At 44.9% G+C, this 1,153,433-nt stretch overlaps 4 protein-coding genes across 7 annotated transcripts; 2 read left to right on the top strand and 2 right to left on the bottom strand.

The window, feature by feature from the left end:
* The first annotated feature begins 119,034 nt into the window (after positions 1 to 119,034).
* LOC144752793 (olfactory receptor 10A7-like) lies at positions 119,035 to 123,679 on the top strand. The gene is made up of 3 exons (XM_078640646.1): positions 119,035 to 119,231; positions 121,728 to 121,851; positions 122,702 to 123,679. Exons 1-3 carry the CDS (start codon positions 119,035 to 119,037, stop codon positions 123,677 to 123,679), a joined length of 1,299 nt encoding a protein of 432 aa, XP_078496772.1.
* An 83,796-nt stretch (positions 123,680 to 207,475) lies between these two features.
* On the top strand, positions 207,476 to 807,228 carry LOC144755773 (long-chain fatty acid transport protein 2-like). Of its 3 annotated transcripts, none has more exons than XM_078644997.1 (10): positions 207,476 to 208,067; positions 380,096 to 380,302; positions 433,018 to 433,176; positions 454,169 to 454,293; positions 486,215 to 486,409; positions 508,195 to 508,285; positions 520,951 to 521,149; positions 632,781 to 632,878; positions 639,860 to 639,990; positions 645,854 to 646,312. In XM_078644997.1, the coding sequence occupies exons 1-10, from the start codon at positions 207,593 to 207,595 to the stop codon at positions 646,028 to 646,030; spliced, it is 1,857 nt and encodes a 618-aa protein (XP_078501123.1). In that variant the 5' UTR covers positions 207,476 to 207,592; the 3' UTR covers positions 646,031 to 646,312. The 3 variants fall into 3 exon arrangements, with proteins under 3 accessions (XP_078501123.1, XP_078501121.1, XP_078501124.1); XM_078644995.1 differs by lacking the exon at positions 207,476 to 208,067 and adding an exon at positions 277,374 to 277,968; XM_078644998.1 differs by lacking the exons at positions 207,476 to 208,067; positions 645,854 to 646,312 and adding exons at positions 277,389 to 277,968; positions 806,373 to 807,228.
* On the bottom strand, positions 682,246 to 683,184 carry LOC144756511 (olfactory receptor 5M5-like). The gene has a single exon (XM_078646308.1). It carries the CDS (start codon positions 683,182 to 683,184, stop codon positions 682,246 to 682,248), a length of 939 nt encoding a protein of 312 aa, XP_078502434.1.
* Positions 807,229 to 1,040,002: 232,774 nt separating the features above from the next.
* Positions 1,040,003 to 1,080,934, bottom strand: LOC144755772 (uncharacterized). 2 transcript variants are annotated; one of them, XM_078644993.1, is made up of 3 exons: positions 1,080,770 to 1,080,934; positions 1,060,419 to 1,060,545; positions 1,040,003 to 1,043,829 (listed from the first exon to the last, which is right to left on the bottom strand). In XM_078644993.1, exons 1-3 carry the CDS (start codon positions 1,080,785 to 1,080,787, stop codon positions 1,042,838 to 1,042,840), a joined length of 1,137 nt encoding a protein of 378 aa, XP_078501119.1. In that variant the 5' UTR covers positions 1,080,788 to 1,080,934; the 3' UTR covers positions 1,040,003 to 1,042,837. The 2 variants fall into 2 exon arrangements, with proteins under 2 accessions (XP_078501119.1, XP_078501120.1); XM_078644994.1 differs by lacking the exons at positions 1,060,419 to 1,060,545; positions 1,080,770 to 1,080,934 and adding an exon at positions 1,045,232 to 1,045,367.
* Between the last annotated feature and the right edge of the window lie 72,499 nt (positions 1,080,935 to 1,153,433).

Here is a 1,153,433-nt window from a genome sequence, read left to right as displayed (position 1 = left end):
GGTAACTATGCCGCGCTCGCAATTTTGTACCTGTTTGTTCCTTCTTGCGGGATCTGTACACTGGGCTTGTCAAAGGTGTCTTGAGTGGCACATTGGGAGAGGAAAAGTACTAACTGTGGTGAACTTTCGCTGTCCTCTCTCGATGGTTACATCTGTCAGCCAATAAGATGCCTCCCCATGGACATTTAAACATCACCCCGCTAAAACCCTCATGATTGATCTATCCAGCTAGAAACCGGCACTGATGAAGGCATCCACCGAAACGTGTCTGCCAGGAGCTGTAAATAAGAGGATAACGCTTTGTTTTAAAGTGCTAATTGAGGCAATAAACTTACTGCAAAGCATCTCCAGCATGTGTCTGACCCGTTTTTGAAGGTGAAAGCGGGATTGGTTTGATATATATATACCCCCGTTGTGGCTTCTACTCTTTTGTGAAGGAAGGAGTTTTTTCTGCATATTTCACCGTGTTTGCCTGTGACACGGTACCAGAAGCCCCCGCATTACAAGTGGCTCCGGATTCATCGGCATGGGCGGCCTCGGCTGCTTGTTCTTTGGTTCTGTTGCATCTGAAACACTGGAGCCCACCCTGCTATCCCGGGAGGAGGAGACGCGATGTTGAGGCAATCCTGCCTCACGCCGGGCCTGATGCACTGTCACTCGGGCCCTCGCTGAAAAGAAACCCGGAGATAAAAAGGTTGATGCGGTGTGGGGACTCAAGGGAGTGTTTTAATTTTATGGACTCAGCGGGACATTGGCTTATTCCTTTTCCGAACTTACCTGCCAACAATATTCAACTTTGGTCCTTTCCTACCCCATGGATCCCTGTTACCGGAACGTGGCATTCCGGGACTTGAAGTCCGCTGAACTTTCTCGGACGGCTTGTCGGGCAGTCCACTCCAACGGGAGTGGGAGGAGGTGGGTTTCGACCAATCAGAGCTGAGCAGGACTAGTATAAATGATCAGGGATGGGGCACGCCTCCTGCATATCTACTGGGCACCGAGGAAGGCCTTGCGGGCGAAATGCATTTTTCAGATACACACAACTGTGAAATAAAGCGGCTCCCTGAAAATTCCCCGGTTGTGGCTTCTACTATTTTGTGAAGGAAGGAGTTTGTTATGCATATATATATACAGAACATGAATGCATATATATATATATATATATATATATATATATATTACCTACTGGCGGTCGCCAGTAGGTATATATAGTTAGGATTTTTTCTCTATGGGTTTTTTGAAAATTCTATGTCTAATAACTTTGGCGTTTGTGGACGGAATCGGCTGAAATTTTCAGGAAAATGGCACATTTTGTTTCTGAGCAGCCCTTGAAAATTTGGGGGGGGTTCGTCCAGTGGGGGCCGAGAAAAAAGGGGGGTCCCAAAACGTGTTTTTAACATTGAGTTTTCCATAGGGCGGTTGGCCTCACTTTTAGCCCGAACGGCTGAATGGATTTGCACGAAACTTGGCAAAATTGTAGGGACTGGTAGCCCGATGTGCCTTTTGTAGGTCTCAATATATGTGCTCCAGTGGATTTTGAGAAATTAACGTTTAAAAAAAGATATATATCTGTAACAGCGGACCGGTTAGCGCTCTGGTTCGCGGACTTTTCGCGCAACGGAGCTTTGTGAAGCGAAGCTGATTGGTTCTCCGGCGTCTGTCAACATTCCAAACAGTCCGTAGCGGCCGCCATCTTGTCTCTCGGTAGGATCGAGAGACAAGAGGAGGTCAAAACAAAGGGGGAAATAACTATAAGGGGGCATAGTAGATCCTCGCTGACCCCCTAGGTTTGATGTGGAGGTTTTAAAAGGGCCCCGCGGGGCAAAAAAAAAAAATAATAATAATAATCGAACGGCTGAATGGATTTGCACGAAACTTGGCAAAATTGTAGGGACTGGTAGCCCGATGTGCCTTTGCTAGGTCTCAATATATGTGCTTCAGTGGATTTTGAGAAATTAACGTTCAAAAAAAGATATATATCTGTAACAGCGCACCGCTTCGCGTACTTTTCGCGTTACGGAGCTTTGCGAAGCGAAGCTGATTGGCTCTCCGGTGTCTGTAAACATTCCAAACAGTACGTAGCGGCCGCCATCTTGTCTCTCGGTAGGATCGAGAGACAAGAGGAGGCCAAAGCGAAGGGGCAAATGACCATAAGGGGGCATAGTAGATCCTCGCTGACCCCCTAGGTTTGATGTGGAGGTTTTAAAAGGGCCCCGCGGGGCAAAAAAAAAAAATAATAATAATAATCGAACGGCTGATGACCATAAGGGGGCATAGTAGATCCTCGCTGACCCCCTAGGTTTGATGTGGAGGTTTTAAAAGGGCCCCGCGGGGCAAAAAAAAAAATAATAATAATAATCGAACGGCTGAATGGATTTGCACGAAACTTGGTAAAATATTAGGGACTGGTAGCCCGATGTGCCTTTGCTATGTCTCAATATATGTGCTTCAGTGCATTTTGAGAAATTAACGTTCAAAAACAAGATATATATCTGTAACAGCGCTCCGCTTCGCGGAGATAAAATTATATGTGTATTACCTAGCTGTTGCTAACACCAGTTAGCGACGGCTAGTAGGAGATAGCGACCATCTTGGGTCCCACTTTGCATGTGAGTGATATTTATCACTAATGACATGCAAAGTGGGCATGCCAAGATGTTAGCGACTGGAAACAGTCGCTAACATCGCTATCTCCTATTATCAACTTTTGGAAATATTCGAGATAAGCGCGAATATCTCCAAAAAGTAACAGCTGCCCTGAGCAGTTCTTAGCCATGTTATCCAATGGGAGGTGGATAACATGGCTAAGAGCATTAGCTCGGTAATGCATGAATATCGCGGAGTTTTCAGCGATATTAATGCATTGCGCTCGTTTTTTATCGTATTTGCGATAAACCTTGATAATAGCAAGGTTTATCTGCGATAATTTCTGACGGTAAAAAAATCTTTGCAATGCATCGTTAGGGATAAATATCGCTTAACTTTGGTAATATGCCCCAACGTCTGTTAACGTTCGATTCGAAGGAAATCAGGAATTGTTGAAAAACATTGTGTGCGCCATCTTGTCTTTTTTCAAATGCCACACTTTTGTCGTGCACGGCAGCCATTTTAGATGCCTTGACCAGATCCACTCTGTGCACGCTGTCGATCCTTAGCATGGCTCCCCACCCTCGCAAGCATCTCCCCCAGGCAGTGGTCACCCCCGCTCTCTGTTTTATGCATGGGTAATAAACCTCCCCCCATCTGCGCTGTTCTTCCCTGAGAATCACACCCTGTGCCCGCCCGACACCTCCCTTTCGCCCTATTCACTACCGCACCCTCTGACACTCCTTTTCCTCTGTGTCCGATTGTCCAGGCCGGTCCTAGGCTATCAGCCAGCCCTGCAGATGTAGTTTATGGCCACAGCTGTAAAGAATCACCCGTCTTCAAAGGAGTTATAGTAGATCAAGGCCCACACTCGATGAGATCCGTCACAGCAGAAGCGTTGCTATTATCTGAAAACCATCCTGTATTGTGATTGGGGAGGGGACCGAGCGTGAAGCGGAAGATTCCAGGGATGACTCTTTGTACATCAAAGTTTTTACAATTATGTGTCACATTAAAAATATATAGCACTCCGACAAAGTAGTAAGATTATAAAACTTTAATAATTTATAAATATATACAAGAAAACAAAAATAGTAATAACATATAAACATTTTTAGAGAAAAACAACGAAGTAGCGGTCGGCTGTGCGAATAGTCCCAACGCAGCACAACGTCCAGATTTCCGGCGTGGGGCGTCGCGGGGGGTGGGTGATCAGTAGCAAACTGTTGTGCGAATAGTTCCAAGGCAGCAGAACGCGCCGAAATCTAGATGACACGAAAGTGATGTCTAGTAAGTTGCCACCCAGCAAATAACGGCGTGGGGCGTCGCGGGGGGTGGGTCATCAGTAGCAAACTGTTGTGCGAATAGTTCCAAGGCAGCAGAACGATGGCACCAAGGTGATGTCCAGTAAGTTGCCGCACTGGTTTTGGTATCCTACAATGCTGCTCCGAATAACGGCGTGGAGCGCCCCGGGGGAGGCGGCGTGAACGGGCCTCTCCAGGTGGAGTCTCATCTGTTTTAGTGGGGCGCCCCTTTACCGTTTCAGTTGCCAGTCCGTCCGCTTTTGGTCCACTGTGTCAAAATCCGCCATTCAGCTGAGTTGCGCCCACTCTTGCGGTGCAGCGATAGGCGGCTGTCACAGGACTCTCAAAATGGCGGCAGGCTGTTTCCTTTTTGGGCCTGGTCCACTGAAATGGCCCTGGGACACCTTGGAAATCGGACGCTTGTCTGCTAGGTCTTGGACCCATTCTCGAAAGCGTCCCCTCCGCCTTGAGAATTCATCAAAAGTTTTGGGGGCTCCGACTCCTGCAGGCTTCTGGTGGGGAGCGGCTGCCATGATTGCTCGCGGAATGACCACGACTGAGCTACGAGATGGTGGTGCTTTCATGCTGACGCCAGCTTCAGTCTGAAACATCCAGAAACAAGGTGGGGCTTTCATCGTTTGGGGGAAAAAAAAAGTTTTCATCCAATGAAAAGTGTTGTTTTTAGGTCATATGATCAAGCCTTCCATCATTAGGAAACCAAAAGTAAAATGAACCAATGAAAAGTTTTATAAACAAGTCACATGACCTGTTATGCGGCATAGGGTATAAAATGCGGAGAAAATACGTTGGCACGTGAGGCGGCGTCAGTAGCGGACCGATGTGCGAATAGGCCAAAGGCAATACAACGCGCCAAGATCCGGATGGCACCGAGGTGGTGTCATAGTTGAGAGTTCTGAGCAGCGGTTGTAACACTGTCTGAAGCTTATTTGCAGCTGCTGCAGCTTCACTACGCGCCAAGATCCGGATGGCACCGAGGTGGTGTGTAGGAAGTTGCCGCATTGGTGAGGCCATCCTACAATGCTGAAAGTCGGCGTGGGGCGCCCCGTTGGCCTGTGAGTTTGCGTCAGTAGCGGACCGATGTGCGAATAGGCCGAAGGCAGCACAACGCGCCAAGATCCGGATGGCACCGAGGTGGTGTCTAGTAAGTTGTCGCACTTCTGTGGCCATCCTACAATGTTGAAAGTCGGCGTGGGGCGCCCCGTTGGCCTGTGAGATGGTGTCAGTAGCGGACTGATGTGTGAAAGGGGCCAAAGGCAGCGCAACAATATTTTCTACTATATTTCCGGTGTAGAAGACACCACAAGGCGCTGAGATGCCAAGATCCGGATGGCACCGAGGTGGTGTGTAGCAAGTTGCCGCACTGGTGTGGCCATCCTACAATGCTGAAAGTCGGCGTGGGGCGCCCCGTTGGCCTGTGAGATGGCGTCAGTAGCGGACCGATGTGCGAATAGGCCGAAGGCAGCACAACAATATTTTCTGACTGACACCACAAGGCGCTGAGATGCCAAGATCCGGATGGCACCGAGGTGATGTCTAAGTTGCGGACTGATGTGCGAATGGGGCCAAAGGCAGCGTAACAATATTTTTTGTATGGAAGATACCACTAGGCGTTGAGATGCCAAGATTCGGATGGCACTGAGGTGATGTCTAGCAAGTTGGTGTGGTCATCCTACAATGCTGAAACTCGGCGTGGGTCACCCCATTAGCCTGTGAGATGGCGTCAGTAGCGGACCGATGTGCGAATAGGCCGAAGGCAGCACAACGCGCCAAGATCCGGATGTCACCGTGGTGGTTTCATAGTTGAGAGGCACTTCATCTGCAGTGGGGCGCCGAGATCCGGATGGCACCGAGGTGATGTCTAGCAAGTTGCTGTACTGGTGTGGTCATCCTACAATGCTGAAACTCGGCGTGGGTCGCCCCATTAGCCTGTGAGATGGCGTCAGTAGCGGACCGATGTGCGAATAGGCCGAAGGCAGCACAACGCGCCAAGATCCGGATGTCACCGTGGTGGTTTCATAGTTGAGAGGCACTTCATCTGCAGTGGGGCGCCGAGATCCGGATGGCACCGAGGTGATGTCTAGCAAGTTGCTGTACTGGTGTGGTCATCCTACAATGCTGAAACTCGGCGTGGGTCGCCCCATTAGCCTGTGAGATGGCGTCAGTAGCGGACCGATGTGCGAATAGGCCGAAGGCAGCACAACGCGCCAAGATCCGGATGTCACCGTGGTGGTTTCATAGTTGAGAGGCACTTCATCTGCAGTGGGGCGCCGAGATCCGGATGGCACCGAGGTGATGTCTAGCAAGTTGCTGTACTTGTGTGGTCATCCTACAATGCTGAAACTCGGCGTGGGTCGCCCCATTAGCCTGTGAGATAGCTGTTCTTTGGATTTGGGCCTGGCTCGTCTGCTGTAGTGGGGCGCCCCTTTACCGTTTCAGTTGCCATTCAGCTGAGTTTCGGCTGCTCTTGATGCTACAGCGACAGGCGGCTGCAACAGGACTCTCAAAATGGCGGCCTGTTCTTTGGATTTGGGCCTGGTCCACTAAAATGGCCCTGGGACACCTTAGAACTCGGACGCTCGATTTTTTTTTCCTTTCCTGTACATGCAAAAAAAGGTAAATGCCCGGTACGTTACACGCTTCATCTGCCACGATGAACTCTCCAGAGGAACCGAAAAAAAATATAGTTGTGGTAACTATACCATGCATCGTCATATGGAGAGGTGGCACCAATTAATTATAGTGCTGCATAAAAGAGAGATTTGGAGGAGAACCCGTGACCTGCTAGTACATTCATCAAAGAAGTGGCACTGAGAGCTTCAGAGGCAAGGGAAACGGTCCCAAATATTTAGAAGAACTTTGGAAAGATTAAAATGACATGTTTAGATTGTGGCAAATTAATTTCATGTGGACAGATGAGTGTTACTCTAATAAATACAGCATATGAACATCATCATAGTCGATGGTTGGTAGAGACATTTTGACTATATCCTGGACCTGCCCGTCCTCGCCCAAAATGGCGCCAGAATAAATGGGACTCGTAACTCCTTGTTGTGTACTGGTTGCAGAACCTTGAAATCACGAGATACGTATGCAGTTTTGAAGCACATGGCGGGCGGGGACGAGAATTGATTGAATATTTCGACATCCCTATTGATATTAAGTTCTGATGTGTTATTGATTACTGTACTGTTGAAAGTTCGAATTAACGTCACCCATGGTACTTGCCCGCAAATGTATATCTAGATAATTTTATTGTAACTGGCCCTGTCGTATTTTAATTATAAAATGTACGTCCACCGATTCCGTAACTGTTAGACACCTTAGTTCTTGCAACCTAATGGCCCGCCCGTTACGTTCCTCTACAGTGTAAATGTCTATTCATCATATACAATTACAGTTTGCTCCGTGGCCGGCCCACGTGGTTATAGGCTCGTATTTGTATAATGAAATTTTCACAATAAAGGTTTTTAAAAGAAAACATGGTAGTAGTATATACATTGGTAAAGTTTTTAATAATAGTCACTGTTTTAGAATCATTAAAAGGCAAGTGAAATAAAGCAGACCAATTACATGAAGGGTAAAAGGTATAATACGAAGGAACGCAGTAAAGATAAATGGTCAAGGGCTGTTGTGTTTTCTATTCCTGCAACATAAAGTGATCGATAAGAATCTCATATTCAGGCGTATCGGCGACTAAGACAGCAGGTCGACCCTCTTTTGCTCAACGGCTCCGTCATGGGACGAAGAAACGCTCTTTTTCTCGAAAAAAGAATATATTTTACTTGCAGGACAGTTGTAAAATTTCCGGGAAAGTACATTAGCCTGGAACATTATAACATATATTTAAGAAAAAATAATGTTCGGAAGTAATGAAAAGCGTAATTTTTAGGTCATATGACCAAGCCTTTCATCATTACAATAAGAAAAGTAAAATGAACCAATGAAAAGTTTTATTAACAAGTCACATGACTTGTTATGCTTACGTTACGCGCTGCGCGCCCCGGATGACTTCCGGATGCGCTAACGCGGCGCGTCATATGACGCATTACGCGACAACGCAGGTACAGAATATAGTCAAAATGTCTCCACCAACCAGCGGTCGGAACACAACCCCTTTCAGCAGGCTAAATAGTTCTGTTAAATGACAACAGAAGGGACAGGCAACAAGAACCATCAGTCAAAGAGGGGAGGGCTAGTTCTTCTCTACCGGGTTACATTGGGGCGCTACCGGAACTGATCGAATTGGTAGTCTACAGTGTTTCTGGATGTTTCAGACTGAAGCTGGGGTTAGCATGAGAGCAGCACCATTTCGTAGCTCCGTCGTGGTCATTCCGCAACCAATCATGGCAGCCGTTCTTTATCGTTATTTTGGGCGGGGTGGGTGGCGGAGCCGAGCTGTTTTGCAGCCATCATTGTGTGGAGTTCAGTTCATCTCACTAGTTTTGTATTTGTCATGAGGGGTTGTTCCTAATGTTTCTATTTTAGCGAGGTCAAAAAGAGATCCTATTAGTGGCCTACTGATTTTGCTCGATTCCTTTTCTTTTTTTTTACACGATTTTTCGTTATCTGCAAAGACTAAACAGAGTATTGCGACTCTGTGTTTGTTTGTAAATAGAGAATGAACCAAAGAGAACTAATTCTAAAACAGTAAATACTTGGATAACAATGAATCAAATGGAGAGAGAAGCAGGCACGACGGATTACAATGGGGGCAAAGACCTGCGTTAACTACCTTTCACTATCTGCAAAGAGAGAGTACTCCTAATAGAAATGAGGGGGGGGGGGGCACCATTCAAAGCAGATCAGTGTGCATAAACACGAAAATGTTTTCACTTACCACGTACTTGACATTCGACAGCTTATGATATTTGCTATTAAAAAACCATTGAAATTCACTGAAAAAACCATAGGTTATAGACCATATATAGTTAGGAATTAGCATTTACAAAACCTTGAAAATTCACTGAAAAAACCATAGGTTATAGACCATATATAGTTAGGAATTAGCATTTAAAAAACCTTATTTTACTCACACAAAACCATTGAAATTCCATATATAGTTAGTTGCACTAACTATATATCGCGCACCTGCAATCCACTGCTGATGATGTCACATATTACATCATTCATGACATGGTCAGTGACATCACTGATGACATCACTGATGACATCTCAAATGACATCACTGATGACATCACTGATGACAACATCCAGTGACTGTATGTTTCTGTAAAGTTAAAATGTGTCTTACATATTGAAGAATGAGTGGAAGTATAAGTGTCTGGACAAAGGATTTAGTAGGTGCATGACTGAATGCATGAGTGAGTGATTAAATGTGTCTCACTGAGTGCATGGGTTAGTGACTAAAGTGTCTTAATTTGTGCATCATTATGTCTGTTGTTCTGTAAACTGCTGCATGTTTTGATCAGTAGCTATATAATTAACTATATGGGTTACTGATTGATTGTCCAAGTATTTGTATGGGAGACTGAGTGTGTGTGTGGCTGGCTGGGAGGTGTGTGACTCTGTGCAGATCAATGTGTACTTGTATCAATGATTGTATAACAAGGTAAGTATGTGTTAGTATATGTTTGAAAATGTAAGGTGCTCTATGTTTAACTGTATAGACAAGAAAATGGAAGTGTCATTGATTCTTTACAGGACTGACTAGGTGTGTGAGTAACTCCATGGATGAGTGGCAGACTGTGAGTGTCTGTATAGGTGTATGAGTGCATATGATAGTGTTGTAAAGATGAGTGATTGTATGTATGAATGATAGTATGGGTGAATGAGTGAAGGTGTGTGTAGACGTAGGAATCAGTGAGTGCGTATGTAGTAACTAGTATTGGTGTGTCAATGGTTTCAAAAATTATATTCTGTATTTAACACTGGGTGAAACAGAGGTTATATTAAAATGTGAGGAGATGCATTGTATTGTCACATGAATGATATCATCAGTGATGTGGTCATTGATGTCAAATGAGATGTCATCAGTGATGTCATCAGTGATGTCATTTGAGATGTCATCAGTGATGTCATCAGTGATGTCACTGACCATGTCATGAATGATGTAATATGTGACATCATCAGCAGTGGATTGCAGGTGCGCGATATATAGTTAGTGCAACTAACTATATATGGAATTTCAATGGTTTTGTGTGAGTAAAATAAGGTTTTTTAAATGCTAATTCCTAACTATATATGGTCTATAACCTATGGTTTTTTCAGTGAATTTTCAAGGTTTTGTAAATGCTAATTCCTAACTATATATGGTCTATAACCTATGGTTTTTTCAGTGAATATATATATATATATATATATATATATATATATATATATATATATATTTATATGCATTCATGTTCTGTGTCAGAGCTCTGTAGGCCACACAGAGCGCCTTGAATTTAATTTATTTGCACCACTGGAAGCCAATGCAACTTCCGAATTTCCTCTGAGACGGACCTATGCTGAGGCAGACTCAACAAGAGGCGAGCCGCCGAATTCTGCACGACCTGAAGTCTCTTCAGACACTGCTTCTGGGCATTCAAATAAAGCCCATTGCAGTAGTCCAGCTTGGCCTGCATGAGTGAGGTAATCACCACTTTCTTGGTCTCTGCTGGAATATAAGGTAGTAGATTCCTAATTTTCTTTATAAGAAAGAGGGAAGCAGACACGATGGAATTACTTTGTTGAGTAAGCGTCAGTCTGTTGTCAATCAACACACCTAAGTTTTTAGTCTTTACCGTTGGAGTGGGCGGAACGCCCATTTCTGCTGGCCACCAATGATTACTCCAGGAGGGTTGTAAATTGCCGAAAATCAAAACTTCCGTCTTGTCGGAATTTAATTTAAGGCAATGGCTGCTCATCCAGATGTTAATTGCGGCCATGCAGTTATGAAACTGCGAAGCAGGTGAAATCTGTTTTTTGTAAGCTGCAACCACAATCTGCGAGTCGTCCACATAAGATGTTAACAAAAAACAAAAATCCCTGACCAGCAGAGCAAGTTTGGAAACGTAGACATTGAATAACAGTGGACTCAGCGAGCTTCCCTGCAGAACTCCGCAAGGCAGCACATAAGGCTTCGAATTGAAACCATCAAGAGACACTGTCGATCTCCTCTCCTGCAAAAAGGAGGCTAGCAGTGCCAATGCCATGCCATCCACACCCAAGGTTTTTAATCGGTGAATCAGGAGAGTATGATCAAGAGTGTCAAATGCGGCAGAGAGGTCGAGGAGTATTAATGCAGCACTGCCTCCCCCATCCATAACCGCTCTGATCTCTTCAGTCGCCTTAATGAGCGCTGTCTCGGTGCTATGTTCCTTACGCAATCCAAACTGAGAATGATCCAACAGCCCGTTATCATCAATAAACTGAGTCAATTGAACATTCCTAATTTTGTCAACAATTTTTGTCGGTAAGGGGAGCCGAGCGATGGGGCGGTAGTTCAACTTAATTGTAGCATCCAAGGTAGGCTTCTTTAATAACGGGAGAGTGGATGACTCCTTCCAACTCAGCGGGAATCTGCCTGAGGTGAACATCTTGTTGAAAATGTCTGAAAGCACAGGACTCACCAGGTCTACCAGCTCTTTCAAGAAGGCTGATGAACATGGGTCCAATGGTGAGCCTGTTTCAGAATCCAGTATGTAGCGCCTCACCATAGCTACAGACACAGGAGAAAACTCCAAAAAACCACTCATACCATTGTCCAGAACATGCCCCTTAAGTGCCGTTTGGGGTCCTAGCCCGTCCTTAAAAATGCTAAAGATGTCCAACACTTTAGATTTAAAAGTGGAAGCCATGTCATTAACAAATTGTTGACTCACTAACTTACCCAATGCTTTGGGAACAGTAAGTTTATTGATGACAGCGAATAATTATTTCAAAGAATATTTTGCAGCATCGATCTGGGCTTTAAAGTACTTGCTTTTCTCTGCAATCAAAAGATCTTTGCAGGACCTAAGAGGTATCCTGTAAACCTGCTTTTCCGAGTCAAGATAGTTCAAACGCCAGCGGCATTCCATGCGGCAACAGTTCTGTTTCTCCTTGCGAAGGAGATCAGAAAAACCAGGGTGCCGATGGCGCAGCCCGGTTGCAGGAAATATTCTTTATGGGGACCGCTAAACTAATGGTGTCAGACAACCAATTGTTGTAGTTGTTAACTGCATTGTCCACATTATCACAACATAGCGGAATGGAGCACTCCAATGTAGTTCGAAGAACTGTTTTGTCCACTTTGCTCCAAGCTTTACAGGAGGCTGCCCGTGGCACAAACTTGCTAACCTGACCGGAGTAGCTCCTGGGAAAGTTAAAACTAATGAAAGAGTGATCCGACCATAGAAGTGGAATCCCATCTTTAAATTTGAGCCCCTTAAAAGATGAGAAAATCCCATCCAGCGTGTGCCCAGCCACATGAGTGGGAACACCAACTAGTTGGGGCAGTCCAGCTGTGCCTAGTGTATCTAATAACATAGCTGTCTCTTTGTTGTCAAGGTCCTCTAGATAAAAATTAAAATCACCCAAAATAGTAAATTCCTTTTTGGATAATACGGTTTCTAGCATCTCGTCGAGATTAGCTAAAAACTTAGTTTTGGTCCCAGGAGGACGATAAACAAGAATACCCTTAAAAGAGAGGTTAGCGCTGAGTCTAGCAGTGAATTGAAGTGCTTCGCAGCTGGGAAAGGAGTAGGGATGAACAGTGACTGCAAAGCAATCTCTAAAAATAATCGCTACTCCTCCACCTCTTTTATTCAAAGGCCCATCCATCTTAACAAATCTGTACCCTTCTGGAGTGGCAGTAATAAAATCTGGGTCCGAAGCAGCATTGGCCCACGTTTCTGTTATAAAAAGCATGTCAAGCCTCATATTTTCTACCATTTGGGTTATTTCGTTTCTATGTTTCCCTAAAGATGTAGCGTTGACGAGCCCTCTAGTGGCACCCTTGTGATGGTATTTGCAATGCATGATGGATTTTGTGGTCTCACATTTCAGTCAAAATAGAAACCCTCCAGTGGGCTGTGCCATTACATTTTACTGACTCAACGGAGTGATTGTAGTCTCCAGGTCAATGTTGCTCCGTCTGCAGTCCTATTTTCGAGGCTGCTGAGGAACCATGCCAAATTCTGGTATCTGGCAGCGTCTGTTACCCACAGTTCGTTTTCACGAGTTACACAAATTAGTGCAAGGCTGGGTAATGATGGCGCACTTGCTGGCGGTGCGTAGCTCCGCGGCGGGACCAGGCCGCTACATATTATACCACTCTCTCCCTCTTGCTGGAAAGACATGAGCCACACACGCAACACTGATGCTTCAAAGCATTTATTTGAGCAGTTTTGGGCAATCTTGATGCATTTCGTTCAGTCTTTGAACTTTTTCTGCGGTAAGCCCAGGCAACAGGAAACCGATTGTGAGCCACAACAATTGCAGATTTTAAAACATTTTCGGCCCTCTAGTGGACACCCCTGTGATGGTATTTGAAATGCATGATGGATTTTGTGGTCTCACATTTCAGTTAAAATAGAAACCCTCCAGTGGGCTGTGCCATTACATTTTACTGTCTCAACGGAGTGATTGTAGTCTCCAGGTCAATGTTGCTCCCTCTGCAGTCCTATTTTCGAGGCTGCTGAGGAACCATGCCAAATTCTGGTATCTGGCAGCGTCCGTTACCCACAGTTCATTTTCACGAGTTACACAAATGAGTCCAAGGCTGGGTAATGATGACGCACTTGCTGGCAGTGCGTAGCTCTGCGGCGGGACCAAACCGCTACATATTATACCACTCTCTCCCTCTTGCTGGAAAGACATGAGCCGCACACGCAACACTGATGCTTCAAAGCATTTATTCGAGCAGTTTTGGGCAATCCTGACGCGTTTCGTTCAGTCTTTGAACTTCTTCTAAGGTAAGCCCAGGCAACAGGAAACCGATTGTGAGCCAGAACAATTTGCCCTCCAGTGGACACCCTTGTGATGGTATTTGCAATGCATGATGGCTTTTGTGGTCTCACATTTCAGTCAAAATAGAAACCCTCCAGTGGGCTGTGCCATTACATTTTACTGTCTCAACTGAGTGATTGTAGGCGACTGCCAGTAGGTAATATATATATATAATATATATATATATGTATATATTATATATATATATATATATATATATATATATATATATATATATATATATATATATATATATATATATATATATATATATATATTACCTACTGGCGGTCGCCAGTAGGTATATATAGTTAGGATTTTTTCTCTATGGGATTTTTGAAAATTCTATGTCTAATAACTTTGGCGTTTGTGGACGGAATTGGCTGAAATGTTCAGGAAAATGGCACATTTTGTTTCTGAGCAGCCCATGAAAATTTGGGGGGGTTCGTAAAGGGGGGGCCGAGAAAAAAGGGGGGTCCCAAAACGTGTTTTTAACATTGAGTTTTCCATAGGGCGGTTGGCCTCACTTTTAGCCCGAACGGCTGAATGGATTTGCACGAAACTTGGCAAAATTGTAGGGACTGGTAGCCCGATGTGCCTTTTGTAGGTCTCAATATATGTGCTTCAGTGGATTTTGAGAAATTAACGTTTAAAAAAAGATATATATCTGTAACAGCGGACCGGGCAGCGTCCCAGGACGCGTACTTTTCGCGCAACGGAGCTTTGTGAAGCGAAGCTGATTGGTTCTCTGGCGTCTGTCAACATTCCAAAAAGTCCGTAGCGGCCGCCATCTTGTCTCTCGGTAGGATCGAGAGACAAGAGGAGGCCAAAACAAAGGGGGAAATAACCATTAGGGGGCATAGTAGATCCTCGCTGACCCCCTAGGTTTGATGTGGAGGTTTTAAAAGGGCCCCGCGGGGCAAAAAAAAAAAATAATAATAATAATCGAACGGCTGAATGGATTTGCACGAAACTTGGCAAAATATTAGGGACTGGTAGCCCGATGTGCCTTTGCTAGGTCTCAATATATGTGCTCCAGTGGATTTTGAGAAATTAACGTTCAAAAAAAGATATATATCTGTAACAGCGCTCCGCTTCGCGTAACGGAGGTTTGCGAAGCTGATTGGTCATTCTGTCACTGGGCTATAGTTGGGCTACATATGGCTGATATTTGGGCTACATTTGTTTTTTTTGTCTCTGGCGGCCATCTTTGGGCTACATTGGGCTACATTGGGCTTCATTGGGCTACATTGGGCTACATTTGGGCTCCAACATATATATAGGCCAATGTAGCCCAATATATATTTTTCAAAGTTAATTTTCGTAAAAACCACTGGAGCATATATCTTGAGACATAGCAAAGGCACATCGGGCTACCAGTCCCTACAATTTTGCCAAGTTTCGTGGAAATCCATTCAGCCGTTCGAGCTAAAAGTGAGTCCAACCGCCCTATGGAAATGAAGGAAATGAATGGGTAATTTGTAATTAGCAAATAGCTAATCGCAAACTAGGAATGGTAAAGAATCGCTATTTATTCCTTAAAGTTCGCTATTTAGGAAATGCAAAAAACTTTGATGATACATATGGCGGTTCATCTCTAACAAGATAAGAAGCATAGGGATAGATTTATGATGACTGGCGCATCACCAGGGATGTGTTAGTCATTCTGTGCCGCTGTTCCGTCACCTATGGTGTGCTGCATTTACAATGCGGCGCCTCATGGGGCAAAAACAGCACAGATGCGGGATGTATCTGTGCCGTAAAGGTGGCGCATTGATGGAGTTGTATCGCAAGTGTGATGAAGCTCCAGCAAGGGTCGGGGGTGCCCCTGTCGCAGGGTTTCTGTTCTCACACAGAACTGTGGACAGAGGATTGGAACCTCGGCGAATTAGGGTGTCCCAAAACTGACGTTAGCAATCAAAAACCCCTTAGCAAGCTAGGTACAGTGTCACATTGGATATAACAAACTCTCAATGTTTAGACAATCCAGAATATGAACTTATAGTACCTCAGGATACGTGGAACTCATGAACAGTCGGTCGTTATATATTTCTTAGAAACCAGAACATGGAGTTAAGAAGAACACATGTGTATTTGAAATGTTTATTTACTAATGCCGTCTTCTCAGGCGTAGTATCTTAGATAATACAAGTACACATATTATCAGTAGCAAAATTACCAGCATAGTTACTAGTACATAAAAAGCGAATGGTGATAGTATGTTAACATGCTGTAAATGAATAAGAGTTAGCAACACTTATAAGCAGCCGCGGGCCGTGGAGGGAGTTACGGTGAGGCAGGGAGGCGGGGAGGGGGAGAAGCAGGGTGGAGAATACAAGTACACATATTATCAGTAGCAAAATTACCACCATAGTTACTAGTACATAAAAAGCGAATGGTGATAGTATGTTAACATGCTGTAAATGAATAAGAGTTAGCAACACTTATAAGCAGCCGCGGGCCGTGGAGGGAGTTACGGTGGGGCAGGGAGGCGGGGAGGGGGAGGGGCAGGGTGGAGAGGGCTCCACCCTGCTTCCCCCCCTCCCCGCCTCCCTGCCTCACCGTAACTCCCTCCATGGCCCGCGGCTGCTTATATCTCACCCTCCCTAATACACATATTATATTATTTGCTAAGAAGGTCTCTTTGTGTTGGTTTAGGGCGTGCCCATACTTTAGTGTCTTAGATTTGAAGGAATCACATCAGCATACACCAGCTCTCTCTTCATGTGAACCGCATCAAGTGTTGTGTATGTGTGTTCGGCAAAGCAATATAAAACCCGCCTCATGCCCAGAATTGGCAGAAGTTGCACTTATGTTATGAGTATGAAGTCGTGGAGATCAGACCTCATAACAATTCTGTATCGTGTTGTTCTTGAAACTTTAGCACTCGCTGTACAGATATAGTTTAACAAGCAAAGCAGATAGTAGAGCAATAACATATTATTCTCATGTAAACCACGATGAACTACTAGGTTGAAAGCTAAAGCAACAACTAAGTGTCGTGTGCAGAAGTTGCAAAAAAGGAAAAATGGCGTTTAAACCGGTAATGAGCCCATGCTAACTTAACACGGTGTAAAGATATCCAGGACCTAGATGACACCTCCCCATGATCCGGAAACGAACTGAATAAGATAATAGAAGTGCCATCTCATGAGAGCAGATTGCAAGTTTATATGTGGACGGTCCGCAAGGTAAAGCATTAAAAACTAGGAAAATTTAATGCTAAAGAAAAATAAAACAGCCAAGTACTTTATCGAGTCTTAAGCCAATAGGCAAGGTAAATAATAAAAACTTGACAAATAAGTCAATGAATTGTCAATGAAATGCTAGTACTCAGCATATCAAACATGAAAAAGGTCTATGACATAACTGTGTATGCAAAATAAGCTGCAACAGCCTCCAATAGGAAGTCACCGTCTTCATCCGAAAACAGTTCAGCCATCCAATTTAAAAGCGGAAAAGAACATACGTGCTCTCCCAGCACCGGATCCTCTATCACCATCAGAGGACAGCTCGGTGGGTTTTCAAGAAAGCTCTGTTCCAAGAAAGACTGTGCTGCCGCCAGTAAATTCCAGGGACCAATTAGTCCATGCATCAATGCCACAGCCATAATCCTTTCGCCAGGACAAACCAACTCATGAGTAATGATAGGAGTCATCAGCTGATTAAAGTCGACGTCAGGAGAAACCGGTCCGCAGAGACACAAATCAATGGCCCAATCGAAATCACAGGTCAGGCAGTGAAATACAGGCTGGACACAGGTGAAGTAGGAGAATCGAAAAGATAATCCATATGCCGTGCTTAATATCGCCAACGGCATTGTGCCATAATATTCTAGCATGCGATTGCGGAACAGTGTCAGCAGCTGCAGGGCGGGAGGTTGCATAGGAGGGACATCCATATTTAAAAATGTAAAAAAGCACTAGAGCGTCCGCTGGTAATGCAAGTAAAAATGGCAATCCACGAAGCAGAGTGGAGAAAATAGAATGAAAGAAAGCAGGGATGACTCCAAAGATTTTCTCAAATGAAGTCACGAGACCACTGGTAACAACTTTAAAAAAGTGCGCCAGGGCCTTTGTGGAGGATGCGTTAAAGATAGTCCGAACCATCTTGCTGAAATTGAAAGGCAAATCTGAATTGAAAAGGGTCTGCACCTCTGTACGGGTGTTCGCTATGTGAAGCACGAAAGTTTCACGGGCCGAACTCAATGCCACCTCTCTCTGAGACAAAAGAGCTCTTATTCTTGCCATGCCGTTGAAATCTGCTCCCAAGGTTGGTATTTGTGGCCAGATTGAAAACTCCCTATGTTCATGTGTGGGAGGAAATAGAACATTTCTGCAGCAAATAACCCGTTCACTTACTGTTACGATAAAAGGAATACTTTTAATTAACCCAGAACAATCTTCATTATTGAGCATCAAATAACTACCATTTTCCAACAACTTGAACGTGGGGATGATAGCAGGAACTGGCGTGCCTTGCAACACGCAAGCCATATTTGGTCGGTGTTTGTTGCATGAACCGTGTAACTGTATGTGCCTACACATTAGTGAATGATCTGGCGTCTCAGTGCATTCCTCTCCATTCAGATAAACTTCTTGATCATCTTTGAAACATCTGTATGTGTATGGAAGCGACCAGACCTCATGAAGAAAAGCACTACCTAAAGGTTCATAACAACCTATTGGTATATATTTCATACAATTTGAAAACTTATATAAAGCAAAAGGCAGCGTTATTAAACCGTGGATAAGGCACGTTGCCAAAAAACCCGCAATCCTCTGCTGATGATGTCACTGAGCATGTCATGAATGATGTAATATGTGACATCATCAGCAGTGGATTACGGGTAATAGTATCTCTAGTTTACTCCCCTATAGCTGTCTTTCTTTTAACATAAGTGTCTGTTTCCTTCCCTTATACTTACTGTTTTTGGTTCGCTTCCGGTTCGCGTACCGGTTCGCGAACTGGGAAGCGAACTAAGAGAAATAGAGGTTGGCACAGTTCCAAATATTGTACCAATTTTTTAATAACGGGTAGGTAGTTCTGAAAAGAACTTTTTTTTTATTTTTCTGAAAATTTTTGTACTTTTTTTGAATTTTTCTGAACAGTTTTATATTTTTTGGGGTTTTTCTTGGAGGGGGCAATGAAAACGATTCATTGTAAAGGGCTCAACAGGAGCAACAAAACAAAAAAAAAGTATTTATTATTTTGGGCGTTTCGTACAAACTTGCATATGATAGTCAATAGCTCTGTTGATCAGAGTGATGCTTCTTTCTCCGTAGCAAATGAATCCATCGCAAAATACGCAGATGTGTTTTACTTCACCAAATCTCATTTGTATATTTGGCACCATCTCCCTGCCCTCTGGTCCCGTTACTTCCGGTACAACAGATCTTCTGGCCATAATAGGGAGATTATCTAGGTCGTTCCGAAACTGTGCAGCACTGTAGTTGTTAGGATGCCACCTAGTCATATGGCGATGCATTGTGTAGTTTCCGAAACTGTATTTTTTCTCGGTTCCTCTGGACAGTCTATCTTGACATATAAGGCAAGTTACGTATCTTGCATTTACTTTTTTCTGACCTTTGGGAATTTTAAAAAATTGCCAAATGAAGTTTTCTTTCCGGTGAGACGTCCTGGGCTCCTCAGGCAAAAACTGCCTCTCTTCCTGCTCTTCCTCGTCTTCCTCTTCTTCCTCTTCTTGCTGAATTATAACTTGAGCAGGTGGTCCACTCTTCCTTGGATGTGGTGGAGGTGGTGGGGAAGCACCAGCTGAAGCTACTAAAGAAGCCATTGCTCAGTGATCACAAAGGGTCTTTCTCTCACAATGATGAAAGTCAGAGTGAGGAAAGGAGGGATTTTCATCATTTGGGAAAAACAAGAGTTCTCAACCAATGAAAAGTGTTCATTTTAGATTATATGACCTAGTCTTACATCATTAGGAAACCAAAAGTGAAATGAACCAATGAAAAGTGTTATTACCAAGTCACATGACCTGCTGTGTTTACGTTAAGCGCTTTGCAGGGCCTCCCGGTTTGCTTCCAGAAACCTGCGCTTTGCGACTCGCTTCGCGTACCAGTTCGCTAACGTAGCACGTCATATGACGTATCACGCGACAACGTGAAACGTCATGCGGACGGGAGGCGTCGCGATGTTGTTTTCTAACGCGGCACTTGCGGTAAAGAAACGTTTACCGGCTCGCGGTCTATTTCGCGGCATCAAGGTCAGCGAACGGGAAGCTTCCCGATTCGCGAAGCGGGAACGTAGAAAAAAAAATATTTAAAAAAAAAATTATTCATAAACATATAAAATATATTTTTGGATTTAAAGAAGAATACATTTTACAGCTACAGATATTAGCTGTTAAAAAACCAATGAAATTCACTGAAAAAACCATAGGTTATAGACCATATATAGTTAGGAATTAGCATTTACAAAACCTTGAAAATTCACTGAAAAAACCATAGGTTATAGACCATATATAGTTAGGAATTAGCATTTACAAAACCTTATTTTACTCACACAAAACCATTGAAATTCCATATATAGTTAGTTGCACTAACTATATATCGCGCATCCGCAATCCACTGCTGATGATGTCACATATTACATCATTCATGACATGGTCAGTGACATCACTGATGACATCACTGATGACATCTCAAATTACATCACTGATGACATCTCATTTGACATCAATGACCACATCACTGATGATATCATTCATGTGACAATACAATGCATCTCCTCACATTTTAATATAACCTCTGTTACAACCAGTGTTAAATACAGAGTATAATTTTTGAAACCATTGACACACCAATACTAGTTACTACATACGCACTCACTGATTCCTACGTCTACACACACATTCACTCATTCATCCATACAATCATTCATACATACAATCACTCATCTTTACAACACTATCATATGCACTCATACACCTATACAGACATTTACACTCTGTTGCTCATCCATGGAGTTACTCACACACCTAGTCAGTCATGCAAAGAATCAATCACACCTCCATTTTCTAATCTATACAGTTAAACATAGAGCACCTTACATTTTCAAACATATACTAACACATACTTACTCTCTTATACAATCACTGATACAAGTACACATTGATCTGCACAGAGTCACACACCTCCCAACCAGCCACACACACACTCAGTCTCCCATACAAATACTTGGCCAACCAATCAATAACCCATATAGCCACTCATATAGCTACTGATCAACACATGCAGCAGCTTGCACAACAACAGACATACTGATGCAAACTTTCACACAGTTTAGTCACTAACCTATGCATTCAGTAGGACGCATTTAATCACTCACTCATACAGTCAACCACGCACCTACTAAAACCTTCATTCAGACACTTATACATCTACTCATTCTTCAATATGTAAAACATATTTTAACTTTACAGAAACATACAGTCACTGGATGTTGTCATCAGTGATGTCATTTGAGATGTCATCAGTGATGTCATCAGTGATGTCACTGACCATGTCATGAATGATGTAATATGTGACATCATCAGCAGTGGATTGCGGATGCGCGATATATAGTTAGTGCAACTAACTATATATGGAATTTCAATGGTTTTGTGTGAGTAAAATAAGGTTTTGTAAATGCTAATTCCTAACTATATATGGTCTATAACCTATGGTTTTTTCAGTGAATATATATATATTACCTACTGGCGGTCGCCAGTAGGTATATATAGTTAGGATTTTTTCTCTATGGGTTTTTTGAAAATTCTATGTCTAATAACTTTGGCGTTTGTGGACGGAATCGGCTGAAATTTTCAGGAAAATGGCACATTTTGTTTCTGAGCAGCCCTTGAAAATTTGGGGGGGGTTCGTCCAGTGGGGGCCGAGAAAAAAGGGGGGTCCCAAAACGTGTTTTTAACATTGAGTTTTCCATAGGGCGGTTGGCCTCACTTTTAGCCCGAACGGCTGAATGGATTTGCACGAAACTTGGCAAAATTGTAGGGACTGGTAGCCCGATGTGCCTTTTGTAGGTCTCAATATATGTGCTCCAGTGGATTTTGAGAAATTAACGTTTAAAAAAAGATATATATCTGTAACAGCGGACCGGTTAGCGCTCTGGTTCGCGGACTTTTCGCGCAACGGAGCTTTGTGAAGCGAAGCTGATTGGTTCTCCGGCGTCTGTCAACATTCCAAACAGTCCGTAGCGGCCGCCATCTTGTCTCTCGGTAGGATCGAGAGACAAGAGGAGGTCAAAACAAAGGGGGAAATAACTATAAGGGGGCATAGTAGATCCTCGCTGACCCCCTAGGTTTGATGTGGAGGTTTTAAAAGGGCCCCGCGGGGCAAAAAAAAATAATAAAAATAATAATTGAACGGCTGAATGGATTTGCACGAAACTTGGCAAAATATTAGGGACTGGTAGCCCGATGTGCCTTTGCTAGGTCTCAATATATGTGCTCCAGTGGATTTTGAGAAATTAACGTTCAAAAAAAGATATATATCTGTAACAGCGCTCCGCTTCGCGTAACGGAGGTTTGCGAAGCTGATTGGTCATTCTGTCACTGGGCTATAGTTGGGCTACATCTGGCTGATATTTGGGCTACATTTGTTTTTTTGTGTGTCTGGCGGCCATCTTTGGGCTACATTGGGCTACATTGGGCTTCATTGGGCTACATTCGGCTAATTAGCAAATAGCTCATCGCAAACTAGGAATGGTAAAGAATCGCTATTTATTCCTTAAAGTTCGCTATTTAGGAAATGCAAATAACTTTGATGATACATATGGCGGTTCATCTCTAACAAGATAAGAAGCATAGGGATAGATTTATGATGACTGGCGCATCACCAGGGATGTGTTAGTCATTCTGTGCCGCTGTTCCGTCACCTATGGTGTGCTGCATTTACAATGCGGCGCATCATGGGGCAAAAACAGCACAGATGCGTGATGTATCTGTGCCGTAAAGGTGGCGCATTGCTGGAGTTGTATCGCAAGTGTGATGAAGCTCCAGCAAGGGTCGGGGGTGCCCCTGTCGCAGGGTTTCTGTTCTCACACAGAACTGTGGACAGAGGATTGGAACCTCGGCGAATTAGGGTGTCCCAAAACTCACGTTAGTAATCAAAAACTATTTAGCAAGCTAGGTACAGTGTCACATTGGATATAACAAACTCTCAATGTTTAGACAATCCAGAATATGAACTTATAGTACCTCAGGATACGTGGAACTCATGAACAGTCGGTCGTTATATATTTCTTAGAAACCAGAACATGGAGTTAAGAAGAACACATGTGTATTTGAAATGTTTATTTACTAATGCCGTCTTCTCAGGCGTAGTACCTTAGATAATAAAAGTACACATATTATCAGTAGCAAAATTACCAGCATAGTTACTAGTACATAAAAAGTGAATGGTGATAGTATGTTAACATGCTGTAAATGAATAAGAGTTAGCAACACTTATAAGCAGCCGCGGGCCGTGGAGGGAGTTACGGTGAGGCAGGGAGGCGGGGAGGGGGAGAAGCAGGGTGGAGAATACAAGTACACATATTATCAGTAGCAAAATTACCAGCATAGTTACTAGTACATAAAAAGCGAATGGTGACAGTATGTTAACATGCTGTAAATGAATAAGAGTTAGCAACACTTATAAGCAGCCGCGGGCCGTGGAGGGAGTTACGGTGGGGCAGGGAGGCGGGGAGGGGGAGGGGCAAGGTAGAGAGGGCTCCACCCTGCTTCTCCCCCTCCCCGCCTCCCTGCCCCATCGTAACTCCCTCCACGGCCCGCGGCTGCTTATATCTCACCCTCCCTAATACACATATTATATTATTTGCTAAGAAGGTCTCTTTGTGTTGGTTTAGGGCGTGTCCATACTTTAGTGTCTTAGATTTGAAGGAATCACATCAGCATACACCAGCTCTCTCTTCATGTGAACCGCATCAACTGTTGTGTATGTGTGTTCGGCAAAGCAATATAAAACCCGCCTCATGCCCAGAATTGGCAGAAGTTGCACTTATGTTATGAGTATGAAGTTGTGGAGATCAGACCTCATAACAATTCTGTATCGTGTTGTTCTTGAAACTTTAGCACTCGCTGTACAGATATAGTTTAACAAGTAAAGCAGATAGTAGACCAATAACATATTATTCTCATGTAAACCACGATGAACTACTAGGTGGAAAGCTAAAGCAACAACTAAGTGTCGTGTGCAGAAGTTGCAAAAAAGGAAAAATGGCGTTTAAACCGGTAATGAGCCCATGCTAACTTAACACGGTGTAAAGATATCCAGGACCTAGATGACACCTCCTCATGATCCGGAAACGAACTGAATAAGATAATAGAAGTGCCATCTCATGAGAGCAGATTGCAAGTTTATATGTGGACGGTCCGCAAGGTAAAGCATTAAAAACTAGGAAAATTCAATGCTAAAGAAAAATAAAACAGCCAAGTACTTTATCGAGTCTTAAGCCAATAGGCAAGGTAAATAATAAAAACTTGACAAATAAGTCAATGAATTGTCAATGAAATGCTAGTACTCAGCATATCAAACATGAAAAAGGTCTATGACATAACTGTGTATGCAAAATAAGCTGCAACAGCCTCCAATAGGAAGTCACCGTCTTCATCCGAAAACAGTTCAGCCATCCAATTTAAAAGCGGAAAAGAACATACGTGCTCTCCCAGCACCGGATCCTCTATCACCATCAGAGGACAGCTCGGTGGGTTTTCAAGAAAGCTGTGTTCCAAGAAAGACTGTGCTGCCGCCAGTAAATTCCAGGGACCAAGTAGTCCATGCATCAATGCCACAGCCATAATCCTTTCGCCAGGGCAAATCAACTCGTGAGTAATGATAGGAGTCATCAGCTGATTAAAGTCGACGTCAGGAGAAACCGGTCCGCAGAGACACAAATCAATGGCCCAATCGAAATCACAGGTCAGGCAGTGAAATACAGGCTGGACACAGGTGAAGTAGGAGAACCGAAAAGATAATCCATATGCCGTGCTTAATATCGCCAACGGCATTGTGCCATAATATTCTAGCATGCGATTGCGGAACAGTGTCAGCAGCTGCAGGGTCGGAGGTTGCATAGGAGGGACATCCATATTTAAAAATGTAAAAAAGCACAAGAGCGTCCGCTGGTAATGCAAGTAAAAATGCAATCCACGAACCAGAGTGGAGAAAATGGAATGAAAGGGAGCAGGGATGACTCCAAAGATTTTCTCAAATGAAGTCACGAGACCACTGGTAACAACTTTAAAAAAGTGTGCCAGGGATTTTGTGGAGGATGCGTTAAAGATAGTCGGAAACATGTTGCTGAAATTGAAAGGCAAACCTGTGTACGGGTGTTCGCTATGTGAAGTACGAAAGTTTCACGGGCCGAACTCAAGGCCACCTCTCTCTGAGACAAAAGAGCTCTTATTCTTGTCATGCCGTTGAAACGTGTCCCAAGGTTGGTATTTGTGGCCAGATTGAAAACTCCCTATGTTCATGTGTGGGAGGAAATAGAACATTTCTGCAGCAAATAACCCGTTCACTTACTGTTACGATAAAAGGAATACTTTTTAATTAACTCAGAACAATCTTCATTATTGAGCATCAAATAACTACCATTTTCCAACAACTTGAACGTGGGGATGATAGCAGGAACTGGCGTGCCTTGCAACACGCAAGCCATATTTGGTCGGTGTTTGTTGCATGAATCGTGTAACTGTATGTGCCTACACATTAGTGAATGATCTGGCGTCTCAGTGCATTCCTCTCCATTCAGATAAACTTCTTGATCATTTTTGAAACATCTGTATGTGTATGGAAGCGACCAGACCTCATGAACAAAAGCACTACCTAAAGGTTCATAAAGACCTATTGGTATATATTTCATACAATTTGAAAACTTATATAAAGCAAAAGGCAGCGTTATTAAACCGTGGATAAGGCATGTTGCCAAAAAACCCGCAATCCTCTGCTGATGATGTCACTGAGCATGTCATGAATGATGTAATATGTGACATCATCAGTAGTGGATTATGGGTAATAGTATCTCTAGTTTACTCCCCTATAGCTGTCTTTCTTTTAACATAAGTGTGTGTTTCCTTCCCTTATACTTACTGTTTTTGGTTCGCTTCCAGTTCGCGTACCAGCGAGCGAACTAGGAAGCGAACTAAGAGAAATAGAGGTTGGCACAGTTCCAAATATTGTACCAATTTTTTAATAACGGGGAGGTAGTTCTGAAAAGAACTTTTTTTTTTATTTTTCTGAACATTTTTTTACTGTTTTTGAATTTTTCGGAACAGTTTTATATTTTTTTGGGTTTTTCTTGGAGGGGGCAATGAAAACGATTCATTGTAAAGGGCTCAACAGGAGCAACAAAACAAAAAAAAGAAGTATTTATTATTTTGGGCGTTTCGGACAAACTTGCATATGATAGTCAATAGCTCTGTTGATCAGAGTGATGCTTCTTTCTCCGTAGGAAATGAATCCATCGCAAAATACGCAGGTGTGTTTTACTTCACCAAATCTCATTTGTATATTTGGCACCATCTCCCTGCCCTCTGGTCCCGTTACTTCCGGTACAACAGATCTTCTGGCCATAATAGGGAGATTATCTAGGTCGTTCCGAAACTGTGCAGCACTGTAGTTGTTAGGATGCCACCTAGTCATATGGCGATGCATTGTGTAGTTTCCGAAACTGTATTTTTTGTCGGTCCCTCTGGACAGTCTATCTTGACATATAAGGCAAGTTACGTATCTTGCATTTACTTTTTTCTGACCTTTGGGAATTTAAAAAAATTGCCAAATGAAGTTTTCTTTCCGGTGAGACGTCTTGGGCTGCTCAGGCAAAAACTGCCTCTCTTCGTGCTCGTCCTCCTGTTCCTCTTCTTCTTCTTCTTGTTGAATTACAACTTGAGCAGGTGGTCCACTCTTCCTTGGATGTGGTGGAGGTGGTGGGGAAGCACCAGCTGAAGCTACTAAAGAAGCCATTGCTCAGTGATCACAAAGGGTCTTTCTCTCACAATGATGAAAGTCAGAGTGAGGAAAGAAGGAGGGATTTTCATCATTTGGGAAAAACAAGAGTTCTCAACCAATCAAAAGTGTTCATTTTAGATTATATGACCTAGTCTTACATCATTAGGAAACCAAAAGTGAAATGAACCAATGAAAAGTGTTATTACCAAGTCACATGACTTGCTGTGTTTACGTTAAGCGCTTTGCAGGGCCTCCCGGTTTGCTTCCAGAAACCTGCGCTTTGGCACTCGCTTCGCGTACCAGTTTGCTAACGTAGCACGTCATATGACGTATCAAGCGACAACGTGGAACGTCATGCGGACGGGAGGCGTCACGATGTTGTTTTCTAACGCGGCACTTGCGGTAAAGAAACGTTTACCGGCTCGCGGTCTATTTCGCGGCATCATGGTCAGCTAACGGGAAGCTTCCCGATTCGCGAAGCGGGAACGAAGAAAAAAAAATATTTTAAAAAAAAATTATTCATAAACATATAAAATATATTTTTGGATTTAAAGAAGAATACATTTTACAGCTACAGATATTAGCTGTTAAAAAACCAATGAAATTCACAGAAAAAACCATAGGTTATAGACCATATATAGTTAGGAATTAGCATTTACAAAACCTTGAAAATTCACTGAAAAAACCATAGGTTATAGACCATATATAGTTAGGAAATAGCATTTAGAAAACCTTATTTTACTCACACAAAACCATTGAAATTCCATATATAGTTAGTTGCACTAACTATATATCGCGCACCTGCAATCCACTGCTGATGATGTCACATATTACATCATTCATGACATGGTCAGTGACATCACTGATGACATCACTGATGACATCTCAAATGACATCACTGATGACATCACTGATGACAACATCCAGTGACTGTATGCTTCTGTAAAGTTAAAATATGTCTTACATATTGAAGAATGAGTGGATGTATAAGTGTCTGGATGAAGGATTTAGTAGGTGCATGACTGACTGTATAAGTGAGTGATTAAATGTGTCTCACTGAGTGCATGGGTTAGTGACTAAACTGTTTTAAATTGTGCATCATTGTGTCTGTTGTTTTGTAATCTGATGCATGTGTTGATCATTAGCTATATGACTAACTATATGGGTTATTGATTAGTTGCCCAAGTATTTGTATGGGAGACTGAGTGTGTGTGTGGGTGTCTGGGAGGTGTATGACTCTGTGCATAGATGTGTGAGCAGTTGATTCACTAGATGTATGGGTTCAAAAGTGCATGTGGAAACATCTGTATGGGCGGTTGACTGTGTGCATGAGTGTATTGGTGAGTGAATGGATATCTCAGTGCTACATGTCAAAGTAAGTACATATGTAAAACACAGTACATGTGATAGTTGACATATATAAATAACTGTGCATAAGAGCCAGTGAATGTGTGAGTGGCTGTATGGATTATTGTGAACTTGTATCAGGGATTGTATAACAGAGTAAATATGTGTTATTATATGTTCCAATAAGTAAGGTGTGTATAACTATATAGTTGAGGAAATCGAGGTGTGATTGATTCTTTGCAAGACTGACTAGGTGTGTGAGTAACTCCATGGATGAGTGACAGTCTGTGAGTGTCTGTTTACACTGAGTGTATCTAAGGTTATATTAGAGTCTGAAGAGGTTCATTGTATCATCACATGAATGATGTCATCAGTGATGTGATCAGTAATGTCAAATGAGATGTCATCAGTGATGTCATCAGTGATGTCATTTGAGATGTCATCAGTGATGTCATCAGTGATGTCACTGACCATGTCATGAATGATGTAATATGTGACATCATCAGCAGTGGATTGCAGGTGCGCGATATATAGTTAGTGCAACTAACTATATATGGAATTTCAATGGTTTTGTGTGAGTAAAATAAGGTTTTCTAAATGCTATTTCCTAACTATATATGGTCTATAACCTATGGTTTTTTCAGTGAATTTTCAAGGTTTTGTAAATGCTAATTCCTAACTATATATGGTCTATAACCTATGGTTTTTTCTGTGAATATATATATATATATGCACAGCAAATCCTCAAACCTCCACGCCAGCAGCGCAGCGAAAGAAGAGAGCAGACCCCAGGTTTTCAGGCAGGATGTTAAAATTTATTTACGACCTTTTCAGATGACGCGTTTCGAGTACTATGTACTCTTGTTCACACCATATATATATATATATATATATATATATATATAAAAGCTCCAAGGTTGCCCAGCTGGCAGGAAGCACTCAGGGAATCCGCAATGCCACCTTGACTCTGTGACCCACGGAATGCAGCCTGACGTGTTTCGCAATAATTCTCTTCAGAGGCCGTTTCGTTGTGTGTCATAGCGTGAGGCGCCACACCTTTATTATGAAATGCTGCCTCCTGATAGGCTTTCACTATTCAAGCAATTTAAAGCAGTCCCCCACAGCATTGAACAAGCACAGGTTGTAACGAGGGAGGAAGTGCCGGAATGATGGACTCTGAGATTCACGGAGCCCATACAGGGCATGAATCAGTGGACTTGTGATAATAGCACCTATACAGGTATCTATAGCGCCGCACTACGTATACCACAATGCTGTGGGGGACTGCTTTAAATTGCTTGAATAGTGAAAGCCTATCAGGAGGCAGCATTTCATAATAAAGGTGTGGCGCCTCACGCTATGACACACAACGAAACGGCCTCTGAAGAGAATTATTGCGAAACGCGTCAGGCTGCATTCCGTGGGTCACAGAGTCAAGGTGGCATTGCGGATTCCCTGAGTGCTTCCTGCCAGCTGGGCAACCTTGGAGCTTTTATATATACGCGGCAGGCCCTGTCGCGAGGGAAGCACCACCGCGAGAATTGAAGCGGGTCGGCGAGCTGTGAACAAGCACAGGTTGTAACGAGGGAGGAAGTGCCGGAATGATGGACTCTGAGATTCACGGAGCCCATACAGGGCATGAATCAGTGGACTTGTGATAATAGCACCTATACAGGTATCTATAGCGCCGCACTACGTATACCACAATGCTGTGGGGGACTGCTTTAAATTGCTTGAATAGTGAAAGCCTATCAGGAGGCAGCATTTCATAATAAAGGTGTGGCGCCTCACGCTATGACACACAACGAAACGGCCTCTGAAGAGAATTATTGCGAAACGCGTCAGGCTGCATTCCGTGGGTCACAGAGTCAAGGTGGCATTGCGGATTCCCTGAGTGCTTCCTGCCAGCTGGGCAACCTTGGAGCTTTTATATATACGCGGCAGGCCCTGTCGCGAGGGAAGCACCACCGCGAGAATTGAAGCGGGTCGGCGAGCTGTGAACAAGCACAGGTTGTAACGAGGGAGGAAGTGCCGGAATGATGGACTCTGAGATTCACGGAGCCCATACAGGGCATGAATCAGTGGACTTGTGATAATAGCACCTATACAGGTATCTATAGCGCCGCACTACGTATACCACAATGCTGTGGGGGACTGCTTTAAATTGCTTGAATAGTGAAAGCCTATCAGGAGGCAGCATTTCATAATAAAGGTGTGGCGCCTCACGCTATGACACACAACGAAACGGCCTCTGAAGAGAATTATTGCGAAACGCGTCAGGCTGCATTCCGTGGGTCACAGAGTCAAGGTGGCATTGCGGATTCCCTGAGTGCTTCCTGCCAGCTGGGCAACCTTGGAGCTTTTATATATACGCGGCAGGCCCTGTCGCGAGGGAAGCACCACCGCGAGAATTGAAGCGGGTCGGCGAGCTGTGAACAAGCACAGGTTGTAACGAGGGAGGAAGTGCCGGAATGATGGACTCTGAGATTCACGGAGCCCATACAGGGCATGAATCAGTGGACTTGTGATAATAGCACCTATACAGGTATCTATAGCGCCGCACTACGTATACCACAATGCTGTGGGGGACTGCTTTAAATTGCTTGAATAGTGAAAGCCTATCAGGAGGCAGCATTTCATAATAAAGGTGTGGCGCCTCACGCTATGACACACAACGAAACGGCCTCTGAAGAGAATTATTGCGAAACGCGTCAGGCTGCATTCCGTGGGTCACAGAGTCAAGGTGGCATTGCGGATTCCCTGAGTGCTTCCTGCCAGCTGGGCAACCTTGGAGCTTTTATATATACGCGGCAGGCCCTGTCGCGAGGGAAGCACCACCGCGAGAATTGAAGCGGGTCGGCGAGCTGTGAACAAGCACAGGTTGTAACGAGGGAGGAAGTGCCGGAATGATGGACTCTGAGATTCACGGAGCCCATACAGGGCATGAATCAGTGGACTTGTGATAATAGCACCTATAGAGGTATCTATAGCGCCGCACTACGTATACCACAATGCTGTGGGGGACTGCTTTAAATTGCTTGAATAGTGAAAGCCTATCAGGAGGCAGCATTTCATAATAAAGGTGTGGCGCCTCACGCTATGACACACAACGAAACGGCCTCTGAAGAGAATTATTGCGAAACGCGTCAGGCTGCATTCCGTGGGTCACAGAGTCAAGGTGGCATTGCGGATTCCCTGAGTGCTTCCTGCCAGCTGGGCAACCTTGGAGCTTTTATATATACGCGGCAGGCCCTGTCGCGAGGGAAGCACCACCGCGAGAATTGAAGCGGGTCGGCGAGCTGTGAACAAGCACAGGTTGTAACGAGGGAGGAAGTGCCGGAATGATGGACTCTGAGATTCACGGAGCCCATACAGGGCATGAATCAGTGGACTTGTGATAATAGCACCTATACAGGTATCTATAGCGCCGCACTACGTATACCACAATGCTGTGGGGGACTGCTTTAAATTGCTTGAATAGTGAAAGCCTATCAGGAGGCAGCATTTCATAATAAAGGTGTGGCGCCTCACGCTATGACACACAACGAAACGGCCTCTGAAGAGAATTATTGCGAAACGCGTCAGGCTGCATTCCGTGGGTCACAGAGTCAAGGTGGCATTGCGGATTCCCTGAGTGCTTCCTGCCAGCTGGGCAACCTTGGAGCTTTTATATATACGCGGCAGGCCCTGTCGCGAGGGAAGCACCACCGCGAGAATTGAAGCGGGTCGGCGAGCTGTGAACAAGCACAGGTTGTAACGAGGGAGGAAGTGCCGGAATGATGGACTCTGAGATTCACGGAGCCCATACAGGGCATGAATCAGTGGACTTGTGATAATAGCACCTATACAGGTATCTATAGCGCCGCACTACGTATACCACAATGCTGTGGGGGACTGCTTTAAATTGCTTGAATAGTGAAAGCCTATCAGGAGGCAGCATTTCATAATAAAGGTGTGGCGCCTCACGCTATGACACACAACGAAACGGCCTCTGAAGAGAATTATTGCGAAACGCGTCAGGCTGCATTCCGTGGGTCACAGAGTCAAGGTGGCATTGCGGATTCCCTGAGTGCTTCCTGCCAGCTGGGCAACCTTGGAGCTTTTATATATACGCGGCAGGCCCTGTCGCGAGGGAAGCACCACCGCGAGAATTGAAGCGGGTCGGCGAGCTGTGAACAAGCACAGGTTGTAACGAGGGAGGAAGTGCCGGAATGATGGACTCTGAGATTCACGGAGCCCATACAGGGCATGAATCAGTGGACTTGTGATAATAGCACCTATACAGGTATCTATAGCGCCGCACTACGTATACCACAATGCTGTGGGGGACTGCTTTAAATTGCTTGAATAGTGAAAGCCTATCAGGAGGCAGCATTTCATAATAAAGGTGTGGCGCCTCACGCTATGACACACAACGAAACGGCCTCTGAAGAGAATTATTGCGAAACGCGTCAGGCTGCATTCCGTGGGTCACAGAGTCAAGGTGGCATTGCGGATTCCCTGAGTGCTTCCTGCCAGCTGGGCAACCTTGGAGCTTTTATATATACGCGGCAGGCCCTGTCGCGAGGGAAGCACCACCGCGAGAATTGAAGCGGGTCGGCGAGCTGTGAACAAGCACAGGTTGTAACGAGGGAGGAAGTGCCGGAATGATGGACTCTGAGATTCACGGAGCCCATACAGGGCATGAATCAGTGGACTTGTGATAATAGCACCTATACAGGTATCTATAGCGCCGCACTACGTATACCACAATGCTGTGGGGGACTGCTTTAAATTGCTTGAATAGTGAAAGCCTATCAGGAGGCAGCATTTCATAATAAAGGTGTGGCGCCTCACGCTATGACACACAACGAAACGGCCTCTGAAGAGAATTATTGCGAAACGCGTCAGGCTGCATTCCGTGGGTCACAGAGTCAAGGTGGCATTGCGGATTCCCTGAGTGCTTCCTGCCAGCTGGGCAACCTTGGAGCTTTTATATATACGCGGCAGGCCCTGTCGCGAGGGAAGCACCACCGCGAGAATTGAAGCGGGTCGGCGAGCTGTGAACAAGCACAGGTTGTAACGAGGGAGGAAGTGCCGGAATGATGGACTCTGAGATTCACGGAGCCCATACAGGGCATGAATCAGTGGACTTGTGATAATAGCACCTATACAGGTATCTATAGCGCCGCACTACGTATACCACAATGCTGTGGGGGACTGCTTTAAATTGCTTGAATAGTGAAAGCCTATCAGGAGGCAGCATTTCATAATAAAGGTGTGGCGCCTCACGCTATGACACACAACGAAACGGCCTCTGAAGAGAATTATTGCGAAACGCGTCAGGCTGCATTCCGTGGGTCACAGAGTCAAGGTGGCATTGCGGATTCCCTGAGTGCTTCCTGCCAGCTGGGCAACCTTGGAGCTTTTATATATACGCGGCAGGCCCTGTCGCTAGGGAAGCACCACCGCGAGAATTGAAGCGGGTCGGCGAGCTGTGAACAAGCACAGGTTGTAACGAGGGAGGAAGTGCCGGAATGATGGACTCTGAGATTCACGGAGCCCATACAGGGCATGAATCAGTGGACTTGTGATAATAGCACCTATACAGGTATCTATAGCGCCGCACTACGTATACCACAATGCTGTGGGGGACTGCTTTAAATTGCTTGAATAGTGAAAGCCTATCAGGAGGCAGCATTTCATAATAAAGGTGTGGCGCCTCACGCTATGACACACAACGAAACGGCCTCTGAAGAGAATTATTGCGAAACGCGTCAGGCTGCATTCCGTGGGTCACAGAGTCAAGGTGGCATTGCGGATTCCCTGAGTGCTTCCTGCCAGCTGGGCAACCTTGGAGCTTTTATATATACGCGGCAGGCCCTGTCGCGAGGGAAGCACCACCGCGAGAATTGAAGCGGGTCGGCGAGCTGTGAACAAGCACAGGTTGTAACGAGGGAGGAAGTGCCGGAATGATGGACTCTGAGATTCACGGAGCCCATACAGGGCATGAATCAGTGGACTTGTGATAATAGCACCTATACAGGTATCTATAGCGCCGCACTACGTATACCACAATGCTGTGGGGGACTGCTTTAAATTGCTTGAATAGTGAAAGCCTATCAGGAGGCAGCATTTCATAATAAAGGTGTGGCGCCTCACGCTATGACACACAACGAAACGGCCTCTGAAGAGAATTATTGCGAAACGCGTCAGGCTGCATTCCGTGGGTCACAGAGTCAAGGTGGCATTGCGGATTCCCTGAGTGCTTCCTGCCAGCTGGGCAACCTTGGAGCTTTTATATATACGCGGCAGGCCCTGTCGCGAGGGAAGCACCACCGCGAGAATTGAAGCGGGTCGGCGAGCTGTGAACAAGCACAGGTTGTAACGAGGGAGGAAGTGCCGGAATGATGGACTCTGAGATTCACGGAGCCCATACAGGGCATGAATCAGTGGACTTGTGATAATAGCACCTATACAGGTATCTATAGCGCCGCACTACGTATACCACAATGCTGTGGGGGACTGCTTTAAATTGCTTGAATAGTGAAAGCCTATCAGGAGGCAGCATTTCATAATAAAGGTGTGGCGCCTCACGCTATGACACACAACGAAACGGCCTCTGAAGAGAATTATTGGGAAACGCGTCAGGCTGCATTCCGTGGGTCACAGAGTCAAGGTGGCATTGCGGATTCCCTGAGTGCTTCCTGCCAGCTGGGCAACCTTGGAGCTTTTATATATATATATATATATATATTAACGAAATATATATCACCGATATATATATATATATATATACATACATATATATATATATATAGCAGAACGACTTATTTGACAATAAAATATACCATCAAAACCTCGGTACATCTATGGGGCCCTGCTTTGCGCCATCTTTTGCAGGTCTCTATATGGGGTACTGGGAGGAAGAAGTAGTTAGCAAGTTGGACACTTTCAAAAAAATACCGATGTATGTCAGATACATTGATGACATCTTCTGTATCTGGGACGGAAATGAGAAACAAGCTTCTGAAGTTGTTGCTATGCTGAACACCAATGATTTCAATCTCCACCTTACTTCACAATGGTCACAAAATTCACTCGAATTCCTGGACCTTAAACTAACTGTTGAGAACAATAAAATTGAAAGCAGTCTTTTCAGAAAAAGTACGGCGGGCAATAGCCTCCTTCACGCTGAAAGCTGTCATCCCAATGCACTCATTCAGAGTATTCCACTAGGCGAACTATTAAGAGCTAAGCGTAACTGCAGTACGGCAGAGAAATTTACAGTGGAATCAGAGGTAATGTGTGAAAGGTTCTTACAAAGAGGGTATACTGAGAAAACTATCAACAAAGCTATTATAGCAGTATCCAAACGATCAAGAGACTCTTTGTTAGCTAACAGATTGCAGGGAACAGAAAGTACAAACAATAATGAAAGCAGTCAGAATCTTAGGTTTATAACAACGTACAGCAGACAAACTCAAGCAGTACGAAAAAGTTTGAACAAATATTGGCCAGTACTGTGTACAGACAAGGATCTTGCTAGTTGTATTTAATCTAATCCACAAATTACCTTCAAAAGGGCAAGATCATTACGAGATACATTATGTAGAGCTGTAGAAACAACGAAACCCACGATTCCTGGCATACAAGGTTTCTTTACATGCCGTAGCTGTAAAGCCTGCAAAAACAGCAGAAACAAGAAGGAGTGCACCTTGTCATCTATTTGTAGACCTTATGTCATCAAGAAGCACACATCATGTAACACTGATTTTGCCGTGTATGCACTCTTTTGCCCATGCGGATTGGCCTATATAGGAAGTACTATTCATGAGGCCAAGGTTCGCGTTTTGGAACATTTACGTGCTATCAAAAACATGGATAAAGCATATCCAATAGCACGTCATTTTCAAAGCCACCACGGACAAAACACGAATTTACTTAGTTTCGTGGTACTTGACTTTGTTAAAAATGATGTAGGAGGTGGTGACAGACTGAAAGAACTTCGGAGACTTGAGTCCAAGCTCATCATTCAATATAAAACAATGACCCCTTTAGGCCACAACCTTGATGAGGAATTAGCCGTTCATCTGGGGTGATTTTGCAAAGACTCTTGTTTAAACTGAATTTAATTCTGGAATTTTGCAGTCCTTAGTTTGTAGAACAATGATCAGTATTTTATGAGTTTATATGTTTTCTGTATTAATGTTTGTGTTACTGTTCATCGTGGTTGTTTTTCTTTTAAAAGACACAATATATTATTTTATAGTTAATTTATTTCATTTAAATTTTTTTTAGATTTATATGACTGACGGAAGACCGAAACTTTTCTTGAATTGAAGATTATTTAAAGCCAATCATCAAGCTCTTGTCCACTTAGGCTTTATTTTGAAATGTATCTCAATTTATTATACATGACTCAATATAAAATGGTTATATGGTCCAAAAATATTTCACCAACATGGGATTTAGACTGTTAAAAATATTTTCATCCACATGGGTTTGATACTGTCATGAAATGCCTGGTAGAAATGGAAGTATAACTAGCATAAAAGCGCTATTGAGGTCGAGTTGTTTATAGATTGTATTAAAGCCTCACTTAAGTCATTTAAAAGAGCAAAGGCATAAAAGGTTTCCATAAAGTGAGAATGAACTTTTTTTGGAGATGTCAAGAAACGTTTAGTGTGTCATATCAAAGTTAAATGTCAGTCTTATTTCACTGTTACTTTGTAATCACGTGGTTATATAAAAAAGAAAACAGCGCGATGACAGGCACTCGTGAACAAGGGAGTGATCCTGAAACGCGTTGAGTGCTGATTTGCCATTTTTGACCTGAATAAACGGAGGATAATTGCAGCAGACCCTGTGTCCGTGATTGCTGTCCTGCTTTATTTGTGCGACGGTTTGGGTGCATATGTTAGAGGCTGCCTGCCTCATCACGGACCGCTGCCATGAAGTGGCTGGGAAAGGCGCTGTGAGCAAACTGCTCGCAAATCTTGGTTTTATATATAATATATATATATATATATATATATATATATATATATATATATATATATAAATATATATATATATATATATATATATATACATATATATATATATATGTATATATATATATTACCTACTGGCGGACGCCGGTAGGTAGTTATAGTTAGGACCTAGTTTAGATAGGAAATCCACAACATTCTATTTGGAACAACTTTTAGCGCTGGTGGATGAATCTTCGATCAATCAATCAATCAATCAATACATTTGTAGAGCGCGCTACTCACCCGTGAGGGTCTCAAGGCGCTAATGGGAGGGGTGCTGTCATTGCTCGAATAATTCAGAAAAGGGGATGGTGATGAACAGAGTGTCTGAATTAAGCAGACCACTCTTACCCAGTCCAAAGATCAGGGCTTGATCCATCACCGTTATTTAGCTCACTGCCCCATCCCAGCTCAGAACCTGGCTATATGCAAATTAGTCTGTCCCTGGCCCAGTGCACCATGGGAACAGGGCAGACCAAACTACCAAGCCAATTCTTCACCAGAAAGGAAACAAGCTACTGGGGACCGGTTTCTGGCATTTCAGCCTCGTCGGCCCGGCTTGCTTGAATCCTGATGGAGCAGTGAGCAAGGGACTCATGTCTGAGTATACCCTGCCACACCTATAGTGGCCAAAAACGATTCAGAAAAGGGGGTGGTGATGAACAGAGTGTCTGAATTAAGCAGACCACTCTTACCCAGTCCAAAGATCAGGGCTTGATCCATCACGGTTATTTAGCTCACGCCCCATCCCAGCTCAGAACCTGGCTATATGCAAATTAGTCTGTCCCTGGCCCAGTGCATCATGGGAACAGGGCAGACCAAACTACCAAGCCAATTCTTCACCAGAAAGGAAACAAGCTACCGGGGACCGGTTTCTGGCATTTCAGCCTCGTCGGCCCGGCTTGCTTGAATCCTGATGGAGCAGTGAGCAAGGGACTCATGTCTGAGTATACCCTGCCACACCTATAGTGGCCAAAAACGATTCAGAAAAGGGGGTGGTGATGAACAGAGTGTCTGAATTAAGCAGACCACTCTTACCCAGTCCAAAGATCAGGGCTTGATCCATCACCGTTATTTAGCTCACTGCCCCATCCCAGCTCAGAACCTGGCTATATGCAAATCAGTCTGTCCCTGGCCCAGTGCATCATGGGAACAGGGCAGACCACACTACCAAGCCAATTCTTCACCAGAAAGGAAACAAGCTACCGGGGACCGGTTTCTGGCATTTCAGCCTCGTCGGCCCGGCTTGCTTGAATCCTGATGGAGCAGTGAGCAAGGGACTCATGTCTGAGTATACCCTGCCACACCTATAGTGGCCAAAAACGATTCAGAAAAGGGGGTGGTGATGAACAGAGTGTCTGAATTAAGCAGACCACTCTTACCCAGTCCAAAGATCAGGGCTTGATCCATCACCGTTATTTAGCTCACTGCCCCATCCCAGCTCAGAACCTGGCTATATGCAAATTAGTCTGTCCCTGGCCCAGTGCATCATGGGAACAGGGCATACCAAACTACCAAGCCAATACTTCACCAGAAAGGAAACAAGCTACCGGGGACCGGTTTCTGGCATTTCAGCCTCGTCGGCCCGGCTTGCTTGAATCCTGATGGAGCAGTGAGCAAGGGACTCATGTCTGAGTATACCCTGCCACACCTATAGTGGCCAAAAACGATTCAGAAAAGGGGTGGTGATGAACAGAGTGTCTGAATTAAGCAGACCACTCTTACCCAGTCCAAAGATCAGGGCTTGATCCATCACGGTTATTTAGCTCACTGCCCCATCCCAGCTCAGAACCTGGCTATATGCAAATTAGTCTGTCCCTGGCCCAGTGCATCATGGGAACAGGGCAGACCAAACTACCAAGCCAATTCTTCACCAGAAAGGAAACAAGCTACCGGGGACCGGTTTCTGGCATTTCAGCCTCGTCGGCCCGGCTTGCTTGAGTCCTGATGGAGCAGTGAGCAAGGAACTCATGTCTGAGTATACCCTGCCACACCTATAGTGGCCAAAAACGATTCAGAAAAGGGGGTGGTGATGAACAGAGTGTCTGAATTAAGCAGACCACTCTTACCCAGTCCAAAGATCAGGGCTTGATCCATCACCGTTATTTAGCTCACTGCCCCATCCCAGCTCAGAACCTGGCTATATGCAAATAAGTCTGTCCCTGGCCCAGTGCATCATGGGAACAGGGCAGACCAAACTACCAAGCCAATTCTTCACCAGAAAGGAAACAAGCTACCGGGGACCGGTTTCTGGCATTTCAGCCTCGTCGGCCCGGCTTGCTTGAATCCTGATGGAGCAGTGAGCAAGGGACTCATGTCTGAGTATACCCTGCCACACCTATAGTGGCCAAAAACGATTCAGAAAAGGGGGTGGTGATGAACAGAGTGTCTGAATTAAGCAGACCACTCTTACCCAGTCCAAAGATCAGGGCTTGATCCATCACCGTTATTTAGCTCACTGCCCCATCCCAGCTCAGAACCTGGCTATATGCAAATCAGTCTGTCCCTGGCCCAGTGCATCATGGGAACAGGGCAGACCACACTACCAAGCCAATTCTTCACCAGAAAGGAAACAAGCTACCGGGGACCGGTTTCTGGCATTTCAGCCTCGTCGGCCCGGCTTGCTTGAATCCTGATGGAGCAGTGAGCAAGGGACTCATGTCTGAGTATACCCTGCCACACCTATAGTGGCCAAAAACGATTCAGAAAAGGGGGTGGTGATGAACAAAGTGTCTGAATTAAGCAGACCACTCTTACCCAGTCCAAAGATCAGGGCTTGATCCATCACCGTTATTTAGCTCACTGCCCCATCCCAGCTCAGAACCTGGCTATATGCAAATTAGTCTGTCCCTGGCCCAGTGCATCATGGGAACAGGGCAGACCAAACTACCAAGCCAATTCTTCACCAGAAAGGAAACAAGCTACCGGGGACCGGTTTCTGGCATTTCAGCCTCGTCGGCCCGGCTTGCTTGAATCCTGATGAGCAGTGAGCAAGGGACTCATGTCTGAGTATACCCTGCCACACCTATAGTGGCCAAAAACGATTCAGAAAAGGGGGTGGTGATGAACAGAGTGTCTGAATTAAGCAGACCACTCTTACCCAATCCAAGGATCAGGGCTTGATCCATCACCGTTATTTAGCTCACTGCCCCATCCCAGCTCAGAACCTGGCTATAAGCAAATTAGTCTGTCCCTGGCCCAGTGCATCATGGAAACAGGGCAGACCAAACTACCTGAAATGGCAGAAACCGGTCCCCGGAAGCTTGTTTCCTTCCCAGTATAAGAATTGGCTTGGTAGTTTGGTTTGCCCTGTTCCCATCATGCACTGGGACAGGAACAGACTAATTTGCATATAGCCAAGTTCTGAGCTGGGATGGTGCAGTGAGCTAAAAAACGGTGATGGATCAAGCCCTGATCTTTGGACTGGGTAAGAGTGGTCTGCTTAATTCAGGCACTCTGTTCATCACCACCCCCTTTTCTGAATCATTTTGTCCACCATAAGCGTGGAAGGGTATACTCAGATGTGAGTCCCTTGCTCATTGCACCATCAGGATTCAAGCAAGCCGGGCCGACGACGCCTGAAATGGCAGAAACCGGTCCCCGGAAGCTTGTTTCCTTCCCAGTATAAGAATTGGCTTGGTAGTTTGGTTTGCCCTGTTCCCATCATGCACTGGGACAGGAACAGACTAATTTGCATATAGCCAAGTTCTGAGCTGGGATGGTGCAGTGAGCTAAAAAACGGTGATGGATCAAGCCCTGATCTTTGGACTGGGTAAGAGTGGTCTGCTTAATTCAGGCACTCTGTTCATCACCACCCCCTTTTCTGAATCATTTTGTCCACCATAAGCGTGGAAGGGTATACTCAGATGTGAGTCCCTTGCTCATTGCACCATCAGGATTCAAGCAAGCCGGGCCGATGACGCCTGAAATGGCAGAAACCGGTCCCCGGAAGCTTGTTTCCTTCCCAGTATAAGAATTGGCTTGGTAGTTTGGTTTGCCCTGTTCCCATCATGCACTGGGACAGGAACAGACTAATTTGTATATAGCCAAGTTCTGAGCTGGGATGGTGCAGTGAGCTAAAAAACGGTGATGGATCAAGCCCTGATCTTTGGACTGGGTAAGAGTGGTCTGCTTAATTCAGGCACTCTGTTCATCACCACCCCCTTTTCTGAATCATTTTGTCCACCATAAGCGTGGAAGGGTATACTCAGATGTGAGTCCCTTGCTCATTGCACCATCAGGATTCAAGCAAGCCGGGCCGACGACGCCTGAAATGGCAGAAACCGGTCCCCGGAAGCTTGTTTCCTTCCCAGTATAAGAATTGGCTTGGTAGTTTGGTTTGCCCTGTTCCCATCATGCACTGGGACAGGAACAGACTAATTTGCATATATCCAAGTTCTGAGCTGGGATGGTGCAGTGAGCTAAAAAATGGTGATGGATCAAGCCCTGATCTTTGGACTGGGTAAGAGTGGTCTGCTTAATTCAGGCACTCTGTTCATCATCACCCCCTTTTCTGAATCATTTTGTCCACCATAAGCGTGGAAGGGTATACTCAGAGGTGAGTCCCTTGCTCATTGCACAATCAGGATTCAAGCAAGCCGGGCCGACGACGCCTGAAATGACAGAAACCGGTCCCCGCAAGCTTGTTTCCTTCCCAGTATAAGAATTGGCTTGGTAGTTTGGTTTGCCCTGTTCCCATCATGCACTGGGACAGGAACAGACTAATTTGCATATAGCCAAGTTCTGAGCTGGGATGGTGCAGTGAGCTAAAAAACGGTGATGGATCAAGCCCTGATCTTTGGACTGGGTAAGAGTGGTCTGCTTAATTCAGGCACTCTGTTCATCACCACCCCCTTTTCTGAATCATTTTGTCCACCATAAGCGTGGAAGGGTATACTCAGATGTGAGTCCCTTGCTCATTGCACCATCAGGATTCAAGCAAGCCGGGCCGACGACGCCTGAAATGGCAGAAACCGGTCCCCGGAAGCTTGTTTCCTTCCCAGTATAAGAATTGGCTTGGTAGTTTGGTTTGCCCTGTTCCCATCATGCACTGGGACAGGAACAGACTAATTTGCATATAGCCAAGTTCTCAGCTGGGATGGTGCAGTGAGCTAAAAAACGGTGATGGATCAAGCCCTGATCTTTGGACTGGGTAAGAGTGGTCTGCTTAATTCAGGCACTCTGTTCATCACCACCCCCTTTTCTGAATCATTTTGTCCACCATAAGCGTGGAAGGGTATACTCAGATGTGAGTCCCTTGCTCATTGCACCATCAGGATTCAAGCAAGCCGGGCCGACGACGCCTGAAATGGCAGAAACCGGTCCCCGGAAGCTTGTTTCCTTCCCAGTATAAGAATTGGCTTGGTAGTTTGGTTTGCCCTGTTCCCATCATGCACTGGGACAGGAACAGACTAATTTGCATATAGCCAAGTTCTGAGCTGGGATGGTGCAGTGAGCTAAAAAACGGTGATGGATCAAGCCCTGATCTTTGGACTGGGTAAGAGTGGTCTGCTTAATTCAGGCACTCTGTTCATCACCACCCCCTTTTCTGAATCATTTTGTCCACCATAAGCGTGGAAGGGTATACTCAGATGTGAGTCCCTTGCTCATTGCATCATCAGGATTCAAGCAAGCCGGGCCGACGACGCCTGAAATGGCAGAAACCGGTCCCCGGAAGCTTGTTTCCTTCCCAGTATAAGAATTGGCTTGGTAGTTTGGTTTGCCCTGTTCCCATCATGCACTGGGACAGGAACAGACTAATTTGCATATAGCCAAGTTCTGAGCTGGGATGGTGCAGTGAGCTAAAAAACGGTGATGGATCAAGCCCTGATCTTTGGACTGGGTAAGAGTGGTCTGCTTAATTCAGGCACTCTGTTCATCACCACCCCCTTTTCTGAATCATTTTGTCCACCATAAGCGTGGAAGGGTATACTCAGATGTAAGTCCCTTGCTCATTGCACCATCAGGATTCAAGCAAGCCGGGCCGACGACGCCTGAAATGGCAGAAACCGTTCCCCGGAAGCTTGTTTCCTTCCCAGTATAAGAATTGGCTTGGTAGTTTGGTTTGCCCTGTTCCCATCATGCACTGGGACAGGAACAGACTAATTTGCATATAGCCAAGTTCTGAGCTGGGATGGTGCAGTGAACTAAAAAACAGTGATGGATCAAGCCCTGATCTTTGGACTGGGTAAGAGTGGTCTGCTTAATTCAGGCACTCTGTTCATCACCACCCCCTTTTCTGAATCATTTTGTCCACCATAAGCGTGGAAGGGTATACTCAGATGTGAGTCCCTTGCTCATTGCACCATCAGGATTCAAGCAAGCCGGGCCGACGACGCCTGAAATGGCAGAAACCGGTCCCCAGAAGCTTGTTTCCTTCCCAGTATAAGAATTGGCTTGGTAGTTTGGTTTGCCCTGTTCCAATCATGCACTGGGACAGGAACAGACTAATTTGCATATAGCCAAGTTCTGAGCTGGGATGGTGCAGTGAGCTAAAAAACGGTGATGGATCAAGCCCTGATCTTTGGACTGGGTAAGAGTGGTCTGCTTCATTCAGGCACTCTGTTCATCATCACCCCCTTTCTGAATCATTTTGTCCACCATAAGCGTGGAAGGGTATACTCAGATGTGAGTCCCTTGCTCATTGCACCATCAGGATTCAAGCAAGCCGGGCCGACGACGCCTGAAATGGCAGAAACCGGTCCCCAGAAGCTTGTTTCCTTCCCAGTATAAGAATTGGCTTGGTAGTTTGGTTTGCCCTGTTCCAATCATGCACTGGGACAGGAACAGACTAATTTGCATATAGCCAAGTTCTGAGCTGGGATGGTGCAGTGAGCTAAAAAACGGTGATGGATCAAGCCCTGATCTTTGGACTGGGTAAGAGTGGTCTGCTTCATTCAGGCACTCTGTTCATCATCACCCCCTTTTCAGAGTCATTGCTCGAATAGCCAGGTCTTGGGGGGCTTCCAGAAGGTGAGATGGTCCTGGGTCAGTCGAAGGTGTGCAGGAAGTGAGTTCCATGACTTTGTGGCCAGGTAGGAGAACGACCTTCCTCCAGCTTTGGTTCTGTGGGTCCGTGGAATGGTGGCGAGGGCAAGGCTGGCTGAGCGGAGCTGGCGGGTGGGGAGTAGAACAAGAGGCAGTCGTTGAGGTATTCGGGTCCTTTGTCGTGGAGCGCTTTGTGAGCATGGGTGAGGAGCCTGAACGTGATCCTCTTGTTGACGGGGAGCCAGTGCAGGTTTCTTAGCTGGGCGGATATGCGGCTGTGGCGGGGGATGTCGAGGATGAGTCGGGCGGAGGCGTTTTGTAAGCGCTGAAGTCATTTTTGGAGTTTGGCTGTGGTTCCTGCGTAAAGGGCGTTTCCGTAGTCCAGTCGGCTGGTGACGAGGGCCTGGTTGACGGTCTTTCTTCGTGAATGTCTCCAAGAAAACAGCCAGCTCGGTTCCGCTGCTTCCCTGAAAGTTTGGGGGTGATTCGTCAAGTGGGGGCTGAGAAAAAAGGGGGGTCCCAAAACGTGTTTTCCCCATGCAATTTTCCATAGGGACATTTAGCCAAGGCTACAGCCCGAACGGCTGAACGGAATTACACCAAATTTGGCAGAGAGGTAGAGTTCGGTTCGCAGATTGAGCTTTTTGTTAAAATGTGTAACAGTTCAGTAGTTTCTGAGAAAATTACAAGTAAAATTGTCTGTCAACACTCGAAACCAGGAAGTGTTGGCAGGCATCTTGTTCGTCGCTAGAACCGAGTCACAAGAAAACAGTAAACACCCAGTTAGGGTACCCTCTTTCACTGAACCTTTTGAGGATCTCCTCACTCTCCATACTATATGCCTGATCGGTATTACAGTTGCGTTTTCCCCTCAGCAGTTCCCCATACAGTATTGACAATTTGAGATTGTCTGGGTGACTGCTGAGGGCATGAAGAATTCTGTTGCCAGCAGAGGTTTTACGGTGAAGAAAGGAGTGTACTTTGTTGTTCTTAATTTCCACCTTGACGTCCAGATATTCTAGTTCTATCTTGCTCATGGTGCCACTGAGAACTATATTACGATCATTGTCATTCAACTTGGCTATGAATCTGTTTGCATCATCGGTAGACCCTTTAAAAACAATGAAAAGATCGTCGATATAGCGAAGCCATATCGACACATTCTTGAAATCATCTTGGAAGCTCGGATCAGACCGTATGTTTTCCTCCCAGCTCCCCATGAAAAGATTGGCGAAACTGGGAGAAAAACATGATCCCATGGCTGAACCGTTGATCTGACGGTACGGATCACCATTGAACAGAAAAATATTGTTCTCCAAACAATATTCCATCATTTTGAGTAACATGGAAGTGTGTTTACAAAACCTAATGTGTCTATTAGTCAAGTACTGTCTACATGCCTCCAGACCCTGTTGGTGGTCAATGATGGTGTAAAGACTTTGTACGTCGAGCGTTATAAGCATCGAGTCATTATCCCAGGTTAAAGTGTCAATTTTGTTTAAGAAGTCCTTCTTATCCCTAATGTAGCTGTCTAAAGTGATGACATACTCTCTGAGGAAGTGATCTATGTATTTGGACACCCGTTCCGAAACACTCCCCCTAGACGACAGAATGGGTCTACCTCATGGTCTGGTGGCATGTTTATGCACCTTGGGCGAGAGATAAAGTACTGGAAGTACTGGATAATCACATTTCAAATAACAAAACTCTTCCCAAGTTAGGATCCCCTAGTCCTTCCATTCAAGTAGGAGATCCCATATAATGGCGATGCTGAGATTGTATCTCTCTGAATTCACAGGCTTGTAGAATGCCTTATCCCTCAATTGTCTATTGGCCTCATCTAAATATTGTTCACGATCAAGGATAACAATATTGCCCCCTTTATCAGCGGGACGGACAACAATATTGTTGTCCTCCATAAGGGATTTCAGATCTTTTCTTTGAGTGTAAGTGAGATTGCATTCATCCTTATGTTTAAATTTATATTTTCTGTCTTTGTGCTCATTGAGATTCTTATTGACACACTCATGAAAGGTGTCAATGTTGTCGTGGGGTAGTATCGGGGTAAAGATGGATTTAGGTCTAAATGTCGTATTGGCAGCTGCATCCGTCACAATGTCAAGATCAGATAACAGTTGGGTAGGCGTGATGGACAAACTCTCCTCTGTATCATTGGTCCCCAAACCTACCACAGTGTTAAGTATATCAGCATCACTAATGTTAAACATATATTCATTCATTTCAACATTCGTGCTGTCCTGCATATTGTTGGCACTCCCTTTCAATTTGGGCCATTTTTTCAATTTAAGCTTACGGATAAATTTAAACATGTCAATACGATTGTCAGTATACTTGGAGGGCTAGGAAGGGCAAAAAGATAGGCCAAGGCAAAGGGTTCTTTTTTCGCTGATACTTATACTGCGTTCAGACAGATTGATTATTGTTTTATTCACCGTATTATCATCCATTAGTATCCTCATCTGGCGCATCTGTTGCTTCCCATTGCGCCACGCCCCCTGCCTCTTTTGCCACTGTTGTCTGATTCGGATTCTTCTGTTCTTTCGTTACCTCTTCCGCTGCCCTTTCCCCGACCTCTCTGACCCCTCGTTTTTGGTGTTGGTGTTTCCCTTGTTGTTTGACGACCCCTCCTCAGGGTCCTGCACTCGTGTAAAAAAGTTACCTGATTTCTATTGGATTTGGTTAGAGTCTCATTGAGTACTGAAACATCAGATTCACTTTCACTGGTAGTGATTGGTTCATTCTCAGTGCTGACTCGTGACTCTTCACCGTAAAACCTCTGCTGGCAACATCATTCTTCATGCCCTCAGCAGTCACCCAGACAGTCTCAAATGGTCAATACCGTATGGGGAACTGCTGAGGGGAAAATGCAACTGTAATACCGATCAGGCATATAGTATGGAGAGTGAGGAGATCCTCAAAAGGTTCAGTGAAAGAGGGTACCCTAACTGGGTGTTGAAAAAAGCCCTTGAAAGAGCTAATAAGGTACATAGACCATACACCTTGGCAGAGAAGTCCCCGACATTGACAAAGAAAATGACACAACCAGACTAGTTCTCACTTTCAGTTCTGATGCCCAGGTTGTTAAGAAAATCATTGCTAAACACTGGGAGGTATTGAGGTCTGATAATGTGATTGGGAACAGTCTCCCAGAGAGACCTAGTATCACTTACTGGCGTAGTAGCAACATCAGAGATATGCTAGTTCACAGTGATATTACATCTTACACCCCATCCAACATACAGGGCCTCGAAGGGTTTTTTTCCCTGTCGGCACTGTAAGGCCTGCTCCCACAGCAAGATTTGCAAACAGGTCTGTTATAATGAGGTCACCAAGACCATTACCAAATTTCTGACATGTAGTTCGACTTTTGTGGTCAATGCCATTATGTGCACCTGTAACAAGTGGTACATTGGCAGTACCACTTGTATGGCCAAAAAACGTATTCTGGAACATTCACGAGCGATAACCAACTTTGACCCCAAATACCCCGTGGCGCACCATTTCAGGGAGCACAATTTCTCTTACACCAAAGAGTTCAGCTACATCATTCTGGAACAAATCATCAACAAACCTAGGGGAGTCAACAGGGTCCTGGCACTTGGAAAGAGGAAGTCGAGAATGATCATTGATTTCCAGACTAAGGCACCGGGGGGCTCAATCAGGAGGAAGAATTACCGGTTCATCTCAAAGAATGTTAGCTTAGTCTCACTGAGATATCTGCACACACTCTTGACATGCTTATTGTTTCTCACACCACATGACTTGAGCAGTGTGTGTTGTGGTCCATTTGACATTCAGTTTGTCTCATTGATTGATATCTGTTTTTGCAATGGCTGCATTATTCCTCTTAGCTAGTCTTGTTTTGTTTTATCACTTTTCTATTTATTGTGTAATTATTTATTATATGCTTTCTTTGCAGGAGGGAAGATTGGGTCCCAGGTCACCAGCACTCACCTCTCACGGGCAGTCTTCGCCCGTCTTTCTCTTCTATCAATCAAGAGCACCAGGACGTTTGTTATTTGCACTCATTTCTCAACCACTCCAGGAGAAAGGGTAACGTAAGTTGGCCTGGACTTCCTTGCCTTGTCCCTGCCTATATACTGTCAGCGGCTCTAATAATGGGTTTGTTTACTTGAAGATGGGTGCTTGTACTTTACATGAATTGTTTCCATGTTGGTCTGGCACTTGCCAGTATTTATAGGAGGTTGCTAATCTTGCAAATACTTTTATGTTGGTAGACCACAGCTACTTACTGGTGCCATGTCTGGTTTATATGTTAGTAGCGCAGTTTGGCACTTGCCAATCATAACACCAGAGTGGTGTTTATTTATTTAAGGTCTTTCTATGTGCAGACACATCACGTGGTTCACCATTGTATCCCATACACCCCCATGTTTCTACCCGTCACGCTGCCCACCTCTGACTGCCTGTTGATAATTGCATTTCAACTTTATTGTTCACATCGCCATCGACACTCACGCATTATGCGGTTGTCCAATGAGGGGACGGTGTCCTGGGCGGGCTCTGGATGATGTGTCTCAAGGGGCACGATCGGGTGGGGATTACGTGTATGCCTGAATCGTCTTTGTTATCCGCTGCAGCACCTCATATGTTCAGCAATGTGTATTATTCATTATGCTCAAAGTATACTAATATTGTTCTGATTAAGGGACTTGAAGAATGTATAATTTGAATTCCTATGACTAATTTCGATACATTTAGTATTTGACGATGACAATAACGTAGGCAACGTGCGACCACTGTATTATTTGTTTTCATGTTTCCACCAATCTTCATGTGAGATGTATCATAAGTGCGGTTACTGGTAGTCTTTTACAGGGAAATGACGTTACAGTCCCATTTCTATTTCTATGTTACTCTTCTATACATATGTGGAGTTTTGAGTGCTTAATCTTCACGTGATCAAGCTGCTACGTGTGGTGAAACGTGTTGTGCGGATTAAAACATCCTTGACACTGTTTGCTGTTCACCTTGTCTCCTTGCCTGGGAGCGCGATGACCTGCTTTGCTGTGCCTGAAAAAATTATATATATATATATATATATATATATTCACTGAAAAAACCATAGGTTTCACATCATTTATAGTTAGGAATTAGTATTTAAAAAACCTATTAAATTCACTAAAAAACCATAGGTTTCACACCAGTTATAGTTAGCTGGAAATTTTACTCGCATAAAACCAATGAAATTCCCACGTTATAGTTAGTTGGACTCACTATAACTTGCACGTGCAATGCACTGCTGATGACGTCACATATTACATCACTCATGACATGGTCAGTGACATCACTCATGACATCACTGATGACACAATCCTGTGAATGTGTGTCTTTTTAAAAAATAAATATGTGTTATATATGTATATGTAAAAGTTGATGGAAGAATAAATGTTTAAATAAGTGTTTACTTGGATGTTTTTTTTTAATTGATTGGTTAACTGGTTTATTGAGTGTATCTTAGTGAATACATATATTAGAGAGAATGTTTAAATATTTAAATACATGTATTAGTGTTTCACTTTGTGTATAAGTGGTTGCATGAGTTGGTGAGTAGCTACATGTGTATGTATATGGGTTATTAGATGTTTTTCTTAGTATCAGTATGAGTGTATGTATGGTTTGGTGGGGGTATTACTTAACACATAGATGCATGAATGACTGACTCTCTCTTTGTATGTGTTTTGAAGACAGCATATGTGCAGGACTGTATGGGTGGATGAGTGTGTATATGTGTGTGTTAGTGAGTGAATGACTGTCTCACTAGTGTCTTTATCAGTAACTACATATGTTTTAATCTAGTATATGTGAGTATTGATGTATATAACTGAGTATATGTGAGAGTGAGGGATTGTAAGAGTTCCTGTTTAAATTAGTATGTGTTTCTATAAGTGATTGTTTAAGAGAGTAAGTATGTGTAAGTTTCCTTAGAAGTAAAGTGGTAGTGTGTGTATAGCTGTATATGCAAATAAATGGATGTTCAATAGTTTATTTGCATGTATGAGTATGTGTGAGAGTATCTTTTGGATGACTGTCGGTGTGTAAGAGGATGTATAGGTGTATCACTACATATGATGAGTGAGTATATGTATGAGTGACTATATAGAACTGTTGGTGAATGAGTGGATGTGTATATAGATGGTGGAATTATTCAATTGGTTGTTGTAACTGGTATGGATATCTCCATTTTTTTTAAATGTTAGTTTCTATTTTTGAATATGTGTTTCAAGGGTTACATTACAGTGAAAAGAGGTCTGTCACTCTGTCACAAGGATGGTGTCATCAGTGATGTCATGAGTGATGTCACTGACCATGTCATGAGTGATGTAATATGTGACGTCATCAGCAGTGCATTGCACGCGCAAGTTATAGTGAGTCCAACTAACTATAACGTGGTAATTTCATTGGTTTTATGCGAGTAAAATGTCCAGCTAACTATAACTGGTGTGAAACCTATGGTTTTTTCAGTGAATTTAATAGGTTTTTTAAATACTAATTCCTAACTATAACTGATGTGAAACCTATGGTTTTTTCAGTGAATTTCAATGGTTTTTTAATAGCAAATCTCTATAGGTATGAAAAGTAATATTTTTATAACGAATTTTATATTGTATAATTATGTAATAGTATTTTTTATTTTTTATTTTTATTTTTTTTGCCCCTGAGCGCTCCCGGGGCGCGTACCGATGCGCTCACTGGTAAGGGCAGTGCTTCGGCGCGCCCCAGGGCGCGTACCGGTGAGCGTCCCGCTAGCGCTATTTTTGCGAACGAAAACAACATCGTGACGTATCGCGTAGCCGCGTGATGCGTCATATGACGCACTGCGTAAGCGCACCCGGAAGCACCCGTGCGCATACGATCGCGCAACGTAAGCACTGCCGGGCGCGCCCCGGGATGCGCACCCAGGCACGCACCGGGGCGCGTAGCGTAAGCGCGTCGGGTCATGTGATCTGAAAATAACACTTTTCATTGGTTCAGATCAGTTTTGGTTTCCAAATGATGAGAAAGCCCAGGTCATGAGACCTGAAAATAACACTTTTGATTGGTTCACAACAGTTTTGTTTTCCAAATGATGAAAGACCCCACCTTTTTTCCTCATTCTCACTTTGTTGTTTGAGTGAAGAAGACCTGCATTCATTCTGTGAGAAATGGCTTCACTAGTAGCAGCTGCAGGTGCATCTGCACCACCACCACCTCCACCACCACCAAAAGGACCACCACAAGACTATATTGGTGGTCAAGAAGAAGAGGAGGATGAAGAGCAGGAGGTGCAGAGGGACTTTCTGCCTGAGGACAATCCCCCATACAGACCCAAGGAACATTTTATTTGGAACTTTTTCAAGATCCCAAGGGGTGCAAAAAAAAGTGAATGCAGCTAAGGTGACTTGCCTCATCTGTGGCGTAGAACTGTCAAGAGGGAACCCAAAGAAGAAGTACTCTTTTGGGAACCACACTATGATTCGACATATGCAGAGGAAGCACCCGAACAATTATTCGTCAGCAGAGGTCAGGGAACTGAGCAAGACCCCTCACCATCCTTCTTCTTCAAGCGCCTCCAATCAACCCACTCCATCGGGTGCAGAGGCTAGGGAGATGGTCCCTAATGTACAAACCAAGTTTGCAAAATTTAAATTTGTTTGCATATATTGCAACAAAACAATTTCATATGGTGAGCAAAGCATCACTTTACTCAATTGAGCTGCAGACAACCATCAGTGCAGCAAGCAACTTTAATTTTTTTCCAATTTTTTTTTTTTGCTCCAGTTGAGCTGTTTGCAATTCCCTGTGTTTTGTTTGACCCCAGAAAAACTACAAAAAAATATAAAACTGTTCTGAAAAGCCAAAAAAAGTAAAAAAATGTTCCAAAAAACAATAAAAGAATATAAAACAACAAAAAGAATAAAAAAACTGTTCTTTTTAGAACTACCTCCAATTTTTAAAAAATGCTAAATTTTTTGGAAACTGTCATTCTTTTTTCTCCATGGTACGCTCCCCGGTACGCTCCCCGGTGCGCGTACCGGGCGCTCCCCCCGCGAATATCGAAAACAATTTATTTTGTTTTGCCCCGCAGGGCCCTTTTATGGCACCCACATCAAACCTAGAGGGTCAGGGGGGCTATACCCTGCCCTCTTTTGGTCATTTCCCCCTTTGTTTTTGCCACATCTTGTGTCTCGATCCTACCGAGACACAAGATGGCGGCCGCTCCGGACTGTTTGGAATGTTGACAAACACCCGAAAGCCAATCAGCTTTCCACGCGCGAACTCGCGGTGCGCGCCGGGTGCGCTCCCCGGTGCGCGTACCGGGGCGCGCTTATAGATATATATATTTTTTTTAACCTAAATTACTCAAAATCCACTGGAGCATATATCTTGAGACATAGCAAAGGCACATCGGGCTACCAGTCCCTACAATTTTGCCAAGTTTGGTGGAAATCCATTCAGCTGTTCGGGCTAAAAGTGAGTCCAACCGCCCTATGGAAATTAACATGGGGAAAACACGTTTTGGGACCCCTCTTTTATCTCTGCCCCCGCTTGACGAATCCCCCCCCCAAACTTTCAGGAAAGGAGCAGAGCGCAGCGAGGAAAATTTGAGGAAAATTACAGGCAGATCCCTCAATCTGCGCCAAAGTTATTCCCAATAGAATGTTGCGGATTTCCTATGGAAAACAGTCCTAACTATAACTACCTACTGGCAACCGCCAGTAGGTAATATATATATATATATATATATATATATATATATGTATATATATATTCACTGAAAAAACCATAGGTTTAACACTCGTTATAGTTAGGAATTAGCATTTAAAAAAACCTTTGAAATTCACTGGAAAAACCATAGGTTTCACACCAGTTATAGTTAGCTGGACATTTTACTCATACAAAACCATTTAAATTCCCACGTTATAGTTAGTTGGACTCACTATAACTTGTGCCCCCGCAATCCACTGCTGATGATGTCACATATTACATCATTCATGACATGGTCAGTGACATCACTGATGACATCACTGATGACATCTCAAATGACGTCACTGATGACATCACTGATGACATCTCAAATGGCATCACTGATGACATCATCCAGTGACTGTGTGTTTCTGTAAAGTTTAAATATGTTTTACATATTTAAGAATGAGTGGGTGTATACGTGTCTGGATGAAGGATTTAGTTGGTGCGTGACTGACTGTATGAGTGAGTGATTAAATGTGTCTTACTGAATGCATGGGTTAGTGACTAAACTGTCTGAATGTGTGCATCAGTATGTCTGTTGTTGTGTAAGCTGCTGCATGTGTTGATCAGTAGCTATATGAGTGGCCATATGGGTTATTGATTGGTTGCCCAAGTATTTGTATGGGAGACTGAGTGTATGTGTGGGTGGCTGGGAGGTGTGTGACTCTGTGCATTGATGTGTGAGCAGTTGATTAGCTAGGTGTATGGGTTCAAGAGTGCATGAGAAAACAGCTGTATGGGCGGTTGACTGTGTGCATGGCTGTGTTGGTGAGTGAATGGATATCTCAGTGCTACATGTCCAAGAAAGTACATATGTAAAACACAGTGCATGTGAGAGTTGGCATATATAAATGACTATACATGAGAGCGAGTGATTGTGCGAGTGGCTGTATGGATCAATGTGTACATGTATCAGTGATTGTATAAGAGAGTAAGTATGTGTTAGTATATGTTTGTATATTTGAGGTGTTGTCTGTATAACTGTATAGATGAGGAAATGGGAGTGTGAATAATTCTTTGCATGACTGACTAGGTGTGTGAGTAGCTCCATGGATGAGTGGCAGTGTGTGAGTGTCTGTATAGGTGTATGAGTGCATATGATAGTGTTGTATTGATGAGTGACTGTATGTATGAAAGATTGTATGGGTGAATGACTGGATGTGTGTGTACTGTAGACCTAGAAATCAGTGAGTGCGTATGTGGTAAGTGGTTTTACTGTGTCAATGGTTTCAGGAATGGTAGTTTGTATTTAACACTAGGTGTATCATAGGTTAGATTAGAGTGTGAGGAGGTGCATTGTATTATCACATGGATGATGTAATCAGTGATTTCATCAGTGATGTCATTTGAGATGTCATCAGTGATGTCATCAGTGATGTCATTTGAGATGTCATCAGTGATGCCATCACTGATGTCACTGACCATGTCATGAATGATGTAATATGTGACATCATCAGCAGTGGATTGCGGGTGCGCGAGTTATAGTTAGTCCAACTAACTATAACGTGGGAATTTCAATGGTTTTGTATGAGTAAAATGTCCAGCTAACTATAACTGGTGTAAAACCTATGGTTTTTTCAGTGAATTTCAAAGGTTTTTTAAATGCTAATTCGTAACTATAACGAGTGTTAAACTTATGGTTTTTTCAGTGAATTTCAAAGGTTTTTTAAAAGCTAATTCCTAACTATAACGATTGTGAAACCTATGGCTTTTTCAGTGAATTTCAAAGGTTTTTTAAAAACTAATTCCTTTATATATCGAGTTTGTAACCTACGATTTTTAAACAGTTTTTTTTATTAGCTGTTTTTTATAACTATTAATTATTATTATTATTATTTTTTCCAATGTTTTTTTCATGTTTTTTTTAATCATTTTCTCCTTGGGTGCTCAGGGTGCGCGCACCGGTAAGCTTACCTGTATCATTTTGACTTGGAGCGCTCAGGATGCGCGCACCGGTAAGCTCTCCCGAGAGCGCAGCGAGAGCGCTATTTCTGCGTTCGTAAAAAAAAATATGTATGAAAACTAAATAATAATGCAAGACATTCAGTACCATACTTATGAAAGTAGTATTTTAGATTTTCCGAATGAAAATGATTTTGTATTTCCGTAAAGCATCCAAAACGTCATTCAGGCACGCTGCGTAAGCGCCCCCTGAAAGCGCCTACGTTCGCGCCGCGTAAGCACCCCTGGAAGCGCTCCGGTGCGCGCAGCGTAAGCGCGTCAGGTCATGTGACCTTAAAATAACTCTTTTCATTGGTCGTTAACAGTTTTTTTTACAACTAATGAAAACCCCACCCTTTTCCTTCACTTCTTCTTTTACTTTGGTGACAGCAAGACCTGTTTTTTCTGTCCTACCATTTTGTGGAAAGAATGGCTGCCAGAGCACCCAGCAGCAGTGAGGAGTCAGATGGTTTCATTGATGAAGAGCCTCCTCAGCCCAAGGTCAAGGAACATTTTATTTGGAAGTTTTTTTCAATACCTGAAGGATTAAAAAAGGTGAATGCTCCCAAAGTTGAATGTAAAATATGCCAAACTGTGCTTTCCCGAGGAGACCCCAGAAGGAAGTACAGTTTTGGAAATTCAACCATGATTCGCCACGTTCAACGCAGGCATCCTCAGAACTATGCCCGGGAGAGTGTACGAGACCTGGCACGTAATCCCCCAAGGGATGGTGCCTCTACATCAACAGGAGGAGCCACAACATCAGGGAGAGGACGTGTAGCGGAATTAGAGATGATTTCGAACATTCAACCTGTTTTTAATGATATTACTATAAAATGCAAGCAATGCGATTAATTGCTTTGCTATGGTGAGCAGAGCATAAAGCTCATTACACGCAAGAGGCAAGAACACTGCTGCCCTCCCCAGCCCTAATTTTTCCCCTTTTTTTTTGCTCCTGTTGGGCAGTTTTGCATTCCCTGTTTTTGTTTTTGTTAGGGAAAAAAAAGAAAAAAGAAGAAAAAAAACAGTTCTTTTTAGAACTACCTCCAATTCTCAAAAAAGAGCTGTATTCTTAACAAATTCAAAAGGAGTAACTGAAGTGGAGTGCAGTGAGAGAGGAAATGAATATGAGTGAGAAAGCAAAGAAAGGGACGAGAGGGGAAGGGAAGTGAAGTAGGGGGACTGAAAGAAGGTGAGTGTGGGAGGTGAGTGAGGAGATGGAGAGTGAACAAGGGGAATGAGGATAAGTGAAGAAAATGGAGTAAAGGAACGGGGCTGTGGAAGGGTAAGAAAAGAGCAGTGATGTTGAGGAAAGAGTGGAGATACAGACTGGATAAAGGCAAGTGAGTGTGAGACAAGGGGAGTAAGGGAGTGAAGAGACAGAGAACGTGAAAGAAAAAGTGAGAGTAGAGGACTGAGTGAGGGAGGAAAGAAACATAACTGAGGGAGTGTGGCTGTGTTATAGGGAGTGAGCATGATAGAAGAGGAGTGACAGACTAAGGGGTCGGAGAGAATGAGGCTAACAGAGAGAGAATGAGGGAAGGGGAGTGTAGAAGTAAGAGGACAGCGGGAGTAAGAGAAGGAGTTAGTGAAGTGGAATAAGGAGAGTAAGGGAAGAGAAAAGAGTGAAGGAGCAAAAGAAGGAAAGAGACAGGAAGGAAAGTAAAGGTTAAGGTCTGAAAGAAGGTGAGTGAGGGAGTATGGCTGAGTTATAGGGAGTGAGCGTGACAGAAGAGGTGTGAGAGACTAAGGGGATGGAGAGAATGAGGCTAACAGAGAGAGAATGAGGGAAGGGGAGTGTAGAAGTAAGAGGAGAGAGGGAAAGAGTTAGTGAAGTGGAGTAAGGAGAGTAAGTGAAGGGAAAAGAGTAAAGGAATTAAGTAAGTGAAGAGAGAGGAAGGAAACTAAAGGAGAAAGTCTGAAAGAAGGTGAGTGTGGGAGTGTGGCTGAGTTGTAGGGACTGATCGTGACAGAAGAGGAGTGACAGACTAAGGAGAAGGAGACAATAAGGTTAACAGAGAGAGAATGAGGGAAGGAGAGTGTAGAACTAAGAGGACAGACGGAGTAAGAGAAGGAGTTAATGAAGTGAAGTAAGCAGAGTAGGGGAAGAGAAAAGAGTTAAGGAGTGAAAGAAGGGAAGAGAGTACTAGAAAAGTAAAGGAGAAGGTTTGAAAGAAGGTGAGTGTGGGAGTATGGCTGAGTTATAAGGAGTGAGCGTGATAGAAGAGGAGTGAGAGACTAAGGGAATGTAGAGAATGAGGCTAACAGAATGAGAATGAGGGAAGGGGAGTGTAGAAGTAAGAGGACAGAGGGAGTAAGAGAAGGAGTTAGTGAAGTGGAGTAAAGAGAGTAAGGGAAGGGAAAAGTGTGAAGGAGTGAAAGAAGGGAAGAGACAGGAAGGAAAGTAAAGGAGAAAGTTTGAAAGAAGGTGAGTGTTGGATTGTACCTGAATTATAGGGAGTAAGTGTGAGAGAAGAGGTGTGAGAGACTAAGGGGACGGAGAGAATGAGGCTAACAGAGAGCATGAGGGAAGGGGAGTGTAGAAGTAAGAGAAAAGAGGGAAGGAGTTATTGAAGTGGAGTAGGGGAGTAAGTGAAGGGAAAAGAGTAAAGGAATGAAGTAAGTGAAGAGAGAGGAAGGAAACTAAAGGAAAAAGTCTGAAAGAAGGTGAGTGTGGGAGTGTGGCTGAGTTGTAGGGAGTGAGCGTGACAGAAGAAGAGTGACAGACTAAGGAAACGGAAACAATAAGGTTAATAGAGAGAGAATTAGGGAAGGGGAGTGTAGAACTAAGAGGACAGAGGGAGTAAGAGAAGGAGTTAGTGAAGTGGAGTAAGCAGAGTAGGGGAAGAGAAAAGAGTTAAGGAGTGAAAGAAGGGAAGAGAGTACTAGAAAAGTAAAGCATAAGGTTTGAAAGAAGGTGAGTGTGGGATTATGGCTGAGTTATAAGGAGTGAGCGTGATAGAAGAGGAGTGAGAGACTAAGGGATTGGAGAGAATGAGGCTAACAGAGAGAGAATGAGGGAAGAGGAGTGTAGAAGTAAGAGGACGGAGGTAGTTAAAGAAGTAGTTAGTGAAGTGGACTAAGGAGAGTAGTGTAAATGAAAAGAGTAAAGGAATGAAGTAAGGGAAGAGAGAGGAAGGAAAGTAAAGAAGAAGGTTAGAAAGAAGGTCAGTGTGGGAGTATGGCTGAGTTAAACGGAGTGAGCGTGATAGAAGAGGAGTGAGAGATTAAGGGGATGGAGAGAATGAGGCTAACAGAGAGAGAATGAGGGAAGGGGAGTGTAGAAGTAAGACGACAGAGGGAGTAAGAGAAGGCATTAGTGAAGTGGAGTAAGGAGAGTAAGGGAAGGGAAAAGAGTGAAGGAGTAAAGGAAGGGAAGTGAGAGGAAGGAAAGTAAAGGAGAAGGTCTGAAAGAAGGTGAGTGTGGGAGTATGGCTCAGTTATAGGGAGTGAGCGTGATAGAAAAGGAGTGAGAGAGTAAGAGGATGGAGAGAATGTGGGTAACAGAGAGAGTGAGAAAAGGGGAGTGTAGAAGTAAGAGGACAGAGGGAGTAAGAGAAGGAATTAGTGAAGTGGAGTAAGGAGAGTAAGGGAAGGGAAACAGTGTAGGAGTAAAGGAAGGGAAGTGAGAGGAAGGAAAGTAAAGGAGAAGGTCTGAAAGAAGGTGAGTGTGGGAGTATGGCTCAGTTATAGGGACTGAGCGTGATGAAAAGGAGTGAGAGACTAAGAAGATGGAGAGAATGTGGGTAACAGAGAGAGAGTGAGAAAAGGGGAGTGAGTAAGTTAGAGGACAGAGGGATTGAGAGAAGGAGTTACTGTAGTGGAGTAAGGGGAGTAAGGGAAGGGAAAAGAGTGAAGGAGCAAAGGATGGGAAGAGAGAGGAAGGGAAGAAAAGGAGAAGGTTTCAAAGAAGGTGAGTGTGGGAGTATGGCTGAGTTACAGGGAGTGAGCGTGACAGAAGAGGAGTGAGAGACTAAGGGGACAGAGAGAATAAGGCTAACAGAGAGAGAATGAGGGAAGGGGAGTGTAGAACTAAGAGGACAGAGGGAGTAAGAGAAGGAGTTAGTGAATTGGAGTAAGGAGAGTAAGGGAAGGGAAAGGAGCAAAGGAGCGAAAGAAGGGAAGAGACAGGAAGGAAAGTAAAGGAGAAGGTCTGAAAGAAAGTGAGTGTGGGAGTATGGCTGAGTTATAGGGAGTGAGCGTGACACAAGAGGAGTGAGAGACTAAAGGGACGGGGAGAATAAGGCTAACAGAGAGAGAATGAGGGAAGGGGAGTGTAGAAGTAAGACGACAGAGGGAGTAAGAGAAGGAATTAGTGAAGTGGAGTAAGGAGAGTAAGGGAAGGGAAAAGAGTGAAGGAGTAAAGGAAGGGAAGTGAGAGGAAGGAAAGTAAAGGAGAAGGTCTGAAAGAAGGTCAGTGTGGGAGTATGGCTCAGTTATAGGGAGTGAGCGTGATAGAAAAGGAGTGAGAGAGTAAGAGGACGGAGAGAATGTGGGTAACAGAGAGAGAGTGAGAAAAGGGGAGTGTAGAAGTAAGAGGACAGAGGGAGTAAGAGAAGGAATTAGTGAAGTGGAGTAAGGAGAGTAAGGGAAGGGAAACAGTGTAGGAGTAAAGGAAGGGAAGTGAGAGGAAGGAAAGTAAAGGAGAAGGTCTGAAAGAAGGTGAGTGTGGGAGTATGGCTCAGTTATAGGGACTGAGCGTGATAAAAAGGAGTGAGAGACTAAGAAGATGGAGAGAATGTGGGTAACAGAGAGAGAGTGAGAAAAGGGGAGTGAGTAAGTTAGAGGACAGAGGGATTGAGAGAAGGAGTTACTGTAGTGGAGTAAGGGGAGTAAGGGAAGGGAAAAGAGTGAAGGAGCAAAGGATGGGAAGAGAGAGGAAGGGAAGAAAAGGAGAAGGTTTCAAAGAAGGTGAGTGTGGGAGTATGGCTGAGTTACAGGGAGTGAGCGTGACAGAAGAGGAGTGAGAGACTAAGGGGACAGAGAGAATAAGGCTAACAGAGAGAGAATGAGGGAAGGGGAGTGTAGAACTAAGAGGACAGAGGGAGTAAGAGAAGGAGTTAGTGAATTGGAGTAAGGAGAGTAAGGGAAGGGAAAAGAGCGAAGGAGCGAAAGAAGGGAAGAGACAGGAAGGAAAGTAAAGGAGAAGGTCTGAAAGAAAGTGAGTGTGGGAGTATGGCTGAGTTATAGGGAGTGAGCGTGACACAAGAGGAGTGAGAGACTAAATGGACGGGGAGAATAAGGCTAACAGAGAGAGAATGAGGGAAGGGGAGTGTAGAACTAAGAGGACAGAGGGAGTAAGAGAAGGAGTTAGTGAAGTGGAGTAAGGAGAGTAAGGGAAGGGAAAACAGTGAAGGAGTGAAGGAAACGAAGAGAGTGGAAAGAAAGTAAAGGAGAAGGTCTTAAAGAAGGTGAGTGTGGGAGTATGGCTCAGTTATAGGGAGTGAGTGTGATAGAAGAGGAGTGAGAGACTAAGAGGATGGAGAGAATGGGGGTAACAGAGAGAGAGTGAGAGAAGGGGGGTGAGTAAGTTAGAGGACAGAGGGATTGAGAGAAGGGGTTACTGAAGTGGAGTAAGGGGAGTAAGGGAAGGGAAAAGAGTGAAGGAGCGAAGGATGGGAAGAGAGAGGAAGGAAAGTAAAGGAAAAGGTCTGAAAGAAGGGGGGTGTAGGAGTATGGCTGAGTTATAGGCAGTGAGCGTGACAGAAGAGGAGTGAGAGACTAAGGGGACGGAGAGAATGAGACTAACAGAGAGAGATTGAGGGAAGGGGTGTGTAGAACAAAGAGGACTGAGGAAGAAAGAGAAGGAGTCAATGAAGTGGAGTAAGAAACTGCACATTTTAATTGGTTGTACTTTTGAACACTTTGAAAGTCACATAACATTCACCCATCCCCCCAGTGCTCATTCCCCTGTTACCTGTACCATGGTAACTCCCTCCTCACCCAGCACACAGTTCAGAAGTTCATCATACTATGTTGCAAAAAAATGCTGCAGAGGTGTTCGACCTCTCAATGTACCAGCTAATCATGTGCAATGTTTCTTGAAATTACTTTTCCTCAACCATTGAAATCACTTCTTTCAAAAAACAAAAGCATGCACCCTAATTTTCAGTGCAGAATTTTTAGAAAGCACCAATCATTTTTTTGTTTTTCAAGTAAACTTTTTTACATAACTCCTACTTTCAAACTGCCATTTCATTTCCACAACTCATCTGAATACAAGCACATCTACCTTCAAGATGCCAAAAGTCTGGTTTGTGGGTCATAGCTGTGTCCACTGGAGTCAAAAATACGCAGCTAACAGAGGTATTTACAACCTTGATTTACCAAATGTGGACATTGTATGTATTGGACAGAGAGGATTGAGAAGTCACCAATTGATACTATTGGTAAAATCCTTTATGCATCTATTACACCCTGACCTCATAATTGTGCACTGTGGTGGCAATGACCTGGGCACTTTGACTGGGGTAGGTCAGGAAATGCTTTTAAAGGACATCTTTGGGCAATTGATGTCACTTTTTGGCAAAACTGCCTTGGTATTTTCTAATATATGCCAAAGGCAAAAATGGAACTGGCCCAAACAATTTTGTCCACAGATTGAGAAAAGCAAGGAAAGATGTGAATAAATCTGTTTCTGCTTTCCTCAGAGACTATGGTATGGGTTCCATTTACCACAAAAACTTGCGTTATAACATGCAAGGCATCTATAGGAGAGATGGTGTTCATTTTACAGATGAGGGGAATAGAGTCTTCCTCTTGAATTTGAGACTCTGCATTGATCCCTACTTGTAGGTACAAAAAACACCCACATAACACAACAGCTCTTTTCAGAGCAAACTTACCTCTAAACACTCTACATTATTTTTTTACTCTATTTTTTTACACTGTTTTTCCCTGTGGTGCGCTCAGGGTGCGCGTACACGAGAGCATACCCGGGAACGCACCCAGCGCTTACCCCGCGAAATAAAAAAAAAATAGTTTTTGGGCCCTTCAGGGTCCTTCTAAGCCTCCTCAAAAAACCTAGGGGGTCAGGGGTTGTCTACCCTGCCCCCTTTTAATCATTTCCCCCTTTTTTCTTTCCCTCAGGTGTCTCAATTTTCCCGAGACACAAGATTACGGACTGTCCGGACTGTTAAGAATGTTGACAGACATCATACAGCCAATCAGCTTTCCGCTCGCGCACTCCCGTAGCGCACCGTGTGCGCTCCCCGGTACGCGTACCGGTGAGCGCTCGGAGTGCGCCTATTGATATATATGTATTTTTGAAGTTGCCTTTCATAAAAACCACAGGAGCAATTTCAAAGAAATATAGAAAAGGCCCTACTACATACCAGTACCTATCATTTTGCCAACTTTGGTGTAATTCCATTCATCCGTTCAGGCTGTAGCCGTGTCTAAATGACCTATGGAAAATTGAATGGGGAAAACACATTTGAAAGTATTGAAATTTAGAACCAATCAAAATATTACTTTAGTTTGGAATTTGTGTGTGATGAAGTTGGATTGGTTATGTATATAGCTTAAATGAGAGGAAAACACGGCCATTTTGTGATACCCCAGTCTGAGGTACTTTGGAGAGAAAATTTGGGTGCTCAATTGCTGGACTTAGAATAACACAGTACTAACTCTTCTACTTTCAAAAAGGTGAGTTGATAATTTGGAAAATGTTTTCTATTAGTTATTTACAGTCCTTCTGTTATAATTATTGTTTAAGATTGGCTTCATCACATGCAGTGCTTTATATTTCTAGTTATTGTCTGATACTATAGACTGCCCAATTAATTTTAAAGAACTAAATACTTGATTAAGCTACTTTTATGTTATGTATTACTAAAAACGATAATTGAAAGTGATTACTTTTTTCTGCAATTTACAGCAAGAAATTTGAAATTAAAATGAATCCAAATGAGGAGACCAAGAAAATTTCATTTGAAATTTCAACGATATTTATTGAAATTCAAAATGACACGGATAATTTTTGGGATGAATCTCTTGACGAAGAATTAATCGAATGTTTGGATAAAATAGAATCATCATGGCACACTTATAATGAGGACATTCCTGATCATATGATTGAAGAGGAAATTCCAGATGAAGACATGCTACAAGTTCTATTAAATTATGAAAATTATGAACAATAAATTAATATTTACAAATTCAAAATTAGTTGATATATTATTCATTTTTATTTCTAATTTATGAAGTAGTAGCGAAGTGATTGTATTGAAGTGAATTTTAGACTCTGCATCGGTACCTACTTGTAGGTACTAAAATCACTCACATAACACAACAGCTCTTTTTAGAGCTACCCTACCTCTAACCACTCCAAATTCTTATTTTACACTATTTTCTTTCAATGTTTTTCCCTGTGGTATGCTCTGGGTGCGCGTACCGGTGAGCGTACATGGGAACGCACACAGCGCTTACCCCGCGAAAATTAAAAAATATATATATTTTGTTTGCCCTTCAGGGTCCTTCTAGGCCCCCCTCAGAAAACCTAGGGGGTCAGGGAGTGTCTACCCTGCCCCTTTTAATCATTTCCCCTTTTTTTTACACCTCTTGTGTCTCGATTCTACCGAGACACAAGATGGCGGACTCTCCGGACTGTTTAGAATGTTGACAGACAAATCGACAGCCAATCAGCTTTACGCTCACGCACTCCCGTAGCGCGCCGGGTGCGCTCCCCGGTACGCGTACCGGTGAGCGCTCGGAGCGCGCCTATAGATATATAAGTAATTTTGAAGTTAATTTTCAAAAAAACCACTGGAGCAATTTTCACCAAATATAGCAAAGGCACATCTGCGTACCAGTTCCTACAATTTGGAAAAGTTTTGCGTAATTCCATTCAGCGGTTCGGGCTGTAGACTTGTCAGAACGTCCTATGGAAATTAACATGGGGAAAACACGTTTTGGGACCCCCCTTTTTTCTCAGCCCCCACTTCACGAATCCCCCCGAAACTTTCAGGGAAGGAGCGGAGCGGAGCTGGCCAAAATTCTTGAAAATTACACGCAAATTCCTCAACCGGCACCAGAGTTATTCCCAATAGAAAGTTGCGGATTTCCTATGGTAGCTAGGTCCTAACTATAACTACCTACTGGCGACCGCCAGTAGGTAATATATATATATATATATCTTCACTGAAAAAACCATAGGTTTCAGCCATGTTATAGGTTAGGAATTATCATTTAAAAAACCTTAAAATTCATTGAAAAAAACCATAGGTTTCAAGGGTGTTATAGTTAGCTGGACATTTAACCCATACAAAACCATTGAAATTCCTCCGTTATAGTTAGTTGTACTAACTGTAACTCTTGCGCCTGCAATCCACTGGTGATGATGTCACATATTACATCATTCATGACATGGTCAGTGACATCACTGATGACAGCATCCAGTGAATGTGGTTTGGTTACATATTTAAATATGTATTATATATATATAGCAATCTGCATTGAAGAATAAGTGGATATATAAAAATCTGGATTGTTTACTTGAGTTATTTTTAGTGTCACTAAATATATTGGATAGTGACTGAGCTGTGTGAATATCTGTATTACTTGGTCAGTTGTTGTGTAAACTGCTGCACCAGTTGTTTACTAGCTACGTGAAACTCTATATTAGTTATTGATTAGTTAACTGATTATTTGCAATAAAGAGTGAATGTGAGTGTGATTCGGTGGGGGGTCTGTGACTGCCCAAAGTTATAGGAATAGTTAATTCAGTACGTATATGAGGTTAAGACTACGTATCATAATACTTGCTTGGGTGAGTGAATATTTTTATGGGTGTGGTGATGAGCAAAAACATTTCTCAATGGTACATGTCCAACAAAGTAGAAAAAATAAAAGACAGTGTTTGTGACAGTGGTTGTATATAAATAAGTATACATAAAAATCATCGATTTCATGAGTGACTGTATGGATAATTGTATACTTGTAATAGTGCTTTCATAACACACTAAGTATGAGTTACTATTTATATGAATAAATGAAGTGATATTTGCATAAGTGTGTACCTGAGTAAATGTAAATAAGGTACATTTTTGGGAAAAGTGAGTAGGATGACTGCATAACTGAATAGGATGTGTGCTGGCGTGTAATGTTAATATAAGTGTATAAGTATATTTGATTTTTTTCTATTGATCATTGACAACATGTATGAGTGATTCTATAGGTAAGTGATTAGATGTGTGTGTAGATCTAGGAATTACTCAGTGGGTTTTTAGATACTTGTATTGCTGTGTCAATCGATTCAAATATGGTACTCTGTATTTTTCAGTGAGTGATGAAAGGTTATAGTAGTGTATGATGAGGTGTATCTGATTGTCACGTGGATGATGTCAACAGTGATGTCATCAGTGATGTCATTTGAGATGTCATCAGTGATGTCACTGACCATGTCATGAATGATGTAATATGTGACATAATCTCCAGTGTATTGCGGGCGCGAGAGTTACAGTTAGTACAACTAACTATAACGGAGGAATTTCAATAGTTTTGTATGAGTGAAATATCGAGCTAACTATAACACCCCTGAAACCTATGGTTTTTTCAATGAATTTCTAAGGTTTTTTAAATGATAATTCCTAACTATAACATGTCTGAAACCTATGTTTTTTTCAGTGAATTTCAAAGGATTTTGAGATGATAATTCTCAACTATAAACCTGCCTGAAACCAATGGTTTTTTTCAGTGAATTTCAAAGGTTTTTAAATGATAATTCCAAATTATAAACCTGCCTAAAACCATTGTTTTTTTCAGTAAATTTCAAAGGTTTTTGAAATTACAATTCCTACTTATAATTTTGACCACTTCCCCATATTTTGAACAAGAGACCAAATCTGCAATGCTACCTAAAAAATCAGGCAATAGTTCCACTTACCACTAACAAATTAACATCAACATTTAACTAATGTAAGAACATCAACTATGTACTGCATGAATTACATCCAACTCACACCCACATTTAAATATCAATATGTGATAGAGGTTCTAATTATACACTTCTGACACCAAAGAAAATCACAATACCCAATGCCACCACCACCATAATCACCCCCCGATTCAGGCCCATTGCGAACTCAGCACCACAGCACCCGCATACTTATGTCTGTATCGACTACTGTCTTCGATCTACACTGCGGACAGCAGAGTTTACAACTTGAATTCAACGTTGGATCCAAATTTGTGGTCGGTATCTGTGCTGAGTACTGCCTTCAATCTACTCTGCAGTCAGTAGAATTGACAACTTGATACCAGTTGGACATCAGCACTACAGAAAACATTGAATTCAGTCTCGATTTATTTAAAGCAGAGACAATTGTACTAAGTCCTCAGATTTTGTTAAAGTTTGAACAGTAAGAAATTCAGCCTTCATTCATTTAATGCAGAGACAATTACGGACAGCATTCAACTTAGCCTTGATTTATGTAAGGCAGAGACAATTTTGTTAATGGATGCCACAAAAAACATTCCTCAATGTCTGTACTAAGTACTGCCTTCAAATGTAAACTGCGATCAACAGAGTTGACTACTTGAAACCAGAAGCACATCAGCACTACAGACAACATTGAATTAATTCTCGATTTATTTAAGGCAGAGACAATTCTACTGTGTCGTCAGATTTTGTTAACGTATGTGACAAAAAAGCATTCATTGATGTTTCTGTGGACTACTGCCATAAATGAACTCTGCAGACAGCAGGGTTCACAACTTGAATTCAGCTTTCCACCTACACTACGGACAGTAGGGAATTCAGCCTTGATTTATTTAATGCGGAGATAATTCTACTATATTTCTTTTTACATAAGTCACAAAAATTATTCTTCGATATCTGTGCTGACAACTGTCTTCGATCTACATTGTGAGGGCACACGATTCAGGTGGAATGGCGATTGCACATGACGCATTCTAATAGCCAAGAGACATTGTACCAGTGCGACCCGCCCGAACCACGAATCATCGCAGGGTGCGCACGTGCTGAGTTCTTCATGTACCACTAACTCACTGCACCACAAGTCATCTCCACGTGGCCTTGTTAAAGCAGAATTCTCTAGGCAAAAAACATTGCTCCCAGTGCGGCCTACCTGGACCATGCTTCATCGAGGGTTACGTACACGCTCAGTGCCAAAGGTACCAGTAACTCACTGCACCGTAATTCATCACCACGTGGCCGTATTCAGGCAGAATTCAATAGAGAAAAGATATTGGTCCGAATACGGCCCCCCCTTTACCACTCTTTATCGCAGGGTACGTACAAGCTCAGCGCCAAAGATACTACTCAGTGCACCACAAATGATCGCAAAGAAGAGTGAACAGTTTTATGTCAGCAATGAGGCATAGTATCACTTTTAAATGGAATTCATGCAGAATTCAATCGACAAAAGACATTACTTCAATTTCTGTGCCTCCCGCCCCTGACCACGCATCATCACAGGGTACGTACACACTAAGTGCCAAAGGTACTACTAACACAGTGCACCAAAAATTATCGCCACGTGACCGTATTGAGTCAGATGTCTTATTTGGAAGAAAATATATCATAGTTTTTGAAGATCTACTGCAACTTACTCACATGAAAGGACAACCAATATTTATAAGAAAACTTGATTTTAAAGACTTTGCTACCATTGCGTCCTCCTCGGAACACGCATAATTGGACGCTCCACAGAACTTTGATGCTTCAGTTGCTACTAACTCTGTGCACCACTTATCATCACTGGCTGCACACACACTAAATTACCAATACAGTGCAGCCCTAATCAATGCCACGTGGTCATGGGCTCTTGCTAACCGCTGCCTCCTACCTACACTGAGGTCATCAAAGCTCACAATTAATTACACTGTTGATTTATTATTTGCAGAGTACAATACCAAACTAAGTATAAGCATTTATCAAACCCTATACAATATCCCTTTATTATGGTTCCTTTAACAACTTCTTTTATATCACTTATAGATTTACTTGAATAATAAATTTCACGCTGCAAGTGCAAAGGTACACTTAATGATAGTCTACCCTGTGGATAGGATAGGTCACAATTTGAATCTTACTTTTTCTTCATTGGAAGTCTGAATTTCTTTTTTGGAGACAAAAAAGGCTACACCACTGGAAGAATCATCTGATTCTGATCATTTTGTTGCTGAAGAATTCATAACCATCAATGGTACTTTTTTTTTACCTCAAAGTACATACGGTCCAGTATGAAACAGTCAATACTTTGAGTGCAGCCCGTTCACACCACGCATCATCGCAGGGTGAGTACAAGCTAAACACCAGACATACCACTAACTCAGTACACCATAAATATTTACCACGGGTCTTTATTAAGGCAAAATTCTGTAGTCAAAAATCATTATCCCCAATGTGGCCTATCCGGACCACGCATCATTGCAGGTTACGTACACGCTCAGTCCCAAAGGTACTACTAACTCAGTGCACCATAATTTATCGCCACTTGGCCGTATTCAGGCAGTATTTAACTATTATTATTTATAAAGTGCAGTACCAAACAAAGTAACGTCCCTCAAACCTACACAAAATCACCACATGGTCTTACTAAGCCAGAATTCATAAGACAAAAAACATTACTATCAGTAGGGCCTGCCCAAACCACACATCATTACAGGGTCCACAGAACCTTGTTGTTTCAGGTACCACTAACTCAGTGGAAACCAAACTAAGTATAACACCTATCAAACCCTACACAATATCCCTTTAGTATGCTTCCTTCAAAAAATGTTTTATATCACTTATAGATTTAGTTGAATAGTAAAATGCACTCTGCATACATGTTCTATCTTCCACTTCGATCATAATTGAAGATGATGCACTCCACCCTAAGATCTACACTGCGGACAGCAGGGTTTACAACTTAAATTTACCTTTGCATCTACACTATAGACAGTAGGAAATTCGACTTTGATTTATTTAATGCAGAGACAATTATACTGTATGTATTCAGATTTTGTTAAAATAAGTCAAAAAAGCATTGTTCTATAACTGTACTGATACTAGCTTCGATGTACACTGTGCACAGTAGGTTTCACAACTTGAATTTACATTTTCATCTACACTACAGGCAGCATTAAATTCAGCCTCGATTTATTTAAAGCAGAGAAAAAAATAGTTTTGTTGCACTGCTAGTATGTGCAAGCACCTTCAATAGCTGCATCGTGTAAAATATGAAAACAAAGAATGTAGAAGATTGCGCCAAAATGTACCTCCACCACTGGCAATACCAAGTACCTCTGGAGTATTACCTTCAACATCGCCACCAGCCATACGTCCCCAATTTGTGAAAGTTACAATGCACTGGGTGAAGTGGAATCATTTAATTTGTTACGGGGAGCAATCAGTACACCTAGTTTGCACAGCAATTGATAACCATCGATGCTAGTTTTTTTTTCCCCCTCAAAGTTAATATAGGCCAGTATGCAACAGTGAATGATTTCAGTGCAGCCCGCTCAGACCACGCATCATCGCAGGGTGAGCACACGATAATTACCAGACATACCACTAACTCAGTACACCGTAAATAATCGCCACGTGCCCTTGTTAAGGCAAAATTCAATAGTCAATTTTTTTTTTTACCAGTGCGGTCTGCCTGGACCACGCATCATCACAGGCTCCACACAAACCGCCCCTACCTCAGTGCACCACAACTCATGAACTCTTTACGATAGAATCTTCAGTGTATTATTTCACATACAATGCTCCTACCTTTGTACAGCAGAAGTCATAAACCATTTATGATTAAATATCTGTATATGATATCATGATTACTATTCTACTTGTTGGCAACAACGACGTAAAAAAATGGAGTCAGCACAAGTGCCTGTACCCACTTCAACTATCTGTCTGGGTTTGTGTATTTATTGTGTTTGTAAAGTGCTGCTCCTCCACCCTACTGTTGAGGAGTCCTGTGAGACTCTTCTGACGTTTCCTCTCGAGCTGCAAACTCCCAACTCCCTCAAGGATCTACCAACCCAATCAGGACTTAGACACTGACTGGATTGACTTCTCCCTCAGGGAAAGGGGAAGTGGACAGAGAGACTCACAACAAATTATACAAGATTAAATCTTCGGTTGAGTCTCTCTCAAGAAAGTGCTCCAGGCCGAGAATCTTCTCTCAAAGATGTTCTGCGCTGCCTTCACGCTACGCTGTGGTGCAACATTAACAGCAATTACTCAGCTGACAACTTCTTAACTAATTTCAATATTCAACTAAACATTGTGCTTACTGACCATTAATCCGTCTGACCCTTGTTCGCACTTTTACTGAAGTTTTAGCACTGACTCAGAATCTTGACACCTTCAAATAAACATAACATGTCAGAATCAATTAACACTTTAACTAAGAAGACAGGCTAATTAGATTAGTTGGGTTAGTTTTAACTGAACTCAGAACCTTCATGCAGGATCATACCTGAGTCTTTAGTTATTTCTTCCATTAGGAGATTCTGCAGTAGGAAGACAGAAAATAACAGCCTATCTAATTCTCTCTACAATCTTAGATTATTATTCCTGACCTAACTTGTAAATATGCGAACCTTTTATATATACCTCTGTAATAAGGTCTACATATCACAACTGTACACATTAGTTCTGTTTGGCTATTTTATACATTTGTCTTTACCAAGGCTTGTTATTCCTGGCCCAACTTGTGAATATGCGAACCTTTTAAATATACCTCAGTAATTAAATCAACATATCACAAATTGTACACATTTGTCCTGTTTGCCTATTTGTTTGCCTATTTTACACATTTGCCTTTACCAAGGCTTGTTTAACTCTGCAGTCCGCCTTTTGCGCGACTAAATCAATTCACTGTTTGTCTCAGTTCAAAGGCAGACGTTAATCTCTTTCAGAACTTGTTGGAAACACTTCGTGTAACTAGCGTTTCACATTGAATATTTAATTCCTGCTCACTGCACAGAGTCTTTTGCCTTTGTCAAGGCTTGTTCTTAGCTCAGCTCTACTCGACGTGCTAAACCTTTAAAACGTCTTGAGCGGAGTCTTGTCTCTTAATTAAACCTTTGCCACTTTACTTTTAGGTAAAATTGTTCGTGGCCTCTTAAAAGTTAAATTATATTTCTTACTGTCCTTCTTTCAAGATTCCTGCCAAATACGCGCTGTCAGACTGACAGGAGACTCGAACAGCTGACCGGCAGAGGGAAGCGGGTAAACAAACCTCCCGGCTGCCACAAGAAATACCGGAGCTCAGCCACGCCGTCGCGCATGCATCAAAATCAGCGTCACTAGCAGGCGGGGGTTTCAGGACCTCGCCGACAGGTTTTCTCGAAAAGGAATTAAAGGATTTTGATGGAATTAAGGGGAAAGAGGAGATTTCTAGGCCAGAGGAGTTACAACGCCGGGACAGAAGCTCTCGCAAGGAACAACGAGAGACGAAGCGTTTGGCAGTTGGCTGAAGCTAGAATTTATAGCTTCAGCCACGAGACCAGCGCGAGGCTCTCACTTCATGACACCAAGCGCGAGGGCAGACACGAGCCTGTCTCACATGAGCGCACATTTTAAGAAACTGCACATAACTAAATAAAATAACAAACAAGCATTGCTAAAGGCAATTGCTACTGATTACATTTCTAAAAAGAATTTTAATTAAACTTAACATTAAAATAATACTCTAAATGAAATCACTAAACTAAATCAACCCTTTTGATTCACAATATATACACTGAATCAATTCTGGGTCAGAATCTATTTAAGACGACCTGTAACACCCCTAACAGTTCCTCCCCCCAAAGGTCGTCTTACAGGTCTAGGTTTATCAGGATGCAGAGCATGAAAAGATCTAACAAGTCTAGGAGCATGAACATTTTTCTCAGGTTCCCAAGATCGCTCAGAAGGATCATAACCCTTCCAGTCAACCAAATAAAACAAGGCACCCCGAATCCTTTTGGAATCTAAAATGGATTTAACCTCGTACTCAACATGGTCACCGACAATTACTGGCGGTGGTGGATTATCAGCACGAGTAGAAGGTTCAAAAGGTTTCAACAGAGAAACATGAAAAACAGGGTGAATAGCATATTCCTCAGGTAAAACTAATTTCACAGATACAGGGTTCAAAACTTTCTTAACTTCAAAAGGCCCAATATATCTAGGCTTCAACTTCCCGGGACCCTCCAACTGAATGTTTCTAGTGGATAACCATACCAACTGACCTTCCTTATACAAAGGAGCAGCTTTACGATGAGAATCAGCAGTCTTTTTCATAGATAACTTACTTTTGACCCATTGTTTTCTAGCCTTATCTTGGATATCCAACAGATGAGTCAACCTATCAGTAACTGCTGGCATAGACAATTGTTCATCAGGTAAGAGTATAGGAATAGATCTTGGATGTTGACCAGTGAGAAAATAAAAAGGAGAACAACCCAAAGCTGAATGAGTGGTGTTATTATAGGAAAATTCAGCCCACGGTAACACTTCATCCCAAGGGTGAGAGGAGGTAGTTAACAAACATCTTAAACCCTGTTCAACATGCTGATTCAATCTCTCCGTCTGACCATCCGTCTGTGGGTGAAAAGAAGAAGACAGAGCCAACTCGATTCCCAAAAGTTTACTGAGTTGTGACCAGAATTTAGAAATGAACTGAGGGCCCCTATCCGAAATAATCTTTGAGGGCAGACCATGAAGTTTCACAATATTAGATAAAAATACAGTACTGAATTCAGTTGCCGAGGGAATCTTGTGTAACGGAATAAAATGTCCCATTTTAGATAACAGATCCACCACCACAAGAGCTGTAGTAAAACCATTAGACTTAGGGAGATCAGTAATAAAATCTAAACTGATTGTATGCCAAGGATGAGGAGGAATAGTCATAGGACAAAGTAAACCCATTGGAACCTCATGTAAAGCCTTTTGACGTGAACAAACTGGACAGGCTTTCACGAATTGTTGAATAATAGAAATCATTTTTTCCCACCAAAAATGACGTTGACACAAATCCAGGGTTTTGTTAATACCTGGATGTGCAGCAATTGCCAAATCATGATTCCATTGCATGACCTTATCCTGTAAATCTCTTGTGGGAATAAACATTTTATCATTGTGATAGAAAAACCCATCTCTAATGGAATTACCTTTTTTTAATAACCATTCGTGAACATGAAAGTTCTTTAATTCCTTCTTAACGGAATCCAAGAAACTTTCTGAATGGATTTCAGCAGCAATTTTTTCTAAAGGCAAAATGCTGGGAGGATCCTTCATAGAATTTAAATCTTTTTCACAAACTAAACGTGAAAGTGTATCAGATAACAGCTGCTTCTTCCCTGGTCGATACATAATCAAAAAATCTAATTCGCTAAAGAATTGTAACCACCTCATTTGTCTAGGAGTAAAAGCCTTAACAGTGGAATAAAATTGTAAATTTTTATGGTCAGAATAAACAGTAATAGTGTGTTTAGCCCCCAAAAGATGATGCCTCCATTCTTGAAACACATCTTTAATGGCTAACAATTCTCGTTCTGCAATCGTATAATTCTGCTCAGCCAAAAGTAATTTCCTGGAGAAAAAGGCGATTGGATGAAGGTGACCAGTATTTGAATCCTTTTGAAGCAACACACCACCAATAGCAGTCTGTGAAGCATCTGCTTCCACAAAGAAAGGCCTATCAGGATCAGGATGAACCAAAATGGGAGCCGAGGTAAAAGCCTTTTTCAACAATGAAAATGCCTGGTCAGCCTCCTCAGTCCAAGAGAAGACTTTCCCTTTTTTCAATAACTGGGTAATAGGAGTAACAATTTCTGAAAACTTAGAAATGAATCGCCTATAAAAATGAGCAAATCCTAGAATTCTCTGCGTGTCTTTTATTGAAGCAGGAATTGGCCAAGTTAAAATTGCCTCAACTTTCTTTGGATCCATATGAATTCCCTCAGGTGATAAACAATAGCCAAGAAATTCAACTTGAGAAGCATGGAAAACACATTTTTCCAATTTAGCATACAGAGAATGATCTCTCAACTTCTGTAATACCAACTGAACATGTTGTACATGCTCTTCCATATTTTTGGAATAAATTAAGATGTCATCAATATAAACAATACAACAGACATCCAATAAATCATGCAGGACCTCATTAATAAAATATTGAAAAGCCGCTGGAGCATTGCAAAGACCAAAAGGCATAACCGTATACTCAAAAAGACCAAATTTCGTACGAAAAGCGGTCTTCCACTCGTCGCCTTCTTTGACTCTAATCAAATGATATGCTCTTAGAGGTCCAGTTTGGTGTAGACACTAGAACCTTTAATTTGATTAAGAAGCACAGGAATCAAAGGCAATGGGTACCTATTCTTAATGGTTGCTTTATTTACCGCTCTGTAATCAATACAAGCCCTCAAATCACCAGACTTCTTCGCAACGAAGAAAAGAGGAGACGAAACAGGAGAAGTAGAATGTCGAATAAAACCTAATTCTAAAAGCTCATCCAAATAGCTTCTTAAATAAACATTTTCAGGTTCAGTTAAGGCGTAAATTCTACTACATGGCAGAATAGCACCCGGAACTAAATCAATTCTGCAATCAAAAATTCTGTGCGGTGGTAATTTGGTTGCTTCAACAGGATCAAAAACCTTAGAAAAATTCCTATACTCTACTGGAAGTTTATTATCTTCAGCAGTTAAAGCAGCACAAAAAAGGGGCATCACTGGATCTTTGGTCTCTTGATAACAATGTAACTTACAAAAGGAAGACTCTAAGGTAACAGTCCTTTTAATCCAATCAATATTGGGATTATGTAATTCCAACCAAGGAATGCCTAGGATGACACCAAAACTTGGTGCATCAATAAGATCAAAAACCACTTTCTCAGTATGCCCATTATCTGCTACCAAAGTTAATGGTTCCGTGTTAAATTGAATCATACCAGAAGACAAAACTGAACCATCAACTGCTCTCACAGACTCAGGTTCCTCCTTAGTAACAAATTTCAGATTCAATTTATGGGCAAACCCAATATCGGAAAAATTCCCAGTAGCCCCAGAATCCAAAAGTACAGGAATGCTATGTCTTTGAAGAGTAGTTAAGATAAAGACCATTCGAATAGTAAAATGTTTGGGAATATGTGTAGTTACATTGGTGACAAATTTAGAGATCTTAGAAGAAATTTTGCTCGAGGAAACGATCTCTGCTTTCCTCGAGTATTTCAGTTTTCCGACGGCTTAATAGGAAGAGTTTCAACAACTAGAACTTTCTTTTTAGCTGGTTTTACAGAACAATCCTTGGCAAAATGCCCAGGTTTGCCACAGTATAAACATAAATTGCCCTTCCGCCTCCGTTCTTTTTCTTCAGGAGTTAAAGGCCCTTTGAACCCACCCGGTAAAACAGGTTCAACAAAAACATTCTTAACTTCTGACTCTTTTTTCTCAACTTTAACTAGAGGACTTCTAAAATCACTCCTAGTTTTTTCATTTCTACGTTCACCCAATCTGTGATCAAGTCTAACCACTAGATCCTGAAATTCCTTAAACCCATCAGGTAAATTCACTATGTGTGCAAGGGAATCTTTTAAATCATCTTTTAGACCTCTATAAAATAAAGAAATCCTCTTCTCCTCTGGCCAATGAGTTTCAGACAGAAGTCTATTAAAGGTAGTTATATAAGATACAAGGTCCTTGGTCCCTTGACGAAGACTCAATAACTCATTATCAGAAGACTGAATTAAGGTATGTTTGGCGAATAGACTGGACATGGCCAATTTAAAATTCTGCAAATTGTGAAGCAAAGGGTCATTATTATCTACTAAAGGCATGGCCCAATTAGCAGCCACACCTCCCAGATAAGAAATTATAAATGCTACCTTAGCAGAATCAGAAGAAAAAATTTGAGGTTTACACATGAAGTGCAATTGACATTGACTAAAAAATGTTGCAAATCTGCTATTATCTCCAGTAAACCTTTCAGGGTTAGCCAAAGGGACAGGTGTAGGTGTAACACAAGTAACTTGAACTGGTTGTTTTTCAGACCGATCTTCTGAGGTATGAGGTTGAACAACGTCAGCTCCAAATCTAGCTGGCGCTAAAACCGGTTTCCTCTCCTTAGAGGAATCCCTCCAAGTCGAGAATCCTGCCCTAGTCTCATCTAGCTCCTGACGAAGCGATTGATTCTCTAAACGTAAATTTTCCATCTCCATTGTCATCTTCTGGACTAACTGTGACAACTGTGAAGCATCCATGAGGGTGAATTTGCAGACTCGAAAGGAAACGATTTTAAAATTTGGGAAGAGAGGCTTCGTCTACTGTTGAGGAGTCCTGTGAGACTCTTCTGACGTTTCCTCTCGAGCTGCAAACTCCCAACTCCCTCAAGGATCTACCAACCCAATCAGGACTTAGACACTGACTGGATTGACTTCTCCCTCAGGAAAAGGGGAAGTGGACAGAGAGACTCACAACAAATTATACAAGATTAAATCTTCGGTTGAGTCTCTCTCAAGAAAGTGCTCCAGGCCGAGAATCTTCTCTCAAAGATGTTCTGCGCTGCCTTCACGCTACGCTGTGGTGCAACATTAACAGCAATTACTCAGCTGACAACTTCTTAACTAATTTCAATATTCAACTAAACATTGTGCTTACTGACCATTAATCCGTCTGACCCTTGTTCGCACTTTTACTGAAGTTTTAGCACTGACTCAGAATCTTGACACCTTCAAATAAACATAACATGTCAGAATCAATTAACACTTTAACTAAGAAGACAGGCTAATTAGATTAGTTGGGTTAGTTTTAACTGAACTCAGAACCTTCATGCAGGATCATACCTGAGTCTTTAGTTATTTCTTCCATTAGGAGATTCTGCAGTAGGAAGACAGAAAATAACAGCCTATCTAATTCTCTCTACAATCTTAGATTATTATTCCTGACCCAACTTGTAAATATGCGAACCTTTTATATATACCTCTGTAATAAGGTCTACATATCACAACTGTACACATTAGTTCTGTTTGGCTATTTTATACATTTGTCTTTACCAAGGCTTGTTATTCCTGGCCCAACTTGTGAATATGCGAACCTTTTAAATATACCTCAGTAATTAAATCAACATATCACAAATTGTACACATTTGTCCTGTTTGCCTATTTGTTTGCCTATTTTACACATTTGCCTTTACCAAGGCTTGTTTAACTCTGCAGTCCGCCTTTTGCGCGACTAAATCAATTCACTGTCTCAGTTCAAAGGCAGACGTTAATCTCTTTCAGAACTTGTTGGAAACACTTCGTGTAACTAGCGTTTCACATTGAATATTTAATTCCTGCTCACTGCACAGAGTCTTTTGCCTTTGTCAAGGCTTGTTCTTAGCTCAGCTCTACTCGACGTGCTAAACCTTTAAAACGTCTTGAGCGGAGTCTTGTCTCTTAATTAAACCTTTGCCACTTTACTTTTAGGTAAAATTGTTCGTGGCCTCTTAAAAGTTAAATTATATTTCTTACTGTCCTTCTTTCAAGATTCCTGCCAAATACGCGCTGTCAGACTGACAGGAGACTCGAACAGCCGACCGGCAGAGGGAAGCGGGTAAACAAACCTCCCGGCTGCCACAAGAAATACCGGAGCTCAGCCACGCCGTCGCGCATGCATCAAAATCAGCGTCACTAGCAGGCGGGGGTTTCAGGACCTCGCCGACAGGTTTTCTCGAAAAGGAATTAAAGGATTTTGATGGAATTAAGGGGAAAGAGGAGATTTCTAGGCCAGAGGAGTTACAACGAGGGGACAGAAGCTCTCACAAGGAACAACGAGAGACGAAGCGTTTGGCAGTTGGCTGAAGCTAGTATTTATAGCTTCAGCCACGAGACCAGCGCGAGGCTCTCACTTCATGACACCAAGCGCGAGGGCAGACACGAGCCTGTCTCACATGAGCGCACAATCTAAGAAACTGCACATAACTAAATAAAATAACAAACAAGCATTGCTAAAGGCAATTGCTACTGATTACATTTCTAAAAAGAATTTTAATTAAACTTAACATTAAAATAATACTCTAAATGAAATCACTAAACTAAATCACCCTTTTGATTCACAATATATACACTGAATCAATTCTGGGTCAGAATCTATTTAAGACGACCTGTAACACCCCTAACACCTACCACATTATATTGTGCTATAAATAGCGTACGCAACCATCTTACCTGTTACAGTAAGTGAGGCCTATTCCTCCTTTTTTTTGTGTCTTTTTTTTTTGCATATTTATATAGCGCAAAATCAACCCAAAACTATATCAGCAATTTAAATGAGAATTTATTTACAATACATTTTCAGGCACGCGTACATTACATCATTATTCTACAATAACAGGATGTGGACGCAACTCCGAGCCTCGAACACTGATTTCCAGCACCAAGTTCTAGTGTAACTGAATAACCACATACGTATATATATTAGCTGCCCTTCATGTGCCAAAATCTGCAACTGAAACCTTTCACAGCCCTGTATTACTACAGCTACAACACTCCACTGAATTTACAAAAAACATTCATAATCGCAGAAATGCGTCATGTCCACCATCTTTTATGTGTGCAAATATGAACGAATATAGAGTCAGTGATACCCCGCACCTTCCATGTTGGCCAAGTTGTGGAACTTTACAGATATAATAACACGTTTGCTTTTAAGACCTGGGTGACATCAGCACTACAAAACGGACACCCAAATCACTTGATTTTTCATATAGCTCACAACGGGACGACGCCCATAGCTCCGGAATCATGGTTTAGAGCCTCGCGCAGCACTGGCATACGTCAGGCCTGGCCCACTCCACTTACGCTACCAGGAAAAAAAAAAAAAAAAACATTGCCCAGATTTCCATTGTAGTGATTTCTTAGTTCCAGGTCTAGTTGTCAGAACGGCACACACACCCATACCACACCTATCCAGCGCATGCGTCACTACACACATGACCCTGCCAATAAAAAAGACAGGGCGCACGTTCTGTACGCCATTTTAGAGTTTCTCCCATCGCAAGCGTTGTGATGGCCCGTCCTAGCCGTTCGGACGCAATATGTAGGCCTGAACCACCGAGTACAAGGGCCCACCACTACATGCATGGCCTCTTTAGTCACTGAGTTAGTGGAACCAGAAGGGCTGAGCGGGTGAGGAACCTGTGATGATGATGGGAGCACAAGTATGTTGTTAGCCATAACGATATCAAGACTCGGCACCATATGTCAGACTACTTGGTGGCAGAGCGGGACTACATGATGTAGAAGGTGTCCAGTCCACAAAAAGGTGAGCAGTGAGGCTTGGGTGCGCATCGGAGGGAGTCAATGGGCTGCAGCAGACTGGATACAAAAAACCAATGCAGCGATTTAGACAAACGCAGTCCTATATACCGAATCTTATTCCATTAATATTTTTTTTTCCAATAACGTTTTTATAATCGGTCAAATGTCCGGAATATAAACTGTACAAATAGTTGTTTTTAAGTGTGGGAGGGAAGGTGTGTGAAAGGGCGATTTTATTGTACTTAAGATAGTAACAAATATCAATCATAACATCTTTCTTTTTCTATCTTCTAGATGTAGAGCTTCAGGGTGCATTATGTCCCGGCACGTGGTGAAAAACACACCGGTTGACAGAAAGGTGAGCTGCGAATATTCTTTTCAGTCACTCTCTTACTTCCTCTCTCCTTTCATAAAGAAATGACACACAATGTTAACTTCCTTTTTATCTTACAGGTTGTGTTTCACAAATTGGCGTCACCCCCCAAACCTACAAAGCTCTACGTTTGTGTATTCTGCGATGATGCGTGGCCATCGTAACAACGTCTGTGAAGGCTGCTTCGACATGTGGTGCACCCTTTTTGAATCACGCGAATGGCACGAGGTGAGCAAAGAAACTTGTTTCCGAAACAACAACAAGTTATCTGTGAAAGGAGAGAGTGGGTACTGTGCAGCAGCTTCACTGCGTAGGAATGTACATTTACATCTGAGCAGTGAGGATAGGTTACAACAGTCTGAGGGGGAGATCTACAAGCCATTTGCGCCACTTTTGTGTCACTCTTAACATGAGAAACGTGGTGCAAGTAGCTTCTAAATCTGCCTCTGACTTCCCAAGAAAAACACTCACCTCTGGACTCTGCGAGTCAATGGGGTGCAACAGTCTAGGTACGCAATATTGAGAACTCACCCCTTTGCAGGGGGAGTGCATGGGATATACCACTTTGGAAGAAAAAGAGCGCACAGACACCTCCTTACAGTGGAACTTGATGAAATACATTATGCTGAGTGTACAAATAAATAAAGCAAAAATATATGTGTGCAGTTGTATGTACTATGCTATTACTAACTCAATATACTGTCTTTCAGATCACTAAACTGGAGAGTGCAGTATGAACCAGCACGTGCTTGGACATGCAACTGAGGTAAAAGGTGAGCTACGAGTATTTTCTCCAGTATTAACTGCTCCATTTATAACTTTCTCTCTATCACAGTTTTAATGTCATTTTTTCTCTCTTTCTCTCTCTCTCTCTCACATCGTTTCTCCTTCTCTTTTTAAGTTATGTACACTGCTGTGCACTCTGCTGTATACAACCAAAGCTGAGTTCAAGTTGTGAACTCTGTTGGTCACAGTGTTTACACAAGGTAAGCAGAGTGACCTAGATATACAATGCCTCCGATTAAATGCATTATAAATAAAAGAGCTTTTTTACAAGCCCCTTGTGCCACTTTTGCGTCACTTTCAACATGGGAAAAGTAACACAAAAGTTGCGCAAGAGTCTTGTAAATAAGCCCTAAAGACAAATATCCTGCATGATGACTTGATTTCTCACCTAATTCTGTCTCATCTCTGAATCATTTTAAAGACCTGATGCAGTAGGCACTCCCATACAGACACCTCTTGAACGTGGGCCGATAAGACAGGCGAAATGTATCAGGCTCACTGCAGACGTGCAAATTTCGCCAAGTGTTACCTTAACTTGTAATGTTTGACCTCATTTAGGCGCATCGATCTAATTTTGAACACTTATTTTCATTTTTGTTTTGCAGATTACCTACCCTACTTCTATTGGAGTCCATATCACATTTTGTTGAATTGTTTTTTTTAAAGTTTTGTTTCTAGGTATTTATTACATTGTTATCTTTAAGTAACGTTTCCAGTTATTTATTATTGGTTTAATAAAAGTTAAGTATAGACGTCTTCTTTTTCTGACAACATTTCACTATTATTTAGTGTGATAATGATATAGTTAGAAAACACTTAAAAATAGAAATGATATTTATAACTTGAAGTATAATACTGAAGCTAACTCTCTAACAAATCTTTACCAGAGTCTATATCTACGACTAACGGTTCCGATGGAAAAGTTTTAAAACTCCAGCACAGTTACTGTTTCGATTAGCAGCATAGTGTGGTGAACTTCTAACCTCTGTGCTCATTTAAGTGTTCCATGAACTGTTACTATGTTAACAGGCAGAAAACCGTTTGGGGGTGGAGTTGAAAGGTACTGGCTGAACAGAAACCGTTATATTTACCCAGGATCCTCTACATTACAGAAAGTAAAGCAAAGTAAAACAGAACACAGTGCACCAAATTTACAACCCCCTTGCGCCACTTTTGCGTCACTTTTCCCATCTTAAAAGTGATGCAATAGTAACGCAATGAACTTGTAAATCTGCCCCTATGCACATTACATGCAAAACATATACAGAACTCATTCAATTCTTTATCGACCACAATTAGACAGTGTTGCTTCACGATTCACAATGAACTTCAATAAATACTTAGTGCCTATTTGAATGGAAGACAAGATTGTCGACATTACAAAACTTAGTGGCATATTTACAAAGACGAAGTTAAAATTGTCATTGCTTTAAAGCCTGCAAACTACAACAAAGACGCTGAAAATGGACTTCAACATCCTTTGTTATCTTACCAGAAGATTTTCTCAACATTGTTGTTTCCTATACAGGACTGAGAGCCACCCCCCTGTGCCATAAAATAAATGGTTGTGAGGGGCTCCAAGGCCCACCCTGCAAAATTAGAAGTGTGGGGACCTCAACGACCCCCCTCAAGCCCAGGGAATCACCACCCCGTGTATTTGTGTATTGTGGGAGGCAGACTGCATGGCCCTCAGCCTGGAGCCCTCGAGGGCCCTGGGGACCGCCACGCCCCAGGGCCGGCTACTGCAGTGTTCCAGGGTGCCTACCTCCAGGACATTGCTGTTTGCTAAGAGAAGGAGGGATTCTCGCGGCTCCCACCCTTCCATGGCAAACTTAGTTTGCATTTAGAAAGACACAGCAGTGAAATCTGTTCTGACTTTCAAAATAAAAGCCAGATTGCTTTTCCACATGCAAGTTAGCATCTCCCCATTTGGAAAAGCAATGCTGGCTCCCGAAGGACGCAGGGAGCCAGTGGAACCATGGGGGCATTGTGGCTCCCCCCACAATCCCCAACATTTTTTATAAAACCCGGGGGATAGTTTCCCCGGGATATTAGAAATTACTGATAGGGGCAATTTTTTACAGTAAAATTAAAAGTCATGAACCCAGCGCAACGCTCAGTGTGGCCCCCTGGTGTGCACACGCTGGATGCACAACTCATAATCTGTAGGGTGCGCGACTCCAGCACCTTTGGTGCACAATTTCTACGCATTTGGGAGCCGGCATTGCTTTTCCACATGGGGAGCTACTAACATGCAGCTTCCCATGTGGAAAAGCAATCTGATTTAGATTTTGAAAGAGAGAACAGATTTCCTTGCTATGGGAGGACGGGATGGACACCCCGGGACACTGCAGGAGCCGACCCTCCCACAATACATAAAGCCCCGGGGGGTGGTGGTACCCCCGACTTTAGGGACCTTGGACCCTTCCCCCCACCATTTTTTTTTTTAGCCCCGGGGGTGCTGACGGTAAAAATTTTCCCCCGGTATTTAGTTCCCCCGGGGGTTAATTACAAAAAAAGCTCTGTTTTATTTTATTTATTTTACTGCAGAGTCCGCGCACCCTACACGCACCTGTTGGGTCTTTAAACAAAAAAAGAAATTGTGGGTCCTGGGGGTCCTTCTGGGGCTCCCTAAGCAGGTCTAGAGGGTAAAAATATTTCTACCCTGTCCCCTTTCTACGTTTTGCACGTATTCCACTGACTTCCTCAGCCTCGCTTATACCGAGGCACAAAATGGCTGCCAACTGTCCCTGGTTTCGAATGTTGACAACCACTTGACAGCCAATTAGCATTCAGCGCGTGATCGGAAGGGTGCGCTTATGGTACGACGACAATGCGCGCAGACTCTCTGGATCCACCGCGCCCAAAGATATATAAACGATTTTAATTGTATTTTTCCCAGGAACTACTGAACAGATTGACACCATTTAAGCAAAAGGCACACGTCTGAACTGAGGACTACCTCTTTGCGAAATTTGATGTAATTCCGTTCAGCAGTTCAAGCTGTAGCTGTGGCTAAAGGTCCTATGAGAAATTGCATGGGGAAAACACATTTTAGGACCCCCCTTTTTTCTCGGCCCCCACTTGACGAATCACCGTGAAACTTTCAGGATAGGAGAGGACCAGAGTTGGCCAAAAGTTTGGACAATTTCGCAGAGATTCATCAATCAGCCTCAAAGTTATTAGAAATAGAATGTTGCGTATTTCCTACGGATAATAGGTCCTAACTATATCTACCTACTGGCAACCGCCAGTAGGTAATATATATCTGTATACGAGCATTGAACATCAGAAAGGTTTGAAGGCCATGGAGTTCTTTTTAGGGACAAGGCCGGTTGATTGCTACAACCATAGTAAACTGCTCATTTCATTGACAGCGTGGAGTCTCAACCATAATTTCTTCATGTTTGGCAAGGATATATACCTGCAGCAGAGAGGGGTGGCGATGGGGGCCTGCTTCTCCCCGAGCTACGCGTGTCTTCACGTGGGGTTTTGGGAGAGGCAGGTCCTCATGGGAACGCATCAAGAGATTTTTAAAGAACATGTCCAGATGTGGGTTAGATTCATAGATGACGTGTTTTTAATTTGGAGGGGAGATGTTTCCAGTGCACTTGCGTTTATTGATCAACTAAATGACAATGATTACAATCTGAAATTCACTCACCATATCAGTGAACAATCAGTTGATTTTCTAGATGTAAGGGTATATCACAAATCTGGCAAAATTGCAACTACCCTTCATAGAAAGACCACTGCTGGCAATGCAACTCTGCACGCCAGCAGTTCTCATCCGCAGCACACAATAGAAAACATCCCCTATGGAGAACTGCTCCGTCTTAAAAGAATTTGTAGCAGTGAGGATGAATTGGAGAGATGCACTACTGAAGCATTAAGCAGATTCAGAAGGAGAGGGTATCATGCTGACATTTTAAAGAGGGCAGTTCAAAAGGTCAACAAAAAATCTAGGGAATGTCTTCTACAGCAGAATAGTGGCAATTCAACCACTGAAACAAGTTCTGAACAGTCTGAATTAAGATTCATTACACCGTATAGTTGCCAGAACAGGAAAATTAGATCAATCCTTACCAAAAGCTGGCCAATCTTACAAACAGACAATGTTATAGCATCTGACCTCCCTGATAACCCTAGAATTACTTTCAGGAGAGGGCCGACCCTCCGCAATCATGTCACCAATGCGTTTCCCGAAATCCTCAAACAGAAAACTTGGTTCCCGCAACATCAGGGCTTTTTTAAATGCTCTAGTTGTCGGGCATGTAGGTTTGGTGTAAACACCAGTACTTACATGACTCCTTTCAGCCCTACGCCTGTCAAAATCAAAGGCAAATACGATTGCAGAACGGAGTTTGCTGTGTATGTCCTGACGTGTACTTGCGGCCTGAGGTACGTTGGGAGTACTCGGCTTGCGGTGCACGTCAGGATTTTGCAGCATCTCCGAGCAATTGTAAACAACGACAATGCCTATCCGGTGGCGAGACATTTTAAAAGTGTCCACAATAACAATTTGGAATGTCTTAGCTACTATGTCCTCACCTCTGTGCCTCGTCCTCGTAGAGGAGGAGACAGAGACAAGTTACTTCGCCAACTGGAATCCAGAATGATATTAGAGCTAGATACTAAGGTCCCGAATGGGCTTAACACCACTGAGGACCTATATCATTTCCTATAAAGTCACTATACTCTGTACACATTAGCCTTAACGTGACATCTGGTGTTAGTAGGCATTATATAAAAAAAAATGTTGCCTAAAAGTTTATCAGTGTAGTCCGCCTCCCCTCTTAGGTCACCATACTGACTCACCAAATAAAACTAATCATTGCATACACCCCCTTTTGTGTTTTTTAGTAAGTTGACTTACTTTTCCTTCACTTCGCCCCATGTATATATTTCACGTTTGAACTTTGAATTAAATCTACCATTACTGTATGTTGGTGTATGATGTATGCACAACTACCATATTCAAAGTGAAACAATATTCAATGACTTTGTTCATTTATGTTTATTTTTGTATTATGTTACTCACTAGATGTTGGGCACACAATCCCATTATTGTTGTTGGGGTTTATATACTATTAGACGTAGGAGACCTGTTTGGGAAATCAGGGGCTGCCATCATTAGTTTGATGTCCCCTTATTAAGCACATTTAGGTGGGGTTGCCATCACTATATAACGATGTCCCCACCCACTCACAAACAGGGCATGAATTGTTTGATTTTTATGTATATTTGTATATATTTGTACAGTATTTATTGAGTATTAAGATAATATCCACTGAACATAGTATTTCCAACACAGATGTACATATGAGATTTGGTCGTTTGTATATAGAGTAAATAGACGACAATAATATGTACATATATGAGTGACATTTATTTTTATAGTTATATGTATATTCTTGTATAGATAATGATTATTAATTGTGTCAACATACTCAGTTAAAGTTTGGTTAGCATGTGATGAAATAATGGTATTTACTTTATCTAATTTACTCCTTTACTGACGGTATACATAAATGATAGAATCTTTACCATTCTTGCCCCTGTAAACTTTTATAAATATGTGACACTAAGCATTTATGCGGTTAGAATTTGTGTCACCATATTATTTTGAATTCAGTCAGATATCAACTTTTTTGTGTCAGGGAAGCTTAAGCCACGTTAACATTATGTGTCTTTTCCCCTTTTCCCGAACATTTGCCAAAATATACGTAATGATAGTATGTCTTCCGTGTCTATAGGTGTCACATGGTATGCACATGCAGCTTAAAAGTTCAGGTGTGAGGGGTTTTTAATTGACTGTGATCAAGGGCACCCCGCCCGAAACGCGTCATTTTTCTCTCTCTGTTAAGCGTTGCTTAATAAAAAACCTTGCCTGGATATTGGATTCGTGGAGTTGTCTGTTTTCCTGGGGACCCGGGACGGCAGTTTTGCTTCTTCTTGTTTTCGAGATATATATATATATATATATATATATATATATATATATATATATATATATATATATAATTTTTTACATTTAAAAAGCAGCATTATGTATGTAGCCGCAAGTATAAACAAGCGTTTGCAATGCAATCGGTTTCGCCTTTGGGAGTTTATAAGTATTTAGCCGTGCAGCGCATTATACTGGGCACTGTAACATCTACTGTTTTTTAACATGGAATTGTTCCTAAAGTTGGGGGTTGCTTAAAGCAACATATTTAAGGGGAGAATGAAGAATGAAAAAGGTATTATTTTCTTTCATCTGTTTAAAATGACAAGGATCACCGGTGATAGAATGTATGAGATAGGGCAAGCTGAGAGTGTGCATGAGAGAGGTTTAGCGAGAGTCTGTCTGTGAGGGTGAAACTGTCCGTGAGAGAAGGGAGGGGTGTCTGAAAGCATGTACTAGAGAAATGTGTGTGTAAGTATAAATTGGATTTGTGAATTTGAGAGAATATGCGTTCATGAGAATGTGTTTCACCTTAAGATGGCGCTGCACTTTTTATAGGAACCAGCCTGATTCCTGCTCTCCTACAGTCAGCATAGGCCCAATAGCTAACTGTGGGGGGTATGCAGGGAATTTTGTGTGCTGGATTAGCTACACGAACTGCTTCACATTGACAGGCGCCTTGGTGAGCTTGTCCTCTGTGTTACATATTTACTGCAACCGTATTATTTCGCATGAGCATCAAACAATTGTGTGAAGATTTCTGTTTGAACACAGCAGCCTATTGTACCAGAAGTGGAACGAAAGGGAGTGGTTTTTATGGGTATCAGGAAGTTTGGCACTCTGCATGTACCCAGAGTGCACTATCACTACCCGGATGCAGACCGCTGGTTCCCGCACAACTAGTGCCAACATACAGTCCAGCTCCACGTACAGGACGCACCCGTCCCAGACCAACACCGTTGATTTGTTTTACCCTCACCCCCACCCGCAGCGAGGATCCCCTCCTGCGGAGTTTTTCCTTATACCACTACATTCGCCTACGCTGGCGCGCTCCTACACGAGACAGACATAGTACAGCCCTGATCAGTCACCACCCGTACACGGTGTGACGAAACACGTGTTGGCTTTTGTGCTCTTGTGTGTACTGATTTTCTATGCAGAACAATTAAAAACTTTTTCTTCTAAAAACCACTCTATTGAAGTACATTACTCCTCTTAAAAAACCCACTCATTCTGGTTCTCACCTGAGAACTACGTACCTCTTTTCGTGTGCACAGGACACTTGCTATATTGTGCCAGAAGTGACACATCTTCACAAAAGCCATCAGACCCGTATTGACAGTAGCAGCCCAGAAACCTGCTGGGCCGCGGTATGTCATGTCCAGACTCAGAACGTCCCGTGCTCGGACATTGCCTTGCTTAGACAGATATGTGGCCCCCTTGATTCTGCTGAATACAATGAGGTGTGGGGTGTGTGTCCTAATTACAGTAGTGACTGGCCTCTGAACACAACCACTGTCACTCCCGCACCCCAAACTCACTTGAAACATCCATTAGCACTGTTATGCTAATTTCAAATTGTTTGCGGGGGGTGTAGGCTGTCAGGGTGTTGCGGCAGAAGGTGAGAGGGAAATGGGAGGGCAATGAGGAAGGCTGACAGGGTGTAAAGCACTCACTAGGTAATATGATTAAAAGTGGTTCCTACTGAATCATGGGAGCCATGTTAGGGGCGCTGCTGTTAGAATGAGGACCCCAATGCATGCAGTTCTGTGCGCCCCTCTGCAGATTGGCGCCCTGGGCCCAGCTCACCTATGCCAAGAGCCGGCCATGTCCAGACCATACTGTGACTTCAGACGGATGTCCCCGGTCTTAGGAGCCACTGAGGTGTCTGCTCCTGTGGCGCTCACACAGCAGCGTGCTGTAACATTCCTGTTAGGCACCTGATCTGTACCATGCAGGCCTCTTATGCTTTCACAGGAGGATTTGAGATGCACAGACCCTGTATGGATTTTCCCCCGTTTACACTTTCCATGATATACAAAGAATAAGGAGCGTGGTCCTGCAAACTAAGCACGTTACCTCTGGAGGATACATTAACTTAATGTAGTAGGTTTGCTAAAATTCACAAATGTCAGCATTAAAGCCTAGTGTAAAAGGTAGAGTGAGCGGCCCATATATAAGCAATATGGCGGGTAAGTGATCCCACTGCAATATGAGGGTTCAATGGCACCAGTATGGGGAGGTGTACACCCGCTGCACAGGACGAGGTCACACAATAGATTATCCTGTAGCCCAGTACATCTTAGACAGGTCCTCACCTATTCTCTGCCTCTCTTCTTCCGCTGCTTCTTTTTCCGGGCCCTAGCAGCCTCCTATCCTAGGTCACCGCTGCAGCCACCTCTCGGAGATGCTATCGCAGAGTAAACAGTTGTACTAACAGCGCAGGCCTGGACCAGGAACACCCGAAAGTACGAGAGGCAGAGCAGAGTCAATGCCACCACCATCATGGAAAAGAGTTGTGTTCATGCAAGACTAGAAGCGGGCGGAAAGCAGACCACTTGAGCGGTTAAATCCGCCATGGGAGACTGTTACTCAAAGTTATTTGTATGTTTTCCTACTCTTGAGTCTTTCTGGGACACGCTGGCGCTTCCCAAAATTGGGAGACTTTGCCAGTGGCAGCTGTAACTGTCTATTCTGTGGAGCAGTAGTTGGTTGGGACAGATTAAAGCAGAAGGATTTTTAGCAGACCTTTAGTGCGCATGCGTATGATGTAAGGCATCACGTGCATGCTAGACAAAAAGCAAGTGCGAATTCACCCACCAATCACACGACAAACAAGCATTTAAAATGCATCAGGACTCGTATTTACATGAGACCTATTGCATTTTAAATGGAAGTGCAGGCGTCCGGAAAGGCATGAACGGGAGGGGGGGTGGTGGTGGTGAGCCGAGAAGTCACAGACTGAGGGAGGCAGGGGAACAAAATAGTTTTTAAAGTAAAGGGGCAGATAGCCATGGAAGGACAAAAATGACGACATGGCCGTCAGGAGGTGGGACTAACAAGCCAAAAACCAATAAGAATGCAGCATTTAGGATTTAAGCCAATCAAAAAGATGAGCGGAAAGTGGGCGGGGCTTCCCCACTATACCGTATACTGCATGCCTCGCAAAGCGTGCAGCGCATGCGCTGCAACGCTAGGTGAGACCTAAAACACATATTGCAATAAGTCTTCATTCACATTAAACACTTCTGCTACGTCAAAGGTGCGGAGCATGAAGTGAGCAACCATGACTCCACCATACCCATACATTAGTGAAACTTGTTACAATATCAGCCAGTCACATACAGAATATCCACGTAAAAAAGCAATACGCAAAACAAAAAAACATTTTTTACCAAGGTGATGAATTACTTTGTTGCCTTGCCTCTCATTTTGAGAAACAATTATTTAAGGCCGAGAGGGGGGATTAACAGGCGTATTATCGATATCTTTGGGATGCCCATTGAAGCAGTCATTGCTAAATATCGCTTCCCACCTAATGTAGCTTTACTCACACGACTTCAACTGGGACCATGAGCTGACTTTGCCCTTCCCTGGCTGCCCCTCATTTACTGGCCACCAGATCTTTACAGAGGTTCAGAGAGGATGACATGCAAGCCAGTCTTGGTGCTTGTGACAGGTACTGTGACCAGCAGAGTGCGCCAGAGTGCCACACAAAGGAAGAAATGCAACAGATGGCAAGGGAATTTTAAGCAGTTGTCCACTTTCCTCCGGTATTAGGTGCCATCGATTGGACCGGCAGCCACAGAGAACACCATTTCTGTTTAAGACACAGCTTGCATCCCTTCTGCCTCCAATGGCAGGGGTGGCTTCACTGATTTGTTCGCTGGAAGCACACATTGACAGCTATTTTTCTGACAGTCACTAATTGCATGTCAGCTGGGTGCTGCGGATTTAGCGGGCATTTGACTACAGTGAAAGTTTACCTATCTATATTAGGACTGCATTTGGGCATGGATTCATATAAATACTCTCTCAAAACATAACCACATCACAATAGAGACATAGCACTAAAACTAAAAGCATGCATGTATAGATTATGTTTCACATTCTGAATGTTACCATATCATAAGAAATAGCACATATTTGATGCAGGTGATATCAGTTAGGCCCCCTCTCCACTTCTCCTCACCCCCTTCTGACATTTAAACACTCTGTCTGTTGAGGTACAAAAGGGCATACTCACTTATAGAATGAATCACTAAGAGCACTTTTGGTATCCTTCAATTAGCACTTCACATATCTTGATCATATAGGTGGGGTTTCTCAGTACACCCCATAAGTTGTGTACAACATTTTGTAGTCTGTTACTGTCATTCACGCACTAGGACAACCTTTGGGGCTTGGTGTGTTTAAAGGTAAATCATATGCTAGGAATATCCTCCTAGCCCCACATGCTTAATCCAGGCTCGCCCTACTCCACTGGATCCGAAGTACAGCACAGCCAATCTTCCATGCTCAGCAGGAGGGTACAATCAGCGGCAAATTAGTAAGATTTAAAGGATTAAGGGCCAGATCTATCAAGCATTTTACTGTTCGCAAACGGGCCAATTTGCCCATTTGCAAACAGTAAAAAGCCTTTTGGGATGTATCATCTCGAATGGCATTTGCCAAATAGGGAATCACAATTTTTGCGATTACCTATTTTACGAATGCATTTAGGGAATCACAATTTGGGATTCCTTAAATGCAATGCAGGAAGCAAAAACAAATTGCGACCTTGCTTTATGGAATCGCAAATTACCATCAACTTCATGTTGAAAAATGCACTTTTGAGCATTTTTCTAGGTGCCATGGGGTGTACGTACATACCCTTAGGGCATGTATTTACGCCACATGTGCACACATGCATATTTCAGGGGTGCAACAGGGTGTCCTTTTGACACCCTTGCACCCTTGAAATTGCATGCACAATTTGCGAGTACCTATTGCATAGGTGCCATATGCATGGAATTCCCATTAATTCCTAGGGGCCTACATACATTGCATTTTGCGAGTCTATAATAGCGAATCAGTAAAATTTGCTATTAAGGACTCGCAAAAGACAATGTTGATACATCTTGCCCTATAACTTAGATTTTATTCTGTGGTTTGAAACTTTTGTTGTGTCATGTTTTATTTTATTTGTTTCTTTAGGTCAGTGTAGGTTTTGATGCTGTCACCGAAAATGTGACCTTGAATGTTTGCTCCTAACACAAATACTTTTATGTACAATTGTTTTTTGTGTTTTAATTTATACTTTATAGTACATTATGTTGACACAGCAGAAGTGCCTTTTTTAAATTAAAGAATACCTCACAATTGAAATATGCCATTGTTTTTTTAGCAAAGATTGTTTTTGTCATGTAAAATACAGATACAATCTAGGTAATGTTTTTCAAGTCAGACACTCATCTTATATTTCTACTTAAAAATGGGTATTGTCATTGACTATTACAGGTAACAGCGATCATATGTCCAAGTTATAAGAATGCATGCTACTATTAATCACATTTTAATTTCACACCATGCTACTGTTCCTTTTTATCTCATGTCATATATGTTGTTAGGTAACATTGGCTTCTTAGGTGTAGGTACCCATATGCTAGGATGAATTTTCTGTTGCTATAATTCACATACTTTTTCTATTTAGGGTGTAAAGAAATGTACTGTTTTATATCTTTGATAATCATAGTCACCCACTATTAAAATTGTAATTCCTTTTTTAGATGTAATACTAATATATTGGAAATAATTGTTTTAATTTATATGCCCCTGTTGATACTTATCCTTCACTTTCCTTTTCTGGGACGAGGTAATGACAAAGTTAGAAACAGTGGGACCAGGGGCGAAGAAGACCCTTGGCCACTAGTTGAGCACATGAGGACCTGCATCACCAGGGAAGGAGAGGGAGCATCCATTAGCAGGGAGGGTGCACCCGCATGGAGAGGCATTCAATCGAAAGGGATGAGGCTTCGGGAGTTGGCAGCAGTTACTCCAGTATTGGAACTTTCATTGATTCACATGCTTGAATCATCATGATCGGAGTCCCACTTAATTAAAGTAGTAGTAGTAGTAGTAGTAGTAGAAGACATTCTTTGTAGAAGACATTGTGGGTTTCTAAAGCGCTAGAATCGACTCCCGAAGGAGTATCTCTGCGCTGTAGACAGCTGGGGAACCCGTCCTGGCTTTCCCTGTGAGATGGTCCCTATTGGGTATCTCCAAGGCAGGCCTCCCCGGCGTATGTGGGGGGGCCGTTGTGGAGATGAGGCAAGATAATGCCCAGAGTTGCCGAGTGTGATCCCTAGTTAGAGTAGGCACCAAGGCGAGAATTATCGAGTCCGTTGACCCTGGTCCAAGACCCATCTGCATCGGGAATTGAACCCTGGTCCCGGGCCGTCCTCTGTTCCCGGGCCTGCTGCCTCTAACCAGTGAGCCACACCACTCCACAATATTAATTGTAATAATAGTACACTGATGGGTATAGACTAGAAAAGGCCTAGGCCTTTCAGTTTATTAACCTATCATAGTCCTTCTTTCAAAAGGAACCAATGTTTCGCCTTAACCAATCAGCACAATTCATCCTATAGAACCCTCCAGAGAGAAGCTCAATACCTAAGATTTTCAACTGCACATTGTGCTAGGGAGTCTCCTCTGAGCTCTTCTCAGCTTTCTCATCTGAAGGACATCTCTGGACTTCTTTCCTTTGCCCTAAGTTGGCAAGGTATACCCAGATGTGGGTCCCTTGCTCACTTTGCCACTGGATTCAAGCTAGCCTAGCTGATGAAGGATGTTACCAAGGAACCGTTCCCAGGATGCTTGTTTCCGGTTCAGTGAAGACCTGGTTTGGCAGTTCGGGCTGGACTGCTCCCATGAGGCACAGGGTCAAGACTGATTTGCATACAGCTGGGTCTGAACTGAGGTGGCGAAGTGAGCTAAAGAATGATGAAGGATTCAACCCATATCTATGACTGGGGGTAAGTGTCTGAAAAGTTTCAGTGCTCCGTCCATCATCTCATTATATATTCCTAAACAGATATTTTGTAATCAGATATTCCTACTGCTATTACCAAATCTGACTGGATTATGGCTGACAAGGCTAAGAAAGCTCTCTTCACGGAGTGTGCTACTTCCTTGAAGAAGAGATTGTATGTGGAGGACCCTCATAAAGACTGCATGTGTTGTCTTTATCCATCTCATAAGGCATCAGACTGCAAGATATCTCTCACTTTTTCTAACAATCCCCTTAGAGACCGGGAAGGACATCTTCTTGTCTGGCTCCAGGTATTGAAAACCACGTCTGACCCTGTATCAGACTCTAAGATTGAGCAGTCTTCTTCTTCAAAATTGAAAAAAATGTCTTTAAAGAGGGTGAGAGAATCTTCACAAACTGATGAAGAGTCCCACAAAAACTGCTCCAAGAAGTCCTCTTAGGAATCTTTCTCTGAGTGCAAAAAAGGTTCTAGAAAAAATAGAACAGCCGTCCAAGACTGTTTCTGAGCCAAAAACACCACCTACAGAGCTCAAGTTAAGATTCAGAAAGCCTGCTTCTGACAAGCTGTCGACGAACTCTCTGTCAATGAAGAGAAGTTTTCCAGCACTGTCAACGACCAGAGGCTGCACTTCAGGCGCATCAACATCAACAACCTGTTCAATGGCTCTCTCTTCATCAATGACATCTTTATTATCGTTGATGGAAATTCCAATCTCCTCAATCATTCCTCTCACACCATCATCAAAGGAGACTGAGCTCTTATTGTTGAAACACTCATAGTTGCCTTTGAAATTGAAGTTGATGACAGCATCTTTGTTGTCGAGGAAAGTGCAGTCAACGAAGTTGTTGTTGTTGTCAGCATCGTCGACAGAGAAGTTGATGAGAATACAGCGGTCAACGAGGGGGTCTCCGTTGTAGAACATGCCAGCGTCGACAAAGACGCCACCATCGACGAAACCATCACAGTCGACAAAGACGCCACTATCGTTGGTACAGTCACCGGCGTCAACAAAATCTTTGTCGCCAACTAAGTCATTGTTGTCGACAAAGCCTCAGCCAACGACGTAGTCCTCGCCGTCAATGACATCGCCACCGACGACAAAGTTAAAAGTAGTGAGAGAGAAGACATAATTGTCGACCCAAACGTCAACAAAAATTGTGTCATTGAAGGTACTTCCAACTGCAAAGACACTGGCAACAGAGATTACACCAGAACATACGTCGCCCAGTAACATTACTCCTCTTTTGTTCACTCATCTGCTGGAGGAGGGAGAGTTTGAAGAATAGGGAGGCCTTTTTGGGGACGCCTATAGCCCATCTGAATTGCATGTAAAATGTCAGTCAGTTGATGACAAGGCTAATGAGCAACAGTACTATGGTCAGGCATATTTTGTTCAAACTGAACAAGTACACCAGGAGTACCGGGGATATATGGTCACAATGCCCTCTGCATTACTATCGGATCTGGAGTTAATGCTACAAGATTACCATCACATCCCGCCTACAAAGCCGGAGACTAGAACTCTACCTCCTCAACTGGCATTGCCAGTACGAGTGAACCTCCCTGCAGTACTTTCAGTACCAAATACTCCGCAACCTGTTTCTCTCCAGGAACCGGTCTGTTTGGATGAAGAGGGAGAACTTCATGATATGGCCTGTCCTTGCCTGCCCCACCTACATTTCCTCCGCTTGATTCTCCACCAGAGGATATTGGGTAATTTCGCAATTTAGTGGAGAGTACAGCGAAAAGATTTGCTCTACCAATGCCTTTCAAGCAAGCAGACTGTTTGTTATCCGATTTTAAAGAGCCATTTCTTAAATCTGTCAGAGCTATTTCCATAATTGATTACATCTGGGATGAAGGTATTAGGATCGTGAAAAACCCAGTCTCTGTACCGACGGTGCTTAAACGTCTTGAAAAAATATATAAGACCGCAGATTATGCCTCACAGGCTATCCAAAACTGGACTCAGTTGTTATGCAGGCCACTCAACAGCGCTCAAAAAATTCTGTGGCACCTCTTTCCTTACCTCCGGATAAAGAGGGCAGACATCTCGATTCCATCTGCAAAAGATTCTCAGCAATGTCAGCTCTGACAGTAAAGGCAGTAAACTCCTTGGCGATTTTAGGGCGCTATAAATGTCAAATGTGGTCAGACATTGCTTCTTATATTGACTAACTGCCGAAAGAGGGAAAGGAAGAAGCAAAAAAGATCTTGCATGAAGGCGAGAGAGCATCCAATGATATTATAGATTCAGCCATGGATGTGGCAGTTAAAGGTTTTAGGCAGGTAACTGGAGCAGCAGTTTTGAGAAGGCAGGGCTATCTCAAAGTCACCTAATTCTGTCCAGAGGTTCAAAATCAAATCTTGGACCTTCCGTATGATGGGGAATTTCTTTTTGGCAGGCATGTGGGGAAGGCCCTCAAGACCATCAAGCTGGACACAGATTCTAGCCGCCGACAATGATACAGGTGTGGCTCCGTCTCCAAATTTCTTTGCCCGCTTTCAACTCATTTGCAAATCCATCCCTCCACCTGGGAGGCAGCATTTCCCATTACCTCTACTAATGGCAAACCATTACTACAGACCAGTGGGTTCTATGCCTAGTACATTTTAGGCACACTCTAGAATTTATTCAAAAACCACCTTCAACACCTCCTCTAGCTTTTCCCTACAGGCATCTCAAAGCCCTTCAGCAAGAGGTCAAAAACATGCATCACAAAGGAGCGATAGAGAAAATCTCATTGCCCAGCAGGGGCACATGTTTCTAATCCTGTTCCTTTTTGATCAGGAAAATGTTAAGGCAGTGGCGACCAATCTTGGACCTCTGAAACCTCAATCTGTATAATTTCAGATGATAACATTGCAGGAGGTACTGAAGCTCCGAAACCTACGTGACTTCATGACAACACTAGACCTCCAGGATGCCTATTTCAATATTCCTATCCACCCAAAACACAGAAAGTATCTGAGATTTGTGGTAGCTGTACGCCAATACCAATTCAGAGAGCTCCCCTTTGGCGCCATGTTGGCACCAAGGATTTTTACAAAGTACCCGGCTCCAGTCGTAGCATTTCTCAGGCAACAGGAACACCAAGTCTTCCCATATCTGGACGACTGGCTGATCAAGGGACCTTCCAAGAGAGCAGTGATAATGCCAACAAGGTCCTGTACAACTCTCTTTAAGAGGTTGGGTCTTACTATCAATCAATAAAAATCCAATCAGAATCCATCACAAAAGATTGTCTTGCCAGGAGCCCAGTTAGACATGGTTTGCTTCAAAGCCTATCCTGCACCGGAACATCAGCTGCAACTCCTCACTCTGGCAAATTCCATCAAAAGAAAAAAGTCTCTTTCTGTCCGACTTTATAAATCCCTCTTGGGAATGATGTCTTCATGCATACTGCTGATCCCTTTCTGTTGTCTCAAGATGTGTCCAATTAAGGAAGAGCTAGACAAACAGTGGGTTCAATCTGTCTGCTCCTTCGACGACCTCATCAAGGTGACTCTATGAATGGTGAAAGCCCTGGAGTGGTGGATAGACAATAGCAATTTGTCAGTAGGTATGTCCCTGCAGCAAGAAGCAGCACCACTAGCAATTATGATGGGTGCGTCCTTATAAGGATGGAGAGCTTATCCCCAAGAGTTCCAAGTAAGCAGCAAGTGTTATCAGGCTCAAACTCAATCCCACATAAATTTACTACAACTGAAGGCAGTGCATCTAGCCCTCCAGACTTTTCATCCCAGGATACAGGATTCATCAGTGCTAGTCTGGACGGACAATACGACGAAGATGCACTATATAAACTAGAAAGGTGGCACAAAATCTCGCGATCTCTCCAGGGAATCTCACAAGTTGTGGGAATGGGCCATAGATCACAGAATCTGCCTCGGACCAGAACATGTTCCAGGACGTCAAAACATGATTACAGACACACTAAGCAGGCTTACAACATTGTGTCATGAATGGGAACTGAACCACCAAACCCTGAGGAACATATTTCTGCGCTGGGGCATGCCAGAATTGGACTTGTTTGCAACTTCCCAGAACCGCAAATGCCGGTACTATGCAAGTTGGCATCCCCAATGGGGGAATGTAGAAATGCTTTTTCAATTGCATGGTCCAGCAACTTTGCTTATGCTAACTCCCCCATTCTTCCAAGAGATGAAGATCGAACCATGCAAACTAATCCGTATTGCTCCAGTGTGGCCACTTCAACACTGGTACACAGAATTGCTGCTTCTGTTGCAGGTTCGTACTTCCGACTTTCAGTGTTTCCCAATCTTCTGACTATGAACCAGTGGCATATCCTACACCCGGATTTGAGGAACCTACACCTATCAGCATTGCATGAGTTCCAGCAGTTGAATATATCAGCTGAGTGTCGAAATATCTTGGCCAGAGCCAGGGCGGCCAGTACCAACAAGCCGTAGCGCCTCCAATGGAAACGTTTATGCATCTGGTGCCATCAAGCGGATATACATCCATTATCCACTTCCCCTGAGCAGGTTTAACCTTATCTTTTGCAGCTGGCAAAATAAAGCTTGCCACATAACTCAAAAAAGGTTAATTTAGTGGCCATTTCCTGTTATAGAAGATCACTTTCCACTCCACCGTTGTGGTCTTCTAGAATAATCAAAGAGTTCCTCGAAGGGCTTTTTCATGTGTTTTCCCCTGTAAGACCTCCACATTCAGCATGGCAATTGAACACTGTTCTCTCACAATTGATGAAACCCCCTCTCACTGCGGAAATCAAGTTCCTGTCATGGAAGTTGGCATTACTTTTTGCCCTGACCTCAGCCAGACTGGTCAGTGAAATTCAGGCCTTTGTTATAGAGTAACTTTTCTTACAAAATGGACAAAATGCTACTCTGCACAAATCTAAAATTCATACACAAGGTCCCAGCTGATTTTCACCTTAAGCCCTCCCATGCTCATGATGAGCTCAGCTCGTCATGAGCCACGGTTCCCGTGTGCTCATGACGAGCTGAGCTCTTCAAGACCGTTAGAACGCTCACACGCGGGGCTAATTCCCCTCCTGTGCGAGCGTTCTACACAAACTGGTGTGGCCGTGACGAGCTCAGCTCATCATGAGCACACGAGCACCATGGCTCCTGATGAGCTGAGCTAGTCATGAGCACCGGGGTGCAGTGCGCGCTCCCCCCTCACCCACCAGCACAGGGGGGAATCAGCCCCGCAGTGAAGGGGTTAATGAGCCTGTGGTTTTAAACATTTTCTTCCCTAATCTGCTTCACTCATTGGCTGTCAAGCATTGCCTAAAGTTTTATCTATATAGGACACAACCTTTACGCAAGACTTCCCAATTATTTGTCATGTACAGTGCGCGAAGGAAAGGTTTCCCGCACTTCAAGCACAGTTTTTCTAGATGGATTGTAAGTGCCATAAAATGTTGCCATCTCAAAGAAGGCAGAGCTCTGTCTTCCCATGTCAGAGCCCATTACACAAGAGTTGTTTCAGCATCTACAGCTTGTTTTGCGGGAGTGTCACTTCCTGAGATTTGCCGTGCAGCAACGTGGAAGAATAGACACACATTTGCCCGTCACTACTGCCTGGACTCTGCAGTCCAAAATAAGTAAGCGGTGCGTCAAGCAGTACTTTGGCTCCTGTTCCATTAAGGTGAGTTCCCTTGTCTACCCCTCTACCTTTTTAGCTGTATCACATTTCCTTAAGTATACCAATTTCTATGTTCAACACTTACAGTAATTTCTCTTAAATATTTTGGTTATTGTTATATATGTCATAATGTTTACAGACTGGTTGCAGGTTTTACTGGTACATATACCTATTAAGATTTTCAACTGCTTGCTATTCTGATTCAAGCATGTAAATCTTTGAAAGCTGCAATGCTCAAGTAAGAAATAAGTTACTTACCTGTAACTGTAGTTCTCCAGTATTGGAAGATTTCATAGATTCACATTCGACCGACCCTCCGCCCCGGGGGAAGTTCACCTTATTTATCTCAGCATATTAACATTAGCACTAGTGCACAAAAATCTGAGGCACTGAGCTACTCTCTGGAGGGCTATAAAGGGTGATTCATGCTGACTGGTTAAGGCAAAACTTGGGTTGCTTTTTTTAATAAGGACTATGATAGGTTAATAAACGTAAAGGCCTTCACATTTTCTAGTCTACATCTATCAATGTATGATTATTTTTATTACTACTACTACTGCTACCTAGGAAGTGGTCGATCTGGATACTACATGCCAAAAGGAGGCAGAAGATGGGATTTCTCCTGGCCTACAAGAACTAACATCTGTTATATCCCAGCACCAGGCCACTTCATGATCAGGCCTGTAAGCCTCTACCAGGGAAAAGGCCCTATGATAGTGGGGCCTCCAGCTATACCTACTGTACTCATCCTACTGCAAGTGCCCACCTGGATGATCAGCAGTCGAGGTTGAGATTCACCCCTCACGTCCTTGAGCCCTCAGATGGTGTTCCACCCAGCCCTCTTAACATGTAAACCCTGGCTGTTTCAAGGAGGTCATGGAGTAGGTGATCGCTGGAAAGTAGGCCCTATCTGAGAGTCTTTATGGCAGTGAAGGTTAAAGCACACAGAGAACGAAATGCTATCCCGTACAGAGAGCGCTGTTGTCTCCTGTTCTCATGGACTGCAGCAATGTTCAATTATTTGTGTCCTATCCTTCCCCTATAGTTTTTTGTCTCCCACAGTAAGTCCTCCTACTCTTTCCCTAAACCTATCCTAGTGAGTCCAGATTATCAGGTGTGTCAGGCACTGCCCAGATGCCTGCACCTGTGGAGAATCTCCAGGTGTTACTGGTCTATTTTGTCCCTCAACCCAGGAAAATATTTCAATCACTCCATCTAAATGGGGGATTGACTATAAATTTATGTTGGACTTTTACTTTTCATTAGACATTCATTTAGGAATTTTGATCTTTCTTTGGGAATCTATTTTGTAATAATTAGAATATTTTTTCAACAATGTCAAAATTTGACAACTGTTTCAATATTGTATCCTTAAATATTTTTTTCTGAATCTAAACTGGTTGTGTTCTTATTTGTATTCAGTGAGCTGCTTGAAGAAAGATGTAAGTTATAGTGCTGTTGTGAAAATATTGTTAAATGTTCTACTGTCTTTAACACTTTATATTATTTTACTCTCCTCTACCCATATCCATGGCCAGGCACACAAGAGATTACACACAGGTGAAAGGAAATACTAATGATATTTATTGAACAAGTTTAATATAAACGTGCTTCTATAAACATCACAATTGTTAGGTGGGCAATATTAAAACATGGAGTGTCTTGTCTGAGGATGTGTCAGTGAGTGGTAAATAAATTGATCACAGCGACTGTCAGTGTTGACCAAGCCCTCTATCAAATGTTGAAAGGTATGTGGGCTTTGTAAGAAGGGAGGATTTTACTAATTTTCCCCAGTTGACTGAGGTGCATGCCAGCAGCTTTGTAATTTGACAGCAGCACCTGTGCAATCTGCCCTATATCGTTTGCATGGTTCTTGAAGAAATGTTTCAATGTGATCTAAAACATTGGTCTGTCTTTCCTTAACTTTGGTACCTGGTGAGTTAGGATGGTGCATGGGGTCTGCTTCATATGATGAATTTCCCCCTGCATAGAGGATTGTTGTTACAAAAGGTGATGCTTCCAGAGAACAGGTCTGACTATGCTTACCCCCCACTTCATGTGTGACTACCTGCCAATATGAGCAGGCTGTCCATCAGATTGAGGGTTGCCATCTGGGAAACTGTGGGAGGAAGATTGTAAAATGGGAATTAAGTTCTACTCTTCTTCCTCCGAAGATGCAGAGTTACATCTGTGTTGCATGGTGAGCCAGGGGAGTTTTCTCGAGTATCTGTAGGCTGAGAAGTGGGTTCAAGAGAGTCGTACTTAGTTTGTATGATCATCCATGGACTAGTGTCTGCTAGCTGGAGACTTGCAAGCCATATGAGTTTCCTAGGAGACTTCTGTCTGGCTTAGAGGTCATTCTGAAGATGTTATCCTGGGTGAAAACAACAATCTCCTCCTTCTTCTTGAAATGTGAAAGTCGCACAGTCTCCTACCCATCGGTTGCTTATCAAAGGTAAGGCATGATTATCAGTCACTTCATCCACACAAGATAAAAGAAAAGGGTAATTCAGTGAGTACATTTGAAATTACTGAATGTATATAAGCATAAAATAGAGATACTGTATATTTTTGGAAAACTATAGGTGACACTTTATCATGGAGCTATTATGCATTATAACAATATGTCATTTTGATTATTGTTTTTTTACATGGCCACAGAAATTATATAAATAATATTTTCCCTGAACATGCCACAGGTGGTTTCTGAATTGATGAAATTCATTTGACAAGTGATTGATTGATACAGAAACCGCCAAGAGTAGGGCATGTTGTTACACATAAAAAAGGAAGGCCTCTGTATGGAAAGACTAGACATAATATCCAATGAATTTAATGAGATGAATGAATTGCCTGGAATGATTTTCAGGTGAATGTTTTGTTTCATTGTCCTATAAGCCTGTCCATACACTATTCCTATGTATTAATTATCATCCCGTGTTTATCAACAACACAATAAGGGTTAGCAAATCTTCATAGCCAATCATAATAATTAAAAAGGTTATTTTGATGTGATTTTTTAAAAAGGTTTTCTACAATTTGTTGTTTTTTAATTATCTATATTTCCAACAAACCCTTTTTATTAACTAATGGCCTACACATTTGGCAGTTGGGATACTCTGTTACAAATGTGATGGATATACCATCCACCGTATTACAAGTTCAATGGGGCATAATGAATGTGGGAAGGTGGCTCTATATGTAATCTAATATAATATATCAAAATGAAGTGTAGTGTGAATAGAGTCCAGTGGATCTCCAGAAGCTTCACAGATGCTAAAGTAGATAATGCTAATGCTCTCTTTTGTGGTAGTTTGGGTAAGCAGTTAGACTTTTAAGAGGGCAGTGTTAAGCATTTGTTGTACATACAGTGGCAAAAAATGAAACAAGCACTCAATAACTAAATCCCAGAACAATGTATTAAAATAATTCTCGGTTATCTTTATTTTGTAGAACCACAGAACTTTGTCATAGATAACAACTTTTTCAATAGAAAGACTTTTCTCTTTCAAAATTAGACACAGTGCAATTTTCAGACTTTGCAATGTTAATCAATGGTAGGAAGAAAACACTCAGCATGCATAGGGATAACATCGACTTACAAGACCAGTCTTCACATGTTAGGTCAGAATTGGGCAAGGTTCAGTTCAGCACCAACAGTGCACAACCAGCAGCAAAGGGGCGGGCGGGTGCAGGGTGCAAATTCGAAGTTGGGCACCCAATGCAAACCAATGGGGATTGGAGGCAATAGATCAGAGGATGCTTACAGGTGAGTAGCAGCGGCTTGGGGGGCCAGTCTCCAAAGGTTGCAGCAAGCACTAAACGGGGCCCAAAGCAGCACCAAACTACACCAACAGCTGCACCGGGGCGATCGTGTGCAGGGTGCCAACACAGCGCCGGGTGCCCATTGCTAGGCAATGGAGAATGGCCAAATTAAACAAGGGCTGCAGGCTCTGTCCAGGAGGCCGGTCGAAGGATACTAACAGCTGCAAAGCTGATTTACAATGCTCGTGGATGTAGGGACACCTTTTTTCCTCTTCACCAAGGCGCAGGACACAGTGCAATTTTCAAACTTTACTATGTTAACCTATGGGACGAAGAAAACATTCAGCATGGGGATAATATTGACTTACAAGACCAGTCTTTGGAAGTTAATGTCAGGATTGGGCAAGGTTCAATTCAGCACCAACAGTGCACCAGCAGCGGCACAGAGGTGGCGTGGTGCAGGGTGCAAAATCTGAACTCGGGAGCCCAATGCAAATCAGTGGGGATTGGGGACAATCGATCTGAAGCTGCGTACAGGTGAGTAGCAGCGCTTTGGAGGGGCAGTCTCCAGGGCAGCAAGCACTCTCCAGTCTCCAGCAAGCACTGGATGGGGCCCAAAGCTGCACCAACACTACACCACCAGCAGCACCGTGTGCAGGGTGCCAACACAGCATCGGGTGCCCAATGGAAGGCAATGGAGAACAGCCAAATTGAACAAAGGCTGTAGGCTCAGGCCAGGAGACTGGTTGGATGAAACCAACAGCTGCATAGGTAATTTATGATGCTCAGGGATATAGGAACACCTTTTGTCCTCTTCACCAAGGCCCAGGACAGACAAATGCAAGGGAGCCTTTTGGTGTTGGAAACAACTTACCAGAGCAGGTTGCTGTTGAGGGGGTTTCCGTGCAGAGGCTGCAGGCAATGTTGAGGAGTCAAGGAGAGGTCAGCTCATGGTGGACCCAGGCTCTGGAGTGCTGGGGAACCTTTTTGGAACCAGTGAGCCACTTGGACTCGGGCCAGAGGCGTCCGATGGAGAGGTGTAACTTGGGGCAGGCTTTGAGGTTCTTTAGGTCACTGAGTCTTTACTTTGAAGATGGTTGCTTGGTGAACAGGTCTGCTTGTTCTCTAGAGTCTTGATTTTTGTAAAAAGCAGGCAGTCCTCCCAAGGCTTTGGAGATCACTAGTGTGCAGTAAGGGTCATGTTTTGACTTAGGATTCTTGAGGGCTGCAGACAGACAGGTAGGGCTGGGGCAAAGTCAGTTGGTGACTGCAGTCTTCTCTGTTGGTTTGACTCTGTAGTGTCCAGTTATTCAGGGCTCAGGTGGGCCACCGAAATACTACACTTAGGGGCATTTAAGGGGAGTGCCAGGTAGGAGCCAATGGGCTACTTAGCTTAAGTGTGACTACACCTCTAAAGGCTCCAGCCTGTCCTCCCATCCAAAAGGGTGTGAGGACAAAAAGGGGGCCTGTTCCCTTTAACAGGAGAGGCTGGAGTCACATTACAAAGGTGGCAAGGCCTTTGAAGGTCCCACCACGGAAGGCTCTACCTGACCCGCGGGAGGTGTGAATACCCCCACCCAGGAAAGGCACTCTTCTCGGCCTCAGAGCATGCAGGCATTCTCCCCATGAGGTCACAACACTGTCAGGAGGTAGCAGGCTGTCTCAGGCCATTCGTTGACCACACTAAGGATTGGTTTCAGGGGACCCCTCTAAGGGGTCCTCTGTGTGCACTTTGTAATAAACCTGACACTGGAATCATTGCAGGTGTATAATGCTGAGATATTTCAGTGAAGCCATCATGGAGCTGGGGAACTCGTAAAGATGAGTGTCCAGCCCATGTACTTACTCTGGCTTCCCTGGTCACTTACAATATCCAGCAATCAGCAAGGATTTTGCAGGAGCATATCTGCTCATGCAAAATTGCCCTCAGAGAGGATATAGTTCACCTTGCCTTAGGGCTATGGCCTGTTAGAGGGATGCCTTACCTATAGCTCAATCAGTGTCTATGGGCATGGCACACCAGGATGTGTGCCATGTTGACTCTTCAGTTTTTTCTACATCAAGACACACAGGCTGCAGTGGCAGTGTGCATGTGTTTGATGTTAATATTTGAAATATTGTTGCCCTGTCCTAGGAACTGTTACTAGTTTCAGGGGGTCCCATCTATCATATTTGTCCTTTAGGGTGGCACAATTTGTGCTGCAGCCCATAGGGGCCCTCTATAACCACATGGCCCTTGGTACTTTTGGTAACTTTTACAAGGGACTTCTATGTGAGCTAAAGTGATGTCAATTCTGGGAACAAAAGGCACAGAATAGGGACGGAGATCTAACTCATGGGACCTGGTTGGCAGGGATCAAAATAAAGAAACACTTATCTGCCTTTTGCCACTAGCTCCTCACGTTCCTTTATGCACACTTCCAGGGCAGGAAGCAGGAAGCACCTGGCTCCCAGCCTCTTGATAGACAATCACAACACTGCAGTATAGCGTTGTGATTGGTCTGAGCACCGTGGATTGGCGCTCAGCCAGAGAATGGGAGGCTGGGCATGTTCACCATGTAATGCAACCTGCATGGAGAACATGCAAAGTGTGCATGGCGGGTTGACTGGCCCAAGACAGCTAGCCAAAGCATCCAGCCAACTTGGAGTGGGTATCCCGCTCCTCCCCTGCTCTGTGAGCATGGCCGGGCAGCGCCCAGTTGAGCAAAGGGAAAAATAAAATGATAATAACAGTGAGTTATTATCATTTTATTTTTTCCGTTTTCGACCTGCTCAGTGGGGCGACGCTCCTCCACCTCAGCGTAAGAGCTGCCACTGCCAACACATCCTTCCTGTTTGGAGATGGGCATGCAGCCATTGTGTGTGGCAAAAGTGTTTTATAAAAGGATAACCGGGAGCCATCCTTCGACACCGCTCCCCATTCACAAGCAGAAACTGTCATAAATCTGCATCATAGACCCAAGCATGGGTAATGGGTACCAGTTAATGGATCCTGAGCTGGATGTCTTCACTGAGGATGTGTTAAGATACAAAAACTGTCTGATGGGCTATCAAATGTTTAAAACACTAGCAATAATGAGAACATGTATGTGGAGAAAGATAACCGACAGCAGCTATACTGTATTTATGTAATGCTGTGGATGTTAAAAAGAGGTTCCAAGAATTAAACTTTTTAAAACTTTTTGCCTTGATCCTCTCCATTTTTTGACTTGTTGCTGGTGGTTGCTGGCTCCGAGAGTGCCCTAGGCTATGCTAACCCGGCCGAGGGCCAGTGCTCTGTCCTCTAAAAGCCATATGGTAATTGATATAATTCTAATTGGCCAAGACATATGGTAGGGCATGTAGGTTTAGAGACCTTAGTGGACTTAGTGGACTTAATGCACTTAAGTGTGTATTGCTGTGGTGTATGGTTTCATTTTAAAGGCAGGCCTCCCTTGCAGACTGGTGTTAAAATAAAATGATATACAAATTCTACTTTGGACTTAAAAGTACTTCCAAAGTCAAAACTACCTTTTTATTATATACGTTGATCCTAAGGTCTGTCCTAGGTGCCCCAAGGGGAGGGAGCATTTCTATAAAAAGCAGCAACACTATACAATATGTTTTATATGCCCTGGTAGGGAAAACAGTCAAAGTTGTGTTTCCCTATTGTTGTGCTACTAGCCCATAGGGTATCATGGGATGGCTTCATTAAACTTAATAAAGTCTATCTTTGCATTGAAGCTAGCTTGAAATATCATTCAAAGTATCACAATCGTGGTTACAATAAATCCCAAAACTTACCAAGCTTGAATTTATTATAACTATTACAGAAATTGGTTTTAGCACTTACTATCCTGAAGTTACCTAAAGCAGCCCTGTAGCAGCTTCTTCTGATTTGTCAGCCTTTGACTGCCTGAGGTAAGCTGCTTCCTGAGTAGGTTTGAAGTGGCCTGCGGCTGAAATCATACAGCCATTTGGTGGGAGGAGATTTGCTTCCCGTAGAAGCCAGAGAGAGGTAGGGGGCTGTGAGATGAGATGGCCTTCAAAGGCAGTTGAACAGTTGTCAAGGACCCAAACCAGTCCCCACTTCCTTGACCATCAGCTAAATGGTAGTCCCCATAGTTAGATTAGGAAAGGGGCTGATATGGGAATGTACTGAGTTGTTAGCCACACCCCGGGGTTGGGTTATATAGACACACACCAAAGAGCTATTTTCCCCATTTTGATTTTTGAAGAGCAGTGCATTCTGGGTCACAAATATGCCAAACTTCGCAGGAAGTGGTCAAAGAAGAGGGGCATAACTTTACTTAGTTAGTTACTGCACCCGTCTGCAAGTGGATGTGTGGGGGTCCATAGGACCCCCCCCCCTCTAGACAGCTGCTTTCACTGACAGACCATTTAGGTGCTGCACTATCCCTGCACCCCCTGACATCTTCTTTGCCTATGTACCCACATGTATAATACGGAGCAGGTGCAAGTGGCAAAGGGATTCCCTCATTTGCATGGGGCCATGCCCCCATGCAAATGAAAGAACACCCTCTTGAGAAAGAGCTGGCGCTGCATGTGCGCCAACACTTTCAGAATTACAGAAGGGGCTGCACAAGTGTTTGCAGCCCTTCTGTAATACCAACGTGCCTGGGGGCTGTGCAAAGAAGGTGCAAATATCTGTTGTGTCTCCGGGCACTTTGTGTAAAAAGGCCCCTGATCCCAACAGGTACAACTGGACGAAGTCACGTGCAATCCCAAACAGCTAATCACCCAAGCTGACCAGTTGCAAATGGATTTGTCCTGGACAGTGCAGGTGCATTGTGGAAAATTGAGTCCTAGCCCCTAATAGGCAATCCAGAGTCCCTGAGCCCCTGGGCTGAGCTAGTGGATACTTATTTCCCCCCCCAAAGGAACCAAGAACCTACAAGATCTGAAAAGAAAGATAGTTTCTGCAAGGTTTTGCAGAAAAGCTCCTGGAAGAGACTGGCTCGGCCTTGTGAGTCCAGCCACAAATCAACCTGACCGCGTTGTTTTGTCCAGTTGAAAACTCTGGAGCTCCTTGTTATCGACATTGAGGCCAAAGACTTCCAGAGGTTCACTGAGGCATCGTTTTGCAGCAAGCTACCATTGTCAAATCAAACTTTGGGTCTGAGAAACCCAAGGACCTGCCGACAAGCCCTTCGAAGAGAGGAAAGCTCCAAGAAAAAGACTGAGTCTGAAGGTAAACTTTTGACCTAGCACTCAGCCTAACTCGCCTGCGCCCCATCATGACTGGCCCAAAACGTTGACTTTGTAACAGTCCAGCATGACCAGATGGCCATGAGTGATATTTTAAGCTTTTTGGCGCTGGAATGCCCAATTTTTGATTTAATCTTTATACATTAATACTTTTAGTGTGTCATTTTAAAAATAAACATATTCTCTGTTTTTATAAATTGATGTTGGATTTTCATGGTGTTGTTTGTTTTACTTATCCACTGTTTTGGTGATATTAAATGCTTTACACATAACCTGTCTCCTAAGTTAAGTCTGACTGCTCATTGAGCAAGGATTAGTTTATTGAGAAGACTGGACCTATTAGTGATTGTTGTATTATTACTAGCTGAAGGAGAATACCCAAAGCTACTAATAATTCACTTTCCTACAGTGGGATCATGAACAAGTCACCAAGCACAAGCACAAAAGGATGGCTACTGGTGGTGGTTCTCTATTGCTCTTCCTCAAGCTGTGGAAAGAAAAAAATCATGAGCATCTGTGGCATATCTAGAGTATAAGACAAGTGGAGCATGCAAGGTTGGAGGACTCAGTGTAAGAATCATGAGTAGAGTGGGTGGAGTCATGAATGTGTATATGCGCCTTATTAATCCTGACAGCTTGGGTGGGGTCTTCCCCAAAACGTTTTGCCTTCTCCACTCATGTTTGCTGGAATTCATTTTGTTGGGTTTAGGACTCTGTGCATTTTACCACTGCTAACCAGAGCTAAAGTGGTTGTGCTCAATCCTTAAAACATGGTAAATTTGGCTTACGCCTAATCAGCAAATTTGACTTACTTAGTGTTACTAGATGTACACAGGGCCTGTAAATAAATACATGATACTAGTGGGCCTGCAGTGCTTACTGTGCCACCCACTTAAGTAGCCCTTTAAAACATTGCTCAGGCATTGCCATAGCAGCTTGTGTGCAGTTTTGAACTGCCATTTTGACCTGGCAAAATAAACAATTTTCCAGGCCTATACCTCCTTTCTTAAAACCTATAAGTCGTGAAAGTCATCCTTAATTTGTTTTTTTACTACTGTGAGGCCTTCATCTCCCATTGGATTACATGGTGTTAGCTTATTACATTTCATAAGTACTAACTTTTAATAGAGAACAGGAAAAAAATTCATGTTTGGTCTCAAATGAATTGTAACCTAACATTCTCTTTAATGATAAAGTTGGATTTGAAGTCACAATTCTGAAAATACCACTTTTAGAAAGTTGATAATTTCTTGTCCTAACCATTTTGTGCCTACAGCCTGTGAACTGGGTCGGGTCACATGACTGTGAACAGTTGGCAGCTTGCCTTTCTAAATTTCTCCGAGTCATTGAGACAAAGGGGGACCAGAGGTTGTCAGGATGGGGAAACCTGCTAGAATGGGTGGGGCGGAGTAGTTCCCTGTCCTACTTACATTTCAAGACTGCCTCCAGCACATTCACAAAGGAATCTGACACCAGCCCTTTGGTACCCTACACCACTTGGAGCCTGAACAGTGAAAGGAAATACATTTTTACAACCATATGTTGGGGGTAGTCTAAAAGTTTCTCCTCTTCAAAGGTTCACATCAGGTATAAACATTGGACTTTCTGAGCTACTTTTCAGTACACTCCTTTACTTGTGGAGAGCTCCCAGAAGAAATGCCTTGTACTTCAGAGGACTGCTCTGCTGCTTGAGGTGTGCTTTGTACCTCAGAAGACTGCCCTTCTGCTACCAGAGGGATGCCCTGTTGCTCGAAAAGCCAGTACTGTACCCTCGGTGGTCTGCCCTGCTGCTTGAGGCTTGCCTTGCTGCTTGATCCCAGGACTACCAGAGTGACTCCAAGTGCCAGTTGACTGGCCTCCTGTGTGAGCTACAGGGACATAACATGATCAAGAGACCTTAAACCATGCACCTGATCTCTGTCTGGAGTGAGTCCTGACCATCCCCGAAGTGGTGCACAACCAGCCCCGAACCCTTAGATGTGATGCTAAAGATTCTTCTCCAGCCAAAAACTCCTACATCCACCCGGACATCTCCATTGCAACACCAATCAGCTACAAGATAAAATACTGTGATCACGCCAACCGACAAGCTGGATGCATCGCCATCATACACAAAGAATCAATCACCTGCACCAACACCAATGAAGAAACCACGCTGATCTTGGAACACATGAACTTTCAGCTCAGCAACAACAACAAAACCTTCATGAAAGGCTTCCTCGTCTACAGACCCCAAAGGACCACTAACCAGCCTCAGTGACGCCATCATGTAAATCATCACCCTACACCCAGGAGACCTCAACTTCCACCTGGACGACCTCACTGACACCAACTCCACCAACCTCCTGGATCAACTGGACAACATTAGCCTCAAGCAACTGGTCACAGACTCCATGCCCATAGCAGCACACACACTGAACACCCTCTTCACAACCAGCAACACAATCAGGTAAAGCCAGACCACTGTCACATAGGTATTACTCATCCATAGGATCTGCACATTTGTTGGACAACATAAACTAGGGGCTTCGTGTCTCGACTGATTCCTGCAGGATATGTTGGCCTAAAGACCAGCTACAGTACTACTGTAAGCCCCCCTAACCTTAGCAGAGAACAAATGGTTCCTGGCAACCACTGAATAGGACAACCCTGACCCCTCAGGAATTGTGGAAACAGTACAGAACCTTTCACTCAGTCACTCGTGCTCGCTTTCCCCAGAGAATTATACAGAGAATACACAGTTTGACATTTTCAATAAGTTTATTGAACCAACGTTATTCTTGTATAAAATGTGTGCTGCAGTGATTACTAGACAGAAGCAGATAAAAGTGATTACAAGCACCAAAAGCGTAAATAGTAGATATAGTTCTACTATGGTGCTAAACCAGGCATATAAAACAAGACAATAATCTGTCATACTCCTACTATGCAAACCTTACTCTAAGTGTAGCTAGAGTGTGTGTAGGTGTGGAGCCAAGAATCCCCCAAAGGATGATCCAACCCCATTACCTGATGGCATAGAATGAAGGTTTGGCCTGCAAAAAGGTTCAAATCTGCACACACGGTGTCCAATGGCATATCTGGGACATGTTCTACAGGGCTAGTTAAGTTGGTGGCAAAATCAGTGCTGCAGGCTCACTAGTAGCATTTATTTTAAAGGCCCTGGGGCACATGGTATTCCACTTTACAAGGGACTTATAAGTAAATGAAATGTGCCAATTGGATACAAGCCACTTTTACTATGTTCCGGGGACTTAGCAAAAGTACTTTAGCAGTATGATAAAGTACACATATTCCCAAGGCCAACATAAAGGAATTTAGCAAAGAAATGGGAAGGTTGAAGGCAAAAGGTTTGGGAGTGACCCTGTAGAGAGGGCCTGGTCCAACAATACTGAAAGAAAATTAGTAGTCTTCACCTAAATAGAAGAGAAAGGGAACCAAACATGCACATCAGGTGGGAACCAAAAGTGCATCTTGCATGATCAGCAATGAGGACAGCATTAGGAAGATATATTCTCAAAAAGCTGAATTTTTAGATGCCTGTAAAGGACAGTGAGGTTGGGGCTTTGGTCTGAAATTGCTCAGTAATGAGTTCTAGAAAATGGAAGCCACACATGAGAATGATTGGTGTTGAAAATCTGATATTCTGAAACGTGGGTATTCCAAGTGCAGTGTGTTCCTACTGCACAGGTGTCTTTTACCACTAGGCATGTTTTGATCAAGTTGCTGAGGTAGGATGGAGCTTTAAGTTATAGTACTATGTCTAATTTCTTGCTGTCACCTCAATTGGGAGCCAAAGAGGAGGAGGTAATATGACCATACTTTCTCAAGCAGGATCAGAGTCTGGTCATAGCATGAAATGAGGCCTTTATGGGGATAAGCGATGATTCAGTAGAACCTCTACGACTGCCAGTATATAATTAAAGCATGTGCAGCAACCTTTAGCTGGTCTGATCATAACTTAGGCCTTATGTGTTTTAGGGCCTGAAGGACAAAGTTTGCTGTTTTTGCAATTTTATTAATGTGTTGTACAGCTGAGAAGGCAATTTTGTGTGTGAAATCATGAAAGACCATGCTAGGAGAGAAGGACGGACAAATATCATAAGTTGAGTAGTTAGGGATCCAAATTATTTTTGAGTTTTGGGGAGAATAAAACAAAGTCTGTCTTTTTTTAATTTTTATTTTTAATGAAAGGTGTTGGTCATTCACCCTTTTGGCCTAATGGGAACTGTACACCGCATGATGATGTCTTGTATTGAGGACTTTTTATGTAAACTTCCATATGATCAGCATATGAATGAAGTGAGAATCCTGACCATCGCGGATTGAACTCCCTACCCCAAGGTAAAATTTGAAAAACAAGGGAGCTAGTGTAGAAGCCTGGGACATCCGGCAAAAAACTGTGGTTGAAGCAGTTGATCGTTACTATTTGAGATTGATTAAAAAGATAAGAGGCAAACCAGTTCAACACTGAGCCTCTAAAGCCGATGTGGTGCTCAAGAACTGATCAAATTCACCCATGATCGACAGTATCAAAGGCTGCTGTAGGATCCAAGAAAATGAGAAGACATGAATCCCATCCATACAATATTCAATGAATTTTTGAAGTGGCTCTCTCAACACAGCAAAATCGGTAAGGAAACAAGACTGGCAGTTGGAAATAGGTTTTGAGGGTCAATGCATTTTTTTCAAATTCAAATATACAAATCTTTCGATCACCTTGCTTAATTGTGGCAGGTTAGACACAGGTATGAAGTTAGAAAATAGTTTTGGGTCTAGGTTAGGCTTGGGTGTGAATTGACCCCGTTTAAGCAGTTCTGGGAAATACTCCTGTGAGACTGAAGTGTAGATTAGTCTTAGCCATCTTTTTGCAAATATCGGGAATCTGCCGTTGATTATATGTGCCAATATCCAATCCTGGTGGAAAAAGTGGACTCGAAGTTCTCTATAATCCTGATGAGTTTGTCCAAGCATACCAGTTTAAAATTGCTCAAGCAGTTGGTTGTTATGGGAAAGAGTGGTTTCTCTGTCAGTTGAAATCTAATTAGAGAGTCTCTGATCGAGTAACTCTTATCAAGGAAGTATGGAGGAACACTTGTTCGATTTGTCGATAGGTGGAGATGATATGGATTTTGAGGTGGGTGTGATAATATAGTGTATAGCACTGAGCAGCTTGCATGCATGATTTCTCCCCCAACTCTTGAAGACATTTAGATTTTGCTGTTTATATGTCACCCTGTACTTATTTCTTAATGATTTTTGCTTTCTATAGATGGCTTAAAGGCTCAACAAGCCTTCTCAATGTTCTGAATTGCTCTTCTTCTAGCACTTAGTTCATCTGAGAACTAAGGCTGACTGAGTTTCAGTCTAGGCTGTTTAATTTGAGCGAAGCTAAAACATTTATTGTTGCTTTAATGATCTAGTTGCAGGTCTAGAACGTTAATGTTCCATCGATCGGGAGAGGGCAGTGTGGAAGTTTACTTAATCTATGCTTTTGAAGTGATGACCTAGATATATATCTTTAGGCAAGTGTTTTTAGGCTTTGTTTTGGGAACCTTTAGTTTAGAGAGGTGGATAGGGATGGAGAGTTTGAATGAAATTGGTAGGTGGGTGGACCAATCAATATCTAAAGGGGTGAATATTTAATTTGTACTGGATTCACAACGGTGAGATTGAGAATCCCACCCTTTGTGTGTGTTGGGAGTAAGATGGTGCAAGTGCAGTACAGCTTGATAGGAGTTAGAGGGTATGCGATTTTTGTTTGCCCAGGTAATATTAAAAATTAAGTTGCTATTTTGGAAAAATATGATGTTCGCATGAGGTTCATAGAGAGATATTCAGTACACTGTCATTCAAAATGGCCTTGAGCTTGGTCGGGTGGGGGAAGGTGTGTAAGTGTTGTGTGTTAGAAGGAGTAATTAGGTTTTACAACCATTTCACACTCTGATGATACTCAGCTTTTATTCTCGTTTAATAGTTCCACTCTTAAGGCCCAGTCCAACTTCACGGAAGGTAAGATAGCCATATCAAACTGGATGAGGAGCAATTTCATTCAGTTTAACGCAGGCTAGTGGCGGGTGGACCTAGGTGACTTCCCTGTACCTAAAACTGTTGTCATAAGGTAGCATGTCCACAGCACAGAGATACCCCTTCGGGGTGATTCAGGCACTCTACAAATAAATAAATAATGGATGTTAAAGTTGTAAGCGATTTATTGGATGAGTAAGCAGGGCCAATAGAATGTGAGACAGTTAATAATACCCCCATGAATGATAGCTACGCCTCCAGCTTGTAGAAACATGGCATAACTAGATAGAATGGGGAGGTCTAGTATAGGTTGTGAGTGAGCATTGGGCCCTGTTTCTGTAATGGAGATAATTTTCAGGTTGAATTTAATAATGAGAATGTCAATGTTTTTACGATGTGCATTTGGCAGTCTGCAGTTGTGTAGCATGCAGTCTAAAGGTGACAGTGCGGGTGGTTCCTTGCTTTGGAAGGAAGGAACATGTTTAATTCAAATATGTTTGTTGTGGTTTGCCTTTCCTGAGTGAAAGAGAACTGGTCATAGCGAGTACTCCGGTCCTGGAATACGAATTTGGACAGGTGTGATAACACGTTTGAGGAGAGAGAGAGCAAATGAGCTAAGACCAAATTCATCCAAAGTCACTCTATCTAGGTGAGGTGTCGAGATCCGATGTGTGCTTCCTAAGGAGCTTAGAAAGTTTCTCTTGTACTTTCAAAACTTTTTTGTAGAGGGTGAATGGCTTGCACTGTTTGTTTGTTATGGTTTCTCAAGATACGAAGATAAAGCAGAATTACCAGTACTAAGACAAATTCATTGGTTTTGTTCCTAAGGAGTACGTTTAGTGGGAACCATTTATAATTTGCTGATATTTCATTATAGTATCTTGAATTGTGGGGAAATTCAGGTTTTCCAATTGTGAAAACATGCAGTTTCAAGAGCATCTCCCTACCTGTGGTTGAAGAATCTCTTTATTGGAATTTAGACTTTGAATGCTTTGTTTACTCCAAAAACAAAATGTCTGCTTCTGTTCTGTGAGGAAAACTAAACATGAGTGTAAATCAATTGCACTTTCTGGGTCGATGACCACCGGTGGACATCTTCTGAAGTCTGGTTTGGATATCATCTAGATGGTATACAGCCTTTACAACAAAACTTTTACAACGAACTACCATTACAACGCAACTTTTACAACGCAAACCATTACAACGCATAGCGCTGGGGGGCGCTCTAGGATAGGGAATAGGTTTAATGTACTATCCAACACCTTCCCTACTATCCACGGGGACTGGAGTTGGAATAGTAAATTAAACTATTAACTATCCAGCGCCCAAAAGCATTATGCGTTGTAATGGTATGCGTTGTAAAACTTACGATGTAAAGGTAGGCGTTGTAAAAGTATGCGTTGTAACGTCATACATCCCATCTAGATTAAGCTTGTCGATTTTAGTTGACCTACAGCCTTTTGCATCAAAAACAAAGGGAGCTTGATCATGATTAGAGTCTAGCATGGATAGGGCTTGTTGGTGTAATGCTGTAAATGTTCAACATGAGGGCAGCAAAACCTACATGGTGCCAAAACGAATGTAGGCAGAATTATTAGAGCAGTGCTGCCCACATTTTTAGGTTGAGCATTGTCAGCACGCAGGCGCCAACTACAAGACCAGCTGTAATCAATAAAACCACTCTATTCCCACTTCCTGCTTAATGCCTGCCATTGGGAAAAACCGTGAAAGAAAATAGTGCTCACAGACTGTAGATAAAACAGACCATGTAAAAATACAAGTAAAAAGTCCAGTCCCTATGGGCGGTTACAAATACAGACAATGCGGTACTAAGGAGTGACTACTAAGCCTATTCATGAATCAAAAGCAACCATTTAGAAACACAAGTAACAGGAACCAATTGAAAAGATGGGTGGACCATGGGCGGAGCCTCAAGTCCATACCTGAATACAGCATGTCTTGAAGAGCAGCGCATGCACTGCCCAGGCTCAACCTTAAAAAAGCAGCATTTGTCAGAAGACATAGGGCCTGATTCTGATGAGGTTAGGAAGGCCTCCTAATGGCATTTGCTCCGTCCAAATCACATTGGGAAAGTGTCTTTCCGACCGACTCTGAAAGGTTTCTGACCGACCTAGTATGATGCGTGTTAGGCGTTAGGAATATCCCAATCTGAAACCGACGGCATTTGGAATTACCGGGCCGTATGGAGCAGAATCTTATGTTTCTACAGGCCATGTTTCAAAACGACTGAGTACGATGTTAGATTTGGACATCCTTTCCGAATCGTGCCATCCGATTCAAATCAGCAGTTGGAATCAGACTTTGGGGGACCGTATTGGGCCTCCTGCACCTGGAGCTTTCCCAATAGGGTCCATGGGGGCCCCAGAGGTCCTCCCCTTATCAGCCATACACAGTGTGCCTGCCACAGGGTGCTCGTTTTCCTCAACTACCCCTTTCTTCAATGGGAGCCTATGTATTTGTCGTAACAAAGGCTCCCATTGAAGTCAATGGGAGTCCAACCAAATCGTATCTATAAGCATTTGGATGCATCATACTCAGTCAGTTGGACTCTTCTGATCCGATTCGGTTGGAAACTATACCCAAACCCATTTGGTCGGGAAACTTTCCAAACCGCATCAGAATTGGGCCCAAAGTCTGACATTTAGACTCCTGTCTTTGATTCGCAGCAAATAAATGCAGAAAAAAATCAATGCAGAATTTAATGACATTGTTATTTATTGCTTGGGCTTTCCCAACACATCCAAAAATCGGATCAAGACCCACTGTTGCAGCACAGTTTTTAAAAACACTGATTTAGAGTTCTCCTTAGGTCTGCCCAAGACCTCTGCACCTTCATAGGTTCTCCTCTGAAGACACTAAAATTTGCTGTGTGACCGCCAGCAAACTTTTATCTTTTTCAAAAACAAACTTCTAAAGTGGAAGATTGTTTTGTGAAAAAATAAATGATAATGACACTAGCACTCTGGGAGTTTCCTCCCCTGGGTGGTGGGCGTACATTTTTTTTCTCTGCTTGGGACCGCTTGTTTCCTGAAAAGAAAAAAAGTAGATCATAATATCTGCTCTAAATAGTTTGGACGATCTGATGGATTTACACCAAAGTCTCCAAGTACCTTAGGCCGTCAGTGCAAGTTTTCCATGGGGGAGCTGGTGGGGGCACAGCTGGCAGAAAGGTTACGGGACTCTAAATAGAGTACGTGAAACATCAGTTTTGCAGACTGGGTAATCTTCCACATTTGTAACAGGATATCCTGTCCGGGAATCTCTAAATGAGTCCCTATGTTGGTGTAGTACTAAGTTTGAGTAATGCTGTAAAAATCTCCACAAGGCATCAACACTCCTATGTGGTGCCACAACATAACCTGGCCAGGAATATAAATAAATGTTCCAGAACTTTATTCCTGTAGTTTGTGGACAGGTAGTAATAAAGTCAGTACTGAGAAAAATAGAGAATGTAACGAGCAACGTTTTTGTTTTCTGTACTTAATTCCTTCCAGTAAATTGTCAATAATTTGGTAGAGCAATATGGTTCATCAGGACTTGCTGCACACATAGCTATATATCTGCATGATGGCCGTATAACATGAATGTAGCTTGTGCCACCTACCTGTATACCTCTTTTATTTCAAAAGTTGAATGAGCTCTCTTGTGTTATAGAGAGTGGAGGTTACAGATACATGTGCAGTCCATGGTAGAGCTGTTACCCAGGAATGGGCAGAGATGGAAGACAGGCGTCTTATTAATGATCCACGATGTAGAGTCTCAAAAGTATCATGGGCAGGGCTGGATTCTTCCTGTTTTCGAAGTCGGATTCATCTCAGATTGTGTTCCAGGGCAGTGGGTGTTTATCTGTGTTGGTTGCAAACAGACAACCTTCCAACTCACAAAGCACTATTATGTGTCACATGTTAAAAGCTCTCTTCACATGGCTTTCCAGTGAAGAGTCAATGTCACATGATGCACACCGGTGCATCCCTTTTTTCGCATTGGGCTTGCCCATATTTATAAGGCCACTTAAAGTCACCCTGCCTGACTTTTCATGCCCTTATACATATGGACTCCTTTCACGCATCACTCTGCGTAAAAGTGGTGTTCCATGGGTGTTGCTGTGGGTGTTCTCACGCAACATCCATGAAAACTGACATGGATTCAGCAATTTAATCTTTTGTAAAGCCGGGAATGCATTTGAATCCTACGCCTCCCAGTGGAGGCATAGGAGTGGTGCAACGAGGAGAAATACTTTTATTTCTCCTACTTTTTGGGTTTCGCCTGCCGAAGGCTGCGCTCTGCGCAGCTTTTCGGCGCAGGTGAAATCCTATGTTGACCATAAGGACTTCGGGAACGTCCCCCGGCTCTCATTGGCTAGCTCCATAAATGGAGGCTAGCCATTGGGTGCCGGATCTGTCCGTCAAGGCTGGACCAGATTCGGGGGCGTTCCCGAGATTTTTTCCCTGGGCGGAGTTTCTCGTGTCCTCTCCCGCCCCCCTCCCGCCGTCCGTGTCCTCTCCCGCCCCCCTCCCGCCGTCCGTGTCCTCTCCCGCCCCCTCCCGCCGTTCGTGTCCTCTCCCGCCCCCCTCCCGCCGTTCGTGTCCTCTCCCGCCCCCCTCCCGCCGTTCGTGTCCTCTCCCGCCCCCCTCCCGCCCCCTGTGTCCTCGTAGGTGCTTGTTGTTCTCCTTCGCCTCAGCGGGAGGGGGAGGCGGCGGAGGAGGGCGCAGGGCCCTCCCAGGCCTCGCCTCCTCCAGGATCAGCATGGAGCGGAGGGGGAAGCCATTAGTTTCCAAGCCCTTCCCCCACCATACGCCCTCTTCCCGCACACAGCACACCACTACCTCCTCGTCCCCCATCTTACCTCAGCCAGCGCCTGCCCGAGGGCCGCCCGCGGGGGAGCAGGCTCGGAATTAGAGCCGAGGGGGAGCGGCGCCAGGCCCGAGACTAGACCCCGGTGCTGCGGAGGGGGAGAAGGCCCAGGGCCCGCGCCGTGGGAGGTAGGGGACCGAGCGAGGCCCGTGGATTCACTCGGAAGGTTTTCAGCCCCTTTCAGCTTCCGCCACCGGAGAAGCGAAGGAGAGTCTTTATTTGTGCCGGGCGGGGGGGAAGGGCGCCCCCCACCGCCGGGAAGCAGCATGGACGAGCAGGGCCAGCTGATGCAGGGCCGGGGGGTGGGCCTGCCAGGGCACCCCCCGCACCAGGGGCCCCCGGGCCTGCAAGGAATGAACCCCCACCAGGATAACGGGGAGCCTCCACGGAAGCAAGACATCGGGGACATTCTGCAGCAAATCATGACTATCACGGACCAGAGCCTGGACGAGGCGCAAGCCAAGTGAGTGATTACCCCGGGGTGACTCCCTGGTGCCCTCTTCAACCCCGATCCCCCTCCCACCCTCAAGTCCCTTACTGCACCTTCCTGTCCTCAGCAGACTCTCCTTACTGTACTCTCTAGTCCTCATTTGGTTCCCTCAACTGTACCCTCCAACCGTCACCACCAACTTCACCCTCTAATACTCATTCCCAACTATCACCCTGGTCCTTACTCCATTGTGCAACCCTCTCGCAGGGGCACGCTCCAATTCCACCCCCATACTGAGTCATCCAACCTCGCCCTTCTTCCTCTGACGCCCCACTTGCACTTTGCCTACAGAACCCCCCTGCCGAACACCCCCTAAATCTTGGGTGACCGGCATGTCAAATAAGTGCTTATTCCTCTGTGCAAGTCCTCTACCGTACTACTGTCCTCAACAGTTTAAAGCGTAGCGAGATCGCAGGCCTGCGGAGTGCTGGCTCCCCCACTCATACTACATCCCAACATCAACCTGAACATGGGTAAGCAGCATGTCCATTGGCATGCTTATTACCCCCATGACCCGCCCCAACCACACCATGGAGCCCTACTAAACCTCCCCTGCTAAGTTCAGAGCCTAAATGTGGCTCCGGCTAAGACAAGACCGCCCCCACACTGCGATCACAGAGCGGAAGAGGCTCAGGCATTGGGAATTCTACAGCCTCCTCCGCGGACCCCCACAACAATAACCAGAGACTGGACCTTGCTTACGCCAAGCCGTACTGAGCCTACATGGGCCACAGTTGGAAGGAACCACCCTCTTTCCCAATGCCCTTCTTCCGCGTTATAAGACCCCAACATCGAACATAGACTGGTTGAGGCGAAGGCCCCTTCAGAAGTACCCGCACCTAGATCCAGACCACAAGGGACATAAGAGGCGAGTGCCTGCCTCTTCGCCAATTACCCCAACTCCTACTAAACCACCCTGCATCCCATGGATTGCGTAACTTCCACCGATCCACCCAACCGTAAATCGGACTATCCCCGTACCACTGCAGTGCCAGGGACAACAGGCCATTTCATGGGTCATCTTGCCCCGTTCGAGTTATAGTTCTTACTCTCTATCACACTCATTTAATTTACATTTCGCTGCTCCAGGTACCATTCTTCAGTTTCCAACTTGTTCACTTTGTGCCTCAAGTTTCTTTTACCCTCTTACATTGTTTTCTTTTTCCCTCTTGTATTGTTTTCTTTTTCCTTCTTGCATTGTTTTCTTTTTCCTAACTCCGTCTTAGTTCCCTTTCATACTTTTCTCTCCAACTTATCTACTCTCCTTAACTAGTATCCTCTTCAAATTCTCGGTCCTCCTTTATTGGTTCCTCCCGTGGGCACCTGCAACTCTATCTCCCTGATACGCCACTTGCTTCTTTCTCTTCATGATCCTCATTATCTCACTCCAGATTATTTGATTTCCCATAATTTATCTCTCTGGTCCCTCTTCTCTCTCCAGCTCTCCTTACCCATTTATTCTATTTTTTTTGTTGTCTTCTTTTGTTGGCTCCATTCTATTGCTAACTCGCTCTACAAATGCAATAGGTCTCACATTTGCGAGAGATGTAGCTAATGGCAATGTAAATGACATTTATTTATCTGTTTTCTAAACTAACTCATAAATACAAATTTTGTCATTTACAATGCCAATAGCTGTAACTTTTCCAAAGGCGAAACCATTGCATTGTAAATGCTTGTTTACTCTTCTATGCGTGCTGCATTCTGCAGCATGCATAGAAAGAGGAAAATGCCATTAATTATTGTTTTTGTGCCGGAAGGTGTCCCTCCCTGCACAAAAACAATTATCCATGCAATGCAGTCAACCTTGAAACATGATGCAAGGGTGCCTGCGCAGGCAATTTCAAAGATGACAGGTGCTGATTTAATTCTTAACTTACGATCAGCTTGGTTCCTTCTCCATATAGTTTATTATTTTTTCAGTGCTTTTTATCAAATAAGATTGGTTCCGGTGGTCACAACTGTGGCGGATTAGCTTTGGATATCTGAGGAGCTACCATGCTGTAGAAGTCATTAAGCTCTGATTGGTCGAACACTTTTTCTTTGGCCTCCTCAATCAAGGACAATAATGTAATGTACCTCCTTTTTTTCTGAGAAAATGTATAATACTACAATGTGTAGGACAAGTGCATTCTTGTGATTATGACGCTAATCTTTAAGAGTTTAATTAGCCAAGGGGTGATGGTGGTGTTCCCGGCTGAGATCCTCATGAGAAGGCGGCTGTAGATGCTCTCCTTAGTCAGCCATCTTGGAACTTCTTGACTGTTTAATGAATATATTGAAATATTAGTTAAATAAATACATACATAGATAGAATCTTTATATATTTATATCTATAGACACATTCTTTATAATGGACAACTGAAAAGTAGTGTTAGTGTATATTCACTTAGAAAAAATACATGATGACATTGTTCCAGATTGTAGTCCCTTTCATATTCTGTTATTTGTGTTCTTCTTTCTGCTAAGACTCATCATCATCATCTGTGCTCTTTGGCCCATCCTCAATGTCCTCAGGTATTGGTACACGTCACATGATGTCAAAGTTATAGAGCATAGCACATACAACTATGCTGCAGAAAACCTTATCTTGGTAGTTATGTAGGGCATAGTCAGTACAACACAGACATATAAAGCTCTACTTTAGGAGGCCAAAGGTATGCTCTGTTGTGTTCCCTGTCTGGTGGTGTGCTTGGTTAGATGCTTCCTGGTGAACATTACTGGACTGCAGTACTGGTGTCACAGCCAAATCATGAGGATGTATCATGCGTTACCTGCAGAACAGAAGCACGTGGGTGTAAGTAGTGCAAGTGTGAATGCACATGTAGGTGTACATCTACTCCAACAAACATGTTGTAATAGAGGTAAAAGTTATTGCGAAATTGACTTTGCTGAGAATCGTCATCGGTGTAAAGTTACACATGATTACATTGCAACATGTATGTGTAACCTTAGGAGATGACAACTCTTTAATCGTACTGCTGGTGTGTGTGGAGATTGGATTATATTGCATTGCAATGTTGATGGGTCAATTAATCTTCTGCTCACCAAGGAACCATATACATTTAGAGAGATACGTCTCAATAGTATGACCACTGTTGCTCCTCTGTAGAATCGTGGGTCAGCCAGCTACATTTCGGTATAGACTTTCTAGTTTATGTTTTTTTCTCTTTTGCAATTCAGATGCAGCTCCGTGTGTCTCAGTGGTCTTTCATACAGCCTTTAATAATACATCCTATGAAAAAATGTGTCATTGTTATAAAAATGTATATTTCTCCAAACTTCTCTAATGAAATATGTAGGAAGACGTAAAGAATCTCTAGGCAAGCTTCCTGCATAGCAGCAATCTATAAATTGTGATGACTATTTTCACCCTTGTGTTGCGGACAGTGTGTGCATCGTAATCTACTGCTTTCATTGAATCTTTTTTCTCTTTTCTCCAGATGACATCCTCCAGCAATGGGACATGGGAAAACCAGACCACTGTCAAGGACTTCATTCTCTTTGGCTTCTCCAATCTACCCTTCCGCCTGCAGATTTGCCTTTTTGTTCTCTTTCTGTTTATTTATCTCTTCACACTTGCTGGAAATGTCATGATTATTATAATTGTCACACTGGACTCTGTTCTTCACACGCCCATGTACTTTTTCCTCAAAAACCTGTCTTTTCTGGAACTCTGCTATATTTCCGTGACTGTGCCGAAGATGTTGGTCAACTTTATAGCTGAAGATAAGAGCATCTCTTTCGCAGGCTGCACTGCCCAGATGTACTGCTTCTTTACACTGGGTGTGACTGAGTGCTTCCTCCTTGCTATGATGGCTTATGACAGGTATGTAGCCATCTGCAACCCTCTCAACTATGCCATAATCATGAATTCAAACAAATGCCTGCAGCTGGCAGCCACATCTTGGGTTGGGGGCAACCTGATCTCTCTAGGCCAGACAGCCTCTATCTTCAGCTTGCACTATTGTGGCCCCAATGTCATCGAACACTTTTTCTGTGACATTCCACCAGTTCTGAAGTTAGCATGCACTGACACAACCCTCAACAAGATCTCAGTATCTGTCACTGGATTTCTCGTGCTCCCTATGCCTTTTCTCCTTGTGCTGTACTCTTATGGCCGGATAATGTCTGCTATTTTAAGGATCCGCTCAGCAGAAGGCCGGAAGAAGGTGTTTTCCACCTGTGCCTCCCATTTTATCTCAGTAACTCTCTTTTTTGGGACTGGGGGCTTCACCTATGTTAGGGTAAAGACCACTGGTTCCTCCAAGGATAATGACATGATGTTATCCCTTTTGTATAGTGTGGTGACACCTCTCTTGAACCCCATGATCTATAGTTTAAGGAACAAAGAGGTGAAGGGAGCCCTGTGGAGGTTGATAGATAGAAAGATACTGTCAAAGAGGATGCACTTGTTCTGATTGACCACAACTGACTGGATCGCATATTACTAAACACATTTGTATTGACGCATCATTCAATCAAATAAAGTTGTGTAGCAGATATAAGTGGAACAGGACAAGGGTACAATATGGAGAAACAGAGGGAAAGATTTAGCTTAGTATTGAGCTTTTTTAGATTGGAGGTGGAGCAGGTGGGTGACATTTTCAAGTGACCTCCAGGATGACCTCCTATCTGGGGTTTACAGTTAATAGAGGTGATAGTTCGTGTTCAGCATCTGTATTTTTTTGTGGGACCTGTTGAGTGCCAGTATTTCAAAGGGAGAGTTAAATAGGGTTTTTAGTTGGCCATATGCATCAGTGAAAGGTAAAATGGTCAGTTACATCACACAGAAAATCTGAAGTATGAAAAAATGGCCAATTAGTGAATCATTTTGTGACTATAAGCTAAAAATAAAAATCCCAGATTATTCTTTAATATCACCACAAAGTACAATGTTTTCCATCCAAATCCCCGTCTCATCATACTCTCACTTGCTTCTTAATGTAAACCTTAAAAAAGGCTTCCATGCAATGGTGCAAAATGCACAAACAATGGCCATTGTATTTAATCTTTTTAAACTTTGAAACTGAAAGAACACAACAGTTTTTTCAGGGACAGCTCATGAAACAACTAACTGTATGATTTAATACCTACTGTGTTACGACTCATTTTTGCTTTATGTATTTGTAAACATGACATGCACTCCAAGTGCACACTCACCCGTACTTAGTTTATTGTACAAAGAGTTTGGATCTTGCCTGGCCTTTTAACCAACAGTAGCCTTGCATACCTGAATTGTCCTACTGGAAGATTAGAAGCGCTTCGTGTACTTTCCTTAAATTCTGCTGACCTCGGCTGATAATTTGGAAATATGTTGTTATCTCCCGTCTCTTCTGCCACGTTTAGTGATGGGGAAAACCGACAGAGCGGAAGAGGCCTGCCTGACTCAGAAATCATCTCAGCTTAGACAAGTTAACTCCATTAACGAACTGGAAGAGATCTTATCATCCCACCCCCACTGTTCAAACATTGATTTTAATTGGTGATGGGGGCTTTTGAGACGCCCACTCTTTGACATTGCTATGTAGCGCACGTTGTGCGCTGTTGTAGGCATGCACTGTGCATTCTGCCTAAGATCATGGATTGTGCCTGTGTGAAGGGTTGTTCCTAAATTACGCCCTCACATGCACAATCCAGTGAACCATCTACAGAGTGACGTCTGTTTACTCTGTAATGCGATAGCATTTAAAGAGAAAGCTCTCCCTACCGCTTAACATCGGAAGGACCTCAGCACTTACTTGCGTACAGGTAAAACACGCTCTAAAAAGAGCATGTTATCATGCCCACTGTTGCAGATAGGCTTCTAATAGTATTGAGCTCCAGTGAACCAATGCAGGGCCACTGTGGCAGCTCACAAAATGTGGGGGACGCAGCTCTAAAACCCCTGTGGACCCATCTGCCACTGCTGCAGTTGTAAAATTACTATTAGTAAACTTAAACTTGCAGTTTGTGTATGCAATTTTGTTTTTTACACAAAAGCGTAAGTTTACCTTTGTGAAACAGGCCCGCCATATTTATGGTGTGGATATTTACCAGGGGAGGCAAATCCCTCAGCTTCCTCCAGGGCACTCGTAATCAAAGAGAAGGTAAATAACAAACAGTTTTTACTCTGCTTGCAGAAACAAATGCACATATGTTCACAATAGCATCCTAGTGGCACACTTCTAAACAGGAAGTGACATCAGAACATTTCCTAGGATTCAGATAACCCAGAAGTGGCATTACTACATTTTCAAGAATCTACCTCTATGGGAAGGAAAACCATTTATAAAAAGAAGAACCAGGCAAGCTGACTCCATTTCCCAGCTTCCATCTCTACAGCAAGTGGCATCAGCACACTGCCCAGTAAATACCTCAACAGTAAAAGAGATCAATACACTTTCCACCTGAAGCATCTGACTTCCTCCCCTACTTCAATCAACTCTTCAGTGCGTCCCTCAGCCCTTGAATCCCAAACTCAGGGCAAACACAGACATGAGTGTCTTCAGGATTGGCCTCATATCACCAGACAATACCCCTCCTGCACTACAGCTGCTGAAAACACCTATAAGTTCAAATGTAATCAAATGACTAGCTCAATACACTGAAAACATGCTCATCAATGCACACTCACCAGTACTTCAACCTCCAGAAATCGCATACCTCATGAATTATCACAGCCTTGAAATACTTTTCATCACAGAAAATGACTCACCCCAACATCCTCATACATCATTTGTGTTCTTGTTTCCACAGGCTACAGCATACAGCAAGTGGATCAGGCTCCTAAGTGAAAAGATCATATCATCATCCATAGGTGCTCCTGGTCTGACACCCGAGACACATAAGCAACAGATAGATTCATGGAGTTTCTCACATGCCACCTTCCACACTCTGAATCCAGGTCCATCATATTTCAACACATCTAAAGGGCAACTGGTGAGAATAATAACTCCATAGATTAATTTTGGAACTTCCTCATCCCCAGCTCATCCATCTGACATAACCACAATACTGTCCTTAGTATCTGCTAAAGCCAATTACCAATTTTATGAGTGAAGCAGCCTACAGCAGCAGAATGCTCATGAAAACCATCAGAGGATGTAGCCTTACGGCTAGGGCAGTTGACCTCAAAGCTGGGGAAACGGGGTTGAGTCTCGGCAGGGTTGCTCAACATCCTGAGATTCTGCTAAATCACTTAATCTTCCTGCGCCTAACAAAAATGAATGTGTTAATCTATAGCAGTATGCACTCCTTTCGTGGGATGTGTCCCCCTGGGGCACTACAAATGTCCTTTATCATAGGCTCTTTCAGTTTATAATGAAGGTAAACACTTCACGTCTGTTGAACGTCAATTCATGTATTTTATTCTTCATACATTATGTCTCCATTTTCGACTAGTTTTGCAACTCATAGTAGGCAGACTATTTTTGCATCCAATGCATTTGGGCTTTTTTCACCCTTCATCAGGGATTAGTCCTAGGACAAACGTAGAAATCATGAGGGACTACATTCTTGCACTGCATTATTTATATCCAGGTATGTCATAATTATGGTGTACCATGCTAGGTGAACAGCCCGTTGGTGATGAAAATGGCTTAATATCAATTTGAATGGTCGAGATTACCGTGGTGTTTGTGGGTGTCATGCGTATAAAACAAACGGTCGATGTGTTATTCAGTTTAGCTTGCTCATGTCGCTCTAAATAAAGTTTTGTGCATTGAAGAAAGTGCACAGTGTCATTGAAAACAAAAGGTGTTAGTTGGTGTACACAGACTAATTCAGGCTGTTGTTGGTGAAACAAGAAGCTTGTTTCTAAGAATATTGTGAACATCAGTGGTTTTAAGTTAAACCGAACACCAGCAAGTGTATGGGCCAAAAAACAAACTGGCGTTTAAGCAAGTTTGCGCACATGATTCAAGGTGCACATTCATAAAAGTGTTGGTCTAAAAACAGTGACTGGTGCATGGGCAGAAAACAAACTCGTGTTTATGCTAGCAAGAGATTGCACCCGTGATTAAAGGTTTTAACAGAGTGCATGCTCAACTCAAAGGAAACCGGAGCTTGCGGTTAGTTCTCCATTTTCTTTTAAAACAAAATTATAGGTCAAAGCTTCCTGGTTATGCAGGTTTTCGTACCTCACTATGGGGCCGATTACGATGGTGGGAAGTCCGCCACCACTGGGCCAGCGGTGAGGACCGCCGGCCCAGCGGTAGTGGACTTCCCACCATCACCCTTAAAATTCCCACCGTCAAATTAGGATAGCGGTGGGAAGGGGAAAGGTACCTCGGCGGACGGAAAGACCGTCCACCGTGGTCCCGCAAGCCGGGCCTTTTCCGCCCGCCTTGCTGGACCAGGTACAATGGGGCTATGGTGGCAGTGCCGTGCAAGCACCGCCGTGGGCATTATGATGCCTGTCTTTTGCGGCGGAGTTCCCACCACAAAAAGTCAGGCGGAAAATGCCTTGGGGCCCGTTGTGGGCCCCTAGGAAGGTGGGGGGGTGGGGTGCTGCATGTGGGGGGGTACCATAGGTACCCCCCTACATTTGCATGTACAAGGTGGCAGGCACCGCACGGTGCCTGCCACGTTGTACATGCAAATGTAAAACATGTGTTTTTACATTGTGGCGGGTGCTGCCACTCAACACTATGTAAACATACAGGATGCGCCCGCCAGTGTGGAGGGCGCATCCTAATTCGTTTTGCGGGACCGCCACACCTATGGCAGGCGGTCCCTTTTCCAGCAGCGATTTTGTCCGCCCGCCATCGTAATCGGCCCATATGTGTTGGTAACAACTCGGACTCTTTCGCCGATGTGCGTTAGTTGTGACTTGGTCTCAATGTAATTTGAATCTACTATGGGTGATGGTTGTAAAAAAAGGACTAAGCGTTTCGGCCATCTTAAAGTGTGTTCTCAACCGGGAGGCTATAATGGAAAAAGGACTAGCTATAAAACAAATCGCTAAGGTGGCCATCCTAAAAGGTGTATAAAGAAAGAAAATAATCCTAGTACAAATGTATGTGCATTGACATCACAATAGTGAGCGCCAAAAAATAGGTCATCGATATTTCATAGTAAAACATTATGTATAACATTATAAATAACATGCCAGTTCAATCTGTTCGTTCATTCCAAATGGATGTATGCTGTCAAGTCATTTTATCCAATAGTTTTCACGTTGGAGAAGGTATTTTCTGTTGTCTCGACCTTCTTGTTTGGATATCGCTTTTAGGATTAAAAATTTTAGTTGACTAATAATGTGATTGTTTTGAAGAAAAGAGTTCACCACAACCGACTTTAAGTTCTTTGTGCGTATGTTGGATTTGTGCTTGTTGTTTCTGGTTTTAATTTTTCTCTCAGTTTTTCCATCGTAAACAATGCCGCATGGGCATTTGAATAGGTAAACTACGTTCATAGTGTCAAACGTGGCCGTGACTTTAAGTTTGATGTTTTGACCTCTTCTGGGGTGTGTCACCATTGCGCCTGTGATGATATTATTACAGTTATTACAATTGTTGCAAGCGATGGTTCCTTTAAATATATGTGTGTCTTTTGTCATGGTATGTAATAGCATTTCCCCCAAATTGTTGTTCCTAGTGTAGGTCGAGACAACCGAAAATACCTTCTCCAACTTGAAAGCTATTGGATAAATAGACTTGACAGCATACATCCATTTGCAATGAACGAACAAATTGAATTGGCATGTTATTTATAATGTTATACATAACGTTTTACTATGAAATATCGCTAACCTACCTTTTGTTGCTCACTATTGTGATGCAATGCGCATATATGAGGAGGAGTGTGGCTCACTGATTAGAGCGGCAGACCCTGATGCAGAGGTCAGCCCGGGACCAGGGTTCAATTCCCGACGCGGCAGGGTCCTGAGCCCAAAATGTCCACTGACTCGATAATTCTCGCCTCGGTGCCTATTCTAATCATGGGGTCCCACGCTGCAACTCTGGGCAATAGTTGCTTAATCTCCACTACGGCGGCCCACCCGCTGCGGGATGCCTGGCTTTCACCTTGGGGATACCCAGTAGGGGTTATCTCACAGGGAAAAGCCAGGACGGGTTCCCAAGGCAAGCGCCTTGATGCCTTCGGGTGATACGTGCGCTATATAAGTCGCAATACATTTACATTTACATTTACATATATTTGTACTAGGATTATGTACTTTCTTTATACACCTTTTAAGATGGTAGCCTTAGCGATTTGTTTTATAGCTAGTCCTTATTTCATTATAGCCTCCCGGTTGCGAACACACTTTAAGATGGCCGAAACACTTAATCATTTCTTTACTACCATCACCCATAGTAGATTCAAATTACATTGAGATCAAGTCACAACTAACGCACATCGGCGAAGCAGTCCGAGTTGTTACCAGCACATAGTGAGGTATGTAAACCTGCATGACCAGGAAGCTTTGACATATAATTTTGTTTAAAAAGAAAACAGAAATAACCGCAAGCTCCGGTTTCCTTTGAGTTGAGCATGCACTGTGTTGAAACTTTTAATCACGGGCGCAATCACTTACTCGCTTAAACACAAGTTTGTTTTTTGCCCATGGACCAGTCACTGTTTTTAGACCAATCGTGTTTACGACACTTTTATGAATGTGCACCTTGAATCATGGGCGCAAACTCACTTAAATGCAAGTTTGTTTTTTGGGCCATACACTTGCCGTTGTTCAGTTTAACTTAAAACCACTGATGTTCACGATATTTTTTGAAGCGAGCTTCTTGTTTTACCAACAACAGCCGGAATTAGTCCGTGTACACCAACTAACACCTTTTCTTTTCACTGACACTGTGCACTTTCTTGAAAGCACAAAACTTTATTTAGAGCGACATGAGCAAGCTAAAATGAATAGGCATCAACTGTTTGTTGCATACGCATGGCACCCATGAACACCACGGTAATCTCCACCATTCAAATTGATATTAAGTCATTTTTATCACCAAAGGTCTGTTCACCTAGCATGGCACACCATAATTATGACATACCTAGATATAAACAATGCAGCGCAAGAATGTAGTCCCTCATGATTTCTACGTTTGTCCTAGGACTAATCCCTGATGAAGGGTGAAAAAAAACCAAAATGCATTAGATGCAAAAATAGTCTGCATACTATGAGTTGTAAAACCAGTCTAAAATGGAGACATAATGTATGAAGAATAAAATACATGAATTGACGTTCAACAGACGTGAAGTGATTACCTTAATTATAAACTAAAAGAGCCTATGATAAAGGACATTTGTAGTGCCCCAGGGGGACACATCCCATGAAGGGCGTGCATACTGCTACTTGCTGTAAGACGTCAAGAGTGAAGACGCCGCCCCGGGAGCACACACAACCAGTGACAACTAAACAGGAACTTCAACAAACAAGCGTAGTAGCGTGCATTCCAACCCAACAACTAATCTGTAGCGCAACTGGCGCTCCTGTAAAGCGCTCTGTTACCTGATATCTGTGGGTCGAGTTCACACTATATACATTTTCTTAGAAAACAAAAAACTTTGCATCAACCCCATATAGTAGCCTAAAATCCGATACTCCAAAGACAAGTATAATGCCCTTAAGATCTCATTCTACATTTGATAGCATATCAACAACACCAAGCATGCTTCTTTCTCTTCCTTAGTCCCAGAGTGGAGATGTCAGTTCTTCCTACGCACAGGAGTAGTAGTGCATCAAATACTTACTGCGAGAGGAAACAATTCACCACATTTCAGACACACTGTCTTGCTTCTTGGCTGCGTGGCTCCGCAAAGGAAGACTTGGAGCACAGGAGGTGCGATGCGTGAGAAAATCCAGGTGCTGTGAGTTAATGTGTTGGCAAAGCATGCACTGCGCCGATTTCCATAGCCGCAGATCGGTTTGTGTCGATTCCTTCAGCCGCACAGCATAGTCTGCGTTAAACAACAAAGCGAGAAAAGATGGCTGGGTTACAGTTGCGCTGGGCCACAGTGATATCAGTATTATTGCAAACAATATGGAAAGCTCCAAGGATAAGGTTTAGGCCATCTGTCTACAACCAACAGGCATGATCATCTCATTACCTTATTAGCAAAATACAACATATATCCTGAGCTAACAAAAAGGAAATAGTAAGATGAACAAATAACAAGTCGCTGTTTTCTTCTTTTCTTCTTTTATTTCACGGGGTAAACGTTCTTAAAATTCTCTAGCCGACATGTGTTTCGTCTGTAATGGTGTTTAGCCACAGACTTCTTCAGTGCTAGAACAATGTAATTTTATAATTAAAATCATCAGACATATAATTATAAATATTCTAATATAACTAAAGAAAACTCTAGTTATTCAAAATCTCATTTCATATGTTCGACTAATTGTACCACTCACAAAGTGATTCGTCAACACCCAAGTGTATAGTGCTTCAAAAACCTTTACGCCTAAGAAAAACAAGGTGTAAGAATTTAAGACCATCACCAGATTTTGGCGTGTCATCAAACCATGCAAACATTATGTGGATCCACCCAAGCTGACAAAGTCAAGTCAACGAATGAAAATAAAGTGTGTCCAAAATAAAAGTGAAATAACGGAGAAGACTCCAAATCAGAAACCCAGTAAAGTGAAAATGAAAGTTATATATTAATTGTTTGTACCTGTTTTCTCTAAATTCAATCTGTAAATCTTTTAAATAGAACTTATGAGATGTTTAAATTTGTGAATTTAGTGTACCAATATTAGATTCTAAAGAGATGTTTTCTTTGGCAGTTTTATCCAAATGCCAACCCCCAGTACACCATAGTTGGGGCGATAGGGAAGAAAGAATTACAGATTGAATTTAGAGGAAACAGGTAAAGGTTTTTGAAGCACTATACACTTTGGTGTTGACGAATCACTTTGTGAGTGGTACAATTAGTCGAACATATGAAATGAGATTTTGAATAACTAGAGTTTTCTTTAGTCATATTAGAATATTTATAATTATATGTCTGATGATTTTAATTATAAAATTACATTGTTCTAGCCCTGAAGAAGTCTGTGGCTAAACACCATTACAGACGAAACACGTGTCGGCTAGAGAATTTTAAGAACGTTTACCACGTGAAATAAAAGAAGAAAAGAAGAAAACAGCGACTTGTTATTTGTTCATCTTACTATTTCCTTTTTGTTAGCTCAGGATATATGTTGTATAGTCTGCGTTAAAGCCTGAGCGCGGATCTCTGATGTCAGAGACTTGGTGATCCGGACTTGGGGTGTGGTGGCTCTTCGGGCCGTAAACAGGCTCTGCGTAGATTTTTCATTTGTTTTTCAACCTGTGGAAAAGTAAATTTTGCCATGTTATATGTGCCTACGTGTTCCCCACTTTATGTTATATGTGCATGATCGATATGCATGTATTCCCTCATGATCGATTATTTATTTATTTATTTAAGAGGTTTTATATAGCGCTGGCTGGACCCAGGAGTATCAGAGCGCTTTACAAGGTGTTTCCATACAGGTACAGTGTGTATAAGCACAGACAACGGAATAATAAAAGAACAAGTCCACATAGGATACATGACATCTAGATAAAAAAGTAAAAACAATTGCTAGACACTATGAGTCATACAAAATAGCGGTCACAGTTTGGCGGGAAGCCTCACTTAGGTATACAAAAACATGCAAGAGAACTGACTGTCATGAGGAGGGGAGGTAAGGTGGTCAGATAAAAGGAAAGGGAGTTGGCCAGGCGGGATGGTCACAAGTCATATGCAGAGCAGATAGGTGGGGTGATGCAGAGGGGCGAGGCTACCAGGGAGGGATTAGAAACCCCAGTATTTATTAAGGAGAAGAAGTTTGAGTTCTTTTTTGAAGCTGGGGTAGGACTGGTTACAGCGGAGGTCTTTAGGGAGGGCATTCCAAATAAGTGGGGCATTGCCTGAAAATGAGCGTGACTGAGTGGAATTCTTTTTCTGAATGGGGGGAATAAGTAGGAGGGTGTTGGAGCTTCTCAGTGATCGCGTGCAGCCTGCTTTGGTCAGTTTATTGGAGAGGTATGCCGGTGTGTTTTGGTGGAGGATTTTGTGCGTAATGCAGGCGGTTTTATATGTGGATCTACCTTCAATGGGGAGCCATTTAAGGGATTTAAGGGCGGGAGAGATGTGGTCAAATCGTTTGCAGTCCGTGATAAGCCTAGCTGCGAGGTTGAGCACAGATTTAAGAGGTGCCAGGTGGGTTTTGGGAATTCCGGTGAGGATGGCATTGCCGTAATCAATGCGCGATAGAGCAAGCGATTGGACTGCCAGTTTAAAGTCATCAATTGGGATGAAGGGCTTAATTTTCTTAAGGTTACGGAGGGTAAGGAGGGCTCCTTTGGCAGAGTTGTTGATGTGAACGTTGAGAGTTAGTCGGTTGTCAAGAGAGATGCCCAAGGATTTGACTGAGGTGGCTAGGGACAGGGAGCAGTTGAGGGCGTTAAGGTCTGTGATCCACTTTTGAATGGGGAGCTGGTTGTTTTTTGGGGAGAAAAGAATAATTTCAGTTTTTTTGGGGTTAAGTTTGAGATGGTTCGAGTGGAACCAGGCTTGAATTTTGATGAGGGTGTTGTTGAGGTGGAGGATGTCAGCATGGGTTTTTATCTTATGGTAGAGTTGTGTATCGTCAGCGTAGAGGTGATAGTTAATCCCTGCTTGTTTGAGAATGAGGGTGAGAGGTTCCATGAAGAGGTTAAAGAGAGAGGGAGATAGTATGGATCCTTGTGGAACTCCTAGAGAGATGGGGGAGGGGTTCGAAAGGCAATTGTGGATTTTAATTTGCTGAGCGCGGTGCTGCAGGTATGAGACAAACCAATTATGAGTCATGCCATTAAGGCCGAATCGTTCTTTAAGGACTTTGAGAAGAACAGAGTGGTTAACAGTATCGAACGCTGCGGAGAGATCAAGGAGGATCAGTAGGCTAGATTCGCCATTGTCAAGGGAGTGGTGAATGTCATCTATAATGTTAAGCATGGCGGTTTCGGTGCTGCAGCCTTTCCTGAAGCCAGATTGAAGAGGGTCAAGTAAGTTAAAAAGTTCAATGTGTCTGTCAAGCTGAAGAAGGACACATTTTTCAAGGGCTTTCGAGAGGAGGGGCAAGTTGGAGATAGGACGGAGGTTGTTGAGGTCATTAGGGTCAGCCGTAGGGTTTTTAAGAATGGGGGTGATTTGTCCCAGTTGAAGGGAGGTGGGGACACAGCCGGTGGCTAGGGAGGTGTTAATGATCGAGGTCCAGGCAGGTGTGATGATATGTTTGAGGTTTTGGACAAGTTTAGAAGGGAGGGGGTCTTTAGTGTGGGAGGAGGGTTTAAGTTTTGCAATGATGTCAAAGACATCTCTTTCAGTGACTGGCTGGAAATTATGCCAAGCGGCGTTATTTTTAGGGTGAGTGTTGGGGGGATTAGAATCTTGGAGGGTGGAGGGAAAGGGGGGGGGAATGAGATCAGAATTATGGAGGGTCGTGGAGGGGGCGGGGGGGAGTGGGCAGGAAGCAGGTGCGGTAGGGGGGATGTGTAGTATGGAGGTAGGGGTCAGAGTCGGCAGGAAGGATTGCTCTATTTTTGTAATTTTTTCAGAGAAAAAGAGGGCTATTTCTTCGCATCTGGACGTCGAGGCCATAAGTACAGGCGGAGCGGCTGAGGTTTGATTGCGAACAATGTTGAACAGTTCTCTGGGTCTGTTTTTGGCTTGGTCAAGTTGTGTTCTGAAAAAGGATGCTTTTTGTTTAAGGATGTGTTTTTTGTAAGAGGATCTTGCAAGTCTGAGGCGAGCTAGGTGCAAGGGGGATGGGTGCAGTCTCCATGTTCTTTCCGTCTGTCTCAGTGAGCGTCTTTCATTGTTAAGCTCCGTATTAAACCATGATTTGGAAGGGACGGTTCTTTGGTTTTTGAGCTTAAGCGGGGCCAGGAGGTCTAGAGTTTCAATAACTGCTTTGTTGTAGTGTTCAGTAAGTTCATTTGCGTTAAGTGAGGGCGGAATGGCGAGAAGTTGGGCATGGAGTTTGGATTCCAGTACATCCGGGGGGATATTATTCAAATTTCTGGTCAGTTTCGAGGGCTTAGTGGTTTTCGTGGGCGGGGGAGTGGCAGAGACCGCTATAGAAAACAGTATGAGATGGTGGTCGGACCAGTCGATGGGAACAATGTTGGATAGGAGGGCTAGATCTTTGCTAGTAATTATTGCATCTAGGATAGCTCCTTTGGAATGGGTCGGGGAGTGACAGAGTTGCTCTAGGTCATTGATCTCGAGAAGGTTGGAAAGGAGGGTGATAGAGGGATCGCTGCGCTCATTCCAGTGGAGGTTAAAGTCTCCCAGGAAAATGTTGAGGGAATTCGAAAGTGAGGATTGTGTAAGAATGTTGGATAGTTCATCAACGAAGGGATGAGTATTGCCGGGAGGGTTATATATGTTGTGAAGGCGAATGGGTTGGGAGCCGTGAATTTTGAGTTCAGCTTCAAGGTATTCAAGGGTGGAGTAATTAGTATTATTGACAAGGGAAATTTGTAGTTCCTCTTTGAAGATGATGGCAACACCACCGCCAATTCGGATGGGCCGGTCTTTCCTGAGAATAGAATAGCCCGGAGGAGCTAGGAGGTCCAGGATGCTTGTCGAGTGGTCTTTGAGCCAGGTTTCCGTTAGGAACGCAATGTCGATGGATTCACTAAGGATAGTTTCTGATATTTCAGTGGCATGTCGCACAGCGGACCGACAATTAACAAGCATGCAGTGAAGAGGTTTTGGGGGAGTTTTAGGGAGTGGAAGGGAGTAGATGGCTGTGAGTTGGGGAGGAGGCCTAGGTGAGCAAGGTGAGCGGGGAGTTCGGCTAGTCCCCAGTATGACAGGGATGCTGGAGGCTGGGGGAGGCTGGAAATTAGTGGGTGAGCAGTGAGGGTAGGATTTGCAGAGGTCGAGCATCTCCATGGGGGAGAGGGGGCAGGAGGTGCGGAGAGGTCTGTGTGTGCGGCAGTGTAGAGGAGTCGTGCGAAACTGTTTGGGGGTAGCGGGATTCATATGTCTAGTACGAGCGCAGTTTAACCGAAGTGGGAGGGCTCTGTTTTTGAGGGAATAGAAATCAGATCTAAGATGAGCGAGATCTCTGGTGAGAGTGGCAAGAGTGAGTTCAATGTTGCAAAGAGAGTTAGATATAAGACTAAGGTGGGATATTGGAGAAGGGGGAGGGAGCGGAACGGGATGAGCGATGTTCTTCATTGGGGGTGGTTTGTTGTTGGGAGGGAGGGTGGGGTTCCTAGAAAGGGAGATGGGAGGACTGTGGTAGTAGGGCAAGAGGAGGGGCATGGAGGGGGAAGATGGGTATGTGGTCATCGAGAGTGAAGAAGGAGGAAATGGAGGGGCAGGAGTGTTCGGAGGAACCGTGAGGGACTGGTCGGGAGGGTGGGAGCCATGATAATCAAAGGGAGAGAGGATGGGACTGGGGGGGGGGTGAAGGGGCGGTTCTGGATTAGAGTGAGAGACGGTTCGGGTTGATGGGTGCATTGAGTTTCGGGGGGACAGAGTATGGGTTTAGGTGAGGAGGAATAGGGTGGAGTAAGAGTGGGAGGGGAAAGGGAAGGGCAGGGAAAGTCAGAAAGGGGGTGGGGGATAGCACTTGTGGTGTGGGAAATGAGGGGAGAGTGAGGGCAGGTCGTATGAGTGGGCGATTGGGAGCTTTGGGGAGTAGGGAGGATCAGGGGAAGAGGAGGGTCCATCGAAGAAGGCCGGGCCAGGGGGGTATGCGGGGGGGGGTCAACAATTGTGTGGCATTGTTGGACGTGTACATGGTCAGCAGTTGTAGGGCATTGTTGATCGTGGACAAATCTGCAGAGGGGAGTAAAGGATAAGGGAGAGGGGTTAAAGTGGAGGGCAAGGGGAGAGAGGGGGGAATGTTGTTGGGGGAATTATGAAGTTGGATGGTCAGCAATTGTAAGGCATTGTTGACTGTGGGCACGTCAGCAGAGGGGAGTATAGGATGAGAGAGAGGGGTAATCGAGGAGGGCAAAGGATGTGTGGGGGGAAGGTCATTAGCGGCATTGTGAAGCTGGATGGTCGGCAATTGTAAGGTATTGCTGGACATGGGCGTATCAGCGGCGGGGAGTATAGGATGAGGGAGAGGGGTTAAGGGGGAGGGCAAAGGATGAGAGGGGGGTAGGTTATTAGCAGAGTTTTGAAGTTGGATGGTCAGTGATCTGAAATGTAATTCAAAGGAGTTAAGGTGGGGAACGGCCGCTTGGATGAGGATGTTACCGGTTTTAAAAATGGAGATATTGATTTCCCCAGGAAAGGTAGAAGAGGGAGAAGTGGATAGTTTATGGCCATGGGGGATTTTGAGGGACTTCGTGACTGGGAGATATTGTAGGAAAACGCTTTTCCATTTAGAGGGGCGTTTGGAATAGAAGATGTAGTTGGTAGTAATAGGGGCGGTCAGGCTGTAATAGTTGTCCACAATGAGAGTTTCAGGGTTAAGGACGAGAAGGTTGTGTTTGAATTTTTTCTTGCGTATTTCGAGAGGTTGTGGGGGTAGAGAATGGACCAGGAGTTTGGGCCATGTTGGGATAGCTGAAGAGGAGGCATAGTAGGGGATAGTGGTAGGTTATGAACATAGGTGCATGTAATAGGACATCGGGTGAAAGAGGCCTATCGGGGTCATGAAAAGGAAATAACAAAGCTGGTCATATAAATAAACAAATTGAGGGGCGAAATTCAGGATAAGGCCACTAGGTGGCGATCAAGGCAAGCATCGATTAAAGACGGAATTATAGTTGTGTCCAACTCTAGTATGCCAGTTTCCAGTTCTCGTGAAAACAACGAGTATTAGGCCACGTTTACAGTGTGCACGTTAATTCATCGCATTGTCCCCGTTCCTAGGCCTCAAAAGGGCCCGGCACCAGATTCAAGCTCCAGTCTCCTGAACTCTCTCCGAGGAGCGATGCAGCCCCCACCTGCATCCCTGACCCTTCACTTATTTCCTGCCTCGCGGTGCCCGGCCCGGCCTGGCTCTGCCTGCCTGCCTGTCTGCCAAGAGTATGTTATGCTTCTAGTTATCAGTCCAGCCCTCCTTCTCGGCATTCCTAAGCTACTGAACTGCATCAACAGTTCCAGCTATGGTCTAGTCTTTCTGTCTCCATGTAAGAGAAATACTGTATTAATATTCATAGAATATTCCTAGCACACGCAATACATGTAGAATAATGCATGCACCAGTCTTAGTGTCAAGTAGCCTTTGCCCTGATAACTTTTGGATTCTATCAACATGTACTCCAAACACCAGATACCAGATATGCCATAGGTACATGTCGTCCTGACACCGCAGACTTTAGTCTCCTCTTCTAGTGCAGAAGTCATAGCCCCCAGTTCTCCCTGGTAACACGTCATTGCCCGTTTGCGCGCACCACTAGGTTAAAGGTCCCAGCTGCTCGAGTAGCCCCCTCCATGTTTCCGCCCCATTCATGACACTTCTGTGACGTTTCATACCACATGTTTCATTACACGCCCTGTACACGCCTTTCTTTCTCCACGCATGTACTCTTATCTTACGTTTGTCATAAGTTACGCCTACTGTATGTAATGTATTTGAAATGTATTACTATATATATGCTGCACTGTCGATGAAGCATTGCAGCTGCCTTCCTTTTCATTTTATTTCAGGCTGTCCCGTTCCAGTCCCTTCCCTTTTGCCTGAATAAATCCTTTTGACTCGGACACATCGGATCCTGCCTCTTATTTATTGAGCTATCTGTTATTGTTAATATAGTCAAAAATAGTCCCGGTATTATTTATTTATATACCACATAATGGTGCCCGAATAGGGACGAGCCCCTTCCTCACGCGCTGGCGATGCCACGCAGGTCCCCTGACCCTCTACAGCCGTGACGGAACTCTACTGCGCACCGGCAGATATTTCTGCTTCAAGTCTCCCTCAGGCCCACGGAGGAAACGGAGTCTGCGGTCCGACATCCAGACGAAGCGGTGTGGAATGCGGTTCGTCCCGACCAGAGCCCAAGCCGAGAGAGCAAGGTCCGAAGTATCCGGAGGCCCACCTGTAACCGAAGTTTCCGAAGTTCGTAGTCCGACGTCGTAGCAGTCCAGTCAAGTCCAGTCCGAGGCCTTCCAGTTTCTGCTTACCCGGTGAGTACCGTCGCAGGGGAAGTATCTAGACAGGAGCATTAGTTTGTTCCTGGTCCGATGGGTTTGGGTACGCAGATCCAGTACGAAGTATTCACCTAGGTGGATACGGGTCCTGACGTGTCTCTTTATGGGACCGGTATGTTCTGTACTGTTTTAGCAGTGCATCCAGTAATTCTAGTAAGTTTCGTTCTCGAGAAATTCATGTGTTCTGTTTTCAGTGTATCAGGTAATATTCTGTTCGAACTGTTATTCATGTATTTTTATGTCGTGGTATGAGTGCTTTGTTCGCTGTTTTATTACTGTGATTATTGTGTATTGTGTTCCAAGTATATTAGTGAAATGCCTTTATTCTCGAAATTACGTCAGTTAAAGACCAGAAAAGGGTTGCTCGAAGAAGCAGTTCCTGTCCCTCCTAGGGACAGTCCAGGACATTTTATGTATCACAAGCATGGCTTAGATGCCATAATATATCTAGACTTATGGGCGGACTATACCAAGGAATTAGAAGAGAAATATAGATGGCCCGTATCAGGTACATGGGATGCCGAGTGCATCATGCGAGTAGAAGAAGCATTATGGAAAAAGAAAGCCAGACAGTCCCAGAAAGATGCCATCGAGTTATGGCATAAAGAATCTCATAAAAGAACCGAAAAAGAATTCAGAAAAACAGAATTAAGTAGGGAATGCTCAGGAAAAGCCCAAGAAAGGGAATTAATCGAAGAAGGTGAACGAGTTAGAGCAGAACAGTTGGACAGACAGAGAAATGCCCTTATTAAGGGCATGTATCCTCTTCTTGCCGAGGGCTTGCCAAAAGCAACCCCGGAAGCACCCTGTAATTTCCCGCCACCATTGGTCCCGATTAGGCTACATCACAAACCGACCGCAGCTGATATTTTTCTCTCGTCCTATTTGGACGATACAGTCCCAGAATATACAAATCCTATTCCGCCTGTTCCCGTTAATAATGTAATTCCTGTTCCTCCAGTCGCTGGTTCCGTGGGTTCAGTTCATGTTACAGCACCTGTTGCAGTACCCCCGGCCCAGCCCACAGTACATACACCCGCTTCGTCAGTCACTCTCCCAGCACGTACAGTATACACCGACGATTCTAGTTTAGGAGCCGCGGGGGGAGGTTCTCTTCGTACCCCGCCTCAAACCAGACGGCTGACGCTACATGAACTAGCGTTACAGCGTACGCCAAAAATGACTACATACGCAGATATCAAGCGAGCACTTACTGAATGCCGTTATGATCCAGTTCCAGGCGAAGGTCATATGGTCATATATTCATTACGTTTAAGACGGGTTGTCGACTATTTGGACACCCTGCCCGATATGGGAGAACATCTAGACAGAATATATCGTTTTATCCGTACAGGAGTGAATCCAGAAAGTATTCACGAAGCCATGGTTCAAAGAAAAGTCGAGACTCAGCTCATGCTTCTAAAGTTTTTGATTAACTGTTTAATAAGAGAGCACGATACTCCAGAAAAAGATCCGGAAGAAATGAAAGCCCTTACTAGGTGGAGTGACAATATAGCTGAGGGAAAACACAAGACACAAAATTGTATAGAGAGTATGTACAAGAAAATCCGTAGGGAAATCATAAAGTTGCACGAGAAACAAGAAGCAAGACAAGCAACCGAGAAAGAGAGTCACTCTTCTAGTGAAGAGGTAGACGACGAGAATCCCTCCAGAATAGCGTATGTAGGTAGAACTAGACTTTCCGACCGACATTCACGCCCAGATTACAAGAAAGCTTTTCCTCCTCCAGCACCAGAACAGTGTTCTCTTGAGCAAGTATTCCAAGCTACCGATCACATTCTGAAATCACGAATAGGGTATAGCGAGCTCAGTACCATGCATGAACAAGAACTAGCCCGATCAGCAGTCCGGTGGACTACTGATTCTACCACTTTTCCAGACGAAATAGTGGCACAAATGTTTCTGAAACTGCCCCCGGCCGAACAGCGACTGGTGAGTAGGTATATGATCCAGCACCTCATTACGCTGTATGAGGATCAACATTCTGATCCAGGTCCTCTACACGATGTATTGAACGAGTTACTCCAGTACAGATGGAAAGGTCTAGGTACCGATTTAATTAGCGTCATTCTAGAACAGCGCCACAAATACCGAACGTTTTTGAATCCGCATTTTGTTCACGTCTCACCCCCAGAAAGTAAATCATTCTACATAGACAGACAGAATCCATTACGAGAAGTACATCCAGTCAAGAAAGATGGTGGTGGTCTAGAACGAGTATTTGTTTACACCCCTATCACAAAGATGGAACTCTTAGAGATGAAAAAGTTAATTCCCTGTCATGACAAAGATCCAGCAGGGTTCCACCGTGAATTAAAGGACATGCTCCGTATGGGAGAATACACGTATCCTGATATCATTAAAATGCTAAAGGTCCTGTTGCCTGAGGGCATATATGAAAAACTCAAAGAAAAAGAATGGGAGGTGGGAGAGAAAAAGATAGATTGGACAGCTCTAGAAACTGAAGATAATATACGAGTACCAGGTACCGGTCTTGGGGATAAAGCTAAAGAATTGCCCGAATTATTGATACAAGTTTTGCCAAGATTACTAGCCACGAAAAAGGAAGATTGGGATGCAATCTCAGCCTGTAAACAGAAACAAGACGAAGATACTAGTGATTTCTATTCTAGATTTGAAAAATGTTTTATTATTAATAGTGGTCTGAAAACAAGTAGTGAGTCATACCCTCATCTTTTTGTTACCAAACTAGTCGAGAATTCAACTCCACAAGTTAAAAATCGAGTCCTGAAAGTCGAAAGTACCTGGCAAGCTAATTCTCCGTCACAGATGCTCCAAATGCTCCAGTACCACCAGAACAGAATCAGGGAAGAGCAGGAACACGAAAGGAGACGTATGAAAGACACGAAAATGAAAGTACTAGTTGCACAATCTGTCCCGCAAGACAGTCAGAAGAGGAATCCGAATCAAGCCAGTCATCCCGCAACTCCCGTTAAAGGGACATGCAATTACTGTAAACAGCCAGGTCATTTTATAAACGAATGTGCAGTTCTGAAACACAAGATAGCTACTGGTAAAACTAAAGAAAGACCACGTCCGCCTAGACAAGAACAAGTTTCACAGACTTCCCAGCCACCACAGAATGCACAACAGTCAGTTACCGTACCGCAGCCTATCGCTGCAACACAGTACGTTACACAGCAGATGTACCAGTACGCACAGTCAGAGTATCCAGATTATCAGCCATATTCATGAAACAGCCTAGAGAGGGAGGTAGGCTTGCCTCTCATCGAGATACCTGTAGATCAAGAGGGTCCCTATGTACACAGTCAAGTATTGGGGAAAGACAGAAAGTTTCTGATTGATACAGGGGCAAGTAGGACTACCATCAGTCATGACGAGGTTCCAGGGGCTCCGCTCTCAGGCTCTAGAAATGTTTCCCTTGGATTTTCAGGAAAGCCTATTGTTAATGAAATATCGAAACCAGTTACTCTAGAAGTTGGTCCATTGCCCCGAACTACAGATCTATTACTCACGAAGTCTTGTCCAGAAAATTTGTTAGGCATTAAAACACTAAAAGAATTAGGAGCAGTCATTTGCTGCTCCCCAGAAGGGGTCCGCCTGTTCTTGCGTGATTTTAAAGGTCATTATGTATTACGTGATTTTGATCCAAGATTATTGAATGTACCACAGCATTTATGGGCGCAAGGTCCAACTGATGTAGGTTGTATGCATATCACACCCCATCATGTGACTCTGAAGCAAGGTGTTGTTCTACCACGAATCAGACAGTACAAATTGCCACCTGAGGCTGTAGCAGCCTTATCCAAAATTATTGACGAACTTATTGTTCAAGGAGTGGTTGTAGAAACTGACTCCAATGTATGTAATTCTCCTATCATTCCAGTCCTGAAACGTACTGATCCAAATGCACCTCCAGTTTATCGATTAGTGATCGACCTTCGAGAACTTAATAAATGTATTATACCCCAGTACCCAGTGGTCCCTGATATTTCTTCCCTCTTGATAGCCATTGATTCTGAAGCTACGTTCTTTACAGTTATCGATCTCAAGAACGCATTTTTCAGTGTCCCCATTCATCCAGACAGCCAGTTCCTTTTCGGATTCTGTTTAAATGGAAGAAGCTATAAATTCACACGAGCACCTCAAGGTTTTACAGAAAGTCCTAGCATTTACAGTCAGGCACTGAAAAGACAACTAGACAACATTCACATGCCAACTGACACTGCCCTGCTCCAGTATGTCGATGATCTACTGATCACAGCCCGTTCTGAACGTGACTGCGAACGTGCGTCACTTACAGTTCTGAATTTTCTGGCCGAGATGGGGCACAAGGTGTCCCCTTCCAAATTGCAATTCTGTGTCCAGCAAGTGGTCTACTTAGGACACTTACTGTCCAAGAGGGGTAGGCAGTTGACACCTGACCGTATCCAGTTAATAGCACGTCTTCCACAGCCCAAGACACAGAAGGAGGTACGAGCTTTTATCGGCCTCACTTCTTACTGCAGACAATGGATTCCTCAGTATGCATTTCTAGCCAAGCCACTGATACAGTTAACGACACAGGAGGCAGCCGCATCGACTGTCCTCCCTTGGACCCAGGAACATACACTTGTTTTTAATGAGTTAAAGAAAGCTTTATGTAATGCACCCGTTCTAGCAACACCGAACTACAGTAAGCCTTTTACACTTTTTGTTACAGAACGTGACGGTACTGCATTATCTGTTCTCACACAAGATCAAGCAGGACAATACAAGCCCTGTGCTTATTTTTCTAGCACATTAGATCCAGTGGCCCAGGCTCTGCCTGCGTGCCTCAAGTCAGTTGCAGCCACAGCTCTAGCTATCAGACAAAGTGATTCCATAGTGTTAGGACACTCCCTGACAGTACAAGTTCCACACTCTGTGGAAGTTCTTTTAAACCGAACACAGACTCAGCACTTGACAATTGCACGTTTAACAGGTTATGAACTGACACTATTTCAACCACACATAGAAATCAAACGCTGCAACATTTTAAACCCAGCTACACTGTTACCATCTGTTACTTCAGATCCTGCCACACATGATTGTGTGGAAGTTGTTAACACTATGACAAAGCCAAGACAAGATCTGACGGATATTGCATTACTTGATCCAGACCTGACACTTTATGTGGATGGTTCATGTATGAGAACAAGTACAGGAGAACTAGTAGCCGCGTATGCAGTGACTACTGACACCAAAGTTATAGAAACACATCGTATTGACACCCTGTCTGCTCAAGCAGCAGAGCTTATCGCTCTGACCCAAGCCTGCATACGTGCCAAGAACCTAAAAGTAAATATATACACAGATTCACGTTACGCATTCGGAGTCGTACACGACTTTGGAGTGCTCTGGCAGGAGAGAGGTTTCATGACTTCTCATGGAACCAAGATTCAGCATGGTCTCCTCATTCAAGCTCTGTTAGATGCAATACATTTACCGACAGCTATCGCTATCATGAAGTGCAAGGCACATACGAAAGTCACTGATATCATTTCCCAAGGTAACGATCTAGCAGATCGAACAGCCAAGCTTACAGCTCAGACTCCAGACATTCCAGTTAACACGACACAGACACTCACTCCAGAACAGACTACTTGTATGACAGTTAAGGACCCTACACAAGATGTACTAGATATACAGTTACATGCTACTCCCGATGAAATCAAGAAATGGTCCGAACAAGGAGGGGTCCAGACAGATCAAGGATGGTTGACGAAGGGAAAAGCCACATGGTTTCTCCCCGACTCTATGGTTCAAATCATTATTAACACTGCACATAGTCCAGCACATTTAGGAGAAAAAGCCATGTTAGACAGTATCCAGAACCTCTGGTTCAACAAGCATTTACGAGCAGCAGCCAAGCAGAAAGTACGTACCTGTATGATATGTTGTCAGTTCAATCCAGGTAAAAGTGTCCCGGTGGAACAAGGTGGATTCCATCCTCCTGACCACCCTTTTGAAGTCCTCCAGATGGATTATATTCAGATGGAGCGATGTCGAGGTTTCAAGTATGTCCTCGTAGTTGTATGCGCTTTGTCCAGGTGGACAGAAGCATATCCAGTTCCAGATTACACAGCTGCGACCACTGCCAGGCAGTTGGTTCGTGAGTATTTTCCCCGCTATGGACTACCTAGGGTCGTGTATTCAGATAACGGCCAGCCATTCTCATCCGAGCTCATGAAACAAGTTTCCCTTCTGTTAGGGTACCAGTGGAAGTTCCATTGTGTACGCCATCCTGAAGCAGCCGGTCTCGTAGAGAGACATAACCAGACTTTGAAAATCCGCATATCCAAAGTGTGTGCAGAGAAAGGTGTAGATTGGATAGTAGCACTGCCAGTTGCCCTTTTCTATATGAGAATGGTTGCTCACTCCCGTTCAGGTCTATCTCCCTACGAGATAGTATTTGGCCGCCCCCCCAACATGTGGGGTACTCCTAGACCCCGTAGCATTACCGATATTGACAGTAATATGTTGACAGATTACCTTGCCTCCTTGATGTCTGCACTACAATCTTGTCGTTCACAGGTTGCCGCTACATTTCCAGACAACACCGAAGTGAAACCGCATGAAGTCGTTCCGGGGGATTTTGTTTTGGTTCGCAATTTTGATCGTTCAAGTCCGCTGGAGCCCCGTTGGAAGCAGCCCCGTCTTGTCCTCCTTACCACCCGGACTGCAGTGAAGCTCGAAAACCGCAAGGGGTGGCTACATATGAGCCACATCAAGAAATTTCATGGACTCAGAAATAAGACATTTCTCAAGGACTGCCCCGTTCTCAAGAACTGTCCAGACTATGAATCTAAAATTCCCCTGTTAGAGAAAACTCAGCAGCAGGAGTATAAAGCAAAGCTCCGGTCTAGTAAAGTAAGTCGGCCAGTTTAATTGTCTAAGTCCCTCTCGGGTGAAATGGTTAGACAGGTTCCTGACATGTATGAGATAGACCCACACAGTGAGAGAGTTAGTCAAAACTCTAAAAGATGTATTATCGTTCTATTCTTTTTATTGTTCTTAAGTCTTATGGTTACATGCATAAGTTATGCGTTACATTTATGTTTTCCTATTTCACATGTACATATGTTTTCTAATGTTACAGTAGAGCACACATTTAGTGATCTGCCTCCTCACGAGTTATCCTATCGTCTTGCTATGCGTAATAACACTTTTATCCGAATGTTGCACTATTCACACCAGACCAGCAATGCCACTAATTGTTGGGTGTGTGGTCGACTCCCTCCTTTCCAGACACCGAAGGGAGTTCTGCCACTTTTTCCTTATCCGTTTTCACATAATGGTTCGTGTGGAGCATGGTCCACGTTAACGTCTTCCTCAACTGATATGTCCCTTCTGAATCGAACATGTTTTCCAGACAAGCAAGGTCTTTCCCATAGAACAGGGTTAGATCTAGAAAATGAAGTATATGATTTAGGTAATTATTCCTCGAATTTTATGGTTCTGAATGTTCAGTCCGATACTACCCCAGATTTGCCTGCTATTTCAGTACTACCAGTCAAAGGCGAATTATGTGTCAGAAAGAATGGTTCCGCACATGTAGGACATAGTGATTGTACTACTGTGGTCGAGTATAGTGACAGTGGGAAATCTATTTTCAAAGCCTCACGTCATTCTTATTTTGTTTGTGGTCAGACCGCATATGTTCGTCTGCCCCTCGATTGGGATGGAACATGTTACATTGCCTTCCTACTGCCACCAGTTTTCCTAGCCCCATCTGATTATCACAGAAATACACATCTAGTACACGTTAAACATAAAAGGGAGACTGAGTCCCCAATTGTCGATCAAACTGAAACTGCTCTAGAACAATATCAGGACTTCAATAAAGGTTTCTTTTTCTTTATAGGCCCTGTCCAGAATAGTAAGTTAATACGTAGGTTAACCAGAACCCTTGAAGCAGTAGTGAATGAAACTACTTCCGCTCTAGGTAACTTAACTGAAGAACAATCTGCTATGCGTTTTGTTGTGCTCCAAAATCGTCTCGTTCTTGACGTCATACTGGCCGATAGAGGAGGAGCTTGTAGAGTCATCGGATCTAGTTGCTGCATTTTCATTCCTAATAACGCGCCGTCTGTTTATTCAGCTATAACCAGACTTCATAAAATTGCCCATCAGTTACACCAGAATCCAGGCACCTGGACATGGTCCGGTTGGCTCTGGAGTATCATATCTGCCTGGGGATGGAAAGTATTGTCATTCCTAGGTATAGCAGTAAGGATCATATTCAGTTGCTGCCTCTGTTTACAATGTGGCCCTGCGATTTGCGGCATGTGTGCTACCTCTTGTATTCCTAGTCCTAAGTCCCGTTCCAAGACAATTCGAGACGAGCAAATGATGCTATATGAACAGATAGATGGTATCATGAATATTGATGTTTCCTGATGGAAACGTAGGGCACAAGGAGGGAATGTGGAAAAGTAAATTTTGCCATGTTATATGTGCCTACGTGTTCCCCACTTTATGTTATATGTGCATGATCGATATGCATGTATTCCATCATGATCGATTAAAGACGGAATTATAGTTGTGTCCAACTCTAGTATGCCAGTTTCCAGTTCTCGTGAAAACAACGAGTATTAGGCCACGTTTACAGTGTGCACGTTAATTCATCGCATTGTCCCCGTTCCTAGGCCTCAAAAGGGCCCGGGCACCAGATTCAAGCTCCAGTCTCCTGAACTCTCTCCGAGGAGCGATGCAGCCCCCACCTGCATCCCTGACCCTTCACTTATTTCCTGCCTCGCGGTGCCCGGCCCGGCCTGGCTCTGCCTGCCTGCCTGTCTGCCAAGAGTATGTTATGCTTCTAGTTATCAGTCCAGCCCTCCTTCTCTGCATTCCTAAGCTACTGAACTGCATCAACAGTTCCAGCTATGGTCTAGTCTTTCTGTCTCCATGTAAGAGAAATACTGTATTAATATTCATAGAATATTCCTAGCACACGCAATACATGTAGAATAATGCATGCACCAGTCTTAGTGTCAAGTAGCCTTTGCCCTGATAACTTTTGGATTCTATCAACATGTACTCCAAACACCAGATACCAGAGATGCCATAGGTACATGTCGTCCTGACACCGCAGACTTTAGTCTCCTCTTCTAGTGCAGAAGTCATAGCCCCCAGTTCTCCCTGGTAACACGTCATTGCCCGTTTGCGCGCACCACTAGGTTAAAGGTCCCAGCTGCTCGAGTAGCCCCCTCCATGTTTCCGCCCCATTCATGACACTTCTGTGACGTTTCATACCACATGTTTCATTACACGCCCTGTACACGCCTTTCTTTCTCCACGCATGTACTCTTATCTTACGTTTGTCATAAGTTACGCCTACTGTATGTAATGTATTTGAAATGTATTACTATATATATGCTGCACTGTCGATGAAGCATTGCAGCTGCCTTCCTTTTCATTTTATTTCAGGCTGTCCCGTTCCAGTCCCTTCCCTTTTGCCTGAATAAATCCTTTTGACTCGGACACATCGGATCCTGCCTCTTATTTATTGAGCTATCTGTTATTGTTAATATAGTCAAAAATAGTCCCGGTATTATTTATTTATATACCACAAACCTCATGGCAAGCTTGTGGTGGGAAAAATGGTGCTGGGAGAGTGACATATGTATTTTTGGTTCTTAAAGCAGCAAAGCAACCTCCAAGGGGCCAGAGCTGGAGTTGACACCACTTGGCAGGTCAGAACTCCCAGCACTGGAGTTCAAGGGAGCTGCAGATGAAGTATTTGATGGCCCTGAGACTTACAACAGGAAGCAAGCACACACAAGCCCTGTGATGAACCTAGGAAAAACTTGATTCTAAAAACAAAGTCCAGTTCATTTACTGCCTACAGACAGAAGAATCAACTGCAGGCCAACCCAGCAAAGCAACACACAGCATAGGGGCAGTACTGCTCCTGACAGCTCTTCAGCTCTTCTTGGCAGAGTCTTCAGCCCAGAAGTGTCCTAAAAATGTGGGGTCAATACATATACCCCTTTTGCCCTTTGATGTAGGTATACTTCAAAGAAAAGTCTATGTTGTCCACAATGTCCTGCCTTGTCCTGCCTTGGCTTCAGACACACTGCAGGGGGGTACAAACAGCTATGTGAGGGGACAGGCATAGCCTTATTTAGGTGTCAGTGTCAACCTTTCCACCACTCAAGCTTAGGAAGACCATCAGCCTGGTGGAGGGCAATCAGGATGTGCAGGGCACACCTCAGCCCCCTTTGTGTGACTGTCTACAGTGAGTGCACAAACAGACCCTGTCAGTCTAAACCACATGTTAATTCCACAGGCAGGCAGAGACACAGAATGGAAAGGTTCACTGATAGAATATCGTTGGTAAAAACATTGATGGTAAAAATAGCGAAAAAATATATAGATAGTAAAAATATTGACTCCCTATACTTAAACAGGTAAGTACAAAAATATTGAATCAAAAATATCGAAGTTAAAAATATAGATGTAATACATTTAAAATACATTTTAACTAAATATAAAAATTAAACTTAATTTAAAAAATATAAATACGCAAACATAATAATTTATACATATAAATACATTTACTTTAAAATATTTTATTAACTATTATCTTTATTTAATATTTAAACTTTTAAAACATAGAAAAATAAAATATATCCATATATCAATAATTTAAAATTACAAAAATTCTATAATTAATTAAAACATTAAAATATTAAAACAAAATTAAACCGAACATTTCACAATACAATAAATACAACAGTAGGGAAAATGTTGGATAGCGAAATAATTAAATTTACTATTCCAACTGCAGTGAGTGCAACAGTAGGGAAAGTGTTAAATAGCGGAGTGGTAAAAATTACTATTCCCGCTCCAAAGAGTGCAACATTAGGGAAAGTGTTGGATAGCAGAGAGGTAAAATGTACTATTCCCACTCCAGTGAGTGCAACAATACCATGACATCTTAAGGAATTTGGGGGCCCTGCGTCAAACGTATTTGAGGGCCCCTGTTTGGATCAGCTTTGAATTTCGGATCCAGTTTCAGCTCTTTCATGACCTCTTTGGCCAGGTCACCCATTTGGACCAGTGTGCACAGGCACACTGGTCCAAATTCTAAATGTGTTTACAACTAATATTCCAGTATAGTGATATGTTTTTTAAAATACTGCAACCATCCCATTTCTCATATGTGAGATCCTGTTTGAATCTAAAAAAAACTTTTTTAAGGATGCTGCATGAAACAAACACAAACTCTGAAAAATGTATGTAATAGACTCTCACTTATTAACCAAATGAAAAATAAATTGAAGGAAAATGCTATTTGTAAGAATCTGTTAAAAAATTATTCAAGGTCATCAGGGCAAGAGAGTCTGCAGAACAGAGTTGGCTCTATCGGGAGCCCCTTGAAAGGCTGGGGCTTTGGGCCAGAGCCCACTTTTCCTATGCCTTAAAACGTCTTTGTAACAGTAGGGAAAGTATTGGATAGCGGAGGGGTAAAAATTACTATTCCCACTCCAGTGAGTGCAATGGTAGGGAAAGTGCTGGATTGCAAAGGGATAAACATGACTATTCCCACTCCAGTGAGTGCAGCAGTAGGGAAAGTGCTGGATAGCGAAAGGGTAAAAATTACTATTCCCGCTCCAGTCAGTGAAACAGTAGAGAAAGTGCTGGATAGCGGAAGGGTAAAATTTACTATTCCTCCTACACTGACTGCAAAAGTAGGGAAAGAATCGGATAGCGGAGGGGTAAAAATTACTATTCCCACTCCAATGAGTTCAACAGTAGGGAACAACAAACAATTCTTATACGAAAAACAAACATTACACACATAAAATGTATACTAAAATACATAACATTAATAAAAAAAGCTATATTTTTTCCATCAATATTACTTACCTGAAATCGATATTCTTGACAACAATATTTTGTCTGACGATATTTCTGACCCATGATATTGTTACCTCGATATTTGTGCATTTGAGCCTTCGCGACCTCTTCCGGGGTCCGAGTCACATGACCAAATTCGTCCTATCAAACAACAGGAAGCGCATTAACTCAGACGCTTCCTTTCCGACGTTGTTTACACACCTCGTCCAGCTCGATTAACCGAACGGAGAATTTATCGACATATCACTCTGGTAAGCCTCCTTGCTTAGAGCCTTAAAATGTTCCTCCCGGTTGTTTTTCACCAGTAACAGCGAACTATTCACTAATAGATACGTTTTTCACAGGTAACCCAACTTCGTGAAAATCTTCGAAGTACGATGGTTGTACATTAAAAACGCAGGTTAGAAGTCTCATATTCCTTTCACCACGTGCACGCGTAATGCCTCACGAGCACTTAAACGCTCACACAACGTGTACCCTCACGGTTATTCTCTAATTCATTATTTTCTAATTCAATTTTTCACTTAATTTTTAACTTCTTTCACCAGGACCACAACTGTCCTTCACGGCTTTATTCACAGACCTGCATGAACCCATTCTTTCTGCCCAAAAAATCTCGCCTTTTTTAACATTTTCTTCACTCATTCCAAAACACCATGAATGAATTCAAAGTTGAATGCTAACATTATGTGTATAAAAAAGTTTCTAAAAAGTGCTACACTTGGTTGCTTTCAGAATCAAGCCCCCTGAAGAAGGGCAGTCGCCCGAAATGCATTGGGCAGACATTCAACAAAAAGAAGGATGTTATGAAAACAATAACATGAAACAATTCAAATAAAAAGAACATCAGAATTGCAAAAAAACATTGTCGACTCTCATTTGAAGAAAACTAAAAAGTATTTTTTCGAGTGAGTTGAGACGTTATTCCCAAGGGAGTCAACACAATTGAACATACAGGGAATAAGTAATGTGCTCCCACCCGGGGGGGGAGTTGAGGGGCAGAAAGTTGCTCCCGCCAAGTGGGAGTACAGAACCTTTTCCCTGCCTGCATTCTCGCATTCTCAGATGGGCAAACACAGAATTGCTCCCGATGGGCGGGAGTAAAAGAAAGCTACTTCTACGGTTTGGAAGCAATGCCGGTTCCCACTGCACACAGGTAGGGTGCAAGCAGGGATGGTGGAGGGGCTGTCGGGGCCATTGACTCCCCCTAAAGCCCCCAAAAAATGGGCATGTTGAGGGTGCCTTAAGTGGGAACTGGTGCACCCCATTTTTAAAGTAAAAATAGCAGGATGCCAGCTTCTGCTGCAGCAGGGAGACGGTAAGGCTGCGGGGTCCTGGGGCTTTCCCCACAGCCTCTAACATGAATAATGGTGTGGGGTGCCCAAGATGAGCACCAGGGTACTCTAGATTGTTAAAACAAAAAAAACTTGCTGCTGGCTCTTGTGCAACTTAATAGGTCACTTGCAGGGATCCAGTGCCTCTCCCTACAGAAAATACAGATCTAGAGGTGTTGAATGGGCACTGGGCAAGTAAATGAATAATAATTGAGTGATAGGAGCTGCTCACTTATTATTCGCTGCTCCTTGCAAGAAGCACTCTATAATGTCCTGTGAGGGAATTTTTAAACATATTTCTTCGAGCCTGGTGATGTCCCTAGAAGGGGCAGTGGCACCACCAAGAATATAATGTTGTGGAGGCTATAGGGAGTGCAGCAGCCAACCAGAAACATTGAAACAAAACAGTAAGAGCATATTTACATACCCCTATTGCCACAAGGCATCACTTTTAGTGATGCTCCTGTGGTGATAGGGGCTTCTTCTTATTTGCAAGGCAACATTAAACCATTTAATGTGGCTTAACTCTGCCTTGTGAATAAGGCACCCCGTAACGCTATATTTAGGGTGAAAGAGGTGGAGAACAGGTGTTGTGGTGAGCTTACCGCCGCAACACCTGTTGTCCACCTCTTTCACCATTGATTTTGACACTGCCCCATATTTACAAGGGTGAAGTAAATATGGGGAAGTGCCAAAATTAAGACCATGTAAAACTTGGTTTTAAACAACCGAAACGAGGAGAAATGTTTTTTCCCTTGTTTTTGCTGTTTATATGTGTGCAGCACACATAGAACCAGCAAAATGCCATGTATGATTGTTTATTTGAAGGAAAGTGTCCCTTCCCGAACATCAACTATCATTGAAAAATGACGAATTGCAACTTCTATGTGTGCTGCACAAGCAGCACACATAGAAGATACTAATCGCCATTTACAATTGTTTATGTGCAGGAAGAGACACCTTCCTGCACATAAACAATCCATACCCACAATGTAGACATCCTTGCACTATGGTGCAAAAGTGCCTGCGTTGGTGCTAGGCGATACATTTTGCGCCAGTGCAGGAGAAAACGCAGGCCTACACCATATTGTTGTAAATACAGTGCAATTTCAAAAAGGGGGTGGTGATGGACAGAGTATCTGAGTTAATCAGAACACTCCTACCCAGTCAACAGATCAGGGCTTGATCCATCACCGTTTTTTAGCTCACTGCACCATCCCAGTTCAGAACCTGGCTATATGCAAATTAGTCTGTCCCTGGCCCAGTGCATCATGGGAACAGGGCAGACCAAACTACCAAGCCAATTCTTCACTGGAAAGGAAACAAGCTTCCGGGGACCGGTTTCTGGCATTACAGCCGTCTTCGGCCCGGCTTGCTTGAATCCTGATGGTGCAATGAGCAAGGGACTCATGTCTGAGCATACCCTTCCACACTCATGGTGGCCAAAATAATTTCAAAAAGGGGGTGGTGATGGACAGAGTATCTGAGTTAATCAGAACACTCCTACCCAGTCAACAGATCAGGGCTTGATCCATCACCGTTTTTTAGCTCACTGCACCATCCCAGTTCAGAACCTGGCTATATGCAAATTCGTCTGTCCCTGGCCCAGTGCATCATGGGAACAGGGCAGACCAAACTACCAAGCCAATTCTTCACTGGAAAGGAAACAAGCTTCCGGGGACCGGTTTCTGGCATTACAGCCGTCTTCAGCCCGGCTTGCTTGAATCCTGATGGTGCAATGAGCAAGGGACTCATGTCTGAGCATACCCTTCCACACTCATGGTGGCCAAAATAATTTCAAAAAGGGGGTGGTGATGGACAGAGTATCTGAGTTAATCAGAACACTCGTACCCAGTCTACAGATCAGGGCTTGATCCATCACCGTTTTTTAGCTCACTGCACCATCCCAGTTCAGAACCTGACTATATGCAAATTAGTCTGTCCCTGGCCCAGTGCATCATGGGAACAGGGCAGACCAAACTACCAAGCCAATTCTTCACTGGAAAGGAAACAAGCTTCCGGGGACCGGTTTCTGGCATTACAGCCGTCTTCGGCCCGGCTTGCTTGAATCCTGATGGTGCAATGAGCAAGGGACTCATGTCTGAGCATGGAAGGGTATACTCAGATGTGAGTCCCTTGCTCATTGCACCATCAGGATTCAAGCAAGCCGGGCCGAAGACGGCTGTAATGCCAGAAACCGGTCCCCGGAAGCTTGTTTCCTTCCCAGTGTAAGAATTGGCTTTTGTAGTCTGGTCTGCCCTGTTCCCATGATGCACTGGGCCAGGGACAGACTAATTTGCATACAGCCAGGTTCTGAAACTGGGATGGTGCAATGAGCTAAAAAACGGTGTTGGATCTAGCCCTGATCTTTTGACTGGGTGAGAGTACTCTGCTTAATTCAGAGACTCTGTCCATCACCACCCCTTGTTGTAAATATTTTTGTCCACCCTAAGCGTGGAAGGGTATACTCAGATGTGAGTCCCTTGCTCATTGCACCATCAGGATTCAAGCAAGCCGGGCCGAAGACGGCTGTAATGCCAGAAACCGGTCCCCGGAAGCTTGTTTCCTTCCCAGTGTAAGAATTGGCTTTTGTAGTCTGGTCTGCCCTGTTCCCATGATGCACTGGGCCAGGGACAGACTAATTTGCATACAGCCAGGTTCTGAAACTGGGATGGTGCAATGAGCTAAAAAACGGTGGATCTAGCCCTGATCTTTTGACTGGGTGAGAGTACTCTGCTTAATTCAGAGACTCTGTCCATCACCACCCCTTGTTGTAAATATTTTTGTCCACCCTAAGCGTGGATGGGTATACTCAGATGTGAGTCCCTTGCTCATTGCACCATCAGGATTCAAGCAAGCCGGGCCGAAGACGGCTGTAATGCCAGAAACCGGTCCCCGGAAGCTTGTTTCCTTCCCAGTGTAAGAATTGGCTTTTGTAGTCTGGTCTGCCCTGTTCCCATGATGCACTGGGCCAGGGACAGACTAATTTGCATACAGCCAGGTTCTGAAACTGGGATGGTGCAATGAGGTAAAAAACGGTGTTGGATCTAGCCCTGATCTTTTGACTGGGTGAGAGTACTCTGCTTAATTCAGAGACTCTGTCCATCACCACCCCTTGTTCTAATATTTTTGTCCACCCTAAGCGTGGAAGGGTATACTCAGATGTGAGTCCCTTGCTCATTGCACCATCAGGATTCAAGCAAGCCGGGCCGAAGACGGCTGTAATGCCAGAAACCGGTCCCCGGAAGCTTGTTTCCTTCCCAGTGTAAGAATTGGCTTTTGTAGTCTGGTCTGCCCTGTTCCCATGATGCACTGGGCCAGGGACAGACTAATTTGCATACAGCCAGGTTCTGAAACTGGGATGGTGCAATGAGCTAAAAAACGGTGTTGGATCTAGCCCTGATCTTTTGACTGGGTGAGAGTACTCTGCTTAATTCAGAGACTCTGTCCATCACCACCCCTTGTTGTAAATATTTTTGTCCACCCTAAGCGTGGAAGGGTATACTCAGATGTGAGTCCCTTGCTCATTGCACCATCAGGATTCAAGCAAGCCGGGCCGAAGACGGCTGTAATGCCAGAAACCGGTCCCCGGAAGCTTGTTTCCTTCCCAGTGTAAGAATTGGCTTTTGTAGTCTGGTCTGCCCTGTTCCCATGATGCACTGGGCCAGGGACAGACTAATTTGCATACAGCCAGGTTCTGAAACTGGGATGGTGCAATGAGCTAAAAAACGGTGTTGGATCTAGCCCTGATCTTTTGACTGGGTGAGAGTACTCTGCTTAATTCAGAGACTCTGTCCATCACCACCCCTTGTTGTAAATATTTTTGTCCACCCTAAGCGTGGAAGGGTATACTCAGATGTGAGTCCCTTGCTCATTGCACCATCAGGATTCAGCCAAGCCGGGCCGAAGACGGCTGTAATGCCAGAAACCGGTCCCCGGAAGCTTTTTTCCTTCCCAGTGTAAGAATTAGCTTTTGTAGTCTGGTCTGCCCTGTTCCCATGATGCACTGGGCCAGGGACAGACTAATTTGCATACAGCCAGGTTCTGAAACTGGGATGGTGCAATGAGCTAAAAAACGGTGTTGGATCTAGCCCTGATCTTTTGACTGGGTGAGAGTACTCTGCTTAATTCAGAGACTCTGTCCATCACCACCCCTTGTTGTAAATATTTCTGTCCACCCTAAGCGTGGAAGGGTATACTCAGATGTGAGTCCCTTGCTCATTGCACCATCAGGATTCAAGCAAGCCGGGCCGAAGACGGCTGTAATGCCAGAAACCGGTCCCCGGAAGCTTGTTTCCTTCCCAGTGTAAGAATTGGCTTTTGTAGTCTGGTCTGCCCTGTTCCCATGATGCACTGGGCCAGGGACAGACTAATTTGCATACAGCCAGGTTCTGAAACTGGGATGGTGCAATGAGCTAAAAAACGGTGTTGGATCTAGCCCTGATCTTTTGACTGGGTGAGAGTACTCTGCTTAATTCAGAGACTCTGTCCATCACCTGTCAGAGATGCCGCCTCGAGTCCTGATATTCCCGTCTTGAAGATGACTAGTCCCAATACCTTCAAGAACCAATGAGTGAGCCAAGGAAGTCTTCACTTGACGCAACCCGTTGGCCCCAAAAGGGAAGGGGAAGTGGACGAGAAAGAGAAAACAAACAAACACTGGATCTCTTCGTGAGAAGCCTGTCTGTGTTTCTCCTGAAGTATTCTGGGCTTTCTCCAATAGACTGCGATTCTTTGAAATGCTGAAATAGTATTAATAACCCAACTCAGAACAGCGTAATTCTATACAGTTCTACTACTTTACATGAGTTCCAGAAACTGTGATGTACATACCAATATTAAGAAAAGCCCATTCCAATACTTCAATCAGTGCAAGGTTTTGGTGCTTCTTACAATATTACGACACCTTAAAACATAAACACACCTTAAGTCAGAATTGTGATTCGTGAGGATGGCGCAGAATTAACTAATCAACTTGTTAGTCAAAACCAAAATCTTAAGCATGCCAAGGTTTTCTCTTACCTTACATAAAATGCACTGCTCTTTAAAAAGGGGTTCTGTGAAAATAAAATAAACAAGAAAAAATACAAGCCCCAAAAGATACACTTTACAGTAATTGCGAAATAATTCAAAAGAGTTCAAGTTCAGCAGTTAAAAGTCACTGCTTCCTAATTATGCACTTGAATACAATACTGAAACATTCCTATGTTCTTGAATCAAAGTCCTTCTGTTTAACAAGTCTCTGCAATATTCTTTTGCATCAAGAAATATTGTTTTGCATCAAGAAAAAATTGTTTTTGCCAAGGTTTGTTCGGTTGTTTTAGGAGAAGTCACCGAAAGCTCTAATCAAAACAGTCTTACTTCTTTGCAGCTCGCCGGAAGCTCGATGACCTGGAACCAGGAAGTAAGGGACGGGTCCGACCTGAATTGCGCTCCGACGCTGCAACCGGAAGTCTGAACACACGAAGAAGACAGCGTTCTGGGTCCTCCACGATGGCCCAAGCGAAGGGAATCCTGCAGCTGCTGGCCTCGAAGGGAGGTAAGGAGATAAGGAGTGAAGGGAACCAAACGGGGGCTGGTTGCTGGAAGCCGGGTTCAGACGCGAAGGTCCTGGAGCTCGATGCGACGTCTTGCTGAGAAGCAAAGCGTCTTTCCGGGCTCCGGCAGCCTTTTTATAGGCTTCTGGGTTTTGCATGGCACGTGCAATGACAGTCAGTTGGAGCGCACACGCTCCACGTGAAGTTCAGGAATATTCTATGTAATGCTCATCAAGCCTTGGTAAAACCAAAATGTGATCAAACAACAATGCAATGAACAGACTCAACAAGCATTGCTAACAACAAGCGTAACTTAACTGATGCTATGTTCATGTTTTCATGACAGTTCCCCCCCCCAAAGGTCTTCTCAAGGGTCGCGGCTTGTCAGGATACAGAGCATGGAAAGCGCGAATCAAACGGGGAGCATGCACATTATTTTCTGGTTCCCAGGATCTTTCAGATTTATCATAACCTTTCCAATCAATTAAGTAAAACAAACGCCCTCTAACACGTTTTGAGTCCAGAATTTTCTTGACTTCATACTCAATGTGATTCCCTACTATGATTGGGGGAGGTGGTGTATCAGGACGAGTGCCTGGGTGAACTGGTTTTAGCAGGGACACATGGAATACTGGATGGATCTTGTAATCCTGGGGAAGATCTAATTTTACTGAGACTGGATTTACTATTTTCTTAATGGAAAAAGGACCAATGAATCGGGGTTTGAGCTTCCTAGGTCCTTCAATCTGTATATTCTTGGTTGATAACCAAACCTGATCTCCAGGTTGGTAAACAGGTGCTGGTGCTCTATGTTGATCAGCAAAAAACTTCATCTTAAGTTTCTGCTTTATCAGTGTTTGTTTTACAGTTTCTTGAAATGTTCGTAAACTGGCTAGTCTATCTGTAACTGCTGGTAGAGTGGTTCCTTTGTCTGGAAGTATTATTGGCAAGGTTCTGGGATGTTGGCCGGTGAGGAAGTAAAATGGGGAGCAACCTAGAGCTGAGTGTACAGTGTTGTTATAAGAGAATTCAGCTAAAGGTAGAGCTTCTACCACTCTGAAGATAAAGTAGTGGTCAAACAACGCAAACTCTGTTCTAAGTATTGGTTGACTTTTCCGGTTTGACCATCAGTTTGAGGGTGAAAGGCTGATGATAACGCCAAGTCAATTCCTAACTGATCACTTAATTCTTTCCAAAATTTAGACAGGAATTGTGGCCCCCTATCACTAATAATTTTTTGCGGCAAACCATGTAGTTTAACAACATTAGCTAAAAACACGTTACTGAATTCGACTGCTGAAGGGAGTTTTGGTAAAGGGATGAAATGCCCCATCTTGGATAGTAGGTCTACTACTACCAAAATCGTAGTCATTCCAGATGATTTCGGTAAATCGGTTATGAAGTCTAAACTGATGGTATGCCAGGGTGTTGGAGGAATTTCCATTGGTTGCAATAAACCCATAGGGAGAGAGTGAGAAGACTTTTGTCGAGCACATACAGGGCAGGTTTGAATATACCGCTGTATGTCAGATTTCATGTCTTTCCACCAAAAATGTCTTTGACATAATTCGACAGTTTTGTTTATTCCTGGATGAGCAACCATAGCTAAATCATGGTTCCATTTTATGACTTGTTCCCTCAAACTTTCTTTAGGGATGTACAGTTTACCTTTAAGATAAAACAAACCATCAGATATAGAAGTCCCTTTTTGTGCTAACCAGTCCTGTTGGTTTAGAGACTGAACCTGATTCTTGAGCATGGATATAAAATCCACTTGTGAAATTTCTGCACAGATCTTTTCCACAGGAATTATACTCTGTTGTTCATTTTTGGACTCTTGGTTTTTGTCGCAAACCAATCGTGAAAGAGTATCAGACAATAATTGTTTGACTCCTGGTCGATAAGTAATAATGAAGTCAAACTCGCTAAAAAATTGCAGCCACCGCATTTGTCGTGGTGTGAATGCCTTTACTGTAGAATAAAACTGTAAATTCTTGTGGTCAGAAAATATAGTTATCGTATGCTTGGCTCCCAGGAGGTGATGCCTCCATTCAACAAAGACTGCCTTAATGGCCAGAAGTTCACGCTCAGCAATAGTGTAGTTCTGTTCTGCTGGCAGTAATTTCCTGGAGTAAAAGGCGAAAGGATGAAAATTTCCTGAGTTTAAGTCTTTTTGTAACAGAACTCCTCCTATTGCTGTTTGAGAAGCGTCTGCTTCAACAAAAAATGGTCTGTCAGGGTCTGGATGTTTTAAAATAGGAGATGAAGTGAATGCTTTTTTCAGGGTGTCAAAAGCTAATTCTGCTTCCACGTTCCACTGAAATTTCTTTCCTTTCTGCAACAAGCTAGTAATTGGTACTACAATGTCTGAGAATTTAGAGATGAATCTTCTATAAAAATTTGCAAACCCTAAAATTCTTTGTACCTCTTTGACGGAGGTTGGAGCAGGCCAATCTAGGATTGCTTTAACCTTTTTAGGGTCCATTACGATGCCTTCGGGAGACAGCCAGTAACCAAGAAACTCAACTTTGGGAGTGTTAAAAACACATTTTTCAAGCTTGGCAAATAAGGAGTTGTCTCGCAGCTTTTGTAGAACTGATCTCACATGTTCCACATGTTCCTCAGGAGTTTTAGAAAAAATCAGGATATCATCGATATATACAATGACACAGATGTCCAAGAGGTCATGTAATACCTCGTTAATAAAGTATTGAAATGCTGCTGGAGCATTACAAAGGCCAAATGGCATCACTGTATACTCAAAAAGCCCGAATTTGGTGCGAAAGGCAGTTTTCCACTCGTCACCTTCTTTTACACGGATCAAGTGGTATGCCCCGCGGAGATCTAGTTTAGTGTAAATAGTTGACCCTTTTACCTGATTTAACAGTACTGGTATCAACGGTAGTGGATATCGTTTTTTAATAGTGGCTTTATTGACTGCACGATAGTCGATGCAGGCCCTCAAGTCTCCTGTCTTTTTTGCTACAAAAAATAATGGAGACGAGACTGGGGAGGTGGAATGTCGAATAAAGCCTAGATCCAAGAGTTCATCAAGATATGTTCGTAAATACTTATTTTCAGGTTCTGTAAGTGCGTATATTCGACTGCAGGGTAGGACCGCTCCCGGAATTAAATCTATTCTGCAGTCATAAATCCTGTGAGGAGGTAACTTAGTTGCCTTTACTGGATCGAAAACATCAGAAAAATCCTGAAATTCTGATGGAAGTTCTACCGGGCCAGGATGAGTGACGGCACAGGTAAGTGGGTGATCTGGATCCCTAAGTTCTTGATAACAATGTGTCTTACAGTGTGGAGAATCTAACGTTACAGTACGTTTTACCCAGTCAATCTTTGGATTGTGGAGTTCTAGCCATGGAATGCCTAAAATTACCCCAAAAGCTGGTGTGTCGATAAGATCAAAAACAGTTAGTTCTGTATGCCCGTTATCAGACACTAGAAGCAAAGGTGGTGTATGGAACCTGATCAGACCTGAAGAAAGTGCCGAACCGTCAACAGCCCGCACGGGCTCAGGTTCTTTCTTAGGGATTTGAGTCAGGTTTAGTGTTCTTGCAAATTCTAAGTCAAAGAAGTTCCCAGTGGCCCCTGAGTCGATTAATACTGGAATACTGTGTCTTTGTTGGTTAGCTAGAATTAAGATTACCCTTATGGTGAAATGTCGAGGTACATGGTTAGAAATACTAGTTAAATATTGTGAGATCTCCAAACCCTTCTTTCTCGAGGAATCGACCTCTTCTTCCCTCGAGACACTTAGTTTTCCGATTCCTGAGGGGGATTTTGTAGAGTGGCCAGGAGTTTCTTCTGCACTGGTCTAACTGGACACTCTTTGGCAAAATGACCAGCCTTTCCACAATATAGGCATAGGTTGGCTTTTCTTCTTCTATCTTTTTCATCTTGTGTTAAAGGCCCTTTAATACCTCCTATCTGCATTGGTTCTACTTGAGCATTCCTATCCTCACTATTTTTCTTTTCACTTTTAAAATGTAAAGTTCTGAAATCCGATTTGGGTCTTTCAGTTCTTCTTTCACCTAGTCTATGGTCCAACTTGACCACAAGGTCTTGGAATTCAGTGAAGTCGGTAGGTAAGTTTACAATATGAGCTAAAGAATCTTTCAGCTCCTCCCTAAGCCCACGATAAAACAATGAAATTCTTTTGTCTTCAGGCCATTGTGTTTCTGCTAATAAACGATTGAAGTTAGTCACGTAAGAAATCAAGTTTCGTGAGCCTTGGCGTAAGTTTAAAAGCTCGTTATCAGATGCTTGCAGAAAAACATGTTTTGCAAACAGACTGGACATTGCTGTCTTAAACTGAGTTAAATTGTGCAACAATGGATCATTCCTATCGACTAAGGGCATGGCCCAATTTGCCGCCACTCCTCCTAAATAAGAAATGATAAAGGCTACCTTAGAGGTGTCAGAAGTGAAAATGAGGGGTTTGCATAAAAAATGTAACTGACACTGACTCATGAAAGTGTTAAAATGTGCACTGTCTCCGGTAAAACGTTCTGGATTAGCTAAAGGCACAGGTTGTGGTGATACTACTGTAATGTGGGCTGGCTGGTTTTGACCGAAACTTGGGACTTGAGCTTGAGCTTGAAATGAGTGCCCAAATTTAGGTGGCGACAAGACTGGTTTCTTAGGTTCCCCTCTATCTCTCCAGGATGTAAACCCATCTCTAGTATTATCTAGTTCCTCTCTGGTGTGATCTAATTCCTGTCTAAGGGATTGATTTTCTAACCGTAGCTCTTGAACCTCATCATTCATTTTACGCACTAACTCTGCCAACTGAGTTACATTCATGTTTTCCATGGGATTAGTCAGCTTCAAGAGGAAATGAGGTTTTTAGGCTTCGCTTTCTGTCAGAGATGCCGCCTCGAGTCCTGATATTCCCGTCTTGAAGATGACTAGTCCCAATACCTTCAAGAACCAATGAGTGAGCCAAGGAAGTCTACACTTGACGCAACCCGTTGGCCCCAAAAGGGAAGGGGAAGTGGACGAGAAAGAGAAAACAAACAAACACTGGATCTCTTCGTGAGAAGCCTGTCTGTGTTTCTCCTGAAGTATTCTGGGCTTTCTCCAATAGACTGCGATTCTTTGAAATGCTGAAATTGTATTAATAACCCAACTCAGAACAGCGTAATTCTATACAGTTCTACTACTTTACATGAGTTCCAGAAACTGTGATGTACATACCAATATTAAGAAAAGCCCATTCCAATACTTCAATCAGTGCAAGGTTTTGGTGCTTCTTACAATATTACGACACCTTAAAACATAAACACACCTTAAGTCAGAATTGTGATTCGTGAGGATGGCGCAGAATTAACTAATCAACTTGTTAGTCAAAACCTAAATCTTAAGCATGCCAAGGTTTTCTCTTACCTTACATAAAATGCACTGCTCTTTAAAAAGGGGTTCTGTGAAAATAAAATAAACAAGAAAAAATACAAGCCCCAAAAGATACACTTTACAGTAATTGCGAAATAATTCAAAAGAGTTCAAGTTCAGCAGTTAAAAGTCACTGCTTCCTAATTATGCACTTGAATACAATACTGAAACATTCCTATGTTCTTGAATCAAAGTCCTTCTGTTTAACAAGTCTCTGCAATATTCTTTTGCATCAAGAAATATTGTTTTGCATCAAGAAAAAATTGTTTTTGCCAAGGTTTGTTCGGTTGTTTTAGGAGAAGTCACCGAAAGCTCTAATCAAAACAGTCTTACTTCTTTGCAGCTCGCCGGAAGCTCGATGACCTGGAACCAGGAAGTAAGGGACGGGTCCGACCTGAATTGCGCTCCGACGCTGCAACCGGAAGTCTGAACACACGAAGAAGACAGCGTTCTGGGTCCTCCACGATGGCCCAAGCGAAGGGAATCCTGCAGCTGCTGGCCTCGAAGGGAGGTAAGGAGATAAGGAGTGAAGGGAACCAAACGGGGGCTGGTTGCTGGAAGCCGGGTTCAGACGCGAAGGTCCTGGAGCTCGATGCGACGTCTTGCTGAGAAGCGAAGCGTCTTTCCGGGCTCCGGCAGCCTTTTTATAGGCTTCTGGGTTTTGCATGGCACGTGCAATGACAGTCAGTTGGAGCGCACACGCTCCACGTGAAGTTCAGGAATATTCTATGTAATGCTCATCAAGCCTTGGTAAAACCAAAATGCGATCAAACAACAATGCAATGAACAGACTCAACAAGCATTGCTAACAACAAGCGTAACTTAACTGATGCTATGTTCATGTTTTCATGACATCACCACCCCTTGTTGTAAATATTTTTGTCCACCCTAAGCGTGGAAGGGTATACTCAGATGTGAGTCCCTTGCTCATTGCACCATCAGGATTCAAGCAAGCCGGGCCGAAGACGGCTGTAATGCCAGAAACCGGTCCCCGGAAGCTTGTTTCCTTCCCAGTGTAAGAATTGGCTTTTGTAGTCTGGTCTGCCCTGTTCCCATGATGCACTGGGCCAGGGACAGACTAATTTGCATACAGCCAGGTTCTGAAACTGGGATGGTGCAATGAGCTAAAAAACAGTGTTGGATCTAGCCCTGATCTTTTGACTGGGTGAGAGTACTCTGCTTAATTCAGAGACTCTGTCCATCACCACCCCTTGTTGTAAATATTTTTTTCCACCCTAAGCGTGGAAGGGTATACTCAGATGTGAGTCCCTTGCTCATTGCACCATCAGGATTCAAGCAAGCCGGGCCGAAGACGGCTGTAATGCCAGAAACCGGTCCCCGGAAGCTTGTTTCCTTCCCAGTGTAAGAATTGGCTTTTGTAGTCTGGTCTGCCCTGTTCCCATGATGCACTGGGCCAGGGACAGACTAATTTGCATACAGCCAGGTTCTGAAACTGGGATGGTGCAATGAGCTAAAAAACGGTGTTGGATCTAGCCCTGATCTTTTGACTAGGTGAGAGTACTCTGCTTAATTCAGAGACTCTGTCCATCACCACCCCTTGTTGTAAATATTTTTGTCCACCCTAAGCGTGGAAGGGTATACTCAGATGTGAGTCCCTTGCTCATGGCACCATCAGGATTCAAGCAAGCCGGGCCGAAGACGGCTGTAATGCCAGAAACCGGTCCCTGGAAGCTTGTTTCCTTCCCAGTGTAAGAATTGGCTTTTGTAGTCTGGTCTGCCCTGTTCCCATGATGCACTGGGCAAGGGACAGACTAATTTGCATACAGCCAGGTTCTGAAACTGGGATGGTGCAATGAGCTAAAAAACGGTGTTGGATCTAGCCCTGATCTTTTGACTGGGTGAGAGTACTCTGCTTAATTCAGAGACTCTGTCCATCACCACCCCTTGTTGTAAATATTTTTGTCCACCCTAAGCGTGGAAGGGTATACTCAGATGTGAGTCCCTTGCTCATTGCACCATCAGGATTCAAGCAAGCCGGGCCGAAGACGGCTGTAATGCCAGAAACCGGTCCCCGGAAGCTTGTTTCCTTCCCAGTGTAAGAATTGGCTTTTGTAGTCTGGTCTGCCCTGTTCCCATGATGCACTGGGCCAGGGATAGACTAATTTGCATACAGCCAGGTTCTGAAACTGGGATGGTGCAATGAGCTAAAAAACGGTGTTGGATCTAGCCCTGATCTTTTGACTGGGTGAGAGTACTCTGCTTAATTCAGAGACTCTGTCCATCACCACCCCTTGTTGTAAATATTTTTGTCCACCCTAAGCGTGGAAGGGTATACTCAGATGTGAGTCCCTTGCTCATTGCACCATCAGGATTCAAGCAAGCCGGGCCGAAGACGGCTGTAATGCCAGAAACCGGTCCCCGGAAGCTTGTTTCCTTCCCAGTGTAAGAATTGGCTTTTGTAGTCTGGTCTGCCCTGTTCCCATGATGCACTGGGCCAGGGACAGACTAATTTGCATACAGCCAGGTTCTGAAACTGGGATGGTGCAATGAGCTAAAAAACGGTGTTGGATCTAGCCCTGATCTTTTGACTGGGTGAGAGTACTCTGCTTAATTCAGAGACTCTGTCCATCACCACCCCTTGTTGTAAATATTTTTCTCCACCCTAAGCGTGGAAGGGTATACTCAGATGTGAGTCCCTTGCTCATTGCACCATCAGGATTCAAGCAAGCCGGGCCGAAGACGGCTGTAATGCCAGAAACCGGTCCTCGGAAGCTTGTTTCCTTCCCAGTGTAAGAATTGGCTTTTGTAGTCTGGTCTGCCCTGTTCCCATGATGCACTGGGCCAGGGACAGACTAATTTGCATACAGCCAGGTTCTGAAACTGGGATGGTGCAATGAGCTAAAAAACGGTGTTGGATCTAGCCCTGATCTTTTGACTGGGTGAGAGTACTCTGCTTAATTCAGAGACTCTGTCCATCACCACCCCTTGTTGTAAATATTTTTGTCTACCCTAAGCGTGGAAGGGTATACTCAGATGTGAGTCCCTTGCTCATTGCACCATCAGGATTCAAGCAAGCCGGGCCGAAGACGGCTGTAATGCCAGAAACCGGTCCCCGGAAGCTTGTTTCCTTCCCAGTGTAAGAATTGGCTTTTGTAGTCTGGTCTGCCCTGTTCCCATGATGCACTGGGCCAGGGACAGACTAATTTGCATACAGCCAGGTTCTGAAACTGGGATGGTGCAATGAGCTAAAAAACGGTGTTGGATCTAGCCCTGATCTTTTGACTGGGTGAGAGTACTCTGCTTAATTCAGAGACTCTGTCCATCACCACCCCTTGTTGTAAATATTTTTGTCCACCCTAAGCGTGGAAGGGTATACTCAGATGTGAGTCCCTTGCTCATTGCACCATCAGGATTCAAGCAAGCCGGGCCGAAGACGGCTGTAATGCCAGAAACCGGTCCCCGGAAGCTTGTTTCCTTCCCAGTGTAAGAATTGGCTTTTGTAGTCTGGTCTGCCCTGTTCCCATGATGCACTGGGCCAGGGACAGACTAATTTGCATACAGCCAGGTTCTGAAACTGGGATGGTGCAATGAGCTAAAAATCGGTGTTGGATCTAGCCCTGATCTTTTGACTGGGTGAGAGTACTCTGCTTAATTCAGAGACTCTGTCCATCACCACCCCTTGTTGTAAATATTTTTGTCCACCCTAAGCGTGGAAGGGTATACTCAGATGTGAGTCCCTTGCTCATTGCACCATCAGGATTCAAGGAAGCCGGGCCGAAGACGGCTGTAATGCCAGAAACCGGTCCCCGGAAGCTTGTTTCGTTCCCAGTGTAAGAATTGGCTTTTGTAGTCTGGTCTGCCCTGTTCCCATGATGCACTGGGCCAGGGACAGACTAATTTGCATACAGCCAGGTTCTGAAACTGGGATGGTGCAATGAGGTAAAAAACGGTGTTGGATCTAGCCCTGATCTTTTGACTGGGTGAGAGTACTCTGCTTAATTCAGAGACTCTGTCCATCACCACCCCTTGTTGTAAATATTTTTGTCCATCCTAAGCGTGGAAGGGTATACTCAGATGTGAGTCCCTTGCTCATTGCACCATCAGGATTCAAGCAAGCCGGGCCGAAGACGGCTGTAATGCCAGAAACCGGTCCCCGGAAGCTTGTTTCCTTCCCAGTGTAAGAATTGGCTTTTGTAGTCTGGTCTGCCCTGTTCCCATGATGCACTGGGCCAGGGACAGACTAATTTGCATACAGCCAGGTTCTGAAACTGGGATGGTGCAATGAGCTAAAAAATGGTGTTGGATCTAGCCCTGATCTTTTGACTGTGTGAGAGTACTCTGCTTAATTCAGAGACTCTGTCCATCACCACCCCTTGTTGTAAATATTTTTGTCCACCCTAAGCGTGGAAGGGTATACTCAGATGTGAGTCCCTTGCTCATTGCACCATCAGGATTCAAGCAAGCCGGGCCGAAGACGGCTGTAATGCCAGAAACCGGTCCCCGGAAGCTTGTTTCCTTCCCAGTGTAAGAATTGGCTTTTGTAGTCTGGTCTGCCCTGTTCCCATGATGCACTGGGCCAGGGACAGACTAATTTGCATACAGCCAGGTTCTGAAACTGGGATGGTGCAATGAGCTAAAAAACGGTGTTGGATCTAGCCCTGATCTTTTGACTGGGTGAGAGTACTCTGCTTAATTCAGAGACTCTGTCCATCACCACCCCTTGTTGTAAATATTTTTGTCCACCCTAAGCGTGGAAGGGTATACTCAGATGTGAGTCCCTTGCTCATTGCACCATCAGGATTCAAGCAAGCCGGGCCGAAGACGGCTGTAATGCCATAAACCGGTCCCCGGAAGCTTGTTTCCTTCCCAGTGTAAGAATTGGCTTTTGTAGTCTGGTCTGCCCTGTTCCCATGATGCACTGGGCCAGGGACAGACTAATTTGCATACAGCCAGGTTCTGAAACTGGGATGGTGCAATGAGCTAAAAAACGGTGTTGGATCTAGCCCTGATCTTTTGACTGGGTGAGAGTACTCTGCTTAATTCAGAGACTCTGTCCATCACCACCCCTTGTTGTAAATATTTTTGTCCACCCTAAGCGTGGAAGGGTATACTCAGATGTGAGTCCCTTGCTCATTGCACCATCAGGATTCAAGCAAGCCGGGCCGAAGACGGCTGTAATGCCAGAAACCGGTCCCCGGAAGCTTGTTTCCTTCCCAGTGTAAGAATTGGCTTTTGTAGTCTGGTCTGTCCTGTTCCCATGATGCACTGGGCCAGGGACAGACTAATTTACATACAGCCAGGTTCTGAAACTGGGATGGTGCAATGAGCTAAAAAACGGTGTTGGATCTAGCCCTGATCTTTTGACTGGGTGAGAGTACTCTGCTTAATTCAGAGACTCTGTCCATCACCACCCCTTGTTGTAAATATTTTTGTCCACCCTAAGCGTGGAAGGGTATACTCAGATGTGAGTCCCTTGCTCATTGCACCATCAGGATTCAAGCAAGCCGGGCCGAAGACGGCTGTAATGCCAGAAACCGGTCCCCGGAAGCTTGTTTTCTTCCCAGTGTAAGAATTGGCTTTTGTAGTCTGGTCTGCCCTGTTCCCATGATGCACTGGGCCAGGGACAGACTAATTTGCATACAGCCAGGTTCTGAAACTGGGATGGTGCAATGAGCTAAAAAACGGTGTTGGATCTAGCCCTGATCTTTTGACTGGGTGAGAGTACTCTGCTTAATTCAGAGACTCTGTCCATCACCACCCCTTGTTGTAAATGTAAATACAGTGCAGCCCTGCGTTTTTAAAGTGATGGATTGTAGTGTTAGCTTTCTTAGACTAATTTCGCACTCCGCCACTTTAGTTATAAATATGCCCCTAAGTCTCCTGGGTCATTAGATCCATGACCCCAGGAGAGCTTACCATATTTTAAAGCACTCCTGGTTGGAGCTCTATGCTCTTCAGCTGAAGGTCAGAAACCTCTTGTGGTTGGTTCTATGGCTGCCCTTTGTAGCTTGATAAATGTTAAAAAATGACTTGATGCTGATGTTTTTTTTAATGAAGCTGCAATCTTTTTTTGCGTATCAATTATTTTTTTGCTATCAATTAAGTACCAAAAAGAAATATCAACAAATTCAATGATGTCCAAGACTAACATAAATCCATAGTAAGATACAAATGCTGGTTGAAATACATGTACCATTACCAAACATTACCAATATAAGAAAAGAAGAAGAAAAAATTAATAGGAGTGAAAAAATAGGCTATCAATGGGGAGAAGAAAAGAAAAGAAAGGAAAAAGGACTTGAGGCAATAAGAAAGGGAGGGAAGACGAAACTACAAAGCAGAGGAGAGAGGGCAGGGAGATGAATCATTTAGGCTGAGCTCAAGTATAATAAGGCTGGGTGGAGAGGCGTGCAGTGACAATGACAAGATAGAATCAAGAGTCATGGTGGGTTGGGGGAGAGACAACTTGCAAAAAGGGAGACCACATGAGAAGAAAAATATCTGATTTGTCAATTAATTTGTAAATAAACATTTCTTAAGATGCAGTCTTGTACATTTCTGTGAGCCATTCCTCATGCAATGGCAGTTGTGGAGAATGTCAATGTCATAGAATAAAGATCATGGCAGCTGCAAGGGCGGTGACAAGCAGATGATGGGCATTGCATGTCAAACTCAGAAATATCCAAAACGTCCTGCAGGAGAATTAGGGGGTCCAGAAGTGATGAAGGCAAATCCATGGATTTCCAGAACATAGACTCCACTGCTGTCCAGAAGGGATGAATGGCAGGACAATCCATGAATATGTGAGCTATATTATAGGCTGTGTATCCCACCACCAGCAGGCAGAGTGAGAGAGAAACACTGCAACCTGAAATCGTGCCGGGGCCCAGTGCCAGAACTGACGAATCTTAAATATACTGAACTTCATCCGCGCTTCTTGGACTCCCTGTTTCAAGGCTTCCAAAAGTTCTACCCAGTCCTCCTCATCATATTCCAACTGTAGGCGAGCCTGTCAGGTCATCCTGAGACAGGTCAATTGCTGCCAAAGTGTCAATGATCTGTAACACCATGGGAATGGAGGAAGGTAAGCCCAATTGGGTGAGTAAAATGTCACTAGCGTATAAATTGAGTGTTGAAGTGCCTAAGGGTGTGGGGATACTTATGATCTGATCAGATTGGTATGGGGATTCCGCTAAAGGCTCCATCACAAGGAGAAATAGCAGGGGGGAGACTGGGCAACCCTGACAGGTACCCCTCCAGACTGGGAAGGGATTGGAAAGAAAGTCCCCACAATTAACCTGCGCCGAGGGGGGAGTCATAGAGCCATTTTACTCTGGAAATGAAGTTGTCACCGAGGTCAAATTTCCAGCGTTAGGCAGATAGTCCCATTCTATCTTGTAAAAGGTCTTCTCAGCATCCAACAACAGTGCCAAGGCCTCTTCCAGAAGATCCGTTGCTAGCCAGATAGAATGAGCTAACGTGCAAAGAGGATCATGAGAGGAGCACCATGTGACAAACCCAACTTGCACATGGTGAATAAGAGGGGAGTACCCGCTTGAGGTGGAAAGCTAGAATACTGGTCAGCCTCTTGTACATCTCCATTGAACAAGGATACAGAATGATAACTCCCATGAAGAAGAGGGTCTTATCCTGGTTTGGGAAGAACTGAAATCAGAACCCTTATGGACATTAAACTCAAGAAGCCCGTGCAATCATCCTCATGGGAAAAAAAACACCACATTGGAATTTGTCCATTTATAAAACTCTGCCAGGAAGCCATCTTCCTCCAGGGCTTTATGTTAGGGTAGCTCCAAGATGGCTTGCTCAATCTCCTCTTTAGTGATCTCGCCCGGAGGCAGTTGCCTACCTTCCTCCGAGATGCACAGTAAGTAAATATCATCCAGGAAGGCGTTCATCTGTGCTAATCCCTAGACAATATCCAAGGAACAGAGGGCCCTATGGTAGGATGTAAACGCATCTGCAATTTCCTGTGGCTTTGTGACTAATGCCCTTGAGTCAGTGTTGGTAGTGAGAATGGCCAGGCCTGCCTCCCTCTGCTAGAGATGCCTTCCTTTCCTGTTCATAGTGCTGGTATTTCAACCACTGTAGTGCATACTAAGCTTTGAAGGTAAAAAGAGTATTGTGGTCCATGTGTGCCTTTTCAAGGTTGCACCTGGTAATAAAGGTAATAAAGGAAGGGTGGGCCATGTAAGCCTACTTGAGGCAGACTATATCTGCTTCCAGCGCATTCAGATGCTCCTCCTTCTGCCTGTTGGACAGTGCTGTGTTCTTCATCAGCTTCCCCCTGATGGGCGCCTTCGCCGCCGCCCATAATGTAAAAAAACAGAGTCAACCAAACCATCATTGTTCTCCCGGTCTGAGAAAGTGCCTCTTTTGACATGGTTAGCCCCACACCTTTTGCTTGGAAAATTAAGCGGTTTCAATTGTAGTGCAGAGGGTCCCTGCCAACCAGGTCCCCTATGTTAGTGCTTCTTCCCTAAAACATTTCCAAAATTGACAGCTTCAGCGCCCTATAAGTCCCTAATAAATGGTACCCTTTGTACCTAAGGCATGGGAACTGAAGGGGGTCCTCTAGGGACCCCTCACCAGGGTCATGCCACTGCCCTTGCAACTTGCATGCCCTGGTGCAGTGAAAAATGATTAAGTCGACATGGCACACTGCTTATGTGGCATGCCTAAGTTTAGGTAAGTCATCCCTCTATTAGGCACTGTGTCACAGGTGCGGGCATATCTGCATGAGCAGGTATGAACCTACAATATTTAAGTCTATTCTGAAATATAGTAAGTGTCACAGCAGTCATAGAGAGTGAGTACATGGGCTGGAACTCGAAAACGCGAGTTCCTCAGCACCATAATGGCTTCTCTAAACCTAGTAGTGCTTGGTACAAAACAACTCCCATTAATAAACCCACACTGATACCAACATTAGATTTATTAAACTGTGTACTCTGAGTGAATCTCAGAGGAGCCCCGTAAAACCCTACCAACCCTGGTGTGCTCTCTGACTGGCTTTAGGAAGCCTGCACAACCAGACATGCTTCTGGACCCTTGGGTCGAGAGCCTCTGCTCTCTGTGCCCAGAAACAAAGCACATCCTGTGTGGAAGTGCCACACCTCCTACCCCAGGATAGGCACAGTGCTCGAGAGGCAAGCTTCAAAGGCCTGCTGCATTTGTAATGCAACCACAGTCTCTCCTGCTAGCAGCAAATAGCCGCCCCTGGTTCAAACCCCCACTTTTCGCGGGAGAACCGGAATGAAAACTTAAGAAGAATAGGAGGTATGCCCCCATTCATCAACTCCGCCCTTCAGGTGCAGGAGGCAAAGTAAAATACATTTGTCAGTGCCCACCATCTTGAAGATGGTGGGATTATGCAATCAGGGCTAGAGCTATTCCCCCCTTCCACAAGAGGGCGGCATAATAGTGGGTGTAGCCACCCCAGGTAAGGATCTCATTGGTCCCACCCTGCTACTCCCCTTGGACTTCCTTAAATCTAGTATTTAGGTGGCTCCCTCAGACTCTGAAACCAGTTCCTGCTGACTAGGAAGACAGAGGATGAAGAAGACACAGCGCAGTGAAGCCAAAAGATACCCATTTACTTGGCCACAGCCCTACCAGCCTTTCTGCAGCTTCAAAGATTCTGCAAAGAAAATGACGCCTGTCCTGCCACCAGTGACCTCCTGAACCCCTGCCTAGAAAAAGACCTGAACTCCTTTGGACAGCAAACCAGTAGCCGAGAAACCAAGGCAAAGGACTCTTGTGTTCTCCGGAACTACTATCCTGACCACTCTGCACCTGACTCCTTTGCTGAGGCTAGGTGGCCCTTGGGTCCAGAAAAGGTTCCCTTTGATCCTGAGGCCAAGTCCATCATTGGCTGACCCCTCCTTCACTCCACAACAACACCTGCAGTGTACATCCGGAGGGTCCCCCCATCCGAGACCGGCTCCGGTAAGAGAAACCTGACATCAAAGGACACCCCTGCAATCGAATCCCCTGGGCCTTTGGGAAGCTCGGCCAAAGGTGTCCCTGTGACCCACACATCCCAACTTACCTCTGCTGTCACTGGTGTTCTTTGTGCAGCTTCCGATTCGACGCCTGCAGCCTGTTTCCAAAACCGTGTTCCTACATTTCTTGCATTGGGTGCCTGATACCGAGTTAGCACCCTGATCCCAGCCGCTCCTGCTCTGCTGTTGGTGTATGTTTGATGCTGCCTTGCAGCCCCCCTCTGCTTGGCTAAACCTCCAAACCTCCAAAGCTTTAGTTACCGGCAAGCAGTGTGTCTTCAAGCACCCCCGGTCTCCTATGGCTAACATTGGGCCCTAACTCCAGATTTGACCTCTGTACCTGGCCACCTTTCTGCCGCTGGTGGGGCACTGTTTGTGCTTACCTGAATCTTGTTCTCTGCTAACCTCCAGGCCCGAAGACTGGAACTGTAAGTTGTGTACTTACCTGCAAAACCGCATTAATATTTTCCTCACATATGTTACCATTGCAAAGACAGCAAATTGCACCATCTACTTTTAAAACTGAAAAGTTTTTTTCTATTTAAAAATGAACTGCCTTCTATGAAAGTTTCATGGTCATAGTAAATTAATATACCAAAGTACTATTTTTATAAATTGGTCCCCAATTTATTCATTGAGTGTGTTTCATTTATTGCCACTATTTGTACAGAAAATGCATTAACACAACCCTCTGATAAGGAATGAAACCCCCTTGGCTCCAGAGAGTCCTTGGGGGCCAACAAGACCTCTTGTTACCTCCAGCAAGTCCCACACAGCAGGATTGCTGGGAGATTTTCAAAGGCCATGCCCTCTTTTACCATCACTCTGCAAACACACCTCCTGGCGCACTACTGGTTAGGTGATGAAGTCCCCTTGCCTTGTGAGGGTCCTTCGGGGCAGAAAACCAATCCTGTTACCTTAAGTAAGTCCCACACAACAGGATTGCTGAGAGGTGGTTGAAGGCCACGCCCCCTTTTTCCACCACTCTGAAAATGCGTCTACTGGTGCACTACTACTTGGGGAATGAAATTCCCTTGAATGTTGAAGGTCCTTGGGGGCCAACAAGCCCTCCTGTTACCTCTAGTAAATCCCAAACAGCTGGATTGCTGAGAAATTGCATGGCCACATCCCCTTTCTCCAGCAGTCTGCAAATGCGCCTTCTGGTGCACTAATGGTTGGGGGAAGAAGTCTCCTTGGCTGCTGAGGGTCTGTGGAGACCTACACTACCTCCTGTTACCTCCAGTAAATCCCACACAGTGGTATTGCTGAAAGGTCTTAACGAAAGCACTTGCTGACAGAGTTAGAGGCACATTGCTGAGATGCAAAAAACAAGCATGCAGTGCACTTTGCGCCAGGTGGAAAAAAAGCACCAGGAGCTCAGAAAGGAGCAGAGTTCCTCTTAGCCCTGCTTGGTTAGCCGGTGTTTATTTTCTTGGATGGAGAAGCTGGCTGAGCTTGGAGCAGTATGCTTGTGCACTGTCCTCTACAAATCTGGTCAGACTGCACAGCGTCCTCCAAAGTAATGAGAGAAAAACAAGTCACCTTTTAGCGCCTCGAGCCACAAAGAGTATCTTGGCACTTACGTAGGTGGTATTGTGAAACTAAACTCCTCATTTTATAGACCCCAGAGGGTCAAACAGAGCTGGCACTGCAGTTCTTCAGATGTACAAATGACAGCTGAAATGTGGGAGCTGAACCAAAAATCTAATGACGTGAAGAGACCGAAGGCACATTACAATGATGAAGTTCCACAGGGAACTTTATTAAGCGCATGTGAACTACAGCTGGGGAGAAGTTCTGCCAGCCTTACAGCAAGCCTGCCACCCAAGGGACTCTGCCACCCTCTCAGCTGGGGGTGTATACATTCTGCTCCCACTGAGCCCAGGTGAAGCTCACACATGCACTGATTCGAAGGCTCCTGGGGAAAGCACGAAAGCACGAATGCGCCGGTTATCATTTCCAATGCACTTCAGTTATTACCGTCATGTCATCAGTGATGTAATATGTGAGGTCATAAGCAGAGCATTGTGGAGGCGTAAGTTATAATTAGCTCAGCTAACTATAACTGCTCAATGTTGGTTTTGTACGAATCAAATGTCAGCCTAACTATAATGTCCCTGTAACCTTTGTTTTTTCAGTGTATATATATAGGATCTCATTGGATTTAATGATATAACCAATGTACGTCATCAGGAGGCTCCCACAAACTCTCTTTTGTGTGTGTGTATGTATATATTCGTGTCATTTCCACTTTGAAGTTGTTGTGAGCAAGGCGGTTGTTCCGCCGAAACGCGTAGAGCCATCATCGTTGGGTGAATAAAAACTCCTCTCTGATGAAATTCCCACGGAGTCAGCGCCTTTTTTCTCATTCGTGAAACGAAGGTTTGGATGACATATTCAGGGACGTGCCGGAGTCCCTCACGCTGACCCTCCTCGTTCTGGTGCTCTCCGCTGCCTGGCAAATCGAATGGACTGTCTTCGAGACTGAGGAAAACGGAGAGCCCCCCGAGCCGAGAGACACGGACGACCGACGCTGACTGACTGCCGCGAGGTGTGCTGCTTCAATTCTGGAGTGTACCGGAGGGTATCCGAGTTTCGAGGTAAGCCCACGTGTGCAGCAAACAGTGTTGTGAGTCCAAGCAAGGTGGCTTTTGGGAGAGGTAGTCCGCAGAGCTTTTTGCTATAAAGCGGCAGTGGGATTCATAGAGGACATAACTATTCCGAATAAAAAATGATGGCTGAGGAGTGGGTGCGTGAACGCATGGAGGCGGCTTTGGACATTTTCAGCACTGAGGGTCCCACAACATCGGGACAAGTGGGGGATCAACCAATGGAAGGAACAACTGTCAAATCACTACTAAAGGAATTTGAACGATTCAGAAAACAAGAGATCTCCAAGTGGTGGGAGTGTACATCGTTGTGCAGGTATTTAGAAGTGGGTCGGGTACCACGGGGATTGAGAGTGTTGGTGGTACCGACTTACGAAAATCCAGATCCAGCGATGCTGCAGGAGTGGGCAGATAACAACGCCCAATATTCTAGAAATCCGCTACAAATACTTGTAAAATACGCCACCACTGACCGAGAAAAAATCTTAGCGCAATTGGAAGTAGTCAGCAAAGAACTGGAAAGTCATGAAAATCAAGTTGAAATTAATAAAGCTATGATCGACATAAAAACGAGAGTGGCAAAATATGAACAAACTATCAAAGAACGTAAAGCACTTAAATTCCAAAGGGATCGCAATGATTATTTGAAGGGAAGGATCTATACTTTCGCTCGAAAATTTGATAGTATTAGGAGACAAAAATTGTCCACATTTGCGAGTAACACACAAGAAGGCTCTGTTCCCAGTGAATCTGAAGTTAGCTCGGGAGCGGAATCAGACCCAGGCACCGAAGGCATCCGTGGGCCGTTACAGAACGTTCCAACTCCCGTGGATGAATTTGGTTTTTTACGAGAAGATCGCCTGAGAAGTCTCAGGTCATGGCAACCACGTCAGGAGTACAACAAGAAAAAGAGAAACCAAGGTGCAGAAGGCGCAAGAACAGAAGATGGGGCAAACAAAAAACAAGAAACAACAGGAAAGACACAGACCTACAGAGCGAACAGGAAATAATGACTGACAACACTGAATATAACAACACAGTAATTAACATTTCAAACATGGCACTCACAAATAAAGAGGAAGAAATATTGACAAAAGGCTTATCGTTCTGCAAAAGAACTAATTTTGACTACATGCAAACTCGTATAGACTTGCACCAGTTCATAAGGAAACTAAAATTGCGCAAACATTTCATCAATACCAAAGACAAAAATATGAATCGTGACAAAGACCAAATCTCTGTCAATGTGCATGGCAGTTGGACAGTGGCTGATATGGATTTCATCCAGGAGATGGCAGAACTGGACAAAGATGGGGTAAATGATGAACATGTTTGGAATACGGACATGGCAGCACAACATGCCGGTATCAATATCCATGAGTCCACCAAAACACCTTTTAGACCCAAATCTACCTTTTGTCCGTTAATGCCAAAAGACAATCTAGACATCTTTTCGGACAAAGTGATTAAAGATTTGAAAGAGTTGTCCTTGGAGAGTAGTAATATTTTTTGAAAACAAGGAGCAACGAAAGAGTCGAATATGAAAACGTAATGAATAAGATCAAGATGAGAAAGGATATCATGGTACGAATGGCAGACAAAGGTGGGAATGTGGTACTGTGGCCCCAGGAAATGTACAACAGAGAAGCCTCATTGCAACTATATGACAGGGAGTGTTATGTCAGAATTAGTGCAACTAATGTAACAAATATACAGGAGAGATACCATCAGAGTTTGTACACCTGGAAATCGGCAGGGTTGATCTCAAAGTATGAATTTGAGTTCCTAAGGAACAATTACCCAGTGACACCAAATCTTTACCTCATTCCCAAAATCCACAAAAATGATCTTTGCCCCCCAGGAAGACCCATAATATCGGCAATCGGGGGGCTTTTTGAGAACACCAGCAAGTTCATTGATTACTTTTTGCAACCCTACGTACAGAAATTGCCTTCATACATCAAGGACAGTGGGGATTTTTAGCAAAAATGTACAATGTTGAGTGGCAGTCTGACTTTATCTTGGTCACTTTGGATGTACAAAGTTTGTACACCAGTATTCGCCATAGAGACGGGCTACATGCAATCAAACATTATCTCAATACCAGGGACATAACATTACATCAGCACACTGCCATGTTATTACAGATGACAGAATGGTGTCTCGAAAATAACACATTCATGTACAATAAACTTCTCTACCGGCAAATTCAGGGGACTGCCATGGGCACTTGCTTTGCCCCCAGCTATGCTAATTTGCATATGGGCTGGTGGGAGGAGCAAGTGCTCATGGCAGAACACAGCACACAAATATCAACCAATGTGATGCAATACAGTCGTTACATAGCCGACATTTTTCTGTTATGGAAGGGAAGTGAGGAGAGTGCCAGGGAGTTTGCTGAAGAACTGAATGAGAACTCTTTGAATTTGAAATTTACATGTAATACCAGCAAAACCTCGATTGTTTTCTTAGACTTGGAATTATTTGTTTCCGAAAACAAGATTCAAACGAGGACCCACAGAAAATCAACTTCCGGCAATACTATCTTGCATGCCGGAAGTTTTCATCCTCACAGCCTGATCACCAGCATCCCCTATGCGGAGTGCCTCAGGATGAAGCGCAACTGTAGTACGCAAGACAGTTTTGAAACATCAAAAGGGCAGTTGTTCAAAAGGTTGCGCTCCCGAGGCTATTCTGAGAAAATTCTAAAAACCGCAGAGAATAAATGCATGATTAAGAGTAGAGAGAATCTTGTACTCAGAGATGCTGCACCAGTAACACCGAGCAAAAAGTCTGAGACACCACGAATCATCACAGGGTACAATGCCTATCACACCCATGTACGCAGAATACTGTAAAGGCACTGGCCCATGGTACGTAGTGACCCCACATTAGGAACATTATGTGTCAAGTTGCTGCAGATTACATACAGAAGGGCTAAGTCAATGAAGCAGGAACTGGTATCTAACATTCCGAGGCAAACGAGTAACACTGATTGGCTTAAGAGTAAGAAGGGATTCTTCAAGTGCACAAAGTGCAAAGCACGTCAGTATGGTATCAACCGTAGCAAAGTACACCTCCCACTCAGAAAAACACCATTGGAGTTTAAAGGGAATTTTAATTGTAAAACAGATTATGCCATCTCTTTTACAATGTACTTGCAAGAAGCAATACGTTGGGAGTACATTACATCCAGTACATGTAAGGATCTTACAACATTTGAGAGCTGTGGCTAACAACGACCAAAGTTACCCGGTGGCGCGCCATATCAACGCTTTTCACGGAGGGAGAGTAGAAGATCTGCAATACTTCGTCATTGACAGTGTCAACAAGAGTACTAGAGGAGGAAACAGACTCCTGGCACTTAGGAGATTGGAATCGAGGTATATTATCCTACTCGATACCACGGCTCCTAACGGCTTAAACTCTGACAAAGCGTTAAGTGTGCACCTGTAACCCAATACGTACCAGTCTAGCCCTGCTTCTATATAAATCTTTTCTGTAATTCTATTAACAATTGACTTCATGTATAGCCACGTATCCCACTCCTCTGAAACTTCGTGATAGGGATATGGGAAAAAACCCATAGTATTTACACTTTTTGATTTTAATTAAATTTCAGCGCGAAATAGTTTGTTATTTGGAGCACACAGGGTAATTCAAAAAATGTTTTCAATAAATTCACATAAATGAATTCATAAATCACAGGACTGTGTCATCCAATATGAGTCCAATGATAGGTATTGGAGGTCAATATCATCATTCTGTATATATGAAAGTACAACTAATATTTCTTAATTGCCAAAAAAGCCCACTGGGGCATAATACTTCATATAAAGGTAGTGCAGAATTGATGTCAAATGGTCTATTTAAACTACCATATGGTTGTACAATGCAGGCTACAATATAATCCAGTACTGTGATAAATCACGTTGGGTTTTTAATTCTTAAATACCACTGTATAGTTTGTTTGGGTTGTTTCACTGTTAAGATCACAGAAAATCTTTTTTGCACAATTTTTGGGTGCGGTTGCGTATAGAGGTATTGTTGATGCATTGGTGTATTATGTTTATTTTATTTTTTTTAAGGTTTTGTAGAGCGCGTAGTAACCCTAGAGCATCCCAGCGCTTGAACCTGAGTTCGGGAGGGAATGGCGACGGAGGGGAGGAAGAGTTAGGGGAAGAGAAAAGTTTTCAGTGCCTTCCTGATCTGAAGGAGGTTAGGTTCGGTTCTTAGTCTCCGGGGGAGACTGTTCCAATGTTTGGCAGTATGTACCGAAAAGCGACGTCCTCCAGACCGAGCTTTTTTTACTCTGGGAAGGGTGATAAAGTTCTCTTCGCTTGATCGAAGGGCTCTTGTCGCTTTGTAGGGAATGATGAGATTCTTGAGGATGGGTGGGCCTTTGTTATGGAGAAGTTTGTGGGCCAGACAGAGGGCTTTGAAAGCAACCCTCTCTCTGACTGGAAGCCAGTGAAGGAGCTTCAGAGCTGGCTTAGCCGAGGATCTGGCTGGGGTGTGAGTGAGTAAGCGGGCCGCGGCGTTTTGGATTCTCTGCAGGGTATTGAATGTGGCTTCCGGGGCGCCCAGGTAGACTGCATTGCTGTAATCTAACCTCGCCAAGATGAGGCCCTGGATCAGTAGTTTCCGAGAAGTGGCAGGGAGCAGGGGGAAGACCTTCCTACATGCCCTGAGGAGTCCAAAGCAAATTCCTGCCATCTTTTTTGCCTGAGTTCTGAAGCTCAGGTCCTTTTCGAGCCATACGCCCAGGCTCTTGACCTCCTCCTTGGGGGCTGGGGGGTCACCTAAGCAGTCGGGCCAGATGTTAGGCGGCAAGGAGGGCCCTTTGTGTCCGAGCAGCAGGATCTCTGTCTTGGACCCATTTAGTTTCAGCGCTGAGGTGTTCATCCAGTAGTGGATTTCGGTGAGACAGCTGTGGAGATTGGGAGGATCTTGGTGAGGGTGTGAGAGGGTCACCACCAGCTGGGTATCGTCGGCGTAATTGATGATCGTCACGCCGAACGGGGTGACCAGTTCCTCCAACGGAGACATGTAAACGTTGAATAACGTAGGGCTAAGAGATGAGCCCTGCGGTACACCACAGCGAAGGGGGATTGCGGAGGAGTGGCTGTCGTTCTCCCAGATTTGGAAGGAGCGACCGTCTAGGAAAGACATAAGCCACTCCAAGGCCGTGCCCCTTACTCCAATGTCTCTCAGTCGCTGGATTAAAATCTGGTGATTTACAGTGTCGAAGGCCGCACTGAGGTCCAGGAGGATCACTGCCACTGATCCTCCTGTATCCAGAATGCTTCTGGCCTTCTCCACTGCCGCCAGGAGGGCGGTGTCGGTGCCCTGACCTGGGCGGAAACCTGTCTGGGAGTTCCTGAGTATGTTGTTACTTTCTAGGAATAGTGATAGTTTTTTATTCACTAGCTTCTCCGTGATTTTACTGTTTCCTGGAAGGAGGGAAATTGGCCTATAGTTGGCTAGGTCCTGGGGGTCCAGTGAAGGTTTCTTCAGAAGACCTTTGACCACCGCCGCTTTCCAGCTGGGAGGGACTACTCCCTGTGTAAGGGAGGCATTGATGAGGGATGTGAGAGGGGAGATGATGGTGCTGGACACTTTTTTCAGGAAGCGGAGCGGAGCAGGGTCGCTGGGGGAACCACTTTTAATTGTGGCCAGCGTCGCGGCTACTTCTTCCGTGGATACTGGGCCAAAGGTGTCGAGAAGGGGTGTGGGGGCATCGGTGGGATGGGTGTGGCAGTAAGGGGAGGTGGGAGGGTCCCCGTCCTTATGGCCGGCGTCGGAGGGGGGTAGGGAGGCGAGAATTTTTTGAATTTTCTCGTCGAAAAAAGTGGCTAGTTTAATACATTTACTTTCTGCAGCTTTGGGGTCCAAGGGTTTCACAGGGGGATCAGGGGCATGAAGAAGCTCTTTAAGGATGACGAAGGTTTCTTGGGCAGAACAGGACGCGTTTTTAATTCTATCTTCGTAGAATGAGCTCTTGGTTTTATGGAGCTCCCGTTTATAAGTTTTTATGGAAGTACGAAATAAGTCTTTCCTGTCTGCTGTCTTGTCTTCCCTCCATGTGCGTTCATTTCTCTTGCATTCCTTCCGTAAGAGATTCAATTCGGGGGTGTACCAGGGGGAGGGGTTAACTCTCTTGGTATATTTAAGGGTGCTGGACCTTGGTAAGAGGCAATCCAGAGATTGGGAAAGCCATGTATTAAATTCATTGTCGGCCGTAATGGTGTTTTGAGAGGGGGGGGATATCTTCCCTAAGTTTAGCTGCCCATTCATCTGGGATCAGTTTATGCCAGCGTCTGATAAGGGTTCTGATTTTGGGCGTATGGGTGGGGGGAGTCTTGATGTGCCATTCGAAAGGGACCAGGAAGTGGTCGGTCCAGGGGAGAGGGAGGTGAGCGCGGGTTTTGAATGTTTGTGAAAATGGGGTCAAGTAGTTGCCCTTTGTCATGAGTGGCCTGTGGGTTCTTTAAGCGGAGACCAGTGGAGGAGATATCCAGTAAGAGTTCGGCTGCCTGGATGTCGACTGGGTCGAGAAAGTGAAGATTAAGATCTCCTAATAAGAGGTAGTTAGAGGAAGTTGTCGATTCAAGAGTGGCATGGTCGATGAGTTTGCTGGGGAATTCGGCGAGTTGGCTGGGGGGGCGATAAACAAGCAACCCCGACAAAGATGTTACAGGTGAGATTTGGATGGTGAAGTGGCAGCTTTCACAGTCTTTGATATTACCGTCTAGGATTCTGCAGGTAAGGGAATCCTTGAATATTATGGCTAGGCCGCCTCCTCTGCCACGCGGTCTATTCAGAGAACAGATTTGGTAGCCCGGGGGAAGAGCGTTGACAATGTCAGGGCCATTGTTGGGAGTGAGCCATGTTTCAGTAAGAAACAAAATGTCCATGGCGTGGTTTGAAATCAAAAGGTTTATTTCGTGGGCATGTTTAACAAGGGACCTACAGTTCAGTAGGCCAAGTTGAAGGCCACCGCGTTCAGTGTCTACGTCGTCGGGCTTGCAGAGACTACAGCCGGTAAATGGGTTCTCGCCCATATGGGTATAATTGCAGGCAGGATGTTTTTGTGTGTTCAAAGCCAGAAGTCTATCTCGGGTATAGGCAAGGCATTTCTTAGAGGAAATGGGCATAGTGGCTGGGCCTGGGACCGTCCGGGCCCGGACGGGCCCAGACGGGCTTGCCTTTGGCGCGCCTTCGGCGCGCTGACGGCACGCCCGCTGCGCCCGTCCGCTGCGCCCGTCCGAGTGCTGCACATGATTTTATGCCGGGAGAGGGGCGTGGCCTAAAGAAGTGGGTGTGGCCTGTGAGCAGGCTCGCTCGCTGATGGCGGTGATGGCGATTTCCTTCCCCGTGGCAGCGTTCAGGTCGGCTGCACGGGTGATAAGTGCCCCAACCAGACTAGTAGGAGAGGGAGAGGTGCACAATTAGTAAAAATCAATTTGACACACAAGTTTTAAAAAATACAATTTCGAGCAGAGCTCCCGGCTGTGCCTCAGGAGTACAGGTTCTGGAGACAGCTGAGCGTCAGCGTTTTAAATAGTCAGGGGGGGGGGCGTGGCCTAAAGAAGTGGGCGTGGCCTGTAAGCAGGCTCGCTCGCTGATGGCGGTGATGGCGATTTCCTTCCCCGTGGCAGCGTTCAGGTCGGCTGCACGGGTGTTAAGGATTCAAGATAAGTGCCCCAACCAGACTAGTAGGAGAGGGAGAGGTGCACAATTAGTAAAATCAATTTGACACACAAGTTTAAAAAAATACAATTTCGAGCAGAGCTCCCGGCTGTGCCTCAGGAGTACAGGTTCTGGAGACAGCTGAGCGTCAGCGTTTTAAATAGTCAGGGGGGGGGGCGTGGCCTAAAGAAGTCGGCGTGGCCTGTGAGCAGGCTCGCTCGCTGATGGCGGTGATGGCGATTTCCTTCCCCGTGGCAGCGTTCAGGTCGGCTGCACGGGTGTTAAGGATTCAAGATAAGTGCCCCAACCAGACTAGTAGGAGAGGGAGAGGTGCACAATTAGTAAAATCAATTTGACACACAAGTTTTAAAAAATACAATTTCGAGCAGAGCTCCCGGCTGTGCCTCAGGAGTACAGGTTCTGGAGACAGCTGAGCGTCAGCGTTTTAAATAGTCAGGGGGGCATGGCCTAAAGAAGTGGGCGTGGCCTGTGAGCAGGCTCGCTTGCTGATGGCGGTGATGGCGATTTCCTTCCCCGTGGCAGCGTTCAGGTCGGCTGCACGGGTGTTGAGGATTCAAGATAAGTGCCCCAACCAGACTAGTAGGAGAGGGAGAGGTGCACAATTAGTAAAATCAATTTGACACACAAGTTTTAAAAAATACAATTTCGAGCAGAGCTCCCGGCTGTGCCTCAGGAGTACAGGTTCTGGAGACAGCTGAGCGTCAGCGTTTTAAATAGTCAGGGGGGGCGTGGCCTAAAGAAGTGGGTGTGGCCTGTGAGCAGGCTCGCTCGCTGATGGCGGTGATGGCGATTTCCTTCCCCGTGGCAGCGTTCAGGTCGGCTGCACGGGTGTTAAGGATTCAAGATAAGTGCCCCAACCAGACTAGTAGGAGAGGGAGAGGTGCACAATTAGTAAAATCAATTTGACACACAAGTTTTAAAAAATACTATTTCGAGCAGAGCTCCCGGCTGTGCCTCAGGAGTACAGGAGTATTAGTACAGAGGCATTAGAGTGCACTAATAGTAAAGATGGCAATTGCAAATATGAACGTACGAACTGCCAGTGTCTTTTAAATAGAATGAACTATGCTAACTTCATGCACACTGAAAAAACGCATTTTGCAAAACATTGAATTTTAGAACAAAAATTGCTTGTAATATAAATGTCTCTGTTTGGGGAAAAAGCAACTCACCTCCTCTATGTCCATGATAATGGGGAGGGTAACCGTAGCAACCAATGTACGTCTTCAGGAGGCTCCGACAAACTCTCTTTTGTGTGTGTGTTTGTATATATTCGTGTCATTTCCACTTTGAAGTTGTTGTGAGCAAGGCGGTTGTTCCGCCGAAACGCATAGAGCCATCATCGTTGGGTGAATAAAAACTCCTCTCTGATGAAATTCCCACGGAGTCAGCGCCTTTTTTCTCATTCGTGAAACGAAGGTTTGGATGACATATATATATATATTCACTGAAAAAACCATAGGTTATAGACCATATATAGTTAGGAATTAGCATTTAAAAAACCTTATTTTACTCACACAAAACCATTGAAATTCCATATATAGTTAGTTGCACTAACTATATATCGCGCACCCGCAATCCACTGCTGATGATGTCACATATTACATCATTCATGACATGGTCAGTGACATCACTGATGACATCACTGATGACATCTCAAATGACATCACTGATGACATCACTGATGACATCATCCAGTGACTGTGTGTTTCTGTAAAGTTTAAATATGTTTTAGATATTGAAGAATGAGTAGATGTATAACTGTCTGGACGAAGGATTTAGTAGGTGCATGACTGAATGTATGAGTGAGTGATTAAATGTGTCTCACTGAGTGCATGGGTTAGTGACTAAACTGTCTTAATTTGATTTGTGCATCATTATGTCTGTTGTTCTGTAAACTACTGCATGTGTTGATCAGTAGCTATATGATTAACTATATGGGTTATTGATTGATTGTCCAAGTATTTGTATGGGAGACTGAGTGTGTGTGTGGCTGGCTGGGAGGTGTGTGACTCTGTGCAGATCAATGTGTACTTGTATCAATGATTGTATAAGAAAGTAAGTATGTGTTACTATATGTTTGAAAATGTAAGGTGCTCTATGTTTAACTGTATAGACAAGAAAATGGAAGTGTGATTGATTCTTTACAGGACTGACTAGGTGTGTGAGTAACTCCATGGATGAGTGGCAGAGTGTGAGTGTCTGTATAGGTGTATGAGTGCATATGATAGTGTTGTAAAGATGAGTGATTGTATGTATGAATGATTGTATGGGTGAATGAGTGAATGTGTGTGTAGACGTAGGAATCAGTGAGTACGTATGTAGTAACTAGTATTGGTGTGTCAATGGTTTCAAAAATTATACTCTGTATTTAACACTGGGTGAAACAGAGGTTATATTAAAATGTGAGGAGATGCATTGTATTGTCACATGAATGATATCATCAGTGATGTAGTCATTGATGTCAAATGAGATGCCATCAGTGATGTCATCAGTGATGTCATTTGAGATGTCATCAGTGATGTCATCAGTGATGTCACTGACCATGTCATGAATGATGTAATATGTGACATCATCAGCAGTGGATTGCGGGTGCGCGATATATAGTTAGTGCAACTAACTATATATGGAATTTCAATGGTTTTGTGTGAGTAAAATAAGGTTTTTTAAATGCTAATTCCTAACTATATATGGTCTATAACCTATGGTTTTTTCAGTGAATTTTCAAGGTTTTGTAAATGCTAATTCCTAACTATATATGGTCTATAACCTATGGTTTTTTCAGTGAATTTCAATGGTTTTTTAATAGCAAATATCATAAGCTGTCGAATGTCAAGTACGTGGTAAGTGAAAACATTTTCGTGTTTATGCACACTGATCTGCTTTGAATGGTGCCCCCCCCCTCATTTCTATTAGGAGTACTCTCTCTTTGCAGATAGTGAAAGGTAGTTAACGCAGGCCTTTGCCCCCGTTGTAATCCGTCGTGCCTGCTTCTCTCTCCATTTGATTGATTGTTATCCAAGTATTTACTGTTTTAGAATTAGTTCTCTTTGGTTCATTCTCTATTTACAAACAAACACAGAGTCGCAATACTCTGTTTAGTCTTTGCAGATAACGAAAAATCGTGTAAAAAAAAAGAAAAGGAATCGAGCAAAATCAGTAGGCCACTAATGGGATCTCTTTTTGACCTCGCTAAAATAGAAACATTAGGAACAACCCCTCATGACAAATACAAAACTAGTGAGATGAACTGAACTCCACACAATGATGGCTGCAAAACAGCTCGGCTCCGCCACCCACCCCGCCCAAAATAACGATAAAGAGCGGCTGCCATGATTGGTTGCGGAATGGCCACAACGGAGCTACGAAAGGGTGCTGCTCTCATGCTAACCCCAGCTTCGGTCTGAAACATCCAGAAACACTGTAGACTACCAATTCGATCAGTTCCGGTAGCGCCCCAATGTAACCCGGTAGAGAAGAACTAGCCCTCCCCTCTTTGACTGATGGTTCTTGTTGCCTGTCCCTTCTGTTGTCATTTAACAGAACTATTTAGCCTGCTGAAAGGGGTTGTGTTTCGACCGCTGGTTGGTGGAGACATTTTGACTATATTCTGGACCTGCGTTGTCGCGTAATGCGTCATATGACGCGCCGCGTTAGCGCATCCGGAAGTCACCCGGGGCGCGCAGCGCGTAACGTAAGCATAACAAGTCATGTGACTTGTTAATAAAACTTTTCATTGGTTCATTTTACTTTTCTTATTCTAATGATGAAAGCCTTGGTCATATCACCTAAAAATTACGCTTTTAATTACTTCCGAACATTATTTTCTCTTAAATATATGTTATAATGTTCCAGGCTAATGTACTTTCCCGGAAATTTTACAACTGTCCTGCAAGTAAAATATATTCTTTTTTCGAGAAAAAGAGCGTTTCTTCGTCCCATGACGGAGCCGTTGAGCAAAAGAGGGTCGACCTGCTGTCTTAGTCGCCGATACGCCTGAATATGAGATTCTTATCGATCACTTTATGTTGCAGGAATAGAAAACACAACAGCCCTTGACCATTTATCTTTACTGCGTTCCTTCGTATTATACCTTTTACCCTTCATGTAATTGGTCTGCTTTATTTCACTTGCCTTTTAATGATTCTAAAACAGTGACTATTATTAAAAACTTTACCAATGTATACACTACTACCATGTTTTCTTTTAAAAACCTTTATTGTGAAAATTTCATTATACAAATACGAGCCTATAACCACGTGGGCCTGCCACGGAGCAAACTGTAATCGTATATGATGAATAGACATTTACACTGTAGAGGAACGTAACGGGCGGGCCATTAGGTTGCAAAAACTAAGGTGTCTAACAGTTACGGAATCGGTGGACGTACATTTTATAATTAAAATACGACAGGGCCAGTTACAATAAAATTATCTAGATATACATTTGCGGGCAAGTACCATGGGTGACGTTAATTCGAATTTTCAACAGTACAGTAATCAATAACACATCAGAACTTAATATCAATAGGGATGTCGAAATATTCAATCAATTCTCGTCCCCGCCCGCCATGTGCTTCAAAACTGCATACGTATCTCGTGATTTCAAGGTTCTGCAACCAGTACACAACAAGGAGTTACGAGTCCCATTTATTCCGGCGCCATTTTGGGCGAGGACGGGCAGGTCCAGGATATAGTCAAAATGTCTCTACCAACCATCGACTATGATGATGTTCATATGCTGTATTTATTAGAGTAACACTCATCTGCCCACATGAAATTAATTTACCACAATCTAAACATGTCATTTTAATCTTTCCAAAGTTCTTCTAAATATTTGGGACCGTTTCCCTTGCCTCTGAAGCTCTCAGTGCCACTTCTTTGATGAATGTACTAGCAGGTCAGGGGTTCTCCTCCAAATCTCTCTTTTATGCAGCACTATAATTAATTGGTGCCACCTCTCCATATGACGATGCATGGTATAGTTACCACAACTATATTTTTTTTCGGTTCCTCTGGAGAGTTCATCGTGGCAGATGAAGCGTGTAACATACCGGGCATTTACCTTTTTTTGCATGTACAGGAAAGGAAAAAAAAATCGAGCGTCCGAGTTCTAAGGTGTCCCAGGGCCATTTTAGTGGACCAGGCCCAAATCCAAAGAACAGGCCGCCATTTTGAGAGTCCTCTTGCAGCCGCCTGTCGCTGTAGCATCAAGAGCGGCCGAAACTCAGCTGAATGGCAACTGAAACGGTAAAGGGGCGCCCCACTACATTTCAGCATTGTAGGATGACCACACCAGTACAGCAACTTGCTAGACATCACCTCGGTGCCATCCGGATCTCGGCGCCCCACTGCAGATGAAGTGCCTCTCAACTATGAAACCACCACGGTGACATCCGGATCTTGGCGCGTTGTGCTGCCTTCGGCCTATTCGCACATCGGTCCGCTACTGACGCCATCTCACAGGCTAATGGGGTGACCCACGCCGAGTTTCAGCATTGTAGGATGACCACACCAACTTGCTAGACATCACCTCGGTGCCATCCGAATCTTGGCATCTCAACGCCTAGTGGTATCTTCCATACAGAAAATCTTGTTACGCTATCTTTGGCCCCATTCGCACATCGGTCCGCAACTTAGACATCACCTCGGTGCCATCCGGATCTTGGCATCTCAGCACCTTGTGGTGTATTCTCTTCAGAAAATATTGTTGAGCTGCCTTTGGCCCCATTCGCACATCGGTCCGCAACTTACACATCACCTCGGTGCCATCCGGATCTTGGCATCTCAGCGCCTTGTGGTGTCTTCTACTCCGAAAATATAGTAGAAAATATTGTTGCGCTGCCTTTGGCCCCATTCACACATCAGTCCGCTACTGACACCATCTCACAGGCCAACAGGGCGCCCCACGCCGACTTTTACCATTGTACGATGGCCACACCAGTGCCACAACTTGCTAGACACCACCTCGGTGCCATCCGGATCTTGGCATCTCAGCGCCTTGTGGTGTCTTCAAATCAGAAAATATTGTTGCGCTGCCTTTGGCCCCATTCGCACATCGGTCCGCTACTGACGCCATCTCACAGGCCAACGGGGCGCCCCACGCCGACTTTCAGCATTGTAGGATGGCCACACCAGTGCGGCAACTTACTAGACACCACCTCGGTGCCATCCGGATCTTGGCGCGTTGTGCTGCCTTCGGCCTATTCGCACATCGGTCCGCTACTGACGCAAACTCACAGGCCAACGGGGCGCCCCACGCCGACTTTCAGCATTGTAGGATGGCCACACCAGTGCGGCAACTTACTAGACACCACCTCGGTGCCATCCAGATCTTGGCGCGTTGTGCTGCCTTCGGCCTATTCGCACATCGGTCCGTTACTGACGCAAACTCACAGGCCAACGGGGCGCCCCACGCCGACTTTCAGCATTGTTGGATGGCCACACCAGTGCGGCAACTTACTAGACACCACCTCGGTGCCATCCGGATCTTGGCGCGTTGTGCTGCCTTCGGCCTATTCGCACATCGGTCCGCTACTGACGCAAACTCACAGGCCAACGGGGCGCCCCACGCCGACTTTCAGCATTGTTGGATAGCCACACCAGTGCGGCAACTTACTAGACACCACCTCGGTGCCATCCGGATCTTGGCGCGTTGTGCTGCCTTCGGCCTATTCGCACATCGGTCCGCTACTGACGCAAACTCACAAGCCAACGGGGCGCCCCACGCCGACTTTCAGCATTGTAGGATGGCCACACCAGTGCTGCAACTTGCTGGACACCACCTCGGTGCCATCCGGATCTTGGCGCGTTGTGTTGCCTTCGGCCTATTCGCACATCGGTCCGCTACTGACGCCGCCTCACGTGCCAACGTATTTTCTCCTAATTTTACACCCTATGCCGCATAACAGGTCATGTGACTTGTTTATAAAACTTTTCATTGGTTCATTTTACTTTTGGTTTCCTAATGATGGAAGGCTTGATCATGTGACCTAAAAACAACACTTTTCATAGGATGAAAACTTTTTTTTTCCCCAAACGATGAAAGCCCCACCTTGTTTCTGGATGTTTCAGACTGAAGCTGGCGTCAGCATGAAAGCACCACCATCTCGTAGCTCAGTCGTGGTCATTCCGCGAGCAATCATGGCAGCCGCTCCCCACCAGAAGCCTGCAGGAGTCGGAGCCCCCAAAACTTTTGATGAATTCTCAAGGCGGAGGGGACGCTTTCGAGAATGAGGTCCAAGACCTAGCAGACAAGCGTCCAATTTCCAAGGTGTCCCAGGGCCATTTCAGTGGACTAGGCCCAAAAAGGAAACAGCCTGCCGCCATTTTGAGAGTCCTGTGACAGCCGCCTATCGCTGCACCGCAAGAGTGGGCGCAACTCAGCTGAATTGCGGCTTTTGACACAGTGGACCAAAAACGGACGGAATGGCAACTAAAACGGTAAAGGGGCGCCCCACTACAACAGACGAGACTCCACCTGGAGAGGCCCGTTCACGCCGCCTCCCCCGGGGCGCTCCACGCCGTTATTCGGAGCAGCATTGTAGGATACCAAAACCAGTGCGGCAACTTACTGGACATCACCTTGGTGCCATCGTTCTGCTGCCTTGGAACTATTCGCGCAACAGTTTGCTACTGATGACCCACCCCCCGCGACGCCCCATGCCGTTATTTGCTGGGTGGCAACTTACTAGACATCACTTTCGTGTCATCTAGATTTCGGCGCGTTCTGCTGCCTTGGAACTATTCGCACAACAGTTTGCTACTGATGACCCACCCCCCGCGACGCCCCACGCCGGAAATCTGGACGTTGTGCTGCGTTGGGACTATTCGCACAGCCGACCGCTACTTCGTTGTTTTTCCCTAAAAATGTTTATATGTTATTACTATTTTTGTTTTCTTGTATATATTTATAAATTATTAAAGTTTTATAATCTTACTACTTTGTCGGAGTGCTATATATTTTTAATGTGACACATAATTGTAAAAACTTTGATGTACAAAGAGTCATCCCTGGAATCTTCCGCTTCAGGCTCGGTCCCCTCCCCAATCACAATACAGGATGGTTTTCAGATAATAGCAACGCTTCTGCTGTGACGGATCTCATCGAGTGTGGGCCTTGATCTACTATAACTCCTTTGAAGAGGGGTGATTCTTTACAGCTGTGGCCATAAACTACATCTGCAGGGCTAGCTGATACCCTAGGACCAGCCTGGACAATCGGACACAGAGGAAAAGGAGTGTCAGAGGGTGCGGTAGTGAATAGGGCGAAAGGGAGGTGTCGGGCGGGCACAGGGTGTGATTCTCAGGGAACAGCAGCGCAGATGGGGGAGGTTTATTACCCATGCATAAGACAGAGAGCGGGGGTGACCACTGCCTGGGGGAGATGCTTGCGAGGGTGGGGAGCCATGCTAAGGATCGACAGCGTGCACAGAGTGGGTCTGGTCAAGGCATCTAAAATGGCTGCCGTGCACGACAAAAGTGTGGCATTTGAAAAAAGACAAGATGGCGCAGACAATGTTTTTCAACACTTCCTGATTTCCTTCGAATCGAACGTTAACAGACGTTGGGGCATATTACCAAAGTTAAGCGATATTTATCCCTAACGATGCTTAGCAACGATTTTTTTACCGTCAGAAATTATCGCAGATAAACCTTGCTATTATCAAGGTTTATCGGAAATACGATAAAAAACGACCGCAATGCATTAATATCGCTGAAAACTCAGCGATATTCATGCATTACCGAGCTAATGCTCTTAGCCATGTTATCCACCTCCCATTGGATAACATGGCTAAGAACTGCTCAGGGCAGGTGGTAGCTTTTAGAGATATTCGCCCTTATCTCGAATATTTCCAAAAGTTGATAATAGGAGATAGCGATGTTAGCGACTGTTTCCAGTCGCTAACATCTTGGCATGCCCACTTTGCATGTCATTAGTGATAAATATCACTCACATGCAAAGTGGGGCCCAAGATGGTCGCTATCTTCTACTAGCCGTCGCTAACTGGTGTTAGCAACAGCTAGGTAATACACATATAATTTTATCTCCGCGAAGCGGAGCGCTGTTACAGATATATATCTTGTTTCTGAACGTTAATTTCTCAAAATGCACTGAAGCACATATATTGAGACCTAGCAAAGGCACATCGGGCTACCAGTCCCTACAATTTTGCCAAGTTTCGTGCAAATCCATTCAGCTGTTCGATCCTACCGAGAGACAAGATGGCGGCCGCTACGGACTGTTTGGAATGTTTACAGACACCGGAGAGCCAATCAGCTTCGCTTCGCAAAGCTCGGTAACGCGAAAAGTACGCGAAGCGGTGCGCTGTTACAGATATATACCTTTTTTTGAACGTTAATTTCTCAAAATCCACTGGAGCACATATATTGAGATCTAGCAAAGGCACATCGGGCTACCAGTCCCTACAATTTTGCCAAGTTTCGTGCAAATCCATTCAGCTGTTCGATTATTATTATTTTTATCTTTTTTTTGCCCCGCGGGGCCCTTTTAAAACCTCCACATCAAACCTAGGGGGTGAGCGACAATGTACTATGCCCCCTTATGGTCATTTGCCCCTTCGCTTTGGCCTCCTCTTGTCTCTCGATCCTACCGAGAGACAAGATGGCGGCCGCTACGGACTGTTTGGAATGTTGACAGACGCCGGAGAACCAATCAGCTTCGCTTCACAAAGCTCCGTTGCGCGAAAAGTCCGCGAACCAGAGCGCTGCCCGGTCCGCTGTTACAGATATATATCTTTTTTTAAACGTTAATTTCTCAAAATCCACTGGAGCACATATATTGAGACCTACAAAAGGCACATCGGGCTACCAGTCCCTACAATTTTGCCAAGTTTCGTGCAAATCCATTCAGCCGTTCGGGCTAAAAGTGAGGCCAACCGCCCTATGGAAATTAACATGGGAAAACGCGTTTTGGGACCCCCCTTTTTTCTCGGCCCCCCCTTGACGACCCCCCCCAAATTTTTAAGGGCTGCTCAGAAACAAAATGTGCCATTTTCCTGAAAATTTCAGCCAATTCCGTCCACAAACGCCAAAGTTATTAGACATAGAATTTTCAAAAAACCCATAGAGAAAAAATCCTAACTATATATACCTACTGGCGACCGCCAGTAGGTAATATATATATATATATATATATATATATATATATATATATATATATATATATATTTGAATTTAAAAGAATTTGTAGAGCGCACGTACACTATGCAGTTTCTTGGCGCTGGGGGTTATTTTACTGGGCAAGAAAGGCACAGCAGGCTAGGAGCTGAACGCCTGCTGAAACAAAAAAGTTTTAAGGGCCTTGCGAAACTCCATGTAGGAGGATGAAAGTCTAACAGGGGACGGGAGTACGTTCCAGAAAGTAGGAGCAAGGACCGAAAATTTCTGACCTCCCGATCTTAGTTTCTTAAAACGAGGGATTACCAAAAGAGATTTGGTGGACGAGCGCAGGTCTCTAGGAGGGCAGTAGTTAGTAATGGCCGAATTTATAAAGGCGGGAGCCGTGCCCGCACGGGCCTGAAAAGTAAGGCATCCCAGTTTAAACAGGGCCCGTTGTTTGATAGGGAGCCAGTGTAGAGCAATAAGCAAGGGAGAGGAATGGTGAGATTTGGATAGGCCATATACCAGGCGTGCTGCTTGGTTTTTCACCAGTTGGAGGCGTTGGAGTACGTAAGCGGGGACACCGTTATAAATGATATTTCCATAATCGATCTTAGATAGGACCATTGCCATTAGGATCAGTTTAAGTGCAGGGGGAGAAAAAACCTGAGATATTTTCCTAATGGTACGCAGGGTAAAGAAACAGGAGGAGACAACAGAACTAATGTGGGAGTGAAGTGTCAAATGATGATTGAGTATAATGTCAAGGGTTTTGACTGAGTGTGATGGGGTGGGGGGTAAACCTAGAGAAGGGGGCCAAAACGAGGGGGACCAAGGGTTACCACTGCCACCAGTCAAAACCAACTCTGTTTTATCCGGGTTGAGTTTAAGGTGGTTCGCATTCATCCAATCCCGGATAAACAGCATAATGGACTGGAAGCTAGTGATACCTGATGTAAGGGGGGACAGATTAAAAATGAGTTGGAGGTCATCAGCGTAGTTATACACTGTGACCTCCATTTGTTGCAGCGCAAAAATAAGGGGAAAAATATAAAGGTTGAACAAAAGAGGGGAGAGGGAGGAACCCTGAGGGACACCGCATTGCACCCTGCGAGGCGGGGCAGAGAACTCGGCCAGATGGACAGCTTGCGTACGGTCAGACAGGAAGGAGCCAAGCCAGGCCAATATCGGTCCCCCTATGCCCGCTGCCTCGACACAGGATAAGAGAATGGATTGGTCAACCGCGTCAAAGGCGGCGGACAAGTCCAGGAGGACAAGGGCCTGGGGGGTGTTGGTATCGAGCCCCTCCCTGAGTTGATCCATGACCGAAATGACCACCTTTTCGGTGGAATGCCGAGGACGGAAACCCGCCTGGCAGGGTGCAAGGTAGTTACTATCCTCTATAAAAGAGCTGAGCACCTGGGTGACATGGGACTCAGCAACCTTTCCCAGAAACGGGAGAAGAGATATAGGGCGATAGTTTGCCGGGGAGGCTGGGTCCGCCCCGGGTTTTTTTAATATGGGAATGATTGTAGCGGTTTTGAAAGGGACAGGGACAATGCCATACGTGAGGGAATCATTCAGGAGAGCGAGGACAGGAGATGAGCAGTCTGAAAACATCTGACAGAGAATGCGGGCTGGGCAAATGTCAGCTGGAGAACCTGACTTGACACGCTTAAGTAGGGGGAGAAGGGATTCTCTAGTCAGTGCAGGAATGTGTGTAAGAAACAGGTTATTGCCTGGCGGTTGGGGATCAGTCTAGGTGGGCGAGGGGGGAGGGATATTAGCCTTAATGTGAACTACTTTCTCAATAAAAAACTCATTGAGTGAGTCACATAGGGCCTGAGAAGGGGGGATCTTAGGCAGAGTTCTATCCGATGAGGCCAGCTCATGGACGGTGGCAAAAATCTCACGCGGCTGGCTTTCCGCAGCTAGAATACGCCCCGAGAAGTACTCTGTCTTGGCTACTAAGATGTCTTTTTTGTATTCACTAAGGATGGTAATATAGTGTTGTCTGTGGGTCGGGCAGTATGTTAGCCTCCAGGCTCGTTCCGCCTGTCGCACCTCCAGTTTCTTGGCTTTGAGGCCAGGGCTGAACCACTTGTTGGCATTATGGGTGCGGTTGATGGTAACCCGCTTCAGAGGGGCCACCAGGTCGCAGGTTTTGGTAAGCCAGCGCTCTAAGGTGGTTACTTGAGAGTGTAGAGCCGAACCCGACAGATCAGGGCAGGTGGTAGTTAATGAGCCACACAGAGACGGAATATCGACTCGATTTCAGTTCCTTGCCCAGGTGTTTTTGGGGAAAAGAGGTGTTTTTGTGATACTAAGATCCAAGGAGAAGGCAAGCAAGGAGTGGTCAGACCATGTGCAGGGCGCAATGATAGGGGCGGAAATCGGAATATTTAATGTCCATATCTGATCAAGAGTGTGGCCCCGGTTGTGAGTGGGCATATGGACGTGCTGAGTAAAATTAAGACTGAGCAGCAATTGGGTAAAGTCTTTGGACATTGTATCTTCGGCAGGATCATTAGGCCTAAAATTAAAATCTCCCAAGACTAGGACTGAGGCACCGTTAACTGCCAGGGTGGCCAGCAAGTCCTGAATGGCAGGAAGAAAACCAGGGGATAGCTGAGGTGGCCGGTACATTAACACACATGTAATTGGAATCTTAAAGGAGACGTATATATATATATATATATATATATATATATATATATATATATACACTATTAAATCCAATGAGATCCTCAACCTCCTTTCGGCGATGAAGACACACACAAACACCACTTCCAGTGATTCCAGGTTATTTTGTATTATTCATTTTTGTATGCAGTGCTCCCGCAATCTGTCATATCGCGTTTCGGCCAGCCAAGCTGGCCTTGATCACATATATATAATGGTACAGTTGAAGGCACATGTCAAAACGCGTTGACCATCCGTATCTGCTCGCACTCATGGTGTACTGAAAATAAAGCACTTTTAAATTGAAAAATACTTGCGGACTCTCTCTGTGCTGTGGAGACTCTGGCTGAATGGTGAAAACCGTGAGGAGGTCTGTTTGAAGTTATATATATATATATATGTGAACAAGCTCCTTTTAGGAGTGAAACGCGTCATGGACGACACCATGTCTTTTTATTTCATCTGTGTGAAATAAATATTCACTTTCAATGGATAACATCGTTGCTGGTTTTTTCTGCTGAACTATAAAGAAAGTCGCGTTAAGAGGTCCTTACCTGGTTTATTTCATCTTGGATTGGTGAAACAGGAACATTGTTTTATATATATATATATATATGTATATATATATATATACATATATATATATATATATATATAATCTCCACTCCTGAATTCTCCCATATGAAACAGGCACTGACACCGTGGGCTCAGGAACAAGTTTTATTTGGCCAAATGAAAAAGTTGACGCGTTTCGACGGCTATACCGTCTTGATCACAACAAAGAAATGGAGTAAGTGGTAAGGCTTTTAAACATTGCTCAGTGCTCATTGGTCTGTGTGACTGCATCGGTATCGTCATAGCGACCATTTCTTCATGGCCACTGAAAAGTTACAATGTTACTTTCAACAAACATTTCACGCTGCACAATGTATTCACTTTGGCATTTTTCAAAGAAAATTATTAAGTTAAATTAAATTTGATTACAATTCTAAATTCATTGTATCGCTGCAGAGTTACATATCGTTTGTATGTTGGCACTTGTGAATAGATACAAAATGCTAATTATTTAATTAGCTTTGTTTTGTTATGGCATTATATATAATACTAATGTGTTTACATTTTTAAACCTTCGTAAACAATTTTCTAATGCATTTTGTTTATATTTAATTTCAGTAAGAAGCGATCATGAATATAGGGTCTAGTGCCCTTATTTACAATTCTAACATTCTAGTGGTGCTAATCCCTTTTTAACCTGCAGCAAATTACAGATTGCTTTCAAGTATAGCCCTTGTGGGCAAGTATTCATAGCAATCTGGACTAAGGTGCGTCAATCTATTGAAACTGTCTCACCTTTAGCAAAATGTTAATTACATTTAATGTCATGACAATAGTAATTACATGTTTTCAATTTAAACTGCCTCTTATCTTGTGCCTACTTGTATACACTCTACTCCGATACATTCAGCGTTTGCTGAAAAGTAATAATGAAGCTACTTTACTCTTTTCTAGCTGAAGAGTGGGTTCCAAGTGCGCACGGGCTGCTACTTATACCAGTCCAATTGAAAAAGTGAAATTGTGCACTCAGATGAAGGTTTAAGCAATCACCATTTATTCCATGATACCGCTACGCGTTTCGCCACCCGACGGTGGCTTGATCACACGATACCTTCGCGTTCTCACGGACGTGCATAACTAGACAGTGGTAACTAAACATAGAAGAGGCACTGCACATCAGTCTGTTCGGACTGAAAACATGGTCGCCATTTATAAATGGTTAACTTATAGCCTTCTATTACGATAAGTCTATGTTGTGGATGCGTACATCCGTGAACCACATATTTATGACTTGTACACTTTACAAAAATAATAATTCACTCATATTATAATTGAACCAAAATGTTTTCCTTAACATTGTAAATGCACATTATTTGTGTGTTTGCAGGAATAAGGTTTTTTTTTTTTTTTTTTGGGCAAAGTTATATTGAACACCAAGGAAACTTTCCATATGCATTAGGTCTAGTGCCTGACACCTTACTTTCCTGTAGGCTTCTTTGTTATATATATATATATATATATATTACCTACTGGCGGTCGGCGGGCAGCGCTCCGGTTCGCGGACTTTTCGCGGTACGGAGCTTTGTGAAGCGAAGCTGATTGGTTCTCCGGCGTCTGTGAACATTCCAAACAGTCCGTAGCGGCCGCCATCTTGTCTCTCGGTAGGATCGAGAGACAAGAGGAGGCCAAAGCGAAGGGGCAAATGACCATAAGAGGGCATAGTAGATCCTCGCTGACCCCCTAGGTTTGATGTGGAGGTTTTAAAAGGGCCCCGCGGGGCAAAAAAAAAAATAATAATAATAATCGAACGGCTGAATGGATTTGCACGAAACTTGGCAAAATATTAGGGACTGGTAGCCCGATGTGCCTTTGCTAGGTCTCAATATATGTGCTCCAGTGGATTTTGAGAAATTAATGTTCAGAAAAAGATATATATCTGTAACAGCGCTCCGCTTCGCGTACTTTTCGCGTTACGGAGCTTTGGGAAGCTGATTGGTTCTCCGGCGTCTGTAAACATTCCAAACAGTCCGTAGCGGCCGCCATCTTGTCTCTCGGTAGGATCGAGAGACAAGAGGAGGCCAAAGCGAAGGGTCAAATGACCATAAGGGGGCATAGTAGATCTTTCCTGACCTCTTAGGTTTGATGTACCATTTTGCCAAGTTTGGTGTAATTCCGTTCAGCCATTCAGGCTGTAGACGTGTGTAAATGTCCTATGGAAAATTGCATGGGGAAAACACATTTGAAAGTGTTGAAATTTAGAACCAATTAAAATGTTACTTTGGTTTTGTATTTGTGTGTGATGAAAGTTAATTGGTTATGTATATATCTCAAATGAGAGGAAACCACAGCCATTTTGTGATACTACTGTCTGAGGTACATTTGTGAGGAAGTTTTGGTGGTGAATTTCTGGTGTTTGATTTACACAGTACTAACACTTCTCCTACTTTTAAAAAGGTGAGTTGTTAATTTGTAAGGGGAACTATGTTGTACACTTGAAGATAATTTAAAAAATGTTTTCTGTTATTTATTTGCAGTCCTTCTGTTATACTAAATACTTGATAAAGTTAGTTTTATATTATGTATTACTAAAAACGATAAATGAAAGTGATTATTTTTTTCTGCAATTTACAGCAAGCAATTTCAAAATAAAATGGCTCACAATGAAGAGACCGTGGCAATTTCTTTTGAATTGTCCACTACATTGATTGAAATTGACAGCACCAATAATGAAATATTGTCACAAGGAGGAGATGACTTGAATGATTCCACTACATTGATTGAAATTGACAGCACCAATAATGAAATATTGTCACAAGGAGGAGATGACTTGAATGATTTTTTTGATCAATCTGTTGATGGCGAATTTATCGAATGTTTGGAGACCATAGAGTTACAAGAATCATCATTGCAGACTTTTAATGAGGAGATTCCAGATGAGATGATTGAAGAGGAAATTTCTGATGAGGACATGTTAGTAGTTCTTTCAAATTTAGAAAATTCAGAAGAATAAATTTATATTTAGAAATCAAAAATTGTTTGAGACATTATTCATTTTTATTTTTAATTTATGAGGTTGTAGCGAAGTGATTGTAGTATAAAATGAGACTTATAGTATAGAGTGCAACATTTTTATGTTACATGGTAAGTTTACTCATATTTACTTCCCTTCTCCCACTATATTATCTCCAATGTGTATTTGACATCTCTTCTTCATCTCCGGCCTCCTTTCTCTCACTGTGTGTCTCTGATGCATCTTATCGCTGCTATTTTGTGTAATTACAGAAGAGAGTAAAATAAAATAGTTCGGAACGTGAAAAGGGGGCAAAGTAAAGTACCCCTCACCCCCTAGGCCTTCTCAGGCGGTCCCAAAAGGATCAGTTTCTGCTTTCCTGAGAGATTATGGTATGAGTTCCATATACCACAATAATTTGCATTACAACATGCAAGATATATATCTCCTATTACCAACTTTTGGAGATATTCGCGCTAAGCGCGAATATCTCCAAAAACTAACACCTGCCCTGAGCAGTTCTTAGCCATGTTATCCAATGGGAGGTGGATAACATGGCTAAGAGCATTAGCTCGGTAATGCATGAATATCGCTGAGTTTTCAGCGATATTAATGCATCTCCGTCGTTTTTTATCGCATTTGCGATAAACCTTGATAATAGCAAGGTTTATCTTCGATAATTTCTGACGATGCTTAGCGGTAAAAAATTCGTTGCTAAGCATCGTTAGCGATAAATATCGCTTAACTTTGGTAATATGCACCAACGTCTGTTAACGTTCGATTCGAAGGAAATGAGGAAGTGTTGAAAAACATTGTTTGCGCCATCTTGCCTTTTTTGAAATGCCACACTTTTGTCGTGCACGGCAGCCATTTTAGATGCCTTGACCAGACCCACTCTCTGCACGCTGTCGATTCGTAGCATGGCTCCCCACCCTCGCAAGCATCTTCCCCAGGCACTGGTCACCCCCGCTCTCTGTGTTATGCATGGGCAATAAACCTCTCCCCATCTGCGCTGCTCTTCCCTGAGAATCACACTCTGTGCCCGCCCGACACCTCCCTTTCGCCCTATTCACTACCGCACCCTCTGACACTCCTCTTCCTCTGTGTCCGATTGTCCAGGCTATCAGCTAGCCCTGCAGATGTAGTTTATGGCCCCAGCTGTAAAGAATCACCCCTCTTCAAAGGAGTTATAGTAGATCAAGGCCCACACCCGATGAGATCCGTCACACCACACGTGTTCCTACTATCTGAAAACCATCCTGTATTGTGATTGGGGAGGGGACCGAGCCTGAAGCGGAAGATTCCAGGGATGACTCTTTGTACATCAAAGTTTTTACATTTATGTGTCACATAAAAAATATATAGCACTCCAACAAAGTAGTAAGATTATAAAACTTTAATAACTTATAAATATATACAACAAAACAAAAACAGCAAAAACATTTAAACAACGAAGAGACCGTGGCAATTTCTTTTGAATTATCCAATACATTTTTTGAAATTGACAGCACCAATCATGAAATATTCTCACAAGGAGGAGATGACTTGAATGATTTTTTTGATCAATCTCTTGATGGCGAATTTATCGAATGTTTGGAGACCATAGAGTTACAAGAATCATCATTGCAGACTTTTCATGAGGAAATTCCTGATGAGGACATGTTACTAGTTCTTTCAAATTATGAAAATTCAGAAGATGTTGCCTGGGGGTGGGTCGTCAGTAGCAGTCTGTTGTGCGAATAGTTCCAAGGCAGCAGAACGCGCTGAAATCTAGATGGCATGAAGGTGATGTCTAGTAAGTTGCCGCCCAGCAAATAACGGCGTGGGGCGCCGCGGGGGTGAGTGAGTCCAGTAGGCACCACAGCTATTCTTACCGGCATTGCAGAATTACTGCTGGGGACAATGCCTGTGCTGTAGCAGGGTCACAGCAGAAACAAAAAGGATTCTGTTGAAGATGTTGTTGGTTTTCAATTTGAAAACAGTTCTGGTGTCAACTGCTATGCTAATGTAGTGGTTAATGTTTTGTTTTCTCTAGAAAATGTAAAAGAGGGGGAGGCAGTCCAAAGTTCTGGTAAAAGGGCAAAGGAAAGGATCGGTGGTTTGAACTATCAGTCAAAAAGGGGAGGGGGTGTAACAATTTTTCCTACCGGGTCACAGTGTGCTTTCACCGGAACTGAGGTTTGCAGGATTCTAGTAATTCAAAGTGAGGCTGGCGCCAGCATGGGAGCGCCGACGTCCCGCGGATACAGTTTCGTCACTCCACGGGCGATCATGGCAGTCATTCCCCATCGGGGGTGTCTGCGGGGGTCGGAGACACCCGCGGCTCCTCTAGAATCTTCAAGGTCGTGGAGGACTACGGTGGTGGAGTCAACCAGTGACCGGGCCATTTCTTTATGCTGGGCCCGCTCTTGCCAGGTCGATCGCCATTTTGAGAGTTCGGTAGCTACTGGCGATCGCGGGGTCAAATGAGCGGACGGGCTCCACCCTGCCGGGCGAGACGTTGCAGCATCGCCACAGTGGAAGAACCCTTTTCCGGGCGCCTGGAGCGCTGAGGGTGCAGGCGGGAAGCCTCCACTGGGGAGGCGGGAGAGGCCTGTTCGCATCGTCTCTCCCTCCCAGTGCACCCCACGGCGTCTCGCTTGAGATTTGTTATGGCCGGACCAGACGATGAGGACGAGGGGGGGGGTCGGAGGCATGTGCAAGACATCCCCCCCCAGTGTTGTCAAAGCCATTATTCAAGAAAGAAGAAGTGTCCCGTCCGTCTTCGGGCCGGGCTTCCGGTGGATGTCGGCCGGACGCCCCTTGCTCTGGCCCCATGAACGGGTTCCTTGGTTTATCGGCTGCAGCCGGATCCCATCGGCCCCGGCCGTTGGTGGCCGGACCGGTAGAGAATGTGGCGGGACTACCTGAAACTGTCAAGGGCCACCGCGGCCGGACTGGGAGAGAGAGGGGAGGGTCGAGGACACGGACATTCCCCCCCCGCAACTCTCCAGCGTTGTCAATCCCCCTGGCCGGGTCCCGCTGGCCTCGGCCTCAGCCTCTCCTCCGGCTACACCCTACGTGATGATCTCCTGGCCGAGGCGTGGCAGCAGGACCCGCCTTATATGTGTTGCTTCCGGCTGGGCGTAGCCGAAAACCTGTTGCCCTTTGGAAGTTTCTAGAATGGGGCGGATGTCTGCTGACTTCTATCTTTCCCAGTTTGCCGTTATTTGGCCGTGGCAGGCGGTGGGACAGACACGTTTTGGGGCAGTGAGGGGCGATGTTTTCAGGTTTCTTATTACGGGCTTACTTTTAACATTTCTTGTTTCTAGGACAATAATAGGTTGTATCATTACGTATTGTTATCGTTTCTTTGTTTGTTATTTAATAAAAAGTTCATCAGTGGCCTACTGATTTTCGTTTTCCTATTCTTTTCTTTCCAGGTTGTTTCATGCTAAAGTTTCTGTTAACAGGATACAGTGATCACTTCGTTATTATTGCATATGTCCTTTTCACTAGGGGTGCTCTCTTGTTGGGCCAGATGACCTATCTCTAGTAAATGGTCCGGGTGAAACAGGTGCATCAATGAGTGGGGAGTAGATAGGCATGACAGATTACAACGGGGGAGAAAGGTCCGCATTACCTACCCTTTCACTACTTGCAAAGATTTTCCTACGTTTATTTGCAAACAGGGAATACCTCCAAAAAGAACTAATTCCCAAACAGTCAATGTTCGGACAATCAATCAATGAGGAATGAAATAGGTACGACGTGTTAAAGGCTTGCGTTACCTACCCTTCACTATCTGCAAAGGGAGAGAGAATATTCCTATTCTTCCTCGTTTGCAGGCAGAGAAGATCCTTAAGAGAACCAACTTCGAACAATTCAATGCTCGATTCAAACAATCAACAAGGGGTACTGTGAACACAAATGAACGCCGCTTATGTACATACACATTGCTATTTTCAACAGGTTGTTCCTAATGTTTCTATTTTAGCGAGGTCAAAAAGAGATCCCATTAGTGGCCTACTGATTTTGCTCGATTCCTTTTGTTTTTTTACACGATTTTTCGCTATCTGCAAAGACTAAACAGAGTATTGCGACTCTGTGCTTGTTTGTAAATAGAGAATGAACCAAAGAGAACAATCAATCAAATGGAGAGAGAAGCAGGCACGACGGATTACAACGGGGGCAAAGGCCTGTGTTAACTACCCTTCACCATCTGCAAAGAGAGAGTACTCCTAATAGAAATGAGGGGTGGGGGGCAGCATTCAAAGCAGATCAGTGTGCATAAACACGAAAATGTTTTTACTTACCACGTACTTGACATTCGACAGCTTATGATATTTGCTATTAAAAAACCATTGAAATTCACTGAAAAAACCATAGGTTATAGACCATATATAGTTAGGAATTAGCATTTACAAAACCTTGAAAATTCACTGAAAAAACCATAGGTTAGAGACCATATAAAGTTAGCTGGACATTTTATTGACATAAAACCAATGAAATTCCATATATAGTTAGTTGAACTAACTATATATCGCGCACCCGCAATCCACTGCTGATGATGTCACATATTACATCATTCATGACATGGTCAGTGACATCACTGATGACATCACTGATGACATCTCAAATGACATCACTGATGACATCACTGATGACATCTCATTTGACATCAATGACCACATCACTGATGATATCATTCATCTGACAATACAATGCATCTCCTCACATTTAAATATAACCTCTGTTTCACCCAGTGTTAAATACAGAGTATAATTTTTGAAAACATTGACACACCAATACTAGTTACTACATACGCACTCACTGATTGCTACGTCTACACACACCTTCACTCATTCACCCATACAATCATTCATACATACAATCACTCATCTTTACAACACTATCATATGCACTCATACACCTATACAGACACTCACAGTCTGCCACTCATCCATGGAGTTACTCACACACCTAGTCAGTCCTGTAAAGAATCAATGACACTTCCATTTTCTTGTCTATACAGTTAAACATAGAGCACCTTACATTTTCAAACATATACTAACACATACTTACCTTCTTATACAATCATTGATACAAGTACACATTGATCTGCACAGAGTCACACACCTCCCAGCTAGCCACACACACACTCAGTCTCCCATACAAATACTTGGGCAATCAATCAATAACCCATATAGTTACTCATATAGCTACTGATAAACACATGCAGCAGTTTACAGAACAACAGACATAATGATGCACAAATTAAGAGAGTTTAGTCACTAACCCATGCACTCAGTGAGACACATTTAATCACTCACTCATACAGTCAGTCATGCACCTACTAAATCCTTCGTCCAGACACTTACACATCCACTCATTCTTCAATATGTAAGACATATTTAAACTTTACAGAAACAAAAAATCACTGGATGTTGTTATCAGTGATGTCATCAGTGATGTCATTTGAGATGTCATCAGTGATGTCATCAGTGATGTCACTGACCATGTCATGAATGATGTAATATGTGACATCATCAGCAGTGGATTGCGGGTGCGCGATATATAGTTAGTTCAACTAACTATATATGGAATTTCATTGGTTTTATGTCAATAAAATGTCCAGCTAACTATATATGGTCTCTAACCTATGGTTTTTTCAGTGAATATATATATATATATATATATATATATTTATATTCTCATCAAACAATATTACAATTTATGAACCGAAATATTGAAAGTAATGTGAATAATCAATTACAGAATGTAAAATGTTTTGGCTATTTCTAAAAGATAAATTCAAAATTTCTAAAAAGAGTTTGAACCAGATGTTCAAAGCATTTTTACAGTCTTAAACACTTAGATTTGGAGTTTGTGGCTACAAACATACTTTTTAAAATTGACGAATCAAATTTTCGAATTAGAAAACTTTTATTGACTTCTAAAGAGGGATTGTAACCCCATACGGATTTGGGATTTGGTAGGTTTGTGGGATAGGTTGTATACTGAACCAGTATGCAAAGTGTCAACATTTTGTGACTGAAATCTGGTCTCAAAACACTTAAAAATTACAGGTTTCCAAGTTGGGGCAGTAGGCAGAGCCTACACTCAAACAATCTTTTTATTAAAAGAGAACTTTTCTTTTTATAAACAGCCCAGTTTCCTTTTCAGGAAAATGGAATGCATTTTTTAAAAAGTGTTTTGTTATCTAAAGGCAATCACAGACCAAATTGACCACCATCCTTGTGATGACTTCCACTAGGAGTGAGTCACAATTTGTGTGCTACCTTATTTTTATAGATGAGGTAGGTTGAATTACGACCTACTTCGAATCTGAATTTTACAAACCAACCCTTAGGTACATTGGTTGAGCCATACAATTATTTACTGATCGCAAAAATATTAGTCAACAATTGGTGTTTACTGTTCTTTCTCTTGCAGCAATGTTAGAGGATTTTGTAAAGTGAACTAGCTGACAATCTTGCTGGGATACATGGAGTGTGAAAGGAAAGGCTGACAGTAGTTTTTCTAACATGCAACAAAACGTAAAAACCTGTAAATGAACTGGACAAATAATTCTAAATATATCAGTTAGGAAGGCACAAATGAAGCACTTTTTTAAAAATTGTGACGTGATGAAGACAACTATTTTCATAAGATCAAAGCAAATCATGACACTTTACTTGGTGATATGCAAATGATAAATATTTGCTGAAACAAGATTTCACCCATCAAAGTTTGTGTGTTGTATAGTGTCATTAGAAAACCTGTATGTCAGTCTAAATTTTGTGTCGTCATTTAACCAGAAAATGTACTGCCTCTAAATGACAGTGTCTTGCAAGACCATACTTTACTAATAGATTTTCGACAGTGTACTTCAAAAATGCACCGCTGGTTACTACTTGCTACTCCGCTGCTGAATTGAGGTAACTGATTTCCTGTACTTGTCCTTTGTAAAAATGCTTGGATATTTCACACCCCCTATGAACTCAGTGATGTCACATTAATTGTAGCAACCCCACTTCCAAAAATCTTCTAGCATCACTATCTTAAAACTATCTCTGTCCATCACTTGAAGACAGGGCAAACTTCTAGCATATAGAGGGCAATTACCAGGAGGCCAGAGGCCTTTGCATATCTACGTGAGTTAGTCTTGCACAATGCATGACAGGACGTATGACCTCTCGTGAATGACGCAATGGAGGTTATACCACCGAGCTTAAACTTTTACATTGTAAAAGGAGGGAAGGGCTTGCTGCTCCTCCCTTCAGTGTGAGGCCAGGCCCACCTTGTGTAGAACAGGCCTTGCCTCTTCCCTGCAGCACCCTGGTCTGTACTGAGTCCAGGCTGGGATCTAGCACTAGTCTTGAGACTCTTGACAGAAGGATGCTGGCACTTTACACCGCTGCGGCCGGGTTGCTCCTCCTGCCTCTGCTCTTCAGTCACTTATTTCCTTACTGGTGGCAAGATGTCTCCTTCATCCTGAGCTCCGCTGGTTCCTATATAAAGTTCCAGAGCAAGGTCAAACGCAACCCAAACTACACATTTCTGGACGCCTTCAAGGAGCACGTGCAGCGGATCCCGGACAAGCCCTTTCTGGTATTTGGCGATGAGGTGTACACGTACGCTCAGATGGACAGACTCAGCAACCGGGCAGCCCGGGCTCTGCTGGAGCACAGCAGCCTGCGCCCTGGAGGCTGCGCAGCCATCTTCATGGAGAATTGTCCCGCTTACGTTTGGACTTGGCTGGCGCTGTCTAAGATCGGTTGCTGCATGGCTTGTCTCAATTACAACATTCGGTTGAAATCCCTTCTGCACTGCTTTACCTGCAGCGGGGCCAGCGTGCTCATTGCATCTACAGGTGAGTGGACTTTCACTTTCATTATAGACTTTACACTTTCGCCAGTCAATTTCAGTAGGGTTTAGTGATATCTGGCGTTCAGAAGGGTGCTGCTCGATTTTACGCTTCGTCATACAGTCGAGGATTGGCGCTGTGTCACGAGGAGGAACTGAATGTTCGTTGTGCTGTATGAATGAATATCACCCGGAAGGGACACCGTGTTCCAGTTTTCGGACAAACCAATCCATTTTTGCACTGAAGTCCTTTTTGTACAATGCAAAGTATACAAAACTGCAATTTTACGGTTGTGAGACGCGAGCTCTAGACTGGAAAATGCTGTTGAGACTATCTGGTATCCCTTTTCGATGAGACTTAAGTGTTCATTACTCAAATAAAATCTCCAAATGCACGGGGGGATAATGAAGGGTGAATTTAAGGGAAGCAATGACTGAACATTCCTAAAGGGCTAATGGGCATGTACTAAGCACACATCATAAGTTAAAAAAACAAAAAGCCCTTTGTCAGCTGCAACCACTATTCTTGTATTTCACATCTATTGGGGTTTGAAGTAATGTACTTTGATCACTAATTACTAATCTCTGTAACTAGGCACACCGTAGTTTAAAAACGGCATGATAAGCCGACCTTGGCACGCGCCAGTTTATAAAACCCGCTGCTAAATGGCTGTACTCAGGGCTTTATGTGGGATGAAAAAACAGGGGGTGGGGGGTTCTCAAAGGGCCATAGCTGATGTGATTAAGAGCATGACTTAGACACGAAAGCTGTCCTTGAGACGCTGAAAACACCTCTCTGAGGTTCTAACTTTAATCTTTACAACTCAATGTCGTAAACAGTGCCTCGCCAAACACCACAAGAGCTCTGTGAGAAACACAATGGCCCACATGCATCAATCTAGGATTTTGCATTTCTTAAATAGCGAAAAATAAGGAATCGCTATTTAGGAAATGCAAAATGCTATGCATCAAGAAATCCTAAAAGTTTTTAGGATTTCTTAATTTTCGGAAATTGCGATTCCTTAATTGCGAAGTGCAATTAAGGAATGGCATTACATTGATTCCTATGGGTCTAGAGGCCCATAGGAATCAATGTAGTCAATTGGAAGGCAGTCTCAAATTGCGAGTGGCACTTTGAACATTTCATGGGTGCAGGGGGGGGTCCAAAGGACCCCCCCCTGCACCCCTGAAATGTACATTTCAGTACAAGTTACATACACACATGTCCTAAGGACATGTGTGTCTGTAACTGGACAGTTTAAAAAATTCATTTTCAAGCATTTTTAAACAATTTCGCAAATTACCACGAGGTTGAACCTCGTGGTAATTTGCACTTCCAATTTGAATTTTCGCAATTTTTTATTAAATGATGCATTGCTTTTAAGGAATTGCAAATTTGCAATTCCTTAAAAGCAATCGCATTTTTGGAATTCGGTAAAAATAACGAATTACTCAAAAAAGCTTGATGCATCCCAAACACATATTTAGGAAGTGTAAACGGCCGAATTTACCGATTCGCACCGTTTGCACTTCCTAAATACGTTGATGCATGTGGCCCAATGTCCCCCTCCTTCCCACGCTAACAGCTGCATAGTGCCAATATCGGCAACACTCCTCCGTTCTCATACAGCAACATACATAAATAAACCACACAACACCTTCTTAGTGGAGAAATTTGCTGCAGGTTTATTTGCATAACCAATATGCCAACATGGTGGGTTATCTTACGGGCGATCCCAGGGCAGGCCAGCCCCTATGCCGCCTGCCTGCCTGATGAGCCAAATTGCACCATGGCCGTCGCCAATCAGTGATTACTAATCATTGGGAGGGGCCACCGCTCTCATCCGTGGACCGCCAGTCCACTCCTTTCCTCATGCCCCCAAAAGGTAGGCGGAGCGTTCCAGGGAGCCACCGGTTGCTCAGACCCACAACCGCCTGTAGGACTAACAGGGCGCGTAGTTCTTCCAGGGGACATGCTGAGACATCCCTGGGTATCCTTGGCTTAGCACCCTTGTTGTGCTGCTGCAGTATAGTACCCTTCTGTACCTTGCAGACTCTGGATCACCCTGTAACTCCTCCACAGCTCTGGGGGTGGCCACCGTCACAACCAGGGCCCCCCACCAATGCCGATATTCCTATTTACCTCTTGTTGCTTCCAAGGCCTCCCCAAGGTCCAGCAAAAATAAGTCCATGCCTACCCTTGAGAGGTGAACCCCATCCGCCTCCCAGCATCCAGTAGACTTGGCATGAAGTAAGAATTTGAATAGGAGAAGCACACCTGTTTTTACCGGGCCCCGGAGGAAGAGCCTCATAGGGCTCGAAATGCATCGGGCATCTTAAATGTTAATTGTTTCATGTGAAAGTGATGTGTAACGTTATGAACGCTGTTTTGTTCTGAGCTTAAAAAGAACTGTTATGTCCTAAAAACAAACAATGTTATGTTCTATGTGTATAACTGAGATGTTATGTTAACACAAATTGAAATTTGATAATGTTTAAAAATTTGAAAAATTTGGAAATAAACTCAATAGAGTTTGCAACTGTGCACATTGGTCGGGTGTTATTCACTCGAGTTAGGTTGGCATGAAGTAAACCATGTCTGATAATGTCAAACCCTCTTTGCTCCGTGAATTTACACATGGCGCTGTTCACTCTCCTACGTGAGATCTCAATGGCGTTTACAGATCGGGCTCCTTGCCAAACTGGGCGAGGTAAAATTTCCGACCACCACAGTTCACATGCCCCCAGCTGAATACTCAACTGGCACATGGTGTCCCTCATGTCTTGGAGCAGTACTCTGCTCCCCAGTGCAGTCAGGTCATTCCCTCCCAGGTGTATGATCAGAATATGAGGTGGAGCGATCCCCCCAAGTCTCTGCTGCAGCTACCTCATCAACTCATTCAGCGCATACCCGGGTAACCTAGCCACGTTATCTTGGTGGCGAAAGAGCCATGCCGCTGCTCTCTGATCTCAGCCCACTGTGCCACTCTAAAGATGCTTGAATGGCCCATTACCCAGACCTTGGTTCCTGATAAATAAAGAGATGTGTTTGAAAACCATATTTATTGTAACGTTTCCACACTAAAAAGTCTACAATTGCACAACAAACCACATCACTGCAACATCACTTGGCAAACCCGGCCAAAACTGTACACCTTTATACACATAAATGCTGGTTGGAACATGGAACCTAAGAGTCCTCTCGCCACAGCCTTCTGTTCAAGGCCTTATATATCATTTATAGCATTGAGACTCCCAGAGCCCCACATCTCTACTTCGCACTGGCGGCATCCCTGATAGGAAGGCTGTGGTTGCCGCCCCAATCCTGAAGGAGTGGCTACTGAATCTCTTGCCCACCCCTGTCTGTCCTGACAATTTTAAGCACGCCTGCATAATGTGTTCTACTTGAAACTTTGTAACCTGAGACCTGTCCTCGTGCACAAGGAAATACCCCGCACTCCCAGGGCAGAGGGCCAAATAAGCCTGTACCAAGAGCTTAGGACAATACCTAGCATCCCCCAGCCTTTGTAACAGGACCACTCTCCCTGCCCCTGCCTGATCAGTTTTAGACTACCTCACCGCTATCCTGAGGCATGACGTGCTAATGGTCATGTCCTTGATATTCAAAGTCACCCCCGAGGTGTCCTGCTAAGATCGCGCCACTAGATCCCCAATCCTAAAGGCCCCGAAAAAGACCAGCGCAAAACTAGCCGAGAATAGGGTTGCCTCATACCCCAAGCTGGTGGCCCTGGGCATGCTCTCCAGCATCCCTTGCAGGATCGTGTAACTGATGGGGGACCTATTGTCCGGGGATCGAGGTTCACTCCTTGCCCAGCCCTTAAGTGCAGCCCTGATTACAAAGGATGTGGTAGGGTCATCCTGTCCTCTCAACCTGGCGTGAAGACTGATGGCCGACAATGGCCCAAGATCCAAGGGTGGGATTTCCCACCATCCTTGGCCCACAGGATTTACTTTTGCACTCTGAGATAGAGAGAAGACCCCTCCTCCTCCCACGCTCCCTTAGCCGCACACATTTATTCTACACAAGTCCTGTATCGCTTCACCGTCCTTGGTGCCAGAGACAGCTCACCCAAACCCCTCATCCGCTGTTCCACTTCAGAAAATCCCACAAGTGTGGTGGGAAAGGGGTCATCTCCTCTCTCGCTCTCGGCTTCTCCTCCCGGAAACTGCACCACTGAAAACGAGAGAGAGTGTCAGCAGCCACATTCTGCACCCCTTGAATGTGGCGAGCCCTGCATTCCACATTATTTAACAGGCATGCCCTCACCAGCTCTCTCAACAGGCAAAACACCAGGGGGCAGCTCGCTGAATGTGAGTTGATCGCTTGTACAACCGCTAGGTTGTCTGACCAGAACAGGACTCTCTTCGCTGCCAGCACCCCCGGCCAAAGGTGGAGAGCTTTTACTATGGAGAAGAGTTCCAACACAGTGATCTTGGAAGTGATCTTTTTCTTATGCCAAGAGTTAGGCCACCTCTCAGCACACCACTCACTGTCCGGGATAACCCCGTACCCTTCCCTTCCAGACGCATCGGTGAACAACGTCAACTCTGCGCTCCCGTCACGTTAGGAGTGGAGGTTGTTACAGGCCGCGCCCCACTAACGAAAGCACAGGCGTGTCAGCATCAGGTAGGCGTGGCGAGGCAGGACAGCGGTGGGCGCGCGGGCATGAGCTGCTTGAGAGCCGGAGAGGCGGAGGTGTGCACGGAGAGCCGGGGGACCCGCGGAGGTTGCGATACCCAAGGCCGCTGAGGGTCGGAGGCAGGAAACAGAGGGAACGGAGGTAGAGCAGGCGTTGATCGGTGAGTCAGCCGACGACAACACGCAGTGCGCTCGAGCTCGAGCCAAGCTAAGCCTGTGCTGAGGGTGTGGGGTGCGGGGTGGGGGCTGTGGGTCGCGGGTTGAGAGGCGGGTTGAGAGGCCTGCTGCCTCCCTCCCTGCCTCCCTTCTGTCGTGCCGCCCCAGTTAACCCCCTCCCCTCCACAGCAGTACACTACCGCAAGTTGCCTGCTCCCTCTTATTGCCTCTAGCGCTGCTTAAGCTGGAAGTGCTGCAAGTGCCGCTAATGCTCCTGCTTGGGTGCTGCTTGGGTGCTGCTCTCTCGCGGTCCTCTTGTTGTTCTCTGGTCCTCTTGTTGTTCTCTGGTCCTCCTGCTTTGGTTGCTACCTCGCTCTGTCCGGCTCTCACTGGCTCGCGTGCCGAGCTCTCCCTGTGGGCCTTGCTCGCCAGCCAGCCCTGCTGTCGGGCTGCCGCCCCCAGCCCGGGGGCTGCTCCCCCTGCCCTTCTTACCTTGCATACCACCCAGGCCCGGACCAGCGGTGGCCAGCACCGCTGCCCCCTCTGCCCATCCTGTGAGTCAGCCTGGTCGTGCCACTTAATTGTGCGATTGTTGATTGACTCCGGATAGGGCGTGAGGGGAGCGGTGTGTGGGGGCTACTGCGGTCAGTGCTTTGGGTGGGGGAGGTGTTGCTGAGCGGGGGGGTGCCTTCATACCTAGCACTAGCATTGGTACCCACAGCGGCGCGGGTGGCGGATAAGATACTTCACACTGCTGAACCCTCCAGCTTGCCAAGCGACTTCGCCTACTACCCTGTTAATCAGCCTGCTGGGGACTGGACGACCTAAAAACCAAAAGCTCTATCCCCTGGCAGTGCCCTGTGCCCCGCATTCGGAACCCAGAATTCGAAACTTGGAACTAGGCGCTCCTTTCAACCAGGAACCATGAGATCAGGGAAAGTAAGGAAGGCCGCAGCAGTCCCTAAACGGAGAAGACCCAAACAGCCTGTTTTGGCAGAGGAGCCCCACCCGGACAGTCAAAAAACGCCTAGAACCCCGCAAGTAACAACAAAAGCGGCAAAACCACCATCGACCGATGGTACAGACCGACACAAGGACAGCACCACGGATATGCCAAAAGTCTTAAAATCCTCGACCTTGTTGAATTATTTAAAAAAAGACCAAACAACCAGCACCTCATCCCTTCAGAGGCAGTCCCAACCCTCGGAGGGAAGGCGGCCTGGAGCCCGGTCCGAGCCAGCTGACTTAAGCACACCCTCCCAGCATTCGTCTCCCTCCCAACCTTGGCCTTTTGAAAGCAAAAAGTTGGTCCAACCCCCTGGAGTCTATATCTTTGGATCCTCACCCAGCGCTCAGTCCAGGGATTATGGGGGAGATGTAACTCTTAACCATAACCATAACCTTAACATAAATTGTCAAGCCCAGTCGTTACTGGGTCAGCTGTCTATGCCCTCCGTGGTGGACATAGAAGTATTAGGCCACTAGGTACCCCAGCTGGCGGGCCCACAACCTGCTTTAAGCCCGTGCCTCGACCCTACACAGCCATCGGAACCCCAACAATCACACACCAACCAAAATTTGGTGCTGCCAATGTCTCCCTTAAAGACCTTTTCTAGTCAACTAACCTATGTGCAAATCCACGGCCAAAGCACAAATGAATGCATGAATAATATTCAATCGCCGGTCAACTCGCAAAATATAACAAGCCCAATGGAGCTGACAGCCGTACAACCCTCCAAGCATATTTCACTACTCTCACCTGGAGCTATTATGTTATCACCACAAAAACAGTTAAAAATGTCTGACCCAAGTGAGCAATTTCTAGCAGATTTGTCAATCTTTTTCAAGGATAACAAAAATTCTCCCAATTCAACCCCAAACTCAGCGCTTAATAAAAACCCTCACTACGAAGAGTATGTAGCAAGCAGTGTCTGGCCACAACTTCTTCAGACTTTCGAACATACAGTCACCGCTTTAAATTACCATTCGGAAAAACTGGAGGTCCAAGTTGACCTTTTAAACACCTTAGCACTTTTCACGTCTGGGATCGACAACAAACTCGAAAAATTAAATAACTTAATATTAGGGGCGCAAGCATCCTCGAAGCTTGTTCAATCAGTTTGTTGTTGCTCCCCAATCATTGATTCTCTCTCTTCACTTCCAGAACTTCTATCTAGCATCAGCAAGGAAGTCAAATGCACGAAGGGAGGCAATTCATCCACAATCCTTAGCCAGCACCACCAAAATCAGCCTGCACCACTCCAACACCCTGCAAACTCTAGGTCCACCATAAACGAAGAAACAGAGTTACCGGATGGAAAGGTCCCATGCATAACCCAACACAAAGGGCAGGGGAGTAACGGGCAATCAGAATCCTTACCAACAAGTGTCAAACCGAAGATCGAAAAAGGCGGGGCTTCGTGCGGGAACCCAATCAACCCGGCCCACTTAGCCACAGGGCCGAAGAATAGTCCAGGTTCTTTGAATGGGTCCACACGGGAAGAAGTATCAGTCCCCCCACCACCGCGCAGCAAGAGAGAGCGCAAACGCCTTAGAAAAAATAGAAATAAAACCAGGGCCCCCACCCACACTGCACATCGGCAGTTTTTCCCCATCTTTGAGAAAATGTCAAACAACAGGACCCCAAGTGAGTCGGGTGCCTCGTCACCCCCGACGAATCGTCAAAAAGAAATGACTGGGCCCGCCACCGAACAGGGCATGACGAGTGCCCCTGCTCCAAGCAAACCAGCTATGGAGATAGTAATAGATGAGCCTAGTACAGCCACAGAAACCTTAAGGTTGAAAATCAACGAAACCAACGAGGCTAAGCCAATGAGGCCGATGACAAAACAAGAAAAAAACAATCAACCGCTGGCCCCAACCCCTGCCGGAGTGGATAACGCCACATCACGAATGACCTACAAAAAAACAATTCCCAACGATCATGTGAAGAAGCCTAGTTCTGTACAACAACCATGGAGGACCCCCTATCGGCAGACTGACCAGAAGCACGAAATAGATGCAGGGCAGCAGCCCAATGAAATAATCACGTCTGAGCACGCGACAAAAAACGACACGCCACACTACCAGCTCCTGCTGGCCCCGGAATACAAATCAAAGGGCCGCCAAGATATTCTCAATAGATCAAATATATTAAAACTAGTGGTAGGCATCCCGGGGCTCGAAGGGCTGACCTCGGAGGACATTGATTCCATAGAGTTCCTCCCCCCCAGAGGCACTCAACCTTCCGAGGTAACCTTGGTGTCATTTAAGATGGCCAGATGGGTGGGAGTCTTTCTGGAACACAAGTGCACACTGCGAAATTGGGGTATCAGAGTCTACCCATACTCCACCCCTGGCTATCCCACCTCCTTGCTTCCTCAATCGCCGCCGCTGCAGCAAGGCGCCAGCACTAGACAGGCTGCAAAAGTTAGACCATATTCGATTTTAAAAAACGCATCTGGGCCACCAGTTCATTGTAAGACTTTGCAAACAGAGGTCCACGAGGTTGATCCTAGTCAGGGTTGGTGGTGGCTTCCAGGCATCTTGTCATCCAAAGGCACAGAATGAATCCCAGTGGCAGGGCACCCGCCCACGACAAACAAACCTCTGAGCGCACCAACAAGGCCCTTAGCATTTCCCATCATAGATGAATGTCATGGATATGCTACATTCTCAATGTGCTCCTGGAACATCAGTGGGCGTCACCAAAAAATCGAGAACCAGGAAACTTCATCTTTCCTATGCGAGCACACAGCAATAGCCCTGCAGGAAACCTGGGCAACTGATGGCCACCCTATTATTGGATTTATCGAATTCTGGAACCCAGCCCTTAGGGATAGCCCCTATGGTCACGCAAAAGGTGGACTATCAATCTATATCTCCACCAACCTAAAAGGTACAATTAAACAACTACCCATTAAAGAAGATTGGGTACTAGGGGTCAAAATCGATCGGTGGCGACATCTGCGTTCCCTAATCCTTTTAAATGTGTACATCAATCCAAACCCTCGCACCAAAAAAGTCCATCTGGCCCGCCTAATAGAAATTATGAGCAACTTTGCGGTTGAGCATCCAAACTCTGACTGCATCGCCACGGGGGACTTGAACACCTACCTATTTCAGGGAAAAACAGCAGAAACCGATGAGCACCTTCTTTTCAACATCATAGAGGCCGTAACCCAAACCAGACCACCTAACCAAGCGTACAGTCAACTGGGAGAACTCTGTGTGTCGAGACTCTATAGTGCAGGCTTCCTGGTAATGAATGGCAGGTCCGCAGGCGATACTCCGCCAAATTGGTCTTGGTCAAATGGCAGCAAACATTCCCATCTAGACTATACTATCTGCAACGCTGACCTGCTTTATTACCTAGACACTTTTTGCATCCTCCCTCGCACCGAAAGTGACCACAGGCCCCAGGTCATCTCCCTCAATACAAAGCCAGAGTTTCATAAACCAGCGCCCCTAACTTGCAAGGGAACATACACCGAAATCTAAAGCGACTGAAGTGGAGCGACGACATCAGCCCCGAAATTCTACAAGTGAGTATGGATTTTATAAAAGGCGGCAACAATTTTGACGCCTCACCGACCGTTACATGGACGAGGCTCTGCTCCCATCTGACCAGCAGTTTTTCATCTAAAACGCAGGGGCACAGCCAAACTCAGTCTTGTAAGTTTGAAGTATCCATAAAAACAAAATCGCTTAAAAAGGCAAGAAACAACGCGCTACGGCTACTCGTTAAATCCCCTGGGAATAGCGAGATCCTGAAAACTTATCACAAAACCCAAAAGGCCTTTAGGATGGCGATCACTGAAGATAAGGGGACCCACGAAAATCAATTCTGGTGTAAACTGGTGTGGGAGAGTAAGAGAAAAAACTCAAGGAGATTCTGGACCTTAATCAACAACTCAAATTTGAGTTCCTCGAGCCTGGGATCTGCAAACATTGTAGAAGCAGAATGGGTTAATTACCTCACGGATCACTTCAAGTCTCAAGTCCAACCAGACCCCGCAGGACATGGTCTGTAAGGAGAAACGGGCACGAGTCTCGGCCCCTCAGGGTGCACTCCTACCGCGCCAAAACATCTGTCTGACGAGACTTATCAGGTGACCGAAGACAGGGTCATCATTGCAGTGACAAAGGCCAGAAAAGACGGAGCTCCAGGGCCTAATGGCATCCCACAAAAACTCTTCAAATCGGACACAACCTTTTGGTCCGGACTGTTAACAAACCTTTTTAACTACTCACTGAGAACTGCAACAATCCCAGACTCATGGCGGGGTGCAATAATACACCCCATTTACAAATCCGTTTCGCATGCTGTCCCCAATAATTACAGACTTATAGCCCTCCTGGACATTGAGGCAAAACACTACGCAGGGCTCATCTTGGAGGACCTGAGGCATTGGGTAAAAGATCATAACCGGGTGCCAATGAACCAAACCGGGTTCACTGCCAACTCGGGGACCATGACCAATTTATTAGCGGTGTCTTCCATTGTCGACAAAGCCCTATCTACATCTAGTTTTGTGTTTTGTTGCTTTGTCGACTTCAAAGCCGCCTTTGATAGGGTCCCCAGGGAGGTCCTTTGGGAAAAGCTGAGGAAGTGGGGAATCCCAGACAAATTGTTGAATGCAATCATCGAACTGCACACACGCACCTGGGTTCGAGTAAAGTTAGGGAACGGCACGCATCTCTCGCGAAAAATTTCAACAACCAGAGGCGTTAAGCAGGGATGCGTGCTGGCCCCTCTCCTTTTCAACTTATTCCTGGCCGATCTATCCAGCACCCTGGATGGCGTTAACAGTCACCCGCCAAAGCTAGGGGGTACGGCATTAAGTAATCTCTTATATGCCGATGACCTGGTGCTGTTCAGCCTCACACGGGTGGGGTTGCAAAGGCTCCTTCACACACTGCTGCAATACACGATTAAGAACAAACTAGAAGTAAACATGAAGAAAACCCAGGTAGTTCCGTTTGGGAAGAAGCGATATGTCGGAGGCGGATAGTCATTTAATAACAATGGCCTCGTCACTGGCAAGTCGTATAAGTATCTGGGGGTTCATCTAGACTCTAGGGGCAACCTTAAAAAACAGAGCTACGAGATCGCAGTCAAGGCAACGACGCTCGCGGTGTCATTGTCTAAGCTCTCGAAAAATCTGTCAGGTCCCATTCTGTCACCCCTTCTGGAAGTCTTGAAAGCAAAAACGCCCCCACTCTGTCGTATGGCATAGGGATATTTAAGGGCAAATTGAACACCGTTTTAAATCAGCACACAACCAAAATTTATAAAAAGGTCCTTCGGTTGCCATACTCTGCTTCCCCCCCACAGATTAGACTAGAGATGGGGTTACTGAACTATGATGCCTCCAGTATTGGGGTATTTCTTAACCTTTGCCACAAACTAAGACAATCTAACCCAGGCACACTAGAGTCCCTAGTCTGGCTAGAAATAAGTACGAAAAATCCAGGAGGCTCATTTGGCCGTCTTTTTAAGGACTACATTCAACAAATATCAGCAGACGGTCTCTGGGCCCTTAACCCTAGTAAGTCAGCGTTCAAGCTTGCAATTAAAAAATGTGTAAGAACGCTATCACTTACTAGTGATAAAGCACTGTTTGCAAAACGAAGCCACGCATGGGCAGTTATTAATTCTTATAACCGCCTAACCCCTGCCTCCTACCTCTCCAGCCCTTACTCATTGTATCTAAAACGTAGTTTCACAGCAATTAGAATGGGCAATTGGCGATTTTTGCAAAACCTACCCGCCTGGCGTCGTACGGAGGAAGATACAACATGTAGAGGGTGCGGCGAAGCAGCATAAACGCTACTGCACGTGGTCTGCATCTGTCCAGCATTTGATTTTCAACGTAGGTTTAAGTTGAGGGGGGAATGGAATCGGCTGGGTGTTCGGTCCTGCAGGCAAGCTATCATTGCGGCTTTGAGCCCAGACAACACAGACCTAAACATTAGGCTGGCAAACTTGATCCAGAAGGCATATCGCAATTTTAAACAAAAGTGACCAGCTATAGCTTTCCCCTAACCTTTTTTAAATTAATCAACGTTCTTAAAACAAATAATCTCAAACCATTAGGTAATTAGAGACAAGAACAGCTACATAACTTTTTAGGACCATGGTTTGTTTTATGTAATCACAGATCAGGGGATCAGTTTTAATAATATTTGTAATCAAAAGACCAAGGAAGATGATTATGCATGCTTCTGCTGTGTATTTGACTGTCTGTATTGTTTTTAATACTTGTAAACAACATGAATCGGGTATTTCTCTTTTAAAGATATTTGTTAATATCTAAATAAAGATTATTTTATGTTTACGTTACGACAACTCTGCGCTGTTAGCCCAAGGTGCGCGCCATATGACAAACCCATTAAAGTTGTCCGAAAAGTCTGCCCACATTAGCAGATCCTCTCTCATGCCTCTGCTCAGTTTTACCATGTGGGGCTTCTTTCTGACTGAAGCTGTGGTGCAAAAACCCTCCCTTCGGGAATGACCCTGGCCGCAAAGTTGAGTTTCCTCAGGAGGCTCTGGATGAAAGCCAGCGGGGCCTTGTCCTTCCCCACGGCTAGCCGAATCTGCCATCCCAGGCCCCGAACTTTATCTGCAGGCAGCCTGGATTCCCCTAACATAGCGTCCAGTTTAATCCCTAGGAACGTAAGCACTTGCGCAGGCCCCTCTGTATTCCCCGGTGCTAGGGGGACCCCCACTTGCATTCCTACGTGCCATCCCGTCCAATGAAAAGGAAATCATCCACGTAGGGAAACCCCTTCCACCCCAAAGGTGTCCTGTAATGCCCATTGCAAGAAGGAACTGAATGCCTCAAAGAAAGCACAGGAGACTGCGCACCCCATGAGCATGCATTCGTCAAAAAAGTACCAGCTATCTAGCCTGAAACCCAGCAGGTGTTGGCTGCTCGGGTGCACTGGTAGCAAGCGGAACGCCAATTCATTTTCTGCCTTCGCTAACCAGGCCCCCTTGCCCGCCTTCCTGACTAAGTCCAGAGCCACATCTAGAGTACAGTATGACACTAAGCAACTTCCCTCCTGAAGCCCATCATTGACTGAGTCCCCTTCTGGGTATGATAGGTGATGAATCAGTCTGTAGGCCCCAGGCTCCTTCTTTGGTACCAACCCCAGCGGCAAAACTACAAAGTTGTCTAGTGGGGGCTCCCTGAAGGGCCCTGCTACCCTCCCTAGCTCCAGTTCCTTCTCGACTTTTGCATGCACTACTGATGGAAAGTCCCTGGCTGACTTGAGGTTGTCTGCCTCCCTGCAAGACAGGGGACCCACATAAGGGATCACAAAACCTCCCAGGAACCCTCCTAGCAATAAAGCCCTATCTACATTTTTAGGGTACCGTTTGAGGAGGCGGAGGATATTGTTCAAGTTGATAGGTGACGGCCCTTTGAGTGTGAGTGGAGCCCTTGTGCCGGGGAATGCCAGGGGTTCGCTAAGCTGGGGTGGAATGGTAAGTACAGTTGAGACGCTGCATGTAGTGTCATGTGCTGGAGGGATTGATCTATCTGCTTTTGTCAGTGCTGCCTCAATTGTCCTGTTTACAGTTGGCTGACGGTTTCTTATCCTGTTTGGACTGACATGAGGTCGCGGGATGTCGGCCATTGCATTTGCTGCAAGCATGCTGAAATCTACACTTGATCCCCCATGAGCATGCCCCTGCGTTATAGAGGTTGCATGTTCCAGGAGACACCCTCCTAAACCCCTCTCTGTGGCCCCCCTTCAAGCCCCTCGAAAGGACTGCTTGAAACCCCTCGTGCTTGTCTTGGAGTACTCTGAACCTGGTTGAGCCCCCCTGCACCTTAGGCTGCTTCACTGGGCTCTGCACCTCGCGGGACCCCATATGGTCCATCCACAACTGGACCTTCTTTTTGTCCCACCCCATCTCCAGGCATACTGTCATCTTTTTCTTAAATTTGCGGTCTTAGTTCAACCACCCTTACCCACCCCACTTTTGTGCTTCCATGTGGATCAGTCTTTGATATAGCACCAGCGCCTGCCCTTGCTCCAATAATTTTTCCAAGATGACAGACTGAAAAATGGAGAAGGCTGGGAGCCAGCTGTTTATAGACTTCTCCGGCCATGCCTGGAACCTGACTTTCTTATCCTCATCTTTCCCCCCAACCCTCCGGGCGTCCTGGCCATGTTGGCCAAGCAGGAGCAGTTAAAAATGTCTAGAAATTCACGCCTCCATATGAATTCCTTAACAGCAAGTGGCACCTCCCAGGACATGGAGCTGTGGCCTGACAAGATCGGCGCGTGAGTGACCGGCTTGTGCCCTGATTGCGCTACCAGGGGCTGCACTGCAATGGCATTTGCTGCTGCAACAGGTTGGAGTGATGTGGAAGGAGCAACTAGAGGAGCGATGGGTGCGCCTGAGTGGTGATAGCCACTGCCCCTGCCATCGAAGCTCCCCCCACCTCGAAATGTTGCACTCCACTTGTCCCCGCAGAAGGTGCCGCACCCAGGGGAGTCGAAGTCTGGTCACCCCCTCCCACAGCCGGACTGACGCGGCCAGCAGACCCCCTGGGCCCTAGCCCAAGGAGCCTGGTCAGCAGACTTCTGTGCCTTCCTGTGGCACTAAGGAGGCCGCCCTGTTGGATGGTCCCCTACGTGGCCCCTCCCGGCCGCCTTGGTAATCTCACAAATTTTATAAGGAGTTTGGGTCTTGAGGTCAACCCACCTGCCACGTTGCTTTAAAATTTAAAGGAGACACTCGACCTAATTCCCAACACTCATTTAATGTCAAACTGGTGTTTTGACATGTTCCTATGTATGGTGCACATGGTAACATTGTTTCCACAGTAAAATGTAGTGCCAATGTTCCAGAAAGATAGGTCGATATAAGTAAGTCAGAAAGATAACTCCTCAAACGAAGCCAATCCTGATGCTTTGGAAAATATGTGGAGAAGCACAGAAGCAAACCTTGATGCTTTGGAGAATATGGGGAGCAGCACAGAACACAGACACTGTGATAGTGTGAAAATTAAAAACCCTTGGCCTAATGCCTCACAAAACTACAACCTCACTGTAAAAAATATGCTACCTATTTTAAACTAACCCCACCCCTAAAGGGCCGCAACACCTCCCCGAACCCTCACACCCCCACAAAACATAAACCTGCAATTCTCTACCTCCTTCTGGGCTGCCCTTCAGCAATTAAGACTTTTAACCTTACCTACATTTTTACAAGAACTATTAACCTGTAACTAACTTAACTTCCTAATGAACAATAAAGTTCCTACCTTATCCAGGTGTTAGCTTGTCTACTCGATCCCTTAAGCCTGGATTGCCGGTGTGAAGTGCAAATAAACTTGGCTAAACCATGCCAGCTTGACTGCCTCCCGCTGCACAGAAAAAGTCCAAGACTGACTTTTTCAGCCCCCCTTGACTCTACATTCAAACCTTTAGCTAGGGCATAATGAATCTGTGACAAATAAAGTTCCATTCCATAATAGGACAGGTGAACTCCATAACCCTGAAAAAATTAAACCTTGTCATACTGCAGGTCAGTATACTCAATTCTGCTCACCCCCTTGTGCCTACAGAAAGCCTTCATCTCTCTTTTCACCTTCCTCCTTGCCTTCTCTATTGCTACCAGCTTCAATGTCCCATGCCACTCCCTGTAAGGTAGAAAATGGGCCCACATAATACGGCATCCTGACCACTGTCTCAAAATCTCTACGAGATTGTCAATTATCGCCCTCATCAGAGACACCCCTTTCTCAACAACCAAGTCGTTCCCTCCAAAATGCAGCAATAAAATGTCCAGGCATCGCTCTCTCTACTAACAACCTATTCAAACAGTGAAGCTGTTACTTCCACTGTATTCCCCCTCTACCATGCCAACTGTATTGAACACGGTGGAGGGGAAACACCGAATTAGCCCTGAGTCTGCTCTGCTTCACCTGGTTTTTGGCTCATTTCACAAACAAGTGGCCCACTGTCAAAATAGACAGACAAGGAACCTCTGGGCCAGAGACAGAACCTGACCAACAACAAACCATGAATAAGAAAATAAAGTCGGTTAGCAAATCTCCTCTCCATCCTGCACATAGTGCTGGAAGCAGTTTGATGCCCATCTCCCCACGCCCATGATTTCCGCTCTGCTCCAGTCCCGCTTGACTACCTCCATTGCCATGCCTATTCGAAATGAATATGTCCCAAAATCTTTTGCATCAACTCCCACCCAGGTCAGCTCCTTCTGCAAAACAGACAATAGTTGATAGGTGTCCCCCACTTGCCATCAATGTGCAGAAAAACCAGACCTACTGCACCTGAAAACCTTGCTCGCTGGGAGTCGGCCCAGTTTACAGGGTAAAAATTGGCAACTGGGAACTTACACAGCAAGCTGAACCGTCCTGACCCCTCTGATCTGTTTTGGACTTTTGCAGCCACACCTGCAAGTGCACTGCATACGGGCGAGCCTCCTCCCAGATGACATCAAGAGTTTCACTACCCTCCAGCAATTCAGAGCCCCGAAAAACATCCATGTTAGCAGGGCCACAAACAACATTTGTTCAGGTTCAGTAGTTCATACCTCAGGTAAGGCCCTTATAACGTCCTTGAATAAACCCCACATTAAAGGACTTCTCATAGACCCCAGTTGCCCCATTTCTCTAGTCCAACCCTTCAATATCTTGGTTCCCAATTCTCCACTGATGGGGAGTTTCCCCTAAAAAAGCTTACCAATGAATGCAATGCCAGGCAATTTTCCTGTAATGGTTACTCTGGACTGTCCCTTCTCAATTAAATGCAATATAAACTGTACCACATCTTCAGTCCTTGACCAAACATCCGGTCTCCTTTGTGCACCACTATGTACAAACTCTCTACAAGCCTGACAGTATCACTTCCAGGTTGACAAGGCCAGCGATCCTACAACCAGCTTAAGCATCCTTTGTCACCTATTGGCCATAGCTCCCATGGTATCCTGGTTTTGACTATATCCGCCTCCGTGCCAGCCCAGGGAATCTCTTCCACTGTGAACGAGACAAAGCATCTGCAATGCCATTGTCCACCCTGGCACATGTCATGCTCTAAACATAATGTCAAACAGTTCAAAACAAAAAACAGCATCATCTTCAGCACCTGAGTGTCCTGAGCTGACTGTCGATTAAATACTTGAACTACTGCCATGTTATCAATGCAGAATATAACCTTTTTGTGTGCCAACTGGTGACCCAATAGCAGCACAATGACTACAAGGGCAAAGAATTCCAGAAATGCTATCCTTCTCCCTCCATGAATCAATTCAATGAACCATTCTTCTGTGCACCATTTCCTTTGCCAATACAATCCAAAACCTTCCCCTCTTTCAGCATCCAGGTAAATTTGTGAATCCCAATCAAAAGTCTGTCATTGCCACCATTAAATGATTTAAAAAAAAGAAGCACCACTTCCTCAAATCCTCCTTTGGCCTTACAGATAATCTGACATAGTGATGCGGCAACAGCAGGCCCAACAATGATAACCCCAGCCACCTGTAGAATGACTTTCAGGCTCTCACCACCCTGCATGCAAAATCTCTGTGTCCAAGCAGCACTTATAGGGCCATATGTATCAAGCCTTTTGTGACTCGCTGCGAATTTCGGCCTTTGCGAATCGCAAACGGCCTTTTTGCATGTTTTGGGATGTATGAAACATTCCCAAAATAAGGAATTGCAAAGTTGTGCGATTCCTTATTTTGCCATAGCATTTAGGGAATTGCAATTTTGCGATTCCTTAAATGCTATGTATGTAGCATTTTTGGCTAGCGAATTTTGGTTAGGAATTCGCAAATTACCACCAACTTGTAGTTGATGGTAACTTGCGAATTCTTCAAAAAATGCACAAATTGACATTTTTGAAAGTGGCATGTGATGCACACACATGCCCATAGGGCATGTATGTGCGCCATATGCACACACATGTGCATTTCAGGGGTGCAGCAGGGTGTCTTTGAGACACCCCTGCACCCTTGAAATAATTCTCAAATTGCGATTAGCAAATTGCGAATTCGCAATTTGAGAATTATTCTGCAATCATTCCTATGGGCCTCCTGGCCCATAGGAATGCATTGGAAATTATTCCTTAATTGCGAATTCGCAAATTGGAATTCGCAAATAAGGAAGAGTAAGGAATCGCTTAAAAAAAGCGATTTTTTTCATACATACCATTTTACAATTCCTAAATAGCGATTCCTTAAAATTCGCTATTTAGGAATCGCAAAATAGTTTCTTGATACATATGGCCCATAGTTCCTTGACTGTAATCTTTTGCTTAGCCACCATTGCATCCAAAAGCAATTGCATCATTTCCTTTTACTCCATTAGTAAGTGGTCCTTCAATTCCACTGAGTCAATCTCAATGCCCAGAAATAACAGTACCTTACTGGATTACACTGTCTTCTCTGGTGCCAAAGGCACTACAAGGTTACCCATGAGCTCCCTAAAACTGTCCAGCATCTGCTGGCAGTTAGTGGAACCAGGTTTCCTTCACAAATAAAACAATCATCAAGGTAATGTGTCACCAGTGTGTGACCCATGATCCAGGTAAAACCCCATTGGAGAACTGTGCTAAAACACTTAAAGAAGGCACACATTATAGAGCACTTACCAGCAATGTCCCACAGCTTCAGTCGCACCATGGTTTCCGGGATCCAGTTCAGCACCTTCAAGGTGACGTCGACCCCAATGGGGGCCCGGTAGTGCGGGGAGAAGTTCTGGTGAACATAGCGCTTAATGATGCTGTTTTCCCCACCCGAGGTCCCCGATCACCAGGATGTTGTAGAGGTGCTCTTTATCGTGGCCGAAGACGGAGAGGAGAGGAGGGCAGAGAAGGGTAAGGAGAGAGCATGGTTAAGGAGAGAGCAGACCTGTTGATATTAATAGGGGAAGCGAACAGAAGTGGGAGAGAGAGCATCGGGGATTCTTCCGCCTGAGACAGAGTAAGGGAGGTGAGAAAAGCAGGAAATCGGTCTCTAGGCGAAATTTGGTTAGGCCGCGACACTGCTCCAATCCCAACTTTATTACATTTACAGCAATTACAGGACAGGCTGCCGGCTAAGATTCTCGAGCAGCCCTTCCTCACGAGCAGCCATGCCTGCACTGGGCACAGGGAGGGGTGGTGCCCCTTACATTTACAGCGATTACAGGACAGGCTGCCGGCAAAGATTCTCGAGCAGCCCTTCCTCACGAACAGCCATGCCTGCACTGGGCAGGGGGAGGGGCGGTGGCCCTGCGCCAGAGACAGCAGTGAGACCCCCACTCACCACTGTCCAGCGAATTACCAGCAAACACCCCAACAGTAGAAAGTAATTACTCCCACCTCTCCGCATCATCCGTGGGATGAAGCCCTCTCCATTTCCAAGCATACACTGCATTTAATGAGACTTCTGTCGCTACATCTGTCCCAAAGCCTCACGCTCTGGCGGGAGAGGAGTTCATCCTACCATACGAGACACCAGACAATCTGGAGCATGAAAGGGGCGCACGCACTGGCAGTCTGCTGTAGGGATTTCACAGCTGGCATGAGAGGCTAAAGGCTGGGGCAGGGTCAGTCTAAATCTCCCAGCGACAATCGGGATACTGGATGCTCTCTGCCTCCCCACACCACCCTTTGCAGGAAAGCGAAATCACCCCTTGAAGAGAACAAGCACACAAGTGCCGCCATTCTTCCAGTAAAGAAAATAGTGCTCACACACTAATTAAAGCAATCCGTATATCGCTACCAGTAAAAGATCCAATCCCAATGGGAGGGACCGAAAGGAGACAAGGCGGCAACAAGGAGGGACTAAGAAGCCTCTTTTACAATCAAAAGCCAGCGTTTTGCATGGAAGCTGACAATATGAGCATTAGTGCCGTCTGTCAGGTGATGATTTAAACATCAATTAAGGCCCCATTAAAAATGAAACGGTAATTGGCAGCTAGGCAGATGGCTGCGGGTGAGTTCCACGCCTCTCCGTAGTTCCTAGGCTTCCTGCTTCCTTCGCCCCTCCCTCCACACATGCGGCTGATGGCGGCAGCTCCGGATTTTGACTTGGCGTTTGGATGACCGCCTCGCTCTCCGTGGTTTCTGGAGCTGCTTGCGGGGAAAAATAAGCGCCGGCTGGTACAGGGACATCACTTTCTTTCTTTTGGCTTACAGTCCGTAGCCTTCGGTTTTTCGGGTGAGAGCCTGCACGGCATGATGATGGATACCGTGTGGTGCTCGGGAGCTGTCCCGGACTTGTGACCTCGGGAGTAAATTGCCGCTTGCCGTATCATTTGGCACACTTGATTAACAGGATTTGCCCTTCTCATTATCTCTGCTGTGAGGTCACCTGGAGGCTTTGAATACACGGACATTTGGACTTTTGGATATTAAATACTTGGTTGCAGCTGCCGCCCAGGTAGGACTACGAGTCCCATCATCCCTCTGTGATTGTTGCTCTATTGGCTGTTTTATTGTTGGAAGTGTGAGCGGTAACTGCTTGCGACTGTCTATAATGGGGAAGCAGTTAACAGCCAGAGCAAAGGCTAGAATTCGTCGCCAGCAAGCAAAAGAGGGGATCGAGGCGGCTAAAAGGGCAGATATGACTTTAGATAAGGAAGGTTCTTCCGCCGAGGCTACGGCAAGCTCTGGTGAATAGGAGCACCCCGTCGTACAGTCTATTCCCCAGATGAATATCGGAAAGCCAGGAAATGTCGAGCTGCAGGAGGACCCTGAGGCACCTCTGATTGACGCGGATCAATTAGCCGCTACTGAAGATAAGACTCTGGTGTGTTCTGATCAAGGCGAATATCAGACTCCCCCAAATGCGAAATTAGCTGGATCGGTTAAAGTCTCGAAACAATATCCACTATTTGAGAAGAGATCTACAGTTACTGTGTACAATAATACACCTAGCCTTGATGCTGCTAACTCCAGTGTAAAAAATGCAGCTCCTTTAAAAAAACTGAATCATTTGGGGTCTTCACTAAGCTCTATCGAACCAGCTGAGACTGAGAACATAACCGCAATTGACCTCTCACATCCTATCATAGAAATCCCTTTTGCTCGTAATGAAGAGAGTAGTAAAGAGAGCTCTGGGCAAATCTCCTCTGATACTTTACAACATCATTTAAGTCCAGTGGTGGCCTCTAATGTATGGAGCTTGAGCTTGGGGAGCGACACGGAGGCAACTGGGGAATTTCAAATATCAGTAAAAGATATGCTGAACCTGATTTTAAATGAGTTGAGGGAACTAAAACAATCTCAGACAAAGGATCTGGCAGTAATCAATCTGCGTTTAGACAAAATTGAAGATTCCATGGCCTCTTTTCCTGCCCGGCTCCAAGAGGCCGAGAACAGGATTTCGGGTTTGGAGGACAATGTAACAGAGATCAAAAAAGACCTCTCAAATGTGTCAAAATCTGCGAGAGATTTGGAATATCAGCTTGATGAATTAGAAAACTACAATAGGAGGTCAAATCTCAGAATAGTAGGTGTTCCAGAAAATATTGAAGGTTCAGATATGAGGCAATGGATTACAACTTTTTTTTTCTTCCGGAGGTTATCCCTGAGTTCAAGGGAGATTTGACAATTACTCGTGCCCATAGGGTCCTTGCCCGTCAGTTTACTAACTCTACATTCCCTCGTACTATTTTGGTAAATTTTTCGGATGTGCGAGTTAAAGAAAATATCCATTCGGTAGCTTTCAAACAGAGACGATTTGCGGCTAATCCTACGACCAAATGTCGGATTTTCTCCAATATGTCTGCTGTGGCTGCTAAGCGCAGAAAGGAATTCGTCAAGATTCTACAGTTATTTAAAGACAAAGGCGCACAAGCTACGATTGCACAGCAATCAAAACTTAAAGTTTTGGTCCGGGGCAAATTCTTCATGTTCACTAATGTTGAAGAAGCTCGGGAGTTGCTTGAGCGGATTCCACAGGGATAAACATGCTTTTGTTGGTTTGATTTGTTGTTCTGCTGCCTAGTCTCTGGGTTAAGGGTATATTCTTTGCTTTTTTTTCTCTCTTTTTTTCTCTATTTAGTTCCTGTGTATAAGATGCTGTTAAATGTGGAGGGGCATCTAGGGAAAAGGAAGTTACGGGGTTAAGGGGTGCAATAACAAGGCACCTCCTTGTTAGGGGTTAGCACCTGGTGGCCAGTGTGGGAAGGTGGAAGAGTAGAGCAGGGCCACAGGGCTGGACTTAGGGGGTGGCAGAGGGGGCCACTGGTTTTGCAGTGGGAAAAAATGGAAAAAACTGAAGTTCTTTTGGGTGTAAACGGAAAAATCGAACAGAGTGGACAGAATGGATATATAACGATGTTTGGAAAGCTTTCTTTTGTAAAATTGGTTGTTCGAAATGTCTAATAGGGGGCTTAAAATAATCTCATTTAATGTTAACGGGCTGAATAACAGAAAAAAATGCGTGCCATAGAACTTTGGATCAAAACAGAGAATCCTGGTGTAGTGATGATACAAGAAACTCATATCGTAGCTGCAAAGATTGATGCCTTTTCTATGTTTAAATCGTGGGCCTCATATGTGGGATTTTCATGCTCTATAGAATCGTGCTGGGTTTAATACCTTATCAGATTTTTTAAAAGAGGGCAACTGGATTAACCTTGAAGAAATGCAATATTTAATTAGGGGGAACTTTATGTTATTGGGCTCGTATAATATGATTTATAAATTGCTGAGACAATTAGACCCCCTAGAGATGTGTTCTTCTAATCAATTATGGGAGTATCTGTTTTGGGTAGTACGGACTAGGAAGCCAGGGGAATGGAAGCGTTGTTTAACTTATCAAATTGAGCAGGATTGGAGTTTGAAGGCCATTAAAAAATGGCAGGACCAAGGAAATCATGCTCTTTCGGTAATTACTTGGAAGAAACTGAATAGACTTAATTTTGAAGTATTGCGTGGTTCAAACTGGAGAAGAATGATATTCTTTTCCAAATGGCTTCTATATTATACTCCGGCAGCTACTGCTAAAATGTATAGCAATACTTCTGCTAACTGTTTTAGATGACAAAAATGTACTTTAGCCAACTGGTCTCACATTATCGTTCACTGCCTTAAAATTGTTCCATTTTGGAAGGAGATCTTTCTATTTCTACAAACTTATTGCAACATTCAGGTTACTTATAATAATAGATTAATGCTGTATGGCTATGATCCTGATCTTGAACTGACAGACTCAATGATTAGACTGTTGTTTATTATAATGGCAGTAGCAAGGTCTTTGATCTTACAGAACTGGAAATCACCACTAATCCCTGCCTTCCATGCTTGGTTACAAAAAATGAAGAGTGTGAGAGAAAGTGAATCCGTATATGCGTATAGAATTGGGAAAATGAGGAAATTTGACAAAGTTTGGAGACATTATTTTGAGTAACTATAGGTAATTTTGAGTAACTGTGAGTAACTTTCTTCTAATGTACTAATGCCAATGATTATATGGATAGCCTGTTTGTAGACAATTTGAATCTCTGTATATATATCAAATCTCTGTTCGATTTACTATATTTACTATATTTGCTTTTTTCATGCTGTACATCATCACGACCCAAAGAACTTCAATAAAAATTTTTTAAAGTTAAACTACCCAGCTAGGCAGGGGCCTGTATAAGGCATGGTATGGTAACCAAAAAGGTAGTGAGCGATGGGAAGGTATGTTGAGGCGTGACTCAGATAAAATCACAGACATCTAAATTAGTGCCAATGGAGTTTGACAGTGGCACATGTTGCGTGTCGGAGGGCAGACAAATCTAACGTGTCCTATACTAAGTACAGTAAAGACAGGATATCCGACTGATTCTTACCTTAATGGAAGCATGTTCCACAGACAGAGAGTACGCTGTGGATTCACAGGACCTGTGTCAAGGGCAGATGAATCTAACATGTCCTATACTAAGTGCAGTGAAGACGGGGTATCCGAGCGATTCTTACCTTAAAGTAAGCGTGTTCCACAGACAGCGAGTACACTGCCGATTCACAGGACCTGCGGTGCTAACCGGAAGTAAGGTTATCTTGTTGGTCCATGTATTTATGGACAGTCTGGAAAGGCTGCACCGCCGACAAGCTTTCCAGATGGAAACCCGAAAATTAGTAAAAAAAGAACGCGAGCGTAGCGTGCAAAGTGAGTGTGTCCGGCACGTTCTTGGAAACAGGTATATGTATAAGATAAACACCAGCATGGTGTAGGAAAGAAAGAAGTAAAGAGCAAGAAGAACTGTTTTAATACAAAGAGGTTGCCAATTATCAGATAAACAAGGTTAAATGGCTCGCTGGTTTATTCCCTGATTAATTACAGAGCAACAATAGTTAATAAGCCTGAGGCAAAAACTATTGATGCATGAGAAAAGAAGATACACGGGAGCAGTGTGCAGCCACAAAAACTGCTCCTTGGGAACACAATGAATGCACACCTTATCACCAGGTCACACACAGAGCAGCACTATTTGTTTGAATACGAAGAAGCATGTAGAAACAACAGTAGAATGGTCATCATAAGTGAATGGGAGCAGTGGGCAGACACATGCACTGCTCCAAAGTTAAACAATAGAGTCACAAAAATGCCAAGGTGCAAGATTATACAATAACTGGTGAAGAGCACAAGGTGGATTAACAATAGGTATATAATTCATAGTGTCCTTATCCGGTTGTGCAAATGTTAATGTGTGCCGGTTCGTGCTGTATATGGTATTAGTCGCCTAGAAAAAATGGTAGCTCATGGTCTGTGTTGAGTCCGAGTTCAACCGCTTTCAGGCGCATGAGCCAGGTTGCTTCTGCACGGCGTCATGTCAGTTCCCTGTCCCCGCCCCTGTGGTGAGGTGTAATTTGTTTAATTCCAAAGAATGTAAATTGTTTATATGGACCTTGCTCCTTGCAACTTATGGCATGGGTAGCCATGGGGTATCTGACATCACCTTGCTTTAGTGCCCTTACACGTTTGCTAATGCGATCCTTAAGCATCCGAATGGTGCTCCCCACATATTGTTTCCCGCATTTGCAAACAATTATGCATACCACAAAGCGTGTCAAACAGTTGATGTTATGCCTAATCTGGTATTGCCTCCCATCCGGGCGACAGAATTCTTTGGTGTTGTGTAAAGCCCATCGACAGACACCACAGCTCCCACATTTATGGAATCCCAGTGTGTGTTTGGTGAGCCAGTCATTTTCCCTGGTGGTTTTGGGACAGTGGGACTCAGGATAGTTCTCAATGTGGTGGCCCTCCTGTATGTGACGAGTGGCCTGCATTACATGAATGTTTATAGGGACTTATCTGCTCTTAAAATGTTCCCATGTTTGTGCAAACTCTTAGTCAAACCGATTGCTTTCTCATTGTGATTAGTGATGAGTCTCACAGGTTGTGTAGATGTGTTCCTGGTCTCCTTCTCTTTTAAAGTCTCTGTACGAGGAAGTCTCGTGATACGTCTTTCCGCCCTGTCCAGGGTGGTTTGCTGATAGCCTCTGGCTTTGAACTGCTTTTTCATTGTATGTAGGCAGGTGTTAAACTCTGTATCCTGATTGCAGCTAGTCCTTGCTCTGGTGAATTCCTCAAAGGGGATGGCCTTGATTTGATGTGTAGGGTGTGCGCTTGTTGCATAAATGTACATTTATACAGAACAGCATTGCATGCAGTGGGCTTACGGTACAGTCTGCTATGTATTGACCCCTCCTGGATGTAGAGTTCCACGTCCAAGAACACTTGGTGTGTCCTGCTGTGTTGATTGGTGAATTGTACTCCTAATGTGTTGGTGTCTAAGTATTGGTAGAACTTTTGTAGTTCTAACTTTGTTCCTGACAATCGTCTATATATCTGCCTCAATAGACAATGTATTCATTAAATGGGCTGTCCTTATCACTCCAGATCCATTTTGCCTCGAAATACCCCATGAAGAGGTTAGCAAAAGAGGGTGAAAATTTGAAGCCCATGGCTACTCCTCATATTTGCTTATACCATTGACCCTCAAACATAAAACAATTGTTATTCAGTATGAGTTCTGTCATGGATCAAAGCATTCTGGTGTGCTGCCAGTGTATTGCTGGTTTCTTGCTAAAATGCCACTCCATGGGTTGCAAGCCTATGCATGGATTGATGATGGTGTAGAGTAAACTACGTCCAGTGTGGCCACGATGATATCATGTTGCCAGGTAAGATCAGTGAGTAATCTAAGGATGTGTTTAGTATCCCTAATGTAGGCAGGAAGATTTTGTACGATGAGTTGCAAAAGAATGTCTACATATTCTGCTGTTCTCTCTGAAGGGCCTCCAATGCAGGACCTCCCTGAGGGAAAGGGAGATTCTTGTGGACCTTGGGCAAAGTGTATAGTGCCGGAAATCTAGGTCTTTCCACTTTTAGATAAAGGTATTCTTCTTAAATAAGGAGTCCCTCTGTGTGCCAGGTCTTAAGGGGTTTATTGATGAGAAAGGTGAGTGTCCATCAGGGGTTAGTAGTAAGGGCTTCATAGCAGGTGTTATCGCTGAGTTGACCCAGGACTTCCCCGTTGTAGTCCTGTTTGTTCATGACCACAACATTGCCTCCCTTGACTGCCTCCCTGATGATGATGGAAGTGTCTGTGGATAAGAGTGTAAGAGCCTGTCGTTCCCCTTGTGTGAGGTTGTTCTGGTTGAGTCTCCAGCCTAATGTGCTTTTGGTTTCATGTTTATCAATATCTTGTAAGACTAATCTGTAGAAAGTGTCCATTGTATTACCCCCTGGTAAGTTAGGTGTCCACCTAGATTTGGATTTCAATCAACTGGCTACAGAATAGTCTGTGTCAACATTGATGTCCAAAAGGTGTTGAGACATGTTAACTGGTTTTTCTTCCTGATTCGTGATGGACAATAGTAACTGAGTATCATACAAGTCTTGTATACTGAGTATTTCCGACACACCACACATGGGGATGTTCTTAGTGTTTTTATTGACAAGAAGATTATTCACAAACCATTTTTTCAATTTTGAAGTTCTGGTAAATTTAAAGAGATACATTTTTGCTTTACAGACATCACCTCTGTTGACAGGACAAAAGCCTAAACCTTTATTGAGAAGGGATTCCATGTCCTCAGTAAGGGTGAGGGAGGATACATTGATAATGTCCACCCCCATGTCATGTGTGTCTATCAGTTCTTCTTGTCCCCTGACCTCAGGTTTCTCCTGTACTCATTTTCGCCCTCCTCTCTTGCCTCTTCTGGTTTTCATTGCTGTTGTCCACTGTTGGATTGTACTCTGTTGCCCTTTTTTATATGTTGGACTTCTCTTAAAAAAATGTTTTCAGATCTGTCTGCGTTAGGGTTACCCGGTACGTTATCAAGTTCCCCGTCACTGGACATCGGTACACTCAGGGAGCTGGAACTTAAGGAGATTGCTTGCTGTCTACCTGTTTTTAGCTTATCTTGATCATTCATTAGGATTTGATCGTACTTTTTAGCGAAGGTGAAAACCCTCCCCTCCCTGTAGTCAATTTCATCTTGCTTGAGTTTTCTTGCTTTACGTTGTTTTATAACTTCCTGGTGTTTGGCTAAAATTTCTTTGAGGATGACATTTTTTCTTCAGTGGCCTCTGGTAGGCCGAGAGCCTTGATTTCCCCCTCTAGCTTGTTAATCTGCCACCTTGCGATCTGCATTTTCAATGAGTATGCCTATCAGCGTTTTGGAGTTGGAGGTCAGTGATTCTTCCCAGAGTTTCAGGAATATTCGAACCCTGGCAAGAAAATCAGATATTCAATCGACAAATTAATGGATTGTAATACAAGTTTTGTAGTGTATTGCCTGATATGCCCCTGTGGACTCCAGTACATTGGAAGTACAATCCATCAGCAAAATAGAGGCTACTGGAGCACAAACAGGTGATAACTAACCAGGACGGGGCTTATCCCATGACCAGGCATTTTGCAGAATTCCGCGAGTCACGCAGTGATAAGCTGAGGTATTTTTGGTTAGACCACGTCCCGCGACAGATTGAGGAGGAGACAGGGTAAAGTTGCTACGTCAGCTAGAAGCTAGATATATTATAGATCTGCTAATCTGTGTCCCCAGGGACTTAATAGTGAAGAGGAGCTTTGGTCATGTATTGGATAATTTGCTGTGATGTCTTATGGGTCTGTGTGGCTAACATTTTCAAAGAATATTGGAAGTTGGTCTAATTCTCTCACTCTGTATATTTGTGTTTTCTCTTTTCTCACACCCCTTTATGTTTGAAATCTTGAATTTGAAAAAATGAAAAGAAACAAAACATATAGAACTGTCGGTCGCTAGAAGAATAATGACCCTATTAGCATTTAGCATTTTTTGCCTGCATTAAACATAGGTTTATTTATGATGGTTGGAGAGGGTCTGTATGTCCATTAAGGGCTCAAATCTGAGAAAGTTGCATTACATGCTGGATGAATTATGAATAATGTATTGCAAAATGCCCATTAAGGGCTCAATTTTGTGAAAAAATGTGCTGTGTATATATTTCTCATATATTGTGAGTTAACAGTGGCATCTGAAGCTACAAACGCGATTAATGTAATTATAATGCTAAGATCCTTCTGTAACATTACTATATTCCTGCGTGATGTGTAAATGTTTTGGCAAAATCAGATTATCTGTGTAACAGTTGGCTGGTAAAACATCCAGCTTAAAATGGCCGCTACGGAAATACTTCACAGCGATCGTTTTTGAAGTCCTTTGAAATTGTGTGTTATTTAAAAGTGATTGTTTTAATGTTTAAACTAACACTGACCAAGGCCATGTGGCTGACACGCATGTGTTAGCTTCCTGATTTCCAAAGCAAACTGGAATAAATGAATTTCAAGCATACTGAGCCCGAGTGCTCAGCCTTCTGTTTTCACGAGTGGATATATATGACTATATATAGAAGACCATGCCCTCTACGTTCATGAGGAATTCAGGACTTAGATCACATACTTTTCATATGCCCAGCATTATGCTTACAGCAAGTAAAGTTTCTAAAGTCATTAAATGTAATGAGATGTCCACTGTATATAAAGAAAGTCATTTTTTATACAAACCACCCAATGAAATTGTGCTCTATAACATTTTAAACGTTTTAAAATAATTTTAAAACACTTTTATTGATTTTGTATGGTATGTATTTTAGGACACTACCACAATCTATTCGAAAGAGATATTTATTATGTGACCTTAGAATTTAATATGTTGTGTTGTCTGAGTCCAAAAGCAATATAATTTTTTGAATTTTGACTTTGATTTGAGTTTAAATTTTAAAAGCCCACTCAACATCCTCAGGCATCTTGATATTGAAATGACTAACAATCTACTAAAAGATGTGCATATAAGAAGAAGCAACAAAAATATGGAACTTTGTGACAAGCCATGCTGCCATATTCTGAATGCCTTGAATCTTGTAAATAGCTGACTCAGTATGGCCAACATAGCAAGCATTCACATTATTCAATCGAGAAATTTGGTAACCTTAACAAAACAAGCTAAACTCATCCGGCTACCATCCAGTTACTGGTAGCCTTTAAGATCTTTAGAAAGCTATGGAAGCTTAAATTCTATTTTAATAATTGCTTCTAGCAAAAAAAAGATTAGCCTAAAGCTAGCTTCTGCCTGGGGCCAAAGTTTGACTTCTTTGAAAGGGGTTTGACGACCACTTTCTTCCATCCACTAGGGACAGTGATAGAGGAAAACAGGTTTTAAGAATCAAGGAAAATGTATCTGCAGATACAGATTCTAGAGTCCTGACTGGACATGCAGCATCTGGAGAGTCCTACCTTTGGAATATAAGCAAGGAGGAAACCTTATTCTCCTCCCTAATCCTTGAGAGAGCGTTTATAGGAGTGACAAAAAGGTGTGAAGGTTTGCAATTATGTTGCATTTTACATGATGAAGACAGAAGTTGGGCAATACAATCATGACTTGCCTTGATCTCTTGATTATCTCATAAAAAATAGGGCAAATTGTCACACTCAATTCGAGAGGTGTAATAGACATCTCAACACGGCGAAGACTGGTGAGATTTAAGACTGTCAGTAAGATAGGAGACTGTATATGTATGTGCACATATGTGCCTCTCCCTTTTACATTCTGATTAAATTGGGTGTTCTTTGTCTTTTGTTGAATTAAATGCGTTAATTGCAAATTCGAGTTAAGCCACATGGAATAAGGAATTACTGTACAGACCCAAATTTACCATGCAGCATCCCCTTTTCCATGGGATTTAACACACACCTTTACCACCTTCTATGAGCTGGTGGTAAAAGTGTGCAGAGGACTGTGGTGAAAGTGTGCTGGGGGTTGCTGTAAGGAGGCGTAGGTGTGATGGAGGGTGTAGGAAGGAGGAGAGAACGTTTGCTAGCAGGAGTATGAATGGTCCCTGATGTCTTGCCCCAGGTTTGGACAGGGGTTATGGAATGGGTCTAGGCTACAATGCTCACAGTGATTTTACCTCCAACACATTAACATGGTATCTGATGGAGATTAATTACAAAATTACTTTTTTCACCGGTAAAATCACAAATTTAACAAAATATCATGTCTTCCTTGTATTTTTACAAAATGTAGTTGCATTGATCACTTCATACGCTATCCATGTGGAAGGTAGTTCTTAGATAATATGACATTAATGGGCAATCATGCCCTGCCGATTGTTTCTATGTCCCTATAATTATGTAGCCTTTAGAGTTTATACAGATGGCACTTCCCAAAAATCATGTCTGTTGACACGTTTCGGCTGCACTCTAAAGTTGTGATTTTGTGTTTGGATGTAATGGTTGTGTTTATCCTTTTTCTTTTCCTTTTACCAAGTGCTCCAGGAACTTAGTATGTGAATTGGGAAATACTACACAGAAACTTAGTGAATAAAATGCTTAATATGATTTATGCGGATGTCCCAGTGGTAAATTAATGTTTGTCTGTGTAAAAAAATTATTTTGTATTTAATTCCCATCAGAAACCATGTCAATATTTTGGATGTTCATGTCCAGGTATTGTGTAGTTATTCAGGCGTACCTCTATATGTTGGACCTCAGCGATTTTACCTGATGGAATTTCTGGCCTGGAAACTTTTGTTTGTTTTCCCCCACACCTAGTAAATCCCAGTGCAGGGCTACTGGTCTTCTTTTATTGTGTGAAAGCTATTGACTTTGTCAGTGTTTTAGCCATGTTGTACTGCAGTGCGGGTGCTGTCCAACATAGCTAAAAGTAAAAAAGAAAAGCAGTATTTTCTCTTAACTTTCAGCAAAGCTGCACAGCTGCCTGGGCTGCTGTACAACATGGCTTTAAACACTGTCAAAGTTAATTAAAAGTGCTATGAAGTGTGGACAACAACTTAGAAGGAACACATTTGGGAGCAGCAGGGATGAATGATGTAGGGGGAAACAAGTACTATGACGTGCTTTTTTGTTTATTGCAGGATAATGGTTGGAGGCAACACAGATGGTGTGGGGTTGGAGGGGGGGCAGCAACAAGGATCATGGGAGGGCCGCGAGAGGAGTTGGTTGAGAACGAGTAACAACACATGCAGTAGGTGGGGCAAGCAACACGGACAACAGAGGGTGCGAGTAACAGCAGGGACAGCAAGAGGGGACAAGCAACAACAGGTTCTAAAGAGGGGAAAGAAACACAGCGGGTGAAGCACCATGTAAGGCAGGAGGCTGCATCATGAAGCAGCACAGAGGATGAGTACCCAAAGGAGACTACTGTAAAAGACATGCACTCTAGTAGAGTGCTTATACAAAAAAAATAAGTGCCCTAATAATGGATCAGTGACAGGATCCACTTGGGCCCGGGCCTAGGAGAGGGAAGCAGAAATGAATACTGCATACTCCAACTTTGAAAATTAAGCAATGAGAGTGACAGTGAAGCCAACCAAAGGTAAGCAGTGTGCGGCGTCTAAGCTCCCTGTAAGCACAATTGACAGTGCATGTGATTTCTCATGTCTGACCTGCCAAACAAGCTTCCTCCAGCCGTAAATGCCTTTTGGATGATCTCAGTGATAGAAGTGGGCTGGAGCTACTGGGGCCGACGTTCACACTCATTTTGGATTTTACAGTAACAGTTCTCCTTTTGGTTAAAAAAAACAACAACCAGACCAGATAAGGCCAACATTCAGGTGTGTCTGTCTGAAAGGGAAGTGGAGGGGTTCTTCTGTTCTCTGGAACCAAGGTAGAGGCAGGCAGAGAAAGAAGAAACAAGACTTCCTGACAGTGAGAATGGAGTTCTAGAGTTCTCTTTTCTTTTTTTTTCCAAACGCTTTGTTTATACATTTTGGTATTGCATGTGTATAAATAACAAGATGATGTTCGCAGGTTCAGTTCAGTTTATTCAAGCAACTATCCTAATATACGAACGGCAGTGCCCATCTAAGTATTATTCAAAATTCGATACATGCCAATAAACATTAGTCAGTTATGGCATTATTACCAATTCCATATTGGATACAAGGGAAGGAGATGTGGAAAGCACCTCCAAGCCAATAGTGGGTATGAGTTCCAGTGCTGTGGTTAGGCACATGGCCCTGGGGCAATCCCTTTTCCTATAAGTTTTAAATTCAAGCCATGTTGAAGCAGACTTGTGCAATTTATCATGAATGGTTGCTGAAGTTTTTTCCACAGCATAGATACTCCAAACTTCATTCCACCATATATGTATGGGGGAGGGTTTTGTTTGCTGCGTCCAAACCTGTGCTAGAGGCAAACTCACAGCAACCAGGAGGTATGGCATCAGTTTACCCACTTGAGTGGTCAGTGGCAAAACACTGTTCTCCCAGAGGTTGCCTAAGTGGACTACCACTGGTTTTAATAATAGCGTCATGTCCGTTATTTGTTGCATATGTGATAAGATTTCCTTGCAGTAGGACTGAACATGTGTACATGGCCACCACACGTGATATAAGGTACCCCTCTCTCAGCAGTTTTCGTAGCTCAATGCGTAGCCTCTATTTAGTGTGTGTTATCTGGTGGGAAATAGGTGCCATACTGTGAGGAGTTTTTATGCATTTGCACACATATTTTGAAACCTTTTCTTCTCTCTGCCAAATTTTCACCCAACTCTCATCGGGGATCTCTTCTCCCAGGTCCCTCTCCCAATTCAGGACCTATTTGTCTTTGAGTTTTAAAAAGTCCAATATTGGCTAAAGCCATGTTATGCCTTTGTGTACCTGTTTGTTTAGAAACAGATTTTCTAGTGGGGCCCTGTCCCTACCAGAGAGTGCTGTCATTTTTGGATAGCCCACCCAATGTAGGAGTAGTGCAATGCTGAAATAGTCATCTTTATGGAGGTCCCAGTCAGCCAAAACTCTTCTCAGGTAGTAAGCATTACCTCAGAGAATAAGTCGCCAAATACTGGGAGGTTGTTGGCATTGCAGGCTCCGAATCTGTGGTATTGAAGCCCGGTTGGAAGTCTGGGTTTTTGTGTGTTAATGGGGTCAAGGGGAATTGAAATATGATGTGCCTTCCCTATAGGTTATCACTGCCGGCATTCTAATAGTATGAGGGAGAGTGTTAAGAGGGTAGTGATGCCACAGCGTGCATCCTTTGAGGGAGCCCTATCAGTAGGTACAGGGGAGTAGGTGAGAAGCTTTAGACTAACTTAACCCACCCTTTAGACTTGATATTGTGATTCCATTCCAGAGCTGGACATATCTGGGCAGCTGGGCTGCTCGAGTATATGTTTTAGTGTTAGGGCGACCCAACCCACCGTCCATGATAGGTTTGAATAGTGTGGCTCATGGGGCCAGCGGGACGTGATTCTGCCACAGGAAGGAGAGCAGTTTCTTTAGCATATGACCTGCCATAGAACTGTGAAATCTAATTGGGAGGGTTTGTAGTATATAAAGAAAGCTGGGTAGGAGATTAATCTTGGTGCACTCCATCCAGCCTAACCAGGAAATGTCCAGTTTCCCCCATCGGTAGAGGTCCTTAAATAAGTTTGCAGTAGGGCTGACTGTTGGTCTGGCAGAATGAATATGATTTTAGTGGTAACGTGATGCCTAAGTATATGATAGGACCTTTCATCCACCCAAAGCCATTATGTTAAATGGCAGGTTTGTTGATTTCCCACTACTTCCAGTCGACTACATTTTGTGAAGCTCATTTTGAATCCTGCCTTTGTGGAAAAGGCAGAGAGCTCTGCCTTAAGAGCAGGGATGTGGTCAGCAGGGTTGGACAGAAACAAAGGATGTGGTATTGATGGAGAGCGGTAATTTCTTCTGGTAGTTTCTCAATGCAAAACCCTCATGCTACCTCTAATTTACCGCTCAAAAGGTGTTGGGCCCTTCACACCATGTATTGCCTTCAGGAGACTTTAAATAAAGATGAACAGTCAAAATACAATTATTATTGTAAGCCAATAAAGAGAGTTGTTGAGTATTTTAAAGGGTTTTATTTTCTAGTCAAAAGTTAAGTTTTTCTCTGACCCTTTATTCATTAGTAAAATATCAATTAGGTTACAGAATTTGGAAAACAGGAAAAATATCAATAATACAGAACACATTACAGTCTGCATATAAGCATTACATGTAGTTATGAAAAATGTGGCGCAAAAGTCTTAAAGAGTTTCTAAGAAAAATAGTCTTGCAAAGCTAATCAGTACTTAAATAGTTTGCAAAAATATGCTATTAAGAGAAATAAATGCATAAATCAAATAAATCTTTTCAGACCTAATTAATTAGTCAAAACTTAAAGTTTAGCATCTAATCCTATCCTGATCCACTGCACTCTCTGTCTGTCTGTGTCTAAAGAGGAAAGCAGCCCGCCCTTCACAGGCCTCAAAGGAATGTGGCATGAAGTGCCAAGATATGACGTGGAAGCAAGAAACCTCCCCCTGACACTCCTCGGACGCAAGCCCGCCCTTCAGCAATCTCCCGGGACGTTTCTCGTACCTAACCCATAGAAGCCAGCTGAGCTGAGAAAAAGAAGAAGTGCCAGCCCCCATCCAGAGAGGACAGTATTTATACCATAATTATTGGCAGAGTACACAAAGATGTAACATTTTTCAGTAAAACCTTTACGTGATTGGTCAGTCATGATGCATGAGGTCACACTTCCCTGACTCATTCTAAAAACCTGACTTCACTAGTCTTAACAAAAGAAGCATACATGAATAACTACATTTATAAACATTTGCAACATTTACTAGGAAAAATGTTTCAATCTAATTCATCCTTCCTTCCTTCTCAGCGTAGTCAGATGGACACTTTTAACTAACACTGGTACATTGGCAGAATCACAAGAATGTATAAAGTTCAAAGTGTCCTTGACTCCTTTAGGAAAGCTGGTACAGTCTGCGCATGCTCTCTTCTCTTTAATGCAAGCCATAGCCTTGCTGGATTCACAGGCAGCCATTTAATTGTAGGCCCCAAAAATAAAACAAACACAAAGATAATATTAATTTTATGTAAATCAGCCCATTATGTTTCCCTCCCTCATACTAATACCCCTTATATATGTTTACCTAGCCAAGCTATTAGTGAAAAGCAGCTTTTCTATTATTTATGACAACATGCAAAATAAATGTGAAAATAGCATTTTCATGCTTTTAGTGTAACATTTAAAAGCACACACAGTTAATATAGCGCACACTGTTAATACAGCACACACAACAACATGCTTTAATGTTTTAGATAGCTTTTCATGCAAACAAGCATTTAGTCCCTTGTGTCGTGTTTGGTGCATTATTAATTCACACACATTATAAAAAGAGCTGTTATTAACTGAAAATGTTTATCAAAATATGCAACAAGTCAAAGTCTATTAAGACAGAAATAGTGAATGTAGATTATATGGGATGGGCTGGGAAGAGAAAAACACATTCTATTAATCTTCAAAGCTAAAAAGGCCACTTTTCTCTACACTGTAAAAAAACATGTTAATTCAGCACAAGCATTGCAGACTAAATTGGCCTCACTTTCATGTTTTTCATGTGCCATGTTTTTAACTTGCACCAAAATGTGCGTGGCAATTTAAATGCAGCCTGTCTGAAGCACAAAAATAAAACAATGCATGACTGCAGATGAAATCTGCTCCATCAGTATGCCCAGAGTGCTAATTTAAAATCTGGATTAGATACCATCAACCCTTGTATTATGCTGTTAATTTGAATTTTCTGATTGAGGGACTCCATCAGTGGTGAAGGTGGGCAGCCCTGCTGGACATTCCCCATTCACCTTATTCTTCATTTATGGTCTTTTTGACTAGCTAAAAGCAAACTTTTCATTTTGGGGCCTAGGGGTAATTTATCTTGGATTTTGAATGGCAGGGCCTAGTTGACTCTGTCAAAGACCTTCTCCACATCTAGACAGAGATGGATCTTCAGATGTGTTGTGTGTTCTGCAGCCCCCATCAAGGTACTCACTGGTCTTATGTTATCCCTTGTTTGACGATTTTTTAGGAAGCTGCACTGCTGCAAGGAAATCATTTGGGGCTAGATTGTATGCAATCAGAAGACCAGAACAGATGTGAAAAATCTACATATCTATGTTGAGGATGGCAATAGGCCTAAAGAAGTAGAATGCCAATGGGTCCCATAGCAGGACCGTCCATCCTTGGGTGGGTGGACCGGGTAGGCTGGGCATACTACTAAATCCCAATTGCACCAATCCGGTCCTCATAGTTCACGTAGATGAAGAGCTTAGCAACTCCACTCTTCAGAAATTTCCCAAAGTGCTTTTGGATTCCATTGGCCTGTTGAAATGTTTTGAGCATAAGATTTGCATTAAGGAGGGAGCCATACCCAAAGTTCATAAAGTCAGAAACATTCCTTTTGCTGTCAAAGAAGCAGTCAAGGAACAATTGGACAAGCTGTTGAATGGGTTGCTCTCTTGGTGGCGGTCAAACAACCCAACAGTAAATTGAAGTTATGTGTAGGTTTGTGCAATCTCAATGAGAATATCATCATTGACCAATTTCCCCTTCCACGCATTAACGAGATGTTAGCACTTACCAAATGTCTAAAATGTTCTTCTACCATAGACCTAAGGGCGTCTTACCACCAGGTCCCCTAACATACAGACAGCAGAGGTTTGACTACATTAATTACGTCCTTTGGTTGCTATCGCTTCTAAAGGGATCCCTTCAGTTTGGCATCTTCTGTAGCCATGTTCCAGAGACTCATGAGTGAAATGTTCAGAGATGTAGACAACATACTCCTGTTCCAAGACAATATTTTAGTCATGGGAAAAGACAAGAGGGAACATGATGAGAGATTGAGGCAAGTACTAGGGATTCTGGATGCCAAAGGACTTACTCCCGATGACAATAAATGTAAATTTGCTTGTTCAGAGGTCATGTACCTAGCACATATAAGTACAGCAGAGGGGTGTACAACCTTTACAACGCAACTTTTACCACACAGTGCCTTTACGACACAACTTTTACAACGCAAACCATTACAACGCATTGCGCTGGGGGGTGCTCTAGGATAGGGAATATATTTAATTTACTATCCAACACCGTCCCTACTATCCACGGGGACTGGAGTTGGAATAGTAAATTAAATAAATCACTATCCAATACCCAAAAGCACTATGCGTTGTAATGGTATTCGTTGTAAATACCGCTTTGTAAAGGCATGCAATGTAAAAGTATGCGTTGTAACGTCATACATCCCAGCAGAGGGCATCAAACCCAAGAAGGAGCTTTTAGAAGCAATTTTCAGTGCCCCTGAACCTAAAAGCAAAGAGGATATGTGTTCCTTCTTGGGTCTGGTAGAGTTTTACTCGAAATGTGTTGAAGATTTCTCTACTAAAACATATGATATGAGACAACTGCACAAGTTTGTATGGTCTAATGTGTGTAGAAAAGCAGTTTGTGAACTTAAAAAGGATATGTGTTCCGACCCGCCCCTACAAGAATTTAATCCTTCCTTATGCAGCATTATCACCACGGCGCAAGTGATAAAGGGCTAGAGGCAGTGCTTACTCAGAAAGATGCCAAAGGTTGTGAATGCACCATAGCTTTTGCCTCTCGTTCCCTTACACCCACAGAAGAGAGGTACTCTGTCATCGAACGAGAGGCTTAAGCTTGTGTGTGGGTCTTGGAGCATTTTAGCCAATTCATAGGGGGTAACAAAGTAATTTTGTGGAGTGAGCACAAGCCTCTTATCAAAGTTCTGACCACGAAGGAACTTAACAATGCATCCCTCAGACTGGCCACGATGTCCGCCAGATTATTTGACTTCAATTATGAGGTACGGTACATGCCAGGGACAAAGAATGTAGAGGCGGATTTCTTAAGCCACATTCTCATTCTGGCACAAGAGTCTGGGTACGATGCTGAGGACAACGCCTGGGTGCCCAGCATACATGAGGAAATGCATGGCATATCCTTGGAGGAGTGGTCCACAGAACAAACCAATGATACCACTTTAGATAAGATCCTCAGACTGCTTACAGAGGGTTGGCCTGAGACAAGGGGCCTCATTTATGAGGCTGTGCATCACTTTTACTCCGCCGGTGCGTCACTTTTTGTGACGCACCAGTGGCGTAAAAAATGCGCCATGTTGCGCCATGTTTACAAAGTGACGCATCTAGGTAGATGCGTCACTTTATAAACCCCTGCGCTACATTATACTTACGCCAGGTATAATGTATGCAGGGGGGGGCGTTCTAACGCAAGACAGGGTCAAAGAAGTGACACAGTAAAATCTATAAGATCACTGCACCACTTCTAGGATACAAATGCGTCAATTTCTTACCCCTGCCTCACAGCAGGCGTAAGACTGACGCAGGCCCTTTCACATGGGGCTTGCCCCATGTGAAAGGACACATTGCTGGAGTTGCGTCACTTTTGTGACACACTCCAGCAATGCGTCACTTTTGCGCTATACAGATACGTTAGATATACTGACGTATCTGTAACTCCTTGCGCCATGATGTGTCATACTGTAAATATGACGCATCATTGGTCTTGCAAGGAGAGAGCACTGAAAAGTGACGCATCGCTGTTTTCACGCAGCGATGCTTCACTTTTCATAAATGAGGCCCATGGTATATTACCAAATACATATGTCCCTTCTGGGAAGTCAGACATGAGCTTTCGCACGAAAGTGGATTACTCATGAGGAATGGCAAGATTGCACCGCCCTCTAGACTCAGACACAAAATCCTAAACATATGTCATGAAGGGGCACTTAGGGATTAGTAAAACCAAGTACAGGGTTAGAAACTTGTATTGGTGGCCCGGAGTAAATTTAGCCATTGAAAGAATTGTCAGGGATTGTCTCCAATGCTGCAACCCGGACAAGTCCCAGGTCACATTTAGGCCTCCCCTGCACCCCGTCACGTGTCCCAACATGCCATGGGAAAGAGTAGGTATAGGCATTATGGGGCCTGGCCTGGCCTGGATAAAGGAGAACAGACATACAGCATTGTCCTCATGGACCATTTCGCGAAGTGGCCAGAAGTTGAATTGGTCAACAAAGCAGATGCCCCCAGTGTGATCAAGTTCATGGACGAAATTTGCATTTGAGAAGGGCTACCCCAATGTATAGTCAGTGACAATGTCCTCTACCTCACTTCTGAAGTGTTCAAGAACTATTTACACAGAAACAAAAACACCCACAACACCACATCTGTTTACCACCCCTCTGGCAACCGGGCTGTAGAACGATTCAACAGAGTTATCAAAGGTATAGTGAAACTTGCCAACAATAACGAACTAGTATAGAAGAATTAGGTTTTCAAGACTCTATAGGCATACCACATCACACCATGCAACAGCATGGGACACAGTCCTTCTGAGTTAATAAGGGGTAGAACTGTAATGTCAAAGGACAACGTGGGTTGGTCATCAGCCTCTAAAAGAGTGGAATGGTCATCCGATCAGGTCATGAACAGGGTAAAAAAAAGCTCAAGCTGAAACCAAGAGCCACTATGACAAAAGCATGAATGCAAACCTGTACAGCTACACGAAAGTGATGTTGTGCGGGTAAAGAGAACTGGTATCACTCCCAAGGGGCACAGTAGGTTTTCACAGCCCCTCACTGTAAAGAAACTAGTCTGCAATTCCTCCCTTTTAAGTGATGGGAGGGTGTGGCACGTCACCCACACCCACCACTCAAGTCAATGATCCCATCCCCTCTCGAACCAATAGAACAACTCAACTTATGCCAGCAGGTTAGAGGTGGTGGGACTATGGGGAAGAGGAAGACAGTGCGAGTTACTTCCGTGCTAATCACCAAAGCACCTCCAGTCATTCTGAAGGGCGAGTGGCAACCACAGATACTGTTGACGCCCCCACACAGAGAACTAGAGTAGGTAGGCAAGTTATTCACCAAAGAAATGGGCTTATTATATATGTTAACAACATGCTGTGTTGTTCCCTATAAAGGGGAAGATGTGTTGAATATTGTTTTGCTTTCTGTCAGTTACCCTGTTCTACCCTTGCCCTCTCCCTTACCCCCCTCCCAGCTGTCATCAGCTGTACATCCTGGAATGTTGACAGACGACAGCTGATGACTCCCCTGACCAAACACTTCTCCTGGTTCCTCCTCCAGGCCTCCTTGATGCGTTGGAATTTTACTAGCAGTTCACACAATCTGTGGGTGCATCTTTACAATGGACCGTCAGATATGTTGGGTGTTCTGCAGCCTCCATCAAGGTACCAACCGGTCTTATGTTATCCCTTGTTTGACTGATTCTGTAGGAAGCCGCACTGCTGCAAATAAATCATTCAGGGCTAAATTGTATGCAATCCGAAGACCAAAACAGATGTGCAAATCTACATATCTGTGTTGAGGATGGCAATAGGCCTAAAGGAATAGAATGCCAATGGGCCCCATTCGGGCTTTATAAAGAGACTGAGCTGAGACTTCAGCATGGAATTAGTTACTATTCCATCACTTAAGATGTGATTGAACACTTTCTCAAGAGCTCTGCAGGACATTAGCATACTTCTTAGAGAAAGAGACTAGGAAACCGTCCGCGCCCGGTGCTTTTCATCCGGGTAGTTTCTTTCTGGCTGCCTGCACTTCAATAGTTATGTCCTCTTCTAGGAGAGTACATAAAAGTAGCACCAACACAGATGTGTGGGAGTCTCCTAGGGCACTGATAATTGTGGGCTGTTATACAACAGCAAGATTTCCAAAATATTCAAAACCAAAAATTCCAAAGGTATTGGTTAATTTTAATATGCATTACTTTCATCCCATAAGAGTTACAATGTTTCTTAACTCTCAGGTGAAATAACTTCAATGTTTAATGTTTATCCAACGTAAATAACATCAATTATGCGTTCCCAATGCATTTCGGCATTTGCCTTCATCAGGGGTAATCTGTTAGAAAGAATCAAAGAATTGGTTGTACTAATCCGTTTCCATTACTGAATCATATCCAACATTAGGTAAATATGTCAGCAAACATCAGTGTGAATAACCAAAAGTAAAACAAAAGTGAACGAAAAAATAAATAGATCCATGCACTCGGTACTGTTGTGTTGAAAATACGGTATAAAGCTCAAGCTGAAACCAAGAGCCACTACGACAAAAGCATGGATGCAAACCTGTACAGCTATACAAAAGTGATGTTGTGCGGGTAAAGAGAACTGGTATCACTCCCAAGGGGCACAGTAGGTTTTCACAGCCCCTCACTGTAAAGAAACTAGTCTGCAATTCCTCCCTTTTAAGTGATGGGAGGGTGTGGCACGTCACCCACACCCACCACTCAAGTCAATGATCCCATCCCCTCTCGAACCAATAGAACATCTCAACTTATGCCAGCAGGTTAGAGGTGGTGGGACTATGGGGAAGAGGAAGACAGTGTGAGTTACTTCCATGCTAATCACCAGAGCACCTCCAGTCATTCTGAAGGGCGAGTGGCAACCACAGATACTGTTGACGCCCCCACACAGAGAACTAGAGTAGGTAGGCAAGTTATTCACCAAAGAAATGGGCTTATTATATATGTTAACAACATGCTGTGTTGGTCCCTATAAAGGGGAAGATATGTTGAATATTGTTTTGCTTTCTGTCAGTTACCCTGTTCTACCCTTGCCCTCTCCCTTACCCCCCTCCCAGCTGTCATCAGCTGTACATCCTGGAATGTTGACAGACGACAGCTGATGACTCCCCTGACCAAATACTTCTCCTGGTTCCTCCTCCAGGCCTCCTTGATGCGTTGGAATTTTACTAGCAGTTCACACAATCTGTGGGTGCATCTTTACAATGGACCTTCAGATATGTTGGGTGTTCTGCAGCCTCCATCAAGGTACCAACCGGTCTTATGTTATCCCTTGTTTGACTGATTCTGTAGGAAGCCGCACTGCTGTAAAGAAATCATTCAGGGCTAAATTGTATGCAATCCGAAGACCAAAACAGATGTGCAAATCTACATATCTGTGTTGAGGATGGCAATAGGCCTAAAGGAATAGAATGCCAATGGGCCCCATTCGGGCTTTATAAAGAGACTGAGCTGAGACTTCAGCATGGAATTACTTACTATTCCATCACTTAAGATGTGATTGAACACTTTCTCAAGAGCTCTACCAGGACATTAGCATATTTCTTAGAGAAAGAGACTAGGAAACCGTCCGCGCCCGGTGCTTTTCATCCGGGTAGTTTCTTTCTGGCTGCCTGCACTTCAATAGTTATGTCCTCTTCTAGGAGAGTACATAAAAGTAGCACCAACACAGATGTGTGGGAGTCTCCTAGGGCACTGATGATTGTGGGCTGTTATACAACAGCAAGATTTCCAAAATATTCAAAACCAAAAATTCCAAAGGTATTGGTTAATTTTAATATGCATTACTTTCATCCCATAAGAGTTACAATGTTTCTTAACTCTCAGGTGAAATAACTTCAATGTTTAATGTTTATCCAACGTAAATAACATCAATTATGCGTTCCCAATGCATTTCGGCATTTGCCTTCATCAGGGGTAATCTGTTAGAAAGAATCAAAGAATTGGTTGTACTAATCCGTTTCCATTACTGAATCATATCCAACATTAGGTTAATATGTCAGCAAACATCAGTGTGAATAACTAAAAGTAAAACAAAAGTGAACGAAAAAATAAATAGATCCATGCACTCGGTACTGTTGTGTTGAAAATACGGTATATAAGATATACAATACGATCCTACAATGCGGTCGCTTTTTATTCAATAAGGTACAGGGCGACTTGTGAGTGACGGGTGCATGCTAGTGAAGTAGTGAAGTACGCGGTTCATGACTTTTAAAATCGGTAAAACATATATGAAAGACGCTTGAACATGAAAAATGTTAGTTTTGTTCTTAACAATAAACAGTGCAGCTAGTGGCTCCCAAGTTCATGCTCCGTTAGTGCGCAGTCTGGTATGAGCCAAACAGCGCGGATTCATACAAATCCGCGCATGATGTATACCTCAGTTAACAATTTCCACTGTGACTGTGACAGGAAAAAGCTTACCGCGTATGTGCTCAGTTAGATCTCTTCAATAGTTCGCGGGCGGGTCGCCATTACACTCTCCGTGAACTCCAAAATGGCAGCGTGTGGCGTATGCCACGGGGTGTGGTTAAATGTGCTTCTATCAAGCGCGCGTATCGCATTTAAAGGTGAACATGTACCAATGTTAAAGCAAATCATGTTAGTCTAAATAAAGCTGTAAGACTTTGAAAATGCTGGCTATATAACACTTGCAGGTCTATTTCCATGTATGTTCCATAGTGAAAATTACACAAAAATTTAAAGCATTAAAACTTCTGCTCACAAGCACAGCAGCGCAGCCTTTTTTAGGGGTAAGCCCCAACGAAAGGCAAGACCCAGGAGATCAAAGAGAAGAGGCAAGCAAAGAGAAGGAAAAGGATCTGCCACAAACTCGCAATGTGACGGCCAAGAAGGACAAAAAGAAAACCCAACATTGAATAATCTAGTTATCAGCATTTCAGATGTAAAACTTACCCAGACCCAAATAGTAACTCTACAAAAGGGGACATCTTTCGTTCCGACTGCACATATTAACCACCTAGAGCTCAATATAGGTTTTTATAAACTTATGAGGAAACTCAGACTGAGACATTTCTTTGAAAACATAGTAGAGGAATCCAAAACTACGGAGAGTGATCCTTTAAAGGTTTGTCTACCACAAGCACATTTATGACTCCAGTAAGTCACAAAACCCTTGATCTATTCAAGCAACTAGTAAAGCAAGATTTGTCGAAAATCAACTACCGTAAACAGCTTAAATCAAGGAATCTCTCCAACAAGGAATATGGCATTTTGAAATCCATAGCCAATAACAAACGGATAACCTGCCAAAAAGCCGACAAGGGAGGAGCTCTGGTAATTCTTAACACCTCCTATTACTGAGAACAAATACTGACACACTTACAGGATGAAAACACATACATGTTATTGGATTTTAATCCTACTAGAGAAATCCAGGATACTCTGAACAAGATAGTACAGAACGCTATGGATAAAGGTATTGTAAATGAAAAAATGAAGAAATACATCATCACTAACTTCCCCAAAGGCCCACGATTCTACATGACACCAAAGATACACAAAAGTCCATTGAGACCACCTTTTCATCCAATAGTATCTACATGTGGAAGTCTCCATGAGCCAGTTGGCAAATTGCTGGACAGGTATCTCCAACCCTTTGTTCAAACCATGGGTTCATATGTAAAGGATACAACCGATTTTCTCAATAAACTCGCCAAAACACAAGTGGAAGAAAGAGAGAAAATACTAATGTGTAGCATTGATGTACAAGCGTTGTATACCTCTATACCACATCATCTAGGTATAGAGGCAGTAGAAAAGGCGTTATTGAAGATGGAATACGAAGAACCTATGAAGATATTCCTGTTAGAACTTCTCAATTTCACCTTAATGCACAGCTACTTTAAATGGGAAGACCAGTGGTACCTCCAAAACAGTGGTACATCAATGGGTAATTGTGCAGCACCCACATATGCAAATATCTTCATACATGAATATGAGAATCAACATATATTGCAGTGCCAAAAGTGGAAGAACAACTTGCGTCTATATCTCCGTTATATAGACGACATATTTATCTTATGGAAAGGTACAGAGGATGATTTGAGAAATAATATACTGGATTTAAACAAAGTGGATGAGCGTATTCAATTTACCTTTGAAATTTAACAAAACACGATTAACTACCTGGATGTCACTATCAAAAAGCTAGATAAAGGTTTCGAAACCACATTATTCATTTAAAAAAATGATCGTAACAACATGTTAGCATACCAGAGTTTTCACCCACAGGCGTTGAAACACCATTTACCTTTCTCGCAACTTTTGCGAGTTAAAAGAATAGTCTCGGACCCCGAGGAATATAAAAATCAATCACAGAACATGATGCAACGGTTTAAAGACAGAGGCTATCCCGAAGGTATTTTAAACCAATCTCTGGAGCGAGCCAACTCTAAAGACAGAATGCAGCTTCTGCAGACTCTGAAACCAAAAGGAATGAACGAAGGGACAGAATTTGGATGTTACCTGTGATTGATATTGACTTTTTTCAAACATCCACATTGACTAATATATACTTGATTTATGATAACGTTGGGGTTGGCATTTCATTTGATTTATACTTCATTAGCAAACATTCATATCTCTGGTTCTCCGTTTGTATTTACATATGAGCAGAAGTTTTAATGCTTTAAATTTTTGTGTAATTTTCATTACGGAACATACATGGAAATAGACCTGCAAGTGTTATATAGCCAGCGTTTATAAAGTCTTACAGCTTTATTCAGACTAACATGATTTGCTTGAACATTGGTACATGTACACCTTTAAATGCGAAACGCACGCTTGATAGAAGCACATTTAACCACACCCCGTGGCATACGTCACACGCTGCCGTTTTGGAGTTCACGGAGAGTGTAATGGCGACCCGCCCGCGAACTATTGAAGAGATTTAACTGAGCACATATGCTGTAAGCTTTTTCCTGTCACAGTCACAGTGGAAATTGTTAACTGAGGTATACATCATGCGTATCACTTGCATGAATCCGCGCTGTTTGGCTCATACTAGACCGCACACTAACGGAGCACGAATCTGGGAGCCACTAGCTGCACTGTTTATTGTTAAGAACAAAACTAACATTATTCATGTTCAAGCGTCTTTCATATATGTTTTACCGATTTTAAAAGTCACGAACCGCGTACTTCACTACTTCACTAGCATGCACCCGTCCCTCACAAGTCTGTACCTTATTGAATAAAAAGCGACCGCATTGTAGGATCGTAATGTATATCTTATATACAGTGTTTTCAACACAACAGTACCGAGTGCATGGATCTATTTATTTTTTCGTTCACTTTTGTTTTACTTTTGGTTATTCACACTGATGTTTGCTGACATATTAACCTGATGTTGGATATGACTCAGTAATGGAAAAGGGATTAGTACAACCAATTCTTTGATTCTTTCTAACAGATTAACCCTGATGAAGGCAAATGCCGAAATGCATTGGGAACGCGTAATTGATGTTATTTACGTTGGATAAACAGTAAACATTGAAGTTATTTCACCTGAGAGTTAGGAAACATTGTAACTCTTATGGGATGAAAGTAATGCATATAAAAATTAACCAATACATTTGGAATTTTTGGTTTTGAGTATTTTGGAAATCTTGCTGTTGTATAACAGCCCACAATCATCAGTGCCCTAGGAGACACCCACACATCCGTGTCGGTGCTACTTTTATGTACATTTGTTTACTCCCGAGCGGGGAGCAATCCAGTGGAGCACGATCTAACAGATTACAAGTGATTAAATTTGGCTGCGCACAGTCACATTCTTTATTGTATTAAGCTTCATCCTCTTCTAGGAGAGAACATTGTGCAGTGAGCAAGCAAAGGCCTCTGGTTGGAGGCCAGGTTCAGTGCTCAGTGAGCTATAGAAATCGGTCAATGTGTTCAGGATAGCTTGTGCGTTGGTGTCAAATGTGCATATGTCTCTGATGTCGGGGATAAAATTCCTTGTCCACATCTGTTTAAGTTTCTAGGCCAAGAGCCTATTGACTTTATTACCTGGCGGTGCTTGAAGGTGTGGTGGCAGCACTTCGGAAGGTCCGCTGAGCGCTGGGAGCAGACTGCGAGCTTGGGAAACAGCGTGGAGCTCTTCTGCCACCCGTTCCTTATTCCTCCCTGTTACATTTTAATTAGCGTTTTTCGCTTGATATTTTTATTAAATTCATTCCCCTCACTCCCCTCATTGCTCTTACTTGATTTTATTCGGGCCAGTCAGCGGGTGATCTAATACTCGCTCCCTCAGTAGGGTGAGCCTCCCTGCTGCGGTCCATCTCGGCTGACGTGTCGCTTGTTGTGGAGGGCAGGCGCCATCTTAGGTGATGACCTGGTCCCCGGCGGTGCCGCGCGCTGCGGACTAGTTGGGGGTGGGGTTTAGGTTCAAATTGGCCAGAGGCGAGGGGCGCTTCGCAGTGCTTGATGGTGTGGTGGCAGCACTTCGGAAGGTCCGCTGAGCGCTGGGAGCAGACTGCGAGCTTGGGAAACAGCGTGGAGCTCTTCTGCCACCCGTTCCCTATTCCACCCTGCTACATTTTAATTAGCGTTTTTCGCTCGATATTTTTATTAAATTAATTCCCCTCATTGCTCTTACTTGATTTTATTCGGGCCAGTCAGCGGGTGATCTAATACTCGCTCCCTCAGTAGGGTGAGCCTCCCTGCCCCGGTCCATCTCGGCTGACGTGCCGCTTGTTGTGGAGGGCAGGCGCCATCTTAGGTGAGGACCTGGTACCCGGCGGTGCCGCGCACTGCGGTCTAGTTGGGGGTGGGGTTTAGGTTCAAATTGCAACGGCTCCCCGGAAGCGCAGCGGACGTGCGCAGCGGGCGCGGTTAGCGCGCCGAAGGCATGCCAAAGGTAAGCCCGTCTGCGCCCGTCCGCGACCGGTCGGGACCAGGGGCCATGCACCCTGCTCCTGCTTTTGTCTATACCTCAGCTCAATTGCTTTCTCTTAATGCGATCCAGTCCATCGCTCCCTCCTTGCTTCAGCGCATTGCCGCTCTGGGCATCTCTGTCCCCTTGCCCCCTTTGTCTGGCTCTACTTTGCTCACTCCTCCATCATACGTTCCTTCCATCCCTGTCCCTTCTCCCCTTTGTCCACTTACTACGCCGCCCACCACGGCTACTGCCTGCCTCCTAAACACTCGTTCGGCAGGCAGACACCAGTTTGAGCTCTTCAATTTACTGGACACTGAAGCCCCTGATTTTTTGTTTCTCACAGAGACATGGTTCTCGGCTGACTCCCTCCCCGATCTATTGTCCACCCTCCCCGACTCTTACTACGCCCTTCGGGCGGACCGCCCTGATGGCAAAGCCGGTGGGGGTGTGGCGATGATTACTCGCTCCAATTTTCAGTTTCAGCTTCTCCCTCACTCTCCCATACTTGGTGTTGATTTTTTAGTAGCCCGCTTACTTAATCTTTTGGCTCCCCTTACAATAGTCCTTATGTATCGTCCCCCTCAGAATATGCCCTCCTTTGTGCCTGCTTTGCAAGAACTCTTGGCTACGCTTGTGGTCAATAATTCATCTGGGCTCCTTTTGGGAGGCTTTAACTATTGGCCGGGTGACCCCAGGGAAGACCAGTTCTCTAAGGATTTCTCGGCCACTCTCCAGTGTCTCAACTTCCTCCCCCACCCATGTTCATGATCACATTTTAGATCAAATATGGTCGGCCAGTCGCACTATCCTCTCCCCTACCATTCTCCCATGCACCTGGTCCGATCATTTTTTGATCTTATTTTCCATCGAGCTTGGTGCACTAGAGAAACTTCTCTTACCCAAGAACATTTCCGCTTGCAATTGGAATCGGGTCGATTTCAATTCTCTCTATGCTTCCCTCACTTCCTCTCCCCCTGATCTTTCCAACCTCCCCCTTGATCTTCAAGTAGACACCGTGAATCATTGGCTGTCCTCTTCCTGTGACCTGGTTGCCCCCCTCAGGAAAGTCAAGATCTGCCGCCCCCATGATGCCCAAAAGTGGTTTACGGACGAGTTGAAAATTCTTAAATTGGACCTCAGGCGTTCTGAACGCCATTGGAGGCGCAACTACTGTCCTCTTCTGCGAGCTAAATATAAGTCTCTCCTAGCTAACTACAAGAGGGCAATCCTCTCAGCTAAAACCACTTATTTTTCGGAGAAAATCGCATTATCAGCCAATAAGTCCAAAGAGATTTTCTCCATAGTTCGCAACTTAGTTGCTTCTGATAGGGCCAACCCTAATCTTATCCCCTCCCAAGCTCTCTGTTTGTCCCTGAACGACTTTTTTATAGAGAAGATTGCGAAGATCAAATCCAACATCCCTTCAGTATCTTCGCCACCTCTTTCCCCTGCTTTTCCTTTGCCCTCTTCCTCTCTTGATCAGTTTCCCCCTATCTCTATGGAATCCTTCTTTGCTCTCCTTCAGAAAGTGAAGTCAGGTTCCCCGGCTGACTGTGCTCCAGCTCGCATTCTGAGAGAGCTCTTCAGTCACTGTCCTGACCCTCCCCTTTCCCTTCTTAATGCCTCAGGCCTAGTCCCGTAACTCTTCAAATCGGCCATAGTTTTTCCTATTTTAAAAAAGCCTGGTTTAGACCCCTCCCTGCCGTCTAATTTTAGACCCATCTCCCTTCTTCCATACCTAGGGAAGATCTTGGAGAGTTACATTACAACTGGTCTCTCTACTTTTATTGAGGACAACCTTCTTTTGGCCACCCACCAAGCGGGATTCTGCCCGGCCCACTCTACTGAGTCAGTGGTCCTGTCCGTTCTAGACGAGCTAAAGAGCAAGGTCGACTCCAACTTACCCCAAGTCTTGGTGCTCCTTGATCTGTCCGCTGCGTTTGACGCGGTCGATCACTCCATCCTTCTGGGCCGTGTCAGCGCAGCGGGCGTTCGGGGCACTGCTCTCTCTTGGCTCGCCTCTTTTCTTAAAGAACGGACTCAGGCGGTCCATCTTTCTGGCTTTTCTGCCCCCTCCCGCTTGGTTCCATGCGGGGTCCCCCAAGGTTCCTCCCTGTCCCCTCTTCTTTTTAATCTCTATATTTACCCCCTTATTCTTTCACTTCTAGACATGGGGGTCTCCGTGTATAATTATGCGGACGACCTCCAGTTAGTATTTGATCTTTCCTCTCCCTTGGACTCCCTGCCTAAATTCCACTCTACCCTAGTTTTCATCTCTGAGTGGATGAACCATAACCAACTTAAACTCAATCTGGACAAGATGGAGCTGGTCCTGACTGGCCCTTCCACCTCCCCTTGGTCTGCCGCCTTTTGGCCCTCCATCTTCGGCCCCTCGCCAGTACCGGCGGCCTTAGCAAAGACCTTGGGCATCAAAGTCAGTCGGGACCTCTCCATGCATGCCCAGATTAGTTCAGTTGTCTCCTCCTGCTTCCTTTCCCTCCGGATCATCCGGAAAGTGTCCCGTTTCTTTTCTCCCGATGCTCTCAAACTTATTATTTTGGCAATGATTTTCTCCCGTATTGATTACGGGAATAGCCTTTACGTGGGCATTCCGGCCTATGAATTACGCCGTCTTCAGGCTATTCAGAATCAGGCCGCCCGTCTTATCCACCACCTCCCTAAGTTTCATCACATCACTCCTGCTTTGAAATCCCTTCACTGGCTTCCCATCTGCCAGAGATCCCTTTTCAAGATAGGATGTCTGGCCTTTATGGCCCGTGCCCGCACTGCCCCGGCATTTATTAATTCCCTCATAAGTCCCTACACTCCTAGTCGTGCCCTCCGCTCCTCCAATCAGGCCCTTCTCAATGTCCCTCGCTACCGCAGATCCAAAACTGGAGGTACTAGATTCTCTGTATTAGCCCTGCGCTTCTGGAACAGCCTTCCACTGTCCATTAGATCTACTCCAGTTTACTCACATTTCCGTAAGGCCCTTAACACCTTCCTGTTTTCCCAAGCGTACTCCTGCTGATTTCCATCTCGGCAGATTTCTATGCTCCTCAGTCCTCAACTTTAGCGCCAGGAAGCCGCTTGGTCACAGCGCGCACTATCAAGAACTTTTTAACTAACTAACTAACTAACTTTTTCATAGTATATTCGCTTCATGTGGAAATGTTTTTTTGCCTCGTTATTGTTACATCCTCTTTTTCCCCTCCCTTGTTCTTTCCTCTAGCCATATCATTTCTGGGATGTGGAATTTTGTATTTACAATGTACGACTTGAGTTCTGTGTTCCAGCATCCTGTGTCACATTTCCATTAAACTTGGAATTACTTACAATTTTGGAGCCGTTTATCTTTTACAACTGGTGACGATTGGAAGAATCACAAATCACTATGCCTGTCCTTACAAGTTCAATGGGTAATCACCCGCACCACTTCGGTATATCTATTCTCATCAGTAGTGGGTATATCTATCGCCTACTACCTACTAGTGTTGTCTCTAATCACTCTTTGTGTAGATACTGGTACTCACTTGACTCCCCACTATCTCATCATCAGCAGTTGCCAACCCTGAAGAGAACCCCTTTTATCCATGTATTGGTTCTTGCACCCGCCCTTCGGTCGGTATCGTTCGTGCAGTAAGTTGTGGCCTCCGCTCACCCTGCTGTCAGCAGGGTGTTCTCTCAATAATATTTTCTTCCACGGGAGCCTGGTACGCGTTGCTACATAAGGCGACCTGGTACAATAAAGGGAGAAAATCAAAAGGGAAAAGTGCAAGAATCACACTGACCCAGAATAACCCTGACGAATTCGCCGGTAAAGTAAATTGCGGCGATGAAACATGTTGGTTGTTTTTAACTAGGACAGGCACACGGCAAAGAATAAAGTGGGAAATGCTAGTGGAGCTGAGTTCTTTTTAAATTAGGTGGGGCCTATAACTCATACTCTAGAGGATAGGTCCTATTGCTACAGGGTCACTCACGTAACTACACAGAGTTTTCTTTTTGTGCACATTTTATCCCCTTTATTTTTCAGGGTTGGCAACTGCTGATGATGAGATAGTGGGGAGTCAAGCGAGTACCAGTTTGACATTTCCTCCTGGTGGTTACTCCCGTGAGGCATTGCCAACCCCCCCTCCCCTTTTTTAACTAGAGAAGGGTAGAGAGGGTCATTAGACCAGCACAGGGAATAAGGTTACACACACACATTGGTTTTTTAAGTATGAGTATCTACACAAAGAGTGATTAGAGACAACACTAGTAGGTAGTAGGCGATAGATATACCCACAACTGATGAGAATAGATATACCGAAGTGGTGCGGGTGATTACCCATTGAACTTGTAAGGACAGGCATAGTGATTTGTGGTTCTTGGTGAGTGGGGGGCTGCCTGCATCCTTGTCCAAATCCCCCTTGGGCCCCTTGATGTTCGGAGACGATTGGAAGAATTCCTCGCCTGCTACATCTTCTTTGTGACACAGGTGCAGTGATGTCTTCTGAAACCCACTTTGTTTTTTAGGTTGAGGACCGTAGGCTGCGCTTGCGCAGTCTCGGTCAGAGATTTAATGATTCTTAGTACGGAGCTTGAACCCGCCCCTCTTCTCCATTGGCTGGCCTCGTAAATGCTGGCCAGCCATTGGAGGAGAGGGGCGTCACTCTGATCAAGCCCCATCTTTTTGCGATTCGGGGGCGTGTTTTTTGCGTTCTTTCTACCCGTGACATCATCCGTCACTCAACAAAAACACGCCCCCGAATCGCAAAAATGTCGGAGCTTTGCAGCAGCCATTTCTGCCCGACTGCGTCCGGCATTTGTCACTTAATCTTGTAACTTATAATTGATTCATCTTGCATCACCAAGCAGTCCCGTTAGAACTTCTGTTTACCACACTGCAGCCCAGACCGACAGAGTTTAGGAAACTCAGTCACAGGCACAGCAAGTGATACGGTAAAAGTCTGAGGGTCAAGAGAAGCTTGAAAGTGAGCCTTGAGGCAGCACCTTTGTAAAGGAATCTGGGATTGTGATGCACCCGTCAATCCTTACGGTCATCCCGTGCAGATATATATTTAAACTTTACAGTTACTGTCAAGACGTGAGAGCGGCTGAATCCTTGCAAAACCAAAGTACCCTTACTGTATCACGATTTAGAGTGGGAGCAGCGAGTGCTCTTTCCTTGGCATGGAATCAGTCAAACTGCACCCACAACTATACATTTATAAAGTTTTGAAACAGTGGAATAGAGTGTTTTAATTTAGACGGTGCAGCAGTCTGTATGCTGTTTTCTGGGTAAAAAGACGGTCAGGGGATCGGAGGATGCTCCGTTTCGTTGGACTGTGAAACATTCTACTAAGCCATCAACACCTCCTGGCCTGGCTGTAACCCTTCTCGGATTCAGCCACAATGTTTACCATCTCGTACAATCCATTTATGTCTGCGTATTTGCATAAACGAGTGGAACATCATTACTGTTCCTAAGCAGCGGGGCTTATTTGGAATACTGGTTTCCTGTGAATGTCCTTTTAAGGCTTCTAGGCTGCTATTTTTAACCAGGAATGTTTAAATCCTGCTGCCAGCCTGCACTGTGACATGTTGTGGCCTCGCCTTTGCGCTGCTCTTCCACGGAGCCGCCTAGTTAAAATTCAAAATAGCAGCAGCTCTGCAGTCTCGAAAGGAGGCTCTTTTTCTCATCTCTCGCAAACAGTGGTTGTTTTGTTTTACGTGTTGTAGTAATGTATTTGGTCTTTAAACTGTTAACTGTGAATTCCTGTTTGTGCCAATGCGCATCTATGCTGATGATTTGATTTTGTACATCAAGGTTTTTCCTTCACACACGAGCAGTAACTCCGGCTACTGCACATATCAGAGGGACAGGTTTCATGGCAAGCACCTCAGCAGTTATCTGAAGGGCAATGTCGGCAGGTCAAACTTCCAACATTTAACATAGGAAAATGCAGACTAAATACAGGGACGTGCTGGTTATGATGCAGAAAGCACCAACGCGGAAGCCCTCTCCCCGCGGCAAGGGAGGAGCTGACCCGGTCTCCAGCCCACGTCTCCACACCAGTGCGAGAGTGTAAAAACAACACCCCACGCCCACCGCCGCTTCCACCTTTTGATGCTGAGAAGCTGGTGGGTCAAACGGGTGTGCGGAAAGGGCAGCTGTTTCTCCCCTCTGCCCTGCCTAGAATGCTCTCCTCTTGAGGAAGAAGGAGCATGGCGGCTGGTCGGCAGGGCTCCCGTGAGCTGAGGGAGCCCTGCAGCATCTGGAGGAAAAGCCGGCCGAAGAGAAACGTCCCGGAGCCATGAGTGCTCCACACTCTGAGTCCCGGTCCCGAGATGGGGGACCAGGAGAAGGAGCGCCTTGTAAGGGCGGGGCTCTCGTGAGGAAAGAGCCCTGGGAGTGCCGCCGCATAGCTACCCCCGCCGCGAGTGAAGGAGGAGTGGAGACCGGCAGCGTTCAGAGCCGGTGAGTAGGGCTCCATGGGGGCAATGGCTCGTGGGTATTGTAGTGCCCATGAGGCCCAGAGTCTGGGCGGCCCTGGTCGCACAGTGGGCCGCAGGGGTGCTGACCTCGCCGGCTCACTCGCCCTGCTGACACCCACTAGGTATCACAAGAATTACCGGGGTGCCAACAGCTGCCAGAAGGGTGACTAAACTCATTAACCCTGTCTGTTTCAGTAATCTGCACGTTTCCGTAACACAAAATACCTGCATACCTGCTGTGCTTGCCTCCCTGCCCCCTCGCTGTGCTTGCTTCCCCGCCCCCTCGCTGTGCTTGCTTCCTTGCCCCCTGGCTGTGCTTGCTTCCCTGGCTGTGTTTGCTCCCCTGGCTGTGCTTGCTCCCCTGCCCCCTCGCTGTGCTTGCTTCCCTGCCGCCTGACTGTGCTTGCTTCCCTGGCTGTGCTTGCTCCCCTGGCTGTGCTTGCTCCTCTGCACCCTGGCTGTGCTTGCTTCCCTGCCCCCTGGCTGTGCTTGCTCCCCTGGCTGTGCTTGCTTCCCTGCCCCCTCGCTGTGCTTGCTTTCCTGCCCCCTGGCTGTGCTTGCTTCCATGGCTGTGCTTGCTTTCCTGGCTGTACTTGCTCCCCTGGCTGTGCGTGCTCCCCTGCCCCCTCGCTGTGCTTGCTTCCCTGCCCCCGCGCTGTGCTTGCTTCCCTGCCCCCTCGCTGTGCTTGCTCCCCTGCCCCCTGGCTGTGCTTGCTCCCCTGCCCCCTGGTTTCCCTGCCCCATCGCTGTGCTTGCTTCCCTGCCCCCTCGCTGTGTTTGCTTCCCTGCACCCTCGCTGTGCTTGCTTCCCTGCACCCTCGCTGTGCTTGCTTCCCTGCCTCCTTGCTGTGCTTGCTCTCCTGTGTGTTTATGTGTCTCTGGGTGTATTTGTGGCTCTCGGTGTGTGTGTGGCTCTGTGTGTGTGTGTGTGTGGCTGTGAGTGTGTGTGTGGCTCTGTGTGTGGGGGGGCTCTGTGTGTGTGGGGGCTCTTGTGTGTGTGGGAGCTCTGCGTGTGTGTGGGGGGGCTTTGTGTGTTTGTGGGGGGAGGCTCTGTGTGTGTGGGGGGGCTCTGTGTGTGTGTGGGGCTGTGTGTGTGTGGGGCTGTGTGTGTGTGGGGCTCTGTGTGTGGGGCTCTGTGTGTATGGGGCTCTGTGTGTGTGGGGCTCTGTGTGTGTGGGACTCTGTGTGTGTGGGGGACTCTGTGGGGGGGGCAATGTGTGTGTGTGTCTGTGTGTGTGTGGGGCTCTGTGTGTGTGGGGGGCTCTCTGTGTGTGTCAGGCTCTGTGTGTGTGTGGCTCTGTGTGTGGCTCTGTGTGTGTGTGTCTGTGTGTGGCTCTGTGTGTGTGTGTGTGGCGCTGTGTGGGGGGCTCTGTATGTGTGTGTGGGTGGCTTTGTGTGTGTGGCTCTGTGTGGGTGCAAATGCAATAGGTCATGCATTTGCGAGCGATTAAGCTATTGGCATTGTAAATGACAATGCCATTTATTTAACGATTAAGCTATTGGCAATGTAAATGACAATGCCATTTATTTATGATTTTAAAAAAAAATGTCATGGGCAATGCCAATAGCTCTACCTTTAATAATGCCGAGACCATTGTATTGTAAATGCTTGTTAGACAAGTCGTGTTTGTCTAAGCACTTCCTTGTTCTTCTTTGGATATCTCCACACCGCTTCCTGGAAATCCGAGTCTTCTGACTTTTGGACCGAGTTATTGGTGTTTTTGTGCTATTTTCCCATGTTTGAGGCTGCCCTGCCCTCCGCTTGGTGTTACCGGCATCACTGCTGTACGTCACAAAGAACTCCTTTGAGTTATGGTGATTGTTGCCTGGATACTGTGTTGACGTCATCTCAACAAGTGTTGCCTGGAGGCATTTTCTACGCTCTCAACAGGTATTTTGTTGACATCATCGCTACTAGGGTTGCCTGGAGAACTTTCGACGCTATTGATGCTTTACGGCATTTCTTCACGCTGACACGTCATAAGTCCCTACCCCGGCAGCCATTTTCAGTTTATAAATACTACGATATTGTTCATCATCAAAGCACTACATTATCCAGCGTTTATGGTGACTTCAACATTTAATTTCTGCAGGGACTTGTGCTCTGACTGTAAGTGATAATTCATTTGTTTATTGTATTCCACAAAAGAACCACGGGAAAGATCTGACAGCGACTATTTCTCTCTGTTGCTATTCAGTGTTTTCACACTGTGATTAGAACACCAGGTCTCTCTACAGTGACAGGCACTGTGTACTATTTTACATTCAAGCTTGTCAGTTTGCGGTGACTGGTATTCCTGCACTTCTTGGATTGTATTTTAATATTATTATTCATTTTTGGCCTGTTTGATTGCAGTGACACTTCTTCGTTTCTATTATTCAATTTATCTTTATTAATCACGTGGTTTAGGTACTTTTAGCCTTATTACATCTCTATTATTCAGTTCCATATTGGTTAAAGTGTTTTACGTACTTTTACTTCACTAGGGAACATACCATAAGTTTTAGTGCTTGTATTTCTTGCATATTTTGTGTTCTCTATGTTATCAATATGCAGTTATATCCACCAAATAAGTTTCTGCAAAGCAAAGGAGAACCACCTATTCCATGAAGAAGAAGGAAGGAGGAGTCTACACCTATCTAAAGGCTATTGATGGTGAACGCATGTCGGGCAGAAAGAAAGAAAAATATTTTTCTTCATTGTTTAGGGTCTGAAGGACAAGGGCTTTATAGGACTCTACCTCCTGTCAAATCTGGTGGTTATCATAATGTATATGATAAAGCTATTTTGCGTATTGAAAACAGGTTTAAACCTACTACCAGTGTTGCCCTAAATAGGTGTAAGTTCTACACTAGAGCCCAAGAAGAAGGAGAAAGTTTTGATGAATTTCTAACTGCCCTCTGTGCTTTATTCTTGCATTGTAACTTTGGGTTTATCACTGATGAGATGATCAGGGATCAAATCATTGTTCATGTAAGGAGTAAAAAAGTACAAGAGAAACTTTGGCTAATGAGGGACCCTAATTTGGAAGCGGCTATCATTACCGCCAAAGCATTCGAACAGTCTGATAAGTGGATGAAAGCTCTCAACAAAGACGTTAAGTCTCCCAATTCTGGTGAAGTTAGTAGTGTCAATCTCTGCACCTCTAAAGGGACTTACAGTTCCAACAAAAAAAATAATGCTAATTCCAGAAGTTTTTAATGTTACAGGTGTGGTAATCCGGGTCACATAGCATCTTTTCCCCATTGTCCGGCCATTAGGAAGGAATGTAGTAGATGTGGGCGCAGGGGCCATTTCTCTAAAATGTGTAAGGATATCTAGAAAAGTGATCCTTCCTCTTCTAATTGCTCCACAGGGAAAATTTCTTGTGTTTCTCACAATTCGTCTTTTGATAATGAGGCCCAAACTGATGTAGAGACTGATATTGTAGTTTCCATTCGTGATTCTTTTGATGATTCTAAAGCTGACAAGATTGGTCCTCCAAAGTGTACTGTTTATATTCTTGGAAGGACGCTTGAACTTGTGGCAGACTCTGGATCGCCTTGGACCATTATCACAAGGGAGTATTGTTCAGAGGTGTTTGGTGAATTGATTGATATGAACTCTTTGTCTAAACCTGATATTGTAGCATATAATTTTGATGGTTCCTATATTGATTTTATAGGGTTTAAAGAAGCGTACATTGAATTTAAAGAAAGCACTGCTTTTATTAAGCTTTACGTTGCCCTCAAAGGTGTAAACGTGTTGGTATGGCGTGACCAAGCCAAACTTGGTACTGTTTTAAATCTCAGGGAAGAAGAACCTGTGTCTGTTCTTACTATATCGTGTTCTTCTGTGGATTTTAAAAAGTTATTCCCAGATTTGTTTTCTGAGAAACTTGGCAAGCTTAAAAGTTTCAGCCATAAAATTAAAGTTAAGGAGGGATCCGTACCTGTCAAACAAAAGCTAAGGGGGGTTCCCATCAGTGTTAGGAATGAGTTAAAAAAAATGTTGGATGACATTTGGTGGTATAATTGAGGAGATTGAATAATCTGAATGGATTTCTCCCATTGTTTTGGCCCAAAAACCTGACAAAAGTATTAGGTTGTGTGTTGATTTTAGAGCGTTAAATGTCGATTTGGTTGCTGACTTTCACCCTCCTCCTAATATCAATGAAATGGTGTGTATGTTGGATGGTGCTTGCATTTTTTCTACCCTCGACCTTCGTTCTGCCTACCACCAAATTGAACTCAATGGGACAACATCAGACAACAAACCTCCAAGCCCGTGTCCTCCTCTATACAGGCGTCCAAAGAACTCTGCGACAACTTCGCCAACTTCTTCAATGTAAAGATCACTAAAATTGAACTCTCACTGGACATCAACAACGACGCACCCCACGAAGAGCATCACGTCTGGGACGCTTGATCTTTCTCCTGGTACCTCTTCCAATTCCTGGCTAAGTTTCCGCCCCATTCAAGAAACTGAGATAGTCCCGCTGATCTCCACTTCCAAACCCTCAGCTCATGTCCTGGACCCCATTCCTCCCCTACTGACCAACAAACTGAAGTGTGCCTTAGCTCCGCTCTGGTGCACCATCATAAATAGCTCCCTGAAAAATGGAGTCATTCCAGACTGCCTTAAAATGGGAAAAGTCAAAACCAGGCCTAGAGCTGAACAACTTTAGAACTTTGTTGAACCTCCCCCTTCTATCAAAAACCCTAGAAAGATGCGTATTACAACAACTAACCCAACACCTGGACAATATCAACCTCCTGGACTCCCACCAGTATGGCTTCCGAAAAGGCTGTAGCACAGAAACCGCGATCCACACATCATCAACAATATCCACGGATCACTCGACTCTGACCAATGCTGCCTCCTCATTCTCCTTGACCTCTCGGCACTATTTGATACTGTGGATCACAAACTCCTCATAAGGGCTCTCCAAGAAAGAACTGGTCTTGGCGAGGTAGTCCTCCAACGGTTCTCCTCCTTTCTACACAATCGCACACAAAAAATAAAAATAAAAAACTTCACTTCCGACCGCCAACAAGTCAACAAGGGCGTCCCTCAAGGCTCTGTGCTATCACTGCAACTCTTTAACATCTACATGGAACCTCTCTCCAAACTACTCAGAAAAGCCAACATCCGCTTCCATCTCTACGCTGATGATACTCAGATTTATTTGGAAACTACCTCTCTCAAAGACTTTCAATCAATCAATCAATCACAGCATTTATAAAGCGCGCTACTCACCCGGGAGGGTCTCAAGGCGCTGGGGGAGAGGGGTATGTTACTGCTCGAACAGCCAGGTCTTTCATAGACTCAATGATGTACTGAGGGATGTCCAAGACTGGTTGACATGCAACCACCTTAAACTAACCCCTGACAAGACTGAGATACTCCTCATCTCAAATAAGGAAGATAACACCCAAATTGCCGAATGGTTAAAGGCCGTCGATGCGCTCAGCGGGAATCTCACTCTGGCAGACTCTGCCAAATCACTAGGCATCCCTCTAAACCCAAAACTGAACATGACGAGACACATTAAGAATTCGGCCAAAAGTGCTTTCCTTAACCTCAGACTACTGAACAAAATAAAACCCTTCATTTAACCCAGTGATCTCAAACAGGCCACCCAATTTCTGGTACAGTCAAGACTGGACTATGGGAATGCAGTCCTCTCAGGAATTCCAAAATCGCATCTGGCTCCCATCAAAACAACGTTGCATGCGGCTGACAGAATGATCACCGGTATCAAGAAATTCGATTACATCTCCCCCTGCACTCAGGGAACTTAAGTGGCTTCCAGTCGAAATGCGGATTAGCTTCAGAACAGCCTTCCTCACACATAAAGCCCTTAACACTGGCAAACCCGAACATCTGGCGAAAAAACTCAAAAAAGCCGCCCAGACCAAGAACCTGAGAAGCTCAAACTCCCTCCTACTCATCCCACCAAAAACTAGAAGATAAAAAACTGTGGACCGATCCTTCGCCGGAATCGCTCCTAAAATCTGGAACTCTATTCCCCCTCACATCAGAATCATTCCCGCCTTTGTAGAATTCAAAAGCCAACTCAAAACCCTGTTCCTCAACCGCTCCCTAGGGAGTGGATACGATCAATCAGGGCAGCTAGCGGACATCGCGCTCTGCTCCAGCTCCAAGACTTCGAAGAATCCTGAAGACTAGACTGTCCTGCACTATAATGTGTTGCCTTTTTATTTTGCGTTCTTCTGTTAATATGTCGCTCTTCTATTTTTTATCTGGTGATTATCTGCTATGTATCTGCTGTAAAGCCTTCTGATACCCTGGGGTCAGGCCACCACTATAGAAAACTTCTTAAATAAAAAAAATAAAATAATAAACTCTAAGCATTTCACCTCTATTATTACACCCCATGGGTTGTTTCAATTTAAGAGGATGTTTTCCGGCCTAGCGTCGGCTGCATCCATTTTTCAAAGAGCCATGTATCACATCTTTAAGGATGTCAGTTACTTCGTGAAGTGTTTCTAGGCCGATATTTAAATTTTTTCTAAGAATGAGGGAGATCATTTTCACGATGTCAAGGAGGTTTGCCTAAGGTGGAGAAACAGTGGTTTAACACTGAAGGCTGGGAAATGCAAGTTTTTCTGCAAATCAGTGCAGTATCTTGGTCACACTCTTTCGGGTGATGGTGTAGTACCCAAGAAGTCTTTGGTAGATTCCATCATAAATGCTCCTTCTCGTGACAATAGAGAGGAATCTTCTCTCTTTTGCGGGGCTATGTGAGTATTACAACAAGTTTATACAGAATTTTGCCACGAAAATGGAGCCCCTCAGAGAACTGACTAGAAAATCCAGAGTTTATTTGGTTGGATAGACAGGAAACAGCTATCAAACAAATTAAAAGCGAGATTGTGAATGCCCCCACACTCAATTCTTTCTATTTGAATAAGAAATACATCATTCCTGTGGATACCAGCCTTTACGGTTTGGGGGTGTACTTAGTCAGTGCTCTGGAAAAGAAGAGTGGCGTGTAGCTTTCGCATCCAGGACTCTCAGCTACTGAAAGAAGATATGCTGTGATTGAGAGGGAGTTATTGGCATACATTTGGGCCATTGAACATTTCCGCAACTACGTGTGAGGAAACAGATTTCTACTTAGGGTGGATCATAAGCCTCTCATCGGAATTTTATCTCCGGGAGGTGGGTGGAACTCTACTGCTCACACTGCTTGGCTCACATCTAGGCTACACGAGTACGATTTTGAGGTTGTGTATGTTCCAGGTAAAAGCAATGTCACTGCTGATTACCTCTCCAGACTGCCTTGTTCTGATAATTATGTACCCCGTGATGAACAAGATGTGGACACAGTTGCCACTGTTAAAGATTTTGTTTCTGATGGATTTTTGGGTTTATCTGAGTCTGAATGGGTAACTGAAATGAGTAATGATGTGGTGTGCCAACTTGTAATTGAATGTTTGAAAAATGGCTGGCCTACAGAAAAGTCAGTTTCTGCTGATCTTGCTCCTTTTTGTCAGGTCTCTGATGAACTTGAAGAAAATTGTGGTCCACTCTTTAAAAGGGGAGAAATCAACCCCCCCCCCCCCTGCTTCCATGCAAAACAAAATTGTATTGATTGCTCATCGGGGACATCTTGGTATGTTGTCAATGAAATGCCTCATTTGAGCTCATTTTTGGTGGCCTGGCCTTGATAAAATGGTTGATAGAGCTGTTAGAGAGTGCCCAGATTGCATCAGCAGTGACAACATGCTCAGAGTTTCTTCTGTACCTCTTAAGCCTGTCTCTTGGCCTGAATGTATATGGCAAAAACTGGCTTTTGATATTTCGGGCCCATTCAATCACTTGCCTTCTAATGCACGTTTCACACTTGTGATGATAGACTATCGTTCTAATGGCCAGAAGTAAAGTTTGTAGCCAATGCCACCACTCAAGTCATCAATACCTTCTTTAAGGAGGTCTTTGCGTGTGAGGGGTTTCCCGAGGTCTTAGTGACGGATAATGGGGTACAACTCACATCACAGGAGATGGAGAGTTTTCTCCGCATGTGTGGTATCAGACATATGACTACTTCACTATATGAACCAAGGGAAAATGGCCAGGTGGAGCGATTCAATCGAGTTCTAAAGTATGGTATTGAATATGCCTGTAAATCCAGTGAGTCCTGGAGGGATGTGGTTAGGAAGGGGTTGTGGATGTATCGCATTACTTCTCATTCTGTTACTGAAGTAAGTCCTTTTAGACATTTGAAGGGCAGGCATCCTAGTTCTGATATCTGCCCTTGGTTGATCAAGAGAATCAACAAGGATGCCAACTGTGTTGATTTGGATATGGTTGCTAAGCGTGTAGAGGTTAAGCAAGACAAAATGAAAACGTTGTTTGACTTGAAAATGAATGTGACTATTCCTGATTTTACTGTTGTGGATTGGGTTAGGATTAAAAAACCCTGGTTCCTTGCTTAAATGGGCTTCCAAGTTCAGTCATCCCATCAAAAGTGTTAAAGTTTGCAAGAACAGTGTTATCACTCAAGATGGAAGAGTGTGGAATGTGAGGAGAGTTGCCAAGTGCAAACATCATGGTTCCGGCATGGAGAGTGAGGTTACTTTTCCACTGCATGATGGCCCTGTTTCCAAGTCCACTATTCCTGTTCCTGCTCAGTCAGTTGCATCTAGAGTTAAGTGGAATAATAGACCAACTTTGTTACCTGCTAGAAATGTGTCGTCTTAAATGTGTTCATGCTTTTGCATTTTCCTATTCTTTCTTTCTTTTGTTTTGTTTGTTATATTTTGTTTTTTTTCTTTCTTATTCTTTTAGGGGTGAGATGCGTTACATTCTCTTTTTCCCCTCCCTTATTCTTTCCTCTAGCTATGTCATTTCTGGAATGTGGAATTTTGTATTTACACTGTACGACTTGAGTTCTGTGTTCCAGCATCCAGTGAGTCAGTTACTGCCTTTATTTTACTGGATGTACATGTACTGTGTCGCATTTCCATTAAACTTGGAATTACTTACAATTTTGGAGCCGTTCATCTTTTACAGTTATGCATTATTAACTGTTCTACTTCATCCCTCACCTTGTACAGCACCCTATGTGTCCTCTGCGAGTGGTGTAGTTTGTGATGTCCTCACAATATATTAGTTCCATCTCTAGCTCCTGGTTTCTTTTATTTCCATTGTAGTTCTAATAATGATGGGTGAGAAATGAGCTCACCCCTATTTACCGCCTTTCCAGTGTTTCAAACAGTGCTCCAGCTAATCTCTCCCATGTCGTTCTTCTAAAATTAATGTGTTAAAGCTTCTCTAATTCTCCCTGTTTCATCCAGGTCCCACAAATCTGTCTCATTCATCACCCACTGCTTAGGAGATGGTGGTTGTTGTACTGATTGGTCAAGAACCATCCATGCATTTGCGTGGTTTGACAGAATCTGCAGGTCAATGTCTGTTTAGAGAATCACAGGGGGATTGTTTTGTGAGATTAGTAAATAGTCAATGGGACCTAACCAGTTGAGAGTAAAAGGTAAAAATGTGTCCCCTTGGTGTTGATGTCACCAGATATCCACCAAGTCCAAATGTGCTGCACTTTGCATTAAGGAGGTTGAGGTCGGGGACATCTGTTGCTGATTGAGGATCTTTCTTCTATAGTGTTATGGGTAACATTAAAGGTGGGAAACATCCTTTACAACGAAACTTTTACCACGCAGTGCCTTTACGACGCAACTATTACAACGCATGTCATTACAATGCATTGCGCTGGGGGGCGCTCTAGGATAGGGAATGGATTTAATTTACTATCCAACACCTTCCCTACTATTCACGGGGACTGGAGTTGGAATAGTAAATTAAACTATTCACTATCCAGCACCCGTTAACGCTATGCGCTGGAACAGCATGCGTTGTAAAAACTGCGATGTAAAGGCATGCGTGGTAAAAGCATGCGATGTAATGTCATAAAACCTTAAAGGTCCCCGAACCTACTATTAAATGCTCTGTGTAATGTGTGCACCTTTTTGCATGAAGTCCGCATGAAATGCTTCTTTCCCCTTGTTGGGCACATAAAGGCAAACAAGCCCACATAAAGGGTGCTGAGCATTCCTGGGGAAGCGGCTGCTTTGAAGCAGCTCTGTGTTTCTCTGTGCAGGCGGCAACCCGCCTCCACTCTGAAGGGACATTAGAGACCCCCTTGCATGTGGGTGCAGTCAGTGACTGCACCTGCCTGCCAGGGGATGTCTGTGCTCCATTGGATGCTCTTTTCCCCCTCCAGAGGGCGGCAATCAAAGGGCACACTGACAGTGTACCACTGTTTAGCTTTCAGTAGGTCTCAGGAGGCGCACTAATAGTGCGCCTCCTGAGAGTTTCTTTGCCTCTGCGCCCGTGTCTATAATAAAGTACGGGCGCAGAGGCAAAGGGATTTCCTCATTTCCATGAACATGTTTCCTCATTTGCACGCCCCATGCAAATGAGGGAACGCCCCCTGAAGATAGAGCAAGTGCTTTATGTGTGCCAGCACTATCGTTATTACAGATGGGGCTGTACAAGCGTCTGCCTAATTGACAATAAGTGCCCATCGCCCCCTCTGGGCACTTATGTAATACAGCCCTTGAAGTCTACATCAAACTTCAGTCCCCACCACAGTAACATTGCCACCCATTTTGATTTGTTTTGGTTCATAGAGTGAACTTGGACTGGAAACAAGTAGGACCAGAGACGCTGTACATCCGTGCTCAACAGGAGTATCTCCGGAGGCATGGTTATGTCAACATCCTTCAGCCTCAGCCACTACAACAGGACTCTTCTTTTGATTGGGGAATTGAGAGTAATTAATATTGACATAAAAATAGCTTAAGCAAAACAACAATAACAGCAATATCAAGTAATATTCCATAATCAAACCAGTGTTGCAGTAGTTTTTCTGTTGATGGAAATAAAGCCAACGGCTGTCTGCTGGTTTTTGCTAGGATAATGGGATAGCTCAGCAGGGGGTCATGAAGCGCCCACAAGATATCCATCTTGTGGGTTTGTGAGATCCACATATTTTAGGTTGTAGAATGAAGGGAATAGCTTGAGAATGTGAGGCACTGATTCACTGCTGTTAAGAACAAGCATTTGCAATACAATAGGTCTCGCATTTATGAGAGTTTAAGCTATTGGCAATGCAATAGCTTAAACTCTCGCAAATGCGAGACCTATTGTATTGCACCCAGCATGGTTCAAGCAACCACATCCTGATGCAGGTGGGGCCGCTCTTTGATGTGCTTGTGCCATTAACTACATGGGCAAGAATGGGTCCAGAGCCAGTGCAAGGAGCAGCTGACCAAACATATGTTAGTAATGAGGCAGAACTTACCCCACCAGCTTGCTGGTAAGGGATACAGGACGCGAACTGGACAACACTAAAAGACGTGCCGCCCAAGTAACACAAGTGGCTCTGTGCCACATTTGCCCCAGCCCCTCCTCCTTTCCACCTTCTACCCTCTTACCCCCTTCCCAGCCCAACCACCACTTCGATGTCCTGCTCTCCCTTCCTATCCTCCCTACACCTCAGGTTGCTCAAATAGTTAAAACGTCCTGCTACAAACAACTGATCTGGTTTAAGGTGAATTATTTGGTATATGAAGCACTGGGGGTGCCGCAAGGACAGCGTGTATATATAACTCCACCCAGATTTAGCAAGTATGTCCCCATCCACTTGCTAATCACCACTGTGGAGGGAATGCCCACCCTCTTAATTACACCAACCACAGAAACACAGGCCAGGGGTTGTTGGTCAAACACTGGCCCCTGGAACCATCTACCCGGGATGCAGACTTTCTGAAAGTGTAAGACCCGATGGACATTAAATTATTTATAACTGTCACGTACTCTATACATATCTCGAACCACGTGATTATCTACGTCAAACATAGATAAATAAAAAAACAGCTAAATTACGAAGAGAATCGATAAAAACCTGAGTAATGCTTCTATTACTTACCAGTAATTGCATTACTCCGAGTCCTACTCACGCGTATTTCCATTACACAGGGACCTCACTGCTCAATGGAAACAAGCGAGAGGGACAAGGAGGTAATTGTAGCATTAAAAGAATTTTCTTTAGTGCATAAAATCACCCTTCATATTATAAGAGAAAGTATCCAGGGATCATATTGTCTGCAGAGGGTGCTGTCCGTGATGCCTAAAGGGGAACGATTGAAGATTCTTTTATGAAGAAATCAGTTTAACAATTCCTCCAGTTACATTTTTTTTTCATTTGACAAATGTTTCACTGAATTAAATCGGTCATAGGAAACACAGAAACAGGTAATATAGTTGAACCGTATTCACGGGCCATCTCAAGCTGACGTTACATGTAATGGTTAATGGACAAAACGAGTCACACTGAGGGGTGGGAGTTATATGTTGAGGCGGGATGAAGGGAGTAGGGTAGAAATGTGCCTTGGGGTGGGCTCAATGGGGATGGGGGAGTGTAGGTGTCTGAGAGAGTGTGAGTGTGTGTAAGTGTGTGAGAGTTATATTATGTTATGTTATAATTTTTGTAAACCGCATTGCTGCCCCAGCAAAGGGGCATCGCAGCGCTGATCTCAGTCAGATAGAGGGGTAGGGCAGAAGCAGTCGGGGAAGAAAATTACTTACGAAAGAGATACATTTTTATAACCTTACTAAGTGGCGCATGGTTTTGAATGCTTGTGATGCTCACCGGGAGGGAGTTCCAGAGTTTTGGAGCAAGAGTTCACAAGGAGCGCCCTCCTGCCCTAGCTCTCTTGACCCGTGTGGGTGTGTGAGAGAGTGTGAGTTGGGGGTTGACTCTGGTAGTAGCTGCTTGAAAAGTGCTTTCACATAATTCTCAAGATCCTTGTTGGAGATGGAAGATGGGATGCCTCTGATACAGATATGTTTCCTCTGAGAGTGATTTTCAATGTCATTGAGTTTGTTGGCCAGCTCTTTGTGGCATGTTTCGAGAGTGGATGGTGTCTGTGATATTGCATCCTGTTTATAGGAGATAGTAGCCAGGTCATTTTCAACTTGACTAGGCGCATTCAGTTCTCTGGATATAACATAACGTGTATTTGTAAAGCACACGTTAACCCGTAGGTATCATGGCGCTGAATAACAGATGTTTATTGTTACCCAACTCAATGCTCCTCATTGTATTGACATCAGATGGATGACAGGCTGAGAGGACCCGCCAGGAATTGAACCTGTGACCATGAGGTCTAGCACAGGCCCCTGCAGTGGAAGCATTAGTCCACTAAGCCACCAGATCCGGCATATGGTTATCTAATTCAGAAATTGCCGTGTTGATGTCTTGTCTCAAGAAAGTTATAACAGTGTTTGGAGACTGCCCATCATGGCAGGTGCCTGATGAGCAAGGTCGTCTATGTTCTTAGAGTCACTAGGTTTTGAAGGGCCAGGCACTTCTTAAACAGTGCTTTTGTTTACGCTTTGTTTGTGTAGTATTCCTTGTATGGAGTTTCTTTAGTCACCTTTGTCGTGCATGCCGCCATAATGGCAGCAACAGAACAATTACTAGGAAGGTTGTTGCACTCCACCTACTATATATCTAAGGCAGTTGCTGAGTGTATATACAATTTTTTCCCCATAGTTTTATATAGCTCAAACTTGACCCAAAGGTATAAAAGCGCTTTACATGAGCACCAGTTGCGTTACACAAGGAAACGTAGGCACGGGAAGATTAAGAATGACAAGATGTTGAGCGTCATTGCCGCGACTCAAACCTACTTCCCCAAATTAGAGATCGACCACCCTAGCCATTAGGCTACATCCTCTCCCCAAGGACGTTCACCAAGGAGGTGGATGAAAGATTGTCTCTCAAATGGGTGGTGTTGAAGAGTGCTTAATCGAAGTGCTTACAGTGTGCCATTGGTTCTTCTAATGGTGGCCACAGCTGGAGCCGATGGGGGGAGGGGGAGGCAGGAAAGCCATAGGGAGCATTGACATGGAATGAAGTGAGCAATCCACGCAACAAGAACAGCCTCCAGGCGATGTCATTTAGGACTGCACGATTTCCACAGCCTGAGACGAGCCTTGTTGTAGCTCCATCATAGGCCAGGATCTTCATGGGCAAAACCATACACCGTTAGAGGCGCGAGGGCAGCCTGCCTGAGGTGGTAGAATCACAAACTTGCCGCATCATGCAGGAGCATGCCATGCGGGCCGTGCCCCTGCCAGTAATTGCTCATTTGGGATCCCCTCTAGCTCATCGCATACAGGACAGGGGCCATCCCATGGTCAGTTGCGCCGATTATTCTGTTGCTTCCCCTACTCTCACTCCCACACATGGCCATGACGTAGCTCTCATCATGATGCAGTCTATAAGAGTGGAGCCAAAGTAGACGCAACCCATCTACGGAGGTGAAATCTCCCACGTTCTTCATGCCTGGTAGCAGATAAGGATCAGGGGTTTCCCACTGCAGTGGTTCAGTGTGCGCCGGATCACCCACCTGGCTCACTCGTTATTTTGGTCATCTTGAGGGGGGTCGTGCTTATTGTTCCATTACTTCTTTGTCCTTCAATTATAATAGAATTAGACGTTTTTTATCTAGATGTGTTTGTTAAATATTCAAATGTGTATTGATTACATTTTAAACCAGCATTTTTTAGCATTGTGTTAATTCTGTGGTTTATTTGTGAATATTTTATATATGTGTTTATCTAAATGTACTTTTATGGTCATATATCTGTAATCGAAATAAGTCTACTACTACTAGTAACACACATCACTAGGGTTCATTGTAGCGCGGGATAACATACAAACCTCAGAAAGGAGAAAAAGATAGCAATGCCACATTTGATCTAGTGACCTAATTTAAGGGCTTGCAGTCTATTGTAAACAGAGCACCGCAGTGTTTGCTCAACCCACCGAACCACACAAGCTGCTTTGAAATGAATACAATTGGGCTTAACTGCTGGCCCTTCCATTTTACCGCTAATAATAATACTACACGCTATTTGTAGTCAAGGCGATACACGGCATGCTTCAGACTCTTTGTGCAGAGGAATCTCTACATTGCTTGAAGACAACTAAAGCTTCTGCTGCGTAGACCACAGGTGTCAGCCGGTCCAGGGCCTTTCTGTATCTGTGTGAGATGCCTTGCTCAATGCGTGGGCACGGTCTGGGACCTGTCCCAAATGTTGCAATGGAGGTTTCATCACTGAGCTTTGCACTGTAAAAAGAGGGAAGGGCTTGCCTCTTTGCCCTTTAGTGTGAGGCCAGGCCTGCCTTGTGCAGAATAGATCCTGTGTCTTCCCTGCACTCTGCTCAGTGGTGAGGCCAAACTGGGCTCTCGCGCTACTTTTGACAGAAGGATGCTGGCTCTTTACACCGCTGCGGCCGGGTTGCTCCTCCTGCCTCTGCTCCTCAATTACTTCTTCCCTTACTGGAGGCAAGATGTCTTCTTCATCCTGAGATTTGTCGGCTTCTACATGAAGGTCCAACGCAAGGTCAAACGCAACCCAAACTACACATTTCTGGACGCCTTCAAGGAGCACGTGCAGCGGATCCCGGACAAGCCCTTTCTGGTATTTGGCGATGAGGTGTACACGTACGCTCAGATGGACAGACTCAGCAACCGGGCAGCCCGGGCTCTGCTGGAGCACAGCAGCCTGCGCCCTGGAGGCTGCGCCGCCATCTTCATGGAGAATTGTCCCGCCTACATATGGACTTGGCTGGCGCTGTCTAAGATCGGTTGCTGCATGGCTTGTCTCAATTACAACATCCGGTCGAAATCCCTTCTGCACTGCTTTACCTGCAGCGGGGCCAGCGTGCTCATTGCATCTACAGGTGAGTGGTTCCTCATGTCAGTCACTGCTTAACTTCACTGCTAAACGTCACCAGGATTTGGAGACGTCGACCTCAGAAGTGTGGCAAATGTCATACTTCGTCATACAGTCGAGAAGCGGTTCTTCACCATTTGACTTCTGTGTCCCACAATGAATCATTACTAAAAGCTTGAGTCCCCACTGAAGCAATTACTAAGATAATACAGAAACAATTATGCATCTGCAAATAACGCAATTTAAGAAATATTTATGTCCATCCACAAACAAGCACAAATCAAAAGGTAGGAGCTGCTCACTTTTAAAGATGATGTGATAGGCTAGAATTCAGCATACCCCTTTGTCCCTTTTGGGCTTAAATACCAGTGCTTCAATTGAGGCAACTAATCGTCTATACTAGATTCTGTTAGTTATATTTGTGCTGCTCAATTTTCAACTTTGCTTGTTTATGTATTAATACTTTTTTCTGCTAATATTACTCATTTTCTAAACAGTCGCAGACTCCCCAAAGGTCAGCGCGCCAGACTTTAAGAACCACTACAGTAAAGGATGGTCCCTATGTCATGAGTAGTTATAACATCCATTCGAGATCTCTTCTGCACTGCTTTAGGTGCAGCGGGGGCAGTGTATTCATTGCATCTGCAGGTGAGGTGGAACCGAGTACAAGCCTATTCCTTCATACTCCCAGAATGCAATGATTGTAAGATGAGACCCGTAGACTGGAACATGATGTTGAGACAAAGAGCTTTTCTGGAAACACTTTTTGAGGGGACTTAGGTGTTTAGAAATTAAATAAAATCTCCAGATTGCACATGGGTAAATAAACGAAGGGTGTGTTTAGGGGAAACGACTGCACATTCCTAAAGGGCTAATGTACATGTCCAAAGGACCCAGCACAAGCTACAAATAAAGCAACTCTATAATCACCTGCAACCACAAGTTTTGTATTGCACCTTTCACAGAGTGTGAAGTTATCATTGTTTTCCAAATAAATAACCCCCGCCCCCACTCGAGGGGCTGTATTCTACATAGCACAACTCAAAAACAATTTGAGAAGTGAACTTTGTGCGGCATGTGGTACTTTATAAAACCCACTTCTAAACGGCTGTCCATAAGATGCTGAGAAAACCTTTCAGTGGACCTAAAATCTTCTTTCTAACTCAATAGTGTTCTTAGTTTCTCTCTTTGAAAACTACAAGAGCTCTGCAGTGGCGCTGGAACAATTTTCAGAGTGGGGTGTGATCCAGCGGCCTATAGGAAATATGCCATAAGCAATGCTACCCAACTCTATAATCTACCACATAAAATACTACTCTAACTCATGGACCCATTAACCAAATATGACATATTTGACCTACTGAATCAGGTGATCAAATTAAACCTAAATACACCTTATTTACAAATTATATACAAATTATATACAACCGCGGTAAATGTTGACGTCATTTGAACAAAACCTAACTATTTAAATGACCACCATGGCGATGGCATCTAGCTAATAGTAACCTACGCTTCTGAATAACCAAGACCAGCTTGTTTCAAAAGTAAGATTTTTATTAACTAATTTTTAGATAATTCAAAATATAGTTTTATAAATGCAATTTTATTAGAATTATAGCAATCATGTTTAAAAAGTGTCATAAGAAAATACAGTCTTTAGCAAGAAATTATAAGTTTAGCATTTCTAAAATCCTAAGTCCCTAGCTAAGCTAAATAGATGAAAAGGTAAAGTTCTTTGAGGATTCTTACGTGCTCCACGCAAAGTCCAGCAGCACGACACCCTCATCGGAAAGTCAGAAAGCAGCAGCCAGCCCATCCCCAGGGCATGGACTTTTTATACCTTTCTATGCTAGCTAATCTAAGTAAAGGAAAATTTTCTGCAAAAGTCGATGTCTCATTGGTCCAAGAGTGACAAGTGACATGTCACCTACATTTCAAAACTTCCATTCGGTCATATTCTTTGGGACCATTGTCTTTCTTGTACGTGTTCCAAAGCTTCCTTGATTTGCAACATTTTTGAGCAAAAGTTTCTCACTGACTCCATTACACTTCCTCGGACGCTAAGTTATCAAATGTTCTTTCTACCGGTTTCTGACCTTGGCCACGTCCGACAGAATAATGACAACACACCATCTTTGTTGAGTGAATGCAATTTTGACGGAAACTTTCTTTCACAGAGACATCTCGTGCTCCTTGCAGAATTAAATTCATCGTTTAGCAAACTCGAGCAAACTAGGCCCAAAAGCAGGCAACTTATTTTTCTAGTATAAAACAAACACAAGAAAAGTATTAATGTAAGAAATATTATTTATTCTGTTTCCACCCTTCGTTTACTAATTGATTAACCCTCCCAATTAGTCTAATGTTACCTAGCACCAAGCAACAAATAAGCAGCATTTTATATCTACCAGTCTTCATGAATCCATAAAACCTTATGTGCACCTAGAATAGTAGAAATGACATCACATAGACAAGGAAAGCAAAATAAGCACATGCTTCTTTTAAATCTGCTGCAGTTAGTAATGACAGAAACGAAAACGACAAATTAATTTATTATTTTTGCACGAACAAAAGATGCAACACTTATGCACGTTTATGAGCACACATGTTAATGTCCCCATGTGTAAAGTTTAATCTAGGTTGTGTTAGCATAACACATCACAAATTATTAATATTATTATTTATGTTATGGAAATGTGACTTCACGAGTTTAAACAGATTTCTGTTTTCTATCTCGCTCCATCAACTCCCTCATCTGGTGATTAACAAATCACCACACCACCACCCAAACTTTGGAAATTTAGACTTTCTGGAAAATGATTCAAATTAATCTGTGTCAGTATTTCTAAAAATCTGTTTCTGCAAAATCCTTGCAATTGTCATAACGTGCTCTGTGTAATTCCTCTAACTCAATCTTCCTCTCTTCTTCTTTTTTGAGTTTAAAAATTCTTCTCTTTTCCTTCATTTGTTTCTTTCTCTTATACAACAAACAACCAATTTTTGTCAAAATGAAAATGAATATTATCACAATCAAAGGTGCCAAAATCTTGCCAAGAACTGAACTTCCAATGCCATGAAACCAATTTTTGATTGATTGGAATCTTTTTGAAAGTCTTTCTGTAAAATCTTCTTCTTCTAACGGAATTATCTCTGAATGCATCTCTGTGATGTTCTTAATGTACATCTCAAGGTTCTTACTTTCATCAGGGATATATGTGCAACAATGTTGCACATGTAAAATGCCACAGACTCCTCCCTCTTTTGCCAGGAGTATGTCTAAAGCAAGGCGATCTTGAATCACCATGGATCTGATTGCAATGACCTCGACGTTCACTAATTGGAAACCATCATCTGTATCTGTTGACAACCTGTCAACAATTGTGGACAATTTTCTGATTCTCCCTGCGTTCAGGGTTATACCTACAATAGGTATCACTGCTTGAAAAATATCTCCCAAAACTTCTGTAAAAGTTTCTCTTTTAGCCCTATTTACATAATTGTGAATTTTGAACAATCCTTCCGAATCTCTGTCAACATGGAACATTTTAGGAAAAACAATCCCAACATAACAAGTTCCATACCAATGATCAGGAAGGTTGTAGTAAGCCTTGTCACCACAAACAAAATAAATCCCAGGAAAAATTGGATCTTTTCCACCTTTGAATCCCCAACCCCCCATGATCTGATATGTATCTTCACAATTACTTGCACCCACAAAGTACTTATTAAAAAGTGTATTGTCTCTCCTAATGCAAAGCTTACCACTAATTGGTTTGTCTATGTGAATTGCAACATTATCAAGCATTTTGCCATTAAGCTTCTCATCCTCTTTCTGCCAGAACCTGGATTTAGTCTGCTTGACTATCTCATTTCTCTTGTAAATTGCTCTCCTTTCTTCAACCAGGTTCAAAAACTTCTTTCCTTCAGCACTTAGTTTACAGGTTAAATTGTTCTTGTAAGCATACTCATAAGTGAGTTCATTAGTAACAAGGAAAAATTCCCTCATCTGTTTGGCTCTCTTATGCTTATTCAAAGCACCCTCAATTTTTAAATTGGCAAAAATCTCGTCAAAATCTGAATAATAGTATTCTAAGCGTCCAGTCTGATAGAACAAGCTAGCTAACACACTGCATGTCACACCATATGTAAGAGGAAGCATATTGTATGTCACTCCCTCAGAAACAGAAGCAGGTAATTTAACGCAGACATAACAATCTTTTGCATCCATTACCTTAACATATTCACTCAAAAGCCTTGTGAATGTATTGCTTGAAAAATCACTGATAGATTTGTCCTGATGAATGTTAGGTTGATGATCAATAACTTTGCCAGTTGCACTATGTTTGTTTTGACTAACTGAAGCTTTGCTTGGCTTTGTGAAAATCTTTGTTAATCTCAAATGGAATGATAACAGCTAAAACTAACCAGAGCAGAATTAAAATGAGCAGACACACCAGAGTCATCTTACATCATCTCTTAAAAATAGAACATCTTGAAGTACTCTGTTCCATCTTTGGTTAGTTTTGCCTTAAAAAGAAAAAATTAAAACTATTTTAAAAATTTAATAAAAGATTAATTATTTACACCCCCCTTTTGAAATATATATATATATTTTTTTAAACCCTAACAGTATTTCTTCGACCTTATGTCACAAGTAAGTTTTCTTCAACTAAACAACTTTTCTTCGACCTTGTGTCACCTAACAAGATTTCTTCAGCCTTTTGCCAAAAACTAAAAACCCAAAAATCCAATTAAAAATTCTGTACTTCAATCATTGTCACTAATTTCTTCAATTTCTTCTTCTTCTTGACTACTATCGTAAATGTCAATGACAGGTGGAATTACTAGATAAGTCCACTCAGGTGATTTTTATTTCTGATTTGGCCTTATAATCCTTTTTCCTTTTCTTGTTACTACTTCGATTTTTCTTCCAACTCCAACTTCCTTTTCAGAATCCTTTTGACTACTAATTTCTTCCACCTGCTCCTTCGCTTTTTGATCAACCTGACTCTCAATCTTCCACCAGGCCAGAAATCTGTCTTCCTCACAAATTTTCTCTTTGATTCTGAAGCTCTTGTCTCAGACTTCCAAGATCTTTTCTTTGGACTTCTACTTTCACCATCCACGTCACTTTCTTCAGTATCACAGTCTGAAACTTCAATTATCGACTCAGGAACTTCTCTATTCGGCAGTTTCACTCCTTCAGGAACTATACTTTGTCTTCCATCACTGGTACTCGGTAATTCGTCTTCCTCCTCCTCTTCAATTACCTCCAACTTCCCAGATTCTGGATTTCTGTTCCTTACTTCAAAGCTTACCTTCTGCTTTTTGATACTCTCCTGGTCAGAAATTTCTTTTGGTTCATCCTCTCTGTCTTCAATGGAATTCACTCCATCAATTTTCTTGACTGAATCCTCAGTCGTTTTTCCTTCAGATAGATTCTCTTCTTCCAAAACAATAAGGGAAGTGCAGAGGAGTTGATAGAATCACCCTCCAAAACGATGTACATAAACAAAGAGATTCTATCAATGTGTGGACATGTATTTTATTTGTTGGTTTTACAGTGATGAAAATATAGTGAAAGTACTCTCTCTTAGGGTGATAAAGATGAGAGCGCTATGTGCTTTTTAAAATACCCCTCACACACTAAAAAAATCCAATAGTGTCATGCTTCATCATTGGGGTCTTCCCGTCCCTCTACGGGGCGGGGCGTGCTACGACCTGACCGACTACGCGGGAGCACTGAAGTGGTGACAGGACTATGTGATGGTGCAAGGTGTCAGTGAAAGTGTAGGGACCTAACAAAGTGTGTGAGTACAAAAATTAAAAATCCTCTGGCTAGTAGAAAAAAACAATTTATTAGCTTCTCTAGCTGGGGACGTTAAGAAGGGGGTTTTGGGGTTGAGCCGATCGCTACAACCTGGTCTACATGTTTCGTAGGCAGTCCCCTACTGCCTACTCATCAGGACCTTCTACTGGTCCCTACGAAAATAAGCTCAGTTGCTAAGTATTGTCAGCCTGTCTTCCTAAAAACTAACAGTAAAATTCCACTGTTAGTTTATGCTTCAGGGCATGAGCTGGCCCCCTGGGAAGCAAAAATTATCAAAAATAGTGACCCAAATGTGGTCTTGTTGTGGCAAGTGCGTGGTGCCCCATGAGCTGACAATCGGTAGGAATTCACCGCGGCGCTTTTGTCCGCATAGTCCCTAAGTCTTACTTCTACCAGTGTTGCCGCTCTGCTGAATTCAGGGCACATTTGGGTCACTATTTTTGATAATTTTTGCTTATTAGCTTATTATTTATTATTTTAGCTTATTTTCGTAGGGACCAGTAGAAGGTCCTGATGAGTAGGCAGTAGGGGACTGCCTACGAAACATGTAGACCAGGTTGTAGCGATCGGCTCAACCCCAAAACCCCCTTCTTAACGTCCCCAGCTAGAGAAGCTAATAAATTGTTTTTTTCTACTAGCCAGAGGATTTTTTATTTTTGTACTCACACACTTTGTTAGGTCCCTACACTTTCACTGACACCTTGCACCATCACATAGTCCTGTCACCACTTCAGTGCTCCCGCGTAGTCGGTCAGGTCGTAGCACGCCCCGCCCCGTAGAGGGACGGGAAGACCCCAATGATGAAGCATGACACTATTGGATTTTTTTAGTGTGTGAGGGGTATTTTAAAAAGCATATAGCGCTCTCATCCTTATCACCCTAAGAGAGAGTACTTTCACTATATTTTCATCACTGTAAAACCAACAAATAAAATACATGTCCACACATTGATAGAATCTCTTTGTTTATGTAGATTCTCTTCTTCTCCAGAATCTATTTCAATTATCTCAGAGCTTTTTCTTGTCAATTCTTCATTCACAGGCACAGGTTCCAGATGTCGACCTCCTTGTCGATCTTCAGTCTCTGGATTTCTGGATTTGATTCACCTTCTACTTCTGAATCAGAATCTTCTGTAGTATCACTTTCTACATCAGAACTCTCAGGAGTAGGCACTGGAATGGTATGACTAGGATGAATCCACCTTTTCAATCCTCTGCATTTTACTGCATTTGTAGTAACCAGAATTATTTGTCTAGGCTTCTGCCACCTAGGAGCCAAACAATTTCTTCTTCGATGTACTTTTGTTCTGACCCAATCACCAGGTCTCAAATCATGTGTCAGAACTTTCTCATTTGATTGTGCTTCAGTTCCCACCTGATTAGACACAGAAGTCACTATATCAGATAACCTTTTACAGTAATCCAAAATAGCACTGTCATTTATGCTCAACAGTTTGCCTACAGGTACAAAAGCCTGCCTCTTGACTCTTCCCATCAATATTTCATGAGGACTCAAACCTGTCTTTTTATCAGGTGTACTTCTCAATGACATTAAAACAAGTGGAAGAGCATCGGTCCACTTTACACCTGTTTCCAGACACATTTTTCCAATCCTGTTTTTAATTGTCCCATGAATTTGCTCAACCACCCCAGATGCCTCTGGTCTGTATGCACAGTGTATTTTCTGCTCAATGCTTAATGCCTCACATATCAGCTTCATCAATTTGTTATCAAAATGGCTTCCTCCATCACTCTCAATAGTGACTGGAAAACAGTACCTTGGGATGATTTCTCTGAGTAGCAATTTTGCCACTGTAATTGAATCACAATGTCGTGTAGGAAATGCTTCCACCCATCTTGAAAACAAACAAACAATCACAAGAACATATTTCAAACAATTGTGTAGGGGCATTTCAATGAAATCCATCTGTAACCTGGTAAAGGGACCACCCTCTCGACCAATTACTCCTGTACCTACAACTGATTTTCTGTTTGGGTTCATTTGTTGGCATGACAAACACCTTTGACGAAAAGACTCTGCAATCGTTCTAAATTTTGTATTGAACCAAGTTTCTCGAAAAAGTCTGATCATGGAATCTCTTCCAAGGTGAGCTGGGCCATGATACAATCTGGCCATATCAGCAATCAAACAATTTGGTAAGACTACTCTGCCATCTTTATAGACCCACACTCCATCCTCATCACGTGGTCTACAATCTGCTCGTAACCATAGATCTTTTTCCTCATCATCTGCTTCATTTTGTAAATCTCTGATCTCCTGCCATGTTTCTACAACTGTTGTTAGCATCAATGAATTTGAATCAGTTTCTTTACTCTTTTCCCGATTGTATGCACAACATTTTCTTGCGCAGTACTTTGCTGTCTCATCTGCATAGGCATTGCCTTTTGAGATATAATCCACTCCTTTTGTGTGTCCAGCACATTTTACAATTGCGATCTCTTTCGGCAACTGTATGGCTTCAATTAATCTTTTGATGAAAACTGCATTTTTAATTGGTGACCCTGCTGAGGTCAAATAGCCTCTCTGAAACCAGAGCTGTCCATAATCATGCACAACCCCGTACCCATACTGACTATCAGTAATGATGGTAACTCTTATGTCTTTTGATATTTCACAAGCACGAATCAAAGCAATCAATTCAGCCACCTGTGCTGAACGAATTCCTTCAAGACATGATGCTTCTTTGACATCTGCAACTGTACAAACTGAGTATGATGCTTTCAAAACACCTCCTTCTGTCCTCAGACAGGAGCCATCCACAAAGTAGACAACATCTGATTCAGGCAAAGGTACATCTTTAATGTCCTGCCTTGGTTTGGTGCAAAACTCCATGACATCCAAACACTCATGTTCCACTTCATTTTCATCAACAATTTCAGAATCAGGCAGTAATGTAGAAGGATTCAAATTCAAACATCTTGAAATGGAAACATTATCTGCTCCTAGTATGATTTTCTCATACTTAGTCAATCTGCTGCTTGTTAAATGTTGAGTTTTACCTCTTGTCAGTAGTATTTCAACTGAATGAGGCACAAAAACTTTCACAGGAAATCCCATTATAATTCCTTCGCTCTGCTCAAGACTGACACTTGCAGCTGCAACTGCTTTCAAACAACCTGGTAATGCTTTTGCAATGGGATCAAGAACTGCAGAGAAGTATGCAATGGGTTTCTTTAGATTCCCATGTCTCTGAATTAACACAGACAATGCACATCCTTCTCTCTCACTGCAATACAGTTCAAAATCTTTCTCATAATTCGGCATGCCCAAAGCAGGAGCTTGACATAAGCTCTTTTTCAGGTTCTCAAAAGATTCCATCTCAGCCTCATTGAGAATAATTGGATCTTTCACATCAGACCTTGTCAGTCTCTGTAGTGGTTTCGCAATTACCGAAAATCCACTTATCCATTGTCGACAGTAGCCAACCATTCCCAAAAACATTCTAACCTGTCTCTGTGTTCTTGGTGGTTGCATTGCTTGAATCATTTTTATTCTCTCAACTGTCACTTGTCTTTTTCCCTTTGCAATTCTGTGACCAAGATATTTCACTTCTTGTTTGCAAAACTGTAATTTTGCTGGAGACACTTTATGTCCCTCATCTGCAAGATGATTCAAAAGTATTATTGTGTCTGTCACACAATTTTCTCTCGTTTTAGCAGCTATCAACAAGTCGTCGATATACTGCACCAACGTAGATCTGCCAGGTAAATCTAAATTCTCCAAAGATCTCTTTAACAACTCATTAAAGATTGAAGGACTTTCTGTATACCCTTGAGGGATTCTGCACCATGCGAGGGTCCTACTCTGGAATCTGAAAGCGAAAATTTCCTGACTCTCTGGATGTAGAGGAACAGTAAAGAATGCATTGCAAAGATCAATGACAGTGTACCATTCAGCATCATGTGGAATCTGATACAAGATCACTGCTGGATTTGGAACCACAGGGCAACATGGAACAACAATCTGATTAACCTTTCTCAAATCTTGTACAATCCTGTACGTTCCATTCGACTTTTTAATTCCCATGATCGGTGAATTACAAGGGCTACTCTCAATTTCTTTTAAAACACCTTGTTTAATGAATTTTTCAATTACAGGTATGACTCCCTCAATTGTCTCTGCTTTCATTTTGTATTGAGGAATATTAGGAAATTCTATTCCCTGCTTCAGTGTGATTTTGACTGGATCGACATGTTTCATCAGACCCATCTCATTCCCAGTTAAATCCCAAATTTCAGATTTCACTGTTTCCTTGAGCTCTTCTGGCAGATTTTCTTTTTCAAACGTAGGAAACAACAATTTTGTTTCCTCTGTTTCCATTAACATCATGGTCATCCTGTACAAGCCATCTTCCTCCATTGTTTGTAATTCAACTCCTTCAGGAGAACAATATATTCTGCAATTCATCTTGCACAATATATCTCTGCCCAATAGATTCACCGGACTACTGTTACAAACCACGAATCTGTGTTTGTCTTTGAAATTTCCAATTTCAACTGGTACTGGATCAGTCAAATCAGTTCTAATTTGTTGATTGCTTACTCCAACAACTTGGATGGTATCCCCAGAGAGAGGTAGGTTTTCAATTTCCACTGATCTAACAGTAGAACGGGTAGCACCAGTGTCCACTAGAAAAGTGATGTCTACATCATTAACTTTCCCATTTACAAATGGACCAGACTGGTCAACCTCAAGAGTGGCTCCAACAACACACTCTTCCTCCTCTCTCGGGCACCGTCAGTAATAATCATCAGAATCACTCTCTTGCCCTTCTGTTAACAAAAACTGTTGTGCTGCATTTTGCACCCTCTGCCTTTGCGGTTTTATTACCTGATCATCTCCTTGAAATCCCACACCTGAATTATATCTCTGAGTTCTTCCACAATTTGGAAACGGTGGCTGTGGCACTTGATTCTGACGGTTATTCACCTGATTCACCTGTTGCTGATTTACCTGTTGTTGCAACTGTCGCTGAAGGTTTAATTCGTTTAAATTCTGTTGCAACTGTAGCTGTTGCTGCAGGTCAACATCATTCTGCATCTGTGGATTTAACAATGGACTTTTTAAATTTCTAGGTGGTTTCTTACATTCGTCTCTCCAGTGTCCAAGCTCGCCACAATTAAAACAAGGTAATTTTTGTTTCATCTCTTCAATCCTTGGGTTAATTTTTCTCACAAGATTATTACCTTTAAACTTTCCTTGCCCTTGATTCGAATTTGTAGTTTGAACAAAATTTGTGTTTTTATTACCCAGACTAGCAATCTGATGCTCAGCCACTTTTACCTGAGCCCACATGGCTTTCTCCTTTAGTTTCTTTTGTTTCACTTCTAACTCATCACTGCAGTACTTCGCCTTTCTCAAAATGTCATCAACAGAAAGTACTTGCCATCCGACAATACTGTTTCTGATCATGTCTGCAATTTCTGGTTTTAGACCATAAACAAATCTGTAGACGAAATGACTCATATCTTTCTCGTCTAGTTTTTCATAGCCACTGTATTGTTTAAAAATCAACAGTAACCTTACGTAAAATGAATGAACTGATTCTTTTGTTTCCTGGTTTGTTCTTTCTATTTTAACCCAATCAACCTCTTTTGGTAGAATTTTGTTTTTCAACCAGTAAATCACTTTTTCATAAAACTCCATAACAAGAGGATTTGGGGCTCCTGTTTCCTTATTCCGATCAGGTTCTATTTTCGGCCAACTTATGGCTATTTTGCATTCTGTCCAAAGATCTGATGGGACAACAATGTCAAAAAATCCATCCAGATCAATCCACAGAACCTTTGAGACTTTGATGAACCTGTCCACCTGCCTATACCACTCGACTGGCTTCTCCCTCAGTCTTGGAAAATCATTTGTGAACAGCAGTATGTCCTGTCTTGACCATGGGACATGAACATATCCTCCACCTGCAATCTCTCTCATTGGAAATTGTTTTGACAATTTTTCCAATTTCTCATCTTCCTTCTTTTTCGTCCATTTCACTCTCCACTTGCTCAGTTCTCCCAGTTTTTTAATGTAAACAATCAAATCTTTTATGTGAATTATTCTTCCCATTGAGTTCAAACTCTCAATGTCACTTTCTGAAAAGTCTAATCTGTAATGTTTTGCAAAATTATTTTGCCTGCTCAAATCAATTTCAAGTTCAGCTGCCAGTTCATCCAACTGATCATATTTGTTTTTTGTTTTCCACTGAATACTCTTGCAAATGAACAGTAGTTCATCATCTCGATAATAATTTAAACTGTCAGGACCAATCGTACCAATTATTAATTCCTCAATATTTGCTTTTAATTTTGCAACATCAAGTTTAGGTTTTGTTACCCTGACTTCAGGACTCTCAGCATCAGATTCTGCACCCATCGGTGTTTTTGGAGATAAATCCTCATTAAAAGTCAAATCTGGCATTCTCGATCTTGAAGAGTTTATTTCAGATATATCTGAGTAAAATTTTTCAGCAACCTTCTGAATTTCTGCATTTAAAGGAACAGTCAACCCTGTCTTATTAACTTCTCTTTGCTCAAAGACAGGCTGAACAGGACCAATAGTTACTGGAACTGTCACAGCTTCCATGCTTTTTGTTATTTGTCGAATTAATTCTTCCTTTGATCGTAAATACTCAGAAGAATCTCCAGCCTCTACATTTCTGACTTCTCTCACATAATTTTTTGGAGCTTCCCTTGCTCTTGGAATTAATGAAAAATGTCTATCTTCATTACGGACATTTGCATTTGTCTCAGTTTCTGGTCTTCTTGGAGTTTCAACAATTTCACAATTATTTGGGTATAATTTAGGAGCTTCATTAACTGGAGGTGCACTCGGTGTAGTTTCTGTAGAAACCATCGGAGTAGACCAAGATCTAGGAGGTCTCAAAGGCTGATTCCTTTTATCTGAAGTGTAGATTTCTTCTAAAACTGCATCTTCGGATTCGCTTTCGACAGGGGCATTATTTTTCTTTTCAGTTCTTTTTCCCTCAGGAGAACCTAAAACCATTTCCCTAATTAGATAAAGTCCCTCACTCATGCTTCCCTGTCTCCACATTCGCATTCTGTCTTCATGTGTTTCTCTTCTATAACTCGGAGGTTTAGGAGGTCTTTTAATTCCACTTGCTTCTCTTTGTAATTGGTACATCTCATCCTCCCATTCAACTAAAGCCTCAAATTGAGTTGGTCTCGGCTTTGGATTAAGAGCATTCATTTTCTCTCGCAAATTTCTTAAAACCTTTACATTAAATGAACCATCATCAGGCCAGGTCAAAACACCATCATCCTTTGTATAGTGTTTCCAAATATCAAACCACAAAACAGTATGATAACCATATTCACCTTCCATATACGCTGCAGGTGTTTTGTACTTATGAAGTAATTTACCACCTCGCGTTTCAATTTTCTTGTCAGGCGACATAAAATTTTTACGTTTTTGAAACAACGTTGGCCTTTTCTCAACGTGTTTAAAATGATAACTCATTTTTAAGAGTTAAATTCAATTAACAAATTTGTTCGTAAAATATTTCCGGGATGTTCCGCAAAACAACCAATCCGTGCGCGAAACACACCAACAAGCCAATGAGAGTTGAGCTACGTCACTTTTTTACTCAACCAATAAAAATGACGATTTTCTGAAGAACCAATCTGCTTACAGTTCGTCAGAGACTCAAGAACCAATCAGAGCACAGCTTGTGACGTATGTCACCCAATCCCAGCGCGGCTCTGTGACGTACACAGCAGCTGCGGTTTCTCGCTTCTCACTCTTAGCGCTTACCCCTCCTTCACAAAATCTTTTCACAGCGCCATTTTGAAAACCCTTTTCCGGTGAAAATTAATCTTTAACAATGACAATAAAGACTCATCTGTCTGTTTCTCTAAATAGGATAGTTTGCATACATTCAAGTATTCACAACTCGGAATAGTCGGCCCTATTCTCATAGAATAATTTTCATTTGCCAGTAGAGTAATCTTTTTACTCTGCCCTTCAAACAAGTAATTATGAACTCATTTCCCTCCGAACGCACAACCAAGTGACTGTCCGAAAGTTCCACTCGAACATAGATTACAGAACAAACTCGCACTTTCACACGGAAAAATCCCTAACTTCAAACACACATGAAATCCGTACAGGACTCTCACCTGTTTATAGAAATCATGCACCGTTAGCAAAATAACGACGTTATCCGTACAGGACTCTCACCTGTTTATAGATATAAAACATGTACCCCTACAGGACTCTCACCTGTTTATAGATAATCATGTACCGACGTTACCCTACCCTTCACTCAAGCTCGAATATAACTAATACTCTTATCACAGTGAGTTTTACAACAGGCGCTTTGTCCCTATTCTCATGCTGCTCTAATTTCTTAGATAATCCTCACTATACAAGATTCACACCTAGCCCTAAAACTGTGTTGCACGACCACAACACTGTGTTGCACGACCACAACACGTGATACACGGCGATATCACTTGTGATACACGGCGATATCACAAACAGATCAGATGTCTTGCGTGACTACCTTCTCATCACACAATCTGTACCGGTACAACTCACATATAGCACGAAAAACGAACTCAACATGTGTTAAACATCGATCCTATTTCTATACCATAACATACCAATAACACCTTGGTTACCCCTAGCAACACCTTGGTTACCCTTAGCAACCATCAATTTCTGCTACCAGAAGAATTGATCCAGCGGCCTATAGGAAATATGCCATAAGCAATGCTACCCAACTCTATAATCTACCACATAAAATACTACTCTAACTCATGGACCCATTAACCAAATATGACATATTTGACCTACTGAATCAGGTGATCAAATTAAACCTAAATACACCTTATTTACAAATTATATACAAATTATATACAACCGCGGTAAATGTTGACGTCATTTGAACAAAACCTAACTATTTAAATGACCACCATGGCGATGGCATCTAGCTAATAGTAACCTACGCTTCTGAATAACCAAGACCAGCTTGTTTCAAAAGTAAGATTTTTATTAACTAATTTTTAGATAATTCAAAATATAGTTTTATAAATGCAATTTTATTAGAATTATAGCAATCATGTTTAAAAAGTGTCATAAGAAAATACAGTCTTTAGCAAGAAATTATAAGTTTAGCATTTCTAAAATCCTAAGTCCCTAGCTAAGCTAAATAGATGAAAAGGTAAAGTTCTTTGAGGATTCTTACGTGCTCCACGCAAAGTCCAGCAGCACGACACCCTCATCGGAAAGTCAGAAAGCAGCAGCCAGCCCATCCCCAGGGCATGGACTTTTTATACCTTTCTATGCTAGCTAATCTAAGTAAAGGAAAATTTTCTGCAAAAGTCGATGTCTCATTGGTCCAAGAGTGACAAGTGACATGTCACCTACATTTCAAAACTTCCATTCGGTCATATTCTTTGGGACCATTGTCTTTCTTGTACGTGTTCCAAAGCTTCCTTGATTTGCAACATTTTTGAGCAAAAGTTTCTCACTGACTCCATTACACTTCCTCGGACGCTAAGTTATCAAATGTTCTTTCTACCGGTTTCTGACCTTGGCCACGTCCGACAGAATAATGACAACACACCATCTTTGTTGAGTGAATGCAATTTTGACTGAAACTTTCTTTCACAGAGACATCTCGTGCTCCTTGCAGAATTAAATTCATCGTTTAGCAAACTCGAGCAAACTAGGCCCAAAAGCAGGCAACTTATTTTTCTAGTATAAAACAAACACAAGAAAAGTATTAATGTAAGAAATATTATTTATTCTGTTTCCACCCTTCGTTTACTAATTGATTAACCCTCCCAATTAGTCTAATGTTACCTAGCACCAAGCAACAAATAAGCAGCATTTTATATCTACCAGTCTTCATGAATCCATAAAACCTTATGTGCACCTAGAATAGTAGAAATGACATCACATAGACAAGGAAAGCAAAATAAGCACATGCTTCTTTTAAATCTGCTGCAGTTAGTAATGACAGAAACGAAAACGACAAATTAATTTATTATTTTTGCACGAACAAAAGATGCAACACTTATGCACGTTTATGAGCACACATGTTAATGTCCCCATGTGTAAAGTTTAATCTAGGTTGTGTTAGCATAACACATCACAAATCATTAATATTATTATTTATGTTATGGAAATGTGACTTCACGAGTTTAAACAGATTTCTGTTTTCTATCTCGCTCCATCATGTGCTGCCATCGATGGCACATCAGTGAAGTCATAGGCATTAGGAAAAATCAAGCTTCACACAAAGAATAAGTATAGCAAACAGGCCACACCCATTCTGCAGGAGATTGGCCTGAGTGTGGTATGTAGCTGGTGGTGCATTTTGGAGAACATGTCGCAAAAATATTAGTGGTATGCTAATGCACTGTCATTTACAGACAGCACATTTGCTATAGAAAGGACCTGTACTGGCATGGAGTGTTACTGATAAAACCACAATTCCTCCAATTACCTGTTCCTGCTTTCGGTGCTCTGTGGTGGGGACACCATAACATCCACGTTCCTTCGCGGCTGGAGCCGCCAGTTGGCCAATCACTTGCAGCTAATTGGCGTGCCCGGAGCCGCTTTAAAACCCAAGGCGGGCTCCCACAGCGCGGGGCGTGCACAGGCTTGCCCGGGCAAAGCCTGGGCCAAGGGTGGGCCCATCCTTGCCAGTCATCACCCGGCTGGGCTGGGCTGGCCCACCCCCCTAACATCATATGTACGGAGCCCCGGGTCTTCTTCCATTAAGGTACTGTTGTCATACTACCCTTGTAACCTCTATTGACACTGGAACTTAATATTGGACTATTAATCTGTTCTTGAACGGTCTTTGGCCACTGCTGTTTCAGGTGGTCGGCATTGTCTGTAACACTCCTGCTGAGGTTGACTGCTTAAATAGTGAAATGAGGAAAAGAAAAGAGACTGGGACGGGAGGTACCATTAGGAAAAAACGTCTCCAATCGCTGGCAAAGGGAACTGGGTGCGATTGAGGGACAGAGGAAGATGTTCTTGGTCGCATAGAGAATATTGTCGCAGACTGTGAAGACTTGCTACTCACACCTGTACCTATTGCCTCCCTCCCACCAAGGAAACCACACGCACCAAAACCCCATGTCCCGTTAGCTCTACCGGATCCACTTTTGCTGGATATGGGAAGATCCCTGACCTATTTAAGAAAGCAGTATGGAAAAAGACAACAACCCCAGTTGCGGATATGTGTAATAGTAATGCGCCAAGCCCCTCACCTGCTCAAGGGGAAGCAAGCCCTACTGATAGCGCTATATCCAATGGGTTCCCACTTAGCTATCGATTTGCCCCCATTGCTGACGATCCACTCCCAGTCAAAGAGCATAGCAATACGAACTCCTGCACAAACTTCACTAACAATAACGACTCGAGTTCAAATAAACTGCAGAGGGAAAGGGAAAAAGAAGTAAATCTTGCTCTTACACCTTCGAACCTTGATCTTCACAGGGAAATTGCAGCCTTAAGAAATAGTGTTGAGGTACTATCTACCCTAGTATTAAAACTCTATGAGCAGCTAGATTGCTACACTAGATCACATCCACACCAACCATCTCAGTCACTACAATCATCTTCTGTATCCACCAATGCTGACCCTAGTAAGGAACCTTTAGCATCTACTGGAAAGCATTTGGATTGCAATGCTTTTTTACTGCCTGCTGATCATCGACAAACTTCTAGTACAAGAGCTTTCAAAGCTCCATCTTTGGATTCATGTAGGCCAAATGTCGAGCATTGTATGACAAGTATGGGTCTGCCACAGGATCGAGCTGGTCACGGACCAATGTCAGGGTTATCCACACCGAATATGGCCACAAGATGTAATGGGGTGTCCTTATCTCGTCAGCCTTCCTTATCTCTACATAATAAGCATAGCAACCCCTTAGCATTGCCAATTTACATGACTAATGTTTCCAAAGTAGATCCACAACAAATGAAGTATGAGAACGTTGATGTATTAAAAAATAAGACCATACACTGGTTGAGGCACACTAGGGGGTGTAGGTCTGTTATCAGAGATGAAATTGTATATGCTAAAAGGCTCTCTTCACACTTGAATTCAGATGACGTGATTGAGCTAAGACTAGCGTCCGAACATCTGGTGCATGATCTGATTGCTTTGGAGATTAGATTCCATCCAAACCCTGCCACGAAAATTAGGCTGAGACTAAGCCTCCCTCTAACACCTGCCCAAGCAGGAAACACGTGTTTGCTTGATGGGGACCCTTCCATTTCATCGTTATCCCAGGTTGATTGACTAACTCTGGCCTCAAATAAGGTTCCCCAATGCAAACTTATTAGTAGCTCTATGACCACCATCGACTGTGTACTCCCTGAACTCATCGTGACATATAGAGAGCAAGAACGTATGCCATGTCTCACACCGTCGGCTTTAACGATTGACTCACCTCCAGTGATGAATGATCATACCCGGTCTAGTAACTCAGATCCAGTTACTGATTGCCAAGGGCTGTCCACATTGAATGCCTTTACACTTCCCTTTGTTTCCACTCCACAAGGTAGTGGGCAAATGCTAAGAATCACATCATGGAATACAGGAGGTGTAAGAAGGATGTTCGACCATCCGTACTAGCTAGAACTCATTGAACAGACTGAGATCTGCTTAATCCAAAAAACCTGGAGCCTGTCCTCCGTGTTTATACCAGGCTTTATGACCATTCATAGACCAGCTGTCCCATCTAAACACGGCCGGCCCTCAGGAGGGCTGCTCAGATTTGTAAACTTGGCAGTAAATTATGACGTCAAAGAGATGGCTATGAACAGCCCAGATATCCTTGGGATCAGGATAACCAATGGTAAGGGCAAGACGGTTGACATATATAATGTATATGCTAGTGGTACTAGAGGCGGCAGATCCCCAACACTTCAGTTCTTGGATAATTTATTGGAAGTTAGGGTTGATAGCTACCCACTTATAGTTGGCGGGATTTCAATGTAACTTTTGAACTCCTTGGCTGGGCAGACGATAATGATGTGAATGAGGAGGATAAACTCTGGAGAATACCCCCACTGGAACTTATGCCAATAAAAAAATGGTCACAAGCTGCACTTCAGCTCAATGCGCTAACCTTAGAATATAGGTTAAGGGCTGCTAATGGAAGAACAATTTTATATAGATGAGGAGCAATTACTTTTGTGTTGCCAAATGGGTCAAGTAGGATTGACTATTAGTGGACCTCACACTTTGGCCTTTGATACAGGATATGGCCATAATTCCATCGTGTGACAGCGATCATAACCTCCTCATCCTGTCTACTCCACAAGGTAGTGGGCAAATGCTAAGAATCACATCGTGAAATACAGCAGGTGTAAGAAGGATGCTCGACCACCCGTACTAGCTAGAACTCATTGCACAGACTGAGATCTTCTTACTCCAAGAAACCTGGAGCCTGTCCCCCGTGTTTATACCAGGCTTTATGACCTTTCATAGACCAGCTATCCCATCTAAACACAGCCGGCCCGCAGGAGGGCTGCTCATATTTGTAAACTTGGCAGTAAATTATGACGTCAAAGAGCTGGCTACGAACAGCCCAGATATCCTTGGGATCAGGATAACCAATGGTAAGGGCAATACGGTTGACATATATAATGTATATGCTAGGAGTACTAGAGGTGGCAGCTCCCCAACACTTCATTCTTGGATAATTTATTGGAAGTTAGGGTTGATAGCTGCCCACTTATAGTTGGCGGGGATTTCAATGTAACTTTTGAACTCATTGACTGGGCAGGGCATAATGATGTGAATGAGGAGGATACACTCTGGAGGGTACCCCCACTGGAACTTATGCCAATACAAAATGGTCACAAGCTGCACTTCAGCTCAATGCGCTAACCTTAGAATATGGGTTAAGGGCTGCTAATGGAAGAACAATTTCAGATAGATGAGAAGGAATGACTTTTGTGTGGCCAAATGGGTCAAGTAGGATTGACTATTAGTGGACCTCACACTTTGGCCGTTGATACAGGATATGGCCATAATTCCATCGTGTGACAGCAATCATAACCCCCCTCATCCTGTCTATCCAAAATCCCTGGGCTGGTATTGGGAGAGACCCGCCGATACCATTAAGCACAAAATCCTTAATACCTAAAGCGATAAGCATCGTCTCAAATGGCCTGCGATATTGGCAGATGAATTAAAGATCAAACTGATTAAGGATGCCCTTACAAAGCACCTAGCAATCCTAGCACCAGGGACAACAGACCCATCTAACAAGAGTAGTTGTAGCTCCCTCCACAAGGAATTCTTCGACCAACTGGCTTGTTTTTTCCATGCTCCAAACAAAAAAATTAGGTTATCCCTGGGAAGACCCTTGGGAAGAGATTCATGGTTCAACAAAGAGTGCAGGACTCTGAGGGGGAGTTTGACTGTTGCCATTAAAGATCGAGAGCCCACTAGTATTCGGAAGGCTAGGAAAGACTACAAACATGGCATGGTGTAAAGCAAAAAAGAATGGGATGAGAGGAGATGGGGGAGTTAGGAGAGGCCATTGGGCATCCTGATAGCCAGACGTTTTGGTATTTGGTATCCAAACAAAACTTTGAACGTTCACCTCCCTTGGCAAATAACATTATGGCCGCTGAATGGCAGAAGCAATTTACTCTAACGGTCCACACATTGACAGTTCCCAGATGCTCCATGATATGGGTCTCCTTGCCTGTACACTTACATTCACTAAGGAGGAGATATTGTGTTCACTTGATGCCATTATTCCAGCAAAAGCCCCTAGCCCTGATGGCAACCCTGGAGACGTTTTCCGCGCTGATAGGGAACACTGGGCTACCTATTTTATGAGACTGGCCAATGGCATCTCAAGGGGGGGGGAGCATTCCGGACACCTGGAAGGGGGCAGAGGTAGTACACATTTTCAAGAAAGGGGACAGGTCGAAACCCGCAAACTACCATCCTATTAGCCTGATAGATTGTGCTCAGAGGGTATTCTGCCACTCGCTCCTTTATAAAATCCAGACCTGGATGGAGGAGAAAGACATCCTTTTTCCACTCCAGGCGGGCTTTCAGCGGAAGACCGGCATGATCGACCAGGCGTTTTACCTGGTCTTGCTGTATTTTGAAGGTAGTTGTTTTGGGCAAAGGCAGTTTATATCTTGCCTTTATTGATCTGAAAACAGCTTTCGACCTAGTTATCGGGGACCTGCTTTGGAAGGTCCTTCGGTACATGGGTATGCCTCTGGAACTTTTAGAGCCACTCATTAGGTTGCACAAGGATAACTTTGCCTGTGTAAGGTGGGGAAACAAAGGCCAAAACACTGAGCCATTTAAAATCAGGCTGGGGTGCGTCCGGGCCCCCACCCTCTTCTCCCTATATGTAAATCAGTTGGCTGATCTCTTGTGCTCTACCCCGGCCGATGCCCCATCGTTGGCTAATCATAAAATAGCTACTTTGTTGTTTGCAGACAACACTCTTTTAGTGTCCGAAACCCCCATGAGCTTACAGAAACTTTTAAATTGCTTTAAGAACTTTTGTGCCGAGAGAGGTTTGGTCATCAACACAACTAAAACTAAGTTGATGTTGCTAAATCCTCACAAATCCTTTAAGGGTAACTTGGTTCTTGATAATGTCCCACTCGAACGAGTGAGCTCCTTTGATTATCTGGGAATTAAGTTATCTGAGGGAATGGTATGGAAGAAACATCTAGAGAGGACATTCCTGAAATTCTCCCATTTAACTGGGGCCCTGCTTCGGGAGCATTGTCTCTCATACACTAGGTCTGTAGCCCCTGCACTGAAGCTGAATAGCTGTAAGGTAGTAAGCAGCATACTCTATGGAGCCGAACTGTGGGGCTCTATAAATGTTAACATCCTCTCGATAATAGAAAATATGTTTCTTAGAAGCCTGTTATTACTCCCACAGAGCACTCTCCTTCTTCCCTTGAAACTCGATATGGGTGTCGATGTCTATCAATGATCTGGTGAGCCTACACCCCTTGCTTTTTTGGCACAGATTAGTTACAACTCCAGAACTGATGTCCTATGGTGCTGCTTTTAATGAAGTTTCTGCCCTGGACACAAACCATAAAATTGGGTCGATCAACTACATAAATACCATCCGGGCGGACATAGGTGTGCCTAAGGAGTTAGAAGGTCGCCCTCCCACATACTCTAGGGCAGTGGTTCCCAAACTTTTGACTCCTGAGGACCCCCATTGAGTCACCACTGGAAGCCGGGGACCCCAAGCAATTTGTGTGAGTTAAATTTCAAACATTAACCCCTTGCGCGCTCGTGACGGAACCATTCCATCACGAGCCACGGTGGGGCTGTGCTGGTGACGGAATGGTTCCGTTACGGCCCGGCCGCCGCGGTGCTGATTTCGCGCCTGCACGGCGCGTTCTATAGAGCGGGCGGGGCCGTGACGGAACCATTCCGTCACAAGCACAGCGCCACCATGGCTCGTGACGGAGTGGTTCCGTCACGAGCATGGCAGCGCCGTGCGCCCCCCTAGCGTCGCGGCGGAATTACCGCCACGGCCAAGGGTTTAAAACAGTATTTCGAAAGAAATACACACGTGTGCACACAAAACAAATACTCAAAGTACTAAGGATTTTGGGGCCAGATGTACGACCATTTCATTTAGCGCCTCGCAATTGGCGACACATTGCGAGTGGCAAATTGCAAGTCGCTAAATGAAATGTACAACACACTGTTTGGGATTCCCAATGGGGTCGCAAATTGCGAGGTTCATTAATATTAATGAACCTCTCGCAATATGCGAGCCCATTGGGAATGCCAGCCCTCCCAGCAATGGTGGCCTGCTGGGCTCTGCAGGCCACCCTGTCTCGGACTGCTTTTAAATAAAGCAGTTTAAAAAAAAAATGCAGCCTGTTTACCATGCATTTAAAAAAAAAAAAAGAAAATGAAACATTTTCGTTTCATTTTCTAAGGGCAGGCACAGTTCCCTGGGACCACTGCCTGACCGTAAAAAATAATTGTGCATGCATTTGGGAAGGGGTCCCCAGGACCCCTTCCCATTTGCGAATGCATTACCATCTACTTGAAGTAGGTGGTAATTGCGAACGCAAAACATTTGTACATGGTTTTGAGACTCGCTATTTGGAAGGGAATGCCCCTTCCAAATAGCAAGTTGCAAAACCTATTTAGAGAGTCGCAAACAAATTGCGACTCGCGAAATAGGCTATGTACATGGCCCAATAGGTTTTTGCATGCGCAAAAGGGTTCGCGAACCCGTTCGCGCATATAAAAATAGATCGTACATCTGGCCCTTAGTTTTTATATTGAAGTAATAGCCCCTCTGTCACATGTATTTCATTTGTTTTGTAGCATCTTTCATACCATTGTAGGATGTCAGAGCACTTTACATCACACACATATAGAGACATTGAATCATACATGTAAATCAGTGTGCATATAAAATGTTTAAAGAGTGCTTGGTCTGGAAAAGCACAAACTCAGGATTCAGAGCATAACACAGTGGCTAGCATTGACTTTAACATTAAAAATGTATTTCCACCCAAATATATATTTTTAGCAGCATCGGGATAATGAATAACTGGGGCAAAATATAAGTTACTAACTGGTACCATGCAGTTTGCAAGCAGCTCTTTGATGACAGTTTACTCTGCTAGATTACAATTGTCACTTATGAAGTGCACAGTAATAAAGGAATCTCTGAGACAAAAGCAGTGACCACGAACCTAGGCACATAAAATTCTGCTTTTTAAGATGCATGTTACACGTTCTTTGCAGTAGGAACATTAACCCTCTGTGCTACATTAGTTAAATCAAAGCTGCCACTGAACAAAACTCTCCTCGCTCTCCAGCATGTACATTAATCACTGGCATTCTCTTGACACTTTTATTGTTGCTGGAAAGTTGCTAATTTTACAAGAAATGTTTCTGTGCTTTTAAAACTGTTGCCTACGGACCCCCTGGGAATGTGTCACGGACCCCTGGGGGTCCGCGGACCACAGTTTGGGAAACACTGCTCTAGGGACATACTAAAACTACAGTTTTGGGCTTGAGTACAACAGAAGAACTTTATAAATAAACGACATGGCTGCTTAACTGACCTGTTCTTTGATATTAAATCTAGCAGCCGGTTAGAAAGCTTCCTTGATTTAATAAAAGTGCCAGAAGATAGGAAATGATATACTCAATTTAGACACGATTGTCTTCCCATCAATGCTTTCAATAATATCTGGAGGACAAATATATCACAGCCCAAGGGCTGTCCTTCTTGCACTTGCCTTAAAGAAACAATAGGCCATGTATTTTTTGCGTGCCCCGCCGACGCCAGACCCAGAAAGAACTGGCTTATCCCAGTATGTAGACACTTAGGGACACATAGTCATAAAGAAGCTGTTAACGCGGGATTTCTGGTCTATAGTTATAGATCTAGATCCCAACTCAGGTCGACTAAACCATTGGTACCTGTCATTGAGTAAAAGGCAATCCACTACTAGGTCAAACAGTTAAGGACTTACACCACTCTAAAGAACCATTTACTAAGAATAAGTTTTAAAAGTTTATTTCAAAGCCAAAGTTAACTGGAGATACAAACATCTCAAAATAAGGTTCAAAAGATATACAGGTATCAATACAAACAGGAATTTTCTAAATGTTCTTAATCGGCAGAAGAATATCACCAAAACCAATTCCAGAATCACTAGAGTTGCAAGAATAGACACAAGCTGTAGCTTGGAAGTCATTTACAGAAAGGAAAAATTCAGGTTAGACTGTCCCTACACTAGACAAAGTGACATCCCTACTTAACAAGATCTTTACCTAAAAAGGTGTCAGCCGTGGTGACTTCCAAAGAAGATCACACACTTCTCTTAGTCTTCGTTGTAAATCGAGGTTTCGCAGTTGACCTATCTGCCTACCCATCCGCTCTCTTAGGCTCCTCAGACCATCTGCTCTAACTTCACCCAGGGGTACTGTCCCTAATACAAAATCACATTTCCAATAGAAACGCCCTTAGAGACGCCCCTCACGTGGTGTTGGTTCTGGCGGCAATTTCCATGCTGGTACTCCTCTGGGCCCATCGTTAGCGTTGACCTTGCTTCCCAGGCTCCTCTCCGGCAGGCCGGTGCCCCCCAGGAAATTCCTGAAGACTCCTCCAGGCCTGTGCCTGGTTCCCAAGACAAAGCCTATTCATCACTTTCCTGATTAAAACCCCCTCGCACCTGCAAACAGACACTTGTACTGTGGGCCCCAAATTCCGACCTCCACCGTATCTTCTAAGTCATAAACCATAGAGCAGGCTCCACAGTTTGTGCCTAACACGACCTTTCTCTAACGAGCACATGCAGATCAAAGAAACGACTTTTGTCTATTCAGGCCTATCAGATCTACATGAAACGGGCCTATGCACTCTGCAAATCTTAACTTCTTAGTCTAAACAGTATTCTAACTTATTACACACAATGAATATATAAACTTATATAAAACATATACTTCAGTTCTATAGTCAATAATACTTTGAACTATAATAACATTAAAATCCATATTATGTGGAAATGCATCAGCTTCTTGTATTCTCTGAGAACTGCCATGTGGCCTACACATCTCTACGTTTAGCAGAATTACATTTTCCCCTCCAACAGCCACATAACATAGGATTCCAACATCATTCTAACATTTCTACACAATTCTACATTAGGTTTTCACACAGATATATGCTTCCTAATTTAATTAAACACTCTTATACATTTGCATTCTGTAACTTCTACACTCCTACATAATTTTTACTAGACTAATACAATGTGCTTGTAAATAGGGTGCACTTCTACAATTTTCCCCAAATTGCGCTCTCTCAGTCCCCCCTTTGATGACTTTTAGTAGTCATCACCATCTCAACACCATCCCTGAGGTATGAATTTGAGTCAAACTGAAGTCGTTGCAGTACCCCCTCGTTTCATCATTTCCAGAGCCCTCAGACTCCTGTACTGATTATCCTGCATCGTGGCTAATCTCCTCTCCTGCTCTCTCATGGATCTCTGCAACCTGTTTGATCTATACCATTGGTACAGCCGCACCAATCCCCACAAAGTGATTATACAAATCACTACTATGATGATGTGTTTCAGTATGTACCAAATGAAACTCTTTCCTAGGTTGGCAAACCAACCTCCAACTTTACCCATTCCTTTACCTACTTTTTCCCACACATTTACCTGCGACAAATCCTCAATCTCATGATGAATTTCAGTAATGTTCCGTATGTATTTCTCTAGAGGTTTTGAATTGTCTGGAATGTAAGTGCAACATTCCTGGACCTTCAAAGCCTTACAGACTCCTCCCTCTTTGGCTAACAGAACGTCTAAAGCAAGTCGGTTCTGAAGAACCATTGCCCTTATCGATTGCATCTCTCCCTCCACCAGCATTAATGATCTAGCAGTGCTGGCGGACAACCTATCTACAACTGTTGCCAATCTTCTAATCTTGATGTCATTCAGTACTATCCCCAAAAGAGGAAATGCAGCACCAAATACATCTCCAACTACCTCCTCAGTGTTGACATCTCTTCTTTTTCTAGCTTGTGTTCCTCTCTCTATGATTTCTAAATCCTCCGCATGGTATATTTTGGGGAAGACAATTGCCAAATAACATGATCCATACCAATTATCCGGTAGTTTCACGTATGCATTTCTTCCACATACAAAATATACATTTGGGATTACCTGCATTTCCTTCCGGAAATCCTTTGAATAATATTCTAATTGAAAAGCATGTTCACAACTTACTTCTCCCACAAACACATTCTCGTAATAGGTTTTACCCCTATGTATGCACAGTTTCCCCCTTTTCTCTCGGTCTAGAGCTATTGGACCATTGCTACCCTTCCGTTGATGTGACCTTTCTTCCTCGGTCCAATCTGTTTTCCATTGACCTGAAGATTTTAAAATCTTCTGTCTCCTATACCGAGCATCCACCTGTCCTACAAACTTTTTCTCTATTTCTGACACTGTACAAGTTAAATTATTTCTTCGGGCATGTGAAGTATCTAATGTTTCCCAAGGAAGGAAACATTTCTGTAATCTGTCTTCACTCTTATGATAATCCCACTTATTTAAATGCTTGTAGTTTGGCACTTCTGGTAACACAGAATCAAAGTTTGAGAAATAATATTCGAAACCATCACGTTCATAAAATATGCTCAGCAACAAACTACATGTGATTCCATAAGTCAATGGAAGATGATGATATCTAATACCTTCGTCTACAGAGGCTGGCAATTTCATGCACACATAACAATTTTTAGCCTCCATAGCATCAACATATTCATAAAGCAATTTAGCATATGCATTTGATTTAAAGTTCCCCTGTGATGCATCTACATGTAACCTACGAGTCTCTGCTGCTAGTAAAGCTTTATCTTTCTCTGTATTGTCCCCCCTTTGACCAGCAGTAGTAGGTTTCTGTGTTGATACACCTTTTGCTTCCTTTGTTGCTTTCACTTCATTTTCATGTCCCACTACATATGATATAGTAACTACTAAAGCTATAAGAAAAATCACCCCCACTAAAAGTGTGCCTACTATGCATTTTGCCCTGCGGTTCGGGTTGCCAACCTCCATGATCTCAAGACAGTGTAGCTCTGCTTTTCTTTCACAGCACAAAGTCTCTTTCCTTTGCTTCTTCAGCCCTTTCGAACCACACCTGGAAGCTGATAATCCCCTCCGCAAATCAGTCTCTGAGTCCAGTAGCAATAGACAACCCTAGCCCTTCTCCATCCGCTAAAATGGAAGTCCCTAGTTTCTTCTTCTTCTTCCACTTGGTGCTAGGTTATCTCTCAATCTGTTTATTTACAAAGTCTTCACAAAGTTTTTAGCAATCTGGAATTATCCAACAACTCGCATCACGCATTCTAATATTTCCAAACGAAGAAGGAGCTCCTCAAGTATTGGACTCCTTGGACAACAAACCGGAAATTCTACTTTGTTTAAAACTAAATCCCTTATTCCGCTCAGGTAGGGAGGATAGACGATATTGAGTGTCAGCAACCCTTCGACCTCCACTCCTGGTATCAGCAACTTTATTTCCACTGTTATGATGGGGTCAGTACTGGTCAGGGTCACTTCCCTCACCCTCCCAGATCTGTGTGCTCGGGACATCTGCAGCGAGGTAGGTCCACTCAGGAGTAGCGTATCTTCTGCAAGGCACTCGCACCCTCCTTGATCGTCTCGGACCTTCCTGTTCTTGTCCTTGTACACTTTTGTCCAGATCCGAGTCTTCAGATATAGGAGCAAGAGTTCTTTCTGGAGTTGACTTCAAGCTCGGACTCTTTCTTCTTTCAGGCCAACTTGCTTCTCCACGCTTTGTTCTCCTGTATCTTGTCTTCTCACTCAGTTCTTGATCACTCTGGACTTGTTCTGAGTCAGAGCCGTATTCACAGCAACTTTCTCCTTCTGTGGCAACTTCAGTTTCACTGTCGTCCTGTCTTTCTTCTTCTGGATCTGTAGCGCTCCCAACTTCTTCCGACACCCCCACAGCTTGACTGATCCCCTCTAGTGGTTCGCCGTCCACAGCTGGATTCTCATCTGCGAGAGGAGCTGTTTCTTCTAGGAGTGCTGGAACTCTTCGAGTATGGGAAGCGTGTACCCAATTTGGCAGCCCTCCACACTTCACTGCAGTGTTCGTCGTCAAGATAATCTGATAGGGCCCCTTCCAACGCACGTCTAGGCAGTTCTTCCGGACGTGCTTCTTCAATAGGATCCAGTCACCTGGACGCAAGTCGTGACATAGATCTCTGGAAGATGGGACTTCAGCAGCCTGCACCTGAAGAGACACAGAATGGATGGCATCAGACAAACCTTTGCAGTAATCCAGGATCAGATCATCTGTAATGTTCAACGAAGCTGTGGTCGGTACAGACGGAAGTCTCATTGCCCTCCCCATTAACACCTCATGAGGAGAGAGTCCTGTTCTACTGTCTGGTGTGCTACGCATACTCATAAGCACCAAGGGCAAAGCATCAGGCCAACTTAAGGACGTCGATGAACACACTTTGGCAATTCGGGACTTAAGTGTGGCATTTATCTGCTCCACGATACCTGAAGCCTCTGGTCGATAGCTACAGTGCAATTTCTGATCAATGTTCAATGCAGAGCAAAGCATCTTCACAACTTCACTGTTGAAATGAGTTCCTCGATCTGATTCCAGAGAGGTCGGCACCCCGAAGCGCAGGATCAACTCCCTAAGCAACAACTTTGCTACTGTGAGTGTATCGCACCTGCGTGTAGGGTATGCTTCGACCCATCTGGAAAATATGCATACAACCACCAGAACATACCTAAGGCGGTTGCTTTTCGGCATCTCAATAAAATCTAATTGCATTCTGTTGAAAGGCCCCCCAGACCTCCCAATGTGACTCATTGTAACTGGTGTTCTTTTCCCTACGTTCAATTGTTGGCATGTGACGCATCTCCTACACACTGCTTCTGCTGCAATCCTAAACTTAGGACAATACCAAGTCTGCCTAAACACCCTCAGCATGGCATCTCTTCCCAGGTGTACTGGACCATGTATCTGTCGTGCCATTGGACTCATTAACTCCTCAGGTAATACTGCCCTTCCATCTGATGAAACCCAGAAGTCCATTTCACTTTTCACACAACCTGCTGTTTCCCATGCCTTTTTCTCTGATTCCGGTGCATTGTCTTGCATTACCTTCAAATCTTCCCAGGTGTCAACGGTTTCTAACATCATGTTTAACTCTGTCTTTTCCTGTGCCCCACCTATCTCTACCTCCGTGAAAGAGTATCCATGCTCCGCACAATAGCGGGCAACTTCGTCTGCAGATGTATTTCCTTGTGACACAAAATCTGTATTTTTGGTGTGGGCTACACATTTGACAATGGCGATTGCATCTGGACCTTGTAATGCTTCTAACAACAGCCGCACAAATTCTCCATTTCGAATAGGCGAACCAGAGGAGGTCATGTAACCTCTCTGAGACCACAATTGCCCAAAATCATGAACTACACCGAAACCATATTGGCTATCGGTATAAATGGTGACTCTAATTTTGCTACCTGCTATACAGGCACGTGTTAATGCAATGATTTCTGCTACCTGAGCGGAGTGTACTCCTTCCAGGCAAGCGGCTTCCACAACTCCAGTAATGGTGCAAACAGCATATGCTGCTCTCAACCGACCAGTATCGTCTCTTAAACATGAGCCATCAACAAAGAAAATTTCATCGGGATCAGTCAACGGCTCATCCACAATGTCTGGTCTGGGCTTCGTGCATAGTTCAGTCACATCAAGGCAATCATGATCTTCACATTCTTTGCCTTCTATATCATTAGGAAGTGGCATCAATGTAGCAGGATTCAAAACAGAGCACCTCTTGAGGGTCACGTTTTCCGCAACAAGAATAACTTGCTCGTAGCGCGTGAGCCTACTATTGGTCAAGTGCTGTGTCTTGGTCCTGGTCATCAACAGTTCTACAGAATGCGGTACATACACCACTAATTGGTGCCCCATAACGATGTTCTCACACCTTTCAATGCTGACACCTGTTGCAGCAACGGATTTGAGACATCCGGGCAACGCTGCGGCTACCGCATCTAAAGTAGCCGAAAAGTATGCAACTGGTCTACGGGCATTTCCATGAGTTTGTACCAAAACTGACAAAGCACAACCTTCTCTTTCGCAGCAGTAAAGTGAAAATGGTTTCTCATAATCTGGCATCCCCAAAGCTGGAGCACGACACAGGTCCTCTCTCAGCTGTAGGAACGACATCAAACACTCCTTGTCCCATGGTACCGGATCACTCACCTCCTTGTGCGTCAGTTTCTGTAAGGGTTTTGCTTTCAGTGAAAAGTTAGCTATCCACTGTCGGCAATACCCAACCATTCCTAGAAACATCCTGACTTCTCTCTGTGTCGTAGGCGAGTTCATCTTCATTATCGCCTCTATTCTATCTGGTGACACCTTGCGTTTTCCTTTTTCTATCCGGTGAACCAAATACTGTACTTCTGTCAGACAGTACTGTAATTTGCTCGGAGATACCTTGTGTCCATTTTCAGCTAAATGGTTCAGCAAGGCGATGGTGTCTACCTTACAAGCTTCTTCTGTTCCTGATGCAACAAGTAGGTCGTCTATATACTGGACCAGAACCGAGTTCTGTGGTAGTACTAGACTTTCAAGATTTTTCTTCAGTAACTGATTAAAAATTGATGGGCTATCTGTAAACCCTTGTGGGATACGACACCATGTTAAAACGCGATTTTCCAGTTTAAAAGCAAAAAGGTACTGGCTCTCCTCATCTAATGGAATTGAAAAGAAAGCCTGACAAATATCTATCACTGTGAACCACTCAGCTTGGAATGGTATCTGAAACAATATCACTGATGGATTCGGTACCACTGGACAACATGAAATAACTATGCTGTTAATCTTTCGAAGGTCCTGTACTATTCTGAACTTCCCACTAGGTTTCTGCAAACCCATAATCGGGGAGTTACATGGACTACCCACGATTTCCTTCAGTATTCCCTGCTGAATCATAGAGTTGATTACAGGTTTTATTCCTGCCATCGTTTCCTGGGACAATTTGTATTGAGGCGTTCTTGGATAATCGACATTTGGTTTTACCATGATCTTCACTGGTTTCACTCTTTTGATCAATCCTATCTCTTCTCCAGTAAAATCCCATACCTCTGATGCCACTGCATCTCGTAAGTCCCAAGGAAGGTCCTCCACAGTCAGGGTAGGATATAGTTCTATGCATGTTCTTGAATTTGTAACCTTAAAGGTAGCATCATCGACTGTAGTCTGTACCTCCACCCCCTGAGGTGTGCAGTATATTGTGCAGTTCAGTTTGCACAATAAGTCCCTTCCTAACAGACACACAGGACTTGAATCACATACTACAAACTGGTGTTCATTCATGTAGTTTCCTATTTTCACGGACACTGGTTCTGTCAGAGGGCTAGTCATTCTCCTGTTTGCGACTCCTACCACCTGAATTGTTTCCCCCGACATTGGTAAATCGGGAACCACTGCCGATCTCAAAGTTGATCGAGTAGCTCCAGTATCCACCAAGAATGTTGTAGGACACCCTGCCACTTCAGCCTCAACAAACGGTCCTCTTTGATCCACCTCTAGAACTGCCCCGAGGGTACAGTCCTCTTCTCTGCTCACACGTTGTCCTGTCAATGGATCAATGTAATAACATTTTTCTTCATCTAAAAAAAGAGGCATTTGTCGATGAATCTTTCCCCCTGTCGTAATCCTTGGTGACTGCAGGAACTGAGCTCGTGGAGCCGAAGTCCCCCCTTTGGCCAAATTACTTCTTGACATGGTCACCCCTTGAACTGGGACCTCTTGAACTTCCTCCTCTACTTCTAGTTCTCCGTTTTCAGGGTTATAGGGACACTCGCGTCTCCAATGTCCCACCTGGTGACACTGGTGGCACTTTGTCGTTCTCTTCAATGTAGCAAAGTCTATTCTAGGTCTCAGGCTTTCCTCGTTGTTTTTATTCTGACTATTTGACTTTCGTCCCATTGTCCCCGTTCCCTGTTGCTGCTGTCCGCCCTTTCCAGCTGACTGCATCTGCACCACTATAAGCTTCTCCTTCAATTTCTTGGCCTTAGAATCTATTTCATCACTGCAATACCTTGCATATCTCAAAATTTCATCCAATGGTTTGTTTTGCCAGCAAATTAAATGTTGCTGAATCATCAAACAAATATCAGGTCTCAACCCCAAAATGAACTTTGATACAAATTGTCCTATATCCTTGGGGTCCATTACATCGAGTCCACTGTATTGTTTGAACGTTTTCAGCAATCTCTCATAAAACTCATGAACTGTCTCTTTGGGTTCCTGCCTTGTTCGGTCTATTTTTACCCAATCTATGTCTTGTGGTGGCACCTTATCTTTCAACCAAGTTATTACCCTTTCATATTTTAACATGACACTTTCTGACGGTCCATTAGTAATAGCATTCCTTTCTGGTTCTGCAGTTGGCCAGTCTACACTAATCTTGCATGCTATCCACAAGTCTCCTGGGACCACAATGTCGAATAGGGTGTTTAAATCAATCCACAATACTTTTGAAATTTTGACAAACCTCTCTACCTGCTTGTACCACTCTACAGGATTCTCCCTTAACTTCAGAAATGAGTTGGTAAATGCGGCCAAATCTCCTCTACTCCAGGGCACGTGTACATAATTCCCATTCGCTATTTCTCACAAAGGGAATGCTTCCATCTGCATTAGCCTTCCCTCCGGAGACATCACATTCGTACTCCGCCTAACAGTTCCCTTTTTGGACCACCTCTCTTCCCATTTGTCCAGATCTCTCCATGCTCTTATTCCTGTGATCAGTTCCCTTATGTGTGTTTTTAATCCTGTAGTTCTCTTCTCATCTAGGTCCTGGTCTGAATACTGCAACCTATGGTTACCCTGCAATGTCTTTGTTCTGGACAAATCTACCGTATACCTGTCTGCCGGTTCAGACAGTTTTTCATGAGTTGCTCTTGCCTTTCGGGTGATGTCCTTTGCTATAAATAGTAGCTCATCTTGTTCGTACATGTCGATCCTTTCTAAAGGCAACGTACCATCTATTATCTCGTCCAAGTCAGATTTCAAACTGGTCACATCGAGTCTTTTGGCTTTATCACGGCTTTCAGTACGCTATCCCTAGAGGGTCCATTTACATCTCTCTCATCACAGCTCTGAGTCCTACGTCTGGGCTCAGGCGAGTTATGGGGAGTCCTCCCATGCTCCCATCTCTCCAGGTCCCATGCAGTTCCATCCTCTCTGGGTGGATAGTGAAACACTTTCCTATTTCCCATAGTCCCACAATTCCCATCCTGCCTGGTTTCTCTAGGTGCATGGTAAGACATTCCGTTATTCCCCATTTCTTCACCATTTGCCGGTGGTCTCTGATCACTCGACACATGGCAAGATCCTTCGCTGTTCCCTATGCTACCACGATTCCAGTGCTGTACGTTATCATTAGGTGCGTGGTGAGTGCACCTAAACCTATCTCTGTATTCTTGGGTTCTTTGGTTTCCCCCACTTTGAATAAAACGAGATGTCTCTCCACACTCCGTACTTCTGCCTCTTTGCTCCTGCCCATTCTCTCCGTCCATATGACGTGTAACTCCTCTACTCTCCTGACTTTTATCATCCCACTCCCGACTGCTTTCGCTAGCCCCGCAGTGAGATAATGTCCCTTTTCCTCGACTTCCCCATTCAGCTTCTGCTCCTGGCCTGTTGTTCGGAGCTTCTGTGGACCTGTCCCATTCCCTCAAGTCAGCCCTCAGCTCTTTGAAGGATTTTGGCCGTGGTCCCCTCAGGTCCATCGGTCCTCTCTGACCCCCCCTTTTCTATTACGGGACCCACTGCTGAATCCAATGGGGTGCTCCACGTTATCGGTCCTGGCAATTGCCTCCAGGCATTGGTCGTGTTATTCCTTCTTTCCATCTCTACTCGTTCTCTGTCTAGCTGTACCTGTTCTCCCTCTTTCCCTCTCTCTGGATGATAAATCGACCGTATGGGACCTATGGTAACGGGTACTTGAAGAGCATCTGGCAATTCATAAGACTCAACCCTCTCGGTTGCTGGCATCTTCTGCACTGCAACCCTTCCGACTACCTTCTGTACAGTACCATGTTGAGGTGACCCTTCATCTTTGGTAGGTACCCAATCCGCTATAGGGAGTGGCCTATACCCTTCTATGCCAACCCTGTCTTCCCTTGGGAGCTCCGTCCCTTCCGTCTCCCTATTGTCCGGAGGTGGTCTATCCATCAACAACCTATTTATTACGTTGTCCTCCGACTCGCTCTCTTCATCCTCTTCCATGAGTCTCTTTTCTCCTGCAACCTCTCTCACTGTGTACAACTTATCCACCTCAATCGCCTGTATCCTCCACATCTTGGCTTCTGCATCCCATTTGGCATCTTGCACTGCCCTTACTGATCGCCGTACCCTTTCTTGGCGTCTATTCTGATTCCTGTCGTGCGCCGCCCTAATCCACGCGTTAAGGGCCTCAAACTGTGTTGGTCTGGGCAAAGGTCTCAGTGAGGACATAACTGCTTTCAGCTGATGTAACACTTCTAGTCTAAACGTTCCGTATTTCGGAAACGTCAGTTCCTCATTCCCCTCTGTAATCTTACTCCAAGTATCAAGCCACAGTATAGTATGCAACCCAACATTCGTTGCCATGTAGTAAGCTGGTGTACCCTCTGGCGGTGCCTCTTCCCCGTAATAAGATCCTCTTCTTTTTCTCTTAAAGATCGCTCTCAAACATTTAAAACACTTCATGTTTAAAACCTACAATTTTTCTACTTTCTCCGCGTTCGTTTACTTCCTGATGACAATCCACCAATCTCAGCGCGGTTCTCGCTAACTGGCCTATCACAGCGCGGCTTCTCACTGACGTCACACCAACCGCCCTATCCCAGCGCGGCTCTAGCTGACGTCTCACCAACCGCCCTATCACAGCGCGGCTCTAGCTGACGTCACTCTCCCCCTTCGCAGCAGTTCCCCTCCTTTCTCAGCTCGTCTCCGCAGTCATGCATGCGTCCCATTCATACTTTGAAAAATTATTACTTCTGACCAAGCGATCACTTTCCTTGACTGTACGTCCACAGTCTAACTGTAATTGTCACCTTAACTGACGAGATGTCTTTCCTTGTACGTCTAGACAATCGCCTTCTCTGATAGGTTACTTGCACACTGTAACTTTCGACCTGCGTCCGTTACCCACACACTCACTCTTGCATTCCCCCTATCTCGGTCCTGCGGGCGATTAATGGTACCTCATGACCCCCTTACTCTGGTCGACAACTACTCTGGATGTTCGATACACCCGAACCACTTAAGCTCTACCCCGAACTTAAGATTTTCACCAGTTCACCCGTTTACCAGGTTGCCAGTTTACCAGTCTACCAGGTTGCGCGCGCTCACAACCCTCTCTCAATCACTCTACATGTATTCAACTCCGCATGACATTACAATACAAATACAACACTAAACACCGCAATCTATCAATGCATGACCCTTGTTATACTCACTCTCGTCCGATTCTGCTGCTTTTCTTCTCGCACCGTCAGCGTCAGCACCTTCTTCGGCAGGCCACCTCTCGATCTCTAGGGACCTTGGGGTAAACTTAACCTAGTCTAGATCACCTTCCTCAAGAAGGTAACCATCCTCACTCTGCTACCAACTGTTAACGCAGGATTTCTGGTCTATAGTTATAGATCTAGATCCCAACTCAGGTCGACTAAACCGTTGGTACCTGTCATTGAGTAAAAGGCAATCCACTACTAGGTCAAACAGTTAAGGACTTACACCACTCTAAAGAACCACTTACTAAGAATAAGTTTTAAAAGTTTATTTCAAAGCCAAAGTTAACTGGAGATACAAACATCTCAAAATAAGGTTCAAAAGATATACAGGTATCAATACAAACAGGAATTTTCTAAATGTTCTTAATCGGCAGAAGAATATCACCAAAACCAATTCCAGAATCACTAGAGTTGCAACAATAGACACAAGCTGTAGCTTGGAAGTCATTTACAGAAAGGAAAAATTCAGGTTAGACTGTCCCTACACTAGACCAAGTGACATCCCTACTTAACAAGATCTTTACCTAAAAAGGTGTCAGCCGTGGTGACTTCCAAAGAAGATCACACACTTCTCTTAGTCTTCGTTGTAAATCGAGGTTTCGCAGTTGACCTATCTGCCTACCCATCCGCTCTCTTAGGCTCCTCAGACCATCTGCTCTAACTTCACCCAGGGGTACTGTCCCTAATACAAAATCACATTTCCAATAGAAACGCCCTTAGAGACGCCCCTCACGTGGTGTTGGTTCTGGCGGCAATTTCCATGCTGGTACTCCTCTGGGCCCATCGTTAGCGTTGACCTTGCTTCCCAGGCACCTCTCCGGCAGGCCCGTGCCCCCCAGGAAATTCCTGAAGACTCCTCCAGGCCTGTGTCTGGTTCCCGAGACAAAGCCTATTCATCACTTTCCTGATTAAAACCCCCTCGCACCTGCAAACAGACACTTGTACTGTGGGCCCCAAATTCCGACCTCCACCGTATCTTCTAAGTCGTAAACCATAGAGCAGGCTCCACAGTTTGTGCCTAACACGACCTTTCTCTAACGAGCACATGCAGATCAAAGAAACGACTTTTGTCTATTCAGGCCTATCAGATCTACATGAAGCGGGCCTATGCACTCTGCAAATCTTAACTTCTTAGTCTAAACAGTATTCTAACTTATTACACACAATGAATATATAAACTTATATAAAACATATACTTCAGTTCTATAGTCAATAATACTTTGAACTATAATAACATTAAAATCCATATTATGTGGAAATGCATCAGCTTCTTGTATTCTCTGAGAACTGCCATGTGGCCTACACATCTCTACGTTTAGCAGAATTACATTTTCCCCTCCAACAGCCACATTACATAGGATTCCAACATCATTCTAACATTTCTACACAATTCTACATTAGGTTTTCACACAGATATATGCATCCTAATTTAATTAAACACTCTTATACATTTGCATTCTGTAACTTCTACACTCCTACATAATTTTTACTAGACTAATACAACGTGCTTGTAAATAGGGTGCACTTCTACAATTTCCCCCAAATTGCGCTCTCTCAAAGCCCTACGTATTCTGAAGTCAGATGCAAGACCATTTGTTGTTTGTGCATCAGCAACATTTCTGGGTAAATTATGGTCCATTAGCAGGAGGGCCCTATCGACTTTATCGACTTGAAGGAAGTAAATTAATTGAAACCCAAATGATCCGAACAGATGGGCGTGTATTTCGCACTAGCACTTTGGATTGTAAAATTTGGATTGCTTGCCATTTCAATTTTGATGTTAGGACGCATCTTTTAAATATTGAAATATTCTTATATTTGCACAATGTACATATTGTATCTTTGTGATAAGCTTTTCACTATATTTTTTATCTCTTGTTAAACCCTCAAGAGCCTGTATAGGAAGTATTTTAATCTACAGTACCTTTTATTCTGAATATTGCCATGCAAGATCTATGTGCTTTTTTCTTTTATGGTACTGTTAAACCGAAATAAAGACTTTTGATGATGATGATAAAACCACAAACAATAATGTGTGAAAATTGGGTTTCAGCAAATACACTCTGGATGTCACCCAAGTAAAGTGCCTAGATTTGTATTCTTCCAAGTAAAATCTTTGCTTCCATCACACATCAGCATTACAAAAAATTGCTTTATGTGTGCTTTCCTAACTGCTGATATATTTTGAAATATTTGTACAGCCCATTCAAATTCCTTTCTTTTGACTCTCCCTGTACCCCAAAAAGATAGGTTGTTCCCTTTACAAATGCTCTAATTTTTCAGTTAGTGAACAAAAACAAAAAACAATCTCCATGTTAAAAGAATGAGTAGCAATTTGTAAGAAGGCGGAGCCTGACAGTTGACCTCTGTCTTTCAACGCCACGATAAAAACTAAATTCAAATGCAAGGTCTTTATTGCCCATTAACCTTCAGAGCTCCAGAATGGCTCTTTTGGGGTGCTACAGCTCCCATGCTCTCCTGCTTTCAGTACCAGAGACTATGGCTGTGAAAAACACAGTGACCAGGGACTGCGAATTAGGCGGTCATCGCCCCTTCATGGCATGGAGGATTGCTTTGGACGGCATCCCCATTTTTAACACAGACTGGGTTTGAAATGCATTTGGAGCTGTTCCGCCACAGCTGCCCTTTTAAACTTTGTTCAACACAATCCCTTGTCCAGGGTGTACCAACCTTCGCCCTCCTCTCAAGCTCATAAATGCAATCTTATAAATCATTAATAGGGTGTGGGGCCTTAAGCTCAACCCGCCTGTCACATCGCTTCCAAATTCTAAGAGGACACTCCCACTAAATTCCCAATACTCATTTCACGTCAAAGTGGTGTTTTATTCAAGACAAAAAGATAAAAAGCTCCGATAAAACTACAATTTCATGGTCGAACTGACTTTTTCTGGACCAAAGCATCAACCTTCATGGGCTTGTAACATGGATATTTTCAACCGGTTTATGGGAATTTATTGGCATGTTGACTCTGAGATTTTCTAAATTAAATCAACATTGAGGCCTCTGCAGTGCACACGTGGTAAGGCAGGGTGCAGAGTAGATGGTAGTCATAATGTTTCACTAAAACAGATCGATACAACAAGAACTAACAAGATAACTCATCGAATCAAGCCCTGCTGCTGACATCTGCTGTGAAGTACTGGTCACAAATTCCATTCCTGCTGAGGTCAAATCAGATATTCTTCCTGATCGATATGTGACTAGCATCACACTGGGTAATAGTAACATCTGGAGTCCAGATAGCATACGACCTGCACAAACTGTGGCATTATTGTTCTGTATAAAGAAAGTTAATATTGGTCATTTCAGAGGAGTAGAAACGTCCGCTTGGGATTATGGATGAGGTCAGGTCTGAGATTGGACCCCCCCAACTGTCCCGGATGACATTTGATGCTTACGCAAAGACCACTCAAGTGCAAGGGCCCGATTACGATTGCGGTGAATCCGCATCCTCCGGGCCGGTAATTACCGATTCCGTAAATACTGATTCCTGCCAGGGTGCAGGGGGTGTCACTTTGACACCCTCTAGCACCCCAAATACAGGCATGTGTGCCATGTGGCACACAGACATACCCTAAGGGCATGTCTGTCTGTCACATGGCATAGGTGTGCATGCACACATGTGCATGCACACCTGGATTCAGTATTTTACCACCCAATTGAATTGGGTGGTAAAATACCGAATCTGAAAGGCCTTTGGGACTCAGAACCTACATTTGGATTTACCGAATCGGTAAAATTACCGATTCGGTATTTTACAGAATCGGTAAATTTACCGAATCGGTAAATTTACCGATTCTGTAAAATAAAGGCCCCTACATGCCAATTTCTAAATACCGGTCGGTAACGGCCGAAATCGGCCGTTACCGACTGGTATTTTGGCTCCTACATCTGGCCCTTATTGTCTTATTCTCGCCACATTGTAGACATGGTGGCAGTAGTGGAAGCTGCTATTAAGCTCCTTCCTTAATGTTTGTTTTCCTGCCTTTTAGTGTTCTGTTTCATATGCAATATTCCCGTACTGTTAACCTTAATTAAATGTTTTTCTTTCTATTGAATGTCTTCTTTTGGTTAGAAACCCATTCCCATTACATGAATAGATACTGGCTTTAGTGAAATTCGTGATCTCACAATGGAAATAAGTGTTATTCTCCCCCTGCACTGAACAGTGGCTCGCCTGGGACAAAAGAACCTGTTCCTGAAATGTTTTGGAACAATTTCCATGGGTGCGTCACTCTGGAAATAAGAGTTGCTATGCACCTAGTATCATGGACTTTAATCTATTACAATAAACTGAAATAATTCTGGGTTTATATGGCATGCATATTCTAAGTGCAATACTTTAATTTAAGCCCCCTAAAAAAACTTAAGACAGCAAACAAAGTCCTCAAAAGATGATTAAATATGATTATGGTATTCCTATAGTTCAAAACTAGCCAAAAGTCTACAGAGTGCTGTACATGGTCAAAGACAAACAGGTACATAAAAAATAAAGCAAATTAATGTTGAGTATTTATTAGCAGTGACCGGAATAGGTAGTAAAAGAACTAGATTTTCGACACAAATACCAGTAAATGGACAGCGTTTCAATATTTCACTTGTATCTGTCAAAGTTTCAACCTTTGTTGAACAAGCAATGAGTCATTATCAGGACTACAAAATGTCGATGAAGACCATCTGGAAATTATATCATTGAAAACAATGAAATAAATATAGTATTTGAAAATATCAAACGTCTCTACATTTGACAGAGCAACACAATTAATCAAATGAAGGTCCTGCAGGAAGCTAAAGGTAGAATCAATCTTGAAGACTGAGTATGCACAGAACATACTGCATGATGACCTCAAGTGGTGTAACCCTAGGTATAATGAATTTGCTATCACCACACTGAGTATCAACATTCTCCTATACAAGCACAGTGCCTGCTGTGAACAATCAATAATTGTTCCTGACTCTAAGAGTTGTACTGACCCACTATATAAATAAGCCTGAATCGCGGCATTGCAGTTGTAAACATCACTGGCCCCAGGCAATGCCCACAGAGAGCAATGAGTATTAATGCTAAAAGACAGTAAAGAACCAGAAGCAGTGAGGCAAGCAGTAGAGTGGGTAATGGTTTCAATATTTTAAAGTCGAGATCCGATGACCAATATCACACCAGAAATCAACCTCAGCAAACATTCTGAATTCTATATAATAATAGAAATGATCTTTACCTAATCTATTGTATAACCCTACATTTCTTACTTTGTAATACTCAAAAGAAATGGAAATGATAATTAATAAAGAGGGGAGAAAAAAAAAACTAAGACAACATTAATTACACTTGGAGTCCAAATGCAGAACAACATTTCCACTTATCATTTTACATTCCAATACCTGGCAATAAACAGTCAAAAAAGTGAATAGGAACATCATTGCAAACACCATGGGGCTTAATACGATGGGGATCAGAAAGCCCCTGCCATCGTCGGTTTCAATTGAAATCGACTGGTCATTCCAGCTGGCTTCCGAAGGGCTCAAGGAACCCATCAGCCAGTCAGAGGCCGGACTGTAATCCTAAAGGGCAGTCGCTCCGCCCTTGGGATTATGATGCACATTTTCCATGCCGGCCTTCATGACATGGAAACCCTGTCAGAAGGCGTGTTTGTGGGCCACTAGCAGGGCCCCCTTGTGTGTGCAGCCTCTATAGGTGCCCCCTGTTAATTCCTGCACCCCGTGGCAGGCACCTGCCTGCCACGTGGTGAAGGGATTAACACCATCTCCCATTTCCCTATGGGAGCATGCACGGCAGCCGGTATACAGCAGTAACACATGCTCCCACAGGGAAATGTTGGATTGTGTGAAACAGTGTTCGGTCCCATCCAAATCAGGCGGTTGTGACCGCCGACTGGAAGTCGGTCTGTCCCAACATCATAATCGGCCCCATAGTCTCTTAGAAGACCCAGTGTGCAGCGCATTCTGAAACACTTTCTGGGATACAGATCAATATTATGCCTTTCTTTAACACCGATTCATCTGCATATACTTCAGTTTGCTATCGAACACCAACTGTACCCTCTTCTCATTTCAATCTCGTCCATCACTGGTTGACATCTCACATGATAGCTCCTCAAATACCTCAACTGCAGGGGACATTTTCAACCCTTTTGCTGCAATTTGACCAAGCTTTTTCACACTAATCCATCTCCCTACTCCCACTTCATCAACAAACAAATTCTGGCATCCTTCATATTTTTTCTGCACTTATCTCCTCATATCAGCAACCCCCTCAAATGGGATGGATCAATTGTTGATCTACTCATCCATTTTCTATTTATCTAAGATATCAAAAACAAATGGTGACTCTCCCGTAGATATGTTAGGAGTGATCCTTATTGTCCATAACATGACCTCTATCACACTCTTCCAATCAAGCCAATTCACTACGGCAACTGTAACTGGCCCTTCAACGTTTGTTTGAAGCATTCTTTCAGTCCATTTTTTAGGGGTTTTAAAGGGTGGTTTAACACATGTTTAATACCATGAGCCTCTAAAAGCATGTTCATGTCAATGGACACCAACTGTTTGCCATTAAGTGTGACTAACTCCGTGGGCCAGCCCTCCATTCTAGGAACTAAATGACTGTTGAGTATTTACCACACTCACAAATCTAACCCTTGTCTACTTTGTCAGGTAAAGAAAAAAAGGGAGGTCCCCTACTAATCCGATCCGGGACAGGTGGAACGTACAAGAAACAAATAAATCCCTAACAACAGTGACATGGTGTCACAATATTCTATTAGACTATGCTGGTAGTCAGGGGAGTACACATTTGAAAGGAACTAATACTTCTACAATGTCTTAAGGTCAACAATACAATAAAAAATTAACAATAGAAAAAATCATATGTTTGTATTAAGAATTTATTAAATACAATTATGTACATGCAGTGCTCTATATGCAAAAGGCACTACTTCTTCCCTTCCATCACATCTCTTTGCATGAGAACTGCTCTCAGTTCAGCATTACTGGCATCTGTAATTATTATACGCTCATCAATGATGTAAAACAGCATCTACAATATCAGCCCAGCATTTTGTCACTCATCATTCCATTCATAAGACTCACCTTTCTACTACAACTTCCTCAAAGGATACATGTTCTCTGCAAAATGTGCAACAAACTTTGAAACAAATTCTACTAAACCTAGAAATTATCTGAGCTGTTCCTAAACTGCAGGAGCATCCTCAATGGCTTCTAAATTTTTTATCTTGGGTTCCACTCCTTTATGTTAAATGTAATGTCCCAAATAATCCACTCCACCTTCATTAAATCTACATTTGGGGGACCAAAACCCTAGACCATGTTCTTTCACATCTGTACCACTACCAACAACTTAGAAACATGTTGCAATGTATATTTCCCGTATACCAGGATGTCCTCGTGGAAATACAGTACTCCCTTTATATCCTTAAACATTAACCTCGTGGCTCTCAGGAAGACAAGGTGTTTGGATTCTTCATACATTTGTATCTGGTGATATGCTGCAGACATGTAAAGCATGGCAAATGTGGCATCCTATTTGATTGCACACAACATTTACGATATATTGAGTAGTGTCTCTCAATCCACCTCAATATTTTGGTTGAAATTGCGTAAATCAACTCATAATCTGAGTGATTTGTCCAACTTAAGAGCCATTACAACAGGAAACAGCCAGTCTGAAATCCTGATAGGTTGGATGATGTCTAATTTACACAATTTAATTTGTTTGTGCAACTCTTCTCTAAGACATAACTTTATGTACTTTGAGCACAATCAATGTAGAATTTTGAAAGATAATTTTGTGTTTAAAACCTAGTTTCCCTGGCGACTCAGAAATTAGCTCAGACAATTTACCAATCCAGTCACCAACATCATTCACAGTTACATTAGTCGTACAGTATCATGTACACAATTTGTTTGACACCACTTGCTCAGGGTGGTTTGGATTTAACACAGTATCCAAAATCACCCTGGTCATACCAGCCTAATAGATTCAAGCCTAGTTAAATATTTTCTTTTTTTCAAACCCCACAATGCTTTCAGCTTCCCTCTGTATCTCAATGTGTTAGCCACCGTAAGTGAATGTTTTTAATTGAGATTCCTTCAATGTCAAATGCTAGATACATTTTACATCAGGCCCATTTGTCGTGGGGAGCCTCAGCTAGGCCTGCCACTGCTAGGGGTTCTCTGCACAAAGTCCTTAGACCAATAGGAAGAAGTTGGCACGGAAACTTCAATACAAAACAATGCGCTTTATTAACCTCAAGAGGTGGAACTACATTCACACAACACCCTTCGGTAGTGTATGAAGTAGCACCCCGAAAAGTAGGAACATGGACCTTTTATACCCACACAGGGCTCAAAAGTAGGCGATATAAGAACAGAAAGAAGGTTTTAGGTACATATAAGGTCCTACAGAAAATGCACACTCAACAAACGGGAGGAGCTAGCAGTTGCTAATTCTAGTAAACACATCCTGACAGTTACAGACTAATGACAGCTGCATAGACAGCTGCAAGCTCAACTGAGCATGTGCGAAGTAGAAGAGGCTAAATATAACTTGTCACTAGGCAGAGTACAAGAGTAGACGACAGAAAGGTAGGACAGAGCACATGGTGAGCACATGGTAGCATATGGCATACAAAATGGCTGCCAAGTCCATGATGGCTTCAGATAGATGCTAACCCTGAACGCTGCCAAATTACAACACTTTTAAAGTAAGGGGTGACCTAGATTCAGCCATCACTTGCACTTCTACTACATTTATAAGTACATTTTAGTTTGGGGGCCTTCATTTGGTTTCTCTTATGCCCAACACTTACTAAGAGTTTACACATTCCCATGCCGCTTCCCTAACAAGACAGAAGACAAATGCATCACTTTTACCACTAACACAATAATCAACTCGTCTGGATAATATAGTTTTCTGAAGACCTGAAGACCAACATATTCTCTCAAAATGTTCTTTTGCAATTCAATTGAAAACACGTTTGGAACACTTAAGGACATATTTGTGCTATACTGGTGTGGTTAAGACTTCAACACCTAAAACAATATACATTGCCCCTATTCTTTTTGTATCCAGACAGTGTTTCAATGTGCCTGTATTTAAACCTTTATTTATAATGCCTGTGTGTGGCTCTTTGATTTCTTTGCACAATAATGTGTCAGCTGAACATGTCAATTCTTTAAAATAGGCTTCGGATTCTTCCAGATTTTTTGCAATGTTAAAGGCAGTTTAAAGATCTGGATTTTCCATACACATTATTCTCTCCTGAATTCTTGTATCTTAGGCCTTCTCTGTTAATTGGTCATGCATTATCTCATCTTTTAGCTCACAGTAATTTCACATGGTTACTAAAGTTCTTAAAGAAGCAGCAAAGTCATCCATGGATTCTACTGGCTGTTGGGTTTTTTTGTAAAAATGTGTACCTGTCCAATACTACACTTCTGACAGAGAACATTTCTTATCAAGAGTCTTTAATATTGTGGCATACTCATCTAGTATTTCCACTAATACCAGTTCACTCAGCATTTTCCTGATTTCTATGTACTTTTACCTCTTGAATTGCCAATATTTTTAAAATTGACCTGCCCTCAGGACCTAGATTATTTGTAAAGCTGCCCCCATGTATAGCTTCCAGATATTCTTCAAATGCTTCTTTCCATCAATGCCAATCTTATGGTGAAGTGCCAGTAATGAAGGTAGAGTAGTTACTCCATCCATAGTTGGTAATGAACAATGTAGATTGAGTATATAAAATATTTCTTTGCCTAGAAACCTGTCTGTTTAGAGTAGCATCTACTTGTTATTTCAAGACGCAGCATGCTGAAGATTGTTTTGTACAGTTTTTATTTCCACTGATAGCAAAGATCAGGCAAAGAAATAGGACCTTGTGTGACGTGTGACATCAGACATCATTTGCCGCACTTAGGGGCCGATTATGATGGCGGACGGACCTGAGTCCGTCCGCCACCATAGAGTAGGAGGGAACCTCCGCATGGCCTGCGGAGTTCCCTCCTGTGCAATTAGGATGTGACCGCCACCCTGGCGGTCACATCCTCTATTTTTACCATTGCGGCGGGTGCGGCTTCAAGCTGCACCCGCCGCAATGGTAAAAATGCATACATTGCATTTGTATGCAGAAAGCGTCAGGCACCGTGCGGTGCCTGCCGATTTCTGCATACAAATGCAGGGGGGTACCATAGGTACCCCCATGTGCACCCCCCACCCCCCCTTCACCCAGGGGGCCCACAACGGGCCCCCGCAGTGAAGTTACACATGCTTTTCCACGGCGGAAAAACCGCCGCGGAAAAGCATTTTTCACAGCCCATCCTAATATGGCTGACGGTGTCTGAGAGACACCGTCACCATATTAGAGCTTTTCCGCCGCGGTTGTAAGCCAACCGCGGCGGAAAAGCTGCGGACGGAAACCAGGACCCACCAGCCATCCTAATGTGGCGGTGGGTCTTTGGTGGGTCCGCAGAGGATTTTCCGCATCCTCCGGGCCGGCGGTTGCTTCCGCCGGCCAGGAGGATACGGAAAATCCTCCATCGTAATAGGCCCCTTAATATTGCAGTTGTTGGAGGCGCCCAACACAGGATCTTGCTGGCGTTTTTCACTTTGGGAAAATTTCAGAAAATATCCCTACAACCACTAACAGGGTGTGCAAATGTGGATTAAATGATGTGGTTTGTTTTGTGTGTTTGTTTCATGTCGACATTAGCAACTGGTCAATCCAGAAGAGAAGACGCACAGCTTTAAAGGCTATTTGCGTTAAACAGTTTTAAAGGTACTAGGAAATAATGAGCACCCTTGGCCCTGTGCAGTAATAAACAGGAAAGGTGCCAGGTGAAAGTGGCCCTCAACGAAGCTAGCACTATTGAGCTTGAGTGGCCCTGGTGTTAGTAATCCTATATGGTCCCAAGCGATAATTAGCATCAATGGACCCAAACAGTTTTCAAATAGTAATCAGACCTAATGGCGGTAGCATTAACGACTCCGGCTGCATATACAATCAGTGGAGCCATATCTGTATAAGCATCAGTACCTCATGAGGTATCCATATTTTTGCCCCCTTTGTCCACCTTGCCCACAGTCAAGGAGTTGCTTGTCCAACTTGTAATTCTTCCAGATTTGTCGAAGGACTGGGTGAGTTATTTATGTCTGTGCCATGCCCATGGATGGGGTATGAAAATGTATCTTTCTTTCCTCTCCAAATCTTGTTCTCCTAATCCTCTGCCTTGTCCAAAGGTTAGGGGTGTAACTTGGTACTTTTTGATCCCATCCACCCTGTCTTGTATAAGTGCGAAGGGGGAATCTCCACTTTTTCCCCATAATGGGAAAGTTGTCAGTTACTAAGCTGCCCTCTTACAATTGTGAATAATATATTTGAAATACATGGGGTGGGCCTATATAAAGCAGAGGAGAGGATGTACTTCCTATAATACATACACGAAAAAGAGCAACCTCTGCTATAAACACACTCCTTACTGTGCATGCGCTCAAAGTTTGAATGCACAATATGCTTTAGTCCCTGCACCGATTTAATTTTATTCAAAGAAATGTATCAAGGGCGGCATTAGGCATGTACAAGCTGTGCACCTGCACAGGGCCACCAAACCCCAGGGGCCGCCACGCCAATATATATCCTTAATATATTAATCTTTTGAGGATGGATACATATTTGCGTGGCGGCCCCTGGCAGGGATTTGGTGGCCTCCGGCTCTGTTCCACTTCCAAACACCCTGACCCCCCTCTTCACTGGCCTCCGCACCTGCGTTCCTCTGGGGGCCCCCTCCCTACACTCCCTGCCCAGGGCCGTCATGAGCCTAGAGCCGCCCCCTGAATGTATAAACTTATTATCACACCCTTCAAGAAGATGTGCGCGTTCGGATTATACAGTCTATTTTATTGAGTTAAGGTGTTGTATGTGGGGACGCAGACTGTTGATTTTTGCTTCTTTTACGTTCCTTTCTCCAATAGAACAGCCAGCAACAATATAACTGCTTCCATCCAAAACGTCTGCGAGACAACTTTCCACATGGACAGTTCCTCAGAATATGCCAAAGCCACTCAACCAAAACAGAACACTTAAAAAATACAAGGAAACTAAATGGGCAACAACTAGTAAGAGGATATTCCACAAAACCTCTGAAGTTTGCATGTAAATGAGCTTATGTATGCACAAACATACATAGGCACATAAAACTAATACATGCATGTGCATTGTCACACATACAGAAACGTGCAGACGCAACCAGAAACAATAAACACAGACATACATGATCGCACCCACAGGTACAAAGAACAAACACACCTACAACCCCCTGACACACATACAGTGGCGATATAGAGAGACACATTGATATACGCTTATGCAAATATATACACGTTGTTGAAAATTAATACGGTTTGGTGAACATTATCTACGCCATCTTGCCTCTTCCCCTGATGCCACACTTTTGTCGTGCGCACCCGCCATTTTAAGATGCTCTGATCAGAACGAGCCCTTTTTCATGCCGCTGGCCCCTGACATAGCCCTTCGCCTTCACTAAGCCTGCACGCTGACCAAACCCCCTGCTTGCACCTGCCTCGAGTCATAAACTCCTCTTCGGCGCTGCTCTGCCCCAGGCCCTCATCCTGTTCCCAGCGCGACACCTCCCTTCTTCCCTTTCATGATCCCCGGCCCTTAGATGCGAACCCCTTTTCCCCGTGTGCCCGTTTGTCTTCCCCGTTCCCAGGCCGACACCCAGCTCTGTCGATACTATTCCTTGCCCCTCCCCGCGCAGTAGAAAGCTTCCCCCATCAAAGGATCCCCGGGTTGATCAAAGCCCCCTCCCCATGAGATCCGATCAAACCCCCCACATTCCGTGAATCGGCAGAATATCCAGCTGCGCGATACTCATCACCTGTTGTGACTAGGGTGGGGACTTCAACTGTAAATGTGTGTGGGAACGGGCCCGAAGGGGAGGGTTCCGGGAATGTCTTTCCGTACATCAAAGCTTTATCATATGTATGTAAACTGTAATAAAAACCGCCAACACTGTATATAAGGGGCCAGGCCTCAAACATAAGTTAGAGCACCTCAGAACGATACCTTCTGCCCGTTTTGTTGTGTTCTCCTCCGGAGAGAATAAAAACCTTGTTTCCTTCCTTCCAGTCTCCAGCGCCTGCCTCTTCATTGATTAAATAACTAGAGGGTCACAGAGGCAATACCGCCGGGCAAATACCGATTGTCCCCGACCCGACTCAGGTTTAACAATTGGCGTCCCAAGCGTGGGGCCCATCAGCGACTCGTGGATCCAGTGGGAGAGGTCCCGACGACAGAGTGAACGACTGCAACGATCGGGAGAGCTCTTGCCCAATAGACCCTCGTCTGGCAGCCGATCATCCGAACTTCACTAGTTCCGAACAGACCTCTCTCGAGTGATCTACGGTCCTGACTGGGAACCATTAGGAGTGCCGTGAGAAATACGAGAAAAAGAGGACGAACGGGCGCTGGATTCGGAAGACAAGAAACTGTCCACACGGTCCGGGTAAGGTCGTGTAATCACGACAAGTTGCGAAATGATTGCTTGATTGCTTGATTGCTTGATTATTTATAAAATACTAGTATTACTCTTTGTTTGACCTATTTGGAGATTCACTGTCTGCACACGGAGAAACAGTAGGCTCCTTCTCTTTTGCAAACGGTGAAGGATAGGTAACGTAACCGTCGCGCCTATCTTTCTCCCCCACTGACTCTATTATTTCTTAACGGTTTTTGGGAGACTTCCCTCTCCCTCACTGATTAACTGGGTTCTTTAACCCCGAACTACTGTTCACAGATTGTCTTCTGGAGATTCTCTGTCTGCAAACCGGAAACAACAGCTTCCTCTTTGCGGTTAGTGAAAGGGTAGAGGACGCAGACTTTTGCGCCCTACTTACTCTCCCCATTGTCCTTTTTCTATCTTATTTATTTATTTATTAATTGCTTGATTGTTCCGCGTTCTTGGTTACTCTTTTTTATTTTTGTTCATGAGGTATTCACTGCCTGCAAACAACGTAGAATAGGAATATTCTGTCTAGTCTTTGCACCTAGTGATAAGATAGGCACTGCTGACTTATTAGTCCCTCGTTACGAGCCGTCATGTCTGTCTTCTCCCCATTGATTGATAATTGGTTCAACCCGGACCGTGTATTAGAGGTGGACCATATAGCTCCACTAGAAGGCACCCCTAATAAGGACATGTTCATAAACTATAGATTAGTTACCATAGCCTATAATAAATTGTGGCACAGGTATACCAAAGAAAGTCAAGACAAACAGTGGCCACTGGCAGGATCCTTTGACCTTGATAAAATAGAAACGTTAGAAATAGCCCTTCGAAATAATAAGACAACGCCTATTATGCTCGACAGTCTCGGTATGTGGCGCAGAGAGGCTATGCAACGACAGAGAAAAGACGAGGACAAACCAAGTAGAGAAATATACCGACAGGACAACCCCAGGACACCGCTACCCAAAAGTTATCCCCCGACACTACGCAAAAGACGACCAGACTTAGGGCCAGACCAATGCACTTTTTGTAGATATGTCGGACACTGGAAAGCCCAATGCCCGACTCTACTGAGCGTGAGTAAAGGCAAAGGGCCGACAGGAACGACAGACCGGCAGTATGAGAAAAAGCGCGAGACAAAGAAGAACCCGACTTACATAGACAGACCAGATAGAACCACCACGTTTGATTATGCCCGATGGCACAGATTTCGCCAGGACAATTTCAGCGGCATGCTCAAGTTCTCCTAGGTCGGGCAACGTCAAGACGGGAACCCAGCCTCGTTTTAAATTCACAGACGGAAAGAGATAATTATGACCAATAACTGTTTTATATTCGTCTTGGGTCTTTGTATGTCGTACTTGTACTGTCCCCCGTCTGAGTTTGTGTGTATGTAATGTACGAATCTGCGTCATCCCTCTACACGTGTTTCCGTGTTACTCAACCTCTGTTAGCAGAAACTTAGCATAAAAGCAACCTGGAAAGAAAGAAATGGTACAACAAAATCCGTAGACCATTGATGAACTTGAACTTTTAATTTAACACAACAAACAAGAAATAATAACGGTAAACTGTAGAAAATGAAAGTCAAACAGAACATTCGCCCCCCCCCCCCCATTCTGGAACCTTCCAAAGTAGGGCAGGGTTACGGCTACGCCCAACCAGCGGCAACCCATATAAGGCGGGCCCCGCTGCCAACTCTTGGTCAGGAAATCTTAACATATGGGGAAGCCGGAGGAGAGGCAGGGGCCAGCGGAGTCCAGCCGCAACGGCCCTGGGTAGTTGCCGGTAGTCCCGCCACATGCCTCCTCGGCCCAGCCGCAACGGGCCTGGATAGACTTAAGTAGTCCCGCCACATGTCCAGAGAAGAACGAGGCACCTCTTCCTTTTCTCCTCCGCGACAGCCGCAGCAGCTCTGGGCGGCGGATGCCCTGTCCATACCTCTGCAGGAATGCGTCCAGGTCGGGCTGGGAGGGAGAGGCGACGCGGACGAGCCTCTCCCACCTCCACCGATAGGAGGTCTCCCAGCCCCCGGCCCAACGCCGAACACCCCCAGTCAGGCGTTGGTGCCAATACTTGCACAGCACCGAACACACCATGGTGGCACCCCAGTACTTGCGCAGCACCGAACGTGCAACGGTGCCCATATTTGCGGAGCACCGAATATGCAATGGCTGCACCGATACTCGTGCAGCACCGAATGTGCACCGCAGGTGGCTGTATCTCCGTAGCCCTGGGCAGGGACCTCGTGGAGCACAGGGTGCGGAGGGACCGTCGTGCAGGGCCATGAAAGAGGGCGGCATGGAATGCACTAGGAGAGGGAGACGGCGCGAACGAGTCTCCCTCGCCCCCCCCGGTGGGGACATCACAGCTGCACCCCAGCAGAACGTCCCGCTCTCACAAAACAGAGCCCTTTTTCCTTTCACTCCGAAGGGTCTCTTCCACTCTTACAGACCCGGCGAAGGGTGACTGCTGCAGTACCTCGAAATGGCGTCTGGGCCTGCTGGGAGGCGGGTCTCGGCCGCTAGAGTAACTTTGAACAGCAATGTAACTCGTTCGCTCGCCAACCGGAGCACGAGCCCCCACCTTCGCCAACATCTCCGCAGCCTTGAAGATTGTACAAAGATCCCCGGCAGGAGCCTTCGGCCCCTGCAGGTTTCCGGTAAGGGACGGCTGCCTTGATCACTAACAAAACAAGCATGACATTGCCACCCCTTCTGTTAGCATGAATTCTTGAACTGCCGAAAGGGACTCTGGTCCAACTGCCAGTTATGGGAAACATTTCCCCCTGATGCTGCTTCCGGACTGAGCCGGCCCCGCCCAAAATGGCGCTGGTATCAATCGGAACTTACGAACACCTCGTGGTGTTCCGTCGCACTAATACAAACTTGGTGTTCTGAGACTTATATGATCCTTCGTACACTTGGCTAGAAGGGACAAGGAGAGCTCGCTCGACGAACATTGTAAAAGGATCCCGTTAAAAATGTTGATTACAAATGTACAATGTATTATATTTTTATAGCTGATGTATAACCTCATCTACGACGCACACATACGGTATACATATAGGAAATCTGATTGCAACTATTATGATTATGCTTCTAAATTATGAAAATAAATGCCCCCGAACCCCCAGCCAATTAATAGACGTTTTTAGTTTCTTACAAATGAATGTATAAAACTTTCCAATGTATTTATTGCCGCAAGACGACACTCCCACTGTACGCGCTTTAGCCATTGCCGTGTCCGACCAAATACGACTGCACCCTCATCATGCACGGACTGAAATGATTCTGAAAAATAAAGGTTTTCGAAACTATGGACGGGTATTACATGCTTTATTTTAAAAATGTGGGATCGGTGGGAAAGTTCTTTTCTGTGCACCCTACTCTGCTCTCTCTTTAAGGTTGAAAGAAGATGGTTGCCCAGCCCTGGAGGTCGGATCGGATCGACAACACGACACTCTGCCTTCAAAGTACGCGACTGAGTCATGAACTCTCGCATGGAGGGAGACCTCGACTTCCAAGGATGGGTAAAACGAACGGTGTAAATGAGGGAATGTAAAGGAAGGGTGAAATGAAATGATGTAAATATTATGAAGTACAACGCTCGAAGGTACTAGGGAACAGAGTTGACCAAAGAACTAATGAACCGCAGAATGTCACAGCGTTGAAGGAGATTTAAAGACCCCGATAGCTAGATGCACCTACCAACTGGATACCTCACACTAGGTATCTGTGGGTTTCTTCTTAACGTTTTCCTATACCTGACCTACAAGGGCACACTGCCCCTCTCCCCTCCCGACCCCAGAAACCAAACCCCCGGGACTTTGCCCCGAGGAGGAAAGACGAGTAAGAGGTAAGTAAAGGATTTAAGAATCCATGTATTTGAATATGCGCGAATGCTGTCTCCCCCCACCCCCCCCCTTTTTTTCCTCCCTCTGCAGGTTACATCAGAGATTACAGCCGAGGTGTGGCGAAGACCTGAAGCCTTGCCGTGTCTAATGTACGAAGCAGACTAGCGCTGCAAGGTGGTGCCTAAGCACGCCTACTAACTACTCACGTATCGAACAAACCCGTAAAATTAGTACCTGATAACAAGTGACCACCCTTAAACCAGACCACACGAATGAACCCATGTCACGTATGATGCGAAGCTATGAGAGAATGTGTGTGTGTGACTGAGGCGCTGACCCAACTGGTCGAAGGACCGAGAATGTGAGAAAGTGCGACAAAATGGTACCTCCTTTCTTCTTTCCTTTTTCTCAAGGCACGTCCCCTCTACCCTGTCTAATGCTCAAACTGCATGATTACGAGATTCTAACGCAGACCCGTGAATGTCCTTTACTGTGTAATGCACTAAATAGCCTTTCGTGAATACACTGCCACCCTCTCTGTTGCACGTGTACTATTTAGCCTGCCGTTGCACTCTCTCTCTCTCTCTCTCTCTCTCTCTCTCTCTCTCTCTCTCTCTCTCTCTCTCTCTCTCACTCTCTCTCTCTCTCTCTCTCTCTCTCTCTCTCTCTCTCTCTCTCTCTCCCTCTATTTTTGCACTCCCTCTCTTCCGAGCGACTAGCCCCGAAATTGGCAGACTGCCACCCCTAGCACACCACCTAATTGGCTTCAAATACCGTCAGTATTTGCACAAAAACTTGTCTTTAATACAATCACCCTGAGACCGTGTCATTACCTCTCCTTTTCCGCTAGAAGTCAATGAACCAAGGTTGGGCCGTAAGGGAAAGGACAGGTAAGACGACCGAGGTTCCCTAATCTGACCCATAATAAGGGAACTGCATGTCACCGGCTCCTGTGTTATAATAAAGCCCTCAGAATACTCGACCTTCCCCGCCCCGAATTGTCGCAATGTCCATATAGTAAAAACGATCGAAACATCCTCATGCTCCACGAACGCCCCTGTCCCCGTACCAGCCGCTCCAAACGGGAGTTATGAAACTGCCCCTCATCCCCGGTGGTAAGAAATGGGTCGATTTATGCCCTTACCACAAGTTTCCTATGTCCCTGGTTGTTTCCCATAAAACCCCTGTCCTTCCTAATTAAGTAATCAGGCCGTAAGAGGCTACGTAGGATCCAGAATGATGTTTTACAAGGTTAACAGACTAGTCCAAGGTGAAGAAATCATCGAAATGAACCCCGTAGTAGTTGAAAAGCAGGATGCATCGATAGAAAAGAAATGTTTAGCCATGTTCGTCTCTCAGCAAAATGCCTGTTTAGTACCATGTTGACAACTCACAGTACCCTTTGTAAATGTAAAACTCTAGAGAACGGCATATCTTTGCCAGGCTCGTCTTACGAAGGTGGGTCACCATCAGATGAACTGTCGTAACTGTAATAAATAATTGTGAAGGAAAGTCATAGTAAATCCAACAGGCCCGTCACCGGTCATTCATATGCCAGTTGTGAACACTAATATAACGGACATTTTCATTCTTTGCCTGGAGCTGGGAGAGAAATAGACTTTTGTGATTATCTTCATCTGCAAATTCTCTAAAGACTGTCTTTTCAAACTTGTTTAAGGGTACTGCTGTCGGAGGAAGGAAGGACCGGATGTGGGAGCACGTGGCCTGACTACAGACTATGGAACATCTGCGACACTGGCCAAGGCGAAACCGCGACAGAAAAGAGCTGCAGGACGAGGCACTGTTTTCGACAACATGAGAAGAAAGGGCCGACCTGATGCCCCTGCTCGATGTCCAGTGTTTGCCGACAAGTCCCCGCTCTCTGAATTCGGTCACACGCCCGCCTATCTGAAGTCTCTCGTTCCCCTAGTTTGTTCCTAATTTGGCCTTGCTCCATCCCCCTTTTTCTCCGACCTACCCTATGGACTGTTTTGTACGCTCTTCTTCCATCTGAACTTTCTGACAATCACCTCAAAGGACACAGGGCGAAAAGGACCTTTCCGACCAGGAATACGAGGGAAAGGTCGTGCCCTGCAACGCAGAACTTAGAATAGAGCTGGACTTGTAGCTCCACCGCCGGTGCTCCACAGCGCCAACGAAAGACAACAAAGAATAATGAGAACTCGTTAACTTCGAACATTTGACATCCTCAATCACCGTTTCTGCAATGCCTCATTTCTCTCCCAGCCGCCATTGTATTGATTATGCTCCAATCCGAATCCGATATATGTAATAACCTACCAGTTCACATTATGAAATGTACTCGCTGCTCACGCTACAGAATCGTTTTTGCATCGCACTACTATGACTTTCCTGCTACGCAAGTTTATCAAAGTTTATCAATAGGTCCGCCTCCTAATACTAGGAATGGTAAAATGCATTGTTTACAACTCCTTCATCTAGGGTTCCTACCGTTTTCTTTCTCATGCCCGCCACAATAGAACAGAGTAGAAAATGAACCAGCAAGATGTCTTGAATATGTTAAAGGGAGGACTGTTGAAAATTAATACGGTTTGGTGAACATTATCTACGCCATCTTGCCTCTTCCCCTGATGCCACACTTTTGTCGTGCGCACCCGCCATTTTAAGATGCCCTGATCAGAACGAGCCCTTTTTCATGCCGCTGGCCCCTGACATAGCCCTTCGCCTTCACTAAGCCTGCACGCTGACCAAACCCCCTGCTTGCACCTGCCTCGAGTCATAAACTCCTCTTCGGCGCTGCTCTGCCCCAGGCCCTCATCCTGTTCCCAGCGCGACACCTCCCTTCTTCCCTTTCATGATCCCCGGCCCTTAGATGCGAACCCCTTTTCCCCGTGTGCCCGTTTGTCTTCCCCGTTCCCAGGCCGACACCCAGCTCTGTCGATACTATTCCTTGCCCCTCCCCGCGCAGTAGAAAGCTTCCCCCATCAAAGGATCCCCGGGTTGATCAAAGCCCCCTCCCCATGAGATCCGATCAAACCCCCCACATTCCGTGAATCGGCGGAATATCCAGCTGCGCGATACTCATCACCTGTTGTGACTAGGGTGGGGACTTCAACTGTAAATGTGTGTGGGAACGGGCCCGAAGGGGAGGGTTCCGGGAATGTCTTTCCGTACATCAAAGCTTTATCATATGTATGTAAACTGTAATAAAAACCGCCAACACTGTATATAAGGGGCCAGGCCTCAAACATAAGTTAGAGCACCTCAGAACGATACCTTCTGCCCGTTTTGTTGTGTTCTCCTCCGGAGAGAATAAAAACCTTGTTTCCTGCCTTCCAGTCTCCAGCGCCTGCCTCTTCATTGATTAAATAACTAGAGGGTCACAGAGGCAATACCGCCGGGCAAATACCGATTGTCCCCGACCCGACTCAGGTTTAACAACGTAGGCACACACACATACACACAAATACACAGGAACCACAAGCACACAAAAGTGCACATGTGCATAGGGCAACAGAAACAAACATGCACTTATACACACATACCGTAACAGGCAAAGACAAACATGTATTGAAATACTGTGAGTCACAGTTACACACACTTGCATAAAGACAGCTACAGATATATTCATGTTCGTACAGTAAAATATAGACCTAAATGCACAAACAGATACTCAAAGGCACACAGGTAGCCTTACACAACATGCTCACTCTTCTTTATATACTTTATTCGGCATCAGTACAATACCATAAAAGTGCAGATGATAAAAAGACATTGGTATCACAGTGAGACAGACCCAATCTAAGATACATATACAAAACATTTACTGATAAAGCCCGTTCTCTAATAACAGTCTTGTACTGATGATTAATAAATGTTGTATTTTAAAAAAGGAATTACCATCAATAAATAAAATATTTGCACGTTCAAAAATTCACTTTCCTAACTGGTGGCCCAATAAGTATTAATTTCTTTGAAAGGTGCCCTCACCCACACAATTCATTAACAAGACCTTTGGCCTAGCGGTACTAAAATCAGTATAGTTACTCCTCTCTGGTATTTCTAAGTCGCATTGCCGACCTCAAAAAGTTAACAGTAGAAAAAAAGAGGTAAAACCTCTGTAAACAGTTTAAAAAACAATAAAGCTACCTTTGCCTGCTCAAAACCCCTCTTTTTTTAAATATTCTTTTTAAAAACGCTTCCTAGGGTGCTCATAGTAGGGACACAATAGAACAAAGTGAAGGGTATCCTGCGGAGACCGTTGGTTGCAGCCGCACCAGCCCTTCTGCTCTATATTTTTAGTGTAACTTGCCGGCACCGCTAGACTATGATGTATTAAGTCTAGCCTGAAACGCGTCATAAAAAATCTGTCTTCTGCATTATGGATAAAAGACAAATAAGGTTCAAGCAAGATTTGGTCAAGATGTGCGCTCTCACAGATTGTTTGTTCATTTCACTGCCTTCCCTCCAGTCGGCCACATGTTTTGTAAATACCATTTTGACATCTGCACAGCCCAGGTCTGACAGGGTTTCCCTCACATACTTCAACCATGGGATGTTCCTCCCTTGATCACGTGCCAAACAGTCCATTATAATCTCCTTGGTTAGTGAGGCTTCGGGGCTGGTCCAAATCTTAATCCAACAAATATTGGGTTTTAGTTCTATCCTATCTCTCACATAAGTGACACCCAATTCCTTGTGAGTGATGAATGATGAAGTACTTTGTGGGACTCTCAGCAATTGCCACAGGTATTTATTCTCTTCGATTTGGACAATTTGCGAATTAGTAAAACCCAAACCTCACTACCATAGAGTATTTTGGCACAGCACTTCGAGTTATAGAGTTTTAAAATTTGTTCCGGTGACCAGCGACTCACCCTAAGTGCAAAGTTCATAATGGCACCGGTACAACTAGCTAAAGAACGATATTTCTCGTCTAACAAGGGTTTAAAATTAAGACAGGTATCAAATAAAATCCCAGAGTAAAAGAATGTCTGTACTTTTCCCGGGCAAGGAGCGACAATTATATATTTGTATTTCCTTTTTGGCGTCTTTCCCACCTCCATGATATATGATTTGGAAAGATTGGTAGACAGGTCTATACTCTCCATGAATCGGACAAAAAGTCTATTAGGCATTGTAGGCCTCGGGGGGGCCGCGCAAGAAGAACCGCGTCGCCTGCATAGAGCAGAACGGGGCCCCCCCTGGTTCCAATCCTTGGAACCAGGCGTTCATCCCCAGAAAATCGAATGCCTGCTCCAGACCATTTATATATAGTGTGAATATAAATGAGGCCAATATGCAACCCTCCCTTACCCCCCTTGAGCATGGAAATTGGTCAGTCAAACTCCCCTCCTCGTGATATCTGACCTGTGCAAAAGTATTCCTGTGTAGAGCTCTTAAAATGTGCACTAAACCCGGGTCCACGCCAAGAGACCCCATAATTGCCCACAGTTTCTTGCGGTTTACGCGGTCGAAAGCCGATGTAAAATCCAGGAAAGCGAAGTACACCATCTTCTGACTAGCAACGGTATACTTAGCTGTCAATAGGTATAAATTGAGGCATTGATCAGCTGTTGAGCGTCCTGATCTAAACCCATACTGAGTGTCAGTAAGTATGTGGTTTTCTCCGCCCAGTCCAGTAGTCGATTAAGGATTGCCCTACCTAAGACTTTCACTGTCACATCAATAAGAGAGATGGGACGGTAACACAGTGAGACTTTTGCAAGCGGGGCATATCGATTGAATAAGTGAACTGGGGTGCCCCCTCGGGCACGTCCTGCCTGAGCAGTCCTCTGGTTATCAATAGTATTTACTCCCCTCCTGTCCCTATAAAAAAACCAGAGTGGTAATATCTTAAAGGTCGAACCATCCTCTGCCTGGAAGAGCCCCTTGCCCTGGATAAGGAGGTCTTGTACCAGTCCTGGAAGCCTGACATTTAAAATCACAGTGTCTCCTGGGAAGCACTTCCTGGTACAACCAATCCAGGACACCTGTCTCGCCATTAATATGTGCCTGTGATTTGTGATATTAAATTGCAAGTTCCTGTTCAGCCAGTGGGCCGCTTTGTTAATTAGCATTTACGGAGTTTCCTCTCTAATTCCACTAAGCCCAGGGACCCCTGTCAGGATTATTGTATAAGGAAAAGCTGCCGGAAGAAGGTCTATGATCGGCAGAGCCATGGAGCCCCTGACGCAGTCATCTTGCGCAGACCGAATATCCTGTGTTGCTGATGCTTTACCTGCTATACCCCCTGTATTTTCCAGGCCTCCACACGGCCTCGGGTTCTGATTGCAGATCACTCCCTCATATGACTAGTATCTCGCACATCAGAACTTACACCTGGGGCATTTTCCTCCCTAGACCCTGCCAAGAGCTCTTTATCTGCAGACTCCATTTTTCCCTTCTGATGTTCACCAACGTGTATCCTGTCACTGTGTCTCTCTGGGGGCAAAACAACCCCTTGAGGGGCAGTAACCTCAAATGCCCCCAAGCTATTTGGTGTGTGTGCCATTACTGCATTTATGTGGTTACTAGTCTGGGCAAGCAACAAGTACACTTTCTCTTCCATTAGTGTGATTTTCTCATGTATGGGCCCTAGGTGGGTACTTAACATTATTCCCAACCTGGAACACATTTCTACATCCTCCCCCCCTCCCCGCATTTCCTGCCTTCCCACAGTTTATACACTGTGAGTTCTCTAGAGGGCCTTCTGTGACTGTAGCCTTGGCTAGAATTAGCACTCCTTTCCTCTTGGGTTTACTATTCACAGTGTGACTCCCCACCCCTCGAGTTCTCTTGGCTTTGACCATGGGCCAGCTAAAGGGGTGACAGCCCTAATTGTCTCGCTTTTGTCTAGTAGTGCCCTTTTTGACAGGGTGACCACCTCCCCGCCTTCCCTTGTGGTTTTCTCACACCTGATTGGTGTCGTGACCAAAGCGGGGCATCCCTCTGCCTGATCTGACCCTCGAGATAGTACTATATGTGGGTCACAACCCTCCTCACTCTCATCTGCAACTGGTATTGACATACACAGCACCTCCTGTAATGACTCAGTTGTTTGCAATGATGATCCTGTCACATGTGATACTGCAACAGTGACACCCGGACTAATTACAATGTGGTCACCATTTACTATGTCTTGGGCTACTGGGTTGCCAACTTTAGGTGACCTGGCCATTGCTAGGCCACCCATTGATGACCTCTTCTGCAACACAATTAAATCCAATGAGAGTCTCTTCCCAGACAGTTGGATCTCATGCTCTAATAGTGATTCTGCTCTCACTAGAAATGCGTCTAGTGTCCCATTTATGCTCCCCCCCACCACGGAATCCCTCGCCTTCCTCCTGCTCATCCTACTAAATGAACAAATAACAAATGACCCCAAAAAACCTGATGACCAGCCAGTCAGTCCATAAAATCGAAAGCCTAACAAGGAACTAGAAGGGTTCAGCTAAAGTCCTCTATGAATCTCCACGGGTTCAGTGTCCATGTTATAAGGCGGTCTCCACCCCACTGTAAGTAAGACTTAAAACTATAGTTAGGCACAATAAGGATGTCCTCACCCTCACCTCCTCAAGTAGGCAGCAAATTGTCTGGACAGTGGGGGGAATGTTCCAGGGTTCCAGGGGGGTTCCCGGTTCCGAGTTGCAGTGAGGTTAGGGGGGTGGCCCAGCCCAGCCTCTTCCGGCTTCTGACGGGCGCGGGACGGGCGCGCCCTTGGCCCGGGCTTCGCCGGGGCACGGCCACGCGCGTCCCGCGCTGCGGGATGCTCCGTTCGAATTTAAGCGCCTCCTGGCACTTTGTGCTGACATGGATAATGCTCGCCGCTGGGGGCTGCTGGGATATGCAGTCCCTCTCCCTGTCCTCCCGCGTTCAGATCAGCGTGACGGGCGTTGAGGCGGGAACTTAGCTGGGAGCATCCCGAACCCCAGAGCAAGGTGGCAGGTGAGTCAGTAGTCCAGCAAAAAAGTGGCAAAGGATTAGAAGTGAAACCCATGCTCACTCAACACACACGCACAAATACACACACATAAATGAACCTGCTCGTAGGCACACAAGCATGCATACTAGGGTGACCAACTGGCATGAATGCAAATTCAGGGCAGTCAGTGTAAGAATTTAGGAAAAAGGGTCAAAATTCAGGACAAAAAAATTCAGGACAAAAATTTGAGACAAAACATACATTTTACAGACATATCAGAGGAGGTGGCACAATAGTATATAAGAAAGTAAACAGGCAACCAAAATAAGTACAAGTCAAAATAAGTTTATATAAGGTTGAGAAAGTCGTGCACTTCTCAGTTTTTTCAGTATGTGCACACTTTGCAAAGCGACATCAGGCCCTTTCTGCAATCACAATTTGTGCTAATTTAACAATAAACATTAAATAGTGTTTGTTTTATTTGTATGTTTAAATCTTACTTTTAAATGTACAGTGAAAACGCTGTTCCAGTCCCATGACATTAAGAAGCACTTAGCTGAATAGCCTATTGTATTTATTTTTACTGAGAATTCTTTTACCTTGCACCTTATATTTATTAAGGGATAATATTTTAAGGGACTTCAGAAACTGTACTGAATACTATTTTAAAAGTGGTTATCACTTCTACCTTTCACAAATATCCACCTAGACAATGTGGTAAATTACCTATAGATGGAGGTTTTGCACAAATGAATGCTCTGCTCCGACAGTTATTTTATTTTTATTTTCTCTAACATGGCGCCTAGACAAAAGCAGAATGCCTTGCCCTAGTCTGATGCAGGAGAAGGCCAACACATTCTGTCACTACAATAGGGCCCATTGTCATTCTATTTGTGATAATCAGCTGCGGTCTCAGAATGACAATGGGCCAGTCCACAGTCTATGTGAGGTTCGGAAGGGGCTTCTACAGGCAGCCTCAGTCTACAGTTTAAAAGATAAGTGCGAGAGGCCCGAGTGAAAACTTTTAAACTCATTGGGCCTCTCGCAGGGGAACAGCATATCTTCCTGAAATTCCCCAATTTGATTTTAGTATGATGTCTGTAAGGCGTCCGTAAAACGCCTTACGGACATGATACTAAAATAACAGACGGTCCATGAAATTTACGGACGGTTGGTCACCCTAATGCATACCTCCCCAGTGCTTAATTGCCAGGAGGCAAAGTAGTTCTCAGGAGTTTACTGAACTCCAACTGCCAGTGACAGCAGTGCCTATGTATTTATTTTAAAAGTTGATCAAATAGCATATATAACTATATATACCCAGCACCACCATGTGGTAGATAAATACATGCCAGTTTTTGGTGCCAGAGTTTAGAAATGAGTGCCAGTGCCGAGCACTAGCAAACACTGGCAGAAATTGAGCACTGATACTTACCAACAGTACATAATTCTCTGGTAAGCTGCTGAGGATAGAGTACACTTTTGTGTTGTGTATGTACAGACAGCACAAAACATTTGGAAGGGCATGTACATGCAAACAGAACATGAACATAGACTAATATACATATAGTCATCAATGCAATCAGTCCATCTGTCAAATATTGTGTTTGCGATACACAGGTGTTGGAACTCACAAATCATATCTGTAATCTAGTTGTTCAGCACTTAGAGTTGACATGGTGGCTGATGGATAGACAATATTCTGGCTTACGATATGATTGACTGCAAGTCAAATAGTAGGCAGCAGTGCCCGGCTAGGGGCTTGGAACAGTATTCACTCCTGCTCTTGGTACCCCAGGCATATTAAGGGCTCATACTATTTTTCCACACAGGTTATAAAGTGCGTCCTGACACACAACTAGTCAGGTAGATGCCGAATAAGTCTCTTGTACACAGGCTTTCAGGTCCATAGGCATGCATGCTGTAGTCACTACATTCTATATGCACGGTGTAATGAGGGTTATGTTACTGATTGTGCTGATGTAAACCTAGTTGTCAAGTTCACATCCGAGCAACACTGACCCAAGGTAGAACACTAAATGTTGGCTTCAGGAGTCAGCTTTCAACCCTCACAACTGCTGAGCAGACGATAAACTTAAGTTAGTGACCCCATGTGGGAATATATGTGTTTAAACAGGTGCATTAATCTTGCGTATCATGCACAAATCAAAGAATCTCTGTGAACTAACGATTAGAAATGGGGTTCTCTAATTTGCAGAGGTATGCACCTTTGTCCAAGTAGGGATCCTTGCTTCTAGTCAGGCTAAGGGGTTACACACTTTAGTTAACCCATGCTCACCCCCTAGGTAGCTTGGCACGAGCAGACAGGCGTACCCCAAAGGCAATGTGTAAAGTATTTGTACCCAAACCCACAGCTACACAGTGAAAACACCACAAACAGAAACCACACCAGTTTAGAAAAATCAAGTATTTTTTTCCTAAACCAAATAAGACCAAAACTAAAAAATCCAACATGCATGTACTAATATATGACTTTAAAACAATTACTTCAAAAATAGCTCTTGTAGAAACAAATAGCTCCACCTGGGGCTAATTCGATGTTGTGACAGGTAAAAATCAAAAGTACAGCTCTGACCGCGAAGTGCCCCGCGTTGGTCATGGAGTCACACGGACACCCACACAAAAGTACTTGGAAACGAGGTCAACAGATGCACAGGTTTGTGGAGGTGAGGCGTCAGTGCCGAAGTGAGGCCGGTTCCTTTCTGCCATGGGGAGGCACGGCGTCGAGTACACGAGGAGGTGAGGAGTTGAATCCAGGACATGGGGAATTTAGGCGGCGGCAGTGAGACGTTGTTTCCGGTGAGGCGATACGACGTCGAAGATTTTGTGAAATCACCCTCATCAGTTATCAGCTTTGTGATAACGTGATGCTGGCACTGGCGGTGATGGCATTGGTGGGAGCACTGGCGTTAGGAAGGTTGATAACTGCAGGAGCCAGCAGACATCGAAAGGCGTCAGATCTACGGTGTAGGCAGGGTGGTGAGTCATGCACTTCACGAGCAGTGCCTCTGTCCTCAGTGCAGGTTGCAGCATCACTGGTGTTATCGCTGACGGCGTCAGAGTCACTTTTCTTGCTTTGCTGCACGAACCTCAGGTCTCAGGGTCCAGAAACTGGAATTGGCACCCTTCTGAATGTAGGAGTCCACAGAGGAGTCCAGGCAGTGGCGGCTCGCCGAGGGAGTGCTGCGGGCCATGGGGCGGGGGAGGGGCAGGGTGGGAGGGGTAATGGAGTCCAAATTGACAGGCAGGAGTAAGGTAAGTAATTCAATAAATTAAACAATTTACCTTGCGCACGCTGCATCTCCAACTTGGTGATGAGGACGAGCAAGGTAAATTGTTTTATTTATTTAATTACATATCTTACTCCTGTCCATCATATGTTGGGCACCACTACCTGCCCCCGCCTTGCCCCTCCCCAGCCCCTCCCCAAAGCCCTGCATCACTCCCTTGGCAATCCACCACTGAGTCCAGGTGCTCGTCAGTGGGTTGCAGGTGAAGTCTTTGTGTCCCTGAGGCATCAGAACAGGAGGCCAGCACACACAAGCGCTTGGAGATTCTTCTTCAAGCAGGTTCACAGCAAAGTTCCAGACTTTGGCCTCTCCTTGGCAGAAGTAGCAACTGCAGGCCAACCAAGAAAAGCACACACAGCAGTATTCCACCTTCCAGCTCTCCAGCTCTTCTACTTGGCAGAGGTTCCTCTTGGGTCCAGAAGTGATTTAATTCTCTGAGGTTTAAGGTCCAAGACTTATACCCCATTTTGTCTTTGTTCTCTTTGTGCCAAGGGTCTTTCAGCCCAGTCCAAATCTGTTCTGTCCTCTTTGGCGCAGCATGACCACAGGAGATGGACACAACAATGGGCAAGGGAGACACAGCCTGTGCAGGTGCAAGTGAAACTCCTCTCACCACTCTAAATGCAGCCAAGGTCTATTCAGCCCAGCTATGAGACTCCCAGGAAAGCAGGACACATCTCAACCCCTCTTTTGGCTGTCTACAGAGAATGCACATCCCTAGCTCCTGTCACTCCAAAATCAGACAGTAAATACACAAACAGTGGAGGAACACGGAATATCTAAATAAGAAAATGCCTGCTTTGTAAAAGTGGCATTTTCAAACACACAATTTAAAAACCATTTCCATAAAAAGATGTGTTATAAAATGTTGAGTTTAGTGAGTCTACACACCATTTCCCTATCATGCCCGAATGGAAAGTCATACTTGTAAGATGTTATAAAGCAACTTCCATGATAGCCTTTCAATAGTGAAAACCCAAATTGGCAGTAACTCATTATCAGGACATGTAAAACACACCAGCACATGTCTTATCTTTCACATACACAGCACCTTGCCCATGGGGGTACCTTGGGACTACCTGAGGGGCAACATCCATGTTAAAAAAGGGAAGGTTGAGGCCTCGCAAGAGGGTGCCCTTGCAAGGTCAGTGTGGCAGTTTAAAACTGCAGTGGCAGATCATAGATACATTTACTGGGCTACTCACGTGGGTGGCACAATCAGTGATGCAGCCCCACTAGCATTTGATTTACAGCCATGGGCACACATAGTGCATTGTACTATAGACTTACCAGTAAATCATATGCCAATCTGGGACTCCCAATCCTAGTAACAATTTACACAGGGAGCACTTGTACTTTGCCACTAATCAGCAGTGGCAAAGTGCCCAAATATCTAAGCCAGTAAAAACAAAATCCAGCACACCGTCAAAAATACAGGAGGTAGAGGCAAAAAGTCAGGGGAAACCATGCCAAGTCTAACACTAACCAACAGCCATTTTTGTAACAAAGTTGCCTGACCCAAAACTCTATGGCAGGTGTTTTTAGGCAGCTAACATCTAGCATGTGGTGTACTTGGTTTTCAAAATGGCAGTGGACTCTGATTACAGAAATACCTTCCCACTCATTTTTCTTTCCCCTTACATTTTTCTTTCCCCTTACATTTCAAAGGGAGCCACTTCAGCAAGGAAGGTGTTGGGCTTGGAAAGAACATTGCTTGCTTGTACCCTACAAAGAATGAACATTTCCTACCAAAGCAGGTTAAAGTTATTGTTTGTTCTTGGTATCAGCCGAAGTCAGTTAATCTACTGGGGGTTATCTATGGGTGGTTACCTCTATTCATTACATTCATGAAAGCCTGAGTAGTCTCAAATACCTGCTCTGCATAAACCCATGTGACTGACTCCATTTTATCAAAATGAAACGTATGGAAAAGATAATGAAGCTATACCTTGTCACCACATACAACATACATTACATATACACGTCAGCTTTGGCTGACTCTATTTAAATCTTAGTAGAGGCAGGCTTAACCCTTCCTCTGAGGAAAACACAAAGGTGATTAGCAGTGCTTAATTTATGAAAGAGTTAGTGCCGGGGGTCAAAGTTTTGCTCAGATTAAATACTGAGGTTGCTGAATACTGATGCTGCGTAGTTTTGATTATTCCTCATGCCTCTTTTTATCCACCACCCGAAACTCCCTGCCTCTGTATCTAACTCTTATAGTATCTTTTTCATACCTACGTTCTTTCTTTTTCACAGTTTATCTGTCTTTCTCTTCCTACTACTTTCCCAATTTTGTGTTTATCTTTCTATTGGCCTGGGTCACAGTCTTATGAGGAGAAGTAAGTGCCAGTTCCCAAAAATGGCTCCAAGTTCGCCCCATCTGATGATTGGTTTAATACTTGTGAATAGTCCCAGCCTCTGGCAGTCGTTCAGGGTTGCATTCCAGCCTATTGTTTTTTCCACACTATTCCAATACACAGAGAGACCAGCAAAATGCAAATCAGAATTTTACCTTCACCTATAGGAAAAGTCCAGCTGGAGCTACCGAGCCAGGTTCCTTCTGAAAGCAAACACAAACAACCATAACCTTAGGCCTCTTCGGGGAGATATATCTTGAGTCCTGTGGCAGGCAGATCACTGCATCCACATTTGGAAATACCAATCACGCTTAGGATATTAAACTGAGGGGGATAATGATGAGGGTTGGAATGCTTGGAAGACGTCTCAACCATTGTCAATCACTTGGACCGCATTCTAGTCCATTGTTTTTCCTTATGCACAAAAGGACTGAGACCAGGTATATTTGCCACATCCTTGATTATATTTAAGTCACAGTTCTGGGGGGTCAATGGAATTCTCTGGGACTGGGGGCACAAACTAGGGGCACCACTACGCAGCTCTGTGGATGCCAACAGACACAACAGAGACATCAGCATAGTGGCAGTTGCAAGACCATGCTGGTCCACCACCTCCTTAAAATCCTTCCCTGGCGTCCCAGCTGTCTCTATAATTAGGGGGAATTACCTCAGCAAGGGTTACCAGGAACCAGACCTTGGGGGAGGTAGAAGCTCTATCCAGATTGTAGGAAGGTGGAATTTGACTATATGGTTGCCCCCACTTCTTTCCTGTTGTTTTGATGGTTTTTGACTTAGTTTGGCTGGTGTTCTGCTATTGAGGGCCCCAGCCTATCTGCTTTCCTCTCTAAATTGGTTGCAAGTACTTTAGGTACATTCCAGTTTGGCTACTGGGGTACCCTTGTGCGTCCCTAGTACATGGTACACCAGGTACTAAGGGCAAAGGTACCCCAGAGGCCTACCAGGGGTTGAAGCATGTATGCCACCCCTGGGAAGCCTTCCAAAATGGCACCAATGGACTGCTACTGCAGCCTGGGTAAGGTGGTGCATGCACCCCTTACTTAGATATAGGTTACCTATATCTACCTTTAATCACTGCACATAGAAACCTATCAGTCACCTCTACTGCAGGCCTTATCAATCCTGAAGCCAGGGTGCTTGGTTTTGTGTGAGAGGGTGCCCATGCATGAGCAGGGCCCCTCTGCAGCCTTCGAAACGTATTCTCTGGGGCTGTTCAGTGATGCAGCCAGACCATATACTCTTAAGTGCATTATAACCTAGCGGTAAATGCTAACTTTGGAATGGCTGCACAGAAACATGTCGTGTTCGGTGTCAAACACTTTGGAATCCTACACTCCAGTCCTGGTGGTGGGGGTATAATTTCACCCTTCTAGAGGGAGAGACATGTACCCGGTACCAGTTTTAAAGAGCCCTGGCATCACAAAATGGATGCTGCAGCCACAGACACGAGTCTGGCCTCCTGTTGCTGACCGAAACTCCAGCAGGGATGCCTGGACAATAGGTTTGCTGTCACAGGGAGGTGTAACCACCTCTCGGACAGGAATTAGTGTATTGGGGCTGGGCGGGTGCACTCTGAGAGTGCTTTGAAGTCTGCACTGGGGGCACATTTGGTGTCCCTGTGCATAGTCCAGTTCAAACCAGTTGCAGGGGCTACCAGCCCCTGCTCCGGCGTGAAGCTGGACAACAGAAATGGGTGTGGCCACCCCTCTTTCCAGACCCTCCCGTAGGTGGGTCCCCGGGGTATGTCCGTCACCTTTCTTAGGTATAAGTAAGGAACCCCTGGCAACAGGACTTTAGATTACACTTGGACAAAACTCTGAAAGTGAATCCAGGAACTTCGACGCTCTACTCAAGATTAGAGGACTGAAGAATCTCCCTTGGGGTTAAGGAGTGACTCCCCTGCTTGGCAGGCACCAACAGATCAATTGCTGGTCTGCATCTACGAAGCTCCCACCAGACTCCAAAGTATCTGCAGCCCAGGAAGAGGATTTCCAAACTTCTTAGAGGCCGACCGAGTCCCCAGCAAAGCTGAGACCCACAGCCCTCGTGAGTGACGTGGAACATGAACTCCTGGACACAGTGTACATTTGCAAGTGCATTGACTTCTCAACTTATCTTGAAGTTGTGCTTTGGGTTACTTGTAGCCCAATCCCGAGAACCTTTTGCACCGAAGATTGTGGGCCTGCACTCCCAGAGTATTCCATGAGCCTGCTTCTTGCATTTCAGCTTGAGGCACCTTTGCGATCCTTGGTCCGTCGACTGGTGGGTCCCTACGAAGGCAACTCTGATTTTCCTTGTGTTTCCCTGGTTGCTCCAGACGTGCCCTGACTCCCCACCTCGTACTGAGTCCATCGGACCTTGCTGGTCCCCACCTAAGCATTTCTTTGCTTTCTGCATGGGTTGCTGTTGCCAAGGTTTATTGGGTCCACTCCGGGCACCGACACCGCAGCACTTGACATCCTTCATGGGACTGCTCGATTCCAGCTCCTGGTCATCGTGGCTGAAGAGTCAAGCATTATCTCTTTCTCCTGAAATCACCAGACATCAGTGGGCATTCGACTATTGTTCCGCTGGTCACTGGCTAGTGACCCAGACTCTGTCCCCTCTGCTTTCAGGTTCTTTTCATCTTCGATCCAGGTTTGGATCACCCCGGACACTTTACACTTTGACGGCTGCAGCACTTTGCAGCAGATCGCCATAGAAAATTACGACGATTCCCCACACCAAAAGACACCTATGCACCCAGTTTCCTTGGTTGAGGTTACTTGAGTACTCCGGTGCTCCCGTGGCTGTTGGTCCTACAACCCCTTAAGTCTAAAGGAATTTGCTCAAAGTCCTCTCCTAAGTGTCCTTAACCTTTAAATTTCCAATCGCGACTTTCCCCATAGAAGCTAATGGTGAATCGCGGCTGTGTTCTCACACACCCGTGGGTCCCGTGTGTCACTACCTTGGTTGGTTCCTTGTGGGAACCAGCGATTTTACAGGCTCTAGGCCTTGTGTCTAGTCAAGTCGTGGTTCTTATACCACTTTCTTAATATATGGTACGGTACGCCCCTAGGACTCAACGTATATTGTGCTAATTTACTGTGTGCTATTAAGTGTAACGTATGTGCTTTTACCTCTAGCCTCATAAAGAGACTAGTAGGGTGTGTTTGGAATACATACATATATTTTATATATATACCTAGTGTGATTCTCCTTTCATTTGGTCATTCAAGAGATTATAGACTGGTAAAACACTCCGGTCCCTAGCTTCTGAATTCCTTTCAAGAGGAGGTTAACCAGAGTTATTGCTGAAATTTTTGTCTCGTAATTGATGGGATTGGTCTGTATGAAGCACATTCAGAGGCCGGGCGGCTGGGTTTAAAGAGCACAGTGGTGTTGTCCTTGGGAATGAAGCACTTTCCCTTAGGTGATGTGAAGATCTCACATAATGGCTCAACCAGAAGATATGCACTGGCTTTGAAAAAGTCTCCTGGTAACCCGTTGAGACCAGGAGTTTTTTTATGCTTTAATTGGTTGATTGTCTATGTAATCTCCTCAGTCAGGATAGCCTTATCGAGTGTGGTGCTGTTTTCACTGGCCAGGCATGCCTTTGGTAAGGCATCCAAAGCATTGCATGACCACCTCTGGTCCTACTGGGTAATAGGGACCAATCAGCTGTTGTCATTTTTTAACCGCTCAATTTACCTATCATGCTCATCTCTGCTACTAGGCCAGTGCAACATTTTACTTGTTTTGCTGCATTGTTCATATCATTGACTCTATGAGGCTTGCTGTGCCAATTTTACAAAGCTGAGAATTGACTGAGAAGTGACTGTCTGTACAGTATTTCATAAGTTTTAGTTGGTGTAGGGCATCTTCTGGTCCCTCCTGTTGATTTTGTTGGACTTTTGGTATTTAAGAGGATACATTATGCCAGTAGCCATACCCCATACTACAGGATTGAGGGCCTCCCACAACATTAACAGGGATGCCACGGGTCATTTGCTGAGGGCAAAGTAGTAAGTGGTTTCTTTTCTGACGGAGCCTCTAACCTCTTTTCGGCCAAGCCACCTTGCATCTAGATGCCACATGTTCTGCCATATGGAACTCTCCCCTCCCATTGTTATTTATATTTAAGCATGATCAGATACTCTGAAAAGCCAGATGGTTTAATTATACTTGTAAGACTTTCAAACAGTGACTCTCATTGGTTTAGTTTTTATAAATTCTAATACTCAGTGAAATCACTGCATGCATTCAATGCTTATTGTATTACAATCTAAGACCAACAGCCTCTTAAATTAGGTAAAGACACATATTGTATCTACTTTCCAAAGCACACTAACAAGCAAGCATTTGCAATGCAATCGGTCTCGCATATATGCAAGTTTCAGCTATTGGCATTGTAAATGATAATGCCTTTTATTTATGTTTTAAGAATCAAAACATGAATACAAGGCTTTAAGGGCATTGTTATTTACAATGCCAATAGATCAAACTTGCGTAAATGTGAGACCTATTACATTGCAAATGCTTGTTTAGTAAGCTTTTCCTTTCCCCTTAGATGTCTTGTGTTACTGTGAGACTCAGAGAACAGATTTTTGGCACTGTGAAAATTGCAGGCTGAAGTAAGCTCTTATTTAACACACGTTTGTTGATAAGGCGTTATTGCTCATGCACAAACAGTCAAAATGAGAGAGTGCCCAATGTTGTGTTATCATTCACTTATACAACAATACAACAGCAAATTTCATGACAGTGCAGTATGGCAGTAAAGTACGAGATCCCATTGCATTTGACAACCAAGGCCATGTGGCCGTCATTGACCATTCTACTCCTTCATTGCGCTTCAATAACTCAGTGTCATCATAGCTCTGCCCCTCCATTACAAAACGGTTTTGGTAGGCTTGACTACCTAGATTTTCTAACATGTAAACCAACAAACTTCCCAAAGGAATAGTTTTGATAGAAGATACTGGTAACTGAACTGTATTGAGGTATTGCTATTGTACTTTGTTAAATAATAACATTAAGGACTTAGTAGTTGAATCTGGTATCTAACGTGTACTTTTTTTCTAGTCACACAGACCACAAGTGCCAGAGCCGGGAGCACCAGTGAAGCAAAGGTGCTTGCATTGTGGTCAGGTTGTTTTTTGTGCAGGAAGGCTTGCCTTCCTGCACAAATATTGCCCTTGAGGGTATTTCCTCACATGCAAAGAGAAAATAATGAAGGGAAATAAAGATATTTTCCTTATTACACCAGCATCAGGTAGACACACCATGTTAATGCAAACCCATGTGTTACAAGTCTTTGTAAATATAGGTTTGCTTCACAATACTTGGGGGTATGCACTGGAACACCCATGTAATGCTTAGCTGATGGAATATAACGCTTGGGTTACTTTCTTTTTTACTAAGCCACAAAAATCGGGATTTGCGTGGCTTTGAATATCCCAAAATAGATTTTGCACTGGAGCTGCCCCAAATAAGTGATGGAACCCTGATGTAAAGTGTTAGTAAATCTGGGCCTAAGTTTATGATGTTAACATTAATACATACATCATCTCCCAGCTACATGCAGATTTACCACTGGTTGAGTTTCCCAAGGACTAGAGGCGGGACGCTCCTGATACCTAAGGTCCAAAGCAGTCAAGCCTTTCCTGATAAGGCATGCACTTTGTGGAACTCTGCTGTGACAAATAAGCAATTCTGGGTCGCTGCTTTCTTTTATTAAAGCTTTAAGCCCTACCTGTGGAGAAGTGTGGCTCAATGGTTAGAGCAGGCAGACCTTGATGCAGAGCTCTGGCCAGGGACCAGGGTTCGATTCCCGCCTCGGCGGGTCTCCGGCTCATTAATTCCCCTGACTGGATATTCTCGCCTCAGTGCCTGTTCTGACCATGGGTCCCACGCTGCAACTCTGGGCAATAGCTTGCTTAGTCTCCACAACAGCCCCAAAAGCGCTGGGATGCCTGGCTGCACCTGGGGGGTGCCCAGGAGTGGACATTTCCCAGGAAAGCCAGGAAGGGTTCCTAAGCGGTATGCGGACAGTGCCGGGACACCTCCGGTGGAGGTAGCTGTGCGCTTTACAAATTCCGACATTTTACATTTTTTATTCACCTTCACTGAACGAAGGCAATTTACAGCCTCACAGAGTTCGGATGCCTATTGTAGGTTTGTTTAGCACTTGGAAATGATGATGATAACTATATCACTGCCATTCTACTGCTGTCTGATTCTGGTGTTAAACAGCTTCACAATCTCCCAGATTACACAGATCTGACTGTCTGTGTGGTGTCCTGGAGGGTCCCCCCACAGATGACAGGACACTCTGTGTCTATATTCAGGTACCTTTATTTCTCTTCGTGTACAAGCTCGTGTGGATGCGTCCTTCCCCTGTCCCCGCTCCCAGTGCTCTGCCCCTTGCCCCCTTGACCGGATGTGGTGTCCGGTGTCTGTCCCCAGAGTCTGTGTCCCCGTGGGTCCTAGTGCCCAGCTGTCTGGTCACGAGATCTCCCCCTTTGTTGCAAACAAATATTTTCGATGCTGTAATCCGAGGTCACTGCTAGTGAGTGCTGATAGAGAGAGAGAGAGAGAGAGAGAGAGAGAGAGAGATGGTCATATTACATCTCTTCAATCAGTCTCTGTGGTCTCTTGCATGCTCTTCTCGGTCTTCTGTCATTTTCGTAGTCTGGTTCATTATCTTCTTCCTTTATTGCTGTAGTGGATGTTGTCAGTGGTTCTTCTTCTTCCGTCTTCAAACCTCTGAAATGTGAACTGTTCCTTGTGATGTGGTATCGACCTGCCGCTGCAGTTATCATCGGTTCTTTTACTTCTGTAACCGTCAGTGGGTCTTTCGAGAATGTGCTATCTGATGTCCTCTGTTGCCGTTGCCGCACTACCACTGTGTCACCTTCCTTTATTTTTGGTTTTGCAGCATGCCTCCTTTGATCCGCGTAGACCTTAATTTTTGCCTTGGCTTCTCCATCTTTGATGGCTATGTCGCTTCTGTCTGCATCTGTCACTGCTTCCATTTGTGGCAGCCTGGTCTTGCTCGAGCGCCCTAGAAACAGTTCGGCCGGGCATCGTCCTGTGGAACTGTGAGGGCTGTTCCTGTAGTCCCTCAATATCTGGCATAGTGCCTGTCCTATTGATATTTGAGTCAATTTTGCTCTTTGAACTGCCTTCTTGATCGTCCCCATGAATCGCTCCGCCATTCCATTTGCTTGTGGCCACAGAGGTGTTATCTTCCTGTGTCTGATTCCAAGGTATTCCATACATTTTTGGAACTCCTCTCCTGAAAATGGTGGGCCATTGTCAGTCTTCAATGTTTGCGGAGAGCCCCATGCGGCGAACACGTCATCCATCACCGGTAAGGTTGCAGTTGCTGACATTGATGCTATTTGTCTTACTATTGGGAACTGGGAGAATTTATCGATGATGACTAGTAGATAGTTTCCTGTCTCTAGCGGTCCATGGAAATCTGCCGCTAATTCGGTCCACACCGCCTTTGGTAGTTCTGACATTTGAAGAGGCTCCGGTTTTGGTGGTGGTCCCATCACCTGGCAGATGTGGCAGTGTGTGACGATTGCTTCAACCATGCTGTCTAGCCCCGGTAACCACACTTTTTCTCTCAGCATTTTCTTGGTTGCCACTATTCCTCTATGTGATTTGTGCGCTAGTTCAATTGTTTGTTTTCTCAGTGCGCGGGGCATTACTATCCTTGTGCCTCTCATCAGGATGCCATTTTCGGTCTCTGACAGTTCTTCATTTATTTTCTTGAATGCTAACAGTTCATCCTTTGCCACCCCTTCCTCCAGAATACTGTTGTTGTTTATGTGCCTCCACCGTTGTTGTCTGGTCACCTTCTTGATGGTTGCATGGTGTGGTCTCGTTTTGTCTCTTGTTCCAACTCCAACATTGTTATTGAGGCTGGTGTGTTGTGCTTCAAGATGAAATTTAGGTATTCTTCTGCCATTGTTGTTGTTTCTGCTTTGTGTGGCAATGGATGTCTGGACATATAGTCAGCTGGGTTGTGTTCTTTGCCAGGCTTGGGTATTATCTTGAAGTTGTAGTCCATTAGCCGTATTCCCCACCTCTCTATTCTTGGTGGTATTTTAGCGTTTGGGTTTCCATACATTGTTACTAAAGCTTGGTGATCCGTGACGATCGTGAAAGGTTTCCCATAAATGAACATGTGATAATGTTCGCATGCCCACACAACTGCCAGACTTTCTTTCTCGGGTTGAGAGTACGCTCTCTCGATGTCTGACAGGCTCTTGCTCCCATAGGCCACAACGCATCTTGGCGAGTCCTTTCCTAGTCTGTGTTGTGACAATATTGCCCCCAATCCTACTGTGCGTCTACTGTTAGTTTTGTACACAACAGTGGGTCAAAATATGCTAGATGGTCTACAGCAGTTACTGCTTCTCTTATTTCTTCAAAGGCTTTGCTGCACTCTTTTGTCCATGCAAAGACTTGTCCCTGTTTCGTTAGTTCCCGCAGTGGTGCACTTACAGTTGCGAAGTCTTTGATATATCTTGCATAGTAACTGGCAAGCCCAAGGAATGACCGCACTTCTGCTACATCGTTTCTTGGCTTCACTTTTTCCAATGTGTCTACCTTGCTGCGATCTGGCCTCATTCCTTTTTTGAAAAGATATGCCCAAAAAATACAAGCTCATCTCGCCCTAGTTCACACTTGTCTTCATTTAGTGTGAGGCCAGTCTGTTCTAGTTGGGCGCATACTTCCCGCGGCGCCTTGTCGTGTTCTTCATCTGTCTTGCCAAACACTAGGATGTCATCGCTGTAGTTGAGACTGTTTTTCACTGGCCTTATCACTTGTCTGATCATTTCCTGAAATATTTCTGCTGCTGATGATATCCCAAAGCTCAGACGTTTGTATCGGAATAGACCGAGGTGTGTCGAGAATGTTGTTATGTATCTCGACTGCGGATCCAGCTCTAGCTGGTGGTATCCCTTGTATAAATCCAACTTCGAGAATCATCTTGTTCCTGTCAGGCAGCTAATCATGTTGTCGAGGTGCGGTCCAGGTTGTCTTTCTCTTTCGATTGCCATGTTTGGTATCCTCATGTCAACACAGAGCCTAATTTTTGATGTGTTTTTCTTTGGTACGGCCACTATTGGCGACACCCAAGGCGTTGGCCCTTCTGCCGGCTCTATGATGTCTTGTTTCAGTAGTTCTTCTATTTCTTCCTCTACCTGAGGTTGCAGGTGTATTGGGACCCGCCGGTGGTGCTGAGCTACTGGTTTCTTTGTTTCGTTAATGTGTAGCGTAATTTGTCGCCCTTTTAGCTTCCCTAGTCCTTTCAGTAGCTTTGGATATTCTTTCAGGATGCTTTCCTTTTCTGACATGTTATATGTAATTGCCATCAGGCCCATTATTTGTGCTGTGACATTACTCAGTAGGCATGGTGCTGGAATGTCTTCTCTCAGCACGTGAATTTCTTCTCTTAGCGTCTGGTTCTTGTATGTTATGTTTTCTGTGAATTTCCCTAGATTCGTTACTGGTTTTCTTGAACCCCAAGTGAACACTTCAACTCTTGATGGTTGTAGTGTCGGTTTTATTTCTATCTTTTCATATTCTGACACACACATGATGTTGCATGTGGCGCTGCTGTCAAGCACGAACCATGCCTTGTGTGGTCCGACGTGTATTGTCACAGATTCCGTCTTTTTGATTGCTTTCTTATCCACCAGATGAATGCTTTCCTCCGTTGTGCCTTCCTCTGTGGACATGAGGAAGAGTCGCTCTACTTTCTCTTCTTCTTCCTTGTCTCCTGACTCTATTGATGAGTTCCTGTTTTCTGTTTCGATGTGCCTGACGTGCCTGCTTGTCGTCATCCGCGGCCTTCCTGGTCTTCCTCTGTCATTCCTGAACTGTATTCCTTGGCACACACTGGCAAAGTGGTTGCTCCTGTTACATTTTCTGCAAGTTTGACCAAACGCAGGGCATGCGCCTTTGTGCGGAAATTCTAACCCGCATCAGTAGCACTGTGACTCTTGTTGTTTCTTCATTGTATGTTCTTGTTGCCCTTTCTTCCAGTCATGTGGTGCGCTTGTTCAATTCGCCTTTCCATCTGCTTTGATTGTAGTTTTGCTCTTGCTTCAGCTCTTGCTAATGACAGGATGTTTTGTAGCGATGTTGGTGCCTTCAATATTCGTGTGCGGAACTCGGTGTCACGACACCCTTTGATTATCCGCAGGCAAATTGCTTGCTCGTTGTTATACTTGTCGAACTCGCAGTGCGTCACCAACTTCCTTAGTCGCGTTGCAAAATCATCCAATGATTCATCCGCATGTTGGAAAGCTGTGGTGAAAGTGTATCTTTCAAAATCGATGTTTCTTTGAGGGTCAAACTTGTTTGTCAGGCACTTGATGAGCTTTTTGTAGTTTGATGTCTCACTTGCTGGTAATGTCACTAGTAGTTCATCCACGTCATCACCCACTATGTTTAGAAACAGGCCTAGTTTCTTGGCTTCTACTACGTCAGTAGCCTCCATGTACCTCTCAAACCTTGCGATCCATCGCTCCCATCTTATTCCTACTTGTGGTTCTGATCAATTGAATGGTAGTGGTCTGCGATATTGGGCGCTTGGTTGTGGTTCTGCCATGTCTGTGTTTATCTCTTTCCTTTTGTGACTTTCTTGTGATGCTCTGTGGGGCACTTGTTTCTTTTGAGGCTCTTTCTGGCTCTTTCTGGCCCTTTTTTCTTTGTTTTTGTTAATTGGAGCCTTTCTTTACTCTTTATTTTGTGATTGGCTGTCTTAGCCACCTTTTTCTTTACTTTTGGGGCTCTTTCTGGCCCTTTTTTGAGCTTCGTCGCTTTTGCCTGACCTCAAAATGGCTGCCGGAGTTTCCTGTATTCCTATTGGCTCCATCGCCTGACTTCAAGATGGCCGCTGAGATTCTCGCGAGACTTCGCGACCAATCGGGCTTTGCCTGACCTCAAAATGGCCGCTCCTCTGTCCTGCACGCTGATTCGTCGCTTCTGCCTGACTTGAAAATGGCCGCCGAGACTCTCGCGAGAGCTCACACCAATTTCTTTGATTTTGCGTTTCTTTCTGTGGTGCTTACCGGGTAGAGGCGATTTCGTTTATGCAGCGGTCGGGGTGGGCTCCCGCGTCGCTGCTCTTCTTTACAGCGGCAGATCAGCTTTATTTTCGGCACAATGGGGACAATCCAGGGTGGGCTCCTGGCTTGATCACGATGTGGTCGATCGAACACGCGTGGCTTCCTCGAACCTTCGTCGCCAGTTGTGGTGTCCTGGAGGGTCCCCCCACAGATGACAGGACACTCAGTGTCTATATTCAGGTACCTTTATTTCTCTTCGTGTACAAGCTCGTGTGGATGCGTCCTTACCCTGTCCCCGCTCCCAGTGCTCTGCCCCTTCCCCCTTGACCGGATGTGGTGTCCGGTGTCTGTCCCCAGAGTTTGTGTCCCCGTGGGTCCTAGTGCCCAGCTGTCTGGTCACGACAGTCTGGTGCATTAGAGCTAGCCGTGAGATTACACTGCCTCTTTTACATAATGGATTGACAACAACATAAAGCAACAGATTCAGCTGCTCAGGATCGCACTGTGTGAGCAAGGATCTGGGACCATGGCATCTGAAGCCTGCCTCCATCTTCTCTCCACCCTGCCCCTCACAGTCTATCAAGGATGCTACATCGTGTACTTTGAGGATCCAGAGCAGACTTCACCTTGTTCATTTTGATATCTTATATTCATTCAGTAACACAGCTAATCTGGCTTTTACATAGTGTTTTAGCACCAAACATTAAACACACAATCCCGATTCTCCCTGCCTCTCTTTTTGCTCATTTCTCTGCTCTGTCACTATTGCTGTCTCTCTCAGACTGTCAATCTACCCTGTCTTCAGACGAGATTTGTTGATATGTGTTACGCAAATGCCAGAGAGGTGTATCGGGGTAATTTTTGTATATTTTTCTTTTTCATTTTGGTGAATTTATATGTCATTCTTGACACAAAATATATGTCTAACTGCTATAGAATTTATACATTTCTCTGCAGGTGTAAACATATTTGCCTGCAAAAATACATCTGATTTTAAAATGCAGGAACCTTTTCATCTCGTAGGCGAAGAATACCAAGGGCGCCAGGTGAGAACCAAGGATGGGTATGAAAGTATAAATATGCGCGTGTTGAATCTTAAGAACTTGAACTCTGAGAACTTTACGAAGGGTGTAGGTGAGGTAGCGAGGCACTGGCACCCAGGCGGGAGTGGCAGGGCGTCCCCAGCAGCAGCCCCCAGCCCCCTCCCCTTCTCTGCCCTCTCTCTCCTAGGCAGCCGGTTCAGGCTTACCACCTCTTCCCCTCTGGCTAAGAGGTGCCTCCCTGCCAGAGGCAGCTACCCTGGGCAGGTCTGATGGAAGGGTGGCACAGAGTACAGCGCGCACTGTAAGGAGGGATGGGAGGGAGAGACCAGTCGGAGCCCAGCTGCCTTCTCCAAGCGCACCGTCGCGGTGCCGGAGTGGGACAGAGCGAGCAGTGCTTGCTGCCTCTGTGTTCAGCGAGGAAGAGCAGGTCTGTAGCGACAGGAAGGCTGCCTGCTTGATTCAGCACCACAGAGTCTAAACAAGCATTTGAAATGCAATAGGACTCGCATTTACACGAGACCCATTTAATTGGAAACGGGAATGGGGGCGGGCAAGAAGGCATGAACGGGAGTGGGGGGGTGGAGGTGGTGAGAAGTCACGGACTGCGGGAGGTGGCAGAGGGGGGAGGCAGGGAAGAAAATAGTGTTTGGAGTAAAGGGGCCAGTAGCCATGGAAGGATACAAATGAGGACATGTCCGTCATGAAGAAAGACTAACAAGCCTATAACCAATCGGAAGGCAGCATTTATGACCTACGCCAATGAAAAAGATGGGCAGAGAGTGGGAGGAGCTTCCACAAAGCTTCCTCACTATACTGAATACTGCCTGCCTCGCAAAGCGGGCCACGCATGCGCTGCAGCGCTAAGCTCGACCTAAAAACGAAAAGTCTTAACAGCACATGAACAAAAATACAGAGGTCTTCTACAGTACAATGTGTCCCCAGAGCAAGAAACCAAAACCAATATGCGAACCACTGCTTGCGGTTTATTCAGGTTCTCATAGGCTTAAGAGTCGCTCTTGTTATAAAATATTTAATTCTCATTGTAACATTTTACATGGTGTAACTGGGAGATTGCTCAACAAGGTGGTAGCTTGGTTAAAAAAAATTCTTTCCCTTAGCAAAGCCACAGACTACTGCTCTAATTTGGTTACATCATTTCATTAACATGGCCCTAGCCTCATCACCACTTGGCGTTTCTTTCTTTCCTTTCATATCATTTCGTTTGCTTTTCGATGCTCATCAAGCAAATAAAATGCAATAAAAGCAGCCAACGTAACATAACCCATGTCTATAGGTCTGTCTGGATGGGTGACTGTATATGTATTAGTGTCTGTAGGTCTGTATGTGCAACTTTCTGTTTGTCTGATAGTTTTTATATGTACATGGGTGGTTGCAGGCGTGGGTATTCGTGTGTATAGTTGCCTGCAGGAAGTTGCTCTGCCCCATATTTGCTTGTATCTATTATCTATGTTAAAGTGTGTATAAATATCATATTTATGTGTCCATGCACTTTACAGAGGCCACACCTATGAGCGTCACCAATTAATGCTAAATTTAAATTGTCTTTATTTTCATGCAAATCATTAGAGCCTATGTTAAAAACAAATGAGTGGAAGCAAAACTAGATGTCCATATTGAATGTTCGCAAGTGGACAGCTCTCCACCTTACTTGAAAATGGCCACCTTTGATTTAGGAGCTGCAGGGTAGATGTGTGGTGTACATGGAGTACACATTAATTCCTGTTATACTAAGGCCTCCTTTATGAGTGCCTTTCTAAACTGCTGCCCTTGTGTAAATGCATCTTTGAACAAGGGTCACAATTACAAGTGATGAGAGAAACTTAATGTCGTCCACCTTGGTGGGTGCTTAAATCTGCAGATTTCTTTAACTTTTCTCTTTATTTAATTACAACCAAACAACACATAAATATGCTCCTGCCATAGTGTAACCACAGTTTTATCCACAGTGATCCACGTTTGCAGAATACCGCTAAGAATATGGCACTTCTTGATGTCATTACATAATTGGACAGTGACACATTGAAAGATAAACTACAAGATCTACTACCCTTGTCCGGCCCAGTCTCCGCATATCTCAAACCCCCATTCCCAGCCCCTCTGGATGCAAGCATGGATGTGGCTATCGGGGGCGGGGATAGGCTGGGACAATATCAGCAGATCTGGGTGCATCCGCCCGTCCATGGCAGGGCTGGTGCCCGTTAGCAGCCTGTGCAGAACAATCAATCAATCAGCCAATTTCTAGAGTGCTGCTTGTCATTCTTGAGGGTACCAGGCACTAGAGGGGTCTAGTGGTTCAATCAAAGAGCCAGGTCTTCAATCATTTTTGGAACTCTGGTAATGAGGGGAGGTCCAGAGGGGGTAGATGGAGATCGTTTCACACCTTTGATGCAATGTAGGAGAAATAGCGTCCACCGCTTCTGCAATGGCAGATGCAGGAGGTGAAGGTAAGTGCGAGGGAGACAGAGCAAAGGTGTCTGGTAGGCTGGTGAAGTTCAAACAGTGGATATGAAAAGCTTTGTGTGCACGGGTTATTAACTTGAAATTACATCCCTTTTGCACTGGGAGCCAGTGGAGTTCCTTGAAGTGAGCGGTGAGAGGGAGTTCAAGGAAATGTCTGGCAGCGTTGGCTGTCCAATGCACAGCTTAAGTGCAATGAAGAGAAATCTGAGGTGCTCTTGTTTGGCCGGTACCCTGCGGACTTCAGAGTCACCCTCTGGCCATCTGACTTTCCGCCCCCCCAGTCTGACATGGGTCTAGCAAAAAATCTAGGGGTCTGGTTTGAGGAGAGCCTTAATTTTGCAACTCACGTTAAGAAACTTACAGGGACTTGCTTTGGCATCTTAAAAACGGTGCGAAAATTTCTCCCTCTCCTGCCAGCTGGTGCCAAAGAAACGGTTGTCCGGGCACTTATCCTCTCCCGGCTCGACTATTTTAATGCTCTCCTGGTGGGATGTCCAGGGTATCTTACCAGGAAGTGGCAGGTAGTCCAAAATGCGTCAGCAAGACTTCTGCTGGGACTCTCTCCCAGGCAGAGTGTGCAGGCCCATCTCCGCCTCCTACACTGGCTCCCAGTTGAGTCTCGTTTTAAATTTAAAATGTTGTCCATTGTCCAACGGGCTCTGTATGGGCTGGGCCCACTCTACCTTCAGAAGCGCTTTGCCTTCTACACGCCCTCCAGACAATTGCGGTTGTCGGACCAATTCCTTATACAGACTCCCCGGTTCAAACGCCACCGGCTGGGCGGCTGTTCCTTCACTCGCAAAGCTGGCTTAGCCTGGAATGAGCTCCCTCTTGCCCTCAGGATGGTCTCAGACCCGGCAGTTTTTAAGAAGAAACTGAAAACGCTGCTGTTCTGATGCCTTTTTCCCCTCCTGACGCTTTGATTCTTCAACTGGTTCTGTGGTAGCCATTTTTTGGTAGCAGCCCCGGGATACTTTGAGTAGCTGTGCGGTCTATAAAACTAGTATAACATAACATAACATAACATAGCGAGTGGGTTTGGTTTGTTGTAAGATAAGGTCGTGAAGGGATCGGATGTCCGATTTGATTAGTTGAAGGGCGAATAATATCTGGTCAAGTCTGGGGTCAGGCGTAGGAGGACAGAGGGCATAGGCGGAGTAAAAGTCTCTTTAGTGTCATTTGAGGGGGATTCGAAGTTGGTGACAATGCAAAGAGCTTTTGCTGAGTGTATGTCAATGGGGTGGGGGAGTGAGGATGCCGGAAGAGGAGGGGACTGAGAGTCGGCTATGCCGGAGTCGGTGGGGGTGTAGGCGGGGGTAACGGACAGATGGGAGGTGCTGGGAGCAAAGGAGAGGGGGAGGGTCAGTGAGGAAGAGGAGGTTGAGGGGTTTGTGAGACGTCTATGTCGGAAACTGTAGGGTATAGGTGGAGCTGACGTACAGATGGGAGGAAACAGGAGTAATGGTGAGGGGGAGGTACATCGGGGTGAGGTGGGATAGAGAGAGTATTGGAGCAGTTTTGGAGTGAGGTGGTTATAGAGTGGAGTGCGTTGTTAGGTGTGGTGTCTGTGAGGTCTAGAGTTAATGATAGATCAGATGAGGACGGTTGGGAATTCTGACTAACTTCGGGATCCAGATGGGAGTTGAAAAAATCGGAATGATTGGATGGAGAGGAGGGGTGTGTAAGGTCAATGAGGTCTAGAGTTGATGATGGAGCAGATGAGTCCGGACTAACTTTGGGATCTGGAAGGGAGTTAAAGAAAACAGAGCGATTGGGAGGAGAGGTGGGGAACGATTGGGAGGAGATATGCAGCCAGTTTGAGCATAGCAGTATTGCCATTTTGAATCAGATAGAGGTATGGCTAAATCACCATTCCATGCCTGTCGGTCTGGCATGGCCCCAATCACTCAACGTTGCAGCACATTGGCATACTGGTGAGATACTGATCTCATCATATCTGTGAAGGTTATCAATTGTTCCCTTGAGGGAAGGCCATTGGCTAATTCAGATTACCCGGGATCTTTTCCCTCACCATTCTACGGAGTCCCGCAAACGTAAAATTGTCTATCGCCTCAAGCTTGAAATTGTTTAAGCATAATGATCTGTCCCTCCACGTATAGGTGGACTAGCTCATACACTGCCATCTTGCATAGGATAGTCTGCATAGTGTTTTCTAAGGTGAGCGGCAGGAAACAGTTGTTTAAGAGGTGAAACGCCAGAGAGTATAAGAAGGGGGTCCCTATTCTGTGGTCCAGTATGTGCCACACCCAGCTTGCTGTAGCAACTGTTTTCCCCTCTCTCTGAGCCTTTGGCCATCGCTCGGGAAGAATAGTTAGCAGGGCACACCCTCAGCCTGCTCCCGTTTAAATTTCAAGTAGGGTAGGTGTGCGTTGGCCTGTACCAATAAGTTGCATAGTAGCACTGAGCCACGTAATAATGCAGTTTGAATTCAGGAACCTCAAAACCCACACGTTTGTAAATGAGGTTCAATGTATCCCAGCTTATCCAATCGGTCCTACCAGCCCAGTGAAAAGTAATCAGTAGGGACTTGAGAGTATGGAAAGACCGCTTGTTAGAGAGGACTGGGATATTTTGGAAAAGATATAGAAATTTGGGCAAATCCACCATTTTTAACAGTGCCGGTCTACCCACTAGAGACAATGGAAGCCTCTCCCAGGTATTGAGTTGCCATTGTAGTGTATTTATAGCTTGGCTGTAGTTTAAACAAATAATGGAGTCCACCTCCCTATGTAGGATGATTCCCAAGAATTTAACTGAATTTGTGAACCACCGGACTGGGTATTCCAGCAGGCATGGCCTCACATGGTCAGTAAGTGGAAATAGGTCCATTTTATCGCAGTAACATCAGAAATCCCACCTGAATCAGTGGAGAGACATAGAGTCAGAACATCTAATGAGATGCAGAATATCATCTGCATACATGGACAATAAGAGTTTCCCAGAGTGGTAAGGCAGCCCTCTATGCAAGTGTCACTCCTGGAGCTGACTGGCTAGGGGGTCATTAGTTTATAAAAAGAGCAGGAGGAATAGGAGACATCCCTGGCGAGTGACCTTCTGTTTTTGGAATGTCGCAGACAGAAGGCCATTCACTTTATCCCTGGCAGTAGGGTGAAAATACAACAGTTGGATGAGGGCCAGGTAGCCCTTCAGAATCCCAAATTGCATAAGTGCTTCCATGATAAATGGACACTCCAGGGAGTCAAATTCCTTCTCGGCATCCAATAACATCACTGCCACCTGAAGCTCTGAGTTGGTGCAAACAGTGAACACTGTACGAAGATTAATGGAAGTGGACCGATGTTGCAGACAGCCGGTACTGTGGAAACTATTTTGTCCAGTAAGAGGGGCAGCCTAGTCACAATACCTTTAGCTAGGTTTTATTATTGCAGTTTAATAAAAAAAAACGGTCTATGGGGGATTCTGTATGCAGTATTTCTCCCAGGCTTAAAAAGCACTGAGATTACCGTCTCGCGTGGGGAAACGGCTTTTACAACGAAGCCGTTTCCCAGAAATCTTTAACCACGCATGCAGTACAACGCATGCGTGGTTACCACTAATGCCTTTACCACGCATACCTTTACTACGATGTTTGTAGTAAAGGCATATGTGGTAAAGGTAAAAAGAAAAAAGGGGGGCTTGGGGGGGTCTCCCCCCCAAATAAAACAACTCACCATATGTCACGTCGGCGTCAGCGTCGTTTAAGAGAAATCGGAAAAAAATGCCGTTTTCTCTTAACGACGTATGACGTCACCACGCAATTATTAGAGGAAAAGTTTATCCGTGGTAAACGAATTCCGTTGTAACGCATGCGTGGTAAAGGCATGCGTTGCAACGGAATTCGTTGTATCATCATACATTCTCTCGCGTGAGGTCGGAGGAAGTTAACCATCAGCAAGCACTTCTACATAAACCTCCAAAGGGTGAAGCACCATAATAGCTTTGAATGCTTTGTAAAAATGTATGGACAATCCATAAAACCCTGGAGCTTTGCCCCGAGTGGGGCACCTATGGCAACAACTATTTCCTCCTCTGAAATAGAATGACTCAGGATCTGTTGATGACCCTGGTCTAGCCAAACAAAGACCACCTCATCGAGGCAGTCAGATACATGGGCAGCAGAGTACGTAATTTGCGCTGATAATAAGTCACAAACTACGCAAGGATATCATCACAGTCCACTATAGGTGAATCAGTCTGGGTTGTAAAAGTATAAAATGAGATTAAATGAAATTTAGATTTATAACGCATGCTAATACCCGGAGGTTTCTAGGCGCAGTGGCTCATCATGATCTATAAGTCCGCGAGGGAGTTTGAAAATGTGAGGACGAGCTAGTTGTTAAAAAACTGAGTTGTTAGGGCATTACGAAAGCCAGGAGATTGTTTATTGTCTTCAGTGCTATTGGAAGTGAGTTCCACAGTCTAGCTGTGCCTGCACTGAAACTTCTCAACCCCCGAGAGGCCATTCTGGCCCTGGGAATTACAAGGTTTGTGGATGTTGCGGAGCGGAGCTGCCTCTATGGAATATTCCACTTGAACTTGTTTGTCAAAATGTCAGGGCCGAGTCCATGAAGTGCCTTAAAGGCAAAGCTGAGGCCCTTAAATTCGATCCTACTTTTAATAGGTAGCCAATGCAAGGTTGGTAATGCATGAGCCACTGATTGGTGTTTCGGGATATCAGTCAGTATTTAAGCTGCTGTATTTTGGAGAACCTGCATTTTGTAGAGGAAGTGTACTATTCTATTAAGGAACAGCCCACTGCAATAATCTATTCTGGACAATATAAGCGCTGTTACCACCGCTTTCTGGAGCTCAAGAGGGATAAAGGGAAGGATCTTTCAGATAGTTTTGATCATGAAGAAACAGGTGATGGTGATTGCATTGATTTGCCCCTCGAAGGATAGCTTGGAATCAAAATAAACTGTTCCCCTGTCGCTTGACACAATGTATGAGTCAAGACAAAGTCTTAGTTGGCTAATAAATCTGCAGAAATTTAACTGAGAAAATATAAGCAAAATCGTCATGTAACACCCCATGTTTAGGGCTACTTTTGGTGCTATTTATCGCCCCTGGTGATGACTACAAACACCAGTTTATTGAATTTCATCTGGTGCGATAAACAGCAACCCATCCTCAAGGGCACTCACAGTGGATACCTTATTCTTCACTACTTGCACTGCAGTATGATGTATCACACACCACCCACTTCCTAACATGATTGCAGTGGAAAGAGCAACAGTGACATTACGCAGTGATCTTCAGGAAGCTGGTCCTGTGATAGCTAAAGAGATTTCAGGCAAGGCGACAAAAGGAATGAACTCTGGCCTATTGGGTTCTTCTTGCCCAGCCTGATGGTTGAGAACATGCGGTTCTAGAGAAGACTGTTCATAAATGGGATATACTCGCACTGCAGAACAAATGCACAAACACTTTGCCCACAAACATTAATAAAAGTATTGTATAACCCCCCTCCCTAGAATGTGTGCTTTTACATTTGCATTTGATATCATCGCAGTGCACCAAATATAGACCACCAGTCACAGATAGAGCCAAAATAATGGAAATTCTAAGTTGCCAACTATTGACTTAGTAGTCAAAAACGTGTGGTGTGCTGGGTAGCATGCTTAGCTTTAGACAATAGTGAAATGCCTAAGGACCATTTAAATATATGTCTCTTTGGTTAGAGTCTTCTTGCAATACGCTCCTTTCCAAAGCCCACAGTTCATTGTTCGAGAGATTACAAGTTACGCTCCCAAAAAGTAGCAGACAGTATTGAACATGAGCAAGGTGGTAGGTCACACACCCATGCAGAAGCACATATACACATGCAGGATTCAAAAGCACATACACACACATACCTATTCACAGCACGCATGCACAAATATAGATACATTTGCACATACACACATGCTCCCAACATTAAACAAAAATGTACTGAGTTGTTGCGGTCGCATTGGGTGGCAGGATGAAAGCCTTGGTTGTTCCTGGAGGCATTGGGGAAGTACCTTGCCAGAAGATCCCACTGCCTCCTTCCATTGACTGACCTTGTCATGGGTCAGCCAATGAGAAGAGGACCATATCTTACTCGTCACAGAGTGGATGGAGTCAGTGAGACTTGCTGACCACTCCCACTCTGTGATGAGGCATCACGGGTGGATAGTCGGCCTTTGGCACTTCAAGACTTAAAACTGAAGCACCAGCTCTAAGTCTATTGGGAGCGCACACACTTGTCATAATTGGTAGGACCTTGCACCGCTTTGCCCAGTTGAGGAGGTCATGCCTACAGGGCTGTTATATGTTCAGCCTGGCAAAGTTTGGCTCAGGTAGCCATGCACCTGTGCATTTAGAGCAGGCACAGCACCTGGTGGCATGACTCAAACATGAAGTGTGTCTGTCAGGCTAGACACAAGTCAGGGTAGGGCATTTCACCATAAGCAGAACTAATTTATTCTCAAATAGGATCGGATATTTATATTGCTCCAAATAGGTGCAGTGAAGGGATGCCACATTGGGGGAAGAATCAGGACTAAATCCTGAAATCAGAATCTATCTCTTCATTCACCACAGATACCTTGAGAAAGAGAGTCTGAGAAAGAGTGTCTGTCAAGCTGCCAAAGGTCAGCCTGACTAGCCCTCTTCCTGCTGTGAAAAAGGTGGGGCCCCTCCACTCTTAACAACCAGCTCGCCAGGTCTCAAAGTTCTCATACTCTTATCTGTAAGTTAACTAGTAGATGTTATCTTATGTTAAATGGACTTGATATAGTGCAGCAAATCACTCTGACAGGGGTTTCTCAGCACTGTAGCACAATCCAGGTATGATGAAAACAGGGAAACAGGAGGTTAAAATAGCCAAGTTTTTCAAAGCGTTTTTAAATGGGTGAATTCAGAACAGTCGCAAATGTGCTGGTAGAGTTTGTTCCAGTGATGAGGGCCAAGGTAGGAGAAAGAGCCCCTGCTGTGTTTGACTGTATGAAGACGGTGGGGCAGAGCTGGTGCTTGTCTTTGGAACTCAAATTTCTTATCGAATGATATGGGGGAAGTTTGTTTTGGAGGTAGGCAGGGCATTTCCACGGGAGGGATTTATGTACCAAACATAATAGCTTGAAGATGTTGTACTTCCTGTTTGGGGCTCAGGGTGGGCTCTGCGGGAGTGCGGGGAGCAGTCTACAAACAAGTCATGCTTCTGTATCCTGGACTACCTTATGCTTTGATAAGAGGGTTTCGTTTGCTACAACCAAGAGGGCGTTTCATAAACCAAGCTGCTGACTACCAACTACTCTGTGAGAGTCTTCCTAATGTGGGGAGGTAGCCATTGAAAAGCCTTCCTGAGCATTTGCATGGTTCTGAAGTAGGCCCCTGATGTGGACTCAACCTGCTCTTTCAACGAGAGGTTATCATCTATCAGGATGCCTAGGTTTTTTACAATCTTTTTCAGCTGTGGTGGAGCACCCAATTTAGGCAGCCACTAATTGTCTGTCCAGTAGGAATAGGCAGTAACATCTCTGTTTTTCTGCTGTTTTGCTGCAGGCAGTTTTGAGACATCTAGGAGGCAATTTTCCTCATGCAGTCTCCGAATTTAGTTTTTGTGAGTTTGGGATAAGGCCCCGATGATATGTACAGCTGCGTGTCATCTGCGCATGAGATGATCTCCAAACCGCATAGGACTCTAGCTTGTATGTGTTAAAAAGCATAGGGCTCAAGGATGAGACCTGTTGTACCCCCTTGTCTGCTGACATGGCACATGATTTGAATGGTCCTAGGTTTACCGTCTGTGTGTGATTGTTAAGAATGCTATGTAGCTACCCCAATTCTTTGCCAGTGACACCAATCTCAGATAGTCTTTTGGACCACGGTCGAGTGTGAGATGGTGTCAAAGGCGGCAGACTGATCAGGTAGTACTAGCATGGCTGGATAGCTATCATCGAGGGCGAATCAAATGTCATCTATGACTGCTATTAGACCGGTTTCTGTACTATGAGATGATCTGAAGCAAGACTGGGAAATATCTAGGATGAAATTGGAGTCTAAATAGCTCGATAGTTGTTGATTCACTAGACATTCTAGATTTTTGCTCAGATATGGAAGAATGGAAATGGGTCTTTAATTAGTGGTTTTTAGAGGATCTGCTTTCGATTTTTTGAGGATTAGCATCGCCCGTCCAGATTTCCAGGCCAGAGGTACATCCGCTGTGTTCAGAGAAAGACTGAACAATGCTGTGATGTCTGGGAGCAAGGTGTTAGCGAGGAACATGATGATATTAGGAGGAGCAGGGTCTAAAGAAGATCCAGATTGATTCTGAACGTAGTTTTCAGCACAAGTTTCGAGGTGATGGATTCAAAGTATTCCAGGGCACATAAGAGGTGAGGTGTGGGGTTAATGACAGCGGGGTAATTGGGAGGGAAGAATGTGAGATGTGAGATTCATGTATATGCTATCGATTTTTTCTTCAAAGTGGACCGCTAGCATAACAGAACATAACTAGTAGATTTAAAGGATCTTAACTGTCATAGTCTCACACTTTAATTTTCAACCTAATTAACTATTCCTTCCTCTTCCATACCACGCCGGTGGTCTGAAGGAATGGTCCCAAAGCACTGCTGTTGGCATGCAGACAACAAAAGGGCATGGTCCATGGTACATTTTGAAGGTAACAGCCAAATATGTCAAAGTCCATGAAACTTCCCATAGCCCCACAAGATTAGAGTTGAATTCTGGTGAAATTTCCTTCAGAATGGACAGGTCCCCAAATTTTATACTGAAGTGACACTGAAATTACAATTTACTGCAAAGCATATTTGAATGACCTCGAACACCCTTAGTTTTCCTCTATTCTACTGTACCCTATAATCTCAATGTATCTGTGGTGAATGAAGGGTTAGATCTTGTTCATGATATATTCTTCCTCACATATGGCATCTGTTCAATACATCTACTAGTAGCTATTTAAATATATGATCCAGTCTGAGAATGACCTAGATCTTTTTATGGGGAAGGGCCCTACTAGTTAAAGTACCCTACTGCAGATGCCACCAAATCAGCATCACTACAGAATAATAATTCTCTGTTTATGGAAACTTCATCTGTTTGTTTGTCGAAAAAACAAATCTTTTTTCCATCTGATTTTCAAAAACTATGCAGTGGTGGTCTTGGGCCCTGATGATCATGGAACATATACTGCAGTTTTAGCACCATTAGTAAAACTCATGACCTGTGAAAATGCCCCTATGCCATAGCACCTGTGGTAAAATCTCAGGTGTAATCAAATTGTGGATAGATGACTAATACACTCATTTGAGCTGCTCACTGTTATTGGCCAGTGGATGCCATCCTTCCATACATTCAACAAATACATTTTCATGACCACCACTTTCAATGTATGGAGGTCCTCAACAAATAACCAGCATTCATGCTAGCAATTGTCTGTAGAACTCCCTACTGTCCATATACCTGTAGTACACCATATATGGCTAGTGTCTCAGGCATTTGGCTTCTGAGACTGTCAAGATTTGACCTCTTTGTATCAGGAACAATGAAAGGGTGATCTTCACACCAACATGTAAGTATTCTTTAAGAACTATCCTTTTTGCCCTAGCCTTGTTGAATGGCCCTTGGAGCCATTAAGTGTATTTAGATGCAGGCTCCTACCTAGCCAAGTAACATTAATTTTGATTTCACAGGTATCCTGCTTAGCCACTAACTGTCCTACGCAAATCATATGTATATAGTCACCATAGCAAGTAGACTACAAGCATTAGAAGAAAAGAACATATGTACACATTCATGTTCAGTAAATATATTCTGTTAGTCAAGAGTAATAAGGCTTCAAGCACTGGTGTATTGTGCAATACTATCTTTATCAGAATGTTATCTGGTATAAATATCATGTCCTAAATATTATTTACATAACTATCACCCCAGTTGAGGTCATAGCAATTCTACATCAAATAGGAGAATCTTGATAATTCTCCAGATGGTATTCTGACAAACAAGCCTCACTGGAATATTCTGATATATGAGTTTTAAGTGGTCTGGGAAGCTTCTGCCGATATATGTCTGCTAGGTTACGTACACAGCCAAACAAAGACATATACACGTCCATACACATACAGGAAAGGGAATTATCTTCACTGCTTGATTCACAGACAGGAAAGTAACAACCTACCCACAAATGGCACAGATATATTTCCTCTATGACTTAATCAGGCTACCGTACCAGGACACATTCGCTGCCCCTTGTACCATAAGATATCCTGTACTCAACAAAGTTGAAAAAAGGAAGAGTACAGCTGTTCTCTGGATGTTTTCTTTTTCACAGCAGTAAATATAGATTAATTAATTTTCTCATGAGCAGGTGATAGTTAATTTCAGATGAATCAGGCTAACTGTTAGCACCAAAAAGGGATCCTCAATATAGTTGTGTGTGTTTGTCCAGTCTGTTACTAGAAAAAAGCAAATATACAGTGTGAACATTATTAAGAGGTAACATTGACTATTGAACGATATCTGACAGTTCAGCATTTCGAATGCAGTGTGTAAATTCAGATCATTTCCCCTCCCTCCAGAAGGGCACACCGCACACTGACTGCGCACCATCTCCGTGTGAGCACAATCAGAAGCCCTCCTTACCCCTGCGAATGCACCCATAATATGGGGCGGGTGCAGAGGTAAAGTGTTTTTCTCATTTACATGGTGCCACGCCCCCATGTAAATGAGGTAAAGTCCATTTAGGAGATGACGGGGCTACGTGTGCACCAGCACTATCTGTATTACAAATGGAGCCACGTGGAGCCGCATCTGCAGCCTATTCTGTATTAGGAAACTGCCCGTGAGCACAGAAAGCGGGCAGACATGCCCAGTACTACGGCCCCTGCACAAGCACAGTGAGGCAGCCGCCAGTGTTTCAGGCACAAACCGGAACAGTGCACCCTACTAGCCCAGGGCCTTGAGGGCAGCAGTGCACCCTACTAGCCCAGGGCCTATGGGGCAGCACATTAGTGAAAGACAGAGGAACTGATTGAATCAGCTGGTTTATCCTTCACAACCCAGGTGGCATCGGGTCTGTACTTCCAGAGGGACAGAGATCTCCCAGCAGGTCTGCACAGTGACCGCCTGCACCCTCCTCCCGGGGGGCATTGGTGGGGTCCATGGGAACTCTTCTCCTTTTCAGAGGGTACCTTCAGCAGGTGCAGATGCGTGTACTGCCCGGGGCACTTTACATAATACAGTCCCACACATATAGAAAAGGTGGGAGCACCAGAAAGTCGAATCTAAGTGATTTTGTCCTGTGTCTTGTGTCGCCCTGGACCTGAGTTCAGGGTCCCAGCTCAATTCCTTGGCCCGATGAGCAGAAAGAAAGCTCCACTGGTGTTGATCTCTCATGGATGTGGTCATAGATCTGTGTTTGTGAAAGTTGCACCACTTTCGTTTGTAGTGGGACTGTCTCTGCGTGGTACGGGCACTCAATACACATGGTCAGCGACTAGCTGCCGCCTCCCCCCCAATCCGGCACCCCACACCCAGGAACGTGGACACGAGACGTCTTTACTTTTTGGAAGGCGGGCGCTGGTCGCCCGGCCGTATTTATTAAAGTATGAAATTAAAAAGGTTTTAATTGCACAATCAACAATGAATACAAAAATCAGCAGGACATTTAGTTATACAGTTCTTATCAACAAGTTTGAGAGCCTGACCTTAACAAAACTCTAATACATGTTGTTTCCTAACTTAGACTAAACATCCTAAACTTGATTTTTGTACATTTCTGGCCATATGGCAGGGTCACTACCGGTGTCAGGTCCTACAAGCTGCGCCTCCCCCCTTAGGTGTGCGCATGCGCAGTGTTACCCCGGGAATTGCCCGGTCTACGCCCTAAACTCCATTTACCCACTAAAGGAGGGCCCTTACTCTGCGCCGGTGGCGTCATGAGTCCACGCGCGCGGGGTGGCTACCAGCCTAAGGAAAGCGTGAACTACTCCTACCCGCGCTCCTTTGCCTATTACCTTGCCCCTGGAGTTCTGGGAGTGGCCCGCAGGCCCCTCCCCCTGGGCGGGAACCTCCATAGGATGATGCCCGCCCCCTCAGACCTCAAATATGTGCTCACCGATAATGACCTTACCGCATGCCCCATACCTAATAAATACGACGACCTATGGGAAAAAATTCTAAAGGACAGCTACACTGGCTAAAAATCAACAGTATCAACGTATAGCTACAAAGGGAAAAAAGGCCTAAAGACACATGGCATCAAATACAATTCACTTCATACATGTTTCGCTAGAAAGGGGAAAAAATTCCTAAACAAACCCATCACAAAATACACCAACAGATCCATCTCTACTGTGGACCGTACCTTTGAAACTTACCATTCAACCAGACATAAAACTGCTACAAGACTTTTGTTCCAAGGGATGGTGGGTGGGAAAACAAAGAAGCCCCGAACGCGGGGCACAACGTTCAGCGAGGGAGCGTCCAGGGACAAGGGGGTCTCCTGGGCGCTCCCTACTTATTATTCCCGAGGGGCCGGTCGGCCCCTCCTATCGCCCGCCCCCCCTGACCCGGACCCACTAAACTGGATCCGGGTCAGGAAGGCCGCCGGCCAATCGGCGGTGGGCCGCACCCCCAGGGCACGCCCCCACCGCCGAATGACCACAAAGGGGAAAGGGGGGGCGACGATCGCCGCGCCGCCATGCGTGCGGGGGGGCCGAGGGCCCCCCTTTTCACATGGTCAGCGACTAGCTGCCGCCTCCCCCCCAATCCGGCACCCCACACCCAGGAACGTGGACACGAGACGTCTTTACTTTTTGGAAAGCGGGCGCTAGTCGCCCGGCCGTATTTATTAAAGTATGAAATTAAAAAGGTTTTAATTGCATAATCAACAATGAATACAAAAATCAGCAGGACATTTAGTTATACAGTTCTTATCAACAAGTTTGAGAGCCTGACCTTAACAAAACTCTAATACATGTTGTTTCCTAACTTAGACTAAACATCCTAAACTTGATTTTTGTACATTTCTGGCCATATGGCAGGGTCACTACCGGTGTCAGGTCCTACAAGCTGCGCCTCCCCCCTTAGGTGTGCGCATGCGCAGTGTTACCCCGGGAATTGCCCGGTCTACGCCCTAAACTCCATTTACCCACTAAAGGAGGGCCCTTACTCTGCGCCGGTGGCGTCATGAGTCCACGCGCGCGGGGTGGCTACCAGCCTAAGGAAAGCGTGAACTACTCCTACCCGCGCTCCTTTGCCTATTACCTTGCCCCTGGAGTTCTGGGAGTGGCCCGCAGGCCCCTCCCCCTGGGCGGGAACCTCCATAGGATGATGCCCGCCCCCTCAGACCTCAAATATGTGCTCACCGATAATGACCTTACCGCCACAGGCCAGCATTGTTAACCGACGATCTGGCCTCCCCCCTCTAGCCCCTGCCTAAGGACACCCTCCTGCATTCAAAACCCTCTAGCCAGGCCCAGATATTATCAGACCATAGGACATTACCCTCCTCTGTTAAATGAACTCCGTCCTTCAAGTAATACTTGTCGCCCCAGATGCACCCATGAGGTATTGACTGTAACAAGGGGGCCCGAAACAACCTATCCAACCGTGTGTTGATCCTCTTTACCGAGTGATTCAACGCCCTGACCGAATGTCCCCCCCGCCACTGTAGTCGAGGTATGAGTTGTGACCATACTAATGTGCAACCGGGGCAGGTCCTAGCCATCCAACCCACCGATGAAATAATCTCCTCAATCAGAATGCGCCTACCCAGTGTTGCCAAATCATTCTCCCCAAGGTGAAGTATCACCACTGACGGTGGAGATTGCTGGCGTGCTAAAAGCCCTTGGAAGAATCCCCTAAACTCGTGAAGACACAACCCTCCTCTGCCAAAGAACGTGATGTCCAACCCTAATTGTGCCGCCCTTTTCCTCTTGTCACCTGACATAAAGACACATTCCGCTCGCTTCACATATGAATGACCAACAATCCAGACATTGTTCTTCATTGTTTCCTGGTCGTCGCTCCGTGCTGATGTATGTTCCCGGTGCCCGACGACAAATTCCTCCCCTGCGTAACAGGTCTGAGAAACTGTAAGAGAGCGGAAAGAAACCAGGCGTGAGTGACGTGTAATCATAGCATGTCAATCCGAACATAACGTTTATAGCAGTCTGAAGACCATCTCCCAATTGTCTTCACTCTTTCCACTGGGAGGCCCCCTGCCACCGCCTCAGTTGCTGCCCCAATCCTGAAGGAATGAGAGCCAAAATCTTTAGGGTCAAGACCTGCTTTCCTAACCCCCATCTCCAATACTTTCCTGAATTGATACCTGGTCAAGGGGCTCCCGTCGGCGTGACAGAGCAATGCCCTGCCCTCTGAGCCTACCAACACTCCGTGGAATATTTCTACGTGCCTCACCGGGCAGCACGGGTTGGCGGGGGCCCGTTGCAGAACTATGGTGTGACCCCTAGCCTCCTGGTCGGTCTTTGACTTCTGGATAACTACCCACATGGTGTCCCCCCTTATCGTCACACCAGCCTTTTGCAAGCCGCCCAGTAGGTCCGACTTGGAACCTGCCACAAGTTCGCTAATTCTCAGCGCCCCATAGAATGCCAAAGAGAATGCCGCCCTAAAAAGAAGCACCTCCCACTCCGAACTACAAACAGTCTCCAGCGTGCCCAGTAAGGCTGTCAGCCGGGCCAATCCAATGGGCTTTCTCTTATCCTTCTGGTGTCCCTGAATACGGCGCCATCCCCTTAAAGCCTTACGTATCATAAAGGTATTAGTGGGATCCCGGAAGCCCCTAGCTTGAGCGAAGAATGACACCGCTGCCCTATGTCTGTTCGCAGCTGCCACCGAGCGCCCCTCCCTATGCATCCATTCTAAATAGGCTGCAAAGCCATCCTCCTCCGCCCAAAGCGCTTCCCATTGTGGCCCCAAGAAAGAACAATAAGACAGAAACGCCCCTTCGTAAGCCGTCTTCGTCCTGGGGGCTAGGCTAGCGACCACGAGGTCCTGTAATCTGGGGCACCAATCTGCCAAAGTACTGCTGGGAAGTGTGCGGGCGAGGGGTCTGCTGTGGGAAGATGCTCCCTGAAAACCTGCATTTTGAAGCGAGAGAGGGAGTCAGCCGCATTGTTTAGAACACAAGGGACATGTTTGGCCCTAAAATTAGCATTCAGCTTAAGGCACCGCAGAACAATTTCTTTGACTAGACGAAGTATGAAAGGACACCGTGCCCCCTGCTGGTTGATACATTCTACCACTGTCATGTTATCTGACCAAAACACCACTGATTGGTTACATAGGTGTTCGGGCCAGACCATCAGTGCCACCCATATTGGGAAGAGTTCAAGGAAGCCAATGTTGCTGGTCAGACCCCATGTCTTCCATTCTTCCGGCCACTGTTGAGCGACCCACCTGTTCCCTAGGATGGCGCCAAAGCCCACACTACCGGCCGCATCAGTCCATAGGCCCAACTCCGCTGATGTTGTGAGCGGGCCGGGCCAGACCACCCTACCGTTAAAATCCTCCAGGAATGCCATCCAAATAAGCATATCCTGGCGAATTTCAGCCGATAGGCGAGTGCGGTGGTGCTTTTCCTTCAGCCCCTTCATCGCTTGAGCGATGGAGCGAGAGAAAGGGCGAGCCATGGGGATGATTCTCAGTGCGAAATTCAACTGGCCTACCACCTCCTGTAGTTGCTGCAGAGTGACCTTCTCCTTGCGGAGGCATAAATGCAGCGCTGACTTGAATTTGTCCACTTTGTCCCTAGGTAATCTAAAACATCCTTCTAGTGAGTCAATCTCAATGCCGAGGAATTCTAAGCAGGTGGTCGGGCCAACTGTCTTCCCGGGCGCAAGCGGGACCCCAAAAGCCCGCATGAGCACGCAAAATTCCTGCAATGCCAGTGCACACTCCTGAGATCCCGCTGTACCGAGGAAGAGGAAATCATCTAAATAATGCATGACCCCCTGATGGCCCGTCACTTGTCTCATGGCCCATTCAAGAAAGGAACTAAACATCTCAAAGTAAGCGCAAGATATAGAACAACCCATAGGCATGCATTTGTCCATGTAGAACATATCCCCAAAAGTGAAACCTAGCAGATGCTGATCCGCTGGGTGGACTGGAAGGAGGCGAAAGGCTGATTCTATGTCTGATTTCGCCATCAGCGCCCCGGGTCCCGTGGCCTGTAATAGGTTAACAGCCTGATCAAAAGAGGCGTATTTAACACTACAAATACCCTCGTCAATGGCATCATTCAGTGACGCCCCCCTGGGTGCTGACAGGTTATGGATCAATCTGAATTGTCCTTTCTCTTTTTTGGGGACAACTCCTAGTGGGGAACACACAAAATTGGGTACTGGCACTTCAGAGAAAGGGCCAGCTATCCTGCCTAATGATAGCTCCTTGTCAATCTTGGCTGCCACCACCGCCGGATTATGCTTGACTGACAATTGGTTTCTACAGTGCGCACTACCTGTGTATCCCGCGGCCGGGATCCTGAAGCCTTTAGAAAAACCTTCCTGTAGTAGGGTGGCTGATGTGTGGTCCGGGTATCTGTTCAACCATGGAATCATTGCCACCACATCCACTGGAGTGGGGGGGCCTAACCTGTCTGTCTTATAGTGGCTTTCCCCTACCCCTCTGACCCGTGTTTCCCTGCTTGGACCTACAGGCAGTTTCTGGATGAGAGGGGTGCCCACACGAGGAACATGCATGTCTAAACTTACACGCGGCCCTTGTGCAGGTGCGCCTATTAAAATCCCAGCACACCCCTTTTTTCTCTGGCCCACCTGCCCTAAACTTCCCAGGTACCTCGCTCGTTTGGGGGGGCCGAAAGGGCTGTTGCGGTCTAGTGAACACTTTGACCGCACCGAACTGAGGGGGAGGTGCAGTATCAGAGAACTGTTTGTGCCAAGCCATGGAATCTACCGTGTCCCATGGCAATGATCTATTGAATTCCAATGCCTTCCTGAAATTGACATCATAACCCTTCCATGCTTCCCCAGAGTACTGTTCACTCCACCCCACAATCCTGCTCGAGTAGCATGCCAATGCTGCCTGTAAATCTGGAGGACGCTCAGCCTTAATTGCAGTGAATACAGCCCATGCTTTCATCCAGTTGTTGAGAGTTTCCTCAACCCTAAACCTAGTACACTGCGCCCTCCATTCGCTTGGAAGCATCCACTCTTTTAGTGCTTTTGCCTGCTCCATTTCCCTATTATCTAACAACAAAGAATAAATGTACACGTATTTATCCGCCCAAATCATCTCTTTCACAGCTAATGACACATGCTGAGCCAAATTCTCGCTCCTAGAAGGTAGAACACCGTCCCCTAAGAGTGGCAATGCCACTTCCTTACCAAGTGCGGGCACCGGGGGCGGCTGCCCTTTAACTCCGTCCAGCTGAGGAACACTTGGACCTGCAAGGGGAGAAGATATTGGCAAGGCAACACTGTCGGCGACCGCTGCCGATCTGATCTTTTCCACAAACTTCGCCGCCTCTGCTGCATGGTCTGCAGAATTCGGGAAAGCTCCCCCTTTTTGGAGCCACGGCATCAAGGCCGTTATCTGGGATAACAATTCAGGGGGCATGGACTCTACATTACCCCCCGGGACAACAGGTACCACTGGGGTTATGCCCGGTGGTACTGGTGCAGCTGGCAGGGCGGGTGCCGGGTGTGGCACGCCTGTGCCCGGGATTGTGGGCACCGGTATCGGAGCAGGCCCAGCGTCTACTGGTTGACCTGTCGGCACCGGCACCACGGGGGCAAGGGGTGTAGGGATAGGTATCTGCGGGGGCGGGACGTCCGCCGGCGGCGCGGCAGGTACCGGTTCTACTGGCCCCGGGATGGGGGCAGCGTCCCTGGATCTCTTGGACCTAGGTTTCCCGGGTGGGGTGACAAAATCCCCCCTTGGCACTGGTGCCACCCTCTTGCGGATCGGCCTACCGGATGGGCCCGGGGCCTCACCATCTCTCTCATTAAACCGTGCTTCCAGCTCATTAACTTTTCCTAGCTGTTGCTTAATGTCACTCATCTCCCGCATCATGGCCCGCATCATAGCCTCCATGTTGGACCCCCTTTTTCCACCCCGCGGGCCTGGCATGATGCTACCCCAAACAACCGCAGCCTACTCTCTTAAATTACAACAGGTCAACTATTTGTACCTTTCAGGTGGAGGGTCACCAGGGGGCTTTCAGCACCATGCAACGGCGACCGCAACACTAGCGGCTTGTCCGCTTATGTAAGGGGTGAGTAAACCTAATGTAGACCCACCCGGCGGCCACCAGGAGCGATGAATGCTAGCCCCCCGTACCCCTCTTACCGACCAGTCCTTTGTCCTAGCCCGCGATAATGTTCTGCGGCTCCGGTCCACACCACTTTGGGTGTTGGATGCTCTTACGTCCTGTCCGCTAGTGAATGGCCCCAATAACGTCGTTAAATTGCCTGGAATTGAGACATGTATTAGTACAGTGTAATGAAACAGGGGCAGATTTAGGGAAACCAAGTTTGAATACAAGGAGACAATTGAATCCCCCTGTTACCTCCCTGTTGCTGTGCACCCCAAAACAAGTAATATCAGCACAAATCACCACAGTATCCCTCTTAAAAACGGCCCAACCTAAAGTAGACAGGCAAATAATGCAACCTGTACATGCACTGTACTAAACACTTTCCAAAATGTCACCTAGTTTTCAGTAAATTGCACGCTTTGTGTCCCACCCCAGTACAAAGGATTATAAATCAAACACTGCAGAGTGGCGTGAAAAACGATTAGATAGATGCACTTATGCAATGCTTTTAATCAAAATTGCTTCATAGGGAAAGAAATGACCATGTAAGAAATCGCCCCTTGTGTTCTACACAGTCACCTCGCTTTTCTTACACTCTGTACACTTTCCACGTGAGGTCCCCCATCCAGGTGCTGCCCTGGTCGACCCTGCTTCGCGCCCTTTAGTAAATTGTGCTCGCGAGCGGTAAACAATTGTTTAAAATTAGCGTCGACATAAAGAGCTTAAAACAATAATAAGGCCTTTGCAAAGTTGCCCAGAACAGTTTTAAAAATGAGCACAGTTTTCAAAGTGAGCGTCACCATACAGCGCTTCTATAATCCCCCTTTGCCAAGCGCACAGTCCCCGTAAAGCCGGCTGGACGGTCAAGCGAGCTCCTACCCCGCCGCGTTACAACTGAGTCAGCCGTTCAAACAATTAGACGGTCAGGCGCGCTCTTTCCCCGCCGCGTTACAACTGGTAAGCGGTTCAAACAATTAGACGGTTAGGCGAGCTTTAGGCGGCACCTCATGCGCCTGTTTCCGCGAGCCCCCCCCAATCCCGCACAATACCTCACGGGGCCACAGCGGCCCGTACCACGCCTCGAAAAGGGTCTCCAAGCGCCGGGGACCGTCGGGCAGGTAAAGGACTCCACGCGGCTTGCTCAGCGCGGACTCGGGCTACCCCTCGGAAAACGCCGAACGACCAAAGCCCGCAGAGTCTTGATCCGCCAACCAGGATCGCCGCAAACCGCTCACTCCAGCCTGTGATCCGGAATCCCTGTGAAAATAAAGTAAAACCGTTAAAAAACAAAGAAGCCCCGAACGCGGGGCACAACGTTCAGCGAGGGAGCGTCCAGGGACAAGGGGGTCTCCTGGGCGCTCCCTACTTCTTATTCCCGAGGGGCCGGTCGGCCCCTCCTATCGCCCGCCCCCCCTGACCCGGACCCACTAAACTGGATCCGGGTCAGGAAGGCCGCCGGCCAATCGGCGGTGGGCCGCACCCCCAGGGCACGCCCCCACCGCCGAATGACCACAAAGGGGAAAGGGGGGGCGACGATCGCCGCGCAGCCATGCGTGCGGGGGGGCCGAGGGCCCCCCCTTTTCAGTATACGCAGACACTTTGAAAACATGCTGATGTTTTATAACAAGCTTACAAACGTGTTTCCAGAGGAGTCCCTCAGTCTCTCACATGTCATTCAGTTCTTTGTCATAATAATGGTCAGTAACCACTGGTAGATATACAGATCTCTGCCATAAGTTCGACTGCCGATGCCTTACTCCTTGTTATAAAATTGAAACCAAACCTGTGAAGGTCAAGCACTGTCGCTCCTACAAAGCACACGTTTTCAATCTGGGGAGAAATCCCTCTTTATATGAATGCAAGCCTAAAAACTCGTTAAAATCAGATTTAATCTTCTTTGTTTATGCATTTTAAAGAAGGGAATGAGAGAATAACCTCCCAAAGAGCTTGAACAACATGTTTTATGAATTGCATATTTAAATAATGTGAAAAAAGGAACACGTCTACTTAATGTTTCCTGTCACCTGAGCACTGATGATTCACACTCATTTGCAGTATTTAGGAAATGCCATGCCCTTCCTTCGCATATAAAACTTAAATTGGTGATATTGCATGTATTCGGTATTAGATGTTTAAATGGGATCATTACTGTAAATATGCATGTTTCAGCATCAACGCCAGTGATTCATTCTGTTGTTCTGTTTGGTTTGTTTTCTGAGCAGATTTGAAAGCTGCGGTGGAAGATATCAAAACAAGTCTGAGTGACAATGTACAGGTCATCTTTGTGGGGACAGGGTCGTCCACCCAAACAGCGGACTGTTTCCTAGAAAAAGTAAAAGCCTCCTCTGAGCAACCTTTGTCGGATTCTTTGCGGTCAAGCGTGACCTTTGCATCTATCGCTCTGTATATTTTCACCTCTGGGACTACAGGTATGTCACTGTTGGGAACACGAGTACACACTCTTGTATGTTATTGAGTTAACGAATGGTCTACTTTAACCGGCATTGGGTATCTTTCTATTAAAGATACTGTCATCAAAACAGGACACCTATTGCTATTACCTCAAAAAGTGATGTGGTTGTCTCCTGGAAAAAGGTTGCCAGTTTAAACAAAAGCGACGGACAATTTCAAAGGCTTTTGAATGATTTTGAGTTCTAGCCTTTGAAACAGCTTTAATTGTTTACACAGGCTATTCTTTCTAGACCAGTAAACCGCTGCTAAAGTAGGGCAAAAAAGCATTCTACCATTGCTCTCATATGCATGCATGCAAGCTTATGTTTGTGCACAAGTGAGCGGCCATCTTGGACAGCTTTTTGTATTAATATAACAAAGACCACATAACTCATTCCAAGATACTTGGGCTGCAATCATATATTGGTTTTGCCTTAAAGTATAACAAAAGTGACTCAAAGAAGCCACTTTTATGAGCGCATGCATGCAGATACAACCTGTGAAGGCTCCAATGTCGTAAAATTGCTAGAGAATTGTAGTATGTGAATACAAAAACTAGTGGTTTGGAAATATGAATAAAAAGTAAACTTACACCAAAGTGGAAGTTTATCTTTGTGAATCAGGCCCCACATCTGTACTGGGTTTCATCCGTGTTGGAGCCGAAGTCCTATATTACATACGACTCTTACCGACTCAAAAAATTGGGAAATAATCATTGGTGAGAGGAACAAGCATTGGCAAACCGAATAGGATTCGACTTTGCGAGTACTATTGGTTTTGTCAATGTTTTTTTTTTCAGATTTGTTCCACAGCAGTGTGGCAACAGCAGTGTGGACTGCTGTGCAACACGGCTTAAAGTAAACGAAAAAAAAGCGCTTTAAGCCATGTTGCACAGTAGCCCACAGTGCTGTGCAACATGCAAAAAAAACACGAGGGGGCAAGCCACACAAGGGAGGTGCAGGAACGAGTGTGGGAGCAACGGATGGGGGGTAGCAACACGAAAGAGGTGCAGGGGAGGGAGTAGCAACATGGGCAGGCGGAGGAGTAGGGCGGCAGGAAGCAACGTGAGGGAAGGTTCAGTGGAGAAAGACATGGCGCTGCAATGGGCATTCTGCAGAGGTCAAAGATCCCTCATGTTTGTTCAGCAAATGTGACAATTTCAAGCATGGAGAAATGACCTCAGTGAGTGTTTATCAATTCCATCCATCATTCAGTGTATGTGTGATCCAAGCATCCATTTGTGGCAACGCAGTTTCCCTCGTAGAAGGAGAGGTGCAGCTGGGTGGCATCCGACTCACTTTACAGCACATCCAGCAAACACGATAAGTACGTGTATGAGTGTTTACACATTAAACTGCAGTGGATGTCGATGGCGTACGCTAGTAATCTCACCCGCAGGCATGCACTCACAATCAGGTGTACAAACATACAAACAGGCCTCCTGGTACACATACAATTTCAGATGGGCTGGTATGGAATACATATATCACCATCAGCAGTATGCAGATGTAGTGCCGTAGACCAAAAAAGAGCATCAAGCGCTACACATTAAACTAGTGAAAGGGCGAGATTTTGATCGATACCTTAGCACTATTGACCCAAACCTCGATCTGGTCGACTGAACCTTTGTTGCCTGTCTTTAAGGTACAAGGTACACCTATTTCCAAGTTAGTTCACCCAATAAAGGACTCTACTCCCAAAGATCACAGACAACTTCTAGCTTTCAAAAGTTTATTGTAAGGAAATGATAAGCTGCAAATACAAGCATCTCAGAATGAGATTCACGAGATACACAGGTCCAATTACATACATGTGCTCTCGGAAAGCCCTCAGACGAGCAACGGAAATCACTAACACAAGTTCTAAGAATAATAAAGCTATCAGCATAGACGCATATCGCTCCTTCATTTAAGTTGGAGAAAAACGCACAGGTTAGGCTGTCCCTACCCTGCTCTAGATGGTATCCCTACTTAACCAAGTCCCAACCTAATAAAGGTGTCAGCAGTGAATGACCCCCAAGGGAAGTCACTCACTCTAAGTCTCTTGGTGAAAACCTATAGTTCTCCAGTCATGACCCCTCTCTGCCTACCCATCCGCTCTCTAAAGGGTCCTCAGGTATCTGCTCTAACTCCACCCAGGGGTGCTGTCCCTAATACAAAACAGTCAACAACATTTGAGACGCCCCTCTCGAGACGCCCCTCACGTGGTGTAGCTTCTGGCTTTTTCCATGATGCTTTGTATTGGGCCTCGTACGTTAGAGTTGACCTTGCTTCTCAGACTCTTCTCCGGCCCGCTGATACCCCTCAAACATTCCAGAACCCTCCTCCATGTCTGGGCCGTCTACTGAACAGACCTCTATTCATTCATTTATAATTGGATCCCCCCTTTTCCTGTGCAGACAGATATCTGCAGCCAAGAACCCAACTCTCATAGACTTCTAAAAAGGCTTGCAACATTTCTCAGCCCAGACATGTACGTATAAATCAACGTTAAAACATTTCAGGCCTACAATATTTCTCATCATGATTATAGCATTCAACTTCTTCTTTAATTAAAGCATGTTAATATTCTTATTCTATTATTTAGTAAACATCTCTATAAATCATGGCCCATTTAATGCGATGACCAAAACATTAATACAATCTGTGTCGTGAAAAGAAACACCTTCCCTTTTAGCTCCAGCTCTGGCCCTGAGGCCTACCACATTCTGCGTTTAACCGCATACCATCTTATGTTTTAACAGCTACACGACATGGATTCAGGAATTATCACATCTAATAAAATCATATAGTGTCACACATTTCTGTATTAGTTCCACTTCTACTTAAATCTCTATATTAGCTATACATTTAGAATATAATTTCAGATACTATTAGCACTCATGGCATTTCTCCTCATGATTTGTGCTTACTACAGGTAAGTGTGATGTACTCATACATTTAAGTCAGTTTGCGCTCTCTCAGTTCCCCCCTTTGATGACCTCTCGGGGTCATCACTAACATTTAGACTGCAGTTATTGGTAGCATTCTCTGCGCTTCCAGAGCCCTCAGGCTCCGGTACTGATTATCTTGTATGGCAGCCAATCTCTGCAGCTGCTCTCTTTGGGCCCTTTCTGACCTTCTTGCTCTGTACCATTTGAATACCCTCACCAATCCCCACAATATAATCCCACAGATCAATATTATGATGATAGGCTTTAGAATATACCACACAAAGCTTTTGCCTAAGGTGGAAAACCACCCACCAACTGCACTCATTCCGTGGCCCACCTTTTCCCAGACATTTTCTCTACTCAAGTCTTCGATCTCCTTGTGAATATCAGTTATGTTCCTAATAACCTTCTCAAGGGGTTTTGAATTATCTGGAATGTAAGTGCAACATTCCTGGACCTTCAAAGCCTTACAGACTCCGCCCTCTTTTGCTAGTAGGACATCTAATGCAAGACGGTTCTGAAGAACCATAGCCCTTATCGATTGCATCTCTCCTTCTACCAGCATTAAGGACTGAGCAGTGCTGGCAGACAACCTGTCGACAACTGTTGCCAGTCGTCTAATTTTAACATCATTAAGGATTACTCCCAAAAGAGGGAACATAGCTCCAAAGACATCTCCAACCATTTCTGCATCGCCTATATCTCTCCTTCCCCTCGAAGATGTCTTGCCCTCAATGATCACTAAGTCTTGTGCATGATATATTTTGGGGAAGACAATTGCTAAGTAACATGATCCATACCAGTTGTCAGGTAGTCTCACGTAGGCATTTCTTCCACATACAAAATACACATTTGGAATCACTTGCATTCCCTTCAGGAAATCTTTAGTATAGTACTCTATGTTGAAAGCATGTTCACAGTCAACTTCTCCAACGTATACATTTTCATAATACGTTTTGGCTCGGTGAAGACATAGCTTTCCTCTCTGCGTTTTATCTAAAGCTATTGGACCACTACTACCCTTTCTCTTGTGTGCCTTCTCTTCCTCGGTCCAATCTGTTTTCCATTGTCCTGATTTTTTCAAAATCTTTTGTCTCCTGTAACGATCATCCACCTGCCCTATGAACTTCTTCTCGACTTCTGACACCTTGCATGTCAGGTTATTTCTACGGGCATGTGAAGTATCTAAGGTAATCCAAGGAATGAAGAACTTAGCCAATCTGTCTTCACTCTTCCAGTAATACCATTTGTTCATCTGCTTATAATTTGGGACTTCTGGCAGCACTGAATCATAATTGGAGAAATAGTATTCAAAACTATCTCTTTCATAAAATATACTAAGCAATAAGCTACATGTAATGCCATATGTCAGCGGGAGGTGATGATATCGGATTCCTTCATCTACAGATGCCGGCAACTGCATGCAGACATAACAATCCTTAACCTCCATGGCATCCACGTATTCATATAAAAGTTTAGCATAAGCATTTGACCTAAAGTCTCCTTGGGACTCGTCTACGTGTAACCTGCGGGCTTCTGCAGCTAATAACGCTTTCTCTTGAGTGTTTTCCCTTTTCTCACCAGCAACAGTAGGTGTAAGCGTTTCTACAGATTTCACATCAGTTACCTTTACCTCTTCCTCATGTCCCTTTACATAAGAAATTGTTACCACTAAAGCTATTAATATTATCACTCCTACTATTAGTGTACCTATCATACATTTAGCTCTGCGGTTCTGGGTGCCGGCCTCCATTTCGTCAGACAATATGGCTCTCTCTCTTATCTTTGCAAAAAGTTCTTTTCCTCTCGTTCCTTTACAGTCTCTTTTAATCCTTTTGTCTTTAGAATCCACACAACTGGAGGCTGACAACCTTCTTCGCAAAAGTCCTTTAACAGTTCAAAAAAGACAACCCTAGCCCTTCTCCATCAACTCAAGGGAAGTTCCCTAATATTCTCTGCTTCCTGGGCGCTAGGTAATCTTCTTTTTCTGCTTGCTTTATTTACAAAGTCCTTAACAGTCTACTATCAGGTTTGTGGTTGCAGCTTCAATAGCATAGTTCAGTATTTCCAAACGAAGATTGTGCTCTTCATGTGCTGTTATCGTTGTACCAAAGTCGGGGAATTGCAATTCTGAAAGAAACATATGTTTTAACTTGCTGAGGCGGGGAGGTCTGGGGAGCATGAATGTTAGTGACCCTTCTTGTTCGACACCGGGTACCAACAGTCGTATTTCCACGGTGATAATGGGCTCAGAACTGGACACCACCACCGCTCGGATCCTCCCTGTCTCCGGTTTCACAGACATTTGACGCCAGATATGTCCACTCAGGTGTGGAGTATCTTCTGTTAGGCACACGCACTCTTCTTGACCTTCTTCGGTCCGGTGCTTCAGCGCCCTGAGCACCTTCTTCTGGGTCTGAGTCTTCGGATATCGGAGGAAGGGTTACCTCTGGAGTTGACCTCAGGCTAGAGCTCCTTCTTTGCGGCCAATTAGCTTCTCCACGTGCCCTTCTACTCCTTCTCCTTCTTGTCTGTTCTCGCTCTCTCTCAGACCTGTCAGGGTCTGACTCGTACTCCCAGCTACTTTCTCCTTCTGTAGCGTCTTCTGTTTCGCTGTTGTACTGACCGTCCTCAGCTTGGTCAGACTCTTCCCCTGCTTCCGCTGGCACCTCTACAGCTTGGCTAGCCCCCTCTATGGCTTCTCGGTCCTCTGCTGGACGTCTATCCGAGAGAGGAGCTGTTTCTTCCAGAGGTGCTGGAACCCTTCGCGTATGTGACGCGTGGATCCAATTGGGCAGGCCTCCCACCTTCACAGCTGTGTTCGTGATCAGGATGATCTGGAAGGGCCCACGCCAACGAATATCCAGACAGCTTCTTCTCACATGTTTTTTCACCAGGACCCAGTCCCCAGGATACAGGTCATGGCACGGGCCCTGGCACGCTGGAACCTCGGCAGCCTGCACCTGAAGGGACACAGAACGAATGGCGTCAGACAGCCCCTTACAATAGTCCAGGATCATATCATCTGTGATATTTAACAGTGCAGTAGCTGGGACGGATGGCAGCCTCATTGCTCTCCCCATTAACACCTCATGTGGTGACAACCCTGTCCTTCTGTCTGGGGTACTACGAAGGCTCATGAGAACCAATGGCAGGGCGTCAGGCCAACTCAGGGTCGTTGAGGAACAAACTTTGGCTATTCTGGCCTTGATCGTGCCATTGATCTGCTCCACAATTCCTGAGGCTTCTGGTCGGTAACTGCAATGCAACTTCTGGTCAATATTTAGCGCTACACAAACCATCTTCACAAGCTCGCTGTTAAAATGTGTTCCCCTATCTGATTCCAAAAAGGCCGGCACCCCGAAGCGCGGAATGATTTCCCTAAGCAGTAACTTGGCCACTGTGAGGGTGTCGCACCTACGTGTAGGGTATGCCTCAACCCATCTGGAGAACACACAAACAACCACCAGGACATAGCGGAGGCGGTTGCACCTTGGCATTTCAATGAAATCTATCTGCATTCGATTGAATGGACCTCCAGACCTTCCTATGTGACTTAGTGCAACTGGTGTTCTTTTCCCTACGTTCAGCTGCTGGCAGGTCACACAACGCTGGCACACTGCTTCTGCTGCTATTCTAAACTTAGGATTGTACCAAGTTTGTCTAAACACTCTCAGCATAGCATCTCTCCCTAAGTGTACGGGACCATGTATGAGTCTAGCCATTGGACTCACCATCTCATTGGGCAACACTGCTCTGCCGTCTGCTGAGACCCAAAAATGGGTCTCACCCATTACACATCCTGCCTTTTCCCATGTTTCTTTTTCAGAATCAGGAGCGTTTTCTTGCATGGTTGACAGTTCATCCCAAGTATCAACAGTTTCCAGTATCATGGCTAATTCAGTTCTTACATTTATTCCACCCACTTCCACCTCTGTGAAAGAGTAACCTTGTTCCGCGCAATACCGCGCAACTTCATCAGCATATCTATTGCCTTTCGAAACGAAGTCCTCATTTCTGGTATGTGCGGTGCACTTTACAACTGCGATACTTGCTGGGCATTGCAATGCCTCTAACAACAGGCGCACAAACTCTCCATTGCGAATGGGAGAGCCTGAAGAGGTCATGAAGCCTCTTTGAGACCATAACTGCCCGTAATCATGAACTACCCCATACCCATATTGGCTGTCGGTGTATATGGTGACTCGAATTTGATTGCTTGCCAAGCAAGCACGTGTCAGGGCAATAATCTCGGCTACCTGAGCGGAGTGTACTCCTTCCAGGCACCCAGCTTCCACAACTCCAGTAATTGTACAAACAGCATAAGCTGCTCTCAATTGCCCAACTTCGTCTCTTACACATGAGCCATCGACAAAGAAAATTTCATCTGGGTCAGTCAGTGGCTCATCTACGATGTCGGGTCTGGGTTTGGTGCATAGTTCAGTCACATCAAGACAGTCATGGTCTGTACATTCATCATCATCATCGATATCATTTGGAAGTGGCATCAAGGTGGCAGGGTTCAAAACAGAGCATCTTTTGAGGGTCACATTCTCTGCAGCAAGAATAACTTGCTCATATCGCGTGAGCCTGCTATTGGTCAGATGCTGTGTTTTGGTCCTGGTCATCAACAGTTCAACAGAATGGGGCACGCACACCTCTAACGGGTGCCCCATGACGATATTTTCACATCTTTCAATGCTGACACCCGTTGCAGCAACGGATTTGAGACATCCGGGCAACGCTGCGGCTACTGGGTCTAAAGTAGCCGAGAAATAAGCAACTGGTCTACGGGCATTCCCATGGATTTGGACTAACACAGACAACGCACAACCTTCTCTCTCACAACAGTAAAGAAAAAATTGTTTATTGTAATCAGGCATTCCCAATGCCGGAGCACGACACAGGTCCTCTCGCAGCTGTAAGAATGCCATCAAACAGTCTTTGTCCCATGGTACCGGATCACTCACCTCCTTGTGCGTCAGTTTTGCAAGGGTTTTGCTTTCAGTGAAAAGTTCGCGATCCACTGTCGGCAATAACCCACCATCCCTAGAAACATCCTGACCTCTCTCTGTGTCTTAGGCGCATTCATTTTCATGATAGCCTCTATCCTGTCTGGTGACACCTTTCGTTTGCCTTTCTCTATTCTGTGTCCTAAGTACTGCACTTCTGTCAGGCAGTACTGCAATTTTCCCGGGGACACCTTGTGCCCATTGGCAGCTAGGTGATTTAACAAAGCAATGGAGTCCTCCCTGCAAGCTTCTTCTGTTTCTGACGCCACAAGAAGGTCGTCTATGTACTGGACCAGAACTGACTTCTGGGGCAGCACTAGACTTTCAAGATTTTTCTTCAAAAGCTGGTTAAAGATCGATGGACTCTCTGTATACCCCTGAGGGATACGACACCATGTTAGGACGCGATTTTCCAGCTTAAATGCGAAAAGAAAATGGCTTTCTTCGTCCAGAGGGATCGAAAAGAAAGCCTGACAAAGATCGATCACTGTGAACCACTCTGCTTGAAATGGAATCTGAAACAGTATCACTGATGGATTCGGTACCACTGGACAACACGAAACGACTATGTTATTAATCTTTCGAAGGTCCTGTACTATCCGAAATTTCCCATTTGGCTTCTGCAGACCCATAATCGGGGAGTTGCATGGACTACCCACGATTTCTTTCAGTATTCCCTGTTTAATCATGGACTCGATCACGGGTTTTATACCTGCAATCGTTTCTGGAGTCAATTTATATTGGGGTGTTCTTGGGAACTCAGCATGCGGTTTCACTACAATTTTCACTGGGTCCACCCCTTTGACCAATCCAATCTCTTCCCCAGTGAAATCCCATACTTCTGGTGCCACTGTCTCTCTCAAGTCCCAGGGAAGCTCATCTACAGTCAAAGTAGGATACAGCTCCACACATATTCTTGAGTTTGCAACTTTGAAATCTGCGTCATCATCATTGGTCAATACCTCCACTCCCTGAGGTGTACAATATATAGTACAATTCAATTTACACAACAGGTCTCTTCCTAGCAGACACACAGGGCTTGAATCGCAAACCACAAATTGGTGCTCATCGCTGTACTTCCCTATTTTCACCTGTACCGGTTCTGTCAATTGGCTGGTTATTCTCCTATTTGCGACCCCTACCACTTGTATGGTTTCTCCAGACATGGGCAGGTCTGGAACTGCAGCTGATCTGATCGTGGACCTAGTGGCTCCTGTGTCCACCAGAAATGTCGTAGGGCACCCTGCTACCTCTGCTTCGACATAGGGTCCCCTCTGGTCCACTTCTAAGGCTGCCCCGAGGGTGCAGTCTTCTCTTTCCACTCTTTGTCCGGTTAATGGGTCCACATAATAGCACTCTTCACCTTCCACAAACAGGGGCATTTGTCTATAAGTCTTACCCACAGTCCCTACTCGAGGAGGTTGCGGGAACTGGGCTCGGGGAGGAGCCCCCCCCCCTTTGAGCACCTTTCCTTGGTATGGCGTCACCCCTCTCGTAGGTGCGCTCTGGACCTCTTCCTCCTCTATCTCTTGTTCTCCTATCTCTACATTGTAGGGACACTCGCGTTTCCAATGCCCCACCTCATTACACTGGTGGCACCTAGTCGTTTTCTTCAAGGTAGCTATGTCTATTCTAGGTCTAAAGGTAGAACTCTCCTCATTGCCCTTGTTCTGACTGTACTGCTTCTTTCCTCCTGTACCTGTTCCTTGCTGCTGTTGCTGCGGTCCCCCCTTTCCTGCTGCCTGCATCTGTACCACCATCAACTTTTCTTTTAGTTTCTTAGCCTTGGAGTCTATCTCATCACAGCAGTACCTGGCATATCTCAGTATTTCATCTAGGGGTTTACTTTGCCAACAAATCGAGTGTTGCTGAATCATTAAACTAATATCCGGTCTCAGTCCCAGGACGAACTTGGACACAAATTGCCCTATGTCCTTTGGATCCATTACATCCAAGCCGCTATACTGTTTAAACGCCTTCAGCAATCTCTCGTAATATTCGTGGACTGTCTCTTTGGGTTCCTGTCTTGTTCGGTCTATTCTGACCCAATCTATGTCTTGCATTGGCACTTTCTCTTTCAGCCATGTCATCACCCTCTCGAATTTTGCCATCACAATCTCGGACGGCCCATTAGACTTAGCATCTCTCTCTGGCTCCGTTGTGGGCCACTCAGCGCTAACCTTGCATGCTGTCCACAGATCTCCTGGTACTACAATGTCAAACAGCGTGTTCAGATCTATCCAAAGGACCTTTGAGATTTTTACAAATCTCTCCACTTGCTTGTACCACTCCACAGGGTTTTCCCGCAATTTGGGGAAGGAGGTGGTAAAAGCAGCTAAATCTCCCCTACTCCAAGGGACATGCACATAGTTCCCATTTGCGACTTCCCGCAAAGGGTATGCTTCTATTCCCTGCAGTCCTGGTGTCATACCAAGCGTGCTTCTCCTGCCGGTCCCTTTCTTGGACCACCTCTCTTCCCACTTATCTAGTGCCCTCCATGTCCTTATTCCAGCGATCAGTTCCCTTATGTGCGTTTTCAGCCCAATCGTTCTCCTCTCATCTAGGTCTCGATCTGTATAATGTAGCCTGTGGTTACCCTGTAATGCTTTGGTTCTTGACAAGTCCACCATATATTTGCCTGCTAGTTCGACTAACTTCTCATGGACTGCTCTCGCTTTTCGAGTAATGTCCTTTGCCATATACAGTATTTCATCCTGTTCATACATTTCCATTCTTTCTAAAGGCAGGGTACCATCTACCATGTCATCCAGGTCTGACCTTAAACTGGTGACATCGAGTCTCTTGGCTTTTATCTCAGCTCGCAATATGTCTTTCGAAGGGGGCTCACTGGTCTCCCTACCATCCCAACTTCGAGCTCTACGTTTGGGCTCGGGAGAGTTAATGGGTGCCCTCCCTTGCTCCCATCTCTCCAGGTCCCATGCTCGGCCATCCGATCTTGGAAGGTGATGGAACACGGGCCTGTTACCCCCACTCTTTCTCTGCCCACACTCTTCTTCTTCTCTCCTCTCACCGCACACCTCTCTGTTAATTTCCCTCTGTTCTCTACTCTCTCTTTGCCTAGTATCGCTCAGTATCCGATACGATCCTTCCTGGTTCCCCATATTCCCTGGGCTGCGCTCATTTCCGTCATCACAGGGTCTATGGTGCGACCTCTCACAACTCCCATTCAGTTCTCTGGTGCCAGGCACACAGTGTGGACACTTAAAGCTGTTTCTGTACTCTTGTGCTCTCCTCTCCCCTTCACTGAGTATTGGGCGCGCCACCCCTCCTCTCTCGGGGCCCCCGTTTTCCAGATCTGTTCTATCTCCACTCCGGGCCCAATGGGTGACTCCCCTACTCTCTCTCTCTCTACAGTCCCACTCCGGGCTGCTCTCCCCAGCCCCGCAGTGAGTCCGAGCTCGGCTGTCCTGACTTTCCCTTTCGGCTTCCGCAGCTATGATGTTCTTTTGGGCCTTCACTGCCTCATCCCACTGCTTCATGTACTCATTTAGCTCTTGAAAGGATTTTCGTCCAGATCCCCTCAGATCCGCTGGCCATCTAGGGCCCCCAGGATCTCCTCCTGGGTCCCCTGCTGTGTGCATCGGGGTGCTCCACTCTCTTGGTATCGGCATCTGACTTGGGGAATTAATCGTATCGCTCCTCCTTGCCATCTCTGCTCTTTCTCTGTCCTTCCGTACCCGTTCTTCCCCTTTTGCTCTCTCTTGGTCATATATCGATATTATAGGACCTATGGTAACAGGTACCTGTAGTGCATCTGGTAATGTGTAGGATGTGGCTCTCTCCGTTTCCGGCGCTCTTTGTACCACAAACCTCCCGACTACCCGTTGCACCTGACTAGGCTGGGACAGCTCTTTCTTTGGCTCAGGATCCCACTCTGAACTGGGAAGCGGTCTATGCTCTCCTGCATTGCCCCCCTTTTCTCCTTCACTATTCTCGACCTCTCCCCCTGCTCTATTATACGGGGGTGGCCTGTCTGTCAATAATCTGTTTATCAGGCTATCCTCTGTTTCGCTCTCATCATCTTCTTCCAGGGGACTTTTATTTACTGGCGCCTCTAACACTGGGTACAGTTTATTTACTTCCATGTTATGCACTCTCCATCTTTTAGCATCCGCATCCCACCTGGCATCCTGTACTGCCCTTACCGATCGTTTCACCCTTTCTTGTCGTCTGTTCATATTCTTTTCATGCGCTGCCCTAATCCATGCATCAAGAGCTTCAAACTGGGTTGGTCTAGGCAAGGGTCTCATTGAGGTCATGACTGATTTTAATCGATGTAACACCTCTAATCTGAACGTCCCGTACTTCGGGAACGTCAGTTCCTCATTTCCTTCAGTAATCTTACTCCACTCTGATATCCAAAGGATCGTATGCAGCCCAACATTCACTGCCATATAACGAGCTGGCGTACCCTCCGGCGGGGCTTCTTCCCCTTCATACGATCCCCGCTTCTCTTTTTTAAACACCGCTTTCAGCCATTTAAAACACTTCATAATTATGCGCACAATATCCAGCCTCGCTACTCTGTTTACTTCCTGATGACAATCCACCAATCCTGTCGCGGCTTTGCTGACTTGGCCTATCGCAGCGCGGTCTTTCTCCGGTCGGCCAATCACGTCGCGACCCTGTCTGACGTCTTTGCTAGCTGGCCTATCACAGCGCGGTCTTTCTTCGGTCGGCCAATCACGTCGCGACACTTTCTGACGTCACTTTTCTCCGCTTCGCAGCAGCACCCCTCCTTTCTCAACTCGTCTCCCGGTTATGCATGCGTCCCATTCATACACCGAAAAATGACTACTTCCGACCAAGCGGTCACTTCTCTCGACTGTACGTCCACAGTCTATCTGTAATTGTCAACACAACTGACGAAATGTCTATCGTCTCTCTGATAGGTTGCTTACACACACAGTAACTTCCGACCAGCGTCCGTTACTCACGCACTCACTCTTACGTTCCCCCTATCTCGGTCCTTCGGGTGATCAATGGTACCTCATGACCCCCTTCACACTAGTTGACAATTACTCTGGGTGTCCGATACACCCGAACCACTTAAGCTCCCCTTGAACTTAAGATTTCCACCGGTTGCGCGCGCTCACAACCTGTTCCACAGTCACTCTACAGACATTCAACTCCGCCAGACATTACAACATAGATACAATACAAAACACCGCAATCTAACACGCATAACCCTTTATACTCACTCTCGACCGATACTGCTGCCTTTTCTGTCTCACGTCATCCGGATCTTCTTCAGCGGGCTGTTCTTCCGATCATCGATCTCTAGGGGCCTTGGGGTAAGCTAACCTGGCCTAGGTCACCGTCCTCAAGAAGGCAACCATCCTCTGCTACCAACTGAAAGGGCGAGATTTTGATCGATACCTTAGCACTATTGACCCAAACCTCGATCTGGTCGACTGAACCTTTGTTGCCTGTCTTTAAGGTACAAGGTACACCTATTTCCAAGTTAGTTCACCCAATAAAGGACTCTACTCCCAAAGATCACAGACAACTTCTAGCTTTCAAAAGTTTATTGTAAGGAAATGATAAGCTGCAAATACAAGCATCTCAGAATGAGATTCACGAGATACACAGGTCCAATTACATACATGTGCTCTCGGAAAGCCCTCAGACGAGCAACGGAAATCACTAACACAAGTTCTAAGAATAATAAAGCTATCAGCATAGACGCATATCGCTCCTTCATTTAAGTTGGAGAAAAACGCACAGGTTAGGCTGTCCCTACCCTGCTCTAGATGGTATCCCTACTTAACCAAGTCCCAACCTAATAAAGGTGTCAGCAGTGAATGACCCCCAAGGGAAGTCACTCACTCTAAGTCTCTTGGTGAAAACCTATAGTTCTCCAGTCATGACCCCTCTCTGCCTACCCATCCGCTCTCTAAAGGGTCCTCAGGTATCTGCTCTAACTCCACCCAGGGGTGCTGTCCCTAATACAAAACAGTCAACAACATTTGAGACGCCCCTCTCGAGACGCCCCTCACGTGGTGTAGCTTCTGGCTTTTTCCATGATGCTTTGTATTGGACCTCGTACGTTAGAGTTGACCTTGCTTCTCAGACTCTTCTCCGGCCCGCTGATACCCCTCAAACATTCCAGAACCCTCCTCCATGTCTGGGCCGTCTACTGAACAGACCTCTATTCATTCATTTATAATTGGATCCCCCCTTTTCCTGTGCAGACAGATATCTGCAGCCAAGAACCCAACTCTCATAGACTTCTAAAAAGGCTTGCAACATTTCTCAGCCCAGACATGTACGTATAAATCAACGTTAAAACATTTCAGGCCTACAATATTTCTCATCATGATTATAGCATTCAACTTCTTCTTTAATTAAAGCATGTTAATATTCTTATTCTATTATTTAGTAAACATCTCTATAAATCATGGCCCATTTAATGCGATGACCAAAACATTAATACAATCTGTGTCGTGAAAAGAAACACCTTCCCTTTTAGCTCCAGCTCTGGCCCTGAGGCCTACCACATTCTGCGTTTAACCGCATACCATCTTATGTTTTAACAGCTACACGACATGGATTCAGGAATTATCACATCTAATAAAATCATATAGTGTCACACATTTCTGTATTAGTTCCACTTCTACTTAAATCTCTATATTAGCTATACATTTAGAATATAATTTCAGATACTATTAGCACTCATGGCATTTCTCCTCATGATTTGTGCTTACTACAGGTAAGTGTGATGTACTCATACATTTAAGTCAGTTTGCGCTCTCTCACTAGTCTGACAAAACGAGAGTAGTTTTCACCATTTTCTTCAATGAAGTAAACTCATGTTGAGATTTTTTTTAGCCCGTGGATACACCTACAAGTAGATATATACTTGCAATCACACATACAGTGCACTCATACATGTGTGTGCCACGGACAGATACACAGACACATGTATCACACACATACAGAGACACTGATTTACATAAACACAGAGGCACACATGCCCACAAAACAATGGAACATATGAGCTGCAGACACAGAGTAACATGCCAAAACGTAACCACACATGAAGAGACATGCAAACTTACACAGATAAGGATGTGCACACACACGTATGGTAATACAGATATACAACAATTACCAACAGATGTGCACATAGGCATACACGAAGCATACATTCAAACATAATAGGTCATATACAAATATACATTTTTGCACATTTATGCTCTGCTCAAACTATGTACATGAGCACTTAAACAACATGGTAACACTTTTTTGTAGACACTTTGAGACACATCCACTCCATGATTCACTCACAAGCAGCTCAGCCAGGTTCCCATACTCGAAACTCCGCATAAATATCTCTTTGTCGTAGTCAAGAAGTCTTTATTCGATGATTAAATCATAAAAGACATGTAACACAATTTACAAATCTCTAAAATACATGTACAGTTCATAAAATAGAAAAGGTAATATAAAAAACAGTCAAGGACCATAATAAATCATTTATACAAAACTTCATTGAAGAATCATTAAAAGTTACAATAAATCATTAATCAAATAACCTTAATAGTCCAGGCACATTTGGCAGGAACACATTTACACATAATCAATAGCAATTCTGTGGGTGAAGGCTGCAACCTAAGACGAATTGATAAATCTTGCTCTTAGGATCCAGGCCCAACCTAAGTATTTCGCTACTCCGGTTACAGTTAAGGGTGACAGGTCAGACTTTAATAACCTACTAGCATTCGCTGCTGAGCGTGTTCCCAAGTTTCTACAAACTGGGCTTAGCCACTTTACTCGAGGGGCAGTGTACAACGGGCAGACAAAAAGAAAATGGTCAACACTTTCATCCTGTCCTGAGCACCTAGGACAATGCCCCGGGCCACCCTTACCCCACTGTTTGGTGTACTCCCTTAAAGGCAAAGAACCGCACCTAAATTGATGATATACTTTGCGGTCCAGGGGCTTAGTTATAGCATCCCAATAATTTTCAAAACTGGGGACATCTTTCATAACAACAAATGTACCAGTGAGGTTAGTATCTGTCAGTCCAGAGTGTCTATTATTCACCACCCATTCCCAATATTGCAACTTTAGATCCTTCTTAGAGGGAAAGGTTGCAGTGTCAGGGTTTAGCCAAAGCTCCCCATGGCCCATGGCACACAGGGTGGTTCTTAAGGCTTTGAACCAGCCAATGTTGGGAGAGCCAGGAAGATCCCTAACCTCTAAGCATGTTCTTGCATAGAGCTGAAGTTCGGGCGTAGTCCAAAGGCGTCGCCAGAAAGCTAGAGGGCGCAGTCTGGCCAGGTCCTCCACAGGCTGACACCCAAGATCATACAAAAGTGGGATCCGCGGGGATGACTGTGGGAGGCCAATGGCCAGCCTTAAAAATTTATTTTGGGCTACTTTCAAGGGATCAAGGTTGCTATAGCCCCAAAGCTCCGCTCCATACAGGACAGATGGTAAAACTTTCCTACCATAGATTTTCATTAAGGGGGACATGGGCCTGGAAAAAGAGCTTTTATGTTCTTTAAGCAAGGCTCCTCCTATCTGCGTATGCTTTAATGCCAATAGATTAACCTGTTGAGACCAACTAAGGGTCTCACTAAACGTAACTCCGAGGTAGGTAAACAGTTTAGTCTGTTCCAGAGATGTACCTCCCATAGTGACCCTAGCTGTAATCGAGGAGTGTCCTCTTAGTACCATAAATTTTGTTTTTGACACATTTACCTCAAGCTCATGCTCGCAGCAGAACAATTCAAACCTTGACAGAGCCTGTTGGAGGCCCTGTCTGTCTTAGATATTAAAAAGGTGTCGTCTGCGAACATGAGCAATGGGATTTTCAATCCAGCCAGGGACGGGGCATCAGTAGGCTGGTTGGCAAAATATTGGGTAACCCCATTTATATATAAAGAAAACAGGGTGGGTGCTCAAACGCACCCTTGCCTTACACCTTTAGCGACTGGAAATATGTGTGAGCGTGAAGGTTCACCAAGAGGCGTAAAAGAGGAGCTGGCATACCCAGCTTCGCTACACAGTCCCACAACTTAGCCCTTGGAACAAGGTCAAATGCAGACCTTAAGTCCACAAAGGCTGCGTAAAGGTTACCTTTGCCTAGGGTGACGGTCTTCCAGTAGAGGAGAATAAACCGAAGAGCCTGATCTAGGGTGCTCACGTGTGACCGAAAGCCAGCCTGGAGTGGTGTAAGAATGTTAAACTCATCAATCCAGTCTTGAATCCTGCCAAGAACAAGGCGGGCTGTAATTTTTTGGACCGCATCTATTAGGTAAGGGTGGGCGTCCGAATCGGCTACGCCCACGGAGTAGGCGTAGTGTTGCCTTCTACGCATTTTGCGTAGACAGCGTAGCCGGCAACACTACGCCCACTCCGTGAGCGTAGCCGAGTCGGCCGCCACCCGCCTCCCTCCCGCCCTCCACTAGATACTTTATTTAAACATTTGCACGGATAAAAACAAGTTAAAAGCACTTACCTTGTCCGGGGCTCGTCCGGGTCTTCATCTTTGAATAGCGTCCTTTGCCTGGATACCAATGCGCATGCGCGGGCGGCCGCGCATGCGCATTTCTCGGGAGAAATGCGCATGCGCGGCCGCCCGCGCATGCGCATTGGTATCCAGGCAAAGGACGCTATTCAAAGATGAAGACCCGGACGAGCCCCGGACAAGGTAAGTGCTTTTAACTTGTTTTAATCCGTGTAAATGCTTAAATAAAGTATGTAGGGGAGAGCGGGAGGGAGGTGCGTAGTGGGGCTACGCGGAGTGCGGGAGTGGGCGTAGCTTCTCGCCCTCTCCGCGTAGCTCCGCGGAGCCCCACTACGCCCCACTACGCCCAGGGTTACTATTAGGCTGATCGGCCGGTAGTTGGAAGGAACCGACCGATCTCCTTTCTTGTAAATTGGCAGGATTTCTGCCCCAAACTAAGATTCGGGGACCTTAGCACCCAAGGCTAAAGCATTTACTAAAAGGACTATGTAGGGGGGGAAACATCCTTTACAACGAAACTTTTACAACGCACTACCATTACGACGCAACTTTTACAACGCAAACCATTACAACGCATAGCGCTGGGGGCGCTCTAGGATAGGGAATGTATTTAATATACTATCCAACACCTTCCCTACTATCCACGGGGACTGGAGTTGGAATAGTAAATTAAATTAATCACTATCCAGCGCCTAAAAGCACTATGCGTTGTAATGGTATGCGATGTAAAAACCGCGTTGTAAAGGTAGGCGTTGTAAAAGTATGCGTTGTAATGTCATACATCCATGTAGGGGACCCAAAGGTCCTGATCCTGTTGAAATAAGTCGGCAGGGATGCCTTGCCCCTTGGAATAGATTGCAGAATATGTTTAACTTCACAGCTTGTGAATTTAAGGGGAGCACTAGGAATAAGACATGGAATTTCATCCTGAGTGTTACTACAATTCCTAAATTGTTCCTGATAGTAGCATACCCACTGGGGTTGACTAGCCGAGGCAGGGCTTGGGCGGTCTTCCTGTGATTTGCCCCATTTTAATAGATGCCAGAACTGACACATGTTCCGGGAGCTACATGCTTCGGTTAGCATTGCCCACCGTTCCTCATCCCAATTGGACTTGGCTTTGTGCCTTGCATTTTTATAAGCCTTCCTACAAACCCTTATTAGGCTGTGATTTTTTTGCTTTATTGATTTAAACAGATCCCCATGGGTTCGACGACAGTCCTCATCAAACCAGGATATAGTTTTCTGTTTTCCCCTCCTACCCTGCTTGGAGATGATCTTTACAAATAGCTTTTTCAGATCTAAAAATAAACTAGTGTGGCTATTAGTGATTTTTACATTAATATCATCCTGTGACTCACAACAAGAAATTTCTTCCAGAGAGTTTGATACCAGGGTTCTAATCTCCTTACGTGCCTCAACATTAACAGAGACTTTTGGCCACCGTACCCTTCTCATGTCGTTACTAAGTACAACTTCATCCTGAACGACATTTAGGCTACAGCTCTCTAGCCCCAGAAAACTGTGATCCCTTAGTTCCATCACCAGCGGATCATGGTCACTTTACGATCGAGTCGAGACCACCATATCTTCTACTGTGGCCCACATCTTAACATCGACCAAAATGTAATCTATACGGCTACTATGTCTGCCGTTGCAAAAGGTGTGTCTACCTGTCCTATCAGAACGCACTCTGCCATTAAGTGCTCGCAAACCCTTGTCCAAGCACAACCCTTTAATGTATATAGCAGATTGCGTCCATTTCCTAATCGGGGCTAACTCAAGCTGGGGAACCCCCCCAAGACATATCGTCAGCCTCAGTGAGTAAGTCATCGCCTACCCTCAGGGGTTCAAAACAGGAATTAAGATTCCCCCATTACAACCGTAAACCCATTTACATGTGCACCTGATAGAAAGTTGTCCAAGATGTAGAGCGTTGGGGCAACCCTTCCACCCCGGGTACCCCTGACATAAATATTGATCAACAGGATATCAAGGCCTTTAAGAGATCTTATTCTAACCATCAATATGTCGGGGCTATCAATTAGTACCTCCTCAGCTCTTACACCCTCATACTGGCGAACCCAGGTAGTCAGGCCTCTCATAGCGCGCCCTCTATGACCTTTAATTGCTGGTTTACTAAAATTTAAGTAACCAACAAGGAACATTGATGGGAGTGCCCAAGTTTCCTGGAATGACCAAACATCACCTTGTTTTATGAAATCCACCCATTCCGTGTTACACAATCGAGACTCAAGCCCAGCAATGTTCCAAGTACCAAACTTGGTACCGCTTAAAACAGTCCTGGAGATACTACTAGCCTTTACTATATCATCATCCGTGGTGCCCCTAAAATTTCGTCTGTCCATTGTGGGTACATCGTCACTCCTTTTATCGGTTTCGACCACCCCATAAACTACCGACTCAAATAGCCGGGCCCCATTTCGCGACCCCCCTGTTGTGGCCAATGACCATATCATCAACCTCTCCAGTCGCTACAACCTGAGCCACCACTTCTATTTCCTGTTTCCTACCCCGAACCCCACCGGGAGAATCATGCTTCTCCTTACCACAATATATTTGCATCTCATTTGATATTGCTCCATGATGGGGGACCATTTCTGGGTTAGAAGAAGAACCCGTACAATCTAAGTTAACCTTGAGGACAAGGAGTGGAAAATCAAGTCAATCATTAGAGTCCATCCCCGACAATGGTACATACAAATTTTGCAATGGAATATTCCAGTGCTCGTTGTACCAGATGGGGTTAGTATGGTTACTTATTATGGGGAAGTGGCTAGATGGATAACGGCGGGGGAAAAGGGGGCAGGGAATGTTAGTGTTATTGGTGGGATAGGAAAAAAAGGATGAATGTTTTGGCATGTTCAGGAAGGGAGTGTATCCACTAGCGCTGGGGTAGACAGGGGGTCTAAGCAAGGGCTCTGGGTAGAAATAACTCAAATTTCGAGTGGAAAAACCTCCTTCATTGTTTCCGGGGAACCAATCGCTTATGTGAGAGACAACTCTGTGATCCTTAAAATTAATGATCACAATGTCGCCCTCTATATCTTTTGGACGGAGACCCACCCAATTGCACCTTCTTACCGAGATAATATCTCCGTTTAAGTGGGCTGGAAGTGAAGGACTGGACTTACGGAACCTCAGAAGGGGTCTATTATTTCTCAGCCAAAAGATAACTTTGTTTTTTAAGTTTGCATTAGGTTCAGGGTTTCCATTTGTGATCGGGGGAACACCAGTTAGAAGGATCACAAAGTTTGATGATTCCGGGGGTAGGTCCACTGTATTCTTACGAATTGAGGATGTTCTTTGGGTTGTGGTTTTAGTTTTATCAACCCCTGGGGGCATAGTTTGCTTATTTATAGTAGGAATCGATTTATTAGAGGCCGACACTTGCTTCTCTTTAGCTAGCTTAATTGCTGGTGTCGGTTTGGAAGATGATGGGGTGGCTTTAATGTTTTTGACGGGTGGATTTCCATTTATTTTGGGTGATATACTTTGGATCAAAGTTGTAGTGGTAGGTTGGCCTTTCGTATGGAGCTGACCCTTACAGGTGGTTAAATGGGGATTTTGTTCGGATCAGCAGTTGTTAGAAGGCTGTCCATTTTCTCCCCCAAAATCCTACCTCTCTCCATAAGAAGGAGCATATAGGATTTTAATATTTGATCAAAGAGTTCTAAGGACTCTTTTTTCGACATAGGTGATGGTTCATCAATGACGGGTGGGGTGGAATGGATATGGGAACCAGGTGAAACCACCCTCCTGGACGGGGCAATTATTTTGATTTTAGGTGTTACTACCGGGAGTGGAGAGGCCAAATTGTTAAGACTTTTTCTTTTAACCCCACCCTTTCTCCTCTTCTTCCTAGGCTAGGAATGAACAACCCTACGTAGGTTCATGGGTTTAAATCCGGTGCCATTTTTGCTATGTATAGGAATTGACTTAGTAGGAGCTACACTATCAGTTGAGTGATTAGACAGAGTAGAGTGTAGTTGAGGGGCTGTGGTTGGGGCTGCTGGCGTGTTTAGGTCTATAAGACTATTAGAAATAGTAGGTGGACTGTTACAGTTGTCATCACTATTGATACCGGAGTTAATGGCAGATGTGTTATGGTCACGAAAAATGCTAGGGAAATGATCTGTACAGAATAGATCGGCATCTCTGTCCAATCTACCAGTACTTCCCGTGTCATGAGTAGTATTTCGATCAATCGGGGGGGACAGGGGTTTCTGTTTCAATGTTCGATGGATCGGCGTCGCTCAGCACGTTTCTCTGCTAAAAGAAGTTCTTTGTCTATTTCCTTATTGGCCTTCTCAAAATATTTGTCAAGAGGCCCAAGGATCGAGACCCCAACACAGGATGGTAGAGAGTTGGACATAACTGTGGAAATTCTTAAGATGTTGGGTGCTACAGAGACAGACTAACCTGAGTACGACAGAGTGTAGATATTAGGGACCGGGCCCAGCCCAGCCTCCTTCGGCCCCTGACGGCCACAGACGGTCCCGCCCTTGTCCCGGGCTTCTCCCTATCGCTCCCACGCAGCGGGGCTAGGTGAGTATAATTATATGGACTGGATATGTGGGGAGGAGCAGGCAGGGAGAGCGGCCCAGGTGCTATCAATTCGGGCTTGCGGGCGCTCCTGGGACTCGTAGTCCCGGACCCACAACTCGCTCGCAGCCCTGCTCGCTACACACACCCACAGTCGATAGCCACAGATCTCCACGGGCAAAGTCTTCAAATATTTATGGAAACCCCACACGAAGCGGGACCCGTGAAGCGGGTTCCGCAAGGAGTAGCAGTGATGTCAGGGAAGAATCAAAGGCACAGGATCCCAGCAAATACAAATAGGTTTCAGCAGAGCGCCCCAATTTGCAACCAAAGGCTGGGGCTTTTGAGCGCGTAGGTGGGGAGGAGCAGGCAGGGAGAGCGGCCCAGGTGCTGTCAATTCGGGCTGGCGGGCGCTCCTGGGACTCGTAGTCCCGGACCCACAACTCGCTCGCAGCCCTGCTCGCTACACACACCCACAGTCGATAGCCACAGATCTCCACGGGCAAAGTCTTCAAATGTTGATGGAAACCCCACACGAAGCGGGACCCGCGAAGTGGGTCCTGCAAGGAGTAGCAGTGATGTCAGGGAAGAATCAAAGGCACAGGATCCCAGCAAATACAAAAAGGTTTCAGCAGAGCGTCCCAATTTGCAACCAAAGGCTGGGGCTTTTGAGCGCGTAGGTGGGGAGGAGCAGGCAGGGAGAGCGGCCCAGGTGCTGTCAATTCGGGCTGGCGGGCGCTCCTGGGACTCGTAGTCCCGGACCCACAACTCGCTCGCAGCCCTGCTCGCTACACACACCCACAGTCGATAGCCACAGATCTCCACGGGCAAAGTCTTCAAATGTTGATGGAAACCCCACACGAAGCGGGACCCGCGAAGTGGGTCCTGCAAGGAGTAGCAGTGATGTCAGGGAAGAATCAAAGGCACAGGATCCCAGCAAATACAAAAAGGTTTCAGCAGAGCGTCCCAATTTGCAACCAAAGGCTGGGGCTTTTGAGCGCGTAGGTGGGGAGGAGCAGGCAGGGAGAGCGGCCCAGGTGCTGTCAATTCGGGCTGGCGGGCGCTCCTGGGACTCGTAGTCCCGGACCCACAACTCGCTCGCAGCCCTGCTCGCTACACACACCCACAGTCGATAGCCACAGATCTCCACGGGCAAAGTCTTCAAATGTTGATGGAAACCCCACACGAAGCGGGACCCGCGAAGCGGGTTCCGCAAGGAGTAGCAGTGATGTCAGGGAAGAATCAAAGGCACAGGATCCCAGCAAATACAAATAGGTTTCAGCAGAGCGTCCCAATTTGCAACCAAAGGCTGGGGCTTTTGAGCGCGTAGGTGGGGAGGAGCAGGCAGGGAGAGCGGCCCAGGTGCTGTCAATTTGGGCTGGCGGGTGCTCCTGGGACTCGTAGTCCCGGACCCACAACTCGCTCGCAGCCCTGCTCGCTACACACACCCACAGTCGATAGCCACAGATCTCCACGGGCAAAGTCTTCAAATGTTGATGGAAACCCCACACGAAGCGGGACCCGCGAAGCGGGTTCCGCAAGGAGTAGCAGTGATGTCAGGGAAGAATCAAAGGCACAGGATCCCAGCAAATACAAATAGGTTTCAGCAGAGCGTCTCTTTGTCTCTTCTGAACACTGACCATGCCTCACCCGCACCTGCCCCTGCACACAGATGTTCCAAGAGCTTGGTTTTCTTGGAGGCAGGCCTTAGAACGTGCCCCTCTGTCACCCACGGGCCGCAGAGGGGACTCGATTTTAACTCTAATTCCTCCCATATGACAGAAGTTCCTTCATGTTATTATGAGGTGTTATATTCCATTTGGGTACCATAATATAGGCCTCTGTAATCTCATTACCCTTCACCTATATTCCTCCCTACATAACACTTGTCACGGTTTACAGGGACTGACCTTTTACCTAGGTATTACACTGCATTCATAACGCAGGTTTTCCTTAGTTTGAAATCTCATACATTATACATGAGGATTCTTGGAAGCACAGCAGGAGTACCATCACCTCTATAAAATCTTTGTATAAAGTTCATGCCTGATGTCATCCTGAGGCCGACATAATAATACAGCAAGGTAAGAACCCAGGGGTGACCTATGGGTATATATACATCCCATCTTGCTAAGTTAGACAGAGGAGACCGAGACTTCCCAGCCAACACACTGGTCAGAGATGCTGAGGTTCCTGCATGCAGACACTCCAGCTTGTAGTGGTCTATCATCCCTCCCGGGGTTTTCCAGGTTGAGACCAGGTTGGGGTCCCACAGTCTCACATTTCTGGTAATGGGGCTGACTAAATCCTAGAGGCATTCTTGGCTTAACACCTACACCCATGCTAGGTACACCTAGGTACGTCTAGTTAGGGAGGCATCGTAGGAGTACGCAGCTTTTTATCATGTGTTTTATATACGTGAACGTATTAATGATTATAGTAAGATGGTAGATCTATAACATCCATTTACCTTTATAGTACTGCTAATCATATATATCTTAGACTGTCTAACGGTTGTTGCAGCACATCAATGTTACGCCAGAATAACAACTGTTCAATAAATGCTTATTGAAAACGCCCAGCCTTTTTATTCTGTGTATCTCTCTGAGACAGACTAAGTAAACCCTAGTGACTGAGCGAAAGGTAGTATATTGTTTCCACGGTCCTGAGGGATCAGGGTTGTCATGTTCGATGGTTGCCAAGAACTATTCTTTCCTTGGTAAGAGGAGATTCTAGTGGCACTGTGAGCTAGATGGTACAAAAGGGCCAACATACCCGGCGGGGGTGATCAGAGTTTGTCTGACACCAATTCTACAGTGTATGTTGTCTAAACGCGCAGATCCTGTATACTTTTTATATGTACCACACAACAGGGATGGTAGCTCCTGCACCAATGAGATGTGCAAGCACAAAGGTGATGCAGATACAAACTGCCTGGAGGGAAAAGGCTATGAGTTATGGGGAAGGAAGGGCGTAGACGCTCCAGACATGCAAGTGCATATGAAAGGCCGGTTGGGCTGGGTAATTCTGTCACAAACATGGAGGCGACGTCAGGAATACTCCCATTCCCTTATAGATTATCCCTATAGAACTGCAACATTCTAGCAGTCCAATAAATGGAGCTGTAATCGGGACACCAAGTTATTTTGCTGCAACCGTGCTCGGTGCTTCACGCTTTATGCTACTGGCCCTGCGCCTGCATTTGTAGGTCAGTGTCTGCACTGTGTTTGGTGCTCCCTGCCCCACTAGTATAGGTCCTGGTGGCACAGTGCACTCACGCCGCTAGGCATCCCCAGGAGGCATGCACTGCAAGAAACTATGAACCCAGGCAAGGCCTGCTGAGGGCAGCCCAGCAAGAAAGGACCTGAGAGTAATACATACACCCTGGCAGTCTGGGGGTAGGAGGGTCGGAGGTCTTGGAGGAAAAGTATATACAAGACAAATCACCAACCTGGTGGTGTGCATGAGAATGTGTGTGGGTGGGGAGGGTATCTCGGAATGCTATAGGCAGCCAGGTACTACGGACCCGATTCACAGAACTAACTTAAGACAAAATCCTAAACTTACTACCATTTTGGTATTCACAGAAGGCACTTACTCATTTTGGTATTCACAGAAGGCACTTACTCATTTCGGTATTCACAGAAGTTAGGAGTCCTAACTTTAGGACTCCTAAATGCCTTCTGTGAATACCGGAAGTCTTAAAGTTAGGATTTTTAAGGCCACTGTCCGTGGTGTTATTTCATCTATTTCTATTGCCAGAACCTGTGAATCTCGCTTACTGGAGACAACCCTTTCTAGGGTCATTAAAACCCTAGAACGAAAAGATCATTTATGACCATCCCTCTGCAATAAACGGCTACTTGCTGAGCTATGGGGTCAACTGCATTTGCATCGCACTAATAAGGCAGAGAGACTCTTGCTTGCCCTTAAACAGAAATTCTACACAGGGGGTATAAGGTTGGGGCATGCTTGGCGCAACACTTTTGAGCTCGGACTGTGAGAGCACATATTGCCAAACTTAAACATCCTGACAGTACATGGGCTATTTCGGAGGCTGACAAATTTTTGACAATATAGAATTTTTACAGCAAACTTTATGCAGACGCACCCTGCTCTCTTGAGGCAGTCATCCACTTTTTGGACTCTTGCACTTCTATCTACTCGAATCATGTGAGATTGATGGAAGACCCCATCACACACAAAGAAATTGCCCTGAAACAACTTCCAATGGGAAAGACTCCCGGCCTTAATGGCCTTCCAGTATCCTTCTATCTGGTCTTTTATCCGCAGCTTCGGGGCCATTTGCTACATCTTAGCAACAGTTTCATGGATGGCTCAGGCCTTACTCCATCAATGTCTGAAGTGGAAATAGTTCTTGTCCCAAAAACAAGAAAGGATCATTCCTTCCCTACCTCATATAACCCCTCTGCACTTTTAAACACTGATGCCAAGATCTATACGAAAGTCCTGGTGAATCGCCTGGAGCTTCATCTTCCGGGTCTCATTGATCCTGACCAGGTAGGGTTCATCCATCATTGCCAAGGGGCAGACAACATTGGCTGAATAGCTCATCTTGTAGAAAAAGTAGGAACAAGGGATATCCCAGCTTGCTTGGTGTCCTTTGACGCTGGGAAAGCCTTTGATCGGGTGGATTGGCGATTCCCTAAAGAGGTCCTATGGAAAGTGGGGTTGGGCCCTGTGATGATTTCTAGATTGATGGCACCATACGCGCGGCCCACTTCTCACATTCGTCTTAATGGACATCTCACTGCTCCCATTCCAATCTGCCGTGGCACCCGGCAGGGTTGCCCACTACCCCCCTTATTGTTTGCCTTGGTAGTGGAACCCCTGTCCATTGCCATTTGATGCAATCGGACAATTCAGGGTATTCCTATGGGGGGGTATGAACAAAAAATCGCTCTCTTTGCAGACAACCTCCTCCTCTCCCTCTATTTCCCTCCTAGCGGTAGCTACGCTCCTGCTGTCATTTGACCATGCGTCAGGATTTAGGATTCACCTTGCTAAGTCTCACGCCCTTAACCTCACACTTCCGGCCTCGGAGGACCAGGATTTGCAAGACCTGATCCCATTGCAGTGGTCTGACCAATCGATACAATAGTTGGGCCTAGACTTGACTCTTTCGCTTTCATCCTGGACTTCAACCGACTGGCCTAGATATAGAGGTGCCATTCGGGAGGAACTGCGCAGATGGAGAGGCCATCCACTTTTATGGTTAGGACGTATCAACGCCATTAAAATTTAGCTTCTATCTACCTATTCCAATCCCTGCCCACTCCAATACTGCACTCTGATATTCTGGCTCTCCAACGTGATTTTACCAAGTTTATATGGGGGTAATCTCGGCCACGCTAAGTTTCTGGAGCTGCTGCGAGACCGGGGTGACTTGCTTGTCCTAACCTTCTGGAGTATTACTGGGCCTGCCATCTCCAGTACATATCGGAGTGGGTGGTTCGCGACAGCGAAACACATTGGTTCCTTCTTGACCGTGTGGTGCCCTGTAGACCGTTGTGGGACCTGGCCTGGCTCTCTCGTGGGGCCTTTCCACGTCGTGCGTACTTACCCTCCCCCACGAACACAAACCTAGAGATAAAGGATAAACTGGTGCTCTCCCGTGGTTTGACTACATTTCCTTCCCTAAAACGCCTATTGTTCGCAATTCCATGTTTCCCCCGCGATGCAACCCCCGGCATTTAGTGCGTGGGTGGGCGGTGAATGTCGGGTCATTCAGAATCTATTCCAGGGAGACAAATTCCTTACCTTTGTGCCAAGTAAGCAAGCTTTCCACCTCACGGAGGGGGCTTGGATGCACTATTACCAGATACGCCACTGGCTAATCTCCCAGGCTTACACCCAAGGAGCTACTAGACAACTGCTTTTGAATCCTTAGTTCCCAAATTTGAGGGGTCAAAAGGTCTGATCTCCAGGCACGGCCCGTGCAGGGCGTTATACCGGGGCGGTGACGTCAGGCGGGGGAGGGTCAGGGTGGGGAGTTTTAAAATGAGGGATATGGACCATTACAGGTAAGTACCGAAAAAAATAAATGAAACGAATTTCGTTACCTGCGCTGCAACGCCAAAGGTATATCATAGCACTCTGCAAAGCAAATCTAGGTATAAGGTTATGACGCAATGGTACTTCACCCCAACTCGTTTACAACAAATGTTTCCAAACTTACCCCCGACGAGCTGGAGATGCCAGGTTGACACAGGTGACTTCATCAATATATGGTGGTCCTACCCAGGCATTACACTGTTTTGGAAGGAGATTCTTAGCCATATCAAGGAGGTACTAGGGTTCCCTACTCCTTCCTTTCCGACAGTTGCCTTATTAGGCATTAGGCCCTCTGCACTGACTGCTTAGACGCATTTGGACTGGTGCCTGATTTTGTACATGTTAGGAGCAGCTAGGTAGTCCATAGCTCTATTCTGGAAGAAACCACACTTTAATCCTGTAGCCACAAGGTTTCTACGATTAGGGATCGTTTTAGCCCTCGAACTACTTACTTCCGGTAGACGCTTATACACTATTTTTCCCGTTTGGGCCCCCCACGACTACGGGCCTTGCAGCTATTTGGCGATCCTCTTGAACCTTACTTTAGGGGTCGGCAACCGGAATCCCCAGAGCCGTCAACCTGAGAGAAGAAGCTTTACCTCTTTCCCACTTACGAGCCACAAGTTCCTCTCCCGCGCCAATGGTACTTTCAGTGCATCTTCCCCCTCGCTCCCCGGTGAATGTTAGTTTTTCCCTCTATTACTCTTTAGATCACAATATTCCAATGATCAGAGGACAGAGCACACGTATAGGGGCACCATACATAGCCGGATATTATCCACTTAAGTGTTTTGACAGCAACAGAGCCCCATACAATTCTTCGATTATTGAGTGTTTCACTTGGGCTTTCCCTGAGAAGAGAAGTCTGTTAAGATAGACTGTGAAAAGATGGTAACGCCTTTTGGGGCACACCAGTAGGTGAGGGGGGGGGAGGAAGCATTGACACAGACCCAAATTGTGTGTGAAAAAGGCCGTTTTTATTGGAATCAGGTGCACTTAAAACATTTCCCGCCTGGCCTGTGCCGAACAAAACTACTGCTCACTAAATAACAACTTCCTAACAACCCCGCACCCCCACCCCTAAGGTTTAATCCCAACATTGCACTGTAATACCACACGTCCGCTCACAACCTACCCCTCTACTGACTGCCACAGTGACCTCCATGACCTCACCCCGTCTACCATACAGTCCCAGGCCTCCCGCAAAACCACCCTATCTCCTTAGGAAAGCGCCCCCAGCAACACACCTGTTCCAGCGACAACACAACTTTGACCCTAAACCAGTGCACCCTCACCCAACAAAGCTCCTCATAACCAGGACCAACACCCCACCCCCCACCCCCACCCAGAAAGGACAGCATAATAAAGGGAGGGAGGGACACAAAAACTGTCGACCCTGGCTGCTGTGTCACTGCACCCAAACCGCGTGCAGTGACACGAAATGGCCGGTTAAATACCTAGCCAGCCCAAAAGCAGCCCAAAAACCCCCAACCAGCCCAACCAGCCCAAAAAACGCCAGCTACGGCGAGACCCGAGTGACATGCTACCTAACCCCCCCCCCTCCCCTGGTGCCCCAAAATTCCCCGGGGGGGCGAGCCTCCCGCTGGTCGGCCACCCCCCCAAATCCCCATTGGGGCACACCAGTAGGTGAGGGGGGGGGAGGAAGCATTGACACAGACCCAAATTGTGTGTGAAAAAGGCCGCTTTTATTGGAATCAGGTGCACTTAAAACATTTCCCGCCTGGCCTGTGCCGAACAAAACTACTGCTCATTAAATAACAACTTCCTAACAACCCCACACCCCCACCCCTAAGGTTTAATCCCAACATTGCACTGTAATACCACACGTCCGCTCACAACCTACCCCTCTACTGACTGCCACAGTGACCTCCATGACCTCACCCCCGTCTACCATACATCCCAGGCCTCCCGCAAAACCACCCTATCTCCTTAGGAAAGCGCCACTCGAAATTCGTTACGAATTTTGACCCCCCCTTAGGACTCCTGCCTCCTGGGATACCTGAGCACCCCCAAAGCTGCATCCAACGCCTCCTTCATCTGTATTATGTACAATTCCATGCCATACCTGGACAGGTGAACCCCATCCTCCCGGAAAAAGTAAATTGCGCCATACCGCAACTCCGGGTGCTCCATCCGCCCCACCCCCTCCCTGGCACAGAATACCCGCATCTCCCGGTTAATCTTCCTCCGGGCCCTTTCAATGGCCCCCGGGCGCTCCGCCCCCCTCCACACCCGCCTGGGAATAAACTCAGACCAGATAATATGGCAGCCCGCCCACTGCTTCTTAATTTCCCTCAGGTCCCTCTTCATCTGCTTGAGCAGCGCCAACCCCTTGCACTGCACCAAATCGTTCTCACCGAGATGAATCAACACCACATCTGGGCACACTCCCCCTCTCACCACCGTGTTCAACAAAGGCAACAACTCGTGCCAACGCCTACCCCCTTTCCCCCTCCAATGACAACGGTACAACCCCACGTCCAATCCCAAATTGAGTGTCCGATGACTGTCCCACTCCGCTTGTTCTGCCCTCTTGATGAATGAATGTCCCACAATATATACATTCAGAACAGCCACTGCCGGCCCCGCCACAGCACCTGTAAAGACACACATGTCAAAATCGGGCAACACAGCTATTCCTACAACCCCTCAACCTCCCTCAACCGCACATACGTCCGGTAACAATCCGACCTCCACCGCCCCAGCCTCTGTATCTCTTCCTTGCCCCAACCCCTCCGCGCTGCCTCCGTCGCCGCCCCGATCCGGAAGGAGTGCGTCCCGAACGCCATAGGGTCCTCACCCATGTACCGCAGGGCGTGCCGCAGAACCCACAAAGCCTGAGACGCCGTCACACCGTCCCCCTCCCCACGTCCAAAAACCTCCCTCTCCGACTCGCCTCCGCCTGCCATCAACCTTCTACCCCACTCCGCCGGGCACACTCCCTCCCGTCTGCCCGGCCCCAGTACCACCCAGGTCCCGACCCCTCGCTGGTCCGTCTTCGAGCGTCGCAAACGCACCGCCACCTCCCGATCTCGCACCTCCACGTCCCCCCACGCCTCCCGTTCGCGCCCAGCAACTCCGACACACGAAAGGCCCCGAAGAAAAGCCAAGACATCAAGGTAGAAAACCGTACCATCTCACCTTCATCCCTGCACACCCGTGGCAGCGCACCAATTACACCGTCTAGCAAGTCCACCGTGATCGGACGGCGCAGCCGCACCTTCGCACCCTTTTCTCTCGCCCACCCTTCCAGCAGCCGGGTTCCTAGTTCACCTGCCGACGGGGAATACCCCCACCACATCTTGCCCATGAATGCCACCGCCGACAATTTGCCCGCAATCGACACCCGCGACAGACCCTTATCCATGAGCACCAGCATGAACCTTACCACCTGATCCTCACGCCGCCACCTGTCCCCTTGCCTCACCGCACCTGACCGCAGGAATTCCTCCCATGCCAGCTCGTAAGCCCTCCACGTAGACACAGCGACTGACGCCTTCACCAGCTGAAAGACCCGGCCTCGCCCACCGACCACATGTCCTCCGGCACCGGTGTCCTGGTTTCCTCCGCTGTCGTGGCTAGCCCATGGAACCTCTCCCACTGTGAACGAGACAAAGCATCGGCAATGTCATTGTCCACGCCCGGCACGTGGCGCGCCTGAAACAGTATGTCATTCTCCAAGCAGCGCAGCACAAAAACCCTCATCAATTTCAGCACCTGTGCGTCCCGCGCCGACTGCCTGTTCACCACCTGCACAACAGCCATGTTGTCCACTCGAAATAACACGCGCTTGTGCGCCAACGCCCCTGCCCACACGGTGACTGCCACCACCAACGGGAACAACTCCAAGAACGCGATGCTCCTCCCGCCTGCCTGCCAATGCACCGGCCACTGCTCCGCACACCACCTTCCGTCCCAATACAGACCGAAGCCGCCGACGCCCGCCGCATCCGAGTACATGGTGACATCCCACTCCCAGTCCTCCGCCGGCGCCATTGGCACCCCGTTGAACCTCTCCAGGAACGCCCGCCACATGCGCAGATCCTCCTTCATACCCGCGGAAAGGCGCACATGGTGATGGGGCAAAGGCAAACCGGACAACGCTAAACCCAGCCGTCGGCAAAACGTTCGGCCCGCCCGTACCACGCGGCAGGCAAAATTCAAATGCCCCAACAACACCTGCACCTCCCGCACTGTCACCTTCCTCCTAGACAACACTCCATCCACCAAAACCAACATCGCAGCCCTCTTATCCTCCGGTAGGCGTGCTTCCATGGCGACCGAGTCGAGCTCGATACCGAGAAAGGACAACACCGTACTGGGACCGCACGTCTTCTCTGGCGCCAAGGGAACCCCAAATTCCCCCATCAACCCGGCCAAACCATCCAGCAGCCGCTGACAGTCCTCCGCACCGGGCCGCCCCACCAGGAAAAAGTCATCCAGATAGTGCGTCACTGACTCCGAGCCTGTGCGCCTGGAAAAGACCCACTGTAGGAATGAGCTAAAACGCTCAAACAGCGCGCATGAAATGGAGCACCCCATCGGCAGCGCCTTATCCACAAAGATGAGACCTTGGAACTGGATCCCCAGCAACTGGTGATCCGCCGGGTGCACCGGAAGGAGCTGGAAGGCCGACTTTACGTCGCATTTTGCCATCAGCGCGCCCCGCCCTGCCGTCGCAACAAGCCGCCGCGCCGCGCCACGTCCACCGACGAGTAAGTCACCGACGCCAATTCCGCCGAAATGTAGGCATTTACTGACTCCCCCTCCGGCCAGGACAAGTGCTGTATCAGTCGGAACTGCCCCCCCTCCTTCTTGGGCACCACCCCGATGGGTGAAATGATTAGTCCCGGCAGCGGCGGTACCGTGAAGGGGCCCGCCATCCGGCCCTCCCTGACCTCTTTGAACAGTTTCTCCCTCACCACACCCTTGTGTGCGTTCACCGATTTCAGATTGTCCGCCCAGCGAGCAATCCCAGGGCCCTCGTACCCCAACCGAAAACCCTCCCGGAAACCCCGACGCAGCACTGCAGTATCCTCCGCCCGCGGATACGCCGCCAACCAGGGCTCCATCCGCTCGATCCTAACCGGCGTACGAGCCTTTGCCCAGAGCCCCGGCTCCCCCACCTCTGCCCCCTCCCCTCCCCCCACCCTGACCCCCTCTGGCAAGAGCACCTCCCTGCACGGGCAGCTGTCCCGGAGGGCCCCCGGTCCCCCAACAACGCAGCACTGGGTGGTTCCGTCCACACGACGAGCATTCGTGCCGGAAACGGCAAGCCGCCCGCCCGCAGGCCCCCCTATTAAAGTCCCAGCAGGCTCCGACTGCGGTCTGGCTGCTCGAAGCTCCCTGACCCACCCCCCCTCGGGTGGGGCGAGCCGCAAAGGGGGGGGAAGCAAGCGGCAAACCGCTTGCTGTGTAGATGGTGCGGCCAAACTTGGCCCCTCCCATCGTCTGCTGATAAAGGTCCGAATCCAGCTCCCCCCATTGCGCTTCCGGGTCCCCCGCCATGCGCGCCCGGAACTCCTCATCGTAGTGTGACCACGCATATCCGCCATAGGTCACCTGCGCCCTCCGCACCACATCCATATATTTAAAGAGCGCGACGCACCGGTCCGGGAACTTCTCGCAATACACACTCGCGTATATGAGGAAAGCTGCTGACCAGTTGTCTAGCGTCAGGGGCACCTTCGGGCGCCTCGCCAGCTCCTGCTCTTCCTCCTTTGACCCCTCCTTAGACGTCAACTCCCTGTGCAGCAGCTTCAGGATATCAATGTATTCCCCCTTCCAAATCTTCTCATTAGTCGCCGCCGAAAGGTAGGCACCCAGCGGCTTGGTCAGCCCCATGTACGGCAACTTCCGCACCGGAACCACACAACTCTCCTTTCCTCCCCCCGCCGCCTCCTTTTCACCCGCCGCCACTGCCCCGTCGCCCGCGCTGGGTCCCCCCCGCCCGGCGCCGCGCCGTCTGTGCCAACTCCCGCGTCCAGCACATACCGACCCCGCACCAGCCGCCACCCATCCTCCCCCTCGCCCCCCGACCCCACTGAAACCTGCACACAACGCCTCTTGGCACCCCCCGCACCATCACTCGTCTTACCTGGCGTCAAGGTCGGCGTCCTTGCTGGATCCCGCCGCCTAACCAGTGGATGTGAGGGGGCCATCACTCTGGGCGCTTCCTGCCTTGCTGGCACCTGCAATACACTTCCAACAACATTACCAGCCCCCCCTTCTTCCCGAAGCTCCCCTTCCTCCTCCGACTCATCAATAGCCGGCACCACACCACTCCGGCCCCCCATTTGGGGTTCCAGCCGGCTCAAACCCGCTCTTTCCCGACACACCCGCATCAACTCCATCAGGTCCACACTCGCCCTTCCATCCTCCGCACTCGCATTCATATCAGAGACATGTAAATCCATCCTCGCTCCCCTACCCCCAGCGGCCGTAAAGACCCTTCGGGGCGGGGCTGGCGGAGACGCACCGCGCCTCCTTTCGCCATGGTCATGAATTAGGTCCCTCGCTGGAGCACAGCCGTCCGCACCAAACAGAGCAGGCCCATCCACTCGGTGGGTGGGAGCCGCATGCTGCTCCCCCGGGCGCCTCGCAAACAGCTCCTGCCAAGGAAAAAAAGGTGGAGTCCAGCATGCCAGGGTAAAAACCACGCTCATCCCCCCCCACGCGCCGCCCCCTCCCCCACTCCCCCACCCCATCGCCCCACCCCTCCCCCAACCCGCCGAATGACCCCCGCGCCGCGACGGGACCCCACCGCCCCCCATTTCCCAACCCCCTTCCCAGCCCCCCGACCCACCCCATCCCCGCGTCCCGGACCCCATGCCCCCCCCCAAGCTGCCTCCCTGCTCCCCCCCTCCCCGTAACCCGCCCACTGCCCGCCGCTGCCCCCCGCCCCTTCGTCGCCTCCCACCACGCCTCCACTACCCGACCTACCCCTCCCGCCCGACCCGCCGCCACCCCCACGCCCCTCCCCGACTCCCCCCCACCACGCCTCCACCACCCCCACTGACTCCCCCGCCAATGCCCGACCCACCCCTCCCCCCGGCACGCCGCCACCCCCACGCCCCCCCCCACCACCACCAATCCGACACGCCACTCCGCCCGGCCCCTCCCGCCGCCCCTCCCCCACACTCCCGCGAACTCTGAACCGCCCTGGCCCCCCTCGCCCCCCCCCTCCTCCGCCGAAGACGAGCCCCAGTCCAGCTCTGGGTCCTCCCCCTCTCCTCCCCCCACCTCCTCCTCCACGTCGGTCACCTCAATCAATAGGGGTGAAACCGACCCCCCACCCTCTCCATCTGGCCGCCCCCCGCTTTCCCCTTGCCTCGGACCCCCTCCGCCCCCCGCCCCCCCCCCCCTCCGATCACAGGCTCCACTCGAACCGCTGGCACCCGCCCCCCCTCACCCCCGCCCCCACCCTCCCCCGGCTCGGCTGCCTGCACTTCTCCACTCACATCCTCCCCCTCCTCCCCCCGTCCCCCCAGGTCCAACCCTGCCTCGCGGGCCGCCCCCGCCCCTCCCCCACCACCTCCCCTTCCGCCCGGTCCGCTTTGCGCCACCCTTCCTCTTGCCCCGCGGCGCGGCCTCAGCAAGTCCCGCACTACCCTTCGCACCCCCGCCCCCCCCTCCCTCCTCGCGAAGCCGGCCGCAGCCGCGACCGCGGCGGATCACAAGCCACCACAGCCGCAGCGGCGCCGTCAGCAGCGCGCCGCTGCGGCCTTACCTTAACACCGGGCCGCAAAATGTCCATGCGGCCCGCCTCCCGCAACAGCCGCAGTGCCTCTGCCACGCGCGGGTCATCACCCTCCGCCATCACGCCACCAAAGACCGACCAAAAACACCACGCACGACGCGCACACCTCAGCAACCGCCTCCGCCCTTCACAAATTGACGCCGAAGGTCCCGAACCGCCGCCTAATCCCACTACCACACCTCCACAAAAACTGTCGACCCTGGTTGCTGTGTCACTGCACCCAAACCGCGTGCAGTGACACGAAATGGCCGGGTAAATACCTAGCCAGCCCAAAAGCAGCCCAAAAACCCCCAACCAGCCCAACCAGCCCAAAAAACGCCAGCTACGGCGAGACCCGAGTGACATGCTACCTAACCCCCCCCCCCCCCTCCCCTGGTGCCCCAAAATTCCCCGGGGGGGCGGGCCTCCCGCTGGTCGGCCACCCCCCCAAATCCCCATTTCCCCCTCAAATTTCAGTTTGTTTTTTAAGATGATCTAGGGGTATGTTGAATGGGATTGACAGGGATATATGTCTTCAATTTGCTTAATTTTCGTTGTCTGTGATAGAATCAATAAACAGATTTGAAACAAAAAGAAAATTCCTAGATGCTGTTGTCTACTTAAAAATGTGTATCCACGTATTTATTGATTTTTGTGAAGCACGTACAAAGTCCAGGGGGCACCACAGAGCTTCACTGGACAAAGTGGAAAACAACAGCGTACAACCGAGCGAAAAGTAGTAAAAATAAATGTGCATAAGATAATATTACGGCGTGAAAGCCCAGTGCACCCTTTAAAAATGTTTCCTTCTAAATACAGTTGCCTAATCATTTTTGGACATAGGTCTATAAACACTCAGCGAAAATATATGAATGATTTTCTATTTGTTAAATAAAAATGCCGTGCTAATACATTCGACACAGTGTGACCCAAAATAACAAATTCTACGAAGCTGCCAGGATTAACATTAGTTTTTCCAGAGTAGATCAGTACGTTTTCAAACTTCAAAACTCTTTAGCCAGTGTCTGTGCTAAATATAAATCTTTTTTAGCAAGCAGATTTGGTTTTGCCCCATAGCAGTTCATTCGACACTGCTTACATATACTTCTGCAGCTGCAACAATTAGGCAGAGCACCTGTTAAGCATGAGAACTGTTGAACGATGTTCGATTACTGACAAGGAAGGTCTTAATGCAAATAAATCAGAATTATGTGTTGCTTTAGATCTCGTTAGGAAAGGCAGTGGTGGAGTACAACAGAAATTCCCCTTTGTGGAGTTGCACCTGTGCTCCTGTGAGAGGGACTGAGACCTGTAAGAATCGTGGCAGCCTGCTCAGCCTGCTCAGCCAGATGTTTATAAAATAATTTAATATGTAAATATATATATAAATGTGTATATATATATATATGTATATATATATATATATATATATATATATTCACTGAAAAAACCATAGGTTATAGACCATATATAGTTAGGAATTAGCATTTAAAAAACCTTATTTTACTCACACAAAACCATTGAAATTCCATATATAGTTAGTTGCACTAACTATATATCGCGCACCCGCAATCCACTGCTGATCATGTCACATATTACATCATTCATGACATGGTCAGTGACATCACTGATGACATCACTGATGACATCTCAAATGACATCACTGATGACATCACTGATGACATCTCAATGACATGACTGATGACATCACTGATGACATCTCAAATGACATCACTGATGACATCTCACTTGACATCAATGATCACATCACTGATGATATCATTCATGTGATAATACAATGCATCTCCTCACACTCTAATATAACCTCCGTTACACCCAGTGTTAAATAGAGAGTATCATTTTTGAAACCATTGACACACCAATACTAGTTACTACATACGCACTCACTGATTCCTATGTCTACACACACATTCACTCATACAATCATTCATACATACAATCACTCATCTTTACAACACTATCATATGCACTCATACACCTATACAGACACTCACACTCTGCCACTCATCCATGGAGTTACTCACACACCTAGTCAGTCCTGAAAAGAATCAATCACACTTCCATTTTCTCATCTATACAGTTAAACACAGAACACCTTACATTTTTGAAACATATACTAACACATAGTTACTCTCTTATAGAATCACTGATACAAGTACACATTGATCTGCACAGAGTCACACACCTCCCAGCCAGCCATACACACACTCAGTCTCCCATACAAATACTTGTGCAACCAATCAATAACCCATATAGCTACTTATATAGCTACTGATTAACACGTGCAGCAGCTTGCACAACAACAGACATACTGATGCACACTTTTAGACAGTTTAGTCACTAACCCGTGCATTCAGTAAGACGCATTTAATCACTCACTCATACAGTCAATCACGCACCTACTAAAACCTTTATTCAGACACTTATACATCCACTCATTCTTCAATATGTAAAACATATTTAAACTTTACAGAAACACATAATCACTGGATGTTGTCATCAGTGATGTCATCAGTGATGTCACTGACCATGTCATGAATGATGTAATATGTGACATGATCAGCAGTGGATTGCGGGTGCGCGATATATAGTTAGTGCAACTAACTATATATGGAATTTCAATGGTTTTGTGTGAGTAAAATAAGGTTTTTTAAATGCTAATTCCTAACTATATATGGTCTATAACCTATGGTTTTTTCAGTGAATTTTCAAGGTTTTGTAAATGCTAATTCCTAACTATATATGGTCTATAACCTATGGTTTTTTCTGTGAATTTCATTGGTTTTTTAACAGCTAATATCTGTAGCTGTAAAATGTATTCTTCTTTAAATCCAAAAATATATTTTATATGTTTATGAATAATTTTTTTTTTTAAATATTTTTTTTTCTTCGTTCCCGCTTCGCGAATCGGGAAGCTTCCCGTTAGCTGACCTTGATGCCGCGAAATAGACCGCGAGCCGGTAAACGTTTCTTTACCGCAACTGCCGCGTTAGAAAACAACATCGTGACGCCTCCCGTCCGCATGACGTTTCGCGTTGTCGCGTGATACGTCATATGACGTGCTACGTTAGCGAACTCGTACGCTTACCGAGTCGCAAAGCACAGGTTTCTGGAAGCAAACCGGGAGGCCCTGCAAAGCGCGTAACGTAAACACAGCAGGTCATGTGACTTGGTAATAACACTTTTCATTGGTTCATTTCACTTTCGGTTTCCTAATGATGTAAGACTAGGTCATATGATCTAAAATGAACACTTTTCATTGGTTGAGAACTATTTTTTTTCCCAAATGGTGAAAATCCCTCCTTCTTTCCTCACTCTGACTTTCATCATTGTGAGAGAAAGACCCTTTGTTACCAGTGAGCAATGGCTTCTTTACTAGCTTCAGCTGGTGCTTCCCCACCACCTCCACCACATCCAAGGAAGAGTGGACCACCTGCTAAAGTTATAATTCAGCAAGAAGAGGAAGAAGAGGAACAGGACGACCTAGATAATCTCCCTATTATGGCCAGAAGATCTGTTGTACCGGAAGTAACGGGACCAGAGGGCAGGGAGATGGTGCCAAATATACAAACGAGATTTCGTGAAGTAAAACAAGTCTGCGTACATTGCAGTGGAATCATTTGCTACGCAGAAAGTAGCATCACTCTGATCAACAGAGCTATTAACAATCATGCTCATGTTTGTCCGAAACTCCCCAAACAATAAATTCTTTTTTTTGTTTTCTTCCTCCTGTTGAGCCCTTTACAATGAATCGTTTTCGTTCCCCCCTCCGAAAAAAAAACAAAAAATATATAAAACTGTTCAGAAAAATTCAAAAAAAGTAAAAAAATGTTCAGAAAAATAATAAAAAAAATATAAAACAACAAAAACAATTTTAAAAAAAGTTCTTTTCAGAACTACCTCCCCGTTATAAAAAAATTGGTACAATATTTGCAACTGTGCCAACCTCTATTTCTCTTAGTTCGCTTCCCAGTTCGCTCCCCGGTACGCGAACCGGAAGCGAACCAAAAAATTTTTTTTTTAAAAAAGAACAGTAAGTATAAGGGAAGGAAACAGACAGTTATGTTAAAAGAAAGACAGCTATAGGGGAGTAAACTAGAGATACTATTACCCGTAATCCACTGCTGATGATGTCACATATTACATCATTCATGACATGCTCAGTGACATCATCAGCAGAGGATTGCGGGTAACAGTATCCCTAGTTTATTCCCTATAGCTGTGTTTCTTTTAACATAACTGTCTGTTTCCTTCCCTTATACTTACTGTTCTTTTAAAAAAAAAATTTTTAGATCTGTCAGAAACAGTGAAAGTAATGAAATATAAAAGACTACGTAGAATATGAGCACTGTATGCAACAACTTTGACACTGACAGAAGCCTCACCTTCTCCATGCCTCCTACACAGTTCTACATGTACATCATAAATGCAAACAGAACAGAATTAATTATACATGTTAAATGGTTTATTTTTGCTGTTCTCAGAATGTATCAAATTTCACTAAAACAGTGACTTGAAGGTATTCATCATATAACAGCGGGGAAAAAAAAACACAATCAAAATGATTGTGTTTAAAAAACCCATACATTACAAATCAGAATTCAGAACTCCTTAAAGTTAACTTACTTTCCATGACGGCCAAGGATGTCCTATGAACAGCTTACACTCTGTTGTGCTGTTATTACTTTCAACCCGCCACTTTCTGAAAGAAAACCTCCATCGTTTTCAAAAACATGTTACATACAATAAATGACTTCTCGCTCTCTACCACACGATTCCACAAGGCCAAATCGTGTCAGAGCCATGTATAACTCTTGGATTTCTTGTAAGCCAATCCAGTCTTTTCGCATTTCCGCAACTTTCAGAATTAAAATGTTGAAGATCATTTACACAATCCTGGACTAGTAATATCTTCCCCTTCTTGCTCAATCATGTTCTACATTTCCTATCACACTGATACTGCTTACTATGAAGCAGACTTACACTACCTTTATGACTAGTACAATTATTTAATTCTCTACATCACTTTTAATCACAAAGCAATGTAAAACAGTAGACAGCATTGCAGACTTACATTCCCTCTACTCCATGTTTTGAATCGCTGCTTCAATTAGCTTATAAAAAGAAATAGTTTTTCTGAACTCATTCAAAGTGCACGTATTTCTCAATAACGTCCAGTGTTATGGTAAAAAGTTATGTCTCTGTACTACACTTATCCTCAAGGCCAAATAGTGTAGGAGCCATGAGAACTTCTTGAAATTCCTCAGAGCACATCCCGAGATTCTTTCCCTAAAATTTTGGTTTTAAAAACACCAGGTAAGAGTTTTTAAGGTCATATGGCAATTTTTTTTTGAAAATTAAAACAGAATCATTGCAGAATGACCAGCCATTTCTACACTTTAAATAAGCTGTATAATGTCCTGATGTTATTGAAGGACCATCATGATATATAATTGCTACAGTTACAAAAGTCCTTCCTGATATTGACAACTGTGAAGCCACAAAATTTTTAATTAAAGTTGTCAATTTTGTTCCATCAGGCCTACATCGTTGGAACATTAAAATGACATACTGGCCATATGTTCGTATAAATAATGTGGACATCATTTCAGATTTACATTGGCTACACTCCATGTTGTGATCAGCTGCTTTTACTAGCTTATTAAAAGAGACTGATTTACTGTCTGGCAAAGTTAAATATATAAATCTTTCTGAGTCTACACTAGTAGTAGCTGATACCCTACAGTTCTCGCAGTCATGCTGCCATTGATAAGAAAGCCCAAACAGGTGATCTACATCTACACCTTCATCATGCAATACATCAAGCATATACATTAAAAACTCCTGACAATCTTGCTGACTATTTTGAGAGAATTGTGTTTGGCCTGAACATCTGTCTAACAGATTTCGAATTTCAGACACACTTTCTATGTTTGTTCTATCAGTGCTACATTTCTCTAACACAGAATTTAACAAACTGCAAAATCTTTGATCCGAATTGACCACAATCTGTTCTTTTAAAGTTTCTAGAGAAAAGACAACATTAACCACTACATTAGCATAGCAGTTGACACCAGAACTGTTTTCAAATTGAAAACCAACAACATCTTCAACAGAATCCTTTTTGTTTCTGCTTATAATTTCAGGTTCATCAACTTTTCGTCTTTTTGCTACAACCTCCCCAGTATTGGTCACATTTCTTCGTTTCCGGCCTACCACACGTTTCTCAAACAAAGGATACTGAGGCAAATGTGGCGCATACTCTCTTCTCAACCTATTGTATTCCTTAACACAATCTAGATCCGCACAAATGTTTGTGACATCACACTCAATCAAGTACAATCCCGATAAAGTCCTAACTCGTGACAATGCCACATATGCCATACCCTCCTTGAACACAGAACTGCCAATATTCACCAATGCACAGTCTACACTTAAACCTTGCGATTTATGGATTGTCACCGCATATGCCAAGCAAACAGGAAACTGCTTACGACGAACATATAAGTCTTTTACAAGCAAAAATCTAGCAGAACAACGAGCAATTAGCTGTACTTCCTCAATGCCATCAAATTTAATTTTTAAAAATTCAATTCCATCTCTATTTCTGTATTTCACAAAATCAACAACATTACCCATTGATCCATTTACCAGACCTCTTTCAACATGTAAATTCCTTCTTAAAATTATACGGCAGTTCAAGCACACATTCAGAGTCTTTTCAAAACCCGCAGTTTTAGATATACTCTTCTCTAATGAATCCAATTTTGTTTTCAGATTCTCAGACAAAATAATTGTTGATCCCATATGCTCTACTCTGTCAATAGCTTCCAATTTCACAATCTCTTGCTTTTCTAAATGCAACATTTTGTTGTTGAATTTGGCACATTCTGCAAGAGTTGACATCAAACATATTCCAGATTTTTTCTCAGTAACTTTCTGAAAAATATTCTCATGCACAACATCTTCGTCTGGATATAAATTTGTCAGTAATCGTGCATGTAAAGCTTCTTTCCCATGCTCGGTCACTTTTCCAATTCTAACATCTTGTAGAATAGTCTTGTAAACTTCATCCTTTGCCTGACGCATATTTTCATGCAGTTCAGCATAATTGAAGTTTAACCATATATTGACGTTGCCAATACTCCCTAAGCACTTCCTGGTATCTTCATGCGTGAGCATTTTGAACACAGGTTGCCCTTTCACTGGTGTCAGCTGCAGAAGATCTCCAAAAACAATGATGTGTTTGCCACCAAATAACACATCATACTCTGTTTTGAGAACTTCTTGCATTCTCAAATGCACAAAGGCAAGCATGACATTGGAAACCATGCTTACTTCGTCAATGATAAGAAGTTTCATTTTCCTCAAGACTCTTGAAACTTCAAAACAAGCATCTCCAGATAGCTTGTGATATTCTAATTTGTTGTCATGCTCCACTGGCAGCATCAGTAAACGATGTAAAGTAATCCCTTTAATGTTATGTGCTGCCAGTCCAGTTGGAGCGGTGACAACACAAGACAGCGATGACTCTGTCCTTTCCTGCAAATAACATGAAATTGCTTTAATAAGGAAACTTTTTCCAGTTCCCGCTTCTCCACTCACGTACAGTCGGACAGGCTTCAACGACGTACATGAGCACTCTTTCTTGTCATGACTTAATCCATGATCAATTTGCATGGTAAGTTCGTCATATATTTTCCTCTGCTCAACGTTGAGTTGTCTTTCCAATTCTTCTAAGTTAACCGCATCCTCCTGAGCATGTGCCATGGCTCTTTCCACTTCATTCATAGCAGTGGCAGCTTCATTTTCGATAAGAGGTCCTCCTAGTGGATCCTGACTCAATGAAGCAGAACTCTGACTGTCCTGAGAACTGTCTCTGGCAATCTCGGCTGCAATCGTTGCTTCCTGCTCAATTTCCACATTCAACATTTCTACATATTTGGGAAAAGCAGGACATTCTATGGTCTCCTTGGCAGCATTGAAAGAGTCTTCGTAACAGAGGAAATCTCCAAGCAGTTCCTCTTCTGCACGCCAAGGCTTAAAAAGTTGCAAAAGTGCTAAATAGAAAAACTCCTTTTTTTCAGGAGATTCGCCACTCAATTTTCGATGGTTTATCAAGTGGCATTTTCTTTGCTTGACCAGACATCCCTCACTTCCTATTACAGCATACACTCCTTTCTCAGTATCTTCTTTGATGTTCCTCTTGAATATGTAATTTTGCAGAACCTCATACAGACAAACATTCTCGAGGTGACTGCTTCGATTTGGATAATATGTATCCAACATGTTGCTCTTCAAAATGTCGGTACTGTTTGGCTCCTTTTCCGCCAAATACTCAATTTCCCGCACAGGTTTCAGAACTCGATTACGCGTTGCAGCAAGACCAACACTCGCCCAAACGATACTCCTGGACTTGGCATAGAGACTTGCTGAAGACAACCGGTCAGAACATTCGTAAGCTCCGATTTCTCGATGCGACAACATCTTCAGACTGAAACTGTACAACTTCTTGCTGAGGCTCTTTTCATGGGAAATGTCCTCCCACATATCCTTCAATTCTGTCTTCTCTTTTTTGGTGATGTAAGATGTCACATACCTAGCCACAGCCATACAGTTATCAGCCACAAACTGTATATCCATGTTAGCATTCCACATGGACAAAATCACCGGGTTGTAGTCGTTGATGTACTTAGACTCTTCGTTCCTCTTCAAATTGTATGTGTTTTTAGGTGATTTCTTCATCACATTATGTCGCAGCGAAGACATCAAACTGTTCACTCTTCCTTTAGAAATCACCGATCGTGGAAAGCCGAAACGACATTTGGTGTAGAACTTGTCTTTGTTCCGGAATTTACGACGACAGTACTTTCCACATCGATGGCTTTGGAAACGTAGAACTTTTTCTCTTAGGCTTTTTTTCTCCTTTGCGTTTGGAACAGCACACGTAGAATACTGTTCTATGAAACTCATCACTGAGTCGTCTGCATCCGTTCCAAATTTAGGTGCATCCTTGATCCACAGCAACATATGTATATGAGGAGCACCTCTTGCTTGGTACTCCTTCCTCCAGAAGAAATCCAACACCTCTCCAAGAGGTGGATTCTTCTTATTCATGATGAAAGACATCATACCTTCAAATCTATGATTGAAGTACCTACATACATTGACTGGATCCAAAGAGCACAGTTCTCCGGGTGTCTTGAATTCGATGTTTTCTACGTTAGCATTTGCCTCTCGTAGAAATTCAAGTAAGTCTTCCCAGCCATACTCAGCACAGCTCAAAGTGAGGAACCATGTGGGAGTTCCTAAGTTCCTCAGCATACATTTTAAATCACCATGACGACGGTACCAGTACTCATTAGTACCACGCTGACACGCCATGAGATTAATCAGGTGAGAATCCAAAATACTGTCTTGGACATTGACTTTATCCATAAAGTCACTTGCCGAGGTGTTTTGCATGTGTATACCACTTTTCAAGATGTGGTTCACTGCATATGACAGTCCAGACAGATCGCTTTCAAACAGGAGATGAAACAAATAAGGAATGCATTGTCGAAACCTAGGATCTCCTGCATACAATCGCAAAGTCCGGTATTCAGAAGCAGGAATTTGATGAGGTCGCTCATCATATCTTCCTCCCTGACCTGTTGGAAAAAGCTGTGGGAAACACCGAGCTTCCAAACTTTCCTCCCAAACACTAATGGGACTCCCTTTCGCTTGTTTCATTTGAAACAACTCAATAGCATTCCCCATGACTTCCTTGGAATGCAAAGGATGAACACTATAATGTTCATATATTTCTTCACTAGTAGAGGGTTCTACTTTCTCAATTTGACCAGCACACAAATCGCTATCCTCTTCCTCACTTACTTCCTCTTCTGCAACATATACATTTTTATAGTATTTATTATATTTTTTCAAATACAATGTTGCCCTTTTGACTTTCCTAACATCTACTAAATCTTGCCATATTTTCTTATTCTTTGTCGGAACCCCATTAACTAAGATAACCAGAGGTTCCTCTTCCACTTTTTCTACTCCAATTGTGTTAATGTTTTTCTTCAAATCTAGAGGCAAATAAACAACTCTTCCCTTTAATCCTCTCTGTAAATCTGATGGAGGCAATTTCCCTGTCTTTGGCTCCATTCTTACAATAGCCTGAAAGGGATGGATACTTTGAATCAAAATAGATTCATAAGTATTTAAATCCTTCAATTCAGAAGGAATTTCAACCAATTCCAGATTATTATGAACTGCTCTAGCAGGCATCTGGTTTTGATTTAATTTGTTACAACAATAAGTACACACACGTTGATCCAATCCCAAATCAAAACAATTTTCTACCATCAAGTATGTTGTAAAATCCTTCCATTCACTATTATTTTCCCTTTCACTTTTTCCATATAAATCCACTAACTTAGTCTGATTCTTATAATAAGTGCGTCGACAACACACACAAGTGAAATTTGGCCTCTCACTTGATTTCACCTCAAACGTCGCAATTTCCCTCTGGAAATTATCTGTACTGGAAACCTGTACACTATCTTCCTCATTACTCTCTTCTTCTTGGTCAATTTCAACATTCTCCTCTTTACTTCCAAAGTAACAAAACTCAATTTCTTCACATATATTCTTCACATCTATTTCAGAACCATGCAAAAGAGCAGCGCATAATTGTTTAAGCATAATTGCTGGACTCTTAGCATAATACAACATTCTAACTAATTTCCTCACTTTATTATGATGCACTGCTAGCATCCTGAAATGATGAAAAACACTCTGGCATACTCTCCTGGAAAGACAAGCCAGTGAATGACCATGCAAACCTATCACTTCTCTCACTCTGCAAGGATCTAATTCTTGCAACAACTTCATTTTCTGCTTCAAACTTTTCTTACTAAATGACCGTATAAAATCACAAAGCAAATTGATGGAATCCTGTCGTACACTGCAAATACTACTACACTTCCAGGTGTACACAGGACCCTTAGGACGTCTCCCTAAAACCTCATTACCTAACACCTCTTCTATCTCTGGTCTCACAAGTTTTTCTTTTTCAACTGGACAACCATCTTTCACTTCATAAGCTCGACCACTGGTGTCAACTGCATGCACCAAATCATTATCCTGGAAATAACTCTCCTCATTAAAAAATGCCTCAGAGCTTGAACTATGCATCCATTCTCCAGAAAAAACTTCACAAAAATTACTACGATTAACTATTCTCTTCCATCTACTATTTCTTTTGAAATCATAAATTACCTTGTTTAGCTTCCTAATTCTATTGATTGTCAAAATAAATAACTTACGTTTAATTTCAAATGCCTGATCAATAACTTTCTCAACTATTTTTTTTCTCTTATAAAAAACCACTTTCTGCTGACCTTTCTTAATATTTTTTAACAAATTCCCAATTATCCTGTTGCGGAACATTCGTTTACGAATATCCCTAAACTGTTGTTTCCTTCTACTTTCATGCATAGAGTTATCTCTTACTCTAGCAGTAACATTTCTCATTGGCCTTTCCTTACCATTTGAATTCATTCTCCTTTTCTGGAGTGAAACATTTTCTGTAGTAATATTTTTTTTACTACACATATTTCTTATGACTGTTTTTCCACTCTTACCCGGTGCTTTCTTGGTGACTTGACAAATCTTTTTGTTAGAGGACTGCTGCAATATTCCATGCTCCTGCTGTCTTTGACGTTTTCCAGCCTTTCTTACTCTTTCTTTGCTAGGCATCCTAAAATCTTGAAATAATCTGCAGTTGAATCTGTGGTAAAATATAATAAAAAATGTTATTAACCACTATTACCCAACAGTAAATTAATAACAGTCATCAAAAACTTAACACACTACTTAAGTATATAATATACTGAAGCCTATCTCCAATTTTTCACTGAACAGGACTCATCTCTTCTTAACCTTGGATAAACCTCACCTACTCTGTGTCCCCTGCACATAATTAAATGTAAAGGGGCAGATTTATATTAACTAGCACATCCCCAGGGATGCACCAGTTAACGTGCACCGCTGCTCTGCCACCCACGGTGTGCCGCATTTACAATCAGATAGGACAAAGCTACATCAAAACCCTGCGCCTGCTTGAAGCAGGCATAGATCTTGACGCAGGTAGGCTGAAAGCTAAAGCAACAACTAAGTGTCGTGTGCAGAAGTTACAAAAAAGGAAAAATGGTGTTTAAACCAGTAATGAGACCATGCTAACGTAATACAGAGTAAAAATATCCAGGATCTACATCAGTTTGGGGTTCACGAACCTGGCAGGTACAAGGCACTGAGGCTTTCCACCGTGCATGTCTCATCCCAAAACATATGTTGTTTGTGAATGAAACAATTTCCCAGACCAAATGCTTTGGATTGGCTACTTCTAAAAAATTAAACACCCCTACTATCCCGGAGTTAGAGGAATACGATGGTTGGAGTAATTTTACTCGTTGTCTATTAAAGATTTACAGGCCCTACTCCGTAATTCTTCCTTTAACATTTCCAGTATAAATCCAAAAGGTTGACTGCTTTGGCAACGTGCCTTATCCACGGTTTAATAACGCTGCCTTTTGCTTTATATAAGTTTTCAAATTGTATGAAATATATACCAATAGGTCGTTATTAACCTTTAGGTAGTGGTTTTCTTCATCAAGTCTGGTCGCTTCCATACACATACAGATTTTCAAAGATGATCAAGAACTTTATCTGAATGGAGAGGAATGCACTGAGACGCCAGATCATTCACTAATGTGTAGGCACAGACAGTTACACGGTTCATGCAACAAACACCGACCAAATATGGCTTGCGTGTTGCAAGGCACGCCAGTTCCTGCTATCATCCCCACGTTCAAGTTCTTGGAAAATGGTAGTTATTTGATGCTCAATAATGAAGATTGTTCTGGGTTAATTAAAAGTATTCATTTTATCGTAACAGTAAATGAACGGGTTATTTGCTGCAGAAATGTTCTATTTCCTCCCACACATGAACATAGGGAGTTTTCAATCTGGCCACAAATACCAACCTTGGGAGCACATTTCAACAGCATGGCAAGAATAAGAGCTCTTTTGTCTCAGAGAGAGGTGGCCTTGAGTTCGGCCCGTGAAACTTTCGTGCTTCACATAGCGAACACCCGTACAGAGGTGCAGACCCTTTTAAATACAGATTCGACTTTGCATTTCAGCAAGATTACCCATTCATTTCCATGCAGCAGGAGGCCCATAGGAATGAAGGTGCAATTTGCGATTAGCAATTACCTCATCGCAAATTACGAATTTTTCCGACGGTGCAGAGGTATCTCAAGAACACCCTGCTGCACCCCTGAAAAAAAAATTTGGGGTCATATGGCGCACATAAATTTTGAAAACATTCCTTTACCTCAAAAACGATTTTCAACTCATAATTTGAAAACACTGCACATGGGGAAATGACTTAAAATGTCCTTAAGACACATAAAAGCATTTTTTGATTGCCTTTGCAGCATGTTTCAGTCACCTTTAACATGCCTATGTAACGGAAACATTCAAAATCTAAATTTGCCATGCACAGGTGGGAGCATATTTACAAGCAATTTGCTCCACAGACAAACTTCTTACATTGAAATGGGAAAAATAACATCAGAGACTCTCAATTACCTTATAAAGAAGCAGACACCATTATGTCCTTCTCATCAATATTAAAACCATTGCTTTTTCTCAAAAACGATTTACAAGTCATAATTTGAAAACACTCCACAGCTCCTATGCACATAAAAGCCCTGTCAGTACTAATACTTCACATTTTCTCCAATTACAATTTCTCAAAGAAACAAAATCTATTTGTGAAACACTTGAGACAAAGCAACATTTGAAAAACACAACTTTCTTCATAATTTTCTCCTTAAAGCACACTATTTTCTATCTAAATTAAAGAAATTTTTTCTCACCTTAGCAAATACTTTGAGTTTCAAAACAGTCTCAGAAACACACCAATTTGTCTTCAGCAGAGCAAAAGGTATGCACTCCAGAGTCTGCAGCTATCAAAAGCACAGAAATGCTGTAATTCCTCACACAGATCTCTCATGTCACCCAATCAAAACTCTTCCCTCACTTTTTTTCAAAGCAAAACCCTTCCCCCCTCTGCCCCCTCTCTGCTTTTTCTGCATAGCAACCACCTCTTGCAAGACCTCTCACACAACAATGTTGCAATTGAACTCTGAACTCTCAGTGCACCTGCATATCCAAAGCATTCTTTCATTTAATGATTTTTTCTTCGCCACTCAAAATACATCTTTCAACGAACTCATCCATGCACACTAACTTTCTGTTTTCAGCAATCAAAATCCACCAATCACTCTTACTGCTTCATTAACACAGAAACTCCTCAGTTTTTTTCATTTTACACTCTCATTTTTTCAACTGCCATTTCATTGCCACACTTCATCTGACTGCAGGAGAACCTTCTCTCGCCATGTTTTCTGTCTGGATTGTTGGACATAGCTACATCTATTGGGCTCAAAGGTACGCTGAAAACAGGAATTTACCTAACCTCAATTTACAAGATGTGGAAATTAAGTGGTTTGGCCACAGAGGATTAAAATGTCACCAATTGATACCATTGGTGAAAACCTTTATGCATTTGCCAAAACCTGACCTGTTAATTGTGCACTGTGGAGGTAATGATTTGGGCACTTTGACTGGGGTAGGTCTGGAAATGCTTTTAAAGGACACCTTTGAGCAATTGATGGCACTTTTTCCTCAGACTGCCTTGGTATATTCAAATATATGCCAAAGACAGAAATGGAGGTGGTCGAACCAATTTTGTCCACAAATTGAGAAATCGAGGAAGCATGTAAACAAATCTGTTTCAGCTTACATGAGAGACCATGGAATGGGCTCCCTGTACAACAATAACTTGCGTTACTACATGCAAGATATCTACAGAGGAGATGGAGTTCACTTCTCAGATGAGGGCAACAGAGTTTTCACTCTGAATTTAAGAATGTGCATTGGTACCTACTTATAAGTACCTAAATGTACCATAAACCCAAAAGCTCTTCTCAGAGCTACCCTACATCTGATCACTCACAATTATTATTGTACTCTAACTTTTTTCACTAATTTTCAAGAAAGTACGCTCCCCAGAACGCTTCCCAGTTCGCGAACCGAGCGCACTCCACGCAAAAAAACTAAAAAAACGGTATATATTTTTTTGCCCTGCGAGAACCTTTCAAAGCCTCCACATCAAACCTAGGGGGTCAGGGACGATCTACTATGCCCCCTTATGGTCATTTGCCCCTTCGCTTTGGCCTCCTCTTGTCTCTCGATCCTACCGAGAGACAAGATGGCGGCCGCTACGGACTGTTTGGAATGTTTACAGACGCCGAAAAACCAATCAGCTTCGCAAACCTCCGTAACGCGAAAAGTACGCGAAGCGGAGCGCTGTTACAGATATATATCTTTTTTTGAACGTTAATTTCTCAAAATCCACTGGAGCACATATATTGAGACCTAGCAAAGGCACATCGGGCTACCAGTCCCTACAATTTTGCCAAGTTTCGTGCAAATCCATTCAGCCGTTCGATTATTATTATTATTTTTTTTTTTGCCCCGCGGGGCCCTTTTAAAACCTCCACATCAAACCTAGGGGGTCAGCGAGGATCTACTATTCCCCCTTATGGTCATTTGCCCCTTCGCTTTCGCCTCCTCTTGTCTCTCGATCCTACCGAGAGACAAGATGGCGGCCGCTACGGACTGTTTGGAATGTTGACAGACGCCGGAGAACCAATCAGCTTCGCTTCACAAAGCTCCGTTGCGCGAAAAGTCCGCGAACCAGAGCGCTAACCGGTCCGCTGTTACAGATATATATCTTTTTTTAAACGTTAATTTCTCCAAATCCACTGGAGCACATATATTGAGACCTACAAAAGGCACATCGGGCTACCAGTCCCTACAATTTTGCCAAGTTTCGTGCAAATCCATTCAGCCGTTCGGGCTAAAAGTGAGGCCAACCGCCCTATGGAAATTAACATGGGAAAAACGCGTTTTGGGACCCCCCTTTTTTCTCGGCCCCCCCTTGACGAACCCCCCCCAAATTTTCAAAGGCTGCTCAGAAACAAAATGTGCCATTTTCCTGAAAATTTCAGCCAATTCCGTCCACAAACGGCAAAGTTATTAGACATAGAATTTTCAAAAAACCCATAGAGAAAAAATCCTAACTATATATACCTACTGGCGACCGCCAGTAGGTAATATATATATATATATATATATATATATATATATATATATATATATATATATATATATATATGTAAATATAAATAATTTGTAGCAAGTAAATTTGATTTTGCCCCGAAGCAGTTCAGTCGACACTCAGTACACATATTTCTGCAGCTGTAACTGTAGCTGTGTGGACTGTTGAACTATATTCGATCACTGACAAGGACGGTCTTTAGGCAAAACACTGAATTATGTGTTGCTTTAGATCTCTTTAGGAAAGGCAGTTGTAGAGTACAATAGACTTTCCCCGTTAACCACAGCATTGCTTCCAAGCAAGGTTGGCGCTATACATATAGTATACATACAGCTTTTGGTCATATGAATTCTTTAAAACAGTATTTTAAAAGGCTCATTCAAGTATGATTCTGAAATATTGTGCTTATTGTCTGTTCGTCCAGCAATCTACCTACCCCTCCTGCTCTGGACACTTGAGGTGCCCCCTCACCACCTTCCTCGCCCCTCTTCACCCACCTCTAGCATGCTCTTTACTTTGCAGCTTGTGACAGGGCTCCCTCTCTCACGTTGGACTTATTTTGCAGTTGTCTTTCATATTTCCGAAGGTCTACCGAAGGCTGCAATTATTAAACATAAGAATCTCTGCCTGGTGGCAGCTCTACTCGAGATCAGCAGAGTCACCTCTGAAGACGTTGTGTACACGGCGTTGCCGCTCTATCACGCCAGCGGATTAGTCCTGGGGATACACGGCTGCATCAGTCTAGGTCTGTACCTCTGGTTACACTTTCTTGCATTACAATATGTAGTTATTACTGTTCGTAAACAAGCTAACGTACTAGGGGAGGGAGTTCACCGTTTAGATGGGAGCAGTGACTGAGGTCATAGCAGAAAGCATAAAATAAAGTTGGTCAAGAAACGTTTATTGTAGATGTTTTTTAAATAATATCTTGCCCAGACATTTATTTACAAAAGAATAAATAAACTATGAATCACACCCCAGGTAAATATATTGCAATGTTTACATAAATTGCCATGGCCTCATAGTAATCCCTGCAAACATTATGACGGTGACCTCTTTTACATTTTAATACTCTATAATCTATAATTAGGCTTTCCTGTCTTAAGTGTGTGTTCTTTGTGAATTATCGTTATGTTTTTTCCGTACTTTCAAAAGTCGTCGTAAAAATCTGTGATTATCAGTGTTTGCTCTTTTTTTCTCTATAAAAACATGGGGATGGGGATTTTTGGTACTTATAATGAATTTGTCTTTTTCCCTTCCTTCCCTCGTTTATTCCTATTATTTCTCTTTCCTGCACCTAATTCTATTCTCTGTACTTGTACTTATATTATTTCCCCCACCTTCCTGCCTGTCTCATTCCCCAGCACTCTAACTCCTCTTTCCAGCAGTCCAGTCCTACACTTCGTCCAGAATGCACACCAATGGGAATATATTTCCATCCATTAGGATTTTATGCTAGTAGATATAAGTTTAATGGTGAAAATTTAAGACAAGTTGCTGCTGCGCTATTGTTCAAACGATCAATGACAGAAAGAAGATCGTCTACTTGGAGCACATGCGTATCAATATACAACGAAATTGGTTAAAAACTGTTGTAGCACTCTCCGATCCAGGCATATTTCTGCTCTATGTGGTCATAAGGGGGATGTCTCTAAAGGAATTAATATGCAGTCTGAGCAGGATGCCTGCACTGTTCACATCGTGAATGAAATTTACTTTACATTGTTAGGTTTTGCCTATGGGATTTTGTGTTTATTTGTAAGTCAGCTCGAAGACTGCTAAAGAATTGATTTTTGCTGAGCATGTGGGCCCTTGTTTATTTGAAAGCAGTTTGGAGACTGTGCTCCTTTCAGGCGTGTGCGAGGGTTGCTCAAGACACTTTACTTTACTCTTAGAGATGCCCCTGAAAAACGAGAAACTCTCTTATGTCCCGATGACAGGTCTGCACCAGTCTGCCACACACAGACATGTTTCTGACCCCCTGAGGTAGGGGCCCTTGTGCTCTCGTGGGTTAGGGACAAATGGCCTCATTTATGAAAAGTGACGCATTGCTGTGTGAAAACAGTGATGCGTCATTTTTCATTGCGTCCTCCTTGCGACATGCTGGATGCGTCATATTTATAGTATGACGCATCATATTGCAAGGAGTTACAGATACGTCAGTATTTCTGACGTATCTCTAGGCGCAAAAATGACGTATTGCTGGTGTGTGTCACAAAAGTGACGCAACCCCAGCAATGTGTCCTTTCACATGGTTCAAGCCCCATGTGAAAGGACCTGCGTCAGTCTTACGCCTGCTGTGAGGCAGGCGTCAGATATTGACGCAATGGCGTCCTATAAGTGATCCAATGAAATCTCACAGATTTCACTGCGTCACTTCTACGAGGCTTACTTGAGTTCGTACGCCCCCCGCCCCCCTGCATACATTATACCTGATGCAGGTATAATGTACCGCAGGGGTTTAAAAAGTGACTCATCTGCTTAGATCTGTCACTTTGTAAATAGAACGCAACAGGGGGTATGTTTTACGGTACAGTCGCGTCACAAAACATGACGCAACAGCAGCGCAAAACTGATGCAAGGCCTCATAAATAAGGCCCAAAGGCTGCTTTGGGTGAAGGTTTTTCAGACCTACCCCCAAGCAGGAACAGCATTTAGGGCGGAGAGCCTCAAATGCTTCCTGCCCTTTGATATGCTAGCCCGGGCCTCTCCAACTAGTGGAGCATCACCCCTCCTTGTCCAAGCCCCTCTTTTGGCGGCAAGATCGGTGGGAAAATTAGTACTCAGGAGAGGTGTGTCCCCTCTCTGCCAGGACCACCCCTAAGGTGCCGTGGATGAGGTGACTCCCCCTTCTTAGGAAATCCTCCATCTTGAATGGAAGGATTCTACCCAATCAGGTTAGGGAGAGGCTCCCTCCCCAAAGGGAAAGGACACTCTAAGGGTGTAGTAACCTTAAAGGCAAGTAGCCCATTGGCTACTATCTGCCCGTACCTGTAACACCCCTAAATTCGGTATTTAGGGGTGCCCCTGAACCTTGATCCTCAGACTCAACACACCAAAGAAGAAGACGGTAGAGGACAGCAGCCGAACGAGGAACTGAACCGCTGCAGACTGAACTCGGCAAGAACCCTGCTACCTGCAACCAGTTTGACGTCTGGACCTGTTGTCCATCCAAAACTGCCTCTAAGAAACCCCAGAGACCTTTAAGCCTTCACCAAATCAACAAGAACCTCCCTTTCGTCTAGAGGCTCTAGTCCCCGGTGTCTGTCAGCACAGGAACCACAACAGTTGAGGACCGACACTTGTGTCAATCCGACCTACTACTGTAAAAGAACACTGCAGTGTCAGACGACCAACACTGGTGTTGACACAACTCTGCCCTGCAGCATGAAAGCAGAGGAGCAGGCCGGCTTCCACGACCTACAGGTATTCTCTTGACCCAAAGACCCAAGCTGTTTGCAGCTCCATTCCCGAAACCCCTTACCCTACTGCAAGTGGCCCTGCCGGCACGACCGCTGCCTCTCAGTGACCGTCCAACAATGGTGAAACTCCTCCATCCCCTGCCTATCTCCATTCCCACAATCACGACTGCTGGGTTAGCGGTGCCTCCATTCGATAATTGCTAATGGCGACTACGATGGTAACGGTGTTGGCGGTCCACTGAATCCTATTCATCCTCATTGATCTCTGCTGACTGCAAGGATAAATATCATTGCCGGTATTGACCACTGAGGCATAGATACTGAATCCTGCACCTCTTCGGGTGCCCTCAGTCTCCACTGAGGAACATTGGAATCAGTGACCTCTGCCCCGGGCCGCTCCATAGCCAATGGTGGTGCAGTACCTACCTTATACGGAGTCCAGTGTTGGTGTAAAACCCGCGAGAACTGGAAGAGTAAGTCGTGTACTTACCTGTTAATGCATGACCCTGTTTTCCTCCCCTAGGATTGCATTCCATTTTCTTCCCACTACATGCAAAAGAATATTTATTTCTATTGCAAAGTTCGACTGTTCTAAACTGATATCCCAAAAGTATTTCTAAGACAGTAAAGCATTTATGCTGCCTTGCAAGACTATACCTACTGCATTTTGAAAAGTAATGCTACTTTGAAAACCAATACTTACATACAAATGAGTACTTCTGGAAAAATAACCAAATAATAACTTTTTATACAAAACAATTGGTCTGGATTCAGTCTTTGAGTTTGTGCAGTCATTTCTTGCCTGAGTGTGTACAATAAGTGCTTAACACCGCCCTCCAATAAACCTACCTGCTCGACCACGCTACCACACATAGAGCCTTTGGTATTATCTACTTAAGCGTCTGGGGATCCACTGGGATCTGTGCACACTATACCTTACTTTGGTAGAATATTTACAGATCCAGCTTCCTACACTTACCTCAGGAAGAACAGCAAATTCAAGAGCAGTGGCACTAGAAAAAACACATCTGGAATGTCAAGCATCCCGTTGTTTAACAATGACTAATGAGGAACAAAAGGAAAAGAACAAAATGCCCAATAGAAATTCTTGGGCCGTAAAAATACCTTGCACTGTGATTGACATGCATCCTTCTCTAAATGCTCCAGTTGCAATGATATCTGGATCGTCGTGCTGAAATTTGGTCTAGAGTGAATACGAATCCATGGATGTGTGCCATGACCTAGATCTGTCGAATGGATTGAGGTCTTTTTGGATCAGGAGTGGCGCCCAAAGCACTGACTTTGCAGTGGTAAATATATATTGCCCTTACTAGGAGTTTACCAGGAGAGTTATGTGCTTATGGAAAAAGACTCCGATGCCTGCCATTGATGATCTGCCATCAATGAGTGACTTTTTTTGACAAGGTGATGACTGCTCCACTACCCTGACCATCTGGGTCGAGAAGGGTTGTAAGATTGCCGTGACGCTACTGGTCCTCACCGATCAGGGGGCTTGAAGAGGACTAATGCCACAAGGTTTACAGCTGCTGGGGTGACCACTACCACTGGTCCCTGAGGCCTGACTCACTGAAACAACAAATAGTGACTGGAGGCTGATCACTGTCAGTGAGCAGGAGAGATGTCCTCGGACCGAGTACCAAGTTAAAGGAACCAAAGTTGAAAAATTACAGTTGAGAAGCAACGGAGAAAATCAGTGGGCCTTGTGCAATCTCAGCCATCTCGGGACTAGTTCAGAGTCTTGGACCCCTGTTGAGCCTGTATCGGAGCCGCGGTCCCCTGCAAAATCCGACTTTGCAAAAACCTGACTCTGCAAGGATGGTCCCATCGTGTTAGGGAGTTTGTGACAAAGGGTGACAGGGATGCGAGGAGTCCATGGCTAGCTGTAGTTATCGGGGTAGGCGGTCTAACAGTTTGCCTCTCCTTGACGAGACGACTCTGGGATTTTTTTAGGGTGGAGCCATGCAGCCCATTGGGAGGGTCTGCTGAGATCCGACACAGAAACGGGTGAGTCGGTGGAAACTTGCTCCGTTGCACCTTCCTCTCGGAGCATATATACCTCCTGGTAAACTGTTCCCTGCATCTTGTAATTGTAATGAGTTCTTATATAGCGCAAACTGCCACCCTACGGGTATCCTGGTGCTTAGACTGAGAAATAACCAGCATGCGAACGGGCCAGAGTATCCGTAAGAAGAGGGATCAGTCCTTGGGAAAGAGCCAAGTTTTCATACTCTTTCTGAACTCGTTCAGAGAGTTGATTTGTCTGATACTCTGAGGTAGCTCGTTCCAAAGATGGACAACAGCCACACTAAAGGCCCTCCCCCATCCTAGAATGCTTGAATCTAGGAATCGCCATCAGACTTGCACTAGAGGAGCGGAGCTGCCTCTTGGGATGGTACCAGGTGAATTTCTCCTGCAGTGGGACGGGGCCCAGGTCGTGTACCGCTCTGTACACCATACAGAGCGATTTAAAGTGGACCCTTTCCTTAATAGGCAGCCAATGGAGGTCTTTCAGAGCCAGGGTAGTGGAGGATCTACTTTGCCTATTTACCACCAATTTTGCTGCTGCAGACTGGACTCCCTGCAACCCCTGAAAGATGTACTGTGGTGCTCCCAGATACAGGGAGTTGCAATAATCCAGCCTGCTTAGCACTATGCTTCTCACTACAAGGGAGCGCGAGTCCTTTGGTAGTAGTGGGAGTATCGACGTAGCATGCGCATCAAGGAGAAGCACACACTGGCGGTCTTGTTTGCCTACGACTCTATTTGGAGATTATTGTCCATCAGGCCCCCCAAATTGCGCACCGTGCTGACAGGAACCAGAGGTTCCTCCTCAGGGGTGAGCCTAAGCTCCATTGGTATGTGCTTAGACATCTAAACAGAAGAGCAATACACCACCTCGGTTTTCCCACCATTAAACTGTAAAGAGTTTCTCCCGAGCCAGCTAGCAGTCTGACGCATACACTCACTGGAACGTGTCCATGGATACTGTGTGTTTCCCTTTCACGGAGAACGCCAGTTGGGTATCGCCAGCGTAGTTGACCAGGTTGACTCAGAATGATCTAATAATGGGGAACAACGGCTGCAGATAAATATTGAAAAGAATAGGGCTGATCGCAGAGCCCTGCGGTACCCCATAAACTACTGGGGATTTGCTGGAGGTGAACGGTGCCAAGGTCACCATCTGCTGTCTCCCCAATAGGTAGGACTGTAATCACTGCAAAGCCCGTCCCTTCACCCCTATTTTCCCCAGTCTCTCCACTAAAATTGAATGGCTCACCGTGTTGAATGGGGCCGAAGCATTAAAACAGTGGCATTCACGTTGTCGGCCCGCATGCGTAGGTTATCCACCATGGTTGCCAGAGCCGTCTCGGTCCTGTGACATGGGCGTCACCCAAATTGGTCCCTATCCATCGGTTGATTATCCTCCAGAAAGCATGATAGAGTCTTGCTTACAGCCTTTTCCAGAATTTTTATCCGGTGTGGCAGGATGGAGATAGGTCTAAAACTTGCTGGAGTTGTCGGGTCCAGTGAGGGCTTCTTAATCAAGGGTGTCACAACAGCTTGCTTCCACTCCTCTGGGACCATCAAGGGTGTTACCACAGTTTCACTCCTACTGATGGTGACTAGCTTAGCAAAACAAATCCACCACTATACACTATCTGTCAGGGTCACCAGACCTCTATTTTGAAGTGCCTCCATAGGTGGAATCCATCTTGGTGCTCTATCTCCTCGATTGAAACTATATAACCAAAAAGGTCAGTCTAGCCCCGCATCACTCTGGATCCATATTGAATGCCCTATTTCCTCATGACTGAATTATTAGTAACAAAAAGAGGATCATACTAAGCATCCTGACTGGCAGACATTTTGGATTGGTCGAATATTCATATTTTGCATCTGATTGCTCAGTTCAAGCTGTAATTTTGCATCCTTAAACATTGTAGCAACTAGGAGACTGCCATTTCTGCCTCCCCCTCAGGAGAGTAGCCACCACTAATCAGTCATAACCACGTTACATACTTGATATTCTAAGAGTACCCTGGGGCTCTGACAACAGCAGCCATCTTGGACTGGCCTGGTACCTATCACAACGGCAGCCATCTTGGATTGGTCTGGTACCAGTCAAAACTCCACAACCACAATCAACAGGTCAGACAACTTGGTCCACACTTGCAAGGTCCTTATAAATGAAGTTTACCTAGAATTCTAATGCAGATGTTCCAAATGTGTTCCCTCCCTCCCCCCTGTAAACTAGAGATATAAAATCCTGACCCTGAATTCTGAAACTCCTGCCCTTGGTAGCAAATTCTAGTAATCACAAAAAAAACTCCGTAAATATCTACATCCCCAGTCATTAAGGTACTTAGGAGGACCGCCTACTCTTACCGAAACCTCATTGTTGTACTCCTTGAGGATCTCCTCAAGGGCTCAGAATGAGTTAGTTCTCATTCATCAAGAACCTAATCCACACACACCTAAAGAATTGTGAGTCAAATACTAAAATAAATAAATAAATATGAAAGCTTCAATAGTACCCCTCACCTCTACACCACCCAGCAACCTAAAACCTCATGGTCCGAACTCCTACTCCATAACGTACCTGCAAATCTCTCAGCTAGTGCTACCAAAAAATTCAAACATAGACTGATCAAGCAACACCCGAAACAGTCATAGCTAATATTTATTACAACATCTCCAAAGGACTAGAGATAACTGAGCTCAATCGGACCTGTGAAATGGTATACAATCATAACTAACATATATGTTAGAATTGGGGATCTCTAGTTGGCACAGGTAGGTACTTGTGACAAGTAGGGAACCTCTCCTCTAGTCAGGATAAGGGGATTACACTCCTAAAATAACCCCTGCTCACCCCCTTGGTAGCTTGGCATGAGCAGCAAGGCTTGATCTCAGAGGCATTGTAAGTTAAGCATTTGTGACCACATACAGTAACCCAGTTACAACACTACAAATGGACACCACACAAGGTTTAAAAAAATTAAGTATATTTTATATAGAGTTACCACAAGATCAATAATGACAAAAATAATCCACAGTACTATTAGATTTCAAGAGCTCTGGTTAAAAGGCTTAAATCAAGGTTCTGTGCAAGTCAGTAGCCTGGTCCGGCTACAGCGTTGTTGAAATAACACAGAATCTAACAAATCCAGCAGACTGCGTCGGTAAGGGCCCCCTCAAATGTCGACAGACTCCGCCACAGTACCTTTTACTTGAGGCGGCCGGCACGGATATGCGAGCCGGTTCCGGTGTTCGTCGTGGTGCAGAAAGGAAGCGTCGCAGGATGCGTTGTCCCTCGATGCGGTGCAGGCAGCGGCTCATTGACAGAGTCGGTGGTTCCAAGGCGTTCATTGCAGGGCGAGACGGTGCTTTGATGCGGTGCTTGCAGCTTGCGGTGCGGCCACAGACCCGGAGTTCGGGAGCTGGCATTGATTAGTCCGGACAGCGGTGCAAATCAGAGAGTGCGTTGCAAAGGGTGCGAGGCGGTGCCCAACTCCGGTGTGTTCACAGGACAATGAGTCAGCAGCAGTGACCGCGTCAGTCAGACCAGTACGAGTCTGTGTAGCGAGGCGTTGCACGTCGCGGTGTCCACCAGTCGCGGTGCATGCAATGGCTCGGTGACGGCGTCAGGACGGAGTCGGTGAGCTCAGAGCTTGCGTTGTTCGAGGCGGATGTTGCTTGATGTGGTGCCTACAGGACGCCGGACAGGTCGCGAGAGTCGGTCACAGCTCCCTGCCTCTGTAGCCACTGATACAGCGTTTCCAGCAGCAATTCACAAAGGCTGGTGAAGTCTACTGGCCCTGAGACTTCGGACTTCGGTCAGGGGGCAAGCTCTCTTCCAAGCCCTTGGAGATCTTTCACACGTTGAACAAAGCACACAAAGTCCTTTCTCTTTTCTTTGGCAGTCAGGCAACCACTGCAGGCCAATCCTTCAAGCAGCACTTCAGCATAGGGATAGTCTCTCTCAGTTTCTTTAGGTTCCTCTCCTCAGCACAGGATTCTTCTTGTAGTCAAAAAGTGATCTAATTTCTTGGGATCAGGGTCCCAATACTTATACCCCAACATTCTTTGTTCTCTGAGGGGAGAGGAGTCTGTGCCCAGTCCAAACCAATTCTGAAGCACTCTGTATACCAGACTTCTCCTTTCCTTTCACAGTGCAGGGCAAGAACAGCAGACGCCCCACAGGAGGTGGAGCCAGCATTGTGGAAGGCAAGTTCAGCCCTGGAGCACTTTGTTGACAGTCTTTCTTCTCTTCTCTCAGTGTGCAGGGCATAGACATCAAACGCACCACAGGGGATGGTGCCAGCACTGTGGGGGGCGAGCACAGTCCTATACAGGTACAACTCCTCCCTCCCATCTAGATGCAGATCTTCCTATTCACCACTGGGCTGACTCATCCTGACTCTTGGAATCCCCCAGCCCTGTCACTCACAAAACCAGAAAAAGGAATACACAACCTAGCAGAGGCAGGCTTGAAAGGTTAGGCAAGCAAATACCTACTTTCTAAAAGTGGTATTTGCAAACACAGAATGTTAAAACCCACTTTATTAAAAGATGTATTTATCATTCTGAGTCCGGGCATACTAAACACAAATGTCTACCATGTTCTCTGAGTCAGTTAGGATTATAAAATGTAATAATTCTTCCAGCTCATTGTGGCCTATGGAGAACAGGTAGCCTTGTAATAGGGAAAAACGAAAATGGCTGTAATTCACTATTAGGACATGCCATACACATCAGGGCTTGTCCTACCTTATACTTGCAATGCACCCTGCCCTGGGCCTACCACAGGGGTGTCTGATATGAAGAAAGGGGAAGGTTCAGGGACTGGCAAGTTGGTGCACTTGCCCAGTCAGCATAACAGTATCAGACTGCACGCAGGCTCTGCGATGGTAGACCTTAGACACATTTTACAAGGCCGCTACGGGGGCTGGCACAACCAGTGCTGTAAGCCCACTGGCAGCATTTGGATTTACACACCCTGTGCACTGTACTAGGATCTGACAAGTAAACCAAATATTCAATCATGGAATCACTAATTAATACATTCATTTACAATAGAGAGAGCATATGCACTTTAGCACTGATCAGCAGTGGTAAAGTGCCCAGAGCCATAAAATAGCCAACAACAGGTCAGAAAAAATATAGTAGGAAGGCAAAAAGTTCAGGGATGACCCTGCACAAAGGGCCAAGTCCAACAATGTAAATATAACAAATTCCTCCAACATCCCGTACAGCCGCAAAATGACGATAGTTAACTTATCTACTTTCAAAGGCAATGCCGCCATAATTATCTACTGAAACGTTATGATCCAAGCCAATGACATCAACCTAAGTTTCTTTGATTCTACATTCCCAACACTTCATAATGCCATCTACCTAGCCCCTGACTTTTTCCCCTCAACACAACCTTCCACACACGCTCTAATTCATGATGAAAAGTGTGTAAGGCCCTAGTACATAATAGGGCAGGGGGATTAAACCTATCTCTTAGTTAAAGGTGCAGAAAGAAGAATGAGCAGTGCAGAAAGAACCAAAAGGAGTGCAGAAAGAGGCAAGAAGGGTACACATAGAGGCAAAAAAAGTACAGAAAGAAGCTAAAGAGGTAAGGAAAAAGACAAGAGAGGTGCAGGAAGAGGCAGGAGAGGTGCACAAAGAGTTAAAAGGGGTACAGAAAGAATTAACAGGGATACCGAAAGAAGCAACAGAGGTGCAGAAAGAAGCAACAGAGGTACTTAAAGAGGCACTGGGTGCAGAAAGAGGCAAGAGAAGAACAGAAAGTAGTAACAGAGGTCCAGAAAGAGGCAAGAGAGGTACAGAAACAGGCAAGAAAGGTACAGAAAGAGGGAACAGGGTACAGAAAGAGGTAAGAGGGAGACTGACATTTACAAGAGCTGTGCAGAAAGAAGCAAGAGCAGTGCAGAAAGAAGCAAGAGAGTTGGGGAAATAGGGAAGAGGGTGCAGAAAGAGGCATGAGGGATGGCGACATTTAAAAAAGAGGTGCAGAAAAAATCAAGAGCAGTAAAGAAATAACTAACAGAGATGCAAAAAGAGGCAAGAGGGATGCAGAAAGAGGTGGGAGAGATGCACAAATTGGCAACAGAGGTACAGAAAGACGCTGGAGAGGTGCAGAAACAAGCAAGAGAATTGATGAAAGAGCTGTGGAAAGAAGCAAGAGAAGTGCAGAAAGAGGCAAGTGAGGTGCAGAAAGAGGCAAGAGAGGTGCAGAAATTGTCAAGAAAACAACAGAAAGAGGCAAGAAGGATGCGCAAAAAAGGACGAAGGGTACAGAAAGAAGCAAGAGAGGTGCGGAAAGAAGCAAGAGAAGTATAGAAAGAAGCAAGAGAGGTGCAGAAAGAGGGAAAGTGAGTACAGAAAGATACACCAGGGATGCAGAAAGAGACAACAGGGATGCAGAAATAAGCAAGAAAGGTGCAGGAATAGGCAATTGAAGTGCTGGAAGAGGCAATTGAGGTGCAGAAGGAGGCAAGAGAACTGCAGAAAGAGGCAAGAGAGTTGCAGAAACATGCAAAAGGGCTACAGAAAGAGGGAACAGGTGTCCAGACAGAAGCAAGAGAGCTGCAGAAAGAGGGAAGAGGGGTACAGAAAAAGGCAAGTGGGATGCACAAATTGGCAAAAGAGGTACATAAAGAAGCAAGAGAAGGCTGAAAGAACCAACAGAGGTGCAAAAAGAGGCAAGAGTGGTGCAGAAATAAGTAGGAGAGGAACACAAAGAGACAAGACAAGTACACAAAGAGGAAGGAGGGGTGCAGAAAGAAGAAAGAGAAGGGCAGAAAGAAGCAACAATGGTGCTGAAAGAGACATGAAGGTTGCAGAAAGAGAAAGAGAAGTACAGAAAGAAGCTACAGAGGTATAGGAAGAGGCACGAAAAGTACAGAAAGAAGCAAAAGAGGTATAGAAAGAGGCAAGAGAACTACAGAAAAAGGCAAGCGAGATGCAGGAAGAGGCAGTAGAGGTACACAAACAGTTAACATGGGTACTGGAATAGGCAAGAGGAGTGCAGAAAGGAGCAAAAGTGGTACAGAAAGAAGCAAGAGAGGTGCTTAAAGAGGCAACAGGGTGCAGAAAGAGGCAAGAGAAATTCAGAAAGAAGCAACAGAGGTGCAGAAACAGGCAAGAAAGGTACAGAAATAGGGAACAGGGGTGCAGAAAGAGGTAAGAAGGATACAAAACATTGCAAGAGAGGTGCAGAAAGAAGCAATAGCAGTGCAGAAAGAAGCAGGAGAAATGCAGAAAGACGCAGGAGTAGTGGAGGAGTAGGGAAGAGGGTACAGAAAGAGGCATGAGGGATGCAGGCATTTGCTAAAGAGGTGCAGAAAGAAGCAAGAAGCAAGAGCAGTGCAAGAAGAACTAACAGAGGTACAAAAGGAGGCAAGAGGGGTGCAGAAAGGGCGGGGAGAGATGCACAAATGGGAAACAGAGGTGATGAAAGAGGCAAGAGAGGTGCAGAAACAGGCAAGAAAGGTACAGAAAGAGGAAACAGGGGTGCAGAAAGAGGTAAGAGGGATACAGAAATTTGCAAGCTAGGTGCAGAAAGAGACAATAGCAGTGCAGGAAGAAGCAGCGGAAGTGCAGAAAGAAGCAAGACAGGTGGAGAATTAGGGAAGAGAGTGCAGAAAGAGGCATGAGAGATACAGAAATTTGCAAAAGAGGTGCAGAAAGAAGCAAGAGCAGTGCAGAAAGAACTAACAAAGATGCAAAAAGGCAAGAGGGATGCAGAAAGAGGTAGGAGAGATGCACAAATTGGAAACAGGTGCAGAAAGACACAAGAGAGGTGCAGAAACAAGCAAGCAAAGTACAGTAAGAGGTAAGAGAATTGCGGAAAGAAGCAACAAAGGTGTGGAAAGAAGCAGGAGAAGTGCAGAAAGAGGCAAATGAGGTGCAGAAAATGGCAAGAAAACAGCAGAAAGAGGCAAGAGTGGTGTAGAAAGAACCAATAGGGGTGCACAAAGAGACAAGAGGTGTAGAAATAAGTAGGATAGGTACACAAAGAGGCAAGACAAGTACAGAAAAAGGCAGGAGGGGTGCAGAAAGAAGGAAGAAAAGTGCAGAAAGAAGAAACAGAGGTGCTGAAATAGGAGTGAAGGGTGCAGAAAGAGCAAGAGAAGTACTGAAAGAAGCAACAGAGGTACAAAAAGAGTCAAGGGAGTTGCAGAAGCAGGTAGGAAAGGTGCAGGAAGGGACCAAGGGTACAAAAAGAGGCAGGAGAGGTGCAGAAAGTGGGAAGAGGGATACAGAAAGAGGCAAGAGGGGCAGAAAGAAGCAAGAGAGGTGCAGAAAGAGGAACAAGAAGTACAGAAAGAGGCAAGTGAGGTACAAAAGGAGGCAAAAGAACTTCAGAAAGAAGCAAGAGAGTACAAGCAACAGGCAAATGAATGCAGAAAGAAGGAACAGGTGTACAGACAGAGGCAAGAGAGGTACAGAAAGAGGAAAGAAGGATACAGAAAGAGGCAAGAAGGATGCAGACATTTGCAAAAGGGGTACAGAAAGAAGCAAGAGCAGTGCAGACAGAACCAACAGAGGTGCTGGAAGAGGCAAGAGGGGTACAGAAAGAAGGAAGATAAGTGTAGAAAGAAGCAACAAAGGTGCTGAAAGAGACAAGAAGGGTGCAGAAAGAGGCAAGAGAAGTGCAGAAAGAAGCAAGTGAAGTGCAGAAAGTGGCAAGAGAGGTGTAGAAAGAAGAGAGAGGTTCAGAAAGAGGCAAGAGAAGACCAGAGAGTGACAAGTGAGGTTCAGAAAGCGGCAAAAGAGGTATAGAAATAGCAAGATAAGTGTAGCAAGAGGCAAGAGAAGGGCATATGAAGGCACCTTGAGGTACAGAAAGATTCATGAGGGGAACAGTAAGAGGCTCGAGGTGCAGTGTTAGGAAGTAGAAGCGAGTTTTTCTTTCTTTCCTACCTTTTTCCTCTCTCTCTCTCTCTGTGCATGATCAGGGCTACAGGCGCGCATGATCTTGGCACTCAGGCGGGTGTATAAAGAGTTGGCGTCTGCAGGGATTCTTCGTCTGGTTTTGCTTCTGGTCCTATTACCTGGAAGGACTTTGCCGATAGTTTCCTGCAAGTGAAGTCGTCCTGTTTTGTTACTCTTCGTGGGATTTCCACCAGCTGGAGTATGGGTTGTTCTGCCCTGGGATTTTGTCCTCCTTCCTTCCTGCTTGACTCCAGTGCTTCGGCATTCTATCAGTTTTGTGACTGCCGGTGTGTGGGGTTACGGGAGCGGGTACGCGGCTGCGTGCCTGTTCCTTCTATCATCCACTTCCTGGACATTTTGCAACCTATTGAGGTCGTTTTGGAACTCCTTTGGGTATTTTCCATAACTAATTTGGAGATACAAATAAAAAATCTTTTGTTCTTTATTGGGCTTCTGTGTTTCATTGTCTGGGTTTTTGTTTTATGTCTCTGCCAGACTTTTTTTCTCCTTTTACGCCATATGAAGGTGTAGTTTACTGGAAATAAGAATAAACACGCTGGAACTAGGAGTCTGGGTTTCTGCTCATCCCCTGAAAAATACAAGCTTCAGATCCATTAATAACCTTTACAGGGGAACAACCTTTGCTCTTGTTATGGGTAAGAGCCAGCAGTGCCTGATCATGTACGCTAATGAGTTATAGCATTTGGTACTAATCTGTCTTTCTGCCTTTTGTTTTCTCTTTGGGTACATGGGCCTTTTCCCCACCAGTATCAGCTAGAGGGAAGTGTTGTGCTAGAGTGATGTCCCCTTGTGTTTTCCTTATTCACCCCCACCTTCTCCTGGTGTCCTTGGCAGCCATCTCTTTGTATATGATCAGTGGTGACTGCCAGGGCAGAGGTAGCAGATTTGGTATATCTTTGCTCCTGCAGTGTTTTGTGAAACCAGCGTAGTGCCAGGACATGCAGAAAGACGGAAGAGAGTTACAGAAGGAAGAGAGTGAAGTATACACAGAGGCAAGTGAGGTATAGAAAGAGGCAAGAGAGGTACAGAAAGAGGCAAGGGAACTGCAGAAAGAGGCAACAGAAATACTCAAAGAGGCAAGAGAGGAGCAGGAAGAGGCAAGAGAGGTATAAAAAGAAGCAAGAGAAGTGCAGAAAGAGGCGAGTGAGGTGCAGAAAGGGGCAAGTGAGACACAGAAAGAGGCAAGAGAGGTGCAGAACGAGGCAACAGAGGTACTGAAAGAGGCGTGAAGGGTGCAGAAAGACCAAGAGAAGTACAGAAAGAAGCAACAGAGGTACAGAAAGAGGCAAAAGGTGTAGAAACAGGTAAGAAAGGTGCAGACAGGGAACAAGGGCACACAAAGAGGGAAGAGGGGTGCAGAAAGAAGCCAGTGAGCTGCAGAAAGAGGCAACAGAGTTGCAGAAAGACGCAAGAGAAGTACAGAAAGAAGCAAGAGAGGTGCAGAAAGAGGGAAGATGAGTTCAGAAAGAGACAACAGGGGTGCATAAAGAAACAACAAGGGTGCAGAAAAAAGCAAGAGAGTGCAGGAAGAGGCAATAGAAGTGCAGAAAGAGGCAAGTGAGGTGCAGAAGGAGGCATACGAACGGCAGAAAGAGGCAAGAGAGCTGCAGAAACACGCAAAAGGGGTGCAGTAAGAAGGAACCGGTGTGCAGACAAAGGCAAGAGAGGTACAAAAAGAGGGAAGAGGGGTACAGAAAGAAGCAAGAGGGATGCAGAAATTTGCAAAAGAGCTACGGAAAGAGGCAAGAGGGGTACAGAAAGAAGCAGGTGAGGTGCAGAAAGAGGCAAGAGAGGTGCAGAAAGAAGAGAGAAAGGTTCAGAAAGAGACAAGAGAAGAGCAGAAAGTGGCAAGTGAGGTTCAGAAAGAGGCAAAAGAGGTATAGAAAGAGGCACGAGACACAGGCATGAGAAGTGTAGAAAGAGGCAAGAGAAATGCAGATAGAGGCACTTCAGGTGAAAAAGGAGGCAAGAGAGGTACAGAAAGAGGCTCAAAGTGCAGAAAGAGGCAAGAGATCTGCAGAAGGAAGAGTGAGGTGCAGACAGAGGCAAGTGAAGTACAGAAATACTCAAAGAGGCAAGAGAGGAGAAGACATAGGTAAGAGAGGTATAGAAAGAAGCAAGATAAGTGCAGAAAGAGGCAAATGAGGTGCAGAAAAAGGCAAGTGGTGTTGAAATTGGCAATGTATATACACATAAGCTGCGTTCATTTGTGTTCACTGTACCTCTTGTCGTAAGCAGAATGGGTATTGCAAAACACTGACTGTGTTATCCCGCCAGCATAGACCCATGCACACATATATACAACAGCCATTTTAGGTACCATGGTCTCTCTGTTTGCGATCGATCATCAGCGCCCTTCCCTGACCCTGCAAGCTTCCCCCATGCACCCCGACCGCCCCCACTTTCACATGCACAAGTCATGAACCCTTCTCCTTCTGCATGACGCTGTCACTGGGAATCACACCCCGCGCCTGACCAACACCTCCTTTCCTTCCATGAATACCCCTCTTTTGATAAACCCTTCCTCTACGCTCGATTGTCCACACCGATCCTTCCTTTCATGAATATCTCTCCTTTGATGACCCCTTCCTCTGAGCCCGATTGTTTGCACGGACCGCTGGTCATCCCTTAGCCCGAGGATACAGTTTATTGCCCACTACTGTATGCACTCGCCCCTCTTCAAAGGAGCTACTATTGATCATGACCTTCCCACCCCCTGGGATTCGATCAGGCGCACACATTCCAAAGGAATCAGCAGAACACTCAGCTGCGTGACAGCCCCCTCCTATTGTATGGAGGGTAAGGGCCTCTACTGTAGCCACGTGTTGGAATGAGCCGGAACTGGGGGGGTGCCGGGGATGTCATCTTCATACTTCACAATGTCTTTATTGTAATAAAGAGCGTTCACATGTCTTAAACCAGTGTATAAAAGACCAGGCCTCAGAGAGGCTAGTTAGAGCACCTCCTGAAGACACTATGGGAGTGTCCGAAATGACAGGCTCTCCTCAAAAGAAATAAAACTCTGTTCTTGTTTTCCTGCTTCCAGTGCCCGTCTCTTTATTTGGTAATTATTTACGATGGGAACTAAGAGGCGCCTTGCGCCAGCAGCCTGGGCATCAGGAGCGTTATGGGCTGACTTTTCCACAATTGGCGTCCCAACGCGGGGTCCATCAGCGACATAAGGTCCGGTAAGAGAGGTCCAGACGATGGGGTGAACATCTAAACGATTGGAGTATACCTGCCTTGAGAGGGCCCTCGTCCGGCTGCCGATTGAATGAACTTCACCGATTCCGAACGGATCTCTCTCAAGTGACCTACTGTCCTGACTGGAATCCCACAGGAATGCTGCGGTAAAAACATGGAGAAAAGAGAACGATCGGGCGCTGGAGAAAGGAAAACGAAGAACTGTCCACACGGTCCGATCCGGGTAAGGTTAAGTAGGACGTCTTTATGTCTAATTGGTAGGATGGCTTTATCCATCTGATTGATTAATTGATTGTATATATTGGAAACGGTATTTAGATACTGGTATTGTTCATTGATTGGTTCATTTAGCCTTGGGTGCTACTTGAAGTATTGGTTCTCTTGGAGACATTCTCTGTTTGCAAACAGCGACAGATAGGAACGTCTCTCTCTCTTTGCAAATAGTGAAGGATAGGTAATGCGGACTTTTGCCCCCATTGTAACCCGTCGTGCCTATTTCATTCCTCATTGATTGATTGTTTGTCCGAACATTGATTGTTTGGAATTGGTTCTCTTTGGAGGTATTCCCTGTTTGCAAATAACGTGGAATAGAAATATTCCGTCTAGTCTTTGCAAATAGTGAAGGGTAGGTAATGTGGACCTTTTGTCCCCCGTTGTAATCTTTCATGCCTATCTACTCCCCACTGATTGGTAAACTAGTTCCACCCGGACCATTTATTAGAGATAGGTCATCCGGCTCAGCCCGGAGGACACCCCAAATAAAAAGGACAAATATAAAGAAAAAAGCGGATTAGCCGCTGTATCATGCTAGCAGATAAAAAAAATATATAAAAATCGTTAGGAAAAACAAAAGGAATCAAGTAAAGTCAGTAGGCCACTGATGAGTTTTTGATTTTCGCAACAAATAGGAAAACGTTAGAAACAGCTCACGATAAAATACATGATTTCGCTAGAAATGAGAAACGTTAGGAATAAGCCCGTAATAAGAAACATGAAAATGGTGAGAGAAGCCAAGCTTGACATCACGACGGCCACGAGGCAATTAGGCTTCGCCACCCCTCACTGCTCCAAACATGCCTGTCCCACCACCCGCCACGCCCCAATAACGGTAACATGAGATAGATACAAGTCAACAGATACCTACCCCCATTCTGAAAACTCCCGAAGTGCAACTGGTTCGCGGCTACGCCCATCCGGAAGACGAGATCTTCAACACGTGTAGGGCGGGTCCTACTACCAGCCGTCGGCCGGAGGTCATCGCATGAGGTGGGCCTGAGGAGAGGCCGGGGCCGACGGGATCCGGCCGCGGTGGCGGCTGCGACAACACTGGAGAGTTGTAGGGGGGAATGTCCATGCCCCGACCCCCCTCTCTCAGACAGTCTGGACCAGCTTCCATAAGAGGCCTGGGGGTGGAGAGGCCACTACGCGAATAGCCCGGAGGAGGCACCACGTGCCAAGGTCTGTCCCCAGGATGAACCAAGGGACCCGTACCTGGGGCCGTGGCGAAGAGCTTCCGGCCGCCATCAACCGGAGGCCCGGCCCGAAACATACTAGGCGCCACTTCTTCTATAATGGCTACGACAACCCTGGGGGGGGGATGTCTTGCACATGCCTCCGACCCCCCCCCTCGTCCTCATCGCCTGGTCCGACCATAACAAATGTCAAGCGAGACGCCGTGGGGTGCACCGGGAGGGAGAGACGGCGCGAACGAGCCTCTCCCACCTCCCCAGGCGAAGGCTCCCCAGCTGCACCCCCAACGCTCCTCGCACCCAGCAAAGGGTTCGTCCACTGTGGCGATGCTACGACGCCTCGCCCGGCAGGTTGGAGCCCGCCTGCTCATTTGACCCCGCGATTGCCGGTGGCTGCCGAACTCTCAAAATGGTGGTCGACCCTGCAAGAGCGGGCCTAGCATGAAGGAATGGCCCGGTCACTTGTTGACTCCACCATCATAAAAGTTCTCCACGACCTTGAAGATTCTAGAGGTAAACAAAATAAAAAAACGGGAATGGGGCTGCGTGGCCTCCCTTCCCTGGGCCGCTATTAGCTCCGGCTACCCCATCCCCTGGGGCATGGCCAGCAGTTTGTTTTATTTTTATTTTGGAGGGAGGCTGCGTGGCCCAACACCTGAGGCCTATAAAGGCCCCGGGGACCTCATACCCGGGGGCATTGCCTTGTTTTTCTATATTGTTTAAATAAAATAGTACTGGAGGATTGTTGCGTGGACCCCTTCATATGGCCACTTCTGGCCCCAAGGACCCCATCTCCCAGGGCCTGGCCAGCCTGGTTTTTGTTTTGAGGAGGGGGGCCACATTGCCCCCCTCCTAAGGCTAATTATGGCCCTGTGGACCCATCCCCCGGAGCCAACCTTCTGTTCTTTAAAAACAAAAACTTTAAAGGGAGGGGGTGAGTTGCCCTCACCCAGGCCACTACTGGCCCCGGGGACCCCAAACCCCTGGGCTGGCCCTCAAGTTGGGCACCGTGGGGGGGTTCCTGCTCTCGTTTCCAACAAACAAAGCAGTATTTGCAATGACAGGACTGCAAGCAGCAATGTCCCGGGAGTGGGCACCCCAGAGATTTGCAAGAGCTGACCCTGGGGCGGGCCATTGAGGGCTCCAGGAGGGGGGCATGTGCCCCCCTCCCAATGCATACAAAGCCCCAGGGAGGTGGTGGTCCCTGGGGCTTGGGGGTCATTAAAGAAGAAAGCCCCAGGCAAGTGATGGTCGCTGGGGTTTGGAGGGCCCGTGAGGCCACCTCATTAAACAAGGAAGCCCCGGGGAGGTGGTGGTCCCTGGGGCTGCAGGGGCTCCCGCGGGCCCCAGCTGCATAATTGCCTCCAGGACCTGGCCCACCCGGGGGCTTAAGGATAACAAAGCATTTTGTGGAAACACTGCACATGCGCGGGCGCACGCGCCCACGCTATTTTGACACAGAATGCAATGAAGAGGAGGAGGGCAGCCCGGGGAGGCCACAGCTAAGGTATGGTGTTTTTATTTACTTTAAAGTCCTTTTTATTAAACTTCTAAGCAATTGTTAATAGGGCGGGTGGGAGGCGCGTGGCTCCACGGAGCTCCTCGGAGTTTGTTCTCAACTCCGTGGCCCTCCACGTAGCCCCTCTATGCCCACCAAGAAGGTGTGTCCTTAGGAATAGCGCTTTTTTTCTCCTAATAATGTTGCCACTGTATGTATATAGATACATCATCAAATCATTATTTGAAAGGAACACCCTAACACACCCCTTCCAAAATTGCAATTAGTTATGTGTTTCTAATCCCATTTTGCAATTGTGTATCACGTTGCCAATTGCAAAATGTGTTTAATACATAGCAAATAAGCCATTTAGCAGTCTCACACCATGTGATTTAGCGAATCACAGGTTATATGGCCGCTAAATGGCTTGGAGATCTAGCCCCAGATTTCCCCAATAAAAATTTTTCAAAACATATGGACAAATAGAAAAAACAAGCATTGGTAATTCTTCGGTTTCACATGTGTAAAGAGCTGTTTTCACTAATCATTGTCAGGGAGAAGGAAAGAACCCCCTGACAGATAGCACGGGAGTGGGGAGGATGTGGTTCAGGGGCCAGAGCTGCTGATTCGAGCGCTGGGGATCCTGGTTCGAGTCTCGTCGGTGCTGCGCAACATCCTCTGAGAAAATTACTTATCTCTCTGAGTGATAAATTGTGATATAAATATGATGCAAGAGTAAAAGACAAAACTTTACAAAAAATAGTTCCACCAAAGTGGATGTTAACAGTATTTCAGTACCGGGAAACTGATAAGAAAAGCAGTCGAGGAACAAGCTTAGGGAAATGCTGGGAAATATACTACAGCCAATAGACCTGGATGTAAGGTAAGTGGCACACACAGAAACCAAGGAGAAGAGAGGAGCAAGAGAGGAGGTGGGAAGTAATTCTCTTTTAATTTAATATTAAAAACAATTGATTTTTCAAGCACAGAGCAACCACTGGGCAGACGAAACCTAATGAGTAAATTATCTTTTCTGATGTTTGTGTTAGGATGAGATTCTCATTCTATTTTCAGTTCCAGATTTGCCTGTTTTAACTTGAAGAACAATATGGACTGTGCATATTGTATGGAGAATGTTCTTTGTCATTTTAGGGGCAACATGTATATTGCGATCCAAGTTCTCGGTCTCTCAATTCTGGGAAGACTGCAGGAAGCATCAAGTCACTGTCATTCAGTATGTGGGAGAGATGCTGCGATACCTCTGCCATGCGCCACAGGTGAGAGCCTTAAAGTCTGCAGAATCACAAAGACTTATGTTCTCTTCATATACACAGTACCAAAAACTGGGAGGATGTGGTGTGTTGCAAACACCGAGGCAAGATTACATAAGTGAGCTCTGGTAGTGCTATTTTAAGGTACGATCAGCTACATGGTTTTAGACCGATAGTTGTTATATATAGTGGTAGAGCTCCACAACAGCATAAAAAACACAATGACACTACAACAACAGAACATGGCAAACAAACAATACACCACCACAATAAAACAATAGGAGAACACTAATCAATAAAAAGTTAAACACAGTTCAAAATATATATTTTTGGGTAGTATTTTCGTCACATCTGCATTCAATAATATCTTAGCACATTATTTATAATCCAGTACAGTAAGCATGGGATTCCTTCATGTTTCAAAATGTATAACCCTAGAGTTAGTCATAAATTAACTTTCCAGCAATACAAGCAAATTAGTTTCAATGGTACCTGGCGTAGAATAGCGATATAAGGAATGTTCACTCCTTTAGGTTTCTGCACCTATATGTGCTATAGTGCAGTCAAATGAGTTAATCAAATCCATTGATATAATAACCTTTGCTGGAGGCGAAAGGGGCTTAAGTAAGTATGGAGAAGATTTCCTGCAAATACATTGATTCATATATACATGTTACATTTGATTTCTTATTAAGGCATCCTCATTTTCCTCATGTACAAAAATACACACATCAATTTAGCCTGGTCCTAAACCAGTTCAATGTGGTTGTAGAATTAATGTAAGGATCATCATTAAAATGTAATGCTGAGATACAATCTCTGAAAAATGCATTGTTATAGTCCTCTGCTTGATGAACTAAGTCAAATAACATTATCTGCTTACGTATGCTCAGGAGCCCTGGAGGTATTAAAAAATAACACAAGTATTTATATAAGACGTTGTGAAACCTACATATTGAGCCTCTAGTGTATCTAATCTTGCCCTTTTTCCCCACTGCTAGTATGCTTTTTAATTTTTTCGTTGTGTTCTCATCTCCACTTTAGTTTTTCATTGATACTTGCAGTGTTAACTCGTCTCTATTCACTTGCCTCCAGATCCCTTCTCAAGGACTTGATGTTTCACTAAAGATCATGATTTTCGTTTTAATTTTGCCTTTCATTCAACATATGCTCAGATTATATTAAGGTCACATTGTAGGCCTGCCAGTGTTCTTGGAAGTAATTTTATATAATTGGGTTATGCTATACTTCGAACATGCAACCCCTCCCAGTATGGGTGGAAAGCCGCAACCTTCTTTGAGATCAAACAATGGGCGGTGGGGATGCATCCCTACTTCCCACTCGATCATGTGGAAATTGACCTCCCAATTTGTTCTTTTCTGTATGATCATAGGTACTGGCTAGAATATTACTGGACCAACTTGAAAAATATGCAGATGAGAATAATATCCTATTCCCTACCCAGTATGGATTTAGACCGGATATTGGAACAGATGATCAATATTTAAAGCTTCATTTAATAATGTGTAAATATGTACTCGCCAAAGAAGGATGTCTCTACTTGGCGTTTATGGATCTGAGTACCGCATTTGACAAAGTTATAAGATCAAAATTATGTAATAAGGGTGTTAACCCATGTATTGTGCATCTTCTTGCCCAGATGCACACCGATGTTGAGGGCTGCATTATATTGTGGCCAGGCGGGGAGAGCCAAAAAAGGGGTTAGACAGGGAGGCATTTTGGAACCATTTCTTTTATATCATTGATCTTGATGACCAACTGTTGTCTGCTGCAGCTGATTCACCTATGGCAGGAAATCGCCTGATACCCACCCTTATGTACACAGATGACCACGTCTGTATGGCCAGAATGGGCCTGGTACTCCAAAAACTCCTAGCCACTTTTGTAAAATTTATGGCTAACGTGGGCCTAACAACAAACACATCTAAGTCAAACTCCAAGGTCTGTGGGTTAATGGGTTTTCAAGTTAGCAGGGACACACTTAATTGTGTGACCTCCTTAACCTATCTAGGGATTCCGTTTGACAATAAGATCCCCTGGGGGCACTTGAGAAGTGTGAGAGCAACCGAGTAATAACAAACCATAGCTTCTCTTTTAAAATTTGCTACTAGGTTAGGGTCTATGCCCCTTAAAGCCACCATTACAACTTATAAAGCCAGACCTGTGCCGATTGTCAGCTATGGTGTGGGGGTTTGGAGATTCACTGACAACGCCCAATTGCATATTAGCGAAAATTGATTTCTATTTAGAATATTGTCACTTTCCAATTCCGTTCCATCCATTTTAGTACATGAAGAACTAGGTCTTGACTATTTGGGGGATATATTTTGGTTGGCACCCACACTGTTATGGTGTCAGTATGGGCCAGGCCAGAAGCTGACATGACACATTAACTGGTGAACATATATTAGAGGAGACCTTCACCTAATGGCAGAAGGGATTTGTTTGTTTGCATCAGCAATGAAACATACCCACAAAACTATGGTAAAAGTTGACCTACTATAATTGATATTACGAAAGAGATGAGAGGCTGAAACTAAGAAGAAGTCTGAGCTATATTTTCAAATAAGCACAACCCCAGCCATTGAGCACTACCTGCTTAAAATTCCATGTAATCAAATGTTTTACCTTATTAGATTTAGGCTGGGAATGGCTTATTTTTTAGTGCCATATCCCTCAAGCGTATATAATAATAATGATCATCTTCCTTGTCCATGTAACTCAATAGCACAGCAGACACAACTTCATCTATTCTTTTTTGTGAGATAGATAGAGAACAAAGAACCTGCATTTTGAGATGATTACTGTGAAGTTTAAATATAACTATAAGCTAACTACATTCATTCCAAAATTTTGATACTTCGTTCGACATGTAGGTGTATGCACAAGGACTACATGGAAACCATAGTAAGCTGAGAGAGAGATGAGTGTGCTCATTCATAAAGAGAGCCTAGATCTTCTAGCTTGCTAAAAGTTTGCAAATGTCACCATGACTGAAGATTTATCAATGTTCAGGTTACTTACACAGTGAAAATACTTCTGTGTAAATTCGAAGGCATATTGGGATTGCCCAATAGTAATAGATTAGTCTTTGTAGATTTTTCTTGTTAGATATTGGGTTGCTGGTTGAGGAGGTGAAACCCTAGTTAAGCAGAAACCACAATCCATGTCAGGGTGAAGTCAGAAGAAACCCCAAAGTAACCTGTGCTTATCCCCTGGTAGCTTGGCACAGAGCAGTCACGCTTCCCTTAGAGGCAATATGTAAATTATTTGTGCAACACTTCAAATAGTTACCCAGTCACAATACATCGCAAAAGCCTCCCACACTAGATTTAGAAGGATAGCTTATTTTTTAATAAATAAAACAAGACCAAAACAACAAAAATCCAATCAGTAGAACCAGAGAGAAGTATGTTTTAAGATTGTAATAAATAAAGCACTAAAAAACACAAAGCACAAACTGTGGATAGCTTGCCATGCTGGACAGGGACACACTTACAAGTTCAGGCTACCCGTAATGAAACACAGCTGGCTACAGGGACCCAGTGAGGCCAGCTGAGCAAGACTACCATACATCCTGGTTTGCGAATCGTTGCAAAGTCCCGTGCGAGGATTCATTGCGAGCCAAAGAGATGCAACAGTTCTGAAGAGTTTTGGAATTGTGATTCAAAGGCCAGCATCATTGTGGAGAATCCAGTAACAAGGGCCTTTGATGTAAAGTCTGGTGTCGAGGATGCATGGCGCAGTTGAGGTGATGCATCGGTTCTGTTGCATCGAAAATCCCAGGGTAATCTTCTCTTTGGAAAATCTCGGAAATGTGGCACCATTACCCTGATTTCCGCTAAAGGTCAAAGGATCTTTGCCACTGTTTATGACCAGAGAGCTTCTACACAAACACGAGCAATTCATAAAATGCAAATAAACCTTTTAGCCCATAATGAGAGTTATGAGTAGTTTTAAAGGGATTTATTTTCCAATCATAATAAAAAAATCTCTGACTCTTCATTCAGTAGTCAAGTATCAATCAGGTTACAGAATTGATAACAGAAAAATTCAGTTAGCACAAAGCATCATAATTTGCAAACAGCGCGTTCAATAAAGGAAAACATTTCTATTTTAAGACAATGGGGCTCAAATGATGTCAGTCAGAACTCCTGAAAAGTTCCAGAAGCAAGAGTGAGTTAGCATTTAAGCTGTTTCAGTCATTAATAATTGCAGAATCTCCCATGAAAGGAAACAAAGCATAGAGCAAATAAGCCTTGGCAAAGCCAATTAGTCAAAGCACAAATCAGAATGGAGCTAAACCTACGTTTAATCAGCCTACGTCTGCTCTCCGTTCTCCTCTCCATCAAGGTCTGCCCTCTCCTTCACTACATCTGCAAATCACTCCTCCCCTCCTCCCTTCATTTCTGCGTCAGAGTCTTAAACTCCTCTGCAGCCTCGCGTCTCTAAATCTCTCTCCGTGTGTCTCTCTCAAAGGTCTCCGAAAGTCTTCCTGCCTGTGTTCTGGAAGCTGTCCCCTCTCCTCTCTCTTCTCCCTCCTCTCTCTGAAACTCCTAACTAGGAACGCGTTTATCAAATAATAATGTTACAAAGCCTATAGCGTGACTTTCTCTTCCTCCAACTGGAATCCAGCATTCTCCAAAAGGATGCCACCACCCATCTGAAGTTTTCATACGTCATCTCTCAGACAGGCAAAGATGCTTCCCACTGTGCATCTTATTTAATACAATTTCATCTCCTGACCTTCCTTTTAAAAAGAAATTTTATTTCTAACTACACACATAACATGAGCTGCAAAAGAACCTTTTTTTAGTTAAGCAAGAAACATTAAACTTGGTAATGCACTTTTAAAATACATGTTTTTCTGTTCCTCACTAAAGCAAAGAATTAAATGAGGCTTTGTTCAACATTTCCAGCAACTACAAAGATAAAGCTCAGACCGAGGTCACGGCTGTAAATTATGGCACTGTTCTCTTCACACAGAGAGAAAAAGATTCCTTTGCTTATCTTGAAGGCCAAAAGAAACTCCCAGAAGAAGAGATGAATTACAGATGGTTCTGTTTCTACCTTTTAAAATCTTGTGAAATTTTAAATACCAGTTATTTCTACTAGTGCACAGTTTAACACTTTAACAAGTTAGAAACACATTTTCAGTGTGAGAACAATATCTAACTAAACACATTTAAATCAAACTATGAAGTACTTGCACATGGTTTACATAAATTGCTAAATGAAAGTGTCTGGCTAAAGCCTGTGAATTTCAGAGCTCATGTTTTCACTTTGTGGCACAGAAATCTGCGTGTCATTTTCCAAATGCAGTTTTTCATTTCTGAAGCAAAGGCAGGTTTTCCATTAGTAAAGAAAGCACAGGTTTAGGCTCTTTCAGTACTCCCTCTGATGATTTAAAATCATCACAACTCTGTGGATTTGTAATCATCACATCAAGTTCATTTCACACATGAGATCAATCAGATCATATGTTGCCAAACTCAAAAGTTCAGTGCAGAGTTCTGTTAGTAGCTTCTTAGAACAGTTAGTTTTCAGCATTTCAAATTTCTAAACAGACAAACCATAAACCTACTCCGTGTTCTTCTAAGAATGGTATCCCTCACTCTTCTTGTAGCTTTTTCTCAGACCTAGGTTAGACTTCTGTAAAATAATTAACCAAAATTATAAAGAATAACAGAACATTTATTTTGTTTTTTCATCAATCATTGTTTTCTTTTCAGCTTTTGACAGTTCTCAGTCATTGTTTCAGCTTTGCTCAGTTCTCTTTTTGTCTCAAGCTTGTAATCAGGGTGGCTTATACAGTTCAAATCCTGCATCACACAGTTCATCCTTTGTGACGTTCAGTGCTTTGTCTATGCAATATGACCATTCAGGTGCTGAATATCTCTGACAGTGCACCATCAATCTTTTGGACTTTCTTAATCCAAGCCTTCCACCATCGCCTTCACTTTGTTCTGTTTCAGACTTTTCAGCTATGAGTATAAATGTTATTTTCAGGGGACAACTACAGACTTTTTGTGTTCCCCTTTAGCCTGCTTTCTTCAACTCCCACTTGTGGGCCCACAGCACTAGTACTTTCATCAGAGGCTGGACCTGGCTCTTTCACCACTCGGATACCAGTTTCATCTGAGCCAATTTCCAGTTCTTGCTTTTCTAGTCCCACCTCGGTTTGCTTTAGTGCTGCCTCAGACTCAGTGAGTTTTCCTACAACGTGACTGACCCTCTCCCATTCCCTCTAGACCACTGCTGGCATCTCTTCTGGAAGAGGAGCTGTTTCATCAAGGGGACCCAGGACTCTATGAGCATGGAAAACATGCACCCAGTTCGGAAGGCCACCACACTTCACAGCAATCGTAACCAGGATCACTTGGAACAGTCTTTTCCATCTTGGTTTCAACCAAGTCTTACGAATGTCATTCTCGAGCACAACATCTTCTCTCAGATCGAGGTTGTCACACCTTTCACTATGCAGATCTTGTGTAGCAGCTGCAACTTGGTGAGAGACTGTATGCGCCACATCAGCCAATCCGTCACAGCAATTGCTCATCTTCTCATCTGCATTTGTCACAAGTGCTTTTACAGGTACATCATCAAGCCTTTCCAGTGATGTTGAGACACAGTCCTTTGCAAAGCGAGACTCTATGATGTTGCTCGATTATGCTTGAAACTTTAAGGTCGATAGCTACAGTGCAATACTTGTTCAGTCTGTAGTTCTGCACACCTCAATTTCGGGACATCATTGATAGAGTGGGTCTTTTGATCTGATTTCCGAGAAAATGCCAATCTATACCTGGAGATCGATTTTTGCAAAAACACATTTGCTACCATGTGGTTTTCAACTCTTCTGGTTGTGTATGAATTAGGCACTTTGATTACAGTGTCCTTTTGCATTCTTTTGAAGGGACCTTTTGCTCTCCTTATGTGACTCAATGTAGCATGTGTTCTTTTACCCGCATTAATTGGTTGACATGTCACATCTTGATGACACTCTTCTTTTGCAAGCTTCTTAAACATTTGCTGGTATCTATATTTTCTAAAGAGACGTTTCATTGAATCCCTCTTTAAGTGTGTACATTCATGAATGTATTTGTGTCATTGGAAACGACAAACTGTCTGGCAATATTGATCTTCCATCAGCTGACATCTGGATGTCATTTGAGATTTTCTCAAAATCTGTTCTGATCCATCCTTGTTGTTCCTCCTCTGAAACAGTTTCTTCAACTCTTCACAAGTGTTCAATATTGACATCAACATTGAATAGACAGTGTCCTTCTCAGATCCACATGTGAAATTTCCCTTAAATGTGTAAGCTAGCGGGACACTCTATTGGGCAACCGAATTAGCATCTATCTTTTCCATTACAGTTGGCACTCCCATTTGGGCAGTTAGATTGCATGCTATGTTAAGGGCATTCAATGTTGTATCTTGTTCTGAGGTAACTTCTTGTAAACATTGGCTTGGCCATCTACAAAATAGACATGATCGTGCTCAATCAGGGGCTCATCATTAGTGCCTAACCTTGGCTTCATGCATTGATACATAACACTTAGGCATTCAGGTTCAACTTCATCACAAACATTTTCCTTTACTAGCAGTTCGCTCAATACATTTGAATTTTGACATGTTTCAATCTCAAGGTTTTAAAGTAACAATTCCACAAAGCAAGAACCCATTTCAGATACTGGACATTCCATCATTATTTTCTTACTCGTTTCGTGACTGGCATCAACCACAGCTACTAAGTTAAGACGATGGAGGTCAAAGGTCATTGGGAAACACATCACAGACTTTTGAACATATTCATGTTTTTGATCAGGCACTGAGAGAGCGCAGCCCTCCCTTTCACTGCAAATTGGTGTGTGTTGTTTCAAATAAACTTGCATCCCTAGTGCCGGGGCACACCACATTTTCTCATTCCACTCTAGCCATGCTTTCGGGCAATCGTTGTCCAACGGAAGCAGCTCAGACACAAAGTCAAAGATTCTTTATTTGGTTAAAATTTAAAACCATCAAAGCACAAATCACATCACAACTACCTATTATGTATTATACATTATAATTACGACAGATGTTAAGACATAAATCAAATTTAAAAGACCATTTGCCATCCATTAGTACGCCCCCCAACCAAAAACACCCTTGGCTTTCAAATAAATACATTAAAAAGTTTGTCACATACCAAAATGCATAGGTTTAAAAATCTCATTTTACATAAAAAACTTAAAAATGGAAGAAGAGAAACAGTACTATGATTGAAATCTATTTCTTCGCCTAATTGCCGCAGTGATATAACTAGCAACCCCACAGCACACAACCGAGGAACCGAGCATTTGCAAATAGGCTAATGCTGGCCTAACTTGCACAAAATTAGCCCCTCTTAACAATGGTAAAATAAAATTCCTGCGCAGTGGTACATAAAAATCACAGAAAAAAACCATGTGGAGGGTGTTTTGCTCTGAAAAATTATCACAGGGGCATGGACCCAAAGACCCCTCTTTTGAAAAGCCTTTTGGGAATGACAGCAACCAGGAGAGCATGTTATACTTGAACCTTGTTAACACAAACAAGTGATAGGGTTTATTTATGTAAGTTAAGTATGGCTGTATTTCTCTGCATAAACTCAACATAACAAACTCCTCACCGAAGGTTTTACTAATTCCGCCTCCTCCCTTGCTTACATTACCCTGTTTAGGAACTGGGACTTCAAGTCTCTAATATCCGCCTTGCCAATAGCTCTAGGTTTTAAAAATAAATCAGAACAGCCCAATAAATCCAATTGTGTCTTAATGTAGCGAATCCATGGAATATCAGATCCTCTATCTAAAGACACACAATCATGAACAATCAACTGATTCAGATTTGGTGTTGGCTGCGCCCAGATTCTTAGCCAACATAATAATGGGGCAACCACAATCTGGTATGAAATAAATCCGGCACCTAGATCCTCATGAAGATTATAAATTGGAGTGGAGGCTGGGAGCGATAACAGCTTACGGAAAAAAATCATTTTCTGTTTTCTGTATTCCACCAGTCTCCGTATAGCTTCATATGTCACTCCCATACGTAACCATCGGGAGACACTTAGCATTATAAATCTTCATGAGCGCCGGGAGTGGTTTAGAACCTATCCTTTTTGTGAATCCTAATAATGACCCAGTCACTCTGGCTAAGGTATTCTTTTTATGAGCACGCTGCATAACCCATGATCGCCTTTCGTCAAAAAGTACACTTAGATATGGGAAAGCGGGGACTTTTGTAATTTCAGTGCTCTTACAATAAAATTTAGTCTTTTTAGCCTGTCCCTTTCCGATAATCATAAAGTGTGACTTTTTGAGGTTAGTGATTAAATCTAAAGAATCCATAAAATCAATAAAACAATCTAAAAGGGATTGTAGCCCCCGCGGCGTCCTAGCCACCAAAACAGCATCATCTGCATACAATAATGCCAGAATCATTTTTGAACCTGCTCTGGGGACGTCCTTGCAGGAAGAGATCAGGGCATCACCCAATTTGTTAATGTAGAGTGTAAACAGCAGGGGTGTAAGAATGCACCCCTGTCAAACTCCTCGTTTCACTAGCCATTCCTCAGTTAGGCTTCCATTTTCATTATAGCGGACGGCCGCCGTGGTATTTTCATTGATGGCTGCAAAGAAGGAAATCAACACCGGTTCTAGCCCAATGCAATGAAGGGAAGCCCAAAGTTTTTGCATGTTTACAAGGTCGAAGGCGGTGGATAAATCCATAAAGGCTAAATGGATATCCCCCTACTTAGCGACCGTGTACTTTCCTATAACTAGGTGTAAATTAAGGCATTGTCCCATCGGGCCCTTTCCCTGCCTAAACCCACACTGCAGGTCTGATATGATGCTGTTTTTGTCTAACCAATCTGTTAGATGGGTGAGTACGGCCTTCCTCATTATCTTAGCTGCAGAGTCCAAGAGAGAGATTGGCCTATAACAGGCCTCGTCTCTTGCACCCTTTTTGAAAATTGGAATTATGACAGCTTTGGCCCAGGACTTGGGCAAGCCGACCTTAGTCGTGGCGTTAAAAACAAGTGTCAAAATTCTAGCCCATACAATGGGATTGGCCCTATAGAGGTCTGCTGGTACGCCATCTGGGCCTGGCGCTTTGCCCTTTAATGTCGACATAATCGCCTCAATTACTTCCTCCTCTGTAAAAAGCACACTTGAAACATGGATATTATCCCCTTGTACAATTGGCAACTCCTGGCTCACATCGGTATATATGCCACTAAAATGTTCAACCCACTTTTCTGGAGGGATAAGACAATCCTTGACTGAGTTGGATGCATCGTCAAACAGTGGACTATTAACCACTCTCCAGAATCTGGAGCTGCTAGACAGGACGCTTGCTTGGCTAAGTTCCTCCCAAGCCATTTCTTTTAACTGTAGTTTTCTTATTTTAATTGCAGATGTATACACCCTTCTAGCCTGTTTGACCATATTTACATAACTTATGGGTTCCTTCAGGGCCCCTAAAAGTGCAGTGTGTGCACTAGCACATGCTAGATCAAACCAATTTTTGTATTTTTTGGGCCTTGCTTTGCAACGTAGCGTCAGATTGACCACTACCTGCTTCGTTATGCGGTCAAAAGCACCTAAGATTGTTAGTGGGTCAGAATCCAAATCTGAGCTTATAATGAAATCCTCTGGTTGCCCTCTATATACATTTTCAAGGAAATTATCAGGGGTAATTGCCTCCCATTTTAATCTCCGATCTTGACCTTTGCTAGCAATGAAGGAATTTGAAATAAATGCCAGCGATTTCCCAGTTTCAAAAGCCCGGATGTGAAAGATCAAAGTGCGGGGATTGTGGTCGCTCAAACAACTATGCACAACACAAAATGTGCCCAATAGGTCAATCAACAGGCATGAGACTAAAATGTAATCAATAATGCTTCATGTCCCTGCCCAGTATAGGTCGGGACTGGAGGCGAAGTTTCTGTTTGTTCCGGGCAGAATCAATTATAAACAGATAAAAGACTCTCTAGATAGGCCCCACATGTCGTGTGTTCAAAGTGAGTTATCCCCTGGGGTCCGTGTTCCTCTTCAATACCTTGCATACAATTGGATGGAAAAACATGAATGTTAAAATCACCAAGGATTAATAGTTGGTAAGGAGCGTCATTATTGGCCTCATAATCGTCCAAAAAGGTAGTTAGAGATATCAAGTGCTCCAAATCATCTACTCTTGTATAAGAATTATAAAAGTTCACCACTAATAGACCTGATAAGTTGTCGCCTGTAAGTTTGACAGCTAAGACATTATGTGTATGAGTCGCTATCAGCTTAGGCCTACAAAACAGTTTAAGACTAATCAATAACAAAAGTCCCCCCCTCGATCTCCCCATAGATGATGGCACAGCGTTTTTCCCAAAAGAGCAGTACCTGTCCAAATGGTATGGGTCATGTGAGTCCCAGGTTTCCTGGAGTGCAATAATGTGGTGCTTTCGAAGTAATGACTCCCAATTTGTGTCCCCCCTTTTTGAACGCAAACCAGCAATATTCCATGACAGAATTTTTACTTCAGATCCGGTTTCGAGCCACCCCAGTTGTTTCTGTTGGTGGAACAGAAACGGGATGTGTGATGTGTAAGGGGGTCACCGGTGCGTAGTCAAGCGTTGAAAAACGGGGTTTCTGATCAGCCTTTGTACTCTCTGTTAGGGGGTCCTCTATGCGTATATTACCTACTTGCAGTCAACCCTGATCATCTAAATTGGACAGGGTCTCAAATCTATTTGATACTGCAATAAACGGGATAAACTCCCCATATGATCTCAGAGGAGGCCGATAAAAGTACCCCAACGGTAAAGCAACAATGGAGGTGTCGGGGGAAAAATGATCTTGCGCTTCAAGAATCATTTGTGCCACTCTAGGACTTCAAAAGGTAACAATGACACAATCCCTCCCTATCTTTTTCTGGGATCTTCCAAGCCATACAACTCTATGCACCATCAAGATGTTATTAGCTAATGAAGGCCTAAAGCCTTTATGTGTAGCCAGCCAATCCACATTTTTATTTTTTAGCTGCGTCCAGGATTCCTGTTGGTCCGATCTTAATGAAGGGACATTGGCCAAAACTACAACAAGGGGACTTGTCGCTGGTGGAAGATCTATGACATCTTGCGCATGTTTTAACAATACATTTTCTGCTAGGTTACTTGTTGGATTTTGGCCACCCCCATGACCCGCTAATGGAGCATTCAAAGGCCCAGGGAGATTACTCGGTGTCTGCGAGTCAATAACACTTGTAGAAGGGGGTTGTATCTGCCGCTCACGCCCCTGGTAAGAAATACCAGCTAACATGGTCTGCCCCACCATTTCGGTCCTCCCAACTTGGGTTAATGGAATTAAATCACGGTTTGTTCCATTTGTGCTGTCTACAACAATGTGGGTTAAAGGTTTAGCCAGAGTCTCACCTGCTTCTAGGCCCCCTAAATGAGTGGTTAAAATACTACCACCCCCTTGGGCTTTCGATACATTTGTATAATTCTTTTCTTCTATGGTTTTTGCCAAACGGGCAACTTTCTCCTCAATTTCCCCTAACTTAGTCCAAAATGGTGCAAGAAATGTTAGTATTAACGTTTCCATCCGTTCCCAGTTTGCCTGATTGTCCCTATGTCTTGATGGTCCGTCATGTTTAAAGGATAGACCGTCCCAGATTTAAATGTCCGTGGTGATTTTTCTTTCTGGTGCTTGCCTCTCCCGTTATCTTTATTTTGGGCTCGTACTGCTAAACTGCCCCTTGTTCGCTTTGCCAATGGTTCCCCCACTCCACCTACGACCCCAGTACTATCTCTAGAAGGTCTCTTTGGCCTAGTTACCCGATAATCTCAGGCTTCTCCTTTTTTAGTATAGGACTTGGTCGCAGCATAGGATGTGATTGGAGCCATGGGAGGGTCGAGAATCTGTGGGGTGATAGGGACCACCGTGAGTCCGTGTGCAGTGTCATGTACAGACATATCCAACGAAATAGTACACTCCGGACCCAATTCCAGAGGTATGCTCTGGGATGTCTCAACCGTGCCCCCCTGTGAATATTCAGATGGATCTATGTTTGAGTGGCTAACTGAAATTGCAGCTACCGCGGGTGACTTAGCCACACTTATTGCTCCCAGAGATGATCTTTTTTGTACCGCATAAGCTCCCAGTGAAAGCCTTTTTTCCGTGAGCTGTTTCTCGTGCTGAAGTACCGATTCAGCCCTATTCAAAAAGGCATCCAATGTACCTGCCACCCCACTCCCAACTTTCTGGCCCCCAAGCTTCCTTTTTGTGGCCATACCCCCCTCCTGTGGGCTTTCACCGCCCCGCCTCAAAGTCGGAAGCTTGTCCTCTAACAATTTGCCAACAATTAGTCCAAAGTCACAAACAGAAGTTCCACGTACTTGTAGTCCAGGTGCAGATGTTAAAGGTATGGCCCAGCCCAGCCTCCTCCTGGCTATGTTATGTTATGTTATGTTATGCACATTTGTATTGCGCACAGCTGCCCCAGCTAGGGGGCGTCCTGGCGCATGGCAGGGAATGTGCAACAGTTACCGGAAACACAACAAAGAAACAGAGGGAATTAAAAAAGGAAAGTTTTCAAAGCTTTGCGGAAAGCCAAAAGATCATCTAAAAGCCGCAGGTCCGCTGGGAGGGAGTTCCAAAGCTCAGCCGCCCTGACCCGGAAAGAACGGCCACCGACCCGACACAGCCTGTATCGAGGGATCACAGCGAGGGCTTGACCTCCGGATCTCAAAGAGCGGGAAGGAACATACCACGACAGAAGATCTGCAAGAATTGGCTTGCCTACTCCCCTCAAGATCTTAAACGCCAAACACAACACCTTAAACTGGATGCGTGATTTGATGGGGAGCCTTGGACGGGCCCGCCCTTGGCCCGCGCGCGTCCTGCACTGCGGGAGTCTCTGTGTCCTTTTGAGCGCCGCCCGGCGCTTGGAAGTGACGCCTCAGGCGAGCGCCCACTGGTGATGCTGGGACTTGTAGTTCAGGACCGCCCACGTTGCCACCAGCGGGACGGTCTCGGGAAGAAAACAGCAGGGCTGATGCGGCGTCCGATGAAGAATGTGTCCTCTGTTTGGAACCCCCGTTAAGGCAGCAGGTGGGTCGATAGTTTCAATCCCTGTGTGTCAGCCTCAATAAAGGCTTAGCCACTCGGGAAGGTTTGGTGTCGACTGTCTACAGTAGCCAACCATTCCCAAAAGCATTCTGACTTCATTCTGAATTCGAAGTGGATTCATCTGAAGAATTGCTTCCACTCTTTCTGGCGAAACCTTTCTAGATCCTTTTTCAATTATGTGTCTTAGATATTGATCTCCTCTTTGGCAATACTTCTGACTATCCTCATTATAAACCTGACAAAAATCAATAATGGTAAGCGATTCTTCAGTACATGCAATTTGAAAAGGTTTACTGGCTGGATTTGGTTCCACAGGAAAACACAGAACAACTATGCTGCTAATCTTCTGCACTATTCTGTACTTCTCATTGGGTTTCTGTAAACCTGTGATCAGAGAGTTACATGAACTTCCAATCGATTCCTCCAAAAGTCCCTCGCTCAGTTTATCTTTAATTAAGGGTGAAATTCCTGCAACTATCTCTCGTGTTGAATTGTATGATAGTTTTGCTGTATACATGGCATCTGATTCTAATTTGACTAAGATTCGATCTTCACTTTTTATTAATTCATCATCTTTCGTTGTGAACTCCCATAATACTGGGTTTACTGCTCCTTCCAAATCAGAGGGTACTTTTTCAACTGTCATTTCTGAAACCAATCGTACTGCTGTCTCTTTTAGGGCCATTCTAAACCATACATCCTCATCATATTCAATATCATCCAGTGTACAGTAAATCGTGCAGTTTAACTTGCACCATGAATGCCTTCCTAGCAGGTCTACATTGTTTGAATCACAAAGAACAATTTGATAACTTTCCTTAAATTAACCTAATTTTGCTAAAACCTGCTCTAAAACTGAGTTTGCAATCTGTCTGTTTAGAACTCCTACAACTTGGGCCTTTTTCCCTAAGTAAGGTAGGTCTGGAACTTCCACTGTTTTCACAATGGATCTTGTGATATCAGAAATGTTGGGGCCAAAACTGTCACTTTTAAATACTGCAGACTATTGAAATGTTACAATTGGGGGTGGGGTCGCACACTACTCACACACCAGCGGTATCGCCCCTAAGGACTGTGGTCAATGTAGTTACGTGTTCCGCGATGCATCTTCTTTCGATTATCTGCTATCTTCGCTATCTTTGCCATCCCTGGACACGTGTTTCGGGGTATCACCCCTCGTCAACAGGGATAGGCCGCATTCTGGGGTTGCCGGTGGCTGCCAAATATCTGCCAGGTTTAGTACCACTCAGGCGCGCAGGTGCGGGGTCCCAGGCTCGTCAGCCAACTGCTCGAGGGAGCTTTAACATTACAATTGGGGGTGGGGTCGCAAACTACTCACACACCAGCGGTATCGCCCCTAAGGACTGTGGTCAATGTAGTTACGTGTTCCGCGATGCATCTTCTTTCGATTATCTGCTATCTTCGCTATCTTCGCCATCCCTGGACACGTGTTTCGGGGTATCACCCCTCGTCAGCAGGGATAGGCCGCATTCTATGGTTGCCGGTGGCTGCCAAATATCTGCCAGGTTTAGTACCACTCAGGCGCCCAGGTGCGGGGTCCCAGGCTTGTCAGCCAACTGCTCGAGGGAGCTTTACCATTACAATTGGGGGTGGGGTCGCACACTACTCACACACCAGCGGTATCGCCCCTCAGGACTGTGGTCAATGTAGTTACGTGTTCTGCGATGCATCTTCTTTCGATTATCTGCTATCTTCGCAATCTTCGCCATCCCTGGACACGTGTTTCGGGGTATCACCCCTCGTCAGCAGGGCTAGGCCGCATTCTGGGGTTGCCGGTTGCTGCCAAATATCTGCCAGGGTTAGTACCACTCAGGCGCGCAGGTGCTGGGTCCCAGGCTCGTCAGCCAACTGCTCGAGGGAGCTTTAACATTACAATTGGGGGTGGGGTCGCACACTACTCACACACCAGCTGTATCGCCCCTAAGGACTGTGGTCAATGTAGTTACGTGTTCCGCGATGCATCTTCTTTCCATTATCTGCTATCTTCGCTATCTTCGCCATCCCTGGACACGTGTTTCGGGGTATCACCCCTTGTCAGCAGGGATAGGCCGCATTCTGGGGTTGCCGATAGCTGCCAAATATCTGCCAGGTTTAGTACCACTCAGGCGCGCAGGTGCGGGGTCCCAGGCTCGTCAGCCAACTGCTCGAGGGAGCTTTAACATTACAATTGGGGGTGGGGTCGCACACTACCCACACACCAGCGGTATCGAAACATGTGTCCAGGATGGCGAAGACAGCGAAGATAGCAGAGAATCAAAAGAAGATGCATCGCAGAACACGTAACTACATTTACCATAGTCCTTAGGGGCGATACCGCTGGTGTGTGAGTAGTGTGCGACCCCACCCCCAATTGACTATTGAAATGTGTTCTGATTTTAGTTCTGAAAAGAATTAAAATTAGCTTTGGACAAGTTAATCTGAGGGTTTACCTTATTTTGTGGGACTTTCTGGGCTTGTAGAACTTGTGTCATTGGTACCTGTTTCCGAATTGACATTTGATTTTGCTGAACTGGCATCATTTGCATCTGCATTGTTCCGTGTAATTGTGCACTTCCATTTAGTGCATCAGGTTTAAGTCTACATTTCCTCTTCCAATGCTCAAATCTGATACAAAAATGGCAAAAGGTCACTTTCTTCAGCATTGCGACATCCATACTCAAATTTGGACCAACCAAAACTCCTCTATCTCAGTCCTGTAAAACACCAAATCCTCCTTCACCCCTTGTATCTTACCTTCATCCTTCGCAATCCCATCTATCAACTTTCTTTGCCAACCAACCACTCTTTGCCTAATGTTCACACTGATCTGACCAAAGATCATTAATCCAATAACAAATTGAGACACAAAGAATCTAATACCACTAATATCAGTACACTTTCTCTTACTGTGATGTTGAAAATCCTGACACACTCTTTCACGAAATACATGAACAGATGCTTTTAGTTCTTGTGAAGTTCTCTTGATCTTTACCCAATTAAGATCTTTTGGTGATACTCTGCCCTTCTGAAAAGTAATCATTGCTTAATTTTTCTCCATAACAACAGAAAATGGTACATTAGTGCAAGACTCTCTCATTGTCTCCTCACTAGGCCCTTGCACAAAAGCTTTACATTCAGACCACAATTCAATTGGCTCGTCAAAGAACATTTTGAAATCAATCCACAACACATTTAAAATTTCAACAAATCCACAAACTTGTGTTGTACGCATAGGTTTGTCTCTGAACTTTCAAATTTGTTCACAAATGCTGCAAGTTCACCTTTGTTCTTTGGTACATGAACATGCACTTCTCCCACTATTTCTCTCAATAGATAAGTTGAAGCTTCACCCTCAACCTGTTCATTGTTTTCCTCAACTAGGTCTGGTGTTTTTTTTCTTCTCCCATTTCCTTGCTAGGTCTGGTGTATTCTTTTTCTTTTCATGTTTCCTTGCCCACTTGTCTCCTAATTTCTCAAAACCCTTCTATTCACAAATGTATTTCACCAATTCTGTAATGTGTAATTGCATTCATGAAGAACGCATTGTCTTAATTGCTTCATCATCCATCTGTACCCCGAAGCTTTTCTGAAATTGAAAACTTCCTGAAGCATCAATTTTATCTTTTCGGGCCAAATCAGTCAGTCTGTCACGTATAGTTTCTGCACATTTTGTAATTTCCCTACTCAGGTAAATTAAGTCTTTTTCCTGATACTGGTTCAAATTCCCAAGATCTAAACCTACCCTGATAAATTTCATTTTTAAATATGAATCATTAAGTGGTCTCACTTTTTCGGGTTCTGGGTCAATTTGTTCCATCATGTTCTCTATCCTTTTAATCCCTGCTGCTTCCTCAAACGTGGTCGAAAATTCCCGTCTTCAAACAACTTCATTTCTCCGATTGCTATTAATGCTGTAAAGGTACATTTTTCTCTATCTTTCAATGCTTGAACTGTCTAGGGCAGTTTCTGTTACATAATCTGTGAATTTTGAGATGTCGAAATAAACCCTGACACTCCTTCTACAATTCTTTGAGCTTCTTGGGTTGGGACCTTAATAATTTGGGCAGTCAAAATTTGTCTACCCATTGTTTGTGCAGCTACAGTTTGTAATATTTGTACCGATTCAGTCACATTGGAGTATTAACACCTGGTGGTATCACTATCGGTATTGAATCAACAGGTGATGGGGCAATCTAGAACGTCTGTAGAGTTCCCCCAATCTGCATTTCTTTTGGTTCAACAGAAGCAGTTGCTACTGTTGTATTTGCTGGTACACTATTATTAGAATTTGTACTGGAGACCACATAAGGTGGAGGACGAAAGGATACCACATAAGGTGGATGACACTCAGTTAACAATGCATCCAATATTCCATCCCCTAAATCACTATTGGTTTGGGGCTTTTTGTCATCTATATTCACCTTCTCCTGTATCTGATTACTTACCCTTTCGTCCTCTCTTTCTTTATCTCTTGCCATATTTTCCCACAAGCTTAAGTCTTCAAATTGTGCAGCTCTAGATGATGACTTTTTTTCACATAACATTTCTCTTAATCTGTCAATAATTTGCAGTTCAAAAGTACCATATTTTGGAAAACTCAAAGGACTCTTTTTCTCAGTAACTCTGCACCATTGGCGAATCCACAAACATGAAAACAATCCCAAATTCGTTAACATAAAATGTGCAGGTGTTCCATCAGATGGGGTCTTGTCACTGACCCACATCGAATTTGTTGATTTACCTCTCAGAAGTGTCTTAAAACCTTTAAGCAATTTCATTTCTGCAATAATTCAATCAAATCTTTTGATTCAATTCCGTAGATGTCAAATTTTTCCTTCCAATCCTGTTACAGTTAAAATTTTTGAAGACTTTTGACCAATCTCAATGCAGTAATCACACAACAAACATGTCCATGCACTTCTCACTCATACAGCAAGTAACTGTCTGTCCACCAAATGACCGGACAGTCACATCTCTGACTGTCTGTCCCTGAAACTATGGGACAGTTTCACAAGTAATTGTCTACCTCAATCTGGCAACTGTATGTCCGCAAAACAACCTGACAGTCACCTCAACCGTCTGCCCATGAACAGCGGGACGATCACATAACTAGTCGATCGGATCCAATCACTCAAAATCATCTACACACAGTGACCCACGACCTGCGTCAGCCACTCGTATTGCTGTGGTCCGCCCTTGTGTACTAGCTTCCCACACAATGCTATCAAGCTCTCTCATACACATGTCCCTATCACCTGTGGCTTCATTGATAGCTCTTCATGACTCCCACAATCAATGGTCGACAGTTACGGCTCTGGGTGTCTTTTACACTACAATCTTAGGCTACTCATCAAGCCTGACATCAAAAATCACATGGACCGCACACGCTCACAGTCCGAAACCACAATCACTCAACTCTCATTCCAACTCCACAAGACATCACACAATCAAATCATCACCACAATTTAACACATTCCATGCAATTACGGCAACCACCGTTACCGCAACTGGAATTACCGCATAGCACAATCTAATTCAATGCAATTACCGTATATGCTATTACCGCCTACCATGATCTAATCCAAAGCAATTACCGCAATCAAAATTTACCACAATCAGAAATAACCGCAAATCAAATGCGCTGCTCCCTATTAATACCCACACCTTCTTCAGTAACCACCTTCTTGGACCGCATTCTAATACCGCTTTGCCAATCTTTAAGTTCTGGGCCTTGGAATCAGGACTTTTTGGAGCTTGGGCCTTATTCTAACTTGGGCAATTTTTTGTAGCCCCTTCTGTTGTGTAGTTTCTATATTCCCAATAGGCTCTGCGCATTGGAATAATACATCCTATAGATTTGATGTACGACTTAGGTCAGTAGGTCTCTATTGAATATACTAAACTTAATTGTGAGTGCCAGCTAGCTCAGAGGTCACTAGAAACGTTCTCGACTTCACAAGAAGGGATTAGTTTTTGACAACCGCATAAACATGACAACTTTGTTTCCCTAGGACTGGAATAACTATCTTCAGAGTCGTGGAAACAATAGATAAGTATTTCACTCAGTCAATCATGCATGCTTAGTTTCTACAGAGTTGCAGAGAAATAGTGAGACGGGCGTTTTCAATAAAAGGTTTATTAAAGAGTCTTCTTTCTCATGCAAGAGAGGTGAACTGCTACAATCGTTATGCAGACTGCAAAGTATAATGCGTACATCAAGAATAGTATAGTATAAAATGATACTGTAATAGCATTGTATGGTTTCTAAGCCACATAAAAATACATACATAAATACACAGGCTAAATTACTCAACTGGTGCTTCTAAAATACGCCTACCCCAATGTACCTAACCTGAGTCTAGTACGAGGGAAGAAGTAAGTATGGTCTTTTGCATAGGTTTAGTTTTTTCCAAGAAACTACCAAAGGTTTCTCTAGGTTCTAATCAGCTCCATACCTTAGAATGAAAGAGGTCTGGTATCTCTGTCTCGGGACTTGATTTTCCAACACCCCGCAAGGGGAGTCAGAAACACTGGAGCTGGATTTCTCAGCAGAGGAGGTCAGCTTCCTGATCAGTGCATCAGCTGGAGAGTCGGCTTCCTTCGGCATTTGCTGTAGCAAGCTGCGTCGTGCAGGTAGGTCATCGAATTGCTCCGAATCACCGTGCTTTGCCATAGCAAGTGAAGGTATATTTATACCTTGAAGGTGTTGAGGAATGCCATGTTTGACGTAAAGTTGGGCATATGAATGTCATGAATGAACCACTGAGGAATAGTTGTTCATTGTAAAACTAGCGGAGTTCTTGGAGAAATCAATATTCAAGCAAGGGGAAGTCCCTAAAGGCTTAAGTTGGTTTTCCAAGAAATCATTGTGACGTTTGGTGAACGGATGGAACTAGCCATGCCTGTATTTGGGTAGCATGGGCTATGCCTAAATAAGGGCTTTATTTCTATGCCTATATAAGGGCAATGCGAATTGTACCTATATAAGGGCATGAATCAGGAAAATCCATTCGGAATCTAAAACGATATACAAAGCTACCAGGGCATTAACCTAAACCCTGCTCCTTCTGGTCAAGGTGAATACCCATCCTCTGCTACCATCCTGTTGCAGCTGAAATCCCATTGTAATCTCACTTTGGAAAATTTAGGAAATGTGGCACCATTAGCTCTTATAACCGTTACCCTGATTTCTGCTAACGGTCAATGGGTCTTTGCCACCATTTATGACCAGAGAGCTTCTACACAAACATGAGCAATTAATAAAATTCAAATGAACCTTTCAGCCAATAATGAGAGTTATGAGTAGTTTTGCAAAAAGGGCCATTTCCAACAGAGATAAATTTAGTTAATCCTTGTTCAGAACCCATTAGAACCCTAGTCCTCGTAAAACTAAATTTGATAACTAGGACTTGGAGTAGTTATTTATTGACAACAGTTTTGTCATAAACTAGTACTATCAATATTATCAAAAGCTGTTCCAAAATCAAAAAAGACTGCATACATTGGTTGTGTTTTGACAAGTTTTTTCTGTGGTAAACTCTAGAGTACTGATGTTTTGTAGACCCAAATAACTTGCTCAAAAACCTACTTGTTCTAGGGAAATTACTTTATTCCTACGCCCCATGTCTAAAGATACTGATGTTGTAAATATTTTTCTGACAACATCTAAACATGCAATTTGACAGAAATGTTCTGGGTACTGTTTTTGTAAAGAGAATATAATCCAAAAAAGTGGCATAAAAATGTTCCTCTGAGACCTGGGCCTTCTTTTATTCTCAGAATTGGGAGTCTATCCAGGACTTGTGCCTTGCATAGTCTTGATTTGCAAATACTTCTTTCTATATTTCTTGTGAATGGTGAGAAATGAGTGGTATGGAACTTTGTCACTCGTACTTGGTACATAATTAAGAGAGTTAACAGAAAATATATGAGGAATCAAAAATGTTTTCCGGATTGAATAGTATGATATGTGAAATCTGTGTATGACTATAATGCTATTAGTGTACAAATATGGTGAGGTTTTTTATTTACAAAGCTTGTTTTACTGTTAACCAGGCCTTCAGATCCATTACTTTATTAATACATTTTATCCTGAGCACTTAACAACTTTCTCTTCATGTTCCGTTCTACTAGGGGAAATAAAAATTGCCTATTGATTGATTCAATTAATTTCCTATAAAAATATGTTCCTAATTAAAACATGGAGAAAGTGTAAAGTTAAAGATGCAATGTTTTCCATTGAAATAGGCTTTTGCTTACATGACAGAGAAATCATTATTTCTAAGAAAAGTTCAAAGGTGGGTACTACCATTTCCTGCATCTCAAACCACTTATTAGATTTCAGAATACTAGATACTTAGTTATAGACTTTTTTAGATGTTACACTGGACCAATAACATTTTCCATTTGAGCAAATTACTAACAGTTCTCCAAATCATAAGAGCCAATCTGGCGCTTACTCAGGTGTGCTGTTGAGGGAAAGAAGCAACACATTATAATAACTTAAACGAGAAACTCACATTTCCTTTGGTTTAGCATGGTGGAATGTAATATACATGGCAAAAATACCATCAATTATCAATCTATTCCCATTGGTTCCTGATGGAATAGCACCCTTAATACTCCAGTTCAATAGTTATATGGGTAATCATTTTGGAGCCCGTGATACTAGAGGCTGCATTTTGTTCTTCATCGGCACCCTCCTCCCATACAGTTTATGAGCTGCATATGACATTTCTGCTTTCAAATCTTCAACGACTATTCAGTTATTTACAACTTAGTATTTACAAGTATCTCTGATTCCTGTCATTATTATAGCTACTAAATTGTCATCTATATTTCTGGGGGAATGTATAGAGAAGCAATTTTTGATCTATGCAATTAATTTCATACTGGTGCAATACCCATAATGCACTGACTATTTAGATAAGATGTTGAGATATCAAAAAAATGTTATTCAAATTTTGCATTCAATAGAATAGGTACCCCCATTTTAGAATGACTACTAATACCTAGATAAGCTGGAGAGTGAATTACATAGCAATTTTAAAGCTCCCACCCAACAATTACCCAGGTTTCTTGAGTGCAAATTATTGACAAATCAAAGTTTATGTAAAACTCTTTTTAGAAAACACAACGTTCATGGACAAGCCATATTTCAACTCCACTAAATCTCCTCCATAGCATTCAGGGTGCTTAGGAGCTAATCCTAGGAATCCCAAACGATGAACCCTTGCTATCTTTTGTGCATAATAGCTGATACCATCCTGAAACTCTCAGATGATATTACCCTAAAGTTTGACAATTTGCATATGATAAAAAAGTGAGACGGTTTGCATGTTTTTGAATGGACAATAGAGGACAAATCATAGTGGGGACATAGTGGGGACTTGAAGAGTGACACTTGTAAGTGCAAGTACATTACGTCTTACAAAGAACTACATAGATCCAAATTACATAGAAGACCTCAGAGTTAGCTAAGACCACATTCTCAACATTAAGACTAGAAACATGATGCAGGGATTGAGTTAGATCCCAGCAAATGGGTTACTCCATCATATCCCGTCCACCCAAAATATAATATCCCCTAGGTTAGAATGAGATTTATATTTCGGTGGGCAGGATATACATCACCAGTGTGACAGAGTAACCTGTCCACCAAGATCTAATTCAGGCCCTTAGATTTTGAGTAATGTCTTAGCAACCCTTTTACTTTCAGTGAAATTAATATTTGGCATATCTTGATTATTTATCAGGCTTGAAATGGGAATCGAATAAAACAAATCTAGACATGTAGATTTGTTAGGAAATAATGATTCAACTCAAAGAAAATTAATAACTTCCAAGTAAATGTTATTATTATTATACACTAAATTCCCATCATCCATTCTTCGGTTATTACAAATAAAATATGTTCTCAAATTTTCTCTATCTATAGTTTCTGTGGCAGGAGGAACAGCTGATTCTAAATTATTGCCCTTTGATAATATTCTCTGATCCTCTTTATCCCTCAGTTTAATAAAAATGGATGTCAGTGGGTTTGCAATATTTTGTGTGCCCTTCACCTATCTTTGGAGAGTAACTGGTTATTAACTTTTCGTGCAATAGCCATCCCTTCAGTCCATATCTTTACCTCTCAACTGTTTTCTGCTGGTACTAGGCACCTTTTCTTCACTTTTATAGGCCAATGAGATAATGCTATTGGGCAATTTCATTTTGAAGTTTATATTTATGAAAACATTTCCTCTGAGTACACCTTAATTTATTTAAATTTTAACTTATTGAGGCCCATCATCACCATAAGCTTATTACTGAAATTGGATAATTGTCACTGTCTAACTTTATTTATTCTCCTTTGTCCATAGCTTTATCTGTAGCCTTATCTTTATTGTATCAGTGTCAGAAAATAGATCACATAATAAATGAACTTCATCATCTTTTCTCTTGAGTTTCTTTTCTTACTTTAATTTTTTACTTATACAATCCATCATCTCAAATATCAGAATTATTTGAGACTGGGGAGTTACACTTGTCAATACTTTATGTAGTATCATTTAAAAACACTCTACTAATGGGTTTAATTGAAGTCAACTTCATTAGTTTAAATAAATGTTTATGTAGCTAATGACCTTAAGTGTATAGTATCAGGCATATATACTATTTCTTTTTTAATCCATATAACTATACATAAAATAGAGTAAAAGATACTGAGTCTGAATCGAATGGAGATGCAATTTGATCGAACTTGGATTGATCCTTGAGGTGGTCTATGTTTTGAGTTAAAGTTTCTGCTACATGAGATTCCATATATGTTCAGAGTTTTGTTAATTGTAGAAGAATATACATATCTCAAGAGTTAGAGTTAGAGTTACTTTCCGTCTGAATATTTTTTTCACTCATATTTGATGTGTTTCCAGTGTATTAAGTTCCTACTTACTGAGTTGACTGAGTAGATTTTTTTAAACTGGGGAATGAATTGGAGAGAGGAAAGGTGGCTCACTGACTGGCTCCATTTGCACCAATATACACACATTCTGTTATATTCATAAACATACTGCCTCTAAAGACAACACCACCCGGAATACAGGTCTGGAATTAGATTGTAAATAACCATGCTGTTGCAAAGTGAGCTCTTTTTGGGTGTTCACTATCAGTTTTTCATTTGTTTTGGGACTTGCCTGCAGTTAAACTTGAACTCGAAATCTTAAATACTTCTATCCAGTGCCCCGTGTATGTGCTATGACCCCTAAAACATGTCAAAGTAGACGTAAAACCTTAGTGGCACATTTACTTTTCCAATAGGGTCTGAGTATTTGGTGCAGAAAACACCCCAGCATGGAAAGTTAAATGCCATGTGAGGACTGCAACATCTATTGTACATTCCATTAAATGGCAGCGAAAATGTGATGTAGACTGTACTACATGACATAAGCAGCCTGAACCCTGCTGCACAGAACTGTCAAAATCATCTTTTGACAGATAAAAAAACCTGATTTTAAACATTAAATAAGTCAGACCTAAGCACACCTTACCATCCACATTGTTGGGTGCTTAATATTTAGGAATAGAACATGTGTAACATTAGAAATGGCATGTTCCCCCAGTGGCTAGGCCTACAACAAAATTGTAACTGGTCAGGCTGTAGCTGACGCATAGGAAAGTTAAAGTATAGATAATACATTTTAAACTATTGCTTTTGACTTGTACCAGCTACAGACACCATCCACTGACTTCTTTTTGTATTTAATACAAATAGTTATGGGAAACTGTGATTTTTATTAAATGTATTAGAATGTAGTTTTCAATAAGTTACTTGAATCCTGCCGGAAGATTCTGCAGGCTAATTATCTTGCCAGCAAATGGCTGGCCCGCCCTCAGCTGGAATTAGGTGTGAAGCAGGTGTGCAAGCTGCTTGCAGAGAAGAGACAACAGAAAGACCAGTTGGGGTGGTACAAAGAACTTAATTAACTTCAAAAAGACCTACCTTATAATAAATAAATGGTAGGTGGCACTTAGAAATTACTAGCTTTTGCTTTCATGTTCCAGCTTGTACTTTTAGAAACTGGGTTTCTGGTTGGCAGAGGTGTGCACCCTGTCTAATCAGTAAGATCAATTCTAGTCAGGGTAAGTCAGAAAGACACTCTAAATTAACATGTACTCCCCCTCTAGTAGCTTGGCACAGAGCAGGCAGGCTTAACTTAGGTGTAAATATGTAAAGTATTTGTGCAACACTTTAAAACAGTAAAACAGTGACAACAACACACAAAGAGATACCACACCTAGATAGAAAATAGAACTTACTTTATTGAACAAAACAAGACCAAAATGACCAAAATCCAATAAGTAGAACTGGAGTCATTTATTTTTTTAAGACCTTGAAAGACAGTGCTTAAAAGCATAAAACTGGGGCCATTTGATCAAACTAGACTGTGCCAAATCCCAAGGTTCAGGCGGACCGCCATGGAACATGGTTCAGATACAGGCAATAGCCTTGTCCTGCTGAAAGCAGTACCTTGGTTCGGGGTTGCATCGATCACGAGATGCGAGGAGCAGCTGAAGGAAATGTGTCAGCATTGATCCTTAGGATGTAGCCAATGCGTCTGTTTTGAGTCGCGCAAGTTAGAGATGCATCGTCATCGACCCCCTCTGATGTAGGTGATGCGTGGTCATTGAGATGCGCACTAGGCGATGGGATGTTTGCAATCCTGTCACCACAGACAATGTGTTGGCAATGAAGGAGATGCACCAACTCCAAGCTGCACAACAATGGCAATGCATGGATTTTTGCAGTTTAACCACTTCCAAGGGCCCAGGACTGGATTGGCATCACTTAGCAGTGCAAGGGTCCCAGATGGCAGCTTCCATGCACCCAGCACAGTGGCAGTCCTTGAGCTCCTCCTGGTAGATCATTGAATTGGCAGGGTCAGAAGTCCAGTTCTTATTCCAAGTGGTGCTTGTGAAGTGGGGGAGACTTCAAAGAGGGGTTTTGAAGTGCACAGAGATCCTCCCTTCCTGTCCTGGCTCCAGACTCACTACAGGGGGTAAAGCAGTCTGTTGTGTGGTAACAGGACATAGCCCATTAAGGTGTAAGTGAGACTGTGCTCAGCTTTACACCCACACCAATCCAGTTAATAGCCAAGCCACTCCTAAGTTCCCATTTTGTGTGACTTTCTAGAGTCCCATCTGTCACCCACTTTAGACGTGTACTGGAGACAGGAAGCAGGGAAACAGGATTAAGGGTAAAAACATGCTAATATTCAACAGAGGGGGATTTTTAAAATTGCAATAATAAATCTAATTATGCCATTAAAGAGGATTTATTTTTACAGGACCAAACATGACATATCTACTCCCTCTCAATCAATAATTATACTTGCTAAATATAATAATAAATCCCTAATGGGAGGGGTAGGCCTCGCAGTAATAAAAACAAATGTTGAAGTGTTTTTACTACCAGGACATGTAAAGTTTAAAAATATATTTCCTGCCTTGTACTTACACAACACATTGCCCTATGGGCTACCTAGGGCATGCCTTAGGGTGTTTTAGGCTTGGCAAGTGTTTTAAATGACACATCAATATGGCACAGTAAACTGCACACACAGGCCCTGCAGTAGTGGGCCTGAGACATGTTTAAAGGGCTACTTAAGTGGATGGCACAATCAGTGCTGCAGGCCCACTAGTAGCATTTAATTTCCAGACCCTGCACACATGTAGTGCCCTTTACTAGGGATGTATTATTAAATTGATTAGGCTGATTATGGTTAAGCCATTGTTTCCAGGTTTAGGGAGAGAGCACATGCACTTTAGCACTGATTAGAAGTGGTAAAGTATCCATAGTCCTAAAGCCAACAAAAACAAGATCATCAAAAGCAGAAGGAGAAAGGAAATACGTTTTAGGGGTGACCTTGCAGAAAGGGCCATTTCCAAGAAGCACCAAACCCAGCGAAAGGAAAGCTAACCCCAGAACCAGTTTTTGAGTAACCACAGGGAAGGGGACTGTCATTACCCTTGCCACACCTCTGGGCGGGCAGATTTTGCAAATTAGGAGACGAGTTTCCTCATCTTGGATTTTGAGGTTGAGGGGCATTGTGGGATTGTCATTGAAGTGCAGAAAACAGAAACTGCTGGAAAAGTGGGTAGGGTTTCCACGGGACCTCTTACCCCATTGGTTAGGGAGTGTCCAGGAGTCCTCTCACCCACAGGCTGGTGGATGCTTTACAGCTGAGCCCTAATCCAGACTTCCTCAGAAGACTTTCTGGACCTGCAGAACATTTGAAGAGGACTGAATCTGATATCTACGACCTTAGGTCTACTTCAGCAGCTATAATTTCAACTGAGGCCAGGTCAGGGAGGATTTTCTTTTTAAAAAGTGCCAAAGTCTATTTCTTAGATAGTGGCTCAAACCTTTTTGACTTCCAGACTTTCACCAGTACCGCTCAATGAATCCAACCAGGTATCCATCACGGTGGACTTCATTCAGATTGCGCCTAGCTCCTACTCTACCACTTTAATAGACTATCATTGTCACTTTCTGCAGCTTCTGCTATTTTCACTTAAATCTTTAACAAATCATATAGCTGGTTCCCTTTATTGGATTTCCGTCATGTTGGTTATATTTTATTCAGAACCTATTCTTCTTTATTTTTAAAAATATAATTTTATTGTATTTTATCTCACTTTTCTACGTGTATGAACTGCCTAAATAATTTACACATTGCCTTTGACTCAAGCCTGGTATCTTTGTATCATGTTACCAGGGACCGAGCATAGGTTTATTTAATTTAATTTGCTCAACGTCTAGCAGATGTTGCTTTATCCCTAATTAATCCACTTTCCTACACGTCTTTAAGGATTTCCTAAAAGTTAGATGATTTTCTATAAGACACAGTGGGCCAGGGTGGGTGTTCCAGTGAGTAAGTAGTGAGCAAGAACTAAAAATTCATGACTCCTAGCCCTAGACTTTAAATTCTGGTGAACGGATAATAGGCCTTTCAAGAAGGAGTGAAAGATACAAGAAGGATGGTGAGGAGTGATTATCCTTTTTATGAGAGAAGGACTGTTTCCCTGCAGAACCTTGTGACAAATGCTTATGCTTTAAAAAATGTAACCTTTTAGTCATATAGCAGCTATTGCCACAGTTGTAAATGATCAAATATCAGTGTCCTAGCGGAAAAGTCCAAAGAAGATTCTAGCTGCTAGATTTTTTATGAGAAGGAACTTATGTATTTGCTATTTGGACAAATCTAAGTTCAGTGTATTGCAACAATTTAGTCAGGAACTAATGATAGTGCTTAGGATTGGAAAGCACGAGCCTATTTACTTTAAAACTTCAAAGTGTCCCATTTAATATTATTATTATTTCCATTCGAAAAATAATTCTCAATGGATTAATTTCCAAGAAACACCATACCTACTGGTTTCTATACCAAAGCATTCAATCTCCAGTAGAGCTTTCCAAACATCGGGAACTTGGTGTAAGGTGGTTCCATAAGTTGTTACACAATTATAAAATGTTCTGATTGTCATGTTACTTAGAAAAAACAAAAAGCATACAACAGACCTTTCAGTTAACGTTTCTGTCTGTGGCTCCTGTCTGTTGTCTTCTCAGCCCTTCACCACCCTGCTTGTAAGCCACAGACACTGATACATCACTGACATTCCAGGTAATTAAGAGGTCTTTTGGGGTCTTTGCTGGCGGACAAGAGGAGATCCTGTACAGGTGGAGCAGGACAACAAAGGGAGGCACGTTCAAGGAACACCCTCTCCTTCCAACCAGCAACACATCCTAGAAGGTTCAATACTCCACATCACATGTGAAAATAAAGTGTCACAGTACAAATAGAGCAAAACATCACTGCATAAACAAAGTAGCATAGTCTCTGCTTGTCAGAGAAGGGTTTTGGAGTCTTTACTGGAGGGTGACAGGAATCTGCTAAGTTGGAGCCAGAAAACAAAGGGGGTGTTGCCAACTGCCACTCTCTCTTTCAAACCAGAGAGTTCTAGAAGGTTCATCAGTCTGCATCACGGGGATTAGGGATTTAAATTGACACTGTACCAAAACACCAAAACACAAGTGCACCAATATAGTAACACAGGCCCTTTATCACTGCGCGGGGCTTTGAGGTGTATTTTCAGGAGTTTGATAGGGGAGTCTGGTGAAGTAGACCTGGGCAATGTATAGGAGTATGGCCTAGGGAGCAAAGAGTGACGAGAGTGACAACATGAAGAAAAAATGTATGTACACTGCCAATTTCTTTATTTTAGAGGCAATTAAGAAAAGTTAATTTATCAAAGTACTATACATATTGATGCCTTAGTTCTTGGGATCACAGTATTTTCCACTCTTTCAAGGGCACTGATGGACTTTCATCTCCATTGTGGGTTACTCCATAATTTCCAGTCCACCATAACTGTTCAAATTTACCAGGACTGCTATCTACCAGGAGATTCTTTGAGTAGGTTCTGCTTCTTCCTTATGCTCTGGAGGAATTGGTTGTGGGGAGAGAGATAAATGTATCTGTGAACCCCAGACTCTGTCTGGCAAGTTATTCCCTTCCCCCTCCTCCGTCTTCCCACTCCTGCTGTGTCCCATTTCTTACCTGGGAGAGACAGAGAAAGGCAGTGTTCAACCATAGTTTCTTTTTGACAAGCATTTCAGTCTCTTTTCATGTCTTTAAGGGATTTTCTGAATATGGCACCCTGTCTCCATTCCAGTGATTGGATATTTTCTCCTCCTGTGGATGTCTCCCTTTCACTGAGGCTTATTTTGCTGGTTGGTGTCTAAGGACATCCCCAAAAACCGGCCTCTCTTAAAACTTTGCACCCTCCCTTTCTCCTGCTAGCACACACCACATGTGGAATAAAAGTGACAGTGCCAAAAATGCAAAACTCCAGTGAGCAAGCATTGTAACACCAGTGCACCTATGATTTGATTATAGTTTTGTATGGGCAAAAGCAGAGTAAGTCACGAGTGATCATGAATAGTCTTTCAATCAATCAAGAAATCAATCAACCAATCAACCTGGGGTTGGTAAATCACAACTACTCACCTGTGAGTGTCTCAAGGCGCTGGGGGGCTGCTCTGTTGAGTGCTGAGGTCACCCGAAAACCAGACTGCTAAGGTGATTAAGGTTACCTCAGGTCTTGGGCAGGTTGTCCAAGGTCTATCTACTTTTCCAGGGCACCAATCTGTGGGAACATTTTCAATTTGCCTACCATGCAGTCCCCTTTTCATATCACCAATGGGCTCTGCCTCTGTAGCCTACCAATTTATAGTTCTCATGGGAAATGTAGACAATATGATGTCTAGATATAGAAGTAAAATAGTTCAGTGAGATAATATGATGGCTACAAGTCAGAAAAATACTAGTTCAGTTGATGGAAATCTCTGCACAGAGGCATATATATGTCTAAGTCCTTGTAAAATAGCTCAGTGAGCTATACCAAGCCTTGCCAAGTCATATGTATAACCAGGAGATTTTAGGTTCCATTTCCAAGACAACAGTTCATTGCATTTAGAAAACCTATAAACAAATAGATTCATAGCAATATAACAAACTATTTTAGGAAGAAATAAAAGTGTTGTTTTAAAGATATTTTGAATGAACTCTGATTTCTTGACTGCTACTATTTATAATTGAAATTCACGAGGCATTGGAACAAAAACAGCTGTTGAGATGTAAATGTATGAGTATAACGAATGTTACTGATATCCTTTGATGCAGTGTGTTAATTAAAACAAGTTTTCGTTTTAGAAAAACAATGATCGCGAGCATTGTGTGAAGATCGCTTTTGGCAATGGTTGTAGACCTGAGGTCTGGCAAGAGTTCCTCGACAGATTTGGACCTATTGACATACATGAATTCTATGGTGCAACAGAAGGAAACACAGCGTTCCTCAATTACAGTGGAAAAGTTGGAGCTGTGGGTAGAGTTAACTTTTTACACAAGGTGAGCATTTATGGAATCAGAATCAGATTATGCTTTATTCGATTTTAGCCATTAAAATCACATAAGCAAAAGATAACATTTATGGAACTGATCACACAAAGGCAATATGTTTTGCTGAAAAAGATAATGATAGATATCATCTATGAATACATGCACAATGCCTAGATTATTCTCTAGATGGGTGAACATCCAGGTGTAGCAAACTTGCTTGATGGAGGTTAGTGGCTGGATGGTTGACCACTGGCTGAAAAAATTCAAGTGCTGGTAGTGGGAGATCATGAGACTCTGCTCTGTGGAATTATGCATATTGGTCCTCAGTATTCAAATATTGCTCAGAGTGGTGGTTCTTAACTTATGATTTACATTTGATTCATTCTTTCACCTTCAATATTGCCTTTCTTGTTTCCTATTGAATACCCTGAGGAAGATACCAATATGTCTTATTCACAAGGAACCACAATTAAAAACATAGCCTTACTGGAATCCTGCTGAGATTACAGGCATTTGAATTATCTTGGTCTTGCAAAATGGACTCTCAAGCAGATCCTGATTATTCCATTTGTCATGGTCAAACTCTTGACTGATTCCCCAAAGTTTGTTCCTACCTCTCCCCTTTTGACACAATTAAACTGGCTGCTTATGGCTCTTATGCACTGTCCTTCACAGAACATATGGCAAAGCCTCAGCAAGCTGAGATACGAGTCTTGTTGCCTCGTCGTGTTTGTCAGTGTTGCACACATTCAAAGAGCAGATGCTGCCCATTTCACCCAATTCAAAATTTAGAATACCCAGGCTACTTTAGTTTATTTATGCTTCATTTATTAGTGTGGAGACTGCAAGGGTACATCTGCCTTCCACCTCCCACCACATATGGGGTCAACCGAGAGCTTTCCCACAACCAAAAATCAGTTCAAATTGTTGAGTTTCAGTGTCCTAGAGCTTTCATAGACACCACTAAGAAGTTCTTCATGCAGCAGCTCAACTTATCACCAATCAAAGAAGGTTTGAGCACATTTCTCCTTCACTAAAAAAATAGTATTGATCCCCTCTCTCTGCCAGAACACATTCCAATGCTTCTTATATGAGCGGCAGAGTTTGCGGAGTTACGCTACGTAAAACTCAGCAAAGTGCAAAGAAAAATTGTTCTGCCGCGCTACGGATTGAGTTAGATAAATGCTGTTCTCAGTGATTTTCAGTGCTGGGTGTTTGTCAGAACTGTGCAATCATCGCGAACATCACTTCCTTTCTGCTGCTCGAGTACATTGTTAACTCAAGCGGCAGCTTTCTCAATGCAAAAGGACAGTTTCTCAACGAGAGCGGTTGGGAGCAAACGCAACTACTCCCAATGAGAGAACCAACCGCCCATGTTTAGAAATTTTGTCGGGAGGTTGATTTTCCGCGCTCCCCAACTTGATGTTGACGAAAGCGAACGAGGAAAAGTCTCACCGGGAGGTGGATTTTCCTTTCTCATGCTCGCCAATTTGACGTTGACGACCGCAAGCGAGGAAAAAACTCCACTCTACGGACTGCGGAAAACTCCGCAAACTCTGCGAGCGGAGCGGAGTTCACCACCCAGGGTTAATACAAAGCAATTCACCTGAGAAACTTTAGAACCTGCCTCTTAACCAAATACATCTGTTGGCACCAGCAGTACTAGGAGCAGTTCTCTTGTGAGGTTTTCAATATATGGATTGCCCCGCCTGATCCTTCTCTAGTCCAACCTAGACAGGATTTGTTATGCTCCAGTCTATCTCCACTGAAATATACTGTATTTTCTCCCTCAGTTTCCCCATACCGATATGTTTTTTATGTGTTTTTCACATTTATTGTAATCATGCCTATCTGTCTTTATACCCACGTCTTCAGAGCATCTTGCTAGCATTTACAGCATTCTGCTGCTCTAAGGGAATAGATCCAATATTTAATATTAGCCTTGATAAAATAAAATAATTTAAGTGGTATCAGAGGATTCAGACAATCAAACATTTAATACGGGAAGCAGAGCTTACATCGCATGCGATTCATTGCATGCCATTACAACATTGATGTTACAACGACCCTGTTGTTACATTGCGAACTATTACATCAAAAGTCGTTACTTGCAATGTAATGGTTCACGATGTAACCACGCGGTCATTGTAATTAACGCCTTGTAATGGTATGTGATGTATCGCATTTGTAGTAAAGAGATATATTCATTTTATAAAGATAAAAGCTGTTAATATTACTCCTCCCAGTGGTACTTAATTGTTCGCACTTAAGAGGATTAAAAGTTGAGACCTCCATGTTGGGATTGAAACATATAACCTGGATTCAAGCACAGATCTTCATAGCAAGAGCATGACCCAGGAATATCTCTCATTAGCTAAACAAGACTTTAGAAATCGCATGTAGTGGTGTGCGGTTGCCAGTCTAGTCTTGCATCGCGGGGGTGCCCAATCACTGTGACGACTGTAGGCTTAGTGTGTGTTAAGCCATTCAGTGATTGGATGGACTGGACATTCAATCCTCCTCTCTGCAGGAGAGCACGTGCAGTCCGAGGAATCGTCTCGAGTGAGATCGTGGTTCGAGAATCATCGAGACTGTGACAGACAGTGATTGACTGTGTGTGACACACACTGACTACTGACCTCTACGAGCGACGCAAGGTGTGTGCATATATATATAAATTATTTCAATAATTCCCCCGTTGACATACGTTCGCTGTCTGGGCCTAGCTCCGCGTGATATTTGCTACAGTGCGGCGCCAGGACTTCTTTCTTCTTATTATAGTCATTTAAAATTGGAAACTTGTGTCCATGTGTCAATGATTATTGAAATGCGCAATATTTAAACATCTGTACCCAAGTTATCTGTGTTAAATAAGCCAAAACTCAGGAGTCCCAAAAAAGTGCGAAATATGACGTAGCACAACTGCATTTCTCTTAGTAACGCGAGGTGCTTTTTAGTCAGATCTTTAGTGTTGGTGTGGGTGGTGGTACAGTGACAGACACAACGAAAATGAAAACGGACGTGCCGGTTATTGTTGTTCGCCTTTACAAACGGATCGGTTACAGGCCGAGGGACGCCTTTATATTGAGTCTGTTTAGTTGTAGGCAAACCTTCGAGCGAATTGAGCGCTACCTGCCTTTCTGAAGGTGAGCTGGGCGTGACATGGAGGTAATCTGTCATCATGGGGCCCCCGTTATGCCCAATGCCAGTGAATATCTGTGAGAGTTTTTTTTTTTTTGGTTCAACACTGCTTTATTGTATAAGACAAGGTAGGGTACACAGCTTTTCATGCCCACAACCCGGAGGCCGGCAGCACAACAAGGTAAGTAGAACACAGCCTTGTAGCCGGCATCCCTGAGGCCCGGCGGCACAGTTTATGCATGAATGATGGCAGGTACACAGCCAATGTTGCAGGGTCCCTAGAGGATGAGCAGCAGCAGAACAGTGTTTTCAATGTTAACATGCAGTGACATAACAGTGATAACAATTTTCCCAACATGAATACAACCAAGAGGCTTTACATTTTCCCTTGAATCAAGAAACAATGTCAAATCAGTGAGGCAGTCCAGATAGGTAGTGCAGTGTGGCCCTCAGCAGTCGCGACACTGTGCTCTGAGCAGGCTACTAGTAGAACCGAGGGGAAGGACATGTGCTGTGGCTTATATGCAATGCATCAGGATGGAAGAAGAAGTCGGGAACGTGCAGAGTGTAGTGCATGGGGCCACAGCCCAACTTAGAGGTAAGGGGGGAGGGGGGGAACATTCGCTACCAGGAGGGGGGAGGCCCTCAACAGTGGGTATGGGGGCAGCGGTGTAGAAAGCTGACTATTCCAGTTCCAACCGCAGAAGCCAAAGTATGTCCCGCGTCAACCATAGTGTTATGTGAATGCTATAGCAAGAGTGAAGGTGCTTTCTTGGGGGTGCATGACGCAGCATCAGGGAGTAGCAGGGGCCTCCCCAGGTGTATCTACCTCGACCGATCTCTGGAGCATATAGCACACCAGGGGACCCCATATGTCTCTAGGTTTACAGGACGTAGGTAATAAGTCGGCAAAAGTATTATGCTGGTCCTGACAGTAGGTCAGGTCTGCTAACCAATCCTTAAATTTGGGCGCCCTGCCACGTCCCCACCGACAGGCCACGCGCCTTTTGGCCACCAGCAATGCAGTATCCACAAATTTCCGGCTGGAGCTAGGGATCTGTTGAGTATATCCGAGAAGCGTCACCAAGGGGTCCATAGGCACCGTAGTGTCCGTCATGTCCGTAAGGGCATTCGTCACTTGTTGCCAATAAATGGCCACCTCTGGGCATTCCCATGCCAAATGCAGAACATCCGCATGGTCAGCACGGCAGCGCGCGCAGCGGTCGTCTTCCGCCAGGCCAAATCTAAATTTTCGCACCGGTGTGTAGTACATCCGTTGTAGGAATTTATAATGGATAATTTTGAATCTGCTGCTAGCAGATAAGCGGGAGGTGAGGGCACAGCAGTACAGCCACTGTTCATCGCTAATGTCAGCCACCAACTCCGCAGCCCAGCGCGCCCGAGCCCTGGATTCTGGTATCGGTGCAGCATCTCTGAGCTGACGGTAAAGGCCAGACACCAAATGCGCCCCAACTCGAGAGCTTACCAGGAAATGAAGCGGGGGGGAAATCTCGGGCTCGTCAGGGAATTTGGGGAGTATGTCCCGCATCCCCGCCCGTAATCGGATGTAATAAAAAAGTTCCAGAGGGTTGTGGCTGTGCGTTGCGAAGAAAAGGTCCGCCGTTTTAAACGTACCATTAACAAACATGTCACCCCAGCATGAGACATGTAGTTTAGCACATAGGTTACGGAATCCCTGTTCCCGCAATAGGGTGAGTTCAGGATGATAGGTAAGTGGCAGCTTCGGCGAATAAGGCAGCCGGCACAGCAAGCTCTTGGCCATACGACGCCACGCATCCATCGTGCATGAAACTGAAGTGTTCGGTGTAGTGATGGACGATTCTGGGCAGTGAAGCAATCCTGAGAGTGGGAGGGGGTGTACTATCCAGTCTTCGACCGCAATATGTGGCATGTAAGGCGTAGGATGCCATCCAGGGGTAGGCAAAATGTGCCTGAGCACACTGGTAATATTCCTCGAAATTCGGGACGTCGAAACCTCCTTTGTCGTAGGGCAAGGTGAGAGTAGACCACTGAAGCCGTGCGCTCCTGCCCCCCCCAAAAAAGCCTGCGCAACTCCATCTTCAGCGTTTTAAAGAGGAATGTGCCCGGGAAATATGGAATGTTGGTAAAGAGGTAAAGGAATCGGGGAAGGATAACCATTTTTATTAGGGAGGCCCTGCCGGCCATGGAAAGTGGCAAGGTGAGCTAGCGGTCCATGGATGCTGTCAGTTTTGTGATAGCGACTCCGTAATTGGCTCGAATTGTCTCCTCCCTATCACGGGAAATACGGATCCCCAGGTAGCGGAGGTCCGTCCGGCACCACTCCAATGGATAGTCAAGAGGAAAGTCTCTCACCGCTTCAGTTAAGGGGAAAATTTGGGACTTGGACCAGTTGATGTGTACACCGGACAGTCCACCAAACAAAATGAACTCCCTAAGTAAAGGATTAAGATGTATCCCAGGGTGCTTGACATACAGGGTGATGTCATCTGCATACAGGGACACATCAATTTGTCGCTGTAAACACTGGACAGCCCCATCTCGATGAAGCTGACGTAGGCGGCAGGCCAGAGGCTCGACAGCTATGGCAAACAATAAGGGCGAGAGTGGACAGCCCTGACGTGTACCTCTGGTAATGGCAATAGGTTGTGACAGGTGTCCATTAATCAGCACTCTAGCCGTAGGTTGAGTATACAGCAGGCGAACCCAGGATATAAACAGGGGTGGAAACCCCATGCTCGCCAATACAGAAAATAAATAAGGCCATTCGACTGAGTCGAATGCTTTAGTCGCATCGAGAAATACGGCTGCAACAGGCGTTTCAGGGTGCACCGTGCGTAGGAGAGAAAACAAGGTGCGAAGATTGTGCGACGAAGAGCGACCAGCCACGAATCCAGATTGATCGGGCAGCACAATTCTAGTCATCAACAGTGATAGCCGAGTAGCCAGAACTTTAGCGAGTATCTTTACATCGCAGTTTAAGAGGGAGAGTGGGCGATAGGAGTTACAGGAGCTGGGATGCTTGTCAGGTTTCAGTAAAGAGGTGATGACAACCTCGCGCATAGAGCAGGGTAAAACGCCTTCGTCAAGGGATTCCAAGTAAACTTCACGCAGGACAGGAGCCATGATATCGATATATGTTTTGTAAAATTCGGCAGGGATGCCATCAAGGCCAGGGGCCTTGCCATTCTGAAGAGACATGATGGCATCCCGAATCTCATCGATTTCAAACGGCGCAGCTAAAAAGGCCCTATCCCCATCGCTAAGCCAACACAGCGCGACATCCCCAGGTAACTAGCATAGGACGTTGCAGACCCAGCGGCGGAAGTGTAGAGCGATCGATAGTGTGTCGTGAAAGAATCAAGGATGTCATCCGAATTCCTGACAGTGACGCCTTGTGTATCTGTAAGTTCAAATATAACATTGCGATCACGTGGTGGTCGAGTAAGTGCAGCCAGTACCCTCCCAGGCCTATCACCTTCACAATACCTACGGGCTTGCCAATGTTTGCCCCGGAACTTAGATTCCCTAGCAGCCTCCTCCTCAAATCTTGACAGGGTTTCCCTAAAAGTAGCATGTAGTTCAGAGCTAGGTTCATCTACCATGCGGCGCTCTAGAGTCCTCAGTTCCTTCTCCAATGTGCCAATAGTACGTAGGATATCCCGTAGGACCCCATAGCTCTTGGACATACAAAAGCCCCTGACGGTCACCTTGAAAGCCTCCCAAATGTGTTCAACTGAGGCAGCTGAGCCCTTATTTCTGGGGAAGAAAGCTTCCACTTCCTCTCCCAATTCAGTGCGAAACACAGTGTCTAATAAGATTTCTGGGCGGAGCCTCCAATGTGGCCTAAGATTGTCCCATCCAGGAATACGAAGGTGAAGTGCAACAGGGCTGTGATCAGAGTGCGTTCTAGGTAGGTGGGACACCCCCACTAGCTCCGCGGCAATCCCCTTGGTAATTAAAAAATAATCCAATCGTGCCCATGTCCCCGTGTGTGAAGTGAAGTGAGTGCCCTCTCTCCTCAACGGATGTAAGTGTCTCCAGGATCTAGAAGGTCCCCCTCTGCAATCACTCCCTCCAGCGCTTCGCGAGCTCTGGGTTTATAGGAGCACACCCCATCAGCTCTATCTAAGTGAGGTTTCAGTGCCAGATTGAAATCGCCTCCCCATATAATGTGTCGAGAGCCCGCTGCTAATATTTTGCCCCAGAGAGTGGTGAAAAATGCAGGCGTATCAACATTTGGCGCATAAGTCGCCACAAACGTGTAAGTGTCTCGACCCAGCCTACCCCACAACAGTGCATACCGCCCCTCCTTATCAGCAAATTCCCCATGCTTGTGAAATGGTACATTACGGGCAACAAGTATAGCTACCCCCCTTGCATATGAGGAGTAAGAGGAAAAAAATCGGTCCCCAGCCCACCTACTTGCAAAAACATTTCTGTCACGTGGCGGTAGATGGGTTTCTTGCAACATGACCACCTGAGCGTGGTGCCTATCAAGATAGGCAATGACCTTTCGACATTTTCTAGCATCATTCAACCCTCGCACATTCCAGGACAATCAGGTTAGATGTACATTAGTAGTCAGCGTAGCCATAGGTTTATCTGCAGCCAACAACAAAGTATCATGCAGGGCGATGAGCCCGGGCCTAAAGCACCACACCACCAGGGCCAGTTATACCATCGTAGAGTCTGTCTCCATATTTCAAGCATGTATAGCCTCAACTTACAACAGTCCACCCCCCTCCCACCCCAGCATCCCAATCATGCCAGTAGCCATTGAGTCCCACCCAACGTTCCCCTCCCCGCCCCCTCCTGTCCCCCCTAGTAACAACAAAACAATCAATAACATCGTTAAGGGGATCACCCTATGGGGGTAAAACATAGAGTACGCACGGCCACCCTCTAACCCATAGCTCCAGTCTGTACCGCCCTCGGTGGAGCCTAGAGTCGGGAGAGCGGGCCTTGGGTTACATTACCACAGGCATGTCGAGGCCATGCAGAGCCTATGCTCGTAGTCAGTGCAGGTCCGTATGATGATTAACAGCCAAGCAGTGCAGGATAAGCAACCAGCGTGATTCGTGAGGGCGAATGTCATTGTGATGCGGCGCCCTCCCATACCGTCCTTGCTCCGCGTCCCTTCAGACCCTCCTACAAAGCAGAGACCGCATCCCGAGCGTCCATGGCAACAACCCGGCCCACCAAACGTCCAATCCTCTGTCCTCTGTTCCAGGAACCAATCCGGAACGGCGGACGCCCGGAAACACACCCCCCTGACCCCGGAAGTACCTCCCCTTTGCGAGGCCCGGACGCCGGTAAAGCAGGAAGCAGGACGCAGTCAGGCGTCGGATTGAGCTTGTGGCAGGAGACCCCGACCGGAGTGGCGAAGGAGAAGGCGACCGAAGAGGAGGAAGAGTGGTCCGAAGATTGGTGGTGTCCGCAGGAGGTTGCTGGGGAGCGGCCGCAACTCAACTTGGAGAGTTGCGGCGGAGCGGGTGAGTGAATCGGAATCACCCCTGTAGCACATTAGGTGCAGTGTACATAACTCCCTTGTGTCTAGACCTGTCTGTAGGATCACGCCGTCACCCGTAGCACTGTGTATATATTGTAAAGCACCCTACCACTTTGTAAATAAATCCCCTTTGACCCCTTCACGTCCCTCCACTCAGCACGTCTACCAACTCTCAATACCCGTTTTGTGTGCCATACCTTCCCCGACCCTACCGTCCCCTCCTCACTGTCTGTTTCCTCCCCTCACGGATACCCCGGTGTTGGTACAAGGGTCCGGCCTACGAAGTCCGGTGGGACTAACGGCTCCTTTTTGTTTCTTTGTTTCCCCTCCCGGAACCTCCGAGGACGACCCAGACCGGTGCCCCGGAAGACCCAGCTTTCCACGCGTCCCGGACCGGACACATCCTTCTACCCGAGGAGCTGATTTCTGTTGTGACTACAAGACTGTCGCCTACCCTGTTTGTCAAGGACTCAAAATAAAACAAACATTGCCCACTACATACGGCCTCCGCGCTTGGTATTCCGGTCTGCCACACCCCCACGTCCACATCTGGTGTCAGAAGTGGGATCCGGAAGCATGGAGGCCGTCGTACAGAAAATGGCGGAGTCCCAGGAGATGTTGGGCAAGCTAATGGAGCGCTTCCTGAAAACCGCCGAGGAAGATAGGGGACAACTACACGACGTCCTAAAGGGCCAAGGGGATGCCCATGACCAGGCCATGGGTAAACTGACGGACGTCATTGGACAACAGCAACAACGACCCATAACCTCCCTACCGTCAGTGGTGCTACAAAAGTATGTTCCGGGGGACGATCCGGACTACTTTTTTACGAACTTTGAAAGACTAGCACAGGCCGCCTCATGGCCAGTGGACCGATGGGGTCAATATTTGGGTCCACTACTGACCGGCGACCTCCAGGCTGCGTATCAGCAAGCCAATATACAGGGCAACACGCCATACGCAGACATCAAGAGGTGTATACTAGAGAGGCTGGGCATAGACGATGAGACCTACAGGGTGAAACTACGCCAAGCCAAGGAAGGGCCACAGGAAACCCCCAGGGCCCTGTCCTTCCGCATTAAGGACCTCGCGAATCGTTGGTTACGCCCGGATACCTCGACAAAAGAAGACATCCTAGCTAAAGTCTATTTGGAACAATTCCTGGCCTCCCTACATCCGGCCACCCAACGTTGGGTGCGGCAACACGCACACCTCACCCTGGACACCGCGGTGGAGATCGCGAGTGCATATAGCCGTGCACGAGAAACACCAAGAGGCAGGGATGAACATCCTCACAGACCGAATATCAACGCTGTCCGACCCCACCGTCCTCCTGTTCCCCGGAGAGCGGATCCTCCTCCTCTACTGCCAGCTCCCCTCTTGTATAGACCTCCAAACCCGGGTCCACAGTGTTACAACTGCGGGGGATATGGCCACATAGCTCGTGTCTGTCCACATAAAGACGAGCCCATGGAGGTAGGCCTGGTACAGAACTATGTTTGTGCAACACCTGGAAAGACGCCCCCTCCATTCCGTTGTCCGGTATATGTGGACGGTCATCCAGTCCTGGCCTTGGCTGACACGGGCTGTCGCCAGAGTGTTCTACGTCCCCAGGACATGCCAACAGCCCCGGGACCACCCACCGGCACGGTAGCCATACAATGTGTACACGGGGACACCAAGAGATACCCAACCACCCAGATATGGGTACAACATCCGGCTGATCCCGGAACCGATCTCACAGTGGGACTGATACCGGGTCTTCCTGAGCAAGTGATCTTAGGGAGCGACTATGCAGGCCTTCCTAAACTGTTGCAAGACACTACCGACTCTCTGAACCAATGGTGGGAAGAAGCTCCGTTTTCCAGGGAGCAGCCTGACGCCGAAGAAACTCTCAGAACGCGGAAGACCCGCAATCAGAAAAGAAAAGAGAAACGAAACCACATCTCCGCCTATCCCGTGGTTCCTGATGACCATCCTTGGCAAACGGACAGGGAATTCAGGGCCTCACAACAGGAAGATCCAGTCCTCCAAGAGGCCTGGGGGAAGGCCCTGGAACAAGAAGACCCTCTTCAAGTAGGTCCCTATTTTCACAAAAAGAATGGATTACTGTATAGAAAAGGGGGCCCTAGCCAACCGTCCCAGTTACTGATCCCCGAGCCCTTCCGGGATAAGGTACTCTTCCTTGCACACAGCCATCTCTTAGGGGGTCACTTCAGTGATGAAAAAACCAGCCTATCCATCCTGGAAAAGTTCTACTGGCCAGGAGTCCATCAACAGGTCAAGCAATATTGTAGAGAATGCCCTGTGTGTCAGAGGAACAGCAGATAACGTCCTCCCAGAGCTCCCTTACAACCCCTACCACTCATTGACATCCCCTTCACCCGGGTAGGGATGGACATAATAGGCCCTTTACTCCCCTCCCGCAGTGGCTGTCGGTACGCACTGGTTCTTGTGGACTACGCCACCCGCTTCCCTGAAGCTGTGCCCTTATGCCAACCCACGACACAGACCATAGCCAAAGCCCTCATTTCCATATTCTCTAGAGTGGGGTTCCCCAGGGAGATCCTTACGGATCAGGGCACCCCATTCGTTTCTGCCTTAATGAAACAAGTATGCTCAAACTTGGCGATAAAACAGATTCGCACCTCTGCCTACCACCCCCAGACAGATGGCCTGGTAGAGCGTTACAACGCTACCCTCAAGACGACACTTAAGAAACTGTTGGCCCTAGAAGCAAGGAGGTGGGAGGAAATGCTGCCGTTGGCCTTGTTTGCCATACGCTGCAAAACCCAAAGCAGCACCGGATATTCCCCCTACGAATTACTTTATGGACGACCTCCCCGCACTCTTCTTGACATGGCCCAAGAAGCGTGGGAGGCCGAACCCGACCGAACCCGACCCCTACCAGAATACGTTGAGAACCTCAAAACCCATCTCTCGCAAATACGCGACATAGTCCGACAGAATATGGAAGACGCCCAAGCCAAACAGAAACGGCAATACGATAAAGGCACCAGATCTCGTGCGTTTAGCGATGGGGACCTAGTCCTCCTAATGAGACCGTCGTCTGACCATAAATTACTGGGGCAGTGGCAAGGACCCTATACGATTCTTCGCCAAGTAACCCCCGTTACATATGAACTGGAGCTTGACCCCGCTCGGGGTACTACCCAGGTGTATCACATCAATCACCTGAAAAAATGGGAAGGGCCCCGACCTGTCTTATCCACCACTGTCACACAACCCTCTTTTTCCTTTGACCCATGTTTTGATCCTGAAATGACCCAGGGGCAGAGACAGAGCCTACGGGAGGCGCTACAGCCCTTACAGAGAGTGTTTTCCTCCTCGCCTGGTCACACGACGATTACTGAACATGTCATACAGACAGAACCAGGAAAGATAGTACGGTTACGACCCTACAGGGTCCCCGAAGCCCGTAGGAACGTGATACGGCAGGAAACCGAACAGATGCTGGGTATGGGGATTATTGAGCCTTCTGTCAGTGAGTGGAACTCCCCCATAGTGTTAGTGCCGAAACCTGACGGGTCCGTCAGGTTTTGCATTGATTTTCGTGAGGTAAACAAAATATCATCCTTCGACACATACCCCCTTCCGCGTGTCGATGAAATGGTTGAGCGTATAGGGAAAGCCCGATATATATCCACCTTAGACCTCTGCAAAGGTTACTGGCAGATCCCATTAAGAGAACAAGACCGAAAGAAAACTGCCTTTTCCACCCCGGACGGCTTATTCCAGTTCACTGTGTTACCTTTTGGGCTTCACGGTGCACCAGCCACCTTCCAAAGGGCTATGAACCATGTGTTAAGACCTCATTCCGGGTATGCCGGGGCCTACCTCGATGATATCGTGGTCCATAGCACCAGCTGGGAGGAACACCTTGATCATCTAGGCAAAGTTGTCACATCACTAGGCGCCTTCGGTTTCACCATAAATCCCGCAAAAACCACTCTGGCAGCACAATCGGTAAAATATCTTGGGTACCTCCTAGGCGAAGGACTGATTCGTCCACAGGAAAAGAAAGTCGAGGCCATTCAATCCATCCCATTTCCCCAGTCCCGAAAGGACCTCCGGGCATTCCTTGGTCTGCTAGGCTATTACCGTAGGTTCATCCCCAACTTCTCCCAAACCGCAGCTCCCCTCACTGACTTGTTAAAGAAATCGGCCAAAACAGAAGCCATCTTAAGACATCCCACTCCCGCTCTGCAACTGGCCTTCTCTCGACTCAAGACAGCCTTAACATCCAAACCTGTGTTGGTAAGCCCGGATTATTCACGGCCCTTTCTTCTACAGACAGACGCCTCGGAACAGGGTCTAGGGGCAGTGTTGTCACAGACAGACGGAAGAGGGAACGAGAACCCTATATTGTACTTGAGCCGTAAACTTTATCCCCGAGAAACCAGTTATGCAGTCGTGGAGAAGGAAGCACTAGCCATTAAATGGGCTGTGGAGAGCCTACGGTATTACCTGGAAGGGAGAGAGTTTCTCATCTACACCGACCATGCCCCTCTGGAGTGGATGGCCCGGAACAAAGGACATAACGACCGGGTCCTCCGCTGGTTCCTAGCCCTACAACCTTACAGGTTTCGGACAATCCACCGAAAGGGAACAGAACAAGGCAACGCCGATTACCTCTCCCGATACCCCATGCCCCAGACCCGTACAAGAAGGACAGCTAGGGGAGGGGGATGTGATGCGGCGCCCTCCCATACCGTCCTTGCTCCGCGTCCCTTCAGACCCTCCTACAAAGCAGAGACCGCATCCCGAGCGTCCATGGCAACAACCCGGCCCACCAAACGTCCAATCCTCTGTCCTCTGTTCCAAGAACCAATCCGGAACGGTGGACGCCCGGAAACACACCCCCCTGACCCCGGAAGTACCTCCCCTTTGCGAGGCCCGGACGCCGGTAAAGCAGGAAGCAGGACGCAGTCAGGCGTCGGATTGAGCTTGTGGCAGGAGACCCCGACCGGAGTGGCGAAGGAGAAGGCGACCGAAGAGGAGGAAGAGTGGTCCGAAGATTGGTGGTGTCCGCAGGAGGTTGCTGGGGAGCGGCCGCAACTCAACTTGGAGAGTTGCGGCGGAGCGGGTGAGTGAATCGGAATCACCCCTGTAGCACATTAGGTGCAGTGTACATAACTCCCTTGTGTCTAGACCTGTCTGTAGGATCACGCCGTCACCCGTAGCACTGTGTATATATTGTAAAGCACCCTACCACTTTGTAAATAAATCCCCTTTGACCCCTTCACGTCCCTCCACTCAGCACGTCTACCAACTCTCAATACCCGTTTTGTGTCCCATACCTTCCCCGACCCTACCGTCCCTCCTCACTGTCTGTTTCCTCCCCTCACGGATACCCCGGTGTTGGTACAAGGGTCCGGCCTACGAAGTCCGGTGGGACTAACGGCTCCTTTTTGTTTCTTTGTTTCCCCTCCCGGAACCTCCGAGGACGACCCAGACCGGTGCCCCGGAAGACCCAGCTTTCCACGCGTCCCGGACCGGACACATCCTTCTACCCGAGGAGCTGATTTCTGTTGTGACTACAAGACTGTCGCCTACCCTGTTTGTCAAGGACTCAAAATAAAACAAACATTGCCCACTACATACGGCCTCCGCGCTTGGCATTCCGGTCCGCCACACCCCCACGTCCACAGTCATTCATTCAGATCTGGCGGCAATTCTTCGTGATCAAAAGCCGCTGCAGCATCCTGCTCCTCTCGCCGTGTCCTTTGAAGCGTTTTTAGAAAGTCCTCCACCTTCTGCGGGTTCGTGAAGAACCGCTGCCACCCCTGGTGAGTGATTCGCAGCTTCGCAGGGTACAAAAGAGCATAGTCTACTTGGGCTTCACGAAGCTTTTTCTTCACGGGCAGAAATTTACGGCGCTCCTCCTGCACCATAGGTGTGAAGTCCGGATAAATGGAAAAGGTGATGCCATCATAGTGTAGGTTACGTTGAGTACGGGCCGCTTTCAACGCCGCATCACGATCGCGATAATTTAACAGTTTAGCTATAATGGGTCGAGGCGGCAGTCCGGGTTTTGGCACAGGCGCCAGAGAGCGATGCGCTCGTTCTACGATGAATTGGGGAGAAAAAGCCTCATCCCCAATCGACCCCTTGAGCAATTTCTCAATGTAGAGTTCCATCCTGCCCGTGTTTGTAGATTCCGGCACATTAGTAACGCGTATATTGTTGCGGCGGCTGCGAGCCTCCAAATCCTTGTTTTTCGCCGCTATGATCCGAAGTAAATTATCCATCCATGCCAGCTGCGTTGTATGGGTCGCGGCGGTATCTTCGGTGGCAGAGATACGTTGTTCCGCATCCGTCAGCCTCTCTTCATGGCGATCCACCTTATGAACCAATGCATCCAAGCGGGATGTTACACCATCGACTTTCTCAACCACTGTCGCAAACCCTTGTCGCATTTCCTGAAACAGGGCATGTAAATCAATGTCCGTGGTAGGAGGTGCGCTGGCTGCTAGGGGTGCCCCACTAGATCCAGGGCCATCAAGTCCCGATTTCGCGCCTTTTTTGGCGCCTTCAAAACTCAGCTTTGCTTGACGGGTATCGAATCGCCCCATGTTCGCAGCAAGAAGTAGTCTTAAGCCACCGTGCACTCAGCAGGCGTGTTATGTAGGGTCCCAAATGGGGCGCTAGGCAGCGCAAAACCCCAGGCGTGTTAGCTGCTGGTCGGCGGTAGAGGGAGGCAGAGGGCAGAGGAGCCCCTCAGGGCAGCACCGGTATATTAAAAGCCCCAGAGGGGGGGCGACATGAGGACAGAGGAAGCCCACAGCTCCGCAGTCTAGTTGGAGGTGACAGTCCTTCAGAGTCCAATTCAGGGAGGACAGCACCCGGGCCTCGGTCACCCCCAACAAGTCGAGCGCGTGATATAAATAATTACCCCTCTCGCTAGTAGGGTGTAGTGCGTGGCAGTGGTGAGCAGGGGGCCTGTCCTGTCAGGTGGAGGGCAAGTATAGGAGGCTTACCGGCAATCAGTCTCTCAGTCCACGCTGCCCATGGGGGCCCCTGGAGGATCCTCCCGTATTCCGGTCCTCCCAGATCCAGACGCTCTGTCCGCGGGTCTCTGTGGCAATCCAACGCACTCCCCGACAGCCCCCGCAGTGGCGAGAATGCCCGGGAAACAGCAGCCGCTGCAGGCGGCTTTTGAGTGTCACACCAGCCGCTTTCCCGCCGGGCGGAGAGGAAAAGAAAAAGAACACACCTGCGTTCTCCACTCCGGGTAGCAGAGCGATCTCCGTGCGCCTCTTCAGTCACCGCTTCCGATCCGGGATCTTCCTCCGTCTCTAGGCAAATGTGCAGAGTTGCGGCCCAGCCGCCTCGTGGCCGACCTCGGACTTGCGTGGTTCGCTGCCCCGGCGCTCTCTCCTCACCAGCTACAGGTCAGCCCTCGCCGAATATCAAAGCTGTGATATCTTCGGCCTCAAAGCTCGTATCAATCCCAAACTTAGGACGAGTGTGAGGTATGCCGGCCTGCGTGTAGCGATGTGCGTTGTTGGCGATTCGGCAGCCTGTAGTGCAGGATAATTACAGGATATTTCCCCAAGGCGCGGGAGCTACTCACTTAAGCAGCCATTCCGCTCATGCGCCCTCTAGCGCCCCCAATATCTGTGAGAGTTAGGAGACTCCGGACAGACTCAATATAAAGGCGTCCCTCGGCCTGTAACCGATCCGTTTGTAAAGGCAGAGGGTGCCGTCATCACATTCTGCAAGGGCCCCGTGATTTTTGGTTGCGATACTCAGGATGAGGGGAACTGTACACCCTGGGGCCAGCTTCACATCCCGCCCTCTGCACTGTTAAAAGAAGAGCCAACGTGAGAATGTCTCTTCAAGGCTGCACGCCGCTTCACTTGTGGGCCTCATTTCAAGGCGGATCATGCACACGGTACACGACAAGGCAGAGTCTAAGAAACCCTGAATAGCTAGCACTGTTCTGATGTGTGTACTAGACAGTATCCCACAACAAGAGAACACAACAATAACACACTCATCCCATAATGGGCAGTTGAACATGTTACTCAAACATCGCTTACTGAGGCGCCTTGAGTGGGCATCCGAGGAACAGACTGGTATTCTAGGCACGTAGGCCCATCGAGCATTCTGAGATGCACAATAGTTAATGTAATTACAAAGCTGCGGGTATACCAGGGTCCAAATTACATTTGGGGATTTTGATTGATGGGTGTCTCTCTCCATCATTCACTGTCGGGATATTTATTACTGATTGCTTTCGATTTCATGCATGATTTGAAGTAAAGTGATTATTAATTTAAACAAAAGTTTTGCAGATCAGACAAAAGTACACCGTACGAGCATGGAAAATATAATATCCATGTGCTGTTACCGCTTAGATGAAAATGACTCTGTACTAAAATTCAGTACATCTAAGACCGCGAACAGTTAAGATAAATATTTAGAGACATTATTTTTATACATGGCAATGTCGACTGGTGTTTTGGCTTGAACACAGCACAAGATGAATTCCGTTTTTACCACTATTGCAATGCGGCCCCATATCAAGTGAAGGCTGAGACCAGCATGTGTGCATGATTACAGAAACTGACCATAGCATACATGGTCCTCACGAGGCCTGTATGTAGGAATTTGTTTGGGTCTGGTGTATGAAACCTATGCCTAAGACCTATATTAACAATAAGAATAATGACTTGATATTGTACAGTGCTTGATCCGTCTCTTCTACTGTATCTAAGCACTATAATTAAAACGTTACGAACACACACTTTTTTATATTCATTTTACCAACCTACGGGGTATGAAAGGTTGAGTGTGCTCTGCCTGTAGTCAAACATTGACATTCTGCTGCCTTGAAAGAGCATTCTGCTTCTTGAACCATCGTGTCATTTATTCCCTGATGTCCCAGCCAGAGTCAAGGTGACATCACGGTTGGCACTTATGGGACAGCAGATTTGCCAAGTGAGGCACAAGCAACTCTCAAATCATAGATTTTTACATTTATTGTTGAGGTCTCCGCGGTACATGTCATATCTGTAGTTAAACTCATAAAAAAGTGCTGCTAGTTTGCATCCTGTTTATTTGTTTGTTATTAAAATACATCTGTGAGGTACTCAGCAATGCATTGTGTTTCAAAGTCTGTTATGAAGCTCTGTGGTTATGCTGAATAAGCAGCTACCTATGTTATATGACACCACTTTATTAATGTAATAACTGCACTTTCACAATTGCTTTATTAACCTTCCTGCTTTCACAAATTTGCTTGAAAATGCACCATTTGTCCACTCTTTTTTTTTAATTTTCTCGGGGGGAAATCCCCCCAAAACCTCCTTTGCGGGTTCGGGCTCGCTCGCTACAGTGCAGTATGATTATCTTTTTACTGGGAACATCCTTTTCAACGCAACTTTTACCACGCAGTGCTTTTACAACACAGGCTTTACAACGCATTGCACTGGGGGGCGCTCTAGGATAAGTAATAGTTTAATTTACTATCCAACACCTTCCCTACTATCCACGGGGACTGGAGTTGGAATAGTAAATTAAACTATTCACTATCAAAGCAATGCGTTGTAATGGCTTGCGTGGTAAAACTTGCGTTGTAACAGCATGCGTGGTAAAAGCATGCGTTGTAACAACGTACATCCTCTTTTTACGCCTCACCACTTTCAAATGTCACCAGCCGCCACTGTCCCAGGCAAATGTTTTACTTCAGACTTTGAACATTTTCACTGGAGGTGATTGGAAACCGGGGTTTGAGCAGGGCTCCACAGGAACGTGTGATACTTTTGTCCAAGGCAAAATACTGCTAGTGGAACAAACCAGGAAACTGTTCCGCAGTTGATCAGCTGAGTTTGCATCTTGTTCATATACATTTGGACTGTTGACATTACTCCAGATATAGGCATTTTCAAAACCTCATCTTTTACCAGGTCCATGGGTTAAAACTGTGAAAAAGGATTCTTGCAATTTATTGTAAGGTCCCATGCCAAATGTCATACTGCAATTAATGTGTTGGTTATCTTAGACTGCTTATGTCCTGATTCAGGGAGAACCTGGCCTGTTACTTTGGGGAGGACAAATTAGAGCAGGGTCAACCAATTTTTATATGGCTGATTCCAAACTGAGGTGGCATGGTGTGCGAAATAACAATGGGTTAGGATGCGGCCCAAGTAATTGCCAGTGGCTGAGGTTAGTTCAAGCATTCCATTTATCACTTTTGCGTATACTTCAGTGCAATGCCGTAATTGGGACAAGTATGCTGAGATGTGGGTTCCATGGAGACTGTGCCCAGTGGAACCAAGTTATACTTCACTGATGAGGCCTTATACGGGCAAAACCGGTCTTGGGCTGCTTGTGTTCCAGCTCGCTGAGTACCTAGTCTGGCAGTGCAGTCTGGGCTTTTCCTACTGGAGCACAGTCGAGACTGCTTTGGATATGGCTATATCCAAACTGAGGTGGGATGACGTGCAAATTAACGATGGACTGGAATGTAGCCCAAGTAATTACCAGTGGCTAAGATCAATTCAAACATTCGATCTATCACGTATTTGTATACTTCAGGATGACACCCTAAGTACCACTGAAGCAAGCTATGTCTGACTGATGAATCCTATTGAGGGGGAAAACGGTCTTGGAATGCTTGTGTTCCATTTTAGGAGAGGACCTGCCGTGGCAGTTTCTGTGGTACAGTTCCCATCGGAGCAGGATCAAGACTGATTTGCATATGGCTGGAGGCAAACTGAGATGACACAGTGTTGAAAATAACTGTAGACTGGGATGCAAGTTATTACAAGTGGCTGAGATTAAGTCAAACATTCCATCCATCATTTTTTTGTAAACTCATGTGGCGCCCAGTGCACACTGTGCCACTGGAACTAAGCTATATCCGGCTGACGAGCCCTAGTAAGGCTGAAAACAGTCTTGGGTTGCTTGTGTTCTAGTTCGGTGATTACCTGGTCTGGCAGCCCAGGCTGGGCTATTCCTACTGGAGCAGAGTCAGATTTTTTTGGATATGCCTGGTTCCAAACTGAGGTGGTATGGTGTGCAATATGCGCATGGTTTGTTATGAATAAAGAGTGTGAATAACCGAACTAGTGTTAGTAATAGTAGCCGCATCTGCATTAGTGTTCTGCTAAGGTGATCATGAACATCTTTTTAGCTTGTCTGGTGAGTGCAGTATGAGGGTGGCTGCTATCCACAGAATAACAATTAGAACAGCCCCAAACCCCACTTTTTCCTCTCGGTTCCCATTGTCTGAGGAGAATAACATATGGCAGACATAATGCACAGAGACTGATGTCAACAAAATTCATTACATTGCCTATGCCCAGTCGCACCCTAAGGAGTATGAATGATTTTCAAACCTCTTGCAGCACAAATGAAAAGTTCACAATGTTTTGCAAAGGTCTGATTTATTACTACTTATTTGGCTGGAATTGGCTTGCTAGTGTTGACACTGTCTTATCAGATGATCTAAGATGAAGCGCCTAAGTAGTGGCAACCTCAAGAACATGTAAAGCAATATGTCCCTACAGATAACTTTTTGACAACAAATAAATCAGCGTATTCAATTAAATAAGTCTTAAGCCAAGAAGGCTCAAGTCCAGTAGGTTTAGAAACCATGACGGTTCATTAAATAATTTAAGAGCAGTACAGCAGTGCAGTTTCCTGCCGATAAAAGCGGCGATAATGTATCACCCGTCCTTGATAATATGCCCCACAGTTACCCTCAAAACAATGACAGTCTCACATGAATAGGTCTAGAGTAGAACAGTAGAACATGCAGAAAGTTGAGATAGGATTAATCACCCGGACTTGCTGGGATGTGTTTGTGGTATGTGCTTTGCATCGCAATTGTTCCCCGTGTGTTTGGTCGGTTGATGAAAATCTGCAGATCCTTTGGTTAATGTTTGACAATGTTCGACTTTAAACTCTCTTTATGGTTTCAGACTATCTATGTTAGACTAGGCTCCTAGGGGCATATTTACTAGAAAATGTCGGAGCACAGAGCTGCACCAAATTTGACAGCACCCCGCCCTGGCATATTCAAAATGGAGGAATGCACCATATTTACTACAATACGGAACATCCCTAGTGCTGACGCTAAAATTATCTGTCTTGCGCCAACGCAGGCACCCTGCACTATGCGTCGCAGGGAATGATTGTTTATGTGCAGTACGGTATCTCTTCCTGTACATAAAAAATCCAGAATAGCTATTTGTTACTTCTATGTGTGCTGCATCTTGCAGCACACTTAGAAGTAGGAAATCGTCATTATTTAATGATTGCTTATGTGCAGGAATGGACATCTTCCTGCACATAGACAATCATTAATGGCTTTTTGCTCTTTCTATTTGTGCTGAATGCAGCGCACATAGAAAAAGCAAAAACTAGGGGAAATAAAATGATTTCTCCTCATGCGCCATTCTAACATGTGCTCTTAAATGGTGTTAGTTTTTGGCACTACCAAAGATTTACACCTCCTTGCAAATCTGGGGCAGCGTCAAAAAGCAATGGGATTTACAGTGGAACGCTCACAGCAACACCCACTGATCGCCCCTTTGCTGCAGGGGAATGCAGCGGAAAGGGCCATATTTACAAGGTGGCATTAAGTTACTCTAGATGGTTTAGTGCCACCTTGTAAATATTGAAAATGCTCTACGCCACTGGAGCATCAAAAAAAGTGACGTTCTGGTGTCGACAGGGGCTTGTAAATATGCCCTCTTGTCTCTGAGAAAGAATGTGTTCATACAGGACTGAATAAATAAACATTAGGCAGAATTTTGTATTTATGTTTTTTTTCCATTCCCATGGCCAGGACATACTACCTTGCATACACTTCAAGACATGACAATGTACAAATAGTTCAGGGATATTTTCTGATGATATTTACCTATCTCACTTCCATCTCTAGAAGAATATTTTTAAAAATCCTGGCTCACTTGTAAATGTGGTTTGTAAATATCTTTTGTAGGCATTTAAATATTGCCAGAGCTAGAGTATAGGTGCAAGTGTTCTTCGCCATGTCAACACAACTCTCCCCAAATTTCTCCTATGTGCTTTAATTGTTCAAGACATGCTGAATCTTCGAACTGCTGTTTTAGCCATTTTCTCTGAGATGTCCATGTTTTTGCAGCTGGCAGTTCCCTTTGAGCTGGTCAAGTATGACGCTGAAAAGGAAGAGCCTGCCCGGGATAACAATGGATGGTGCATCAAAGTACCAAGAGGTAACTCTTTGGATAAAATGTTAAAGACCTAGACTATGAAATGAGGAACATTATGCAAACGTGAAGAATCTGTTAGCTATGGACATTACTATTGGTGAAGGAAATCTCTAGGTCATACCCTGAACAAAGCCCTCCACGCCTCGTGTCTGATTCCCCACATTGACACTGACTCGTTCAGCAATCACAAACTGGGAGAAGGGTGCAGGTTTATTGAGCTGTGGGGATTGAGACCCTACAAATGAAGAATGACTATAGTAACTTGAGGATTTAAACTTCCCCACCCATTTTCACGGAGGTGTCTCATCTCCTCTTCACCTGATGCTCATGAAAACAAGTCGGCCTCCTATTCTTGTTCTCTAAAGGATTGGAACAGAATGTGGGTGTGTTTTTGTGTACAACTAGCACTGTAGATTGCTCTGGTTCTGTGACATTTAATACTGTACAAGCGTTCTTGACGTGTCTTGTCCATGCTCACAGCAGGGCAGCCGTTCTGTTGTCGGCAGCGCTCATGGGAGCAAGAAGGAGGGATTGGTCTCTCGTTGCGGGATCAGCCCGCCATCTTTCCCCACCCAATCGTATTACAGTCTAAATATTAAGGGCCTTATTTATGAAGGCCTTGCGCCACCGGTGCGTCACTTTTTCCCATGTTAAAAGTGACGCACTGGCGGCGCAAGGCCTTCATAAATAAGGCCCTAGGAGTCTGTCTGTTTACAAACGGTTTTATTGGGCTGCTATATTGATTTCTTTCTTGCACATTCTTCTTTTTCTAAGATACACATGGTTGCCTAGGTGGCCGCCGGTGTTCAGGTGGTGGTATTCTCTTGGGTCAGTTTCAAACATGAACAGCCCAAGGGTCGGGGAAGGTTCCCTAGCCAGAGACGGGGGAGATTCCTGTAACAGGCAGGGAATGATATGGAATAGGGGAGGTGTTCATGAGAAGACATATGAATCCATCTTTTGGCATATGGCAGGTGGGGGATTAAAGGGGGGGAACATGTGTCAGATAAATCAGAACAATCAGAGGATTTTTTACAATTCAACGGAGGTGTATAGAGGTGCGGTTGTTCAGGGCAGGATGGGGTGGCTACGTGTGGAATTAATGCATTAATATTCTGTGTACGTCTGAAGGCGAATCTTGGGCGCTCCAGTTGCATCCCTCCTACATGCCTTCTCTCATTTCACAGTTGCCGACTGCCCTCACTGATCTCTTGAGGTCCTGACTCTAATATTAAGGGGTGAGAAACCTGATGTTTTTTGTTAAAAAAACAAGACAACAGTGTCTAGAGGTTTGCCATCAATGGTGAGGCCTACTTTGCAGTATTATCTACCTAGATAGCTATGGTTCATATACTTACCTTATGAATGAGCCTTTTTATAGAGTCACTTCAACCTGGGTATTTGTCCTAGGGGTACTGTATGAACGACAGAGTAAATGTACGGATATAGGACTACACTGGCAAAATATAATACTTGATCTTATACCTATTTATGTATGTCAGTCACTATGCTGAGAAAAATCATTTTAATTGTTCACATCACTGCTATTATACATGCACTTATGAAAACCTATAGCTATAATACTCACGCTAAGGGTAATGCACACAAGGCCCTCCAATGGATGACCCGGACAACCTATCATGACAAGAGATTAACCATACTATACTTTTGTCCTACACTTTCTCTCTTTTCAGAAATGCTACTCCCTTCTACAAACTTGGTAGCACTGGTTAGTTTAGGCCGCCACTGATACTAAAATTTACCTTCCTTTGGTCCTGAAGAAGCGCTTTGGTTCTCCTTCTTAGGCCACATACAGAGCGAAAAATGTTGACCGTTATATATGTCCATTTGGGACATATACCCAGCTACAAAGGGACATAATATCCTCTAGAGCAGCACTACACCCTTTGTTTTAACAATGATAGAGGGATCACCCTAAGAAATAGTACCCTCTCTCCCTTCAGTCATTTTTTAAAACACCACTTTAGACTTCACTGCCACTTACACCCACGCACCCAAACGGCTTCTCATCAAAATATCTCCAATAAAGAGACCCTGCGGGTGACCCTTAGGGTAATGCAGTGCCGGACCGACGAGGAGCGAAGCCCAAATGATGAAGCATGACATCCTTCTGGGTGTGTGAGGGCATTATGATGAGAACACACTGTCCCCCACAGATAGAGTATCACATGAAAAAAAGTTTCTTCCTCTTTCATCCTCTACAAGGAACAGTGACTCCCTTTGTGTACTAGTTACTTTTCAGGAGCAATGGGCACTGGACCTAATAATCATCTCCTAGGGTTCCCTTCTCTATAAATAGGAATAAAGTAATTGCTAGACAATTCTGGTCACCTAAAACATTTTCTATGACTATAAAGTCCTTTAGCCAGCCCTGAAGATCGAATGAAAACAAAATAAAATTGATTTTACTAGAGTGGTCACTACCAGTAAAGTTTGGGGTTAGCTCTGGTATATATGAAAGACAATCAAATGGGAAATGTGAACAAAACTTTAATAAAAGCGAATTAAGAGCATCTCCATAAGGACTGGGATGAAAATGTGTAAGAGTGTCACGCTCAGGGCCTAGTAAACCAAAAAACACTGTGACAATGCGATCTTCCATACAAAAGATAGAGGGCCACTGTGATTATTAATATAGGACTCCGGTTCCCCACACAAGGAATTAATAATATCAGTGATATTCTGATTAAAATTGTTATTATATAAATAAATTAATAAAATCTTTCTTCAGCAACAGTATACCAAAATAAATTGAAAATGGGAACACATAATTTTAGACCAGACTACCCTACCTGGAAATGAAAGAGATGCTAAGGTAATCAAACCTCCTTTTGCCCTGCCCGAGCTTGCAGGAGTTGCAGAGCTAAAAGAAGATGTGAAACCATCTATTTATTCACAAGATGTATTTCAGGTTTCTTGATAAATGATATCATAACCTTTAATAAAAGTCAGCCATTTTGGGTTAGATAGCTCGGAAATTAAACCTGCAATATTTCAGGTAGTAAGTATGCAGGATGAACTTGTTGCCTTGTGAGCTGTCGCTTTGTTAGTAGTATGGCTCCTATTCTGCGTGATAAGCCTCCCACTGCTCTCCTTCCTCCAACCTTTACTTAATGGTGGCTGTTGTGCGAGCAGTTGAGCAAGACCTCAGACCTCCTGGTCAGGGAACTCTCCTTTCCCCTCACGCAGCTCCATCGTGCACTGCTGCCTTCCAGCACCCTCTGCCCTCAGGTAGGTTTTCAAGGACCTCCCCCACCCGCAGAATCCAGCCTGTGCCGCATCCCTGGTGTTACAGTGGGAGAGCCTTGCTCCTATGCTAGTCCGCTTGGCCAGCCATCTCTGTCTTCTGTTTCTGTTGTGCCTTTTTCTGTGTGTTTTCTCTTTATTGTGCCCGGTGTATCTTCCTCTGTCTGTCTGCCTCTACCAGCTTCAGGGACCCTGGTTCTCAGACTCCCCATCACTACGACACAGCTGACCTCCATGCACTAAACCCCAGGAGTAAGAACAACTGCCAGCTTGTAACACCGGACACCACCCATGGCCAGTTTTCCTGCCGGCACTGCTGCTGAACCTCTGCACGCCTACGGCCACCACCCACTCTCTGGATGCCAGCACGGCAGAACCCCTGGGGTGCATCCTCCTCAAAGAGCACTCCCTGCACAGACACACAATAGAGATCTAGGACCCCCTCGACACCCTTTCTCCAGACATTGCCTTCCTCACGGAAACCTGGGCCAACTCTACCTCCACCACAGACATCACCACCGCCAGCCCTGATGGATACAAAATCCAGAGGAAGGACCCTCCCAACCACCTAAGAGGAGAACTTGCCATAGCGCACAAGAACTCCCTCCTACTCACCACTTCCAGCACAAACGACTCCTCATCCCCCATGGAACACCTCCATTTCCTGATCCAGAATAGCCCCAGAATGATCCTATGCGGCCTTCCGTACCATCTACCGCATTAATCACAATCACCACGGACCTCATCGCACTCCACGCCATCGTCTGCATACTGCTCGGAGACCTGAACTTCCACCTCGACAACCTAAGCGACACCATCTCCACAGCCCTCCTGGACAACCTCGCCAGCATCGGACTGAAATAGCTCATCACCATCCCCACCCCCACCCACAAGGTAAGACACACCCTCGACCCCATCTTCTCAAGAGGAAACAACATTTGCTTCATCTACACCACACTGCCCCTCTGGATGGACCACCACTGCATACACTTCTCCTTAAAAAAAAACACTGCTCACAAACCTACACCACGCCCTCCACAAAGGAATCGGAGCAAGGTCACCAAGAAGCACCTCACCTCCACCCTCAAACACGATACCCTTCCCACCCCGACCAACATCAACTCTGCAGCCAATAAACTCAACAGATGGATCACCAACTGCGCAGACAAGCTCGCCCCCTCCATAACTCCAATAGACAGCGCCCTATGAAAGCCACCTGGTTCACCACAGACCTCTGAGAATCCAGACACATCTGCAGAAAGTATGGAGAAACATCAAAAACCCCGGGAGCTCGGCCCACCCACAAGATCACCATGACAGAATATCACCAATGCATCAGATCCACCAAAAAGACCATCCAGGACAAAATCCTTGCCAACTCCAGCAACTCGAAAGAACTCTTCAGCATCATTCAAGAATTCATCAAACCCCAAGCAAAACCTCAGAAGTTACACCTTCCACGGACCGCTGCAACAAACTTGGATCCTACTTCCTTCTCAAGATCAAGTCCCTCTATTACAACTTCAATGAACAGACACCTGATGCCGAAACCACGCCCACCCCCAGCAAATCCAGCCAGACTGCCTTCTCCACCTGGACACCTGTCACCACCGTAAACACTGCTTCGACCATGAAAAGCGTTCACTCAGAAGCCCCCACGGACCCCTGCCCGCCACATATCTTCCATAGAGCCGCTGCCGCCATAGCTCCCAAGCTATGATGCACCATCAATGCCACCTTCGAATCAGGCATATTCCCCAATGACTGGAACGCACGGAAGTCACGCCCCTTCTCAAGAAGCAGACGCTACGGACCTCACAAACTATAGACCCATCTGTCTCCTCCCCTTCATGGCTAAAGTCACAAAGAAGATCATTAACAGCCAACTCACGAGCTTCATGGAAGAGAACTCCATCCTCAACTCTTCCCAATCTGGATTCTGCAGCAACCACAGCACCGAGCCCGCCCTACTTTCCACCACAGATGACATCTGCACTCTCCTGGACCAAGGCCAAACGGCGGCCCTCATCTTACTTGAAATCTCTGCAGCCTTCGACACCGTCTAACACCGCACTCTCACTGCCAGACTCCACAATGACAACAAACAGAGAACTGCCCTCGACTGGATCCGCTCTTTCCTCAACGGCTGAACCCAAAGAATAAGACTCCTGCTTTTCCTCTCCAAATCCGCAGAGATCAACTGCGTAGTACCCCAAGGATCGTCGTGCAGCCCCAGGCTCTTCAACATCTGCAGGGTCCCCCTCGCCACCATCGTTAGACAACATGGTCTCGGCATAGTATCCTACGCCCACGACACCCAGCTCATCCTCTCCCTCACGAGGCAACCTAACATCACCAGACTCATCTTCCAGGAAGGAATGAAAAACGTTGCATCCTGGATGACAGCAGCTGTCTGAAGCTCAACTCAGAGAAGACAGAAGTCCTTGTCCTCGGACCCACCCCCTTAGCATGTGACAACACCTGGTGGCCCTCAGCAGCCCACCTACTCCCACGGACCATGCCCGCAACGTCAGCATCATACTCTAATTCTCCCTAACCATGAGCCGACAGATCAACACCATCTCCTCCTTGTGCTACAACACCCTCCATATCCTTCACAAGACCTTCTAGTGGATCGCCGCCAAATCTAGAAAGACTGTCATCCACGCACTGACAACTAGCAGACTGGACTACGGAAACGCCCTCAATGCCATAATCAACAAATCCCTGCTCCAGAAACTGCAGACCATCCAGAATTCCGCTTCCAGGTTCGTCCTTGGCATCCCACGATATGAACACATCCCCCAGCACCTATGACACCACTACTGGCTCCCCGTCGAGAAGAGAGTAACCTTCAAGCTACTCACATACGCCTACAAATCTCTCCACAACACCGGACCCCACTACCTCAACTTAAGAGTCTCCTTCCATGCACCCAGGAGAAACCTCCACTCCGCCAACCTTGCCCTCGCCGAAACCCCGCACATACACAGAGCCAGAATGGGTGGAAGAGCCTAATCCTACAGCAGCAAAGACCTGGTAGGAACTCCTGCTCAACATCAGACTTTCCCCCACACTGCACACCCTCAGGAAGAGCCTCAAGACCTGGCTCTTTGGCTGAATCGGAGCTGCACGACTCCCCCTCCCCCCCGTCCAGCTCCATGAGACCCTCACGGGTGAGTAGCATGCTGTACAAATCCATTATTGATTGATTGATTGATAAGCTCTAGTGGTTTGGGAATGGGCAGTGGAAATTAAGATGGACTATCCTTCTCTATGGTACTAATAATGCCTGTTTGTAGAATGTTGTTTCTCTGTCAATCTAGGGAGTCAGGTTAAGATAAAACAGCAAATTTGTTAGAAACCGGGATGGAAAATATTGTGGTGCCTACCCAGATTTACTTGGGAAGTAGTAATACATGAATAGAGATTTGGCCTATGGAAAATATCAAAAAGGCTAAGTCTCAATCCCGCTGTTGACATTAGATGAATGGTCAAGCCTGAGGAAGATATTACAGACAATAAATTCATTTTTAAATGTGATGACAATACTGTCACCCTTATCTGGTTTAGGCCTTTTCTTCAACCACACAATTCTATGCACTATATTAATTAAGACAAATAGCTGACCATAGCCACTCAATATTCCAGCCAGTGAACCACCTTATTAATAAGTTGATCAAAGCTCTCAATTTGCCCGACCTAAGAGGATTAACCCAGTTGAGTACTATGTATAATGTGTGGCTTTTGGTGGTAAATGCAAAAAGGGGGGGGGTTCTCTGCTATAGCTGCTCGGCAGCTAATAGAAACATGAGAAGAGCTATCGCTGCACTTAATTTTAGTAGGCAAAGGTGGTTCTGCACAAAACATTGAAGTGTGAGGATCAAACAGGGCTTGAGGTCGCTTTGAAGCATAGTTATTAATGTCAATAAGCACCCATTCCCTTGGAGTTGAAGTGGAAGCGTCTTTTATTACACAGGTTCCTATGTTGGAAAAAGGATGTTTTTAAGCCCTTGATGCGGCCTTCTAGAGAACCCAGCCAGTTGGAAACAGTCGCTAACATCGCTATCTCCCATTACCAACTTTTGGAGATATTCGCGCTAAGCGCGATTATCTCCAAAAGCTAACACCTGCCCTGAGCAGTTCTTAGCCATGTTATCCAATGGGAGGTGGATAACATGGCTAAGAGCATTAGCTCGGTAATGCATGAATATCGCTGACTTTTCAGCGATATTCATGCATTGCGGCCGGTTTTTATCGCATTTGCGATAAACCTTGGTGCGATAAAAATCGCCGCAGCTCTGCGGTAAATTTTTGTCTCTAACCAAGCAATAGCGATAATTATCGCTATTGGTTGGTAATATGCCCCTGAGTCCTTGAAATTAGTAACCCGTTGTTCCAGTCATTACTTGATTTAGTCTCCTCCTTTTCAGCAGCCTTGTCTGAGATTACACACATTTGCAATTTAAGGAAAGATTTATCCAAGCCATGCTATGAACATTTCAACTCTTTTTTTTTTTTTGCCAGTGGAGGTAAACAGGAAGGATCAATACTAGGTTTATAGCCAAAATCGACTTTAGAGTCCAGGATTACGGTTAATTAATAGATGCAAGTATTAGTCCATCTCTTTCAGATCACCAAAAACAAAGAGCACTTTCCATTCTCATGCCCCAGCCCCAACCACATTAACAGATCCTTTAACAGAACTCGCCTGAGCCCCTGTAATGATCAATAGCCCGCACAGGGTTCACAACATAACTTAATATACAGTTGGCAAGTGCATGCTCCTTGCTATTAGACACATATTTTCTTTCGCCCCACCAAACTCGACTGCCAGCCACATGCCAGAATATGAGTTCCCTCGTTGTCTGGTGGGCAGTCCTTTGGTGTTCCCCTGGTGTTGCCTACAAAAAAGACACTGCATTATGAACGCCCTTTTCTGTCCCTCATCCCCCTCCCTTGTTGTCCTAGACTTGACTCTTCTAAAGCACTCACATTCACTTATTTGCAGCCAGGTTACCATTATATAGTGTTGTTTTAAGAATCAAGGTCACAAATATCAGCCTGTGTGTTTACATACAGTCCAGGGAGTCATCCATAGGCACTTGCTGGTTTACTACTCCTACCTCAACTTCTGCTGCTTTGATGATATGTTGGTAGTTCACAAAGTGGAGTTGACATAAGTGTGGATGGATATTTAAGCTTTAAATATTATGGTAGGACACACTATATAAGGCAGATAAGTGCATAGGACCATACTGCTGATTACCCTGTTGCTGCACTACTCAAACTCAAATAGGTTCCAGTGGCACAATGCAGAATGATGGGGCCCCCTGCAGAATGTGATGAGGGTCCTATGTCTCACAGATATACCTTGACATTAGGCTGAATGGAGGCTCCCTGTAAGGTTAGGGGCCCCTTGAAGACATTTCTGCACCCTGGCGTTGCGGCCACTACAGGGGCCTGCATTACTGCTGTAATTGGTTGTAAAACTACATAATGAAGCCCTGGTTCATGACCCATGATGTCCAACAAACAATGTCCTTCCCAACGGCAGGACCGACAAGGAGGCGCGGAGGAGGGTGGGAGGAGGTAGGCGGCTGTCCCCATTGTTCTGCATGATACGTTTGAAGCGACGCTCCCCAGCTCTGCAAATCGGTCACAACATAAAGGGCTACCGCCTGCCTGGTTCCAAAATTGCGCCTAAGGAAGGACAAGACAAATACTGATGGTGTAAAAAGCAGAACTGACCACGAAGCGCGGCAGTGGACGGGAGGAGGTAGGCGCCTGACCCCATTGCCTTACCTGGTGTATTTCAAAGCGGCCCCCAGCACTACCAATCGGTCATGAAAGGGGCCCCAGGATGCCTGAACCCAACATGGCTGACAATGATGACCTCTACCTCCCTGTTTAACTTTTGAATTCCCTACCCCTCCAGTACTATGCTTGACCTCAAGAGAACCTCTACATTTCTTTTCGGTCCATGAGTCCCCCTCTTGCCTCCTTGCTCTAAATCCACAGTACTATTAAATTTCAAGAGTTCTGGTTAAAAAGGTGTAAATCAAAGTTCTGTGCGAGTCGGTAGCCTTGTCCGGCTACTGCGTGCTGAGAGGACACAGATTCTAACAAATCCAGCGGACGGCAGCGGTCTGGGCCCACTCAAATGTCGACAGATGCAAACACAGTACCTTTTCCTTGAGGCGGCCGGCACAGATGTGCGAGCCGGTTCCGGTTTTCGTTGCGGTGTAGAAAAAGAAAGCGTTGCAAGTCACGGTGTCCCTTCAGTCGCGGTGCATGCTACGGCTCGTTGACGGCGTCGGTGAGCTCAGAGCTTGCGTTGTTCGGGCGGACGTTGCTCGTTGCGGTGCTTCCAGCTTTATGGTGCGGCGTTCGAGCCAGAGTTCAGGAGCTGGCGTCGGTCAGTCCGGAAAGCGGTCAGGGGGCAAGCTCTCTTCAGGCACTTCAGACGCCCCACAGGAGATGGAGCCAGCATTATGGAAGGCAAGTACAGTCCAGGAGCACTTTGTTGACAGTCTTCCTTCTCTTCTTTCAGTGTGCAGGGCAGAGACATCTGACACACCAGCCAGCATTGGAGAGGGAAGGCCCAGCCCTATTCAGGTCCTAGGTGCAACTCCTCCCTCCCATCTTAGATGCAGATCTCCCTATTCACCACCGGGCTGCCCCAGCCTTTTTCCTGGAATTCCCCAGTCCTGTCACACACAAACCCAGGCAAGGAATACACAACCTAGCAGAGGCGGGCTCAAATGGTTAGGCAAGCAAATACCTACTTTCTAAAAGTGGTATTTGCAAACACAGAATATTAAAATAAACTTTACTAAAAGATGTATTTTATTATTCTGAGTCCAGGCATACTAAACTCGAATGTCTACCATGTTCTCTGAGTCTGCTATGATTATAACATGTAACAATCTAGCAGCCCATTCTAGCCTATGGAGAACAGGTAGCCATGCAATAGTGAAAAACGAAAATGGCTGTAATTCACCATTAGGACATGCCACACACATCAGGGCTTGTCCTACCTTATACTTACAATGCACCCTTCCCTTGGGCCTACCATAGGGGTGACTAATATGAAGACAAGAGAAGATTTAGGGACTGGCAAGTGTTTGTACTTGCCCAGTCAGCATGACAGTACCAGACTGCACGCAGGCTCTGCAATGGCAGACCTTAGACACATTTTACAAGGCTGCTTCAGTGGGTGGCACAACCAGTGCTGCAAGCCCAGTAGCAGCATTTTGATTTACACGTCCTGCGCACACTCAGTGCACTGTACTAGGGTCTGACATGTAAACCAACTACCCAATCATGGAAGCACTAATCAATACATCAATTTACAGTAGGGAGCACTCTCACTGTGGCACTGGACCGCAGTGGCACAGTGCCCAAAGCATCTAACTCCAGAAAAACACATGAGGCAATAGCAAAAGATGGAAGGGAGACCCACGCCAATGGTGCCAAGTCTAACACCTGCCCTCTGTGATGTCCAGGGCATGCCCTAGTGTTGACTTATGTGTATTCAAAAGGAAGGTTTGGCCTTGCAAACGGTCTATTTTGCCAGGTTGAAATGGCAGTTTAAGCTGCACACAGGCTTCAGTGGCAGGCCTGGGTAAGGTGCTTCTTAAGTGGGTGGCACAATAAGTGCTGCAGGCCCACTAGTAGTGTTTAATTTAAATGCCCTGGGTACATGGTATACTACACAATACGGGACTTATAAGCAAATTAAATATGTAAATCAGGTGCAAACCAATTAATTGGAGAGTGAGCACAAGCACTTTAGCACTGACCAACAGCAGTAATAAGGACAACAAAGAGGAATGTCATCAATAAAAAAAGAGATAAACAGGCACAACGTTTAGAAGAAGACCACCCTATGGCTGACCAGTCAAACACCACATATATTGACATTACACTATGAATACCCGATGCAAGATTATCAGTAGTGACCATTCAAGCAATTCAGGTGAGATTACCAGCAGAAACAGCAGGTAAACATGTATTAGTAGATACAAAAACGACAAAATGCGGCTGACCATGGTTCAGCACATCAATTCCAAAATAGGGATAACAAATTAAAAAGCGGGTGCAACTGCTTCCGGAGTTCGCCGCACTTCCACTCCACTGTAAACCAGATACGCCACTTCTGGCACCAATATGACTTGAGCTAACATAATTGTGTCAGAAATTAGCTCCTTATGATTAGGTCTAGGTTATACTTTTGGTGGTCTGGCACACCAGATTTTGATTTCAGGCAGCAACATAGTTTATTAGGGCGTGAAACAATGTCACAAACACACACATGTAAACGTACACACATGCACACACACACAGGTGGGACTCTTAATTGTCTCAGCTCTGGATCCACACCTTGCCCTTCTCAGCTGTTGGACTGATCATGTAGCCAAGTAACTTATTTTCGTTCTGGCTCTGTAGGCCCAGACTTTGGTGGATCCACGCTGTCCACTGCTCAGGCTACTGCTGACACTATTCTTTCATGGCTCATTGCTCATACACCTTGTGGTACTGATAGAACAGCACCTACAAAGGCCCACACTCCCGTGACTTAGCTAGGTTAAAAGGGGAGGCAGATAGTAATGTCACAGACCCCAGAAGATGGCACAATGTTTTCTTTATTGTTATCCTGAGGTCGTGTTATTGGTTTTGTATGGCTGTCATTCTAAGGGCATTGAGATGGCCAATCCAGAATTCTTCTGATTCTATAAATGAGGTACCTGGCTAGACAACACCTCTGAGAGGTACTTCAAGGTTGCTGGTGAGCTACAAAGTAGCTCCCAAGCAACTATTAGGAGACCCCAGGCCTAGATCAATCTTTTAGAGTTTCTTGCTTTACGTCAACCTGTGAACTTTGTTCTCAACAGTCAAGGTACTAACGTCGAAGCACTTTTCGTGCAATAATATGAGTACATCATATGATTTTTCTGTAATTTACACAAGAATTCTGCACACTTTGTGAGTTTAAGAAACGTGCAACTTAGCACACTCAGCATGCTGTGTCCTCTCCACTGTGGTCCTGTAAGGGTGAAATTAATCAAGCATTTAGAATTCGATTGTACTTATTATTAGACATAAATTTGCAAATGCCTGTTTGCATTCGAGTTATTCATTTTAATATTTATGCCCTACAATCTGATAAGTTAAAAAACAATGTGATGCAGTGGTACTAAGTGGTACTGGGTGGAATTTCGCAGCTCTAAATGAGTGGTCCCTGGCATTTGCATTTGCATTTACCACTGTTTTTGCTATCATCAGAATGCTAATAGTTTTATAAAGAGCAATGTCAACAGAATGCTTGTCACAGCATAGAAAAGGCTCCCCTTGTTTGTTTCGTTTAGCTCTTCTGTTTGATTTGTCCATTTCTGCAGGTGAGACAGGCCTTCTTGTTGTGAAAATAACAAAGAGCTCAGAGTTCTTCGGCTACGCAGGAGACAAGCGCTTGTCCGAGAGGAAGATTCTGACGGATGTCTTCTGCAAAGGTGACCGCTACTTCAACAGTGGAGACCTGCTGAGGTTTGATGAAGAGGGGTTCATTTACTTCCAAGACCGAGTCGGGGACACATTCCGGTGAGAGATCATGGTTTATTCATAACTCATTTGTTCATTTTACAGAAAGCAGATTAAATGTGGCAATATGAGCATTAACAGATCGTTTCTCTACACAAACAGACAAGACACAACACGGGCATCACATTTTAGGAGGGGCAGATAAAAAGACAGAGTAACAAAGCCGTTGTTTCCGTAGCATCAACACCATATGTAAATAGAGGAAGTATCAGATTAGAGGACAAAAATATTAACACCAACAGAGCGCTTCCAAAAATGGTGACTAGGTATCTTATAATGCAATGTCTGCCGGTTGGCTTAACTAGTTTTGTGACTTGTGGTGCTGCTTTACATCCTTTCCCTTAGTTACCTGTTCCCTGCTGCTCAGCCAGCCTGAATGTGATGTGTGTGGAATGTTGGAATGATTGATGATGCAGCGGAATGCTGCAGTGCCTGGTGTGGTGGACAGAGAGACAGTAATCTGTTACTTACTTACCATCCGAATAACCTGCAACTAAGTTTAATAAACCTTCTACTTATAACCTACCCTATGGCTACCTGGACTTTCGGATTGCAACAATGAGCCATCCTTTATGTTGCTAGCTGCCTACTACAATGTTCCTGCTAAGACTTAAAATATAGTTTGTCAGCCAACCACCAGATTCTGAGCATAGTTGACCTGCAGCCATTGGCTTGTTCCATTTACTTTAGGCAAGAGGCTGTTTAACCAGTTCCACTTTCTAACAGCATCATGTGTTGTTGCTTAATGGCCCAGTAGCTGGTGAATATTCTATGGCTTCACATTTTAATACAGGAAGACAATGCGCCTTTTCTGGGATCTGATCTATCTCATTACATCTATAGAGACTACATTAAAGGCATCTTCTAGTATCAGGGATTTCAAAACTATACTGCATTGTCCACAACAATACCACAGTTAGGTTCTAATCTGTATCTTCTGGCGTTGGATGTACAGATCACCATTCTCAGGGCTCTCACAATATAGCAATTTTATTCGAGCTTGACCATCATATGTCCATGCAACTGCTTTGAGAGTGCAGGCCAGGCCAGTTGAAAATCCTCTGAGGGTGAATGCCCATCTCAGAGTGAGTTTGAGCCATGCCGCTGATCTCTCTTTTGAGATTGGTCTTGTTTTTTTTGTAAGTTAGTTAGAAACTGAGTTGCTAGCAAAAGTGACTACTATTGTTGTGCTTTTTATCCACAATTTTATTTTATTTATTCATTAATAAAGTTTTATATAGCGCAAACTTGATCCCGAAGGATATCAGAGCGCCTTACACATTGAGGGAATGAGGTAACATCAGTACGAGAGTCAAATAGAGAATATACATAGGAAATGCAAAAATCGTGCACAAGAAAAGACCAATATAGGCCTTGGCTAGGCGTATAATGTGCTAGGCATTGAAAACATAACGGCAAGGGGAGCAAATACAATAGAAAAATACCAGAATGACATCCATTCTTGAAGTGTGTTCGATGCGCTAAGAGCTGACAATCGCTCTTCTTATGAAGGTAGGAATTTGTTCATGAGGAATCTTTTTGCTTCCAGTTTGAAAGCAACCTTGGGGGAGATTCTCCGGATTTCCGGTTGAAGAGAGTTCCACATTTTTGGAGCAGATCCAGAGAACACTCGTTGACAAGTACTGTTTTGGCAGAAGATCTGGTTTTTCGGAAGAAAGGAATTAGCACTCCTTGATGGTCTCCCCCCTCCAGATAGTTTTAACTTTTGCGCCATGTAATTGGGGGTTTTGAAGTGGAGGGCTTTTTGCGATAAGCATGCAATCTTTAGTTGAATTCTAGCTTCAAAGGCAGCCAGTTTAGAGATTTTAAAACCGGGGAGATGTGGGCATTTCGCTTGGTGCCCGTAATCAGTCTGGCCGCAGTGTTCAATGAAGAGTTTAGCGGAGCCAAAGTGTATTTGGGGAGGCCGCAAAGCGTAGCACTGCCATAGTCAAGCCTCGGTAGAACAAGCACTTGGACCACCTGCTTGAAGTCGGATCGAGGTAAGAAAGGTTTGAGGTTCCTGAGAGTTCTCAGAGGTGGTTAGCTCCCTTGATTACATTGCTGATATGGGTCTTCATATACAGGTGTTTGTCCAATGTGATTCCTAGCGATTTAGTTGAGTCAATAATGCGGGGGGAGCAGTTGAAGGCTGTGAGTTGGTTCATCCAGAGGTCAATATTAGGAGTGTGTTTCGGGGGAGAGATGAGGAGGAATTCTGTTTTGGTGGTGTTTAGCAGGAGGTGGTTCTCAGTTAGCCAAGTCTGGGGAGTAGATTTTCTGGTAGAGTTGGGTGTCGACAGCATACATATGGAATCGAATGTCCAAGGATTTTAGTACATCAGCTAATGGTTCCAGAAAGAAATTGAAGAGAATGGGAGATAAGGAGGATCCTTGGGGAACCCCCATGGTGAATGGGGATGGTTGGGAGAGAGAGTGGCTCTTTGGGATCTGTGCTGGAGGAAGGAGACCATTGCAGCACCTACCCAGAGAGGCCCATCCTTTGCTCCAGAATATCTGAGAGGTTGTTGTAACTGACAGTGTCAAAGACAGAGGAAAGGTCAAGTAGGATAAGGAGGCAAGATTCATTTCTGTCAAGCATGATAAGGATGTCATCCATGACATGAGTGAGAGTCGATTCAGTGCTGTGCCCACTACAAACCCCGATTGGTGTTGGTCCAGGAGATGGAAGTTTTCGATGTGTGCATATAATTGAGATTGGTGCATTTTTCCAAGAGTTTGGCTAGTGTGGGGATGCTGGAGATGGGCCAGAAATTGTTAAGATCTGTACTGTCTGCTGTAGGTTTTGTTTTAAAATAGGTGGGCCTCTTTTAGACAGTCTGGGGTTGTACCCTGTGAGAGAGAAGCATTGACGATCTTTGTTCAGATGGGGGAGATAGAATCTTTAATTGCTTTGAACATGGTGGGCGGTAAAGGTACATTGAAGTGATTAGATGGGTTGATACTCCGAAGGACCTTATTGATTTCATTTTCGTTTAGGATGGTAAAGGTGTCCCAGGAAGCGTTCTGCTTGGAACCTCTGCTAAGTGGAGCAGCCTTGTCTGGTGTGGCCAGGGAGGGTGCCGGTCCGTTGGATGTTTAATAGAGACCTCCTGGTTTCTAGATCAATGTTAATAAGTCTAGATTTATCAGTAAAACAGTCCACCAAGTCAAAACATGAGGGAGGACTGACATCCACATCTGATCGGTTGGGGGCTATGACAGATTGTTGTCTAACCAGTTCGAACAGTTTCTTGGGTCGATTGGCCGCTTGGTTAATTTGGGATCTGAAATATTCTGCCTTGGCTGTCTTGATTTGTTTGTTATAAGAGCTTCTAGCTGATCTAAGGTTTTTTAGATGGTCCGCTGAAGGAGTGGATCTCCGGGTGCGCTCTATGGCCCTAACATTGCTACGCTCTGAATTTAGATTGCTATTGAACCAAGGTTTAGATATTTTTGAGGGTGCATTTTTTTGCTGGGGTGGAGCAATATCGTTGTTGATGCTAGAAATAGAAGAGTTATAGAAATCTGTAAGTGCATGTACTTCGACTAAGTCTCTTTGAAGAGAGAGGGAACGCTTACAGCGGGTTGCTAGGTCAGCTGTGTTGATGCCTCTGAGGTCTCTTCTCCAGATCTTTGGTTTAGTAGTTTGAGGTTTAATCTGAGATACCTCCAAGTTGATATGGAAGGAAATGACGTGATGGTCAGATCAATCGCAGGGTATGATGAAGTTTAAAGTGATAGAATGACCTTTGGAGATGATGAGGTCAAGAGTTTCCCCCTTCCTGTGGGTAGGTTGGTCACAATGTTGAACCAATTTGTGATCCTTCAAGAAGGAATTGAAGCATGCTACAGCTTGGTCGTTAGGATTTGACCAATGAAGGTTAAAGTCTCCCAAGTAGATTTGGGTCTGCATTGAATCCACATTGTCAGCTATGATTTCCATTAATTGTTCAATGAATGGTAGATTGTCGCCCGCAGGGTGATAGAATGTATGCAGTTTGCAAACCAGCTGCTTGTTACTGGACATGTTGAGGCAAAGGTATTCGGAGGTTAATGGGGAAGAGGATTCTGAGAGGGAGATCGCAAGTGTCCTTCTATGTATACAGGCTAGGCCACCTCCCATTTTCGTAACTCTGTCCAAATTATGTCATGGGAGGGGGGCACCAAGAGGTCTAGAATCGGAGTGGACGAGGGGGTGAGCCAAGTTTCATTGAGGATAATGATGTCTATCTCATTATGATGTATGAGGTCGAAGATCTCAGAGGCATGTTTGTTGGCAGATCTGCAGTTGAGTTGTATACATTTGAGTGTAGCCGGAATATGGGGGAATCAGGCTGATTGATGTTCACTCTCTTGAGGTTGTCATTATTTATAACTCTGCGGTTGTGGTGGGGTTCTCTGTTCGGGTTAGAGTGAATTGTTTGAATTATTCCCTTTGTACTCGAGTTGGTGTCCGTGTTTGAGGAATAGGGCTTGAGGAGGCATCAGTTTCAATGGACACAGGCCCTGTCAACGAGCATCTGAGGAGAGAAGCTGTGTTATGAAGAGGGACGTTAGAAGGGGAAGAGGGATGGTTATGGGGAGCTTTATCTGTGACACTGGCAGTGGTAAAGGGCCAGTTTGGATGAGAGCAGAGGGTACATACCAAGGGGATATATTCAAGTGAGAGGGCTTTTAAAACGTAGAATTCTTTGGAGAGAAGGTGCAGTTGGATGAAGATATCGTCCAATCGTGCCAGCATGTCTGGGTGGTGGGAGAGGGGTGGAAGTTGAGTGTGTAGATCCCGAGAAGGGGGAGGGTGTCTAGGTGTGTTAGACAGATCTACGGCAAAAGGGGAATTCTAGTAGAGAGGGTTGGTTATTGAGTGTGGGCGGAGTTCCAGAAAGCCTTGAATGGAATATAGATTGTGTGTGAGGATCTGGAGAGAGGGGAGGGTGTCTATAAGTGATATAGAGGTCAGAGTCGCTAGTAGGGGAGTCCCGTGTAATAGGTTGTTCATTGGTTCTTAGCGGTGTTCTGTAAAGTGATGGCCCAGGGATTGATAGTGGTGATGGCCTTGTATTATGTGGTTCAGGCAGATCATCGGTCGACAAGGGCAATGGAAGGGAATTGGGTGAGGGGGGAGGTAAATCTGCGGAGGAAGAGGGGGCATCGCTTTGTAAGGTGCTTGAGGTGGTTAGATCTAAACCTTGATGTAAAGAATACAAGTTGTTCAACATAGAGTCTTTAATCTTCGGAAAGAGCTTGTCAAATTGCTCTAGGTTTCGATTGGAAGCTTGAATGAGAACAATCCCATTGTTGTAGATAGTAATGGTGAGATCTATTTTGGAAATAGGAGAGGAAGTAGTGGAAAGACTAAAACCATGGGGAGTTTTCTTTATTTGTTTGCACTGGAAGAAAGATAGGAGAGATTTCCTCCATTGGGCCCTTTTGTTCATGAAGAAGATTAGGTCTGACATGATGTCGCCATTAGAAATGCTGAAATAAGAGTCTGTTATAAGTGTTTCCGGGTTTCTTTTGATTAAGCTATGTTTGATTTTTTTTGGATACATTTTTAGAGAGGTATTGGGGATAGGGGATCTTATAGGCACTGTGGCCCACTTGAGAGAGTGAACCTTCGTTCGGGCTGGTTATGTTGGCCTCTATAGTGTACACCAATCGAGGAGCCATTTGCTTCGGGTAGTTAGGAAGGGATCTGTTCACCCCACTTTGTCAGGTGGAAGAAAACTAGAATGATTCCAAGACAGGAAAAAACTAAAAAATAACACATTCCAAGATGGCCGCCAATTGGTCGAACCTTGATCCAATTGTATTATTAGTCCTTTGTTTAGTTTTATGGCCAAGGCCACAAACAAGTACTATTTCCATGGCGATGTCTAGTGCAAAGTTTTGGTAAAGAAGACGACAATCGTGAAGTGTAAATCCCCATTGGGCTACCGGACAGGCACCATTTTGGAGGAATTGGGTTGATGATTAAGGGCTGAGCAAGACAAAATGGAGAGATTCTCCTGTGGTAAAGTGGACCCTAATGAGAGCTCAGAAACGTCCAGGTTATATAATTCAAAGAAGCATGCCTTTACAGGCCAAGAACCATAAAAAAAGCACAAAAAGTTCACACAAGATAAATCCACTGTAGAGCCTGAAAAGCTGATTAGCCGTGCATTGTCCCAGACTCGGGGTCAAATACTAAACATGATTCCCCTAGTCGGGCACTGGATCATACCTCTGCTTGACACACAACTGGGATTGATCGCACACTGTCCCTTTAAGACAGTACCAGTCTCGGAGTCAGTTTCAGGCCGTGACCGGGCTGGCTCTGGAGCGTCCACTGCAAGCACACAATCGGCAGCTAGGCTCCGTCGAGCTGCGCACCCCCAGGAGAGCCGCGACAGATGAACACCTCGCACCCCAGGCAAGCACACAATTCACAGATGCACAATGCCAGACGGACTGGCCCCAGAGCCGTTCCATCGCTCAGCCAGCCAACAGCAACCGTGGAAGCAAGGATTGTGAGACTCACCGGAGCTACGTAGGAAGGGTCCCTGCCTTGACGCTCAGGACGGCGGCTCCCTGCAGTCATCGGGCACGGGGGGCCCGGCATAGAAATCCCGGGCCCAAACCCTGCACAGCTGGAGACCGACAGTCGAGAGCTGGTCTCCGTTCAGCCGTTCCCCGCTCCTGCTCCAGAGGGAGCACAGTCCCCAAACGCCTCAGCGACCTCGGGGCAGAGTTCGCAAAGGAGTGCGACTGGCCGGGGGCAGGTCCCCCTGAAGAGCAACGGGCAGCGAGGGCTCCGTGCCGTCGCTCAGCCGCTGTGAGGTGAGGAACCGGCGGCAGAGTGGTCAATGGTACGAGGCTCACTTGTCCCAGTAGGTAGAGGTGTGTAGAGGAAGGGCAGCGGGCGGTGGGCGAGTGGGTTATTCAGGGATATCCACTGTTTTGGTGATCCCCAACCCAGAGCTCACTAGAGGAGCTCCTGCCCAGCGGCCATCTTGAATGCAACTTTGATTTTGCCCTGTCCATTTTCTTTCACTAGAAGAGTTGAAACTTGCCATTTTCAGAGGTTGATATTACAAATGTACTCCTAAACTAAATCAACAGAATGATTATCAAAAAGACTAAAAAGAACGATTCCAGGTTGGTAGTGTCAGTTCTTGTAAACTATTGTGCAGCCTAATTCCATCTACCCCCTTTCTTCTTGCCCGCGGGGCAGAACCCCCTTTCTCTATGTTCCTAATTTGATGCTATCCCGTATTTGTCGAGTACAGGAATGGGGGCCCACACTCTTAGACTACAGAGGCTAAGTCACTCTTATACATTGGTACAATGGTACTAGGATATACCCATGCATAACCCCCAAACATAAGGTTAGCCTGTAAAAGCGGTTCTTAATATCTAACTATCCATGAATAAATAGCAAGTGCCTTCAACTCTGTTCAAGGTAAAGAAGAAGGAGGAGCTTGAAAGACTGGTCTGTGTGTCGACCTACGGCCAACATACAAACCAATTCAAGCGCATTATTCTAAATAACTGGCATTTACTTGAAACGCTGGACCCTCCCCTTCAAAAACCAATCTTCGCCATGTGTAAAAACAAAAGCTTAGGGCAACAGTTGGTCAAAGCAGATAGTTTTATCCCAAAGCCAAAAGGTGATCTTATTTCTCAATGGAATTTAAAACCCATCTGCGGGCACCGCAAATGTGGCAATTGCGTGTCCTGTGCGTCAACACTTGAAGGAAATGTTTTTTCCAATAATGATGTGATGTGGAGACATGATGTTTTCACAAATTGTAGAACTAAAAATGTGGTCTATGCTGTGGTGTGCGTCTGCAACAAGGTGTATATAGGAAAAACAACTCAAGCTGCAAATGTCAGAATTACACAGCACCGCTCACGGATTAAGAAAAAAGTACTGACTGCGCCGATGGTGGAACATTTTGTGAGCTGTAACCACACTGAAAATGATTTTAAGTGGACGATTCTTTTTTGGATTGACTCTAAGTATAAGCCAAATGTAGAAATGGCCTTACTTCAAAAGGAAGCCTACTTAATAATGAAGTTTAACAGCGTGAATAATGGGCTCAATTGTCTGAGCGAAATAAACAGAATGTAAAGAATAGACAGCAATCCACAGTTATGGAGAACTACTGTTCCCAGAAGCCTCTACGCTGGTCCCCACACCCCCCCAAGTCACATGATGATCACATGATTCGGTTCCTAAAGACTTGCGAAGTACTCGCGCGACCTGCAAAGCGTTTGAGCCAGTACTGTTTGGTGTGTTGTGGACGTTTAAACAAAACGAGCGATAAGGTAAGCCTCTGTGCAGTGCAGAGATGCTTGTGATAATTGGCTTTCCACGGAGAACAATGCGGTCCGTTTAACACGCGCACCGCCTGTTTTGTTCTTTTAGATTGTGAAATATTCGGACCATCGGCAGCGGCACATAGAAGCCCCGTGACAGACGGGTTCAGGTAGGCTTCTTTGGGAAGGCTCAAATAATGAGACAAATGTGGCGTTTGGCGCTGGCACGCGCCCATGACTAAAACGTGTCCGTTTTACTTGTATTTCCACAGAAATCAAGTACATTCATTTATCCACAGCGGGGTCGAACCGCCTCAGGGCGGACTCAAAGTAAGTCAGTGGAGCACTTCTTAAACATTAAATTAATGTACACACAGTCAGTGTGAGGCTGATTATTGTTATTCACATTATTTTAGAATATGTGATCCAGGTGAGGATTCTTTTCTCTGCCGGTGGAAGTGACACAAATGTGACGTCGGCACCAACATATGTAAGGTAAAATACTGCCCCCGCTGGCCTTGTGATTATGGATTTATAGCCACATAGATTTTTGACAAAACAATCTCACTTTGTTCCAGTGAGTACCCACGGCACAGACCACAGTTTTTGAAAAGTGCAGCCCTGGAATTTGAACTTAGCAGGTAGGCTGCACCTTCCCCATGAGGGAAATTCCTTTGTAAATATTGAATGGTGGCAGGACGAGATAGATTAAGTTTCTCTTGTTTTTGTGTTTTATAAATAGTTTCCATGGACCAGACTTTGACAGCCCTGATGAGAGTCTTTTGATTCATCCAAGGGACTTGAAACGCGTCGGCATTGTTCATTTTTTGTTACATTCATTTGATTGTGATTATTGCAGAACAATTCTAGATTTGCATATAAGCAGATATATGCTGTATTGGGTTGAGACACTCGATACTGCTTTTCGTCCAAAAGTGTGGTGAATAATCAGGATCAAGACTGTATTATTAGATAACAGCGTTATTTTTTCACTGTATCTAAGAGCACTCTGGTATTGGAATTGTATATACATGTAATTATTATTTATGTAGTCATGTCTCCAGTATTGTATTAATGTTGGTATTTTTGTGGAATATTTATGTATTGTAGAGTATATGGCAATTCGTGAAGTTGATAATGTTCTTTGTTTTGCCTAAACTAAAATAACTGATTGATTTAAAAAACAAATGAATTCAAAAGACTTGAAAGTCTGGTTAAACTAATAAATTTTGGTTTACCCAATTCAGCATTTATTGGTTTATTCACAACAGAGGCATAGGTAAAATCCCCATTTTTTCTGCATTTACTAGTGGCCCGACCTACCCTCTTTCCCAGTGGGCCCAACCCCCAGTTGCCTTCATTCAACTCTGTATTAAGCATAGTATTCCAACAAGCCACAGAGATGCCAGAAACACTGACCACTCCAGTTATTTTACAGTTTAACTCCACAAACTGCAGAAGGTTGGCGGCAGAGGGACTCAAGTACATTATCAAATGATCCCCTCCATGGGGAATTTCTTAGTCAACTAGAATTTTAAGTTAATTCTTGTAGTGAACATTTCCCCATCCAACCTGTAATAAATTCTTGCCTCTACTTTAGAGTGTACTTTAGACCGCCCAGTGTTAGATATAGTAAATATTAGATCATAACATCATCCAAATATACGTATGTGGAATGTGACTCGGTAGCACCGAGTCACAAGAAAACTGTAAAAGAAAGTTGATAAATAAGGAAAGGGGGCGGGGTAGAAACATGTTGATCCTCTAGGCCTGCTCAGGGGGTCCCACATGGATCTTTAGGCACCAATTTTTTTTTTTAAATAATAAAAATGCGGGGTACGCGTATGGTACTCGTACGTGGTGGAAAAGGAAAAAAAAACTAGAAGTCCGTATTATTCTCAATTAGCTCCCGGGGGGGGCAAATCCCGGGGGCAATTTATTTCTAAAATGGGGGGCTTGCTTGCTGAAAATGCTGCTGCAGCAGTTGATGTGCTTGGTGCAGTAGCAGGTGGGTTGTCCTGCAACCTCCGTGATGCAGCTCGAGCAAAGTTGTTGGGGTGCAAGTTCTTCACGTGTCGCTCCATATTTGCTGTGCCAAAGGAGTATTTTTTAGATGGATCACCCCTTGAAAGCGTTGTTTGGCAAATTTTACAGGTTACTTTTGGAGCATTAACCTTTTTTTGCCCTTCTGGAAAAGTTAAAAACTGCCAAATTAGAGCTTTTTACTTTGTTTTGGAGGTTCTTCAGGAATTAAATATTCCTCTGAAGAATGGCTGGAAGATGAGTCCATTGCTGTTATTATGGTAATCTTCCTTCTATTTGACAAGATTCTCAGATTAGCTGCTTCTTCTTAGAAAGTCAAAGTAAAATGATTAAAATGGGACGGAACTTTCAACAGTTGGAATAGGAAGTGATATGAACCAATCAAATTTCTTCTTTTAAAGTCACATGGCTTTGTGTATGCTTACGCTTTGCTTACCGTGCTCTTACGATGCGAGTACGCATGACGTTCCACCGTGATTTGTGTAATTGCTTTTAAAAGTAATATACGATTGTTCAAAGTTTTAAAAAACTATTTTAATAACTACCCTATATAATGTATTCTGTTAGTATGTTTATTAAATATATAAATATATGTTTTTAAATAATTAAAAACATTTGAGTCTTTCGCTTACGGGGCGCCGTACATGACGTCACACGGAAGCTTTGATGCGACGCGTAACGTGAAAGCGTATTCGTAGCGTATGCTGAGAATGATTAGCAGTACAAACTATGGTGCGATCACTCTCTCACTGTCAAATCAGAGCACAGGGCGCGCTATGAGAATGGTTACAAGTGGTCACTCATTGGAGATCCGATTCAGCTGTGTGGCTTATCCACGGTATCATATTGTTACCTTTTAGCCTGTTTAAGTTTGAGGTTTGCATGAAATACTGTGCTATAGGCAGATATGGATCTTTAGACAGCACTTATCTCCATGAAGCCTGGGTATTACCATTTACATATAGGTGCTTGAGGGAGGGAAAATAAGTTTATCTGAATGGCGAGAATTGCACAATAGCACCAGATCACTCCTTAATTTGTAGACACATACAATTGCATGGCTCTTGTAATCAAGATGCGCCTAATTTGGCCTGAGTTTTGAAAGGCACTCCGACACCTGCTATCATAACAACGTTGAGTTTACTGGCAAACGGGAGTTATTTACTTTGAAATAATGCAGATTGTTGTGCGATGTTAGCAGGCATCGCTTGCATGATTACGGTAACTGAGCGTGTGGTTTGCTATAAAAAAGTTCTGTTTACTCCTCTGCATGGGAAGCTGGATATTTCTATCTGGCCATCGATCCCGACCTTGAACGCAGAGTCAACCAAATGAGTCGTATAAGAGCGCTATTGTCTCAAAAAGAAGTTGCTCTTACATCTGCTAGAGAAACATTTGTCATTCATGTAGCAAACACCCACACAGAAGTGCATCCTTTATTAAATATAGACTTGCCCCTGCATTTTGGGGAGTTAATTCAGACTATCTTTAATGCGTCCTTGACTACGGAGTTACCTTACTTTTTTAAAGTTAGAAGCAGTGGCCTTGTGACTTCTTTACAAACTATATTTGGTGTCTTCTCGGCATTTTTCCATTTGATTTTTTCCAGCATCTTTGGTGGATTCCCCTTAGTACTCGCATTAGTTGCCGGTGTGCTTTAATACATTTTTTACTTAAATATGGATGCACATCCTGCAGCACATGACAATATTTCTCGGCTGTTGGTGGTCCGCAACCGAATGCTTACTTATTACGGAGCGCTGCCTCTGGCTACATTGAGTGCAGCTTATGGATTATCGTTTCGATTTTCCTTTTTCACATGTGTTCAACCTGTCTTCCATTGCCTGAGCTGCGATTTTGACTGGGCCCTGGATTTGTGTCTCTGCAGTACGGTGTCTCCCAACGCGGATTATGACCAGCTGATGAGTCCCTTAGTGGTTCATGACTTGCTCTGTTCTGGCGGCGGGATTATGGCCTTAGCAGCGATACATGGAATAATGGGACGTTGGAATGTTTTTGAAGCGGCGCATGACTTCTTGGCACGCAGTTACATTGAAGATGACCCGAGTTTTCCTCCGATGGTGATATAGGCTCCGGTCATTGAGGAACATGTATGTTCATTCCCCCTATTGAATTGGATGGCTGAAATGTTTTCAGATGAGAACAATTACTTCCTCTTGGAGGCTGGTGCTACATACTGTGCTTATACGCTTTAGGAATAAGAGTCTTTGATTTTTCTACCTATTCTTTATTATTTAGTTACTGCTTTCTATGAAAAAGCGAATAATTTTTTTTGCAAATTTGAACTTGACTTCGCTTTTCGGACTTGGACTCTGCGTTTGTAATTCGCCCACGTTTATATCACGTGCTTGGACAAGGAAGGGTGCTGTGGGGCTGAGCCTTGCACTCACACCGTGTTAAGTGAGCATGGGTTTATTAGAAGCTTAATAGCTATTTTTGCTTTCCTGCTCTGCTTTGCACATGACACGCACTTGCGATATTGTTTAGAGAAGGCTGAGCATTTTGCTTCACATGAGAATAATTTGTTATGCTACATTGGTAGACTGCCTTGCTAGTTTAATGTGTATAGTGAGAGCATGGAACATCAAGGTTATCTTGGACACTGTGTCTGTTATTCGAAATGACCCTTGCACGTTCGAGCCATAACACATATGCAGCTGTGGCCCCCTCTGATACTGGCGCGTTTAATAATGCACTGTGCAGGCAAGATTACACAAAGTTGGAGAACATTCCTATCCTGACAGTTTGTGCAGAACTCAATGTGATCCACTAATGCTGAGTACCAGAGGTATGGGTCCGCCCATGTAATCCTATGAGACCTTTTGTAGTTATAAACTAACCTGCTAGGTAGGGAGGGTGAAATCTAGGTATATTTTAAATCTGTTTCCCTTTAGCATTATAAGATGCTTTCTCCCTTTGTATTTTATGGAATAGTAACAATGTTGACAACCTTGTTTCTGATAATATGTTTTCTTGTACTATCTAAGGTATTGCACATGAGATTACGGCGTTAGAAATAAACATTTCAAATTTGCACGTGTGTTTATTTACTCCTTGTATTGGACCGGTGCAAGACTATAACGAAAGAGTGCTCTTGTTATTCACCTTACTTGAGGTAATCTAAGTTGCATGTTCTGGGTTGACTAGTCATTGGTGTTTTTTGCTATAGGACGAAGAACCAATGAGTCACTGATTGTTAGTCTGTTAGGGGGTTTGGGTGCTAAGGGGGGTTTTGGAACACCGTAATTCACTGAGGTCCTAAGTCTTTATGCACAGTTCTGTGTAGGAGCAGGATCCCTGCAAGAGTAGTTACAACAAAAAGGCTTGATAAAGGGCTTTGAGTTTGAATCAGAATATCAAATTGAAGAATAATTGATAACCCCAGCCAATAAAGGGAGCAAGTGTGCAGATTTCACTGTGCCTTCGGCTGGGTTAGTTGTTACAATAAAAAGGCTTGATAAAGGCCTGCACTTTGAATAGGAATATGAAATAGAAGACTAGTTGATATTCACAGCTAAGGAATGCAGCAAGTAGTTGTGTGTATGTGTGGATGATGTGTTGATTGAGTGGAAGATGAAAAAGGTGAAAAATAAGAAAGGCTGGAGACACGCAAACTACCCACTGCCTTGTCGGTGAAGAGGATCTTTTGATTTCCAGCTCATTACACAGATAGGGTGTTGGATTCCACAGTGGGAGCAAGGGAAACGAGTACCACATCTAAGGAAGCAAGCTAGTGCACAAAGTACACACAGTGTGTGGTAGAGAGGATGCAAGAAAGGACGCAAGTGTGCAAATTACCCACTGCCATTCATGGGTAGTAGTTACCAAGAAGGCTGAATAAAGGGCCTGCACTTTGAATTTGAATTAAAGAAGAATAATTGATAACCAATGAGATTCTATCAATGTACAAAAGGTGATTAGTTTTTAATTTAGTTTTTTTAGTGATGATTCTCTAACTATAGGTAGTGAGAGTGGCTCTCTTTGCAAATGGCAAAGGGGGAGCACTATGTGTTTTTAAAATACCCCTCACACACTAAGAATCCCTTAGTGTCATGCTTCATCATAGGGTTCTTCCCGTCCCTCTACGGGGCGGGGCGTGCTGCGACCTACTAGCTACGCGGGAGCACTTAGTTTATTGACGATAGGCTATGTGTGGTGTGTAGGAAGTGAAAGGTGATAAGTGTAGGGACCTATGTAAGTGATAGATAGCTAAACATTTAAAATTCCCTGGCTAGTAGAATAAAACACATTTATTAACTTCTCTCTTCATCTGGGATGGTGATGAGAGAACCTCACAACAATTTCTGACCTGGTTGAACCTACAGGACGACTTCTTAAAATTCACCTGTACAAGTTCCAACAGCAACCTTGTATTCCTCGACCTCAAAAATTTTCCACAGAATGGGAGATTAATGACAACCACCCATTTCAAAAACACATCCAAGAATTGTTTACTTATGTACCAAAGCTTCCACCCTAAACACCTACGGGACAATCTACCTTATGGGCAGTTCCTCTGCCTGAGGCAGAACTGTACTGAAATTGAAAACTTCAAACTTCAGTCAAAAGACCTTCGTAAAAAACGGGAAATCCGCCAGTATCCTGAGAAAGTCATCAATCAGGCTTTCAAGAGGGCACGCAATAACTGCAGAGAGAGCCTCCTGGAGGAAATAATACCCAAGGAAGAAGAAAAGAGACCTATATGCATAACCACATATAATACGAGCTCTAACCAAGTTACAAAGATTATTAACAAACATTGGAAAATTCTGAATAGTGGGGGTTTGCAGATACCAAAACCCATGTTTTCTCACAGAAAGGGTAGAAGCATACGAGATATACTGGTACACACCAGACCAAAAACCGTGAGCAATGATTCGGGCAAAAAAAACAACTTTGTCCAAGGCCACCACCCCATGTGGCAAATGCAAAGTCTGTTGTCTAACGAAGAAGAGCAAAAAGTTGACATTCCGGAATGGTACAAACTGGGAGCAGAGAAGCTTCACGACATGTAACAGCTACAACGTGGTATATGTAATCACATGCCCATGCCACCTTGAGTATGTCGGACTGAACTAACGACACAACTGCCAATACTGGGTTAGTTTGGATTCTAATAACCAAAGATCTGTTATGAATAAAACATATCAGTCCGCTGTAACATTTGTTACTAATTTATTTCAATACTTTTTTCAAAAGGTTTCTTATTTTTTCAAAAGAATTTCTTGTGCATATCACAAATATATACAAAATATACAAATAGATGCAAATGTATACAAAACAGATCATAAACCACCATACAACACATCCACACTGAAACTTTTATACAACAAACATACCACTACTATTCCTATGAACAAAGAACAAATAATAAATACCTCTGAGGTATGGGTCCGTGTCAGTATAAACATTTCAATAAATCATATCATACAGTGTACTTTGTCATTTATAATTTTGAAAATACAAACATTTGGTCGAAACAGATCAAATTGTAATTGACTCAGCATTTTAGAATCATATAACTGGCACTGGACCTACGGGGTCGCGCGTTTCGAACCCCCTATTACGGGGTTCTCCTCAGGACCAAACACGATTTCTACATGTTTCGACCAAATGTATCTATTGATATAAGTGTGTGCGACAGGTTATTTGTCCTTTATTGTCGTTTTCCGGAAAAACGGACTCTCGAGTTTCTCTCGTGTTTTAAACACCGCACCTTTTCACTTTGAAATGGAACTCTGAAGCAGCCTATTTTTCACATGGGCTGTCATATGAACTTGGCTGGATGTATGTATGGAATGTATAGAGGTTTGTGCTACAGTATGTGAGATTCTGAGAAATTAATATACCCAAGACACAAGAGTCTGTGAAAAATATATCACTGTTTTTTCCTCATGGACTATCAAAAACGAGGTTATTCAATATAATGTATGCATGGTCTGTCATGTATTCCTATAGGTCCTGAATCGATCCCCCTATTCCTGACCCTATTCTAGTTAAACAAACCAACAAGTTAACTAGCAGTCAGCCCATGAGGCAGAAAACCCCCATGATGCAGATACCGTTATCTGACGCAGTCACACTACGGCACAGGAACGTGTTATCTGATTAGGTCATAACGCTTGCGATCTAATTAGACAAGCGATATTCCTCCAGTCCCTGATAAGGCATACGGAGTTCTCATAACAAATCAAACCTATGACAACCTGGGCAAAACCCTGCGGCCATTGTTTTGATTTCACCGAGAACTTTAGTAAAAGAATGTGCTAACGAGCAAGTCGTATGACATCTTTATTGACGTATCTATGTCCATCCTTACGTCAATCTCGGCACCTTAAAGGTATAAATATTACCGATCTTGCCCTATGCAAACACACGCGTGGTGACGAGACGGAGCAGCCATACTTGCCGAAGCCAAGAGCAGAGCAGACCCCGCTGGCAGCAGCCCCGCCTTCCTGATGCGCTGAGAGACGCGCTGCTTTCTCCTGCCGAGAAATCCAGCCCCGGCGTTTCTGGGTAGCCCTCGCAGGCAGCCTGGAATATCGAGACCAGAGAGAGAGATACCATTCCTCATTCATCCTAACTTCCAGGTACAGAACTGAATAACCCCTCACAGAGAATTCTTTAGTTATTCACTTGGCAAAAACAAACTTAACTTAAACTGTAACTTTCTATTCCCGCCCTCGTATTAGACTTAGGTCAGGTACACGGGGTAGGCGTATCTAGAAACACCAGTTGAGTACGTTTAGTCAAATGTATATGTGTATGTAAAATATTTTATTCATTTTAAAACATCTTATGGCTTAGAAACCATATCAATGTTTTTACAGTATTACTTTATACTATTGCTTTTAATGTATGCACTTTACTTAACTATAAGTATTGCAATAATATCGATCCATTTCTCTTGTATGAGAAAAGAGACTGATCAATAAATAACACTCTTTTATTGAACACGCCCGTCTCTTCCTTTTCTCTACATTCTGATGAGACTAAGAATGCACGTACTAACTGAGTAAAATAAATTGCCTTTTGTTCACACGACTCTCGAGATTTACTCTTGATTAGGGGAGAGCAAAGTTGTCATGTTCTATGGTTGTCAGAAACTAAATCCCTTCTTGTCTAATCAGGGAAGTTAAATCCTCCTTGAACATTCGAGAAAGTTTCTAGTGAACTCTGAGCTAAGCTGGCAAACCCAAAACTTTAAGTCTAGTATCGACAGTAGTAGACCTAGTTAACGTCTGGCCTAGGCCTTTACTGCTGTAGGTATTATTCCAATGCGCAGAGCCTATTGGGATGATAGGAACTACACTACATGGCGCCCAACGCGTTTGGAAAGGGCGATAAAACTAACGTAAGACATTTAGAGTAACTCAGTCGTGCTTTCTCACTCAGACCCCTTTTCCCACAATACTCCAAAGACGTCTGGAGTGGGTGAAAGGTTATATCCTCCAAAACCTCGCAGGAGGGAACTCCTATGTATGGTTCTTGGTATAGTCAACGTTGAAGGATACACGGTTCCAAAATATTGTGCATCTAATCTTTGTTTCCATAAGAAACCTGATCTGCAAACAAACAAAATAACCTTCAGGACAGTAAAATGTCAGACAATGAAGAAGAAAGAGAGGCAGTTAGATTAGCAGCTGAACTCGCAGCGGCTGATGCTGCAGCACTAGATGCGGACGGGGATATAATACTCATCCCGGTCATCAAAAGGAGATCTATAACCCTGAAACTTATAGAAAATGGACTGACACCTAGAGGTGGCACAGTCATATTCGTAATTGAGGCACACGAATATCGGCAGACAGAGGTATATTATTCATGGATACATTTTCCGGCAGCAAATGCTGTAACAAAGTACTTCCACTATTACAAAATAGAGGAACCTCCTAATGAGTACACTCCTTTCGAGGAGGTGAAAGTACCACTCAAATTCCAAGAGCACTTGCTCTTATTTGATGGCGCCCTAAAACACAATAATCACATCACCAGGCTCGGTCCTTTAGGTAGACCAGGAGCAACGTGGCCGGTCCTAGCCGGATACACACCACATCCAGACATCAATGGGATGTCTGTAGCAGAGCTGTTAACACAGCTAAAACAATTAATAAAAATTCATAGACAATTAGTACAGTATGTGATGCGGACTTCAACAATTCAGCCGACGATTAAACTTCCACAGCTGACCCCTCACCAGGGGAACACAAATAAAATTACACCACAGAACATCCAGTCTTGCCTAGGTAAAGTACCGGCTAAACGGGAACAAATACCATTCTGGTTGGCACAGAAAATTACCCAAATAGAGGCGGTGTTTCCTGACACCACCCCGCTAGAAAAACACAGGATTCTGACTATCTGTCTTCCAATGGGAATCGCACCACACATTGAGGACTGTGACACTTGGGGTACAGTCTTTGCTTCCATCTACACAAAAACGCACGGTGTTCCATCCATTTCGGTGATACCGGATGTGCTAAAACAAATTCAAGACGAATATGGTCCGGAACCCGCTTTAACTCTTGGTATGAAATTACTGAAAGACTTCAAGCAGGTCTCGGCTATACTATTAGCCAACATAAAAGGTGAAGCAGCAAACGTGGCGATCCGCCAGAGGTTAAAAGAGACAGATATAGCAGACCAACCAGCTGAAATTGCCAGAATCATAGAAAAATCCTATGAGGAACTAGGTAGAGATAGTTTAGGTGGAATACCAGTAAAACCGCAACTGATTGAAAGTCCAGAAAAAATATTTTTTAATTATAAATCTACATCACCAAAAAAGAACTGGGATGGAAATAAACAATCCAATCCTAAAGAAAAGAAATTCCAGTCCCGAGGAAGGTCTCCTAGGCGAAGAGAAAAATCTCCGAACCAAAGACACAGGTCACCCCAGAGTGACCCCTCTGGGAATAGATATAACCTTAGAAATAGGGATAATATTAAAAAACCTGATAGATATCAAGACATTGATACACGTCCCTCTCAATCTTTTCAGAATTCCTCGCAGAAATCGGAAAGAAGAGGACGATCAGAACAGAGAGAAGAGCACGCCAAGTCCAAAGACAAGGAACCTGCTCAGCTAAAAAAGAAATTACAATTTCCAAAAAAGAAGGTAGCCAGTATCAAGGTAGTTAACAATGCCGAGAATACTGAGGACACAACTGAAAAACGGGGAATGGGCTCAGACAATGGTAGACAGCGCAGCAGAGGTGAGCATAGTTCGCAAAGTCCTTATGAATCATCTGGAGACAGTGGACACGAATGAATATCTTCAAGTGGAAACTGCAGACACCAGGGTTAGCAAACCTCACAAGATATACGAGATAACATTACGTATAGAGGGAGATAAGACTAGGAAAATAAGAGGACTATTTTGGGATAACCTCTCCGAGGGCTATGACATCCTTCTAGCTGAAAAAGACTGGCCACCAGAGTTTGTCAGGGAGTGCCCTCATGGCGAAGAAATAATTATGCCTGCCTTCTCAAATCAAATTCCAATTCATAAAAAATACACACTTGCCAGAAAGTGGGCAGTAGCTCTAGCTCCTGCTTTATATAAAAATCATGTAGGATGGGATGAGGACTCCCCTCCTCACAAAATCCAGTTAAAATCACAACCTACTGCACAAAGGCAGTACCCAATTAAGCAAGAAGCTAAAAAACAGGTAAATGAAATACTAGATCAGCTAGAATACCAGGGGGTGATTGAAACTTGCACCTCACAAATGAACAACCCTTTGTTTCCGGTCTCCAAACCAGACAATTCATATCGTCTAGTTTTGGATTACCGACACCTTAACACATGTTGCAAAACTTTTGCAGTGCAAAACTCACACAGTGCTGCACTAATGAATAACATAGTGCGCAAAAAATACAAAACAACCTTAGACATTTCTAATGGATTCTTTTGTCAAAACATAGCACCAGAGAGCAGATATTTAACTGCATTCTCAGTAAATGGCACTCAAAAACAATTCTGTCGGTTAGCCCAGGGGTACAAGAACAGCCCGGGGGTATTCTCAGCGAGAGTAACAGAATTACTACAACTATATGATGATGAAGCATTATCTTATGTCGATGACATTTACTTGATTAAATCAAAAAGAGACTAGCTCAAGTTACTTTAGGGGAGGGGGAAGACTCTGGTATGTTTTGTCACGGAGTGTGAACACCCAGCAGGTGTGTTCAAAAAGCCCTCACCCACCAACCTAGTTGGTGGCATGCTTCATCATCGGGCCCACCCAGTGGCACCTAGCGTGCCCCGGGTGTGCTTCAACGCCTGACTACAGCGGAGCTGGTATATTACTGAGTGTGCGGTGAAGATAGTTAAGGAAGTGATGTAAAAACACACCTGCTGGGTGTTCACACTCCGTGACAAAACATACCAGAGTCTTCCCCCTCCCCTAAAGTAACTTGAGCTAGTCTCTTTTTGATTTAATCATATATTAACCGGGGACATGGACTAGCTTTCTGGTCCTACCTCTCTCTCTTGATTACGCACGATGACATTTACTTAACAGATGATGACTTGGAGACTCACTTAAAAAGAGTGAACACCATAATACTTGGGTTCGCAGCTGAGGGTTACAAATTCAACTTTAAAAAATCCAGAATTGCCCATCTGACAGTCCTATTCTTAGGATATGAATTATCAAGTGAAGGCAAAAGCCTGGCTGACAATTTCCTAGAGAAATGTGCCGTACTCCAAGCACCTAGAACACTAAAAAACTTACAGTCAATTCTAGGCTTCCTAAATTTCGGAAGAACATACATTGCAAATTACGCAGAAAGGATCAAACCCCTTTATGATCTAATTAAACCAGATTTTAAAAGATCCAATTGGACTCAAATACACACAGAAATTTTGAGATCCTTACAAACAGACATGCTAATTAAAACAAAATTAGAAACACGTGATAACACACGCAATCTTGTGATTCGAGTCATCCCAGGGAGATGCGGATTCACATACCTGACCTCTAATGAGGGAGAAAAGGTACCAATTGCATTCAAATCACACTTGTACACAGAAGCTGAACAGAAATTCAGCAACAAAGAAAAAATTGTTCATGCAGTTCAAACCGCAATAGCTAGAGAAAAAGACATAGCTGACGGTAGACATATCACAGTCAGAACAGCTGAATCAGCCTTTGAGGCATTAACAACACCGTGTAATTTACCAACAACAACATTGGATCCAGAATGGTTACAATGGGTGAATTCAATCACAACGGACAAAGTATACTACTACTTTGATCCAGAACTAGAAGAAATGGATGTTCTAGAATATGAAAAAACATACCCCCTGCCAGCCGACATTCTGCCCTTACGACATTACGCCTGTGTAATCTATACAGACGGACATGCTCAACCCTCCGTTTGGGGAGAACAAGCATACAACCCCACATGTGAGATTACAAAAGAAGTGTGGCGCTGAGGTAAACTAAGACCTCTATTAACAAAAACACACTCAGTTGAAACTAATTCAGAACAACAAACTGAAATAATAGCATTGAAAATGGCGCTAGATAATGCGGATCGCGAATTCCCGACACTTATAGTGTCAGATTCATATTACTGCGTCAAATCATATAACAGCGATTTGCAGACATGGATTCAAAATGGTTACAAAGATGACACAGATGCACCAATAAAGCAGAAACTGCTCTGGGAACAAATAGCTCTTTTACAAAAAGAACTACCAAAGACTCACGTGACTCACTCACTGAGTCATCAGCGTGATGGCGTTCACGTTGTAGGGAATTCATTGGCTGAAACAGCCAGCGCGGCAGCCACTAAATCGGCTACCGTAGTTCGAAAAAAGCGTACATTAAAATACATTGACGGTGAAACAGTGCTGGCGGTGAAAACGTCATCAAAAGGCGACTGCTCAGCGTTACCGATCAACTATCCACTCAATTATACATACATAATCGATGCAAACTCCGTCCCTTTTGCTCGAATCCCTGGAGTGGGGGATAGAGTGATTCCAAACATGGACAGGAGAAACTTGTTAATCGCAGACGCACATATGGGCGAGGGTCTCAGACACCTCAAATTAAAAGATTCTCTGGAAGAATTACAATCACGGTACTGGTGGCCAGGCATGAGCCTGCGTCACACCATGTTTGTAAAACGCTGCCCAAACTGCAACAGAGATCGCAGTGGGGAGAGAAACAGTTTAATACCTCGTCGTTCTACTCCAGGAAAAATCAGGAGTAAAAAAGAAGGGTTGCGATTAACATATACAGGCTAGTTCCACTTATGATGTAGATCACCAGCACTCGGCTGACGTCCGGACTGTTATACAAAGATTTGCGGGTCTAAATGGCATATACGCTAAGAGCATGCTACGTTTGACTATTGTTTTCACTCAAGCCCTCCAGCCTGGGGGGAAACATGGCCAAATGAGCATAGTCCAGCGGGAATCTTCTCACTTCCTTCCTGAGGGTACGGGACGGTGTAAAGAAAAAACCAAGGCATAAAGCAATCTATAACGGAAAGGATATTAGGTTCGGGAGCTGGGTGGGTCAAACATCTAATAAGTGTCCAACGTAGTCTCAATAACTTGCCAAGAAATTCTCTGAAGGGCTTCAGTGCGTACGAATTATTATTTGGAACTAGGATGATGATCTCTGACATTGATAGTCAGACTTCAGTGGTGAAAGAAAAAAGCTTTGATATCAAAGACCGTTTGGCTATTTTGCAAAACAAGAAAAGACCTGAGCAACATAAAGTTGAAACAACAGCCAACAACCACTGAAGAACACCCCCTTTCCCAGCAAGACCTGTCTGGATTCCAAAAGTCGGGGATCTAGTCAGGGAGAAGATCGCGGTAAAGAAGGAATTTGGGCCTTCTTACAGAAAAGCAGTCCCTGTCTTGTCTGTCAACGGGACAAGATCAGTTGTACTACCGCCACTTTCTGGTAAAAAGGAGAACCGAGTTGTATCCATCGACCTGGTAAAACCACAACATGTGGCCGATAACAAACAGTAGGCCAAGTGGACTCCCAATAAGTAGCAGAACACCAAGGTTTGCTACCAGTATAGAGGTCCTAACAAAGAGGCTCATCACATTCGAAACGCCTACAGAAGAACAACAAGGACTATGCAACAATGCAATAGAACTCAGACCTCTGAAAACCCAAATAAAAACATTTAGCAGAGACACACCAATCTATGTTATGTTATGTTATGTTATTAAAATTTCTATAGCGCACAGCTGCCCCAGCAAAGGGGCGTCCTGGCGCTTTGACAGATGCTGTAACATAACACACAAAAGAATTTAGCTAGAAACTGGAAAGAGGAAAGTTTTAATCGCCTGCCTGAAGGCGAACATATCCTCAAGAGCTCGAATGTGAACTGGGAGCGAGTTCCATAGGCCTGCCGCTAGTACCCTGAAAGAACGGCCACCCATCCTGCTCAACCTAAAGCGTGGACAGACAGCCAGATGAAGCCCCTCAGATCTCAAAGATCTCAACGGCACATAGGGCGTGAGTAGAGTGACAAGTGCCGGTGGCGAGGAAGTTTTCAAAATTTTGAAGGCCAGACACAGCGCCTTGAACATGATTCGCTGTCTGACCGGGAGCCAATGCAAGGCCGAGATGGTTCCAGACACTGAACAGTGTCTGGGAAGGCCCACGATGGCTCGTGCCGCGGCGTTTTGTACTCTTTGGAGCCTTGAGGCTTCCGCTTGATTCACCCCTAACAACAATGAACTGCCGTAGTCCAACCTAGATAGTATTGCGGCCTGAACTACAAGCTGTCTGGTAGGGGGATCAAAGTACTTCAAGACTGGCCTAATACCCCGCAGTATTCCGTAGCACGTGGCAGCCACCTTCTTGGTGTGATCCCTGAAGGTGAGCGCAGAATCCACCCAGACTCCTAGATTTCTCACTCCAGTCACTGGAATAGGAGTGACACCAAGCTCTGACGGCCACCACTGGTTGCCCCATAGCTCAGCGTGCTTCCCTAAGACCAATACCTCAGTTTTGGTGGCATTCAACTGGAGGCAGTTGGTGCGAAGCCAGCTGGCTACTGCCAAGAGACCCGCACGGAATCTCGAAGCTGCTACCTCGGGGTCTCCGCTAAGTGTCACCGCTAGCTGAGTGTCGTCAGCATATGAGGCCATCGTAAGACCCCACTGTTTGACGACACCGGCCAACGGTTTCACATAGAGGTTAAAAATTGTAGGGCTCAACGAAGATCCCTGTGGAACCCCCGTCTTCAGGGGGTAAGTGGTGGATTGTCCAGGTGGTATAGCCACTTTAAAAGTACGGTCAGCCAGAAAGGACCGAAACCATTGGAGAGCGACCTCAGTCACTCCCGCCTCCTGTAAGCGTTGGATAAGTATTTGGTGGGACACAGTATCGAAGGCAGCGCTTAGATCTAATAATATAATCGCTGCAGTATGACCTGAGTCAAGTACCTGGCGAAGATGTTCCAAGATGTAAAGAAGTGCCGTCTCGGTACTGTGTCCTGACCGGAAGCCGTTCTGGCTGGGGTCCAGAATCTGGTTGCAAGCCAGATGCTCAGCCAGAACCGAGTTGACATGCGCTTCTGTAACTTTAGCGATCCAAGGCAACAGGGAAATAGGTCGGTAGTTTTCTGGCAGACGGGGGTCAGAGTTGGCTTTTTTTAGTATGGGAGTGACCACTGCCTGCTTCCAAGCCGCGGGTACAATTCCAGAGGACAAAGACATATTAATGAGATCCAGTATGGGGTTACGACACAGCGGGGAAAGTGTATTAATGAAGGCAGGCTTTAACGGGTCCGTCGGGGAGCCTGATTTGACCCTGAGGCTGAGTCTATCAAAGGCCTCAACCGACAGTCCGGGTAAGATAGTCAAGGGCTCAAGATTCGATGTATCAGAGACAGTGACTTCTCGATCCTGGTGGAGTGTGTCGAACCCGTGATATATTTTTTCCACTTTCTCCACAAAAAAGGAGGCCAATTTATCACAGTGTGAATCTGTGCAAATCGCCTCTGATGAGGATCTGTTTTTCATAAGGTCCTTCAGTACCTTAAAAATCAGTTTTGAGCGGTTAGTACTAGTGGCGAATTCCTGGGCGTAGAATGCAGCTCTAGCTCTGCAGATAGCTCTGTGGTATAGTTTCAACTCAGTAAAATACCGAGTTTTCAGAGCAGGGTCATATGATCGTCTCCATTCCCTCTCTGTTTTACGGCAGGATCTCTTCAGTTTCGCCAAAGACTCGTTATACCAGGGACTAGGTGTTTTAGTCCTTCCTTTCGCCCATCGTAAAGGTATCAAAGAGTCCAAGGCGTCGGTGATCCACATGCAGAACTGTTGGTAGCCTTGTTCCACATTAATGAAATTGTTCAAAGGTTTCCGCTCTAATAAACCGTAGAACTCTTCCAGCGTAAGTTTGTGCCACGGCCTTTTGAGGGTTAGCCTTTCCCTGGATATAAAAGGCTTGTCATGGACCGGGCAGAACGCCTCTACTAGTAGATGATCAGTCCACCCTATCCTCCTTGGATCTGACACCCTTAACCCGTCAAGTGTGGAAAAGAAGGGGTCAAGAATATGACCTCCAGCGTGGGTTGGACGGGTGACAAGCTGAGTAAGTTGGAGAGCTTCCAAGTCGGCTAACAAGGAGCTCACGGTTGTGGAAGCCCCATTATCAAAATGGATGTTAAGGTCACCCAAGATGTTGAAATTGGCACAACCCAATGCTATGGGACTGACCATATCGGCCAGTGCGGATCTGAATACCGAGTCATTGCCGGGGGGGCGGTAGATCAGCAGCCCACTGAAGGTGAACTGATGAGAGAAGGTGACTTTAAAAATAGCGCTTTCACAAGCGGGTAGTCCTGCTGGCTTCCATTCTGCTGGGAAGCAGGATTTGACAGCCATAGCAATGCCACCACCTCTTGTGGTCCTATTAGAGGTGAAGATGGTGTAGTTCTGGGGGAATGCAAGGTTCAATATGGCAGAGTCCGAGTCCTGAAGCCAGGTTTCTGTTATTAAGAAAACATCGGGATCCTCTTTATCTATCAGGTCATAGATAGACAGGTGGTGCTTTACAAGAGATCTCACGTTGAGGCACCAAATACGGAGATCTGGCGATCCAGCACGAGGCCGGGTGACAGGGACGACGTTTTCCAAGGATCGTATTTTGGTTGGGCTCTTAAGAGACCAGCCTTCACAGACGCATCTGTAAGGGCCAACTAAGGGGTCCACAGGCTTACACGCAGAGCTCCTGGACCGATGACCTATGGCCAACAGCTCCGAACGTGTGTAAGATATCATACCTGGCAGCGCAGCAAAACGGCGCTGAGATAGCAATTACGACTGAGCCTGCCCTGCCTCGCGCTGCCTCGGCGCGGACGAGCGCAGACGGGCAGGACTCAGGCACGACTCCGGCTAAGCGACGGCGTCCCCAGCTGCGCGTCCCGCTGCGCGGGAAGGGGGAGCTTTAAATAGGCTCTCCAATCGTGGCGCGAGCGCGAGGACGCTCCAAGATGGCGCCCAAAGCTACACTAACTGCCCAATCCAAGATGGCGCCCACAGTGAGCCACCCCCGGGATCCAGGCCCGCCAAAACGGCAGTGCGGGAGACAATTATGTGCAGAATGGGGACGGGGGCAAGACCCTGTTAAAACCAGGGGAAAAGTGCTAAAAAGAAATAAGCAAAGGACCAAAACGGGTAAGTTAAAACAAACGCGCTAGCAGTAGCGCTGGCGTCAGCAGTAAATGCGCGGTAAAATCAGCATCTGTCAAGACCTGACATGATTCTGGGTCCGCCTTAAATAGGCTCTCCAATCGTGGCGCGAGCGCGAGGACGCTCCAAGATGGCGCCCAAAGCTACACTAACTGCCCAATCCAAGATGGCGCCCACAGTGAGCCACCCCCGGGATCCAGGCCCGCCAAAACGGCAGTGCGGGAGACAATTATGTGCAGAATGGGGACGGGGGCAAGACCCTGTTAAAACTAGGGGAAAAGTGCTAAAAAGAAATAAGCAAAGGACCAAAACGGGTAAGTTAAAACAAACGCGCTAGCAGTAGCGCTGGCGTCAGCAGTAAATGCGCGGTAAAATCAGCATCTGTCAAGACCTGACATGATTCTGGGTCCGCCTTAAATAGGCTCTCCAATCGTGGCGCGAGCGCGAGGACGCTCCAAGATGGCGCCCAAAGCTACACTAACTGCCCAATCCAAGATGGCGCCCACAGTGAGCCACCCCCGGGATCCAGGCCCGCCAAAACGGCAGTGCGGGAGACAATTATGTGCAGAATGGGGACGGGGCAAGACCCTGTTAAAACCAGGGGAAAAGTGCTAAAAAGAAATAAGCAAAGGACCAAAACGGGTAAGTTAAAACAAACGCGCTAGCAGTAGCGCTGGCGTCAGCAGTAAATGCGCGGTAAAATCAGCATCTGTCAAGTACATATCTATCAAGTCTATAATGAAGATAATATCTGTCAAGTCTATAATGAAGTACCAAGTGAAAATGCAAGAAACAGAAATCCTGAAGCAATTGGAACAATTGACAGAACTGCATCCGGCTACTTCATAAACTTCGATGATTCCACTGAAAGCCTCAGTGAATCAAAGACACAGCCATCATCAAAATCCTTTAAAGATAAAGCTAAGGAACTTTTGAAACAACTGAAAGAAACATATCTGATTTCTCCATGGGTTGAATTTTGGGTGGGTTTTGGTGCATTTATCCTCATACTTTGGCTCATCATGGTACTTACTTTGGGACGCTTCATTGAGGGAAAATATGCTAAAATGGACACAGCAAGTCAGAAAATCAACTTGATCCTCAAACCACACACATCTTCACACGTCGAGAAAAGAGAACTTTCTTCAGCCAACTTCACAGCCAATCCGATACCTGGTGGGGTAGCCTGGGACAACACTGACTATGAAATTTATGGTCCGGTCGAGATCCTGAAATATCCACACCAAATTAAGATCTCCTTGAGTGACTTTGCAAAACCAAACTCATTTGCTGATGATTGGGACTTCGAAAGCATTAATAATATGATGTCTGACTTAGTAATGTCTGCTAAATTTACCAAACATGATTATTTGCAGGGTTCTACAAATTATGATAGTATGTATTGCCATAACCACTATGGTAACCATTTTTTACATAGATCTGCACAACCTAGAAATGTTTTAAATTATAATCAATGGGAACATTGTGCAACACCTCCAAAAGGGAGCTCAAGAACCGTTTACGACAAATATTCATATTTTTCAGGTTTTAACACAAGTAATGCTGAAACATTTTATTTTAAATTGTCGAACAAGACAGGAACCAAGACCATGATAACCAACACAAAATTGTTATATTCAGACTCATTCTTTGAAAAAATGAATACTTTTGGTTTTGATTATTTGGACAAAAATGTTGAATTGAAAAGTGTTTGGGGTACAAAAGAATGGCAAGTACAGGGTATAGAAGCTTTGTTTAGAGCCTGCATGATCCCAGAACAAATGATATTTTTAAATGACACTGTTCAACAAACCACCTGTCTTGGCTTAGCCAAAATCAAAGATTTAATTAAACCGTCTATTCCAAAGCCAACAATGTTTAGCAATAACTCTGATACAGATGAAGAGATAGACGTAAACCATATATTAAACCAAAACAGAACACATCCTGATTGGAAACAGTGGTTGATCTGGCCAACAGATACAAATAACTGTCAAGACAGATTCCTGAACAAAACACAGGGGTTCAAAATGACCAGGCCAGACCCTACATATCCTCAAAGACATCACCCAGGGATAATAACAACCTACAGTGTGGGCAAATTATGCCTTCAGTGGCTACAAACTTCCACACTGGCAGAAATTAAGCAACACCTAACTTTACTTACTGATGGTGCTGACTTGCGTGATTTCACTTTGGGACCACGCAAACAGCGTCAAAAACGTTTCATAGCAGCCTCTGTATATGCAGCATATAATGAGGCCTGGAAGGTTACTCAAATTGAAACAGCAGAGAGAATACGGGAAATTGACCGTATTAATTTGGAAAAATCACTTTCTGTAGTGGACAATGGGTTAATGACTCTGTCCTCCAGAATTTTTTCTTTGGACAGCATTGTGTCTTCAGCAATCGACATATTATCGCAGGACTTACTGTTATTACAACACGGTCAGTCACAATTGCGTTCTATTGTACAGCTTGGCTGGACGTTACAAAATCTGCGTTCAGGCTATGCGCCTTGGCGTTTAAATCAACACAACGTCACTATTCCAAATCTTTAACCTTACTGATAGACAAATCGGTATGGCACAAAAGGGTGCTGATTATACAATCTTGAGCATTGAAAAACTAGAAAGATTACCAATGACAATGTCAGAACGACCTGTCAGTGAATGGATAATACATGGGATAATAAATATTCCAATCTCAACCTTCATGTTTCAATACTGCCAAAAATATATACAGGCTGGCATGTACGAGAAATTGGGAAAGGGGTACCTTAAAACAACATGGAACCTGCCCTATTCACATGCATGTGTCAGTAATAAAGGACAGAAAGTGTTTCTTAGTGGCAACAATTGTGCGATGTCACTAAGTGGCACACTTCTGTGTAACGGAATTAGTTTGCATGAAGCCTGTGAAGGGAATTCATACAACCTTTCATGTCACCAGCAAGGCGCACCTGCAACAGAAATAGAACCATTCTTTCAAAGACTCTATAATGGGAGTTACATTCTTATTGTAGACCGCAGATGTTGTAGTCTTATGCCCGGGACTCCTTATCTAGTAACTACGACTGCGAAGGTCAAGTGCTGTGGACGCTCATTGTTCCCCAGCTCCTTCCCAGACAGGGAGGCAAGGGCATGGCCCGATTTGAAAATTACTTCTATTCGAATAGATACTTTAAGCAGAATGAAAACAGTCCTTCTTCAGACGCCTACCAGGCTCTCGTCATCAAAAGAAACGTATGATCTACAAGTCGCAAGGACGACTGCAGAGATACATACATTATTATCAACTAATTCCCCCGTACATTTCGCGGAAATCGTGAATGAAATCTTAAATATTTCTGATACCAATGGGGTCTCAAATGTATTTAAGACAGTATTTTCGATGGCATTAACACCATTCAAAGCCATACTGGGTATATTTCCAGATTTCGTCCATTCGATTTTTGGCGGACTTCCCCTGATCCTGGGACTAATTGCAGGAATCCTATTCTTAGTCCTTATTTTTCGTTATGGCAACCCATGTCACAGACAAAACTCTTGCGACAAGGGAAGAAACAATCCTAGCCATTGGATACCGGGACCGGATATCAAAAATCCTGGGACTCTCCCGGCTTAGAGACCTGAACATGACTTGGTTTCTATCATTTCGACCAATGTGGCAAAGATGTGTTTTACCTGTATTGAGGTGTCTGCTATGCGGAGAAGAATGCGTGTTAGACACCTGTCTGACGGTACAATCGGATGCGCCGATGGATGCAGAAACATTGTTGAGCCCGATCAAGGTTCATGCTTTGTGCTGCCCTCAAAGGCTACCAATCCTGATGACGGCATTCGTGGAAGCTTCACCACTACGATTGATGGGTAGTGAAGTTCAAGATGAAAGCAGCATCGAACAGGTACGACCTTCTGTCAGTAATGCAAATCAGAATGTCAATGGAGACAATCATGCGCATGAATGCATGATTACACCTATTTCCGAGTTAGTGGAACTTTCCCAGGAAGCTGTTGACAGTTTTTTCGAAAGCCTAAATGATATGATGTTCTCACCCGAACAGAAATAGAGACTTTTGAGCAAGCTCGCACACGGCGTTCCCTGAATTCGGCCTTCAACTTTAAACATAAAGTCACATGAACAATTTTCGCTCCAGTTCACGGACAGCAGTTTTTCCAGCAGCCCCAAATATTTTTGCATATTTTTCGGGACACTATCTTCTGCTTAAAGTAAGAACTATTCTTAGAGAACTAAGGTTTCTAAATTTTAGATAGCTTATAGACATTAGCTGCCCGCTGGCATGTTCATAAATATTTTATTCTGTGATGGAATGGTCTCAAAACTTTTTTCTGTATTTAAGAAACCATTTCATGTGTAATTCTCGTATAACAAACAAGCAATAATGTATACAAATGCGATTACTTTGGCATTATTCTACAGCTTGAGTGCATACAATATATATGTCTGCAATTTTTCAGTATATTTGAAAATTTCAAAATGCATTTATGTATTTTGAGGTGGTAAGGTATACACACTACTCTATAGTATGTTGTACTATGTTATACTATGCCTAGATTAGTAAATATGTCCATAGTTAGCGTGGAGTGGGTGTCATGTATTCCTATAGGTCCTGAATCGATCCCCCTATTCCTGACCCTATTCTAGTTAAACAAACCAACAAGTTAACTAGCAGTCAGCCCATGAGGCAGAAAACCCCCATGATGCAGATACCGTTATCTGACGCAGTCACACTACGGCACAGGAACGTGTTATCTGATTAGGTCATAACGCTTGCGATCTAATTAGACAAGCGATATTCCTCCAGTCCCTCATAAGGCATAGGGAGTTCTCATAACAAATCAAACCTATGACAACCTGGGCAAAACCCTGCGGCCATTGTTTTGATTTCACCGAGAACTTTAGTAAAAGAATGTGCTAACGAGCAAGTCGTATGACATCTTTATTGACGTATCTATGTCCATCCTTACGTCAATCTCGGCACCTTAAAGGTATAAATATTACCGATCTTGCCCTATGCAAACACACGCGTGGTGACGAGACGGAGCAGCCATACTTGCCGAAGCCAAGAGCAGAGCAGACCCCGCTGGCAGCAGCCCCGCCTTCCTGACGCGCTGAGAGACGCGCTGCTTTCTCCTGCCGAGAAATCCAGCCCCGGCGTTTCTGGGTAGCCCTCGCAGGCAGCCTGGAATATCGAGACCAGAGAGAGAGATACCATTCCTCATTCATCCTAACTTCCAGGTACAGAACTGAATAACCCCTCACAGAGAATTCTTTAGTTATTCACTTGGCAAAAACAAACTTAACTTAAACTGTAACTTTCTATTCCCGCCCTCGTATTAGACTTAGGTCAGGTACACGGGGTAGGCGTATCTAGAAACACCAGTTGAGTACGTTTAGTCAAATGTATATGTGTATGTAAAATATTTTATTCATTTTAAAACATCTTATGGCTTAGAAACCATATCAATGTTTTTACAGTATTACTTTATACTATTGCTTTTAATGTATGCACTTTACTTAACTATAAGTATTGCAATAATATCGATCCATTTCTCTTGTATGAGAAAAGAGACTGATCAATAAATAACACTCTTTTATTGAACACGCCCATCTCTTCCTTTTCTCTACATTCTGATGAGACTAAGAATGCACGTACTAACTGAGTAAAATAAATTGCCTTTTGTTCACACGACTCTCGAGATTTACTCTTGATTAGGGGAGAGCAAAGTTGTCATGTTCTATGGTTGTCAGAAACTAAATCCCTTCTTGTCTAATCAGGGAAGTTAAATCCTCCTTGAACATTCGAGAAAGTTTCTAGTGAACTCTGAGCTAAGCTGGCAAACCCAAAACTTTAAGTCTAGTATCGACAGTAGTAGACCTAGTTAACGTCTGGCCTAGGCCTTTACTGCTGTAGGTATTATTCCAATGCGCAGAGCCTATTGGGATGATAGGAACTACACTACAGGTCACAGAATGACTCACGCAACTAATGGACATTGAGAACTATGTGTAAATATGTTTATGCTGAATTACCACTGTATTTTCTTTCCCTTTTCTCTTTTCAGGGGCCGCAATAGGTCACTTGTTTTTTATTTTTTTGCTTCACTGAGGGCCCACTCAAGCCCAGAAGCCTAACCAAGTAGCCGATTTTTGCTACTAGGTTATAGGACTTTAGGCATACTACATTAATATTAGCATTTAGTATTTTTAGTAGGGACCATTAGAGGTCCTGAGGAGTAAGCAGGGGGGACTGCTTACGAAACATGTCATGTCGACCAAGTAGATAGCGTAATCTGCCCTACTGAAACCCCCTTTTTAATGTTCCCAGCCAGAGAAGTTAATAAATGTGTTTTTTCTACTAGCCAGGGAATTTTTAATTTGTAGCTATCTATCACTTACATAGGTCCCTACACTTATCACCTTTCACTTCCTACACACCACACATAGCCTATCGTCAATAAACTAAGTGCTCCCGCGTAGCTCGTAGGTCGCAGCACGCCCCGCCCCGTAGAGGGACGAGAAGACCCCTATGATGAAGCATGACACTAAGGGATTCTTAGTGTGTGAGGGGTATTTTAAAAACACATAGTGCTCCCCCCTTTGCCATTTGCAAAGAGAGCCACTCTCACTACCTATAGTTAGAGAATCATCACTAAAAAAAACTAAATTAAAAACTAATCACCTTTTGCACATTGATAGAATCTCATTGGTTATTTATACAGTTTAGGAGGTTGATTCTATCACCACCGCCTCTATACTTCCTCTATTGTTATTTTTGATCTTTTTGAATAATTGATAACCCCAGCCAAGAAAGGCAGCAAGTGGGTGTGTGTATGTGTGGATGATGTGTTGATTGAGCAGAAGATGAATAAGGTGAAAAATAAGAAAGGCTGCAGACATGCAAACTTTCCACTTCTTTGTAAGGGAAGTGGTGTTTAGTTTTCCAGTGCATATATATATATATATATATATATTTACTGAAAAAAGCATAGGCTTCACATACGTTATGGTTAGGAATTAGCATTGAAAAAACCTGGCAAATTCTCTGAAAAAAACATAGGTTTCAGCCACATTATAGTTAGGAATTAGGATTTAAAAAACCTTTGAAATTCACTGAAAAAACCATAGGTGTCACACACGTTATAGTTAGGAATTAGCATTTAAAAAAACCTTGCAAATGCATTAAAAAAACATAGGTTTTACACATGTTATAGTTAGCTGGACATTTCACTCATACAAAACCTTTGAAATTCCCCCGTTATAGTTAGTTCAGCTAACTATAACTCGCGCGCCCGCAATGCACTGTTGATGACGTCACATATTGCATCACTCATGACATGGTCAGTGACATCACTCATGACATCACTGATGACATCTCAAATGACATCACTCATGACATCATCCTTGTGATAGAGTGGCAGACCTGCTCTCAGCGTAATATAACCGTTGATACATACATCCAAAAATAGAAACTAAAATTTTCAAAAAAATGGAGATACCAATACCACTTACAACAACTTATACAGTAATTCCACCATCTACATACACATCCACTCATTCACCAACACTTGTATATAGTCACTCATACATGTAATCACTCATCATATATACTCATACACCTATACATGCTGTTACACACCGACACTCATCCATAGAGTTATTCACACACATACTCAGACATGCAAATACACTATCAAACATCCATTTACTTGCATATACATCTATACACAAACCCCTACACTTACTTTTACAGAAACATACACATACTTACTCTCTTAAACAATCACTTATAGAAACACATACTTATTTATACAGGAACTCTTCCAATCTATCACTCTCACATTTACTCACTTATATACATCAATACTTAACATACTCACATATACTAGTTTAAAACATATGTAGTCACTCATAAAGATACTATTGAGGCAGTCATTCACTCACTAACACACCCATACACACACTCATCCACCCATACAGTCCTGGACACATGTTGTCTCCCGAACACATACAAACAATGAGTCACTCATTCATGCATCTATGCACTAACTAATATCCCTCATCGAACTATACAGACACTCATACTGATACTCAAGAAACCAACTAATAACCCATATTGACACTTATGTAGCTACTCACCAACAGATGCAGCCACTTATAGACAAAGTGAGACACAAATACAGATATTTACATATTTAAACATTACTCGCTAATACATGTATTCCCTAAGATACACTTAATAAGTCAGTTATGCAATCATTTTTACAAAAAAACATCCATTTACACACTTATTTACCCATTTATTTTTCCATTTACCTTTAGATATACATATATAAAAAATATTTATTTTCAGAAAGACACACAATCACTGGATGATGTCATCAGTGATGTCATCAGTGATGCCATCAGTGATGTCACTGACCATGTCATGAGTGATGTAATATGTGACGTCATAAGCAGTGCATTGCGGGCGCGCGAGTTATAGTTAGCTGAACTAACTATAATGGGGGAATTTCAAAGGTTTTGTATGAGTGAAATGCCCAGCTAACTATAACATGTGGGAAACCTATGTTTTTTTTAATGAATTTGCAAGTTTTTTTAAATGCTAATTCCTAACTATAACGTGTGTGAAACCTATGGTTTTTTCAGTGAATATATATATACATAGACACACAAACACACATATGTTGTAATATGATATTTTACTTTTCTTGAGTTTTAGGAGGGATAATCTGGCAACAAGACAACTTACATTGTTTTAAACATGCATACATTGATTGTGCTTTTAATGTTAATAGAATACAAAGCTGCAGTAGAAGATAATATGTAGATCCCGGCCTCCGCACAACATCCATCGATTTTGAGCAAATCACTTAGGGCCACATGTACGAAGCATTTTTCAGAGAATAAGCCCATTTGTAAATGCTAAAAGGCATTTGGCATGTATCAAACCCAAATGCCTTTTGGTAACCTGTTACCAATTCCCAATTCGGGTTTGTGATTCGGTATTAGGAAGGGGCGTGTTGAAAGCATCCCTTGCTAATACTGTATCGCAGTGGTATGTAGGAATGCTTTGCAACCGAAATGCAGTCGCAAAACATTCGCATTTCACCACCAAATTCAAATTGAAATTAACCCATTAGCAAATTGGAAGGGGTCCTCTTCTCATTTGCGAATGTTTGTAAAAGCATTTTTTAAGGACAGGCATTGGTCCCACGGACCATTGCCTACTCTTAAAAACTGAAACTTCAAAGTCTTTTTTTGTGTTCGAAGTGTATCTCAATTTTTTTATGGAAAACAGCTGCATTTAAAAAAAAGATTGCTTTATTTAAAAGTAATCACAAACATTATGGTGTGCTGACCCCAGCAGGCTAACATTCCTGTGATTTAAGTAATTCCCAATGGGTCGCAAACTGAGACCTACCTTGTTAATATTCATAAGGTAGGTCTATTTGCAATGCAGTGGGAATCCCAAATCAAACTCAAAAGCATATCATACATCTGCAATAGAGATTTTCTAATTGCAATATGCAGGAAATCGCAATTAGGAACCCGCTATTTCAAGCTTCGTACATGCGGCCCTTAATCTTCTAGGGCAAGATGTATCAATGTTTTTTTGAGATCGCAAACGGGCCGATTTGCAGAATCGGCACATTTGCGAGCATTTTGCAATTTATCAAACATTTTTAATTCGCAATATGGGTAATAGCAATTATTTGCAATTCCCTAAATCTCTAATGCATTTAGGGAATCGCAATTTGCGTTTCCCTAAGTGCAATTCTTGTAGCTATCGCAAATTGCGAATTGGCTTTATGGAATCGCACAAGTTGGTGGTGATTTGCAAACTTCTACAAAAAAGCACTTTTTTGCATTTTTCTAAGTGCCAAGTGGCACACATGTATGTTCGCCACATGTGTACACTTGCATATGTCAGGGGTGCATCAGGGTGGCCTTTTGGCGCCCTTGCACCCATGAAATTGCAAGCGCAATTTGCGAATGCCTATTTGGTACTCGGAAATTGCGAATATCTTCCCAGTCATTCCTATGGCCCCTAGGCCTATAGGAATGAATTTGAAGGCATTCCTTACTAGCAAATCGCAATTTGCGACTCGATATTAAGGAATATGTAGGAATCACAACATTTTGTAAAACACCTACATACATTGCATTTTGTGAGTCTATAATAGCAAATCGGTAACATTTTTTATTATAGACTCGCAAATTGTAATCTTGATACATCTGGTCCCTAGTGGGGGGTGGAGCTTGCCTGGATTCATGGTGGCTGCTCCTTGACCGAGCTCCGCCAGCCACCAGAGCAATCCTGCACGAATTGGTTGCTTCTATCATCTTGATGTCGAGTGGAGATACCGCGCAGATGTAGCCCTCGACTTGCTGATTTTGCGGCTGTGCTTCAGTGCCGCCTTGCTCCGATGCAGCCAGAGATCCGATTTGCCCAGTAACCATCGGCGCGCTGCCTGGTAGCGTGGCCATTGCGTGAGACGTCCTGCGTTGCATCGGCCGACTGCTGGCTGGATTGTGGTGGCTGTAGTGTGTGGAGCCTCTCTCAGCGCGGCTCCGTGCTGGGGATCGGCGGCACTGTGGATAGCTGCTAGAGCAGCGTTGACAACCTGCAGATGAGAGGTGAGCCCTGCGCCCCGTCATACTGAGAAGCGTAGATCCGATGGGGGGAGGGTGTGCTGGAGGTAGGGTCACGCTGCTCCTCCTAAGCCCCTGGTGCCTTGGAAGATTTAGACTTGCGCCCATGCCCTCAAATCTCTTTGACAAGGAGGTGCTGCATAACACTGGCCTCTGCGCTTATTGACTCCAGCCTCGAGCCCTAGGCCTGGCACCCCCGAAGACAAACTACAGCTTTGGCAGCGCTGCCCGGGTGGAGGCTGATATCCTGGCCTGCTTTGCCTTGTCCGTTCAGCGGGGGGGGCTCTGTGCAGGTGCAGAGACAGGGTTTGAGGAGTGTAAAATACAGTTGGCGTCCCCAATCCTGCACTGGCCAATACTGTTGTTCTTGATCCCGTGCGCTGCGGATTGGGTTTGACGCACTTGGCAGGTGCTAATCACACTTACTTGACCTGTGAACCCCAGCAGATGGGATTTGGTGCACGTGTGCATGAGGGGGCCGGAGGGTCGGCGGCACTGTGATGGGCAAGCCTGACAAGTCACAGCCGAAGATCAACTTCCAGCAGCAAAAATCCAGGCGCTGTGAAGATGCAGCGAAATCCACACTGTCGGAGTCGGATAACTCTACGGAGGAACCTGACGGTGACATTAAACAAATTATAGCATCCATGCAGCAGGGTCTGTCAGCTATTGATGCCAAGATTGATACTTTGGCCTACAAAATGGACAGAATGGCAGAAAGGGTTTACAAACAATCAGAGCTCCTGGATATAGCGAAGCGTCGCATCGCCGAAACAGAGGAGGCCCAATCTGACTCCAACAATGCCCAGAAGCGAATGGAGAAGGCCCTGGTAGCCCTGCAGGACCGAGCTGAAGACTTGGAAGCGAGGTCGCGGCGCAGTAATCGCCTCATTACGGGACTGCCAGAGTCTACCACGACGGGCAATATGGAAACCTTTGTTAAGAACCTTCTCAAGATCCTCTTGGGTGCTGATTCCTTCTCGCCTATGTTCGTTGTTGAGAGAGCGCATCGCTCTTTGGGACCTGGACCTCAGCCTGGCACCCCAAAGTGGCCCATCATTGCCAAATTGCTCAATTACCGTGACAGAGATGCTGCACTGCGGAAAGCTAGAGAACTGGGTCCCTTGTAATATGAAGGTTCCTCTCTTTCCTTATTCCCAGACTTTACCCTTATGGTCCAGGAAGCCAGGAGAAAATGTGCACCTCTGAAGCGCAAACTGCGTGAACTGAAACTTGAATATAATATGCTGTATCCGGCACGACAAAGGGTACTGTTTGATGAAAAGCACCAGATATTCTCGGATCCACAGTCACTTCTGAGAGCTCTCAAAGACTGGGATAAGACTGCCAAATGTAGGAGGGGTCAGGCTGGTAGCCCTGGAGCTGATAATGCACCTAGTAACCTAGATGAGAATGGCTGAGTGGTGATTGTTGGGGTATAGGCATGTTCACTGCTTGCATCTAAGTGTTGCTCTATGGGGTCTGGCTTTCCTTGTAGGGCTATTGTTTATTTTTTGTGTGCATTTCTATGCATGCATTTTGACTACTGCTCATCTGCTTGGGTGTTGCCCGCCTTGGTTGTGGTGGGTTGCGTAATGGGGACTAAAAAGCAGAGTGCTTGGAGTTTGGGTGATACGTCAGGTTATACTTGGATCCAGGAGTCCAGTGCTTCTCAATCCGGGTTGGGGGTTGACCCTACTTTACAGGGGACGGGTTAATCTTCTTTGCCCTGAGCTATGGCCTTGACTGCTAGTTAAGTTGATCAGGCCTGTGCAGCTGATGGGGTGGAGGCGGGCACAGCAGGCACACCTGGGCCCCCTCCTCGTATTCTAACCCTATTGCTGGAGTAGGGTGGGTTAGTTGGAAGGGGCTGTTATTATACTGGCGGGCTTCTAGGGGCAAACCGCTCTCCCGGGATTTGTCTATGACTGCTCTTTCAGTATTTTGCTCTTTGGGTCTCTCATGGGCAGAGGGTCTCGATTGGACGCCTGACACTAGGGGATTATCGGTTTCTGGGATGATAAGTATTTCCTCTTTATTACTGGTTGTAACGACTGAAGCTGTACGAATATTGTTTGGTGGCATGGCAAAGAGTGACTTAGTTTGGTTTCGCTGCGTAACATCCCCAGTACTGCGTTACACGCTGCTTCTTCTGCAGTTTTGGGGGTTTGTTGTTTCTTATCTTTGTTAGGAATGCAACTATTAAAGGTATTTTTTTGTGACAAGGTGGGATGCTATTCGCCTTCACTTTGTCGGGGCGCGCAAGGCGTGGGAGTTGGGAGGTATTGGGGTCTTTTTTGTTTCTTTTTTGTGTGTTTTTTCCTTTTGGAGATCACATGTCTTGCTTCTCTCTTGAAGAGCAGGGTGAATTACATGACATTGCGGGGTGGGAGATATATTTGTTCTTATTAATTCCATGACTAGCACTCACAAGAATCTGGGTCCCAATAAGCGGCTGAGCCTTATGACCTGGAACATCTGAGGCCTGAATGATCACAGAAAGGTGCGTAAAATACTTGCCTATTTAAGACGGAAGGAGGTCGACATTACTTTGCTCCAGGACACGCACCTTCAACCGGCTGTGCGTTACTTACAGGTAGGCGGTTGATGGGAGCCTTCCATGCTGCATGTTTTACATCCCACTCTAAAGGGGTATTGACTTGAAATAATCCTAAATCGGTGCTTAAAATAGAAAACTGTGCAACTGACCCAGCTGGTCGGTATGTTACTTCCCGATATTTTAGTAAAGATTTGAATCTACTTATAGTTAACTCCTACAGCCCTAATTGTGATGATCCACAGTTTTACCAGTCCATATATAAGCTCTCCCATGCCAATGCTCTGGGGGGGTGATTTTAATTGTGACTTCGATCCAGCTCTGGACCGCTCACAAGGCCCTTCTAGGCTCCCCTCTGCCGCTGCTAAAGCCATTGCTGACATCTCTTTGAGGTTGGAAATGGTTCACGTTTGGAGGGCTAAATCCACTGGCAGGGGCGGATTCACACGTTATTCAGCAGCACCCCATGATATCCACACACGTATAGATTACTGGCTCATCTCCCAAGCGTTACGGCCTAAGGTTCAGGATTGCTTCGTACTGGCTCCATCATTTTCGGACCACTCTCACGTTCTGTTGGCCATTACAGCGCCTTCACGATGTCCTCCTCCTTTCTTGTGGAGGTTTCCACCATATTCACTACTGGATACTGTTTTTAAATCTGAGCCCCATGATGCATATTCTGAATTCTTTGCCATTATTATCGGCTCAGTAGAGTCTTTTGCTACGGTATGGGAGTCATTTAAGGTCTGCAGACGTGGTGTTGCCATCAGTAAACATGCGGGAGTTCATCACTCGATTAGAGACAGGCTGACCTTATTAGAATCTTGAATTGCTAATCTTGAAGCTGATCTGGCCCTCGGGAGTGATCCTGTGTTACAGGATCTACTAAAATCCACGATTGACAAATACCTTAAAGATGCAGACTGTGAAGTCAAACATATGGGGAAATATGCCACAGCCAGATTCTATGGGGAGGCTGACATGCCAGGTTCGGTTCTGGCAGAGATGGCTCACAGCAGGTTGGAGACTGGTGGCATGGCCACGTTGGTGGATGAGGGGGGTTCTACTTTGACAGAACCGGCAGATATTACTGATAAATTTTGTGATTATTACCAAGAGCTGTACAGCTCTAAGGTCAACCCTAGCGACGCAGATATATTACAATATCTAGAATATATTGAGCTACCTTGGCTGCAAAATTGGCATGTGAATTCTTAATGCAACCTATAGAAATTGTGGAGATACGATTGGCCTTGAATTCTAAGCGAGAGGGGAGTACTCCAGGACAGGATGGGCTTACGGTAGCATTTTACAAATGTTTTAGTGATATTTTGATTCCCCCATTTGGCTACCCTAATTCAGGAGATGGGATCAGACGGGATTATGCCACCTACCATGCGGGAGGCCCTGATCATCACGTTACTGAAGCCTGATAAGGATCCTCAAAGGTGTTCATCTTATCGCCCACTTTCATTACTTAATGTGGATACAAACATTTTTCCTAAAATTTTGGCCTACCGTCTTTCCCCATTGCTGCCTCAGTTGATCAGCCCTGAGCAGGCCGGATTTCTTCAGGGCCATGCGCTTTCGGGCAATCTCCGTACAGTGTTTGGCGCACTTCAACGTGTCCGACAAGACGTGAAGGCAGAGGCGGTCTTCTTAGATGCCGATCAAGGCCTTCGATTTCATTGAATGATCGTTTCTCCGTACCGTGCTATGCCACGTGGGAGTGGGTGAGGTCTTTTTGCAATTGGTGTTGGTGCTTTATAATTCGCCTGTGGCCAGGGTCCGCTCTGGGGACATGGTTTCTGCCATAATTCACATAACAAGGGGCGCTCACCAGGGGTGTCCCCTATCCCCGCTATTATACGCCATGGCTGCTGAGCCCCTACTTAGGGCGCTGCAGGAATACCATGGTCACAGGGACCTTCGATCACCTACTTATAACTTAATAGTCTCAGCCTACCCCGACAACATGCTCTTGTATATCCAGGATCCAGAGCACCACCTGCCGCCTGTGATTCGGGAGGTGATACGCTTTGGTGGCTTTTCGGGTCTGAAGATCAATTGGGATAAGTCCATAATTCTCCTGTTGACACCAGCCACGACGCCGCTCCCTCTTGGCTTCCCGCTCAAGTGGACATCTGAGCCAGTCCGCTACCTGGGAATTCATGGCTTAAGGCTAATTATGGTAGGGAGATTGACAGGCTGGGGGATGACATAGAACATTGTATTCGGCTCCTGCTTTCGCTGGTGGGGAGAGTTTCATTAATGAAGATGGTGGTCCTTCCTCGCTTTCTTTTTCTCTTCGTTAATATCCCTATAGTGGTTCCCAGGTCTATGTTCAGGGAGTTACGTACACTGATGACTAAACTGGCATGGGTGGGCAAGACTCCGCCAGTTGCTTTGGACACACTCATGCTGCCTTACACTACGGGTGGTCTGGGCGCACTGGACTCAGAGCCTTATTACCGGATAGCGCAGGCCTCAAATGTCCATAGTTGGCTTGTTTCTTGACTAAAGAGCCGATTAGGCGTTGTGGAGTTCTTGATTCGGTGAATTCCACAGTCCATGTTTGGCGTGCTCTTCTCAAACTGTATTCTGGTGCTCAATTGTATTTCACCCGCATGCATATAGAGAGGTGTCAGTGGTTCGCACATAGCTCGGAGCGCAGTACTCTTCGCTCGCTGAATGATCTGCGTATTTATGATATGGCGGATCTCTTTAAAGGAGGCTGGGTGGTGACATGGGAGGAGGTGGTGGCGGGTATGACGATGTCCTCTGCGCTAACGCAATTTAATTTCTTTAGGTCTCGCCATGCCATGCGTGCTGTGCTGGGTGATGAGCTGGATGAGCTGGCTGAATCAATGGCGATCCCACCACTGTCCATACTATTGCGCTCCCAATCTCCTATTAAGTTAGTGTTGCAGCTTTATGCCTCTGCTTTACAAACTAGGATGACCCCTTACAAGATGGCATGGCTAGCCTTGCAGGCAGTCATGCGGTTGCCACTCAAGGACGATATTTGGTATTACTGCTTTGAAGTTACACGTACGGTCTCTCTGAATGGCCGTCATCGGTTAGCACATTTCAAGTTCTTAAACAGGGTTCACTATACACCAGAGTGCCTACATAGATATGGGTGGCGGGATAATGATAACTGTGAATGGTGTGACATGCCGGGGGCAGGTTTTTTCCACCTAGCCTGGCTGTGCCCATCTGTAGAGGAATTTTGGACTCAGATATTTAAGACGCTAAGAGATATTGTGGGTCTTTCGCTTGCTCCGGACCGCTTACTGGTGTTGCTGGGGTATACAAAGCCACAACAAAAAAATGTTCGCAAATTGATTGCCATTGGTTCCTTCTCTCTAAACATAGACTAGCAATGAGGTGGATGCGGGGGCCTGTACTTATTGTTGCGGAGTGGGAAAAGGATATGGATGGTGTATTGTAATACCCAATCAGATGTTTATAATGAACTGCTCCCACCCTGCCGTCTACTATTACGTTTTTGGAGTCTATTTTCGCAATATCAATTGTCACACCAATGTTATAACAAAGAGCAGAGTTGAGGATATCCGAAATGCCACTGTTTTTTTTCTTAAGCAGCCCTACTTTGGGTACTCTGTTTCTATCGACATAGCCTTTTGGGAGTGGGGATTTGCCTTTCTGCACGGATTCTAAGTGTATGCATAAGGAAGGATCAATAGCTGTATAAGTGGTCGTACCTCTCCTTATGTCCATTTATCAAAGTAACCCTGCGGGCATGGTAATGATGTGTCACTTGATTATGTGATCTGTTTTATTCTGATTGATTGTATATTTCGTTTTTTTTCCTATGCTTTATGTTAAAACCCAATAAAGAAATTTATTAAAAAAACATCTAGCCCCTAGTTCAGTTTTCGTGTAAAGTGCTCTAATGCCCTCAGGCCAAGTACTCAATATATATAACGGCAAAACAAAGTAGAGGGAGCTCTTAATTGTACACAGGAATATTGTTAGAGCTGTAAAATAACACGTTATTTAGTTTTATGAATGCATAATTAAAGATATGTATGCTAATTTAAAGCAGCCCGCAGCTGCTGCTATAGAAGGAACAGAATGATGGTGTCGGCTGTGGGTTGTCTCTGTGGTGCAGCTTTGAATAGAATTTGAATGGAAGGCAAAGATTTTAAGTTCTAAAGAACGCATGCAGTGTTTGCGAACCTGTTTGCCTTCTCAAGCGAAACGTGGGTTGCCTTTATCTATTTGTATAGTTTTATGTAGTGCCGCCCTGGCACGAGTGGGTAGCAGAAACGCTAAGAATAGGATGTAGGTATCCCAAGTATCCCACTAACAGGCAGTATGCACACTGTGTAACTAGAAAGCAGATATCTGGACAGGCAGAGTTTTGCTCGCTCAGCTAATTATGCTCCAAACACGTGTATCTATCAGCAAGATTCATCATCGGCATGTTTTGCGAGTATGTAATAGCGATTAATAAGGAATCGCTATTACAGACTCGCAAAACGGGATTCATGTAGGAATCGCAATATTTACAGCGATTCCTACAGCTTCCTTATTTGCGATTAGCTAATTGCTAATCGCAAATAAGGAATAACTCCCCATTCATTCCTATGGGCCTAAAGGCCCATAGGAATGAATGGGAAGACATATCAATGTGCGAATCGCTATTAGCAATTCGCATTTTGATTTTGCGATTTCAAGGGTGCAGGGGTGTCCAATGGACACCCTGTTGCACCCCTGAAATTTAAATGTAGCCTGATGTTTCGCACACACATGTCCACAGGACATGTGTGTGTGTAACATACCACTTAGAAAAATGCACTAAAGTGCATTTTTCTAAGTTTTCGCTATTTACCACGAAGTTACACTTCGTGGTAAATAGCGGCCAAAAATAGCGAATTCGCTAATTCTAAGGAATCTCAAATAGAGATCCCTTAAATGCAATTCCTCGCAAATATGCGATTTCGCAATTACCGATTTTTGCATTTGGGATGATGAATCCCAAATGCAAAAATTGCGCTCGCAAAGGGCCAGATTCGCAGAATCTGGCCCTTTGCGAGCTGATTTTTCGTTGATGAATCTACGTGTATGTTTGTTATCACAGTGAGAGAGAAGTTTCTGCTCCTAAGTATGCAGTTAAATTCTGCTTCCTTTTATGGCAAGTATATAAAAACGAGAATTAATAAAAATGAACCTCATTGCTGTGGTGAGCATTCAAAAATGTTACCGAGTGAGAACAGCACTGATGAACAACACTGACAGCCAAAAACTGAACATGACTGGAAGAAACAAGCCTGTGGTAATGAGGGAGATCGAAAAGCCCCTATACCTGTCTTTATGTTGTTTAATGTATATTGTATGTTGTGAATTAGTGACAAGTTATTTTGAGATGACTAATGCTGTCTGTAGTGAGACCTAAAAAGTGCCTTGAGAAAAGATACTGAGATTTTACCTGAACCTCCACTTACTTGGTTATGTTATTTAACAGAACAAACAAACGGAAATTAAGACGTTTGTCGTGGCCATCAATTTAGCCTGTTTTGTTTTTAATTATTCTAAATGTTCACAAATATCGTCACAAAAAAGGACACAAAGTCTACTAAACAGACAGTCTCATTATGAAAACATATAACACTAAATGAAGACTTAACATAAATACATAAAAAGAATAAAATTGCATCAATATGAATTGCGCAAATTACAATGACAATGAATCAGTCAAAATAAACAGTTGCAATGTGTAGCTTCAAAAGACATCAAAACATTTTAGCAACACATAAAGTTGGAATGTGAATATCTATAATAATCTTAATATCCACAGATTTAACTGGCACTTTAACAGTAGCCGACGCGTTTCGAGTCCCGGTTTTTAGAATTGCCGGACTCTCATCAGGGCAGATGAATCCTTTCTTAAAACCAACTGTTTGTGACAAAAAACAAAAAATACGAAAATGAATTGTGATGTGCTTCCTACTATATTTACAAAGCTTTTTTTACATCATTGATTGATGGGCTGCCCACATACCTGGCAAATTGCCGAACTTGGGTTGTAAGCTGGTATGATGTAATCATGCGGTCAGAGCCACTCTACAACAAAATATCAGAGTCTAAGTGGTCTGGTAAACAACGCTTGTATCGCATTCATTTTGTGTCTCATGGACACTTAGATTACCTTTCTTTTTCGGGGCGTAATGGTGTGGTAAACTGTTCTTCGATAATTTTCGGGCCGCGGTGCTAGGGTCTCAAATTCTAAACAAACAAAGGGGGTTCCAAATTTAGCCAATTGCTTACGACCATTAAACAAAACAAAAGATGTTGCGAACGAGGTCACGTTCGAGTATACTTATAAATAAATTAATAAATTGTCCAAAAAGGTGAGTCGCTTTGTTGCTTTTTCAGAAAGCAGGTCGCTCTTTCAATCGTAATAGATGCAACCATATTTTTAAACCCCTAATACAAGCAACCTTCCTGCTCTTACAGGTTTTAAACCTAATCAGACCCGTTAAGCAAAAACAGATGGCTTAGCCTCTGAAATGTGACCAGCCCACGAGTAAGTATACTCGAACGTGACCTCATTCGCAACATCTTTTGTTTTGTTTAATGGTCGTAAGCAATTGGCTAAATTTGGAACCCCCTTTGTTTGTTTAGAATTTGAGACCCTAGCACCGCGCCCCGAGAATTATCGAAGAACAGTTTACCACACCATTACGCCCCGAAAAAGAAAGGTAATCTAAGTGTCCATGAGACACAAAATTAATGCAATACAAGCGTTGTTTACCAGACCCCTTAGACTCTGATATTTTGTTGTAGAGTGGCTCTGACCGCATGATTACATCATACCAGCTTACAACCCAAGTTCGGCAATTTGCCAGGTATGTGGGCAGCCCATCAATCAATGATGTAAAAAAAGCTTTGTAAATATAGTAGGAAGCCCATCACAATTCATTTTCGTATTTTTTGTTTTTTGTCACAAACAGTTGGTTTGAAGAAAGGATTCATCCGCCCTGATGAGAGTCCGGCAATTCTAAAAACCGGGACTCGAAACGCGTCGGCTACTGTTAAAGTGCAAGTTAAATCTGTGGTTATTATAGATATTCACCTTCCAACTTTATGTGTTGCTAAAATGTTTTGATGTCTTTTGAAGCTACACATTGCAACTGTTTCTTTTGACTGATTCATTGTCATTGTAATTTGTGCAATTCATATTGATGCAATTGTATTCTTTTTATGTATTTATGTTAAGTCTTCATGTAGTGTTATATGTTTTCATAATGAGACTGTCTGTTTAGTAGACTTTGTGTCCTTTTTTGTGACGATATTTGTGAACATTTAGAATAATTAAAAACAAAACAGGCTAAATTGATGGCCACGACAAACGTCTTAATTTCCGTTTGTTTGTTCTGTTAAATAACATAACCAAGTAAGTGGAGGTTCAGGTAAAATCTCAGTTTTCTTGTTAATAGGCCCTACCTACCCTCCTTCCTCCTTTGGGCCAAACCCCTCCTTTTTTCTTAAATTGAGAAAAGATACAACATGGAAAACCTGAGACGCTAAGATAGATGGTCTGAGGATTCTCGTTTTGCTTTGTCAGGCATAAAAACTAGTCTTGTGCACGTCAGAGGTGAGAGAACGCAAACAATTAAGTATAACATGGCATGTAAAATAGATGCGGGTTAATTCGAAAAGGCACTGTTCACCCACACACACAAAGTACATATGTAATTCACATTTTTTACCTGTTTTAATTTAAGTTTTCTTCTACATTAATGCCTGTCATCACTGTTCATGTGCATAAAACACTTTGAGGCATATTCTCAAGTACTCAAGAACTTAGCGCCGCAAAAGTGACAATAGATGTATCACCTGATTCCCAAGCTGGTACAAACTGACGACATCGACAGTTTTCCAGCGATAGCTGCAGTAAAAAACATCGCCACGGATGAGAGCGTCAACTAACCCTAATGAGATGCAGAGTAGGCGTTTCTGTGGAGAAACACACGAAAACATCACTTTGTGACAATCTCAACGACCAGCCAGGTCAGCGATGCGATCCAAACACAGGCGATAAGGCACGTTAGCAGCAGGGATTTAAAACCTGCCTTTTACTGGTTTTAAGCAGGACGACAACCTGCAGTATGAAAGGGAGCCCAGACCAGAGCCACATCTGTAGACTAACACATGTCATGGACTTACTCATTATGCAGCTCGGAGACCCAAGAGGGCCACAACACCCACCGCTACCACCCCCAGGACCACCCCCACCCCCTGACCACCCCCCGGACTACCACAGAGGCAGCGCAGAACAAGACAGCGGACCTTCTGAAAACGCACCAGCCTCATAGACTTGACACCAGAGGATGTCATTGCCCACTACAGGCTCAAAATGACAACCATCCTCTGCATCCTGACCCACATTGCCCACAGGCTGACGGGACCAAGACAGCGGAGAAGCAACATCCCTCCGCAGACAAAGCTGCTGGCTGTGCTGCACCTGTTGGCCTCTGGTACCTTTCAACCAACAACTGCCAGAGTTGGATGAGTCTCACAGCCAGCCCTATTAAAGTTCCTCACACCTGTCCTGAATACCATCATCAGCATGGTACCCCAGCACCTTCACTTCCCCCACAGGGCAGGAACAGCAGGAGACCAAGCAAGACTTCTACGCCATAGCTGGCTTCCCGCAAGTGTTGGGGGCAATTGACTGCACACAGTGGAGAAGTGTGGCTCAGGGGTTAGAGGCAGCAGACCCGGAAGCTGAGATCGGTCCTGGACCAGGGTTCAATTTCCCGCCTCGGCGGGGTCTTGGGCTAAAAATTCCACGGACTCGATAATTCTCGCCCCGGTGCCTCCTCGACTCACGGGTTCACACTCTGCGACTCTGGGCAATAGCTTGCTTAATCTCCACAACGGCCCCTCGCGGCGGGATGCCTGACTTTCACCTTGTGGATACCCTGCTATCTCACAGGGGAATACCAGGAAGGGTTCCCTAAGCAAGCGCCGGGAAACCCACTGCGGGTAGCTGTGCGCTATATAAGCTCAACTACATTTACATTTACATTTACATGTCCTACTTGTGCCCCCTACCAACACTGTACACAATTACTGCAACAGAAAGCACACGCATTCCATCAATGTGCAGGCATTAGAGGACCACCGGGTACTCTTCACCAACGCCTTCGCCAACTACCCAGGCAGTCTGCATGATTCCTACATCTTCCGACAGTCCATCATCAACCAGCGCTCCCAGGATGGCACCTATGGTAACTGCTCGTTGGTAAGTACCAAATGAACACATCACACACCTCAACTCCACAATCATGCAACTCAAAACTGTGGGAATGCACACATTACAAAATCACATACAACATGCCGAACAACATGTCCACCTACCAGACACAAGAACACAAGGAACTGTGGTAACTGTGGCCAGCCATGTAGACAAACCATCCACGTCATGGCACCTCTGCCACTCAATTGCTGAATGTGGGGAGAGGTGGGAACCAAGAATGTGCGAAGGAGGCAAGTGACCCATGAATACGAATGTACACAATGCCAAGTGTGGCGGTGATGGGCTGGACAGACTGCAGTATGCAGAGCACAGACATGTCATGTGGACATATACTGGTGGTGTTTGTAGTGTTGTGGACAGTGGACACACCAATGTGACCTCAGGCAGTGGTGAAGACTTCGGACATGTAGCTATGTTGTCCCCCCCTGTAAGCATAAGCGGAGTGGGCTGGGCCTTCGTACGCCAGTCCAGCGTAGGAGTGGGAATAAATAGCCCTGGGCTCTGGGCGTGGTTCACTTCCGGGATGGCCCACAAAGTAAATACTGCGTGTGTCTCAGTGTCCGCCATATCCTTGACCATAGGCCGACACACACGTGGCCGACCACCTTCAACATCCAATATCACAGTGTCATTGTCAGACTTGTGGACATGCGCAGACAGTCATGACAGTGGTGTGTCTTAGGAGTGCAAGTGATGCAACCGTACAGTGCACACAATTAAATAGGCTCGGGGGAATGAGGAGCAGCTGTGAGGCAACATACCACACATGGATGCCGCTCATTCGCCACAAGCAATACTTGTCAAACATGAATCCCAAAGTCGCACATATCACACACCACTTAACTAATAAGCCTGCCAACACAGAATTATTCAGAACCACTGATTGACACATAACTCTCTCCTCTGTCACAGGTGATCAAGGATATGCATTCTGCCTGTGGATAATGACACCCCTCCAGGACACGAACACCCAGGCCCAGAGGCAGTACAATGCAGCACTCAAACGCACCAGGGGCATTGTGGAGCACTCATTTGGCATATGAAAGTCACGTTTCAGGTACCTGGACATCACAGATGGAAGACTCCTGTACAGCCCGTAAATAGTGTGCAAGATGATCATTGCATGTTGTATGTTGCACAACATATGTGTATGCACCAGTGTCCCATGGATCCAAGTGCCAGATGCACCGGACGATGATGATGAAGATGAGGCAGGTGGACCACACCCCAGTGCAGCTGCAGCAGGAATAGCCAGAAAGAACATAATCATTAACAATTTCTTCACATGAGCACGTCACATTATTATTATTATTATTATTATTATTATTATGCTGTTTTGTAACGCGCTCAATTACTACCGGAGTATCCTGGCGCGGAAAGAAAAAGAAGGAACTTTGACAGCAAACACTAGATCGACCAAAGGAACTAAACCGCCAATCCAAACAAATGAGTTTTTAACGCTTTTTTAAAAGCAGCAAAGTCAACTATAGCACGTAGAGAGAGAGGGAGCTCATTCCAAGCTGACGCGGCTTTCACCGCCACTGAGTGCCCTCCCAGCCGGACACGCCCGAAGCGAGGAACCTGCATCAGATGTTGAGCAGCCGAGCGCAAGTCACGGTTGGGAGAGTACCGAATGAATCGTTTCTTCAAGTAGGCGGGACCCAGCCCATTAATGGCTTCATGAGCCAGAGTCAGAATTTTAAAAGTAATCCTCGGAGGAACTGGCAACCAATGCAGGCTCATCAGGTAATTCCTAACGCTGATCCGCCTGGAGATATTCCCCAACAATCTAGCGGTCGCGTTTTGGATTACCTGGAGCCGCCTTACCAAATAGGCCGGAGAGCCACTTAGCAGGGCATTGGCATAGTCCAGGCGCGAGAGGATGAAAGCTCTCGCTACTGACTCACGTGCCGAGGCAGGCAGATAGGGAAAGAACTTTCTGAGCGACTTCAGAGTCCCAAAGCACCCTCCGGTTAGCCTCTTGATGTGCCCCTCAAATCGGAGGTCGTCCCCGAACCAAACCCCTAGATTCTTAGCAAGGCTATTAGCAGTGCAGGGCATGGGGAAGCCAGCCGGCCAAAGTAAGTCCCTGAAATTAGGGGGGAACTGGCCATAGAGCAGAATTTCAGTCTTGTCCTCATTGCATTTCAATTGCGATGAAGCTAACCAATTGAAAACTGAGGACAGACAATTCTGGATCTGCTCTGTCTCCAGAGCCGCCCCCGGCCAGGTGAACAGCAGCTGCGTATCATCAGCATACGCTATAATTTTGGCTCCCAGATGTTTGGCTAAGTCTATCAGGGGGGTCAGATAAACATTAAAGAGCAAAGGGCTCAAAGTCGAGCCCTGGGGGACCCCTGTCATGAGAGATCTAGCCGACGATGAAAAAGGGGGGAGCCATACCTGCTGAGATCTCGACGTCAGAAAGGAGCGCAGCCAATCTAAAGCAAGGTCATTGACGCCAATGTCAGCGAGCCGAGCAAGGAGGCGTTGGTGAGGTACCGTGTCGAACGCGGCAGAGAGGTCCAATAAAATTAGAGCCGCTCTGCCGCCACCGTCCAGACACTCCCTGACTGCTTCCGAGATTTCCACCAAGGCCGACTCTGTGCTGTGGGCTGTACGGAACCCAGATTGGGCCGCGTGAAGGGCTCCTGATCTTTCCACAAACGCATTGAGCTGCTGAAAAGCCAATTTCTCGCCAATTTTGGCCAAAGCAGGAAGCAGCAAAATAGGCCGATAATTGGCCAACACTGCAGGGTCCGCTCCGGCCTTTTTAAGCAGAGGTAGAAGCTTAGCCTGTTTCCACTCGGCGGGCACTGTGGCTGATTTAAAAGAAAGGCCGACCAAATGTGTCACTTCCTGCATAACCACATCAGCAACGCCTGCCAAAACCCTTGCCGGACATGAGTCCGATGGTGATCCAGATTTCAGAGATTTGATCACAGCAAGGGTATCAATAGTTGTAGGAGGAACAAACTCAGTCATCTTGGCTGATAGACCCCTCAAAGGGGGAGAAAAGTCAGGCTTGGCATCCGAAAGGCTGATGGCAGCAAAGCTTGACTGAATAGCAGCTATTTTCTCCTCAAAGAACATGGACAGGCTCTCACACCAAGCCTTTGAAGCTGGTACTATCCGCTGCTCAGCACAAGGGGCAAGGAAGCTATTCACAATCGCAAAAATCTCGCGACTTTTATTGTTGGCTTTAGCAATTCGATTGGCGTAGTATACACCCTTGGCCATTTTAATACTAGCGTAGTAACTTCTCTGTTCTCTACGTAGAATACCCTTGGCCAAAGGGCAATAGGTTTGACGCCAAGCCTGCTCGAGTTTTTTACAGGCCTGCTTGTGGATACGCAGCTCAGGAGAAAACCAAGGTTTGGAAGGAGTGGAGCGCAATCTGCCATCGCACCTCCCTTTAGAAGAAACCGAAACCCCCGCCACCATACATTCATTGAAGGTCAGCACCGCTTTGGCAAGATCACTGCCCAGCACGGGCCGACACTCATTCAGGGTGGCCGCCAGAGTCTCGATGTTGATTTTTCTAGCACAGACGGTTTTAGCCCTCCCAGTGGCGGCTCCCAAAGCTGACCACGTAAATCTGATCAGCTGATGATCTGACCACATCAAAACTTGAGGGGCATCTACCTGGAGAGAAAAATTGGAACAAATCACATCCAGGGTGTGCCCCCCTGAGTGCGTGGGTAGGGAGACCCACTGGGAAAGATGCGCCAGGTCCAGAAAGTCATGCAAAATTTTACTTTCCGGTAGATCCGCTTCTTCGGCATGAATGTTAAAGTCACCCAGCAATAAAAAATGGGGGAATCTCAGAGCTCGGGGGACAATAAAATCCAGCAATGCCGTAGGAAACGGTCCGGCCGGCCCCGGAGGCCTATAGATTAGAGTACCCCCGAGAGTAAAATGAGGGGAGAGGACCAAAGAGAAGTTCATCACTTCACCACCTCCTAAGTTTTCCGGAGGATCCACCTGAAGTGTCCATGAATCTCTCAGAATAATTGCCACACCCCCCCCTCTTCCCAGAGCTCTGTCCCCCCTGTATATTTTGTAGCCTCGAGGGACAGCTAACTCGACATCTGGAGCACTAGCCGTAGTGAGCCAGGTTTCCGTAACAAAAAGAAAATCGAGAGAGCTGTCCGCAAGGAGCTCGAAAATATCCGCAGCATGTTTGCACACTGAGCGCGCATTAACTAGAGCCGCGGAAAATACGTGAGGAGCCATCTCCGGAGATGAGGGGGCAGGCAGTGTTTCCACACAGCAAAAGCCGCAGGACGGGCAAGGGTTGAGCCATAAACAATTCCTCACCCCCCCCCCGACATCCGGGCACCCTGTAGAGCGCAAAGACAGCAACTGCTCACGAGTGTACACAACCGTAGTGCTAGCCCCAGTCTGAGACTGAGAGGCAGCCCGTCCTGCGTCCGTCACGGCCGAGGCGCGGACGGGCGCAGACGGGCTGACCTTAGGCTTACCTTCGGCGCGCCTAAGGCGCGCCCGCCACGCGTGACCGCTGCGCGTCAAAAATGGCATGGTGTTTTTATAGGAGCACGTCCCTCCCCCAGCTAGACCGCTGCCACAGGTTCAGCCGGGGAGAGGACTCCTAGTAAGATGGCCGCCCGCCCTCCACACAAACGGCACACCAGCCGCGATGGACCGGGGCAGGGTAGGCTCACCTCACCCCACCGCAGATGTCAGGTAAGTCAAAAAAACAGCCCCCAGAAGTTATACACAGATATTAAGCAGCCCCAGCAATGAAACAGACAGACTCGGAAAGCGAGTCCAAAATATGCCGAAATAATAAAACAGATGTCACAGTCACAGTAAACTCGATAATTATTAAAAAATGTTTAAAAGGTGCAAGTATGTGCACAAAGGAAAAGCGGGTCCGCATGGGAGCTGCCACCACCCACTCTCACCGCCAAGAGCTATGCCTGCAGCTGATCTTATAGGAGCACGTCCCTCCCCCAGCTAGACCGCTGCCACAGGTTCAGCCGGGGAGAGGACTCCTGGTAACATGGCCGCCCGCCCTCCACACAAACGGCACACCAGCCGCGATGGACCGGGGCAGGGTAGGCTCACCTCACCCCACCGCAGATGTCAGGTAAGTCAAAAAAACAGCCCCCAGAAGTTATACACAGATATTAAGCAGCCCCCAGCAATGAAACAGACAGACTCGGAAAGCGAGTCCAAAATATGCCGAAATAATAAAACAGATGTCACAGTCACAGTAAACTCGATAATTATTTAAAAATGTTTAAAAGTTGCAGGTATGTGCACAAAGGAAAAGCGGGTCAGCATGGGAGCTGCCACCACCCACTCTCACATTGTCACTGTCCCCAGCAATCATGGGACAGGACAAAATGACAACAAGTACAGCATGTGCAAATAAATTCAGTCCAACACACATTCCCTTTGTGCATGTCACTCCTCTGCATAAGCACGTCACTCTGACAAGTGTGAGTGCAACATTCAGTGCTAACAATCTCACTAATAGCAATTAGATTGTGGTGTGTCACCTCTGTACAGAGAGCCTGTGTAGGATGTCACGTATTCAAAATGCCATTTCAGGGTATCAAAGATAGTAAGTAATCCCACTCAGCAGTGTATCACATGTGTCCAAATTCATGACATAAAGGCTGTTATTTGTGACCAAGAAAAGACAACAGGGCGTCATGTTGGCTCAAATATGTGCCACCATGATGCAGGCTCGATCCTCGCATCGGAGCTGTGTCGACCGGCAACCTCAAGGACTATTTACTCGATTCTGCCGTACCCGCGACCTGCGACGGCCCTTCCACATTGAAACTTCAACCCCAATCATTTTGCTGGGATTAGAACATATTCGTGGATCGATTTATCCATACCCGGACCCACACACAGTTAGAACCTGCACCGTAATCTGGAAGTGCAGTCTACGGGCTTTCTCCGGGTTTCCCCAATTATTTCAAGACAGGCATGTTCCCATTTTACTGTCCTGAAGATGATCTGATATATCTGAGTTAAGGGATCGAAACATCGTCACCAATGTACCATATGGCTCCAAATAATGTGATTGTAATGCACAATGGTACTAATACACAACCAAGTCTGTCTACTGATTACTAGAAAACAGACCTCTACTTGCCTGACCCCCCTACCTCCAATTTTGTTTCGTGTTTTGCATGTGTGGGCCGCAGGTTGCGCTCCACTTGATATTTTCTGAATAATTTCTTTCACCATAAATATTGTTTAAATAAATTCTGTCCGGCTGGACAAAGAACATACTGTCTATTTAACATATGTTGATTATTTGATGTGTACTCGTTTTCTAGTGACCCCTGTCTTTAGTAACAACCATGATGCATAGTTGCGCCCAGTGACTCAAGTCCCACAACATTAGCAACATGGACGTGAGGGGGAATCACTGCCCCTACATTTATCCATACTTTCATACTTGATTGATCATAGACATGACACATCTGTGTTCATTTGAATGTTTTATTCACATTTTGTGCAGTCTTGAAGCTGGAGCAGTACAGGGCCATGCAAACCCCACTTTACATTGTTGCCTCGTGGAGTGCCAGCTAGAGTCCTTTAGGGAATGACAAGTTCATCGGAAGAGGATGAGTTCTGTCTGCAGTCTAATTACAGTGTCACTGGTAACCAAACAGAATATGGCAGTCCATATCGAGGTCCAAGGTGAGTGTCGCAGAGTGGATCGGGGGACAGTGGAATGTGGTGATGCAGAGGGAAGAACCAAGCAGAAATAGGCCATATGGTGGAAATGAATGGTATTGCGTCCTTCTTACCACTGAGGCAGAATCTTCTGCATCTTCGTCCTCTGATGTATCATGTGTCTCACATGTGGGTGGTGTTGTTTGTCTGCCGCACTGTGTGGCACTGACACTTCAGGGGCGGAGATGTGGATGGAGTGGTAGCAGCAGCATTCATCCACGCCAGGCCTTGTGGCAGCAATGCCATGATGGAGGTCTGCAGGGCATGGAAGAACCCAACTATCTCTTGCTGGTGTGCAGCCGTGGCAGCCATTCTTTCCGCCTGCGTCCACTCCATGTTCTCCGTGATCCTCCGCATGTGTCCCAACTACCGGCTGACATCACTGGAGCCAATCTGACTAGACAGTTGTTCTTGTCTCCGAATCAGGACTCCAGCGATGTCAGCTATAGATTGTTGGAGAGCATGGAGCGGACTGTGGGTATCCGTTAGGGACTGTGAGTGGTCCCTGATGGGACTTAGACACCCACACATAGCATCTAGTTTGGATGCCATGAGGTCGAACCACATCACATCTGTTCAGCCATCTTCTCCTGGCACCCCAACACACGGCGTTGGAAAGCCATGCGTTCTTCGTGGGGGTCCTGGGAGACAGCTCTGGTGCTGGGTGCTTCCTGCTGTGTGGTCTGTGCAAGGGGTGGGGTCTCCTCGATGCGGCTGGGATGCCCTGCTCCTGTAGGTGGGGTGCTAAGGCTGTCTATGAGCTGTTGGGGGGCATTGGTGTCGATGTTGGGGGGGTCCTCTTCATCATCAGTGAAGAGATGTTCCGTCTGCTCTGCAGGAGGTCATGATTTTCCCTCTGCAATGTGAAGGGGAAATGTAGTTTAACATTGTGTTCACATGTATGTTGACGCATTGTACAACTTTATATACAGACTGCATGACAATGTACATTGTGACTGTTTAGGAGGAGCTGCCTATTTGATGCGGGACAGTGGACATTTCGACAATATCACAGATGTGTGTTTGTACTTGTACATTATCAACTCACATTTCCCTGCTATGCCAAATGTAATTGGCCAGTTTCTACACACAAGCAGCACCAATTGTGTCCTCTGTTCTGTTATGAACGTGTTGCAGTTTGTACCACATTGTTTTTCAATGTTGATGTGCTCTGGCTGTTATGTGTGTGTGCTGCATTTTGGGAGAGTCGCCCCTGCAGCGCTTTCATGCGGTATGCCTTTGACTTCTGTGCTTATACAGTGCTGAGATGTTGCATACTTGGGTACATTGTCCGCAGATGTGTTGTTGACATCAGGGGTTGTTTGTGCACGTGGTTGTGTCAGAGTGTGACCTGCTCTATATACGGATGTGGTCCACACTCAGCCACCTCAGTGTTGTGGCGTGCAACATGTCATGATATATTGACTGCAGAAATGCTATTCGTCATGCAGTGTCACTTGCATTGTCAGTGTGGCTCACAGACACGCCGATTTGTTGGGTTTGGCACATGTGCATGGGTTGGCTGTGAGATTGGTGATGTGTGGGAAGGGCACTCTCTGGGCACATAGTCAACGGGCCTACTTGCTGTTTCTAGGTGTGCAGCTGTGTGCCAAGGGGTTCAGGAACATGATCCAGAGTCATTGTGGGTGTTCAATGTGCTATACCTAATTGTGCATGTGTGCCAGTGTGCCCATCTCCACCTGTCCCCCCAGTCCCTGGTTGTTACTCACCCTGTGCTGTTGTGTCAGGTCATGTTGAGCAGTGTCCAGTCCCCCAACTCCTGCCACTGTCTCCACACTGATGACTGTGGACACCATTTCCTCCATCTCATCCAGCTCCTCCTGTGGTGCTGGACTCTCACTTCCAGTCTGCATTGCTGCCTTCTGATTGTTGACTAGTTTCTGCTTGTTTTTGTGCTTCACATCATTCCAGCGCCTCTTGACCTCTTCAATTGTCCTCCTCAGGACTCCGACTGCATTCACCTTGGCCACGATGTACTGCCATATTCCATTTTTTGTTGCCAATGACACAGTGGAGGTGACGAACAGCAGTTGATGGTGTTCTATCACCTCCGTTATTAGGATCCTGTTTTCCTGCGAACTGAACCACGTCTTCCTCTTCTTCTTCTCCTTGCCCTTCCCTGACCCTGAGGTCCCAGGCTGGTCCTCTGTGGAGCTTGTAGGGTTCTAGTTGTCCTCTGTACTTTCTCCGGCTACCTCCATTGTTCTTCGCAGGTGTTTTGGTTGTGTTTGTGTTTTTCTTTTTCTACTTTTATAGTGATTTTTCTCACCTGACTTGTGTGAATTGCAGGCCTGGCGCAGATTATCGCAGATTTTTGTGGTCGGACCCATTGCAACTTTTTTCACATTCGGGTTTAGATTTTTATTGCCGTTCCGGTGATTTTATCGCAGATATTTGACGTGTTGTCAGGAATTCATCACATGTTACCGCCATGTTGTGAATAGAACGTTAACACAGAGTTACTTTCCTGCAATAGACGGCTATATGAAACATTGCGGTAACCTATTTTGGCGATGATTATCACACGTTTCTGAGAATATCCCCCATTATTTTTATAGGGGATGTATCATGTGTTCTTTAGTTAGTAACAGAGAAGTGAGCATTTCCCTAGAGTAACCTCCAGTGGAAATCAAATACATGTCATCAGATAACCCTCTCCTGAATGACTAAGCATACCAGAATCTCCAACAGAACTAAAAATTCTCCTCTTTCTTATTTCCCATTCCTTGAATCTTTTATAAATGCTGTTTAAATCCAGAATTATGGTGGTTCACCTATTACCCTGTACACAAAGTGCCAGCTTTATTGTAATAGGATGTTTCCAATATATTTGGGTCAAAGTCTAGTAACCTCAAACTTCTCCCATTACATGTCATCAGAGAAGTCCTTGGAAGGTTTAAAAACAACATCAATACCCTGGGACCACCTCCCTAGAACACTCTTCAAAAGTAGAGGTTTGTAGTTTATTCCAGCTTTTACTCACAAACCAGCTGCCTTTCCCACGGCTTCCCGCCAGTCCCCCCTCTCAACACTCTGTGATGTCATCACATTGATATGATATGATATGATAAATAGGATTTGTAAAGCGCACGTACACCTACGGTTTCTTGGCGCTTCAACTTCCTGATCACCCTGGACAGACCCAGTCCAAATGTAGACTCCAGAAGACACAAATTAGGATTCCTGCTGCAATCATAAAACTGGTGTTCAGTCCAGCTACAGCCTATTCTACAGCTACTGAGCTGTCTCCAAATACACAAAGCCTGGTTGTATGCATTATAGGTGCAACAACATTACTGCTGGAAGCTGCACAAAGAAGCCACTCTCTTCATTAGCCATGGCAATAGGGAGGAGATGGGCTTCCTGTCATACAAATGAGGTGCAGCCACATATAAGTTCAACAGATTGTTTGGAGGTTGTCTCATCCACATTTTAAGGTCAGTGATGTTTGATTCAGGCATACGAAGACAAGCATATTGTTAGTCAGCCTGCAGGGGAAACCGTTAGAGTTCTAGGTGCTAATAGCTTAATTTCACATTTTGACCACTGTTAGTTACCGTTCCCTCTCGTTACTGGCTGGAGGTGAGCTAGGGGATCTGTAGTATCCTGCATATATACTTTAAGGTATTTTACCACCCCTGCTCAGCCAGTGCATGTGCTCTGATTCATTAGAATGTTGGAGTCTGATGATGCCTCGGAATGTTGGGACACTGAGAGCTGAAGTAACAGTTAGGCATGGGCTGAGCAGCAGACAGGCTGCTCCTGGTGGGGCTTCTTGAAATATCTTATCTACTTGATGTTAACTACAATAAAGACTTCATTTGGTACATACTTCCTGCATGGACCTTCATCACCACAGGATCATAATCAGGAGGCTTACAATTAACATCAATTAACACCATCAGAAAATGGTGTTAACTCCTGCTCTAATACGTGGCCTATGACAACAGAGTTTAATTGAAACAAAACACTTTGACGACTGTTCATTATTCATCCCTCTCGTTATCTCCTGTACATTGGCTAGGGGCATAAACACAATGAATCCAGTTAACATCAGTTAACACACTCAGCAGACAGTGTTAACTGATGTACTTACACACATCAACAGTGAGGGTACGGATTGGTTCTGTTATATCGGAATCCTTCAGGATTGAATGGGGCACCCACCAACGATGTCCCTTCTCAGCATTCATATTTTCACTGGCAATGGAACGACTTGCATTCGCGATGCACCGACGAGCACTAGACTGGGGAATATGTGCATACGATAGATGGCTTGTGATATCATTGTACGCACAAGATGTGGTGGTGTACTTGCGCAGAAATGAAGCTGACCTTCCGGATCTGATGAGACTATTAGATCAATCTGGAAGGGCATCAGGCCTAAAGGTTAACTGGGAAAAATTGTTGTTGTTGTTGTTGTTCCCAATGACGTACTTAACTCCCACACAAAGAGGGGCACTCCCAGCCACACCACTCCCCTGGTCTTGCGATTCATTTAAATGTTTGGGTTTTCAGGCATATCACACATCTGCGAACCTCTTAGATTGGATCCTGGGTAAGGCACGGACCAGCGCTAGATCTTCCCTTCTCTTTTGAACAGATTTACCACTTCACCTATGAGTCACATTGCCATCTCTAAAATGCTATAACTACCAAGCCTACCGTACTTTTTTGCTGCCCTCCCCCTACAAATACCGCTGACAATATTTAGGGAATTGAGATCAATACAGATGGGTCTGATTTGGGGAAAGAATAGGAAACGGGTCTCGCTCAAGAAACCATATGCACTATTATCGGAGGGGGGTCCAGGAGCTCTGAACTACGAGCATTACTATGCAGATGCCCGATTGCAATGGCCAATGCACTGGATAGCTGATCAAAATCTTTCCGAATTGGGAAATTGGGCAACTACGACATACTCAACATCGATTGTGGAGTGGTTAATGTGTACAAAAACCTTAACAACTAGAAGGCAAGGCAACCTCCTTATGACTACTGCATACTATTGCTGGCATCATTATTTACATAAGAAAAGTACACTCACCCCTTATGCTCTAGCACTACCCCTTTGGGTGATGCTGGGAAAAATGACACAAAGTTGAAGAACAGAAGCGACAAATTGGGCCAATGCTGGACTCACAATGTGGGGTGACATGTTCATCAGCAAACATTTGCGCACATTTAATGCATTGGTGGATGTCTATGGGATACCTCTGAGCTCATTATTATTATATGCCTCATTGACGAACCAACTGCGAAAAGTATGGAAAAAGACACACGAGAATCCAGAGGTCTCTAGTCTCCTCCAAACGCTCCTAACACATGGTACTGCCTACCATGCCATAACAATGCTCTACACCTCAATACGCCATGATGACATTACTTCATTTACAACACTACAGGCTTATTGGGATGACTATTTAGCAATTACACTGACAGACAAGCAATGGGAGCAGTGTCTGGGAGTCCCAGAAATCATCTCAATAAATGCAAGACTCAAATACACACTTTTTATTTATCTTAATCATACATACCTGTTAGAACTGGGGTTTCTAGTTGGCCGGGGTATGTACCCTAGTCCAAGTAGGGACCATCGCTTCCGATAGTAGTTTGGCGCAAGGCAGGTAGGCTAAACTCAGGAGGCAATGTGTAAAGTATTTGTGCAACACACACCAACAGTAACTCAGTAAAGGCACTCACAAAAAGGGACACCACTTGGGTTTTCTATAAAAATAAAAGTATCTTTATCTAAAACTTTGGCAAGATTCAAAATGGCAAAAGTCCTTTATATACAGTTAGAAGTTTTTCAGTAAACAGAAATGACTTTGAGAAGGTTATTGGGAATGTTCTCCCCAAAGAAAAATATTGTGTAGTTCTGGTACTCTGTCAAGCGAAAGTAAGGGGACCAGAGGAACAGTCCCAGGGTTAGAGCAAGTCACTTGTAGGGACCGTATCTCCCTTTCATTGAAAATGGTTTGGATTATTAGCACCCGTCGCGTGCTACCAATGTGCGGTGCCCTTTTTGAAATGGCAAAATACCTCGGCTACTCGGATGTTGACTTTGCATCCCGCGATGATAAAAACATGCTCTCAATGCGTAGTCATTGAAACAGGTTATGGAGTACAGTCCCCGGCAGGGCCGTTAGCACATTAACACAGCCCCTGTTGTTTAACTCATGCAGTCCTCGCCTCAGCAATGTAGGCTGTCACAGTCCCGAACCGGCCCGCTAAGGAATGACGACAGTCCTTGGGCAACTTATTGCAGGCCCCGCTACTTGTTCTCACAGCCCCCGGCAATCTGATGAACCTCACCATCCCTGGCCCGCAGCCCGTACCCCGCCCGGGGCAACCACACACTCCCACTCTCTGGAAGTCCAGTCCGGGTGTGTTAACTGGGCAGTGCGGTCTCCTCAGTCTCTCCGGGCAGCAACAGCTGGTCGTGGGACGCGCCTGGGGGCCTCGGTGGCCCCTCTCCTTCCTTCAGATCCAAGCAGCTCATCACCGGGACGAGCCCCTCATTGCCGGGCAACCCTGCGCTGCCGCCAATCGTAGCGCGGCTCGACTGCTGATGTCAGCGGTGAAGTGCATAGGGTTCCTCAGGCTCCCAGGCCGCGGCGATGATTTCAGAGGTGATTTGATGCGCCTTCCACCCGGGCAAGCGGCGGTGACTTCGGGGATGATTTGAGTCTGATTCTGACCCCAGGCACCACATGCATCTGCCCGTGCTATGACACACGCATGGCCACATTGACATACATGCATGGTCATGTCCGAAAATAACTGCATATTGGACAGACACAGTGGATATACTGACAGAAGCCATTGGCACAACACCACAAGTGGTTGGGCAGCATTCCCTATTAGGGATCACCAAACGATCATCCAAACACAAACCATTGAATACATTTGTAGATCTGGCCATGGTGTTGCTAAGCGCAGACTGGCCATGAGCTGGAAGGCCCGTCATTCTCCCCTGATCTCACTTTGGCTTAGTGAGCTGTGCAAAGCACTGAGAGCTGAATTAGGGATAGCCAGGGATACAGCACTGGACCGCCCAAACATAAATAATTCCCCAGATTGGAGGACGTATCTCACTACCATAGAGACAAAATTGATTGATAACCCCAACACGACTACTGATGGTATACTATATCGCCAAACTAACATGGCTGGGTAGTGATCTACACCAGCCAGGCTCGAAGATAAAAATTTGAAATCCCATCTGTATAAAGACGGTTGTTGCTCACTGCACCGACAGAATACACCACCACTTCTCTTCCAGGCACTTCAATGACCAAAACAGTAGTATGGAAACATCCCCCCCCCCTCTACATGGACCTTCCACAGCACTCATGACAGGTGATCTTGAGACAATAAAAGCTGTTATATAATAATCTTGTCTGATGCTGACTGCCGGAGGTACTTTGCCCCGTACGGACGTGAGAACAGGAGACAGATCGCTGCCAAGGATTGTGGTTCAATTAATCCCGATAGATAGTCGCACTTTGAGCATGGGTGTGAACGGAGAAAACCCCTGTGTGCGACAAGTTAAAATAAAACAGATCTAATTTTTGTACGTACACAGGCAGTATACTACGTGAGGAACTGTCTTTAACTCTTACCTGCGGAGCTACTAAGGATTGCATGGTGGCTAAGATCAAAACTATAACAGAGTACACTAAATTACTCAAAGATGGAGAAAGCAAATTGAGTTACAGATGGTCGTTAATCCCTCAGTAATTGTTAGGCACTATACTGATATTAGAGTTTACCTAAAGGCACTGACGATATAGAGTACTTGCTGGCAGTGTTTCCTTAGACTTCCCGTCGGAATTTCATTCTGGAGACCTTCGTGTGCCCAGAACTAACAGATGTTTTCTTTGATTGGGACTTTTTAATAAACTTCCTGAAGAAGGTGTTGGCCAACAATTAGCGCCCACCGAAACGCGTTGATGCTTTTAAGAGGAAACCGTGTAAAATCTGTGGTGACAATTGTTTCAAATTACAGCATTCTCACAAATTAATTATAGCTGTTACAATTGATCGTTGTATGATTTACTGGCTTTCATTTGTAATAGGAATTAGTTCCTCCTTTTATGTTCCCAATTTTTCTGTATATTAATGTGTTTTGTGGATATATATATATGTGTGTGTTTTTAACAGAGACCACACCATGTTGTAGACTATATGGTCTAAAAAATATTTTTTCTTTCAGTCAAGAACTGGAAGTGTTATTAATTTGATATGTATTGTGATATGTACGGTGTATTTTAATCATGAATAAATGTGTTTATTTTTCTAGATTTGTATTCTTTTAGATTATTCTCCGTTTTTTGCTGCATCCCTGGTGTCCATAGCTATCCCACGGTTGAGAGGCGATGTGTGTATGAATGTTGTGTAAAGTTTGCCTTTTTCCAAAGGGGTTTCTTTTGTGACTCTGTTATATAATATGTCATGATTGATTGTAGAGTCACTAACCTCACACTGTATTTTAGTAAGTTGCTTCTCTATTTTTTAAAATGTTTTCTATGTTATTATAAGGATATCTCTTAATATACAGGAGACGGGGAGTAACTCCCGCTCAACACAGAATGTATAAGTAAATGTTACAAACGATATTATAATTGTCTTACGAAACTGTATAGCTGTATCTTGAAATACTATGTTGCAGGATTGAACCAAATTGATATAACTTATGGAGATTTACTTCATACATGACGTTTATTACAAAAAACAAATAAAGACATATCCCCCCCAAAAACTGATGTTCTTACACACAACCTTTACCAAAATTGCTTAATTGAAACTGAAATGTTATAGGAATTTTAGCCAGTGGTCCTTAACCAATGTGCCCAAACACTACAAAAATTGCATACCTTTGTTGGTAGGCCTTGGGACACAAAGGGAAAGCAAAATCTTAGAGCTACTATATTGCATGAAAACAGAAACTGCTTTCAGAAATGATTGCAGAAGCACCCAGAAACACTTGCATAATAGTTGATTGATGTTGTACTGTTATATAACGTATTCGCTGGAAAGATTATTTTAATATGTTTAAGGCATGGACCCGAAAGCTAGAGATTAAATGCATTTCAAGTAACAGGGACGGTTTTGCATATTCAGCCTTCTAAATGAAGCTAGCTGCTTTTGTAATCACTTCAAGCCCTTGCTCATAATCCCTCAACGCCCAGACATTAGAACATTTCGAGGACATATCCAGTGTAGGTTCAGGAGAGCCAGTACCATTACAATTTTTCTGAATGTCCACATAAGCTACATTTAGATTCAATGCAACCAAATGGAAATAATTTACCTAGTCGTTTGTTATCCTGGGTGGTGTGTCAGAAAATTAACTACACAATATTGTGCTACAAGAATAATGTAGCAAAAATATTGAGAACCATAATATTGTGGGGATGTATATGCTGGTAAATATAAATGTACTATTCCTAATTCCATATCCATGTACCATGCCAATATATGCATTGGCATTTTAAATATATGTGGAGTAAAGGGTGACACAAGAAAGAGAAGTGAAGACAGGAGGAAGAAGTAGGAAAAGGGTAGCTGCCAAGAGCGGTGGAAAGGAAGGCTAATGAAAGGCGACTAATAAACATGGTCAGATGCTGGGGGTTGTATGTGATGTTATTGTGACTTTCTGAAATGCAAATTCTAGCAGCCACATCTTGCTGCCATGCAGAGGGATTCCAGCTGCTGCTCCATGTCTCAGCTGTGCAGTGTTTCTCTGTGGCTTAGCTGACTATGCTGATCGTGTGGTAGGTACATAAATAGCCACGCCAGATTTCACAAAGAAAGTGAGTGAAGCAAGCAACACAGACTTACTCAAGGATTGCTTTTGGGGTTTCTATCCACTTGAACATTTTACAGTATACTTTTCTAGTACATGTGTTCACAACTACTGGTTTATTGGCAGTGTTAAAAGGGCCCAGCCTACCTATTGTGATAATTTACAAGTGTACCAAGGAAAAATAAATACAAAAGGGGGTTGTTGGAAATGGCCCTTTTGCAGGGTTATCCCCAAACCTTTTGTTTCTTCCTCCTATTTTTCCTGACCTGTTTTGTTGGCTTTAGGACTCTGGGCACTTACCACTGCTACTACGTGCTAAATTGCATATGCTCTCTCTGTAATTTGTGAACATAATTGGTTATCCATGATTGGCATATTTAATTTACTGGTGATATCCTAGTAAGGTGCACTGAGTGTGCCAGGGTCTGTAAATCAAATACTGCTAGTGGGCCTGGAGCACTGATTGCGCCATCCACATGAGTAGCCCTGAAAATGAATCTCAGACCTGCCACTGCAGTGTCAGTGTGAAGTTTTAAACTTCCATGTCAACCTGGCAAGTGCACCCACTTGCCAGGCCCTAACCTTCTCTTTTCTTACATTTAAGACACCCCTCTGGTAGGCTCCTTGGTACCCCTATGGGCATGGTGCAGTGTATGTGAAACATAGGGCATGCACTGGTGTGTGTGAAATGTCCTGATAGTGAAATACTGCTGATTTCTTTTCTTACTATTGAAATCTATCTGTCCCATAGGATAGTATGGGAGATACTTTGTAACATTTTTCGAGCATAACTTCCCATTGGAACAAGATAGAGGAAAGGGCTCTCAGAACGAACTCAGAATTTAATAAAATTTCTTTTAGTAAAGATGTTTTTTAAACTGTGTGTTTGTAAAAGCTACTTTTAGAAAGTATGCATTTTCTTGTTTAACCATTCTGTGTGCCTCTGCCTGTTTGTGGATTGACTGTCTTGTTTTGGAGTGACAAGGGCTGGGGGGGTTTCAGGTGTGCCTAGCCCTTCCTGGATCCCTCAGAGCTGAACTGAATAGACTTTGGCTGCATTTAGAGTAGGGGCAGGAGTTTTCCTTGCACCTAAATAGGGCCTGTCTCCCTTGCATAATTGCTGTCTCCACCCCCTGTGGTAATACTGCACTAGTGAGGATAGAACTGGTTTGGACTGTGCTCAGAGATCCTTGCACAAAGAAGGACAACAACAAAATGGGGTATAAGTAGTAGACCTTAAACCCCAAAACTTTAGATCACTTCTAGACTGAAGAGGTACCTTTGCCAAGGAGAAGGTCTGGAGAGCTTTGAGGAGGAGTACTGCCCCTTTGCTGTGTGCTGTGTGGAGTTGGCCCGCAGGTGCTGCTTCTGCCAAGGATACGACAAAGACTGGAACTTTAAGGTGAACCTGCTTGAATAAGAATCTCCAAAGGCCTCTGTATGCTGGCCTACTGTTCTGAAGTGTCAGTGACACAAGGACTTCACCCCCAGCTCCCCTGAACTTAATTGCCGAGAGTTCTGACCTGCTGGGAGGTGTTCATTCCAGTTTTGGGCCTCTGGAGGTTGTTCCTGCTGTTCGGAGCTGGAAGCCACTTGAAAGAAGAAGGAAAAGTAATCTCCGATGGCATCAGCGATGCTGTTGTGATACCATGGCCTGCACCGAGGCCAGGGGCGCGACGCACCGCATGGCCTGCATCGCAGCTCCGATGTCCTTCGATGTCTTCCGGCGCCTACAGTTATCAGCATTCTCGACTCCAGCACATGCGCCGACTCCATCACTGTCTGCATACTGTTATCGCAGTTCTGATAACTGCCGAGGGTGACTACACAGATTCGCAAACTTCGCATCACCTCACCAAAACTGATGACTCACCATCGTCGCAACCAACTTCCCCTGTCCTGGATTCGACACAATTCGCCTCCTCGCAGGCACAACGCCTCGCCTTCCTGGTAACAGCCAGGGCACCAGCGTCAACCTCGGCACCGACGCCTCACGTCCAGGATGCCATGCATCATCATAGACTTTGTTTCCAAGGTACTGTTTGCTTGGGGGTTCACATGACTCCATGCCCCACGCCCTGAACCTCGCGGTCAGCGCCGTACTTTGGATTTATTGCTGTCACAATATCGCAAAAGCCTCAGGTGGAGCTATTTGTTTTCTACAAGCTTTATTTTGGATATAACTGCTTTGAAGTGCTATTTTACTACGTGTATGTTAGATTTTTGTTGTTTTGGTCTTGTTGAGTTTAGGTAAAAATACTCTATTTTTCTAAACTAGTGTGGTGTCTATTTGAGGTGTTATTACTGTATTACTGTGTGTTTTGAGTACAAATGCTTTACACTTTGCCTTTGGTATAAGCCTGTCTGCTCGTGCCAAGCTACCAAGGAGGTGAGCAGGAGTTATCTAAAGCGTGTATCCTCTTACCCTGACTAAAAGCAAGGGTCCCTACTTGTACAAGGTACCTACCTCTGCCAATTAGAGACCCCCATTTCTAACAGGGGTTTATCAACAAAAAACAAACCTTGAAAGCCACAACAGAAACAATTTATTGTGATCTGATAGCACAGTCTTAAGATAAATATGTCACTCGAGGACTGAGGAGGTGAGTTCTTCTTGATCGTCAAAACTCTCAGGTTATCACCAGATGCTGGCATTTGTACCGGTCCCACTGATTGTGTTTCTTAGGGTGGTGTAGTCATCCCACCCTGACATTCCTACGTTACAGAGTAGTCATCCTAACTTCCCTCCCACCGTTGGTAGCTTCTTGAATCAAGACGTATTGCAGGTCATTTGCTGGTCACCCCTTTACCATTCCCAGTGCACCATTAAGGACAACAACTCTCCACTGTAGGTACCCAAACAGGGCAAGGAATGTGATCCCCGGATTTCTGTCTCTGATCAATACCAAGTCTCCCACTTTCAGCATCTGAGCATTGGCCCTCTTTTGGCAACAGGCTCTCCAATTATTTCCAACCTTCTTTGACGGGTTTCAGATGTGTTGAAAGTGTGAGGCACTCGTGACAAATCTGGGGGCATCGTATCGCCCACCTAGCTCCCAAACATCAGATCTGTGGGGCAGCACTGGGGTTGTGCACTGGTAGGTGTGGTGGGGATATGCTCTTAATAATTGATGAAGTACAGTCTCAACATTTATCTGTTGCTCTATTCCAATCAGCATGGTCTTAAGGGTATGCATGAAGCATTCAAATTTCCCAGCGGCTGCATGATCTTGCGGTATTTCACCCCAAGCACGGTCTTGTAGTTATAAAATTTCCATTCCTAAAATGGAAGGCCATTGTCCATCTTTCACTGGTTGAGGACACAACTGAAAGAGTAACAATATTTTTCCAGTTTGATGTGCACTTTCCCAAATACCGTCGACTCTTCTATTTTAACCACAGGTAATTTTGGCTAAGTTTCTATCATCACAAGGAGTTCGTTACCACCTGGAAAAGTGCAGAAATCTGCACTTATAGTTTTCCATGGTACTGAGCAGGGTTCCTCAGTGGCCAATCGCACTGGTAGTTCTGGACCTCCAGTAGCTTGGTACCATAGACATGTTCTTATCTCTTGCTCCACCTTTTCCCATATCAGGATACCATAGTTTCTCTCTTAGTCGGCACTTGGTGTTTACTATGCCCCGATGCCCAACGTGCACTAACTGGTTGACCTGGCCATGGAGAACCCTCTGAACAACAATGCATGATCCCTTCTGTAAGACTCTGCAGTTCGATTTGTGGGGAACCCCTTGTGCTGCCATTAACAAGGCCTTGTGCCTCTGGTACATCCCCTTCCTATCACACTCATGTCCACCAGTTGTCAGCAGCATATGCAGTCAGTGCTGAGATAGTCCCCTTCTCTCTTTCTTCCCCTATTTCCATTTCAACAGCCCTTATTGATGGAAAAAAACAGTGGCCTATGGGACGAGAGTTAAATTGTCAATGATACTAAAGTTGGTCGGCCAGTTTGCTGGCCTACTTCTGCTCTCGCATTCAATCATGAAATGCGCCTCTTTTCAATTTCAGACCAAGCGGCCTCTGACCTGATTCACTGCTTTCTTGGATTCTGGCTGTCTTTTAGGCCACAGCAAGTCTCTTGCTGTGGAGTTTGACAGTCGCACCAGCCACGTGACTCCACAAGAACCGAACCAGCTCCAGGAAGGAACACTGCAAGCACCGGCTCTGTTTTGATGTAGCCAAACACTGAGCGTCCCTCATTCATGGGGGTTGTAGTACAAAGGCCTACATGCTCTTGCTGACTGCAGGCCTGTTCAGGTCTACAACCTCTACAGGCCATGCTCAGAATCACTTTAATGGGTGACTTTACTGGGCGTAAATAGTGCAACTTTGCACTGACATCTGTGACCTAATAATATTTTGTTCAATTTTTATTAAGCTATTCAGGGGATTGTTTTCCTTAGCTCTGTTTGTAAATTGAGGCAAATCAGTGACTGACTGATGCAGTGCATTTCAGTTAACAGGGCTTAGTTGTTGAGAAAATTAGCAACTTGTGGTGCAAATGGAGATAATTGTATTTGTAGAAATGTATTCTAGATTAAACACATGTGGGTTTGGATTAGGGCGTTTGTGTAGCCAAAACTGCAGATTAGCTAACAAACATACCTGATTGAATGTCGAGCCATAATGTCATTGCTTAAATGAACATACTGGGCTACTTTGTGACTGCACTGTAATTTGAATGAGAGGCACCAATGGTTGCACACAATTATTGGATAGTCAATGTCTGTATGAAATAAAATCAGATGCAGAATTGATTTGACTTATAAACTAAGGGGCCTATTATGATTGCGTTTTTTCCGCATCCTCCGGGCCGGCGGAAGCCACCACCGGCCCGGAGGATGCGGAAAAACCGCAGCGGACCCACCAAAGACCCACCGCCACATTAGGATGGCTGGTGGGTCCTGGTTTCCGTCCGCAGCTTTTCCGCCGCGTTTGGCTTACAACCGCGGCGGAAAAGCTCTAATATGGTGGCGGTGTCTCTCAGACACCGCCAGCCATATTAGGATGGGCTTAAAAAAATGCTTTTCCACAGCGGGTTTTCCGCCGTGGAAAAACATGTGGAACTTCACTGCGGGGGCCTGTTGCAGGCCCCCTGGGTGAAGGGGGGGTGGGTGGTGCAGATGGGGGGATACCTATGGTTCACCCCTGCATTTGTATGCAGAAATCGGCAGGCACCGCAGGGTGGCGGTCACATCCTAATTGGACAGGAGGGAACTCCGCAGGCCATGCGGACGTTCCCTCCTCCTCTATGGTCGCGGACGGACTCAAGTCCGTCCGCGATCATAATGGGCCCCAAAGTTAGGATTTCCCTACACCAGCTGTTCTTACCATGTGGTTAGCAGACCACTTAAAGCAGAGTGGAGCTGGGGGGGTAGAGTGTCATTGACTGGGTTTGTTGGAAGAGGAGAGTGTCATAGAGTGGAGTAGGAGGAGTAGAGTGTCATACATTTAGCAGAGGATAGTTCAGTTGTTCAGTGGCAGAGAGTGTGGTAGAGCGCAGTTTCATAGAGCACAGTGTTGTATAGTGGAGGGCTGTAGATTGGAGCGGAGTTGAGTGGAGAGGAGAGGAGGGGTGGAATAGGGTGTAGTGGGTTGGGGTGGATTGAGGTTGTGGGGTGGATTGGACAGAACTAGGGGCCCGATGTAGGTAATCCCAGATTACCGATTCTTAAATATCGAATCATACCGATTCGGTATTTAAGAACAGGCAAATGGGATGTAGGTAATTTTACCGAAAAAATTACCGAATCGGTAAGTTTCGGTAATTACCGAATCGGTAAATACCGATTCGGTAATTGCCATTCATTCCTATGGGCCTGGAGGCCCATAGGAATAAATGCCAATTACCGAATCGGTATTTACCGATTCGGTAAAAGGGGGAAACATTGAAGGGTGGCAGGGTGTCACTTTGACACCCTGTTGCACCCCGCAATTGTGTATGGGTGCACATGTTGCAGACATATCTGCAACATGGAACTGTTGGAAAAGCAAAAAACTTGTAGTTTGTGGTAAATAATGACTCCTAAAAGGGGAAAAGCACTCATTTGAGTGCTCCCTACATAGCAAAATTGGTAATTTACCGATTCGGTATTTTAAGGAATCGGTAATTTACCGATTCAGTAAATTACCGAATCAGTAAAATGCCCACCTACATCTCATTTTCCAAATACCGGTCGGTAACGGCCGAAATTACCCAATTTCAACCGTTACCGACCGGTATTTGCCTACCTACATCTGGCCCTAGATTGGAGTGGAATAGATTGGGGTAGAGTGGGTTGAATTGAGTGCAGTCTGGTGGATTAGAGTGGGTGGACTGAATGGGGTGGATTCGTTTTGAGTGGGGTGGCTTTAAATGGGATGAGTTGGAATGGATTGGGATGGATTGTATAGGGGTGAATTAGAGAGGAGTGGATGGGTTGGAATGAACTGGGTTGGATTGGATTGGATTGGAGTGGGGTGAATTGGATTGGAGGGTATTGGCATGGATTGGAGTGGATTGGGGTGGATTAGATTGTGGTGAATTGGAGTGGAGTGGGCTGGATTGGACTGGAGTGAGGTGAAGTGGACTGTGGTGGGTTGGATGGATTGGACTGAGTGGGGTGGACTGAACTAGGGTGGATTGGTTTGGATTGGTGTCATGTGGGATGGATTGGAGAAGAGTGGGGTGAATTGGACTGCAGTGTTGTGGGGAGGATTGGATGGATTCGACGAGTTTGCAGTGAGTTAAATGAAATGTGGTGGAGTGTGTTGGATTGGATTGGGGAGGGGTGGGTGGTGTGAGGTACAATGGAGTGGTGTGTATTGGAGAGGAGTGGGGTGAGGTGGATTGGAGTGGTGTGGGAGGATTGGATTGTAGTGTGATGGATTGCATTGTAGTGGAGTGGCATGGTGGTGAGGTGGATTGCAGTAGGGTACATTAGATTGGGTGGATTGGATTGATGTGGGGTGGATTGGATTGGAGTGTGGTAGATTGGATTGGAGTGGGGGAAATGGATTGGGGTGAGGTTGACTGGATGTGGGTGAGGTGGATTGGATTGGAGTGGGGTGGACTGCTATGGAGTGGGGTGGATTGCTGTGAATTTAAGTGGGGCATATTGTTTTGGATTGCAGTGGGGCAGACTGGAGTGAAGCGGATTGCTTTGGATTGGGTTTGATTGTTTTGGATTGGAGCAGTGCAGATTGTTTTGGTTTGGAGTGGGACAGATTGTTTTGGATTGGAGTGCAGCAGATTGGATTGGATTGGAGTGCAGCAGATTGCATTAGATTGGAATGGGGCAGACTTTTAGATTGAAGTGGGGCAGATTGTTTTAGATTGGAGTGGTTTGGATTAGAGTGGGGCTGATTGTTTGGGATTGGAGTGGAGAAGATTGTTTTGGACTGAGGTAAATTGTTTTGGATTGGAGTGGGCAGATTGTTTTGGATTGGAATGGGGCAGATTGGAGTTGGGCAGATTGTTTTGGACTGAGTGGAGCTTATTGGATGGATGCAATTTTTAGATTGAAGTGGGGCAGACTGATTTGGATTGGAGTGGGTAAAGGTGGAGTGGGGCAGACTATTTTTAAGATTTAAGATTTTAAGATTGTTTTGGATTGGAGTGGGGCAGAATAGATGGGGGCAGATTGATTTGGATTGGAGTGGGGCAGACTGTTTCTGATTGGAGTGGGGTAGATTTATTTTGGGATTGGAGTGGGGCAGACTGGAGTGGGGTAGATTTTTTTGGATTGGGATGGGGCAGATTGGAGTGGGGCAGATTATTGTATATTGGAGTGAACCAGATTGGAGCAAGGCCGTTTGTTTTGGACTGTAGTGGGGCAGATGGTTTTGCAGTGGAAAAAATTGTTTAGGATTGGAGTGGGGCAGATTGGAGTACGGAAGATTGGAGTATGGCAGATTGTTTTGGATTGGAGTGGGGCAATTGATTAGATTGGGGTGGGTTGGAAGGACCGGGGTGTGGTGGAGTGGATTGGATTTGGGGTGAGAGGTTTGGATTGAAGTGGGGTTGGATTAGATTGGTCTGGGGTGGATTGGATAGGTGTGGGGTGAGGTTGGGTGGATTGGCATGGATTGGAATAGTGCGGTTTGGAGGGGGGTGGATTAGGGTGTACTGTACAATTGTGTTAAAGCTTCTTTTCGGGAATTATATATTAGAAAGAAACAATGTCGCTTTGCAGTGCCAAGTGAGAAAAGAGGACTTGGCAAAATTAAAGAAAGTTAACTATGGAAAATAAATCTTTGAAGTTTTGTCAATTCTGCTGGGCACGTTTTTGACAGTCATACGCCTTCTGTTTGCAGGGAACTAAAAGTCAAATAAACAAAATAGTATCTCAGTCACGCAAGGAGCAGCGGCCGGGCCCTGATTAAGTTGAATCAATCAGTGCTTGGTCCCTGCTCCACCGAGAGGAACAGAAATGATGCTAGGCTTTTCTTGACAAATTACGACACTGTAAAACAGAGTGCCATGCAAGCCAACTAATGATAAGCAACAGGCAGGCTCCAAGACCTTTTTTGTATGCAAGAGTGTCTTGCAAGCGAAACACATGCGTTTAGCGCATGCGCTCAGAGACTTGAACAATACATTTTAACAGAGCAATAAAGTATAGATAACAAAAGCAAAACATAAAAATGAGCATTTTAAAACACTGTGAATGTGTAGACATTTGAAACTGGAGGCTGAAAATTAAGTTGGTATCCTTAGTTTAATCATGGGATCAGAGCGAATGCTTCAGACATAATGTAGTATGGATGATTAGTAGTCTCAAATTGAGCACTAGGGGCAAAAACAGTAAGAGAGCATGAACTAACAGCAAACAACATTTTTTAAACACATTGTTAAAAGCCTAAACCTTCACATTAAAACTAAAAAAATGTATTCTTTTATTTTTTGTTTGTAAATTAAATATAACAATTTGTGCATCTGTTTGATGTAGATTTGTTTCTGTATTTTTGTATCTAAACTGGGGGTCCCCACATTGCTTAGTATAGAAAAAAACATTAGTCCCTGGGACCGTCATCAGGAGTCCACTGAAGCTTCCATTGCCCAGTCAGTGCTGCCAATGACTATGTGTAGTGTGTGAGGGTGTGAGTGGTAGGGTCAGAAGTGGATGGTGAGTGAATGTTAAAAATTACCTGTCCACTTGCTATCCAGAAGTCCGAGGCCTCGTGAGCCTTCACAAACATATGGAACCGTGGAGGGGACGATCGAGTGAGGTATTATCCCCACATATAGTGCTTATTAGGAGGGTGCACACGGGGGGTAACCTGTGGTGCAGAGAGCACCGCCCGCCACAATGCTAAAAATGCAGGATGTGCCCGCCACTGTGGCGGGCACATCCTAATACCCCCCACGGGACCCCCGCCCTTATGGCGGGCGGTCCCGAATTCCGAATTCCGATAGGATGGAGGGCGGACAAAGTCCGCCCGGCATCCTAATGACCTCCAAAGTATTCCCTATGTTTTTGAAGGTATTATACTGTCCATTGTGAGTGGGGTAGGGATCTGTGTACCCGTCCTGAAGAAGTAGCATCACGCTTCGAAACATGTTGACACAGACACAAGCAGGAGGTTTTGTACATTAAACATTAAACCTCCATCTCACTGCTTTTTAACAATACCAGCAGGGAGGTTTAGTCAAATTCCTCTTAGTCTTCACTTGCCAGGTATTTTTTAACATTCACTCACCATCCACGTCTGACTCCACCACTAACACTCTCACACACTACACATAGTGGTTACATCAAGTGCTCCCACGTACCCGTTGGTTAGTAGCACACCGCGCTCCGTAGAGGGGTGCGAAGACCCCTATGATGAAGCATGACACCAAGGGCCCTTTTGGTGCGTGAGGGGTATTTAAAGAACACAATGAGCTTCCACCAATGTAGGAAACACATCCCACCCCACCATATATCTTGTTTCACCTTTTCCTTGTGGGTGGATTCCATTTGTTTAATACTTATAGTCTGGGGAGATTGAATCTACTCCTTGTGTCCCTCCGGACACTTCCCCTCTCCACTCCCCCCTTTGATATTTATGATTGACGCTAAACAGCCCATAGTGCATGGTGTATTGTTTTTTTTTTAAAGTCAGGCATGTATTTTTAAGTGTTGCATGTCCTGTTGGAGAAAAACCCTCATTTCTCTTTTCACTACTGCAAGGTCTACTTCTCTTATTGAATATCATTGGGTTACCTTATTACATGTAATAAGTGATAACTTATGTTTCTGAACTGGCAGAAATGTCATTTATATACCCAATTTCAATTTAAAACCATATTCAATAGTAAAGTCAGATGTAAAGTCAAAATTCTGAAAATGCCATTTATAGAAAGTGTCTTTTTCTACTCCTAATCATTTGATGCCTGTAGCCTGTGTCCTAGCTCACGTTATTAGATGTAGATGGCAATTGGCCTTTGTGTATTCTTTCCAGATAGTGTAACAAAGGTGGACAGGGTGTTGTCAGGATGGGAGGGGTGGGGCTGTTCCCTGCCCCAATTAAACTTCAAAGTAGCTGCCGCAGCACAGTCAACAAGAACTTGACATCAAGCTTTTCTCACCCCATCTTGGGGCTTGTACGGCGAAGGAAGTACATTCCAGACCCAGATGTTGGAAATAGTTTAGAAGTTTTCTCCCACTTCAAAGCTGGTACCAGGTACCATATTGGACCCCCAGACCAACTCATCAGTACACTCCTGGACCGTTAGAAACTTCAGAAGAAGGACTACCCTTCTGCCAGAGGACTGCCCTGCTGCTTGAGGCATGCTCTGCTCTCTGAGACGGAAGATTGGACCTGCTACTTTTATCCCAGGCTACCTATGTGATTCCAAGGGTCAGCTGGCTGACCTCCTTTTCTGAGCTAAATGACACAGCAAGCTCCGTAGGCCTCATCCAAAGACCCAGCTGACCTGCTGCAATTAGACCTGCCTGGACCGGCAACTGGACCTGTCTGAGCCCTTCTAGCCTACACTAGAGTGAGTCCCTGATCCCCAAGAGGCACCTATCCAGGTCCAAGGCCCTTGGTTGGCATCAGAGTACACTCCTCTATAGAGAAGAATCCTGAAGTTTTTGGCACTTTACGACCATGATTTGGCCTGTTTGTACCGAGATCCTACTCCCCGCACTGATTGCCAATATGAAGCTCTGGTGAGCCTGACAAGGCAAAATCGTCACTTTATGCTACAGCATCAACAGTCTATGGTGACCGTCAGCACACAGGCCCTGCAAAGACCATCCAAGATGCCAAACAGGATCTTCACACTTCAACGATGACCATCCACGATGGCAGGCCTGCTCTTCATGCTACATCGAAGATCATTTGCAATGCCCTTCATGCTTCTTGCGGCCTCTTCCACCACAAACTGGACTCTTCGCATCTCAATTTGAGTTAGTAACTTTTGTAGCATGTCTAACCTAGGCCTGTACTTTGTACCTGGCCCGCGCTCCTTCCTGGTTGGCCTGAACTTGTGACTCCCCCTGTCTAGCATGACCAAATGGACGTGAGTGGCGCTCTGTGCTTTTAGTTGCTACACTTAACATTTAAAAAAATGCATATCTCCGGTTTTATTGATTGGATTTTTGACATTTAGGTCTGAATTTATTTATTCAATTTTGCTCTATTTTCCGAAATTGGTTTGGGATTTTTTTGTGTTGTGTTTACACTGCTGTTTGTGTGGGGCATACCTACTTAACATATTCCTTCTAAGTTAGTACTTACTGCTTTATGCTTTTGTGCCAAGCTACTGAAGGGTTAAGCACAGGTTAATTCAGTGACATTTGTGGTTAACCCTGACAAGGATTGTGGTTTTTGCTTGAAAAGGGTTTCACCACCCCTCAACTAATAACCCCATTTTCACATTGACTAATACAATATCCTGAAGATACATACATATAGAGTAAGAAATTTGAGCATACAACAAATGAAAACTCCCAATCGAATTTAGAAAAATAGAGAATATTTTAATAAATAAAAGGCCACTAAAATGGCTAAAATCCAATAAGTAGAAATTTAGGATTAAAAGAAGGGCTAAGAAGCACAAAGTGCCAACTGGAGTCAGTTGGTGGCCTTAGACCAGGTCAAAGTAAAAAGTTAAGGCCGACCATGGTGGGCACACGTCGGATACAGGGACTAGGTTCACCCTGGTGGAAAGTTCACTATCTGACTCAGAAACTTTAATGGAGACAAAGTGGAGGTGAACGATTCATTGCTGGGTAAACTGCAAGCTGGATCCAAAGCCAGGCCAGACGATGGCAGGTTGTAAGGAGCAGGGTCCTAGTACAGTTGTTGGCAATGCTGGGAAATCTCCAAATGGGCAAAGTCCAGACACCGTGCCCAGGGAGGCCTCAACATCAATGGGATACTTCTCAGCATCTGTCCCACTGAACCTCTCTACGTTCGGACTTAGAAACCTTCCTGGAAGTCAAATCTCCTTTAGTGTTAAACCAGCAAATAAATCCGACCATTGATTTGATGTCCATGGCTCAGTTTGATGGTGGATCTAGTCCTCCAACTGTTCTTTTGATAAAAAAGGTGGCAAAATGTTTCTAGGTACCAACTTTTGCAGTTTGGGCAGGAGGAGTACACTCTAGCACCAGCCAAGAGCCCAGCTGCTGAAGGGAACTGCTTAGATGTCAGGGACCATTCCAACAGAGGCCAGCAGCAGGGTCCAGCACAGGTCCAGTTGGAACTGGTCAGCTGGGTACTTGGAGGGTGAGAGTCCTCTGAAAGCGTGCTGTGTCCCTGTAGCTCAAACAGGAGGTCAGCCAACTGAACTGTCCCCTAGAGCCACTTCTAGTGTCCCGGGTTCAAGGAAAGCAGTTTACCTTCAGGGTCTTCAGACAGCATTGTAGTCCTTCTTATGATTCTCCACAGGATGAGGGTACTGGGGATAGTGCATTTATACCCCCTTCCATCATGTGGGTGGGGGAAAATCTGGCTACTCCCTAACCAATGGGGTAAAAGTTGCTGGGAGGTGCCCTACCCACATCTGCATCACTTCCCATGTGTTTTTCTTTAAGATATCCCACAGTACCACTCTTTCCTTAAAACAAAATAGCAGAACCCTTTTCCCCCTGGTCAGAGGTCCCTGTGTCCACCCAGATGTGTTGGTGTGTAAATGGGCAAATCCTCCCTTGCGGTCACTCCAAACCAGTTCTGGGGAAGCTTCCCCCCAACTAGGTTTGGAGCCAAGCTTGCTGGCAAGACAAAAGGGAGATAGGCCGAGGTGTGAGCCACATCTGCCAGTGACAGTGTAGGCATCCTTTGAAACTCAGGAAGATGGTGGGCACAGTACTCCCAGCCCTTCCTGCTCAATGAGGACAAATACCTTCCCACACCCAATCCCGTTGTCCACTGTCTGGGAACAATCCACATCTTGCCACAGAGAATCCATCAGCAGTCAGGTCACACTGATCACTGGCAGAAAGTCCCATTTGGCTTAGGCAAGAAAATGAGTACTTTCTAAAATTGTAATTTCTAAAATAGCAAAATAATGAATATAAATAAAACCAAATGTAATGAAAATATAACAACTTATTTCTACTTAACTGCTTGATGTTGTGTTAGTCTATATTCTGGATGCAATAGTTTGGGTGGAGGATAATGGAAATTCAATATTGTAGTAGAACACCAACCTCCCCAACACATTAGGCAGAGCTGTGAACAACAATCAGTTTTATCATATTCTTTAACAAAAGCCTTATCAAAATCATCATATTGTAATGCCTCCACATGACTAATGAAATAATCACCACAAACGCAGGTGCCATTGACACAAAAGAAATATTAAAAGCTATAAATCTCCTCAACTCTGTATGAACTATCATCCTATCAAGGAGCAGCTTAAATATGATTAGGATTTTCAATCATTTTTTGTTTTCAAACTTTAGCATATCAGTATCTCAAAAAACATTTAAAGCTAGATTTCTGCCCCAAAAATCAGTTGTTATGCATGAGTTCTCAAATACAATATCACAATGACAGAGCCTGCTCCACCTGCCCATGTTTCACCATCACATTTCAGGGATGCACACATAATTCCAAAGAGGCCTACATTATAGGAAGGATGCCACCACCAAGTCTGGGCCACAGTTTTACCATTATTGCCCCCCATAATGGTAAGAACTCCCATTTCATGCCAGGCATGAATATGATTATTCCAGGGATGGTAAGGATTTTGTGATGGATGGCCACAGCTAAGCCAAGCCTATACAGAATAAAGGGATAGCTGCCAATATTAGTCCCATGTTGCCCATCATATGTCAAGATTTGCTCTTATTATTCCAGTGCCGACGTTATATCAGAAACAGACATAATTGTGTATGAAATGGCTGCATCAGATGAAATTTGGTGTTCTTTGACAACAGGATGGCTTCTAGGAAGATGGATTTCCAGGGCATAATACCAGACACAAGACATACATAAATGCAAATATATATTTAAAGATGCACACAGAAACAGTTAAACAAATGCTCGTACATACATGTACACTCCACTCACACCATCTGAAGCAAACTAGACCATTACCTGTCTCCACTCTCAATCCAGCCTTTGCTCTCCTTGGCATTAGGTTTGCTAATGTATGGTTCTCACACACTTCAACTCTGTCTCTGGCAGAAACACTCGAAAGACTCAACTTGGCAATTGCTGAATTTTTTGGCCCAGTTTTCATTAACACTCTATGACTGATAGATAATGAGTTGGATACGTTTCTAGTAAAAACGGGCGCAGATTTTCCTTACGTTGGGCGAAGGGGCTTGCCCGTCTTGCTATACGCGGACGATGCTGTCCTTCTGACAAGAACCCCGAAGGGCCTGCAGAACCTATTGAATACCTTTCAGGGTTTTATGGCTGATCGAGACCTCTCCACTAACAATACTAAATCATTTATCATTCAGATAGGAGTGCGCCCGAAGAAACAGTACCCATTCATGGTCAACGATGCGAAGGTACCCTTATCCACGACCTTCTCTTATTTGAGAGTCTTGTTCGATGATCAATTAAACTGGGCCGCACTGGTACAGCGGAAAAGAGGCAAATAAATATGTGCCAATGCAGCCATATTTAATTTTGCATCTAAAATGGGCAAACGCCCAGTACCCGCTTTATTGAAGATATACCAGGCCAAGAGTGTGGCACTAGGTAGCTATGGGAGTGAACTATGGGGTTATGTTCCAGTTAAAAGCATTGAGGTGGCAGAAAACAATTTCTTGAAACAATTATTGGGATTCCCAAAGGGAACAGGCAACTTAATAGTCCATGAAGAAACTGGAACACCTTTTATTGGTGAAATTTTATCATTACGGCCTTTATTGTTTTGGCTTAAATGCTGGTTGAACAAAGATCTGGTCCTTAATCACCAGTTGCTAAGCGAAGTGTTTTCTTAAGATCATGCGCTTAATATCCCCTGGCTTACATATTTAAAGAGATGCTTCACCGAACTGGGGCATCCGGACCTGTTTTCTAAACCAAGCACAATTGTAAAGGCTGATGTAGAGCTTGTCAAAAGACGTTTTTCTCTAAGGAAAAGCTTGGAACGTGAAGAAGCGGAATTGAGAAAACCAAGTATACGAATATTTGTTACACTCAAAACTACCCCCCTAATGGAGCCTTATTTAGCATGGCCTATAACAAGCCACGAGTGGTTCCTATTAACAAGGTTCCGGCTAGATTACTATCATCTATTACTAGCCGTTCCCAGGGGGTCTCATAGAGGTCAAGTGTTACCCTCCTGCGGCTGCAACAATTTGTCTCCGCAGGATGTGGTACACTTTTTATTCATCTGCCCACTTTACGACGCTCCCCGCAGGTTCTACCTAAAGCCCATACTAAAAAGATTAAATTTTAAACAGGTCCACCTGGCTCTGTACTACCTACAAATGGTAAAACCTGAAAGCACTTTATATCTGGTAGGGTTTCTTAAATCAGCTCAAAAAAACAGAAATAGACGGGTAAGGACCCTGTTTTAGTGGTATTGTAATATTGTATTTTTATGTATTTGAAATGAACTGTATAAAATCTATGGGGAACTTGCTCAAAACATTTATTTTATCAAATTCTATGCCTATATTGTGATATTGCTTTTATGGTTTTAATATGAAAAACCGAATAAAGTATTTTGAAATTGATAGATTGGGGTTTGCAAAAGGACCATTCTCCTCGTGACTTTGCTAAACTGAGTGGAGATCGATGGAGTTATGAACTGCAGGCTGTGTATGTTTGTTTGTAAGTGGATTGCATAGACATCAGTTTGGCTAAAGGTCACTCCAATGATAGGAAAATGTGTAGCTGGCCCTCTTTAGTACGGCTAGACCCTCTGAATTACGCACTATGCTGGGCAGCACTCCACAGAGTTACTTTCAGGGTACTGGCGTGCTACCATTAGCTTCTGAGCTACCAGTTGGAGACCTCTGCTCTAGTAACTGCTGGGCCCAGACATCTGCTGTGACTTGTAGACACTTGCTTACTGAAATAGGAGCAGGCCACATGTGAAAGCCCCCTCCTGTCCCCCAGCTGAAGCAGAGTCTGCCAGGCACCGAGGAAAGCTGAGCGATAAAACCACAGGTCACTGGAAGCATGGTGTAATCAACTGGCATAGGGCCACACCCTTCTGTAGGTTTCGCTACCTCTAAATTCCCTGTGCTGCAGCCTTCACTATGCTCTGGGTTGCATACAAATGGGCTTATTCAGCTTCTTATGTCCTCTAAAATAGGGAGGACAATAAATGGGTCACAAAATAGCCACTCTGTTACTTAAGTAGCTAAGTCATACCCCTCATATGTTTTCTTCTTTCTTTTCCCCAATATTTAAACCTTTCACAATTCACTCTCACTTGGCAAAAACAGCAGGCATAAGACATCATGAAGAAACAGGAAGAGGACAGCTATCACAGTTTCCCACATTGTAATTGTAATGGTTTGTGTAATGCGCTGTTTGGGTCTCCTGCTGAAGAGTACTATGTGAACCTATATGCACTCACACACACATGTTGCCTTCAAATATGAAGTCACTCTTATATATTCACATAGGCACCCTCAAACTCACACAAGGAAGTACTGTCCCCGAAATTAAGTTAATGTCATTTTCAATTCCCTATGGGGATATAACTGTGTTGCTCTTTGCTCCTCAAAGACGTCTCAAAAGTCCTCATGTTGGACTGGAAGTTGGGTCAAGGAGTCATGTCTTAGGGCCGCACAAGTCAAGGGAGTGGGCATTTCTTGTGCATTGTTATAGCAGTGAATTTGACAGTAATGGGAACCAAAGGTGATCAGATGGTGAGACAATTCAATGACAGGATATTGCAGTTGCAGCCAAGGGATACCTAATATAGCACCAAAGGTAGGCGTGTCAATGAGATCAAAGGGCAAGGTGTCAATATGCCCATGCTCGCATACTAAGGATAGTGGAATAGTTTGGTACACAGTCATCCCCGAAGAGAGCTCAGAGCCATCCACAGTTCTAAAATGTTCTGGTTCACGTTTCTTAAGCCATGGGATATATAGAGAACTGGCTAAAGTTCCTGTAGCTCCAGTATCTACGAGCATAAAGAGTAACAGCCTCTACTGGGGCGAAATTATAAGGGTGACAGATATTATTGGATGTCATGGAGCCTTATCTGAGGTATTAGCCAGATAATGGCAGGTCAGTTCAAGAACCGCACCTGACTCATTGACCCCTACGTCAGCCATGCGCTCTAGTTTTCCAGCACTGGGTCAGATGTCAAGGTGCTAGCCTTCCAAATTCCCTTCAGTTTGGCAGAACATTCTTGTGCAAAATGTCCTGCTTTACCGCAGTACATGCACAGGTTTAACTTCTTTTTACGTTCCTTTTCCTTGGTGGTATTATCCTCATTCTTAGGCTATGTCTCTTCTTGCTCAGACCTCAAAACCAGCAGTCTGAATTCCCCCCGGGAACATTCTCCCTTAGGTTCCATTAACCTATGGTTAAACATGACAACAAAGTCAATGAACTCAGAACAGTCTGATGGTAAATCTACATTGTGCACCAGGGAATCCTTCAAGTCATCCCTTAACTCTCTATAGAAGAGGAAAGTGTTGTCTTCTTCTGGCCACTGGGTTTCTGTAACCACCGTACAGAAAGCAGTTATGTAAGAAAGGAGATCCTTATAACTCTGTCATAGGCGTAACCACGCATTATCTCTGGCCTGGATAAAAGTGTGCTTACTGAAGAGATGGCTCATTTTGTCTTGAAACCTCCCAAAATCATGTAGAATCGGGTCATTGTTTCCCATGAGTGGAATAGCCCAATTTGCCGCTGAACCCCTGAGATAGCAAATGATAAAGGCAATCCTAGCTGTTTCAGAAGGAAAGGCTGCTGGTTTGCAAAGGAATTATAACTGGCATTGACTCCAGAGTCCATCACATTTGTGAGTATCCTCAAAAAATTATTAGGGTGGGGCCAAAGGCACTATAGCTGGAGTGGTAGTGGTGGCGTCAACAGGATTAGCATTTCTGGTAGTGGAGATGCTTGTCTGATTTCCTAAATAGCCGAAGTGTGAAGGTTGCAAAACAGGAAGTGTACCCATGGGAACCACCTCAGCTAACCATGGTGAGTGACGAAGGCGATATCGAGCCAGTTCATCCCTGAGTGACTGATTTTGCTGTCACAAGAATTGAACTTTGAGCTCTTGGACATGGCCTGGCCCAGGTCCTGAACGTGTATCTGGTCATCCATATCATCCGAGCGATGGGAGCATGCAACGCTTGGTCTTCTGTCATGCACTTACCTCGTCCTTACCACAGAGACAATACTGGAGCTGATGCTGGATCACCTAACCATCTCTGGCTGCACTAGATCAAGGGACCAAACTCCTTAAATCACGTTCTGCCCCAGGGAGAAAGGGGAGTTGGAATAAAATATGAAAAGAGAGACTTGTGGTACTGGATTTGCTCGGAGGTTGCACAACACTCCCTAACAAGATTTGGCACTCGTGAGACCTTTGGTTTTGTGAGGTAGACATGCACCACACCAGGACCTTTGGTTTTGTGAAGATACAATAGACTGGACATAACAAGAGAAGGCAGTTACCATCAGTGACCTAACAAATCTCATTATACAATGACCATACTTTTAACTTCAGTAACATACACTTACAGTCTCCATTCTGAAACACAGCTTAAAAGCAGAATAATCAAGTTCACAGATTGGAGTTTCTGGCACTCTCTAGAATCAACTCGAAATACACATTGGAGTTTCTGCCACTGCAAAGGAGTGATTTAAAACACAGATTGTATTTTCTGGTACTCCCATGGATCAACTTGAAATACAGATTTCTGTATTAAACGTATACATATATCAAGTGTCCTTAAGTGCTTTGTCTTGTAACAACTGTTCATCAGAGAAACACGGGTGTAGTTTCTTTAGTTCTTGTGCTAATACACTTCATGCACCAAGTTCGCAAGAAGTGTCCTATGCGTGAAAACACATGAAGCGCTGGATGAAATCACAGGGATGGCCTGGAGATAATGTCTAAGGTCTATAAGGCATTGATCACTAAGTCTGGCCTATCACTATTTGAAGGAATATTGCACACTAACCGGATATTATTATTATTATTAAATCGGTTTTGTATAGCGCCAGGTTACCCTGGAGCATCCCTGCGCTTTTGCCAACTACCGACATCAGAGATAGCAAAAAACGAAGAAAAATTAACAGAAGAGGAGGGTCTTAAGTTGTTTTCGGAAGCGCAGGAGACATGGTTCCGCGCGAAGACCTAGAGGAAGGGCGTTCCAAAGAGTGGATTTTGGAAAAGGGGGGTGGTGATGGACAGAGTTTCTGAATGATGCAGAATACTCTTACCAAGTCAAAAGATCATGGTTTTAATCCATCACCGTTTTTTAGCTCAATGCACCATCCCAGCTCAGAACCTGGCTATATGCAAATTAGTCTGTTCCTGTCCCAATGCATGATGGGAACAGGGCAAACCAAACTACCAAGCCAATTCTTATACTGGTAAGGAAACAAGCTTCCGGGGACCGGTTTCTGGCATCACAGCCTTCTTCGGCCCGGCTTGCTTGAATCCTGATGGTGCAATGAGCAAGGGACTCACGTCTGAGCATACCCTCCCACACATAGTGTGGATAAACCGATTTTGGAAAAGGGGGGTGGTGATGGACAGAGTTTCTGAATGATGCAGAATACTCTTACCAAGTCAAAAGATCATGGTTTTAATCCATCACCGTTTTTTAGCTCAATGCACCATCCCAGCTCAGAACCTGGCTATATGCAAATTAGTCTGTTCCTGTCCCAATGCATGATGGGAACAGGGCAAACCAAACTACCAAGCCAATTCTTATACTGGTAAGGAAACAAGCTTCCGGGGACCGGTTTCTGGCATCACAGCCTTCTTCGGCCCGGCTTGCTTGAATCCTGATGGTGCAATGAGCAAGGGACTCATGTCTGAGCATACCCTCCCACACATAGTGTGGATAAACCGATTTTGGAAAAGGGGGGTGGTGATGGACAGAGTTTCTGAATGATGCAGAATACTCTTACCAAGTCAAAAGATCATGGTTTTAATCCATCACCGTTTTTTAGCTCAATGCACCATCCCAGCTCAGAACCTGGCTATATGCAAATTAGTCTGTTCCTGTCCCAATGCATGATGGGAACAGGGCAAACCAAACTACCAAGCCAATTCTTATACTGGTAAGGAAACAAGCTTCCGGGGACCGGTTTCTGGCATCACAGCCTTCTTCGGCCCGGCTTGCTTGAATCCTGATGGTGCAATGAGCAAGGGACTCACGTCTGAGCATACCCTCCCACACATAGTGTGGATAAACCGATTTTGGAAAAGGGGGGTGGTGATGGACAGAGTTTCTGAATGATGCAGAATACTCTTACCAAGTCAAAAGATCATGGTTTTAATCCATCACCGTTTTTTAGCTCAATGCACCATCCCAGCTCAGAACCTGGCTATATGCAAATTAGTCTGTTCCTGTCCCAATGCATGATGGGAACAGGGCAAACCAAACTACCAAGCCAATTCTTATACTGGTAAGGAAACAAGCTTCCGGGGACCGGTTTCTGGCATCACAGCCTTCTTCGGCCCGGCTTGCTTGAATCCTGATGGTGCAATGAGCAAGGGACTCACGTCTGAGCATACCCTCCCACACATAGTGTGGATAAACCGATTTTGGAAAAGGGGGGTGGTGATGGACAGAGTTTCTGAATGATGCAGAATACTCTTACCAAGTCAAAAGATCATGGTTTTAATCCATCACCGTTTTTTAGCTCAATGCACCATCCCAGCTCAGAACCTGGCTATATGCAAATTAGTCTGTTCCTGTCCCAATGCATGATGGGAACAGGGCAAACCAAACTACCAAGCCAATTCTTATACTGGTAAGGAAACAAGCTTCCGGGGACCGGTTTCTGGCATCACAGCCTTCTTCGGCCCGGCTTGCTTGAATCCTGATGGTGCAATGAGCAAGGGACTCACGTCTGAGCATACCCTCCCACACATAGTGTGGATAAACCGATTTTGGAAAAGGGGGGTGGTGATGGACAGAGTTTCTGAATGATGCAGAATACTCTTACCAAGTCAAAAGATCATGGTTTTAATCCATCACCGTTTTTTAGCTCAATGCACCATCCCAGCTCAGAACCTGGCTATATGCAAATTAGTCTGTTCCTGTCCCAATGCATGATGGGAACAGGGCAAACCAAACTACCAAGCCAATTCTTATACTGGTAAGGAAACAAGCTTCCGGGGACCGGTTTCTGGCATCACAGCCTTCTTCGGCCCGGCTTGCTTGAATCCTGATGGTGCAATGAGCAAGGGACTCACGTCTGAGCATACCCTCCCACACATAGTGTGGATAAACCGATTTTGGAAAAGGGGGGTGGTGATGGACAGAGTTTCTGAATGATGCAGAATACTCTTACCAAGTCAAAAGATCATGGTTTTAATCCATCACCGTTTTTTAGCTCAATGCACCATCCCAGCTCAGAACCTGGCTATATGCAAATTAGTCTGTTCCTGTCCCAATGCATGATGGGAACAGGGCAAACCAAACTACCAAGCCAATTCTTATACTGGTAAGGAAACAAGCTTCCGGGGACCGGTTTCTGGCATCACAGCCTTCTTCGGCCCGGCTTGCTTGAATCCTGATGGTGCAATGAGCAAGGGACTCACGTCTGAGCATACCCTCCCACACATAGTGTGGATAAACCGATTTTGGAAAAGGGGGGTGGTGATGGACAGAGTTTCTGAATGATGCAGAATACTCTTACCAAGTCAAAAGATCATGGTTTTAATCCATCACCGTTTTTTAGCTCAATGCACCATCCCAGCTCAGAACCTGGCTATATGCAAATTAGTCTGTTCCTGTCCCAATGCATGATGGGAACAGGGCAAACCAAACTACCAAGCCAATTCTTATACTGGTAAGGAAACAAGCTTCCGGGGACCGGTTTCTGGCATCACAGCCTTCTTCGGCCCGGCTTGCTTGAATCCTGATGGTGCAATGAGCAAGGGACTCACGTCTGAGCATACCCTCCCACACATAGTGTGGATAAACCGATTTTGGAAAAGGGGGGTGGTGATGGACAGAGTTTCTGAATGATGCAGAATACTCTTACCAAGTCAAAAGATCATGGTTTTAATCCATCACCGTTTTTTAGCTCAATGCACCATCCCAGCTCAGAACCTGGCTATATGCAAATTAGTCTGTTCCTGTCCCAATGCATGATGGGAACAGGGCAAACCAAACTACCAAGCCAATTCTTATACTGGTAAGGAAACAAGCTTCCGGGGACCGGTTTCTGGCATCACAGCCTTCTTCGGCCCGGCTTGCTTGAATCCTGATGGTGCAATGAGCAAGGGACTCACGTCTGAGCATACCCTCCCACACATAGTGTGGATAAACCGATTTTGGAAAAGGGGGGTGGTGATGGACAGAGTTTCTGAATGATGCAGAATACTCTTACCAAGTCAAAAGATCATGGTTTTAATCCATCACCGTTTTTTAGCTCAATGCACCATCCCAGCTCAGAACCTGGCTATATGCAAATTAGTCTGTTCCTGTCCCAATGCATGATGGGAACAGGGCAAACCAAACTACCAAGCCAATTCTTATACTGGTAAGGAAACAAGCTTCCGGGGACCGGTTTCTGGCATCACAGCCTTCTTCGGCCCGGCTTGCTTGAATCCTGATGGTGCAATGAGCAAGGGACTCACGTCTGAGCATACCCTCCCACACATAGTGTGGATAAACCGATTTTGGAAAAGGGGGGTGGTGATGGACAGAGTTTCTGAATGATGCAGAATACTCTTACCAAGTCAAAAGATCATGGTTTTAATCCATCACCGTTTTTTAGCTCAATGCACCATCCCAGCTCAGAACCTGGCTATATGCAAATTAGTCTGTTCCTGTCCCAATGCATGATGGGAACAGGGCAAACCAAACTACCAAGCCAATTCTTATACTGGTAAGGAAACAAGCTTCCGGGGACCGGTTTCTGGCATCACAGCCTTCTTCGGCCCGGCTTGCTTGAATCCTGATGGTGCAATGAGCAAGGGACTCACGTCTGAGCATACCCTCCCACACATAGTGTGGATAAACCGATTTTGGAAAAGGGGGGTGGTGATGGACAGAGTTTCTGAATGATGCAGAATACTCTTACCAAGTCAAAAGATCATGGTTTTAATCCATCACCGTTTTTTAGCTCAATGCACCATCCCAGCTCAGAACCTGGCTATATGCAAATTAGTCTGTTCCTGTCCCAATGCATGATGGGAACAGGGCAAACCAAACTACCAAGCCAATTCTTATACTGGTAAGGAAACAAGCTTCCGGGGACCGGTTTCTGGCATCACAGCCTTCTTCGGCCCGGCTTGCTTGAATCCTGATGGTGCAATGAGCAAGGGACTCACGTCTGAGCATACCCTCCCACACATAGTGTGGATAAACCGATTTTGGAAAAGGGGGGTGGTGATGGACAGAGTTTCTGAATGATGCAGAATACTCTTACCAAGTCAAAAGATCATGGTTTTAATCCATCACCGTTTTTTAGCTCAATGCACCATCCCAGCTCAGAACCTGGCTATATGCAAATTAGTCTGTTCCTGTCCCAATGCATGATGGGAACAGGGCAAACCAAACTACCAAGCCAATTCTTATACTGGTAAGGAAACAAGCTTCCGGGGACCGGTTTCTGGCATCACAGCCTTCTTCGGCCCGGCTTGCTTGAATCCTGATGGTGCAATGAGCAAGGGACTCACGTCTGAGCATACCCTCCCACACATAGTGTGGATAAACCGATTTTGGAAAAGGGGGGTGGTGATGGACAGAGTTTCTGAATGATGCAGAATACTCTTACCAAGTCAAAAGATCATGGTTTTAATCCATCACCGTTTTTTAGCTCAATGCACCATCCCAGCTCAGAACCTGGCTATATGCAAATTAGTCTGTTCCTGTCCCAATGCATGATGGGAACAGGGCAAACCAAACTACCAAGCCAATTCTTATACTGGTAAGGAAACAAGCTTCCGGGGACCGGTTTCTGGCATCACAGCCTTCTTCGGCCCGGCTTGCTTGAATCCTGATGGTGCAATGAGCAAGGGACTCACGTCTGAGCATACCCTCCCACACATAGTGTGGATAAACCGATTTTGGAAAAGGGGGGTGGTGATGGACAGAGTTTCTGAATGATGCAGAATACTCTTACCAAGTCAAAAGATCATGGTTTTAATCCATCACCGTTTTTTAGCTCAATGCACCATCCCAGCTCAGAACCTGGCTATATGCAAATTAGTCTGTTCCTGTCCCAATGCATGATGGGAACAGGGCAAACCAAACTACCAAGCCAATTCTTATACTGGTAAGGAAACAAGCTTCCGGGGACCGGTTTCTGGCATCACAGCCTTCTTCGGCCCGGCTTGCTTGAATCCTGATGGTGCAATGAGCAAGGGACTCACGTCTGAGCATACCCTCCCACACATAGTGTGGATAAACCGATTTTGGAAAAGGGGGGTGGTGATGGACAGAGTTTCTGAATGATGCAGAATACTCTTACCAAGTCAAAAGATCATGGTTTTAATCCATCACCGTTTTTTAGCTCAATGCACCATCCCAGCTCAGAACCTGGCTATATGCAAATTAGTCTGTTCCTGTCCCAATGCATGATGGGAACAGGGCAAACCAAACTACCAAGCCAATTCTTATACTGGTAAGGAAACAAGCTTCCGGGGACCGGTTTCTGGCATCACAGCCTTCTTCGGCCCGGCTTGCTTGAATCCTGATGGTGCAATGAGCAAGGGACTCACGTCTGAGCATACCCTCCCACACATAGTGTGGATAAACCGATTTTGGAAAAGGGGGGTGGTGATGGACAGAGTTTCTGAATGATGCAGAATACTCTTACCAAGTCAAAAGATCATGGTTTTAATCCATCACCGTTTTTTAGCTCAATGCACCATCCCAGCTCAGAACCTGGCTATATGCAAATTAGTCTGTTCCTGTCCCAATGCATGATGGGAACAGGGCAAACCAAACTACCAAGCCAATTCTTATACTGGTAAGGAAACAAGCTTCCGGGGACCGGTTTCTGGCATCACAGCCTTCTTCGGCCCGGCTTGCTTGAATCCTGATGGTGCAATGAGCAAGGGACTCACGTCTGAGCATACCCTCCCACACATAGTGTGGATAAACCGATTTTGGAAAAGGGGGGTGGTGATGGACAGAGTTTCTGAATGATGCAGAATACTCTTACCAAGTCAAAAGATCATGGTTTTAATCCATCACCGTTTTTTAGCTCAATGCACCATCCCAGCTCAGAACCTGGCTATATGCAAATTAGTCTGTTCCTGTCCCAATGCATGATGGGAACAGGGCAAACCAAACTACCAAGCCAATTCTTATACTGGTAAGGAAACAAGCTTCCGGGGACCGGTTTCTGGCATCACAGCCTTCTTCGGCCCGGCTTGCTTGAATCCTGATGGTGCAATGAGCAAGGGACTCACGTCTGAGCATACCCTCCCACACATAGTGTGGATAAACCGATTTTGGAAAAGGGGGGTGGTGATGGACAGAGTTTCTGAATGATGCAGAATACTCTTACCAAGTCAAAAGATCATGGTTTTAATCCATCACCGTTTTTTAGCTCAATGCACCATCCCAGCTCAGAACCTGGCTATATGCAAATTAGTCTGTTCCTGTCCCAATGCATGATGGGAACAGGGCAAACCAAACTACCAAGCCAATTCTTATACTGGTAAGGAAACAAGCTTCCGGGGACCGGTTTCTGGCATCACAGCCTTCTTCGGCCCGGCTTGCTTGAATCCTGATGGTGCAATGAGCAAGGGACTCACGTCTGAGCATACCCTCCCACACATAGTGTGGATAAACCGATTTTGGAAAAGGGGGGTGGTGATGGACAGAGTTTCTGAATGATGCAGAATACTCTTACCAAGTCAAAAGATCATGGTTTTAATCCATCACCGTTTTTTAGCTCAATGCACCATCCCAGCTCAGAACCTGGCTATATGCAAATTAGTCTGTTCCTGTCCCAATGCATGATGGGAACAGGGCAAACCAAACTACCAAGCCAATTCTTATACTGGTAAGGAAACAAGCTTCCGGGGACCGGTTTCTGGCATCACAGCCTTCTTCGGCCCGGCTTGCTTGAATCCTGATGGTGCAATGAGCAAGGGACTCACGTCTGAGCATACCCTCCCACACATAGTGTGGATAAACCGATTTTGGAAAAGGGGGGTGGTGATGGACAGAGTTTCTGAATGATGCAGAATACTCTTACCAAGTCAAAAGATCATGGTTTTAATCCATCACCGTTTTTTAGCTCAATGCACCATCCCAGCTCAGAACCTGGCTATATGCAAATTAGTCTGTTCCTGTCCCAATGCATGATGGGAACAGGGCAAACCAAACTACCAAGCCAATTCTTATACTGGTAAGGAAACAAGCTTCCAAAGAGTGGAAACATTGACCGAAAATCTCCTACCTCCCGATCGGGCCTTTTTTACCCTGGGGACGACCGTCAGATGTTGCTGGTCTGAACGTAACGTTCTGCTCACTTTGTACGGGATCACCATCTTCTGAAGGACGGGGGGTATCAAGTACTTAGCCTTATTCCTCAGTTTGTCAGAAGATCTGAGGCCTAGACACAGGGAGCCGCAGGGGAACAGAAGTCACGGAGCAGGAAGCGGATATGACGGAGACATCGATGAAGCTCGGATGAAGGGATCCACAAGTTCAGCTTGAATTGATAAAGTCTAGAGCACTGCTCGAGTCCTACTTATTCCACCGGTGAGTGGAGTGGGTGAAGCATGTTCAAGCAGAGATCAAGGTCATGCCATGATTCGGGTTTATATACCATGTCAGAACACCAACGGATGTAGCTAGCTTACTTATGGTACGTGGAGCACATGGTAAACTGAAAGGTTCTCAACGACCCCTTAAAGGAACACGTGTTAGTACAATGGTTGTACCTTTAATGAAAGGCAGATGCAACTTGACAGATGGAACCAGTTAGCCACACAACAAATATATCTCTTTCACTCTAATGTGTAGAATGGAAAACCACGCAAAGGCCCTAGTAATAGCGGATGAGAGTTACTCCATTGGTTCACATATTCTGTGGAAATGCTTGCCAGAGACTCAAGCACATTTGAATCTAGGGCTTTGGGGAATATCAGTCAGGGTATCTTGGCGTCCCATTAAATGCCACAGGGGTAATGCAACATAGGCCCTGCGCAATAGACCCACCACACAGAGGGCACAGGAGGGGGTCTTGGCACATAAAAAGGCTACTCAAACATCAACATTCCTAAGTATTATCTATTGCCACAAAATATTAAAGCCACTCTGTGTCACATCAAACTCTCTTGAAGAGCAATCTGAAATATTGTTACACCAGCCATTTTGTTACAGCCCTGAAGCACCTACATTGCATGCAATATCAGTTATTTTGCACATCAAGTATTTTCAACCAGCACTCAGATTATCTTGTGGCCCAAATTATTTTGCGCATGAATGTTGATTGATACTGTCATTTGTGCTGCTTTGTATTATGCCTGTTTGTCCAAGCTTCTGTTTTGTAAATCTAGGTCTCTCGGTTTTGGTAGTGCCCTTCATAAGCTACCATGGATGCAGGCCACAAAAAGAATCTTTTAAGAAGCTGGGAGTCGCTCCCATAATAACAAATGTCTGGTCTACTCATCGAAACCAGTTTCATAAGATTCAAGAACCAAGGGAATGAGATAGATAATGACTAATCAGCAAGACAAATAATCCTTAATGAAATTCTATTTTTCATTCACATTTTTCTTTACTCTTTTAAGAACCCATGCCTGGAGTTACTACTATTATGTTCTACATTATCTTTTTATTTTTCGCAAAAGTGCCTAACTTTTAAACAGAATTAAGTGAAGGGGGTTAGGTTGGGCCAAAATATGTTTAAGTATTTAAGTTAAGTGGTTGGTACCAGAGCAAAATACAAATTGACAATGCTGTAAGCAGTAAAAAAAAAAAAAAAATCTTTAATAAAATATGGTCATCAATTGAATAATAATTTCAGGGACTTGGCAAACATACACCACATGCACACTCCACAGATATCACAATATGCACATTTTCTCACAAGCAATACATTCACAAAGCCACAAGTAGATATATATATTTAAACATTACTGGTTACACATTTTTGTCATATATTGTTATTGAATTTTTATGTTGGATACCTCAACCTAGTGAGTAGAGGGTAGGAGAACATATAAGCATAGATATAGTATGGTATTCACTCACAATATCTTTGAAGATGTATAGAAGTCTATTTTACCATCTAGGATCAGTTGTCTCACAGTTATACATCAATTTGCAGATGCATTTTGGTATGGGTGTGTAGTCATGGGACCTTATCATCTGGAATATGTATATTCTGTGAGAGGAAAAGTTATGTTATTAAATAACTATTGCAAACCGAAAAAGTAACTAGGAAACACTTGCCAGAGTCGGATGAAAGGGAGGAGCAAGGTATGGGTCAGTGTTTAATCACAGAACTAGGGGTAAAGTACTGTATCTAGGGATCTCAGACAATGCTGCCTAAAGCTCATACCAATCCTCCACTATAGGATGTTTCCACTAACCCCTGCCTTCCTCCATATGCATGGCCCTGCCTTCCTCCATATTCCGGGCCCTGCAACCATCTGAGTGATGTTGATCGCCAGTATGGAACAGAGGGGGCTCTCATGGACTTTGATTTCCCTTTCTGCTATGAGAAGGGCTAACTCGATGAACCCTGAAAGTGATCTGTGATGAAAGATTTCTGGTGCTCCAACATGAGTATGAGGGTTATGCTGGTCCAATGCGTCAGGGTTTGGAACACTTGCACCCAATATGCCAACAAGGAAGGGCAATTTCAGAACATGTGGTAGAAGCCCAGGGTAGGATGGCATCGGGGGCAGGATGATCTGGGGAAAATTCTATTGATCTGGGCAAGGTATAGCTAGGCGTGGTGGCGCATGTTAAACTGGAAATGGGAATTCTATTCAATATTGCGTTGGTATTCAAAGGATTTGGCTCATTCCTTATTGTTTTGTTCAAGACCCGTTTGAATTTGTTCTCCTATGTTGCTCGGATACTCTGTAAGAAGTGATGCGGATTACAGTTTTCCAACGGATATAGACAGGTCACACAGTGTCTGCTAATGCCCAAGTAATAGGTGTGGTTCAGTTGATGAACAGGTGGGCCCTTGTCCACCACTGCCCATGTGATTTGGAGTGTGTGTTGGAGTTGGCCATGAGCTAAGAATTGGCCTAGGTGAAGTTAGTGCTCTTGGGTGAGAACTTGTTTCCGGTTCAAGGAAGACCTGGCTTGGCAGTTCGGGCTGGACTGTTCCCATGAGGCACAGGGTTAAGACTGATTTGCATATAGCTGGGTCTGAACTGAGGTGGCGAAGTGAGTTAAAGAAAGAATGATGATGTATTCAACCCATATCTGTGACTGGAGATGAGTGTCTGAAAAGTTTCAGCTCTGTCCATTATCTTCTTCTGTTTGCTGAGATCTTGGAACAACTGTAAATGGTTGTTATATAATAAATCTCCAATGGGGTCTCATCCTGGCGTTGTCCAAAGTGTCAAGCGTCGGGAGTCCAGGTATGTATGAATGCTGATCAAGTAGGACCAGGAATGGGATATTGGGGACACAGAGAGTTTTACAGCTGGTAAGAGAGCAGAATCGGGCGAGTGAGTTACGAGCCACCTTGATTAGTCGGGGAAGACCACTAGGAACATTATCAAAGCTTGGGTTAGGGGTGGGAGAATTGCCTCGGTCTCTTCCAATGTAGTCTTTGTGAGCCACCTCAAGAGTCACTGCAGCTAGGCTGCCAAGTAGTAGGCCTCGAGATGTGGGGCCCCCATGCCTTCCTCGGAGGTTGGAAAGTGCAAAAGTGGTAATACCGGCAGTGAATCATATGACTTCCATTAACAATGAGTTTAGTTCTCAGAAAAACCTGTGCAGAGGAAGTAGAGGGATTGATAAAATAATATAGGAGCCTCCGCACCACCATCATTTTAGAGATTACGATATGGCCCCTGACCAAAAGGGAGAGAGTTTTAGATAAAAAGTCACCAGTGCCCTAAAGGAGATCAGAGCCCTTGAAAATTACAGTTGGCTTCATAGTGGTTGTTAGAAATGGGGGTCTCTAGTTGGCAATGGCTTTCACCTTTGTTCAAATAGGGACCCTTGCTTCTAGTCAGGGAAAGGGGATACCCACCTAAAATAACTCCTGCTCACCCCCTTGGTAGTTTGGCAAGCAAACAGGCTTATCTCAGAGGCAGTGTGTAAAGCATTTGTGAGCACATACAGTAAAACAGTGAAAACTTTTCTGCACAAACTCCAAACCATCCAGAACGCCGCAGCCAGACTCGTCCTCGGGACACCCCACCATGAGCACATGACCCAACACCTCCGAGGCCTCCACTGGCTCCGTGTCGAAAAGAGGGTCACCTTCAAACTCCTCACCCATGCCTACAAATCCCTCAACAATATCGGACCCAAATCGCTCAACAAAAGACTATCCTTCCACGTACCCAAGAGAAACCTCCGCTCCGCCGACCTTGCCCTGGCAGTGGTCTTCTGCATCCGCAGAAGCAGAACCGGCGGAAGGGCCTTCTCCTACATCGCAGTGAAGGCCTGGAGTGAGCTCCCTGGGAACATCAGACGCTCCCCGACTCTACATGTGTTCAGGAAGAACCTCAGGACCTGGCTATTCGACTAGCCGCCGCCCCCTCCCCCCCTAGCACCATGAGACCCTCACGGGTGAGTAGCATGCTTTATAAACCCCTGATTGATTGATTGATTGATTGATTGAAAACACTACAAATGGACACCACACCAGTTTAGAAGAATAAGTCATCTTTACTAGACTTAATACAAGACCAAACAACAAAAATTCACAAAACACTATCAAGAATATGACTTTAAAATGGTAGAAATAGCTTAGTTCTGTGTAGATGGTAAATGCAACACTTTACTCTCAAAGTACCTTGGATACGTCATGCAAAACAAACAAAAGGGTTGCAGGGTAGGCGATGTGTCAGTTTGTTGCGTTGGGGGAGGCGGCGCACCTGTTCCTTACTGCGGTGCAGGGGAGGACATTGGCTGTAATTGACTATCAGGACATGCCACACACACCAGGGTCTGTCCTACCTTTCACATACAATCCACCCTGCCCATAGGGGTTACTAACATTTAGAAAAGGGAAGGTTTAGGGACTGGCAAGTAGGTGCACTTGCCAAGTCGACATAGCAGTCTCAGACTGCATATTTCACACAAACGAAAAGGGGAGAGGGTCAACTGCTTAACTACCCCAAACCCTCTTATATAACCTAAACACACAAATAGGGGTAGAGAGGAAGAACAAACCTGGATAAAACATACGGGGCGCACACAGTGTTAGTAAAACTGCCCTCACTCACACACTAGTCTGTGTGTCACATGCGTCATCATCAGGTCTGCTTACAAAACACCCTGGCGTAGCCACGCACAGGATGGAGCATAGGGGAGGGGGGTTAAACAAACAACATAAACAACAAAAATAAATGGGTGAGTATAAAGTGCTACCAACCCTGACTGGGAACAGTGATGAGAAAAAGTGCAGTGGAAAGTGAACTTAAAACTGCCTCGTGGGTACTCTGTCAATTTCTTTATTCCAGAGTCCCATGGACAGGATTAAAAATAGAGTGGATGGGTTTATTTGTGAGAAGATTAGGAACTCACATCATCCCTCCCAAGACTGCCAAAGTCAACATGTTTCGACCGAATCTAATTTGCCCACACTAAAGGGTCACGCCGGTCTTCTTCAGGACTCCTATCAGTACCAGTCAGATACCCTGTTACCCTAATCTGGTTAGTATCCAGGGTACATACGTACAGTAATCCTGATGTGTGGAGGTACTTCCCCTGGCACGGGACACATGTACTGAAAAGCAAAACACATATATCTACAGGCATTAAAGAGGTTTCTATTTGGACCCATAAAATCTCATTTGAAACCCCATTCAAAACCAGCAGGGACAGACAAACATCTCCTGAGCAAAGCAATAATATTTTCAACCCCCTCCACCAAATTAGTGAGGCAAGAGTCAGAGACATCGGAATTAGTCATTCAGTCTCCAGATTTTGAAAAATGGTTCATGACCATCCATCCATCATAATCAAACGACCCCTTGTCATATACAGAAAAAACCTACATTCCCACAAGTCCATGACTAATCGATTCTTTTTTATATATATTTTATATATAAGGTGTCATCACAACCGCTAAAACAAGGCATGCAATATTATTCCCAATCCGCCACACTCACCGAGTTTACTGATGTTAAAGGCTTGAAATGGCGGCGGGCAAGATGAACCTCCGAGGACACAACCTATGAACGCGGGCAAAAGGAAGAAAGGCATGATCTAAAAATCTCCTCCAATGCCTGACCTGTTCGGATAATCGGAAGTCATAAAACCACAACCAGCAGGTCAGAAAAAATACAGGAGGAGGGCAAAAAGTTCAGGGATGACCCTGCAAAAAAGGGCCAAGTCCAACAGTGGTCATCATCCCTGTGAAAAATATATTTGCCGAGGTATCTTAAGGTGGAGCCCTCCTATCCCAATGGATCAGACCCCATGAAATAAGTCATTGAAGGCATCTCCTGCCACATGAGGAAGAGGTAAGATTTGCTGTTATTTAGTAGGTGGCCCAAGGATCTTCTAAATGCCTAAAGGGCATGTGCAATGAAGTCTAGTCCTACTCTGATATTCTCGATATTATATTAGGACAGTGTCACCATAGAGGCATATGCTCTGGTAGCCATTCAAAAGAGGAATTCCTCATGTCAAACTCCCTGTTGCATCCCGGCAAGCAAGGGCTTCATGGCCAGGGATAAAAAAAGGAGAAGGGGGGCAACCATGAGAAGTTGCTCTACTGATTAATATTGGAGAAGAGACAGTGCCCTCGAGCCTAACTCATGACACTTGAGCCGTGTAAAAGAGCAGTACCGTTTGGATAAATATGGGTCTGAATCCAATCTTCTTGAGTACTGGAAACAGATATAACCAATCCAACGTATAAAAGATTTTTTCCAGATCAGGAATTAATGCAGCTGATAAAGTTTATTGTCCCGGAGTTGCATTTATGATACAGAATACCGTCCTGGCTTTGCGTTTCCCCTGCATTGGTTATCTTTCCACATACCTGGCTCTTTTTAGGTCTCGCCTCTCAATGCGCATGCGCATTGAGCGGAGCGAGACTATAGGGGCTTAAACAGAGGTTTACCTAGCTGGCGGTTTGATGCTGTGCCCGTGCGCTTTTAGGTCAATGCGCAAGCGCATTGACCTAAATTGCTCGTGCACAGTATCAAATCGCCAGCCATCTGTGCCCCACAAGCTTCCCCTCGGCTGCACTCCTCCCACACCTTTGAAGTGAAGCTTAGCTTCACTTCAAAGGCCCCTGCTGCTTCACACTATTCACGGCCGCCAGGACGTGTCTCTCCCTCATCGCCGCTCTCCCCGCTCCGCCCCCTGCTGCGGCCGTGTCGCATTTCTCCTCCTCCCTCCCCACAAAAATGCCCTCCATCTTGTTATCTACCTCCTTCTAAACTCTGCCTCCATGCCCCTGCCAGTCTCTTTCTTTCTCTGACTCTGTAGGTCTCTGCCAGCTCTGTATCTGCAAATCTGTTAATACCTGTCTCTGTCTTTGCTTCAGTCTGTTGCTGTTGAGATCTTTCTATGGCTGTTCGTTAGTTTCTGTCTCTGTTGTACTTGTCTGACTCTGCTTATCTCATTCGGCCTTTGTCTGGCTCTTTCTTTGCCTCTGTCTGTTGCCATCTCTCTGCCAACCATTCCCTGTCTCTCTCTCTCTGTCTTTGCCTCCGTTTCTGCATGTTTGTCACTCTCTCACTCTGTCTTCCTCTGTTACAGCCTTCCTGTCTCCGCTTGCCTCTGTCTCTTAGTTCTTTTAGTGTGCGGCCCTGCCTGAGTATCTTTGCTTCTGTCGGCCTCTGTCTCTCAATGTTCGTCACCCCCCTCTCTCCGCCCCGTCACGGGTCTCCAAGCTCCGTCTCGAGCCCGCTAGCACCAGGCTCGACTAGAAGGACACCTGGGTCTTTGATGGCGCCTGATGGCGGCGGACCTCCGGGCCCGTATCTGCGGCTCTGACATTCACAGCTGTCTGTGCTCCTTCCATCACTGGAGCGCATCTCCCCTAATCCCTTCAGCCTGGCGGCGCTGCTCCCCGGCTACCTTGTCGCACTTTCATCCCTCTCTTTCCTCTGCAGTCACTTTCATCTCTCTTCCTTCCTCTGCCCCTGATGGTTTTTTCTCCTCCGTCGGCTGTTCCTTACCCCAGTTTCCCTTCCTCCTCGCCTCTCCTATTTCTTTATCTAAGCCCCTCGTATTCTCTTCTCCACCTCTCCATCACTCATTTCCTTTTTTCCACCATAAATTACCCTTCCCCCGACGCTCTCCTTCCAGCTTCTATCCCTCCCTTATCCCCACCTCATCCCTTCTTCATATTGGTGTCTCTTTTCCGCCTCTCTATCTCCACACCATGTCTCCTCTTCCTTCTTCCGCTCCCATCCCATCTCATTCCATTTTCCCCTCACCACCTCTTGTTTCTCGTGCTGATGTAACTCCCTCACAATTCTTCTTAGCTGCTTTCTCCTTTTCCTCATTTTCCTTATTGTCCTCCTTTCTCTCCCTTACTTTCCTTTCTCCCCATCCTTTCTGCCACTGTTTCTTCTTATCTTGTTTTTAAATGTAACTGACGCTTTGGCACCGGAAAATCGACATTTTATTTACCAACACAAGCCGTGGCCGCCAGATAGGATCGACAAATGAAAAAGTAAAGAATATGGCACATGCGTCATTCCGCTGGCATGCACAAGCGTTCTAATGCATGTGCAACTGTGGAATAACACGACTACCATCGCACTTTTTGTTTATATTTTGATGATGCTGCACAGCTTCCTAGTTCTGTCAGCTCAATGCAAATTACTCAGTCTGTCACTAATCCCTGCACAGTCACTCAGGGGAAGAAACCCCTCCATGCCGCGCGCTGATGTGTAAACAAACATACTCACCGGATATTCGTGTAGCGCCGCCCTGCTCGCTTCTGAATTCGCTCCTGCCAAAGCTCCTACAGCTGGTTTTTTATTTATTTGAATAAAGGCTACAGTAAAGGACTTCCAAAAATGCTACTGTTAATGCAGGTTAAATGAAACTACTAGTTGTTTTGAAACTGGAATAATAAAATCATGTTTTAAAAAATATTATTTTAAGCTGTGCCAATTGATTGTAGTTTGCACTCGCCACAGGCAGCACAGTGATAGACCCGCTCATAAGTTTCAATCACAAAGAACTTTGTCTTGCAGGAAATGTATTCACTGTCACAGGAGTCTGTCATAGGCAGACACCCAGTCACACAATCTCAGAAGGCTGCAGAGTAGGAAAATGAACAATGCAGGAACAGACACAATTACTGTTGTGACAGCCCACACCACGTGATCCAATCACCAGGGCACTTTAGCTGAAAGTGATAAGCTTTATTTAATAAATGCCCCTGGACAAAATAACTACAGCAGCTGTTTTCTCTTTGGTAAGTAGCTGCTTGTCTCGTTGAAGTCACTGTGTATTGATTGGCGTTTGACAACGTCATTTCATAGCTTGAAAAAAATCATCACTTTTGAGAAAATCTATGAATCTCTTGTGTGGGTGTTAGTATGCTGAAGATCACATGACTGTGTCATCCAATTTGGTGGTGCTGTCTCACATTTTCTAACCTACCTCATCCTGGTGGTTGTGTGTGCTTTATGACATTGAGGTTGATTGACAGATGCATGCTGGATGTCCCCTTTTGCCATTTAAAATGCTCCAAATGACGGATTGCCACCTTTCAGTGCAGCAGGACACGAGGAACGCACACGTAGTTGTTGGCCCGGTACAGAGTGATTCGTTTCTCAAGCTTTTATTTTCTTCACCCGAAATTAGACTTACCACACGACAAACAATAAATCCAAATCAACATTGCACCTAGTCACTTGTGCTTTACTTCATCACCTGAGAGGTTCATGCTTAAGTTTTGACCAATCAAATTCATTTTGTTCCCAGACCACGCTGCTGTGCAAACAAAGATACTCCCCGGACTTTTGTATAGCGCCGCCCTGTCTCTTCTGGATCTTTGAGTACATACTGTATCTACATTTAGGTTCGCCGGTATAAATATTTTCTGTCGCCCCTCGTTTTTAATGCCTCTCAATCTCCCCTCACTCTCTCACTCTCCCTCTCTCCGTCTACCTCTCTCCCTTTCCCTCACTTTCCTCTCTCCTCCCACCCTCTCCTTCTCTCTCTCTCCTCTCTCCCCCTCTCTCTTCTCTCTCCCTCTCTTTACCTTTCCCCTGCTCTCCTTTTTCTCCCCCTCCCCATCTCCCCCTCTGCTTGCTCTCCTCTCTCTCCCTCCCTCCCCTCTCTCTCCCCTCCGTCCTTCGCTCTCGTCCTCCCCCTCTCTCCCTTTCCCTCACTTCCCTCTCTCCACGTCTCCCCCTCTCTCTCTCCCTGTCTCCCTCTCTCTCTCTCCCCGTCTCCTCCTCTCTCTCTCCCCGTCTCCTCCTCTCTCTCTCCCCATCTCCCCCTCTCTCTCTCCCCGTCTCCCCCTCTCTCTCTCCTCTCTCCCTCTCTCTCCTATCTCCCCCTCTCTCTCTCTCCTCTCTCCTCCTCTCTCCCCCTGTCTCTCTCCTCTCTCCCCCTCTCTCTCTCCTCTCTCCCCCTCTCTCTCCCCCTTTTTACCCTCTCCCCCTTTTTACCCTCTCCCCCTCTCTCTCTCCTCTCTCCCCCTCTCTCTCCTCTCTCCCCCTCTCTCTCCCCCTTTTTACCCTCTCCCCCTTTTTACCCTCTCCCTCTTTTTACACTCTGCATCACTCTGCATCACCACATCATCACTCTGCATCACCACATCATCACTCTGCATCACCACATCATCACTCAGCATCACCCCAGCATCACTCAGCGCAACCACAGCATCACTCAGCGCAACCACAGCATCACTCAGCGCAACCACAGCATCACTCAGCGCAACCACAGCATCACTCAGCGTAACCACAGCATCACTCAGCGCAACCACAGCATCACTCAGCGCAACCATAGCATCACTCAGCACCACCACCGCATCACTGGTTCAAATATGTTCTTTCAATGATTCAAGCTGTTTTCAAGCTTTCAAGCTTTATTACAAATCACAAAAATATGTTAATATTTCACTTCTGTTCTTGGATTTTCGTCACAATAAAAAACACTGAACATAATCTTCATGAAAGTTATTTACAAAAGTGTAAGCTACTGACATTACAAATTAAATAAATTATTTAAGTATTAATTATTTAAAAAAATTAAAAGCCATTGTCAATTGTATTATCAATACATCTAAGTCACGTAAATACAAAACATGTTGCATTACAAATGCTATAGGTGTCACATTTGCGAAAGTTATAACTATTGGCATTGTAAATTACAAAGCTATTAACTTAGCTATTTTACAAAACAACACATAAATAAAAAAAAATCATTTATAAGACCAATAGCTCAAACTTTCCTAATGCGAGACCTATTGCATTTCCAATGCTTGTTTCACTCTCCTGTTCACTCTTCCTTTTTTGTATCCTGACTTTAGCTCGACCTTGGTTTGAAGCTATCCTTTCAACGCCATTCTTTCTCACTGTTTAGCGGTTTGTGGGCACTCTCCCTTGGCTCCACCCCCTATCTTACCCCTGCCCCGTACCTCGTTAATTTGTTCTTCCCAGTTGATACTCTTTATTGTGCCTTGAGTCGTTTTCCTTCATTTCATTATTCAGATATTTTTAAGCTGCCCCACTGCAGGTTTAGGATTAGGGGGTTATGGCAGGATATATATCTCTTACTGTGTATTACAACTGTGTAATGAAGGGACATAGGGTAGAATAACACACCACCCTATCTTGTCACACAGAGAGGTGATAGAACGAGGAGTAAAAGTAATACATTCGTAGGGTGGGATTATGCACCCGCCATATGCAAGGTATAGACCAGTGGTTAAGATCTATAGAAGCAACAAACACAGAAGGCCCTATATCTTAATACATAAGAGGACAAATACCTCACCCTGGACCAAGTGTCTTGTTGTTATGTATAACAATTCTAACCTGAAACTAAAGATATTTCCCTTAAAAGACAATGCCTTACTAAAAAATACTTATGTCTTTCTACCCCTTCACAGTATGGAAGTACAGCACACAATTCTTATAAAGTTTTCTCAATTTGAACCACAAATTATATTTAAAAAATGTATTAAAAAAGAAAAAATGATTCATCACATGCTCATTCAAATATCATTTTACATTCCTCCCAATACAGATTACAATCTAGTTTTATTACACATATAAATAAAAACTTTTTCTTAAAACAGTCAACGCAGCGTTTCGGTGACAATCCAATATTTTCATCTTCTTCAGGACAAAAAGTTTTCATCAAATCTAAATAATAAAAATATTTAGTTTAGAGACCTATACATTCCACAAATAAAAAGTGCTGTACAATTCTAGTATTTCATAAAAGTGCGGTTTGAGCTATTCCTGCATTCTTTATGTAACATTCTTATTCTATACATACACTAACATGACTAAACACTCAGCCCTTCACAGTTATATCTGAAACTGTAACTTATTTATATCACAGGTTACGTCTATGTAGCAGTTGGAATTTCTTTGTATAATAACTTCCACAAAGCTATACAATTAAATCAAAATATATCCTGTTTCTTTAGATCATGGTCTCTTTTGATATTTGACCCACTACAGAGTCTCATACTATCACTATAAACTCTTGCCATACCTTATTATAAGCTGGATTATGTTTTCAATTGCATGATCAGTGAAGGATAAAAAACTTGCCACTGTGGGGCTTCAGTTGATAGAGACTCTAAATGGAAAGAGAGCATAATGTATCTTTGTATCTCCTATCTTTCAAACAAGAGATCACTTATTTTAATATACGAATGGCACTGATTGTGTCACCTTCCACTTAGTAGAGCAATATTTTGTTTGTATACCTTATTAATTGAATTAATGGATCCTTTATCTGTATCCGTTAGAGCCACTGTGTTGTTTGGGGACAGGGAATTGCCAATATGTTGCACACATTTTTATCTTTGTGGGTTTCTATGGAAAACGAGACATCTTAGGAATCAATTACAGTGTTTATAAGAAGGTAGGTTTATTCGCTACATTCTGAAATAAAGGACACTTACCTATTTACTTAAACAAACTGCATATATATTCCATATTGGCGTCCGCATTTATAATTTTGTGCTGATATGGTTTGTATTTGATGGTGCTGTAATGGCAGTTTGAAACCATGATGCTTTGATGGCAGTTCAAATAAAATCTATAAAGGATGGATAATATATTGCCTACTTTGCTGTCGGCCACTACATATATACAAGATTGACAGCCGCATCAATGCATTTGCGGTATTCTACTTTACAGCCAAACAGATCCTAGCTATTGGCATTTGTATCTATTAAGTATTGCCACCCACGTTTGTAAATTTGCAGCGTTATGCTTTAAAAAACGATTGTGCTTTCATGGCAGTTTAATAAGGTCTATAACTCTAATTCTAACCTAGCTCTAAATCAGGAACCCTTCCTCTATCTATTGTCATCATTAAAAAGTGGCTCCCCTTCAGACCCCGCACCCCCCAACATCCTGTCATTGGCTGGACCTACCATTGCCCCCATGTCCACTCATCTAATTATTACCTCATATGATGCAGGCACGGTACCTCCCGAGTGGAAAAGGGCAATGGTCCGCGCCCTGTTAAAAAAACCTAACCTAGGGGCCGATTATGATTGTGTTTTTCCCGCATCCTCCAGTCCGGGGGAAGCCACCGCCGGCACGGAGGATGCGGAAAAACCGCTGCGGAGCCTCCAAAGACCCACCGCCATATTAGGATGGCTGGTGGGTCTGGAATTCCGTTCGCAGCTTTTCCGCCGCGGTCGCCATCCGACCACGGCGGAAAAGCTGTAACATGGCTGGCGGTGTCTATCAGAGACCGCCAGCCATATTAGGATGGTGGTAAAGACATGCTTTTTCGTGGCGGCTTTTCCGCCGTGGAAAAGCAAACAGACCTTCACTTCGGGGTCCCGTTACGGGCCCCCTGGGTGAAGGGGGGTGGGGGGTGCACATGGGGGCTACCTATGGTACCCCCCTGCATTTGCGTGCACAAAGCAGCAGGCACTGCGCGGTGCCTGCTGCTTTGTGCATGCAAATGCGATGCATGCATTTTTAACCTTGCGGCGGGTGCAGCTTGAAGCTGCACCCGCCGCAATGTTAAAGATAGAAGATGTGCCAGCATGGCGGTCACATCCTAATCTGCTCGGAGGGAACACCCCAGCCCCTGCGGAAGTTCCCTCCTCCTCAGGGGTCGGTGACAGACTCAAGTCCGTACGCGATCATAATCGGGCCCCTAGTTCCCACTGATCTAGGCCACTACCTACCCATTTCACTCCTGCCGGGCATTAGCAAAATAGCGGAGAAACACGCCAACCGCGCCCTTTCGGCCTTTCTCGAAACTAATTGCACCCTCCACCCCTCTCAAACGGGCTGCGGTCCCAGCCAGGGGACGGAAACTGCCATATTATTAGTGGTGGAGGAAACAAGAAAAATTTGGGGCGCAGGCGTTACAGCCGCAATCATCCTCCTCGACCTAAGTGCGGCATTCGACACGGTTAACCATCATGTCCTGATCCAAAGCCTTAGGATGGCCGGAGTGTCTGGAACAGCGCTAACATGGCTGCAGTCCTTCTTAGATGGAAGATGCTTTCAGGTCCTCCAAGGCAACCATACCTCACGAACCATGCCATTAGGGTGTGGAGTCCCACAGGACTCCCTCGCTGAGCCCCACCCTTTTTAATGCCTTTTTGACTCCAACGGCAGAAATAGTGTCTCCATTTGGAATACACATGGTGACCTACGCTGACGACACTCAACTGGTTGTAGCATTAAGCAACCCCAGCCAACAAGCTAAGGGTCTCCTCCCCTGCCTGGAGGAAGTAGTAAAGTTGATGAGTCTCTCCCACCTGAAACTCAACGGGGAGAAGACAGAACTCATGATACTGGGTGATTCCCTGAGCCCCGGTCTAAATACGTTTTGGCCATCTTTGATGGGATCATTGCCTACCCCTAAAACAGAAATAAAAAGCCTAGGAATAAGGCTAGACCAGAACCTCACCTTTAAAACACAGGCAAGACAGACAGCCGCTTCGTGGTATGGCCTTCTCAGAATTATTTGTAAAATCCTCCCTCTCCTACCCCACCTTGCAAAAAGATTAGTCACCCAGGCCCTCATCCTGTCCAGATTGGATTATGGCAATGCCCTTTACCTAGGTGCCCCTAAAGTGGTCATTTCAAAGCTACAGGTCATACAGAATTGTGCAGCAAGGCTGCTCACTGATACCCCCACTCGTTGCTCAGCAAGACCAGCCCTCCACTCTATTCACTGGCTCCCAATAAAGCAGAGAATAAACTTCAAGGCCCTTTGTATAGCACACAAGTCCCTTAACGATCACGGGCCACTAATCAACAGGGCCATGATTCGTCCGTACAGAGCAAACAGGGCACTTCGTTCAAATGAACTCCATCTTGCGACGATTCCCAGAACAAAGAAGGCCAGAAGTGGTGGTAGGCTCTTCTCACTCAACGCTTTCAAACTATGGAATGCCCTCCCACTGCATCTACGGAGTGAACCTAATCATCTGAAATTCCGTAAACAATTCAAGACCTGGCTGTTCATGTAGAGCTCCCCCCTCTTACCCCTCCTCAAACCCATGCTGCGCTGGGATGCCTCCGGGTAGCCATGCGCTATACAAATAACAATACCAATAACAATAAAGTTTGCTTGCTTTTTTGCTGCCAACCACAGAATAAAATCCAGCCCGCATCTATATACGTGCTTGAGTAGTCTAAACTAAAATTTGTATGTGTCGCTTGCTTTGTTGCTTGCCACCACATTAAATCCTAATACGGTTTAGACTGGTTTAGAATATTATCAAAACCGCACTCGAAATGTTTATACCGATACTCAAAAGACAGTCACAGCTGAAGAACGACCATACAATTCACAGCGTCTAAATTTTAAACTAAGATCTATAGAAACCTTCAGCCAATATGGAATTAAAATCACCTCCGAACAGCCACGGAAGTGACGCCCAGTCTGCCAAGTGAGTAGATACAGAAGCAAGTATTGGTGGATGTGAGGGTCATGACTGTTACAGAGAACCAAAGATTGGTCATCCAGTCTGCCCTCAAGGAATATAAACCTGCCATTCAGGTAACATTAAAAGGGAATGAATTTCATAATGCTTAGGTGGGTGTGACACGCCTCATAGATTTATCTGATTATCGTGTATTTATTGGCCACCATTATTTGCTGAACTTCAAGCAGCTCACCCTCCTCCATGCTAAACCACACCCACAAGCACTCCTCCACCGCCCCTACCCCCATGAATAGGAGGAACGGCAAAAGAATGCAAACCAGTAACAGCAACAAAAAACAACAAAAAATGGAATCCAAGAAGGGCAGACCGCCACCTGGGGACAGCTCATAGGAAACTTGTGTCGTCTCAGACAATCCATGGAGGGGAATGTCAGCTTAGCATCTTGACGGGCTAGAGGTCTGGGTTATCTCCCTCAACACCACTGATGTTGAGGACACTTGATACACTAATAACATTTCCACTTCATGTCCCAACAATCATTGCCACGCCTCAAATTGCTAACTTTAATATTTAGGCCCCTCGCCATGTTCCTGAAATCATTGAGTTCATCCTTTGATCAAAGGGCAGATACAATACGATGAAATGGTTCGGTAAGTCGGATCGGTCAAGGTATACGCTGGGTCAGCAATTGCCTCTCAGCCCACCTTGAGCAGAACCTCGTTCTAGACGAATTCCAATTTGGGTTTCGCCCAGCCCATGGCACTGAAACTGCGGTGCTCACTGCCATGGAAGAGCTTCGAATGCGGGCAGACAGGGGCCAAGCTGTGGCCTTGATTTTATTAGACCTGTCTGCCGCATTCGATACTGTCAACCATGGGATTCTGCTTAAGAGGCTGAGAGAGGCAGGGGTTGATGGTACGGCTCTGCTCTGGTTTCACTCCTACCTCAGCAACAGGAAACAGGCGGTATCCCTTCCCCCTTTCCGTTCGGCCTTCTCCCCTGTCCCTCACGGTGTCCCCCAGGGCTCCTCCATCAGTCCGATTCTTTTTAATGTTTACCTGAAGCCTCTGGTCCTTTTGATTAAATCACACAATATGACCACAGTAAACTATGCTGACGACACCCAGCTTCTTTTCTCCTGGGAGGGTGAAGACTCCATCTCTTTTGAAGCCTTCCATAACTGCCTAAGAGACACCGCAGGCTGGTTGCATCGGAACTCTCTCCAGTTTAACTCCTCTAAGACCGAGGTCCTGTTCTGTCCCGCGAGCCGCATCTCCCGCCCTCTGCCTACTGATTTCTGGCCCCCGGAAAACTCCAACAATCCGCTACCTGTTACCACTGTTCGCAATTTGGGCGTCATGCTAAACCAGCAACTGAGCATGGAAACACAGGTTTCAAGAACAGTGGCCACCTGCTCAGCCCTTATGCGCTCTCTGCGTAAAATTCTGCCTTTATTACCATCCTCAGCACGAGCATTGATAGTCAGGTGCACTATCCTTAGTCGCCTTGACTACTGCAATGCTCTCCTGTTTGAATCCCCTGCGACACAGCTAGACAGACTCCAACGAGTTCAGTCGGCAGCAGCCAAACTGGCTCTGGGTTGGACCAGGAGATCCTCAGCCACTGCTGCCTTGGCCGAGCTGCATTGGCTTCCTTTGAAGCAACGCATCGCCTTCAAAGCCCTCTGCTTGGTCTTCAAGGCTCTTCACGGTGCAGGACCTAGACCTCTTCAACGTCTGTTCTCGTGGTACATCCCCACTAGAACACTTAGGTCCGCAACCGCCTGCCTTGTGAAAATACCCAGATGCAAGAAAGCCAGGATTGGGGGAAGATCCTTCAGGGTGGCTGCGGCCAAGCTCTGGAACAGTCTACCTGCCGAAATTCGCCAGATCCCACACCTCCTTCCCTTTAGGAAGCAAATTAAAACATGGCTCTTCCCACCCCCCCCCCCCTAATGACCGCTCACCCATTATTCACCTCCCCCGCCCTATAACTCAGGAGTAATCCACCAGCGCCAGGATACCTGCCAGGTGACAGTCGCGCTCTACAAATGTTTTAAATAAATAAATAATAAATAATAAATACTTCCAGCAGTTGACTCCTGCCACCACTCTTAAGAGTGTTGCCCTCTTTGCTGTTACATTGCCTGCCTCTGACAGAATCTGCCATCATGGCTACCACTGCTGTTTATGCTTTAACAGTTTGCTGTCTTTCATCCTTTCAGTCTGAATGTAGACAGTTGACAAGGAAGCAGCTGTGTCCCTTCCATACTTACAACTGCAAGGTAGATCTCCAACAACCTGCATCAGCACTTTCTAGCTCTTTGACTGTCAAGATGGACTTAATTTAAAGTGCCTAAGCTCACATGTCTAAGGAACTGATTATGATTTATGAGCCCTGCCCAAAACCCTGTTAGTGCTGGGGTAATAACGGTGTGATAATGTCCGCACCATTCGTTAAATTTTGGCAGGTTTAATTATCCTGAATTTAAGAGGAGAACATAATATGGTATTTACTCTGACATTCAGAGTTAGGTGCTATAAGCCTTGGGAGTCTGACTTTATTAGATACAATAAATATCACCTAACTTCTGGAACACTTGCAATGAGGACCTCGGTAGTAGAATCATATTAGACATGCTTGCCTTGAACTGATGGGAGTCTGGAATCTGGTATCTGTTTGTGAGATCTTCTTGATCCCTTTTAGGTGGAAAGGGGAGAACGTGGCAACAAGAGAGGTGGAAGGTGTTATTGGAGGCCATGACTCTGTGGAAGAAGCAAACGTCTATGGAGTTTCCGTGGCAGGTAGGAAGGAACATTACAGGGCATGTTAAAACATTGTGTGCAGCTTCCAGATCTGCATAAAGTGCCATCATTTTCATCCAGGTAATGCAGTTTTAGTGATAAGTAAAGTATAAAGATATATTGCCCTAAGGTTAGTGCCACCCCGCTGCCTGCTAAGCGTATAGTGGGGTTTTATATTAATGCTAATTCAAGAAGTTTGTAAAAAATAAATTACATTTTAAAACAGCACATTTTAGCTTTAATTAACTCTGTGTGTTTGAAAGTTATTTTATCACAGCGTCCTTATTTATTACAAATTCATAGGAAAACGATTTTGAGTAGTCGTTATGCCTGTAAATCAGCGCTGTTGGTGTAATTGTTCACTCTGCACCATCGTCCAACCAGAAGGAGATGGCGACTCTATCCTGCTGTGTGTTATCAAAAGAGACTAGCTTAAATATGACCAATACTGTTAGGACTCTGATTAGATTTGTCATTGGCACCTCGTTGGTGAGTTCATGAAGCCCTCACCCACCAACCTGGTTGGTGGCATGCTTCAACATCGGGCCCACCCAGTGACACCTAATGTGTCCCGGGTGTGCTGCGACGCCTGATTACAGCGGAGCTGGTATTTTACTGAGAGTGCAGTGTGAGGTGTAAAATGAAGTGTGAGTTAAAACGGCTTGGCGAGGGTCCCAGTACCCGAGGGTAAATTAAATTTTAATAACTGGGCCCCCGTCAGCGGTTAAAATAAGGCTTGGGGATGTTTAAGGGAGGCGAGTTACTACCGCCTACATCCATCAGTTGGTCGACATGTTTCAGCCAGTGCCTTAAACTAAATCTGGCTTTCCTCAGGACCTTTTTAAAATAGAGTGTAGTGCAGGTTAAAAAGGAGTGTAATCCAGGCTATGTGTCACACTCACTAACGTGTTTCTCTAAGTGTGAGAGGGGGGATTCCCTTCTCATATATGCCTTTACCGACAGCATTGAAGACATAGACAAAACATGTAAGAAGAGGAGAGTCAAATAGGCGTCTTCGCCACATAGTCATATACATAGAGTGCCGAATCTACAGTGCTCAGTGGGTAGACTACAGTCGGCAAAAGTGTAATGGCACTGGTGGTACCATTATTGTGATTATCGCAAATAATTGGGGGGGGGGTCGCTAAAACACAGGTATCACACATATGCATGAGATACAAAGTGTGATGGGGTGTAAGTAATCACTCTTACGCTTAGATTTTGCAGCCAATGCTTCCAGGAGTGAAGCGATAAGGGGTTGACTCTGTAGGGAAATAATGTTGGCCACTGGGAGTTAGAGACCTGTAAGGAGGGAAAAGCGCTTACCCAGAGATTGTTGCTTGGAGGTTGTCATACTCACAGCTTTTCTGGTCAGAGCCTGCCTTGTACCTGTTGCACCGTCCTCGTACTCCGGTAGAAAGAGCTGGAGTTTCTTGTTCGTTTTTATATGCTTGCTAATTGGTTAACTATCTGCACCTGTAGCTGGGAGTAAGAGTAGAAAGACTACCCCGGGTGTGTTCCTAGCTGTCTGCTCATGGGCGGTGGAAAGACACTAGTCTCTTGCACATGAGCGGTGCTGCTTGTGTCTATTGCGCATGAGCGGGGGTGAGACACTAGTTGGTGAAAAGACACTAGTCTCTAGCACATGCGCGGTGTTGCTTGTGTCTATTGCGCATGAGCGGGGGTGAGACATTAGTTATTAGTGCTGTTGCGCGGTAGAGTATGTGTTGTGTTAAAGTCTGCAATCTGCCACTATCAATAGTGCGGGCATGGAATTAAAGGAGGTGCATTTAGCATGTGACTGAGTTCCAAGGGATCGCATCGTTCAGGCCATTGATGTGTGAGGAAAGGCGATAGATCCAACGCTGTTCTTTGCTCATCAGTCTTCTTTCATTGTCTAATGCCTGCTCAGGGATTTGTTCGATGACTGTCCATGTGAGGTCATTGGGGGTATGGCCATGGGTGATGAAGTGGTTGGTTAATTTACTGATGTTTTTCTTACACCTAATGGTGCTTCTGTGCTCAGTGACCCTGGTGCGTATTTTGCAGGTGGTCATGCCGATATAGGGGAGACCACAGGAGCAGGTGAGAAGGTAAATCACATTACGTGAATTGCAGTTGGTGTGGCTGCGTTGTGTCCACACCTTGTTAGGTTCTAGGGCTAGAGTTTTGGTGTGGGTGGTTAAGTGACACACACTGCAATCATTGCAGGGGTAGTGTCCAGTTACTTTTGGTAGGCCCCATGCATTCAGAATGGTGTTCGGTTCTTGTGTGTTATGCGTTTTGGGACGGGTGTTAACTAGTTGGTCCTTCAAGTTATTGCTTCTCTTGTAAGCAAAACGCGGTATGTCCCACTGCCTCTGGCCAGAATTCAAGATCTTCCAGTTCTTCTTAATGAATTTGGCTACCTCATTGGAGGCTGTGTTGTACGTAGTGACGCAGGTGATAGGTTGTTCCTGCTCCTCTTTAGCTGTGGTTTCAAGGAGGCCCTCTCTATTCTGGTTCCTGGCCCTCTTCCTGGTTTTGGAGATGATGGCTTGTGGGTAGCCCCGGGCCTCCAGTTTCTTGGATAGTTCAGCGGACTGTTTTTTATAGTCTGCTATATCACTGCAATTCCTGCGTATACGTAAGAATTGCCCGAAGGGAAGGTTCTCCCGTAGCGGGCGTGGGTGGAAGCTTGTGAAGTGGAGTAAAGAGTTTCTGGCCGTGGGTTTATAGTAGGTTGTCGTGGTGAGTCTGCCATCTTTGACTGTTATATTTAGGTCCAGGAAAGCAAGTTGGTTTGCACAGATAGTGCTGGTGAACTTCAAGTATGGGTCCCTGCCGTTGAGCCAGATGAGGAATTGATCCAGGGTTGTTTGTGGACCCTCCCATATCACAAGGATGTCGTCAATATAACGGCGCCATGCAAGGATGTGGTTGGCATAGGGGTTTGTGCTGTCAGCAATGTGCCTGCGTTCGAATTGGTGGACGTAAAGACCTGCTACGCTTGGGGCGAAAACGCTGCCCATGGATGTTCCATTGGTCTGGAGGTAGAAGGTTCCCTCATATTCAAAGTAATTTTCCTTTAGTGCCAGTGTGGCGCATTGGAGGATGAATTCTCTGGGGGTGTGGTAGGGCCATGGTGACTCCCTGAGGATGTCCCAGAGTACTTTTATTGTGGCTTCTTGGGGTAGGATGGTATAGAGGCTCTCAATATCCAGCCCTACAAGTAGTTGGGTCTCAGTGTTAAACTCCATGTTGTTGATCACCTGTAGTAAGTGTTTGGTGTCCTTGATATAGCTGGGCGTTTGTTGCACTAGTGGATTGAGAAAAAAGTCGCAGTAGCGTGACAGGGGCTCTAAGAGCGAATTGATACCAGACACTATGGGTCTGCCTGGTGGGGGGATTTTGCCCTTGTGTACCTTGGGTACAGTGTAGAAGTATGGTATTTTGACTTTCTGGGGGCAGAGGTACTCTGCTTCTTGCTTGGAAATATGTTCAGCATCGCAGGCATTCTTTATTAGTGTCTGGATAGTGTTCTGAAGAGTGTCAGTGGGATCTTGTTCCAATCTTTTGTAATTTCTGGTGTCGCTTAACAGTCTGCGGCACTCCGTGTCATAATCTTTTTTGTCTAGAAGGACAATACCTCCCCCTTTGTCAGCTGGTTTAATTATGATTGAAGGATTGGTTTTGAGACGTTGGATGATGTCTCTTTCATCTTTGGATAGGTTGTTGAAATGATTAATTGGACTAAGATTTTCAACGTCGTTGTATACTGCCAACTCAAAAGTGCTGATCTCAGGGGGCACTGTGGATGGTGGCGGGTTGAAGGTGGATTTAGTCCTTAGGCCTGTGACATTTGGGTTCTCATTGGTAGGTTGGTTGTCCATTGTCAATTTCTCAAAAAAGGCCTTGAGTTTGAGCTTACGGAAGAACTCAGCCAGTTCCACGTGTAACTTGAATTTGTCAAGTCTGGATGTTGGGGCGAATGATAGGCCTTTTCCCAGTACTGCTTGTCCTAAGGGTGTCAGGGACGTGCTGGATAAGTTGAATACCAATGATGTTTGATTTGAGTCTGTTATTGTTTGCTGGTGCCCGGTTGGTCTTTGGTCTTCTGGTGGGTGTTGGAGCTCACTGCATTTTCCTCTTCGGCCCAGTGTACCTGCGGTTGTTGTTGGTTTTGTCTTCTCCTGCCTCTTGGTCTTCGGCCCTGTCCTAAAAAAGGAATGTGGGGGCCGGGATTGCCCGGGAAGAGTGGCATTGGCCCCGGGGGATACATGGGTGGGAATCCGAAATACGGGTTCTGTATGGGGCCAAAATTATGAGGGGCTCCGTAGTATTGTCCTTGTTGGGCTCCTTGCCACATGTTAGGCCACCGTTGGCCACGTCGGCCTCTGCCGCCTCGTTTGTATGAGCCAATGCTTGAGTCACTGGAAGCGGAACTGTCATCAGCCGATGAGTCTGAAGCGTTCGAGGTCTTGGGTGGTGGGGTGAAGTCGTCTTCAGAGTAGGGGTATGTTTTAGCGTAGCTAAATTTTTTAAGATCTTTGTCAAACTTCTTGATTTTTGCTTGTGTCAGATGCTCCTTGTATTCGTTCATTTCTCTGTTCTGATCATCGAGTTTCTTTTTGTAGGCGGTTAATGTAGCTTTAAAATGGCTTTCTGTTGCTTGGATCTCAATGACGATGGCGTCAGAGAGACGTTTGGCCGTCTTGATGATCAGTACCATCCAGTCCCTGGTACACTGCCAGGCGATCTGGGCCCAGTCTTTTCGGAAGGTGGGGTCATCTAGGAAAATTCTGGGTGCATTAGTAACAATGAGGCCCCTTGGCGCTGTGTTGGTTCTTAAGTATTGGGCTAGGATCACTCCGTGGAGGATGGTTCGTATTCTATTACGCTTTTTCTCGGTTAAGGTCTCCCAATCAGTGGTCTGGGCTATGGAGTTAGCAATATTGAAATCTGCTTGGAAGGAGGGGTCTGCGAGTATGTCACTCACATCATCCTCGCTGAAGGTGAGGCCATGGTTCTCCGCCATGGTCCTGGTTAGGACTCTTGCAGCTGTGCGCTGCCTAAGTATGCGCGTATCAAGAGAGAGAGAGAGGACTAGAAAGCTAGTCCGAGTCCCCGTAGTTTATATGTGTTATCAAAAGAGACTAGATTAAATATGACCAATATTGTAACAGGTACAAGGCAGGCTCTGACCAGAAAAGCTGTGAGTATGACAACCTCCAAGCAACAATCTCTGGGTAAGCGCTTTTCCCTCCTTACAGGTAAACATCCGCAAGCCTTATTTTAACCGCTGACGGGGGCCCAGTTATTAAAATTTAATTTACCCTCGGGTACTGGGACCCTCGCCAAGCCGTTTTAACTCACACTTCATTCTACACCTCACACTGCACTCTCAGTAAAATACCAGCTCAGCTGTAATCAGGCGTCGCAGCACACCCGGGACACATTAGGTGTCACTGGGTGGGCCCGATGTTGAAGCATGCCACCAACCAGGTTGGTGGGTGAGAGCTTCATGAACTCACCAACGAGGTGCCCATGACAAATCTAATCGGAGTCCTAACAATATTGGTCATATTTAAGCTAGTCTCTTTTGATAACACATATAAAGTACAGGGACTCGGACCAGCTTTCTAGTCCTCTCTCTCTCTCTCTTGATACGCGCAGACTCTATCCTGCTCCCATCACTTGAAAACCCCCAGAGGAATCTTTTCCTATGAAGCGTTTCCACAGAAAGTGTCAGTATATTCTGCATGCCTCATCCTTGTGTAGCATCGACCAATGTACATCTCACCAACCCTGAAGGTGCACCATTCGTTGCTAATAATTAGCGTATTCAATTTTAGACATGAAATAGTGGTCCTTCGTTTCCTACTGAGAAGCTTGTACACTCAGACCAGATCTGTTAACTTTATTTCTCAATTGCTGTACTAGTGCCCTCTATGTGTTCCCCATAACTGGATTACATCTTCTGGTATAAACCTTTTAGTGAAAGAACTTAAAATACACTTTGGCTGAAAGTTTGTTTTCAGTCAAAAGGAATTGTGACTGGAAATTAAAAGAGATGTTACCCTACCCCATGTTTAACTTTACCCTAGCCCATTTGTACTCAACTATTACTTTCACCCCGATTGCTTCATTAGAGCCATCCCCTAGGATCACTATTGCAGGGTCCAAGTCTAGCGCCCACATTGCCTTCTCCTGGAGCTGGAACAGTGAATGAGCTGTGAGTGTTTTGATGGGAAGGCTGCATCGTTGAAGTAAGAGTAGGGGGGACAAATATTACGAAAAGCTGAAGTTCCTTGGAAAAAACAATAACAATTATCCCTTTTTTTTTTTTTTTGATAATACCCGTGCTGTTTAGGCACTTTTAACTCTGGCTTTTTATTTATTTATATCTGTAGTGCTGTTTTTATAATGGTATTGTAATTGTGTGGTGACGCCCTAGGGTTTTTAGCAATTTCCTTCTTTCCAGATGTATTGTCCTGCTATTATAATGCAAAGAATTGATATTGTGTTAATGGAATTTTACCGTAATGTGAGTTTTATGTACTTTTATGGCTTCCAGCCGAAATAAAGTTTTTTTGAACAATAACAATTATCCAAGCAGATTTTAAGGAGTAACAAATGCATTTCTCATTTCCTTCTGGTGCTTACACGTTTCATTCACTAGTAGATAGAAAGTTACAGAATGAAGCAGATTGAGAAATAACAGAACAGAGGCCAGAACGAAAGCCCTCAACCAAATGTGAAGCTGCTCCATCCATGTCTTTTCCTTTGTAGGATTATTAGAACTGTTTAAAACATTTTGTAGGCACTTCCAACTTGAGCATCAAACAATGTTTTACTACTGCATGTGTAATTATCCGAATCACTTAATTTGATTAAAATGCATTGTTGACTCTCTTAAATGTCCAGCCAAGTTCTAAAATGATACCATTTTGCAGCGCACTTTTTGCTTTAATGCATGAAAATCTTTGTTTGGTTCTGTAGGTCACGAGGGAAAAATTGGAATGGCCTCGATACAGCTTAAAGTTGGACAAAGCTTTGATGGAAAGAAACTCTATGACCATGTTCGTGACTTCCTACCCAGATACGCCGCACCACAATTCATCCGCATTCAGGTATATGGCTGCAGGCTCAAACCTCTCTTTCTTCAGAATCGTCTTTTAAAAAACAATTTTCGAGAGAAACATCTAAAATCCTCAGTGCTAAGTGCAATTGAGGACATGTCTAGTGTTTCCTGTTGTACAGATTTACTTAATGAGCCCACTAACTTTACACCAATAGATTCATACAGAGCCCGGCAGCAGACCAGCAGACCACTATGTTAGCAGGGCCTATGTCCTTTTCTTATTGGAGGACTACCCGCAGTATTGTAAAATCATCCCTTGCCTTGCAGTTATTTAACTGACTAGAGTGCAGCCATCAGTGAGCCAGGTTGCTCTGAAGGCAGAAAAGTTTGTCAAGCAGGCAGCATGTTGCTTGAGCCCGGCCCGGCAAACATGTGTGTTTTTAAGAACAAAACTGACAAAGCAGGAGTTTGCTTTCGAAAAACAAAAGACCAATGCTTAATTTGTAAAGTAATAGGTGTTGGGGCCTTAGTTTTGTTCAAAAGCCTGTCCCGGTGCTAAAAATATTAGGAGTGCAAAATGTCAAGGCTTTATATTCTTGATTCTACCCCGTTCCTCATTAATCCACCCACCAGGCACTCTCTGGTGCTTCATCTTACTCTCTCATGTTTCTTTTAATTCCTGCTTTCTCTCATTATCACAATTTATCACTGTTGTCTCCTTCTTCTTCTTTCCCCTCTTGTGTTTTTTTCTCTGTCACTCTGGGTGGAAAGTCTGATGAGGAAAAATGAGTGCCAGTCTCCAAATTACTGTATTACCTACAGAAACAAGAAGACAATTGCTCTCCTCAGCTCTCTCAGCTTGCCCAGTCCATCGAGCACTTGCCTCTCCATCACAGGATCCTCCTACTGGCCACTTACTTTCTGGGATGGACAGTGACTTTGCTGATCTTCTCAGAAGGATTGCAGAAATCACAAAATGCCCAAGCTTAGCTTCCAGATTTCCTCAGCCACAGTCCATGAGCAATGCACTATGGATGCACTGGTAACGGATATTTGCCTACACTTTTCGGTCTCTCCTCCACCTACCGTTTGTGTCCCACAGGCTTTTACAAACTTCCCTCACCTAGAAATACAAAACCCTAGAGGTTCAGGAGTCTAATCTGAAGTCCCCGAGGGGATGAGAGGTAGAAGGTATAGGATACGCCCCTCTGGTCCTGCAAAAGACAACCTAGACATACTGGTTGATCCTCCTGTGGATCATGGAGGATTACTAATATTGATAAAGTGAAGCTATACCTGTAATCAGGACATCACAATGTGTTGTAGTTACACCCTCACACACCCAGTTTGTGTCATGCTTCATCATCGGGTCTCACACTGGTCCCTAAAAAAGAGGATGAGATTGACCATATTCCAGGGAGCACTTTGGATCATTTCTCCTGCCGGAGTTTTAAGATAAAAAATACCTTAAAAAACCAAAGGTATCACTTTTATTTGCGGTGTTCCTCCTGTGATAACATTTTTTATAGAGAGTGTCTGTGGAGTTAATGATCCTACACTCTATAATCATCAACATGTTTCAGCCCCACATCAAAAATGCAAAAGAGTGCAGTACTTTCATCAGGACTTAAAAATGTTCTCGTACAGGAACCCAAAAAGAGGAACATATTCTGTAACAAGGGCACTATTGTCCTTTATGCATGCCAGATATATGCTGTATGTTGTCCTGACTAAATAAGTTAGGTGTGACTGATATATTAAAGAATACATTCCGGGGAAAAATAATAATGTTTAAGTCCTGATGAAAGCCCTGGGATGAGACCCGATGATGAAGCATGACACCATTAAGTTGTGTGAGAGTCTACCTAAGAACAAAATGTGATTTATTGATTACAGGTACAGCTGCACAGGAGGAGCAACCAGTATGTGTAGGGAACCGCCTTCACCCTCATCCTAGTCGCTCTCACCTGAGCCAGAGAGCCCTGGTTCACCACTCTCATCACACTTTCTGTGGTTCCGCACAGGAAGCTCCCCAACTGTCCGGACCTTCTCAGTCAGAACCATGGAGGAATCAGGCACCCTGACCCCATGAGTCTGAACATTGGGATCTGGTTCCTGAAGTCTTAGAGTCTGGTTAGGTCAATCTACCTCCTATTTACAGAAGCACACATGCCCACTACTTGCGCCTGTTACGCTGCCAAATGTAAAAGGTTTGTATGCTACTGCCCTTCAAACCAATTTGACCCCCTTAGAAGCTAGTGTCCAAAACATAGTTTATTTACTACACCTACAAACCTGTGGGTGGGCCCTCACCACCATTCAGCTTCACTTGGGGGCTGTGGCTGCATATCTATAAAATGGGCAACATCTTTCCCTCTTTAGGATTACAGCTATAAATGCTTTAATGAAGGGACTCAAAAGAGTCATTGCTCCTCTCGTTCCCTCAGCCCCAGTGTGGAATCTCAATATTGTCTTCATAAGGCTCTCAGGTCCTCCATTTGAGCCCCTCCAATCATGTCCTCTTCAGTTCCTTTCTTGGAAGATAGCTTTTCTTGTGGTTATCACCTCACTAAGACATGTCAGTGAGCTCCAAGCTTTAACACTGGTAGGGCCTTTCTTTGAGGTTCATAAGGATAGGGTTGTCCTTCGAAGTAGACCTAAATTTCTTCCTAAGGTGGTTGCTCCTTTCCTCTTTAACCAGTCTATCGAACTCCCAGTCCTCTTTCCTCAACCTGACTCAGTTGCAGAAAGGGCTCTTCATACCTTAGGAGTTAAGCAAGCATCAATGTACAATGAGGACAGGACAAAACCTTTTGAAAGACTCAACAACTTTTTGTTGCATTTCCTAAACCTCATAAGAGGAGGGCTTTATCAAAATCAAGCATAGCCAGATGGATAGTTCAATGTATGCAAACCTGTTACCAAACGCTAAAAGGATTTGCCTGTTTCTCTGAGTACCTGCTCTACTAGAGGGAAAGGAACTTCTGTGGCCTTCCTGGAAAAAATTCCCATAGCTGACATTTGTGAAGCAGCTGCTTTATCTACACCACACACTTTCATTAAACTCTATTGCGTGGACGTACTAGCTCGCCAACAAGTCAAAGTTGGTCAGGCTGAACTCTGGAACCTTTTTTCAATCTTCTGCAAGACACACAGTCTAGCCACCGCTTATGGGAGGGCTGCTTTACAGTCTATGCACAGCATCTGTATTTACAGCAACCCATGCCTTGAATGGAACATGATAGGCTGTAAGCATCTGTGTATGCAGTGTTGTTGCTTCACATGCTTAGACTCTCTTTCTTGAAGGCCTCTGGCCATTGCAGGTAGCATTCTTCTTTACTTCTCTTGTGTGGTCATCTTTCATTCTCTCTCCTGGATTGCTTTACTCCAGCTCCATCCTCACCCGCCGTGCCGAAAACATTCTAACAGTGGAGCCGATAACAATGCGCATTACAAGCAAGAGGTGGAGCCACCGTACTTAATGACTCAAGAAACATTTTCTTTAAAAACACAACTTGCACACATCCGGGTCCAACAATAGATGGCAGGACTATGCACAGCATGTAAATCTACAGCACTACATGCCACAAACAGATGCATAGAGGGTAAGTAAAATATTCCTTTTATTCAAAGCTCATCAGTGATATTGACAAAACAGTCTTAATGGTAATAAAATCCTAAATGAACAAAGGATTGATTAGGCATTAAAAGACAATTAGCCTTCCTGGTGGAAGTCCACAGGAATGTTTGTGTCGGGGAGAGTTGCATTTAACAAAGTTCTTCCATTGTCAACAAGATGAACTCCATCTGAGAATAATTTTACTAACAAATTTGCCAGAACCTTCCACAATGTAGAGGTACCAATTGTTCTTGCTAAAATGTTTGCGTTGTCTTCTATTTCAACAGTCAAGAAATAGACATCTTCCTAATCTTCCCACCATGGGCCAACAAAGTCAGAAGTCACTTTTCGGTAGACATAGCCCCTTTGTCATATGGCTCAGTTAGGCCTCGTAAGAAACACTGCCATTTTTACATGCACATGTTTCTTAAGTTGCCTTCTTTTTCACACAATCACATTTGACACCCTTTTGCTTGCATAACAGTGCAAGGTTAGTTTCTTTGAAATTACTTAATTTACAAAATTACTTCGCAAGAACACTGTAACAACACCTACATTTTGTACAAGGCCCTGACATATATTGTGCAACTTTTGTTGTTTGTTATTCTGTTCATAAAGCAACTTTGTTATCACAGAGTCCTGATGAATAGGATGAATAAAAAGTTACAGAAAGACAAATAGTGTACAAAGGAACGTATGTGTTGCAACGTTCATCCCAAGGGACATCTTGGCGTTAAGACCAACTAAGTGAACCACACAGCCTACTCTAGGACATGTTGAGGACAAGAGGTTAAAATTGACAACGAGAATGAAACAGCCATATTTTTAACACTTTCCAAAAAATGCACAGATTGCCATCCTGCCAAAAGGCATTTTTTAGGGATTAGGGATTTCAACTGTACCCCTGGATCTCAGAGGCCCATTAGAATTGTACCAGATAAAACGCCTGCATAGCTGTGAAAGGCTGAGGGTGTAAATTACTCTCTGTTGACAAAACAGAGAGATTTGAATGTAATACGTTCCATTTGAATGTAACACGGGAGCCAGTACAGCATGGTCTCTAAGGGTCTTATTTATCAGAGGGTTATGTCAGGTTTGCAGCACGCAATGTTGTACATGCATGACACAAACCTGTAAGTCAGATTTTTGAAGTTGTGCAAAGCCACTTTGCGTGGCTCTGAGTGGCTTCAATAAGCTGGAGTTTCACAACTCAGCGCAAATCTCTGTGTTATGTTAATCTGCCCTAGTAAGGCATCCCATGGGCATTGTGTGGATGTTCCCATGCAACTCCCATGGATTTTGACTCATCCCCCAGATTTACAAGAACTTGTGCCTACCCACGGGAGGCGTAACAAAGAGAAAAATCTCAAATTCTCCTAGTTTTTTCCTCTTTCTATGTCAGCTTTATTCTGCAGCACACATAGAAAGAGGACTATACCTCCCAGATTACCCTTCCTAAACATAAACAATCCTGGATGCAACACAGGTACCCTTGCACCATGGTGCAAGTGTGCCTGGATTGGTGCTAGGCTGCCAAAAGGGAGCAAGGGAAAGGACAGGAAGGTGCCATACTGATATAAAGATGGTGCATTCCTGGCCTTTTCCTGTCATACAGGCCAGCAAAGGGACTTGCTGTGCTGTGCTGCATTACCTCAAAAGCTCATAAATGAGCCCCTAAATTTTAGACTCACCACAAATCTAATGGAGTAATTCTGAATTAGCTGCAGTGTCTGAATCAGATAATCAGGAAGGTCAAGATAAAATGAGTTTCGGTAATCTAGACTGACAGAAATAAAAGCACTGAGAATTAAAATCTGATAAAGAAGGAAAACATACAAAATATGTTTCAGTGCATTACTATTGTTCAGCTATCATCAGAGCAGTATCAATATCGATACACAGACTGTTCAATCATCTAGCAATGGTGGGCTTTGTTCTCAAAGAGTAAAATGTGGGGTCATTACAAGCTACCAAATTCTGCTAAATAACCAGGAAGGAGGGGTTCCTAGACACAGTACTTGTGTGGTTTGATAGTTTTCTTGCAGGTCTATGAACATAAATAAGCCCAACCAAAAGATTATTATTTGTGCAGCGGCATAGATCATCTATTGCTGCCACCTCTGCACTGTGGCCAGGGTGGTAACCCATCTGAGGAGGAGGTTATGAAAGGTAAGATATTTAACCAATTCACAACTTGCCCCAATAGACTGAGGCCACCAGTTGCTGTTGGATCCTTGCACATGTATGCATGGCTGTCTCTCTGAACCTAACTGTGTTCTGTCTTTTTTTCCAGGGCTCAATTGAGGTAACAGGAACATACAAACAATGTAAAGGGAATCTAGTGAAAGAGGGCTTTGACCCGTCTGTGATCAGTGATCCTCTCTACTTCATGGATGACAAAATAGCTTGCTATGTTCCAATGACGCACGACATTCATGATTCCATTCAGCAGAAGAGACTGAAGCTCTGAGACAATGCGATCCAAAGTCTGCTTTTGGATCTTCCTTTATCTCCCTCTTGATGTGATGTTGACCTGGACAGTTTGTCAGCGATGGGTCCTCTGCTGAAAAGTTTGTTCACTTGATGTTGTTGACCAGAGGCAAAACCTGCAAAGTAATTTACAGTATTAGTCCAATTCCTCTAATCATAGACATACATATTACCTGGCAATTTACCATCTTGAAAATTCTGTATGGCTACTGGGAGTTGGTGCCAACAAGTAAAAATGGAATAAAATGTCATGATTCTGCTATCTTTGGGGAGACGTGAACCATCTGTTGGTAAATTCTTATTACAAATCCAAGTATCATTAAATATGTTTAGGCAGCAGGCAGCTCCAAGCATCATCACTACTGTGGGTCTGATTCAGAAAGCTAAACTTACAATCTTGTGAAAGTTTACTCTTTTTCGCTATTCATATACAAACAATTTAATAGTAACTTTATGACTGTGTAGACTCCGCAGTTGGGGCAGAGAACTCTGCACCAAAAAAATAGGCCTGTCCAAAAAAACAATTTAATAGAACGTTATGACTATAGAGACTCTGCAGTCGGGCAGAGAACTCCGCACATAAAAAGATAGGCTTGTCCTATCTTTTTATTTGTGGAGTTCCTCACCCCAGCTGTGCTGTCTCCTCCCCACAGTCATAAAGTTACTATTACATTCTTTAAGAATAACAAAAAAAGAGTAAACTTACACAAAAATTGAAGTTTACTTTTGTGAATGGGATCCATAAATTCACCCAGCCAATATGTTTATCAGGCCTGCCATAGCTCTCCTCATGGTCTCACAAAATATCACAGAATTTCCACGAGATTATGTAATGATGACTCTTGCAACTATTGGAATTTTTTTCTGATAATTGAAAATAGAATAGAATAATAGTTACTGTGGAACCCTGTAGCACATGAAACTTCTTTGGAGTGAGACATCTGTGCGAGTATCTTCAATCAAAACCGTTTTTACCTTCTTTAACTACTGTGTTAGCCGTGTAATATGCGTTTGCAAAAAATAAAAGCAGTTCTGTCAAGTATCACCAATCAGGTGTGACACTAACGCATTTCAGTGTGGTGATCCGCATCACCGCACTGAAATGCATTGTCACACATTTGATGCCACTCTCTCTGCTGTCATACAAAGGTTTAAAGTACACTACTGGCCTCTTGAGGCTGCTAGCTTGCGTGCGCGTCTGCTCCTGCAGAAGTCACTTGCCGGCCTGGGCGCACTTTGCCAGTAGCATAGTAGTAAAGCTGCTACATAGTATCTTTTTAAAAACCCAAGTACATTCCCGCCCACCACCGCGCCACTGTCACAGCCTGACGTCAGGGGCCGGGCAGTACGTATGCTACGTTCTGCTGCCACCGTCCTTTGGCGCAAGCGGGGGTCGTGGCTGAGAAGGCAGACAAGTGGAACTGCGGCAAATCTTGGCACTACTGCTTGCACCGCAGTGCAGACATTTTAAAACTGGCCATGAATGTCTTGCACAAATAAACACACGGACCACGAGGATGCATTGCTGGACTGAGCCTTCTTAAGTTACGTGGAAGTGGAGCCCGATCGATTGAGGCACCGTGGGTCGCAGTGAAACCAGAGCCCTGGGCCGCAGGTGGAGATCCCCGATGCCCGGGGATTGTGAGCATGGGTGGGTGGGGCTGTCAAAAGGAGTTCCAGGACAGCAAAGCGGCACCCAGAGGCGAGAGAGTGCCCTCCCCGAGATTGGTCCCACATAGTATGTGTAAAGCACGGTGGCTAAACTAATTGAAGGTGACCCATGCACAGGTCACTAGGCCTCAACTGGGGCAAATATGTGATGCTCCGTATCCACAGTAAGTCTGGCCAGCACCGAGGCCGGGCCATGGGCCCTGAGAGGTGGGAGTGCTGGGACTTGGCAGGGCCCCCGAGACAGGGCCATAGTGTGGCGGCCGGGGGCTGACAGGGGGGCCCCTAACTGAATTGAACATTGAGCTGTGTCGGGGGTCCTTGTGGGGCCCCATTGGAGATGGCTACTCAGGGCCCCACGTGGATTAAGGCACTGGCAGACTGCAGACTGTCTGCTAGGGGCAAAGTATTGAAGGTCCAGCATGGCTCAAGACAACAGACAGACAGGAGAAGCGTGGCTCAGTGGTTAGAGGCGGCAGACCCGGAAGCTGAGATCGGCCGTGGACCAGGGTTCGATTCCCCGCCTCGGCGGGTCTCGGGCTCAAAAATTCCACGGACTCGAAAATTCTCGCTCCGGTGCCTACTCAACTCACGGGGTCACACTCTGCGACTCTGGGCAATAGCTCGCTTAATCTCCACTACGGCCCCTCGCGGCGGGATGCCTGGCTTTCACCTTGTGGATACCCTGCCGGGGTATCTCACAGGGGAATACCAGGACGGGTTCCCTAAGCAAGCGCCTTGATACCTTCGGGTGATACGTGCGCTATATAAGTCGCAATACATACAATCCAAAGAAATAAAATAGATAATTATGCTCAGCCCCTACAATCGAACGGTGTGGAGGGTGCTGTGGCACAGCACGCCCCTCCAGGAGAACAGGGGGCTCCCACAAGGGCTTGAAGCAGAAGTGTGAACTCTTTTGAAGCGTGATAATTATCCCGAACTTTCCAGGGCAGACTCCTCGTGAAAGTACCTCCTGCTGGCAACATGGAAGAGCCACTCTCACAGCGGCGGTATGGCGGTATTTATTAAATGATTATGCTAAGGAATGTCATTGACGCGACGCACTGGGCACAGGTGGCCAGCAGGCTGAGGGTCACGAAGTATGAAGTGCGGACCGCGGCGGCTGCAGGAGTGGTTTCTCTGAGTCCAGTCAGTGTGTGAGCCAGAATGTGGCGTGGCATTGGTTGCAAGGAAAGTCCACGAGTGCGAGCGGGAACTGTGCCTGCCAGTTGCCCCATAGAAGTAAGTTGCTGTGCTTAGTTCTTCTAACTGTAATGCTTAAGTTCACTGGTCCTTATTTATGAAGGCCTTGCGCCGCTGGTGCGTCACTTTTTCCCATGTTAAAAGTGACGCACCGGCGGCGCAATGCCTTCATAAATAAGGCCCACTGTGCTTTTAAAACCCCGGTCATGATCTGGAGCTGCCTGCGGCCGTGTTACTGAGAACTGTCCAGTCACGCAGTCTGCCTCAGTAGTTGTGTGCACACTGACTCGTTTTAGGCTGTGACCATGCCTTAGAGCCACTGACTGTGGTGCCACTGAACTTGCAGGTAGCGCGCAGCGTGGTGGACTCCGGGCGCTAGGCGACCATTCAGCTGTTAATGATTTTTATCGGTGTGAGCTAAAAGTCTTTTGGAAATAATGCAGCTTATGATATTTATGGGTTTCCCATTGCTTGATTTTACTTGAGATTAAGTGTCACTAATAGGCGTTGAAATGTCACTCATAATTGCTCTAAAATTATGAAAATGTCACACATAGCAATCTGAAACCTTGGCAGCTATGTAAAAGTAATTCGTTATTCTCATCAGCTATCTTCCATTAAGCGTTAAATCAATTCATCAGGACCCGATACCATAATGTGCCTCTGTAGGGCTAGTTTCCTCTCAAGTAGTAACCTGCTTTTTTGTTCCATTTCTCTTTGTGATCGTCGGTACTGTATAGAGGTAGCAAAATCAGAGTTCAGATTTTTTTCCCTATTTTAAGTTTAAATGTTAATGACAAATACCGTACAGGATTACATTAAGGATGAAATTTTACTTTTAGATTTCAAATCCAATCTTGTAGTATAATTAAGATATTAGTACTTTTGCATCCATATATGATTTAAAGGAATAATGGGCACGTAAGAGGAGCAATTCACACATAGGCCCATTTACATTAGAACATGCTCGGTAACAATACTAGTGCACAATATCATGTTCACAAGTTAAGCATAAATATCCCTAATCGATAGATCTGCTCGAAGAAGTCTTGCTTTTCTTTCAGTTCAGCTTTTCAACCACTGATAGTGCTTCTGGTCACTTGACTCTTACATAGGAGGGTGTCGGCCATTCCCCTTTACATCTATGCTTTAGGGTACTCATTTTTTTTACAAGATGGGGACTAATGACCGCATTTCATTAGTGTTCACAAATACTGGGTGCTAGTGGTATGGAATAGCTGGGCTTTAACACTGGTATTTTCTCAAGATTGGGGTCATTGTAGCGACCGACTTAAGTTCCTTTCAATCTGATGTCAGTGTCTCTACTGTGACTTAATTAAATTTGGAGTTGAGGAACAATGTTCCCCTGATTTCCCATTTTTCCATCACTTTGGCACAAAATATTATGCACGCCTTGGCTGGGTGCACACTATTCCAGATTTTTTATTAACTCAACAAATTGCACACAGCCTGCAGCTAAGCCTCCTTAGACTTACTGCGCAGGTCCATCTGTGAGATAACATGCTAGAAATCTATCACCTTGTTCATCACATATATAAATACTGCTGCATCACAGGATAACACTCAGAGGGAATTTACCAAAATATAATATAACGTACCACAGCAGTGCAGCAAAGCGACAGTGAAAAGCAGCACCATATCTGCTAAGATTTGGTGCTGTTTTTCTCTCCCCCGGCGCTGGTGCTGCTTTTCACTTGCCCTTTGCAAGGGTGTGTTCATTATGTCAAGCATAGGTTTTGTGCTTCCAGTACAAAAACTATGCTTTAATACTTTTCCCTCTTTGTATGTGTGCTGTACAATGCATACAAAGTTTGAAAAGTGTGGAGAAATGAAAACATTTCTCCTCTATTACACTTCTTCGAGGAAGCATATGGTTTTAGCGCAAATCCTCGTCTATAGTTGTTAGTAGATGAGGATTTGAGTCAAAACCCATGGGATATTTTGTTAACTTGTATTTTAAAAATGCACAATTGTTGTTTATTTAGCTAAATTAACAACAGTAGTACATTTTTAATATGCAAGCTAACAAAAAATCGCACTTCCTATAAAAACAAATGGGAACGTATGCTCAGCTGCCATTTTTCTCTTTATAAATGCAGGAAGGGTGCAGTACCTTATGTGGCTAATAAATGTCCTTTTACAACGCCACAGGCACACCTATTAACAGCTTGTGGTACTGCACCCTTTTCTTGCTTGGTGAATTTTATTGTATTACTTATGCTACCGCTGGGATATTTTTTCATAACAAGAAAAATCTAACAAGCATTATTATTTGCAGCACAAATAGCTCAAATATTCACTAATGCAAGACCTATTGAACAGTAGCGGCTCGTGGAGGGAGTGCAACGGGGCAGTGAGGCGGAGGGGCGGGGAAGGTGCGGGGTAGTAAACTCCGGCTCACAGCCAACCGGAGTAATGAAAAGAAATAAAGAAATAAAACGAATTTCATTGTGCACACTGAAACGCATTTGGCATTTTGGGAGGGGTCTGAAGAAACAACGTTGCAAGCACATGAGCCCAGGCAATGTAAACAGAAAAGAAAGGCAGCTGTTTACTGAGCACGATCGCTGCTTGAGGACAGATGATTGCTAGTGCTGCTCGAGGACAGCTAAGAAAATGGTGCTTACAAGTGTAAAAATAACATGCAGTGTAAGAGCCCATGCAACAGTGGCAGTCCGTAGGGAAGGTTACACAATTTGAAAAGGATGGACTAGTAAGCTATTTCACCAATGAAAAGCCAGTATTTTCCATGGACTGTAAGTGGAGCCAATAGAAAAAAAAGAAGGGGCTTCAAACCCATATTCTGAACACAACACTTCTCAAAGAGACAGCACAAGTGCTGCTTAGGCGAGACCTAAAAAGGACAACATGAGCTTTTGTCCCTATAGAGGATACAATAATGGAAAGGTTGCCTAATTATAGGGGAAAACTTCCAGCCTGTGCACACTCAGGAATGGGTGATATAGTGATTCACAACAGCATTGCCTGTTAGGGATAGAGTATTAGTGCAAGAGTACATGGATCTGTGTTCACCTGGTGCAATCAGCCATTGATTGATACCAGTAGAAAAGGTATCTTTCTGGAGACAATAAAACAATCTGAGCCTACTTGATATTATGAACAAACCTGTGGTTGCTGTAAAAGTGATTTATTTAATTGTCAAGAATGCATTCCATTTCAAATCACCCAGGCTCTTGACTTTTCATTCATATGATGTCACAAATTGGAGAGAGAATGTTGAACCACATGAAGTGTTTTAATGTTCATAGGTAAATGAAGCTTTTATCTTTGAGCTAAACCAAATATTGACTCTTCAAGAAGAAGGTGTCTCTTGATATTGTATCACAATAGTGGTGAGCATTAGCAATATGTTTTAATAAACTTTTAATGTGATTTTGCAATATTCACTTGCCATTACCTTGAGTGAAATCTGAATGCAGGTTCATCTCTCTTGTTCAAAAGTGAAATTAGTTTTATATAGCGCAAACTTGACCCAAATGCATTAGGTATCAGAGCCCTTTACATGAGCACCAGTTGCGTTACACAAGGACACATTCATTTTTGTTAGGCACAGGTAGATTACGTGATTTGCCCAGAATCACAGGCTGTTGAGTGTCATTGCTCAGACTCAAACCTGGTTCCCCAGATTTGAGGTCAACCGCCCTAGCCGTTAGACCACATCCTCTCCCCAATCATTTTCTCCTGGAATGAGTCTATTCTGGACAATAATTCTGTGAAATTGACAGCAATGAAATCCACATTAGTGAGGATATCTAAAATTATGGGATGATTTTGGCCGAATTTATCTTCTTGTGGTGTTGGTTGAAGTTATTTACTGGAATTGGCTAAACAAGTCTCTTAGGCTTTGGCAAATAACCACGTTTATTTAGGACAAGTTGAACTTGGCTGAAAATTGACCTTGGGTAGAGGAATCTATTTCTTTTGGAATTTGGTGTTTGTTAGTCATATATGGATGCTCCTGTGCAGTTTAGATGAATATATGTGTGTGCTGTGCTTGATGGAATCCGGTGTCTTTGGGGAAGGTATCTATTGATTGTCCTTATAAAGATGTCTCTTCTGATTAGCTGTAGATCACAGTCCTTGCGTAACAGTTGTGCTGGTTTTGGATGAATACATATTTTTACCTCAGTTTAGAGTTAGTGAATTTTATGGGGAAGTACATGTGCAGTCTAGATAAAGGAACCTTTTGTCTTTGACTTACAGTAACCTTTGCCTTGTTTGAAATAACTTTGTCTCCTTGATTTTGGGATTTAGCCTTACTGAATACTGAATGTACCTTTATTGTATTAATAAAGGCATCTGTGCACCTTTGGTTGGAGGATAAGTGGGGCGGCTTTCTTTTGGCTCCACAACCTCATTTGCCATTGACAACTTCCATACTGCTTGAGCACTAAATTCACAGCTGAATTCAATTACTGTGATATACAGGATTAAAACATTCCAAAACTGTTTCTTTCTCTAGGTCAAAATGCGCTTTTATTCCTTGGACAATGCTGTATGGCAAAGTACCATCTGTACACAAAATATCCACTAAAGATGCTTACTTCCAGAATATGCTTTAGAGCTCCCCACCTAAGCTTTTTGAAGACTGGCAACTAATGGTTTCATACTCGCAGTTGCTTTGGGCACCGGATCCCCACATTTGAAACTGTCCACCACGCTATAGACAACGACATTCACATCAACAAAACTGTTAATCAGAATTCTTAATAATAAAACAAATAATGCATTCCGACTTCCGAGACATCATCTCTTCATAGTAGATACGCACTAATTTGTCCAGTATTGACTAGAGGAATGTACTGCTAATATGGAGCATTCATAAGTGAAGATTTGTAGAGTAGGGGCAAGGTGAAAAAAGAATATCGCGTCTGATCTCACTCACAAAACTACTTCACTATTGCCAGACATCTGGAGAAACTGCAGGAAAGTTGCTGTACAAAGAGACTTTTGTAGAGAGCTTTAAAAAGTGAATGCTGTATTCCGAGGGAAAGTCTGATGGCACCAAAGAGAAAGAAAAACGACCCCATTGTCATCCCAGCATTTAATAATAGCAACAAGGTTAAGGAAATAATAACAAAAGCCTGGCACATCCTCAGCAGAATATAGTTGACAATCGAAAAAACGATCTTTGCACTCGGGCAAAACATAAACCACTAAGAATATACAGTCACTCAGGTGCAGTTTTAAAAGCAAAAATATACCTCCATAACTGCTCTATGTAACTGAATGCTAAAAAAGGAACACCAGTGGTATGGGAAAAGCACTGTTTTTAAAAGAATTCTCATAACATGAATTAACAATCACCCACAATTTTCTAACTGTAACAGTAAGAATGTATTGAATGTATTTATAGTATGTAGTGGTGTGGCTATACAGTATAGCATATGTTGGTGAAACAAATGTACAAAGAAAAGGATAAATTATAACTATTTTGCAGCATGATATGGGTGCATATGATTGAACACTTTATGAAAGGTCATTCTGAATGATATCTGAAGTGGAGAATTTTTGAAGTAATGCAGCCAAGTGCGTGAGGAGGCAATATTGGAAAATATCTCTTGAGTAGACAAGCAAGGTCGATTTTACTGATGTGAACAGAACAAAAAGGTCTCTTTCAAATATTGGCAGTATTGAGAAGCAGCAGGAATTAGTTGCTAAAAAAAATTCATTTATTTACTGAAATAGGCGACAGTGAATCTGATGCCAGGAGTACATAAGAAAATTACAGCAGGTTATGGTATTAATGACGAGAGACTGGGTTTCATGATAAAAAGATAGATCTCAAATAACCCATTTGGGAAACAACTTCTCTAACCTCAATGTGGAATGTATGACGTTACAACGCATACTTTTACAACGCCTACCTTTACAACGCATTTTTTACAACCCAACATCCATTATAACGCATTCCATTACAACGCATACATTTACAACAAATTTTTAAGAACTACCTTTACAACGCATTCCATTACATCGCATACTACCTTTACAACGCATACCATTACAACGCATAACATTACTTTGCATTTAAGGTAAGTATTGGATAGTGTAGGGGTTAAAATTACTATTCTAACTCCAGGGGGTGCAACAGTAGGGTAAGTGTTGGATAGTGTAGGGGTTAAAATTACTATTCTAACTCCAGGGGGTGCAACAGTAGGGTAAGTGTTGGATAGTGTAAGGGTTAAAATTACTATTCTAACTCCAGGGGGTGCAACAGTAGGGTAAGTGTTGGATAGTGTAGGGGTACTATGTGTTGTAATGCTATGCGTTGTAATGGTATGCGTTGTAATGACTGCGTTGTAATGACATGCGTTGTAGTGGTGTGCGTTGTAGTGTCATGCGTTGTAATGACTGCGTTGTAAATGCATGCATTGTAATGGATGTTGCGTTGTAAAAGTTTCGTTGTAATGGTGGTGCGTTGTAAAAGTTGCGTTGTAAAGGTTGTATACCTCAATGTGTCTTCCTCCCTGTAGGAGCGAAACCCTTCTCGTGCCCTCACTGCAACTCAGCGTTTGCTGACAGATCTAACTTACATTTTGTAAACCTGCCTATTGTGTACATGCCGGATGGCGCACGACTGTTTAAAGCACCAAAGATGCTGCTTCATCAATGCAACTTAAGTCTCAGCTGTACTAGCGGCCCAAAAATGAATATTAATGAGGATTACAAAATAAAAAGGCTTAGGGCCATATGTATCAAGCCTTTTTCCCATTTGCAAATGGGCTGATTCTCAGAATCGGCCCGTTTGCGAATTGGAAAAAGCCTTTGGATGTATCATCCCAAAAGGCCATCGCAAAATAGAGAATTGCAAAATTTGCGATTCTCTATTTTGTGAATGCAATTAAGGAATTGCAAATTGCGATTCCTTAAACACAATTCTGGAAGCACCAGCAATTTGCTAATCGCCCTTAAGGAATTGCAAATTACCACCAACTTCAAGTTGGTGGTAATTTGTGATTTTCTTTAAAAAAACACTTTTTTGATTTGTTAAAAGTTTCCACATGTCACACATACATGCCCTTATGTGTGTAAAATTGTCACACATGCGTACTTCAGGGGTGCAACAGGGTGTCCTTTTGGCACCCTTGCAACCTTGAAATTGCATTCTCAATTTGCGATTCTCTAATTGGTAATTTGAGAATGTATTCCCATTCATTTCTATGGGTCTCCTAGCCCATTGGAATGAATGGGAAGGTATTCCTTAATTGCGAATCTCAATTTGCGATTTGCAAATAAGGAATATGTAGGATTCACAACATTTTTAGCAAATCCTACATACATTGCATTTTGCGATTCCCTAATTGCGATTCGCTAAATATTGCAATTTGAGAATCACAAAACTCTTTTTTGATACATGTGGCCCTTACAGGGGAACTAGAAAATAAAAAAGACTTACAGAGAAATTACCAAAATAAAAAGACTTACAGGGACTTTGGAGCTCGGTATCAAGAGCACTTGCTGCGAAAATGGTTAAAGCAGGGTCGGGGGGAGGAGCGGTTTAGCATGACAAGTACCGAGGGATGGGATATAGTGGTCAGGGAGAGCATGTGGAGATTTAAAATGTACTAAAATGCAAGCAGGGATGCATGCGAAGTGTTGGGGGGAGGACAGAAGCTCAGGGAGATGAAGAAATTTTCGCAGACAAGGAGTAAACCACATGAGAGGGTGGGAGGGCTGGTTGTGTGTAAACGTGTTGCTATACAATGGCAACACAAACAAAACATGTGCCCTGCTCTATTCACTGTATCAGCACAACCAACCACAAGTAACACAATATTATGTTCAAAATAAGTTAAATTAGACTTGGGTGAGCCGCTCCTTCCAGAACAAAAGCAAGGCACGGTTCGCCACACTTTAAGACAAAGCTAAGCATGGGGTGCTCCAGCAATTTGGAAAAAAGAGTTCTTCCCAAAAACACATGAGTACTGCAAGTGGCAAGAAACTGTAGTTAGGCTGTGCTCTTATGTGAAAAACAGAAGTGAGGCATCGCTGAGGGTACCACTCAGGAGCCAGCAAAAAAGAGCAGCAGTCCACTGAACCAACGGAAAGGCAGCAGGTGGGAGTGTAGTCCTGTATAGAATACAGCAGGTCTTCCAGACAGGGCATGCGCTGCCTAGGCTCAACTTAGAAAGTGCCTGTTACAGTTTGAAATGCCAAGCCCTGTGAGTTTCGCTCAGTTTGCAGTGTTGCTTGCTTAGCAGTCTAAATTAACAGAGAATGGGTTCAAGCAGTGCGTGTTGAACTATGTGGCTAAGGCTTAGGGCATCATTAGGATGGCGGGCGGACAGAGGGACTGCCCGCCATATGTGATGGGGTCCCGTGGGGGAGATTAGGATGCGCCCGCCATTCTGCATTTTTAACATTGTGGTGGGCGGTGCTCTCAGCAGCACCCGCCACAATGCCAAAAATGCATGTCGTGCACATGCATGCACTACGTGGCAGGCACCGCGTGGTGCCTGCCATGTTGTGCATGCACATGCAGGGGGGTACCATAGGTACACCCGATGTGCTCCCCCACCCCCCAACATCTTGGGGGCCCACAACAGGCCCCCAACCTCAAAAACCGCATGGCTTTTTGTGGCGGCAATGCCGCAACGCAAAGGCTGCCCCCGCCTGCATCCTGATATGGATGGTGGTGTCTTCCAGATACCGCCACCATATTAAACCCTCTTCTGCCCGGCTGACTTGTCGACCGGGCGGAAAAGCGGTGGACGGTTTTCCCGTCTGCTGCGGTATCCCCGCCATACGAATATGGCAGGGGAAATGGGTGGCGGGCTAGGATGTAGGGCGGATTGCCACCGCCATGGGGGCGGTGGCGATCTGCCCTACATCCTAATGGGCCCTAAAGTATTTAACTGTGCTGTGGTAGACTAAATAATAATTACAAGCCAGTTTATTGATCAACAAGCAGTAGAAGAATCTGATCGAAAAAGTCATACATAACTTTTTTTCTTGATAAAGGAAAAACATTCCTAAAGCTTGTCCATCTGTGACGTTCTGTGGCGCAGAAGCCTGCGTGAAATTTATCAAGCAGCACTAAGCCACTTTTTTTGGCTTAATGTTGCCTGATAAATATCAGTCATGCAATGGGTGTTGCTGGGGGCGTTCCCAGCAACATCCATGGCCTTTTGACACTGTCCCAGATTTACGAGAAATCGTAAATCTGAGGCAGTGCCAAAAGCTTTGCCTCCCCATGGGATGCGTAAGGGAGGCACAAGAGGAAAAATATATTTATTTCTCCTAGTCTTTCCTTTTTCTATGTGTGCTACATTCTGCAGCACACATAGAAAGAGTAAAATGCTGGAATGATTATTTTTGTACAGGAAGGGAAACCTTCATATACAAAAATAATCATCCCCGCAAAGCAGGCACCCTTGCACCATGGTGCAAAGGCGCCTGCGTTGGCGCAAAGCAGCCCATTGTGCGCCGGCGCAGGGGAAAAGGACAGGAATGCGCCGTATCTCATAGATATGGCGCATTCCTGCCCTTTTCTTTTGCTTTAGGCAAGCGCAGCAGGAAGGCCTGCATGCCTGCCCTACAGCAAAGCCTCATAAATTAGGCTCCATGTATTTAGTCCATGCCGAAAGTTGAGAAAGCCCATGTTTGCTATTTCATCCTTCTTTGCAACCATGAGTAAAGGTGAATGCAGGGTCTAGTTATGGCTCTTCAAAAAGAACACTGTTTTTATTTTGAAGTGTCTTCATTCATATTTTTAAAAGTTTTTATTATGTTCACCTGTAATGCTAGCATGCACCTTTGAGTGCGGTGCTGCCCAAATAAAAAAAAAAATCATCAGCCAATGACTCTAACAGATTATCTCGACTCAATGGGAGTAACTATTATTTCAATGAAAATGAACATCTGCTCTTAGCGTTTTGAAGGCCATACCCGTGGTGTGTACATTTCAGAGCTCTACGTCATTTGCGACTCACTCACGTGCTTCACACTATGTGAGGAGGCAAGGACGATGTGGCTAATGCACTGGCACAGGCACAAGGCCCTTCCCGATATTTTCCTCATTTTAAAAATTGAACTTTTGAAATGTGAAGGCCTGTAAGTTTGGCTCAGTTTTCGATGTTGCTTGGCATCTAAATTAACAGAGAACTTCACACCTTGGCATAAAATTTGAAAAGAAGTTGTTTTGTTTTTGCTGGGCACTCATAAGCATTGGACTGCCTGGGTTAAAAAAATCTTTAAAACATAATTTGTATTTTAATTTTATAATACCCTTACTTGTTATAAGATTATCAATATGGCATGAAAATGAGATTTCCAGCTTTACCAACCAAATGCAGTGCAGTGCAGTGAATTAAAAACGTGCTTGTCCCACTGTACTATTTGCAAACTACAGTAACTGTTGAACAGTTTTAATTCAGTAGGATACAAATTTTTTTTTCATATTTTTAAATATTTCAAGTCTACACTTTCACAATTGCTTCATAAACCTTTGTGCATTCTTAAATTTGCTATAAAACGCACCATTTGCTCATTTTTTTAGACTGTTTCCCAGGGGGAACCCCAGAAATACCCATTTGATAGTCGGACTTGCTAGTTTTGCGACATTCGTCCCCAATTTTTACGCTCACCGATTTCAAATGTTATCAGCCGCCACTTAGATTCACCGCAGTAAACAGCATCTTTAGAAGTGAAGCTTTCTCCATGCCTCCTGCCTCACAGCCTCTACATCACGTTATGATATTCCAACATCTTCCCAGCAGAAGCCATGGCAGTAGCTCTTAAAACATCACATGCCATATATAAGAGTAAGTTTCCCTCTCCTACGTTGCTCATGCCAGAATATCAAAACACATTTTTAACCAGAAAGCAGTGAATGCTACAAAAGCACTTGTCCTTATTGCTAATTATTACTTGCATACCACTTCTTAAGGCAACTCTCAACCTTCTTACCCAGTGCATCCGTTGGTATAAAATCTTCCAGATTTTCTGATGTCCTCCCATGCAAAGTACCCAACATGGAGTCAAATTTCAAAGTGTGTGGTAACAACCTCTTTGCTTCCACCAAAACGAATGTCTTCTGCATGAATCTAGGTATGGCTAAATGTTCCAAAACGTACCCTTCTCACACAATGAGCATCTTGAGCCTAACATATAGGGGAAGGAATTGCCCTGAATGTCATCACATTTGGGAAGCAAGCATTTGGGTGAGTCTTCATGTAGCTGTACCAGTGTAATCCACAGACCTGATTCTCTCAAAAATGACCCACAGTTTATGATACATCCTCTCAGCAAAGTACTTTCCTCCACTGGCAGGGCATGCCATTTCTGCTGTTGTGCTTCCCCTCTTCTATACCTTTTACTTCTCACCCACCTACTGACTCTCTCAGACGCTAAAGATTTTCCAACATCTTCAACCACCAACCACTGCAGTTCTGAAACACTAGATTGTTCGTGCTAGATAGCAAGTAGAGTGGGTGGAGGGGCAAATTAGAAGTAAGCATCCTCATCCTACCTCCATGAAGTAGAAAGATGGAATATACTTGGGGCTGAGTTGGGAGCTCGGGCCCTTGCCCAAGGGGCCACTCCCTCTATAAAAAGAAAATCTCTGGTGTCTAGCGGAAATGGCAAGCCATCCCATCCCACTGATTGCCTGGAATTTTGATGGGACTTCCTTGCAACCATGGAGAATGGGGTTTATTTATTTATTTATTTATTTATTTGCATGCTTATGTAGCGCTATGAATAAACTCACGTAGGAGTATCTCCGCGCTGCAGACACCGGTACAGAAACTGATAAAAGAAGCAATGAAGTTAAAAAGTGCTATGAAGCTCCTATAAGCCTACAGAGGTGCTAGTTAAAATAAACTAAACAGAAAAGTTTTCAAGTATTTTCTGAATTGAAGGTGGTTATGGCATTGCCTCAATGAGAGCGGGAGTGAGTTCCAGAGGTTGGGACCTACTACAGACAGAGCCCTGCCACCAAGCCTAGATTTAGTTATCTTAGGGACACTCAATAACAACTGGTCGCTGGATCTAAGGGCACGAGTGGGGACATAAGGGACAAATTTGTTCGCCAAATACTCTGGTCCTAATTGATTGAGGCCTTTATGGATAATGCAGCAGGTCTTAAACTTCACTCGTTGGCGTATTGGTAACCAGTGAAGTTTATGAAGTAACGGTTTGGAGGAGGATCTGGGGGGTGCATTTAACACCAACCTAGCTGCTGTATTTTGCACCACCTGTAGACGATCCAAAACCTCCTCACTTGCACCTGCCAGAAGACCATTACAATAATCAAGCCGGCTGATAACCAGAGCCTGAACTAAGGTTTTCCTATGGGAGTCAGGGAGGAAGGGAAAGATTCTACGGAGGAGACCAATCACATGGAAGCAAGATCCCACAGTAGTATTGACATTTTGCTTCATGGTCAGCTCCGGCTCCAATCTAACTCCCAAGTTCTTGATTATTGTTTTAGGCTCAGGAACTGGGCCCAAATCAGGAGGCCACCACTCGGGGGACCATTGTACCCTGGCTTCTCCGAAGAGCATCACCTCTGTCTTTCCAACATTACATTGAAGAAAGTTGGAAGACATCCACCTTGCAACTGCCTTCATCCCATCGGAAAAAGATTGTATAATTTCCGGGGTAAGTTGTTTGAAAGAGAAGAGCAGCTGCGTATCATCAGCGTAGGACACTGGGCAGAATCCAAAAGCTCTAGTAACATCTGCCAAGGGAGCCACATAGGTATTAAATAAGGTCGGGCTCAGACAGGAACCCTGCGGGACCCCCTTGGTAATGTTAACTTCCTCCGACTTGAACTCACCCATGGTGACAGATTGGGTGCGGTCGGAGAGAAAGCTTTTGATCCAGTCCAGTGCCCTACCGCCGATTCCACTCGCAGATAGTCGTTCGATCAAGATGGTGTGAGAAATCGTATCGAACGCTGCCAATAAGTCTAGCAGCACCAGGACAACAGAGTAACCCCTGTCCTGGTACAGCCGTAGGTCGTCTGTTATCGACAGCAAGGCCGTTTCAGTGCTGAATTTAGGCCTAAAACCTGACTGCGAGGGATCAAGGCTACCAGATTGTTCTAGGTAGGTGGATAGGTGCTTATTGGTGTGCTTTTCGATGATTTTCCCTAGAAATGGCAAAAGGGAAATGGGCCTCAGGTTAGACATGTTGGTCCAAGGAAAAGATGTATTCTTCCTAATGGGTCTAACAAGGGCTTTTTTCCAGCACAGTGGAACAACTCCAGATGTAAGTGATAGGTTCACCATTCTCTGAACATCAGGACCTAGTGTACTCCCTAGCGGACCCATAAGCTGCTGGGAGCAGGTCTGCCGGGCTTCCACTTTTGATATCAGAAAACAGTTTCTGAACCTCTATTAGCGATATTTCGGGAAAATCATTAAAAGAGTAGATATTGATGGGTGCTGTCTGTATAAAAATGTGGTTATCTTGGCTAATTATATCAGGGCTAAGTGCCTCTATTTTGTTATAGATGGCATCAATTTTTTCTGAAAAGAAACAAGAAATACTATCACAGAGTTGTTGTGACGCCATGTCAGCACTTTCACAAGCTGTTGGTTTCAGAAATGTGTTGACAATCTGATATAAAACTTTTGAATCATTGCCAGCTGCTTCTAGCTGAGCAGTAACATGATTTTTCCGTGCTGATCGTATGGCTTTATGATAGGTGTTGAGATTATTTCTGTAATAGATTTTATCTTCCTCCCTGGAGGATTTTCTCCATGTCTTTTCAGACTTTCTAGCCAGGCGTTTGAGACTGCGTAGTTCCTCTGAATACCAGACCTCTTGTTTCCTGGCAAGGCTAGTTTTAAAAGTCTTTATCGGGGCAATGTGTTGTACTGCAGCATCAACTGCAAGATCCCATTTTGAAAGAGCAATGTTAATATCATCTGTACAAACAATTGGAGGGGGAAGGTATTTTTGTACAAAATTAACATTGGTTATTTTGTGCCACTGCCTACGTTTGGGTGGAATTTGAATGTGGGAAGTAGGTCGGAGGTCATTCATCGGCATGGAGAACTCAAGCACAAAATGGTCAGTCCAAGGATATTGTTTAGGTGCACAGCATTTGATACCAGGGAAGTTAGATATTATCATATCCAAGGTATGTCCTGCTTGGTGTGTTGATCCGCTATTACATTGATTTAGTCCTAGAAGGGATATATCGGTTAAGAAGGACTGTGTCTCACTATTAGTCTTCTCCTCACTATGAATATTAAAGTAACCAAGTAGCAAGAATTCTTTATCTTGGCACACATGGGGAGCTAGTGCTTCCACTAACTGTTTGGACATGTTTTTTAAGGGGCCTGGCGGAAGGTAGACCAAAGCTCCTTTCCTACTATATTTAGTGGATGAGCCAATCCTGAAAATCAACATTTCAAAGGTCGAATTACAACATTGATCAATGACCGAAATGGAGACCTCCTTTTTAAATACAATTGCTATACCCCCACCAATTTTTTTAGGTCGATCTAATCTGACAATTTTGTAACCCTCCGGTATTCCAAGAGTAATAACAGGGGTGGTGTGGGGTTTAAGCCAGGTCTCTGTTAAAAAACAAAGATCTGCTTTACGTGTGGAAATAAGATCCCAAACCTCAAAAGAGTGTTTGGCTAGAGATCTAACATTGCACAGTAGAATCTTTCCTCCCTGAATCGGAGCTATAGGAGTATTACTAGGGCGCTGCTGAAGGGAAAGTTTTTCTGTCAGGAATTGTGTTTGGCAGGATCTGCATGAGAATGGCCCTTCTGGGAGACAACATAGTGGTAACTTGCAGTCAGATGTTAACAAATTACAACGTAAGCGCAGTAGAGACTGCAGGGAGTAAGACCGTCTAAATACCTTAGTAACCACTGATGGTGCTTCCATTGCCCCTAGCCACGTCCTGTCGCGGACGGGCGCAGACGGGCTTCTCTCTGGCGCGTCTCAGGCGCTTCGCTGCGCGCGACCGCTGCGCGCTTGCTGTGACGAGGGGGCTAAATACCCCTCAAAGGTGCAGCAACTAGAGCGCTGACCGCTCTGTGAATGCGGAAGTAACCTGGCTCTGCCTGACCCGCCCTCCGCTCAACGGCACTGGTTGCCGAGTCGGACCGGGGTTTTTTATAGCACCCAAGACACTCAGAGGGAAACAAGGAAGCTGTTTCCTGGGTATGAGCAGGAGAGTCTCTTCCTCGGATCCGGAGGCGTGTGACATGAACTGGCCACTGAAGCAATACACAACAGCTGACGCTCCGGTGCCAGGGATTGGGCTGACCTCCATGTCCACACAGGCTGGTTGTGAGTGCTATGAATGCTGAGGTCACATCTATAGTTCCCCAGGGTTTAATGGTCCAACATTAATATGGTGTGAAGCATAGAGCGAGAAGCACACTTCTCAGTTGGTAGTAAACAATGTTTTCATCTTGAAATGTCCTAGTTTGTGACTTAAATCTCTGTAAATATGTATTACACTTTAAAATGTACGGATTCTAGAAAAAGCATGCCACTAAACATTGGTTTGGGGAAGACAGCAAAGCCACTCAGAGAGGGAGTGGGGCACAAACAGACAGTAGAGAGGGGAAAGCAAAGCTACGCTGAAAGTAGCTGGATAACTAATTGGCAGTATTAGACTTGGTCCCTTGATATTTCTCAGTAAAAAAACATTGTCTTAAGATTTTCATTTTTGATTTGTGTTTTGGTATCATTAGAGAAGTAATTTAGCTTGGGCAGGCATTGCTAATCCAGACTGAATTGTTCTGAATTACATTTTTAAAAATGGTGGATGTGTTGCAGTGATGATGTAGTATTTCAGTAACCATGTGATCTGTATACTTCATTCAGGTGTCAAAACATGGGTTTTGGGGTCAAGTAGTCTTATAAAGACAGAAAGTAAGCCCTCAGAGTAACCCTTCTGCCATTTTCGAAAATGTTTTAAAGAAACAATTGATGGACGGAATGCTGGATAATGCAAACATTGACCCCCAGTCACAAGGATCTGCGTTAAATCCATCATTATTTTGTTCACCACACCACACCAGTATGGACCCAGTCATATGCAAATCAGTCTTGACCCTGTTCCTTGTGGGAACAGTTCAGCCCAAACTGCCAAGCCAGGTCCTCCCTTGACCGGAAACAAGAATTCTGGGACCAGTTTCAGGGGTTCACCCTTCATCAGCCAGGCTAGCTTGAATCCAGTGGTGTAGTGAGCACGGGACCCACGTGTGGGCATATCCTACACACTCAAATCAAATCAGGTGTTTGTTAAGCACGACTACTCACCTGTAAGGGTCTCAAGGCACTGGGTGTGTGTGGGGGGAGTTCGCAGGTTCCAGTCCATCAAGGAGGGGGTCTGTCGAAGAGCCAAGTTTTGAGGTTTTTTGCGAAGATGGGGAGCGATGTTATCTGTCTGAGGTAGAGTGGAAGGTCGTTCCAGGCTCTGGCCATGCGGAAAGAGAAGGAGCAGCCTCCCGATCTGGTCTTTCTGGTGCGGGGGACCACGGCGTAGGAGAGCTGGGCTGATCGTAGGGTCCTTTGGGGTCTGTGGAATTTGAGTCGGCTGTTCAGGTATGCTGGTCCAGTGTCGTGGAGGGCCTTGTTTGTGAGCATGGGTTAGTATCTTGAAGGTGACTCTAGCTTTGATGGGGAGCCAGTGGAGTGCGCGCAGGTGCTGGGAGATGTGGCAGTGGCTTGGCAGGTTGAGGACCAGTCTTGCGTTTTGGATGTTCTGTAGCTTGCGGGTGAGGTTTTTGTTTATTCCGGCATAGACTGCATTGCCGTAGACGAGCCTGCTGGTGACCAGGGAGTGAGAGACGGTCTTTCTGTGTTCGAAGGGGATCTATTTGAAGGCCTTATGTAGGAGGTGGAGGATGTGGAAGCAGGAGGATGAGACAGAGTTGATCTGGCGGTCCATTTTGAGTCCAGGATGATTCCCAGGTTGCGTGCGTGGTCCGTTGAGGTAGGCGGGCTTCTGAGGGCGGGGGGCCACCAAGTGTCGTTCGAGGCATCTGGGTTTGGGCCCATGATGAGTACTTCCATTTTGTTGGTGTTTAGTTGTAGGCAGCTGTTTTTCATCCATTTGGCGACCGCTTCCATGCCTTCTCGAAAGTTGTGTCTGGCGGTGTTGGGTTCATTGGATAGGGAGAGGATGAGTTGGGGGTCGTCTGCGTATGACATAATGTTGAGTCCGTAGGTTCTGAGGATGAGCGGAGCCATATAGACGTTGAACAGCGTAGGACTGAGGGAGGACCCCTGGGGGACTCCGCAGGTGGTAGGTGTAGGGTCTGATAGGGAAGAGGTGAAGTCTGACCCGCTGCGTTCTGCCAGAGAGGAAGGAGCGGATCCAGTCGAGGGCCTTGTTTTGGATCCCTGCGTCATGAAGTCTGTGTATTAGGGTGCAGTGAGAGACTGTGTCGAACACCGCTGAGAGGTCGAGGAGGATGAGGGCTGCTGTTTCTCCTTTGGGCAACATATGCAAAAGAAACAATTGATGTACGTAATGCTGGACAATGTAAACATTCACCCCCTGTCACAAGGATCTGGTTTAATCCATCATTCTTTTCCTCATGACACCACCCCAGTTTGGATCTAGCTATATGCAAATCAGTCTTGACCCTGTTCCTTGTGGCAACGGTGCAGCCAAAACTGCCAAAATGTTGGCTCTATATTGATGTGTTTTAGGTATCATATTGGCAAATTTATTTTAAATAGTTTTTGTTTCAGGTTTTCCGTTGGTTCAAATTCATAAACATAAGCGAAGCAGGTAGTAGCAGAGTATCTTTACCTTTTGACATAGTGCTGCTAACTACAAAATCTGAGGACTCCTTCAACATAGAAAAATGTGTTATATGCAAACCTAATCCAAAAGAAACGCTAATATCAACTGCGGCTGGAAAGTGTTTGAGATGCTGTAGAAAAATCGCAAGGCAAAGTGCACAAAAGATCGAAACTGATGGGTGAAGAGGATCAAATATTATATCATTGTAACAACAAGTGCTATAAGTCATATGGAATGGAAAAAAGCCTGGATTTTCTTTTTTTTAAATAGCAGATACCAGTGAATTTCAACAAGAATCAGAGTCTTCTGAGAAAGCAACGACAACTACACCCAATGCCCATCCACTTAGAGGATGGATGGCTACCCCTCGTCCACCTTTAACCATCTGATCAGAAAACAGTGGCTCCTCAATATGTTATATATAGTTGAGCCAGAGCAAGGACCAAGGGGCTTGATGAACACAAAGTACAGAGTATGTGAGTCTCAAAGAGCAAACTTTTTTTTTTGTGCAGCTAGTTTCTTCCAAGATGAAGTTTTTATCGAATAGCCGATCTACACAGTGAGGTGAATGTTTTTGCAGTGGATTTGTATTCCCACTCGAACTGCTTGTGTGCATACATTCAAAAATATGAATGTACAATGAGGAATGAGGTCCCAGAGGCAACGGGACTGTCAGCCTCCAATTACGTTTGCACACTTTGAAAAAGCAAATTAAGTTTTCAAGCCAATCTTGAGTGTTGGCTATGGGTTCACACTCAGTGAGATCAGAGAAATACTGGTCAACATAAAACTGTATTGATCCATAATAATGTAATTAAGATTTATTTTATGGGAATGTACAATAACAGAATTAATTTTTGTCAGTCTAACAAAAAGAATGAGCCACTTATGGTGGTCTCAGCTGATTTGACTCCTGGAGTTCTTGCTGCCAAAATAAGATCACAGAGTGCAGTAAATCAGCAGGAACCATTTTAAGAAACATCTTAAAAGATTTAAGATTTTGAGATGATGCCCAGAGCTCCGCAAATCATGGGAGTCAACAAGAATGCCTGATGTAGTCTTACTTTTACATCATTGCTTAATATCAGCAAAGCAAAACTGTTACAAACTAAAAATCTTGAGTTTAGAACAGAAGCCAAAAACTTTGATTATGGCTTTAAAGATATAAGCAAAGTGGAAGACAATCGCATGAACTGACAGGCATATGCTGTGCAAATGTACTGTCTTTTCCAAATCATGTTGTATGATTTATATCATGGCAAAAAGAAGACTCCACTACATAAGACTGCCTACTCAATCTTTGGTAGTACACAAGTAGATAGCTAGTCACTTCAATGGATAGGAATGGTTTAACAACTAGTTAAAATGACATAGTATGGAGTAGGAACTTGTCAGCAGCTCATGTGGTAAAATCTTGTGAATCTGTCAGCTTACCACTTCCAAGGCACTTTATCAGGAAAGGATTTATAATTGCTGTTCTTGAACCTTTTGATTTGGAAGACGGTAGCAGTTGCGTTGTGATGTGCAGAAAGTTATGTTAGTGGTTGTGGCATAGATGATGCACTAATTGAGGCTGACATTTTTGGAAGTAAAAATGTTCAGTCAGTATTGAGCGGAACTCATTATGTCCATTTATTACAAGGTATGCTCATCAGATCTGAGGCTATAGAAACATTATGTTGAAATGCTTTCTGGAACAAGAATGACAAGCTAGGTTTTGCATATCTTGTCTCAGAAGTGGACAAGGCACAAGGTGCACTTCATTCAAAAGACATAATGCAAAGCCAGTCAATGTTCAAAATCAGAAAACCTGAACACCAATTTTGTAGAGTCTGTCAAAGAATATGAAGGAAAATCAGAACTCTGCAAGTACTGGTTAAATGTTTATCACATAATAGCTCTTGTGAAAAACTTGCCACATGTTGATCGGGAAGGTGACAGGGAGCTGCACATTAAGACTGTGGATTCACTGTTTACTGTGCTTTACGAATTCGATTGCACAAAATACCTGAGATATGAGTCCTGACATTTGAAAAGAGTGAAGAAGCTAGAGGTGGAAAAACCCTACCACTACCGAAAATTCACCCAAAGACATTTTATGGTGAAATATAGAGAGGGAAGTTTCAATTGTGTGGCTGCAGATATGAGACAACAACAAATGATCCAAAGATCACAGAAAAGCTCCAAGGGAATTGTTGGTCAGACAGGTAAAAGTGAATATGTTGCTCAATGGGGCAGCTAGTATGCCACGAAATCCATTCTATTTGCAATGCTTTCAGAGAAATGAAGAATTCCAAATTAATTGACTATTGTGAAACTGTTCCTCACCACAAACTTGTGGGAAAGAGAGGGGAACATTTTATTAAACATGTTGACAGACTTCTCCATTTCAGCAGCAAGGAAACCCCTTTGAAATTACTGATCTTGTAAGACTGCACAACTTGGACCAAATGTTTGGTCACAATGTGACCAAGCAATATGTGGATAACAATGGAAAGACAAATCTACTAGATGTCCTGGAACATGGATCAAAACTGCAGAAGATATTGGTATTGAAGGAGAAAAAGCTGTTTGACGTAATCACTAAAGCTTAACTTCCTCACTTTAATTGCCATAGTAAGAGTTTGATCCAACCAGCCACTACAAAACAGGTTACAAAAAAACAGCTTTTGCAAACACATAGAGGGATGACTGTAGCAAAAGAAAGTGGTGACTATATCAAGGATATTCTATGGCATGATCTTCCAACAAAGGCATTATTTGATGGAGATGCTGCAACCAAAGTTGTAAAGCACAAACTCATAGAAGAGCTAAAAAAAACTTTTACCTGAAGATTTTTGAAAAGGTGTCCTCACTGAAAACTGCTGTTTTTGTGGACTATGTGTCACAATTTTGAATGGTCAAGAATTCATCCATGCAAAACTTTGGAGAGGTCATTTAGATTGTTCTACTGATATCAAAGTCAGTGTGCACCTTGTTAGAACTGCACATTGACTTTGACAGTTATCTTGAACTATCTATCAAAGAATATGAGAGAATCATATGAAGGTCTGCAAGTGGAACAATTGACCTTGCCTGCATCAAAAATTGGACACCAATACTTGTGCAATTTGATAAATTCTGGTCATCAATCTTGAACAGGGTGAACTTGGAGATGTTAACTCACCAAATCATTGCTGATAGTTCAGTGAACACTGAATTTCCAATCAAAGCAAGTGGAATGTTGTCAATGAAGAGTTGGTGCCTGCATAGATACATTCTTGTTCAAGACCTTAACAACAAATTGGAAGAAGCTGACATTCGTATTGTGCCACATGTTGAGTGGGCTGTTCAAAATGGTTCCAATTGTGTCATTGTACTGTCAAATGACATAGATGCTCTTATTATGCTACTTCGATTTGTTGCAATGTTCCTAAGTCAAGAATTATCAGAGTTATGGATAAGCTATGTATCGGATGAGAATAAGCACATAATCCTGCTTCGTATTCTGTACAAGAAACTTGACTGAACATATTCTCATGGGTGATGAAACTATGAGCTAAAGGGGAACTTAAGGGCCGATTATGATGGAGGATTTTCCGCATCCTCCGGGTCGGCGGATGCCACCGCCGGCCTGGAGGATGCGGAAAATCCTCTGTGGAGCCTCAGAAGACCCACCGCCACATTAGGATGGTGGTGGGTCTAGAAATCTGTCCGCAGCTTTTTCGCCGAGGTCGCCCTCCGACCGCGGCGGAAAAGCTTTAACATGGCTGGCGGTGTCTATCAGACACCGCCAGCCATATTAGGATGGTGTAGAAAGTATGCTTTTCCACGGCGGCTTTTCCGCCGTGGAAAAGCATACGGACCTTCACTTCAGGGGCCCGTTGCGGGCCCCCTGGGTGAAGGGGGGGTGGGGATGCACATTTGTGTGCACAAAGCAGCAGGCACCGCGCGGTGCCTGCCGCTTTGTGCATGCAAATGCCGAACTTACATTTTTAACATTGCGGCGGGTGCTGCTTCAAGCAGCACCCGCCGCAATGTTAAAAATAAAGGATGTGACCGCCAGGGTGGCGGTCACATCCTAATGTATCCTACTCTATGGTGGCAGACGGACTCAGGTCCGTCCGCCATCATAATCGGCCCCAAAGTTTGGAGTTTTAACTGCTGAATATGCAAACTTTCTAAAAGGATTTGCTGAGACAGAAGAAGAATGTGACTTTAAAGATGTACAGAAATACCTTGTGTGTGTGTAGAAAACACATTTGACGATCTTCAGTACAGTGAGTTTAAGAGATGAGTCTCGCAAAGTGACCTTACATCGACGTCATACTCTGTGTGTGGACACATTAAAAGAACATTCTACCTAAGCAGAAGATGTATAAATATTTTGGATCATGAATATGTAGAGAAAGATCCATGTGAATTTGGTTGAGTAGATATTGATGGGGTGCTAAAATCTACGAATTTTCTAAAGCTTCTACTCACAGAGCTTACACGTACATGTACTTGCAAAAACTGCTACAAAAAGATGTCCCTGTCGATATGCTCTTCTCAAATGTTCTGAAAAAACAAGGGTGGCTGGGCCCAATGGGAGGGAGGGTAGGCAGGGCCACAAATTGTAATAAGAAAAATATTTGCCTATGCCTCCACCTTTTGAATCAAACACTTTTTAGTTGAGGATAAACAACACTTTATTAGTTTATCCTGACATTGATTTATGTCGTTGATTTCTGACTCAGTTTGCAAAAAGTTATATTCATTCCATAAAAACAGACATTAGATAACTATCAACTTCATGTCTGGCCATATACAAAACAAGCAATTTGTGCATATATACAATGTGAAAAAGAAAATCAATAATGAACTTTTTCCAAAAACATATTTACCCGTGAGTACATAATCGTGACATGGACAAGTGCATTAGAAATAAAGCATTACATGGAAAAAGGATCACAATCAAAGGGAGAGAAATAAAGAAAGAAATTTTCTTTTCAACTCATTTTTGCATAATCAACTCCCTAATCCTGAACCAATATGTACGTTATAATTCAGGAACCAATGCCCATTTATGCATCCAGCACATGGGTCTAAGTGTCAGAAAAGTTATATCAAAGGTGCCGACGCGTTTCGAGTCCTGTTACACAATTTACAGGAATCTCATCAGGGCGGTGTAATTCTAGTCCATGGAAACTGTTTGGAAAAGTGAAAAACAAATATTTACAACAGGGTCCTCAAGCCATTTGTGTAAGAGACTGAGAGGCGCATATCTATATGCGACGTACCTTCCAGTGTTCAAGTATTGCCCAAAGTTGCTCCTATATTTGTGGAAGATCGTCTATGCCGAATGGTATGACCTGCAACAGGTTAGGGGCTTTGGTCAGTGCAAAAAAAGGGATTAATTCGTCAACCCACGAAGCATATGGATTAAAGAAATTACCTTCGAGGTCGCTGACCCATCGGCTAGTGTGCCGGTGTCATAAAAAATCAAGTTTTGGATTCGTTGTATTCCTGTGGAAAAGGAGATTAACAGCGGGTTTTAGTGGATCCCGGCTAGTTATGTCGTGCACTAAAACAAGATGCCGCAAGGTGGGGACTTACTTCTAAATGACTTCGATCATGCGGAAAAATTCTTCTCCCATGATAGCTGGTCCTCCGTTTTGTCGTTTACCCGTTTTCTCACTGCTGGGGCAAGGAGTAAGTGTAATGTCAGTGCGCTGATTCTAAGTTTTCGGCGCTTAGGCGGATCGTATCATTTTACAATGTCAGGGGTGTCAATGGCACTGGGTCATGTTTTTACCTTGAAAGCGAGCGTTGATCACTGCTCATCAGTCTGTCTGCTGACCGGCACACACAGGTAGTGGGTGCCCGCCGCGGTGCCTGTTCCATCCTTAATGTGACATGTGATTCGTTCTTGGCCAATAAGGGCCATGGTTACTTCTGATGCATTCTGGGATTTGATGTTTGAAAGGCAATGCGTCAGATTTATGCCCTATTCATTTCGCTGAGACTGTTCAGACCTTTATTGACACTGTCGAATTTAAGTATAAGATAAGCCTCCTTGCGTAGTAGCATGGATTCAACATCGGAATGGCGTTTAGGATCAATCCAAGCCAATGTTGTCCACTTGAAATCATTTTCAGTATGACCCTTATTGGAAAAATGTTTCACCATTGGTGCGGTCAAAACTTTTTTCTTTATGCGCGAACGGTGTTGGGTTATGCGCGCATTGATGGGCTGATTTGTTTTGCCGATATAGATACTGTTGCATGGGCATACCACCGCATAGACGATATTCCGTGTTTTACAGTTTGTAAATGAATCATGTTTCCACTTAATGCCATTGTGAATAAACGTGTCGCCTTCCAGTGTTGTGGAACATGACACACAATTGCCACATTTGTGGTGCCCGCGTAAAGGCTTCAAATTCCACTGAGCTATGAGATCACTTTTTGGTGGTGGAATGTAGCTGTCTGCTTTGACAAGTTGTTGCCCAATACTCCGATTTTTGCGCATTGCAAAGATGGGCTTGGGAAGAGGGTGCTCCAGTGTTTCTAAAAGATGCCAATTCTTTCGGATGATATTTTTAAATTGGTTTGTGTGTTGGCCAAATGTTGTCACACACACCAATTGATCTAAGTCTCTTTTAACTTTTTTTTGGAGTAATGTTTCACGTGGAGTGAATTTGGCCCTATTTCTCGAGTGTTTCAATAATTTCTTAGGATACCCCCTCTCCACCATTTCACTGCAAAATCTTGTTGCATGTGTCTCAAACTCACTCAAATTTGTGCAGTTGCGTCTAATCCTTAATAGTTGACCATAAGGTAAGTTGTCTTTTAAGCCCTGTGGATGCGAGCTAGTGTAGTGAAGGATTGTGTTCCTATCAGTTTCCTTCTTGTGTAGGGAGGTTGTCAACTTCGCTTCGCTGGTGCTTACAGTGACGTCAAGGAAAGTCATTTCTTTGGGGCTGGAGTTCAGCGTGAATACAATGTTAGGGTGCCTTGAGTTTAGCCATGCATGAAACTGATCAAGAGCCGCCTGACTCCCCTGCCACAGGAAAAAGTGATCTCATAGCTCAGTGGAATTTGAAGCCTTTACGCGGGCACCACAAATGTGGCAATTGTGTGTCATGTTCCACAACACTGGAAGGCGACACGTTTATTCACAATGGCATTAAGTGGAAACATGATTCATTTACAAACTGTAAAACACGGAATATCGTCTATGCGGTGGTATGCCCATGCAACAGTATCTATATCGGCAAAACAAATCAGCCCATCAATGCGCGCATAACCCAACACCGTTCGCGCATAAAGAAAAAAGTTTTGACCGCACCAATGGTGGAACATTTTTCCAATAAGGGTCATACTGAAAATGATTTCAAGTGGACAACATTGGCTTGGATTGATCCTAAACGCCATTCCGATGTTGAATCCATGCTACTACGCAAGGAGGCTTATCTTATACTTAAATTCGACAGTGTCAATAAAGGTCTGAACAGTCTCAGCGAAATTAATAGGGCATAAATCTGACGCATTGCCTTTCAAACATCAAATCCCAGAATGCATCAGAAGTAACCATGGCCCTGATTGGCCAAGAACGAATCACATGTCACATTAAGGATGGAACAGGCACCGCGGCGGACACCCACTACCTGTGTGTGCCGGTCAGCAGACAGACTGATGAGCAGTGATCAACGCTCGCTTTCAAGGTAAAAACATGACCCAGTGCCATTGACACCCCTGACATTGTAAAATGATACAATCCGCCTAAGCGCCGAAAACTTAGAATCAGCGCACTGACATTACACTTACTCCTTGCCCCAGCAGTGAGAAAACGGGTAAACGACAAAACGGAGGACCAGCTATCATGGGAGAAGAATTTTTCCGCATGATCGAAGTCATTTAGAAGTAAGTCCCCACCTTGCGGCGTCTTGTTTTAGTGCACGACATAACTAGCCGGGATCCACTAAAACCCGCTGTTAATGTCCTTTTCCACAGGAATACAACGAATCCAAAACTTGATTTTTTTTGACACCGGCACACTAGCCGATGGGTCAGCGACCTCGAAGGTAATTTCTTTAATCCATATGCTTCGTGGGTTGACGAATTAATCCCTTTTTTTGCACTGACCAAAGCCCCTAACCTGTTGCAGGTCATACCATTCGGCATAGACGATCTTCCACAAATATAGGAGCAACTTTGGGCAATACTTGAACACTGGAAGGTACGTCGCATATAGATATGCGCCTCTCAGTCTCTTACACAAATGGCTTGAGGACCCTGTTGTAAATATTTGTTTTTCACTTTTCCAAACAGTTTCCATGGACTAGAATTACACCGCCCTGATGAGATTCCTGTAAATTGTGTAACAGGACTCGAAACGCGTCGGCACCTTTGATTTAACTTTTCTGACACTTAGACCCATGTGCTGGATGCATAAATGGGCATTGGTTCCTGAATTATAACGTACATATTGGTTCAGGATTAGGGAGTTGATTATGCAAAAATGAGTTGAAAAGAAAATTTCTTTCTTTATTTCTCTCCCTTTGATTGTGATCCTTTTTCCATGTAATGCTTTATTTCTAATGCACTTGTCCATGTCACGATTATGTACTCACGGGTAAATATGTTTTTGGAAAAAGTTCATTATTGATTTTCTTTTTCACATTGTATATATGCACAAAATTGCTTGTTTTGTATATGGCCAGACATGAAGTTGATAGTTATCTAATGTCTGTTTTTATGGAATGAATATAACTTTTTGCAAACTGAGTCAGAAATCAACGACATAAATCAATGTCAGGATAAACTAATAAAGTGTTGTTTATCCTCAACTAAAAAGTGTTTGATTCAAAAGGTGGAGGCATAGGCAAATATTTTTCTTATTACAATTTGTGGCCCTGCCTACCCTCCCTCCCATTGGGCCCAGCCACCCTTGTTTTTTCAGATTGTTTGAGCGGGCAATTGCCCGAGTTGGCTTGGGAGTGACACAAAAAGTGTCCTTAATAGTCAGTTTCGAGCTTTAAATTCTCTTGCAAGAGTTCTCACTCTTGCGTAGCATGGCAGACAAGGATACGCTGTCCTTCACGGAAAGCCATATCCAGAATCTCATTGCGTCCTCGCCAATTTCGTCCATCACTTTGAGCACCTCAGCCAAGCAGCAAAATGAGGCAGACAAATTAACAAGGCTTCAGAAGAAGCACATTAGAACCGAACTCCACGGCCACTTTTTAATTAATCACTTAAAAGCAGGAACAATTCCGTGGGGCCTCCAGGTGAAGAACATTCCGGTTATCTTCACAGAGGACACTGAGTATAAGAAAGGGTTCAGCCAGATCAATACTAAATGTAGTAGAGATTTAATGGTACATACCATAGAAACAGCTCTACGCATTTGTAGCCAGGAAGAGAAGGAGATTGAAGATCTGATCAAAGCCATTAACGACAACCAGACGACTACTGAAGCAAAAGCGCTTCTAGATAAGATTGAAAAGAAGATCTCAATTTTTAAAGATCATACTTTAAATATCAAAACAGCTCAATTCGAAAAAGATTCCAAATCATTTCGACTTGAACAGGTATACCCCTTTCTTAAAGAAGACTTTTACACTTCGGGTGAGTCACGAGGGGCCCTAAATACATTCCAGGGCCGATCTAGAAATAGGTTTCTAACATTTTCTGACACCACCTCTTCCGACTCTTCCTCAGACTCTAGGCAGTCTAACTCCAAAAAACGAGGTGCAACAGGAGGATCGGCTCCTTTTTTGTCCAGGGGCGACAAAACCCGAACTCGTTTCAAACAACCATGGCAAATGCGAACTCGCAACAAAAACTACAACAATTGAATGTGTCTACTGTAGTTAATCTTTCTAGTAAAAATTTATCAAAGGATGAAGAAATGCTTCTTAACCTGGGCCTCAAATTTGTTCCTACCAAAAGAACCGATTTCACGAAATTGAAATTGGAGGCACTTGACTTTTGCCGAAAGGTCAGGTTGAAAACTCACTTTGCTGGGGCTGAAATGACGTCAATACAGGAAACCACAGGACTTAGAGTCAAATCTAGGTTCACTCCTACATTCAATATCCCCAAACAGATTATTGCTTTTGAGCAAGCTGTACTGTCCTCCCTCACAAAATTGGAGAAGAAAAGCAGTTTTGTTAAAAACAACATTGGCAAAGGAACCCAAAAGGCAATTGGGGACCTCAAATCCGACACATCAATTGTCATAAAACAAGCGGATAAAGGCGGGGCTGTGGTTCTATGGCCTCGCCCTATGTATGTCGCTGAAGGTCAGCAACACGTCAACAACCGGGAGTGGTACAGACCTTCTAATGATGACCCTATCCATGCCATTCAGGACAAAATAGCTAAAATCACAAAAATAGGACTGGAGGAAGGCTATCTAGGGCCCAAAGAGTTTGAATTTCTGAACAAAAAAACATCGAGAACGCCACTCCTCTACTTCTTACCGAAGATTCACAAAAATGATAAGTTGCCTCCTGGGAGACCCATTGTCTCCGGATGCGACTCGGTGCTTGAACCGATATCAAAATATATTGATTTCTTCCTAAAACCATGCATAGCACAAGTGAAATCGCATCTTACAGACACCACCCAATTTATCACTCAAGTTGAGGGGCGTCCATTCAATGACCAAACAGAACTAATGGTGACATTAAATGTTGCCTCACTATATACCCAAATACCGCAGGATGAGGCGCTTGAGGTCATCGAACTATATCTAGAACAACGAGACAGACCCCACCGGGTGCCAACGACATTCATTTTAGAATTGGCGGAAATTACTCTTCGGAGCAACTATTTTAAGTTTGAGAATGGTTTTTTCATACAAATCAAAGGGACAGCCATGGGTTGTCCCTATGCGCCGGAGCTGGCAGTGCTTTATATGGCACAGTATGAGGAGAGATTTGTCTATAATGGCAACCCGTTCTCAGAGCACATCAATCAGTGGCTGAGATATATTGATGACGTCTGGCTCCTGTGGCAGGGGAGTCAGGCGGCTCTTGATCAGTTTCATGCATGGCTAAACTCAAGGCACCCTGACATTGTATTCACGCTGAACTCCAGCCCCAAAGAAATGACTTTCCTTGACGTCACTGTAAGCACCAGCGAAGCGAAGTTGACAACCTCCCTACACAAGAAGGAAACTGATAGGAACACAATCCTTCACTACACTAGCTCGCATCCACAGTGCTTAAAAGACAACTTACCTTATGGTCAACTATTAAGGATTAGACGCAACTGCACAAATTTGAGTGAGTTTGAGACACATGCAACAAGATTTTGCAGTGAAATGGTGGAGAGGGGGTATCCTAAGAAATTATTGAAACACTCGAGAAATAGGGCCAAATTCACTCCACGTGAAACATTACTCCAAAAAAAAGTTAAAAGAGACTTAGATCAATTGGTGTGTGTGACAACATTTGGCCAACACACAAACCAATTTAAAAATATCATCCAAAAGAATTGGCATCTTTTAGAAACACTGGAGCACCCTCTTCCCAAGCCCATCTTTGCAATGCGCAAAAATCGGAGTATTGGGCAACAACTTGTCAAAGCAGACAGCTACATTCCACCACCAAAAAGTGATCTCATAGCTCAGTGGAATTTGAAGCCTTTACGCGGGCACCACAAATGTGGCAATTGTGTGTCATGTTCCACAACACTGGAAGGCGACACGTTTATTCACAATGGCATTAAGTGGAAACATGATTCATTTACAAACCGTAAAACACGGAATATCGTCTATGCGGTGGTATGCCCATGCAACAGTATCTATATCGGCAAAACAAATCAGCCCATCAATGCGCGCATAACCCAACACCGTTCGCGCATAAAGAAAAAAGTTTTGACCGCACCAATGGTGGAACATTTTTCCAATAAGGGTCATACTGAAAATGATTTCAAGTGGACAACATTGGCTTGGATTGATCCTAAACGCCATTCCGATGTTGAATCCATGCTACTACGCAAGGAGGCTTATCTTATACTTAAATTCGACAGTGTCAATAAAGGTCTGAACAGTCTCAGCGAAATTAATAGGGCATAAATCTGACGCATTGCCTTTCAAACATCAAATCCCAGAATGCATCAGAAGTAACCATGGCCCTGATTGGCCAAGAACGAATCACATGTCACATTAAGGATGGAACAGGCACCGCGGCGGACACCCACTACCTGTGTGTGCCGGTCAGCAGACAGACTGATGAGCAGTGATCAACGCTCGCTTTCAAGGTAAAAACATGACCCAGTGCCATTGACACCCCTGACATTGTAAAATGATACAATCCGCCTAAGCGCCGAAAACTTAGAATCAGCGCACTGACATTACACTTACTCCTTGCCCCAGCAGTGAGAAAACGGGTAAACGACAAAACGGAGGACCAGCTATCATGGGAGAAGAATTTTTCCGCATGATCGAAGTCATTTAGAAGTAAGTCCCCACCTTGCGGCGTCTTGTTTTAGTGCACGACATAACTAGCCGGGATCCACTAAAACCCGCTGTTAATCTCCTTTTCCACAGGAATACAACGAATCCAAAACTTGATTTTTTATGACACCGGCACACTAGCCGATGGGTCAGCGACCTCGAAGGTAATTTCTTTAATCCATATGCTTCGTGGGTTGACGAATTAATCCCTTTTTTTGCACTGACCAAAGCCCCTAACCTGTTGCAGGTCATACCATTCGGCATAGACGATCTTCCACAAATATAGGAGCAACTTTGGGCAATACTTGAACACTGGAAGGTACGTCGCATATAGATATGCGCCTCTCAGTCTCTTACACAAATGGCTTGAGGACCCTGTTGTAAATATTTGTTTTTCACTTTTCCAGACAGTTTCCATGGACTAGAATTACACCGCCCTGATGAGATTCCTGTAAATTGTGTAACAGGACTCGAAACGCGTCGGCACCTTTGATATAACTTTTCTGACACTTAGACCCATGTGCTGGATGCATAAATGGGCATTGGTTCCTGAATTATAACGTACATATTGGTTCAGGATTAGGGAGTTGATTATGCAAAAATGAGTTGAAAAGAAAATTTCTTTCTTTATTTCTCTCCCTTTGATTGTGATCCTTTTTCCATGTAATGCTTTATTTCTAATGCACTTGTCCATGTCACGATTATGTACTCACGGGTAAATATGTTTTTGGAAAAAGTTCATTATTGATTTTCTTTTTCACATTGTATATATGCACAAAATTGCTTGTTTTGTATATGGCCAGACATGAAGTTGATAGTTATCTAATGTCTGTTTTTATGGAATGAATATAACTTTTTGCAAACTGAGTCAGAAATCAACGACATAAATCAATGTCAGGATAAACTAATAAAGTGTTGTTTATCCTCAACTAAAAAGTGTTTGATTCAAAAGGTGGAGGCATAGGCAAATATTTTTCTTATTACTTCTCAAATGTTCAACATTCTGCAAATGTACCACAAGCAATTGCCAAACAAATAAATAAAGTGAACTATGAAAATGTTTCTAAAACAGGAGCAGTAAACATATATATTTATTTTCATATTCAGATCATAAACATTGTTTGGTGTATACATAAAAGGATTAAAAACCTTTACTATTTGTTTAATTTCTATATATGTCTCTTCTTCCTCTATTATACCTGCCATTTTGGAATAGGTCTGAAACGTTGCTCTGATGAGTTACTTTCTGCCTCTGTAAGACTACTTGACCCCCAAAACCTATGTTTTGACACCAAAATGAAGTATATAGGTCTCATGGTTCTTGAAATATTGCATCATCACTGAAATACAATCTCCATTTTTAAAAATGTCATCCAGTACAATTCAGCCCAGATAAGCAATGTCTACTCAAGCTAAATTAGTTATCTAATGATACAAATATACAAATAAAAAATTTAAAATCTCTGCACAACAATTTCTTTACAGAGGTATGTCAGGGGGCTGGGATTATATAGACAGGGGAGTGAATCCACAAGGAAGGTGAGCAGGACACTAATTTGCAACATGTTGAGTGAAGCAAAGCAACACAAAACGGTGGATTCACTGTAACCTGCTTTAGGGAGAAGAAAGCCATATAGAAAGTGGGCAGGGCATTGATAGATGTATGGAGGGGGATGCCAAGCAGCACCAAAAGGAAGCACAAAAAGGAGAAAAAAGCTAGTAGCACTGTGTCAGAGTTTGGGGAACAGCTGAGAACTTGCAAATAATGTAAAGCAAACACTGGAAAGCCAAAAACAGAAAAAAACAAATTAAAACAGAAATTGGCATACCAGTAGTGTCACTGATTTGAACTCTTTATTAAGTGGATGTGCATATGTGCAGACGCAAAATGCTTCACAGGAGTGAGAGCAACTGGCTGAAGTGGGCTGACCCATTTCCCCTGTGCTGTAGTGGGCGTTAGCAAAATTTGACTGACCCTAGAAGTAACTATATTATATATATATATATATATATATATATATTCACTAAAATCAAAATGTCTTGTCTAATGCTAGACCTAAAAAATGAGTCTGCGTCGCCCAATTGCAAATATATGCCTTGTCGTGAAGACTCTAATATCTACTACTGCCAAACACTGAACCACAACAAAAGAGAAATGGCAAACCTCTCGTAAGGCTACACATTCTCTAACAATGTTCAGATACACATTAATTACCCACAGACTTTTAAAGGCAAGATTACAAATATAGTCCTCCTAATGAATGAACCGTAATAAATTATAATTTAAACAAATGTTAATTATTGAAGCAAAAGGACAGATTGCAAGCGGGACCACAGACATTCATCTGCGATTCAGTTCTTAGTAGCAACAAATCACTCAAAATATACTCTTGCAAAAGGTTTAATATATCTAAGAGCTCATTTAAATTCATACAATTCCTTTAGACAAAGAATGAGAGTGCACATTTTTTAGCTTCTGAGGAAAGCTCAATTGACTGTGTGATCGTAGATGAGTTTCCACTACCTGAATCTGTACCTAAAAAAATTAACATGCTAAACGATTGTTACAGGCATCCAAGAGGGAAGGCAATATAAGTGCCTAATTAATGTGTACGTAAGACCCAACAGAGGGACATCAACAAAACAAAAAATACACCAGTATGTAAAAACGGATTGGAAAAAATATTAAATACATTATACATGTTAAGTAAGAAACAAAATGTCTCGCTTCGACTTATCACTTGTGTTTTTATTTCTTAAAGACTGTTAAATGACATATATTAGACTGCTAATTAGAAAGTTCTAAAACGTAGTGGTATCCAGGCATTTTGTCCTTCCCGTGGTTTGTTAATGATCAGTTTCGGAGTGGTTCGTAGTCTTATGTTCTTGTTGAAGATGCGGCTCCATGGCCGTTAGCCATTGTTTAGGAACAGTTGACTTGAATTGTTAGGGGTTTGTCTGAAATCTCCGAGCTACATTGGCTATGTATATTTTGTGTGTGTTTTTAGTTTTTCGTTACACGTTACATATGCACTGTATTGTGTACACTCCAGAAGTAAGTGGATTGTCTTTATCTATGGTGTGTGTTAATGACATGGAAAACATTAATGTAAAGTACATGTTCTCACAATGATCTTCTTTAGCGCATCTTTCACTTCCTTGTTTCTCAAACTGTAAATCAGAGGATTTAACATTGGGACAAAGATTGCATAGAAGACGGATAGCACCTTGTCTTGTATGATGGTGTGGGTGGAAACAGGTTGTAGATAATAAATGAAGAGCGTCCCGTAGAATATTGAGACAGTGGTGAAGTGGGACGCGCAAGTGGAGAAGGTTTTCTTCCTCGCGTCAGCTGAACGAATTTTAAATATAGCTCTAATAATGCAGGAGTACGATATAGTAATGAGAAAACCAGTGGTAGTCAGGTTGAAGCCTGATGACCAAAATACAGCAAATTCTTTTTTGCTTGTGTCAGTACAAGACAGTTTTATTAAGGGGGGATCAGAACAGAAAAAGTGGTCAATGGCGTGAGACCTACAGTAGGATAACGTCCAGGTAAAAAAGGTCTGAACACCTGCATCAGAAACACCATATATATATGGGCCAGCGACCAATAAAATACAGACCGTCCAAGACATCCTGGTTGTATACGTCAAGGGATAGCAAATGGCGACATAGCGATCATACGCCATCACCATAAGAATGTACTGCTCCGTAATCACAAAGACCAGGAAAAAGTAAAACTGAATGACACACCCAACATATGTGATGATCTTATTGCCTGTTAAAAGCTGGGCTAACATCTTCGGAGCCACCACTGAGGCGTAGCAGGCATCAACAAAAGAGAGGTTGCACAGAAAAAAGTACATTGGGGTATGGAGACGTGAGTCAATCACTGTTAGCACAATTAAGCCAACATTCCCGAGCATTGTGATGAAATAGACCACCGAAAACAAAAGAAAGAGGATAATTTCTATAGCCCGCTCATTGGTCAATCCAAGCAAAATATATTCCTGTGTGTTTGATAGATTTCTCACTTCCATGCTTCGCCAGTCCATCTTCTGTTGGGGGAAAAATGGACACAATTAACAGAATTTAGAGACATAATTTAGACTATGGTAGAAGTTTGAAGGCAAAGATATTATAAATGACAGAAAGTTCTCTGATTCCCCCACACCCTGCTTTGACGCTACCTTTACTGCAGGCACTGCTAACTCAAAGTGGGTGTATTTATTCCTCACACTTTATAAAAAAATGACATATTTCCGGAGAATAACATGAGGGAATTTTGTTTTCCTCCCCCATTCCGCACTGAGAAGCAGAGACAACTGCCACATAGAAAAAGTGGTGGGGCGGGTGTGCGGAGAGGAAGTTTAATAATAATTGAAAAAAAAGTTAAACTTACCTGCTGCCAGCCACTTCCCAAGGTGTGCCTTCATGTTGGTTCTTCTTTGTCCCAGCAGACATTGGGACTTCGTCACAGAATCTGTGTCCAATGCGTGCGCTGCTCGAGCAGTGCAGGGATTGGCCTGAGTGGGCTGAAAAGACGCTCCGCTCAGATCAGGGAGACTGTGGGGTTTCACCAGCTGGAAAGGTTGGTGGGGATTGGTTTTGGAGGCCCGTTGTGGGCCCCACTAGTGTTGGGGGGAGGCATGGGTGCACTGGAGGGGTACACATGGTACCCCCTACATTTCACTGTACCAAGTGACAGACACCGTGTGGTGCCTGCCACGTAGTGCAATGACACGCACAACATGCATTTTGAGCATCGCGGCGGGTGCTGCAGTCAGAAGCACCTGCTGCAATGTTAAAAGGCAAATTTGCGACCGCCATGGTGGGAGTCGCATCCTGGGTGTGCGGGACCACCGCATGTATTGGGGACGGTCCCAGTCACCACCATGATGGTGGACGAACTCTAGGCTGTCCGCCATCGTAATCAGCCCCTAGGAAAGCACTCGGAATGAGGCATAGAGAAGTAATGTTAATACCTGCTAAATTGGCACTCAGACTGGTGCAAGGTTTTCTGATACCTGGGAATATTGTCACTGTACCACCTCCTCTATTCTCTTTTGCTTTTATGAACAAGGAGACCCAACCCTGAGGCTCGCACTATAGGTAGCCTTGTCCTTTATTTGTAACAAGACATAAACTCTTGCTACTAACCCTAATGCACCTCAAATGGATTTGATTCAAAGCCTCACTTTATTATATACTTAGGGGGAAAAACTGAAAATGTAGGAAATTCCATCTGCGCAGTATGCTTCCCCCATTTTTAACTTTCACATGCACAGCACTGGTGCTGTGCTTGTGAAATCTATTGTTTTTAATATATCTTCATAGAGACTTACAGCCCATCTTTACTTGGTGTTCGGACAAAATATTGAGTTAGAAATGTCGACTTACACAAATATAGAGTTGTAAATATCGTGACACAGAAATATCTACGCGATACCTAAGGGGATGGTGGACGGAGCGTTTGAGCAAATCAAACACTCACCCCCAGTCAACTGATCTAGGTTTAATCCATCATCATGGTATGTTATGTTATGTTATTTTATCTTTTGTATAGCGCACGGCTACTCAAAAAGAGTGTCCCGGCGCTTTTAATAAGGAAGGCTGCATCATAGTAACATAACACTGTTAAAAAGAAGAAAGGACAGAAGACCGAGCGGGCGTACAAGAAGTGGGCTACTGGGTAAACAGCCAAGTTTTAAGGCCTTTTCTAAAGGCAAGTAGGCTGGTGGCTCCCTGCAAGGTGAACGGCAGAGAGTTCCACTGAACGGCAGATAGTTCATTCTTTAGCTCACACCACCACCCCAGTTCAGACATGGCCATATGCAAATCAGTCTGACCCTGTGCCTCATGGGAACAGTCCAGCCCGAACTGCCAATCCATGTCTTCCCTGGACCCGAAACAAGCATCCTGGTACCGGTTTCGGGTTCATAACCCTCATCAGCTAGGCTATCTTGAATCCTGTGGCAGAGTGGGCAAGGGACCCACATCTGGGCATACCCTGCCAACTCAGGGCGAACAAAGCGATACCAAAGGGGATGATGGAAGGAGCGTTTGAGCAAATCAAACACTCACCCCCGGTCAATTGATCTGGCTTTAATCCATCATCATTCTTTAGCTCACTCCACCACCCCAGTTCAGACATGGCCATATGCAAATCAGCCTGACCCTGTGCCACATGGGAACAGTCCAGCCCGAACTGCGAAGCCATTTCCCTGGACATGAAACAAGCATCCTGGGACCGGTTTCGGGTTCATAGTATATATTTTTATTTAATTGCTTGTTTTTTAATATATGTTACATTTTCAGTAGTTATCAATTTTATTTTAATTAAATGTTGCATATTTTAGTTTTGTAGCGGATAGTGGGTATATAAAGGGGAATAGGATGGGAAGCAATTTAATTATAATAAATTAATGATTATTTTTTATTTATTAATATGTATTTAATTGATATTTGATAGTGTTAATTGTGGGAAGTAATGTATTATAAATAACTTTTTAATTGGGTGTTAATTAAATAAGTAAATTCGTAATTGTATAAAATGAATTAGGGTGGGAAGTAATTAAAAATTTGTTGTTAATTATTAAAAAATATGGAAATTGTTTAATAATCATTTGTTAATATGTATTAATTAATTAATTGAAAATTGCTGCATCAGGTGCAGTCATTAACACAAAGGAGGCTTTGGTCCTTGCACAAACTAGTTTGGACCACTTCTATTATGTAAACTAACAAGGTATCTAGTTGCCATATTTATTGATTTATTCAAAAATAAAGGAACCAATGTTCTGATTTCATTAGCCCTGGTGGTTTATTTCACTTCTCTTTTTTCTTTTTCAGAATAATGTTTTTTTCATTAGGGCATGCCTCAAGGGCAACACTTAGGGCCCCATTACGATAGCGGGCGGACACAGTCTGCCCACCACCGTAACAGTAAACGGGACCGACCGCCATATGTGCGGCGGTCTCACTATGCCCATTAGGATGCAACCGCCGCCCTGTCGGTCGCATCCCGCATATTTTACATTGCGGCGGGCGGTGCTCTAAGCAGCACCCACCGCAATGCAAAAGATGCATGCTGTGCATTGGCATGCACAACATGACAGGCACCGGGCAGTGCCTGCCACCTTGTGTATGCCAATGTAGAGGGGTACCATAGATACCCCACAAGTGCACCCCCATCCCACCAACAACCCGGGCGCCCGCAACGGACCCCCTCAGCCAAAGACGCATGCACTTCCATAGCAGCATCGCCACCATGGAAAGGCCAAAGTCCGCACATATCATAATATGGCGGGCGGTGCCTGCTAGGCACTGCCACCATATCATGGTCCAGGACCGCACGGCAGGAAATCGTAACGATTGCCTGCCTGAGGTAAAGCAGCAGACAGTCTTTCTGTCCTTCCTGCCATTTTAATATGGCGGGGTAAATGGAGTGCGGACGGGGAAATGTTGTACAGATCGCAACCGCTGGTGCTTTTAATGTGTGCCCATGAAATGAAAGCCACTTGTTAGGATAGAGTTAATTACCAAAGCTTGTAATACAACCAAGCTGTGTATGCTCGGTAGACAAATCTGCCACTTGTGAAGTGTTATCTATTTGCTTTGCAATAAATATTTAATGCGCTCATGGTCAAAGCGACCTTATGACTCAGTAATTCCTTTTGTTTGTTGGTTAAACTTGCCTTCAATAGTCCTTGAAGTTCCTTTCATTCCATCTGCACGCTGGCTTCAATCTCGTGGCTGCTCGAGTGGCTGGGATGTTCTCAAGGATATAGAATCAAATACCAAAACTAACTAATAAGGATCGGGTTCGTTTTTCTTGTGCTTTAAAATTCTATCATGGATGCTGTAGTTCCAAACTCTGTGAAAAAGGACATTTAAATCTGAGTTTTGATTCAAAATCTATTGATTTCTGTCATTTCATTTAAATCTTGTGGCTGTTTTGAACTTCATGATAAGGTAACCCTCCTTTCTCATTAGCAGAATTTCCGGGTCCCCACCTCTGGGGCTCAGCGTTATTGCGCAATGTACAGTCCATTTAAAGTCTCTTTCTGTATGGCTCTTCTCCACAAACTGATTGACCATGGGGGCTGTGAGGATTTTCTTTTTTAATTGGGAGCGATGTTGTACAAGCCTTTGTTTTACCTCCTGGTTTGTTTTTCCTATATATATTTTCTGGCATGGAAAAATTATGGCATAGACCACATTTCTTGTTTTGCGGTTCATGAACTCATTATGCCTCCATTGTATTTGCCATCTATGAAGGTAGAACCCTCAATGGTGTGCAGTTTCCGCATCTGTGATGGCCTTGTATACGTTTCAAGTTAAAAATAGTATGAAAATTGTCTGGTCTTGTTGCTTTGACATCACCTGAGCGAATTATCTGTAGACCGATATTTCTATTCTTTTTCAAGGCAAACAGGGGTGACCCTATATTTTGAACTGATCCTTCAATCAGATGCCTATTATAGCATACAATGTTTTTGAATAGGTTAGTGTGTGGCCTGTACGTTGTTACGCAAACTAGACGTTCTGCAGGTCGTTTGTGCTTTTTTGTTAATAAATGCTCTTTTCATGGAGTGTTTTAACAGTTTAAGTGGATAACCTCTTTCCTTCAACTTACACATCAGTGTATGTGCATGCAATTCATAGTCTTTCCTGTAGGTGCAGCTGCGGCTGATTCGCAAAAATTTGCCATTCCGGAGTGGTAACTGTTATAATGTAGGGCATTGTTCCTATCCGTCACTTTGGTAATCCAATCTGTGTTGCTCGAACCTCCACATCTAAGAATGCAAGATTCTTTGTATTATGTGACAAACTAAATTTAATATACGGGCTGCGATTGTTCAGCCATTCATGGAATTCAATCAGGGATGTCTCGTTCCCCTCCCAAGTACACCTAATATCATCTATATATCGATGCCATTGTGTTATGTCGTCAATGACGGGATTGTTATTACAGTTGTATTTGTCTTCATATCTGGCCATGTACAGCACCGACATTTCTGGGGCGTGAGGAAAATTGAATTTTGCCCTATTGTGTGTCCCTACGTGTTCCCCATTATATGTTATATGTGCATGATCGATATGCATATTTATCCCTTGACCGAATAAAGACGCAATTCCAGTTGTGTCCAACGTTAGTATGCCAGTTATCTAGTCCCCCTGACAGCAACAAGTATTAGGCCTAAGTTGCCATCGTCTTTACATTGTGCACGTTAAATCATCGAGATGCACCCGTTTCTAGGCCTCAAAGGGCCCGGACACCAGATTCGAGCCTCATGTCTCCTGAAACCACTCAGAGGAGCGATGCAGCCCCTCCCGCATCCCTGACCCTTCACTTACTCTCTGCCAAGCAGCGCGGTGCCCGGCCTGGCCTGCCTGCCTGTCTGCCAAGAATATGTTATGCCTCTAGTTATCAGTTCAGCTCCCCGGCTTCACATTCCTAGCTAACGAACCGCATAAACATCTTCATCTATAAGTCTAGTTTTCCTGTCTCCATGCAAGAGAATTACTGAATTAGTATCCATAGAAGATTCATAGCACACACAATACATGAAGAATATATGCATGCACCAGCCTTAGTGACAAGTAGCCTCTGCCCTGATGACTTTTAGATTCTATCAACATGTTCTCCAAACACGAGATATCAGATATGCTATAGGTACATGTCGTCCTGACATCCCAGACTTTAGTCTCCTCTTCTAGTGTCAGAAGTCAGAGCCCCCAGCTCTCCCCAGTTACACGTCATGGCCCGTTTGCGCGCACCACTAGGTTAAAGGTTCCAGCTGCCCAGGTAGCCCCCTCCATGTATCCACCCACTTATGATACTTCTGTGACGTCTACATCACATGTCTCCGTGCACGCCTTCTTTTCACGCCCATATGTTCTTATCTTTCGTTTGTCACTTGTTACGCCTACTGTATTCAATGCAATTGTACTATTTTACTATATATACTGTATAATGTTAATGAGACGTTGCAGCTGCCATTCCATGCCAGTCCCTCTTATTTTGTGTCTGTCCCTTCCTGAACCTTCGCAGGTGATGGAACCCGATGGTCCATTGGCTCGAGCCATCTGATTAAAACCCTTCTGACTCAGACACCTCGGATCCTGCCTCTTATTTATTGAGCTATCCTTTTCCAGTTAATGCATAGAAAAATAGTACCGGTAATTATTTATTTATTTACCACATAAATGGCGCCCGAATAGGGACGAGCCCCTTCCCCACGCGCCGGAGATGTAACGCAGGCCCCCTGACCCTTCTACAGCCGTGACGGACCCCTACTGTGCACGTGCAGATATTTCTGCTTCAAGTCTCCCTCAGGCCCACGGAGGAGACGGAGACTGCGGTCCGGCATCCAGACGAGGCGGTGAGGAAGGCGGATCGTTCCGACCAGAGCCCAAGCCGAGAGAACAAGGTCCGAGGTATCCAGAGGCCCACCTGTTTCCGAAGCCCGAAGCGCATGCGTAGTGCGTAGCAGTAACCAGACGTCGTAGCAATCCAGTCCAGTCCGAGGCCTTCAGTTTTGCTTCCCGGTGAGTACCGTTGCTGGGGGTATCTAGATGGGTGTTCATTAATTTGTGCCCGGTCCTACGGGTTTGGGTACACAGATCCGGTCCGACGTGTTCACTTAGGTGGATACGGTATGACGTGTCTCTTTAGGAGACCGGTATGTTCTGTACTGTTTTAGCAGTGCATCCGTTCTGTACTGTTTTAGCAGTGCATCCAGTAATTCTAGTAAGTCTGTTCTCGAGAAATTCAAGTATTATGTTTTCAATGTATTAAGTCTATTGTATTACTATGTTTATTGTGTATTGTGTTCAAGTTCAAGTACGGTTCAAATATGCCGCTGTTTTCTAAGTTACGTCAGATAAAAACCAGAAAAGGGTTACTCGAAGAATCAGTTCCTGTCCCTCCTAGGGACAGTCCTGGACATTTCATGTATCATAAGCATGGCTTAGATGCCATACTGTATCTAGATTTATGGGTCGATTACACCAAGAATCTCGAAGAGAAATATAGATGGCCTGTTTCACGAACATGGGATGCCGAGTGCATCATGAGAGTAGAAGAAGCATTATGGAAAAAGAAAGCCAGACAATCCCAGAAAGATGCCATAGAATTATGGCGTAAAGAATCCCATAAGAGAACCGAAAAAGAATTCAGAAAAGCCGAACTAAGTAGGGAATCCTCCGAAAAAGCCCAAGAAAGGGAATTACTAGAAGAAGGTGAACGAGTAAGAGCAGAACAGTCTAACAGACAAAGAAATGCCCTTATTAAAGGTGTGTATCCCTTTCTCGCCGAGGGTTTGCCGAAGGCGACCCCGGAAGCACCCTGTAATCTACTGCCACCATTAGTCCCGACTAAGCTGCGTCATAAACCAACCGCAGCTGAAATTTTTCTTTCTTCCTATTTGGACGACACTGTCCCAGAATATGCTAATACGAATCCTGCACCAGTTCAACTTCCACCTCCTGTTAATGTAATTACTGCGCCTCCAGTCGTTGGTCCTGTTAATGCGCCAGCACCCCAGGATCAACCCACATTACGTACTCCCACTCTGCCAGTCACGTTACCTGTAACCGCGCATTCAGTATTAATCGACGATTCTAGTTCCGGAGGAGCAGGGGGAGGTACTCCTATCACCCCGCCTCAAAGAAAGCGCCTGACACTAAGAGAACAGCATTACAGCGTACGCCAAAAGTGGCCGCGTACGAAGCGCTCAAAAGGTACCTTACCGATTGTAGATATGATACAGTGCCAGGTGAAGATCACATGATAATATATTCCGTACGTTTACGACGAGTTGCAAACTTTTTGATTACCATATCAGATATGAAAGAACATTTACACAGAATATATCACTTTATCCGAACAGGGGAGAAACTAGAAAGTATTCACGAAGCTATGGCACACAGGAAAGTCGAGACTCAAGGCATGATTTTGCAATTTCTAATAAATTGTTTAATAAGAGAACAAGATCGTCCAGATAAAAATCCAGAAGAAATGAAAGTCCTGATAAGATGGAGTGACAATATAGCAGACGGAAAACACAAGACACAGAATAGTATAGAAACAATGTACAGAAAGATTCGTAAAGAAATTCTAGGCATACACGAGAGGGAGAAAGCAAGTAGAGTAGCAGAGAAAGAGAATGATTCTTCAGACGAAGAGACAGACAACGAGAATCCCACCAGAATAGCGTATGTAGGTAGGACGAGATTTTCTGATAGACACACACGCCTAGATTACAAGAAAGCTTTTCCTCCTCCCGTACCAGAACAGTGTTCTCTTGAACAAATATTCCAGGCCACCGATAAAGTTCTGAAATTACAAATAGGTTACAGTGAACTTAGTACCATGCATGAACAGGAACTAGCCCGGTCAGCAGTCCGATGGACTAGTGATTCTACCACATTTCCAGACGAAGCAGTGGCTCAAATGTTTCTGAAACTGCCCCCAGCCGAGCAGCGACTGGTGGGTATGTATATGATCCAGCACCTCATTACACTGTATGAAAGTCAGCATTCTGATCCAGGTCCTTTATATAATGTACTGAACGAGTTACTCCTAAACCGAAGGAAAGGTCTCGGTACCGATTTAATTAGTGTCATCTTAGAACAGCGCCACAAATACAGAACGTTCCTGACTCCGCATTTTGTTCCTGTTTCACCCCCATTCTACATAGATAGACAGAATCCGTTGCGAGAAGTACATCCTGTTAAGGGAACGGGGGGTGAGCTCGAACGAGTATTTGTTTACACCCCTATAACGAAAATAGAACTACTAGAAATGAAAAAGTTAGTGCCCTGTCACGATAAAGATCCAGCAGGGTTTCACCGTGAGTTAAAAGACATGCTCCGTATGGGGGAATACACGTATCCTGATATCATTAAAATGTTAAAGGTCCTGTTGCCTGCGGGCATATATGAAAAACTCAAAGAGAAAGAATGGGAGGTGGGAGAGAAAAAGATTGATTGGACCGCGTTAGAGAACGAAGATAACACACGAGTCCCAGGTACTGGTCTTGGGGCTAAAGCCAAAGAATTGCCCGAGTTGTTAATACAAGTCTTGCCAAGATTATTAGCCATGAAAAAGGAAGACTGGGATGCCATCTCAGCCTGTAAACAGAAACAAGACGAAGATACTAGTGATTTTTATTCCAGATTTGAGAAATGTTTCATCATAAATAGCGGTCTGAAAACAAGTAGTGAGTCGTATCCCCATCTTTTTGTTACCAAACTAGTTGAAAATTCTTTACCACAAGTTAAAAATCGAGTACTGAAAGTCGAGAGTATCTGGCAAGCTAATACCCCGTGCCAAATGCTCCAGATGCTACAGTACCACCAGAACCGAATCAGGGAAGAGCAAGAACACGAAAGAAGACGTATGAAAGACACGAAAATGAAGGTTTTAGTTGCACAGTCTGTTCCAGCAGATAGTCAGAAGAGGGGTACGAGTCAGACAAGTCATTCTGCAGCTCCTGTTAAAGGGACATGCAATTACTGTAAACAGCCAGGTCATTACATAAACGAATGTGCAGTTCTGAAACACAACATAGCTACAGGTAAGACGAAAGAGAGACCACGTCCTCCTAGACAAGAACATGTTCCGCAGAATTCGCAACCGCCGCAGAATGCACAACAGACAGTTACAGTACCGCAGCCTATAGCTGCCACACAACACGTTACACAACAGATGTACCAGTATGCACAGTCAGATTATCCAGAATATCAGCAGTATTCATGAAACAGCCTAGAGAGGGAGGTTGGCTTGCCTCTCATCGAGGTTCCTGTAGATCAATAGGGTCCCTATGTACACAGTCAAGTATTAGGGAAAGACAGAAAGTTTCTGATAGATACAGGGGCAAGTAGGACTACCATCAGTCATGACGAGGTTCCAGGGGCTCCGCTCTCAGGCTCAAGAAATGTTTCCCTGGGATTTTCAGGAAAGCCTATTGTTAATGAAATATCGAAACCAGTTTCTCTAAAAGTTGGTCCATTGTCCCGAACTACAGACTTGTTACTTACGAAATCATGTCCTGAAAATTTACTTGGTATAAAAACATTGAAAGAATTAGGAGCTATTATTTGTTGCTCTCCGGAAGGAGTGAGATTGTTTTTACGTGATTTTAAAGGTCATTATGTGTTACGTGATTTTGATCCAAGATTACTGAATGTACCACAGCATTTGTGGGCGCAAGGTCCAACTGATGTAGGTTATATGCATATTACACCATATCGGGTTACTCTGAAACAAGGTGTTGTATTACCACGAATCCGACAGTATAAATTGCCACCTGAGGCTGTAGCAGCCTTATTGAAAATTATTGACGAGCTCATTGCTCAAGGAGTAGTTGTAGAAACTGACTCCAATGTATGTAATTCTCCTATCATTCCGATTCTTAAACGCACTGATCCAAATGCACCTCCAGTTTATCGATTAGTGATTGACCTTCGAGAACTTAATAAATGTATCATACCCCAGTATCCAGTGGTTCCAGATATCTCTTCCCTATTAACTGCCATTGATTCTGAAGCCGAGTTCTTTACTGTTATTGATCTCAAGAACGCATTCTTTAGTGTCCCCATTCATCCAGACAGCCAGTTTCTTTTCGGATTCTGTTTAAATGGAAGAAGCTATAAATTCACACGAGCACCTCAAGGTTTCACAGAAAGTCCTAGTATTTACAGTCAAGCACTTAAACGACAACTAGACAGTATTCACATGCCAACTGACACTGCCCTGATCCAGTATGTCGATGATCTACTGATCACAGCCCGTACAGAGCGTGACTGCGAACGTGCATCACTGACAGTCTTGTATTTCCTGGCAGACATGGGGCACAAGGTGTCCCCTTCCAAACTGCAATTCTGTGTCCAGCAAGTGGTATACCTTGGACACTTACTGTCCAAGAGGGGTAGACAGTTGACACCTGACCGTATCCAGTTAATAGCACATCTTCCACAGCCCAAGACACAGAAGGAGGTACGAGCTTTTATCGGCCTCACTTCTTACTGCAGACAATGGATCCCTCAGTACGCATATCTAGCCAAGCCACTGATACAGTTAACAACACAGGAGGCAGTGACATCGACTGTCCTCCCTTGGACCCAAGAACATACACGTGTTTTCAGTAAGTTAAAGAAAGCTTTATGCCAAGCACCTGTCTTAGCAACACCAAACTACAGTAAGCCTTTTACACTTTTTGTCACTGAACGTGATGGTACAGCATTATCTGTTCTCACACAAGATCAAGCAGGACAACACAAGCCCTGTGCTTATTTTTCTAGCACATTAGATCCAGTCGCCCAGGCTCTGCCTGCGTGCCTCAAGTCAGTTGCAGCCACAGCTCTGGCTATCAGACAAAGTGATTCCATAGTGTTAGGACATTCCCTGACAGTACAAGTTCCACACTCCGTGGAAGTTCTCTTAAACCGAACACAGACTCAGCACTTGACAATTGCACGTTTAACAGGATATGAACTGACACTGTTCCAGCCACACATAGAAATCAGACGCTGCAACATTTTAAATCCTGCTACACTGTTACCCTCGACTGTTCCAAATCCTGCCACACATGACTGTGTGGAAGTTATTAACACCATGACAAAGCCAAGACAAGACTTGACGGACATTGCATTACCTGATCCAGACCTGACACTTTACGTGGATGGTTCATGTATGAGAACGAGTACAGGAGAACTAGTAGCCGCGTATGCAGTGACTACTGAAACTGAAGTTATAGAAACACATCGTATTGACACCCTGTCTGCTCAAGCAGCAGAGCTCATCGCTCTGACCCAAGCCTGCATATTAGCTAAAAACCTGAAAGTAAACATATATACAGATTCACGTTATGCATTCGGAGTCGTACACGACTTTGGAGTGCTCTGGCAAGAAAGAGGTTTCATGACCTCTCATGGAGCCAAGATTCAGCATGGCCCCCTCATTCAAGCTCTGTTAGAAGCAATACATCTACCAACAGCCATTGCCATTATGAAGTGCAAAGCACATACGAAAGCCACTGACACTATTTCCCTGGGTAACGATCTAACAGATCGTACAGCCAAGCTTACAGCTCAGACCCCAGACATTCCAGTTAACGTGACAAAGACAGACGTTCCAGTCCAGACAACTTGTATGACAGTTAAGGACCCTACACAAGACGTACTAGACATACAGTCACACGCTACCCCAGATGAAATCAAGAAATGGTCTCAACAAGGAGGGGTCCAGACAGATCAGGGATGGTTGACGAAGGGAAAAGCCACATGGTTTCTCCCCGACTCTATGGTTCAAGTCATTATTAATACAGCACACAGTCCAGCACATTTAGGAGAAAAAGCCATGTTAGACAGTATTCAGAACCTCTGGTTTAACAAGCATTTACGAGCAGCAGCCAAGCAGAAAGTGCGTACCTGCATGATCTGTTGTCAATTCAATCCAGGTAAAGGTGTTCCGGTGGAACAAGGTGGATTCCATCCTCCTGACCACCCTTTTGAAGTCCTCCAGATGGATTATATTCAGATGGAGCGATGTCGAGGTTTCAAGTATGTCCTCGTAGTTGTATGCGCTTTGTCCAGATGGACAGAAGCATATCCAGTCCCTGATTACACTGCCGCGACCACTGCCAGGCAGTTGGTTCGTGAGTTTTTTCCCCGCTATGGTTTACCCAGGGTCGTGTATTCAGACAACGGCCAGCCATTCTCATCCGAACTCATGAAACAAGTATCTCTTCTGTTAGGGTACCAGTGGAAGTTCCACTGTGTACGACACCCCGAGGCAGCTGGCCTCGTCGAGAGACATAATCAGACTCTGAAAATCCGCATTGCAAAGGTTTGTGCCGAGAAAGGCGTAGATTGGTTGATAGCTCTGCCAGTCGCCCTTTTTTACATGAGAATGGTCGCTCACTCCCGTTCAGGTCTGTCCCCCTTCGAGGTTGTTTTCGGTCGTCCCCCGAATATGTGGGGTACACCTATACCACGTAAAATAACAGATGTTGACAGTAATATGCTGACAGATTACCTAGCTTCCTTGATGTCTGCACTACTCTCTTATCGTTCACAGGTCGCGGCTGCCTTTCCAGACAACACTCAAGTGAAACCGCACGAGGTCGTTCCAGGCGATCTTGTTTTGATCCGCAACTTCGATCGCTCAAGCCCGCTGGAGCCCCGCTGGAAGGAGCCAAAGCTCGTTCTGATGACCACAAGGACCGCCGTCAAAGTGGAGGGCCGCAAGGGATGGCTCCACTCCAGTCACGTTAAACGATTCCATGGACTCCGTCCAAAGACTTTTTTCAAGGACTGCCCCGATACTGACTCTAAACTTCCCCTGTTAGAGAAAACTCCGCAGCAGGAGTATAAATCAAAACTGAGGTCTAGCAAGTCAGACAGTTTAATTGTTTAAGTCCCTCTCGGGTGAAGCGGTTAGACAGGTTCCTGACATGTATGAGATAGACCCACATAGTGAGAGAGTTAGTCGAAACTCCAAGAAAATACGTTACTGTAAAAATTTGCGCAGCCGATGCGTTGTTACATTATTCATTATGTTATTTCTGAGTCTTACGATCACAAGTATAAGTTATGTTTTACATGTATTTTTTCCTCCTTTTGATTCACATGTACATCTTTCCTCTAATGATACAGTAGAGCACACATTTAGTGAACTACCTCCTCACGAGTTATCCTATCGACTTGCAATGCGCAACAATTCTTTTATCCGTATGTTACACTATTCACACCAGACCAGCAATGCCACTAATTGTTGGGTGTGTGGTCGACTCCCCCCTTACCAGACACCGAAGGGAGTTCTGCCACTCTTTCCCTATCCGTTTTCACATAATGGTTCGTGTGGAGCATGGTTTACGTTAACAGCCTCCTCAAAAGATAAGTCCCTTTTAAATAGAACATGTTTTCCAGACAAGGAAGGTCTTTCCCATAGGATAGGGTTAGATCTAGAAAATGAAGTATATGATTTAGGTAATTTCTCCTCCAATTTCATGATTTTGAATGTTCAGTCCGAAACTACTCCAGACTTGCCTGCTATAACAGTCCTACCAGTGAAAGGGGAGTTATGTGTCAGAAAGAATGGTTCAGTACATCTAGGACACAGTGATTGTGCTACTATGGTCGAGTATAGTGACAGTGGGAAGTCTACTTTCAAAGCCTCACGTCATTCATATTTTTTATGTGGCCAGACCGCATATGTACGTCTGCCCCTAGATTGGGATGAAACATGTTATATTGCCTTCCTGCTGCCACCAGTTTTTCTAGCCCCATCCGATTATCACAGAAATACACATTTAGTACACATCAGACATAGAAGGGAGATCGAGTCCCCAATTGTCGACCAGACTGAAACTGCCTTAGAACAGTATACCGATTTCAATAAAGGTTTCTTTTTCTTCATAGGACCTATCCAGAATAGTAAGCTTATACGTAGGTTAACCAGAACCCTTGAAGCAGTAGTGAATGAGACTACTTCCGCTCTAGGTAACTTAACAGAAGAGCAATCTGCTATTAGATTTGTCGTGCTTCAGAACCGCCTTGTTCTTGACGTCATACTGGCCGATAGGGGCGGAGCTTGTAGAGTCATCGGATCTAGTTGTTGCATTTTCATTCCTAATAACGCACCGTCTGTTTATTCAGCTATAACTAGACTTCATAAAATAGCCCATCAGTTACACCAGAATCCAGGCACCTGGACATGGTCCGGTTGGCTCTGGAGTATAATATCTGCCTGGGGATGGAAAGTATTATCATTCCTAGGAGTAGGAGTCATGATCATTTTCAGTTGCTGTCTCTGTTTACAATGTGGCCCTGCGATTTGCGGCTTGTGCGCTACCTCTTGTATTCCAAGTCCTAAGTCCCGTTCCAAGAAGATTCGAGACGAGCAAATGATGCTATATGAACAGATAGATGGTATCATGAATATTGATGTTTCCTGAAGGAAACGTAGGGAACAAGGAGGGAATGAGGAAAATTGAATTTTGCCCTATTGTGTGTCCCTACGTGTTCCCCATTATATGTTATATGTGCATGATCGATATGCATATTTATCCCTTGACCGAATAAAGATGCAATTCCAGTTGTGTCCAACGTTAGTATGCCAGTTATCTAGTCCCCCTGACAGCAACAAGTATTAGGCCTAAGTTGCCATCGTCTTTACATTGTGCACGGTAAATCATCGAGATGCACCCGTTTCTAGGCCTCAAAGGGCCCGGACACCAGATTCGAGCCTCATGTCTCCTGAAACCACTCAGAGGAGCGATGCAGCCCCTCCCGCATCCCTGACCCTTCACTTACTCTCTGCCAAGCAGCGCGGTGCCCGGCCTGGCCTGCCTGCCTGTCTGCCAAGAATATGTTATGCCTCTAGTTATCAGTTCAGCTCCCCGGCTTCACATTCCTAGCTAACGAACCGCATAAACATCTTCATCTATAAGTCTAGTTTTCCTGTCTCCATGCAAGAGAATTACTGAATTAGTATCCATAGAAGATTCATAGCACACACAATACATGAAGAATATATGCATGCACCAGCCTTAGTGACAAGTAGCCTCTGCCCTGATGACTTTTAGATTCTATCTTTATCAAAAGGAGGGAGAGAGATCAATAGATCAACGGACACTAGTTACCACTTAGGGAAGTGGAGGGTCCAGTTACAGCATGTGTCTGCGGGTGGTCTGCATTATCAAAGTGGGGAGCTGAACTGTTCCTGCAAGAGGGGGGACTCGGCGGAGATGGGTAGGTGACTCCTCGCGGACACGGGCAGAGCAAGCCAAGTCTGAAGGCTTCCCCCGATGTACTGACCCGCCGATCACCCATGTGGTATTTAGCCCTTAACCCTTAGGCATAGGACTTCCCATGGAGGTAAACTGTATACCCATACCACACCATATACATGACACTGGCATGTTATTGAGTTAATTTTCTTCCTTCTGTTATTATTTTTCACTTTTTAAGGTCCTGATGAATCGCAGGATAGTATTCCGTTTGCGAGAAACATGTTGACCACTTGTTGTTTTCCAGAGCTCCACACAGGTCACTCTACCTAACGAGGTGACACTGAGTGAGCTTGCTTTCACAATTTTAACTGCAATAGGGGGACCACTAGAATAAAATTGTTTCTGGTACCTCTTACTGCATTTTAACTTTCACCTCAGGCTCAGTTGCCTCCCCGCCCACACACCCACACTTCACCATAGGGCAGTTGGATACAAAAGATCTCCGCCAAAGTGCCCCTCTTTGAGGTGTGCCCGTCGGGGATTGCACCGCCCCCCCGACGAGGAGCAACCGCCGATGATGAAGCATGACATCCTTCGGGGTGTGTGAGGCAAATACATCCAACAAAAGGGATGCCCACAGGTGTTACATTTACACCTCTGGTCACGCCAGCGTGTACATAGTCCACCTTAGTCTTCCCCCCCTTTTTTTCCCCCCCTCTTGCAGGAACAGTTCAGCTCCCCACTTTGATATTTTAGATTCTATCAACATGTTCTCCAAACACGAGATATCAGATATGCTATAGGTACATGTCGTCCTGACATCCCAGACTTTAGTCTCCTCTTCTAGTGTCAGAAGTCAGAGCCCCCAGCTCTCCCCAGTTACACGTCATGGCCCGTTTGCGCGCACCACTAGGTTAAAGGTTCCAGCTGCCCAGGTAGCCCCCTCCATGTATCCACCCACTTATGATACTTCTGTGACGTCTACATCACATGTCTCCGTGCACGCCTTCTTTTCACGCCCATATGTTCTTATCTTTCGTTTGTCACTTGTTACGCCTACTGTATTCAATGCAATTGTACTATTTTACTATATATACTGTATAATGTTAATGAGACGTTGCAGCTGCCATTCCATGCCAGTCCCTCTTATTTTGTGTCTGTCCCTTCCTGAACCTTCGCAGGTGATGGAACCCGATGGTCCATTGGCTCGAGCCATCTGATTAAAACCCTTCTGACTCAGACACCTCGGATCCTGCCTCTTATTTATTGAGCTATCCTTTTCCAGTTAATGCATAGAAAATAGTACCGGTAATTATTTATTTATTTACCACAGGCGAAGGGACAACCCATCGCAGGCCCCTTTATTTGTAGGAAAAAATCATCTTCAAATTAAAAAAAGTTCTTTCTCAAAGATAATGAGGCCAGGATCAGAATTAACTGAGTCGGTACTTGGTGTGGCCTTGCTCTTTGCTCTAGGTAAAATTGCATAGACTCCAAGGCTTTGTCTTGGGAGATTTGTGTATAAAGGTACAAGACATCCAATGTGACTAAGATGTTCCGTGCAGTATCAAAAGTATATCCCTCTACCCTTTTGATGAACTCCATTAATAAGAGGGAACATCTGATAGGAAATGTTTTAGAAAGGTGTCCTCATACTTTAAGAGTGGCTCAAGAATGGATTCACATCCGTAAACTATCGGTCTTCCTGGGGGGTGCATGGCATCTTCATGGCCTTTAGGTAAAAAGTATATTACCGAGTTCTTGAATGCTTCTTTATGAGGTCGTTGAACTCTCTTGGTCCTAGAATACCCGTATTTAATCCTTTTTTCACAATCTTCATGATATCATTCTCAATTTCTTTTGAGGTGTCTTGAGGAATGCGTCAATACCCCAGGGGGTTCATCACATGGCTTCTCCCTTCTGATAGGTAAGAATCTTTCGACCAGAGTACGATGGCCCACCTTTGTCTGCTGGCTTGATGACAATGGAGTTCTCTTCCTTTAATGTTCGAATTGTCAACCTTTGTTCCTGTGATATGTTGTTCTTCACAAACACTTTTTGTTCTCAAGTTGGCTCAGGGATGACAACACTGCTTGCTCAAATGATATCATCTCCTTGGGAATGCTGTAAGTCGGTGGACAAATGTTAGATTTGTTCTGAAGACCTGAGGGTTCTTCTCTTGTGGTTTCTTCTTTATCTTTAAAAAAAGCTCTTAGCCGTATTTTCCAGAAGAGTTCCATAGCTTCCATTTTCAATTTGACTAAATCTGAATGCACCCAGGGAACAAACGTTAATCCTACTTCTAAGACTGACGACTGTTCTTTGGTAAGGACAATATTGGACAAATTTATTATGGAGGATTTTCCTATGTTTTTTAATGCTGACTCCTGGTTCACATTTTCCATGGCAGTGGTTTGTAACGCTCTTGGTTCTTTTGTTGGCCTCTGACTAAAAAAGAGGACTTTCTTTGTTGGTTCTGGTTGGACGTCCCTTCCCCTAAGTCTGAGTCACCTGTCGATTCCGATAACATTTCTGAAAATGTTAGAAATCGCGTTTTAGAAAGTTTCCGATACTCCTACAAGAATCTCCTGGAGTCTGGTTTTGTATAGAAATCTATTTTCAGGTACGGGTACACTGCTTTTATATTGAACGTTTTTTTGTCCTTCTCGAATTTATTTGATTTGAAATTTATATTGTTATCGTTAAAGGAGGAAATTTATTTTTCTATTTTTTCCAATAGAGATTTTGCTTCTGTAACCATGTGGCTGTCTTTTATTGCTTGTATCTGTTCCTCAAATTCTTCTGCTTCTTTTTTTACAAATCCTGTGTACCGTTTCTATCGAGTGGACCATTAAATACCGGCTGCATTTTCTGCTAATTTAGCTGAATACCTTTTTGTGTTCAGGATCTTCTGTAAATATCACTGGGACATTCTTGAACTGAAGGCCCCAGGAGATCGTGTCGGCTTTCAAGTGTTCAACGAGAAAATGACCATGTAGTTCGGTTCTTATGTGTTTTTTCTGTAACCTTATCAATTTTTCAGAGGTATTTTGTTGTTTATCTGAGGTACTGAGAGTGACAGTGGAGAAAATGGTAGGATGTGAAATACATTTTTGTATACGGTCCTCTGTAAAGGATAGAGTGTCCTTCTATGACATGTTTATGTGCCCATTGCCAAGTATGTACTTGTATTGTTTTTCATCCACCCTTTACCTATTCGCCCCATAGCTGCACAACTTTAAAGCCTACTTATCAGGTACATGTTTTTGTTTATCTTCGTCCTCCACCATTTACCTGACCTCCCCACTTTAAAGTACCACTAGTAACAGCACAAGATATTGCCATTTTGGGCATAAACAAGTCCTAACACAGCTTATTGGTAATCACATAGGCAAAACTTAATGCATTTACTAATCTTTAGTTATATTTTGGACTTGGACCTCCGTAATGATTTCTGATGTGGAATGCCTTATGCTAGAGAGGACTCTGTGCACAGTACAGCTTAAACAAGACTTGGCCAAATCTGTCATGCAAAAAGTCTGTGCTGTTGATCTGCCGGGTAAGTCCTCTTACTATGGGACTGTCCTGACTGCCCCAGAGTTTGTTAAGTCCTTACCACATCTAAAGAGGCAATTACAAAGAATGTATTATCTGATATATAACTAATGGAGGTCAAATGGGGTTTAGAGGTATGCTCTGAGGGCAGTTATATAGCAGACTATTGTGAACAACAATATTGTGTTGTGACAATGTTAGGGCTTATTATGATGTCGGTCGGAGTTGCCTCCGACTGACATAGTTTCAGGGCAGGAACCGACCGACCATAGGCCGGTAGTTCTGACACCCCAATTAGGATGCGACTGCACATAGTGAGGTCTGAAACATTGATTTGTTAACAAGAGCTTGTGCGGCAGGCTGAAAACATTTGCAGCATAAACTCCTATTGAAAAAAGAAAGTTTGGGAACATCCCTGCATCGTATTGCAGGCATCTCACGGTGAATGCCGCATGGTGCATGGAAGTTTAGAGGGGCCCAAATGTGGATGTCATGGAGGGACGGGGGACCAGCTTGGGACTCCCAATGTAGCTTTCCCGCAGGCTGCCATGGAATGAATCAAACATCATAGTCCCGATGGCGGAAACGCCATCTTTGAGGGATTATCGTGAGTTTCTGTCCAAATGATGGGCTCCTTAAGCCTGTCAGAAAGCATTGGGCGGTCCCTCAGACTACTGCATCCAACTGCACGCTTTGTAATGTGTTGGTCGGACAGCAGCAGTTGATGGCGGTCGTACCGCAACCGACAAGTCGTCGGTTATGGCCCGACCACCATCGTAATTAGGCCCTTTGTGTCTAAAAGTTGTCTACAAAATTATCAAGTTTACATGCTTTGCAGGTACACCACACTAATATCATAAAATAGAATTTCGGTAAAGGTAAGGTGTAAATTTTAATACATATAGTATTAAAAGTCATTTATTTAGGATACTAATCTTGAAAATATTAATATAATTAACTAAATAAGTAATGTAAATACAATATATACACAATATGTATATATATATATATTCACTGAAAAAACCATAGGTTATAGACCATATATAGTTAGGAATTAGCATTTACAAAACCTTGAAAATTCACTGCAAAAACCATAGGTTAGAGACCATATATAGTTAGCTGGACATTTTATTGACATAAAACCAATGAAATTCCATATATAGTTAGTTGCACTAACTATATATCGCGCACCCGCAATCCACTGCTGATGATGTCACATATTACATCATTCATGACATGGTCAGTGACATCACTGATGACATCACTGATGACATCTCAAATGACATCACTGATGACATCACTGATAACAACATCCAGTGATTTTTTGTTTCTATAAAGTTTAAATATGTCTTACATATTGAAGAATGACTGGATGTGTAAGTGTCTGGACGAAGGATTTAGTAGGTGCATGACTGACTGTATGAGTGAGTGATTAAATGTGTCTCACTGAGTGCATGGGTTAGTGACTAAACTGTCTTAATTTGTGCATCATTATGTCTGTTGTTCTGTAAACTGCTGCATGTGATGATCAGTAGCTATATGAGTAACTATATGGGTTATTGATTGATTGCCCAAGTATTTGTATGGGAGACTGAGTGTGTGTGTGGCTATCTGGGAGGTGTGTGACTCTGTGCAGATCAATCTGTACTTGTATCAATGATTGTATAAGAAGGTAAGTATGTGTTAGTACATATTTGAAAATGTAAGGTGCTCTATGTTTAACTGTATAGACAAGAAAATGGAAGTCTCATTGATTCTTTACAGGACTGACTAGGTCAGGTGTGAGTAACTCCATGGATGAGTGGTAGACTGTGAGTGTCTGTATAGGTGTATGAGTGCATATGATACTGTTGTAAAGATGAGTGATTGTATGTATGAATGATTGTATGGGTGAATGAGTGAAGGTGTGTGTAGAAGTAGCAATCAGTGAGTGCGTATGTAGTAACTAGTATTGGTGTGTCAATGGTTTCAAAAATTATACTCTTTTTAACACTGGGTGAAACAGAGGTTATATTAAAATGTGAGGAGATGCATTGTATTGTCACATGAATGATATCATCAGTGATGTGGTCATTGATGTCAAATGAGATGTCATCAGTGATGTCATCAGTGATGTCATTTGAGATGTCATCAGTGATGTCACTGACCATGTCATGAATGATGTAATATGTGACATCATCAGCAGTGGATTGCGGGTGCGCGATATATAGTTAGTGCAACTAACTATATATGGAATTTCATTGGTTTTATGTCAATAAAATGTCCAGCTAACTATATATGGTCTCTAACCTATGGTTTTTGCAGTGAATTTTCAAGGTTTTGTAAATGCTAATTCCTAACTATATATGGTCTATAACCTATGGTTTTTTCAGTGAATTTCAATGGTTTTTTAATAGCAAATATCATAAGCTGTCGAATGTCAAGTACGTGGTAAGTAAAAACATTTTCGTGTTTATGCACACTGATCTGCTTTGAATGCTGCCCCCCACCCCTCATTTCTATTAGGAGTACTCTCTCTTTGCAGATAGTGAAGGGTAGTTAACGCAGCCCTTTGCCCCCTTTGTAATCCGTCGTGCCTGCTTCTCTCTCCATTTGATTGATTGTTCTCTTTGGTTCATTCTCTATTTACAAACAAGCACAGAGTCGCAATACTCTGTTTAGTCTTTGCAGATAGCGAAAAATCGTGTAAAAAAACAAAAGGAATCGAGCAAAATCAGTAGGCCACTAATGGGATCTCTTTTTGACCTCGCTAAAATAGAAACATTAGGAACAACCTGTTGAAAATAGCAATGCGTATGTACATAAGCGGCGTTCATTTGTGTTCACAGTACCCCTTGTTGATTGTTTGAATCGAGCATTGAATTGTTCGAAGTTGGTTCTCTTAAGGATCTTCTCTGCCTGCAAACGAGGAAGAATAGGAATATTCTCTCTCCCTTTGCAGATAGTGAAGGGTAGGTAACGCAAGCCTTTAACACGTCGTACCTATTTCATTCCTCATTGATTGATTGATTGTCCGAACATTGACTGTTTGGGAATTAGTTCTTTTTGGAGGTATTCCCTGTTTGCAAATAAACGTAGGAAAATCTTTGCAAGTAGTGAAAGGGTACGTAATGCGGACCTTTCTCCCCCGTTGTAATCTGTCATGCCTATCTACTCCCCACTGATTGATGCACCTGTTTCACCCGGACCATTTACTAGACATACGTCATCTGGCCCGACCAGAGAGCACCCCTAGTGAAAAGGACATATGCAATAATAACGAAGTGATCACTGTATCCTGTTAACAGAAACTTTAGCATGAAACAACCTGGAAAGAAAAGAATAGGAAAACGAAAATCAGTAGGCCACTGATGAACATGAACTTTTATTAAACAACGAACAAAGAAACGATAACATAACGTAATGATAAAACCTATTAATGTCCTAGAAACAAGAAAACGTTAAAATATGCCAGTGGTGAGAGACCAGAAAAACAGTAAGAGAAACCAAATCACCCCTCGCTGTCCCACCGCCTGCCACGCCAAAAAAATCGATAGACTAGGGAAAATGCAAGTCAGTAGAACATCCGCCCCCACTCTGGAAACTTCCAAGGTGGGGCAGGGTTCCGGCTACGCCCAGCCGGGAGCAGCCCATATAAGGCAGGTCCTGCTGCCACGCCTCGGCCAGGAGATCCTAACGTAGGGTGTAGCCGGAGGAGAGGCCGAGGCCAGCGGGACCCGGCCAGGGGATTGCCTTTACAACGCTGAACAGTTGCAGGGGGGGGGAATGTCTCCTCGACCCTCCCCTCTCTCTCCCAGTCCGGCCGCGGTGGCCCTTGAGAGTTGCAGGTAGTCCCGCCACATGCTCTTCCGGTCCGGCCACCAACGGTCGGGGGGCCAAGGCCGACGGGATCCGGCTGCAGCCGATAAACCAAGAAACCCGTTCATGGGGCCAGAGCCAGGGGCGTCCGGCCGCCATCCACCGGAGGTCCGGCCCAAAGACGGACGGGACATTTCTTCTTTCTTGTATAATTGCTGCAACAACCCTGGGGGGGATGTCTTGCACATGCCTCCGACCCCCCCCCCTCGTCCTCATCGCCTGGTCCGGCCATAACAAATCTCAAGCGAGACGCCGTGGGGTGCACTGGGCGGGAGAGACGGTGCTTACAGGCCTCTCCCGCCTCCCCAGTGGAGGCTTCCCACCTGCACCCTCAGCGCTCCAGGCGCCCGGAAAAGGGTTCTTCCACTGTGGCCATGCTGCAACGTCTCGCCCGGCAGGGTGGAGCCCGTCCGCTCATTTGACCCCGCGATCGCCAGTAGCTACCGAACTCTCAAAATGGCGGTCGACCTGGCAAGAGCGGGCCCAGCATAAACAAATGGCCCGGTCACTGGTTGACTCCACCACCGTAGTCCTCCACGACCTTGAAGATTCTAGAGGAGCCGCGGGAGTCTCCGACCCCCGATGGGGAATGACTGCCATGATCACCCGTGGAGTGACGGAACTGTATCCGCGGGACGTCGGCGCCAGCCTCACTTTGAATTACTAGAATCCTGCAGACCTCACTTCCGGTGAAAGCACAGTGTGACCCGGTAGGAAAAATTGTTGCACCCCCTCCCCTTTTTGACTGATAGTTCAAACTACCGATCCTTTCCTTTGCCCTTTTAACGGAACTTTGGACTGCCTCCCCCTCTTTTACATTTTCTAGAGAAAACAAAACATTAACCACTACATTAGCATAGCAGTTGACACCAGAACTGTTTTCAAATTGAAAACCAACAACATCTTCAACAGAATCCTTTTTGTTTCTGCTGTGACCCTGCTACAGCACAGGCATTGTCCCCAGCAGTAATTCTGCAATGCCGGTAAGAATAGCTGTGGTGCCTACTGGACTCACTCACCCCCGCGGCGCCCCACGCCGTTATTTGCTGGGCGGAAACTTGCTAGACATCACTTTCGTGCCATCTAGATTTCAGAGCGTTCTGCTGCCTTGGAACTATTCGCACAACAGACCGCTACTGACAAGAATATTTCATTATTGGTGCTGTCAATTTCAATAAATCTATTGGATAATTCAAAAGAAATTGCCACGGTCTCTTCGTTGTTTAAATGTTTTTACTGTTTTTGTTGTATATATTTATATGTTATTAAAGTTTTATATTCCTACTACTTTGTTGGAGTGCTATATATTTTTAATGTGACACATAATTGTAAAAACTTTGATGTACAAAGAGTCATTCCTGGAATCTTCCGCTTCAGGCTCGGTCCCCTCCCCAATCACAATACAGGATGGTTTTCAGATAGTAGGAACACGTGTGGTGTGACGGATCTCATCGGGTGTGGGCCTTGATCTACTATAACTCCTTTGAAGAGGGGTGATTCTTTACAGCTGGGGCCATAAACTACATCTGCACGGCTAGCTGATAGCCTGGACAATCGGACACAGAGGAAGAGGAGTGTCAGAGGGTGCGGTAGTGAATAGGGCGAAAGGGAGGTGTCGGGCGGGCACAGAGTGTGATTCTCAGGGAAGAGCAGCGCAGATGGGGGGAGGTTTATTGCCCATGCATAAGACAGAGAGCGGTGGTGACCAGTGCCTGGGGAAGATGCTTGCGAGGGTGAGGAGCCATGCTACGAATCGACAGCGTGCAGAGAGTGGGTCTGGTCAAGACATCTAAAATGGCTGCCGTGCACGACAAAAGTGTGGCATTTCAAAAAAGGCAAGATGGCGCAGACAATGTTTTTCAACACTTCCTCATTTCCTTCGAATCGAACGTTAACAGACGTTGGGGCATATTACCAAAGTTAAGCGATATTTATCGCTAACGATGCTTACCAACGAATTTTTTACCGCTAAGCATCGTCAGAAATTATCGAAGATAAACCTTGCTATTATCAAGGTTTATCGCAAATGCGATAATAAACGGCCGTAATGCATGAATATCGCTATAAACTCAGCGATATTCATACATTACCGAGCTAATGCTCTTAGCCATGTTATCCACCTCCCATTGGATAACATGGCTAAGAACTGCTCAGGGCAGGTGTTACTTTTTGGAGATATTCGCGCTTAGCGCGAATATCTCCAAAAGTTGGTAATAGGAGATAGATATCTTGCATGTTGTAATGCAAGTTATTGTGGTATATGGAACTCATACCATAATCTCTCAGGAAAGCAGAAACTGATCCTTTTGGGACCGCCTAAAAAGGTCTAGGGGGTGAGGAGTACTCTACTTTGCCCCCTTTTCACGTTCCGAACTATTTTATTTTACTCTCTTCTGTAATTACACAAAATAGCAGCGATAAGATGCATCGGAGACACACAGTGAGAGAAAGGAGGCCGGAGATGAAGAAGAGATGTCAAATACACATTGGAGATAATATAGTGGCAGAGGGGAAGTAAAATATGAGTAAACTTACCATGTAACATAAAAATGTTGCACTCTATACTATAAGTCTCATTTTATACTACAATCACTTCGCTACAACCTCATAAATTAAAAATAAAAATGAATAATGTCTCAAACAATTTTTGATTTCTAAATATAAATTTATTCTTCAGAATTTTCTAAATTTGAAAGAACTAGTAACATGTCCTCATCAGCAATGTCCTCATGAAAAGTCTGCAATAATGATTCTTGTAACTCTATGGTCTCCAAACACTCTATAAATTCGCCATCAAGAGATTGATCAAAAAAATCATTCAAGTCATCTCCTCCTTGTGACAATATTTCATTATTGGTGCTGTCAATTTCAATCAATGTAGTGGAATCATTCAAGTCATCTCCTCGTGACAATATTTCATTATTGGTGCTCTCAATTTCAATCAATGTACTGGAATCATTCAAGTCATCTTCTCCTTGTGACAATATTTCATTATTGGTGCTGTCCATTTCAATCAATCTAATGGAATTATACAAGTCATCTCCTCCTTGTGACAATATTTCATTATTGCTGCTCTCAATTTCAATCAACGTAGTGGAATCATTCAAGTCATCTCCTTGTGACAATATTTCATTCTTGGTGCTGTCCATTTCAATCAATCTAATGGAATCATACAAGTCATGTCCTCCTTGTGACAATATTTCATTATTGGTGCTCTCAATTTCAATCAATGTAGTGGACAATTCAAAAGAAATTGCCACGGTCTCTTCATTGTGAGCCATTTTATTTTGAAATTGCTTGCTGTAAATTGCAGAAAAAAATAATCACTTTCATTTATCGTTTTTAGTAATACATAATATAAAACTAACTTTATCAAGTATTTAGTATAACAGAAGGACTGCAAATAAATAACAGAAAACATTTTTCAAATTATCTTCAAGTGTACAACATAGTTCCCCTTACAAATTAACAACTCACCTTTTTCAAAGTAGGAGAAGTGTTAGTACTGTGTAAATCAAACACCAGAAATTCACCACCAAAAATTCCTCACAAATGTACCTCAGACAGTAGTATCACAAAATGGCTGTGGTTTCCTCTCATTTCACATATATACATAACCAATTAACTTTCATCACACACAAATACAAAACCAAAGTAACATTTTAATTGGTTCTAAATTTCAACACTTTCAAATGTGTTTTCCCCATGCAATTTTCCATAGGACATTTACATACGTCTACAGCCTGAATGGCTGAACGGAATTACACCAAACTTGGCAAAATGGTACATCAAACCTAAGAGGTCAGGAAGGATCTACTATGCCCCCTTATGGTCATTTCCCCCTTCGCTTTGGCCTCCTCTTGTCTCTCAATCCTACCGAGAGACAAGATGGCGGCCGCTACGGACTGTTTGGAATGTTGACAGACGCCGGAGAACCAATCAGCTTCGCAAAGCTCCGTAACGCGAAAAGTACGCGAAGCGGAGCGCTGTTACAGATATATATCTTTTTTTGAACGTTAATTTCTCAAAATCCACTGGAGCACATATATTGAGACCTAGCAAAGGCACATCGGGCTACCAGTCCCTAATATTTTACCAAGTTTCGTGCAAATCCATTCAGCCGTTCGAATATTATTATTATTATTTTTTTTTGCCCCGCGGGGCCCTTTTAAAACCTCCACATCAAACCTAGGGGGTCAGCGAGGATCTACTATTCCCCCTTATGGTCATTTGCCCCTTCGCTTTCGCCTCCTCTTGTCTCTCGATCCTACCGAGAGACAAGATGGCGGCCGCTACGGACTGTTTGGAATGTTGACAGACGCCGGAGAACCAATCAGCTTCGCTTCACAAAGCTCCGTTGCGCGAAAAGTACGCGTCCTGGGACGCTGCCCGGTCCGCTGTTACAGATATATATCTTTTTTTAAACGTTAATTTCTCAAAATCCACTGGAGCACATATATTGAGACCTACAAAAGGCACATCGGGCTACCAGTCCCTACAATTTTGCCAAGTTTCGTGCAAATCCATTCAGCCGTTCGGGCTAAAAGTGAGGCCAACCGCCCTATGGAAAACTCAATGTTAAAAACACGTTTTGGGACCCCCCTTTTTTCTCGACCCCCCCTGGACGAAACCCCCCCCCAATTTTCAGGGGCTGCTCAGAAACAAAATGTGCCATTTTCCTGAAAATTTCAGCCAATTCCGTCCACAAACGCCAAAGTTATTAGACATAGAATTTTCAAAAAACCCATAGAGAAAAAATCCTAACTATATATACCTACTGGCAACCGCCAGTAGGTAATATATATATATATATATATATATATATATATATATATATATATATATATATATATATATATATATATATATATATATATATATATATATATATATGTTCATATAAAAATATCCTTTTTAAATATTAAACACATTTTTTTAAATGAGATATTAACAATAACTTACCAGTAAGTAAAAACCTCAATCAATCAGGAGTTATGAAGTGCATCTAATCACCCAGATGGGTATCCAGGTGCTGAGGATCTTGCTGCTTCAGGTGGTTTCAGTAGAACAGTCAAGTCTTGAGTGTCTTCCAGAATTCTACAAGAGATGTGGAGGTCCACAGGTGCAGAGGGAGGTCATTCCAGGATTTTGCAGTGAGGTAAAAGAAGGATCGTCCTCTACTGTTGCTTTGGTGAATGCAGGGGCTGTGATTGAGGGACAGGGAAGCGTAGCTCAGGTGCCTGGAGGGCTGGTGGAAGTTCAGACGGTGGTTGATATAGGCTTGTCATTGGTTGTGCAGGGCCTTGTAGGTGTGGATCATCAACTTGAATTTGTATCTTTTCCGTAGGGGGAGCCAGTGGAGTTTCCTAAGACGAGGGGTGATGTGGATCCATTTGGGGAGGCCGAGGGTAAGTCTGGCCATGGAGATATGTATGGTTTGCAGTCCCATCAGGAGGTGACTGGTAATGCCTATGTAGAGTGCATTGCCGTAGTCCAGACAGCTGGTGACTAGGGCTTGAGTGATGGTGCGTCTGGTGTTGATAGAGAGCCATTTGGATATGTTCCTGAGCATGCAAAGTGTGAGAAAGTAGGCGGAGGAGACTGCATTGATCTGTGTTTTCATGGTGAGTTTACTTTCCAGGATTATGCTGAGGTTTCTAGCATGGTTGGTGGGTGTGGGTGTGGATGGGGATCCTACTTCCGAGGGCCACCATTTCTTCCCTATCAAAGTGGATTCCAATGTTGTCTGTAGAAGCAATCAAGGTGTTTTGGTGCTGTTGTTCTGAATTGGGAGGTGTTGAGAATAAGGTTATTCTTCAGCTGGCAAGATAAACCTCTTACCAGGTCTAAACCATCCCTTTTTATACATATGTTACCCCAAAGGTTTGAGGCTTTGAGGTGCACGCCTGAATCATTCTCCTGCTTTTGTCTGCTAGTTAATTAGCGCTTTGAGTGACCCCTAAGGTAGGCCCTGTCTAACCCACAGGGTAGGGTGCTGTGTATCTAAAAGACAAGACATGTACTTTTACGTTTTACCTGTCCTGGTAGTGAAACTCCCAGTTTCGTTTTTCTCTACTGCAAGGCCTATCTCTTCCATAGGATAATATTGGGAAAACCTTATCACATCTTTTAAGTATGATTGCCAATTGTGACGAGATAGAGATTTCAAGTTTAGTGCCACTGAACTCAGAATTTAAAATCTCAACTTATGTTTCAATTGGACTTTAAATTCCAGTTTTAGCAAATGCCACTATTAGAAAGTTGGCATTTACTTACTTTGCCATTTGGTGCCTTCTACCTGTCTCTGGAATACACTTCCGGGATGGGTGACAGCTGGCTCCCTGCAATCCAAATAGACAGTCCCACACAAAGGAAGGATAGCTGTGCCGGAGTATGCACTCAGAAGGGCCATCCTGAGGAGGGAGTAGCTGGCACTTACACCTAAAAGGGCTGGGTTCTATTCCCACACAAAGGATTGATTACCACCCTGTTTTGTGTCTGGAGGAGGCAGGAAGGGGGAACCTCTGTGCACTTCAAAGCTTTCTTTGAAGTCTCCCCCACTTCAAAGCCACCACTGGGCATAAGTATTGGACCTCTGGCACCACCAAATCTGTACACATCTGAACTTGTGACTCCTCTGCCAGAATGAAGAACTGCTGTTCTGCTGTTGGGACTGCCACCCTGCTGCTGCTTGGCTGCTGCTTTGCTGAAATCTGCTTTGCTGTGCTATGGCCTTGATGAGCTGCCTGCTGCCCGCAGTTTCCCTGCCTGGGTGAAAAGGATTGGACATGCATCAATTAAACCTAGAGTGACTCCAAGGGCTTGCTGGCTTACCTCCTGTTTCCTAAATCTCAGGGACACAAAAGACTAAGAACCCTACTGTTCCAACCCATGGGCTCATCTGCTTGTGAGTCTGTCCTGCCAAGTGGGGCCTCTCCAGTTTTGGACCCTTGAAAGTGGGCCTAGGGGTTTGCTCCATTGAAGATTTTACAGGAATCAGACTGATGCATCTTACTCGAGACTGCTGTATTGCATCTGCAACCCCAGCCTCGGAACCAAAGCATCATAGGGGGGAAGATCGACGCATCGCCCCTGCAGCATATATCAACCAGAGGCATCGCCACTGGAACCGCTGCACCTCAGAACCTAGTGTGGAGTAAACAGGAGTGAAAACCCATCAACCTTGTTGGGATTGGGGTAAGAAGATTACCTCAGAACCGGCAGTTGCTCAAAAGAACAACTGCATTGCCACCAGTTGGGTGGAGAACTCTGACGCAACACCCCAACTGTGTGGGCATAAATGCATCTCTTGTGCCAATAAGGATTAAGGTACTTTTGCTCAACTGGCCCTGTGTGGGTCCTGTAGCCAGCCTGCGCGCCATCATGGGCAGCCTGATCTTTTGACTTTGTACCGGTCCAGCGTGACCAATTACCTCTTTGAGCACTATTTGCTTCTAAGCACTTTTTTTTACATTTAATCTTCAAAAAATCATGTCTTGAATTCTACACATTGGATGTTTGTTGTTTTGGTATTGTTTTATTTATAAAATCATGATATATGTTTCTAACCTGGTGTGGAGTCTTTTTGTGGTGTTTTCACTGTGTTGAACACATACTTTACATATTGCCTCTTAAGTTAAGCCTGACTGCTCTCTGTGAAGCTACCAGAGGGTGAGCACAGGATAATTTAGGTTGTGCTGTTACCTACCCTGACTAGGATTGTGGTTCCTGTTTCAACAGGGTGCATACCTTTGCCAACCAGAAAACCCAATTTCTAACAATGGTTAATGGCTTTCTCAATGACTTTGGCTGGGAAGGGGAGCAGTGAGATGGAATGTTAGTCTGTGAGTTTGCTGGGGTCTGCCGATGGATACAGTTTTTAAAAGGAATAACTATATCATAAAGAATTAGTTAGGAATTAAAATGAACATACATATATTAACAAAATAAATTTGGATGCAGGGGATCCTAACAACTTTAGACCCATCTCCAGGCTGCCCTTTACTGCTAAACTCATAGAAAGTAATCTCAATTCCCAAAATCACTAAGTTTTTGCAGGATTCACAGGCCCTCGACCCAACCTAGGATGGGTTCAGAGAGGCCCACAGCACTGAAACAGCGCTTCTAAAGCCCACAGAGGAAATCAGAACTATTTTGGACCATGGGGGGAGAGCCGAATTGATCATGTTATACCTATCTGCAGCTTTCGACACGGTCCATCACAAGTTGTTGATGGACCGGTTGGATACGCTAGGGATTAAAAACAAAGCGTGGAAGCTCCTTAATTTATTTCTTACAGACAGAACCCAAACTGTGACACTAGATGGTTTTGAAGCTGAATCTTTTTCCTTGCTGTGTGGTGTACCGCAAGGTTCATCATTGAGCCCAACGTTGTTCAATGTTTATGTATTCTCCCTAGCTCCCCTCATTCAGAGTTTCGGGTTTTCTCTTACCTTCTACAGTGACAACACCCAAATTGTGGTGTCGCTTCTACCAAAGAATATACATAAAATTACGACGAGGTTGCAGAAATGTATGAAAAGCGGTGGGAGATTGGATGTTTCAGAACTGCCTGGAGCTTAATTCTGGCAAAACGGAGGTGTTCTCTTTGGAAATGACCCCACCTTTTGGACCCCTAGCTGCTGGCCAGATGCAATGGGACCTTTGCCAGTGCCAATCAAAAAGGTCAAGAATCTAGGAATTCTGACTAATGATAGACTAAGTCTTAGGGACCAAATTGACCACGTTGTCTCCACTACCTCGTACACACTTAAATCCTGCAGAAAAATCTTGCCCCTCCTGCTAAAGGAAGCACAACAAATAGTGGTCTCGGCCATCATAATGTCTAAATTAGACTACTGTAATAGTCTTTATTTAACAGTCCAAGAAGGGTTGATGAAAAAGCTACAGATGCTACAAAATGTGGCAGCTCAACTCATAACAGCTACTTCAAAACATAAATCCATCTCAGCCAAAATAAAAGAACTGCATTGGCTTACCGTCAGCAAACGTACCCAATTTAAGTCCTTATGCCTAGTTTTTAAGGCTGTCCATGGCACTGGACCAGAATTTTTTCAACAACGCTTCACCTGGTATGTGTCTAAGAGAGTACTACGATCTGCTGATCAAAAATTCACCACGATACCTCGTATAAAAAAAGCCTGTTGGGGCGGAAGGAGCTTCACGTTTAGTGCAGCAAAAGCGTGGAACTCGCTACCGCTGAACATCAGAAACATTCCTAACCTCCTGCCTTTTAGAAATGCTTTAAAAACTTGGCTTTTCTCCAGTTAACTTGATGTTTCCATGCCAGGACACCTTTGGGTATCAGTTTGTGCTTTATAAATACAAATAACATTAGCATTAACATTAACAACATCTATCATGATTATTACAAAAATAAAATACATATTAAAAAATAATAGTTTAATAAAAATGGCATATTTTTTAATGTGATAACACATAAAGAAAACACACAATATTAAAAAATAACAACAATCAAAAATCAAAACTCTAGCAAAAGTGTGTGCACTCAAATAGGAGTCAGAATAGTTAATTTAACACCAATTTAAGCAAATGCAGGAAAACTAATGGCCTTTGGATTGGTTAGATGGACAAGCAGTGACAGTGTTGGATTTTGAATGGGTTAGATTTCCAAATACCATCCAACATAATCAACAGGTTGGAAAATTCTAGCCTTTACTATTCCTACTTCAGTCTAAATAACAATGGGGAAAGAGTTGGCCGTTGCAGGGGTTAGATTTCTTATTCCAACTTCAATGTAAGCAAAATTAGGAGAAGTGTTGGACTTTGGAAGGGTTAGATTTACTATTCCCACTCTAATCTAAACAAAGCAGGGAAAGTGCTAGACTTTGAAAGGATTAGATTTGCAATTTCAACGCCAAGCTAAACAACATCAAGGAGAGAGCTGGATTTTGGAGGAGTTAGGTATACTATTCCTACTTCAACATAAGCAAAATCAGGGAAATTGGATTTAGGAAGGATTACATATACCATTGCAAATCTTAATCACTTTTAACCAACCATCTAAATACCTCACAATATAACATTTTTAAACACATATTCAAAATAAGAAATAGATACCACATAAATAAAAAAATATATGTAAAAACATTAACGAAATAAAAATCCTACAACCTACAAATAATAAAATGATAATATTAAAGTAGTAAATACATTAAAAAGGATTAAACAAATAATACTAATAGAGTATATATAATGCATTTTACAAATTATATTATTAAATACACCAATTCATCAACTAAATAAAACACGACAAACACGACAAACATGTACATAACAAATAATCAAATTTAATCTAATTACCAATTAAATCTATACTACTATTATAAAGGAAGAACTTTGAGGCTTTGAGGCGGGTAAACTCGGGAACCACATCGCCAATCCACACACCCGCTACATCGTTGGAATCCTCAGGGTGTGCAGATGGACATAGGCTATATAAATTTTAAAAATACGTTATATTTAAAAAATTTACATTTAAAAAAAAAGTAGTCCCCTCGAAGTAGCGCCGGCCGCGACCTGCATGCTGACGTCGTCCAGGAGCGTGAGGAGGAGCGGCGTCCAGGAACGCGAGGAGGAGCGGCGGACATGACACGGGGGAGGAGCACTGATGAGCGGCACACACGCGGTGAGCAGCAGCAGACCGGCGGAGCGGCGAGGAGCACTGAACTGAGGAGCGGCGGCTGAGCGGCGGACATGGCGCTGGGGAGGAGCACGAGCGGCACACAGGTGGTGAGCAGCAGCGGACCGGCGGAGCGGCGAGGAGCTCTGAACTGAGGAGCCGCGCGCTGAGGTAAGGCTCCGGGGGACAATGTCGGGGCAGGCAGGGGTCGGGGCATGCGGGGTCGGGGAGTTACAACAAAAAGGCTCCGGGGGACAATGTCGGGGCAGGCGGGGGTCGGGACAGGCGGGGGACCCTCTGGCATAATTGTGCTTAAGCTCCCGACTCCTGCCGGCCGCTCCATACTCTGTGAACTCCTACTCTTATCCCTGCAACCTCTGCTCATCCTCGCCTCCCTGCAAACAGAGCGCCAGAGCCCCAGTTACCCAGAAAGCTCCCCAGTGCCTCAGGCGCTGCTGCTGGCCACCACTGCAACACTGGGCCTCTGGCATAATTTTGTAAGGTAAGCTTCCGGAAGACAATGTCAGGGCAGGCGGGGGTCGGGCAGCCGGGGGACGGGGCGGACGGGGGCCCGGGCTGCTGGCCAATACCAGGGCAGGCGGGGGTCGGGGAAGCCTGATTGCTCCCGGACAAGGTCGGGACGGGCTGCTAGTATTGCAATAAAATAAAAAATAATTGGAAAAAATTTAATTTAAATTAATTCCTGCACTATTTCCCTACAAACTGAAGAACCCACAACTAAATTGTGGTTTACTCATTTAACTCTCCATTAAAATGACAAAATACACACAAATAGGTAAAACAATTAATGAAATAATCATTTTACATGATTAATTAGCTATTTATATAATATAAATTACAAATTTAATTGACATTAATCAAAAATGGCAAAAGCAATAATAACTATCTTCATAACTTTCCCCATGCCCTTACAAACCCAATAACCAGTTACTATTCAATGAAAAAAAAAGTTTACAAATGAAAAACTGCGTACTATATTTAAAAAATATAAAACAATTACATTAATATTACCGACTCCCAAAATTAGTATAGCTAATGTATATCACATGAATTCATACACCTATATTAAAGTAAACAATATTTTATGCAAATTTATTTTGTAAAAATGATATTTCCTTAGGAAAGTATGGGCCTCATTACGATGGCAGATGGACTTCAGTCGTATTGGACTGGCTGCCTAGGAGGCAGCCTATCCACATTCCAAATTATGATGCGACCGCCACCACGGTGGTCGCATTAGCTATATTTTGTATTGTGGCAGGGATGCGGTCAGCAGCCCCAGCCGCAATACAAAAAATAGGGTACAGATGTATCTCTGCACTACATGGCTGGCATCATGCAGTGCCTGCCAAATGGTGCAGGGATATGTAGGGGGCACCATATGTGCCCCGCGGGGTACATGTTCCTGCCCAAAACCGTTTCTGCCAGATGTTCAGCGGTGGGTTAATCACCGAAGAACAACCGGGGGAAAGGGTCATCATAAACCCTATGGCAGTGCTTGGCAGGCACCCCACCAATGCAGGGATTTGAAGTTGGTCCAACGGGTGATCGATGTGATCTGCCAATCTGGACCATGGCGGTGGGTTTTTCCAAATGCCACGCTTGCCCTACCATCATAATATGATGGGAGAGCATCACATTGTGATGGCAGGGGGACCCCCACCGACAGCCTGTCAGTGGCAGTCCCTCCACCATCATAATGAGGCTATAAATTCTTACCTTCTATATTTTTTTACTTGATATTTTTGTAGTTGCAATATTTTTGTCTTAATATTTATGTCACTCAATATTTTTAAATCAACATTTGTCATTCTCCCCGGGGCATGTTGTCTGTATAAAACTGTCTGTAAATGAACCCCCTTTGCTCAAGTGCTTCAGTGCCACTGTACTACAAGTATATGGTGACCTCTATTGTGATAAATTTGCCCAAATAATTTGCATTATAACAGTGACACTAGACAAAGGAGTGAAGCAGGGCCAGCTGCAATAAGATAAGAGTCGCAAAAATTGGTCACAATTTGGGCACAGGATTTCTGCAAATCCTATTGTATTTTGTGAACTGACCAATGTACTAGTAGGTTTGTTCACAAAATACCAAATTGCAGGGGGTTTGCAAGTTGGTCTGCCTCATGAATATTAATGAGGCAGGCTGCAAACTAGCACTCATTAAGGTTTGCTACAGTCACAGGGAAAGTGACCTTCTGGTGTCAGTAGACCACCATGTCAATGATCACTTTTAAATAAAGCAATATTTATTTGTTAAGTGCAGCCTCTTTCCCTTAATGGAAAACGGAATGCATTAAAAAAAAGGTTTTAAGAGTAGGCAGTGGTCCCATTGACCACTGCAGAACTAAAAACAAAATTTATTTTTTAAAATCATTCACAAAGGAAACGGGCACCGTTGGAGACCCCTTCCTGTTTGCAATTGGGTTAGAACTACCCTCAATAGTCGTTAAAATATTAATGTTTTGCTACCAGATTTTGTTCGCAAACCATTACTACTTATAATAAGGGTTCTTTATTTCCAAATAATGATTTCTAATGGTTTTGTAAACCCATTTAGAGACTTGAGAAGATATTCTTGTATCGCTTAATGGGTTTAGTACATCAGAAGAGTACATATTCTTACCACCAATCTGGATTTCCAAATCACATGGTTTGTGGCCAGATAAAAGATAGTGCATTTTTACATCTGACCCAAATTATCTTACATAGTTCTCTCACAACCATTTATTGTTGGATACCTTGGATGGAACAATCTTAGATGTAATCTAGAAACTATAACTAAATAGGTTCTACTTTAGATTAAAGGATAATGCTTTTTGTCTGGGTGCCATGTATCAAACTAGTTTATGATGAAGATTGGAAATCTGAACCATATTTTAGCAGGATTGATTGCACTATATCTAGATCTTTGATGTACCTGTTATTTCTTATGTCACAAAAACTGTGATAGGAAACTTCTATCCTTTAGTTATCATGTTTTTTTACTAATATCAGAGTGTTGGTATATATTTTTTTGTTGTTTTGCCCTATCTACGTAGGCCTGCACTAGCAAATGATAGTACCTATTTTGAAATCAGAAGTGATCAGTGAAATGAAAGGTGCCAATATTATGAAAATAAATCTGGAGCTTCTTGTTTTTGGATGTTTCTAAATTCTGTGTGGTCTCTTGGAGAATACGGAAAATTGTGTAAATCTCGAATATTGGCAATCAGTTTGCCAATGAGTTAAGATATTCGTGTTGTTTGAAGTCTGTCATTGCCTTATTCCAGTATGTATTCATCCGTACATGATATATAAAGTTTATTGAGGAAATGTTGACTATTAATGCAGGCTTGATTTGGGTACTGCAGTAAAAATGTAGGAACTTTGTAAGATGTATAGTGTGTGTGATGAAATTTGTGATTCACCAAAATAAATCTTGATTGATTATTGATATTGCAAGAATGACTCAACTGATGTATTTCTCTCTGATAGGTCACCCGCTGTCTAGAGTGGGAACGTTGGAGGAATCAATCCCTGGAAATACAGTATAATTGCCAAAAGGCTACCTTAAAGTCACCTCTAGATTCGGCCCTAGGAATATGGATTACGGTGGTGGAAGATTGGTGTATTTCCTTCACTACTGGCAAGACAAAAAAAAATAGAAGAAAAAAAAACAGAATAAGTGAACTGAGGCTCGAACCATCCGCCAGCTTCCTTCTTACTCTCATGGTAGTCAGCGGTTTGTCATCTGGATAAGCCTAAGATGCCACCTTCTGGGATAGCATTCCAAGGAATGTGATTTCTCTCCTGAGCCCAGAAACTGTTAGCATTGGCTTTTCAGAATGTTCATGCCCACCTTCTGCCTACATGGCTTTTGGCCCTCCTCTTTTTTATATGCCTTATGAAATGATCCAACTCAATACCTATGTTTTGTTGTCATCTCAAACTGCTTATGATAGTGTGGTTAAGTTGCATATATACAATGCACACATTATATGAAGATTACTTTTTACAACACAGAGCTGTGTTCTCTGTATCATGAGGTACCTGACACAAACACATTAAGCAAGTAGGCCCTTTATATGAGTGTTCATTGACTATACTTCCTCATGCTAAAGCTTTGGACGCATTCAGCTTGCTACATTTATACAGATCTTGTATCTCTTGGTTCACTGCTAGCAACTAGAGTTATGTTCGGAATACATTACCTACTGGCGGTTGTCAGAAAGTAGTTATAGTTAGGACTATATTTCGAGAGGAAAAGCTTTTTTTAACATGCCTATTTTTTTGTCGCCATTTGCCGAATTACATAATTTCCCCCAAAAAGTGTGTCAGGGGTTCTTGTTGCGCATGGACAGTTTTGGGACCATCCATCAAGTGGAGACCGAGAAAAAAATGGGGGGGGGGGGTAAAAAAAGTGAGTTCTCCGTATTAATTCCCATGGGAGCTTTAAACACGACTACAGCCAGAACCGCCAGTTGGAATTACACTGAATTTGGCACAAAGTTAGATTTGGTTATGCAGATCAGGATTGCACTTATTTGGTGAAAGTTCATTTAGTAGTAGTTGAGTAATTTAAGGGAAAGGGGAGCCAACAGCTCCAGCCGAGTGAGAGCAAACACTCCAGTTCCAGCGGGCGAGATCCAACTGGAAGCAGAGGTTTCATCTCTTTCCCTGCCCTCAGACATACAGACAGGGAAAAGATAATAAACAGATTGCTCCTGCACAAAGGGAGCTGCCTTTCCAGTAGCTCCTTCCATGCAGCAGCAATGCTGGCTCCAGCAGGTCATTGAGGCTCCCCTCACAATCCCAAGGAAAATGGACAAAAGAGGAAAAATAAAGGTGGGAAATGAGCTTAAAGAGGCAGAATAAAGCTCAGAAGTGAGCAGAAAGAGGCAAAAGAAAGGTGAAAAGCAAGCAGAAAGTGTCAGAATAAAGCACAGAAGGGAGCAGAAAGAGAGAATAAAGGTCAGAAACAAGCAGAAAGAGGCAGAATAAAGGTCAGGAGCGAGCAGAAAGAAGAAAAATAATGGGCAGATTTAGCAGAAAGGCAAAATAGAGTTGAGAAATGAACAATAAGAGACAAAATAGAGGTCAGAAAGGAGCAGTAAGAGGGTGAATAAAGGTCAGTAGTGAACAGAGAGAAACAATATAACAGGCAAAATGAGCAGAAAGAGGCACAATAGATAGCAGGAAAACAAGCAAAAAATTAGTAGAAAAGGCACAAAACCTAAGGCAGCAGAGGGTAGCAAACAGTGAGCAAGCTGGACAAGGGGACAATCTCAGGGGATCTGACATGAGGACCTGCTCCTTTGTGCCCCCTGCTACACACCCACTGATAGACCCACTCATATACTCAGTACCCTCTCACAGACCCACTTACACACTCACACAACCATTCACAGACCCACTCAGAGACTCATGCACTCTCTGACATACACACTCAGACACTCATGCACCCAAGCACAGATCCGTTTAAGCACTCATTGACCCACTCTCCAACTGAGACTCACATACATACTTACAGACCCATGCGGAGATTCACACACACTCATGCACCCACTCACAGACCCACTCAGAGACTTACACACCCACTCACTCATGCACCCACTCTCAGATACACTCGGACACTCATGCACCCACTTACAGACCCACTTAGGGACTCTCACATGCTCTCACTGACCCACTCAGACACGCATCCACCCACTTACAGACCCACTCAGACACTTGTGTTTCCATTCACCGACCTGCTTAGAGACTCATGCACCCACTCACATATCCACTCAGTCTCACGCACTCACTCACAGCCCCACTCTCAGATCTACTCAGACACTCATGCACCCATGCACAGACCCAATTAGGGACTCTCACATGCTCTCACAGACCCACTCAGACACTCATCCACCCACTCACAGACCCACTCGGACACTGATGTTCCCATTCACAGACCCACTTAGTGACTCATACACCCACTCACAGACTCACCCAGACTCATGCACCTTGTCATTGATCCACATAGAGACTTATTCCCTGACTCACAGTCCCACTTAGCGACTCATACAGCCACTCATAGACCCACTTAGAGACTCATATACCCACTCACATACCCACTCAGAGTCACATACTTACAAACCCCACTCAGACACTCACACACCCAGTCACAGTCTCAATCAGAGTCATAAACCCAATATCAGACTCACTCACCCACTCTTAGATCCAGTCAGAAACTAATGCATCCGGTCACAGACCTACTCCTAGCCTCCTGCACCCATTCACAGATCCTCTCAGAGACTCATGCTCCCACTGACTCACCCACTCAGATACTCACTTACCCATTCAGAGACTCACACAACCACTCACAGACCACTCAGATACTCATGCACCCACTGACAGGAAGCAAGATCAGGAAGGCCGCTTAATCAGCAAAATGGCAGGAGCAATCTCAACTGCCAAGAAATGGAGAAGCCTGATCTCCGCCGAATGCCGCAGCAAGAGACACAATCTGTCTTGGACCGCTTTGGTACTAATGCGGTTTTCCTTGATGGAGGCAGGCGTTGGGTTAGCGTTTTAGTTTATCTGCAGAGGGCGCGAGGAGCACTGAGAAGCTTGAGCCCGCCCTCCGCTCTGCGCACTCCACAGTTTTTGCCGCGTCAAGATGTGCTTCAAGACCTGGACGTCATGAGAGTTTTAGTCAGGGCAGTAGATTCGTCTGAGTTTTCCCGTCGGTAGTAAAAGTTTCTTACTATGCGCCGGTTTCTGGCAGTCCGTCAAGGAGTCTCTGAATCCTAATAGGATACCTATCTTGTGGCACCTAGAAGGAAATACCGAAGAGGGTTACTCAACTGCAAGGACAGTGTTCACTGAGTTACCGTTCACGCAAGTACCTCTGAAGGAATTTAAAGTTCTGTTGAAAATGTAAATATTAGTTAAGGAAAGGAAAATAAGAAAACGTACCAGCTTTAGAGTCTTCAGCCAGTCAGAGAGACTCTATTAAACACCTGTAAGAATAGAAAGGTTTTGTGAGAACAATAAGACTTAATAGATAATGAGCATAAAAAACTGAGTAAAAAGATTAAAACAATCATTAATTAATTTACCTTAATATCCTCTAGGTTTTAGAAGCGGATAACAATTAAGAACAGATATCCGTTGCATTTAATATCGGTACTCTTGGATCAGTTAAAGGGAGCCCAGATCTACGCAAAACTGGACCTTGGAGGCATATATCACCTTGTCCGGATCAGAGAGGGCGATGAATGGAAGACCACATCCAGGACCAAATTTGGCCTCCGTGAATACCAGGTTATGCCTTACGGTCTTTGTAATGCGCCGGCAGCTTTTCAGTACTTCATCAACAACGTTTTGAATCAATATATTGGCAAGTGTGCAATCGTCTATATTGATGATATTTTAATCTACTCTGCATCAGAGGAAGAATATTCAGAACATGTCAGTGGAGTTTTAGAAAAGCTGCGAGAAAATAACCTTTATGTCAAGCTGGAGAAGTGTGCATTCAATGTCTGTTCTGTAGATTTCCTTGGTTTTGTTCTCGCCATCCCCTACCATTGGGAAAGAAATCCAGCGGTTTATTGGATTTGTGAATTTTTACAGGAGATCCATACAGGATTTTTCCCAAAAAGTAATCCCTATTACACGCCTGTTAAGGAAAGGGATTCCTTTTGTGTGGTCCAAAGAAGCAGAAGTAGCGTTCCAATCGTTGAAGAGAAGCTTTACTTCAGCTCTGATTTTACTCCACGCGGACCCAACTGAGCCTTTCTATTTGGAGACTGACCAAGCAATTGGAAGAGTCTTATCCCAGAGGCATGAGGAAACTAGCCAACTGCACCCAGTTGCTTATCACTCCCGAAAACTTCTTCCGGCGGAAGTTATTTATACGATCACCGAAAAGGAGTTGCTAGCCATAAAGGACACCTTTAAAGAGTGGAGGCATCACCTCATGGGGGCCAGACATACGGTGACAGTCTTTACGGATCATAAAAACCTACAGTTTCAAAAGTCGGCAAGGACCCTGACTCCCAGACTACTCAGATGGTCTCTGTACTTTGCAGACTATAATTTTGTGATTACTTACAGACCTGGTAGTAAAAACGGAAAGGCGTATGCCTTGTCCAGAATAAATACTGAAGGACTAAAGAAAGAGACCCTAGATCAGAAGATCATCCCAGAGTCAACGATTGTGGGAACTGTAGTCAGCGTAAGTCTTAATGAAAAGGTTAGAAAATCTTTTTCAGCTGAGGAAAAGCAAACCTGGCTTTCAGAAGATCCGTCTAGAGAAATCCGAGCTGGATTACCTTATCATAATGGAGTTTTGTATATACCCACTAGTGAATTGCATGAGCAAATCCTTTATGAGAATCATGATCATCCCATGGCCGGACACAAAGGAATCAATAAAACAGAAAAACTTATAAAGAGACAATTTTGGTGGCCAACAATGTCGAAGGACATAAAAGAATATGTGCTTGGTTGTGGAATATGTGCACAGGGAAAATCAACACTGCAATCTCCACAGGGTTTGCTACAGCCTCTGCCCACACCTCCTCACCCCTGGCACACAGAGACATTAGACTTAATTGTAGATGTACCCACTGCCAAGGTTACAGTGCCATTTTGGGTATGTTGGATTCATTCACTAAAATGGTACACTTTGTTCCCCTCAAAAACATCCCTAGTGCCAAAGAACTAGCTACACAGTTCAGCTTACACTTGGTAAAGTTACACGGAATCCCTAAGGTTCTCATTTCTGATCGTTGTACTCAGTTTCTGTCCTGTTTCTGGAAGGCTTTTACCAATGGGTTAAATATTGAGAGTAGATTATCTACTAGTTTCCACCCAGAGACAGATGGGCAAACAGAAAGAGCTAATCAGGAATTGGAACAGTACCTGAGATTGTTCTTGATCGATCAGGAACGGGACTGGGTGGACCTTTTGTGGGCTGCAGAATTCACGCACAATAATTCCCAAAACAGTTCTACTGGCCATACTCCATTCTATTTGAATTATGGGCGGCACCCAACCCTAATTGTTAGTACTTGTATAATTCCAGTTCCAGCATCGAAAGATTTTATTCAGCATCTGAGGGAGACCCATGACTCTGCGAGAGAAAAACTAGAGAAAGCAAGTACAAATGTCATGAAGATAGAAAAAGAAGACAAGAAGAAGATTACCCTATAGGAAGTAAGGTTTGGTTAAATGCTAAAAATTTGAAACTCAAAGGAAATAGAAAATGTCAGCCCCACTTCATAGGTCCTTTCAAGGTGAAAGAAAAGATAGATTCAGTGGCTTATAGGCTAAGTCTTCCCTCTCATCTGCGAATACACCCAGTGTTCCAAGTTGCTTTATTAAAGAAATCCTCTCCACATCTCAGACTACGAACATTGCCCAAAATTATTCAAACAGAAAATGGAGAGGAATTTGAAGTAAAAAGAATCCTAGACTCAAAATGGACAAAAGGAAAATTGTACTATCTTGTTGATTGGAAAGGTTATGGCCCCAACGAGAGATCTTGGGAACCACTTTCTAATGTGAATGCTCCTAGACTAATAAATCTTTCCATGAACAAAATCCCCTTAAGCTGAGATTTGGGGAAACCCCCATGTGGAAGGGTACTGTCAGGAAGTGAGATCAGGAAGGCTGCTTAATCAGCCAAATTGCAGGTGCAATCTCAACTGCCAAGAAATTGAGAAGCCTGATCTCCGCCGAACGCCGCAGCAAGAGACAAAATCTGTCTTGGACCGCTTTGGTATGAATGCGGTTTTACAAGAAGGTGTCAATCGTTGAGTTAGCGTTTTAGTTTATCTGCAGAGGGCACGAGGAGTCCTGAGAAGCACTTCACTAAAGTTTTCGCTGCGTCAAGATGTGCTTCCAGTCCTGGACGTCGTGAGGGTTTTAGTCAGGGCAGGCGATTTGTCCGAGTTTCCCCGTCGGTAGTAAGAGTTTCTTACTACACGCCGGTTCCTGGCAGTACGTCGAGGAGTCTCTGAATCCTAATAGGATACCTACCTTGTGGCACCTAGAAAAAAATACCGAAGAGGGTTACTAGACGGTATTCGGTGTCAAGGACAGTATTCACTGAGTTACCGTTCACGCAAGTACCTCTGAAGAAATTTAAAGTTCTGCTAAAATTGTAAATATCAGTTAAGGAAAGAAAAATAAGAATACTTACCTGCTTTAGAGTCTTCAGCCAGTCAGAGAGATTCTGTTACACACCTGTAAGAATAGAACAGTTACAATAAGCATAAAACACTGAGTAAAAAGATTAAAACAATCAGTAATTAATTTCCCTCAATATCCTCTAAGTTTTAGAAGTGGATAACAATTAAGAACAGATATCCGTTGCCTTTAATATCGATATGCTTGGATCAGTTAAAGGGAGCCCAGATCTACACAAAACTGGATCGTAGAGGTGCATATCGCCTTGCCCGGATCAGAGAGGGCGATGAATGGAAGACCGCATCCAGGACCAAATTTGGCCTCTATGAATAGCAGGTTATGCCTTGCGGTCTATGTAATGCGCCGGCAGCTTTTCAGTACTTCATCAACGGCGTTTTAAATCAATATATTGACAAGTGTGCGATCATCTATATTAATGATATTTTGATCTACTCTGCGTTGGAGGAAGAATATCCAGAACATGTCAGAGGAGTTTTAGAAAAGCTGTGAGAAAATGACCTGTATGTCAAGCTGGAGCAGTGTGCATTCAATGCCCGTTCCGTAGATTTCCTTGGTATTGGTCTCACTCCAGAAGGAATAACCATGGATGAGCATTCAAAGCAGTCCTGGATTGGCCATCTCCTACCAGTGGGAAAGAAATGCAGTGCTTTATTGGATTTGTGAATTTTTACAGGAGATCCATCCAGGATTTTCCCCAAAAAGTAATCCCTATTACATGACTGTTAAGGAAAGGGATTCCTTTTTTGTGGTCCGAAGAAGCAGAAGTAGCGTTCCAATCTTTGAATAGAAGCTTTACTTCAGCTCCAATTTTACTCCACGCGGCCTTAACTGAGGCTTTCTATTTGGAGACTGACGCCTCGGACCATGCAATTGGAAGAGTCTTATCCCAGAGGCATGAGGAAACTAACTAACTGCACCCAGTTGCTTATCACTCTAGAAACTTCTTCCAGTGGAAGTAAATTATACGATCACCGAAAAGGAGTTGCTAGCCATAAAGGACACCTTTAAAGAGTGGAGGCATCACCTCATGGGGACCAGACATACTGTGAAGTCTTTACGGATCATCAAAACCTACAGTTTCTAAAGTCTGCAAGGACCCTGACTCCCAGACAACTCAGATGGTCTCTGCACTTTGAAGACAATAAATTTGTGATTACTTACAGACCTGAGTAAAAAGGATAGAACAATCAGTAATTAATGTCCCTTAATATCCTCTAGGTTTTAGAAGCAAACTTTTCTAATGAGAATATCTACCAAACAGTTTAATATCAATATAAAAAATAGAAGGTAAGCAAGAGTCTAGTCTAAAAGGGTATGTAAATGCACTATAGAGGTTTAGATATAAATTGAGAAGATGGCTAGGGATAGGGCCTAATTAATTGGTGTTTTGTTTTACAGTGTACACTACCACTACTGTGAGGGAAGTCCTCAAGAAGCAGTTGCATACAGACATCTAGCAGGCAAGACTGTCTCCTCTCTGTCCCATTCCCCTTTTCCCCCACAGAGGTTCCTCCATGCTCTCATAAGACTTCTAGAGGGTTTGGGATGGTCTTTGGAGGTGCGTTGGGACAATACATCATTCTGCTCCTGTGAAGACCTTGGGAACACTTCAAGTAAGTCTCTGACACCCACTCACTCAGAGCCTCATGCACCTACTCGCAAATGCACATAGACAATCCTACAACCACTTACACAGCCATGTACACATCCATACAGTCACTCACACACCCACTCACAGACCCATTCAGCCACCCACAAACACACTCTCAGAACGATACAGCCACTCACACACACACTCACCTACATGTATGTTTCATGTCAGCTGAGCACTGAGTTTCCCAAACAATGTTCTTAATGGTTGTACTCGGTTATTTAAAAACAAATACAGGTACTCAGTGGCGGCCGGCACTAATCAATGGTGGCAGATCAGGGAGGCGGGGGAAAGGGTAAATAACAAATCAAATAAAACTTACCTCCTGCCCGCGTTACTGTGTCCTCCTCATTGCGTCTCTCCACTTCTTCCTTCAGCCAGAACAGGAAGGACACAGGAAGCACCCAGGCTTCCTTGAGCCAATCACAACACTGCAATGTAGCATTGTGATTGGTCTGAGTGCCATGGTTCAACGCTCAGATGGGGACTGGGGTAATAGCATGTCCTCCATCCAGGCTGTAAGGTAGCCTGGGTGGAGAACATGTTATGTGTGCATCAATGTTAGCCAAACATGTATGCGCATGTAGGGAGTGAAAACCAATCCTCCCCTGCTCTTTCAGCAGAGCAGCACTGCCCTGCCCCTCCTAGCAAAGCTGCAATGCCCACAACAAGAAAAAATAAAATGATAATAACATTGAGTTATTATCATTTTATTTTTTCTTACACTGTGCACGGGCGATGGTCCTTTACCTTACTGAAGGAGCTGCCACTGCAGGTACTTAAATCTCAGGAGCACAGCCATCTTAATTCAAGCAATACAGCCTGCAATGGCTAGGTGTCAATTACTAACACAGTGTAAATGCTTATGGTATAAGGATTGATATTCATACGTGTAGCTAGAGGGTGGAGATACATACACCAAAATGAGGAGGTTGGAGACAGAGCAACATTTAGAAATGCTATAAAGACTGATAGCAAGGAGTTGTTGATTCGCTCTTCCTGAGCAAAGCTATTTGGTTGATTGCAGGGAGGGTTGGACTACAGTTCTGTTGTTCAAAATTAGGGTGTTTCTTGTCAAGGCCTGGTCCTCTGTTTTTCTCTGATTACTAGTTCAGGAATGTAGAGAACTCACACTTAATTGTGCCCATGTTTGGGCTACTTCTTTCTTAGAGTCAGTCCCATTACTACTTGCTTGGAAAAACATCACTTTACCCCCACACTGTGTCTTGTGAGCAGCCTGGAAGTGACCTTTAAAACACAATTAAACCAAACCAGTTCATAAGCCTCCGACAAACAGTAGATCCACATGCATTGTCTGTAAATTATGTTTCTAAGTTTTAAAAGTTGGATTAATTCTACCCCACTTTGTTCGAGGGGTGGTGTCTGACAGCCAGTCTACCAGAGGTGATGAGACTTCAGCTGTTGTCTGTAGTTTCTGCTGAGGGAGCTGAGGGTCTGCCTAGTGTCAAGAAGCTTTGCCTACCTCCTGAGATAGATAAGAAGATGGCCTGGCCTTCCTGCCAAGGGGGAGGAGGCCTGCTTGTTCCCAGAATGAGAAACTCCCTGAGAGAGAGGACTATACTGAGATCAAAGCTTGGAGTGAGCCACGCAAGTGTTGCAGCTTCCTGCTCCAAAAGACTTCAGAAGCACAACCACCATAATGTCCACACGCAGCCACAATCTGGTGGATGGCAACAGGATTTCTCAGTGACATTGCACAAGTTATGGGCTAGTGATATGTCTTAGGTCTCTCATATTTTTTATGATACTGGACAATAACTCAAGTTTACAATAATCAAGAGGCTTATGTCTGCCACCATGAAGTTGCTAAGTCGTAGAAATGAAAAGTATAAATTAGGGTTCTGCAAATCATTATAGTTGGATGCAAAACTGGGTTATATGTCCAAAGGTAGAATAAGTCAAAAAAGGTTAAGATGCAAATCCAGGTATTGAATACTGGTACAAATGGTTAATGAGAAAACTAAGAGCCTGATTACGATGTCGTACAGACTGCCACCGACAGGCCATTGGTGGAGGTCTGCTTGACATCCACGGCTTCTATCCGACAGCCGGATTACCATGCTGGTGGTTGGAGTGCTAGGGCTGAGGGAAAGACCGCCACCTCTGACAGGATCAGAGATCCTGTTGGGGCGGCAGTTGGACAGGTAATCCCTGAATGCTTGTGGTGCCTGCGCAGGCACCGCAGTTGAGATGCCGATGTCTATTTCCATCTGCCTTTTCATGACAGTCTGACCACGATGAAAAGACACTTGGAAAGTGGGGCTCTGTCCCCGGGGCCTCTGCTATGAAGTTGGGGGGGCACCCCTGGTGCCACCCCGAAACATCCATGCACCATGTGCCAGGCACCACATGGTGCCTAACACATAGTGCAGGGATGTTTCTAAACATGGCTTTTTCTATTGAGGCTTGTGCTGCAGCTCTTTACCGGGCCATAGCGCAAGCCTTAATGTAAGAAGGCATGCTATATCCATAATTCGGAGGTCGAAACAATATCAGTCAGACACTCGCCTTAACCGCCATTGTAATCAGCCCCATAGTGATGTTGGAATAAGGATGTGTATCCACACAATTAGGTACTGTGAAAAATAACTGAAATAAAATTCAGTTGATAAGCACGGTTCAAAAGCTAAATATGGTTATCAATAGTTGTGCCCAACTGCCAAGCAACTTTAAAGTAGATTATATGCCTAGAACGATGTGGCCCAATGATTAATAAAGTATATTTAAGATACTGTTGAATTAATTAATCAAACAATAAAGATGAATAGATGATGAGAATGTTCTAATCTCAAAAACTAAGGTTTAGGCCCCCATTACGATGAGAGTGGGAAAGCCTCCGACCTGTGATGGGAGGTTTTCCGAGTCTCATCGCGGTTTCAGTTATGACCACCACATTACAATGCAGGTGGTCGAAAGTGAAACCGTCCTGTCATTCCGGAGAGTGACACTTTATTCCAATGGGGGAGTTTTTACCGTAGGGATTACTATGTTGGTTTCCAACAGATTTGCCATGTCGGGCTTTCCAACTTGGAAAGCCTATTGGAAAGCGACATTGTGGGCCCCAAGCAGGGCCCCCTTCATCTTGCAGCCTCTGGTTGGGGGCCGAGGGGGCACCTATGGTGGCCGCCTGTTAATCCCAGCACCTCGAGGCATGCACCTGCAGGTGCCTGCCACAAGGAGCAGGGATGAACAGATTCTCCAATTTGTCTCTGGGAGCTTGTGCTACGGCTGGTGTATGGCCGTGGCACAAGCTCCCATTGACAAATGGGAGTATGTGACCGCAACGGTGTCAGGCGGACATCATCGTATTTAGGCCCTTAGTGTCAAAAAATAGAATCTTATCTGTTGTTTTATAATATGTAATACATGTAAAGGATTGTTTAATATTAGCATTATTTGTTTCTTTTTACTTTCTGTCTTCTTTCTATCATTGGATCGCACTGTTCTTCACAGCACTGAGGTCGCGGTGGAGTTTACACTGTGAAGCATGTGTTGGTTGTTAATATTATAAAAGATTCATTTTCATGTTTTAAACTTGTGTAATAGAAAAATTTAATATGAGAATTGTATAAGACTGTTACATTAAAATGTTGTTCTTTTAATCTTTTGATGTTGATAATATTCTTTTGACTCCCTGTCAAAAATATTTCCTTATTGGGCATTAAAGTGGAAACACTATATAATGGTAGAATGTGTTTTTGGGGAATAACAGACAGGATGGTTTGAGTCAGACCAGGTGTACATGTATGCATGCCATAGATACCTTTGAGTTTCCTTAAGAAAGCCCAGTTTAGAACTATGGGGCTAGATTAGGAGGCTTTCTGACCGACATCTCCGCTTTCAATTCTGACTGCCTAATAATAATGCAGGCAGTCAGAATTGAACCTGGCCGGTCATTCCGGCTGGATTCTGATGGGCTAAAGGAGCCCATCGGCCAGTCAGAGGCCACAACATAATCCCTGAAGATGGAGTTTCAGCCATCGGGATAATGATGTTGGTTTCTAACAGGCTTTCATGTTGAACTTTCTGACAAGGAAAGCCTGTTCGAAAGTGACTTTGGGGGCCCCTAGCAGGGCTCCCATTCATCCACGGCTTCTGCTTGGCGGCTGAGAAGGCACCTGTGGTGCTGCCCTGTTAATCCCTGCACCACGTGGCAGGCACCTGACGGTGCCTGCCATGCGGTGCAGAGATAAACAGACTCTCCCATTTCTCCATTGGAGCTTCTGCTACGGCCAGTTTATGGTGCGGTGATGACTTCGTAATCAGGCCCTATATGTTGTCTGAAGTTGAGGTTTCCCCTGGGGGTCGGAATAATACTCACATGGAATGCCTTTCTCTACAAAGGGAGCGCTTTCATATGGTCAGTGTATTTCCCTGCTTCTTCATGTGATGCATATTCGTATGGAAGTCACCTATGCTCAGTATTATTGATGTTACTTATGGAAAGGATCTCTAGAGACACCAGCTGAATGTATGTTATACATTGTATTAGTAAGCCAATAATATTGACTGTAATTTTCCTTTTCATCAGTTTCTGGCTCCAAATTTGCTATTTGTCATAGCTGGCATGGAAAGTCAGCATTGTTAGTCGCTGTTAGCATCCGTTGATGATGGGTCCACCTAGATTGTGTTCATGTGACGTGGGCTGATTGAAGGTTTGACTGTATGCCACAGTAGATGTAGGTGATCTCTGAGCAAAGGGGGAAGCTCACTCTTCTAACAGCACACACAGAAGAGCAGACCAGCCCCCACAAGCAGGAAGCACCCAGAAGGCAGCCAAATACCCAGATGACAAAGCACTTCCAATCTGAAATATCAAAAGAGTGAAAAGTCAGAATCAACATAACTCAGAAAGAGAATATGATGGGAAACATTTGAGAGTAGTTAGCTTCAATCTGCAGTAGGTTGATCCAGAGTGTACCCACCCTTATTGACCAAGAACTAATGACATGACGTACATAAATACAAAGCTGCACATAATTGCTCTGTGGAGTGCTGAGTAATTAGGGTAAGATTCAGACAGAGGCACAAGCATATATTTAAGCACTGGCTTTGGTTTTTCGAGTACCGCTCTAGGTTGTAATCCAACAGCCTACTCACAAGACCAAGACTTCACAATGAGGGAAAGAGAAAATGGCAATATCTTGAAGCCTGCTGCACGCAGCAGGGGAGCAGGCAATCCAAGCAACCACAAAGTGCCCGGACTTCAGTTTCAGTTAGTGGTGCTCAGAAAGTGAGCAATATTTGCCACATTCTGCTTCTGAGTTGTGCTGTCTGAAAATCAAGCACTTATTCAGAGAACGATTGGGTTAATAAATTCACTTTAGATACTGCAGGTTCATAAAACAGGAGCTCAACTCTGCAGGGCCCCTCATGATACAGCTCCAGACTTCCCAAACTTTCAGATTGCATGTGTGAGTAACTTGTCCACTGCAGTGATTTTATTTGCATTGTTGAGCTTCTAGTCTACTTAATTCCAATAAAAATTAAGGACTTCAAGTATAATAATGCCATAAATGACTCAGGGTCTCAATAACTTTGGCGGTCCTCCAGAAGTGCCGCCACAGTGCTGTCCGCTGGAGGACCTCCAAAGCTGTGGTGCACCAACCCGCCGGATTAGAAGAGCAATTCAGGTCGGGTGGGCGGTGCTGCGGAAGTCTCACAGCAGTGGGGTGTTAGGCTCATAGGAGAGCTTAACATGCAGCCTGCTGCCTTGACAATGACTACAGCACGTTCCTGCACATTGTGGCATGCATGTCACAATGTGCAGGAACGGGGATGCAATTACAGGGGGGCACAACATGTGCCCCGCCTCCACTTGCACCCTCAGCCCCCAGATCCAGCAGGGAGCCCTTTTAGGGCCCCTTAGTTGCCTCTGTGCCATCCTTTTCATGTCAGGCTCACCACCATGCAAAGGGCAGTGAAAAAGCAACTCGCAATATGATTGGTGTGCCAGCAGCTTTGACAGCATATCCATGCCAGTTGCAGATATTTGGCCCAGCGGGATCCTTAATCCTAAATCTTGTGGTAGTCTGAACGCCATACTCTGAATACTGCAGGCAGGCCCACAGTGTTGTGGTGGTCCGACAGCCACCATGAGTACCGCTGTTCTATGGACTGCTGTACTCCTAATAAACCTCTCACTCATGCAACTGGGAAATTGGAGGGCTTTTCTAGAGTGATACATAACACCGGCAACAACCATCACATGTTTTTTGTCCTGCTTGCATGAGTAAGTGCATGCTAAGTGGCCTGTGTACATGAATGTCTATAGGTGTTTGTATGTCGATTGCTGTTTGTCTACTGTTCTGTGTGTGAGAGTATTAGTAGGCATGTTGGTGTATGTGCATATGAATGCTTGAAGCCATGTTGCTTTTTTCCTTATATTCATGATCTATGCCTGCATGCATTTTATGTGGTCAAATCTATAGTAGTTGTAAATCAGAAGAGGGAAAGTGGTAGGGACTAACTATGGGGCATATTATCAAGTGATTTATCTCTGCTTTTTTGGCTTTAAAAGCCAAGAAAGCGGAGATAAAATTATCTCCCTATTACCTAGCTGTAGCTAACACCAGTTAGCGACAGCTAGTAGGAGATAGCGACCATCTGGGCCCCGCTTTGCATGTCAGAGAAATTTATCACTAATGACATGCAAAGTGGGCGTGCCAAGATGTCAGCGACTGGAAACAGTCGCTAACATCGCTATCTCCTATTACCAACTTTTGGAGATATTCGCGCTAAGCGCGAATATCTCCAAAAGCTAACACCTGCCCAGAGCAGTTCTTAGCCATGTTATCCAATGGGAGGTGGATAACATGGCTAAGAGCATTTGCTCGGTAATACATGAATATCGCTGACTTTTCAGCGATATTCATGCATTTCGGCCGATTTTTATCGCTTAGGAGATAAACCTTGATAATATCAAGACTCCTAAGCGATAAAAATCGTCGCTACACGGCGATAAAATTATAGCCGCTAAGCCAACATAGCGATAATTATCGCTAGTTGTTGGTAATATGCCCCTATATTTTCTGTCATGAGAAAAGCCACTACTCTATAGCTGGACAATAAATTCATGAGTAATGAACCAATGCACTACTAATGTTACCTCTAATAGGAGCTGCAGCATTACACCGGGATTTAGAGTCCAGAGAAAATATGGGGCATATTTACAATGAAATAGCGCTGTGTGGTGCTGCAAGCAATTTAGTTGTGCCACACTAAGTCAATTAAAAAAAACACAGGGGTGCCCTACATTTACAAGAATACAGAGCACCCCTGTGTTTTCCCTTGCGCCAGCACTAAAAAAGCTGGCTAGCGCCAGTACACACACCCTTGCACTATGGTGCAAGGGTACCTGAATTGCAGGGATGGTGTTTTTTGTGCAGGAAGGGACAACTTCCTGCAAAAAAAAATAATCAATAGCTTTTTGCTCCTTCCATGTTCACTGCAGAATACAGCACACAGAGAAAGAGCAAAAAATGAGGAGAAATAAAAGTATTTCTCCTCATTGCGTCACTCTAACACCTCCTTTTGAAATGCATTGGTTTTTGACGCTGCCTCAGATTTACAGATCCTTGTAAATCTGGGGCAGTGTCAAAAAGCAATGGATGTTGCTTTGGAACACCCACAGCAACATCCATTACAGGCCCCAGTGCCACAGAAAACTGCAACGGGGGTGCCATATTTGAAAGGTGGCTTTAAGACACGTAAAGTGGCTTAGCACCGCCTTGTAAATATGGAGCAGGATTTTGCAACACCGGAGCATCAGAAAAAGTGATGCTCTTGTCACACAATGCGCTTGTAAATATGCCCCTAAGTGTGGTAAAATGTGCAATGTACGGAGTACTAATACCGCATCCAATGTATCACACATTCTACTCCATTTATTTGCTTTTATTACCAGCAATTTTTGGCTGTCACTAACAATTCATGGTACATCTGTGATTTAATGTAGTATATTACAGCGGTGAAAGAAACAAAAAAATGTTCATAAACAAAACAAAAAAACATTGGGGAACACAATACAGAAGGTAAGAATATTGGTATTTTGGGGTAATATTGTTTTTAAAAGTATAGTTGTATATAATATTGTTCACTTTAATATTTTTGCATTTAATATGGGTTTTTAAATTAATGTAATACATACTAGTTATATTAATATTTTAGGGGTTAAAATTAATGCAAATTGAATAGTATTTTTCAATCTTTAAATAAATAAATATAAGTAAATGTAACCTATCCAAATTCAACACATTCCCTGCATTTGTTTACATTGGAATGGGAATTGTAAAAGTAACCCCTCAAATTCCCAACATTATCCTTCCTTTTGCTTACATTGGAGAGGGAATAATAAATCTAACTCCTTCAAAACCCATGCTTTTACTGATTTTGCTTACGTTTGAGAGAAAATAGTAAATGTAACCCCTATAAAATCCAAACATTTTCACAATATTGCTTCGATTTGAGTTAGGTTACTCTGACTCCTTGGAAGGCCTGCCCTTAGCTAGTGTTTTTTAAAGATGTTATGTTTTTTATTTAATGTTGAATTACATTTTACATTTTAACCCCTTCGGTGCTGATGACGGCCCCCGTCCGTCATGCACCGCGGTGGGCGTGTGCTGATGACGGCTGGGGGCCGTCATGAACCCGCCCACTTCGGAAAAACACCGCACAGGCGCAGAATCGGGGCCACGCCCAAGGGGTTAAATGTGTTTTGTATTTGAATTGTACTTTTTATATACAGTTTATGTTATGATTAATTGAGATATATTACTGTTAATAATAATTTCACTTTTTAAGTCATGGTAGGTATTAATAATGTACATTTTTATTTGTTTAACTAATTGTTTGTATTTTTTAAAATATGTGCATCTGTTATTTATCTATTTAGTTCACAGTATTGAATAAACATATTTTCATGTTCTTTTTTCTATTTCAGTTAGGTTAAAAATATGCTTTGGTAATGTACGTTTGTTAATTTGTACTTTTAATTTATTGTTCATATTTTTAATTTAATGTATTTTCAAAATTGTTAGATTTCATGAGAGCTTTGAGTTTTCAATCAATCAATCAATCATGGACATTTATATAGCGCACTACTTACCCGGAGGGTCTCAAGGCGCTTGGGGGGGGGGGGGTGCTGCTACTGCTCGAACAGCCAGGTCTTGAGCTTCTTCCTGAAGGAAAGGTGGTCTTGGGTCAGGCGCAGGTCGGTCGGGAGGGAGTTCCAGGTCTTGGCGGCCAGGTGGGAGAAGGACCTTCCTCCTGTTGTCGATCTTCGGATGCGGGGTACGGCGGCGAGGGCGTGACTGGCTGATCGGAGGTGGCGTTTGGGAGCGTAGAAGTTGATGCGGTTGTTGAGGTAGCTCGGGCCTTGGTCGTGTAGGGCTTTGTGTGCGTGGGTGAGGAGACGGAAGGTGATTCTTTTGTTGACGGGGAGCCAGTGCAGGTCTCTCAGATGTCCGGAGATGTGGCTGCGTCGGGGGATGTCGAGGATGAGTCTGGCTGAGGCGTTCTGGATCCGCTGGAGTCTCTTCTGGAGCTTGGCGGTGGTTCCGGCGTAGAGGGCGTTGCCGTAGTCCAGTCGGCTGGTGACGAGGGCCTGGGTGACCGTCTTCCTGGTCTCGGTGGGGATCCACCGGAAGATCTTTCGTAGCATGCGCAGGATGTTGAAGCATGACGAGGAGACGGCGTTGACTTGCCTGGTCATGGAGAGGGAGGAGTCCAGGATGAAGCCCAGGTTGCGTGCGTGGTCTGTCGGTGTGGGTGCGGAGCCCAGGGCGGGGGGCCACCAGGAGTCGTCCCAGGCGGAGGGCGAGGAGCCCAGGATGAGGACTTCCGTCTTGTCTGAGTTCAGTTTCAGGCGGCTGGTCGTCATCCATTCGGCTACAGCTTTCATCCCTTCGTGAAGGTTGGCTCTGGAAGCGGTGGGGTCGTTGGTCAGTGAGAGGATCAGCTGGGTGTCGTCGGCGTAGGAGATGATGTTCAGGTTGTGTTGGCGTGCGATGGGCGCGAGGGGGCTCATGTAGACGTTGAAGAGGGTGGGGCTCAGCGAGGATCCTTGAGGGACGCCGCAGATGACTTCGGTGGCCTCTGACTTGTACGGTGGTAGACAGACTCTCTGTGTTCTTCCGTCGAGGAAGGAGACGATCCATTCCAGTGCCTTCTCTTGAATTCCGACGTTGCTGAGGCGTTGCACTAGGGTGCGGTGGCAGACCGTGTCGAATGCGGCGGAGAGGTCTAGGAGGATGAGGGCCGCTGTTTCTCCGTTGTCCATCAGGGCTCGGATGTCATCGGTGGCAGCGATGAGGGCGGTCTCGGTGCTGTGGTTGGCTCGGAAGCCAGACTGTGAAGGGTCGAGGGATCCGTTCGTCTCGAGGAAGGCGGCCAGCTGTTTGTTGACGGTCTTCTCGATGACTTTGGCTGGAAACGGGAGGAGCGAGATGGGGCGGTAGTTCTTGAGTTCGGTGGGGTCCGCTGTTGGTTTCTTTAGTAGAGCGCTGAGTTCGGCGTGCTTCCAGCTCTCCGGGAAGGTGGCGGTGTCGAAGGAGGTGTTGATGATGTCCCGCAGGTGGGGTGCGATGACAGTGTCGGCCTTGTTGAAGACGTGGTGAGGGCAGGGGTCGGTCGGAGATCCGGAGTGGATGGAGTTCATCATGCGGACGATGTCATCGGTGCTGATCGGAGTCCAGGCGCGGAGGTTGGTGGTGGGTGGCGTTGCTGCGGTCGTTGTGTGCGATGGTTGACTGCTGAAGCTGTTGTGTATGTCCGCGATCTTGTTGTGGAAGTAGGAGGCGAGGGAGTTGCAGAGGTCTTGCGATGGGGTGATGTCGTTGTTTCCTGCGTTGGGGTTGGAGAGCTCTTTCACGATGTTGAAGAGTTCCTTGCAGTTGTGTGCGTTGTTGTCCAGTCGGTCGCTGAATGCAGTTTTCTTGGTGGCGCGGATCAGTTGGTGGTGCTTCCGGGTGGCCAGCTTGAGGGTGGTCATGTTGTCCGGTGTTGGTTCCCTTCTCCAGGCCTTTTCGAGGGCTCGGCAGTTCTTCTTGGAGCTCTTGAGTTCGTCGGTGAACCATGGGGCTCTCTTGCTGCCGGGTCTGCTGGGCGGGGTCCTCAGAGGGGCGAGTTCGTCCGCGCAGTTGCTGATCCACTTCGTGAGGTTGTCGGCGGCCTGGCTGGGGTTCGCTGAGCTGGCGGGAGGGTGCTGACTCAGGGAAGCGGCGAGCTGGTCGGCTGTAATCTTGTTCCAGCTTCTTCGGGCAACCTGTTGCTGGTGGTGGTGGGTCGTCGTTCTTCTGAAGGTGAAGTGGACGCAGCTGTGGTCCGTCCAGTGGAGTCCTGTGGCGTGGCTGAAGGCGATGTCTTTGCTTGATGAGAAGACGGCGTCGAGTGTGTGTCCGGCGAGGTGGGTGGGGGTGGTCACCAGTTGCTTGAGTCCCAGGTTTGCGAGGTTTTCCAGCATGGTGGTGGTGTTGCGGTCGTCGTTGTTCTCCAGGTGGAAGTTGAGGTCCCCGAGGAGGACGTAGTCGGCTGAGGGGAGGGCGAGCGGGCTGATGAAGTCGGCGATGTCCTCGCTGAATTGTGTGCGTGGTCCCGGGGGTCTGTAGATGAGGGTGCCTCTGAGGGTGGTCTTGGGGTTGACGTGGATCTGGAAGTGCAGGTGTTCAGCGGGTGCGATGGTGTCGTCGGTGTTGGTCGTGATGCGGATGGTGTTCCTGTGGATGATGGCGATGCCTCCTCCTGTGTTGTTGACGCGGTCTCTCCGGATGATCTTGTAGCCGTCCGGGATGGCGATGGCGATGTCGGGTGCTGAGGAGGCGTTCATCCAGGTTTCCGTGAGGAAGGTGACGTCTGGGTCTGTGGTGTCGAGCAGGTTCCAGAGCTCGACGGCGTGTCTGTGGACGGAGCGGGTGTTGAGCAGGATGCACTTCAGGTGGCTGCTGCTGGAGTTCGGCTTGGTGGGTGCTGGTGCAGTGCAGGTCCGGGTGCAGGAGAACTTGCAGGACTGGCAGATGAAGGGTCCGTGGGTGCGTCTCGGGGTGGCTCGGTAGCATCCAGGGGTTCGGCCGGCGTTGAGTGCGTTGAGGGTGGCGGCGTCGTATGTCCGTCGGGTCGTCTTCTGTCGGTGGGGGCCAGGGGTCCTGGCACTGGGCGCGGTCCAGGCGCGGACGGGCGCAGACGGGCTTACCTTTGGCGCACCTTCGGCGCTCAATCGGTGCTCCCGCTGCGCGCGTCCGCTGCGCGGTCGCTGAGGGGGCGTCATAAGAGGGGAGCAGGGAGGGCGGGTCCGCCGGGAGGCGGGAAGGGGTTAACCAATCGTGTGGCGGGGGGGGCGGGGGCCGCAGGCAGGAGGCGCGGGAACGGGTCCGGCAGAGCGGGCGGCCCAGCGGCGGCTGGGGCGCTGCTGGCGGCGTCGGCGAAGGCTCTCGGCAGGTAAGCAGGGCAGCAGTGGCAGGCGTAGAGGAGCAGGGGGGCGACCAGGCCAGAGGCGCAGTGGTCGCTCCCTAGAGGCAGGCGAGGTCCCCTTAAGAGGGGAGCAGGGAGGGCGGGTCCGCCGGGAGGCGGGAAGGGGTTAACCAATCGTGTGGCGGGGGGGCGGGGGCCGCAGGCAGGAGGCGCGGGAACGGGTCCGGCAGAGCGGGCGGCCCAGCGGCGGCTGGGGCGCTGCTGGCGGCGTCGGCGAAGGCTCTCGGCAGGTAAGCAGGGCAGCAGTGGCAGGCGTAGAGGAGCAGGGGGGCGACCAGGCCAGAGGCGCAGTGGTCGCTCCCTAGAGGCAGGCGAGGTCCCCTTAAGAGGGGAGCAGGGAGGGCGGGTCCGCCGGGAGGCGGGAAGGGGTTAACCAATCGTGTGGCGGGGGGGGCGGGGGCCGCAGGCAGGAGGCGCGGGAACGGGTCCGGCAGAGCGGGCGGCCCAGCGGCGGCTGGGGCGCTGCTGGCGGCGTCGGCGAAGGCTCTCGGCAGGTAAGCAGGGCAGCAGTGGCAGGCGTAGAGGAGCAGGGGGGCGACCAGGCCAGAGGCGCAGTGGTCGCTCCCTAGAGGCAGGCGAGGTCCCCTTAAGAGGGGAGCAGGGAGGGCGGGTCCGCCGGGAGGCGGGAAGGGGTTAACCAATCGTGTGGCGGGGGGGGCGGGGGCCGCAGGCAGGAGGCGCGGGAACGGGTCCGGCAGAGCGGGCGGCCCAGCGGCGGCTGGGGCGCTGCTGGCGGCGTCGGCGAAGGCTCTCGGCAGGTAAGCAGGGCAGCAGTGGCAGGCGTAGAGGAGCAGGGGGGCGACCAGGCCAGAGGCGCAGTTCACTACTTCTGATTGTCTAGCTTTTGTCAAAGGACAATACAGGTCCAAAAATGTGATTTAGCATCTTACACCTCTTTAATTTCCAGACATACACAACTCGTGAACCCTTAATATGAGCAGCTGCTTAATTCCGAAGGAGTTGGTGGCAGCAGTCATCTAAACCATCGAAATATGAGATCTGGGGATATCTTAACATTTACAAAAGAGATTTAGACTGTGGAAAATTTAAATCTCTGTCTGAAAGTATGAGCTAAAATGAGGACTAGCTGAGGGAATCGTAACTAGAATTACTGATTCCTTAGTAATTCCTCCTTTCTTAGTGGAGCCACCCCAAAGAGTTACCAGTATTGGCAATTCCAGCAGTGGTGAAATACTGCTGACGTTATACAGTCCCCTTATTATGTGGACATTAATGGAAGTGACTGCCACATACCTTTTGCATTTCTTTAAAGTTATAAGGTAATCTCGGCCAAAAAAGTGCCATGTGTGATTCTGTTGAGGCGACCTGCTTGTTCGATCTATGGCATAAAATGAAGAGAATGCCCTCCTTCTAACTAGCATCCGCTCATCCTACTCTTTCTTCTACATATACAACCCTGGGTGCTTTCTGATATTTAAATTCATACACAGGTCCAAAATGCTTCCCCTCCAAGTGTTAACTATGGAAATATGAAAAGAACAATCAAACTCCAGCGTGCCTTAATGCCATCCTAGCAAACCTTAACTTTCATGAATGACACCTTTTCAGTGTGGACCTCCTAGTGTTGTTAAGACAACAACATGTCTTTGATTGCATAACTGCCAGCACATATCACACAGCATTATATGAAACAGGACATAGCCATCTTCTCACTATGTCATGGAAGATGTCAGGAGCCGCGTACTTCCTGGGCAAATATTACACACATATAAAACAGTAAGCACAATGGGTACAACCTTCCAGTTTAACAAAAAGTAAATAATCTAATATTACTTTGAATGACTATACAATATCTATGTTGAATTACCAACAACTGAACAGCACGGTGATGGTGACATCTATGCGCTATGTGGCTCCTTATAGCAAGAACTGCACAATAAAATATCATCATACAGCCATTGACGCTCCTGCAGATATGTAAAATGTTCTGCCGTATTGTAATTACATTTATATATTGGTTACTTGCCAGGACGAGTCATTGAAGCGCACCCCTTCACAACCCAAGAATGGTGGTTAGTCAAGTATTTATTGGTTGCTGTTATTGGATCTGTCTTCCGCTCTGAAGCATCCATTTGAGGTGCAATACAGAGTAGAAAAACATGCACATGACTTAGAGTAGACTGTACTCAGAGAGAGGAACCACACAGAAGATGAAATGTAAGAAGAGGGCCATTCAAAGAAAAAGGAACGCCTACAATCTGAAGTTTTAAGTCAGGCCAAAATGTGTTTGCATGGTTTTAAGGAACATGGCAGGCTTAAGAGATAGAATGCACTCTAGGGAGGTACTTTTTGATAGGCCCTAGAATAATGAAAGTGTCTGTTGCCAGGCTCCTGCTACACCACTGCTTCAGCAAGGACAGCTGATCAGCCCCCAGGTGGAACATAAGGTAAAGTCAGGGCCTGTATATAGGAAAATATTTAGAGATTTAGGCTACACTTAAATGAAGCTGTTATCCCATGATAAAAGCAATGTGAGAGAATTTAAAGAGTTAGTTATGCAAGCATCTAATGCAAACTTCAAAAATGAGATCCTGGAAATGCTGGAGTGGATACCAAAATATGTATGTCCTTAAAGTGTACCTCGCAGCATTAATTACCAAAGCAAATGTGATCCATTTGGATGCCCCAGGGTTTGTATGCCGCAGGATGGGTTTAAGCTTACCAGGCAGTGGAAATGCATAGCCTGCGTTCCTGTAGTTGGTGGGAGAAGACCCAGACACTGAAGTGAGGCGAAAAAGAACAGGCTACCTTGAGAAATCCCACAAGGCCTTTTGTGCACAGTCATTGGTTGGAAGGCATGGGTAAAGTTAGAACTGCTATGTCTGTTTTTCAAGGAGGTTTCTAGGCCAGGCTAGGCCTGTCCTTATTGCTGCTTCAGGAAGACCTCACATCCCATTGTACCCATCTCATGGGTGCTCCACCTTGGAGTCAGGTCCAGTGTTTTTGGAGGTGAAAAACATAACATTGCACAAAGGGTGTGTCTCTATGATTGCCTTAGGAAGCTACTTGGAAAAGAACCATCCCACCCCAATGCGTGCTTCACAAAATAAATGCAATCACACATATAACTGTCAAGAATGAGTTTTATTTAGTTTTCACTCTATGAGTTCCATAGTGTAAAGATATAATAATACAAACAACAAAACTGGTGACAGCTTGCCAGGGCAATGATAGAAAAGAACAAAGTCACTGAAAGCTTAATACACCATTGAGAAGTGTTATAACAAACCAAGCATTTGTATATGATGTGGATGCATATTTTGCAAAGAGTTATGACACTCCCACAAAACTAGTGAGTGTTTGGCAAACTAACTAGACAAAGGGGCTTAGTTACAAGCCCGCAACATCACTTATTCCCATACTAAAAGTGACGCACCGGTGGTGGAAAAGGCTTATAAACGAACGTTAGAGAAAAACATGCTGGGAAAAGCCTGAGAGAGCACCTTGTTGCTAAAATATACATATACATTTTGTGGCAACCCTACCCAGTGCGTTCAGGTGTCCACTCTCCTGGTGGCTCTCTATTTCCTCCCCCTCGGCTCCACCAAGCCGTCTTCTGTGCCTCTACTTCTGAGTCTGGATCTGCGTCTTACACCCGATATGTTGGGGGCGTCAGTACCCTGTGGGTTAGAAGGCTTACTCTGCGTGACCTCATGACCTTCACTACGTGGAGATTCATTTTGACATATCAATAACTATATAACCAAGTTGATGTGACACACAATGGGGCTCCCAGAGATAAATTGCGTTCAAATCAAGGAAGCTGTTTCTTTGGAAAAAAATGTCACTCTCAAGCTTATCTTTATTGTACACCGCTGTCACACAAGCAGGTTTTACCAGCGCAATATCAAGAGTCACTAACTGAGAACAAGCATTGGTAAAGCCAATATGTTGCGCCTTTGCATATTCTAGTGGGTTTGTTAATGTTAAGTTAGACATGTTACGCAGCAGCACGAGCTGCTGTAAGACATGGATATGGGCCTCATAATGAGTCTGGCGGTCCACAGACTGCCAGACTCATGGGGCGGCAGTTTTACGACCACCCTCTTACGACCAGGGCAGTCAGGCCACCCTGGCCAAGCAGAACTGCCAGGGATCAGGGATCCCTGGGGGTGGCGCAGCGGTCTTGAGGCCCCAATATTCTTGGCAGGGCTGCTGTGGCCCCGCCAAGTATATTACGTGTTTCCACTATGCCACACTTTTAATGGCGGTGCGACCGCTATAAAAAGTGTGGCAGTGACAAAAAAAGAGGTCCCTACAAGGCCCCCTTGTGCCTCTGCGCCATGAGGTGCATGCAGTGGGGGACATGTTGGGCCCCCCTGTGTGCATGCACCACAGTACCTGCACAGCATGGACTCCTGCAATGGAGTGCTTTACATGAACACCACTTACTCTACACAGTGACACTTTCATGTTTTTTAAATATTACACGTTCGAGATGCTGTTGGTCAAAGTAAAAAATGGCCCTATGACCAGTGCTTAATTTGTGCCGGTGCTTTCCGGTGCTTAGCACCGGCACTTACTGATAAGAGCCGGGTCTACCAAACGTCTGAAACTCTGCACGTCATACGATATTGTGGGATAGGTAGTATATAACATTTCCTCACTGACTCCGCGCAAACAGTTTTCTGTTCCTCTCCCGAGTCTCATGTTGTGGCTGTGAGACAGCGAGAGCCAATAAAATATATTCACATCACATGAGATTCATTACTGGGTCCAGACTCCAGACCGTCCGACTCCAACAACCATAATGTATTTATTCCAAAAGAATCCGCATTCAGTCGTGAGGCTGCGCATTGCGAATCGCCTTGGTTAGACAGCGCCCCTTAGTCCAGTATTTTTGCCGGTGGGCATGACACTGGTTGGGCTATATTTGGTTTTGAGAGGCTAGAGCTGTGCGGCGGCAGGCAGTGTGCGTTACTTTTTGAAAACAAATGCCATGCCCCGGCCCCAGCACATTCGCACCCCGTCACAAGTCATCCGCGGATCAGCTGGGTAGGGGTAGCCCAACGACATTGAGTGCAGGCAGCAGGAAGCCTATCGTCATTATCAGTTAATAAAGGCAGGCTGGCCAGTGCCCGGGCACCCACCACCACCACCAGTAACCGTTAGTGTAGCAGCAATTGCCAAACTAACTCTGCTTTTACTCAGGGTGGTTGGGAGCGGCCTGTGTCAACACAGGGTTAAATTGCCCCAGTGCGGTGAACCACAGCCAAGCCGGGTGAGGGTTCAATGTATTTAAAATGTGCAAAACTGTAAAAAAAAGAAAAAGCACTTGTAGGTAGGGCCTGGCCGGGGTTATTTTAAAGGCCCTGCCCGGCACAGGCGACATCAGAACACCCTGGATCTGACTTCCGGTCGGCAGTAACAGAGCACCTAACACTGACGGGGCTATCTTCTGTGGGAGGATCGCTCCCTTCCCTACTGGTCCACTGGGTGAGCGACCCCCGATGTGGACAACGCTGCTGCCGGTCCGTCTGGATTCGCACTGTACACGGGCTGGTGCCCCTGACCCAGGGTGCTGTGCTCGTTGGCTCTATGATCTCATCTGTGTGTGCTTCCACTGTTCGCCCAGTGCCTCCACCCTGTGTGCTGACCTAGGTTGCCCGGCTGTGTATTATTCCATGTACAAGAGATTGTTACTGTGATGTATATACAACGAGCGTGTTACAGTGGCGGACTGCTGTGTGTGTGCCCCCACGGTGCCCTGCCATCCGGATGTTGGTTTGTGCACATGTACCTGTGAGTCTCCCGTCCTAGTGTTATGTACCCCTCCAGCCCCAGGATACGTTATCTCCGTGGTGTGTATTCAGCTGTGGTTTTGTGGGCTTCCCAGTACCTGTAGTACCTGTAGAAATAAAGCCATGAGCCATGAGCCCGGTGCAAGCAAGGAAAATTGTCCATTGACTGCAGCCAGGTTAGTAAAATTCAGAAATTATCAAGGTTTGTTGGGCTCTTTAGGAGCCTGTGGCCAGGTGCCACTGCACCTGCTGCACCAATTATAGCTACGCCCCTGTAACCCCCGCCATTTAATACCGCCAGCTTGGCATATGCTTCCCCCCCCCGCTGTGTGCCACCATGATACCGCCAGCTTGGCATATGCATCTAGCTGTGTGCGCCCTTGATATAGTGCCCCCTTCTTGATCCAATGCAGTCCCTGTGCCCCTACACTCCCGGCCTGGTGTGCAATATTTGTACATGTGTCCCCTTCCATAATGGAGCTTCATACTCCCAATACATTCACCCGTAGTACAGGCTGCTTGATTTGTGCACCCACTTAGGTGGTACAGACCTCCCAGCTAAGTAGCACACTTTATGTAGTGTCCTCTCTTCCTTTTTACTTCGCTTTGTGTGCCCTCCTACACTACTAGGGCTGTTGTGCTGAATTACACCCGTGGGCCCTTTCTTGGTATCATTTGTATATTTCCACGTCGGGCTGTGGGCGGCGCCTCTCACACTTTGTGCCTTGGGTGATGCTATTGTGAATTCAGAGCATAGGTGGGGGTGCCTGTTGATTCCTTCTGCTTTGCCCACACTCGTAAGCATGGAGTGAGCCACCCATGTACACATGTGGAGGAGTTCAGTTTATGCTTACTGCCTGCTCTTCCTGACAGTAGGTGTTAAGTGGTTGCTCCTCGTGGGTGAGTATATGTGGGCTGCTACCTGTGTTCCCCCCTCGCAGCTTGTTTGCTGTGGAGCCCGGCAATGTTCGACTTGTAACAAATCCCTTAGAGGCGACGTAGGATAACTTGTATGATGATAGGGAGCATGTGGAAGAGTGGCCCTCAATAGAAGAGAGGTAGAAAGAAAGGTAGAGCAAGATTGATGAAGGGCAGAAAGAGGAGATGTTGAGAGAAAAGGGGTGAAACAAAAAGACAGAGGTGAGGTAGTGAAAGAGAGCTGAAGGTGAAAGGGAAACATCCTTTACAACGCAACTTTTACAACGCACTACCATTACGATGCAACTTTTACAACGCAAGTCATTACAACAAATTGCGCTGGAGGGCGCTCTAGGATAGGGAATAGTTTAATTACTATCCAACACCTTCCCTACTATCCATGGGGACTGGAGTTGGAATAGTAAATTAAACTATTCACTATCCAGCGCCCCCCAACGCAAGTCGTTGTAACGACTTGCGTTGTAAAACCTGCATCGTAATGGCATGCGTTGTAAAAGCATGCGTTGTAACGTCATACATCCAAGGTGAAACAAAGCTAGAGTGGTTGCGGTAGAGAGTAAGAGGTGATATACAAAAGTTCATAAGGAGAGAGGGAGAAGTAGAGGGATGCCCCTGGGTGTCGTGACAGTGAGGAAGGGAGAGTCGGTTGATACTGTGAAAGGGACAAAGAAAGATGCGAGAGGGACAGACAAAAAGAGGTAGAGAAGGAGAGGTGAGATAAGAAAGAACCAAGTGGAGGAAGTGGGTAGAGCTGGGGGAAAGTAGGTGTGGCATCCAACAAAAATTTGAGCACCTGGACTTCATATTTTACAAATTAAGCACTGCCTATGACGCGGTCAACACTGGCAACGGGAAGGCAACATTTTTTTTAAACTTCAAGTCATATTTATACAGCATCTAACGCTGCTGTGCAACATGTTTTCAAAATTTAAGTTTTCCTCTGTAATGTAAGTGGTGCTCATGTAAAGCACTCCAAAACCTTCAGATGGAGTTTGATGTGGTTTGCGATACAGAAAAACAGATAAATAAAAGCATAAGTGAAATCATTTTTTAAGTAAAGTGGACAAAGTAAAAGTTCTACTCCATATCTCCAGTGAGAAACAAAATTATGCACACTGTATGCCACAAGGCTGCTCATCATGCTTCCAGGTTCAGTCTGTAACATCTCAATATATAATCAACTGCAGCTCATTGACAACTGGTGCATATGTTAGCTCGGTATGTCCCATCCTTGTATCTTTCCAGTGTCAGTGAAACAGTGTTCCTTTCTTTATCACTCTCTTTTTATATCTGCCTCTAAGCAGTATGAATATGTTCCTAACTGCATAGCTTTAAGTCTGACATTCAGACAAGAATACATAAACAGTGAAGTAGAAATAAAAACAAAAGTAAAAAATCTTATACAAACGAAACGTCTGAAGGCAGTAACTATGACTTAGCAGTCTCTAGTGTACTTTTCGTCTTCAAAGTGCCTTCTTACTACCAACCTTTTGAAATTGTGTAACACCCACCCGTCTCTCTGCCTCTCTGCTCACGGTGCAATGGGGTGAGCTGCACACTCCAGGATCACTTGCTTAGCGATTTAATACCAATCGACAATAATTCAATGCCAAATGACAAACGTAGGTTTTAGTGGCTGGGACATCACAAGCAGGAGGACAAATGATAAAGCTATGGGTAGTGCAAAGGAGCTTCTGCTTTAAAGATCATGAGCCTGAAGAGACACCTTTGCAGAGAAGTCATTATTGAGAGCACGCATAGAGAATACACTGTCAAATAGAGGCCAATTGATTCCTGTAGTGTCTCTTTTTTAAGTTCAGAAAAGTTTTATTGAAACAAAAAGAAAAAAGAAAAGTTTACAAAACAGGTCAATGAAGATGATAGATGAGATCATACAGCAAAACAATTAATAATAATAATAAAAGTAGAGAAATCTAAAAGTTGAAAATGACTGTAAGCATAACCAGCAACTGGTAAATTATATAACAGTGAAGTACATAGGAAACACACAATATAAATAAAAAGTATAAAATAAGAAAAGTGCACATAATGAGCTATAGATAGTCATGGAGGTTTAGTAACTTCTTGTCGCAATGGAGATAGAGACAGAGAACACCTAGCAGTCATATAAAAAATTAATGTAACTAGACTCCACAATTCTCTTCTCTTCGTAGCTGGAATCAAGGGATAGACAAATGTCATATCTAATCTATGGTTATAACAGACAGCGTACCACCAAGCCTGATATGATATTTTAGTAAAGTCTTTCCAATTTTTGGTGATTTGTTGGAAGGCCACTGCTAATAGTAAGTCAATTATTTTTACACTGAAAGTGCAATGATCCCAAATAGGAGACGCACTCCCCAGGAAGATGTGATAGACAGAAAAAAGTGAGTGGAAGAAAAAATCATGTTAATTTGAGACCATACCTTCACCCAAAAACTATGAACTAGATGGCATTTGAAAAGCATGTGAAATAGGTCCGCACGTGGTGAGGAGCAGGACCAACATGTGTCCATGGTGTCTGAATGTCGTTTGCTAAGAGTGAGTGGTGGTAGTAATAAACGGTTATAAATGAAAAACAGTGTCTGAGTTGTATTAGCAGCTCTGGAAGATTCAACCGTAATTTGTCCCATAATTCAATGGGCCAAGAAATCTCTAAATCCTCCTCCCAAGCTACTTCTGTCTTGGTTTTGATGCGAGGTGAAGCTAGATTTAGAAGAAGTGCATAAATCTTTGAAGCTTTGGAATGTTTAAGAAGTAAAGATCGTAGTGAAGGCGCATCAGAGGGTTCCTGACATGAGGAGGGAGGAGAAGCGAGATAAGCATGGTAAGCAAGTTGAAGTGCAAGTGTTAATAACGAGTATTTAGTACGGAAAGTGGGAGGTAAATGAAAAGAATAGGCAGCTAATGAGAATGAGATAATCTGGTTGTGATGGAATAATTGGTGAACCCAAATAAGGCCACGCGATCTCCAGGATTTCCCAAAAATCGGTTTATTGTTAATTAAAATAGATGTGTTAGGCCAAATAGGTTGATCGAAAAAGGATGTGATAGGAAGGACAGGGAGGATTTTGGAAGTATATTTAAGAATGGGGGAGGACAAGGATTGTGGTTTACGAGAGAACATAAGATATTCTTTGAATGAAAAAGGAGATATGAAGGAGTGTTCTAAGGCCAACCAGAGAGGAGATGATGAGGTGGAATCCGAAATCCAGCTTGACGCTTGATTTAATAAAAAAGATTTATGATAGAGGGAGAAGTTTGGAAAGTTCACCCCCCCCCTCTTTTTTAGGACGCATCAATTTGGATAAAGACATACAAGATTTTTTATGTCCCCACAAAAAGATAGACAGAATGGAATTAATTTTTTTGAAATGTTTCAAGGATATAGAGAATGGTATATTAGAAATTGTAAATAGGACAATAGGAGAAAGCATCATCTTAATTGGATCTAATCTACCCCACCAGGACAGATACAAAGGATACCATTTGGTAGTGAGGGTAGTCAGTTTTTGTATACAGTCTTCCACACAACGAGTGACTGTACCCGAAAGGGAAGATGTAAAATGAAGACCCAAATATTTAATAGAGTTGGGACTCCAAGTAAAACCCGAGTCAGAGAAATCATTTTTAAAAGTAAACTTAGTAAGGGGCAAGATTTCACATTTATCTTTATTTAATTTGTAGCCAGAAACGTGTGCAAAAGAATTAACTTCATCTAAAAATACGGGAAGGGATGAAGTAGGTTGGGATAAAAATAATAACACATCATCGGCATAAGCTGCCATCTTAATTGTAGACGGTTGGAAATTGAAACCATGTATTTCATAATTTTGGTAAATCATCAGTAAAAAAGGTTCTAGGGTAGGATTGAATAAAAAAGGTGAAAGTGGGCAACCCTGTCTAACCCCTCTATTAAGGGAGAAGTAAGAGGATAAGCCGCCATTCGCCGAAATAGCTGCTCTTGGATGAGAATACAGGAGCGAGATCAGGGAGGAGATCTTTCGACCAAAACCGAACCACTTCAGAGTATGAAAAAGATATGACCACTCAACTCTATCGAAAGCTTTTTCAGCGTCTAAAGCTATGGCTGCAAGGGGATGAGAGGAATGCGAGGTCTTACAGGGAATGTAAAAAAATAATCTAGTATTATCCGCCAGCAATCTGCCTTTAACGAAGCCGGACTGTTCCTTTCCTAAAAGATCAGGTAAATATGATTCTAAACGTAAGGCTAACGCTTTCGAAAACATTTTTTAATCAATGTTAACTAAAGAAATAGGACAGTAGTTTTTGCAGTGTTGTATATCTTTACCGGGTTTCGGGATAATGCAAATAAGAGCGTCAGAAAATGTACCAGAAGCAGAGCCAGGTTCAAAAAAATTGGAAAGAAGAGTATGCAATTTGGGGATAAGGAATTTTGAGAAGTGAGAAAAGAATTCAACAGTAAAAACATCTGAGCCCGGGGCTTTCCCATGTTTGAGAGTATTGAGTGCTTGAAGGAGTTCTTTTTGCGTTAGATCTGTTCCCAATGGGGAAAGATCTGGAGGGGTATCGAAAGGTGGTCGAATTTTGGACAAGAATTGGGAAATGGATTGCTCAGAGGAAACTGATTCAGAGGAATACAATGTTTCGTACAAATGAAGAAACTCTTGTAAGATTTCATCGTTTTTATGTTTTAGTGACCCATCTTGACCAAAAATGGAGTAGATATTAACTTTATTTTGTTTTACCTTCAAGTAATTGGCCAGTAATTTCCCAGCCTTATTCTGACCACCATAGAATTTAGCGCTGGATTTTATTAGAAAATTGGAGGCGTTATAGGTGGAATCTTTATTGAATTGGAGTTTAGAGGCAATGAGTTCAGATAAGCATTCTTTAGAATTGGAAGTGTAGTAGGAGTGTTCTAATCGTTTTAATTTTAGATAAAAGGTCATTAGTAATTTGTTGTGCTTTCCTCCGCTTGCGAGAGATATAACTAATGATGAAGTCTCTAGCCGATGCTTTAAAGGCATCCCACACTACAGGAAATTGGATGTCATCAGTTTGATTGAGTAAAAAGTATTTGTGAAAAAAGGAAGTAAAGGAAGAGACGAATTCTGAATGAAGAAGAAGAGAATTATTAAAACGCCATTTCCGAGTAGAAGTAGGTTTTCATAGCACATCCAAATTGATAGAGACTGGCGCGTGATCGAATATTAAGATGGAACCAATGTCGGAAGCGATAAGGGACTGGGAAAGGTGATGTGAAATGAAAAAATAATCTAAACGTGATTGGGTTTGATGAGGTGGTGAAAAGAATGAGTATTCTCGCAAAATGGGATTGTAAAGTCTCCATGCATCAATAAGTTTATATTGAGTAATAAGTTGTGTAAAAGATTTATGTGATTTGTGAGGGATGTAAGCACTAGATGAGTATCTATCCAAAAATGGGTCAAAAACCTCATTGCAGTCACCTGCAAGAATGAAGTTATCAACATAATGTTGTGTAATGTGCGGTGCTAAGGAGGTCCAAAATGAGGCATCACCAATCACTGGGGCATAGATATTTAAAATAGAGATGGGGATATCATCTAATGTGAATTTCACCAGAACCCATCTACCTGAATTATCCATACAATTCGTGATTAGTTTGACGGGAAGGGACTTTCGAAACAAAATCAGGACTCCATTACGCTTACCATCACCTGGGGAAAAATAAACCTCACCCACCCAACACCTCTTCAGTTTAGCAGATTCCTCAGCCGATAGGTGTGATTCTTGTATACAGGCGATATTTGCGTTTAGTTTGGCACGGTGTGTTAAAACTCTCTGTCTTTTAATTGGTGAATGTAAACCTCTAACATTCCAAGATACAATTTTTAAAGGCATATAAAGAAATCAGAAAAACATTTCAAAAACCAGTTGAATTACAAATATGAAGAACAAGAACTATTAAGGCATATAAGAACTGTATGAAGAGAGCAGTAGTGTCTCTTGAATCTGGATAGAGTGTAGATTACATTTCTCAATAGAGAATGCAAAATGGAAAAACAGAAGAATAGAGCATGACCAAGAGATATATATGGCCGAACTATTGCTTAGTGAGAGATGCTGAAGATGAGCACATGCACAGAAGAGGATTTGTGCACCCGATCCTCGTAATTGTCTAAACAATTGCATGCAGTTATATTGAAGCACATTATTATCTAATGTCAGTGAAAAGTGACAGCAGCGCCAGTGTTTTAAAAAGCAAGAGTAGCAGAGACCTGCGTTTACGTGCATTTCTTTGAACCTCTGATTTACATACAAAATGGAAACTAGTGAAGTATATTGCTTAGGAGAGTCGTGCAGAGCCCTAGAGTGTATGGATCCGTGGTTCAGCCCCGTGGAGACTGGTGAATGTGTTGTCCTGGGAAGACTAGTGAGTGCCATGCGATCAGAGCATACAGCTCCTAGTTTCCCAAAGGCTTTTACTCCAGTGCAGTCATGGGTAGATTACGAGGGCTAGACAAACAAGAAAGGCTGTGCAGCTGAAATGCACTGTGGGGAGCAGCTACACAAATAATCAAGAGAGAGAGGCATCAAGAGAGCATCCTCACCAAGAATTTTGGCAGATGAAAAGGAGTACTTGGGCCTTGGGACAGTGATTAGTGCAAACACAAGCGGAGCAAAAGGAAATAGTGTGCAACAGCAAATAGAAACAGAGGAAAAGTAAGAGGCCAGCCCACGAAACAATAAAAAGTAAGGGCAGGATGTAAGCCCCTTTTAAGATTTATATTAAACACAATAGCTTTCACAAGCACAGCGCAAGTACTGTGTAGGCGAAACCTAAAACTGGGAATGCAGGGACAAGCAATCGAGAGAGGAGCTTTGAGAGTCCCAGAAAAAGACACTTGACCTTGGGCAACCAGACAGGAGGCAGGGATTGGTGAGAGCCTCAATCGATGCAAGGTGTCATTCTTTCCCTCTAAGAAAGGGGTTAAAGAGTTCATATGTACTCCCTGATGGTGGACACTGAAGCTGACTCCTGATATTAGCTGAGTGAGCCAAGGAGTGGGAGACAACACAGACAAAGTTCCCCCGCATGAAACTACCGAAATGCAGAGAGTAAAAACCCCTCAAGAGGCGTTGACTACAGTGTAGCGGTACTGGATTTAACATGTTTGGAGGCCTGGCATAATGAGTCGGTCTAAGCAGACACAAAGTGGAGGCATCATGCACCAAAAACAACGTCCGGTGGTGAGCTGGAAGCAAGAAGATCGTTCGCCCTTTGAAGAGAGTGAGTAGCATGAACAGTCACAGTACAGAGGAGGCTCCCAGACCAATCAATGAAGGAAGCACAATAAATAAATAAACACACATCAACGAAAGAAGGAAGGAAAACATATTTCCCTCATTAAAGAGCTAACTGAAGTGGAAACGGAAACCAAGACAGAAAAAGCACATTGTTGTAGATGTATTTATATAGTGCTTACTACCCCTGATGAGGCGTTGAAACGCTTTACCAAACCAAACTTAAAATACAAAATTGAACTGCAAGTAAAACAAAGGAAACGGACCAGTCTGAGTGGGAGAGTCAGAAACTAATTTGGGGAAAGGGGACCAAAGACCCCATCTACATACATTAAATGAAAGATAAAAAGTGACGTTCACCAAAGGATTACTGCATTATTGAGTAACCCAGGCGTGGCCGGTGCAGATAGGAGTGGTGGGGCCGGGTGTGGGGATTTCGACACACGATGCGTGGGAAAATTATTTATTTATTTAATTTTCACCCGTCATCGTACGTCGAAATCCGCCAGCCCCACCGCCCTTACATTCAAGGGCCACGACTCGAGTAACCAGTCCAAATTCCTGCACGTCTTACTGGCCATTCATCTTTTCAAGGACAGTGACCTGCAAAACACTGACAAGAAGAAGAGAAACATGAGTAACATGAGCACTTGAACAACAACAGTGAATGAGAGGGCAGATAAACAGACCTGAATGATGCAGTAACTGACTGGTGACTAACCAGCTAAACTTCAGCAAAGCAAAGAATTCAGTACATATGAGACTGACAATCCAGTATACCCGTTTAGTAGGGCATTGAAGTGAACAACCAAAGCAGCCATGTCACAGTATGCCAGCATGGTGTAACAAAGAGACGCATCAGAGCCTACTGCCTTTATCAAAGGGCCACCCCCGGTCGCACAGGTTGACACCAAGAGCTTGGGGCCAAGGGTTGCTGGATGATTTTCTTGAAGTAGCTGGTGAATCAAGGAACGAACAAAAGCGCTAGCCTTTGCTTGATCTGATTTGGCATGACAGTCATTGCCTGATTAGGGCATTTTCAACAAAGACAGAAACGTGCAAAAAACTAAAAAAAGCACTGTGTGCACCCAAAAAAGAATGTGAACCAAGAATGTGACATTTCCAACTCAACACAACTAGAGGCTTTTGCCACAAGGTTAGAAATCCGGATAACTGTTCCTTCGACACATTCACAACGTAGGATGCCATTCGACTGCAGATCATTGAGTGCCGCTTTTCATCAACCACACAAAAGAAGCTTCTCAAAAAGACAATTTCACTAAAGGAAATGGTCAAAAGAGCAAGAGCGAGTGACCTAGCCAAAGACATAGCATCACACCTCTGTGGCAGGTACAAGAAAGAGTGAGAGGAGACACATTGTGCCCCATCAAGGAAAACAAACGAGACTGTGAGAGAAAGAAGGGGAGCAAGGCAATATAGATATTGCAAGAGAAAGAAGCATAACCAGCCAAGAAACACCACAAACGAAGACTTGACACACAAAGCGGTTGTCTGAGCACCCACTGGAAGAGTGGAGTGAGGTAGAGTCCTGGTCATCCAAAGATGAGGCCAGTCGCATTAAGAAACATCAATGGGTCAGGGGGATCACGTCCCACAAGTGGCATCATGCCTCACCAATACTTCAGAGGAAGCGTTTAGCAGAAATGCCTTCAATGTAAGTGGCACGGACAAGGATAGACCCAGTAAGAGCCAAGAGAATACAAGTCACCCAAGACCTATTAGTGTAGTCAAATACTGGGAATCGCAACACAAAGATACCCAAGAAAAACAACAACAAAGGGAGAAAACTGAGAGGCACCGACCAGCGTCCTAAAGAGATGAAGCCAAAAACTTGAGACAACATCAACTTAGATCACAAAAAAGGTCAAGAAAGAACATGAATCAGGCAGACATGAGTGAAGCTCTACAGTTTCAAGCAGCAGCTCAGGTGGAAAAGCACCTGAGGAGAGCCATTGTTGGCATCATGAAAATCACATGAAGACGCCAGGAATACCTCATCACAAGCAGCAAAATCAATCCAACCACAAATCACAGCAAAGACAAGAGAATGTACTTTTAGGAAACCACCCAGAAACACATCATACTCCGAGGGCATGCCAGCACAATCATTTGGGTCACATGAATTAACAACTGCATCTATGATACATGCAAACTCCCCTAGATATGCTGCACACTGGTTACTACTTCCTGCAGGACATGGGACAAAGACAGCAAATGACTGGCAGAAAAGGGATTCCAGTAAAGGATATCATAAAGATAGGATTGGTGAAGATTAGCTTCCCCGGCAAGTACAATAGACAAGGCCATTGGAACAAATGTCAGTTAGCATCACTAACTTGTCTCCAGCCAACCCTTTATCTGGAAATTAAGACACAAAAGCAGGCATCTGCAACAGGATGAGGCAAAATGAAATGAGTGGGGGTATGAACTTGTGGAAAAGTAAATTTTGCCATGTTGTATGTGCCTACGTGTTCCCCATGTTATGTTATATGTGCATGATCGATATGCATGTATTCCCCTCTGATCGATTAAAGACGCAATTACAGTTGTGTCCATCTCTAATATGCCAGTTTTCAGTTCTCGTGAATACAACGAATATCAGGCCTATGTAAACCTACGTTGCCACGTTTTACAGTGTGCACGTTAATTTATTGAATTATCCCCGTTTCTAGGCCTCAAAAGGGCCCGGACTCAGATTCAGCTCCTGTTTCCTGAACCCTCTCCGAGGAGCGATACAGCCCCCACCTGTATCCCTGACCCTTAGCTTACTTTCATGCCTCGCAGTGCCCGGCTCGGCCTGGCTCTGCCTCCCAGTCTGCCAAGAGTATGTTATGATTCTAGTTATCAGTCCAGCCCTCCTTCTCTGCATTCCTAAGCTACTGAATCGCATCAATAGTTCCCGTCATGGTCTAGCCTTTATGTCTCCATGTAAGAGAAATACTGTATTAATATTCATAGAATATTCCTCGCACACGCACTACATGTAGAATAATGCATGCACCAGTCTTAATGTCTGTTAGCCTTTACCCTGATAACTTTTGGATTCTATCAACATGTACTCTAAACACTAGATACTAGATATGCCTGGGTACATGTCGCTCTGACACTCCAGACTTTAGTCTCCTCTTCTAGCGCAGAAGTCATAGCCCCCCAGTTCTCCCTAGTAACACGTCACTGTCAGTTTGCGCGCACCACTAGGTTAGAGGTCCCAGCTGCTCAGGTAGCCCCCTCCATGTTTCCGCCCCGTTTATGACATATTCTGTTACGTTTGTATCACATGTCTATGTATACGCCCTGTACACGCCTTCTTGTTACATCATGTTGCCCTTATCTTTCGCGACTGCTACGAACCCCGCCTACTGCTACGCCTACTGTATTGAATGAAATGTATTCTGTTTAACTATATATATTGTGCACGGATATTAAAGTTTGCTAGCCAATTCCCAGATCCTGCCCGACAGCTGTCGGGCCCTGCCACCCTATTCCCGTACAGGCTGTCCTGTTCCTGTTCTTTATGCTTGATTAAAGCCTGTCAACTTCAGCTACCTCGTATCTTGACTCTTATTTATTGAGCTACATGTTTATTGATTATAGTCAAAAATAGATCCGGTAATAATTTATTTATTTACCACATAATGGCGCCCGAACAGGGACTTGCCCTTTCCCCATGCGCCGGAGAAGCCACGCAGGCCCCCTGATCCTCTGCAGCCGTGACGGAACCATACCGTGCACGTGCAGATATTTCTGCTTCAAGTATCCCTCAGGCCCACGGAGGAGAAGGAGGTTGCGGTCCAGCGTCCAGACGAGGCAGTGGAGGAACGCGGCGAGTCCCGACCAGAGCCCAAGCCGAGAGTCCAAGGTCCGAGGTATCCGGAGGCCCACCTGTAACTGAAGTCCGAAGTTCGTCCGTCCGTCGTCGTAGCAGTCCAGTCCAGTCCAGTCCGAGGCCTTCCGTTCTTGCTGCCCGGTGAGTACCGTTGCTGGGGTAGTATCTAGACAGGGTCAATTAATTTGTCTCTGGTCCGTGGGTTTGGGTACACAGATCCAACACGAAGTGTTCACCTAGGTGGGCGCGGGTCCTGACGTGTCTCTTTATGGGACCGGTAAGTTTCGTACTGTTTTAGCAGTGCATCTAGTCATTCTAGTAAGTTTCTGTTCTAATAAGTTCTGTTCTCGAGAAATTCATGTGTTCTGTTTTCAGTATTTAAATGTTATTTCATGTGTTTTCAATGTCGTGGTATGAGTGATTCGTTTTTCAGTTATTATTGTGTTTATCGTGTATTGTATTGTGTCCAGATTCCAGTCTAAGTTATGCCTCTGTTCACGAAATTACGTCAGTTAAAAACCAGAAAAGGTCTGCTCGAGGAAGCAGTTCCTGTCCCGCCTAGGGACAGTCCAGGTCATTTTATGTATCAAAAGCATGGCATAAGTGCCATATTATATCTAGATTTATGGGTAGAGTACACCAAGGAATTAGAAGAGAAATATAGATGGCCCGTATCAGGTACGTGGGATGCCGAGTGCATCATGCGAGTAGAAGAAGCATTATGGAAAAAGAAATCTAGACAGTCCCAGAAAGATGCCATCGAGTTATGGTGCAAAGAATCTCATAGAAGAACCGAAAAAGAAATCAGAAAGTCAGAATTAAGTAGAGAATCCTCAGAAAGAGCCCAAGAAAGGGAATTAATCGAAATAGGTGAACGAGTTAAAACCGAACAGTCAGACAGACAGAGAAATGCTCTTATTAAGGGTATGTATCCTCTTCTTGCCGAGGGCTTGCCAAAAGCAACCCCGGAAGCACCATGTAATTTTCCGCCGCCATTAGTTCCGATTAAGCTACGTCACAAACCGACCGCAGCTGATATTTTTCTCTCGTCCTATTTGGACGACACAGTCCCAGAATATGCAAATCCTGTTCCGCCAGCTCCTGTAAATAATGTAATTCCTGTTCCTCCAGTCACCGGGGCACCTGTTACAGTACCTGTTACGGTACCCCCGGTCCAGCCCATAGTACAAGTACCCGCTACATCGGTCACTCTGCCAGCACGAAGAGTATCAGTCGACGATTCTAGTTTAGGGGCCGCGGGGGGAGGTCCTCCTGGTACCCCGCCGCCACACAAACGTGTAACGTTAGTCGAGTTACATGAACGTGTGTTACAGCGTACGCCCAAATATCAGTCCGTTGCAGATATCAGACGAGCTCTCACCGAATGCCGTTATGATCCAGTCCCAGGCGATGATAATATGGTTATATATTCATTGCGTGTAAGACGGGTGACCGAGTATTTGGACACCCTACCGAATATGAAAGAAGATCTAGACAGAATATATCGTTTCATCCGTACAGGAGAAGATCCAGAAAGTATTGGCGAAATCATGTCTCTAAGGAAAGCTGAGACCCAGCTCATGCTATTAAAGTTTCTAGTTAATTGTTTAATAAGGGAACAAGATTGTCCGACTAAAGATCCGATCGAAATGAGAATCCTGACAAAGTGGAGTGATCATATAGCCGAGGGAAGACACAAGACACTCAGTAGTATAGAGAGTATGTACAAGAAAATTCGTAAGGAAATAATAAGGTTACACGAGCAACGTAAAGCAGCACAAGTGTCCGAGAAAGAAGACAACACTGATACTGAAGAGGTAGAAGACGAGAATACCGCCAGAATAGCGTATGTAGGTAAATCTGGATTTCCAGACCGACATTCACGCCTAGAACACAAGAAAGTTTTTCACCTTCCAGCACTAGAACAAGAGAATCTAGAACAAGTATTTCAAGCTACCGATCACATTCTGAAATCACGAATCGGTTATAGTGAACTTAGTACCATGCATGAACAAGAACTAGTCCGATCAGCAGTCCGATGGATTACTGATTCTACCACTTTTCCAGATGAAATAGTGGCACAAATGTTTCTGAAACTACCCCCAGCCGAGCAGCGACTGGTGGGTATGTATATGATCCAGCACCTCATTACACTGTATGAGGGACAACATTCTGATCCAGGTCCGTTACATGATGTCCTGAACGAGTTACTCCAGTATAAATGGAGAGGTTTAGGTACCGATTTAATTAGTATCATTCTAGAACAACGCCAAAAATATAGAACGTTTCTGAATCCGCATTTTGCTCACGTCTCACCTCCAGAAAGTAAACCATTCTACATGGATAGACAGAATCCGTTAGGAGAAGTACACCCAGTTAGGACACCAGGTGGTGAAATGCAACGAGTATTTGTTTACACCCCTATCACAAAGATGGAACTCTTAGAGATGAAGAAATTAAATCCCTGTCACGACAAAGACCCAGCAGGGTTCCATCGAGAATTAAAAGACATGCTCCCTATGGGAGAATACACGTATCCAGATATTATTAAAATGTTAAAGGTCCTGTTGCCCGCAGGGGTATATGAAAAACTCAAAGAAAAAGAATGGGAGGTGGGAGAGAAAAAGATAGATTGGACAGCTCTAGAAGCTGAAGATAAAATACGAGTACCAGGTACCGGTCTTGGGGACAAATGTAAAGAATTGCCCGAGTTATTGATACAAGTTTTGCCAAGGTTACTAGCCACGAAAAAGGAAGATTGGGATGCAATCTCAGCATGTAAACAGAAACAGGATGAAGATACTAGTGATTTTTATTCTAGATTTGAGAAATGTTTTATTATTAACAGTGGTTTGAGGACAAGTAGCGAGTCATACCCTCATCTTTTTGTTACTAAACTAGTCGAGAATTCAAGTCCACAAGTTAAAAATCGAGTTTTGAAAGTCGAAAGTACCTGGCAAGCTAGTACCCCGTCACAAATGCTCCAAATGCTCCAGTATCACCAGAATAGAATCAGGGAAGAGCAAGAACACGAAAGGAGACGTATGAAAGACACGAAAATTAAAGTACTAGTTGCACAATCTGTTCCACAAGACAGTCAGAAGAGGGGTCCGAATCAAGCCAGTCATCCTGCAGCTCCCGTTAAAGGGACATGCAATTATTGTAAACAGCCAGGTCATTTTATAAACGAGTGTGCAGTTCTGAAACACAACATAGCAACTGGTAAGACTAAAGAAAGACCACGTCCGCCTAGACAAGAACAAGTTTCACAGACTTCTCAGTCACCACAGAATGCACAACAGACAGTTCCAGCACCGCAGCCTATCGCTGCAACACAGCATGTTACACAGCAAATGTACCAGTATGCCCAGACAGAGTATCCAGAGTATCAACAGTATTCATGAAACAGCCTAGAGAGGGAGGTAGGCTTGCCTCTCATCGAGATACCTGTAGATCAAGAGGGTCCCTATGTACACAGTCAAGTATTAGGGAAAGACAGAAAGTTTCTGATTGATACAGGGGCAAGTAGGACTACTATCAGTCATGACGAGGTTCCAGGGGCTCCGCTCTCAGGCTCTAAAAATGTTTCCCTTGGATTTTCAGGAAAGCCTATTGTTAACGAGATTTCAAAACCAGGTACTCTAGAAGTTGGTCCATTGTCCCGAACTACTGATTTGTTACTTACGAAGTCATGTCCAGAAAATGTATTAGGCATTAAAACATTGAAAGAATTAGGTGCAGTAATTTGCTGCTCCCCAGAAGGAATACGATTGTTTTTGCGTGACTTTAAAGGTCACTATGTATTACGCGATTTTGATCCAAGATTATCCAATGTACCGCAGCATTTATGGGCGCAAGGTCCAACTGATGTAGGTTTTATGCAAATTACACCCCATCGTGTGACCCTCAAGCAAGGTATAGTCTTGCCACGAATCAGACAGTACAGATTGCCACCTGAGGCTGTAGCAGCCTTATCCAAAATTATTGACGAGCTTATTGCTCAAGGAGTGGTTGTAGAAACTGACTCCAATGTATGTAATTCTCCTATCATTCCAGTCATGAAACGTACTGATCCAAATGCACCTCCAGTATATCGATTAGTGATTGACCTTCGAGAACTTAATAAATGTATCATACCCCAGTATCCAGTAGTCCCAGATATTTCTTCCCTATTGACAGCTATTGATTCTGAAGCTACATTTTTCACTGTTATCGACCTCAAAAATGCATTTTTCAGTGTCCCCATTCATCCAGACAGCCAGTACCTTTTCGGTTTTTGTTTAAATGGAAGGAGCTATAAATTCACACAAGCTCCTCAAGGTTTCACAGAAAGTCCTAGTATTTACAGTCAAGCACTTAAGAGACAACTAGACAATATTCACAAGCCAACTGACACTGCCCTGCTCCAGTATGTCGATGATCTACTGATCACAGCCCGTTCTGAACGTGATTGCGAGCGAGCGTCACTTACAGTTCTGTATTTCTTAGCCGAGATGGGGCACAAGGTGTCCCCTTCGAAGCTCCAGTTCTGTGTCCAGCAAGTGATCTACTTAGGCCACTTACTGTCCAAGTGGGGTAGGCAGTTGACACCAGACCGTATCCAGTTGATAGCGAGTCTTCCACAGCCCAAGACACAGAAGGAGGTACGAGCTTTTATTGGCCTCACTTCTTACTGCAGACAATGGATTCCTCAGTATGCATTTCTAGCCAAGCCACTGATACAGTTAACGACACAGGAGGCAGCCGTATCGACTGTTCTCCCTTGGACATCTGAACATACACTTGTTTTTAATGAATTAAAGAAAGCCTTATGCCAAGCACCTGTTCTAGCTACACCGAACTATAGTAAGCCTTTTACACTTTTTGTCACAGAACGTGTTGGTACTGCATTATCTGTTCTCACACAAGATCAAGCAGGACAATACAAGCCTTGTGCTTATTTTTCGAGCACATTAGATCCAGTAGCCCAGGCTTTGCCTGCGTGCCTCAAGTCAGTTGCAGCCACAGCTCTAGCAATCAGACAAAGTGATTCCATAGTATTAGGACACTCCTTGACAGTACAAGTTCCACACTCCGTGGAAGTTCTTTTAAACCGAACCCAGACTCAGCACTTGACCATTGCACGTTTAACAGGTTATGAACTGACACTGTTCCAGCCACACATAGAAATCAGACGCTGCAACGTTTTAAATCCTGCTACACTGTTACCGTCAGTTACTTCAAATCCCGCCACACATGACTGTGTGGAAGTTGTTAACACTATGACTAAGCCAAGACAAGACCTGACAGACATTGCATTACCTAATCCCGACCTGACACTTCATGAGGATGGTTGCACATTCCAGATCAGGTCTGTCCCCTTATGAGGTCGTATTCGGCCGCCCCCCAAACATGTGGGGTACACCTAGACCCCGCAGTATTACAGATGTTTCCAGTAATATGTTGACAGATTACCTAGCTTCCTTGATGTCTGCCCTACACTCTTGTCGTTCACAGGTTGCCGCTGCATTTCCAGACAATACCGAAGTGAAACCGCATGAGGTCATTCCAGGCGACCTCGTCCTTGTAAGGAACTTTCATCGTTCAAGTCCGCTGGAGCCTCGTTGGAAAGAGCCGCGACTTGTCCTCCTGACCACCCGCACGGCCGTGAAGTTGGAAGGCCGCAAGGGGTGGGTCCATTTGTCCCATATAAAGAAATTTCATGGACTACCAGACAAGACATTTTCTAAGGACTGTTCCATTTCTAAAGACTGCCTGAAACCAGACACTGATCTGAATCCTGAACTGAAAGTTCCTCTGTTAGAGAAAACTCCGCAACAGGAGTATAAGTTAAAGCTCCGGTCTAGTAAAATAAGTCAGCCAGTTTAATTGTCTAAGTCCCTCTCGGGTGAAACGGTTAGACAGGTATCTGACATGTATGAGATAGACCCCCATAGTGAGAGAGTTAGTCAAAACTCTATACGATGTATCGTTTTTCTAAGTTTCTTATTGTTTTTAAGTTTGATGGTTACCTGCACAAGTTATGCATTACATTTATGTTTTCCAATTTCTCATGTAAATAAGTTTTCTAATGCTACAGTAGAGCACACATTCAGTGATCTGCCTCCTCACGAGTTATCCTATCGTCTTGCTATGAGAAACAATACATTTATAAGAATGTTACACTATTCACACCAGACCAGCAATGCCACTAATTGTTGGGTGTGTGGTCGACTCCCCCCTTTCCAGACACCGAAGGGAGTTCTGCCACTCTTTCCTTATCCGTTTTCACATAATGGTTCGTGTGGAGCATGGTCCACGTTAACGTCATCTTCAAATGATATGTCCCTTCTGAATAGAACATGTTTTCCAGACAAGCAAGGTCTCTCCCATAGAACAGGGTTAGATCTAAAAAATGAAGTTTATAATTTAGGTAATTATTCTTCGAATTTTATGGTCCTGAATGTTCAGTCTGATACTACTCCAGACTTACCTGCTATTTCAGTTCTACCAGTCAAAGGCGAATTATGTGTCAGAAATAATGGTTCCACACATGTAGGACATAGTGATTGTACTACTACTGTCAAGTATAGTGACAGTGGGAAATCTATTTTCAAAGCCTCACGTCATTCTTATTTTGTTTGTGGTCAGACTGCATATGTTCGTCTGCCCCCCGATTGGGATGGAACATGTTACATTGCCTTCCTACTGCCACCAGTTTTTCTAGCCCCATCTGACTATTACAGAAACACACATCTAGTACACGTCAGACATAGAAGGGAGATCGAGTCCCCAATTGTCGATCAAACTGAAACTACTCTAGAACAGTATCAAGATTTTAATAAAGGTTTCTTCTTCTTTATAGGACCTGTCCAGAATAGTAAGTTAATACGTAGGTTAACCAGAACCCTTGAAGCAGTAGTGAATGAGACTACTTCTGCTCTAGGTAACTTAACTGAAGAGCAATCTGCTATGAGATTTGTCGTGCTCCAAAATCGTCTCGATCTTGACGTCATACTGGCCGATAGAGGAGGAGCATGTAGAGTCATCGGATCTAGCTGCTGCATTTTCATTCCTAATAACGCGCCGTCTGTTTATTCAGCTATAACCAGACTTCATAAAATTGCCCATCAGTTACACCAGAATCCAGGCACCTGGACATGGTCCGGTTGGCTCTGGAGTATTATATCTGCCTGGGGATGGAAAGTATTGTCATTCCTAGGTATTGCAGTAATGATCATATTCAGTTGCTGCCTCTGTATACAATGTGGCCCTGCGATTTGCGGCATGTGCGCTACCTCTTGTATTCCTAGTCCTAAGTCCCGTTCTAAGACAATTCGAGACGAGCAAATGATGCTATATGAAATGATAGATGGTATCATGAATATTGATGTTTCCTGATGGAAACGTAGGGCACAAGGAGGGAATGTGGAAAAGTAAATTTTGCCATGTTGTATGTGCCTACGTGTTCCCCATGTTATGTTATATGTGCATGATCGATATGCATGTATTCCCCTCTGATCGATTAAAGACGCAATTACAGTTGTGTCCATCTCTAATATGCCAGTTTTCAGTTCTCGTGAATACAACGAATATCAGGCCTATGTAAACCTACGTTGCCACGTTTTACAGTGTACACGTTAATTTATTGAATTATCCCCATTTCTAGGCCTCAAAAGGGCCCGGACTCAGATTCAGCTCCTGTTTCCTGAACCCTCTCCGAGGAGCGATACAGCCCCCACCTGTATCCCTGACCCTTAGCTTACTTTCATGCCTCGCAGTGCCCGGCTCGGCCTGGCTCTGCCTCACAGTCTGCCAAGAGTATGTTATGATTCTAGTTATCAGTCCAGCCCTCCTTCTCTGCATTCCTAAGCTACTGAATCGCATCAATAGTTCCCGTCATGGTCTAGCCTTTATGTCTCCATGTAAGAGAAATACTGTATTAATATTCATAGAATATTCCTCGCACACGCACTACATGTAGAATAATGCATGCACCAGTCTTAATGTCTGTTAGCCTTTACCCTGATAACTTTTGGATTCTATCAACATGTACTCTAAACACTAGATACTAGATATGCCTGGGTACATGTCGCTCTGACAATCCAGACTTTAGTCTCCTCTTCTAGCGCAGAAGTCATAGCCCCCCAGTTCTCCCTAGTAACACGTCACTGTCAGTTTGCGCGCACCACTAGGTTAGAGGTCCCAGCTGCTCAGGTAGCCCCCTCCATGTTTCCGCCCCGTTTATGACATATTCTGTTACGTTTGTATCACATGTCTATGTATACGCCCTGTACACGCCTTCTTGTTACATCATGTTGCCCTTATCTTTCGCGACTGCTACGAACCCCGCCTACTGCTACACCTACTGTATTGAATGAAATGTATTCTGTTTAACTATATATATTGTGCACGGATATTAAAGTTAGCTAGCCAATTCCCAGATCCTGCCCGACAGCTGTCGGGCCCTGCCACCCTATTCCCGTACAGGCTGTCCTGTTCCTGTTCTTTATGCTTGATTAAAGCCTGTCAACTTCAGCTACCTCGTATCTTGACTCTTATTTATTGAGCTACCTGTTTATTGATTATAGTCAAAAATAGATCCGGTAATAATTTATTTATTTACCACAAACTGATAAGCATTGGGGAGGATTAGTCGCACCCACATAATGGCCATACAGGGGCAAGAAACCCTCTACGCCAGGCACCTGCACCAGTTCTCATCTACCTGGAGCGGGGCAGAGGGAGTACTGAAAGCTCCAAATACTTGTACAAAACTGGACAGTTGCACCACAGCAGTTATCAGCCTTTTTAGAAATTTAGCGCAGTTTCACCAGACACAGGCCAGATACCCATGTAAGAGGGGGTGTGAAGAAAGAAAAAGTTGTGTTTGATTGATACCCTGATGACATTGCATACAAAAGAACGGGGCAGGAATGTGGTAGCAGAATACCCCAGTAAATTTCCCGGGCACCCGCACCAAACCCTCCGGCAAAGACAACTCACCTGCATCCAGGCCCAGCTTTAGGCATGGCGCAATGGGCCCAGGTCCAGGGCGCCAATTTTCAGTGGGGTACCCTGAGCTTTCATAGAAACCGCCTTTTAATCATTCTTTTTCTTTTGAAGTTGCCAACGGTACTCCTTTCTCCTCAGGCGCTGAATAATATATCTTGTTCCCCTCCCATAGACTCTGTCCCTTTCACCCTCCTTCGTCCTCATGTCCCCTCCCAGGGTCTCTCAATTCTAAATTAGCATTTGGATAGGCTATTCAGGTGAGGGGGAGGAGGAGGAGATAACCTTACCTGTTTACACAAAAAAACTCCACTGACACAGGAGAAGATGTGGCGTTATGGTCAGGCCTGCCGACTTTGGAACTAGAGAACCAGGTTCAAGTCTCAGGGTTGGTTCAACATCCTGTGATTCTGGACAAAGCACTAAAGCCATATTAATGACAAAAAGGCACAGCACAGTAAGTCATCTTGTTGCGTTGCGTCACTGGGAAAGGTCAGGAATGCACTGCATTGCCTGATCACTTACCAGTAACCTTCGTTACTCAGAATCCTGGTCTTCCTGTTCCATTCCTGAGCCTTAGAAAACCTGAAACCCGAGGTATTGGGTAAAGAACCTAGCCTAAAAACAGAGAAGGGATTTTCACTCAGTTGAGTTAGAAAATCAGCAAGAAAGAAAAATTCCTTTCTTGAGTCCCTTCACTCACCAGGGTTACCCCATAGTGACATGCTTCATCACAGGGGCCATCTCAGTTCTCTACAAACTGATGCATGCTGCGACTTGCGATATTTACGTAGGAGCACTTTTGTGAAGACTATGTGTAGTGCAAACGTGTAGTGTAGTGGACTAAGGTGGGTTACAAATACCTTGCTAGTGGGCGAAATATTTTCTTGTTGCTCCTAGTTTGGTATGTCTAAAAATGGGGTAAGATACAAGAAAACCTAGCTATAATGGGTTAGGAATCCTTATCATATGTCAACCTGTTTCGAGCATTCCCCAGGGCTCTTTGTCAGGACTACACAGGGACCAGCCCTGTGTACGCCACTCCAAATCAGCCTGATTTAGGCAATCTAGAAAAAAAAATGAAAACGCTGCACCTAATAAGCATGCATAAATACATACATATGATCAAGATTCTGTCATGTGGTGTTTATATGGTAGCAAAATTGTGCCCCATGGACTGAGGGGATGAGGTTCTCGTAATCCTAAATTTGGCGGGAGAGCTCCTCGCAGTATGTTTCCTAGTTGGTTCCCCTCCAGACCGCATCCTGAGCCTGTCACTCCCTCCGTTTGTGTGATTGATGTCTGTTTCTTTTTTCTTCAGTTTTCTTTGGTATTCTCAGGAAGTGTGTATGACGCGCTTCCCCCTTTAGGCATGCCGGGCAAGGTAGGTGGCGCCAAATTGAGGGAAGCAAATTTGCTTTGCTAGGAAAAAGGCTTCTGTAGAGCAGACAAACTGCTCCTTGGTGAGGAATGGGATGGGAAGACGGCCAAGGCGATTTGCGCTGTGTTACATGACTCGAGATTTATGAAGTCATACAGGGGCCATGCAAGGTGGCTTTGTGTGAGTTCATAAATCTAATTTTTCATTTGTGTTGCTCCCCACCAAGTTGCATGGTGGAAGAGCGACACAAAAGGGCTCATAAATATGCCCCTTAATCTCCCAGTGCATACAAAAGTGAATGGTCGAGTTTGCTCTGTATCAAGGTACAAACAAAAAACATCAGCAAGAAGAATAAGGAAGTGCAGACCACCTACCATTGACAGTCACTACTTACCAGCCAGCGTCGGATTGGTAACGCGGGCATTCGGGTATGCCTGAGGGGCCGGCGTCCGAGTTCTGCTGTGGGCTGCTTTTTTGAGCAGTCTGGGTGGGGGGGCATTTGGGCGCTGTCTCTATTATTGAATACTGGCAGCGGCCCAGTGGGTGTCTGAGTGGCCTCTTTAGAGGCAGATGAGCGCTCATTACCTCCGTTTATCAACGGGCACAGGTATCACTCCCTTTGCCTCATTGGTCAGCCCATTAATGGGTGCACATACTGAGCGGGGGCAGGGGTGCCTGAGTAGAAGTGGCCTCACTTGTTTCACGAGTGTAAACTAACGAGTTCATCCCCCCCCCCCCCCACCAAAAGTTTTTTGATAAGATTACGCCAAAGCAGTAATTTGAGGTGTGATTATGCAAATGTGGGCCGATTTTTTTTTGTTGCGTGCCGGGCCGATTTTCAATCCCAATCCAACCCTGTTACCAGCCCGTTGGTAACAAGACGTACAAAAAGCTGCGCACCAGGAGCTGCCATGGTGCAAAGCTTCCCGGCTTCCTCAAGCTGTTTTAAGATCGGATAACTCTCCCCTGGCCCTGTGCTACATGACTGATTTCCTCCGCTGCATTGTTCTGATACTTTACACGAGCACAAAAGGCAGCCCTGTAGGTGGAAAGCAGTAGCGAGAGATCGACGAGAGAGCTCGGCCATACCCAGCACAGAAAAAAGGACAATGGAACTAAATAGTAACTGGGCCTCAATTAACTGCTCCACCTATGCACTGGTTTCAGGCATCTTTTCAAAGCAAAAGTGTGCGCTGTGGTAAAACTGGGCCATGGCCTCACTTGAACACAATGGTGGCCACTTCCACTGAGCCAAACACCAACCCCTGTGTAATACAGCACTTAGCAAAGGGGACAAAATACCTTGGGGAGGGAGGAGAGGAAATGGGATGAGGAGCACACATTTAATTTCTCCCGGGGCTCGATCGGAGCAAAGGCCAACCCTGTCTGCAGCAGGTCACAAGGCGCGCTTCACCTCACGCAGCACTTGAGCTTGACATGAATTAACATATTTCTCCTCCGATCCGACGAGCGTCATGTTCCACAGATTCTCGTTCATTCAACCGCCCATTGTGCTACAGTAAGGACGTTTTAATCGTGGCTATAGAAATCTGAGGATACGAAGTCCATTTTGGGGGCCTGGAGGGCAGAGTCTGTCTGACTGGAGATGCTGCACTGAGTATATGCGGAGCTCCGGGCCCTTGTCCTACCTGTGCTTGTCGGTTGCTGCTCCTCCTGCCCCTCTCGCCACCTCCTGGCAACCGCCCTGATAGGGAGGTTTCGCTAGGCTCTGAAAAAACGCTGTCATTTTACAGAGACGTTTTAAGGCATGAGCAAAGCGGGCTATCGCCGGGGGCCCCGGATAGAGCCAGCTTAGTTCTGCAGAGAACCTTGCCCTGATGACCCTTAATAGGTCTTCAACAGATTGTTTTAAATACCGTTTTCTTTAATGTATTAGGTGATGCATGAGAGTCTATTGCATACAGACAGTTTTCAGAGAAATGTTGTGTTTATGTTTCATGAAACAGCCATAAATAAAGTTTCTTTAAGATCAAAACAGGACTTTACTTATGAGAAATGGGTGGGTGGAGCAGCAATTATTTTTCGTTATATTTGTGAGCTGCAGCTGTGTTACAATATGTCACCATCCCTGAATATTAGATGTAAATATATTTAAAATGTGGACGCCTGTGCCGGTGCACTGTCAGTGAGCTGGCCAAGTAGGACAGGAAAGAGATGGAACAGGTTAATACATTCCAAGCTGCTTCAAACAGGGCCCCTCTAAAATACTTTTGGCCCGGGGCCCCAAGATCCTTAGGATGTTCGTGGGCATCTAAACAACAAGACCTGCAGCTAACCTCACTGGGCCTTGGTGGTGTCTGTGGACTGGATATTCCCACATCTCACCAGCTCTCAAAGCTCCCGGCGGTCTTGAGAATTACTTTAAAACGAATCGACATGATTCTCAAATCAGGTGGAAGAGGGTGGTGGTCACAGCAAACCTTATCACCTGCACAGAGAGCTGGTCAGAAGCTCAGATCTAGCAAAGCAAATCTGTTTGTTCAAAACAGATTAACTCAAAGAATACACAGAAGGTAAGCACCCAGAATCCTTAGCGTCAATTTTGGAACTGGCTATACCTGGACTCTAGAAATCAACTAAATGTGTCATTATTTGTCATGATTTAAAAGAGATCTGAAAACAATCCTTTTCAAAGAGGCTTCCTCACCCTACTAAATGTCACAGAACAACCTCGCTCACAAGAGAGGACAAGGGGGTTCCCCCCTGCCCCCCCAACCAAGATACTGATGACTTCCTACTGTTGTCTCAGTGGGTGGAATGACCGAAGACGGAATGCAAGGCATTGGAAAGATCGAGCACCACGAATGGGCCTTAGTATTACAAGGAAGCCACTATAATGAAAACCAGTTAAATAAATAAATACAGTCCCTCACATGAACAAGAGAGTAAAATAATCTAACAGTGTGTTAGATGCATTGGCTGATGTCAGGTCTCCATCACCATAGGATTTAAATCACCTCAGAGAGCAGCTGTTGTGGTGTCTGTGGGGCTAGACAATTGTCTATCACAGGGATTTAACCTCAGACTGACAAGGGGCTGTCTACGGGGTACCCACTAATCTGAGAATACCTTGCAGTCCTAGGTATGAGCCAGAGAGTTCCCTGAAATCGCTCAGATGGAGTGAATCTGACATAGGTTCCAGATGGCTGTGTGACAGAGGCCAGGGAGATCCCCGTGACATCTCTAAAACGGAGAGAAGATTAATGTGCAATCATACATAAACCACAGAGGGCTGTGTGACATCTCTCAGACAGAGAGAAGATTAAGGTGCAATCTTACCAAAGTCACAGCGAACTCCCTGACATCATCAGACAGAAAGAAGATTAAGCCACAATCTTACATAGGTTGCAGACATCTATCAGAAAGAAGAGTGAGGTGCACTCTAACATAGGCCACAGGGATCCTTGTGAAATCTCTAAAACGGATAGAAAATTAAGGTGCAATCATGCATAAGCCAACGTGAGCTCCCTGACATCACCAGACAGAAAGAAGAGTAGGGCACATATATATGTATGGGTGTGACAGCCATGAAAGGGTGTCAGGAAAATAGACACGCAACCTACTCAAATTGGATATCAAGTCTTTACGTGTGGTTATATACAAAACGCATGGTAATTGCTCAATATGAATCATTGGCTCAGTTGGAGTTATTTCAAAACCAAACCTAAAAGGTGACTAGAATCCTTTCAAAAGTAGCCCTCCTATAAATGCAGTCTGGGGCACAACACAAATCATTACCTCAGAAGGAGCGAATGTCCGTCCTACCATTGCAAGATGCATCAGTTTGTGCTCTTCAGTGATGTTTGCATCGAATGCCTTATTTATACCTTTATTTCTCCCACGTGGGAACCATTTCGAAGAGCTTTGTTACACCCTAATTCCCAGTCTAACCTGGTCGGTTAATTAGGACATGTTTATGCAAGAGTGATGGGAACAGAGAAATAAAGTTGCAATTTATTTTACTGATTTAAACCTTTGTGAGGTTGCATCATGCTAAGAATTATTGTTGCTTTCATTGCAACCTATGACATTTCGAGCACCATCTAGAGCCATCCTTAGGTGAGAAAGGTCAAAATAGCATTATAGTTAGGTGGAAATTTCAGTGACAACGTAACGTTTTAAACAAAAACAACTCTGAAATTCACCAGTTATAGTTATCTCTTGTAACTATAAATTGTGTCCAAAAGTAACTTCAAATCGCTCCCCCGCCATGCAATCTTGTCATCATTGATTTAATTTCAGATGTTACAGTGATATCAATGGTGCCATAGAGCATGTCATGAGTGATGTTATATGTAAGATAATTAGCAGTGCATGGCGACAGTGTGGGTTATATTCACCTTAGGGCACAAGTTTTAGTTACTTTCCAAAACTATAACCGGTAAATTTCTGGGGGGGTTTTTGTTTAAAATGTTACAACGTTACTGAATATTTTGTTTTTTTCCAGTGAATTTCTAGAGTTTTTTATATATATTATCAGTGAATATATATATACATATATATACATATACACGAAACTCCACCACGCCACTTCCAATCCCCACTCGGATCAGCGAAGCGATAACCAGGAGACGGACCACTGGATCAGGTTACAGGTTCTTTATTTCAGTTCAGCTGGTAAAAGTGCACATACATATATATACACACACACATAGATATTTAGATATATATATATATTCACTGATAAAAACAAAGGTTACAGGGACGTTATAGTTAGGAAATACAATTTAAAAGGCTTTAGAAATTCACTAAAAAAAGAACGATTACAGAGACAATATAGTTAGGAAATAGAATGTTTTTTAAACTTAGAAATTCAATTAAAAAATCAAAGGTTACAGGGATATTATAGTTTGGCTCCGATTTCACTCGCACAAAACCAGTGAAATTCTGCAGGTATAGTTACATGAACTAACTATAACAAACACCCACACAATGCACTACTTTAGACCTCAGATCTTACAGCACTCGTGACATGGTCAGCGACATCACTTAAGACATGTCAAATGACTTCACTGATGACATCTCAATTGACATCACTGATGATATCACTTGTAACATCATCCATTGATTGTGAGTGTTTTCTAAAATTTACTGAGTGTTAAACATATATACTAAGTGCCTCTATGGGTGAGTGAGTGGGTGTGTAACGGTTATAGAAGAGCTATTGGGTATGTGACAGACTGTATACATCAGTGAGTGGGTATGAGAGTTATTGTATGGGTGAGCAAGTGGGTGTGTCAGTGGATGTATGAGTAAGTGAGTTGCTGTATGAGTATCTGTATGGGTGACTGAGCTGGTACATACGTGTCTATATGGGTTAGTGGCATGGTACATGAGTGGCTGTATGGGTGCACTAATGGGTGTGTAAGTGGGTGTATGAGTGAGTGTGTGAGGGGCAGTATAGGTGGGTGAGTGAACGGGTGTGTGAGTGGATGTATGGGTGAGTAAGTGAGTGTGTGATAGGTTTTATGGGAGAGAATGTGCTTCTCAGTGACTGTATAGGTGAGTGAGTACATGCGTTTTGTGTATGTATGAGTGAGGGTGTGTGAGTAACTGAATGGGTGAGTAAGTGGCTGTGTAAGTGACTATATGGGTGAGTAAGAATCTGTATGGTTGACTAATTCACTGTGTGAGTGGCTGTATGGGTGTATGAGTGGGTATGCAAATGTCTGTATGTTTGTATAACTAGATGTGTGAGTGGATTATTGTTCAGTGAGTAGGTGCATGAGTGGCTGTATCTGTGAGTTAGTGGTTGTGTTAGTGGCTGTAAGGTTGAGTTGATATGTGAGTGGCTCTATGGATCAGTGAGTAGGTGTGTGAGTGTTGGGATGGGTCTGTGAATGGGTATGTTAATGGTTGTTTGAGAGTGGGCTTATAAGAGATGTATGGGGGTGTAAGTGGGAGTTTGCGTGGTTCTGTGGATGATGTCATCAGTGATGTCATTTGAGATGTCATCAGTAATGTCACTGACCATGTCATGAGTGATGTAATATGTGAGGTCATAAGCAGTGCATTACGTGGGCGTAAGTTATAGTTAGCTCAGCTAACTATGACTGCTGAATTTATCTGGTTTTGTATGAGTGAAATGTGAGCCTAACTATAATGTCCCTGTGACCTTTGGCTTTTTTCAGTGAATTTCTAAGATTTTTAAATTCTGTTTCCTAACTATGCAGTCCCTGTAACCTTTGGTATTTTTGGTGAATTTCTAAGGTTTGTTTAATTCTATTTCCTAACTCTAATGTCCCTGTAACCTTTGTTTTTTGGTGCATTTCTAAGGTTTATTAATTCTATTTTCTAACTAGTGGAGAAAGGGGACAGGGCCTCACACAAGCTCTCAGCAAGCCCACTGTGTGGGACTTACTGGAAGTAACAGTAGTGGTTCTTGTTCCACATGGACCATCGACATCAAGACAGAATTGATCCCCCATCCAAGATTTCACCAGGAAGTATGTTTGCAGAGTGGTCGAGAAAGGAGCTAGGTCTTCCACAAGGTCTCAGCAATCCTGCTGTGTGGGGATTACTGGAGGTAACAGGAGGGGTGCTTGGTGCCCTAGGACCTTAAGCATTCAAAGGGACGTTCCCCCCAATCAGTAATGTGCAAGGGGGTGCATTTGCAAAACAGTGGAGAAAGGGGGCCGGGCCTCTGACGAGCTTTCAGCAATCTCGCTGTTTGAGTCTTACTAGAGGTAACAGGGGGTTCTTGGACACTAAGGACCCTCACCATCTAAGGGGATTTCATCCCCCACCTCACCATCTAAGGGGATTTCATCCCCCAACCAGAAGTGTGCCAGAGGCACGTTTGTAGAGTTTTGGAGAAAGGGGGTGGTGTCTCCCCAAGCTCTTAGCAATCCCACTATGTGGGACTTACTGGAGGTAACAGGAGGGGATTTCGGCCCCCAAGGACCTTCAGCATGAAAGGTGACTTAATTCCCCAACCAGTCGCACACCAGGAGGTGGGTTTGAAGAGTGGTGGAGAAAGGGGGAGGGGCCTCCCATGAGCTGTCAGCATTCCCACTGTGTGGGACTTACTGGAGTTAACAGGAGAGGTTCTTCACCCCCAAGAACTCTCAGCATCCAAGGGGACTTCATCCCCTAGGGCGCAGCCTTTTAAATATACATTTCTTATTAGAGGAGGAGGTCCGCACAACCCCCCTCTGTTGGCCAATTTCTGTCCCGGGGCCCCATCCCACCGTTCCTATCCATTATACTATAGGGAGGGGGCCACACACCCTGTCTGTCAGAGCAATGTTTTCTTCTATTTCCCTGCACGCATAATTGCATGCAGGGAAACAGATGAAAACACTGCTTTCTGTAAGCTGAAGCTGTTTGACAGATCCAGCTTGCAGAAAGCGGAGTTATGTTTGCTTTTGCTTGATGGGAGCTGTCTGCTCCCACCAAGCAAAAGCAAACAGCTACCTGCTGAGGGTGTCGTAAATTGACAGCAATGGGTTAGCATTTAGCTGAAGCCATCTTGTATTATTTATCTTATCCGCTTTGTGAAAGCCATTTTGTATTTCTGGCAGCCATTTTGTTTGCCATGTGCTTTGTCCTACCTTTCTGTTAACTGCTCTTGTAGTCTGCCTAGAAACAAACTATATTTAGCATCTTCCACTTTCGCACATGCACAGAAGGGCCTAGCTAGTAGAATGCACCTGCTTCTCTAGTATAACTGTCAGGCTATTTTTGCTGCTGTAAGGAGAAGTAACTCTCCTCCCACTTTGTTGAGCAAGCAGATCTTGTATGTCCATCTTAGTCATTTTGCATGCTTACAAGTATGTAACCCTAAGCATATATAAAGCCTCTGTTTTCTGTACTCCTCAGACTGCCTCATTCAGTTGCTAAGGCTTCTGTGTGACGTAGTCTCACTCATTTGAGTTTATTAAAGATGCTCTTTTATATTTCAGCTTCTGTGCCAATTTCTTCTTTGTTGGTTTAAAAGGACCAAGTATCAGTGGGACCCCTGTTTCAGGTTTCAATGTTCTTCAAGGGTGGGCACCTCGGGAGGTAGCAGGAAGTGGTCCTGTAGGGTGGTGATCCCCAGGACCATCCATGGCTCCATGAGTGGGTAGCCCAGCCCCCTCCAATGTTTATTTAAGGCCCAGGTGGTGTTGGACCTCGGTGGACCGGGATAGACCCCCTTCATTATTTTTGTTAAGCCCTGGTTAGGTGGCAGTCCAGAGGGCCACTGGGGCAGCTGTTCAGGCCACCCCGCATTTATTTTACATTGTTTGACCCAGGGAGGTAGTGATCTCTGGGTCACAGATGGGCATGCATACATATTATATGGTGCCTCGGGAAGGTAGCGGTACATGGAGATGCAGGGGGGCTGTGTGGGCCCCGTATTTATTTTATAGTGTTTGCCTCTGGGAGGTGACAATCCTCTGGGATATTGGGGGCCAATGTGGGCATACCACATTTATTTTATATTGTTTGCCTCAGGAAGGTGGTGATCCCCGGGTCACGGGCGAGCCCGTGGGTCCACTTGCATACATATTATACAGTATCCAATGGAGGTGGCGGTCCATGGGTCTACAAGGGGGCCCAGAGGGCCCACTCGCATATATATAGTGACCCAGGGATTTGGCGGTCTCCGGCTCTTAAATAAGCACTTGGAGGGGGTCCCTGTGCAGCCCCCTCCTTTTAAAAATAATAAAAACTCACACTCCCCTGGGATTTGCCATGCTTTTTAAAAACAAATAACGATAATCACAAAATTGTTATGAATTTGCAGCAAATAGATTTTGAAAGAATGCTTTTTTGATGTGGCAGGGTACTGGGGGACCCCCAACAGCAAGGTTTGGGGGTCGTGGGTATTCCTACCCTGCCCTATTTCTTTTTTTTTTTACATTTGTTTGGGACTTAGTTGAAGCGGAATCCCAAGACGGCTGACAACACTTCCTGACTGAAGTGTTGGCAGCCAATCAGAGCTCGGTATTTCCCTGCATGAGCACATTATTTTTTACGAAGTCGTTATGGTTACAGATATCACTAACTGTATTTTCTTTAATTTCTCAACAACTACTAGTCAGAGTTACACTAAATAACAAGAAACAAAATCTGTGGACCAAAGGCTAGCATTCTGCCAAATTACATGTCATTCTGGCCAGCGCTCGGGCTGTAGTCATGTTCAAAGGTCTTATTGGAAATAACATGGGAAGCACACTTTTTTTGAGACCCCTTATTCTCAGTCCCCGCTTGACGGATCACCCTGATACTCTCCAGTCACAACAAGACTCACTAAATGTAAAAAATAAAGAAAGGGGGGCAGGGTAGGAATTCCCTGACCCTGAGGACTGGTAGAGAGGACGGCCACCTCCCCAGGGATTTATTTGAAATTAATTTTGGGGCACATAGATCACCCCACTGCCCCGGGGACTACCAACTCCCTGGGAAATTACTTTAAATTAATGCATGGAGGCCACACAAACTTCCCTGCACCACTGGAGACCACCACCTCCTCGGGGCACTTTAAAATATGGATGTGGGCTGGCCCACTAAGCCAGCTTAGCCCTCCTGCACCCCACCTGGAGAAAAGATGACCCTGGAGACAACTACCGCCCCCTACTATGTCCCAGGGAGCACGCCCCAGGACACATGTGTTTGGTGTGGTTGGCCGGAGCTTTACCATTCCCGCCAAGCCACAGCAAATGCTCCGCTACCAGCAAGCAAGAGCTCACAAATGCTCTCACTATCTGGAAGCAGAGCAGATTAGCTTTCAGACACAGGAAACTGCATGTTTAGCAGCTCCCTATTTCTGAAAGCAATGTTGGCTCCCGTAGGAGGCAGGGAGCTAGCAGGGACCGCAGGGGCCTTCAGGCTTCTTCCATGGTCCCAGTGGAGACTTGGCACCCAGTAGAAATGGCCAGGCCCCAGGGAATGGGGTCCCCAGGGCCAAAATCAGCCAGTAGAGGGGGGGGGGCACACAGCCCCCGCATCCTTTTGAAAAGGGGCCAGGCCCTGGGAGATTGGGTCCACAGGGATGATATTGGCCTGGTGAGGGGGGCTGCATGGCCCGCCTCCCAAATATTGAATATATTTAATAAAAGGCCGAAGATGGGGTCCCTGATGGCAACATCGGCCTGGGAAGGATGTGCATGGTCCCCCTCCCCCATTGCAAAACTACCTGACCCTGGGGGATGGGATCCCCGGGGGCAAAATCAGCTCAGGGAAGGGGGGCTACATGGCCTCCCTCCCTCCCCGATTTAAAGATAAAAAGTGGAAAAAATGGCTGACCCAGAAAAGTTGTCACTTGCCCGCCCCCTTTTGCCACCACTCTGCAAAAGCAGTTCCAGGTTGGGGGATGACATCCCTTCGATAGTGAGGGTCCTTGGGGGCCAACAGCCCCTCCTGTTATCTCAGGTAAATCCCTCACAGCTGAATTACTGAAAGGTCATTGGAGGCCACTCAACCTTTCTCCACCACTCTGCAAATGCACCTCCTGCAACACTACTGATTGGGAGTGAACTCCCCCTGGATGCTGGAGGTCCTTGGATGCCATCAACACCTCCTGTTACCTCCAATAAGTCCCACACAACAGGACTTCTGAGAGCTGGTCGAAGGCTCTGCCGTCTTTCTCCACCACTCTGAAAATTCACCTCCTTGCACACTACTGGTTGTAGGATGAAGTCCTCTGTGATTATGAGGGTCCTTGAGGGCCAAGAACCCCTCCTGTTACCTCCAGTAAGTCCCACACAGTGGGATTGCTGATAGCTGGCCAAAGGCCTTTCTCCACCACCCTGCAAACGTGACTACTAGCTAAAAAAAACATTATAGTTAGGCTCACATTGCACTCATACAAAACAAGAGAAATTCAGCAGTCATAGTTAGCTGAGCTAACGATAACTTTTTCCCCATAATGAACTGCTTATGACCTCACATAAAATATCACTCAAGATAATGATCAGTGAAATCACTGATTACATCTAAAATGACATCACTGATGACATCATCCACAGAACCATTCACACCTCCACTCATATCCCCATGCAACCTCTAATACGCCCACTCACACAACCACTCACATACCCATTCACAGACTCATACCAGTACTTACACACCCACTCACTCCTCCATAGAGCCATTCACATATCTACTCACTCACTCATACTGCCACTCACACAACCCTTCTCTCACCCATACAGCCAGTCATACAACCAGTCATGTATCTACACAGCCACTAATACAGCCATACATTCAGCCATAAAGCTATTCAAACACAGACGTATTCATCTATACAGCCATTCACACAGCCACTCATACACCCATATAGCCTCTCAAAACAACTACTCACTTACCCATACAAGCACTCAAACACTCCCTTACACACCCACACAACCACTTATATACCTATTCACACATTTAAACAAGCACTCCCATATCTGCTCACTCATACAGCCACTTTTATGCCTAGTGATTCCCTCATACAGCCAGTCAGATACCCCCTCATTCACCCATACAGTCACTCACACACCCACCCACTCACTCACCCACACAGCTAATCACATTCCAACTTATACATCCATATAGCCACTCACACTCAATCCCACACCCATACAGCAACTCACACATCCACTCACACTCATAAAAGCACTGACACAAACACGCACTCACCTCCAGACCTAGTCAGAAATCCACTCACTCAACCATACAGCCACTCATGCATACACTCACAAACCCATACAGTCCATTATACCCCCACTCCCACACAAATACAGACAGTCACATACCCACCCAGATCACACATGTTAGAGATAGTATCACTCATTAGTAGTACAACTACTATACTAATCTAACTTTTGTAGTAGGTTAGTATATATGTTAAACACCTATAAACTCTTAAAAACACTGCACTCAGTGGATGAAGGCATCAGTGATATCAACAGTGATGTCATTTGAGATGTTATCAGTGATGCCTAAGACCATGCCATGAGTGATGTAATTTGTTAGGTCATAAGCAGTGCATTGAGGGGGTGTAAGTTATAGCTAGCTTAGGTAACTATAACTGTTGAATTTCTCTGGCTTTATACGAGTAAAATGTGAGCCTAACTATATCGTCCCTGTAACCTTTGTATTTTTTAACTGAATTTTTAAAGTTTTTTTAAATTCTACTTCCTACCTATAATGTCCCTGTAACTTTTGGTTTCTTAAGTGAATATATATACATATTTTTATGTGTGTGTGTGTTTGGGGGTGTCACTCAGACACTCATAAACCTACCAACAGACCCACTCAGACACTCAAACACCCATACCGTCACTCACACACCCTCTCACCGACCCACTCAGAGACGTAAGCACTCAGTCACTCATACACTCAGAGACTCACGCACTTGCAGTCCCACTCAGGGACCAATAGACCCACTCACAGAGCCACTCAGACACTCACAATCCCAGTCAGAGACCCACTGAAAGACTCATAAACTTAGTCACAGACCCACTCAGTCACGCATTCACCCACTTACACCGACATAGACATTCATGTATTCACTCACAGATCCAGTCAGTTATTTACTTACTTAAAAGTGCACAAAGGCACTCATGCGTCTACTCACAGATTGACTGAGAGTCATGCAACAAATTTAAGACCCATTGAGAAATTGATGCACCCTCTCATAGAAGCACTGAGCCACACCTTTTGTTAAAGAAGCATTGATAGACTGATGCACTGTGTTACAGATTCACTGAAATAGCTATTTTTGTAGAGGGTGTGTCTACGAGTCCAGGGGCCTCTACAGAACCATCTGAACATGAATTTCTGCTCGCAGAAAGCAAGGTGCAACCACAATCCAACTGTCCAGATAAGGCTGAACCGCTATTCCCTGGAGATGAAGAAAGCCCACCAAGGGAGCCAGACCGTTAGTAAGGACCAGAGGAGCTGATTTTAGTCCAAACAGAAGCACCCAGAATTGGAAGTGTCTGCCCCCTACTGCAATGTGGAGGAATCTCGGAAAGTCCTTGGGCAATGGAACATACAGATACGCATTCTGCAAGTCTATAGTGGAGAGGAAATCCCCTGGATCCACCAGCGGAATCAGTTGTTGAAGGGACAGCATCCTGAAATGAATGGTCTTGACCCACCCATTGAGTTTCTTCAAGTCCAGCACTGGTCGATAATCTCTAGAAGGCTTTTGAACCAGAAACAGGATAGAGTAAACTCCTTCTTCCTGCTTCTAAAGAATTCTGCACAGCCTGGGGAACTGGCAGAATCGCCTCTTTGGAAAGCAAAGCTGCGACACTATCAAGCAGTGCCTTCCTTTTTTCCAGCTTCCGAGGGACGTGTGTATAGATGTAACCTGAGTCTGGAGGCAAAGAACTGAACTCTATACAATAATCGTTCTGCACAATGTTCACTACCCAGAGATCTGAAATGGAATTCACCTGGGAAAGTGCATAATCTGACCACCCACCGGATAGTCAGGACTGCTATTTGGAAGAACTGGACTTGGCAGGAACAGCTTGACCTTTCCCCTTCCTTGGTTGATATTTCCTCTTCCTTGTCGCATAGAATTTTGACTCCATCTTACTGTCCAATGCAGACTGGGCGCACATGGTCGACGCCATTTCCAGCCTCTCTCAGGGTGTATCCGTATGGTGTGCATGTGGGCCCAGGGGCCTACAGCATCACATTCCGCTGGCCCGTCGGTGACATGATGGCATCCGCACCACATTTTGGCACTGGATGCACTGCGGCCGGCACAAGCACACCACCACGGGATGGTGACTTTCGGTGCACAGAGGTAAGGGTACCATAACTGCTGAGCGGGTGTGCAGCCTGCATTGATGCCCCGTCCCTGCGGTCCAGACAGTTCAGGTTTTGTGTGCCCTGCTGGACCGCAGAGGAGTAGGCCTGAGCCATCAGATAGCATGGGCCTACCGCCACATGGCGTCGACTCACTGGTCACAGAGATAGTGGCACCGCACGTGCTGAGCGGGTGTGCAGCCTGCGATAAAAAGCTGGGTGCGCTGGTATGTCCTCTGCCATGGTGAACTCAAGACCCAGCACCAAATGTGGGACCTGGTGGCCTGCGGAGCGGGGCTGCATGATATGGAGGGTGCCCTGTCCGCGGGCCCCGGGCTCTGGGCTTGCAGCGGCACGTGGTGGGCCCTCTTTTCTACACGCAAGTTGCCAAAGGTGAGCAGAGAGGCTTGTTTGTGCAGCAGCGGGCAGTCACCTCTGGGTGGTGGGAGTGGATGGGGTGCAGCAGCCTGAGTGCACAGGAGCGGGCAGAAATCTCTGGGCAGTGGGAGTGGATGGGGTGCAGCAGCCTGGGCACGCAGGAGCGGGCAGACACCTCTGGGCAGTGGGAGTGTATTGGGTGCAGCCGCTTGGGTGCGCAGGGGCGGGACAGTGATTTAGGCATGCGTAGTTGTATGTCCTCTGCCATTACTGATTCCATGCTATGTTTCAGATCAATAAGCTTGAGGGCTGCACTATGTCCCGGCACGTGGTTGGAGACACACTCTTTCTCTCTCTCTTCTCTCTCCCTCACTCTGTTGTAATTTGGCAGCGATTAGGTTAGCATAGCAGAAGCCATCCTGCATTTAGAGACTATCTTGTCCGTTTTGTGGAATCCATTTTGTATTTCTGTCAGCCATTTTGTTTGCCATGTGCTACCATGTGCTCGCCATGTGTTCTGTCCTACCTTTCTGTTAACTGCTTTTGAAATCTGTCTAGAGACGAACTATATTTAGCATCTTCCACCTTCGCACATGCTCAGATGAGCTTGCAGCTGTCCATGCAGCTGCTGTAGTCTATAACTGTCAGGATGTGTTCACCAGAATTAGCAATTGTTAGCTCCTCCCACTTGTTGACTGTGCATTTTCTGTATGACTTTATATGTACCTAAAACCAGCATTTTGAACTTGTACCGCCTTCATTTGAGCCAGTGTGGGTATGAAAGGACCAAGCTCCTTCCATTCAGTGTGCTACTTCATACATTACCGAAGGGTGTTGTGTGAATGTAGTTCCACCTAATGAGGTTTAATAAACTGTATTTTCTATTCCAGTTTCTGTGCCACCTTCTTCCTATTGGTCTGAGGACTCTGTGCAGAGAAGGGCAAATCCCTCGCACTGGTAGGCCTTGCTGAGGCTCACCACCACAACTCTCTATCTCTTCCTATCTCTCTCTCACACTGTTTCTCTCTTTCTCTCTTCCTCTCTCTCATTCTTTCTCTCTCTCCTCCTCTCTCTCACACTGTTTCTCTCTCTCTTCCTCTGTCTCGCACTCATTCTCTCTCTCTTCCGCTCTTTCTTTCTCACTCTTTTCTCTTTCTCTGTCTTCCTCTCTCTCTCACTCTTTGTTTCTCACTCTCTTCCTATCTCTCACGCATTCTCTCTAACTCTCTCTCTCTCCTTTGATGGGCGCCTGGCGCACAATCTTATCTTTCTTTTTGTTTTGCAGGCTGTGATTCACAAATTGTCGAGGGATGACACGCCATGGCTATACCTACTTTTGTTTTGTTTACATAAAATATTTATATGCACATTCATACATGACTGAGATTCTCCTTTGTCCAACCTCACATACATCTTTTTTTAATAATTGTGCGACATCAGCCGATTTTTTATGTTCCTGATTTCGTAAGGTTGCTGTCACATTTGTTTGTCGGGGGGGTCATGAGGGTATGGCGGACATGGGGGCTGGTGTGGGGGCACTGTTGGCTGTCCGAGCTGCATGATTGTTGGCTCCATTGCATCTGTTGTCATTCAGGTGTGGCTGTGGGCTGGGCTCCATTTCATGTTGCAGGTTGTAGTTATGTTATGTTAATCAGATACTTGTAAAGTGCACAGCTACTCAATAGAGTGTCCCGGCGCTAAGCAGTACATGCGTGAAAACTGTTAACAGGCATACTCTCTTGTGAGGTTATTCTTGGAATAACCAAGTTTTGAGTTGTTTCCTGAAGAGCCATAAATCAGTCATTTGTCTGAGTGTTATTGACAGCGTATTCCAAAGACTTGCCACCTGCACTTGAAAGGAACGCCCCCCTCTGCGAGAGCGGACACATTTGGGCACCGTCAACAGATGTTGTACTGACGATCTCAAGTTTCCACCTGGAGTATAGACGGTCACCCTTTTCCTAATATAATGGCTCCTCTGCCATGAAGTGCTTTAAAGGCCAACACAAGAGCCTTGAAATGAATTCTGCTATGAATGGGTAGCTAGTGTAAGTTCCTTAAGTAGGACGAGATCCGCACTCTGGGATTTAACATAGGAATGGCTCTACCTGCCACATTTTGGATGACCTGAAGTTTATTCAGAAGGCAATCCGGGAGGCCCAGATATAAAACGTTTACATAGTCCAATCTCGAGGTGATGAGGGCAGTCCTTCTATGAGGGAGCGACAGGAGGGGGAGAAATTACTGGAGCATTTTTAGGATGCCGCAGCAAGTGCCTGCTACCGATTGAACTTGGGTTTTCATATCAAGGGAATCATCCATTTTTACCCCTGGATTTCTCACTACTCCTGCTGATGTCTGAGGGGTGACATATTTGAAGGCCACCATTGCTTCCATGCATCGTGGATGAATGAACCAAAAAGAATCACTTCGGATTTCTCTGGGTTACATTGTAACTGGTTGAGTCTAAACCAGGCAAAAGCCTCTCTTAAGCATTTATCTATCCCCTCTCCGTCAAGATCCTCGTCCTTTTTTCAAGTGAACAGCAGCTGAGTATCAGCATAAGATATGATTTTTGCACCACATGCTTCGGCCAGCAGGGCGCGGGGGGCCAAATACAAGTTAAACAGCAATGGGCTTAGGATGGAGCCCTGAGCGACTCCAACTTTCGGGGGGGATGCATGCCGCAAAAGGGGGGGACCACACCTCCTGCCTATCCTCCAAAAGTCCGAATTTACACCAGGTCAGGGCAGGTGTAAACTTCCTGGTGCTAACGCACCTTATCGCCTGTTTTTTACTCTCTTTGCCGATCTTGCTGGTGGTTGAGAAAGTTGCGAAGTGGTGTGTTTGCTGCTTTTTGCACAGGAACGCCTACTCTGCATCTCATTAGTAATATTTGCGGGATTATTATTTTGGCTTCCATAAAGTGTAGTCAACTCGTTGATGTGTCCTTGAGAATATGCCCCTCGGTGTTTGCAAGACCTGAGAAGTACTCGAGTGCCGCGCTGAGAACCGTGCACCCAACACGTTCACACTAGGGGGCCACGCTGAGAGGCGCGCACCCTTTATATTCGCACTAGGGGGCCGTGCACCCGTCTCTCTAGGGTCACAACTCCATACCTTTTTGAAAAATAAAATGTGTTCACTTTCATTTACATTTGCCTCGGGACCCCATCTCGAGGCATGCCCACATCTACATATTTATTTATTTTCATAGGGGAGGGGGGCCACTTCTGGCCCCACGGACCCCATTCCCTGGGCCTGGCCTTTCTGTTGGTGACCATGGGGGCAACCTCAATGCCCCCACGGTCCCGCCGGCTCCCCGCCTACTGCAGGATCCAGCATTCCTTTTGGCCAATGAGACCTGCTAACATGCAGCTTCCCTTGCCCAAAAGCAACTCTGCTTTGCTTCATTGAACCGAGAGCAGGTTTTTCCTCACATCGCTTCAACAAAGCAACCAGGGTTTGCTTTGACAGTGTGCGAGATATGCTTCCACCCTCTCATAGCAAACAACAATGTCCCGGAGATGAGCTCCCTGGGACTTGCAAGAGCCCTGGGGGTGGCGATCCCCGGGGCTTGAGGGGGCCTCTGACGTCCCCCTAAAACTACAAAGCAAGCCCCGATGAGGTGGAGATCCCCAGGAGTGCAGGAGGGCCGTGTGCCCACCCGTACCTAATTTACATAGCTTCGGGGAGGTGGCAGTCCTCAGGGCTGAGGAGGCCCCGCAGGCCCCGCAATATAATTATAGGATTGCCCCTGGAACCTACCCCACCCGGTGGCTAATTGAAATTTAGTGGGGCTCCCCCCGCGTAATTTTTTTTCCGTCCTGGTTCACGCACCCAGCACGCATTCTGATATTTTTATTTTTAAATAAAAAATCATTTGTGGGCCAGGGGGTCCTTGAGGGACCCCTGTGAGCAGAACTAGAGGGTCAGGGTGTTACTACCCTGCCCCATTTTCTTCTCTTTTAATCTTTTTTCGACTGTTTTCTTGTGACTCAGTTTTACCGTGTCACAAGATGGCTGCCAACACTTCCTGGTTTGGAGTGTTTGCAGCCAATCACATTGAAACTCGTGGTCGTGGCAGCCAATCACAGTGAATCGCATGGTCGGGAGGGTGCGCGAACCCACCGCTGCCCCAGATATTGAAACTTTTATTTTTTTAATTTCCCAGCAACTACTGAACGGATTTACACCATTTAAAAAAAGTCACTACCTTTTTCCCAAATTTGGTGTAATTCTGTTCAGCAGTTCGGGCTGTAGCCTTGGCTAACGTTTCCTATGGGAAATTAATTTTTTAAGTTTATTTTTTGAATTTATTAATTACTACTGCACAGATTTACACCATTTAAAAAAAGGTTGCTTTCTGAACCAAGCTCTACCTTTCTGCCAAATTTGGTGTAATTCTGTTCGGCAATTCGGGCTGTAGCCTGTAATAATATTTCCTATGGAAATTAACAAGGAGAAAACACTTTTTGGGACCCCCCTTTATTCTCAGCCCCCGCTTGACAATAAAACCCCACAACTTTCAGGATAGGATAGACCTTTTATTTGGAGAATTTCATGAAGATTCGTCAAACGACGCCAAAGTTATTAGCAAATCAAAAAATGCTTTTCTATGGAAACTAGGTTTTAACTATGACTACATACTGGCGACCGCCAGTAGGTAATATATATACATGTGACCCAGTAGAAGACAATTCGCCGAAATGCGTCGGTCTGAGACTGTGGATTTAAGGGACTGTGCATTTTGCCATGTAAAAGCAAAATAAATGTGAACTTTTGAAAAAACTCACCTTGAAATAGTGGAATTGCAGTATGTTGACCAGGTGCCAACGGATTGGGCACTTCAGGAAGTGAATTTAAATCAGCTTTATTTAATAAACTCAAAGCACTGATGCGTTTCAGTGAGAGCCTTCTTCAAAGCCCTGTGGAAATATGTGCTTATCGTAAATATAGAAAAAATACTACATATATAAATAAATAAATATATATATATATATATATGAGGCCTGGGCGGTAAATTCCATTCGGCTCGCAGAATTCACGGAATTTGTCCCACGGAGAGTGCGAAATTGCCAAAAATTCCGCTATCTGTGGCTTCGTGGAATTTTTTGCTTGTTCGTGCTTTCAAAATGGGTATTCGCAAAATATTTGTCCCCGAGCACCCACCCAGCGTTCGCAAACAGGAAAATAGCATCGCGAACGGGCGGAACAAGCAATTCCGAGTGTTCGCGGAATTTTTTCCTTGCTCGCTGAGATTTTTTACCGTTTTGCGGAGCTTTGCTTAGCGCAACTACACACATTCCGCCCACCCCTAATATATATACAAAAAGTGACAAATATATTACTTAAAGCACCTTGATAATGTTTAAAAACAATTCATAATCATTAAATAGAAAGAACATCCTTATTCTTTTCTCAAAGTGCAGTATAAGTAATAATTAAAATTATAAAATCTGTACATCAAAAATAATAATTTTCAATTTCATACCAATGCCCTTAACATTGAAATCATGCATTACTCCTCCTACTCCTCCTACTCAGGAACAGGGCCAGTCCTCATGGCCATATTTTCCCAGTTACTTGGGAGTACACTAATGAAGAGCTGCATAACCTGAACCCAGGTAAGGGCAGGCTATGCTGTCCCTATATGCCACAAACTGCAGTTAATGATGAGATGGAGAGCACTTCCTGCAATTGCTGCCAGCAGCAACTCCCTCATATTCTTAACTTGCTAGCAGTTGGTCCTAGCAGTACAATAGGTTAAAAGACCAACGCCAGCGATATAGGCCCCTTAAAATGTATTTTACTCAATGCCAGATCTTTAATTAAGCATAGCACGGAATGTGGGTTATTGTTGGAAAAACTTGATATAAAGCTGGCCTTCATCACTGAATCATGGACAGACAATGCTTCTGGACCTGACCTAGTGAAGGCAACCACCTCTGGGTTTGATTGTTACACTCTTGACAGGTCACTCAAAAAAGGGGGAGGGCATGCAGTCATTTATCATGACTCAGTGGAATCCAATTTTCTCTCTGCCTCTAACACGGCATGTGAGGCCCTAGCTTTTAATATCCATTCAGTAAATCATAGAACCTTCAACGGTTTACTACTGTATCGCCCACTGGGACTTAAAAGTGCGTTTTTGGACATGAAGAAGGACTATGTCTAGAGTTCCTATAAGGTATTGGGTGATTTTAACTTTTATTTAGAAAACCTTTCTGATCCCGGCACTAGTCGTCTGGAGCTAATCATGGGGGCTGGAGGCCTTCAACAGTTGGTGAAGGCCCCAACTCATGTAAAAGGACATACTCTGGATGGTACATACTCTAATAACTGTGATCTAGTTTGTACTGCAGTACTCCCAATCTCGTGGTCCGACCACTGTGCTAATCAGTTTGAACTTAACAGCTACAGGGGCCATTTAGCTAGTACTAAACCGGCCCAGGAGATTGTGACCATAGCCTGGGGAAATGTGGATATCAAGAAATTTGAAAACTCCCTTAGGAGCTCGATGTGCCCTCTTCCGTCGGAAGTGGAAGATGCCTCGGCTGCTTATAACCAATTGCTAGTTATAACCTGCAACCAACCAGCCCCTGAAAAAAGTGGATGCCCAAACAAGCTTCACCTTCAGCTCCTTGGTATTCGGACGAGCTTAGAGCTAAAAAATTGGGTTGCAAGCAGTTAAAGAGGGTATGATGCAAAAAGCATGCTGATGTGGACAAGGAAAGATATAAACATTGCATCACTACTTATAAGCAATTGCTATTAAAAGCAAAAAAAAGTTATTTTCAGCACAAGTAGCACTAGCCAAATCCAATTCAAAGGAAATTTTCAAAACTATTAAAAAACTGTCTACCCCGAATGCTCCTAAGATCCAGGGCAACCCTGAATTTTGCAATAAAATTGCTGATTTCTTCAAACACAAAGTTGAAATAATATTTTCTTCTCTTACTAAAACCAATAAATTGGCGACAATGAGCTCCAATTTGAAGGGGCTGAATAGCTGTAGCTCTCCACTGGTATTTGACCAATTCTCACCCCTGGAGTTATCAGAGACAATTACGGTCCTGAACTCCATCCATTCAGGAGCCCCTAATAATCCTTACCCTGTCCGGGTTATGAAACAACTTCTAGAAGTGATTGGAATGACGTTGACCCCCCTGCTGAATGCAGTTTTTGCATCTGGCATATTTCCTTAAACCTGGAATAAAGCTTCTGTTCTTCGATTGTTGAAGAAGCAGACTCTGGACACTAAAGATTCCAACAACTACAGGCCGATCTCATGGCTCCCTTTTCCTGCCAAAATCCTGGAAAAGGCAATGAACATCCAACTTAGTGCATTTCTTCATCTTAATAATTCTCCGGACCCATCGCAATATGGGTTCAGAGCACATCATAGCACTGAGCTGGCTCTGCTGAAATCCACGAAGGAAATTAGAGAGGCCGAAGACAGAGGAGGCAATGCCGTATTGATCTTACTAGACTTGTCTGCGGCCTTTGACATGGTCCATCATAAAGTATTGATGGACCATAGGTCTGAGATCGGTGTTGAAGGCCTAGCTTGGAAACGTATACAATCTTTCCTAGCTGATAGGTCGCAAACCGTGGATCTGGATGGGAATACATCTAAACCTTTTTTACTCCCTTACGGGGTGCCACAGGGCTCATCACTTAGCCCAACGCATTTTAACATATGTGTGGCACCACTGGCAGGAGTTATTAGGTCCTTTGGCTTCCAGTACACCTCCTACACAGACGACACGCAAATAGTGTTGTCGTTGACTGAGGGAGGTGAGAAGGAAACGGGGTAACGTTTCCATAGCTGTATAAGCGCAATTTCAGGCTGGATGTCTTCTAATTGTTTAAAACGTAACTCCAGCAAGACCGAGGTCTTAAAGTTCGGAAACAATCCACAGGTGTGGACACCGGAGTGGTGGCCGGAGGACCTAGGTTCTTGCCCCATATCCACCAGGAAAGCTAAAAACCTTGGGTACTAGTGGACAACAAACTTACCATGGGTGATCAAGTAAGCATGGTGATTTCAGCCTGCTTTATGGTTCTTAGAATCATAAGGAAAATTAAGATCTTTTTGACCGAGGACAATCTCAAGACAGCGGTGATGGCCCTTATAATGTCATGTTTGGATTACTGTAATACTCTATATCTTTATGACCATAAACAACATACAATCAGGATTACTGTAATACTCTATATCTTTATGACCATAAACAACATACAATCAGGCTCCAACTAGTCCAAAATACAGTGGCCAGACTGCTGTCCAGAACGCCAAAATGTGTTTCCGTGAAAGAAGAGCTAAAGAAATTGCACTGGCTCCCTGTAAAACAAAGAACCCGCTTCAAGGCACTATGTACCCTCTTTAAGGCCATCAATGGAACTGGTCCTGAGTTTCATAGGCATAAAATCCATTGGTATGTTCTTGGCCGAATGCTACGGTCTACTAGTCCAAACAAGTGCAAGTCCCTACTTTTAAAAAAGTAAACGGGGGAGGTAGGAGCTTTATTCTTTGTGCCTCCAGAGCTTGGAACGAGCTTCCTTTCTTTCTTAGGAATGCCCCGGATCTCCATTCCTTTCGGAAGGGCTTAAAGACATGGCTCTTCTCTCAATAGTATACAATCAATTTCTCTTAGCGCCAGGGCACCCCAGGGTAATCGCGCGCTCTATAAGTGCAAATAACATAACATAACATCTATTGGTTCAATGAGTGGGACATAATACTTAGATGAGGTTGTGATCCCTAGATGAAAACATATTATTTTATCTAAATGAGGGGGGTGCATGGGGACCCATTCTCAGGCTCCACCTCCCCGGGCTAAATAACTACTACAAATCAGTCTCTTACATAGGGATTGATCGGACCGCATCGGAGGCCTTGCCACCTTTCTCAACCACTCTGCAAAGGAGCCTCCTGGTGCACTACTGGATGGGGATGAAGTCCCCTTGGCTGGGGCCAAGAACCGCTACTGTTGCGACAAGTAAGTCCCCCACTGCGGGGTTGCTCAGATGTCATTAGAGGCCCTGCCCCCTTTCTCAACCACTCTGCAAAGAGGCCTCCTGGCACACTACTTGTTTGGGGAAGAAGCTGCCTTGGCTGCTGAGGACCGTTGGGGGCCAAGAACCCCTATTGTTGCCACAAGCAAGCCTCCCACAGCGGTATTGCTCAGACCTCATCGGAGGCCTGCAGCCTATCTCAACTGCTCTGCAAAGGGTCCTCCTGGTGTACTACTGGTTGCAGGATAAAGTCTCCTTGGTTGCTGAGGGTTGTTCAGGGGTAAGAACCTCTATTGTTGCCACAAGTAAGTACCCAAAGTAGAATTGCTCAGACCTCATCCGAGGCCCCACCGCATTTCTCAACGACTCTTAAAAGGGGCCTCCTGGTGCACTACTGGAGGGGGATGAAGTGTAGGGGTAAACTCCCCTACACTGGCAGTTGGCAGAGTCTTGCTTGAACTCCATTTTCCAAGTGGAGCAGTAAAACTCCACAAAGTCTGCCGGTGGAGTGGAGTTTACCTACCACCCTTATCAAAGACTTGCACACCCACTCACAGACTCACTCAGACGCTAGTATACCCACTTACAGCTCCACTCAAACTTTCTCCCTCCCACCCACGTACAAACCAACTTAGATACTCGTACACCACTGAGACACTCATGCACTCACTCACACACGGGGCCTGATTACGATGTTGGTCGGAATGTCTCTGACCGAAAGTCAGATTCCACTAGACTCTGTCGGAACCCATCCACACAACTTGGTCAGAAACAATTCCAACTGACCCTGATTACAATGCTCATGGTCGGAAGGGGAACCTTTCGGTCATTCCAAATCGGTTACGACTGGCATTTGGAGAATCTGAGTCAGTCAGAGCTGATTAGTACAGCTTATTGGACAGCGTTTTCAACCGACCGATTACGATGTTGGATTCCGACAGCCTTTCCAACTTGGTCTGTCTGACACAAAAAGGCTGTTGGAGACTGAATTTGGGAACCCATAGAAGGACTCCCCTTCATTCTGAGTCCTCCAGTTTGAGGTCGAGGGGGTACCCGAGGGACCCCCTGTAAAATTATGCACAGTGTGGCAGGCACCATGGGGTGCCCACGACAGGGTGCAAAGTTTTATGCAGACACCTATTTTCCCTATAGGAGCCTGTGTTTTAGGTTGGAACACCTGCTCCTATTGAAGTCGATAGGAGTCCTTTCAAACGGTGTTGAAAAGCATCATAATCAGTTGGGGGGAACCGCCGACCGCGAGTCAGCTGGAACTGAATCCGACAAGGAGTCAGAAGGTTTAGTTTCCGACCGACATCGTAATCAGGCCCTTAATGTCAAAGGTTAGTGGTTACAGTAAGGAAGTACAATTTAAAAACCTTACGAATTCACTTAAAAAACCAAAGGTTACAGGTTATTGGTAGGAAATAGACATTTTTTTAAATGTAGAAATTCACTGAAAAAAACAAAGATTATAGGGATGTTATAGTTAAGAAATAGAATTTTAAAAACCTTGGATGTCTGAGTGACTGTACAGGTGTAAGTGAGTGTGTAAGTGGCTGTATGGGTGTAAAAGTGGGTGTCTCAGTAGCTGTTTGGGTGACTTAGTGGCTGTATGAATGGCTGTATGAGTGAGTGCCTGGGTGTATAAGTGGCTGTATGGGTGAGTTAGTGGTTGTTTTAGTGAGTTTTTGGTTGAGTGAGTTAGTGTATGAGTGGTTTTATGTGAATGGATGAGTGAATGTCTGTGAGAATCGCTGTTTGAGTGAGTGAGCAAGTGTGTAAGTGGATATATGGGTGTGTGAACTGGTATGTAAGTGGTTGTGTGGGTGTGTGAGTGAGTGTGTGAGTAGTTGTATCGGTGAGTAAGTGGCTCTGTTCAGAGGCTGCATGGGTATATGAGTGGGTGTGTGAGTGGCTGTACAGGGTAATACCTGGGTGTGTCAGTAGCTGTATGGGTGAGAGTGTGGCTATGTGAGTGGCTGTATGGGTGAGTGACTGGTTGTGTGATCAGGCTTTATGAGTGACTGTGTGGGTATGTGAGTGTGGCCCCCTTCACTACCACTCTCCAAATGCACCGCCTGGCACAATGGTGTTTGGGGAGTGAAAGCTCCTTGATTGCTTAGAGTCTTTAGGGGCCAACAAACTCTCTTGTTACCTCCAGTAAGTCCCAGAGAGCAGGATTGCTGAGAGGACTTGAAGGTTGCACCCCCTTTCTCCACCACTCTGCAATCGCGCCTCCCGGTGCACTTCTGGTTGGGGAATGAATTCCACATTACACCTGAGGGTCTAAGGATTAAAGATGACTACTTCCCCAACCCAGCAGTTTATCAGGAGGAGCGATTGCAGAGTGGTGGAGAAAGGGGACGTGGTCTCTGACAACCTCTCAGGAATCCAGCTGTGTGGGTGTTACTGGACATGGCAGGATGGGTAGTTGGACCCCAAGGACCCGCAAGAGCCAAGGGGACTTCATCCCCCAACTAGTAGTATGCCAGGAGATGCATTTGCAGAGTGGTGGAGAAAGGGGCATGGCCACTGAACATCTCTCAGCAAAATCACTCTGTGGGACTTACTGGAGTTAGCAGGATGGGTAGTTGGCCCCCAAAGGTCCTTTGGAGCCAAGGTGATTTCATCCCCCTGCTAGTGGTAAGCCAGGAGGCCCGTTTGCACAGTGATGGGGAAAGGGGACATGGCATCTGACAACCTCGCAGCAATCCTGCTGTGTGGGACTTACTGGAGGTAACAGGAGGGATAATTGGCCTCCAAGGATGTCCTTGAGAGCCCACTACCCCTCCTGTTACCTCCAGTATGTCCCACACAGCGTGATTACTAAGAGGTCTTTGGAGGCCACGCCCCCTTTCTCCACCACTCTATAAACTTGGGTCCGCTTATGGCGCACTACTGATTGAGGGATGAAGTCCACTTTACTCTTGAGGGACCTTAGGGGCCAAGAAGCCCTCCTGCTACATCCTGTAAGTCCTACACAGCGGGATTCCTGAGAGCTGGTTGAAGGCCCAGTCCCCTTTCTCCAACACTCTGCAAATGTGATTACTAGTTTAAAAAAACATAGAATCAGTGATGTAATTTCAGATGTCATCAGTAATGTCACTGACCATGGCATGAGTGATGTAATATGTGATGTCATCAGCAGTGCATTGAGGGGGCGCGAGTTATAGTTATCTCAGCTAAGTATAACTGCTGAATTTCACTGGTTTTGTATAAGTGAAATGTCAGCCTAACTATAACATTCCTGTAACTAGTGGTTTATTCAGTGAATTTCTAAGGTTTTTTAAATGCTAATTCCTAAATATAACGTCCCTGAAACCTGTGTTTTTTTCAGAGAATTTCTAAGGTTTTTTAACTAGCAGCACAGTTACATTTGCAGAGGGATGAAAAAAAGGGGCTGGGTCTCCAACCAGCTCTCAGGAATTCCACTGCGTAGGACTTACAGGAGGTGCCAGGAGGGCCTCTTGGCCCCCAAGATCTATCAGGAGTAAAGTGGATTTCATCCTCCAACCAGTAGTGTGCCAGGAGGTGCGTTTGCAGAGTGGTGAAGGAAGGTGAATGTCGCCTCTGAAGACCTCTTAGCAATCCCACTGTGTGGGACTGACTGGAGGTCACAAGAGAGATAGTTGGCCCCAAGGATGTCCTTGTGGGACAACTACCCCTCCTGGTACCTCCAATAAGTCCCACACAGCAGGATTGCTGAGTTGTGATAGCAGGCCATGCCCCCTTTCTCCATCAGTCTGCAAAAGTGCCTCCTGGCACACTCTTGGTTGGTGGATAAAATCCACTTCGCTGCTGGTAGTCCTTAGGAGCCAACTAGCCTATCTGTTACCTCCAGTAAGCCTCGCACAGTGGGATTGCTGAGAGGTGGACGCAGACCACGCCCCCTTTCTCGGGCACTCTGTAAATGAGCCTCCTGGCGTGCTCTTGGTTGGGGGATGATGTCCCCTTGCCTCTTGAGTGTCCCTGAGGGGCCAACTAGCCCTACTGTTACCTCTAGTAAGCCACACACAACTGCATTGCTGAGAGGTGGTCAGAGGCCATGTCCCCTTTCTCAACCACACTGCAAATGCACCTCCTGGCGCACTGGTGCTTGGGGATGAAGTCCACTTTAGTCCTGAGGTCCTCAGGATGCAAAGGGACCTCATCGCACCACCAGCAGTGCGCTGAGAAGGACGTTTGCAAGTGGTGGAAAAAGGGTCATGGCCTGTGACCTCCTCTCAGCAATCCCACTATGTGGGGCTTACTGAAGGTAACAGGTTGACCCCTAATGACCTTCAAGAGTGATGAGGACTTCATCCCGCAAGCAAGAGAGCACAAGGAGGTGCATTTGCAGAGTAGTGGAGAAAGGGGGCGGGTCTCCAGTGAGTTGCCAGCTTCTGATTTTTGGGGGAAATTGTAGGAAGGAAGCTTGTGTGGCCCTCCCTTCCCTTGATCCTTTTGGGCCCAGGGACCCCATCCCCCAGGCCTGACCCAAATTTTTATTTATTTTGAAATAAAAAAGGAGAGCGGCCGCGTGGCCCCCATTTCGGCCCCGGCGCCCCTACCCCCGGGACTAGGGCTTTCTTTTTTTTCATTTCAAAAGGGGAGGGGGACAGTGCTGCCCCCCTCCTGGGCTCTTTTTGGCCCCAGGAATCCCGTTCCCCGGGGCCAGGCCATTTCATGATATCTTTAGTCATAATTCTTTATAAGTACGGGGGCTACACAACCCCCCTCCTCAAGCTGATTTCGGCTCCGGGGACCTAATCCCCGGGGCCTGGCCCTTTCATTATATCATTTGTCATAATTCTTTTTAAGGACGGGGGTCGCGTGACCATTTTCGGCCCCAGGACCCCACCTCCTGGGGCATGGCCAGCTGGTTGGGGATCGTGGGAGAAGCCTGAAGGCCTCAGGACTGGCTGGCTCCTGCCTCCTGCAGGAGACTAAATGGCGTTTTACCCCCAGGGAGTTGCTGACATGCAGCTTCCTGGGGGTAAAAAGCAAAGTGTACTTGTTTTGAACAAAGCAAGCACACTATTTGCTATGGGATGACGGGAGCTGTGCTCCCGCCATCCTATTGCAAACTGCAATGTCTCAGAGGTAGGCACCCCAGAACATTGCTTGAGTCGGTCCTGGAGATGGCGGTGACCACCCCCTCCCTGGCAGAAGCCCCCATGCATTGATTTTTGTTTTTATAGACCCGGGAGATGGTGGTCCCTGGGGCTACGTTGCTCTCATAGCCAGCCGCTTCAACCCTCCCACACATTCTTTTGAGCATAGCTCAGGAGAGGTGGCAGTCCCTGGGGCTGCGTGCCTAATTATCTAAATAGCCCCAGGAAGGTGGAGGTCCCCGGGAATGCGGATGGGCCGCGTGGCCCCCACATTTCACATTAAACACAAGGAGATGATGGGCGGTGCGCTGAAACTTTTCAGACACTCACCCCCAGTCACAGATCTGGGTTGAATTCATCATCATTATTTAGCTCACTTTGCCACCTCAATTCAGACCCAGCTATTTGCAAATCCATGAGGCTCCATCATGGGATCAGTCCAGCCTGAACTGCCAAGCCAGGTCTTCCCTGAACCAGAAACAAGCATCCTGGGACCGGTTTGGGGGTAACGCCCCATTTCAGCCAGGCTAGCATGAATCCAGTGGCAAAGTGAGCAAGGGACCCACGTCTGGGCATACCCTGCCAACTTAGGGAGAACAAAGCAAACAAATGGAGATAATGGATGGAACCCTAAAACTTTTCAGACACTCAACCCCAGTCACTGATCTGGGTTGAATCAATCATCAATCTTTAGCTCACTTTGACACCTCAGTTCAGACCCAGCTATATGCAAATCAGTCTTGACCCTGTGCCTCATGGGAACAGTCCAGCCCAAACTGCCAAGCCAGGTCTTCCCTGAACCGGAAAAAAGCGTCCTGGCCCGGTTTTGGGGTAACACCCATCTTCAGCCAGGCTAGATTGAATCCAGTGGCAAAGTGAGCAAGGGACCCACGTCTGGGCATACCCTGCCAAATTAGGGCTAACAAAGCAAACACAAGGAGATGATGGACGGAGCGCTGAAACTTTTCAGACACTCACCCCCAGTCACAGATTTGGGTTGAATCCATCATCAGTCTTTAACTCACTTTGCCACCTCAGTTCAGACCCAGCTATACGCAAATCAGTCTTGACCCTGTGCCTCATGGGGGTAGTCCAGACCGAGCTGCCAAGCCAGGTCTTCCCTGAACCGGAAACAAACCTCTTGGGACCGGTTTCGCGGTAACACCCCTCTTCAGCCAGGCTAGCTTGAATCCAGTGGCAAAGTGAGCAAGGGACCGGGGACCACCACCTCCCCAGCAGAAGCCGCCCATGCATTGATTTTTGTTTTTATAACACCAGGGAGATGGCAGTCCCCAGGGGTACGGTGGTCTCGTAGCCCCCAGCATTTAATGGATAAGCCCTGGGGAGATGGTGGTCCCCAGGGCTGCAGGGGCCTGCACGGGCCCCCGTATCTCATTTTTACATTGCCCCCAGGACCTGGCCCACCAGGGGGCTTAAAGGAAACGAAGCACAGGAGCCTGCGCTTCATTTAAAAAAAAGAATCCCGCTGAAACATTTTTACAAAAAATATGTTTTTGGCCCTGGGGACCCTGTGGGTCCCCTGAGCAGGCCTACGGGATCAGGGTGCTTCTACCATGACCCCTTTTCTTGTTTTTTCATGTTTTTTCACCTTTTTTCTTGTGACTCAGTTCAACCAAAACGCTAGCTGGCTGGCAACACTTCCTGGTTTGAAGTGTTGGCAGCAAATCAGATTGCAGGCATGAGAACGGGAGGGTTTGTGGATCCTCTGCGTCCCCAGTTGTATATCTGAGAAATGTTACATTTCTTAGGAACTACTGGATGGATTTACACCATTTAATAAAAAGAGTGCCGTCTGAATCAAGAGCTACCTTTTTGCCAAGTTTGGTGTAATTCCATTCAGCAGTTCGGGTTTTTGCTCTGTCTAAAGTTTCCTATGGAAATTAACATAGAAAAAACGCATTTTGGGATGCCCCTTATTCTTGGCCCCCGCTTGATGAAGCACTCCAAAACTTTCAACACAGCAGCTGACCTGACCGCCCGATTAGTTTTTAAAATATTGGCAAATCAAAAAACACTTTTCCTATGGAAACTAGGTCCTATCTATAACTACCTACTGGTGACCTATATATATATATATATATATATATATATATCAGTTCAGTTGCAGAGTACCCTTTCGTACAAAAGCCACAGGAAGACTGTAAGTTCTCACTTCAAGTTTAATGGCAGCATGCACACGCGGGACCTCGCAGCAGTCCCTTTCAATTGTCTTCTTACTCGTACGCCTGACGCGTTTCAGGAAGAGGTTTCCTTTCTTCAGAGGCAGAGTTTGAGGGCATTGACAACAGCGTTTTCATGGCACTCGCGATATTTATCAAACACCTGTCCATGTGGGCGTGGCCACAACTATGGCCTTCTGGGTGTTGTAGTACCATTGTTTACTTTCCCCAGTGGGTGCGGTCACAATGTCCTAAATTAAACAGTCTTTATCCCAAGTGGGTAGAAATAGGATTCGCTGCAGCTCCACGTTCCGCTTTATTGCTATCATTGAGTGAAGGCGAGCAACCCCCTGCGTAGGGTGCCAGCCTGCTTCCTTCTCCGTGTTCAGATCCCTTGGTGAGATTTGAGGAGATCCGCTTTAGGCAGTGGGCTTCCGTACTCGACCGAGGCCAGCCGATAAACATCAGTTCAGTTGCAGAGTACCCTTTCGTACAAAAGCCACAGGAAGACTGTAAGTTCTCACTTCAAGTTTAATGGCAGCATGCACACGCGGGACCTCGCAGCAGTCCCTTTCAATTGTCTTCTTACTCGTACGCCTGACGCGTTTCAGGAAGAGGTTTCCTTTCATCAGAGGCAGAGTTTGAGGGCATTGACGACAGCGTTTTCATGGCACTCGCGATATTTATCAAACACCTGTCCATGTGGGCGTGGCCACAACTATGGTCTTCTGGGTGTTGTAGTACCATTGTTTACTTTCCCCAGTGGGTGCGGTCACAATGTCCTAAATTAAACAGTCTTTATCCCAAGTGGGTAGAAATAGGATTCGCTGCAGCCCCACGTTCCGCTTTATTGCTATCATTGAGTGAAGGCGAGCAACCCCCTGCGTAGGGTGCCAGCCTGCTTCCTTCTCCGTGTTCAGATCCCTTGGTGAGATTTGAGGAGATCCGCTTTAGGCAGTGGGCTTCCGTACTCGACCGAGGCCAGCCGATAAACATCAGTTCAGTTGCAGAGTACCCTTTCGTACAAAAGCCACAGGAAGACTGTAAGTTCTCACTTCAAGTTTAATGGCAGCATGCACACGCGGGACCTCGCAGCAGTCCCTTTATCAAACATCTGTCCATGTGGGCGTGGCCACAACTATGGCCTTCTGGGTGTTGTAGTACCATTGTTTACTTTCCCCAGTGGGTGCGGTCACAATGTCCTAAATTAAACAGTCTTTATGCCCTCAAACTCTGCCTCTGAAGAAAGGAAACCTCTTCCTGAAACGCGTCAGGCGTACGAGTAAGAAGACAATTGAAAGGGACTGCTGCGAGGTCCCGCGTGTGCATGCTGCCATTAAACTTGAAGTGAGAACGTGGGGCTGCAGCGAATCCTATTTCTACCCACTTGGGATAAAGACTGTTTAATTTAGGACATTGTGACCGCACCCACTGGGGAAAGTAAACAATGGTACTACAACACCCAGAAGGCCATAGTTGTGGCCACGCCCACATGGACAGGTGTTTGATAAATATCGCGAGTGCCATGAAAACGCTGTCGTCAATGCCCTCAAACTCTGCCTCTGAAGAAAGGAAACCTCTTCCTGAAACGCGTCAGGCGTACGAGTAAGAAGACAATTGAAAGGGACTGCTGCGAGGTCCCGCGTGTGCATGCTGCCATTAAACTTGAAGTGAGAACTTACAGTCTTCCTGTGGCTTTTGTACGAAAGGGTACTCTGCAACTGAACTGATATATATATATATATATATATATATATATATATATATATATATATATATATATATATATATATATATATATATATATATATATATATATTCCCAAGCACCACTGCATTCAGCGATCCTCAGCCTCGCAACGCTGGTGCCGTGGGCGGCCGCAGTCGCCACACTATATTCTTTTCGCAATTCCCCAAATCCCCTCCACATTCGGTTTTCAAGGAAAAACGGCACACCAGGTAGGTCCAGGCACAATTAACTTTTAATGTGCACTCTCTTGGAGAGTGCACATTAAAAGTTAATTGTGCCTGGACCTACCTGGTGTGCCGTTCTTCCTTGAAAACCGAATGTGGAGGTGATTGGGGAATTGCGAAAAGAATATATATATATATTAATTGGAGAAGTGTAGCGGGTGCGCACACCGCTTCCGTTAAAGCCCCTGAAGAGAAGCAGATGGAGCTTCGAAACGCGTCGGGCAGATCCATTACGGAGCGGCGTCTACAAGCGGATCCCCGTCCTCACCTACACATAAATAAAGCTGCTGCTCGCGTGCTACTCACATGGTGGACAACCTTGGAGCGTGAATATATATATATATATATATATATATAGCGGTAGAGAGAGAGTGAGAGAGATAGATAGATAGATAGATAGATAGATAGATAGATAGATAGATAGATAGATAGATAGATAGATAGATAGATAGATAGATAGATAGATAGATAGATAGATAGATAGATAGATAGATAGATAGATAGATAGATAGATAGATAGATAGATAGATAGATAGATAGATAGATAGATAGATAGATAGATAGATATTACTGCCATTCCCTACTGGCGATGTGTTTGAACAAGGTATACACAGCTGTTGAAATACTGACAGGGCAAAATAAAGAAAATACTGTATTTAAGGGTAAAGAGATAGCGATAGATTAAGTGGGAGAGAGGATGGTGAAGGAGAGGTGACCAAGAAGTGTATGCAGAAGGAAGTATTGCAGAAAGTAATGTGAGATTTGCAGGTAGATGATTTAAGAAAGATGTAGGAAGAAAGAGTGCTTATGAATGAGTGGAATGGTGTGAAGAGGAGAAAGGGGAGTGATTCCTCTGGAGGCCATTATCCCTTTCACAGAACACAGGGCCTGGTTCACAAAGAGTATCCACACTTGTGGCAGAGTCTCCACTTTTGTGGTGGAGTATACGCACAATACACTCTTTGTAATGCGCTGTGCTGAGATTCTGCCAAGAATGTGGAGACTTCACCACAAGAGCAGAGCCTTCTTGTGAATCAGGCCCTTAGCATTTGATTCACAGTCTTAACTAACCGAATTGAAACATTTCAAATCTAATTATTGAAAACAACATAATTGTTGTTACTCATTTATTTATTGCTGCTAACAGACAATAGCAAAGCCATTTGGTCTGGTTTGCCTTTTTAGCTAATTTTGTGTGATATTCTTGGATGCAATAACAAAAGGAACTCAAAGAAAAGACATCAAAATACTGCCCAGGATTCATGTGCTGGTAAGCACATGATTTTAATTCACATGGTTAAAGCTACGCTCTTAATTTTATGAGTGGTTGAAAGTGAGGGGGTGGAGACAGTGAGCGTGGGGTAAGGGCCAGAGAAGTGGCTAAAAAGCACACAATAATCTGTGACTAATTTGTTGGCCTTTCACCTTCATAGTAAATATATAAAAAGTAGCACACACTCCTTAAATGCAAGCTAAAATAATCAGTGGAAAATGCACTCTTCTGCCTTATGGAAGCTGAGTTGGCTAATCTGATCGCGGCAGATGTCTATGTGTGTAACCAGTCAGTTCCAGAACTGAATCCTAGTTGGAGCACAGGGAATTAGCGACATGCATTTATATTGCTAAAATGTCCCAGGGTGTGACTGAAAACACTGTGAATATGCAAGCCGTTTTTTTAAGATGGCTGTTGAAAAATTTGTAAAGAGATTTGGGGCCAGATGTAGGTAATCCCCGATTACCGATTCTTAAATACCGAATCATACCGATTCGGTATTTAAGAACTGGCAATCGGGATGTAGGTATTTTTACCAATTCAATTACCGAATCGGTAAGATTCGGTAATTACCGAATCGGTATTTACCTATTCGGTAATTGCCATTGATTCCTGTGGGCCTTGAGGCCCATAGGAATCAATGTCAATTACCGAATCGGTAAATACCGATTCAGTAAAATTACCGAATTTACAAGGGGGACAGGGTGTCATTTTGACACCCTGTTGCACCCCTGATTCTGGCTTGTGTGCAATGTGACACACATACATGCCCTTAGGGCATGTATGTGTGCCACATGGCACCGGTGTCCATGCACAGATGTGCATGTACACAGAAATTCATTATTTACCACCAAGTATTATTTGGTTGTAAAGAACGAATTCCTAAGGGCCTGTGGCACTGTTTTCAGTGCCAACTACATCTAGATTTACAGAATCTGTAAATTTACCGATTCGGTATTTTACCAAATCGGTAAATATACCAAATCTGTAACTTTACTGATTCTGTAAATTTAGGCCCCCTACATCTCAAACTCCAAATACCGGTCAGTAACGGCCGAAATCGGCCGTTACCGACCGGTATTTGGCGACCTACATCTGGCCCTTGGTGTTTAAGAGAAATCAAGTGCCTTAAAAAAATATTTTTTTTTAATAAAATGTAACTAGGCTGTACCTGTGCAAATCTTTTTTTGTAAGGCTTTATTAGAAATATACACTACAGAACTCAGATACTAACATACTAACTCCTACCAATTAAAGCAACTACCGGCTACCAAGCAACCTTTGGATTTGCAGATTAACCAAATAAACACATATTCGTTTCTTTGAGGTAACAGCCACCCTGGTGAGAGGGAGTGCACCTACTTTGGCTGGCTGTCTATCCCTTGGAATTACAGAACAGAAAAGCCCTCCTTTCCCTTTATATTTGTCAATTCGAGCCGAGACACCCGAAGATCAGCATTAACCGTCGAGTGACGGTGATTCTTTTTAACAAAAAGTACAGGAACTGGTTGTTAAATAAAATATAATAATTGGGAAGTCGCTCCCACTAAATCCTCCCCAATCCTGCAACCACTGATTTGCAGTACTGAGGTCACACGCCTCATGGAAATGATTCTTGATTGCCCTCTTTTAGTCACGCCCCTTTCTGAAATCCCACCCCACCTTTTTCAGCCAATTCAAAGCATTGCACACACATGCAGATTGGCAAAGCTCCACTGGTTTGTTGGAGGCTTTGACCTTTATTGCTAACTTTATCTCCTCCTGTTCTGTCTGTTTGAAATGGGTGAAGGTTGACTGATGATGAGGAATGCTTACTGGGGCTTCATCGGGGCCCTGAACTATAATGCTAACTTTATCTCATGCCTGAAGGTTGACTGAAGAGAGGGAAGGCTATGGGGTATTTTAAGTCCTGGCCTGTAATGCTGACTTATTTGCCTCTGTGTGCTTGCAAGCTTTGAAGGTTAAAGGAAGGGTTGTTGAAGACAGAGTGATATCCTTAATGTTTTAGAATGAAATAACGAATTTTTGTTATAAGCATCTTGGAAAACATTATAGAGCTGAACAGTATGCTTTTATCGTACAGGGGACTTTTTAGAGCGTCTAAAGTTGACATGTCGTAGAAAATATTGACTGTTTCCTCAAGAAGGTTTTTTTACTCTCCGAAAGGGGTTGTGATGAATCTGCATTTCTATGAAACACCATGCCTTGTCATTTTCAAACATTAATATTTGCCAAATTGTTCCATGTTGTGTCGCTGTCTTTATATTTTTCATAATTCATTGTTGAACCAGAAGTGGTCAGGTTTAAGGAAATATTTCCACTCCTGCATTTTATAATCAATAACTCAAAGAATAATGTATTTACATGTGTAGAAACTACTGCGTTGTGCAAAATCTAACATCAATACTGTGCTAAGATTATGTTTTTTTTTAAATTGCCAATAAAATGTTATGTTATCTTGTATCTATCAATGTAAACACCAAATAAACCTGCTGCAATTACCTGGTGTCAACAAACATGAAAGGAGTAGACAGGGGAGTTAATTAACTGGAATTTTAATGAGTTGTTCTTAGCTTCATTAAAATGCAATCTGTAAACATTGACTCCGCTAGGAAATAGAAACTGTTTATTACTTCCGTTCAACTCCACTCAAGTTAAATAAAGTGACAATACATGTTGCTAAAATAGCTTGCAGCGAGAATGCAACACAAGAGACTGTTTAGTTTTTTCAGTAAATTGCTGTGTATTAAAATGTGGGCTTACATATGTTGTTTCTAAAAGCTTACATGTGTTTAACCAGATGCTCAGCACAAGGACTGGTTCAAGACAGGTGCAAAACAATCGCACCAAAATTGCTTAGCCCTGGTGCAAAATCCGTAATTCTGGACCCCCAGTCTGCTTTTCATGGAGTTTGATTGTTTTTCTTTCAAATGCGGAATGGCCTCGTTGTCCATCTCCCTTCCTGTGTTACTGCTTTATCTCACACAATGAAGTATCGGGATGTGTCGTCGGTGAACTTCCTTATGACAACAGGTGTTGAAAGTGTGATGATTACATTGCATGACCACTGACTCTGATGACGCTGGGGGAATGAGGCCATGATTTGATATTCCGACGTCATCTAATTGATTAAGCTGTAGTGAGACACCGACAGCATAAATCCAACACTCATCATGAAAAACTGTTTTTTTTTCAGATTTACAATAACCATTAAACCCGTCAAATCCAAACTTAACGACAAAAAGACGGCCTACTGGGAAACCCAGACAAAATCCAAACTGACAGAACAGGAACTAAAAACACTGGGGGCCTCCCCATCTAAAAATGTGATATCCCTAGTATTAGCACAGACCAAATTCTGGCTACTTCATCAAGCTTTTTGGACACCAGCTCGCCTGGCCTCTATAGGTCTAAAGGACAACAACACCTGCTGGAACTGCGGAACAGAGAGAGGGGAGCTAGAACACCTCATCTTCAGTTGCACAAAAGTCAGAAATTTCTGGAAACAGGTGCTAGACTTCACAAACAAAATGTTGAGCTGTAGCCTTAGACAAACATTTGCCACAATAGTCACAGCACATATCTCAACCGGACATCCCCACTCAGTAAGACAGAAATCTCCTTGACTTCCTCCTCACTACAGCAACTAAGATAGTACTCACGAACTGGAAGAACAACGCCAAGGCCACATTCAAAGGGTGGCTAAACTGGGTGATCTTCCTCAGAGGAGCCACTCTCAGAAATACACCAGGAAGACACCCCTACAGAGCGATGTGGTCTAAACTAGAAAAATTCATAGACTCCTTCAAACCACCAAAGACAAAGCATAACCCAACCTCTAATCGGGACATACTTTTCTGTCACAAACAACCACCACCACTTATGTTTTACGTTTTATGTTTCATTTTCTAACTAGAGACCCGCCAAAGGCGAGAATAAGTGTTAAATGTTACTTGTGAGCTAGTCCTTCTGGGCGAACAATGTCGAACCGTCAAACTCACCACAAAAGCCCAAAGCTATGATTAACAAAAGCAATACAAGTCTTTATGTTTATCATTATATTGTCGCAGGGTTTCTGTACTCACACAGAACTGTGCACAGAGGAGTGGAACCTCGGCAAATTAGGGTGTCCCAAAACTTACCTCAGCAACCAACTCACCCCTTACCGAGCTAGCTACAGTGTCTCATTGGACATATCAAACTTCCAATGTTTAGACAAACCAGAACATGAACTTACAGTACCTCAGGGTACGTGGGACTCATGAACACTCTTTCGTTATAGTATCATTACAAACCAGAACATGGAGTAAAGAAGACACATGTGCATTTGAAATGTTTATTTACTAATGCCGTCTTCTCAGGCGCAGTATCTTAGATAATACAAGTATACTTATTATCAGTAGCAAAATTATCAGCATAGTTACTAAGACATAAAAAGCGAATGGTGACAGCATGTTAACATGCTGTAATGAATAAGAGTTAACAACACTTATATCTCACCCTCCCTAACACATATATTATATTATTAGCTAAGAAGGTCTCTTTGGGTTGTTTTAGGGCGGGCCCATACCTTAGTGTCCTAGCATGAAGGAATCACATCAGCATACACCAGCTCTCTCTGCATGTGCACCGCATCAAGTGTGTTAACAAAATCTCGTGCAAAGCAATATCAATCCCGCCTCAAGCCCAAGTTGGTAAAGGCTGCACTTGTGTTATGACTATGAAGGCGTGGAGATCAGACCTCATAACAATTACTTATCGTGTTGCTCCTGAAACTTCAGCACTCTCCGTGCAGACATGGTTTATTAAACAAAACTGATATCAGAGCAATAACATATTATTCTCACATACACCACGGCAAACCACTGGGTTGAAAGCTAAGTCAACAATTAAGGGTCGTGTGCAGAAGTTGCAAGAAAGGAAAAATGGCGTTTAAATCTTAAATGTACCTATGCTAACTTAACACGATATAAGGATATATAGGAGCTATACAACACCCCCCCATGATCCGAGAACGGACTAAATAAGATAACAGAAGTGCCATCACATGAGAGCAGAATCCAACAATAAACGAGCATGAATAAAAATTCAATTATAAAAACTAATGCTAAAAAATAGCCCACAAGTATAATGTGGCTCAAGCCAATAGGCAAGCAAAAATAAAATGTCTTGACCAAAAGTCAATAAAATCAAGGAAATGCTATCAATCAGCATGTCAATTTGAGGCAGTGTTTATGATAAGACTGTATATGAAAAGTAAGCTGCAACAGCCTCCAGGAGGAAGTCACTGTCCTCATCCGAAAACAGTTCAGCCATCCAATTTAAAAGATGAAAGGAACATACGTGATCTCCCAGCACCGGATCCTCTATAACCATCAGAGGACAGCTCGGTGGGTTTTCAAGAAAACTTCGTTCCAAGAAATTTTGCGCTGCCCACAACACATTCCAGGGACCCATTAGTCCATGTGCCACCGCCAAGGCCATAATCCTTTCGTCAGAACAAACCAACTCGTGAGCAATGATAGGACTCATCAGTTGATCAAAATCGACGTCAGAAGAAATTGGTCCGCAGAGACACAAATCAATGGCCCAAAGGAAATCACAGGTCAGGCAGCGAAATACAGGCTGGACACAGGTAAAATAGGAGAACCGAAAAGATAATCCAAACGCCGTGCTTAGAGTTGCCAACGGCAGAGTGCCATAATAATCAAGCATGCGGTTGCGAAACCGCGTCAGTAGCACTTGCGCGTGGTCTTGCACAGGAAGGGCATCCATATTTAAAAAGGCAGAATACCACCAAAGCGCCAGCCGCTAATGCAAGGAAAAACGGGAATCCTCCAAACAAGGATGAAAAAATAGAATGGAAGAAGGCAGGGATGACTCCAAAAATCTTCTCAAAGGAAGTCACGAGACCACTGCTAACAACTTTAAAAAAATGTGCTAGGCCCGTTGTGGAGGATGCGTTAAAGATAGAACGGACCATGGCTCCGAAATGCAAAGGCAAATCAGTATTTAAAAGAGCCTGAACCTCCGTACGGGTGTTAGCAATGTGAAGCACGAAAGTTTCACGGGCCGAGCTCAAGGCCACCTCTTTCTGGGACAATAGAGCTCTTATTCTAGCCATGCCGCTGAATTCTGCTCCCAAGGTCGGTATCTGTGGCCAAATGGAAGACTCCCTATGTTCACGTGTGGGAGGATAAAGAACATTTCTGCAGCAAATAACTCGCTCACTTACTGTTACTATGAAAGCTATACCTTTAATTAACCCACAACAGTTTTCATTATTGAGCATTAAATAACTACCATTCTCTAACAATTTAAACGTGGGGATGATAGCAGGAACTGGCGTGCCCTGTAAAACGCAAGCCATATTCGGTCGGTCCTTGTTACATGAACCGTGTAACTGTATGTGTCTGCACATTAAAGAATGATCTGGCGTCTCAGTACACTCATCCCCTGTTAGATAAACTTCCTGTTCATCCTTGAAACATCTGTATGTGTATGGGAGTGACCAGACCTCATGAAGAAAACCGCTACCTAAAGGTTCAAAACGACCTATTGGCACATATTTCATACAATTTGAAAACTTATATAAAGCAAAAGGCAGTGTTATTAAACCGTGGATAAGCCACGTAGCAGCAGTGGCTTCTGCCACAGAAAAAGGCAAAGATTCCAACCTTTCAATATGTAGCATAGAAAAGGAAGCATCACGCATTGAAAGCAAGCGTTGTTTGTCTGTCAAATTAAACGGTGCAAACAAAGAGGAAACGTTCATGTATCCCCAGGGAACTTTACCCATTTTCAGAGTCTGAAGTGTCCATGCAAACTGCATGATTGACCGTAATTGATTTTGACCATGGTATAATACTGACACTTCATCATGCACAATATCAACAACAGACGACACAATATTATCTAATGTGTAAATTCTAGAGGAAAGCACGTTAATGCTATTGTCAACAACTGCAAGCACTTTCTCAAGATTCGCCTGATCAATAGCCCTAAGGCGTGAAGCAGCCTCAATCTGTGACAGTTTCCAAATTTCATTGTAAACCCCATATAACCACCTTTTCGACCTGCCACTAGCTGGGCCTTTAATGAAATCATTCAAATCCACGTCTGCATTCAGTTTGGAAAGGTGATACTTAACCGCAGGTAAAGTTGAATGTTTCAGCCAAGCTTGACACAACTTGCCCACAGAGTAAGAGGTGACAGTATGACTCAAATCAAACCGGGGATCAGATCTAACCGTCAGTTATATTTAAAAATCTTTTTTGGCAAGAATCTGCACTACGGTGCCAAAGCAGCCAGCCCTTAGGATTCATACTGGAAATGTTAAAGGAGGAATTAAGAAGCAGAGCCTGTATATCTTTAATGGACAATTGAGTAAAATTACCCCAATCCTCATATTCCTCCAACTCCGGGAAAGACGGGGTGTTTAACCTTTTAGATGTAGCCAATCCAAAGCATGTGGTCTGGGAAATGGTTTCATTTAAAAACAACAAATGATTCGGGATGAGACATGCACGGTGCAAAGCCTCAGTGCCTCGTACCTGCCAGGACCTTGAACCCCAAACCGATTTAAGGTCTATTCTTTCCTTCCATAACTCATAGCCCCCAGTAACTAATTGATCTAGGAAGGCCTTCGAATACAACAATTTTGTATCGGTAAGTCTTACCTTGGACAGTGGCTGTTTGTGAAATTTAAAATAAAAGGACTCGGGATTGGACTGATTAAAGTCAGTGAAATAAGTATACTTTTTAAGAAACGTTTCTGAACTCCCTTGTGTAGGTGCCGGGCAATGTTCCCACTGAGTAAAATTAACAGCATCCCTTCGGGAAGATGTTTTGTGTAAGAAGTGATTGCCATAATGTTGGTAACAGAACAATTCACCATAATTAGCAGATTCTAAATATAAATCCTCAGCATCAAAAGCAGCATAGTATTTCAAATCAGAAAACAAACTTTCCACAGCATTAACATCCCAATCATCAGACCGAATGTTTTGTTTCACCACATCCCCCATATTCACTCTTAGTACATTAGGAACATTAACGACTTCCGTTGGGCCATGAATCTGAAAACGAACTGCATCCCACGCAATTCCATCCAGAACAGGCCATGCTGTGATGTTAACCAAAGTCAAGTCTCTTTTTAATCTGTGTGTAGAATGTGAAGAGGAAAGTGGTGCCAAAGTTCCATTTAAATGAGTAATGCAAGTTCTCTCCTCGACATAGTGTCCATTCATAATTCGAAAAAAATAAAACACAAAACCAATTGACATAAAAAGGTAAACCGAAAAAAGGACCAGCCAAATGTATGTCCAAGGAGGTATCAAAAAAATTTTTTTAAACAGGCTAGCATATACTGCAATTTGAGAGGGTTTCTTCGAGGCAAGGGAAGCAGAGTCAAATGAAAATCTGGATTCCGTGGCTAAACGAGCTTGCAGGTCAGGCATGGACAAATCAGTGGGGTATGTATAGTCCAACTCATCAACGTTAGTTCCGGGTAAACTATTTAATAATGGACTGGAAACAGCAGGTAATTCGATGGCCACTTCAGGTTCAATATTAGAAGCAGTGGGCATAACTGAATTTCTCACAATGGAAGGACAGGAAACAGCCGGTGTCATGCTAAGAAGAATCGGCCACTCTGTGTATCTTGACATTGTCAATTGAAATAAACCTGTTTTCCTTACGACCAGGAAGTGGTGGTAAAATGACTGTTCTTGTGCCCTTCACACCAAGGACGGGAACCGGAGCTCGATAGGAAGGACCAAATTCTTTCTTGTTATCGATCTTCTCTCGAACCAGTTCGTCAACTTGAGGTAACCAGCCAGCTACCGGGATCTGCAACGCATCATCCGACGTGGAGGGCAAATGTTCCTTTGCAAGACTGTCTCTGGTCTTTTGTAGATTCTGTAAAACATTGCAATGTTCATCTGCGTCAAAGGAAGTGGCGCGAACCACATAGTCTAGACCGTCAAGGTCAGGGACGTACATCTTGATTCCAAAGAGCATTTCGTATGGGGTCCGCCCACCCAGAGACCTTCTAGGGAGATTATTAAGAGCACGCTGCACGCCATAGAGGTGAGCCAGCCAGTTTCTGCCAGTGCCTATAACTCGGGCTGTCAAAGATTGCTTTAAATCACGGTTCATTCGTTCAACTACACTATTACCCTCAGGTCTGTAGGGTGACGAAAACTTGACTTGGACCCCCATCGAAGTCATGGCATCCTTATACGCCTTAGAGGCGAAAGCCGGACCCTGATCCGAATGGAAGGTACCACAGGCAAAAATCCCTATAAAGATACGCAAATCTCTAATGACAGTCCGTGAATCAGCGCTGCGATGTGGCCATACCCACACAAAGCGTGTGCATGAGTCAACTGCTACTAAGATGTATTTGTATGCAGTATCAGATGAAAAAGGGCCGCAGTGATCTAAATAAACACAGCCTAGCGGTTTATTAGAAATGTACAACTGAGTCTGTGGCGGACGCGTAGCAGTGGAAGGTTTAATCTGCTGGCATATGTCACACAGAAGGACATAATCACGCGTCTGTTTGTACAGTCCCCGCCACCAGAAACGTAGTTGTAATTGAGTTACAGTGGCCGAGACGCCCGCATGCGCAGACGCCACACCTTCATGAGCCGCTGTAATCAAGTCTGCTCTGCGATCCGAGTTGGGAATCAGCCGTTCCCCAACATCAGGAATTGTCACAAAAGGAACCTTTTCGGGACTTAAGTGGTATTTATACTTCGAAGGGAATCCCGCAGGATGTTTACTTCCCTTCTCAGAGGCAGCAATCGCTGCCAAGATGTCGCTATCAATCTTGGTTTTAGACCTAGTAACTGCTGCAACTAAGTATGTAGATACTGCTGATTTCGCTGCTTCATCAGCAAGCGAGTTGCCAACAGCGTGAACTCCTACGCGCTGATGACCGAGAGTATGAATAACAAAAACGAGTGGCAACTTAGCCTTAAGCTCTGCCACTCGAACCCAGATCATTTTATGTTTTATTGTGCTACCCTTGGAATCATGAAAATCATTTTGAATCCAAAAGAACAAGTTTTCATTGTAAGACTGAACACAGTAGTAAGAATCACTTACAATCAGAGTTGTAACACTTGGATCCGCGTACTCTAACGCTAGTAATAGAGCACGAAGCTCTGCCAATTGTGCGGTGCAATCGCCCAGGGGCAGCGTGTGCACCTCCCTGGAAATGAACTCATCATTCAACATAGCACCGACCACAATGGCGCATGCGGAAACGTAGGCATGTTTAGAGCCATGCGCAACCTGCGCCGACCCATCAGTGTAAATGATGCAATGGAAGTCCTCCAAAGGTCGCATAGCCAGAGGAGCAGGATGAACGAATTCATACTGCAAGTACTCTTGCGACCGTAAGGAGGCATCAAAAATAAACATGACATCCGTGGATGACAATGACGCAGCCCACTGAATCCACCGAGGGTGCAAAGCTTTCGAATTTGGTACACTGGCTTTCGTGACTGCCTCCAAATGAGGACAGGGTGTTACCACTAGCATGCGTTTCCCCTGAGACAGTGCTCGTTCCTTAAGAATTGCCATCTGTACAGCAGTTAAAACCTTTTCCACTGTGGGAAACCGCAACTCAGCCGAAGTGTACAAGTGTGACTTGTAAGCAATAGGTACTGTGTCACCTTCATTAAAAGTGAGGTACGTGAAACCCACCGTCCCAGGAATTATTCTTATTACTAGGTTGGTGTGGTTATCACGAGTCAGTAAATATTTAGAAGCGAGCAGATCAGCCTGCAAGGATTGCAAAATGGCTGAATGCTCAGGCAGCCAGCATGATTTTGAGAAAGTTGGTTGTATCAAAGCATACAACGGCTTGATACGCTGGGCATATTCCGGAATGTAAGTTCTGCCGAAATTCAAAAAACCCAGCAAAGACTGTAATTTTTTCAGTGTTGTAGGAGCGCGCAATTGTGCGCATTTCTCCAAGAAGTGAGGAGCCAAACCTCTACCTTCATTGTTCAGCTCATAGCCTAGGAACAACACCGTGTGTTCTGCAATGTGCGATTTTGCAAAATTAAATTTGTAACCCATGTCTGCAAAGGCACAAATTATGGAATTCACTCGACACAGATGCATCCAAATTTCGTCGTCTGTGAGATAAATATCATCCACATAAGAACATGCATCCGGATCGATTCCCTCCAATAGTGTGACTATTCTGGAGGTGAAGACTCCAGGACTATTTTTGTAGCCCATTGGGAGTCGCCGGAAGCATTTTTGCACACCAGCGGACGTAAAACTTGTCCATTGGGAGCTAAAGCCATCCAGTCTGTGGGCATGAAAACCATTGGAAATGTCAAGCGTTGTCTTGAAACGCTTACGCACTAGGCTATCCACTAACGCAGAGCCGTGAGTATTCTGTACTGCACAGTTACGGCAATGCGAGTTCAAATGCCGGTAATCCAATACCAAACGATATGATCCGTCAGGTTTGGTCACAGTAAAAAGGGGATTATTCATTGGTGACACACACGTTTCAATAACTCCCTGATATTCCAATTGTTCAAGGATTTCTGCGACGGCTGCTTTAGCTTCACGCCGTATGGGATATTGAGGCTGAGGCTGTGGCTCAGACCGCAAAGGAATTTCGTGGCAAGGGGACAATTTGTCCCAACCACATTGGTTGCGGTAGAGAGCCGGTGCAAGAGCCCGAGCCCACTCTTCTGCAAAATGCTGCGCATGCTCAGTGGAGACAGTGTGCGCGAAACTGGGAAGGATTACCTCCTCCCCTCGCGGCGCTGCGAGCACAAAAGGTGGGGGCCAGTCAGCCTCGGAAAGCAAAATGTCGTACGTAGACGAAAGGTTCTCCCAAAATACCCCTCTAACAGTACGCTGTATGTCACCTTCAATTAACAGGACAATTTCAAAAAGTCTTTCAGGGGGAGCTAATCTTGTATCGGCTGTTTCAATCACAACGAACACTTCAGTCGCTGTCACCCTCAGTAGTGGACGGAGCGCCTCTCTGACTATGGTAATCTCCGCCGCGCTGTCCAGCAAGGTCAGAGCCCACGTCAGATTCCGAAGCCGCGTTCTCACTATCTGTGGCATATCTATGCGCTGTTAAGGCCGCGACTTTCTTCTTCGCAAACTGCGGACGCTTAGGCGTAGAATCCTCCTGCTTCACAGCGCCGTCTGTCTGGCGGGACTGACCACGTCCTTGCTGGCCACCACGTCCACGTCCACCCCCTCCTCCTCCACCGGTCTTCTGGGCCGATGTTTCCTGAAAGGAACGAGGAGAGCGTTGATCAGAACCCTGAAAACGATCAGGTGATTTAATCATCGCGCGATCGCGCAAATCATAAACTTTGTCTGCCGGCGCAGGAGCTTGTATTGCAGGAACAGAATCCTGTGTTTGCCTAGTCTGCTTCCCTTGTGTCTGTTTTTTAGGCCAATTTTGTTTTTTGGACTTGGGCGGGACATCTGTCTGTGCAGATTGTCCCTGAGGTTGTTTTTTCTCCTTTACTGGAAAATATTTCAGACCTCTACTTGTGCGGCCAATTGTCTTATAAGCGGCCACCACAATCTTTGCTAACTGGCGGGGTTTGTCGGCATCGGGCAGAGCAGCCAAAGCATTCGACACCTGAAAGTTAACCGCATCTCCTTTAACATTGGAGAGAATGAGATCACTTACAATCTCAAAAGAACCACACAGGCGCATACCCAATTCAACCGCTGCCTCTGGACCGTGATCATTCTGAACACGTCTAATGATTTCAGGCAGGGCAGTCATAGACGGGGTGCCGAAGCACCTTGTATAAACTGCCGCAAATGTTTTTCCCCAGCTCTCACAGTCAGCAAGTTCAGGAGTAATATCCTTCGGTAGAGTAATCGTTAACATTCTATGTTTATCAGCAGGAGTAGAATTCGGAAAAACCGCCTCCAGTTGATCAAACTTCTCCGTTAGCCAGAATGGGAAGTCATCGTTGTCAACCGGACGAGCACCAAAAACCGAATTAACCATCACTGGATTGAGACGCATTCCGCCTCGATCCACGGGAACGGCCGCACCCCCCTGGGGACCACCAGGTAGGTGGCGACCGATGTATTGCACTAATGCAAGAATCACGGAAATGGAAACAACATGTAGCCTGCGAATTTCTGCTAGGGTACAAGCCCCGTGATTCGGGTGCGGGGTAAAGCCACCCAACGCAGGCCAATTTGTACCTGGAATTGAGAGTGGACCTAACCTCGCAGCGGACAAAGAGTGGGGGAGGGCGCCATCAAACCAAACTCGATGCTGCCAATGATCAATAGGTATTTCCAATGCCCTGTACGGTGTATACTCAGCCGGGACAGCCGAGGCGGTGTAGGAGTGGAACAAACCAGAATTGGCGTCCACAGCTGGAAACGTAACCCAAGAGTAAAACAACTCATAAGGGAATGCCGGATCTGCACACACCACGAAAATCACAGCCATCCCATCTACCGGTACTTGGTACGTCTGAAGATGGTTGCGCACCGCCACGCGACTATGCTGCGCAATGGCCACTGCCGCCATGACAACACTGGAAACTAGAAAACACAAAGAATACTTTGTAGCACAACTGGGTAGTTATTCAAAGAAACTGTTTAAGAAAGAATCAAGCTTGAATAAAGACCTATTTCAAAAAATAGGTAGGTTTCACCGACACCCCGTTTTCCGGAAACGGATGTGAAGGGGTTAAGGCATGAACGATAAACTACTCGAGTGTCATGATATAAGACCACCGAAACCGTTGGGCGCCATGTCGCAGGGTTTCTGTACTCACACAGAACTGTGCACAGAGGAGTGGAACCTCGGCAAATTAGGGTGTCCCAAAACTTACCTCAGCAACCAACTCACCCCTTACCGAGCTAGCTACAGTGTCTCATTGGACATATCAAACTTCCAATGTTTAGACAAACCAGAACATGAACTTACAGTACCTCAGGGTACGTGGGACTCATGAACACTCTTTCGTTATAGTATCATTACAAACCAGAACATGGAGTAAAGAAGACACATGTGCATTTGAAATGTTTATTTACTAATGCCGTCTTCTCAGGCGCAGTATCTTAGATAATACAAGTATACTTATTATCAGTAGCAAAATTATCAGCATAGTTACTAAGACATAAAAAGCGAATGGTGACAGCATGTTAACATGCTGTAATGAATAAGAGTTAACAACCCTTATATCTCACCCTCCCTAACACATATATTATATTATTAGCTAAGAAGGTCTCTTTGGGTTGTTTTAGGGCGGGCCCATACCTTAGTGTCCTAGCATGAAGGAATCACATCAGCATACACCAGCTCTCTCTGCATGTGCACCGCATCAAGTGTGTTAACAAAATCTCGTGCAAAGCAATATCAATCCCGCCTCAAGCCCAAGTTGGCAAAGGCTGCACTTGTGTTATGACTATGAAGGCGTGGAGATCAGACCTCATAACAATTACTTATCGTGTTGCTCCTGAAACTTCAGCACTCTCCGTGCAGACATGGTTTATTAAACAAAACTGATATCAGAGCAATAACATATTATTCTCACATACACCACGGCAAACCACTGGGTTGAAAGCTAAGTCAACAATTAAGGGTCGTGTGCAGAAGTTGCAAGAAAGGAAAAATGGCGTTTAAATCTTAAATGTACCTATGCTAACTTAACACGATATAAGGATATATAGGAGCTATACAACAATATGTAACCTTGTAAATACCAATAAAAATAATTTACAAAAAAAAAAAGAAATCGGCTGCCTGCAATACCAACTGTATTGGTGCTGTCCACACAGGGCTTTTCTTGCTGACGCCCTTACCGGACTGCACCCGTTTGGCTGCGACTGCGATCATGTGACCGTGATAAGAAATACACGGGTGGGTCCCGTTATAAATAAAAGCTCTGGTGCCCCAGATTCAAGACCAAAATTGCCGCAAGGAGCAAAATTGCCAGGCATCCTAAAGCAGGAGAGCACAAACCTCAAAGCTTGCTGTCTGGGATTTGTAAGAGCAAGTTCCGGCTTCCCTTTGAACTGCATCTGTGGAAGATACCTAAAGTCAGCAGGACCATGATACCTGCCTCCAGAGGGAGAGAGACAGTCACACGAAATGCATCTCACTTTAAACTGTTCAAAGGAAATCCTGAAGCCCCTCCTGAGCCCAGGGATCAAGACATGCTGGACTTCCAAGTCGACCATGAGGGTGTTATACTGACTACCACTCCACATCCCCGTGGGAGACTTCCCATTCCGCAACTCCCCAAATGGATGGAGAATCTTCCCCAGCAGGTGCCACAGCCCCCAGCATGGAGAGGGCCCACACCGGGACTCAGTTGCAGATACGCGAGCGGGATCTTTTAAGATACCAACTCCAGCAAAACCCAACATCGTCTCAGCAGTTCTAAGGCTTTGTAATGGACTGATCAAGAGATAGCAGTCGGCCAGGGTGAGCGGAGAAGAGAATCCCCTGTATCCTTTTGACGCACATTCTGTGCCTGTTTGTGTCTAGTATGCCATAGTGCTTTGCACACACATAGGGCGATCCCAGGTGTTGGGACCTGGTCCGATTATTTTGCAAACGTGAAATTTTGCTGTGTAAACCTGTGTCCGTGTTAGTTTTAATTTTGTTTTTGTTATACTAAAGGAGGAATATAATGGGGCCGGCCATGCAGTGGTGTTCCGTCTAATGCCCCTGCTGGACCACCCCTATTTGATTGTGATCGCGGTCATTTGACTGCAATAATAAATAAAATGGGGGGCTGCGTGAAGGCAGTCTCTCGCTAGACACCAACCTTGTGTTTGCGTCCTGATTCACGGACCGCCCACTCGCATCACAAGGCCCAGCTGTGGTCCCAGCCCCCGGGTATACGGGCACCTGGGAACACAATACTGACCCCAGCTGGCTGGCACATGGGCCCCTGTGTCCATTGTCAAGCATAATTATGCACAGTCTGGTAGACCATAATCAGATTTTTGAGAGGCCTGGGTGAAGCTCATGGAGTTTCACTCCGTGGAATTCTGCGGAGTTACTGAAAAACTCTGCCAAATTCCTCGGAGTCCGGTGAGCAGGCAAAGTAGGCCCCACTTCCACAAATCCATCCCCAGTTCATGCTGCATCTGAGTTCACAAGCACTAAGGCCCTATCTCTCTACTCCCACAATTGCATGCTGATTCACAGCATTGTTCCTCACTTCCATTTCTAAATGAAGAATATGCAAGTATCAACCCTTACAGCCCAAGGGAGCACTTCCGCCTGCTGCACACATTTTTGTGTTCCCTCGGTTACAGGCAGCAGCAGTATGATGGTATGCTCCCAGTCGTGTTTGTAATGGAACACCACTTCCCAATGATAACAGTTAACAGGGCAAGCTTGTGCAATAGCTTTATGAAGGGGAAGTGCTCTGCAGATACATGGCACATTGGCTCCACTTCCACCCACACCAAAAACATCTACAAATAGACACAAGAAACTGCTACACATCTGCAGATTGGCACTGTGCATGCAGCATCATTCAAATGCAAGGAAGGGCATACGCACAAAGAAATACTATCTCACAGGGTCCCACTGTCAGGTTTTAGACAGCGCGCCTGCCTAAGACTACAATTCCCAGCATCCTCTAGCGAAGAACTACTTTTCCCAGACTACCTCGGGAGTAGCAGGATATCACTGGGTGGAGTCCGACGATCGGTGCTAGTGATTCCTGTTCTGTCTTAGGATTCGGTCGCTTGCCTGCACCTTGGGCTTCGTTTGGTTTTCTTCTTCCAATCGGATCCTGCGGGGAAGTGGAAGCCGACATTGGTAACGTTTTGGAACGCGCTGGCTAGCGCGTTCATCCGGATGTACTTTGTTTGTTGTTTGGTTTTTGCGCAAAGAAAACAAGCGTGATTTCCTTTTGCCTCGCGGCTGCGAGGGTTATGTGCCACCAAAAAGGATTGTCATTATATTGCTTTTCCACACGTCGCGGACGTGTAACTTTCTTGTTCTGGCATTAGTGGCGGAGTGCAGGGGGCGGTGTTTTGGTTTTCCTCCGCACTGCCGTCACGAAGGCTTGGTTTGGATACCTACTCGAGTGTATGGACTTACAACACCAAAGCGGAGGGTAGTGGTGGTGAATAGAACCACGCTCTGCCGTGTTTGGTTTAAATCTCATTGAGTGCCAAAGGACATTGCTCACCAAAGCGGAGGGCAGTAGTGACAGGAACTACGCTCTGCCGTATTTGGATAAACACATGTGTATATTGGAACTAAGTGAACTTGGTGCTACTTTCTCATAGGAGCGGATTCCATTGCATCATTCTAGCACGGGTGTGCTCTAACTATTGTTTATCTACCATATATCAGAAACCACATATAAGCTCCTTGTTCGTATTTTGGGGTATGTGTATGTTACCAAGGCTGGTTCATAGTAGTAAGACGAGGAGTGCCTGACTTCATGCTAATCCCTTGTTTGTTTTGTGCAGGAGCGAAGGAAGAAGGGGGATCCAGCAATAGGGTGTTTAGTGCCTATATTTTACAGGTGATTGCAGGGGTTATTGTTTAGTAAGAATTTATGAGAGTAGGATTGTATATGGTATTAACCTATGCACTTTTTTCTTTCAGTTTCTTTTTCCCTGCTGCCCCTTCCTTTCTCCCCCTTTTATTCTTTGTTGGGTTTTTTCCCCTTTATGGGGTTTTTCCCTCGCCGTATCGTCTGAACACCCTGTGTTTAATATTCAGGGTGTTTGGAGGGTCCGGAGGTGGAGCATTGTTGCTGCATGCGGATCCTGCGGAGTGTCAACCTGACAGAATCACTAGCCCACGATTTCCACTCCGCCTGATCCGTAGGTAGCAACAATGGCGTCTATGGAGGGTGTGTTGCATGCCTTGGTCCTGGTCCAGCAGGAGTTGGCCTCTTCAAAGGCCGAAACTGCTGCCTTACGGGAAAAGGTAGAGAGGATGAGTAGTAATCCTTTTAATGCTTCAGCTTCCGCCTCAAACGTTCAGGTCACAGTGCCTCCTCCCATTCCACTGGCTACCCCGGAAAGGTTTTCAGGGGACCCCCGTAAGGTACATGTTTTTATGACCCAGGTCCTTATGCATTTCTCTTGTAAGCCTTCTTCTTTCCCCACAAATCATTCGAGGGTGGCCTTTTTGATTTCCTATTTGTCAGGGGATGCCGCCGATTGGGTGGTTCCGTTGGTAAAAAGGGATGACGCCCTTCTGTCCGATTGGGCAGAGTTTAAAAAAGAATTTGAGAGGGTTTTCGACCGAAGAGCCACTACCTTTAGTGCTGATCGAGAGTTGTTGACATTGAGACAAGGCAAGGGTGAATTGATAACATATCTTACAGCTTTTAACAGATTAGTAGCAGAAGCAGAATGGCCAGAGGAGAAAAGGTTGTCCCTGTTTTATCAAGGGTTACATGATGATTTGAAAGATGTTGTGGCTCAGGTGGATCCTCAGCCTACGTCTTTTGTGGACATGGTAAACTTGGTGCTGAGACTGGACAGTCGTCTCACGGATAGGGGGAATAACAGGAGACGATGGGAAAAAGGAGCCTATGGAGGTGAGAGAATCTCGCGGAAGGTATCCGGGGGTGTCGACATCCCGTCGGAGCCTATGGAGATTGGAGCCCTTAGAGCACCTTTGTCGAAAGAAGAGCGAGAAACTAGGCGAGTACAGGGCCTTTGCATGTACTGTGGTAAGAAAGGGCATTATGTCAGGGAATGTTCTTCTAAACCCAAGTCTACTGGATTGGTCAGTAGGTTCAAAAAGGTAGCAGTGTCCAATACAGTACAGGAAAAGGGGCCAAAAGAAGAGAAGGTGTCGAGTTTAGAAGGGGTACATGAGTGGAAGCTTACTTCACTGTCCTCTCCTGGAAATGAAGAAACAGAGTCACATTTGGTGGTACTGATGTCACTGGAATACGAACTAGAAAGATGGCAGGTGATGGTAATGTTAGATTCTGGAGCTACAGGTAATTTTGTGGATGAAGGGTTGGTGAGGCGTCTGGCATTACCTCGTGTTGCTAGGGAAATTCCTGAGAATGTGTTGGCTGTAGATGGACAGCCTTTGACGTCTGGTCAGATAACCGAACGTACTGGTGAGTTGGGGTTGTTAGTGGTAACACAAGGATATGTGCATTCTGAGGTTCTGTCGTTAAATATCATTGACGCCCCTCAGTACGAAATTATATTGGGGATGCCATGGTTACATAAACACAATCCTGTGGTGGATTGGCAATCAAAAACATTTCAGTTTCTCTCTGATGTTTGTAGGGACCATGTAACTCCATGTGTATCTGCTAATGTCACGGTGTTAGCCACCCCTTTTGTGGCAGCTACAGCTGCTGAAAAAGAAGTCCAGCTACCAGTTGAGTACTTGGCCTATAGTGACGTGTTCAGTGAGGTTAAAGCAGAAGCCTTACCCCCTCACAGGGAGTATGACTGTCGGATTGATTTAGTGGAAGGAGCTACCATACCATCTTGTAGAGTGTACGCTCTGTCGGTGCCCGAGACAAAACATCTGAAAGCATACATAGAGCAGTACACACGTTTGGGGTTCATCAGGCCTTCCCGCTCTCCGGCAGCCTCTCCTCTTTTTTTTATAGCGAAGGCCAACGGGGACTTAAGGGCGTGTGTAGACTATCGCGTTTTGAATAAAAATACCATCCGTAATCGCTACCCTCTTCCACTCATCTCAGTGTTACTAGACCAGGTTAGAGAGGCCACAATATATACTCGTTTGGATCTCCGTGGGGCATATCACTTGGTCAGAGTAAGAGAAGGGGATGAGTGGAAGACGGCATTCAAAACGCGATTCGGTTTATACGAGTATTTAGTGATGCCTTTTGGGCTTTGTAATGCTCCTGCAGCGTTTCAGTTTTTTATAAACGATGTACTAAAGGAATACGTGGATCATTTCGTGGTTATGTACATCGATGACATTTTGATCTACTCCCAGAATGTGTCATGCCATAAGAATCATGTATGTAAAGTGTTGGATAAACTGAGGGAACACCGTTTGTTCGTGAAGCTGAGCAAATGCGAGTTTGGGGTGCGAGAGGTGGAATTCCTTGGTGTGAACCTTACACCCAGTGGGTTGCAGATGTCTGAGAGAAAGGTTCAGGCGGTGAGGGATTGGCCTGCCCCTAAGAACGTGAAGGAGGTACAGAGCTTCTTGGGGTTCGCCAATTATTACAGGAGGTTCATCCTGCATTTTTCCCAGACTGTTGTCCCCATCACCCGGTTATTAAGGAAAGGAAAACCATTTGAGTGGACTGGGGAGGCTGAGGAGGCGTTTGGTGCTCTAAAGAGGGCTTTTACCACGGCACCAGTACTAGCACATCCTGTCTTGGAACATCCGTTCATCGTCGAGGCTGATGCTTCAGATGAGGCCATAGGGGCAGTACTGTCACAGAGAGACGTGCACACAGGTCAGCTCCATCCGGTGGCCTATCTTTCGAAAAAGTTGAGCTCGGCTGAGATCAACTATTCCATAGCTGAAAAAGAGCTCCTGGCAATAAAAAAGGCCTTTCAGGAGTGGAGGCCATGCCTGTGGGGAGCCAGTCAAGCAGTGACAGTGTATACTGATCACAGGAACCTCCAATACATGTCCTCCGCCCGACATCTGACACAAAGGCAGATGCGTTGGATGCTTTTTTTTTCTGAATATAACTTTGTAGTGACCTTTCGCCCTGGCTCGGAGAACAGAAAGGCTGATGCTCTATCCAGACAGGTAATCCCCCTGAAACAGTACGAAGAGGAACAGGCCATCATCCCTGCTGAGAAGGTGGTGTGTGTGATCAGGGCCGAAACATTTCTGAACGAAATCAAGGACTCCAGGTCGTTGGGGTTTTGGGTCCAATGGGCGGCTGCCAAACAAGGTCGGAGGGTGAGACAGGGCTTGCCTTTTCAGGGGGAGTGCTTGTTTCTGCCGAATGTGGAGATCAGGAAAAAAGCCTTCAGTTGGTGTCATGACGCACCGACGGCTGGACATCCTGGGATAACCAAGACGGTGGAGCTCATGAGGAGGTATTTCTGGTGGGAGTCGTTGGTCAGAGATGTGACTCAGTGGGTAGGTAGATGTGAGGTCTGTGCTAGAGCAAAAGGAGAATCGACAAAGAAGAAAGGTTTGTTGATGCCCATGCCCACACCTGATAGACCATGGCAGAACATAAGTTTGGATTTCATTACGGGTCTCCCGTCTGACCAGGGAAACACAGCAGTGTTGGTGGTAGTGGATAATTTGACCAAAATGGGTCACTTTATACCGTGTGCAAACCTTCCCACTGCTAGTCAAACGGCCCAGTTACTGGCATCACAGGTCATCCGTTTGCATGGAATTCCCAGAGTCATTGTGTCTGATAGAGGACCGCAGTTCATCGCTCATTTCTGGCGTATGTGGTGCAATGCTTTGGGTATAGAATCAGCGTTGTCTACCAGCTTCCATCCCCAAACAGACGGCCAGACAGAACGTCTGAATCAGTCGTTAAAGAAATATCTGCGTTGTTACGTCAAGGAGGCACATGAGTCATGGGTGGACTTATTGTGGATGGCGGAGCTGGCCTACAACAATCTGTGGCATAGTTCCACAGGTATGTCACCTTTCAAAGCCAACTTTGGTTATGATGTACATACATTACCGATCAGTATCCCTGACGATTTGGGTAACCAACCCTCGGTGAGGGAGAGAGTAGTGACAATGAGGAGGGTGCATAAAGCGGTGCAACGACATCTGCTGAAGGCCAAAGCAGTATACAAAAGGTGGGAGGATAGGCATCGTTCTCCCGGTCCTCAGTTCAGGGTTGGGGATAAAGTATGGCTGTCGACCAAGTACCTTCGATTTAAATTAAGAAGTGTATTCCATCCGCAATTCATTGGACCCTATTCCGTGGTGCGTCAGGTCAATCCTGTAGCCTACAAGTTGAAGCTACCTAACACTTTGAGAATACATCCTGTGTTCCACGTGCAGCTGCTTAAAAGAGCCCTTACATCACGCAGATCCGCGCCTCCTGTACTTGCTAGTGATGGTAATCTTGAGTACGAGGTGAGGGCTATCAGAGACTCCAAGGTGCGCAGAGGGGTGCTTTGGTATTTGGTCTCATGGAAAGGTTACGGGGCTGAGGAGGATTCATGGGAACCTGACCATCACATCCATGCTCCTAGGGCGGTGAGAGCTTTCCATGTCCGTTTTCCTGCAAAACCTGGGCCTAGGAGGCGCTTGGGAGGAGGGCGTACTGTCAGGTTTTAGACAGCGCGCCTGCCTAAGACTACAATTCCCAGCATCCTCTAGCGAAGAACTACTTTTCCCAGACTACCTCGGGAGTAGCAGGATATCACTGGGTGGAGTCCGACGATCGGTGCGAGTGATTCCTGTTCTGTCTTAGGATTCGGTCGCTTGCCTGCACCTTGGGCTTCGTTTGGTTTTCTTCTTCCAATCGGATCCTGCGGGGAAGTGGAAGCCGACATTGGTAACGTTTTGGAACGCGCTGGCTAGCGCGTTCATCCGGATGTACTTTGTTTGTTGTTTGGTTTTTGCGCAAAGAAAACAAGCGTGATTTCCTTTTGCCTCGCGGCTGCGAGGGTTATGTGCCACCAAAAAGGATTGTCATTATATTGCTTTTCCACACGTCGCGGACGTGTAACTTTCTTGTTCTGGCATTAGTGGCGGAGTGCAGGGGGCGGTGTTTTAGTTTTCCTCCGCACTGCCGTCACGAAGGCTTGGTTTGGATACCTACTCGAGTGTATGGACTTACAACACCAAAGCGGAGGGTAGTGGTGGTGAATAGAACCACGCTCTGCCGTGTTTGGTTTAAATCTCATTGAGTGCCAAAGGACATTGCTCACCAAAGCGGAGGGCAGTAGTGACAGGAACTACGCTCTGCCGTATTTGGATAAACACATGTGTATATTGGAACTAAGTGAACTTGGTGCTACTTTCTCATAGGAGCGGATTCCATTGCATCATTCTAGCACGGGTGTGCTCTAACTATTGTTTATCTACCATATATCAGAAACCACATATAAGCTCCTTGTTCGTATTTTGGGGTATGTGTATGTTAGCAAGGCTGGTTCATAGTAGTAAGACGAGGAGTGCCTGACTTCATGCTAATCCCTTGTTTGTTTTGTGCAGGAGCGAAGGAAGAAGGGGGATCCAGCAATAGGGTGTTTAGTGCCTATATTTTACAGGTGATTGCAGGGGTTATTGTTTAGTAAGAATTTATGAGAGTAGGATTGTATATGGTATTAACCTATGCACTTTTTTCTTTCAGTTTCTTTTTCCCTGCTGCCCCTTCCTTTCTCCCCCTTTTATTCTTTGTTGGGTTTTTTCCCCTTTATGGGGTTTTTCCCTCGCCGTATCGTCTGAACACCCTGTGTTTAATATTCAGGGTGTTTGGAGGGTCCGGAGGTGGAGCATTGTTGCTGCATGCGGATCCTGCGGAGTGTCAACCTGACACCCACAGCCACCAGGAGAACCGGAAAGCCACAAATGATAGCCCTTCTGTTAATGTGTAGTTGCAAACATGAAAATGAGAAAAACCCGGATTGGATGAGGCACTAATAGTGTCGGAGGATCCAAATTATAAAATTCTTTGTTACTTTAACAACAAAAATAAACTTACCCTCTCCTCTATGGTCTGTACCATGGTGTGACACTCTCCTCTGAGCTTCGAGCAGCCCAGTCCACCATGAGCAGTAAGTATCCTGTCAAACTTGCGGTAGCAGGGATCACTCGAGCTGCTTATAAAAGAAATTGAGCCCAAAGTCTCTTAACGTGATGTCAGTGACCAGCCAAAATCAGCATGAACTTCGAATCCCAGCGTACATTGTACCCAGACCTGCGCGACCGAAACTGTCGCTAAATGATACAGAGAGGCTGCATTAATACTGTAATAGTGTCTGCAGCAGGTCTCACACACTATATTTGCGGCCACCTTGGAACTGGCTTTTGGGAGTGAGGGGTGGGGGGGGGGGGGGGGGGGGACAAGACCACACCAGATTTTTTTTTGTGAAAAAGTCTGCTTTATTGGAACAGGTGCACATAACATTTATAAACTCCTCGGCCAATGCCTTACAAAACTAAACATCACTAAATAAAACACTTACCTACCCCCGGCCCCCATCCCCCGCCCCTAAACATTTTACAGAGCCGCCCCCACCCAAGCATTACAACATTACAGTAATTACAAACAATAATTCAATGCATAACATAAGCTTATAAATCTAAAAACTTCTATCACCCAAAAACTCCTGTAAGATTTATAATAAATAAAATGATGATGAGTCCTTGTGTTGCTTTATCCAGGTTTATTCTTAGTATTCAAGAGTTAATATACAGGATATAAGCAAGAATATAATTAATTAAAGTCTAAGATAGATCCCCACCGGGAGCAGCAGGTAGCTGCTCAGCCTCAGATATAATCAACCGTCATTTCAAACATACACATCCAGCATTCTATGTGACATCATAGATCCATGCTGAGGTAATTATAATCAACACTAAAAAAGGACAGAAGGAAAGGAAAAGCAGAATGCAACACATCTTTCCCCTTGAATGAAACAAAACAATAAATTTAACAGTAAGATTAGAAAAGATAATTATCAATAGGTGAAAGTATGAAAGGAAGTAACGTAAATAGATAAGATAAAATATCAAAAGGTGGAAGTAAGAAGTGAATTATAGTTACTTTCAAAATAACAAAAATTGAAATAGAAACAATAACAAAATTATAAAAGGTAAAAACATTAAAAGGTGAAAGTATGAGAGTAAGTACATTCACCTACAACATAACAAATCCATAAGAATGGAAATAGATGGATTTGGTAAAATACATATGAACTCCTCTAAAAATATTAGAGCATTTAAATGATTCATATCAATGAAAAACATCTCTAAAATTGAACAACCATCGGCTCTTCAACCATCGAATCAATTATAGAGCACCCTGTTGCCCTTTAAACATTTAATATATTGAACCCCTGTGGTTCTATACATGAGCAGCCTGTGGCTCTTTAATATTAAACCATGTGAACACCTCTTAAAATATCAGAGCACTAATGTGGTTCACATAATAAAATAGAGCACTAGAGCTCCTATAAATATTGAATAAATTGTGAACACCTCTTAAAATAACAGAGCACTAATGTGGTTCACATAATAAAATAGAGCAAAAGAGCTCCTACAAATTTTGAACAAATTGAACACCTCTAAAATTATTAGAGCACATATGTAGTTCACATACTAAAATTAGAGCTAATGGACTCTTACAAACATTGAATAATTTGAACACCTCTAAAAATCTTTAGAGTACATATGTGGTTCAACAAGCTTTAAAGCTCTTCAAAAAAATTGAAATTTTAAAAATACGGTTTATCATCGGATGTAAACTGTAAACTCCCAATACATCCTGCAAACGTACATATTTAATAATTCTTTAAATGAAATTGACTGCAACCAAAGTACGAATATATTAATGTCTGCAATCAATAGTTTAAATAAATTAAAACAGAGCACCTCAACCTAAGTTGAACATCAAAAGTTTGAATAAATTAAAACAGAACACCTCATACTAAGTTGAGCATAAATTGGCTCACTTCATGAAATAAACATAAATTGGTTTACTTTATAATATAAACTAAATCATCAATAACTGGAATATATACAAAATAAATTATCCATGCAAACTGTAGATGAGAAAGTATAACTCTTAAAATTTGCATGTAACGTTAGGAAATACTAGAGCTATCTCTAAACTGTCATACATTAAACAGTTGAGTACACTGATGATCTAAATCGTGCACGTTATAACTCGTTTTTGAGCTGTGCACATCAGCGAAGTAGAGAGTTTCAATAGGTAACCATATAAATTTAAAGTACCTTTGGAATTTGGTTTTCTTAAATTTATCAATTGTCAAACTCTGTTTTCGATCGATGTATGCAGTTTTTTTCGGCATATTTTTCCGACGATGATATCGGCAATGTGAAATTGAAAATGGCTGCCTTTGACGTATTGACGCTATGTTGCGTCGTGTGCGCTGTGCTGCGTAAGTAACGGTGATGACCTCAGCTGTTAGCTTGGACGGAGTGAACATGGAGGGTAATCCGTTGTCAAGGTGATGATCACGCTCCGTCATACAGTGTTCTGAAGACGATGTAGGTGCTCGAGCCTTGTACTCGTAAGTCGTTACTTTTTTAAATGTAAGTAATTTGTGAAAATTCATCGTTATGCACGCAATATACGTCAGAAACATTGAATTTTGATACACCGCAAATGTCATTTACCCAAATAAAACTGCACGATCTTATGCCGATGTCACATTTTCCCACACATGTCTCCGTAAGAAATGAAAACGTTATGTCCAATATGCCTCTTTGAATATGACAAATCAATTTGATCCACTTTGAAGATGAAGTTCAATTAAATAGTTCCAAAACAGTAACTGCCTTTTGTTTTAACAACGAACATCACTCGAAGGCACACTTTCAAGTTCACTTCACACCGGAACTCGATACTTGTTCCCGGTTGAGGTGTGTTTCTTAGCCCTTTACGCGAAGTGCTAGAATTAGTAAAATCGATCCAAGTAGTGGCAAATTAGTTCGTTCAAGATCAAATTTAACATTGTAGGTGGCAATTTAAACACCCAAATATTCGGAATATTTCAGCTTGTCTCACGCTCATACCAACCCTGTACTTACTTATGGCTGTCAGATGTTGTTGACACCGGTGGGGAAATCAATTGGTTGGTATGAAGTTCATGTAGTTCATTTCAATTCCTTTTGCAGTGTCATCACGCGTAGTTTCTTCCGTAATCGTCGCCAGTGTAAGATTTATAATAAATAAAATGATGATGAGTCCTTGTGTTGCTTTATCCAGGTTTATTCTTAGTATTCAAGAGTTAATATACAGGATATAAGCTAGAATATAATTAATTAAAGTCTAAGATAGATCCCCACCGGGAGCAGCAGGTAGCTGCTCAGCCTCAGATATAATCAACCGTCATTTCAAACATACACATCCAGCATTCTATGTGACATCATAGATCCATGCTGAGGTAATTATAATCAACACTAAAAAAGGACAGAAGGAAAGGAAAAGCAGAATGCAACAACTCCCCTGCCTGCCCCTTCACCACTTACGATCACCCAACCCCTGTGAGTACCTTGACAAACAACCCGCCCAAACAATCCCAGTCAATGACCCAACTTTAAACTAAACACCAAAAAGTCTGCCAACCCTGGCCAACTTCCACTATTCCCCGCACTGCACCTGCTCCAAGCGACAATACAAACCATCTACCCTGCGCACCAGAACCAACAAAGAGACCATCATGATAAAAAATAGCCGAATAAACCAAAGAAGGACTTGAAAAAGTAAACAGAAAGATAGAAAACAGAGGGAATGAATAAATGACCTAAAAAGAGGGAGGGAGGGGAAAAACTCCAGCCACCAGGTCACCAATGACAAAATGGTGGCTGGGAGCAGTAGACCAACGTATTTATATGTTGGGTTACTTTTGGGCTATAAAAAACAAGCCCAATACAAAAACCCGACTCAGGTCTAAAAACAGCACCCCTGCCCCTCCCAAATAGCCCAGGGGGGACCTCCCTGAGGTCGTCGACCCCCCCAAGCCCCCCTTGGGAGGGAGGGGTGGCGGGGGCAACGAGACCACATCAGATCTTTTTGTGTGAAAAAGGCTGCTTTATTGGAACAGGTGCACATAACATTTATAAACTCCTCGCCCAATGCCTTACAAAACTAAACCTCACTAAATAAAACACTTACCTACCCTCAGCCCCCCTCCCCGCCCCTAAACATTTTACGGACACACCCCCACCCAAACATTACATTACAGTAATTAAAAAACATAATTCAATGCATAACATAAGCGTATAAATCTAAAAACATCTATCACCCAAAAACTTTCTGCCTGCCCCTTCACCACTTACGATCACCCAACCCCTGTGAGTACCCCGACAAACAACCTGCCCAAACAATCCCAGTCAATGACCCAACTTTAAACTAAACACCAAAAACTCTGCCAACCCTGGCCAACTTCCACTAATCCCTGCCACCCAGAAAGCCTATGTTGCCTACATACCACAGATGATCCGGCATTGGGGTCGGTGTCCTGTCCGCCTCCTTGGCCAGCCCATGGAATCTCTCCCACTGCGAACGAGATAAAGCATCCGCAATGTCATTGTCCACCCCGGGAATGTGAAGAGCCCTGAACGCAATATCATGCTTAAGGCAGCCAAGAACAAACACCCGCAACAGCTTCAGAACCTGTTCGTCCTGAGCTGACTGCCTGTTGATGATCTCCACCACAGCCATATTGTCAATGCCACCAGTGCCAGAAAAAGCTCCAAAAAGGCAATGCTCCTCCCCATTCCTCCACTGCTCGGGCCACTTCTCTGCACACCATCTGCCCTGCCAGTACAAACCAAAACCATCACTACCTGCTGCGTTTGAAAAAATGTGAACATTCCAATTAAAGGCATCTTCTCTGACCAATGGCACGCCATAAAAGGAATGCAGAAAAGTCTTCCACATGCGCAGATCCTCCTTCACCCCAGCTGACAATCGTATATGGTGGTGAGGCAGATGATGACCCGCCAATGCACGCCCCAATCTCTTGCAAAAGGTCCTCCCTGCCCTGACTACCCTGCAAGCAAAATTGAGATGGCCCAACAAAACCTGGATGTCCTTCACCGTTACCTTATGTTTCGCCAGTATTTCCTCCAGCAGACCCAACATTTTTGCTTTCTTATCAGCTGGCAGCTGCGCTTGCGTTCTCACTGAATCAATTTCAATGCCTAGGAACGACATGCTAGTACAAGGACCCAATGTTTTTCCCGTTGCCAAAGGCACACCCAGCCCCCCCCCCCCCCCCCCCATGAGCTCCTGGAAGGTGTCCAGCGCTACCTGGCACTCCGTGGAGCCCGGGAAACCAACAAAAAAGAAGTCGCCTAAACAGTGTGTTACCAGCTCATGCCCAGTGCGCTGCGTGAAAAACCACCGTAAGAAAGTGCTGAAACACTCAAACAAAGCACAAGACATTGAACAACCCATCGGCAAAGCTTTATCCACGTACCATTGTCCGTCAAAATGGATTCCCAAAAGGCTCCAATCATCCGAATGTACGGGAAGCAAGCGAAATGCAGATTTTATGTCGCATTTCGCCATTTCTGCAGTTGCGCCCGCGGTCACCACCAGTGACATAGCAACGTCAACTGAGGAATAAGACACCGAGGCTGCCTCCTCATCAATAAAATCATTGACTGAAGACCCCTCAGGCCACGAAAGGTGTTGTATTAGTCTGTACTGTCCAACTTCTTTTTTGGGCACCACCCCAATTTGGGAAACAATCAAGTTATCCACCGGCCAATCACTAAAAGGACCTGCCATCCGACCATCATGGACTTCCTTGTCCAATTTATCTTGCACCACTGCCTTATGCTCAAATACAGATTTCAAATTCCGAGGACCCTTGTACCCCAAACAAAACCCTTCTTCAAAACTCTCCAACAATACCTGTTTGGCGTCCAAAACCCCGTAGTCCTTCAAGGCTGACGCTAATGCTGCCAAACTGATTGGCGTAGGAGCTCTTGGGCCCAGGACCCTGAGCTCCCCTCCCACCCCTACCACTCTGGAATTGTTGTGAAGTCCCTGCTGCGCTAGCACCTGGCTGTTGCCACTGTTGACTTCCTTGCGGCTTGATTCCCCAACATCTGACCAAGGGGTGCTTCTTCCCGCACTGGGAGCATTCATGCCGAAACTTACAAAGCTCCCTCGTACACATGCCTTTATTAAACTCCCAGCACGCTCCTGACCCAGCTTGTGTGGCTGTTGTACTTCCCACCCCTCCCCGTGTGGGTTTCCCTTGAAAGGGCCGGTACACTAACTGCTGGCTGTAAATATGGTTTTACCCCCCGCTGGCGCTCCCATTGTATGTTGCCATAAGTCAGCGTCAAACTCCCCCCACTTTGCATCTGGATCCCAAGTCATCCGAGCCCTAAATTCTTCGTCATACTGCGCTCACACATACCCACTACCCGTAATCTGCGCTTTCCGAATGACGTCCATATATTTAAAGATAGCCACGCAGCGCTCTGGAAACTTTTCGCAATATACGCTGGCATAGATCAGAAATGCAGCCGTCCAATTTTCAATAGTCAAAGGCACCTTAGGCCGCTTGGCCATCTCCTATTCTTCCTCTTTAGATCCCTCTTTACACCGTACTTCACTATGATGCAGCTTCAAAATTTCAACGTACTCCCCTTTCCAGATGCGCTCTTTAGTAGCCTACATCAAATGCGCACCCAAGGGCTTTGTCACGCCCATATAGGGCAGCCTCTTAAACTTTAACTCTTTTCTCTGTAAACCCTCTTTTCCTGTGACCTCTGGTTCTGTGTTCATCCCACTCTCCACTTTTGTTCCTGGCGCTGCCACATCCCCGGTCCCCACACCTTGGTCTTTAACATATTTACCCCTAAGGAGCTTACCACCCAGCTCCTCCCGAACATCCTCTCCCCCTGTCCCCACCGACACCATCTTTGGTTTAGCCCGTAGGACAACGTTCTCACCTGGCTCCAACAAGGCCGCCTGACCAGGCGCTGATCTCCATGCCATTTGCTCCACTGGGTCCCAACGACACGGCCCTCCTGGGCTGCACCATCTCTGGTGCCTGTAAAACACTAGAAGACAGATGAGAAGGCATCCCCCCTCCTCATTGTCCCTCAACTCCCCTTCCTCGGGGCTGTCCTCATCATAGTCCAATACAATTGCTTCCTCTATCTGTAGAGGATCGGCCACAAAACCAACACTGCAGGCCTTAACTGACCCCACATTGCATGTACCAGCCCTAGCGGCCCCAGAAACCACTCCTGGTGGGGGAGCCGACTGTACATGCCGGTACACCCCCCTACGTTGACTGTCTTGAGGATTCCTGTCCAGTGGCCCCGGGGACCAACTTGTGCCTCCTGATGTTGGGGCCAGCGAGGTCGCGCCGGACCTTCGTAAGCTGGCCGTGCCTAAATCCCTCGCCGGTACGGAATGTGCCGCGCAAGGCTCCACCCTCCCTTCTCCTCGGCGCAAATGGGCCGCACTCCGTCCTACCGAGTCTGTGGTCCCACGTCGCTCCCTACCCTGCAAAGATAATGTTTGGACTGGTGTGCTGGGCAGGCGCGAAAAACTAACTGGCCTACCTTCTCGCCCGCCCCAAAAGGCACCCTCACCTGCCCTTTCATTGCCATGACCTGCGTACTGCGCCCGACGGAACTTACCCGTGGGCAAATGGGGGGGAGGGGTCCAATTCGCCCCACTCCACTCCAACATCGCCTGTGCATTTGACCCAGAAACCGCCGCCAACTGGCCACCCCTCCCCACCCCCCCGCCTTCCCCTATAGCATCAAACCTCGCCACCTCAAACCCCTTCCCAGTCCCTGCACCCACAAGATCCCTAGAAACCCGGGGCTGAAAAATTCACTATGCCCACCCGCCCCTGTGCCCCGCACTCCCTCCGCCCAGGCCGGAAAAATGTTGAGGCCCTCCCTTGCATGAACCCCGCTGCGGGGTCCAGCTCTGAATCTGAAGGCCTGTAGGCCCTCGCATCGCCATCATCCATCCCCTTCTCCTGGCCCTGATCCCTCCCCAAGGGCTGTAAACCCTCCCACCCACCAACCTGTGCCCACTCCCCCTCCCCCGGGGAGCTACCGCCCACTGAAAAAGCCTGATCTCTGGTCGCAGGGGAAGGGGAAAAAAGGAGAGGCTAACAGAATCACTCCCAACCCTGCCCCCCCAACCTGACCTCCCTCCCCCTTCCCTGTCCTCTTGCTCAGGCGCATCCCACGACAAACCAGAGGAATTCCTTCCTTCGTGGCCCACTCCCCCACTCCTCTCCTGCCACTAGCCATCTCCGCCTGCCCCCCCATGAAATGCGGGGATGCCAACTGACCTGGGGGCTCCCACCCACTCCGCTCTCACACGTGAGCTCCTGCGTGACAGATGGAGGCTCCAGCACACTACGCTGGTCCCCCTCATGAGCAAACTGACTTGTAAGGGGATCGCTACGGAACACACCAAAACCCCCTTTTTGCCCCCCCCCCCCGCCGACACCGCTGCGCTACGATCGGCTGACAGACCGCGATCTTGCCACCCCGCCCCCCGCGCTTTGCTCCTCGCGTGGGGTTGGACAATGCCCTCTGCTCCTCAATCAACGCGTCAGAAACGGCCGCTGCTGGCACCACAGAAGCGCTCCCGCCAGCCCCAATCATTCCTCCCTCCCGCTTCCCGTGGCTCACCTCTGCCGGGCCGGCCTCCTCTTCCAACTGCACTCTCCGACCCGGGGCCAACTTCCGCGAACGCGGGGGGCCCCGATTCGAGGTCAGCATCATCCTGGGCCTTTTGGGGCAGGTGCAGGCCGCCACCGCTGCGGCCGCGGATGCCTGCCGCGTCAGGCGCGATGGTCCGGCCACGTCGCCGAGATCCAGATCCAGGTGCCCCGCTTCGCTCGAGAGGCGCAAGGCCTCGAGCACTCGGACATCTTCCGCTGACATGGTCCCCCCAAAATACCTGCTGCCACGTCAAGAATGAAAACAACGGCATGCCACTAACCTCAACTACCACCTAACTTACAAAAGTACCTCACAGAAAACATTTCTAACTCCCGAGAAAAAATTCTAAACTAACGCTCCAGCCACCGGGTCACCAACGACAAAATAGTGGCTGGGAGCAGTAGCCCAGCGTCTTTATACGTGGGCTACTTTTGGGCTATAAAAAACAAGCCCATTACAAAAACCCGCCTAAGGTCTAAAACCCTACCCCCACCCCTCCCAAACAGCCCGGGGGGGACCTCCCTGCGGTTGTCCACCCCCCAAACCTCCCTAACACGACAATGTATGCATGTCCATCTTTTCTTTTAATGCTGACATCGAGAGAAAGCTGTGCACACTTATATACCCCCCCCTCAGAAAGTCCCTTAATCACGAGACTGACAGGACACACCTGGAATTTATGTGGTTTAAAATTAAATACCCAGTAAAAATTTGTTCCTTACTATTTTTATTCCATTTCAAATTCTACAGATATCCCCCGTGTTTGAGCAGGCTGAAGACACAGCGTGCACATCAATTCTTGTGTGTAGTGCACTGAAACTTTTAACCAATGAGATATATTCACAATTATATGTAAGTTTCCGTCTGCAGGCAGCATTCACTCCTATGAATGCACCAAGAAAGAAACTGAAAGTGTGCATATGTTTCTGATTAAAAACTCCCACCTGGTGCATTTTATTATTATGTTTTTAATACTAGAAGGACTGAGCTTGTGATTGTTTTCATTTTACCTTAGTGTTGCCTTCTGTCTCTGTTGAAAATGGTGATCATTTGGTTCTATTTTTCAGTTTTAGTCCATGCAAGGAGTTGGCTTCTGTGAGGAATCTGATATTCTGTAAACCCTGCCCCCAGGTGCATCGTGTATTGGAGGATGTGGAGGGAGGGTGTGGAGTGCCTTAACATGAGACGAGTCCTATATAGCCAGCGGAGCGCTGGAACTTGCTCTGAATGGGGCACTGTGGGAAGGTGGCAGGGGGTACTTTGGAGGAGGGGGCGGGGCTTTGAGCAATATAGGCCATTTCTTACTTACAGACCTGGAGGTCAGTGTGACATTGGCAGGGGCCTTTTAATTCTCATTTAAATTCGGATACCGCTTTTGTACACACTTGAACCCTTTCCATAGTAGCAGCACTCTGACCCGTGAGCCATTTTTTACTAGGGGTGAACGCGCGCTGGTAAACTTTGCTCTGTCAGTGGTTGGCAGAGTTTTTACCGCACTCTGTGCACCAAGCGGAGCACAGAGCTGCAAAACTCTGCAAACCCCCTGGGGACTGCCACCCTCCAGGGCCGGCTTCTGCTATGTGCCCACCCCTGGGACATTGCTGTGGCTTGGCGGGAACTTTAATCGCTTCCACCGAGCCCCACTAAACACTCCGCTTCTAGCAAGCGAGAGCAGTGAAAATGCTCTAGTTTACTGGAAGCCGAGCATTTGTCTGTTTCCCTGCCCGCTGTCAAGCAAGCAGGGAAACAGACGAATTGCTTTCAGACAGAGGGAGCTCTGTGTTTAGCAGCTCCCTGTGTCTGAAAGCAATGCCAGATCCCTGCCCTAACCCAATCCTGGTTCCTGAGGACGAGGTAGCGTTAACCCGGATGGCGTGACTATCAATAGGGACTTATGGGCATGGGTGGATGACTGAGAATTGAGTCTTAAAGTAGACGGATGTTGAATTAAATAATTATGTGGCAATATCTTGCAGCAAAAGCAGTTATTGTATTTTTAGAACATATTTTGATTCCTGATTTATTTGATGTATACTGCATAAAATTGAAGAGAAGTACATCAGATAGATTTGTTGAACTGTCTGTTAAGGCAGCTTTTATATTGTGCAAGTACATTAATCAAGTTCAGCCACAGCTAATTACTTGGCGCATGAGAGGGAGCACATTTAGTACATCAACTATGGTAAGTCTGTCGTAATTTGACAATGATTAGGTTAGCATTTAGCTCAGCTACACAAACTTTTCCCTGTTAGCTTGACTATATTTGCGGACGCCATTTTGTATTACTGGTTTCCATTTACAATGAACATGCTGCCTCGTGGTCAGCATGCCGTTTTGTCCTTTCTCTGTACCACTGACCATCTAACTTGCCTAGCAACTGGCTATTTTTAGCACTGGTCAAGCTCACACATGCGTACTCGAACATTTAGATTAATGAGCGGTCACCTCTTAGGAATGTTCTCCAAACTGACCAGTGGTACTAAAACTCCTCCCACACGTTGGCTGTGTTCCAAAAATGCCCTTATATGTGCTTAAACTGTGCAAAAGTATACCGCCTACCTTTTTATTGCTGTAAAACTGTATAAAAGAGGTCACGCACCGATGTTCGGTGTGATACTTCTTGCATTACCGAAGGGTGCTGTAGGAATGTACCACCACCCCATGGGGTCCTAATAAACTTGTCTTTTGCATTTTCCAGTTTCCGTGCCAACTTCTATTCTATGGTGTTCGAGAGGTTTTTTGCAGAGTATGTAGATCTGACGAAACCCAATACCACAAATTGGCGACCACGAAGGGACTCATCGGCGACTCGGATGCCCGAAGGAGTGGTCGCGACGAAGGATTGGAAACTCGCCATGGACGCGTACGCTGCCACTGAGTGACCCGAGTCTTGGCATCCACGGTGTTTTTCCCTTTCCTTCTGACCTGACCTTCCAGGTGGCGCCGGTCCTCGACTGAGATCCTGATCGGTTGGGTTGTCGTGCAGTGCCTGTTTGGCTGATTCGATTAAAGAACTTGGCAGTTGGAACCTGGACGTTTGAGAATATTTGGTAAGCTTGTGATTGGTAAGGTAGTCTATTGACACTTACTGTGGCTTTTTGGATTTGTTTGAGTTAGCGAACATTTGGACCTATGATTTGAGTTATATGTTGAGTGCACCTCACATAGACAGGTATGACGACATATTTCTCTGATTTTGAATTTGTTTGAACGGCACACCGTGTGTAAAACATATTAAGTGCCATTTTATGTAATATCGCGTTTTCGTGATATTTTGACATGCCTGTTTTAAGCACACTTCGAGGAATGTGCTGTTTTGGAAATGGTACCAGTTATCGATTAAATGAATCTCAGCCGGCTCCCCCAGAGGGGACACCTAATCGTGAAATGTACATAAAATTCGGCCTTCACCCTATTATGTATAGTACATTGTGGCACAAATACACGAAAACTGATCATGAATTGAAATGGCCACTACATGGGTCGTTTGATTTGCGAAAGGTTCAATATGTGGAGCAGTGTTTGTTTCAGGGCAGGTCTAGACAGAATATGTTTGATTGTGTGCGTATGTGGGAGAAAGCGGTGCGTGAACGAATGAAGCGTGAACAAGCCTTGGCGGACAAGGAGCAGCGAAAGGCTGCTCGTGACATAGCTTTACAGTTGCAGGAAAAGGAATTGCAGGAACAGAAAGAGAGGGAGACTCGAGAACGTAATTTGCAAGTTAATGGTCAGTTTCCTATTCGACGTCCTCTTTATCCTGTCCTTACTAATGAATCTGATGATTTTTCATTGCTAGATCGTTGCCCGCCTCCGTATGTTTCGCCTACGGCCCTGGATGTGGACTCAGACGAGGATAATCAGAGGGATACTCGTACTAGGATTAGTGTTGAACGATCCGCGGAATTACACGGGTTGGCTCGTAAACTTAATCTTAATGTTATTGCTATTTCAGAGATTAATGAACTTATGCGTAAGTGGTCTGAAAAAGAACGATTGTATTTCCTAGAACATTTTGGAGAAGAAGTTGTTGAACGTTTTAGAAAATACTCATCTGAGTTGGAATCTAAGGATATATTAGTTGGTCGTGATAACTTATGTAGAGGTACTTTTGTTATTACAGACGTGGATGAGTTCTTCCAGCGTTTGGTTCAGCTACGGGATGAGACGTTACGACTGCGGGCGGCGAAAAAGACATCGGGTTCGCCTGCGTCTGGATCGACGGAAGTATCCAAAGAGTGCCCTATCTTTGGAACAGATAAGAGTGTCGCAGTTCATGGTATGCCTATGCGAGAAGCTGCACCTTTGTATGTCCCTCTTAAAGGGCAAGGCATGGATGATGATAAGATGTCTGTAAATGCGAAGGGTTATTTTATATATAATTGGGTTTATACGCCCTGGAATAGAACAGATGTTATGACACTTAAGAATGCTCTGCCCGACCCTCGCAAAAATCCAGCAGCTTTCTATGAAGGAGTGGAAGGTGCTATTTCTTCGTGTGTTATGACATTAGTCGATATTGATCTTTTCTTTGGGTTAATATTGCCTCCTGATATGTGGAGAGAGATTCGTAAGTTTGATGATCGAGCGATATTAGGTGCGGATTGGAGGGACTTAGCTCAAGCTGATTTGGATAGTGAACCCGCATGTAAGCCATGCCAATTAATATTAGATCTCCCGGCGGCTATTCTGAATAAATTAAAAACGCTTGTTCCCCCTAAGAAAATTGATTGGACATTGTTGGCTTCTTGTAAACAGAAGCCGGATGAATCGGTCTCTGACTTTTTTTCATGCTTCGAGGAAGCATTCCATGATTACAGTGGTCAATTATTAACAGAGGACACGGGCAGGCATTTGTTTGTTGATAAGTATGTGGCTAATCTCCTACCAGAGATTGCAAAACGGTTAAAAACTAGTGAAAGTTCATGGACCACGGCAACCCCTGCTTCTTTATTGACTATGGCAGGAATTGGAGGCTAAAGAAAATAGTGATAAGAAAGCGAAGGATCTAAAGACGAAGGTGATGTTGGCTCAGGTTTACGCTACGCCGTCGAGAGGGAATGACAAGGGTAGACGAGGATCGTATGGTGTGACTTCTGCTCGTACCGATATTTCCGAGGATCAGTGTGCATACTGTAAACAGTTTGGACATTGGGCTTCGGTTTGTCCGGTGCTTCGAGAACAGCGTAATCAGCGTGGTCGAGGAAGTGGAAGGTTGCGGAATAGTTATTCAGGTTTGAGGGGTGGAGCGAATGATCGTGGTAGGTTTGAAGCAAGGGGTCATGGTCAGGCTGATCATAATACTTTTGATCGACGGAATCAGTATCAGATAGCTGAGGGAGAATCTATTGAGTCACAGGATAATATATATGCATAGGATTGCGTAGGATGGGGTGTGGAATCGGTTGAAGTACCAGTCGATCAAAGGGGTCCATATATATCAGCACATGTTTTGGGTTCTACTGATCAGTTTCTGGTCGATACGGGAGCTACTCGTAGCGCTCTGTCCAAACACTTGGTTCCAAGGGCTCCCCTGCCTGGCGAAACGATTACATCAATAGGGTTCGATGGAACACCTTCTCTTAGCCCATTGTCTCAACCCCTTACATTTCACATTGATAAGTTTACTGCCCCATGCCCATTTTTGTTATCACCAAACACACCAGATAATATTGTGGGACTTGATATGCTTAAACATTTTCGAGCAACTATACGCTGCGCCCCTGAAGGGGTACGGGTTATTTTGAATGAGAATTGCCCGGATGTTGAGAGATCGTGCCTCATGCAGGAGGCCGATGCGTTAGCCTCTCTTCCGAGCACTTTATGGGCTACTTCTGATACTGATGTGGGACAAATGATCATCCCTCCCGTACGTATTACTGTAAAGGAGGGAGTGTCTTTGCCCCGTGTATCACAGTATAAAATTTCCAGGGAAGGTGAAGTTGCCTTGATACATATCGTAAATGACTTGATTATTGCAGGGGTGGTGGAGGAAGTTCCCTATAATGTTTGTAACAGCCCAATTCTTCCGATCCTAAAGAAAGACACAGACACTAAGATCTATCGTTTTATTATTGATTTGAGGGAAATTAATAAGATAGTAGTACCCCGGTATCCGGTGGTGTCTGACATTACCACCTTACTTACTTTGATTCCACCGACAGCCACTACATTTACTGTTATCGATTTGAAGAATGCTTTCTTCTCGATTCCCATTCATCCCGATAGCCGATATTTGTTCGGCTTCACATTAAATAACAAATCATTTAGATTTTGTCGAGTTCCTCAAGGCTATACAGAAAGCCCTAGCATTTATAGCCAGGCTTTAAAAAGACAGCTTGATTCTTTCGACTTACAGTCTGGGGTGGCTCTTATTCAATATGTTGATTACATTTTACTTGCAGCAGACACGCAGGAACAATGTGAGGAGAGTACTCTTTCCCTGCTTTCTTTCCTTGCCAAGAATAATCACAAGGTTTCGAGGAAGAAGTTACAATACTGTAGACCTAAGGCGACCTACCTCGGTCATCTTTTGTCTAAGGAGGGGCGTGCATTGACATCAGACCGAATTCAAGCCATTTTAGATACGCCAGTCCCTTGTACTCAGAAAGATGTCCGTGCTTTCATAGGTTTTGACGTCCTTTTGTAGACTGTGGATACTAGGATTTTCACACATTATAAAACCGTTGTTAGCATTGTTGTCCAAAACTACACCAATTCCCCTTGAATGGACAGAAGAATGTCAGAATGCTTTTGAACAATTGAGACAAGCCCTTTGTTCTGCACCAGTGTTAGGTACACCGGATTATACAAAGATCTTTACATTATATGTACACGAGATGGATGGGTGCGCATTTTCAGTCTTAGTGCAGACACACGGAGATAAACAGAGACCTTGTGCGTACTTCTCAGCAGTACTTGATCCTGTGGCTCGAGGATTGCCTGGGTGTTTTCGAGCAGTTGTAGCAACAGCTGTGGCTATACGACAGAGTGAGGGAATGATTTTGTCACACAAATTGTTGGTGTTAGTTCCCCATGCGGTAGATGCTTTATTGAACCAAACGAAAACGCAGCATCTAACTAGTGCTCGTTTAACAGGATACGAGCTAACGCTATTGGCGCCACATATTACATTGAAGAGGTGAGCCACTTTGAACCCTGCTACTTTATTGCCATATCCTGTTGCTGAGACCTAGAGGGAAGACCATCATGATTGTGTTTTTCTGACGGAAGAACAAACAAAGGGTCGTATTGATTTACAGGATACGCCACTTCCAGATGTAGATGGGGAACTGTGGGTTGATGGATCGTGTGTAAAGTTGCCAGATGGTACGACTTCCGCAGCCTATGCGATCACGACACTTAAGACAGTGGTAGAAACAGCACGAATACCGCAAAAATCGGCCCAAGCAGCTGAATTGATAGCCTTAACGAAAGCATGTGAGTTAAGTGCTGGATTATGTGTGAATATCTACACTGATAGTCGTTACGCTTTTGGAGTAGTGCACGATTTCGGCCTACTCTGGAAGGAACGAGGGCTCCTGACTTCGCATTGAGTACACATCATGCATGGAGAATTGGTATGTGATCTCCTGAATGCACTATTATGTCCAAAGAAAGTGGCGATAGTCAAATGTAGTGCACATGAGAAGGTGACGGATAAATTAGGACAAGGAAACGCTTTTGCAGATCGTATAGCGAGAGAGACTGCCATGTTACAAAATATCTCTCCCATGTATGTGGTGAAATCACAGGCTGAGCGATGGCATGATGCCAGAGAGGAAATATTAGATTTTCAAAAATCAGCGTCTGAAGCAGAACTTGCAATCTGGGCAACAGAGGGAGTGTTGGATGATGAGGGTTGTTGGCGTAGCAAGAATATGAAGACATGGAAATTACCTGCCGCTTATTTACAAGCAATGGTTCAAATGACACATGGGCTGGCACATGTTGGAGCTCTTGCAATTACTAAAATTCTTACGCGAGTTTGGGAGCATCCTGAGATTGCCAGCATGGCTAAGAGAGTAGTGCAGACCTGTCTGATATGCCTACAGTACAATCCTGCTAAAGGGACTTATACTCCTAAAGGAGGGTTCGTTCCACCTACTGCACCATTCGAAGTACTGCAAATGGATTACATCCAGCTTGAGCGTTGTAATAATCTAAAGTATGTCTTAGTGGTGGTGTGTGCCTTCAGTAAATTGATCGAGGCCTACCCCACGAAGGATAATACAGCATTGACAACAGCTAAGGTGTTACTCAAAGAGTACTTCCCGCGCTTTGGTGTTTGTAAATTTTTGTGGAATGATAATGGTCCTCATTTTGTTGGGAAAATAGTGGAGTATGTCCTGAAAGGATTAGGAATCAAACAGAAGTTTCACGCTGTATTCCACCCACAATCAGCAGGTTTGGTAGAGAGGTATAATGCTACTCTGAAATTAAAGCTAGCAAAGATCGTGGCATCTACGTCTTTGAAATGGCCGGACGCTTTGCCTTTGGCATTATTGTCTATTAGATCAGTGCCACATTCCCGATCTGGCCTCACACCTTATGAAGTGGGGTTTGGAATGCCTATGAATATATGGGGAGTCCCTAAGCCTCGCTTAGTACATGACGTGCCTTGTATAATGATGAATGATTATTTGGCACGATTAACAAATGATTTACTCTCTATTCATCAGCAGGTTCGAGAAGCGCTCCCCGACAATTCAATTGGAGAGGCTCACGATCTCCGTCCTGGGGATCATGTTATGGTCCGCTCGTTCGAGAGAACCAGCAGTTTGGAACCGAGGTGGCGTGGCCCTGAACAAGTGTTGTTGGCAACTCGGACAGCTGTGCGAGTCACGAATAAGAAGCGGTGGGTACATTCCACTCACTGCCGTCGTGTCTCTCCGGACCTGGTGAATCCTGCGGTGTTGTCTGATTATCGAGACATCTTGGATGCAGAGAAGAGCCCAGCCACTACGCCTAGCGAATCGGAGGGAGCCTTACCGGACCACACAGTTTCTGGTGGAGCGAAATACAACCTACGACCAAGAAAAGCAGTTGTTTTGTGCGAGACTGGTTGAGTTACCGTTCTGAGGTTTGTGAAAACGGAAGCCGAGAATATCAAGGGGGGGGGATCAGTTCTGTCCAGTGTAGCGACACCCGTCGTGAATCTCGGAGAAGAAACCAGCGGCTACCTCGGAGCTCAGCACTCATTTTTATTTTTAGCTTTGTTTTGAAACTTTTGTTCTTTGAACTATGGCACCTACTACGACAAGAAATAGAAGAATTTTTGGTGCAGTGCTTTTTGTTACGACTATAGTGGTAATAGCAGTAATAGCCTGGATCATAGAACGATTGGTTCCGGCAAGAGAATATTTACTGTCTACCACTCCCATCCCATCTGAACATTTTCATTTCACTCTGCCTTATCATGAAGAGAGACATAGACAGACTTATTTAAATAACAGTTTCATTCAAATTCTACATCATACCCATAACATGACGAACACTTCGAACTGCTGGGTATGTGGAATGTTGCCTGGACATCAGAAGAAAGGAGGAACTCCACTTATTCCTCTGCCGTTCTCTCATAATGGTTCTTGTAATGCTTGGTACACTCTTCTTTTTACTTTGAGATGGCCAACCAAAGGTGGACTACTTTTCCGACTTAATAAAGTTTGCTATAATGACAGAGATGGTTACCCACAGGCAGAAGGAACTATATTTGAATGGGAAGAATACCGACCGGACAATGTATCTACGCCTCGTATTTTCACTAATCAAAGAATTGCAAATATGTCCAGTTTGCATGTGATTACGGTTATTGATACCAAAGCTGATTTATGTGTACGAAATAAAGGTACTATACCGGTAGGGAGAAGTGAATGTAACACAACTCTCACATTTGACACACCAAATGGTATTGCCTTTGTAGCATCACGAAACACTTATTTTATTTGTGGAAATAAAGGATATCACTGTCTTCCCATTGGGTGGTTAGGAACATGTTATATATCTTTTGTGTGCCCCCTGTATTTATTGCCCCGCCAATGTATCATAATGATTTTGTATTATATCATGATTTTATATTGAATAGGGTTAAGAGAACATTAGAGATTGATGATATTGATCAAACTGACACCTCTTTACAGCAATATGTAGATTTTAATTTAGGTCTGTTTTCCTTTGTTGGTGCTGCCTTAAATAGCAGAAAAATAAGACGGCTAACATGTGTTGTGGAAGCTGTTGCTAATGAAACTGCCTCTGCCTTAGGGAATTTGACTGAGGAACTCCAAATTTCTAGAATTTTAACGCTTCAGAACCAAATGGTTCTGGACGTAGTATTAGCTGATCGTGGAGGTGCATGCCGCATTATCGGTAGTAGTTGTTGTGTGTACGTCCCAGATAATTCACCTTCTGTGTATGATGCCATTTCTAAATTGCACAAAATTGCTGCTGAAATTCATCCTGAAAATGGTACATGGACATTCTCTAATTGGTTCTGGACTTTGCTTAGTACCTGGGGTTGGAAATTATTGACTATCCTGTGTATGATCATTGGAATACTCTTCTTTCTTTGCTTATGTATTCAATGTGGCCCCACCTTATGTTCTGTATGTATTACTGCCTGCATTCCGTCCAAGCGAGCTATTGCCAAAAATGAGCAAATGGTTGGCGAAGAAATAATGAAAATCATGTCGATTAATACTGATGATGAGTATTCTGATTATTTCCATTATGAGGTAGCTTTAGCTAAATGCAAAAAGTGCCGTCTGTCGTAATTTGACAATGATTAGGTTAGCATTTAGCTCAGCTACACAAACTTTTCCCTGTTAGCTTGACTATATTTGCGGACGCCATTTTGTATTACTGGCTTCCATTTACAATGAACATGCTGCCTCGTGGTCAGCATGCCCTTTTGTCCTTTCTCTGTACCACTGACCATCTAACTTGCCCAGCAACTGGCTATTTTTAGCACTGGTCAAGCTCACACATGCATACTCGAACATTTAGATTAATGAGCGGTCACCTCTTAGGAATGTTCTCCAAACTGACCAGTGGTACTAAAACTCCTCCCACACGTTGGCTGTGTTCCAAAAATGCCCTTATATGTACTTAAACTGTGCAAAAGTATACCGCCTACCTTTTTATTGCTGTAAAACTGTATGAAAGAGGTCACGCACCGATGTTCGGTGTGATACTTCTTGCATTACCGAAGGGTGCTGTAGGAATGTACCACCACCCCATGGGGTCCTAATAAACTTGTCTTTTGCATTTTCCAATTTCCGTGCCAACTTCTATTCTATGGTGTTCGAGAGGTTTTTTTACAGAGTATGTAGATCTTACGAAACCCAATACCACAAGTCGAGATTCTAATGGCCTGTGGAAGTAAGTAGTCTTCTTGGTACTGTAGAGGTTTCTGATTAGGTGAAGCAGACACAATATTAATTTTGGCAAAAAGAGTTCAGGAGAGCTTGGCAGTAGTCAGGTGTTTACTTCCTTTGGTCCCACACAGGGATTAGCTGGCGGATGCTGAAGCTACGCTGCAGTAGGGTGACCTCTGACCAGAATGTGCTGTTATTCGTAGACAGTTTGTGAACACAATTGTGCCTAGAAAGTGTGATATTCGGGCAAGCAGTGACTGAAAACACTGTCAGAATGAGAAATCCTTTTTTTAAAAGAGAGAAAGATGTAAATAAGACAGACAAATTCCCACCAAATGGTACTCCAGTTAGGGAAAGAAAGGGTAACACATGTGCATGTGGCTTAGCCAATGGTACGATTATACATACAAAGCTGGGGAATTATGATTCCCATTGAGTTGGACTTTTCCCAAGTTGAGATGGAGAATATATGACCTCCTGGTCAGAGTCCTGCTCTCCCCTCATGCAGTTCCACCGTTAAGGCACTGCCGTTAGCGTGTTCTGTTATCCCAGGTAGGTGTTCGAGGCTCTCCTCCACCCGCAGGCTCCTGCTCTTCTGCTAGGCCGCTCTCGGACGCTCTGTTGGTGTCTTTTCTGTTGTGCCTTTCTGTTGTGCCTTTCTCTTCTGCCTTTTTCTTTTCTTAGACCTTTTCTCTCTTTTTGCCACTTTTCACGGTTTTCCCCCGCCGCTGCTGCCCCTGACACTGCTGCCCCCACCGCTGTTGCCCCCGCGGCCCCTCCTCCCAGCGTGTTCCTGCTCCCGCCTCCCAGATGCTCACCCTCGCCCCTACTAAATGGTGGCCCCTGCGCACCAAGAAGAGCAAGACCTCTTTTGCCTTTCTCTTCTGCCTTTTTTCTTCTGTCTCTTTAATTCTTTGCCTTTTTCTATCTTTTTGCCTCTTTTCCCGTTCTTTTCCCGCCGCTGCTCTCCCCTCATGCAGTTCCGCCGTTAAGGCACTGCCGTTAGCGTGTTCTGTTATCCCAGGTAGGTGTTCGAGGCTCTCCTCCACCCGCAGGCTCCTGCTCTTCTGCTAGGCCGCTCTCGGCCGCTCTGTTGGTGTCTTTTCTGTTGTGCCTTTCTGTTGTGCCTTTCTCTTCTGCCTTTTTCTTTTCTTAGACCTTTTCTCTCTTTTTGCCACTTTTCACGGTTTTCCCTCGCCGCTGCTGCCCCCGCGGCCCCTCCTCCCAGCGTGTTCCTGCTCCCGCCTCCCAGATGCTCACCCTCGCCCCGGCCCCTACTAAATGGTGGCCCCTGCACACCAAGAAGAGGAAGACCTCTTTTGCCTTGCTCTTCTGCCTTTTTTCCTTCTGTCTCTTTAATTCTTTGCCTTTTTCTCTCTTTTTGCCTCTTTTACCGTTCTTTTCCTGCCTGCTGCTGCCCCCGCAGCTGCTGTCCCCAGCGTGTTCCTGCTTCTTCCTCCTGCCTCCCAGCTGCTCATCCTCCCCTGACCCCTACTTAATTGTGGCCACGTGCAGCAAGCACGCCAAAGGCGTGCCAAATGTAAGACTGTCTGCACATGACCGCGACCAGCTATAGGGACTCTGGTCCCCCAACCCCCCACCACTACAACCCCAGCACTCTCCACGCACTCCAACCAACCTGGACTCAACAACAACTGCCAACTCTCAACGCCAAGCAACACCCACGGCCCGATATCCTGCTGAGACTGCCACCGCACCTTCACCTACCTCCAGACCCAAACAGCCACCCCAACCCACCGTACGCCACCGCACACAAGCCCCTGAGCTGCATCCTTCTCAACGTACACTCCATGCACAAACACGGCATAGAAATGTTGGACCTCCTCAACACTCACTCCAAATCCAATTCCACCTCAGACAACGCAACCACCATCCCAGACGGATACAAGATCCTGAGGAAAGACCACCCCAACCGCACAGGAGGAGGCCTCACCATTGTCCACAAAAGCTCCCTCCGACTAACAACCACCAACTCGGATGACGCCTTGCCCCTCATGCACACTTCCAGATCCAGCCCAAGCCCAGAACGACGGTCTGCCAAACACTCACCTACAGACTGCCCGGAGCCCGTTCTCCTTTCACCAACAGGATCGCAGACTACATCGCTCCCTGCGCCCTTGCCTCCACAGACTACATACTGCTCGGAGACCTGAATTTCCACCTAGACAACCGCAGCGATACCAGCACCACTGCCCTCCTGGAGAACCACACCAACATTGGACTGAAGCAACTTATCTCAACCCCCACACACACAGCAGGACACACTCTCGACCCCATCTTTGTCAGTGGAAACAACAGTCACTTCAGCCATACCATGGAACCGCTCTGGACAGACCACCACTGCATCCATTTCTCCTTATCAAAACCCACCGCACAAAAGCTCACAATACGCCACGCCTCTCACACAGAAACTGAAACAAAGTATCAAAAGAACACCTCACATCCACCCTCAGCTGCACTCCACCGTACTATGACAGAAACCAACACAGCAGCAATTAACCTCCACCACTGGACCACCGACTGCGCAATGCTCTCGCCCCCCTCCAGAACACCACCAGACGACAACACGAAAGCCACCTGGCTCAGAGAATCCAAGCGCTCTTGCTGACGACTGGAGAAAACATGGAGAAACTGCAAAACCCCACAAGCACGCTCTACCTAGAAGGCACTCCCCCAACTCGTCAAATCAACAAAGAGAAACTTCATCCAAGACAAAATCCTCTCCAACTCCCACAACTCCAAGGAACTCTTGCCATCATACAAGAATTCATCAGACCCAACAGTGAAACCACCGAAGTCTCTCCCTCCCAAGACCTCTGCAACAAATTCAGCTCCTTCTTCAACCGCAAGAACAAGACGCTCTATGACAACTTTGACGACCAAAACCACAGCACCACCTCAACAGCCCCATCCAGCAGACCCTCCTCACCTGCAGCCCTCTCACCACAGAAGACACTGCAAAGACTATGAACATCCTCTCTGGAGCACCTACTAACCCCTGCCTGCCACACATCTTCCACAGGGCCATCCATGCACCCATCCAAACTTCGTAGAACTATCAACTGCTTCCTCGAGACCGCCAAATTCCCAGATGCCTGGAAACGGGCGAAATCAAACGCCTCCTCAAGAAGCCCTCCGCAGACCCAACAGATCTCAAGAACTTCAGGCCCATCTCACTACCCCTTTCGCTGCCAAAGTCATTGAGAAAGTCATCAACACCCAGCTAGCTCACTTCATGGAAACTAACAACACCTCTTAATCCGGATTCCGCAGCAACCACAGCACGAGACCGCCCTCATATCTGCCACCAACAACATTTTCACCCTCATCGTCCAGTGCCCTACGGCAGCCCTCATCCTCCTTGGCTGTTCAGCAGCCTTGAGCACCGTTTACCACCGCACACTAGCCACCAGACTCCATGACGCCGGCATCCAGGGAACAGCCATATACTGGATTTGATCTGTCCTCTCAGGCAGAACACAAAGAATGAGACTTCCTCTCCGAACCTACAGAGATCAGATGTGGAGTGTCCCAAGGATCCTCCCTCAGCCCCACACTCTCCAACATCTACATGGTCCCCCTCACAACCATTGTCAGAAAACATGGACTCAACATGGTCTCATACGACGATGACACCCAGCTCATCCTCTCCCTCACGAAGGAACCTTACATCACAAGGCAGAGTTTCCAAGAGGGATGAAAGACTTCGCAACATGGATGATCAGCACCTGCCTGGCTCTCAACTAGGAGAATACAGAAGTCCTCATCCTTGACTCCACCCCCTCTGCATGGGACAACACCTGGTGGCCCCCTGCCCTTGGAACCCCCCCCATCCTCAACGGACCACGCTCACAACCTCGACATCATACTCAAGTCTTCACTCACCATGCACCGCCAGATCAACGCCGTATCCTCCACTTGCTTCAACACCCTCCGCATAAGTTGCAAGACCTTCAAAAGTATCCCCACTGATGCCAGGAAGGCCTTCACCCATGAACTCATCAACAGCAGACTCAACTACGGAAATGCCCTCTACGCCAGAATCAACAAAAACTCCGCAAACTTCAGACCATGCAGAACACTGCAGCCAGACTTATCCTCGACATCCTGAAACAAGACCACATCACCCAACACCTCCACGACCTCCACTAGCTCCCTGTCAAAAAAAGAATAACCTTCAAACTTCTCACACACACCTACTAAGCCCTCCATAACACTGAACCCAATACCTCAATGAACGAATCTCCTTCCACGTACCCAAGAGAAAACTCCGGCCTGCTGACCTAGCCCTTGCCACGGTGCCCTCCACAGTGCTAAAGCGAGTGGCAGACCCTTCTCCTACCTCATGGCCAAGACCTGGAATCAACTCCCCCTTCGCATCAGACGAAGCCTGACATTGCTCCAATTCAGAAAGGTTCTCTTCGAATTACCTATGGAGCTGCTTGTACCCCCCCCCACCCCAGCACCTTGAGACCCTCACAGGTGAGTAGCTTGCTTCAAAAATTCCTGATTGGTTGATTTACATGAGATCTCAGCCTAGTCCCACACAGTTTGAGGCCCTAAATCTTTGGGAATAAGTTGCAAACGATGCCTTCATAAATGAGCTCCTAATAAAAAGGCCACCCACCCCTATTTAATACAGCAGAAGTGGGCGAAACCGAAAGAAACCCTAGACCCACTTTGTAAGTTAGGAGGGCCTGAGTTACTCAGAGTCTACTGTTTTGCCTCCAGCTCAGCATTAATCAACGTGAACAACAATGTCCCCCACTTAATATTTATAAAGATAGGTGATATATCCGAAACAAATATATGCCCCACAATACTTTTAATTTTCAATCATTTATTATCAAAAATTAACATATCTTTCTTTTTTGTTTTTCATTTGTTTTATCAAAGTTTGTTCTAAAGGACACCCTTATACATATAATAAACAATCCACATAATTGTGTGTAAATAACAGAAGAGCCCTAAATCTATACGAGAAGAACATTCAAATGCTGTACATGTCTCCAAAATAACAAACATACAGATCATGTGAAAAAACACTAAAATAAGATACACAACTACAATAAACATATACACAACATCACATACATTATGTGAAGGGAACACAAAAAAGTCACAGAATAAGTACAGAAAATTACAAAAAAGGTGGGGAGCGCACCCCCCCCCTTTTTTTATAATTTTCTGTACTTATTCTTCCTTTGATAAAACAAATGATGATATGTATATTTTTGATGATAAATGATTGAAAATTAAAAGTGTTGTGGGGCATATATTTTCTGGATATATTACCTATCTTTATAAATATTGAGTGGACGACATTGTTCACATTGAGTAATGTTGTGTTTTTCCCTGGCTAGTTCCCCCCAGAACTTGTTCTGTCCTCAGGGATCCTCTTTTGTTGCTTCATTGCCTCCAACTCAGACCTTGAGCCCAGTAGCAATGGGGTTTTCACACTCATCAGCAAAAATCAAATGTTTTCCCTAAAACGACCACTGTTAACATGTCCCAAAGTCAAACCCTCCCGAGCGCCCCTCAGGGAGGTGCCAAATGTGATAGCATGAGGCCCACCCCAGGAAGAGGCTTTGACAAACCCTGTGGTGAGAAGTCACACAACCACTGCGACTATACCACACAACCCACACAAAAGGGCAGAGTCGCTAAGAATTAACGTCGCCCAATTGAAAGAAGAATTTGATTATATTTTTAACTGTAATGTGGAGGTGGACTTCCTAGGACACTATGAGAGTGAGTTACGTTACATGAGCAAGGAAGCATCAAGGGTGGCGCGAGGGGCATATGGGAAGATAGAGCGAGTGGCAGTTGTATATGTATTTGATTTAAAAAGACTGTCATGATGGCAATGGGTGACAAGGCATTGTAGCTGCTTAAGCTGAGATGGTTAAAAATGCATGTGAGGGGGTTGATTGAGAACATTAGAGACTGAGTGAGACTGAGACGTTCAGGGAGTTATGGTCCAAGAAGAAGCAGCTCAAGGTAAAGCGGTAAAAGGAAGTCACCATAGAGGACGAGCAAGTGGTTGCAGGTGAACTAGTAAAGGAAAACTCTTAAAGGGAAGTACAGGGAGGTGAATATGTGCATGTCCTATGGTCTCCAGTTGGGTTAAGGCCATATATGATGTAGTCATTAACCACCTAAAGACTAAGGTCCCTTAAAAGGAGATGAATTGGCGTAAAATCTTTCGAACATCAAAAGAACCCAAAAAATCTGTACATGCATACTTTGAAAGGCTAATACAGGTCTACTAGAAAAATAGCAGTCTAAACACCCTGCTAGGCGTTTTGTGCCTCTTTTGAACAAGAGCTGTGAATTGAAATAAGCAATCAGATCATACAAGGTGTTCTATGCTGGCAGAGTACACCCATAAACGAGATTCTGCAGCATGCAAAACATTTGCAGTGGTATGCTAGAAGCTAAATGTAAGGTACCGTAAGAAAGGATCCATGATAGCCCAGAACCAGTGGGCACAGAGAGAAAGGACCTAATTTGCTCACTCAAGGACTCACCTTTGACCTCCGTACAGACATAAACATGCAGGGAGTCTCAATATCATATGGAAGGAACACCTCAGGAATGAGAAGAGGTTGAGGTAGTGCACATGGATAAGTGCTTTAAAAAAGGTTACTCCTTGTCACATTTGTGATAGGATTGGGCATTGGAGGTGGGAATGTCGCTACAATCCTGATCAAGTAATAATCGAGGCTAAAGCTAAAAATCTCACAGTGCATGGAGTGCTTCCCTCACAACTCAGACCCTATTCTGCAGACCTAAAAAATCCTGAGGTTTGGCATGCCTCAGAATTGCCCTGAACCTATACAAATGCAGGGAGGGAAGCGCCATTTACACCTGAACCACAGAGCTCCATCTAACCCATTCACATACCACACTCGGTGTCAGCTGGCACAGGTAAGAGCAGTGAAGTCAACAGCTGACGGGATAGGTAAAATTAAATAAAATAATAATTAAAACCACTTACTGTGCGGTCGCCTCATCGCCGAGTCGGTGATGCGGAAAGCGCAAGGTAAGTGGTTTTATTTATTTTTGTATTTAATTTGACCTATACTGTCATCTGTCGACTTCCCCCACTCCACTCCACCCCACACCACCACCCACCACTCTTACCTGTGCCAGTGGGCACTGCCGACACTACTCCGATTTCCATTATATTTGAGAGCTCCATAGATTTTAAACAGTCCCAATGATAGTGCATGAGTGGGTAGGATGAGTGCGTACTTGGTGCAGTCCTGGAAGTGGATCCAAGTGGCCCATATGTAGATGGAGAGGTCAGCCGACATCCTGTGTCCATCTTAATAGACACAGGGGACACTAGCTCAACTGTTAGAACAGTTGAGGTCCCAAACCTACCACTCTCTGGAAAGGAAGTCATTGGTATCACAATTCAGCAGTGCATGATTCAGGTCACGGTCCTAATTCCCATAAAAATCGGAGACATGAGAAAACAGCACCAGTTTGTTATGTGCAATTAAAGAACTGTGAACTTGATAGGGAGAGATCTCCTTTACAAACTCAATTGGGAAGAGGATGTAGCTAGGGAGCTGGGTTTGAGTCTCAGCAACGACGCTCTACATCCTATGATTCTCGGCAAATCACTTAATATCCCTTTGCCTAACAAAAAATGAATGTGTCCTGGTGTAACTAAACTGGTGCTCATGTACCCGATATCTCTGGTCTAGTTCGTGTTACATAAAACTCTAAAAAATAAAAAGAATTGTGTATTCTCCTGCACACAAGACAGCGTAAGTTTAGAGACCCAAGCAGCAGATGCAGAAATTAATTTACAGGCCCTAGAACCTGTATTCAGATTGTATCTGTCATTAATACAGAAGATGTATCTGTCTATTTGAGAGTGGCAGTCAAAGAACATGTGTGAGATTTCACCGAGGGCGCTTGACTTGAGTAAGGTTGCTAGCCCTCTAAAGATAACCCTTCAACCACATGCAGTATTCCCTCAAACCTGTCCTTACAAGCTGATCACAGGAGGCATATAAGGAATAAAACCAGCCATCAAGAATATGATAGAAGTGGGCATTCTGAAGGAAGTCATTAGGAGTCCATATACCTCTCTGATTATGGCTTTGCAAAAAGGAAATGAAAAGTAAATAATAGTGCAGGATATCGGAAAGATTAACCAAATTATCTGTTCATGCTGTTCTGTGGCACAAACCCTGCAGTGATCCTGTTCAAAAGTCCCCCAGGAAGCTGAATGGTTCACTGTCATTGACCTTTGTGGAACATTCTTCTTGGTTCCCCTTCATGAAGAGACTCAGGGGGATATTCACAAGGACGCAACTCTGTATTATCCCCACCGTAACGCAACAAATGTGGAGCTAGATTTAACACCCCATTCACAAGCTGGTGCAAACTGCAGACATCGCCTGTATTCCCGCGATAACTGCCCCACAGTGGACACCACCAACTAACCCTAATGAGATGCAGAGTGGGCGTTCCGGTGCAAAAACACGAAAAAACCACAACACCACATTCACAACGAACTGCCAGAATTGCGAAGCAAACCAAAAACAGGCAATAAGCTGTTGTAACTGCAGTAAATTAACACCTGCCTTCTGCTGGTGTTAAGCAGGACGACTATCTACAGCATGAAAGGGAGACCAGCCAAGTGCCACACCTGAAGACCCACAAATTCCATGGAGACAATGATCATGCAACACGGATACGCATGAGGGTCACAACACCCCCCGCAACCACCCCAGGCACCCCCGGCACTCCTCCTCTGGACATACAAATACACTGTACGACACAAGAGCCCCAACAAATGCACGATGACTCACAGTGCCAAAATAAATACACACATGTGTGGCCAGAAGAACGAGAAACAGAAGCAACTAAAAACTTTATTGAAACACAACACAAGACAGCAATGCGGAAGACTCCTGTCGGGTCCGCCAGGGACAATCTCGACGACAAAGCTTGAAAAAGAAAGTACAAAATCAGGACGTGTATCATGAGCACATCAAAGGAGCGAGACACAGAGAACCAGAGAAGGAAAGTAAGCCAGAGAGGGAAAGAGAGGGAAGGAAAGGGAGAGAGAGGGAAGAGAGAGAGAGTGAGAGAGAGAGAGAGAGAGAGAGGGAAGGGAGAGAGAGTGAGGGAAGGGAGAGAGAGTGACAGAGAGAGAGAGGGAAGGGGGAGAGAGTAACAGATAGAGGGAAGGTAGAGAGAGAGGGAAGAGAGAGAGAGTGAGAGAGAGAAAAAGAAATGAAGGGAGAGTGAGAGACACCGCCGCCCCTGCGCACACAGGCGCCACTGCTCACCTGCTACCACCGGTGTGTCCATCAGTAGGCACACCACGTGCCCCTGCGAGTTCCAGGCCCAGGTCACGCCACCATGGCATGGTCCACATCATGCAAACCCGCACCACGGCCCAGCAGGTCCCACACATGACGCTGAGTCCTGAGTCATTAATGGCAGAGACCACATCAGTGCACACATCATCATCGCAGGCTGCACACCCGCTCAGCAATTACATGTGTCACCAACCCTGTGCAACGCCAGTCAGCACCACGTGGTGGTAGGCCGGTGTCAGCCGCAAGGCCTCGGGTGCCAGTAACCCTGTGTACACTCGTCAGTGCCATGAGGTGGTGTGCCCGTGTTGGCCGCAAGGCCTCGGCTACCACTAACCTTGTGCTACGCCAGTCAGTGCCACGTGGTGGTAGGCCTGTGTCGGCCGCAAGGCCTCGGGTGCCACTAACCCTGTGCTACGCCAGTCAGCGCCATGTGGTGATAGCCCCGTGTCAGCCACAAGGCCTCAGGTGCCACCAACCCTGTGCACAGCAAATCATGGGCTCTTTCTGATTGAGCACGATGGAGCATCTGTAATCCAGTCACCACCGGCAGAGGGGAATGTGACATTGTCAGCCACTTATATTTGCGGGGTCACATGGCCTGTGATGCCTGTGCCGGATGGGTGTGCTGTGTGTGCATGCCTGCCCTCAGGGAGTGGAAGTTGCATGCTGACAACTAGACCAGTGACCTGCACACCACCAGCGAGTACACCTGCGACAGGTAGCTATGTGGGTCCCTCCTCGGAGCGTCAGGAGAGTAGTCTGGCCTGGCGTACGCCAGACCAGTGCAGAGCTTGCAACAATGACCCAGGGGCTCTGGAAGTGGTTCAGTTCATGTCCGGACAAGGAAGTGACTAATGCATGTGTCCCTGTTGTAGTGTCCATGGCACCCGGGACACAATAGGCAATGTAGCACACAGTGACTGGCATCCCACTAGATGAGCATCATTGACGTAAGGGAAATCACTGTACCCACTTCCATCCACACATTCATGCAGAAATGATGGAAGACATGACACAGCAGTGCGTTACTGGATGTGTATTGCGCATCCAGTGGAGTTTTGCAGCTGGAGCGGTACAGGGTCAAGCCAAGCACACCACACAATATGGCCCATGGAGGGCCAGCCAGAGTCCATCCAGGGATGACAGGTACTGCGGAAGAGGAAAGTTACAGTCCACAATCTGGTCGCCATGTCATTAGACATCAAGCAGGATATGGCAGTCCATGTTGCGGTCTATGGTGAGTGCAGCAGAGTGTATCGGCGTCAGTGAGAGGTCATGAGGCCATGTGCGACACCAAGCAGAAACAGGTTAGGTGGTGGAGATGGATGCTACAGCCTCCTTTTGACAACATCCCCATCCACGTTCTCGTCCTTGTATGTGTGCTTTGCCCCACCTGTGGGTGTTGCAGTACCGGCTGCAGCACTGTGTGCCACTAACACATCAGGAGCCGGAGGTGAACTGTCGACCGCACTGTGTGGCAGTGGCACATCAGGTGCCGGAGTGGATACGCCTGCCGCACTGTCAGACACTGACACAGCAGGGGGCAGAGATGTGGACTGTGTGGGGGCAGCAGCATTCTTGAGTGCCACGCCTTGTGGCAGCAATGCCATGATGAGGATCTCTAGGGCATGGTAGATCCCAGCTACATTTTGCTGATGTGCAGCACTGGCTGCCATCCTTTCGGCCTCCATCTGCACCATGTCCTCCATGAGTCTCCGCATGTGTGCCAGCTCACAGCAGTCACTGGAGCCAGTCTGAGGGGACAGGTGTTCTTCTCTCCACGTCATGACTCCAGCGATGTCAGTCAGGGCTCCTTGGAGACCATGGAGCGGGCCATGGGTGTACATTAGGGAGTGGAGCTGGTCCCTGATGGGACCTAGACACCCATGGATGGTGTCCATTTGGTAGCCATGTGGCCAAACCCCACCCGCACCTGCTCAGCCATCTCCCTCTGGTCCTCCAGCACACGGCGTTGGAAGGCCATGGTTTGTTTCTGGGGGTCTTGGGAGAGTGCCAGGACTGTGGGTGCCTCCTGCTGGGTGCTTTGTGTAGTGGCTGGTGTCTCCTTGATGCAGCTGGGCTGCCCTGATCCTGGAGGTGAGTTGGGGATGAGGTCCATGATGTGTTGGAGGACTTGGGTGTCGATGCTGGCGTTGTCCTCCTTGTCATCAGTGAAGAGTGGCTGGGACTGCTCTGCAGGGGGTGTTGATGGTGACCCTGCAATGTGAAGGGAAGATGGTGTATTAAAATGTGTCCACATGTATGTAGCCATATGAAACATGTTGACATTCAGACAGCATTGTACATTGTGACAGTGTGTAGATCAGGGGCATGACCCAGAGTCATTGTGGGTGTTTATTACTTGATTGTGCATGTGTGCCATTGTGGCCCTCTCCAACTGTCCCCCAATACCTGGTGGTAACACCTTGTTGTGGTTGTGTTGTGTCCTGTCGAGCAGTGTCTGGTCACCCGACTCCAGCCACAGTCTCCACACTGATGACTGCTGACACCAGCTCCTCCATGTCATCCAGCATTTGCTGTGGCGCTGGGCTCCCAACTCCATTCTGTATTGCTGCCTTCTGGTTGGCTGCGAGTTTCTCCTTGTCTTCCACTTGATATCAATCCATCGCCTCTTGGCCTCGTCCATTGACCTCTTGTACTCTCCGACGGCATTCACCATGTCCACGATGTCCCGCCATATCCTATTTTTGGTTCCCATTTACACATTGGAGCTAACAAACAGTTGTTGATGGTGTTCCATCACCTCTGTAATCAGGATCCTGTTTTCCTGCGGACTGAACTTAGTCTTCCTCTTCTTCTTGTCCTTGCCCTTCCCTGTCCCCGAGGTCCCAGGCTGGTCGTCCGGGGTGCTTGTAGGGTTGTGCTCGTCCTCTGTACCTGCTCCGGCTGCCTCCTTGGTGCTTGGGCGTTGGTCAGTTTGTGTTTGGGTGTTTTTTCTAACTTTACAGTGATTTTTCCCTCCTGCTATGTGTGTGTTGCAGGCCTGGCGCTGCTTATCGCTGATTTCCTCCTTGCGCTTTGGCCCATCGCATGATTTTTCGCGTTGAGGTTTGTGTTTTTATCGCCGTTGAGGTGATTGTATCATGGACATTGGCCACAGTTTCGGCAGACTATCGCATTCTACCGTTTCTAGGAAAGGTAAGGGAAATTTTGAAGGTGCCACCCCAAGATTAAATGTTGATGTTGCCAAAAAGAGAACTTTGTGCATGATAAGGAAACAGGAGGGGAATGAGACTGTCGAGATGGTGGGTTGGAGTGAATGCATGCATAGTTATCTAGTGAAGGGTAGAACCATTGCCAAACTAGAAGTAATAATCAAGGGCATCTATTAAGGTTGTGGTAAAGCAGCTTCCAGTTACCACATAATAGGGTAGATAGTTGTTATGCAGTTTTAGTCTTTCCCATAATCTATCACTCTAATTAGTTAGATTCAATCAATCAGCAAATTTGTAGAGCGCGCTACTCACCCGCTAGGGTCTCAAGGCGCTTGGAGGGGGTGGGAGTCGCTACTGCTCGAACAGCCAGGTCTTGAGTTGCTTTCTGAAGGAGAGATGGTCCTGGGTCATCCGAAGGTGGGTGGGGAGGGAGTTCCATGTCTTGGCCGCCAGGTAGGAGAAAGATCTTCCTCCGGCGGTGGATTTGCGGATTCGTGGGACGGAGGCGAGGACGAGGCTGGCGGATCGGAGCTGGCGGGTGGGTGTGTAGAATGTGAGGCGGCTGTTGAGGTATTTCGGGCCCGTGTCGTGGAGAGCATTGTGTGCGTGGGTGAGGAGTCTGAACGTGATCCTCTTGGTGACAGGGAGCCAGTGCAGGTCTTTCAGATGGGCAGAGATGTGGCTGTGGCGAGGGATGTCCAGGATGAGTCATGCAGAAGTGTTCTGTATGTGCTGGAGTCTGTTCTGGAGTTTGGCTGTGGTTCCGGCGTAGAGGGTGTTCCCGTAGTCCAGATGGCTGGTGACGAGGGCCTGGGTGACCGTCTTCCTGGTTTCGGTGGGGATCCACCGGAAGATCTTTCGGAGCATGCGCAGGGTGTTGAAGCAGGAAGACGAGATGGCGTTGACTTGCTTGGTCATCGTGAGGGAGGAGTCCAGGATGAAGCCCAGGTTGCGTGCATGGTCCGTTGGCTTGGGTGCGGTGCCCAGTGCAGGGGGCCACCAGGAGTCGTCCCAGGCGGAAGGGGATGGTCCGAGGATGAGGACTTCCGTCTTGTCTGAGTTCAGTTTCAGACGGCTGATCTTCATCCATTCCGCGACATCTTTCATTCCTTCCTGGAGGCTGGCTTTGGCAGTGGCGGGGTCGTTGGTGAGGGAGAGATTCAGCTGGGTGTCGTCGGCGTAGGAGATGATGTTAAGGTTGTGTTGGTGTGTGATGGCAGCGAGAGGGCTCATGTAGACGTTGAAGAGGGTGGGGCTGAGTGAGGATCCTTGCGGGATGCCGCAGATGACTTCGGTGGCCGCGGATCAGACCGGGGGGAGGCGGACTCTCTGGGTTCTTCCGGCGAGGAACGAGATTATCCACTCTAGGGCCGCTCCCTGGATTCCGGTGTTGCTGAGGCGCTGGATCAGGGTGCGGTGGCATACGGTGTCGAAGGCTGCTGAGAGGTCTAGGAGGATGAGGGCAGCAGTTTCCCCGTTGTCGAGCAGGGATCTGATGTTGTCGGTAGCTGCGATGAGAGCGGTCTCGGTGCTGTGGTTTGCTCGAAAACCGGACTGTGATGGGTCGAGGGATCGGTTGGTCTCGAGGAAGGCGGAGAGTTGTCTGTTGATGGTCTTCTCGATGACTTTGGCTGGAAAGGGGAGGAGCGAGATGGGCCGGAAGTTCTTGAGGTCCGTGGGGTCCTCGGTGGGTTTCTTCAGGAGGGCGCTCAGCTCGGCATGTTTCCAACTCTCCGGGAAGGTGGCGGATGCGAAGGAGCTGTTGATGATGTTCCGGAGCTGGGGTGCGATGATGGAGTCGGCTTTGTTGAAGATGTGGTGTGGGCAGGGGTCGGTTGGAGAGCCGGAGTGGATGGTGTTCATCAGGCGGGTGGTGTCTTCGGTGCTGACAGGGGTCCAGGTGTAGAGGGTGGTGGTGGGGGGCGTTGGTTCGGTGGTTGGGTGCGTGGTCTGTGCGCCGAAGCTGTTGTGTATGTTGGCGATCTTGCGGTGGAAGAACGAGGCGAGTGAGTTGCAGAGGTGTTGCGAGGGTGTGATATCGTTGTTGCAGGCGCTGGGGTTGGAGAGCTCTTTAGAGTTCCTTGCTGTTGTGGGTGTTGTTGTCCAGTCGTTCTTGAATGTTGTCCTTTTGGTGGTGCGGATCAGCTTGTGGTGTTTGCGGGTGGCGTTCTTGAGGGCTGTCATGTTTTCTGTTGTCTGGACGTGGCGCCAGGCTTTCTCGAGGGTGCGGCAGGTTTTCTTGGAGTTTTTTGAGGTCGTTGGTGACCCACGAGGCTTTCCTGCTGCCGGATCTGCTGGGAGGGTTCTTCAGTGGTGCGAGGTCGTCGGCGCAGGTGGTGAGCCACTGTGTGAGGTTGCGGGCTGCTTCGCTGGGGTCCGTCGTGTTGGAGGGTGGATTCTGGATGAGGGCGATGGTGAGCTGGTCGGCGGTGATCTTGCTCCAGTTTCTGCGGGGGACCTGCTGCGGGTGGGGGTGGGTTGTGGTTCTCTTGAAGTTGAAGTGGACGCAGCTGTGATCTGTCCAGTGTAGTCCGGAGGAGTGGCTGAAGGAGATGTGCTTGCTGGAGGAGAAGACGGGGTTAAGCGTGTGGCCGGCGTAGTGGGTGGGGGTGTTCACCAGTTGCTTGAGTCCGAGGTTGGCGAGGGTGTCCAGCAGGGCGGCGGTGTTGTAGACCTTGTTGTTCTCTAGGTGGAAGTTGAGGTCCCCTAGGAGGATGTAGTCTGATTAGGTGAGGGCGTGTGGACTGATGAAGTCTGCGATGGCTTCGCTGAATTGTGTGCGTGGTCCCGGGGGTCTGTAGATGAGAGTGCCTCTGAGGGTGGTCTTGGGGTCAGTGTGTATCTGGAAGTGAAGGTGCTCGGCGACAGTGAGGGTGTCGTCGGAGTTGGTCGTGATGCGGATGGTGTTTCTGTGGACGATGGCGATGCCTCCTCCGGTCTGGTTGACGCGGTCCCTCCGGGTGATCTTGTAGCCATCCGGGATGGCTATGGCGATGTCGGGGGCTGAGGAGGCGTTCATCCAGGTTTCTGTGAGGAAGGCGACGTCTGGTGATGTTGTGTCGAGGAGGTTCCATAGTTCGACGGCGTGCCTGTGGACAGAGCAGGTGTTGAGCAGGATGCACTTGAGGTGGTTGTTGCTGGTCCTCGGCTTGTTGGGTGCGGTGCAGGTTCGGAGGCAGGTGAATTGGCAGGCTTGGCAGGTGAAGGGTCCGTGGGTGTGTTTCGGGGTGGCTCGGTAGCAGGCGGGGTTCCGGCCGCCGTTGAGTGCGTGGAGGGTGGCGGCGTCGTAGGTCCGTCGGGTGGGCTGGCATCGTTGAGGACCAGGGTTCCTGGCACTGGGCGTGGTCTAGGTGTGGACGGGCATAGACGGGCTTGCCTTTGGCGCGCCCGCTGCACGTACGCGCGGTCCCCGCCATTTATGGCGAAGTGGGAGGGAGGAGCAGCTGGGAGGCGGGAGCGGTGCGGCGAATGGGGAGCAGGAGACAGGAGAGAGGGGCGGGGCTGCAGGAGAGCAGCGGCAGGGAGCAGAGGGGGGGAGAGCGGGAAAGCGGAGAGGGGAGAGCGAGGGCAAGCCTGGGCAAGCCTGGAGATCGGGGCAAGCCTGGGCAAGCCTGGAGAGCGAGGGCTAGCCTGGAGAACAGAGGCCCTAAGGAGAGGCGGCAGCAAGAGGGCCAAGCAGGCAGCGGCAGCAGAATCCGGGCACACGGAGGCCGTGCGGTAGTGGAGTGACCTTGAACATTATATAAAGTGAAGTAGGAAATACATTAAGCAGATCCTTAACAACATCATTGTAGCACTCGTAACCTCAGAAGGAGTTGCATTAAATAATGTTAAGAATAGAAAACTGTCGACTTAAGTTGAGAGACTGACCACTAATACTGTAGTTCTTAATAAGGAATTGCTTGCTATGAGAGCTATGATAATGCAGAATCACCTTGAGTTAGATTTTCTGCTTGCAAAGGAAGGTGGAGTCAGTAAGGTATTCCATGCAAGGGAATGTTGTCCTTACATTCCAAAAATAGATAACCAGCTTGATAGGTTTCAGTTTCCGATGCCCCGCCCACTTATATCTATGCTTATGAGTTAGCATAATGTGTCTAACTAATGATATATTCATTTAGGCATTTACATTATTAGTTCTCTTAGCTTAGCTTGTGTGCCACCATTTTGGAGTGCTTCTCTCTGCGTGCGAGTCGCACTTGCTCACACCCTCCCGTAGGAATAGGAAAAACCCTGAATGCAGCAGTTTTCGTTTCTTGGCTAACTGTGATCGAAACTAATAGCAAACCTTCTTATCAGAAGTTTTCTCATGCGCTAGTGATGCCGAAGCCTGGCTCCGCGGCCTTGGATGAAGATAACAAATGGTGCTATTGCAGGTGCAGATGCCTCTTGTGTGAGGCCATTGTTCACCCTCTCTAGGGTCCAGTACTTTTCCAGTGTGGGCGTGTTTTACTCTGCTGTACCGTGTTATAATGTATTGCTGTGATGAGACGGGTCAGTCCTCTCGGCGCACTCTTAGGGGTGAGGTCGGACGGGGCCCTCTCATATGGGAGTTTGTGGCCTAATAAAATACTCTGTTTATTCTTCTCCACTGTCCGGCTGACTTCTTACTGGGTAATTATAGGTGAGTGCGGTAAGTCACTCTGGTGGATTTGAGCCACGCTTATCAGATGGCGCCCGAACAGGGACCCCGCGATATGGATCTTTCTCACCCGTAAGTGGGTAGCAGAAGACCGTGGACCCTCTGGTCGGCACGGTGGGTTCGGGTACCCATTTGATGCCGAGCTTGGTTCTCGCAGCGCTGCCCCACCCTGCTGATCGGGAGAGGTCCCGGTTCGTGATCCTGCGCTGGGGTCCGGAAGGCGGAATTTTGGAGCTGACCGGGTTGGTCTCGGCAGCCGGCGGTGGAGAATGGTAGAGGTCGGTACCGCGTATAGAAGGTGAGTGGTCCGACTGTTGATTGAGGGAGCTGGGATGCTCCAAGAGACCAGTGGGTCTCCGGGACCGGTGTGTCTCTAGTGGTTGGAGGAGCCGGTGTGCTCCTGGGGCTAGTGTGCTCCGGGGAACTCAGGGTGCGAGTAGCGCCTTGACAGACTTGGTGGAAATTGGGTGGACGGTTGTTTTGATCATCCGACCGGATGGTACTGCGGTCGAGGCGCGGCTCACTTCGGGGAGATTCTGGGACTTACCCGAACCCCTAGGGTGTGTGGTTCGCTGGGAACGGGTCCCGGGTCTCACGTGGTGTAGTGCGCAGCGATCTGTAGTGCCGCCCGGGAGGCGGATGTGTTCCCCAATTTCGGAACGGTGTGTATACTGTTCGGTCTGCGGTAGGGTCCAGGTTCCCCAGGACTTGGTCGACGGGCCTTGTCCCATTTTTGGTAACGTGTTTGGCAGGGATTTGACGCATAAAAGGTGTGAATATATGTGTGTGTGTTTGGTAGTGATTGTGCAGTCTGGGAGTCGGTAAGAGGGGAGTAGAAATTTTGTGTTGGTGAGAGATTGAGTGAGCGTAGATGCCGTGTTTCAGTAAGCTGCGGTGTCTTGGGTGCTGCTGCGGCGCCTCGGACACTAGATTGGCTGAGAGCCAACCCGCCCCTGTGGAGGGCTCCCCAAATTTCGAGATGTATGTCAAACATGGATTGACTCCGATTTTGTTTAACACCTTGTGGCACAGATATACCAAAGGATTTGCAGTGGCCCTTAACTGGTTCTTTTGATGTGGCAAAACTAGACTATTTACAAGACAGATTATATGCTAGGCGCAGTCGCCAGAGTATGTTCGACTCCCTGAGGATGTGGCAAAAGGAAGTAAAGGAACGACAGCTAAGAGAGGAGAAGGTAGCTCAGAAGAGAGCGGCACAGACGATGGTGCAGAAGGGGAGAGAACATACTAAAAAAGAGAATGAGGAACGGATTGAGCGCGCAGATAGGCTTTATAGGTTACAAGACAATAAAAGTTATGTGGTGAGAGAGGAAGAACAAGATGAGATGGAGGATATTTTTAATGCTCGGCCCCCACCCCCATATGTTCCGCAATCATTGTACCCCGTGTTGACGGGTTCTGCTTCCCCTGCGGTGGTTTCAGTTCCACAAACGGTTTCTCCTCCCTTGTCTGGCACTCCCACTTCCTCTGTTTCGGCCCCTACTTTGTTGAGAGATGTCGAACAAGCTTTATCTTCTGTTACCTCCTCATTGACTGCGCCCTTGGCCTCTCTTTTTGCGGCGAGCTCGCCTGCTCCCTCCGTGACTTCCCTTGCCCTTCCTACTGTTTCTGCTGGTGCTACTCCCCAAGGTGGATTGCTGACTCCGACTCGAGGGGCGGGAAGTGGACTATTTACTCAGGTATGAAAATTGCTTACGCGTTCTACTGTTGGGTTGGATGAAAAAACGGTAGTGGCTAATCAGGCTTGTCAGTGGGCCAGGAATAATATTTACTCACTCGAAGACATTTGGTCCACAATGAAAGATTATGAGCCCCTGATGCAGCAGCATGCTTTATGGCACATGTCAACGACACTGATAACGTTGTGGGAACAGGGCTACGGCGGAGCGGCACCTGTGGTTCTTCATGACATTAAGAACAGAGCCTATAGGGCTAATACTGGGATAAAGGATGTGTTGCAGAGTTTGCGGTCTTTGTTGGAATATAGAAATGAGTTGCCGTCGGCAGGGGAGCCCCACTTTCCTGGAGTACATCCAATGCGTGAAGTACACCCTATTTTCCATCCAGAAGTACCTGAAGTGATGGACCCGGTAACTCAGGTCATCACTAGGGCTCGTGTAGATGCTCATTTCCAAGAACAGTGGGTATACACGCCTTGGAAGAGGAGTGAGGTGTTAGCGCTGAAGGCGCAGTTGCCCAATTCAAGAAAAAATCAGACTCCTTATTACAAAGAATTGACGGAAGCAGCTTCCTCGACAGTCATGACTTTAGCAGATATAGAATTGTTCTTTGGGTTGCTGGTTCCGGTGGACGTGTGGAGACAGGTAAAGGGGACAGATCATGTGGAGGAATTGGGTGGCACTTGGGAGGAAATAAAGGATTGGGACAAGGAACAGAAGCCAGGGGAGAAGCCGAAGGCTGAGATTTTAGCATTACCAGGGCGAATAATAAAATATATGCACTCCCTTATTCCTCCAAAGAAAGTGGATTGGGATAAGCTGAATGCATGTAAGCAGAAAAAGGATGAAGCGGTTTCAGATTTTTTCACTCGTTTCGAGGAGGCTTTCATGGATTTCAGTGGTCAGGATCTATCTTAAGATGGAGGCTTACATCTTTTCGTTGATAGATTCGTAACAAATTTGTTACCGGAAATATCGGCTAGATTGCAGGCGTCGGAGAGTACGTGGACGACATCCACCCCCTCTGGTATTCTGAGTATGGCTCAGTATTATGAAAATAGAGAGAACAAAAATAAAGACAGACAGGAAAAGAAAGCTAAAGACTTGAAGACGAGGGTGCTGCTCCAGCAGGTGTCGAGAGGTCGGGGACGGGGAGCCCCACCCATGATAGCGGGTCGAGGTGGAAGTAGTTACAGAAGGGGAGAGAAGAGAGAGCGCTTAGGACAGAATCAGTGTACGAACTGCAAAAAGGAGGGTCACTGGTGGAGAGATTGTCCAGAGCTTCGGTCTACTGCTGGACCAGGCAGAGGGAAAGGTCGTGGTGAATTTCGTAGGGATGACAGACAGTCTGATGAAGGCAGGCGACCGGGAAGGAATTACTTTGATGGAGAAAGGGACCGACAACACTTTCAAACTGAGGGTGACAATGGTAGAGATAGGCAGTACTACAAGGACGCGTATGCTATGGATGACCTGACTGGATTCTCTCATAACTAGGACAGCGTAGGACAGAGCATGGGACCGGTTTCTGTGGAGGTTGATCAACAAGGACCCTATGTGAATGCGGATTTGTCGGGGTACCCTCAGAAATTTTGGGTGGACACGGGTGCTATGAAAAGTTCTGTAGCACGTTCTCAGGTCCCAGGGGCGGCTCTGTCTGGCAAGAATATTATTTCCGTAGGGTTCTCAGGTACTCCGGTGATTAGCCCCATTTCTAAGCCTCTTGCTCTTACGATTGGTCCTTTCACTGTTGATTCTCCTTTCCTTTTGACTTCGAATTGTGGCGAAAATTTGCTGGGTTTGGATTTGTTGAAGAGATTGAATGCTACCACCTGGACCCGATCCAGCACGGTCGCTCCCCCCACGCTCCCTGACCCCAGCTCCTGCTCACGTTCTGGCTTGCTGGTGAGACCGAGACTGCAGATTGGTAACTGCTTTAATTTATTTAATTCACCTCGCGCTGTAGTTCATGTATTTAACTTGACTCGCGCTGTGAATTAATTATTTAATTCGACTCGCGCTGTGATATAATTATTTATTTGGAGTCGCACTGGGATTTAAATAATTATTTAGACTCGCGCTGGGATTTATTTATTTAATTGTTGATCACGCTGGGAACTGATTTGTGCCCCCGGTGCCGTGGTGCATCTGCTGCCCCTGCCTTACTCTCCCTTTGACCCTCCATCTTGTTGACTTGTTCCCTGGCCCGCCCCTCCTCCCTGCTACCGCCTCCCAGCTGCTGCCCCTCCCACCCACGAATAGAGGGCTCCCTACCTCCTCTGACGCGCTGTGATCACCTGGACCCGATCCAGCACGGTCGCTCCCCCCACGCTCCCTGACCCCAGCTCCTGCTCACGTTCTGGCTTGCTGGTGAGACCGAGACTGCAGATTGGTAACTGCTTTAATTTATTTAATTCACCTCGCGCTGTAGTTCATGTATTTAACTTGACTCGCGCTGTGAATTAATTATTTAATTCGACTCGCGCTGTGATATAATTATTTATTTGGAGTCGCGCTGGGATTTAAATAATTATTTAGACTCGCGCTGGGATTTATTTATTTAATTGTTGATCACGCTGGGAACTGATTTGTGCCCCCGGTGCCGTGGTGCATCTGCTGCCCCTGCCTTACTCTCCCTTTGACTCTCCATCTTGTTGACTTGTTCCGTGGCCCGCCCCTCCTCCCTGCTACCGCCTCCCAGCTGCTGCCCCTCCCACGCTCCGCCCCCCCACCATCCATTTATGGCCAATGCCCCCACGCGCAGCGTCCACGCGCTGCGGCCGCGCCGAAGGTGCGCCAAAGGTAAGCCCGTCTACGCCCGTCCGCGCCTGGACCGCGCCTAGCGCCAGAGCCCCTGGTCCTCGCAATGTCCAGCCCTCCCGCATTATTTACGATGCCTCCACCCTCCTAGCCCTTAACCCCGGCTGCTCCCCCAACTGCGTCCAAGCCGCTCCTGGACACACCCACGGACCCTTCTCATGCAACTCCTGCAAATTCGACGGCACCAAAACCAACTCCTCATCCACCGACACCAAGCAGAGACCCGACACCAACCACCTAAAATGCATCCTGCTCAACACCCGCTCAGTCCACAGACACGCCATCGAACTTTGGAATCTACTAGACACCATCTCTCCCGACGTCGCCTTCCTGACAGAAACATGGATGAACGCCTCATCAGCCCCTGACATCACCATTGCCATCCCGGAAGGATACAAGATCATCCGTAAGGATCGCATCGACCAAACAGGAGGAGGCATCGCTATCGTCCACAAGAACTCCATCCGCATCTCAACCAGCTCAGACGTCAACCTAGCTAGCGCCGAACACCTTCACTTCCATATCCACACCGACCCCAAGACCACACTCAGAGGCACTCTCCTCTACAGGCCTCCAGGACCCCGTCGCCCTCATCCTCCTCGACCTCTCCGCAGCCTTCGACACAGTCTGCCATAGCACTCTCCTACAGCGCCTCAATAACATCGGGATCCAAGGAAAAGCACTGGAATGGATCACCTCATTCCTCAACGGAAGAACCCAGAGAGTCCGCCTCCCACCATTCAAGTCCGAGGCCACTGAAGTCATCTGCGGCGTACCCCAAGGTTCCTCACTCAGCCCCACCCTCTTCAACGTATACATGAGCCCCCTCGCAACAATTGCTCGCCAACACAACCTCAACATCATATCCTATGCAGACGACACCCAACTGATCCTATCACTCACCAAAGACCCCAACACCGCCAAAACCAACCTACATGAAGGCATGAAAGAAGTAGCAGAGTGGATGAAGCACAGCCGTCTGAAACTGAACTCAGACAAAACAGAAGTCCTTATCTTAGGCACCTCCCCCTCCACTTGGGACGACTCTTGGTGGCCAGAGGCCCTTGGAAAAGCACCCATCCCGACGGACCACGCACGAAACCTGGGCGTCATCCTGGACTCCTCTCTCTCGATGAACAGACAAGTCAACGCAGTCTCATCTTCATGCTTCAACATCCTCCGCATGCTCAAAAAAACATTTCGCTGGATCCCCACCGAAACCAGAAAGACAGTTACCCATGCACTGGTTACAAGTCGCCTGGACTACGGAAACACCCTATACGCCGGTATCACCGCAAAACTCCAGAAAAAGCTCCAACGCATCCAGAACGCATCAGCCAGACTCATACTAGACATCCCGCGCAAAGACCATATCTCTAGCCACCTGAAAAACCTCCACTGGCTCCCCGTCAATAAGAGGATTACTTTCCGACTCCTAACCCACGCACACAAAGCACTCTACGAACTTGGACCCGAATGCCTCAACACACGACTTTCCTTCTACACCCCCCCTCGCCAGCTTCGATCTTCCAACCAAGCCCTTGCTACCATTCCTCGCATCAATAAATCCACCATGGGAGGCAGATCCTTCTCCTACCTCGCAGCTAAAACCTGGAACTCTCTCCCCACCCACCTACGTCTCACACAGAACAACCTAGCATTCAGAAAGCATCTTAAAACCTGGATATTCGACAAGTAACTCCCTTCCCCTCCTCAAGCGCCTTGAGACCCTCTGGGTATGTAGTGCGCTATATAAATTTCTGACTTGACTTGACTTGACTACCATTTACTGTTCTCCAGACGGTGTGTACCTCACGTTGGGTCCTACTGTCGCGCGTGCGCAGCAGTGTTTTTCAAAAGATGAGCCTCTCCCGGCTGAGTTTGTGGGGATCCCAGAGACTTTGTGGGCCAATAGTGATACTGATGTGAGGAAAATGGATATTGCCCCTGTGTACATCAAGGTCAAAGTGGGAGCCCGACTGCCAAGAATACCCCAATATAAGATATCTAGAGATGGGGAGAAGGCTTTGCTACAAATAATACAGGATTTGATACGGTCAGGTGTAGTGGAAGAGACAGACTCTAACAGTTGCAATAGTCCTATTCTCCCGATCCTTAAAAGTTCAAGTTCAAGTTCAAGTTCATGCATTTATAAAGCGCACTACTCACCCAGAGGGCCTCAAGGCGCTGGTGGGAGGGGTTTACTTTTTATCGAATAGCCATGTTTTCAGTTCTTTTCTGAAGGAGATGTGATTCTGAGTAAGGCGGAGGTGGGTGGGGAGTGAGTTCCAGGTCTTGGCAGCCAGGAAGGAGAAGGATCTGCCACCCATGGTGGTTTTTCGGATGCGCGGGACTGCGGCGAGGGCTTGATTGGATGATCTAAGTTGGCGGGTGGGATAGTAGAAGGACAGTCGGGTGTTGAGGCATTCGGGTCCTAGATTATAAAGGGCCTTGTGTGCGTGGGTAAGAAGGCGGAAAGTAATTCTTTTGTTGACGGGAAGCCAGTGGAGGTTTTTTAAGTGACCGGTGATGTGCTCTTGGCGCGAGATGTCTAATATGAGTCTCGCTGATGCGTTTTGGATGCGCTGGAGCTTTTTCTGCAATTTTGTTGTAATTCCTGCGTAGAGTGTGTTGCCATAGTCCAGTCGACTCGTGACCAGTGCATGGGTGACAGTCTTTCTTGTTTCGAGGGGGATCCAGCGGAAGATCTTTTTGAGAATGCGAAGGACGTTGAAGCAGGAGGACGATACAGCGTTGACTTGTCTGGACATTGAGAGGGAGGAGTCTAGAATGAAGCCAAGGTTACGTGCATGGTCTGTGAGTGTGGGCGCAGATCCCAGAGCGGAAGGCCACCAGGAGTCGTCCCAAGCTGAGTGGGAGGATCCTAGGATGAGCACCTCCGTCTTGTCTGAGTTGAGTTTTAAGCGGCTCTGTTTCATCCATTCGGCTACTTCTTTCATGCCTTCGTGAAGGTTGTTTTTGGCGGTGTTGGGGTCTTTGGTGAGGGAAAGGATTAGCTGGGTGTCGTCGGCGTAGGAGATGATGTTGAGGTTGTGTTGACGTGCGATGGAGGCGAGGGGACTCATGTAGACGTTAAAGAGGGTGGGACTGAGTGAGGAGCCTTGAGGTACGCCGCAGATGACTTCGGTGGGCTCTGAGTAGAATGGGGGGAGTCGGACTCCCTGTGTTCTCCCGGCTAGGAATGAGATGATCCAGTCCAAGGCTTTTCCTTGTATGCCGATGTTGTTGAGGCGTTGTATGAGGGTGTTGTGACAGACAGTGTCGAAGGCGGCGGACAGGTCGAGTAGAATGAGGGCCACTGTTTCACCGTTGTCCAGGAGTGCTCGGATGTCGTCGGTCGCCGCAATGAGGGCGGTTTCGGTGCTGTGTTTGGCTCGAAAGCCGTTCTGTGAGGGATCCAGGGAGTTGCTGGATTCAAGGAAGGCTGCTAGTTGGCTATTGACGGCTTTCTCGATGACTTTGGCCGGGAAAGGGAGGAGGGAAATGGGTCGGTAGTTTTTCAGATCTGAGGGGTCTGCTGTTGGTTTTTTCAGAAGGGCGCTGAGTTCGGCGTGTTTCCATATTTCTGGAAAGGTGGCGGAGTCGAAGGAGCAGTTGATGACATCGCGGAGTTGGGGAGCGATGATGGAGTCAGCTTTGTTGAAGACGTAGTGGGGGCAGGGGTCAGAAGGTGAGCCAGGGTGGATTGAGTTCATGAGGCGAATGGTGTCTTCAATGGTGATTGGGTTCCAGGAGTTGAGGTAGTTAGTTGGAGGGGTGGGATCTGAAGGGGGTGGGGTGAGTTGGTCATTGGGAGTGTTCTTGAAGCTGTTGTGGATGTCGGCAATTTTGTTGTGGAAGAAGGAGGATAGCGCATCGCAGAGGTCTTGGGAGTTAGTGATGTCGTTGGACGCTGCGGGAGGGTTGGTGAATTCTTTGACGATATTGAAGAGTTCCTTGCTGTTATGAGAATTGTTGTCGAGACGGTCCTTAAGTGTTGATTTCTTGGCGGATCGGATCAGTTGGTGGTGTTTGCGGGTGGCTGTCTTGAGGGAGGCCATGTTGTCTGAGGTTGGTTCTTTTCTCCAATTCTTCTCCAGGGTGCGGCATGTCTTCTTGGATTTTTTAAGGTCATCATTGAACCAGGGAGCTTTTTTGCTGGATAATTTCGACTGGTGTTTTTTCAGGGGTGCTAGTTCGTCCGCACTGTGGGTAATCCATTGCCTGAGGTTGGTGGCCGCTAGGTCTGGGTCCGTTGCCAGAGTGGGAGTGTTTTGGCTGAGTGATGTGAGGAGTTGTTCGGTGGTGATTTTGTTCCATTTTCTTCGGGGAATGGGTTGTGGACGGTTGTGGGTCAGGGTTGTTTTGTAGCTGAAGTGAACACAGCTGTGATCCGTCCAGTGGAGAGCTGTAGTGTGATCGAAGGAGATGTGCTTGCTGGAGGTGAAGATAGGGTCGAGCGTGTGTCCGGCTATGTGAGTGGGGGTGCCAACAAGTTGTTTGAGTCCGAGATTGGACAGGTTGTCCAGAAGGGTGGTGGTGTTGTTGTCGAGAATGTTGTCAAGGTGGTAGTTGAGGTCTCCTAGAAGAATGTAGTTCTCGGAGGCGAGGGCGTGCGGGCTGACGAAGTCAGTGATGTCGTCGCTGAATTGAGATCGGGTGCCTGGGGGCCTGTAAATGAGGGTTCCTCTAAGTGTGGTCCTGGGGTCGGTGTGGATCTGAAAGTGGAGGTGTTCGGCGGTTGCAAGATTGACGTCAGAGCTGGTTGTGATTTTGATGGTGTTTCTATGGACGATGGCGATGCCTCCTCCGGTTTTTTTATTGGTGCGGTCTTTTCGAATGATCTTGTAAGTGTCCGGTATGGCTATGGCGATGTCGGGGGCAGAAGATGCATTCATCCAAGTTTCAGTAAGGAAGGCGATGTCAGGTGACGCAGTGTCGATTAGGTCCCAGAGTTCGGTTGCATGTCTGTGGACCGAGCGAGTGTTCAGTAGGATGCATTTCAAGTCGTTGGGTTCAGATCTGTGTGTGGAGGAAGTGTGTTTGGTGAGGGTCCTGACGCAGTTGAACTTACAGGAGAGGCAGGAGAATGGGCCGTGGGTACGTCCTGGGGTAGCTTCGCAGCAAAGTGGGGTGCGTCCGGCGTTGAGGGCGAGGAGAGTAGCGGCATCATAGGTTATTCTGGGGGGTTGGGGGCGGCATAGAGCAGGGGGTCTGGCGCTGGGCGCGGTCCAGGCGCGGACGGGCGTAGACGGGCTTACCTTTGGCGCACCTTCGGCGCATAAGGGGCGCGAAACGCTGCGCGTGAACGCTGCGCGCTGATGCATTTGTCATATATGGATAGTGGAGGGGGCGGAGCGTGGGAGGGGCAGCAGGGAGGCGGGAGCGAGGTTCAGGGAGGGTCAGGGACGGTCAGAGAATCAACAAAATGGCAGTCAGGTAAACAAAGGTTGCGAGCGTCTCAACCAACAAAAGCCACAATGTGAATGGAGCTCTATGCAGGGCAAGACTATCTCAGGCCAGCAGAAGGAAAGCGCTATATCAGGTGAAGCCAGTAAGCGCTTGTGTAGGGCTAATCACTAATCACCACACTCGAAAAGTTATTCAATTAGGCAGCAAGGCACAGCAGTGTCACAGAGCGCGGCGCAGCTTTCAATTCCTAAATTAAATGAAATGCGAGGCAGAATTCAAAGCGCTATATCAGGTGAAGCCAGAAAGCGCTGTGCAGGGCTAATCACTAATCACCACACTCGAAAAGTTATTCAATTAGGCAGCAAGGCACAGCAGTGTCACAGAGCGCGGCGCAGCTTTCAATTCCTAAATTAAATGAAATGCGAGGCAGTCCAAAATTAAATTAAATGCGAGGCAGCAGAATTCAGCAGCAATAGGTACGATACCAGCCAGGAGAGGAGAGGAGAGGAGGAGGGGGAGCGACCGTTTCTGGTGTTAGCAGGGCGGTCACAGTTCACCACGAGGATGTGGGCAGCCTGTATCTCTGTGTGTGGGAGGGGCAGCAGGGAGGCGGGAGCGAGGTTCAGGGAGGGTCAGGGACGGTCAGAGAATCAACAAAATGGCAGTCAGGTAAACAAAGGTTGCGAGCGTCTCAACCAACAAAAGCCACAATGTGAATGGAGCGCTATGCAGGGCAAGACTATCTCAGGCCAGCAGAAGGAAAGCGCTATATCAGGTGAAGCCAGTAAGCGCTTGTGTAGGGCTAATCACTAATCACCACACTCGAAAAGTTATTCAATTAGGCAGCAAGGCACAGCAGTGTCACAGAGCGCGGCGCAGCTTTCAATTCCTAAATTAAATGAAATGCGAGGCAGAATTCAAAGCGCTATATCAGGTGAAGCCAGAAAGCGCTGTGCAGGGCTAATCACTAATCACCACACTCGAAAAGTTATTCAATTAGGCAGCAAGGCACAGCAGTGTCACAGAGCGCGGCGCAGCTTTCAATTCCTAAATGAAATGAAATGCGAGGCAGTCCAAAATGAAATTAAATGCGAGGCAGCAGAATTCAGCAGCAATAGGTACGATACCAGCCAGGAGAGGAGAGGAGGAGGGGGAGCGATCGTTTCTGGTGTTAGCAGGGCGGTCACAGTTCACCACGAGGATGTGGGCAGCCTGTATCTCTGTGTGTGGGAGGGGCAGCAGGGAGGCGGGAGTGAGGTTCAGGGAGGGTCAGGGACGGTCAGAGAATCAACAAAATGGCAGTCAGGTAAACAAAGGTTGCGAGCGTCTCAACCAACAAAAGCCACAATGTGAACGGAGCACTATGCAGGGCAAGACTATCTCAGGCCAGCAGAAGGAAAGCGCTATATCAGGTGAAGCCAGTAAGCGCTTGTGTAGGGCTAATCACTAATCACCACACTCGAAAAGTTATTCAATTAGGCAGCAAGGCACAGCAGTGTCACAGAGCGCGGCGCAGCTTTCAATTCCTAAATTAAATGAAATGCGAGGCAGAATTCAAAGCGCTATATCAGGTGAAGCCAGAAAGCGCTGTGCAGGGCTAATCACTAATCACCACACTCGAAAAGTTATTCAATTAGGCAGCAAGGCACAGCAGTGTCACAGAGCGCGGCGCAGCTTTCAATTCCTAAATTAAATGAAATGCGAGGCAGTCCAAAATTAAATTAAATGCGAGGCAGCAGAATTCAGCAGCAATAGGTACGATACCAGCCAGGAGAGGAGAGGAGTAGGGGGAGCGACCGTTTCTGGTGTTAGCAGGGCGGTCACAGTTCACCACGAGGATGTGGGCAGCCTGTATCTCTGTGTGTGGGAGGGGCAGCAGGGAGGCGGGAGCGAGGTTCAGGGAGGGTCAGGGACGGTCAGAGAATCAACAAAATGGCAGTCAGGTAAACAAAGGTTGCGAGCGTCTCAACCAACAAAAGCCACAATGTGAATGGAGCGCTATGCAGGGCAAGACTATCTCAGGCCAGCAGAAGGAAAGCGCTATATCAGGTGAAGCCAGTAAGCGCTTGTGTAGGGCTAATCACTAATCACCACACTCGAAAAGTTATTCAATTAGGCAGCAAGGCACAGCAGTGTCACAGAGCGCGGCGCAGCTTTCAATTCCTAAATTAAATTAAATGCGAGGCAGAATTCAAAGCGCTATATCAGGTGAAGCCAGAAAGCGCTGTGCAGGGCTAATCACTAATCACCACACTCGAAAAGTTATTCAATTAGGCAGCAAGGCACAGCAGTGTCACAGACCGCGGCGCAGCTTTCAATTCCTAAATTAAATGAAATGCGAGGCAGTCCAAAATTAAATTAAATGCGAGGCAGCAGAATTCAGCAGCAATAGGTACGATACCAGCCAGGAGAGGAGAGGAGGAGGGGGAGCGACCGTTTCTGGTGTTAGCAGATGCCAGTGATGGTGCCCCTGATGTCTATCGATTTGTGATTGATTCACGCCACATTAATAAGGTGGTTCAGCCCCAATATCCGGTGGTCTCTGACATTACCACGATTCTGACTATGATACCCCCCACAGCTAAATATTTTTCAGTTCTGGACTTAAAAAATGCTTTCTTTAGCATCCCTGTACACCCTGATAGCCGTTACCTTTTCGGATTCTCATTGGCTGACCGAAGTTTTAGATTTTGTAGAATTCCCCAAGGCTATACAGAGAGCCCCAGCATTTATAGTCAGGCTTTGAAGGCTCAATTGGACGATTTGGAACTCCCCGAGGGCAATATTCTGTTGCAATATGTAGATGATATTCTTATAGCGTCTGATACAGAAGAGGGGTGTCGGGACGCTACTGTTAAAATATTACACCATTTGGTTCACAAGGGACATAAAGTGTCCCTTCCTAAATTCCAATACTGTCGACAGGAGGTTACCTACCCAGGTCATCTCCTATCGAAGGAGGGGAGAAGGTTGACACCGGAACGCATCAAGGCGATAACTAACATGGCTGTACCAAACACGCAGCGAGAGGTGTGTGCATTTTTGGGCATAACATTGTATTGTCGCCAGTGGATACCTAATTATGCCTTACTAACAAAACCCATCCTATATCTGACTACTAAAGAGGTGCGCGAACCCCTACCTTGGACTCCAGCATGTCAAGAAGCGTTTGAGTTACTAAAAACTGCTTTGTGTTCTGCACCTGTTTTGGGAACTCCTGATTACCAGAAGCCTTTTGTGCTTTATGTACATGAGGCGGAAGGTTGCGCGTTGTCTGTCCTAACTCAATGTTTTGGAGGGAAACAAAGACCTTGTGCTTATTTTTCTGCTATGCTTGACAATGTGGCGAGAGCATTGCCGAGCTGTCTGAGGGCTACAGTGGCTGCTGCGGTCTCAATAAGACAATCGGCGGGGCTCGTGTTGGGTTCAGATCTCACAGTGATGGTACCGCATGCTGTGGATATTCTACTGAAGAGGACGCAGACGCAGCACTTAACAAGTGCTCGTCTTACTGGTTATGAGATGACATTATTCGCACCCCATGTTACGATTAAACGATGTGCCACTCTGAACCCGGCCACGTTGATACCCATCCCTTCAGATGAAAAGGACGATGAAGTCCATGATTGTTTGTTTCGGACTGAGGAAGAGACGAAGGGAAGGATAGATTTAACGGACACTCCTTTTGATGACCCCGACGGGGAGCTGTATGTTGATGGTTCCTGTTTTAAACTTGCGGATGGTACCTCAACTGCAGCATACGCAGTTACAACATTGAAAACAGTGGTGGAGACATCTAGGGTCCCCTACAACTCGGCCCAAGCTGCAGAAATAATAATAATAATAATAATAATCCACATTTGTAAAGCGCACAATCACCCGTAAGGGTCTCTAGGCGCAGGGGGCCGTCGGGAAGATTAAGCGAGCTATTGCCCAGAGTCACATGGTGCTGGGCTAACCTGCCGTCAGAGCCGGGGATCGAACCCTGATCCCCAGATTCCAGCGTCAGTCGCCCTGGCCGCGGCGCCACACCTCTCCCTAATAATAGCATTAATGCGAGCGTGTGAATTGAGTGAAGGACTGGACGTGAATATTTATACTGACAGCCAATACGCCTTTGGCGTGGCTCATAGCTATGGGCGACTGTGGGTAGAAAGGGGGTTTTTGACATCACACGGATAAAGGATTCAGAATGGTCCATTGATATTACGACTATTGACAGCATTGACGCTCCCCAGACGACTGGCTGTGATCAAATGTAGTGCACACAAAGCGGTAGTGGATGATGTAGGACGGGGAAATGCATTTGCAGATCAGACAGCTAAGGAGACGGCTAGGACAAAACTCCCACGAATGTTTGTGGCAGGACCAGCTAGGTGGGTACCGGACGTTAATATGTTTGCAAACACTGTACAAAGTGTGTGGAACATACAAGAAAAAGCAACTGACAATGAGTTGAGGACATGGAAGGATGGTGGGGGGCGGTTGGACTCAGATGAGTGTTGGACGGATGTGACAGACAAAAGACGATGGTTACTCCCGGGTGCATATGTCCTCCCAATGGTGACGATGGCTCATGGGCCAGCTCACATTAGTGCAAAGGGGATTTGTAAATTGCTGGACCCAGTGTGGAGCAATAGGAACATTTCCAAGGTGGCAACACATTTAGTGCAGCAGTGCATGGTTTGTTTAAGACATAATCCTGGAAATGGAACACCTGTTCCAGTTGGCAATTTTGCTCCTCCTTCTTTCCCTTTCGAAGTGATTCAGATGGATTATATTGAAATGGAGAGGGTTAATAACCTCAAATATGTCCTGGTGGTGGTATACTCCTTTAGTAGGTGGGTGGAGGCTTTCCCAACTAAGGATTGTACAGCTATTTCAACAGCTAAGATGTTGATCAAGGAGTATTTCTCCCGCTATGGCTTGCCCCGGGTGATCTGGAGCGACAATGGCAAGTCTTTTAATGCTGAATTGAGGAAACAGATATGTAAGGGACTGCAGATATCTCAAAAGTTCCACGCAGCACAACACCCCCAGGCTTCGGGTTTGGTAGAAAGATTCAATGGGATGCTTAAGCTGAAAATGGCCAAGATAAAAGAGAGCACAGGGTTACGTTGGCCAGATGCACTCCCCCTAGCGCTGCTTTCCACTAGAGTGACAGTCATTTCCAAGACAGGTGTTTCGCCCCATGAGGTCATTTTCGGCCGTCCGGCCAACGTGTGAGGTGTCCCTAGACCAAAATATTTTTCGGAAATAGAATATCCTTTGTTGATAGATTACCTGTAGCTTTGACTAAAGATCTTCGTTCTGTTCATCAGCAGGTAGCAGACACCCTGAAGCCGCTGCCGGAGGGGCCAGGCCACAGCATGCAACCCGGGGACTGGGTCGTCGTGAAGAAGTACCAACGGAAGTCCTGCTAGGAACCCAGGTGGTCGGAGCCAAGGCAAGTGCTCCTTACCACCCGCACCGCACTTCGGATCCAGGGTCGAAAGGCATGGACGCATGCCTCACATGTTAAATGCGTCCCCTTACCACTGCCATATGACGAATGGGTGAGAGACGGTGTCGCTGATCACGAGTGCGAGGTGGTTCCTCGGTACATACCCTTCTTGGATGCTTCATTGAGGGGTGAGGAGCCAGATCAAAGAGCAAAGAGGCCGGTTCTGATTACAAGTGGTGAGGCCTCTCCTGATAAAAGGGAGCAAACATCGGAGGATACGTCTCCTGCCATTGAGCCCCCCATTCTGTTCACAGATCCAGAAGTGCGAGGGAGCACCCGTTATAATCTGCGGCCCCGAAAGGAGAAGAAGAAGAGCTGGGCACTGGAAGAAGGGCTGAGATAGGGAACAGATGAGAACTGTGTTGAAGAATAGTTAAATGTTAGGGATGGACTGCTGGTAAGAGCCCTGGTGCACTGTCGAGACATTGTCAAATGGGACACTAGGATTGCGTCTGGGCCCAGATTCGGTGCTCCTGACTTGCAAAAGCTGTGCGACTCTGTCGTGGGATTAGGGAATGAACAATAGAAGTCTGCCTGTGAGGCTTTAACGGACACAGGGAGAAGATCCCTTTTGAGGGTGAAGAACCCCCTCTGGCCGGCTTCGGAGTGACTGGAACTATTTTGAATACCCTTTTAGTTTAGTTTTGGACTTTTAGTTAGGAGATATGTACCCCTTTGGCCGTCCCATTCCTGAGGAGGAGCAGCCTTTTGCAGCTCCTCGTAGACCAGAACCAGATTCCCCATGGCTTGCTCTGTCCCGAAAAGGAAAAATAGTGGTTGTTGTGATATTCATCATTGTATTTCTGATAATTCTTGGAATACTGTTTTTTTCTAGATGAAGCCTACCCTGTTCATAAGTTTATCCCTACTCCTTCTGCTCTACCTGAACATAATATGGTTACTGTTGATTATGGCGAACAATGCCTACGAAAAGGCTACAGTGATAATGTTTTTATTAAGACTTTACATCATGCCCATGTCGTGTATAATGTGACAGATTGCTGGGTCTATGGGTTACTCCCTTCTGCTGCATATAAAAAGGATAGATTGTTGGCCCGTCCTTTAACCCCTCTAAATAGCTGCGTGGGTTGGTACACCTTAATTGGTATGGTGAAATATTTTCAACAGCCTGATTTTCTAGACCCTCGATTGCCTAGTACAGGGTCGACTTTGACGATGCGTGTACGCCCTATGCCCCCCTCTTCTCTTAGACGGTTGTTTACTGACGAACGTTTCGATCAGACATTTTTGGGAACATGCTCGAGGAAGGTAGGACGATTTGTGACACCTAACGACACTGATAAAGTGAGGGAGAGTTTTCTACAGTTGAACTCTTCCCTAACTTATAGACACCCTCCTTCGATTAATAGTAGTGGTCATTCCTTGGTACCCTTGGCAGTTGTTGGGCCTTCACCATTTTTCTGTATCCAGGGTAGGGGTCCTATAAAGGTCGGGAACAGCTCCTGCAATGTGACCGCTTCGATTCGTCTACCCCTTAGTCCTTCTTTAGTCACTCCCCCGAACATCTACTTTGTGTGTGGGGGCAATGGATATCTATGGTTGCCTGAGGGTTGGGGTGGGGTCTCCTATTTGGCTTATTTGCTTCCCCCTGTTTATGTAGCACCCTCAGACTATCATAAAACTCATCGACGGTTTGCTATAATGCCTGGGAAGCGTAAAAGGAGGGCTCTTCAAGTTGAGGACGTTGATCAGACAGACACTTCTTCACAGCAATGGACGGATTTCTCTAAGGGTTTACTGCCGTTCTGGGGTCCCATCTTTAACAGTAGAGCTATTAGGAGACTGTCGAGGGTGATGGAAAAGGTAGTGAATACTGAGGCTGACATTGCAGCTAATATGACCATTGAGAGGCAGGCTATGAAATTATTTACGATCCAGAACAGGATGGTGCTTGACGTCATCCTTGCAGATAGGGGTGGAGCATGTCACGTCATCGGGACGTCCTGTTGCGTGTATATTCCTGACTCGGCCCGACAGTTAACTTAGCTGTACAGAAACTCCATAGATTAGCGGCGGAACTTCATCAGGACACCGGCACTTGGTCCCTGCAGACATAGTTGTGGGGTGTTTTCTCTTCTTGGGGTTGGAAGATTTTGATGGGAGTTGTAGGAGTTGTTGGTATATTACTGACCTGTTGCCTATATGTTTATTGCCTTCCCCCTTGTTGTTCCATGTGTGCCAGCAATTTACGAGTTTCTAAAAGACCAACATGCCAATATCCTGTTTCCAATGATGTCGAGCTTCATGATATTCACTGGTTGATGCTTATTGATGATGATATTTTCGATTAATATCTTGCCCTGTCCCTAGAAATTTGTGTAAAGGCCCTACCTTTTGGTTAATAAAGGCTGCGATCATGCTAGCCACATAATGCTAAAAGGAGGGTCTGATAGGTTTCAGTTTCCGATGCCCCGCCCACTTATATCTATGCTTATGAGTTAGCATAATGTGTCTAACTAATGATATATTCATTTATGCATTTACATTATTAGTTCTCTTAGCTTAGCTTGTGTGCCACCATTTTGTAGTGCTTCTCTCTGCGTGCGAGTCGCACTTACTCACCCCCTCCCGTAGGAATAGGAAAAACCCTGACTGCAGCAGTTTTCGTTTCTTGGCTAACTGTGATCGAAACTAATAGCAAAACTTCTTATCAGAAGTTTTCTCATGCGCTAGTGATGCCGAAGCCTGGCTCCGCAGCCTTGGATGAAGATAACAAATGTTGCTATTGCAGGTGCAGATGCCTCTTGTTTGAGGCCATTGTTCACCCTCTCTAGGGTCCAGTACTTTTCCAGTATGGGCGTGTTTTACTCTGCTGTACCGTGTTATAATGTATTGCTGTGATGAGACGGTCAGTCCTCTCGGCGCACTCTTAGGGGTGAGGTCGGACGGGGCCCTCTCATATGGGAGTTTGTGGCCTAAGAAAATACTCTGTTTATTCTTCTCCACTGTCCGGCTGACTTCTTACTGGGTAATTATAGGTGAGTGCGGTAAGTCACTCGGGTGGATTTGAGCCACGCTTATCAAGCTTTATAGCTATGACGCTAACATCAAAAATATCACACATGAACTAACTGAATTGGTAGGGACAGGTGCCTGGGAATAAATAGGTTCCGCATTTGGATCTACTGGAAGAGGATTTGCTAAAATAGGCAAATGGTTAGGAAGCGTAGGTGAAAGAATACTGCAATTGCTTTTAACACCTCTTTTGATTATACTACTGTGTGATGCATGTGTTCTCTTTTTCCTAACATTTTGCAAAGGAATGTCATCAAGAAATTGGTTTAATTGTGGGTTTAAGAAGCTGTCTGCAATTGAGAAGAAGAAAGAGAATTAACGTAAAGGTTAAAAAGATACATAGCAAACTATGAAGAATTTAGGAGAACCAAAAGAAAAGAAGCCCAAGCTGATGAAAACTGTGTTGTAATAAAGATGTAGAAGTGATGATTTAGAAATCATCAGAGGGCAGGTGTGAACACTGTTTTACCTTTGTGAAGCTTCTAAGATGTTTGAAATTATCCTTGCACTAACGTAACCAAACTTGTACTGACTTCCATTTTGATATGGCATCGCAATACACAATATGATTATTGTTTTTGTCATTGCATTTGCTCCAACAGAGAATTGTAACATTTCCCAGTCTTTGGAACTAAGATGTATCTAAGGGCAACCTAGCTGTTCCAGACTGCTTTATGTACACTGTTACATTTCCTGTCACCTGAATAGACTCCGGGAACATCTGAATCCAATGTAATAGTATTATGAGAGAATATTCTAATGTATTTTGTAGTAAATTATTTCTTGTTGCCTGTTTCTCATTGGTGCTTGTCCTGAGAACCATATACTTGTGTAGTAATGTGTGAAATCCTTTGTCTAAAGTCCTAGGAAAATGGACCTGTATTTTGTCAGTCAACAGAACCCCTCCTTTCCCACCTTTAGAAAGCAAATCTATGCTGGATTTACTATTAAACTTTGCTGAGTTCTTTGTTTGGGTAGTGTCTTGTGAGTTAACAATGACGGAACGCTTTTGTCTCCTGATGGACTACATAGAGCTTTGATGCATGTATTATAGTGTATTGCAATGAAGGCTGGTTTAGAATGCTTGGTTCGCAGTTGCACGTAGACAAATATAGATTTGTAATACTAAGCTCTGTGTGTAGCATAGTCATTGGTGAGTACCCAGGCTGGTGAGGATGCTATACTCATGATTTTTTTTTTTATATTGATTTTTTTATTTTTTTATTTTACCGAGTTTTATATAGCGCAAACTTGACCAGAATCATACTAATGACATAAATCATTTACTTTGTCTAAATAGTTTTTTATTTAAAGCATTAAAACTTTGACCTTCTTATTGAGAATTTATTTTCCTTACGCCTATACTGGAGTCCAATGGTATTAGAGGCGGGTCCAATTGGGGAGCAACAAAGTCCGTATAGTGATTACACCACTCCTGTTCAGAGATTTTGGAGTGCTCAGGGAAGTTAAGGTGAAAAAATGTGTGCGCTGACAATATGCATGCATGTTGCTCGATGCTTCTATTCTGCTCCTATCTAGTTAAGCTATTGGCTCCTTCTTCTCGTCTTTTTGCAGGGAGGGCAAAATGTTAGTCATAGGAGTCATTGAGATCTCACAGGCTCTCATTGTCTCATTCATGCGCATAACAAGATTCCTGCCTCGTGGCCTCTTTGGAGATCAATCTTCAGTCTCCACCTAGATGTAATAGAACTTCCTAGAATGACTGGTTATTTGAACTTTTGCAGTTCGGTGTTTTTCAATAATTTTTTAAGTGTATCCATTGGTACAGTCTTTCCTATTTTGTGTATTAATCTTTTGGAGCCTGGATTTGGCTCTGGCGTGACGTGTGTCTGATACTCTGGTACCCTGATTGCTCTGTTTCTTTCTTTGGAATGGAGAGTGGAGTGGAGAGTGGGGAGTGCTCTTAGGGACTTAAGGGACAATTCACACTATTGCAAGTGGTGAGCTTTCCGGACGGATGGACTGATGATCAGAGCCCAGATGTTAGAGCATAATAAGTACAGGTGGACCTTAGACTGAAGCTCGATGTTAAATAGAAAATGTGATTTTGGTAAACTACTTTGTCGTACTCGCACAAGCCATTCCAAATTCTCCTGTGTTCCTCTGTATTCCAAGATTAAACCCATCCAGGACATAATTGAATAACTATCCTACTGGGGCTCTGTGATGTCGTCAAAACCAGTAGCGTGTGCTGATTTCCCAGCTGCTGGTACTGCCTATTCGCTAATCAGGGAGCCCCATCACACATTTCCCTGAGTGGAAGAGCTGAGTCACTTGATGAAGGACGTGAGCACTCTGGCCACATTGGCAGTGGAAAAACACTAACACCACACTGTCTGGGCTGACCTGGTCTTAGCTGCCACCTATGGTTGAAGGGCACTGGCTTTGTCGTCCCGCCATGCACACCTCGGGACCAGGCGTTGTGTTGACCATGGCGTCTTAGAGTGTCTTGCTGTTTGGTCCCTCCCTTCATGCCCTCCTTTGCTCTCGTACGACTCCGGTGGCAATGACTTTGTGTGCTTTAACTCTGGAAGGCAAAATGACAGACATCGTAGGCTTTGAGCCTTCGCAACTTGTGCAACTTTGGAGGGATCTGAGAGTTTACGGGCTTGTGGACTTATGAGATTACAGGTACGGTGCCCTACTTCTTTGTTCCTCCGGATCAGGGGTTATCTGAGGATCTCCTGCACAATGTTTTAGCAGTATTACCCATGCTCTGTGCTCAACACCACAAAGAGACCCCTGTTGCTTGGTCTCTCCTCCTGCTGGAACCCGACTTACCACATCTGATCTAGACTGCTCAACTGGTTATTGCCATCAGCCCTTAAGAAGCCAAAATCTAATCATACATCATGTGGGCTCACTAAATTTAACCAACCTTAATCACTTTTAGGTTTTGGCTATTTATTCTACTCTTTGCTAAACTATATCTATTCTTATACCACATAGGCTATATGTATATATACAGCCCAGGGTCATTATTCTATTCTATGAGTTTGCTTAAGAGTTACTTTAGACTCATTGGAGTGCAGTCACATATTAGCAAATTGAACAGGTACAGCAGTAGCAAAACAGAAGCAACCCTAACTTTTAAAAGAAATCTTAGTAACAGGGGACATTGCTGAAATATTGACAAATAAAAGGAGAGGCAAAACCGCAACCCTGAAACAAGCCATTATTCGCATATCCTGCAAGTTAACCGTGGATTGCTCGCATGCGGGGATAATTCCCCTGCTGTGCTGAGCGTTCCACGGGAACGGGTGTGGCCGTGACGAGCTGAGCTCGTCATGAGCACAGGAGCGTCGTGCCTCATGACGAGCTCAGCTCCTCATGAACATGTGAGCGCTGTGCGCGCCCCCCTACCCCCCAGCACAGCGGGGGCATATCCCCCGCAGCGAAGGGGTTAATACTCAAGCCCAGATTCGCAAATGTGTCACAGAACACAGAGCACCAGGCAAAAATGCTTCGCTGCGTTGTGTGACAGGGAGAGAGAAGGAGAGTGCAGTAGAGGTTGGCAGTAGGTGTTTCTGTAGGGCGGTGACGTGGGCAGGAGGAGGGGCAGGGTGGGGGGAAATAATGTATGGATTACGGAGTTTTACAGGTAAGTAAACATTTAAATAAATAAAACGAATTTCGTTGCGCACACTGCATCACATTTGGTGATGCAGTGTGCGCAATGAAATTCGTTTTATTTATTTAAATGTTTACTTACCTGTAAAACTCCGTAATCCAAACATTATTTCCCCCCACCCTGCCCACGTCACCGCCCTACAGAAACACCTACTGCTGACCGCTACTGGGAGAGTGCCATATTCACAGAAATACCCCTCCCAGTGCCAGCGCTGATTTCAGCTGCCGTGTGCCAGGCACACATCTTAGAGCAATAGTGCTAGTGTGCGTGCCTGAGTCTTCCATAGATTTTGTACAGGAATGGTACCCATACTGTACAAAATACCATGGCTAGACAGTGAGAAACATTTTACTACTTTGTATGTAGAGTACAGCATACATTCAAAGTCGGAAAAGAAAGGAGAAATGAAAATGTTTGCCTTCTAACACCTGATTTTCAGCTTTGTTAATTTTTGGCGCTAAACCCTATCTAATAATGTTAGTAGATAGGGTTTAGTATCAAAAAGCATGGGAGGTTGTATGGGAACGCCCATGAACCACCCATGTAGTGCCCCCTTGAAGCAAAGTATTGCACAGCAGCGTTTCGGGCTGCTGTGCATCACTTTCGGGTACTTTCCAGCGCAAAACATGTTATACACTGGTAAATGAATCAGGAAAAAAACATTTTGTGCTGGTTATCATCACTTTTGTACATGCTAACCCAGCACAAAAAATTTGAGAATCTCCCCCTCAGATGGTGATTAATCAACACTACACCACCGCAAAGTGACCAAAAGTGACAAGAAGCAGCACAAAGTGTTTGTTAGACCTGTCTGGCTTTTTGCGTAGTCCCTCCAATTTATTATTTATTTTGTCCCCTTTTTGCCCCTCATACCTTGATAATTTTTGTCCACTAACTTTTTATAGGTGTTGGTCAAGGGGATAGGTGTTCTTTTTCCCCTCATAGTTTTCACCTCAGGCCCAGAGGCCTGTTCTGACAGGAAAAGTTGGAACCACAAAATGGTGGCTACCAACTGCCCTAACTGCCAAACCCAGAACTTGCCCATAGACCAGTATAGGGCGTTCCAGAACCTTCTGGTCCATTCTGGACCACTGAGGGGCAGCCTATATAAGGCGGAATGCGGGGCAACCATTTTGTCTGTCAGTGAGGAGCAGTTAGAGTGAAGGCTGAGGTCTGGTAGGGGTAGGATCCTGAAGGGTGGATTGCTCTACAAGAGTAGCCCTCTGTCAAGGCTTTTCCACCGCCCATTCCTGTTGTTCCAGCCAAGCTAGTTCATCCTGCTGACCCTGGACAGTTAGGTAGGGGTTAACTTTTGGGATCTAGGAACTGAATTTAGAAGACTCCTGTGCCCCTTTATCTGCCCAGTAAGGAGGGCTGGTGGTCTAGTGCTGAGAAAGTGCACTGTGGCTGTATCCTGTAGAAGCCCCTTTGACTCCCCCTCCCATCTGAGGGCAAGAAGAAAGCTTTTGGCCTGGGTGGCGCTGGACACCCCTTACCTGTGTCAGGACTGGTAGCGAGCCGACCCTCTTCTAACTGTTAAGGTGGTGGAGAGTGGAGAAAGGTCCCATCTAATCTGGGAAGTCTTGAAGGCTTTCGCCGTGATCGGGACCCCGGGGGCGCCTACCGCGCTCTGTGACAGCACTGGTGGACTCAGAAGAGTGAGGGCGTAGTGTACATGCCCGGCGCCAGCGCGCTAATTCCCCACTGACTGGGGGACTGCCTTGCAGGAGGGGCCTAGGACCGAGCAGGCCCAGTGCGGAGACACTATACCTCCGCGCATGCGCGGAAGAACCCTCGTGTGTGGGAAATGACGACTTCGCCGCTGAGGGGAGCTGAGAGGAGGCGTCTTCATCGAGTGGCTGAGGACCGCTCTGCGCGCCGAGGGACAGATCCTTGCTGGTGAGGAGCCGCCGCTCGAGTGGCTGAATCACCGTAACAGCGGCCCGAGTTGCACCTGGGAGGGCCTCCGCTCCTTTGTGAAGGGGGCGGGGAGGCCGACCACCGGAGAAGAAGCGTCTTCAGGCACAGTGGGTGAGTGGAAGAACCGCCTGCTGGCTGCCCACACAAGTAAGCCGGGAAGAGTGAGGGGTGGCGAGGGAGAGCTGGTTAGGCCTCCCGTTCGTCTGTCTTCTTCCCCTCACGGGGCAGCACTGACCTAGAAGAAGGGGGTGGAGGGCCTGAGAAAAACGAGTGGCCTAACTTACAAAAACTCACCGATTCAAGAAGCCTGATTTGACCTGAGGGGTGAAGGAAGTATAAAGGCCTCATGGAACCCCGGGCTTTTGACAGTTCATGACAGCTTGCCCCCCCCCCCCCGGGTGGAGTAGAAGTTCTAAGGAGCAAAAGCAAAGCATAATGCATATTTAACTGGCCTATGAAAGGATAAGGGTTACCTGCCAGATATGGTTATGGTGTGTGACCAAATGTAGCGTACTGTTAACATTAATTGATAACTTGCATAACAGTTTAAAAGTATAATCGCTATTTCTGAGACCAACTGAAGAGTACAGGCCATATCTAACCGGCCTATGGAAGTGTAAGCGTTACCTGCCAGATAGAGTTATGGTGTGCGACTAAATATATGGTACTGTAAATACTGGTTGCTAAATTGTGTTAGTAGTTCAAGAGTATAGTAACTGCTTCCAAGACAAATTGAAACGCCTAAATTGTAAAATTTTGAAACCAAAGAGCAGAGGTATTATTTTTATAAACCAGTACATATTTTCATAACAAATTGGTGTAGTGTCCTTTTTAAGTGTTATTGCGTGGATTTACTGCTGGGTGGTTTGCAACCTCACACTTGTGCCTCTAGAATTGCATGTCTTACCCCTAGGCCAGGCTACCCTAGGTGACCTGCCATCCCAGGTTCCAACATTTGGTGCCTAGCGGTGGGATTCTGACTTAGTTGCAGCTACTCATTAGTAATTCAACGCAATACACTGACCTACAGCAGGAGTTTTCTCCTTGCGGCCCTCCTAATTTGAATTTTGTTTTTTCCAAATTTATTTCTGGTGGTGGGTGGAGGTTAACCTCAGGTCACTTCTTGGTTTTCTCCTGTGTGTTAATTTTATTCCATAGTGAAAGATGGAATTGAATTTTAAAGAGCTAGAATCCTATACTGTGACCCAACTCAAAGAATGGTGTCAGCAACAAGGGGTATTCTTTAACAAAGGTGCCAGGAAAGGCGAGTTGCTGACAAGCATAAGGGCATGGGTGGAAGCTCATTTAGTGGAAGAACCAGATACCGAAGAGAGTGACGGGGACACTGTCCTTGAGATTGCAATGTTGAACCAACCTGGAAGGGGGAATCTGCTGACAGGTCCCAGGACACCTTCGAGGGCAAGCAGCAGCGTCTCAGAGAGGGTTTTAACTGACGCCGAGCTAGAAGATAGGAGGGAGGAGAGGAGAATGAAGTTGGAATTAGCTAGGATGGATATGGAAAGGGAGGACAGGAGGTTAGCCCATGAGCGAACCATCAAAGAGATGGACCTACAAGCCTTAATACGAAGGTCTCCCAATCCAGATAATGGTGGCAGCGAAAATAAGATGAATACCAGGGAACCCAGATCCTATCTACCCAAGGATGTCATTGCCAGTTACACCACAGGCGATGACATTGCCAAATGGTTAGCCGCATACGAGGTTTCTTTAAGGGCTCACGGGATCTTAGAAACTCACTGGGGGGGTGGGCTGTATAAATACATGCCACCTGCTGGCAGAGACACCTTGTTGGCTCTGGAGCAGGATGAGCAAACCCACTACCCTACAATGAAGGTGGCACTGGTGAAGAAGTTTGGACTTACCCCTGAAAGATACAGACAGAAATTCAGGGGAAGTCACAAACTGAGTACCCAGAATTGGGTAGACTTCTTAGACTACGCCAAGAAAGCTTTGGAGGGTTGGGTCAAGGGCAGCGAGGTGAAAGATTATGAGGGGCTGTACAATCTATTTTTGAAAGAACACCTCCTCGAGAAATGTTTTCCCGAGCTGCGCCAACACCTGGTGGACAGCAAGCTGACCAATCCCCGGAAGCTTGCAGAGGAGGCGGACACTTGGGCGAGTACCCGGGTGTCCTCAAAGGGGACTGGAGGGGATTCTCAAAAAGCCGGACAGGGCGCCCCCCAGAAGAAGGAGGGGGGAGATAAAAAGAAGGAGTTCTCCAAAGGTCCCCAAAATAATTTCCAAGGTAAGGGAGCAGGTTTCACCCCTAAGGCAAACCCGCCCAGAAACCCTAATCCTGGCCAAAGCCAGCAGCCAAGGGTTCTCCACTGTTTTGAATGTGGTGGTGTTGGACATTATAAGGGAGATGTCAGATGCCCAAAGAGACCACCCCCTCCCACCGGAGGAAAGTCACCGGGAGTAGCTAGTGTAGCGCTCGGGGAGGAGTTGCCCTTAGATAAGGGGGGTGAGTGGGCGGGTGTCACCTTAGTGTCCCTGGGAGAGCGGGAGATGGTTCCAAAGATCCAGGTGCCCCCAAATACTACAAAGTATGGGCAATGGGTCACCATCAATGGCCAGAGAGGGGAGGCTCTGAGAGATACAGGAGCCAGTATGCCTATGGTGAGAAGTCAACTGGTGTCTCCAGAGCAGGTTGTTCCTAATGTACTCCACCCCGCCGCGATGGCTGACGGCAGAATGGGCCACTATCCAGTGGCTGAGGTTCCCTTTGAGTGGGAAGGGGTTGCAGGTTCACTTCGAGTTGCCGTAAGCCCTGCCGTGCCAGTTGATTGTCTGTTGGGGAATGACATGGAGCACAACACTTGGAGAGAGGTGGAATACCGGACGCATTCTGCGATGCTGGGTACACCTGACTGGGCCTGTGTAAGCACACGGTCTGCGACTGCCCGGAGAGGGAGTTCGCCTGGGTTGGAGCCTGGAACAATGGCCCAACCCGCTGCTAAAAAGGGACAGACCCGGAGACAGGAAGAGCCTGCTCCGGCTTCCACACCCCATGAGACAGATCGGCCACCTGCGGTGGTGGACCAGGAGTCCGTGGAGGGGGAAGTAGACTCTCTGGAGGATTTACCCATCCCTGCCGAGTGGCATGTGGAGGGAGGTCCTACCAGAGAGGAATTCTGTAAGGGGCAGAGGGAGTGCCCCACCCTTGAGGGACTGAGGCGACAGGCTGAAGCCCAAGCAGCAGGTGATGTTACGGGACCCTACCATATTTACTGGGAGGATGGACTCCTCTACAGTGAACCCAAGGTACCCTTACCTGGTTCGTCAAGGGCCTTGGTAGTCCCGCAACAATTCCGAGCCTTTCTGCTGGAATTGGCTCATGCGATACCACTGGCAGGACACTTAGGCCAGGACAAGACCTTTGCACGGCTTGTCCTCCACTTTTACTGGCCTCAGATGAAAGTGGCGTCCAACACTTACTGTCGGACATGTGTATCCTGCCAGGCCAGTGGGAAAACAGGGGTGAAGCTGAAGGCTCCCCTGGAACCACTTCCAGTCGTTAGCACACCCTTTGAGAGGGTGGGCATCAACATTGTAGGGCCTTTAGATCCACCAACCACAGCTGGTCACAGGCCCGAGGTCATTTTAATGATGGTGACTGATGGGGAAGAGGAAGCAGAAAGCGAGCCTCTCCCGGATCTCTTTTCATCCCAAGAAAAGGATGGGTCGGTGGAGGGAGTGATTCTCTCCCCATCCCTAACTCCTGAGCAACGAGAGGATTGCCGCCAGGTATTGGAGCAGTACTCTTCGCTGTTCTCCCTTGTCCCGGGAAGAACCCACCTGTGTACCCATGATGTGGACACAGGAGACAGCCCCCCAGTGAAGTCAAAGACCTACAGGCTGTCAGACAAGGTGAAGGCTAGCATCCATGGCGAGGTTGCCAAGATGCTAGAGCTAGGAGTGATAGAACCTTCTAACAGCCCTTGGTCCAGTCCGGTGATGCTAGTGCCAAAAGCCGCCCCACCAGGCACCACACCAGAACTGAGGTTCTGTGTGGATTACCGAGGACTGAACTCAGTTACAAAGACTGATGCTCATCCGATCCCTAGGGCGGATGAGTTAATTGACCGGCTAGGAGCTGCCCAATACCTAAGTACCTTTGACCTCACTTCAGGGTACTGGCAGATCTCCTTGACAGATGGAGCAAGGGAAAGGTCAGCCTTCTCCACGCCTGAGGGACACTTCCAATTTTGTGTGATGCCCTTTGGGCTCAAAAATGCCCCTGCCACATTTCAGCGGCTGGTGAATCAGGTCCTCTCTGGAATGGAGAGTTTCTCTGCTGCCTACCTGGATGACATTGCTGTCTTCAGTAGCAGTTGGGAGGACCATTTGCAACATTTGCAAGCAGTTCTCCAGGCCCTGAAAAAGGCTGGATTGACAATCAAGGCCAGCAAGTGCCAGATTGGGCAGGGGTCGGTTGTGTACCTTGGACACTTGGTGGGTAGGGGGACTGTGCAGCCCCTGCAGGCGAAGATTGAGGCAATCATGGCCTGGGAACCCCCCAAGACACAGACTGAGGTCCGAGCTTTCCTGGGCCTCACAGGTTACTACCGTCGCTTCGTGAAGGGGTATGGCACTATTGTAGCGCCCCTCACAGAGCTCACCTCAAAGAAACAACCTCGACGGGTAGTTTGGACAGGAGCTTGTCAGCAAGCTTTTGAGAAGTTGAAGCAGGCAATGTGTGCAGCACCGGTCCTGAAGGCCCCAGACTTCTCCAAGGAGTTCATTGTCCAAACAGATGCATCAGAACATGGCATTGGGGCAGTGTTATCGCAACTAAATGAAGAGGGCCTGGATCAGCCTGTAGTCTTCTTATCCAGGAGACTGCTTCCCCGGGAACAGAAGTGGAGTGCAATTGAGAGGGAAGCTTTTGCGGTGGTGTGGGCTCTGAAGAAGCTGCGGCCATACCTCTTTGGCTCGCACTTCCTGGTTCAGACTGACCACCGACCCCTTCGTTGGCTGATGCAAATGAAGGGGGAAAATCCCAAGCTGTTGAGGTGGTCCATCTCCCTACAGGGAATGGACTTCCGGGTGGAACATCGGCCTGGAGTGGACCACGCCAATGCAGACGGTCTCTCCAGGTATTTCCGCCTTAGTGATGAGGACTCCCAAGGGGTTGGGTAGTTCTCCCCACTTTCAGCTGGGGGGGACGCGTGTTAGACCTGTCTGGCTTTTTGCGTAGTCCCTCCAATTTATTATTTATTTTGTCCCCTTTTGCCCCTCATACCTTGATAATTTTTGTCCACTAACTTTTTATAGGTGTTGGTCAAGGGGATAGGTGTTCTTTTTCCGCTCATAGTTTTCACCTCAGGCCCAGAGGCCTGTTCTGACAGGAAAAGTTGGAACCACAAAATGGTGGCTACCAACTGCCCTAACTGCCAAACCCAGAACTTGCCCATAGACCAGTATAGGGCGTTCCAGAACCTTCTGGTCCATTCTGGACCACTGAGGGGCAGCCTATATAAGGCGGAATGCGGGGCAACCATTTTGTCTGTCAGTGAGGAGCAGTTAGAGTGAAGGCTGAGGTCTGGTAGGGGTAGGATCCTGAAGGGTGGATTGCTCTACAAGAGTAGCCCTCTGTCAAGGCTTTTCCACCGCCCATTCCTGTTGTCCTAGCCAAGCTAGTTCATCCTGCTGACCCTGGACAGTTAGGTAGGGGTTAACTTTTGGGATCTAGGAACTGAATTTAGAAGACTCCTGTGCCCCTTTATCTGCCCAGTAAGGAGGGCTGGTGGTCTAGTGCTGAGAAAGTGCACTGTGGCTGTATCCTGTAGAAGCCCCTTTGACTCCCCCTCCCATCTGAGGGCAAGAAGAAAGCTTTTGGCCTGGGTGGCGCTGGACACCCCTTACCTGTGTCAGGACTGGTAGCGAGCCGACCCTCTTCTAACTGTTAAGGTGGTGGAGAGTGGAGAAAGGTCCCATCTAATCTGGGAAGTCTTGAAGGCTTTCGCCGTGATCGGGACCCCGGGGCGCCTACCGCGCTCTGTGACAGCACTGGTGGACTCAGAAGAGTGAGGGCGTAGTGTACATGCCCGGCGCCAGCGCGCTAATTCCCCACTGACTGGGGGACTGCCTTGCAGGAGGGGCCTAGGACCGAGCAGGCCCAGTGCGGAGACACTATACCTCCGCGCATGCGCGGAAGAACCCTCGTGTGTGGGAAACGACGACTTCGCCGCTGAGGGGAGCTGAGAGGAGGCGTCTTCATCGAGTGGCTGAGGACCGATCTGCGCGCCGAGGGACAGATCCTTGCTGGTGAGGAGCCGCCGCTCGAGTGGCTGAATCACCGTAACAGCGGCCCGAGTTGCACCTGGGAGGGCCTCCGCTCCTTTGTGAAGGGGGCGGGGAGGCCGACCACCGGAGAAGAAGCGTCTTCAGGCACAGTGGGTGAGCGGAAGAACCGCCTGCTGGCTGCCCACACAAGTAAGCCGGGAAGAGTGAGGGGTGGCGAGGGAGAGCTGGTTAGGCCTCCCGTTCGTCTGTCTTCTTCCCCTCACGGGGCAGCACTGACCTAGAAGAAGGGGGTGGAAGGCCTGAGAAAAACGAGTGGCCTAACTTACAAAAACTCACCGATTCAAGAAGCCTGATTTGACCTGAGGGGTGAAGGAAGTATAAAGGCCTCATGGAACCCCGGGCTTTTGACAGTTCATGACAGCTTGCCCCCCCCCCCCCCGGGTGGAGTAGAAGTTCTAAGGAGCAAAAGCAAAGCATAATGCATATTTAACTGGCCTATGAAAGGATAAGGGTTACCTGCCAGATATGGTTATGGTGTGTGACCAAATGTAGCGTACTGTTAACATTAATTGATAACTTGCATAACAGTTTAAAAGTATAATCGCTATTTCTGAGACCAACTGAAGAGTACAGGCCATATCTAACCGGCCTATGGAAGTGTAAGCGTTACCTGCCAGATAGAGTTATGGTGTGCGACTAAATATATGGTACTGTAAATACTGGTTGCTAAATTGTGTTAGTAGTTCAAGAGTATAGTAACTGCTTCCAAGACAAATTGAAACGCCTAAATTGTAAAATTTTGAAACCAAAGAGCAGAGGTATTATTTTTATAAACCAGTACATATTTTCATAACAAATTGGTGTAGTGTCCTTTTTAAGTGTTATTGCGTGGATTTACTGCTGGGTGGTTTGCAACCTCACACTTGTGCCTCTAGAATTGCATGTCTTACCCCTAGGCCAGGCTACCCTAGGTGACCTGACATCCCAGGTTCCAACAGTGTTGATATAGTATTTGCTTTCCAACTAAAAATATTTTTTGCACTCGTAATTTGTTTTGCCAGTTAAACAGCTTGCATTTACTAAGTCGCTCTCAACATTTCCCTGGATATCCACAGGGCTGGATGCCTAAAACATAACAGTGGGGTATATTAAATATTAAAAAAGCTTGCCCCACAGTGAAAAGTCACTGTATAGGGCACATTACATTTCTCATCAACAGCCGTAGTTATGAATAAAAGTTGATTTTTATGACTTAGCCGGGAAAAATGTTAGAAGCTACCTTGAACTTTTTTCTAATTCAATGGTGACAGTACAATGTTTATAAAAAGGCAAAAACTTTGACCAGATTGATTCTACGTCTCTTGTGAACATTGACTCTAACTAGTATTTTGTCATTTGTATTAGCTTTTTGCCTTAAAGCTGTAAAAATCCATATATTTTGTTCACCTAATATGTTTCTTTTCACTTGTGTATATTTTTGTCTAGTTATGTTTCATTGGTTTCTAAATTGATTTTGAGAATTTGGTTGGGTTCTTAGCATATCATGTTGTTTGATATTGCTAGAGCTAAGCACACCATATATACAGGTACCCTGGAGGCACTCGAACCAGGGGTGGCTGATAGGGGATTGTGGCAGGGAGCACGGGCAAGGAGGGGTAGAAAAAATAAAAAAGACTTACCTGTGGATGCCGCCTCTTCTTTTGAAATGGAAGCGCCCAGGCTCCCAGACTCTCCCAGCCAGTCACGATGCTGCCTTACAGCAGTGTTGTGATTGGTCTGAGCACAGGGGTTCAGCGCTCTGAGAGGGACTGGGAGTCTGTGCATGTTCTCCACTCAGGCTGTACAATACAGCAGGTGGAGAACATGCACAGTGAGAATGACAGTTTGGCTGGTCCAAGACGACCGGCTAAACCATCATGTGCACTTATGATGCAGCCACCACTCCTCCCTCTGCTGGTGTCATGCGAGCCTAGCTCCACCCCACCCTAACATGGAGCTTAAAGGCCCACTAAAAATAAAATTATAATAGTGTACCGTTATTATGATTTTATTTGTACTTTGATCTGCTCTTAGAGTAGTGGGGTGACGCTCCTCTGCCTTAGCAGAAGAGCCACCCTGACCAGAACAAAAATAAGGCACTGGCAATGCGGATAGGTCTGGTTTATGAATGAAAGTAATTGCCTCTTGTGTCACTTATGGGTTCAGGTACTCACTAAGTCAACATCCATGTACTCTGTCACTCATCTTCACTGAATTCAATAACATATCGTTAATAAATTAAAAGCATGCACATAGAAAAAAATCTGCTGCTGTCTAAACATGGGGCGTGCATCTGCTTGCAAAAACGAAACTACACATAGCAGAAGGTGAGGTATTATAAATAGTCTATCATTGTTCTAAAGTTCCAGCATGGCTACCATATTTAAACCAACACATTTTCCATCTTGTAATTGTAAAACAATGAAACACTATAGAAAACAGCATTTAATTATGGTCTGCAGGTATAGAGAAAGTGGCCACGTGGGATGTGGTGCACTGCAACTGAAATAAGCACTAGAAAGTGACTCATTGCCATTGCCTGGAGAGTTATAGCACTACATTGAGGCTTTAACACAATGTATTAACAAGCCATCCTAAAAAGCCTGCTGTCTTTAATTCATGCTTTTCACAATAATTCATTCAGGTCTTCTGGCTTTGTTTTAACGTTCATAGTAAAGAGATCAAACCTATGAAATCTGCCATGACTTAGGTTTATGACCAATGAACCGATGAAAATGTACCTACCACTGGCCTATTCAAGTGTACTTAAACCGGCAGCCAACAAGTATATAGCTATAAATTTACAAATATGTAGAAAAATACAGATTGCAAAACAACATACATAACCCCTCAATACGGCCTAACAAGAATTATCACAGTGAAACCCCACAGGGTTTGCCACATTTTGTGGCCAACACCAAAACCCCTGCTTATTATGGTAATCTGTGACATTACATGCACCAAAATAGCCTGTTACACAATATAATAAACACAGACATACAGCCGCTAACAAATGTTTACACAATGAATAAGCTAGACCAACTGCCTATGACATAATGTTTCAGAAAAATCAGACTCAACCTATTACATCAGATATTATGTTTCCAAATGCACTAATCAGATCTATAGCTTGTCACCATAACCAACTGCGGTCTACAGTTTTGAGTGTGAGCTTTTCCACAAAGCAATCATCAGACACATAGAAATAAAATTAGAAAGGAATACAAAATTACAGTTAGCTAAGAAAAATACTATCTCTCCTATGACCAACTAACAAGTATTTCATGCATGCCAAACCTTCTCCATCAGTGGTTTGTCACACGAGGTAACCAACATCAAAATCATAGCCTACTATGGGAATCTGTGATATTCCATATAACAGCATATTTATTGTTAGGCTTAACCGCTTCCGTGCGGCGCCGATTCCCCCGCCTGTGCTGGACATTCCAGAACAGGGTGCGGTCGTGACGGAACCGTTCCGTCATCAGCACAGCTCAACCGTGACTGATGACAGAATGGTTCCGTCACAAGCATCAAAGGGGTTAAGTATGGAGAATTAACTATCAACACTTAAATGTCTATTGACTGTTACATATGCTTTTTGTTACAAATTTGTCAGGCTTAGTGCTTTCATTATAACATTTTAAAACTGATTAGGCTTATAGCCATTATTATTGACAAGTCACCATATCCATCTCAGGGACATATGTACAAGCTGCTATCACCACGGGAACATCACTTTTTGTGATGTTTCGCCGCCGATAGGGGCTTTGCCTTATTTACAAGGCAGTGTTACGCCACTTAACGTGGCTTAACGCTGCCTTGTAAATAAGGCCCCCTTTCACGCTATGCTTAGCCTGAAAGGGGTGGGCAGTGGGTGTTGCGGTGGGTGTTTACCACAACACTCGGATTTTGATGCTGCCCACTATTTGCAAAGGCAGCGTTAAGAGGAGACAGCGCCAAAATTGAGACCAGGGAAAACCTGGTCTTAACTTGGCAAAACGAGGGGGAAATGCTTTATTTCTCCTCGTTTTTGCTTTATCCATGTGCAGCACACATGGAAAAAGCTAAATGCCTTGGTTTCTTCATGTGTAGGAAGGTGAACCTTCCTGCACATAAACAACCCTTAAAAAATGACATTTTGTAACTTCCATGTGTGCTCCATTAAGCAACACACCAGAAGTGACAAAACGGCGTTTAAAGATTGTTTCTGTGCAGGAAGGGACACCTTCCTACGCATAAACAATCTTCCCCTGCAAGCACTATAGTGCAAGTGTGCCTGGGTTGGCACTAGACTGCTAAGTGTATCTCCAGCGCAGGGGAAAATGTGAGGCTGCACCATATCCTTGTAAATATGGTGCAGCCTTGATATTCTAAAGTGGTGGAGTGAGGCGTTAAGCCATGACGGCTAACATCTCACTCTGCCACTTCTTTTTAAATATCCCCCATGTCCTTAATCAAGTGTTAGCTTTATCACAAGCCACATAGTGCAATACAAGCAGTCTTTTTAGAGAAAGCACACACATTCGACCCAATCAAATCCTGTACTCATAGAAACCAATATGTGGATGGAGACTAGGCAGTATTCTGAAAGTTCTTATAATTTCAGGTGGCAGTTGTACTGTCAATCCAGACTCCACAAATCCAGGTAGATTAGAGTAGCCCTGGATATGCCATACTGCTCCTAGACACAAATCAATACACTGAAGTCTAGAGCTAATGATGGAATGGGACGGCTCTGGGACAACCAATCCTCATGGTAGGCCTCCTCCAAGTATGTGCTGCTGCCAGAGAAAGACAACCACCATAAAATATCTAGTTATCTAAGACACTTTTACAGTAATGCAAAGCTGTGAGTGCACCACTGAAAATTCTAACTCAGGCAGCTTGATAAATAAAGAAAATAATCGCAGCTGCCTAGAAGCACACAACTTCTGCCCAATCAAAGCATGTACTCCTGGCTCCCAACAATTGAGAGGAGCCAAATCCCCTCTCTATTATACTCACATAATTGTATCCTACCCCCTGCTCCACCTAGAAAGAAAATTCTCAGAGTATGAGGATCATTAGTATTTTGTTTTCTGGGAGTTTGTTTTTGTAAAACAAAACAATTTGATAAGCGGGCACATGAAACATGGTGGCCATTCAGAAGACTTTCGGGGATATGTACAAGGAAGTGGCTTAACGACATGCTCCGCCACTTCTAAAACGCAAGGCTGCACCATATTTACAAGAATGTGGTGCAGCCTTGCGTTTCCCCCTGCGATGGTGCTACCTTTAGCAACTTACCGTCAATGCAGACAGCCTTGCACCAGAGTGCAAGGGTGTCTGCGTGCAGGGGAGGATTGTTTCTGTATGCAGCTGTCCCTTCCTGCACATAAACAATCCTAAAATGCCATTCTGTCACTTTCATGTGTGCTGCTTCATGCAGCACACATGAAACTGACAAAATGGCATTTTTTATAAAGGTTTGTTTATGTACAGGAAGGGACACCTTCCTGTACATAAACAAACCATGGTATTTTGCTTTTTCCATGTGTGCTACACAGGGCAATACGCATGGCAAAAGCAAAAACCGAGGAGGAATAATGCATTTCTCCTCGTTTCGCCAACTTAAGACCAGGGTTGAGGTGGAACGCCAACCACAACAATCACTGCAAGTCCCTTTCACGCTAAACATAGCGTTAAAGGGGGCCTTATGTACAAGGGAGCGTTAAGCCACGTTAAGTAGCTTAACGCTGCCTTGTACATAAGGCACAGCCCCTATCGCCACCACAACGGTGGTAAAAGTGACATTGTGATGGAAATAGGGGCTTGTACATATGCCCCTCAGTGTCTTTAAAAGACTTGCCGTGGTTGTGGCTCCTTTGAAGGTCCAGAGATCTCCACCTCCTAAGCAGAGACCTCCAAATAATTCGGGCAGAAGTCTCCTAATTTGCACTATGGTGCGTGATTGGTGCAGGGTATCCGGCACTTGGGAAGGGAACAGCAGTAACATATCTTAGTACATATGGTAAGGCGCCTTGACGACCGTTGGGCTAAGTTCGCGTGGTATAAGTTGATTTTCATTCATTCATTCATGTCCTGCTACCCCCTCTCATGCAATGCAGTGCGCTGCATTACTGAGATATTATTAAATCCGTCCTCGGAAGCGTTGTTGCATCAATGTCAATTCTAACACAAGTAAATCCTCCACAGCAAATGTCCTAACGGATAGTACCAAGATGGAAGCTTTGCATCCGATTCCTCGGGTTTAATATGAATGTAATTTTTTTACAAAGCTTTCTCCTATTGCATGTCCTCTGAGATATGATTTTTCTTAGTTTATTCCAGCATTAAATGATTCATCCAGTTATTTACTTTATACGCACTTTTTACTTTCAAACCAACGTTTCATTTGTCCATCCATCCGGATTTCCATTTTTGGATCATAGATCAGTATATTGCCCACCGCTGTATGTTGAAACAATATACATACCTTTCTTTCTCTGTGGTGATCGTGTTTTTCCTATTTGAATAATTTAATTCGGAACTGTCCATTCATTTTAGTTATCTGACCACTAGGTGGCGCTCGAACTATTTAGATAATATCCCGACACCAAATGTGTCTTGCTGCCCAAATATATTGTACAGTGAAATTTGAGATGGTAAAATTATTTAATCAATGCACTTATTCATTGAGAAACGGTTGAATTATCACTTCACCAAGAATTTCTGTTCAGAGAATCATTTTTCATTGTGTCCAGCTCAAAAATAGCTTGGTTGATAACATAGAAATAACGATGTTACTCATAATGGTGAGTGGTGATGCAACACATTTTATACATTACAAGAGATTACATACGTTGATATAAGTTTTACGTGAATTTCATATGGGGACATGGCTGAAGTGACAGCGCCTAGGGTGTCCAACCCTCTGTAAATTTCACGGACCATCTGTAATTTGGGTTTCAACTTCAAGTCCGTTGTCCGTGAAGATCGCTTTTACAGACATCTTTTGTCCGTAATTTTGGGCATTGCAGGGAACAGCACTGTTCCCCTGCAGGAAGCCTCAGCTCCCTGATGGGCCCGCCTCGCACTCCTCTGTGCTCAAGAGCAGCCCCACCCCGACCATTGTCATTCTGTCTGCGGTTGATTGCCACATACTGAATGACAATGGGCCGGTCTGGGCTGTTGCTGCATTCAGTGGCCTCCTCCTGCCTCAGTCTAGAGCAGCGCATTCTGTCAAATAGAAATGTGTAAAAACGCAAATGCTGCTACGTGAGAATCCAGTTCATTCAAAGAAGGCGGTGAAACAAGTTAAATAGAAGGGGCTAGAGTTCTTTCGGTCTCATCATTTTAGAACTGGTGCATTTTCAATATTATATTCTATGAAGCCAGAGGCGCAACTAGAGCCAAAATTCAGGGGGGGGGGGGGCTAAGAAAAAATGTCGGGGGGAGGGTGGGGGGGGGGGGGGCCTGAACCTTTAATCCGTAGGCAGAGTGGAGCTGCAGGGCCTCCAACAAGGGGTGAAACAACAGCAAGGCCTAATCAATATTCAAGTGGTCTTTTAAAGACCTGTGAAACGTTCGGGTGTGGCTGTGTGTGTGCCCAGGATCTGTCTCATCCCGGGCTGCCACACACGACGGCGGTGGGGGGGGAGAGGGGGGGGGGGGGGGGAAGGGGGCTGAAGCCCGGTGAGTCCAATGGGTGTTTCGCGTCTGTATGAAGCCATGGTTGCTGCTTTAATATTTTATGCAAACAATAACCATTGACAAAGCCAATAGTTCTGCCTTGTTGTAGATGCTAACACCACCACTGGGTCTGGGCACCCAACAGCACAGCTTGTCACAAGCTATTTTTAAACAGAACAGAGTGCACGTGCTGCTATCAATTCTCTTATGCCTTAACGTTTGTGGCTAAAACATCTGAAATGAAACCAATGTTTTATGTGCAAGTAGTCACTTTTTATTTTAGTTTTCTTGCGTCAACTATTTAATTTTTTGACTTTTTTGAAAATTATTTCAATCAACGTTTACGTTTTTTTTGACCTTATGTACAACACAACAAATATTTACAAATATTTACTGACATATTTTCATCATTCATACAACAAATATACCTCTTACATACAATGCGCTATATACAATACTTAAATCCCAAACAAACAAAGAAGAAAATATATCACTTATTTTCAGTTGAAACAATGAATTATAACAACAAAGCCATATAAAATTTGTACAAAATAGTGCAAATTTGTGCAATTTTTCTGTCACTCTAGGTTATTTTTGGCTTTTCCAGTCTACGCGTTTCGAACTCGTGTATCTATGGAGTTCTCATCAGGACCGTAGTCTCTCAGTGTTTAGGAGACCATACTGGAATCAATTGTGCCCGTCGTGAAAAAAGGGACTTATTTAGCGGACCTATCTTGTGTGCTGTACTGTTTAGTCTATCAGCATACTTCCACTAATGGAGTAATCACGCTCCGTGGACCTTGGAGTTCTGTGCCTTCGTCCGATCTTGCTGGAAAAAAGATCATGCGGGGATTATCAAAACCACTCCGTTTCACCTGCGGCAATCTGCATCAGATTGCCGCAGGTGAAACGGAATAAGTCCCTTTTTTCACGACGGCACAATTGATTCCAGTATGGTCTCCTAAACACTGAGAGACTACGGTCCTGATGAGAACTCCATAGATACACGAGTTCGAAACGCGTAGACTGGAAAAGCCAAAAATAACCTAGAGTGACAGAAAAATTGCACAAATTTGCACTATTTTGTACAAATTTTATATGGCTTTGTTGTTATAATTCATTGTTTCAACTGAAAATAAGTGATATATTTTCTTCTTTGTTTGTTTGGGATTTAAGTATTGTATATAGCGCATTGTATGTAAGAGGTATATTTGTCGTATGAATGATGAAAATATGTCAGTAAATATTTGTAAATATTTGTTGTGTTGTACATAAGGTCAAAAAAAACGTAAACGTTGATTGAAATAATTTTCAAAAAAGTCAAAAAATTTAATAGTTGACGCAAGAAAACTAAAATAAAAAGTGACTACTTGCACATAAAACATTGGTTTCATTTCAGATGTTTTAGCCACAAACGTTAAGGCATAAGAGAATTGATAGCAGCACGTGCACTCTGTTCTGTTTAAAAATTGTTGTAGATGCAACATTACTTGTTGTATTATATATCTGGATACAATGACAGAAGAGGCAAAATACCAGTTTGGCGGCACACTATGCTAAGCACAGATTTTGGCTTAAGTGTTTTCAGCCACGCCCTTAATTACATTGAACACCCCCTATGGAGAGACCCCCCAGGTTTTTCATCCCACTTAAAGCCCTGAAAACACCATGTCACAGTCACCTCAGGACGGGTGAGAGGGTAGAAAGGAGTGTGATGGATTAGTCAATTTTACTTGACCAAAAAGGTTTGCTTTTTTTGGACTAGTTAGTGGCGAGACAGAACGGTAAGACTGAGGGAAGTAGGCCTGGACAAACATTTAGTTACGCTGGCATATTGGGCATCATTTTGGTAATTTTGCATAGTAGAATGTACATAAATTTACCAAGATGATGTCATTACACCATGTCACCTAACAATATTTCCATTCAAGGAAAAATGTTAACGCGAGATGTACGGAAACTGCGCTTCACAAACACGAGAAGCATCTTCCAAACAATTATTTTAGGTAGATATTTTACTACAGCGGACTATTCAGCTAACTGTTAAGCAACAAACTTCAAATCCCAACGTGAGTGGCAGTTCCTTTAATTCAGGTGGTCAACAAACATTTCAGGTAAAATGTTTACCAGAGCGGGACTTTCTGGTAATTTTTGAGCAGCAGTCTGCAAATCTGAAGGCAAGCTATATTGTTTTGAACACAAGTAATCCAGTGTATTGGGCCTACCCTCTTACCATTTACCTCCACCCGTGGACTTTTCTTATATGCACTGAGAGATGAAGAGAGTTAGCATTTTATTAATCAATATCAATTAACAGTGCAACTAATTTGGCTACACAATAAGGACCTAGAATCAATAATTATGAATAAGAAGGTTTATTACAAGTTAACATTCAATTTAAGGCACATAACTATCACCATGCTATAAAAGTACAGAATAACAACAGGGAATCCCAACCTCCGAAAGAAATTGAGGTAGACTGATATCAGGCAGACAAGTAGTTCAGTCACAGCAATACAAAGAGTAACAAGATTTTGATGCTCAGAGATGAGTCTCAAGTTTAATCGTCTATACATTAGTAAATCTATATCTCCTAAATCAAGTCCAAGGTAAGAGGATGGTTCTTAGAATCCTAAAGAACCTAAAACATCAGAGGATTTCCATCAAGGAAATTAGAACAAGGCAAGGAAAATATAAGTAGGAAGGTGTCAGCATTTTCTAAGCTCTGTCAAGAGTCTTCTTGGGTAAGGGAATAAGTGTTAGCCTAAGCCACACTTAGCAAGAATCACATGGAGGCATAGAGGTTGGAACCTCTCAAAGTCCAAGGGAAAGTGTGAAAACCTCAGACAGTGAGAACAACTGTTATTTCCATCAGGATCCTGAAAGCAACACCCCTCTGTATGCATCATCAGGATCCATTGTCCTCTCCCTTCTCACGTTGGGACCTGCAACATTGGTAAAAGATCTCTCAATGGACATGGCGGTGACATTGTCTTCTCACACTCAGGCTATGTTGTAAAATTGCTGAAAAGGATGTGGTATTCGCAATACTTCTTTGTTTCATTGGTTCTGCCTGTACTCTGTGTCATACTGATGTTATTTCTTTCCCTAAGCCTTTTGGAATGTTATATATGTCAATGGAATGTAAGTATGTCATAAGCCATGGATTTAGCCTGAGGCATGCTTAGGTAGTTTGTGCCAGCTGTTGTCCCTGTTGGATGAGATCTTCTTTCCTGAAAAGTAAAACTGAATGTTTCACCCCTATTCTGCCTCGTCGGAAATCATTCTTTAAGAATTTTACACTAGCTTATTCAGTAGGCGCAATCCATCCAAGAAGATCTCAACAAATGGAGTTTGGGACATTACTTAAGATGAACTTCGAAGCAGCCTTCTGGTGAGAGACAACCAGTTATTATGGAAATTGAATGGTGCATGATTAAACAGTTTGTTAGTGCCCATAATTAAAAGTTTGTTCTCGGTTGCTCCACAATTAAATGAAGAGTATCGAGCGCAGTGAACAATTTCACTTTATTGCATGGAAGATTGTGTCCCTTGGATGTGTTGAGACTATTGAAGGAGTGAAATCGGTGTGGAGGACTCTAATTTTAGAAGTGAGCTTGAGCGCTTGCCGTTGAATGAATGAATGAATGAAGTATGATTTATTCACGCGCTACTATGCCCACTGGGCGTCAAGGCGCCTAACTCAAAAAGATTAGCTGCCGGCAAACAAAGACACGCGCTCACTGATATGCTTTGGAAAAACACCAAGTTTTCAGAGCTTTCTTAAAAAGATCAAGAGAGGGCTGTAGTTTAATCTCCAAAGGAAGAGTATTCCAGAGCTGTGGTTAAAGCATGATTAATTAAGCAGATTGCCGCTTACGCGAGTCGCTAAACATTCACTCAGTGTTAATTTACCCTGTGGTAATTTTAAAGAAAGAAAATACACTTACCGGGGAATCTGAGGGGACACGCTTTGGAAATCGTTTACTTGTCCTGGCGTCACTCGCGCTGCATAGTTGAATCAGCCTCTGCTCTCGTTTTTCATTGGATTTTATTTCTGCATTCTCGATTGACCAATCAAGACGAATAGAGGGAGGGACATTCACTTGTTGCTGACACACACACTATTTCCCATTGATTTCAAAGCTGAGTGTCTGTCCTACGGGTGTCATTTCAGTGATGCGCACACTGTTTCCTGCTAATTTCAAACATAGATGCCTGGCATGCGTGTGTCATCTCAGTGCTTGTTTGCAGATAATAAGTTTTTTGATTTTTAGCAAAGTGCTTGTGATTTCAGTGATGGACACAGTATTTACTGCCAATCATGTTGTTTACTCTAATTCAGTGGCGACTGGTGACATTTGAAAGTGGTGAGACGTAAAATTGTTGGCTTACTGCACAGTGGCGAGCTAGCGTAGTGAACGAGCCCGAACAACCTACGGGGATTCGGAGTGTTCTTCCCCTGAGAAAATTTGAAAAAAGTGTGGACAAATGGTGCATTTTCAAGCAAATTTGAGAAAGCAGGTAAGTTAATAAAGCAATTGTGAAAGTGAAATTATTACATTAATAAAGAGATGTCATATAACAACATAGGTAGCTATATACAACTGCAAAAAGGGGCCCTACTATCCCATTCAAAGTACAATAGTGCTGGAGTGCTATTCTGCCTCATTCAAAGCACAGTGACGTTTGAGCGTGATACTGTCCGATTCAACACACAGTAGCTCTGGAATGCCCTGGAGACCCAATCAAAGCTCACTAGTACCAGAGCTCTCAACTATTCCATTCAAAGCACATTAAAAGTACAGTTGCACTGATGAGAAGCGCCTTACCTTCCGATTCAAATCACAGTAGCACTGGAAAACTCAACTGTTCTAGTCAAATCTTTATAACCCTAGAGTGCCCTTCCACCTGATCCAGCGGGCTATAGAAAATATATCATAAACTACGCTACCCAACTTCATAACCTATAAACAAAATTCTATACTAAATATGGACCCATTTATGAACCTGATATATTTGGGGCCTACTGAATCAGGTGGTCAGAATAAATCTATATACACATTATCTACAAACTATATACATATTTATACATTTGCAGAAAGAATATTGTCATTAGAATAAAACCCAACCATTTAAACGACCACCATAGGCGACGTGATCTAGCTAATGGTAACCTATACTTCTGAATAACCAAGACCAGCTTGTTTGTCAAAAGTAAGATTTTATTTTCTAAATTATGGTATATAAGTTGAAAGTTTTATAAATGAAATTTATTTGCAATATAGCAAGCATGATGGTAAGAAATATGAGAAAAATACAATTTAAGCAATTGAATCAAATTTAAAGAAATTATATAAAGTTTAGCATTTCTAAAACCTATTTCCCTAACTGAGCTAAATAGACAGAAATTAAAGTAAAGATCTTTGAGGATTCTTACGTGCTCCACGCAAAGTCCAGCAGCACATCACCCTCATCGGAAAGTCAGAAAGCAGCAGCCAGCCCAACCCTAAGGGCATGACTTTTTATACCTTTCTACGCTAACTGAACTAGCAAAGGAAAGTTTTCAGAAATCCTCGACGTCCCATTGGCTGTGAGTGACAAGTGACATGTCACCAGATTCTTAAAAAGTTCCACAAAATCATGTCTTACAAAGACCATTGTCTCTTCCACGTGAAGCCAGAAGCTTCCTGCGATTGCAACTTTGTATTAAGTCATCCTCGCAGCTTCCATAGTCTTTCAGTACAACTTCCGCGGATGCCAAGTTAAGGACTGACAAAATGTTCACTTTCGACCTTGGCCATGTCCGACAGAATGATGTCAGCTCATCAGTTTTTGCTTTGTGAATACAGCTTCAATAAACGTTTTAATTCAGAATGGGCGTCTCGTGACTTTCTGCAGAATTATAGATCAGCTCTTTTTCTGCGGCTCAAATGACTAGGCCCAAAAGCAGGCAACTTATGTTTTCTAGTATAAAACAAACACAAGAAAAGTATTAATGTAAGAAATAAAGTATATTCTGTATCCACCCCATGGTTAACTAATTAATTAACCCACCCGATTAATCAAAATGTTACCTAGCCAATGCAAACAAATAAAGCAGCGTTTATATTTACCAGTCTCCGTTTTTCTATGAGACCCATATGCACCTAGAATAGTAGAAATGACATCACACAGACAAGGAAAAGCAAAACAAGCACATGCTTCTTTTAAGTTTGCAGCAGTTAGTAATGACAAAAACAAAAACAATAAATTATTTTATTATTTTGCACTAACAAAAAGATGCAACAAATATGCACGTTTATGAGCACACATGTTAGTCCCCCCACGTGTAAAGTTTAATCTAGGTTGTATTAGTACGACATATCACAAATCATTAATAATTTTATTCATGTTATGGAAATGTGACTTTGCGAGTTTAAACAAAATTTTGTTTTCTATCTCGCTCCATCAACTCCCTCATCTGGTGATTAACAAATCACCACACCAGCACTCAAAATTTTGGTAAATTAAATTTTTAAGAAATCGATTCAAATTCATTTGTATTAGTAAACCTAAAAATCTGTTTCAGCATAATCTTTGCAATTAACATGACGCTCTCTATGTAACTCCTGTAACTCGATCTCCCTTTCCTCTTCTTTTCTGAGTTTATAGATTCTCTTCTTTTCCTTCAACTGTTTCTTTCTTTTATGTAACAAACAACCTACTTTAGTCAAAATAAAAATGAATACTATTATAATCAAAGGTGCCAGAATCTTGCCAAGAATTGAACTTCCGATATTATGAAACCAGTTTTTAATTGCTTGAAACCTTTTTGAAAGTTTCCCTGTAAAATCTTCTTCTTCTAAAGGAATTATCTCTGAATGCATTTGTGTAATATTCTTAATATACATTTCAATATTCTTACTTTCATCCGGTATATATGTACAGCAATGTTGGACATGTAAAATGCCACAGACTCCTCCCTCTTTTGCTAAGAGTATGTCTAAAGCAAGACGATCTTGAATTACCATGGATCTAATTGCAATAACTTCAACATTCACTAATTGAAATCCATCAGCAGTGTCTGTTGATAATCTATCAACTATAGTGGACAATTTTCTGATTCTCCCTGCATTTAGGGTTATACCAACAAAAGGTATTACAGCTTGAAAAATATCTCCCAGAACTTCAGTAAAAGTTTCTCTTTTAGCTCTATTTACATAATTATGAATTTTAAACAATCCTTCTGAATCTCTGTCAACATGAAACACTTTAGGAAAAACAATTCCCACATAACAAGTTCCATACCAATGGTCAGGAAGGTTATAGTAAGCTTTGTCACCACAAACAAAATAAATTCCAGGGAAGATAGGATCTTTTCCACCTTTAAATCCCCAACCTCCCATAATCTGATAAGTATCTTCACAGTTACTTGCACCTACAAAATAATTATCAAAAAGTGTATTATCTCTTCTAATGCAAAGCTTTCCACTAACAGGTTTGTCTATGTGAATTGCAATATTTTCAAGCATTTTGCCATTTAATTTCTCATCCTCTTTTTGCCAGAAGGATGACTTAGTCTGCTTGACTAATTCATTTCTCTTATAAATTGCTCTTCTCTCCTCAACCATATTCAAAAATTTCTTTCCTTCAGCACTTAATTTACATGTTAGATTATTCTTGTAAGCATACTCATAAGTGAGTTCGTTAGTAACAAGGAAATATTCTCTCAATTGTTTTGCTTTCTTATGCTTATTTAAAGCATTATCAATCTTAACATTAGCAAAAATTTCATCGTAATTTGAATAGTAATATTCTAAACGACCAGTTTGATAAAATAAACTAATTAATACACTACATGTAACAGCATAAGTGAGAGGAAGCATATTATATGTTACTCCCTCAGAAACAGAAGCAGGTAACTTAACACAGACATAACAGTCCTTTGCATCCATTACCTTTACATATTCACTCAATAGCTTTGTGAATGTATTGCTTGAAAAATCACCTATTGATTTATCTTGATGAATGTTAGGCTGATGATCAATAACTTTTGCAGATGCACTATGTTTAGTTTGGCTAATCAGAGCTTTGCTTGTTATGTTAACTTTGTGTAATTCTCTATTCATTTCTAAAGGGATAATCACAGCTAGTACCAACCAGAGCAGAACTAAAATGAGCAGACACACCAGAGTCATCTTACAGCATCTTTTAAAAACAGAACATTTTGAAGTGCTCTCCTTAACGTAAGGCATTTTTAGGTTAGTTTTAGCCTCAAAAATAAAAATAAATTTTAAAATTTATATACACCCCCCTTTTAAAATATATTTTTCTTTTATAACCCTAAACAAGATTTCTTCGACCTTATGTCATACATAAGTTTTCTTCTACTAAACAGTTTTTCTTCGACCTTGTGTCAACTAACAGGATTTCTTCAGCCTTTTGCCAATTTAATAATTTTGTACTTTAATCATTGTCACTAATTTCTTGGATTTCGTTTTCTTCTTCACTACTATCATATATGTCAATAACAGGTGGAATTACTAAGTAAGTCCACTCAGGAGACTTGTATTTCTGGTTTGGTCTAATTATTCTCTTCCCTTTTCTCGATATCACTTCAATTTTTCTTCCAACTCCAACTTCTTTTCCTGGACTCTTTTGACTACTGATTTCTTCAACTTGTTCTATTGGCTTTTTAATCAATCTTACTCTCAATCTTCCACCAGGCCAGTAGTCTGCTTTTCTCACGTACTTCTTCTTTGGTTCAGAATTATTTAATTCTGACTTCCAAGTCCTTTTCTTTCCGTTTTCACTTCCACCTTCCACGTCACTTTCTTCAGTTTCGTAGTCTGAAATTTCAATTGACTCAGGAACTTCTCTATTCGGCAATTTCACTCCTTCAGGAACTTCACTTTGTCTTCCATCACTGGTACTCGGTAATTCGTTCTCCTCTTCTTCTTCAATCACCTCTAGCTTCCCAGATTTCCGATTTTTGTTCCTTACTTCAGAGCTTGTTCTCTGCCTTTCGATACTCTCCTGGTCTGAAACTTCTTTTGGTTCAGCTTCTTTGTCTTCAATAGAGACAACTGAATCCTCAGTTATCTTTCCTTTTAATAGATTCTCTTCACCTTCAGAATCTATTTCAATTATTTCTAAGTCTTTTCTTGTCAGATTTCCATTCACTGGCACAGTTTCCAGATGTCGACTTTCTTGTCGATCTTCAGAATCTGGAATTACTTCACCTTCTGTTCTGTCTTCTGCTTCAGAATCAGAATCATCTGTGGTATCACTTTCAACATCAGAACTCTCAGGAGTTGGTACTGGAATAGTATGACTTGGATGAATCCAGCGCTTCAATCCTCTGCACTTTACAGCATTAGTAGTGATCAAGATTACCTGCCTAGGTTTCTGCCATCTAGGAGATAGACAATTCCTCCTCCGATGTACTTTCGTTCTGACCCAATCGCCAGGTCTCAGATCATGAGTCAAAACTTTTTCATTTGATTGAGCTTCAGTTCCCACCTGATTAGACACAGAAGTTACCATATCAGATAACCTTTTACAGTAATCCAAAATTGCACTGTCATTTATGCTCAACAGTTTACCTACAGGTACAAAAGCTTGCCTCATAACTCTTCCCATTAAAATTTCATGAGGACTCAGACCTGTCTTTTTATCTGGTGTACTTCTTAATGACATCAAAACAAGTGGAAGAGCATCAGTCCACTTAACTCCTGTTTCTAGACACATTTTTCCAATTCTGTTTTTGATAGTTCCATTTATTTGTTCAACTACACCTGATGCCTCTGGTCTGTATGCACAGTGTATTTTCTGCTCAATGCTCAAAGCTTCACAAATTAACTTCAACAGTTTGTTATCAAAATGGCTTCCTCCATCACTCTCAATAGTGACTGGAAAACCGTACCTTGGGATGATTTCTCTGAGCATTAGTTTTGCTACTGTAATTGAATCACAATGTCGTGTAGGGAAAGCCTCTACCCATCTTGAGAATAAGCATACAATTACAAGTACATATTTCAAACAGTTGTGTAAGGGCATTTCAATGAAATCTATTTGTAACCTGGTAAAGGGACCACCCTCTCGACCAATTATTCCTGTCCCCACCACTGATTTTCTGTTTGGATTCATTTGTTGGCATGACAAACACCTTTGACAAAAAGATTCTGCAATGGTTCTAAATTTGGTATTGAACCATGTTTCTCTAAAAAGTCTGACCATAGAATCTCTTCCTAAATGTGCAGGACCATGATATAATCTGGCCATGTCAGCAATCAAGCAATTTGGTAAGACTATTCTGCCATCTTTGTAAACCCACACTCCATCTTCTTCACGTGGTCTACAATCTGATCTTAACCATAGGTCTTTTTCTTCATCATCTGCTTCGTTTTGTAAATCTCTAATCTCATGCCATGTTTCTACAACAGTTGTTAGCATTAATGAATTTGAATCAGTTTCTTTACTCCTCTCCCGATTGTATGAATAATTTTTTCTTGCGCAGTACTTTGCTGTTTCGTCTGCGAAGGCATTTCCCTTGGAAATATAATCAGTTCCTCTAGTGTGCGCTGCACACTTGACTATGGCAATTTCTTTTGGCAATTGTATTGCTTCAATTAATCTTCTAATGAAAACTGCATTTTTAATTGGTGATCCTGTTGATGTCATGTATCCTCTCTGTGACCAGAGTTGTCCATAATCATGCACAACTCCGTACCCATACTGACTATCAGTAATGATCGTAACTCTAATATCTTTTGATATTTCACATGCACGAATTAAAGCAATCAATTCAGCCACTTGTGCTGAACGAACTCCTTCAAGACATGATGCTTCTTCAACATCTACAACTGTACAAACTGAGTATGAAGCTTTCAAGACACCTCCTTCGGATCTTAAGCATGAGCCATCTACAAAGTAGACAAAATCCGATTCAGACAAAGGTCTGTCTTTGATGTCTTTTCTTGGTTTTGTGCAGAATTCCATGACATCTAAACATTCATGTTCAGTTTCAATATCATCAACAATTTCAGAATCAGGCAGCAATGTAGAAGGATTCAGATTCAAACATCTTGAAATCGATACATTATCTGCTCCCAGTATGATTTTCTCATACTTTGTCAATCTGCTACTTGTTAAATGTTGAGTCTTACCTCTTGTCAGTAATATTTCAACTGAATGAGGCACAAAAACTTTCACAGGAAATCCCATAATGATTCCTTCACTTTGTTCAAGGCTGATACTTGTAGCTGCAACTGCTTTCAAACAACCTGGTAATGCTTTTGCAATTGGATCAAGAACTGCAGAGAAGTATGCAATAGGTTTCTTTAGATTTCCATGTCTCTGAATTAACACAGATAATGCACATCCTTCTCTCTCACTGCAATACAGTTCAAAATCTTTCTCATAATTTGGCATACCCAAAGCAGGAGCTTGGCATAAGCTCTTTTTCAGGTTCTCAAAAGATTCCATCTCAGCATCATTGAGAATAATTGGATCTTTTACATCTGATTTGGTCAGTCTTTGTAGTGGTTTTGCAATTACTGAAAATCCACTTATCCATTGTCGACAGTAACCTACCATTCCCAGGAACATTCTGACCTGTCTTTGTGTTTTTGGCGGTAACATTGCTTGAATCATTTTTATTCTCTCTATTGTTACTTGTCTTTTTCCTTTTGCAATTCTGTGACCAAGATATTTTACTTCTTGTTTGCAAAACTGTAGTTTTGCTGGAGACACTTTATGTCCTTCTTCTGCAAGGCGATTTAACAGAATTATTGTGTCTGTTATACAATTTTCTCTTGTCTTTGCAGCTATTAACAAATCATCAATATACTGCACCAGCGTAGACCTACCTGGTAAGTCTAAATCTTCTAATGATCTTTTTAACAATTCATTAAAGATTGAAGGACTTTCTGTATAGCCCTGAGGGATTCTTGTCCATCCAAGGGTCTTACCTTGGAATCTGAAAGCAAAGATTTCATAACTGTCTGGGTGTAAGGGAACAGTAAAGAATGCATTGCAAAGGTCAATAACTGTATACCACTCAGCATCATGTGGAATCTGAAATAGAATTACTGCTGGATTTGGAACCACAGGACAACATGGAATGACAATTTGATTAACCTTTCTCAAATCTTGTACGATCCTAAATGTTCCGTTAGACTTTTTAACTCCCATAATTGGTGAATTACAAGAGCTACTCTTCATTTCCTTTAATACACCTTGCTTGATTAACTTTTCAATTATAGGTGTAATACCTTCAATTGTCTCTGTTTTCATTTTATACTGTGGAGTGTTTGGAAATTCTATTCCCTGTTTCAATGCAATTTTAACAGGATCTACATTTTTCATCAGACCCATCTCATTCCCAGTAAAATCCCATATTTCAGATTTCACTGTTTCCTTTAGCTCTTCAGGTAAATCCTTTTCTTCAAATGCAGGAAACAATTTTGTTTCTTCTGCTTCCATCATCATCATTGTCATCCTATACAAACCATCTTCCTCCATTGTTTGTAACTCAACTCCTTCAGGAGAACAATATATTCTGCAATTCATTTTACATAGGATATCTCTACCTAATAGATTTACTGGACTACTATTACAAACCACAAATCTGTGTTTGTCTCTGTAATTTCCAATTTCAACTGGTACTGGATCAGTTAAGTCTGTTTTAATTTGCTGATTACTTACTCCCACAACTTGGATGGTATCCCCAGAGAGAGGTAGGTTTTCAATTTCCACTGATCTAACAGTAGAACGGGTAGCACCAGTGTCCACTAGAAAAGTGATGTCTACATCATTAACTTTCCCGTTTACATAAGGACCAGACTGGTCAACCTCAAGAGTGGCTCCAACAACACACTCTTCCTCCTCTCTCGGGCACCGTCAGCAATAATCATCAGAATCACTGTCTTGACTTTCTGTTAATAAAAATTGTTGTGAAGCATTTTGCATTTGAACCCTTTGCTGCTTTTGCTGTTTTTGTGGTTTTATTACCTGTTCACATCCCTGAAATCCCACGTTTGGATTATATTTTTGAACTCCCCCACAATTCGGAAAAGGTGGTTGTGGCAACTGGTCTTGACGATTATTCACCTGTTGTTGTTGCTGTTGTTGTAACTGTCGCTGAATATTAAATTCATTTAACCCCTGTTGCATCTGTAGCTGTTGCTGCAGGTTAACACCATTCTGCATCTGTGGATTCAATAAGGGATTTTTTAAGTTTTTAGGAGGATGAGGACACTCGTCCCTCCAATGTCCAATTTCGCCACAATTAAAACAAGGTAATCTTTGTTTCAGCTCTTCTATCTTTGGGCTAAATTTCTTTGGGAAATTATTACCTTTAAACTTTCCTTGTATCTGGTTTGTATTTCCAGTTTGAACAAAATTAGTGTTCTTATTTCCCATGCTGGCAATCTGTTGCTCAGCCACCTTTACCTGAGCCCACATGGCTTTCTCCTTCAGCTTTTTCTGTTTTACTTCTAATTCATCGCTACAATATTTTGCTTTTCTTAGAATATCATCTATAGATAGTGTTTGCCATCCGACAATACTAGTTCTGATCATTTCTCCAATTTCAGGTTTTAGTCCATAAACAAATCTATAGATAAAATGACTCATGTCTTTTTCATCTAATTTTTCATAACCACTGTATTGTTTAAAGATTAACAATAGTCTTTCATAAAAAGAATGAACTGATTCTTTTGTTTCCTGTTCTGTTCTTTCTATTTTAACCCAATCAACTTCTTTGGGTGGAATTTTGTTTTTCATCCAAACAATTACTTTCTCATAGAAATCCATTACAAGTGGATTTGGGGCACCTGTTTCTTTAATTCGCTCAGGTTCTGCTTTTGGCCAACTAATAGATATTTTACATTCTGTCCAAAGATCAGATGGGACTACAATGTCAAAAAATCCATCTAAATCAATCCACAGAACTTTTGACACTTTGATAAATCTATCGACTTGCCTGTACCACTCAACTGGTTTCTCCCTCAATTTTGGAAAGTCATTTGTGAATAACAGAATGTCTTGTCTCGACCATGGGACATGAACATATCCTCCACCTGCAACTTCTCTCATTGGAAATTGTTTTGACAATTTTTCCAATCTTTCATCTTCCTTCCTTTTGGTCCATTTCACTCTCCATTTGTTCAGTTCTCCTAGCTTTTTGATATAGACAATCAAATCTTTAATGTGAACTATTCTTCCCATTGAGTTCAAACTCTCAATGTCACTTTCTGAAAAGTCTAATCTGTAATGCTTTGCAAAATTCTTTTGTTTACTTACATCGATTTCAAGTTCTGCAGCTAGATCCTCTAATTGATCATATTTATTTTTCGTTTTCCACTGAATACTTTTGCAAATGAATAGTAGTTCATCATCCCGATAGTAATTTAAACTATCTGGGCCAATTGTTCCAATTATTAATTCTTCTATATTCGCTTTTAATTTGGCCACATCAAGTTTTGGTGTGGTTACCCTGACTTCAGGACTTCCTACATCTGACATAGCACCCATTGGTGTTTTTGGAGATAAATCCTCATTAAAGGTTAAATCAGGCATTCTCGATCTAGAAGTGTTTAATTCAGTCAAGTCTGAATAAAATTTTTCAGTAGCCTTTTGAGTTTCTGTATTTAAAGGAATAGTTAATCCGTTTTTGTCTGTATCTCTTTGATCAAATACAGGCTGAACAGGACCTATTGTTACTGGAACTGTGACAGCTTCCATGCCTTTTGTCATTCTTTTAATTAATTCTTCTTTAGACCTTAAATATTCATTATAATCAACATCCTCAACATTTCTTGTCTCTCTTGCATAATCTTTTGGAGGTTCCCTTGCTCTTGGAGTCATTGAAAAATGTCTACCTTCATTTCGAGCATTCTCGAATTCTGATCTTCTAGGAGTTTCAGTGATTTCACTATTATTTGGATAAAGTTTAGGAGCTTCACTAATTGGAGGTGCACTCGGTGAAGTTTCAGTAGAAACCACCGGAGTAGACCATGATCTAGGAGGTCTCAAAGGCTGATTAGGCTGTTTCTTTCTAGCAGTTGTATATATTTCTTCCATAACTGCATCCTCAGATTCACTTTCCATAGATTTCCCTGTAGGAGAACCCATTACCATTTCATGAATTAAATACAATCCTTCACTCATGTTTCCCTGTCTCCACATTCGCAATCTATCTTCATGAGTTTCTCTTTTCCATGATGGATTTTTAGAAGGTCTTTTAATTCCACTAGCTTCTCTTTGTAACTGATACATCTCGTCTTCCCACTCAACTAAAGCTTCAAATTGAGTTGGTCTCGGTTTTGGAACAAGAGCATTCATTTTCTCTCGTAAATTTCTTAAAACTCTTACATTAAATGAACCATCATCAGGCCAAGCTAAAACACCGTCGTTTTTAGTATAGCGTTTCCAACTGTCGAACCATAAGACAGTATGATATCCGTATTCACCTTCCATGTACGCTGCAGGTGTTTTATACTTATGAAGTAGTTTACCACCTCGCGTTTCGATTTTCTTGTCAAGTGAAAATAAATTCTTAAATTTCTGAAATAATGTTGTCTTTTTCTCAACATGTTTAAAATGATAACTCATTTTTAAAAGTTAAATTTAATTCACAAAATCGTTCGTAAAATATTTCCGGGATGTTCCGCAAAACAACCAATCCGTGCGCGAAACACACCAACAAGCCAATGGCAGTTGAGCTACGTCACTTTTCTGCTCAACCAATAAATTTAGAAATTTTCCGAACGACCAATCAGCTCACAGGCCGTCAGAGACTCAAGAGCCAATCAGAGTACAGCTTGTGACGTAGGTCACCCAATCCCAGCGCGGCTCTGTGACGTACACAGCAGCTGCGGTATCTCGCTTCTCACTCCTGGCGCTTACCCCTCCTTCACAAAATCTTTTCACAGCGCCATTTTAAGGACACTTTTCAGTGTAAATTAATTCTTAACAATGACTATAAAGACAACATCTGTTCGTTTCACTAATTAGGATAGTTTACATACATTCAAGTATCCACACTTCGGAATAGACGGCGCTATTCACACTAAGGATAATATTCAATTGTCAGTAGAGTAATCTTACCCCACCCTTCTAACACGTATAATTATGAACTCGCTTTGCTCTGAACCCACCGCGAAGTGAAAGTTCTAAGAGTTCCACTTGAACATAAAATACAATTCAAACTCGCACTTTTACACGGAAAATTCCCTAAATTCAAACACACATGAAATCCGTACAGGACTCTCACCTGTTTATAGAATTCATGCACCGTTAGCAAAATAACGACGTTATCCGTACAGGGCTCTCACCTGTTTATAGATATGAAACATGTACCCGTACAGGACTCTAACCTGTTTATAGATAATCATGCACCGACGTTAATTTTACCCTTCACTCAAGCTCGGAAATAACTAATACTCTCATCACAGTGAGTTTTATGGAAGGCGCTTTGTCCCTATTCTCATGCTGCTTTGATTTCTTAGAAAATCCTCACTATACAAGATTCAGACCTAGCCCTAAAACTGTGCTGCTCGGCGACAACACTATGGTACACGGCGATACCTCTTGTGATACTCGGCGATATCACTACAAACTGAACAGATGGCTTGCGTGACTAATTTCTCGCCACACAATCTATACCGGTATAGCTTACAGATAGGCACGAAAAACGAACTTAACATGTGTTAAAACATCGATCCTATTTCCATACCATGACGTAACCCTTAGCAACCAACATATTACCTTGGTTACCTCTTAGCAACCATCAATTTCTGCTACCAGAGAATTGATCCAGCGGGCTATAGAAAATATATCATAAACTACGCTACCCAACTTCATAACCTATAAACAAAATTCTATACTAAATATGGACCCATTTATGAACCTGATATATTTGGGGCCTACTGAATCAGGTGGTCAGAATAAATCTATATACACATTATCTACAAACTATATACATATTTATACATTTGCAGAAAGAATATTGTCATTAGAATAAAACCCAACTATTTAAACGACCACCATAGGCGACGTGATCTAGCTAATGGTAACCTATACTTCTGAATAACCAAGACCAGCTTGTTTGTCAAAAGTAAGATTTTATTTTCTAAATTATGGTATATAAGTTGAAAGTTTTATAAATGAAATTTATTTGCAATATAGCAAGCATGATGGTAAGAAATATGAGAAAAATACAATTTAAGCAATTGAATCAAATTTAAAGAAATTATATAAAGTTTAGCATTTCTAAAACCTATTTCCCTAACTGAGCTAAATAGACAGAAATTAAAGTAAAGATCTTTGAGGATTCTTACGTGCTCCACGCAAAGTCCAGCAGCACATCACCCTCATCGGAAAGTCAGAAAGCAGCAGCCAGCCCAACCCTAAGGGCATGACTTTTTATACCTTTCTACGCTAACTAAACTAGCAAAGGAAAGTTTTCAGAAATCCTCGACGTCCCATTGGCTGTGAGTGACAAGTGACATGTCACCAGATTCTTAAAAAGTTCCACAAAATCATGTCTTACAAAGACCATTGTCTCTTCCACGTGAAGCCAGAAGCTTCCTGCGATTGCAACTTTGTATTAAGTCATCCTCGCAGCTTCCATAGTCTTTCAGTACAACTTCCGCGGATGCCAAGTTAAGGACTGACAAAATGTTCACTTTCGACCTTGGCCATGTCCGACAGAATGATGTCAGCTCATCAGTTTTTGCTTTGTGAATACAGCTTCAATAAACGTTTTAATTCAGAATGGGCGTCTCGTGACTTTCTGCAGAATTATAGATCAGCTCTTTTTCTGCGGCTCAAATGACTAGGCCCAAAAGCAGGCAACTTATGTTTTCTAGTATAAAACAAACACAAGAAAAGTATTAATGTAAGAAATAAAGTATATTCTGTATCCACCCCATGGTTAACTAATTAATTAACCCACCCGATTAATCAAAATGTTACCTAGCCAATGCAAACAAATAAAGCAGCGTTTATATTTACCAGTCTCCGTTTTTCTATGAGACCCATATGCACCTAGAATAGTAGAAATGACATCACACAGACAAGGAAAAGCAAAACAAGCACATGCTTCTTTTAAGTTTGCAGCAGTTAGTAATGACAAAAACAAAAACAATAAATTATTTTATTATTTTGCACTAACAAAAAGATGCAACAAATATGCACGTTTATGAGCACACATGTTAGTCCCCCCACGTGTAAAGTTTAATCTAGGTTGTATTAGTACGACATATCACAAATCATTAATAATTTTATTCATGTTATGGAAATGTGACTTTGCGAGTTTAAACAAAATTTTGTTTTCTATCTCGCTCCATCACACCCTATTCGAAGCACAGTTGCACTGGAGTCCTCTACTGTTCAATTCAAATACAGCAACACTGGAGTGTCCTACTATCTCCTTCAAAAAGCAATAGCTCTGGGGTGCCCTACTGTCCCTCCGAAAGTACAACTGCACTGGTGAGAATTGCCCTACTGTTCCATTTAAAGCAAACTAGCACTGGAGTACCTAACTGCCACACTGAGAGTACAAAAGCACTAATGAGAAATGCCCTTCTGTCTTGTGCAAAGCTCTGTAGCGCTGGGAAGCCCTTCGGTTCTTTTCAAAGCACAGTAACACAAGTGTGCACTAATTTCACATTCAAAGCCCTCTACCCTGATAAAGGAGCGCAAACTCCTTCAATGGGGCTCTAGAGCTCTACAGATAGCTGCATTTTTCTTTTAATTTCAATGCCATTACTATAGCAGTGCTACTAACGCCTGTTTTCATTATGAGAGGGCCTTCTGTCATTCCATATTTAACAAACATGTGGACCACAATTACAAGGTAGGTGCCTTGCAGCACTCGGTGGCAATGAAGATGGCAGCTTTATTGGAAGGAAGTGTTTTCCATATAGCATTGCTGAAAATGTTTTATATCATGGTTCATCTGAATTAACACGTGGTTTGAGGTATGAAAATGAGATGGGGTTAGTTTTACCTAAAAAGTGGGAGGGTAACAGCAACATTCTTATAAGTGTCAACTGTACTGTTAATAGGCCTTCATATGACTTTCACTTTTGAGATGAGTAAGGGTGGGAAGCTTCCTGAAGTATTGTTTTGTATAGTTTACCCATAGTAAGTAAAATAATTGCACATGCCCTACATTATGTGATTACTTTTAGGAGACATTTAAAAGAAGAAATAGTAAATAAAAATAACTTCTCCTCAGGTCACACACACACACACACACACACACAACATTCTAATTTGTTAAAAGTACATTTGTCATCCAGGAGATTGCACCGACTACACGTGGATCTGGAAGGCAGCCTGACTGAGCCGGCCCCCATCCAGTCTAAACTCTATAGCAGATTGCCTCACCCAGACTGAGAAATACATATGGGGGCAAGTGTGAGCTGGCCATTTACACGATTGGCGGAGCTCAGCAAGGACCACCTTAAATTAGCAGCCAAAGCTGAAATTACACATGACCTCTATGCCTATACCGCAAACAACCCTGCCCTGCTTTCACTGCTACAGTAAAAACAACTCTGACACATGGGGGACATATTTCCGAACCAAAAATCAGTTCTGTTAATGGAATTTATAGCCCAAACACATTCCCATACACTGGACATTCTAGGGTATCATATAATCTCATACACGTAATGAAACGATTATTCCTAACATTTCCCGAAGCCCATCAGACTGGGGTCTGTTATTTTACTCGTTAGAGAAACCAACCCCTAAACCTCTTATCACTTGTATTTATATTATAACATACTGGGCTGCGCAACTTCAGAACCAGAGGGTTAGGCCGGCATACTGACAAATAATAATTTTTTTGCTGTGTGCATGCTAAAGAAAGTTCCTCGAATGGGAAATAGACAAGAGACTTATCTATTATAAATACCAGCACAGGACATACTATATTCCCGTAAGCATGTTGAAGTGCGGCATATTGGCAGGGTCTAAATGCCACTGATGTGCTGCCCCTGGGTCAGATAGATTTCCTACACTTAGCGTGCTCCTGCTCTGCCCAACAGCTGCAACATCTCAGTCCCAGGTTATTCACATGCTAGAGCCAGTGATAGATAAAATAATTCTTATGTCTCCTGTGATGGCACTGCTGGGTGTAGCCTTGATACCCCTGAACAATGCAAGAAACTGTTGGCAATGAAGACCTGCTATGTCGGAGGCGGGTGGCCTTGATGTGGGGTGGTAGGGGTCACCCAAATGTAAAAGCTAGCCAAAGGACATGATAATGTGCAGCGAACTGGCGGATCTCTATGCCGACATGTTGCCGCCTACTTTTAGGTCGACAGACTTAAGGGGGCTTCTTCATGACGGGGCTTCTCCGTGACTACGTGGCTAGCTTGGACACGATTGGAAAATCAAGTGAAAAAAACAGGCAGGCCAGCCTATGTAAGTGAAATGAGAGAGCACCCCTGTACAGGGTAACAGCTAGCCTGTTAGGATATTGGGGCATTCTACAATGCCCAGACTGCGGGGTGCTGGGTGATGGGGATGCTTATTCTACATAATGTGTAATTGTGTACACAACAAACTGCAATTCCAGTTTGCTGACACGTGCTGTTATATAGTTGAACAACTGTCCGTTTTTGGTTATAAAAGCGAAAATTCAATATAAAAAATGTAGCATCAATCAGAGTACTGAGGACCAAAATTAGACAACTGGGCATGATAGGACTATGGAACAAACGACACCGAGTCATCTGGGATTTAATTGCGTATGGACAGAGGTCGGGCTACGAATAAATGGGAACAAATCATTACTGGTTCCCCTTGCGGATGCCACGAGGCACCCATAGCTTGAATTCACCTGGAGCAGCCCGAGTTTAAGAAACGCTCACCTTGGCCTACTGCAAATATTGTTTCCGAGCTGGCAATTGCAACCCACATTTTCTCTCAGAGGTGGTAATCTGAATCTGAGAGCACTGCGCGGTGCACAATAACTTTTCTGGCTCTCTCCCGTCCCTCAGCTCTTCCCTGGTCCTGCCCTGCGCCCTACAATTATGCAGGCCTCTCACTAGACTACTACAGTTTGTTCAGCAATTATTACAAGTAATCTTATCCACGTGCTCTATTTTCTACTTGAGTTTATTTAAAGCATTTAATTGTAGAAGCAATCCACCTCAAAAACTTAAAATATAAGAGGGAACTGAATTAACATATTGTATTTTAAAAAGGCAAAATATTTAGGTCCTATGGCAACCCGCATGTAAATTAGCAAATTGTGTCCAGTGTCCACAACAGCGCTCAATGCACCAAGCATTTTTGCACATAACATGCTGCATTTTAAACAGGGTATTTTCATTAGGCCGTAAGCTAATTTGTACTAATGTAAGTAAACAGACAGCAAATATAGATCAGGGATTCTGAAGAACTCAAGGCACTGAGCGTCTCAGCACCACTAAAGTAGTAAAAGGTTAAACGCATAACCCACACTAAAGCTCAGCAAACAGATATAGTAATCAGAGGCTAACTACGCCAATAAATTTAAGGACCTGAGCACTTTAGCACTGATTAAGCAGTTAGTGGCCCATGCACGCAGCACTTTATCTTCACAAGTTGCACTTACATAATGCACACATTCTAACTGGCTTCAAAGCATAGGAAACCGAGATCCATGACTTTTTGAGGTTCAAGACCACACACCTCACTAGCACTCAAGTTGTATGAAGATGAATGTAAAAAGCCCTTTAGTATCAGTCAAGGTGGGTGCTCTCTACTAATACAACACTCCCCAGGTTTGGTATTACACACACACAACCTTATTTACCTCGGGAGTCGGGACTCTCAGTCGACATCTCTCTGATTCTTACTCCTGGATTCTGCTTCCCACAAACTGCGTGCCAGTCTGAACAAACAGAAGCTGTTATGAATGATAGATTTTGCTCATCTTGGCCTAGCAAGCGAGTTCCTGCCATATCAGATGCTAGGATAGGGTTGGGGCGACCCTGCCTCCTCTATCCTGCCATCTGATAGGATATAAGGATGAAGAGCGACAAGCCCCACCGAAGCCTGATTAGCAGACATGCTGCACTTAGGGTGACTAACTGGCATTGGTGCAAATTCAGGACGGTGAGTGTAAAAATTCAGGACAAAGGGTCAAAATTCAGGACACAAATTCAGGACAGGAGGTCAAAATTCAGGACAAAACTTCAGGACAATAGGTACGTTTTACAGGCACATCAGAGGTCGCGCAATAGTATATAAGTAAGCCCAGCCATTTCCACACATATTCAACCATTTGCAAACCTATCCATCATGTATCCTTCCATCTATCATTTCACTCATCCATCCCTTCATCCATCCCCTCATCCATCCTTTCACTCATCCTCCATTATCCATCCATCCATCCACCCTTTCACCCTATCCATCTGTACACTTATCCATCCACTCTTCATCCCATCCATCCATTCACTCATCCATTCAGCCATTTACCCTTTCACCAATCCGGCCATCTTTTCACTTACTAATCCTTTCACCCATCCACTCTTTTAGTCATCCATCCATCCTCCCTTTCTCTCTCCATCGACCCTTTCACTTAGCCATCCTTCCTTCCATCCATCCATCCATCCATCCACCCACCCATCCATCCATCCATCCATCTACTCATCCACTCATGAATCCATTCATTGACCCTATCACTCATCCATCTATCATTTCATTCCTTCACACATCTATTCATCCTTTTGTCCATCTACCCTTCCTTTCACTCACTCATCCATCCTTACATCCACCCTTTCACTCATACGTCCATTCATTCACCCTTGCACTTATCAATCCATCAATCCATCCATCATTTCACTCATCCACCCACCCACCATCTACCCACCCACCCACCCACCCACCATCCACCCACCTACTCATCCATCCTTACATCCACCCTTTCACTCATACGTCCATTCATTCACCCTTGCACTTATCAATCCATCAATCCATCCATCATTTCACTCATCCACCCACCCACCATCCACCCACCCACCCACCATCCACCCACCTACTCATCCATCCTTTCACCCACCCACCATCCAATCCACTCATCCATCCTTTCATCCACCCACCATCCACCCACCCACTCATCCATCCATCCATCCTTTCACCCACCCACTCATCAACCATCCATCCTTTCACCCACCCATCATCCATCCATCCATCCATCCATCCATCCTTTCACCCACTCTCCATCCATCCATCCTTTAACCCACCCATCATCCATCCATCCATCCGTCCTTCCCCTCATCATCCATCCATCCTTCCCCTCATCATCCATCCATCCTTTCCCCTCATCATCCATCCATCCACCCTTCCCCTCATCATCCATCCTTTCACCCACCCCCTCATCATCCATCCATCCATCCCCCCTCATCATCCATCCATCCATCCTTCCCCTCATCATCCATCCATCCTTTCACCCACCCATCCATCCTTCCCCTCCATCCATCCCCTCATCCATCCATCCCCTCATCCATCCATCCTTCCCCTCATCCATCCATCCTTCCCCTCATCCATCCTTCCTTCCTTTCATCCATCATCCATCCTCCCCCTCACCCATCCATCCTTCCCATCCATTTATCCTTCCCCTCATCCATCCATCCTTCCCCTCCATCCATCCTTCTCCTCATCCATCCATCCATCCTTCCCCTCATCCTTCCTTCCCCTCATCCATCCATCCTTCCCCTCATAAATCCATCATTCCCCTCATCCATCCATCCTTCCCCTCATCCATACATCTATCCTTCCCCTCATCCATGCTTCCTTTCATCCATCATCCATCCTTCCCCTCACCCATCCATCCTTCCCATCCATTTATCCTTCCCCTCATCCATCCATCCTTCCCCTTCATCTATCCATCCATTCTTCTATTCATCCATCCATCCATCCTTCCCCTCATCCATCTTTCCCCTCATCCATCATCCAGCTACCCTTCCACCCATACATCCAGCTATTTACATTTTTTCTCCATCCTTCCCCTCACTCATCAATCCTTCCATCCTCTCTCATTATCCATTTATTCAATCTTTCATTCATCCATTCACCCTTTCACGAATTCATCCAGCCAGTCACCCACCCCTTCACTTACTTACTCGCCCACCTTTCCATATTAATTTTGAGCTGAGACCTTTTGAGAAGAGGCCCATCAAAAACTTCACCCTCGCTGCAGGGGCCGTTCCAGGACTGGGACAGAAGCCACCCAGGGCGGAGACAGGATCCACCACAGGGGGGAACAAGAGCCATCACAGGCGGGGGGGGGTGGACTGAAGCCACCACATGGGGGGACGGGAGCCATCACTGAGGGGAGGGCAGGAGGCATCGCAGGAGAGGGAACAGGATCCACCAGGGTGGGCACAGGGGTGGGCATGCAGTATTCTAGTATCATCTTGGGCTCCTTGCCCCCTCCTACACAAGACAACGAGAAGACAGGCTCTCTGTCAAAAATGCCATCCCCCACTGTGATGTACAGTACTTACAGGAGATACTCCAAGAGAACTGATTGAACTGATTGTCCTCCATACTTTGTTAATCAGTGTGGGTGCGATTGTGCCATTTCTTTATTTTATCACATTATAGACTGCAGGTTTGAAGAACCGAGGTTTGCTTACAATTTAGTGACAGTAATGAAGCTCGGTAAAGAGAAGCACATGCTGCCTCGGTGTAATCAGGGGTGTAATCTGGCCGAGTCTAGGATGTTTGGGGCCCTGGGTAGAAATGGAATGTGTGAGCCCCCCTCTAAATAGCAGACATGATGCGTTCAGGGCTGTTTGCATGTGAATAGATGTTGCTGCCCCTGAACCTGCAGCCCCTCTCTCTCAGTCACCTTCGAAGCACCTCTTAACAGGTCATCAAGGGCTGGAGGTGTGAGGGTTGCCATCCCGCTGTGCCTCTCCAAATGCTGCTGAGTATCTGAGGAGCTTTGGTGCAGTATCGGAGTGAAGAAGGGAGGTTGAAGGGAAGCTTTGCCGGCTTTAGGGTGGGGCAACCGGTGCCCTGTTAAAATGACGGACAAATGGAGTCCGTTAAAGAATCCTTCACGGACAACGGACAGACGGCCAAAATTACGGACTGTCCGTGAAATTTACGGACGGTTGGTCACCCTAGCTGCGCTGCCCCAGGCAAGTGCTTCATGTCTGCTATGTACTGTGAATGTGCGAGGTGGGTGGAAGAAGCCTTCACCGGACACATGCGCAGTTGGAAGCAGACAGTGGAGCCCCCTTTGTTGCTAGCATGATGTAGCACATTAATTTGAAAACACTATTGTTTACCTGCAAAGTGTAACATCATCACAGCAAGTAATTGGAGACAAGGCAGGCCTGTGCCATTTGTTAGCAGGGTGACGCCCCTCCGCCCCCTGTGGTCGCGCCGCCACTGCTCTAATTCTCGGTGCCTGCGCTTGTCATCCCAGTGACAGGCACACTTGTTTGAGTTCTCGAATCACACTGTTTTTACAGGGTATATTCTTCCAGTGACACGCACACTTTTACTTTTCTCATTCACTCTGTAAGTGGTCATTTCAGTGATGCACAAACTGTCTAGGATTGTTTACAATGAATACTTTGAGATACTATGTGTAGTCATTTATTTTTTCGTTCTTGTTTCTCCAGGGATGCCTACATTTAGCATGGGCTTATTGGAATTCATGTTCCTCATATAGCATACTGCGTTTTTGTGGTTTCATGTTTATTCTCATACATTGTGCATGATTATTTTCACTTTTAGTGTGTAATGTTATACAACATTATAATTTAAGGTCGATTTTTAAGCTGAATCCTATTTTCAAAAGCCATGTGGGGAGCGCTTCAACAACGTTCCACTCCCAGACGCACAGCATGTTTGTGGATATCAAATCCAACCAATTTATCATCCTTTTGAACCTTACTTATTTTCATCCTCTTTTCACCATTATGTTGCCATGCTTTCTCTTTTTTTGAAACTTATCCACATATAAGACAAATTATATTTAGGAAACTTCACGTATTCATATGTGCCCATCCAGGCATCCTTGGAAATACGATCCAATACAACAAATAGTTCAAAGCAGCAAATCTTTAGTCCAACCCAATGCATTTCGGGCTTTTTGTAGCCCTTCGTCGGGGGTAACTGAAAGTCAATAATAGCAGAAATTGCATTAATATATGTATAATTTCTTCATTACAATTGCATTCCTCTTGGTTTAAACAAACGGATATGACATTTAGCATGTAATTTAACAATTCCCATTTCATTAATTAAATTATCCAATGTCTTTCTAGTATTCGTCCCCTTACATCCAAGTCTATGACTTTTATAAACACAATGAAAATGTCAAATACATATATATCATTACATTTTTCAGCTCAGGTTTTGCCTCTAACAGTCGTTCCGGAAAAACTTACATCCGACAGTTGATACCTCATTCTTTTCACATTTAGTATCCCAACTCGTACTCTACCCAGCTTGCCTGTTCCTAGCTTAGTGTCTGTGCCTAAATGCCATATTTATGTCTCTCTGCCTGCGGGCGTATCCCGCTGACTTATACATCTCTTCTACCGGGCGTCTGTTAATGGCCGTTTCCCTCGCGCACGATTATCAAACGTCCCTGTGTTACAAATTCCAACAGAACTCCGTGCGTACCTGCTTAGATCATCACCTTATTCTCCTTGCTCAGCATTGACTTCAGGTTCTTTTCTGTCCTGTGTAACCATCCTGCTAAACACTCCCAATTTTTTTGAAAGACAAAGAGTGTTTCTAAACAATCTGCCAGGCCAACTGGTAATTTGGTCTTCTCTCGAAAAGGTCTAGGTCTGGGGCTAGAGCCTGTCTTCTTGAACTTGGTGCAGTCTCCGGACTGTAGTGGGCGGTTTTCAGACCGTTTTTGTTTGATTCTTGAACAATTATTCTCTTGTTTATTTATTATTTTCATTGATGTTATACTTGTCCGTCGGGGACAGCGTATGTGTCTTATACTAAGATGCCTTGTTTAAGTAAGTTAGGGTGTTTTGGATATTGATGTTGTTCCACTGATGGTTGATTGGAAGAGAGCCAGCCTGCGCCTCCGGAGGATTCCCCAATTTCCACGTATACTCAAGGAAGGTATTGGCCCTATTATGTTTACCACATTGTGGAATAAATATACGAGGGACAATGCTGAGCTACAATGGCCACTTACTGGCACCTTTGATGAACAAAAATTGAATTTCTTGCAGGACAAATTGTTCGCTAAAAGAGTAGGCAGTCGATGTTTGATTCTCTAAGAGTATGGCAGAAAGAAGTAAAGCAACGGTGTATGAGAGCAGAGGAAGATGCCCAGAAGAGACAGACGCAAACTATAACACAGAAAGCAGTGGCCTATAAAAGGGAAAAGACAGAGAAGGGAATAGAATGTGCAGATAGGAAGTTCCAATTACAGACTGATAAATGTTAAGTTACTAAAGAGGAAGGTGATGGTTTTGTTGAAGAGTGATTGGATTTGTGCCCCCACCTTCTTATGCCCCTGAATGGATATACCCAACAGTTCCGACGTCCCAGTCTTTGACCCCCTAATGCCGCCCTCTCTAGTGTTTCTGTTTCTAGCGCCACTGCCTGAGCCCCAGCCCCAATTGCTTCTTCTCTACTCATGCCAGTCACAGGGGCGGGTGCTGTTAGCTCTCCTGTCCTGTCTATTGGTTCCGTTTTGACTGCTACATGCCCTTTCACCCCTACAACACTGTCTCCCTACATGATGGTACCTGTCTCTGCCTCTGCTCTTTTTCCCTTGGGTGTGACACCTCAAACACTGTCAAATGTTAAAACGCCTGTGCTTGGGGTGCATGAAGTGAATTTGGCAGCAGTGTGAGACCGCATGGAGAAAGTGTTGGTGCGTTGGGCTGTGGTTGATGAGGAAAAGCAAATGGTGGCGAACCAAGCAGGTCAGTGGGCTCGGAACGCGATCTATAGTGTGCAAGATGTGTGGATTGTGATGAAAGATTATGAGCCATTCATACAGCAGCATGCTCTTAAGCAATTGTCGGCCACGTTAAAAAGGACTGTGGAAACAGTGTTTTCAGGGTGTCGCACCGCAGATCATCTATGACATACAGGACATGTTATATGCTACAGGTATGGCTCCCAATTAGGTGTAAGGACATCAATCAATCAATTTATCATGTCACTTGTAAAGCGCACTAAATACCCGTGAGGGTCTCAGGCCGCTGGGGGGGGGGTGCTGCTGATCGGAGAGCCAGGTGTTGAGGAGTCTTCTGAAGGCCAGTAGGTCTTGGGTCTGCGGTAGGTTGGTGGGGAGGGTGTTCCCCTCTTAGTCATGGAGACGGTGCGTGGTCGGTGGGTGTTGGGGCTGTTCCTAGTGTTGTCGGCCACCAGGAGTCATCCCAGGCTAAGGGGGTGGCGCCGAGGATGAGGACCTCCGTCTTGTCCGAGTTCAGCCTCAGCTGCTGTTCTTCATCCATTCGGCGATGGCCTTCATTCCTTCGTGGAGGTTGGTTTTTGCGGTGTGAGGTTCTTTGGTGAAGGAAAGGATCATCTGGGTGTCGTCGGCATAGGAGATGATGTTATGGTCGTGCTGTGGGGCGACGTGGGCAAGGAGGTGCCATGTAGATGTTGAACAGTGTCGGGCTGAGGGATTAGCCCTGGGGTACGCCGCAGATGATCTCGGTGGCATTAGAGCAGAAAGGTAGGAGGCGGACACTCTGAGTTCTGCCGGAGAGGAAGGATTTGGTCCAGTCCAGGGGCTTCTCCTGGATCCCTGCGTCGTGTAGGTGTGTTCGTAATGTGCAGTGGCAGACCGTGTCGAAGGCAACTGACAGGTCCAGGAGGATGAGGTACTGCTGTTTCTCTATTGTCTAGCAGGGTTCTGATGTCGTCGGTGGCAGCAATGAGGGTGGTTTCGGTGCTGTGGTTGCTGTGGAACCCGGACTCGGATGGGTCCGGGATGCTGTTCTCCTCGAGGTAGCGGGTCAGTTGTTTGTTGACGACTTTCTCTGTGACCTTCACCTGGAAAGCGAGCAGGGAGATGGGTAGGAAGTTCTTGGGGTCCGCCTTGGGTTTCTTAAGTGAGGCGTTGATCTTGGTGTGATTCCAGCTTTCCGGGAAGGTTGCTCTCTCGAAGGAGATGTTGATTACTTTCCAGAGACGGGGTGCGATGGTTGTGCTGGCTCTGTTTAAGATGTGGTGAGGGCATGGGTCTAATGGTGATCCGGAGTGGATGGTGTTCATGATCTCGCTGGTTTCCTCGTCCTTGATGCTGGTCCAGGAGAGCAGGCGGTTGGTGCAGGTGGTGGTCGTCGGGACAGGGGTTGTCGGTGTGGTCGTGGCGTTGAAGCTGTCGTGGATGTCAGCAATCTTGCGGTGGAAGAAGTTGGCCAGTGAGTCGCACAGGTCTTGTGAAGGTGGGATGTTGTTGGTGTTAGAGCAGGTGTTGGAGAGTTCCTTCACGATGTTGAAGAGCTCTTTGCTGTTGTGTGCGATGTTGTCTAGGTGAACTTTGAATGATGCCCTCTTGGTGGATCTGATGAGGTGATGGTGTCTGTGGGTGGCGTTCTTGTGGGCTGCGTAGCTGTCCGGTGTTTGTTCGCGAAGCCAGTTCTTCTCCAGTTTTTGGTATGTTCGTTTGGAGGCCTGGAGGTCTTCTGTGAACTAGGTGGCTTTCTTGCTAGTGTGGTTGTTGGGGGGTGTCTTGAGCCGGGCAAGGTTGTTGGCGCAGTCATCGATCCACTGTCTGATGTTGCAGGCAGCGGTGTCGGGGTCAGTAGGGTTGGCGTGTGCGAGGGTGGTGGTTAGCTGGTCTTCAGTGACTTTGCCCCAGCAGCGACGGGACATCTGTTGGGTGTGGTGGTACGTGGTGGGCTTCCTGAAGGTGAAGTGGATACAACGATGGTCGGTCTAGTGGGGTTCGGGGGTGTGGTTGAAGGAGAAGTGGGGGCTTGCGGAGAATATGGGGTCAAGCGTGTGTTGCCAGCGGTGTGGGTGGGTGTTGTCACGAGCTGTCTGAGTCCGAGGTTGGTGAGGTTGTCAATCAGGGTGGTAGAGTTGGTGTCGTTGTTGTTCTCGAGGTTGAAGTTCAGGTCCCCGAGTAGGATGTAGTCCGTGGAGGCAAGGGCGTGTGCGCTGATGAAGTCGGTGATGGAGTCGCTGAACTGTGGCCAGGGACCGGGGGTCTGTAGATGAGGGTTGAGACTCTGAGGGTGTTCTTGTGGACGATGGCGACTACTCCTCCTACTCCGTTGGTGCGGTCCCTGCGGGTGATCTTGTAGCCTTCCGGGATGGCTATGGTGATGTCGGGTGCTGAGGCGGGGGTTCAGCCAGGTCTCTGTCAGGAAGGCAAAGTCTGGGGAGGTTGGGTCAAGGGGGTCCCAGAGTTCAACGGCTTGTTTGAGGGCAGAGCGGATGTTGAGGAGGAGGCATCTGATGTAGTTGGGTTCTTTGGTTGGTGGTTTGGCGGGCCGGATGCTGGTGAATTGGCAGTTCCTGCAGGTGAAGGGTCCTTGGGTGCGCTTCGGGGTGGCCCGGTAGCAGGTGTGTACTCGTCCTGAGTTGAGTGCATGAAGAGTGCTGGCATAGTAGCGGATTCGGGTGTCGTGGCGTCCGTGGGGGCCAGGGGTTCTGGCGCTGGGCGTGGTCCAGGCGCGGACAGGCACAGACAGGCTTGCCTTGCAGCGGCCGCCATAAAATGGGGAGGTGGGAGGGAGGAGCAGCTGGGAGGGGGGAACAGACGAATAGGAGGGGGGGGCTGGCCACAGGGGGCGCAGCGGCGGGAAGCGGGACCGGCGAGGGACCAGTAGGCGAACGGGCACAGGAAAAGGCAAAAACAAGCACAGGTAAAGGCAAAGAGACAAGCACTGAAAACAAAATAACAGTCATAAAGCAGGATGCAAAATTACAGTCACAGAGCACAATTAAAGTGAGCGGGGCTGCAAGGGACGCAGCGGCGGGAGGCGGGACCGGCGAGGGAACAGGGGACGAATGGGCACCAGAAAAGGCAAAACAAGCACAAGCACAGGCAAAGGCAAAAAAACAAGCACTGAAAACAAAATAACAGTCCCAAGGCAAGATGCAAAATTACAGTTACAGAGCACAATTAAAGCAGGAAAAAAGCAAACCTAAAGCCTGTCAGACACATAAATGGATATGGAGGCTGGCAGCTCTAGCAAGTTGGAGCGTGTGTTAGAGGCCATGCAACAGAGTCTGCAGACCATCGATGGTAAAATAGATACTCTAAATTACCGCATGGATGGTATGGCATCTAAGCTGGACAAGCAAGGTGTGCGACTAACGGAAGCAGAGCAGCGCATTTTGAATGCTGAGGACAAGGTTGAGTCTACAGCTAAAGCGTGTGTGCAAATGGAGAAGCTGCTGTCTGTGATCAATGCAAAGAATGAGGATTTAGAAGCTAGATCCAGGCGTAACAATCTACGCATTCTTGGGGTTCCAGAATCTACGAATATGGGGAGGATGGAGCTCTACGTCGAGGACATGCTTAAGTCACTTTTTGGCACCAAGAAATTTTCTGGAATGCTGATGGTTGAACGTGCGCACAGGTCTTTGGCGCCTCGACCTGTTCCGGGGGCGACCCCTCATCCAATAATAGCACCGTTGCTAAATTATCGCGACCAGGATACGTTGCTTCGTTTGGCAAGGGAGATGGGCAATACCACTTATCAGGGTGTCCCGGTGCAGCTGTTTCCAGACTTCATGGCGGCAGTACAGCCGGCGCGGAGGGAGTTCCAGTCGGTGAAATAGAGTCTGCAAACCCTGGAAATACAATATGCTATGCTATACCCAGTGCGCCTTTGTATCCAGCACGGTGGTAAGACTCAATTGTTCACGACCCCCAAAGACGCTATGCAATTCGTGAAACAAATAGAACGCAAAAGCACACGCAGAGCTGATGGGGATGAGGCAGATAATGAAGATTGATCAGTTGCATGCTGGATGAGGCGGGATGTTCAAGGACCGTAAGGTTTGAGATGCATGGACTGAGCATTAGAGTCCGACAAAGTTGATGTAAGTCTGCCATCTGCCAAGCAGACTTACATCAACTTTGACAATCAGCTGGGGAAATTATCATAACTCATTTCTCCTTTTTATGTGTAGAGAACACGACAATTGAATACTGTATCCTCTCTTTATTATCTTTTTATCAATTAGTGTATTTAATTGAATGTGCTTATCAATTCTTATCATCATTATTATTAAAAACATTTTATGATATCATGATTATTAGTTAGTATATTTTTTCACTTGTGTTTTATGTGATATGTTTTATGGTTTACCTGTGCCAGTTGTCTACTTTTTTGTTGCCTGGATACTTTTTTGCTATCAGAGGCGCCAGAGAATGGCACTCTGGTTACAATACGTGAAAAGGTGTCAGAATACAATGAGTTGGCGGACCAAGAAGTAAGGCATTTGTCGCGGCGTTGTAAAGCTAGGTATTATGGCGAGGGGGCAGACCGGGGCGTGCATTAGCCTCTAGAATTGTAGAGCCGTGGGCAAGGCATTGTACGGCGCAGGCTATTTCGGAGGGGGGCACTTCTTATTCTGATACGGAGGGTATTCTCGGTCAATTTGTGAAGTATTACAAAGATATGTACGAGACCCGGCACACAGCTAGCGAAGAGGAAATAGCACAATATTTGGATGACGTAGCTCTGGTCTGGTTGTCTAAGGGTCAACATGATTTTCTTATGCACCCTCTGACCGCGGTGGAGATTAAAGATGCCATCTCTTCTCTGCCTAATGGGAAAGCAGCTGGCATAGATGGACTCCCACCGGAGTTCTATAAAGAATACATGGAGCTGTTGTTGCCCCATTTAACAACCATGTATGACAAAGCTTTTGACTCGCTCAGGGAGGCATTGATTGTTACTCTGTTGAAACCAGGCAAGCCGCCAGATTGGTGTGAGTCGTACAGGCCATTATCAAACCTGAAGCCAGACTTTAACTGCCATCTGTGCCCAAATGTGAAATTCAGAAGGGGGGATTGGTGCCCACTGGAAGAGCATCCGCACGTAGAGCACACAAGGGAGGGAAATGAGTTAAATAAGGTGTTAGGTAGTCATGCCCTCACACACACTATGGACTTGATTAAAGCAGGGGAGGATAGATTGGTCCATCCAACTTTTAAAGGTAGAGGCTGTGATTCCTTTATCGATTTTATTTTTGTTTCCAATACGTTAAAGCGTTGGATTCTAGGTTTTAAGATACATGCAAGCATTTTTAGTGATCATAATCCTTTGGTCATGTCATTTAGGGACCCAAATTTAATCAAGCTCCCTCTTCGAATGGGGGAGAGTGGTATGATAAGTGCCACTGATCAAGGAAGGAGGCTCAGATGGTCCTTGGTTGAAGGCGAAGCCTATATAGAGCCTTAATGTCGGACAAAAAACAGCATGTTTGGAAGTGCCTAAACCCAACAGTGGAAGGGGCAGAACTGGTCAAAGCCTTTGAGGGTGTCACCCAGTATATCGATGGTCTACTCAGGAGTAAATCTAACAAAAAGGGAAAGGAGGACCGTAGGTGGTTTGACAACACTGCTCCTTTGTCCTTAAGGAGTTGAAGTCAGCACTAAAAGCTATCCCAAAGGACAAGACAAGGGTGTCCACTTGTAGGGTCCTCTATAAACAGGCAGTAAAACGACGTAAAACCACCTTGCAGCAGCAGGCCAGGGAGGATTTGAGGGAAGCGGTTGTGTCTAAGAACTCGACCGCCTTCTGGAAGGTCATAAATGACCCTTGCTTCCAAGATGCCAATAAGCCAAAGGTAGCAAATCATATCTTGCCAGAAACTTGGTATGGGCACTTTAAGGGCCTCTACAACCATGGTAGGTCAGAAGACCTGCCAGAATTTGAAGAAGAGGGCGAGACTGCGGCCAAGATAATATTTTCTCTGTGCGAGATAAAGGCGGGTATTGAGGGACTGACAAGGAATAAGGCTCTAGGGCCTGTTGGGGTCCCGCCTGACCTTTTCCTGAGCCAGGTAGAACTCTGGGCGCCCATATTGACCGGGGTCATTAACGCAGCAGTAGGATCGGGTATGCCTGCATCCTGGTCCACAGCTACAATTGTCCCCATTTTTAAAAAGGGAAATAAGGATAGTCCACTGTGTTACCGCCCCATTTCTCTTATTGACATGACAGTGAAAGTTTTAGGCAGGGTTATCCTCAACCGACTATTGGATTGGGCGGGGGATCACCATATAATCACAGACACGCAGTATGGGTTCAGGTCAGGACGATCAACTACTGACCAATGCCTTAATTTATATCTATTGGTAGCCAAGTACACTATTGCTAGTCAAGAAACTGTGTACTTTGCTTTTATGGACCTGACGGCAGCATTTGATCGGGTGAACCGCAGGAAATTGTGGGAACTCATGTGGGCTCTTGGCGTGGATCCTGGTCTAGTAAACATTTTAAGAGCTTTACACTGGAACACTTTTGCCCAAGTAAGATATAATGAGGAAGGGAGCACTACTGCTCCCTTTCACTGCTCTAGGGGGGTAAGACAGGGATGCATCCGGGCCCCTTTCTTATTCACTTTGTACATAAATGGCCTGGAGCAGGCTCTAGGTGCTCTTGGGGTGGATTCGCCATGGATAGGAACGAGGGGGATCCCCGTCCTGCTTGACGCGGTGCTTCTCGCGCGGACCCCTCGAGGGCTACAATGCCTGATAGATGGCTTCGTTTGTTTCATGGAGAGCTTAGATTTTTCTGCCAACCTTTCAAAATCATATATTATGGAGGTGGGGAAAACCCCAAAAAGAAAATGCAATTAAACGATTGGCTCACACTGCCTGGAAAAGGTGCAGACCTTCTCATATCTTGGGATACTATTTGACACGCGTCTTAGTTTTAAAGCCCTGATAGAAGAGAAGTGTTGCACTTAAGTTAGCTGCTCCGGTGCAATTATGGATTTTGAGCGTAGGTTGGGCCGTCGGTCACCGGAACAAATCCTGAGATTGTATAATTAGATGTGCTGTGCCAAAACACTTTATGGTAGTGAGGTCTGGGGTTTTATTGATTGGCAATATCTCTAAATTGAAGAGAATAAATATTTGCGCAAATGAGGGGTACAGAGAAGAAAAGTATGAGCTATCAGGCGCCCAAAAGTGCAGATGACAATTGAAAATTGGATGGCGGCATTCCTAACATATCCCCGTGTATATTGTGAAAAATACCAGTATAGGTATGGGGCGTGTGTAAGGCCCCAGGCTGAAGGTGAGGTGACCGGAAGCCCACCCGCACCTCGTGTGCCTGCAAGTAAATCCGCCCCTGTGAAGGGGCGCCCGATAACCCATAGGGGTGTGTGAAGTGCCCCGGGAAGAAGTGCGACCCGATCGGAGCCCACCCGCATCGGCGGCGACGACCCGCCAGGCAGGTGGCAAGCCTAGTGAGGAAAGAGGCCGTGGCGACTGCCTCGAGTGTGGGGCGAAGGTGAGAGCAGCGAAGTCATGTGACCGGTGCCATCGACCTGCCGCGGTCCTGTCCAGAAATCAGAGCCGGAGCCCAACCTGCATCCGGAGACCTGTAGTAGCGGTCTAGTGTTCTGGGGACGGAACAGGAAGCGCTGGGACGGGAAGCGGAAGGCGGCCATATTGTTTTACTGGCGCCGACCGCTGCAACTAGTCAGTAGCTCCCGGCGCTCCGGGAATAAAGGTACTTAAAGCAAACTGCTCGTCAGTGTGGTGATTTATACTCAACCCTACAATGGCGACGAGGACTGGGGTGTAAACCCGCCACCACGCACTCGACGACACTGTGGTACGCATCTGGCATATGCGGACGCCGAGACACCCGGAGCGCGGCAGAGGAGCTGCCGCCGGCCAACCAAAAAGGCGCGAAAACGCGTCAGCGCCCCAGAGCGTGAACAGCTGCGCCAAGGCCAGGAACAGAAGCGGTGAGGAACACATGGGTTCCATTTGAGCAGTCACCACTGGAGGCAGCGCACAGACAACTTGCAACACAGTGCTCATACAAGGTGCACAGGGTCCAAGCAGAAATCGACCCATCCCTGTTGCTGTGCTGTTAGCCCGGCAACCTGGAGGAACGGCGGGGCTTGGCTGAAGCGCCTGGCTCTTCATACCACGAAAAAGAGGACGGCCACCCTGAGCATCCGAGCCCCACAAGGAGAGTCCAGGGGGAGGAGAGCGACGGTGAACGCAGTGAAGAGGATGCGGCAAGGCAACACACACCGGGGAGCCCAACCAGTCAGGCGATCCATACTGCGACAGACAGGAGGAGCGCGCCCAAAATGGCGACTCAAGCTACGTCCCTCACTCAACTGGTACCGTTTCTGACTAAGGGCGGCGAACCGGACATGAAATGGGAAGATTGGAAAAGGTATTTCCTTAACTATCTGGAGGCATTGGAGGAAGAAGGAGATACCCCGTTCTCGAGTGTGAGGAGAAAGAAGATCCTATTACATAATTTGGGTCCAGAAGGGATCAGAGTGTATGACACCATAGTCAAAGGTGAGAGGGTTGCCACGGACACTGATGTCTTCAGTCACGCCATCGCGGACCTCGATGCACACTACAGACCGGTGGTGTGCATCGCAATCGACAGATACAACTTCTTTCAGAGGAAGCAAAAGAGCGGTGAGACGGTGGACGAGTACGTCGTGGCCTTGCGGAAATTGGCCCTCACATGTAAGTTTAGCACGCTCCACGACGAACTAATCAGGGACCAAATTATCATGCACACGTCCAGCTCCCACATACAGGAGAAGCTATGGGTGAATGGAGATGCTCCTCTCAAAGAAATTTGGGCGATGGTCAAAAAGGCAGAATTGTCACGACGTTGCGCTCAAGCGGCAAAGAAGGAAGCTGGAGAGTCGCAAACGGTCTGCAAAATAATGATACCTCCGAGAAGTGAAAGACCGAGGCAAAACGACACGCAAAGGAATCAGGGAAGTGGAAAGCCTAACAGCAACACCAAACACCAGACGGACAATAGGACTAACAAAGGTGGTAGACCCCACTGCTACAGGTGTGGCAGCAATGCTCATCTAGGTAATGACAAGGCGTGCCCCGCGTTCAGGGCAAAATGCTCGTTCTGCAACATTTTCGGGCACTATGAAAAAGTGTGCCGCAGGAAACCGAAAAACGCTATGGTACGTTATGTGGACCAAGGACGACGAGAAGACGCGAGCAACCAGGAAGACGCTGAGGACGAGGAGGAATTCTTATACATCGATGTCCAGGTGTTGGAAATGGAAGGGTCAGGCACGGATAAACCCAGACTCAACATGCACATAGGCGGAATACCATTAGAGATGATTGCAGACAGTGGGGCACCCATATCCTTCATACAAAGAAAAGTTTGGGAAAACGAATTCACACCAAGGATCAAAGAGAAACTGCTCCTGATGGACGTGAGGCCAGTCACGTATACTGGACAAACAATTCCCATGTTGGGGTACTGTCCCCTCCTGTTCGAATTCAGAGGCCGCCACGCAAGTTGCAAGCTATATGTGGCAGAGAAAGGCCCCTCGGTGCTGATCTGGAAGGACCAGGGAGCGTTAGGAATCCAACTCAACCCGGGAGGAATCGAAAAAATCCTACTGATGGACATGGAGAACGTGGATGATGTAGGAGCGTGGCAGAAGGCGTACCCCAAGGTGTTCAATGGTCAGATTGGTGAGCTAGGAAAATACACGCATCTCATAAAGCTCAAAGAGGGGGCGATACCTGTCGTGCACAAAGTGAGGAACATCCCGTTCCGCAGTAGGGAAGCAGTGCAAACAGAACTGGAAAGACTGGAAAGTGAAGGAGTGATTAGGGCGATAGAGAGCGCTGAATGGCTTTCGCCCCTGGTGGTGGCCCAGAAGCCGAAGGGCAAGGTACGGTTGTGCGTTGATCTCAGGGAATTGAACAAAAACATTGTCATTGATAAATTCCCTCTACCTCGCATCAACGAGATGCTGGCGAAAACAAAAGATGTCAAATGGTTCTCTACAGTGGACTTGTCGTCGGCATACCATCAAGTAAAATTACATCCATCATGCAGCCATCTCACGTCTTTTATCACGCCCTTTGGTTGCTACGAATTTGTGAGGATGCCGTTCGGCCTGGCTTCTGCAGCGGCAGTCTTCCAGAAGATTATGCACAGACTGCTAAAAAATTTAAAGGATGTTCTATTCTTTCAGGACGACATTTTGGTGATGGGCAGGTCGAAACAGGACCATAACGAGAAGCTCCACAAGGTGTTGCGCACGCTGCAAGACAATGGCCTGACGGCTGAGTGGTCCAAGTGCAAGTTGGGAGTGCAATCCGTCACGTACCTAGGTCACGAAGTGAGCGGACAAGGGATCAAACCGAAAAGAACCAACATGAAAGCCATCCAGGAGGCCCCCATTCCTGGCAAGAAAGAGGATGTTCGGTCATTCCTGGGAATGGCCGAGTGTTACAGCAAATTCATTCCCCACTTCGCCACGAAAACCCACTTCATTCGCCAACTACTCAAGGAAAAGAATAGATTTCAGTGGGGAAAAGAAGAGCAAATGGAATTTGATGCCCTCAAACAGGAGATGAGCGTCGCCATTCCCCTCAAGGGATTCGACCCAAGTGCAGAGTCCATCCTCACTACGGACGCCAGTGACCGCGGTCTAGGGGCAGTCCTAATGCAGAAATCGGAATCCGGAGAGACGTCGACTATCAGCTTCGCCTCTCGCTCGCTAGCTTCCAATGAAGAGAAGTTCAGCGTGGTGGAGAAAGAAATGCTGGCCGTGGTCCGGGCGATGGAGAAATTTAGGCAGTACTTGTGGGGAGCCAAGTTCCTAGTGAGAACAGACCACAAACCACTGGTCCGAGTACTGACTTCCAGTGGCCATGATCACGCAACACCTAGAATTGCCAAGATGACCCTCAGGCTGTTGGACTTCGTTTATGAAGTAGAACACATTCCGGGACCGCAGAACAAAGTAGCGGACTTCCTGAGTAGAGCAGCAGCCATGGATGAAGCAAGGAGCAGTGAAAATCAGGACTGGGAAGGATATGTGGTGGCCACCATTCAAGACACAGAAGAAGTGATAAGTGCCCAGGAATGGACAAAAGCATACCAAGAGGACGCTGATTTGGAAGCCGTAAAAGGGTACGTGGTCCATGGGTGGCCGGAAAAAAGACATCTGAAAGAAGAACTGAGGAGGTACTGGGAGGTACGGGACGAGCTATCCCTGGCGGAGAACCCTGTATTCTTACTCAGGGGTGATAAAGTGATTCCACCACAGGGCATTCTGGACCATCTGATGTCCCTACTACATGAGGGGCACCAGGGAATCACGAAAACCAAAGCTCTGGCCAGACAAGCGTACTGGTGGCCTGCCATCGACGTGCAGGTGGAACGGCACGTGCGACAGTGCGAGTCATGTGCCAAAGCGGACAAATCACAAAGCATGCTACGACCACCCTTGGGGAAATTCCCAGTACCTGATGGACCGTGGGAAATGATATCAGTGGACATTATGGGTCCAGTCCTCAACAAAGAAGGAACTCAGAAATATGCGGTGGTACTCATCGACAAATATTCCAAGTGGCCGGAGAAGGAGATTATGGAGCAAGTGGACAAAGAGGCCGTGGTACGTTTCTTACGAGCCACATTTGTCAGGGAGGGTATCCCAAAAATAATTACATGCGACAATGGACCCCAATTCACTTCTGCGAAGTGGATTGCCTTCACCGCTAGAAATGGTATCGAAGTGAAACATACGCCCATCTATCACCCCACCGGAAATGGTCAAGTGGAGCGTTTCAATCGAGTGATTATGGGCACCATCCAAGCGGCTATAGATGATGGCCTGGACTGGGAAAAAGAGTTGGAAAAGATGATCTGGGCTTATCGCATCACCCCAGGGAGCACGGGATACAGCCCATTCAAAGTATTGAGAGGAAGGGAGGCCTTCGCGAAAGACAACACGGCATGGAGGAAATTAGTAGTGCAGAGTAAGTGGTCACCAGCGGTGGTCAGAAGAAATCTGGAGAGAGCACAAGAGGTATACACAGCTCACTACAACAAGAGACGGAACACTCAGGAAGTGGGTTTGGAGAAGGGCGATTGGGTCCGAGTAAAACTGGCCATCTTGAAGAGAAAGGGAGAAAGCACCCTTGAAAGTGGTAGAACCCTACGCCCGATCGGCCTTGCTAAGTGACGGCAAAGTATGGTCACTGGACAGAATGGCAAAATGCAGCAAGATCCTGAAGTGGGAAGAAGAGACAATGGAAGGAGCAGAGTATGTAGACGAAGAAGGTGAAAGCGAACGTAATGGAAGGTACGGAGAGAATGTAGAAGAAGGAGTGCAGCAAGTGGCAGATGGAGAAGGAGAAGTGGGTGCGAAAATGAGAGAGAGAAGCGGATGCAAAGCAGAAAGTGAAGGGGAAGTGATGGACAGAGATAGAGGCGGCCTAGGAGAACGGACGGAGAACAAGGAATCGGAAGGGGAAGGAAGCAGTGAGAGTGTGAAGACCCGAGTGGGAAGGAGAGTAAAAATGCCAGAGAAGTTCAAGGACTATGACATGAACTGGAAGTAAGGACTTTGTTTATACTGTTTGTTAAATGCATAAAGGGGGGAGATATGTAGTAGCGGTCTAGTGTTCCGGGGACGGAACAGGAAGCGCTGGGACGGGAAGCGGAAGGCGGCCATATTGTTTTACTGGCGCCGACCGCTGCAACTAGTCAGTAGCTCCCGGCGCTCCGGGAATAAAGGTACTTAAAGCAAACTGCTCGTCAGTGTGGTGATTTATACTCAACCCTACAAGACCCTGGCCAGCTGTGAAGTGAGCCCAGAGTGCGGCGTGAATGAAGCCGGTGATCTGAGCAGCCCAGAGAATAGCGCCAGCACCTCCCCACCCCCGCGCAGTGTGTGAAATGTGAGGCACGGGGTAGAGGAGAGAGGAGACAGCGCCGGGTCAGCGGCGTGAATGCAGGAGAGCAGCCAGGAGTGATGGTGCCCGCCTGAGTAGAGACAGAGCAGGCTGGCCGGCCGGCAGGCGCGTGAGAGCAAGGCCCGCAGCGTGTGTAGGGCTGCCGAGGCCTGGTGGACCAATGCCGAGTGAATGTCGTCCCAGGCGGCCCACAATGACATGGGCTGCCAGACATAAATAAAACGGAGCCCACCCGCAGCAACACGAGTCCCCCACACGGTCCGGAAAGTGAAAGTGTCTGCAGCCAGGAGCCGTGTGCGAAGAGAGACTGAGCGCGGCCAGCGCTGCAGAAGCGTTGAGCTGCGTAGGCGGGTGGGGGGGGGGTGAGGGAGGGTGGGGCTGGGAATCGCTAAACGTGCAGTGTGCCCCCCTTGCACGGCCAGCGCCAATGACTAAAGCAGAGCCCACCGGCAGCTGCAGCAACACGAGCCCCCACACAGCCCCTAAACAGCCCAGAAGATGAGAGGGCCTGCTGCCAAGGGTCCTGTGTACAAAGTGACTGTGTGCAGCTAGTGAACAGAATATACAACCAAAAGAGGAAACGTTGGGACTTGTTAGAAGTGTCCCTCTCCAGCCACTCAAAGTACATGTGGCAGCGCAGCCCCAAAGGAGAAAGGAAAACAGAGACGGTCTCTGACAGCCTGCAAGTATCCCAGGCGGTGGCAGTCAGAAGAAATACCCCCGCCCCTCCATGTGGTGCGTGTAAGACCATCAGGTCTCCGGAACTAAGCCGGCAGCAAGTGTGAAGCTCCTGGGCCCATCGGAGCGCTGCCGGGGAATGGAAGGAGCTGCAGCGCCATCTAGTGGCCAAACAGCAGTAGTACGCCCACAAAATAAAAGACAGCTTGACAGAAAGGGTGCGCGTTAGGGAGTACAATAGATGACATTGGGATATGGAGTTTGGAGGCAACGGTGTGCCAGGAGGGAAGTAGTGCAGCACAGGGAGAGCTGCTGCAGCCCAAAGTGATGGGTAGAAAAGCGCAAAAGACTTCAGTGAGGGGACAGGACAGCACTCCACAAATGTCAGCAAGGTGCAACTGAAACTACCTCATCATTACAACTGCCAAATGCAGGACGAGAACAAAATGTAAGGCCCACCAGCCAGATGGTCACGAGGAAGAAGCCAACCAGCCAGATGGTCGCAAGGATGACGCTGACCTACAAGAGGTCAGAGAGAGAGAAGAGATCTGACAAGAGGTCCGACAAGGACGGAGAAGACATTCGTGAAGAGAACGACCGAGGACATGTTCATGAAGAGGACCAAGGGGAGGTCTGTGAAGAGGACCAGGAAGAGACAAAAGAGAAGTCCAACAACATCAACTAAAAATCAGAAGTAATCAAGCGAGAGAAGGTCGCGACGACAGGTCCAGTCACAGAGCGAAGGGAAGACAGTGGACTAGTGCTTGGACAACACCAGGGGGAAGCGTGTGGAGTGCACACTACACGGAGAAGCCTGGTTAGAGCAAACAGGCATGAGAGAAGATCAGACCGCATCGCGAAAGAAAGGCAGCAAAGACAGAACTTGTGTGGCAAGATGCCATGGCGAAAGATGAAAAGGAGAGGAGAAGAGTAAAGAGGTGTGTGTGACAGATCAACACTCACACCAGAAGGGGAACACCTGAAAAAGAAAGTGCAAAGGTGCAAGAACATCGGAACACATAGCCTGGAAGTACACATCTACTTGCGAATTTCAAGATCACCCGGTGACGACAGAGGCAGGCAAGCCGGTCCATTGGTAACAACTACCTCTGGGATGGAACGGACACAGGACCGTGGAAATCTAAGGGGCAGAGGCCTCTGGGACACCGGTGGCAGCGGGTCCCAAGAGAGATGTACTGTTGAAGCTCGCTCTGGAAATCTTGGGAGAACAAAAGTAGCACGCAAAGGAACAAGTGCCAACAACACCCTTTTCAGGTGGAGCTTCGGACACGGAGAGAGGACCCGTAGCGATTCCTCCAACGCGGTTGGAGCGACAAGGCGGAAGTCCACCGGTCCAGTGCAAGTCTGGCAGCAAAGGGCCTCTGGGTCGTCCGTTGAGAGGGGACACCCACGAGAGAGGGGCATCCATGAAAGGGACGTCCTGCAACTGCATATACCGTTGCAGACAGTGAATCACCAGATGGAAAAAGTACTTCACCCAGGACTGTACAGTGGAAATAACACATAACAGATCCACCATCATTCCATCAGCACTTTTACTGGATGTGGAACAGGAAGAGAGAGACTGTAGATCCCACTTCCAGGTTGCAAGCCAGAGAAAGACTGCATCCACAAGGCACCATGACATTGTGCCAAGGAGAACTAGTGGTCCTGGCTGCAAGGATACCCTCGTAGGTGGTTGGCCAGCAGCGGAGAAGAATATGTGGGAGTCGTTATTATTATGTTGGATTTGTTACCAAATTATATTCTCTCCCACAGGTTCAGACTTCATTATTTTGACCTTTATTAAAGTTTGGGAGGGATGTAGTGATCGTCCGATCAGCATTCTAGTGTTTCAGCATGTTGTAACATACACTGAACACCCACCCACCACAGGCGTCACCAGTCTGGTGACCCTGACAATAAAAGGGGCGTAGCCCATGTGCTCTGGGTCAGTTATCCACCCATACCAACTATGTCTGTGTATTCCCTTATTCGAGTATATGGGCCTAGCGCCCGCCAACTCTACAACTTAGATGTAGCTGCAGCTACACTGACCCTCTGCAAGACTTGGTGAGACCTCGGAGCACCCGTGACGCCTCCATTGAGCTCTTGGTCCCGTCTCTAGGCTGCCGCGTAGCCGTGGATGGAATGGGGGCGGAGTGTTGGTCTGGGCATACTTGGACTCCGGCGAGACGGGCCCGCTGTCTGTGGACTGTGTGCAGCCTAGGGATTTGGTCGCCTGTGGGTGGTGCCCCCCCTGGGGGCTGTACTCCAGGAACGGCCTTGAATAACTGTCCCGGGATGCCAAGATCCGGACCTGGCAGTCAGAGGCCTACGAGGAGTATGACACAGATGTGTGCCTGGTGAGCTGGGGCCTGGCTGGCGAGTTATGGCGGAGCTGCATCGCCATTTTCTACTCTGTCAGGTGGGGATGTGACCTGTCAGGCTCCACCTTCTTGCTTCTTCGGGATTGTGCTGAATTACCTATGGCTTCCCCCTCACGACGTCCCCAAGAGTCTGGTGAATATACACAGACTACTAGGATAGTCAGGCGAGGGAAGGAAAGGAAGGGGACGGCAGGGAGGGAGACCTGGAACGATAAGAGCATACACTTAGTACATTTACTCCAGCAAACACTCAGTTTAACATCAACAAGAACGTTCTACTTCTGAACCCTGTACTATCCTCGCCCCTACCTGTAAAGGAAAATACTGAGGGCGTAAATCAGGGATGAGGAATGAGGCGAGACCAGAGGTTCATCAACTGTAATAGAAAAGTATAAGGCAGGTGTTGAAACTCTCATAACCTTAGTGCAAAACAAGACCTGTTAGCATATCCACAACATACCTACATACACATGAGTTCACGTCTTGTAGATAGATAAATCCCTCTGAGTCTCCCCAAGTTCGTCTCTCCTGTACTAGAACATAAAGATGTACATCAATGAAGATAATGAAAGTAATATAACAAGCCTGGGTTAATCGATCCTTAACCTTGCTAGATGTAGGAAAACAACTTTGAAAAAGTCTGGTGATCTAGAACTCCCTAGACCACACTCCCAGGTCCGGAAACAAGTAGACAAATGAGTAATGGCTGGAGCCCCAACCAATCCTTAATCCACTCACTCTTTCACCATATGAGTTTGATATGATCGTTTGGCACAGGTCTTCTGAGCACAAGGAGTGCTGATGGTGCCTTGTTGCTCCCCGTAACGAAACAGCAGAATGTCTGTTTCCGCCAACAGGAACCCGTGGCTCTATCTCTCTCTCTTTCTCTGCCGAGAGAGTAACCCCAGGATTACGTGACTTGCACGAGGCGTACTCCGCCTCGCCTCCCAAAAGGACTTGAACCCAATCCGGAACGGGGTTCACAGAAGATTAAACAACGTACACAGATGCAGCGCTTACCGGCAGTTCACCAACGTACAAACCACAGCCTCTGACTTCAGCAGAATTGTCGGCCCCGCCGTCATCTCAGGTGCCTTGTTTTACTTCCGGACTTGCGTGCCTTACGTCAAGCACGCAACGTTCTCCCCTGGCATGCCGGGAACTGTAGTTTACGGCGGTTTGTGTCCTTGCCGATGCCGATCAGTGACCCATGAATGTCCAGGTCCTGACATGACCTTTGGATTGCCCCTAAAGATCCTGAACCTGTGTGCACCTGCCAACGTGCTTGCTGACTCAGTGGTTGTATTGGATGTATGACATTACAACGCATGCTTTTACATCGCATGCTTTTACAACGCGGTTTTTACAACGCATACCATCACTACGCATAGTGCTTTGGGGCGCTGGATAGTGAATAGTTTAATTTACTATTCCAACTCCAGTCCCCGTGGATAGTAGGGAAGGTGTTGGACAGTAAATTAAACCTATTCCCTATCCTAGAGCGCACCCCAGCGCAATGCGTTGCAATGGTTTGCGTTGTGAAAGTTGCGTCGTAAAGGCACTGCGTGGTAAAAGTTGCATTGTAAAGGATGTTTCCCGGGTTCCGGAGGCCTGATTAGTGACAGGCATACTTATAGGCTTGGGGTGCCGTAGCTGGAGTTGCAGCGCGACCCCCCTCACCTCCTGTGTGGTCTTGCTGGATGAAAGGCTGTGAGGGGGATTACAGACAGCTGGCACCCGGACTTCGTCGGCCTGGCTGGGTCTTGAAGATACAGCTTGACCGGGCCGTGCTGCCATTTCTCCGGTCGCTCGCTCTGGCCTTGATTGCCCAATGGCCCTGGTGATGCCTTGGCGCCGAGGGTACGTGCCTAGTGAGGGCTGGGTGCCCCGGGGCTCGGCGATCAAAACAGACCCCGATATCTACGGGGCCTGATCCTTGTCTGGCCTTGGCGCGAGATTGTGGCCCGTCCAGCGGCATGTGACACCAGCTTGAGAATGAGTGCTGGCAAACCCAGAAGAGCCTGACTCGGACCCGGGAGTTACGACATACTGAGGACATTCCGGTGAGTGTATTTTGCCCCTGGCTGTTCCATCTCGCTGCTGCTCTCTGGCCGGGGGCCTGGTGCACCACCCTGCTCTTGTGTTGCCCTTTGTGGTGCTCCACATGCATAGAGCGGGCTGTCCTATTGGCCTTGTGTCCCTGCTGCCTAGCCCCCAACTGAGATCCTCTGCCTAATCCTGAGGGATGCCGGAACATACTACAACTGGTGGCGTCTGCCCCGGCTGCTGCCGGGTCGTCGGGGGTTGAGATACCCATTATGGGTTGTAGGGGGGTCATCACCTGTGGAGACAGCCAGGCTAGGCCCTGGTGCAGCTTGTGGGTGTGGTACCCTCCCCCGGTGGCTGCCCCTGGGTGCTCTGTGGCAGGCTTTGGAGGTGCTGGCCGTGTGGCGGTGACTTACTGGCCTTGGGCATGCTATAGACATTTGTCCTGTGGAGCTGCTCCTCTGACCAGAGCAAAATGGCTAAAGATAAACCCTCAGGCCACATCTAAACAATCCAAAATGGACAAGTACACTGGTGCTGGGTTCCAATCAAATGACCCCGAAAACGCGGCGACTGCTATTGCTGATAATGCTGTGCTGTTGGCGGCTATCACGTAGTCCAGAGACGCGCTAGAAGCAAAAATCGGTGCGGTCAGATTGGACATCGTGCTCCTTCGGCAGGATCTTTGCAACGCGGTGCAGGGGATTACCGAAACTGAATCGCTGATCTCGACGACGGAAGATGCAGTGATCACCTGTTGTAAATAAACGGTGATTAAGTTGAGCGTTAGCGAAAGACATGTGGGTTTTTCCGTTATCTTGACGTTTGTTATGGCATCCATTTTGAATCCATGGCAGCCATTTTGTCTGCCACATGCTACCTCGTGTCGACCATGTGCGTTGTCCTACCTTCCTGCTCATGGCCTCTAAACTGCCCGGCAACAAGCTATTAATAGCTTGTCTGTGTTTTCTGCTGACCGTTAGGGTTCACATCTGTTAATGATCAGCCTTAGATTGGAATGTGGTAACCGAGACCCCAAGACTGATAGCTCCACCCACTGATCGATTATGCCTCTCGATATTACCATGTATGGACATAAAATGTGTTCTTATGCTTTGTACCGCCTTCTCTTGAGCCCCTGTGTGGGTATAAATAAACCATGTGTTCAGTAGCCCTTTGTGCTACTTCTCGCAGTGCCGAAGGGTACTGGTTGAATTTTAGCACCACCTCATGAGGTGTAATAAACGTTATGTTTTGTACTTCCAGTTTCCGTGCCAACTTTTTCCTTTGAAGTCTGTGGACTTTTGTGCTCAGAAGGGCGAACCCCTTGCACTAGCGGGCCTGGCTGAGGTCTACTACGACAAATTGGCGCCCACGTGGGGCTCATCGGCGACTCGGATGCCCGAAGGATTGGTCGTGACGACGGTTCGGAACTTCGCTGAGGACGCGATCGCTGCCAGAGGAGACCCGAGTCTTGGCACCCGAGGCGGTTCTTCCCTACTTTCCGATCCGACCATCCAGGCGGCGCCGGTCCTCGACTGAGATCTCTTCTGTTGGTCTGCCGTGCAGTGACCGTTTGGTCGAATTTAGAACTTGGCAGTTGGAACCTGGACAGCCTATGATTGGTAAGAGCTGTTTTGCGGCGCTTGTTGTAGGTCTTGGAATTTGGATGCCCTTGAGTGGTAAGGTAGTTTTAGGAAACGCTTACCGTGGCATATTTGTTTTTGGGAATAAGACTAGTCTACTTGGATTTGTATATGTATTTGGGAAATATATGAACTGCAGCTCATATAGGCAGGTAATGCGAGGACTTTTCCTCAACTTTTGTTTGTATAGCGCGATGTACTAAGGAGGTACCTTAAGCGCTCTTTCCCTATAAATAGTGTATATTTTGCGCTATTTCTTTTGACATGCCTGTTTTTAGCGCACTTCGAAGGTTGTGCTGCTTTTGTAAGGGTACCAGTTTGCGACTTGAAGAATCACAGCCGGCTCCCCCTGAGGGGACACCTAATAGAAATATGTATGTGAAGTTTGGTCTTTCTGCCGTAATGTACAGCACGTTGTGGCACAAATACACTAAAAAGGATCCTGAGTTACGATGGCCACTGCATGGGTCATTTGATGCGCGAAAGGTTGAGTATGTGGAGCAATGTTTGTTTGAGCGAAAGTCTAGGCATGATATGTTTGAGAGTTTGCGAATGTGGGAAAAAGAAGTACGACAGCAAGAGAAGCGTGAGCAAGCGTTGATTGAAAAAGAGCAGCGAAAGAGTGTGTATGAGAAAGCGCTTGAGTTGCGAAAGAAAGAAACGAGAGAACTACAGGAACGAGAAGATAAGGAACGTAGATTGCAGATATCTGGCCAATATTCTGTCTGTCAGCCTCTCTATCCTGTCCTTAATAAACCGCAAGATGATTTTTTGTTATTAGATCGACCTCCACCTCCGTATGCCGTTCCGACCGCTCCGTCCGGAGACGACGAGGACTCTGACTCGGAGCAACAGAAAACGCGGGATACTCGATCCATGTTATCAGCTGAATGTTCGTCCGAACTACGGCAGGCTGCTCGAAAAGCACAGCGTAGTACTCATTCTGCTCCAGATATCTTAGCTAGCATAAAGGATTGGTCAGAAAAGGAGCAGATATATTTTTCTGCGATATTTGCTGACGAAGTTGTAGAAATGTTTCGAAAATACTCTTTGGTGTTAGAACCAACTGACATAGCGACTGATCGTAGACTTTTACGTGATGGCTCTTTTATTTTTTCTCAGGTACCAGACGCGATTAGATGACTGGTTAAATTACGAAATGAGGCGTTCCAGATGAAGGAGCAGAAAAAGAATGCGGACAACGTTCCACAGCCCAATCCGAATGGAGTATCGCCGTCTTCTCTCTCCGAGACATATAAGATAAAATCTGCCCAAATGAAACCTATGCGGGAAGCCGCACCCTTGTATGTTCCTCCTAAAGGAAAGGGAGACGATGATGATAAAAATTCTGCTGATGCCAAGGGATATTTTATTTATAATTGGGTATATACTCCATGGAATAGAGCAGATGTAATGGCGCTTAAAAATGCGTTGCCTGACCCGCGTAAAAACCCAGCGGCCTTTTACGAGGAGGTTGAAGGCGCCTTAAATTCTTGTACTATGACCTTACGCGATATAGATTTGGTTTTCGGTTTAATTTTACCCCCAGACATGTGGCGAACAGTTCGTAAGATTGACGATCGCACTATTTTGGGTGGGGAATGGAAAGATCTCGAACAGTTGGATGTTGATAGAGAACCCGCCCAAAAACCGCATCAGTTAATATTAGATCTTCCTGCAGCCATTTTAACTAAACTTAAAACGATTATTCCCCCTAAAAAGATTGATTGGACGATGTTAGCGTCCTGTAAGCAAAAGGCAGATGAATCGGTTTCAGATTTTTTCACATGTTTTGAAGAAACTTTTCACGATTTTAGTGGCCAATCTTTAACAGATACCGGCAGACATCTGTTTGTTGATAAATATGTTACGAATTTGTTACCAGGGAAATCTAGCCGTTTAAAAGCTAGTGCGAGTTCTTGGACTACCTCCTCTCCGGCCTCTGTCTTAACGATGGCTCAGTATTATGAGCGCCAAGAAGCGGAAGCTAAGGGGAATGAGGACAAGAAATCTAAAGAGTTAAAAACGAAAGTTATGATGGCCCAGGTATATGGTCCGCCTTCTAGAGGTTATGATAGGGGCCCTGATAGAAATTATGATAGAGGTGGACGAACATCTCTCAATACTCCTTTCACTCGTACGAATTTAAATATCAACCAATGTGCATTTGGTTAGCAGCCCGGCCATTGGATGCGTAATTGCCCATTATTGGGTCCCCCACAGGATGCTCGTGGGCGGGGCCAAGGGAGAAATGGTTCAGGATCCTCAGATGCTCGGGGAAATGTGAATGATCGTGTTCGATCCAATACGAATGCACGCCCACAGTATAGACAGAACACCTTTAATAGGCGAAATCAATATCAAATGTCCGATTATGTTCAGACTGATCTGTACGATTCAGCTCATGCATAGGATTGCCTAGGATGGGGTAAGGAATCAGTTGAAGTTCCAGTAGATCAGACGGGTCCCTATGTTACAGCACATGTTTTGGGTTCTACTGATCGGTTTCTGGTCGATACAGGGGCTACTCGTAGCGCTTTATCTAAACAATTGGTTCCGAGGGCTCCCCTGTCTGGCACGACTATTACTTCGATAGGTTTCGATGGAACACCTTCCCTTAGTCCATTGTCACAACCACTTCCACCTAATGTTGATTAATTCAGTGCTTCGTGTCCATTTTTGCTTTCCCCTAATACACCAGACAATATTGTGGGCCTTGACATGCTGAAGTACTTTAGAGCCACGATACGATATTCTCCTGAAGGGGTACGAGTCATTTTAAATGAAATTCACTCCGAATTTGACAGAATTTGTCTTGTTAAAGAGGATGTTGCATTAGCTACTCTTCCTGAATGCCTCTGGGCTACATCAGACACTGATGCGGGTCAGATGGTAATTCCTCCAATTCAGATCAGTGTTAAGGAGGGAGCTGTGTTACCCCGATTGCCACAATACCGGATTTCACAGGAGGGAGAAGAAGCACTCATACAAATTGTACATGATCTTATCCAGGTTGGGGTTGTTGAGGAAGTTCCGTTTAATGTTTGCAATAGCCCGATTCGTCCAATTCTGAAGAGAGATACTGACAAACGTGTTTACAGATTCATTATTGATTTAAGGGAAGTGAATAGGATTGTCATACCGCAGTATCCTGTGGTGTCCGATATCACGACACTCCTTACTTTGGTCCCCCCAACTGCTACTACATTTTCTGTAATAGACTTGAAGAACGCTTTCTTTTCGATCCCTATTCATCCTGATAGCCGATATTTGTTCGGTTTCACTTTGAATAATCGATCGTACCGATTTTGTAGAGTTCCTCAAGGCTATACTGAGAGTCCGAGTATTTACTGTCAAGCATTGAAAAGGGAGCTTGATTTGTTTGTGTTGCCCGAAGGTGTGGCTCTCATCCAATATGTCGATGACATCTTGTTGGCAGCCGACACCCCAGAACAGTGTGAAAAATGTACACTCTCTTTGCTTTCCTTCCTTGCCTTACATCATCATAAGGTATCTCGGAAGAAATTGCAATATTGTAGACCAAAGGTAACCTACTTAGGACACCTTTTGTCTAAGGAGGGACGTGCATTGACATCAGACCGCATACAAGCAATTTTAGATACACCAGTTCCTACCACACAGAAAGGAGTACGTGCATTTTTGGGTCTCACTTCCTTTTGTAGACAGTGGATCCTGGGATTTTCTTATATTGTTAAACCCTTGTTAGCACTTTTGACGAAAGATACCCCAGTACCTCTCCCATGGACAGAAGAATGTGAAAGTGCTTTTCGCCAGTTACTACAAGCCCTTTGCTCAGCACCAGTGTTAGGTACACCTGATTACACGAAGCTTTTCACACTTTATGTACATGAGAAAGACGGATGTGCATTGTCAGTGTTGGTTCAGTTACACGGCGACAAGCAACGCCCGTGTGCCTACTTCTCAGCAGTTCTGGATCCTGTTGCTAGAGCATTACCTGGATGCTTTCGTTCAGTTTCAGCAACAGCAGTGTCAATTCGACAGAGTGAGGGAATAGTTTTGTCACACAAATTGTTAGTGTTAGTACCACATGCTGTTGATGCCCTTTTGAATCAGACGAAAACGCAGCATTTGACCAGTGCTCGTCTTACAGGATATGAATTGACATTGCTAGCTCCTCACATTACATTGAGGAGATGCGCAACTCTGAATCCAGCCACTTTGTTGCCATATCCAGTGTCCCAGCCTCAGTCACAAGAAATGCACGATTGTATTTTTCTGACTGAGGAACAGACAAAGGGTCGAATTGATTTACAGGATACGCCCCTTCCAGATGTGGATGGTGAATTGTGGGTTGATGGGTCTTGCCTGAAGCTACCAGATGGTACGACTTCAGCCGCATATGCAATCACCACACTCGAAACAATAGTGGAGACAGCTCGTATACCACAGAAATCAGCCCAAGCAGCTGAGTTGATAGCTCTGACGAGAGCATGTGAGCTCAGTACTGGTTTGTGCGTGAATATCTATACGGATAGCCGCTATGCTTTTGGAGTAGCACATGATTTTGGCCTACTCTGGAAGGAAAGAGGCTTTCTTACATCTCATGGAATACAGATAATGCACGGAGATTTGGTGCATAATCTTTTGACTGCATTGACATATCCGAATAAAGTAGCTATCATAAAGTGAAGTGCACACAAGAAAGTAACAGATAAAATTGGTCAGGGAAATGCCTTTGTAGATCATGTAGCACGTGAAACTGCCATGCACAGGAACACTACTTCCATGTATGTAGTGAAGTCACAAGCTGAAAGATGGCACGATGCTAGGCAGGAAGTGCGAGAGATACAGAAAACAGCCTCTGACCAAGAACGTGAACAGTGGTCATAAGATGGAGAGTTAGATGACGAAGGTTGTTGGAGAAATAAGCAGATGGACCGATGGAAGCTGTCTATAGCTTTCGTACAGCCTATGGTCCAGATGGCACATGGGTTAGCACATGTTGGAGCTTCCGCAATAACGAAAATGCTTATGCAAGTTTGGGAGCATCCAGAGATTGCTAGCACAGCTAAAAGAGTAGTACAGTCCTGCTTGATTTGTTTGCAATACAATCCGGGAAAAGGAACGCAAGTTCCATCTGGAGGTTTTGTAACACCAACTGCACCTTTTGAAGTCCTGCAAATGGACTATATCCAGCTTGAGCGGTGTAATAATTTAAAGTATGTTTTAGTGGTGGTCTGTGCTTTCAGGAAATGGATTGAGGCATACCCCACGAAAGACAATACTGCGATTACTACTGCTAAGGTGCTACTGAAGGAATTCTTCCCCAGATTTGGTGTTTGCAGGCTCCTATGGAATGATAACGGACCTCATTTTGTTGGAGAAGTTATCAAGTATGTTTTGAAAGGATTGGGAATCAAGCAAAAGTTTCATGCTGTATTCCATCCACAATCAGCAGGATTGGTAGAAAGGTACAACGCTACTCTGAAGCTAAAAATCGCAAAAATCGTAGCCTCCACGAAATTGACTTGGCCAGATGCATTGCCATTGGCATTGTTGTCCATTAGATCAGTACCACATTCTAGAACGGGTCTCACCCCGTATGAGGTGGTATTTCGATGGCCGATGAATATTTGGGGAGTTCCAAAACCAAGCTCTGTGTATGATATACCTTGTGTTTTAATGAATGACTATTTGGCACAATTAACTGATAGCTTGGTTTCTATTCATCAACAGGTTCGAGAGGCACTCTCTGATAAATCCCAAGGTGAAGGCCATGAACTCCGTCCTGGCGACTTCGTGATGGTGAAAACCTTTGAGAGGTCGAGCAGTCTGGAACCGAGGTGGCGTGGACCGGAACAGGTACTCCTCGCCACGAGAATGGCAGTTTGTGTTACCAATAAGAGGAATTGGGTGCATAGCATCCACTGCCGGAAGGTCTTGCCGACCATGGTGGAACCTGCTGTGCTGACCGATCATCGAGACATCCTGACTGCGGAGAAAGGCCCTGCTGTATCACCTGGTGGATCTGAGGACGCGACAACTCCTGGAGCAACGCGATATAATTTGAGATCAAGAAAGTGATTCCTATAGTTTTTTGTTGCGCGACTGGTTGAGCAACCACTCTGGGTAGTGGAAACGGAGAGCCGATATGACAAGGGAGGGGGATCAGCCCTGCGTAGTGTAGTGACACCTGTCTTGGTCTGCGGATAAGAAACCAACGTCTGCCCAGAGTAAAGAGCTCATTGACTATTTTGTTTTTTCTATTTTTTAGTTTGAAGATGACTCTTGTGACTATGAATACTATTAATAAAAAGATTTTAGGAGTATTAAGTGTTTTTGTTGTTTTGACGATTATAGCAGTGATCACTTGGTTCGTTGAGATAGTGACTCCTGCTCGTGGGTTTGTGGTGGTTCCTACTACTCCTATTCCGGAAGAACACCAGCATTTCACTCTTCCCTATCATGAATATAAGCATCGAGAGTCCTACTTGAATAATACATTTGTTCAGATGCTCCACCACACTCACAACGCCACGAACACTACAAATTGTTGGATATGTGATATGCTTCCAGCTCATCAAAAGAAAGGTGGAACGCCGTTTATTCCACTTCCTTTTTCGCATAATGGTTCTTGTCGAGCCTGGTACACTCTTCTCTTCTCAAACAAAAAACCTGCAGTAGGTGGACTTCTCTTCCGTTTGAATAAAGAGTGTTATCAAGATGAACATGGATATCCCCAAGCGAATGGAACTATATGGGAATGGGAAGAATATCGACCGGACAATGCTTCTACGCTTTATGTTTTCACCCACACAAGAGACTCTACTACGAGCAACGAATCTGTAATTACTGTAACACTGACTAAAGCAAATTTATGTGTACAAAGTACTGGACGAATTCCAATTGGGTCTAGCGATTGTGGTGTTGTATTAAATATGGATGGAATAAATGACAGTACTTTTCTGGCTTCACATAACACCTATTTAGTATGTGGAAGTCATGGATACCACAGATTACCTATAGGGTGGTCTGGCACATGTTATGTTTCTTTTCTATTACCCCCTGTTTTAATGGCACCTGCTTCGTATCATCGAGATTTGAAATTGTTTAGAAATATTTCTATGAATCGCTATAAACGGACAATACGAATTGATGATGTGGACCAAACCGACACTGGCTTGCAACAATATGTTGATTTTAATTTAGGATTGTTTCCATTTGTAGGTGCTGCATTAAATAGTAGGAAAATACGGCGAACGACTAGAGTTGTAGAAGCTGTCACTAATGAAACTGCTGTAGCTCTAGGAAATATTACAGAAGAGTTGCAAATTGCTAGAATTGTAACCCTCCAAAATTGGATGGTCCTTGATGTAATGTTAGCAGATAAGGGAGGAGCATGTAAAGTCATCGGAAGTAGCTGTTGTGTATTCATCCCTGATAACTCACCTTCTGTATATGAGGCAATTCTTAAACTGCATAAAATCGCTTCTGATATTCATGAGAAAAATGGTACTTGGACTTTTGCGGGATGGTTTTGGGCTTTGATCTCCGCTTGGGGTTGGAAATTATTGACTATTCTATGTATCGAATTGCAGTGATTTTCACCTGTTGTATGTGTATTCATTGTGGCCCAATGTTATGTTCCATGTGTATAACTGCCTGTATACCACCTAGAAGAAATGCCGCAAAAGCTCAAGAGACCTTGGATAAAGAAGTGACCAATATAATGTGCATAGATATACGAGATGAATCCACAGATTACCCAAAAAGAACGTATGTCTTTAGCTAACGCTAAAAGGGTCGTCTGTTGTAAATAAACGGCGATTAAGTTGAGCGTTAGCGAAAGACATGTGGGTTTTTCCGTTATCTTGACGTTTGTTATGGCATCCATTTTGAATCCATGGCAGCCATTTTGTCTGCCGCATGCTACCTCGTGTCGACCATGTGCGTTGTCCTACCTTCCTGCTCATGGCCTCTAAACTGCCCGGCAACAAGCTATTAATAGCTTGTCTGTGTTTTATGCTGACTGTTAGGGTTCACATCTGTTAATGATCAGCCTTAGATTGGAATGTGGTAACCGAGACCCCAAGACTGATAGCTCCACCCACTGATCGATTATGCCTCTCGATATTACCATGTATGGACATAAAATGTGTTCTTATGCTTTGTACCGCCTTCTCTTGAGCCCCTGTGTGGGTATAAATAAACCATGTGTTCAGTAGCCCTTTGTGCTACTTCTCGCAGTGCCGAAGGGTACTGGTTGAATATTAGCACCACCTCATGAGGTGTAATAAACGTTATGTTTTGTACTTCCAGTTTCCGTGCCAACTTTTTCCTTTGAAGTCTGCGGACTTTTGTGCTCAGAAGGGCGAACCCCTTGCACTAGCGGGCCTGGCTGAGGTCTACTACGACACACCCTTCAAAAGAAGATGTCCAGCTTGGAGTCGCTGACGTGCAGCCTAGCGGCAAGAGTGGAAGACGAGCTGGGTCGTGCTTGAAGGAATAACCTCCGCTTAGCTTAAGGCCGGATTTTCTAACTAAATGGCTCATGGAGTGGCTCCCAGCCGATAACTTGTCAACATGCTTCATAATCGAGCGGGCACATCATGCTCTGCAGCAGAAACCGCCTCCCTTGGCACGTCCCGATCCAATTCTTGCCCGATTCCTTAACTATAAGGACCGAGATGTGATTTTCCAATACGCAAGCTTGAAAGAAGTCCTCACTTACACCTCCCAACCCATCATGATCTTCCAGGACTACACTAATGCGGTCCAACAGGGCCAACAATCATTTGCTGAAGCAAAAGCCAGTCTGCGAGGCCTGAAAATTCAACTTTCCCTACTATTTCCAGCCCGCTTGCGTGTCTCCTACAAATCATAGACCTATTTCTTCAAATCACCAGAAGAGGTGATCCACTGGATGGACGAATCAGTTAAACTGAAGCCCCATGCTCCCTCTGGAATAGACTCAGACACTTCATCCAGCCGGGTCTGGTGGCTCAGTGGACTAATGCATCCCCATGCAGGGGCCTGTGTTGGACCTCATGGTCACAGGTCAAATCCCGGTGGGTCCACTCAGCCTTTCATCCATTTGAGGTTGATGAAATGAGTACCATTCAGTTGGGTAACAATATACATCTGTTATTTCAGCGCCAAGATGCCCCGTTGCTGGGGTGAACGTGCGCTTTACAAATACACCTGTTATTTTATGTTATGTTATCTGGAGGTTCCGGACACGACCCATTCAGGATCAGCGGTAAACAACAACACTGGTCATGCTCTAAGAGAAGGTCCCCAAATCGCAGCAACTCTCGCAGACGTGTAACAGTCAGTCAACAAAGTTGTAAACCTTCCTAACCTATGCTGGCGAACCGTTTGATAAGACACACTAACCTTGATGGCTGATTAAATTTGGGCTATACTGACCTGTATGTTTCAGTGAGTTTGAAGACACTTTAATGTAAACGAAATATTCATTGGGGATCCATTGACTGTGAGCGGATCCTACCCCCCCGTTGAGGGCAGGATGCCCACCATGCAGTGACAGATGCTTCAAAACTCTTGAGGAATTGGAGGGTGGGGGTTTCATGGGAAGTTTCTGTTGTTCTTTAGTGTCACAATCTTCTATTTCCTGTATAGAGTCCGATCGTGTCACATCACCCACATGCTGGTCTCCTTGCACGTCAGATACCCACCACGACAGAAACCCAGGCGTGGCGGTTGAATATTGTTAGCTGGAATGTCAGTGGCCTGTTGCACATGATTAAAAGAAGAGCCATACTCTGCCAGGCCAGGCGCTATAACACAGATATCCTAATGGCACAGGAAACTCCATCATCATATAAACTTTATTCGACAGTTAAGTCATAAAAGCACAAGCATTAAAAAAACATTTATTTTATTATTTATTTATTTATTTATTCATTTTATATAGCGCGACAGCTACCCGTAAGGGTTTCCCGGCGCTGAAAAACAGTGGTAGCAAAATACAATCCAAAGGAGAAATTTATTGGACAAAAAGCCAGGTCTTTACGGCTTTACGGAAGAGGAAGTGACAGTTCTCCGTTCGCAAGTCTAGGGGAAGAGAATTCCAGAGTTTGGGTCCTAAGGTGGCAAAAGAGCGACCGCCCATTCTCGAGAGCCTAAACTTAGGAATACAAAAAAGGTGTTGGGAAGAAGAACGAAGAGAACGAGCAGGCACATAAGGTTTAACAAGGGACTGAAGATAAGAGGGGGCGACTCCAATTTTGATCTTGTGCATAAAACACAGTGCCTTGAATTTTACCCGGTTGTCAAGATTGAGCCAGTGCAGCTCCTTTAGACGCTCAGTGATATGAACGCGTTTTCGACAACCACAGAGAAGCCGTGCAGCAGCATTTTGAACTAATTGGAGATGGCGTATGACCGCCCTGGTGGACCCCAGGTAGAGCATGTTCCGTAGTCTAGTCTGGAGGTCACCAGGGCCGTCACAACAGATCTCTGGGTATCAGAGGGAAGAATCCAAAAGATTTTTCTCAGCCACCTTAGGATGGTAAAACAGGTGGCTACCACTTTGTTGGCCTGGTCTTTCATGGATAGATCCCTATCAATGAAGACCCCGAGATTGCGCACTCGTTCCGATGGAGTGGGTAAGGAACCCATGGCCGAAGGCCAGTGTCTCGGGCTCCAAAGATCAGGTTTGTTACCAAAGACTAGTACCTCCGTTTTATCGCTATTTAAAATAGCGAAAATAGAAAATTGCGATTCATCCAACGGGAAATTTCACTAAGACCCGTTTGCAAAGATGAAGGAGAGGTAGGATCAGCTTGAGATAGGGAGAACACAATCTGTGAATCATCAGCGTAGGTGAATAGAAAGTTAAAGTTCGGTACAATCTAAAAAAAATACAATTATAAAACCTTTTATATAAATATTTAAGATACAATAAAATTCCTTTGTCAACTGTCGAATACTTAAAAGAATTTCTTTTTTGATAAAAGTATTTTCGAGTTTAAAAAACATTACAACCACATTTCAATAATTCATTGTGTAAGATAGAGTGTAATACAAAAGCCAAGAATCTACCACTGCCAGGGAAAACTCATACGCGTAGTACATGGGACTACTGTCGCAGTTGTGCATCATGGTGCTAAAAGATAACACCAAGAGCCATCTACTGGCTAGCTAAAAGCAACGTTTTTGATCGGATTGACCATGCCCAGTTCAAGAACTTCGCCACAGCTATAGCTATAGGTGGGGTAGGGTCTGAACATAAAATTCGCAAGGCTTCAGCATATCTTCTAATGCCCATTAATTTACAGATTGTCTTTATCCACTTACATCGTGGTACGGCATGTAATGGGCAGAAGAACAATATGTGGCTTAATGATTCCTGCTGGTCCAAACACCTAAAACATCTGTCATTAATAGCTCCCACCCATTTACTAGTGAATAACCTTGTTGGGAGGGTGCCCACCCTGAATTGGAAATACAATTTGCGATCATGGGGCTTTTCGATAAAATCCCAGTACTTCTCTAACACGGGCCAGGGCTTACATTCAAGAAATCGTCCAGTGAGATGGGTAGAGAGTCCTTTAGAACAAACTGATGAGAAAAACACGTGTCGGCTGGCTGCTGTTTTACTGTTATGGAAATAAAGAACTGAAGATTTCAGTCCACACATGATTCTGTCGTCTCTCTGCCACCTTACCTTTTGTGACCATTTGCTTATCCTACGATATGATTACTGGTTGAACTGTTTAATGTGTGTGCATAGGGTATTTGTCTCATGATTGTTTGGGTTTCACCGGCTTGCTGGTTTAACTACTGAATGGTTACAAAGGTTTTCCATTCACCCAGTGGCTCCACTAATCTACTGTTGTTAGTATATACACTTATGCGCTTTTATTTTTAGCTGTGCGCCCGTTTCCTACTGACATTAAAACCTTTCTTGCTTTAGCCTGATGAGAAAACCATTTCCCAATATCTTCCCTTTAAGATTTTTTGGGAAGGAAAGTCTGCATTTAAGGGGTCATCCCATAATTCAGTCATGCCCAAACTCACTAGCAAAGATCTAATCTCCTTCAACCATTTAATTTTGTGGAAGGAGTCGATTTTAATAATATCCATAAGGCCCTGGGTATAGTGTGAAAGCTCCTCTGTACACCATACTCTACACCAGAATAGTAAAGGGCGAAGCTTGGCCAGATCTTCCACTGATTTCCTGCCTAGGTCTAATAAGAGTGGTGCTCAGAGGAGTACTTTGAGGGACACTAGTAACTTTGCGTAGAAACGCATTCTCCACCAAGGTCAGGCGCTTTAAATTTTCAACCCCCCACAATTCGGCTCCAAATAGGGCCGAACTCAGTACCTTCATACCATAAACATCTAGTGCAGGACTAATCGGTTTGGTTAAGGAGGTTTTAAATTTAGTTAGAAGAATCCCTGATTGCTGTTGGTGCTTTAAAACAGCCAAATCAAGTTGGCTATTCCAGCACATATCCTTCTGCAGGGTGACGCCCAGGTAGGTAAAAGCATTAACCTGTTCCAGGGGGAGTTTATTCATATACGCACTACCTCTAAAGGATTTATGTTCGTTAAAAGACATGAATTTGGTCTTGGCAGTGTTTATTTCTAGGCCGCGCAGAAGGCAAAATTCTTCGAACCGTTGCAGGGCCCTCTGGAGGCTGCTCGGTGTTTTGGAGATGATCAAGGTGTCGTCCGCAAACATGAGGATTGGGATACGAGTACCAGCCAGCATCGGGGCATCCGTGCGGGCCAGGGAAAGGTAGCCTGCCACCCCGTTGACGAAGAGCGAGAACAGGGTAGGCTCCATGACGCATCCCTGTCGCACTCATCAATCAACGGGGAAGGTTTCCGTCACCTCACCGTGTGACCCCCAACGGACCCGGGCAAAATTATCCTCATGCAAGCGGACGACCAGTGTCAGCTACTCTGGGGCCATCCCCAACTCTCCCAAGACTCGCCATAGTTTACTACGCGGTACTAAATCAAAAGCTGCCTACAAATCAACGAACACAGCGTACAGAGCCCCTTTTTCCAAAACCACTGTCCTCCAATAGAGAGTGATAAAACGAAAAACGTTATCAATCGTGCTTGTTAGGGGGCGGAAACCAGCCTGCAGTGGACTCAAAATATTGTTTTTTCCCATCCAAGTCTGCACCTTACACAAAACGAATCTACCCATAATCTTCTGCATCAAGTCGATTAGGCTAATTGGCCTATAATTGCCTGCAACAGACTTGTCTCCTTTTTTATACACCGGGATGATTTCTGCTCCCTTCCATGAAGGAGGGACCACAGCTCCATGAGCAATTGCATTTGCCAAATAGGCAATGTATAATCGCCAGATTTGTTTGTCATTTAAAAAAACATCAGCTGGAATACAATCTATCCCCGGTGCTCTTCCCTGAGTTACTGCATCTAGCGCCTTGTCAACTTCTTCTGGAGTAAAAGCCACCCCTTCATAATATGTGTATGAAAATATTCCATGGCACTCTTCACTACTGCTACTGGCATACTGTGGCTTGAAATAATCAACCCACTTGTGCTGGGCTACATTATTCTGGGGGCGGTCTGGACACCCTCCCCTGTCCCATTTATATGTATCCCAAAACAATTTTGGGTTCTTGGCCTTGCATGCTTCTTTGAGTTCCTGCCACTTACACTCATCCCATAGCTTTTTGGCTTCCAGCTGGGTTTTCCTGTAACAACCCCGTGCCACTCTTACATTACTTGGGTCCCTCGTTCTTAGGGCTAGGCCCAGCTTGACCCGTGCTTCTCTACAAGCCTCATTATACCAACCTTTAGGTTTCTCACTCATTTTACTTCTGCCTAGGCCCGACTTACAAAAATAAGTTTTTAGTCGAGCGAAGAGTTTGATATGAGCATCAATCATACATGAGTAAAAATCCTCATTAGTGGCGCTAGACCCCAGTTCTACTAATACATTATTTACATCATTTTTTATAGCGACCAGGGTTTCAAGTTGTTCGATGACTTTGCTCCATTCAAGATGGCGCATATCATTGGCTAAAATAAGATCTGGCACTATTGCATCATGCATTACTGATACAACTTCGTCTGTATACAAATTAAATGATGAGGTAAGGGGGTTGTGATCACTTTCTATACGACCCGTTACTGCCATGTCCTTAAGACAATGCCACAATTTTATATGGACAAGCAAATAGTCTATACAACTAGACCTGTTCGGCCATTGGCAACCCTCAATTGTTTCCCCATACATAACCCCTTCAATTGGATAGCCACCTCAGTCCATTTTTTTATGGGAGCTAACTCAAGGTACGAGATACCCCACCTGGAGTCTTCCTCCTCTGTAAGGCTCTGGTCTTCATGCCCTAACTGCTCAAACGTCGTATTGAAGTCCCCCGCTACAAGTGGCAGAGTGTTGCTAGGCATGGCCTCTATCAGGTCTTCTGGATCACTGAAATAATATCGAGGGACAGAATATCGACCATCAAAAATATCGTTGACAAAATATCGACAGTCAAAATATCGAGTTTCTATCTACAAACAGGTAAGTACAAAAATATCGAGTTAAAAATATCGTTTACAAAAATATAGTTGTAAAAAATATCGTATTTACTAAAAACAGTGTTAAATTAAATTAATATTAATAATTAATTACTAAAATATACTTTAAATTACTTAAATTAACTTATAATAATTAAATAATTAATGAAAGTTAAATACATATTTTTTTATTTCATATTTATTAAAACACATGTATATAGTAACAAAATATAATAAAATAATACCCAAAAACTGAAAACTGACCCTGAACCCTAAAAATACCCCTTTACCCAAAAACCCAAAACTGACCCTGAACCCTAAAAATACCCCTTTACCCAAAAACTGAAAACTGACCCTAAACCCTAAAAATACCCCTTTACCCAAAAACTGAAAACTGACCCTGAACCCTAAAAATACCCCTTTACCCAAAAACTGAAAACTGACCCTGAACCCTAAAAATACCCCTTTACCCAAAAACCTAAAACTGACCCTGAACCCTAAAAATACCCCTTTACCCAAAAACCCAAAACTGACCCTGAACCCTAAAAATAAAAACGAATTTTTTTACTATCTATATTATATACTTACATATTTTCACTTTCTATATTATTTACAGTCGATATTACTTCACTTACCTTAAAAACGATATTTTGGCTGTCTATATTCTGTCCTGTCGATATTTTATCCAAACAATATTTTTGACTCGATATTCTGTCCAAACGATATTTTGGAGTCGATATTATGTCTGTGCACCAGGTCTTCTAAGGCTGATATTACCTCTGATTTCCCCCCCCCCCGATGACCTCTTGCATAGATATTAAGAATATCTATGCTTTTACCTGAGGGAAAACTAAGTCTCACTGCGAGAATATCATTATTCGATACAGGAAGTTGTTGTATATTGCAGCTTAAAGCCTGTCTAGTCCAGATCACTAAACCTCCTATCAGACGACCTCTGTCCTTCTTTACCGCAGGGACATAAAAATTAAGATAACCCAATCGAAAAACAGGGTCCACCGACCATGACTCCTGAAAGATGCAGATATGAAATTTTTCAATGAAATCAGACCAGTCGGGCGAGACTAGTTTGGATCCAAAACCTGCAATATTCCAAGATACCATCGACGTGGGACAGTATTTGCTGGGCGGGCCGCCAGCGTTATCTGCTCTACCAGTTAAATTATACCGCCTATTTTCTATGCCTGGCCCAGGAGCTAAGGTTACATTTATTTCTCCCAGTGGTTGGTTTAATAGTAGCTCACAACCCAAATGATCCACAACTATACTCTCTGCATTTGTTTGGGTTCCATTAGACTGGGTAACTAATGCCCCAGCCTGAAGGCTAACCTTACCAACAGATGATTTTGTAGTCCATACTAGTTTGTCAACCTTAGGCAGTACTGAATTTACCCTCTGTCTGGGTTTGGGTGATCGTCAATCACAATCTTCCAAACCAGACAACATGTCATACCTGTTGGTCATCCTTATTCCCCCTATGTTACTCCAGTTCTGTGACCCCCCATCTGATGACATATTTCTAGAAGCAATGTGTGTTGATGGGTAGAAATAAGTTAGGGGTAGGGAATGTATTAGCGAGACTGAGCTAACCGGGGCCCAATTACAGATGTGTTCAGCAGCCTTTCTATCCCTAAAGTTGATAATTACACAGTCTCCCTCAATAAACTTTTTTCGTGGCCCCACCCAATCTACACGTCTAGCGAACAAGATTTCAGCAGATACCATGGCGGGAAGTGGCCGGTTGAAATTAAGTCAATGGATACATTTATTCTTGAGCTCCATATACACCTCCCTTTTATCCTGGCACAAAGAAGGGACCCCCGCAAGAACCACCACATATGGGATAGATTCAGGGGGAAGATCTATACACGGTAGACTTTTAGTTGGTGGGAGACGGGGGATATTATTATTCGCTTTGGATTGATGGGTTACTCTCTTGCTTCCTTCCCCTGTCTCTGCCCTTCCACTAAGCACAGTTTGATTAGACACTGCTAGATTACTGCAAGAAAGCGGAGGGGAAATATATGATGTCACAGACGGAATAGTGATATCAACTATTTTGTTCGCGGCCAGCGGGACGGTGGGGTGAACAACTTCATTAGTATGCCCTATCAAGCTCAAGTGATTATCAGTTGGCCCTTTGGCCCGATTTCCAATCCGTGCCTGAGCCGAAGCGAATGACAGTCGAGGCACGCCAGTCTATTTTCTATAATGTCAAGTCTGTCATAAATGGGGAGACATGTCTTTTTAAAGATGAGTTCCAGTTTAGCCCAGAAGTCCTGTGGTAAATAAATAATTTATTACCGGATCTATTTTTCAGAATAATCAATAAACAGGTAGCTCAATAAATAAGAGTCAAGATTCGAGGTAGCTGGAGTTTACAGGCTTTAATCAGGCATAAAGGACAGGAACAGGACAGCCTGTACGGGAAGGGAATGAAGGCAGCTGCCAGGGGCAGGATCTGGGAGCATAAGGGGTAAGGTAGCTTTTTAATATGCGAGTACAGTATATATACTTAAACAAATACATTACATTCAATACAGTAGGCGTAGCAGTAGGCGTGGTTCGTAACAGTCGCGAAAGATAAGAGTAAAATGAAGTAACAAGAAGGCGTGTACAGGGCGTATACATAGACATGTGATGTAAACGTAACAGAATATGTCATAAAAGGGGCGGAAACATGGAGGGGGCTACCTGAGCAGCTGGGACCTCTAACCTAGTGGTGCGCGCAAATTGGCAATGACGTGTTACCAGGGAGAACTGGGGGCTATGACTTCTACGCTAGAAGAGGAGACTAAAGTCTGGAGTGTCAGAGCGACATGTACCCAGGCATATCTAGTATCTGGTGTTTAGAGTACATGTTGATAGAATCCAAAAGTTATCAGGGCAAAGGCTAACAGACATTGAGACTGGTGCATGCATAATTCTACATGTATTGCGTGTGTAAGGAATATTCTATGAATATTAATACAGTATTTCTCTTACATGGAGACATAAAGGCTAGACCATGACGGAAACCATTGATGCGATTCAGTAGCTTAGGAATGCAGAGAAGGAGGGCTGGACTGATAATTAGAAACATAACATATTCTTGGCAGACTGGGAGGCAGAGCCGGGCCGGGCACTGCGTGGCAAGAAGTAAGCTAAGGGTCAGGGATGCAGGTGGGGGCTGTATCGCTCCTCGGAGAGGGTTCAGGAGACAGGAGCTGAATCTGAGTCCGGGCCCTTTTGAGGCCTAGAAACGGGGACAATTCAATGAATTAACGTGCACACTGTAAAATGTGGCAACGTAGGTTTACATAGGCCTAATATTCGTTGTTTTCACGAAGACTGGAAACTGGCATACTAGAGATGGACACAACTATAATTGCGTCTTTAATCGATCAGAAGGGAATACATGCATATCGATCAAGCACATATAACATAAGATGGGGAACACGTAGGCACATACAACATGGCAAAATTTACTTTTCCACATTCCCTCCTTGTGCCCTACGTTTCCATCAGGAAACATCAATATTCATGATACCATCTATCATTTCATATAGCATCATTTGCTCGTCTCGAATTGTCTTGGAACGGGATTTAGGACTAGGGATACAAGAGGTAGCACAAATGCCGCAAATCGCAGGGCCACATTGTATACAGAGGCAGCAACTGAATATGATCATTACTGCAATACCTAGGAATGACAATACTTTCCATCCCCAGGCAGATATAATACTCCAGAGCCAACCGGACCATGTCCAGGTGCCTGGATTCTGGTGTAACTGATGGGCAATTTTGTGAAGTCTGGTTATAGCTGAATAAACAGACGGCGCGTTATTAGGAATGAAAATGCAGCAACTAGATCCGATGACTCTACATGCTCCTCCTCTATCGGCCAGTATGACGTCAAGAACGAGACGATTTTGGAGCACGACATATCCCATAGCAGATTGCTCTTCAGTTAAGTTACCTAGAGCAGAAGTAGTCTCATTCACTACTGCTTCGAGGGTTCTGGTTAACCTACGTATTAACTTACTATTCTCGACAGGTCCTATAAAGAAGAAGAAACCTTTATTAAAGTCTTGATACTGTTCTAGAGTAGTTTCAGTTTGATCGACAATTGGGGACTCGATCTCCCTTCTAGGTCTGACGTGTACTAGATGTGTGTTTCTGTGATAATCAGATGGGGCTAGAAAAACTGGTGGCAGTAGGAAGGCAATGTAACATGTTCCATCCCAATCGAGGGGCAGACGAACATATGCGGTCTGACCACAAACAAAATAAGAATGACGTGAGGCTTTGAAAATAGATTTCCCACTGTCACTATACTCGACAATAGTAGTACAATCACTATGTCCTACATGTGCGGAACCATTCTTTCTAACACATAATTCGCCTTTGACTGGTAGTACTGAAATAGCAGGTAAATCTGGAGTAGTATCAGACTGAACATTCAGGACCATAAAATTCGAAGAATAATTACCCAAATCATATACTTCATTTTCTAGATCTAACCCTGTTCTATGGGAGAGACCTTGCTTGTCTGGAAAACATGTCCTGTTCAGAAGGGACATATCATTGGAGGCTGACGTTAACGTGGACCATGCTCCACACGAACCATTATGTGAAAACGGATAAGGAAAGAGTGGCAGAACTCCCTTCGGCGTCTGGAAAGGGGGGAGTCGACCACACACCCAACAATTAGTGGCATTGCTGGTCTGGTGTGAATAGTGTAACATTCTAATAAATGTGTTATTGCGCATAGCAAGACGATAGGATAGCTCGTGAGGAGGCAGATCACTAAATGTGTGCTCTACTGTAGCATTAGAAAACTTGTTTACATGTGAACTTGGAAAACATAAATGTAATGCATAACTTGTGCAGGTAACCATAAGACTTAAAAACAATATAAAACTTAGAAAAACGATACATCGTATAGAGTTTTGACTAACTCTCTCACTATGGGGGTCTATCTCATACATGTCAGAAACCTGTCTAACCGTTTCACCCGAGAGGGACTTAGACAATTAAACTGGCTGACTTATTTTACTAGACCGGAGTTTCAATTTATACTCCTGTTGCGGAGTTTTCTCTAACAGAGGAACTTTAAGTTCGGAATCAAGTTCAGAGTCTGTTTTTAGGCAGTCTTTAGTAATGGAACAGTCCTTAGCAAAAGATTTTTCACGAAGTCCATGGCATTTTTTGACGTGGGACAGGTGAACCCATCCCTTCCTGCCCTCCAACTTCACTGCTGTCCTTGTAGTTAATAAGACTAGGCGAGGCTCCTTCCAACGGGGTTCCAGCGGACTTGAACCATCAAAATTCCGCACCAACACCAGGCTTCCTGGAATGACTTCATGCGGTTTCACCTCGGTGTTGTCTGGAAATGCGGCGGCAACCTGTGAACGACAAGAGTGTAGGGCAGACATCAAGGAAGCTAGGTAATCTGTCAGCATATTACTGGAAACATCTGTAATACTGCGGGGTCTAGGTGTACCCCACATATTTGGGGGGCGGCCGAATACGACCTCATACGGGGACAGACCTGATCTGGAATGTGCAACCATCCGCATATAAAATAGAGCAACTGGCAGGGCAACTAGCCAGTCTACACCTTTCTCTTTACATATCTTGGCAATGCGGATTTTCAGGGTCTGATTATGTCTCTCTACGAGACCGGCTGCTTCAGGATGGCGCACACAATGGAACTTCCACTGGTACCCTAACAGAAGGGAAACATGTTTCATAAGTTCAGATGAGAATGGCTGGCCGTTATCAGAATACACGACCCAAGGGAGTCCATAGCGGGGAAAGAATTCACGAACCAACTGCCTAGCATGGTCGCGGCTGTGTAATCTGGAACTGGATATGCTTCTGTCCACCTGGACAAAGCGCATACTACTACGAGGACATAGTTGAAACCTCGACATCGCTCCATCTGAATATAATCCATCTGGAGGACTTCAAAAGGGTGGTCAGGAGGTTGGAACCCACCTTGTTCCACCGGGACACTTTTACCTGGATTGAATTGACAACATATCATACAGGTACGGACTTTCTGCTTGGCTGCAGCTCGTAAATGCTTGTTGAACCAAAGGTTCTGAATACTGTCTAACATAGCTTTTTCTCCTAGATGTGCTGGACTATGTGCGGTATTAATAATGACTTGAACCATAGAGTCGGGGAGAAACCATGTGGCTTTTCCCTTCGTCAACCATCCCTGATCTGTCTGGACCCCTCCTTGTTTGGACCATTTCTTGATTTCTTCGGGAGTAGCATGTAACTGTATGTCTATGACATCTTGTGTAGGGTCCTTAACTGTCATACAAGTAGTCGGATCCGGAGTGAGTGTCTGTGTCGTGTTAACTGGAATGTCTGGAGTCTGAGCTGTAAGCTTGGCTGTTCGATCTGCTAGATCGTTACCTTGGGAAATGATGTCAGTAACTTTCGTATGTGCTTTGCACTTCATAATAGCAATAGCTGTCGGTAAATGTATTGCATCTAACAGAGCTTGAATGAGGAGACCATGCTGAATCTTGGTTCCATGAGAAGTCATGAAACCTCTCTCCTGCCAGAGCACTCCAAAGTCGTGTACGACTCCGAATGCGTAACGTGAATCTGTATATATGTTTACTTTCAGGTTCTTGGCACGTATGCAGGCTTGGGTCAGAGCAACTAGCTCTGCTGCTTGAGCAGACAGGGTGTCAATACGATGTGTTTCAATAGTTTCAGTAGTCACTGCATACGCGGCTACTAGTTCTCCTGTACTTGTTCTCATACATGATCCATCCACATAAAGTGTCAGGTCGGGGTTAGGTAATGCAATGTCTGTCAGGTCTTGTCTTGGCTTTGTCATAGTGTTAACAACTTCCACACAGTCATGTGTGGCAGGATTTGAAGTAACTGACGGTAACAGTGTAGCAGGATTTAGAATGTTGCAGCGCCTGATTTCTATGTGTGGCTGGAACAGTGTCAGTTCATAACCTGTTAAACGTGCAATCGTCAAGTGCTGAGTCTGGGTTCGGTTTAAAAGAACTTCCACGGAGTGTGGAACTTGTACTGTCAGGGAATGTCCTAACACTATGGAATCACTTTGTCTGATAGCTAGAGCTGTGGCTGCAACTGACTTGAGGCACGCAGGCAGAGCCTGGGCTACTGGATCTAATGTGCTCGAAAAATAAGCACAGGGCTTGTACTGTCCTGCTTGATCTTGTGTGAGAACAGATAATGCAGTACCATCGCGTTCTGTGACAAAAAGTGTAAAAGGCTTACTGTAGTTCAGTGTAGCTAGAACAGGTGCTTGGCATAAGGCTTTCTTTAATTCATTAAAAACAAGTGTATGTTCAGATGTCCAAGGGAGGACAGTCGATACGGCTGCCTCCTGTGTCGTTAACTGTATCAGTGGTTTGGCTAGAAATGCATACTGAGGAATCCATTGTCTGCAGTAAGAAGTGAGGCCAATAAAAGCTCGCACCTCCTTCTGTGTCTTGGGCTGTGGAAGACTCGCTATTAACTGGATACGGTCTGGTGTCAACCGCCTACCCCACTTGGACAGTAAGTGGCCTAAGTAGATCACTTGCTGGACACAGAATTGCAATTTGGAAGGGGACACCTTGTGCCCCTGCTCGGCCAGGAAATACAGAACTGTAAGTGACGCTCGCTCGCAGTCACGTTCAGAACGGGCTGTGATCAGTAGATCATCGACATACTGGAGCAGGGCAGTGTCAGTCGGCATGTGAATATTGTCTAGTTGTCTCTTAAGTGCTTGACTGTAAATACTAGGACTTTCTGTGAAACCTTGAGGAGCTCGTGTGAATTTATAGCTCCTTCCATTTAAACAAAAACCGAAAAGGTACTGGCTGTCTGGATGAATCGGGACACTGAAAAATGCGTTCTTGAGGTCGATAACAGTGAAAAATGCAGCTTCAGAATCAATGGCTGTCAATAGGGAAGAAATATCTGGGACTACTGGATACTGGGGTATGATACATTTATTAAGCTCTCGAAGGTCAATCACTAATCGATATACTGGAGGTGTATTTGGATCAGTGCGTTTCAGGACCGGAATGATAGGAGAATTACATACATTGGAGTCAGTTTCTACAACCACTCCTTGAGCAATAAGCTCGTCAATAATTTTGGATAAGGCTGCTACAGCCTCAGGTGGCAATCTGTACTGTCTGATTCGTGGCAAAACTATACCTTGTTTGAGAGTCACACGATGGGGTGTGATATCCATACATCCTACATCAGTTGGACCTTGCGCCCATAAATGCTGCGGTACATTCAGTAATCTTGGATCAAAATCACGTAATACATAGTGACCTTTAAAGTCACGCAAAAACAATCGGACTCCTTCTGGGGAACAGCAAATTACTGCACCTAATTCTTTCAGTGTTTTAATGCCTAACAAATTTTCTGGACATGATTTCGTAAGTAACAAATCAGTAGTTCGGGACAATGGACCAACTTCTAGGGAAACTGGTTTCGAAATTTCATTAACAATAGGCTTTCCTGAAAATCCAAGGGAAACATTTTTAGAGCCTGAGAGCGGAGCCCCTGGAACCTCGTCATGACTGATAGTAGTCCTACTTGCCCCTGTATCAATCAGAAACTTTCTGTCTTTCCCTAATACTTGACTGTGTACATAGGGACCCTCTTGATCTACAGGTATCTCGATGAGAGGCAAGCCTACCTCCCTCTCTAGGCTGTTTCGTGAATACTGTTGATACTCTGGATACTCTGTCTGGGCATACTGGTACATCTGCTGTGTAACATGCTGTGTTGCAGCGATAGGCTGCGGTGCTGGAACTGTCTGTTGTGCATTCTGTGGTGACTGAGAAGTCTGTGAAACTTGTTCTTGTCTAGGCGGACGTGGTCTCTCTTTAGTCTTACCAGTTGCTATGTTATGTTTCAGAACTGCACACTCGTTTATAAAATGACCTGGCTGTTTACAGTAATTGCATGTCCCTTTAACGGGAGCTGCAGGATGACTGGCTTGATTCGGACCCCTCTTCTGACTGTCTTGTGGAACAGATTGTGCGACTAATACTTTCATTTTCGTATCTTTCATACGTCTCCTTTCATGTTCTTGCTCTTCCCTGATTCTGTTCTGGTGATACTGGAGCATCTGGAGCATTTGTGACGGGGTATTAGCTTGCCAGGTACTTTCGACTTTCAATACTCGATTTTTAACTTGTGGACTTGAATTCTCGACTAGTTTAGTAACAAAAAGATGAGGGTACGACTCGCTACTTGTCTTCAAACCACTGTTAATAATGAAACATTTTTCAAATCTAGAATAAAAATCACTAGTGTCTTCATCCTGTTTCTGTTTGCATGCTGAGATTGCATCCCAATCTTCCTTTTTCGTGGCTAGTAACCTTGGCAAAACCTGAATCAATAACTCGGGCAATTCTTTACATTTGTCCCCAAGACCGGTACCTGGTACTCGTATATTATCTTCAGCTTCTAGAGCTGTCCAATCAATCTTTTTCTCTCCCACCTCCCATTCTTTTTCCTTGAGTTTTTCATATACCCCTGCGGGCAACAGGACCTTTAGCATTTTAATGATATCTGGATACGTGTATTCTCCCATACGGAGCATGTCTTTAAATTCTCGATGGAACCCTGCTGGATCTTTGTCATGACAGGGAATTAACTTTTTCATCTCTAAGAGTTCCATCTTTGTAATGGGGGTGTAAACAAATACTCGTTCTAGTCCACCACCCGTTCCTCTAACTGGATGTACTTCTTGTAACGGATGCTGTCTATCTATGTAGAATGATTTACTTTCTGGGGGTGAGACATGAACAAAATGCGGATTCAGAAACGTTCGGTATTTGTGGCGCTGTTCTAGAATGACACTAATTAAATCGGTACCTAGACCTCTCCATCTATACTGGAGTAACTCGTTCAGAACATCATGTAACGGACCTGGATCAGAATGCCGACCCTCATACAGTGTAATGAGGTGCTGGATCATATACATACCCACCAGTCGCTGTTCGGCTGGGGGCAGTTTCAGAAACATTTGTGCCACTATTTCGTCTGGAAAAGTGGTAGAATCAGTAGTCCATCGGACTGCTGATCGGGCTAGTTCTTGTTCATGCATGGTACTAAGTTCACTATAACCGATTCGTGATTTCAGAATGTGATCGGTAGCTTGAAATATTTGTTCAAGAGAACCTTGTTCTGTTGCTGGAGGAGGAAAAACTTTCTTGTATTCTAGGCGTGAATGTCGGTCGGGAAGTCTAGTTTTACCTACATACGCTATTCTGGTGGGATTCTCGTCGTCTACCTCTTCGGTAGGAGAGTCGTCTTCTTTCTCGCTTACTTGTGCTGCTTTGCGTTTCTCGTGTAACCTTATTATTTCCTTACGAATTTTCTTGTACATACTCTCTATACTACCTAGTGTCTTGTGTCTTCCCTCGGTTATATGGTCACTCCACCTTGTCAGGACTTTCATTTCGGTCGGATCTTTATTCGGATAATCTTGTTCCCTTATTAAACAATTAATTAGAAACTTTAAAAGCATGAGCTGAGTCTCGGCTTTCCTTTGAGACATGGCTTCGCCAATACTTTCTGGATCTACTCCTGTACGGATGAAACGATATATTCTGTCTAGATCTTCTTTCATATTCGGTAGGGTGTCCAAATACTCGGTCACCCGTCTTACACGCAATGAATATATGACCATATCATTATCACCTGGGACTGGGTCATAACGGCATTCGGTAAGAGCTCGCTTGATATCTGCAACGGACTGGGGTTTGGGCGTACGCTGTAACGCACGTTCATGTAGCTCGAGTAATGACAGACGTTTGTGCTGCGGCGGGGTACAAGGAGGACTTCCCCCCCCCGCGGCTCCTAAACTAGAATCGTCGACGGGTACTATTCGTGCTGGTAGAGTGACTGATGTAGCGGGTACATGTACTGTAGGCTGGACCGGGGGTACCGTAACAGGTGCTGTAACGGGTGCCCCGGTGGCTGGAGGAACAGGAATTACATTATTTACAGGAGCTGGCGGAACAGTATTTGCATATTCTGGGACTGTGTCGTCCAAATAGGACGAGAGAAAAATATCAGCTGCGGTCGGTTTGTGACGTAGCTTAATCGGAACTATTGGCGGCGGAAAATTACATGGTGCTTCCGGGGTTGCTTTCGGCAAGCCCTCGGCAAGAAGAGGATACATACCCTTAATAAGGGCATTTCTCTGTCTGTCTGACTGTTCGGCTTTAACTCGTTCACCTATTTCGATTAATTCCCTTTCTTGGGCTCTTTCTGAGGATTCCCTACTTAATTCTGTTTTTCTGATTTCTTTTTCGGTTCTTTTATGAGATTCTTTGCGCCATAACTCGATGGCGTCTTTCTGGGACTGTCTGGCTTTCTTTTTCCATAATGCTTCTTCTACTCGCATGATGCACTCGGCATCCCACGTACCTGATACGGGCCATCTATATTTCTCGTCTAATTCCTTGGTGTACTCCACCCATAAGTCTAGATATAATATGGTACTTATGCCATGCTTATGATACATAAAATGACCTGGACTGTCCCTAGGCGGGACAGGAACTGCTTCCTCGAGCAGACCTTTTCTAGTTTTTAACTGACGTAATTTCGAGAACAAAGGCATAATTTAGGCTGGAGTCTGGACACAATACAATACACGATAAACACAGTAATAACTGAAAAACGAATCACTCATACCACGACATTGAAAACACATGAAACAACATTTATAATAACAGTTCGGACAGAATACATGAATTTTCTCGAGAACAGAACTTACTGGAACAGAAACTTACTAGAATGACTAGATGCACTGCTAAAACAGTACGAAACTTACCGGTCCCATAAAGAGACACGTCAGGACCCGCGTCCACCTAGGTGAACACTTCGTGTTGGATCTGTGTACCCAAACCCACGGACCAGAGACAAATTAATTGACCCTGTCTAGATACTACCCCAGCGACGGTACTCACCGGGCAGCAAGAACGGAAGGCCTCGGACTGGACTGGACTGCTACGACGACGGACGGACGAACTTCGGACTTCAGTTACAGGTGGGCCTCTGGATACCTCAGACCTTGGACTCTCGGCTTGGGCTCTGGTCGGGACTCGCCGCGTTCCTCACCGCCTCGTCTGGACGCTGGACCGCAACCTCCGTCTCCTCCGTGGGCCTGAGGGATACTTGAAGCAGAAATATCTGCACGTGCACGGTATGGTTCCGTCACGGCTGCAGAGGATCAGGGGGCCTGCGTGGCTTCTCCGGCGCGTGGGGAAAGGGCAAGTCCCTATTCGGGCGCCATTATGTGGTAAATAAATAATTTATTACCGGATCTATTTTTCAGAATAATCAATAAACAGGTAGCTCAATAAATAAGAGTCAAGATTCGAGGTAGCTGGAGTTTACAGGCTTTAATCAGGCATAAAGGACAGGAACAGGACAGCCTGTACAGGAAGGGAATGAAGGCAGCTGCCAGGGGCAGGATCTGGGAGCATAAGGGGTAAGGTAGCTTTTTAATATGCGAGTACAGTATATATACTTAAACAAATACATTACATTCAATACAGTAGGCGTAGCAGTAGGCGTGGTTCGTAACAGTCGCGAAAGATAAGAGTAAAATGAAGTAACAAGAAGGCGTGTACAGGGCGTATACATAGGCATGTGATGTAAACGTAACAGAATATGTCATAAAAGGGGCGGAAACATGGAGGGGGCTACCTGAGCAGCTGGGACCTCTAACCTAGTGGTGCGCGCAAATTGGCAATGACGTGTTACCAGGGAGAACTGGGGGCTATGACTTCTACGCTAGAAGAGGAGACTAAAGTCTGGAGTGTCAGAGCGACATGTACCCAGGCATATCTAGTATCTGGTGTTTAGAGTACATGTTGATAGAATCCAAAAGTTATCAGGGCAAAGGCTAACAGACATTGAGACTGGTGCATGCATAATTCTACATGTATTGCGTGTGTAAGGAATATTCTATGAATATTAATACAGTATTTCTCTTACATGGAGACATAAAGGCTAGACCATGACGGAAACCATTGATGCGATTCAGTAGCTTAGGAATGCAGAGAAGGAGGGCTGGACTGATAATTAGAAACATAACATATTCTTGGCAGACTGGGAGGCAGAGCCAGGCCGGGCCGGGCACTGCGTGGCAAGAAGTAAGCTAAGGGTCAGGGATGCAGGTGGGGGCTGTATCGCTCCTCGGAGAGGGTTCAGGAGACAGGAGCTGAATCTGAGTCCGGGCCCTTTTGAGGCCTAGAAACGGGGACAATTCAATGAATTAACGTGCACACTGTAAAATGTGGCAACGTAGGTTTACATAGGCCTAATATTCGTTGTTTTCACGAAGACTGGAAACTGGCATACTAGAGATGGACACAACTATAATTGCGTCTTTAATCGATCAGAAGGGAATACATGCATATCGATCATGCACATATAACATAAGATGGGGAACACGTAGGCACATACAACATGGCAAAATTTACTTTTCCACAGTCCGATCCCAGCTCAGCAGGTAACACATCTCCAGGACTCAATGACAATGTAATCACTTCACAGGAAACTCACTTGCTGGGCAACAAGACACCATGTCCCACGCGCTTTGGATTTTTCCAGACCTTCCCCTCTGGATTCACTAGGGGTTCTCGGGAGAACCCCTAGTGCATACTAATCCATCGCAGGTTGGCATTTGTACATTAGAGGACTTGATCAGACCTCCAAGGCAGATATATAGTTGTGATGGGCATATTACATGGTGAGCGCCTTACTTTAGTTTGTGTATTTGCCCCTCACCCTTGTCATGGAACTTGGTGGAGCGATTGACTTCTCTTTGAGCGGAGATTCCACAGGGGCAGATGATAGCTGGGGGTGACTGAAATGACGTAATGTGTCCTTCGACAGATAGATGTCGCAGTATGGGGCTGGGAGCTGACACACCTGAGTCGAGACTCCAAACACTGACCCGGGGAGTGGAATGGATCGATACCTGGTGGAAATTACATCTGACCGCGAACAAATACACATTTTTTTGGAGCACTCATGACTCCTTTTTAAGCCTTGATTATATATTCATATCTCCTCCCCAAATCCACAAAATTGAGACCGTCGAGATCTTGCCCAGGGGCTTGTCAGATCATTCTACAGTTACACTACTACTGCACCTAAGCCCCAGGCACTCCCCGCCCTGTTGGCGCCTCTCATCGTGGCTCCTACAGGACGATCACTACCACCAGTAGATGTATACCACCATTACTGAATATTTTTCCCACAATGTTGGTACAGTTGACTCCCCGGGGACCCTCTGTGAAGGCAATAAGGCAATGTTAAGGGGGTGAACATTGCCTTTTGCCCTGCATGACATAGGCTACACCGGGAAAAACTAATCCGCACAAAGGAGTTGAGATGCAGATGGTGGTGCGGTTAGCAGTCAGCTCTCCATGACACAAAAGCTTTACACTCGTGAACTGTTGGACGAAGTCAGAGAGTATTGGCTTGCTACACGTAACCGAATTTCTCAGAGGGGGGGTCAAATCCAGTGCCCTTCTACATCGTCTATGTCAGCTGACTTTCCGACCCGTGATTCTTCTCGAAAGTCTTGGTCCAGCAGGCGAGGTACTTACAGACCCTACACAAATCGCTACCAGTTTATTTGATTACTTCGTAGATTTATACACCCCGCTGGAGATTTTCCCTGAGGCCACCATTGACTGGTTTCTGGATGATCTGCCCCCGAGGTCCCTGACAGATTCTGTGCGGGATGACCTGGATGCCCCGGTCACAACGGAGGAGATTCAGAGTGCTCTCGCAGACAGAAGGTAGGGTAGAGCACCGGGCTAGAATGGATTTCCTTGTGAGTTCTAGCTAAAATCATCGTAAAAGGCATTATCCCACACATAGCAACATTAGTTCATCCAGATCAAGCGGGCTTTATGCCCGGACGTGCCACCGACACCCGATATAATATCCTTTGTGCACACAAAGCTATTGCCTCTGTGGATTGGCTGAACGAGCCGGCTGCGCTCCTTCTCGCTGATATCAACAAGGCCTTCGATTCCCTTAGCTGGACTTACCTCTTTATACTACTGAGCCACCTTAACATTGGCCCTCGACATATTAAATACATCCGCCTCCTAGACACAGACATTATCGCCTCCGTGCGGATTGCCGATTCAATCTCATGGCCGTTTCGCATCGAAAGGGGCCCCAGGCAGAGATGTCCTCTGTCTCTCTATCACCTTGCATTCGCCATGGAGCCACTCGCAGTGTGGGTAAGAATTGACGCCCAGGTATAAGGCTTTGAGTGGTCATGGGAAGTCTCTAATCGTACAGCGTTATACGCTGATGACGTATCATTTTTTTTAACGCGCCCGAAAAGATCAGCCCCAAGATTACTTCGGATTATGCAAATTTTCTCAGAAAACTCCAGTCTCTATGAACTCCAGCAAATTGTTTCTCTGGTCTCTGCGGGGGGGTGACCAGCTTGGGACTTGGACGCACAAGGTTACGGTAGTGCCGGAATGTTTAAAGTATCTTGGTATCTTGGGGTCTGCCTGTCGGCGTCTCAACCCGCCTCCAGGGAATAAGAATCCCTGTCGATCCAAAGTAAAGAACAGGTGTGCTCCTGGTCACATTTGCCTTTATCATTATTTTGAAGATCAGCCATCTTTAAGATGGTCTTGCTACCCCACCTTCTTTATCAACTTCAAAATCATCCCTACACAATATTGCATACTGTTGGAGGCGCGCGACTCCGGACGTCCAGGCGTATCATGCTGCGACCCATCTCCTCATTTTAAATGATGGGTAGTACAGAGATAGACGGGACCCTGCCTATGCTGTCGAGCACTGGTTAATTGACACTAAATCATTACACACAATTCTATACTCTGGCGCACCACTCAAATCGCTACCGCCAGCAACCAGGTTGATCTTTGTGATATGGCGACAAGCACTGTGTAGGATGGGGGGTGGGGCACACTCACACAAGAGACTCCTCTCTGGTGCAATGGCCTCCTACAACAATTGTCTGAGTTGCAGGGATTCGATGGTCAGATCCTGAAATCATTCCAAGAGCTACAATCCAAATTTCAACGGCCCGGGTCGCAATTCTATAGATATCTGCAATTTTGTCATGCATTCTCCCCTTATTTAACACAAGACAATATTCCTGACTTCAATCCCATTGAGGCCAAGGTGTAATGTAGTTCCTGTCCTTGCTGGGAGACATTACATTATTGCTGCCTGCTGCCACAGGGAACACACACTGCTGTACCTCGCATAGCACATCAAGGGTGCATAGATGAACTCCTCGCTGCCAACAGCAGCCAGTGCTGAATTCGATACCTCGGTGCCAATGCTGGAGCTGAAATTCAATTCAGTTGAAAAGGGCACCTGCGTATCCACGCTGAATGCATTTGTCAAGATGGGAATACACTGAGGACAGAGTGGAGCATGGGACTGCAGTGGTCCCAGCCTGGAGTCTGTGTGATGGCTTCTCCATTAGAGGTGTCAGACAGATGTCCATCTCGCATTCTCCTCCGCAGAACATGTATCAAAAGACATGTGGATGCAGTCCTCAAAGACTGGTCTGAAGGATAAGAACCAAGAAGCACTTAGTTCTCGTAGGCAGGGTGCACCCAGATGCTGTATCATGTGCTGACAGTAATATCTCTCCAGGAGAGCTTTTGCAATCGCGCTGGCGGATGGTCAGTCCATTGCCCAGCAGGTAGACGATAATCAGGACTCCAGCTACAGCTAGCAGGATCAGAGGTAGACCCCCAAAAATGCTTCCAAATACGGAGAGTATAAAGTTAGGAATAACACAGAGGATTGGTTGAAAGGTGCTAAGGAATCCTGACCCTATTGTCTTAAATAGGTGTATAATGCCGCTCATATCTGACATATTGACGATACGACCCACCATTTCTACGAAATGTCGGGGCCAGTTAGTACATATTAGCGCCTGTATCTCTGTTGAGTTCAAAGGTTTCTCGAGCGGAGGTTAGCGGTACGGTCAGCTGTAAAAGCATGGCTTTCATTCTGCTCAAAGCATCAAACTGTGTAAAGGAAACATTCAGTGAAGGCCATAGCCGCGCCTCCCTGACTGTATTTGTCGGAGGAAACAATACTTGCATACAGCAAGTAACCCTGGTGTTCACGGTGACCAGATATGAAATGCCTGGGAGCATCCCACAACAACCTTGATCGTTCAGCATCAAGTAACTCCCATTTGAAAGTAACTCAAAGTTCCTTTCATGTGGCAAGACGGATTTGCAATTGAACCATTACAGGCTCTGTGTAAAACGATATCGTGGCACATGAGAAAACCGCTTAATGCATTCTTGCAGTTTGTACCACTAGGAAGCACTTCTCGATCCCCACTCAGGCAATGAAATCTATATGGTAAATTTTCAGTGCTGATGTTGGTGCAACCTTATAATAAAATGAGGCTGGATCTGTTGTGTTAAACCCTGAAAAGTATACACATTTCTGTGCAAACGCTTGTGAACTACTTTTTGGTGGTGTTGGGCATGTTACTCAAAAACATTCCTAGCTAAAATGGATTTGATGACCATAACGTTGGTAACAGTACCATTGGTCATAGTCTGATGAACCCTATAACATTTCATTATTAGAAAATGCAGTCGTTTTTTTAAATCAGACATGTTATTTCCTGTTTCAGTGTCCCAATCGTCAGAATGTACTGGAGGAAATGAAATCACTTAATGAGATTTTAAATACATGATTCATTTATAAAAGTTTGGGTTGCCCCGATTTTGTTAAAATCAACCTTGTCCCATACTATACCATCCAGTACAGGAACTACTGTAATGTTTACTGATGAAAAGTCTCTTTGTTCACGATGTGATGATGTATGTGGCTTCAGTAGGATGCTGACCTTTTGGGCTGTGGAACTTTGTTGAAGATAGTGTCCATTGATAAGCATACTAAAAGTCAATACTAACCCCAGCCAGAAAAGAAAAAACAATATTCCAGAAATTACCCAGAGTTCAATCCAAGGTGATACCAGGTATGTCTCTTGAAGATAGAGAAGAAAGCTTTTTGCTTGTTGCTTGAACGGTGCTTTGGCTGGTGTTGTTTCCAGCTCGCTTAGATCCAGAGAAAACGTATATTATGTTATTTTTATTTTATAACACGCACAGATATTCTGAAGTGTCCCAGCGCGGAGCCAACGAGAGGTGGAAAGGAAAAAGAATAGAAACCCAGGCAAAGAGATGAGTTTTCAGGATCTTTCTAAAAGTCAATGGATCCTTAGTGTTCCGAAGAGCAAAGGGAAGAGCGTTCCAGGCCACAGTCGCTTTCCGGGTGAGAGAGCTGCCACCTAACCACTGGGATTTAAAGCGGGGAACCAGAGCCAGAAGCTGAGATGAGGAGCGTAATTTTCTAACAGGGACATACAAGGAAAAGTGTGTTTGCAGGTAAGGAGGTCCTAGGCCGTAGAGTGCACGATGGGCAATGATAAGTGATTTGAATTTTACCCTAGTCCTCACAGGCAGCCAGTGCAATGAGCGCAGGTGGTGGCTCACACTACTTCTGACAGACAAGTCAGAAGAAGCCTGGCTGCAGCATTCTGGACCACCTGTAGCTTTTTGAGTAGGTAGCCAGGGATGCCCACAAAGAGCACATTAGCGTAGTCGAGCCGGGATAGAACGGCAGCATGGGTAACTGTCTCCTTCATGGCCCTAGGCAGAAGGGGGAGAAATTTCCTAAGGCTTTTGAGAAGGCCGAAACACGTAACGGCAAGCTTCTTGACCTGCGTGTGAAGGGCAAGGTTCTCCTCAAACCAGACCCCCACATTTTTTACGGGCTTCCCGATAGAGGTAGGCAGCGGGAACTCAACTGGCCAGAGGGAGTCTCTAAACTTAGGGGGGAAATTACCAAAGAGGAGGATCTCAGACTTCTCCTCGTTGCATTTGAGCTGCGAGGAGGCGAGTTATTTAAAAATGGAAGGTAGGCAGTGCTTCGCAGGAGAGACTGAGTCTGTATTCTTTTCCCATGTAAAAAGAAGCTGGGCATCGTCAGCATATGCGATATTCTTGGCTCCAAGTTCTTCCGCCAAGTAAACCAGTGGAGTGACATAAATGTTAAACAGAAGGGGGCTAAGGGAGGACCCTTGGGGGACCCATGTGGTCACCGCCTGGGGAGCAGAAGAGGCCGGTGGAAGCCAGCCCTGTTGGACTCGTTCGTCCAGGAATGGCTTGATCCAGCCCCATACGGAGCCAGAGACCCCTATCTGTGTAAGTTGCATGAGAAGCCGTGAATGTGGAACTGTGTCAAACACCACCGATAGGTCAAGCAAAATCAATGCCGCCCTACCACCAGCGTCCAGACACTCCCGGATGGCTTCCGAGACCTCTACCAAGGCTGATTTGGTGCTGTGAGTGGCCCTAAACCCTGAATGCGCTTTTGACTAACTCAGTGAGTTGTTTAATCACAACCTTCTCACAGACCTTAGCTAAGCTAGGCAACAGGGAAATAGGGCAATAGTTCCCTAAGTTAAGGGGATCTAAAGAAGGCTTCTTTAAAAGGGGGAGAATTTTGGCCTGCTTCCAGGCAGTTGGGACACAAGCTTTCTGCACGGACAGATTGATTACACCGGTCACTTTGGCTTTAATAGTCTCAGCGGCTGATGCCAACAGTGTGGCTGGACAAGGGTCCAGGGGAGACCCTGATTTCAGGCCCCTTAAGAGTTTGAGAGATTCAAGCAGGTCCACAGGGCTGAAAGACTGAAGGAGGTAAGTAGGGTGGGCCAAGGATGTCACCGACCCAACCCCTAACGCACTATCACCAGGGATAAAAGCATTTGTATGGTACAGATCTTATCTCTGAAGAAACAGGAGGGATTGTCACACCAGGAGTCAGACAAAGGAGACATATTTGATTGAGCGATAGGAGACATGAATTTCTGGACAATAGCAAAGATTTCCTTGGCATTATTATTAGCAAAGTCAATGCGAGCTGAATAAAAGCACCTTTAAGCCTGGATTATAGCCTCATAGTAGGTCTTTTGTTTGCACCTAAGTTGTAGCTTAGCAGCTAGACAATAGTCGCTGCAGCACAACCTCCGCTCCAGAACTTTGCAATCATGCTTGAGCATTTTAAGTTCCAGGGGGAATCAAGGTTTAGAGGGGGACTCCCTAGAAAGCCTAGGAGGGTTAGACGGAGCTAACATGTCCCCAGCACTAGTCACCCAGTCTGTAAATCCAGCAAGACCGCCCTCAAGATCACCCAGGACTGCAGGCCTAGAGACATCCAATGCCTGATTGAACGCCAGCAGATACATTTTACTGAAAGCAGGTTTACAGTGGCATCTAGCCGGGGGGGGGGGGAGTTCAGCATTAATGATTGCCCATGAGAAATAGGTATGGAAATGGTCAGACCAGGGGACCGGGCACGGGTCTTCCACCTCGATGGAAAAGTTTGTGCAAATAGGATCCAGAATGTGTCCCGCTTGGTGGATGGGATTACTTATGCACAGAGAGAGTTGAGCAAGATTAAGAATATCCAAGTGTCCGACAAGTCTCTGCACTCTACCTGGTCAAGATGAATATTAAGGTCACCTAAAACAATATAGTTACAAAAAGGAGAGCCAGAGGGACAACAGCATCACCAAATGATTGAAGAAAGGACCTGGCAGAGCCGGGAGGCCTGTAAATCAGAGCCCCCCAAGGTGAAATGGGCCAAAAAGGGAATGCTAAAATCAAGTGCATCACAATCCCCCCATGTGGTGATTTCTCCCCTACACAAGTCCCACTTGTTACTGTAGATAATAGCCACTCTGCCCCCTCTTCCCTCTGGGTGATTTGCTCTCGGAATTTTGTAGCCCTAGAAGGTAGCAAGGGTGACAATGGGATCGGACGTGGCATCCAGCTAAGTCTCTGTGATGAACAGAAGGTCCACAAGTCTCTCAACACGGAAGTCAAAAATGTCCGAATAGTGCTTCCTGAGGGAATGGGCATTAATCAGGGCGGCCAATATGGTAGAGGCCTTCATAGGCCTCTTAAGTGAGGTGCTAGTGGGATCAGAGTTGATAGACCCCACACCCAGCTTGAAAGCTATTGTTCCGCAAGTAAAAGTGTTACATATAGACAAATCACAAATGCCTGGATGGGTGCAGGGAAGTGGAAGAAGATTCAGCAGAAAGTCACTAGTATAATGCAATCTACCCAATTAATCAATCAATCAATCAATCACGGCATTTGTATATCGCGCTACTCACCTGGGAGGGTCTCAAGGCGCTGGGGGATAGGGGTACGTTACTGATCGAACAGCCAGGTCTTGAGCTGCTTCCTGAAGGACAGATGGTCGTGGGTCAGCCGAAGGTGGATGGGGAGGGAGTTCCATGTCTTGGCTGCCAGGTAGGGGAAGGATCTTCCTCCGGCGGTGGCTCTGCGGATGCGTGGTACGGTGGCGAGGGCGTGGCTGGTCGATTGTAGCTGGCGGGTGGGCGTGTAGAAGGTCAGGCGGTCGTTGAGGTACTTGGGGCCCAGGTCGTGGAGAGCCTTGTGTGCGTGGGTGAGGAGTCTGAACGTGATTCTCTTGCTGATGGGGAGCCGGTGCAGGTCTCTCAGGTGTCCGGTGATGTGGCTGTGTCGGGGGATGTCCAGGATGAGTCGTGCGGAGGCGTTCTGGATGCGTTGGAGTCTTTTTTGAAGTTTGGCTGTGGTCCCGGCGTAGAGGGTTTTCCCATAGTCCAGTCGGCTGGTGACGAGTGCCTGGGTGACGGTCTTCCTGGTTTCGGTGGGGATCCATCTGAAGATCTTGCGGAGCATGCGCAGGGTGTTGAAGCACGATGAGGAGACGGCGTTGACTTGTCGGGTCATCGAGAGGGAGGAGTCCAGGATGAATCCCAGGTTGCGTGCGTGGTCTGTTGGTTTGGGAGTGGTGCCCAGGGCAGGGGGCCACCAGGAATCGTCCCAGGCGGAGGGCGATGATCCCAGGATGAGGACTTCTGTCTTGTCTGAGTTCAGTTTCAGGCGGCTGTTCTTCATCCACTCGGCGACGTCTTTCATCCCTTCGTGTAGGCTGGCTCTGGCAGTGGCGGGGTCGTTGGTGAGGGAGAGGATCAGTTGGGTGTCGTCGGCGTAGGAGATGATGTTGAGGTTGTGTTGGCGTGCGATGGCTGTGAGGGGGCTCATGTAGACGTTGAAGAGGGTTGGGCTGAGTGATGATCCTTGTGGTACGCCGCAGATGACTTCGGTGGCCTCGGATCTGAACGGGTGGAGGCGGACTCTCTGGGTTATTCCGGCAAGGAACGAGATGATCCATTCCAGTGCCTTCTCTTCGATTCCTATGTTGCTGAGGCGCTGCACCAGGGTGCGGTGGTAGACAGTGTCGAACGCCACAGAGAGGTCCAGGAGGATGAGGGCCGCTGTTTCCCCGTTGTCGATCAGGGATCTGATGTCGTCGGTGGCTGCGATGAGGGCGGTCTCGGTGCTGTGGTTGGCCCGAAACCCGGACTGTGAGGGGTCGAGGGATCCATTTGTCTCGAGGAAGGCGGCGAGCTGTCTGTTGACGGTCTTCTCGATGACTTTGGCAGGAAAAGGGAGGAGCGAGATGGGGCGGAAGTTCTTAAGGTCGGTGGGGTCCGCTGTTGGTTTCTTCAGGAGGGTGCTGAGCTCGGCGTGCTTCCAGCTCTCCGGAAAGGTGGCGGTGTGGAAGGAGGTGTTGATGACGTCCCGGAGATGGGGTGCGATGATGGCGTCGGCCTTGCTGAAGACATGGTGGTGGCAGGGGTCGGTTGGGGATCCGGAGTGGATGGTGTTCATCGTGCGGGTGGTGTCTTCGGTGCTGACCGGGGTCCAGTTGCAGAGGGTGGTGGTAGGGGGCGTTGGTTCGGTGGTTGGGTGCGTGGTCTGTGCGTCGAAGCTGTTGTATATGTCGGCGATCTTGCGGTGGAAGAACGAGGCGAGTGAGTTGCAGAGGTCTTGCGAGGGAGTGATGTCGTTGTTTCCGGCGCTGGGGTTGGAGAACTCTTTGACGATGCTGAAGAGTTCCTTGCTGTCGTGGGCGTTGTTGTCCAGTCGTTCTTTGACTGCTGTCTTCTTGGTGGCACGGATAAGCTGGTGGTGTTTGCGGGTGGCGTGCTTGAGGGCGGTCCTGTTGTCTGTGATCTGGTCGTGCCACCAGGCTTTCTCGAGGGTGAGACAGTTCTTCTTGGAGTTCTTGAGTTCGTCAGTGAACCAGGGGGTTTTCTTGCTGCCGGGTCTGCTGTGAGGGTTCTTTAGTGGTGCGAGGTCATCGGTGCAGGTGGTCAGCCACTGTGTGAGGTTGCGGGCTGCTTCGTTGGGGTCCGTTGTGCTGGTGGGAGGGTTCTGGCTGAGGGAGGTGGTGAGCTGCTCGGCGGTGATCTTGCTCCAGCTCCGGCGAGGAACCTGTTGCGGGTGGTGGTGGGTCGTGGTTCTTCTGAAGCTGAAGTGGACGCAGCTGTGGTCCGTCCAGTGGAGTCCGGTGGAGTGGCTGAAGGAGATGTGCTTGCTGGATGAGAAGACGGGGTCAAGCGTGTGGCCGGCGTAGTGGGTGGGGGTGTTCACCAGTTGCTTGAGTCCGAGGTTGGCGAGGTTGTCCAGCAGGGTGGTGGTGTTGTTGTCATTGTTGTTCTCCAGGTGGAAGTTGAGGTCCCCTAGGAGGATGAAGTCAGCGGAGGGAAGGGCGTGCGGGCTGATGAAGTCTGCGATGTCTTCGCTGAATTGTGTGCGTGGTCCCGGGGGTCTGTAGATGAGGGTGCCTCTGAGGGTCGTTTTGGGGTCGGTGTGTATCTGGAAGTGGAGGTGTTCTGCGGCGGTGAAGGTTTTGTCGGAGTTGGTCGAGATGCGGATGGTGTTCTTGTGGACGATGGCGATGCCTCCTCCCGTCTGGTTTGCGCGGTCCCTCCGGGTGATCTTGTATCCGTCCGGGATGGCTATGGCGATGTCAGGCGCTGAGGAGGCGTTCATCCAGGTTTCCGTGAGGAAGGCGACGTCTGGTGCTGTTGTGTCGAGCAGATTCCAGAGTTCGACGGAGTGCCTGTGGACGGAGCGGGTGTTTAGCAGGATGCACTTGAGGTGGTTGTTGCTGGGGTTCGGCTTGGTGGGAGCGGTGCAGGTCCGGAGGTGGGTGCGTCTCGGGGTGGCTCGGTAGCAGGCGGGGTTCCGGCCGGCGTTGAGGGTGGTGGGGTCATAAGTCCGTCGGGTAGGCTGGCTTCTGCGGGGGCCAGGGGTCCTGGCGCTGGGCGCGGTCCAGGCGCGGACGGGCGCAGACGGGCTTGCCTTTGGCGTGCCATCGGCGCGCAAAGGGCGCGCCTGCTGCGCGTGCACGCTGCGCGTGAATGCTGACTCCGCCATAAATGGCGTAGTGGGAGGGGCGTAGTGGGAGGGAGGAGCAGCTGGGAGGCAGGAGCGGGGTAGCACGGGGAGGGGAACAGGTACAGAAAGCAAAAGGGGGGGGCGGGGCCGCAGGGGAGCAGCGGCAGGACGAGAAGACGGCGAAAATCGAAACCAGGGCAGGAACAAGAGCAACAAGCACTGCTAGCGAGCAGGAACAGGCAGGCAGGGGGACCGGGCACACTCAAGGAGAGCCGCGCGGCGGGTGGAGCGACCGTCACCGACCAGAGTCAGGTCAGGTCACCCAACAAACAGGAGGCCCGTTGGGCAGTGTTGCTGGCGCTGGCCGCATCCGGGACCCCGAGGGGCGCGGACGGGCTTACCTTAGGAGCGTGTCCTACCCAAGATGGCGGCTCTCAGTGGTGTGCAGGGGGACCAGGAAGTGGATTCCCACCCAACTACAGCATCAAATTCAATTACAGTTGTGAAGGTCCATGAAACAAATGCTCATATGTATTCAGAGTTTGTATTCAGAGTTTAAAAAGTAAAATCAGATTTTAAAAACACATAAAACAAAAGCACTTTTTTAAACAGGGTAAAATCATAGGCGGAAATGTGCAAATATAGCAGCTAAATCAGAGGAACAAGAGCGTAGTGCAACTAACCCCTCAAGACGCCTGCGACCGCGCAGCGTGCATTTTAATGTTCCCTGCTGCCACGAAAACCAGAGCGCGTCCTACCCAAGATGGAGGCTCTCAGTGGCGTGCCGAGGGACCAGGAAGTAGATTCCCACTCGACTACAGCTTCAAATTCAATTACAGTTGTGCAGGTGCATGAAACAAAATCTCGTTTGTATTCAGAGTTTAAAAAGTAAAATCAGATTTTAAAAACACATAAAATAAAAGTTCGTTTTTGAACAGGGTAAAATCATAGGCCGAGTTGTGCAAAAATAGCAGTTAAATCAGAGGAACAAGAGCGTACTGCAACAAATCCCTCAAGGCGCCTGAGACCGCGCAGCACGCATTTTTATGTTCCCTGCAGCCACAAAAACTAGAGCTTGTACTACCCAAGATGGCGGCTCTCAGTCGCATGCAGGGGGACCAGAAAGTAGATTTCCGCCCGACTACAGCATCAAATTCAATTACAGTTGTGAAGGTGCATGAAACAAATGCTCGTTTGTATTCAGAGTTTAAAAAGTAAAATCAGATTTAAAAAATATATAAAACAAAAGCTTTTTTTCAAACAGGGTAAAATCATAGGCAGAGATGTGCAAAAATAGCAGTTAAATCGGAGGAACAAGAACTAGTGCAACAAACCCCTCATTAACTTATCAAAGTTAATGAAGTAGCCAGAAGTAGTTCAATCAATTGTTGGAATTGCATCGGGATAAGTTGAAATGTTATTATCCTCTCGACGAGGTATGTTGATGTAGACGTCTGTATTAGGTCTAATTGCAACTTGTGAATTATTCAGATTTTCATTTTGAATTTGAATGTATGGTTCAAGTGGAACAAGTTCCATAGCATTGTTGCTTAGTCCTTCATTCCTTACAGGTGGCTCTTCAAACGTGATGAGTCTTTCTGTTTAAACTTCTTGGATTGTAACTAGAGGAGGGTGTCTGCTACAGTGGATTCCACTAGGCCTACTGTTTAGTATTGTAGCAGGGATCCTGTTCTCCTACAGAACAGTGCATAGAGACTTGGAACCTTAGTAAGTTAGGGTGTGCCAAAACTCACCTTAGTACCCAAAATCCCCTTACCAGACTAGCTACAGTGTCTTATTCGTCATTACAAACTCCCAATATTTAGACAAACCAGAACATGGACTTAGATTACCTCAGGTAACGTGGAACACATGGACACTCTTTCGTTATACAATCACTTCAAACCAAAACAAGGAGTAAATGAGGACATATTTGAACTGTTTATTCACTAATGCAGGGTTCTCAAACGCAGTATCTTAGATAATACCAACAAACATATTATAAGAAGCAAAATAATCAGCATAGCTACTAGTCCATAAAATACACAAGGTGACAACATATTAAAACGTTGAAATGAATCGGGTTTAACAACACCTAATTCTCACCCTCCCTAACTAGCATATTATATTATATCTAGGAAGGTCTCATTGGGTTTTAGCAGGACGGCCCCATACCTCAAGATCCTAGTGTGAAGGGATCACATCATCTTCCACCAGCTCTCTGCATGCGAAGCACCATCAAGTGTGTGTGGGTGCGTTGCGTGAAGCAATATAAAACGTGCCTAAAGCCAGAATTTGGCTGCCGCCGTATGTATGTTATGTCTAGGAAGGTGCGAAGATCAGACCTCAGAACAACCACTGTGTCGAATTATCGTTGAAGGCTTCAGCACTCAGTGTACAGACACAGTTCACTAAGCAAAGCTGATATCAGAGTAATAACATATTATTCTCGTGTGAATCCAAAGCGCTCTACTAGGCTCAAATCTATAACAACAGTTTATGTGTCGTGTGCAAGAGCAGCAGACAGGAAGAAATGGCGTTTAAAGCTCTAATAAGCTCATGCTAACTTAACACAGCATATAGGTAATGCGTATCAATATGACATCCCCCCATGATCCGAGCCCGGACCAGACATAATAATATAAGGTTAAACACACAAAGGGGGCATCAGTTCCTCTAGGAGAGTGAACCATAATCTAGTTCGCTCAATAGTATAGGTGAAAGGAGAGAATGTTCTGAGTAATGTGGTTGTTTGCTCTGTAAGAAAACCATAAGGAAGGGAGAGAGATGTGAGGTGGGTTGATTCTCCTCGGTGACCTAGTGCCCTCAGAAGACCGTACGAGCGCCCTGAGTCATCATTGGGCGTTGCTCCTCGTGTGGGTGGCGCTGCAGTCCCTCACAATGATGACTCAGGGCGCTCGTACGGTCTTCTGAGGGCACTAGGTCACCGAGGAGAATCAACCCACCTCACATCTCTCTCCCTTCCTTATGGTTTTCTTACAGAACAAACGACCACATTACTCAAAACATTCTCTCCTTTCATCTATACTATTGAGCAAACTAGATTATGGTTCACTCTCTTAGAGGAACTGATGCCCCCTTTGTGTGTTTAATCATTAATCTTGGGAGCAAGGGCACTGGACCTCGACTATTTCCTTTTTGTTTTCTTATTTAAGCTTCCCGTCCCCCCTCTTTTTGTGTATACACATAATAATATAAGGGGCTCAACGTTGAAGTGCAGAGTTCAAGAACGATAGTCAGTTCAAATTTTGAGCAAGTGAGAAAAATAATTTCTTCACTTAAAAAAGAAATCCAAAATTGTATCCTCTGGACAATTCGAGCAAAGTCAATAGTTCTGGGAAAAGAACAAATCGGACATAACCCTTAAAAATTAAAAATTGAAAAAAGTCAACATTGTCAAAGTCAATAGTTCTGGGACATGTAAATTTAAGCATAATTCTGTAAAAAAAATTGAAAAAAAGTTCAACCGTAATAAAAGCTTCAATACCATTCAGCCAAGGACTGAATATGCAAAATAAGCAGCAACGGCTTCCAAAAGGAAGTCACTGTTATCATCAGAAAATAAATCAGCCATCCAATTCAATAGGGGGAAAGAACATTCATGTTCTTCAATTACCGGAGCCTCTAGCACCATCAGAGGACAACTCGGTGGGTTTTCAATGAAGCTATGTGCCAAGAAATCTTGCGCTGCTGCAAATATATTCCAACGACCCAGTACTCCATGCATCGCTGCCAAGGCCATAATCCTGTTGTCGGAACAAAGCAACTCGTGAGTAACTAAGGGACTCATGAGATGATAAAAATCCACGTCAGGAGAAACCATCTTTCAGAGACACAAATCCAGGGCCCAATCGAAATCGCAGCTCAGGCAATGAAAGACAGGCTGGACACATGTAAAATAGGAAAATCGAAATGATAATCCATACGCTGCACTTAAGGTGGCTAGTGGCAGCGCGCCATAGTATTCAAGCATTCTGTTGCGAAACAGTGCCAGGCGGGACTGAGCATCTTGAAACGCAGGACGGGCATCCATTTTTCACAAAACAAAATATCACCAGAATGCCAGCAGCCAACGCTAGTAACACAGGAAACCCACCAAACAGGCTCAAAAAGATTGAATGGAGGAAAGCAGGAAAGCAGGAATGACTCCAAATATTTTTTCAAATGAAGTCACAAGACCACTGCTAACTATTTTTAAAAAATGTGCAAGGCCAGAAGTGGTGGACGCGTTAAAGATAGTGTGAATCAGCTCGCTGAAATTCAACGGTAGGTCAGTATTTAATAAGGCTTGCACTTCTGTGCGGGTGTTGGCAATGTGAAGGACAAATGTTTCACGAGCCGAAGACAGAGCAACCTCTTTTTGTGACAATAGGGCTCTTATTCCACTCATTCCATTGAACTCTGCTCTCAAGGTTTGAATTCGCGGCCAGATGGAAAGATCTGAGTTCCCATGCGGAGGTGGATACAAAACATTTTTACAGCACACGTTCAGATACTGTAACCACATAAGCGACGTCTTTTACTAGCCCACAACAATCTTCATTATTTAAAAGTAAATAGCTGCCATTTGCCAGTAAAGTGAAAGTCGGGACTATTGCAGGAACAGGAGTACCTTTCAAAACACAGGCTAAATTAGGCTGGTCTTGGTTGCAAGAACCATGCAATTGGATATGTCTACACATTAATGAGGGATCAGGCGTTTCCGTGTACTCTTCACCCTTGAGATATACTTCCCTCCCTTCTCTCAGGCATCTGTAAGTAAAAGGAAGCGACCAGGCTTCATGGAGGTATGAGCTACCCAGGGGCTCGTATCTTCCAATAGCTATATATCTCATACAATTAGTAGATTTAAATAAAGCAAACGGTAACGTAATTAAACCGTGGATAAGCCACGTCGCAGCTGTGTTCTCTGCCACAGAAAATGGTAAAGACTCCAACTTCTCAATGTGTAACATGGAAAAAGATGCATCTCTCATTGAAAGCAAACCTTGCTTTTCGGTCAAATTAAAAGGGGCAAAAAGAGAGGAGACATTCATGTAGGACCAAGGCACTTTCCCAGACTTAAGCGTCTGTAGGGTCCATGCAAATTGCATAATGGTACGCAATTGATTTTGATCATGGTATAACACAGACACCTCATCTTGTACAATATGAACAACAGACGATACAATATCATCCAATGTGTAGATGCGGGAAGAATGCTTTTATCTACAACTGCAAGCACTTTCTCCAAGTTAGCTTGATCAATAGCCCTAAGGCGAGTAGCTGCTTCAATCTGTGATGTTTTCCAAATTTCATTATAAACAGCATATATCCATCTTTTTGATCTACCACTAGCCGGGCCTTTTATAAAATCATTTAAATCAACATCACCCGTTAGTTTAGAGAGATGCAGTTTAACTGACGCCAAGGTAGAATGTTGTAGCCAATTCTGACATAATTTGCCTATTGAATAAGTGGTGACAGAATGGTCATTCTCAAAACGGGAATCGGACCTAATCTGTTTGAAGCCATCAGCCAAACCCAGAAAACGATGTTGGCACGAATCAGCACTTCTGTGCCACAACATCCAACCATGAGGGTCCAAACTGGATATGTTAAAGGACGAGTTATGCAACAGGGTTTGCAATTCCCTAATGGAAAAGTTGGTAAAATTACCCCAACCCGAATATTCTTCTAAATCAGGGATGGAAGGAGAATTCAATTTTTTAGAAGAAGCCAATCCAAAGCATGTTGTCTGAGAAATGGTAGAGTTCAAAAACAACATATGATTTGGGATGAGGCATGCCCGGTGCAAAGCCTCAGTGCCTTGCACCTGCCAACTTTTGGAACCCCAAATCGATTTAAGGTCAATTGTTTCCTTCCACAACTCGTAGCCTCCAACAGCTAACTGGTCGAGGAAGGACTTCAAATACAATAACTTAGTATCGGTCAGTCTAACCTTGGACATGGAATTTTCTGTCAATTTAAAATAAGATGAAGCGTGATGAGACTGATTAAAGTCGGTAAAATAAGTGTACTTTTTTAAAAATGTACTCGAACTCCCTTGTGTGGAGCAGGGCAATGATCCCATTGTGTATAATTTACAGTATTTATTCTGGAACTAGTTTTGTGTAAAAAGTGGTTGCCAAAATGTTGGAAACAATATAAATCACCATAATTAGCAGAATCTAAATATAAATCTTCAGCATCAAAGGCAGCATAATACTTCAAATCCGAAAACAAAGCCTCCACGGCCTGAACATCCCAATCATCAGAACGTATGTTTTGTTTCACTACATCCCCCATGTTAACTCTAAGCACATTAGGGACATTAATGACTTCAGTAGGGCCATCGATTTGAAATTTAACAGGATCCCATACAATCCCATCAAGGACAGGCCAAGCAGTGATGTTAAAAAATGTCAAGTCTCTCTTCAGTCTGTGGGCGGGAAACATCCTTTACAACGCAACTTTTACCACGCAGTGCTTTTACATCGCAACTTTTACAACGCAAGCCATTACAACGCATTGCGCTGGGGGGCGCTCTAGGATAGGGAATAGATTTAATTTACTATCCAACACCTTCCCTACTATCCATGGGGACTGGAGTTGGAATAGTAAATTAAACTATTCACTATCCAGCACCCCAAAGCGCTATGCGTTGTAATGGTATGCGTTGTAAAAACTGCGATGTAAAAGCATGCGTGGTAAAAGCATGCGTTGTAATGTCATATATCCTCTGTGGGCAGAATGTGAGGAGGAAAGGGGTGCTAATGTTCCATTTAGATGTCGAATGCATGTCCTCTCTTCAACATAGTGTCCGTTGACCAGCCGGAAAAAATAAAAAACAAAACCAATTGACATAAAAAGGTAAATTGAAAAAAGCACCAGCCAAATATATGTCCAAGGAGGAATTAACATATATTTTTTAAAGAAACTTGTATATACTGCAATCCGAGAGGGCTTTCCTGACGTGTGCGAGACAGTGTCAAATGAAAATCTGGATTCTGTGGCCAAACGTGTTTCTAAACCAGGCATCGATAAGTCAGTAGGGTAAGTGTAATCAATTTCATCAACGTTAGTACCAGGCAAAGTACTTAATAAAGGACTGGAAATTGTAGGCATCTCGATGGCCACCTCTGGTTCAGGATTAGAAGCAGTGGCCAAAACAGAATTTCTCACAATCGAAGGACAGGAGACTGCCAGTGTCATGCTAAGAAGATTAGGCCACTCTGTGTATCTTGACATTGTCAATGGAGATAAACCTGTTTTCCTTACGACCTGGAAGTGGTGGTAAAATGACTGTTCTTGTGCCCTTCACTCCAAGCACTGGAACCGGAGCTCGGTAGGAGGGACCAAATTCTTTCTTGTTCTCGATCTTCTCACGAACCAGTTCTCCAACTTGGGGTAGCCAGCCAACTACCGGTATCTGCAACGCATTATCCGCAGTGGAGGGCAAATGTTCCTTTGCAAGACTGTTTCTCGTCTCTTGTAGAGTCTGTAAAACATTGCAATGTTCATCTATGTCAAAGGAGGCAGCGCTAGCCACCGAGTCTAGACCGTCAAGGACCGGCACATACATCTTGATACCAAAGAGCATTTCGTATGGGGTCCGCCCACCCAGAGACCTTCTAGGGAGATTATTAAGAGCACGCTGCACGCCATTGAGGTGGGCCAGCCAGTTCCTGCCAGTGCCTATAACTCGGGCTGCCAAAGATTGCTTTCAGTCACGGTTCATTCGCTCCACTACACTATTACCCTCAGGTCTGTATGGAGACGAAAATTTGACTTGGACCCCCTGTCAGATCCCGATTTTACCCTCGCAAAATTCATTCTGTGCATGTAAAGAATTCCACTCCAGTTCAATCCATTTTGAGTTGGCGGCAGAGAGTTGCTCAACAGTGGTCAAATAGGAGGCAGAGTGTTCCTGGTTGTGCCACCAGAGTGCGTCAGTCAGCGTTCTAGCGTTCCGCTGACTGTCCGCCATTTCGTGCGCGAGAGCCCTCTGCTCTGCGCACTTCAACTGTCGTTTTTGACTCGGAATGTCGCGCTTCTCTCAGCGCTTCCGAATTTTGAACTTTATCTTGTATTTAGGGCACAAGTATAAGTCTAGGGCTTTTAGTACTCTTAGGGGCCTCTTTCAGCACACTCAGCAAGAGTTGTCCATGTAGTTTCCGACTAGTGTGCAGTTTCCGTTTTGTTCAGTTCTGTGAGGCTATTTTCCTTGCCTCGCATCTTCAGTAAATCTGGTTTCTCCGCATCAATTCAAAAGCAACGCTCGTTCCTGTGAAGTTCCAGTGAAGTCCTGTGGTGTTGGATTCCTGAATGCAGTCTGGTGTCTGAATGGTCCATGCGTGAGGTTCCTGACGGCTGTCTGAACTACCGGCTATTCAGTAGGATTGCTCCTTGTTTATTTCATTACCATTTGAACTCTCCTGTGATATTCAGCTTGCATTTGGCCATTGCGTATTATGCCCTATAGCCTCTTTCTGGGGGCTTACCTGTGAACTCAGTGAACTTCTTGAGATATATACTTCAGGAACTTTATTCTGTATTCTTCATGGCTTCCTGAAACATCCAGTCCTCATTCCGGTTGAGCACAGTAAATGGGGGTATTATTGTATGCATATAATTAATACTGCTGTCTACCTTCATATCGTCATTCTTCAACCTACAACTAATGAACACTGACTGTATGCATTGACAATCAATGGAAGCATGTTATACCAAATGAAGAATTAGAGAGCAGCAAATTCCACACTAGAGTAAGGTAATTAGTGAAGCTAGTGGATAACGTGCAGAGCAGGAAGCCATTCTTTGTGGGAACTGTATTAATGATGTCCTTCATGTTTTAGGTGCAGTTGGGCCATTGACGTGACGAGTCCTTAAGCATCTGTGTGGCAGTCTCTCTTGTCTATCCACTTCCCCTTTCCCTTCCGTTCCTGGACTTGGAGACATCTGGGTCCAGGGAGGTGAGGGAATTAGGAAATACTCAGCTGGGCTCCTCCCTCAGGTCATCAGCTTCCACGGAAAAGCCAAGAATTCAGGTACACTTCTGACAGATTGAAGTGCCCTCCAATTCTCTTCCGTCTGAGCAAAATGGCCGAGGGTTTAGATGTAAAGGCTTTAGCCTCTATTTTGGAAGGTTTACAGAAACAACTTAGTGAGACCAGGGAAGAGGTTAGAAAATCTAATCAAGAGGCAAGTTTTCTTCGACAAAGAATAGATCAGATGTCTACCAGTCCCAGTCCTAATTTTGGGGGTTTAAGGGCCCCAGTTTTTGATCCTTCTCCTACGACTTCTTCGTCCCTTACCACTCAAGTAGTGCATGCCATGTCCCCCACCATTCCCTTGGCAGCCCCAGAGAGGTTTCAGGGGGATCCCAATAAGGCGCAGATATTCATGACACAATGCTCTCTCCATTTCTTATGTAAGCCCATTTTGTTTAAGGAGGATCAATCCAAGGTGGCTTTTGTGCTCTCTTACCTGAGTGGAGACGCAGCTTCGTGGTCTATGCCATTGGTCTCCTCTAATGATCCTGTGCTGTACAAGTTTGAAGAGTTTAAGAAAGAGTTCTTACGAATTTTCGACAGAAGAACCATCTCTCAGGCTACTGATAATGAACTATTGGATTTGAAACAGGGCAATCGTGAACTGGTGGCATACCTTGCTCAGTTCAATAAATTAATTGTGGAAACGAATTGGCCGACAGAAAAAAGAGCAGCAATTTTTTACAGAGGCCTCAAGGACGAGTTGAAAGATGGGTTGTCACAAATTCCCCAGAGACCCACGGATGTCTCAGAGCTCATCGATCTTGTGCTTCAAATTGATCAACGTCAGTCAGAACGACGTAGTGAAAAGAGAAAAGATTTCAAGCCAGTCCCTCCTCGATTTGATCGCGCTAGAGCGGAACCGGCGAAGAATTCTGAAGGGGTCGTTCCTGAAGAACCTATGCAAATTGGCACTGTTCGTGGTCCGCTGTCTAAGGAAGAAAGGGAGAAACGCCAATTGGGGAGGCTCTGCATGTATTGTGGACAGTCTGGTCATTTTGTCCGAGAATGTACCAAGAAACCAAAATCTAAGCAATGGGTAAAAGACAGGCTCCACCAGTAGACGGAGTTGCTCTGGTGGGAGCTCCTTTTGAGTCAACTCCCAAACCTCAATCTTTAGCGAACACTCTCCAGTCGGCAGCTCCTCATCTGATCTTGTCATGCAAAATTCGCTTTGGGAAACAACGAGAAGAAGATGTAGATATCATGTTGGACTCCGGTGCCACGGGAAACTTTTGCGATATCCAGTTTGCAAAAGCTATGGGCATAAAATTTGAGAAGAAACCTAGGCCGGAGCCGGTTAGAGCGGTGGATGGTACCAACTTATCATCTGGTCCTATTGTCTTTGACACCGAAGCAATTCTGGTAGTTGGTCCAGGAGAACATCGAAGCAATATTAGTTTCAATTTAATTGATGCGCCTCAATTTCAGATGATTTTGGGACTGCCCTGGCTCACAGAACACAATCCACAAATCGATTGGTCAAGGCGTACTGTGGAAATGAATTCAACCTTCTGTCAGGAGCATTGCTTTTGTGAGCAAATTGACGAGGTGCAGATCACGTTGTCGTCCAGTTTGGCAGATCAAACACAGATGATTTGTGCGGTGGAGATTCCGGAAATCCCACAGGAGTACCAGGATTTGGCAGAGGTGTTTAATGAATTTGAAGCCAGAAAATTACCACCTCATCGGGATTACGATTGTCGTATCGAGCTGGAGCCTGGAGCAACCTTGCCCTGCAGTCGTATTTATGCGTTGTCGGAGCCAGAGAATTTGCACTTGAAAGAATACATTGAGCAAAGTTTAGAGTGCGGATTTATACGACCCTCCCAGTCCCCAGTGTCATCGCCTCTCTTCTTCATTCCCAAGAAGGATGGTTCTTTGAGAACCTGTATAGATTACAGAGCCTTAAATTTAGTGACAAAAAAGAACCGCTATCCTTTACCACTCATTTCTGAACTCCTAGATCAGGTCAAGGACGCGTGTATCTATACCAAGTTGGACCTTCGAGGAGCGTATCATCTTGTACGAATGGCTGAGGGCGAGGAGTGGAAGACAGCCTTTCGAACGCGGTTGGGGTTGTTTGAATACCAAGTCATGCCCTTTGGGTTATGTAACGCCCCAGCTGCCTTCCAGCATTTTGTAAATGATGTGCTTCGAGAATTTTTGGATAGATTTGCTGTGGTCTACATCGATGATATCCTCATTTTTTCGAATGATCTGGAGGAACATGTAGGCCATGTTAGAGCAATTTTGGAGCGTTTGTTGGAGCATCACCTGTTCGTGAAATTGGAGAAGTGTGTCTTCCATTCTTCCAGGGTGGAGTTTCTAGGTTTTATTCTGTCCCCTAGAGGGGTTTTTATGGATGACTCCAAACTCCAGGCAATCAAATCTTGGCCAGCTCCCCGATCTGTGAAAGAGGTACAAAGTTTTTTGGGATTTGCCAATTTCTATCGGAGGTTCATCCAAAATTTTTCGGAAAAGGTGGGCCCCATTACCCGCCTTTTGAAAAAAGATGTGCGATTTGTTTGGGGCCAAGACTCGGAAGACTCTTTTCAATTGCTAAAAGAAGCGTTTGTATCCGCCCCAGTGTTACAACACCCAGATTTAAAAGAACCCTTTTACATTGAAGCAGATGCCTCAAATCTGGCCATTGGAGGAATCCTTTCTCAACGCCATAAACAGACGGGCCAGTTACATCCAGTGGCGTATCATTCAAGGAAATTATCTCCTGCAGAAATCAACTACTCCATTGCGGACAAGGAACTATTGGCCGTCAAGGATGCCTTCCAGGTTTGGAGGCATTATTTGCTTGGAGCCAGACACGTAATAACTGTATTCACAGATCACCGCAATTTGCAATTTCTGAAATCAGCTCGAACCCTCACTCCTCGTCAACTGCGATGGTCACTCTTCTTTGCAGATTATGATTTTGTTTTAACTTACAAGCCTGGATCTGCAAATGGAAAGGCAGACGCGTTATCCCGCCTCAGTTCAGAAGGACAGAGTGAAAAGGTTTCCGAAGGATACATTATCCCTCAAGAAAGAGTCATAGCAACTGTGGTTGAAGATGACCTAGGAAATTTAATCAAAGAAGAATTTCGAAAAGAGAAATTTCACAATTGGCTGGCTGAAGGAGAGGATCGTGAAGTTCGAGAAGGAAAACCATATGTTCAGGGAAAGATGTTTGTGCCTAGTGAAGAACTTCAAGAAAAAGTCATTCGGCTCCTCCATGATCATCCACTTGCAGGACACAAAGGAGAAGTCAAAACAGTGGAATTGGTGAAGAGGACCTTTTACTGGCCTGGAATGGAAACTCAGGTGAGACAGCACGTAGCCACTTGCGAGCAGTGTGTCAAGGGGAAAAGTTCTAGGCAGGCTCCTCAGGGTTTACTCATGCCTTTGCCATCAGCCCCGTCCCCGTGGCATACTATCCTAATGGATTTTATTGTGGATTTACCCTCTAGCCAGGGATTTTCTGTGATTTGGGTGGTAGTTGACCAATTTTCTAAGATGAGTCATTTCATTTCACTAAAGACCTTACCTACAGCTCCACAACTTGCCTCTTTATTCCTTCAACACATAGTCCGGTTACATGGGATTCCGAAGGTTGTCATTTCTGACCGGGGACCACAGTTTGTTTCTAGATTTTGGAGGTCCTTTTTGAAGGGATTGGGGGTGGATTCTCGTCTGTCCACCAGTTTTCATCCAGAAACAGATGGACAGACGGAAAGAGTGAATCAGGATCTGGAGCAATATCTTCGTCTGTATTTGATGGATCAGGAAGGAGAGTGGCCTTCTTTATTAAGTACAGCGGAGTTTGCTTATAATAACTCAATTCATTCAGCCACAGGTTTCTCCCCATTTTTTCTAAATTCGGGTCGTCATCCCAATATGCTAGTTGGTCGGGAGGAAGTGGAGGTCCCAGCAGCAGCAGAGGTGATTCAGAATTTGCAGACAGCTTTCCAGTCTGCATCTCTCAATCTATCCAAGGCAAAATCTGGATACAAGAAACAAGCAGATAAGAAACGAAGAGAAAGTCCACTTTTTAAGGCTGGGGATTTGGTTTGGATTTCTACTAAAAACATGAGATTAGTGGGGAATCGAAAACTTCAACCTCGTTATGTAGGTCCCTTCCCAGTAGACTGTATGATAAATCCAGTTAGCGTGAGAGTAGTTCTTCCTAAATCCATGAAAATCCATCCTACTTTCCATGTCTCTCTGGTCAAGCCTAGTCCACCCGATCTGAGATGTGAGCCGTCTCCTACTTTAATTCAAGTGGAGTCAGCACAAGAGTTCGAGGTGAAAAGAATTCTGGATTCCAAATTGAAAAGGAACAGACTGTTTTACTTGGTAGATTGGAAAGGTTTTGGCCCTGAGGATCGTTCTTGGGAACCCAGTTCTAATGTGCACGCTCCCAGATTGGTAGCTGAGTTTCACAAGACTTACCCACAAAAGCCTAGAGAGGGGGTTTTAGTGGGGGGTACTGTCAGATCCCGATTTTACCCTCGCAAAATTCATTCTGTGCATGTAAAGAATTCCACTCCAGTTCAATCCATTTTGAGTTGGCGGCAGAGAGTTGCTCAACAGTGGTCAAATAGGAGGCAGAGTGTTCCTGGTTGTGCCACCAGAGTGCGTCAGTCAGCGTTCTAGCGTTCCGCTGACTGTCCGCCATTTCGTGCGCGAGAGCCCTCTGCTCTGCGCACTTCAACTGTCGTTTTTGACTCGGAATGTCGCGCTTCTCTCAGCGCTTCCGAATTTTGAACTTTATCTTGTATTTAGGGCACAAGTATAAGTCTAGGGCTTTTAGTACTCTTAGGGGCCTCTTTCAGCACACTCAGCAAGAGTTGTCCATGTAGTTTCCGACTAGTGTGCAGTTTCCGTTTTGTTCAGTTCTGTGAGGCTATTTTCCTTGCCTCGCATCTTCAGTAAATCTGGTTTCTCCGCATCAATTCAAAAGCAACGCTCGTTCCTGTGAAGTTCCAGTGAAGTCCTGTGGTGTTGGATTCCTGAATGCAGTCTGGTGTCTGAATGGTCCATGCGTGAGGTTCCTGACGGCTGTCTGAACTACCGGCTATTCAGTAGGATTGCTCCTTGTTTATTTCATTACCATTTGAACTCTCCTGTGATATTCAGCTTGCATTTGGCCATTGCGTATTATGCCCTATAGCCTCTTTCTGGGGGCTTACCTGTGAACTCAGTGAACTTCTTGAGATATATACTTCAGGAACTTTATTCTGTATTCTTCATGGCTTCCTGAAACATCCAGTCCTCATTCCGGTTGAGCACAGTAAATGGGGGTATTATTGTATGCATATAATTAATACTGCTGTCTACCTTCATATCGTCATTCTTCAACCTACAACTAATGAACACTAACTGTATGCATTGACAATCAATGGAAGCATGTTATACCAAATGAAGAATTAGAGAGCAGCAAATTCCACACTAGAGTAAGGTAATTAGTGAAGCTAGTGGATAACGTGCAGAGCAGGAAGCCATTCTTTGTGGGAACTGTATTAATGATGTCCTTCATGTTTTAGATGCAGTTGTGCCATTGACGTGACGAGTCCTTAAGCATCTGTGTGGCAGTCTCTCTTGTCTATCCACTTCCCCTTTCCCTTCTGTTCCTGGACTTGGAGACATCTGGGTCCAGGGAGGTGAGGGAATTAGGAAATACTCAGCTGGGCTCCTCCCTCAGGTCATCAGCTTCCACGGAAAAGCCAAGAATTCAGGTACACTTCTGACACCCCCATCGAAATCATGGCAGCCTTAGAGGCGAAAGCCGGACCCTGATCCAAATGGATGGTACCACAGGCAAAAATCCCTACAAAGACGCGCAAATCCCTGATGACAGTCCGTGAATCAGCGCTGCAGTGGGGCCAGACAAAGCGTGTGCATGAATCAACTGCGACTAAGATATACTTATATGCAGTATCAGAAGAAAAAGGACCACAGTGATCCAAATAAACACATCCCAGTGGTTTATTAGATATGTACAACTGTGTTTGGGGCGGACGCGCAGCAGTCGAAGGCTTAATCTGCTGGCAAATGTCACATTGAAGGACATAATTGCTCGTCTGTTTGTACAGTCCCCGCCACCAAAAACGTTGTTGTAAATGAGTCACAGTCGCCAAAACGCCCGCATGCGCAGACGCAACGCGCCGCGGCCAGGGCGACTGACGCTGGAATCTGGGGACCACGGTTCGATCCCCGGCTCCGGCGGCAGGTTAGCCCAGCACCATGTGACGCTGGGCAATAGCTCGCTTAATCTTCCCGACGGCCCCCAGCGCCTAGAGACCCTTACGGGTGATTGTGCGCTTTACAAATGTGGACTTTACTTCATGAACAGCTGTGATCAATGCATGTCTGCGATCCGAGTTGGGAATCAATCTATCACCAACCTCAGGAATTTTCACATAAGGAACCTTATCGGGACTTAAGTGGTATGTGTACTTAGAAGGGAACCCCGTAGGATATTTACCTCCCTTCTCAGTGACAGCAATAGCCGCCAAGATATCATCATAAATCTTACTTTTGGACCGTGTAACTGCTGCAACCAAATATGTCGATACCGCAGATTTCGCTGCCTCATCAGCAAGCGAGTTGCCAACAGCGTGTACTCAAACGCGCTGATGACCAAGAGTATGAATTACAAACACTAGTGGTAGCTGCTCTTTAAGCTCAGCCACTCGGACCCAGATCATTTTATGTTTTATTATGCTACCCTTGGAATCACGAAAGTCATTTTGAATCCAAAAGAGCAAGTTCTCATTGTAAGACTGGACACAGTAGTAAGAATCACTCACAATAAGAGTCGTAACACCAGGATCAGCGTACTCCAATGCAAGCATCAGAGCACGAAGCTCTCCTAATTGTGCGGTGCAGTCCCCTAGTGTCTGCGTGTGCACGACACTGGACTTGAACTCATCGTTCACCATGGCACCGACCACAATGGCGCATGCGGGAACGTAGGCATGTTTGGAGCCATGCGCAACCTGCGCCGAATCATCAGTGTAAATGATGCAATGGAAATCCTCCAAAGGTCGCATAGCTAATGGAGCTGGATGAACGAATTCATACTGTAAGTACTCCTGCGACCGTAATAAGGCGTCAACGATAAACGTGACGTCCGTGGACGTCAAGAAAGCAGCCCATTGTATCCACCGAGGGTGCAAAGCTTTTGAATTAGGTTCACTGGCCTTCGCAACTGCCTCCATGGCAGGACACGGGGTAACCACCAACATGCGTTTGTCCCTGTGACAGAGCACGTTCTTTAAGAATCGCCATCTGTACAGCCGTCAAAACTTTCTCCACAGTGGAAAATCGCATTTCAGCCGACGTGTACAAGTGTGACTTGTAAGCAATAGGAACTGTGCCTCCTTCGTTAATAGTTAGGTAAGTGAAATCCACCGTCCCAGAGATGATTCTTATCACCAGGTTGGTGTGGTTGTCACGAGTCAGTAAGTATTTAGAAGCGAGCAGATCAGCCTGCAAAGACTGCAGGATAGTCGAGTGCTCAGGCAGCCAGCATGATTTGGAAAAAGTAGGTTGTATCAAAGCATACAAAGGCTTGATACGCTGGGCATAATCAGAAATGTATGTTCTCCCGAAGTTCAAGAATCCCAGCAAAGACTGTAATTTTTTCAGAGTTGTAGGAGCGCGCAGTTGTGCACATTTCTCCAAGAAGTGAGGAGCCAATCCTCTACCTTCATTGTTGAGCTCGTAGCCCAGGAACAACACTGTATATTCTGCAATGTGCGATTTTGCAAAATTGAATTTGTAACCCATATCTGCAAAGCTATAGATTAAGCGATCAACTCGACACAGATGCTCCCAAAGTTCGTCGTCTGTGAGATAAATGTCATCCACATACAAGCAAGCATCAGGGTCGACTCTCTCTAGGAGAGAGACAATGCGGGCAGTAAAAATCCCAGGACTATTCTTATAGCCCATAGGTAAACGCCGAAACAGTTTTTGGACACCGCCGCAAGTAAAGGAGGTCCATTGGGAACTCAGACCATCCAAATGGTGGGCATAAAAACCGTTGGATATGTCAAGCATGGTCTTAAACCGCTTACGCGTAAGACTATCCACTAATGCAGACCTGTGAGTATTCTGTACTGCACAGGTACGGCAATGCGAGTTTAAATGCCGGTAATCCAAGACCAAACGGTACGAACCATCAGGCTTGGTCACAGTAAAAAAGAGGGTTATTCATTGGTGACGCACATGTTTCAATCACTCCCTGATATTCTAATTGGTCAAGGATTTCTGCAACGGAAGCCGTAGCTTCACGTCTAATGGGATATTGAGGTTGCGGCTGTGGCTGAGACCGCAAAGGAATTTTGTGGTGTGGGGAAAATTTATCCCACCCACAATGTGTATGGTACAGAGCCGGCGCCAGAGCCTTAGCCCACTCTTCTGCAAAATTCAGCGCATGCTCCTTAGAGACTGTGAGCGCCCAACTAGGGAGGATTACCTCCTCCCCTCATGGAGCTGCGAGGACAAAAGGTGGGGGCCAGTCAGCCTCCTCTAACAAAATATCATAAGTAGTCGTAAGATCTTCCCAAAATATCCCTTTTATGGTACGTTGTATGTCACCCTCTATCAAAAGGACAATTTCATAGAGTCTATCAGGGGGAGCAACTCTAGTATCAGCTGTTTCCACGACAACATAACGGTCAGTCGCTGTCACCTTCAGTAGTGGACGCAGGGCCTCTCGCTCTATGGTAATCTCCGCAGCACTGTCCAGCAAGGTCAGAGCCCATGTCAGATTCCGCAGCCGCGTTCTCACTATCTGTGGCATATCTCGCTGTTAAAGCGGCGACTTTCTTCTTTTGAAACTGGGGTCTCTTCGGCGCAGAGCCGTCCTGCTTCCCTGCACCGTCTTTTGGGCAGGGCTGGTCGCGTCCTTGCTGGCCACCCCGACCCCTGCCGCCTCCTCCACCACCGGTCGCCGAGGCCGATGAATCCTGAAAAGAACGAGGAGAGCGTTGATCAGAAACCTGAAATCGATCAGGTGATTTAATCTTCGCGCGATCGCGCAAGTCATTAACACGTTCTGTGGGGGCAGGCACTGGAGATGCAGGACGAGACTCCTGTTTCTGTTGCTGTTGCTTTCTCTGTTTTTGTTTCCTAGGCCAATTTTTTTTTTGGTCTTGGTTTGGACATCCGTCTCCGACTTCTGTCCTTGGGGTTGTGATTTCTCTTTAGTAGAAAAAGGCTTGAGACCCCTTCTACTGCGGCCCACGGTCTTATAAGCCGCCACAATAATCCTCGCTAACAGACGGGGTTTTTCGGCATCGGGGAGCACCTGCAAAGCATTGGCTACCTGAAAGTTCACTGCATCTCCCTTGACATTAGCAAGTACGAGATCGCAAACTACATCAAAGGTGCCACATAGGCGCATACCCAATTCAACCGCAGCCTCAGGTCCGTGCTCGTCCTGAACACGCTTAAGGACCGTAGGCAGGACAGTCATAGACGGAGTGCCGTAGCACCTCGCATAGACCGCCACAAATGTTCTCCCCCAGGTTTCGCAGTCACCGATTTCAGGGGCCAAGTCTTTAAGTAAGCTTATTGTCAGACTCCTGTGTTTCTCACCAGGAGACGTGTTAGGAAATACAGCTTCCAGCTGATCAAATTTCTCGTCAAGCCAGAAAGGAAAATAATCCTTATCCAGGGGACGCTTGCCCATCACTGCATTGACCATCACCGGACTGAGCTTCATTCCGCCCTGTCCTGCCGGAAGCGCCGCACCAACCGGGGCCCCGCCCGGGAGATTACGGGTAATGTATTGCACCAACGACCGAATAACGCTAATTGCGACTACATGTAGTCGTCTTAACTAAACAATGGTACAATTTCCGTGTTGAGGATGAGGAGTAAATCCAGCCAAAACCGGCCAATTTGCGACCGGAATGGACAAAGGTCCTAACCTCGGAGCTGTTAAAGAATGGGGGAGGGCGCCACCAAACCAAACGCGATGCTGCCAATTATCTATAGGCACTTCCTGTGCCCTGTACGGCGCATATTCATTCGGCACAGGAGTGGGAGTGTATGTGTGGAACACACCTGAAGTTCCGTCCACAGACGGGAAGGTCACCGACGAGTAAAATATCTTGTACCGGTAAGCCAACTCTGCACTCACCACCAGTATCACCAGTATCACGGCCATGCCATCCACCGGGACATTATACTGCTGCAAATGGTTACGCACCGCAATGCGACTATGCTGCGGAATGTCCCCGGCTGCGGCCATAACTACACAGAAAGCATAAAGGACAAAGTAAACTTTGTAGCACAACTGGGTTGTAATCCAAGGAAACCGTTTAGAAAGAATCAAGCTTGAAAAGACCTATTTACAAAAATAGGTAGGTTTCTCCGACACCACCGTTTTCCGGAAACTACAGTGAAGGGGTTAAGGATTGAAAGATGAACTACTCAAGTGTCATGTTTAAGGCCACTGGAACGTATGGGCGCCATGTAGCAGGGATCCTGTTCTCCTTGTTAAAACCTGAGTCGGGTCGGGGACAATCGATATTTGCCCGGCGGTATTGCCTCTGTGACCCTCTAGTTATTTAATCAATGAAGAGGCAGGCGCTGGAGACTGGAAAGCAGGAAACAAGGTTTTTATTCTCTCCGGAGGAGAACACAACGAAACGGACAGAAGGTATCGTTCTGAGGTGCTCTGGATACATTTCTGAGGCCTGGCCTCTTATACACTGTTTTATGACTTTATTGTAGATTACACATTCATGTTAAAGCTTTGATGTATGAAAAAGACATTCCCGGAACTCCCCTTTGGGCCCGTTCCCACACACATTTACAGTTGAAGTCCCCACCCTAGTCACAACAGGTGATGAGTATCACGCAGCTGGATATTCCGCCGATTCATGGAATGTGGGGGTTTGATCGGATCTCATGGAGTGGGGGCTTTGATCAACCCGGGGATCCTTTGATGGGGGAAACTTTCTATTGTACGGGGAGGGGCAAGGAATGGTATCGGCAGAGCTGGGTGTCGGCCTGGGAACGGGGAAGACAAAACGGGCACACGGGGAAAAAGGGGGTTTGCATCTAAGGGCCGGAGATCATGAAAGGGAAGCAGGGGGGTGTCGCGCTGGGAACAGGATGAGGGCCTGGGGCAGAGCAGCGCCGAAGAGGGGTTTATGACTCAAGGCAGGTGCAAGCAGGGGGTGGTCAGCGTGCAGGCTTAGTGAAGGCGAAGGGCTATGTCAGGGGCCAGCGGCATGCAAAAGGGTTCGTTCTGATCGGGGCATCTTAAAAAATGGCGGGCGCGCACGACAAAAGTGTGGCATCAGGGGAAGAGGCAAGATGGCGCAGATAATGTTCACCAAAACGTACTAATTTTCAACATCCTACAGAGCTGTGCCTAGAGACTTGGAACCTTAGTAAGTTAGGGTGTGCCAAAACTCACCTTAGTACCCAAAATCCCCTTACCAGACTAGCTACAGTGTCTTATTGGTCATTACAAACTCCCGATATTTAGACAAACCAGAACATGGACTTAGATTACCTCAGGTAACGTGGAACACATGAACACTCTTTCGTTATACAATCATTTCAAACCAAAACAAGGAGTAAATGAGGACACGTGCATATTTGAAATGTTTATTCACTAATGCAGGGTTCTCAAACGCGGTATCTTAGATAATACCAACAAACATATTATAAGAAGCAAAATAATCAGCATAGCTAATAGTCCATAAAATACACAAGGTGACAACATATTAAAATGTTGAAATCAATCGGGTTTAACAACACCTAATTCTCACCCTTAACTAGCATATTATATCTAAGAAGGTCTCATTGGGTTTTAGCAGGGCGGCCCCATACCTCAAGATCCTAGTGTGAAGGGATCACATCATCTTCCACCAGCTCTCTGCATGCGAAGCACCATCAAGAGTGTGTGGGTGCGTTGCGTGAAGCAATATAAAACGTGCCTAAAGCCAGAATTTGGCTGCCGCCGTATGTATGTTATGTCTAGGAAGGTGCGAAGATCAGACCTCACAACAACCACTGTGTCGAGTTATCCTTGAAGGCTTCAGCACTCAGTGTACAGACACAGTTCACTAAGCAAAGCTGATATCAGAGTAATAACATATTATTCTCGTGTGAATCCAAAGCGCTCTACTAGGCTCAAAGCCATAACAACAGTTTATGTGTCGTGTGCAAAAGCAGCAGACAGGAAGAAATGGCGTTTAAAGCTCTAATAAGCTCATGCTAACTTAACATAGCATATAGGTAATGCGTATCAATATGACAGTATCAGCCACATAGTGTGTTTTGATTAAGTTGATTGAGACAAATCTTTTCTCCTTTTTCTCGGCAAGTACAGTTCTTTTTCCTTGTACTGCAAGTAATGGTACAGGTTTTCTGTATGACGGTCCAAATTCCTTTTTGTCCGCAATTTTATCTCTGACCAGATCCCCGACTTTTGGGATCCAGGCAGTATTTGCTGTGACTACCTCGACTTTCTCAGTGGCAGTCTGCTTTAGATGGACATTGCTTTTTTTTGTCCTAGATTCATTAAGATGCTGTAAAACAGCCAAATAATCATGGTTATCAAATGGTTTTTCATCCCCCACTGCGCCTTCACAATCAAAATCAGGTACCCACATTTGTGTCCCAAAGAGGACCTCATATAAACTGACACCCCCTAGAGAGGTTCCTGGGTGGTTGTTTAACGCCCCTGTACCCCATAAAGGTGTGTGACCCAACTACCCCCTTGCCTAAATCCCAGCTGTTACCCTCGGGATGGTACAGAGATGAGAACCGTAATGTGACACCCATTCCTTCCATGGCCTCTTTGTAAGCCCGAGAGCTAAAAACAGGGCCGCGGCCAGAATGTAACGTGCTAAATGTGTATGTGCCAATAAAGGCTCGCAAATCTTTTATAACAGTTCGAGCGTCAGCCGAGCGCAGAGGCCATATCCATGGGACTATATTTGTAAGCCCCGTCCGTTTGTAAGGGGCTTCATTTGTCCAAGTACACACATGCGAGAGGTTGTCTGATTTTAATAATGGCGTCTGTGCCGGGTGTGCAACGGTGGAGCCTTTCATCTGCTGGCAGTTGTCGCATTTTAAGACATATTCTTTAGTTTGCCTAGTTAACCCTGGCCACCAATAGCGCTGTTTCAGTAAAGAAATAGTCGCTGTAACGCCTGTGCGCGCAGAGCCCAAACCCTCATGTGCAGCTAGTATTAAACCTTGCCTAAGATCCATATTTGGTATTACTCTATCCCCCACTCCAAGAATCTGAGCATATGGAATGTTTTGTGCATCTAACTTGTAGGAGTTTTTTAATGGAAATGTTTTAGGTACTGCCGAGCTATTGTGCTATTGAGCTTCATGTTTTTGAAAGTCAGCGCAGCTACGGAAGGCGTGCAAACAACCCATTTGTGGCTTCATCGGCCAATCAATTCCCTGCAACATGAACGCCATCACGTTGATGACTCAGTGTATGGATCACGTGAGTCCTTGGTAGCACGGTTTTCAACTCGCTACCTGTTCCCATCGCATTTTATGCTTAATTGTGCCTCCTTTTGCATCCTTAAACCTGTTTTGGTCCAAATGTTCCAAATCCTCATTGTACGACTGTACACAGTAAAAGGAGTCACATATGATTAGTGAGGGAAATTTGTGATCCGTATACACAAGTGCCAGTATCAGTGCTTTTAATTCTGCCAACTGAGCCATCCAGTCTACTAGAGATTGCGTTTTTGCGCAACTTGGATGGAACTTGCCATCACGAATGCGACCTTTAACAATAGCAGTCTGAAAAATATTGCTGCTTACTTCCTATGGCCGGTTGCGCAGATCCGTCACTATAAATAATATATTCATACTGATTTAGAGGCAAGATTTCATTTGGTAGCGGATATTCTTGTTCATATTGCAGGAATGGCTGTGTTTTTAAACTTGGATCAAATCTGTATTCAACTTCTAATGCAGTAAGAGAATTAACCCATTGTATCTATCTTGGATATAACACTTTCGCATTTGGGATGCTGGCCTTTGTAACAGCTTCTAAAGCCGGTACCAGGGTTATGACAATAATGCATTTCTCCTGAGCTAGTGCTCTTTCTTTTGCTACAGCAATCTGAACGGCTGTCAGTATTATTTCTTTTGAAGTGAAACGCTTTCTGCATTTGTGTACAGGTGTGATTTGTAAGCGATTGGTACAGTTTCTCCTTCATTGAAGGTCAAGTAAGTGTACCCGCATTGACCCGCAATTATTCGGATCACCAAGTGGCATACGGTTACACGTGTTTGGAAGCAATCATGTCTTCCTGGAGTAAACGAAGAATATTAGTATGTTCTTGTGCCCAATTTCTGACTGAAAAGTCAGGTTTTATTAAGTCATAGAAAGGTTTTACCCATTGTGCGTAATCTAAAATGTATGTCCTGCCGCAATTTAGGAATCCAAGTATTGATTGTAATTTTTTTAATGATTTTGGAGGATGGAGCAGCTCACACTTTTCTAAAAAATCAGCTGCCAGACTTTTGCCTTAACTTGACAGCTAATATCCCAAAAATAGGACATTGAGGTGGGCTATTTTTTTTTTATTTTTTAAAGTTGAATTTGTAGCCCTCTGTGGCAAATCCCATAATAATGGTGCTTACCCTGGTCAAGTGCCTCTCTAACTCGTCGTCCTTTAGATAAATATCATCCACATAGGACAACGCTTCTTCATCATTTTTTTGAAGTAACTCTGTTACTCATTCAGGAAATACACCCGGGCTATTCTTATACCCTTGGGCTAGTCGACAAAATTGTCGGTGGGACTCTAACGCACTGAATGCAGTCAGATACCTGCTTTCAGGCACTATATTTTGCCAAAAAAATCCGTTTGAGATATCAAATATGGTTTTGTATTTTTTAGGCACAGTTATTCATTAATGCAGCACTAAGTGCATTTTGGATAGCAAATGTCTTTGTGCAGGAGTTTAAATGTCTGTAATCTAAAACTAGACAATATATATTTTTCGGGTTTAGAGATGGGAAACAAAGGATTTTCATTGGAGAGGTATATTTTCCAATGACCCCCTGATATTCAAGTTGATCTAAGATCTCCCTGACCTGTTTTTTAGCTTCTTGCTTTATTGGATATTGCCTCTGAGCAGTAGGTGAAACTTTTAACTGGATCAAGTGATAGGTTGCGATAGGTTGAGTTCTCATCCAACCAAGGGTCATTTTTGGACAATGCTGGAGCTTGGGCTACTGCCCAGTCCTGTGCATACATATGTTTAAGGTGAACGGGAACATGATCGGAAAATGCAGGAAAAATAATACTTTCTCCCCTGGGGCACTCCATTACGAATGCATGCTGCCAATATTGTTCTGCTAACAGGATGTCATAACCAGACAATAAGTTCTTCCAAAAAAGACCTTTTACTTTCCTGGGCTCATCCCCCTCCATCCGGAGTGTTATTTCATATAAAATATGTGGGATGCTCACCCTGGTGTCTGGCGTTTCCACCGTGTCTTTTAAGTCCGCTGTCACCAGAAATTCCTTCAGGTTCTGGTGAGCTATTGTTACTTCTGCTGCACTGTCTAGCATCGTAAGAGCCCATTCCCCGTTCAGAAGTTGTTTCCTCAGATTTCTGGGCATGTCTGATTTTCAGACCAGCAACTTTCTTTTTCTTAAATTGAGGTTTGAGTTTTGCTTATCTTCTTTTTTTAAAGTAAAGTAATGAGCACGCTGCTTGTCTCTGGACTTTGTGCGCTCCTCTCTATTTTCTGACCGTCCATCTCTTTCCAAGCTTTTCTTCTTGCCCTGAAAAGTACGAGAGGAACGTGTATCAGTATCCTGATACCTGTCAGGTTTCCTAATATTATCCCTATTCCTAAGGTTGTACCTCTTTTCAGAGTGCTCCTGTTGAGGAGCCCTACCTCAGGACTGAGATATCTTGTCTTTAGAGTTTTCTTTTTTATTATACCTCTTTCTTTTTACAAGAAGTAGGTGTCTAGTTAGAAGTATCCTTTTCGAGACTGCCCTGTTGTTGAGGTTTTAAAGGTCTTCCCCCCAAACTATCCTTGCCTAATTCTGCATACCCAGTTTCAATTATTTTGGGTAGTTCTGTTCTAATGGAGAGAACTCCTGTAGGTGTTGGCAGATTGACACTGATGCTGCTTCCCCTTTAATGTTAGCTAGTATTATGGCTGGTACCTGGTTCTAGTTATTTAATAACTTCATCCTTAAGTTTAGGGCAGATACTGCTTTTTACTCATTTTGTATTTGTCTGAACACATCAGGTATTACTGCTAATGAAGGAATATCATGAGTTCTGGTATATATGGCAGCAAAGACTGTACCCCAAGAGGTGCAATCCTCCAACTATGGTGTAATCCCCATGGCCAAGAAGACTGTTAACATTCTGTGTTTTTCAAATGGTGTTGTATTTGAGAATACTGCTTCTAACTGGGTTATTTTCGGAGCTACCCTGAAAGGAATTTGTTCACATTTTGTGGGCACTTTGCCCATTACCACGTGTAATGTTTGTGGAGCAGTTTTAGTACCTGTACTCAGTTTAGGAGCTGCATTGGGTATAATTACGGTAGGTTGGACCGCTGGTGTCCTCAAGACAAAGTGTGTCATGTTTCTGTAAAGTTTTATCAACTCTGAGTTGAACAAGCAGTTCATCATGTGGCATTGTGTGAATGTCAGGATGTGGTGCAAGTGTCGCTAATATCAGCCATGTTACTCCTGGTCTTACTAAAGGACCAATCCTTGCTCTTGTTGTAACGTGGGGTAGGGCGCCATTAAACCACAAAAACAATTCCTGATAGGTAAGCGGAATCTCAATCTCCACAAACGGAATGTAGACCGCTGGAACTTCTTCATGTGTGTAATAATGAAAAGTTTCTGTTACAGCATTTGCTGCTGGAAATATAATCCATGAGTAGAATACCTCTGTTTGGAAATCTTCATGTGCCTCTATCCTCTGGGTGGTAACCCATTTTTGAGTAGTTTAACTGTCAGAGTATGTCTTGCATTGGGTGCAATCTGTATTGCATTAACATCGTCTTCTTCAGACTGATTAAGTGCCTGGTTTATTGGGTTTAAGGCTCCTTCTTCGTTAGACATCGTGTTTAAGACACGGAATAACTTTCCAAGGAATTTTAAGATAAGGTTGTATGCACAATTTGGGAAACTTCCTTCAAGCTTGATTAACCAACTGCAAATAAGGATATCTCGCCTACTCAGCTATGGCAAAGTTTTGTGCCCACCCACTCCAGACGTCTCTGGTTTTGTAAGTAGGGGACTCTGAGAATAAGCACAAATGAGCTGCTCAGATTCTACTGTTAAATAAGTACCAAACGTTGGTGGCACCATGTAGTGCAGTTCCTATAGTACCCTTCATGCAGGACCTGTGCTTTTTTTGGATAAGATATACTGTGGGTCTGGTGGCAGACTGACTCTGTACACCCCCGCCCAGTATGTTAGCCTATTTTTGCATTAGCTAGCTCACAGTGCCACTAGAATCTGCTTTTATCAGAGAGATTAGTTTTTGGCAACATCAGAACACAACAAACCCTGATTCCTCAAACTCGTGGAAACAATATACTACTTTTCACCCTGTCACTCATGCGTGCTCATTTTCTCTCAGAAGGATACACAGAAGAAACAGTCGAGCGTGTTTACAAAAAGAATTTATTGTACCGTTGTTCTTCTAGTGTAAAATATATGCACTGCTACAACTGTTACACAGTAGCAGAGATATAAGATCAGCAGTACAGTGAATAAAAAGGAATAGTACAGTTCTACCATTTTGCAATGGTCATGAACAGATACGTGAATATAAAATGCATTTATAAAAGATAGTGCGTACTCCTACGATGCCTGTCTAGATATACCCAAGTGTACCTAGCATGTGAGTAGGTGCAAAAGAGCCTAAGAGCCAAGAACTGCACTAGGATTTATTCCAACCCCATTACCTGAAATAGTGAGAGTGTGGGACTTCGTCTTGGACTCAAATTGGACACCCCGCAAGGGATAGTCAGACCACTGTCAGCTGGAGCGATTGCATGTTGAGCCGGAGCGTCTCTAGTCAGTGTGTCGGTGTAAAGTCTTGGTCCCTCCTCCTTACTGATAACAAGAGGTGCTGTATTTATACAGTCCATGTGTGTGTGTTAGCTATTGTTTAGTATGAGGAGGACGTTGGGGATTAAACCTTGTGCATGGATAGGAGAGGTGAAATATACCCCTGGGTATCATTCTCATAAATTACTCATCTGCGCTAAGGATGACGTCTTAGCAATATCGATTGGGAAGAACCCTCCCTCAGCACGGTAGTAGGTGAAAGGTTTAGTCCATAAAAGAAATCAGTCCTTATAAGGTGTTCAGTTCCCATAAGGCAGTATGTCCTTATTAGGAGTTATGACCTTATAAGGCTTGTTCATATGAAATGAAGGGGAGATGATGTAGGGAAGGTATACGATGTTCCCTGGACCTACATTAGGGTACCGATATGAAATATAAGAAACGTGTTCCAGGGCGAGATGGGTGCACACAAAATGATGGCACTATATTGCACATTGGTCACTAATAGCCGCCCCACACTTAAGACTAGAGACGTCTGGCAGAAAAATTTGGGTCCACTTGATGAGGACAACTGGGTTGAGGCTCTTGGATCCCCTCGCGGGGCGGCCATTACTGTGCGCCTTCGTCTTATACAATTCAAATGCCTCCACTCACTCTTACTCGCTACAGACTTTGGCGTGTCGGTTTGATTGCATCCCCCCTGTCTCTGCACTTCGGAATTGGCTATTGGCACTCTCCTCCACACAGTATGGTAATGCACTGCTTAATCACGGTTTTGCCATGGGGTATTGACTTGTCTCTCTGAGGTGCTGGGGTGGGACGTTCCATGATCACCGCGATTAGCTATGCCTCATATTATGGAGGGAATTGGGGGTAACAGGTACAAAATACATCTGCTATACATGGGTCTTAGACTGGTAAAGCGAGACATAGCTAAGGCTTGGAAAGCGACTTCCCCGCCATCTGTAGGGGCCTGGAAACGGGGACTTGACTTTTCCATGGGACTAGAACTACCAATTTTTAAGGCTCGGGGATGTCCCCAGAAACATCCGAAGATATGGAAGCGGTGGGCTGCTTATCGGGGTTTGTATTTTGAACCTATCCCCCTAAGCTGCACAATGAAGATCTGTCATAAAGACCTAATGCTGAGTACTAATATCGAGAATAGTTATACCTGTACTCAAATATTACGATTGGAGATTTTGTACGATAACATATATATGGACTTTGTGATCCCAATGTTTTTTGTTTGTCATGTTTGTTTGCGTTTAATTCAGATTTTTGCATATTCCTATTTTTGACAACTGTATATTATAAAAGTTGACATCTTGACCATTGCCATGATACGAATACAATGTGTTTCCCTGGCGTTGCCTGGGCTTTTGTGTCCGTCAACAATAACATTTGTTGTGGAAAAAAAAATATATATATGAATATCATAAAGAAGGCACAAATAATGTTTTGGTGTCTTCCATGGGAAAACTATGAGGAGTATTCAGGGCGAAGCTGGCCAAGGACGCACAAGGAAAATGTGGAGCGCTGGAGAATGATTTATGGTTTCATACTATGGTGCATCACTGTGGCTGTGAGATTTCATATCTGTTTGGATGTGTTAGTATTTGAACGTGGTTATATGATGGGTGTGTGGGCACATGACATGGTTGTGTGGCCATGTGTTGGTGGGTGTAATGTGGCAGCTTTCCCTTTCTGCTTGTCAGCATCTATTTCTCATAGCTTTGTTTATGTGCCAGTCATATTGCTTTCCCTCGTTTGTGGTTTCTCAGTCCTTTGTCCCTCTCGTTTAGTCTCTGTTCCTGCCCCTCTAGCTTTATCCATGGTCTTGTCCATGAGTCTCTGTTCCTTTGTCTATCTGCCAGTCTCTACCTCTGTCTGGTGATGGTGACACTTTCTACTTTGCTCTGGTGGAATGAGCACACAATCCTTGAGAAGATAGCTTTTTAGCCAGTCCATTGCAGATCGTGAACCAGAACACAATTCGCTGAGAGATAGTTCTCTTTTGCACCTCTTTGCCCTTTGTTGCTCCAGAGAAACTGACAAATAGTTGATCCTCTTGTCAGTAAGTTCACTGTAGAAGTTAAGGGACCTCTTATGGTTCAGCTGATGGAGCCATTCTTCTTACTTGGAGAGATGGGTTTGTGCATAAATCAGCAAAGTGATCTCCCTCGATGGCTCAGTACCAAGCAAATCGATCACAGCTGATGTGAAGGTGAGATTCTGCAGGAGATTACAGTCTTCTGATCTCCACCTCTCCCAGGTGATATACCCAATCCAAAAACGATGCATCACTTGCCATCATTAGCTCTGGGTGGGGTTGGGACAGGCGACTGCAGATGGTCCAATTGCAATTAGACATCCATTACTGAAGGTATTTTGCAGTCTCCCCCGACACCTGGATGGCCTTTGAGAGGACCCTTTGGTGCTGAGCCTGTAGTAAGGCTTATAGGTCCATTGTCGACAATTACTAAATTAGCATGAGCTTCGCTGCCATGAGGCTGCTTTAGTGCACAACACTGCAAGCATCTATTTCGCAAGACTTTATTTGTGCACCTTTACACATGAGAACTGTCTGCCTTGCAGGTTCTTTTCTGTGCTCTGAGGTTTAGTCTGCACACAATGTTCAAGGTTAAACAACAATGCCCCTTGTTATTCGGTTCTGATCTGATCTGTCCCTCGCACCTAGACATAACAGGCTACACACAGCTGAACCTCTGGAAATCGTGTACTTTAATATTGCAAGCAAAACCTGTTTTTGCACACACGGAGAGACACCTTCCAGAGAGAAGACCCGTGTCTGTCCTGCGATGTGAAGATTGCATCTAGCCTTGAGATATGGGGGCCTGCTGACAAAGCCCAGAGGTCTTCTGTTTTATAATAAACCATCTCTTGTCATGGGGAGGGTGGTTAGGTCTTTCCGTCTTTCTCCATTGTTTTCTATAACATGACATCCCCGTTTGTATTCTATGGAATTATAACAATGCTGACAATATTGTGTTTATGCACTCTGTTGCTAGGATTGACTTGTGTACCACACCATAGAGAGCGTTAGTTGAAATAAACATTTTAAACTATACTGCGTCTCTGATTACTCGCATTGTGGAAAAGTATGAGTGGCTAAGCGATAGAGTGTGTGGTTCCCGCGATTTTGCAAGATAGAGTTACGTGTTCTGGGTTGTCTAATCATTGGTAGCTTTGCTGTAGACGGAGAAATAATGAGACACTATAGCTAGTCGGTAAGGGATTTTGGGTACGGATGTGGTAGGTTGGTACACCACCTACTCCCTGAGGTCTTGTTTTCCTGTGCATAGTTTTGTGTATGTGCAGAATCCCCGCAACATGGTATTCTGGTTCTTATCTGCAAGATGCTTGAATAGTGCTTGTGCATGATACCCTCACATTCGCCTCTGAAGGCAGCTGGGACGGGACAACCTCCTATATTGAAGTTTTTATAGGTTCTTTCAAGCTTGAAGTTAAATTTAAAAAAAAGGTTACTCTCTCTTATTAGCCCTTGCTGTGCTGTCTAGTGTTAAGTTGTACATCCTACTCTTGTGATGGGGCATGAGATTGCCACACACAGTAATGCCCCACTCAGGGACTACTTAGAGAATTTTGGGGTCCTTGATGCAGGGGTCGATTTAAATGTTGTAGTTGAAACGGATCTTACCTTTCCTTTCAAAGTCTTTTATTCTACGGTCACCTTTCCGCCAGTTGAAGCGGATGACAATCTGTTCAGGAGTATTCCGCCTCTGCGGTTCCGGTCACGTATCGTCCATATCAGACCCTAGAGGTTCCGCTATCAGCTTAGCAACACCGAATTTGGTTTAATGGCGCCCTTCCTCACACATTTACACCTGCCCGTTTAGGTCCTTTATCAAATGAAGGAGCCTCATGGCCGGTGTTAGCTGGGTATGCACTGCACCAGCGTGGGTTCACAAACACTAATCTCAATTAGTTGCGGGTGTTGCATGCTTCCTTAATTCGTGTTCATAGAGCTGTTATACAGTTCGTTTCCCGTGCTTTTCAGGCAGCTCCATCTGGGGTTCTCGCGCACACAACGGGGACTGGTGGTGTGACTATCAGTCCTGTTATGGTTAATTCGGTAATGGGCAAGCATCCGACAAATAGGGATGAACTACCTTATTGGCTTGCCGAAAAATTTGGACAGCTAGAGGTTGTTTTTCCAAATACCTCTCCTGTAGAGAAGCACCGAATTTTGACTATTAGTTTGCCTAAGGATTTGATTCCAGATTTAGCTGATTGCACTACCTGGGGAAAGGTGTATATTCGAAGTGTTTCGGCACACCATCAATGACTGTCCTCCACTCCGTGATAAAGCGTGTTCAAGATGAACACGGCGCTGGAGCTGCTGTGGAACTGGGGATGCATCTGGTGGGAGTATTCAACGTGGTGGCTGATATGATCCTTGCCAATGTCAAGGGCAATGCTGTGAGCTTTCAAGTCGCTAATGGCTTGGCAGCAGTCCCTGAGATGGACAAACCATCCGAATTACCAAACATTATTACAAAGGCTTATAAAACCATTGGCCGCAATTGTTTGGGGAACAAACCTTTTACTCAATCTCAAACACTGGCTCAATCACAGCCTAAAGTGCCATCAGACACAGATGAACGCCCAGTGTTTTCTAAAAAAGAACTGGAGAAATAAGAAAAAGGGGCAACAACAACAACAGAAACAAGGCTTGCGTACTAGTTCCCTAACACATGAATTTTCTGAGTGTACTTATGACTTGCGCGACCAAGCGTAAATTGAAACTCCTGATAGATTTCAAGTCCCTGATCAGCATTCTCCTCGCTCTTCACAGGACACATCCAGCTCACAAGCTGGTGGTGGGGATCGTAAGGATCGTGGCAAGAGTCAACAGGTTACAAGGGGATGTGAACAACCTCGTCAATTTCACTCCAAGGGGGAGCAGGAAGAGCAACCATGTTTCCACGCCCCTTCTGAAAAGAAAAAAGTTGCTCTTTAACAGCGAGATATGCCTTAGTCAATGAGAACACAACTACTGGATTGGACTTGTGAGGTAACCCTGCTAGACAGCGCAACGGAAGTCACAATAGAGCGGGAGGCACTGCGTCCTTGTCTGGAGGTAACAGCAACTGAAACATTCATTACTGTGGAGGCAGACGGGTAGTCGCCCCCCGACCCACCCCCCAGATCAGCTGTACAAAATAGTGAGCGTGTAATCACTGGGATTTTTGGGGAGAATCTGACTGCTTGCTATGAAATTTTGCTAGCGGAGGTAGACTGGCCCCTACCTTTTGATCTGGCCACGGCTCGTGGTGAAGACATGATAATTCCTAGTTTTTCACTTTACGTTCCCAAAGAGCATACGGATGCCTTTGCAGCTGAGTGGGCTTTGGCCCTTGCACCAGCTGTGTACTGCAATCAAGTTGGCTGGGTTAAAGATTCACTGCCACATGATATTCCATTACGGTCGATGCCTCAACCGCAACCCCAATATCCCATTAGACGGGAAGCCAAAGGTCCTGTCGCTGACATTCTCACTCAGTTGGAATATCAAGGAGTGATTGAGAAGTGTATATCGCCAATGAATAATCCACTCTTTACTGTATCCAAACCGGATGGGTTGTACTGCATAGTTTTTGATTATCGGCATTTGAACTCCCACTGCCGTACCTTTGCCGTACAGAATACCCATAGTACTGCCTTGGTGGACAGCCTAGTTCGTAAAAAAAATACAAAATGACACTTGATATTTCAAATGGTTTTTACAGCCATAAGCAGTCCCCTGAATGCAGCCAATGGACCGCATTCACAACAGGTGGAATACAGAAAAAATACTGGGGTTTGCCAATGGGCTACAAAAACAGCCCCGGAATATTTGCTGAACGGGTTGTCTCTTTGTTACACAGAATAGACCCAGATGCATATTAGTATGTTAATGATATCTACCTCACAGACGACGAATTATGGCTGGATCTGTGCCGAGTTGACCGCATAATTTTGCATTTTGCAGATTACAGCTACAAGTTTAATTTTGCCAAGTCTCACATCACATGTTATGCGGTGCTCTTCTTGAGCTATAAGCTCAACAATGAACGTCGAGGCCTGGCTCCTCATTTCCTGGAGAAATGCACACAGTTGCAATCTCCAACCACACTAAAAAAGCTTCAGTCCTTGCTGGGATTTTTAAATTTCGGCTGTTCTAATATTCCCGAATATGCCAAGCGTAGCAAGCCACTTTATGCCTTTATACAACCTACTTTTTCGAAAGCCAGCTGGTTACCGGAAATGTTCTGCTATATTACTTTTTTTGCAATCTGATTTGCTTCAACCAAAATACTTGTTGATGCTTGATAACCACACTAACCTGGTGATACAAAGCATACCAGGCACAGTGGGTTTCACTTACTTGACATACAATGAAGGAGACACAGTTCCAATCGCATACATCACATTTGTACACTTCATCCAAAATGAGGTTGCCAAACCGTCGAGAAAGTTTTGACAGCTGTGCAAATGGGGGTCCTGAAGGATCGTGCCCTTGCACAGGGAAAACGCATTTTGGTGTTACACCTTACCCTGCCTTAGAGGCAGTAACAAAGGCAAGTGTGCCAAACTCAAACGCTTTACACCCCCGTTGGATAGAATGGGCTACTTCTTTGACGTCTACGGATGTCATTTTCATCTTTGACGCTTCTCTTCAGACACAGGAGTTCTTGCAGAATGAACATGTTCATCCACCTCCTTTTTCTTTACTTACATTGGAAGACTATGTGTGTATTATTTACAACAATGGTTCGGCTCAACCGGCCACGGATTCAAAAAATGCTTACTCAGCAGCATGTTCTATAGTTGCAGGTACAATGCTGAATGGATAATTCAAATCTTCTATAGTGCACACGCAGGCACTGGGAGACTGTACTGCACAATTGGTTGAGCTGCGTGCCTTAGTTTTTGCTCTCGAGTTTGCTGATCCATAAGGTTTGACTCTTATTGTCTGCTATTCTTAATACTATGTTCAGTCCTTCAATGACAACTTATTCTTCTGGTCTCAAAATTATTATCAAGATTCTAAAGGCAGCACAATTAAGCATAAAAAGCTTTGGGCTAGAGTGGCAGATCTTAAACAACCTTTGCCACTCACACATGTTATACATACTCTTGGCCATCAGTGTGTCGGGGCACAAGCTGTTGGAAACAGTTTGGCTGATGAAGCAGCCAAATATGAAGAAGCCACTTGTTCTGTAGCAGCTGTTACTAGATCCATGAAGAAGATTGATAATGACATTTTGGCAGTGATAGCTGCAACGAAGGAGGGCCTTAATTACCCATAGGGTTTCCCTTTGAAATATTCTTATCAGTTAACTTCCGCACAAGTTCCTGTTGCTAGAATACCAGATGTTGATTCCCAACGCGGACCACAGACACACTTTAATTAAAACCGCACATGAAGGCATGACTTCAGTACATGCTGGAGATTCTGCTACTGTCTATATTTTGCAGCAGCAATACTGGTGGCGTGGTTTATATAAACAGACATGCAATTATGTGCTTTCTTGTGACATTTGTCAGCAGATTAAGTCATCTGTGGTAACACGTTCACCACAAAGACGTTTAGCATTACTAATCGGGCTTTTTCTCGTATGTACCTTGATCACTGTGGTCCTTTCTCTTCAGATACTGCATATAAATATATTTTAGTTGCAGTGGATTTGTGCACCAGATTTATTTGTGTGTGGCCACAACGCAGTGCTGACGTACGAACTGTCATCAGGGATTTGCGTGTCTTTGTTGGGATTTTTGCCTGTGGCACTTTTCATTCTGACCAAGGTCCTGCATTCGCCTCTAAGGCGTACAAGGATGCTTGAGAGATCTTTGGGGGTGCTGCTGCAATATTCGTCTCATATAGGCCTGAGGGCAACTCAATTGTGGAGCGAATGAAGCGTGACTTAAAGCAATCCATGACAGCTAGAGTCTTAGGTACTGCAGGAACTGGTTAGCCTATTTGTATGGCATCAAACGTAGACTTAATAATCTCCCTAGAAGACCTCTGGGTGGGCGGACCCCATACGAACTGCTCTTTGGCACCAAAATGTTTGTGCCAGACCTTGATGTTCTAGACTTTGCGGCGGCTGCCGCAACCTTTGACGTTGATAATCATTCTGCTATGTTACAGAATCTACAAGTGACCCTTGCCAACCTTGCTACTGAACATTTGTCTTTAGCAACTGATGCAGCACTACAGAATCCAGTGGTTGTCTGGCTTCCTAAGTTGGAGATCAGGTCCGAGAAAAGGTAGAAAACAAAAAAGAATTTGGTCCCTCTTATCGTGTCATTTGTTTAGTAGTCACCAAACCAAAGCATGTGGTTTGGTAAATAGTATTCAAAAATAGTATTTGAGTGGGGATGAGGCACGCATGATGTAGGGCCTTGGAGCCTCGCACCGGCAGTGTTTAGAACCCCAAATTTATTTTAATTCAATGGTTTCCTTCCAATTTTCATAACCCCTTATGGCCAGAATATTGCAAAAGGAAGAAGAATATATTAGTTTACTATGTGTCAACATGAGTTTCTGAGAGGAGGGGCTATTCATTTTGAAATAGAAAGATTCAGGATTGAATGGGCTAAATTCTCTAAAGTAGGTAAACTTTTTCTTTAATGTTTTCGAGCTGCCCATTACTGGCGTAGGGAAATGCTCCCACTGAGTGTAATTTACGACAGGAAGTAATGTACTAGTCTTGTGTATGTAATGATGCCCATATTGTTGATAGCAGAAGAGATTAGCAGAATTCATAAACAAGTCTTGAGCATTAAAAGCAGCATAATATTTTAAATCTGAAAATAAAGCTTGAATTGCCTGCACATGCCGACTTTAGCTGAATATAATAATTGGCGCTCACACACAAATTACACCATTGAATATTTACAGTTTATGGACAAATGATTCATTTAATGAACCTGCCATGGATCACATAGGTTGGTTAATCTGGCCTAATAGTTCAAATGCCTGTCAGCTCCGTTTTCTTAACTCTAGTTTAGGTTATAAACAAGACAGGCCAGACCCTAGATTTTCTGATTCACATACTGTCATGACCTACTGTGTTGGTAAACTGTGTCAACAATGGTTACAGCATTCCACACTGTTGTCTGTTAAACATTAATCCTTGCTGTCCAATAATATTAATTTGGCTGACTGTCTTAGGACAGAGAGCTCCTAGAACAAAGAGATGGATATAGGCTGCTTACAAAGAAATTTGGAAACTATCACAAATAGAAGCAGCATCCCGTTTACGGGGAATAGACTAGGCAAACTTGGAAAAAGTTTTAGCTGTTGTAGACAACAGCATTAATATACGGTCTTCCCGCATTTATACATTAGAAAATATTGTTTCCGATGTTATAGACATTGTGCAAGAAGATGTTTCTCTGTTATATAATGGTAAAAATCAATTATGTTCTGTAATGCAGTTTGTATGGACTTTGCAAACATTGAAACTATGGTTTCAGCCTTTCACTTATCAATGTTTAAGGGACAACACCGAGGTTTACCTAACCGGGGACGATTGTGATTCCACTGTGGGACACTCCTTGGTATGTAAAAACATACAGTTGCACGGGGCTTGTAATCTTTCAGCTCCGAATCTTGTGTGTGTTTTAAAAGGTAAACCAGCTCCAGTCATAATTCCCACATTCACACTGCTTACTAACGGTAGCTATCTTATTTTAAATAACCAAAAATGCTGCAGCTTGCCGGATGGCATTCCTTACATTGGAACGGTTTCCCAGCGAGTGATTTGTTGCAATAATGTGGTTTTCCCAACCCCGCATGGGCTGCTGGATAGTCCAACTCTTAAGGCAGATTTCAACAAGCTGAGCAGATTAAAGGCGCTTTTAACGCAACACGAAGTTGCATTGACTTCCGCACGTGAAACCTTTACGCTCCAGGTGGCTAATGCGGTGTCTGAGATTCAAACACTTTAAACACAAACCTCTCACTACATTTTGGGGAGTTGTTTCAGCGCATTTTCAATGCGTCTCATACACAAGGCCTGGCACATTTTTTTACACGTGTGTTCTGGCCTCGTTACGTCGTTTCAGACTATATTTGGTGTGATACCTGCATTCATTCTATCTTTTCCAGCGTCTTTGGCAGTTTACCATTACTATTGGCATTGGCAGTGGGTCTCCTGCTTCTGTTGAGATCTGTGGCCGGATGCATGAATGCTTCAGTACACTGCCTCTTGAGACACTCAGTGTGTCTTATGGATTATCGTTTAATTTTGTTTACTTTAGTTGCACGCAACCTGTGTTTTCGTGCCTCCGCTGTGATTTTATGTGGTCATTGGAGTTATGTCTCACCAACACATCATGTCCAGTCCCGGATTTCGAACAGCTAATGGCCCCTTAGTTCCTCATGAGCAGGAGTGTACTGGGATTGTCTTGATGGCGAGTGCTGCAGAACTTGGCATTTTGGCACAATGGTAATCTGTGAGGCTTCACAGAATCTCCTACTACAGAGCTACATCGAATATCACGCAAGTTATCCATCAATGTTAATTGAGGCACCCGACTATGAAGAACATTCTTGTTCAATCAGCTTATTAAATTGAATGGCATCTCACTTTTCCACCAACCAAAATGATGTCCTTCTGGAGGGTATTGCATTATTTTGCACTTACACCTTGATGGATTAATCAGGTACATTTTGCCAGTAGACATCAGCTGGGTTTCCGGATGCCCTGCTTTCAACTATTTTTTAGTATCACTTCCTCCTCTTTTTCTTGTCTTTTAACTTTTTCCAGGACTTGGGTTTTTCTTTTTTTGCACAAACTTTCAATTTTGCTTTTTTCAAATTTTATGGACACTCCAATTGATATCTGCTCAGACTTTTCGAACTTTGCTTTCTTGTAGGATCTACATACGATGGCCATACCAGGGGGAGGGTGTAGTAAGGCTTATAGGTCCAATGTCATGAGGCTGCTTTTGCGCACGACACTGCAAGTATTTATTTCGCAAGACTTGATTTGTGCCCCTTTACACATGAGAACTGTCTGCCTTGCAGGTTCTTTGCTGTGCTCTGAGGTTTAGTCAGCACACAATGTTAAAGGTTAAACAACAATGCCCGTTGTTATTCTGTTCTGATCTGTCCCTCAGACCTAGACATAACTGGCTACACAGCTGCATCTCTGGAAATCGTGCACTTTAATATTGCAAGCACAACCTGTTTTTGCACACATGGAAGAGACACCTTTCCAGAGAGAAGACCTGTGTTTGTCCTGCGATGTGAACATTGCATCTAGGCCTTGAGGCACGGGGGTCTGCTGACAAAGCCCAGAGGTCTTCTGTTTTATAATAAACTATCTCTTGTCACGGGGAGGTTGGTTAGGTCGTTCCATCCTCTTCCATTGTTTCCTATAACATGACATTCCCGTTTGTATTCTATGGAATTGTAACAATGCTGACAATATTGTGTTTATGCACTCTGTTGCTAGGATTGACTTGTGTACCACACCATAGAGAGTGTTAGTTGAAATAAACATTTTAAAATATACTGCGTCTCTGATTACTCGCATTGTGGCTAAGCGAAAGAATGTCTGGCTACCGTGATTTCCCAAGCTAGAGTTACGTGTTCTGGGTTGTCTAATCATTGGTTGCTTCGGTGTAGACTGAGAATGAATGAGACACTATAGCTAGTCGGTAAGGGATTTTGGGTACGGATGTGGTAGGTTGGTACACCACCTATTCACTGAGGTCCTGTTTTCCTGTGCATAGTTCTGTGTATGTGCAGAATCCACACAACAAGCCCACTGAGATTTCAGATCCTACCACAGACTGTGCATGTGCCACCTGGTGTGGTCCACAAGCAGGTTGCAGAGGCCTAGAGGCCCAGAATCCTCAGAGCCACTCTCATTGAAATCCAGGTCAATGGTTGAGACACTGGGATCATAGTCTGGGCACGTTGAGGAGGAGAGATGGCTCCAATGAAGAGGAGCCATTGTGAAGGAGTCAGTTGGGACTTCGGCATGTTGATCAAAAGCACAAAAAGTCAGCCGTCGTCTGGAGGTTACTTACAATTGTTCAAGATGAATCTGCATTCATAAGCCAGTCACTGAGGTACAGGAAGACTAGAATTCCCAACCTTTGCAGATGGGCTAAAACCGCCACCATCATCTTTGTGAAGACCTGAGGAAAGGCTGGTCAGAGGGACGCACAATGAACTGAAAGTACTCCAGGCCTACCTCAAAACTGCATGTAGCATCTGTACAACTGCAGAATGGGGATGTGAAAAAAGGTGTCCTACAGATTCAGGCATGATAAAAATAATACGTCCAGGGCAGATGCAAATATAAACTGGCCTTCTGTTTATTTTAGAGAGTCTTTATGTGAATGCATGTCTGAAACCAGAAACAGAAGTAAAGCCTTTTTTTTCCACAAGTATTTTGAAGGTAAATCCGAATTAAAAGTAATACTGCATTTGCAAAATCATTGTGTTTATTTGTACCCTTATTTGCTGGTGATACAGTTTTAAATGTGATTGCACCCAAAACACACACCTACATCGCACTTTTATCACTGCAATGGAAAGTTTATTTAGATATGTATGTACAAAGAAAATCATGCAATCAAAAGGCTTTGTTTAAGCATGTATTTTGCTATTAAAATCAAAAGCACTCAGAAGTTGGAGTAATGGTGCACCAGCAAATCAAAATTGAAAATAAATGCATTATATTCAAAGTATTTAACTTTGATTTGTCAGTGCTACATTAATTTATGAACGCATGTGAATTTCTTTTACAACATGCGCTTATATAAAGGCCTTACAGCACTTGATTTGGTTTGTAAACACGCACTCAACTAAAGTCTTTAAATTTAAGTGATAGAAGTGTGATTTAACCACATTTTGAGAGTCAACCATGGGCACGGTGAATTTCAAGTATACGTGTTGACATACACCAATCATGTAAAATAGCTAAGCAGGTGCCCCACGGGGAAAAAGCATCTGGCATTCGACCTCGGTCTTTGAATAGACAGCAAACGTAGCAAGATAAAAACAAGATTTACATGCCTGTTTCCATCAGAGTTTGAAGCAGCGAATGAAAATACAAGCGCTACTGTTAAGTGCTCTTTAACAAAGAAAAAAGAAGTTACTGAAAATGAACCTAAAATGGAAGCAGAGGAGGGAGAGTGCAATTGGTCCATGTTCTCTTGGAGGGCTAAACCCAGAAAGGGGCATGACAAATGCAGGTCATGGACAAATATGGAGAAAGAATATGAGTGACGAAGTCAACAGCAAATGGGAAGCCTATGGGCGTGCTGAAGCGCAGATAGTATACACAACATGTCTGTTTGAGACAGCGCATGGACTGTCTAGCTGAGACCTACACACTACTATACCTCCGCGAACACAGGTAGTGAACATTGTTTTGGTGGGGTCAGTTATTGTAAAATGAATAATAGGTTTATGCTATGGATGATCTCCTACCTGCACGTCCTATAGGTTTACAAGCTTTTTGAAAGGAGGCAGCATAGGCCCAAAGACGTAGGCCAGCTTGAAAAGGACAAAAGTTGAACTAGAGGAATGACAGCAACATCGCACTCTTGGAAGTTTTCATAAACAACCAATTCCTATGTATCCCACTGGATGTATTTAAGGTAGCTCATAATTTGAAAGTCATCCCCCAAGATCATTCATAATTTGAATATTAATCGAGATATTTGTAGCACATAAAGGATAGCCAACAAATCTGTCAAAGATGTTTGACAACAATCAGATGTAAGGCTGACTGATCTAGAATCACATAAGTAAGTATATTCTGGGTGTAGGTTAGCCAGTTTTACCTGCTATGGCCTACCAGACAGGAACGAGATACATGGGATAAAGTAACCCCTTGCCATGTACACGAGAAGGCTATTGCACGTCATTTAGGAGTTCTGTGACCATACAGTGAAGCAAAGCTGAAGTGAGAGCTCCTTTATAAAGTCACAGAAATTGGAGGAGACTTGAAAGATCCTTGTAATGTATGTCAGAGGGTATATTATTCTTATAATAAAAAGTTACATCACCCTACCGTCAAATCCATGAAATCCTTGTTGCCTTACTCTTAAATATGATTAGTTACAGACATGATGAATAAAAGCAGAATCAACTGCGATATTAAACACATTAAAAAAAACAACAGTAGTTATTTGTTGCAAAAATATATTAGAATCTGTTTAATGCAAGTCAGATTACAAAACGTGATGGGGCTCACAATGTGTAGCTAAATGGACCGATCATATTTGTCTTGTAGTGATCTTTAATGTTCTCAAATAAAATAATTATAACTCGCCACTCTACCAGGCACTGTGTTCTCAGAAATTATGGGATTTAATATGTTGTGTTGTTTTGAATAAATTCAGATAGTAGAAGTAAAGTCATATGAGAGGGTAAAGCGGTGCTGGGTAGAGTGGCGAGTTATAGTTATTGTTGTGCAGTTAGCAAGCTGAAAACAGTGTATATAGAGGGGCACTAGTTATAATAATGGGAAGGCGGTGCATAAATTAGAAATGTAAGGTATAACTATCTTTTACATTTTTGTGCACTTTAAGTTTGGTTTGCGTAGAAAGAATTTAAAAAAAGCTTTCCTATCTAGAGCAAAATTCCTTTGTTTTTTCCATTTAATTTAAATATTTGTTAACATTTTTAATAAAAATGTGTTTCCAATTGAAGAGTAGAGTGGAGTGCTGTTATATGGAGTGTTGTACAGTTCAGTGGAGGACAGTGTCATAGAATTACATAGTAGAGTAAAGTGTTATACAGTGGAGTGGCATCTCCTGCAGTACAGTGGCATAGAGTGTGGTGGAGTGGTGTAGCATCAAGTAAAGTGTCATAAATTGGATTGGGGTCTCGTAGAGTACATTGGAGTGCTGTGTTGTAAAGTTTTGTAGAGTGGCGAAGAGAGTTGTATAGTGATGTGCACCGCAATAGAGTGGAGTACAGTTTTCTAGTAAACTGTATGGGCATAGTGTGTAGTAGAGATTAGTAGAGCGGGCATAGTGTAGTACAGTTTTGTAGAGTGGCATAGAGGGTCAAACAGTGGCATAGAGCGCATTAAAGTATCACAAAGGAGAAAAATAGTGGAGACACAGAGGATTAACTGGAGTGAAGTGTCAGAGTGGAGTGTTATTTAGTAGAGTAAAGTGGCATGAAGTGGCCTGGCGTAGTATACAGTTGAGTAGGGTCGGTGTGGTGTGGTGTATTGTACAGTCTTGGAAAGTGTCACAGAATGGAGTACAGTGGAGTGTCACTGAATACATTAAAGTGTTACAGATTGGAGTGACATGGAGTAGAGTGCGGTACAGTGTGAGAGTTGATTTAAGTGGCATAAAGTGAAGTAGTGTGTTAGCGTATTGAGCAGTAAAATGGGTTACAGTGGGGTGGGTAGAATGTCGCACAGTTCAATACACTAAACCAGAGTGCTGTAGCGAGATTGACAGGAGTATATTTTGTACAGTGAAGAACGAAAGAGGTGAGCATAGTGTGGTAGAGTGAAGAGGAAAAAATTGCTGTTTGTTGGAGTACAGTGTTGAGTGAAGTGGTGTGCAATGGAGATGGGTGGAGTGAAGAACACTGGAATAGCACAGAGTGGAATGGCGGGGAGGGAGGTAGTTGTTTACAGTAGAATAGCATAGAGTGGCGTATTGTAGAATATAGTGGGGTAGACTGTAGTGGCATGCAGTAGGGTAATATACAGTGGAGTGGAATAACTTGGAGTGTAGTGGCATACAGGGAGCGACATGCCATGTAGTGGAACAGCATATAGTGAAGTGTCGTAGAGTGGAACAGTGTAGAGTGTAGTACTATAGAGTGGAGTGCGATAGGATACAGTGGAGTAGTGTAGTGAGGTAGGATGCAGTGGCATTCAGCGGAATAGGGTGGAGTTGTGTAAAGTGTAATTGCGTACAGTGGAGTTACATAGTTGGTGTCCATTTTACCACCTATGGAAACCATATATTCCTTTCAACCCTGAAATGTTGGCTTAACCAACATATTTAAGTTTATTTTATTTTCCAAACAACCAGACTCTTTTCAGAGTCACCCTATAGCATAAACAATATGATACTGATGATACTGCGATTCCCCTGCCCAATTTTACTGGTACCATGGTACTTCCTAGGTCAGGAGTGATGTAATATGGGAGGTCATAAAGAGTACACTGCAAAATTGCAAGTTATAGTTAGGTCAGGTATCTAGAACTGCTAAATTTCACTGGGTTTTGTACATACGAAATCTGAGCCTAACTAGAACGTCCCTGTAACCTTTGTTTTTTTTCAGTGAATTTGTAAGGTTTTTTTAATCCTCAAGTATGATGCTCACGATAATGCCAGTTCACTTCCTCCTTGCCATCCATTGTACAAGTCCATGACCCTGCTCCCTCATTACAGCTGTGTGGTCGTTGCTCTACCACTGCCCTTCCCACATGTCCTAAACAGTTAGCTTGCTGTCCCATTCATCTCACTACCCTCTGTTGTCAGAGTCCATGCACCAGCCCCCTCCCTCCAGCCCTGCATGGTCAGACGAGCTGCCAATGCCCTCCATTTATCTTGACATCCCTACCCACTCCTACGGCCCTCAGTTCACCAATTCTATGCTCCATCATTGCCCTCCAGCTTAGCCTGCGCTTAGCTTGCTGTGCCTACTCTCCTTTCCACTGCCCTCTGATGTCTGTGCACATGCCCTTGCTCGCTCCTTTTGGCCCACCATATTCCATGGACCTGCAACCCTCCTATCTACTCTGAGTGTTCTGTTGGGCTGCCACTGACCCTCTCACCTGCCTAGCATGGTCAGATGGCTGCTGCCTGTCTCTGCAAACTGCCATCCTGCTTGCCCAGTGTGGTGTATTGTGCTGCTACAACCCCTGTTTCCGGCCCTATAAGGTCAGTTTGGTGCCGGTGCCGCTGTCCATCTCCCTCTTACCTTCTCTTATCAGAGATCATGTACCCTCCTTCATTCCTCCTGCTCTCTGTGATCCAATGTACCTTACGTGGCAACACTTTGAACTTGGTAAAAGGGAGAATTTTTTTTAACCTGGAAAATAGATTTTCCCCATTGACTTACATTGAAAAAGATGAGATTTTGGGGAGGAGACAGGTGAAATAAAGCCATTTTGGGCTTAATAATATCAGGAGTCTCCTGCCTGAATCTGGTCTGTTGACATGTATAGTTGTACTGCCACGGTCTCTGTCTTCTGCCCTCAATGGTGTTTTTATAATGCCACAGCCTCTTACCTGTACTGCATGGTTTATTTGTTGCCCCTGCCTCCATGGCCCGTTGTGCTGCCATTGGCACTTCTGCTTGCACAGCGTGGTCAACTTGTTGCCTGTGCACCCTTCTCGTGAGGGTCTTATTCCCATAGAAATCATGGTTAATGTTCTAAACAACTAGAATGAAGACATATTTTCTGAGTTCTCAAATAGTGACAAAGGACTTTTCAATAATATGCTATCTTGGTAATATATCACACTAAATGGACAGGTTGTGGCATTACGGCCAGAGCTGCAGACTTTGAAACTGGGGAATCGGGTTTCGGCGTCAGCTCGACTTCCTGTGATTCTGGCCAAATCACTTAATCTCCCCATGCCTAAAACCAAAATGGATGTGTCCTTTTGTAATGTAACTAATGGTAATATGAAGTACTCCTATACTTTTGGGTCAAATATGTGCTATATAAAACTACACACAAAAAAAGTGGTTTGCACACTTCTGTCATTGGGCTATTCTTTGGCGACATTTGGGTGATGTCTGTACTATATTTGGGCTCTTTTCTCTCTGGTGGGCATCTTGGGATACTCCTTTGTTATGAAGCTCCCTAATGTCCTCATTTACTGCAGTATCCTCAGTAGAAAATGGTTTCAGTTTTCTACTTTGACTCCATCAAAATGGTGTTTAGATGCGCACAGTTTAGGCATAAATTCAAAATGCTGGCACACTAGTTGCTCATTAGAACACTGTAGTAAAGCTGCTGATCACCACAGAGGTAACTGGCAGACTGCTACTGGTGTTGAAGTGCACGTTTCAGTCTGCATGTTAGAATGTTTTAATGAAATAGGAGAGGAAGGTATTTGAGAACTCACTTAAAATCTATTTAAATTTTTCTTTCTACAGCGCTAACCCTAATTTCTATGACAAACTGAACCCCCTTATGTTGTTACTTTCTAAATTAAATGTTTTAGGTTTAACCAGTTTGATTCAATACACGTCTTCAGGTGTGCCATACTTTTGTCATAAGGAAGACTGTTTAGTGCTCTAGTTGTTCTTTAGAACACTCAGGGAGGCTGCAGTAGAACACAAGGGGAATCAACTGACGGGCTGCTCCTGTTGGAAGTACATGATTTAGAATGTCGGACTTAATTTTCATATGGCTGAGAGAGAGAGAGTGGGAATTAACATAAAATACGCATTTTAGCTTCTGGAGCACCTTCCATAACCTTATAGGAAAATCACAACAAAACGGTTTTCTTCCAAACATGATTAATGCCAACCCAGCAGAAAACTTTCCCACATGGTTAAGTCTCCATAGAACACACCATAATTCCTAAATGTATTAAGTACCACCAACAAATGATTTATATTGTAACTAAAATCTGTTATGACCCTTTATGTTCCCTCTTTGTGCCCCTCAAAATCTGCCATGCACTACAAGGCTTTCAATGGAGTGCTATCATGTATATTGGTCTCAAGACAGCTGCCAGCACTTCCTGGCTGAAGCGTTGGCAGACAATGAGATCTGAGCTTACACCAAACAACAAAAAGCGTGATCTCTGGAACAAAATTGGGGTAATTATATCCAGAAGTTCAGGCTGCAAGCATGTCTAAAGACTCTATGGGAATTAACACAGGAAACACACTTTTTTTTATCCTCCCTTTTTCTCAGCCCCAGCTTGATGACCCCAAAACTTTCAATGCATAACTAGAATCACAGAGGCACTTGTTTGGGAAAGTTGAGTGAGGATTCCTGAAATGGTGCAAAAGAGATAGGCAAGCCAAACGCTTTTCGGATGGAAACATGATCCCAACTAGAACTATATATATTCACTGAAAAGACCATAGGTTACAGGGACGTTATAGTTAGGCTCACATTCCACTTGTACAAAACCAGTGAATTTCAGCAATTATAGTTACCAGAGTTAACTATAGCTTACGCCCCCGCAATGCACTGCTTATAAAAGTTTATCATTTTTAAACATATATAATAACCTCCTACAAAAGTTAAATTACTATACTAGGTGCACTACTACTCAGTGATACTGCTTCTAACACTATGTGAGTGGCTGTGTGACTATGTATCCTTGTGTGTAAGAGTGGGCAAGTGGCTGCATTGGTGAGTGGGTGTATCAGTGGCTGTATGAGTGAATGGGTGTGTGTCTGAAAGGCTATGAGTGAATGACTGGTTGTGTAAGTGTCTATAGGGCTGAAAGGGTGAGTGGGTGGTTGGTTAAGTGAGTTGGGGTGTGTGTGTGTGTGGCTGTATTGGTGAATGAGTGCATGAATGGCTGTATGGTCGAGTGAGCGGATGAGTGCTTGTGTAAATCCATATGTAAGTGGTTGTGTGTGATTGCCTGTGTGAGGGAGAGAGCGGCTGTGTTGAGAGGTTGTATGGGTGAGTGGGTGTATAGGTAAATACATGCGTGTGTAAGTAGCTGTATGGGTAAAAGTGTGGTTACCGGACTGGCTGTATGGGTGAGTGAATGGTTGCATGACCAGCTGTCAGGGTGAGTGAATGGCTGTGTGAGTGCCTCTATGGAGGAGTGAGTGGGTGTGTGAATACTGGTATGTGAGTGAATGGGTTTGTGGTTCTGTGGATGATGACGTCAGTCATTTGAGAGGTCTTCAGTGATTTCACTGACCATGTCATGAGTGATGTACTAGGTGTGGTCATGAGCTGTGTACTTTGAGTGTGCAAGTTCTAGTTAGCTTAGGTAACCATAACCACTGAATTTCACTGGTTTTGTATGAATAAAATGTGATCCTAACTGTAACGTATCTGTAACCTTTGTTTCTTTCAGTGAATTTTTAAGGTTTTTTTAAAATTCTATTTCCTAACTATATAACTAGTAGTCATCTTTGCAGACTGGTGTAGAAAGGGGTGGGGCCTTAGACCAGCGCTCAGTAATCACACTGTGCGGGACTTATTGGAGGTGAGAGGAGGGGCTCTTGGCCCTAATGACCCTCAGCATCCAAGAGAACTGAATCTCCCAACCAGCAGTTTGTCAAGAGGGACATTTGTAGAGTGATGGAGAAAGGGGGAGTGAAATCTGACAACCTCTAAGCAATCCTAATGTTTGGGTCGTACTAGAGGTAACAGGAGGGCGTGTTGGGCCCCAAGGTCCCTCAACATCCAAGGGGACTTCATGCCCCAACTAGTAGTACACCAGGAGGAGTTTTGCAGAGTGGTGGTGAAAGGGGGCAGGGCCTCTGCAACTCTCAGGCGGTTTGAAAGAAAAAAAAAAATCATTTATTCCTATGGAAAGGGGGCTGCTTTGCCCCCATGGCCCGGGGACCCTTTTCCCTGGGCCAAGCCTTTTCATTTTCTTTTTTAATATAGAGTAGGGGGCCACATGGCCCCCCTTCCCGGGCCGATTTTGGCCCCGGGGACTCTATCACTTTGGGCCCAGCATTTCCGTTGGGGACCTCGTGGGAACTTCAATGCCCCTGCAGTCCCTGGCGGCACTGCTTAGACACACATGCAGCTCCCTGTGTGTGAAAGCAAAGGCTCCGTTTCCAGCAAGTGAGACCATTTGCCCTCGCTTGCTGGAAGCGGAGCATTTGCTATGGCTTGGCCAGACCCTTTCTCTTTTTAAAGTTATGCCCCGGGAAGATGGTGGTCCCCTGGGGGTCTGCAAGGCCCCCAATGCATTTCAATTTAGCCCTTGTGGGTCTGAGTGGCCCCCCATTTCTCCATATGCAGTGCCAGGCAGGTAGCGGTCCCTGGGGCCGGACAGCGTGCCCCCCCACCCCCTGTTTCTTTGTATATAGCACTGGGGTGGTGGTCCTTGGACATGCGGAGGAGCTGTGGGCCCCCCGCATAGTTTATCAATACCCTGGGGGAGGCGGTGGACCCCAGGGTTTTATAAACCCTCGCAGGCCGGCCTCATTAACTTCCCTCCTTTATTTTTTACTTGCCTCCATTTTCTGGCCTACCCAAACGCATTTTGGAACCCCTTTTGTTACAGGCCTGCTTTATTGATCACCCCAAAACTTTTAACATAGCAGCTAAACCAACTAAAGTATATGTTTTGAAATTTTAAGTTAGATTTGTCAAATGGCATCAAAGTTATTGGCCAAACAAAAAAACAACTATAACTACTACATAAATACAGACAGACAGACGCAGTAGTTATGATTAAGACCGCCTTTCCATAGGAAATCAATTTTTTGGGTTTTCTAATAACTTGGGAGCAGTTTGGTGAACTATCACAAAACAATTCCAAATACAAAAGTCTCATCCACCTCAGCTCCTTCCTGGAATGTTTTGGGTTGATCCATCAATCTGGGGGCCAATAAAAAGGGAGGCCCCAAGACACAATTAGCCATGCAAATTCCATAGGAATTTTTACACAGTGCGAAATTTGGCAGACAGCTAGGGGCCAGATGTAGGAGAGGAAATACCGGTCGGTAACGGCCGAATTCGGCCATTACCGACCGGTATTTAGGAATCGGCATGTAGGGGCCAGCATTTTACAGAATCTGTAAATTTACTGATTCAGTAAATTTACAGATTCTGTAAAATACCAAATCGGTAATTTTACCGATTCAGTAATGTCCACATGTAGGTGACACTCCTGAGAGTGCCACAGGCCCTTAAGAGTCGGTATTTTACCACCCAATCCTATTGGGTGGTAAAATACCGAATTCAGGTGTGCATGGACATCTGTGCATGCACACCTGTGCCATGTAACACACAGACATGCCCTTAGGGCATGTATGTGTGCCACATGGCACACATGCCTGTATTTGGGGTGCTAAAGGATTTCAAAGTGACACCCCCTGCACCCTTGCAGGATTCGGTATTTACAGATTCGGTAAATACCGAATCGGTATTGCCCATTGATTCCTATGGGCTTCAAGGCCCATACCATACAGTACTTACCAGCAAGAACAAATGGGTAATCCAATTCTCAGTTTCATTTTTATTTAGCAAAGTTCTCAAAAACAGCAACAAATATGCAAACTAGTAAACAAACCAAAGCTGCACATACAGGAAACATGAGAACAATGAAACATAGGATCAATTTAAAAAATAAATAAACAAAATGAAATAATTCAGATGAAAAAATCATTTAAAGTCACACAAAATGAACTCTTGTTTTAGAGATATGGTTGTCACCTTTTTTTTTGCAAGCCTCCATAGAAAAACACTGGCCATGCAGATGTAAACCGGTCGACGTGTCAACCCAGTTTAGAAAAGATACTTTTGATGGTCTAATTTACCAAACTGCAATGATTTTCAGCTCACAAGAAACATTTAAGAGAATTTATTTTGCCGGTTTGCAGATCGTAGATCCTTTGCTTAAATTTCTCGGAAAATATAGTTTCCATTCAACCACCATCTTTCAGGAGTAAAAGTAGATCGATAAATATGAATACTGCCTCAACCATAGCTCAAGTATTAGGCAATTTATACTCTGGTATCACTCCACTTAACAGCTGCCTTTAAAACAAGCATTAGCAAAAATCAATAGCTATAGCTTTGGCAAGCTGGTGTAAAGATTATGTTTTCTTATTGTGAGGATACTGATGCCAAATAACGGAACACATTCTCCCATCCGGACTAAGCTGCAACACAATCTGTAGATTAAAGAAAATCCTAACCACTCGATATATATGAGGTTCCAGGCAGCCATAATTAGAACGAGTATAGAAACATTTTTGTATTTTAATGCATGTAACGTGATTCTCACATGTGAAAAGAAAAGGTGCTACTGGCTTTGAGTTACTGTAACACAAAGATATAGTTTAAACACACAAGAATGACTAAAGGCTCTGACACTGAAATACACTTTTTTTTAAGGCAGATCTGCATGTGAGCAGACAGAATGCCTTCAACTCACAGTGTAAAAGATAGATGAAGTGGGCTAACCCATATCGCTATGCTCTATACTTTAGCCAGAATCGAAATGCCAATGACAATTGAACAAACCAAAGGAGCAAATGCACTATGTATATATGCAAAAATGTCTTCTTATTGTTTTTTCATTACACAAGCGTAGTGAAATATTGAAGGCGGTCTGTAAGCCATATGTAAAAAAAATATGGTCTTCTGCTACATTTGGAATGTAGAGCAGACCTCTCCTGGCGCTGTACAAGACTGGCCCAAGTAACATACAGGTGATTTGGTAAGAACACAATAACTTTTATTTGAAAAATAAATTACGTAATGCAAAAAACGTACACACTTTAAAACTTCTAACATGCATCTCCACCCCCCCAAAAAAAAGATACATTAAAAAAATATATCACTCAGACACGGCGCGTCTTACTTTTGCTAGCTACAGGTGCCTTACCTCGTATTTTCGCCGACAAGCATCCGAATGAAGTGCGCATATAATGAACAACATGTTATATTTCACAGATCTTAAGAATATACAGTATTATATATATATATATATATATATATATATACAGGCCATTAGCGGTTTAAGACCCATTACATATTTTATTTAGTCTGCAGAAAGGAGTCACATGGACAACACTTCAGATTAGTTACCTTTGTATCACACATCACAGTAAGAGTGGTTGTGTTTGGAATCTTTAGCTTCACTCACTGTGACACTACAGCTTCAAGGCGCAGGGACTGTGTAGGACACCACACATATTACGAAGCCTATACACTTTCCAATTGGAAAGTCTTAAAGAATAACACAACAAACAAATTATAGCCCCTTTCATAACGCCATGAACGCCAGGTGGCCAAGGTTACTTGAAAGGTAACTCTATGACTAATTACACATTAAGTTAGGCATAGATAGCAAAAAGATTGCTACCAAACCAAAACCAATTACGTTGAACACAGTGCTCAATCAAGAAATATGTTAAATACACTTGTGACCAAAAAGGCAAGTAGGTAGGAAATGTGAATCTGCGTAATCATAAATTGTAAAACCAAAACAAACTGCCAAAAATGTAAAAGGCCTATATTAACAAAATAAATAAACCATTTGTCTCAAAGGGGAATCTCAAAGAGTAACTGAGAACAGGTCTGAATGCCAGTCTAGTTAGTCGCGTCCATTATGAAATATGAGAGAAGGTTCTTGGGTTGGAGTTTGTTGTATTTATTTATAATTTAACTCTTCCAGGAAGTAAACTTGATAGTCATGTGCTGACAATAGTACTACTAACATCACACCATACAAGCAAAGCATTTAATTTCCCTTCCACTGTTAATAAATAAGAAATAAAACAGCAGTATTCGGAACACTTTTCACAGAGATAGTCGAGGCAACACTTCTCAGCCTCTGATCCTTGAGCCCAACTGACAGTATTTCATCACAGTACTGAAAGAATATTTTATCATGGGATGCAGCAACAATACCTGGTATGACAAGACTTAATGTTGAGAAAGCTGGGTATTGTATACATTTTAAGAACCCTTATCTTACATTTAGAGGTCAAACACCAGTTTTGCACAGAAAAATACCTTTTATTAGGACATCTAAACTAATAGGCAGGACGCAACTCAAAGATATTGGGTTCTAAGCCCTGCAGTTGACATAGATCTCAGTAAAATGAAAGCTTTAGAGGAAAGAACGCAGAATATTAATTGTATTCAATATGGTTGTATGAAGTCTATTTCTAGATAAATTGGAATTTGACAATTACTAGGCCAATTCGTAAAGAATTAGCTAGATATTAATGTTTGAAAAGGTGATCGTCACAGGAGCTTTGACTTATCGTTTTTTAATACAGGTCATTGTCTACATTATTCAATACAATTTCAACTTTGGTTCTTAAGAGTGGCAATAAAATATTAGATCCAGATCTCATTCGGCATGCAAGTTATAATATGCTAACGCGAGGCCCCAAACTACTTAGAGTTGAAGCTTTGTACAGGTGACAATTGTGCGTGTCTCTATATTTTGCTGGCCAGAGACTACATAACTAGATGCCACAGTACCCAAAGTAGAATGCACCAATAATGGAATCCCTATTATGGCGGACAAATTGCTAATAAAGTCAACAGCTTGACCTATTTATTTTTTAGTTATTTTCAATGCTCTGTACATCTACTTGCAGTTGGTATTGGGTGCTCCATGGTAACAGTTTTTTATTAAACATATTTGACATATATTACTATTCCCATGTTCTTAGGATCTTATAGGGGTAACAGAGTTTCCAACAATATTACATGTAGATGAGCAACATATTAGCTGCAAGATCAACCCATCATCAACAAAAACAAACAATTCTACGTAGAAATTGTATATAAATTAATTTTGTATCTGCCTTCTGGAGCAAACTTAGCAAAGCACATCTCTAGCCTTGAAAGCAACATTTTCTTTGCCAAAAAAGTACTATCGTAAACCGATATTCGCTTAAGATCAAAAATCCTCTTCTGCTACATTTCACTGTTCTATACAGATGATGTGTTTCGCCCACCATTTTTAATCAAATAATTTTTAATTTAGATTTTAATCCTGTTAACTTTGTAGCCACGTTTGAGGAGCAAAGCAAATGTTACTCTCACATTCCCCAACCTGAATGAATGGCTTCATTTAGCTGTTAAAAACATTAATCTTAACATTGTTTAGGCAAATAGGAGTTGTCGCAGCAGAGCGGACTTACTGTTTGCATCGTTTGTTGAGGTTTAGGTAGAAACTGTAAACAACTTCAACTAGATTCTTCTGGCTACTGTTAGGTGTCTTTAATAAACCCTCCGGCATGTTCATAAGCATTTGTATTCTCACTTGTTATAGTGTTTTTTTACATTATACTCCCATCAGGATTTACTTTGAAGGCAATAAAGCTTTTCATTTTAGTAGTGGTTGCATATTGTATAGTGGTTTACAAAGACTAGAAAAGAGAGAGGATATCTGATATCACAAGCTGTGCATGCATTAAGCAGACAAGGACAGCAGTCCAAATTGTAGGAGACATTAATGAGTGATTTTGGTATTAGGTGGAACTGGAGCAGTGACAATAAATCTCGCTGAAAATGTTCTTTAATTAGAATAGTTTATACATTCCATAGAAACATTCAATTATCTTGCATATTAAATCGTGAAATACCGCTGTTGAGCATCATTTTCATTAATGTTAAGCAATAAGGGCACTTTTTCTGGAACCCTAGGCATGTGATAATGCAGGTGTTGAAAAGCACAAACAGTCTTGCTTTCTTTCATGAGGTTGGGTTCTTGTCTTAAGTTTAAGTAATTTGTAAAGAAGCATTTCAATACCTCCTGCTTCCACCTCAGCTTTCATCTAGAGATGTGTTGCTTCATTCATGAATTTAGCACACAATCTAAGCTGTGGATCCTCACGATAAGTGGCATTTAAATATTACCACCTACTGCATGTGTTGTGTTTCGATTCATTACTCATCCACATAATTCATGTTGAATGCACCAAGGAGTCAATGTACATGACAAGGTCTTGTTCTATTGCTGCAGGTCTTAGCTGTGTTGGTATGAGTCCACAAAAGAATGTTCTTAAATGCACATTACTTGAAACATAAAAATATTTTGCATATTATTTTCATACCTTCATTAAATGTATTTTTATTTTTTTATCACCTTTTCCCTCCCAGTCTTTGTACCTGGACATGGACCTAATCAACAGCAGAAGGGAACTTTGGATCTGGTCACACAGTTAGAAATCCATTTTTCATTTCAGGCAACGTTCATTCGTAACTAAAAAATACAGTTTTACATTTTTTGTAGTGAATTATTGCCTAGTCCCTATGGAAGTGCTTAGAATATTATTGGTAGGCTGCTTCTTTTTTTTGCCATGCGTTTACAGCTCTTATATTTTACAAACATAATATATGTTTTGAGTCTTTGTGCAATTCTTTTCTCGATTCATTTAACAGCTTCTGAAAATTGGTCTATATTTACATATTTCGGAATGCTTCTAGCAGTGCATCTTTCTTATAATTCTATAGCAAATTCAATTCTGTATCTTCAAGGGGTTGGAACTGTGGTATCTTTTCAATTTGTTGATTGTGTTTTTGTTGATGTTTGATCATACGAGAAGGGTGACTAAATCTCTTACCACATTCAATACATGTATATGATTTTGCTCCTGTGTGTATTCGTTGATGTGCAACAAGATTCGCTGACCAGCTGAAACTCTTTCCACAATGTTCACATGTATATGGCTCCTCGCCTGTATGAGTTCTCTGGTGATTACGGAGATGAGAATTCTGACTAAAGCTTTTCTCACAAAAACTGCATTTATAAGGTTTCTCCCCAGTATGAGTTCTCAAATGATTAGTAAGATTTGCATGGTTGCTGAAACTCTTTACACATAAAGTACATGCATATGGCCTCTCTCCTGTGTGGGTCCTGAGATGGGTAACAAGGTGTATATTCTGACTGAAACCTCGGCCACATTGACTGCATTTATAGGGCTTTTCTCCTGTGTGGATTCTCTGATGAGTAATGAGATTTGTGATATTACTGAACCTTTTCCCACAATCAGAACATATAAAAGGTCTTTCTCCTGTGTGAGTTCTGCGATGGTTAATTAGATGTGTGCTTTTACTAAAGCTTTTCCCACACTGATTACAAGTATAAGGTCTCTCTCCAGTATGGGTTCTTCGATGATTTACCAAGGTTGCATCATGACTAAAGCTTTTCCCACAATCAGTACATGTGTATATTCTTTCTCCTGTATGACCTCTTCTTTGCTTGGTGGGATTCGTTGATTTTTTTATACCTTTTTTACCTTCAGTGCATGTTTTAGGTCCCTCTTCAACAGGATTTCTCTGGTTTGGTTTTGGAAGGTGAAGTGTATTTATGAGGGGCTCTTGCTCTGAAATTTGGAGAACCACCTCTTTTCTGTTCTCTGATGTTGCCAGAGAAGATTTTATTTCATCAGCACATTCCTGATAATTCATCTCCATCCACTCAACCCTGGTTTCTGGCTCTATTGGAAAGAAATAAAATATAAAATATAGATTTTATTCTATTATTAAGATACAGTTATTGTAATTAAGAATATAATACTAGCCTGACTACTAAACACTACAAATTTATCCTGAACATTATTGCAGTTATGAACACAACAGCTATGAAAACATCAATATACTTATCAAAATGCTATCCGTCACTACCCGCCGGCACTACGGGTGCCGGAGCTGGTTCGTGAGGTGCTGCACCCCTACTCCCCTTTTCCATCTGAATTGGGTCTCCCCCGGGTGACCCCCGCTCTTCCTGCTTCACCTCAGAATTGCTCTTTTTGTGCAACGCAGTGGGTTTCTTGCATATGGTGGTTCATATAATTATGTAACAGATGCAAATTCTTTCTTAATAAAGGTTTAAAAAAAATATATATATATCAGCGTGCTTGCCCTTGACTCTTAAGTCCTCGAAAAGAAGGCAAGAGTAGACCCAAATGTGTTTGAGTGATTTATTTTACAATCACCATGTCGCCATGACGCGTTTCGGCCGGAAGAGATGGCCTGGATCACATAACATCGCATGGGCGGCATTTACCACCTTACAAAGTGCAAAAAGTGTTACAGCAGCAATAAACATAGTAAACACACTACACATTTCATAAATATCATATCAATTCCAGCATAAATGCTTCATTTGTGTTTAAAATGCATGTGGTAAAATACTTTGCTATAGCATCCAGGAAACCAAATCACGTATATACTTATCAGAATCACAAATACTATTGGCATCCTTACTGAAGTACAACAAGGATTGCATCTACCACTCAACAGCCAGAATCTGGAATTACTGTATTTGAGTAAAGTGTCATCATAATACTCATAATAAACCACATATAAAAGCCTGCCAATTTCAATAAATAGTGCGCTAAAGCTCAGGCACAGTGGGGTACAAATCAGTTGAGCTTATAGAAGAGATGTAAACAGTACAACTGGAGCAATAAGGAGTCTTCTTTATCGGTTCAGCCCTGCCTTCAAACTACATCATGCATTCAAGGAACTCTGATGCCCACACTCCACATCTACATTCTATGTACTGTAATTTGCCTGGGGAAGCGCTAGGATACCACACATCTCCCTTTTTTAAACAAGAGGATATTATAAACATTGGAATCACACTAACAGATCACACCCTGTACATAAATTACACTCCATATATTATGTTACATAAAACAGTGGCGTTTTTACAATACGATTAACAGTAGTTGTACTGTAGGGAATGGTACTTATTCCACAAAGTCATCAAGATGCTATGTCCTAATGAGATCTCATTTCGGGGTGACACTCAGTAGTCATTACTTCTGCTTTAGTTCTTTATCCTCAAGCAGTTTACTCTTCCACTGTCACAGTGCCTCTGCTTACGTTACAGACCTTTTCACCTGTAGTATTTGCTGGGTTTCTCAACACCACTTTCAAGGTTCTAGGGCAGTGGTTTGCAAACGTTTTCGACCCGCAGCTGCTCGACCAATTGGCTGCGCCCCATTGCTTTTTTGGTGGTTAAGAAAGTCGAATTTGCGCTGTATAATACTGCAAAAAAAAAAAAAAAAAAAGCACTGGTATATGGCTAGATGAGTCTCTGCTTTGAAACCATATTCTCAATCGAGAGGTACCTTTTAATCAGGATATGACTGTGCACTGGACACCTCTCCTGGATAAGGAAAAACTGAATTGTTTAATTTGTCACTACCTGGAACCTTTTAGGTCGGGTGTTACCTACAACTTTTTGTTTTTCTATTTTTTTTTAAAATACATATTTGGAGGGGCTTTCGGTCAGCCCTTTTTATCTATTATTAGTCTACTGTGGTGTCATTCACATTTTGCTTCTGCCCACCACAACACATGGAATGGCGCACAACGTCGTAGGCCCACTTTAACCATTGATTTACTGGACTGCGAGTAATGGTGCTTTGCTCTTGCACAGTATGCATTGTAATGTTCATTCATCAGCCTTCTAGTAGAGACCTTATGTAACGATGGCTAATGCAGCAACAGTTCACAGCGAATTGAAAGGTAAAACATTAAAATGTCAGCTGCAATCCAGGCATCTTGTTGTTTCTGTACACCACCAGATACGGAAAGAGGTCACATATAACTCCCTACTGCATACATTCTGGAATCAAAATTATATCACAATTTGTTATAGGGGTAAGCCTGAGAAACTATGGTAATTTAAAGGGCAGACTGACTGTCGTGAACTCAGGACTGAATTTAGAAAAAAACATGTTAACACCAGCATGTTTCACTACTACAAAAGAGAGTCCTGATGTGAAATATCATCAGTATTCTGACAAAGCTGAGAAAGTGCAACAGAGAAAACAAAAGTAAGTCGCCTTAAGTGCAAAGGGCAGTGGTACCATTCTTCTGAAAAAACTGCGCTCTTGGTGTGGATGAGGTGGCTTACAAAAGGGGAAACAAGATCAGTAGAACTTGTTCTTCAGCAATCACAATGATGCAACTAGAGCCGCTGTTCTCAATTCTGGAGGTATGTGCTCATACTGGTATCTAGTGGCAGGTAAAGGAACTGCAGTTCATTGAAACGATCTGCAAAGCTTCACTGTTGAACAATGTTGTGTCCAGTATTGATAGTTTTGTAGTGACCATGGCGCCCCCTGCTGAATTTGGTGGCGCACAAGGGTGCCGCTGCACAGTTTGGGAACTACTGTTTAGGGAAATTAGAGAACTATTTGACTCCAGCTGGTGCTTTTACAACTATTAAACCTTCCACAGCCACTTTCACTGCCTTAAGTGAGTTAAATCCTGCTTTTCGCAGCCTGTTTCAAGACTTCTGCGAGAAAGTCAATCTATGCTCCAAACATTTTGCGCACCACACATTGTTCCACTCCATCGACCCCGGTGACAGATACGCATTAGGCTTCTACCACTAGAATATTTCAAATGGACTCATACTCGGTTGCCAAGTTTTCAGATTGCTTGTGTGACACTTCTATGGTTTCAGTGTGCATATGAAGGTCATTCCAATGTCAAACATCGACACTACGAGTGACACTTTCCTGTGAGTAAATCAGAGCAATAATTAATGAGTGGCTCAGAATTTTCTGTTATTGTATCTAGATATATAACACAGCAATGGACATATGCCTAAAGCTAGCCATACCTCCTGTCTTTGCAAATGCTTGTTAGGAGTATAGGATCAATGATTATTAACAAAATATTTTGTTGTGAATAATTAGAATTTAGTAAGTTTCAATTCTGAGAATATTAGTCGGTGAAGTGAAAACTGCTAGGCACGTAGAAGTGATTGTGGTCTTCAGAGCGTCTCAGTCACTCCTATTCTTTCATACCACTTACCTCTGCATTTTCTCACTCCGATAGCTACTTACACCTTTTCTTTCCCTCACATCTTTCGGAAATCTTACATCTGCATGTCCCATATCATTTACTTTCTCTCCATTGCAGCCTTTTTATTTTGTCGCTCAGCATTACATCCTTGCGTCATAGCCTTCGCCCTGCTCTCATACATACACACACAACAATTTTGATCAACGTTCAAAATATGTTAAATAGATGGAGAGTACTGCTGGTAAAGAGGAATTTTCTATTAAATAGCATTAAGGCATGGATTTTTTTAATGGAAATTGAGTGGTTTGTAAGAAGTTTAATTTAGAACAACAGTTGCCCCGGTGTGGACGTTTGCTATTTGCAATTAGATAAAGAAGACAGAAGGCTTGCTTTACCAAATCTCCAATTCTATTACGTTGCTGCTCTCTCGGTTGAATGGTACTTGTTCAGCCCCTGTTAATAATAACTGTATGTTTTATGCAATAACAAAAAAGCTAGGGATCTAGTCACCATGTGTTCTTACATTGTTTATTTTGCCCAAAAAAATCTTGATATCAATGTATTCATGTACCTGCTTTTCATACATTTTTAATTTTCAATTAATATAAAATACCAGACTGCCCCGAGTTTGCATCATTGAAGGAATACTGTCGTTTAAATGTGTTACTCACAAAGGAGAACTCTTCAGCATGAAATAACCTAGGCTTTCTAACTATGGTAGACTTCAAGTATAACTTCTCATTGAAATCATGGGTGTAGTCCAATATTTCTGTTACCCCGGTGAGTAGAGCGAGGGCTTTGATTTTGTTTTTAATAAATAACAAATCTCTTGCATCACTACCAATGGTTGAAGGGACAGGTGGCAAGATTTTAAAGATGCTGTTTAAACACAATCTTAGTGGGACTGGTAGTTGGTATAGCTACCTGAAAGATAACTTGCATATGCCACTCCTTGCTAACTATTTAGACAGAGTTGAAGAAAAAACAGGCTTTAATCTTACCCCTAAGGAATGGCAGGAACTCTCTCAACATAGTTATAAATTATTCAGAGCTGCCAGTTTTAAGAATCTTTTGTTGTTTCCTCTGTGGCTAATTTATTATACTCCAAAAGCTATAAATACATGTTACCCATCCTTCCCAAATTACTGTTTTAGTTATATGGAGGTGGACTGGGAATGGCAACATGTCATAGCTACTTGCACTTGATGCTTTCTGGAAACATACGTTTTCTTTCATAGGCCAGCGTCTGAATAGACAATTTCCACCAAGTACCTCTATCTGTCAGATTCCCTAGTTGTGCTCCTAACCCTGCGGTGGAGGCATTGTAACGTTCTCCTGCAGCTGAGGGTCGACCAATGATGTGCCCAGTAACAAGTACTTGCTCTTCCACCATTTGAGACTGTGCTGATGATTTGCGCTTTACCAACACTAGAACTTCCCATTTACCTATTCCTTGTGACAATTACCTGGCTACACACTTCTGTACTGGATGCATGCACAGTCAAGCACGCAGCACTACTGCAATGAGCAAAGTCATTATACCCAAGAATCTTGCATGAACTGCCTCACTATCAGGGGGTGAGATGTGTGATAAGGAGGAAGCAGCCCCTGAAACGCGATGTGTCTTTTGGTTTACACAGTTTTTGCCTAGGACTGTGTTTATATAGTTATAGGGTTGTTATCTGGTGAAGAGAGAGATTAGACTTTTTGGCATGGACTCTGAAACCTAACTTGTGTAACAGCGAAACACGTAGCACTAGGCACTGCTGGTAATGGCAGTTCTTTATCAGCCAATTATCCAGGTATGGAAAGAAATGGATGGTGCTTTGGCGCAGATGCGCTGCAACAACTGCAAACACTGGATACAAACATTTGAAATTGTTGTGATCTTTGAACAGGAGAACTTAAAACTGGTAGTGTTGTCCACTCACTACAACCACAGGTGAACTGGATGGAAGGGGGATGTGAAAGGAAGTGCCCTTGAGGTTGAGGGTCACCACAGGATTGTCTGTGCAGAACAGCGGATTGAAGTTTTGCAGGATGGTCATCTTGAAGTGCTCCATGATTATGTAACGGTTAAGCGGGCTAAGATCTAGGACTGGTGCTTTCCCTCTCAGTAATGGGGACGTATATGGCCCTTTTGGTGTAGAAGAAAGGTTCTATGGCACCTTTGCTGAGAAGTGAATGTATCTCCTACTGCAGCAGTCTTTGATGCTCCTGACTGATGGTGATGTGAGATGTTTGGTGGTATGGTATGAAGACCTCAGTCAGTATCCCTGCAGGCTGATAAACATTACCCACAACTCTGAACTTATTTCCTCTCATCGTGAAAGTAATAAAATGCTTCTTCCCGCGACAGGTGTTCTATGGTCTTGGGGATATGGTGTTTAAATCATCTTTTGGAGGAAGTCAGTCTCTGTTTTCCTCTGCCTCCGGTGAAGTTTTTCTGGTCTGGTCCCTCCTGTAATGTATGCTGCTGATGAAAACCAGAAAGATGCAGTGTTGCTTTAGCTCCTGCACTCCACATCTGTTGATGCTTGAAATCAGTTTTACCGGTTTGTGTCAGGAATCACAGTCCGCTTAGTCAATTTTTATCTAATTGATTTCAGTGTTTTTGTTTTTTTAAACATTAGTTTTGTATTTCATTTTAATACCTAACTACGACAGCACTTTCACCTTTAGTTTTTCCTCAATGAATCTCATAAGTACATTTTTATTACTTTCATACTTGAGCATACAATCAACATACTCCCCCTCCACCTCCTCCCCGGGCAACCCACAGCCAAAGTCCAGGCAGCCTTTGACCGTGTGGAGTGAAGGGGGTATTGGCCGAAGGGTCAGGCCTTCAACCAGGCTCTAAATCCAACTCCGCAACATGCAGCCGACCACTCACTTCGCAATGCCTTTGGCCATGTGCATCTGGGGCCTGATCACTGGGGGCTAGCCTCTGCAAAATCAGCCAAAACAAACCAACCCCCTGTTTGTATGCAGTCAGTGGCCAACTTCTCCGAGACTGTCTAACACCCCACGGCACACAACCATTTGACATGTGCAGCAGATTGTGGCCACAGGGGATGCACCCACCAACCCTGCCACGAGTCCAACCCTCCTCCCCCTCCCCCCTCGACTGTACAGCAGGGGCGAGAGGGTGATTTACCTGCAGGACTGAGTCTCTGACACCACCGCCCCAGGGCAACCAAACCCACATGTGCTTGTTGAAGCTTGCATGGTGCTGGGTTACCATGGTGATGAAGCTTGCATGGTGCCCTCCGTAGGATTACTGCACTGTCTTATGTGAGGGCAATACTGGATCCCATGGCCCAACATTTAAAAATAATAATAATCTTTTGTCCTGGATGTGGGTGGAAATGGTGTGGGTTCAGGGTGTCCACACCATGCCCCTTTATCCATTTTTTTTAAAAACACTGTCAGAACACCCAGAGTTCTGTATTGGCAGTTGGAAAATTTTTTTCCTGAGTTGCGGTCGATACCAGAATGGCCAAAGGGAGGAAAAGCTCCCTTGGCAATGGAGTCTGTTTTAAAGTAATATCGTTTGAGAACGGCTGAACGGATGTAGATTTTTTTTCTTTTCAGGAATGTAGAATATGGTGTGCAGACTACTTGCGTTGTCTTAGGTTTCTCCAGATTTACTAAGTAACGCAGAGAAACATAGGATGGCATTGCTTTCCTTGGTAAATCTGACTACGTATTGTATTGCCCTTGTAGCACCATGCTCGGCGCAAGGGTAACGCCATACAATAATAAACCTGTCCCTTAGTGATATTTTGTGACGCAGTAGGCAGGAAAACAATATAAAAACAAAATGCTTATGTAAATTTAAACCCCTAACCCAGAAAACAGACAAAAAGTGAGTAAAACACAGCTTCCTTTAACTTTGGTAAAGGCAGTTAGTTATTACACAATCACATAATACCTTATCATCATCATGCACCGTAGTAGTTTCGCAGAATTTTGAGAAACTACCGATGTATATTGCAGCCACATCTATCTAACTAATAGATATCGAACGGACAACTCAGTTTTTGTGCCTTAAAAAGTCTAAAGAGAGAATTTCCACATCATAGTCTATATTTATGACGAATTTCATGAAAATGCGTTCAATCGTTTTGGCACTACGTCTGTCGATAAAGTCCACTGAAAATACATTAGAGAAAACGTGTAATGAAACCCCTTTTTTCTTTGCTCCTCATTGACAAACCACTGAGAAACTGTACATAATCTGTCAATGTAGAAAAAGCAATAGGTCTGAAAAGTTTCTTGGAGATTCGTCCAACAGGGGCAACATTATTAGCAGATAAAAGTCCACGAAATGCCTATCTCTGGGATAATAACAGAGTGTCTACTGCCACTGTGTAGTAAAACACACACACACACACACACACACACACACACGTTAGAAATACTACTTACCACCAATGAGATCACATGAAGGTCACAAGAAGTAAAACGTGCATTACAATTAAGGCTCTCTGTTTTCCGTATTTACTGATTTTTACTGATAAATTCAGACAAAAAACATGTGTTTGCTTGTCTGTATTTATTTTAAAATGTGGATAAAAAAACGGAAATTGGGTTGCTTTTTGAGTAATTCTAAATACTGTCTGCCATGACTGCCAGGCCAATAGATGTCTGGATTGATAAATAATGGGGTTAAAAACACAGAAAGCAATATTAGTAAAGAGGCTTTAACAGCAGTAGATATGCACAAGGTTGATACTGAAATTTTCATAAACCCCAAAATAAATATGGATAAATACATATAAATTCAGCCAAAAATAAATATGGGTAAATACGGACGGAAATGACACAAAAACAAATACCAAAAAACCGTGAGCCCTAATTATAATAGTAATCACAAGGAGATTACTGCAATGTAACTAACATTAATGTGGAACATGTACCATTCCTTCGAAAAAGGCTCTAAAAATGCCAACTTCCTCATTTAAAAATAAAAAAAACAAATGTTGGGGTATGTAGCTTGCAATGCTGCAGTTTGTGATGCACTGCTTTGACGAGTAGGATAAGTTTGCACAATAGATGCCCCATCTCTACCTATTCTGTGCATCTTTACTGGAGTTTGAGGGGGCGAAAAAAGTGTCAGTGACTGTGCAGAATTCGGCAATTTGGAGAACTGGGGACAGACCTTAAATTCAACATGCAACATAATTAACAGTCAGTCCTGAAGATAGTTCACACCATGTTTGAGTCCGTGATTTAAATATAGTTTATGTGTTAGCAAACAGGAGGAACAATCAAGGACAATGTTTAAAGGGGTCCAATGTACGTGTCCTACAAGTAGATAACAAAGGCATGTACAGAGTTCCCCGAGGGGATGAAAGAAATAAAGGGGATGGGTACTCTCTCTAAAGAGGATTAAATAGTGTAGCAGGGAATCAAGTAAACCCTTGACGGAATTAAGGATGCCTCACACAATTAAAAGGCTGGACAACGATTGCCATCCTACCTAATGATTGTATCGTGTCATCATTGGCCTCCTGCTCCAGCGGCGGGCTGGCGGTGCAATGCCTGCCAGGTAGCACGTAGTGGTACTCTTTGGGTGGAGTTCTTTTATTCCTAGCAATGGATGTATGCGTGTGAGGGGCCTCAAAAGTGCAAAAGTGAGCGTAAGTGAAGGGTAAAATAGGTCAGTAGAGTCCATTAAGAACACTTTAATGATATGGCTCACTGCCTAGTTAAAACTGGTAAAGGGAGGGGTAGCGAAGCACAAGGAGTTAGGTAATCTGGCCTCGTTCGACCCTCACCTATGGTGCGGTCAACATGTTTCTTGCCGTGAAGGCAATTCGTCAGGACCTATAGATGCTCATCAGCACGCGGGTGATTTCAACCAAGTTGAAATAAATTTCCTATACAACCTGTATGTCAGGGCAGGAGGGCATCCTGCATGTGTTCCCGCCCTAAGTGTTGGGAGAGAAAGGAAAGTGGGAACTTTACATGTGGAAGCATACTGTAGTCAATCAATATGGTTCAAGGCGTATACAAGCACATAGTGGTGAAGTGCACAAACATGTAATAGTGACTTTGCGTTAGAGAGAGAGAGAAGGAGTATTCAAAGGAAGGGGGTGTGCGTCATTATACAACACTGAGACGAATATATCAGTTCGATATGTATCGATTAATACACTCCATGCAATGTCACTCATTCTTGTGTTCAAGCTTAGGGTAGTGTATTCATAAAAAGAATCTGAGAAATCAGAGCCACAAACGTTTCACTGGGAAATTTGGTGTCGGGTTCACCAGAATGGTGACACTCGAAATTTCCTTACCCGCAATCCCTGGTGGACGGGCCACACAGTCTGTCCTTGGGGGGCCTGAGCAGGGAGGAATTTCCTAGTTGGGAAGGTTGACAAGGTATGTTTGGTGTTCGTAATCGGTGCAATCTCTGAAGTGGTTAGACCGTCAGAGACAACAAATCCTGTTTAATGATCAAAAAGTACAAAAATCACTCCGTCCCCATTGTTGCCGTTACCCCCCTTACCTAGATAGCTCGAGGCGTTCAGCATGTAAGCACCTACCCACCCCACAGCGGCGAAATCGCAGGACAGCCGGTGGATCGGTTTGTGTCTGCGGGGTTTAAGAGCAGATAGCCGCGAGGGTTGTGGGTGGGCGTGTCTATGGTGCGTTGCTAGGCAATGCGGGAAGGCATCGTATGGAAAGGGAAGGCGGTCAGTAGACGCCACTAAGAACCGTCTACAGTGGAGCGCCATCTTAGAATGGTGGAGTACCATTGTCGAAGAATGCACAAGCTCCACAGTAAGGTGTGGACGGAGTACAATCGGCCCCCAGCATGGCGTAGAGGGTGTGACACGTAGTTAGGGGACAGACTGAGCGTGGTCTATCTGGCCAGCATATTCCAAGGAACGGAGTCATTAAGACCGTGGACATCTGTCTGAAGGCGGTGAACCCACCGCTGTTCCATCCTATACAGTGCCTGTTGGTTGATGGATGGGTGGCATTCAAGGATAGTCCATTGTATGTCTTTAGCCAAGTGCTCTTGTTGTCTGCAGTGTTCGTACAACCTCGTGTGTGCCTTCTTACATCGGATGTTGCTATTATGCTCCATGATGCGTAATTTGACGGTGCGCATCGTCATCCCGATGTAAATCAATTTACAAGGGCACGTAAGCATATAAATGCATTTTGCACTGTTGCAGTTCGTATGTTTGTTGCGGTGCCAAACAAAGTCATTGGGGAGTTCTAGGGTTCTGCCCTGGATAGTCTGAGGGCATACCACACAGTATCCACATCGATGATGGCCCGTGACTGGGGCAAATCCCACAGGGTATTCAGCGGACGTGTGCTGGATTTTTTAGGGCGGGTGTGGATCAGAGTGTCTTTAAGGTTGGCTGTCCTTTTAAACGCAAAACGTGGAAGATCGAGGCCCGCCGTATTAAGGATTCCCCAATGTGAGTTCACAGTCTTCTTTATGAACGTAGAGTTCCTTGTGTAAGATGTAACACAAGTGATCAGGTCATCCTTCTCCTTAGTGTGGGTTTCCAAAAGCGAGTCTCTGTGGTTATTGAGGGCACTCTTTGCTGATTTTTTGAGGAGTTGTGTCGGGTACCCCCTGTCCTGGAGCTTATGTTGAAGGATACTCGCTTCTTGTTTGTAATCCCCTATTGACGTGCAGTTTCTGCGAAGTCGTAGAAATTGCCCGAAGGGCAGGTTATCCCTCAACGATCTGGTGTGGTGGCTGTTGTACAGGAGCAAGCTGTTCCGGTCAGTCTCTTTTTTGAAGAGAGTGGTGGAGATTTATGTGGGATCCAACTTGATAGTCAGGTCTAAAAAGGGGACGGACTTCTCAGAGATTGTACCTGTAAATTTTAGTAGGGGTCTTGTAGGTTAATCCACGTGCAGAAGGCCTCACAAGTAGTTCGATCACCTTTCCAGAATATTAAAATGTCGTCGATATAGCGACGCCAAAGAGTAAGGTGTTCACGGAACGGGTTCTGTTCAGGTGGATAGATGTGGTTCTTTTCGAAGGTTGCCATGTACATACAGGCCAGGCTCGGCGCGAAGGTAGAACCCATCGATGTCCCGCAGATCTGGTGGTAAAGTTGTGACTCGTATCTGAAAAAGTTTTCTGTGAGGGCTATGTGGGCTAGTTCCATGATGAAAGTTATGGGGGTTGGGGAGGACCATTCTTCCAAAAGTAAGGTAGATTCCACGGCTTCTAGAGTTGCTTGTTGTGGGATGTTAGTGTATAGTGCCTCTACATCTAACGTTAGGAGGAGGTCAACATCTTCTCTGCCATCCACTTCTTCAATAAGGCGAAGGACGTCTCTGGTATCCTGCAGGTAAGAAGGAATTTGTTTGACCAGAGGCTGCAGGAAGGCATCACAAAATTGAGACAATGGCTCCAGGAGTGACCCAATCCCGGAGACTATGGGTCTTCCCGGGACAGGGGTAATCCCCTTGTGAATTTTGGGGAGTGTGTAGAAATAAGGCGTGATGGGTTCCATGGTGGTAAGGAAGTCAGCCTCATTCTTGGTGATCCATCCGTTCGTTTCTCCCTCAAGGACAAGGCTCATGATAGTCGTTGTCAGTCGTTTAGTGGGGTCCTCAGTAAGGGGTCGGTAGTGCGTGGTATTAGACAGTTGTCGTCTGCACTCACGGTCGTAGTCCTCGTAGTCTTGGATGACTGTTGCTCCCCCCTTGTCTGCCTGCTTAATGACGACTGGTGCCAGGTGTCGTGGAAATGCACCAAAGACTTACTCTTCTTGATCTCACAAACGGCAAAGCGCCTGGCTGATGCCCTACAAGACAAAATCTCAGCTATAGAAGCCACAATGAAAAGTGCCATCAATAAGAATAACAAAGCAGCTTTCACCACCAGGATAGCTGAGATCAATCAAGAGATGTCAGACCACCACGACTTTCTCCTTAAACAAAAAACAACTAAACTCCAAAAAGAAATCACCAAATTCGAGAAAGAGAAAGTATACCCCTACCTCAAGGATGGTTTTAAAGGGAAGAGGACCAACTACTCTTCAGATGAGAATTCGGATACCAACAGTAGCCGTGGCTCCACGGGCAGCAATTCCAGTGGCGGTCATCCGGGAAGGAATACTCGGACCCAACAACGCTCTAACTGGCAACAAGGCTACCAACCAGGCCCAACATTCATGGGTCCTTCTCATATGACACCACCTTGGCATTATCCATTCTTCCCGCAAGGCCCTCCACAGTTTTACCCTCCAAATCCGCCACCTTTTCAAGGCAGAGGCTGGGGCAGAGGAAGAGGGCGAAAGCGAGGAGGTCAGAAAGGAGTACAGTGGCAAGATCCACTGACACCACAAGTCACAATGGAAACCAGGAGCATAACATCCAGGGGAAGAAGAGCTTGATTGTCAACCTCTCCAAGAAAACCCTCTCACCTGTGGAGACTAGCATATTGGAAAAGGGACTCTGGTTCGTCCCGACCCCCACCCCAGACAGCTTCCAGGAGATGATTGAGATCAAACAATTATTTAGGAAAGTACGCCTCCGTGCTTTCTTTGACAACAAACCTGAGCTTATCAGTGATGATACTGGACTGAGAAGACCGTCTACTTTCACCCCTACTGATGGGATGGTCCCCCCGGAGGTCCTGACTTTTGAACGAGCGGTTCTGACTAGTCTGCAGAATAAACCAAACATCAAACAGTTCCACAACCTCACTTCCACAGAAAGACAAGCATCCATCAATCTGGGGAAGGATGAATCTATCGTCATTAAGCAGGCAGACAAGGGGGGAGCAACAGTCATCCAAGACTACGAGGACTACGACCGTGAGTGCAGACGACAACTGTCTAATACCACGCACTACCGACCCCTTACTGAGGACCCCACTAAACGACTGACAACGACTATCATGAGCCTTGTCCTTGAGGGAGAAACGAACGGATGGATCACCAAGAATGAGGCTGACTTCCTTACCACCATGGAACCCATCACGCCTTATTTCTACACACTCCCCAAAATTCACAAGGGGATTACCCCTGTCCCGGGAAGACCCATAGTCTCCGGGATTGGGTCACTCCTGGAGCCATTGTCTCAATTTTGTGATGCCTTCCTGCAGCCTCTGGTCAAACAAATTCCTTCTTACCTGCAGGATACCAGAGACGTCCTTCGCCTTATTGAAGAAGTGGATGGCAGAGAAGATGTTGACCTCCTCCTAACGTTAGATGTAGAGGCACTATACACTAACATCCCACAACAAGCAACTCTAGAAGCCGTGGAATCTACCTTACTTTTGGAAGAATGGTCCTCCCCAACCCCCATAACTTTCATCATGGAACTAGCCCACATAGCCCTCACAGAAAACTTTTTCAGATACGAGTCACAACTTTACCACCAGATCTGCGGGACATCGATGGGTTCTACCTTCGCGCCGAGCCTGGCCTGTATGTACATGGCAACCTTCGAAAAGAACCACATCTATCCACCTGAACAGAACCCGTTCCGTGAACACCTTACTCTTTGGCGTCGCTATATCGACGACATTTTAATATTCTGGAAAGGTGATCGAACTACTTGTGAGGCCTTCTGCACGTGGATTAACCTACAAGACCCCTTTCTAAAAATTACAGGTACAATCTCTAAGAAGTCCGTCCCCTTTTTAGACCTGACTATCAAGTTGGATCCCACATAAATCTCCACCACTCTCTTCAAAAAAGAGACTGACCGGAACAGCTTGCTCCTGTACAACAGCCACCACACCAGATCGTTGAGGGATAACCTGCCCTTCGGGCAATTTCTACGACTTCGCAGAAACTGCACGTCAATAGGGGATTACAAACAAGAAGCGAGTATCCTTCAACATAAGCTCCAGGACAGGGGGTACCCGACACAACTCCTCAAAAAATCAGCAAAGAGGGCCCTCAATAACCACAGAGACTCGCTTTTGGAAACCCACACTAAGGAGAAGGATGAAATGATCACTTGTGTTACATCTTACACAAGGAACTCTACGTTCATAAAGAAGACTGTGAACTCACATTCCGGAATCCTTAATACGGTGGGCCTCGATCTACCACGTCCACGTTTTGCGTTTAAAAGGACAGCCAACCTTAAAGACACTCTGATCCACACCCGCCCTAAAAAATCCAGCACACGTCCGCTGAATACCCTGTGGGATTTGCCCCCAGTCACGGGCCATCATCGATGTGGATCCTGTGTGGTATGCCCTCAGACTATCCAGGGCAAAACCCTAGAACTCCCCAATGACTTTGTTTGGCACCGCAACAAACATACGAACTGCAACAGTGCAAAATGCATTTATATGCTTACGTGCCCTTGTAAATTGATTTACATCGGGATGACGATGCGCACCGTCAAATTACGCATCATGGAGCATAATAGCAACATCCGATGTAAGAAGGCACACACGAGGTTGTACGAACACTGCAGACAACAAGGGCACTTGGCTAAAGACATACAATGGACTATCCTTGAATGCCACCCATCCATCAACCAACAGGCACTGTATAGGATGGAACAGCGGTGGGTTCACCGCCTTCAGACAGATGTCCACGGTCTTAATGACTCCGTTTCTTGGAATATGCTGGCCAGATAGACCACGCTCAGTCTGTCCCCTAACTACGTGCCACACCCTCTACGCCATGCTGGGGGCCGATTGTACTCCGTCCACACCTTACTGTGGAGCTTGTGCATTCTTCGACAATGGTACTCCACCATTCTAAGATGGCGCTCCACTGTAGACGGTTCTTAGTGGCGTCTACTGACCGCCTTCCCTTTCCATACGATGCCTTCCCGCATTGCCTAGCAACGCACCATAGACACGCCCACCCACAACCCTCGCGGCTATCTGCTCTTAAACCCCGCAGACACAAACCGATCCACCGGCTGTCCTGCGATTTCGCCGCTGTGGGGTGGGTAGGTGCTTACATGATGAACGCCTCAAGCTATCTAGGTAAGGGAGTAACGGCAACGTTGGGGGCGGAGTGATTTTTGTACTTTTTGATCATTAAACAGCATTTGTTGTCTCTGACGGTCTAACCACTTCAGAGATTGCACCGATTATGAACACCAAACATACTTTGTCAACCTTCCCAACTAGGAAATTCCTCCCTGCTCAGGCCCCCCAAGGACAGACTGTGTGGCCCGTCCACCAGGGATTGCGGGTAAGGAAATTTCGAGTGTCACCATTCTGGTGAACCCGACACCAAATTTCCCAGTGAAACGTTTGTGGCTCTGATTTCTCAGATTCTTTTTATGAATACACTACCCTAAGCTTGAACACACGAATGAGTGACATTGCATGGAGTGTATTAATCGATACATATCGAACTGATATATTCGTCTCAGTGTTGTATAATGACGCACACCCCCTTCCTTTGAATACTCCTTCTCTCTCTCTCTAACGCAAAGTCACTATTACATGTTTGTGCACTTCACCACTATGTGCTTGTATACGCCTTGAACCATATTGATTGACTACAGTATGCTTCCACATGTAAAGTTCCCACTTAATGTACCTAGGACTGATTGTACTCCTTTCTCTCCCAACACTTAGGGCGGGAACACATGCAGGATGCCCTCCTGCCCTGACATACAGGTTGTATAAGAAATTTCTTTCAACTTGGTTGAAATCACCCGCGTGCTGATGAGCATCTATAGGTCCTGACGAATTGCCTTCACGGCAAGAAACATGTTGACCGCACAATAGGTGAGGGTCGAACGAGGCCAGATTACCTAACTCCTTGTGCTTCGCTACCCCTCCCTTTACCAGTTTTAACTAGGCAGTGAGCCATATCATTAAAGTGTTCTTAATGGACTCTACTGACCTATTTTAACCTTCACTTACGCTCACTTTTGCACTTTTGAGGCCCCTAACACACGCATACATCCATTAGCTAGGAATAAAAGAACGCCACCCAAAGAGTAGCACTACGTGCTACCCGGCAGGCATTGCACCGCCAGCCCGCCGCTGGAGCAGGAGGCCAATGATGACACAATACAATCATTAGGTAGGATGGCAATCGTTGTCCAGCCTTTTAATTGTGTGAGGCATCCTTAATTCCGTCAAGGGTTTACTTGATTCCCTGCTACACTATTTAATCCTCTTTAGAGAGAGTACCCATCCCCTTTATTTCTTTCATCCCCTCGGGGAACTCTGTACATGCCTTTGTTATCTTCTTAAATATAGTTTAGCCTCGGACAAAATAAGGTATTGGGCAGCATTTAATTTCTAAGGATGGCAATCATAAACTCTTACGTTCTGAAATCAATTGTTCATCACCCTGTTCTTGCTTCACGACTATGGTAGACGGCTGTTCTTCTTCTACAGTAGCCATCACCTCATCCGCAAACTGGATAGCGACAATATAAAATGTAACTGGTGTCTGAAAGAAAAGCAGAAATATCGAATTAGTCCCAATTGCTGAATACAATCTCAACTCGGACTGCTGCAGAAAAGAAAGTCAGAGCAAATGAAACAATCTTTGGTCCCATGACGAATATAGAGATGTGTAGGTTAATGTGTTAATTCACTTTCCTAACCTTATAAAGTGTAGAGTAAGCACTGAAAAATCAAGAACCGTGTTATTACATCTGGTCAGCATAAAAAAGGTCACACCATTGATTTTCAACATTTCTGCCACAGAACCAGAAAGACATCAAACTGATATGAATTTGCTTACTGAAATCAATGGCAGGTGAAATGGAGACATAATCAATGAGCCACATTCTTCAGAGATTTGTAATTACATCTTAGTAGCAGTGTACCTGCGCTACTCTACTAGCGGACTAACCTATTCAATATACATCGGTAGGTGGCAATACTGTAAAGGACTACTCTCCCCACTCAAGACCAGTGTGGCCTCCATGACTGTAGGGGGGACGGGGGTCGCCAAGGGTCTCTGTGGATAGATAGGACTTTTTTTTAGTTGATCACTGTTCTTCATTATTCAGTACTTAGGAAAATCATTTAGTCACTTTATCTATTACAGTAATTTTAATGAAAAAATATACGTAAAAAGAGAGTTCCGTGGATAAACGAGATTGAGCAAGTCGCTGGGTGGCAGAACTTCAAAGCACTATGGGAGAAATAGTGACAGACCCCCAAGCGATAGAAGACACTTGACTATACCGATGTCTATACACCTACAAACACAATACAATGGGAGGACGCAGAGGCGTTCCTCCGAGACATAAAACTCCCCAGGCTTACAGAAGAAGAAACATTGCTGCTGGAATCAGAATTCACCACTGACGAACTAACGACAGAGATAGGGAACGTACAATCTGGAAAAAGCCCTAGGGCGAATGGCATCCCTATAGAATTTTATAAAAGAAATGCTAATGCAATTACTCCACACCTATTAACCATGTACAACGCAAGCCTAGAATTGGGAGAACTCCCTAAAGATCAGAGGACGGCAACAGTGGTGGCTATACACAAACCGGGAAAGCCCGCCCGGGAAAGCACCTCTTACCGGCCGATCTCCCTAATCAACGTGGAAGCAAAGACATTGGCCAAAGCCCCGACAAACAGAATGACGCCCTACCTAACTAAGTTGATACACCCAGATCAGTCTGGGTTCATGCCAGGCAGTAATGCAGCCCTAAACCTGCGACAACTGCACAACGTACTGAGGCCATAACATTATCTCTAGACGCCTCTATGGCCTTTGATACAGTTGAGTGTCCTTTCCTACTTGCGGTTCTCGAGCGACTGGGATTCGGACTCAAGTTTTGCTCCTGGGTAAGATTATTATACAAAAACCCTCTCTCGCATGTAGTAGCGAACGGCCCCATATCCAAGGAGGTCCCTCTGGGGCACGGGACCAGACAGGGATGTCCATTGTCGCCGCTCCTTTTCGCACACGTGCTGGAACCATTAGCCGCATGGATCAGACAGGATCTGGTTATCCGTGGGCTCCGCTGGACCGAGGGCTAGGAGGAGCGCATATCCTTATATGCAGATGACATCCTCTTGTATATGGCCTCCCCAACCGTTCAATGCATAGAATTTTGAATATTTGTGACTCTTATGGGAAGCACTCCGTTTACATGATTAAATGGAGCAAATCAACGTTGTATGTCCTGGCAGGCCCACCACCGAAGCTACCTAGAGGATGTGCCGTGAAAATAGTGGAGGACAGTTTTAAATACTTGGGGATTCATATCACTTCAGACCCAGAGGACTTTATGACCCTAAATCTTCTAGAGCCCCTAAAGAGATTAGGCAGGGATACAAAACATTGGCAATCATTACCATTACACTGCTAGGGAGGGCAGTGCTCCTCAAAATTATGGCGCTCCCTCGATTACTTTATGCTCTGCATAACACTCCATTCTAAGCCCCCCCCCCCCCCGGTCCTATTTCCGCTCAATTGAAACAGAAGTGACCAAACTCCTTTGGAATGGGAAGCCAGCCCGGAGAGCGATGACCAAATTAGTTATGTTGGTATGATGGTGGCATTGCGCTCCCCAATATACAAAAGTACTAATGAGCATCCCAACTGGCCGCGATAAATCAATGGGTTCATGTCCAGTATACTGACCGGGCCTATTGCCTGGATAGATTTGTCCTGAGGCCGGAGGGGCTCAACCAAGCACTATATAACACTAACCACAAGATAGGAGCGACAAAGCATACGACTCGGCTTTGGCGTATGGTCCAAAAAAAGCTGGGTTGGAATAATAAGATCACGCAGGCAACACCCCTTTGGGACACAGGTAAACTAGGCACACAGGTAAACTAGGCAAATTGCGCAATAGCAAAGGATTCAGACAATGGGACATCATAGGAATATCAAGGGTAGGGGATCTGTGGGACAGGGGAAAAATAATCCCATTAGGTACATTTTATCACATAAAGTGGGAATACCCAGCAATAGCGACATATTGGGAGAAGGTTATGTCCACAATAACACAAATCAGTGAGGCCCCTGTACCACCAGTACCTAAACGATGTCTATTAAACATATGGGAAGCAACAGATCTTAACACCACAGCGCAAACCATGGCGACACTGGGAATGATGATAGCTGAGAGGAACACAGCCAGACTATGGGGGGGCACGAAACATTCCCCCGATACGAGACTGGAGTAAGGACATGGATATGGCCATAGTGGCCGAAAGAGTTGTTTATATAAATAGACAATGCCCCAAAAAATGGGAACAGTTCTGGGGAAAGTGGTTATGCACCACATCTGCTACGGAGTCATCGCAGGAGGACCGCACAGTGCCAAATTTATTCTGATCTCAAGTTTTCATCAAAGTATACTCATTAATGTACTGATATAATGCAAGACAAATGTATACTAAGTAGCAGCTCTCTTGATTATGGATTGTAATACTATATGTTATGCAGCAATAAAAAAATTAAATAAAAAAAAATGTAAAATGGGAGTGCTTGGAAAGTCCCCAAAATTTTTATATCTAAATTTACATTACCTCAATACAACGTCAGTACAAATTCTTATTCCAATCATGCAACTACTTCTTTCAGGTCCAGTCAATGCACACAAATTGATTGGGAAGCCAAGTAGTATTCCAAATTTTGCTCGATGTAGTGATAAGAGATGGTCAAAAGGCTGAGTCAGGTAAGCAGATTTAAACGGTCCCTGAGAAGGAGCCATAAACTGTTTGCCTAGCTTGGTTTGTCTGCGTTTAGTGTGGCAATGAGGCCTGGTCATAGCAAATGCGAAGGAAAACAAAACAAATTGAAAAAAACTTACCTTTAGATGCCAGCCGCGTCCAGTGTCGCATCGCGTTCGCCGCCTTCCCTCTTCCTTGGTCCCAGCAGCCCCTGTGACAGACTCCATTCAATTCCTATGCTGCACAGCGGCGATGGGATTGGCCAGGGTGGGCTAGAAAGACGCTCCGGCAGGTCAGGGAGTCTGTGGGGGTTTCTCCAGCCCGGCTGCTCAATGGAGCCGGACTGGAGAAACATAAATGTACATTTTCGCTTTGGGCTGGCTATGATGGCCAGCCAAACACTTATGAGCACTTCGGGGGAGCACGTAGCACTCCTCACCCTCCTGTGCCTTGGACCTGCCCCTCGCTACAGAACTGGTAAGATCCAGCAAATGCAAAATAAAACATTGCAAGCGAGGCAGTGGGGTGATACTGGATAAGCTCTCACAATCAACCCAAGGCCAATCGCACCTGGGCCAAGCCACCTTACAGTAATCGAGTGGAAAGTAGTGAAATGAAGGTACCCTTACAGAGTATGAGTTGTGTCTCTCTCCTATTGTTTGGGGAAGCACATAACTTTGTTAAAATAACCCTCACCCACCATAAGGACACTTGGTGGCATGCTTCATCATCAGGTTCTCCTGCCCCGCTGCGAGACGGGGCGTTCTACGACCTAAGAAGACGCGGAAGCACTGGTTAGTGAACACTGCGTGTGATGCAAAGTGGGAGTGGAAGGGTCAGACGTGCAATAGTGAAATAGCAAAAAAAATACCTGGCTATGTTTACAAATAAATGTTGATGTTCCTTCTAGCTGGTTATGGTCCGGGGGGTTACGTTCTTGAGGAGAAGCCAGGGGGATGGCTTCGAAACATGTCGAAGAAGGAGAGGTTAGCTCATTATAGCATAAGAACCTCTGTTTCCCCCACTTTTCACATTACCAGCTAGAAGGAACATCAACATTGTTTTTTTTAGCTATTTCACTATTGCACGTCTGACCCTTCCACTCCCACTTTGCATCACACAGTGTTCACTAACCAGTGCTCCCATGTGTTTGTAGGTTGTAGCACGCCCCGTCCTGCAGCGGGGCAGGAAGAACCAGATGATGAAGCATGCCACCAAGGGTCCTTTTGGTGGATTATGGGTACTTTTAACAAAGCTGGGTGCTTTCCAAAACAATAGGAGAGAAACACAACTCATACTATAGAAGGATACCTTCCTTTCACTCCATGAAGGATGGATTCCTTTTGTTTACTTTAAGACTTTTTGAGGATGACGAATCAGTCTTGTTTTTTTACCTCTTCACTCCCTCTTTTGTTTTTGTATACCTTACAGTAATAATCAGCTCTTTTATCAACAAAACACAAATTCGAAGAGGACAGGGTTTTCCTCAGTTCAAGGTTAGTAAACAACCAAGACAGTGGATCAACGGGAACAGAGGGTAATGTTTCACCTTTGGAGCACTATGCAATAGTACATGGAGTTTTGAAAGATGTATTACAACACCACTAGTCAATCAAGGGTAGCAGCAGAGACCTGTATTAGTGCTTTTAATGTGGCAATATCCCTAGTGGAAAGATGGGGAGACAGGAATAGTTTTGTAACACAGAGCACAGCAGCAGAAGAATGATGGACAGACAAGGGCTTGAAGATGTGAGCTGGAGATAAGGTAGAGCATGAAAGCCTCAGGTTTCAGGATGCAGAGCTGAGCAGCAACGTCATACATTATTAGGCTTGCATGAAGGCTGACAATCAAAAGGACTGGGCCCAGCAAGTGTCTAGTAGGCATAAACAGATAACAGCACTATGCTGTTATCTATGCTAACAGGAGGAGCGGGTAAAGCAGCCAGAGAAGCTCAATTTAAAGGTTGTAGTCTGTGTTCTCCTTACGAAAGGCAAGCCACCACCTTTTCTAAATTCAACCGAAGGGAGACCAGGTCTGGGTGCTAAACATACAGTCTCCTCCACATCGGTACTAGGAGGAGATCCACATATTGAATGGTGAAGGACAGAGTCTGCAGCACACTGGCATTCAAGAGCCCACCTTCACTGTCAGGCCTGTGTCATCGTTCGATGCCATGACTTCCACTCCAGGCAAATGCCCATCAGGTGCTACTGCCCAACAAATTATATTAACACCTCTGTCATTCTATATAGGGGTACCGAATTTGGAATAAGTGGCACAACTAGGTGGCATCTATTCTGCCTTGATGCACAACTGCCACCGATCTTTTGTGATGAAATGAAAATAAAATTTCAAAAGCACTACTGAAAGAGGGGCTTTGATTTTGACCATGTCAATCACCTTGAGTACAGATTTTGATTCGACAGAAGTTAGGTTGCATCACTGACAGGATTGGCGGGGACGGTTGTAATGCACTATTTGGCATGTGGGAAAGCCTAAGCTCAATAGAGCATGTCTGATTTTGTTAAGTTGACAAGTCAGTGATCCATGCCATTGTCCAGATCTATTTACTATAAAAAATCACATCTACACCGACTAAGGCAGTAAGTGCAACTTATTGATTGTGAAAACTGTATATTAACCCCCTCGATGCTGATGACGGAGCGGTTCCGTCATCAGCATCGGTTGGGCTGTGCTGATGACGGAACCGTTCCGTCATCAGCACAGCCCCCGGAGCATCGATTGTGCCCATTCCAACAGAGATGGCAGCGGAAGAGTTTCCGCTGCCACCCCAGATCCCCCCCCACGCTTCCTGATGATGTCAGCGCGCACAGCGTTTCCTCTCCCCTGATGTCCCAATGCAGGGCATTCCTGGTGCACGATCGCGCACAGCGTCGCGATCGTGCGCCAGGAATGCCCCACTAGACACCAGGGAATTTTTAAAAAAAAGTTTAAATGTGCACAGGATGCGACCCCCTTAGGCAAGGGTCGCTTCCTAAGGGGACAAACGTATTTTCAGACCTTTCTGTCCCCCCCCCCCGGGGCAGATCGGCCGTTTTTGTGGCCGATCTGCACCGGGGGAGGAGGTTGGGGGGGTTTAGAAAAGCCCACTAGAGCCAGGGATTTATTTATTTATTTTTTTAAATCGGAAGCGACCCCTTGGGCAAGGGTCGCTTCCTTGGGCCCATATTTTTTTATATATATCAGTGGTTTAATTTGGCCTTTCTGCCCTCAGGGGGGGGCAGAAAACCCCACTAGACACCAGGGAAATCTTTTATTTTGAAATGGAAGCGACCCTTTGGGCAAGGGTTGCTTCTTGGGGGCCCAATTGTTAAAAAAAGTATATTCTGCGCCCCCTGGGGACAGACAGCCTGATTTGTTTGGCGGCTCTGTCCCCAGCCCACTAGTGCCAGGGATGTAAAAATAAAGATTGTGCTTGCTTCCAGGGGACATATATTTGTTTAAGTGTATTCAGCCCTTTCTGCCCCATTTGTGACATAGCCTGTTATAATGTGTATTGGTTTTTTTTCTTGTAAAGTGTGATGTTTTATTTCCCCCTTTTTTGTTCTTGTTCAAGGCTTTTGCTCTTTAGACTGTTACAGTGTGTGGTTTCGTTACTGGTGGTTCTGCTGTTTGTATACTTGCATGTGTTTGGTAAGAGACCTTTTTGTACAATTTCAATGTAAATGTGTTTTTTGCAAAGTGTGTAATAATACCAGTATGTTTGGTTTGTGTTTTTTGTGATTGTAACACATGTTTTGCATTTGTGCTTGATGTGTATTTTGTTTTCTGTAGATTTATGTTTTTTTTCTTCTTTCTAGTGGGATATCGTTGACTATTTGCTGAGTCTTTGCAGAGTAGGTGCTGGTGAGTGTAGCTGTCTCTTGTAAGTGAATTGTATTGTTTTTCAGTATATAGATCTTTGTGATAAAGGCTTACTTTTTTTTACTTACTTTGCACAGTGTTGGTTGAGTTGTTTGTGCAGTCTCCTTTCTTAGTAAGGATAATGGCTAGCCGCCGGATTACTGCTCAGCAAGTTGTTGGAATGCTTTTTGATTCTTCCTCTGACCATGGTCCAGAGACTGACTCTGATTCTGAGTCAGAGGTGAAGATTCAGGTAGTGAGTTTTCTCTCCGCATGGCATCATCTGAGGATGAAGATACTCTGAGTTCTGATGAAGCTACTTTTGGTGTGGATGAAGTGCCTGTGTTAGAGGAGGACATTGCTGTGCCGATAGTGCGGCAAGAGCCATCTGGGCTGCAGCCTGTAGCTTCTAGACTTCCCGTTGGCATAGTGAGACAAGAGGCATCAGGGCTGCAGTCTAGAGCTGCAAGACTTCCTGTTGGTATAGTGAGACAAGAGGCAGCTGGGCGGCAGCCTGGAGCTGCAAGACTTCCCGTTTAAAGTTCTGACCTCTGGGTTGCCCCAGGCATGGTGCAGCCGGCATTGTCAGACTTTACTGGTGTTCCAGGGTGTAGGGTGAACACTGAAAACTTTTTTACTGATTGATTTTTTTCAGTTGTTTATGGATGATGTGTTTTTGGCAGAGATTGTTTAGCAGACTAATTTGTATGCCGAACAGCTTTTGAGGGAGAACAGTGCCAGCCTTAAGCCCCACGCTAGAGCTACCCGATGGACTCCCACAAATCTGGAAGAGATGAAGTTCTTGGGTTTAACTTTTTTGATGGGCTTGCTTATGAAGCCATCGATGGCTTCATATTGGTCTACTGGTCCCTTGATGGCAACTGCTATATTTCCGGCAGTCATGAGTAGTGATAGGTATTTGCTTCTGCTTCGGATGATGCATTTTGTCGATAATGGTTTAGCTTTGCCACAAGATCACCCTGATTGTGACTGTCTTTTCAGGATTCGCCCTGTCATTGATCACTTTGTTGATCGATTTTCTGAGATCTATGCTCCAGGGACAGAAATTGCAGTGGATGAGTCTTTGGTGTTGTTCAAGGGCCGCTTGGTTTTTAGGCAATACATTCCTAGTAAGAGGGCACGCTATGGAAATAAGCTGTATATGCTGTGTGACAGTCAGACTGGATATGTCTCTAATTTCAGGGTGTACACCGGTAAGGAATCCAGGATTAACCCCACTTGGTTGTCCGTCCACTTTTGGAGTGACTAAGAAAATTGTGTGGGAACTTGGTAGAGGATTATTTAACAAAGGCCATCATTTATATGTAGATAACTTCTACACTGGTGTGCGGTTGTTCAGGGAATTGGCCAAAGTGGACACTGTTGCTTGTGGCACAATCCACTCTAACCGTAAAGGTTTCCCAAAAGAACTTGTTTGTCAAAAGCTCGCCCGGGACAGTGCAGTGCATTGCGTTGCGTTGTGAGGAGCTTCTAGCTGTGAAGTTTTCAGACAGGAGCGATGTCTACATGTTGACTACCATACATGATGCAAGCACTGAACCGGTGACTGGGGTCAGGTTGCTGAAGCGCGCAAACCTGTGTGCCTTTTAGACTATAATAGACACATGGGTGGTGTTGACAGAGTAGATCAGAGGTTGGAACCGTATGCTGCTCTTCGTAAGGCTTACATTTGGTACAAGAAGTTGGCTATCCATCTTTTCCACTTGGCAACCTTCAATGCATTTGTTGTGTTCCAGGAATCTTGTCCTCAGTCAAAGATGACTTTTGTAAATTTTCAGGAGTCTGTAATAGGCAGCCTGGATGTGGTGGAACAGGCAAGTGTTTCTAGAGTTGGAGTGGTGGAGGAAATTGCTATATCGAAAGATCGCCACTTTCCTGATCACATTCCTCCTACATCCTCAAAGGACTTTCCCAGTTGGAGATGTAGAGTCTGTTGGCGAACAGGTGTGCGGAAGGAGTTCGTATGTACTGCCCCGAGGGTCCTTCTAACCCTAGTCTGTGCGTGCCTGCTTGTTTTAGAATGTACCACACGCAAAAGAATTTTTGGAAGCATACATGAGTGGTAAAGTGAACTGCTTGGCTTCTATTGTTTAATAATTTTTGTTCAGTTTCAAAGTTGGCATTTCTGTAGTGTATTTAGTTTTAGTTGTTGTGTTAGTAGATTTGTATCAAATTGCAATTGGTTTGTGTTTTCTTATTTATATTTACAAAAATCTTAAATGTGATGTCGGTTTGAGTGGAGTGGCGATTGTCGGTGTGTGTGGTCTGGAGCTTGGCTGCCGGTGTGTGTGGACTTGTGCTTGCCTGGAGGTGTGTTTGGATTGGTGCTTGGCTGGTGGTGTGCCTGGACTGGTGCTTGGCTGGTGGTGTGCCTGGAGTGGCGCTGGGCTGGCGGTGTGCGTGGACTGGCGTTTGTCTGGCGGTGTGCGTGGACTGGCGTTTGGCTGGCGGTGTGCGTGGACTGGCGTTTGGCTGGCGGAGTGCGTGGACTGGTGCTTGGTTGGCAGTGTATATGGACTGGTGCTTGACTGGCGGTGTGCGTGCACTGGTGCTTGGCTGGCGGTGTGCGCGGAGTTATGCTTGGCTGGCGGTGTGTGAGTAGTGACTTGATGCTGGTCACTACACACACTGCTAGCTGAGCGCCACTCCATGCAATCCATCAGTTTGTGTAGTGGCTGTGTCAGGAATGTGGCCGTGTGAAAGTGATGGGCCCTTGAATGGCGCTGTCTGCTGGTGGAAGTAATGTGATGGGTCCGGGGCTGACGGTGTGAATGTTTTGTATGTATCACACGTATGAACGGTGTATGAATGGCCTGTAAAGAGGTTGGTGCCTTGTTGTGGCTTTACAGCTCACGAGCTGTGAGTCAATGTTCAGTTTGTCATCCTTTCAATTATTAACAGTGCATTTCATTTTTGTGAAATCCCTCAATGGTTCAGTTTCGCATCCTTTCAATTATTAACAGTGCATTTCATTTTTAGGAAATCACTTGGTAATACAATTGTATATACTGAACCATCACTCACCCTCGTGCCACATCCAACCAGTATGTGCGTGTGTTTGAGGAATCGATGGCTGTGTAGTATTTTTTTTTTATTTTTGAAGCAGGGTGCCCCTTGTCCCTTTTTTGTAAATGTTGTGATGTGTTGCTTTTGTACCTGGTGTTGTGAATGGTCTTTAGTGTATCAAGTGTGAAAGGTGTTTGAATGGCCTGTAAAGCGGTTGGTGCCTTGAAGTGGCTTTACAGCTCACGAGCTGCGAGTCATTGGTTCCGTTTTTTTGTCCATGTAATTGACAGTGCATTTGAACAAGAGATTGAAATCTCTTGTTAATAAAATTATATATACTGAACCATCACTCGCCCTAGTGCCAAATCCAACCAGTATGTGTGTGTTTTTGAGGAATAGATGGCTGTGCAGGAATCTGTCTTTTTAGTCTCTTTGCCAAAGTGTACATTCCACCTAAGAATAACCTACCAATTTTAGATATTGTTGAAAACGCTTGGGAGTACATGATGATGTCTCTCTGGTGAATTCTAAAAAGTTAGATTATCCACAATATCCTGCAAAACACACTATGTCTGTCACATTTTCCTTGCAATATTGTGCCAAAATTGTCACGCTGCAGACCTTAACAACTACTTTTGTCAAAATTAACTGGTTTTGCTAGGGGGTCACCTGGGTTTCTCACCCCGTGCCTGGCGGCCATTTAGGGAAACCTACCAAACCCACACATTCCTGAAAAGTAGACACCCAGGGGATTCCAAGGAGGTATGGCTTGCGTGGATCCCCCACCGTCCCCTTACCCAGAATCCCTTGCAAACCTCAATTTTAGCTGAAAAATTCAGTTTTTTCACACTTTTTTGTGTGGCAAGTGTGGCATCACCGGGCTCACACAAATTTCCAACCACCCAGCGTTCCCCCAGGTCTCCCGATAAAAATGGTGCCTCACTTGTGTGGGAGGCCCAAGTGCCCGTGACAGGCAAGGGCCCAAAACGTAGTGAGGCGACTTCAAAATTGCCTATGTCAAAACCACCTGCTTTTGCAAGGGGGGTCACCTGGGTTTTTGGCCCCGTGCTTGACGGCCATCTAGGGAAACCTACCAAATCCACACATTTCTGAAAAGTAGACACCCGGGGAAATCCAGCCATGTATGGCATGTGTGGGTCCCCCAACGTTTTCCTACCCAGAATTCCCTGCAAACCTCAAATTTAGATTAAAAAAAACTTTTTCCATACATTTTTGTGTGGGATCACCGTGCCGGCACAAATGTCCTATCACCCAGCGTTCCCCTTGTTCTCCCAAGGAAAATGTGTGAGTGGGCCAAAGGCCTGTGACTAGGAAGAGCCCAAAACATAGGGATTTAGAGTATAGCACCGAGAATTCTAAGCGCTACGTTTTTTTTAAAGTACGTTTTTAGCCAGTTCTGCTTTGGACACCCACAAAAGTAAGGTATCACTTTACTCGGGACACTAAGGGGAACGCTGTGGAGTTGGAAATTTGTGCCGGCACAGTGATTCCACACACAAATATGTGAAAATGTGTTTTTTTAGCTAAATTTGAGGTTTGCATGGCATTCTAGGTAAGAAAACGTGGGGGGATCCATGCAAGCCACATCTCTTCGGACTCCCCCGGGTGTCTAGTTTTCAAAAATGTTTGGGTTTAATACTTTAGCAAGATGGCCACCGAGCCCGGGGCCAAAATCTCAGGTCCCCTCTCTCCCCCCAAAACCAGATAGTTTTGCTATAGGTAATTTTGAAGTCTCCACAGTACGATTTGGGCCTTTTCCTGTTGCAGCCACTATGCCTACCCCCACGCAAGTGAGGTACCATTTGTTTTGGGAGACCTGGAGGAACGCTGGGTGGGAGGAAATTTGAGGATCCACGCAGATTCCAGAACTTTACCACACAGAAATGTGAGAAAAAAAGTGAATTGTTTAGCAAAATTTGAGGTTTGCAGTGCATTCTGGGTAGGAGAATGATAGGGGACCCACGCAAGCCATACCTCGCTGGACTCCCTCGGGTGTCTAGTTTCCAGAAATGTGTGGGTTACGTAGGTTTCCCTAGATGGCCGCCGAGTCCCCGGGCAAAAAACTCATAGGAACCCCCTTGCAAAACCAGGTTGGTTTGTGATAGGTAATCTTGATGTCGCCTCAATAGGTTTTGGGCCCTTGCCTGTTGCGGGTCCTTGACCCACCCACGCAAGTGAGGTACCATTTTTATCGGGAGACCTGGGGGAATGCTGGGTGGGATGAAATTTGTGGATCCACGCAGATTCCTGAACTTTCCACCACAGAAATGTGGAGAAAATTTGTTTTTTGTCAATTTTTTAGGTTTGCAAGGGATTCTGGGAAACATAACCTGGTGAGAGGCAGTCAAGTCACCCCATCCTGGATTCCCCTGGGTATCTAGTTTTCAACAAGCATTTGCAATGCAATAGGTCTTGCATTAGGAATGTTTGAGCTATTGGTCTTGTAAATGACATTTTTTTTTATTTATGTGTTGGTTTTGAAAATAGCTAAATTAATAGCTTTGTCATTTACAATGCCAATAGTTATAACTTTCGCAAATGTGACACCTATAGCATTTGTAATGCAAAATATGTTGTATTTACGTGACTGAGATGTATTGATATTACAAATAACAATAGCTTTTAATTTTTTTAAATAATACTTAAATAAAAGTGATTTTAATTTATAATGGCAATACCGTAAACTTTTGTAAATAACTTTTGTGAAGATTATGTTCAGTGTGACGAAAAACCAAGAACAGAAGTGAAATATTAACATCTTTTTGTGACATTTGTAATAAAGCTTGAACCATTGAGAGAACATATTTGAACCAGTTGTTGTTGAATGGTTGCGCAGATTGATGCTGGGGTGGCGCTGAGTGATGCTGTGGTGGTGCTGAGTGGTGCTGTGGTGGTGCTGAGTGGTGGTGCTGAGTGGTGGTGCTGAGTGGTGGTGCTGAGTGGTAATGTGGTGGTGCTGAGTGATAATGTGGTGGTGCTGAGTGATAATGTGGTGGTGCTGAGTGATAATGTGGTGGTGCTGAGTGATAACGTGGTGGTGCTGAGTGATGATGTGGTGATGCAGAGGGCAGAAAGGCACAACGAGTCCAAATTTCTTTTAAAACCATCCCTATTTATACGTTTTCCCTTGGACCCTTGGCTGTGTGTGTGCGCGCAGTGCTGGTGTGTGTGTGTGAAGTGCCAGTGTGTGTGTGTGAAGTGTCTGTGTGTGTGAACAGTGCCTGTGTGTGTGTGTGTGTGAACAGTGCCTGTGTGTGTGTGAACAGTGCCTGTGTGTGTGTGTGAACAGTGCCTGTGTGTGAACAGTGCTTGTGTGTGAACAGTGCTTGTGTGTGAACAGTGTCTGTGTGTGTGAGCAGCCTGTGTGTCTGAGAGCATTGTGTGTGTGACAGTAACTTGTGTGTGTGAGGGCAGTGTGTGTCAATGCAACGGGGCTCATGTTATCGACCTCAGAAGCATGAAAAGTGTGTGTCTTGGAACGTCTGAGGGCAGCTCGTGTTACAAGCTTGCTTTGAAGACGGTCATGCAGCGCTGGGAGTGGAGCAGATGGTCCTGTTTATGACCTACAGAGCGCGTGTGAAGTGGGCGCGGATGCAGTGACTGGGGGTGAGGGGGTATGCAGCCTGGTGTGCTGAAGCCTGGCAGCAGAGGCGGCGTGCGCACACATAGTGGCTAAGTGGCTGGTGGCAAATGGACGCACATCAAAGGAGCCGCGAAAGTAGCATGCAAGCAGAGGGCTTTTGTTATTTATTTATTTCCTCCCAGATAAAAAATTAAAAACGCAAACAATTAGCGTTGCCTGATTTTGGGCTGCAGGACAAGAACCTAGTTAAGCGATTGCAGAAATTCATGGGCCATGTGTTGTCCCTTAATAATGTACACACTGTCATTCTACGGGGCTGACCTTCCTCAGAGGGCAGGCCCAAAGACAGGAGGAGTACAGCTTATAAATCAAGCAGCACTTTAACGATTTTATGTCACTTCCTCAATGACATTCAATAAAAATAAAAATTCAAGTGGTTGGTTCAAGAATGCTCCTAACGTCACAGTAGCAGGCGCAGAGATCTATTGTTTCGGGACAGGCACATAGGGAACCACAACTCCTTGGGAACTATATGAAGCACAAAATGATGCATAAACAGTCGCCAGTCACTAAATTAAACAAACACCAGCGTTCTCATATTGATGCGCAGCAAAACAGACGTTTTTCGACGATCATGGTCATTTGTATATTTGAGTAGGTGGAAAACGAGGATGTGTGTACCACTAAATCCAAGAAATATTGACTTGGCTGTGTGTGTGCGCAGTGCCGGTGTGTGCGCGCAATGCCGGTGTGTGTGTGAAGTGCCTATGTGTATGAGCAGTGCCTGTGTGTGTGTGAGCAGTGTCTGTGTGTGTGTGAACAGTGCCTGTGTGTGAACAGTGCCTGTGTGTGTGAGCAGCCTGTGTGTCTGAGAGCATTGTATGTGTGACAGTAACTTGTGTGTGTGAGGGCAGTGTGTGTCAATGCAACGGGGCTCATGTTATCGACCTCAGAAGCATGAAAAGTGTGTGTTCCACGTTAGAGACAGCCAACGATAGGAGAGTAGGCAATGATAAGAGAGACGGTAGTGGCAGCATGGCAGAAAAGAAGAAGAATACATGAAAGGGGAGACAGGAAAGACGCAACCTATATGGACACAGGAGGGCGCACGTTACCATGTTTTTAGGAGAACAAAAAATATATACTTTGAAAGGAAGAAGAACCCGTCAAGATTATCTTTAACGGTAAAAAGTAGCCTTTTGTATTTGGGAAATAACAAAGGTGACCATTATCGTGTCTTGCAAGACCGGAAATGGCAGCTTTCCTATGAAGTCTGACTCGCCCGGTTGCAGCGCCACAATCAGACACAACAGCCTTTGATGTGCGAGCGCGTGAATGGGAAGAGCGGAGGTGGGAGGGGAAGTGGGCGGGCGGCGGGGAGCGGAGCCTTTGAAGTGTGTGAGGCACTGAGAGACAAATGGTGGTTTGTGACGTAGCTGGTTTGTGAACGCGCACGGGGCACATGCACTCGTCGAAATCCGCCGCCTGGTTTAGCTTTCCTGATCCAACCCTATAATTCTCCCCTATACCATTCCAATTCTCCCCTATCCATTCCTTGCGGAATGGGATAGGCGAGACCTAAAAATGTATAGGTTTCCCTAGGTGCCGGCAGAGTTAGGGTTCAAAAACTACAGCTAGGCACTTTGCCGAAAAAAGGTCATTTTTCACTGCGAAATTGAGGTGCGACCACGTTGCATTTTGCGCCGTTTCCTGTCGCAGGCACTAGGCTGACACACACAAGTGAGGTACCATTTTTCTCAGAAGACTTTGGGGAACGCGGGGTGGGTGCAAATTTCTGGATCCACGCAGATTCCAGAACTTTCCACTACAGAAATGTGAGGAAAATGTGTTTTTTTGTCAATTGTTTAGGTTTGCAAGGGATTCTGGGTAACAGAACCTGGTTGGGGGCAGTCAAGTCACCCCATCCTGGATTCCCCTGGGTGTCTAGTTGTCAAAAATGTATAGGTTTGCTAGGTTTCCCTAGGTGCTGGCAGAGCTAGGGTTCAAAAACTAAAGCTATGCACTTTGCCAAAAAAGGGTAATTTTTCACTGCAAAATTGAGGTGCGACCACATTGCATTTTGCGTTGTTTCCTGTCGCAGGCAGTAGGTCAACCCACACAAGTGGGGTACCATTTTTCTCAGAAGACTTTGGGGATCGCGGGGTGGGTGGAAATTTGTGGATCCACGCAGATTCCAGAACTTTCCACCACAGAAATGTGAGGAAAATGTGTTTTTTTGGTCCATTTTTTAGGTTTGCAAAGGATTCAGGGTAACAGAACCAGGTGGGAGGCAGGCAAGTCACCCCATCCTTGATTGCCCTGGGTGTCTAGTTTTCAAAAATGTATAGGTTTGCTAGGTTTCCCTAGGTGCCGGCAGAGCTAGGGTTCAAAACCTACAGCTAGGCACTTTGCAAAAAAAAGCGTCATTTTTCTCTAACCAATTGCGGTGCGACCAAGTTGTGTTTTGCGCCGTTTCCTGCAGTGGGCACAAGGCCGACCCACACAAGTGAGGTACCATTTTTATCGGGAGACTTAGGGTAATTCAAATTTGTAAATCAACTGTTATTACCTATTGAGTTTGCAAAATTTAAAGGACTTGTCCCCGTCGGAGAACGTGTTTCTCCGTAAAGTTACTGGTGTCCCAAAAAGTACCCCACTTAGACCTCTCTTTTTGGATCTAGGTAGGAAATCAGTGGAAGATCTGGCCAAACTTCGACCCTTACTATTTTGGCATAGAATATGGTGTACAGAGGAACTATCTCATTATGCTCTGGGCCTAATTTACATTATCAAAGTTGATACGTTCCATAAAATAAAATGGCTGAAAGAGATAAAATCATTGTTTGCGAGATTGGGTGTGATTGAGTTATGGGAGGATCCCCTTAATGTTAACTTTCCTTCAAAAAAGATCTGGAAGGAAAGATATTGGGAAATGGTCCTTTCAGCAACTTGTTCTAAAGGCCTCGCTACCCATCTCACTGGTCGGTTTTTGGAACATAAGTCCTGGCCAGCTCTAGAGAAGTATTGGGATCTTATTGAAAAGCCCTATGACCTAAAACTGTATTTCCAGCTCAGGGTAGGCACCTTACCAACAAGGTTGTTCACTAGCAAATGGGCTGGAGCTATTACTGATAAATGCCCCAGGTGCCGGGATCAGTAGGAATCAGTAAGTCATATAATGTTTTTCGCCCGTTTCATGCCCAACCACGACACAAGTGGATAAAACCAATTTGTAATTTGTTGGGTATCAGAAGACAAGTGGAGGCTATGAGAATATTATGCTCTGATCCTTCCCCTCCACTAGCTATAGCGAAGTTTCTGAACTTGTGCATGGTCTATTAGATCAAAAATGTTACCTCCGAACAGCTAGGAGTGGGCATTTCTCATCCTTCTAAAATACTATGATGTACATTTTTGATAGTGGTCATACATATTCTGTACCATAAAGGGTACATGAGGTTTTCCTATCTAATGATAAATTATCAGATTCAGAAATATATTTTAAAATTGATAATGAAACACCGAAACGTGATGCGATATGAATGTTTTCATGAAGCAATATTATTTTAAAGACTAAGTTTAAAAAATGTATTCAATAGTTATTTATGGAATTTAATCACTTCTTAATTATTTATTCAAAATGCCTAAATATGGTAGTTTTAAACTTTAATGAACTATGATGAATGTTTTTATTGTTGTGCTTTTATGACTTAACTGTCGAATAAAGTTTATGGATGATGAAGAATCGATAAAGGATTAAGGTCCGCGTGGTTATTTGAAAAACATTACACCAGAGGCATTGATCTGACCATACTTTCGAAATGTTACATCAAAGGTAATAAGCCTGACCAATTTGCTGTAAAATGTGTTTTTTACAGCCAGTAGGAATTTACAAGCGCATTGTGGCAACAGACTTGTTGATGGTTGTATAATGGTATTTTGTAACATACAATCTCGGATTATCATAGTACGAAAGGGTTTAGATAGTGGTAACAACATCTGAAAAAAATTGAAGTTACACATTAGTGGTGTAATACTCTGTTACCAGCTGTAACTTTGTATATATATATATATTTTTTTTTTATGTGCCTGATGATTAACAGCTTATATGCAATGCGAGAGGCCTTAGTAAGTTATGGCAACAAGCCACTGATAAAGGCTGCACATTTAATTGATCGAGTAACATTACGTTAAATGCCATACGTCCAACCTGTTTATTTTGGAAATTTATGCCAAACAGAGGAGGCTAGACATATCTATTTTTCGGCTGATCAAATGTGCACATCCAACCTGAAAAAATGGTATCCAGTGTGTGGACTGGATGTCAGTCCTTTGATTTTCTGTTTCTATGTCCTTTTTCATTATTTCATTTAAAAGCAGCTCCCGAGTATTACCGACCTTTTGTCTGCAATGTGATGCATCCCATGCAGCCACTATTACTAAAGTGGGCAGCCATCTTGGGATGTTACTTCTCATAGTGTATCACTGTTTTACCATTTCCAAGACGGCCACCATGTTCAGGCCACATTGGCCACCTTGGAACAGTGCAACACTGATACACTATAGCATCTTAAGGTGGTTGCCCAATGCTTTTATAGTGCAGCCATCTCTGAATGATATTCCATTGATCTTCCATGATCCCATATCCTTGCTTTAATCAATTAAATGTCGCCAATCGGTTTCTTCTAATTCTGGCAGGTATGTTGGAACTTTACACAACGATACATTATGTGGAATATCACTGCGAGATGGCCGCACATCACTATACTTAATTTTTATTTTGAGACTGCAAGAAAATGCATGCCAAGTTTGCGTGCTGCCATGTTTTTTCTCCAATTTTGATCTTTTCTTTAACATACGCTTGTTGAGTTTGGGGGGGCGGTGAATACAAGAATGAGTCAATGCATCAATAAATGGATTCTTCTGTAACAAAGTCACCTCCATATACAGCATATTCAACCCTCAACCCGACCTCGTCACCGTTACAACTCACTTCCCATTTAAGCCACAAAATAAACCATGACTTGGTGGATGCCATCACTACAGTTGACATCGCTTCTTGCCACAAAGTCAATCCACTCAGAGGTCCCATCTGAGCTGTGCTCCCACTAAGACTTCTCCAAATGACTCTTTCTGATCAGCGCAGCACTAACACCTAATCCTCAACACATCCATCGACTCAGCAAAGAAACATGCCACTATCATTCCCTGCTCAGGACCCCACCCATGCTTTCCAACTACAGACCCAGCTACCTCCTACCACACCTAACAAAGGTCTTGGAGAAACTAATCAACTGATGCCTCACCAACTAGCAGCCTCTTAAAGCTACGCAGTTAGGATTTAGACCAAACCACAATACAAAAACAGTCATCATTGCTGCCACAGATGACATCTATATGAACCTTGACATCACCCCACACCTCTGGGAGCTCTATAGGTTCCAGATAAACAAAGATGCTCAGTTCTGACTCCTTACACACACACAGATTCAAGGCACTACACACCTTATCCCCCTACCTACCTGAACAGTCACCTCTCCTTCCACCAACCATCTAGACCCCTCAGCAGGACTCCTACATGCCACATGTCCACCAGATCAGGAGGACAGAGGTTCCCATACATCACGCATAAATCATGGAACGAACCCCCAATCCACATCAGAGCCTCCTCTCTTGAATACGGCAAGAAACTAAAGGTCTGCCTTTTTAATTAACCAACCTATCATAGGTAGCCACACACCTGCTCAGCCCTAGGATACCCTCGCGGGTGACAATGCGCTTTACAAATGGAAATAACATGAGGAGGGCACTGTGGCAGTATAGAACCTTTGTGGTCGTTTGTTAAACTAAACAGGACGGCATAGAGGTTCTCTCTCTTCTTTGGCAAACAAATGTCCTCCCTACTCTAGGACCTAAAAGTATTATGGTGGGGGGCTTCTTCCTTATGGTCATAACATGAGGAGTGACAGAGTGCATGTATTGGAGTGCCTAAACTCATCAGGAACTGAAGAAGATATTTCAGTTACAGCTAGACCTACTGGCGCTGCTAATGGTTACTTTTTCTAATGTCGCGGCTAGTTAACATAGGTGCTTCAGGCAGGTTACCCATCTATCTTGTCAACTTATGAAGTTAAGTCCAAATGAATACAAATAAAACTAGACTAAGAACATCCTAGAAAGTTGTCATTTTATTTCTCCTGTTGACAGACCTTGAAATGTTAAAGATATTTTGGTAATTTGTTGACTCATCTGTGACTATGTAAAATCTGGTTATACTAATACGTACATCGAGATATGTCAAGATCACATATATCCTGCTATTGGACGTTGTCAGGCAAGCCTCGGCACCGGCTTTATTGACCTGGCTTTGCTGCCCAACCGCGCACGGTACGTTTCCAACTTGCTACTTCATTTTCCTTCGTTTAGATCAAGCATTATTCCTTCGTTTAGATCAAGCATTATTCCTAACAGTCTCTCAACACCCTCATATACCAACCGGTTATGCTAACTGAAGTGAATTCCTACCTGCTCCGCCATTTCCATAGTAGTTAATTGTGCTGCAATATTTCCAGGAAAGTTTTATTTTTCAGACTGAAAACCGTGTTCCGGTGATACACCCTTCACGAACGCTGCTTGTCCCGTAATAACGCCAAGTACGGCCAGAGTCAAGGAGGGGGGGGGGGGGCACACCCGGGTAAGTGCATCCAATCATATTCGAGGAAACATATTGAAGTTATAGTGTGGGAAGCGTAATGACCTTGGGTTGGTTGTGGAAACGCTTATCTCTGGATTGGGTATAAGATTTCTCGGTGTTTATTGGCTGTACTGTATCATAGCCTGTAACATGGTAGATGATTGGGTTGGTAAAACGCTGCCCAGTTGGTCATTGGCTACGGTGTTCGGGAAGTGCCGGTGATGCGTCTCAGCACAGAATTTGCCCGCCGGTCTTCCGCGTCGAGTTCGGTCGGCAGGTTTCTGGTGTTGAGGAGGTAGTTTTGGCTGTTTCTGTAAGCATGGGTTTCCACGGAGCACAGGGACGTCATCGTTAGACCTGCGAGAGATTTCATATGACAGCTTCTATTTGAACGCAATTTCTATATGTGTGCTTGAGAGATGATAACATATTACTTGCTAAACTTATAAACAAATAAGTGCCAATGCTCTCTCGCCAGGAGCTCCACACATTGCTCCTGCCAGTGCTGCCGATGACAGTACCATCACAACTACTCCCCTCCCTGACAGCTCTCACAACATTCACACACCACATATAGCTTATCTCCCTCATCGGGCCATCAATCTCAGGCTGCTTGTTTCCTTCGCTCTCTCATCCTACCCCCAACCATTGCTGACCAGTCTGAAAAAATAACTTGTAATATGTCTCACAGTTTTCTCTACCCAGCGGTCACCAGCCAGTCTGTGCCACCTCCTCCCGCCCAACACCACCTGCCAGTCACTGCTTGTTTACCATCGTGTTGTCAGTTGTCCATTTTGCTTGTCTCGCCCGCTGTCTGTGTATTGATAATGATATGATATGATATGATATGATCAAGGGGATTTATAGAGCGCATGTACACCAGCGGTTTCTTGGCGCTTAAGTAGAGGAGCTGAAGGGCACGGCAGTGTGTTGGAGTTAGTTGTAGGCTAGGGAGAAAAGCCAGGTCTTGAGTGACTTCCTGAATTAGGCATAGGAGGATATTAGGCGGAGTTCAGGAGGGAGGGAATTCCAGAAGAGTGGGGCTTGGGTGGAAAATCTCAGGCCACCATGCTTCTTGCGTCTGAAGGTGCAAGGGGACAGGAGATTGGAGCAGGAGAGCGAAGGACGCGGGAAGGGACATAACAGTGTATTCGGAAGGCAATGAAGGAGGGTCCCTGGGAGGAGAGGGCTTTATGGATCAGGCAGCCCAATTTGAAAAGGCTGCGCTGGGCCACAGGGAGCCAATGAAGGCTCTTAAGGAGGGGTTTAGTGTGGCTGAACTTGGGCTGGCCATGGATAAGCCTGGCTGCTTGGTTCTGGACGAGTTGAAGTCGGTGGGATTGGTACGCGGGTATACCGACATACAGAGAGTTTGCATAGTCAATGCGGGACATGACTAGTCCCAGGGTGACTTGAACAAGAGCTTTATGTGACAACAGTCTGCTCATTTTCCTGATTCGGCGCATTTGGAAAAAGCAGACAGATACCACCAAATTGATTTGAGCCCTCATGGAGAGGTCGTCGCTGATGGTAACGCCTAGGCTCTTGACCGAGTTGACAGGGGATGGAGGGCAGCCCAGGGAAAGGGGCCAGAAAGTGGAGTTACAAGGATTACCTAGGGGCCCGTGAGAACCAGCCCAGACTTGTCGGGTTAAGTTTGAGCTGGTTTGCATTCATCCACCTGCTGATAAAGGTCATAGTGGATTGAAAGTTCTCAATAGAGGAGGGGGAGCGGTCAATGTTGAAAATGAGCTGCAAGTCATCGGCATAGTTGAATATGACTACTGATCTTTTCTGGAGTTCGGAGATCAGGGGAAGAATGTACAGGTTAAACAAAAGGGGGAAGAGGGAGGAGCCCTGAGGGACTCAACAGGTAAGTTTTTTTTCTTCCGAGGTGAAGGGGGGGAGGCAGACTGCTTGATAGCGGTCTTGGAGAAATGAGGCGATCCACCTCAGTGGTGGGCCCCGGATGCCGGCGCTCTCGACCTGATCGAGGAGAACAAAGTGGTCGACGGTGTCGAACGCCACCGACAAATCCAGGCACAGGGTCAGCGCTGATTTGCATATCGCCATTGTCTAACCCAGGGTGGTGTGGAGTGGAAAAACGATGGATTTGGGCCCAGATCTTTTGACTGGGGTGAATGTGTGACATTGATCCACATTCTGTCCATCATTGTTGTTTTTGCAGTAACCGACAAATCCAGGAGCACCAATGCCTGTGAGGTGTTCTGATCGGCTCCCTTTCTGAGTTCATCATGGACGGCCAGGGCGATGGACTCAGTGGAGTGTTGAGGCCTAAAGCCGGCTTGGTGGGGTCCAAGTACTGGGAGGTTTCCACAAAGGTACTTAGGGCGTTTGCCACAAAGGCCTCCAGGATTTTACCCAGCAAGGGGAGAAGCAAAATTGGGCGGAAATTACATAATGCCCCAGGATCGGATCCTGCTTTTTTGAGAATGGGCGAGACCACCGCGGTTTTAAAGGAGTTGGGGACCACGCCGGAGGTAAGGGAGTTATTAAGGAGAGAGAGAGGGGGGGTCAGGGATGTTGAGAAAAATCTCCCGGGCAATGTGGGGGGGGACACAGCTGTCCCGCGGGGAGCCGGAACAAACTTTCCCGAGGAGGGAGAAAAAAACCTCTTCAGTGATCATAGGGAAATTAGAGAAAAGAGAGGAGTTACGGGGTGCGTCATTGAGATCAGGGGGAGAGACGGCCTTGGGAATACTTGTTTTGATTTTGGTGATCTTCTCGATAAAATAGCTATTGAGGGAGTCACAGAGGGATTGTGATGGCCGGGGTTTGATAGTGACACGGTCAGGTATCACAAGTTCGTCCACGATCGAGAAGATGACTTTAGCTTTGCAGGTCGAGTTCAAGATTTTAGCGGAGAAATATTCAGTTTTGGCTAGGAGGATGGCAGTTTTGTAATCTTGTAAGGCCGCAAGAAAGGTGGATTTCTTGAGGGGACAGTAGTCCAGTCTCCACTTGCGCTCGGTTTGGCGCATCGCGAGTTTCTTGTCTTTGAGGTCCTTAGTGAACCAGAGCTGGGCATGCTTGTTTTCTCTTTTTGCGTTTCTACTGGTTTTGTTTACTGTCCAGGAGAGTATTTCGGCAGTCCGTCCCCCGCTGTTCCCTCCCTCCTCACTTGTCTTGGCCCCCACTGTCTGTTGCTGCTGCACCCTGCATCTCTCGTGCTGTATATCTTTAAACCTTCACAAGATCAAATGACGAGAATACCAGGGCAACATCAATCAGTTATTTTGCTTCCACTGGATCTTAGACGATCAAGTCGTCAGTACTGTTTTATTATCAAGATGGAAAGTGGCAGTAGTTTAAAAGAAACCAAGTACTCATTTCCATTGAGGTTATTTTTGCGGTGCCCAATGCAAAGAAAGGAAATCCTGGACGTAGATGCACCATCTGCTACATAACAAATTAACCAGCACTGCTTACTGAGCATTCCAAGTACTTAACACATACTCGCAACTCAACAATGACTGCTATATGGAGCACTCCTCTTGTGGTGGACTCCAGCACATCTGCCAGGAAGACAGGGAAGCGAAATAAAAAGACGACCACTTCTGCATGAACCTCATTTTTCAATTAAAAAAGTCTTGGCAAACTGGAAATACATCACAAAAAAAATACCAACCGGGCGAAACATTACGGGAAAGGAGTTATTTTTCGGGTAAAAAAACAACACATCAATAGTGATATGTAATACAATCCCGTTTGTGTGGCTATTTCTGGTTGTATGTGTTTCTTTTTTTTAAAATATATTAGCGCAGAATTAGACCAATGCTATTGGGCAGGGGTACGTTGTTGGTACATTTTACTGCTAAGGGTTTAGTAGTGGGTCAGTAACTCAGGTGCCACAAGCAACTTTCCTTTGTACTCCTTCCCTTAGTGTTTTGTTCCTTTTTTCAAGTCACTGAAAATACTCTTTAATGTATTTCTTGTTTCTCATTGCGCAGCACCATACTTCTCATATTTATACTTGTTATGACTTTTTGGAGATTTTGCCGCTTAGTTCCTACCCGAATAAACCGCTTGGAACAGAACCGGGCGGAGCTTTGGTATGGGACGAGGGTAAGCACCCTCGGCCCCCTCCCAGGCGCAGTTCTTTCCAATGAGGGCATGGCTGGGATGTCTGCCGATAGTGTTTGCTTTTCGTGGGATGTCTGAACGTTGTTCTTTTAAACTCGTTTTGTTTCCTTGCTTGTATCCCCAGGATGTTATCCTCTGGTGTGGAGCTTGTTTTTACAAACAGGGTGACATGGCGTGCTGTGTCTGAGCACGGACTCTGAGAGTTTGTAGGGTCTGTTTCCACTGGGATTTCGACGCGCAAAAAACCCCAAGAATCTGCAGCCCCAGGCCTGTCTTGTCTTCTGTGAATTTGAGAGTCTTCACTCCGCCCCAAACCGAGCTCCCTGATCCCACCCGCGCCACACACACTCCTCTCCCCTCAATAGAAGCATTGTTTGAGGTAGGATAAAGCTGTTGTAGGGGGGTATACCCTCTAAAACAGACTGTTGGGTTTCGAAAGCTAACAAGCATTACCAATTCCACCAGGTCTGGCTTTAAATAAATGCTGTATGGTAATATGAAGCATTATAAGTAAACAGCAAGAGGATGGATATGTAGTTGCGTGAATCAATTAACTGCAGAAAAATATTGATGTATATTAAAATCATGTTAGAACAAGCATTTACAATGCAACGGTTTCGCCTTTGCAAAAGTTTGAGCTATTGGCATTTTAAATGACAAACTTTTTATTTATGTGTTGGTTTTGAAAACCGATAAATAAAATGGCATTGTCATTTACAATGGCAATAGCTTAATCTCTCGCAAATGCGAGACCTATTGCATTTTCAATGCAATAGGTCACGTATTTACGCAAGTTTGTGCTATTGACATTGCAAATAATTCCCACTGCGCAGCACGCAGACCCGGTCTGTATCAAGGGTTTTATTTATATAGCGATGGAAACAGGTGGGGGGGGCACGCCAACTATTTTACCCGCTCACACACATTACCAGTAACGACACTATGTGAACCTTTGCAGAGGGGCTGCCAACACAAACACCATGTTGCGTTTTCAGCAACTTTTAATTATGCAGGTGATTGTATGCCAAATCCTTAAGTATGCATAAAAAAGCGCGGCCTCAGAATCATAATTCCTGACGAGATGTCAGCAGAGCACCAATACTGGTCTTAAAAAAAAAAAGGCCATTACTAGTCAAATAGCATTTGTGTGGAGCCAAAATATGAAGGTTTCCAGGTAAAGAATGCAGTAGCTAAGAGCGGTACACAATAGGAGTGAGCGTGAAATTTGAGAAACGGAGGCTTGTTGGCCTCATAATAAACTCATTTTGGAGGTCTGGTGGCACATCATTCCTGAAAACTGCTTGCTTTCTGTGCAGCTGCTGCTACCAATGAAACAACATAAAAGACGAACTGGGTAACTTAAGATGTGCCATTGTTCAAAGAGAGACCAATTAAATGGACAAGCATATACTTTTATGATAATACTTACTAGTGGCAAATGACATTACTAACGCGATCCTGCGTAATACTACCTGCATGTGTCTCAAATTGACACCTATACTATGGGTACTAGGAGTTAAGAGGCTGGATTTAAGTGACACATTTATTTGTGAACATGATTGTTAAGAGGATCTTTGTGTACACATTATGGAGAGTAAGTATTGGTAATAAGCAAAGGTGGATTGTGTCGGGAACTATCGCACACCCCACTGACACAAATACGACAAGAAGCGGGGGGGGGGGGGGGAATCAGTCGTGTCCTAGCTCTCGTACAGATCCTAAGCACTGTCCCAATTATGTAAGCATATCGCACTATTTTACGTAGCGAGAGTTGTCTTTTTAGCCCATTGTCAGATTATCGAACCATTGCCATTAACACGGGTGCCTTCAGTGGAGAAGTAGAGAAGTGTGGCTCAGGGGTTAGAGGCAGCAGACCCGGAAGCTGAGATCGGTCCTGGACCAGGGTTCAATTCCCCGCCTCGGCGGATCTTGGGCTAAAAATTCCACGGACTTGATAATTCTCGCCCCGGTGCCTCCTCGACTCACAGGTTCACACTCTGCGACTCTGGGCAATAGCTTGCTTAATCTCCACAACGGCCCCTCGCGGCGGGATGCCTGACTTTCACCTTGTGGATACCCTGCTATCTCACAGGGGAATACCAGGACGGGTTCCCTAAGCAAGCGCCGGGAAACCCACTGCGGGTAGCTGTGCGCTATATAAGCTCAACTACATTTACATTTACATTCAGGTAAGGTGCTCTTGCAAACAACAACGGGAATTCCACCCCCTTAGAATGACATGGTACAGTGGCACCATTAACAACCCTTTAGGCTCCACCACGGAAATTGTTTCAGGGCTTAGGTCTGCCTCTCTCATCTACCACTTCCTGTCATATTCACAGCAAATATAAGCAACCTTCTATGTATGGCCCCTGCACACACACAGCAAGCACCATGAGAACCCACCGCGTCTTGGCAAAGCACAGCAAATACGTGCGCCAACAGCTTGTGTCGGTTTCTTGGTTACTTATATTCAGAGTAGGGCTACAATAATAATTTCCTTCAGCCTGTGTACACCTCTGAGTGGATACGCCCCCTGCCCACCACCGCCCCCATGGAGAACCCAGATGTTTCCTCCTTGAAGGAGTCAGTGTGCTCGCCTAGACACGTAGAAGAGGTGCTTCTTGTGGTGTTGTCACGAGACTACGAGTCGGTGAGGTTGATAGCTTATCTGAGCAGGCGCAGGCAGCAGCATTCCCTCCTCACTGCCCAAATTGCGCAATATCCGAGGCCGGAAGGGCCTTGCCGGGGCGAAGAGAAGCACGGCAATCCCCTCAAGCCGCCATCAGACTACATGGCCACGGAAACTCGTCGCCCAGCCCTTTACCTCACGATCCCCGCACGTCCTGCTGGCTCCTCTGTTTCTCTTCCGGGAACCTCCAGTTGCTTCTTTCCAAAGATCGAAATGGCGCGACTCCAGCGGGGACGAGCGTGAGTCCAAAAGAGCGCGTCACAGTAATGGGCGCGCGTGCACTGTGGCAGGCAGCCCCGCCCATTACCGCACTTGTAAGCCAATGTGAGGCGCTTCCGGGGAAGTAGAGGCGGAGCGCCAACCCAAGCTGTCCTGTTAACTGGATATAACTGTGTGAAAGTTGTACCCCCGTTAAAAGCCGGTCTTAAACACGTTCTACTGGAATAGGCAGAGTGCTTTACGCTAATGGCCTCACAATAAAGGCTCCAATGTAAGCAGGTACGCACACACAGCTGTGCATACGGGCTGATTTTTGACATTTTCGACTGATTTCGGGTTGCACCACAACCCCATTTGTAATAAAAAAAAAACACAGCCAATACGACTAAAAATGAAATATAATAAAAACAAGGCCAAGGGAGAGAGGGAGGGCGAGGACAGGGGAATGAATGGACGGGGGTGGGATGGGAGTGCGTGTAGGGATTCGGGGGCGTGTTTTTCGTGCTCTCCCCTTCCCATTGGCTGGAAGGTAAAATTCCAGCCAATGGGAAGAGGAGAGGGCGGGACTTAAAAAAAGACACGGAAACGCCCCCGAATCGCGTTTTCACGGGGAAAGCGTGATTGACATCCAATCTCTTCCGAAGGCTAGTCTCCATTTATGGAGCTAGCCAATGAAAGACAGAGGCGGGACGAAGCCCCATACTGTAGGATCATAAGATTTCGCCCTGGTCGGAGCACCTGATTCGCAGGTGCTACGGCCAGGTCGAAACCTAAAAATATTGATGTATGTTAAAAGGTCAAGTGAAAGTTGCACTGTCAAGCCAGACCTAAAAACGATGAAGGGTAACTCTAAGCAATGAAATAGCCCAATAGGTTTATGCATCTGCTTCTGAGATCATTATGCAGCCTGCACGTGTGAAACCGGAGCGGGGCAAACCAAACAGTCGTCCTTCTGATGTTGATAACATGTGCATCGCTGTGTTGTAGTTCAATAGCACCTACGAATCACTGCGCTGTGAAGCTGCAAGCCCATGACAGAAATAACATTATAAAACAAGTCATTTTTAGGCCCCTTTAGCCCTTCACATCCGCTTATTGCAAAACACCACGCATGGTTTTATGTCTCGCCTGCAAATGCGCTTGCGCATTGCTGGCGAGAGATATAGAGGGCCACCAGCAAATCCTACCAAGAGGTTTTGGAAAGCGGATTATGCCCAGTGCATGTGAGGCATTCAAGCGCGAAGCTTCGCCAGCGCGCGCTCGGCCTCACTTCCTGTCTTACTTTCGTTATCGCTCACACCCCATATGCTCGTTCCCTCCCACCCTTCTGACTTCAAAGGAACGCCGCTCCCTCTTACTTTCGTTATCACTCACACCCCATATGCTCGTTCCCTCCCACCCTTCCGACTTCAAAGGAACGCCGCTCCCCTGCTCCCCCGCCACGCAATGCCCAGAGCTTGTTAAGCAGTGTGGTACGCCGCACTTACTATAATGTTTTTTTTTTAATCCGCGCTTTCTGACCCCCCACCCCGATCCCCACCGCCACAGCAATGCCGAGATAGCTTGTTTCTGCCCTCACTCCTCTGTTTCTCTCCTTCTCTTAGATATCACGGATCGTTTGGGAATCCATTGCATGTCATCCATCGCTGCCCCCTCAGTGTTCGAATGTTCACCGCATTTTGCAGTCTACTCCACTTCCATTATGCCAGCAAACCATGATCATTCTAAAAAAAAAAAAACGCTTATATGTCCTGAATAAAGATACAGGGCTCTGCTAAAAATTGAGTTTCCCTAAAACACCTTGGTGAACTGTCCTCATGTATTCTCATTGCGTGACATTCACATTCTCTCACATTTCGGCTTCCCGACATCAATGCTGCTTGTCTGCAGCGTCATTGCATCATCTGCTTTCTTAAAGGCAGCGCCTTCCGTGGAGGTGTGAGAAGCCCGCCTCCTTGTTTTAATCGCTTGTACCCCCTTCACACGTAGTCGCTGTGCCAGCAGGAGGCTCTTGTTGCAGAGTTTGCTCTTGGCCATCCTGACTGGGATTAAAGAACAAGATCTCACGGATCGTCTGGGAATCCTTTGCATGTCATCCATCGCTGCCCCCTCAGTGTTCGAATGTTCACCGCATTTTGCAGTCTACTTCACTTCCACTGCACATCTTTTCCCACAACTTTCCCTGCACTTATGATAGTGGAAAATAATCAATACAGACAGATTTTGCACCATTGTAAGTGCAATTTACAGTTGTACAAATCGACTTATTCCAACAGTGTTTCATGACGTATGCTCCCAATTGCCACATAAGTGAGTGAGGACATTTGTAGATTTGGTACAATAACAAAAGTTATACGTATACTATGTTCTTTGCACCGGTGCCAGCAATTTTTCCCCTGCAATAGCGCAGCCACTTTCATCTGTAGGCTGTACTTGTGCATTACACCCCAAAATGGAAACGAAAGGAGTAAGACCAGATATATTTCAAGAAGGCTTTAGCTTTATATTGTGCATGGTGGGTGGGTGGACACAACATCCATTTAAATGTCTACCGCACTATATCATTTATGTGTGCCTCCAGCTCCACCCTCCAACTCCACCCACCAACTTCAACTCCACCCTCCAACCCCACCCTCCAACTCCACCCTCTAACTCCAACTCCACCCTCCAAGCTCCACCCTCCAAATCCAACTCCACCCTCCATCACTCAGGAACACCACCACATCACTCAGGGAGACCACCACATCACTTAGGGGCACCACCACATCACTCAAAATAGCTGTGAGGAGTTAGAGGTAAATAGGGGGAAAGACGGAGGGGACGTCTCTGGGAGCTTTCTGCTCACATGTGCTGCTAACAAGGCAGACCATATGTTACAGAAATGATACGTTTTAAACTAAAGTACTCGCCAAACCCATAAACGGAGTAAACAAAAACATCAAGCGTTCATCTTCTGATCTAATTGGGCAGTAATATTGATCTCACACCTAAATCTCCAGTAAAGCTAATCTCACACCTATATCAGCAGACATAGTGATCTCACACCTATCTAAAGTCATGGTAACCTCACACCTATATCTGCAATAATCCTGATCTCCCACCTATGTTTGCAGCGGTACTTATCTCACACCTATATCAAAAGTAATGGTAATATCACACCTATAGCTGCAATGATAATGATCTCACACCTCTATCTACAGTGATAATAATTTCACACCTATCTAAACTAATAATGATCACACACACCTATATCTGCAGTAATACTGATCTCACACCTATATATGCAGTGATAATTATCTCACACCTATATCTGCAGTGATATTAATCTCGCACCTATCCAAAAGTAATGGTAACACCACACCTATAGCTGCAGTGACAGTAATCTCACACCTATTACTGCAATAATGGTAATCTCACACCTGCATCTGTAGTGATTGTAATCTCACACTTATCTAAATAAAAAATGATCACACCTATATCTGCAGCAATACTAATCTCCCACCTAGATATGCTGTGATAGTAATATAATACCTATAGCTGCACTTATTGTAATATGCACTCTGAGTACTTATTAAACAAGCATTTACAATGCAATAGGTCTCGCAGCATTAAAGTTTGTTATTGGCATTGTGTATGACAATGCGTTGCATAACATTTTTAGCAAACTTTGAATTGGTGAGCAGTGAGGGTGTGTGCAAGAGTATGCTGTTGCTCACAGCTGTTATTATTCACTCAGCTCTGATGATGCACCTCACGCACGGGGCTGATGCAGTTATTAGTCACACAGCTCTGATGATGCACCTCAGGCACGGGCTCACAGCTGTTATTATTCACACAGCTCTGATGATGCACCTTTCGCACAGGGCTGACGCAGTTATTATTCACACAGCTCTGATGATGCACCTCAGGCACGGGCTCACAGCTGTTATTATTCACACAGCTCTGATGATGCACCTCAGCACGGGGCTGACGCAGTTATTATTCACGCAGCTCTGATGATGCACCTCAGCACGGGGCTGACGCAGTTATTATTCACACAGCTCTGATGATGCACCTCAGCACGGGGCTGCCGGCAGTTATTTTTCACACAGCCCTGATGATGCACCTCAGGCACGGGGCTCACAGCTGTTATTATTCACACAGCTCTTATGATGCACCTCAGGCACAGGGCTGACGCAGTTATTATTCACACAGCTCTGATGATGCACCGCAGGCACGGGCTCACAGCTGTTATTATTCACACAGCTCTGATGATGCACCTCAGCACGGGGCTGCCGGCAGTTATTATTCACACAGCCCTGATGATGCACCTTAGGCACGGGGCTCACAGCTGTTATTATTCACACAGCTCTTATGATGCACCTCAGGCCCAGGGCTGACGCAGTTATTATTCACACAGCTCTGATGATGCACCTCAGCACGGGGCTCACAGCTGTTATTATTCACACAGCTCTGATGATGCACCTCAGGCACGGGGCTGACACAGTTATTATTCACACAGCTCTGATGATGCACCTCAGGCACGGGGCTCACAGCTGTTATTATTCACACAGCTCTGATGATGCACCTCACGCATGAGCTCACAGCTGTTGTTATTCACACAGCTCTGATGATGCAGTCCTGGGCAACATTTCAACTATGGTAACCAAAGGCTGGACCTAGAACTATATTTTGACAACAGAGGAAAAGTAGTCTTGCTACTTTCAATGCAACCATTAACTTTGTGAACATTCTGTTCACAAACAGGCCGGTCTGCGCAGTGCCTCGTGCTAGCACTCAATCACCGGATGCCCAGTGAGGTCAGAATATGCCCCACCCTCCCATTTTCCATTTCACTCGCAGCAGCATGCTACCCTTCCTGATCTATATGCCACGGATTTGATGATTCTGTCTTGCTGTGACCGGGAAGACCCGCTGGCCATCCAAGACTCCCCTAATAGGGAATGGTGGACTGCTATACCCCCATTGTTACCTTCGGTCCATTCCCCACAGAAAAAGTGGAGCGGTGACAACACACCTATATGGCAAGCACGGAAGGATGAAAATATGGAAGGTGCCTTTAACTGGGTGTTCAAGTATGGAGAGGACCCGCCCCCACCTGACATCAGTGCAGCTTCATTGGATAAAGCAGAGGAAGTACAACCAACAGTGTGCATCGTCACCAGAGAGGAATCGAAGGCGAGAGAAGGAGTTCGACCGGCGTTTGCAGAGAAGTGGCGAAGGCGGGAAGCAGAGGACGGCGGTGAAGAAAGAACACGTCATGCCTGCAGTAGGGCTAAATCCACTAAATTAAATAGTGCTTACAGACAAAATAAAACATCACCGTGCACCAACAGAAGTAAAAGGGCTAGTCCTCATGGGAGATTTCAAATGAAGACAAGGCGGTACTAAGGAGGGACTAACAAGGCGAATAATGATTCAGAAGCCAGCATTTAAAAAGGAGGACAAGCCAATTAAAAATATGGGTGGAGAGTGGGAGGAGCTTCAAACCCCCAACTCAATCCAGCATGCCTCGCAGAGCAATGCATGCGCTGCTCAGGCTCGACCTATAAAGCCTTAAGGACAATTTTAGGTTGAAAAGCATGCAATCCATAGTGACAACCTATGTACATTTAAAGGATCTAAAAGACTATGCTTCAATTTATTACAAAGACATGACCCATACTAAACCTGGAGCTCCACCGCTCAGATACACAGGAGTCCAAATCTACCCTGTCAGCAGATCTACACGATGCTTTATTGCCTTGTATTGCAACAGGGATCAGCAGGGACCCCAGAATCTCCGGGAAGAACATTTGGAGAGCCAATGGAGACTACCAAGCACAGTTTACATACCAATCAATGAAACAAGATATGCTTTAACTGCTAGGTCAGAAAAGATAAAAACAAAGTACAAATACTAAATACAAACATGTTTTTGTCTCCAATCCCCAGGCACTTCGATTTACGATATCGGAATGTAGATACACAGGAGAAAGTGGCTTAAGGAGGCGGCTATGGGCGAACTGCGTAAGGATGCTACAGGGTGCTGCCCTTTTAAATGTCATGCCAAAAAAGGCCAAAGTAGAACACACAAAATTAACAATTACAATCACCACTTAAATGTTACCAAATATGGTCCTAAGAAGAAAAGTGTAAGTAGGGGTCCATTAGTCTCAGTGTCTTGAACCAGAAAAGTGGAAACAAAATCTCTATGGTACAAGCCCCTTTACACACACATTGTGAGACTGGTGCTGAACCTAATATGTCAGACTAGACAAGAGGGTCCCAAAATGAATAAAGGAAAGAGTGTAGGGTGCTTTCACTTTTTTCAAATCGTGCAAGCAAAATCCAGCTGAGCCGCCCACGAACAGAAAATAAATGAAAATGCAGACAAGTAGCTGAGCTGCCCGAAATGCAAGAGGCCACGATCTCACCTTTACAACTAGACCGCTAGCAGAAGCGGATACAATGTCTGAGTTCGATCGACTGCTCTTTATTATAAAATACTGCGCCATTAAATGTGGTCACAGAGTAGCACGAGCCCAGACAGAAAATACCATTACCAAGCAGAATAAAGGTACACAGCGCCATACCACAGAAACTGCATCTTAGGCCCTCTAGGGGCATACAGGGCAGGGCATCAAGTGCTGGATAATGGCCAAAACCCTCACAATAACAGACTCCAGCAACAGCCTCCGGACACCGTGGTACCGGCTCTTCCCGCCATAATTGAGTTCTTTGCTGTAAGATGAAAAGGGGAATCGATTAGGCATGCCGTTAAAACGAGAAATGCGCGAAACACAAATGAATTACATTACGAGCATGCCTGTGTTTCAGGCACTTACTTGCAAGGCCACGGAGGCTGCAGAAGGCCAGAGTGGCGGTAAGTGGGCCTTAGTTGTAGAGGGGGGGGGAGGCAGGGGGGTGTCGGTGCACTCGTGTGTGTATGTGTACGCGAGTGTGTGTATGTGTGCGACGGCGGGGGGGTGTCTCTGTATGTGTGCGTGCATGTGCGCTCGTGTGGGTGTCTGTGTGCGACAGAGGGGGGGAATCTCTATGTGTGCGTGCGTGTATGTGCGCTCGTGTGTGTGTGTCTCTGTGTGTGCGCATGCGTGCAGGGGGAGGTGTGCCTGTGTATGTTTGCACTTCCCAGGAGACAGGAGATGGCCACGGCGAGCGCGTTCTCGAGCGCGCGGCCCGCTCCGATCGCCTTTTGCAAGATGCGTGCGGCCAGCTCCTGTCTCCTGGGAAGCTTAGTCGCTGGCAATAGGTCTCTGGCGAGACCGCGCTTTCGCGCAGTTAACGCCACGAGACCTAAAAATGAGTAGGTATTATCATTTTTGATGCATTAGATTAGTGTGATAAAAAATAAAAACATTACTAAAAGCCACAACCATTTACAATACAAACCTCACACTAGTACACAGGGATGTGGAATTCCTATAGCCCGACGCCCAGGACATATTGTTTGGGGTCAAGGGCAACAAGTTTTAATGTGTATTTTGTCTTTGGGACAAGTAGGCCCAACCCCTTGCAGCACAAACCCTTTGGCTGCCAAGTTTGCAGTAACACATTAAGGATCAGGGAAGGGCACTGCCTGCAGTTAAGTTAATATTTGTGTGCATATGTTAATGCTGTTTATAGTTGTGTTTATGGTTTATTAATTGAAAGCCTTTATTTTTAGAGTGAGCGCTCTAAGTAAATGTAAGTTCTGATGCACTGCTGACAGTGGTTCCAATATAAAAATGTGTACACACGATTTAAAAGTTTGGCAATATGAGGCTATGCATATTGCTCCCAGAATGCTCTCTGATTAGATGCAATTATTTGCAGAAGCTTTAAAGCAAGATTAAGGATTCTTTGCTTTCAATATAAAATGTTCCCCAAAAAATGAAAGTAGGAAAAAAAGACAATTTGCTAAACTACTATCAAATTTCAGGTACCATTTCTTTGCAGCATCATTTATGATTGTGTTGATGCATGCTCTTATTTCCCAAAAATATTCATTTTGGAAAATCAGTGTAACCAATTTCAATAAGAATATGGGAAACATAAAATTAAACAAGCATTGGCAAAGCCAGTAGATCTGAAATTGGTGGTCAGTTTTTTATTTGGCAATGCGTGACTTGTTTTGGCATTGTTTTTGTAAAACCTTATTGATGTGAGAGCTGCCGCGCCCTCACCACTGTAACAAACATTGGCAAAATCAAAAATGATTTTTGATCTCAAAAAAGCACACGCTGCTAAATTAGTTACTAGCACTGAACAAAACTACTTGCGAAAGAGCAGACTGCTGTCACTCTCAGTGAAGCCAGCCGATACAGAGAGTGAGAGAGAATTTTAATACACACAAAAGGTCATGGTTGACGCCAGACCAAAATGTGGGGCCCAATTATTAAAGAAAATCTCAAAAGAGCACCCTTGGTATATGTCCTTGCATTAAGTGCAGCTATATAGCTTTCGTGAATTTACAAGAATTTCCAGAAGTAGGGCAATAAATAGTACTCCTAGAAAATATTGTGAACTGCATTTTAGCATGAGCAAATTTGCATGTGTAGATTTGCTCATGCGAAAACCTGAGTGTTTGAAAGTTCATTTTCCCTCCAACCACTTTATTCCCAACTCTGAAAGAAGGTTTACATCTGCTGTTGTCAGGAGTGAATTTCCAACATTTCTCAGTATGGGAAAAGATTAGAGAAGAGTTGCTGAAAACCCTTAAAACATGCAAGTTAGTAGGTTTGCACAGATCAAAAGGGCATTCCAACCCTGGAGCTATTGCTTACCACTACCTTTAGTCCCAGTATGTGGATCTGTGGAAATGTAGTAACAAAGGGATTGCTAGTATTCAAACACTACTATGGTATGAGCCCTGGCACAATCGGAGAGACTATATAACAGCTTGCTGCCATAATTTGTCGCCGCACTACATGGCACTAAAGGGACAAGTGGATTTTGTTCCAGGACAAGTAGATTTATGAAGCAACCTGCCCCATGGACAAGTAGATATTTTACTAAATTCCACACCCCTGGTACAAATGCAATGCAATAGACTTCGCAATTACAACAAAGTGAACTATTGCCATAGACTCCACCCTATGTAGCATGCTCGGATAGACTGCTCCTTCAACGCTCTTACCACCTATTTTTTTTTTAAATATCATTTTTATTGGCACTTTATATTAAATTCCAAATCAACATTCTACAATTGTTTTGTTACATTTCTACGGGGGTAACTCCTCCTTTCAGTAATTAGTACTCTTATACTCATCTCTTTTACAAACCTGTAGAAATACCCAGACTTATACAAATTCTATTATCTCTATGTCAGGATAAATGAGTAGGTTCTGTAATTCGAATCCAGTAATGACCAATATTAACCAAATTCAGCACGTATAACGAACGTACATAACCAAATAATAGGAGTCAAAGAGACAAAAAAGAAATGAAGTGGAAAAAAAGGATAATCAGTACGTTTTACACTTTCATACATTGATATGTACCAGGCATTTCTGATGAGTGGCACAAAAGGCCCAGTCGGACCGTCTACCATAGGCAAATCTTCCATTCTGTTACACAACTATTATAATTACAAGCACATCTCAGGTATCGAAAATATGAAAGTGCATGGGAGTTATAACAATAGCCAAACATGGTCTTATAACACCTAATGGAACAATGATGTTTCTAATTCATGCTCTATCTTATTTGTAAACAAAAACACTAAATGCAAACAACCATCTACCAGTGTTATGTATCATTTTAGGACACGATTGTAATTTTCCCAATTCATGCCCTTATATAGGTATAAATCACCATATCCTTATATAGGCATAGAAATCATAACCATATTTAGGCATAGCTCCTGCAGTCCAAATAGGGCAGGGCTACTTCCACTAGTTCCGAAAATCCACAAAGATTTCTTGGATAACTCAGCTTCAGCAGCTAGAGACTTCCCCTTGCTTTCTTGATTTGGCCAAGAACTCATGGAGTTTTCAAAGAACTGAGACTCTTTGATGACGTTATTATGTCCAACTCTACGTCAAACCCGGCACCTTCCAGGTATAAATATCCCCACACTTGCCCAAGCAAACACACGGTGGTTTGGAGCAGTTCGACTATCTATTTGCCCGACGCGCCATGCTACAGCAAGTGCCGAAGGAAGCCGACCTTCCAGCAGACGCACTGAGAGAGACGCTGTCTTTTCTCCTGCCGAGAAATCCAGCTCCAGTGTTTCCAAGCTACCCTTGCGGGTTGTTGTGAAATCGAGTCCCAAGACTGACCTACTTCATTCTAAACTAAGGTACGGAGCTGATTAGACCCTAAGAGAAATCTTGGACAGATTCTTGGCAAAAGAATACTACATTTATGCTACACCTCACTTACTTCCTCCCTTGTACTAAGCTTAGGTTAGGTACACCGGGGTAGGCGTATTTTGGAAGCACCAGTTGTGTACTTTTAGCCTCTGTTATTTATGTATGTATTTATCTATGGTTTAGGAACCATACAATGCTCTTACAGTATTATTTTATTCCACTATTTATACTTTATGCATTATATTTTACAACCAGTGTTACGATTGTAGCAGTTCATTTCTTATGCTTGAGAAAGAAGACTGTTCAATAAATCCTTTTATTGAAAACACCGGTCTATTTCTCTGCACCTCAGGTGAAACGAAGCATGCACGATTGACTGAGTGAAATATCTATCTATTGTTTCCACGACTCTGAAGATACGTTTTATCTGGGGGAAACAAAGTTGTCATGTTTATGCGGTTGTCAGAAACTAATCCCTTCTTGTGAATTCGAGAAAGTTTCTAGTGACCGCTGAGCTAGCTGGCACTCACAACGCATTAAAGTCTTTACACCTGTACTTGCCTTAGAGGCAGTGACAAAGGCAAGCATTCCAAATGCAAAAGCTCTACATCCAAGATGGATACAATGGGTTAATTCTCTTGCTGCAACAGACGTTGAATACGTTTTTGACCCTTACTTGAAGACACAAGAATTTCTCCAATACGAACAAGAATGTCCTCTGCCTACTGAAATTCTACCTCTAGAACATTACGGCTGTATTATTTATACAGACGGATTAGCACAGCCAGCAATTGGGGATAAATAAGCCTATAGTGCTGCGTGCACGATTGTTAAAGGTCGCTGGCACAATGTTAAATTCAGACCTATGGTCACAAAAACTCAATCTCTTGGAGACTGTACAGCTCAGCGAGCTGAACTCCAAGCTTTTAAAATGGCGCTTGAAAATACCGATCGCGAATTCCCCACACTCATAGTGTGCAATTCGTATTACTGCGTCCAGTCTTACAATGAATATCTGCAGAACTGGGTTCAAAATGGTTTTAAAGACACAAAAGGTGGCATAATCAAGCATAAAATGCTTTGGGAACAGGTAGTTCTTTTGCAGAAAGAACTACAAAAGACTCACATGATCCATACACTGAGTCATCAGCGTGATGGCGTTCACGTTGAAGGGAATTCATTGGCTGATGAAGCCGCGAAGGCAGCTGTAGGCAGCTGTGCAAACGGCTTCCGTAGCTGCAATCACTCGTTCAAAAACGAAAATAGACAGCGAAATAATGCAAGCTGTCACTGCTTCAATAAAGGACAGTGGTAAAACATTACCAAAAGGTTTTCCACTCAATTACTCATATATAACTGATGCAAATAAAGATCCTTTTGCTCATATCCCTGGAGTGGGGGATAGAGTAATCCCAAACATGGAACACAGTTTAGGACTAATCTTAGCGACACATGAATGACTTGCCTCGGCACACGCAGGTGTTTCTGCCACAGTTTCATTATTAAAACAATGATACTGGTGGCCGCTCATGAGTAAACAAACCAGAAACTATGTTTTGGAATGTGAAATCTGCCAGAAAATGAAAGTTTCAACAGTGAAACGCCCGGCACAGATACCCCTTCTAATTTCAGATAAACCATTAGCATGTGTTTACCTGGACCACTGTGGTCCCTTACAAAGGGATTTTATCGAGAACAGTGGTCCTGGGCTTATCAAATACTATTGCGAAAATGGTAAACATAGGCTTAAATAAGAACTATGGCATTAATTTCACATGTCCAGCCGGACATGGATTTTATTTTCAAGATTTTTCAAAAAATGGAAGAATAAAACATGAATCAAAAAGACTGGGCACAAGCCTGTACCAAGTCGAGAAAGAAATAGAAGAAATAAAGAAGTTTAAACAGGCAAGAGGGTTGGAGCAAAAGGCAGCTTACAGTACAATGCAATCTTGTATAAGCATGCACAAACAGTAACTGCAATTAATATGTATATTAGAAACATGCAGTTCTGCTACAACAGTCGACGTGACGTTTCGATCCCTAGCTCCAAATATGTACTGGGATCATCTTCAGGACTATTATTATTACTTTTGCCTGAACTGTTTCGAAGCTAAGCCTGGTGGGCGGGTGAGCTCCAGCGGTGCGTCTAAAGTGGACGCTATTGATTTTATAGTCTGGCACCTCGAGAGGTAGGGTGCACTGTTCGGGACGGGACAATGGCTTGCTCATTAGAAAGCGCCTCGTCCGAGGGCGCGGCTGCCTTGGGAGGAATTCAAGAATGTAACGATCCCGGGTGGTTGAGAGATGACGGCTGTCGGAATCAACAGTCCGCTTGCATCTGGCCTTAATGGGATTGAGGGCAGTGCAGGGTCCCGTCTGTCACACACGTCTCCGCCAACGTGTGTGACAGACGGGACCCGAACAGTGCACCCTACCTCTCGAGGTGCCAGACTATAAAATCAATAGCGTCCACTTTAGACGCACCGCTGGAGCTCACTCGCCCACCGGGCTTAGCTTCGAAACAGATGCTTGATTCCGTTCTGGGAAGGACATGGCTTCTGTAGTTCGGACTGGACTGTTCCCATGGGGCACAGGGTCAGCGCTGATTTGCATATCGCCATTGTCTAACCCAGGGTGGTGTGGAGTGGAAAAACGATGGATTTGGGCCCAGATCTTTGGACTGGGGTGAATGTGTGACATTGATCCACATTCTGTCCATCACTGTTGTGTTTGCAATTACCGCTCTAAGTGTACTGGGGATGCTCAGACGTGAGTCCCAGGCACTCCACACCACTGGAGTCAAGCTAGCCGGGCTGATGAGAGGTGTTACCTCGAAACCGGGCCGGTCCTCGGATGCTTGATTCCGTTCTGGGAAGGACATGGCTTCTGTAGTTCGGACTGGACTGTTCCCATGGGGCACAGGGTCAGCGCTGATTTGCATATCGCCATTGTCTAACCCAGGGTGGTGTGGAGTGGAAAAACGATGGATTTGGGCCCAGATCTTTGGACTGGGGTGAATGTGTGACATTGATCCACATTCTGTCCATCACTGTTGTGTTTGCAATTACCGCTCTAAGTGTACTGGGGATGCTCAGACGTGAGTCACAGGCACTCCACACCACTGGAGTCAAGCTAGCCGGGCTGATGAGAGGTGTTACCTCGAAACCGGGCCGGTCCTCGGATGCTTGATTCCGTTCTGGGAAGGACATGGCTTCTGTAGTTCGGACTGGACTGTTCCCATGGGGCACAGGGTCAGCGCTGATTTGCATATCGCCATTGTCTAACCCAGGGTGGTGTGGAGTGGAAAAACGATGGATTTGGGCCCAGATCTTTGGACTGGGGTGAATGTGTGACATTGATCCACATTCTGTCCATCACTGTTGTGTTTGCAATTATAGTTCTTATTTAAGCCTATGTTTACCATTTTCGCAATAGTATTTGATAAGCCCAGGACTACTGTTCTCGATAAAATACTAATTACCCGAGGTCCTTGGTCATTAACACGGGTTTCCTTGTTCCATATATTGTCCCTTACAAAGGGATGGCAACTATAAATACATCATGGTCACAGTGGATTCATGCTCCAGATTCATTTGGATGTGGCCTCAGCGCTCGGCTGACGCCCAAACTGTTATAAAAGATTTGCGAGTCTTTATCGGCACATACGCAATAGGCACGCTACATTCTGACCAGGGTCCTGCGTTTAGCTCTAGGGCTTACAAGGATGCCATGACCAGCTTAGGCGTTGCATTGCGATTTTCGAGTCATTCCATCCTGAGGGAAATTCGGTTGTGGAGAGAAAAAAACGTGACATAAAGCAATCTATAACAGCTAGGGTATTAGGTTCGGGTGATGGGTGGGTCAAACATCTAATAAATATCCAACATAGTCTTAATAATCTGCCTAAAAATTCTCTGGGTGGAATCACTCCATATGAGATCCTTTTTGGTACTAGAATGTTGGTTGAAGATCTCGATCGTCACACTTCAGTGGTGGAACAAAATCCCTTTGATATCAAAGATCATTTGGCTGTTTTACAGGACTTAAATGAAACAAGAAGAAGTCTAAGCAACATCAGCGAAAACCAAACGACCACTGAAGAAAAACCATCTGTCCCAGCAAGACCCTTCTGGATTCCAAAGATTGGGGATCTGGTCAGCAGGGGTGTGGAATTTATTAAAATATCTACTTGTACATGGGGCAGGATGCTTCATAAATCTACTTGTCCCTTAACAAAATCCACTTGTCCCTTTGGTGCCATGTTGTGCAGCGACAAATTATGGCAGCAATCTCATTATATAAGAGCTCCTATACAGCCTCTCTGATTATACCAGGGCTCATACCATAGAAGTGTTTGAATATTAGCAATCCCTTTATGTTGCTACGTTTCCGCAGATCTACATACTGGGACTGAAGGTAGTGGTAAACAATAGTTCCAGGGTTGGAATGTCCTTTGGAGTCTATGCAAACCTACTAACTTGCATGTTTTAAGGGTTTTCAACAACTCTTCTCTAATCTTTTCCAATACTGAGAAATGTTGGAAATTTATGGCAGAAGTAAACAGTCTTCCAGAGTTGGGAAAAAAGTGGTTGGAGGGAAAATAAACTTGCAAACACTCAGGTGTTCGCATGAGCAAACCTACACATGCATATTTGCTCATGCTAAAATGCAGTTCACAAATATTTTCTAGGAGTACTATTTCTTGCCCTACTGCTGTAAATCGTTGTGAATTCACGAAAGCCATATAGCTGCCCTTAATGCAAGGACATATACCAAGGGTGCCTGCACTTTTGAGACTTTATTTAATAATTGGGCCCCTAATTTGGTCTGGCATTAACCATGACCTTTTGTGTTTATTGAAACTTTCTCTCTGTATCGATTGGCTTCACGGTGAGTGACAGCATTCTGCTCTTCCACGAGAAGCATATCAGCACACAAAGTAGTTTTGTTCAGTGCCAGTAACTAATGTGGCAGTGTGTACTTTTTTGAGACCAACATTTTTTTTTTGCTTTTGCCAATGTTTGTTATATTGGTGAGGGTCCGTCAGCTCTCACATCAATAGGGTTTTACAAAAACCATGTCAAAACAAGTCACGCATTGCCAAAATTAAAAAGCTGACTACCATTTCAGACCTACTGGTTTTGTCAATGCTTGTTTATTTTTGTTTCCCAAAATCTTATTGAAACACGTTACACTGATTTTCTAATATGAATATTTTGGGGAAATACTAGCATGCATCAACACATTTTATAAAATGATGCTGAAAAGAAATGGTAACTGAAATTTTACAGTAATTTAGCAAAAAAAATGTCCTACTTTCATTGTTTAGGAACATTTTATATTGAAAGCAAAGAATCATTAATCTTGCTTTCAAGCTTCTGCGAATATTTGCATCTAAACAGAGATCATTCTGGGAGCATTATGCATAGACTATAAATATTGCTTAACTTTGAAACCGTGTGTCCACATTTTTATACTGGAACCACTGTCAGTAGTGCAGTCAGAACTTTACTGAGAGCGCTCAGCCTAATAATAAAGGCTCTCAATGAATGAACCATAATTACAATTGTGAACAGCATTAACATATGCACACAAATATTAACTTAACTGCAGGCAGTGCCCTTCCCTGATCCTTAATGTGGTACTGCAAACTGGCAACCAAAGGGTTTGCGCTGCAGGGGGTTGGGCCTGCTTGTCCCAAGGACAAAATGCACATTAAAACTTGTTGCCCTTGACCCCAAACAATATGTCCTGGGCGTCGGGCTATAGGAATTCCACATCCCTGGGTCAGGGAGAAAATAGCAGAAATGAAGGAATTTGGGCCTTCTTACAGAAAACCAGTACCTGTGCTAGCAATCCACGGATCAAGAACAGTGCTACTGACGCCCCTTGCTAGAAAAAAAGGAGAACCAGTCTGTATCAATTGACCTGGCAAAAACCACATCATGTGGCCGATAATAAGTAGAAGGTCCAGTGGACTCCCAAGATGTAGCAGACAACCAAATATTGCTACTATCCAAGAGGTTCAAACTGAAAGACTCATCACCTTTGAAGATTCTAAAGTGAGAAAAGAAGGACTATGCAATAAAGCCATGGAACTTGTGCCTCTTGAAACCCAAATAACAGTTCATCAAGAAACTCCCGTCTACAATGATGTAGCATCTGACTATACCAATATGTCAAGGGAACAAGCAGCTCCAGCGATTTCAAATAATCCAGAAGCGATACCAACAAATGACAGAACTGCCTCTGGCTATTTTATCAACTTTGATAACTTTTCTGAGGATCCCAGTGAACCTTAAACTACGCCAGCAAACACATTTCTCAAGGAAAAAATAAAGTAATTTGGTCAAGAGCTTACAAATACATATCTGGTTTCACCATGGGTTGAACTTTGGATTGTTTTAAGTGCACTTTATCTCCTGCTATGGCTCATTCTTGTGTTAAGTTTGGGAAAGCAGATAGAAGGAAAACACATTAAAATAGACACAGCAAGTAAGAACATCAACTTGCTCCTGAAGCCACACAAATCATCTCATCGTGAACAACAAGACCTGCCATCAGTGAACATCACAGTCCCAGTACCTGGTGGAATAGCTTGGGATATAACTGATTATGACATTTATGGCCCTGTTGAGCTGCTAAAGATGCCTCATCAATTTAAGGTTTCCTTGAGTGATTTAGTTTCACCCAGCACATTTTCTGATGATTGGGACTTTGAGACTGTTAATAACATGCTGGCAGACTTAGAAATGTCAGCACAATTTACAAAACACGAATACTTAGAAGGTTCATCACATTATGAAGAAATGTATTGTTTTAATCATTTTGGCCATCATTACTTGCATAAATCTGCAATCCCTAGAAATGTTTTAACTTCTAATCAATGGGAACATTGTCCAACACCTCAAAAAGGTAGTTCTAAAACGTTTCTTGGAAAATTTCCATATTTGACAGGTTTTAATGTTACACACCCAGAAAGTTTTTACTTTAAAAATGTGAATAAGACAGGCTTGAAAAGTATGTTGACAAATACTAAACAAATTTATTATGCTGCCTGTTATGCTCAATTGTCCACCTTAGGCTTTGACTTTTGGAAAGACAACATTGAGACAAAAACTGTTTGGGGCACAAAAGACTGGCAGGTACATGGTTTAGAAGCATTGTTCAGAGCTTGCATCTTCCCGGAACAAATGATGTTCTTAAATGACACTGTTCAACAGACATCTTGTCTTGGCATTGCTAAGATAAAAGATTTAAACAAACCGTCCGTACCTAAGCCCACACCTGATAGTAATTTAACTTCAGGTGAGGAGGTAGACATAAATTATATTTTACAACAGAACAGAACAAATCCTGAATGGAAAAAATTGTTAATCTGGCCCACAGACATAAATAACTGTCAAGATAGATTCCCAAACAAGACACAAGGGTTCACAGTAACTCGGCCAGACCCAAGATATATCCAAAGACACCATCCAAGGATAATAACAACTTATAGTGTAGGAAAACTATGCCTTGAGTGGCTGCAGAAATCCACACTTCCAGAAATAAAACAACACTTATCTTTGCCTAAAGATGGCGTTGATTTACGAGAATTCTTACTGGGACCTCGTAATCCACGTCATAAACGTTTCATATACGCCGGTATATATGCTGCTTACAATGAAGCATGGAGAGTCACGCAAATGGAAACAGCTGAAAGAATACGAGAAATTGATCGTATTCATTTAGAGAAATCAATCTCTCTAGTTGACATTGGGTTAACATCTCTTTCGTTCAGAATTTATTCTTTGGACAGCATTGTATCCTCTGCCATAGACATAATGGAACAGGACTTGCTAATGTTACAACATGGCCAGTCTCAATTACGTTCTATAATGCTGTTAGGCTGGACGTTGCAAAATCTTCGTTCTGGCTATGTGCCTTGGCGTCTAATCAACACTACGTCATTGTTTACTGTATTTAACCTTACAGATAAACACATTTCGTTGGCACAGAGGGGAGCAGACTATACGGTGCTGAGCATTGAAAAACTGGAGAGATTACCATTGACCGTTTCTGAGAAACCATCAGTTGAATGGATAATACATGGCACCATCATGATACCAGTGACGACTTTCCAGTTTCAGTATTGCTTAAAACACATACCAGCAAGCCTGTATGAAAGGTTGGGTAAATAATGCATTAAGTCGACCTGGGATTTACCATACACACACAAATGTTGGAGTGGGGGAAAGGAGGTATTTCTTAGTGGTAAAAATTGTGAAAACTCACTAAGCGGTACACTATTGTGTCAAGGTATTAATTTACACGGATCCTCTCAATTGGGAGCACAGAGGTGAAACAAAGGACCCAGGTTACCCGCCACTCACAGTATTCTCAACAACAAAACCTGGTCCTGATCATCAGAGGAAATTGCTTTTAACATCACCTGTCTATTGCTATGTGGAGATATATTTAATCTGCAACACAAATTACATTAATAGACAGAGTGTGCCTCGCTTCTGCTTAAAAAATCCTGTGTGCCTGTGTCTGCGTTTGTGATTATCTACCAAACATTGTACTTGGTGTTGTAGAAAAATGTGTGTGATGAAGGAAGGAACCTCACGGGAGCAACCACTGGGGAACTGCTGACTGGTACTCATCAGTTTGTTCCACTTATCGTCATTGGTTCCTTCCAACCTATAACTGAAATGTTGTGAAAAAAGTGTAAGTGACTCATAAGAACTCAAATGTGATCCTAATTGCTTACAACTATATTCACCCACCCCCTGGGGTTGAAAGAACCGCTATTCGATGCTCTAACCAATTAAAAATGGGTTAGATACCTCTAGCTAAATTATATCAATTTGTGTTGCAGATTAAATATATCTCCACATAGCAATAGACAGGTAATGTTAAAAGCAAGTTCCTCTGATGATCAGGACCAGGTTTTGTTGTTGAGAATTAATTTACACGGAGCCTGCGAGTGTTCTTCTAATAACCTTTCTTGCCACCTGCAGGGTTCACCCACAGCGGTGATGGATCCAATTGTCAGGCAGCTTTCCAATAGTAGCTACATTATGTTAAATGATCACAGCTGTTGTAGAATGATGCCAGGAATAAGCTATCTCGTTACTGTGTCAGGCAGGGTCACTTGTTGTATGCAAGTATTGTTTCCTAAAACGAAGACAGACAGGGAGTCGCCACTATGGCCTTCACTGAACATCTCTTCTATACGAATTCATACTTTAAGCAGAATGAAAGCCATTCTTTTAAAAAAACTGTGCCACTGACCTCGTCCAAAGAGACGTATGATCTGCAAGTTGCATGGTCCTCTGCAGAGATACATGCATTATTATCAACAAACTGCCCAGTACATTTCGCAGAAATGTTAGGTCGTATCTTTAACATGTCTGATACCAGTGGTATTGCACATGTATTTAATAATAATAATAATAATAATACAGAATTTTGTAAAGCGTGTCCCGGCGCTAAGCGCGCAGTACGAGAGATGGAAGTGGTGAGGGGAAGTCCATGGCTCTGATCTAATGGGTAAAAAGCCACGTTTTCAGGCCCTTTCTGAAACCAGCCTCTGAGGAGGCTAGCTGTAAGACAGGCGGCAGGGTGTTCCACAGCTTTGCCGTATTGGCCGAGAAAGTCTTACCACCCAAACGTACCCTTCTTACTCGTGGAACGAGTAGCTGGAGTAGAGCGCTGGAGCGTAGGAGTCTCGTCTGTGTATATCTGGGGAGTCGAGCTTTTAGATACTTGGGGCAGCTCCCATGTAAGGCTCTAAAGGCCAAAGTCAGAGCCTTAAATGTTATCCTGCTTGGTACTGGCAGCCAGTGAAGTGTGCGCAAATGCGGAGAGACATGCTGCTTGTACGGGATAAACTTTATCAGCCTCGCAGCCGCATTTTGGACGGTTTGCATCCGTTGGATCAAGTATTTGGGCAAGCCCAGGTACAAGCCGTTGGCATAATCCAGCCTTGAGGTGACCATAGCATGGATTACTGTTTTCCGGCAGCCTTCAGGTAGAAGCAGGAGAATTTTTCGCAAATTCCTCAATTTGCTTAAGCAGCCTCCTATGACCTGTTGGATGTGGGGAGAGAAAGATAAACTATCATCCCACTTCACCCCCAGATTTTGTTCCTTTGTGCTAGGGAGGGGCGCCTGACCCAACTCAGCAGGCCACCACAGCTTGAAGAGGGGTAAGGGCCTTTTCCGAAGAAAATAACGACCGTTTTACCGGCATTCAGCATTTAAAACGTTTTTTTCGGGACTGTTAGCACCCTTTGAAGCATTCCTGGGCATTTTTCCTAACTTTGTCGACTCTGTGTTCGGCGGCCTGCCTCTCATTTTGGGACTCGTAGCAGGGATCTTATATTTATTCCTCCTGCTCCGTTATGGCACATCCGGCCACCAGCGATACCCAAACCAGCATGGAAAATGCACTGCAGGCTATGAAGTACAGTGACAGAATAACACAGATCCTTGGCTTGGCTCGTTTGAGAGATCTGAATACCACATGGTTCCTGTCATTCAGACCAATCTGGCAAGATTGTATCTTACCTGCTCTTCGATGCCTGCTTTTTGGCGAGGAAAAGCGTTTTAGATGTGTGTCTAACACTACCATCGGTTATGCCAACGGATGCTGACGCATTACTGGGCCCGGTAACGGCTCATGTGTTGTGTTGCCCCCAACGGCTACTAATCCTGATGACGGCCTTCATTGAGATCTCACCAGCAAATCCAACTGGAAGTGTGATACGCGGACCAACAGGCACACAGGTACCCTCTGCTATGAACATTGCTAACGCGGCTGACGCTGACATCGATGCTTCACATCTGTGCACAATTGACCTTCTTAATGAAGTAGTCGAACTTTCATCTACTGTGGTAGACGATTTCTTTGCCAGCCTTGATGACTTAATGTTTTCTCCTGACACCGAGAATAACTTTTGAAATTAGCACACAGCGTCCTTTCGAACTCTGAAATGCGACCTTCACTTTTTTAAAAACAAAAGCTTCTAACTTTGGAATTATATTTTTTCTGCGATTTGATTTGACTTTTTTCCAAAATTGAACTTTGGCACAAAAGTAATCGCTTAAAGTAGAACTATTCTTAGAGAACAAGAATTCTTTGCATACTTCCTAGAAACAATATTTAGCCTAATCCACAAACCAAAACAGTTTGTATATTCTGCTATGGGATGGTCTCAACCTTTTTCTTCTGTAACTAAGAGCCATTTCATAAATGTAATTTTCGTGATTCATTCGGGTAGCATTATATCATATCATATGCTTACAATGAAATCATTGCCCTTAAATGTGTACTATACAAAATGCTCATTTTTTACGTGTACAACCATTTCAAATGCATTTTATATGATTTTTTGGGGGTTGTAAACACATTCTCTAGATTATATGTTTTAGTACTTGAACTTAGATGAACATAACGTGGAGTGGGTGTTATGTATCATTTTAGGACCCTATTGTAATTTTCCCGATTCATGCCCTTATATAGGTATAAATCACCATATCCTTATGTAGGCATAGAAATCATAACCATATTTAGGCATAGCGCATGCAGTCCAAATACGACAGGGCTACTTCCACTAGTTCCGAAAATCTACAACGATTGATTGGAAAACTCAGCTTCAGCAGCTAGGGACTTCCCCTTGCTTGAATATTGATTTGTCCAAGAACTCATGGAGTTTTCAAAGAACTGAGACTCTTTGATGACGTTATTATGTCCAACTGTACGTCAAACCCGGCACCTTCAAGGTTTAAATATGCCCACACTTGCCCAAGCAAACACACGGTGGTTTGGAGCAGTTCGACTATCTACTTGCCCGACACGCTCTGCTACAGCAAGTGCCGAAGGAAGCCGACCCACCAGCAGACGCACTGAGAGAGACGCCGTATTTTCTCCTGCCGAGAAATCCAGCTCCAGTGTTTCCAAGCTACCCTTGCGGGTTGTTGGGAAATCGAGTCCCGAGACTGACCTTCATTCTAAACTAAGGTACGGAGCTGATTAGACCCTAAGAGAAATCTACGACAGATTCTTGGCAAAAGAATACTACATTTATGCTACACCTCACTTACTTTCTCCCATGTACTAAGCTTAGGTTAGGTACACCGGGGTAGGCGTATTTTAGAAGCACCAGTTGAGTACTTTTAGCCTCTGTTATTTATGTATGTATTTATCTATGGTTTAGGAACATTACAATGCTCTTACAGTATTATTTTATTCTACTATTTATACTGTATGCATTATATTTTACAACCAGTGTTACGATTGTAGCAGTTCATTTCTTATGCTTGAGAAAGAAGACTGTTCAATAAATCCTTTTATTGCAAATGCACGTCTATCTATTTCTCTGCACCTCTGGTGAAACGAAGCATGCACGATTGACTGAGTGAAATATCTATCTATTGTTTCCATGACTCTGAAGATATGTTTTATCTTGAGGAAGCAACGTTGTCATGTTTATGCGGTAGTCAGAAACGAATCCCTTCTTGTGATTTCGAGAAAGTTTCTAGTGACCTCTGAGCTAGCTGGCACTCACAATTAAGTCTAGTATATTCGATAAAGACCTAGTCGACCTCAGTCCTACGTCTAGTCTGTAGATAATATTATTCCAATGCGCAGTGCCTATTGGGAATATATGAACTACACTACACGAGGGGATTCCTTCATTAGAAGGTGAGCGAGTTAAATGCCGTCTTTTAAGGTATATATGTATCCAGGGGTGGAGCCCAGGCGAAAGAGGGCAATCCTACTGTGTCCCAGCGTACCCATCTATCCTAGACATCTTAGCTTACATCTCACTTATCCAAGTCCTCGCGAAGCGTCCCAAGTCCATAACTATAATCTTAACACCCAGGCAGGTATAAGCTTACATTTAGGCTACTGGGTCAGCCAAGTCTAAATCCGGTGGCGGCATGTGATGGGCTTCCCAAACTTCAACTATATCCGCCCAAGGTGCCGCAAGCGGCTTGCGCCACTTAGTGATCCTATCATCTTTAATCAAGACCTCTTCAGCTCTAGCCCAACAGGTGACATCATCCTCCCATGCAGTCACCAATGGGACCTGTGCCGATTTCCATCTGAGGGCTATTCTCCTTTTATCCAGAAGCAAGGCCAAGTCCGCAAAAGGAGTTGCAATCGCTTTGCCTTATGCCTCGGAAATATGCCCAACAAGCAAACCGCCGGTAAGCACCCCAAGCCGAGGGACAATACCGTATTAAGCACTCCATCCACTTTCATCCAGAAGTCCATTATCCTCGGACAAGTCCAGGTCATGTGCGCCCAGTCCCCGTCAACCTGCGAGCAACGGGGACATGCCCGCTCCCCCCCTCCAAATGCTACATTCAGCTGCTGCGGCATGAGATATGTACTATGGAGCCAGCTAAATTGTAGATATTTAAAGGCCGCATTTCTGGACACCTTCTTGGGTCTCCCCAGAGCACGCTCCCAATCTTTATCTGATAGTTGAGAGGCAAGCATATCTTACCACCTCTCTTTTAGTTGGCTCAACTGGTGACTCGACAGTTCTACAATCGCCTGATAGAACCACTTTACCAAATGTTTAGCTGAGCCCAGCGTCACCATTGCATGCAGTGCTGAGTGTGTGACCGGCTCAGTCGTCCCTCTTCCCCACAACTCAATCATGGCACCCCTTATTTTATGGTAAATCAGGAATTGCCCGGCCGTCAGCTCATGGTGTTCCAGGAAATCAGCCAATGGTAAGACTTCCCTATCACTAAAGCAATCTCCCACCGTTTGGACCCCTGCTGCTTCTCATCCTGGCAACATGTCTCTCGGAGATGGGTGGGCCCCTGCCTGCCTGTGGTAGTCCCAAAAGGGGGATGCACGGGAAATGTATTTTCATATTTCCTGCCCTGCTTATTGTTCGTTCCCAACATGCTTTAAGTCACTGAGAGTAACATCCCAATAGGTTTAACCCGCCGACGTCTATCCAGCATTCTAGGCAATAAGGTCCCCATTACTGAACTGGGCATCAATGACAGCGTATCCAACCCTCTTCCATGAAGCCATCTAGCCAGCCATTGCAATTGGGCCGCCAAATAATACGCTTCAAAGTCCAGTGCTCCCAGGCCTCCACCCGCCAATGACTGACTGACTGACTGAAATATTTTTTTGAGCGCTCTTATGCCGAGGCGTCTTGGCGCTGTAGGACGAAAAGGTGGTGTGGGCTTAGGGCAGCGTGAATAGCCATGTCTTCAAGGCCTTTCTGAACTTTATTATGCTCCTTTCAGAACGAAGTGCAGACGGTAGATTGTTCCAGAGCTTGGGTATTTGATGGGAAAAGGATCTGCCACCCCAGCGGACTCTCTTGGTCCTAGGGATATGTAGCAGATTTTGGGAGCTAGATCTAAGCGAGCGCTCAGGTACATATGGTAGAAGAAGGTTTGAGAGCTGCTTGGATATCTGCCCATAGAGAGATTTATGGGCCAGGCACATAGCCTTGAAATGGATTCTGTGCCTAATAGGCAACCAATGAAGGTCACGAATTGCTTTGGAAGTGGGATGACGTTTAGGGAGATTGAGCAAGACTCTGACCGCAGCATTCTGAATTGACTGGAGTCTGTCAAGTTGTCTTTCACCTGCGCCAATGTAGAGGGCATTGCAATAGTCTACCTTGGACATTATCAGTGCTCCCACTACCGTTTTCCTCAGGGCGAATGGTATGTAGGGCAGGATTTTACGGAGGACCTTCAGTGTGAAGAAGCAGGCTGAGGTGACCTGGCTGATTTGGGCAGTACAGGTGAGGTCTTTATCCATAATGAATCCCAGGTTTCTGACCTTGTTGGCCGGGACAGGGCAAGTGCCTGCCTCTGGAGGCCACCAAAGCTCGTTCCAGATGGAGGGTTTATGGACGAATTCGATCACCTCCGTCTTTTCTGTGTTCAGTTTGAGGAAGTGATCGTTCATCCACTTCTTTACGTCTGACAGACAGTTCTTAAAACTGGTGGCGGAAGCTTCCACTGTCTGTGCAAGTGAGACTGCCAGTTGGGTGTCGTCAGCGTAGGAAGCCAATGGGAGGCGCAGGGTCTGTAAGGACACTCTATTCCGGCCACCGGTCCAGATTAAATCTCTCAGAACCGAGTCTAGTTTCTTAAACTAACTACGTGGTATGAGCACTGGTAAATTAACAAAATAATATAGGAGCCTGGGCAGCATCACCATCTTAGATAGCGCCACGCGTGCCATCACAGGAAGTTTCAACGTTCTCCAAAAGGCTACTGTCTGCCGAAATCCCCGTAGAGCCGTGCCCAGATTACCCTTGAATAAGTCCGGAGTGTGATAAATTTGTATCCCCAGATACCTAAAGACCTCCGGCGCCCAGTTAAGCTCAGTCGGGAGGGTCAGCGGTCTCGGTAAGGCAGGGAATAATGGAAAGATATATGTTTTCTCTTATTAAGTCGCAGGCTCGAGAGCCCCTCAAACTCTTCCAGCACCAGCAAAATCTTGGGAATCCCCTCCGCCCCATCTATCAAGTAAATCAAGACATCGTCAGCATAGAGCGAGACAATGTGCTTGGACCCACATATCTTGATGCCCAGTTTCTCGCCTTCCTGCCGAATGCGAGCAGTTAATGGCTCCATGGCCAGGGCGAATAACAGCGGCGACAGAGGGCAACCCTGCCGAGTCCCCCTGTAGATGTTGTAGGGTGCAGAAATCATGGTGCCCGTGCGGACTCGGGCACTTGGTTCTTCCTACAATAATCGCACCCAGTTGGACCAACCCTCACCCATCTTCATCTTATCCATAGCCGCTAGGAGAAAGTCCCAACTCAGAGAGTCAAAAGCCTTCTCGAGATCTATTGACATTACTACTGCATCTGGGCAGTCCTGAAGGTCAGCATGGAACATGACGTTGTATAGCCATCTTAAGTTATTTGACGTGGAGCGCGTGGGAATGAAACCATTCTGATCTGTATGAATTAATCGCTGCATATATGGCACGATTCTGGTAGCCAACGCTTTGCTCAAGATTTTTAAATCTGTGTTTAACATGGATATGGGGCGGAAATCTGTCACTTTCAGGTGCACTGACTGAGTCTTAGGCAAGGGAACCACCAGCGCCTCTCTCAGAGAAGGCGAAAGTCTACGAGCCTCCAGCGAGGGTGCATAAAAGCGCTCTAGCTGCGGGGCCAACTCGTCAACGAAGGTCAAATAAAAGTCCGCCGGTAGGCCATCAGGCCTGGGTGTTTTCCCCCATGCCCTCCCTTTAATCGCTGCTCTAATTTCACCCGCTTTGACTGGCAGTGCCAAAGAGTCCCTAAATTGTGTCCCCAGCCCAGAAAATTTAGCGCATCAAGGTATGTCCCTAGCACCTCCAACGGTACTTCTCGCGGCTGATGGTATAGGGAATCATAGTACTTCTGAAACGCTTCATTGATCGCACTCGGAGAACAAAGCCCCTGTCCTGTGTCATCCGTGATACTCTGGATGGGTGTCCCCCTAGTCTCTGGTCTGACCAGCCAGGCCAGCAATCTGCCTGCCTTGCCCCCCTCATCATGCTGCCGCACCCTGTAATTATTGAGGTTGAGCATCCATAGTCTGTCCCAAGTGGCATTATAGCGACTCCTGAGTTCTGCAATCTTGTCGTGCACCGCCAAGCCTTTTGCTAGCTCCCCATCCAGTCCCTTTTTTTGTGACTCTATCCCATCCAAGTTTCCAGCAATCTCCCGCCGGAGATCCACTGTTTGTCCCAAGCAGTGCCCCCTCGTAACCACCTTAAACGCCTCCCATTCAATTAACGGGCTACTAGCTGGGCCACAATTCCTAAAAAAGTAAGTGAGCAATTCAGCTGATAGTATTTGAAACCCTCGTCCTCTATTTAGAGTCCAACCTCCAGGAGGGAACTGGAGTTCTCTCGTGTGTAGGAATAAACCTCAGTTGTTAAGGGCTATGGTCAGATATCGCTCTTCCCAAATATTCAGTCCCCGAGAGCATGTGGGTAAGTGTGCTAGAGCAAAAAATCATATCCAATCTTGTGTGAAGATCATATAAGTGGGAGTAATAAGAGTACTCACGCTGCCGGTCATTGTGAAGTCGCCATACGTCTATCAATCCCCAGCCATCCACCCATCTCCTGAGTCCCTGCCCCGTGCTGGATGCCATCGTACCATGCAATGGGCGAGTAGATCTATCCCGCTCCACGTCATACACACAATTAAAGTCCCCTCCAATTATCATATTGTCCTTGACTGCCTCTGGAATCTGGTCTCTGTTTGGGGCATACCCATTCCAGATCGTTATCTCCCTCCCAGCCAGCTTCCCTAGGAGAATAACAAACCTTCCTTCCCCATCAATCCATTTCCGGGTAAGTCTGATCCACACTAGGGCCCCTCTTGCGAACGCAGAATAGGTTGTAGCGTAAAGCTGCCCCCTCCACCGATGTCGCAGCCTACCAACTTCTATTTCGGTTAATGAGTCTCTTGTAACAGCACCACTTGGACACCCCTACGGCGTATGTAATTCAGGATATTATAGCGCTTAGCAGGCGACCCCATGTCCCTTATGTTCCAAGTAAGGATTTTAAACCCTTCAACTCTAATTATTGGTGGCGCCATCTGACAGTGTTACAATGCATGCCTGGCCTCCCGCCCCTTTCAACGAGTGCAAAAACTATTTGTCTAGTCCTCCTGGTAGTGGAAAACAACCCCAAACCATAAACTCCCATACCTGAGAGCGGACTGACAATGGTCAGCTGCCCGAATTCACAACACCAGTACATAGTAAGAATCTACGACCATAGAAAAAAAGTAAAACAAAATAAGCAAAACACTGGGACCGAGGTAACCAACCAAGGGCCTAACGCTTTTACCACCTATGTCGATGAAGTTATGGACATTTGAAACAGAGGAGCATTGGTTCGGTTGTCAGAAGTTAACGTAATGGGAGACCACAGGTATCCATTCAGAGTCAGTATTGCAGGGTTTCAAAGTCTAAGAACTGATCATCCCACATGAGTTATTTCTTGAAGAATATTACTTGATTAGGTGAGTAAAGGATCCTGTACGTAATGTTGTATTGCGTAAGTTCCAGAAGGTATCCAAAAGCATCTCAACTCCACTACTTACATCCTTCTCCAGGGCACAAGTTGGGGGTGCATGGTACCATCCCACTATTTTCACAGGGTGGATGCTGTCTACTGTGCCAAGAAATTGGGCCCCACAGAAAAATGCTGAACTTGTCCCTGTGTCATTTTCAGACATGGAGACACGTGCAGCAGCGCCTGGAAGTTGTTTGCTTTCCATTCCCATGCTCTCTCCCATTAGGAATACGGAGCTCTTCTAACCTGCACTCATTCAGACGAGATCTCAAACCTAGCTCTTCGACTGACTTGGAGCTGCCCTACCCTCCCCTCAGCGCCTTGAGACCCTCACGAGTGAGTGGCGTGCTTCACCAACCCCTGATTGATTGATTCCCAGCAGCAACATGCAGGCAGCGAGGGGAGGATTTTTAACCTCAAGCTGGGCCGAAGGTAAGGGGCTATCAGGGCCTTACTTTACTCAAGTATCCTTCCTGGATGCTGCCTGGAACCTCACACCCATATGCAAATGCACACGGAGGGGAATCAAAAGCACACAGCTTTTTATCTCTTCACAGGTACTTAACAGGGGCATGCTTTTGACCATGTTCAGTCCTTTTATATAAGTGTCTAATAATGAAACTTCCACGTAAGCAGAAATAAGGGCGCTTTATTCAAAGATTTGTAGTAAATCTTCGATCTCCCGCCGTGTTCTGCTCTCCAGGGCTATACAGCTGTCACTTCTGAAACACAGCCTTTGGATCATGAGCAGTGGAATGATGGCATGGAACGCATGACTCGTGGAATGAGATGAGTCACAACATATCTTTTCTTTACAATAAACAACATTAGACAATTCAACAGAAACTAACACAAAATAATGAAACTAGACTATAGAACATAAAACAAATAGCAAATAACAGTGGAATAATAATGAAACAACCGTTCCATTTCTATCAGAAACTGACATTATAAGAGACCATAAAGACACACTAAAAATAACATTATGCAGCACAAATTTATGAGCTATTCTTAATCTCATATTATTATAAAAAAACAATGGTCCTGGGCCAATTATTCAAGGAAGAGTTACATTAACAGAATTATCAACTTATTTGAGCTTACATTAGTCCGCTCCAAACGTCGGTAAATCGTGAACATAAATGTGCAGAAAAAAACACTAAGTATTATTACAATATATTTATTTAGTCACTTAAAGGAATAATCATTAGAGGGTCAAGAAAGTAGGAGAATGTTCTTGGGAACGTGTAAGAAGGAGTGCTCAAGTGTATATATAGGAGTCAAGAGAGCTCAAAGTGTGTAGAAAAGTAAAGGGCATATATGTACAAGACTGTACAAAACTGATAATCAATAAACAGTTAGATGCAACCTGGCCACATGCAAATTATTCATTTGAAGTTGTAAGGAGAGTTTCCTTAAGGCTGTAAATAGGGGTAATGGAGAATGGGCAATTGGTCCAGGTGCAGTAGGGGGTAGCGTTGACGTTTCGATCCGGCTTATCAGCAAAAGAGGGACTTTAATACCTCAGCTATGCGGCTATTCCTCAGGACAAGGGGATGGGTGAAGTGACCCTAGCTGCTACCCCGATGGAGTAAGGACGTCGATCAGATCATCTACAGTTGTAAGAATCACGCTGTGTGCAGGATTGCCTGATTCATTCAGCCAACTTTGACACAAATACGGGCCTGAATATTACGTTCCATGGATGGTTTGGGCACCACCGCCATGGTCTATATCTACTGAATAACGGGATTTGTCCTTAGCTGGCCCTTGCCACGTTACGGGCATTGGTGTAACCAGGTTTTGGACTCCAATTGAGCATTGCCAAGAGTGATGAGGGTCATTTCACCCGTCCCCTTGTTATCAGATATCAGAGTGGTTTACATGAGCATCAGTTGCGTTACAGACGGTTTTGTATGAACCCAGCAGGGAAACCTCTTACATCAGTAACCTTCACAATCTTACAGAAATTCCACCAATGTCCCCATTCACAAAAACAGTACTTCTACAGGCCCTTTCAATCTTAACTGGAGCCTCTTATTTGGCCTCTCCTTTCTTCACAAAACCTGTTTTTTTTTTCCCGCACGAAGTCACCGAACTGCAGAAAAGCACTTGTTTTATATAGTTCCTAGCATCATACCTTTCCTTTTGTTTCCCTTGGTTTACACTCACTGTTTGACTTAAGGTATTCAAATCATCAATATTAATACCATTTTGTTTGACAGACCTAAGCAACCAAGAGGGATTCAGCATAGAGGCAGGGAGCTGTCCCCTTAGTAGGCTGAATAGAGACTGTTGAGTGACAGAGTGGGGTGTTGTACGATAAAACCACAACATAGACTTGACAGCTAATTCCACATTGTAGTTGTTGTTTTTGGCCCACTTAATACAATCACCCACAATTCTGTTCATCCTCTCGACCAGTCCGTTGGTCTGGGGATGATAGAGGGAGCTTTTCAAATGCTTGTGAAGGAAGTGACCCATTTAGGGCCACCAGGACACTAATGACCACCTCAGCCTTCTATACCAAATGAAGAGTCGGTCAGACTGTAGAGAATACAAACCAATAACTATTTATTAGTAGAAAATGAGAAAAAATGGAATCAGCAGCCATCAAGTTATAAACATTAATTCACAATTCATTCAAACACAATTTATACTAGACTTCAAAAAAAGGTGTCTGGTCCGAGTTGTTCTTTACAAAAATATGTGTTGTTTTATTGAGAAATAGACAAAATCATGTGAATCCAATTTTCATAAAATCCATGCAACCATTTAGCCAACGCGTTTCGTCTCCGAGGAGACTTCTTCAGGGCTAAGAAAAAGGACATACATAAATATAATTTAAAATACAGTGAAAGACAAGACACATACATCCTCAGTATTACATAGTCATTTCACAGTTTATATTACAGAGAACTGGTCAACGCAAATGCATACATTATTGTTCTGCTATTATTATTTTTTAACATGCACCATTGACTTAACAACAGTCTTGGATACATTAGAAGATTCATTGAAGGCAAGGAGAACACATCATCCAGTTGATGTAATTCAATATTGAATCTATCAAGTACATTAAATTGGCAGGCTTGATGAAAGGAAACGGACATGAGAACAACAACTTATTGCTTCACAGTGTGAATCCTAGTTTTAAGATATGTCATTTATAGTGACTCCATAGTAATAAAGAGGATCATTTGTATCCTTTCTAAAGACAATTCCTTAGTTATAATTCATGGTTTAATCATGTGAGCAGCATAGCAAGGGCGCTGGGTCGCCTCGAGGTCTTTGACAACCCTGAAATAATATGTAAAAAAGATCTGGGGTGGGCAAAGACTTTGTTTTTGCGTCTGGCATCCGCAGAAAGAGAGGCAGTAGAGCTATTAAAACCAACAGTCCATCAGATCTTAAAAACTTCTTTAATGATGGAGCCTTATTTGGACATAGTCACTAAGCCTCGACATCGCTTTCTCCCGACAAGGTTTAGGTTTAACTTTTTACACTTCCTATTGGCCGAACCCTTGGGCTGGAACAAGTCAGAGGATCTGGGACCCTGTTCTTGTGATAGTTTTTCGGGGCAAGATACTCTGCATTTCGTATTGTTTTGTGACCACTACTTGCGGATTCGGGAGCGTTTTATTTTTCCCATTTCAAAAGATGAAGGCTTTGTGCAGGTTAGACCAGCCTTAACATATCTATAGATGTTGAATAGCCCGTGGGAAATTTTTTATATCGCCAGTTTTATAGTCGCAGCAGTTAGAGCAAGGAGAACAATACATTAAATTGTAATTACTAATTTCTCTGTATAATGGATTCTCCCTTTATATTATGTGTTTTATATTTTACTGCTGAATTTTTAGAGCTGTATTTTACTAATGATGGATTTTGAGTGTTATATGTTTTGTACGTGTTGGGTATTTTAACATGCTTTTATGATTTTGAATAACCGAAAAAAGTGATTTTGACTGACTGACTGAATAGTAGCTGTGAGCGACACAACAAACGACGGACTACGAAACGGGCGACATCTTGGAGGAACTCTAAACATCGCTTCTACTCTATGAAAGCTCCGTACAACTAACTGAAAATCACCAGAACCAGTTACCCTTAGTTATTTCACATCACAAAAGCCTCTCCATCTGCCAAAATCATGATGAATACATCTCCGAGTGGCCTGCAATATTCTCGTGATGAAACCACATAGCACCAATTGTAGATCACCTCAATCCTCAATCCAATAGCTGAACTTTCTAATAACCAGCAATGTTGTCTTACACATACTAAAATAAAGATGACAGTGGATCACTTCAGTGTTCTGATCATTTAAAAAATTTGATATGATCAGTGGCGAGATAAGCAAAAGAATAGATGTGCACGGAAATTACCTAAACAAAACCATAAACAGAAAAAAAATTAATCAGAGAAGGTGATTACATGTTCAAACATTAAGTGCAGCCCAACAGTTTGCTTAGAAAATTGGTAGTATCCTTGACGTATGAAATCCATTGTTGGACGAACGGTTGAAGAAAATAATCAATATACTGTCCCAGAGGTTCAAAGATGGTCCCGTATCCTGTCACTATAGGACGCATAGGAGGGTTCTGGAGGTCTTCATGGATTTTTGGGAGCATGTATAATCAAGGTCTTCTAGGATACTCAACAATCAGAAACTGTTTTGTGGAGGCTTAAATCCAACCCATCTCAAGGGCATTGGTGAGAATAATTTGTTTTACTTAATTCAATAGTAGGATCCTGACTCAAAGGAAGATATGTCATGGTATCTGCAACATGTTCATTCACTTTGGTGATATAAAAAGATTTATCCATAATAACTATAGCCCCTCCTTTGTCAGCTTTTTGTATCAAAATATTGGGATTGACCTGAATTGATTGAAGAATATTTCTTTCTTGGAATGTCAGATTGCTTCTCTTAAATGTTTTCATGTTAATTTTTAACAGGTCTTTTTTTATTAGATTTTCAAAAGAATCCAAAACTTTATGAGATACCGGGGCTTGGAATTTAGATTTAGGTAGGAATTCCAAAAATTCTGCTTGAGTCTCCTCAGATCTGGGTGGAAGAACATTGGAGAAAAAATGCCTTAATCTTAGCACTCTCATAAATTTGTACAGAGCCACCTTGCATTCCAGAAGGTTCGTATCGTACGTTGGGACAAATCCCAGCCCTTTATTCAATACACTTAGTTGTTGGGTGTTAAATTCTGTGGATGATATATTTACGATGATGTTGTTTTCTGGCTCCGTGTGCGTGCCTTTTTGGCAACTTCTCCTTGTTTTCCTCCTAATTTTGATGTCCCCGGTGGTTGGCTTGTGTCCAATCCTTTGGATAAAAAAGGTTTTGACACAGATGCTTGGGCTACATTTTCTCTGCTTTGTTCTGTAGAGGCCAGTCCTTCACTTATTTGACTATGGGCTGGAGCCCAATTTGTACTCAAATCAGCATCTGTAACTAGACTTTCCTCTGATGAAGTTGTGACATTCTTTTTAGAATATACTCGACGTTGGGCGTAAACTTCTGCCAATGTGTAGACCTCATTCAGTTTGACCTTACCCTTTCTGCAGGGTCACCACACACTTTTTGCCTCTACCCTCCACTTTTTTGCAGAATTAGTTTTTATTGGCTGTAGGACTCTGGGCACTTTACCACTGCTAACCAGTGCTAAATTGTTTATGCACACTCACTCAAAACATGGCTAAATTGACTTATATTCACATTGGCATATTGTAGGGAAGTGCGTCTTTTGACATGGTTGGCCCCCAATTTATTTTCTGTTGCATGATGTAATTTTGAAATGTAAGTGCACTGGTCGGATCCCTGCTAACCAAGTTCCCAGTGCCAGATCTCTCTCCTGAAACTGTACCACGATTGTCACCACTTCATCCATCCCTGTAAGTCCCTAGTAAATGGTACCTTTGATACCTAGGGAATGGGTACTGAAGAGGGTCCGCTTGGGCTGCAGCATAAATTGTGCCACCCCAGAGACACCTCACCAAGATCATGCAGACTGCCACTGCAAGAGGCTTGTCTTGGTGCAGAAAAAAACGGAGTCGACATTGCACACAGTCCTGTATGCCATGCCCACATGAGGTACAGGTAAGTCATCCCTACTGCAGGCCTTAAAACCCAAAGGCAGGATGCACTATATCCCATGTGTGGACATATCTGCATGAGCAGATATGACCCTGCAATATCCAAATCATTCTTGGATATTGTAAGTGCACAAGGCAGCCAAAGAAAGTGCATGAGCGGGATATTTGTCATTATACTTTTCCTAGCTCAATGATGATGGCTTCACTGTACCCTAAGATATTTGGTACCAAAATCTTGTCTTAATAAATCCTCACCGATTCCACACTTTAGAGGGTCCCCGAAAACCCTACCAAGCACTGGTGTGGTCTCTGACTAGTCTTAACCACGCTGCCTCCACCAGGCATGTTTCTGACCATATAGGGTGAGAGCCTGTGCTCCCAGAGGCCAGGAACAAAGCCTGCTCTGGGCGGAGGTGCTTCACACCTCCTCCAGGCCATGATGGCCTTCCAGAATGGGAAGCTTCAAAGACGATGCTGCCTTTGAAATGCAACCCAAGCATCCCCAGATAGTGGAGTATGCCAATCAACCCCCCTTTCCTTCTCCCAATTTGACGGCAGGACAGGCGGGAAAATAAGTTAAAGAAGGAGGTGTGCCCACATTCCACCAGCACCACCCCTAAGGTTGTGCAGGTGATGTGGATACATCTTTTCCAATTCCTCCATCTTGGGATGGCAGGAGTTTACCTATAAGGGCTAGGGTAGTTCCCCTTCCCACAGAAAGTGGTCACTTAGAGGGTGTAGACAATCTAAAGGTAGGTAGCCCATTGGCTACTACCTGTCCCCCATATTAACGACCCTAAATGTAGTATTTAGGTGGCATCCCTGGACCTTCCAACTCAGATTCGATAGACTGAAGAAGAGCAACGGACAAAGAAGAGCTGCTGAACCTAGAACCAACTACCTGCTGCAAAAAATCGGTGCCAAAAGCCTGCCAGCTGCTACCAGGACTCAACCATCATGGCCTGCTGTCTTGTCCTGCAACTGTGAGGCCTCCAAGAACCCCAGAGCACCTCTAAACTACAAAACATTGCTGAGAACCACCCTTGGAGTAAAGGAGCTACTTCCCTGTAGGCTGCAGGCACCAAACCTCAAAGTCCGGTTTACCAATTTGCTGGTCCCGGCGACTCCGACACAGCACCCAAGCAAGTAGAGGTACATCAGCTTCGGAGGGTCTGATCTGTCTCCCCATCAAGTTTGAAGACACCAGGACCTACCGGAGCCGTGCCATACCAATACCTGGGGTATTGGACCTCCTACAACTGACACTGAGACGAAGAGTCCAATTCAGACTCCAACTGCCCAGGAAGCAAACACCCATTGAGGGATGTTGAGACCCACTTTGTGAGTGGCCCAGCTGTCCCGGAATTGCCTCTGCAACTCGCCTGCCCCTGATAGCAAGGACCATCTTGACGCATGTCGCTTGGCTGCCATATCTGCTCTGCACGCAGCTCACCCGGCCTGGGTAACAACAAACGAGCTGTGTTGCAGTGGTCTCAAGGCTCTTGCAAAATGCTTCCCAGAGTGGGACCCCCCAGACTTACATTTAAGACCCGTAGTGCAGTGTGTTTTCAGGTGGCCCTTTTCTTCGTAGCGCGCCTGATACCAATGACCTCAGCACCCTGCTCCTGGCTGAATCCGGGATACTCCCGATCCTCTGCTGTTGGAACATTGGACCTGACCTTGCTTCCTACCATAATCCAGAAGGTGAACATCAAAAACCCACAGTATGATTTTATATGCCTTTTCCTATTTTGTCCCATTGATTTCATTTACAAACTTTAAAAATTCATAACATAAAAAAGTACTTACCTTAGAATAAAGTTTTTGGTCTGAAAAATTATATAAGAATTGATATTATATTTACAAATTGATCTTGGATTTATTCTTGAGTGTGTGTGTGTTTTTTTTTTACAGAGGTTTATATAGCGCAAACTTGACTCGAATCGGGTATCAGAGCGCTTTACATAGCACCAGTTGCATTACATAAGGACATATTAATTTTTGTTAGGCACGGGGATATTAAGTGATTTGCCCAGAATCACAGGATGTTCAGCGTCATTGCAGCGACTCGATCACAGTTCCCCAGATTCAAGGTCGACCGCCCAAGTCGTTAGGCCAACTGTTCTCCCCATTGTCATTTATTGCCTCTGTCAGTACAACAAATGCTTAGCACTACCCTCTGATAGGCCTAACTGCTCGCCCACTGTAGGAAGCTGGCTCTGTATGTACCAAAATGAGATATAGTTTGCACCGAGTCCAGTGGAATCCCAAAGGTAGGCAGAGGTAGAAGTAGATAGCACCTTACTCTCTATTTGTGGTAGTGTGGGTGAGCAGTAAGGCTTTATCAGAGGGTAGTGTTAACCTCTTTCATGCTCATGACAGCCCCCGGCCGTCATGAGTCACGGTGGGCGTGTGCGCATGACAGCCTGGGGCCGTCCGAACCACGCCCACTGATAAGAATCTTTGCACCCTGGCAGAATTCACGCCGCAGCGAAGAGGTTAAGCATTTGTTGTACACACTTAATTAGCACATATTATCGCACACTCAAAGACTGAACTCAGACCAATTTTGTTTGTATACAAATATTACATTTAGGCTAAAATATTATTAAGTTATTTGATTTCTAGAACCAAGCCAAGCCTGGTGCAGGTAAGTGAAATAAATGCTTTGCAATATCTTATGGACTGCTTTACAATTGAATTCAGGTTCAACTGCAGTTGAATGAATTACAGGTAAGTTACTGTTTTGAAATTACTTTTCCGTTACTTTTAAATTACTTTACTTTAGTACATTTGCAGTTTACAAACCAACTCCACAATTAAAACAATTTTTAAGAAAAAGCACTCAATGCAATCCTATAGAGGAAAATAGAGTTATTGGTTAACAGGTAAGTACTTTGTTGTGGGAGTTGGTATTCTGGGGTTAGAATCAGGGTTCCCCCCGGGGTCGAGGATACACTCTCAGAGCACCCTCAGCGGCACTAGGGCGGCCGGGTGCAGAGGCCCAATGTTATCCAATGAGGGATAGGGGCACCTCCGATTGGGGGCTGCTCAAGGGCAGGCCATAAGGTTGTGGAAGCAAAGCTCCTGGGGTTAGGCTCAGGGCAAAAGGGGATCCGAGTTAGCACCCAAAGTACACCCGTAGCGGCACAGGGGCGGCTGGTTGCAGGGTGCTGTTTTTGATATCGGGTGCCCTGTTGGGGATTCTCCGGTTTCAACAAAGAGTTCAGGCTCGGGGACAAAGATCTTCTGGGGGTGACCACCGGTTGGAGAGGTAAGTTGGGATGCCTGAGGATGCTGGGACACCATTGGTTGGGCCACCAAAGACTGTGGGACTTCGGGTGCAGAGGTGTCTTTAGGCTTCGGGGTTTCCTTACTAGCTCTGGTTGCGGGGATCCTTCAGAAAGGGGCTGCAGACTTCGCTGGAGAGATTCGAGGCAGGTCAGAGATCACCAGATCTCAGTTCAGGATCGCCGGGGAGACCTCCCCGTGGTGTTGGGACACTCAAACTTTGGCCGCGGGCGTCATGTGCATGGTGGTGCAGACTCGCAGATTTAGCCGGTGCCAGAGTCCGTGGGTGAGCAATTCCGGTGCTCACGGGAGACAAAGTCTTTTCTGTGGAAGGTAGTGCAGTTCCTCTGGATTTTTGAGGTTGCTGGCTGCAGGTCACACCCAGATTTCGCTTCTGCAGGTTCGAGGTGAGGACAGGCTGGTAGGGCTGGGGCCAAGTCAGTGGGCGTCCTCCTCTTAGCTACGGCATGGCTCTTCTGTCCTTTTTTTCTTGATGGTTCTTGTCTGAGGAGACAAGGTTTGGAGTTGCCACCAAATACTAAATTTAGAGGCGTTACAGGTAGGTAAAGGTTAGGACCAATGAGTCCCTTCCTTGGGGTGGGTACACCCCCTATTATGCCACCCTCCAGTGGGAGGGAGGCATATGCCTCACTCTGGTCGGCTGGGTCTCCCATCTGCAAGATGGCCGGAACTGAGACGTGTTTCACCCCGCCACCACACCTGAGGGGTGGGGTTGGCAAAGTGGGGCACACCTCCCTTCCTCACTTGGTTTACTCGCCAATTCTCCCGCCCAAAGTGGGGTCAGAACCGGTGGTTGCCAGTTGCTGGAAGCAGCAAAGGGCCTGCGGCTTGGCACCTTATCCCAGAATGTGCATTGTTTCAGACCCCGACGTGTTTCACCCCACCACCCCACCTGAGGGGTGGGGTTGGCAAAGGGGGGCACACCTCCCGTACTCATTTGGTTTACTTGACAATTCTCCCGCCCAAAGTTGGGGTCAGACCGGTGGTTGCCTGTTGCTGGAAGCAGCGAAGGGCCTGAGGCTTGGCACCTTGTCCCAGGATGTGCATTGTTCCAGACCCCCAAGAGCAGCTGGCCCTCGACCCAGGGTCCAGAATCATGTTTGGTGGTGTCAGCTGGTGAGCAACCACTCAGCTTGGACACTAGTGTTAGATCGTTTTTCAGGGGCCATCTCTAAGATGCCTCTGTGTGCGTTTTTCATTAAATCCCACACTGGCATCAGTGTGGGTTTAATGTGCTGAGAAGTTTGATACCAAACTTCCCAGTTTTCAGTAAAGCCATTATGGTACTGTGGAGTTCGTAATGACAAACTCCCATCACCGTATACTCTTAATGGCATTGTTTCACTTACAATGTCTAAGAATTGACTTAGACAATATAGGGGTGCAGGCAGTCGCGGGTGGGGGTATCAGGCGTGAGGGGATGCACCTTACAGAAAGCAGGCAGCCTCCCTCTCCTCCCCTAAGCCAATCAGAATGCTACTATGGCAGCTTTGTGATTGGCTGGGACGCCGACCTCACAGGCGTCTCTGGGGAGGCCATTTTCTCTATGTAGGCTGCATGCAGCCTACATAGAGAAAATGCAGAGTGGGCCTACCAAACAGTCAGCGCCCACAACAGTGGGCAAGCCACTCCTCCCCTGCCTGAAACAGGAATGCCCACCCACCCGCCCGCCCCCAACCAAATCTTGCCTTCTGCTTTCCCGTAGTGCGAGAAGCAGAAACATAAAATCGTATTCATAATACCATTTTATGTTTCTGCTTCTCGCAATGCGAGAAAGCAGTGGGGCAAAGCTCCTCCGCCCACATGGAGGAGCCGCTCCTAGGTACAGGGCTCATGCACATGTACCCTCACCACTGGTATAATGCACCTAACTAGAGGGGTTCTGATCTATGCCAGGGCAGTGAGTTGTAGGGATGTGTGTCATGTCGACTCTTCACTTTGTTCTGCACCAAAACATGCAGCTTGCAAAGGCAATGTGTGTGTGTAAAGGTAGAGGGCCTCTAAGGGTGGCACAATAAGTGCTGCAGCCCTTAGAGGCCTTCCCTGGCCACAGTGCCCTTGGTACCTGTGGTACCATTTACAAGGGGCTGACCTGTGGCTAAAGAGTGCCAATTGGGTTTTGTTTGCAATGCAGTTTAGGGAAAGAACATAGGCCCTGGGTACTTGTTTGGCAGGAACCCAGGGCACACTCAGTCAAATCACATCAGCAGTTCAGCAAAAAGTGGGGGCAACCACACTACCACAAATAGAGCATTAGTATTATCTACTTTTACCTCTGTATACTGTTAAAGAGAAATCAATGCCCTTTGTTTGTAGTCACCTGTGGTCACAAGCCTCAAGCCACCCCGAAGCACCTCTTCACTGAGAACCAAGGAAATAAGATATGAGATGACAAAGATCACGTTTGAAGTGGCATTTTATTCCTTACGTCTTAAGTACATCAGAAAATACATTTATTAATTTAATTTGCATGAGCAAGAAACCATTGCAAGCCTGACTTCACTCCATCAGGAACAAAACACAAGTTCACATTTATAATGTCAGGGTCTGAGGTCCCGGACTTCGCGCCTGCCTACGAATGAACTACATGTCCCAGAAGTCCTAGGGGACGGTAGGCGGTACCTTTAAAGACGCTGTGTGACCGGCGGGCGGGTTGTATCGGATTGGTGTTGTTTTCTTGTACGTTAGCGGTGCGGCTGCCCGCTAGGTCTGAGAACCTGTGGTGCTTCGCTGAGGCTAAGCGAAGACACGGTTATTGGTAACTGGATCCTGTTACTTTTTGGTTTCGGGGCGTTGGTGCAAGAACATGACTTACTGGCATTATCTTCTGTGCTGTTAACAGAAGAGGGGAGGCCTTTACTGTTGGTGGCAGCTAAGACTTCAATTACTGTTACCTGGTTTCACAGTGTCATAACAGGGCGTGTTTCTGGTAGGTACTTGGAAGGGATGATAAAGTAAGAAACTCCCATAACGGAGAGAAAGGGAAGTAACGCTGTTCTTCTGTGTTTATAGGAATCTGTCAGGGGCGGTACCCCAGAGGAGAGCGTCAGGTGGCAGAACGGTTATTCCCGAGTATTCTCTTAGCCAGGTATGAGCATGCTTCTATACGTAGATACATAGTCAGGGTTGCGTCCAAGAGTCATTATAACTGGCTATTCCTTTGTCTTCCAGGTTGCACCCCCCCCAAAGGCCGCACTGTCCCGGCCTTTCACATTTTCCCTCGCCGAACCACCTTAAGCTTAGGGTGTCTAGAGAACCAAGCTTGGGGAGGTCCGGAGGTGGACCTTTTGAGCATCGCACGGATCCCGAAGAGCTGTGGTCCCGACATATAATGGGCAAGAGCCTAGACGAAAGGCTGGTGCAAGGATCTTTCAAAAGGCACAATTGAAATCAGTTACAGAGTTAATGATACAGAACACATTCTATCAAATTCTTGTGCCTAGAGGCAAACCTTCCTTAAAGAGAACTAGGGAAACTAGCCATGCTAGATCTAACAATTCAAAGTGACCTTAAATGCAAGGAATTGGTTGTGGATGAAAAATACAGAGAATAATCAGAGGGATTAAACAGGCAAAATAGGTTATCTAGATTGGGAGGTACCACCTGAGAAATAGGCTTTGAAGTCCCAAGTCTGATAAACGGCCGGCCGGAGAACCCACACATGTATTGGACACAGCAGCAGAGTTCTGAGGTCTACCTGGGGTTTTGGACCTATTATACCTGTTGAATGCGGAATGGCTTCACCATACTGACGTATTTTGTGGTGCAGGTGGCTGACTGCATGTCCTAGGACACAGAAATGGTCAGGTGCTTGGGCGGGTGGTTGGCCATGCTTGACCGCAAAATAAAAACAAAGAACATCTTGTCACGTACATATCTCTAAAAATATATATGAGAGCGGAACTTAAAACAGGTGCTATAATTGTAAAATATGGCAGTGGTTTCTCTTGAGCAAGCTATCTTTCAAAATAATAATGTAGCAATGGTCCAAGATGTACCAACTTGTACCAGCTGGTCCTGTGTATGTGTGTGTTGGTCTTGCAACTGTGGAAAATTACTGTACTTTGGGGTTGCCCAAGCTACCTCGTCGTGTTCAGCGCAACAGAAATGCACGTTTAAAATCATTAGGGCCTAGTGGATTTTATTATCATGAGGCGGCCTTTGGCCTTTGGCTTAGACCTATATGCAGGGGGTTCTAGGGATCTGTGGGATTTCATTTACTGATTGTGTATGGTGAAACATGGTCACTTTAGCATATTTTCAGATTTTCTCTAGCAGGGCCCAAATGAGACCTTCATTCATTAAGGTTGATCAAAATGCTAAGTTTGGAAATCAGATGGTAAAACTTGATCCTGCATCATTACCAATATGGGATCCACTGGACTCTAAGCACAGTGTATTTCATTTTAGTACACTATATAGAGAGCCAACTTCCTACACATATTTAATTTACTTTTAACTCCCTTGTAGAGTAGTATATCACATACCCTGAGTTTGTAAATTAAATGCTATTACCTATTGTGCCACCAACTCAAGTAGCACTTTAAAACATGTCCCAGGCCTGCCATTGCAGTCTGACTGCATTGTTAAGCTCCCATGTCGACTTGGCATTTGAATTCCCTTACCAAGTTTAAACTCCCCTTTTATTGCATGTAAGTCTCTCCTAAGGTAGGCCCTAGGTAGCCTATAGGGCAGGGTGCTGTATAATTAAAAGGCTGGACATGTACTTTTAAGTTTTACATGCCTGATAATGAAAATCTCCTAAATCTGTATTTTACTACTGTGGGGCCTATTGCTTCCATAGGATAACATTGGGGGATTCCTTATTACATTTAATAAGTTGTAATCTCCAATTGGGAGCAGGTAGCTCTTTCATGTTTGGAGTCTTTGGAATTATAGTGAAATACCTTATTTTAAAGTCAGAATTTTTATTACAATTTTAAAAAATGCCACTTTTTTTGCCGCACATGGCAGGAAAACAAGGAGTGCTGGCTTGTAGCGTCTGCATGGTTTGCAAGAGGTGTTTCCTCTCGGCACTCCATGCGGACACTACAAGCCAGCACATCTTGTATTTGAGTACAGTGTTAAATACATTGCTTACTATGTGAATAAATAAATAAATATTAAAATAAAATATTAGTTTGAGGGACCACATTTTTTTCTCAGGAGGCCATTGCTAGTGCTGCTAAATTCTAGGGTACCAGATACCAAGACTGCCTAGTTTTAATCTCATTTTATGCCTTTTACTTCCACATCCACATTTCCTACCTCTGGGAAAACGGGCTCTCGGGTTTGGGATCACTTTCGTGTAAATCCCTCCCGGCCCGTTCTCCCCGTTCACCACGCTCAAGACATCTAACCCCCGCTCTCTACTTACCGCGCTGTATGCTGGACTGCGTGTCCGATCAGCTGGTCGCCCCAGGAACGAGGAGCTGCAGCTGATCTGCCAAGGAGCGAGGAGCTGCTTCTGTGTCCCCCCAGGCGAGTCGGGCCGATCTCGCGCTACCGACAGGAATTAGCTCGGATCTGCCGTGGGTCCGACAGCCGCTCCGCCTTTGAAGAGTCCGGGCGGGAGATGGGACTGGAGCGGTCTGGAAAAAGTGCTGGAGCCCAGTGATAGCTCGCTGTGGGCGTCACGACCGCTGAGGAGCAGCGCGGAGGCCCCCTTCTCGCAGCGGAAGACTCAACACGAGGAGGTGAGGTGAGGTGAGGTGAGGCGCGGCGCCCACCCCCCCCCCCCCTTTCACGGTGGGACCGACCCTTTCTGCTCATTGCTACAACCGGGGATCACAGAGCTGGCGACGCCTGGCCCTAAGATGGCCGCCGCCCAGGACACTCTTTAACTGTCCTTGCACATCGGAGGTCACAACAAGGAGGGTTAAGGCCAAATTCACAATTCCCACACCAACACTGCATGGTGGGACGGATCCTTCCACCCCCCCACTACCGATCCTTTCTGCTCACTGCTACAGCCGGGGATCACATAGAGCTGGCAACGCCTGGACCTAAGATGGCCGCCGCCCAGGACATATAGCTTCTGAGAGGAAGACTTTTGAGGTTCTTTCCACCTCACTGATTCTTATAGCGAGCTTGGGCAAGGCCCCCCCTTCCTGTCGACATGATGGGCTCCTCAGGCCTAATTCATCAATCTACTGAGCTGCAATCTGCTGACTAGTGATGCCTGACCCTAAGATGTCCGCCACTCTGGACAGAAAGTGACACATTGCCCCCCATCATTGCCAGATCGCGTTACGGGCCGAGGAAAGGCCCCCCCCCCATCTGCTGCTCATGGTTGGCTTCTCTGGCCTACAAATTCTACAACAGCATGGAGCTAGGCTTGGACAGATTGACTGGAGCACTGAATATTATTCTCCTTTGTAATAATCATTTTCCATCTTCCTACTTCCTATCCTCTATTTCCTTCTATATCTTTCTTATATATATTCACCACCTACCCATTTTCTATGCTACTTTTAATACCACCCACTTCTTGACAGATTTATTTAAACACCCTTTAAGGCATTTCCTCTCACTCTGACTCTTAACCTTTATCTTTCTGTTGTTATCCTCTGAGGCGGAAGCCGGAAGACTGTATTTACATCTGTTTTTAAAAACTGCACCATTTTCACCTGTGTTAGAATTGAGGCGGAAGCCGGAGGACTGTATTTTCATCTGTTTTTAAAAACTGCACCATTTTTCACTCGTGTTAGAATTGAGGCGGAAGCCGGAGGACTGTATTTACATCTGTTTTTAAAAACTGCACCATTTTCACTTGTGCTAGAATTGAGGCGGAAGCCGGAGGACTGTATTTTCATCTGTTTTTAAAAACGGCACCATTTTCACTTGTGTTAGAACTGAGGCGGAAGCCGGAGGACTGTATTTTCATCTGTTTTTAAAAACTGCACCATTTTCACTTGTGTTAGAATTTTAAAGACCTTAGAGCTCACCTGCTTGGAAGCGCTGACCTGAACGTGCCCTCACAGACCCCCCCGACCACCCCTGACACAGCGACCCCAGCGCTGAATCAGGAAACGCCCAAGGCGGTAGCCACGCCCACTGCGAGGCCACGCCCACCCCCAGGGACTACAAATGTGCCGGCCATACCAGCGCAGCGGACGAGCGCAGCGGGAGCGCCGTTTGCGTGCCGAAGGCGCGCCTAAGGCAAGCCCGTCTGCGCACGACCGGGTCTAGGGCCACTACCCCTGCCGGATACAGCTGCCCCTAAGGTAAGATACTCACGTCGGGAGTTACTAAGTCTCAGACCCCCCACCCCATCTTGTAAATACACTCACGACCTAAATGGACCCTTCATCCGCTGTACCCTCTGCAAGCCAGTACAACGCAAATTACTTATAAAACCTCACAAGCCTGCTGCCCTGATACTGGCCTCACTTAACTGCCGTTCGCTCCCCAAACATGCGACGCAGATCAACCACCTCATTGAAGACCAAAAGATTGATATCCTCTTCCTCACGGAAACATGGCTCGCCCCACATTCTGAGGCAGACATGGTGCTAGCAACCCCTCCAGGCTTCCTCATTCAGTCCCTACCCCGCCCCCTAGGCCGAGGTGGCGGTGTCGCCATCATCCACCGGGACCACCTTCTTTGCAAATCTGAGGATGCACAGATCCCTGACTCTGAAAGCCTGCAATTTACAATCAAACTAGACTCGACCAACTCTCTGACAGGAGTCCTTGTCTACCGCCCTCCCGGGCATCCAGGCCCTTTCGCGAGCGCTCTCCTGGACACTGTAGCAACCCTGGCCCACTCCATATCGAATTTCCTGATAATAGGAGATCTTAACATCCATCTCGAAGACCCTACCGACCAGACAGCAGCTGACCTGATCGCTGATCTGGCAGCACTTGACATCCACCTCCTTAATTCCGGACCCACACATACCAAGGGTCACCTGCTGGACCCAGTGTTCACTAACACCCCATCGATGCAAGTGAAGGATTCCTCCCCCTTACCCTGGACAGACCATTTCCTAATTTCCTTCCTACTGCCAGGTTTCTTCAGGAAACCTCAAAAACCGCCCACCTACATCAGGGACAGGACCTGGTCCAGACTTCCTACCGAAGAGTGGGCCAGCATTCTTAAAAACACCAGCCCGGCACGCGCAGACGATCCGGCTGTCGCTGACAGCAATTTCAGAGAGTGGATCACCACCTCCCTGGACTCCGTACTCCCACTAAGAACTAGGGAGGATAAAAACGGAAAACCTGGGTCCGCCCCGTGGTATACCACTGACCTCCGACTCCTCCGTAAAAACTGTAAAAGAGCCGAACGGCTTTGGAGGAAAGACTGGCAGCACTCCAGCAAGGATGCATACCACAATACAGTCAGACTCTACAAAGATGCCATCAGGCACGCCAAAGCCTCCCACTATGACACGCGGATTACAGAATCTTCTAATTCAGCCAGGGAATCCTTCATAATCGTAAAGGAGCTGCTCAAAGTACCCCATTCCCCGTCCTCCAGTGTCCCATCGGTGGACCGAAGTAATGACCTAGCCACGTACTTCAACGATAAAATCGCCCGTATACTAGTTTCCCTCCCCCCTCCCGGGCCCACCAGCCACTTGGACAATCCGACACCCCCCAGTCAAACCGAAAGTCATCCTCGTCCTCAACTTGAGACATTCAGGCCAGTAACATGTCTGGAAGTCGAGCGAACCATGACCAAAATGAGAAGTGGTTCACCACTTGATGCGGCTCCCATCAGATTCCTCAAAACCGTGGCCCCTGTCATCGTTCCCACGGTCACGGAGCTCATTAATAGCTCACTTACCCAGGGATCTGTCCCTGCCAGCTGGAAGAGCGCGGTGGTAAAAGCACTCCTTAAAAAACCTCAGCTCGATCCCGCAGACATGGGAAACTATCGACCAATTTCTCTCCTACCGGCAATCAGCAAGCTAGCTGAGAAACTGGTCAACAGACAATTGTCCCAGTTCTTTGAAACAAACAACATCTTACGGGAATCCCAAACTGGTTTCAGCCCGGGCCATGGCACAGATACTGCCCTCCTCGCCGTCATCGAGGAGGCAAGGCGCATACTGGATTCAGGAGGGTCAGTGGCAGTGATCCTCCTGGATCTCAGCGCAGCCTTCGACACAGTCAACCACCGTGTCCTCCTCCATCGGCTCGCGGCAGCAGGGATCACCGGGACGGCACTTAGTTGGACAGAATCCTTCCTCACCGGACGCACGTTCCAGGTATGGGACGGCATCTACCACTCAGCCACCCTCCCCCTCACAAGCGGGGTCCCTCAGGGATCTTCCCTGAGCCCGACGCTGTTTAACGCATATATGGCTCCCCTGGAAGACGTGGTGACACCATTTAACATAAAAATGGTAAGCTACGCTGATGACACTCAACTGGTCGTCTCTCTATCCCAACTAGCCGACCACCCAGAGAAACTGGCGAACTGCCTTACCCAAATACACAGCTGGATGAGTGATTCATCACTAAAATTAAATGGGTCTAAGACCGAAGTGATGCTCCTGGGAAAACAATGGGCAACCATCCCCCCAACAATCTGGCCCGACGTATTCGGAGAAATCCCCTCCCCGAAGCGTGAAATCAAAACCCTTGGAGTATGGCTCGAACCGGAGCTCACCATGAAGACGCAAGCGGCCAAAACTGCTGGCACCTGTTTTGGGCTCATGCGCACCACCCGTAAGATCCTCCCATTACTACCTCCTCCCTCTAGGAAACTTCTTATCCAGGGGCTAGTATTGTCCCGTCTTGACTACAGCAATATGGTCTACCTGGGCGCTCCAGTGGCCACCCTGACTAGACTACAGCGGACACAGAACGCTGCGGCCCGTCTGCTCACGAACCTTCCTTCGAGAGTGTCAGCAAAACCAGCCCTCAAGGCCTTGCACTGGCTCACTGTTCGCCAAAGGGTGGAATTCAAAGCCATGTGTACAACACACAAACTTATCAACGGATCTGGCCCTACTATCCTCAGCAGCCTGGTCACCCCCTACAAAGCATCCATATCCCTCCGTTCAGACAGTGAGCACCTGGCCAACGTCCCCAAATTCAAAAGGACCCGCACCGGAGGCCGACGATTCTCGGTGCAAGCGGCCGTGAGATGGAATTCCCTCCCACGCACCCTCAGACTGGAAGCCAGCTACCTGACCTTTCGCAAAAAACTGAAAACGCACCTATTCCCGAAATTACTGGTTCTCCTCCCTCCCTCTCCTTACAGGATAAACAATCTCCTTACAGCGCGGGGATGCCCTTGGGTCACCAGGCGCTATACAAATCGCTAAAATAAAAAATAAAAATAAAAATAAAAAAAATCTTACTCTCCAGGTTCTTTTTCATCTCTGTTTTCTCCCTTTGTCACGATTTTCCTATCTTTCCCTTTCTCCTTTTTTCCTTTTATGTCTTTCTCGCTCCTGCTCTGGGTCAATGTATAATGATGGAAAATAAGCCCCAGTCTTCAACAAACATTGGTAAATGTTTTTATGTCTTGCCTGGGAGAGCTATTGACTTTGGCAATGTTTTGTAGCCATGCTGTACAGCAGTGCAGAAGCTTTACAGTATGGCTAAAATTGAGCTAAAAAAGTTTAATGCAAGGGCTAGTGGCTTTGTCAATGTCTTCTAGCCTTGTGTTGTTCAACATGACTGAAAGTCAGGGTTCAAAGAATTATGACCCACACCTGCTTGAAACCCACACCTGCCACATCTATCGCCCTTCCGCCCCCCCCCCCACTTAGCAATCTTCGCAGCTGTGTAGTACAAATCAAACACCGCCATATAACATTGAGTCCGAAGACTGCCAGAGATTAAGATCTGGCTTGCCATTTCTAAGGTGTAACCAATATCGACCCCCTTCTTACCAAGTTTTCTCTCCCACTTGATATTCTGACCATCGATATCATCCGGGAAACGAGATAGAAGATATTGATAGATTGTGCCTATTCTCACTTTCCTTCGACCCGATTCAACTATAGAAATCTTTTCAAACACAGAAGTAGCCCCACTTCGATGTCTATCAAAAAAACTCCTTATCTGAAGATATTTAAAAAAGTCGTAGTTATTTATTTCCTGGCACAAATCCCCAATAACTTTCAGACCCACCGCTGCCTTCTAAAGATAACCTGATCCTGAAAAATCTGTGGCAAAATACCAGAAGCCGAAAACGACGTGTAAGCATTGATTTTCAGAATTTTCCATTAACGCCGATTTTCCGCCAAATCGAGTACGCAGCGCTGATTACTTTAAACCTTGTTTTCTTAAAGTAACTCGGTTCCAATATCCCAGCTATGCCCTTTGCCGCCTCCGCCAGACCTATTTCATAAATAGTCGGTCTGTTAGCTAACAGGACCTCAGCCCTATCCCCTACTAAGAGTACTCCAAAATGTTGAAACATGGATGACCAGTAGTACAGCAAAATATTGGGAAGCGCCCAGAATCCCCGGTCCCTAGGGAGACACATCCATTTAGCAGCCCTACGTGATCGGCAATAGCCCCAAAGAAATCTAGAGCATATCCTCTCAGCCCTAACCAGGCATTTCTTGAGAAAACTCTAGGGGGATGGTTCTGAATAAATACATAAACTTTGGAAGAACCAGCATTTTAAGTACATTACAACGGCCGTATAGCGAAAGATGCAGTTGGTCTAGTCCTTCTAGTTTAGTGTTTATAGATTCAACCACTGGTAAGATGTTCAGGTCGGGGATGCTATCAACTGAGGCAGTAATTTTAACCCCCAGATACGTTGCTTCAGTAACAACAGGGACATCGGCAGGACACAGAAACGCTGAATGTAGGATCTGCGTCTTCTCGATATTCAATTTATACCCTGTTGAACGCCTTCTCGGCGTCCAACAGGATCACCCCCAAGGGCGACCTTTTGGCCTGCGCCCAATCCAGCAAAGCGATGATACGTCCAACATGGTCAGCCGTATCCCTTCCAGGAATAAACCCATGTTGACATATGGAAACTAGCGGAGTGAGGACTTTCGCGAGTCTAGTGGCTAGGATTTTTGAGTAAACCTTGCTATCCATATTAATAAGTGACATAGGGCAATAGGAGGAGGGATTTAACTCAGGCTTATCTTTTTTCTTAAAGAGAACAATGGTTCTTTGCCTCCAGGATTTGGGTATAAAACCCCTTTGTGCCTCCTGAAATGCAGATAAAACATCCTGTCGGATTTCTTGAGAGAAAGCCCTATAAAATTCTAACGGGATAGCGGGATAACGGCCTTTCCATTGGCCAAAGATTTTATGGCCGTTTCCACCTCCTCCCATGTAATTGGTACTGAGAGTGCCTCATTCTGTTCTACTGTAATTTTACTAGTATCAATGTCTTGCAGGAACCCCTCTGGCCAAGACTGACTAGATATCATAGTCGTATCCTCTGTATATAGCTGGGTGAAAAAATGTTCAAACACCTCCATGACCCCCTCCTGTGTATCCTGAATCTGACCATATTGATCTTGGACTCTAAGAAATCTATTTGCTACATTTCTCTACTGTAACCATTTAGCAAGAACTCTACCAGAGTTTCCCCCGAATTCATACATCATAGTACGATATTGCATATACTTTGCGGCCAATGGTTCCCCAAAGTGTTTTAATAATTTTGATTTGACAACGGCCATCACTTGTTGACTTTATTTATTTGCGGTATTTATAGAGCGCGACACTCATCCCAGGGGGTATCACGGCGCTATGAACCAAGAGGGACTACTGAAGGCATATGTTGAAAGGTTACGTTTTGGGAAAGAGGTGTGTTTTCAGTTTTTTCCGGAACTGAAGGTAGTTTGTAGTGTGTCTTAGGTCGGTAGGTAGGTCATTCCACCTTTTGGCTGCCAGGTAAGAAAAGGCACGACCGCCTGTTCTGACTTTATAGATTCGTTTGGGTTTGGCTAGAGCTGATTGACTCGACCGTAGATTCCTGTTGGGAACATAGAACTCGATTTTCCCTTGAAGAATTGTGGGGCCAGTTTTATGTAGAGCTCTGTGCGCATGGCTGAGCAGTTTGTAGGCAGATCTCTGGCGCATCGGGAGCCAGTGTAGTTTTTTTAGGCATTCCGATGCCGAGTCTCGTTTGCCTTTATTGCAGACCAGTTTGGCCGCCTGATTTTGCAAGACCTGTAGGCGGGAGAATATTTGTTTATTCATCCCATCGAATAGTGCGTTGCCATAGTCTAGGCGGCTAACCAGTAGGGCCTGTGTGACTGAGCGTCTACAGTCCAAGGGTATCCAGGGAAATATCCTTGCGAGCAGTTTTAATATAGCAAAACCCTTGCCCCAGAGGGAGCGGACATGATCCTTCATGGACATGGCGTCATCCATGATGATTCCCAAATTTCTGGCGTGTTGTTTGGTAGTGGGGGCCAATCCCAGTGAAGGTGGCCACCATGTGGCGTCCCACACACGTTTGGCTCCACCGAACAGGAGAATCTCCGATTTGCCAGCGTTCAGTTTTAGACAATGGTTGTGCATCCATTGGGCCATCTCGGAGAGGCAGTCATGTAGCTTTTTTTTGGTTATCTCGGGCCCTTCGTTCATGGCCACCATCAGCTGTGTATCATCTGCTTAAGAGCAGATGCCAATGCCCCACTTCCTTCCAATGTCGGCCAAAGATGAAATATAGACATTGAAAAGAGTGGGGCTCAGTGAGGCCCCCTGAGGGACCCCACAGCTGATGGGGTTGGGTTTTGAGTGGAACTGGCCCATATGAACTGCCTGGGTGCGGTTGCTTAAGAAAGATTGAATCCAGTTCAATGCTGTAGATTGAACTCCTTTACTCAGGAGTGTGTTCAGCAGGCAGTCGTGGGATACCGTGTCAAACGCCGCTGACAGGTCAAGCAGTATCAGTGCCACTGCTCCACCTTGGTCGGTGGTGGATCTGATACTGTCCGACACTGCCAGCAACGTTGCCTCGGTGCTGTTGTTGGCTCTAAAACCAGTCTGGGAGGGATCCAGAAGGGAGTTGTTTTCTAGATACCTAGTCAATTGTACGTTGACCAATTTCTCCAAGGCTTTGGAGAGGTATGGGAGCTGGGAGATAGGTCTATAGTTCTCTGGATTGAGAATATCAGATTCCGCTTTCTTCAGGAGGGGGTCACAGAGGCGTGTTTCCAGGCCTCAGGAAAGATGGCAGTGACTAGCGATTTATTGAAGAGTTGGGTGACAAGGGGGCAGAGCGTGGATGCGATTTTAGAGAACACAAAGTGGGGACAAGGGTCCGAGGGGGAACCGGATTTGACTGTGTTCAATACCGCTAAGACCTCTTCTTCAGAGAGTGGTTCAAAACTGGTTAGGCGGGGTGCATTGCCTGAGTCTGATTGGTCTTTACATCTTTCTGATGAAATGACAGTCTTGCAAGGATTGTCTGGGGTGCTGAAGGTGATTTGGGGGGTGAAGGTAGAATATATTTTCTTAATTTTGTCAGAAAAGAAGGTACTAATACACTCACAAGCCTCGGTTGAGGGGGTGAGGGTTTGGGAGGTGCTGGAAGGTTTACTCAGCTCCTTTACTATTCTGAACAGTTCTTTTGCTGAGTTACTGTTCTCTTGAATACGTTGGGTAAAATAGGCCTTCTTTGCGTCTTTAATGGCCGAAATATATTGCTTCCGTTTATTGACATAGTTTAGTCTTGCTTCACTGTCTTTCTTCTGTCTCCATAGATGTTCATTTTTTTGGCATTCCTTTTTTAAATTTTTTAGGTGGGGAGTGTACCATTTCTCGGTTATGTTTTTTTTCCTGGATTCCCGCATGGGGGCTAGTTTGTCTAATGTTTGTCGTATTCCGGCATCTAATAGGGCGGCATCGTTACAGACAGGGGAGTCATCCGGTGGTGTAGCGTCCGCCTCACAGAAATAGTTCTCAAAGTTTGACTCATTGATTAGTCTCCAAGCTCTGTTGGAGATGAGAGGGGCTGTTTTAGGCTTCAGAGGTCTGCCAGGAAGTTTAAATGAGAAGGATATCATGGAGTGGTCTGACCAGGATAGGGGGAGGATTTCTCTTATATCGGTGGATTCGATGTTGGTGAATAGTAGGTCTAGGGTGTGGCCAGCTAAGTGCGTGGGACCACTATCCACTGTCTTAATTGGAGAATTCCCATGTCATATTCCAATTGGGAAGATCCTGGAGCATCCGTTTTCTCGTAGTGGATGTTGAAGTCACCAACAACCATGTCGTTTTTGTTTTTTAGACAGAGTGGTAGCAGTTGATTCAATAGTTTGGCACCGAGACTGGCTTGTTGTCCTGGGGGGTTATATATAACTGCACCGGCTCGATGGTGAGGCCCTCAAAAAGTACTTTGAATGGTAGGGTCTGATGTTCAATGTGGGCAGTTGTAGGTTCAGCGAGGCATGTTAGGTAATCCCTGATTCTTAATATCCTGTATTAGCTCCAACTCTGCTACCCGTAATTGCTCAATGCGACGCTTAGTCTGCTCCTGAGCAGTTTTCCAGCGATAGGCAGCAAAGCTCTTAGTCTCGCCCCGTACTGTAGCTTTGAATGTATCCCACACTATACAATCTGAAGCGGTCTTTCGGTTAATACTTAAAAATTCCGTTATCCATTTAGACATATGGTCCCGATAGACTTGATCCAACAGTAATTTCCTTTCAAATGTCCATGGCCTTGGAACTCAATCCTTATACCCCCAGGGACATTCTACTATCAACGAATTATGGTTGGATAATATTCTTGAGGGAATTTCAAAAGAAATTCCCTCCACCAGCTTGTCAGACATAAAAAAATAGTCCAGGCGGACCATTTTATTGTGGCGGGGCAGAGTAGTACGTGAAGCTATAATGATCTTTTTTTATGCCTAAACCAGGCGTCCACTAATCTGTGTTCACATACTAGAGTTCGAAGAGCCTTAAAAACTCTCGGTTTCCTCCCCAGATATCCTTGGTTACTTATAAGATTGAAGTTGCCTGCCAAATGAATATTTAAAATCCCCACAAACAATCAGTGGGTGCGGCCACAATGCTAGCTCAACATTTAAGAATTTCATAACCTCTGGGTCATCTAAATTTGGCCCATAAATCGAACAGATAGAAATAGGCCGATTATTAATCATAATTTCAGCCACTACCCATCGACCCGCCCTATCCTCTTTCACTTTTTTATAGATCCCAGCTCCCCGCCTTACCAATATGGCCACACCTCTGATCATAGATGATTGTCTTGTACAGGCTACTAAGTCAAAGCCTAATCCTTTCAAACACTCCCGCTTCCGCTACGGGATATGTGTTTCTTGTAAACACAAAACATCCACCTGCATGGTTTGTAAATCTTTGCACAGGAGACCCCGCTTCTTGCCATCATTTAGGCCACAGACGTTGCAGGTACAAATACACAACCTACCCCTCATCATTTAATAAAAACATAAATCCTGAACACAACTCAACAAATAGTAATAATATGTTAACACCACCAATTTTACTCATTATCTCCCTTCCAATACCAACATTCACATTACAATTGCCATGACTACAATTAAAGACCAAAACCCAGCGTGCCCACCACGCCCATACCCCTTGATCCCAAACCTACTCACACCCCTTACCCCAACCCCTCACCCATCCCAACACTCCTCCCCTCTTGTGAGGCAACAGGATCGAGGTCCTGGTGATTGTATGAACTGGCTTCCCCCGCGCTCCCCTGGATCCTTCCTCCCATTTTATCGAAGAGGGGACCTGAGCTACTACGAGCCAATATAATACCCAGAAAAAAAAATCATTTTCATTAGCTCACCCCACCGCCTTATCTAGACTGTGATAATCCCAATGATGTAAAAAAAGATTGATTAATTTGCACTTTCTAAATTGAATTAAAAAATTCCTTTGCCTGGATTCAAGACAAATACAATTGTGTCCGTCCCTGAATTATTATTTTCAGCTTAGAGGGATAGAGCAAAAAAGCTTGCACCCCTTTTGCTTGAAATGCTGCAATTAGCTGTCGGAACTGCCACCTCCGCTCAACAGAAATCGGGTCTGACAAAAAACTTACAGTCCTTCCCTACTCTCTTCCTGTCTGGCCTTGCTAGATCGTAGACTCCCTCTCTGGCTAAAAAATTGTTTAGACAGATTAGTATCGCCCGAGGTTTCTCCATGGCTCTACCCGACTTCTGCCTTAGCTTGAAGGGAAACCTGTGTGCACGCTGCACCTCTGCCTGCCAGTCCCACTGCTTCAAGTCCGGAAATACTTTAGAAAATAGTTCTACAACAAACTGTCGGGCATCCGAGCCCTCCTAGCCTTCCGGAATTCCCAAGAATTTTTCAGTTTCCACAGCATATCGTCCCTTTGTGCTTTAATCGAATCCGTAAGGCCTTTCTGTACTGCAAGATCATCTTCTAACGTAGAGATCCTCTCTTCATCCTCAACAAACCTAGCTGCTATGTCCGAACACGTTTGGCCACTCTCCAAATCGAATTTTGCATCTTACGACACGCACCCTATGTGCGAGAGCTTTCCCGGACGTGTCTCTTCCCAATGTGCCATAGTAATCTGATAAATGGTGGACAATGTTATCTCTGAGGGGGGTCCCTGAGTGACATCTGTACCACTAGTATCAACCACGAATGCACTCCTGATAGTTCCAGGCTGAGTAGAAAAGGAATAATGCCAAGCCATTGATCCCATTATCCCAGAGGCCTTGTTTGTCATGAGACCCCCTTGATCTCTCTGCTTCTTGGGCTTGTGAACCGTTCCCTCATCTCGCAGCGATATTTTGCCCGTTTGCCCTTCCTCAAACTGCCTGTCAGCAAGATCGCTGTCATCATCCGTCCACTAATTCTCCGGACCTTTATCCTCCGATTATCCCTAGGGGTCTGACATTGAATAAAATTGGTCTCCCCCTTCAAGCTCCTTTACAAGCCCGCTAACATCGCTAAAATCCCTTGAGCCAGCCCCTTGGACTTCTGTTCTTGTAGGATCACCCCCTTGCTGAGCGATTTAGCATTTTGTTGATCTCCTAAGGCCTGGACTTCAGACTGAGGGACTACAATTCCCATTATTTCACTGCTCGGGGGAACCACTACAGTCCTGTGTGCAGGCGTGCAGAATCTATTTGGTGCACTTAGTGGGAGTGATGTAAGCCTGCCGTAAAAATTTTAAATGTAATATTTTATGCTTATGGTTAAAAGATACTTTGCATATTTAGCGTAACAAGAGCACCAATGAGTGTCTTTGAGGGGTTGTCCCAGGTCTTGTTCCCACGCCAACCGTATCCCCTCATCCCATGTTGGGAGCATTGCAATGGCAGCTCTATACAGTCTGAACATTAGATGTTCTCCACCACGGTCCTTGATAAGCAGCGTCAGTGGGGGAAGTCAGGTGGTTCTAAGGGGTAGCTGGTGAACCGCTATTTGAGCGCCCTCTGCAACCTGCACAATATAAACTGAGCAGTGAATGTGGCTTTTTCTGAATCGAAATGTAGAATCCCCTGTGAGCGTCCGTCCCTCCTAGTACTGCGTGGCCCCGTCGTCCTGGGGTTGTTCAATTATAATGTTTTTTTAAACATAAATTCAGACACTTTCTTGTTGTTAGGCGATATTTATTTGTTATCTGCCGTCTTCTGTTCATATTCTTCAAAATGTCGCCCGGGGATTAAATCCCCAAATGTAGCCAAATCAAACTTAGCTAAGGTACGATGCACCGTTGTCTCCTGTGTGATGGGTACCCAGAGGTTCCCTGCCAGGGAAAGTGCAGAGGAATAAAGGAGTGGTGCCCCGGTTGCCCGAATAAGCTGTTTTCATGCCCAGCTGGTCATCGATAATGTCTGCAAGTCCTGTGGGTCCCGGCCATGCCTACCAACAACAATGCCGACGGGAAGTGGGATGGGGGAGTTCGGCCTCTGGTCATAAATAAGGGATCTGAGAGTCCGAATGAAACCAGTGTCTTGAAAAGCTGCATTGTGCAACCAAGTAATAAATGCAAAAATTCGGGATCCCAAACCCGCCCCACTAGTATGGCAATGTCAGGACATCCCGGCAGACCCTGGACTGCCCACCCTCCCAAACAAGTCGTATTAAATGGGAGTGGAGCGGAGCTTGGCAAGCAAACTCCTGTACAAAGGTATTGGTATGTTCTGAAAGAGGTACAGAAACTGTGGAAGAATGACCATTTGTATCAGGGCTGTTCTTCCCGCCATAGTTAGAGGTAACTTCAACCATCGTTCGATCTTGTCACTCAGTTTCTCAATTGCTGGGCCGTAATTGACTTGAAGAATACGCTCCACCACCACCCGCAACAGGTTCCCCGCAGAAGCTGGAACAAGATCACAGCCGACCAGCTCGCCACATCCCTGAGCCTGAACCCTCCCGCCAGCTCAGCGCACCCCAACCAAGCCGCCAACAACCTCACAAGGTGGATCAGCAACTGCGCAGATGACCTCGCTCCACTGAAGACCCCCCCGTCAGACCCGGCAACAAGAAAGCATCCTGGTTCACCGACGAACTCAAGAGCTCTAAGAAGAACTGCCGAGCCCTCGAGAAAGCCTGGCGCAGAGACCCGACACCAGACAACATGACCACCCTCAAGCTCGCCACTCGAAAACACCACCAGCTGATCCACACCACCAAGAAAACCGCATTCAAGGAACGACTATACAACAACGCCCACACAGCAAGGAACTCTTCAACATCGTCAAAGAGCTCTCGAACCCTAGCGCCGGAAACAACGACATCACCCCATCGCAAGACCTCTGCAACTCGCTCTCCTCGTTCTTCCACAGCAAGATCGCAGATATACACAACAGTTTCAGCACACAGCCGACGCACCTTACAACCACACCAACGCCCCCCCACCACCACCCTCCGCGCCTGGACCCCGATCAACACCGAAGACACCATCCGCACTTGGAACTCCATCCACGCCGGATCACCAACCGACCCCTGCCCTCACCACGTCTTCAACAAGGCTGACTCCATCATCGCACCCCATCTCCGGGACATCATCAACGCCTCCTTCGACACCGCCACCTTCCCAGAATGCTGGAAGCACGCCAAACTCAGTGCCCTACTGAAGAAACCATCAGCGGACCCCACCGACCTCAAAAACTACCGCCCCATCTCGCTCCTTCCTTTTCCTGCCAAAGTCATCGAGAAGACCGTCAACAGACAGCTGGCCGCCTTCCTCGAGACTAATGGATCCCTCGACCACTCGCAGTCCGGTTTCAGAGCCAACCACAGCACCGAGACCGCCCTCATCACAGCCACAGACAACATCCGAGCCCTGCTCGACAACGGGGAAACAGCGGCACTCATCCTCCTGGACCTCTCTGCGGCGTTCGACACGGTCTGCCACCGCACCCTAGTGCAGCGCCTCAGCAACATCGGAATCCAGGAGAAGGCACAGGAGTGGATCATCTCCTTCCTCGCTGGAAGAACTCAGAGAGTCCGCCTCCCCCCGTTCAGATCAGAGGCCACCGAAGTCATCTGCGGCGTACCACAAGGATCATCACTCAGCCCCACGCTGTTCAACATCTACATGAGCCCCCTCACGGCCATCGCACGCCAACAAAACCTCAACATCATCTCCTACGCCGACGACACCCAGCTGATCCTCTCCCTCACCAACGACCCAGCAACCGCCAGAACCAAGCTACACGAAGGGATGAAAGATGTAGCTGAGTGGATGATGAACAGCCGCCTGAAACTGAACTCCGATAAGACGGAAGTCCTCATCCTGGGATCATCACCCTCCGCCTGGGACGACTCCTGGTGGCCCCCTGCCCTGGGCAGCGCACCCAAACCAACAGACCACGCACGCAACCTGGGCTTCATCCTGGACTCCTCCCTCTCGATGACCAGACAAGTCAACGCCGTCTCCTCGTCTTGCTTCAACATCCTACGCATGCTACGGAAGATCTTCCGGTGGATCCCCACCGAAACCAGGAAGACGGTCACCCAGGCGCTCGTCACCAGCCGACTGGACTACGGGAACTCCCTCTACGCCGGAACCACAGCCAAACTTCAGAAAAGACTCCAGCGCATTCAGAACGCCTCAGCACGACTCATCCTGGACATCCCCCGACACAGCCACATCTCCGAACACCTGCGAGACCTGCAGTGGCTCCCCGTCAGCAAGAGAATCACGTTCCGACTCCTCACCCACGCACACAAATCTCTCCACAACCAAGGCCCCAGATACCTCAACGACCGCCTGACCTTCTACACTCCAACCCACCAGCTACGATCGACCAACCTCGCCCTCGCCACCATTCCCCGCATCCGAAGAGCCACAACGGGAGGAAGATCCTTCTCCTACCTGGCAGCCAAGACGTGGAACTCCCTCCCCATCCACCTCTGCCTGACCCAAGACCACCTCTCCTTCAGGAAGCAACTCAAGACCTGGCTGTTCGAGCACTAGCGGACCCCCTCCCCCCCAAGCGCCTTGAGACCCTCCGGGTGAGTAGCGCGCTATACAAATGCATTGATTGATTGATCCTGGCTTTGTGAATGTGAGTCCCTAAATATTTTGCACCATTTTAATGGGAACTCTGTGTTCCGTTCGCAGTGGGCCTTTGTCAAAAGGAAAACCTCGGACTTGGACCAATTAATGTTCAGGTTTGACAGGGCGCTGTAACGGGTGATCTCCCGGAGAATAGACCCTAGGTTTTCGTCTAGTTGCCTTTCATAGAGAAGGATGTCATCAGCATTTAGCGTGATCAGTAGCAGGCCCGTCTTAAACTGTATACCCATGTGGGAGTGATTATCTTGGAGATGACGTATGAGAGGGTCCATTGCTATTACAAAAATTAACGGGGAGAGTGGACAGCCCTGGCAGGTCCCCCTTGACAACATGAAGGCGCTGTCAATGAACCATTCAGCCGCTCACGTGCTAATGGGCGTCTGTATAGAAGGGATACCACCGCTATAAACCTCAGCGGCAGCCCCAGTCTAATCAATCTGGCCTGAAGGAAGGGCCATTCGAACGAATCAAAAGCTTTTTCGGTGTTCAAAAGGACGGCCACCACTGGGAGCCCGGGTGCAAACCTGTGGAGGGTAGCGAACAGCGTGTGCAAATTCAACGCAGTAGGTCTATTCGGGATGAAACCTGCCTGGGCAGGAGATATCATTTGACCAACAATCAGGGACAGCCTGGTGGCCCACATTTTGGACAATATTTTGTTATCAAAACTCAATAATGATAGGGGTCTATATGACCCCAGGCGAAGGGTGAGGAAGTTGGAAGACGAGACAGAGTAGGGGTCAGGGAGGGCTGTACAGCTGGGAGGCGGGAGCGGGTAGGGGAGCTGGATTAGGCCGGTCGCACTGGGGGGGAGGGGCCGCGGTGGCAGTAGCGTGGGGAAATAAGGGATAAAGGAAATAAAGGAAAAAAGGGAAAATAAGCAGAAATAAGGCACAAAAGAGCAAAGATGCAGTAAATCGCAGAAAGGTGAGAAATAAAAGAGGGTAGAAAAACAAGTGAAAACGAGTGAAAGAGCAGAGCGAGAGGAAGGAGACAGAGGTCCCCTTATTCTATACATAGGGGAAATCCCAGCTCCCAAACATACTTGTGAACATTTTTGCTTAACTTCCTAAGTAAGCCAATAATGTAAAGGTGCCTAAGCACGAGGGGGAGGCAACGCTATGCCTATTCCCCGGTTGCATAAAATATATTATGAATGTATAATTATATCGGCCACACACAAGGTGGTCAACGAGCAATAGTTACAATGTGGTGTGAAGCACTGGTAATACTTATCGGCACATAGTAATACAGTCAGTTTATCAGTGACATACACACGGTGGAGGATCTTAAGTTGAACAAATCTAAGGCGTGCGGGTATGGCAACTTCTTTTGGCGAGGACAGAGCGGATTGCCAGTCCTCATCATCTAATTCTAGACCGTCGGCAATCCACGAGGCTCTCAGGCGCACAAGCAGGTCAGCCCTGTTATAGATCAGCTTCTTGTAAATTAATGAAATAGTGCTGTCGGGCACATGTCCATCCAGAATACGGTCCTCAAGGGGTGAGGATTCAGGGATATCTGTACCCACAGCAAAGACTGACAGTAGGGCATGTCGGACCTGAGCGTACATGAAGAATTCTCTGTCCCCAAGTTCATATTCCGTCTTAAGCGCCTCGAAGGTCTTAACATCGCCTTAAGACCAAAGAACCCCCACCTTAGTGATTCCGATCATATCCCATTTATCAAATCCTTTCGTTCGCCATAAATTACCCAGACTTTCAGAGTCATACAACGGGGTCGCGCGGGTGAGTCTATCATTCCATCCCAAGGCCGCATTCGCATCATGCCACACACGTACCGCGATTTTAGTGGGTCCAGCCAGTGCCTTACAGGGCCTCTTGGAATACAGCGCCCTATTAAAGTTCCCCCACGGCAGAAGGTGTTTATCCATTGCAAAGGCAGGGGCGGGACCGGGAACATATGTTGCGTGATTAACCGCACTTAATTGGGAGGCCCAGTAGTAGCGCCTGATGTCGGGAAGGGCGATGCCTCCGTCATACCACGGAAGCGTGAGTTTAGACAGAGCAATACGTGCACGGCCATCCCAGACCAGTTGCCGTTGTAGACTCTCCACCTCTCGAAAGTAACTAGAGGGAACGGGGTCAAATGAATGAATGAATGAATGAATGAATACTTTCTTTTATAGCGCATGGCTACTCTTGAGCATCCCAGCGCTGTAAGACAAAGGAAAGTAAAGACACTATTGGAAAAGGTGCGTCTTTAAGCGCTTCCTGAAAGCAAGATGAGTTCTGGAGAGCGTACAAAAATCTAGGCAGCGACATCATTTTAAAGAGAGCCGCACGACCAAGCGGTGACAGTGGCAAATGACGCCAGCGTGTAACATCTAGCTTCAGCCGTTGAAGAGGGGGTAGCAGGTTGCGCTCGTATCGAACGGTAGGGTCCAAGGAGACATATATCCCCAGGTATTTGAAGCCGGTCTCAGTTACTTGAATCGGAAATCTACGAGGCAATGGGGGGAGACCACCAGCCAAAACGTAGACACAGGATTTAGTCCAATTAATAATGAGACCCGAGTTCTTCCCGAAGGAGGTCAGGACGTCGAAAAGCACGTTCAAGGATTTCTGAGGGGAAGTGAGATATACGAGAATGTCATCTGCGTATAACGAGATACGATCCTCGAAATCGGGAGCCCACCGAATGCCCTTTATAGAAGGCTCCCAACGGAGCCATTCCGCCAACGGTTCCAGTGCGAGGGCGAAGAGCAATGGAGACAGCGGGCAGCCCTGCCGAGTACCGCGTCCAAGTGCGAAGACACCGGACGCCTTCCCGTTAACCACCACCTGGGCAAGGGGCATCTCATAAAGGAGTTTCACCCAAGCGATGAACACAGGGCCGAATCCAAATTTTGAGATGGCCTCCCAAAGGTAGGGCCATTCAATAGTGTCGAAAGCCATGGTAGCAACAAGGGAAGCTAAAATGGCCGACTCAGTGAGAGTCTCAGCCCTCGCGAGAACTCTGTGGAGTCTACGAAGACTAAGGGCGGTGTTTCGATGAGGAATGAAACCTGACTGATCTGGATGGATCAAGTCCCCGATCACCTTAATCAAACGATTAGCTAACAATTTAGCTAGGATTTTGGGTTCGGCATTAAGCAGAGATATAGGTCTGTACGAGGCACAGCGATCCCGTGGCTTACCCTCCTTGTGAATTACCACAATAGTGGCAAGTCGCTGATCAGCGGGAAGGGACCCCGAGTCCAGAGCCTCAAGGAACATACCCTTCAAGTAGGGCGCCATTTTGTCGGGTCGCAGTTTATAAAGTTCAATGGGTAATCCATTGGGGCACATTGCTTTGCCTGAGCGGAGGGAACGTATAGCCCCCGCACTTCGTCTGCCGTAAGGGGTGCATCCATGAGGTCTCTGTCATCCTCGGAAAGGCAGGGCAACGCGATGTCACGAAGCAACAACCGGGAGTCTTCCTCGTCCCTATTGCAGACCGGGGCATACACTGTTTTAAAGTGGTCAACAAAGCACTCAACAATCCCAACTGGGTCAGTGACACACTCACCATCCAGCCTCTCAATCACGGGGACAACACGATTCACTCTTTCTTTCTTGTCCAGCCACGCAATCAATTTACCGGCCTTGTCACCCACATCATACATCCTGCCCTGTTGCTCTCTGTTCATCACCTTCGCTGCGTCAGTGACGACGGACCTATAATCGGCCTGTTTCAGACTGAGAGAATGCATTTTTAAACGTGTTACTCCTGTATCAAGGTCACTCTCTAGTGGAGTTATCTCAGTTTCCAGGCGCACAAGTTCCTCATTTTTAGCCTTTTTGGCAGCGGCAATCAGTGAAAGAGAGTGCCCACGAATGACAGTCTTAAAAGCTTCCCACAAAGAAACAGAAGAAGAAACAGACCCCACATTGTCATTGAAGTAATGATTCATGGCTTTAACAAGTTCAGAACGGGTTTTGGGGTTACGAAAGTACCAGGGGTTAATAGGAGCCACTCTGCCTACACTGTCCACCCCTACCGCAAGCCGAAGCCACAAGGGGGAGTGATCAGAAATACCCCTGGGAAAATGGCGAACCTCACTGATGGAGGAGGATTGGGCCGATGGCATTAAAATCATTGTACATATTAAAGACAGTGCTACAGCTGCTTCTCTGGTCCTGTTGGAAATTCCCTCATTTATATCCTCTAGGCAGTGCTGCAGCTGTATCGGTGTTCCCAGTGGTAATTCCTCATTCTTACTCCTCTAGGTAGTGCTGTTAGCTGCTTCAATGGTCCCATCAGTCACTCACCCATTCTATATCCTCTAGGCAGTGCTGCAGCTGTGTCTCTGGCAGGGCCGGACTGAGAACCAAAACCGGCCCTGGCAAAGTGCTCGGCTGGCCCTCTGGGGGGGAGGTTGTGGGTGCCGTGAGCTCTTTGCCGGGGCCAGGTTTCGGCCGATTTTGTTACAGGGCCGATTTTGCAGCTATGCTGCAAAAACGGCCCTGTAAAAAAAACGGCCCCAGGGCTCAAAAACGGCCCCCACCCTTGCGGCGCACCGGGGGATTGCCCGGTGCCTGCAACGGCCAGTCCGGGCCTGGTCTCTGGTCACAGTGGTAATTCCTCATTTGTAGTCTTCTAGACAGTGCTGCTAGCTGCTTCTCTGGTCCTGTCTGTACTTTCTCATTCTAAGTCCTCTGGACAGTGCTGCTAGCTGCTTCTCCGGTCTCATTGGTAATTTATCATCCTAAGTCCTCTTGACAGTGCTGCAGCTGCTTCTATGGGCTCAGGGGTATTTCCTCATTCTAAGTCCTCCTGACAATATCTGCTAATTGCTTCTCTGGTCTCATCGGTAATTCCTCATTCTGAGTCCTCTACACAGTGCTGCAGCTGCTTCTCTGATCCCGTCAGTAATTCCCACATTTAAGACCTCTAGGCAGTGCTGCAACTCTCTCTGTTCCCAGAGGTAATTCCTCATTCTTAGTCCTCTAGGCAATGCTGCTAGCTGCTTCTCTGGTCCCATCATTAATTCCTCTTTCTAAGTCCCGTTAACAAGTGTTGCAGCTGCTTCTCTGGTCTCGTCGGTAATTCCAACATTTTAAGTCCTCTAGGCAGTTCTGCAGCTGCGACTCCGTTCACAGTGATAATTCCTAGTCCTCTAGGCAGTGCTCATAGCTGCTACTCTGGTCCCGTCAGTAGCTCCTCCATTCCTCCATTCTAAGTCTTCTAGGCCACCGACCCACGGATCCACAAGACTAGAGCCAGAGGAAGATCCTTCTCCCACTTCATTTCCAAGACCTGGAATCCCCTACCTCGCCACCTGGAATACCCTACCTGGAGTACCCTATCTCGCCACCTCAGACAATCCTCGTCGCTGACCAAATTCAAGAAGGACCTCAAGACCTGGCTCTTCGAGTGAACCCCAGTCCCCAGACAGTTCAACAGACCCCCACATCTCCTTCCCGCCTTCAGCACCAGGCGGTACGATCGGCGCCACCGCACAGGGCGCTGACTGGGGTGGGGGCGTCATTTTTACAAGTACATTTTCATTTTAAAAGCACCTGCTGCCCCGTTTCAGGCCTCCAGAAATGTTTTATCAATTAAACAGTCAAGATAACTCTGGTGATTAATCCTAATATACAACATTGAGATATTAACTGTCATCAAAGAGCTGCATGCAAACTGCAAGGTATATGTTTTTTTTGCCCAGTCTTTCATCATCCTAATTATATAAAAAGGGTTCATTTGGGTAGAAAACAAATCTTATTATTAAAGAGAACCCCTAACAATGATGTTACGTTTTAAATTCTGAATTTGTGCTTTTCAAGAATAAGGACTCTTAAACTTTATTGCCTACGAGTATCAATGACATGTCACTCCTACACCTTCTAGTCCTGTCTGAAGTAACATTTCCTATACGCTGATTTACATACATATGTGTGTGTGATGTAAGTGCTCTGACACCTTACAGTGGTATGAGCGGTGCTATAAAACTAAATGAATCTGAGAGACAGTGGTTATCTAGACTTGAGGGGCACTGTTAAAGGGTGCTTGTGAGGGTATCCGTAGCAGAGGTGGTCATGGAGGGGGGGAGGGGCACCATCAGGCATTGTCGCTTTATAAACCCCTAATTGATTGATAGGCAGTGCTGCAGCTGTGTCTCTTTTCCCAAAGGTAATTCCTCATTCCGCTGGACAGTACTGTCTGCAGCTGCTTCTTTGGTCTCTTTGGTAACTACTCATTTTAAGTCCTCTAGGCAGA

The sequence above is a fragment of the Lissotriton helveticus genome, chromosome 5_1 (genome assembly GCF_964261635.1).
Source record: "Lissotriton helveticus chromosome 5_1, aLisHel1.1, whole genome shotgun sequence".
Classification (NCBI taxonomy): Eukaryota; Metazoa; Chordata; class Amphibia; order Caudata; family Salamandridae; genus Lissotriton; species Lissotriton helveticus.
The sequence above is the reverse complement of the archived record's forward strand: the minus strand, read 5'-3'. Positions and strand labels throughout refer to the sequence as shown.

Coding starts and splice junctions, on each gene's coding strand:
- LOC144755773 (XM_078644997.1), top strand. CDS start 207,593: ATGCTGGCACTTTACACCGCTGCGGCCGGGTTGCTCCTCCTGCCTCTG. Junction 486,410..508,194: donor GAGTTAACTTTTTACACAAG/GTGAGCATTTAT, acceptor ATGTTTTTGCAG/CTGGCAGTTCCCTTTGAGCT. Junction 508,286..520,950: donor GTGCATCAAAGTACCAAGAG/GTAACTCTTTGG, acceptor CCATTTCTGCAG/GTGAGACAGGCCTTCTTGTT.
- LOC144755772 (XM_078644993.1), bottom strand. Junction 1,043,830..1,060,418: donor TGAACAATTGATTTCAGAAC/GTAAGAGTTTAT, acceptor TCTTTCCAATAG/AGCCAGAAACCAGGGTTGAG.
- LOC144752793 (XM_078640646.1), top strand. CDS start 119,035: ATGGACGAGCAGGGCCAGCTGATGCAGGGCCGGGGGGTGGGCCTGCCA. Junction 119,232..121,727: donor CTGGACGAGGCGCAAGCCAA/GTGAGTGATTAC, acceptor CTTTCTGCTAAG/ACTCATCATCATCATCTGTG. Junction 121,852..122,701: donor CTGCAGAAAACCTTATCTTG/GTAGTTATGTAG, acceptor TCTTTTCTCCAG/ATGACATCCTCCAGCAATGG.
- LOC144756511 (XM_078646308.1), bottom strand. CDS start 683,184: ATGGAAGTGAGAAATCTATCAAACACACAGGAATATATTTTGCTTGGA.